Source organism: Lepisosteus oculatus, chromosome 1, assembly GCF_040954835.1.
Source record: "Lepisosteus oculatus isolate fLepOcu1 chromosome 1, fLepOcu1.hap2, whole genome shotgun sequence".
Lineage (NCBI taxonomy): Eukaryota > Metazoa > Chordata > Actinopteri > Semionotiformes > Lepisosteidae > Lepisosteus > Lepisosteus oculatus.
Window position 1 is genome coordinate 41,577,421 of NC_090696.1, and position 977,957 is coordinate 42,555,377.

The 977,957-nt window shown below is 37.1% G+C and overlaps 15 protein-coding genes across 33 annotated transcripts; 6 read left to right on the forward strand and 9 right to left on the reverse strand.

Annotated features, from left to right (window-relative positions):
* Positions 1-19,176: 19,176 nt before the first annotated feature.
* On the reverse strand, positions 19,177-41,741 carry trmt44 (tRNA methyltransferase 44 homolog). Its single transcript, XM_006629682.3, has 11 exons — positions 41,314-41,741; positions 39,846-39,963; positions 38,119-38,338; positions 36,822-36,890; positions 35,720-35,827; positions 34,118-34,189; positions 32,858-32,964; positions 32,239-32,422; positions 30,793-31,201; positions 21,707-21,823; positions 19,177-19,609 (listed from the first exon to the last, which is right to left on the reverse strand). Exons 1-11 carry the CDS (start codon positions 41,720-41,722, stop codon positions 19,371-19,373), a joined length of 2,052 nt encoding a protein of 683 aa, XP_006629745.2. The 5' UTR covers positions 41,723-41,741; the 3' UTR covers positions 19,177-19,370.
* A 15-nt stretch (positions 41,742-41,756) lies between these two features.
* Positions 41,757-84,824, forward strand: acox3 (acyl-CoA oxidase 3, pristanoyl). The gene is made up of 18 exons (XM_015344930.2): positions 41,757-42,048; positions 43,418-43,604; positions 44,021-44,254; positions 44,953-45,027; positions 45,838-45,927; positions 48,217-48,360; positions 51,211-51,299; positions 55,270-55,366; positions 56,129-56,311; positions 56,446-56,568; positions 58,136-58,262; positions 59,440-59,562; positions 61,430-61,543; positions 69,761-69,876; positions 75,323-75,497; positions 75,852-75,919; positions 76,429-76,515; positions 83,905-84,824. Exons 2-18 carry the CDS (start codon positions 43,440-43,442, stop codon positions 84,022-84,024), a joined length of 2,130 nt encoding a protein of 709 aa, XP_015200416.1. The 5' UTR covers positions 41,757-42,048; positions 43,418-43,439; the 3' UTR covers positions 84,025-84,824.
* Positions 84,825-97,588: 12,764 nt separating this feature from the next.
* On the reverse strand, positions 97,589-124,189 carry LOC102694995 (serine protease HTRA3). 4 transcript variants are annotated; one of them, XM_015345055.2, is made up of 11 exons: positions 124,100-124,189; positions 117,704-118,809; positions 107,959-108,058; positions 107,428-107,650; positions 104,982-105,176; positions 104,357-104,389; positions 103,045-103,159; positions 101,014-101,071; positions 99,790-99,885; positions 98,336-98,444; positions 97,589-97,684 (listed from the first exon to the last, which is right to left on the reverse strand). In XM_015345055.2, the coding sequence occupies exons 2-11, from the start codon at positions 118,110-118,112 to the stop codon at positions 97,670-97,672; spliced, it is 1,353 nt and encodes a 450-aa protein (XP_015200541.1). In that variant the 5' UTR covers positions 118,113-118,809; positions 124,100-124,189; the 3' UTR covers positions 97,589-97,669. The 4 variants fall into 4 exon arrangements, with proteins under 4 accessions (XP_015200541.1, XP_006629744.1, XP_015200539.1 ...); XM_006629681.3 differs by having other exon boundaries at positions 98,249-98,444; XM_015345053.2 differs by having other exon boundaries at positions 97,589-98,444; positions 117,704-118,746.
* A 3,792-nt stretch (positions 124,190-127,981) lies between these two features.
* LOC102694799 (von Willebrand factor A domain-containing protein 2-like) lies at positions 127,982-140,333 on the forward strand. Its single transcript, XM_069194528.1, has 12 exons — positions 127,982-128,054; positions 128,677-128,810; positions 129,710-129,819; positions 130,338-130,520; positions 131,642-131,775; positions 132,244-132,382; positions 133,230-133,285; positions 136,563-136,670; positions 136,910-136,927; positions 137,010-137,579; positions 138,162-138,713; positions 139,001-140,333. Exons 1-12 carry the CDS (start codon positions 128,009-128,011, stop codon positions 139,141-139,143), a joined length of 2,193 nt encoding a protein of 730 aa, XP_069050629.1. The 5' UTR covers positions 127,982-128,008; the 3' UTR covers positions 139,144-140,333.
* Positions 140,334-142,896: 2,563 nt separating this feature from the next.
* LOC102694600 (SH3 domain and tetratricopeptide repeat-containing protein 1) lies at positions 142,897-171,404 on the reverse strand. 2 transcript variants are annotated; one of them, XM_015344987.2, is made up of 17 exons: positions 171,287-171,404; positions 170,689-170,857; positions 163,333-163,460; positions 161,929-162,034; positions 161,436-161,579; positions 160,945-161,143; positions 159,257-159,333; positions 158,721-158,916; positions 156,728-156,858; positions 155,907-155,948; positions 153,788-155,491; positions 152,295-152,475; positions 150,037-150,187; positions 148,956-149,078; positions 146,086-146,236; positions 145,155-145,351; positions 142,897-144,546 (listed from the first exon to the last, which is right to left on the reverse strand). In XM_015344987.2, the coding sequence occupies exons 2-17, from the start codon at positions 170,822-170,824 to the stop codon at positions 144,295-144,297; spliced, it is 3,918 nt and encodes a 1,305-aa protein (XP_015200473.2). In that variant the 5' UTR covers positions 170,825-170,857; positions 171,287-171,404; the 3' UTR covers positions 142,897-144,294. The 2 variants fall into 2 exon arrangements, with proteins under 2 accessions (XP_015200473.2, XP_015200471.2); XM_015344985.2 differs by having other exon boundaries at positions 170,689-171,404.
* A 10,046-nt stretch (positions 171,405-181,450) lies between these two features.
* ablim2 (actin binding LIM protein family, member 2) lies at positions 181,451-286,685 on the forward strand. 6 transcript variants are annotated; one of them, XM_015344908.2, is made up of 23 exons: positions 203,496-203,740; positions 211,887-212,030; positions 230,419-230,602; positions 239,608-239,720; positions 241,537-241,663; positions 247,057-247,150; positions 251,514-251,601; positions 252,194-252,252; positions 252,644-252,682; positions 255,687-255,764; positions 256,150-256,293; positions 256,614-256,652; positions 258,385-258,502; positions 259,997-260,053; positions 262,436-262,531; positions 264,947-265,000; positions 266,407-266,453; positions 266,770-266,881; positions 267,754-267,812; positions 272,592-272,646; positions 273,056-273,063; positions 273,224-273,304; positions 282,864-286,685. In XM_015344908.2, the coding sequence occupies exons 1-23, from the start codon at positions 203,725-203,727 to the stop codon at positions 282,975-282,977; spliced, it is 1,926 nt and encodes a 641-aa protein (XP_015200394.1). In that variant the 5' UTR covers positions 203,496-203,724; the 3' UTR covers positions 282,978-286,685. The 6 variants fall into 6 exon arrangements, with proteins under 6 accessions (XP_015200395.2, XP_015200394.1, XP_069046257.1 ...); XM_015344909.2 differs by lacking the exons at positions 203,496-203,740; positions 273,224-273,304; positions 282,864-286,685 and adding an exon at positions 181,451-181,748 and having other exon boundaries at positions 273,056-273,180; XM_069190156.1 differs by lacking the exons at positions 264,947-265,000; positions 273,224-273,304; positions 282,864-286,685 and having other exon boundaries at positions 273,056-273,180.
* A 2,217-nt stretch (positions 286,686-288,902) lies between these two features.
* afap1 (actin filament associated protein 1) lies at positions 288,903-393,732 on the forward strand. Of its 3 annotated transcripts, none has more exons than XM_015344976.2 (18): positions 288,903-289,410; positions 350,001-350,129; positions 351,717-351,799; positions 368,841-368,949; positions 369,449-369,660; positions 371,039-371,218; positions 375,685-375,774; positions 376,601-376,676; positions 381,018-381,167; positions 382,363-382,574; positions 383,221-383,366; positions 386,473-386,590; positions 387,141-387,398; positions 388,583-388,694; positions 389,615-389,779; positions 390,105-390,295; positions 390,537-390,701; positions 391,418-393,732. In XM_015344976.2, the coding sequence occupies exons 2-18, from the start codon at positions 350,003-350,005 to the stop codon at positions 391,442-391,444; spliced, it is 2,421 nt and encodes an 806-aa protein (XP_015200462.1). In that variant the 5' UTR covers positions 288,903-289,410; positions 350,001-350,002; the 3' UTR covers positions 391,445-393,732. The 3 variants fall into 3 exon arrangements, with proteins under 3 accessions (XP_015200462.1, XP_015200461.1, XP_006629674.1); XM_015344975.2 differs by lacking the exon at positions 288,903-289,410 and adding an exon at positions 342,488-342,857; XM_006629611.3 differs by lacking the exons at positions 288,903-289,410; positions 387,141-387,398 and adding an exon at positions 342,491-342,857.
* Positions 393,733-395,471: 1,739 nt separating this feature from the next.
* On the reverse strand, positions 395,472-764,929 carry sorcs2 (sortilin-related VPS10 domain containing receptor 2). Of its 2 annotated transcripts, none has more exons than XM_006629678.3 (27): positions 764,481-764,929; positions 649,136-649,203; positions 568,978-569,077; positions 463,433-463,597; positions 460,447-460,520; positions 456,076-456,140; positions 452,149-452,267; positions 447,702-447,791; positions 436,758-436,937; positions 430,809-430,955; positions 425,556-425,658; positions 421,457-421,533; positions 416,478-416,569; positions 414,939-415,046; positions 413,242-413,362; positions 411,863-411,996; positions 410,940-411,068; positions 408,684-408,855; positions 408,113-408,299; positions 407,588-407,721; positions 406,399-406,522; positions 405,336-405,448; positions 401,699-401,821; positions 401,004-401,103; positions 399,958-400,060; positions 399,529-399,674; positions 395,472-398,949 (listed from the first exon to the last, which is right to left on the reverse strand). In XM_006629678.3, the coding sequence occupies exons 1-27, from the start codon at positions 764,820-764,822 to the stop codon at positions 398,885-398,887; spliced, it is 3,381 nt and encodes a 1,126-aa protein (XP_006629741.2). In that variant the 5' UTR covers positions 764,823-764,929; the 3' UTR covers positions 395,472-398,884. The 2 variants fall into 2 exon arrangements, with proteins under 2 accessions (XP_006629741.2, XP_015200474.2); XM_015344988.2 differs by having other exon boundaries at positions 399,517-399,674.
* A 29,382-nt stretch (positions 764,930-794,311) lies between these two features.
* Positions 794,312-800,414, forward strand: grpel1 (GrpE-like 1, mitochondrial). The gene is made up of 4 exons (XM_006629610.3): positions 794,312-794,427; positions 795,779-795,938; positions 796,553-796,634; positions 798,194-800,414. Exons 1-4 carry the CDS (start codon positions 794,360-794,362, stop codon positions 798,538-798,540), a joined length of 657 nt encoding a protein of 218 aa, XP_006629673.1. The 5' UTR covers positions 794,312-794,359; the 3' UTR covers positions 798,541-800,414.
* Positions 800,415-802,670: 2,256 nt separating this feature from the next.
* tada2b (transcriptional adaptor 2B) lies at positions 802,671-809,037 on the reverse strand. Its single transcript, XM_015345033.2, has 2 exons — positions 808,713-809,037; positions 802,671-807,745 (listed from the first exon to the last, which is right to left on the reverse strand). The coding sequence occupies exons 1-2, from the start codon at positions 808,980-808,982 to the stop codon at positions 806,606-806,608; spliced, it is 1,410 nt and encodes a 469-aa protein (XP_015200519.1). The 5' UTR covers positions 808,983-809,037; the 3' UTR covers positions 802,671-806,605.
* A 79-nt stretch (positions 809,038-809,116) lies between these two features.
* Positions 809,117-812,352, forward strand: cfap184 (cilia and flagella associated protein 184). Its single transcript, XM_015345032.2, has 2 exons — positions 809,117-809,176; positions 809,294-812,352. The coding sequence occupies exon 2, from the start codon at positions 809,345-809,347 to the stop codon at positions 810,905-810,907; it is 1,563 nt and encodes a 520-aa protein (XP_015200518.2). The 5' UTR covers positions 809,117-809,176; positions 809,294-809,344; the 3' UTR covers positions 810,908-812,352.
* Positions 812,353-828,854: 16,502 nt separating this feature from the next.
* On the reverse strand, positions 828,855-833,843 carry ccl36.1 (chemokine (C-C motif) ligand 36, duplicate 1). Its single transcript, XM_006629676.3, has 3 exons — positions 833,696-833,843; positions 831,704-831,815; positions 828,855-829,908 (listed from the first exon to the last, which is right to left on the reverse strand). The coding sequence occupies exons 1-3, from the start codon at positions 833,763-833,765 to the stop codon at positions 829,812-829,814; spliced, it is 279 nt and encodes a 92-aa protein (XP_006629739.1). The 5' UTR covers positions 833,766-833,843; the 3' UTR covers positions 828,855-829,811.
* Positions 833,844-837,456: 3,613 nt separating this feature from the next.
* Positions 837,457-904,046, reverse strand: tbc1d14 (TBC1 domain family, member 14). Of its 3 annotated transcripts, XM_015344933.2 has the most exons (15): positions 903,944-904,046; positions 903,425-903,586; positions 895,709-896,456; positions 882,849-882,972; positions 870,397-870,515; positions 863,879-863,961; positions 860,276-860,393; positions 859,189-859,295; positions 854,767-854,847; positions 854,293-854,387; positions 853,122-853,193; positions 848,507-848,635; positions 844,640-844,749; positions 842,034-842,292; positions 837,457-841,134 (listed from the first exon to the last, which is right to left on the reverse strand). In XM_015344933.2, the coding sequence occupies exons 2-15, from the start codon at positions 903,471-903,473 to the stop codon at positions 841,069-841,071; spliced, it is 2,160 nt and encodes a 719-aa protein (XP_015200419.1). In that variant the 5' UTR covers positions 903,474-903,586; positions 903,944-904,046; the 3' UTR covers positions 837,457-841,068. The 3 variants fall into 3 exon arrangements, with proteins under 3 accessions (XP_015200419.1, XP_015200418.2, XP_006629738.2); XM_015344932.2 differs by lacking the exon at positions 903,944-904,046 and having other exon boundaries at positions 882,858-882,972; positions 903,425-903,923; XM_006629675.3 differs by lacking the exon at positions 903,944-904,046 and having other exon boundaries at positions 903,425-903,923.
* A 3,783-nt stretch (positions 904,047-907,829) lies between these two features.
* kiaa0232 (KIAA0232 ortholog) lies at positions 907,830-940,288 on the reverse strand. 5 transcript variants are annotated; one of them, XM_015344902.2, is made up of 9 exons: positions 939,948-940,285; positions 928,037-928,540; positions 924,720-924,857; positions 921,362-921,431; positions 920,901-920,985; positions 917,105-920,396; positions 915,422-915,503; positions 912,146-912,243; positions 907,830-910,326 (listed from the first exon to the last, which is right to left on the reverse strand). In XM_015344902.2, exons 2-9 carry the CDS (start codon positions 928,262-928,264, stop codon positions 910,150-910,152), a joined length of 4,170 nt encoding a protein of 1,389 aa, XP_015200388.2. In that variant the 5' UTR covers positions 928,265-928,540; positions 939,948-940,285; the 3' UTR covers positions 907,830-910,149. The 5 variants fall into 5 exon arrangements, with proteins under 5 accessions (XP_015200388.2, XP_015200390.2, XP_015200391.2 ...); XM_015344904.2 differs by lacking the exon at positions 939,948-940,285 and adding an exon at positions 939,332-939,441; XM_015344905.2 differs by lacking the exon at positions 939,948-940,285 and adding an exon at positions 938,712-938,823.
* A 31,900-nt stretch (positions 940,289-972,188) lies between these two features.
* On the reverse strand, positions 972,189-973,429 carry LOC102696833 (protein S100-P). The gene is made up of 2 exons (XM_006629608.3): positions 973,251-973,429; positions 972,189-972,441 (listed from the first exon to the last, which is right to left on the reverse strand). Exons 1-2 carry the CDS (start codon positions 973,386-973,388, stop codon positions 972,313-972,315), a joined length of 267 nt encoding a protein of 88 aa, XP_006629671.2. The 5' UTR covers positions 973,389-973,429; the 3' UTR covers positions 972,189-972,312.
* Positions 973,430-977,957: the final 4,528 nt, after the last annotated feature.

The window sequence follows — 977,957 nt, forward strand, 5'->3', positions numbered from 1 at the left end:
AGTGTTAAATCACTTCAGACTTTAAATTAAAGGCAACTCATCCTAACAGCTTAAGTTACAGTCTTTGGATACGATTCAGATAAAACCAGACTCAACCGGTGGTATTTGTTTGTCCATAAGCAGTTATTTTCAGCATATTAATTACCAGTGCTGGTTGTTGTTGTACAGTATTTCTAAATTCTGTATTTACAGTAGGTGTGTTATGTAAACTCATTCCAATTAGTTACTGTATACACCTATAGCTATAATTAATAGTTTCCCCACAATATAAATTGCACAAATTATCTCTAACTGTTAGTTTCCGGCTATTTTCTTATACCCTGTAAATTAAAAAATAATTGGAATGAACAAGTAAAGGAATTCATATTACATAAAGATGTCATCAAGTTTTTTAAAAATGTTCTGACCCAAATGCAGAGTGAACTAAGTAAGATGTTTGGTCCAGTTAATACATTTAACCAAGATTTAGCCATCAAAAAATAACATAGGAGTGAATGTTGTGGAAATTGAGTGCTGAGTGTGTTGTACTGGTTTGGAGTTTTCTTTCAGACATACATTGCCATTAGATCTTTAAAAGCTAGCATAGCCCCACTCAAAAAAGCATTCAGGAGAGTGTTTCTTATGTATTATAGAATACTTACTGAATTCAGAATTACTACCCTCTTCTTAAAGGGCAGTTATAGAGTACCAATGTAGTTTCTTAAAATATTAAAATATGGAGTCGGGAGAACCAAAGTTGATCTATTTTATTTTATTCACTGAGCAAGATAAAAACAAAAATAATTTTGCGCTGAAAAGATTAACATGCTTTTTATGCTATATTTCTTTTATGCACCCATTTGTACATTAGAAAAAAAATCCTAGGAGTTTTTAACAAAGTTTCTGGACGGGTGACAGCAACCAAGGTCTCTCCCACTTTGCACTTTTGTTAATCTACTGTAACTCAGAATTCATTTCCTGAATCCTGGGTGGATACTATAGATATCATTGTAAGTCTCTCTCTTGCTTGCATTTGTCTGTCTGCATCTCTCCTCCCCTCTGAACCCAACTCCACCTTTGCAGTTCCCGGGCTTGGTTAACTCTATGTATTTAGGGACTCAACATCCTCATCCTAGAGGCCAGATGACACCCTTAAAAACCCTTAGCCAAAGGCTTTAAAACAAAGTTTCCTTAACAGATATTCTTAAATGCATTTTTCTTATAGGGTGATGTTATTCTTTGTGAAACATTTTTTTAAAATTTCCATCAGAAATTTAAAACCTTAAAATGAAAAAAAAACCTAATCAGCCAGCATGGTGACATTTTATGTCTGTAGCTGATTTCCTTTTTTAGAAAGAATGGTGCTCCTAGCATTTTGGAATATTTTGAGCTGTGATATTTCTCTGCTGTGTGGTATAATGACAACTAAAGATGTTTATTGAAAACAAAAAAAAAATACTTTTGTTTCTTTCCTTTGAAAAACACACTAGATTTGATAGCACAACATACTGTAGCTTCAGACATTCAGCAGCAGTTACATCATTTGTAGAGAAATTAAATTTAGTTAATGCCCTTAATCAAAGTAGCACTTTCTCTTTTCAGGGAGTGTTGAATTGATTCTGTATGATGTTTAGTTATATTCATATTATAAGGACAGTATTATAGCAACTACTTGTTATACAGTATGTGTACTGTCTGTACCCATGTGGTTATTTTTCTACACTATTTGGACAGTTTTGATCTTATATTGTGTGAAAATTATATTCTATGTAAGACTGAGGAAGGTGAATTGACGTTGTCTTTGTGAGATATGGATTTTAACGTTAATTGAATATATGGTTTGTGTTTTGAATAATATAAGGGAGAAGTGTTTTGTTTTAATTTGGGTGTGAGAGCTTTAATGTACTGTATATACAGTACTTAACAAAACATTTTCTTGTTCCTTTTACAATATTTGGTATAATGTACTGAAAAACTTACCAGCATTTTAATTATTGCACATTGTTTTGATTTTTTTTTGTTTAATAAATTACATTTTAAACCTATCATATTTGAAATGATTTGTTTCTGTTGTGTCTGGGATTTTTTTCTCAAACCATTTATACATTTCTTTGGAGTTGTCAAATACAATTCCCTAGTCTGTTTGACAGATGGTGTTCTTTCCTCATAGCATATTAACTTGAGCCACCTAGCATTGCAGTGTTTGAAACCCTTCTGATGGTAAAAGCAAGCAGAAATGGGGAGCATGCACAGAGGGCAGAAAGCACCTTAAATAATTTACAGCTAAACAAAGGTAGAATATAAAAATTAAATGCACAAAAAAGAGTCATGAAGTTCAAAGAAAAACCTGAAAGTCAATGGAAGGGGCTTTAATTACTACAGAAGAATGACTAGTGCAGAAAGTCATTCCAGTTTTCCCCTCCCTGGACTTGGCCATACAGTAGGTCTGAATGGCCTCTTGAGAGTCTGAGGAATTTTCCACAGTATGGCTAAGCATCCTTCTTTTATCTGGGTCATGGCTCTTTTTATTATTTATTATAAGAATTATATTCAGTGTCATCTGGATCTTTTTTTGTCTCTTTCTGTTTTTCTCATTCCCAATTTAGTTTGCTAGGTGACAGTTATACATTACCGTTCATGCTCTAAAAGCAAAAAAAAAGCAGCATTTTGTCTATTTATTTAAAAGAAAAATAGTCAGATAAAATTGATCATTTTTTGTGATTATTTTGTTCTGAGCCGTCAGTAAAACAATCAAGCATTTTTCAGAATGACTTTATTTCCCACCTCTTTTAAATAGAACTTAAAGACTACAGTAAAATGTAGAACAGCTGTATCCTCCGTGGGGGTCAGTTTATTCAGACACCTGCACTAGCTTCATGTTACTGAATTTAACACCTTGGGAGGTGAAAATGAAAGCTGCAAAATGTGCAATAGAAAGCACTTGACGTAGAAACAATTAACTGACAGCAACATGATTCACCACAAAGGTTTCATGCAAAAAGCATCACCAGGGAATTACAATGTGTTCAGGTTTTTTGTGTGGTTAAAACAGAGACTGACATTTCACATTGAAGTCATTAGCTGTTTCTGGCTGTTATCTTTCCACACCACACTAGTCTGTTCATGAAAGACATGGATGATTTTTGTGGATTGAGTATCCACAAACAAAATATTTCATTTGGTGAGATTTTCCTGTGCATCTGCAGTATTGAGCCCTTTGAAATTCAATTAGGTGATTGAGAGATTTTTAATTAGAGATACTTTTTTTTTTCAGATGGAGTTCACTCAAAGGATAAGTCAATAATGAAAAGAGAAATCGTAGTGCGGTGTTGCGTTAAGCTGTGTTTTTTTTTACAGTAACCTTGAACAAGTCTGGTTCTGAATAAAATATGAGATACATTTTAGCTGCTTTTAGAAGACTTTAATGTACACCATGAATAGATTACCAGATAACTATGCATTGGTGTATTCAGTGTTCCAAAGACAGAATCTGTCTTTATTTTAATAGAGAAGGCTCCACGGCTGAAACGTTGTGTTTTTTCTCTATTCTTTTTTTCAGCATGGAATAAACCTATTACTTGTTCCTTTATTTTAATAGGTTGAGCCATAAAGTAAATACAGTAGGTAAAGAACTGCTAGGATTGGTCTGGCAGGGCATCCTCATTTTATCACTGGACAGAGATAGCTGTGACCTACAACCTGTCTGAGACCTTGCAGTGTTGCCAGTGAGAGCTGTATTTCTCCTTCATCAGTTGTTGGTAACTCTCTTGTATGGTGGTATGGTGCTATAAAACTAACAGCGAGTAGAACAGCAAAAAATCCCTGACAAATACGTTTCAGAGGCAACCAAGCCTGTAAAATTCTTGTAGAGACAAATCCCTGAACAATAATTTGATTCTAAATCAGGAGTGATTAAACAGAAAACCAATGACAATTTTTAACATTAAGAAGTACTGATGAGCTAAACAAATTCTATTTTAATTAAGTATTTTCCTTTTTAGTTTTATGGTAAAGATGTCTGCACAATGACAAAGTGACAAGAGACTAATGACTTCACATTCTATTGATTAGGACTAGTCTTATTTTGTCATAACATTATACTGTATATTGACAATGACTCAGGTGACAATGAGTCAGGTTCAAATATATAATTAAGTTTCTGGGTGGTGCATTCAGGTTTTATTTTATCTATTTGATTTATATCGGCTTTGAATCTTCATATAAAGTACATGTTACTTATAGTATCATAATAGATTTTTAAAGAATCCGGGTTTTGTACTATGTAATACTCTGTGCCACAGACAAATTCTCCAAATTGCTGTGCAGCAGTCCCTTTTGAACTAAGATCCTGATGTCCCTTCTGGAGAGAAACAAGGAAAAATTTCACAATGGTTTCACAGAAAATGACAGGATGAACTTTGTCTGGGTTTCCTCCTGCTGCTCCAGTGTCCTCCTACAGTCTAAAGACATACTGGTACGTTAATTGGCTTCTGGAAAAACCGGTCCTTGTGTGAGTGTGTGTATCTGCGTTTGTAACTGTTTCTGCCCTGTGATGGGTTGATGTCTCATCCAAGGTGTATCCTGCCTTGCACCCATTGCTTGTAGCCTGCTTCCCCGCAACCCTGAATTGAAGGAAGTGGTTAGCAAACGGATGGGTGGACTCAACCATGAAGACTGAGGACCTTTCTAAGCACAGTCAATAAACTTTAAGTCTTCTCAATGTGCAATGTGCTGCTACTCAGTCAACAAATATGATAAGAGCACTTTATTATCCATAGACAATTTCTTGTATTAGGAATTTGTCTTTTCTCACATACCCCAACTTGCTCTCCATGAGACACAGACAGGGAGAGAAGTTTGGGGTCAGAGCACAGGGTCAGCACCCCTGGAGCAGTTGGGGTTAAAGGCGTTGCTCAGGGGTCAAATGGAGTAGGATTCCTCTGCCGGCCGCAGGATATGAACTGGCAACCTTCCAGCCACAGGCGCAGATCCTTACCGCATTGCCCCAAACACCCAAGACACTTTATAAAACTAGCTTGTGTAGCAGGATGACAAACCCATGTCTAATCCTATGAGTAGTTTGCAAAAAAGCATTTAAGTGATGCTGCAAAGATGTGGTCTGACAAGAAAATTGTTTTGGATATTTTGGTCTAAATGCAAAGCCTTTCAAACAAACTCAGCACAGAGCAGCACCCAGTCATCACTGCAACATTATGTTATGGAGTTCCTTTTCAAACTGCTAAAAACTAAAACTATGCTGAAAAATAACCTTCAAACAGGGCAATGATCTGAAGCACAAAATCAAGATACACCAGAGTGGCTTATATATAAGAAAGTAAACACCCTTGGGTGGTCCAGTCCAATTCCTAACTTGAATCCTGAATAAAATCCATGTAAATACTTAAACTATTGTCTTAACCAGTTCCCAAGCAACCCTAGAGAGCCTGAAAAAGTCTGCTATGGAAAACAGGCAAAACACTTACTGAAAAACAATTGTCGATCTAATTGCTGCCAAGGTGCTTCCACCAGGTATTGAGTTCACAGGTCTGAGTATAATCTTATGCAATCACCATATTTCAGTTTTTTTAGAAGTTTCCTTTTTTGCTGAGTAATCTTACTTCATTTAGAGCTTTCAGATTTTCAGTAATAGATTAAATTAAAATGTGTGAGCATTATTTTGTCATGCTGTAACACAAGGAGGGTTTGTATACTGTATGGACTCACATTTAATTTCCATACTGTATATCTGATTTTTTTTTCTTTTATTAGGGATTATTTGTCTTATGAAAATGCCATATTCATAAGGTCAAAAGTAATTTCCTGTTACTGTAGTACACAGCTTGACGGAATTCTTAAAGTGCTGCCATTCATCTGATTCAACCTGTACAGTTCAACCTAAACTTCTTTGAATACTGACCTCCCACCTTACCAGAATGAACAACCTATAGTTCCAGTCTGCTGCTGCCAACTGCCTCCTGCACAAGCTAGATGTCTTCAGGCAGTATATGGTAAAATAATCCTCACTTAGAAAAACTGGACTTTATTAGCTTAATTGTGGGGAACATTTTAGCATTAAGCAACATTGAGCATTAAGGAATTAAACTTATGCTTCTTTGTTACCTGTAACACTGTGTATTTTTCTATTTAACTTCATCATTAATTGAACTCATTCTCCTAATGTGCCTACCAGTACTTTATGTTAAACAACAGCCACATGTGATTTGCTGCAAATCCTGTGGGAACGCTAGTTTCCCTGGCAACCAGTGCACTTTCCATTTTGCAGAAAGAAGTAATTTGAAGCAATGCTGTATTTTAATATATTTATATCTAACGAATACTGGAGTATGAATAATATTTTTGAACTATATATTACACTAGAATTTAGTGTTAATAATTGTCCCTAATGAATTGTAAAGATACTGTATGTTATGTGCAATGATCAAATATTTGCATCATGTCGAATTAAGTTCCACTGTAAAGACAACTTTACACAATTAAGTCATATTTCTTTTTAGGGTTAACTTCACCTATATTCTAGAATCAGTGTAAAGCAAGCCTGGACCTAAATTCATTTTTGAAGGTGTTAGTGAAATACTTAAGCTGCCATGTTAACAATCACACAGAAATATGCTTTCCCACTAGTAAAGGGAGCTTTTGTGTGTTATGTCTTGGAACTAAAAATGCTGCTTTGGTTTAAAAAGTAAAATGTATTTGTTTTTCTTAAAGTTTCCCCACTCGATTTCTTTTACAATGACTTAACCCTCCTTGGAGATGTCTGAAGGTTTTATCTTGCGGTATGCGAAAACCATTTTCATGTTAACCATACAACACTGAACAACACAGGAATTCTGACAAAATTGGCCAACTTGTCATAGAGGCATTAAGCAACATGTGGTATGATACATGGTTTTCTAATGTTGCTGAAGGTAGAGCAGAAAAATAGCAGTTTTTTCTCTACAGCTTATTCTGGCTGATCCGAAATCCAGAAGTTCAGTATTAAGTATATTCAAACGGTTCATTCTTCTACATTGATTTCAGTAGGGATGAGGCTATACTCATTTGTGAAAACCACATCTGGAAAAGAAGCAGACATCTTAAAACTAGGAAATGCCACGGGAAGCCACAGCACCAAATAATCTTTTATTACATTACAAATACAGAAATGTAGTAGAGAGAGAAAAAAAAATAACATGCAAGATAAACAAGAAGAACATACCCTATCTACTATATTAGTTTCCTAAAGAGCATTTGAAAACAATCAAACAAAGATTCTGCTAGTAAACAAAATGACTGCAGTTAAATCCTTCCACCCACAAAAAGAATTTCAGGATATTTGAAGATATACGACTTTCTAATATGATGAAAAACAAGTTATATTTTGATTTAAATTGTGCAATAGTGAATTGCGCAATATATTATTGGCCATGTATTTTCTCCAGGACTGACTTTCAGTTTGCTTCAGGAATATTTCTAACTACACATTTTTTTAGATGCCAAGTCCATGGCATGTTCCAAATATTCCGGTTATGAGTTCATGGTAAACCTCCATCTGAGTCATTCTCTTATTATACCCTCTTGTTATTCTAGTTAGTACCTAGGAAAACATGCAGCAAGCTTCATGCTGTGAAATAGGTGGGCTTCCATCAGTTTTGGGGGGTATCAATCATAACAAACAGAACTTAAGATTTTTCTTATGGATAATGCTGCTATTTTCATTGTTACAGATGTCAATTTTGCCAAATTAAATACCTCCTCACCTTTAAAAACAGAATAAAATATTCTGCCAATGAATTGCTTGTATAGTTTAAAGGATGATATCATGCCAGCAAAGCTTTTCATTTTCAGTAATGAGAGGAACAACAACTGTTTAACATCTGACCAAATCATGTTATTTATGAGAAAGCCCCCCAAATTAAAAACCTTTGCCACTAATCAGTCACTGAGTGCAACAGCTTACTGGATGCACTGAACCTACATTTAAATATTACCTGGGGTAAACTGTTGATCTGTAAAAGCTCCTTTTTCATTTTCCAGTAATTGACTTTGCAGATTAGAGCCCTTTTATGCTCACTCACAGAGGTTACAGAGAGGAAAGATTGCAATAGAAAGATGCAAGCAGTTGTCTAGATTTTGCTTTCTTTTGTACATCCATTATTTTATATCCAGGAGCTCTTGCCTTTTAATGCTTATCAAAAAAAATTGCTGCTACTAATTTGTCTGACACATTTTCTAAAGCGACATTCCCATGCACCCATTTATACAGGAGGGGATTTAAATGGAGCAATTTGTGTGAAGTACCTTGCTCAAGCGTACTACAGCAATATCTTACCTGGAACTGGACCCACAGCCTTATAGTTACACATCAGAATTCTAACGGATGATGGCAACATTTTCATTCTCCTATTTTATCCATTGGAGCAAGATTATTTCCTTGGCACAGATTCTAAAGAAACAATTTTGACAGACCCCATCCTAACTATGATAAAGCCAGGGATCTAAACATATTAAAATCAACACTGGCAATACTGAACACAGCAAAAGGATTTATTTCAGCATTTTCAAATATTCCAAAATACCATCCTCTCTTCTCCATTTATGAGACCATTTATAACCAAAGACATATCATTAATTAGCCCCATGTGTGAATGCATAACTATCCACAACCAATATTCTAATTAACTAGCTAACTACTACCCCAGGTGTCTATTTACTTACAAACTATAGACAGTCTGTATTGGCAGGTACAGTCCATTCCAAGACCTGTCTGCGACAACAATGTTACAGTCCTACTTTCTTTTCCATTCACTAACTTAATTGATAAAACGGTGTCCCTTAAAATATACTATAACTCCTGTCATTATATTTGGAAGTTAGGTTTTATTTCCTTTATGTCTAGACATGGATTATTTTATATACAGTAGGCTGCAAATTTATTCCACTCCTGATGAATTGCTCCTGGAATTGTAAAAGCATTGCACAGAGCAAAGTCATATTTGTCATGCATAGTTATCTGAATTCCAGAAAACATGAAGATCACATTTATTCATACGTATTATGGAGAAACAGCCCAAACCCATTTTGGTGGAGAGGACGGTGACAGAGAACAGGCAAGAGACAGATTGGCAGAGGGGTTTATTACCATTTTAGTTACAGAGGAAGATGTTGTTCACCAGGGAGAGATAAGGGGAGAGACACCGGAGGTGGAGAGAAAGAGGGAGCATAGCTTCCCATATCTTGCCATGCAGTGCAAAGAGGGAAAGCACTAAGATGCTACCTTACATAGGGTAGAGTGGGGGAGTGGAAGCTGTGGTTCAAGGTCATAGGGCAATGGCGCAGTCCATAACTCCAGGGACGGGGGGGGGGTGGGTTGGATGCTACAGTGTCCATTTAAACAAAATCCCCAAAAAGCCAATTCAGCTGTGTAGAGGTCTCAGAAGGTTTTCTGCTCCTCTGGGGTATTAAAGGACGTAACTTACAGAACATATTGAGTAGTACTTGCATCATCATAGTCAAAGTCAGAGAACTCTGCCCTCTGCCACAAAAGTGTAGTCAAATGGTCATTAACCTCCACAGGCTAGGGGGTTGCTGTAAAAGAGTCCACATAAAGCTCCAGTGTATTCAGAAATTTAGAAATTTAGTGGAAGAGGGTGCAACTGTATCTTGCCGCTATGAGCTGTAAAACAAGTGATTTAAGAGGTAACTCAAAATCCAAAGGCAGCGGTTAGAGATCTGCAATACGAACTGGCAGTTTCCAGATACTAAGTATCAAAAACCACCATTCAGCATCTTCTGCATGAATGTGGTATTCATGACAGCGTTGTAAGGAAGAAACCTCTTCTAAAGGTGAACCGCTAAAAGAGGCAACTCAAATTTGGCATAATACATATGAATGTGAAATTAAGTCTTAATAGAATTAAGTCTTATGGTCAGATTAAAAGCAAATTCTGCTCATCATAGTTATATTTGGTGTAAAAAATAATTGAAAGCTCATGTTGAGAAAACATACTGTGAGATATGCTGGAGGGTATGTTACGTTAGGAAGAATCATGAACTCATTCAGGATGATTCACAACATTTGTCAGACACCTTGTCCCTTAGCCAAAAATGAACAATCCAGCATGACAAAAATCAAAGATCAAATCAACAACAAAAAAAGTTAAGTGCACACAAAACAAATGTTCTTGACTAACCATTTCAAACTCAAGAAGACACAAAAATGAAAACAATATGGTCTGAAGGACCTGGAGCAATTCTGCCTGGAGGAATGGTCACAATTCCCCCCTCTGAAGTCAGAACTTTGGCCTTGTTAGAGGTGGATTTACAAATAACACTTTGCTCTAAGCAATGCTATTATAATTCCAATGTAACATCTTTCAAAGTTTTAAGCAAGAATCGTGATCCAATCTGCAATCCTGATATTTGATGTTTCTTGTGCCTATTTCCTTGTGTGTATGAACACATCTGGAAGGCACTGTAATGGGGAGATAAGAAGTTACATAGCAAAAAATACTACATTATAGCACATTGAGATTTTCTAATTCATATTATGTGTTGTGATTTTGCATCTTCAAATTTTTACTGTTCTCTGGAAAAGGTTGTTAATTACTGTTACGACCCCAAGTGTCAAGGGGTAAAGGGGTGTAACATTTAGAATAATTTGTGGATGCAGGTGGGTTCTGGTGAGGGACTAGGAAGCGTGACAACAAGTGTTGGAGCTAAAGTGATTATTTTAAGGTGAATAAGTGACTGGTACTTACTGTAATAAGACACAATAACACAAAGTAAAAAGGAACTAGAGTGGTGCCAAAGAAAAGAAAATTAACAAAATGGAGCTGGCTAAGAAAGTAAGGGAAAGCTAACCTAACTACAAAAGAAAACCCGAAACACACGACCTTTGGTGTCTTCAAACGCCCTAGCTAACCTTCACTGACTACCCAAAACCATACAAGACAAAAGGCACTCACCCATACTAAACTAGTGTTACTAATACAAAAATCAACTACGTCTACAGAATGTAGAACCTAAACTAACCCTATACACAAAAGTTCACAGAAATACACAAGTGAACTAGGAATACAAATAAGGGAAAACGAGAGTAGACAACAGGAACAGGGTACAAAAGAACACAGAGGTTGATAACACACATGGCAACATAGGGCAAGGTAATGGTAAAATAAACAATAAACACAAACAAACAAATGAAAGCACATGGAAAACACAAACCGACATAGGCCGAAGCTATACGAAAACACACACGAACAAAGCCGAAGCAAAACCCAAAAGCGAAACAAAACCGAAGATGAGCCAAGAGGGACCAAAGTCAAACAAAAGGCCCTTTCATTCTGAAAACCTCCAACTTATATACTAAATAAGCTTCACTCTGATTGGCTGAGAAGCTGATTGATGATGATGTCACACAGAAACAATGATGTATTGATGGACCAATGGGGGAGGAAGAACAATCAAGGTCAGGAAGTGAGGAACAGCAACAAAACACACATGGACCACACACTGGGATGTAACAATTACACTGAAACTGCTTCCATGGGGTAAAATGCATTGGGTAGTGGGATCTATCAATTGAACATCTCATAACCTAGTATTTTTAACACTTCTTTTCAATTAATAAATCAAACATTGCTGTAAAGGTTGTTTTGACAAAGACCATTAAAATTTAAAAAAGTAATCATAATGGCTTTAAACTGTTTGCAACAGACATTTTATGTAATTCAACTTATTTCCTTCTGTTCATGTGTTTCATATTAATTTATGCTAACATTGACTGTTCCATAAGCTTTGCAATCTACTTTTTTACAAGTTATCATCAGAGCTATTGATGGATTGAGTCAATGGTTTTTATTTCATGTCAGCAGAAAGAAGGTCTGACCTGCACGGTCCATATGGTCATCAGAAATTAGTGTTGGTAATCACAGGATGTCAGAACACTACATATTTAATGTATGGCAGAATGTAATTAACTTTTGCTGTTTAATGATTTAAAACTTCATCTATGTATTATACAATATGTGTTTATATGACCTACCATATTCACTCCTGCTGTAATACTATCTTACCATTACTAACTCAATGTACTAAACTTATTCATATTCTTGTGCCACAGTGTTTCCAAATGTTAAGGCAATTCTTGATTAAAACAGTTAAGTCGTCATCAGGAATTGCTTACTACACTGCATCATGTGTTTCTGTATTCTGCATTCTGTTTTCTGTTTTCAAACATATGTATTCCAATTTGCAAGTGTTTCTTATTCCATCCTGGCATGAGCATAGTTTGTGAAAATGTCACATGTAGGACCTCATTACTTCTGCAAAATCTGTGATTATTTTCCAGAGGTCCTAAAAGACGCAAACTGAAGAGAGAGTAGGTTGCAGACATTCTAGAGTACATGCCGGCAGAAACTAGTTTTCAATCCATGTTTCCCTTTCGTACTCAAGGCATGTTGTAAGAGCATAAAGATGCAAGTAATCATGGGACTGGATATTCATTATCTCTGGCTACAATGTAATTCACAATTTGGAGAGGGCCAAAAAAATAAGAGACTTCTAATTCTATAAATTTCTATAAATACATACAGTAGATGTGCAAAGTGGGTAGAGATTCACAGCTGTAATAGCTGCCGAAGATGCTTCCACTATTACTAGTATTAACTCTGGGGTGAATACTTATGCAATCAACAGATTTAGTTTTGGAATTTTCTCCCACTTTTGCTGTCATTTAACTTCTGTCACCCATAAATATGTTCAGTTTGAATATTCAAGTTCTGATGAAAAATATTCACTTGTGTATAAAGTACATCACAAATACATTTCATGATTCTAGCATAGCTACTTCCACAGTATCCACAGTTTCACCTCATCTTTGCCTTTGCAGCTGCTGCTCTACTGCTTATTTCTCATAAGAACAAAGCTTAAACTCTGACAGCCTCATCCTCGTGTTGCTATTCTCTCAGCTAGGCAATTTAAGTCAATAACGCTAACTAATTTAATCACGCCTCTACTGTTTTATTTAAGATTTATTTGTGGTTTAATCAAACTACCGAAATTGAGTTTTAAACAAAAGTCCAAGAGTACTGTCCGTGAAACAGTAATCTCATCCACGTCTACTTACCTACATACTGCAAATATCACATTTCTAGCTCACCCACCTCCGCATCTCATTTAACACAACACCATTCAGCACTTGCTCTCACAAGAGACTGGCCTAATCTTGCGATTTTCCATGGCTCCCTTCTTTTTCCACCTGCTCAAAAAGAACAGAGATCAGAGCTCCTGTCATCACAGCAAGCCACAGAATTCTAACCGGATACAGAAGTTCAATTCCTTTTCTCCTGAAATTCAACCCCAGAACCCCAGTCTGCTATCACCCTTACCTACTGTAGCTTCATGTTCTTCTCCTTCGTTTCTCTGTTTAAAAAAACCTATACCTTTGTCTGTTCTCCATGGAGGGCGGACCTATATGGAGCCTACCGGCCTTCTTGCATGTCCACAAGTGGTTCACCTCATCGCCCTGACCTATTCTTCATTATGCCATGGAAAACAGCCCACCCACCAGAGTCGCCTTGCTGTCCTCCCTTCTCCCACTGCCTGTCCTGAAGACATCACCCCTCCACAGAGCTCCACTATTACCTCCATATTCAAAGATCATCATGTTTTTTTAAACTCTTTTGTCCATCCAATCCATGGCCGAAAAATATCTAATAACTGAAGAACAGTTTGTTAAAGTCTTCGTAAAAACGTTACTTACGCATCAACAGATTTTAGTTTTGGATTTACATGCCTTTCCCTCTTTTGCTGTCATTTAACTTCTTTTCCAATGGTGTTCAGGCGTTATTCAGTTTCTTCTAAGGAAGCTCAGCTATCAAAGAGGCATTACAAAAGCACAGGCTAGGTCTCCATATTATGGGTTTGAATCTGAAATGTGTCAGCTGTGTCAGTTATGGTCAGGATTCTCCAGCTACCTGGAGTGGGTTTGAGTGAGGTATCCATCCTGGGCTAGCTAAGCAGCAGTGAATCCTTTGATTGACTGTGCATGAGTGCATCACTCATCCAGTTGATGCGAGATCTTCTTTGAGATATGTTGACTTGAACTCTGAATAACAGGTGGGTGGCTCTGATTCTGCGTGTTATGCAGGAATACATGCCTCTCCTGTGTCTGTTTTTATTTGATTTTTAAATAAAACAGCATTAAGATAGCAGGAGTAAACTGAGTGCTATAATAACTGGGTGCTGGTAAAAGGATAGTAGTGCTGAGATGAACTGATTAATATTTATTGATTCAGAATAGCAGGGGTGGTGGAGGAAAAAAGATTACATGTATGTGCCACTGGGGTTAAAAAACACGTTTTATTTAATTTGTTTTTCATTGCTGCCAAATTCCTTGCAACAGTCCTTCTTTAAATTTAGAACTACAAAATGCTAAGTGGTGTTAAAATCCCATTCCTGTTTTTTTGGATGACCTGGTATGTATATACCAATACTAGAATAAGTTACTGGTTTCATGGGTTAGGCTGGGGATGCAAACTTCACTATTCTAGAATAATTCCAACAAGAATTTGGCAATGATGATAGTAATAACATTTTTAAATCAGGACATATAAGACCTTTATGTAGGTTTTTGTAGAACTATTCAATAATGAATTGAATGCCAGCAGCCATATCACCCTGCAACTCACAACTGGCAACCCACTGAAGCTAAGCAGGTGTGAGCCTGCTCAGTACCTGGATGGAGACCTCCTGAGAAAAACTAAGGTTGCTGCTGGAAGCGGTGTTAGTGGGGCCAGCAGGGGGCGCTCACCCTGCAGCTCATGTGGGTCCTAATGCCCCCAGTGTAGTGACGGGGACACTATACTGTAAACAGGCGCCGTCCTTCAGATGAGACGTAAAACCGAGGTCCTGACTCTCTGTGGTCATTAAAAATCCCAGGGCGTTTCTCAAAAAGAGTAGGGGTGTAACCCCGATGTCCTGGCCAAATTTCCCATTGGCCTTTATCAATCATGGCCTCCTAACAATCCTCCTCTATTGGGTTCATTACTCTGCTCTCCTCCCCACTGATAGCTGAGGTGTGGTGAGCGTTCTGGTGCACTATGGCTGCCGTAGTATCATCCAGGTGGATGCTACACATTGGTGGTGGTGAAGGGGAGTCCCCATTACCTGTAAAGCGTTTTGAGTGCAGTGTCCAGAAAAGCACTATATAAGTGTAAGCAATTATTATTATTATAAGGTTTAAGGTTTAACAATTAGGGATTGGTGCTTTATAAAGTCAGTCCTTGTGTGACGAAGGTGGTGCAATTAAATACTGTATGCTTGACACAGTTACGGTTATGTTTTCAGTAAAACTGTAGCAGTAATTATTTACAGTGGAATAAATTGGGATTGCCATAATTCAGGGATTTAGGTCAGTCTTATCTTTATTGCTGTTTTAGTGGTGGAATAGTATTATTATCGTCATAGAAGTGTAGTTCCCATAGGTGGCTTTGTCTTTATGCATACGCTGCAAAGGAACAAATAAAGGTTTATTCCATGCTGAAAAGAGAAGAAAAGAAAAGCAACATTTAGGCCGTGGAGCCTTCTTAGGAAGAAGAACTGAAGAAGGCTCCACATCCGAAACATTGTGTTTCTTTTCTTCTCTTTTCAGTATGGAATAATCCTTTATTTGTTCCATCATTGAACTGTGTATAGCAGAATAGGATTTTAACACTTCATATCTGAGATAAAGACAGCGACACTTAGGTTTAGGTTTTAATTAAGTTAATTAATATTTTTTGTTATAATAAAACAGCATTGAGAAAGCAGGAGCACACTGGTTGCTATAATACATAGAATGTTCTCATAAACAATGTCTACACAATTATTAATTGTAATATAAACACTCCCTCCCAAGAAAACCAACTTAAGTACCGAGTATTGCTTCATTAGTTGAATGTTTCATACTTGCACCACCTACTGGTTTATGATAAAAGATATATCTTACAGTTTAAACAGGCATACACATTTTGTTTTTGCATTTGTGTTATTCAAAAACAGTAATTGCAGTTTATTGGCTTCAACATGAATGTCAGTCAAATTGGGCTATTCTGCTATCATTGTGAAAATATTATTTGCTATAATTTTTTAACACAATTAAATGAAATACCTACACTATGTCATCAGGTTTGATTAATCTAATACTGTATGAACACAATACCATATTGTTTTGTAGAATCAATTCCATTGTAGTGTTGTTTATTTTTGGGCCTTTTAAGGCAACAACACAGCAGCTGCATGTTCTCTCTGAAGGAACAGCTGGGGTGTGACATTGCTGAAGTAATCTATCATTGATTGAGGTCAGGTGTCACATGCTTATACAGCAATCTGGCAACCAAAAGGCTTCTGCTGATCTTTTATTTAATGAAAGTAACAGTGTCATGAGGTCAGTTTGAATTACCGATTTTTTTTTACATGTTTATCGTCTGTCAGGAAGAAATCTATTGATTTATTATGTTGGTTTTCATAGCAGTGCAGGATCACAATGCATGGTTAATTAACAGTTTTAAAGAACCAATGTTGAATCATTGTGCACTACCTTTCATTTCCTTTGGTACACCTATGCCCTGAGCTGGACTTGTCTCCTGTCCAGGATGTATCCTGCCTGGAGCCCAGTGCATTCTGGGATAGGCTCCAGCTCCCCTGTAACTCTGAATGAATACACCTTTGCAGATGCTATTAAATAGACATCAGAAAAAGTGAAAAGAAAAAACTTATCTCTTTAAGAAGCAACTTGGATAAGACAATTTTAAACATATTGATGGTATTGAGATTGGGTCTGTTGCTCTGTTTAAGTTATTTTCTGACAATTACTGCTTACATTTTCCAGAATCAGCAGACTCTGGGGCTCTACTGCCAAAATGTTGTGTATTCACTTTTTTTTTCTACTAGCCTAACCTCGTTTGGTATTCAGTTTAGTAAAGTATCTTCCTTACTGATTTTACAGAAAAAGGAAATGAGAGCATTCCAACTTGTTAAAATTATTAGTGGATTGGGTAAAAAAAAACATGATTGGTATTATTTATTATAAGCCAAACTGCTAAAAAAAATAGTTTGTGAATGCAAGACATCCCGTTTTATTCAATTCATACACTCTAAAATATGTATTTTCAAAACTCTAAATAAAATAAAAAATCTTCCAATAAATTTTTGCTTGAGTAAGTACATCACAAACTCATTAACCTCAGTTATACCATTTTCATTTATTTAGACTTTGATGAAGCATTGATGACTCATTACAACATTTTGGTGACATTCCAAAGGTTATGTTACTGTGGAATGTTTAAAAAATGCACTTTAAACAAACAAACAAAATGCAGCCTTGAAATGTTAATGAAGTCAAAAGGCTGTCTTAGCAAAAGATCAGGCTGATTTTTGTTTACAGCTGTAGAGTTCCTAGTCTAAAGCATAATACAGAATGCTAGTGAGATTCTCGCTACAATTGGCAGGAATTCATACAATCTAATACTTATTTTGCACACTTCAATGTCAATTACCTGTGGTTTTCACGAACGTGAATCTGCTTGTTCACAGTTTGATTTACATTTGAATATATTAGAAATATTTAATTAGACTAGAAAATTAGTATTTATATTAGAAAATAATTACAGCCCCCCCCAAACAAATAAAACAGAGTCAGATTTCATGAGCCATAACTGATATTCCACACAACCTAATTTTTTTTTTTCCCTTTTCAACACAGGGTTTGGACTCCTTTCTCCAACGCAAGGCTATACTTTGACAGCCTGCTGTTTCTGGCTGACAGTTTGTGTGGGTGGTTCTTCTCTTCTCCACTCTGGTTTAAAGTGACATTTTCAGGTGGCGGACGGTGGGCGCAGTGACAGGAAAACAAAGTGGCCTTCACAGAGAACACCCTCAATGCTCCTTTCCGAATTATTTATGATGTTAACATTTTGATGAAAGAGAATGCGGCAGCTCTCATTCCCTCTTAACCCTTTTTATGTCAACAGGGGGATCTTCCTGTAATTGGAAAAAGCCTGCTGGGGGGGCTCGTTTCCCACAGCGCAAGGAGACAGGGGGTGTCCATCCAGGTCCAAGAGTTATAATCGTCTCAGAGAAGGGCCGAGAGGGAGCTCCATCAGAAAAATTTAGCCTAGCTGACGGATCGTGTGATACAGAAGGATATAGGGTACAAAGATCTTTCAAATTAACACTAATCCCTGTGAAGGGATTTTTTTTTCTCTGTATTTATACAGAAACTGAGTTAAATACATCAAAATTTATTAAACAAAAAAAATCACAGCCACAGAAACCGAGGGACCAAAAAATGATTTTTTGTGTAACAATCAGAGCTTCTTCTACTGTTCCCCATAGTAAAGCCAATCTAATTCAATTTATAAACATATACTCACTTAGGGCTGGGCATCATCTCCAATATAAATATATAAACTGACACACCCAATATGACAGACGATTAAGAAAAACACATTTATGATGGTGAATCCACATTGCTAAAATTGGTGAATCCAATATTGCTAAAATCCTGAAAAGTAGATGTAAATATCCACCAAAAAAAAGTTTGCCATTTTAAGGTCTACAGGTATACCAAAATGACTTGTATTTCAACTGGACATGAAAAAACTTGGTATTCAGATTGACAAGAGCATCAGTGGTTTTCATATTTTAAAATATTGCAATAATTGGACACAATCTATGCTGGACTGGGTAAGACAGCCCAGATTAAAAAAAAAAGTTTTACAATTTTCAATGAAAACATCGCAATTACCCTATTTTACCCTATTTTGCTGGCATTGCAATCCAAATAAAACAAGCAGTAAAACTAGTGTCAAGACTGAACTAATAAACTGTGGTATGTAGCTATCAGCAGATCTAAGACCCTCTTGGCTTGAGTCAAATATTTTAGAAGCAACTAAGCCTGCAGCTAGCTGCTGCTGCAATGCTACACTTTGGTATTTTATGGCAGGGTCTCATCAATTAGGAGTATATTTCACCTGACATTACAACTTAGAACAATGGAAGTACTGTATGTCAATAATCATGTATTTTGAACAGAAATCAAGTTACATTAGGTATTAAGTGAATATAATGAAAACAAATATTCCTAGCTTTTAACTTTTAGTATGTGTGCTTTTAAATCCATTTTTTGGCAACACATTGGAATAACAGGACAAAATAGAAAAAAAAATATTTCAAAACATGTTTTGTTCAATTTTAAAATCAGTGAGTCGTTAAATGGTTTTTGGCTTAATCACTGCCATAGACCACACACAACTGACTACCAAGGGAGAAGAATGTTCTCCGACCAAGGCAAGTAGAAAGTAACAATCAACTAAAATCGAACCATGTCCAGCAGGTAGTCAAGAGGACATTCACATTTGCTGTTGGTGCTGCTTGTTCTTTTGGCGCTTGCTCTGGAATGAGCAGCGCCGGAGGTCTTCCGGTCCGTGGGCAAACGCACAAGACTCGGGGGGCAAGGGGCAACCCTGTGGGTGGTTGACGTGGAACCAGCACAATCGTGTCTTGAGCAGCTCTGAGGACGTCTTCCGCTTGCTCGTCCTGCCTCCTGTCTCCATTCGCCAGTCACGGATCCCAACTCTTCCCCCTTCAACTGCACCATGGTGAAAAATACCATTAAAAATGCTGGCTCATATTAAATCATTGCAGCTTCATAATGTATATATACAGTATGAAAATTATATTATAGTCAAGAGAATATCAAAGAACTAAGCTTCTAGAATCTAATATAATGTGAAATGCATATTTTAACTGCTTTTGAGCAGACCTCGTTTTCATGGTAAATATACAATTTTTGCATTCAAAATGCAATATCTTTAGAAACTTCTCAATAATTATTTAAAATAATTTAAAATAAGACAGTCAAACGTCTTTAAAAACTTGGAATAATTAAAGGAGTTAAGTTTTTGACATTTAGTGAGCTGAAGATGTGCAAGCAGTGTAATTATAACAAAGCAAAGCATGCAGATCTGCAAATCTGTGTTAAAACGTAAAGCTAATTAAAATCAGGCATGTGCATCTCTGGAAGTGACAATGCACCTTATGTGAAATTATCTCAAATATTTTCTTAATCTTAAATAGTTGTTATAAAACATAACATTAATATAAATGTGCATAAACTCCTGAAAAATCTGTGTTAAAAATGATCCAACCACACTGAAACCTGTTGACACTGAATATACTTGTACAGTGATAATGGTGATTTTAAGATAAATAGAAAATTCATAGGTTTAGAGTCAAACTAAATATGATTAAGTGCTACGAGAACAATGAGCAGACATGATAATGTCCTTTACTGGCATGAAATGAAGGCAACATTTGTGCAAAAGCAGAGCAAATTAAAGCAAGCATTAATTTGATCTGCTTTCTCAAAGTGTTAGCGAAAAGCACTAACTTTTACTTCTATAGTTGCTCATCCAGGCCTTGCTCTGCCTAGGTGAAGCCATTTTCTGCTGAACTGCTCACGTGACCACATTTCTTTAATTTAACCATCTTTAAACCTTTTCTCTGTAAATGATATTCAAGTATAACCCATAAATAAAAAAAACCTTGTCATAATAAAGGAGTAACATTTATAAATTGGTTGATTTTGAGTTGGGCATGAAATGCACCCCCACCATTTACTTTACATTTCTGAATAACACAGTTTCACCTAACATGAAATACCTGTACACTGTATGAGCACTGCTTTGACTATGAATTAATGAAGGTTTTCTGTATAACTTTTAAAGGGCTCACTGTTTTACCCCCATCCCTATTAATGACTAACATTTATTCTCACGTTTTTCCTATACATCTGTACTTTGCAATTATTGGTCATAATGGTGCAGTTAGAGCTGCTGTCTCTCAGCTGCAGGGTTCTGGGTATGATTCTGGCCTCAGGCATCTGTGAACTGTTTTCCAGGAGCTCCAGCTTCCTTCCAAAGAGACATGATGGATAGGTTTGATTGACGGTTCTAAATTGTCAGTTTCCCAATGGCCCTGTGATGGACTGACAATCTCTCAGTCCTGCTTTGTGCCCATATGCTCCCAGATTAGAGTCCATTTTGCCATAATCATCCACACAGGTACTAAGAGGTAGTCTCCAGCTATCTTAGAACCCCAGACAATGACAAAGGGTTCATACAGCATTCCTCCTTGATGATTTCCAGATTATGAGAATAGGCGATGCTTCTTGCTGTTACTAATTACCATACCAAACAGCTGTTGAAAGCTTAGCACACAGAGCTCTGGCCATGCAAAGCATATCCAAAGCAACATACATTTGTACCTATTTAGACAGCTGGGCATTTTACTGGGGCACTCTGGTTAAAAGACCATGTTCAAGCATAAAAGAGCAGTGCCCCACCTAGGATCTGGTCTCACAGCTTGCCACTTCTGGCAAACGTAAAGAGGACAACCTACCATTCCTTCAGATTAACAGTGGGAAGAGTAGAAGGCTTCAAATTCTAACAACCATTCAATGTGGAGAGACTGGATAGACAAGATATAGACAGGAAGGCTGAGTTCAAAGCAACACAGCCTCAATCCTGTCTTCAAGGAGAAACATACTTTGGCGTCTGACAACACCCATAACTCCCCAATCTGCTCGACAGATGTTAATGCCAGCAGAAAAACAGCGTAAGAATGGGACCCACCACTCTCCAGCATGGACCATTATTGTTACTGTAGCAAAAAAAGAATTCCATACCTTTGAACACCTGATGATTGTTTTTTAGAAGGGTCTGTAGGCCTCCACATTCATTTTTCAGATTTTGGAGTGTTTCTTTGTCCAAAAGCTCTGCTGTTTCTCTTAGGGTCAGACTTCCTAGGAAAGTACAAAAGTAACTACCTTGAAGACACTTGTAGTTTCATTTCAGCACAAAACTCCAATAAAGTATATTTTCTCATCTTTAATCCCCACATAAGGTTTAATGATCATAAAGAGCAATTAACTCTTATGCTGTTGAATGTGTCATAAAGATTACACTTTCAGCTTGTTACAAATGAAAAGTAAACAAAGCAGCACTTACAAAAGAAAAATGTATTTCATAATCTAAGCTAATATTATTATTAATAATATTATTATACTATCTACATTCTACAATTGTGTCATTTTTTATAAAGTTTTTATAATTTAAATTGTTATCAGTCTAAATTCTAAACTATTGTGGGGCAAAGCATGGATAAAAATGGCAGCTTAAAACTTACATACAGGAATGTACAGGAGTTAAAACACTTTGTATTTCACAAAACAGTCAGTTGAAGAACTATGAAAGAACTATGGAAAAGTGATCGCACTCTTTTTTAGCAATTCTAGATTAATCATTTTCATTTTTATCACACTCTCATTTCTCATACACATACTGAAACTATCTGTTAAATTCTTAATGTAGAAAACTGTATTATTAATCATTCCTCATCATGTGAATCGTGTCCCTTAACAATGTAACCACCAGTTTTTGAAATGACTGTTTTTTCAGTATCTCCAGGAAACAATTCAATGTTTAACACAAGAAATCTTTGGAACAATACTGAATAAAAAAAAAACTTTCCATAACTTAAAGAATTTTGATAAATAGTTAAAGTGAAAATAACCTACAGAAAATCATGAAAATGCTCTTCAAGTGATTAAATCCCAAAAATATTTTTAGAGGGACAAAGTGCAAGGAAATGCTGGTTGGTGATAAGTAAAAGAGACTGAAGACAGAGTCATTAAAGTAGAATTAATTATTAAGCTTTTCATAAAACAGCTGGTGTTCATACCATTAATATATCAGTTAATATGATATGAAATCAATTATATCCTATCAACAAACAATGTAAAGGCTTGAGAATATGTGAGGGTACAGACTGAAATTGACATTTTGATATTTTGATATGCTAACCATACGCAACAGGATTTATACCTTACTTGTAACAAAATTTTAAAAATAAATAAACCATCCTCTAATCATGATTTATTTACAAAGTTCGTATTTAATGGCAAAAAACCCCAAAAGTACTCTTTGTAATTTGCGACTTGGCACGTAGGTAGAAAAAGTGATTTAATCAAAGACTAAATCAGGTTAAAGACAATTGAGGGACTTAATTTGTGGCCATTATACAAGGGTGGATTGGGATCCCAGTAAGAATGGTGAGAATGGCAATGTATTCATCATGTGACTTGGTTTATTTGTAAGAAGGTTAGTGTGTATTTGTGAATCACTTATATTTTGTTATTTTTCTCTCAGAGGAGTAGAAAAAATAAAATTGGGACTGCTTATTTCAAATCAAAAGATATACTACATTAAAATCATTGTTGCAAGGCTATAATTGGTAGAATTTGCCAGAAAATATTCACAAAATTATTGGAGCTTCACCAGAGAGTTTCTTAGTTTCTACCCTAAGAAAGTCTGATTATAATTGCCAGGTTTTGGTCATAGTACCATAGCAACGATGTAACCCTCAGGCAGTGGTTAAGAAAACTATTTTTTTTACCAACTCTAGTGCCACCAGTTAATGAGAATTTAAGAGTGACATATTAAAGTACAGTAGAAGACGTAGTCAAAAGAAAAGTCAATAGCAACAAAAGGTATTACATTTTATATTTTTAAAAGAAAGGTTTGGAAACAGTGAAAGAGAAGCTTGTTAGCCCTGCTGATAGCCTGGGGGTAAATCATACACTTAATGAACCCTAACAAAAATGTATGTTGCTTGGATGCAATATTTAAATATATATAGATTCAAGACAAAACAACACTAGCAACTCTTGTCTGAACTTAGTTAATTCAGCTGGTTGCATATGAATGAAGATAAGTTATAACACTGTACTTAGTTTATTTATTACAGCTTCCTTACTTAGGAAGTTGTAATGGGTAGATTCTAGTATTATGTCAGCCGAGTTATAATCCGTTTCAATTCTCGGAATGTACTGTGACCACAGCTCAGATCCGCCAGGGAAAACTTTGCTGTGTTATCAAAACCGTTGAGGCTGTCCACCCACAAACCATCAGGTTTAAGCAGCAGTGAAGCTTTATAATTGAAGGTGACAGAACAGGGAACAGCACATCCTCTGATAGTATCCACACAAATCCCTTTCCATCACAAACTCAGATGATCAGACCTTTTAAAAACATTCAATCTTGATGAACTAGTGATGAACCTGATGAACTAGTTTGTGTGTGCTTTGAATGGGTTTTTTACATCTTTACTATATGCTTGTTCCTATAGATTTTTAAAATATTAAATACATTGATATGAAGACCATAGTCTTAGCAGGAATTTCCTTTTTGGTATTAGATTTCCATAAAGAAAAACAGCTGCTATATTTAAATAAACCTACCAAGCGTCAGCTATGATTACAGCAATTTTTGTTTTATCTCTATGAAAACAGCATACCTACTATACAAACACAGAAACTGTTACATTTTAATAGTTAACATTAAATCACTATATATATATATGTGTAGCTTCCAATTACAAAATATCCTAAGTACTTTGCAAAGTCAGAATTCCTTAAAATAAACCTATACTGATGCATATTGAAAATATTATAGTTTTACTTCAACATTAAGTATCATATTTCAAATCACTCACGTCAAGAGATATTTGATTACTTTACTCTTAAATTAAATTAAATATAATTTTATATGTAACTTTTTTCCCTGAAGATATAAATCATGGAATTTATCAAAAAGAGTAAGAGGGTTTTCTGTTTTATTTATTTACAGTATATGCCGACACATACAGTATGTTTGTAAAGCTTTTTAGGACACTTTTTTTTCCATATTCTGCAGCATGGCTCCCAGCAACTGAATTATATTATATTGTTACAGCTTTATGACTTTCCCTAGGATTTTTTCAGTTGTAGCCTTTATTTACATAATCGTAAGAAAATCACAGCAAGTTGTAGAGAGTCCCAGCGCGCGCCCGTTACCATCAGTTGTGTAGTGTGACACCCCCAGCGACTCAGTCATAGCGCTCTTAACACCCCTTACGACTCTCTGCGACTGGCTACGACAAAATCAAACTGGTTTGACTTTCTCGTAGCGAGTGGCAAGTTGTAGGGGTGGGCTCTTGTATCTGCGACAGTCAACAGCCAATGAGCGCTCAACCAGACGTACAATGCATACAATGTGGCCATAAGGAAGGAAGGAAAGCGAGTATTTTGGACTATGCAACTGGTGGAGAGGCTCGTTGAACTTTGGAGCCAGCACAGATGTCTGTTCAATTTTTCATGTTTGTTGTTAGTTTACTTTAGTGCTCCTCCCCTTAATCCGGTGTCCTCCACGTTGATTGGTTGCCAAAATGAGTCGACCTTGGGGTACTTTCACGGCGCAATACGAGCTGATGAAAAGGTGTGAGGGAGTCATCTAGTCACCCCCTGCAATTCCTAGTCGTATAATTTGACACCCTCTAGGACAGAAAAGGGAGCGAGATTCAGCAACTGCAGTCGTTAAATTTGACATAAGTTGTGTGGAGTCATGGACACCAGCCTTTATGTGACTGAGAAGTGTCTCTTAGATTTTAGATAAAGTCTGTGACACTTGCAACAATAAACAGTTCTACTTCAAAGCAGAGAGGATGTTTGCTGAAGTCTGAGGGGCCCCTTGAGCAGAAACAATTGTAAAGTTTACCTTAGTATACCTAGGTGGATTAATGATTGTCAAGAAGTAGTACAGAAACACATAGTAGATCACATTAAGAGCACAGGAGAGGAAGAATAGGAAGAAACACCAAAAGGGGGTGGGGGTGGGGGGGTTGCAGAAGGAGAAGAGGGAGGAAGAAACAAGGGAAGCAAAGAGTCCCTTGTAAAGTCCGGAGGAGCTAGGACTTGAAGCTTGCGCCAGGCAAGAGCCCCTACTTCATGATTATCCAAACCAAACCTGAATGGAGCTAAGTATTTGAACCTAGTTAGAGAGAGCTTGCTATTCTGTGTTTTAAGGAACTTGGGTTTCCTGGGTAAACGATACCTCAGAAATGTCTTTCCTGCTTAGGGTGCATTTTTATGGATAGGAATATAGGCTCCCATTTATTTTCTGGCATCCGGGGTGCAGAGAGAGAGATTTAACTGCAGTTGCATTGTATTTAGTTAGAAGGCAGCTCATCTCTTGTGTGGCCTCTGTAGGCATATTAAGAGTTTAGTGCTTAGTAGCGATCCAGGGTTTTCTGGGTGACCAGGATCTTAGGCCTCTGAAACGGCCTTGTTTGTAAGTACTTGTGTGTTGTATGTTTAGTTGTGTGTAGAGTAGTTTGTGTCTTGTAATTATAATAAATATTTGTTCAACCAAGTGTGCCTGGTTTATTACACCTCTCAACAAAGCTGTGCCAGAGAACACAAAATTTACAAGCCTCTAATTATACCAGGCACTTGGGTATATTGGGAGAAATAATTTACAAGTTCGAGGTTATGAATAATTATTTTACTTATTGACTAAACTGCTTAGTCAAATCTTGATTTTCATATAGTTACGTAACCCCCCATTTGTAACAAATCAATTATATTAATTAATTAGATCAAAATTGTTATGTTATTATATAATATTAATTCAATCGAAAACCATTACCCTTGTAGGGGCAGAAGTAAAAGTATTAAAGGCATTTAATTATACAGTATATAAATCTCAAGGGTCTGACAGAATTTTACTTATGGTACCAATGGTACTCGATAAGATGTTATTCATCAACCATTAACAAAATACTTCAAATGGCTAACATCAATACCTCTAATGGCATACAAACACATTCTGTTATATGTAAGATTATGAAAGCAATAATTTCAACTAACTTAAGAATAAAACAGGGAGCTATTTCAGTGTACACTGGCAAGAACGGAACAAGTAAACTTTAATTTTATAATGAAAAATAGAAACAGTTGTGCAACATTTCAGCTGTATTTTTTTCGGGTGCAACTGTGAAATAGAGGAGTATACGATCAGTATGGCTTCAGGATTCTGAGCCATTTAGAAACAAAATTAAAAAGATCAATCTTTTTCTAACTAGAGAGTTCTTTGACCAAGAAAAAACTGTATGTCAAACAGAGCCTATGACATGGTATATCATGAATTGGAAACAGAACAGATAGAAGCAGGGTATTCAAATTGTGATGATAGAAATAGTTGAGTACCCCATGAATCTGAAATAGTACCACTACTCCTCCTAATTTACATCAATTATTTGGATTCTAGTACACTCTTTAAACTAGTTAAGCATATGAAGGACTGGCAAGTACTACAGAAATTGCAAATTGCAAAGAAAATTCCTGAAGACTAAGACAAAATTCAAGACCAGGCAAAAACGTGGCAGATTACATCTACTGTATACACCTTGAAGAAGTGATATAAAAAAGTTGTATGTCTTGACATCATTATGGCAATTATGTCACAAAAACAAATTAAAATATTGTAAATCCTCAAACACACCGACATAGTCAACCCATTGACTATGACTATTTGTACTTCTCTAGAATCTAGAATTCGACATGAAATGGAAGACCAATACAGAAACTATGGAATAGTTTATTTAAACGGAGAGCAGGAGACCCTTTTTTTTCCACGATTGTGGGCGGTTAGAACAAGCTACCCAGTTATGTTGACCAAAGTGTAATCCTGACATCTTTTAAAAAACCCACTGGATGAGAGTCTTGGATTTATTAGATACTAGCAACCAAAAGGGCTAGATGGGTCAAATGGATTTCTCACGTTTGTACACTTACTGTACTTTTCTTAAGCTTGGTGCTGCCTAGCTAAAGATTGTCCACTGAACAACGAAGAAGCCAGTAAACAATTCTATAGTTTGCGCTTCATGGTGTGGGTATGTACAGTACAGTATATCATACGCTGGTCTGGGTAGCTGCTGTGCTCTATGAAGTGACCCCAAACGTAGCCTAGCACACAAACATTTCTGAAGAAGAATGTAGCCTTTCTATGCCAATAGCAATCAGTATTTGATTTTCTTCAAATTAGGATTAAAAGTCTAGAAGAGATCCTAAAATCATATACAGTATCTACTAGCAAGCAAACTAGCTAGAATGGCCAAATGATGACCTCTCATTTGTAACCTTTCTTATGTTTTAAACCTTCCATATTTAAATGGAAATCATTATTAGGACTTCTCATATCCATCTTGTGTAATATAGTCCAAAATAAAATATGATTCTATATTTTATAGAAGCTATATGTAAAATGTAGTAATGAAAGTAAATTTTTTATCTAACATTAAAGAGTACCAATGCATTGTTCATTATTAACAACACTGGAAGTATAATAATAATAATAATAATAATAATAATAATAATAATAATAATTCATGTATATTTATGTGTATTTCACAAAAGGAAATAAGTGATTTAATAGGATTCATCAATTAAGTCCCTGTTGACAGGTTCATAATAATTACCCAAACAATAGGATTAAGCAGTGCATATGTTTTATAGAATTCATTGCAGAGAAGGGAATTTTTACCGGAGTGTTAGTAGTACTATATGTAGATAGTCCTAACAAAGACATCCTTATTAGTTTTGAAATGCCGATTTTCCTATTTTTGCCATGTATTAATGAACAACATTCTAGAAAGCACTATGAAACTAGTAGGAACAAGACCTAAATCAGACATTACAGTGCATTGCACTGGATTCATTAAAATATTTAGAAAATATTGAGAGATTATTTAAACACCAATTAAAGAAAAATAATTAGATTTCAATATTGTCTTCTCTGGAGTACAGGACGAGTTTGTAGCCTACTGGTGTTATGCGAACTTGGTTAAGGACTTATAAACTACCATTACAACATCACGTCATGGTCTTTTTTCCCATTACAGTATCACAAGTCAGGTATTTCTGGCGATATTCTTTAATTTTGACCAGTATTTTCTGAGTTGTGGTGAAGATTTTGATAGCCAAAGTAGAAACTAAAACAGGTATAAGCTTGCCCCGATGATATAGCCATAATTACAACTCAATGTATCTGAAATAAGACTAAGCTCACAAGGTTCATAAATTTAAGATCCACAACAGCAATCTAGGTGTGTTGAGACCTATCATCTCTTTATATTCTCAAATTAGGCTTAAAAGGTGCACACAGTCACTATATATTGTGGGATTCTATTGTGGGCAATAGCACAGCAAGAGCCATATTGCAGATCTGTGAAACTGAATATCGCTGTTATCTCAAACACTGCACTACCTCTTAGCTGTAAAGATTATAACCCTTATTTTGCACTCAGCTTTTTCCATCTTTGAAACAACCAAGTATATCTCTCTATGTACATGAAAGTGAATAAAAGAAATTACAATAAGAGGCATAAAACGTTTTGTCACTATAGTACAGTCTATGAGATAAGAACATTTACTTCTACAGGTCCATACCTCATACTAGAAGACATCTCTTACTGGAAGACTCCTGTAACCTCAAAAATGTACTCTTATTTTTTTTTAAGTAAGATTAATGAAGTACGGTCTCTTCTTACCAGACAGGAGTATTTATCTTTCCTACTTGGGTGTAGGACACAAAGGTCCATACACCAAAAAGCTCTTAAAGGAAGTGCCTCCAAAATGAATAGCTCCAGATGTGCATGCGGTAGCCGTACAACCATGCAGACTCATCAAAACTGATTATTTCTCTCTCCCACATGATTTCTTCTCCCTCTGCATGCATGCATAAATGCCTTCATTTTATTTAAATAGACATACTGCACCCAGGGATCATAAACATCATTGTCTGTAGAATTTATAACATTGGTGTCCATGTTTCCACCATTTCATCATATTATTTATTCACTCAAAACTCTCTTTCGGTATGAATTATAATTGTGCATTTTATATTTCAAAGGAACTTTAATCCAACTATAACTTTATAACAAGTATGATATAAATACTGGCAGGTGAGACAAATTAGTGCGGCATCCATACTGAGCAAGGGTCGCGGTGAGAATGGATGCAAGGCAGGATATACCCTGAATGGGATGACAGGGCACACACACAATCACACAATGACAAGCTTGTACAGGGGACACCTTAAAAAACACTAATCCGATTAACCAAGATGGTGTGTTTTTGATCTGTAGGAGGAAACTGAAGAAGCCAGTGAAAAAGCATGCAAACCTGAGGAGCATGCAAACTCCACACATAACCTAACCTAGCATGAACTGAGACAGAGACCACGTGACAAAGCCATGTCTCATACACTAATTGTTACATGTACACAAATAACCACCCAAAAAGGACTTATGAAATAGTGCAAGTAATGTCCCTATTTGAGCAGAAATGTTTTCAATTTTCTGAGTATATTGAATTTAAAATTCAATTTTGAATTTGCTTTTTACATGCGCAATTACTAATACATTATTACTCATAACAAAAAATATATATTTCCAGCACCAGCAACTACTTGCATTATACCACTGTTACATTTAAAACAGCATACTGTATATAATACACCACTGCAACTAAAAAACACAATGTCAGAAATCAGAAATGAGAATTCCTCATTTTTTTCACTGGAGGTACATCTGAAATTAAATCAGTGAAATTGCCCTTCACATTCCTTTGAGAACAGAGCCTTGAAGGACTCTTTTCAATAAAAGTTCAGGTGCTCAACATGACAGGACTACGTTTAAAAATCTTTTGGAATTACACTCTGAAAATGAAAAAACAATGGAAGGTTGAATTGTTCTGGTGAAATTATAGTTCTTTTCAAAGAAAAACATAATACAAATATTTTGATGTCATTTTTGCCCAACTAAGAGGCCTAAAGCACAGAAGGAATTTTTAACACTCACATTCGGTTTGCTTTGCTTGCAAGAACAAGAACTTACCTCCACTGTTCCATGTATTATTATTACATCTTTGCCCATCTTCTGTTTTCAAACCTAGCAATGCGTTTGCCACTTGAAGCACAACTTTGTCAATTAATTCACGAGGAAGATGAGCACAGTTTCTAACACATTCAATCTTCTCTCTAGGCTGGAATCCAGCTGCCCAGTTCCCAGTGGCACAAACTTGCTTGTCAGTGTCATGGTTAATTTCTTTTGCAACATCATCCATATGGGTAGTGACATTAAGGCAATCAACAGTGGCCTGTAGGTGAGTAGTTTCTCCAGCACTTTTTCCATGGTTAGCCATTGCTTGGCAGGCCAGTCTTTTCTTAATATACTGGGTTCTTTGATCATCCACCAGGGCTTCTTGTGAACAGTCATAGTTTCTAGTCTTTCCGATAAGACACACCTAATGAAAAATTAAGGGACAGAAAAACTTTTAATTCAATGTGTGCTTAAAACAGTTAGTGTTAACAGGAATCTTAATAGGAACAAGTAAAGGATTATTCCATGCTGAAAAGAGAAGAAAAGAAACACAACGTTTCGACTGTGGAGCCTTCTTTCGGTGTCAAACCCAAAGAAGGCTCCACAGTTGCAACGTTGTGTTTCTCTTCTTCTCTTTTCAGCATGGAATAATCCTTTACTTGTTCCTTTGCAGCCTACGCATGCTGACGCAGCTACCTACTTGAAACACTTATCTTAACGCCTGGGATGTTTTGCAGGCATTTGAAACTTAATATAGCACAGAGTCTCTTTTAAAGTTAAGTGAATGACGCAAAGACCTAAGAGGGTGAAGTTAAACTTACTCATATTACCCCGCTGTGAAAGTATTAACTATAAGGTCTACTTTTGTGACACATTTTGCAGCTGTAACAAGTACTAAAATGAACACTCATGACCAACTCTTTGCAAAGGAGTACTATACAGGTCTGTGAGAATGCTACATTCTTAAGTTAAACATTTATATACATTGCAATATATTTTTATGCAGATATGTTTATTAAATATTTTCTAGGTCATACGTTTTCCCTCTCTGTGATAAATTCTGAGTGGGGCCTCTCTGTCGTGAATTCTAGATATCTAATAAACTCATGAAGATTTTTTAAATGAGGAGGACATAATAAGCACATTTCACAATGGCAGGTGCTTAGCAATTACAGTCTCATTACACTTTCCATCATCTACAATAAATCGATTAATAAATCATCCACTTCTTGCCTAAACCAGCCGTACATCTTGTTCTTCAAACAGTGACTGATAATCATCGAATTCATTTTAACAAATGAGCAACATATGATTATCAAGAGAATGCATCATCAGGGCTAAGGTGAAATAAAGAGACACACAGGCTATTATGTCACAAAGCAATAGACATCAAAGACAAGTAGCTTTTTTTACACTCCTCGTGAAACTCGATCTATATACCACATCAACGTTCTTATTCACCCGCTTTGTTGAAGGGATTCTGAGACAGTCTTCTTCCACTGTAAATCCACACACACGGCTCACTTCAGCTATAAAATCAATATATTCTTTGTACTGGGACTTTTCACTATGCTGCCGGCTGTACTTCCCGTAGAAATCAAAGAAGCAGCAGGGTAGAACAAAGTACCGACAGAAATAGGAGGACCTAAAGTTGAAGACATTTAAATGAAGGATTAAGAAATACACTTGTTTTACTTTGCACTGCATCTAAGCAAGGCTAACATTTTTTGTAAATAATGATCTTTGTCTCATTGAAAAAGTCAAAAGCACCATATGTTAATAAATATCCATGAATGAGTCATTCAAAATACACTTCTTCAACATTCATGGTGAACAGAAATAATAAACAAAAAACATATACAAAACAGAACCAGTAAATAACAGAAAAAAGGGAAATGCAGACTGATTTTACAGTATATTGTATATCCTTGGGTTGCCACGTTTTGTCATTAAAGCCTTAAGAATAAAACTCTATAGCACCACCTGGTGCCGGAAAGATGTTTAATAAATAGAACAAGTAAAAAAAGTCAATCAAATGCTCAGCTGGCTCTATAAAACTACTCATCATCTGATTACATGCCTGGCAGCCATTACAGGTATCCATGGTGTTAGCTCATCAGAGTGGTTTCCGATCAACCAGTCCGCTTCTTGGAATAAGAAGCTATCACTTGGGGTGATTGCACATTCCTTTAAAAGAGAGAACATGAAAACATGATGTACAGTATTAGAGTATGAGCACAAACAGCACTATTGTCGTTGTACCACACCTGTTACATGGGTGAACTGGCAAGCATTATTCACCACTTAATTCTTTTTTCACTTTTCAGATCTTATTGGAAGAAAACAGGCCTTTGAAAATTGAAAAGCATTAGGTATTGCTGAAAATCTATGAATTTCAAAACTACATTCTCACAGATTAATATGCAGATGTTTTGTAATTATGGAACTTTTTTTTTTTACAAAACACCAAAGCACCGTAAAAACAAAATCATCAATCTATCTGGTCCATTGAACAACACTGCAAACACGAACTGTGTATTGTACTATTACTATTACGTAAAGAAGTGAAAACATTTTTTAGTTAGCATCCTTTTACTAATAATATTTTTCATTAACATAATGGCTTGTAATATAAATGTAAACCAACAACCACTTTAAAACAATTTGATAAGAATTGACAAACTATACTTCAGTGCTGGTATAGAAGGCAGGTTTAAAAAAATCCACCCCCCTTCATACATACAGTACACGCACTCCCTTGTGAGGATGGGGCATACACATAAAAGGCTTTTCTTCAACTTTTCTAATAGTGAATAAAGAAATTGCAACTGTGCAAATGAAATAATATGCTCTCAGGAATCTGCATATATTTTATTGTAACATGCAGACCATCAGACAGGGTTCCCAGAACGAGCAGTTACTACTTTTCCAAGCAGTCTGGATTTCTAGCAATGTGCTAATGAGCACGTCTGGAGTGCTAGTGATCTGGGTCAGCTCCCGAGCCCCAGACCTACCCACATCCTGTCATGCATCCACCCTGTGACAAAGATACATGAGGCCAATGTTTCTTTGGAGATCACAAAGGCTCAAGTCTCCACACATTGCAGACCACTGCGGGATTCATTAAATAATGCATGTCCATGAATGTTCTACAACCCATTTACAATCCTGCTGATAAGCCAGAGAGAAATATGCATAATGACCTTTTTTCCCATCTAAGTGTACAGATCTGTAAATGGATACACAGTACACTAGAACTATAAGTCTTTCAGACATTAGGATTAAGACCTAAATTAAAAAAAATAAACTCTAATATCTACTTAGATTCCACTTCCTTTACCTCAAGATGGGTTTGGGGGCCATACATGTCCCAGATCTTTCTTTTCCTCACATCAATACCCCTTCCAGGATGCTGTGAAATACATCAAATTTAAGTTTGGCTAGAATGTAAGTGCAATATTAGCATGTTCTGTGTTAAGTAAACCAGAGATCTATGCCCTTTGAACTTCTTTCCTCAATATTTGTCACAACTGAATGTAAAGTAATACAATGTTACGGTACGATGTTTAAGTCATCTGGGCTCAGGTCAAATAAAGATCGTATCTAATAAATTTCAGTCAAACTAGTTGACACATATACAGTCATCTCCAGAATTATTCAATCCCAGATGAAATGGGAACAAAATACCTCACAGAAATGTGTACAGATTGGATAATATACCGTTTTGTTTTGTTTGTTTGTTTGTTTGTTTTTTTTTGGGGGGGGAGTCATACTGTTATTTTAATAGAATCACAGATAAAAAAAGTTATTTTTGTCATACTTAAGTTCAGAAAACATGAGGGTCATATTTATTCACATCCCTGTAGCTACTACTTTTAGTGTGCCATTAGGTTCTGGTGCTTCCGAGAGGGTGTGTTGACTGCTACTCCCTTAGGGTCCCATGTGTGCTCTAGGTTAGGAACCACCTCTATTCAATTGGACTGTGGACTGGACATTGACATGGCATATTTTGTGTGTTGTTCTTTGCCAATTTAGATGTTTGCTGTGAATCGCTGTCATGGAATATCCAATTGTGGCCAAGCCTGAGCTTCTCAACATGAGCTTCATGTTTAAAAATTCATTAAACTCATGAGTATGTGAAGAAAAGCTCAATTTTGCATTTCATCTGACCATAAGACCGTAGATCCAATTGTCATTCAGATGTTATTTGGGAAATCTGAGTTACTCCTTTTTATGGTTTTCTCTTAGAAGATGTGTCTTCCATACAAACTGTCCCATGAATGTTATTTTCATGCAGGCAATATGGAATGACACCTTCTATACTTTGCATCCTCCAAAAAGTTATTTTGTATGGTAAAATCTCCAACTGCTCCTTTTGGATTTACAGTTACTTACCAAACCAAGTGTCCCCCAGCCCAAGGCCACACACCTGGTCCCTCATCCAGACAGGATTGCCTATATAACAGCAGCCTCAAATGATTTAACACTAGACACTACAGTACTTGCACCCTTATATAGACAGGACTGCCATTATAGCATTATAGCAAAGTGTTTTAGTAATGGACTACATTACATTTTGTTTTTTTTAGTTTATTATTTTATACCCACCTCCCAGCTTGTGAATGGAATTCAATTACGGCAATTGTATAGCATGAATTTGGACTATACAATGCCGTTATGATCATGGTAAGATTTTTTAAATTGATTTAAGCAAGTCACATTATCCAACCCATTACACAGTCTGTAAGGTGTTTTTTATCTATTGTATGTTGTGTACAAATAAATAAGGAGGGAACTGTAGTTATGTTATGCACAGTATTTGATGAAAAAGTGTTTATGAACATGGAACAGTTTTAGGATTTCTGAAATGCAATGAGTTACTAGTAGTATTATAAAATATAAATTCTGCTATTAGCTCTCGAGCTAGACATGTGTTACATACTCCTTCATTGCTTAATATGTGAACTAAAAGTCCATTTCCACAACCCAGGTCTACAAAGGACTGTTTTTCCATTATGCCCTTTTCTGTACGTTCCTCTTCCCACAACACCTAAACAACATAAGAGAAAAGACAATAATATAAGATCATCAGTTGGACACGGCAGTATATTTTGCACTTAAGACCTTTGTATTTAAAACAGATACAAGTAGCAAGGGATGCCTTATTTAAGAAAACAACGTGCATTGAAAACATCTGCTCATGCCGAGATATTTAAATTTCACTGGAGAGATACATTCAATTTATCAACAGTTATGGAAACTCTTTTCACTTTACTTGACAGGACATATCTCCAAGTTGGTTCTATTCCCAACGCATCCATCCATTTTGTAACCACTATATAATCCAGGGTCACAAGATTGCCAAAGCCTGTCCCAGAAAGCAACAGGCAGTAGGTGGCATTCACCCTGGACAGGACGCCAGTCCATCACAGGACACACACAGACACAGAAGTGCACAGACTCACACCTGGGCCAGTTTTTCCAGAAGCAAATTAACCTACCAGTATGTTTCTGGACTTTTGGAAAGAAACCAGAGGACTCAGAGAGAGATAAACTCTACACAGATAGCAGCCCAGTAACTGAACCCAGGGCCCCAGTGCTGCAAGGAAGCAATCCTAACCACTGTACCAACATGCTGCCCTTCCAATACATTATTAATATAACTAAATTTAAAACAAAGCAATTAAAAGGAAACCTTCTCTTAGACACTTTCCTCCCCTGTTTACTGCAGGGCCACTTTCAGGTTTGTAATCTGTCGTGGGCAGAGGGTGTTGAGGCTCTGTACATATGTGTGTCTGTATTTAGAATTATTCACACACTTGGATAAAATAATCTACTTTGATTTAAATTAAAACTATCACAACGGCACAATCCTATCTTGCATACAGTATAAAGCTGCTTTTTAAAGTATAAAGATATGAGATCGCTGATGTCACCCTCATTTCCACTACGCCTTAAAATCAGAAGCATTTTCTAAGTTAAAATCCCCCCCATAATGGCTTCGATCACATGAAACTAAAAAATACAGAAAAACTAACACATACCAATAAATATGTCGCAATGGCAACATCCTCGTAAACAAATTTTTCTGGATCTGTGACTTCAGGCCAAACCTAATACAGAGCATTAAAAAAATAGATAATAAATTAAAATGTATGTTAGTGAATCAGGTATTTTACCATACCACAATACAGCATTTGAAGGGTTATATTAAATGAATACAGTGTCCTGGTAAAGTGCCGTTAACTACTTATAGAAGAACTTGATGACTAACATTTAACTGTTTCATTAATCGCAGTAGTTTAAGTTTAAAATCCAACCATCCGTTTTCTAACACAGGGGCTTGGGGGAGCCAGCGCATGTCCCAGAAAACAACAAGTGCAAGGCCAAATACAGCCAAGCAGAACATCAGTCCATCGCAGGGCATGAAGTTAATAATATCCTATGTTTTATTAACTATTGTTTAACAGAGAAGAAATTTCTTTGTATAGATGTAAACTGAAAAGTACACTTGATTGGTTCTTATATGCCGTGCAAGGACACAGTTTACACTAAAAAAAAACATTATAGTTACTGGAAAGGACTACAAAGGTGTCTGGGGCAACAGTTAAACATTAGGCTAGTGTCAACACTCTAGTTGTGGGGAATCATCTGATTAATCTTGGTTAATTATGTTCTTTGTAAATGATTAAGAGTCCTCAACAGTTGAGGAACGGAGGATAAAAACAGGCAGTTAGGGAGACAGAGAGAAGGACACGAGAAGGAAGCACAGCAAGACAAAGGGAAAAGGAGAAGAGAAAGTGCCAAGTGGAAGGTCGTTGTTCTGATCAGTCATTAAGACCAGATTCGAGTGGAGAATATAAACTTTGCTAAAAGAGCTTTCCAGTTTTCCATTGTGTTGTTTTTCAGGAAACTTGGATTTCCTGTATAGAGAATACCTAGGATAAAAATGGCCTCATCTGGTTATTGGATGCATTTTTTGAAAAGGGAGATAGGTTTCCCATTGACTTTTTAGTTTCTGGATTTACATAGATTTGCTTATTTATAGTGTAACCTGTATTTGTATGTTTACGTTGTGTCATTATTAATACAGATTTGCTTAACACAGTGTTTCCAATTTATTACTGTTTTCACCAAAGCTGCACCAAAGAACAAAGAACACAAGCAACTTTAATACCAACTGAACAGACTTTGTAACCCCCTATTGGTAACAAAAATAATAATAGTTGTTAAATAATATAGTACAGCACTGCTAAGTATTCACTAGAGTGTCTTTATCCCTGGTGAGGAATATGAACAAAAAAATGTAAAAAGTTAACAATCCATTTAGTATGCACTTACTTTGACCATTGCCTTGTACTTTTCCTTTAGCTGCTGATATAAGATACTGTACTTTTCCACGGGAATAAGAGAAAGGGTGCTTTTAAATTCACTCTTGCTCTTCTCAGTGCACCACTTCACTAATTTTGGTAGCAGCTCACTGCTGAGCCATGAAAGTTTGGGGTATACCACCCCGTCAGAGTCCCAGTTCTCTGAGCTGAAGGTGGAGATGGAAATGGACCTACAAAATAAGACCAGAGGCATGGATGACAACATCATGCAAATGATATTATGTAAGAAATCATACTGAGGACATATGGAGAAAGATGTGTTGTACATGTATCCTCTGGCGGACCACACCATTGAACGAGGCGTTACAGTACTTCAATTCCTCCACTTAGGCAGCAGTTCTACCATCACCTGAAGAGAGCAATCTTACCTGCAGGTGAACCATGGCATCAAAATTGGAGGTGCTGTTTCCCATCTTCATGCTAAGTAGCTAAATGAATGAGTGCAGATTAAAGATCACATTCGGAAACCTCACAGAAGGTTTCTGAATGCTGTTTTTTTGTTTGTTTAAAAAATAATAAAGTAAAATATGTGCGTTTTTTTTTCACAAGAAATTTGATTTCATTAGTTAGGATTTGGTGAGGACTAGGTGAAAGTCAAATACGTGTTAATATGTAAAACTACAGAATCATAAGAGGGTGTACTTTCTTTTAAGTGTATAGTCATGTCACACTACAAGCCTGGAAAATCCCAAACTGGATATGCTCCATTTCTTCAGGGTGAATCATTAACCTGCATCTACTTAGGAACTTTTACTCTGCCAGGTTAGTCTGCAGGTTCAAAAATGCAATTAAATGAGGTTCCAGTAAATTTTAAGGTGTCATTACAAGATCACAACCTCGCGGTGGCACCACTGAAAGCATGCTCTTTGACTTGTTATTCCAGACCTTACCCTACACAGTGTAAATCTAGAGATAAAGTAATCAAACAGAATGCTTCTTTTCTGCTTGGGTTTGCATAAAATAACCTAAAATGAATAGTAAAAGCAAAAGAAGTTAAATAGATGGAACTGGATCACCTGAAAATGTTGTTGTGTTACATATCCAATTGTATGACGGTGGAAGACCTAATTATCATTTTATTCAAATTCACTCACACCAAATGACAGAAAGGTCGTCTGTGACACCTGAAGGCACATGTTCTGTAATTACCTGTCTGCAGTGGCAAAGCTTATTAGTTCAGTTGCACCAAATTACTTTGACACACCACACAATGAGTTGAATTGCCTTCTTTTATCAATTAAATGAAGGGAGAAATCAAGGAGAAGAGATTGTACAAATACAGAGTAGAACATAATCAGGACACCAGAATTAACACCTTTACTCTTTCAAAATGTGCTTTGGGATCCTTGCAGACCAAAAAGTTAAGACCTTGTTTAAATGTCTTATCTGAAAGACAGCACCTCCTACAGCACAATGTCCCCTGTCACCGGAATGGGGCAATGATTTTAAAATTCTGGTCCAGGGGAAACCTAGTGATCTATCAATACCTCTTACAGCTGTAAACTGGTTTTCATTGGATGTCTCCCATTCTAGTACCAATCAGCCCAACCTTGCTTTGCTTCTGAGTTGAGTATTTCAGCACTAAAGCTACTTTACAAGAGTGTGTATCAATAAAAATGTTTATCTAGCACACAAAAAAATGAGTACAGTATAAGTACCTGAATTCAAACTACTCACCATTCTTCATCATTATCTGGTCGGAGCTGTATCTGATAAATATTGCCCTTTTTAAGAACCATGAATCCTTGAACGCTTTCAGCTACTGGCAGAAATGTCACCCGCATGCTAAAGAGATCTGTAAAGATTCAGTATTATGATCAAGATGACAACAGAAAAATGTATATAAACCATAGCATATTTGTGGAAAAATTATTACCAGACTTCATGTAGTACTTTTATCATCTAATGAGCTCCTTGAACCATTTCATAAAGGGCTTAGACAAAGATACAGCACTGAAACAGCTCCTCTTATTGTAATGTGATAATGGCTTCAGACTCTGGGTCTGCTATATCCTATAACCCCAGTATGCATTTGATACTGTTAATCCCAGCATCCCACTGGATTACAAGGAAAAGATTTGGCAGCCAGAAGCCAATGATGAAAACTCTTTCGAATCCGATGTAGTTCCACTTCCCCAGGGGTTTTCCCAGGGTTCTAGGCTGGGACCTTTACTTTTTATTATTTCCATATGGTTTCTTGATCGGATTATTTGCCATCAAGGACTTGAGTACCACAACTACGCTGCTGATACACAAATTTAAAACAAATACTGGTATAATTTCTGGAAATTACAGGTGTATACTTGAGATTGACATATAGACGTAATAGAACATTTGTAAACTAAACTCATAAACTCCCATTGCAAAGTTCCAGATTTCAATGTAGTTTTTGACCTTGCTGAAATCAAACCTTTGTTTATTAGAGATTTAGTTGCTCCTTTTGGAAGACGTGTTCTTCAAAAAGGTATCTTTCTTCCAGCATAAACCCCACTCTGCCTATCTGAAACTGAAATGGTGACAGATGCCTCTATTATATCAAGATTAGACTACTCTCACACCTTACTATTGTATCTTGTAAAATACAAAATAGGCTAGTTTGGCCCTGAATTCAGTAGCCTTAAATAAAAGACCTCACGTCAGGACATGAATGTCATCCCATGTAAATTGTACTCACTCCCTGTGAAAATTAAGAGTGGATTTTAAAGTTTTCCTGTTTGCCTATAGAGGCACGGAATGTTCTATCTCAAATTATTGTAAGGATTTACGTTGTTTTGATTGTGACGGATTTATTCAGCTAAGAACTTGGTTTCTCATACGGGACGATAGCGCTAGAGCCAAATGTATAGATTCATTGCACAGTCCATTACATGTACTTTCTATGTATGGTGTACTTTGTCCTTTGATTAAATTTTAGCTTCTCCTGCCCTACTGTGCATTTAGTTTCTTTAATTTGTTTGTATTATTATTTATGTATTGGTACGGACCCCTACTAACTGAAACTGAAACTCTGTTTAAATGGCAAAGACAGTGAGTGGGCGCAGTATTTGAACTTTTGAGTATTGAGTATTTGAGTTAAAGATGCTAAACGCCTTTCTCTTTCTTTCAAATATACAGTGAAAAAAAAAGATTTCATGGCTGGTCTTACCTTTCACTACAAATTCTTTATGATAGCGAGTCCCATCAATACTGACTTTAGGAATTACCGATCTTGTTGTAAAACTCCACTGTTCTCTTTTTCCAGTACGGTATTGGGAGATCCCTTCAACACCGTTCCTTAGATAGCAGAATACATCGTTTAGTTCTTTAATGTCAGTATTCCAAAATCCTGATAAAGTATCTTCTATCTCTGCATCTTCGCAATCCTTACTCTCTTCTTCTTTGGCTCCACTCAGTCTTTTATTTACTACATGAGGTTTCTTTATCCAAACATCCACAGCCGACCAAAAACCACCGGGCAGAGACCCACATGAGTCTTTAAATTTTAATTCTGAAAGTTTGGACATTTTAATTTGCGTCCATCCATTCACATTGTTGATGCGAGAAACCAAGCGCATAGTGATGACGACATGCACAAACACCGGTTCGTCCTTAACTTAAGTCGTCACTCGTCGATTATATTAATTTTATTTTACCAGTAATGTTTTTGTTACACAGCTATATATTTCAAGATTCCTCTTGAATCACGCTCGAAACATTAAATTAACAGCTTTCATTATGTGTTGTCATTATCACTCTTATAACACTGTATGAAGAAGCTGTGTGTGACAAAGGGTAAAAAGTTAGGGCAGCAAGCTCTGGGGTAAAAGGACTATCGCACCGAGAAAGCGACAAACAGGACGATTCTTTGACGAGCAACTGTGTCGTTGTTTGTAACAGAAAGGTAAGACAAACAGAGGCGGTGTTTTGATGTTAAAAACGTTTTACTGAGACATACAGTATAATGAATTGATACACATGTTGTCTTTATTTTTAAATGCCGTGAATCGATATAAGATAAGATCACTTTCTTGCATTAGCAATTCGTCTTTTTGCATACCTCAGCTTGATCTCCATGAGACACGCAGGCAGAGAGAAGCTTGGGGTGAGAGCGAAAGGTCAGCTATTGTACAGCGCCCCTGGAGCAGTTGGGGTGAAGGGCCTTGCTCAGGGGCTCAACGGAGTAGGATTCCTATGCCAGCCGCGGGATTTGAACCGGCAACCTTCCAGGCAGAGGCGCAGATCCACATATATATATATTGTATATACAGTATACGACTCTTTTCAAGAACAGAAAACTTTAAAACTGCCAAATACATATTGTGCAAATATCTCTCCATTTCATGTAGCTGTTGATAAGAGCTGTTAGCGGGGTTATTGGGAGTTGAGTCGGGCAGTTTTTCTTCGCGTCAGGTGGTTTTACTTAAGACATTTACTGTATATTTAAGCTATTCTCTTGAATTTCAGTGCAGCTAAAACACTGAAAGTTTTTTCTCCACTGATGTGTGTTACACACACTGCAACTCTACAGGTCCCGAAAACAATGTCAGTCGAGCTACTAAGAAGTTGGAAAAGACAATATGTTGATTCTGCTTATTTTTGAAGTTCTGCTGCAGATCTGGGAAACGTGTCTGTTCCACAACGTGTATTATTATGTAGTGCTATAGTTCACTATTATTACTTTCAGTTTTCAAATGTTTTTAACTGATTTATGAACGTTTTCAGAATTCTAGATTTAGGTCAGTAGGTCAGTAGGTCCCGACCTGTTCCTGGAGGGAAACAATCTGCTGATCAATTGTTCTGATTAAGTGCCTTAATTGATCTATTAGTTTGTTTGGACGATGTCACTATAATACCTCTAACTAGTTGATAAACTGATGATGAACCGTCAAAGTATGATTTGAGTAAGACTGTATCATAGATCCACAAAGATAGTTCTCCCCTCTGTTTTGGTCCAACTCGTTATACAGTACTTCATGCAATGCAACAGAACAACGGGCAGTTCGGACACTCAGCTTTTGATAGCAGTAACAAACCTGTTTGACCTTGTAGGAACTATGAGCAAATTCACACCAGATAGAAAAGTGAAATCAATTAGACTGTGGTTAAGTACAGTACTCAGCAGTATCAAAAACTAGAAAATGCAGCTTTTCTCCTGGACCAGGATTAGGAACTGCTGGTTCCTGATATAATTGTCAACAATGTGATTTAATTATGTCATATAATTACGTTGTGTAAGAAATTAATTTGTGATAAAAATTTCTCCTTTTCAGGAATTGAAGTATCATTAGAAACATGAGTGTACAAAATAACACAGGGATCGGGATTACCCAGCATGGTGCAGGGTACGATCTATCTGATCTTCCCAGTGGGCCATTGGATACTTATCGAAAAAAGGCCTCTTTTGATTGGAAAGAAATGGTTGTGTATCTTGACGGTGAAGAAATATTAGCTTTCAAGGTATGGATTTGTTTGACGTTCAAAATTCATTGACATTCATTGCTAAATGATTGCTATTATTTTTGATGTTTTAAGTAAATGGGCAGGTTGAATACCACATACATAATCCAATTTAAGATTCAGTCTTTGAATTTGTCCTTGTTAAGAGACGTACATCATAGAATCAATTTTACAAATTAATATTGTTTTTGGTCTTCCATACTCTTCTGCATGTAGCATGTCCACTTTTTCTTTGACTGCTTTAAAGTCATGCTGTTTGAGGCATTGAATTTCAGCCATCAGGACAGTTCATGAAGGCTCCTTATTATAGGACTTCTTTTCACCTTAGTTCTGTTTTAACAAAAACTTTATGTATTGATCATCAATGAATATAATCCATTTACAGTAGTATATGGTATTTTTAATTCTTTTCACAGCAAAAGGTTTTCAGGGCTCTGGAAAATGACCCTTTGTTTGCCCGTCAGCCTGGTGAAGATCTGTCTTTGGAGAGGCAGCGTGAAATGACTTTCTTCCGCTGTAAACAGCTTTTTAAATATGACTTTCTCACAGCCCAGGAAGTCATGGAGAACCCACTGAAGACAATTGCTCTCAATGACTGTTTAGGCATGTATGACTGGTCTCTGTCCTCCAAATATTTTCTCAATAAAGGGGTGAGTCTCAGCTTACATTGATAATGAGCAAAGTTAGAACAATGGGAAGTTTTGCATTTCTATAAAAGTGCACCCCAAATCATCATAGACCCTCACAGCATTAATGTCGGCATATGTACTCTAATATGGGTAGAACACAGCCTATAAACTTTACGCTTATCCGTACTAAGAAACTTGAACCGCATTTGAAAGATATGTATTCTTTAACAATCTGTGGTGTGTTCTTTCATATGGGAATGCTTTTTGCTTCTACAAAGGTCACATGTATGTTATGCTCATGTGCCTGTGACCCTTGAAACATTGTATCTAGATAAGCTGATACAATATTTCTATCAGCCAGGTTTTTCACTGGTTTCTAGAATTTCCTTACTAAACAAATATCTTTTTTTCTATAGCATTTTCTCCACTATCCTCTACCTTGCCCTATACATTAGTCAAGTTAAAGCTATTTACTGTTTTTGAACTCTATTCAGCTTCACACAATAATTTGTAACAATTTTACAATTCTCGCTATAGTGACATATTAAAGACAGTAATATAGGAATGGAACTAATAATGAACGTTTTCATCAGATTTTCAGTTCACGCCATTTTAATTTCATATGCACAAAAAGTGATTATTATAGAAGCATTACAACATTCATAAAATTGCGCATTAGGACAGCTAAGTGCGGAATACAAAACATGTTTATGTTTCAGATGTTCGGTGCAACAGTAGCCAATTCTGGATCAAAGAGACATGAGCCGTTTGTGAAAGATATAGAGGATATGACGGTAAGATAACTAGATTTGCATTTTACTCCGTTTAATACGATCATTATTGCGTTCATGAACTGTGATTTTTAAAGGCATGAGCTCCCATCATAGTGAAAATGTGAACCTTTTATTTGTGTCTTTTTATTCATTATTGTAATGCCACGCATATCAAAGGTCATTGCTTATTTGCTTTCTGCTGTGCACATATTGCCCCTTGATCTAGGTGCAGTTCTTATCAGTTCATCCCCAAACAACTAATTTTAATGAAATAACAGTTAAATTTCACGAAGTTAAAATATTCTTTATTACCTTGTTTTCCATACTTGTTACGTGTACTGTCTTACGTGTCACTTGCATACTAGAATTTATTTTTTCCAGTTGGGTGATGTCATGCTTTCACATATAAATTCCTCATATAAAGATATGCAGAATAAGGGATAACATGAGTTTATTTTCTTCTTTTATAGATTTCAGATCCCTTTTTGTTATAATAGTAGCAAATCACTCTTAAGAAGAAATAAGGAGAAACATCAGGAGAGTTGTGCAGGACATATGCAATAGCAGAGCAATATACCCGATTTTTGTGGTAATATTCTAGGCCTCTGGAGAGGTTTGTGCTGCTGGAAATCTGACACCAAATCAAAGCACTCACCTCAGAATGACGCCCACTTTTATGTAATTGAGAACAGTCTCATAAAGCCTTGCCAATCCATAAACAATCCATTTTTCTCTGTTCTGCCTCAGATTGTACTTGTTTGAAGTACGTTGACATTTAATTTTAATAAGTCTGTGCATTCTAAACTGTGCCTTTTGTAATCATCTCTCTAGACATTTGGATGCTTTGCTCTGACAGAGCTGAGTCATGGTAGCAATACGAGAGCTATGAGGACAACAGCAAAATACGACCCTGCCACTCAGGTTTGTAAGTGGTATCAATCATTGAGTATCTTACAGCTTTTAATTTATTTAGTTTATTACCTTACTTTTGCATCTTATATTAGGATTGTTACAGCAAGCTTCTCACCAAGAGCAAGGTGGTTGTAAGGCCAGCAGGGGGCGCTCACCCTTCAGTCCATGTGGGTCCTAATGTCCCAGTATAGGGAAGGGGACACTATACTGTAAACAGGCTCCGTCCTTCGGATGAGACGTAAAACCGAGGTCCTGACTCTCTGCGGTCATTAAAAATCCCAGGGCGTTTCTCGAAAAGAGTAGGGGTGTAACCCCGGCGTCCTGGCCAAAGTTCCCATTGGCCCTTACCAATCATGGCCTCCTAATAATCCTCCTATATGAGGATTGGGTTCATTGGCTACATTACTCTGCTCTCCTCCCCACTGATAGCTGATGTGTGGTGAGCGTTCTGGCGCACTATGGCTGCCGTCGCATCATCCAGGTGGATGCTGCACATTGGTGGTGGTGGAGGGGAGTCCCCATTACCTGTAAAGTGCTTTGAGTGGAGTGTCCAGAAAAGCACTATATAAGTGTAAGCAATTATTGTTAATAATAATAATAATAATAATATTATTATTATTATTATTATTATTATTATTAAGAGTATGTGGGGGAGCAAGGCAGTGTGGTGGTTCCAAGAACCAGGGCATCATAGTCCAGGGCTAGTGGGCAGCGCCCTGCAAAATGGACTCAGCTTCTTAGGGGAGGAAACAGGATGGAGAAGTATCGGTTTGCACCTGGAGCTGGGGAGCTCCACTGTGGAGCTCAGTCTCGGGGGGGTCTCTTCCAGAAACCTGGCCAAGCTTACACTGTCAGGGTGGACAGGACAGGCGCTCCAGGGAACAGACCGAGCAGTGCACGCTGTCCAGGTCTGGTTCAGAGTCCCAGTGACAGGTCAGGACAAGGGAGAGGCAGGCTAAAGCAGAGATCAGTCATTGGGCAGGAGTGCAGGCGGGGATGGAGAGTCTGCACCCAGAGCTGGGATGGACAGGGCACCGGTCGTTGGAGTGATCAGTTGCAGGCTCAGCAGGAACAGGGCTGAGAAGGGCACGGGCTGTCAGGGTGATCTTCTCTTGAAGATCTCCTGAAGGGTTTGCCTGGAACTACCCTGCCCCCTGAGGATCAAGTGTAGGACTTGGGCCACACAGCCTCACCTGGCAGACCGGACCAGTTCTGGAAGGTACAGCGACAGACGAGGCTCAAGGGACTCAGGAAGCAGGAAATCAGGAGCAGAGAAGTCTCCGCTGGGAGCCGCCATGTTTGTGGATTGGGAATGAAGTAATACCATATTGCTGAGGAGAAGCTGAGCGGGGTTTAAGTAATCTGGTGCACCTGGTGCTGTGTGTTTTCTCACAACAGCCAGGTGCTCCGAATATCCTGTCTCCTCAGCAATCAGGGCAAGACAGGCAGGAGGGTAGAAGTATGGTCTACAGCCACAACAGCTGCAGCACGCCCCACCACTTCAGAGTGGGGCTGACGAGACGAGAATGTTACGAATCACCAATTCTAGTACAACACTGAGATAAAAGGAAATAGAATATAATCTGCATGAAATAACTCTGGAAATTATTTGTATACAGCCTGTATATTCACAAGAAAGTGAAAACCAGTACCACATTAAATCAATATGGAGAAAAAATGGTAGTTGTGAGTGATATGTACTGAGATTCTGTTGTGTTATTGTGTTTTGCCTTTTTACATGTTTTCATATGTAGACTTGTATATCTTGCTTCTCTAAAATTTGTATATTTCTTTACACCTGTATTCAGCCGAAATAGGGTTTCAAAAGTATTCATTCACAAAGAATCAAGGTTATAAAATTATACAGAGTGAATCAGTTAAAAATAGCCACATAAGAAGGGGACAGGAAATCATGAATACAGTGTACTGTTAATTGAAGTTGTTGTATAAATAGCAGCTTAGAGCAGAATTTCCGTAGCCTTAAATCTGTTGCTGTTATTGCTATCTCAGGATAGCTTTTATTAAATATGTTTTGTCATTTTCAAAGAAGTGGGCTGCTTTTAGCAGACTTGATGAACATTGCAGTGTTAATTATGTAAAAAACAAGACTGTTTTTGCAACATACTGTCCTAACAGTGAAGTAATTAACACAAATGAGAAACACATTTTTAAATGATTAAAAGCTGATACACCGTATTTCTAACCTTGTTTATTGTTATTAGAGTCGTCTTTGATTGTATATTCTTCAAACTAAAATCCCTTTCAGCAAAAATGATTTTTGTCTTCCAATTCTTCTAGGAGTTCATTATAAATTCACCAGACTTTGAGGCAGCTAAGTTTTGGGTTGGAAACCTTGGGAAGACAGCAACACATGCTGTGGTATTTGCTCAGCTCTTTACACCTGATGGACTTTGTCATGGGCTGCATTCCTTTGTTGTGCAGGTATAAATTATTTGTGCACACTCTTTCTAACACCATTATTTAATTATTTGGTAAGAAAATGGCACTTTTGTTTTACTTGGAAGGATAATTTCAGATTGCCGAATGTTTTAGCATGTTAGTCATTCATCTTCTTTATTGATGAAATGAAGAGACCCGAATCATATAAGGGCAAGGGCAGAGCACTGCTTGCATTAGCACAACAGAAGTATTCTACACTTACTCATCAAAATAAAAGACCTCCCAGCAAATAACCATAACAAGTAAGGGTATTCCTGCTCTGGAATAATATGTCACTCTGCAACTTACAATTGGCAACCCACTGAAGCTAAGCAGGTGTGGGTCAGTACCTGGATGGGAGACCTCCTGGGAAAAACTAAGGTTGCTGCTGGAAGAGGTGTTAGTGAAGCCAGCAGGGGGTGCTCACCCTGCAGTCCATGTGGGTCCTAATGCCCCAGTATAGTGACAGGGACACTATACTGTAAACAAGCGTCTTTCGGATAAGACGTAAAACCGAGGTCCTGATTCTCTGTGGTCATTAAAAATCCCAGGGTGTTTCTCAAAAAGAGTAGGGGTGTAACCCCGGCGTCCTGGCCAAATTTCCCATGCCTCCTAACTCCTAATGCCTCCTAATAATCCTCCTCTATAAATTGGCTACATTACTTTGTTCTCCTCCCCCCCCCCCCCCCCCCACTCCGACAGCAGGTGGAGCAACGTGCCGGTTGGAGTATTCTCGGTTGCATTTAATGACAGCGTCAGCTCAAAGATTTGGTTCAAACCACCAAATGGAGATGAGCGTTCCTACAAGCAGACCCTGCTGATGTGGGATTAACGCTAGGATGAGAGAAGGCGTTAAACCTTTTTCAGGTTGTGGTATAGAGGGAAATTCTGACATCTGTCAACTTATTACAAAGATATTTCTGGCAGTTGTTGGCAGTTAGATACTTTATTAATCCCATAAGGGAAATTGCAGTGCAACAGCAGCCTGGCACAGTCAACACAGCACAGTGTAACGAAATGATACAATAATACACAATACAATACAGTAAGTAGACAGTGAGAAGTGCAGTAAAAAGTAAAAAAAAAGGAGTATACAGAATTGTTCACAGTACAGAAGATACAAAACAAACCAGAATGTACAGTACAAACAAAAAAGGTTTAATTGCACATTATAAATATATTGCACAAAAATCAGTTGTAAACAGGAAAACCAGCTGTAAACAGAGAATTCATGTTTAGTCCAAAAACAGGTCAATGTTCCCCCTTCCCACACACAGTGGATAAGTTATATAGTCTTATGGCAGAAGGCAAAATTACTTTCTGTAGCGCTCCCTGTCGCACCATGATTGGATCAGCCTATTGCTGAATGTGCTCTTCATTCTCACAAGCATGCCATAGAGGGGATGAGAGACGTTGTCCATGATGGCCATTAATTTGCTCACCATTCTCCTCTCAGCCACTACCTCCAGGGGGTCCAGATCAGACCCAATGACGGAACTTGCTTTTTTGATTAAATGGCACTCGCTACAACAGACTGATAGAATATATGAAGCATCTTACTATACACATTGAAGGATCTGAGCCTCCTCAAGAAGTAAAGTCGGCTCTGGCCCTTTGTGTAGATGGCCTCCATGTTCTTAGTCCATTCCAGTCTATCATCGATGTGCACTCCCAGGTACTTGTATGAGTCTACTATCTCCACGCCACTCCCATGGATGCAGACAGGAGTAGGTTGAACCCTCTTCCTCCTGAAGTCTATCACCAACTCCTTCGTCTTTGCCACGTTCAATTGCAGGTAGTTCTCCCCACACCACTCCAAAAAGCTGTTGACCACTCCTCTGTACTCTTCCTCCTTCCCACCCTCAATACATCCCACAATTGCAGTCCTCTCAGAACATCTGCAGGAGGCACAACTTCAAGTTGTACTTAAAGTCCAAAGTATAGAGGGTGAAGAGGAACAGAGAACGAACTGTCCCTTGAGGAGCCCCTGTGTTACTCACTACTGTCTCACAAACTGTGGTCTGCCCATCAGATAGTCAGTGATCCATGAGATCATGGAGGCACCCACTTGCATCTCCTCCAGGTTCCTTCCTAGGCTTCTTAGCCTAGTAGCTGTGCAATCCAAGGATCTCATCTAGCCATTATTTGAAAGAAGTCAGGGTATCAGCTTGTTCAGTATTACCACAAGTCTTTGTGTAAAGTTGTTACTCCTTTTCTCGGTTTTAAATGCACTTTCACATAGTTTCCACATGTGTCCACTAGTTAATGTTTGATTTGTGATTCTGAAGAAGTCCAGTGAGTTGACTTTGTCAGTGCATTTAAGCATTTTTGATACTTGTAGTCCCCTTGTTTAAGTCTTCTGTTTAAGACAGAAGACAAAAATGTTGATTTTCTCCGGTCTGTAAGTGCAAGACATTTCCTTTAGTCCATAGGTGTATCAAGTTGTGGGTTCTCGGGTATATTCTAAACCAACAACATGTAAAGTGGTAACCAAAATTGTAGACAGTATTCTTAATGAGGTCTTGCTAGTGCTTTTCAAATTTTAACACAATAATTATACGCTTTAATCTATATAGTTATATTTCATAAGTAGACTCTTGAACCTCAGTGTTTCCCATTATACAGTATATCTACAATGTGCTTTTGCTGCAGAATCTACATGTGGTACTCTGCACTTGTCTACATTAAATGTACTCTGTCAGGTGTTTTCCCACTCTTGAAACTTTTCTGTCCCTGTAGTATTTCCTGTTTTGGTATCATCTGCAATCTAGACTAGTAACTTACTATACCAGAATCTCAGTCATGCTGGAATTTATGATAACTGAATCTGTTCTCTAATTCCAAATACTGTAGGTTAGAGACCCAAAGACCCTTCTTCCCATGCCAGGTGTGATGGTTGGAGATATGGGAAAAAAGCTTGGACAGAATGGCCTGGACAATGGGTGAGTTTGTAGGTTTTTGAAGGTGGAATAACACTTTTCGGGTTTTGCTTTAATGTGTATAGTAACATAAAATTTGTTTTTCACATTTTTTTGAGGGACCTCCTTTATGGATTTGTGTTTAGGATATCTACTGTAATAAATAGGGGCTGTTAATGAGTTAAAGATTTTTGGCATTTATAGTAAAGAATAGATAACAACAGATTACAAGATAATAGATACAGGCAATACGCTGAATATCTGAAGAAACTATATCACTCTGTGCATGCTTTTAATAAGAAATGTTAGATGTTGTTTCAATTATTGGCATCGTTTTGATTAATTGATGGATCATGACTGACCAAGACACACTAATAAGACTTGAACTTGGATGAGTTTCTTCTGATGCTCTATTAATTTAAGTCAAAATACTGTGATAATCCTGATACCAACTGAAGTACAAGCAATTTATAGAAGTTAAATAATAATACTTCCATACAGGTATCAAGTGAGATTATGTGGCTCCTTTAATTTTCTGGAAGCAATTAAATAAACAGGCGATAGCATAAGAGACAGGTGTTACACAAATTACAAACAAGCCGCAAAACTAATTTGCAGTTGGATTGAGTTCTAGAGCTCGGCCAATTAAATACAGCCTTCCAGGCTACAACTCTAACCTTGACCACCTTATTTCATAGAGAAAGTGAACATAAATCGTCATAGTAATACATAAGACTATGTAAATGTTTATCTTAAAAAGGAGGTATTGTTCTGTGACTAACATAAAGTGCTTCACAAAGAAGATGAAGGTGAAGAATTGCCTGGTGGTGTTTAAAAAGGAAAGGGATTGAAGGATATGAAAATACAGCACCTTGCCCCAGATTTAGTCCCTTCAATTTTATAGGTTTTTGTTCATAAATGTGGTTTCCAGTGGTGAAGATTGGTTATAAGTCACTCTGTCCAATTCAGTACCTAATGTATGCTGTCTGTCTTTTTAAAGGCTGCGTTGGTGATATGGGCTTGCTGGTTTATTTCTGGGGAAATTCCATAAACTTGGATTTTGCTCAGTTGGGTCTGTAATCTAGTTAAATATCCCTGAGTTTATGGGTGGCTTATCTAATCAAAAGCTTTAACTGGCCGTATGCTCTTTAACAGATACACTTCCTTTGGCTGCCAGAGTGACTTTCCAAGATGAGAGATAGTAAAAATAGCCATAGAGCTAGAAAAATGTGTGATAAGGACAGTTATTTGCAACTAGGATTGTGTTTATAATTGTATTTTGACAGCTGGCAAAGTGGTTGGTTATTTGTTAAATTGGTCTTTCAAATTAGGTACAGACTTACACAGTATACAGTTTTTTCCATGACTACAACAAATGTTGTATTATTTATGTCTAGTGTGACTAGCATAACAGACTAAGCTTAACACGTAGGTTTGTTGCCAGTGCCTTATTTTTTTCACCTACAATTTTGTGAAATATTTTTCTTTAACCTTTTGAACATAATTGTTGTGTGTTTGTGTATAGTCCACAAACATCTTAATGTGATGTTTGTGGACTATAAAAAAGTTAGTTCTGTGATCATGCTTAGTAGTTCCTTAGTAGTAGTTAGTAGTTCCTTTTATACAAAATGAATGTAAACATTTTTCAGCAGTACCCGTGAAAGAGTTCCACAATCATTCTTAAATATACTCCCAGTAGGTTTAGTCTGTGAAGCACTCCATTCTTCCACTAGGTGGCACTTAGCTCTTGCTCTGTGTGTTCACAGGGACAGTGTGGGCAGATAAGAAAATGGTTATTAAAACAGGGCACCAAACATCTACCAAGACCAATTACATAAAATACAGAATTCTACAGAATAAATAAATAAAAAACATGTTTAAAAAATATAATAGTGGTATGTAGATCTATAACACTAAATGAAAAAAACCTTTCTATGTCCTTCACTGGCTATATTTCTTTCTGCAAACCTTAAAACAGCAGAAAATGCTGTGTGTAAATGGACAAATAAATTCAGTATTCCCAGAATTTACAATTTGACAATGAAAGGGATAATGGGACTTCACAAGTATTTACAATTTGACAATGAAAGGGATAATGGGACTTCACAAGTATGCACATTCATCACACTTCACCTTAGAAATCATATTGTCAGAATTTGTCAGATCAATGGTATATCGTTTAACTAAGTTAAATCAATTAAAAAAACATGAATTCCATTCAAGACATTTATTCTACTTTGTAATAAATGTTCTTTACTACCTGTATTGACTTACACCAACCACTTAGGCACTAAAATCCCCACAGGAAGCAAAGAGGATGTAGACATATATATTTTAAATAAATTTCATATACTGTAATGTTTAGTCACTGGTGTCAAGAATTAGCTGTATGCTGGTGAAGAATAATGAGGTGGTGTTTTCATATTAATCTGTACTTGTCCTTTATGCAAGCGAGAATAATTGATTGAGTGAAATCTTTGACAATTTTTAAGGTTGTAATGAAAGATTTCTTCACCTGCTGTATGTATGCACTGTATCCGTGTGTATGATCACATAGCTTTGAGAGGAAATGAAGGGTTTTAACTACTCTTTAAAAGAACACATTAATCAAAACTGGGGTAGCAACGTGGCATGGTGGGTAAGGTGTTTGTTCAAATCCCAGAAGGGACAAAGTGGCTGCAGCAAAGCATCTCAAATTAGATGGTGTGGTCAGTGGGTCCATCTCATGTTTCATGTTTCATTCTGGTACTGAAAACTTGAAAGGGGTATGCAGCCAAATATTGAGTTTTACAAGTTTACTTAAAGTGGATGTGTTCCAGTACTAATGGTCACTTATCACTTACAACATCAGTTGGTTGAACATAAAATATGTATTTGTTCTAATGTGATCATATGTGTACCTGTATATGAAAATAGGCAAAATAAAAGTTATATTGTACGTATCATTTATATTAATCTCATAAATACACGAACAAATTGCTTGACTGTAAAGCAAAGATAAGCTTGGACTTTGCTGTCCCATTACATTTGGAGGGCTGCATGTGTCCTAAAATATTTTGTGTGAACAGCAGGGGTTTGGAATTTTATAAGTAAGTGGTGATTTTAAACCTGTCAATTCCCATTGCAAACACATACTTATATGCAATTCATGTTCCCTTAATTTAACAACTTTAACTTTCAACAACTGCAATTTATGCCCTACTTTTATATACTGTTTATATATGTACTTTTAATGATCTGGTGATTTTATGATTTTTCATTAAAAATTGTTGTTTTCATATGGAATTTTAATTTGTGATAATGACTTGAACTTATTTTTTTTAGCTTATGTGTACAAATTTAGCTTCATTAAGCCTTTTAACATTTTGGAGAACATGCACACTTTTTATGTTCTGTTACCTAAGGCTATTGTGCTCAGCTGTGTGCCAATTTGGAAGAGCTGTGATGGTGAAATTTTCCATGTCAGTTGTGCTGACAGATGACGTGACTCCTGCCTTCTTCCAGATTGCAGCAGACTGTTGTCTGGCCCTTGTTTGCTCACTGTCTTTCCTCAGCGTGGTTCTGTCTCGCAAAGTCCTCTGCACAATGTATTTCCAACAGATTTGCCTCTGTTGCTCATAAACTGCTCAACCTTTAGAAGTCCCATTTTAAGCTTCTGAATTGTCCTGTGTTGAACCTTTTGTTTAATACATTTAGTTTCAAGTATTCCACTTCTTTGATTTAAAAGGGCCTTTCTAGTGGATTATGTCCCAGTGATTCCAGTTTTTTAAATTAGCAAGCGGTTTAATTGAGATACATCACAACATAACCAATATAGCCATTTGGTTTGGCTTGATCATTTTACATACAGTAGTTGGGATTTCTTATTTGTTTTGGTACTCCATGATCTGAGCTTAATAAAAAGTGATATTTTTTCATAAAAAGTCAGGTGTGTACAGTAGGTGAGTTCAGAAAAGAGGCTTGGACTTTGACTTTTCTTGTTGTTATTTTACAGGTTTGCAGTGTTTCACAATGTCAGAATTCCCCGGGAAAACCTACTAAACAAAACAGGAGACGTCACACCTGAAGGTTATTATGTCACTCCATTCAAGGTGAAAACAAATGCTCTATTTTGATGTCTTAGGCAGAAAGGGGTCAAGAGTGGGCGAGGGGTGTTTTTTAAAGAATTTTAATGGAAGTGGAAAGCAAACAAATTCAGTAACTACTTATTGTATCGATTCTGAAAACAAGTACTTATCCACACTGAAATGGAAAAGAAAATAGTTGAAATCCAATACAACATATACAGTATACAGCACATTTTGAGTCGTTAAAAAATTTAATATAAAATGCTGGAAAAATGAGAGAGGGCAAAGAGGTTGTGGAACAGTATGGCAGCACTCTTTTCTTCTTTCCAAAATAAAAAATATCCCCACTTTACAAAACAAGCCACTGTCAGTATTTTGGGCTGCTTCAGTAGTGGGGTCTTTGTGGCTCTTTCTCTGGTCTTCCACTGCTTTGCTTTTTATCTCTCAAATTTGGGCTCTCTTGCACAACCCTTGTATGTAGTGTCTCTCACCCTGCCACTGGCTACAGTGCACCTGCTAAGTGGGAGTACATATTAAAATAGAGAGGAGCACAGCTGTCAGGTTTCAGGATCAGGAGGATCAACAGCTTCTCCTCTCAGACGGTGTTTCGGTTGTCTGCCTGCCACAAACCCTATATTTGCATATTATAATATGTTCTCTTTGCTTTAAATAGATCATAACACATCGAGATGTAAATGCGGGAAATTTTCAGCTACCATTTCAATAATGAATGTTTTTTTCACCATTTTTGGCACATTTTTTAACAATTCTGTGTTTGCCTTGAAGGACCCAAATAAGCGATTTGGTGCGTCGCTTGGTGCATTATCAGGGGGCAGAGTATCCATTGCTAGAATGGGGGTTATTAATTTGAAGCTTGCTATGTCGATAGCAATTCGCTTCTCTGCAACCAGGCGGCAGTTTGGGCCCAAGGATGATGAGGAGATACCAGTATTGGAATATCAACTACAGGTACATGTGTAAACGTACAGTATGTTTTTTAGCAAATACACAACACATGTGTCTGATGCAGAAAGGAAAAAATAGCGCTTTCTACCTAATTTTCTAATTTTATCCATTTCTAATGATGGTGATTTTTTTTTCAGCAATGGCGCCTCATTCCCTATTTGGCTGCAGTGTTTGCCTTGGATTATTTTTCCAAATCTTTGTTTGAAAACTTTGTTGAGTTTCAGATTGGCCTCATGATGAACGATAAAAGTAACAGACAGGTAAGTTCTAGAATGCTTAAGATAAAGGGTTTTGCACTTTTAAATTCTTAAGAACATTTAAAAAGTTCCAATTGAGAGGAAGTTTATTTGGTAAGTAGTTGAATCTTCTGAATTCCATCTTAAACAACACTTTGGAAAAAAATGTTTCATAATGGAAGTTATGAGTAGAAAATACTCCCCTGTGTTGAGGTCATCTTTACCCATTAGGATTTTATATAATCCTATATAATTACAAAAAATCTCCTCTCAGTCCCCTCTGTTCTAGACTGAAAAAAATATTTCATTATGACTGTATATATCAATTCATAAAGACCAGGAATCATAACTATTGCTCATATTTGAACTTTTCTGTTCTGTTCTGAAGTTTTGTTTCTCTATTTTGGGAGGTCAGCACTAGGCAATGGAAGATTTCTTCCATGTTTTAATAGATCAATTTGAATAGAGTTGCAAATAAAATTACTGGAGTCATGCACATGTAGTTCCTGATTTATGTGGCAGATGTGTTCATGAAGGTGCCATATAAATTAACAATTTCCCCATAGGAATGTATATAAGCAGGATAATTGTGTTCCAGATCAACTCCCAACCAGAGTGGACTCCCAAATTTGTACTCATAAATAGAAAAATGAATTTTAAGCATGATGATTTTGTTTTCCGTTGTTTAGAACTAATGATGTTTTTTTCATAAATATCTTATTTTTTAGTGATTTTAATGATTGTATTTTTCAGTTAAAAGGTACTTAGGCTAGAGATTAAGACAAAAAGTCATATAATCAATTTATTTTGTAAATGAGATGATAGGAGTTGAACGGCAATTGGAATAACTCTGAGACAAAGATTGCCCATCTGCCTGAATGTTACCGAAGTAATGCTATTTCTCCCAGCTTGAAGCTGGGTACACATAAAGTATATTGTCTTGAACATTGTCAAGTTGCCTTATGCTTGCCATGTCCAAAATTTCCTACATTATGACGCAGTATAGAAATATTTTAACTGCTACTCAATATGGTGGACGTATTCCATATGCTTAGGTGAGTTGTTGTTAATGAATAAGAAGATAAAACCAAAAAACATAATCACATTTAAAACGTTATTGAATAACTCTTTCAGATACAAAGTTTCAAAACTAATGGGCAACTGAGCATGTTGCTGTACGGTATGTTGCCACTCACTGGAAAAATTTACATAGGTGCAGAATTTTCTACATCTCTGCTCATCAAAGCACAAAATTAAATATGTACATGTACTATATATTATTACGTAGTATTACCACTGTTTGGCTGTTTTGGATTTGAAATAAGTTTCAGTAACTGATTCCGTGGAATTGGAGAGATTCTGCTGAAAATTCCGTGCCCCCCCACCCCCCCAACCCATACTACTCTATTACTCTCTTGACATTTTATTTTTTTTGCTATTTTCTAAAATGTACAGTAATGATCTGACGCAAAGCCAACAGACAAAAAAATCAAGTGGTGGCTGGTCTGCAAACTGTATTACATTGTGTTTCAGATGTATTTGTACAGAGCACAGTGCTTTTCTTAATCTCTTACCTCTTTTAACATAACAGTTGCTGGCAGAATTGGGTAGAGAGATCCATGCCTTATCTTGTGCCAGCAAGCCTGTGGGATCCTGGACTGCTCAGTGCGGTATCCAGGAATGCAGAGAAGCCTGTGGAGGGCACGGCTACTTGGCCAGTAAGTGAAATAAGGGGCTGACCATTCACCGGGTCATGAACTCTCTTTTCTTGCCTTTGTGATGGATGTTTTAAATAGTCTGAGTTACAAAACATAAGAACATATCAGCCATGACAGTAAGTCAGCAGCTACAGTGAATTGTAAACTTTCTCCTCCTATGCACTTCACAGGTGAGAAAAACTCACATATAATGCTAATTGTGCAAGGAAATGGGTGCTCACATAATGAAATACGTTAGTTTGGGCGGTGAGAGCTTCCTATCCCACCACTACTGGGACTTTGTTCAAATCTAGTAGCTTTACAAAAAATCCAACAGACTTTGTTGCAGAATATCAAGTGCATTGCATGGTAGACTTCAGTTTTGCTGGGTTCATGTCATGTTGCAGAATGTAACAGCTGATGAGTGCCTGAGGTTCTTTGTGTGCATTTCTGTACTCAGTGTCATAGAGTGTTTTGCACTTGTTACTGTGTCATAGTCTGCTTTGAAGTGGATGGCAAAAATACTAAGTTTATACTGGTCTTATTGTGCACGTGGCAGTAGAACAAGTTGCTGCCCACACAGTTGTTCATGTACTTGATCATAATTTTTTAAACCATGCACACCATAGGTGAACATTATTCTGTAACATCTGTAACCTGTTGTGCAATGACTCTTCTATAAATGTCACTTGGTTCAGTACTTTCGCCAATCAAAAACCTCCATTTCCACTAATGGTGCAACCATCTTACAGAAGTGGAATATCATCTAAGTGGTCAACAAATCACACTTTCTGCATATAATATTATATTAATATAATTCTATCGCATACGTATATGCATTATTATTAACAGAAAAAAATACTTTATTCCTTGACTTATCCTACGTGTGTTATGCTATGAGGTGTTTAATATATAAGAACATAAATGTGTGTGCTCTCATGATCATTTATTGCCAGACCTTTGGAAGTTTATTTACTGTTTTACTTAATTACAACAATAAACTTCCCGTAGTCTTCCCTTGTGGATGTCTAATTCCCTGTAATTAAGTAATGCTGAACACATTCCGAGTCTTTGCTAGAAGTCTGAGGCAAAATGTTAGGCACAAAAAGCAAATGTAAGCATGATTTGAAGAGAAACATTTTGACAATGTTATATGTTGTTTCCAAACTGCTCAATGTTTTGATTTATTTCTTTTTAGTGAATCGGCTTGGTGATATCAGGAATGACAATGACCCGAACTGTACATATGAAGGAGACAACAACGTACTGCTGCAACAAACCAGCAATTACCTACTCAGCTGGGTGAATATGAAACATCAGGGTCAGTTAAATATGAGACATTTCGTGGAAATGTATAACATACTCTAAATACAGTGCAGTCTGTAAGTATTTGGACAGTGACAACATTTTTTGTTGTTTTGGCTCTGTACTACAGCACATTTTATTTGAAATTAAGCAATGACTATGAGGTTAAGGTGTCACGATTGTAGTCCCTCCTCCTTAAGGGCGCTCCGGCTCTTTCACTTTGGACCTAATTTTGTGCACTTGCCCCTTGTTCCAGCCTCCTTCCCGTCCCCCTTAAATGCCAGACACTCAGTCAGTTCGGGGCTCTGCATCTGATTCCCATATCGTGTGAGCCCGGGACCTGTATTCGTCAGGCTCCGTCATGTTTTTAAGTTTCCATTCCTCCCGGCGGTTCCGACTCGGTTCCTGTTTTAAACCCGTCTGTCTCGTATGGATCACCTGGCTTTTGGACTTTTGCCCTGTCTTTTGGATTTTCCGTCCATCTCATCCTTGGATTGTTTGCCCCGGACTCAACCCCCTGGACACCTGTGCACTTTGGACACGCCCCCCCCGTATTCATTCCCGAATCCTGCATGACTTTTTCCTAGTGTTTCCTCACTCCCCCCGGATCGTCCGCATAGGGTCTGGAAAGAACCATTCTGTTACAAAGGTGCAGAATATCAGCTTTAATTCGAGGGTATTTACGTCTAAATTGGCTAAACCATATTGGAATCACAGCCCTTTTTATATATCGCCCCCCCATTTAAGGGGACCAAAAGTATTTGGACACATTAACATAATCTTAAATAAAATTGTCATGTTTAGTACTTGGTTGCATTTACTTTGCAATCGATGACTGACTGAAGCCTACGACCCATAGACATCACTAGACACTGGGTATCTTCCCTGTGATTCTCTGCCAGGCCCGTAATGCAGCCATTTTCAGTTCCTGCTTGTTTTTGGGGCTTTTTGCCTTTAGTCTTGTCTTCAGTAAGTGAAATGCATGCTCAATGGGATTCAGGTCAGCTGATTGACTTGGTCAGTCAAGAACATTCCACTTTTTGGCCCTGAAAAACTCATATTTTCTTTAGCAGTATGTTTGGGGTCATTGTTCTACTGCAAGGTGAAGCTCCGTCCAATGAGTTTTGGTTGGATCAGAGCAGATAAAATGCTTCTTGTACACTTCAGAATTCATCCTGCTGCTGCTGTCAGCAGTGACCTCATCAATAAAGACAAGTGAGCTGTTTCCACTGGCAGCCGTACATGCCCAAGCCATGACACTACCTCACCATGTTTCACAGATGAGTGGTATGCTTGGGATCATGAGCAGTTCTGTTTTTTCAACACACTTTCCTCTTTCCATCACTCTGGTACAGGTTAATCTTCATCTCATCTGTCCATAGGACTTTGTCCCAGAACTCTACAGGCTTTTTAATGTACTTTTTAGCAAACTGTAACCTGGCCTTTCTGTGCTGGAGTACAGAGCTAAAACAAGAAAGATTGTGTCACTGTCCAAATACTTTCGAACTGCACTGTATCATTGCAAACTGAACCACATTTATGCAAAATCCCATTTTGATACAATACAATGTACCATAAATTAGGACTACAGTGAGCTGGGTAGATGTACAAGCCAATTGCATTAACTTTTAAGACAATACTATTATTTATACTCTGAAGTGTACAGAGTCCCCAGGCTGCCATGGGCACATTTTTCATATGGTCTGGAGCTACATAGATGTTTTAGTGTTTTGGTTAAAGGGAAAAAATGCTGTCCATTCTGTTGACATGGAATATTCCTTGCTTCCCTTTGGTATAACTGCTAAACGACGACTCCTCTATTGGCTTAACAGCACCACAGTAAAGTTTTAGAAAAAGTTTAGAAAGTTTTGCTTTGATTGCAGGTAAATCAACTGTTGAGTCTCCTCTGGGGTCTGTTAACTTTTTGGAGGACTTCAACACCATCCTGGGTAACAGATTCTCTGCATCTACTGAAGAGGAGTGTATGAACTCAGCAGGTATTGTACATACTGTATGCATGAGCGTGGCTATACTGTAGGTTGACCTAGACATGATTCCAAATTGGGATAGTTAAAATACACAGATTGTGAGTAATTTATGTATTTAGAACAAGACCTATCCACAGGTATGTTGACCTTAATGTTTAAGATTGTTACAGAGAAGGAAGAATGTATCATTTTTATTTGTAAATAAGAATGATTGTTGTGGGCTTCGTGATGAATAGGTCAAGTGATGGAGATTTTCTTTTTCACGGCGACCTAAAGCCTTTTATTCTATAAACAACCAAACACAGATGTTTTGTTTTGTTTGATTTGTTTACACAAAAGAAAAGTTTTACAGTGAGTTTCTAAGTGATTAAAGAACTTTTATTTAGCAGCCTTTTTGTCTTGTTGTCCAATTACCCATACAGTTGGTCCTTCGCAGTCAGCCTTGTGGCTCTCTTATTCAGCAGCTTAACTTTTGGATGCTTATGGAGCTCTTTTCTCTGGAGCTCTCCCTCAGAGCTCCCAGGTATGCTGTACTGGCCCTCTCATCAGCTAGCTCACACACATGCTGGAAAGGCTCTTAAGAGCGCTACTAACTAAGCAGGTATCAGAGCAACTGATAACTGGTTCCTCTTAGGCAGTAACTCACATTGACTGTCATAGTTATATAAATATTATTTGTATATTTGTTAGTATGAAGACCATAACTTACAAACAAATGCCACTCTTATGAAATATGAGCAATGTGAAAGGAATTGTTATTATTTGTAAAAAAGCAATGTATGCAATTTTTATATATATAGTAGTATAATAACTGACATCTGATCTTATGTACTTACAGTATAAAGAAATTGTGTTAAACCTCTGAATTTAAATGCATTGGAATATTTTTAGTGAAACACATTAATCTGCTTATACCCACTGACACAGTCTATAAACTGCAGTATTATATTTGGAATTTCTATCTAGACTATTTAGAATAAAATGATAGTCAAGCAGCCATCATTGCTTATAAAGGATGAATTTTAAAATATTTTAATTGTATTTACTCCAAAGATAAACACCAAGATTCTTTTTAACTGGGCAAAGTGTTATTTTAACAGAAGTAGTAAATGTTATTTGGACATGTTCCAGTACCTTAAGTAGTTTTAAAGGGTGCAGTACTTTACGATACTTTAGTGATTGTGGCAAAATTTATGTTTTCGAATGTAAACAAAACATGAAGTACTAAAAATACACTATTGAAATACTGTCGTACTGCAATTACTATTTTTTTTAAAATAAATCCTAACAATCACCAGTAATTTCCGCTCTTGAAAGTCTAATAAAAATAAATATTTTTGGGTGATTTTGGAACTCCCTAGTGCATGTTCTTCATGTCTTGGCTCCAACAACCAACACAGCAGAAAATGAGCATACAGTATATTCATAAGTGGATAGATTCCTCCGACCTGTCATTTAAGATCTTTGACCTTAAAACAAGCCTAAAAAGCTTTTGTAATTTATCAAAAGGTTTTCTATTCAGAAAATATAATTTTTATGAATATATTGTAGAATAAGGTTATTTTTAGAACTTGAACACACCAATATGCAGAGAACCAACATCAGTGCCTTTAACGATTTTCATGGTGGACTAAGCCCAAACAAACTGTAAAGCACGAGGGCTTGTTTTGAAACTAGAGAGATTGTTGCACCAATGCTTCTGTTCTCCTTCTTAAGAGCTCCCCTAGTAGACAGGATGTACTCTGAGGTTACTGGATAAACGAGCAGCTCCGCTCCAGGTCACCCTTTTCTCTCCTGTGGACCTGACAGTGGTTTCTGCTGGGGTCAGCTGCTCTTGCCCCAGGGTCTGGTGTCTGAGGGGAATCAGTGACCACCACAATAAGTAATTATTGTTAAAACATATTGCCGTAAGCAGTTACTTTGTTGAATGTTGGTGATTTTACTTTTGTTTTATAAAAATGTTTCATAAAAAATACTAAAAATACATACATATGAAGCACTCTTACTAGTAACATACTTTAGGTATAAGGTGTCATAAAATCATACAGTCACTTAGAATTATAGAAATGTATTGATGCACTCTTGCCATTTTAAAATACAGAGGTGGACAGAACCATTTAAACTGACTTTAATTCTGCTTTTTGCTGTACTGTAAAATCAAAGTTAACTGTCATGGACAGCTGCCTTGCAAAGTACTTTGCAACGTCTTGTTCCAGCATAATTAGGAATGACTAATTTCACTCTGTGGTTTGGCTGCATCCTGTTTATAGTATTTACTGACCTATTTACAGGAAAACAGTGTGGATTCGCTTTCAGTGTCCATAGCTTTCTAGCCACAAACATATCCAGTAAATACAGTTCAGAAACTGCTCAGTATTTTTTCTGTTTTGTGGTATTTTTTCTTTTTTGTGTTCTTTTTTATGCTTTTTGAAGGAGTTTGTGATAAGGTATTGTTAAGTAAATGTTATCTTGTTTGATGACCAATTATTGTATAGTTTGTAGTTGGCCAGAAAATGATATTGTGTTTATGTTTCAAGAGAGAGCCATAATCAACCCCGTTTCTAATATCCCTGCTCTTTAAATTAAAGACATTTACCAAATGAATAAAGAGAATTTCCAATTTCTTCCTCAAGGTTTGGCTCAAAGCTGGGGCAGTTGTTTTGTTTATTGGTAATGAGTGGACACTGTTTGTAATTGTCTTTATTGTGAGGATGCCAGTTTGCACCTAGTTGCTGCCTGTCACACCTACACATCTGCCTTTCCTTTTCTTGGCGAAGAGTGAATGTAAATAGATGCCAAAGAATTTTCAGATGCCCATGGTGGCATTTTTATGGGGCAGATGTGTTTATGCCACACATTTAGTAAAAGGCCACTTAACCCTGTGCTTAGTATTATATTGGTGGTAGCTGAAATAATGAGACGTTTTTTGTCTGTTAGTGAAAAAGACGATTGTGTTAAGAAGAATGACTTGTAAACTTTGTTCATAATATTGTTAATTTTAACATAATAAAGTACCTATGCTACTTTGTGGATAAGTCTCAACCCTTATCCAATACATTTGTGGGTTTCTGAGCTAAATTTGTGGGGAGGCTAGATGATTGGATTTCCTATGCAAACTTTATCTTGCTGATTCTTAAAATATTCTACTAGTTATTCTAGCATTTTCTTCATTCATACATTTTTATTTCTGAGAAAATTCGTCTTTAAAGCAGATGCCACCCACACTCACTTCTGAGATTATCATAAAAGCTAGGAGTGCTCCGGTTTGCAGTTGAGAATGCAGAACCATAAAATCTTTCCTGTCTGGTAGTGTTTTGCTTGTGTTTTTTCAGATGATGAAGATGGGAATAGACCCTCTGGCAATGCAGGTCATTTAGGTGAACCTCAGTAAAGCCTTGAAGCGAAGGCACTACACTATTAAATAATGTATTTAATATACATTGTGCACGTGACTGTTTATATTTATTGCCAATGTATGATCATTAATAATTTGAGAAGCAACACCACTGCAATGACTTCTCTCAATAGATGCACAATCACAACATTCAGGCATGTGGTTAATGCCAATACTCTGGTTTCTTCCAGGAAATGGATGGAGTAGATTGTCAGATATACTGTTAAATTGTTAAATACCAATTGCATTGGATGGGCAAAATGGCCTGCTCTTGTTAGTAACATTTTTACTGTACATTCTAAGTAGCACTTAAATATCTGTAACATCTTAGAGGATTGAAGCAGCCCTTTCAGATAAACCTGATTGGGAACAAAAGAATATTCAACCATTTTGTATATATTGCAGAACCATCAGCACTTTTCTCTAATCAGTTCCAGAATTTACATAATGTTGTGCTCAATGGACTAGAAATAATGTCTATCGTCAATGTATCAATGTTAGTTCAATGAGAATGGTGGTGTTTGAGAACAAATAAGATGTGTTTTGGTCACAGAGGTCCTAATATTGATCATGTCAGAGCTGCCCAAAAGAGATACATTATCTACTTTGGTATGTTTAAATATGATATCAATCCTTATAAATAGGAATAGAAGAGGTTTTTATTGCTTCCTAAAACTGTTTTTTTTTTGTCAGAACAAACTATGGCAAGAAGTTATGTTAATTAATACATCCAACATGTAGCAAGGTGGGGTTTGTGATAAACTCACCTCGTTGTCTTTGGGGAAAAAAATAACAAACCAAAACAGCTTTTCCCGTAAGAAGAGACAAGAGAAATGTATTTTGTGTAAAGACAGGCACTTCCAAGGTAATGACAGGGTTGTACGAAGAAATATAAACCTTGGATAGAGCTCTTCCACAGATGTGAAACATCTGTTGTACTTATTAACATCATACCACAGATGGTGAGTCACTGCTATTGCTTAGCGAAGGGTATTGTGCTGATCTGAGGAGTGTTTGATATTTGTAAGTTAATGTGTTGATCTCCTCAAGTATAATAGTTCATTCTTTGTAGTAATAATAATAATAATTCATTGTATTTGTATGGTTCCTTTCATCCCCGTTGATCCCAAAGCACTTCACGATAAGTAGGAGATCAGTACTGCTCTGTGCAGTACTGATCTTGGACCACAGATGATAAATTCAGGCATTCTTTGAAAGAGAGATCAATTTACAATAGTAAGTCTTAACTGAAAAAAAAAACAAGGTATAATGAAGCAATGGATGAGCCAGCACAGTGGTGTGGCCATTAGCACTGCTGCTCCACAGGTTTTTGGTCCTATATTTAATTCTAGGCTAGGGAGGCTTCTGTAAGGAGTTTGCATGCTCTCTCTGTGTTCACCTAGTTTACGTCCAATTGCTCCAGTTTCCTCCCATCTTCCAAAGACATGCCGGCCAGTTTGACTGGCATGTTTACAGTAAATCATCATTGTGCGTTGTGCAATGGGCTTGCGACCCCTCAAAGATGCAGCTTGTGTTTACCAGCTTAGGCTTTGGACAAAGAGTCTTTGGGCCATGGAAGACTGTAATGTGATGTTTAATGTAGCTGTTCAGGAAGGTGTCATTTCTTTGTTGTTATTTTCTAGTATTAGTTAAGAGAGACACTGTTTTGGAGAACATACACTAGCTTATTTTTGTCAAGTTTGCTTTATTGAAGTGTTTTTTTCTGTTTCCCTGTTGTTTCCTACTGTATGTACTCGTATAGCCGTTCACTGCACTGCAGCTGTGGTTGATCTCTCCACACATGCTAATGTAAATCAGCACATGGGATGGGGCAGGGGCTGATTTTTGGGATGTTTGTGTTGTTTGTACTTTGCCCTTTCGGCCTTCAGCTCCTTCAAATACACAGCGGTAGAATGCAGTTTGTAGTGGAGTGACCTTTGCAGTGAGCGTTTATCTTCTCCCACATCTGTAATTTAAACTGAACATAAAAAGTGATACAGTATTTTGCATTCAGTTCAGTCCAAAACATCCACTCAGATATGCATATTTATTTAAATATTTTCATGGCACTAAAAGTCAATATGAGATTAGCACAATGTCAAAAAGTGAATACAATCAAGAGGCACCTTTGAGCAGTTTTGCTCTGAAGGTTAACATGTCTCTGTTGCACCAAGGGCTAACCACCTTAACTGCAATAGTTCTGAGCGGGCTTCCGCTTTATTCGTAACAGCTGTGTTATTGGTTGGAAGTCAGTGATGAAAATATAAACAGTAGGCAATGAGACAAAACTATTCTCGTAATGTTACAAAAATATGCTTCCAGTACTGCAAAAAGAGTGTAATTCCATCACGTCAGCCTCATCATTCACTTTGTTCAATTGACCACATGTTTATTGTTTAAAGAAGTGAAGAATGAAAGGACGTAATTTCCTTATTGATCATTTGAGAATCATCTTTGCCAGAATACCATGTAAACTCTTCAATTTGCAGTAGATGTGTTCTTGACCAAAGCAGTCTGCAAAATAAATTACTTAAATATTATCAAATTACTCCATTCGCCCAATAAATAAAAGCTTGAGTCAATGTAGACTGAGTTTAGATGTGTTCAGTATTTTTAGCATGTTTTAACATAGTCGACAGGAGAAAGCCAGGCTTTGTAATTTTTCCTCTTTCTTATCTCATTATAAACTGAAGTATAAACTGTAATTAAACAGAATGAACACTAACGATAGAATAATTTCTCTCCCATAAAGCACAAAACATACAAAATAGGCACTCAACCATCCACATTTCCATGCTATAATATCTTTGCTGACTGCCCTATCTTTCTTACACCCAAAGAAGGCTCCATAGCTGAAATGTTGTGTTTTCTCTCTTTTCTTTTCAGCGTGGAATAAACCTATTACTTGTTCCTTTGCATCCTGTGCATGCTGATGCAGCTACCCCACAATAAATAATGAATACAGTGCAGTCTGTAAGTATTTGGACAGTGACACAGTTTTTGTTGTTTTGGCTCTGTACTCCAGCACATTGGATTTGAAATGAAACAGTAACTACAAGTATAGGGTTAAAGTGCAGAATGTCAGCTTTAATGCAAGGGTATTTACGTCTATATTGGCTGAACCATATAGGAATCACAGCCCTTTTTATACATAGTCCTCCCATTTTAGGGGACCAAAAGTAATTGGACAATTGGCTGCCCAGTGACAACAATGATGTTGTTGCATCATTAGTACATGCACAAGAGAGCTAACAAAAAGTCTAGAGTTGATTCTAGATGTGACATTTGCATGTTGCTGTTGTCTTTCAACATGAGGACCAAAGAAGTGTTAATGCCATTAAGGCGGGCCGTCATGAGGCTGAAAAATCAGAATAAACCAATTAGAGATGTAGCCAAAACATTAGGTGTGTCAAAATCAACTGTTTAGTAGATTGTTCAGAAGGAAGAATGTACTGGTGAGCTGACCAATAGCAAATGACCTGGCAGACCACAGTAGTGGATGACCAAAGAATACTTTCAATCGTGAAGAAAAACCCCTTTTCGACTGCTGAACAGATCAAGAACACTCTCCAGGATGTAGGCATAGATGTGTCAAAGACCACCATAGAGAGAAGAATACACCAGCATAACCTCAGAGGGTTCACCATCATATGCAAACCACTGGTAAGCCTCAAGAACAGAAAGGCCAGGTTACAGTTTGCTAAAAAGAATGTAAAAAAGCCTGTAAAGTTCTGTGACCAAGTCTTATGAACAGATGAGACAAAGATTAACCTGTACTAGAGTGATGTAAAGAGGAAAGTGTGGAGAAAAAAGGAACTGCTCATGATCCAAAGCATACCACCTCATCTGTGAAACATGGTGAGGTGGTGTCATGGCTTGGGCATGTATAGCTGCCAGTGGAATCGACTCACTTGTCTTTATTGATGATGTGACTGCAGATGGCAGCAGCAGGATGAATTCTGAAGTGTACAAGAAGCCTCTTATCTGCTCTGATCCAACCAAATGCTTTCAAACTCATTGGACGGCGCTTCATCTTGCAGCAGGACAATGACCCCAAACATACTGCTAACGCAACTATGGAGTTTTTCAGGGCCAAAAACTGGAATGTTTTTGACTGACCAAGTCAGTCACCCGACCTGAATCCCATTGAGCATGCATTTCACTTACTGAAGACAAGACTGAAAGCAAAAAGCTGCCGAAACAAGCAGGAACTAACAATGGTTGAATTACAGGCCTGGCAGAGCATCACCCGGGAAGATACCCAACGTTTGGTGATGTCTATGGGTCGCAAACTTCAGGCAGTCATCGATTTGCAAAGGATTTGCAAACTGCCAAATTTTATTTAAGGTTATGTTAATGTGTCCAATTACTTTTGGTCCCATGAAATGGGGGGACTATGTATAAAAAGGGCTGTGATTCCTATATGGTTCACTCAATATAGACATAAATACCCTGGAGTTAAAGCTGACATTCTGCATTTTAACCTCATATGCATTGTTTTATTTCAAATCCAATGTGCTGGAGTACAGAGCCAAAACAGCAAAAATTGTGTCTGTCCAGATACTTATGAACTGCACTGTATTTTCAATAATGTGTGTACACGAGACTCCCAGTTGGGCCATCTGTGTCAGTAGATTTTGAGGTCCACCAACAGGCCTTTCTGAAGGTTACAACAATTCTGCTTATTTGGCACATTTGCAGCATGTCTGTTATAGCTAAACATAATTTCAGAAGTTTCATATTAGTTTTGTGTGAGGTTGTCCTTGTATTTTAAGTAAAATATGCACACTATTTACACAGCTTATTCTCACTGTTTGCCATTTCTTCCCCAGTTCCACTGGCAGCTTACAAGTGGTTGGTTTGCTTTCTTCTACGAGAAAGTTACCACAAACTCAAAGAAGAGAAGGCATCTGGGAAAACAGATTTTGAGGCAAGAAACAATAGCCAGGTAAATTATCCCCTATCCTCATCTCCGTTATTGAGATGATACTGTAAGTTATGCTTGGGGCACCGACATTATGTGAGGCCTTTTGTTTTATGAGCTTGCTTACAGATTTGTATGTCTTATGGGTGCAATTAAGAACCTAGTAGAATCCTGAACAAATGTGTAAATGCTTTAGGCATTCATCCTCCCTCTACAGCTCCAGTTTTTCTATTTCTTTTTTTTAAATTAGTGATCTGCTCCCTGAAGGTAAGGCTGCAAGAAGAGCAGATGTTTGTAATGGATTGTGTGCTTGTTCTCTTTAAATCATTCTTGAAAACCTAATCCTTTCCTTTCAATGAACAGTTCCCCAATTGTCATTTTTAATGTATCAGTAGAAATAATCTTTCCTTTTTTTCTCCTGTTATAACTTAACACAATTGTTTATAGTTAGATTAAAACATGTTCCACTGAAGAATATGGAATGTAACATACATGTTATTAAAGAATAGTTATCTTAATTCTGTCTATCACTATGTCTGGCTATGCATCGGTTTGTTGTTCAAATTAAACACTTTCAGTTTAGGAAGTATTCTTACCACAGTTTATTTTAAATATATTTTTTGAAATACAAGTTCATAATTTCTCCTTACTGGTGACAAAAGTGCAAAATATTTTCATTGTCTAATAAGAGCATTGTCTGGAGGTTTCTGGAACAATTTAAAGGAAAAGGGATGTTCATTTTTTTCTGTGTTTTGTGAGTGTTTAACAGCTGTTGTTTCCTGAAAGGATATTTCTCCCAGGCCTAATCAAAATACAGAAAACTTACCCATTACCTCGTTTTTGAAAAATAATATTTTCAAGGAGGTTATAAGCTCTTTCAGAAAATAAGCACCCTTTGTTTTTGTGCTCTTCTGTGAAGGTCTTTTTTGACACATGGGTTTCCATGGCTCCCAGCTCGAATAAGAGGTTTCGTATAACATAATTTCTAATGGACAGATGTACCATAAGTCAGTTGTGTAGATGAACACCAGGTAGACTAAGTGCAATTTCATGTTGTCTGTTAAAGAACATGTTGGTAACTGCAACTAAACTATAGTTTGTTTTAAAAAAATGTGAGAATATACTGTAGGGCGGCACAGTGGTTAGCATTGTTCTCTCGCATCACTGGTACCTTGGGTTCAGTTCTGGGTCTGAGATAGTATCTGTGCCAAGTTTGTATGGTTTTCCCCCTGTTGCCTTGTGTTTCCCCACAGTCCAAAGCCGTTCTGGTAAGTTCATTTGCTTCTATGAAAATTGGTCCTGGTGTAAATGTGTGTATCTCTGTGTATTTTTCTGTCCTGCGATAGACTGGTGTGCCATCTGGGGTGTACCCTGCCTTGTGCCCTTTGCCTGTCAGGATAGACTCTGGCTCCCGTGCAATCCTGAAATGGATGAAGTGGTTACAAAATGGATAGATGTTTGAAAAATTTCAGCCATTAATGTGATATTTTTTGTTGTACCGTACAAATATAATGGACATTCACAAAATGACATTAGCTAGTCAGTGCTATTCAAATGACAAGAAAGACTGATTAGTCATTTCAGTTTCAGATTTATGGTAATGTTCAATATGTTCATGTATCCTTAACAAAACAGCTGTCCTCTTCCAAAAATAATTAAACTAATGATTTTAAATACGACAGCTTGTGGAACAGTTCTCGGTATGCAAATTGATATTATATATTAAAAGTAACCAGGAATGTCTAAATTATGTTTTAATTGGAATTGAGAATGATACTTAAAAGGAACATTTCAACGGAAAAAAATTATTGATCTGTATTATTAATTAATATGTGACACTATTAAAAGCTAAAGTCTATTTTGGTTGCATTCCAGGGATGGTTAGCAGAAAAATATAGGAAGTACTGCAGTGCAGCTGCAGGAACACTCTGTGATGTTTCTCACATTTGTTACTGATAAGTTTTCATTGTATTGCATACAGAACAAAAATCCATCTGATGTGTGAAGAGAAACATGTGGTTTAAAAGATAGATAATCTTTTAATGAGGTTGGAATTGATCCCAGTTGATGACAGCCGTATGGTTGATGTCAACTTTAAGAGTAAAAAAAGTATTACGGGAAATCAAAGATAAAGCAATTATTCATTTCCCTTATTGAGATGTTTGTAAAGGAAAGACACCATTTTAGTTTTCCAAAATGCATTAAATAAAATACAGTATAATACAATAAAAAGGTTTGTTAAAAGTCTGCCATTTAAATCTTTATATTTTAAGGTATGAACTAACAATTTAAAAGGAAGGACCCTATTTCCACACAGGACTAAATCCAAATGCTATATACACAGATTGAGATTAGTTTCTCCCAAAGGCAGAAATCACAATTAATCACAATCACAGTTGATCATATCTTGATCAACAACAAATGGAGATGATTCATGACAAATGTCCATATCGGAAAAGGTACCAATGTCATGTGACAATAATTTTGTAAAAAGTACTGTATAGTAACAAAATACTGCAGATACAGATCGATTAATGTAATACACGGTATAATATCCAAATACTTAAAAATTCAATGGCACAATTATGCCTTGAGGGAAAAATGTATTGTTGAAATGTTGAAATTCCAGAAAATAAGGAATTTCTTTTAAAATATGTCTTAAATTGCCCCCCTGGCAGTGAATAAAGTATTTTGAATTGAATGTTGCATATAAACCATGGAGACAATCCTTAACTTCAAAAGGCAAACACCCAAAAGAATGGCTTAGTCAGATAATATGAGAATCTCTCCAGAAAAGAAAAGGCTTAAAAGATCAAATAAATTCTACAAAGTTTCAAACACTAAAACTAACAATATGGTGAAGTAAATACATTTTCCCAAAGTCGGTCAGAGAAACAGAAGGAATACATGGGTGGTCATGAAACTGTAACAACAGCAGCAAAACACAAGATTGGTAAATCATGGGATGATTACTGTGTGTGTGTGAATTTACAAAGAACGTCAGAGGATTAAGATGTAGAAATAAACCACCTGTTAGAGTCAAGGGTAATAGGCTTCTAACCACATTCTGGGGATAGATGAGGAGGAATACAGAACTCTTTAAAGAAACACTGAATAGATGTGACCTGCCACCCAACATATTGCATCCAGAAACTGGAGGAGAAATATCGATGTTAATGCCCTCTTCTAACAAAGCAAGAGCTATTACAGCCTCAGTAACAGCAAGCTTCCAAGGACAAACTCCCTGACAGAAAAAAAATGTGTATGTATGCCCCAAAAGTACATTTTATTTGTCTTTGTAAAGATATAGAAACACCTCCCAGCAATGTAATTTTAAGAGATTACCTTGCTGCCCATTTCTAGCATAATGTTCTCGAAATTGGTACAAGCCATAATATTACCTCTAACATTACTGGAATAACAAAATCAAAACTGTTAATCAAGTCCACCAAACTCTTTTTACAATCATTTGCAATGCTTTGCTGCAGTAGCTTTAAGGTCTTACTGATCATTGGGGTGTTCAGGCTCCAGTGTTTTCTTCAGAATGCAAAATGCATGCTGAATTGTATTTAAATGCAGGGATTGACTTGGCCTGTCTTAAGAATTTCCACTTTATTCTCCTGATGAAATCCATAGTTGCATCCTGTTACCAGGACAAATACTGGTTGATTCAGCTGCTCCTACTTCTGTGCAATTGTGCTTTCATTTGCAAGATCCAATCTGTTACCAACTGGTGCCCCTGCTCCAGGGGACGTCACATCTATAATTTTAAAAGTACAGTCCTGACGCTACTTCCCTATATACAGTAACTCATGTGTTAGCATTCTTTATTGTTCCCCTGTACTATGAGTTAAGTTATGAGTCAGCCTAAATGTCTACATTTTTCTACTTCAGTACCATCCTTTAATACTTAAAACATATTACATTGCATTCGTCAATGTTAAACTCTTTAGGTGTCAGCCTAAGCCTGCGTTTTGACTTTTATCTTTTGTGTTGTGGAAGATATATTATATTTCTTACTTACATTTAAGGGAACTCCTCTTAGCAGTACCTCTGACCTCTAAACAATTGACCAGATATTAATTTATGTGGATGTTCATTATTTGATTTCCTGTTGTTTTCAGTGAGAATTTGTTTTGTAAAGTGTCACTTTGTTATTGGAGTGTTTGGTGACTGTTTTACCTTCTCAATGAAAATGAGGATGAGAAGGAGTGAATTATGGAGGACAAGGCATGAGTGAACAGAAGGAATCAGATGATGAAGTAAAGGAAGAAAAGTGGAAACAGCAGGGCTTACGTAAACATTAAATAAACTGAAAAATGGAAAGAAGAATGTATTGAGTAGAGAAGGAAAGAAACAGAGATGAAAGAATAGTCAGAGCACATAAGAGTGGTGACAAAGGGAGAAGAAAGAGTCATTCTGGAAAAGATTATGTCTAATGTGCAATATATACTAATGCATAACTAAATACAGAACAAAAATAACACACATACCTGAAGGATTTTTTTATTTATTTTTATTTGTAGTATTAAACTTTGCTTGCTCCTTCACAGTTCAAAAACAGTATTGTTGTACTCCCTACTCTAACCCACATTACCAGTAAGGTCCAAAAGCAATTATGGAGATGGTTGAGGTGGTTATAACAGACCTTGAAGGATATGATGACCCTCTGTCCTCCTGGTCATGCCAGTAGCAACCAGGTGATATGCCAATAGCAACTCTTGCCGATAACAATAATTTATTTTTTTATTGTTATTTAACCAGATTTCTTACTTATTTTGATAATCTCAAAACAGAAACAGAACATGCGGTGCTTTTATTAAATCACTTAATTTGAGCTCAATATTTTTTACACCAAGGAATAATGCTGCAAGAGAAATCAACAAACCAATCTGCTTACATACTGTAAGCTGTAACTGTTTGTTCATTGTCTTCAGGTACAGTATATGCCCAATAAGACATTAATGTAAGACTGTTGTGTTTTCATTGTGTTTCATCAAATATATTTATAAAACTATGAAGGACATTTTATTTTACCCATTAGACAATTATTTTACTGTTTTCATATACTTATCAAGAATTCACTAAAAATAATTTGAGGAAAAATCGAAAATTGAGGAGGCACAGTTTCATCGACAAAGTGATCGGTTTCCGGAAAACCCAGTTGGTGGAAAAGGTGTTGCGTATAGGAATTAAATTTAGCATGAATAACCAAAAAGATGGTGGTCGTTGTGTTGTATAAAAACAAAGATTGTTTTCCATTCGAGAAGTAAAACAAAGTTGTTTGTTTGCATTTATAATGATAGCATTGGAAGGAGGTAATAAATAGTAGCTTGGTAGAGATTTAGAGCAGACCACAAAATAATTTAATGAAGCCTAAAGACAAGGATATTAATACAATTACAATGTTTAAAAACTAAGTGCAAACAATTGTTTCTGAAATCTAGTTATTTTCTTTCTTTTACCCTAGGTCTATTACTGTCGCTCTCTGGCGATTGTCTATATAGAGCACACTGTGCTACAGAGATTCCATGATTTCACACATGATCCTGCTACTCCAGCCAGCCTGCAACCTGTGTTGAAGAACCTCAGTGGATTGTATGGCCTGTGGACACTCAGCAATCATATGGCAATCTTATATCAAGGTGCTGGTCATGCTTTCTTTTTACAAACGCCAAACTGAATTTTAGGCAGTTTGACAAGTGGGGCAACTTGGTATAATAGATGGGTTACAATGTTACAAATATTGATTGCTTGTTTTAAAACGTTTTACGATTGTGTCAAAATGAACAAGCTCGCTCTAGTCTGCAAATGTTATAATTCAGAAGCAGCACATCATGTTTTTTATAATCATTATCTACAGAACAGAGAAATACGCTATTAAGATGGAGCTCCATTATTCAGGACAGAAAACATTTGGATTTCTGAAGGACTTTGTCTTCATTCAATTATTCTGCCATTTTTACTTCTTTTGAATTTGTTTTTGGTTCTTTAATTAGGTGGATACTTATCCAGAAAGCAGCATGCTGACATGATTCAAAATGCTATTCTTAGGCTCTGCTCACAGGTAATTGCCTGACTATTTATTGTTTGTTGTCTTGTTTATTGGGATTTATGGAGGGCCTGAAAAGTTGAACTTGTCAGTTTGATTTTAATCCACCCCATTGTAAATATTTAAATATTTTGTATTTGCTTAAATTCACTGCATGTGCAAGCATTTTTATGTGTTCATGAAGTTTTTTTAACACAGTAGAAATCAGGTTTAGATTGAGCGTGATGATTCAGTAGAATTTAATATGTAATTGTGCTTTGTGGGTAGCACTTACTGTAGGTTTTCTATAGCTGTGGGATTAGCAGTTGTTCCGCACCCCACAGCACAGTTTACTTGTCTCATTTCTTCGTTGTAATAATAATTGTATTAGTAGTAAATTGGAATAGAGGCACCTTTCATATTAAAGACACCCCAAAGCTAGGTACATAAGGGCAACAGTATTCACTCACTGCTAATGTAATTTTAGAATTCTTGTGTGCTTTTGTGGTGCAGTAGCTCTGACTTCATATTTGTCTCTGTAATAGCTGAAGGATGAGGCTGTGGCTCTGGTCGATGTCTTTGCTCCCCCTGACTTCATCCTGAACTCACCCATTGGCAAAGCAGATGGTGAGGTAAGGGACAAACCATGAAGCAAATTATTGCTTAATGTTCTCATAAACCTTTTGCAGTAAAGAAAATATATATTTTAAAGACATTTCAATAATAAAACGTTTACTCTGATGACTAAGGTGCCATTTACAGTATTTGAGAATTATTGCTGCTTTAATTTGCCTGACACCTTAAATATTTAGGTATTTAATATTAATATTTAAATTTAGGATTATAACTAAATTGAATAACTTGATATTAAATATTAAGAGAAGCTGAAGGGATTAAGAAAATTCATTTGGACATCTCATATGAAGAAGAGACCAATGTTTCTCAGTCTTTTCCTATGTGTTATGGCTAGCAATAATGCATATTTTATTTAAAACATTTGTAAAAGAGAACATTTGCTTCTTAAAATTTAGAAATTGTTCGCAAGGGCAGAGGTGTAGTTTATACTTGAAAAGTGATCAGGCTTAACAAGTGACACATTTCTTGGCTGCAACCCAGTAAAGTCTGGCAGCCTCTTCTTGTCACGAACACGGACTAAGATCCGTGTCAGGTCTTGTAGTAGACCCTATGCGATGCGGTAAGAGCTGGAGAAAACAGGAGGTGTGGTAAAAGGAAACACACAGGGGTTTAATAGTGCACAAAATAATAGTGACAGCCCGTTAGACAGTGAGCAGGGGAGACAATGAACGGCATCCAAATCCAAACGGGTCCAAAGACAGGTCAGGCCACAGTCCGGGAGACCATCAGCGAATAATCTATCCTGGGACGCTGTAAGGTTAAAATCCCAGGGAGGGGGGAACACACGGACAGACAAAACATGTAGGTCCAAGGGTGACGGGGTGAGATCCTCCAGACCCCGGGCTCAGGAAGTGGGAGGTGTCAGGGATGAGGCCTATGCCTTCAGGAGACGGACGTAGGGTTTCCTGGTGCCAGGTGGGTCTTGTGACATCCTTACCCTAATGATGAGCCCCGAGGACTGGAGGAGCTAGTCTTTAAATAATACACATAACAAGGTACACCTGGGGAGCTTAATCACAAGAACAATAACAGGAGTAGTGGAGCGCCCTCTAGGGAGGGATGTCAGGCGTGACACTTCTAGTGACCAATATCACGTTTAATAGCATATCATATCAAATATCTCATATTTAATATCTAATCTTTAACTTTTTAGTAAGAATTATCATGTTCATCAACCCATCATTGCAGTAAGTCTTATAAGCACATGATTTGTTGGTAAATATTAAAAATCATTTTTCATTGAATGTTTGCTAGATACCTAATAGTTGATTATATTGACAATTACTTATCATTCAATTTTTACAAAGGTTGTTAGGACATTTTTTAAGATTATTTGATGTATTTTTTGTGTGAATCTACCATGGTTTTGTTTTTACTTGTAATTGTTTTCATTTGATATCAGAAGAAATTTTGGCATCTCCTGATGTCCCTTAAATGTTTCAAGAAATCAAAAACCACTATAAAACATGTGGCAAACATTTTTCTCCTTAATTGGAATTCATGCTAATTACTGATTCTGCCTTTACTTATTGCTAGTCAATATTTTTTACAAATACAATTTCAAGAAGATTTCAGGCAGAATGATTAAGAAGGGCTTTCATAAGTATAAAAAACAGAAGAATGTTTAAAAAAGACAGACACATACCACTATTTCCTCATATCCTCTAGAGGACTGACACACAATGGATTGTTTGCTGAAATTACTCTGACACACAACTTTTGTACATATTTTCACAATTTAGTCTCTTGAACTTATTTGTGACTTCTCATCGTACACAACCTCAAAAAACACATCTAATTTTCATAGTTTAGTTAAATTGTTCAGATAAACCATTTGTTCTAAAGCTTATTATAGCTTCTGTACTTACACTACCTTCAAAACGTTTGGTGTACCATGACTGTTAAATAATTCTGCTATTTTGTGGTTCCACCAGTAGTCAGTCAAAAGGCTAAGGACTAATTATGTAGATCAGCACCGCTTGGATTTTCAGAAAGAAAATTCAGCAGATATCCATCTGTCCATCTAATAACAGCTTTATACAATACAGAGTTGCAGGAGATCCAATCCCGGCAAGAGAGGGCGGATGAGATGCAAACACAGATATGCACACACTCACAACAGGGCGAGTTATCACAGAAGCCAATTAACCTACCAGTATATTTTGGAATGTGGGAGCAAACTGGAGCACCCAGAGGAGACCCATTCAAACACAGAGAGAACAGATGCTGTAGCACCACAGGTTCAGAACCAATCCCAGGGCTCCATGGATTTGGAAAATCATGCTTTATTAACATTACGTACTGTATGACACACTTTTACAAGTGTTATATGTTTCTTAAGAATAATGATAAGCTGAGTATGGATGTCATGCACATATTGTAGAATCTGTTTGGTTAAAAGATATTTCATTAAAAAACATAAATTCATGCTATTTAAATCTATATGTACTCATTAGTACATCGTGAAAGAATTTAAAAAGAGCAGTTTTATGATCACTGAGGGACATGTTTCAGATTAATTACTGAAACCACAGATGGGTCGTATTGTTTTATGTACAGCTGTGATAGATTCCATAGGAATTTCAAATGAGGTATGGAGATCTGTTTTGTAATAATTTGTGCCCTGGTGTTAAATGAAACAGGTTTATGGCCAATACAACATAAACATATGTTGACAATTAAAAATTTTAAAGTGAAATATTTTAATGCTTAGAATAAATTCTGAGAAATGTTTATAGAACAGACGTATGTATTTCTTCTTTGTCTAAAATATTGCTAAATTGGTCAATTGTTTTGCATCCTTATTTTCCATTACTATTTCAAAAGTCTAGTTTGAATCATGAGAAGTGTTACTCATTGTTTCGGTATTTATTTTTTGGCATGTGACTTCGCTTTAAACTTGTCTATGACCAATGCTCATTTTCAGTTAAAAACTAACATGTGCTAATCACAAAATAAGACCAGCTGCTCTCCATTTCACATCTCAGGCACCTATCCCTCAGTCGAAGTTTATAGGTGACACTTATCATTAATCCAAGACCCAATTAACTTGCTTTTCAGTCCTGCATGTTACCAACTCATACTGCATGTGTATTTGCTCATTTATGTTCACCAAAAAATGAGACTTCCGGACAATATTATCTTGAACGGGTTGAAAATGTAGGAAATGTACTGTAAACACAACTGCAATATTTTAATACGTTGTGATTAATAATGATAAAAAAACATCTATACCCCAGAAGGGTCTAGTAAAGATGTAGTGATTTCTAATATCCTTTAAAAAGAAGGTATGTTGTTGTAAAATAAACAGGGAAAACACAAACACTAATTCATCCAAAACCATTTGTCCGAACCATGGTGTATCACAGGTGCTCTCCACACCAACCTGACAAGGCTGAGGATGATAGGTGGTACTGTATACAGTGTGTATATTGAGTGCCATTTCAGTTTTTTGCAGATGAGGATTATAGAACCAATATGAAGAAATCTGTTGTGCAGCTCTATACCATTATACTCTCTTCCTTGCAGTACTGCTGTCAGTCTCTTCCACTCAATAATTTTATTACAGAGATTTATAAGTGAGCTCCTAATAGAACTCCCAAAAGTGCGAATCCTGCCATAGGGGAAGTAAAGAAAGACAGTTTTACCGGTCAGTAGATCACCAGACCAATAATCTCCAGGATACTTGTAGAGTGTAAGGGAATTTAAAGATGCCCTTAAATAGAAACCATAATTGAGGTTTTTACTAGTGTTAAATGCTATTTTTAAAGCCACTATGTATAATATTTTTAATATAATTAAACGCTGGAAGGACTTGATTCTTGAATCTTGAATCGTGATTAATTCACATCGGATAGAAGATACTAAAAAAATATTAGAATCCTCTGACAGCAGGGAATATTTCTAAAGACTGTTGCCTTGTCGGCCTGCCGGTAAGGTTATAATAATAATAATAATAATAATAATAATAATTATAATAATTATAATAAAAATAAATTTTGTTTTATATAGCCCCTTTAAAGGTGGCTTCTCAAAGCGCTTTACAGGATGACAACAACAATAAATAAGAACAATACACAAGATAAAACACAATTACAATATACAGAGGAGACCGTGGATGGTGGTACTTAGAAAAGCAGAAGGGTGAAGAATGGAATCAGTTAAGTAAAGGCTTTTCTGAAGAAGAGGGTTTTTAGTCTGGATTTGAAGGAGTTTAGAGAAGGTGACTCTCTGATATCCTTGGGGAGAGAGTTCCAGAGCTTGGGGGCATAACAGGAGAAGGCCCTGTCACCTATACAGTACAATGTAGACGGGCTTGGGGGACAGTAAGGAGCGTAGAATAAGAAGAGCAAAGGTTGCGAGGTTGGGAGTAGGGCAATAATGGTTCAGACAGGTACTGAGATGCCAAGCCATGTAGAACCTTATAGGTGAGCATGAGGAATTTAAAGTCTACACGGAATTTGACCGGAAGCCAGTGCAAGCCAGTGAACACTTGCACTAGAACTGGTCAGGATTCTGGTTGCTGAATTTTGGACATACTGCAGTTTGCTCAGAGAAGATTTAGATACCCCAGCAAGTAGAGCATTACAGTAGTCAATTCGAGAGAACACAAATGTGTTAATCAGCTTTTCAGCCACAGTTAGTGATAGCATAGGGCATAGTCTAGCGTTATTTCTGAGGTGAAAAAAAAGATGTTTTGACAGTATGCTGCACATGTGGGTTGAATGTTAAGCCAGAATCAAATATAACCCCAAGGTTTTTCAATTTTGATTGAAGCTCAAGTACAGAAACATCTACAGATAGGGTTACAGGACTGGCTTTACGAAATTGATGGGGGGTGCCAATAAGCATGACTTCAGTATTGTCACAGTTAAGATAAAGGAAGTTTTGAGTCATCCAAATTTTTATGTCAGAAATGCAATTAGATAGAATTGAGACAGCCACATCAGTGTCAGGTAAGGGCAGGCCAGCCCAGTGGCATCAACTGAGTTGAGGGGCTACGACTGCTACTCCCCCAAAGTGACTAGCTAGGGAGCCAGAGGTGTGGTTTGGTGCGTCTGGGTAACCGTGAGTGAGGGGCTCATCGAAGGAAGGAAACCTCAGGATGATCATATGTGTACCTCGTGTCCTGGTTGCCCCAATGTACATGGAAAAAAGAGAAAATGAGCAAAACGTTCCCCAGCAGTCTTTGAGAGGCATGTCTGGAGAAATGGATAGCCTGTTTCATGGCCATAATGGTAGCTACAACCCCCTAGAGTCACAATACATATTTACGTACGTACAGTTGCATGTATTTTATGCAGAATTATATTTATGATTTATATCACTGAACATATGCATACCTTTAGTCATGGCATGTCAGGGTTTAACTCTTATTCTCCTAGAACAGTATGTTATGCCTCATTTTTGTATATTATTTGTGCTTTTGTACAGAGTTTTGGGTTTCTTTAATGTCACTCATGAACAGAATTGTAGTAGTGGCAAAAGAAGAAGCTTGTAATTCCAAATTATAGCCCTCATGAGGCTGTTTGGTTCAGTGTGACCTTGTACTTACTCTGTCTAAAAACTGCTGATTCTGATTGCTGATCCTGTGATTTTGCAGGTAGTAATCATGGGGAGAGTGTTTAGGATGTAATTCCAGAACTACTCAGTTATTGGACAGTTCCATTTCATTCTTAAACAGTATATAATTATCAATGGTATTGCCAGAACAGTTTTTAATAATTCTGAGATAGAGTATGCCTAGCTCCATACGACAAAAGCCTTTTATTAGGGCAGTCTGTGGAGTTTTATTTTTACATTTTTGGAAAATGACAAGGCATTTCCCCATATATTTAGCCAATATGTGGTACACCAAAATATCTCACCCATGTATTAAATAGCGTTGTGATGTCTTTCTCAACTGATGACATAACTTTAGATATTTTAGATACAGCTCTGCGTAGACCTTCAAAACTATCTGAGATCAGGGGTGAATTAGATGTGCATAATCCCCAAGCTGGTAGCTAGTGATGGGTCCTTTTAAATGGGAGGTCAGTTTTAAGATAGACAATATCGTTCTTCCAAATTCTTAAAGGAGGAAAGGTCTCTAAACCCAAAAATATTGTTCAGATGAGAAATGTTCTTCCTGTTCGCAGAAGCAAATTTAAAATATTTCCCTGCAAAGGCAAAGTCTGCCATATGCCAAACAGGAAAATACTTTGATGAAGAAAGATTGCTAAAAAAAATAGAATCACTAATTCATTTTTTTTTCCCCACCCAGTTTTCATATTATCAGCTGTGTGTTTTTCTCTGCTGAGTTCACAGCCACAATCCCCCTGACCTCACACAGGCTGGAATGAGGTAGTAGACAGAGATTCTCACAACCCACGCACCTTCAAATGTCATGTCTTTTAACATATTGTAGGCCACACGGTTCTGCACTTGAGTTTCAGCACTGTTTGGAAGAGGTGGAACTCAATAACACTGCAAACCTGCAAGTTCACAATAAGCCTACAGTATTACAGTATGTTACTGAGCTTCCCTTCCTCTGAACTGAACACTTTTACCAGTTGAGTCACTCACAATTCCCCAGTATTACTTTTTAGGATATTAAGAACTACTCATAATATTAAACATGGGTGCTTTTGCATAATTTCCATTGTACCCTTTTATTTATACCAACTCATAGACTTGTGAGATGCATTGCATGTCTTGCCACTGTGGCATAAAATGCCAATTCTGCCGTGACCCAAGTTTTTGGTTTTCAGTGTTGTCCCTGTACATGTAAAGTATATAGTGCATATACGTATGAAGTTGCAGACCAAATAATGTGACCATAAAAAAACTGAAAGATGAAATAGAAACTCAGCTGCATGATAATTTCCAACATTGCATATCATGCAGAAAAAAAGATCAATTCATATTTTGGTCCAACATATAAAATCGATGTGTATATTTGTTATTTTATCCGAGAGTGACAATTAATAATTTCATTTTAATGAGACTGCTTTAAATATCATGGCTCCTTATAATTAATTTCCAATTCATTGTCCTGGGCAGCATAGTGGTGCCTTTCAGCACTGGGGCCTTGGGTTCAGTTCCTGGGGCATTATCTTTGTGGAGTTTTGATGTTCTCCCAGTGTGCACTTGGACATGCAGGTAGGTTAATTGTGCCATGCAGTGAACTGACATCCTGTCCAGGGTGTATCCCACCTTGTGCCAAGGGCTTTCCAGGACAGGTTCCGGGCCACTGTGACTCTGAACTGGATAATTATTGAAAGTGAAGTGATACGATAGGTAGTGTGCAGATTCTTCCCCAGACTCAACAACCCAAGAATCTCCATTTATCATTAACCATTCCTTAGTCTTTCAATCTAACCCTGTGGTGTGTTTTTGTTTTTCAGATTTATAAAAACCTGTGGGTTACAGTTCTTCAAGGCAGTAAGGTGCTTGAGAGACCATCATGGTGGTCAGAGTTCTGCTCCAGTAAACCTGCTGTGGGTAGCCTCAGGGCAAAGCTGTAATGCTTAGGTGACAGGCACATTTTAAAGAACCCAAAGATGATCAAAATCTACAACCTGTGACTAGACCTTGAGACACTCTGAAAAACAGGCATAGTCTTGAATCCATAGACTTTGAATTACAGAGAATTGTGAATGAGTGGGATAGCATGGTCTAGACATATTCATTAATCATGAAATGATATAACTTGGTCTATAAAGGGTTTCTGGTTTTAATTATAAAAAAGAATCTTCCCCTCAATAATATATCATGCGCCTCCTTTGCTTTCTCATGACAAATGCACAACATGTAAGCATAATATCCAAACCAACCAAGGTGTAACATTTATGTGTCTTGTATTATTTGCTGCTTGTTTAATTTTGTTTCTTTTCATCAGGCTGAATTAATTGTCTCAAAGTAATTTTATTCCACATATAATTTACCTAATGGTGCACAAGACGTTTTGCCTTTAAATGGAGCATAGTGCAAGAATGATTTTTTTTTACATTTTTACAATAAAGTTTTACCTTTTATTGTTATTGCTGACATGTAATTTCAAACATGGAAATTTCATACAATAGCTGTTGATTATTGTAGTATTTTTGCTCATTTGTCTGTAACTGTATTATCAGGATTTCTTTTAATTTCATTTGTGGGTGTATTTTTTTAATAATACAAAAATAATATTGTTTATGTAATTGCCAAAATATATTTCTGCTTTTAAAATAGTGATAATAGTTCATCCACACTAATAGAAAATCAAAAAATAATAATAGCAAATGCTAAATTGTTTAGATATATATGTTTGTAAAGTAATTTAAATATTATAATACAAATAAATATAATACAACAAAATGTGCTGTATTCATCATTATTAAAAAATAAGTTCTCAAAGCTGGTTTTCCTACTGTAACTCCTACATCAGAAAGACTACAGAAACTAAAATTATCCTGCAGCTAGGATCACACCTTTCCCCTTCTCTCAGTGACAGACTAATTTTCTTCTAAATTCTCTCAATTCATTGTAGGTTTCATTTCACACCTCTCTTCACCTATCCTGACTTCACACTACCTGATTGACCACTCTGTGTGTCCCCTGCTCCCACCCCTCACTCCTCTCTCCCAGCTTGTGTTCTCCTTCTCCATTACCTTTGCTTACTGCCCTGTCTTTCTCACACCCAAAGAAGGCTCCATGGCTGAAACGTTGAGTTTTCTTTCTTTTCTTCTCAGCATAGGATAAACCTATTAGTTGTTCCTTTGCAGCCTACGCATGCTGACGCAGCTACCCATCTGAACTATTATTAAAAATGTGTGAAATGCTTTTTTAAAGAAAATCTATTATGTGTGGTTTATTAAGATTTATATCACAAAGTAACAGTTTAGTATACTGAAGCTTTAAACATATATTTTATATTGCAATATATAGTATACAGGGAACATACTAGTAACATTGAAAATTAATAATCAAAAACATTTAATATAATCTCCCAGTCAAACAGTCTGAAATAATAATGCTGTAAATAAGATGTAGTGGGGAGCTGCATGAACACGTGTAGGCTGCAAAGGAACATGCTACAGTAGGTAAGAAAAGGAAAAGAAACACTACATTTCGCCTGTGGAGTCTTGTTCAGGTAAGTCACACACCTGAAGAAGCTCCACTGATGAAACAAAGTGTTTCTTTTCCTTAGCTTTCAGCATAGAATGAACCTTTGCCTATTCCTTATTATGGACATGGCTGAAGCAAAGACACTCTTATCCCTTGCAACCTCTGTAAAAGGGAGAGAATATCACCTGCCTGTAGGCTATAACACCTCTGTCTCTACCAGTTCTGCCAGATTTTGACCAGGGGTTGTGGGTGTTTGAAGAGGAATTCTTTGTGTTAGAGATGAGACGTTGCTTCCATAAAGGCTCCTAGTACTGTATTCCACATGCCATCTTGAGTTTTAATATGCTCAGGCCTAATGAGCCACCTTATTTAGGCTGAAGCCTGTTGCACATTGTTAGACATTTTTTGGTAAATTGAGCCAAATAATGTTTTGACTAGACAGGGATATCTCACTTTGTGATTGAAGTGTGTCCCAGATAAATGAATGCTGTGGGAATAGAGGAAATTATAACCCATTATAACCAGGGCCAAATGGGGATGGGTTTCTTGGAGAACAATTTCTTACAAGATTCACTGGGTTATTGTAATAGTGTTACTTATAGTTTTACTGTAAAATTCATTTTATTCAGAAAGGAGTTTTATTTTGTAAATGACTGTATAATGACAGAAGAAAAAACTGTACATCCATATATTCAGTGAGAGCTGTCATACTGTAGATCAAGTATTGTCAGCCTTCACTCCTCCAGCTTGGCAGCAGTAGAATTTACTGTACATCTGCCGAGATGGGCCAGACTGTGGTTCATGGCAATATTAATAAGCAAAATTGGCACAAGAAATGGGAGATCTATTACAAATGACATGGGGCATTGTCATGTGCAGTCAAAATAAGCATTTTTCAACACTTGTTGGCTAAGAGATTGAGCACTATTTTTCTTTGCTTTTTGCCTTTAGTCTGTGTACAGACAAGCAAGCATTCTGCTTTTAAACAGGATTATTTAAAGTAATTAAAACAAAGACAGAGTGCTGTGGTGAATTGGTGCTAATAAAATGTGTTATGCAAGGTATTTCTATAATACCTAAAAAGTACTATTATTAATATGAGAATAACATTCCAGTTTTCTTGCTAATACACAGAGAAATACACATATTTGCAATATGCTCTTATGTAAAGCACAGTAGTTCCACCACTAGAATTAATGCATTTTTGCAACAAATTTAAATCTAATGTGAAAATTTAGTGGTTTATAATAAGATGTTTCTTTTGGCTCTATATACTGTTCAGGTGCCAGGAAAAGAACCCTACAATCTTGGGAGACAGCAGCCAACAACATGGTTCACTATGAAACATGTCATCATCATTCTGCTACTGATTCAGTGGTTTCTGGCTTCCATTGTGGGATGGGTTAGGGAGGGTTGCCACTGGTGAAAGAGGGGAGATGGATTTTTTATTTATAAACTGAGAATATACTTTTTGTATTTTATTTGTATTGTTCGTTTTTGTTCCCATAAAACGTAAAAAATCCCTACTACCTTATATCCTTTGTCACTGACAATAACTTCTTCAAGAAATGTCTTTTGCTACTTATCTGTATGAGAAACAGAAGAGTAATTATATATTTTTTTGTCACTAAGTTCAGTATCTCCTCATGTATTGTATAACCAAAGTGTTTGGACTTGGAAAAAAACATGTTCTCTTCTTAACAGCTGACCTGGAAAAGTTTTGATTCAGGTTTTAAGACATCCCGGAATTTATTAAACAATACTGGGATATTTTATTATTTTCAGCCTCATACTGTACCTCTTGATATTCTTAGTTAAAAAGGTTATTCTTTCCCTACTTTAGACTGTAGTGTATATACTGTGGTATATTCCATATACTGTATACATTTAAAATAAAGTAATAAATGAATTATTGAATGACAGAAATAAATATATGAACAAATAAAATTAAATATTTAATTACTGTACCTATCTGCATACAACCAATTCAACATTGAGCCCTGAGCAGATACCTCTTGCCACATCCAAAACATTAAAGTGACACTGCTGTCCCCCCCACACACAGTCTCCTCAGAAAACAGGTCCTGAACCCTGGTTACGAGAGGTTCATAAAATTTAATAATAGTTCCTCATACTTATATTGCGCTTTTCTGGACACTCCACTCAATGCTCTATTCAGGTAATGGGGGCTCCCCTCAGTGGGGAGGAGAACAGAGTGATGAAGCCAATTCATAGATGGGGATTAATTAGGAGGCCGTGATTGGTAATGGCCAATGGGATAATGACCAAGGGTAACACCACTAGTCATTTTTAATGACCACAGAGAGTCAAGGATGCCGCCTTTTACAGTATAGTGTCCCCGTCACTATACTGGGGAATTAGGACCCACACCGACCAGAGGGTGAGCGCCCCCTACTGAACTCTCTATAATGTCAGCAGAAAGCTTAGTTTTTCTCTGGAGCTCTCTCATCCAGGTACTGACCAGGCTCACAGCTGCTGAGCTTCAGTAGTTTGTGAGTTGTGAGTTACAGGGTGATATGGCTGCTGGCAATTAGACATGCGTGGGCATCATAAGCCCCAGTCAAGAGAACTCAAAAGAGCATTTGAGAGGGGAAAACTGAAGGGAACACAACTTCCAGTGTTAGAACCAGGAGAGGACTCAGACTCCTGGTACTCTACACAGAGCAGTGTAGTGGAGAGAGGCCCCAGCATCATCTTCCTCACCCCCTACTCAAAACTGGATCACATTGTTCAAGAGGCCTATGACCGTCAAAGGACTGCATAGAGTTTAGCGGAAGACAAAAGATACTGTAGCAATCCGAGGTCACCGACTGGAACGGTTTTGGAGAACAGAGATTTGGAACAGGCCCTTGGGACAATGGGTTTTGGGTAACTGGTCATATAGGCTGTGAGTGTGATTCCCATGTGGAATTTAATATAATTCTAACATAATTTGAGTCATGGATTGTGCATGATGGATATTTACAGACTGTAATCAAAATTGAAATTGTCCGGCCGGTGGTTGCTCTGGTGGTTCTAAAAGATAAAAAAACATTTGGATGGCATAACCAGCTACAAAATCAAAAGTTTACTGCTTATAAGGGGCACTTTACAGTCTACACAAGACAGTTACATTATTACAGTGCCAAGACCAGAGCCACCCCCCCACCCCCCAGGAAATGGGGCATAGCTGTAGGCGTTATAGACCCAAGAGCTTGGTGCAACAGACCAGGGTGAATGGCCAGCTGCCTGCACCTCAGGTACAGTAGAGGGGCTGGCACAATGCTCTGCCAGCCTTAGGATGAATTGACCATTAAAGTCTGCCAACCAGGAACTGGGAGCAGGGGCCACCAGGATGTCACTCTCTTCTGCCTAGGAGGGGATTCCTACTGGAGAAAGGAGAAGGCGGACAGCAAGCTGGTGTCGCCCAGGGTGCAGGCAGGTGGACTGTATTGCAGGAAGGGATGAACCACCAAAGTACAGAGCTGTACGTCCAGAGCTCAGACCTCAGAGCTACGTCCAGAGGGTTTTACCAAAAAGAGGGGTCTGACCTTCCATGCTGCGCAGGAAACTCCAAACCTGGGGTGGTCTGGCCAGAGGGCAACAGGAGATGGAACAGTGCATGCCCTTAAGGCTGGGGGTCTCCTCCAAAGACCAGGCCAGGCGTGTTCTGTTGGCGATGCCTCCTGCCATAAAGTCCTCTGGGGAAGCGCCTGGATTGTACCAATTTCCCAGGAACCATCTGAACCAGGCTGGCAAAGACATCTGCTAAGGTCAGGTCCCCAGTTCAGACTCGATCTCTGGTCCCCTCTCAGCCACTGGAATTCTCTGGACTGCACAGCCATGGGTAAAAACTCCCAGACAGAGACCAAGGAAACTGGAAACCAGGAACAGGAAGGGCTCTGTTGGGAAGGTGGAGTAGTGGCTCAGGACTGAGATGTACAGTGTAAATGTCAATACTAGATCACCGAGGAGAGGCTAAGTAAGGTTTAAATACCCTCAGAGGACCTGCTGCAGTGAAAGCTCTCACTAAAGCCAAGTGTTCTGCATCAAGTGTTTCCACAGTGATCAAGGCAGAGAGAAGGCTGCCACTGCAGACCAGCGAGGGTAAGCATAGTTGTGTCCCTATGAAATATGCATCCTTGCCCAAGAGTATAACTACAGTGCCCCACCTGAGATTTAAATACACAACCTTCAAATTAGTCTGAGCCCCTAAACAATACTCTTTCAAAAGCACCACCCTCAGTTTAACTTCTCATCTACATATTTATTAATTTGGCTGATGCTTGGATCCAAAGAGTATTATCTTAGATTACAATTGTCTATATTTAAATTTATTAATTTGTCATATTTATGTGGTATGCATTTTTAATTGTGCTCTTCTGTGATCTGTCCCAAAATCCCCCCTTCAGTTTATTTTGAAAGCTTATAAAAGCTCCTGTCAACCTGATCCATGTTTTCCTGCTATAACAATCCCTGGCTTAATTATAGGGTGACCAAGAATCACAGGAATCCTGCTGATACCACATTCCAGACATTTCTCATGGCTTCTGGGGGCAACAATGAGGAGAGCTCTATGGAGACCATTGAACTGTTTTTGTTTTAGGTGGAGTCGACTATAAGGAAATATCAGCCCTGTAGAAAAATACATATTGGGGATATATTTACAGTATATTACTAAAGTATTAAAGTATCAGTATTATACTGATTTGATGACAAAGTAATGAACAATTAATACACAGAACCATGGAAAGAAATGGAAATCAAAAATATTTGAAGCATTTTGAAATTTTAACATTATGTTCCTCTTCGACCGTAATTGTAATGTCTTAGATTTATTATGTGTTCTGTTTCTGTTATTTTATACTTTATTTGTATATAATTTGTCTGTGCTAGTTAGATGTGGGTTTTTTTTACATTCATTTAGAAGTGTGAGACTTGAGAACAGCTATAGAGAAACTAGATATCACAAATAGATATACTGTATTACTATATATACTGCTATAGATAAGTTCAATATTTAAATACATTGGGATGACTGAGCTATTAGAACACTATCTGAGAATTGGTTAATGGTGTTATTTATCAGAAGTTCAGATGGAGGACAAATTATTAACATTTTATAATATATAAAAATATAATAAAACCTCACTAGCTGAACATGGTGCTGCACACATCTTTCTACCACACTCCATTTCATTTGATTGCAGAAGGATGTGTCTCATATCCGGCGTTACTGGACATGATAGGATATTATATGATATGTTACGGCATTACTTCACCGCATTCATCCAGGACTGGAGTTACCTTTGCCTTGAAGACTTAATACTTCACCAAAAACAAGCGGCTCTGCACTCAACATACATGTGCAGTTTATCTTTCAGGCCTTCTGATGTCAGTTACTGTAGCTTCTAGATACCCCATGTAGCTATCCCTATGGCTGTCCTCATTTATCTTCTCTCTCTCCCTAATCCTTCCCTCCGCCCTTCTCTCTCTGTTTCAGGTCGTACATCCCACCACACCACACCTACGGACGCGGCCTATATGTGCTGTTCTCTTCGTTTTTCTCTCTCACCAGTTCTTCTTTTTGTTGTCCACTGAAGGAACTCCCAGTCCTCCATGTGTCATGACCATCCGCAATCAGAACCTAACCCTACGCAACTTCCGCAAACGACCCCGCATTGTTGCCAATCAGACTCCAGTCTTCTCCAATTCCAACAAATGCCATCTCGTTAACTAATCAACCAATCAGACCTTTCTTTCGTCACCACACCCAGTACATCCTGGAATACATAAGCCCTCACCACCGTCACCTCAACTCTCAGTATTGATTTTCACCAAGTGGAGCTCCAAATCTCTGTCTTGAGATTTGTCTGCAAACTTCCTGGCTTCTGAACCTTTGGCTTCCTGACCAACAAACCTGTCTTTGACTCTGGCTTTTGAACTGCGATTTGGATAAGTACACTCAAATTTTCCAGCAAATTCTCCTAGCTCTCTCAAGATCCTTTAGTTACCACATAGGGTTCTACAATTCATCTGGCCAGTGCCGTAACATCAAGTTTGTCAGTATGTCACTGGATCAGACTTCTTTGTTCACCTCTATGCTCCCACTCTGTCCCTAGCACTGAGAGCTAGGCAGCTGCTCCTCCCCAATTTGTTCTCCTTTTTTAGTTGGTGTCCAACTTGTCAGTGTCTGCCTTCAATTCTTCCCTCCTCCTAAGGCTTCCAGCTTCTGTTGGCACTGGTGTGATTGTCTCTATTTGTCTCTGTTTGTGTGTGTCCTGTGATGGACTGGCATCCCCTCCAGTATTTCGCCTTGCGCCCCATTACTTTCTAGGATAGGTCCCCAACAACTCTGTACTTGATAAAACTCAACAATGTGGTTAGGAAATTGATAGATGCATCTCTGGTTTATTGTAATGCTGAATTTTTACTTTTATTGGCAGTTCATATAAATGTTGTGTTGAACATATTTTAGTTTCATATTTAATGGGTATTTCGAGAGGGGAAAGGTTGAAATTTAAAGATGGAAAATCGCTCCTTCCCAGAGACTTTTATATGGGTATCCACATATAAAATTATTATGTGTCATTTCTTTCCTGTAACAGTTTCTTCTTTTATACAGTACATAGTGATTTTCATTTATTTTCCACATTGATTTTTATCATATTTCTAGAAGGTCAGAACAAAAACAAAAGCACAAATTCACACAGTTTAAAATTATGCTAAATGTGCAATCAATTACAGAACTACACCCAGACATACAGTAACTGATGAGAAAGCTCTCTTCTAGGGAACATGGTTACTATTGGTAACCCCCAGTGAGACATAAATAAATTATTTAACAAATATACAACTTTAACAATATTACAAGTATGATGATTAACTGCAAGAAACTTGGCAGTCAAGTCTCATTTTGTAGTCAGAATGTCTCTAATTTGTTTTTATCCTTTATCCAGAAAACTGATATCCTATGCTGTATTTTACTCACTAAGCCTAGGAGCTGAAAGCCAGGTTTTCTTCATTAAATTGCCACAGAATTTTGCTTTTCATCATACAGTACATAATGCTTCACTTAGATCTATAATTCCTCATAACAAAGCTTTGCCAAAGGAAATACTGCTTGGGGTTGTCAGAGTTAATATTTTCGTATTCCCTAAAATCCTTGTAGCACCTCTGAAAATTGTTGCCTTATCCAGGCATTTGTTTTTCTTCTTCCTCTGAGTTCTTTAAATAACATAAGATGAACATTGAAAAATCCATTGATATGAAAGGCTTTTTCGGGAACATCAATTCCCCAGTATGGGAGATATATCGTTGTTCAACTACTCAAATATAAAATTTGAAACCTTTTATAAATTTTACAAAATATAGTTGCCATTAACAGTAGGGTTGGGGACCATACATTAGTGTGTGTTTTGCTTGTAGCTAACCAAGTACAGTACAGGGGGTCCTGTTATAAATCCAGGTAATGTTCCTAAATAGTAAAATGACTTAAGGGAAATAAAGGGAAATTAATATATATATAAGGAATAATGAAAATAGCTTGAAATAAATGTCTAATGCACTGTTTAGGCATTTACAGTATATACAGTATGCATTTATTGTACCTAAAACCTAACCAAAAAAGTAATTCAACACTTCAGGGTAGATGTTTTCTGCATTTACTGTTTATGCATTTTATAGGTAGAGATCACAGTTTTATCAGCAACATAGTGTATGGTGGTAAGAACTCAACTTGTTGGGGTACACTGATTCCTAATCTTAGTCATTACAACATGACAACAGAATTGTCTACAAGAACATGGTCAATTTTGGTTTTTACTGTGTTTTTTTTTTTTCATTCTGAACAACTAACTTTGCTGGATTTTTGTGCCTTGGAAAACACAAGTGGGGGGATTTTTATGTTGAGTTCCTTAATTCTTCAATGATGTAAATGTGAAACAATACAACAAAAAGTATTTTTGGATAAATCTCTATCAATTTTACAATTTTTGGTTGCTTATGGATAATTTATGGGCAGCATTTTTTCCACAGTCTTTCCACAGATTAACAGTAGGATTCAAAATCAAAACTGGGCCAATCCCGTGTTGCTTTGGCCTTTAGCTTTTGATCATTGTTCTGCTGAAGGGTGAAGTTTTGGCTACTTTTTAAGTATGAAATGGGTTTTCCTCTGTGATTTGGCAGTTCTTTGCTCCATTTATATTTCAGTCAGTCTTGACAAGCTTCCCTGCTGACAAGGAGCAGGATAGCAAAATATTGCTGTCACAATCATGTTTGACAAAATGAAATAGGGTTTTTAAATTACTGTAACAACCAGAAACTGAAATGGTAAATTACAAAATAATTTTAAGGAATCTATCAAACAATAATTTACATTCTCACACATGGATTTTAAATTTACAATATTACGATTTATTGATATTAGACTGAAAACAGCATAACAAATGTAACAGAATATATCTATGAAACCATCTGCTGTTATACAAATGGATGATTCTTCACTCAGGGATTACAAGGAGAAGAGTTAATAACTTTGAAGTTAAATACATACAGTAGCTCTTTTTTATCAGTCTCATATAATTACCTTATTCATATTTTAAGATACAATAAATATGTATTTACTATTGTGAAGTAAATGTCAGACGTGTTTGAAATAATAGCTCAACTCTCAAGAATTAAAATGTGAATAAATAGTTTTATACTCAAAGATAAGTGGACAAACCCCCTTGATGAATTTAATGTTTCAATAAGAAGATGGAGCTGGGCTGGATCAGTCAATGGTCTAATTTAGCAGCTGTCTGCTCTTTCTTGGGAGTGTCCTGGTGCAGAGAGAAGAGAGAGAGAGCTTTGCCTTGTACTGTGACTCAGTAGCTAGTGTTGACCCTCAGGCAGCTCTATTGGGTCTGGCCACAAGAATGACAGGTGGGAGAACTTAGTTGAATATATCAACAAAAACATCCAACTGCCTTATTATGTTGATCAGGAGAAAATAACAGTGGGTTCACAAAATAATATCATGGACAGAATTCTGTACTTTACTGACTACTGACTGACTCAGCCTGGCATCTTGGAGAAGTTTAAGTCTTGACTCAGACTGCTTGCAGTCACATGTTTGGAAAAGTCTGATTGCCTGTTCAGTTGAAGAGAGGTGAGGAGCCAGTGAGTAAACCCCTGAAAATGAGTTTGGATCTCGCTTTTAAGGTCCAAAATCAGAAGATGCTATTAGGTTTGGTTCTGGTACCCACCCTGCAGATCTTCTATTAATGGGTGATGGGCATGGGTTGTGAAGAAAAAGCCTACAGACTTGCTGGAGTCCATCTGCACTATACTGTATATAATTAAGTGGTTCAACACTGGATACAGCTGATGTCTCTTATCAGTGGGGCATCTTACCACTTAAAGAGAGACACCAAGCTGTTTAGTCAAGACAACACAAAGATTAGTAGAAATCTTTAACAACGTTTAATTCTTAAGTGAAATAATAAGGCTTATGACTACAAAGGTAAGCATAGTCAACATAATATGTGTTTTTAAAAGTTTCACTGCTGTGAAAACAAATTTAATAGAGGACTTAGACTTAAGGAGATCACTTGCAATGTGAAATACAGTACTTTGTGAAGTGATTAAAAACTATGTTCGTTATCACAATGCAAGTTTAACTTTAGGTTGTTGTAACCACAGTGAAGCCCCTAACAGACCCAGTCGTCTGGAACTTTTGTAAAGATGTTAAAGACAGAAAAGTATTTTTTTATACATAGACTGTTCAACCTTAGTTCCCATTTTATAGTTATAGATTAAGTTCTACTACTCTGCACTTGTTTACTTTAAAAGTTATTTGCCAGGTGTGTTCCCAGTCTTCAGTTACATCTATTTTTAATTTCCTTTATTGCTTCTTCCTTGGTGTTTGCTAATCTCCCTATTTTGTTATCATCTTTAAAATCATTCAAACTAGTTTACTAAATATACGAGAATCAAGATCACTGGTATAAATTGCAGTGTTTCAAAGTGTGAAGTCAAAACCTGCAAATGAATAAAGAGGATTAGAAGGAAATGAGTCTGTCGTTGAGAGAAGGGGGAAGGTGTGAACCTAGTTTCAGGATAATTTTGGTTTCGGATGTCTTTCTGCAATAGGAGTTAAGACACCCTTCTTTGAGACCACAGACAGGGAGATCAGTGTGATCATGGCTGTTAAGAGGTGAAATGAGAAACTATGGGCTTGGAAAAATCTTTTATCCTCACAGCCCAAACATGTTCTCTGAAGCGGTCTCCGAGTCTCCTTCCTGTTTCCCCAATGTAGATATCTGGGCATTTACTGCAAGAGATACAGTAAATAAGGTTGCTGGAGGTGATGTCATCTGAGTGATCCAGAATTGTCCTAAGGGGCCTTGAATGAGTGTGGTGTTAAATACTGTATGTACTTGTAGGTGATGTAGCGAGCTCTGTTGCAAGGGAGAGAGCCTGGTGTGGATGATTGCTGAGGGCGGTCAAGGGAGCTGTGAACAAGAAGGTTACGCAGATTAGGTGGTCGGAGATATGAGATGATGGGGCATTCAAAAAATACTTTTCTCTTGCCTCGTCTACACTCCTGGCTTTTGTTATCCTATGCTACTGTATACTGTATACAATAATCTCTGGTAACTCCCCTGTCTGTCTCACACCCAAAGAAAGGCTCCACAGCCGAAATTTTGTGTTTCCTTTCTTCTCTTCTCTTTTCAGCATGGAAAAAACCTTTACTTGTTTAATTGTAATTGTAACATATACACCTGACCTGCATAGGTGCAAGATGTTTTATGTGACTGTGATGGCGGGTGACTGGGAAGCTGAGTATTGCTGTGCGATCACCGCCTGCTTAAAGTCTGTGGGCACTGATAGGAAGTGCTGATAGGAAAAAGTGTTTCCCTATTACCAGACAGCCCAAGCTTTTTGGCAGTGAGCAAATGCATTTGCCTTTGAAAACAATGAATGGGGTTCAGTTCCCCAGCACAGACTGTCTTGCCTGTGGCAACAGACTGAAAACACATGGCGCTGTTGTTGTAATGCAGACTTCCCCAGCCCCTCCTGAGAGTTGAGAAAAAGATTTTATCTGTGTTGTGTGGTTCCTTTACTACAGAATGATTGGGCTTAAGAGCCTGGAGAATATTTGGGAGCATAATAACATAACATAGTCAGAAACTTTGGCAACTGTTCTTATGAAGCAGCATGAGAGATTTGTAGTCCACTGAAAATCTGTATTTGAAAAGTATACAAAGTTTAGATATACAATATTTAAAAGTTTATTGTAAAAATTACTTTGCAGGATTTGGGGTGTCCTGCAATATGTTACATGTTAAGTGCATTAATTATTAATCTTTATACATTTGTTTAAATTACCTTTGAAAGGCTACACCTGCTGTAGATTTGCATCAAATATGTCTCTATAATCTATATTTGCAAAGCCAATCCAAAGGGTCAGTAAACTTTATTTCCCCAGTGTGCCATGCTCAGGTAGATGGTACAAGAGGACAAGTGCAACATATTATTCTCAAGAGGGCATATTTTTAAAAATACAATGATATTTTGTAAAGTTTCCCAAATAAAAACCACCCATTATCAGAAAGCCAACACTGGTTAGTGTTGCAGCAAAATGGAGCTGATTCCAGAGGCACAAGGGACAACATGGGAACACACCCAGGATGAGATGTCCGTCCAATGCATTATATTTCACTTATAATTTTAAATGTAGTTACAGTAAATAACTGAAATTTGATCCAATTTAAAAAACCTACAGAAAAAGGTTTGCTTAAAAAGCAACAGCTGACATTTATAACACTGCCTCTTCTGATTTAAAAAAAAATTGTGGCTTGTAATTGGTATATTTTTTGGATAGAAACCACCATTTACTTCTTTTCCTTTTTCATAAATATATCCATTATATACTGTATGCTTGAGAATTACTTATTAGCTGAAATGTTTAGATTAAAAAACAACAGATAACAATAGTTTTAGGAATTGTTAACTTTTATTCAACACTGGATGTAAGCAGTAAACATACAAACTGGTGGTATGATGGCTCTATAGTCTTCAGCACAAGCTTGCCTTAATGAAAACAGAAAAAATGAATTACTAGGTGTAAATCACCAACTGATATTTTATGAACTCACTGTATGCTGCTGCATCAGTTCTATAAGAATGATTCAGTGACATACTGCCTTTACAAAAGATAAAAAAGAGTCCATCTGACCGGCAGCTTTTGTTTAGCTCATAATGACCATTAAACATTTTAGGTTTCCAGAACCAGCGTCATTTTTGTTTTGTATATATTCAAAAGGTATGAATGAGGTTTCATTGATACACAATGTACTGTATTATCCTAATAAAGGGATATCAACCTACTACAGTACATTTTTTAACTACATCAACATGCTACTTCTGTCATGTTATTGCTAATAGTGTGGTATTTTTTATCGCATCGTGTGTAAAGTCTTTTGAATTAATTGGTGACATTGAAGAAACAGGGGTTAGAATGTAAAACTGGATTAATTGTAAAACATGTAATCATTGATGTCCAGATATACTGTCCCTAAGTCTATGAAACTGCTAGATGGACACATCCAGCTTAGTCTCTACAGCTCACTGTAGAAGGCTCAACAAATGGTCTACCCAGTTCCATATGGCTGTGGTCCACTTTCATTGCATTATGATATCAGGCTCAATGTTGAAAAGCAGGTCATCATTTCCTCTGCGTACTTCGAGAAGCAGTGGTGATTCGTTCATTAGGGCTTCTTGCAAATCACCAGTTGACAACAATGGGCGTCCATTCAGTTTAACAATGATGTCGCCGTCTTTGATCCCACCTCTGTCACAAACAAAGAAAACAGTTTAAGGAAGGTATAATCAACAGTAACATTTACCTTTAAAAGCATTAAAGGTAATCTATAATAAGATACTTATTCCTTCATTTCTGTGGAAGACTCCCTTTACATCCCTTTACATCAATTTCCCTACGGGATTAATAAAGTATTATCTATCTATCTTTCAATTATGAATTTTGTTGGAAGTTTGCACTTGAACTTATTTACTGTATATTTTCACTATTAAAGGGTCTGAATACTTATGCAATCAATGTATGTCAATTTCTGATCTTTATCTGCATTTCTCTGCTGACATTTAATTTATTTCACTCATAAATTTGTTTACTTTGCATATGCAAGTTTTGATTGAAAATATTAAATGACAAATGTGTATACAAAATTTGTAATTCAACAAAATGGTGTCAATATTAATTTGCTGTTTCATTAGATTATAAAGCTTCAAACATTTGTTTGTCCATACTTTAAAGTAATTCCATATAAAGCAATACATCATTCCCAATAATGATATGAAGTACATTTTAATTCCCTCTTTTAATTCTTAACTCTCTTTTAAGTCTTAGACTACATTTATACTACATCCCCTATTACCCATAAATTATACCTGAACAACTGCATAAAGGGCACAAAGTGCTATTGAAATAGAAAACATTTTACCACATTTTTAGATCTGAAATCTGAAACTTTGAAACTTTTTTCAAATTTTGTCCACACTGAAAACATATTTTATGTTGGTGTTAATGGACATACTGTACTTGCGTTTATTTTGCAAAAATGAAAACAAATTCAAATGTTGGTAAGCATGAATTAGTGTTATTAGCATGAATATTACAAATTAACAACATTGTTGATTTACACATCAACAAAATGTAGTGTCTTGCTACGATTAATTGGAAAATTACTGGATTTTTTTCACACATGTTTTTCTTGGTGCACTTAGTTAAATTTGTAGCACCTATCTGTTCAGCGAATCAAGACTCCCCAGCAAATGTGTCTTAAGAATGACACATTAAAAGCATTTACTTTATCAATCCACAAACATGTTCAGCTATTTTACACATTAGAGAGGAGCATTTTGATTTAAAGAGGTTTCAGTAGGGAAATTATACAAGTTAATAACATCTATTTAATTGCATAGCTACTGAAATTCAAGTTTGATAAACTACAGTATGTACTGTAGTACACAGTAGTAAAAAAACACCCCAAAACACACAAAACACTTAATATACTGCCTTGAAACACACTTTTCCTTAGGTAAAACACAAAAACTAAAATAAAATATGTATATAAATATTTATTAACTCGTAGATAAGCATCTTTAGGTGCACTTACTTCTGAGCTGGGGAATTTGGCACAACTTCATGCACATAGATGCCACTACTCACATCCGGGAAATCAGAGTCCTGTTGCTTCAGTTCCTCAACCAAGCTATAAAAAACAGACAATCAATTATTCAGAAGGAATCCACCTGGTAACATCCTGTTTAAAAAACAAATAATTCTAAGTCTTTGGATATTGAAACTTAGAAAGCAGTCAAAATTAAGATGCAAATATCTACAATGTTTGGCAAGAATAGTATATACTGTACTGTTCTTCATGATGTGTGTAAAAGTATTGTTAAGAGTTTGTTAGAATGAATATCGGTAATCCCCTGAGACCTACAGTATGTTTACAACATGATTAAATCTTTAGAAACTAAAATCCTTCAATACAACACAATAAACACTGAATTTGTCAGTACAGCTTATAAGAAATTTTCCTTTTACAAGCACTCTGATATCTTTCACTGCTTTCTGTGCCACACACTTCATTCTTGAAGAAAGCAATTGGTATCTTTGGATGCAAAACATCTGCATTTCATTCTTTGAACAGAAACAACATAATATAAGTATGCTTTCAGTGGTGCAGTGCTGACTCACTTGTGAGGGACTGAAGGAAGACTATAAAAAAGAGCAAACACAGCTGTTTAAACAGCCCTCACTTCTCTTGTCAGTATGAGAAAATAAAATACATGGCCTAATTGAAAACCCAAATAAAATCCAGATTATAACATAGAGTGTACTGTGATGTTAACACTTTATCTTTCTCTGACAAGTTGTTGAGACATAATAACTACAATGTTACGATCTGAAATGGGGGAATATGAATTCTTTATTTTATATCATTTTATTTTTTTAATTCAATAACTGACAAAGATTAAAAAAAATGTTTGTCAATGTTTTTTGAGAATTGAGACACTTGAACTGTCCAATACAAGAACTGGACAGTGCAAATGTTTTAAGCTGGTGAAAGGTTTGGAAGTTACATCCTGTACTTCAAACATCAAAGAAAGAACAACACTCACAGTGAATAATTTTAGTTCATCCATGGTGAATTTAGCTAAATGATTGGATTTATTTGTAAAACAAATTCCACGACATGTATAGATACATCCTTTATAAAAAACAAAATTAGTGGTCTGTCACAGCAGAATTCAAAACTGACTTTATGGCTTTGTACTGTTGCATTATTACAGACTGTTCAAATGAACATAATTTAATAGAAATTACTACTCACCCTGGAGTAATAGTAAGCATTCGTATGCCAATAAAACGCTTCTTTACTGCCTTAAGCTCTGAAAATAAACAATTTGCACACCACATTGAGTACACATATAATGTTATTTAACAATTTTTCTTTTAAACATGCATTTCAGTAAAATCACTAAATGATAACAATTTACGAAATTCATAAAATGAAGACTGTGGCCCTTACTTGCTGGGATAGGCTCTGGCTCCACTCAACCCTGAATTGATAAAGTGGTTAGATAATGGATGGATAAAATGAAGACAATCTGCCTAGATTTCAACCAAAAATAGAAAAGGAATTATCATTTTTATTTGTTTTTAAATAAAGGATGCAGAATCTCTGATACTTGCAGAAATACTTAGGCTATGGGTTGAGAGGATGCACATGGAGCAGAAAAAATAGGAACGTGTTGATTCTCTCTACAGTACTTAAATCCTGTTTTAGGACCTTAGAGTACAGTTTGAGCCTTTGGGAATAAGCATTGCTCTCTTACACCATGCAAACAATTTATTCCTTGCGTGAATGTTTAGGAATTCAACAGAAGTCATCTTCTGGGTTACTTTTCTTTCCTTTCTAAATTTTCTACTGCACTTCCACGGGTTATTTGAATAGAGGCCTCATCTGAAATGTAAAAATAATTTTTCGACCCCCAAAATGAGTATCACTCAAATGCATAATGCATATCATATCAAAAGGTAAATCATCCTTTATATTTAAGATCCCTCAAGCCCCCTTTTTTGTGGTGTTCAAGGCACATTTAAAATATTTATCTAGCACAAATGTCATTGTTTGCACTAATAAACTACTTGCTTCATGCCTGCAGTCAAAAAACATAAAATAGCAAGCCAACAATGTTAAGTTGGATGGATGTTCACTGCCCGTACATTCAGCTACTTTCTTTTGACCACACTTCAAGAATATATTCAGAGTTGTGTCAATTAAAAGGTGCAAATGTAGAAAAGGAGAGACTCATTTATTTATTTTTCTTTTCACATACTGTATATTACCTATCATATTACCTATTTTTAGAAACATATGACGCTTAAGCTGTCCAAGTCAATATTCAGTGTGTGTAAACAATCTTTTTTTTATTTTACATTTTATTTAGCAGAAAACAAGCAGAAACCTAGATGTGTCAACAACAGAGGTCTTTGTAGTAATGTGGGAGGGGTAGTATAAACAATTTCTCCTTCTCTGTCTCACCTGTATCAGATCACAATGTCTGAGACTGTGGAAAATAATAAAATCTCCACAAAATATTTTGTTGTACTACAATCAAGATAAAACACAAAGCATGGATTTTGGAAACAAAAAGCATGAAAAATATGCCAAAAGAGTTTTGTTCATCAGTGCCACCACACAAAAAAACTCATTTGAAACAACTAATGACAACTTAGAAAAATAATCTTTAATTATGAGACAGAAAAGTCATGTACTGTAAGTATTTCTCTATGAGACCACTGCAACAGAAGAAACAAAACGTCTTTGTTATAAATATACCATCAGACACCAGGGTTGAACAATATATATACTATATTTTACATATTATACTGCACATTTTAAGACTAGGATAACCACTAGTTCACTGTACATTTGCAATGATTTGTGCCTAGAAAAAACTATGTACTGTATCTCAAAGCTGTGATGGAAACATATTGTACTTTATGCAAGATTGTCTGCTATGTGTTGATTTTGAAAGATATTAAATAATTGTTACAATTATGTACAAGCAGTAAATCATGTACTCAGTCAGGGAAAGTAGCCCTTCTGTTATACAGTATGTTCCTGTTTCATCACTGGTATCAATAGATATGGAGGATAGTGTTTTGTTTAAAACTTATAGGAGCCTTTGTAAAAACAAGCTGTTTTATATTGTATGTCCATAATCTATCAATCACTTGAAGATGTTGAGGAAAAAGAAGGGATGTAGACTACCTCACAAAATGTAACTAAAGATGTTACTTAGCTATTTAAACTGATAGCCTTTTTCATCACTGTATTAGAAGCAGACAGTATTACCTTTGCTGTGTTTGTCATGGGATTCATTGAGGAAGCGAGTAATCCGATCAGAAGGGATTGCAAAGGAGATTCCAGCTGTGACTTTTAAGGTATTGATTCCAATTACCTCTCCGTCCTGGAGCAAAGAGAAAATGTATTATTCAATATACAGTAGCATCTTCTAATAATAAGCGCTATACTAAAGATTAAGGCTATAGCAGAAACTTAAATTTCTGCTCTATCTGATATTCCTTTTATATTTGTGTCAGTCAATTCTTAGCTACAAGTAGATCCAGGTTGAAGAAATATTTGTAGTTTAATGGGGAACTGCAGTCCCAGTTTCTCAGACCAGTTATTAAATATTGGTAACAAAAAGAATGAAGGTATCACAAAATTTTACAAGTTCCGAATAAAGCACAAAATCATGAACTTTGTGAAAGTACTGTATAGTCGCCATGTTGTTGAAAACCTCTGTTCTTGCCAGAGGCGAGAGAGTTTGCACGAATTGAAACGCGAAGTGGCCCTTCCTGCTCACTAGTCACTGTAATGACTAAGGTAGTAAGATGTACGAACAAATAATCAGACTGTGCAGCAGAAATTTTAACACGACAGAAATGTTCCAATGGGATCTGCATGCAGTGACAGCAATTTGTATTTGTTGGAAAAGCTGTCTCAAAGTCTAGAGTCATATTTCTATTGGATTAGAAAAACTATAGTAACAAACTTCCCTTTTTTGCAATGTAATAAGGCCACGTCATGTCACCGGATGTTTTGTTGCCGGATGTTTTGTTCTAAATTACAGAATACGGAGCTGGGCATACCTGCAAATTGTGCCTATTTTGTGATGCAAATTGGAGGTTTAACACATTACTGTGTACATTTCACTTTTGTTGTGGTTTGAAATGCTCTCATCAATACAGATTCTTTCTAGCCCAAAAATATAAAAATAGTGTTGCAGGTCCCCTTTAAGTCTTTATTAGATACTTCTTATTTACAAAGGACGAACAGAGTATAAAATATATTAAAGTACCTTATTCCTAACTAAAACAAGACTTAGAGAGAATGACAGTGTGAGCAGCCCATTTAATCCTGAATAGCAGGGAGCAAGATTGTTAGTACATCACTGAAATGTCAGAGATGGGAAGCACTTCCTTCTGGCATCTATTGAAGTGCATTTCATGATGCACACATTACAACTTTGGTTTAAACCATGTTGGGAACTAATGCAATTCTAATGTTAAAAATAAGGTTTTCTGTCATGTTGCAAAATTCAGTTACATTTCATACAAATATAATTGACTCAAAATCAAAGCAGTTAATCGTTTTTACTTACTAGGTTTACAAGAGGTCCACCTGAATTTCCATACTATTTATGAAAAAAGGAAAAAAAAAGGTAAAATAAATGGAGAAAAGGGCTGAATTGATTTGACAAATGTATAATGAAGGATATTACAAAATTCATACGTAAGCAAATTTTCATTACATTAAACCAATGACAAAACTTTTAAATCATGTTTGAATTTTAGTGGAAGCTTAAAAAGTGCTTATTTTTTTATCTATTTTGTTCTACTTAAAATCCTCATGAACAACTGCATTATGAAGAAGCAGCCAGGCTTGCGAAGTCACAACCTTCAACACAAAAAAGGCATTTCAACAGTGAAGTCTAGTGTATGAATTAGTCCTTATACGTCAGACTCAGCACTTCAGTCACTCTAAATAAGAATGGAAAAAGATCTGTTATAATATATATCTATATAATATAAATAATATAAACAGCAGCAGTAGTCTAAGATGAAAGACAAAATTTACTATAATACAGTACATTCAGTCATTCAGGCCAAAAGAGATGGTACACAGTTGCAAATGATCTGTTTCTCATGTGCAATTCTCAAAAAACACAGAAAGTATGAACATCAAATTTCTAGACATGACTCGGGTTGTGTAACTGTTGCCCGTACATTGATGATTGCATCTGTCTGAATGTAGTCCATGTCAGAGTCCCTCAGGCCCAGCTCCTTTCCATCTCTCTGAGCCGTGCTCACGATCCCTGTAGTCACAGTGTTTTGCAAAGCGAAGGGACTTCCTATGGCAACAACAAATTCCCCAGGTCTGAGGTCAGCTGACTGGCCCAGTAACAACACTGGCAGCTTTTTCTGTCAAACAAAGGAGTATTTGGTTAAGCGAAATCAAAACAGAATGCCGGAAAGACATGTACTGTAAAGAGTAGTAAATGGCAAAAAATATATCTCCTTAGCAGAGCAACTAAACCTAATTTCACTCTTGAAATTTGACACAGCTAATTGTTTTTACTTAATTACTATTTCTCTACTTCCCATACCCTTTTGGATCTATTTACCTTATTTCTGAAAGAGATCAAGGAAAGTGATGCAGAGCCCTTGTGTACTGTACCTATGACATGAAATTCAAAACACTCAAACACACTCCTGGCTAAGAACACAAGCCTTAGACAGTGCGCACATTGCCTTTCTGCCCTGGGAGTACCACTGGTAAGGCAAGACTAACACTGCATTTCATAATGACAAGGGTAATTGAGAAGGCATGCCCAAAGGCCAATGCATCAGTGCCCAAAGGCCAAATGTCATACCAAAATAATATAATGTCTAACAATCATCTATTTCCAGGACTTTGCTTCACGGTGAAGGCCGTGGAATACTCAGTTACTCTTGCATTTCACCTCTCAAAACGGACTCACTGGCATCCTTGTGCCAATCCTTTAAAAGATCTCATGAGATGTATTGCACTGTACCTTATTACAGTACCTGTAATGTGTATACTAAAATAAAGCTGTAACTACATATTATGTAAGAAACCGGGTAAAGAGACTATTGGTCATGAATAAATTTTGAAATTGAATGTTTGACAGGATTTTTATGTTCAAGCTGGATCATGTTAAGCCTTCTAAAAGATTTTGATCCAACTTATTGGAAATACTCCTTGACTGTCTAGCCTCAATATAAACCAAATGGCCTCTTTGTTAGCTCTCATTTGGAAATGATACTAAACACCAATACAAGCAAAAGCCAAGTGAACTCCCTATGTAGTTCAGCCAAGCCACAGAAGTGCTCCTAGCAGCCAATGCTTGAGGAAAGTACAAATGAAACACTTAGCATTTTGCCTAATACACCAAAAACATGAATGTAACAACAGGACTTCTGGTATACTTAGTTGACATGTTTGACATGTCATGTATGCAGAATCTGCTCATTTAATTTTGTCACATTTAGAGAAAAAAGAGAGACTGTAAAAAAATATCTTTTTTACAAGCGAACTGCAACTACTGTCATGGATGTTGGATGAAAAAGACCCACGTGTGTAGTGGCAGAACAGGGGATTAGCCCGGGCTCAGCAGTTCAGGAGACATATAGAAACCTATGCCCTCAGGCAGCAGACGTGGGGCGACCTGGTGCTAGTGTAGCGGAGCTAGTTTGGATACGGTGATGTCAGCGCCCTCACTGCACATAGCAGGGACCTCAGGTGCCTGGGCAGGCGGAGGTCTCCTTTAGCTCATGCGGCTGGTTCCCTATTGTGTTACGACGGAGACCCGGGTTTGCGCACCAGGTGTGCGGGACAGAACAGGTGGCGGAGGGCACGAGCCCGCGCGGAACCGTGACGATCACACTAGGTGGGCAATGCTGAGCGAAGGTGAATGAGTGACCCCGAAATATATAGCCCCAGAGAGATGGAGACACCGGAAGGACAGCGAAGCACAGGAAACTACGGACAGGACAGAGTAGGAACGTCCTCTGGCTGCAGCGGGCGTGACAACTACTCCAAAACTAATCTGCTCATCTAGTTTTGTCATATTTAGAAAAAATGTCTTTTTACAAGCAAACTACTTTTTTCAATTAAAAATTATAATATTTCACCAGAGCAGTCTTTCATTTGCATTTATACTGTATATAGAGTTAAGACTAGAACACTGATTTCAGTAATTTGGGACAAATCCTATTAAATATGACAAAACATGACAAATAGCACTGACCAGAGGCTATTCCTTTTGCATAGAAGTGAAGTGGGCTGCTTTACTGTTTTGAATGGTAGGTCATTAAAATATGACATGCCAGGATTTCTCCTGCCAAACTATTGCTTCTCTTGTTTTCTAGCAATTAAAGAAAAGCTTTCCTTATTTTTCTTTTGATCCTTGAACTAAAAATTCTCATTTACACTGGTAACCTGCATTGAATCAATCTAAACAGCAAAACATTTGCTAGAGCAATCTGAGTGTAGTACCCTACTCATAGTTAAGAAAGCAGCGCACAGCACTGAGCCCAGAGTCTTAATCATTAATCCATGCTTGCCAAAAGAATACGTATTGTACAGTATATATGGAGAAGATTAATCACTGTTTTCCTATTTTAAATTTTTGTGAAAAAATCTGCGTACCTGTGGATTAACCTTAATAGTCGCTATATCTGATTTCTTGTCTATATCTTTAATAGTGGCCTCATAAGTATCCCCATTGTGCATTTGAACTTTCAACTGCTGCCGACCAGATACAGCAGTTGTGCTTGTGACAACGTGGGCATTTGTCACAATGAGTCCCGTCTCAGTCATGATAAATCCTGATCCACTGGACAATGGCACATTACGACCAAACAAAGGATGTCTGAAAGAAAAACAAAGAGGCAAGATATTAACATTAAATGGGCAGTTTTGTTTTGTCTGTGCATATCACAAAATGGTATAAAATCTATACTGTTAAAATATCACTGATCTAACAGATTAATTTAATTTGTGCATTTCAATGTATTGCTCCATTGTCCATACTTTCCCATCTCTTAATCTAACAAAATATTTTGAAAACAATAACACAAGGAGTTTGAGTTTGCTATCAGCAAGAAACAACAATGTCATGTGAAACGTCATTTTAAATACTTTTCATCCAAATTAATGTTTCACCTTTAGAATACATACCTTATGAAGAGCTCGATATGCACAACTGCAGGTGCAATCTTCTCTACAACGTCTGCGATGAAATTAAACTTGTACCTTGGGCTGTTGGGGTGTTGAGGACCTATACTAGCAGAAAGAATTGTTCATGTTAATAAACAGTATCTCAGCATATCTTTGATGACTAAAAATGGAACACAAGACACGTCACAACAGGTTGTACAAACCAAAAACAAAAACAGACACTTAGCTCTGAAACATCTGAGTAGGTCCCCTTTTACACCAGAATAAGCATAACTGTATGTTCACCCTCAAGCTATTTGTTGTGTTTTAACTATGTCATTGTAGAATATAATATAGGGGGCCATACTGTACATCCTTTCATTTTTAAGGGTATACCTGTTATATACAGTACCCAGAAGCAAATGTAAATCACTCTCTTCAAACTTGCATCTTCATAGAAAAATGAAGTACAGATTTTGGATATCGACTTAATGTTTTGGCATACTTTCACTCACTGTCTGGGGTGTTCAGAGCCAGCACTTTCAGCTAAATATGATCCAGCAATTTTAGGCAACAAAGGCCCTAGTGTGATGTTCTTTGCAGGAGTACTTAGTCATTACTGAACTCCATGTGTAGTAATTGATGGAAATTGATTAAGTGAAACTCCTGAAAGCTCATCTTGATATAACACCATTTCAGCAAGACAATGTCCATGCTGGTTGTGTGATGGCTGCTTCCTTACAAGATGAGAATGTAAGTTACACCTTGGACACCCTCCTCACCAGATTTGAGATTCATGAGCATTTGTGGGATGATATGAGATGACATGTGAAATCTAGAGTTCAGAAACCAACATACAGGCACATGCTTGTCCAGGCTGTATGAGAGGAATGGGATAGAATTTCACAAGACAACACCTTCTATCTGGTGCAAAGCATATGCTGCAGTTGTTTAACATGTGGTGTTTCAACAGTGGCCACACATACTACCAACCACAGATTTTCAAAACCGAACCCCTGCTGATCAGCCCCCTGATGGCAAGTGTTAATTACAGTAGCAAGAAAAATTTACCTCAGTCATATTTGTTCAATAAAATGACAATGCACTTGTTCTAAAAAATATAAAATATTTTCCTGATGTGAATTTTCTGGAGTTGCACATATATATTGTTTTAGATGCTAAGCATAGAAACTGACAAACTCTTTTTATTTTGTTAAAAAACAGCCAATGCAATATTTTCGGTAAAATAAGTACACTGAATAATATTTTTTCTTTTTCATAAAGAAATATATTGTAAAACAAATATATAATTTAAACACATTATGCTATTTATTGCCCCTATTTTAAACATATTCTACAATATCATGTACTACAGTATTTATTTATAGTACATGATATTGTACTGTATCTATGTTTTTTTATTCACTCATTATTTCCCATAGTATAGAAAGTTATTGATTACTTTGATATGGGTTTTTTGTTATCATATCATTGCTTATTGTCTAATACCTTTGGTTCCAGAGACATGCCTAAGTAGGTGTTGTTAAGAACGTTTTCCTGTTCTGTTCACTTGCTTGCTCAGGGACAGTATACTCTGTTTTTGACAGTGGAAAAGATCACAAACTATCAGGAGTGGCATTGCCTTAATGTCTCCCTTCCAAATTCTGTTAATAAAAAGAATACAGTTTTGTATTTTTAGGATGCATTCCTGCAGGAGGCAACATGAGGCAAAAAGAGAGCTCTCAGCATTTTTTAAAGTACACATACCTGTTATTAAACCTTTTTAACAGTTGAAAAGCACACTTCAAATATTTTTAATGTAATAGTATAGCATCTCTGCGAGGAATGAGAGAACAATGATTGAGATTGAGATCTCACTAGAATTTACTACTGCTACAGTACTATAAAATGTATTTATAACAAAGTAAAACATACAGTACAGTACACCTTAGGTACAATAGTAACTTTTGTTTATATAAATACCAGTATTACTGTGACCTCAGTTTTAAATGTTACTCTGTGTGCATCGTTAAAATATGCTATCTGTTCCCCTTTTACAAAGGATGTGCAATCTGAAAAGAACGTTTTTTTTTTCTGTTTTGTTGGGCACACACAAAACAGTTAAGTCTCCCTGCAGGACCCAATACCAATGAATGTACATGTACCTAAAAATAACCAACGGAATAAAAATGTCTTTCTATGTAGACTCACAGATCTTGAAATATTTTGGGTTGTTTTCTGAAAAGGCAATTACACCTACTGTAGTTATTTCCAGCACATAGCATCATGGAACACAGGTTTTATAACAGACTCTTAACTGAATCCTTCTTCAAACCACCATTTCCTGTACATTTTTTGGCTATGGTTAAGTCATACTCATTCTCTATAATTTTGTGCCTTCATGGTATTTAAGGGTGGTTCCAACACTCTATACTCTCAGTTGGTAGCCAATAGTTAAACTTGCAATTTTTCACTTTGCAGAAAGGCGTCTGCCACTTTGTCATTTCAAAATTCTATTTAGTATATTCACAGCAAAAAATAAAAAGCTTATTGGTGATGAATTTAATCTAAATATCCATCCTTTGTATCATAAGTCCCACTGCAGATTTAATTATACACGAGACACTAAAACGTTTGTGAATGTTTGAGAGTAACGTCTTTGTACAAATGCAACATTTTTACTTCTTTAACAACATTTGTTGCACAGTATTAACACTGACATGATGCTTTAGTGAGTTAACATCTAACACTTCAATGAGGAATTCTGTTCTTTGGTGGACCTCTAGTCATAAGTGTGATAGACCACATGTTGAACAGCAAAGGTCTTGTTAGTTTAAAGGTGATGAAATTCACTGAATATATATATTAAACAATGTTTTCCATGTCTTAATGTTTTAATTGTTTTGTTGTGAAACTGTAGTTAAAACATACACCCCATGGTTATTTATATTTTAGAGACTATTTTTTCTTCGATTGCTTTGCTTTTTTAACCTCTAAGAAATCATAAGTTAAAGTGTGTAACTTAAATGTCAATGTTTACATTTTTCCACAGCTTGGCTTTGCTTGATGTTCTGCAACAGAAGTATTCAATGTGACTGCAGCTGTGGAAAACTGGCAGAGAAATAAATAGCTGACACTGAATTCTTGGCAGGAATGTACAGTAGTAAAAGGTAAATGTTTTGGTTAGTGCTGGGATAGCAAATGTATTTTCAAACTTCCAGCAATTGTATGTATTTTTACTCATGTTTTAAAAGTCAATAACAAAAAGTTACAAGTAAGAAAAACCTACATTTTATATAGCCCCTTTCACGTTCCATCACCTCAATAAAACACAAGTGACAGAGACAGTTCTACACAAATTAAAACAGTAAATTGGAAGTGAGGATTTGAACATGTTTACAGATCTTCAAAATCTCATATGATCTGCAAGGTCATTCCACAGTACTGTAGCAACAAATCCAAACCAGAAAGCAGCTTCCCAGTGGTCTGAGCATTATGTTGGGAATTGAGAGAAAGCAAAAATCATGTATGTAATAGTGAGTTAATACTTGAACTTAAAAGTCTTTAAAGGATTGAAGCAGTATATTTAATTTTATTCTGAAATCCACAGGGAGATAAAGTAGGTGATACAGTAAATTATCATGCATTTTTATTTCTGAGCTCTGAACATGATGCAATTTGCCCAAAGTTTTAATCTACCTGTAAACACTGCATTAGTCATTCTGCATCAGACTGGGAAAGATCTGTATGGATACACACAGTATTATAAAGATGAAATAAAAACACCTTTACAACACTGTAAAAATGAGATTCAAATGCAAGGCACAGATCAAAAGTGTCCCCAAGATTCCTCATTTCAGTACTTACACTGATTTCAAGAACATAATTGGTTAAACTGAGGCTGAAACATTTGCAGTGTTGCTAAAGAGATCCAAGCAACATAACTTTCATCTTGTCAGTTTGTATGTTCTTCCATCCAAGTTTTAACATTATGTGTTACAACTGCATGACTAATGGGCAGAGTGGTGGCTCTGTGGCTAAGGAACTGTGCCTCTGGCTGGAAGGTTGCCAGTTCAAATCCTACTCTGTTGGGCTCCTGAGCAAGGCCCTTAATCCCAACTGCTCCAGGGATGCTGTACAATGGCTGACCCTGCACTCTGACCCAAGCTTCTCCCCCTGTCTGTGTGTCTCATGGAGAACAAGCTGAGGTATGTGAAAAGACAAATTCCTAATACAAGAAATTGTATATGGCTAATAAAGTGATCTTATCTAATTACAAACAAATACAAAATTGAACATTGAAATGAAGGCTGATGCCATACTGTACTTATGAAAATTTGAACCAAACATTTATAAAAACCATTAAGTGATGAAAAGAAATGGAGAAAGCAGTTGTGTGGTGTGAGATGTGACATAGTTTGTTGAGAAGGAGGAACAGCCAATTTAAGCACACTATTTTCTATCAGGAATATTTAACCCACAACAAAGCACTTTCAGTACTACCAATTACCTTTTCTAAACCATTTAACTAGAGGGTATGATCAAATGTTAAAGGTAGCACTACAGTGCAGCTGGACAAGAATGGATCATTAGTAACACTATCAAGAGCTGTTTCTATACTATGCATTGCTCTTAGGCCAAGGACTCACAGCATGTTTGTATATACAGTAAGTGAGCTTGTAAAAGAACAGTATATGCCAAATGTTGAACCTTTGCTAAATCACAAGTTAGATATTCACCAATAGTTACTGAACAGGTAAGAGTCTGCTTTCTTAACAGAGGGGTAACATTTGCAAAGGAACAATTTCAGACCTTAAAAATGAATTGATAATAAGCATGATAATGGGAATTTCATGAAAATTTTAAATTAGCAGGGAATCCAATTGATTAGTTAGTTCTCTGCTACCATTTGCAAGACTTCTGTCCTGTGGCATCCCTGGCAGAGGTGAAAACCTCTGGAAACTGGAAACACTCCCTTGGTGTTTTCTAATTTTTTTAAATTAAAGCTCTAATTAAGGGATGCCATCTGAGTTCATCCTCAGTGCACAACTGTCACCCGTGAAGCCACCAGCACTGGGTGGGACCTGTCACCACGGCCTGCCAGCTTAGAGACTTGTGATGTAAATACACTACAAGTAGTCCTGCAGGTTCATTGGAGGTTAGTTCCTATACCTAAGGCATCATAGCCAGTTTCTATACCTGTGTACTCATTGATTCATGTTAACCCGTGGAACTGTTTTACCTGCTATTAGGAAGAATTAACATACTGTAGGGTTTCAAATACATTAGACCCGAGGCTCTTCTAAAGCAGTATTCAGATCTGATTTCAAGAGGCAATGAATAGTGAAAAACAGGGTTCTAATATTACTTTACCCTTCATCAACTGGCTTGCCAAAAGCAGGCCTCCTGTAGTATTACTATTGGACTACTAGTGTTTCTTGAAGACTTGTAAATGAACGGCCAGGCCTGTGTTTCTCCATCTATTTTCATATATTCTTGAGATTTCACAAAGAGAATGTGGTTGTTATACTGATAGAATTAAAATATAATAAAAAATATATTTTCACAACTATCTAAAATGCCATCAATGCTGTAACTGTAAAGCATTACTGACTTCAGAAATCTATAGACAGAAGTTCAGTGACATGGGTATTTTGAATTTATAGACCAGCTGTAGCAAAACCTAATAGCACACCTAGTTTTGTGTTAGTTAATAAAACTAACCACAAGTCTAAAATAAAAGGTTTTACTGTTGAAGAGTGGTGTTTTAATTAAATCGATACGTAATGCTGACAAATCAAATTCGAAAAACATTTATACTCTTCTTACTATTGCAGTGTTACAGTATGCTTTTACTACTGAATGTTTGATTGTCACACATTGGAATCGAATCTTCCTCAGTGACAATAGCTCGAAGTGAACTTACTATGAATAATAAATCCAGCTGATTTATGCCAACAAACCTGGTTGGCATAATGAAAAGTAAGTTAATTTATGAAAAATCTGAACTGATAATGATGCCTTTGCTTGGATCCTGTGTAACCACAGTACTGTACAGAAAATTAAAGGCAAACGTTTACCAAGTTTATTTTGTTGCATGGGACTGTGAATAAAACACTCCGATTGTAGCTAGTTTCCGTGTCAAAAAACACTCAGGGCTTTCTCACAGACTTCATGGACGACTGGGAATCAGACTGGGCTGAGCTTGTAATTTTACCAGTCACCCGTGTCAAGGAATAAGCAAGTCTGACAGCTCATGACTACCATGTCTCAAGGGAAGATCACAGGCATTTAATTCAGAATCAAAGTCAAACTCAACCACAAAAACATATACACATCTATTTAACCAGTTTCTAGAGTTTACTGTTGCCTTTCATTATTGGGAGTCAGTGAATGTTTATAGCTTTGTATTGATCAATCAAACGGTCAACAGTCAAGTTTATGTTCTCAAGTAATTATGTTTAGATCTGAAAATTGGTGGTACATTAGTATTTTCCTAAGGCCTCTGTTGTCAAGATCTGTATTAAGGTTGATGGAGCTTAAACACATATGGTATTATCTTTACTAAATACTGTAGGTTAGGGTAATCAAATAATGAAACTAAAACATTACACCTTTTAATGTCAGAACTCTTGAACATACATTGTGACCCCAAATGTCAGTCAGAATGTTTTTTTTCCAAATTATGTCCTATCAAAACCTTATACAATCAACCTACATTATCCTGTGCAATAATCTAGGAAGCAAGGTAACAGAAGTATATTATGAAATGGAAAGGTTTATACCTCTTACAACCTTGCCTTGATAGTATTTGTAGTTACTGACTAAAGCCTGCAAGTCAGAACTACAAAAACCAGGATGCTGTGAGACAATCATTGGTTTCAACAGGCTGATTGTTCAAAGTTATTTTCAGGTATTTTTTGAAGACCAGTACCATGTTGTTGGATATAAGCTCAAAGAAACTGAACGGTTAACTTAAAGGTTGCTATAGGTGAAGTTTTGTCATTTAAATCAATGTTTCTATTGTAGAAATAGGTATTAGGTTATTAGATTAGGGAACTGCCCTTTCCCAATCATATGAGACCATGGAATACAACAGGAAGTTACTCCGTTTCCATGTTAGAGGACAGAGGACTCACGCGTAGTGTTTGGTCATAGCAAATTTGCGTCAAACCTGCATGGCTGACTGACCTCCTGACCATAGGACTCATACAGTAAGAAATGAACTTAAGAAGTAGCTGAAAAGGTGGAGGAGAGGTCCAAAGATGAGTATGAAGAAGAAAAGGCATACAGTATGTATAGTATTTACAAGTTTTTAACATAGTAAATGAATGATAACAATTTGAGAATCAGGAATTGATTACAGTTCAGAATAGCTGGGAAGAACTGAACCTGGCTTATGTCGTCTCTCCCAAACTTGATTGTAAAATCAATGATGAAATCTTACACTTTGAAGACACTACGGAATTCCATTAACTTCCTAATTAAATGCTTTTTTCTATACTATTAGAAAATGCAATGTAATTGCTGTATCAGTCTGACACCAAATAATCTACCCAATTTCTCCCAGAAGTGCACAGTTGGGTTAAAATAGTTGAAATGATTACAGGGTTACAATTCCCATTGTAGAGGGTAGAGAGACTCAAAATGTAGTCAACAAAGTCTGCCATCATCATCAAAACGTTGACTCCAAAAGTTCGCAATTACCGTGCTGTTCAAAAACAATGTTTTGCCAGCACCAACAAAAATGAGAAAATCGGACCTTCCATTATATTCAGCAGGTTGTTGCCCAAGTTGGTTATATAATCATGTAAAGGAACAAGAAAAGGTTTATTCCATGCTGAAAAGAAAAGAAACACAACATTTCAGCTGTAGAGCCTTCTTCATAATCATGTACTGTAGCCTGGTCACATTGAAAAATGGTTATAAGAATCATAGATTACTTTATTGTTGGTTATGGGTCTTTCATTACATCTAGATTCATTAGCACAAGCAATTAGAGTCCTAATTATAACTAACTGGCACAGGCATACCTCTGATTGCCTAATCTGCCTTAATAAATTGTCTTGAGAGACCTGAGCATAAAACAACACCAAAAAGTTTGCTCTTACTTCATTAGATTTGTCATACTGTCAATCATAGTTGCTGTAGTCTCTTTGAATCTGATGATCCTGCCATTGGATCATTACACACAGTTCACCAGATATGCATCAATCACAGATACTTTCTGACAGGAGAATGTGTTCCTCCTCTGGGTCACTGAGATTTGGCCTCAATGCAGTGTGATTGAAACTGGTAAAACCATGGGGGTCTTATGCATGCAATTATCATCTATTTATGACTTCACCGTATGACTTACCCTCTAAATTATACCACCAATAGTCCTGCTTACTAGTGAGTTTACTAGATGATGAATCTTTTATACATTCACAGATAAAAAAAAATAAAGGTAACATTTCCCAGGAAACAAACACAAATTGCTAGTTACCACCAAAGGGCATGGTGTTCAGTTTTTCAAATGAAACGTTTACCGATTGTGCTGTTCTTTGCTGGACTCTGAAAACAGTAAAGCTGTCTGGGACTGAAAAAAAAACATTCCTGTCAACTGCAGGAAATGACAGAGGCATTTTAGCTACCACACTCAGGGTGCAGCAGTAATAGAAGAGACATTGTAGCCTTCTTGGCGTATGGTAATGAATAACTGTAACTGTTCAGTGGCACAGGACAGAGTTCAAGCCATGCTTGCTGGATAGTTGTCACCCACTGGGCAGAATGACAATCTAGAAACTTTGAGGGGTTCGTGCCACACGTCTAACAGCTGTTTTTATAGGATGTTGAAAGTGTGAGCTGAGAGCATGAATTGGTGCATTATGTCACCCTTTGACAGAGTATCAAAGGAGAGCATCTGTGCAAAAACTCTACTGGGTAGCAACGAAGCACAAAGTTACATCCAGTGCAAATCTGTTTTTTGCACAGCAGAAACATTGCCTTACTTTCAGTATTCAATGCATTTGAATTTTACACAAATAGTCAACAACGCATTATTCTTAGTCTTATTTTATGCCAATCTAAAAACAAAATCTTTATGTAAACAGAATTTATGTCCGCAAAACAACCAGTAGGAACACTTATAGTTAATAAAGCAAGAGGTTGCCCTGGTCCAAATTTTAAACAACCTGCCAATTCTCCTCTGAAATATTAATAAGGAATGATGAAGTGAGATAATTTTCAAAGGTTAAATGGAACTTATTAAATATCTTGTAAATCTGTGAATTGGCAGACCTCTCATATTTTCCTCCAACTGCCAGTAAACTGCGAGTTTATCCAGAAAACACTTACGCTATATACAGTAAGTGTAAGCAATTATTATTTTTAAGCGCTTTGAGTGGAGTATAAAGAAAAGCGCTATATACTGTAAGTGTAAGTAATTATTATTATTATCACCATGTATTTCAGATACTTATATGAAAGACATTTTAAGTATATAGATCCATTATTATTGTTATTGCATTAATCTTCATCAGAGATAAACTCAGATGTGAATGCAATTCTTATTCTTTTCAGTGCTGACTTACTGTACTTCCGAGAAAACCAAAAGATTTTTGTCATTTTTAAATGGGATTTTTAGTAACAGAGCCTTCCAGTCAACTTATTTAGTAAACCATTATTTTTGAAAAAATAGTATTGAGTCAATCACCAATGAAATTAAAACTAAGAAATCACAAAGTCTTGTAGCCTGTCAGCATTTGAAACAAAAAAGACTTACCTGATTCACAGGGTCCTTTCTGAACCTGGATAATCGCTGGCAGTCCTTGCTGCAGAGCTTTCCTGCTCATCGCCTTCAGTTGGCAAACATTGCCGTAGGTTTTCCCGTCGTTGCCACAAACCTTATAGGCCAGTTTGCATTGACAGACCCCCTTTGCAAGGCGCTTTCCTGCCGGGTGCTTGCACTCAAGACCGTCTCCGCAAGGCAAGTCATCCTTGCGCCCGCAAGGGTCTCCTTCGCCGTGGGCGCACACCAGGCAGCAGTTACATCGGTCTGGAACATAGCCGCTGGGGCAGCTGGGGCTCGGGCACCTACTCACATCGCAGCGCGACGGACACTTGGGTCTAGGCTCGGCATCGATAAATTCTTGGATGACGAGTAAAACTCCTCCAAATAAAAAAAGCTTCATTCTTAGTTTCACAATGGATTTGCAAACTAAGAGAATAACCTACAGTACTGTATGTGTCACTTGAAACGTACTGTATGTACGAGACCAGGGAAAGGGCAGTATATTTTAAAAAATCTCAAATAAAAAAGTTTTAACAGTTAAACAGTTTTAAGAGCATAATCTTATCCTTTGAGGTTTGTGCATTTAAAGTATATCAACAAAAGAAATGGCTTAAAATAACAATATCCAATGCTAATGGAAAAGTGCGTTCCAACACTTGAAATAATAAATCATTGGAAGCTAAAACGCTTCTCCAGAAAGGCACGATCGTATTGTTTCAGCGACTGAAAAGTCATAAAGAAAAACACCTGACTCGAGAAAAACGATCAATTCAAACGCTTGCTTGGTTTAAAAATGACACAAAAAGAAGCACAGCTATGTACACCGTTTTACACGAATAGGCTTATGTAAAACGATTCGAGAAAAAGAAACTCTGCTGCGTGTCAGGAAGTTTTATTTGTCCTCGAAGCTGGAGTTGTCTCAGCAGTTAAAGCAAACAAAGGCGGACAGCGGTTTTATTTGTATCCTGCCATGAGAACTTTTCTCGGCTAGCGGAGTCTGGAGCTGCCTCTCTGGACCCCTGCGGTCATCATGACTGTAGAAACACAGGAGGAGGAGGAGGTAACACACCGCCCGCAAGATTCTGTTTAAAATTCGCCTGCAGAAAAAAATAATGGAAAGATGACTGTAGGTCTTTACTTTTTGTGCTGAGGAGTTGCCAACTTTATGCGTTGAACTGCTGAAATGGCATAAACCCACAATTTTAAGAGCCAAGTAGCTTTCTTATTTTTTAATGCAATCATTACTGTATGCACTAAGTACTATTACTAGTAAAATCATGGTATTAGTAACTATACGAATAGTGAAATGGGTGGGAACAGTAATAGCTGTTAATTTGATCATATTTATACTGCAAGTCTATTTTAATTAATGTCCAATATATAGGATAGATGTAATGTAGGGAACTGGATCAGTAATGAATATTACAAAAACATGATTGTTAAGTCTAGGAAAAGTACCTACCTTCCAACTGCTTCAGTTGGAAAACAGAAGCACTAATAAGACATGCTACACAAGTTTAAAAAAATATTTATGAGCATACTGGAAATTGTAATAGATGAGTTGTTAACACTCAATGAATCCATCCATTTTCTAACTACTTCCTCCAATTCAGGGTCTCGGGGGAGCCAGAGCCTATCCCAACAAGCAATGGGCACAATGGGTACAGAGTACACCCCGTACAGGAGGCCAGTCCATCAAGGGCAGACAGACACGCTGACTAACCTAGTGTACTGTATGTAACGTACGGTATGTCTATAAACCTACAGTATGTCTTTGGTCTGTGGGAGAGCACCCAAAGGAAACCCATGCAAAATAGGGAGAACATCCAAACACCACATAGCACCCCAGATTCAGAATTGAATCCAGGGATCCAGCACTGCAAGGCAGCCATGCTAACCACTGCACCACCATAGCACTTCATTTTGGCTGCAACCATACAGTATGTAGTTTGTCTTCAATGAGCATTAACAAGTTTTTTGAAGATTCAGGTCTATGTGAATTAAAGATGCCTAAATTATAAGCTTTGCTCCCTACAATACTCATAATAGGTAACTAGAATATTAAAAAAATATTCATTCCATCAAACTTTTCAGCCTTTGCAGTCTACTTGAGCCGTTTCCTCCTTATAGCCAGAGCTCTGTATGTTTCTTTACATTCATATCTCACAGTGCTTATGTGTTACAGTAGATATTACTGAATGTATTGTAAAATATTTTAATTCCCAATATACACTTAAACTACTGGCAAGAATACTATGAAATGTATGCATGTAAAAAATACTCTGTATGTCAATGTAATTGGGTTAAATTGGTGTGCAGGAGTGAATTTATAAATGTCCTTTAAAATAGTGGACGTTTAATATATAAAATGTCATTAAAGTTCTGCTAAAGATCTGTGTCTATAAAAGCAAGTATTTCAAAGGCATCCTCAAGCTTTCCGTTTCTTTTATTGTGTGTTAAGCTTGATATGACCTCTTGGTAACATCCTGTAGTGCCTTTAGCAAAATTAAATCTGTCAATCTGAAACCACGAGTTGAAATTCCTGCTGGTACCAGGAAAAAGCTTGGATTTCATTACTGATGTGTGGCTTTAAAGAAAAAAAAAACAAATGTTTATGTACCATTTTTAATTTTGTAAAACTGTATTTCTGACACATGATAGTGTCTGTAATGCTTTTTAAAGTTCTGAAAAACTGATGGTTGGAAGTACTTATGTGAAGATTACTTTTAGGGTACATTTAAATTCAGAGTGAATATTTGCAGCAAATATAAACTTCTTCTTGTTCTTGTACTAACTCCATATGCAGCACATACATCACTCTCAATGCTTACAAAATGGCAAAATGATGACTTGTATAAATTGAGTTTTCAACTGAAGATCATCTGCCTATTGGTGAGAAAATGCCATATCAAGGTTTGCATATTTTACATTCATACAGGTTCCTGTTACCCTTCTTATAAGCTAAGGATCATTTCACCCTAGGTATTAGCCCTTAATAAAACCAGTTTTGTTGGATGAAACAAAACACATGACTCCATAGTTGAATTATTTCCTTGGAAAGACATTCCTTTGCATAAAGCCTGCACCAAAAGATCCCAAACAGCTTGCCCCAAAATTAGATTAATTTTATTTTACAAATAAGGCTAAAAATATATTTTGTTCTAATAAAACAAAAGAAGGCTGCAAATGTTATTTTCCTAATATGTTAAAATATTAATCTACAATGTATCTTTAAAAAGAAATGTATATAATACACACCACTGTTCTATTGTTGTAGTTAATCATATTTTTTCAAAAAAAGTTCAAAACATACTGAAAAAAGAAATACAATGCCTTACAAAAGTATTCAGACCTTTCCTGTGGTATCCAATTTTGTGAAATTACAAAATTATGCATACATCTTTTTTAAATCTAATATTTTATTCAAAACCTGAGTGCACAGATTGAAGACTTCTAAGGGCAAGAGGTTTTAGTTAGTGCCAGCGAAAACTAAAAGAGAAGAAATTGAAATATGCGGATTGTAAAAGTATTCAAACCAATATACTCAGTATTTGCTGGATGCACCTTTGGAAGCAATGATTTCTTCTAGCCTGCATGGATAAGATTTTTTCTAAATTCTCCTTGCTAGATTTTGCTCAATCTCTGTTTTCTTGGGTATCACTAATGGACAGCCGTTTTCAAGTCTTTTGGTAAATTCACATTAGGATTCAAGTCAAGACTTTGACTGGGCCACTCAAGGACATCGGATATTCTCAAGCAACTCCAGGGTAGAGTTTTCCTTGTGTTATGAATAATTGTCCTGATGAAAACTGATTTTTGTCCCAGTTTCAGGTATTGTATGAAGCAGGTTTTACTCAAAGATTTGCCAGTTCTTTGCTCCATCTCTGTTTCCATCCTTTAAAAGCCTTCCAGTCCCTTCTGATGAGAAGCAGAACTACAACAATGCTGACAGCAACATGTTTCACAGTAGGGATGGAGTTCACTGGTGTTTAAACCAAACCTTCACAATTATGTCTTATCTGACCACTAAACCTTTAGTTACATGCAGTATTTGCAGTGGGATGTTTTTTTTTTTGCAAAATTCTTGCAGGATTTGAGAATTTGTTCAGTTCGAGACAAAGCCATTAGTGGAGTGTCTGGCATATTATTGACTCATTTTCTCCTGTCTAAACCACTGAAATATGTATTGTAACTCTCTCAAAGTCACCAGTGGCCTCACAGCTGCTTCCCCAACCACTATCTCCTTGCCATGCTGCTCAGTATGGAGGCACAGCCTGAACTAGGCATCTGGGAGTCTTCCACTTCTTAATATTCAAATTTACTGTGATCAAATAGATATTAAGTGTATCTGAAATGTATTTACGCCCTTTTCCTGATCTGTGCTCTTATACAACTTTATCCCCAAGTTGTTCTGAAAGCTCCTTGGCCTCCCTGGTTGTGTCTTTGCTTGATATTCAGTACCTGTCTGAGGGTAATTTATAAAAATATTTGAGATAAAAGAAAAAAAAGTTTAAATTCCCTGTAACACCCATCTCAAAGCCCACAGAGTAAATGTTGCCCAGAAATGTGCAAACTTCCGTCTAGGAGATAGAAGGGAAACTGATGCAGCTGTGAAAACAACTTCCAAATACCGAAAGCTGTGTGCTGACATATTTTATCAGCTCGAAGAATAGAGGAGGATAGCAACACCTATCCATTTCACAGTGTTTCCTATGGTAATACAGACCACAATGTAGAGTTAATGGTGAGAGGATTAAATTGTGTTGAAGAGAAAATAGTAACTGATAATGAATGAATATCTTATTTAATATTTCGGTTCTCTCATCTCTCATTAAGTATCCCTTAATAAACAATTTAAAGTAATAATATTGCAGTGCTCCACTCTCACCAGTGAGTACTTCCTCGTGACTATGGAATGGTTCCTGCCTATGACCACATGTTCCCTTTCTCTTTTGCCACGTCTTGCTCTCTAATCTATAGTACTTTCTGTTTCTCCCTAGTGACTAGCACACCACTGTAAACTAAAGGGTAATTAACCCCCTGTCATTGAAGCAAAGTCTCCAGCCTGCACTGTGCTGCCGTCCAGCTGATGACCCTGAGTTGCAGGGCCCGCAACAATCATTTAGCAGCTTACTCACAACATCATACCGATGTTACGGGATGTCTGTCTCAAAACCGGATGCTAAAGATTTTCTCGCTCATGAGAAACTTATACTTTCTATACCATTTTATTAAATCTTAAGAATTATAATCGTAGTTTGAATCCCATCCATCCATTTCCTAAACCGCTTTATAAAACTGCTTTCTAAACAGGGTTGCCAGGCAGCCAGAGCCTAACTCAGCCAGCAAAGGGTACATGCCAGAAAATTTGAATTATGTTGAAATATATTTTCTATGAAAACAATATATAGATTCAGGTATGAGTGAGAGAATGTTTGTAGTATTAGGTCTTCTTAATGAACTATGAAGTACAAATGTAGAGTAGGTTGTCAACCAAAACAAATTATTTTAAAATTATTTCATTGCATAGCATGAATTCAAAATTGCAAAAAGATCATTTTTCTTTTACATTTTGTCGCAGACCTCAATTAGCAGACATTCAGTAATATGAATGTGTTTATCTAAAACATTTTTTATAGCCGGTACCTTAAAGAACTTGCTCTCATTGATGTTTTGCATTATTGCTTAAGAGTCGTACTATCAAGACAAGAACAGAAGCAGGTCTCTTCTGCTAGCTTTCTATTCACTTTAATGTCCAGTGAGAAACAATTGCAGTAGTCCTTCATCCATTTTAATGAACTGATAGAAGGATTAATTTCCTTTCTGCGCATTTTGTGGTATGATCTGTTCTATTCATATCACACCATCTAGTGGTTCACAGTTACATAGCATAAAACCTTAACAATCTACTTTTATTCTTTCTTTTGATGGAGCAGGAGTGGACTTCCTATTGTATAAAATGAATAGTAACAAACACATGCCATATGATCAGGTCAACACCAAGTTAATCGTGTAGTTAGAGAATTATACAGTTGCCAGAAGAAAAGGAACTAAAGAGCAGAGGCTTTCAATGCATTTCAACCACAGGGTTTAACTCCAATTTAAAGATCTATTGTTAGTATAAGAATTCTTCTATTAAATATAAAATATTAAAGATGAACCAACAGGTCAAGGGATCTATCCTAAGCAATATGTGAACAGATTAATTGTATCCAACATTTTCTTTGATACACAGACTTGGAAAAAATATATCTGTTTCTCTCTGAGGAGCCACTTGAAAGTCTCTGAGGTTCCCTGACATACTTTATCCTTTTTTTAACTTATTGCTGTCATACACAATGTAAGCTAAGATTATTGTATTTGTGTGTTTGTTTGTATTAGCATTACCTGTTGTGTATCCATTGTGCTGCCCTTATCTCCTGTTTGTCCCACCATTTTGTGTGCAGTTCCAGACCCTGACTCACCACAGGTTTAAATGGAGGCCTCTTGTCCATCAAAAGGAGGCAGGGGTGGAGCTTAAGGCATTTCACCTGCCACTCATAGCATAACAGTTAGACTTGTCTTCCTGTTTGGTTTCCCACCTGATCTCTGTGCTATTTCAAACCCGGACTTAAAGCAGCTCAGAATCTTGAAAGTTGTTAACGTGGAATTCCGTCATGAAACTGTAGTTTATTATTTTTGTTAAACATTTTTCCATTTCTCTTTTCCATGCACAAGAATACTTCAAACATTAAAGTTTACATACTGTATTTTGAACTATTTATCTGAATTTCCAATTGCCTATATTTTTCATTACTTCTGTGACCACCCTGAACTAACTGCCTTACCTACAGATGTTAGAGCTGTGAAGAAACAACTAACTGCAGCAAAAAGAATGCTTACATTTTACAATTTGTCTTGTTACAGATGTACTTAACACAAATGTTTCCTTCATTTATTAAATGGTAAGTTTCTCAAGTGACATCATCCTTTCCAACAAGTATTGACTTGGAATCGGAAATTTTAAAGATTAGCTGTGGGCAAGTCTTTCTGAGGAATGTCACTCTCACAGGTGCCGCTGTCAGACTTTGAATTATCAATTGTCTGATGAACCGTCGTTTCCCCATACCCTGGGGCTAAAAATTCTTTAGGAAAAATTTAAAAAAATTACAGTTAAAAAATTTTAACTTCTTGAATGATTTTGATCCAATATTTTCAATCCCACACATACTCTGCACTTTCAAGAGGTTATTGTAAAAAAGTAACCTCTGTGCCAAAGACCTCTTCAAGTTAAGCTGTAACCAAATTATCAGGATAAAACTCCATAGCAAAACAATCTTATGTTTTATACAATGTGAATTGTATTAAACAAGCACGGCACATAGCACATACTCGTGTGTATGTTTTTTCTCATAGTGTGTGAAGATGTATGGAAAGGAATATTAAATTTGCACTATTTTATGTAGCTCAAAATTTGTAAACTCCCAGTGGTCTTTTCATATACATATTAAATTCTGCCTTGGTTATTATCTTAAGGAAATGTCATGTAAGCTGTTCCCTAATATTTCAGTCTCTTCCCTGTATTTTCACATGAAGTCACAAATACAGTACAACTTTTATTAACATTCCAGTTCTGTCTTGGCAATGTGGAATGATATACTTTAATAATAAGTATTTCTCCCATTCTTTATCTTTTGGTTGATGTTTGTGTTTTCTGTTTTTGATTTCTGATGCAAGAAAGATCACTGGAGCTTCTTGCCACTATTTGGTGACCGTGTTGACCATCTTAACAGCTTTTGGCGGTAAGTGTAGTTAGAGAATTGCTTGGCCTCAAGCAGTGCTGAACTAGAGATGAGAAGTGAAGTACAAGACAGTACATGTCACCAAAACGCACAAGACAAGCCGAAAAATAATATTTATTACAGGAAGTTATGCTGAGCTAAAGAAAAACACGGTCATCATGTTAATGAAGGTAAATCTGATTAATGGTAGTTACAAATCAATTTTTATAAACTTTAGCATTATGAATAAGAAAATACTTTAATAATAGCTCACCATTTCTCTACTGTAGTCTATTGTAGAGTCTATTGTAGGAACAGCATGAAGTATATCAAGTAAGTTGTGTTTTGCTTTTGTTCTTCACTTAACTGGCATGACTTGTGACCTAATTATATCATGAGCTTGAGCTTTATTAAATTACTTTTAAATGAGGAAATTATCATTCGGTGTGGTACAGGCCCTGCATGTGGTATGTGGATAATTCAGAAGCTTGTGTGGTCAGATATCTTACGTCACACATTCACTGGAGAGGTAGTCAGGCTCACTCACATTGTGGTCTGGTCTTAGAAAACGCATTATTTATATTTTTTCAGTGATGGTTTATTTCTGCATGTAAAGGTTTTTTTTAGATTCACACAACAAAAAAAGTATTTTATACCCTATTATTTCTATTAAGGATCAGATTCCTTGTTGCCCCTTTTTTAGTGTTTTTTAGTTTACTTGTCACTTTTTACAGTAGTTAAATGTATACTGTTAACTGTACTTATTAGACATGGCCTTCTATTCCATTGCTTAATGATTAGGATATACATATCTAAATGATTACTTTTCTTAATTAGTATAATTCAATTATACATTTCTTAATTCTAAATTTTAATGTTTAGATATTTAAAACAAGACAAACTGTAAAGAATACAGTTCTTCAAGTCAAAGCATGCTTCCACACATTTAAAATTCCTTAAATTTCCTAAAGGGAAGAGACAATTTCATTGCCAAGTGTTTTGTTTTCATTTGGGAACTAGGTGGAGCTTCACCTTTAGAACCAAGCAGGTAGGCATTCGGTCATTATACTGATTTATAGAACTTGAAAGCTGCAAACAGCATGGTTCCCCTTTCATTGCAGGTTAAGATGGAATAACCAGAATACTAAGGTATATATATGATAGGAATCTGAATTGGAATACTAAAGTAAACAGAACAAATATTTACAAAAGGTTCTATTAATGACAATTTACATGAAGAGGTAGGTTCATTTTCAATTACTGTAGAACTCTCTGTTTTCTGCATTGATCATGTGGTGGAAGACGAATTCAAAGATTAAAACAGTAAATTGAATGGAATGAAAATTGTTTTCAAATGTATTTAATCTAAGGTGGCTGTTTCTTCTCTTTTGAAAGTTTGTTACAGCTAAACTTTTAGTACAGCTATTTTATTTTGTAACTTAATATTAAAATACCTGATCTTGTTTTATGTGATGTACTGTATATTTTATATCTTTAATCCTGAAAATGCAGTTCATGTGTTTATGTATTTCTAGTTATGGATGTTGTGTGTGTTACAACATGCACTTTTTCAAAGGTTCTTTGAAAAGGAATAGAAGAAAAGTGTTAAGATACTACATTATCCTTTTGTCTAAACAGAAATAGAATATGCTTCCATTTGGAAAACTGTGTATAGATCATTCTGATCATTTTAGTGTGCTAGTGTGTTTCCCATTATTAATGTAATGTGATAATGTTGCTTTATTAGCCCTATACAATTTCTTGCATTAGGGATTTGTCTTTTCACATACTGTACCCCAGCTTGCTCTCCATGAGACACAGACAGGGAGAAAAGCTTGTGGTCAGAGCAAAGGGTCAGCCATTGTACAGCGCCCCTGGAGCAGTTGGGGTTTAGGGCCTTGCTCAGGGGCCCAACAGAGTAGGATTCCTCTGCCGGTTTTGGGATTTGAACTAGCAACTTTGTAGTCACAGGCACAGTTTCTTAGCCACAGAGCATGTTACTTTCAATTATTTTTTATATATGAAGACGAATATGATTATGGAATTCATTGTGTTCTATCTTTCTGTGTTTGGTAATGTATTCATACATTTGATGGTTTATAGTAGTATTTGGTGGCTTTTGTATTATAATTTCTAAGGTAGCCCATACCCATACCTTACCACTGTGATACAATAATTCCCTTTCCTTTCAAATCCTATTGTAAAAGCCATAGAACAATGTAAAATAAAATTAAAGATACTTACTCATACAGTATACAGAAGTACTGTTATAAATCCACAAGCCTGGATTGTCTAATTACAGCACATTAACCTAACCATTTTAATTGGAGGACATTTAATATTTTAATTGCAGTTTTGATGACAAATTTAGAATCTGCAATGGATATCGTGTAAAAACAGAGAAAAAAAAACGATATTTGCAGAAACGTGTGTGCATGTATTGGGGTGCATATCCATTGTTGTGAATAATTAAAAAAAAACTTTAAACTTTTCATCTGCATTTTTAGTAATCTGTGGAGAAAGTCTGCAGCAGCTTATGGCTGAGAAAGACACAGTAGTGAAAATATCAGCTGCAGGGAATTGTGAGTATTTGAAAAACTAAAAAATATATATTTGTTAACTATATACAGTACTTGTATATAAGTCCAAGTGAGTAGCCGCATCAGCCTGCGTAGGCTGCAAACGAACAAGTACAGGTTTATTCCATGCTAAAAAAAGAGAAAAGAAACACAATGTTTTGGCTGTGGAGCCTTCTTCAACACACTGCACCTTGTGGGTTGATGAAGGCTTTGACACCTGAAGAAGACTCCACAGCCAAAACTTTGTGTCTCTTTGCTTTTCAGCCTGGAATAGACTTTTACTTGTTCCTTTACAAAGTACGCATTCTCTGAAGAGTTTTAGAAAATTCAGCTGCTTTCAATAAATAAGCGTTGACAACTGACATCATCAAATATTCCGAAAATATGGTGGGATATGATCCATTCAAATAAAGGGTGGATCATATCTTCAACAAAAAATGAAGGTTTAGTATGTGCGACTAATTCAAAGTAATTAAAAGTTTTGTTGCTGGTATAGATTATTCCACTGAGAGACAGTTTAGTTTAATTTTGTTTCATTTAAAGTACATGGAAACTTTGGCTAGGTGAAACAGATTTCCTAATTTTTTAACATCTTTGATATTTTGGAGGATTTTCTCTCTTTCAGTGATTCAGTGTTCAGCGGCCATTGATGTTGTTTTCCTTCTGGATGGCTCCTATAGTATCGGAAAAGGAAGCTTTGAAAGATCAAAACATTTTTCCATGAAAATGGTTGATGCATTGGACATCAATCCAGACCGGGTGAGAAGTGTAGTATGCATTTATAAATTGAATAAACAGAATGATTAAATAACCAGATTTTACTATTAAGAAACCTGACAACACTGCTGCAATTGCCAATTGTTTCAGGTCCTATTTAAATCCAAACAGTTGATGAATTACAATATAATGTTTCTGTCAATCAGTCTCAGGATCTCTGTCTTACTGTATACTGTAATTATATTAGTTTTTATGTGAACTACTCCATCCCCAATCAAAACAAAAAAAAGAATAAAATATGAAAAATGGAAGCATTCCCTCCTACAGTATATGTTTCTAATCTTGATCATCCCCAGTTGTTACAGTCAAGAATGTACCAAATTAAATCAGACAATTACAACAGAAACACCTTGCAACAAGTCCTTAACTGCAACATCAGAAGCACCTCCACTGCCACACCAGGACAAGCAGTCTGGTTCAAAGAGAGCTCCATATAAATAATATCAAGATTGGCCAGGATCCAATGATATCAGGGGAGGGCGTGTTGGAGACTCCCAGTGCAGCATCAGAATCTTTATGCTGTAGCTGCAATCAGACCAGACAGTCTCTGTATTCCATGAACTGGTCTTTAACAGTTTCAGCCACGTCTCTACTGGGTGTAAATTGTAGCGTGATCTGAGGAAAGGCCAATACGCCATTTAGGAGATTACTTGCTTCACACCACAATATCCAGATAAAAGCTGTTGGGTGCCTTTAGGAGCATGATAAGGTAGGATGAGAAATTATCCCATTCCTCTTTTCACTTGCTCGTTATTTCAATCCTTGAGCCCACTCATGGTGAAATTCAATAGTATCAATAGTGCTGAATTGTCAAATATTATTTAAAATTTATAAAATAACAATGGTGTCTATGTGTGTTGATGTCTGCTGTTGTTCTTTAGGTACGAATTGGAGTGATACAGTATAGTTCCAAAGCAATATTAGAATTTGCTCTTAATATTTACCCTACAAGAGAAGAAATGAAGGAAGCGATCAAAAATATTTACTTCAGGTAAGAGTAAGTCTGATTTCTAGCCTCCTGTATTGGAGCATACTGTCATCTCTAAACAGATACAGTTGGTCTGTGTTCCTTGACAATACTTTTTATTTTGGGACTAATTTGATTGGTACGATAGGGCTAAAGTCCTCTTTCTTATTAGTGATAGCAAATTTTGAGTTTGACTTTACTTTGATAAAAACAAAAGTAACTAATAGTTACACTGTAGTCTGAAAATCAAAGTCTGATCTTGTTTTATACCTTAAACAGCTTAAAAACATTTAATTTAATATTTACAGTTTTCCCAACTGTATTCTGTTTTTTCAAGTTATGCAATACTGCACTTGCTAATTTTAAACCTTGTCTTTCCTAGAACCAATGATGGATTATGAATAAAAACATAGGTAAAAAGTGATTACTAACAAAAATAAACACAAAAACACTCATACCAGACTTCACTATTATATCTAAACATATCAGTCCTTAGGGATTTGCAACTGAATTACTGAATTAATTGTATCCTACATTTCAAGAGGTGGGAGCACTGACACTGGTCGAGCCGTAAAGTATGTTCTAAGGAAAGGCTACAGAGGAGGAAGAAAAGAAATCCTAATCCTGCTGACGGATGGAAAATCACAGGACAATATCATGGCTTCTGCTGCTTTTGCCAAGAAAAGTGGAATAAAACTATTTGCAGTGGGAATCAAACATCCAAAGTAAGCAAACATGAGATATTTCTGTAGGCCATAAATGATACAGATTATCAGTCCACAATGTTAAATATCCCAAATCTCAGCTGATGTGTTAGAGGAAAAATGTTGTCTTACACATTAGCAGAATTGCTGCTTTTCTTAAAAGAAGATTATTGTGGTTGTTCCCCCACTCTAAATCAAACAGTTGAAGTCAGAATGTTCACCACAATATCACCCATGATTAATTAAACCTTAGTGTGAGTGTGTGTATCTGTGTCTTCTTTGAGATGGACAGGTGTCCTGTCCAGTGTGTATCTTATCTAGTGCCTGTTGCTTGCTGGGATAGGCTCCTCTCCCCCATGACTGTGTAATGAATAAAGCAGTTAGCAAATGGATGAATGGATGAAATAAATATGCTTTTTGTTTAATTAATACATTTTGATTTTTCTATATATCTACATTTTTGCAGCCTTAGGAATTTCTCTCTTGAGAATTTCAATGGCTTTGGAACATTCCCTTTGGGTTTGTGGCCAGACTCGGTACTTATAAAAGCAACCTATTGGACTCATAAATCATTTTACATGACAGTCAGTTATAATGTTTTTTTTTTTATTTAAACTGTTTAAGTGTGTACATACTGTATGTAAACCAAATTATTTACAGTACAAGGTGGGCTTGTATAGTATAGACAATAAATAATCTCCTAGTAGCAGAGAATGCAAGCTGCATATAACATAAAATAAATAGGAAAACATTTGTTTGGATTTCTTTTTTAGAATGGAATTGCTATGACATCTAATCTGTCGTATCCTTGATCAAATGAAGATTTATTACACTTTTTTAATAATCAAAAATGAGTTGTAAAATTTGTATCTGTAGCTGGAGTAAGAGGGGAAACAGGCAATAAATAACAAATTAAATGTATCTCGTCATAACTGATTCCCGGATTGGTTCCCTTTGAAATGTTTAATAAAGGTGTAATTCCCAAAAGCTTTATAGTGATATAGGTTTATCATTTTAGAATGTAGAAACCATAAAATGCTTTGAGTCATTGAATTCAGTTATTTTGGACTGTGATAAATTGAAGACGTTGATTAAAAGTTTTCATCTGTCTAATAACCTGTGACTGTTCACATCCTCTTCAGATGGGAAGTTCTTCACAGAGTGGCCAGCAATCCCAGTGAGCTGTATGTCTTTTTTGCTGAACAATATGATGATGCAGTCAATGGACTTGTCACAACATTAACACAGACATCTGTTTGCAATGATATTCATCCTAGTAGGTGATTTCCCCACTAATTAGTAATCAAGCAAAATAAAAGTGTCTCATTTCAAATCTTAACTACCCACTTGTCCTTTTTATAAATCAATACTGTATTTATTATGCAATTAGTTAGATGTTCCCAATTCTGAAATTATATTAAAAGTAGTCAGTGTTGGGACCTGTTTTCCATACCATTACAAGTCTTTGTTTCAGCTGTTCCTTAATTTGTCAACATAGGTTAATTAAGCATTGAAGGCACAATTCCGTACTTAATTTACTGGAAGGCAGCATAAAATTGAAGCATTAAGGATGACTACCACTGATTTAGATCTAACGTCTCTTGGATGACAAATTGTGAATTAATTTAAGAATTTACAAGGTTTTGCCAACCAATGCCAGTCATTTCTGTAAAGGTCTGATAATAACGAATATAAATGTATCCTAGGAAGAGTTTTGAGAACTGCAGGCTTTTTATAATTTCAGCATGTAAAGTGGTGTCACACTACTGCCTTAGAACCACTATAGAAGCTCACAGAGAGTACCAGGGAAATCATGTGTGCTGGAAAAGTAAAGTCAAAGGATTACATGGAGGTCCTATGGCCAGTATGTGTCCTTACTATGGGTGAGTTTATTTATTTTTTCAAATTATCTGATGCCCTTATCAAGAGTGATTTCCAATATATACAGTATATATGAAATTTACAGTTAGTATGTACTGTACCAATAATGGTAATAAGACAAGTTAATAAAACAAAGAAAAACGCAAGGACAAGCTGGAAGAACAGCACAAGCTGTGCTGTGCCAGGTAAATGAATAGCAAGAATTAAAACAGTATGCAGATCGTGTAGATACAAAGCATTAATGAAGGCAGAACAATTGCATACTGTACATTCTATGTTTATTGTGAATAACAGCAATTAACAAATCACATTGCAGTTTGAGAGTTAAAAGCATGCAAAAAAAATGTAACTGAGCTCTGGGAGGTCACAGGCGCTGACTAAACAGATAAGTCTTGAGCAAGGATGCCAAGAGGTGGTCAGGGAATAACTGACGCTGGAATTGTCAGGACAGAGGGGAAACAGAAAGCCTTGTAAAATATGAGAAGAGAGAGTGGGGAAGAGTGCAATTGGAAAAGATAAGAGATTTAAAAAGTCAACAGTGAACAGTGGAGTTCTAAATAAGCTGAAGTTGTTCCTCCTGTTTATTACTTTGTTACTAGGCTGTATCAGAGAAAAAAAATAAAACGCATGCTACTGTATTTGAAGATAGGAAGTGTATAATTGTTAACCCTTATTAATTTTTTTGCATAGTAAGCTGGTGTCAGGACATTACTGGTATTGTTTTATTACTCCTTTGTTTTAAAATTATCACCACTTGTTGTATCCTCACCCTCTGTTTCAACACAGTATACCGTATATACTGATTTTGAATGACAATTCATTTTGATTTTATATTGCTCTGAATTGCAGATGGAAACGTATAAACAGAACATTACAAAGTCGATGTCACCGTACACTGTGTCCAGGTACTTAATTTTTGACACAATCATTTCATTAAAAATATTTTTTTCATGGGAAAGCATCTGATTTAAAGTAATGATTTCAGATTTTTCCGTGTAACGATTATTAAACATTCTATGCAAAACAACATACTGCTGAAGGACCTTTGAAAATGAACTAAAGACTCTTCAACAGCTGCTGCCTGTTTTGTGCTGCCAAATGTGTTAATTTAATGAATTCAGCCTGTAATTATAAATACGTAGATAGACATTCATAATATTTATTTTTTCAGGCTAATGTGATATGTTTTTTGTATTGTTCATTTGTAAGCTGGTAAGAAAGTCCTGATCTTCAGTTATTACTTCAGTGAGAAAAGTTATTACTTTTCTGGAGCATCATTTACATGGACATTTGTTCCTTATATCACAGATTTCTATACTCAACAAAATGTTTAGTTTGTATGGAGAGTGGGAATTTTTAATCAGCTTGTTCTGTGGAATGAAATCCTTACTTGTTTTAGTGTAACATGTAAAGTACTTTGCAGTACCTATTACTAGTTAGTGTGACAAAAAAAAGTTTGACAGTAAGATTAGGGTGTTCCTTGGAATTGTTTGAGGTTGTTAGATTATTGTACACAATAGTTCCTGTACTGACCATAAAAAACCTTCTTACTCCATTACCTCTACATACATGTTGCTTTCAAGCTGACCAGCTGTCTTTCTCCAATTGATCAGGTGATGAAGGACAGCAGGTCATTCCCCACAATTTTCTGGAGAATGTGCTTCAGAAAAAAACTGCCATCTTGTTTCTGCATTTCACCTTCTTACAGTATGTATCAAGCCCTCCATGATGGAGGACATCAGCCAGTAGAAGATTAGTCTTCTCTTTTTCTTATTCCCATTTGATATGAACTTTTGGGCCTCAGGCATCAACATCATCAGTTTCCATATTCATATGCTGCAGATCTTCCGTTCCCATCTGCAAGTTCTTTTTCCAGTCCTCATTCTCAGGCTTTCTATCTCCTAGCATTTTTTATGTCTCTTCAACCAAGGCATTGCTTTGATGCTATTACTCTATTGAAGAGTCTGTTTAATGGAGTTTAAAACGAAAGTTCAAGAGGGATGACAACAGCCAAGATCAATCAGACTCAGCTGTCAGTATCTGTAATGAAATCTGATGTCATTTCCTCATCTAAAACATTATAAATACTAGTTCAGGTAGCTGCATCAGCATGAGTAGGCTGCAAAGGAACAAGTAAAGGTTTATTCCATGCTGAAAAGAGAAGAAAGGAAACACAACGTTTCGGCTGTGGAGCCACAAGAAGTGTGAAGAAGGCTCCATGGCCGAAATGTTGTGTTTTCTTTCTTCTCTTTTCAGCATGGAATAAACCTTTACTTGTTCCATTATTAATACTATACGACATCCATTTCTCTCCCTCCAGTACATCTCCAATCCACTTGTACACCATCTCCACTTTGTCACATTCGTCATCCCTCCTCTAGAGAGCACTCTGACCTTTTATTATTAGTTACATTATTACGGACACCTGTATCCTGTTTTATCCTTCACTATTGAGTTATGTGCCTCCTAAGCTCTTGGCTAAGTATTAGAAGACGGACGTCTGAAAGCCCTCCTATCCACCGGGCTCAGGAGAAGCCAGAGAGCAAGGCCTTTTCCCCAGACATCCTGACCATCTGAGTCCAGGGCTTGGAGCTCCTTGATCCGTTATGGTTTAATTTTCCAAGTTCCTGGATCCCTTTTCCCTGTCTTTGTCTTGGACTGATCTCCTGGCTACCTGGACTTTGGATTGCACCCCGTTTTCTCCTTTCAGACTCCCACTGGACTTGTTTGCCTGCGCTCCCCCTCGCACCTGGATCACTGTCGGCACCGCCCCCTGTCAGTCCTCCCATCCATTCCTCTCTGTGTTTTCCCCGTAGCCCTTTTCCAGTCTCTTCCGGATTATACCGTCTGCACAAGGTTCTAAATACGCACTACATGGGAGTCAGGACCAGCTCCCGTGACACACCTTTGCAGATGCCCCTTGGTCACTCCTTGCTCTACATGGATGTCCCAGTCTCCTTGTCCTATGGCCAGGCCCTCAGCCAAGAGGGTCAATCCATATTTTGTTGCCTAAAAGACTCCATTACGCTAAACCTTTTGTTATGTTTTATTCTTGGGTGTTGTTATGCCAAGTGAACTGTCTATTGAGTCAGGATGAACTTAATCAGTTGTTTAATCACTTCCACCATTATATATATTTTTGTCCCAACACAATACTCTGTCGCTCTATTATCAAAAAGTCACTAGAGGGTGCTGTTCCCAAGACCAAAACCAATACTGTACATATACCTTCTACTATATCTGGTACATTTCATGTCTCCACTTACTGCCCTCTGACACACTACAGTACAATATATTAGGTCACTTACTGTATGACACATTCTGACTGAAACATGGGCACATGTAATTACAGTAGGTGGTTAGTAATTAGGTTTTGAATGTTGAAAATCATGATAGAAAAACACAGAAAGTTACCAATATTTCGTACTTATCACAACAGTGCCATCGTTGTGTTAGAAGAACACCTCATCTTGACTTGTCAGAAATGAGGCCTATTTTTCAAGTGAGTAATCAAGGTTTTTTGACCAGCACGATAGACATTAGAGAATGTATTGCAGACATGCCGAAAAATATTCTAAGCACTTGGGAGGTCAAAATGGGTTTTTTGGGCAGGGGTGTCTGGTTGCTTTAGAACTCCTTACGTAGAGATTGAAGGAAAACTAATTGTATGCACTACATTGATCAAGTTAATATGACTGAAGTGACAACAATCTAGTAAGACAACACAAGTCCTCATGATGCTCATGTAACAATGGCTTTCTTTTGAGATGAGAATGTGATGGTTATGCCATACTGTATATGTTCTACTTGATAGACCTGAGCCCTTTGAAATGGGGAAAAGTAATGAGAATGTGGCACCTGGAGCTCAGAGATCAGTGCCCAAACACATGCTTATCTAGGCTCTAGAAGAGGAATGGAACACAGTCCACAACAAAGCATCAGCAAACCTTTGCAAAGCATCTTTCACTAATGTACAGCTTAAGTCTTTATTGCTTCCATTGGCGGCCACGCATTCTAAACAACATGAATTTACCTACAATGCTAGAGCACCTGCTACAAAGTGGTTTTTAATATTACTGAAAATAACCTTGGAAATGTATTGCGGTTATATATTTATTTTGATGCTTGTTATATTTGTTCTGGTCATTAGATCTAGTAACTCATTCATACTGTATGGTCTAGATCCCTGTGAATCCAGCCCTTGTTTAAATGGAGGCACCTGCATTACAGAAAGCGTGGAGGATTTCAGTTGTCTCTGCCCACTAGGATATGGAGGTGACCAGCATTGTGGTAAATCAAGACTGATTTTTTTAATTGAATGCACTTCCTCACTCTTTTCTACAGGAGAGACATCAGACTATCAAAAAAACTCTCATATTGTAATATCAGAAACAAATAATTGTGTTATCTTTTCTTAGAATCTCAAACTAATATTTAATCATTATCTTCAGCACCACACTATATTGATGAATGATTTTGATCGACATGAAATAAATTCCATCTAATTTTGCAAATTTGTTTTCTTACAGCTGGAAACAGATACCTTAGTAAGTATGTGATAACATACAACAAATTGTAAGTTGTCCATAACATCCTTCATACAATTACAAAAGAGCTTGCACTCTTTAGTACCTGCAGGTCTAGTGGATTGTGCAGTGGACCTGTTCTTCCTGATAGATGGATCATGGAATATGGGCCTTGAAGAGTTTCTTACAGCTAAAGATTTCATCAAGAGACTTATCCAGTTTGTCGCTTCAACTTCTGTCAAAGTTCTGGTTGGGATCGCTCAGTATGGGGACATCCCAGTTATGGAAATCCCTATTGGTCATTACAGCAGTGTGTCAGACTTGACGAAGGCCATCGATGTCATCCACTTCATGGGAGGAAAAACATTCACTGGGAAAGCCCTGACGTACACCGCTGAAAACGCATTCAGAGCTGACCGAGGTTCTAGAATGGAGGTTCCTCATGTCCTGGTCCTGCTGTCTAATTCTAAATCACACGATTCAGTGATAGCTGCAGCAGAGAGCACCAGAAAAATGGAAATATTCACTCTGACAGTGAGCAGGAAAAAATTGTTCAATGAAATGAGCCACATCACTGGGGATCCCCGTCTGGTCTTTACGTATGCTCAACCACAAGAGTTGTACAGCAAAGTGCAAGAAATCAGAACAACAATTTGTGGGCTAAATGCCCCAGGTGAGCAGTTGTCTTCTCTATCTGTTTATGACATTGAATACAAAATATACTGTAAATATGGTGTTTTTCCACTTGAGTTGGAAGCACCACAAGTAGCATTTCACTCAATAAATTAGAAGTCCGTACAAATAGCAGGATACATTTTATTTTATGCATTCAAAATAGATATTTGTAATGTATAAACTATACATATTTTACTGCACAAGAACATAACAGTTATAAACGAGAGCAGGCCATTCACCCTGTAAGGCTGAATAGTATATCATTCATCCAATGATCCCATCTAGCTGTTTCTTGAAGGAAGCCATGGTATCAGCTTCAACAACATACAATTTATTCCATCATCTCAAACCCTGTGTGTAAAGAACAGCTTATTGTTCTCAGTTTTAAATACAGTTTAATTTAATATATACACATGTACAGTATGTTAAAAAAACATTTACATTGTTCATGAGAATACATATCTGTATGTTTTGCCAATTAAATTATTTTTCCACATTTGAATTTTACAACAAGTAGATAAAAGTAGCATTTCAATAAAATAAATATTTCAGCTTAACATTGTACTCTCTGTTGCCACAGGTTGTTATTCAAAGCCCCTGGACCTGGTATTTGCTTTGGATTCATCAAATAATGTCGGTCGGCATGGCTTTCGGCAAATTAAAAGTTTTGTCAAGAGTGTAATTTCCCAGTTTGACATTGATGCTGAGCTCACACAAATTGGAATGGTTCTATACAGTGACAAACCTCGAACAGCATTCGGCTTAGATAGCTTTGACAGTGAAGGGAAAATGAAGAAAAGTGTGAGCTTTGCTCCTTATTTGGGTGGAGCTGCTCAGACAGGTAAAGCTTTGCTTTACATCTCAGAAGACACCTTAAGTATCCAGAAAGGTGCTAGGCCAGGAGTCCAAAAGGTGGTTGTTGTAGTAACTGATGGACAAAGTTCAGATGATGCCATTCTCTTTGCGGATCAACTGAGACGACGTGGAATAACAGTGCTTTCAGTTGGGCCTGGAGCTGTGCAATCCCAGACTCTTTTGAGATTAGCTGACAGCTCCAGCTTTATGATTCCTGTTCCTTCCTATGAACATCTAAAGCATTATGTGACAAATTTAGTACGCAAGATATGTGAAGGTAAGTTATGAACCCTAATTACACAGTTTATTAAGATGGATATTTTTGCAATTGTAAAATTGTTACATTTCTTCTTTTGAATAAAGATTTTTAGTTTTCTTTATGAAGTTTTTATTTAATATTACTATTGAAATGAATTATATACTACTGTATATAAAAGAATTGGAACTTCCTGCAGTATTCCAAATTAAAACATTTTTTTTGGTATTTTTATCAACCAAATAAACTTGCTGCAATATAAACACCTTGGATAAATAAGGCTGTTCACATTTTATTTCTGTTTATAGCTGGAATGCCTTCTGTCAGTTTGTGTCTACCCAATCCCTGTCTGAATGGGGGAATCTGTCTGCAGAGAAATAGAAGCTATAGCTGCCAATGCTATGGTTGGAGAGGAGCACACTGTGAGGGACGTATGTCAACTCGTTTCTAACTTCAGCAGAATTTGCCAATTTTCATTGCAAAAAATAAGTACCTTCTAAATAGTAACTCTTATGCTGTGGTAAACTAAGATTGTTCTAGACCTAATATAAAGGAGCATCATTATCCACAAATGTATAAGCAAACCCACAGAGATACTGTAGACAGTGTGAAATATGTCTTAAGTTTTATAATATTTCTAAAGATGTGCACCATTACATTTGTTTACAAGGCAGAAATAGCTATATTAAACCTATTAATATGAGTGGTTTGGGAGATTACAAATGCATTAGTTCCACTAATCAGTGAATTTGCTTGGAGCACAGATGAAGTCATATATTGTAGATCCGAAATGACTGCTTTTCTAAGTCTTTTTAAAGAATAAGCACATGATGAAAAAGAAAAAAACTTGGTAATTTGGCTCAATAAAGACAATAATGAGCAGATTTACATTATCCAGAGCAGAGCTGGAATGAAAACCTGAAAACTGGCCCCACAGGACCAGCTGAATGACCCTGGTCTACATGTACAGCATGTCATCAGCCAACTGTGACCAAAATTCCCCATGTGGAAGTGCACTATTGACCAAGTACCGCTGAAATGATCTGCAAATTGCCTGATGACTCTAGTGTTTCCAGTGTTGGGAGTGAGTCTAGTCAATCTTAAATCTCCTACAGGCTCTGTGCACCATGCAATGCGTGTATGCATGCATAACTTTTGTAGGAAAGCATTCATTGTACTCACCCCAACAGATGCTAGAAAGTAATAATTGTGTCAATGATGGTTAATAACAGGTAAATCTAAATTGGAAGGAATTTAAAAGCCTGTAAGAGATCTCTCTGGTGGTTTAATCCCTTAACTGACACTCGAGATTCAGTTGCCCTCTTACAAAGATGTAAAATAGCAACATTTAAAATACTGTTGGTGATTTATACACATTCTGTAGTTACAGGGCTTAGTTTTATTGGGGGGTATAAATTTACAGGGTTCTGGTGTAGTTCTGTGGATACCAGTAGGAACAGTGGGAAATAAATATTTCTGGTTTTATGTCTGTTACAGTATATAATATTATTTTTATTTGTAATTACTTTTTGCTCTTTTTTTGTACTGTTTGCATATTGTGAAATGTTCTGTGTGTAAAATAGCTGCTTTGATGCATGACAAATTTCTGAGAAATCACAATACAAGTATAAGTGTATTGTATTTAAGCCATAAATACCGTAGTTTAAGAAACCATGTGGAACAATGCAAAGCCAAGATCTTTTTTTTTTTACAGTAGTCTTTCATGTTGTTTATACAGACTTAATAGTGTAACATTCAGGGTTTAAAAACCTAAACAACAGGTATGTGCCAAAACCAAAGATGTTTTGTGATAGATGAAGGTTTACTGAATTATAAAATAATTAATGAGGCTGTCATGGTAGCATGAAGCTTAATGATGCTGCCCATCAGTGCTGGGTTTTGGGTTCAATTCTGGATTTGAATATCTGTGAGGAGCAGGCATGATTTTTCCTCCAGTTTCCTTTCATCTTAGGAGATTCCTTCCACATCTCAAATCAAATTTAAAATGATCCCTTTATCTTCAGCTCCGCAATGGACTGGTGTCCTGTCTATGGGGAGAACAGTTATGTGCCTCAATCGCTCCTCCTGCCCTATGGGTGGACTGTGACTCTTGCCAGAATAGGTGGATTACTGATAACAGATAATTGGAAAGAATCTTTGAATCCTAAAATTATTTTTTTTCTATCTAAAGAAATCTTAAATGACAAACGGTTTTTGGGTAGTATCTCATTACTGCAACATGTACAGTATACCATACCACCTTCCATACTACTCTCAACCCACTAGAAAGAAGTCTTCTTTGAAGGAACCAGTTTTTTCTTCACTTGTATTAATGCTGGAAAGTAAACAATAATGAAACAGTATATTAGACTAGTTGTCTAATGTGAAAATTTGCAGTTTGAGAATTCTGATTTATCATATTGTTTACTTCCTGTACTTGTCAATACAGAATGCAAGTGTTACGTCCTTAAATAATCACCTTTATGTGATGACGTATTCAGGCAGATATTGCTAAACATGTTAACTTCTATTAACCACCTTTCCGTGCTATAAATCATCTACTGTATTAATCTTACCATGTTCAATCAGTGCCAGTTAGCCACTGACTTTAAAGATCACATTGATATGAAGACCGCAAAGATGCTTTAAGCTGAGGTAGTACAGTACCTTGCACCCCAGATCCAGAACAGTTGAACTCTAGTGCCAATGTGTGGACAGAAACAGCTTCCACCTAGTTTGGGCTAACCTAATTTCCACTAGTTGCAAAGTTAACAGCAGTCACTGTTGCAAAAGCATAGGATGACTGCGGCCAAGCCAGTCAGTGATGACACATTGAAGTGAGGAAGAATTTTAGCATTTACCTTTTATTAAGTACTGTATATAATATAGTGACTATTTGGCTTTGCCTTTGCCTTTTTGCTTAGCAGCAGTATAAAAGGATAATTCAAGCATATTATTTGACATTTTGATATTAATGCTACAACCATAGAGAGTCTAGCTCATTTCACACCTTTTGTTTACTTACTTCCTTTTGTCTATATACAAGGTAAAATTGCTTAAGAAGAACGTGGTCAATTACAAAGAAATGTTATGTAGAGAGAAAAGAACAACTCCTAATATGGAAATTTAGAATGAGCTTTCCTGTGTGAATTTTCCGTATAAAACTCATTGCATTTACCATCTCGTTGGGGAGGTTACTCACAGATCTGTATGGGAGACTACTCTCAGATCTGCATGATTGTATCCTCCCCATGCGCATGAATAAAGGACTCTGCTTGACCACACCTAACTGGAGTGAAGAGTTTTCTTCGAAAGAAGTTTGGCTCAATCTCCAGCAACTCCCAGGCACAATCATTCTTGAACTGTGCAGCCTGGACTTCACTCAGCAGGGTACTAGGACTCATTTTCACAATCTGCACAGAGGCTGCATGAACTATGAAGTATGAAAGAACATTAAAAAGACTTGTACTAAGAGAGGAGATAAGTAATTGTTTTGTTTCTCTTAGTTTTTACAAAACTTTATAGGTATTTGGAAGTCAACAGATTTTCATGATAGTCACTGAAATTAAATTTAAAATCAATACAGTATGTAATTACAATCTACTAGCAACGATAGATTGTATCAGTTACTTAGAGGGGGTGAGCATTTGGTCTATGATTGACTACAATATTTGATTCTTTTTAAAAAGGGGGGACTTAGAAAAAAGTATGATGTAAAGACCAACAATAGCTTGAACACACCATCTACAGGAAAATGTATTGTAGAACTACATTAAAGCTGGTATGTAAGACCAGCTGACATTTTATTATACTGAGGTGAATGCAAATGTGGAACCTCTTAAGTAACAGGTATTATAGCCTACTAGTATTTATGTAGTACTGCATGTAGGCCATACTGTATAAGGCGAAACTGACACATAATTTACTTATTAACTAATTAAAATATACACTCTTAGAAAATGAAAAAAAAAACATAATACAGTTTTAACCAGTGTCTTTAGTAGTTTAAATCTATACAATCAATCCTTTAAGAAGGATTTGCAGTCCCAAGTCAAAGTAATTTAGAGATACTGATTCTGACAGTACCCCCCACCCCACTTTCACCTTCAGCAGGACAGATTAAATTTTAAATTAAAGGACGAAACTGTAAAATACAGAATCCAATATACAGAATCCCATTTAAATTTAAAAGAAGCAAGAAACCTTTGTAGGAGTTACAAAAGATTTGGATTTTTATTAAAAGAGAGGTCAGATTGTAATATCTGGCTCCTCTCATGCAAACACTGTTAAACAAATGAAAAAAGATCATTACCTTAATAATACCCAAGCAGTAAAAGAAAATCTCTATAAAGCCTGTCCTACATATTTTTCAAAGCAAACATTTTTAAGATCTCTTTAATAATGAAAAATATAGTTAATACATTTGTTTGGCAGTTTCTACAATGGTGTTCAAGTAAATGTACTGTACCTACAAAGTAGTTCTATTAAGTTGTTGATTTACACATTTTAACAATGAAATTATTACTCTTTATCCAGATCTGACATATGTTAATCCATTTGATAGGTAAAATAGAGACTACTAACTTTGCATCAGGAGCACGATTTGCTGTTTTGATATTCAGTTTCAGACAAAGTTTACATGCCTACTACAAATATAATGTAAATATGAAAGATAAGACACACTTCATAAAACCATACTGACAGTCTTCCTTCAGTCTTCAGTTTTTGTTATTAATTATTCAAATGTCTCATAATATCTGGCATAACCTACAATCTGATTAAAACTGAAGAATTAAACACTTTGCAAAGTATGTAGTTGCATGTGACGGTGTAGTGTCATGAAAGCTGTTTGATGTACCTTATAAGCACAGATATTCTGAATATAATAATCACATTTTTGATATGATAAGTGACAGAGACATTGCCCTTCACTTTTGTTTACTCTTCAATAAAAAGCAGTACAATTATTTCTGAAAATACTGCAAATATTTTACTCTGATTTCATTATATTTTGCTCCAAAAACAGAAAAATAATGTTCACGATATGTATGTCCTATAGAAACCTTTCAATTCTGCATTCCATTTAGGCGTGTGAACTGATGGGGTGCTTAAAAATTCTTGCTGATCTAAGGGTGTGGAAGCCTGTGAATTAGGAAAGCTATCTTAAGAGAAATATTTTTTCAACTGAACTAGGATGTTTCTGCCAACCGGTTTCATGTTTGACCCTACAATTTGGTTAATCAATACCTGTCAACATATAGGAGTTTAAAAACATCCAGATCCAAGTAAAAACAACCTTCACTTTTGGCCTATTTAAGCATCTTGTGAGCACATCATTGGAAACCTGGGTTGTCCTTTAAAAAATATTCACAAAGCATAAGACAACACACCCAGAAAACCATAATATCAAACACATTCTTGTCGTTGTACTTTGTTGTTTTAAGAGCACACCCAAGTCACTTAGCTCTATAAAGTCAATGTACAGTATTCAAGTGTAATGCCTATCGTGTTCCATTACTTCATCCTTTCCTTCATCAGAGCCCAGCTGCCTTCCTTCACACTGCCTTCCTTCACACTGCCTCTTGCTGAGAAGTTCCAGATGTTAGACAAATGTTTTATACTGAGATACGCTTTGGTAATACTGGTCTGGTGACAGGTTGATCCTCCTCACATTCAGGTCTGCAGCAAAGACCCTGGCCTTCTGATAGAAGAAAAGAGAGAGCTCTCTGTTGATGAGGAAGTTGTGATAGATGGTGGCGAGCCGTGTGCAGAGCTTCAGCTGGGACTTCTTATTGCCCAGGTCCATGGCAGCTGCCAGAGCCAGGTGGTAATATCCGGCAGCATCATAGGGATCCTGCATCACACGTGAAGGAGAGAGTTCATTTTAAGGAGCGAGTATCTCCTGGCAGACTCCAGCCCACGTTTGATCCATTCTATTAAATGTGTGAATACACCTAGTCGTTGTGCAAGACTCACAGCATATTTCTGTAATAAAGATGTCAAACTCAACACATAGTTTACTTACTCTATAATCTATAATCTCTGTTCACCTAAACATGCCACCAGTTTAATTAACATGTAAGTATTAAACTAGTTATGGGCTTTCTAGGTCTCTGTCTTTGTGAAGCAGTAAGGGGTTAAGTGGGGCTCTATTTCACTACTATAAATAAGAGGTGGTTTTGGGAAGAACAATATTCTTCCACATCCTCCATCACAATTCTAACTTGTTCTTCATTTTGTAATTTCTTACCAAATTCGTTATCACTGCACCAAAATTAAATTCCAACTAAAATTTAATATAAAACAAGACAAAATGTAAGTTATGCAATACATAGCCCGAACAAAAATGAAATTAGAAGCTTGCTGTGGACACATGTTTTGACATTTATACTACCAAGTCAATGGAACATTGAAGGCTGATGGCGCAGTTGTGATATCGCTGACTGAAAAGACTGTCTTTACCTTTAGGTCATAGAAAATCATGTCCCCAAGGAGCTGGTAAACTTTCACGTAGTACATAGTCTCCTCGTCAAATTCCAGGGGTGAGGGACAGAGGGAGAGAGCCTTAAGGTAGTAGTGCTCAGCCATCTCATACTGACCCAGGCAGTGGAATAAAGTGGCCAGTCTGTGAAAAGCTACTCGCTCATTCAGCCTCTCACCTGCAAATTACATAACATTTGAAATAAAAACACTTTAGTCATTATCAATACTGACTAGCAGTTTCAACACTGAAAGTCGTTTCTATTTGATTCTGAATATAAACAAGCTACATTATAACGTCATTACAATACTGTGAGATCCAAAATAGTAGCCAAGTCAAAGTTAATATAAATAAAAATGATACGTACTTTCACCAAAATGGGATAAAATGCGGCATAAGTACATAATACTAAATAACCAAAATAGTTTCTCATAATATGGTAGGAGAAAATATGTGATAATGTACAAATGCCATCATTGATATTTTGCCGTGGCCTTCCAGTTATCCCTTATTCACAATATCGGGCCCATTTTAGTTCAGCAAAAAAAATAACTTCTGCATGGAAGCACTGCCATCTGGGGGCAATAGCAAGAATAGTTTTTATTTGTTTTCTAAACTGTGCCTCACTGATAGAACAGGGTCAAATCAAATCATAAAAGGAAATACTGCAATAATGATCTGTGGGTGGGTGTGAGTTTTCATTATGAGAGGCCCATACAGCAAACCCCTCAGGGCAGCTCAAAGCTGTTACGTACTTTAGCAACTGGACATAAATTAGATTTTTTTTTTTAAAGAATATAAGTTTGTAAGAAGAATTAAACAGACGAGACCACGACAGATTGTTTCAGGACAACTGCAGTTTCAAGGCCCGAGTGTTTTGGAGGCTACAAGCTCATCCCCCCTGTACTTTACCAAGGCTGATGCTGATGGCTAATGCTGCCTGGGCGTGGTCCACGGCCTCTCCGTAGAGCTTCAGCTGCAACAGGAGCTCCGCCAGCTTGTTGGACAGCCTCAGCTGTGTCTTCACATTCCCTGTCTTCAAGGCAATCGGAAGGGCTTTGTCCTGAAACAACACAGCACTCCGTCCTATTCCACCTTGGGGCCTGGAATTGAGTTTACCACTCTAAAACATTTGGGTAAAATTTCACTGCAGTGAGTTGATGTGGTTCAAAACATGGTACGTTTCCAGACCAACAGAAAATGGAAAACAGATTCCATGTACTGTATGTGGAATCTTACCATTTATTTATTGGGCTGATGCTTTCATTCTCAGGGACTTACATTTGCACATGTTCTTGGTATTTTTCTGAAGCAATCCTGAGTGAAGCACTTTTTCTCAGGGATAGGACAGCAGTGCCCTGCCTTGGATCTGAACTTAAAACCTTCTAACTACACATCCAGAGTCCTAAACATTATGCCACAGATTGCGAGCTCTGTATTTAAACTAGTTACTAAAACATTCTACTGGTGTTGTGCTGAAGCACACTGAGAAAATACTTCTACAGAGAGTATAGAAGTATATAATTAAAAATAGTTCCACAGAGAGAAAATTGTATTTGTATCATATTGTATTTTTGTGTATGAGCTTTAAAAGGTATTATTTTCAATGTACTGAAACATATTTTTGATTCCATCATTTTGCATCAAGCTAAAATCCATAAAATGTCCTCTCATCTTCAAAACAGTTAAAAAAATAAGGCTAGTAACTGTAGGTTACATAACATTTCTAACTATATACAGTAGTTGCATGACAACCCTTCTAGATTTAGCTTTAAGCTGGAAGTAAACACAGTCTTCCCACAAGGCACATGTAAACTGGAAAGTACTCAGAGCCTGTTGACATCAGAACACTGGCTCTTTAAACAATTGTTGCAAAATATCAGTGAGAGACACCTATACAGTACATTACAACATCCTTTGACCATTCAATTAGTTTTTCAACAAAGCCATCCTATACCATAAAACTCACTGCAGTCGACCCAAATGATAACCAGACTGGCCATAGTCACTAGTGTTGGATTTGTACGATGCCTTTGATGTCAAATTGATAAAACTGTATATGCTAAAACACCTTTTTCCAAACATCATTTACTCATATTCCAGAAAAACTGACATACAGTACATGCTGATCTTCACAAGCCGTAGTTCAAGCGTACACATTTTAATTGATTTTACTGTATTTTATCTGGACAATGCAATTCCAAAAAATGGAATCCAAACCTCATATTTCCCTTGTATAAAGTGAGTTTCTGGTGGTCAGATTCCTTTACACATGCACAGCCAGTACTGCAGTTGTAGGTGCAAAGAGAGGGTTAAAATCACTCATATAAAAAGTACACTGAAAATTTCCATCTGCTTTCATGTCCCCTAACCGAGTAAGTGAAACACCTGGTTTAATTTAAACCCTGAGAAAAAAACAATGGAGGTTTTCCATGCTAACACTACTAGTGATTGAAAGCAGAAATACTCTTGCATACAAATCTTGCTAAGGTGCATCAGCTTACAAGCTCAAAAACTGGATTTCCTGAATCTCAATACAGTATGGACACATGAAATATGAAACAGATTCTGAAAGTTCCAAATACCAAATGATTTTGGCTTACAATACATAAATTAGTATAATTTGTTTAACTGACTTTTTTTTTTACAGAAAAAAAAGATTGGATTAAAATAGCATCGTATGATTAACAACTAATGTACTTGATATGATTCTGTGAGTTGTTTCCACAGGCTAGTATGATAAAATATTACAGAATTATTTTAATGTGATAATAAAGAACAAAATGTGGCAAACTTGGCATGAAAGAATGTCAATAAATCTAAAATATTACACAATAAGCAACAATTTAAGCACATTTAGCAACAACAGCATAGTAAGTCCAAATAAATTAAGGTTGATTTGTCTTAAATAGCAGTTATACAACAAGACAACAAAGTTCTGTCAATGTCTTGAGGTGAAGACACATTAAATAGGGAATTACATTTAATTCTGAGGGAAAATGATCAGCATGTTTTAGCCATGTTTAATACCTCGTGTCAAAACTGACTTACAGTTGAAACAGAAATATAGCCATGGATCACTCAACTGTCATCTCACAATTATTTAAATAAATTAAGATCTAAATGTGCTTGAAAAATGACACAAGGCTGTTCTGAAGTTATATGCAAATACTGAAAATGTATTTTAAGATCACAGAATTGGTGGAAAAGGACTAGACAAAAACATGTTATTATGTCAGCAATATTCCATATATTATGACATTATGGGGGTATGAATAGGATGGAGCTCTTCACAGTAGGATGAGTCATAAAGATAGATTTATAAAGGGATATTATTGGAACAGTGTTATCCATGTGAAAACATGCCAAATGGCCAAAGGCAGGAATTAAAATTTAAAAAACTGGACAAAGGAAATTCTGAAAAGAATCATAACACAAAGAAAAATGATAGGGAGTCCTCATAGAAAATTGTAACATAAAATCATGAAGTTGGAAAAGGATTTAAAGAGTAAGAGAATGAAATCTGGCCTGCTGTTGATGTTAATATACTGTAATAACTACTCTTACACTATCCCAATTATTTTTGAAATAATCTTAAACAGGTTCCGTGATTATTCTGTGCATTAAGAATGAAGATTCCTGTTATAATCAGACAAACATCTAAAGTATAGAATTCATACATTACTATAACATTCAATAACACCTACATAATGTAGTATTTGCAGCCTCCGCCACTTACTCATGTTGATTTCAGTGAAATTCAATGTTTTATTTCCACCTACCCTGTAGAAGGTCAGAGCTTTTTCCCTGTCCTGGGAACTATTGAAGAACACATCCCCTGCAGCTTCTAACAGCTCCAAAACGAAATGCATGTCTGCAGTGCTTAGACAACAATCTTGTGCAACCTGCAGAAAATGAGGAGACAGTAAAGTGAGTCACATTCACTTTACTTTTTGCTGAAACATATGCCGCCTGCCATTTTGCTAAAGTGGACAGAAATGAGTTTCCTTTGGTGAGGAATTAGACTGGATGTTCCAGAAACTTGAAGATGTAACACTATGCTTTATTAATGGACTGTGACGTGTACTTTTAACTTCATTGAACAAATAACCAGAACAAATCCTGTTTTCACACTTTGTAAATCTTTCAAAAATGCTTTTGTACCAACAATTTTTCCATCAAACTCAACTTGAAAGGGAGGATTTACTGTGAATTACTCACCGTAAAAAATGATATGTCTTTCTCACTGTGAAAGACTTATCAATTTTGAAAGACTTTCCTTATTTTTAATAGTTTTTTACATTGGTACATGTAGTTGCTTTCTGCAGCATTTAAAATTCACGAGGAAGAATTATTTTTAGATTGTATTGACATTTTAACCAACTTGATTCAAATGAATTAGCATATACATTCCAGGACTGAAGGGAAGGTCCTACAGGCTAAAGAAACATAACCTTTTTAGCCCAAGACAGAGAAGACTACAAGGGACCTGATTCAAGTATTCAAAATCCTCAGAGTCACTGACATAAGTCACCCCAATGGAATTCTTCAGGTTAAGTGGTGAAACACAAACTAGAGGACATATGGGCATGCATTTAAAATTGTTTTCAGAATGCACATTTTACACAAAACGTTACAGGTTACAAGCTGCCCAGTCATGTTATTAAAGTCAATAAAAAAATCGCTGGATGAAATAGCTTAGCTGCCGGCAACCTAATGTGCTAAATGGGTTGAGTGGCCTCCTCTCACTCGTCACCTTATGCTTTTATGCTTGTTAAGGTTTTATGGTTTGTCAAAGAAACATCTGTATAATTAAATTTACAAATAATTAACTCCTCAAAGAGCTACAAGGTAGCACAGAACCTGAATGTAAAGATCCACCAGCTCATTTTGTCTGAGGATGTGGTAGATCTTCCCAGCCTGCAACCAGGCATAAGCCTCTTTTTCCTTTTTTCTTAGGTCAATGAAGATACCGAGGCTCCTCTTTGTGTAATCTAGAGCAGACTTGTAGGCTCTGAAATAGAGGAAAAAAATGCAAATACAGTATGTAAAAAAAAACAATAAGCTACTTAGGGTAAACCTCACATTCTTTTTATGAAGCTCTGTGAAAATAGCGCTAAAATAGCACAAATAATGAAACCCACCAAATTTGTGTGTGCTACAGTACGTTTATACTGGTTTGTTCTTTTGAAAGAGGCATTGGTGCTGCTTTTGTTTCCAAAACACAGAATAGCATATTCTTTTTTTGGGGTGTGATGTACAGTAGCTCAGCCACCCCTACACAAACGAATGAGACCAGTTCCGTTCTCCTGTGCCATAGCCATTGTAGGGGGGCCAAGTGACTTAACTCTTCCAAAAGAAGAAGGCTATATCCTGGGAATGAAAGCGGCACAAATGCTACTTTCAATGGCATGAATAAGCAAAGATGTATGTTTGCTTCATAAGATTTTTATGAAGCACATCCATAATCACTCTCAGCCTAATACCACCAACTTTATCAAGATATCACAGTTTCATGATTTTAAGATTTTACCATAACAGTCCTCTGTTTATAACTGGTATCCCAACCCATGTAATGCAATCCCATGTAACTATATAATAATAGTAACTGAAACTTTTCAGCAGATAAATGGTAATTTTAGATTTAGTAGCTACTGTACTGTTCATCAACATTCAGAAACTAAGGAAGATGTATTAAAACATCCCATATTATTAATTTAATTTTTATATCAAAGGTGTTTGCTGCTGAAAGCAATAAGCATTTTGCCTGTAACTATTTGCAATTCTGTCTTTTCATTATAGAAGGAACTTTGTTTAATATGCTTAAAATCTTAAGATTGCACATTATTATAGTACTGTATGTTCCCTACTAATCTTATTTGCTTATTGGCTTAGAAAACGTTGTCTAATGTTTTGTGAACCTTATTTGAAGTATTATATTACAGGTAGTAGACAGAAAATTGAAACACCAATTTAAATTAATTTAATAAGGCAATGGGTCACACACTACCAGCCAGTACGACCTGTATGTTCTGTGGCGTAAAGTCTAACAGCATCTGGAATTCTGTAGGAGGGAAGCAGCACCATTCTTCTGTAAGAATGTCAATGAACTCATGCCTGGCTGATAGTAGAAAATGCTGTCTCAGACATCTATCCAGAATGTCAAATAAATACCCAATTATGTTCAGATGTGGTGACTAAGACTTAAACTTCAGTGTTATGTTCATCAAACCACTGGGCAACCACATAAGTTACAGTATGTGGATGTGTTACACGGGATGATTGATCACTCAGTATGATTAAGTAATGATTAGTATTGACCGTGCCTTCTATGTGAATGAATTCACTCAAAAAATGACAGGAAAAAAAGGGCTCTCAGGGCTGTAGAGTTCTTGAGGTTGGTGGCACATGCTCGGTTTGTCGAGAACATGGTGAAGGATGATTCATCTAACTAGATTGCACTCAGTAGTCCATTGCCTGTTTTCTTTGCACCACTGGACTTACGGATTGCAGTGCACGCTGACTGTGGTCTCCCAGTCTGTGGAACTCTCAGTGTGCTGTTTTTGAAGAAGCTATCTGCTTGCATCCCACATTGAAATTTACAGTCAATTTGTAGTCAATAACACTTTGTATTAATGCATGCATATCACTCTCCAGGAGTAGGTATTTCTGTCCACTTTTACCCTTTGCTGATGATGTATCTCCCTCTTCTCTGGTGATATCAACTGCTTAGACATACTTGTAGTTGATCATTAAACATCAGCAAGTCCACCTGTCTTTGTCACTGAAGCTCCTGCCCCCAACAATCAGCATCCTCTTCAGCCATGCTAGCCAGAATTATAGGCAACCAGGCCTGAACAGCATTTTTATACAGTACATGATCCTGTGCCTGTGCACACAGTAGTCATACCTGTGTGGGAGCCCTTGCTTTCAATACATTTCCAAGATATTTGATGTCCCTCCTCCTAGCCCAGTGTTCACATTTTTTGTCCACTACCTGAATCTACTAAACAAACTAAACACAGGAAATGCATGAACATTTCATTTAAATTTCAATTGACAGTAATCACACAAGTACATTTGTTCTTTTCTGACTTCTACCCTCAATAAAATCAGTGCACCTTTCAGTTCCTAAGCTGAAATACAGTTGACTAATGGTCTCCAGGATTTGTCCTTCCCATTCCTTGTTGCCTGCTTTTCGGACCAAAGTCAGCATATACTCATTGTAGATTATGCACTGGGCTTCATTGGGACAAATCATGTGGTAGAAGTGACACAGCTGCTTAGTGGCTTGGAGTTGGCCTGAACAACAAGAGTAGAAAATACAGCACTGCTTTACAATAATAAATGATATGAAACGCCTGAGCCATGTTAGAGAAGAGCACATAAGACATTCATTAGTGCAACAGATGATGAAATCCCTTTTATAAAATGTGACAAGAATTTGCAGAACATATAAGATTCCAGTACTAACATCCTTCAGGTTATTAAAACCCATTCTCACTGGGGCTCAGAGATTTATATAAAATATTTCCTTACAAACCTTTCTAAGAAATTAATATTTCACCAATATATAATGTTTCATTGAAAGTAAGTTTTCCCCTTATTAGAGTATTAAGATTCCTGAAGAAAATCCAAGATATTCTTTCATTATTTGCAGATAAACACAACAGAATGAAGCAAACAGTCATGAGTGCTTCCAAAATAAGCTAATCACAAATATGTAATCACTGCTTTACAGGCTAGAATTATTTCTTGTAGGAAATTGAGCTGCAGCTCTTCTAATATATAATAATATTGTTTCAGCTGTTACGATAATATCTGTCAATTAAAGACAGATGGGGCTCAAATCACAGCAACCCAGTGTAGCCAAATGTGTTCAACGCTGTGTATTTATACAGTATATACTGTACATGTCCGCCAGCAAAATACTATAAAGGGGCTTTTATGTGCTGATGTGGTAATAAGATGGTTCACTGGATTTTAAAAGGCTCTTCCAAGCAGATGGCAGTGAGATTACAGGTTTTGCTTTTTCTTAATGCATGCAACAAATTTATCTTTCAGCTTTGAAAACCCTATAATTTTTGCTAGCAATGAAAGGATTGGAGAATTAAAAGTATTACGTATTTCAGTGAGTCTTGACAACTGCAAATAAAGTCAATACAGTTCCAATAAAGAACCCTTCAAAGACCAATAAAGGTAACTGCATTACAGAGGATTGTTGTGTAGAATGCAATAAAGTACTGCAGTGAGTTATATTTAAACAAGCAGAATAGACCCTCAACATACCAAAAAAAACAACAAAACCATACAACAAAACTAACAAATGGAAAGAATAGAAGTTTAGCATTCAGAATATCTAAACACATTTTCTCCCTCAAATATAATAAAAAAACCTTAAATAACATTACATATTTTAGAAAATCCAACAGCTAACCAAATCATATTAATATTGTATTTTATTAACTTAGTTATACACCATGCCTAATGTTTTTAATGCTTAAGGTAATTAATAATTTTATAAACAGATATAGTTCACTTTTTGTTCTGGATACATTTGTTTTACTACTGCCATTTTACTGGTGATCCAGTGTTAATAAAAAGAAACACTTACACTCAACGTGGTTTGCCTTGATTGCCATGAGGAAAGCCCATTCGTAACAAATCATCCCCTTTTCCAGTTGCGTTTGACTGACATAATACTGGCCCAGCTCAAGCAAAACAGTTATAAAGTTCTCCTCATGAGCTACATCTTCCAGCTGTGAGAAAAGCTCCACAGCCCTCACAAGGCTCAGCTCAGCTAGGCCTTTAGCTTTGGCATGCAAGCACAGGAAGCCAAAGTTGGCTTGCGCAATGGCCCGGTTGTACTTAAAGTCAGACTCCTCACAAATCTGTATTGCTTTACCATAACTCTCAGCTGCCTGTTTTATGTCTTCAGTGTATCTCAGAGCGACAGCACGCATGTTATAAACCAGGCCTTTCTGTAGTTTTGTGCAGTGTTCAGACAAAGAACCCAGCCCAGAGGTCAAAATATCCAAAGCCATGTGATGCTGGCGATTTAAAATGTGAAGCCATGCGAGATAAATTAAGATGTTGGCTGCATGTGTTGCACTTGGCCAAACATTTTTGGAAATGACAGTATCAATATACCAGATTGCTTTGTTGAGCATGCCATGATATTGATGCAGATGAGACAAACACAAGGAGATGGTCTGACAAAGCACTTGGTCTTTCTTATCGGCTGCAAAATAAAGTGCTTTATTAAGGTAAGGTGCAACTTGTGTTGGGACTAATACACCACACTTCCCTAAACTATACAACCGGGAGGCATTGTCCATGACAAATTCTGTCCCTATTAAACAGTCTGTAAGTGTGGCACCAGTGTGGAATACGGCTTGTTTTACTGAGCTCACTGCTAAGTGTGGGAGATATTTCGCACCATAAAGTTTACCCAAGGTCAAATAATAGTCACTTGGCATCACTTTGCTGGTAAGAGACAACTCCTTAGCAAGAATTTGTAGTCTCTCTGTGAACAGCAAAGCACTCTGAGGCTGGTTGAGTTTTGTGTAAAGTTTAGCTAACAGGAAGCAGGTCCTTACTTCAGCAACTTTGTTTTGAGCCAGCACTGCTTTCTTCAAGACATATTTTAAGATCTCAGATTCTTGCTCTGTGCTGCAGATGTAGTTAGGAATTCCCATCAGAAAGGCAGCAATCCGCTCAAAAATGGCCACATATTTCTCCTTGTTCTTCTGCTTTAGATATATGGCTGCAAGGTTTGTGTAAATAGAAATTAACAGGAATATATCTTTAAACTGTTCTCTGGCAACGCTCAGCGCCTCTTCAAAGTAGACTCTAGCTTGGGAAAACTTAAGTCTCCTGGCACACAGTTTCCCCAAGAGAAAACAGATTCTCGTCTGAGCCCAGAGGAATTTCTTCTTTCTTGCATTCTCCCTTGCCATTCCCAGGTAGAACACCAACTCTTCATCATCTGTGTAGCCTTGAAACATGGACTGAAGAAATCTGAAGGAAAAGTCGTAGATGTTTCGGAACTCTTCTTTGTACTCACTGCAGTTGAGGAAAGCAAGCAATGTCTGAAAGTCATCTGCACTGTGATTGTCACCTTCACTATTAATAATGAAGCAAGGCTCACTGTGCTCCTTGGATGACAGAGAGTGGTTATGGTGGTGCTCTGACTGCCTGTCTTCATGCTGAGTTTCTTTCAGGGGAACATGTGGCTCCTTCAGTCGGCTCAGACACACAGCTATTTTGTTTTGTAGTTCCTGTCTTTGTGGATCGCTCTCATTGTTGAAGGTGGAAGCTATAATCAAAAGAAAGTATCAGACCATGGATCTTTGACAATCAATAAAAGAATTCAGGCCAGCTGTCAAAAGAAGAAGAATATAATACACAGCCATGGCGAAATAATGGAAGAAACCATACTAGCATTGTTTAGCATTACATTATAGCAATCAGCATTGACCTATATTCTTTGTTTTCTATGATTTTTTTAGGTCTTAATTTTACCAACAAAAAATAAAAACCATATAGAAAAATACATCTTCTGGAGAGCGAAAGACTTGGTAACTGAAACAGCAGCAAAACAACCATGAATAATGTCTTGAGAATAATGCATTTATATTTTGGAAATGTTTAATTACTGCAGTAAGTTCTTGAGGTACTACAAATCAATGAGATGACTGTAAAGTACAGGATGAATGAGATGGGATTCTTACTTTGCCTTGGTATTCCTGGAGGATCCTGTGTATCTAGTTTATCTATATAAAATAAAAACATAATATGACACAAAATAGATTCCAGTCTGTAAATCACAATACTGAGGAGTAACCAGTTTCTTTACAATAGTTTTTGGATTTTATTTATCAGCCTATTATTGTATTATAAATACAATAAATTATTGTATTTATCTTCAAGACAGTAAATATAGTAGTATTAGAAAAACAATAATTTAGTAAAAATATTATTACAACAGTTCTCTGCTTTTATACTTCTCAAAACAATTTACACACAGAATGTGACCTAATTCACCAACTCCTTAGTGCAGCACTCACCTGCATGACATGAGACGGCCATTAAACATAGGCAATGCCACTACACAGCAGTTCAGGGAGAGAACTGAGAAACTGCTTCAACAACTGAACTGATGAAACTTTAGGATCAGCTGATTGTACAAACCCAGATTAAGCGATTAAGCGAGCACACCATGGTAAACACTCCTAACTCTTCTGTACTTCAGTTTCATGCATTATCTGAAGGATGACACCTGGTACAGTGCGGAGTCTATGGCCACCACATTGGTGCATTGGTTTAGAAACAAATCTAGCAGTAAGAACACCACCAACACAGCTGCAGCAACCTGGTTTTCCTTAGAGGTCTCCCATGCAAGTGCTAACCAGGTCCAGTTTCAGTTTCTGATCTGGCCGTATATATTCAGTATTAAGAGACGCCTTTTAAGTACTATTATCAAAATTTAAATTGGACAATTTGACATGAAGATCGAACATTTGGATGGACAGCAATGACTGATTAACCTTACCAAGCTTGTAAACAGCATCCACGTCTGTTTGACACATTTTCTTCAGAACATCAATAGATTTTTCCTCAAAGAATTCCTCTTTCCATTTGAACAAGGATTCCTCCTCTTCACTTAGAAACACCTCTGCTGATCTAGAAAAAAGCACCCGTGTATTGTAATGGGTATGGCAATTTCTACTATTTAAAGCAATAAAAAAAGGTTAAAATAACAATAAACATACTGTAGCTATTGATATACGATAGTCTTTATGTCCGAAATTTTCATAAGTACAGTACATAACGCTAATAAAATGAATTGCAGACAAATTATGAACAGCTGGTGATATTAATTATGAACATATGAGGAGTTTATAGAAACCTACTGTAGCAATTTTTACATTGACACTAGTCTAGGTTGTAAACAAAACCGGAGATCAAATGATTTTACCTACAGTAAGCCCGAAAGACTAAACCCAAACTTTGACCTACACACCAGTCACAAATTGCACACCTCATACCTTGTTTCAATTAGCAGTAAGCTGCTAGGAAATAGAAAGTAATCATTCAGACAAGGTGTGAAACATATGATTGGTGAGCGGGTTTACATTTCTTTGTAATCTGGATTTAATTATGGCATTGGAATGGAGCTGAAACCAACCAAAGAGTGAAAAGTATAGATTTAGAACAGGTGGGCCATTTTAACACACTTGTTAAGAGTTCTTTCAATCACGTGATCAAGTAATGGATACAAAAGGAGCATATGATATGGCATATTTAAATTTTAAAAGACTGTCTTTGATTAAGGCCTGGATAACAGAAAGCAGGTACAGATAAGGTTGAATGGGTGAATGCTCATACTGGGGTGATGTAAGATATCACATGAATTGCTTATTACACACAGCAAAGCAAACTTGCAAGTCCAGTGGTATAAAGAGCACAGGAAGTGAGACTATCAAGCATTGGAGATATTTGATATTATCAGGGGATTCATCCATTACCATGTTCTTGACACATGCTTGAGGAAAGGTGTGGCGTTTTCACACGTAAGTGCTTTGTTCCAACAGTGAAGGGTTCAGTGCTTCCGTAATGTTGTTGTGCACATTTCCCTGGCATAGTCTGAGTGCACTCATTTACTTGAAAGCAAAATCAGTGCTAATAATTTATTTTACAAAGGGTTGTGAGAATCTCAAGCAAACTACCTATCCATATTATTAAAACCGATATTACTTCTTGATTGCTGGATGAGATTTTCAGATCAGTTTTCCACTAAAAGAAAACAAGGAAGCTTTTAATAATAAATTACGTCCAAAGAAGAATCCTTCTTGGAATTACACACAGTATCCTGGTCCCGACAACTGGACTTCAGATAAAAGCCAGAAGCAAGGTAAGTTCATTTCATACTCTGTGTCCATTCGTCACTCTGGAAAACAATGTATTTAAAGACACTGAGGGAGACCTGTGCACAGTTGTGCCCTTAGTGTACTGACATCTTTAATGAAAACACAGCAGACCCACAGGGCCCAGCTTGTGTGTGACTTGTTTCAGAAGCATGACAGAAACTCTTGACATTTTCCACAGCCTGCACAGCTCCCACATGAAGCTGACCAATCAGCTGTCTTAGTGTTTAAAATGGAATACATAGAAAATTCCCTCCTGAGGTGATTAAAAGTGTTTAAAATTATATACACTTACTAGTGGCTGCAGTGTACACATCATAATCTTTGGGTGTCAAAGCAAATATCAAATCACATCAGCACTGATGATCTATATAAAGGTCTCAGGCACTCAATATAAGTATTTTACAGAACTCAATTGTAAAAATCTGGACTAAATAAAATAAATTACAATAAAGGGTTTTAAGGATAATTCAAATTAGAGTGATTAAAAGGTAAAAACCTCATTACCAGCATATTCATTTAAACTATTTTCAATAAAATATTGATACTGTATAATATTTCGGTGTACGTAATCACATTTTGTTAACAGAAAAAAGAAAAACCCAAAATGTTACTTACTCACAAATAGAATTAGTTGGCTTTACAAGGCTTGTCTTCACTAACCCAGTCCTTCCAGTTTCAGAATGCTTCCCCACAAACCACTCAAAGCACGAGACGAGGAAACCCACAATTTCAACACAATCTCCACTTTTAAAGCTGAGTTCATCTGGCCCAGAACCTTCATATCCCACAGTGGCTATGCAGGAGCCCACAGCTGATGTGACAAAGAAAAAAAACAGACTCACTCAATTCACATCTGTCACGACACTCAAATATTTTGCTGTCACTCTCACAATGCTTTTTAAAAAAATGTTACTGCACTTTTAATACTGGCCTAGGACATCCTATTGAAGATCAAAAGAAGAATCTCAGGCATTTTACCATCTATACGGTGATATGTGAGCTCAACTCAGTACTAGTAATTTTTAATGTTTTCTGCTTCTATACGTATATGAAATGTCTTTATGGTGATCAGGGCAGCCAGTTAAAATACCATAGTCTGAAAATATGCTGCCTCAACATTTCTTTGATTGAACATAATGACCTATCCTTACCAAACTGGTAGGGGAATTCACACAGCAGTTTTGCATTGCCCATCAGTATATTTTCGGGACACGCTTTAAGGAACCATCTAAAAATAAAACAATAGTACATAGGTTTTTAATTTAGATTCCCAGCATCATTGAATAACCACAGAAAAAAAGAAACTGCAATCATTATCATAATGTACAATTAACTGAATGTCGCTGCTTTGCTTTTAACATCGCTTAATTATTAGTTTGGAAAAGAGCAGCTACCATCAGATGCATTAATGCTTTTGTTATTTAAAAACTGACCAGGTTGCAGAATTGCAGTTGCATACTTTAGCCACCAGATAGCGGTAAATGCATTGCTGAGACTACAACCGCTGATGTTCAGCTTGTTTTCTTGCTTCTTAAACTAGTACTTTGTGTTATTTGTGTTCTTTTTATAGCTGATATTTTGTCTGCTTTGAATCATCTTTTCTAGGCTTACTACAATGAAAATACATTGTTAAATTTAAAGTTTTAGATTTATCATGTTACAAAATATTGCTGTTCTGGAACCATCCTAGAGAAAAGCGATCAGATATACTGATATACTGAGCTCAAGGTTCAGCTCTGTCAAGCTAAAAGAACACTACAAGGAGTCACAAACAACAGGAGCCAAATGGAGAGTAAAGAGAAATTTAAAAACTGAGACCAGGAGGAACAAATACAGTACAAAGGGTGGTGGAAATCTGAAATAAACTAGCCAACCAAGTTGTTGAAGCTGACACCCTGGCTTCTTTCAAGAAATGCCTTAATGAGAGCCTCGCATCAATTAAATTCAAGCAATCAAACAATTAGGTGGGCTGAAAGGTAACAAATGAGAGGAAGCCGTAAATCCTGTAATTCCTCAAGAGCACAATGTAAAGCATAATGCTCTTTTATGGAACAGGGTTTCCTTGCTCATTTTATCTGTCTAAGGATAACCCCCTAATGGCCTCGTACTTATATTGCTCAGTCAAGTGTGCAAAAGCAGAGGCAGCAAGCAGACTCTTCACCAGCAGGGATAAAAGACTACAGTCGTTTACCCCATGTCTACTGAGCAAATGACTTCTGTGAAATAGGTTAATGTACAAGAGGATATATGAAAACAAGAACTGAAATTATTTCTCTAGTTCAATTACAGTGCTGGGGGCCTGCCTTCAATTCCAGAGCAGGGATGCTATCTGTGTGGAACTTGTATGTTCTCCCTATGTTTGTGTGGGTTTCATCTGGGTGCTCTGGTTTCCTCCCACAGTCTAAAGACCTATTGCTACAGTAGATTAACTGCATATCTCTGTCTGTGTGTGCTCTACAATGGACTGGAGCCCCGTCCAAGGTGTTTCCTGTCTTGCACACAATGTTTGCCAGGACAGCCTCCAGCAACCCTGTATTTGATAAAGTGGTTAGAAAATGTATGGATGATTAATATTTAAATATCACTTCCTAGGTAACCAAAGGATAAAAAAACCTGTTTATGACTAGAGCGCTACATATCACATGAAATGATCACAAGAGTAATGTAAAATGAAAAACTACAGAGAAGTGTTTTCAATTGCAAGAGTATGGTGCACTCTTTGGGTGTTATATTACAACTTTCATCAACTAAGCAACATTTAATTTTTCGTACAAGAGGTGCTGCAAGGAAACCTAAACGTATGGAAAAGAAACAACAGGCATGGTTAAAATCTACTTACTGATGAAATGGACTGACTGGCTCTAGTGCCGGTTTAGCAATGGACCCTCTTGAACCATCTACCAACAACTGCACTGTCCATTCTGATCCATCCGAGGGTGGCTCAAAGATAGCTACGTTACCCTCCTGCAGGCGCAGCTCACTGCCTGTGGAAGCGCTCTCACAGTTCTGTTCAGCAGTGCATACAGCAAAGAAGGATTCTGGGAAACAGAGAGAGATGTATTTTGACACACCAAATACCAAAGGACTCAGCTTGAAAACAAAGTGTTCTAAGGCAATGAATAATAGTTTTGTCTTATTGGCTCTTCTACCTTAAAGACAGCCTAAACTGCAAAAAAAAATAACAGAGATTACTCAGCAAGCCACCGTGTCAGAAATGCAGCATAAAACCAAACCATCTAAGAGTATTTCTAGACAAATACTTAAAAACATCACAGGGCAGGCTCCAAAGAGCGTGAAACAGAAAACCTAAAAAAAAAGCAGGAATCCTACCTTCCTGCATCAGGATCCCTTTGTACATTAAATGTAATGTTTCTTCATGGATTAAGACCTCAATTCCTAAATCCTCTTCATCTAAATGGTGTAACCAGAAGACCTGATCAAGGAGGAGATTCTCCATGCAATGACCAAGAAGCCCTAAAAACAATAAGCTAATCAGCAAAACTCAATAAGCTGCAACTCCATCTACACACTATAATACCACAAACCCTGATAAATACATTCTAATGAAAAATATTGTTAAAGAAGTTTTCCAATTAACATTTCATCGAGATGCACAATTTGGAAGGTGTTTTTATAAATATGAAATCCAATCATTTTTACATGCTGAAACGAAATAGAAATTTAAAATATGTATTAAAATATTACATATTCCTTATTATAAAAATATTAACATATTACATACTATAATAATTATTCCTGTTTCAGAAATCATCAATGGATACTATTCACTTCAGTGGAGCATGCAATAACCAAGCAAACATACCCAGTGAGTAGTAAGTGTTAAATTTCCATATTTCTTCAAATGTTTTAAACGTAACAACAATTATATCCTCTTCACTGTGGATGGAAAGCAGCCTGGCTGAAAGCTCCTAAAAAGACAACATTTCAAAGCTTGGACTAACAGTTTTCAGTTTGAGTCATTGCACGAAGACAGCCAAAATATTGAACTTTCATCTGCTGAGCATGTTCAACAGCAACATTTTCAACGAAAGCTCAATTTGCACAAAAACATGACATTAATGATTTTTTATATGCAGTTTGACAAAGACAGTTTGGAACAGAAGGAGCTGAACAGACAAGCTATAGAGAAATCTATTTTTTTAATTGCATTATATGCATATACTGTATTTGTACAGAATTAATCTTAATCTTGAAAAGACCCAACTCATGGTCAAATATTTAATGAATATATTGCCATACAGTCACTCAAGACTCAAGTTGCTAAAAAAAAAAACATCCGTTAGCATTATGAATCAGTAAGATTGATTAAGATTATGATTTATGAAGGTATTGAGCCTAGTAGAACACTGAAAGAATAATCTTTACATTAATGACATTATATCTACTAGTATTTTCTTCCAAAGAGTGAAAATATCGTATTGGGAGAAATAATCTTTTAGTGCCTGCAGAAACATAGCCAGTACAATAGTCATTTTCTTTATAGAAAATAAACAGTGCTTTGAAACATTTATGAGAAAGGTTTGAGCCAAAACTCATTTTTGTGTTCCCATTTGAGTTGTATCATTATTCTTATTACCACTATTAGTATTATAAATGTACCTGAATATCCCATAAATAACACTGAATGATTATTCTGTGGAATTTCCCTGTGAGGTTTCTAAATGACCCTTCAACAGTTCAGCCAATTCCTAATAAATTGTAGAGGTGTGATTTGAATTTACTCAGCCTGGCTGAGGCAACAGCAACCTGATCACAAAGATAAGCTTTAGGAACCCTCTACGTTTCTTGTTGGATGAGCCAGGGACCTGCAGGAAGACTGATGCTGAGGTGGAGACAGTGATGGAAATGGTGATGCAAAATTGGATGCACTAGTCACGATACAGATACTGTATGTAAGAAAGCAAGAGTGTATGAGAATAGGATCTGCCCTCCTCCCGAATGTATAAGCTCACATGCCAAATGTGTAGAGGAACCCTCCTACGAAGACAACACACTTTGAATTTGAGAATTCTGTCGCCCGATTCACGGTATTTCTCGAGGCTTAAATACATTTTTGTGAGCTACACTTTGTTCTTGCTCAAATCTGTTTTAACACACTCTGTCCTCATCCATGCTCACTTCCGAGTTCTCTCGAGCACATGAAGGGTCCGAACTTCAAAACATCACTGACAACAATGGAGCAAAATACCGCAACTCCAGATCTTACACTGAAAAGTGCCATGACCTCCCCGCTGTCATTCTCCAGGATACGCAGTTTTCCTCTGAGCATTTCCTGTAGTTCCTCATCAGGAAGTCCTGTCTTTCGCCGCACCATCACCAGCTTCATGAAGATTGCTGAAGAGGAAAGAATATGAAACAGAGTGTAATGCTGACTTTAAACAGTAAAGGTAACCTATTAGATGTTTACACTGGAAAAAAGAAAATTAGTCACTTAATGCTGGTTGATGTTAACTGAAGCAACACAGACCGTCTCTCCCTTACTTTCTAGTTATTTTTTCTATTATTTTCTTACTTGCACATACTGTAACATATCCGGACTTTAATTTGAAATTTTAATTTGAAATATATGACATTAGGGAAGGATAAAAGGAACTCTTTAACTACCATTAGAAAAAATCAGACTATTCAGAAAAAAATGTTTAAAATAAAAACCTGTATAAAATGGAAAAAATGTATATTCTAATATTGATCTGTAAATGATATTCAAGTATTTGCACCAAGATGACATAGTTGGAAGTAAGGAGCTCATTTTGGAAAGAATCATAATGTACTGTATACATAAAGTTGCAAGAAAAAAGTTTGTGAACCTTTTGGAATTACCTGGATTAATTACTCATAAAAATGGGGTCTGATCTTCAACTATGTCACAATAATAGACAAACATAATCTGCTTAAACTAATAACACAAAAATAATTGTACTTCTTCTTGTCAGTACTGAACACTTCTGTTATGTTGTACATTGGGTACATGTAGTTGGTCTTTGTATTAGAAACACTAGTTTAGGATGGGTGAGTGCCTTTTGTCTTGTATGGTTAGGGTAGTCAGTGAAGGTTAGCTAGAGTGCTAGAAGACGCCGAAGACTGAGTGTTTCGGTTTTGGTATTGTAGTTAGGTCAGCTTTCCAGCTTCATTTTGTTTGTTATTTTATTTTCTCTGGCCCACTCTAGTACCCTTTCCGTGTGTGTTGTTGTGTCCTGATACACACCAGTCACTTATTCACTTTTTTAAAATAAATCACTTTTGCACCAAACTTGTTATCACGCTTCCTAAGTCCTTCACCAGAAACCCACCTGCATCCAAATCCATGCTAAATGCTACACCCCTTTACCCCTAGACACCTGGGGTTGTAACAGCATCGTTTAAACATTCACAGCCTAGGTTGGAAAAAGTATGTGAACCTCTAGGCTAATGACTTCTCCAAAAGCTAATTGGAGTCAGGTGTTCCAATCAATGAGATGAGATTGGAGGTGTGGGCTGGAGGTGCCCTCCCCTATAAAGAAAGACGCACAAAGGTTGGTTACTGACAGAGTCTGCTCTTCTCAAGAAAGAGCTGCTCATGTGGACTGTGCCCTGATCAAAAGAAATATCAGAGGACCTTAGAAGAATTGTAGAGATGCATAAAGTTAGAAAAGGCTACAAAAGCATTTCTAAAGGCCTGGGTGTTGATCAATCCACAGTAAGACAAATTGTCTACAAATGGACGAAATTCAGTACTGTTGCTACTCTCACTAGGAGTGAGCTTCCTGCAAAAATCATGACAGGAGTACAGCGTGCAGTGCTGAAGGAGGTGAAAAAGAACCCTAGGGTAACGGCAAAGGACCTGCAGGAATCTCCTGAACTTGCCAAAACACTGAACAAGAATGGTGTTAAAGGAAGGACCCCATGGAGGAAACCACTGCTTTCCAAAAACAACATTGCTGCACCTCTCAAGTTTGCAAAAGACTACCTGGATGTTCCACAACACATCTTGGACAGTGTTCTGTGGATGGATGAGACAAAACTTGAACTCTTTGGCAGGAACGTGCAATGCTATGTTTGGAGCAAAAAAAGCACTGCACACCAACACCAAAACCTCATCCCAACTGTGAAGCATGGTGGAGGGAGCAGCAAGGTTTGGGGCGGCTTTGCTGCCTCGGGGCCTGGACAGCTTGCCATCATAGAGAGAACAATGAATTCAAAACTGTATCAAGAAACTTTACAGAAGAATGTCAGGATAGCGGTCTGTCATCTGAAGATTAATAGAAGTTGGGTGATGCAACAAGACAATGACCAGAAACACAGGAGTAAATCAACAGAATTTGTGTTCTGGAATGGCCAAGTCAAAGTCCAGACCTCAACTCAATTGAGATGCTGTGGCATGACCTGAAGAGAGCTGTTCAAGCAAGGAATCCCAGAAACATCAATGAACTGGAACAGTTTTGTAAGGAGGAATGGCTTAAAATTCCTCCTAACTATTGTGCAAATCTCATCAGCAGGTACAGGAAATATTTGGTGGAGGTTATTGCTGCTAAAGGAGGCTCTATCAGTTACTAAATAAAAGGGTTCACATACTTTTTCCAGCCTGGCCTGTGAATGTTTAAATGATGTGTTCAGTACTGACAAGAAGTACAATTGTTTGTGTGTCAATAGTTTTAAGTAGATTCTGTTTGTCTATTATTGTGACTTAGTTGAAAACCAAATTTGTATGAGTAATTAATGCAGAAATCCAAGTAATTCCAAAGGATTCACAAACCTTATACCAACTGTACAGTAGATACAGTATGGTACACAATCACAAGTACATCCCAGATGTGCAGTACTGCTTAGTAAATCACTGCCTTTTATAAGTAATGGGTTGTCGACAAGAACTACTACAATTTATAATGTGAAAGAAAAGATGCAGCAAATTGAACTTGAATTTCACAGGGATGAAGGCTTTAAAAGCGGCTCAACCATTCAAGACAGTGTCAGAGAGATACTGTAAGTGAGGCCTATAGTCTCGTGTCACTGTTTCAGGTCTCAGAAATGATTTTTATCTTAATGTGCCTGGAAGTTACCAAGTAAAGACACACAGCTAGTCAAGTACCACTTCAGTCAGGAGGATCTGAAGGGACCAGGGTATTCTTGCTCTGCAGCTCAACAGTAGCCCCTGCATCTTGCTACTGTATATACACACCGAGCTTGGAGATACTGTCAGTGAGTACTGTGTCACAGCTCCAGTCCACACAAACTCTCCTTTACAGTCACTGGGGGCCTTGGCACATTATTCATGCTTATTACTAGTAACTGGTCCTAGTTATAAAAGAATACAAAAACTGACAGTATGCTACATACAGTACAGGTACTGCATGGTCTTCTCAACCCTTAATTAATATTTTAACTCTTCATTCATTAACCAAATGCTATGAATGCTACAGTAGGTTTCTCCATAAATCTAGCCTTCTCATCAAATTTATTAATAAATAACCTAGTAGGTAAAGTTAAAAATCAAAAGGACAGGAAAGTTAAAAGGTGATAGCTTTCCCCAGCCTGGATTTGCAGTCACAATATGGTGCAGACTTATTCAATTGACTAATGACATTTTACATTTATACCCAAATACCTGAACTGCATCAGTCAATTAACTAAGCATGAATAAACACCAGACATTAGAAACCCATCTATACTCACAAACTGCATGTGGAATTTGCATCTCAGAAAAAAAAATGTTATTCTTGGGGAGCAGTTTTGATTAATTTTAAATTAATAGCCCAGCCCAGTTCTGACTGAAGCATTTAACTGTAGCATAAGCCTTTGGGTGCATGGGCAGCACCACTCCATGCTTAGACCTCCTGTTACTCACTGGGTCCATGAACTGGAGCAGGAGAGTAATAATGTCTTGGTAGGGCAGGATCCAGCAGTGTAAGGAAAGAAAATGCAGGAGCCCTCAACACAGTGCCAACATCTTATTAACCATAGAGAGACCCGACAACGAGATTCATTTCTGCAGCTTCCAGAGGCAAAGATTGGATTTATCATTTAGCAAGAGCAGAAGGTGAGAGCAAGGAATCACTTGGTCCAGAATGGTGGGCAAAGGAGAGGAATTCTGCTTATAAAACAACATCCCCTTCCAACAGCAGCCTTCGGAAAGGGTGTACAACAGGACCCAGTTTTTTCTTTTCAGTATTGAGTGCAAGCCATTGAATTGTTTCCTCCCCAAGTAAATCAAAACACATAAATGCACAACTAATAACGTCAGACCTACAAGCAGATACTGTATATTTGAAAGAATACTCATGGAAAACAGTGTGGCAATTTTTAAATAGGTAATTTTTTAGGTTTTGTTTATTTATTTTATACATACTTTATAATACACATTCTTAAAATATAATTCGTCCTTTCTCCATTTACTCATTTTAAGCTGTTTTGATCCAGTACAAGCCACTGAAAATGAAATGAATTTGAAAATACATGGTGCAAATCGCCAAAACAACCCTAAAAAATGCAAATGCACAGTCGTCTTCTTTACATGCACTGTAAGCAAAAATTATACTTACTATGGAAGAAATAAAGGCTGTATGTTTATTTTTCAGAATGATATACAGTACCATTACAAAATAATGCAATACAACAAAATAGAGTAATTTGATAAGACATCTGAAGCAAAGCAACCTGGTTGTTTATAAACAGGAGGGTCTTAGATAAGACAACACTTGATGATATTCCAGTCCTTTAGCCAAATAAACATGTTAGATAACTGAATAAAAGCTCAAATGGAGCTCTTTCTTGTTCTGTATAATGTGTAAATGAAAAGTAATATTTGCTTCCTTGAAGTGTTGCTTTGCAAACAAAATCCACATTGTTCAAAAAAGCAAAGATTGTGGTGTTATCCTGTTAAATTGTACCTGGTTAACAATTCTTAGAACATCTTACTGTACAAACACCGGACGTTAGGGTTAACAAAATTAAGAACGATAACAAAATATGGATTACCTACGGCTGTTTGAGCTCATGATGTTTAATTAAAATAAATGTCAAGCTACTCATTATTAAATGAAGAGTGTAGAAAGCACACTGATCTTTAAAGATTAACTGGCATGTCTTCTGTATGGCTTTAGGCATTCAGTTAAATTAATAATATTAGCAGAGCTCTCATTATGCTACTTGACTCTCACAGTGGTGTAAAGAGAGCCTGAGCCAGACCTCTGTCTCCTAAACTGTACATCAGTGAGTCGGTTTTGCTGTCCAAGTCTCAGTTGTTTCCACGTAAATACAGCCTGCTGTATAGCTTCAGAAACGCAATAAAAATGTTGGCTTGTGTATTTTAGAGGAAGTCTTGACATTGTAGTTTACTTGTTGGAAATGCGTGTTCTGACGGAGCAGTTTTCAAAGTGTTTACTTCCCAGGAGTTGTTCGATTCTGAAAATACCTTACATGCAGTAAGTAAGATTACGATCACAATGTTTTTATCTGCTACAGTACATTATTCTGATATTTTTATTTGGAAAAAAATAGATATTATTGTTTCCAACAATGAGTGCATCTTTTGTACAAAATCGTGTGAGTAGACAGATATACTCAGCATCAAAAGCAACTTATAGCAAAAAATTGGCAAGGCTGCCATCAAGAAAATTACAAGGTTTTTGGCAGAAGCAGCAGTGATATTTTAGTGAACAGACATGACAAAGAACATGCTCATTTATTATGCTGCAGGGTTGTGCTGTGAAAGCAACAGGCTAGCAGGGTGTGTGTTCACTATTTCTTATCTAAGATGCAGAAGCATCACAAGCTGCACATCTGTGACACACTGTAAGCTTTGCACCAGGTTACAGATGGTGTCTTGTTGGATTCTGCCCCTTTCCTCTCATAGACAGTGGTCACTCTGTGTGAAATCAATCTGATTTGGCATCCACTAGCTCCTAATGTCCTGAAACTCAGTGCATACTGTACATTTGTCCCATAGAGCAAAGGGCATTTAAACATACAGTATGTTGGTTTTCTTAAAACCATCATAACTTCTGTTCTACTCATGCTAGACACATGTTCAAGTTAAAATAGCCTGCAATCTACAGTAACTCTGGCCTTTTGCAATGAGGTACAAGAATGGCCTGGTTTTAAAGATATCAGAAGCTTTGACATTTGATGAATTTGATGGGAAACTACTGTATATATATATCATAATATTTTTATGATGTCTTCACTTTTACTACTGTACTGTACATAAACTTAATAAAATGTACCTTAATTTCCATCACGTGAAAACAACCATTCTGCTTTTTAACTAGCAATGTATGACAACTGATGATATAATTAAATGTCCATATTTTTAAGTACAGTGTATTTAAAATAGTATTTTAATAGTAAAATAGAAAACTGCCTTACGGTCCACTTCCTATCATCTCATGTACTTAACAAATCATGCCTATTTATTTTAAATGGCTCACACTTTAATTCAAAACTACTCACATTTCTGCCCATACTGTACAGTATGTACTGTACTGTATGTCTTTGCATTTTACCAAAGCAAATTTAGCAAATGCCCTTCTAAATGATACCGCTGCAAAATGCCACCCGGAAAAGTAGAAAAAGTAGTACTTTTTTTAACCTCTATTGAGTTGCAAATCCCCAACTCATACCACTAAAGCACTAAATAAGAATGTATTGCTACAAATGAGCCTGAAAGAAATGTAATAACTGAGTCAGTAAAGACATCAATAAGACATATCAATAACCTATGGATCACTGTATATAAGAAACCAGTTAGACCTGACAGGATCAAAATCATTCTGTAAGGGATGTAGTAACATCTCTTTCCTGCTGTAAGGGGTGATCAGGTTCATGTGAAAACCTGTGTATGGCTGACAACACAGATATCTTAAAGCATATTTATGATATACAGTACAGCCCATTCTGCAGAGACTACTTTCATAGTGCAAAAGTAATTGACTTAAGCTAATACGAACCTGTCCGGTAATTCTGTAACTAAGCAATTTAGTCATAAGCAGCTCACACCGTTTTCTGCTTTACTTTACTGTATGTCTCAGGCTGCAACAATCGAGTTCATATCACTAGCTGTTCCTTGGCAGTCTCTCCTGCTCCCTGTATCAGGGGTTCTGTTCCTGAGAACCACAAACCTGTTCTTTGTTCCACACGAGTACTTAAATAACTATTGAAACTATTAACACATAATAATTGGTAAATCTGAACTCTGAAATTATTTTCTGTTTCTGAACATTTAGGAAGTTGCCTTTTAACCACAGTGGTTCTTAAGCAACTAATAAATCTCTTTAAAAAAAAACTTTCAAAAGCTCCAAATAAGTAACTTGTTGGTTCAATTAAGGATTAATTTAAGTGAACAACTCATCTAAAGAAATTAGTCCCTAGGACAAGACTGGGAATTGGGAATCCTGTAATAAATCATTAGCCCAATCACTCCTAAAGTATTGTTACAGCCTTATGGTCTACTTATTATGTGACTTCTCTGCAAACTAAAAAATTGTATTTCACGAGGTGACAGCTATACTAGACTACGTCAGTGAGATGTTCAGACTTAAAATGTATGTATCGGGAGTTAACAAAACCATTTACCAGAAGGTTAACTTACCAGCATCTTTCGATTTATTGCCGAAACCACTCTCCATTGCGTCCAGCTCTTGTATCCAAGGAGGATCTCGAAAATTCACTTCACCTCCATTTCTCACCTGTTTGGCCTCTGGAAGCTCTCCGAGTGCGCTGGACATTGCAACCGACTTTGGCTGTCGCACTCCTGAAGGCTGAGAAGTAAAACTTTTATTTTTTCAACAGCCCATTCTGTTGGGCTTCTTCCATCTCCATATATGACACAGTAATGGCATACCCCATCCAGAGCGAAAAATAGTGTTTCCACGTTAAATGTTCTGGAAAATGTAATGGCCTTTTCAGGACGTATTGCTAAGTGTCAGACTGGACACTCATTCTATAACACGTTTATGTGCAGTAGCCTTTTGCTTTCAGACAAACAAAACGTATGTACTGCACAAGAGTGTAAAAATAACCCGAACCAATATTTTTAGGTAAAAGACACGAAGTCGTACTTCAGTTAAATACTGTTTAGTAAGAGCATAATTAACTGCAGATCGTCTCAGTGTCCGCAGAATACATTTTTGCAATATTCGAGGATTTGTGCGTGTGCACAGCTCGTAATTTGAGTGCCGGTTTCTTACGTCCTTTAAATCCCGCAGTCTTCTTCAGAGGTTTTACCAAACTAGTTAATAATCTACAAGTGTATAATTTACACCCCCTGAATGTCGCTCACACTACCTACTGTTTTTTCCCGTTTTAGGGAGTGTGTGCATTTTCCGTCTACTTAATGTGTTAGAGCACCGCAAACAGCAGAACGTTTAATTTAAAAAGCGACATATTCAAAGTTATAAAATGTGGAAATTTCGACGAATGTTTTGTATTATACTATTTCTCAGTGCGTATGGCCATACTGTACTGTACTTTTAAAATATTTTAAAGACTTAATCACGCCCCATACAAACGCAATTATCCCTTGGTGAGAATGGGCAGTCTAGATTTCCACTAGTTACATTAAATAGGAAAGTACATTTAGTACTTTTAAATGTAATGGGAAAAAATATATATTAACACCCGCGTGCAACTCATTCAGAGAGGATTATTTACTTCTGTCAGAACAAACATATGTTTTTAAAAGGGGGGATACAAATACATGGCACAGCTGAAATTGATGCTTAAATAAAAGTAAATGAACAAAATTCTAAAATGTAATTAGTTAATCTTGAGAATACTGTTGTACACTGGATACCATAAAACTCACCAACCTGCATGTATTGTGGAAATATATACAGTACAGTAAAATAAATGTGTTATGTATCAATGTACATTTTGTCAATACATCTGAATGTTTTTGCAGGCTTTTACTAAGATGCAGAGGTCTGAAACAAATCCACAAGAACAAGAACAATGCCCTTAACGTTAGTGATGAATTAGAAGAAGCATTGTATATGGAAGATTTAGAATTTAGTACTGACTTTTCCTAAACCATCTAAAAAATGTGGGAAGCAATAAAAAGAACCTATACTGTAGTTAAAGGCGTAGGATTTACATTACTAGGAAAGTAATGTAAATTCAATACTGAGGTCAAATTAATTCATTACTTTGACCTCACTTGGAATATTGTTTTCAGTTTAGGTGATTACATTACAAGAAAGATACTGCTTTTCTAAAAACAATACAAAGGAGAACCAGACTAATTCTTTATCTGAAGGGAATTTGATACTCAAATTAAGGGAACTGAACCTTATCATGATACAGAGTACATTATGTAAAGAGTAATTCTACAGAATTAGAAATATGTTACTACAGATGTCTTTAAGATAAACAACCATACAAGGAAGCTCTAACACCAGTAGAATTTATATTTAGGAGTATTCACGACAGACAGATGAGTCCTCTCCACAGTACACCGAGGGTTGTGAAAGCATGGGACCAATGATGAAGCTGAGACTGAGGGATACTTTAGGAAAAGGCTTAACAGACCTCTGCTATCATGAAGCTACCAATAAAAATAAGAATTATGGGTCGAGTGGCTTTTTCCACTTTGCAGTCTTTTTGGTGTTTGTTAATTCTTAAAAAACACCTTTCAGGCAAGCATCCAAAGACAACCACAAGGGGAAAAACGGAAAACTAAGTTATCTCTGCATACGGACAATTCAAGCCCAAGACGTTTGTCCATGAAAAAAATGTTAAGATTTAGCAATGTTAGACATGTTAGCGACAACATTTTTCATTTAAAAGATTGAGAAATGGGGTGTGGCTCTGAAAGAATTCCGGTTTCAAGCAGTTTGAAAGTAGTATTTGGACAAGCTTTTTAATCTCTTGGAAATCTTTGGTTTGTTGACTGGAAGTGTCTTGTTACAGAGTGCTGTACAGTATGTCCTGCAGTAGCCTGTACCAAAAAAGGGGTGTGAGTGTGAAATAGATTAGTGGAAAATGATGTATGTATTTGATTGACATTAAGGACAAATCCTCACCAAATTAAAACTTTCTCTGGTATCAAACCTGTTTTCCAGAAACTACAAAATTGAGTTTGAATCTTACTATATCTTTCTTACAGAACATGCCCTCTTTTATTTTCAATTTCATTTGTTTTAAATTACCAATACTGGAACCGGTGCCCTTTCATAATTATCAAAAAATGGAAGATCAAGATTATTTTATATATATAGTCAATTTTGCAGGTGATATGAAAATAAGAGAATTAGAAAACAATGCTTTCATAGGATATGAAATTTAAAAAAATATTTACTGTAGCTACAGGGACATCACAGTGGCACAGTAGTTAGCATGACTGCTTTGCAGCTCTGTGGCCTGGGTTCAATACTGGACCTAGAGTGCTCTCTGTGTGGAGTTTGAATGTTCTCTCCATGTTCTCGTGGGTTTCCACTAAGTGCTCTGATTTCTTCCCAGTCAAAAGATGTACTGGTAGGTTAAAGTCTTCTAGAACATTTGGCACTAGTCTGAGTGTGTGCATGTCTGTGTGTCTATGCTGTGATGGACTGGTGCAAACTAAATGTTAGGCTATAAAGTTGAAAGTATAGAATTTAATTAAGGAATGATTTCCTAAAATTGTATTACTGAAGTAGGAAAGCTGCTTTAAAATCAATCTAGAGAAGACGAACCATAAACATTGTGGAAGACTTATTAAACATTGTGGAAGACAAGTATTCAAAATAGCCAAAGGCAAAAAAAAATGCCAAAGACAACTCATCAGATTTCTTCGTAATGAACCTGCCATACTGTATGTACTGTATATTAATAAAACAGTTCAAGCTTTGAGTGCCGGTAATACAGGTCAAGTACTTATTTAATCCACACCTAATGTGCCAACTCCATAAAAGTGTTAAAGAGTTAAACTCCATTTTATATAGAAAGTATGTCCGCACAGACAGATGATTACAAAAGTGATATTATCTCATCAGTATTAATTGCCCCAAAAAAACATTAAAGAAATGTTCCAATACACATTTTGGTTTAAAAGGCAAAACTCAGTGTCTTTAGCTTTGCTATATTGCTTCTTTGTTTACCTATGGCCTTACAACTTAACAATTGTCATAAAAATTGAGATACATAAAATCAAATTCTGTATGGTACAATTATCATGAAGTTTTTAAAAATGTTTGAATATTTTCTTTTATGATTCTCAATTGTATTTGTTGATTTTTACTAGTTTTTTTGTAAGCAACAGCTCCTAGGTCAACTTTTTCTACACTTATATTATTTTTTCTTATCTCATCCATATCCTAGGAAAAGTGTCAGCATTTCCTTTTCCCTGCCAAAACAGCTCTTGACCTTTAATCCAACAGGAAAACCCTTACGTTTCCCCTGCTCTGTGATCAACTGTTAAGGAAAACCAAATGCCCATCAGTCTATGTGAAATGCTGACTTCAAGATTTTTTTTTAAAATTAGAAATTTGTAAATTATAAACAAATGTAGAAGCTAAATGCTCCTTTAGAGTGTACTTAAAGTTTCATTTGATGAGGTAATTCTAGCACACAGTTATCACAGAAAAGAAAACCTAATACATTAAGGAATGCACGAACAATAATAAAATAAGTCCTATTAAATTAATATTTCAGAGCTGTGTGATTTCATAATTGAGGAACTGCATTAATGTTGTGTTTCTTGTTGTGAGATACAGGTGTATGATTGTAAAGACTAGGGCAAACAGAAGAAAAGAAATAAGGAATTTAGAGCTTTTGCTACGCACAAATACAATCAAGATACATCTGTGTATCAAGATGAAATATTCATACAGTACTGTATACCTCTATGTACTGTACTATACTGTAAGGATGGAGGGCACAAGGATCATGGAGTTTTGTAGGATGAAGAAGGACATCCTAATAAGGGTGCTATAATACTCTCTTTTCTGTATTTTTAAGATTCAGGAATCAATATTTCAATATTTAGTTTTCTAGCACATGGTTGTCCATCTAAAGAGTTTCACAATTAAATCGTTTTTATGATATAAGTTTTTAGGATAGAAGTACAGCCACTGAGGATGGGAGTTGTACCCACAGAATGTGTAACACCTTTACTAAAATTAATAAACTGTAGTTGAACCAGAAAAGTGTAGACCAACCAGTCATATTGTTGTTACTAGTAACATTATGGAAATGAGAGTGAGAACAAAATTAGAAACATGTTTACAAAGACAATGGTTTTAATGGTATAAAGTTAAAAAATGCATCAAATCTAAGTCCATTATGCAATGCATGTTTAAAATATTGTGTTCAATAGGTTTTGTTACCATATTACTACCCTGGAATCAGAGCAATGAAGAGCCTGTTTGGGGGCTCAAAGGAATGTCTAAAACTGACTAGAGGCTAAAATAAATTAATCTTTTGAAATCTGAGAGAACATTATGGGAGGACCAGATATTCAAATATTTGAGATCCTCCACCCTCAACCCAACTGTCTTCTTTAGAATAAAAAATGAAACACAAAAGAGAGCACACAAGTAGAAACTACTGGAAAGTGAATTGAAAACTTTTTCACACAAACGTTTGTGAGAGTCAGGAACAAGCAACCCCCTCATGCTGTTGAAGCTGATACCTGACTACATTCAAGAAGTGGTTGGATAAGAACCTTGGATCAATTAGTTTTTAAAATCCAAACACACTAGAAGGGATGAATGGCTTTGTAAATGTTCATATTTATAAGGCATATGGCTTAATATAGTATAGTATATTTAGATACAAAGGTAAGTTTTTGATAACATCTCTCACAAAAGGTTAATACTGAAATTCAAATCAACAAGCAAGCACTCTTTCTTTCTTACCAAAGACCCAAACACACATTGAAAATCTACCTCTACCTTACATGTCAAAAAGCTCACTCCCCATAATTTCTATCCCTTTATTTCATTCTGTTGATGCATGTTTTTGCACATCACCTGTTACCTTTTTTCTGTTTTGCACATTGACTGTTGTTGTTTTTTTGCACATCGCCTGTTGTTTTTTGCACACTGCCTGCTGTCTCTGTCTTTCTTTTGTTATACAATTGTATTGTTGTTGTTGTTTTTCTTTCTTTGTACTACTTATGTCAGAGAGCTAACTAAATAGCATTTCGTCATACCATGTACCTGTATATGAGTATAATGACAATAAACTTGAACTTGAACTTGAGCTAACGTCATTTTAATTGGGTGAATGTAAGTAGTGTACCAAATATGTTTAAGGCCAATTCCTCTTCCCTATCTATATCAATTTAAATTCTGCTGTAGTAAAACTACATTTATAGGTGATACACAAATAGTGGGGATTTGGAAAATAGGAGGAGTAGTCTTGTCAGAAAGTCAAAATTTGGACTAAATCAGTTTCTCAATCTGCTTTATGAGTCCGCCACCAGAGGCCGCTAATTGAGAAGAAATAAATATCTTTTAAAAAATCTACAGTACAAGGGATTTAGGTGATTGCTTCTGGATTTGCATTACAGTACGCTATTATTTATTCCAAGAGAAAATCATTATGACTCTGAAATTGTAGTTAGATATATTTGAAAATAGTTGACACAATTTAAGTAATCAGAAAAAGAAAAAAAGACAGGTTTGTAGATTGTAATCAATAGGTTGCCAGGTCCCTCCATTAACAGTAAGTTAAGTTTAAGTCCTTGGACACAGACAATGTGACTGGTGTGTTGGCTTATGCACATCTGAATATTGCCACTGGTGGTGGTGGTTGTCACGCCCTCTGCAGCCAGAGGGCGCTCCTTCACTGTCCTTTCCCTAGTTTCCGGTCTGCTGTCCTTCCGGTCCCTCTCTTTCCCTTGGGCTATATATTTCCGGGTCTTGTACTCTGTCCTGGCTCAGCATTGACGTTCGGATGTCCTGAGACCCGCCTAGCACCAGGGCGCCCCACGTCTGCTCCCTGAGGGCATAGGTTTCTATACGGCATTCCTGAACTCTTTGCACTAATGAGCCCGGGCCTTTTTCCTGTCTCGCCGCTACGCATATGGGTCTTTTTCCGCTTTTTTTTCCGCCTACTACCCACGGTTAGTCCCTTTGGACGTCCGTGACAGTGGTGGGGAGGTGACTGATTTGGCACAACTCTAACATGAGTCACACAAACCACAATAAAGCCAGGGACCATCCAGGGTTAGGAGTAAAACTGGATAATGCAGCTCACAACTGGACATTCCACAGGATAAGGACTGCGGGAAGCTTTTAGGGCCAATTTTAGGCTGGCTGCAAAGTAGGAGGAGAAGACCACACTGCTCAGGATGAGTTGAAGGGGAAGCTCACCCTACACACTGCCTGGCTCTTAGAAAGAATGTCCTTTCTAGCATCGCTGTTCCACAGGCCCAGAACAACCCTGGCTCTTCTAAATCTATGCCTTTGTCATTGATTTTGACATCCTCTCCCTTCAACACATGAAAGTGCTGCTGACACCCATGCCGAACCAGAATGCATCCAAGTGACTGATGAAGAAGTTCCCCGCTGACTTATCATTTATTCATTACCTTAGCATCAGTTACTTTGAGAACTTGATGGTCCATGGTTGCTCCTTGACAATACATCCCAAGCTCTCCACCTGGTCCTGGAGAGAACAACAGCAGCAGGCCTGGTCAAGTTTCATCTGCTGTGCTGAGAGGTTTTCTTCCTTGGTCTTCAGGTAAGTGAAGTCAGTTTCAATTTTGAGAGGGATAAAGTCATCACTGTGTGAGACTGGTCTATGCCAACCAGTTTATGACAGCTCCAAGCTTTTTCTAAGATCAGCTTTCTAATATTGCCGATTCTTGGCTGGTTTTGCCACCATTTCCACTTCCCTCCATAAGCTCACCTGTAAAGGCACTGCATTCTGATGGACTGAGGAGAGGTAGCAAACCTTTGACTCCCTCAAGTTAGAACAGTGTGGCACCCCTGTCCATCGATGAAGTTCCGGGCATTGTCCTATCCCAGAACTCTAATGATGGAGATAATGTGATCATCTATTATAGCTAGACCTTCACACTATAGTACCAGGCCAGAACTGCTGACAGTTGAAGATAATGCCTTAAAACCCTTCAAACACCACCTGTGTGGCCTTCTGTTTGTATTTCACATTAATCACACTGCCCTGCGTTGTCTGATGTCATTCAAGGACCCAAAGGGCCAGCTGACCTGGTGGATTGAATAATATTGAAAAAAATCCAGGCCTACACACTGAGTAACACTGTGCAGTAGAGAATCACCCAAATACACACATGTTCAGAGGATAGCTTTGCTCTCTGCCATCACTAGAAGGAGCAGGAGCTAGGGTGCTCTTCTCCCCGACCTGTGACTTGCTGGAACATCTTACCTCAAGGATGGAAAGGCAGGAGGCAGACAAAGAACTCCAGGTGGCGTGTTGGCAAATGTTTACTGGGAAGCGCACACATTGGGTGAGATGGCTGATAAGCGTCCTTCTATGAAATCATTCTGGGCCCAGTGGCCAGGTCTGCAACTCATCCAAAAGAAAGTGTGTTAAAGAGACGCTGAGGAGATATTGTATGAGGTAATAGTTCCTTCTGCCAGGGCTTCTACTGGGGGTGCATCACACAGGAATAATGGGATGCCTGTCCTGCCCGCAGAGGTCCTCAGGAGCAGTACTGAGAAGCCTTTCAGTCCTTCCTAGCAGGTACCCTATGGAATCAGTGGCCATCAACATCTTGGGCCTCCTTCCAGAACCTCCAGATTTGTGTCATGGCCATGGATCATTTCACGGGCTAGCAGGAGGTAAATGGGCTACTAGATTAGCAGGCTGAGACTGTATGTGATGTGTTCATTAGATTTCTTCAGCTGACTCAGAGTTCTGCAGGAGATCCATTTTTTAACAAGGACCGATTATTGTGTTTTCCAGGCCATGTGCAGCTGCTCTTTGGCTCAGAACTCAGTACACTACTTGAAATAGCCTTGAGGGTGATCAGCAAGAGCCTATGCACACCCTCTCATTCTTCAGCACCAGAGGAGGTTGCCAGTCCACATTGGGTGTGGGTAGGGGGGCAGTATAGTGTTTTGCTCCTCAGAGATGGACTGCCAGGACTGTTCTTTGACCTTTGCCCTTCTAGCACATGCTGTGCTCTTTCTTCCACTCTCTCTCTATCTCTGGCAGTGACAAGCACACACCTGACTAAGGTAATAAACCCTCTTGTATGCTTTTATTTTATTTACGATGGAAACACACATTTCTACTACTGAGGTTTCTGCACGTACTCTCTCTTAACACCAGGGGTCTCCATATTCATACAGCATTCCAAGACCTTTAAGCTAAGTCTGATTTGATCTCACCAGGTTTAATTTTTTCAAGTGTTTGTTTTGTTTCTCAGATCCCGATGAAGTAATATTGGAAATACAATACATGGTCTGTGAAAAGGCTTCTCTAGTGTCCAATCTGGGTATTCAAGTTCAACAGTCTCCTGCTGACAAACGTTGATTTGGGTGTATGCACTTCAGTAAGCATTTGGCTGACCTTTTGAGACTCTCTAAAGATCTTGATGTACTGGAAGGCCTCTGTTATTTATCTGATGAAAACAGTTCCTTAGCAACAGTCTAGAGGCATGTCTGACATGTGCTGTATGGTAACAAATACAGTACAATATGTGAAGTATCTATGCCAAATTGTGAAAAATAAATATTAAGTAAAGGTGATTTTCTCCCAATTCTGATTCCATGGTTGCAATTAGTTTACTCCAAGCACTGTATTACTTCATGCATACTAGGGACTCATCTCAAAAATGAATATGTTATTTTGTTTATCCCCAAAAATTTTTGTATTACTCTCTTTGTTTGAAAACTCACACCAAGTTTAACATGTCAAAATCAGAAATGAATTTCTCTTTTTACTGCTCTCCTTTTACAGATCTAGAAAACGCGTTACTGATATGATTTAATATATTTGATATATTTCTGACACAATCAGGTTTGGACAGTCTCAGCTTTATGACTGTATGGTCAATCTCACGATCAGAAGTGGATTTTCAAACAAACCCAATAATAAAAGATGAATATTGAGACATTGACTAGAGGAAACAAAGGAAAATTTAAGATGAAACTATAGGGGAGTGCATTTCAAAGTGACTACAAAAAATGTCTTTACACAACAATTGTGGGAGTATGAAACAAACTGACTAAGCATGTGAACATTGACACCCTGGCTTCTTTCAAGAAATGGCTTAGGTTCTTGGATCAATGGGATCAAACCAAATGAAATAGAACCTTTAGTTTGTAACTGTTCTTATGCTCTTACCTGCATACACCCATTTGATTTGACAGAATGTTGTCATTAGGATTTGAAACTTGTGTTTAACTTCATTATGTACTGTACTATAATCCAATTTAGAACATTTTTTGACTGCTACATCACTGTATAAAAATTGTATAGGTGAGTTATTGATTAAAAAGGATGGCACGGTGGTACAGTAGTTAGCATTGCTGCCTCACTGCACTGGAGCCCTGGGTTCAGTTCTGGACATGGGGTGCTATCTGCATGGAGTTTGTATTGTCTCCCCGAGTTCATGTGGGTTTCCTCTGATTGCTGTGGTTTCCTCCCACATTCCAAAGACATACTGGTAGTTTAGTTGGCTTCTGGGAAAAATGGCTCATGTGTGAGTGTGTACAATATTGGATAAAGCAGTTAGAAAATGGATAGGTGTATGTACAATAAACCAATGTAAAAATATTTTTGTTGACTGGCAAAGTTAATGAAGCACAGGATAATAACTAAAGACTAATATATACAGTAGGTGAATGGTTTTAAGCACATTTCATTGTGGGAAAATGAAGGTTACTGTACCTGTGCTATATGAATAACCAACGGACACTGTGAGATATTACAATTTTTATACAATTAAAATGCTGATACATTTTTAAATTTACATTACATAAGTTTTTTTTAAATTTACAGCATAAGAGAAAATCTAAACCACGGTACATTTTAGTAGATATATTGGCATTTCTCAAACAGGCGTGCAGATGATGCCCAAGTGCAGCTCGTTTCACACTTGACATTTTCGCAACCCCATGTCTCCGCCCAAATGCAGTTCCTACCGCATTCGTTTTATGCTCGGATTTTGAAAAAGACAAAAACAAAACTAAGACGTTTCACATTTCAGCGTACAATAAGTCTGGGCAATATTTTTTTTACGTCAAGAATTCGGCGTCTAGTGGCATGTTTGCTTGGTTACATCTCTACCCCTTTTTGTTTACTAATTTATATCACCCATGGTTGTTGTAGTCTAGGTCTCAAGTTCTCCGGAGCAGTTCAGAAGCCAGATCCGTCACGAATACTACATTTCCCAGACGTCTTTTCCGTCATATTGTACGCAATGAGGCTGTCAGATGCACTATTTATCACCTGGCTCCAGAAAGATGCTGAGGCAGAAAGGCGCAGCTAGAGCGCTCGCCTGTATCATCGTTTTGTATCTGCGTTTGCTTTAAGGGCTGTTATAAAAAAAAATAGACAGCATTCGTGAAGCCGAGATGAGAATAGCATAGAAGTACTGTTTATGTCTGCGTATCAACCGATTTTTGATTTATTACTTCTTCTGCGGAATTACCATCACTGTGACACTCGTTTGGCGTAAAAGGGATACAGCGCAAGTGGTTTGAGATTAGTACTATTCGAAAATCATCATGAGTACCGGTGAGTAGCATTTTCCTTTCCTCTCCCGGTGTGGTTCTCAATTGCAATTGAGATAGCCTTCTAAAATTATCCTTAATAACAGTAATAATGATGGTAATACGCACTCACTACGTCATAAGATATAATAGTAAAAATAGCTATTGAACAGATTTCAAAACTTAAACAGTCTGTCATTCATTTATTTAGGATTTTGCATGAACTTTCCAGATTGCACTAACTAGCTTCAATAACCTGTTCGTGCGTATTGTTACATGTGATATTTTGTTACGTAATGCGTTTTATGACTGAGCAAAATGAAAAGGGAGCGAGCCAGCATATTAACGTTTGTTTGTCATCACATGTTGCAGTGCAGGCTCAGTTTCTTTTCAGGAGGGACGTGGTCAGTGGTTTTCCTAAAAAGAAAACTACAGCCATCTCGGGTAAAATATAGCTAAATAATATTTATAAAATAATTTCATTACTTCGGCTAACATATAAGTAGTTCCTGGCCGCATACAACCCGTAAATGAATAAAGAGAAAGCTTTAATTTTGCATGGGTTTGGTGTTTTCATGAATTTTAGCGAGGATTATCCGACTTTGTAAAATATTGCTAAAGCTTTCGGACCTAGACATACTTATTACCTGATTACTTATTGAAAAGGTGGCAGAAATTAATAAATTGCATAGAATTTATTCGATCCGCGTTAATCACATACAGCAGTAGTGGAAACATTTGATGTGCGCTTTGAAATAGTCCTGTTATTGACGGTGACAGGAAATGGAAAATCATCTTGAGAGGAATATGACAATGCAACACATTCTGTATTTGGTTAAATGTTGTGTATATACTGTATCTTCGAAAACACGGAAAACAAAGTTTTATAAAAGCATGACAGTAGCCGTACAGTGTGTATGGTAGGTACTGACAAAGACACCCCTAAGGTATGTTCAAATTGTGTCAAATTCATCAGCTAAACGCTGATATGACTCAGCCTATTATAGCCTGTTTGCAAGATGCGCAGAGCAACCTCAGCAGTAATTTATGGAACCACAGTGTAGAATTTGCACCAGACTGTAACCTGTTGCATCTGGATTCCATATGCTGAGGTCATTTTGATGAGTTATTAGCTAAAAGGGTTTTTACTATGTGTTGTATTTGTCCTGTAGCCCACAAACACTCAAGTATCCTTTAGACCAAAAACTGTATTAAATGAAATAATTAAAATAGGTCGCAAAACTGGACAAATAAACTAGGCAATATAAAGATATTTGAATGGGAACCTACTACAACGAAGAAACAACCAAAAAACAAAAATGGAAAAACGTTTTTTTATGTTTTATTTTTCCCAGCCTAACAATCATTCTGTAAGAATTTTTAAAATAGTCATCTTTATAAGGCAGTCTGTCACTTAGTTAAAACCAGTTATTGTGTTTGATGAGTCACTGTACTTCATTTGAAACTTTGGATCATGGCATTGAGTGTCATTGTCATTACATTGTAGTGAGGTTTTGAGGGCACAGAAATTATGGATTTTTGTTTACTGTCTAAAAATATAGTTGTAATCCATGAGATCTTTTTCTCCTTCAAAATAGACTCAAGTAAACTTGCCTGCTCTTTTAGAAACTCTAAAATCCTGGCTATACAATTGGATACTGTAGATTGAGGGAGTATCATAGCATATTGTGTTAGTTTATCTGATTGGCTGGACGGTCATCTTTTTTAACTTGGTTATGTACTGTATGTTTACTGCAAGTGAGATGCTGTTTTGGGGATCATTATTTTTGGGAGATACTACTGTGTAGCAAGCCTATGGGAAATTTGTTACTGTGCTTACATACAGTATTAGGTCATTTTAAATTGTAAAAACAAATCTTAATCTCTGATTTTACAGTATATTTGTGAAGATTAAGGCTATTTTGTAACAGCCATATCCCTGGTATGAGGATTATCCAGACTGCTGGATTACGTCTTTTCATTGCTTGATTTGAATATTACCTGTGAGAGAGTTAATACAACATACTGTAAACACACTACTGTTACAGAAGTAATAAGGATGTAAACTTGTATCAAGCTGTATTTACTGTATTTACAGGGTTTATTCATTTAAAGACTGTACTATAAATGTTCAAGAACAAGAATCTGTCTTTAAGGAAAGAAGAAGTAATCTCTACAGCACTCAAAATGAAGTCTCCCTAGTGACTAGTCATATTTGTGGTAGTAGGCATAGCAGTTAAACAGTGCTGTGTGTGTTCACAATAAAAATGGCAGCCATACTTTTTTTTGTAAATGTGTATTTAGTTTCTCTAACAGTTAAAATAGAATAGAGATAATTACATTTTTTTTAGATTCTAAGGCCTCTTCAGAATTCGAAGGTTCCTGTGGGTATAACAATGTTTTTATGAATGTTTTATACTCAATGCAAAACTTGCAGTTCCATAATACTGCATAATACAGAATATTAGCCAATAATCTTTGGTGTTGCTGCTGCTTGATTTGGACTGATCTTCTTGTTGGATCCTTGTTTTATGTTCCAGTTCATCTGCTGTGTAAGGGCTTTCAAGTAATCTCTTGTTACATCTGTCCCACCCATTTTGCTAAGGGTAAACACAATGCAGTGTGTCTCAGTTGAAAGTTTCACACGTTTTCTCAAGTCTCACCCAGTTGTGTCTTGGGGTTTATTAGTTCATCTAAATACATTGAAAACATGACAGCTTGTGTGGAAATCTGGCAGGATTGTGCACACCAGGCCTTAAGGACTCGATCCAAAGAATGTTTTCCTTTTCGAGTGTTTATATTTCATTCTTTTGAATTTATGTGTCAAATGAGTGAGATTTATTCTAATTCAGATGGAGGAACGTGTCATTGTCAGGTTTGCACTTACGTATCTGTTAATACATATTATTAACTTCAAATGCTTACTTTTTATTCTTTTCTTGGAGCTTTTTGAGATTTATTATCCAGTTGGTTCTTTAGATTGAGAGACAAGGGTGTCTGCTTTATTGAAAAAAAGGCATCAAGAGCTTACAAACCACCTGACATTTAAATACATATTCCTGACTACATTTTTAAATCGTTTGACTTAAAATAATGACTAGATCTACTTATTCTGCCATTTATTCTGCTGGATATGGTATTGTGACATTGTGAATGAAATGTATATCTGATTTTGTTGGTTATAACAATATTTAAGTTGAATAAAATGTCAAAAGGAAGCTTACATAATGATTAAAACACTTTTGATGCTGCAGTATCTACAGTATTTTGTTTTAAAACATTATTAAGAGGATACAAGCATCATGTTTTTGCATTTGCAAGTAAGCAATGAACTACAGACTGGTGCTGTAGGCTTTTATTTTATTTATTTCTTGCTACTTTCTACATTTTGATGGTGACTTAACTAAATACCAAATGTAACAATTCAATTACACTGGTCAGAAATTAAGGTTAACATTAATCTATTTGTATGTTCTTGTATAGTAGTTTATGAAATGAAGGATGTGTTAGATACACAGACAAGCATACAGTATCTTATCAGGAGATTCTACAGCTGTCAGAGTCATCACTGATAAATAACATCACTGATCTCACACTTGCAAATTAACAGCACCGTGTATATATACAGTACAATGTTAATTACCTCTGAGAAGTTTGGTTTACTTGTGACATTTGTGACTTCAATGTTTGTGTGTCTCTTTGACCAGAAGCAGCAGTCAGATGAAATGTAATGCCTATTAGTCTCACTAATAGGATATGAATAGCCTGATATCTTTTTTTTCTTTGTTCGATATGCTGAATAGTAAAAATCTGTTTTAATTACATCTTATCTCATCAACCATTTATGTTTTTACCAATTGATGAATCATGAATACAGAGTTTATTAATTTCCCTGAGAAATTAAAGGGCCTAATTTGTAAAAGAAAAATTTCAGAAGGTTTTGTGCTGTTACCTACTGTATCAGTACCTTTAAGGACATTATTGTGAGCTGAGTAGGCAGTTACCTCCTACACCAATGCAGTGTTGTGTTCCATGCTTTTACTCTGTTTTATTCAGTACAATACTGTAGATCTTCATCTTTGTGAGATGTTTTATAGTCATTTTCATTGCATGTTGGTGTGGGTTCCTAGCACTGTTGCTTGGGCCAGGACAATCCATTCTAATCTAGAACTGAGCAACAGAGCTTTACTGCAGTGCGAGGATACTGTCAAGAGACATATTAAATACTGTGATGGTCCCTGCAGAAGCAGAGAAGTGCATTAGTAAATTGAAATATTGCTAGAGTAGTATTTTTAAGTTAATGATGCTCATAGACATGCAAAGCAATTCATCTAAACCCTAGGAATGAATACATTACATATGCAGACAGAAACAGTATTAGATTTGCTTAATAAAGCAAAATCTTCATATATAATTGATTTTATTATTAAAAATGCAAGGGAAGTACTGCAAAATAAAATGATTGCAGCACAAGGATATTTTTGAGTCAATATTAATTTGAAAACTGTTTCAGCATAATCCCCTTATACAGTACACTTTACACTTTAAAAGCTGTTGTAATAAAATTACAGTAAGTCAGTGTTACACCACCACTTAAACCTTGCTTTTATTCAAATTTAATTTTTGTGAAGGTTCAAATGTATTTTTTTTTTAATTATTGGACTAAACATGAAAATCGGTCAGTCCAAGAACTGTACTGTAAGGTGGAGTAACAGTTCAAAACCAAGCTTTACAATGCACTCAGTCACTCCGGGTTTATGTTGTTATATTGCAGAATAAAGGGGGTAGGTGACCAATTGTCAGGAGAGTAGAAGTGGCAGTATTCTGGGGCCAGAATAATATTTCTCGTCCACTTCAGTGGAAAACACAGCTTTGCGAGCTGTCTTGTAGCCTACTGGTCTAGGTGCGTGACTACCAACTGGCAGGTTGTGTGTTCAAATCCAGCTGGTGCTGGTAAAAATAATGTTAGAGGCACATACAAAACATTGTAGGGCACTTAGCCCTAGTGCCACATTGTGGTATGTGGTCACTTACTGAATAACATGATTTTGAACTTATTTAATTATTATTAATATTAAACATTATAAACATAATGAATAATTCCTTACATTTATATAGCACTTTTCCGACACTCCATTCAAAGCACTTTACAGGTAATGGGGACTCCCCTCCACCATCATCCAATATGATCCAATATGCTTGCAATAGCAGCCAAAGAGCGCCTGTATGCTCAACACAAATTAGTTATCAGTGGGGAGGGGAACAGAGTGATGAAGACAATTTTTTAAAGGGGATTATTAGGAGGCCATGATTGGTAAAGGCCGGGTGAAATTTGGCTAGGACACCGGGCTCAACACCCCTGCTCTTTTCAAGAAACACCCTTTGATTTTTAATGACCATGGAGAGTCAGAACCTCGGTTTTATGTCTCATCTGATGGCACCTTTTTACAGTATAGTGTCCCATCACTATACTGGGGCATTAGGACCTAGACAGACCACAGAGTGAGCTCTCCCGCTAACACTTCTTCCAGCAGCAACCTTAGCTTTCCCAGGAGGTCTCCAGATACTGTCCAGGCTCACACCTACCGTATATTTGAAAATTGCCTAGCTTGAGTCACAAAATCATTTCAATTATTGGACTTGTACTTTGGTCTTTAACATAGCTAGTACAGAGTTATCACTCGCAGTCAGATGTTTGACCTCCAGTAGTTGGTGAGTGATGTTCTTTAATATGCTGTAGCAAAGCTCCAGCATGTGAAATGTTTAAATGTGCAAATCGCTGCTCGGGAATACACAACTTGGGACAAACCCTGGTGCTCTCTAAAGTGCCCTCCACTACCTTGAAATTTTAAAAATGTTAAGCTTTTCTTCCCCCAGGTTGGAACAGAATACTCTTAAGTATTCATACCGACATTCGCTTGCTGCAAAACTGGTGTTGCCTTAAAACTAACTCCATATACAGTACCTTTAAAACAGGACCTAGTACAGATTAAAGAATCATCCTGATGTTTATGGATATTTGTGTTTTTACTAATTCTTACAACAGGCACAATGTTGATTAAATACTTGGGACAGATTATCACTAAATGGTTGAAGATCATTATACTCTTGGAAAGGCTTGCCTTGTAAATTCATATACAGAAAATGTGCAGTTTTCAATGGGAAAAGTGAATTATCAGTTTTGTAAACCACGTTTATTGGCAGGCTTGATAGATTTCTGACCATAGCTTAATGTTAAACCAATCTGTTTTAGTATGGATAATAGAAGACTTTCTTTCTGGTACTTAAAAAGCCTTAGAATTATATTAACATGACAGGTATCCAAATGTTGACATGTACAGTACTGTCAGTTTCTGGTACTGTATAATTATCTGGGGGTAGAAATCCTATTCCTTGTTGGATTTAAGATGGATTTACTGGCTTTATCTGCAGAGGGAGTGCAGGATTCTTGCAAATCTTTTGACTCAAATAAAGTAGGTCAACATGGAGGCAGAGAAAAAATTCCCTTAATTACTGGCATCATGGTCATTTTCTGTTACTCTAGCTCACCTACAGCAATGGTGGAAACTAGTACTGTATGTACTGTACATTAAATAAGTGACCACTTTCTCAAAGGAATCCAACCTGTCTCTGCTCGGAAGGGTTTTCCTTTCCTTTGTTTTAATTCTTTTTGCCGTACTGGAAATAACATTACTACTGTAGGATTTGTAGTTTGTTTCATTATTACTGAGCATGTTATGAAATTAGTTTTCCATGGAACAAGTTACAGTAGTTTAAGCTTCTGATTTAAATTGTCTTCTCACACAATATTATTATGAGTCAGAATACCTCAAATGTTTTGGAACAGAGGCTAAGAGAAGTGGTGACAGCACAAAGAAAAAGTTCCTTATAAAAAGGCTCATGTCTCATTTATTGTGTGATCCACAGAAAACTGTAAAACTGAAGCCATTTTGCAAAATCTTTGTATATTTTTATATATGTTATTTTACATTTGGAGATAAGGGAGTTCCTTTAGCACATTCAACCAATTCCTAACACAACCTAACTTTTTTAAAGGAAGGCTTTCTTCTTTTAACATTTTTAAATTTTTAAATCTTTTATTATGCTATAGAAAAAGGCCTACAGCAGTGTTCAATTAGAAATAATAGATACAGTGCCTTGCGAAAGTATTCGGCCCCCTTGAACTTTTCAACCTTTTGCCACATTTCAGGCTTCAAACATAAAGATATAAATTTTTTATTTTATGTGAAGAATCACCAACAAGTGGGACACAATTGTGAAGTGGAACGAAATCTATTGGATTTTTGAAACTTTTTTAACTAATAAAAAAATGAAAAGTGGGGCGTGCAAAATTATTCGGCCCCTTTACTTTCAGTGCAGCAAACTCACTCCAGAAGTTCAGCGAGGATCTCTGAATGATCCAATGTTGTCCTAAATGACTGATGGTGATAAATAGAATCCACCTGTGTGTAATCAAGTCTCTGTATAAATGCACCTGCTCTGTGATAGTCTCAAGGTTCTGTTGAAAGCGCAGAGAGCATCATGAAGACCAAGGAACACACCAGGCAGGTCCGTAATACTGTTGTGGAGAAGTTTAAAGCCGGATTTGGATACAAAAAGATTTCCCAAGCTTCAAACATCCCAAGGAGCACTGTGCAAGCGATCATCTTGAAATGGAAGGAGTATCAGACCACTGCAAATCTACCAAGACCTGGCCGTCCCTCTAAACTTTCAGCTCAGACAAGGAGAAGACTGATCAGAGATGCAGCCAAGAGGCCCATGATCACTCTGGATGAACTGCAGAGAACTACAGCTGAGGTGGGAGAGTCTGTCCATAGGACAACAATCAGTCTTACACTGCACAAATCTGGCCTTTATGGAAGAGTGGCAAGAAGAAAGCCATTTCTCAAAGATATCCATAAAAAGTCTCGTCTAAAGTTTGCCACAAGCCACCTGGGAGACACCCCAAACATGTGGAAGAAGGTGCTCTGGTCAGATGAAACCAAAATCGAACTTTTTGGCCACAATGCAAAACGATATGTTTGGCGTAAAAGCAACACAGCTCATCACCCTCAACACACCATCCCCACTGTCAAACATGGTGGTGGCAGCATCATGGTTTGGGCCTGCTTTTCTTCAGCAGGGACAGGGAAGATGGTTAAAATTGAGGGGAAGATGGATGCAGCCAAATACAGGACCATTCTGGATGAAAACCTGTTGGAGTCTGCAAAAGACCTGAAACTGGGACGGAGATTTATCTTCCAACAAGACAATGATCCCAAACATACAGCAAAATCTACAAAGGAATGGTTCACAAATAAACGTATCCAGGTGTTTGAATGGCCAAGTCAAAGTCCAGACCTGAATCCAATCGAGAATCTGTGGAAAGAGCTGAAAACTGCTGTTCACAAACACTCTCCATCCAACCTCACTGAGCTCGAGCTGTTTTGCAAGGAAGAATGGGCAAGAATTTCAGTCTCTCGATGTGCAAAACTGATAGAGACATACCCCAAGCGACTTGCAGCTGTAATCGCAGCAAAAGGTGGCTCTACAAAGTATTAACGCAAGGGGGCCGAATAATTTTGCACGCCCCACTTTTCATTTTTTTATTAGTTAAAAAAGTTTCAAAAATCCAATAGATTTCGTTCCACTTCACAATTGTGTCCCACTTGTTGGTGATTCTTCACATAAAATAAAAAAATTATATCTTTATGTTTGAAGCCTGAAATGTGGCAAAAGGTTGAAAAGTTCAAGGGGGCCGAATACTTTCGCAAGGCACTGTACACATGTAGAAAACAGAGAATTTAGAATACAATATAATATTGTTAGTACTGGTTTTATAAATAACTTACAATTTACTTGTGTTTTCAAAAATGTAAAATATTAATTTGTGAAATCTTTGTGCACTTGACTATGTTTACATTATTATTTCACTTTCTTTAGCTCATTGTGCCTAATGCATCAAGACCCAAAACATAGTGTGAGAAATCCAGGAGGTGAAACAGGTAAAACAGAGCAAGAGCATAGGGAAATTTAAAAAGAGTGGAGACAATTCAGTTCATGTGCAGTAGCTGATTTAGCTGCTTTTAGTTTATTGATGCATGAATCTCATTAAATCAAACCAAAAAGAGTAATGATATCTGCTTTGATACTATGGCTGTGTAAAGTGTTCCAGTCACCCACAACTCTTTGTGTTAAGGAGTGCCTCCTGCTCCCAAATACACATTCCATTAGTTTCTTTCTCTTGTACATACTGTATACAAATAAAACTCTCTTTCTTTACACCAGAGACTTAAGTGTAATATTGTCTGGGAAAAAATGTTTAAAAATCAAATAGAGGCTTCACAACCTCTATTTACTGTTGTTATATCCTGGCAATGAAGTTGGTAGATAACAGCATTAATGACCTTTTTAGATAACTCAGAAGATACAATTATAGGATTTGGTACAGCAACAAAATGTGTTCCATTATTTTGCATCAGTGAAACTAGCTTCCTGGAAAGCTTTCTCTTAAATGTTTCCATCGGTTTATGTGAATTTCTCACAAGCCGAACATTACAGATGAACACATGGTGTTCGTTTCGCTTTGACTGCCAGATTATCTGGGTTAGTCTGCATAGACACATTGCCAGGACATGTTTCCACCTCACGTTTATAGAAATTTTAGAAAAGCAAAGCATTATGTGTCATTTGTTTCATCATGGCAGGTTCTTAAAATTAAATTACAGGTGATACTGATTAGACAATACACCCATACAAGTAAAAAATAAAAAAATATTCTTGTCTAAAAAAACATCAATACTGTAGCAATCCTTGATGAACTGGCAACTAAGTACTGTACTCTCATTAATATAATTAAACAAAAATATTTGTGCTTGTGAAGTCAAAAATGAAGTAAGTGCTCAACTAAGTAACTCACCATTCAAGCCATTTGTACAGCATCTTAGTTACAGTAAATAGACAAAAAATGTAATCTTTCCCTCATGAGCACTAAACGAACTTCACAGGAGATTGGCCAATTGAAGGGTATTTATTTAATAAATAGGTAATGTCAAAAACAGTCAGAAATCCCTGACAGACGTACAATGTGTAATATTTCAGAACCATGTTTTTTAAACCAAAAAGTTTGAAAATGAGTGGATACCATTTGACCCTCGTAGCTTGCTGGGCTTTAGTAGCTGTTTAATCTCAGGATCATATCCACCCATTTCTTGATAAAAACAAGGGTATGAGCTTTAACAACATACCTGGGTAACTTGTGTCAGACTCCCCACATCCTTTATGTAAAGTAGTACTTCCTCCTCTACATTTTTATACTAACTTTCCTTTTTTAAATGCACTTTTTCATCGTTTCTATTGGGGTTCTCTGGGTTGCACCGCTGAGTTTGAAGAATTCCATACAGCGGTCAATGTCTTTGAGACTTTTGAATGCTTCAATCTGGTCACCTCATGGTCTTCTCTGTTTGAAGCAAGAAGATTTATTTCTTTTAGAATTGCGAATTTAGATAGATTCCGTAATATATCTTTTTTCTCATGTTGACAAAACAATTTTCAAAATGATGCTGTTCTAGAACGTTGTACAATTTGGACATAAAAACTAAAAATTTGTCTGTATTTTTTAATTCCATACCAAGTACTGGCTATACTAGGAATAACACCCATGGTGGCCCTTACATTTTGGACTATATTTACTGTATTCCCTCTAGGAAATGAAAATTATGTCAGTATTTACTCAAGACCCTTGAAGCTCCTCGTTTCCAATGTTATATGTTGTTTATAGGCTGTTTATACGTATAACACCCTGCAGGCTGAGTGAAGAGTGAAGAGACTTGACATTTCTACATTAAATGTAATTTGCCAGTTGTTCGCTAGTCTTGAACTTAGTCTATGTCTTTTTGAATTCTTCTCTGTGATCTTCTGATTTGATTGTATTCTTGTCTGTAAAATTTTGGGGGGAATTATGAAATAAAAAAAGTGGGGTGAGTGGTATGAATATGTCAATTTTTTCAGTCTAGCTTCTCCTGCAATGAGACATTTGCATGTGCGTAAATTTGGACAATTATAACTGTGGATTTGTCCCACTGCCTTTCAAGTTCTGAAAAGGTCATTGTCTTACTTGCTTTTCAAAGTATACCATCACAGCTGTTGTGGCTGGCACTATTTAACTTTTAATGATGTGATGATGAAATGGAAACAAGTAGTTACAATTTAAACAGAAATCAAATCTCGCACGCACTGTATTCGAATAAGAATGAGTTAATTGGTCTGCAGATGCTTACAGTATGTACAGACCCAGTGAGTGTATATTCTTTAATTATTCAAAAAGGCCATGCAGCTTTCTCTTCAATCAATAACCTCTCCTGTCAGAATATGCTGTTGTAGAAAATGAACTAGCCTAGAGTGAGGCTCCAATACACAAAATGTGGTACTATGGAATCACAAGGTCTTTTTACTTCTTATAAGTCCATTGCAAGTTAAATCTGTTATTGGGCTTAATTGGCAAAAACTAAAAATATTTCCTAGGTGTTTAGGTTAGGACAGAGACACTCTAGGAACAGGGCTGGTCAACTGTGCAATATACTCTCCCGACTAATGAGAACTGACTTATGCTATTGTAGCCTGGAGGCATTTTCTAGGAAACTGAAATAGTCATTGTCCTTTTCTTTTTTATTCAGAGAATAGGCGTTTTAATAGATACAGCCCGATACCTTTCAAATATCATAGTTAATTAATGAGAGGCTTGTTCAGTTTTAATACTGTTTTTAGTTATAAAAAATGTGAAACAAAGTATCATGAGAGATAAGTGGGACAAAAGTCATTTTTTCATTTAAGATGAAAGAAACAGTCATATTTATGTTATGGGGGGCCTGAGATATAGATGAATGTGGTTCTAGACCAAAAAAGGTCATAATGCATTCTGGGAATAACAAGGCATTCTGGAAAATGACAGGGAAAGCATTTCCTTTATGTCCTAAAACAAACCAGGCTGGACATTTTAAAAAATCTGGAGGTAATAAACACAGTCTTCACAAGCACCGTCTTGATCCCAGACTTGCTTTCTTTGACTCTGAGGCCTCATTAAATGAGTTTAAAGTTATCTGTGTGATAGTATTGCATGCATCCACAAAACACACCCTCTGGGGGCTCACAGCGCACGAGTCCTGGGTTCAGTTTGGCCAGTGAAAATGTTTGTGTGGAATGTGCATGTTCTTCTGGTGTCCATGTGGGTTTTGTTCATACATATGCTTAGCTTTTCTTCCATCACCTAAAGGAATGCTGGCTAGATGTATTAATGAACAAGTAATAAGTTTATTCCATGCTAAAAAAAGAGAAGAAAGAAAAAAACTTTTCAGCCGTGGAGCTGAAACTGCCCTGTCTTTCTCACACCTGAAGAAGGCTTTACAGCCGAAACGTTGTGTTTTCTTTCTTCTCTTTTCAGCATGGAATAAACCTATTACTTGTTCCTTTGCAGCCTATGCATGCTGATGCAGCTACCCACCTGAACTAGATGTATTTGTCTCTTAATGGTCCATATACTGTATGTGCATCCCTTATGTTGGACTGACACCCCAACGCGGGTTAGGCTCTGCTTTGCTGCAAACAAATAGCAGAAATAAGTGTTTTGCTGATAATGGATGGATGCACTGATGTTCGGCCACATGACCTCTTTTTGTTACTGTTCTTTTTTATGTACTGTCATTTTGCTTTGAGACAGTACTGTATATACATTTATTTTGGATTACTATGGTTCTGTTTCTTTGCGAACATTTAACTTTTAAAACATAATAACATTTAATTCAATAAATAATTATGTTACTCTGAATTTGTTTTTTCTGTTTGGTTACTTGGATGTTTTAATGGATTAGAATAATATGGAAATATGTAATGGATCTATCAGAATGTGCTTTGATTCTTTGTCAGCCTTGGCCATTTCCTTAGGTTTGTGTTACTCAGTAAGCTCTGACATAATTTCCTTATTATTGCATGATAATTAACTGTCAGTTTTCCTAACGACGCTGTTGTGATTGAATGAAGACTTATGTTGGCTTGCAGCTAGATCCACTGATTATGTCTCATCTGTGTGAATAAATAAGTGTCACATAGGGAGTTTCTAGCTAAGTGTATGCTGACATTGAGATGCATTCAGTCATTTCTTCACATCTTTGGAATATGTGATAAACAATGAAATGTGTGAAAATCTAAGTTAATGATGTTGATGACTGAATGGATGTGTCATGTCTTTTCCCTTAGGAGACTTTGATTAAATGGATTAATTTAAATAATACTCAGTTGTCTATTCAAATATGTTTATACATTTTAAGTGACTATTGAAATTGATTAGCTGTAATCTATAGTATATTTTATAGTATGTAGAGTATATATTGGAGGTATCTTACTGTATACCTCCAGTTCTGAGAGGTTTTTTCATGCCAAATTTTACTACACTGCAGCTTGTCTATTTAGTTGTAATAAGGACTGAAAATTCATCCATTCATTGGCAGAAAGCAGCTTATTTATGGCCACCCTTATGGATAACCCAGAAGCACGGAGACACAAGGCAAGACCAAAACCTGGACAGGATAGCTGTCCAATGCAGACACGCACACAGAGGGACAGTTTAGAGACACCAGTTAACCTAGCTGGGACGCATCCAGAGAAGAGCCTCACAGATATGGGAATGACATGGAAACTCCTTACAAAAGGCCACCATAGTCTAGAATTTAACCCAGGCATTTAAAGCTGTGAGATGGAAGCACTAAGCACTTTGCCACCATGCTGCTCCATTTATTTTCAAATTATTTAATCGTCAGCACAGTGTAATACATGCCTACTGTGAATTTTATGGTTTTCTATATACAGTAAATACTGTAAGTGGTCTAGATGATCTGAATTTTCATCAGCAGTTCCTTTCATCCCTGTCCACCCTGTTTCCAAATAGTTCTTTCATCTATTTATTGGACTTAACAAACAGTGAACCCAATTCTGTTCACAGAATACACCTGTTTTCACAACCTCTTCTCAGTGTATGGAAAATTGTGAGATCCAACAACTTATAATGACCCAATAAAATAGAAAAGGGAGAGCTAAAGAATAGTGCTGTATGTAGGAATGCATTCTTTTAAAAAATATTTTGATACTAAAACTGAAGAGACTCTTTTCTGTGATGGATTGGCATTGGCATTGGATTGCCAGCATAGGCTCCGACTTCCCATGACCCCGTATTAGAATGAGTATTTAGAAATAGATGGATGGATAGAAGTAATTCTTGCATTTTCTTTACAGTAAATAAGTCTTTAATGCAGTATTTGTGAAATGACCTGGCAGGTTGTGAATTTATGAAAAACCAGGTAACGTTATTGGGCGGTTTCAGTTGTAAAATAGGACGTAAATACACTTGATCACATGAGGTCACAAAATGAGTCGTACACAAATAATCTTGCCTTACTGCAGGGCTTCGGCATGCTACAGCAAAACTGATTAATGAAAACTGGTCAATATCGACACACGAGTATCTAGATTTTTAGTCATGTCTGTGACTCTTGTGCCTGAGAATTCCCTTTCTGTGCTGGTCTCAGGTAATTGTTACAACAAATCATTTGCCTTGGCCATTTCATTACATAGTAGTAGTACCATTTTGTTCGACCTTTACTCCAGCCACAAGACCACAACAAAGAAAGTAAACTGTGTCAACCTGCAAATCATTCAAAGACAGGGTGTATCAATTCTGAGGTACAAGAGCTCTCTTTAATAGCATGTACACTGTCTATAACATTTATTCAGGAAGTGCAGTGTTTATTGTGATTATACAGTATATTGAAGGTGAGTAGTGCAGTGAAACAGGTAATTATTTCTGTTGGTGTATTTTGTATTTTTTTAGCACACCTGGCATATAGGGTCTCTTTTATCACTGAACACAACCTAATTTTTCAGTATATTTTCTTTAAAAAGTTTGCTACTTCTTATTTCTATGAACATTTTTAAAACGGGCTGTTTTTCGTGTTACTTTCAGTATAAAACTAAATGGAACAAGAATAGGAATCTGTCTAGTTGGTTTCAGTATCGACATTATTTTCTAATGCATTTCATTGGTTTGTTAGGAAAGGTACATGTATAACAGCAATGTAGTTTCACTAAAGCTGTATTTATTTTTTATTTAGTTTGCTGATGCCTTTTTTCTGAGGTTTCTTCAATATCTTCAACTGAAGATAACTGGAAAAGTTGTACAGTATAAATTGACACATCATAATGCAAAAGAGTAAGTCATGCATGCCTTCAGGTTTCAGCAACTATATTAAGACCTAAGCTTTAGGTTATGAGTCTCCAATGTTTTCTTTCAGCAGTCTGTTTTATATCTTGAAACTAAAACTTGATTTCTTACAAACATTATTTAAATGTTAGTGTACAATTGGATTTTTAATAAACAATGACACATAAATATTGACACATGAGCATGACCAATATTTTGCAAAAATACGTCACATGGATTTTAATTTCTGATTGTCTCTAAATACAGTACAGTATACAGTAAAATGAAGTCAATTTTTATAATAAGCCACTGATCATGTACAGTAGCTAAAGCGACAAAGATTAGTAGGTTATAATTTTAATTCAATGTAATATCCGAGCAAGATATCAAATTGTTGTGTTTAAGCTTTCACCCAGCTATTCATATAATGTCACTGTCCACGTGATCCTGTGAAATTAAAACTGTACCTTGTTCTGAAGGATCATAATAACCATGCAAATCACACATACAGTACAGAAGGCTACTCATTGATACCTTCATGGAGGATGAATTGGGAATTGCTGGATGGTATATCCATCCAAAGTGATGGGAATAGCAACTGCCTGGGTCACAAAAAATGATGGGCAGGAAAGTGACCATTGTTTTGAAGAACAATCCAGTGAGGTGATGGGAAGCCAACATTAACAATGACGCAAGTCAGGAATTTGTGGGCTTTTCAGCCACCTGTGGCACTGAGTGTAGATTTTGAAAACCGAGAATACCAAGGAACCCCTTGGCTTTTGGCCATTTAAGTTGGTAGAGTGTGAATGAGAAAAACGCCATGTGTTGTTTTTTTTCAATTCCCTTTAGACTGCAGGTGACTCTTTAAGAAAAGGAAGTATCATTAAATTTATGTTGGCCCTCTAGAGAGGAAATAATCTGTGGCTGTTAATGGAACACTGAGAGCAGACAAATAAAGATGATCTGTATTTGCACATTCTGCATATAGCTTAGGCGATTTTAGTGAAGCTGCAGTTGTTCCAAAGTATCCAGTCTGGATGTTACCATCCAGTCTTTTCACATTTTGTGCAGAATAATATTTGACAAAGTGCAGTGAGACTTAAATTCTTATCCAGCACAATACTTTAGGTTTTTATATACTGTATAGGATCTACTGTCATGATTACTTGTGCTTCCTGGACAGGTAAAAGTTTCTTTCAGTGTTCCTTTCATGTATGGAAAGGACTATTATACCCTCAATATTTTCTCTACCACTACAGCCCACAAAATGAAGCAGGCTGAAATGTGCTTTGTTTGTTCCATCACATAAAATCCCCTTATACAAGTTCTATACAAATGGATAGAACTGTAGTTATTCTACTTTAATTTCACGAGTGGCCTCCTCATTTAGATCTCCTGTGACACTACTATATTAGGCAAATTAAGACAAGCGGATTCTCCTTACTTCAAGGGAATGCTTTGCAAATACGGAACCAGCTGTAGGTAGTCTGCCAATATCGGAAAGAAAGGGATCTCTGCTCATGAGGTTGCAGAGTCCTGGCATAACTTTCATATAGCATAATGTCTTAGTGAAGGGATATTTGATACTGGATACCAAATATCAAATGAATGGATAATGATAAGCGGTTCCAGTAGCACTGAAAATCATTCTCTTACAAAAAGTACTTTGGCTAATCCCTAGCTAGGCTTCTTTATAAACTGATTATTGAAGCCAGTGTCATGGTTTATGATTAAGTAAATAGGATGAGGCTTATCGTAAGTGAAACCTGTTTCCTCACATTTTTTTTGATTAGCCTGTGAACAGCAACTCTTGAGCACAGCATGTGCTCTGTAGTATTCCCTGAGCACTGGCTCAGCACTGCTTTCTTTTCTGGAAAGAAAAATAGTTCACATTTCTGCACACTTGTCAGTTTCATGTTGACTGAGCTGCCTCCTGAGTTAGTGGCATGACTATTGATATTGACAGTGCTTTAGTACGAAAATATTGTGTCAACAATCACAGAGGCGCCTCCAACTGACAGCAATTAATAACTGTGACATTTAGGTCTCAGTGGTTCACTGAAAAATGTATAGAATTTCTCCTTCCTATTCACTTCCATCTGTGGGATATGGTGCATTGATGTGGTCCACCACCATGTTTTGGCTTAACACCAACTATTCACCTTGTGACTCAGTAGAATGTAGTGGAGTATATGTACTTCCTGTAAAGAACTGTGCAATCATTTTCTTAGTGAAGTTAAACGTACTTTGAGCACGAGAAATAAGCGTGTTGTGTTAAATTAAAAAAAACGTGTATAAAATTAAGAATTAAGTATAAACTACATTTTCTGTGCTCTAAAGACAAATGTTTTTATGCCATACCTCATAAAATGCGGTATACTTAAATTTGATTAATGTTTTTGTGGAACTAATGAAGCCCAAAGTTTAAATACTGTATTTCCAGGAAAGGTACAGTATGTAATGAGAACTAATGGAACATGTGGAGGTGCCGGTACATCTGGTCACACTAAGCTATAAGCTGCTCATTTAAATTTAGCTACAGTGTATTGGCTTTCCAGGTATCCAAGCTGCTTTTGGACTCCAAGTATAAAATACTAATAAATAAACAAACAAACATGTGAGAAAGAAATTGAGTTATTATTGTTAGTGTAGTGTAATACATTTTAATGTGAACCATTTGGTACAACATTCAATACAGAGTTCTTTTTTTTACTTCTGCTGCCAAATTATATGCCAAGGGTCGATTTTGTTATGGTATAAGCCCATCTTCAATGACGGAACACTTTGAAATTCCAGCCTCCCTAAAGCGGTTCCCTGATATAGAACTTTTCTGTCCAAAATATATTTATTATAATGAACATATTCGAGAATGGATGTGTTTGTCCAAACATTTTTAGTAATGTTAGAAGACCGTGGTTCAGAAAAAGTTAGTGTGTTTATCCCTCTGCTACCCAAAACGTACTTTAGTAATTAGCCACAGTATAGATGCAGGCACGTAATGCTGCTATTCTGGTTGACAATTTCAAGGTGAAAATCTCTGTAGCATGTTCAAGCCATGTGCTGTTATCCAACAAATGCTGCTGCTTCACATGCATACTGATAATCCTCTCCTTGTTGGGAGTGCTGTTTTCAGTGTGCCCTCGATGAGAAATTAAAGGAAATCAAAGCTATATAAACACTGGTACTTAACCTTGTCCCCCAAAATGTTTTGATTAATAACCACACAGTATTTTAAATGCCTCTTTTACCCTTTGTTATGTCCTTTTTGTACATGCTATATTGTATGTGTGTTGTGTATGGAATTCTGCTTCACACTTGTTGAATATAATGAAACAGGCCTAATTTGTCATGTTGTGCCAAGGTGATATCCAGTATGTGGCACAATATGCTTTATTTTCTTCAGATTCAGTGTTGGGAGGCATGGTCGTCCCTGTGTTTACATGTTTCCTTGCCCCGGTCTGATGACATGCTGGTAGGTTAACTGGCTTCTGGGAAAATTGGCCCTGGTGTGAGTGTCTCTGTATCTCTGTCTCTGTCTGCCCTGCAATGGACTGGCATCCTGTTCAGAATGTGTCCTGCATTTTGCCAGTTGTTTGCTGGGATAGGCTCCAGCTTTCCCATAACCCTATCCTGGATAAAGTGGTAAGAAAATGAATAGATGGATTCACTTTCTTCACTCCGTCAATGATGAACTGACTATCATTACTCAATTTAATGTACCAGAGGAATAAGGACAGCCAGCTCCTTCCTCCTAAATGCCTTTTTTGCAAGCCCTACAGCACAGATGAAGGATTGATGCAGCTGTCATTCTTTTTCACAAGAAGTAGTGTATTTTGAGTTCACATACAGTATACAACCTCATAAAATAGAAGAAAATGTTTCTGTATGTGATTGTTCTGTTACCTACCTTGATACATATGAAATGCGATGACATCAGCTACAGTACATACAGTAACCCAAACAGGACAATAATGTTAATGTGCAAAAAAAGAGATAAGAATACAGACAAACATTTTTGAGGTGCTGTCCTGAAGGAATCATTCATAGCAATGAGATGAGCGGGACGTACACTTTCTACTCCAATATAATTTATTGGAAACTGTTAATATTTTAGCACACTAGCTAATGTAGGCCTTTCTGTGCCAAAACGTTGACTGTGTCCAGTAAATTTCTCTGGAGTGAAGTGTGCTCACGTCATTGCTAGGAATAATAATCCAACATTCACATCTCACAAATCTAAGCCTTTATCTAAGGTGACTAGTCTAAGGTGTTAGTTTTCCCTCTAATTCAGTTAAAATGGGGAATTGCTTTCTTTTGAAACAAATGGTACAGAGAGTCCTGCCTTTTTCCACAATGAAGAAAGGGAAAATAGCCACCTCAAAAGACAACAAGTGACAGTAATAAGGAAATCCACCTGTCTTGCAGATGTTTTTCCAGATCACAGCAACAAAGCCAGCAACAAGCCAGGTTGCCACGTGCTGTTTTGAACTATGAATTAGTGCAGCCCTGTTCTGTTCTGAACTGTTCTGTCCCCTTGAGAGTTGATTCATTTTGCCGTCTTTGCTAAAATAATTTATGTTCTGCACCTCCCTGATTGCCCATTCAGTCTTCAGTCTCCTCCACCATTTCTTTGAGTGTGTCCCAAATCAGGATGGTTGCATTTGTGACTCTGACAGCTTTTACCTTGGCTTTTTCCATTCCGTACTCCAGAAAGGGCAGCTTGATACTGTCAAGTGCTGCTCTGGTGCTGATTTTCAGGGCTTTGATACCAACGATCAAAGTTCACACGGAGGAACTGCCGCTTCAGCACAGGATAAAAGTGTTTTTTGTCTGCATGAGAGAATTGATTACTCACACAATCAGATGCAAGTAATTCAACAAGTACTCCAGTTTAGTTGATGCTTGACACAGTCAGCTAATGTCATGCTCCAAACAAGAACTATTGATAACAGACTGCAAGGTTCAGCCTGTTATCCAAATAAGTGCTTTTAGTAGTTGATTTCGTGGTAACCTCATAACACCATATTTGAGGTATATCTGACCTTCAGATAAGCTGGGGGTCTCAAATGACTTGAAACTTCATAACACTGAGCTATTCATCACTTCATGTGTAGTTGTATGCATGGTTTAAATGTTCACTGTACTTAGTTACACTACTAAAAAAGTATAAATTCATCTACACAGACAGTAAGTATGTATTTGTTTTTGTAATGTGTTGTTTCAGTGTTCAAAGGGCAGCAGATAAGTTTTTATAGGTTGTTGTAGGATTACTGATCTGGACGAGATCAGTAAGGCATTCTCCAATTGTCTCAATTACATCGAATACTGTAGGCGTCATTCAAACATCATATGGTGTGTTCAACCAGCAGAGCACCACTGAGTGCAGAACACTTTCATTTGAATTTTAGTATTTTTTAGTATTTAGTATGTGATTGTTCAGTTGCAGACAGGACGAAGGGGTTAGTGGACGTGTCCATGAGAATCTGTTGAATTAGCTTATGTGTTTCCAAAATATACAGTAAACAGTATGACTTGTAAAGTACATCTAAATTGACCTAGAACAGTACTAGACCTAGTACTTTATAACAGTGAAAATCATGCACTGAGGTTAAGGCAGTCAGATCAACACATTCATTTTTGCACAGTTCTTAATGATCTGCTTGTGCTTTTTTTCTCCATTGCTTGAAAAAGGGTTCGCTCCTGAATCCTCTGTCCCTTTAATAACATTCTTTTATGTTTCCATTAATACAGTATACACTAAATATTATGTGGCTGATGCCATGCTAAGTAATACAGCAGAATGACGTCTGAAATGACTGCTGAAATCTAGTTCTGAAGATAAATGGTTAGAAAGCAGAGTACCTATAACCAATTTACTGAAACATGTAGATGAAGTGTTAAAATACCTAATTAAATGCGCCACTCTGATGGTATTTTCCGGGCATTGGGACTTTTTTCTAAGGTGGCACAGAGTTTTACAATGGCATGATCAGTGTACAGTATAATGTCATGTATTGTAATTGAGAAAACTAAGACCAAAAGAGAATATCGGTGTCTCCCTGTCTTGCATTGAATTTGGTTCATTTACTGTAAGCCTCTGTGCAGGAGTCTCCAGACTTTAATCCGTTATCCAAGGCTGTTCCATCCTATAGTGGAGGATGTAGACCATCTGAACTGTACTACTCAGATAACAAATAAGATGGAAAAAATTATTTTTTTTTCTGGAATGTTTTTTGAGAAATGTTTAAGTACTTAAAGGTGGATCAAGGCAAGATATTAATTTAAGTGAGGGCTTCCGCGCTGAAAAAGATTATTGCTTCACAAAAGCACAACCCTTGTTTAGGAAAACATTTCAGTACAATCAGAGGGAAGGCCCTTCTGCTAATGAACTGATTTGTAAGCAAGCCCTCTCGCAGTGTTGCTGTAGTAAACGCCCCAAGAGATTTAATTTTTTTTTAGGACTAGAAGGTTCTATTTATAATAGATAGCAGCGATAGCTGAGCTATAACTCAGGCTGTTTGTGCCTAAGAGCCCGAGGAGTCATATGACCCAGTGCTCATTCCTGAATCATTAGGAGGTATCTCCAGTGACAGACTGCTGCTTGCTGTTTAGCTCATCCTGCTGGGGCACTTTCAGAGACTCTGCATCGGCCACTGCTCTGGAGGATGTACAAAAAAATTTAAGGGCAAGCCTTACCCTGGATAAGCTATTTTGTTTTGACACCTGATGTGAAAAAGACTAAGGAAGAGCGGGGATGCCTGAGGAAAAAGGTAATATGTAATACATAATTTGCAAATACTGTATGAGTGAGTGAAAATGGGGGTATTTAAGGAATTTGTATTAGGATTTATTTTGGTTTAGACATAAAACATGGCTTATTAGGAGCTGTCTTAGGTAAGAGCTATTAGAAATACAGGCTATATTTAGAATGTCTTAATACGTAAAAAGTATTTAAAAAGCAGGTTATCTTTTTAGAATGGAATCTTTTTAAGAGGTCACAGAGGTGTTAAACAGCAGAAGACTCTCAGGGATTGGTATATTTAAACTGTAGCAGAATTAAATTTGTTGCATGCTTAGAGTTATTAGCAAAAGGAAAAAAGAGTGCTTGATAACTCATGTAAAATTCTTTTTAATTGTCCTTTATCAAGAGCAGCTACTATAATACATTTTAATATCAGAAATGATACAGATTTTTACATACAATAAGAAAAGCTATTAATGGTTTAAAAAACTCTTATAAACAAGGTTCTGTTAATTCCATTAACTTCAAAGGTAAATGTCTCTGTGGAGACAGTGTTTTTCTTTTTTTTCTGTTGTTACATTCCGGTGCCTAATAATAGTAGAGTTAATAAAAGAAGACTTGTCTGCTATGATAAAAGTGGAATACATTTAAAATATTTCCTCCATCCAGGAATGACTTACTCAAATTTCATGCTAACTTTAGAATATACATATGCATCGGAAAAAGTACAATTAATGCTATGTTAATAGTGTTTTTGTGTCATACTTTATTTGAGGAATGCTGTATTTGTTTTATATAATTATAGGATATTATTTAAAGTTTCCACAAGGCCTTAGTATTTATGATTTATGGATAGATCTGCATTATATACACCAGTATTTAAGTTCACAAAAATGACCGAAGATTTCCAAAAAACCCCTGTATTTACTGTATAATATGAAGGTAAAAATAAGATTAGGCTTTTGTCGTGGAAGTGAAGTTAGATTGATATTTTGAATATAATAATATATTATTGCTGTCTAGCAATGATAGCATTGCTGTCTTGCAGTGCTGGGGCCCTGGGTCCCATTCCTGAGGTGTTATACACTGTAAGTGGAGTGTCAGTGTTCTCCCTGTTTTCTCCTGGGTTTGCTCTGGGTGCCCTAGTTTCCTTCCATAGTCCAAAGACATACTTTGTCCCTTGTTAATTGGCTTCTGGAAAAAGTTGCCTTTGTGTGAGTGTGTATCCTTAGTGTTCCATCTTAGTGTATCCTACCTTGCTTCCCAGGCTGGCTGCCCACAACCCTGTTTTGGATGAAGAGATTAAAAAATAGATCATTGGAAGTTTTATTTCCCATGGAGCTGCAGTGTAGTGTACAGTTCAAGGGCTGTGCTGTAACATCCTTGCTTTATGATAACCTTAAAAAACTGTTTGGATCTTACGTTACATGATGGTGAGAAATTCACTGCAGCCTAATAAAAAAATAGTAGCTTTTAGATCAAGTAGATAAAAGACCATACAGTACTTGATTAGGGCATGTCCAGTATTTACGAGCCAAAATAATAATTCCTTGCATTAATGTACAATCTGTCTGTGACATTCCTCCCTGTTGCTTTTGGGATGTTATGAATTGCATTTTCTAGTGGCCATTTTCAGCTGCGATACAGTATATTTGTGTGATCAGTAGAGTTGATCTTGTGACTAACCACAGTTCCATGCTTTTATGTTCCAATATTCCTATTTCCAACATTATTCATAACTAGACATTATATTACATGACAGCTACTGAGTCACTGTGTCTAATACACCTTAAGAATGGGACATATATAAAAAAGAAGCACCACCGGATTAAACAGTGAGTTTAAGGTTCATATTTTCACTTCAAATAGACAATCATAAAGTTAATGTCTGGTAGAAGCAACTGAAATGACCCATGTTGTCCAGTTCATTCTGATATTTGGAGGGGACAACCAGATAAATAAACAACATATCAGAAAATAAAATGAAATATAGGATTTAGTTAAACTTTGATGTTTTGGGAAGAAAACATTTTGTTGCACTTGAACTCACTACTGGAGAGAGCTTCTCGAATAGTCATGGCTCTTTGTCTTGTGATATCTGTTATGTAATTCACAATGCTAGAAGAGAATGCAAGCTTTCTTTGGAAAGATACAGAACATTTTTACATGGCAAAGAAAGTGTTGCTTCGTTGTCCACTTTTGGTTGTTTAAAAACCTAAAGCGTAGAAAATTCATTTAAAAGCTAAGTTTTTTAAATAAATAATTTTGTACAAACAAAATATGGTGGGTGATATTTGTTGAACATATTGATCGCTTGTTAATGTCTTGGATTTTGCAACAGTTAACAAGTTTCCATATGTTCTATGTATTTTAAATATCTATATTGTGAAGCTTTTATATATTTAGGTAAAAATAATAATGCTCTCTGCTTTGTGCTAGCATAACCTGGAAGAGAATGATGTAAAAAATTAAGCTGACATTTTACTTGTGGTTCAAAGTATTTACTTAAAAATTAAATACTTAATGTCATCTTAATGTAAAAATTAATGTCATCTTCTGTAAGAGATTGCCCATTCCAATTGCCCCATTGGTTGTATAGTGATAGGATGACTTTCAAAGTGGCACTGAATTTAGCTCCAAGAAAAAAATACATTATCCTGATTTTGCCTATGTAATTTTAAAGTCTAAAGGCACAAATAATTTGAATATAATTGCAATGACTAATGTTTTTTAAAATATTGAAATATATAACATATGTTCTAACATATAGAAAGAATATAAGAACAAGTCTATATATATCTGTATAGAAAATTAATTGTAATATTCAAATTCATAGAATCTAAGTTGCACTGTTTTCTACAACAACCTACTCCAGAGATTTTTTTACTAAGCACCTTATAAGATAATAACAAAAAAATGAACTGTTTTGAGCAAGACTAAGAAGAAAATAAACTGAGTAATCAAACTTGAAGCGCTGTTAGGATCCACAGAATAAATGTCTCTTTTTCTCACAATTTCAACAGGCAACACAATTATTGACTCAACAAACAAAATCACTGGTAAGAATCTCTCACAAGTGCTTAAGCCTGTAAAAGACTAATAAGTAATGCTTTATCATGGTATAAAGCAAGTTCACCATAACTCTAGAAGTAATGTTATTAATCTCAGTCTGGCTCTGTATTATTTTTTTTTGCTTTGAAATGTGATAAGTCCTTCATTGTGTGAGAGATTTTGAGTTGATACATGGCTTTGTCTTCAACATTGATTATATTGTTAGTTGCTTAAGATGCACTGAAAGAGGATGCCTTTCAAAGTAAAAGCAGTCCTCTGATTGTCCTAGATAGGGTTTTCTTATTAGTTCGGCTGGAACAGAAACATTTAGAAAATGTGGTTTAGATGTACTCAGAATATCATCTGAGAATTCTTGCCAGAAATTTCATGGTGGTTAGATGGTATCCTATGTAATTGAAACTTTAAAGCACACCAGGCAAAATTTAATTAGGTAAAAATACAATGGTAGTAGTTTGAAAAGTAAGGATAGTCCTAAATAGCTGTAACAATTTCAGACTACAGCACTGAAGTCTTGAGTTCAATGAACAATTAGTTTAATACAGTCCGATATTTCCACATGTGTGTGTAGCATGACGTGCATAATTTAACAGGCATGCATACATGAAAACAATAATGACCTAAATATTTTCCATGGCAGACAGCATAAGTACAAACATTACAGATCACTGCAGCCTATATACTGGTGAAGGCATCGCGTTTTAGATATTTGTACCACCCCTACACCCATATGAGGAATTTGTTGTCTTTAATGAAATATGGATTTCCAAGCGAAAACATGTATTTTAGGAGAAAATCAGCATTATCCAAATCCTCAATTGCTCAAAGCTCTTAGCATGCAAGACCCGATTTAACCTGAATCCAATGCAAATTTATGACAGGGCTTGACAATTGCAGTTAACCAACTATCCCTTAATGAACTAGTCAGAATGAAAGTATTTTTTACACTTATACCATCCAACTGTGCAAAACTGATGGAGTACTAAGTACTATTGGCAGCAGTTATTGCTCTTGAAATATGCTACTACCAATTATTGACTTAGGGGAATGAATACTTACGGAATCAAAATACATTATTTATTATTGTATACTGTATATTATGGTGACATTCACCCTCCTTTGGATATAATGAAGTTCATTTTGATAATTAATTTTTTAAATAAAAACGTATTTTTAAAATGTACATATTACATTTAAATCATTAAAATGTGATATCATTGGTAGGGCATGAATACGTTTGCAGGCCACTGTATGCACATATAATCACCTGTGGAAACTATGCCAGTTTAACATAAAGCGTTACTATACCTAAATTAAGAAAATTATATTCTTCCTATTACCTTATGAGTTTAACATATTTGAATTAACAGATACTTTTCTTGATAGACCCATTGCAAGTTAGATTTGATAGTCTTTAAACGGGAGAAAGAGGGATGATGGCAACATGCATACAGTAGTTTCCTCCAAAACATTGTCAAATTGCCTTCCTGTTTTGTACCATAAGCCCCACAAGGCCTGTGGATATAGAGGTCTGATGGCCTTATGACTGATAACATACCAGTCTTACAGGTGAACCGCCAGCAGCTGATACCCTTGTCCACCATCTGGTGCTTTTTATTTTATGTACAACCACCGGGAAACCATGGTCATAGTTAGCTAATGACATAAGCCAGACTAAAATCAGCATGATCTGGTACAGTTTACTCTATGCACCTTTCAACGTTAAGACTTGTAATCATGAAAACATAAAAATTTTGAGGAAGGAATGCAGAACGACTGCTACAATTAACAAACGTTATTACTTAATATTTCCCTAATATTTCGTAGATACTTAGATATTTCCATTTGTCTTTTATAAGTCAGGCATCCAGCATATCAGTGATCTCTGAGAATTTGAATATAAGTTTCCCTATAACTCTGTCATGGAATAGTGAGACCGAACCAGTAAAACCAGACTGGTGTCTTTCATTGGGTTAGTTGATGTCATTGTTACATTTCATGGTGCTCATACAGTATATGATGTTATTATGAGGATAATCACAGTGTTCAAGTCCATCTTACACTGTTACACAACATACAGTATGATAATAAACTTTATATAGCGCCTTTAAAGGTGGCTTCTCAAAGCGCTTTACAGAATGACAACAACAATCAATAAAAAGAATACACAAGATAAAACACAATTACAATATACAAAGGAGACTGTGGATGGTGGTACTAAGAAAAGCAGAGGGGTGAAGAATGGAACCAGTTAAGTAAAGGCTTTTCTAAAGAAGAGGGTTTTGAGTCTGGATTTGAAGGAGTTTAGAGAAGGTGACTCTCTGATATCCTTGGGGAGAGAGTTCCAGAGCTTGGGGGCATAACAGGAGAAGGCCCTGTCACCCATACAGTGTAGACAGGCTTGGGGGACAGTAAGGAGGGCAGAATTACTGTAGAAGAGTGAAGGTTGCGAAGTGGGGTATTATTGAGTCCACCATAGGAACGTAGGCAAAAATATGTGATGCGTATTGGCTATAGGAAGAGTAAAATAATTTAAAAGAGTGAAAGAATCCATGTGGGTTTTTTTCAGTCAGCTGTTAGAAAGCCTGTCTGAGAATGGTGAAATGACAGCTTCTTAGTATGATACCATTAGAATCTTGTTGTCCTGCAGAGTACCGAGTGTTAATCTCACTGAGACTTAGAGTGGCCTCGGGTACATTCAATTGTTGCTTAGAAATGTCTTTTACAGGATAACTTTGGTCCTTTTTGACAGCTGGAACTATATTAGACTTCAGAATGATGTCAGTGCTTAGCATTCTTCCTTTGTTTCATTTTCCCCAAATATTCCTGGATACACACTTAGAGTGTGTTTGTTCAGTGTCAGCATCATGCAAATGGATGGCATCTACTAAACTAAAGCAAAAATGCACTTTGTCAAACCAATTCCAATGCAGTACGCGCTGATTCCTGGAAGCACCGCAAATGTTGCAGAAAGGCACAATTCTGATCCTGATGGTGGTATTGTGTTGATAGATGGTAGCTATTCTAGTGACTGTATGTAATACTTTTCTTCACCCAGGGGCCCTGGGTTCAATTCCAGGTATACTGTAAGATGTAAAGGTCTGCTACCCGAGCCTGACAGTGCCTGACAAAGTATCTGGTTTTCGGGCCGGGTTCGGGTTGGTTTTTGCACAGACAGCTATGGGCTCGGGCCAGGTTCCGGTTTGTTTTCTAATAAGTGAAACTGAATTATTATTATTTTGTGTTTAAAATGTATTTTTATTAGAAGAAATTCATAACTCTTTTTGCGCGCGCACTCACATGGTAAAACCACGTCTGCAAGAATCCGTCTCCGTGTGTGCACCTGTGTCTACTCGCTCTGAGAGGAAAAGAGAGTGACATTTTTCGGGTTTGGGTTTCAAATTTGGCAGTACCATTCAGGTTGGGTTAGGTCTTAAGGTCTCCAGTACGGGCCAGGTTTGGGCTTCAATTTCATGCCCGTGCAGACCTCTGATAAGATGCTGTCTTCACGGAGTTTCCCTCCAGGTTTGCATGTATTTCAGCTGGGTGCTCCTTTTACTTTCCGACAGTCCAAAGATATACTGGCAGGTTAATTGACATCTGGGGAGTTGGTGTGATTGAGTGTACAGTATGTTGGATTTGCCAAGTAAAAGTCTTGACTTGAATCCTATTGAGCATCTGTGGAAGGACTTGATAACTTTTGTCTATAAATAAACCACAAGCAATTTAAGAGAGCTTGAACAAATCTGCCAAGAAGAATGGGCAAAAGATGCACCAAGCTGGTGTGCAAAGGTGGTAAAGACAGAAGCCAATAAAACTACCAGTATGTCTTTGGACTGTGAGAGGAAACCAGGGATCCTTGTTAAAACCCACACAAACATGGGGAGAAATAGCCCCCCCCCAATACAGAATTGAATGTGCTGCCCCAGCACTGCAAGAAAGCAATGCTAACCACTGTGAAAACACCCATGCCATCCAGTGTGGAATACAATGTGCATCATTTTCTATTTTCACAAAAATGGGACAACATAATAAATCGTCTGAATATTTCTTCAAGACACTACAAATGTTTTTCATACTAAAATCTAGATTATTGTTCTTAAAATATTTGATTTGTGGTATTCCTGGGAATAAAACCTGCCTTGGTTTAACCCCAGACCAGCAATTACTGATTTTAAAACTTGTTTATAGCTATATATATAAAGTGTCTCAACCAGAACAAATTAGGCAGGAAATGCAATATTTCACAGTGGAAAACCATTTCAGTGATAGTATACTGCTCAAAATCCCTTTAAAGCAAGTAATCTGAAGATTAAAAAAGAAGACAAACAGAAGACAGCTTTATTTTGATTTTAAATTCCAGATGACAGGAACTAAGTGACTGAATATCATTGCTGAGGTTTTTAAAGTGATAATAAATGAATACAGAAATGGCAGTTTTCTCCTTTACATTAGCTGAGAGAAAAAAAATATTTTTGAATGTATAGGATGAATGGAAGTGAGTGTATTGCTGTGTAGTTCATTTGATCCACTTTATCAAAACTGAGGACACTTAGAGCTTGATAATTATACCAATAATGAGGGTAATGAGATTAATAACATTTGCAAAAACAAAATGTTTTCTGTTTTCTTTAAGATCCAAGGCACCTGGGCTAGTCAGACTACTGTTCCAAAGATTTCATTTTCTTGACTAGGAAAAAGCTTATCTTTCAATGGAATTTCATGGAATCTGTGAAAAGCCATGGGTGTTATTCAGATCAAATAAACTTGAATTGTTTTTTTTTTCAAATCAAATTTAACATAAAAATAAAAGAATATAAAAAAGTTCCAAATGAGAGGAGGCTCTTAAGTTTATATGGGATATTTGGTTGTTAGTAGGTAATTAATCAGATGATTCCATCCATTCATTTTTTGAAGGAAGCCAGGGTTTCAGCTTTCACAACATCGCTGGGAAGCTTGGTCATAAGAGTATTGGGACAGGGCTTGTGCTGTTAATGCACAATCTGATTAGTGTTTTCCTTAAACTGTCCATATTGCACATCCCTACATCAGCTCAACAGCACTGACATTTAAAGAGGGTGGTGTTCTTTTTTCTGTCATTGCAGTACTTCAACAACAGGCTGTCCATAGCCCACTAGAGAAGCAGCAGGGCACCTCAATTTTGTGCCACAACTGTGGGAAAGCTTGCAAAGGAGAGGTCCTGCGTGTTCAGAACAAACATTTCCACCTTAAATGCTTTGTCTGCAAAGGTGAGTAACTTTTTAGCTAATGCTGCTTAATTTCAGGGGGAAAAAATAGTGATGGCACTTTGTTTTGGGGGCACTGTGCATTCCACACTTGATTCTATGTTTCAGAGGTTGGCATACATTTGTTTCACTGATAATCCCTATTCCAATACCTTTGCCCTTTTAATTAGGTGTTTATGGCACCAGCTGAAAAAGCTGTTAATACAGCTTTCAGTTGATGATACATTAGGGGGGCTGGTATGATATAATGCTGGCAGCCTAGTTCCCTTCAAACCCAGGTGGACCAAAGTTTAGTCAAACTTCGTTATAATATATAGTAAAACTAAATACTATAAACATTCTAGGAATTGCTTGTGGTCTCTGAAAAATAACCTTATATTTGTTCAAATTATAACTAGGCAAAACAGACATAAATTAGTTTACTAATCATTTACAGCAAGATTTGCTTCAATTTCTTTGATTCCAAACGAGTTTTTGCCACATATTTCATAAACAGTCCTGCAGGTGAAAAGAAATCACACCTGCATTTTCCGGGGATTTGCAACTTTCTTCCCATGCAGTTAGATTCAGAAAAGAGGGAGCTGATTTCACTCTGGAATAGAAGGTTTTGAAAATCATCCTTACAGTGTAGAAGACGCTGCCGTGAAGAAAACTAAACAGAGTGTTGATTGGGACTGGAATGAACTATGAGAGAAAATTGCTGTGCTATTTCTTCATCACGTTACTTAGCACTTACAGTATGTCCTCTATCTGTATGCTACCTTCAAAGACCTCACTGGATACACAATTAACTCTTGTCTATTCATAAATGAAAAGCTTGTAGTAATAAGGGAGTAAATACAGAGAAATAAACCTAAGCAGACAAATAATACTGTAATGTAGGTGAGCATGTTGTTTTTCACAAATTGACATTAAATTAATATCACAGAGTACCTGCATAATTTAAAAAGGAAGAGCTTTGAGCTCAGCCTTCCTCCTTTTGTCTGTGTATAACATTGTGATTTTGCTGTGGGATTGTGTATTTCTTTATTGTTTTGTACACTAATGAAGTTGCTAAGAGACCTCAGTTTGAACACAATTGTTGTTTCCTTTAAGCCATTTAAGCCAAGGGTTTTATTTCAGAGAACAAGAGAAAATAATGTGTATAGATTCTACATGTCTGTTAATAGATTATAAATGTCAACACCTAAAATAGTAGGTAAGAGAGTAAAAAACAGTTTAAAGACTAAGAAATTGAGTCTGTTTTACGTATTGTTTGCATCTGATTACTTTATATCCTTTCAGAATATATTGTAAGGCAACAGAGGTGTAAACCTGTAAATAAATAATTTATATTGCAGTTTATAAATACCCTTGGCATGTTGTCAGGATGTTGTGGTTTGTTGGTCTTCTCCTCTTAAAAGGCCTTCCAGAAGCTACTCTTGGGCATTAGAGCCATGAAATATCATAAATACCGGCTTTAATGATTTGTATGGCTGTCCAGTGTGTTCAATTTTCATTTATTATTATCCAATTTGAAAACATATTATAAATAGAATATATTTTCTAGCTTTTAATCCTCTTAATCAAACATAAGCTTGACATGTTTTTCAAACATAAGTGTTACAAATCCATCACTTAGCATACAACATCTAACCAGTCCAGTTGTTTTTACATGTTTACCACGTATTACAAATATTTTAAAGTGTATCAAGGCTCATATTATATTATTAGTGATGCTCAAATGGAGTGTCTTAGCCATAATCATGAAATCTGTAATGGAAACATGCAAAGTTAAAATTAAAATTCACTAAAAATTAGCTGCGATTGACTGTCATTATCACTCTTTGTCTCTGGAATAGGCTACAGGTTTAAGTGACACTAACAAATAAAAACCAAGAAATGCAGAGCTTTTGACAAAAATAAGTGGCTTTCTGATAATGGATTAACTTAAAATTATAAATTCACAGACCAATGAATGTGTTCATGGTGATTCCCAGAAATGGAACTCAGAAGGGGATATTGATTTACTTATGCATTTTGTGCAAATCAGTGTCCCAATGCATAAAACAGACTGTGTAATGTGTAGCTGTGTTTCCTTTCTATTTTAGTCTTTGCAGGACATACAAGCTTCATTTCCCTTTCTAAAAAAAGTATTAACAGATTGGAAGAGAATCTAAATGACATCTGTCCTAGAAATGGCAAAGTAAATTGAGACTTAAAATTCATTTTAAAACACAGTAGACAATTCTTTTTGCAAATTCCATATTTCAGATTTTCACATTATTGACACTTGTAGACAATTATTGAGTATGATTAAAATTTGGTTTTGGCAAAAACAAATGCAACATATGGTGTTAAACAGACGTTAAGGAGGAGATCATATTGTAATCTTGCACTTACACTCTCTTATATATAAATACTCACCTGCTGTCCACAACTCTGTGCACATCTTTTCTAATACTTGTAGAGCCCCCCCTCAGTCATTGATGTCTACTCTGCCCTGATGGTGCAAGTACACAACATCAGTAAGCACTTGGTAAGGGCTCCTCATTCACAGCCCCTGCTGTCATTGGTGCTCGCGCCTTGCTCGTGGCCTACTGTGCCATGGCGATAGGTTTCCTACTCCATAACCCCCCGCTGTGCTGGCGTCCAACTGGTGCTGAGTTGGTCCTCTGCTCTGAACTCAGCTAGGGCTGTGATTAATGCCAAGCAAATTAATGCAGAACACTAAAGTTTTAAGTATATTATATTTGCTGACTCATTGTGTCGTAATTAACATTTTACTGAACTACTGAAATGGTGTTGTTAAACAAAAGTTCAGGAGGTGGACTAATTGTTATTTTGTACTTTCCCTCTCTTATGTATAAATACTTACCTGCTGTCCACAACTGTGCATGCATCTTTTCTAGCACCCCTCTGTCCACACCAAATGCACCTTTGCAGCAGCCTCGCTGGTTCATTCCTCATTTCATTCCTCATAAGTGAGTAGGGTTGTGACTGCTTTGACCTTTAGCCATGGCTGTCTTTTCCTTAGCCAAGCAAGCTACAACCAAAACCTAACACATTAAGTACACCTAAAGTATTAAGAATATCATCATCTGGTCCACCAATGAAACTAATAGAAGTATACCATTTTGTAATCTTGTGAAGTTTTTTACAACCTTCAAAGAATATTGATGTTGATAAACTTTTAGAAATGTGGAACTTTGGACAATACACTTTCTCCATAACTGCATTGTACTGAACGTTTTGTTTCAGTGTGTAACCTCTTTTATTATGCAGGGGCAAGCAAGGTGACCTCTAGAATGTTCAATAAACATTCTAATGCTTTGTGAAACTAACAAATGACTTTAAAGCATTAAGATGATTAAAATTCACACAATTTATTTTCAACTTACACAGTATACATAGTATGTATTTCAACATTGTGCATTGAGAAATATGTTAAATTGATTTTTTATGGTTATACTACTCCTTTTCATTCATCCATTATTTGAAAGCTGCTTATACCTGCCAAGGGTCACAACAACATGGAGCTTAGCTCTGAAGCACAAATTGTAAGGTAAGGCAACACCCTGGATGGGATGTCAATCCATCACAGGGCATCCACAAGTATAATTTAGAGACAAAAGTTGGTTAGCTAATGCCGAGGTGCGAAGAAACTGGAGCAGCCGGAGAAAACATGCAGCTCTCCCGCTTACTTACTTTATTGCCCCACATGGGGAGTTCAGTTTGCAGGCAGGTAAAACTTGTAATACAATACATAATACATTAAACACAACATGACAAATCATTTAACAAATAAGAAACATGCATTTGGTGAGACAAACAAGTTAGCATCTTACGAAATCTTCACAATTTAGAAAAAAAACATTTAGCATAATGAAACAATAAATTGAATAAAATATGCAATGTTCTACAAATTATACAGGTCTGTACAAGGGTTAGGGATGGCAGTCAGTGATTCTTCCGCACTGTTTTGTATAGATTGTGGAGTTGTGAGGCAGCAGTGCTAGCTTCTTCACCATAGAGCTGCCTACATTTTTGTACTTTCCTATCTCATTTAAATTCATACCTACTGAAAAATCTCTTGATGTGTACCAGGATTTTACCGTATAAATCAAGGTTTAGTTATAGTTTTTCAATTGTGGTAATAAATTAGGAGATGATCATATACAGTCTACACTGTTGTAATATTCCCTGTAAAGTGATATTTTCCATTGAATTACCTTCCTTGACTATTGTTTGTCAATGACTGATTTTTTTTCTTGAAAGGAGAATCGCTTCAGCACAGACTTCCCAAATAACCCCTTTCACAAATGGTTTGTCCACCATGTTTTGAAATTGACCTCTAGAATCCTCTAGACAGTAGCTATTAGCACCAGCTACCATTAGTTTTTTAGCTCTAAGTAAATGCTTCAGACATCCATCCTGGCTCAGTTCACACACTGGTCTATTGCTGTCACTATGTCTTCTGACAAGATCCACTTAGCAGATGGTTCTGTGCTTGTTGCCACTCAGTAACAAAAGTATTTTTGCAAACCGAGTAGCTGTATACTACTGCTGTCTTTTTATATGCCATAGTTCACCGCAGATTCATTACGTTGTCAAGGGACAGTAAAATATGTATCATTATTCTATCAATTAGCTACATGCTATGCCCATGAATTCTATTGCAGTGAAATTGAATGACAGATGTGACTTTATTAAGCAACAGTTGAATGGCTTGTTTATTTACAGTATATTGAATTGATTGCATTCTAGGTTAATTAGAAAAACATGTTTATGAACAGATTGCAACCAGCAGGCCGGTGGATTCAAGTTGTGTGCAGACCCATGAAAACCAAGACTAACTGATATCTCTAACACTCAAGACTTTGTGCTAAACATTTTAAGAGGTCACATTATACTAATTTACTGTTTTTGATAAATAATTTTTATTAAAATCTTCAGACACAATTTAGAATATACTGTACAGTGATGGTGTTTTGATTTATTTTCATTTACTGATATTAAAATATCTTCATGAAAATCAAGTACATAAATAGTTGACTCAAATTTTATGTCATTGCCATGTCATTACTTGGTAACACAGGAAGGAATATTTATTTCTCTTGTATTGGATATTTAATTAGTTTGTTAATTATTTATTATTAACAAAAATAACCATTCTAGAGAGAAGCTACTTTATAAGACCTGCTGTTTAGACTTCAGAAAATTGTTCAGGAAATCTGATACAACAACTTTGAGAAAACCTTTAGAAAAAGATATAAGCTTTTCAATAACCTTTGTATTGGATATAATAACCTTGTAACGTTGCCATAGCCAAAATGTAAATGTAGTGGCTCTCTGAAGGCACCAGTTCTGTAGGGTTTGGGCATTTACTGAGACAATTATTAATTGTAGCAGTAAATCACAAAGTTGATTCTTTTGATGGCTTTAGAATCCAACCATGCGACATAACTCAAACAACGCACACACACAGGTACTAATACACGAGGATACATTTATTGATACATAGAATATGCATGTAAACCTAACAGATCTTATCGAGAGGGTTATCAGAATACAAAAGATATATATTCAGTCAGTTACAAAGTGTTACACATCAAGAGGACATACGTTCAGTATATCATTCATTAAGACCGTTTCGTAAAGTGAACTTGGTTACAACTTCTACATTAGATACTCAAAACAAGTACATAACTCTTAGGAATTAAATTGATATCAACTGGTTGGGATAACAATTGAATTCTCGAGCTGTAATGCATTGAAGTTGAATACTCATCCAATCTTTGGGGATTCAGATCTCCTGCGGGCACAAAGAAGCAGTTGCAGGCTTGTTGCTGTCCAATCCGCGCTCTCTGGCTCGGTGCCAGGCTGTGCTGTGCGGCTTGCGACGGTGCGCTGCTGTTGCTCACTGACCGGCTAGTTAGTGTTGGCTTTAACTAGCAAAGTTTGTGCACAGGAGAAAAGATGACTGTGGGTCCCAGCAAGTCAGGAAGAGGACCGGTTCGTTCCTGATGAAGAGCTAGCTCTGAATAGTGATTCAGCTGTCCACAGTTCTGACCTGTTGACGAGGCCTGCTGCTGGTGCTAACCTCGGGTGGATCCTCTGGCTACTCTCTGGCAACCTCCGCTCTAGACTCTTAGAACAAAGGAAAGTTCTGGCACTCGGACACACTGGCTGTTCCGTGGTTGTCCGGGCTGAGTCTCAGGATGGTCAGGAGGCGCTCTGTGAGAATGTCCTGCCCTTGGGAGCCTTCTGCTCCTGGGCCGTCCTGCCCTGGAATTCTCCTTTGAATTCCCTTTAGAAAAGTCCACAGAATTCTCCACAGAATCCCTTCTGAATCTTACTGAATCTCCCAGGCTCTCTGTGTTGCCTGTTTTTACCTGGAGGAACTTCAGCTCATTGATTGGCTGAAAGTTCCATGGGCATCAGAGTCCCACTTGGGTTACTGGGCCCTACCAGTCCCTGATTGGTTGATCAAGGTGAGATATGAGTCACTTACTCCTGACACTTAAGAATGCAGTCCAGATGTCCATCTGGCACTCCCTAGACAAATAGGCACCAATGGATGACCATTGATCATGATAGCCAGGCTTAGCTAAGTGCATCCCCCTTTGGGAGCTGTCCTTATCAAAGGAACCTTAAATCAGCCTGCATGAATAGTTTCTCTGTGGCTGCACCACAGAGATGAACAGAGAAATGGGGCCTAATTTGGGAAAGCTCCGAAACATTTAATTCTTTCTTATTAATAAGCCTCTCCGCTACAACCTCATGTCCAGAATATTTTAAAACCATCCATCTCAGAAATATAACCAGACTACACCAGACCAGCAGAAACCACATTTTTTGTTTTAGAATGGATTCATTCTATGAATGTTTTGTAACTCTCCCATGAAGCCCAGATTTGTTAAGCACCTGGGCAACTGTTGTCATACAGTAAGTACACATTCTCCCGTTTCAGCTGTGGACTTCTTATAATTACTTTAGAGTTGTCTTAGACCTTTTCGTGTTGTCCCTGATTAGTACCCTTCTAGCCCAGATACTATGTTTTTGAGGATGCCCTGTTCTACATAGATTCACAGTTGTGCCTTATTTTCTTGATTTCTTTATAATGGGCTTTACTGTGCTTTAGGAGATATCCAGTGTCTTGTAAATTTTCTTAAACCCTTCTGCTGATTGGTGTTTTTAAATAACCCGATCCCAGATTTACTTTGAAAGTTCCATCATGTTCTCATGATGTACTGTAGTTTTTGTTGGGAGATGTACTAATCAACTGTGGGACCTCCCAGAAAGAGGTGTATTTAACCTGAACTCATGTGAAACACCTTAACTGCACACAGGTGGACTCCATTCATCTTCTAATTATGTGACTTCTAAGACAATTAGTTGCACCATATGTACAGTAGGTGTGTCATAGCAAAGGGCGTGAATACTTACTGTACAGTATGCAATCAGTTATTTGGTGCAGTGCAGTGGCTCTGTGACTAAGGATCTGAGCCTGTGGCTTGAAGGTTGCCAGTTCATATCCTGCGGCCGGCAGAGGAATCCTACTCCATTGGACCCCTGAGCAACGCCTTTAACCCCAACTGCTCCAGGGGTGCTGACCCTGTGCTCTGACCCCAAACTTCTCTCCCTGTCTGTGTGTCTCATGGAGAGCAAGTTGGGGTATGCGAAAAGACAAATTCCTAATACAAGAAATTGTATATGGCCAATAAAGTGATCTGATCTTATTTTCTGTTTTGCATTTATTGTTAATTTAGGGTAATCTGTAACCTTTTTTTTCCACTTTGGCATTACTTTGATTGCTTATTATTACATTGATTGCTTTGTGTCAGTCGATGGCAATAATACTAATTAAATATATTATGATATTGTAATAAACATACTTGAATAGGATAAAATGTGAAAACATCCAAGGGGGTGAATACTTATGGTAGCCACTGTACACAATATGGAAAAGCAATTAAAAAGGCAAACAAAATGTTAGACTATACAGTATAGTTAAAAGCATAGATTTTAAATCAAAACATGTTGAGTTAAAATTGTATAATGCACTTGTAAGACCTCATTTAGAGTATTGTGTTTAGGTTTTGTCACCATCTTACTGTATATCATACTGAATGTACTGCTCTAGAATCAATCTAGAGAAGACCAGCAAGATCTATAATGGGGCTTAAAGGAATGTCCTAGCTTGAGAGGCTGAATTAACTGAATCTTTTTAATCTTTTTAACAGATAAGACTAAAAGAAGACCTGATTCAAATATATACAGTACTTGAGTAATTTAAGTAATATTCAATGCATTGCAAATGTATTCAGGCTTTTCCAACGATGCCCCTTTTTGTTTAATTACAAATTATATACTGTATGCATGAAAATGTTTATGGATGAAAAAAGTTAGAAAGTCACATAAAGCTGCAAAGGAAAATAAAAATATATAATATGTTGATCACAAAAGTATTTACTCTTTTGCTATGGCAAGATTAAATCAATTTGATAGGTCATACAGTTAGTTGATTGACCTCTTTCTGTCAGGAACAGTTCTTTCCGGGCCCTATGTGGGCGACACGATCCAAAAGGTGAAGAAACAAAAGGGAAAAATATCATGCAGGAGTCGGTCAGGAGACAGGGGGGCGTGTCCATGCAGTGCAAGTGTCCACGGGGAGTGAATCCAGGGCGAACAATCCAAGGGTAAATCCAGAGGGGGAATCCAAGACGGGAGGTTAGTCCAAGACCAAGGGATCCATCCGTAGTTAAAACCAGAACCGGGTCGGGACCGGCGGGGCAAGGAAACAGGAACAGGAAACTAAAACCATAACGGAGCCAGACGCGGCAAGACCTCGGGCTCTCACGACACGGAAATCAATGAGAAGCCCCGAGCAATCGCCTGCGTCTGGCTTTAAAGGTGGAACTAAAGAGGGGCTGGAATAAGGAACAGGTGTGGGGAATGGGACAGAACGAGGAAGGGCTGGAGCGCCCTTAAGAGGAGGAGTAACGATCGTGACACTTTCTGTGTAAAATAATAGTGGTTCAGAATAAATATACTTGTTTCAGTGACATTTTTCAGACAGGTAGTGCATTTAAAGTAGCGATTCAACCATGAAGACAAAAGAGCTTTCAAAACCACTATATATAATGTACTGTAAATGTTATTGTACCTTTTCATTGTTTATTATACTCCTTAATTGTTTAATTCTATCTTGAGAAAACAAAAAGATAATACTTCTTTGGAAAAAAAAAGCTTTAAAAATAAAATTTTATATTTTTATCAGCCATGTTTTTACCTACTTAATAAGCTTGAGGAGACCAGAGCACTTATAATACTGTAATGAAATGCATTCTATTATTATGTTTTACAGATAAAAAATGTATGACTGTTGTCTCATACTAAAGCTTTGAAAATTCAAAATGACAGCTTTACAAGGCCAGACTGTCTTGATAATATTCCAGAAGTAACTCTTTAAATATTAAAACATTTCCTGAATGCACTTTGGGTTTATTTGGTGCTTGCTGCCCAGGAGGATTAATTCTTCCTTTTTAAAAAATAAAATTGAGTTTCTCTAAATAAATATTGACTCATGATGACTGTCCCATTGATCCATTGCTGAATGTAGATGACTGTGTTTAAAATTAAAAATAGAATCCATGTTCAATATAGTGCATGTATTAATGCCTTTACATTAATAGCAGTGTTTTTTCTGAGCTCTAAGTGTTCCGATATTGCAAAGTTTTCTAGAATAGTCTGTTGCTAGGGTAAGTGTCATGACATAGTAGACAGGAGCTACTGTATTAAGATTTTGTTTGGTCAGGCTAGGTGTGAATTTTTGTTGGCCTCTTTTTGAACACCACAGTATCCCTTCTCCATCATTATTTTACCAAATTACAAAAAATGAGCATTGAGAAGCATGAACTTCTGAAAGATGGGATGTGGAGTGTAAGAAAACCTATTCATCTTGTGATGATTTAATCAGTCACTTATAACAGTGAAGACAAATGTTCAGCAATCTGCTCAGTTTGTCAGTGTTAGATGTATCAAATGCTCTTGTATCAGTTTTACATATCTTGGCTTTAGCACAAGCTCACCATTTACAGTTGTCTTTTTGACCTGAGAGTGGATGGATGTTTGCCTATTATGCCTTCCAGCATTTAGGGGCAGCAACATCCTTCCACTATTTTCCGGGACAGGGTTGTTAGCCTTGTGCCCAACCTCCAATATGGAGGACCTGGCGCTCGATGTAGCAGACAAACTCACTACCCTGAGATTATGAGTTTCATGCTCTACCAACAGAGCTAGTCGAGGCCACTTGACAGAGAGTAACCATATTTAAAAAAGAGAATTAGGATATTCTGAAAGCAATTGTGGGAAATTGAACTAGAAAACAAAAGAGGATTTACGAAATCTCTTATTATAGATTGTTGTCTGGTAAAGACTTCCCCTGGCTCCTTTCTTGTAAAACAAGCTGCGACTCATTTATATTAAAGATGTTCACAATGCTGTTGCCAATAATCCATGAGATGTCTTTCTGGGTTTATGTTGGGCTGTGTGTTGATCACTCTGCCATGCATGTCAAACAGTACAGTATTCCTGCAGATAATTAAAAAATACATTGAAACATTTTAAATAAATCATTAAAAACAAAAATAATAAGACTTACCTGCAGCACTCTTAGTTTATAGCTTACTTCTTCTGAACATTCTTTTTTTAATCCATTCATCAGGTAGATGGAACTTTTAAGAATGAGTTTAAAGTCCCTTCAGCACTATTGAAGAGTTTTAAAAAGTAGGTTTGGATGCAAATCAAGAGCAGTAACTAACTAGTTCATCCTCATGTAGAAAATTGTGTTGCCTTGCAACATATTGTTGCCTAGCAACAAAGAAGATATTGTTGCTCTAGACAGAATCCACAGGGGAAGAAAGTATCATCTTCTAATTGAGAGGTTTATTTGTGGTTACATTTAAAAAAAATGATATTACCGGTAGTAGTTGAGGAGTATTGACGATTTTCTGAAATACTTGAACGAATGACTCAATAAAATTCTTGGATGAGTATGATGCTACTCTCCAGAATAGCATGGTGAACTAAATATATTGTTCTTGCTTGCTAACCCTCTAAAGTTGTTAATGCGGGTAAAGAATTTACTTGGTTTGCATTCTCAAACTTTGTTCTATATATATAAAAAAAGAAATGTGTACTTTGAGTTGCGTTTAATTTATTACATTTTCTGTTATGTAAATTGTTATTTCAAATTGTAATTGTATTCCACAGGAAGTGAGCTTATCAACTGGTATTTTTCTATTAACTTGCTTCTGTTCCAGGAAATTTTGTTTAATATAACTGAAGAATTGCTAAAGAATTTCAGGATGTGGAAGTATTTTTTAGACAACTGTTCAAGTACATAACTTCAATGAGTTCTTTACAATATTCTCATTAGGAAATATTTTCATCTGAAACTAAAAACAACTGTGATACTCAAAAATGGTACAAAAACCTCATTTTGGAGGGCAGATAATAATTTGATGATCTCATGTCATGAAGTTACAGATAACAGACAATATTCTGAGTGGAAAACTTGAGTTGAAACTGCTATAAGACAGGAAAGTGCAATAGAATTTTGAAGAGAGATATTGGAAATAACAGAGTGCAGGTATTTTATTCATAAAAGCTTAAACATGCAAAGTCAAATGTCTGCCAGAACCTGATTATTTTTTGTAACAGTTGTTATATGAATGTGTATAAGCATTGTTTATACACAAAATATGATTACAGGACCTTTTCGATGTCGGTGTTACTATTTAATAAAACCAGTTTCACTGTACAGTCATACTGTAGTCATCTACTAACTGAAATGTTATGGGTAATAAAACTGATCTGACAGGCTGATTTATGACCCCAGGAAGTGCTAAAGCTTCCAATCTTCAGATGGTAGCAGATCACAAATCCCAAGAACACAGGGCAAAGCTGATCTGATCTTCACCTGGCCTAAACTGGCTTTCCCCATCTTTCTGATACTGCTGAGACAAGGAAAAGAAGAGTCTCAGTCGCTATAAAGTATTGTATTGCAGCCAAACCAAGCTTGTAGGTTTGTGCCATGTCCCTCTTGTTCAGTTGATTCACCATTTGTGTTAGAATTCCATTATTGTGCATTTGTGGTGGGAATAGTGTATAATGAGTTTATTACTCTTGGGCAATGTTCTTGAAACATTCTTAGGAAAAAACTTTCAATTTTGTTCTGACTTGTGGTGTTGCTATTTACAATACTTTTCTGTATTGAATTGTTTAGTCCCCTTTTATGAACAATGCACAGTAAGCATCATATTTTTATTTCTGTTATTTTTTTGCATTTTGTGTATTCATTATTAATGAAACATATTTGTGTGCTTATCATCCTTTGTTTTTTTTTGTACATTAAAATATGTTTTCATATATACGTACAGTATATACGATGGGACAGTAGCACAGTGCTAGCATTGCCAACTCACAACACTGGAGCCCAGGGTTCAGTTCTGGACCTGGGGTGCTATCTGGGTGGAATCTGTATGTTCTCCCTGTGTTTGTACCTGAGTCTGTGTGTCTGTCCTGGATGGATTGGAGTCCCATCCACGGTGTATCCTGCCTTGTGCTTGTTGCTTGCTTGAATAGGCTCCAGCTCCCCTGGGACCCTGTATTAAGTACAGTGATTTGGAAAATTGATGGATGGATATACACATATTTGTGTATAGTTATATTATTTACTGTACATAGGTGTTCTTATTTAGCTTGGAAAGCAGATCTAGCTCATTTAAAAAAAATGCATCAGACTTTTACACCTGAATCTTAGTTAAAAGAAGAATTAACAGAACTGAACTTTTTTAGTTATGATGGAATTAAATTCAAGTATTCAAAATCTTCAAAGGCATTGAAAAAGGCAGCCCAATAAGGTAATGTGACTGTGTGGGACTGTCTCAACAGTGAAACCAGAGGATACAAGTGGAAATTGTAGGTGTATGGAGCATACTTGTTGGAGATGTTATCCTGACTTTTTTCAATAAAGGTCTGTGTGAGAGCCTGGCATTAATTAACAACTACCTACCAAACAGGGTAGATGAGCTGAATGGTCTCCACTCTTCCGTTCTTGTGGTTATTCTCAAACACATACTGTACTGTTACTATCTGTAACACATATACTCTATCAAAAAAATCTTGTTGTCAAAAAGCAATCTGTCAGCCTGCAGCAAGATTTTATTTTTAGTTTACTGAAAATGTCAAGAACACTCTGTTTAACCTTAACAGGTTCAAAAAGATCAATCTATCATAAATTAATACTGTACTTGGGCACACAGAGCCTACACTTTAGACTGAGAAGCTCATTCACCTTTCCTGGTGTTAGGTTTAGTTCTGGTTGTACTGTTTTTTAGTTTTCCAAAATTGAATATTTGGTAATTTAATATTAAGTACTTCAACATTTTTTATGTAACCTGAAGAAGGCTCCACGGCCGAAACGTTGTGTTCTCTTTCTTCTTTTTTTCAGCATGGAATAAACCTATTACCTGTTCCTATTTTTTATGTAATACTCATACATGGATTATTTATTATTTATAACTATTTATTGTTATACGATTCTTTGCTGATCAAGTATTTTTTCACTCAACAGGAAAAGCCAAGATGGATCAAGTTATGCACTTATAACAGAAAGATTTTACATCATTCGTTTGCTGTTTTATTTCAGTGTGTTAGTCTATAGTGTTAGATCAACTAACTAGTAATAATGAAAACAATCCTGTCAAACTGTAAAATGTGTAGAGGTGTCATACAGGTAAAAAAATGATTTTGCTTTTATTTATAAATAGGCAACCATTGATAAATGTACTATTTCTATGCATGGATAAAGCTCATAGAATTCATATGAGCTTTGTGATGCACAAGAAAATGATAAAGTTACAGAGCGGGGTTATTACTGTAGGCTTCTTGTGGAATATCTTTATCTGTTGCATCACTATTAATTGCTAAACCTTTCTTAATGTTTATATAAAAGTGATGAGTCCAATTTTCATTGGCATAAACAGCAAAGTTGTGTAAATGAATAGGAAGGAACACATTTAATTCACCATATATTCTGCACTTACTGTATTTGTTCGTGGTTCTTTTAAATTAAACAAGTGCAGACTGTAGTGTTTTAAAGAACCCCCTAAGAGCTGCTGGTGATACTAGTACTTATAAAGAGTAAGCTGCTACAAACACAAGCACTGAGGGCCAAGTCGTGTACAATTGCTCGCGAGCTGCAACATTCCAAACTGGGGTTTGGCTTGGCAGCAATCCTCGGTTGAGACTAGCAGGTCCAAAGATGGAGATAAGGAGGAGATATGAACTCCGAAGAATGAATAAAGTGAAACTGATACAGTGAAATTCTGTTACCAAAGCGTGTGAAGTGCAGTCTGTTGCATTGCCTAATGGGAAATGCCTGATAGTAAAACACCATGGTGCCTTGTGTAGTAGTTCGATAGCTCTATGAGTTGTATTGTAGAAAAAAATTGCTCAAATGGCAACTTTTGTGTGCTGCCCTGGGAGAATTGAATCAGAGCTTTCTTTAATGCCGACGTGAATAGCAGAACTGCAGTGAGGCAGGGGCAGGTGTGTGAAAAGACAGGGCTTGTGTCTGTGGTTATTTTAACTGTGTCCATGGATGAGGCAAGGTTGCCTGGAAAGGAAAAAGGGGTGTATCAGTAACTCAGTAACAAGGAGTGTTTTTTTGTTTATCAGACCTAAACCATCTGCCAGGCTATAAATAGCCTAGGTTGAAAGGCAATCTTTGTAACTTGATAAAGCAACCTGAGTTTATATATACAGTGTAATCACTACATCTCATGTTACCTGACTGTGAGCATATTGACTGACAGAGACACTAGTGCTGAGATTTTTAAATTCTGGGAATTATAAAAGAAACAAACTTAACATTATTTTAAGCATTAATGCTGCAGAGACTGCAGGGATAACTCAAATGTCTTTTGACTATTGTAGATGTTAGCATTTATTAATAATAATTGTATGGAAATATACGTTTGACTACCGTGGGGCCATTATAACATGTTTTCCATGTTAGCTATTCCTATACCTGCCTGCTTTTCCTTATAAGCAATATCAAAACAGTATTTACTATATAGATGTGTGGTTTAAAACAAATATAGTTAACTACAGTATATGTTTTTTTCACTGAATGTTTAATTCCTTGAGTAGACACAGAAAAAATATTTTGTTACCTTGTTAAACATTTTTGTTTTGTTTTTCTTGCGCTTGGAAAATACATTCTACAATATGGAAGAATCTATGTTCTGAGCTATAGAGAGATGGCAATGTGGTTGATAAGGCTCTGGACTCCTAACTCAGTTGTAGAAATTCATATAACAGATTCTATTCATATAATTGTGTATAACAAAATCAGTAATTGTTACTTCTGCAGGGTGCTTTGTATTAATGTGTCAGCCACATAAATGAATAAGAAGACACCCACAACAAAATGAATGTTTCTAGAAGAGGTCCAGTTTAAATGTACTGTACAATGTGAAATGGATAGATCAAAGATAATTCCATTACACTAATATTTGTTTGTAACATTTTGCCACAAAACCTCTGATAAGCTCCTATTGTTTATGTTTTTTCATTGTTTAAGGAAGTTATATCAGGAGGTTCTGGATGCAATCCAATCACTTGTGAAATGTTCTGGCAACAGGAGCTGTGGTTCTGTGTTACATTGTGTACCAACGCCAGTTATAGGAAAGCAACATTGGAAAATATTTCTAATGTTTCCTGAGAATTATTCCTGCATTATTCTGTGAATTTATTGAAACGGTCACTTTTGACAGTTTTTCCAGGACCAAGTGTGAATAACAACTTCACCAGAGGCTACCAGTAGAGTGGATGTTTCAGATGACACTCTGGCTCTGAAATTTCCTTCACAATATTATTATTACAGGAGTTCATTAAGACTGAGTAAAGAATACATTCTTTAAAAGTCTGAATGTATATTAAAATATAAACAACAAATGTTCATCTGCAGTATTTTGTGATTTTTGCATACATGAGATTTGTAAAAAATGTTTGTAAATTTGGAATGCTTTACTGTGCTGGGCAGCAGTTTAATTTATTACGTTAACCTAGAAATATACCCCTCAAAACCCCGGGAAACATCAAGAGGAGTGATGTGAAGTGGTATGCTTGAAATCCTTCCCTCAAGTAAAACGGAAGAACAGATCATACACAATGTTTTGATTCCTCTCCGCATCTGGCACGGTTATTCAATTCTTGTGTTTACAGCAATATGATGTAAGATGTAATGGTTTGAATAAAAGGTCAAAAACATGACTTCATGTACCTTGGCCTCACCCTGTGTTTCACATGAAGGCCTGCATATTACTGACAGTGATCAAGTTCAATAAAAGCACAAAGACATTTAGGAGCACCCTGCATCTGGTTTTCAGCTGTTGTTTCCTTCCTCCCACACCTCCCCAAAGAGCTGAAGTTATGTAATGTTTTTGTGTAACAGATTGTTCCACATAATATACTGTAGCTTGTCACCCCATGAGCATAATGGAGAAAGAAATGTCTAATGTCTTCCACATAAACTGGATATCAGTGTTACTTCTCATTTCTTGATTCCTCATTTTACTAGTGCTGGAGCTTTTTTGAAGTGTATGCATGAGCTGCTGAAGGAGAACCACTGGTATCACACTTTTATTTATATATTATTATAATGGCATCATCCATGACAGCCATCAATAATGTTCCTTAATAATTACATTAAACCTAAGTAAATGATGTAACATCATTTTAAATCCATCACTCAATCATAAGATGTGTTATATAAGTTAATCTTTCATCAGTAATTTAAAAATATAAATTTAAATTCAATCTGCTGTTAATTTATTGCTTTTGTTTTTGTGTCAGATAAAGTTCGATTCTGTGGAAAACTGATCTGTGAAATAAAATCAGACAATGAAGAGTATCTGTACTAATTTACAGGGCCTTGCAAAAGTATTCTGACCTTTGAACAGTTTTCAAATTTTTCATGATACTTTGAAGTGGTAACTAATATTTGTTATATACACAACCTACAATACTCCATGTATGTAAAGCAAAAAACAAAATGAAATAATTAAATTGATCATCTGGAAAGAAAAATCCAAAAGTATTCAAACATATGGCTAAACATCTACTGTACATTTGTACCTCAGTCAGGTATTGAACTTCAAGCAAAAATTCAAGAATGAAGACCAAGGATCTTTCAAAACAACTCAAACCCAACATAGTACAGTACCTGTACATCACTCAGTTAACACCATCCCTACTGTCTACAATGGAAGTTGCAGCATTATGTTTCAGTTCTGCTTCTTATTAGTGGGTACTGGGAAGCAGGTTAAGACTAGTGGGAATACAAATGGAGCAAAGTACTGGAAAATCTTATTGGAAACCTGCTTTTAAGCTAACCTTTCAGAAGCCGTCATTTTATTCACGTTTGAATAAAGTAAAATGTGTATGACTCTTTTTGTAATTTCATAAAATGGAACTTCATAGGAACAGCACAGTGATGCAGTGGTCAGTACTGCTGCCTTGCAGCTCTGGGGCCCTGCATGCAGTTCTTGGAATGCTGTGTGCATGGAGTTTGGGATGTTTTCACTATGTTCATTTGGGTTTCCTCTGTGTGCTCCATTTTCTTCCCACAGTCCAAAGATATACCTGTAGGTTAATTGATTTCTGGAAAAATGGGCCCTGGGTTGAGTGTGTGTGTATGTTTGTGTCCATGAGTGGTCTCTGATGGACTGGTGTCCTATCCATGGTGTACTCTGTTTTGTGTCTTTTGCTTGCCAGGATAGGGTCCAGCTCCCCCATGACTCAGTATTCAGTAAAGTGGTTAGAAAATGCATGCATGGATAAAAACACCATTGGAATTGTCTTCGTGTTTTGCAAGGCACTGGTAATAAGGAGCATGCTGAAAAAAAGGAATAATTTAGCTTAAGTGGTAAATCTTTCTGGTAGAAACCTGGAAAATAAATATGCATAGGCTGAAAAAATCAAATGAAGTCCTGTTTCTGCAAGAAATTCTTCTTGGGGAAAAAAAAATCTAACAATTTAAATATTATATTTCGTAATTAAGTGTAATAATGGTTGGATTTTGTAGTGACTGCTTAAGACAGTAGACTCATAAACTTTATTCCATATGTATTTGACAAATTATTTTAGAATTTGTTTCATTACTTCATTCAAAATTTGCTTTTTTTGTTTTGTAAACCATGCCCTTTGACTCTACATGTGTATTAAAATATTAATCAAAAAAGCTAAGCTGGGCTCACTTTTTGATACTGCTGTCATACTGCTGACCAAGTTGTGTTATTGCTCACTGATTCATGGTAAACATGTTTTCTCTTTTCAGTGTGTGGCTGTGATTTGGCCCAGGGTGGTTTTTTCGTACGCCAAGGAGAGTACATTTGTACCTTGGATTACCAGAGGCTGTATGGAACACGCTGCTTTAGCTGTGATGAGTTTATAGAAGGGGAGGTGGTTTCTGCTCTGGGGAAAACCTATCACCCAAAGTGCTTCGTCTGTGCTGTTTGCAGGTGAGGACATTTTTGTTTCTTTTTCTACAATTCAAGGAACATTTCCAAATAGTTTTTGATGACTTCTTAGTAAGGTGTATACTGCATAGGTGCTGTTTGGGATCAGTATAGTACAGTATATCTGTTGACTGAGATGGGTATAGGTTGTTTTGCCTTTATGCAAAATACCTTTTATTCTACATTGTTCACCATAAACCTTAAGATATGTTTCACTTCAAATTTAACTACTAAGTGTAAGTTATTTTTAGAAGATAGAGTATACCATTTGCTCTATTATTATATATACATTTTGTTTTTGAACACTATGGCTAGATTTCAGCAGCTCTCTTTGCTGTATGGAATTAAAGATCCCATTTGTGTAAGATAAATTATCTTAGTGCTTCTGTATTTGTGAAGTAATCTCTTAATTGGAAATGTGAATGTTCACTTGACTAATTTGCTGTATTTGGACGGTGTCTAATGTAAGGCAGAGCCATTACCCAAGAGTTTGAAAGTCATGAACAGAGAAGCATGGCAGAATATTTTTTTTGCGTTAAGTACAGTATATTGAAATTCATGTAAAGCCTGAAAACACTTAGGAAACAAAATATCAAAATTTTCAAGTGAAAAACATGTAGAATTCAAAAAATGCTGTTTTCCTAGAATTTGTTAATTTAGTGCATCATGAGCAAGCATTTTTTCGGAAGATAGAAAAGACGTTATTAACAGCAAAGATAGCAAAACTAGCAAAGAACGTTATTAACAGCAATGAAACATGGCATACCAAGAAAAGGTGTCGCATTCCACTTTTTTATGATTTTTTGAGGGAGGGTGATAGAAACATTCTGAAACAGCATGATCCAGAACAACAGTCCCATTTCCTTTCATATGCTCCCCTCCCCCCACCTGAAACCCTCCCCAGGTGGTAATGCATACATACTGTACTACTCATAACCAATAATCCCTGCCCATGTGGGAGCCTCATCTCTCCTTATATTCAGAGGTGGGCTCAATATTGCTTTGAGAGTATTTAATGCTGGTCTAGACACTTGACAGAAGAGGAGTCCTTTCCCCTCTCCGTGAGCCAATGCAATGGAGAGCTCCATGTGTACAACATCAAGGAAAGGTCCCACTGATTCTGGGGAAGGGAATATGGAGGCAGCTTGTACCGATTAACCATCTGTCAGCAGTAGATGGCTACTATCAGCAGTCGTAATGCTACTCACCTCAATCTGCCTCTAAGGCACAGACAAATATAGCTGTCACGCCCTGTTCTCCTAGAGGGAGCTCTACTTCTGTCCTGTTCCTAGTTCCCTTTGATTATTCATGTCTTTCTGGTGTGTCTTGTTGTGTAGCCTATTTACTTCCTGAGGCTGCTCTGCTCCTCGCTCAGCATTGAGGGTACGGATGCTGTGAGACCCGGCCAGTACCAGGTCAGCCCACATCTGTTGCTGAGGGCGTAGGTTTCTATACTGACATCGTCCAACCCCCTGAGCCTGGGCTAACCTCCGTGTTGCCCCCTTTACCGCTACGCATAGGGTCTCCTTGTCATTCCACGACATGCCCTATCCGACATCCGTGATAATAGCAATAACTTGTCATTTAACAAAAGACACACCACAGAACAAGGAATGTCTTCCAAGAAAATAGTAGAAATTGAGGATACGACAAGACAGTTGCATTTTAACATGAACAGAGAAGATTGTGTGGGAACCTAATATAAGTGTTAAGAAATCCTCAAAGACACCAACAAAGTCAATCCAGTAGCTTTCCTCACTGAACAATGTGAACAGGGTAACTTGAACCGGAGGGCACAAGTGGAAAGCTTTTAAACTGGCATTACTTTGGTATTTAGTAATTAATTGATTTAAGATAATTGATCTCATCCAGCTGTTTTTATTTGTAAGAAATCAGGGTATTAACTTCACTAGCTTGACTGGGCTTGTTCCAAACGTCCAGAGCTAAATGGGTAAGGAAGTGCTCCTGTTCTTAGTTTTAAAGGCACTCTTTCACATAGTATCCACTATTGTTGTCTGGTTTATGTTTTACTGTTTATTGTGAGTCCTCTGGGGAGTATTGCATTATGACTTTACAGTATATGCTAAATGAGTGCATTTAGCACTTAGGTTACCAATAACCTCAGAAAATAATACTGTATGATATCAACAATATAAAGTGAGATGCAATGCTGTGTATTTTTAATGTTGGTAGGGAAGAAAGTGTCAGCATTTGCAAAGGATTTTAATAAAATGGCAGTGTCAGGAATTTAGACGTGTGGAGGACACTTGGTGGCTGGATAAGAGTAATGCTCTTCAATGGATAAGAGTAATGCAGGATTCATTTACTGCATTGACTTCGTATCTGCTGGCTCTGGAATGCCTGTTAGCAAGGATGTAGAGTGTATCTTTGCTGAGTTCGTTTCCAATGAAGCGGCACAAAATATCAAAAATTGGGAATGTACAGTAGTTAAGTGCAGATTTAAATGCTCGAGTGTTCCGTGATATTCAGGAGTGTCAACAAAAGTCCAACTATTACAATTGGGGAGCCCTTTCTAGACTCCTCTTATTGCATAAATGGTCTTGGGCAGATTTCTGGCTTATATAGGTCTATCAGATCAGCACTTGCTTGTAGTTTGAACAGCAGTAGTTGCTGCCACTTTACAAGGTAGCAGGAAAGTTGCCTGAGTCTCAGAGAGCAAAAGCAAATGGATGTGTAGTAAGTGTTAAGTCAAATTGTGTACAGGAAGTGATTGGTTGCGATGTCACCAGGTATAGTGTTCTCCCCCATCCAGCAGGTTCTGATTGATAGATTATCTTGGCCCTGTGAGTGGATTATTGACTGATGACCTCCAGCTGGGGTTCTGAGTCCAGATGCCTGTCTCATGAAACTGTAGAAAGTGTTCATCACTGAGGGTGTCAAAATTTAACTGATTTATGATGTCTTTCTTTGAGTCAAAATCCCAGTGTACGTATTTGGAGCCCATTTTACCTACATTAGTAAAAAAATGACTCACTGGAACTTAGCTGTACCAGGTCATTTTCCATTCAAAGAAATAGAACGAATATTCTACTTTTTCCAAATACTTTAATTATCATAATAATAGTATTAGATGCTCAAAATAATAGAATTATAAGAATTTTTAAGGTACAAGCATTTCTGTCCTAGGTATATAACTACTATACATCATTAGATTAGTGGATAATTGTGTGGAGGATGTTATCAACACAGCTCTTGAAATTTGGCCATTAGTAAGTTTAGGGTTAGAAATTATAAAAAAGAGCACCCAGCTGCAAAATCACCAAAGATGGGCACTGTCTTAAAAGGAAGCCAAATACATTTTTGGGACATGAATATCATAGATTTATTACTTTTTTTCATCAACTGCCACAACCTATAGGCACAATAAGTGCAATTAACAGTACTCTGAGGTCAGTTATTCCAGTATTGGAATAACTGACTAAGTAATAACCCATTGAGTGCTAAGAGGTATGCACATCTATCACATACTGTATAATCCGTCCTAATGGACCCAGATAATGTCACAAAATTATTGTGAGCCTGCAACCCCCATGTGGTACCAATGAATAGTTGTTAGGGTCCTGTTTCAAAGCACTTTTGTCCTTTCACCACCATATCATTATTGTTCACCTACACAGAATAGTGAGGTTTCAGTGTAATTGAACTCCCAACGGGGAAGAAATAAGCTTTTGGGTTCTAAAATTTCTTGAGGTCAAACCACTTTTTCAAACTGCTGTTACAAATGCAGGATGAATTATGACAAATGGTCTTTAGACCTTTTGTCTGTCAGGCAAATGTGCTAGCAATGCTGAGAAGTAAAGAGCTGGGTCCATTCATTCATCAGTCCAAATCAATAATACTGCATCAGTCTAATGGGACTGTGCCACTGCGTTCTTGTTTGACAGAATATAGAACAAGGTTCTTCAGTGGCATTTGAAGGAAATTGTACACCTTTTAAGACCACATTATTCACTGGTTTCCTTTAAAAGATAATGCCTTTTGAATTTATGGCCAGTGAAGGGCCGGCCATTTCATTATAGAAAAATATATTTTACTATAATATATCTTATAGTATATATATAGTACTGTATATGTATAGTATATATACTATAGTATATTTTAGTAAAATATCTTTTACTATAATATACTGCAGTTACAGCACAAATGTTACATACTGTATATGTTGGGGAATAAATGATTTATTTTGGAAATGTATGATGATATTTAACTGGTTTTGAGAAGTTACCAACCCTTTCTCATGTAAAGGAAGCAATAGTTCCGTTACGTTTACAAAGCGTCTGTTTAGAACCTGCTCAGACTCTCCCACAACAAGCATGTGTATCATTCTGGCTGTAAGAATTCCGCGGTCCCCTTCTCCCAGACTCAGTTTACCTGTGGAGGTTTTAAGTGCGCAATACGATATCCAGATTTGTACAAAGGTTCCCTTGTAGTGGGCCATGTAACCTTTCGCATGTCAAGTTCTCGTGCTTTCTCTGTTCCCAGGTTCTTTTTATGTTGCTTTAGATGCATTGGCAAGGAATGCCTGACATTATGTCACAATTTATTTTCATGCAGTTCACTTTGTTTTATGTTCTTAAGTATCATGCAACAATTACTTTCATATTATTTTGCAAAATATTTTTGATGGGCATCACTATACTTGCAACACAATTTGTTGATGGCCGCTGCAGGACTGAGACAAAATGCAAAAAGGAAACTCCTGTGTGGTCGCTTCCCATGTTCAGTCCTGAAGCATTTCAGTAGTTTGAAAGCACAATAAGTGCAAATGTTTCAGGTAAGAGTCTGATATTTCCTGTGTTTTTCTTTAAAAATACAATGATGTTGAAATGTAGTATGTTGGTATACAAGAGTAAATAACAAATGACAATTAAAAAAAATCAACTTTAATCACTGCCGGAAGAAATTCATTGAATGCTTTGATTGCTGTCCTGTCCTCTCTTTTGAGTCTGCAATTCAAAAGTTTGAGTCACTTGGATGGTTAATGTCATTTTCACCGAGGGTAGTGGTCTTCTTTTCAGTTTTCCTCTATTGCAACTAAGCGGAGACTGTCAGTGCTCGTTAATCAGTGACAGCAGCTTGTGCCTATTTCATTAGGGAACTCTTCTTCACACAACCGCAAATTAAATAGCGTTTTAATGATCAAATTAATCTGGAGCTTTTTGAAGAGGCCCAATTCATTTAATATAAATTCAGTAGGATTATAAGTATGGTACCATAAAAAATCTAAATATAAAGCGTATGTTCTTCAGATTTTTTAGGTGTGTATATTTTTTTTTAAACGGACTTGGAGACAACTTTAAAATCAAACTTTTCTCATAACCTTGCAAAGCAGAATGATATGGGTCTTTTTCCAGTTTTTCCAACTGCATATTTTGTGTTGCTCTACATTTTTCTAATTTGTAAACAAAATATGAATTGGCATTTACTGTACAGTATGTTCTCAAAAGCCTGGTCACTACTACTGTACTTCCAAATTAAAAAATAATTTGTTAATCTGGGGGAGGGGGGGGGGGTTGTGCAACCGATATAAAGAGAAATATTAAATGCGGAAATGTGTGTGTATGTTTTTCACTAATATTTCAAAGCATATAAGAGTCTGAACGGCCTCTATAAGAGTGAAATAGGTTATTATTGTAGGTAGTATAGACCATTCCCACTTTGTGACATGACATTGTTCTGAATGGCTTGACTTTAATCATGGTGTGCTACATGTGACTCATACATTATGCATTAGAATTCATGAGATACTGTAGCCACTACCTGTGATTTGAAGAAAGACCAGGCTGAGAATAAAGAAATGTAAGTCTGTTTTTACAGTTGGTACAGTATATGTGGAGGTAAAACACAGTTTGTCTGCGTACTAGTGAACATTAAATCTCCTGACCATAAAATGTGGCTATTTTGATGCAACTTCTCTAAAATAACTGAGCAAAACCCACCTTTTTGAATTATGATAATTTACTGGGCGAAATCAAAGTGGACATCTGTCATTTCAATAAATCAGTTTAAGTGATCTTTTGTTCTGGGTTTTGTCAGAAAAAGCCTCTTCTGAACTAGTCACCTGGAGTTGCTGTTTGAAAAGAATTCATAGCTGGACTACAGCTCACCTCTGTTTTTTTAAGTTATTTTACTTCTTAACCAGTAGCTCTTGTCTCATGAACGCAGATTATGATATGAATCAGCAGTCCTCTGATCTAAAATCTGAAAATGCAGTAGCTAGGAGATAAATCATGTTTCCTGATTTCAATATGATGTGACAGCAGGGTGATGCCACTAAGTTTATGCTGTTTGCTCTCTGAAAATAATGGAGATAAAGAACCAGCAGGGATTCTGACTTGATAAATCAACCACATTTCTAACTCCTCATACACACTGGTTGCTGGTTGCTATGAGAGAGTAATTGCACCACTCTCAGGTGTGAGATTTCCACTATATAGCCAATGTATGGTTTTCAGTTGAAGCTAACTGGATGGCATCTGGAGCACTTTAGGAAAAAAAACGGCCTAGTGGTTCACACTCAGGCATACAATGAACACCTGTAAGTCTGTAGACTTGCTCTGGGTTCTGAGTGATCCTCCTATATCTTGGATGCAAACAGCTTTGGATTAGAAAATCTTCTTTTCTGTTATTAACAAGCTCATTAAATCCACTGATGACTGCTCTTTCTTCCACCATGACCTCTGTTTTAAGTTTTTAAACCATTTTTTCAAACCAGGTTTGATGCTAGATTGATAAATCTTCAATTATCTGAATCAAACCTTAGCACTGTACCTGATTTCAACAGCTATTAGAGTCCTCATTTTTACATTGGCATTCCCTGAGTACCATTTTTTCTGAATTTAGCTTAGTTGGTTCAGAACAACTTTTATTAACAGCCGTAAAACAGCTTATTGTTGCCTAGATCCCATACCTACCTCTCTATAATAAGTTTGCCTGTCAAACATCTTCTCTTTAATTGTCAATATTGTCAAGTTCTAGTTTCCATGTGTGTGGTCCACAATGCTTTAAAGACTCCATCAATCACTCCAATACTAAAGAAACCTGGCTTGGATTCTGATATAATGATGAGCTACACACCAATTTCTAAATTCACGTTTCTATCTTAGGTTTTTAGAGCATTAATCACAGGCTTACATGATAGCTAATGACTTGTTTTAACCATTTCAGTCCAGTTTTCATTGTAATCATAGCACTGAGACTGCTTTTATCAGGGTTGTACAGTATATGATTGACCTATTGTGACTGACTTTGGGGGCTGTAAGTATTCTTATGCTCCTTGATGTTGGTGAGGTTTTGATACAGTAAATCCTTCAGAGTTGCTCAAACGCTTGCAAGCATTATTGTCTATCAATGGTACTGTGCTTAAATGGTTTCACTCATACCTGACCATCTGGCAGCATCTTGTTTCCCTTGGTCCTTATAAATCCCCCATGGCCACAGTCAGTCATGGTGTGCCACAGGATTTGAGTTTGGGCCACTTGGTTTTTGTTATTTACATGTACAGTATATGCTTCCTCTTGGTTAGATAATATGCAAATATGTTTTCAGTTTAGTTTAGTTTGCTAAGCAAATGTCCAAAACTCTGGCTGACTTCTAACTCACACCAGACCCTGGCAATATATCACACCTATGCTTAAATCTTGAGTTGTAATGGTTTGATCATTACAAACAGCTGGTATTTGCATGAACATCTGACCACAAATAATTGAAAGAAATATTTAAAGCAGTGAAGTTACAAAAAACTGTCAACCTGGTGACATTGTATTCTTTACATATACAATGTCAAGAATTCCATACTTTTAATACCGTGTTTTAGCCATAGATTGGTTGCCTATAAAGTCACACATTCTGTGTAAGATCTTGTTACTGACTTTAAATAATCTGGGCTGGAATCTCTGAACACCTCCATGTTTACATTCCTTCCTGTAGGCTCCATTTAATTGTGGTAAGTCCTTTGCTCACTGTACTTAGGACTAAATCTTGGACTTTTGCTGTCATTGTTATGGAACGGTCTTCATCTGACTTTGTGACAGACAAATTCTTTGATTCTCTTGAAATCTAAAGTTAAAACTCACCTGTATACTAGTGCCTACAGTATTTCTGATTGTCCTACATTTTTGTCTATTACTTTCTTTAATCACCGTGTACAGCTTCGTTGGCTTTGGAAAGGTGCTTTATAACTAAAAGTTCTTCTTCTTCTCCGTATTTGTATTATTATAATTTTGGATAAGGAAAACACATATTTATACTGGTGATAATTCAAGTTGTTGCACCAATGTGCCAGCTATCGAAAATGCCACATGAGCTGGATTCTCCAATGAGGGATGCATCTGTTACTGCATCTACTTTAATTTTTTAAGTTCAAATGCATTGCAGCCTTTCAGCTTTATGCAACAAAATCTAATAAGATATTCATATACAGTATTACTCATGAGGCTGAGGCCTAGTTTCTAACCTCTAATATGATGCTGCTGCAGTGTGTACCAAAATGTAAAGTGTCTGTTGCTCCTATTTTCTTGCACACCTTCTGTATTCTCCTGAAAACCTAAAAGACTGAGTCTAAGTGTGTCATGGATGTTGGATGGGCATTCCATGGAATGACAAGGAGAGCAGGAGAGACCCTATGCGTAGTGGAAAAAGGGGCAACACGGAGGTAAGCCCAGGCTCAGGGGGTCGGACGATGTCGGGATAGAAACCTATGCCCTCAGGCCACAGACGTGGGGCGACCTGGTAACAGGCGGGTCTCACGACATCCGTACCCTCACTGCAGAGCCAGGAGCAGAGCAGCCACAGGAAGTAAATAGGCTACACAACAAGACACACCGGAAAGACATGAATAATCACAGGGAATTAGGAACAGGACAGAAGTAGAGCGCTCTCTGGGTGTTCAGGGTGTGACAGAGTGATGGAGTCTTCATCCAGCAGGCTTAAATGTGTAAAAGTTATGTCAAGTGAGTAACAGTGTTTTTTTTTCTTTTGACTTGCAGACAGCCTTTTCCTCCAGGCGACCGGGTGACTTTCAATGGGAAAGAATGCATTTGCCAAAAGTGTTCACAGCCCTTGCCTGCCAACAGCCCTGCACCAGTCCAAGTTGTCCGAAGTAAGCACTTCTCCTCCAATTCTCCTTTAGTCATTTAATTTATCATAAAGGATCGGCATGGATGTACTCCAGCAGATTTGCACAGCTGTGTCCACCATTTCTTCATCTGACATTGTTGATAAAGATTCTTTCATACCGACCTTCACAAACAAAGGCCAAATCTCAGAAAGCAATGTCTTGTTAATTATTAATATCACATATCATAAGACCAGTTCTATGTTTGTTATTTTAAGTGTGCTCCTGAAAGAAAGACATTCGCACATCCTGTCTCCATTCTCCAGCGTCTGGCGCCCATGTTTCTTGACTCTTTTTCTTTCTTTTTCTTGCCATATTGAAAATGATCAACTTGTACAAACCTGCAAGGCAGCTAATTTTTAAAAAGCTTGCAGATAAGGAATAATCCAGTAGGACTTAAAAGAATCTTTAAGCCAGATGTGCTGGAGGCAAATGGAGGGAAGTTAATGTCATGAACGTTAATCTAAAAAGGAAAATTTAGGAAAAAAGGAGCAAAACCCTTTGCCTTTGTACCTTTGTCTGGTTACTCTTAACATTGTCACAATCGCCTTTACAGAAAATCATTTGAAAGCCTACAGTTTAATCTCTAGTAAAGGGTTTTGTTTATTTTTTCCATATGATTGCATTGTGGTTTCATCATTACGAATAGCTAGTATTTGCATAAGTGTCTTGCAAAAATAATTGAAAGAAATATTTCTAGCAGTGAAGTTACAAAAACATGTAAGGTTTGACATTTAAATTAATTCTTTGCATATACAATATAAAGAATTGTCATACATTCTTATAATACAATTCTCATAAGCCATAGATTGCTTACACCCATTAATTAATTTTAAAATATTAATTTAATAGTTTGTAACATGTTTAAGTGCATAGATCCCTTTATCCATTATTATATTGGACATTGTGTGTCCGTAGACTTTCATCTGGGAATGTAAACTCATTAAAAGTTTATCACAAAATATGTATATCTCTCTTTAGACCCCCTACAAAGGTATAATTGTATGAATTTTTAATGTACGGTATTGTGGTTTCATTGAGAGGACAAAAAGGCATCAAGGACATCAGAATCGAATGTAAACTGAAACAAACTAACCTTGACCAATTCCCTTTAAAACTTGTGCAGGTTTTCCCACCTGACCTGACATGAGCAGCTGCTTTAGGGTTTCCTTTTTGACAGTTTTATTCTGTGCTTTGAGAACATACAACCATGAATCATTCATGGGATCCTTTGACATGTACAGTGATAAAAACACATTTGAATTGATCTAAGGGGCTAATTATTGATCGTACTTCTCATATTCCGCCAACAAAGCATGTGGGAAATAAGTATCAAAACAAACAAAAACATAGTTCATCTTATGATGAATTATGAGGGTTATTTCAGAAGCATAGTTTATAGTCTCTCACAAGGAACAGAAAAAATAAATAATCTGATGTGTATTCTTATTTATAAGACAGGACATTTATGATTCAATCAGGTTTTTGAAGGTAGTATGTAACCAAACATTTTATTGTTGCTGATGCAGTTACCCATAGAACATGACTTAGAGAATATATAGGATTAGTACAGTATATCCTCAAACCACACCTCTGTCTTTGCAGCACTCAATGATCATGGTATTAAATCATACCATGCGTTAGCTTTGCTGGCTTAAGTAGCTTAAAGTATATGTCTTTTTAGTGTATTTATGTGTGAAAGATTCATAATTATGTTTCTGTACTTCACAGTTAAAACATTTTTCTAGAGGCTTCGCAGTGGGATTAGAATTGACTTTACCATAAAAATATTGTTTTTCAGACTGCTGTGGCTGTGGAAAAGATTTTAAAAATGAACAGTCTCTGGTGGCTTTGGACAAACACTGGCACCTTGGGTGCTTTAAATGCAAAATTTGTAATAAAGTGCTGAACGCAGAATACATCAGCAAGTAAGTATTATTTTTGTTTAAATTATGGCTAAATGGTTTTGCTTTTATTGTCATTCTAAACTGTTCTGTTGAGGTCTCCTGAACTACCAATTAACATAATGGGAAGGAAAATGTGTGCCTAGCTGACATGTTCCATAAATAAATTAAGTGTAGAATCATTCCTTATATTATATATAAAACATACATATTGTTTTCAAAATGTTTTTGAGCCCAGTAACAGTGGTCATTTTGAGCAAATGTGTTCATTTGTTTTCTGAAAGAGTTTAAAATTGTGTAGCAAGTACTTAAGTCCGGAGAACACCTGTAGAGTATGTAGAAGATTTTGGCAGCTGACCTACACAGCTGTGCTCTGAAAAGCAGTCTTGATATTGAACTCATGGATGAGAGCCTCTGGAGTGTGTGACGAGGCTGGTGCACATTGTATTTCAAAGCTCAGTGTTAAAGTATGCAGTTTTGCTCCTGCAGTGTCACTGTGGGAGCAGATGACCTTGATTTCTTTGGAACTTCACAACAAAACAGAGGGGTTATGTTTCAGTCATGGGAGGAATGCCCAGGATAATCTAAGGCCTCCCTACTAGACACATTCAATCTCAGAGCACCGCATGATGAAAAAGATGAATATCCACTGCATGAAACAATATTTTGAAAGGTTTCTCACTCAGTAACAGCTCTCCATCTGTTGCTACGAAAACAAGATTAGTCTTGTTCTGACTGGAGTACTCTCTGAGCATGAACAAGATGATGAACTGTATATTAGTCTGTGATGCTAATTCTTCAGAATTTGTTCTAATACAGAAACCTCTGAATATTTAACCCATCAGATCTTTACTGTTTCAGTCTTTTTTGCTACATCAGGGAACCTACATTGAATATATTGTTCTTATCTGTTTTTCAGTTTTGCAGAGGAAAAGTAGATTATATTCATTTCACACAGGTGCATAACTGTATGGTGATTGCTCAAAGTCTGAAAAAAAACATATCTTTTTAAATAAAACAAATATAAAATTGATAACCAAGGAAGTTAGTACTAATAGAAAACTATATTTTTTTCAAATTAGAATTTTGTGATCTCTTATTGAAATTTCATCATTCAATATTAGTGAGAAGTATCAGTGTCAAATTTGACACCGGCAATAAACGTTGTTCACCTGTGTCAAACTCACAGCTATCTTAAGGGTGCCGTTATGGATGTTTTTATAAATTATACAATTTTCTTCCTCAGTTCAGCAATTCCCCATTCCAAATCAGGCACTTTAGGGGTCTTTATTTACTTGTATTGCACATTCACAAAGTGCCTTTCCAAACCCAAGGATGCTGTACATCATGAATAAAGAAAAGCACAAGAAAGATACAACAAGAGTAAATGGAGAAAAAAAAACATACAGGTTTTTACAAATTGACTGTAGGCAGTCAGACATAGGCAGAAGTTGTCTCTTGTAAAGTCTGAGGAAGGACATTTGGCAACATTGGAGTTGGAGGAATTAAGTCTTGATGTTATAAATGCATGGATCAGGCACTCAGCATCAGACATTGATAAAAATTGCCAACTTGAGGTAACATTTCTAAGGTGAAAGAATCAATTAATCAATTTTTTCACATGTGGCTCAAAAGACAGAATATGATCAAGTGTGACTCCCAGTGTCCTGACTATAGCTGACACATGAGTGCATGAATATAAACTGTCACGTTAACCTAGCTGAGATTTTCTGCCCACCAGTAAAATTTCTGTTTTGTCACTATTTCACTTCAGGGAATTTAATGTCAACCACAGTATGCTGTCATGCAAACAAGAGATAACTGACGGAGGGGAGAGAATAGAGGGGAAAGAGGTTTTAACATAAATATAAGTATAGTCTGCATAACAGTGAAAATGAAGACCATGTTTGCATATAATTTGGCTGAGAGATAGCATATAAATAATAAAATGTAAAAAGCACAAGACTGAACCCTGAGGTACACCATAATTGACTAAGGCTATGGGGAATTTATGGAGACAAAATGCCACCAGTTACAGAACCAGTTAAAGAATGTCTGCAAGTGACCAAGCAATATTGATTTACTGTATCAAAGACGGCACTAAGATTGAGGGCAAAATGATACTTATAGCCCCCACATCAGAGGCAATAAGTAAATCATTCACAACCTTAACATGGCTCAAACAAGTCATTAACTTTGATACGTGCCTGTAGTTGATCCATAGCCACACGTTCTAAAACATCTGATAGAAATTGTAAATTAGAGATTGGTCTGTAGTTCGTCGTTAGAGTCCAAGCCAGGTTTCTTCAGGATAGGAGTGATAGATGCAGTCTTTAAGGCGTTAGGGACCACACCAAGGGAAAGGGAAATGTTGCTGATGTTTTGATTTAACGGGCAGGTGTCTGGGAGGCAAGCTGAGTGATTTGTTTTTTGGCAAAGCCTGAAAGTGTGAAAAGTATATGCGTTGATCAGGAATTTTGAATATTTTCCCCTTGAACTTGCAGGGTGAAATGTTATGATGCTCTAATATTGAGTATTTTACCTAAAGTTTTGAATCTTAACTGGGGTAATTAGTGATGTTCAAAACCTGTCAGTATATATTAAATTAGAAGGGCATATTAAATGGGAATATGTAAATCTAAACCCTGTTTTTAGGATACCAGTTTCCTGTGGAGATTTCATGGTAGACATATTTTGAATATAAGGCTGTTCTATTGCACATCACTATTGCATCACTGTATAAACAGACACCATAGAGACGTGTTTCTTTAGCGCTATTAGGAAACTCAAAAGCAGAGGCCAGCATAACTGGAGCACATTTTATGATAAAGCAAGATTCATGTTTGGCATCCCTCACTGAGAAATAGATTACCTAACAAAATAAATGAGCAGGTCAGTGTAGAATAGGCTCTTTCAGATAGCCTTTAGGGTTGTAATACCATTTTCTTGGATTACTTCAAAATAATAAATTGCTCAATACGCAGTTAAACAAAAAAGATTTTAAAATACATTTAGTCACAATTATTGTGATTTTGCAATGTACTGTATTGGTCTGTACAAATCCTGGATTTCCATTGTAGGAAGTAAGACAATATTGTTAGTTTAGACTTTTAAAATGTTTTTTTATTTCTTCATGTTTTCTTAAAAACAAAAAGGGAAATCTATACAAAACTATACACATTCAAAAGAAGGAAGATGTACACATTTATGAATATGAAAAGGGAGTAGACTATATACATGTATCTTATTAAATTTCAGTTATTCTGTATCTCAACAAAATCTGACCTTAAAGGTTTAATGTACTGAACCCATCTAAACCAATATTTGACAATTTTTTTCATTTGTAATTTTAGTGAAAATGTTATTTTTTCCATTAGATATATTTCTTTTATTAAATCAATCCAATCATTTATTGTTGGTACTGTAGATCTGTGAGAAGCCACTTGTTATAGCTTTCTTCCCTGCTGATATAAGGACTCCAAACAAATATTCATCCGTTCCCCTCCAATCAAAATCCAGTTTACCAAAATATAAAGCCTCAAATGTAAAGGGTACATTCTTTTCAAATATAGTTTCCAGGGCCTCATGTAATTCCTTCCAGAAAAGCCTTATTTTAGGGCAGTTCCAGAATATACGCCAATGATTACCTTGGTTTCCGCACTGTCTCCAACACAGTATTCCTCAGTATGGAGTGCCTTCTGACCCGGAGTAATGAAAAATCGAACAATGTTTTTCCAGCAAAACTCTCTCCATAAATGCGAGTTAGTTCATCTCCATTGAAATTCACAAATTTTAAGCCACTCTTCATTCGAAATTCTAACTTCACTTTCCTTCACCCATTTATCTTTTATATACTCTGTAGAATATGATTTCTTTTCCATAAAACTTTTATATAATCTAGATATAATACCTTTTCTTTCTTTTTTAATTGAATCAGTTTTTTTGCAAACTCGGAAATGGTAATCTATATTCAAACTTTGCACCTAGGCTTTTTCTTAATTGTAATCACGTTGATTTCCTGGAGTTGTTTGTCAATACCATTAACTTTTAGTCACAATTAAAAAAAATCATATTCTTAAATCACATACTGTATGTGCTTCATTTGTGAGGTTATTTAATATTTATTAAATCTCCCGATCTCCAAGGCTAAGTAAGCCTGGGTCTGGTCAGTACTGAGATTACAGACCTCTAAGGAAATCCATGTTGCTACTTTATGTGGTGTTGGAGGACCATCCCTGCAGACCAGAATCTCCATTTGAATGCCCCAGTATGTCCAGTTTCCCTACATATTAGTGCTGTTAGAGGTACTATACTTCAGATGAAAAGATAAACCAAGGTCCTGACAACATGTGGTCATTAAGGATCCCATATTACTATATGGAAGAGTACTGTAGGTGTCCACTTCAAGCTTACTCAGTCTGGCCTACATAATGTCTCCTCTTAATGCAAAAGGTGTAGGCGAATCTGCTGGAACATCATGGCTGCTATGAGTCACCCAGTTGTGTGCTGTACCTCAGTGCTGGATGACGTGGGTCCTTTGCTACAGTATGAAGGGCTTTAGGATGAAAAGTGATGTGGAAAATGCATGAAATTATTATAATTGTTACTCATTTCATTTTTTAATATTTTCTTTGTAGATTCTTCTAGGGAATACATTATTAGGTAACGTTTTAGAAAGGTTTTGTCTTCATTGGTGTTTAGCATTCAGTTCATGGATCAAGCTGTAGTTTTGATTAACCCGTTTTGTTTGATGGTTGCGAGTGATTTAGCCTCGGGTTTGTATTGTAAATTCAGTATCGTGGATACCTGTCCTGTACGTACAGATTATATTACATGTCTCTTTTAGTTTATTGTTATGAACAACAGTTAGTGGTTAGCATTGTTGCTTTGCAGTGCTGCAGCCCTGGGTTCAGTTCTGCTCCTGGGGTGCTGTCTCCTCTGGGTGCTCTGGTTTCCTGCCACAGTCCCAAAGATATACCAGTAGGTTAATTGGCTTTTGGGAAAATTGGCCCTGGTGTGAGTGTGTGTGTCTCTGTGTGTGCTCTGAGATGGACTGGCTTCCCATCCAGGGAATATTTCACCTTGCACCCTAAAATGTATGCAGAGGTTAGTAAATGGGTAGATTGATTAAGTGTTATTTATTTTTTGTCTGATCAAATGAGACGTGCCCTTGGCAACAAGGCTTTCGGCTAACGGACTCCTGTGCTAAACTTGGTGTCACACCAGGTTAATGTCTGTGTTATTAATAGTGATTAAGTGAAATGAGCTACCCTCCCAATTTGCCATGTTATATACTGAACTGACAAGTTTAGACATTAAATTAAAAACAAATTAAAACCACCGTGTATGGCAGTTTTGTTTTTTCTATATTTTTAACATTTTCGATCAATTGTTTGTTTTTTGTTTTTTTGTTCAAGGGATGGGGTTCCTTACTGTGAGGTCGACTACCACGCAATGTACGGCATTCAGTGTGAACAGTGTAAGAAGTACATCACAGGCAAGGTGTTAGAGGTAAGACTAAAAATGTGTTGTTGTCTGCATAAGCTAAGTTTTAGCTTATGCCTCCATGACAGCTGGAAAATAATATTTTTGTGTAGGAGCATTAAACACACAGATTGGGAAAGTATTATATTTCTGACCTTTCAATATGGGGTATATTTCAAATAAACAGATTCAACACATAACATCTTACATCTAACAAAATTGACCCCAGAGCCGACAATCTTTACACTTGCAAGATTCTACTGGAAAGCCAAAAGCAAAGCAAAATCAGTCATGAATATACTTGGCTGACTTCTGTCCACATTCTTCCCCAAATGATATCAGCTTCCATTATCAGAATAGTTATCATAATATTATCAGAAAAGTTCTGTGTGTGAGTGGTTAACTGAGCCAGAACTCTGAGCAGTTGAAGTGTTGGCATAATATTTAATAGATAAAAACACAAGACTTGTCACTTCCTTGGAATAACAAAAAACTAATTTAACAAATTTCAAAAAAGCTCAGAAATGTATTTTTCCACTTAGTATTCAAATGATTTCCTTAACAGTATGAACTGTGATGCAATGCTATCAGAATGCACATGTAGTTCAAATCTCAATTAGCCAACGTAAAAAACCCTTTGGAATGATTAGCATGCAGGGGTCTCCCATTGAAATGCCATGACATTTGATTCAAGGATACCAGTGGCTCAATGACCCTTTGGAGTTAATTTAGAAAAGGAGTGGAGAAAAAGGTAATAAGGTTGTGTTGGCTGACAGAAGTTTCCTGAATGTGTATTTTTTATGGTGATTGATGAAAGTAAGGCTTCCTGTAGGGAAAAAAAGCTTTGTGTTTGTAATTGTACTAACTTTATAAAAGGAATGAAAAAATCCCAAAGAAAAATAGAATAGGTTTTGAAGAAAATGTGTGGAAAGTTATTAGGTACGTTTATCTGTTGTGTTGGGACTTGACTTATATTATTGATTGTTGCATCCGTTTAGTACAGCATATCTCCTAAAATATTTAACAACGTCTTCAAATGGCATTCTGAATAGATTTTATATATAGTTATATATTTATATGATTTTTCTTAGGTTACGGATTTTTCTTGGGTGAAGCTGTTGTTTATGTTGTATTTTATTATTAATTATTATTATTATTATTATTATTATTATTATTAAAAATTGTTTAGACGTAATCTGCTATTACCAATGCCAGTGCTAACCCCATAATTATTTATAATGCCTAAATGATGGAAAACATGGGACCTAAGGTGTAAGCTGATTTGCTATGGCTATTTTCCCACTAATGCCCACTTCTGAAATTATGCAGCAAAGTGAAATGGTTGTTATGCTGCTATTAGGAAAGTCAAGAGTACCATAAATAAACATGAGTACCATAAATGTCTGCAAATTAAAGGGGGATACCTCTGATAACGAAGAAAATGCCACTTTATGGCTTACTGTATATCACTAACTATACTGTAGCTAGCTGTGGATTAAGTTCACGGACATGATTTCCAAAATGAGGAAGTCCATCCTTTCATTCTTAATGGGTCCATTTTCATTCTTAAAAAAACTTTTTTAATCGTCAGTCCATCTGTCCATGACTTCCCTGCTCATACATGAGACCCCTTATGGCCCAAGTCCTCTGGTTCATGTCTATTAGACACTGGACACCAACTCATATACTGTATGCTGTATCCATTTTACCACTCCTTGAACCCGAATGATAAATATTTCACTTTTGTGTGAAATATGAGTGGAATAATTAGCTGTTCCGGTCAGCATCCAAACAATTTTTTTTGCCTTTTTCTATCAAAATACTCAGAAGTAAAGAACAAACACATCTTGAATAGTATAGTTTATATGCAAAATCATATATTTATTGTTACATGGAAATAAGAATGTATTTTTTTAGAATAAAATTGTTATTTGGTTTTTAAAAATAATCTAATCTGAGAAATGTTTCTACCTACAAAATAATCTTCTTCATCAAGAATCGCCTTTAAAGAGAAAATTCACGACATAGTTTCAAAATAACATCAGTTGAAAACAAAATACCTGATAGGCAGACTGGATCTTATGATTTGTTTGTTCTCTACGGACAAAATTAAACGTTTTGCTGAGGACACTTTTTCAAGAAAGAAATGTTGATAAAAAATGACTTGAAGCATATACAGTAAGCAATAAATGTCTGAATGAATCTTCAGTAGCCAGATATTAAAGAAGCAAGCTCATTAGAGTATATGGCTGAAAAACGTTGTTGGGTGAAGGGTGATCTATATTTATCTCTTCCAGGAAGGAATAAAAAAGGAGTGTGCTCAAGACAGGAAAATTGATTGTTGCTAACATTCAATCTTTTTCTTTCATTTTCTTTGTCTATGTCTATTTGGTGACTATCAGTGACCAAAACAATCATGAACACGTACAGAGTATGCATTCACAAATGGGTGTTGCTATTGCTTTTGTCTCGTTAATTCTTTTTACAGGCCACAGGAAAATTGAGTGTTTTCGTTTGTCATTTTGTGAAATATGTTCAATAATAATAATAGCCATTGTGACAGGTATTTCTAAGTAATTCTATGACGTTACACAACAATGTTAGTTTAAAAATGGTCTGTTTGGTGAAGATGGTAAAACCTGAATAAAGTAATTAAAATTGAGTATTTTTATTGCTTGAGCTCTTAAGAGCATTCAGTGGTCTAATCTCAGAAGTGAGTAAAAGCTAGTAAAACAGATTGACATCCGGAATTTGCTTTAGGGTGAAATTCAGTACAAGCTGTAACATCAGTCAGTACCACTGCTGTTCTTTTATAGTGTGAGTTGTAGTTTAGAGAGAAGGGTTGGCAGAAACACCCTTGCCACGCAGCAAGAGAAGATCACAGCAACAGAATGGCTGTGGGGATAATCTGACTTCAGGCTAGTGATTTTGGAAGTGCATTTGAGCATTTTAAGTACCATCCTTGGGTGAAAGACTGTAGTGAACCAAAAAATAAATCTGCTCTCTGGTTTCAGATTTTAACTTGAAAGAGTGAGCTGCGGTTTTGGTTACCCTTTAGGATGACTACATGCGCATAGTGTGTCATCAGTGCATGATAGTCCCATTTGCTATGGTTTTATATAAGCAGCTCAATTGCCCGGGCTCTGAATTGAGGTGTATTGTTCAGAGAATGAAAGACAACAGCTGTTATGAATGACACAGTGTTTCCTTATGATTTTAGTGTACATTTTTGCTATCTGCATGCATACTCTGCCGTAGACTGCATGATGTCATTTGCCAGGTGTTCTAATGAGTCCCCTAAAATGCTAGTATTTTCACCCACATTTTCAAGTTCTCAATCTACCACAATCTTTACCTTGAAAACAAACTTAAGAATGTTTCTTTCACAAGGGATATCATCAAAAAGCTTTTAAAAATCTAAATATTAGTGCACAATTTATATCCACTTTTACTGTTGCTTGTTCTAAGAAGTCTGTGTCAGAATTGCTCTTCATTTCTAAATCTTTGTTGAACAATTTTATCCAGTCATATTTGGTCTTCATGTGTATATGTAAAACAATAAAATTCAACATGTCTTTGTAAACAACTAAAAGACTTTTATTTTTAAAATATATATATATAATGTATGAAGTCCTTATTTGAGGCAAGTAATATAGTCACTACCGGAAAGAGATTAGGGTATTATATGTATATATATATGATATAAATGGATTCTTTTAATATTACTTAAAATATTCATCTGTCACAGAATAGGATTCCTTTCAACCCTCCTTTTAAGTCCCTGTGCTAAATGGCCGTCAGTACAGATTGAAAAGGGACATTTTTTTTCTAGGGCTGTGTCATAGCTCCCCCTTTTGGTCAATTTACAGCATAACATTTACAAGATTACACATGTAATTACATTTACAATAATACTTCCTTACACTTATATAGTGCATTTCTGGACACTCCACTCAAAGCGCTTTACAGGTAATGGGGACTCTCCTCCACCATCACCAATGTGCAGTCCCACCTGGATGATGCAACAGCAGCCGTAGTGCGCCAGAACGCTCACCACACCCCAGCTATCAGTGGGGAGGAGAGCAGAGTAATGAAACCAATTCATAGATGGGGATTATTAGGAGGCCACAATTGGTAAGCGCCAATGGGTAACACCCCTACAAAATGAAAAACTTATCAAAGAGAGCACACTGTAGCCACCTGTTGTTAGTCATAGTGACCCACAAGAAAAAAAAATATATTCACAACAAGGATGTTATTGATTACCAGGAATGAGATGGAGAAAACCAGTAGTATCTACAGTAACTTACAGGACAAAGAAGGAGGAATAGTCTTTTGAGAGACATTTTGCATAAAAAGTCTTTCAGCTTCATTATTTTATTATTTGTAGGCAGGTGATAAACATTACCACCCGTCTTGTGCAAGATGTGTCAGGTGTAACCAGATGTTTGGAGAGGGAGAAGAGATGTATCTTCAAGGTAAGCAATCAGCCTTTTAAATTTTTTCTTTTGTATTTGAACAGTATTGAACAAACAAAACATGATACAACACATACAGTGCATTTCTTAAAGGACACTCTGGGAAATAAAGTTTGATTGATTAGTGCATTTTAAGCACAATAATCAAAAACAACAACTTTCTGGTTGTTATACCAAAATACCAAAAACTGAAGGAACATTCCGCAGCACTTTAACACAGCTGCCTGCTTTAAACCTGTCATGTTTGCTCTTATTTCTATCTTCAAACTACTTCAGATTTCATGCTGTATGCCAGTATGCAACTCTTAATGACTTTAGCTACGTGTAAAAATGGTAGTTTTAAATTACTTAAACTACCAGTATAGAGTGATCACGTCTTTGCGTAAATGTCTCAAAACAAACTTTCAGTAGTTCAAACAAGTTGCTGTGAACATTTTGCATCATTTGGTTTAATTGACTTCTGAAAAATTAGGCTTTTGACCTAAATATTTTAAAATAGTGGTACAGTATGTGAAATCGTTTTGAGAGTTTGTTTAGTTTTAAATTCCACCAGAAACATTCGAGCTCATGAACACTATTGGTTTTATTTTAGGTTCTTCCATTTGGCATCCACCCTGCAGACAGGCTGCCAGAGTAGAAGAGAAACATAAGGTGAGAAATACTGAAGGTAAAAAAAAAACAACCTTGTTGTGTGAAGAGGACACACTTTGAAACTTACAGCAACTTATTGAGTTATTCTGCATATATTTAGTTCTTCTTGATGGATCTATTACAGAATTTAATATTTTGTTTCAAAAGTATTAGTTACAGTTTACTTAAAAGTTTACCTGCTAACAGTAACTGTATCTTCTGTACTGTTATATTGAGAAAATGCTCTAAACTTGAAGAATAGAAGCTGTATTCTCAGTGTACAGTGGAATTTACACCATCCATTGCAGAGTTTTCAAGTAGGTACCTTAACAGAAGGTATCTGTTGTTTTGCATCAATCTCTGGAACTCAGGCTCAGGAGAATATAATCCCTTTTTACACGGCTCCTTCTAGAAGCAGGTCCGGATTCTCCTCAGTGACGGTTCTTCCCAGGTTTGTAGTGTGCAGCTGCCTGCATGCATTAACTGGAGTCTGCTTAGTGCTCTGCAGAAACTCAAAAGCTTATACAAAATATTTGAAAACTTAAGAACCATGCAGTAAATAATGCTGATATCTCCATATCATTACAGCCCTGCAAAGTTTACTAATGAATTACAATTACCATGTCAACCTGCTTTTTTACAGCAAACCGTACATCATACCATCCCAGGAAAAAGTTCAAATAGATCATTTAGGTCATCAATATACTGTATATTGTAACTACTGGCTTATTAACAAATATCCATTTTACAATACATGCATTGAAGCATAAAAAGTTACTACAAAACACTGAATCTCGTACAAATAAACAGCAATTCGATTATTACATTTTAATTTCAATAAAGGTCAATGATTTAATTTTGATTTGAAGGAACTACTACTGTATGTTCATCATGATAGAGATAATTACCTAATTTTAGTCCTTCACTACAAACACATGTTTTTAAATGTGTGCTCAATTCCAGTAACTCACCTGTCATAAAGCACTGTTTAAATGTACTGCAGCTGCTGTCCAACTCAGTGTGAACCAGTGTCTGTGGCTCGGCACTCTGCGTAGTCAAAGTACTTTACCAATACAGTATTGCCGTAGACTAAACCTTGTGGGCACTAATACTAAATATTACATTTGCACAGTCCCATGTTAAGATGTTGTCAATTTGATGCTTTTTTTAGTGAAAATTGTGAATAAGAATACCTTTGTTTTCATTTTTATAGAAAAGAGAGGTTACCAACTATAGGCAATCAAAGTGTACTGTACAGTATATGTACTTTACCTCCAGCTGCCTTGTGCAATATTTACATGGCTAGCTGGTTTGCTTCACAGGCGGCTTCTCAAAGTTTCTTTCGAAGCATAGATAATATAAACTAAATAATATTATAAATGGCATTATAAATAATTTTTAAATAATGTACTGTAGGATAAATACTGCAAAAATGTTCCAAAGCCATCCTGTGAACCTTTATGCAATAATAAACTGTATTTCAGAGATAATAAGTGGCACTGAAATAGATTTCAACCATGGAATTTTGATGAATAATAATGAATGAAGTATATTAATGATATTTTGTTCAATTTAAAATATCGTATGGTTCTAAAGATCATGGTTACCATTTAGACTTCATAAAAAAGCAGCTACTGTATGTTTCTAAACTGAGCATCACAAGAAGCTTGCCACTTATAACTGCAACTAATGTACAGTTATCAGGAAAATGACAAAATATTTGTGTAGCAGGGGCAGTGAACAGACACAACATTGGACAATTTATTTTGCTTATTAACATTTGTCAACAACACAGTTGATAAACAAGAGGTCTACTTTGAAAGTCAGGCAAGTAGCACTTGTGAACAGCATTGGAAGCAATACAAGATGTACATTTGTGACACAGGCTTTGCTCCAGATTTGCAGATGCTGTCTTGCAGGATTCTATCTCTTTTTCCTTTCGTGGTCCCAGAACAAGCATGTGTCCATTCACTGGCCTCTTGAGTTCTAGATGCCAAGAGACGCCAGCTAATCCCACAGATGTTCAGAAGTGCTCCAGTGTAGCGAACATGGCATCCATGGCCTATTTGTCACATTGTGGTCTTATAAGAAACAAGTAAAGGTGTCACGAACATGAACTGAGATCCGTGTCAGGTCTTGTAGTAGACCCTATGCAATGCGGTAAGAGTTGGAGAAAACAGGAGGCGTGGTAAAAGGGAACACAGGGGTTTAATAGTGCACAAAATAATAGTGACAATCCGTGAGACAGTGAACGGGGGAGACAAAGAATGGCATCCAAATCCAAACAGGTCCAAAGGCAGGTCAGGGAACAGTCCAAGAGTCTTATCAGCGAGTAATCCATCCTGGGACGCGACAAGGTTAAAATCCCAGGGAGGGGGGAACACATGCACATGGACAGACAAAACATGGAGGTCCAACAGTGACGGGGCGAGATCCTCCAGACCCCGGGCTCGGGAAGGGGGAGGTGTCAGGGATGAGGCCTATGCCCACAGGAGACGGACGTAGGGTTTCCTTGTGCCAGGCGGGTCTCGCGACATCCTTACCCTAATGACGAGCCCCGAGGACTGGAGGAGCCAGTCTTTAAAAAATACACATAAGAAGGTACACCTGGGGAGCTTAATCACAAGTACAATAACGGGAGTAGTGGAGCGCCCTCTAAGGAGGGATGTCGGGAGTGACAAAAGGTTTATTCCATGCTGAAAAGAGAAGAAAAGAAACACATTGTTTCAGCTGTGGAGCCTTCTTTGGGTGTCTTATAAGAAAGCCATTGTTACATGAATAGTATGAAGATGTACATTGATGTGCTGGAATGTTATCTTGTCAGAATGACCCCGCAGAAAGTGTAGTAGATGAGATCCTGGGACTTGATCAAATGAGCACCTTGTCGCGTTGCCATCAATCACTACAAGGAGTGTTCTGTAGAGACTCCTGATCAGACCATCACACTATGACCTCTGCATTGATCTTGGTGAGGTGTCACATTGTGCTTGCAAGGGTTGTAATGGCTTGCCATGTTAGAATTTGTTGGCTGTGAATACCCCAGAGAGTAACAATACACTGACACTGTCAAGACCCAAGGGCAAAAGGGTCTCTTTCTGTGTTTTTTATTTTATTTTGATGATCTCAAAATAATGATCTCATAAATAATCTCATCGCCTGTGCCCAATCAGATGTCTATCTCTAATGAAGTATTATAGTATTATTCAGTATATCATAGTCAGTCATTAATGATTTATTAATCCAAATCATGCCAAAAATATTTAAACAGTAGCTGATTGTTTTTATACAGTACTTTATATTTTTCTTAAGAAAACCATAAATAAGGTGGAACGTTTCTTTTGATGTTTTTCTATTACAGCATCTACTGTATCTTATGAATAACACTGTTCTTTGTCTGATCTAATTAATTATTCTGCAAAACTTCATTCTGTGCCTTAGAGTCTTTCATCTTACAGGTAACAAGAACTTCTTCAGAAAGCATCACATCTGTGCCTGCATCGAGCACATCTGGGTCACCCAGCCGTGTCATCTATGTGAGTAAAACTACTACAATTTTTGAATGTTCAATTGGAACAGACCTTTTAATGGTTAAGCATGAGGTGATGGCATGGTACTGTATAAATCCCTTATATCAATTAAACGTTTCTGATATTAATCTGAATACCTATGAAAACTAATCATTTTAAATGTAATAATTAAAAGTAAACATTGATCTGTGCAGGGCCACTACTCTGTTTTGTTTAATCTCAGATAAAGTTTTTAGAAGAAAAACAAGCTTACTGTGTATCTTAAAAAGGATAACAAACTCAAGAACAATGTCAAGACTATACAAAAAACATAACGAATAGGAACAGCTTTTCCCCATATGTTTATGCAAGAAATCCTTGTCTGTTTTCATGTTTTTTTGGTCTTTCTTAGGCTAAGCTTGGAGATGAGCTTCTTGACTACAAGGATCTGGCTGCGCTCCCTAAAGTTAAAGCCATCTACAACATTGACCGGCCTGACATGCTGACCTACTCCCCATATATCAGCTATATATCAGAAGACAGACATTACGGAGAGGTAACAAGCCAAAACTAACTCAAACACTTCTGCTGAATGATCATAAAACACAACTCTGGGGTATTTCAGACGTTTCCTTTATTATTTTTCTGAAAATTATTTTAAATTTTAATTAAAACAGCTTTAGATAAGCCTTTACCTGTTTGTGATCAACTTATAAAAATGTGTCTTTTGATTTGCCATTTACTGATCGGATATGCCAATTTGTGAATATGTTCAAGACGATATGTCTCCAGCATCTTAGCTTTTAGGACGTTTTCAAGCCGAATTTTAGTTTCATTTTTATTTTTTGCTTTTTTAATTTTTATTTTGCTTTTCAGTTACAGTCACCCCAGCTGCTTTCTCCAACACCCACTGAGGTAAAACAAAATGTCTTATATACGTGGGTTTTGTACATTTCTTAATCATCAGCATTACACATAGTTAAACCAAAGGTCAAGAACATTCATCTTTTAAAACAATCGTGATTCTATAATCACGATTGTTTTTAATTTTAAAACAATCGTGATTATAGAATGAGATGTATAACATGTACAGTATCTCTGGAGTTAGATATTTTGTAGAAAAATTTTACATAAATCCCATACACTGTATACAGTATATACTGTATATACACTGTATATCTACAGTACTGTTGCGATTCCATGTGAAAGGAAGGTGATTGGAAGAGCAATTAAATTCACTAAATAAACACTATGATTTTTTTCTTTCTTAATCAATTCTTATTTAAAACAAATGTTTAAAATCTAATACTCTGTTCAGTCCATTAGGTATTGATGTCATTAAAAAATCTTTAGGCAAGAATATCAGTATCACCACTTCTCCTGAGATGTGTCATTTTTTTAAAAGAGGAGATAATATATATAATTATATATAATTTCCTTCAATAAAGAGAGACATGATTTTTGGATTTTGCAAGAAACAGGACAATTAAAAAAGTAACACCATGCAGTACTATTGCATTTTGCACTGATACAGGTTTAAACAATGTCTATTTAGGGAAAGGCAAACATAAAACAAATGACATGATTTATTAACACAAGAAAAATAATTAAAAGAGGAAACTCCAGTTGCCTATCTACATTTGCAAAAAAACATCTGTGTCATTTTGTTAATTAAGCGCTGCTTGAAGAGGATGTTTTACCACATAAAAATTTAAAATACATCCTTGTTTCAGTGTTTAATAATGACATAGTTAATGCCAACTGTCCTTCTCTTGGAATTAGATTTAATATGACATGTACCAGGCTCTGTATATGCATTGTGGTAAACTTGTGATTCAGGTTCGATTTCATGACAATCAGTAGACAAGCTCAAAAAGATTTTTTTTATTTATTTGTCACAGACAGACTGGAATAAACTGAAATACAGTACAGTATGTGGAGTATGAGAATAACAAATGTTTCATGTTTTTGACCTTCCTGAGTATTACCAAATGAATACCTCAGAGTTTATTTAACCCTGCTCAGGGCTTGAAATAAACTGAATTATTATTTACCTAACCTGCAAATAATCTAGACATTATTAAAACTTTAGTGACAAAAATAATCCATTATTAACTACTGGCTTCAAAGAAAGTTCCAGAGTAAAATCAAGTTATGTATAATCATTATAACAGAATAAACAGTATGTTATGTGTATTTGTTGTTCAATAATACAATTAAATACAAATAAATTGAAATATCTTAATTAATAGTATTCTATCAGAGATAGACTGCATATGTTGTTAGTATGCAAGAAGGATACAAAGAGGATATTCATGATCATCATTAAAACCTAGAGGTTCCATAGTTTGAAGTTTGAGAACAATTCCTTCCTTAAGTTTTTGCCATACCTTTATATTATGCCCAAAATGTTCAGAATTTCATTGGAACAGTTTAAAAAAAGAACAAATAATCAATTACAAAATACAATAGCAGTTGAAAGGGGCAAGCAAATGTCTGTTTAACATCTAATTCCAATAAAGCTTGTTTGTATTGCATTAAACTGAATGTCAAAGCTTGTCCTTGCCAGTGACTGCAGTCTGGTGCTGACAGTCCTTCTGATGGATCTGATAGGTTTGTTTTGTTCTGCATGGCTCTTTGTTGCCAGGGTGACCACAATGACAAATCCCCTGGCCAGAGGAGGGCCTCCAGTCCCGGCTCCCACAGCTCCCTGGGATACGGACGCTACACTCCATCGCGCTCTCCTCAGCACTACAGCAGGCCAGGTAACTCTCAGCTCTGCACACATGGTTCACTACAGCTTCCCCCAGTGGTCACACATATTTCCAATAAGCAGCTTCTCAGGCCTGTTGTACACTGAAAGCATTTGTTACCAAAAAATAATGCACTTTTGATAAATGCAGATGAGGATGGAATGAACCACCGCCATTGTGTAAAGCTCTATTTTACACTTTCTTTTTTTTTAAATAGAATTTATTATTTTTTCTTTCTTCATCAATATTTTATGGTCTAAGCTGTAATTTGTTTTTCTAAGACTTGTAAATTAAAATAAAAGATGATACAAGCTAACAATCACAGTTAGAGTACATATAGTATAAAGTTTGAACTAAAAACCTGTTATTTTCAGTTTGTATTTAGTATTATGTTAAAATTACTGGGACGTAACATCCATTTTTTTTCAGATCTCTGTGGTAATATTTAATAGGAATATTCCACAGATTGAAAATCCCACATCTAAGTGTTTTCCCTTTTAATGATCGATTTCAATTACTCAGTTTTGTTTTCTGATGGTAGAAACACTATACTGTATGTGCAGGGAATCACAGCTCCCTTCCTCTAGACCCCTCTACTGTAGCTCTGGTCCACTAAGATCCAGCCTTTGAAGGGTGTGAAAGAGTGATAGGTTTGCTGGGTGGCCTGGGTCTTAGCTGAGTAGATGGTTTCAAGCTCTGTGCAAGTTGCAACTCATTTAAGCCTAATAACATAAACCCTTAGAAACCTAGACAGAGGAAGATGCGGGCTTTTGGGGGTAAAAGACACTAGGCAGTGGGGCTGTGTAAGCTCTGATCGGGCAATGACATTGCAGCAGGAGCAGAGCTGCAGCCATTATCCAAGATCTTGTCTTCTTTCTGACAAACACTAATCAAATGGGCTTAGGAGCATTCGTACCACATTCTTCACAGTATATTCCATTTCATTCAATAAAGAGCTCAGATTGTGTTTGAGTGCTTTTTTGCAGTACTTATTTCCCAATCAGGTGGGCAATTTATTCCCACTGCTGTGAGGCAAAGTACTGTACTACACAGTACCATACAGTATGTAGATACACTAGAGATAAACATTCCTGTTTCTTTTCTTTTTAATTTAATATTTTGTCTTCCTTTAAAAATAATTCTTTGTTCTAGAAACTTCCTCTAGAAACTATTCTTTTAATAGCAAAATTTAACATTTTGATACAGCATACTGTATTGAAACATTAATATACTGTATGACAATGACTGATCTGAAGGGCAAATCAATACCTGAGTGAAGCAAACCAATAATATGCCTGCATTCACAGAAACAATATTTGAAATGTATTAAATTTAATGAAAAATATTATTTTAATAAGAGTCTATCACACAGAAATGGGAGTACTTACTGTAGATTATAGTACAAGATAGTAGAGGAGCACACTTCCTGAGACAGATTTGACGTTTGAGGTCCCACAGCTTCTTTTAGGCCAGATCCAATGATCTCCCTGTGCTTCATTCCTCCAGGCTACAAGCAAGATCTTCTTGAAAATAAGATGTGGCATCTCAGTTTGCCAGCTCACGGTAAAGCATTTCCAAGTGAAAACTGTATAAACCCAGCTGTGTTGGCTGAAAACCACAGGGCAGACTAGGAACTGGGCAGTTTGCCTCTTGTCCTTCATCAGTTTGTGCAGAGTTGCTGTTGTGCTTCTAGTGTTTTTTTTAATGTGTTGTGCATGAGAATGTGTAACTACATTATAATACCCATGAAGGATCTCTGTAATGGGCAGCAGGGAGAGTGCTCGTTTCTTTATATTATTTCCAGCTGTGTTGTGTGTTGGCTGCTACGTTCGAACTTGAGTGCTTGGATTTGGTCATTTTTTGTGAATTTGTCACATCAGTTTCATTCTGAGGTAATCTTAACAACTGAATGCAGTTAATTACAGTACTACTCAGCACCTATGTACAGAGTTATTTGTGTGCCCATTGGGTTCTAAAAGAAAAAAGTCAAGAAAGAATTGCATAACAAAAGCATGAGGGTGTTGTTTTTTGTCTACAATTGTAGAGAGAAACATGTCTTATTCAAAAGGGCTAAGATGAGCTGAATATGCTAAACCAGTTACTTAAGCTTCAGTGAAAATCTGAATTGTGGTGACTTACATGGGTATAATTTGTTTATTTCAAGTTTTTTAAAATGTCAAAAAACACACATTGGGTGGTTAATTTATTCAATTTACTATGTATATTGTATGTATGCATAATCACTTCATATTCCAAAGATATTTGATTTCTTACTGTGTTATTATTGTCATATCTATTATTTATTTTTTAATGATACAGGCTGTACAGACTGTGTGTACAGGGATTTTAAGTTGTAGTGGGTAAAATGATAAATGGTTTTATAAAACATGAAAGCTTTGAAAGCCCTCCAGACAAAAAAAGCACACTCACCAAGATCAATTCAGTACTTTTTAGGAAGACAGGCTTTGAAAATTATGAAAGAAAAACAGATGCAAAGTACATTGCCTCAAAGGAGGTTATTTAGCCATTTCTGTAGAAATTCCAGTTTTCAAAGCTAATTAAGAGTGAATCTTTTTACACCCGGTGAGGTCTATTCTGTTAGGGTAAGGGAAGTTAAACTTTCATCAAGTGTGGGCTTCCTTCAGCGGGGAGATGCAGATGTCAGATGTCTTGTGCAATCATAGCTTGCCTGTGCCTGCTGCTCCAGATCAGCACTTCTGCTCACAGCTGGCGCCATGGAGGGCTTTGGGTTTCTTTTTCTCCGATTTCCGCCCCAATAGGGCCACCGCTTATTTGAGCTCATCACCAATGTTCCTGATTGCAGTCTGGAAGTTTGCCACAAGTGTGCTTGCTCATCTGCATTTGATTGTCCAAACTGGCCTGTTTGTTATCTCTCTATATACAGACATACTGTATTCATACAGCTTTAAGCAAGAACAGTATACTTTCAGTGTTTAAAATAAGGCATTTTTTGTACAGGAAGCTGTAATGATGGAGAGATAATTCAGCAATTCCTTAAACGTTTGAAAAGGTGAAGGAATACTGAAGACATTTAACAGCAGCGATGAAGTAACTAACTGATGCAGCCCATTCCCATTGTGGCAAGACAAAACCACGATCCATCTGGGGCTAGGAGACTATTTATTTTTATTTTGTTTCGACTAGCTTAGTATGGCATTTGCTGACGTCACATAGATCCAGATGGATATTAGAGGCACCCACTTAACTTGAAAAGCTTTACTAACCAAGAGGCACTCTATGACTTCATTTGCCTTCATTTTACTGCGGTGCTAAAACATCACGGTCCTGTGCAGGGAGCAGAGAGGGTGTGCTTGTTGGATAATTATTTATTTTCTTCCCTTTTTTTTCTAAAACATTGATGCATAAGCTAGGGCATGAAAGGTGGCAATGACTTCATAATCCAGCCTAAGTGAATTAATTCTTAATGTTGGAACCTGAATGTTCTAAATGTTACTGATAAAAAAAGAGCTCTGCAGTCCGTGGCTCATTATAAAAATGCAACTCAGCAGGATTGTCAAAGCAAAGAATCCAAACTGTTTTGTTAGGGAAGTTGACATTTTTGTACTGCTATCAGTAGGCATTTTTTAAATCAAATGTTTACTGTGCTTCCCTAGCACATTCATGTAAATTTAACTGCATGTTAAATGTAATGCAGTCAAAGCCAAACAAGCAAAGAAGCCCAAACTAGACACTATGGATGCCATGCAAATGGATCTCATATTCTGAAGCTTATGCCATTTGCAAGAGAAAATGTTTTTTTTGAGTTTTTTTTCCTATGCTAAAATTTGTCAGATTTGATGAGTATTTTTCAAGGCTGGAGGCTGGATTAGCAAGTTGGCTCATATATCAGCTTGAAACGCTTGTAACTCTTCTACTTTGCCTTCCATTTTCTTTTATCTACTTTCTTTGCTCTTCCCCCTGGAGGTAGTGAAAGTGGTCGGAGTACCCCCAGCTTATCTGCATATTCAGACAGCAAATCTCCTTCCTATGTGCAAGCGCCCAGGCATTTCCATATACCAGGTAGGATTTCATGGCTTTGCTGTAACCCTACACTTTGCTCTGTGCTTTCTCTTTCCCTTCATGTAATACATCCTCCTGCCACAGCGCCAAAGGTATAAAAGTGTCCACAAAAAACTTTTGTTTTTCTCTGTAAAAGCACTTTTGTCATAAATTCTTCTCACTATTGTGAATGTGAAAAAAAAAAATGTTTTATTCTTTTGGAAGTTATTTTGGATTCCACAGAAGTGCAATGAAATTGTTAGCTATTCTCATGATTACTCAGGCTTTCATTTCTGTAAATGATATTGTTCTTGTGCTTTTTATGAACAGAAGTACGCTCTTATCTTTTCTTTGCTGATATTATTGCCACTCATTCAGGGATACATATCTGTGATTTCTGAAATTGTATTTTCACCACCTGTACATTTATTCAGAACGGTTGTGCACCACCTGAAATTGTTACTAGGCACAAACTAAGAACAATACCTTGTAAAAAATCGTTATATCTTTCTTTAACTTTCTTTAAACTTAAAAATAAAATGGCGAAAGTCTAACATGCGGTAATGGAAAGCAGTTCCTTTTGTGATTCTTAGTGTAAATGACATCTGGGAGTGTTTCTCATATAGTCCATGCAGTTCATGTTCAGTGGCGATAAGAAATACTGTAGCACAAACAAAAATGTGCTGAAGACAAGGCAGGGTAAGCAAATGTTTACCTTCAGCTGTGACTATTCTAATTCAAAAAGAACACAATTTGTAAATTATAAGCATCGGCAGCACTACTATTGTCTTGAAAACTATTTTTTCAGTATAAATTTTTAATGTTGTGTGTGACTCCTGCTAATACATGTTGTATTGTGTGAAGTTCCAGAAACTACAGAAAGGACCTTGCTATGAAAAGCAAAGTCCTTTCTGTATTGTTATAAGCAACTGGAATTTTTGTAAAAGCCACTCTTGTACCCTTTACAGGATATCTTGTGTTCAGTAAAATATGCACTTTCAGGTGGAAGGCTAATTAGAAATAATACTTAAGATTAAAAAAATGAAATGTTAATGTTTAAAGAGGTATGAATATTTTGTTTTAGATAACCTGCTATTTAATTTTTTTTTAAAATAGAAACTTTATTTAAATTCCAAATCTCATAACTATCATTGGTGAACTCAGGTTGTGTATTCCTTAATCTGAGTTAATTTTACTGAATAAAGTGAACCAGTTTTTAAATAATATTGAAAATGTTTTTTTTTTAGAAAATAGGATGTTTTGAAAACAGCATTAAGTTTCTCTCTAAGGTGTTTTGTGTACAAACTCTAGCAAACTATAACAAATTCTGGAAAATCAATGTTAAATACAGTACTTCCATAAGAGGCCTATATTATTTAACATCCTTCTCTGTGGATTTACAGTATATCCTCTTTCATTTTGCCTTTTGATCCTTTATTAATTTGAAATGTGAAAAGTATATATCTGAATGAACATACTGTACAGTATGAGAGGAGTTTAACAAGCATTTAGATGGAGATACCAGTTAGCACTGGTGTTGTGGCTATTTGTCTATTGGGACCTCAGTATTTCAAAATTCCAGGTGACAATAACTGCATTGGTGCCACAGTGTTTAACATTGCTGCTTGGTTGCTCTTGGTCCTGGGTTCAGTTCCAGACCTGGGAGCTATCTAAAGCAAGATTGTATGTTCTCCCAGTGTTCACGTGGGTTTCTTCTGGGTGCTCTTCCTTTTGCAGTCCTAAGACATACTGTACTGGTAGTTTAATTGACATCTGAGAAAACTGGGCCTGGTGTGAGTGTGTGGTGTCTGTCTGTCCTGTGATGGACTGGCGTCCCCTCCAGGGTGTATCTCATCTGGCACCCATTGCTTGCTGGGATAGGCTCTGGTTTCCCTGTGACCCTGAATTGGAAGAAGTCATTAGGAAATGGATAGATGAATTTTGCATAATAGAAAAATAAACTCTTAGTATGCCTTCCAATAAGTGATCTTTGTTTTGAAAATGTGATAATACTTATGTAGGGGATTTATAAATGTTCAGGATCACGAACTGCCTGTAGGAAAAGAAAAGCATAAATGAGTAACAAAAGCAATTTGAATAATGAACTTTTTTGTCTTTCTATATTAACAGTACTTGTGTGCTCAGTGTAAAATGAGTGATTTTGGTTGTTTACTTATGCATTAGAATAATTTTTAAAATAAGGAGGTTGTTTCCTATTTTAAAGAACTGTTGATTTCAAAGTGAATGATGAAAGAATCAATATCCCACAGATTCATCCTTTTTCATGCATTGTGTAGGGCAGTACTAGACTGCAAAATGTGAATAAAGGGCTGATATTCACTGCCTATAAGGATATGCTTTGTGCCTTTGGAAGATCGTAGCCTTTACTTATGTCTGTTTCTGTTTTTATCCTCTTTTCTTTCTTTCCGTCTTCAGACACTAGGACAAAAGATAATATCTATAGAAAACCCCCTATCTACAAACAGCATGGTACAGTCCACTCTCCTTTTAACAATTTTCTGCATGATCTGCATGCTTAGCCAGTTACTGCTTAGGTCCAATGAATGTTATTTTTAAATTATTTTTATGGCGGCTGAATCATTATTTTTATTTGCCTTTGCCTATTTGCCTGCTGTCTCCTTCATTTGGTGATATATGATAGTTATATATTGCAGTCGGTTACTTAAGGTTTTTCTTAAGGCAGTGAGACACAGTGTTATCTTCATTTTGTAAGTTCTTGTTATACCATCAAGTTGTATTTCAGTAGATATACTAGACATTTAAAATGTGGAAAACTATCCCCATATGCTGTAACAGACAAATTAGGAAAGCTATTTAATGGATTATTTTTTAAAGTAATATGAAAATAATATTTTTTGTAATATGTTGTGTTAGATGTTTGCTTTTTGTCAAAAGTGAGTGCTTTATGTCTTGGTCATTATGAATTTCAACAATAAAGCTACTACAAATTATTTAGATTTACTTCTTTGTATTCAGCACTTCACAAATGTTATCTCTGTGGCCCAAAAATAAGCAGCTTGAAAGATGGCAGATTATGTGGTTTCTATCGTGGATCATGTGAATTAACATCAAAACCTGCTTGAAACCTTATTACGTGACACAAGCATGACTTCTGTTTGCCATTTTGCAGTGCTGCTTCTCTTCATGTCATATTCAGCATACGTCTGGGTAATTTAAACACATTTTTTTCATATCTGTCTCTTTTTTCTGTGTCTCTTTACTGTTTGCAGACATGCAAAAAAATATAACTTCTTTTACAAACTGCCCTTTAAAGCTGGATTGTGACCCAACCCAAGTTTGTTTAATGTTGAAGTCTTTTTAGTTTTTTTTTATTTTTACATTTCCTTTTAGATCAGAACGAAAAGGATACCCCCTTGTATAACAACAGAATGTCCCCTTTCAGTATCAGGGAAGATAGGGGTATTAATTATTGTTGCATATGTACCAGTAGAAGTGAGGTCATGCGCCTGATTGATATACTGTACAGTACCCACAGTACCTCCACTAGTGTTACTGTAAATCAATAAAAATGTGCTCAACGGTTCCACATGGAACAGAACAAGAGAATAAACCAGTAAACCAACATGTTTCATGGTGAAGTAGGACTGAGTATCTAACATTTTTAAAGTAATCACTGAACAATATGTTAACCGCAGATCTTTAAGATAGCAGTTCAACTCTGGGAACATGTAGGCTAAACCTGTCTGTCTGTTAGAAATTGCACGAGGCACTGCTTTTTTATTTTTCACATCTGAGGCTGTTTTTGCTCTCTTATGTCACAGATCCAAAAAGGATTGAGAGGTTCAGAAGCTCGAAATGAGTGTTTTATTAACCAGCATACATTTGAAAAAATGTTTATTGATACTGTTTTACAGTATTAAGGACATCTTGGCAGGATGGAGACGATGCAGACAGCAGAAAGGTAAGTTTATTTGGGGAAAAATAATACTATGAATACTTCTGAAAAGAAAAATAATTTAAAATAAGATTTAAATGTTTTCATGGTGTATATAAATGCTTATTTTCATTTATGGGCTTTATCTTCCTGTGTCATTTTAATCAAGGAAGAAAAATATGTTGAATTCTATTAACTCTCTTAGAAGAACACTTTTAGTGATGCAAAAAACAGTTCATGCTGTATTGTGAACAGGAAGAAGATCAAAAACAGGTCCTGGATATGTTTTTCAAAAGCTTTATTTGATTATTTGATTTATTTGTTGTTTGTCATGTGTACGTAGATGAAGACAAGCTGGTTGATTTTAAAGAGTGAGATGGACGCTAGATCTGGTTCAGATGATATCGACCCAAGAACGTCCACTTGCAGTCTTCCCATTGATTCCTCCCAGCCCAGTAAGTAGAGGTCATCATCTCACAAAAAGATAAAAATAAGATTTTTAATTGTGAAGTACTGAAGAATCTTGATCCTTTGCTATTTAATTCGTCAATATTTGTAGATATCTTTCCCAATGAGCTGAATAATAGTAAAGATATAATTGCATTAATCCTGATCTTTGCAACAATAATATTAAATTGTAGTTATAAAGCGCCTTTCCAAACCCAAGGACTCTGTACGTCATGAATAATTAGATGTAATATCACTAGCCTCTCATCCAATGGAAGAACAGTGTCCTTAGTCACCATACTGGGGCGCTGGAGTGGAATTCTGGGCCAGAACAAAAGTGCCACCTACTGGTCCATTAACACCACATACAGTAATGACAACAAACTCACTTTCTTGAAGATCTCCCATCCAAGTTCTGACAATCCAGCCTACATTGCAAGTTGGTAACATTGCTGTCATTAATGGTTGATGTTTCTTTTAAAAACATATATTGATCTTTTTTCAAAGGAAAAGTCTAATTTTGGCTAAAAAGGCAAAGGGTTTGATCTTCAGAATATGCAGGAGGTGAAGAGGGAAAGATGCGCTGTCAAACACCACAGTTAGCAAACTACAGCAGAATAGGAGAAAAACAGAGGTGCCAGCTACTGTATGTCTAACAAGACAGTTCATAGGAAAGGATAAACAGGAGTATTTAACCTTATATTCATGAAATCAATGATAGGAGATATTTCAAATAATGCATAAATATAATTGGTATTGCAACTGCCAGGCTGGTAAATTGGAGGAGTGGAACCATGAGGTTTGAAGTAAATGTCTATCTTTGAGAAAATATGTTGAAATCTCCCATGTAAAGATGTCTTGTTTTTTATCTACAATTCAGGTTTCCCTTATTCTAAATCAGCCTCCCTACCTGGGTATGGTAGAAATGGAATCCACAAGGTAAATAAATTACCTTTAACCTTTTAACCTTTATATAATAACACCCAATTTATTTTTAGTGTTCATATAGGAAAATTGCTTGGGACTACTTTTTAATATCCAATAAATATAGTTAGATACAAACTTATTGGTACCATTCTTTTTAAAAAGGCTATCCACTAATTTATGTACAGGAACACTATTACACATTGTTTTTGTGTTGTTCATTTCGCATTGAGTGCATTAGCTTTCAAAAGATTAGTTCAAGGTTCTTTCAGTATTGGACAAATAGAGACAGATGTTACCGATATGAAAGCTTTAATAATGCTAAGCCATGATTAATGTTTTGTGCTGCAATTGGGCACACCTTGAGCAGTAATGAGATCCAACAAGTCATTCATTTCCCATCATATAGAACTCGAATACAGATGTAGCCTGTGGTGTAACACATGTATTGAAAGCAAACACAGCTGCATGTGGATTCCACACTGACTTATTACTTTGAAGTGATATCTGTGGGAATGCTGCATTAAACTTCATTCAGAGTCACCCTCATTCACTTCATCTGGCAAGAGCGAAACCTCTTCAGAACCAGGTACCCACATTTTTCTGTAGCAGACAGCCAACCTATAAAACAAGTATCATTTGCAAATTCTGTCTCAAAAATGTTGTGTTATAGACACACTATATTTTCTTACAGTTCTCAGGGTTCGCTCTTTTTCATTTGTAGGCTGTCACACATACATAAACTGCCCAAGATGATACTGTACACAATAGTGTCTGCTGTTCCCATTATTAAGAAGACAAAATAGAATTGTGTAATTAGAATTTTTTTAGTACTTATAATATAGAAATATACTCTTTTAACTGTTTCATACTGGCTTGACCTTATTTCATTTTCTTTGGAGCCATCTGCTCCAAAGAGGCGGAGAGGTGGCTCTGTGGCTAAGGATCTGCGCCTGTGACTGGAAGGTTGCTGGTTCAAATCCCGCGGCCGGCAGAGGAATCCTACTCTGTTGGGCCCCTGAGCAAGGCCCTTAACCCTAACTGCTCCAGGGGTGCCGTACAATGGCAGACCCTGCGCTCTGACCCCAAGCTTCTCCCTGTCTGTGTGTCTGTGTCTCCATGGAGAAAAGCTGGGGTATGCGAAAACACGAATTCCTAATGCAAGAAATTGTATAGGGCTAATAAAGGAAAAAAAAAAACAATAGATAAATACAATCAAAGAAATCAAAGGTTAATATATACTTATAGTTCAGGAAAATCATCTGGCTAATGTGACATAGTGTGCATAAATCATGGACATTACATAACCCACAGGAAAAGGGATAACCGAAATGGTGTTTAAAATGTTAAGCTACAGCTCTGTCTCCTAAATGGCACTTAACAAACTAAAAATGATCATGGTGACAACAGAAGCATCCACACCATATAGGATTATGACACATACAGTAAGGACTACAGATGTGGTTCATCCTAGAAGTAAGGTTCATACCAGGTACCATGCTTATCTCTTACTTTAAGCATGACGTTTAACGTTTCGGCTCCACGGCCGAAACGTTGTGTTTTCTTTCTTCTCTTTTCAGCATGGAATAAACCTATTACTTTTTCCTATATTATATTATTTTGAGAATCTCCCCTTGCTAACCAGAATATGAACAGAAGCGATTTCACCATCAAATTATTGTTTGTACTTTTGTATAGGAAAGTGCCAGGACACATGTAGTTAGTGATATGCAGCTTACTTAGGAATCTTGAACCCATTCCTGGCTGTACTAGATTAAAAAAGTACCAAAACACTCTTCCACACTTGTTCAGGTGTATAGTGTGTCTCACTGCAATGTACGATACGAGCAATGCTGTCTTCCTCTCCCTGCATTCATGTTTCTCTCTGTTGGCTGGATTACGTACAGTAAAATGACTTTATATGGATAACAAGATGGTTGATTGGTATTGCTCATTTTAAACATGTTTTTCAACCTACTACCCAATCATATTTTAATTGAAACATGTTCTGTATTGAAGTATATATTAACTAATGTCCCTATTTAAACTGTAATAATATTACATTAATCAGTCTGGTTACCTTACAGACGTGGTATCAGAGACTCCCTTTTATAGTTTGGTTCTGTTAGCACTGTTGTTCACTCCTGCTCACCTGTAGCAGAATTGTCATGTACAGTAAATGCTGTTTCTGAACATATCATGAGTAGTTTGACCAGTGTTTGTGCAAGATCAGCACATCTTATTTATAAAGCAATTTGCATTTTGCAGTAATTTGCATAACTCTCTCTGTGAAAACCCTGAATCCTGACAGATGTTGCAACTGGAAAAACTAAGTGCAGTTTTGATGTTTTATTTTAACATAACCATTGCCTTATAATGTCACACAATGTAGAAAAACTGAGTTAATAAGAGACTGGATTGAATCAAACGTCCAATGATGTAGATGAAACATGCCTTTGGCAAAGAAAAAGCCATCATCAAGTATGGAGTTTGTAATTTGCGTTTAATTAAGTGGTTTGAAGTTTTAATTCACTCTGGCCTAGGAATGAAATGGGAAACATCATCTGTTTTGTTATTTATTGGTAAAACCTACATTTTAACTAAATAAATAGGTCTGTGTGGATCACATATTTGTGATCTCAATTAATATATATAATAAAGATCACATCTTCATTAAATGCTCATTTCTGAGTATATCTGTCTGTGATTTCTGAGAATGTTCTGTCTTATTTGTTCAAATGCAGAACAAACTCATTTGATTTTGATATCCAGAGCTAGGATATATAAGATATCTTCTCTCTAGGATATCTAGTTAAACACATGTCACCACAATCCTAACACTACCAGTGTGTCACCTTAGGTTTACATGTTTGAAGTGGCCTGTTCAGGTCTATAGGACCTCCTCTGGGATCCTAACTCTTCCATGGTATTTCCCACCTGGGAAAGCTTGCACGTTCCTCTTCCTTTTAGACTTTGCTACACCTGGCTCTACTCATACAAGTCACTGGATCTTCTCTCTAACCCTTCAGCCTCTGTCTTTATTAATCACCAGCCACTGGAGTATTTAGTTTGATTGTCTCAGTGTCACTCAATCACAATTTTAACTTCAGTAATCATTTCAGCTCAACTCTTCACTCTGCAGCTGGTCTTATAGGACTCTAAATTAGTCATAAGGACTTGCCAGTTTCCATGCAAAAGCCTATCCCAGCAGCTTCTTTCCCTCATGTGGAATCTCACTCCCCCTGAGAGCTATAGTAATTACTCATTCAGACCAGCTGTGCCTCATTCTGCAGGTTCTAGATGGATCAGGTGGCCATCTTGGCTCATGGCCACACTGCTGGGCCTGGGTTTGAGTCAAGATGGTGGCCTTTTCACAAAGCCACCTCTCAGCGCCTCATATAGAACAAAGTAAAAACATGATGGATTAAAGCCTGTTGCTTAAACTGTTACCAAATATAGCCTAATATGTACTTATGTGTAATTTAAAAATATTAAAGAGCTTGAATGCTGGTCAGAGATTCAGGAATATTCCAGAGTCATATTAGAAAACACAATACCACATAAAATAAGGCTTAAAGTGTGAGGGGGATAACTTTTTTAAACAACTGTATCTTTTACTGCTATTGGTTCTTGTGCTTATATGGTGCTTTTCAATAAATGTCAGTGAATTTTCAGTACATAGGAACAAGATAAAAGCTCAGAGACTTGAGCAGAATTTTAATACAGTAGGTGACAGTTCTGCAGATTTTTACTTCTTCAGTATTTCCATAATATCTTTTAAAGAGTTAAAATTTGTAATTTACTACTGTGATGTCAGCTTTCTTTAGGACTATGTAAATACCATAATTGTTTTAAATGCTGCGTTTAAAGACCCCATAGAGGCCTGCTTTTAAAAATAACATTTTGTATTGTTGTAGAATGCTGTCATTTCAAGGTAACATCTGGTTTCTGTCTGTATTTTGGTTTAAATATATGTCATTTTTAAGAGGTCAATCATGAAATTATGCCTCTGGTGTTCTTATTTCTGCTTATCAGTGTTGAGAGATGTTTGAAATGTAAAAATGCATCTCTCCACTAGATGGCAATGTTTCTTGTTTGCAACAGAGGGATTGGTTTTCAAATGAAAATACGTGTTCCTTGTCATAATGTTCTTCTTAACATTGTAACAAAAAGCATTTTCTTGAGGTTAAAATACACATTAGAGCACAGTAGAAAAAAGCCACTTTTAAAAATACAGGAGGTTCTGAAATGTATTTTTGCAAGGCTTACAAAGTCTTATTTATTCAAACTATTATAACAAATTGTCATTACCTAAATAAGGTATAGATTTTGATACAAGTCGACTTTTGTTTCTCCATATCAGTTGCTGTATCAAATGCTTTCAAAGTCAGCAGATTCTGAGAGAGCAAAGTCTGTCGCCTGATTTGTATCAAATGACTGTTGTCTTAAAAGCTTGTTGCTTCAAAGTGTCTGTTCTTCATCCTAAAGGCCCACCATATCACATAGCGAAGCATGACCAGAGCTTTTTAGTGGAAACTAAATATTTGTCTCAAAAATGCACGAAAATGAAGCCTTTCATTTGACATATATACATATGTTAGAACTGTAACTCTATACAATGAAACCATAGATTTTTTTAATGTCTAATTTTAGTAAAATATTCCAAAAACAACCACTCACAAAATTTCCAGTCACTCTATTTCCATATGGTACAGGATGTAGCCTTTTATCCTTCTGATGTACTGTACTGTGTATATCTGATTTAAGCAAAACTTGTATTATATCTTTGCCCAGGCCTCAGACCTCACTTCATATGAAGCAGAGCAGTACTCCAGCTGGGGAATGAGAGGTAAGACTCTTGTAATTTCTATGGAAATTCTGAGCTGTTCCACAGTCGTCAATTACACAGGGAAAATGAATGATCATGGATAATGAAGCATGGTCATTTTTAGTATTTTCATACTCCATCTTACAGATACCTTTATACTTCACATTGCTCTGTGTCTGATTAAGGCAATTTGTAAAAGGGTTTTCAAAAGTCGCAGGTTTTAATACCAGACAGACATTTAGTTTTCTGTGCTAATGCATATTTAGAGTAGGTACAGTAATCGTAAATAATAATGTATTTCCAGCAGACATTAATACATTAATACAGACTCTTATACATTAATCTAAAGTTTATTTTCAGGTTTAAATGAGCAACTAAGGACATTTAATTAACTCATGAAATTGACTTTTGTTTTTCATTTCTGTTTCAGAGTACAAGGTGAGACAAACTGGCTACATTCCCTGAAAGAGAATGCTCAAGGCCTCCTTGTACAGTCTGAAAATGTTGGACCATTTATCTTTTTTTTAACTTAAAGCTTAGCACTAGTGTATCTCTTTCAATTTATTTAAGATTGAAGAGTCTGTTTTTGCAATTCCAGGTTTACCCCTATGAAGTTCTCGCAGTGACAAACAGAGCTCGAGTGAAACTGCCAAGGGATGTGGACAGAACCAGGCTGGAGGTAAGGGCTCTAGATCAGATATGATTTGATTTTAGCATATTCGGCACGATGGAATGGTAGTTAGAACTCCAGATTCCAGACTGGAAGGTTGTTGGGTTAGATTTAGTTTGGACTGCCGTTGTATCCCCACTGCAAAGTCATTCACTCAAGGTTTTTATTGTGAAAGCTCTGCTGTATAAATGAGTCTACATATCACCATTGAAAATGAAAATGTGTACTAAAATGTTTTACTTGCTAAACTAAATCCTTCCTTGTGGCTCTTGCCTTGTATTATTTTGCAATGGATTTTAGTTAATTATTTTTTATGAATTAATTGTAGCATAATCTTTTAATAATGAGGAAGAATAGCTGCACAATGTAAGCAAGCGCATCAGAAAAGACTTGATGAATAATGTTTACCATACACTGTAAAAACATAACATTGTTGTGGCTGCATATTATTACCGTACTGTGTGTAATGTCACATTCTGGAGTCATATGATATTATTGGAATTTGCAATTACTTTTGCTTTGTTGTTTGAAGTGCCACAGCCTTTTGGAAAAACAACAAGTGGATATGATAGTGTCAAAGAAAAAGTAATAAAATACAAGTGTACTTCAACAGATTCGAATGAGCAGTACCTCTATGGGTCAAATAGTCATATTCTAAGGGCAGTGTGTACAGTAAGTGCACATTATTTTAAATTGGTCAAGAGAGAAATAAGGTAAGATAAGAGATAAGAAATGGTGTTTTATACAAAGGAGCTACACAATATAAAGAAGAGTTTTGTGCATTTTTTAATTAAATTAGGCTTTGTTTTGGTGTCATCAAGACAACATTCAATTCAAAGGAAGTATCCTTCTGTAATACTGTAATATTCTGGTCTTTCCTCCTCAGCCTCAGCTCTTTAAACCATCAGTTTACTAGCTGAACTTCTCCCAGCTCTTCGGGTGCTACTGCTTCAAAGACACCTTTGAGAATCTGCAGACACATTAAGACAGCCAGCACTTGGACTGCGTTTCAGTTTTGCTGTATATTGGGTTCAGTTATTGAAAACAAATTTTAACCTGTATTCTTTATTCAAGTGCCAAGGGTACACAGGCGTGCTTTGTTTCCTGTGAAGTTGTTTTTTCCCCCCATCAACTTTGTGTAAAGCAGTTGTGAAGATGTGCAAGCAGGGATCTTAAGATTTGCTCTGTTAGTGCAGCTTTCCATTTCTGCTTAGAAGGAACTCTCAAGCCTCATACTGTAATTTACTTTCATGCAAAGTTCGACAAGCCTGGTTGGAGCTGTGGTCCTGCAAAGTGTATAACTGGTCAGCATGGAAGTTTCATAGTTGGATTGGTCTAACCTCTGGTTAAAGTGTTTATTGGAATTAGATATGGTATACTAAAAGGAGTTAGCACAGGGTTGTCTTAACCTCTGCTGAATCCCACTGGTGCTGACCTGAACTCTCCCTCTCATTCCCTTGGGCTCCCTCTTGCAAGTTTACCAATTGTGTTGACTGTTGTGGGAAGGTTGTGGTATGGAGCAAAGCCATTCTGTAGGCTGTTTAGCTCTCCAAGTCGCTCTGTCCTCAGGCCTGACCCCAAGCTGAACTTAGGGAGTGTGCTGATTTCTTTTCAAAACAATCACAAAGAGTAAGTTAGGATTTTGAATTTGTGGAAGTCATCTTAGCATGTATTATTTTGCTGTTTATGTTTTGAAACGTTCAGTGTTTTGACCTTGCTTTTTGAAGCTAGAGAATAGAATCATGGAGTTCATTAAACAAACACAAGCATTTCCGAGGCCATTTAAAAACGTTTTATTAACCGTTTGGTCATTTAGAAATAGGCTTGTTGTTCGTTTTGTCACTTTGTTTTTTCTTGAGTCTTTCACTTTTATGATTTAATGGGGAGCATTAATAGTCAGTCATAGAATTAATTAAGAACGAGCTGAAGAATTTCAAATACTAAGGAGAGACTGCTTAAAATTTCATAAAGGATTTGCAAAACCATAGCATATTGCTATTACACAAACTAAATGGATTTAGAATGAAGACAGCATTTGCTGTAGTGTTATTTTGCTAGGGTTTCTCAAACCACAAGAGCAGGGCAAGAAAGTAATATTTGTTCATCTCAAGTTTGCAGTAACGATTTACAGTTGTGTGCTTCGGCAGTCAGCACTGTGCCTTGTAATTGCTATAAACTGTGAATGATATTTTCCATATTAATTTACAAACTGAGTTGCCAACTAGGGAAATTCAGACCAATTTGACATCATGCAGCTGTATCACATTACCTGATACATTAAGGACAAGGTTATGCTTCCAGTGTTCTGGATCAATTTTAAAAATGCATTTGGTAATTAAATGTAGATTTATGTTTCATCTGTCCGGCTTCTAGGAATACCAGTTCTTATCAAAGATCCATGCTAACACATAGTTATACTGTAGATTACTGATGCTCAAGGAGTAATATTTATAATAAGTAAATATGAAGTCATTTTGTAGAAGAAGGGGCACAGAATAATAAGAAAATAAAACATAAAATATTAATTGAAGTTATTTTTCTGATTTATGTAGCCTTTAGCCATCTGCAACTATTATTATTTCCTTATAGCAGTTTAGTCCAGATAATTCCCCCAAAATAAGTGTTTTGGAATGCAGTGAATATAAGTATGCAGATCCTTTATGGTGCAACTAAAAGTTTCTCTCAGTCCTGCTTTAAGAAACTAGTGATATGAATATGGTTCTGAATTGTAACACCTTCTATCTGGAAATTACATGGTTTCCCTTTGTCCATGTGGGGTTTCTCCAGGTGCTCTTGGTTCCTCTTACCTTCCAGAGACATGACAGCTAGGTGAATTGGCATCGGTCTTTGCCACACTGTGGACAGGCATCCCATTCAGAGTGTAGTCCTGCCTTGAACCCAGTGCTTCCTGTTTGAAACATTGCTTAATAATGTTTAACGATGCCTTGTCTTCAAAACATTGATTTATGTGTCATTTTTGAACTCTTGAATCCATTTCAATGCTGTCAGGTATTATGTATTTGGAAAATGATTTATGATAATGACAGAATATTTTCGATGGGCATAAACCATAAACACATTGCATTTAAGGAATATGAATATTTGTTGTTTGCTTTTTGACAGTGCCATGGAGTAGAACAATGCTAAAGGGATTCTCTTTCTGCTTCTTGTGTATGAATTCAAAATTAGAAGCCAGGGACAGTTGTTATTCCATTGTTAGGGTACATCATAATCCTGAAAATTATGTTCCCAGCAAGAAACGTAAGATTTATTTTACAGTAATTTCCATACTTTCTTAGTAAAGATCTTAGGGTTGTGTGGGAATTTAAAAACCAAAAGGATAAGCTGGTTTCCGACAACTTCACAGCACAGAAACTGTCCGGGTCAAAGTCCCTAATGATTTTCTAATAGTTTCTGATTCCGGTTCTCTTTCTATTCTCATTCTTGAGCTCAGTGCTACTTTCGACACTGTTAACCATGATATCTTACTTTCTCGTCTTGAGACTGTGTTTGGAGTTTATGATACTGCTCTTAAATGGTTCAAGTCTTACCTTACTGATCGCTGTCACTTAATGGGTATAGATCTGAAATTGGACTAGCGTTTCTCGGGGTTTGATACTGGGGCCCCTAACTTTTCAGCATTTACGTGTCTCCACTTGGTCAGCTTTTAAGATCGCACGACCTCAAATATAATTTCTGTGCTGCCAGTACTCAAATCTACATCCATACCAAATCTGACACTAAACACTGTCAAGAGTGAAGGCATGCTTATTGGCACCCCTATCAACTTTGTAAAGCCAATGCTGTAACCCTATCTGTGGATGGTTCTGTACTTGAGCTTCACTCAAAATTGAAAAACCTGGAGATGATATTTGATTGTGCCACATATTGTCAAAACATCATTCTTTCACCTCAGAAATATCAACAGACTATGTCCTATGTTATCGCTGTTGCTGAAAAATTAATCAATTCGTTTGTCTTCTCCCGAATTGACAGCTGTAACACTCTACTCACTGGGGTTTTCTAAATCCACATTGAACAAACTCCAGCATGTTCAAAATTTGGCAGCCAGAATCCTGACCAGATCTAGTGCAAGTGACTGCATTACTCCTATCCTGGAGTCCTTGCACTGGCTTCCTGTCAGGTTTTGTCGACTTCAAAAGCACCATGCTCACCTATAAGGCTCTGCATGGCTTGGCACCTCAGTAGCTGTTTGAGCTACTATTGACCTACTCCCCACCTTGTAACCTTCGCTCTTCTAACCCTGGTCTCCTGTCTCTCCCCCAAGCCTGTCTACACTCTACGGGTGACAGGACCTTCTCCTGTTATCCTCCAAAGCTCCTGAACTCTATCCCTAAGGATATCAGAGAGCCACCTTCCCTCAACTCTTTCAAATCTAAACACAAAACTTTCTTCTTTAGAAAGGCCTTTACTTAACTATTTCTGTTATTTACCCCTACCATATTCAATACCCCCATCAACTGTCTCCTCTCATTGTGTATTTTCCTTGCAGATATCTTGAGTATTTTTAATGGAACAAGCCAGGTCCATGAAATGTCAGTGCAGTGGAAAACATTAGTGCATAAAACTGAATAGCATGCCCTCTACATTTCCTTTCAACTCAACCTGAAGATGCCAGTGGCTGTTTGCCTCTTGAGGTGTATTTGTTGCATCAGAACAGTTAAACAAGTGGAACTAGTGCATAATACATTTATCCTTTATGCCTTTTTGTGTTTTTAAATAACTTTCACACTGTAGTTGCTTTTTTCTGTCTGTGTTCACAGTCCACCAAGGAACATGTATGCAATTCAGATCTGGTTTTTAAACATTGTCAATTTAATCACAAACACAATCATCCATAGATGGTTTGCCAAAGTGCTACAGTTGTATGTAAATGAGGATACTCTCCTGAAGGTCATTTAAATAATTGATTTTCCATTGATTCCAAAGATTGGTTGAATTGTGTTACTTTAGATCTGTATGTGGAAATACATTTAAAACTCAGAAGAGGAGGCACTTCTTTACCCAAAGAGTTGTGAGAGAATGACTATCCAGCCAAGCGGCCCTGTTGATGCCCTTTGTTTTTCAAGACACGACTGGATGAGATCTTATATTCGTTAACTACTAGCAACCAAATGTGTTAGATGGCCTACTCTTGTTTGTAAATGTTCTAATGTTTTTATGTCTATCTAGCCAGTTTGGTCATACATTTTGGATTTGGGAACTAAAAAGTTCTAAGGTTGTGTTAGGGTCTTGCAAATGTTGGTTTTTCAGAATCCAAATCTTGCCTGAGTTAACATCATTGTATAGGAACAATTTTGATATAGACCAGTTCAATCAGGTTCTGTATTTTTGTAACATTTTATTTTGTATGTTATGATGTTTTAAGTTAATTATCTTTATTGATAAAGATAAAATATTGTCTTTGTTACACTGTGCTAGAGCATACTGGTTATGTTGTATCTGGCCCTAGGTTTAATCTTTAATTTCAATTACTTTAATTGTGAATCGTTCTAGGTCCTGGTCAGATCAATTAACACATCTGCTCAATAGTTGTTTTCTTTATCTCTTCCAGCACTGACTTTATTAGACAAATACCAGAATAAGATTGATAATTCATTGTAAACCTAAATTGTATTCCATTCCAAAATAAACTGGAAATGCTTTAATGCACTTTTATTTTTGATGTAGTTCTGTTTTTTCATTCATATTTGTATCAAGTTCATTCTGGATACATTTTTAAAAAATAATAAGTAAACCACACAGATGTTGTGATAAACCCAAATACTAATAGCATTACATAAATCTACTTGTATTTTTTTTATGGACCCTGAGTGAAATCTCGTGTCCGTCTTCAGTCTTAGAGGAGTGCATTTCTGGTTTCTTTTCATTTATATTTTCCATACAACTGGAGGGGTTCATTGTGTTATTGGGTATCAATTATCTAGGCACAAATCATTCATGCACCATTTTCAGCATCTGAAGCAGATCCATCATGCCAGACTTTGTACCAGGTGCAGGTCTGGCCAGGAAATACCCAGTAGACCACTTACCAGGAAAGGAGGCAGGGAAAATAAAAGGTCTGTGCCTCAATACAATACATCCTAAAACAACCATGGTGACATATTGAATCCCTTCTGGGCTTTTCAGAGGCTATATTTGAATAAATCATTGATATTCCATTGAGTACAAAGACTGGGTGATTTGTTTTATTTTAGATCTATATGTCTAATCAGACAGATGAGTAGCAACGTATTGCATAACCTACCATACAGCAATGAATAGTTATTGGTCATTAGGTACTTGTATATCCTAACCAACAATTAAGTTAATATTGGATAGCCATTCAAATAGACTACATTTCACATACACTAAAGATCTATAGAAGCCTCATCTGATGTCTGATTGGTTAGTTTGTTTCAAAGGTGACACAATGGTAGCATATATTAGTGTACGTTTCAGTTTAACTTATGACTTAAACAAAATTTCTGGCACTTTTGAGATAAAAATGAAAAATTACCCTCTGAAAAACATGTACTGTCAAACCGTCTACTTGTCACACTGCAAGGCAGCAGCACAAATAACAGGACATCAGAAGGAGAACCAATAAATGCCATGTAATGTCCATTTATTCTTCTCATGTGGTGTATATACAGCGCCTTGGAAAGGTTTCCAGAATCTTGCAGTTTTTACATTTGTTTTTTCAAAGCTTGCGGCCATGACAGTTTGAAGTAGCAATTAATATTTTTTATATTCACAACTTAGTCCACACATTCAAAGTAAAAACAACAAAAAGAAATATGTAAATGCATAATATGGAAGAAAATGGGGAAAACTCATGATTAAATATTCATACCCTTTGCTGTGGCAAACTTAATTTGGCTGCACAAAATTGCCTTAAGGAGCCACACAGTCAGTTGAGTGGCCTCTGTAATCATGGTGGTTTTCGTCTCTCACTGTAAGGTCCCTCAGTCAGGCAGTGAATTTCAAACAATGATGCGATCATAACCACCAAGAAACTTTCAAAACAAACGGCAGGATAAAGCACAGAACATGAATCAAATTAATTAGGATATCCATCCAATTCGAGCATCAGGGCAGAGAGAAAACTGATTAGGGATGCTACAGTGAGAACATTGGTGACTTTGAAAAAGTTGAGTGGCTGAGATGGAGATACAGTAGGTCAACAATATCCCAGTCACTCAACAAAGGGGGCTTGTATGGAATTGAAAAAGTATCTTCAATCTCACCTGGAGGTTGCAAAATACTGTATGTGACACTACAAACATGTGACAAATGATGGCAAAAGATTTTGTAGTCAGACAAGACGAAATTGGAAGTTTTTGGTTTAAAAGCAAAGTATTAAGTCTGATGCCAAACCAACAGAGTATATAGCTCAAGTAACACCATCCATACCACAGCTGAAGTGTAGTGAGCATACTGGCACACTATGGTTGCCATTGCATCATCCAGGTGGATGCTGCACATTGGTGGTGGTGGAGGGGAGTTCCCCATTACCTGTAAAGAGCTTTGAGTGGAGTGTCCAGAAAAGCGCTATATAAGTGTAAGAATTAAGAAGAATAACAATCTTATTTTTCTTTTTCTTCTTATTATTATTATGGGAACATAGATCAAGGAAAGTACTGGCAACCTTAGAAAAAAACCTGCTTCAGACACAAACCCATCTTTCAGCAGAACAGAGGCCCAAAGCAAAAAGTCAAAGATTAATGTCCTAAAGTGGGCCTGTAAAAATGCCATACCCGAAAAAGGCTCCACAGCCAAAACGTGTTTTCTTTCTTCTCTTTTCAGCATGGAATAAACCTATTACTTGTTACTGTAAAAGTGCTGACTTCAAATTCTTTTGAGAATCTGTGAAAAGCAAGGGCTGATGTCCAAAAGTGATCCCCAGTCAACTTCAGAGCTTAAGCAAATCTTCCAAGAACAATGGGCAAAAATTGCACCAAGCTGGTGTGAAAAAGTGGTGGCTGAGACTACCCCAAAATGACTTGAGCCTGTAACGGCTGCCGAAGGTGCTTCCACCAAATATTGACTTTATGGATTTGAATACAACATATTCCATTATTTCTGTTATATTTTCTCGACATTTACAGTAAGTTATCCTGCTTATAATAGTCTTCAGTTTGAGCATTCAGGTTTTTAATCAAATATTAAGTTTTAAAAACGTTTGTAGGCATCATTTTGTAATCTCACAAAAAGGGACATCATTGAAAAGGGTCTGAATACTTTGCTAGACATTGGATATAGAATTAGATATCTTAAAACGTTGTTTCATTTGAAAATCTTTCTTGCTGCTTTGTGAAGCCTGCCAAATCTGTAAGTGCATGTATGATATCACAGTCAAAGCAATGTGTTTGAAATTAAGCAAAAAAAAAAAAGAATCCAGTGCTATAACATGCAAGTGCTTTCCTCTTTAAAACTTCAGTCTACGAGACCGCAGTAAAGAACGTTTTATGAGACTTCATAGTAGACTATTTTTCAAACTGCAATATCTGTAGGTTCTTCTTTTCTGAGTAAAGGCTCTTGCCCAAAAGCAAGCTGAGCTCTGAGATCAAACCTGGGTCATGCCTCTAGCTGACTGTAACTAGGATTACTTAAACAGCACCAGCACACAATTGGCTAAATGCCCTTGAGGGTAGGGTGGGATTAGTTGGCCAGCACTCAACTGTAATCAGTGCTGTTGATATGGAATTTGCCTCTCCTCAAGTCAGCACTGAAACTCCAACATTGGACATGTTAAAAAGATGAGGTGAAGGTAGGCGGGTTGGAGGAGTCTGCTTCAACTCCTGCATTCTCCCCCATCTGTGGTCACAAGGCGTGTAGCAGTGAACCAAGAAAAAACACAGTTGGCTATTCTACATCTGGTGGACATAACAAAAATCACTACAGTATGTGTTGATTCTGTTTAACTAAACTGAAGTGTCTAGTAACATTGTTCTTGTTCTCACATATAATTGAAGTGTTTAAAAACAGACTACATTTCAATTTTTGTAAATATTTGCACTTGATGAATTTACCTTAACACTTTTTGTCATTTTTGTTGTTGTTTTTTTGTGATTTAATACCCTTTTTAAAAATGTTTCAAATTCTCAGAGGAAACTGTTTTACCAGTTCAAAGAAAATGCACTGGATTGGATTGTGAGGAATTGCATTACATGCTTCTGTTCTCAAGTCAGATGAGAGAAAACAATCACATGTCTGTTTATAAATGCTGAATGATTTCCAGCCAGAAAGATTGTCGGTGCATAATGAGAAGTGAAGCATAAATACTGTGCTGACTGATGGCTGATGTCACAGTTTATGCATTTCAGTGTTTGTATGTTCCTTCCACATTTCAATCACATTTGTGGGAGTATGGGAGAAGGTACAGTACATAGCTATGTCGTTGAATATGATACCCTGGCTTCTTTCAAGAAATGTCTGGAAGAGATCATCAAATCGGTTAGCTGCTCACTATTTCACTGCATTTGAAGAAAAAATGTTGCATGTCTGCTCCATTGTATAGTGTGCGAAGTTCTGTTTAAATCTGCTTTTCTGTTTTGTTTTTCAGAGGCATTTGTCCCCAGAGGAGTTCCATAATGTCTTTGAAATGACGATTGAAGAATTTGATCGCTTAGCCTTGTGGAAAAGAAATGACCTTAAGAAGAAAGCACGTCTTTTCTAAAAATTAAAAAAAGAAAGAAAATGGTATCAAAATTGTTGCTTAGCTTCCGTCCTGCCTGACAAAAGTATATATTTACTTTCTTGCAGAATCGTCACTGTTAGAATAAAAACTAATTGGAAGCCAGCAGGGATACAGAGTAGCTAAAGTTGCATGGCCAGCTTTGTGTTTTACCCAAGTGTGACACTGGTCTTAGCCATAACCCTTTCTTTGCTGGACAAATATTCTTTCTAATCCGCACACAGGTCTTTGTTGCAGTTGGTACTATGAAGTAACTCACCTGTACACAGCTCATTCTATTAGATACATTGTCTAATTTTGCTGCAGTAAAGACTAATTAAAAGTAATTCAGCATCCTAAGGCCAAAGCATGGATGAGGAAAGATTACCTTTTTATTTTGTACCACAGAACAAAGACTAAGCACCTTACTATATTTTTCGATAAACCTTTTTGTGCAAAGATTGAAGTGTATGTTTCAAATTGACGAAGGCTATATTTTTAGTTGATGTATTACTATTTATTGGAGTGCTGAAATTCTCTGAAATGGTTAGTTGTATTGAATACATGATTTATTAGTGAGACTGAAAACAAAACGAGGGAAACTGCCCAAGAAATTCCTGTTTATCACAGAAATGCCTTACTAGTGGCACTACCAAAACCTACATATGCATTTGCAAATGGGAAAGACTGATTGAGGTCAGTTGTGGTTGCTACTGTATGTCACCATGAAACAGCAATAACAGAAATGCAGATGTACCTCTAATTTAATTTTTTATTTACAATCTTCCAATAAGAGTTACCTACTTCCCAAAACCAACCAAGGGGTCATTATTGTTGAGAAAAGGTTTTCAGTAAAAAAGCCTTTTCAGAACCCTGAACACTAACTTTGAGCTTAGACAAAACTTGATGCCTAAGTACAGCATGTTTTACATGTCAATAGGTAGAGCTCAGCAGGGCTAGGGTTTCCTACAATACACAGTGATAGTGGTTGTCTGGAAGAGAAGGGCTCTAAACAGGAATTAGTATGCAGTGGAATGGGGTGAATCAGTAAACCTATTGATATGTTTTTGTGTTTCTGCCAGGTTATGTCAGCATGATAGCAAGCATGATTTTAATTGGGAACATTCCCATGATTTTCAGCTGCTGTGTTTTATGGCACACATACTGGACAGAATAAAATATTGAAATGGCACTACAGCTGGCATGATAGCATTAAAATATTGCGTAAAAGTGCACAGCCGGTGTTCTGATACCAAAACAGAAATCCAGTGCTAGTGCAGCAGTAGTCTAAAAGTAACAGCACATATTTACAGTAGGTTCCACAACACTTGTTTCTGTAACTACTCACAACACTTTGAGCTATGTTCACTTATTGGAAATCTTAAAATCTTTGCTTTGCTTGCTGCATAGACACTGCGTTTTGTAAAGCTACCAGATAGATCAGGTTAACAGCAGAGGCCTGAAATATTTTCTACTCTGTATTTTTACTCCCCCAGATATTTTCTTAATAGAATTCCACAATGATAAATTGTCCTCTGCATTCATTTCTTGCAGTTATTTTAAAAGACTGTCTTCAGACACACTTCAGATCTTATGTTCCCCTTCCATTCCCTCAGACATTGGTTTATCAGATCTACTGTATACAGACCATTTGCATCCTGACAGGCAGACGTGTTATCTAGTTGTTGAGGTCTGGACTCAGGAGAGCAAATCATGAGTTCAGGTCCTGGGTAGGACACTGATTTTGTACTGTTGATTAAAATATTTCACTCCATTAAATGCCCTGCTGTGTAATGGGTCTTCAAATAAGCACAGACATTTATTCACATTTTGTCATTGTGAATAAACGTCTGTGCTTACTTGTTCACAGAATTGACTTATCTGGCTAAATGAAGGGTTGCAAATTGTCTCTATTATCCCTAGGCATATGCCAAAGTACACTTACAATTCATACGATTCTCTGGAAATTGCAGTGTACAGGATAGTGTCCAGTGTATGTTTTTATAAAAGGCTGGTATGTAATTTCAATCAAGAACCTGAGTTTGTGGGTTTACTCCAGACAGTCTAATGTGTAATCTTTCTTGAAATCCGTTCATTGCATTTCTTTAAGATTATAAAAAATATTTAGGACAATCTTAGTGTCGTGTGATCACTACATTACTGTACATAATTCTGTATGTAACTTAGAATTCACTTAAATCAGGGGCCTGATCCTTTTTTTCCCCTAAGATATAATACTCACAAATGCTTGTTTGCTGTTATTGTAAACCTGTATAAAGCAAGCAAGAAATAAGTACAGAATGCGGTCTACATCTGTGCTTGTTAAATCTGAATATACTGTATTTGAGCATTTTCTTTAGGATGACAAGGGCAGACAGTTTTCAGTTTCAGTCTAAACCAGCTAGTTCATCATATGAGGCAAATTTAATAAATGAAGACAAATGCTGTGTACTTCAAAAAGGATGTGGGATTTACATATCTATTTTTATAAACATCTTTAAGTGTCTATGTAAACTCCAAACAGTTCTAAAAGTAAAGAACATACTTGAAGCACTAATTTTAAAAAATGTCATTTTCATGTACAATTCAATACAGTTCTCTTTTTCTGCATATTTGATAAAATACAAAAAGGCAAAAAGGCTAATAAATGCCATGTGATGCAGAAGTATGGCAAATGTTTAGCCAAGCTTTATTTCTTTGTCTTAACATGCAGATTTAAGTATTTAAGTCATGTTTATTTAGCCATTACAATGCCTGAATTATTAGGGTGGTTTTATTTTGCCTTTATGCCTTTATTTCAAGTGGATTTGTGTTGCAGCTCATTTTTTACAGTTCAGAACTGTGTTGCATATCAGATACGCCTGGCTGATTTTTAAACCGTGCTCTAACAGAAAGCTGCCTATTGAAATCAGTTGATAGCATATTTGTATTGTATAGAAACAATATTAAAAGTGAACAGTGGGGGCTAATATCTTGAGCCTAGACAAGTCAACATTCTTGCTCACTCAGGCTCTTAAGTCTTTAAATTTGAAGCTATAAACAGTAAATGCTAATGCCTTGGATTAGACAAAAGTCAAAATTTTGCTCAATCTGGTCATTGAATCCTTATAATCCTTTAAAATTGTTAAAACCATAGTTCTTTCACATTCTAATTATTATGTTTGCGTCTTCTTATCCAAATTAACATTGTTTCAAAGAAAAATTATATGATTCATCATGTAGTATGCAAAATCCAAAATTCTGGTAGTATGCTTTTTAAAGGAAGGATAAATTGCTTCTTATATTGTACACGATGTTGTAAAAACTTTCTTCAGCTAAATGTTCACCACAAATAAATCTCAAACTAAGTGAAATCTATTGTGTCCGAAGTGCTATTGCATTTTACATCTGCATTTGTACTTTTTAGCACCTGCGTCTATAGTCTTTAATGTACATGTAAGGGTGTCTATCAGTAGGAGCAAATATCAGTGAAATGTTGCTCTTTTCCCATTCTGTTGCAAACATTGGGTCAGCTTGTTGATTACATGATATTTTCTTATATACAGTACTGTATGTGTAAAGAAAGAACAACCAAATGTAACATGTTGTCATTACTATTAATGTTTGTATTTGTGGCACAGCAATTTGAAGGTAAAAGGTCAATATGGCTTTAAGCCTTTTTCTTTTCGTTTGCTGATTTGCAATAAATGCTTATGCTCATCTTATGTTTCATTCGTTTGAGTATTAGTCATTCTGTCAAAGTATTTTATAAATCACATAATGGAAAATGGAGATTTTTTTTTCCTGTCAAAAACAAACTGTATTCCAAAGAAAAACATCTCACAAAAGTAAACACTTTCACAGTCTATACACTTTCTAGCAATATACTTTATCACACTACCATGAAGTAAAAGCTCTCCAAAAAAGGTGCTTGTCCTTCGTCAATCATAGTAAGTGGATGATGGGGCCAGATTTGCTCAATGAGAGAGACCCTCTGAGCCCTACTCTTGCTTTTGTCCATTAGTCCCTGTACAGGGCCCAAAGTCCTTTCCAGTGCTCCCTCGCCGTGGGGAAACCCCATTTGGCGACATCGTGCTTCATCCTCCTTCTGAGGTCCGCCAGGATCCTCTCCTCCAGCTCCCTTGCTCCCAACTCTGTGTTGTGCCGGGTGAGAGTGTTCCTCGCGTTCCACAGTCCATGTTTCATGAGGGACACCAACAGTCAAAGCAGGTACCGGTTGGTTCCAGCCCCAGCAGTTTGCACTGGTAACTGAGCATTGTTCTCACTCCCAGGAGTCTCAAGGTGTTGTCCATCCTGCCCCATACCGCCTTGGCAAATGGGCAGCTCCAGAACATAATGGAAAGTGGAGATACCAGGTCCATGTAGACATTATTATTTACTGTAAAAAGACATTTTATGAATCCACAACATTGGACTTTATACACATTGTGCTTGTTAAGTTTATGGTGTTATTTTTTTCACTTTGGGGAATCAATGATGAATTTTGAGGAAGACTCCGGATTGATCCTTTTCTAGGAAGAATGAGTAATTCAGTAAGCTTAGAAGAGATCTGACAATCAGAACAGTGCTTAGTCATGGTAAAAGTCATGATAGCAAGAAGCCTTTACCTGAAACATGGGGAGCAAGGTCTGAAAGCCACTCCTTTGCAGGAAACACACTAACAAGGACAAATGACCAATTTAGGGTTGCCAATAAACCAAACTACCATGTTTCTTGGAGGTTCTTGGAACGAAAGTCTAATTACAGCTATATTTAGTCATTCAGTAAATTCAGATTCCATGTATTAACTCTGTCTTCCATCCATCCATTTTCTAACTGCTTTTTCCAATTCAGGGTCACAAGGAGGCAAGAGCCTATCCTGGCCAGCAACAGGTGCAGGGTACAACCTGGACAGGACGCCAGTCCATCGCTGGGCACACACACAGATATGCTCTCACTCACACCAGGGCCAGTTTTCCCAGAAGCAAATCAACCTATTAATACATTCTGGACTTTGAGAGGAAACCCACACAGACACAGACAGTTCTTTGAAAGAACATACATACTCCACGCAGATAGCACCCCAGGTTCTGAATTGAACCCAGGACCCCAGTGCTGCAAGGCAGTAATGCTAATTGCTGTGGCACTGAGCCGCATGAACTCGATCTTGATGACTGAAAATCAGGAAAGATTATTTTGGTTGAAGACCCAGTTATTCAAGCCAAAGATAAAAAAAAAAACAACAGTTCCTGTACCAAGGACAATGTGATTTACCATTCCCAGAAATTACTAAATGTGCTGTACAGAGACTTGCAAAATTATTTACTCCTCTGCAAAATTTCCACATTTTGTTATCATTTGAACTTGTAACCATGGCACTTTCAAATATTACTTTATATTTATAAACTTCAGTCTGCTTGATACTGATGAAGCTGAAAGTATGTAAATTCTGTTTTTCAAGAACATTTAACGATTCTAAAATACATGAGAATTGCTACAGCAGCAAAGATAGTTTTAAAGATCACACAATTAGCATGGTGATCTATGTGTATAAGGAACAAAAATGTTAACAAACTGTATTTGATCTCAATTACAGTGTCCAATTTGATCGTTGCAGTCAGGATAAAGACAGTTCTTTGAAAGAAAACACCAATGCTTGTTATTCATCAAAACTTTGATATTACTGGTGTGGGAGGACTTTTACAAAGCACTGTAGCACTCATGCTGTAATATACTTCAGCTGCAAATAACATGCGCTAAAAAACATGAATCACTGAACATCCCACATGATTCACCGTGGGAAAGATATGAGTCTAGAGCTTCTAGTCTGCTGTCTGCACAGTGTCCTTGCAACAGCTTGACAAATTTAAGATAAATCAGAATCCGCTGGAAGCGTGAGCGGCGTATCCTCATGCCTCCCACAACATCCCATTGAAAACACCAGACGGATTCAGTTAAAAAGGCTACAATTGCGGCAGGTTGAAACTACAGATTTATGAAACGAAAGAATCACACTGCATAGAGGATTCACATATTTTAATAAAAATTGCTGAACACGAACTGATGCCGCTATGCTCGCCAAACATTTAAAATAATTGTTTGGATTTGCGAAAACATAACCTGGATGCTGATTGGCTTGAGTTCGCGCGAGCGTGTTTTTAGTGGTCCTTCCTCACGTCACACAAACCCTTCGGCGACTTCTGTCTTAACTCACTGCCCTCCTCCCCATAGCTTTGCCTTTTGAAATTAATGCGGTGCGCTTAGGCTTTACGTTCCTATTCAGGCTAAACACGGGGAATTTTGACAGTTTGCGTTACAGCCTGATCCCAGAAGTTAAGTACACGAGTTGGAGAGCCACAACGTGCCAAAGGGTCCATCCAGTTTGTCGGAGAGAATAAGGAAATACACGGCAATACCTGGGAATAGAGCACATTCAGCGTGGGATAGTACACTCAAGGTAAAGCTCTTCATGGTTTGTGTTTCTTTGTTTTCTTCTGTCTTCTACTGAAACAATTTGATGACTTAAAAAAAACTGTATTCATGGAGGGTTAAACCGGCATTCGGTTGCTTTACCAATCAAAGTTAGAGTTAGACTACCACAGAATTGGCTTTTTTGCTGTGGTTGAGGTTTAGCAATTTCCCATTGTTCAGACTTTTGTATTACTAGTAAATATAAAGCACCGTATCTTCCTATCGGAAAGCATAATTGCGTTTCCATTAATTTCATGCGTTCCAGATATGATTCTTTGGGATTACGAAATGAGGATGTGAATCAACCAGTATCATTTTTTTTTTTGCATTTTCATGATGCACGATTCGTTATTTCGTAAACCAACTGTAAATATTAATCTTTTATGATTTTGTCTGAAAATCCCAATGCAGTCTGGCTTCATTCGACTCGTGAAATCGATACATTTGATAAAATAATTCCAATGAAATATTGGTAGACCCATGTAACGGTGTACACCGCTGTTAAAGAACGCCACAAAGAGCTGTGATGACAAGGACCGGACAGCGTGATGTATTGTCAGCACGGCATCTTCACGCCAGTGACAGGAGGGTGATGATTGTGTATGCTTAGCACGCCGCAGGCGTCTTGATTTGTAACAGGATAACATCACCTGCCCCTAGTGAGTATGTGTGTGAGAGCCTATGGAGCCTAGACGAGAGTATGGAAATATAGAAAACATGCAATTAATCAAATGCAGTACAGCTGGTCAAGGGTTCTTATAGAAAAACAAATCACGTTATTTGTGTTCTGAGGATAAAAGCCAAGAAAATGGATTTGCTCTCAACTACCGTGATTTTGCTGCTAAATGATATATAGGTATGAACGGAAAACACAATGTTGAAAACAGGACTGCCACTGAATTAAAAATACTGAAAACAGGATTTTATGCATCAAGCAAGGTGGGGGGGAAAAAGCCACAAGCAGACCATGCATACATTATCCTTAGTCATAGAGGGTGCATTAGAGAAGTGCTGTCGTGGTAACTGATATGACACATTATGAGCTTGCTTTGTTATGACGTAATTCTTTTGGAAGAATTGATCAACTCTATATTTTTCCATTTGTTCCCTTATTTACACCTTCCTTTTTAAAGCTTTTACACCAACGGTTATCTTAAATCGCCCATCATGTTGTTTTCAGTTATTAAATTTAACGATCCACCTCCCTGCTTCACTGACAAAGGATTGTCTACGGTGTAGACATTCACGTGAGTGCAAGCTGTTCCATGAGCAAGCTGTGCTGTTGGCTGGTTAGATTGTTCTTTATACTGTAAGATGGAATGAATTCGCACACAGTGCCTGATCATTCAAATCAAGTGGAGCTGTTAAAGTGCCAATAATGGTGGTTGGTCCTACAGTATATAGATTACAAGTAGCCTTCCTGCTTGGGGTTCCTGGCAATGGTTAGGAAACACAGCTAAAATATAGCCTTGATATAATCATGTGATCTCCAGGCTGTGACTCCTATACTATGGGTGCACTCATTTATCAAGAACTACTCCACTGCCATCACAAAGCTTTATGTGAAATACAGTAACTCCAGACAACTCATTTTAGAGATTTATAGTTGTTTGTACTGTACACAAAACTACTGGACCAATATTTCTAATGCTAGGTCCCTCATCCTTTTGTGCCTTTTCTCAAAATATAACCACAGCACCTTGTACCAGAGCTGAAACTCAACAACTATTGATTTCCTGTAGATGACAATGCTGTGTTGCGAAAGTTAACAATAGGTAAATGTAAGTGCAGAACTATTTGACATCAGCTGTGGGGAAAAATCATCATCAAATGATACAGGTTGTTTAACTTTGAAATTCTTTCCATCTGACATCTTCCCCACAAGCTTTGAAACGTAAAGCGTTACAGATGATCTACATTCAAAGTGTGCAATAGCATTCGGTGCCGTGCCTTATTTCTTTCACAGATAAGAGACTGTTACTGTAGCTTTTACACATTTCCCACCACATCTCCTCAAAACCACAGATTTCTTTCCTAATGATATAATCTCTTACCAATCAATAATATTAAAATGAGCTCAAGCTGAATCCTGACTAAATATAAAGAGTGGGATACCGTAGATTCTTTAAAATGTTTTTCGGCATGTAAGTATATAACCTTCCTTGAAACTGACAGGTTTTTTCTTGACAGACTGGTATATAACACATGGCTGGGCTGACATTTAATCCTAATGACTGCAAAATGGAGACCGCAGCTGCTATTATCCTAAAAGTATCAATGATGTATTTCAGATTGACATATCTTTTGGACATCTGTTTCATCTGGAGACTAATGTGTAATCCTTTTGACAAACTGTAGTACAAGCTACACTGGAGGTGGTACAGTATACGGTATGTACTGTACTGACTTGTAATGCTGTACTTTGCATTTGTCTTTTAGATTTTAGGCTTTTTTAAAGTTATTCACTTCTCCATTGCTTCTATTCATTTGTATTGCAATGATAGACTTGAAATCAAAGGCTACAAGGTATTAAGGTAATAGGATGGCAATTTTTATCTAATCTCCTTATGACAGATGTATTTGCAATATAATCCATGTTTCCTGTTGGTATAAATCAGCATGATACCTAGACTTACAAAGCATTAGGAAATCTGACAAATTGTATGCTTTAGCTCAGACGTTATTTGCAAGAATCCAGTTGAATGTACATCTCTGTTAAATTTTCACATCCTTATAGCAATAGGCTTCTTTGGGATGTGCTTAAATAGAAATGCTGAAGAGTCTCATGCAGAACTTCTGTACAGAATTCCTAAAATTACTTTTAAATGTACAAAGTGTATACATTTAGTGCATTTTCCAAGTATGTCTTTAGTTTTAAACCTTAACCACTCATTTTTGGATCCAGTTTGTTCTATTTTGTGATACGTTTTTTTCTGGATATTGCCCTTTGAATTCGATTTGGTTGACTTTTTTTTCCTGAAACATATAGGCCTGTATTACCCATATAAGTGTAATAAGACACAAGTAAGTAGGTATTCCATCCACCCATGTTTTGCACATTAGATTGTTTATGAATTGTGTAATAGATACAGGACATGCCTGGTCTCATTTAATTGTTCTCTTTCGTAAAAAAATAAAATCTAAATCCACATGTACAGTTCCTGAATAGTAATCACAGATGAGTTTACAACACGTACAGGAATTGAGTGTTTGGTTTCCGATTGGATTTTTTGAATTGAGCCAATTTGAAAATGGATCACTAATGAACAGAGCACTGGAAACTGTTTACCAAAGCAATTAGCCATGTAAACACAGATTCAAAGAATAGGAGATAGTTTTATTCATAGTTTTGACATAGGGGTGCAGTGTGGTATCTGGTCTCTTTTGATACAAGGGTATTAGGAAAAAAATATATACACTGTACATTACACACAGCTGTAAGGCTAAAAACAGTACTTTTTATTCACAGTGAGGGAAAACTGAAATACACACAGAACCTTAACTCCTCTATAGTATGTAGGTGTAGACAAACCCTGTCTGCGATTCTCATGGAGGGCGTTCATGAGGGAGGAAAGAAGATTGTTGTTGTATTGTTTCCCTCTGAAAACCCTTATCCAGCTCCTGAAAGTCCAAGATTATTTTTGCATTAACCTGAGGGTACGTTTTTCTTGCTCTCCATCTCCATCTCTAGGATCACTCTGCTTTCATGCACTCCAAAGGTACCACTTATTTGTAGTTTCTATAAGCTTTAACTACCTGTACATGCCTCAGTAATAACCTCTCTGCTAAAGGCCAGACATCTCAGCTGTTTGCCGGCATCAAAATCCAAAGCCAACTCAAAATCTCAAAACAATTAAATCCTCTCCATGCGTCCCTAGAGAGGACATCAGATCCTTTGCTATGCTGTGCTTCAGTTGTGGCGTTTGTCATCATATGGAGTACCAGACCCACAATGCATGTTCCTTATTGGTACAGTAGGTTACCCTGGCCCCTGTGAGTGGATTATGACAGGTGATGTCCTGTCAGGATGAGAGTCCAGGTGCGCTTTTGGTTTTGAGCATTATACAGTATCACTCATGTGATATCAGGGTGGACCCATTTTGGCATAGTCTGGGTTTTGGAATGTCAGAGCTGTTAATACTACAGTATGTCCAACCTTAGAAACATCTCTAATGAGCTTGACTCAGAGGAGCTGACCAGTTTCTAAGTTTATTTCCAATACAAGAGAAAGATTATTTCAAAAATCTTTCTTGACTAATTATTTTTCTCCTGGCCATAGTTGTATACATTTCTCTTTGTTATTTACTTACATTTGTGTAATCTACTTACTTGTTCTTCTGTGTGGGTTTGTAACTATGGAACATTACTGCTCTACAGGTATGTCAGTCCACTTAAATAACTTGCCAACAGAAATTTGCTCTTTTCCCTTTTTTCTCCAATCGTTATTTTTGTGTCATTTAGAGAGGCCGAAAACGTTTGTGCTCAGAACCCCCAGAAGGCAGCAGTGGGAGGTGAACTGTGTTTATAGTGCTGGAGTATGCAGAATGTCTCAGCTGTTACTCTTCAGAGGAATAAGTAGTAAAATTGAAACAAGAAATGCATGTGGAGCTTTCTTCTGGTGTTAGGCTGAAATATAAAATTTCTCTCTTGCCCCCTCCTTTAGCAACTTGTTAAAAGCAATTTAGGTCTTTCAGCAAAAAAAAATATATATCAGGAGCCCCTATTAATTACAAGTTAAAGGAGTTGCTATGTATTATATTATGATAGTGTGAGCCCAGGGTAATTCTTCTGATTAATACAACGGAGAGCTCAAAAATGCTCAGCTAGATTTTTCTGGCAGATCATCATGAGGGTGTAGTGGGGAAGAATGGCTCTAACAGTGTCACAGTGGTTTCAGGCTGCAGAGTGGCTACTTTTCTGTTATTATAATATTGCCCCTGTGAGTCCACACATTGTCTGCCTTCCATAAGTCAATTCTGGCTGAAGTACATTCTTGAATGTTATTGCTACTTCTGTAACATTTCTAATGCAGGGCCATGAGAGAATAATAATAATAATAATAATAATAATAATAATAATAATAATTGCTTACACTTATATAGCGGTTTTCTGGACACTCCACTCAAAGCGCTTTACAGGTAATGGGGACTCCCCTCCACCACCACCAATGTGCAGCATCCACCTGGATGATGCAACAGCAGCCATAGTGCGCCAGAACGCTCACCACACATCAGCTTTCAGTGGGGAGGAGAGCATAGTAATGTAGCCAATTCATAGAGGGGGACTATTAGGAGGCCGAAGGATGGTGCCTGTTTACAGTATAGTGTCCCTGTCACTATACTGGGGCATTAGGACCCACATGGACCGCAGGGTGAGCGCCCCCAGCTGGCCCCACTAACACCTCTTCTAGCAGCAACCTTAGTTTTTCCCAGGAGGTCTCCTATCCAGGTACTGACCAAGCTCACACCTGCTTAGCTTCAGTGGGTTGCCGGTTGTGAGTTGCAGGGTGATATGGCTGCTAGGATCAATACAGACACCCGAGATGAGGAACAAATGGTCTTCACATTTAAAATGTAACTTAACCGTTTCCATCCATTTTGGATACAAGTGTAGCAGTGAATTATAGTTTACGTTATCATAAACAACTTTTTAAAAACATTTCACAATGTTTTGCACATACAAATGATCTAATGTAAATTCAACCATTCAGTTTTTCACAGCAGTCAAACCATTTTTTTTAAATGAACAAACGAATGACCCATATCATAAATATGGTAATAATGCATATAACCCTTCCAGTCACTTTCATCAACTTTTATTAGGAAAATAAAAACACAGAACCACAAAGTCTTTTTTATAAGAAACAAGACAGTCTCTTCTTTGAAATGTATTTGAAATCCCAATCTAGCAATACAATCATTTTTTTATAAGGAAAATTGTCTGATAACAGTAAAAAAAGGTGTGCTATATTAAAAAAGCACTAACTGCTAATTTGCCATTTTTACAGCAATATGGAAGTATAATATCACAAGTCTTTGCTTTTGCTAAAAATCACAAAATATCAAAAACTGAATGTCCTTACTGTGAGGCTGCAAAAAAATCTGAACATTCTTGAAGGTGAATCCAAGTAATAAACACAGAAAAGGAGGACGGGTGAATGGTTCTGATGCAGAAGTTGAAAGAAGCACTTCTCTCGTGTGAATTGGAGGAATGATCACACAGTGAAATCTGACCATTTAGAGATGTATTGGAGTTTTATAGGTGTCCAAAGCAAATGACAAGTCTTATTTCTCTGTATCATTGTTTGTAGCTCAATAATAATTGAACTTGTATTTTTTTAATACACGTTTTCCTAATTTTCTGTTTTAGTTTGGAAGGCTAAGGAAAAATCTTACTTTAGAAAACCTCAGATTTTTTTTTAATCCAAAGTATTGGACATGCCTCTGGAGGGCTGGGTTAGGAAAGGGTTAAACATGTATGTATGGGAGAGATCAAAGCTCTCTCCAAGCCAAGAGGGATTCAAAGACTCCTGCACTAGTGAGACATTAGAAGCCAAAATTGTTCTCAAACTGAATTCACACAATCCACTAACAGTTGCTGATAATTTATTTGTAAATGGAGAAAATTGCGGATTTCCCTAGAATTTATGATTATTATGTTTCTTTACTCTCTTTTGCCTTACTCTGCCTGTTCTTATATTTCCTTTCTTTTGTTCTTCTTATCCCCAGTATTCCCTCTCTTGTACCATAACAAAAAAAAAAAACATAATAATAAAGCTTTTCTTACCATTAAGGAGGCTTCATATTGTTAAGGAGAACATGTTCCTTGCCATTGTGCAAATGATGATATTAATGGAAGTCTTCAATGTTTAGTGAAACGTAAACTCTGAATGTGGAGCACAGCAGTGCTGTTCAATCAAGCTTGAATCATTGATCGCCAAGGAATATTATATTGCTGTGTAATTGTGATGGAGTAAGCTGAGGCTTTAATCCTCCACCTGTTGGATCTAAATTGGATATACCTGCCTTAATTGGTTGGTTTGCCTCTTGTGGAATGAAATTCCACAGGCAGAAAAAGGGTTCGCATCAGCATGCATAGTCTGCAAAGAAACAAGTGATAGGTTTATTCCATGCTGATAAGAGAAGAGAGAAAACACTACGTTTCGGCTGTGAAGCCTTCTTCAGGTGTGAGCAGAAGAAGGCTTCACAGCCAAAACGTAGTGTTTTCTCTCTTCTCTTTTCAGCATGGAGTAAACCTATTCCTTGTTCCTTTGCATCATATCATGTTGTTAAGTTAAAAAAGCCCTGTCTATGTTGCTTATGTAGAATTTAAATGGGGAAGCATCGTGAGTAATTTTCAAAATAAATGGAAGTTTTTTTGTCAAAATCTCACATGCAGGGGCAAACAATTCATTGACAAAAATATACCGATACCTATAAAAACAATGTCTTGTAGAATGCAAGGAACTCTATGTGAATGTCCAAACTGTCACTGACCCGATGAATCCAAATGGAAACTTGATCATGGGCACATATGCCAGTGGTTTTATCAGTCATAAAAGTCACCGCTCTGAATATTTTTAAGCACTTCACTTTTGTTAGAAGCTTTATGGTAACATAAGGATTGTCCATGCTTTTGAATCCTTTCTATCACATATTACTATCCGTCCAGTCCATTCAGATTAAATGCAGATTTCACCTTTTGCCTTTTGCAATTTTTTGCAAATATCTCCTTTCCCTTCGTATCCTTAAATGTGAACTGCCTGAATGTTGATGTTTACTTTTGCAGAAATGTTTGGTTGTTCTATGATGTTGCTCTGCTGCTGCTGTTGGCTTCCTCATTATCTTCAACCACATTGGCAGATTACTTTCCTTTGCAGTAAGAAGAGAATTTAAGTGGGGATTTCTGGAGTTTGTGGATTTTTGTAGGATTTCTAGTTTTCTGAATTACAAATGTATTCCATTCTTAAATGTACTGGTGTGTTCACTCATTGACGGGGGTGGATATTTGACATTAAATGGCAGTAACAGTACATATGGCTTACTGGTGGGTCATTAAACAACCAATCAACTGAACCCTCACATAAGTGGACAAGTCCAGGACAAGATGTAATAGTTCGTTAGCATTGATTACCATTTTTTCAGCGGTCTCCAGATTGCACACAGTGTAAAAATCCATTCATCCCTGCTTTAAGAAGAACATGATCAGAACACAAGTGTGAGCACCCAAGGAGCCCACAGAGCTAGTACCTGTGGCCCCACCCTTTTTACTCTTCTTTCCTTTATTCCCCAGTGGACTGGAAGAAGGCAGTGCTGAAACATTTTATTTTTTCCTTTACTTTTCAGAGTGGACTTCATGTTAACTTCTTTCTTTGCAGCTTCCACTCTAACCTCTATATTATAGAATTGTGTGGTCATTCTGTAGACAAAAGTTCCTCCAGTCGGGACATTCCTCTTATTGGGGAGCAGACAGTCAGTCATATACAGTATACTGTATATGTGCTTCGATGAGTATTGTGTTGTATCCTCCATAATATCCTCCACATTTGGATGTCAATAGGAAATGTGTACTTATTGCATGGTTGTGGTCTACTTCGTACTAATGAGTTGTTAGTTTCCTAGATCTAAAGTGTAATTCAGGTAAGAGTTTGTGAACACTTAGATGCTCCTGGAGAATTATTTTTTTTGCTTCAAAATAGAAACAAGCTGTTTTTATTTAGAGACTTAAAATCCTTTCTTTGATGATTCATGCTTTCTCTTTTTGTGTTAAAGAATTGGGATCAGATACTATAGCATCTTTTTTGCTTTTTAATTATTTCCCCACATTTCTTACAAATATATTGTATGAAATCCCCTAATTGTAAATGACCGTGTATAAATGCACTTGGTCGTGGCACATTTATATCTAGTTTTGGTAGGAAATGCATTACATCTGGTCATATGTATTTGCATATTTACAATTTCGGCAACACTGAGTAATTTGCATTTGTAATTAAATGCTTCTAAACCCATGTTGAATGAGAACATTTGGAAAGTCAACTGTTTCAGCTCTAGAATGTCTGTGGAAACAACTTGCATAGGAAACATTTTGAATAACTTTTCACCAACTTTGTCAATGACTGAACTCTCTCTTAGCCAGAAAAAATGACCTAATTCTTTGCTAGTTTTCCACAGTTTCATGTACGACTTGGTGACACCAGTTAATATAACTTGACAGACCTCCAATAAAAGCCTTACTTTCTTCTATGTTAAATAGCTCTGTGATTTGCAATGCTGTATACACAAAGGTAACACATGGTGTTAATTAAGGCACAAATTAAACTGCAGATCAAAGTGTAAGCCACTTTGTTAACACTGTGCCTCAGGAATAAGACTTGCTAGAAACCCACTTTAGAAGGAATGATTAGGAGGTATAAACCTTTTAAACAGCAGTGACCCATGAATGAGAGGTACATAAAACGAACAGAAAAGCCTTGCTTGACATTTTCTAAAATATATTTAGGAGTCAATGCTCATAGTAAACATTTAAATATTAAGGAAACAGTGTATCATTGTATATAATACAATATTATTAACTAATATTCAACAATATTGTAAATGCTAGAGTATCTGAGTGCACCAAATAATCTCTGTTTTATCAAATTACAAAAATAGCCCCAGTACACCCTATATCCTTACTACAGAGTCTGATCATCATACAGACAACTACAGCCTTCCAATCAAGGAGCTGATAGGTTTGTGTTGGATTTACCACCCCTATTCTACCAAAGCAGAAAATACAATATATTTCCCTTGTGCAACCTATATGTGTTCATTGGGATTACAATAAGGTGACACTACGGAACAGCCCATGTTGCAAATCATTGCAGATTACACCATGATTTATGAATGATGAACACTGCTTTACCAAAGTGCATGAACAGACAATCTCTCATCCAGTACACAGGTTATAAGGGAAAAGCAACAGCTGGTCATCAGGCATAGCATCTGTCAGTATTATTTCTGATTCCTGTAATCTTTAAATACTGTATAAGAGGGGACCCACTTCATGTACTACTGATGTACAGTGCCCACCTAAATGACATATGGCAGCCATTATACACCAGTAGCCAAACTACACAGAGGTTTTAGTTGAGAACTGATAAATTATGTTGCAAATTGAATTACAGGGAGGTGGACAATTAAATTATACAAGCAAAGGAGGAGGTTATTGACAACAAGAAGAGCAAAACCTGTACTCTTTCTTTATAGTGTTCCATGTAGGCTACATTGTAATAAAATAAGATAAAAATTGAATATGTTCAATCTAAAAAAGAAAAAAACAACTATATAAGCTGCCTATAGGGGTAAGGCATCAGTCACATACAGTACACACAACATCAATCAAATATGTGTCTACTGATTTTATATTGATCTTTTTAAGAGCTATCTCAGTTCATCTTGATTCATCCTTCTTGATCACTCGTTAATCTGTACACTGGTGTTTACTCCCTTGTAAACATGTCCCCAAGATATTTTTTTAACTTGATCCATAGTATGAGTTATTTTACTGCTGCCAAACAATTTCACCCACACTCTGTGGAACCATCAAAGTTCCGTTGAAGAATCCTCATGGGTATTGAAAGAAAGTTATAGTAAATAAGAATCGTGTATTTGGCAGATGTGCTGTGACCAAATAAGTTACAGACAATCTGTTAATTTGAAAAGAGTTAACTGCGGGGCATTTTAATAAGACATTCCTTACCCCCAGTCGTTTCACCCCCTGCAATTTTAGCTTTTCTATAACAACAACAATAATAAAAAATAGTTCTAATGAAATAGAAGTTAGATCCCCAGGGAGCAAGCAACATCCTCTAAAAGGAAATTGCATCATATTGAGGGAAAAGCTAAACCTACTGCTCATATTGAAGCTGTAAGAACTCTCGGAGGGTTCAAATATCTGTGTATCATCTGCGTGATAATATAAATAATGGAATTGTGATCCCATATTATTATCTCTGTGGGAGAATGTCTTTAAAATCGGGAATTGCTATTGGGAATTGCTAATATGGGTTACATATTGACAAACAAAACACAAAATTGTGGTCAAGTGGATACCCAGGTTTATACGGGAAAGCTATTTCATCCTATTGCAATTGTATTATCACTGAAATGATGTTTACAGTATGAAGCTTAGTGTTAAATGGCCAAAGCTTTTGAAGAATAGCAGATAAGATTATACTGTAGATTCTGTTTTGCCAAGCAGTCGGTGGTCTATAAGGTCGTAAAAACCATTGTTATAAACGGTGAGATGCACATTGTGTCAAAGACCTGGATTTTACTAACAAAATGGCAGCTGCACAGCAAGAACTCCATTTCACCTTTTTTATTCCTGTATTCTCACTAAAATAATGCTTTAAAAGTTTGGATTTATTTGCTACCAGTCTTTTGAGCTGGATCAGTTTGCATTACAGACTGCCAAGCAGCTGACTCAATGTGGTAAGTTAACATGGCAGCAACTTGTGAGGCATAAATCAGAAGCACCTCTGGTTGTTCATGTAATCTGGCAATTTCAGTGCAGCGGCTTCTAAGACTTAGGTAAACTGAGCTGTGATAAAAAAAAATGGCAGTTGAGGGCTGGTGACCATCTTGATTCACACAGGAATGCCATTACACATAGTCTTCCTTGTTCTCTTTTCTGTACTTCAGATAATGAAAAACAAGAATTCTAGGGAAAAAAGCTCTTCTATACCATAAACAGTACTGTACATCCCATGGTCATAATGTAACAAATGAATATGCAAATCAACAGGCATATGCAAAATAACAGAAGAGCATGATGGGAAATAAATACAGTACAGTAGTTTACAGATTATTATAAAAATTAACATAAAACATATCTTTATAGTTCTTCAATGCAGTAATCATGAGGAAAATGTAATTAAGTTGGAGAGATACGATGGGTAATGTGGAGGAAAATGTACACACAAACCTTGAATTAAGCCTCTGATACACTCAGAGAAGCTCCAGCCACTAAGAATGTTCTTGATACTTTATACGTCCTGACACCATATGTACATGACTGCTGATGAGGAGGAACGGGTGTACATCATATTTTAATTGGAAGGTAACTATGAAGGTACGTAAGTAGTTTGGAGGTAATTCGCCAAACAGGTTTTGAACAGGATGAATGAGAATTATGGGCTGCATATCTATAATGGAAAAATAATTGTACCAATAAAGTCTGGAGTTAACTGAACAGTTTTTGAGCAGGAGCAGTGTGTTTAACCAAAATTGGGAAGCATATCTGGAAATTAACTTTTTGTGAACTCAGAGTAAGTGGTCGGTGAATTATGTAGCTTCACTGCAGCTGCCAAGCCACATTTGGATGTTTACTAACTGGAATCCTTCAGGAAACCAATGGAGGAGAGCTTGACCCAATTGACCTTTCTGAATGAATAAGCAGGGGCATCTTGACTCTTCCCCCTTTTTCCCGGTATTCTTTTGCAAGATAACTAATAAAGTGGGATGTGATACAGTCTATGATAGTCATGGAAAAAAAAAATCCTCAAAATTACAATTTTAATTAATTACAAGTTAAATAAATGGTGCAGGTTTTAAGATGCCCTTTACTCCAGTATCATTAGAATGCACAAAGTCATTGAGCATTTATTATGAAAGTCATATTAAAGTTCTGGTTAGTTAAGAAATGGATAAGAGTAGCTACAGAGATTCTGTATAAAGTGGTAGGTAAAATCTCACTTCAGAATGCTCCGTCTACTTTAAGGTAGTAAGAATGTGTTGTTTTTAATTACTTTATATTTTCTTTAAACCACATTTTTTGACAAAAAACGGTATAATGAGATTTTCCTGAGGATTATAATATTACATTAAGTCTGGTAACACACTGGAAGTGACTAGTCAGTACAGAAGCCAAGAGTCATAACCACATTTTTGTTTGGCTAATTTAGAGCTGTAAGATGAAAACCATAATGAACATTAGGAATGGAAAAGGTCGCTCATCCAGTTGAGGGTTGCTCTTTTTTTACTTGTCTTTCAAGTTAAAGCTATAGCTGAGGAACTGTGTGAGTTGTGCTCATCTCTGTTGGAAAAACACTGAAGGTACAGTAAGACAACTTATTAGCTCCATTTTTCAGTGCTCTCCAAAATACCTTCACAGCCACAAATAAATCCCTCTAATGACTTCCATCATCATTTTTTGTCTGAGTAAAAAAAAAAACTAATTGCTCGTGTGGGCTTCCTCTGGGTGTTCCAGTTTTCTCTCACAGTCCAAAACATATTGGAAGGTTGGCTTCTGGGAAAACTGGCCCTGGTGTGAGTGTGTCTGTGTGCCCCGTAATGAGTTGTACCCCTTTTTGTGCTCCTTGCTTGCTGAGATGGGCTCTGGCTCCCCCTCGACCTTGATTTGGAAAAGAGGTTTGAAAATGGATGGTTTTGTGTGTGTTTTTAGGTATAGTGACTTAACTTGTTGCAAAACCTACCAGAGTTAAAACAGGTTGATTGGAAAGCTTATAATATTTTGGGAAAATATTGGCCTGGGATCTACACAAAAGTGTGTATTGTGGATCTTCAGCTAAAAGTGAGAAATCCTTGTAATTAAATCAGGATTTTTTAATACAGCAGTAAAGAAGGGCTTTTTAAGTTAGCAGGTACAGGTATTTCCATGATATAAAGCAAGGGTCGGCAAACTACGGCCTGGGGGCCAAATCCAGCCCGCTAAACTTTTCGGAGTGGCCCGCAGCTCATTACTATTTGAATCTCGGGGGTTACTTTTTGCATCAGATATTGGCACTCTTCCGCCATAGGCCTCTACTTATTAGTTCTGCTGCTCTCTTGGCACTAACGGTCAATTGCAGGACAGCACCTATTGCACGATGCATTTTAGTTTCAGACGTCGGCTTTAGCCTAGGTTACAAACGCCTGTGCCTACAACTGACTCTTACCGTGAATTCATTTGGATTTGTGTTACCTACTGTGATGGGTTCAATCACGCAAATGGCGTCTAGTGAATGCTATCGTGTTTGAAAACAGGCAATGATTTCAAACGGTTCTAAAAGTTATAACTGACAAGAGGCTAACTGTAAGTTATTCCTGCCATGTTGAAAAAGAGAAAGATCGATGCAAACGGTAGAAAATTCAGCGATAAATGGTCAGAAGAGTACTTTTGTGTCCCTTAGAAATAAAAGGTAATGTGTCTTATCTGTCAGGAAACAATTGCCATGATTTAAGAATACAACATAAAAAGGCATTATGAGACAAAACATCAGGCTAAGTTTTCGGAATACACAGGAGATGGGCCGAGGCAAAAAAAATAAGACCGGGTGAAAAAGTTGCTTCAGGGGCAGCATTAATTGTTCAAGAGAAAATTTGAAGAAAATGTTGCAGAACCCAAGCTAGTTATCGAGTAACGCAGCTTCTAGCAGCAGCTGCCAAACCCTTCATGGACGGTGAGTTTATTAAGCAGTGTATGCAAGAGGTTACGGAGGGGATGTGCCCGGAGAAACATTCCAGTCGGTGAGTTTATCGGCTAGATAGAGGATTTCACTCAGATGGCCCAGCAAGGGTAGTCAAATGTATTAGTGGCCCTTGCTCTGCAAAGTTTGCATACCCCTGATATAAGGGAACAAATAATAGGTTTATTTCATGCTGAAAAGAAAAGAAAGGAAACGCAACAGTTTGGCTGTGGAGCCTTCTTCGGGTGTCACAGCCGAAACGTGTTTCCTTTCTTCTCTTTTCAGCATGTAATAAACCTATTTCTTATTCCTTTGCAGCCTATGAGTCACTGAAAGAACCTGGTCAGGCGAAGTGGCACTTAAAAGGCTCAGCCACTAAAGGGGTTTATTTGGAGCACAGGCTGGGCTCTGTAGTCAACACATTACTTGTATAAACACTGTGCTCAAAAATATAGACTAATTCATTCTTTAGAATTCTGCGGTTTCATATCTAGTGTGAAAAAATAAGAAAAAGAATACTAATTAGGGTAAAAAATGCTTTGGATCTCGTAACGTAATACACGTTATTTATTATGAATAATTCCAATTTTTGTTTTGAAACTTTTAATTTATGTTAGTACAATATTTACCATAAGACGGGTATGACAGGTTTCAGCAATATTCAGGTAGAAATCCTGTTTCAAATCCTTGTATCTGCATCCAATTTCTAACAGCTTCTCCTAATTCAGGGTCGTAGGAAAGCTGAAGCCTATCTTGGCAAGCAGCGGGCACAAGGCAGGATACACCCTGAATAGCGTTCCTTAGCAGGGCGCACACAAACACAAACACACACCAACTCACTCTAGGACCGTCTTTCCAAGAAGTCAATTAACCTAACATTAAGTCTTTGGACTGTGGTGGGGAAACCAGAGCACTTGGAGGAAACCCATGCAGACACTGGAAGAACATACAAACTCCATGCTGATATCACCCCAGGTGCTGAACCGTTAACCATGTTAACCACTGTGGCACTGTTCTGCCCCTCCTTGTATTTACAATGCAGAATTTTTATCCCAAAGGATCCTTAAATGCTTAACAGATAGAACGCGACAAACAGCAGTCAATACCATGTGGCGGTCGCCTTTCAGTGTCACTACACAGCAGATAAGGTAGAGAAGTGAGAAATTTCTTTGCCAGTTGAATTAATTGGGGGACTTGAATTAAGAGGACTTGTGCTAGAACACTGCAGTTACTATCCTTAATCTTTCAAAGGGTACCATGGCATCTTTAATGCCTAAGTAGTAAGGTCATTAGATTAACATCACTTCTGAAGGATGGCATCTTTTATGTCACAGGGTCCCTAGTCATACATTGCTGTGTTTTATTTGCCATTCTAGTCCAGAGGGAAGTTTTCTACCTATTGGTTTACCACTTGGACACCACATTAGTTCACACGAGTCATTTATATAATGCATGAGGTCAACTTAATGGTATGACTTTTTTCACTTAATGAATCTCATTTTGACTGTGAGATATTTTCAATATAATGTTTCTTTTAAGTAACAAGTATCAGAGTGTAAAGTGAGGCATGAAAGGTGATGAGCACTCTCTCAGGCCTCTCAAACCTCTGCACCAAAGGACTGGTGGTTTGGCATGTTTGGGTTTTCTGCCCATTTGAGCTGTGCAGAACAGGCAGTGTGACGTGGAGATGTGCTAGTGGCTATAACTTGAATCTTGAATCACACACACACACAGCTTTCTTTTGTGAAGAAAAAATTGACCAAATCACAAAAAGAAAAATACATTTTGTGAATAGCATATACTGTAACATGTAGAGAAAGAGGGTCCAGGCTACTGTAGTAGCAATAAACCACTCTTGACCATATGAGTCAAGGGCAATCTTCCAAGTTATATTCTTCATTGCGATTATATTATGGGATATCGGGATATGGATATGGAGTAGCATTCGAACTTTACAGGATTTTCACACTCCAAGCATTCCAAACCAATTTATGCTGGAGCATAACTGTTTTAAAATGTCTCTTGTGAATTTTGTGACCCCAGTGTAATTTAGCAGTGCTTTTTGGCTGTCTATAGTCGATTTCATCTCATGAGTTTATTATCCAATTTTCCAGGTGTTTTTTTTTTCTTTTTTTATGACAAAATACACAGAAATGATCCAAAAAGAGCACAGTTCCTCTAGCTAGGGGTCAGGTACTATATATTCTGTGATAATGTCCAAGGGCTATAAAAAGGGCGGGTACAGAGAATGGAATTTGGGAAGGCCTGATTCCACTGTGCTTAACCTTTGTCCAACCAGAGATTCGAATATTTGGATTGCTTTAGGTTGCAGCTGGTATATGGAGATGGAAGCAGGTTAAAGAAAGAAAGGCATGTCTGTTTTTTTTTAAAAATGAGAGGGAGTGCCAAGAAGTTAACATCTGTGCTGAATTTATTGAATAGTCAGAAATACAGGTGTTTACGGTACAGTAGGTATTTTTGCCGTGGGCTTATTGAACCTCTTTCTTCTAAGGTTGATGCTGGGTTTTGGCAGCCACTTATGTATGTGGGCATATTCTTCATTTACACAGCTTGACTTAATATAGAACAGCTTGAGAAAATAGATTAGTCCTTCACTGAAATCTTAGATTTTTATCTTGCCTTTACCTATTCAACTTGGAAGGATTTAACATGCATTAACTTTCTATGAGGATAGACATGTAGGGAGTCTAGTGTTTTTATTGCTTGTAAGGGACAGACCTTTATAAGGCTGTGTTAAATGTTTGGCTTAATTTAGTCCCTGAGTAAAAAAAAAAAGTCTGATATTTTTCTTTCTGCATTTTATTCTTTTGCAGGGAAAAAGTTAGGAATTTCACATATTTGAAATGCTATCTTAATCTAAGTCCTAATAGTAGGTAAAGTTAACCTGTTGAAGAAATGGTTCAAAATATGATTCAATCCAAATGGCACAAAACATGGTCGTAACATTTACTTATCCTCGGATAATGCAATAATTAATCTCCGTGTGTGACAATGTGAGCATTTGAAATCTGTACCTGGGGGCACCCCCATTAGCAGGCACTGAAACTAAACAATGATCATATTGGTTTTAAGTTTTGGCCCATTCCGCCTTACAGAGTTTCTTCTAATCTGTGACATTTGCATGGGCAGCTCACTTCAGGTCCCACCACTCCACAAACATTTTGATGGGATTTAGGTCCAGACTTCAACCAGACCATTGTAAAATGCAGGATTGCTTCTTATGCAGCCAATAATTTAAATAATAGTTTCTTTGTTTATGATCATTGTCGTGCTGGGAGACCCATTTCGTCTGAGCTTCAGGTCAAGGACAGATGGCCTCACATTCTCTACAATCTTCCGACCTCTAGATTCAAAGAGAGCTTCTAACCCAAAGCCACAAAACTCCTAAACTCCACCTCTTAAATCCTCCTACCCCCCACTTACACCCCTTGGTCTTGCACTGAACTCAAAATATTGACACTTATTTTATTTTGCACTGAACTGAAAATACTATGACTTCTGAATTTTGCATACAGCTGCTATCTAAATGCTGGTTAAACGATTGAGGCTGCCCTGTCCCTGTCTCGGAGAATTGTGTGTCATTTTCTATATTTCGGTCATCTTTGATGCCATCTGTAATGTCATACGTCATGTGAGGAAAACGCAGAAGTAAGCAGAGTTCATGGTTGCATCAATGACAGCAAACAGTCGAGATTCTGAGGCAGCAAATCAGCCCCAAACTATCTCACTTCCACTGCCATGCTTGATGGTTAAGAAAAGGTTCCTCTTTTCAAAAGCAGCATTTGGTTTTTGCCAAACTATTTCTCCTGGAGAACAAAGTGTTCTACATATGACTCTTCTATCCTGAGGACATTGTTCTAGAAGCCTTGTGGATCATGTATACGCTCTTTGGTCAGGTGTCATTTTTCTTTTTGGAGAGCAGTCATTTTTTCCTTGCTATCCTTCCACGACCACCTATCTTGGTAGTCAGTTTCTGAAAGTGCACATTAGCCAAGGTAAGAGAGACCTGCAGTTCCTCGGATGGTACTTTGGGGTTCTTAGTAATGTCCTGCTTGGTCTTGGGGAGATTGTGGTAGGACAACTGCTACTGGGTAGAGTGACTGTTGCCTTGAACTTTCTATGTAGAATATCTGTCTGACAGAGGACTAGTGGAGACCTCAATCCTTAGAATGGTTTTGTAACCCTTTCCAAATTGATGAGTATTAGTCTTTTTCTGAGGTTCTCAGAAATGTCCTAAGATTGTGGCTTGACTTGTTTCCACACACCTGTATGGTGAAGATAAAACTCACAACATTGGTGATCTCTGTATAGGATGTGGCCTTCCGAACCCAGCACCCAGATCTATGTAAATATTTAAACATCTGATTCTAATTATTTCTCTAATTGAGCAAATGAAACTAGGGGTTGAATTATTTTTTCCCTTCTCCTGTAACCGTAATTACTTATTGTTTGTTTAATTCATACATTTTTTTTCAAGAAACATGATATTAGAAACTATAAACCCTATTGGATACATAAAGATGGGTTTTGATTCAAAATAGCTGCCATGGTAAAACTCTGAAATATCTGTATTTATTTTTGGGGTTCACAAACATTTCCTCAGCACTGTACATCTACATCTGGGGTTATTGTGGAGTGTCCACCTGGTCAAAATTAATATCCCGAGCAGAGTTCAGACAGAATTAAAATAATTTTCTGAAATAAATGTATTAATGTAAATAACCGTTTTGTATAAGACGTAGAACAGCTAGCATTGCAATGGAAGAAAGTGGAGTACAGTAATGTAAAATACTTGCCAGATCTTCATTAAAATTAATGTGGTGGGAGAGCTTAATAAATGATAATTAACTTTTATCTGTTCAATGTAACAATGTTTTGCTTGTCTATCCATCCATTTTCTAAGCACTTCATCCAATTCACAAACAATGGGTACAAGGTGGGATACACCATGGATGGGATGCTAGTTCATTGCAGGGCACATACAGATCCCAACGCACACACTCGCATAATGGCCAGTTTTCCAGAAGGCATTTAACCTGCCGTTTGTCTTTGGACTGTGGGAGAAAACTGGAGCACCAAGAGGAATGCCATGTGAGAACAAGGAGAACATACAAACTTGAACCCAGGGCCCCAGCCTTGCGAGGCAGAAATACGAGCCATTTATGATACTTATAAGTACAGTATGTAAGCGTCATCCTTGAAACTGTGTTTCTACAAATTGTTCATGTAAGCAGTTCTCAAGCTAGTGTCAAGTTCCTTTATTTTAAATTTGTACTTAAATTACTTTAATTTCCTTTTGGTGAACTCAAGCACACCACTGTGCTGACATTACTACATATTTTTATGATTAAATACTCCGTTGATATTAATACCATATTTACCCAAATAGAAGCCACAGTTTTTCTAAATTTCAGGGTGGTATAGTCTACCTGGCAGCTTATATTTGCATAAAAGTAAAAAAAACGAATGGAAATTAATTTGGTTGTTGACATATTTACCAACCGCCAGACCAACCAGTCAGTGTTGAAATGTTTGCACATACTGTAATGGACCACCATTTGGGTTGTGAAAGTAAAAGTATTGTGTTTATCTGGACATTATTTGCATTTTGTCTTTTAATCTGTCCTCCATTTTCCTTTATTTACAGTATGTAAGAACAATTGAATTTATTTTTATTTTATCAGTTTCTATTTACAAAGGTAATTTGTGCTTTATAAAGTTCTTTTTTTCAATATTCAGTCCAAATTAGTTGGTTCATCTTATATTTGTGTAAATATAGTATTAAAAATAAATTAATTACTGAATTTCATAGTATAAAAATAACTACACCAGAATGGTCTGTTTTGGGACAAAAAAAAAAACTCCAGGCTTTTGTCACTCAGGTTGGGGACAATATGTCTCCAGGCAGTTTCCGGTACTGTGGTTTAGTGTTTTGGAGGTCGTCTTAATATTCATCTCTGTCACTCTATCTCTCTCTCTTCCTTTTTCTTCATATCTCTAATGCTGCCAGGGTGCTGTTTGTCAGGTCACTTTTGCTCCTTTATGGGCGCCTGCCCTTTTTCCTGGGGCTGGCAGATGGTTTAGTGCCTTACTTGACCGCAGCTGATCTCCTAACTGTGTAGCTGGTTATGCCTCTTGGTCTTTCACTAATGGCCTTTGTCGAATCCCAGACCACTCATTGTGCCCCCAGGGAGTCTATCTGAGCATCCCATCATATCTGTCTTAATCTCCCTCTGTCAACCCGAATGGTAACCTTTGCTCCACTTTTACTTTCAGCTTTTGGTTGTAATATTCATGGCATATGATGGCTATTCCATCTGTGGGACCGATCTGGATGTGTATTCAGTGACATGGTGATCTTCCTTTACTTCACTGTACACTTGAGCCAGCTCCAGCACTATTCATCTGAGCTGCTTGACAGCCTCATTCTTTTTTTGAAGCAGCTTTCTTTGAGTTCAGTGGCCTGAAATAGAAACCGTATCATCTGGACTCTTTAGGAATATTGATTACGCTTTGATACAGGTCTGTGACGCTTGTCTGTTTGCTGTCAATTTCAGAGTGGGTTTCCATCTGCTCACTTTTTAGCTTCAGCCTGTCCCTGGCATTTAGTCTGAAGTGACTGTCTTTGGTAAAGCATAAGTGATCAGTGCCACACCAGGTCCCTGATTCTCTCATTGATGTATAGTTCTGTATTTTGGCATGTTGACCACGCCAATCTGACACTGTATCCTGATCTCTCTGGATTTTCACTTGGGGGAAGTATTCAATTTTTCTAGGCAGGTGTGGTTCTTCCAGCCTTAGTAACATAGTCTGCCTGAACAGCATATACCTCAAGGCTTTTACCACTTTCTCAGTCACTTTTCCGAGCTCCTCTAAGCACTACTGCACTGATAGTGTTACATGTTCAAAAGCTCTGGTTAGTTTGTTTGGGGTCTGCAAACCTGCTTGCTTTACTTTCAGCTGTGAAAGGTATAACTCGTTTCCTTTTTGCCATTTTTAAAGTTTCAACTCATTTGGCTTTTTTCTGAAATATTTCAGGTATTTTCAGACTTCGGTTAGCATGGACGCAACATCTTGTCCATCTGCTGTCAGAGCTTTTGGGTCATTTCAAGAAGCAGGGCCGATTCGGGTCTGTTTCCTTGATGAAGCTCCCCATGGCTTGCTGTGGGATTTCAATAACAGTCTGAGTCTGCTTCCAGACACAAGTAAGTTAACAATGTAATAGTTATGCAGTTGAGATCTAATTCTTATATATAATGATTCATAACTCATTGACATTCAACATAGCCTTTCCCTTGTACAGTATTGCAAGGGCCAGAAAACAGACAGAAATTGACAAGTATCACCCAGAGTAAGCCCACACAAGAGAACATACAAACTCCAAGCAGATAGGTATCCCATCTTCAGAATGGAGCCAAGAGCCTCATTGCTGTGAGAAGGCAATGCTAACTACTGATCCACCATGCTGCCCTAGAAATTTGTTATACATAATATTTTAAAGTAGATATGAATACAGTATGCATACTGTATGTAGTCTAAAGGGAGGTAGCTCTGCTATAGAGCGATTTCGAAAGATGGGCTAATTTCACACTTCATGGTCAATGACAATGCGTAATAAGCCTTAACCTTTAAGATGGGCCTTTGATCTGGCTCACTGTACAGCACCCCTGGAGATCATGTGATTTATTCAGATTTATTTATGTGGTGGATTGAGAAGCTCCATACGGTTAATTGCATTTTTCATTTGTTTCTTTAACTATTAATTTGTAAAAAACAGTTGTGTACAATCTACAGGGAACTCAGTACTATGTATCTTAACATGAAATGCATAGGATTACTCATAAAGAGTGTATTGTTACAGTATGTACAAAGTAGTATTTATTTGCTCCACTGCTGCCATCCATTTGATCGTGCTGTAGAACCTGCACAATAAGTATTGTAGTTTCAGCATCAACAGGGTGAAGTATAGAAGGACTTTTTTTAGTCCCGGAGCTGCTTCAGTAACCCTAAAGGTCTGTTAGATCTCCTGCAAACTCTGTGAGACGCTGGCTACCACATCCTCAATGGAGGAGCTGGCTAGAATATCTCAACCGTTGCTCTGCCTGTTGAAGGCTGCAGTAGAATTCAAATTTCCATGATTTCAGTCTCGTTGCCATTGGATCAAGATCGCGTTCTGTTTAAGATACTGAATGTGTGGAAGTTGGTGTGCTTCTTCCTAACGCAAGGTTTCATTCCCTGGCCTTTTTTATATCATGTGGCAACACATGTGGCAAAAGGAAATGTAAAGAAATGCAACTTTGTTATTAACTTTTGGGGGATGATGCTTCTTGACCTCTTGAACTAGACGGAAAAAAATATATATGTTAAGAAGGCAAGTCCTTCGAGGCCCAAAAGCATCAGAACAAGGAATCAAAATAAGAATAGTGAGAATATCAAAGAGAACTCACCGTCACCAGATTGCACAGTACACAGTATAACCAAATATTTCTCAAGACTACACTTGCTCAACCTTTCAGAGAGTGTGCAGATTCCCTTTAAGTTATTAGTCACCAACAGGGCTTAGAAAATTGGCTCTGTTTGTATTTTCCTAAATTTAGAATCTACATTATTTTAGAATATATATAATAGCATATACCAATCCAATTTGGAATTCCCTATTGTATAAATAACACATATGTATGAATAACGCAGCATTTCTGATTTCTTTTAATCTACACACATATACACACTCCTTGATTTGGAAAACAAGTGTCTTTCATGAATCAGAATGGCAGGGAGTCTCTCAAAATGTGGTTTCGTTCATTTCAGGTGAAAGGGCATTTCCTTCACTCCGTAGAGTTTGATCCGTAAAAATCTTTAAACAACCTGAAGTTTTTGTGGCAAAATCACACACTAGTATGCATTTTATATTTTCAGAATTTCACTTTTAAACAAGTGGCCTTGCCTTTTATTTATGTATTATGATGCTAGAGATTACAATATGATTGAACTTTAAATTTTCTTTTTTATTTTGTTTTCATTCTCAGTGGGTGGCAATAACCTCTCCATAGCCTGTTGCTTTTTCCAAATCAATAGATCATCTGCTGTAGAAAAGAACATCCTGTGTTTTGTTTTTCTATTTGGCAATATTCTTCATATTAAAACACTTTCCTTCCTATTCTGTTTAAAATTTGGAACCCATTAAAGATGTTAACTCCTACATTTATTTCACAGAAAGTCTGGTGTATATGTAAAATATAGTTAAATTTTGCCTATAGACAATTGTTTTATAAAGAGTGTATCTAGCATTTTTAACAGTGCTGGGGTTATAATTGAAGGCCAGTTATGTAAATAATTATTTAAATAACCTCTTCCCATCCATCCAGTTGTCTCTGCACAGAGATTGAAGAGTGAGTGAAGTTTCTTGTTTCATTTTTGATGCTATATATTATGCAAATGAAAGAAAGTTGTCATCTTTACTTTTTGAAAGGCTAATTAATATCGTCTTCCTTGTCAGGGTCTTGCTTTTACTTCAGTGTCAAACCAGTGCCACTTTCTACTGGGTTCAGAAGAGAAAGCTCACATTCCTTTCTCTTTGCCCTAACAGTACTTTCATCGTGTTTTAATAATAATAATTCCTTACATTTTTACAGTATAGGACACTCCACTCAAAGTGCTTTACAGGTAATGGGGACTCCCCTCCACCACCACCAATGTGCAGCCTCACCTGGATGATGTGACGGCAGCCATAGTGCGCCAGTATGCTCACCACACCCCAGCTATCAGTGGGCAGGAGAGCCAGAGTATTGAAGCCAATTCATAGAGGGGGATTATTAGGAGGCCATGATTTGTAAAGGCAATGGAACATTTGGCCAGGACACGTGGGTTACACCCCTACACCCCTACACCCCTACACCTTGGGGCGAAGGATCTGCATCTGTGGCTGGAAGGTTGCCGGTTCAAATCCCGCAGCCGGCAGAGGAATCCTACTTCGTTGGGCTCCTGAGCAAGGCCCTTAACCCCAACTGCTCCAAGGATGCCGTACAATGGCAGACCCTGCGCTCTGACCCCAGGCTCTCTCCCTATCTGTGTGTCTTTGTGTCTCATGGAGAGCAAGCTGGGGTATGCGAAAAGATAATTCCTAATGCAAGAAATTGTAAAGGGTTAATAAAGTGATGTTACTCTTTTCAAGAAACTCCCTGGGATTTTTAATGATCACAGAAAGTAAGGACCTCGGTTTTACATCTGATCTGAAACACAGCACCTTTTTACAGTATGATGTCCATGTATACTGGGGCATTAGGACCCACACAGACCACAGGGTGAGCACCCCCTACTAGCCCCTCTAATACCTTTTCCAGCAGCAACCTTAGTTTTTCCAGGTACTGACCAGGCTCACACCTGCTGAGCTTCAGTGGGTGGTAAGTTGTGATTTAAAGGGTGATATGGCTGCTGGCCATATTAAGAAAGATTTTAAAAGATTTTAATCCTATCTTTTCGACTCAAACATCATTAAACCTCTGGTCCTTTGGAAGGGTGGACCTTAAGAGTCACAGTAGAGGAAAGAATTTAACTACAAGAGAAATAAACAGATATATATATATAGTCTAGATATAGATTTCTTTTGGTTTATTTTTTGTAAGATATGCTCAGATTGACCACGTTTAAAACTGTTAGTTTGGGTTTGGAAATTCTAAAGAGAAGCAAAAAATAATTTTGCTGCAGAAAAAAAAGACATGGATCCATCCATTTTAAAATAGTTCAAAAGTATACAGCTAAACATACCACCAAAGGATAAAGTGCCATTATATATACACAGAACATCTTAATTTAAAAAAATGCTTGAGGCAAAAAAAAAGGTAGCTTTGGTGAAACAAGTATGGCACTAGAGGAAAAAGCTTTGAATGATGCCCTTCTGAACTTTGAACAATTTTCTGTTAAGAAAATCTATGGAAACTGATGCCATTGGGATCCACAGCTATTTAGTCAGACAATTCTGGTTTGTGAGTTTTTTTTATTGATTATGAAACAAAACATCAAAAGTTCAGGAAAACCACTAATAATGATTGGGATGGTGGAGTGCTGAGTAAGCACCCCAAGCTCCTTAGGACTTTTGGTTTTTGGATCATTCGAGGCTTTAGGTTCATGGTCGTATTCATATATTTTACCGCTGAGGTTTGCTAAGGACAGGAAAATCAGCCCTTTTGAGAAGAAAGTAATGAAGAGCAAAGAGAGCAAAAAAAGTTCTAGTCATCAAAGAGGTCTCTAAAAGTCTCTTATTTGACGTCTAGAGGAGATGCTTCAGTAGCCTTTGCTTGAAAGCAAGAGGGATTGCTTCTGTAATAGGTTTTCATAGGCACGTGCACCGAACATGAGTAAAATTAGTTATATTATGCAAGGGATGTGTTGGAATTTAATGTCTGGATGAACTGAAGAAAGCGTTTCAATCGTTAATAGTCTGGAGGATTTGAAAGTCTGGTTATTGTTTGTATTATATAGTACGTGCCTTAAAATGATTGCTGAATTTAGTGAAAAAGCAGTGTGTAGAAGAAGCTCAGTGCTTTCCAAAAATCCCTAACCCTTAAAATGCAGTGACGGTAAATACAGATGCATTAGAAAAGTGAAAGAGAAACACTTACCTGCGTGACATTTAGCTCTCACTCTTTGTTTGGGTTTTTGAAGTGACTGTTCTCACTTCTGTTGATTTGTAAGGAGCTGCATTTTCAGCAGCGGGTGATCAGTTACATGCATATAACTCCAAACCTGTAAAGCAGGAGGAAAGTGAACAGCAGCCAATAGAGGGGGATTTTTCTCCATTGAGTATGTGGTTGGCTCCAGCCATCTTTGGCTCTTCCACTGCAAGTCTTTGTCCAAACCAATCTTTAATTATTAAGTGATATTCAGGTCCTGTGTCTATTGCATAAGGTTTATTTCAGCAATATATCCATAGAAAGAATCTGTAGTACCATGGACTAGAATAGCCTACTGCCCCTGTACTAGCCTTTATCATTTCCTAAAGATAAACTTATAATAATTATTGTGTATATATTATAATAATCAATGGCTTATCTTATTTTATGCAAATTGTATATGTGGTCCTGAGATAAAGCTCCTGCTTCAGTCCTTTCCCATTTTATCTGCTTCTTCTTGCTATCTCACAGGCAAAGAGTGGCTTTGAATCTCTAGTGCCTTTGTGGTCAAGTGTTTGCTGTGGCTTCATCAAATCACAAACACAGTCACAAGCGACTATAAGATCAAAGTGCTAATAAAAAAGTCTGGATCTTCAAAGTAGCATTTCTTACAATTTCATGGACTGTAAAAGTATTGTATTTACATATCAAGAATGAGAAACCTATGGTTGTTCTTGGAATTGGGAATATACAGTATGGTTTGGAATAAAATAAAAAAAAGATGGCTACTTTTGTGTGGTGTCCCCTGAGTGTTACTGCCACAAAACAAAGCCTTTATCAGGTAATGCTCAATACATTGTCTTCTGTGCTAGAAATTTAATCCCAGACTGTAGAATTGTCTGAAGTTAAGCAAAAGTACTACCACTGTAATCCTTAGTTGGACAAATATGAAGAAAATGGTGTGCTGACTGACACAAATCCAGCCTAAAGTTCAAAGAACCCAAAGTCAAGAGCATATTTTTTTCATTGCTTATTTAAAACAGATGTGTTGTTCTTCAGGAAAAAGATTTTTAGACGGCAAACGGATGCGTTCTTCTGGGTCGGCGTCCTCAGCATGAAGCAACTCCAGCAAGCATGGAGAATCGCGAAGAGTACTTTTTAGTGCTTTTCTTCCAAAGATAAACTTTAGGAAAATGTACAATAATCTATTTGGCATTCTTTAATGTTTTCACTTCACATATGAAGTTCCTTTGTTATGATACTCTGCCTTTAGCACATGAATGATGACAGTGTTTGTAGATCTGCTTAGCAGAGCAGAGTTAAGGCATGTACAAAGAAGTTTCTGTTGCCAAAAATCCCTTCGTCTTTTTACGGAGTCCATGGTCTGACTTTTATTGCACTTTGGGGGGGTTTGACCTTTAATTTCTTAAAATCCTAATCTAAATGTCAAGAATAGCCTTTTTTTTAACTTGCCTTGAAAACTTGTGTTGTTACTAAACAGAGTAGTCTAAGGCCTTTTAACTGTTGGTCATGTTTTGGTTAAAAAAAAACTGATAAAAATTAGAATATTGTTTTTGATTTACTTAGAGGCATGAAAAACACACTAGAATCAAAATGACTAAACAAGATACTGTAATGATGCAGACTGACCTGGAGAGGGCAGTGATTGCAGAGCTGAAGGTGCACCCACTTGCAAGGCTCTCAGTAGGCAGCAAGCAGACGGGCTACAGTAAAACTGTAAGCACGGCACTGAGAGAGGTGACACTGGGATGCTCAATCTGTAGCTGTTGCGTCCCCATGTGTGTCTGTATGTTTGGTTTTGTTTTTCCACTTCCTGTATTAATCTACCCCCCCCCCCCCCCCCTTGGTCCATCACTACACCATCTTTGCCGTTGTGACGTCATCATCAATCAGCTTCTCGGCCAATCAGAACTCATCTTATTCAGTATATAACTTGAAGGTTATCAGAATGAAAGGGCCTTTTGCTTGACTTTGGTTCTGCTCGGCTCAGCTTCGTTTCGCTTTTGTTTTTCTACGGCTTCGTTTCAAGTGTGTTTTCTGTACAGCTTCGGCTATATTGTTTGTGTTCGTCTCCTTGCACTTTTGTTTGTTTGTGTTTATCCCGTATTTCGCCATTACCTTGCCCTAACGTGTAATATCAACCTTTTGTACCATGTTCTTTGTGTCTCCTCTCGTTTTCCCTTATTTGTATTCGTAGTTCACTTGTGTATTTGTGTGAACTTTTGTGTAAAGGGTTAGTTTAGGTTGTCGGGTACATTCTGCACATGTAGTTGATCTTTGTATTAGTAACACTAGTTTAGGACGGGTGAGTGCCTTTTGTCTTGTATGGTTTTTGGGTAGTTAATTAAGGTAAGCTAGGGTGTTAGACGCCGAAGACCGAGTGTTTTGAGTTTTGTTTTGGTAGTTAGGTTAGCTTTCGCTCACTTTATTAGCCAGCTCCATTTTGTTTGTTATTTTATTTTCTTTGGCTCTAGTACCCTTTCCCTGTGTGTTATTGTGTCCTGATACATACCAGTCACTTATTCACTTTAAAATCACTTTTGCACCAAAACTTGTCACGGTTCCCAAGTCCCTCACCAGAAATCCACCTGCATCCAAAACCATCCTTAATGTTACACCCCTTTACCCCTAGACACTTGGGATCATAACAGTAGTGAAGGGCAAATCCAGGAGTTGACGTCAAGTTTCAATTTAAGTTTAAAACCGGGTGGACACAGGGAGGTAAAAAGCCTTGGGGAATCTGGGAGAGAAGTCGAGGACGCAAGCAAGGGTCAGCGCACAATGAAGCAGACAGGGAATACAGCTGAGACAACACAATCAGTGCAACACGTGAAGGCGTGTGGCTTCATGAAACAAACCCAATGACTGAGCATCCATGTAGAGAACTGACAGAACGTAAATACCCAGAGATATTGTTTAGTTCACTCTGAGAAATATTTTACTCAGAGGAAGGCTTCATACAGTTCAGAAAGTGTACAAGGTTGTGACTCTGAATGATACAAACTCTAATCCAGCACATCTCAGGGCTTCTCCGTTGGGTTCAGGTGAGCTAAACAGGTTGGCATACAACATGTACAGTGTCAGGAATGTTTGTCAAATGTCAGCATGCATACATGTCACATACTGTAAATCAACGACAAAATGTGGTGCAATGTGTGAACGTATGCGAGACGAACACACCATGATGTTTATTGATACAGTATTACAAGCCATACCATCACACGTTCACTGGTGTACTTATTCAACACAAGTATGGTTGCATCTCTCTATGTCTGCCTGTGCATTCTCTTCACCATCTTGTTGCAACAAAGTGAACCATGACATATTGCCAGTTTGCATTTGGCCAGTATCTGTTGGAATATCTTCATGCCTATGCAAGATGTGATACCCGGTGCTGGATATTTGGTATCAAGCAAATAAGTTCAGTAGACTTCATCTTGGAGGCACAGTTTTACTGTACAGGAACTGATCGATCCATTTCAATATATAGTATGTACAGTTTGGGATGAAGGACAATGTTGATCTCAAAGATGCCTCAGTGAGATAAAAGAGCATAACAATGATTCCAAATGACAGTGTCATTAAGGCTATATAGCCCGTTTGCTAATGATGTATACTTTTGTGCAGAGTTGGTGAGGCAAGGCCTGTTGGTGTTCTTGGCTGGATATTGAGCAGTGCTAACTACAGATTGTTGTCATGCAGCAAGGCTCTGCAGACAGCGGAGGGGGAGTACAGACCGAATCCATAGACTTAGGGCTGTAGCACGGCTGTATTCTGCAGGGGGCTTTGGAGGATTAACGGCTGGAACCCAAGCACGTGACTTTGTGGGTCGTTGGGTTTTTTGCTTTTGTTTTAAAGGGGAGGCTCAGTCAGAGGTCACCAAGGGAAATCAAAGACGCAGCAAGGGGAGTCCACTTGGAGTGTGTGGGACCGCTCGGAGGTATGGGAAGTGAAGACCTCGACAAGACCTGAAAAAGCAGGCGCTCATAGGCGGAGCCCTTCCAGAATTGAGTCTAGGGAATAAATACTAACTTGTTCTATTTCTTCTTATGAATTCACAAAAGTAATTCCTAACACAAATAGGAAATAATAGTAGTAGATTACTTTTTAAAAATTACTTCCCCAACATTGTTTGTTATTTTATATTTCTGGGGAAACAATAAATCATTTTTCATGTTTTTAATACCTTTCGGTGTACATCCATTCATTTTCTAGCCACGTTATCTGATTCAGTGTCGAAGGGGAGCTGAAGCCTATCCCAGCAACCAATGGGTGAAAGAAGGGGTCCCTGGATGGGACGCCAGTCAGTTGCAGGACACACATACATGTTAACACAGACACACTCACACCAGGGCCAATTTTTCCAGAAGCCAATTATCCTACCAGTAGGTCTTTGAACTGTGGGAGGACACCAGAGATCAAGAAGAAAGCCCATGCAAACATTGGGAGAAAAATACAAACTCCACACGGTTAGCACCTCAGGCCCAGAGTTGAACCCAGGGCCCCAACACTATGAGGCAGCAATGCTAACCACTTTACCATCATGCCACCCTTCTCTCAGTATACACACATACGCCATGTATATGATGGAATATTTGTTTTTTCATAATTCTTTTGTACTCAAATATTTAAACAAAAATATGAATAAAAATAATCTATAACTTACTTTAGACAGTGTCTCATTTTACTCTGCAGTTTCATGCATGAATTTAGGCATTTTCTCTTAAATATTTTGAGTATTATATGTCCCAAAAATTGTTACTGCATTGTCTTTTTTTTAAATTCTTTTGTTAAAAATGTGTTATTGGGATATAGCACAGAAGAAAATAACCTCCCAGAAGGTGTGATCCCAGTTTATTTTTAACTTCAATTGCCCTTGATACTGTATTTTTCCTCCATGAGGGAGTGGTTGTAATTTTAGAGTGAAATGGAACCATTTTATTACTATTTGCCAGGGCTTGGTATCCTTAAATAAATAACGATTCCATATGTATCTGTCTTAAAAATGGAGGATGGAAACCAGAGTTTCCACAATCGTTTGCAGAAACAAGGCTTCCTGATGACGCAGAGGGCTCATCCATTAAAATTGTTTTGCTCAGTTCCATAAAACAGCCCTCTCTCTTCCTACACAGCTCCGTGATGTCCTCTCCTGAACTCTTGTACAGTATGTTGTGTTGTATTATGGGAACACCTCCACAAATAAATTGTTAACCACATTTATGTCATTTTGAGTAAAACTGTGAAAGTGGCAGTGATTTTACAACTCTTAATTGTGAGAAATATTAAAGATGCCAAATCTTTAGTGTTTATTATTATGCTTGACGACAAAATAGTGTCTGAATATGATCTGGAAATAATGTTTTGGCAATGCAATCTAGACGGTTAGCTAGTGGCTACACTTATTTTATTTATTTTAAGGACAAGTTTACAGTATATCAAAATGATTCTGTACTTGGTGTCAGAAGCATCAGAAACTTCTTTGCTGATAAAGAAGTATATTCCTTTTTTAGAAAAGCATCATACATTCAGTTAACCCATTTGATTTTTGTTTTGCAGATGCCAGTGAGCCAAGCACAGTAGAATTCCTCAGAGGCTCCTGATATTGTGATGTGCATATAGCAGTACAGAATAGCAAGATTGCTGTTGCTTTATAATAAAGACTATTAGTGCTGCATCCCCTGGTTTCACTCCTCCAAGTTGAAACAAAAACATAATAAAAAGAGGTGCTCTGGGTTTGTTAGTCTCCGTTTTTTTTCTATTCATGGCATTTGTTCCCCACATTACTCTAGCTATGCTGGAAAATATAACAGAATCCCATGCCTGAATGTAAGCATTTACATACAAGGATTGGATCCCTCCAGAATGTTCTATTTTCTAAAAAGAAATTATTGCTTTTTTGTGGAAAAAATACATTTGAATTTCTTTTCTACTGCAGCTAAAATAGCATTACAGCCCTCTGATTATTGTTTCTTTCAGACTTAGGTTACAGTTTCTAAAACATTAAATTATTATTTTTTTAAATTAAAAAGTAATATAACAAATCTTTCATTTTTGCCACATAACAATAGCTGGCAGAATTTGCTTTCGGTACAGCAAGAGAACACTGAGGAAGCAGACAGAGCCCATAGAATATTAAGAAAACGAAATACATATTGAAATGAAAAGTAGAGCAGAACACAGTCACAATCACATGCATACAGTATGTAAACATTAACCTTACATGTAGCGAACAGAACTCACTGGAGTCTAAATATCTGAATGGTGAGAATTCGAAGTTTGTATGGCAGTGGGGAAAGAAGCTAAGGTTGAAAGGATCATTTTAAAGCATTTTCCTGAAGGGGGGAGCTGAAAAAGATTAAGCTGGATGGGAGGGATCTGGAATAATCTAGGCACGATTGGAGGTACAGTACAGTACATGTATGGCTTTAAATTGATAAATTGAAAGGGAGTTCACAGCCGATTATTTCTGAGGCTCTGGACACAATCCGTTCCAGTTTTTGTTTTGTATACAGTAGCTCTCCAAATTCCCATACCAAACTGTGATGGAACGGACTGTCCAATTCCTTTGAATTATGGCTGCGTAAAATTGACAACCAAGTTGCTCATTGATTCTGTACTTCTTTTGTTCTCGGCAAGTACATCCTCTGCTGCCCTCTCTTAATTATGTGATCTGCGTTTGTTCTACTGTACGTTTAAGATTGTATCTTGTGTATGTTCCCCAAAATATTACGGAACATCAGGATGTAGCCCAGTCATTGTTATTACTCTCATTATGGAACCTCATCATTATCAGAGATAGGGCCAACAATTGTAGAATCATCTGCATTTTTAAAAATCTTAACTGAGTCAACTTGAGATGTGAAGCTGTTTGTACAAAGAGAAGAAAAACCCAACGAGATAGGACACAAGCTTGGGGAGCACCTTAACTTAAAGTCAGAGGGCAAGATGTCTTGTTGTCACATTGATATTTTGTTTGCGACATGTCAGAATCCAGAATCCAATGATGCATAGCAGAGTTAATGTATAAATCCAACAATCTATCATATAATATATCATACTATCATATCATATAATAACAAGCTTCTGTACCTGTTGGCGTGTCTCATGGAGAGCAAGCTGGGGTATGTGAAAAGCCAAACTCCTAATACAAGAAATTGTATATGGCCAGTAAAGTGATCTAAAATCTTAGAATATGGGTTAATAGTGTTAAAGGCCAAACTAAAATCCATAAAGACGACACAAGCATAAGAATGTGGCTTCTCCAAATGCTGGAGTGTACCGTACTGAACCAGATTAACAACGTTATCAACAGACCTGTTGGCCTGGACTGATGAGGATCCACCAGTGGAGATGTGCTCAGCTTAAGGTGCCTAAGCACTAGACACTCAAAGGCTTTCATAGCCACCAGAGTTCGAGAAATTGGTCTGTAGTGATTAAGGCAGGATATGGTTGAAGATTTAGGAATAGGAATGATACTGGATCCTTTGAAACTGTGAGGGGACTTTCTGCAAAAAAAAAGCGAAGTATTCTAAATAACACAGGAGCCAGTGGGTCAACACGGTGACTGATGGCCGCAGCTGACAGATTGTCTAGACCTCTGGCCTTTGTTTTATTTTATTTATTTGTTTAATTTGCTCTCACTTCTTCATTGTTGATGGAAAATGGAAAAGGCAGAGGAGTAGACGGAAGTGAGGGTAAAGAAGGATCCCACAAATCAAAACAAGCATAAAACTGATAAGGTTTATCTGGTAGGCTATTTATATCAGACTGTATATACAACATTATATACAGACTGATATAATGTAATTCTTGTGCATTGTATGCTATGTCTTTGGTGTACATACTGCGCAAGTTTTACATAATTTAGATATGTTGTATGGGTAGTTTTGGACTAAAAATGGGCATAGTTATTCCGAAAGACATAAGCACTCAAGAATCTAGTCAGTATTTTCATCTTTGCTTGTGATTCTGGCAACATTTTTCTTTGTTATTTTTGGCCTCTTTTGAAAATGCAACTTCATCTGAACTTCATAATTTCCCAGAACTGGCAGCTGATCTTACCCCTTTATTCAGAAACCATTTCCTAGAATGGTAAAAGTCACATCTTTGAATAACTTTAAGTAGTCAGCAGGATGGCACAGCACTTGTGGTTGATCACTACTTTTGCAAATATTGTGACAGAAAAACGTTACATCTATCCTACATACAGTTTCTGTACTGGCAAACCTTCTGATAAATTTGCTTTGCCTGTTTTTTTTTGTTGTTGAATTACATTGAAACACTTAACTGCTATTAAGTGCAGGACCATTGACTGTTTTAATGATTCAATTTTTTTTTTTTCCCAAGAAGACTTTTTTATTCAAATTTGAGATTCCCTGTACTGTTGAAATCTTCAGTTGTTTACAACTTGACTTTATGGTTATGTATGACTTCAAAATAAAATGGTGAGAAGTACAGATCTTTCATTCAGACTTGTCCACCCGTCTTGGCAATTCAACTTTTCACATACTGAGAGACTGCGAATCTTTAATTCTTACCTTCTTACCTTAGTCAGAAATAAATGGTAGGATAGGTACAGTAGGTGGGGCAGAATGTGTATATATTTTCTTCTGGCTTACTAATCTTTGAAAGCTTATGATGATGGCTTTTAACATTCATAATATGAGTTAATGTAATTTGTTTCTAAATAGTATTTTTACTTTCTTTGACTGTAGCCTGGTACCCTAAATTGATGGATTACACAACATACTACTGCAGTACCTGTAAGATTTGAAATAATTAGCACTTCTTTTATCTGACAATAGAAGAAAGGACTTTCTTTAACATATAATTTGTCTCGCTTTTGCTTTTTATCCCTCTTTTCTCACACCCAGGCTAAGGGTGGCTTGCAGCCCAAGGTTGGCCCTTGGAAACCATAACATTCCCACGAAAGATTTAATCCAAACGGTCTCCGGCCATTTGTCAGGTCGCCCATCACTGTATCAATGAATTAATCTGTCTTCTAATCAGTCTTCCAATGTGTAGTGTAGTGGGTTATAACCATTGCAATTTTCATATATTATCCCCGAAACACTACTTAGAATGTCGCTCTGACATTTGGGCTTTTTCTAGAAGTGCATTCAGCTCTCTATTGTCCCATTCAATAGTGAAATTGTTAAAGTAGGTAAAGGCTTATTCCATGCTGAAAGGAAAAGAAAGGAGAAACGACGTTTCGGCCATGGAGCCTCCTTCAGGTGAGAGTGAGAGAGGGGAACCAGCAGCTCATAAAACAGAACTAAAGACAGGATAGTTAAGAGGAGGCGAGGAGCCACAGAGAAGGAGTATTGACACTCGGGGTGAACTGGAGGGGAGGTGTGAAGAAGATTAGAAGGAGATGATTGTCATTGAGAGAAAGGGGAAGGTGTTTCAGGATCAAGGCCTCTTCATCCTTGATTCTATTGCTTTCATTTAAAAAAACCTCCTGGCTGCCATTATACTCGTGCAGCTTCCTTACTTTTGCCTGTAGCATCTTGTTTTTATTAATGACTTGACTGTTCTTGAGGATGCCAAAATATCAGTTAGGGATCTTTGGTGAAGATTTCCTTGACCTTATTCCCTAGTCTACTAGAAGCACTACAGTACATCTTTTGTAGCACTTAAATGTTTGACCTCAGATTTCAGGGGCAAGAGATAGCACTAACAGTGGGGCAAATGCTACTTCTATCAGATCAAGATTGAATTGATTTCTATTGCAGTTTGAACTTGGAACCATGCTTTGGGCACTAACACAGCACTAACACTTGCAGTGGTAGTCTGCAGAGCTTTTGAAGTGTGGTGGACGCATTATTGTTTCCTTGTGAAGTGAATTGGAGTTTGTGTCTTGCATTTGCATTTTAAAAGAGACATCTTAGGGCATTTTTTTTTTCAAATGCATTCCTTAGGGAAAATAATTATGTAAATGTGTTATTAATGTAAATTGAGATTGTTGGAGGAACTAATATTTTCAAAGTAAGATACCAATGACAGAACATACAAGTATACTGACATATCACCCTGCAACTCACAACTGGCAACCCACTGAAGCTAAGCAGGTGTGAGCCTGGTCAGTACCTGGATGGTAGACCTCCTGGGAAAAACTAAGGTTGCTGCTGAAAGAGGTGTTAGTGGGGCCAGCAGGGGGCGCTCACCCTGCGGCTCATGTGGGTCCTAATGCCCCAGTATAGTGACGGGGACACTATACTGTAAACGGGTGCCGTCCTTCGGATGAGACGTAAAACCGAGGTCCTGACTCTCTGTGGTCGTTAAAAATCCCAGGGCGCTTCTCGTAAAGAGTAGGGGTGTAACCCCGGTGTCCTGGCCAAATTTCCAATTGGCCCTTACCAATCATGGCCTCCTAATAATCCCCCTCTATGAATTGGCTACATTACTCTGATCTCCTCCCCACTGATAGCCTTATGAGTGGTGAGCGTTCTGGCGCCCTATGGCTGCCGTCGCATCATCCAGGTGGGGCTGCACATTGGTGGTGGTGGAGGGGAGTCCCCATTACCTGTAAAGCGCTTTGAGTGGAGTGTCCAGAAAAGCGCTATATAAGTGTAAGCAATTATTATTACACTTGTTGCAGGTGGGTTATGTGCATGTGTATATATTTATATACAGTATAGGTATGCTATTATTTACCAGACTTATCCTCAGAGACTTAGGAAAAAAAATTAAATATGGTAAAAACAGTGAGACAGGCACAGAAAAAATACATGTGCACTACAGAGTATAGTGTAAACAATGTTTATTGAGAGGTAAACAATGTAAAGGTAGAGTAATCGTTGATTACAGTGAAGAGTGCACCATTTATTGCTTGTAAGTGTTCACAGCACTGAGAGAGCGGTGCAGTCACAACACATGAGCCTTGAGGAGTCTCTGAAAGGTGGTAAGGGTGCGCAGTCTCAGTTCCAATGGGTAGGTCGGCTACTGCATGACCAGGGACAAGAAAGAGCAGGAGCTGGAGAGGAATGGAAAGAAGGATCTGAGAAGCAGACACTCTGATGGCAGGTCTCCTGGCAAGTGGGATCAGTAAGGTAGAGGAGGACCACGTGTAAGAGGTGCCAGAGATTCCCAGGTCAGCAAGTGTAAACGGAAAGGTAATGTGACACACAATGTAAAAGGCAGCAGAGAATTCAAGGCGGGCTAAGACTGGTGAGAGGTAACGAGCGTGAGCTTATTGAAGGGCAGTCTCCTCTGTCATTTTTGGAGACAGTGAAATGATTTCGGTGCAAGTCACTGCCCTAAGTGCAAGGTCAGTGACTTTGCATGTTGCCCCACCTCATGTACCCAGGTGATCAACACTGGGCCTATACAGTAGTAGTCTGTGTTTAGGAAATAAAAAGCAGTTTGGATGGCAACCAAAATCCGGTTTTTGTTTTAGAACGGAAAGCATTAGAATTGAGATAAAGAACAGGGCAGTTCTCATGCTAAAGCAACTGAAATAACACAGATAACAACAGGAAATTACACTGTTCCCAATGAGTTGCTCTGTATCAAACTAGAATTTTGTAGAATCAGTGATGCTGAATTTTTGATGATGATGTCCTATTTATAAACTCAAATTTATTTTTTCTTGCAAATACGTGTCCACTCTGCATAATGCATATATCTTTCTGCTTAATGCCTTTCCAGTTGCATTAGACAAGCCGCCTCTTGTTGACTGGTTATAATATGTCTGCATATTTGCTAGATAAAAGGGAGATCAAACATTAGACACCACGCTGTGGGTACTCTGTGTGCTTTTTGATCACATTATTGATAAAGTAGGAGTAAATTTGTCTTTGTTCATGTTTGGGAGATTACCACATTATTATACATAAAACTACATATATATTATCTGGAGTCTACAGTCATCTTACAGTATATACCTGTTAATTATGAGTCAAGTGTTTTTTTATGACCATTATGAGTAACTGAAGATTGAGCTGGGAAAGTGAAAAAAGATTACCAGCTCCAGGCAAAGAACAAACTTAACAGGATTCAGTATATTAACTATATATTTGAGAAAAGGATAAATTTGTCTTTCAGAAAAACAGCCCTACAAAAATTCTCTAAAATAAAGTGTCTGCATTTAATTTGACTTCTGGTATCAAATGCATGAACAATCTGTCACTGCGAAATGTCTAGCAAATAATGAACACGCAATATATAGTATGTGTAGTAACATGCTCTAAAAAGAAAGAAAAGAACTAAATGCATTAATTTCTGTTTCATTGGATGTTGCAGATGCCATAAATTACTACATTAGCAGAAGCACATCTCAAAAATATGTCTTCCTTAACAACAGTATGAAGTCTTATTAAGGGTAGAAAATGCTTTATCATTTCTTACCGTACTGTAAATTAAGGTAACAGGGAGAAGGGGGACAGAAAAATGCTTTGTTAATGTGAAAAGATTGTTAGATGTGCACCCCCAATAGGTTGGATATGGCTTTACTAATATTTCAAAATAATTCTAGGAGAAATCAATTTATTTCTCATAGTTATAAAACTCAACTTTTTTAACATGTAATTGATTATGTAAAGTTTGTATTGAGGAGGCTGCGCGTTGGCGCAGTGGTTAGCATTACTGTCTTACAGTGCTGGGGCCCTGGGTTCAATTCTTGGCCTGTGTAGAGTTTGTATGTTTCCATGTCACCCTGCGACTCACAACTGGCAACCCACTGAAGCAAAGGAGGTGTGAGCCTGGTCAGTACCTGGAGGGGAAGTGGTGTTAGTGGGCCAGTAGGGGGCGCTCACCCTGCGGTCTGTGTGGGTCCTACTGCCCATGTATCGTGACAGGGACATTATGCTATAAAAAGGCACCGGAATTTCGAATGAGACATAAAACCAAGGTCCTGACTCCCTGTGTTCATTCAAAATCCTAGAGCATTTTTTACCAGTGTCCTGGCCAAATTTCTCATAGGCCTTTTCCATCATGGCCTCCTTATAATCCCTAATAATCCCCAACTATGAATTGGCTTCATAAATCACTCCTCCCCACTGAAAGCTGATGTGTGGTGAGTGTACTGGCACACTATGGCTGCCGTCACATTATCCAGGTGGGGCTGCACATTTGTGGTGGTGGAGGGGATCCCCATTACCTGTAGCTTAACTAGCTAGTAAGCTAGCATTACTAGCTAGCATCACTATCTTTGAGTGGAGTGTCCAGAAAAGTGCTATATAAATGCAAGAAATTATTATTATGTTTCTCCCCATGTTCGAATTAGTTTCCTTAGCCCAAAGACATACAGTATTAGTAGGTTAATTGACATCTGTTCCAACTGGCTCTTGGTGTGAGTGTGTGTGTGTTTATGTCTGTATGTGCCCTGTGATGGACTGGTGTCCTGTCTAGGGTGTTTCCTATCTTGTGCTCATTACTTGCCGGAATAGGCTTTGTGACCTTGCCCTCATGATCCTGTATTGGATAAAGTGATTACAAAGTAAATGGATGTAAGTAAAAGTAGCCTGATGAAATCACTGTACTAATGTCTAGTGAAGCTACTGCAACAGCCTCGTACTCCTGTAAAGAGTGATAGTACCTCAACTGCCAGGAAAAACAAAGTCACACTTTGCTTAATTTTACCTTGGGGAAAGATTCTCAGTTCACTGCTGAGTAGTTATATGACAGCTCCCATGGTTTGTCAAGATGTAAAACCTCCATGAAAACCTGAAATCATTAATATAAGGCAACCCAAAACGTGGACACACACAGCAGAACTTGTCTCGTCATTTTCATTGTTTTGGCTGCTGCGTGGCTTTGATCAGGTCACTCCACTTGCAGAGAGGCGAGGCTCTAGAATGGAATCATCAGTCTTATTAAACACAGCTTGAGCTCACCCAGAAAAGCTTTACTGGTGCCAGAATCTGTAAAAATAAGCTCCAACATGGTTTTCATGTAATGGAAAGTATAGATTAGGTCATAAGTGGTCTTCTTTCTTTTTAAAACATACAATATTGCTCTCCCATTTTTCCTTTCAGTGGAAAACCTTTTGAACTTCGAAAGGATCACCCACATTATTATTTGAATTTTGTTCTCTGAAATGAAGGAATTCCTTTTCTTAAGAACTACTTAAACTCTTAATATCTTAAAAATCTGAATTAAAATCTGAGAAGTACCAGGGATCATAGCGCCTGTCAATTTGCAATTTTATACGTTCAGAAGTAGCAAATTAGTTTCCCCTCTAGTGACAGGCACATTTGTTATTTATGGTTTAAAATTATCCTCAAATGTGAAAGTTTGGAAAACAGTCAAATCACTTGGGGATCCTAACAAATAAGTCCAAGTAATTTATATTTGTGTCAACACTAGAAGAGTTGATAAGCAAGAAGATGCCGTTTAGTCTGTATTTCTCAATAAGTTGCTCCATAATAAACAAGCAATCTTACCAGATTATCACCTTGTCGATCTTCAGCACAGTGTTTAGAACAAAGTAGAATATTATTTTTAAAACTATCACTGGAGAATAGGGGGCAGTGTAGATAAGATAAGATCACTTTATTGGCCATACAGTATTATACTGTATTGGGAATTTGTCTTTTCACATACCCCAACTTGCTCTCCATGAGACACACAGACACAGACTGGGAGAGAAGCTTAGGGTCAGAGCGCAGGGTCAGCGATTTATCTGGTGCCCCTCGAGCAGTTGGGGTTAAGGGCCTTGGTCAGGGGCCCAACGGAGTAGGATTCCAGTTGTATAAGTGGGAGCCAGCACTGCTTGGTGTAATCCTTGAGATGGACTAGCGTACTGTCTAGTGTGTTTAACACCTCAGAAACCAGGATTTCTGGCCTGGTGAACCACTGTGACACTGTTGTTACCTTTACCTTTTACTGAAGAATAAAGTTTCACAAAGTATGAGTTGGTAAGCATCATATTAGTGAGTTTGAGAAGAAAAAATCTTAAATAGGCATTATTTTTTGCAGTGTTTTTTTTACAGTCCAATATTAGCTGTAGTGCCAGACTTATTTACTTGAAATAACATAAGATAGTCCAAGTAAGTGTTAATTGGGGTCTTGAAAACCACTGGATAGAGTCTGGTTCATTTCACTTAGTAAACCAATATACACTGCAGATTACACTGTTGTCATAACAAATTCAGTAATTGGAGAATTAAAGAAACCAGAAGCAGAACAAACCTTTTTGCTTTCACCTCAATTGCAATTCCCAATGAGCTTTGCCTACTTTATTTCCCAAATTGTAATTGTGGCTATCTGAACCCTTGGCTGGGAAGTTGAATTTATTTTTTGTTTGCTAACAATGAAACGTTTGATGACATTTTCTCCTTGTGGTATGGTACATTATGTAGTTAGGTAGTGGAATTGAAAGGGTTAACAACAAGACTAACAGGATCTTTAGCATGAACACTTTAAGAACATTTAAACTAATTATAAGGTGCAAATGATGCACACCAGAATCTGTATCTGTTATATGCTGTGGTAGCCACACCATATGTTGTGAAGATTGACAAGTTACAGTATTACAGAAGGCCAACTTTGTTCCTTGTTTGTTTAAAAACAAACAAAATCAGTAATATTATTTCACATGTTCTCCTTTCAGCATGGAATAAACCTATTACTTGTTCCTTTGCAGCCTAGGAACAAGGCTTTGCAGTTCCCGACGCAGCTACCCACCTGAACTACTTCATATTTTTTCACTGTGTGCAATTTGTTGTTTTTTCTTGTTGATGTTTCATTGGCCTCTTATTGCGGTCTGTAGCCTATTCTGACTGATAAGTTTAATCTAGTGACTATTCTTTAACGAGTCTAGTGAATATTTAAGATTCTCATGAAGTTGAATAGGACTCCCAAAAGCAACCTACAGCCTCACCTTTTGTTATGTTTCTCTGAGGATTAATCTAAAACATTTTCTTTTCATAAGGTTTGTTTTTTTAGTCTTTTAAAGTTCATTCTAATAAATTCATATGGTTGCCACTTTTATCCAAAGCAACTGCTCTCTGTACCGTGCTTATACAGCTGGGCATTTTGTTGAAACAACCTGAGGGTAAGTACCTTTCTCAAGGGTGCAATTACAGTGCCCTAACTTTGACTTAACATCACAACTCTCCAGCTACAAGCCCAGAACCTTGGACACTTCCCCACACTGTTGCCTTGTTTTATACATTGACACTAAACATTTTTCCATCTCCATAAAATGATTAAGACACAATTGCAGCACATACACTTTGAATAAGATTTAATACAAGAGTCTTAAATGGAGAGGCTTATGTTATCAACCCAGATGGATTTTATCTTTCCCTTAACTATAATGGAATTTATCCAGAAAGATGGGCTCACTTTTGTGTTTTTGTTATGAATGTAAGGAAACATAAACCACAAAATGTAGGAGTTGATCTTACAAAAATGCAACTTTAAGTACTCTGCAGTGTTTGAGAATTATCTTATCAACAAAACCTCAATGAAATGAATTACTCAAGTTCTTTGTTTGACTTTGCCAGGAGCCTAACAACTACAGTATATCTCCAATGAATATTGTATTCATCATATCACTCATACATTTTTTTTTTAAAAATGTCAGTTCTTTTCAACATTTTTTTCCTTAAGCATGTTCTTCATTGTGTGTGTCTTAGAGTTAGATTATTCTAGCGAATTTGATAGAAACGCATTGAGGAAAAGGCACAGTTTATAAATATTAATAACTAAATGATTTTAATAAACATTTAAAAAGCGTAAAAGTTGGGTATCATTTTGAGGTTTTGACCTGTCTGGAGGTGGGCTAAGGGGGTTAAGATCATTGGGGGTTTCTAATGATTTAATCTGGTTTATTAACTCAAATGTAAATCATTATAACCAATAATAAATTATAAAACATCCAGCAGCCATTGAACACAGCATAAATAGACAAGGGAGTAAACATCTCCATCACCTCCTCTTCTTCAAAACTCGCGCCATGGGAGAGGAGCTTGTTCTGATTAGTCTTGGAGACCACATTTTGTATAAATTATCTTAACTTTATTACAAAAAGCTTGCTGTCCTATTTATTTTTTGTCATTGTGTTTTCCTGTAGTGTGGAATCCTCAGACTAAAAACATTCTCTCGTACTTTGGTTATGCACTCTTGAATACGGTGATGCATTCTTGAATTATTTCCAATTAACTTTTGGCCACCCATGTTGTAGGAAGGGAGATTTAGTTCTGTTTATGATCCATTTATTAGGACAAAGGTTTATTTATAGCATTTTAAGTTATTGCATAGTGTTTTGGGGCTACAGGGTTACATAATGGATAATCTGGGTCTGCAGTGAAGGCCTTTTGAATGCAATCTGTTGTCTTAATTATTGTTTAGAAATATTTTTCATGTCCAAGTCTGATTTATTACTCTATCACCAGAGCTGTGCCTGAGAATAAAGGAATCCATGAGCCTTAAATTTGACTAACGCTTGGGTTATTTCCTGACCATGCTATTATGTAACAATATTTTCTGTTAAACTTAATTTTGAATTTGCTATATGGCATTCAATGTAATTTGCCTGAGTAAATGCGTCCATACGGACTACAAAACAAAATTAAAGTCTCAGGCAAACGTATGACTGTTTTTTCAGTGTCAGTTCAAAGGGAAGTTTAGATGCCAGTTGAAGCATTGGCACTTATATACACTTATACGAAATTTAATAATTTTACAGATTATTAGAAGCACTATAATGTTCCTAATGGATATGGTATTAGTTTTTCCAACATGAAAAGACAAACAAATTACTTCCCTAAACAGAATGACTGAACTGATAAAGAAAATAAGTGAGTACCATGGGAGACTTATTGGTGCAAATTTACAGCAAGCTCAGATAATGGGTGGCTAACCTCTCTCTGTCTCCACTCATGGGAGCAGTGTTGTGGTAATTATATCTGGAATGACAGACTGTTGAATTAACTTGTTTTAAAAGAGTGACTTGTTTATTTGTACTCAATTCCTAATCTTATGTGTCGAGAGACATTTGAATGAGAAAGAACTTGCATGTTCCTTAGTGTTTAACTAAAGGTTTATATCAATAAATGGATTGATTTTTATTCATCATAGAAAATGCTCCTTTGAAAGTGGCAATGGATGGAAATATAGTAGTTTGTCATTTCTTCAGTACAAAGGTGTTTGATATGGAACACACAACAGGTAACAGGAAAACAGGTAGCACAGCCCCATACATACAGTATAAAGTCTTAGAAGAGAAATCCACATCAGACTTTCTTTGGACAGTTAAAACGGCTACAGTATGATGTTCTTGTCAAGGGGAGGGAGTAAATTTCCTATGTGTGTGACTAGAAGATGGATCGTTCTGCCTGATCATTCGCTTTGCATTCATGGCAGTGATTGAAAATATCTACTGCATTACCGATGTCTGGTCTAGCGCAGGTGATCTTAGTCAAGTGGATTGTCATGGAAAAGATATGAACAATTCCCTTCTTCATTCTTGGAATTCCTTTGTAACGTACTGTGCTATGCTATAGCAATATAGCATGAGTAAATAAAAAGGCAGAATCCCAAAGTAAAAGTAATCCAAGCTTTTTGTATTGGTGACATATTCTTAAAAACATTTTCTGTAAAATTCTACTGCAACAGTAGTAATCTCACAGAAACGCACAGCATGTGGTTTGATGCCTAGGTCTTCTTTTGGGTTGACCTTTTATAAGATAATATTTGCATTGAAAGTGTACAGCCAGACAATCCAACACAAAGGGACAGATACTAAGTCAAAGGTACATTAATACATATGCAGTTATAAACATGGCCCGATGTAGAATGGTATTGCATGACCAATATGCTGTGAAGGTCATTTCATTCTTGAAGAGGAACATGAAGAATTCTTTCAGCTCCCCCAGATTGCTTTACAGTACAGAGTGTTACAGTGATCCAGCTGTCTCTGCTGTGGGGAAGATAACTGCATGGTACAGTAGGTCAGAAGAAAATCATGTCTCTTATCGGGCTTTTCTTACTTTCATTGTCAACAAATAAACGCACTTGTACAGAAAATAGTTGGGTTCTTTTTTTTTACTAAACTCAAGCTAGAAATATGCAACCCCACTGAAAACCTGTTTTCAATAGGTTCTTGTGATGAATCCTCAAAAATATTTATTTACTGATTCGATTATCTTACGACCCACCATTTCCGTGAAGCATCTACTGGTCCGTATTGAGTATTGTTCTGATGTTGCATAATCTGTGTCTCTAATTCTCTCTTCTGTTGGATATTAAAAAAAGCAGCTTCCCTGTCTTCTTTTTAAATGCAAGTTTTTCATTGCATGTTCATTTTATAATTTGCACATTAGACAGGTTCCAAATGAAAGGTCTTGTCTGGTATTGTGATGTAAACATGATAAAAAATAATTAATAAAACGTATGATAAAGGGATGTACTCTGACATAAGCAATAGTACCGTGTTGCATAGAAGTACAATATTTTTTTATCACAGCACTGCCATAATTGATTGACCCTCCTTGACTCCCCCAACTACACCAGATGCACTATTAAGATCCAGGAAAATCCAATAACTACCTCCTTAATATTCCTGTACGTAGTGTCCACAGCAGTGCTGGAAGCAGATGGTAAGATGAAGGGGCTGGTTTTACTACTGGACCAGTTGGAGCACTACATGCGTTCTAATTGGTTGCGACTGCGAGGGTCTGATTATTAGTTGTGGCACCACCAGCTGAGACCCAGAGCCTGTTCCTGGTCACAGTGCTTTCACATGTTGTCTGCAGGAAGGGGAGACTGATTTGCTTCAGGATATGTGTAAAACAGCACTGAGGAAGCAATTTACCTCGGTAATTTAAATTTCCACAGAGATCCTTCCATGTCTGTTGCTTGCTGACTCCCGATGTGCAATTAAGGGTTCGCTGGTCATTTTTGAATACACATATAATTTTTTTACCAGATCTGACTCCAATTTAACATAAAAAAGGAATTCTATCAAATCTATCAACCTTTAAGACAATCACCCATTAAAAATGTAACTGATGTTTTATAGGATTCACATGTAAGGTTAATTTCAAAGAGTTCTATTATGGATCTAACTTAATTGCCTTTTCTAACATTCTCTGACATGAAGTGGTACAGGATTAGTACTTATCAGGTTTTGTCAGAGATAAAATAGAATGTTATCACCCACAGTGAAGGTTGCTATACTTTTGTTCTGTCACAGCACTGTATTTTCCATTTGTGATTAAATTTACACCTAAATTGGTCAAGGACATATGGCTTAAGATAAAATTTCAAATGGTTGAAGGATTTGTAAAAGATTTTAAGTGCCATCTCAAATTTTGAATCTTGATTACATGGCCTTCTGTACCTTTTCAGGTCGGTTATCCATTATAAGATATGATTTTATCTGTTAGCCCTGGTAGAAGAGCAATGATTTTCTGGCAGCTTTCTGGTCATTACACCAGTGTTTTAGGATGGAAACTCTTTTACTTTACTATCTGTAAATACCATTCCAACACTCTAACATAAGGTGTAAAAAGAAACACCACAGATGTATCTGGCTTGAAAAAAGGATGAGCATTAGTACCACATTTTGCTATTGAAAACCCGCCAGACTATTTCTTGATAATAATTTTGGCTGAACAGCACAATTCCCTGCACAGTTGCCTAAGCTCCTTGTACTTCAAGGTTGACTTTAATTAAATATCTGTAGAATGGCACGCAGTGCTACAGTACATATGCTGATTTAATCTTTTTTTTAGGTTGAAAGAAAAATGTAACTTACATTATATTAAATAATAAAAATATTTATCTGGAACGGAACTTTACCTTGAGTTCATAGTGGATTAAATGAGCCTTTAAGGACTTGCTGATGATGATATGTCTTCCAGATCTGTGGGTGTAACTGGCAGCCCTGCAGCCAATATATGACGTTACTTTATTAGACATCATCTGACAAGTAACATGACCCCAGTCAGGGCCTGAGATGGATAAGCTTACTCATTTCAGTGTTTTGTATTAATGAGTTCAGCTAGGATTTAGAAACCAGATTCTGTCATTTTTAAGCAAAGAATGAATCTTATTAGTAGGAATGCTTTATAAAACTTTTTATTTCAAACATTGCTACAGTATGTTCAACATGTATGCTGCACAAACAAAATATATTTAATTGAAGTTCTGCAATTTGTACTGTATAAGTATACAGTAATTGCAAACATCCTGTGTAAGATATTGTTAATGAATCCTTAATGGTTTGCATTAATACAGATTTGACAACAATATCAACAGTGTTTATTGTAAAGAGTAGAAAACTACTGGTAATCCTTTGTTTTTCAGTCTTGCGCCTTCCATTATTTTGTTTGTAACCATCAGAGCATTATTGATGTTAATATACTAATGCCAAACTTTAAGTGACTGCATGGACAAAGATTATCAACCACAAATCACCGGCAGATCACAAGGTTGTCTACTGATATACAGTTATTGGTGTCTGTGGACCCAAACAACCGTCTATCCTTTCCTATTTTTCTCAGAGGGAAAATGGGGAATAAAAAGTGGGAATAGCCTTCGCTCCTGAAATCAAAACAAAATTTGGCAAGACTTCAACACCTGTGCTTTGTAAAAGACGAAACCCCTGCAGAACTCCCAAATGACTGCACCAATACTAATCATGTTGGTGTCCGTGGTAATATCCAGTAGGCTTCCACCTCCATTCATCGAGAGCAGAACAACCGGATACAGTACACTCCTGGGCGTACAGGAATGTGCAGCACTGACAAGCTAAAAGAAATGAACGGTTTTATTCTTGAACAGAGAGTATATGGCGACCTGAATCAAGTATTTACCCTATGTTTTATAGCTAAAAACAAGTGGCACTTTGTACTTTATGGCTTGCTGTAGTCTGAAATAACCCAGCTCAGATCAGTTAGCTACTAACTTCCAAACAAGCTAAATGGAGCTAATGGCCAACTTATGTTTGGAAAACCTTTTTTATGTTCTTACAGTATGTTCTGCTTGGTAGAAGAATGTGTGCATCTAATACAGTAGAGAACGAGGGAGTGCTTTTTTTTCATAAAGACAGATATTATCTCTAGATTCTAATGGTAGTGCCTAAAATCTGTGAAAGGAGCTATAGTTTAAATTTGTTAAAAGTATTCTGCTTTTAGTATATGATGGTTTGTTAAACAGATTATATCCAACTTAATTCTGATCCTGTCTGCATTTACAGTCTTAACCATATGGAGTCTGAGACTGTTTCTAATTAAGCCTCCAAATCTGATAATAGACTATGTTCTAGTACGGGTGGTATATTGTCTTTATGCTGGTGTCTAAACTTCCTGGTTCCATATGCAAATTGTTGTGCTGGATATTTTGACACTCAAGTATTATTATTTTTTGCTCACACCTAAAGATAGAACAGCAGTTGAAATGCTGTTTTTTTCTACCTCTTCCAATACATCTCGCAAGATGCAGTTCATTGGCTAAATTTATATGTATGAATATGCTCATCCCTCATTAAACAAACACTTTGCTTACAAGTACTCATTAAAACGAGCAATTGACATCCATCTATTTTCTAACCTCAGCAATGGGCACAAGGCAAGGTAGACCCTGGACGGGACGCCAGTCCATTGCAGGACAAACATAGATATGCACTAGGGCCTTATCTAACATCCTCTGACAATAAGGTGGTTCAAGGTTAATTCCATATCCAGTTTTGTCAGGAATAGGGCTGAATATTATCAGCCATAGTGAAGTTTGCTGTACTTTTGTCCTGTCATGGCGCTGTCTCTACCAATGAAGCATTGTTTTGGAAATAACCATACCAGTCAAGGAATTAAGGCTAAGCTATAGAAGTTTCTAAAAAAAATATTTGTAATAACCTAATTTTTTTAATGGTACTGTCTGATTATATGATAATGAATAACAATCTTCTTTAAAATTTCTATAAATGGTGAAGCTGGATTTGTAAAGTTGATATGTACGCAACCATAGTGGTATTCATGTTGTACTGTTAAACACTAAACATTTTTTTCCACTAGAATCAAAAGAGATTTTTTTTAAAGACCAGCACACGGCATGAGGATTGCCTGGACAATTTTCAAACCATAAATACTTAATTTCAAATATTTGTCAAGTAAGGACTTGTCAGTGCTGTAACCTTTCCATTGGAGAGAAAGTGCTGAAAAATGAACATGGTGTTTGGAGGTTGTATGTTTTTAAGGCTGTTTATTTAAAGAATCCCTCACCATTAGGCACAAAATCTCCCACCAACCCAACCCCAATTGCGTAGTGCAGCTGGGAGGTCTGTAGTTGCCAATATCCTGTTTTGTTTTGAAAGTGCTTTCTTGAACACCACAGGAGCAGCCACATTGCCCTTGCTGAAGCAAGCATCTATAAGCAAGAATGTTGTTTCTTTTTGTTTTAATGCTTACTATTTCGTTTTGTTTTGATTTGTTTGACACTAGCATTGTACTTAAAGCCTTATTAGGAACAAGTAAAGGTTTAATTCATGCTAAAAAGATAAGAAAAGAAACACAACTTTGTGTTTTTCCTCTATTTTTGGCATGAAATAATCCTTTACTTGTTCCTTTCAGCCTAGGCATGCTGGCACAGCTACTACGTACAGCCTTATTGCCTGTCTTAGTGTGATTTTATTGATTTATGTTATTATAGTTGCATGTTAACATGCCTTTTGTTTTCTTTGTATTGCTTCCTCAAAAACATACTAAATCTATAGATTTGTGTGCATTATAAGTCGCACTGGATATAGGCATCAACTAAGCAAGCTCATATTAATATATATACAGGTACAGTATTTATAAATACGTCTTAAGAAGTGACAAAATATATACAATATTCTAGAATACTCTTCCAACAACAGCATTCAATTAAAAATGTGAAACTCTTCCCCATTAGAAATCATGCCTACTTCATTCCATAATTTAAGTAGGTTAATACTTTTTTGTGTATTTGTCCTGTAATTTCAGCTAATGAATTGCAATCCACAGTCCTCTGATCAATTGGAAGAAGACAAGGATTGAATTACTGCACTTCTTTATTTACTTGGGTATCTTTAAGGCTTTTTGTGATGTTAACATGTGAATGGCTTCACGAGTTAAAGAATTATCTCATTGTTGTTACAGAAGGTGTAAAGAAACTATACGTGGTTTCAAATTGGGTGTAAATACAAATACAAATAGGAAAAATGCAAAAAATATTAAGCATAAGTCCTGTTTTCCTGCTAGAGGTTTTTACATCTTTGTCTTCAACAGCAGAGGACTTACAAGGCCACCAATGGTGCTAGCTTAGCAACAGCAATGTAGGGTCAAAGTGCAGATGAAGAACCTCTCTGGGGAAGTTACTAGGATACCTCTTGTAGCTCACACAGGCTTAGACATGTTCTTGGCGAATCCTTTATATTATGCACATGACCTTCTAACATCAGTATTTCCCTGATGGACAAATATCCAGTGGTAGAAAATGGGTTTGAGGGCAAATTAACAGCAATATAGACATGTTTTGAATGATGAGTTGATGAAGGTTTGTTTTTGAGGCTGATTTGATTTGCCGCTAATGGCTGCTGTGTTCCAGCATAACCTTTTTTTCCTGCCTTTAAAAGTGCCTGTTGGCAGGGTGTGGTAGCACTAACAGGAGAGTGCAAATGGATTTAATTATTGTAAATGATCTCAGATATTTTACGAAGAATTTGAGGGTGGGTTTCTTTTACTAAACCATTTTTTTCAATATAGGGTTGGAGGAAGAAGACTTTGATATTTTTTCCTTTCCCAGTTTTTAGTCTTGTCTTAAATGTGGGAGCAGTTAACACACCCTTGGTTACCACTCCAACAGTCTGCCAGCAATTAAATGGTGATCTTGTGGGGAAATAAGTGTTTACCACTGTCTTGTAGTATTTAATATGTTCTTAAAAGCATATATTTTTCTGCTTCCATATAATGACTTGGGAAACTAGCAAAGTGCACCTAATCCATTTGTTTCTAAGGGTTACTTTGTCATCCTTCAGGAGCTGTTTTCAGATGAAGATTATGGAAAACAATGTGTGATATTCAGTTAGAAGAGAGGATATAATTATTGCTGATGTTTTCTTTTTTCTGGGTAGATTTTTTCCCTTCCAATATGAGTAGTCGCATTAAAAGGAAACAAACTTACAGTACATGACGTAGTTAATAAGAAGCAGCAGCAGGATTGTTTAGTCCTGTAAAATTGATTTCTTTAATATTATCCATCCCCCAAGATATTGAAGTTCAATTGTATTTGCAATATTTTGAGAAACGATTCACAAAAATGTTGTTTTTGGTAATGAAGTCTAGAGTTGAAAATAACTACACAGGCTTAGGCATATACCTAGCTGGAGGCGGATAATATTAAATAATAGACAGTAGCAGACAATCTAGACAGAAGGTTTTAGGGCTCTATCAGGATGATATTGCGCTGAGGTTTGGTATTTACAAACCTTAATTGAGATTTTTCTCTGCTGAGCCTGAGATCAAAGAATTTGTAAGACAATACAAGCTTGAACTTGCTTTAGACATGGACAAAAATGCACTTATAATTTTAGTCTTATGGGATGTTGTGAAATTTAATTAAGCAACCGTGGAAGACAGATGAGCTGTTTTAGTTATTTATATTGTTTCTGTCATAATTTATGTATGCATCTTCAGACAAAATTACAAATGTCTGTGGGGAGAAACAACAAGAGATACACATGTTCTGGAAAATAACAATTTTGAAAAGCATGAAGCTACATGCTTAATAATTAATAAACCGCTAATGAATATTTGTACAAAAAAACGCCACGCCAATTTTTTTAATATATCTTTTGATCTTCTGTAGGTTTTCCAGGGTTGTTTCTCAGAGCAGGGCTATAGTTTGGGCACAGACATAGATATGTCTTACAAAAGTCAGAAAAACGCCACGTTTAGGAAACTGCATGTCCTACTGCCAAAAAAGCGGGCAGCAGGCTGAAATCTTGCCAATCAAATAGAATTTGAAATCAAAATGAATAAATGCAGTAATGAAAGAGAAGTAAAAAAATATATTGCTTTATGCCTGAAGCCCATTTAATGTTTGTCATAATTTCAATTAGAAGCATACACTTGAAATGGACACATCTTTTTGTTCTTATTTTCAACTAAATTTTGTGACAGTTATAACACAATCCATAACTAATGACTTTTATGGATAATTCAGGAAAAAATGATTTTTCTCTGTTGGACCAAGATTTTGTATTACATTTGCAGAATAACACAATCATTTTTCATCATAAACATCACATAGGCCTGCTCTTACATGTAGTAGTTGGTACAGTAAGATTACTTAATTCCCTGCATTGCACAGGTTCTCAAACTGTAGGCCTTGTAATATTTGATAAGAATTTGTGTGTTAACTGGAATATGTTTGAGTGAGGAACTGCAAGTGTCCACAAAATGTATGTTTTAATTGCCTAGAATTATAGGAATACGAGACTTTTATGTTGATACTGTATGCGTTTGTTAAGAGTGCGTACTGCAGTATCTGCTCTGTACTTTTTTAATGATAATAACACATCATTTAATTGAGAGCCAATAATAGTTTTATTTTTATTTGCATATCGGTGTTCACTCGGTGTATGTCATACCAGAAATAAAAAGGAAGAGTAAAGTTCAAGACTTTGCTATTAGGATCTGCCCCCTTTTCTTATCAACTCTGAAACAAAGACTGAGAAAAGAAGATGGTAGAGATCCCTCTCGACTCCTGCCCCCCCAGAGTCCGCATATCTGCCCCGACTTGCTTTGTTCTTCGTCTGCCGACAGCCACATGCGAATCTGGCCCTTCAATGGGAGGGGGAAAGTCTTTTGCAAATTTCAAGCTGTGCCTTAATTGCCTTTCATTACCATAAGTTGCTGATTCCCTTCTCCCCGGGGGTGGCTGACTGTAGCTGGGCCCCATCTGCCACTGGGAACTGGAGAATTGGGCAGCCTATGCGGTTTCACCTCACAGCAGATTTCCACTCTGGAATCTGAGAACACAGGAGCCCTGTCTCACTCCAGCCAAACAGACTTGAGCTCTGTCAGTTTCTGCAAGGCAGGACAAGCCCACTGGCTCTCTGTCATAGCTCTGAATGAATGTAGCGGCACTTAACAAGACTCGCCCTGTTCAGAAGGGATCATGCAGGCTGCCAGTGAGAGCTTGTGAGCAGCTGAGAGAGCACCAGTAGGCTGTAAGACTGTAATATAGTGTGGAGCCGGATCTGCTGATAGAAACAGTGAGGGTTCTGTTGTCGGCACTGGAGTAGCCCAGGAGTTAATGAAATTCAGCAACTGAGCACAGGCTTGCTTCACTGAGCTGAGGGATTAGATGCATTTGCCTGCAAAATGCGGAGTGATCCTATTCTGTTTGCTTCCAGAGGTGAGATGCAGTCCTTTTTGTTGTAGGTTTTATGGGACCACTGTTTAGGTGGATTGTATGCGACTGGACACGAAAGAAAATGCACGCTACAGCATTATGAATTGTGCAGCTTTCTTTTTTTTTCTTTTTGTTCAAGTCAACGTAAATGCATGTAATAAAAATAAATGAAGCTAATGCATTTCTTCTAAAACAATATTTGTATAATACACAGTCTTCCAAGCTTCCTTTTAAAGGTGTTTAGAAGCCAACACAAGGCAAACACTGAAGTAGGATAAATCATGGAAGTACAATATACCTGTAATTGCAACAGCAGAAAAACAGATAATAGAAATGAATCGTAAAGTACACTATGATGTATAATTATCATGATTGCTGTATAGTAACTGATACTGTTCTAAGTGATATTATATGAGGTTAACATTTTATAGAAGTATTTTGCTGCCAGTTAAAAGTACTAGATTTTCTTGTACTGTACTTTCTGCTGCGGTCTAATTCAGTGTAGAGTGAGTGAAGCTTTTTGTTGTTTTTATGTCATGTCATAATCTCTTTCTACGAAACAAACCTCAGAAAATCTTAGTCTTCGATAAGAATCCTGACTGTATAACTGTTACATAAGTAAAAACAGTATTTTGTGCTGAACTGATCAAACAGTACCAAGACCGATACAATATTGTAGTCTAAATGGGTTTTTTGAGAAAATTTTTAAGAACCTTTTTCACTCACTTGCTTTTCTACAATGTTTTTTTTTTTTCAGAAGCCAGTAACAGGCAGTTGAAGTTGAATAAAACAAAACAATGTTGAATGAGTTGCTTTTCTTTAGTGAAACACAAACACCGACCGGCATTTGTCATTTTTGGATGGGGCTGTCCCACATTCCTAGTATAAGTAGCATAACTGGAACAGTATTGAAAGTGCTCAGTGGGGATTAGGGAGGGCAGAGGTTTTGGATGGAAAGAGAGCTTTTACTGTAGCACTGTAATACCACTGGTCTTCTGTGGTATCATTAGGGCCGTGGTTACTTGTCTGTGGAAATTGTATCTTGGGTGTAGCTAGTGCAACCTGAGACCCCTGGCCTCTACAGCTGATGAATAGTAGTCTTTTTTTTGCTGAATATCATAATCACTGGATTGTCTTTGGTACAGACAGTAGGGCTCATTTGACAGCTGCCTGTGTGTTCCCTTGAAGTTTAATCCACGTGTTTGCGGACTGCTCGACCTACTATATATTTTTAACATTTAGAAGTTTACCATTACAAATTGTATCCCACTCTTATTATTAAATAAGAGTGCTCTTATTTACATGTGTGCAATCTTGAATAGTCTGTGTGCCCTATAATGGACTGGCATCCTATCCTGGGTGTAGCCTGCATTGCACCCAGTGCTTGCTGGGAGGCTCCGGCTCCCCCTCAACCCTGAATTGGATGAAACAGTTAAAACGACTTGGGTTAACATTTTAGATTTACAGTAAGCCGTCTTGCTGTAAGACTGTTTCCTTGAAAAACTGCAGCATTTTTTCTTTTTTGTATGAAAACTGGTAGATCCAGGTACCCTGCATTTTATTACTTCTGTTTGGCTTTTGACAGATCAATTTACACACAGGGTAGTTTAGCCTTTTCTTTCCTGCAGGAGAGAAGAAAGCTTTCCTTTGAAAAAAACAGCTGTATATAGTCTGTGGGCTTTTCAGTGGGTGAAGATTTCACTTTCAGCAACATTTCTATATGTTACATTTAAACAAAATGCAACAGTGAATGCTGTTGATAGCCTTGCATGCATACAGTATTTCACTTTATTTATTTGTTGGTCACTCTACCTCCTAAACACCCTTTAGTGCCATTTTGCAAATATGGGTTAAAACGTTTGCTGATACTTTTCGTTTGCCATGTCAAAACCCAGAGTGGGTGGTATACTTTCTGATTTAACATTAACAAAGATTGATTGCTTAGAACTCAACCAGGCAGACTATGCTCTCTGGATATAAGGTCCCATTAGCCAGTATTTACTGTCTCTTAAGCCAGCTGTAGATGTACAATTCCGTTTAAATTGCTCAGCAGACTTTTTAAAACCATTAAGAAGATCTGTCACTTAAACCCCATCAGGGCTGTCTGAAGAAGGGTTTAGGGTAGCTCATTCCTTGCCATTGTCTACTTCCAAATAGTAATACCCAACACATGGATTTTCTAATAATCTTAGAAAATGTTGTCGTTGACAGGAACAACAATGATCAAATAGTATATTGCAGATGTACACATTTTTGACCAGTAAACAAAAGGTAAATTGTTTACAAACCATTGGTAACCAACAATTTCATCCAAGTGTGTCATAATGATTCATGTGTTCATAGTGTTATACAAAGGTGATTTTATGCAATCCCTTTTTGAGGCTTATCAGAAGGACCACTTTTAATTTAGGCAGTTAGTATAATTTTATGTTTTACTTCAGGATATCCTCCAGTCATCAAATGATTCCACCAAATCAAGACCAAATCTTTCTTTATAAACTGTGCTATGTTACTTGGAATTTCCCTTACATCTTTGTACAAGTTCATGGAAATATTTTTTCTTGTCTGATTTATAATTAGTATGGCCCTATTACTGAAGTCAAGTTATCGAGTAAGACTTTAAAATAAGCTGTATGAACAGATTTGTATTAATAGCCTACATATTTAATCTGAAGTAACCCTGTAGAACAAAGTGTCTTGCAGTCCATGGAAACACTGAATTCAGAGAAACAGTTTAAATATTTCCTTAATGCTGTTCAGAAAGTCTGCTTAACTTTATTTACAACAGTAAGTCAGATTTGACTTCCAGTAAGAAACAATGCAGTATTGCAAAAGGTCTTAGAAATATATCATTCCCTGCACGGATTTTTTAAGGTCAGATATCTTGTTTTTTGCCTAGTGTTTTATTGTGGTTTTTGAAAACTAGTTCTTGCTTCAACAAAAAGAACCATCTTTGGTTACCAGGGCCCGTAGATGAGGAAAATGTTTCTCCGTTGATGTAAGAACTGAAGATTTTCACAAGGCCATGGGGGCTGCTTTGCAAAGGGGAACTCTGCAATCTGTAAGTCTGGAAGTGAGGCAAAGAGCGTACTGAGACAATTACTTCAGAGAGAGGGACACAGTGCCAACTCAAACAACTTTAGTGGCAGAAAGGCGAGCAGTCGGTAGGGTCGTTACGGAAACACCAGAGCACATGCACCAGCCTGCTGTTCTTCGTGAAATCTGAGGCCAGGATTTTAGGTTGCTGTTGAAAGCATAAGTAGTTGTTTTTTTATCTCCCTATTAGGACTGCTTTTGGGCATTGCTGTTGAGCCCAATTATATATCTGCAATGGAGCTCATTTCAGTGTTAGAACCAGTTTTGCAGTTTGCCTTTTATGAGAATGGAGCTGAGATAATTTACGCAGAAGGCACTGGCAACCAGAGAATTTGAATCACACTTCTTTACCAATAGTTTATTGGCCAGAGAATAATCATTGAGAATTATTTAAAGAGGTAGTGGCCAATTTAGGTTTTAATTTAGCTTATTCATTTTCTAGAAAGCTAGTTCTAATAGCAGGAAGTAGGTTTTGCAAATAAACAAAGCCACTGTAAAAGCACAAAAGGATAAAAAGCTTGTTTTAAAGTCGACCATTGTTTTGTTGGAGTGTTGCTTTATGAGATAAGTGCCTAAACAGAGGAAGCCAGTTTAATTTTTTTTATCTCTGTACACTGATGTATCTCTGTTTATTTTTGTTTAGTATTAAGTGATTTAACAATATATGGCTCTGAAAAGGAGAGTTTAAGTGCCCCACAAGCCCAGACCTCAAAATGCAAAGTCTCCAAAGCAAAAACATTTTTTCATGCTATTTATTAATAAGATACCTATTACATTGTAGAGAATAATTTAACAGTATATCAAGATTTTTTATCCACAAATGATCTATTGTTACTGTGTGTATGGTACTATCCTAAGGTGTGAGGATGGAATGTAAGTATACAGAAATAATTCGCACATCTTTATCTGGAGGACGTGCAAAGAAGAAAAATGTGAGGAACTGTTAGTGAATGGATTTAACAGACTTGCAGCTTTTGTCTTTTTGAAGTCATTTGAACAAGCGTGCATAGAACATTGTAATAAAATAGGATTGTAATAAAATCCTCCAATAGGATTGGAGGGTCATAAGGCAGCACGGTGGTGCACTGGGTAGGATTGCTGCCTCACAGCACTGGGGCCTTGGGTTCTGAACTTGGGGTGCTGTCTGCATCGAGTTTGAATGTTCTCCTTGTGTGGGTTTTTCCTCAGTTTCCACTTACAGTCCAAACACATACTGGTGGGTTAAATGGCTTTTGGGAAAATTGTCCCTGTTGTGAGTGTGTGTCCTGCGATGGGTTGGCGTCTCATCCAGGGTGTACCTTGCCTTACGCCCATTTGTTTGCTGGGATAGGCTCTGGTCTCTGACCATGAATTGGAAAACGTGGTTCGAAAATAGAGGGATGGAGGGACTTAAAAATCACATTGTTCAACACGAGGACTTTTTCATACGGTAAAGACATAGAGAAAACAAGAGTCTTTTGGGGGGTTAGGACAGGACTCAAAGATACTTTGTTTTCCTGCACTCCACTTAAAGACATTGCTTTTTGTTGGTTGCTTTAGAATTCTCTTTTATTTGGTTCTCCTCAAAGCATATAACATATTACAGAATGGACTGAAATAAGAAGCTAGTAGCATATTTTAAGAGCAGTTTTTTTATTAAAAGCATGAAATATGTTACGTCTTAAGCCCACAGATCTTTATACAGTACCTTTATACAGAAAGTGCATAAAATTAATGTATAGAATCTTTAGGTATAGTATTGGATCTTCATTTAAAACAAAGGAATATATCAGACATCAAAGCACCAACAACACAATGAATAATTCGTTTTTATTGGAACTTTGAGTATTTTAACAATGGATGTGGTTCTAGAGTAAAGTGTGCTACTACTACCCTTATCTTCAAACCATTTTTAAGTTCTCCTGCGGCTTGTAGAGTTAAAAGCAGAAAGGTTTGTTTTTGTAAAGATGACCACTTTAGTTTGCAAGTGTTTAGTTTAAAAAGTTCAATTTTCTGTAAGTTGTGATGTGGTGCCTTTGACAAAGCTCAGATTCTGGGATCCATCGCAGTGCTTGTCAGTCTCAGTTGCTTTAGTGTGTGTTTTTCTCTGTTTTCCTATCTAAAAGAACAACACTGGAGTTTGTATGAGGGTGGTCTGTTCCATCACATCATGGCACTAAATGCCAAGTTTACTCTTGCAGTAGGATCCCTGCTGTAATTTACTTTCTTTTCCATTTGTTGTGAAACCATTGGATGGAGTACGGTCATGGGTATCATCCACAGTAAGGACTAGAATGCCATAGATTAAACAGGAGGTCTTCAAAAATGTCTTTCTTGTATGTAGGCAAGGCCTTCGTAAATAAACATTAATAGAGTTCTTTTACAAGTTTCACTATAATAGCTTTAAGAAGGACCTTGGCACGTCTGGAATTGCTTAGCTGAATCTCCACATGTTTGAATAGAGTGTAAAACAATAAAACCAAGCTAAAAAACAGTTGGAAACATCTATTTTTAATCCCTTGCACCTTAAAATTATGAAGACATTCTGTATGAAAGCAACATGTTCATGGCCTGCAGTGCACAGTTTGAGAGACACATTCTGCTATTTTCCACATCAGTTGAAATTTTCATGTTCAAGTCTTGAGCTGTGCTGTGTCCACAGGATGTTGTTGTGTTAGCCTTGTTTTTGTCTCAGGTTATTTTAGTAAATCATATTACTTTTGAGCTTTGAGCATGCTTCTATTTTCTTATGGTTTCCATCCCTTTGATGTTTTCTATATGCCAATGCTGAAGTTACAGATTTAGCTTTCCTGGTGTGAACCTGTCATCAGTAGAAAAACTTTGGCAATGCCTGACAATTTATTTTTTTTACAGAATTATGCAGTTTTGACATTTGGTAGTATTTTAGCTTGCTTTTCAGAGAGTTTCAAGTAACTGTTCTGTCTCATCATCTTACATATTACATTTGGCAGCTACTGTATATCAAAGAGTCAATGGAATGCGTGGATGTAGTTGTTTTATCTTGTCTTGTTTTATGACAGGCATTCAGATAAAAATAGTTTAAATGCTGCTATACGTCTTTACCTAAGATTTTCTGAGTTACACGCAGGAAGATGATTATAGATTTATTATACAAGAATGTACCTTCCAAGATGAGTTCATTCCAGCAAGTGAGTTTGTGCACAAGTCTATGCACTACCAGTCTTATTTTGTTTTAAAACTACTATACTAAAGGTTTTTTTAACAACCAGATGCAAATTACTCCCTTCTATGTTTGATTCCATTATCTCTTGTAATGGGGGAAAGAAGCTGAGCTATGTTAAGCATGGAGCTGATAATACTAAAATAAATTGCCTGACCCTCCAATTGCTACCATGACAGTAAGTCTTTTTAAACAGTGGTTCTCAACTCTGGTCCTGAGGGACTGCTGTGTCTGCTGGTTTTCCTTCCAGCTGTGCTTTTAATCATTGGTGCTAGATGATGTATATAATTGATCGCCTTGCTTGTTTTGATGATAAAGAATTTGCTTCCACATTTCTCACGAAAAAGCTCTTAATGAGCGATCAATTGATGATGAACAGACACAGGTCAGGATTACAGTGTCAGATATCTCCCACTGTTGGTGTTTTTCTTTCTCCTGTAGTACAATTGGCTTTATTTCAGCTTCTGCACCTGAAATAAAACACATTAAAAGCACACCTATAATAGAAAATTCAAATCTTTTAGCTTATGGTTAAGAAGTTTGCTAGAGCAAAAAGCAAAAGACAGCTGTCTCTCAGGACTAAGTTTGAACACTACTGATCTATAGCACAGCTGTACTGTGTGTTCAACTGTGCCTCACAGTGTTAGTAGATCTAATCTGCCTACTAAAGTAGAGCATTCAAAATCTGCAGATCGGTGACCTAAGAATGGTGTATCCTTTTCATTATCTACAAAAGAAGACAAATGACAAACTAATGAACTGAACAAATGCCTTTGGTCTTAGAAAGTTGCTGTAACAAAAAAAAATGTTTTCTTTCACCATTTGTTTTTTCAAAACACGTTTTTGTTTTTGTTTTCTGTCTGTTTTAGCAATGGAGGAGTTGGTGTCAGAGCTGCGGATATTCTTGGAGCTCTTGGACCGCGAATATCTCACCGCCTCTGTACGTGAAAAGAAGGCTCTGATCTCCAACATTCTCAACAGGGTACTAGCAGAAAAAGGTTAGTCCAAAACTGAACTATGCACTGCAACATGTGACGTACTATATTCGGGGCAAAAACACTATTGTCTTGAATTCTCTTGAAATTTCGCATCTCAAAAACATGTCTCCTGTAACACAGGAAGATATTTAATTTCTCTATTCATATTTTATTTAGAAGTTAAAAATAGTAGAATAAAAAACATAGCAACTGAGCTGTGAGTTCCGACTCTTTCATTATATCTTGCAACCCCTTGACTTAAGGTTTTGTCATCAGAATTTACTAAAGAGTAGTTTACATAACCCAAATGTTCCTATTGCATTTCTTATGAAAGGGTGAACCACACATTTTGTGTTCAAGTCCAAACCACATCAGGCCCCTAGCTTATATATAGTTGTTTATTTTTATACTCTTATAAAAACAGAACAGACCTGAAATAGCAGAAATTCTAGGTATAGGTACATGGTAAATTTAAGAAGAAGTTAAGAAAACATCTGCAGTACATTTAAACTGGGTTAATGCCCCATTTCCTGATATTTGGACTGGAACATTTATGCTTATAATATAATACTAAATATTTAATACATTTATAAATACATAAATACTTATATAAATAATGATTTGAATATGAATGTGCAGATTAACTATATGACCTTGATATCCTTTGTAAGAAGAAGGCAGAGCACATTGCAAGAGACTGCATTTTATAATGGCGGCAATTTCTGTGAATTGTAGTATGGATTTCATATGTTTAATATGTAAAATGTTGTATGGAAAAGTATCTAAGGACATTATTGTTGTCCAAATTCTGCCTGCACTAAATAGAGTTGACAGCGGCACAAACACTGAAGACCTATAGGTAAGGTATGTTTTGGATGCAGAAAATAGATTGATAAAAGACAGGATAGATAAAATGGCTGTTGAATTAATGAGAACTGTTAAAATAAAGCAGTTTTCATTATTTTCATTGAAAATTTCTCAATTTAAAATGGTCTGTTGATAAATCATTTTTCCAGCTAATGTGCATTTTTAGATATTTGTACACTCCTGTCTCTATTATACAGTGTATATTTAGCAGTAATTATGGTAAATTGCTGGCTTTTGTGCTTCCTGTGCAGCAGGTGTTATGATCCCATTTGTCTTTGTGATATCATACCAGTAAATGTGATTAAGACAGGAAACCTACAAGTTAAAACCTGCAGCTAAAGATGGAACACACATGAAACACATCTTCTTTGCTGGTTTTATAATAAGCATATTGTGTGTCAGAGTGGAAATACTACTTAGTGGCTAGAAATTTAAAGAAATATTTTAAGGTATCTGCGTTGAGCTCATTAAGGCAACATTCAAACTCCATTTAATTAAAGATAAGCCAACCATCCCTCCTTGGAACCACAGTGGAGTCTTTTAGACAACTGATAGCCTGTTCCTAAGGAGAACGTCTTCTGCTCTGTCCACTGGGAGAGCTGTTGGAATGCTTTTGGTCTGCAGCAGTAGTTTGTAATCTCCCGACTCTAATATGGACACTGATTTGTTGGTTTTATTCATTTTTACCTACACAGTTCAACATAATATCTAACACTTCATTTCCTCTCTTTCACACCACAGAGCCCTCGTACAAGTCAGAGATTCACAGCAGTCTTCCAGCCCCTCCACAGATGCCTCTTCCAGAAATCCCTCATCCTTGGCTGGTAAGATCTCTGTGCATATAAGGTCGACTTCTCCAAAGGGATCCGGATGGGATAGGAAATATACCAGCCAAAAATCTAAGCTACTTTGTAAATGTGATGCACAAAATTCCATCACTTTAGAAAGTGCACTTTTAATCGTAGAATAAAATATTATTGTGAGGGTAAAATAAGATTTGAAGGAATGTTATTTTCTCAAAACAGTTCAGGAAGACAGCAGAGGTCAGTGACTTTTAGAGAGGCAGCGTAACAAGATCCGAGAGCAGATTATCCAACAGGGGCAGAACAGAAGGCTTCATCCAATATCCAAAGCTGAGGTCGAGAAGCCAGAAAAATCCAAAGGAGTGAAGAGTGCGAAATGAGTAGACTGAGCTGGCAGCAAGCTGACAAGTCAGGGACTCTAATACTGAGCGTGGAAAAGCGAGACAAGAGGGTTTAAATAGCGGAGAGCTTCAGCATGATTAGAAAATGAGGTAATTAGTGAGGGCGCGTGCGGAATGTGGTTGTCACATGACTGATTGCTCTTACAATTTAAATTTATTACAAATAATCAAATCAGATTTGATTATTTCTTCCTTTTCCCATCATTTTATGGTTATACTGCTGTATACATGCAAAACCGTATTTCCCTATCTGTTGTTGTTAGCACAGCTCTAATCATATGCCACGAGTTATATTCTATGAAGCTCATTCAATAGCATTTCATTGGGGCTGAGCTCTGAGGATGAATGAAATCTTTCCAATTCAAATAATTTAGATTTAGTTTTAGGGTGTTTCATGTTGTTACATCAGTAAAAGCAGACCGTTTATTAACAGTTTGCCTTCATGACGTTAAAGAAGTAAATAGTATCGGGCCTTTATAAATGCACTTTATTCTTTTACTCTGCTTTATCTATTTTTTTGTAATTTTGGAACTTTGTTACTACATCCCTGTTGTAATACAGAACATACACAGGAGTGTAAGTGAGATACCATTGCTCTCAGGAAAAAGACAAAGTTACTTTTCACAAGAGATAACTATTCTCTCTAGGACATCATGATATAGAAGAAGACACTGAGACAAAATGGCAGGTTGGATTTACAAATGGCAAATTAAATTTGGCATTGATAAATTCAAAGTGATCCACACAGGTTTTTTTTAAAATCTGAGCTGCAGGAAGCTACACAATAAAGGGATCTGGATTTTTATGTAGGCTCCATGTTCTCCAGTGTCTCTAGACATTATACCAAACAAGGTAAACAGAATGACTTGGTTTTAGCAAAACGTGTGAAATATAAATCCAGGGAAATTATGCTTAAGATTTATAATGCACCAGCAAGACCTCACTTTAGATGTGGTTACCCTACAACACAAAATATATTATGGCTTTAAAAAGAGTTCAAAGAAGAGCAACACAAATTATTTCTGGTCTTAGGGGGTTGATATATGGACAGGATATGGGAGCTAGGCCTAGAACAAAGGAGATTAAGAAGGGGTTGGAGATCAAGTATATAATATCTTAAGGAATATAGAAAGAGTTAGTCAAGGGGACTTTTTCATTCCCAGTAGTGAAAGAAGAACAAAAGGTTTCAATTGGAAACTAAGAGGGAATTTCATTTAGGAAAGAGAACAGGAAACACTTCTGTACAAAAAATATTTTGGGTATCTGGAAGAGGCTTTCCAGCCAGGTGGTTGAGGCCCAACCTGTAGGCACCTTAAAGAAACAGCTGGACACAATTTTAGTTTCATATGACTGCCAAAGTACCAATTGAGCAAGATTGGCCTTTTATCCTTTTTTTAGGTTATTATAGAAGAAGACAGTGTTTTTCTTAATGGCATGAAGACCACAATCAAATGTGCCCAAGGCTGGAAGACAAAACACTAAAAGTGTGGTGATTGAAGGGTCCAGACTCGCATCTTGCTACTGTGTTAGAAATGTCAAAGAGAGCAATCAAGTCCCATCTTTGAAGAGCTAATATAATGCAGAGCCTTGCAGCTCTAAAACCTGGGATGAGATGTGGAAAATGTCCGTATATCTAGAATGTGCAATGAACCATAAAGAATGGCCAAAGGGCATTAGTGTTGTTGACACCTTAAAGAATATTTAGTTATTTCAGAAAATCAGCTTGTGAGGAGAAAAAAACTAAATGTCGTGTATTTTCTGCAGTAGAACATAAATGGCCTCATTCATAAAGATTTTGTAAGAGTCCAGAAAGGACATGATCTGGAAAACATACACTATGTAAAATCCAAATGTTTTCACAAAGATGAGTGTCCCTTATGTAGTTGTGTGCAATGGAAATCGGCAAAGGACTAAAACAGCTACATGTATCTAAGTAACGTGCACTTAGCTCATATAAGGAGATGTTCCTAATCGGAAAGTACACTTGAAGATAATGGATGTCTGTGCAATGGTGCTGTACGCTGACTATAAAGGATGGGGTGGAGAAGGAGAACATGTGTGGAAGGGTAGGAGGAGCAGTGCGTAGAAACAGTTGTATTTTAGAGAATGGAAAAATCAGCTTCTTTTCACAGTACCATTATGTAAGAAGGATACTTCTGCTTTCCATCCATCATCAGAGAATTTCCAGGGATATAATTTACATATTGTTACACCTACTCCCTGCTTCACCTCATTTACAAAGAAGCTGGGGTACATGGCATACATTAGCACGTATTAAGTATAATCAGCGTTCTACTCATCTTAAGTTTTTACATGTGTAGGCATGTGCTGTGAAGCTTTCAAATTCAACATTTCAGGATTTTTGACATTTACTTCCATTCCATCTTGCATTAGATCCCTTTATCCCTTAGCCCTAGAGCCATTCCATTCTCCAGCACCATTAAACAATTTGCTGATATTATAGGGCCAGAGATCAAGCATATTTAGCATTAACTGTTATTACATTGCTTAAGACTAATTTATGCACAAAATCAGAATTGCTGCAGATTGATTCCAGGTTACTTTATTGCCGTTTCCCTTTAGATATACCCCACATTTTATAGAAGATACCTCCTTACATAGCCTTACATCTATTCCTCATATTTCAACTATTCTAGTATCTAATTAGAAACACTCTTTTGTGGGCTCAAAAGAGCTCCTTTGTATTTTCAAGAATGCTGGTCATAGAATTCCGTAACTGCAATTACAATTGATTATAGAGCCAGATTGACCTCTGGCATGTTTTTAGATCTGGTCTACCAGACCACATTGCTTTGGCTCGGAAGTGGACAACTGTCCAGGGTTTTACTGAACCCAAAGAAGGAAGAGTAGATATTGAAGGAGGCGCATGAACCAGGTCAATGACAGGGCAGGAAATGCTTGATAAATCTTAGACACATAATCCACAGGAGCTATTGTGTGTACTGCAGACCTTTGTCATGCTGTCTCATGTTTCATACAATATGGGTTAGGGCAGCTAGTCTAAATCTGGAATTCCGGTGTGCATGCAGTTCAATATAGAAATAATATTTAGTTTGGGTTTGCAAGCAGCTCCACGATTGATCAGATTGGTTGTATAGCATTTCACCTTGGAATCCTCAATAGTTCATTCTGATAAAAACAATATTGGCTTACATTTAACATCCTGTTGGTACTGGGCTTGGAAAGATTACAGCTTGCGTCTTTTTAGCAACATCGCTTTAGAACTGTCCATACCTATCTATCTGTCTGTATATACTTATATATTTTCTAATAATTTGGTATAATTCTTAGGCTACCTATATACTTTAACTATAACTGCACTGTATATTGAGTGGAAACCACTAAAATGTATGACAAGTATTAGCTTCTTTAATATTACGTTGTCTATTATCAAAATCAGAATCACCATTAAAGACTAGGCACGCTGTGGTTTCTATGCTATACTGGTGTATTAAACACTACTATAGATTCGTCCTGTGCTGACTAGTTTAGTCATCAATAGAATTTAAAAATGGGATGGGCTGGGATTGAAATGTGCTTAAAACAGTTAGATTTGATGTAATTTCTTGACAGTACAGTAGGTGCCGTTTTTAGCAAGTAAAAATTACCTGACTGAGTCTCTCTTGAACGGCTGCTCGTTGTTATAGGATATGATCAAATCACCTTAATGTTAGGCTTTCAGTTTTAGCTTAGCCTCACCACCTGTTTTAACCCCTTAAGAGTATACCTGATGTGTTTAAAAAAACTAAAGCGGGCCCTAAAATATCTTTAAAACCCCCGATCAAAGATATCGCCTTTATATCTAAAGATGTAATGATTGTGAGAGGTCAGTAAAGTGTATTGTCATTAGGTAAAAAAAATAACAGCAATTGTTACAGCATGCCACATGTATCTCTCAATCTCTTGCAAAACAGGTCTCAAAGCTGCACGAGTCCTGTATGAGTGTTTAGAATAGCTGGGCCCTGCAGAGATTCAAATGGATTCCATCTGTGTTGATATTGGCTGAATATACCCCCCCACCCAGCTGTGCTGACTAACCAGCTCACTAAAGGGGTCTGACTCAGACAAGCACCATTTGTGTTTCATTTCCTCTTTCTTTGCGTTCTGGCGAACCTTTAGACAAATAAATGAGCTTTATCCTGGGTTTTGTTGGAATGTTTGCATTTTAAGTGGCGGACACTCATTTTTTGAAGGTCCGTTTTTGTTTTTGTTTTTTTTCATACATGAATTGACAGCTTTATTTTACTTTGAAACAAGAATACAATATATTATATCTGTCTACATGATACATAGATTTTTTTTTGCTGTCAATAAATATACAATGCTGTTAGTTTTGTTATTTTCTTGTACTGTACAGTACATGCTAAGGGCAAAACTTGGTGGTCTCAAAAATCTAGTTTCGACCTGGGTGAATCCCAAAGTTATTGCTTTTTTCAGCATTCATCTGCCTCCAGTGAAGTGACTGGACAAGTAACACTCACCCTAACCCTTAAAAGAAATGGTAACTTCAGGATTCGCGTAGAACTCTTGGACAAAACTAGATTCACCAAACCACTGCCTTCTACCCTTAACCTACAGAGTGAGTATATATTTCATCATGACAGAAGAGGTTTTAGAACCTTTTTTACCATTACCTATTCAAGAAAATGACACCAGAATTTCTAGACAACTTTATGAGATCATCCTATTTATGTACCCGTTGCCCAAACAGAAAGATTCCCGATAGGCATGAATTAGCTGTGTAGAATCTTAGCTTATTCTCTCAAACGTAATCAATAATTAAAATCTTCATAATAATTAAGAATGAATTGCTTTTACTGTATACAGTGCTTTTCATCCCAAAATATTTTTTTAACATATAGTTCATACTGTTTTTGGAACTTCTAATCCAGAGGAAATAGCACCTACTGTACTACAGCTTCACTGACACCATTTAAAGCAGTAGCCAGATTTTTATGTTTCCCATCTGAGGGACTGATCAGGGCCAGCTTTTGGTACTCGGATGGGAAACTGATAAGAAATGTTTAGCTTTTGAGATTTGGAAAAATTAGGCTAGCTGGTGGTAAAAGTAAAGTGTTGTGAAAAGGTAAATAATGCCCCCAGTGGTATAAAAATGTACTCCCGAACCCCAGTTCACTTTCTCACATTTTCCAGTCAGTCACACACTGTCGTCTTATAGAAGTAGAGTACAAAACAATGGAATTACAACGGGACATTGGATTTAGACTTGATGCGTTATGACAGAGTCTACCAGCATCTGGAATTCTGCCAGCTGATTGTGGCACCATCAAAAGACGTTGATAAAAAAGAAAGTCTATCAACTCATGGCTGGTTGATGAGAAGTGGAAAACATCGCCTCAGACATTGTTCCAGAATATCCCATTACATTCTTGATTGGTTTTGGATCTGGTGACTGAGAAGGCCATGATGTACAGATAACAGCTGTGTCACCATTTGGCAGCCACGGGTGCTCTGTGGATGAGGGTTTTGTCATCCTGTAAGACATCCTGCCAGCAAGAAATAAATGCAACAACATGAGTTGTAGATGATCACTCAGTACTCTTAAGTTTATCATTGCCCTTGCCTTCTTAGGGTATGAGCGCACCAAAGCATGCCAAAAAATGTGCTCCTCAAGAACCTTACGCTGATGGAACCAAGCACTCAGGGCTATAAAGATCTTTGGTGTGGCAAATTTTAATAAACATCCTGTGCCAGTGCAGTAAATTAAGTTATAAAGACATGCGGTCACCATGCATTCTATCTGTCTAAATTCTAAATTCAAGAATGGTTGATGGTGTATGGTTAGGGTCTGCCCAGATTTTCTGCCCCTATACAGACTTCTCACAAATTGTCTGGGTGCATTCTGGAACGCAGTCATTCTTCTGTCACGTTTACTTGACATGATTAATGTGCAGACTGCATCAGACTTGCAGCAGTTGTACACCATTGTCTGTATTATACATATAGGTGTCTGTGTGTGTTTCAAATTCTCATTTTATTCTTTTGCTTGGGGCACAATATCCCTGAGATATGATACTGTGTGAAACTGTTTTACTGTGATTTCTTCCTTGCTTTGAATTTCCTTGAATTTTTTTAGGTCAGATACATTTATTTACTTTGCTGTAGCAGTGATTTTACATACAGTAGCACATGCTATGACTGCAATGAACAGCCTGTTTATTTCTAGCGGTTCATCTTCAAGTAGTCAATGTTAATCATGGTACAGTAACAAAAAAATCCAAATTAATATCCAAGGATCTGAAAATCATTTTGAGTGAACTGTGTCTGCTGATTCCAACCTAACTTAAAAACAATCTAACTTTTTTTTTGAAAGGGCTTGGATTTCCATTTCATATTTTGCATGAATACAAGAACTGAATTCGTACACAGTGCAGTCAAGTATTTAAACTGCTCAGCTATTGAAAACATATTTAGAGAAAAGTGAAATTGGATGGAAAAAAAGGATATATATATATAGAATTTAAACTGTTCTACTAATGCTTAGTTTTGCTTTCATCTCTTGCAGAATGAGGCAGTGGAACAAAGACTACCAAACCACTATAAGACAATGATAGAGTAAAATAAATATATTTAGCACAGAGATGTATTACCAGATAAATGAAAACAAAACATTATAATTTCAACCCCTCGTTATGGACTATATTACAAAAAGTACTAAACAGAAGTAGAGTCATATAAATAATTCTTCATCCTGACAAAGAGTGTTCAAGCCCAAAGTGAAGTTTGTCTAGTTAACACTCCTGCTGTTGACATGTATACTCAATGAGTATACTGTATACTGTATATGATACATCTTCATACAAAAATATATTCTGTCCAATAATCTGTTCAAGACATTAAAGTAGTTATGAAATTCTATGTGATCAGGTAATGTTAATTATGTCCTTGGTTTATACTGTATCTTTAACTTATTCTAGCAAGCTTTTATTGAAGTCATATTTAATTATTGTTACAAATCATAATCATAATGAGGTGGCATGGGGAAGCAATAGTTACTTTACTGTAACTGAGTTTAAAGACAGATTGCATTTATAATGCATACAAGTTGTGTGACCTCTACTGTTTGGTAGAATCATATATGTAAAAGTGGATATTGCAGTATAGCAATAAAGATATCCAGTGAAACATAAAATTCAGTTACAGTATTCTGAGAAACTGTTAGTTAAGTATATCAGAGTTTTTAGCTTTGTGTTGGAGTTGTTATACTGTAATAGTCCTTGTTTCTGACCCAGCCCTTTAGTTTTTTTTTTTTCTAAGTCACTTTATCAGCTCAAATAGTAATTCACAGTTAGATTGCATATCTAGTTTAGACTGCACAATTTATCTCAATTTGAACTCAAAAATATTTATTCTGTATCAAAATTTAAGTTCCAAGACACTAAAGAAACATTTGCCCGGTCCTGTGAAATAAGAGTTGCCCTTCTAGAACAAGGGGTGCACCAAATTTAAAACTGTTATTTTAAATTTCGACTGAGACAAGAAACAGCGCTGTTATTCTAGAAAAATTGCTTTTTCTTTAGAAAAATAAAATAGCTGAGGTGTTCTGAGCTGAGGTGAGATTTACCACAGGAGTTCCCCTAAAACACACATGGTAGGGTAGCCCCTGAGCCAATTTATCCAAGGAATATACAAGATCTAATAATGTGCTGTGGTGATCTGGTTCCATTTAATAATTTTCTTGTGTTCCTAATCACAGTTGCAGAAATTTTTAACATTTCAGACGTATGTTATTTACATGGAACTTAATTATACTTTTATATTCAAGGAAAAAATAAGTTAGGAGAGTTATACAGATACTTCTCCCTTTCTCTTTCAGGCTATTATTTTTTAAGTAAAGAATAACCTAATGAAAATCAACCACCTTCATGAAATTCCGTGTGGCCTGAAATGTATTTAGTACCTTTCCAGCTCTCCACCCTGCGGCACCAAAGGTACTGAAGCACTAGAGCAGTGGAAAAAGGAAAGACCCTATCTGTCAAGCACGCTACCTGTCAGGACCTGCTGAGGGAGGCTGAGGAAGAGCTTGAGAGAGATTGTTTCAGTATGGTGTTTTTTTATAAAAGAATGAGGATAGAATAAAATGTTTTTTGCTCCTTTTAAACGTGTATCCATTAAAATGTATGTTGTGGATACCTATTCTGAAACGAGAGGTACTGTATCTGTACGCAATCTTTTCTTTTGTTTTTCACAAAAGCCCTTTTGGTATGTACCATAGGGCAGTGTTGTTTTTGCAGTGGGTCCTGGTATGAAAATATTTTCTAATCTGATGAAGTTAGATTTAGGTTTCTTAAAAGTACAAAGGCCTATTCATGCAGTGCCTACAGTGGAGCCTGCTGGAGAGTATTGGACTATTGCCAGGAAGAGTTATACCAACAAGCCATTTCAAATATCTCTATTACTATTTTTTTTCTAGCTGATCGCTCTCTTACATGGACAATAAGCGTTTAGCCTGTGTTTTTAAACAAATGTCAAATGTGGGAGGATTGAATAATCATTTCAAAAGAGACCAAATATTTCTTTCTAAGGCTTTTATGGTTATTGTTGTTTTAAATTTCGACTGAGACAAGAAACAGCACTGTTATTCTAGAAAAATGGCTTTTTCTTTTGAAAAATAAAATATTTACTTTCTTGTTTGCTTTTGGGCTTTCCAAATTATACATTTATGGTATAGATATAAGAAATAATTAACACCTTGGACTCTAAATAGTAAGATAAGGTGAAGTTTATCTTTTCATGTACAGTAGCTCTCAAAGAGAAAAATGCTTTGGTTGTGTCTGGTGAAGATAAAGGTATTTCTAGTATTGGCCTCTGGAACTACAGTATGGTGAAAGAATACCACAAAGATTTTAAGGTTTAAAAAAGTAAAACATATTTGACCTTCACCTAGTCCTAAAAGTAGAAAAAAATAACTTCATTTCGTAAGTAATACACCAAAGTTCTATTTTGCCATTATTATTTTTTTTTAATCAACGAACGTTCAATACAGTAGTTTTGGATGAAAAAGTAAGTTCATCCTTAGTTCTACGATCTCCATTAAGGGTGTATGTAGAATCAGGTGCACCACAACATGTGTAAATGATTAGTTGATCATCAGGAAGTGATTCCCACTTGTTTATAATATCAGAAACCTTCGTCTTAAGCAGACAGGTTTGTGGTAACACATCATGCCCAGATCAAAAGAAATCTGTGATAGGCTTTGAGAAAGCATTGTTGCTTGTTGTTGTTGGGAAGGATTACAGAGGGTTACAGAGCTATTTGCAAACACTATGTGCTGAAAGTGGATAATGCAACAGGATGGTGACACAAAAACACAAAGGCGAACCTACTGTATGAAGAAAGGTGGGATGGCCGAGCCAAAGTCCAGACCTAAACCCCATGGAGATGCTATAGCAGGACCTAAAGAGAGCTGTGCGTACTGTACAGAAAAACCCTCAAACATCACAGGGCTGGAGCAGTTCTATAAAGAAGAGTCATCCAGAATTCATTTCAGGTGATCTAAGAGTCTGATCAACTCTTACAGGAGAACTTAAATCAAGTTATCGCTGCTAAAGAGGTTACCACAAGCTACTGAATCAATACTGTGCACTTACTTTTTCACACACAGATATTGAATGCTGTATGATTCTGTTAAATAAATGATGACAAAGCAGAAATGGTGTGTTTTATTTGTCAAATGAGGTTAGTTTTATCTACTATTAGGATTAGGTACAGTAAAGGCTAGGTCAAATATGTCTAAATACAGAATGTTACAGCATAAACTCTTAGTGGGGTGTACTTGCTTTTTCAACACACTGTAGAGTGGATCTTTTTTTATTTACTGAATTACAGAAAGAATATACAGTAAATTGACTGTCTGATTTGTCATACAGTAGCAAGAATCAAGACAAACCTATTCGCCTGGTTATCTACAGTGTGTAGACAAAACTCTTTCCTTGTGGATTTCTCAACTTTTCTTTTATATTGTGCACCATCCTTTTATTTAAAAGGGATCTACTCAAATGGCCTATTTATTTTTCTCTATTTGTCTAGTTGTTATAACTTGCTCCCCGTTCCTTCTCATGTCAGGATCTTGACGTTGAGCAGTTGTTGTGCTTATTCACACGACACAGATCAGTGAAAATGAAGCATTTTGCTTGGATAAATCAAGTCCCGTCTTGGTTTTGTATTCTGCAATTTATAATTTAAAACAGCAGCTAGCTGTGCCACAGGAACATTGCTGATAAATGAGCAATTGTGAAATACTGTAAATGTCCTCAGACTGACCTTGCATGTTCTTTTGAGGATTGTTCTTAAAGCTAATGTTAAGCGAACACTGTAGGTCTTAGAAGTAGACTTTCAGCAAGTTAAGTTTACTGTAGCTTGTAGCTTAGTGTAAACTTTAGCCTTTGTTGCGCAAAAGTTGCACCCAGTTGCAAAAAAGAATGTTTGCTGTTAAACAGAGGCAGGCAAGCTGTTCATTTAAAAGCACCTTTTTTTAGGCTCTCTCTCCCTTTTAAGATGCTTTCTGTTCCAAAAAGAGAGATATTCCAGCAGTTTGATAACAAAATTTTTGTTGTGGTCCAAAAACAACAAGTCAAGATTCAAGAATATAAATATTAATTTAGTCTGTGAGCCTTTCAAGAACCCCCAGAAGCTGTCTGAAACAGAGGAATCTTACAAAGAACACCTTTCAGGGTTATGGAGTTTTCTGCATTTAGAAAATGACCTACATGTTAATCTTTGTAAGAGTAAAAAGGCCTAATTTAATAAATTTTAAAAAAACTGACCTGTAAACCAATGCCAAAAAACTTTCTCTTATCAAAAAGGCGTCCCAGTAAATAGAGTGAAAAAAATGGCCTGTTAATTTGAAAATGAAACAAACCTAGTTTCATAAATAAGAAAATATGTGTCTGTTATGTTTATATAATCTTAATTCCCTTTAGCACTCAATACTTGATTTAGTTAATCAAGCAAGAGTCTTCAGGTGAAAGTCCTATCTTGTCCCTTCAACTATATAGTTATTTCTTTACAGTATGTTCTGTTTCATTTTAAGTGTACCACATGGTTACATGAGCTGCTGGTTATTTTGGGGAAATTTCCAAATAAGTGGTTCTCCATCTGTTGCCACATAAATTGAGTAATTTATATAGCCACTGTAGATATACATTCACAGATGTGAACACAGCAGTTGTGAACTCACAACTGGCAACCCACTGAAGCTAAGCAGGTGTGAGCCTGGTCGGTACCTGGATGGGAGACTTCCTGGGAAAACTAAGGTTGCTGCAGGAAGAGTGTTCGTGGAGCTAGTAGGGGGTGCTCACCCTGCAGTCTGTGTGGGTCCTAATGCCCCAGTATAGTGACAGGGACACTATACTGTAAAAAGACGTCGTCCTTTGGATGAGACGTAAAAGCGAGGTCCTGATTCTCTGTGGTCATTAAAAATCCTAGGGCATTTCTCAAAAAGAGTAGGGGTGTTACCCTGGCATCCTAGCCAAATGTCCCATTGGCCTTTACCAATCATGGCCTCCAGCACGTTGGTGGTGGTGAAGAGTCCCCATTACCTGTAAAGCGCTTTGAGTGGAGTGTCCAGAAAAGCACTATATAAGTGTGATAAACATTTTATTATTATAATCTCAATGTGCCCTTTATCTAGTAATTTCCAACATAATGGGGCCTAGGATGGGGTAAGTTCCCTTCTAAGATGAAGGACACTAATTCATATAGACGTTTTAAGATCAGTACTGTAGATCACTGTAATGTCTGTCTCTTTCACCAGACTGCCTTGTATATTAAACCAAGTGTAACAGATAGCTGTCTGAGACTACTGACTTTCATTTTATATACGTAAAAAGCAGAAATAGATAATATGTATCTAAACAGACTTCTAACTACACTTTACGTATCTAAAGTCAATGTTGGCAGCCATGGACAGCTAAATGAATGTGAATTAATATTCACATTCCCATAATTCCTGGTGATAATTTACTCTTCGAAAGCACCATAATCATTGAAAGGTGGTCTTGGTAAGATGTCTCTCATGATAACATTAATATTTGCTCTGGCTGTTTGTGTATAAATATATATTTAGTTTATAAGAACAGTAAGGCAGAATGAGATGTCATAAGACAGTTCTGTTATGTTGTGATTAGACAAAAGAAGATATTAACTGTATTAACATTTTCAAGTTCAGATTACTTATAACTAAGCGACTAAAGATTTATTCATTGAGTATGTCCCAGGAATAAACCATATTTATATTTCCAATATTTTCTAATTTGCATGAAAGTCATGACTGAAGAGAATCATGACAGTAAGTATAGGAATATAAAGGTCAATAAATATTATATGTTATTTATATTAAAGTGAATCCTTTTGGTTTAGTGCTTTCTTGATTAAATATTGCTTCTGTGGCACAAGATACTGTACATAAGATATTTTTTCGTTGTATTAATAAGTAAGTATTAATAATACTGGTACTTTTCCAATTAATTTCTGCAATTCAGAGAGTTTACAAGTTTGTTTTGCTCTGTATTTAAGTTTCTTTTGTGCGATTATTGTTTATATTGTGGATCTTGCTGCCTTCTGTAAACAGAACAGGACGGATATCGACAGTCACTCAATCAGCAGAAGAATGAGCTTCTCTGTTTAAAACAACTGAATTCATTTTTCCTTCCTTTTCTTCCGTTTGCTGCACCTTAAATGACCGGTTAAAAATATTACAGTAGTGCCTTTACTCTAGCCCACTGACTCTGCATCCACATCGCAACGTTTGCTTCACGTTTTGGTTAATATTTTCTACATAACATTGAAAGATCTGAATTAAACATAGTATGAGAATTTGGAACACTTTGTTTTCTTTTAGCTCTTGTGCTTTTTCTGCTTTTTAAAATATCTTGCTCTCTGGCAATTTATATCCAGTGATACACATTGAGTTTCACATACTGTAGCTGCTTAAGAGTTTCTTATCATAGTTACCAAAACCTGACATTTCCCAGGGTATATTATTTTAATTTTCTTTGGAAATGGGAAATGTTCTGTAGACAAAACAAAACACCAGAGTGATTTGTTATTCATTACTAAATTATTCAGAGTAGCATTCAATGCTTCACAGGATACTAATACTATAGTTAAACTAGTCATCTACAACTACATATTTGCACCACAGTAGACACCTGACAGATAAAACCTTTGAATGAGAAAATGTTTCCACTTAATCTAGATCCCCCCATCACATGCCACCGTGTAAGTGTTTTTCTGAATATTTTTTTATCAATCTTAATAAAATTAAAAAAGAAGATGTATATATGCTTTCAAGTTTTAAAATTTTACAATATAATGATATTGTTAGGTTAACCGTAAAATATAGACAATTACGTAAATTCTGTAGCAGTAGATCACAAAGAGATGGGGTGTTCTCATAGTCTGCAGTAAACAGTTAACATTTACATTCTCCAGGGTAGATGATTAACTTCTTTTAGTCTTCTTCAGTATCAGTTAAGTCTATAACTGTAGTGGAATGTTTATTTTACCATTATTAACTTAAACAACTGTATATTTGAACTTTTACGTGGATATTTCCTATTATGTTGAATAATGTAAGGTATTTTAAATAAAAAATGCGCCAGGGACAGAATGGCTCCCTCTTAGGAGACTGTATGAGAATTACTGTACCAGATGTACTAGAGCACATTGACCATACACTATTGTCTGTGGTATGTGGTGTAGATTTTCCACCCTGTACTGTTCAAAATTAAAGTCCTGAGCTGGAATCATGTCAGATATCCTATTGCTATTAAATATGTATTTCTCATCTTTTTGCAGTTTCTATTTGGTCATTAAATATATATTTCTAATCCTTTTGGAGTTTCTATTTTCAGTGGAATAATTGAAATTCTTTAATTCTTTCACTGCACTTATTTAATTGATTTAGTTCTTAATGTTTTATGGAACCACAGTCCTGTGAAGCTGAGAAGGAACTGTTTCTATTCTTCTGCTGTCAGTGTAACTACTGTAGCACTCCTTCTGTCATCCCATCTTCCCATTTCTTTCCTGCTCCTTTTCCCTGACGAAATGGTGTAGATTTGACAAGCCTTGCCAGAAAATAGTTCACAAAAGCAGTTCCCCTAGAGGAAATAAGATAAGATTCTGGGGTTCAGCCATGTCTTACATTATATGTGGGGAGGACTGACTAGGCTACTTTTAATGATATTGTTGGTGGAACCTTTGGCAGAATCCAGTGCAAAAACATGTCGTAATTGTGATTAGTTTGCCAAAACCAAAGTCTTTTTTTCAGCTACCATTAATAAGAAGGTTTCCTTTTTGGCTTGTCTGGGTCAAGCAGCTTAATCTGTGTCTGCTGAACATTGGTAGAGGCCTGTTGTTCAGTCTGTAAATCTCTGTGGTGCTGAAGAAAAGAAGTTAACTTTTAAAGGGCTTACAGTAAATCTCCACAAAATATGTAAAAAGAGATATTATAAAAGCAAACAAATTCTATAGGTTCTAGTACCCTTTTTTTCATTCTTTTCATAACTACATGCACTTACACCAAAGCTCAGATTGTTGTCATGCTGATTTTGTTAGTCTTAAGAGTCCCATGATGACATGGATGATTTAAACAAAGACAAGTGTCTCTCCAGACCATAGGCTAACCAGAGAAAGCTGGGTGTTGGGGAGCATTTAATGATATAAAATTGAAAATCCTTGAAGCAGTATTTTTTATTAGAAGCCTTGTACAGTACATTCATGTTTGGTTCTGTACTCATGTACTCACAATTTCACAGTTAAAAAAATAAACAAACCATAAACACTATGTAAGGTAAGAGGTCTTGTAAAGCTTTCAGCTAAACATATTGCACTCTGAAGTTTTGACAATAAAAAATAGCTGAAAGACTACAATTTAGTTTCTAAATGTCCTCTGTTATAAGCTATGGAATCCAGTAGGGTAGTTTTAGAGGACCAAACAGAAGACCGTGGTTTAGCTGGCAGTGTTTCTTTAAAAATAAGATCTAAATTTTGCACAAAATAAAGTGTAACCCTCACTGTTGTAGTAACAGTGGAGTTGTACAGCTAGCTTCCTGCACCCTGGCTGTAGGTCTTTCCAATTATGCAGTTCTTAGGAGCAGTAACATGCAAATGTATAGTAGATAAATATTGCTTGCTTGATAGACATTCTCAAAAATGTGTCAGTAATTGAGGAAGAAAGAAGAATATGATGGTGATAGGAAAAAAATGAAAAAAAGTTCCTAGAAAACTGGATTTGATTTGAGTGTTTGTCACTACTTCAGTTGGCAGTAGCTTTTCTCTCTGGCTGTTGCTGGCAACAGCTCTTGTACATATGTAGGTTTGGATCAGATCTGTTTTTACAGTAATTTCTCTAGTAGGCCTCAGACAAAAGAAACAGCTAACAAGTAACAGGTGAAGTTTTGGTAAGTTGCAAGCAGCTTTTAAATTTGTAAAAAGGTAAAAGAATCCTATTGTATCTTAATTGAATGTTATGATCTTTTGAATTGGTTAGAAATCTGAGATACTATTATCGAGTAGTGTTACTGATTAATCTTAAATATAAATGAATATTGCAAAATGAGTTGCAGATTGAAATTGTATGTAAAAGCTACATAATTCTCAAAATGTTACTAAATATATGTAAATGAAATCGTAATAACACTGTACAGATCACAGCTTTGTCATAAATAATTACTTTTAGAGAGCATGAGGGTTATATTTATTCACATCTCAATATTCATACAATATTCCTTTGTCTCAAATTCACCAAATACACCAAAAACATTCTGCTGTTTGGAAGTATAGATGTACTGTAAGCCTCAGAACTGTATAGAGGCCCCTGAAAGTCTACTGTTTCCCTAAGGAATAAAAGACACAAAACACAAGGAAGATATTAAGTAGTGGCAGTATCATCATGGGTAAAGTCAGAGAGCTCCTCGGAGACTGCAAGCAAATGGAGATTTACCTTTGCAAGTTGGAGGATAGTTATAAAAGAGTCCACAAAAAAGTTGAATCTGCTACATTACACTGTAACTGTTTGACAACTGGCTTTGAAACAATTGGTTCAGGACGTAACCATACGTCACCATATAGGACACCATATATCCAAAGGCAACAAAGTAGCATATTCAAGATACAAAGTGTCAAAAAAACATCATATGATGTTGCCTGCATGAATGTGGTTTTTATGGCTGGAGAAAGAAACCCATCTGAGGGAAAACCACAAAATCAGTTGGCTATATTATCAGAACCATATCTTATGGTCAGATAATACAAAAATTGCATTTTTGATATGTTCATCAAGTCATCAAATTAAAAAAAAAGATTCAAAAATAAGCCATTCAGTTTTGATCTTTTTTCCCTAATCTTCAGTTATCGATGAGTTCGGAGGTGATTGAAATCATATAAACAAAAATTAACAACGCAAATGTATACTGTAGATGGGAAAGCAGCTAAAACGTTCTTAGTTTTGAAAGTGCTTTTGTTGCATTGAGTATTTTCAGAACTGCTTTACTGCAGAGATAATTTATATACCTTATTTTTATGCAAACATTCCTTACATTTTCTTTATTATTTCCAATGCCTTTGCAGTAGTGCCACACAGATTGTCATGGCTTCATATTGCTTCTGTCTTTCAGCCCCCAGACAATGGGCCGCCACCATTACCCAGCTCCTCCCTCCCGGAGGGTTATTATGAAGAAGCTGTTCCTCTAAGCCCTGGGAAAGCCCCTGAATACATCACCTCTCGTGAGTGCCAGCTGCACTGAAACACATGATATGCTAACCATGTTTATTCAGTGGGCTGCACATTGCTAGAGAATATGCTATTTTAAACCACCTTTTTGTTTTTATGTAATATTATCGCTCTGATTGCATTTTCTGTGGAATATGGAAGCAGAAAAGCAGTTTTTGGTCTGACAAAATATAGATATTTTTTACTAGTACTTAGGAAGTAAAAAGGGCTTAATATTTTAGTATACTATACATTCCGTGAAGTGGGTAAAAAATAATATAGATTGCATAAAATGGAAAATTAAGGACTAATGTAATTGTATTGTTTATTATGAGCAGAACATACATACTTTAAGACAATAATGAAAGTGCAGTCTTTAAATAATGAAACTGAGCTTTCTTTCAAAACTAATTTACCATCCTTGGCTGTGTGAAAATACAAACAATATTTTATATAGGCAAACTGTTGTTCGTTTGTTAATAATAGTCGTTGTGTTCTTCTTCCCTTTTCAAGATTATGACTCGGACGCTATGAGTAGCTCATACGAGTCGTATGATGAGGAAGAGGAGGATGGGAAGGGGCAGAAGATGAGGCACCAGTGGCCATCAGAGGAGGCCTCCATGGACCTGGTCAAAGATGCTCGCATCTGTGCCTTCCTGTTGCGCAAGAAGCGCTTTGGACAGTGGACCAAGCTGCTCTGTCTCATCAAAGACAACAAGCTACTGGTATGACGTTCTAACTGGCATAAAATGTAGGCTGCTGTGGGCTCACAGGCCTCCATGCGTTATATAGCATAACGTTACACCACTCAAATGCTCATGTATCTGCCAGGGGAACCTGTCTCTGCTCCTTCCTGTCTACCCAATACTGCAGGGACTTTAAAATGAAGATGGAATGTCTGCTCCAGAGAGTTATTGTACATACAGTATATAAAAATTCATTTAAGTGAACTAGACTCGTAAGCTAGGTAGTAAGCTGGCTGCGTTTCAGATGATACCCAAACAATCACAATAGAAGCAGGAAATGACGTTCAGAAAGATTTGGATTAATTCAATTGTCTACATTACATGTCATCTGCTAGGTGTTTGCCCAGGCTTGAATTTATCTAAATCTTTCTGAATGTCATTTCCTGCTTCTATTTTGATTGCTTGGGTATCATCTGAAACTCACCTACTGTAGCTTACTACCTGAGCTAGAGATTAGTTCACTTAAATCACCACTAAATTATATATACAGTACAAGAAACTTTGTTTATTATTCCACCCTTTTCTGAGTGTAATTATTGTCATATTTCCCGAGTGCAACCTGTAATATTACTATGGACATATAACCATGTTTTGTTCTTGAACGCACAGCGTGAATCAATTTCCACTCACAGTGAGAAAACGACAGATGTGCCTGCTGTAGAAATTATTAGATATGGTCTTCAGGGACTCTTGCTTCTGCTTTTTCCAAGAACAAATGAGAGCAGGCTGTTCAAACTCCTCTTTATCTAAATCCCATCCCTTGATTTCTACACTTATAACTGGATTCCCTAATATTTTGTTTGCCATATTTATTGCTCCCCTACCTTGTCTGGAAGACATGACTCCTATCTAATAGGTAGCTGGTTCGGGTGGCGCAGCGGTTACATTGCTGCCTCGGAGTACTGGGGAACCGGGTTCAATTCTTTATCTGGGGTGCGTAGACTTTGTTTGGTCTCTCGTGTTCATATGGGTTTGCTCCAGTTTACTCCTACAGTCCAAAGACATAGTATGGCTTCTGGGAAAATTGGCCCTGGTGTAAGTGTTTGCCCTACGATTGACTGTTATGCCATCCGGGTTGCATTTTGCCGTATGCTTGTTGCTTACTGGGATAGGCTTCGGCTCCCCCAAAGTGGTTAGAAAATTGATGCATTGCTGTAAGCTGCTGATAAGTACTCAATTTAAGCTCACTTTTCCCCCATTTGAAATCTACACTTAAGTTTTTGCTACCTGCATATAATACTCTGAACTACATGTCATCTGCTAGTTGTTTGCCCAGGCTTGAATTTATCTAAATCTGTCTGAACGTCATTTGCTAGTTCACTTAATTGAATTTATTTTTTATTATTATTGTTAACAGTGCTATAAATCTTCGAAAGACCAAACTCCACAAATGGAGCTCGTTCTCACAGGGTGCAGCATCACTCACATCCCCAAAGATGGCAAGAAGAAGAAGCACGAGCTGAAAATCACCCACCAAGGAGCAGACGCACTGGTTCTGGCAGTACAGAGCAAGGAGCAGGCAGAGGAGTGGCTGAAGGTACAGTACAATGACTTGACCTCATCGTTTTCAAGGTTTCGCCATGGAAACGGAAGGGCTACACTCAGTGTGACAGTTATTAACCTGCCCTCTAACACTTAATTGAAAGACAGATTTAAACTAATATACAATCTTAAACTATTTCTTTAGGGTCATGGCTGTGTCAATACATAGAAGACATGTTACAAGTTTAGAATTTATTTCCATTTATACACTGGGTGGAATTCTGTGCAGCATATTACCTGCTGGTCCCTTTGTCCTTTTGCAAAGAAAACTGTAAAGTGTGCTCTTTATATTTTAAATCATGGTATATCACTTATATACAGTAGGTTACCAATGTCACAGAATTATTCTGAAAAAGTGTACTCTGGCGCACACTTGTCATGTGTTGTATCTAGAATTTACCTTAAGATTGATGTTGTCTTGCAACTTTGGCACCATTTTGTTTTCCTTTTTTTCCCTTTCATGATAATGGACTTCAGGTTATTTAAATATATATATATTAGCCTTCAAAGGAGAACAGTACCACTTTTGCATAATGTTTTGAACAGCGTTTATGTATCACACAAATTTTATGTGATATTGTCAGATTTGTTCCTAGTTCATCATTGAATGTGAATCCTTGGAATCCAGTTTATAATGACCATAATACTTCAAATCTGGTAAATCAAAAGCCTTATTGTTAAATTTGTAAATAGTGCTAAGACCATGGTTCCATAAAGAATTGATTGTGAAAGAAAATGTTGGTGTAGACTTAGCTGACAATATGTTTCCTTAGTTTTTTTTCCATATAGTAACTAGATGTACTGTATGTTTAGTTAATTGATTTTTGCTTGGAAATGTGTGCAACTGTGCAGCAAGTACTCAAAGGGATACAGATTTAATTAATATATTACTCTACCAATGTCAAAACTAAACCAATGTCAATGTCAGTGTCAGAGTTTTTAAAAAGCACTGATTAAATAGCAGTGAAGACCAAGTAAGTGCTTTTTCTCTGTTTTTCATAATCAGCATCACAATCAACCCCACCAGTTATCGGCAGATTTATTACATTCGGAATGAATTTGGATGTGCTTCACATTTGTTTTCTACATCTTAAACATACTGTAAAAATATATTTTTAATGTGATCCAAATCCAATTAATCCTGAGGGTGTTTGAAATCATCATTAAGCCAAAAGATTAGATGTGTTTGGTTGTGTTGCTATAGTATGTCTTGGAAAAAGTGTGTTCTTTCCATCTTAGGCTAAAAGCATATGAGTTTAATCATGACCTTCATTATGTGTTATGCTTCTTGTTATTGAAAAAAGTAAGAAATTGTACATTTGGTGTGTGCAGAAAATGCTGTGAAATTAGAATATTTAGGTTGAAATAATTATATTTTAAAATACCTAAAACACTTATTCAACAAAGATGGGCGAGGGGTTCATTATACATTCTTCCAGTGTTTAATAAGCACCAGGTTTCCAAAAACAGATGTATAGTATAACCTTCAATGTAGCAAACCCAGACCTAAACCATCTACATTTACTGTACTTAACTGTATCTTTAAATTTCTTTCTTTGATATGTATTGCTAAATAAAAACATTAACTAAATAAAGCTTTTCCTATTTCAGGCTACCTGGGTATCTTCAAAATCAGACAACAGTTCTGATTTTTTTTTATAAAAGAAAACAGAACCTGCAGTCAAATAGCCTAAAATGAATAGTTTCCCTTTCTTTTTAAATTTAACAACTTAATTTTATACTAGTTAGTCCAAATGGGTTTAATGTGTCTTCAAGCATATATAATATGGATTAGGCCGTGACTTGGCAGTATTTTTTAATTTCTCTGTTAAATGTTGTTTTAAAATATTTTTGCAGTGTGGCTCAACTAGCAGAGGTTCTCACCTAGATCATAGACTGATCTTTGCAGTTCAGGTACAACTAGCCTGGGCTTTGTCAACAGATTGCTGTGATTGAGATTCTCTGCTAAGAGTAGTATGTGCTCCCAGTGTTGTCAATAATGGAATCACTCCTCGTGTTGAAGCTTTTTCTGTAGTAAAGGAGTATGGAAAACACTTGCTATGTTTGAAATGGCAAACTGCTTGATGGTGCATATGCAGAATTTGAAGGAAGCTTGTGATGCACTCATTCAAGGTATTGTAGCGAGGTGACATGATTAACAAATGGATTTTCCTGATTATAAGGAAATTTGTGATTCCACATTAGTGGAAGAATAGTGCAAAATTGGCATAAATCATTGTTACTTTCTGGGCAGTTAAAGCCTAAAGGGTTCATCCAAACCTACAAAGTCATGCAGACCAACCGGAATAGATTTGGCTCAACCATTCATCTTTTGCTAGCTCATCCAAAAACAGATGCCAGTGAAGTCGGGCAACTTTTTGAACTGAACAACCTCAGTGAGCTGTTGTTGTTTTTTTATGGTTTGTGATTTAACTGACTCTTCTACCTCTTTCCTAGCTCTCCCTTTCATATCGCTCTTGTGGAGCAAAGCATGCTGCCCTTTCTTTGTTCCTCTTCTTTTATGAGCCTCGCTCAGAGTCTGGGGACCTGCCCTGAACTCAGCAGGCCTGGTGAGATACAGGCATTGTGATGGGACCTGTTTGCTGTTGCTGTTTTCTGTGCGGTGGCTGTGCTATACAGATTGTGAGACTGTGACTGGTTTGATGTCACTCTTTGTTGCATGTTCACACTGTGTGTGACGACTGTAAATTGACAGTATCATTAGGATCTTTGTCAGAGTTTGCTGTTCGGTACAACGGGGAAAAAAACAACCATTGTGCTGATGGTATAAGTTTGTCTTACAACCTTCTTTCACGTAACCATAGGCAGCTACATGCAATGATATGTTGCTACATGATGTATATATACTCAAGGTCTTGGGCAAAGTGTCACATAGTCCCCATGTGGAAGGTCTGGTAGAAAGAAATGCTTGTAGGTGGCTAATAGAAGAAAGAGAGGGTAGGAAAGTCCTTTTTCAGGCCATAGAAGAAAGAGAAGGCCAAAAGGTAAGTGAGGCTGCTGAGAGGTGCTTGAAACCCAGAGAGAATTTAGAGTCCAGTTTTTACACAAGGTGCAGGGTCCAGTGAATGAAATCCAAAATGTAATCGAAAACAGAATCTGAATAAAAGGACCAAGTCATCCAAATTCAAACACTAGAGCACACACAGAGGTTCAGCTGAACATGAGGTAAATTAAACCTAGGTGTTGCATTAGGCCTAAGTGTTTGCCTGTTTGTTTCTCTTTGTAAAGAAGGTGTTGTATAGGTGTTGTAAAGAAGGTGTTGTATAAACCTAATTTCATGTAATTACATGAAACATGCTAGAGCAAAACAAACAATAATTGTTTTCAGCTCTGAAAATGCAGAAATGTTTTTTAAGCCTTTAAAACAGACATGAAACTTAAGAATTGTAATTTTTCTAACTAAAACCATGAAAGGGTGCTGTTGGGAAATAGAATCATCTGAAAACTGTTGAAAGGAAAGCTGAGCTGTATGCGTATGCATGACCCCAGAAGGTCATACTGCTCATGGTTTGGCATATGGTTTGTTTTTGCTGTTTCATAAAATGTCATATTAGTCTATGTTTCTAATAATTCTACATTCAGCCCTGGCATTTATTTATGTAAAGTACCGAAGCTTACTTTCTCACAGAAATATACTCCAAATTTTATCAGTATTTTCTTTGCTGTTAATTGCATTGTTATGGCACAAAGTAAAGGCTGTGATAAATAGCTTACGTGAGAACTGTTTAAAGGAGGAAGGTTGAAATGAGAGGAAATTGCTTTGAGAAAATAAATTGCATCTTAATTACACCAAGGAAAACCTAATCACAAAAAGCCTGTGCAATCTGCATTGCTATTTGTATTCAGGATCCCTTTCTCTTAAATTTGTTATGGTTTTCCGGAAAAGGGAAACATTTTTTTGCGAGGTTTTATAATTTTTCCTAAAACACATGACAGTGCCAACCATGCCAAGGAGCTTTAGCCTCTAATCTATCTGCAAGTTCCATTAAAGAAAGTCATTGGTAAAGCCAACTGAGTGTGGTGAGAGCAAATGCTGAAAACTTGACAGCCATTGTCTGTGGCTTGAGAAGACTGATGTGACACAGGGCAAAACTCTAGGAATGCGTGGAAGTCCCCAAATGACTTTAAATGTTATATGACTATGAGTTGTTGCATGTCTGAATCCTGGCCTCACTCCGTGTGGCTATGAAATTTTAGAATAATTTACAATTATCTCAGCATGCAACAACTTTGCACCTACTTTCGCTTCTTTTGTTGAGTTTTTCTCTCTTTCTGTACAGCATGCATTGTACATGTCATTGCATGTCTCTTGCTAAAACCTAATACGCATTAATCAAATTGAGCCCAGGGTAGGTCTAAAATCTACATTGCAGTATATGATTTCCCATGCTTTTGTTTTCTGAGCTTGAAGTCTTTGTTTTCATGTTTGTTCTTTTTAAGGTCATTAAGGATGTTTGTTACAACAGCAATGGAGTGATCGACTCAGATGGAGCCTCCAGTTCTCCAGTGCACAAAGCTGAACTGGAAAAGGTGAAAGCCGGGAAGGGCTGATGTTCCATAAAACGCTTTAGAGTAGAGGAGTTTATTGGAATGTACATTGAAAATTGGAATTTTTATTCATACCGATCTCTCAGAATGTACAGGGTACAGCAGACGATACAGTAAGACAGACAACGCCACACAATGTAGACAGTATATTATAAACATAATAAGTAATAATCAGAACAATAAATATGGTAGTGGTAGTTAAAAAAAACATGGTAGTCCATGCAAAAAGTGCAAAGTGCAGATGTGAATTTGAGTCTGAGAATTGCATTTAGCTGTTAAGGATGTGTATTGCAGTAGGGTAGAAGCTTTTCTTAAGCCTAGTGGTCCGAGCTTTAATAGTGCGATACTGCTTGCCACAGCATAGGGGGGGGGAGCTCTTGATTAATTAAGGTTCTTTAAAAGGACCTTTTTGTACATCTTAGTATGAGTACAGAAGCTTGATGATGAAACTGGAATAAAAAAGTTATGTGGGAAATGCTTGTGATATGATTAAATGTCTGCAAAATGCATCCTCAGAAATGGGAAAGAGGAAAAACTTAAATACGTAGCCTCAAAATGGAGATATCCTGAGCATACTCCCACCATTATTAAGTTAAAAATGGATTTTACGTGAAAAACGTATGACTAAGGTTCACAAATAACACCCTGCATGTAACATTTGAAATTTTCATCTTTTACTATTTTGAAGCTGGCAAAGAAAACAGCCTAATTATATGTATACTATGTTTTTGACAGATGGTATGGATTCTTTTCAGGGTGATGTTTAAGCACTTTCTCATCTGCCCATAAACATTCTTTACCATTGCAGAAATCATCTTGTGACAGGCCAAGTTCTGATGGGGAGTGGAACGTTGAAAATGGCGTTGCTGATGGTAAAGAGCAAGGTAACCTGTGTAACAGATTCAATTCTTTAGCTAAGTGTCTATGCCTGAGAACCATAATAATCATTGCACTAACCGTAAGAACAGCTGACTCTTCATTATACATCTTAAATGAAACATTAAATCGTTTGGCACTCAAGGATCAATGTTCTGTTAAGCAGCATTTGTGGCTGAATGTGCCACAGATATACAAAACAAAGAATATCTGTAAGTTAAAGAAACGATGCCTCTCAAAAACCATATAAACCAACCAATACCAAACTTTCCATGAGAGAATTCAGAGCTATGTGTAAGCACTGGTAAGACATTTGAAAAAAACAAACCATTGTTTTGCTCTTCTTCTAGTAACCAATGTCACAGATGACTTCATTACAATTTCAGAATAAGTGTAATTAGTCCGTGCTCTGTGTAGAAGGATAAAAAACACTGTAAATGTTCTTAGTGTAATCTATAAATGTATCCATACTGCCACAACCCTTTGCTTAAAGAACTGATTGAAATGCACTTCCATTTAGCTTTCACTTGGCTGATGTAAAGACAAAAGGTTTAAAAGTTCTATTAATCACTAATTAACAATTATTTGAAGTATAATGAATCATCCATGGATATTCAGTGAGGTTTATGTAGTACCGTATCTGTAGATGCTTCATTCATTTTGATAGAAACCCAGTTGATAGTTAATTCATTTATTAATTGAATATGTAAGGTAAAACCATATGTATTCAATTTAATCCAAGACATTACAGAGAATATGCTGAACATAACTACTAAATAATGTACAATATATGTACGCTCTTGTAATAATTTGGCTGTTCACGTAAATGGACATATTTTATGACAGTAAACACATTTCAGCTGTGATCGTCTTAGATCACATCTGTCTTGAATGAGCAGACAGCAAATGTGCAGAAATATCCTGCAAGAGTTCACTACGTATTTGAGTTCATGCCATATGCCCATGACTGACAGACTGACAGAGATCCTGGCTCTTGTGCAACAGTGGCCATTAATTATTGCAAGGTTCACTCAGGGACGTATTAACCTGTGGGAGGATGAAATTCAACAGTGACACCACAAGAACATACCTTTGCTCACTGCATCTGTTCTTGCAATAGAGCTCTGGCTAACATAATGGATGTGGAACACAGTATGAGATACTGTAGTCTAATCAGGGGACATGTCTGATTAAACCCTCTAATGGTGGCCTGTATCATAGGCTATATTCTTTTCTGGTGACTTGTTTTTGTAGTTTATGTCCAGAAGTAATTCAGGTGTAGAAGTAACACGTACTGTAACTGTTGTGATCTAACTGCAGAGCTTTGAGACGACAACTAAATGAAGAAGCAGGAGTATTGTGGTACAACATGCTTTTTAATGAAAAAAAGCTTATGTTTATGCCTAAGGTTTTCTGCAGAGAACATTGACAGTTTAAGTCATGCATGTCCTAATCAGTCAACTTTCTTTAGTCATCCTGTGATCTGGTTCTATTTAACAACCATGTCTGGATTAATTTTATGGAATCAGAAGTATCATTTAAAATATAACATATCCTTGAGTGCTGTGCTCAGAGGTCAGCCAGTTTGTATTGTAAACTAATAGAACATACTCTGACTACAAATTATCTGCATTACACAAAGCACCATTCTCAATAGGGCATTTCAAGTTTGGTGTGAGAGACATCTATTTTACCATGATTGTAGGATTTGAACTAAATCATGCCTGGTTATTTGACAATGAAGCTTCACCAATGGAAAAGAGCAGAAAATAAACAGTGAAACTGTGTTTGGTTTTAATCTAAACTTCATGATTACATTATGAGCTTTGAATGTTCTTTAACCACCCAAAACTGCAGTCTTCAAAAGAGAGTAGGAGTTTGTGGCTGTTGTGTTCCCCCTTAGAATCAAAGTGTTTTGGATTGACTATTATTAAAATTTACTTTTAAGAAATCTACATCAAAATTAACTATTTATGAAAATAAATATGAAAGTTCCTTTGATTACATTTTCAGGGTGATAATACAATGTGCATTGCACTTATCCTATGGTAGTATTACAGAAGAACAAATCATTTCTTGTAATATCCCTCCTGTTTTTGTTCCTGTCCGAGTAAAACTCTTCTGTAATTTATATATTGTTTATAGAGACCCAGACCTTTTATTTTGAATACATTTTATTAGAATAATAATATTAGTATCAAAATTAAAACATCTGGATAAGTGAACACTTGTGTTTGTATTCATAAGGTGCATTGTTACACTTAGTAAAAAGACAAGGGTTTTGAATGAATCAAATTATAGTTAAGGTTGCATTTGAATTACTGCTGTTTTCTGGTTATTGACTGTCACTTGTGTTTAGGGTGATCTACTAAACATTTTGTGCTGTTGCCCCCTAGAGGGGATCTTTGGAATGACTCTTTAGTGGTGGCCACTGGTAAAACTTTGAACAGGAGACTCTCAGACAAGCCACAATATGAATGGCATCAGTCACTACTTCTCTCTCTTTGGCAGTGAACAGTAAAAATGACAATTACCTACGGTATGCTTTCCTAATAACAGTAAAAATTATAAGTACTGTTTTTTGGTGTAGCACACAATATGTTTGTACAGGAATATTTCTAAAGTAAAAAAAAATGTTTTTATATTTATTATAGTATCTTGGAATTCTACAGATTTTAAGTAATCAAATTAGTTTAACCATTTTTATCTCTCCTCCACTGGCAGTTCTGCGGGACTCAAAACTGAAGTTTCTGTTTTTGATTTTTTTTTCTCTGTACCAGTGAAAAGTTCTAATAATAAAACCTTGGAAAATGCTGTGATATTATGGTAGAGTCTTTAGTAACCAGGGGAATCTCTAAAGGTGTGGGATCATTATGTAAAACAAAATGATATTCTTCTTAAATCTATGAATTAGTCATCCTTCATTATTTCGGATAACTGAAGCCAACTTAAGTAATACTTTAATGCCACGTTTGTTGTTTCAAAAGTTTAAATGCGTACAATTTAATGTCAGGTATTTCATGAAACTAGGTAGAAATGTATTATCAGTCACACTAGTCTGAGTACTTTATCTGGCCTGTAACTCAACATATCAGCTCTGTGTAATTAAAATTAATTTAGTATTCAAGATGTCTCACTTAGCAACCAAACCACAGTTAAAGGCGAACTGCCAAGAATGGTTTCCACATACTTATGTACAGTACTTCTGTTTTTCTTCTGACCTGTTGTACTTAATCTGGAATGAATGTATTCAATCTTCATTAAAATATATACTCATGTATGTAATTTATTTATTTGATTAAATGTATTTTACTGTAAATACATAGTTTTGAACACTTTTATAGTTTTGAATTACTGGAAATAATATGATAAAGGTAAATTGAGAAAAAATAATATTTTAAAATTTAAAATGTGAAATTAGTTTGTGAAACGACATAATTTCAGAACAAAGGAAGGGAATTACATTAAAATTAAAAATTGGTATAGGCCAAGAGTTGGAAAAACTGTTAAAAGATGTTAACAGTCTATCTTGTCTTTCTCCTGATTTGTTCCAAATTTTCCCAACGAGAGTATTATTGTGAAACACTTTTTGATTTTCTTGGGTTCTGTAATGATCTAGTCCAAAGACAGAACAAGGTCATCCAGTTCCTCACTCTTGCCTTTACTGGTTAGAGCTCATCTTCTGCGTTAAACAACTCCCACTGCAGACCATTAAATAAAAATGATAAAAAGATGAATTTACGTTTTGTCATTTGAATACAGCAAAACTTATCTCTGGAAAAATGTAACCATTATTCCTTACTTGTCTCTCTAGACAATACTGCATATTGTAAGCAGCTCCTTTCAAATTATTTTGAGTTTCATTTTTAAAAGAGGAAAGTTATAGCTTCCTGTTCAACAGTAATGTTTTTATAAGGCCTCTGATGGTTATGTATTGTATTTTAAAGTAAAAGTGGAGCAAAAGGGAGTCTCTCTTAGTTGCAGAAATGAATTAAAAGGGAAAATAAAAAACCATAACAGATTCATACTATGCTGCAGTTGCCTGAGGTGAAGTCAAAATACTTAAGCCTCTTTTGTTCCTAGACCTCTTTTGTTTTTTTATATTTTTGTCATATATACTTTATAAATTATATTTAAGGATGATTACTCTGATGGTTTCAAGGCCTTTTTTATTGTGTAAAAATATTTAAGTTTCAGATAAACCACAACTAATCTCCCAATTCCTTCTTTGCATGGAAAAAAAACCTCAACCAAGGTTTTGTTCCCCCCCCCCCCATTAGATTCTTTTCAAAGTGAATATTTACTCTGGATTTATGTGTCAGTTGTTCTGTTGTTGCTGTTTGTCCCAGGTAAAGGGAAGAAGAACTCCAAGGCAGATCAAAAGGGTCCAGTGAGTAAAGTCACTGGCAAGAAGATCACCAAAATAATGGGCCTTGGGAAGAAGAAGCCATCTACGGATGAGCAGACCTCTTCCGCAGAGGAGGACGTACCCACCTGTGGTATGTAGGCAAATAGCAGTTGCTGTCTGTAGCAAAGAAACATGACAATACACTGGCCTGACAAGGGTGGATATACAAGTCTAGTCTATTGAATATAAGGAAAGTCATTGAAACAGTAAACTGAGTATACTGTATATAGATTGGTTTTATTATTTTACTTGTGTGAGTCAAAGGGGGTCTAAAAGAATTTAATACCCAAAAGCTCATGAAGGATGCCACAATATTCATAAGTGTAAAATAGCGATTTACAAGTATGATGGTTCATATTCATTCTATTAAATGTGCCAGTGGCGGCTCATAGCCTGCGGTTAGAGACCAGGAGCATTCAAATGAGAAATATCAGTTGTCCTGTGGCTCAAGGATGCAGTCGGGTTGCCTTTTGATCTGTCCCACTTCGCCACTAATCAGGTGCACAGTTATTCCTTTAAACTCACCTCTTAATTATTACCGAAAGGGTGCTCTGTCATTGATCTCTTACTGCGAATACTCAGACCGCACTCCCCTCTGGACATGCTAACGCATCCTTTTTGGATAGCGGATCCAGTGTCATCTAACCCAGCTGCCAGCTTAACCCTGAAGTGTTCCCTGGGCACTGGGTCTCCACTGCAGCTTCTCCAGCTTTTCTGATGTATTAGAAACCGGCAGCCAACTACCTCCCCAGCCCACTGCAACAACGGCAGCCTCTTTCGTGGGCTACAGCCAGTCTCCAGACCAGCCTGCTGCAGTTTCTTCAGCTTCACCAGCAATTTCTATAGCCTCGCCAGTCTACTGTTAGTTGGCAGCCTGTCTCTGCTATGACTTCTATAGCAAATATAGTTTGCTACAAGTTGGCAACCATTCACCGCCCCAGCCCACTGCGACAACGACAGCCTCTCTGGTCGGCTACATATCTGCAGCCAGCCTGCTGCAGTCTCTTCATTTTCACCAGCAACTTCTACAGCCTTGCCAGTCTGCTACAAGTTGGCAACCATTCACCGGCCCAGCCCACTGTCAGGACCACAGCCATTTCTCTCTGCTCCGCTGCAATCCCTACAACTTCACCAGCCTGCTGTAAGCTTCAGGACTCTCCAATCCCTAGCACTTGGGTTCCAATCTGATCACCCCCCGCAGCTATGTCTTGAGCTATAATGATAAAGTCAGCAAATTTGTGTCATGTCATGTAAAGAATTTAAGAAATGTTTGAATGTTATGACAGGTTACCTGAACGTGCTGTCCAATAACCGCTGGAGGGAGCGCTGGTGCCGGCTCAGAGACAACCAGTTGATTCTCCACAAGGACCGGAGTGACCTGAAGACGCACATGGCCTCCATCCCACTCAGAGGTTGTGAGGTCATCCCTGGCCTGGATTCCAAACACCCGCTGGCTTTCCGGCTGCTGCGTAATGGACAAGAAGTGGCAGTGCTGGAGGTAAAAGAGCTGTTTGTTTGGAATTGCTAACCATTGTTGCAAGAAAGTCTTAGTGAATCATCTCCTGCCATAACTGCCAGTTCCTCAGGAGATTGTACTGCTGCCTGGATTTTCATACATTCCAATTTCTGTAAGACTGTACAAGCTATTTTGCTGAGTGGCCTCGTTTTTCTCCCTAGGGTTAGTCAAGAGCAGTTTTCCAATCTTAGAAAGTGAGTGTTAAAATAATTACCAGTGATAATTATGATGAATAGCATGGTGTAGTAGGGATCATTGGGTAAAGCCATTTTTGTAACTCAAGTCTGGCTGAACAGCAAATTGTAATCTTTGTGCAGTACTCATGCAGAAAACAGTATTATGACAGAATATGCATTTCACGCACTACGTTATTTTCCATTCATGTTTTCTGAAGTACGCTGCAATGAAGAAGATTCCCCCAAGCATGCTTGATAATGATATAGTCTTTTGGGGAATGAAATGCACTTCCACGCTCTGAAAACCAAAGTCTGTGCTGTTTTCATTTTAGGAAAGTGCACATGTGCTTTGAGGTTTTCATTGTAATTAAAATTAATTGGGGCTCTGTACAGTATGAGCATCACGCCCAGTCAGGAAAGGGCTTTGAGTGTCTCTCTGTCTCTTCCCACAGGCTTTGTCTTCAGAAGGAATGGGCAGGTGGCTTGGAGTTCTGTTGGCAGAAACAGGCTCAACAACAGACCCTGCTGCACTGCACTATGATTACATTGATGTGGAAACCACTGCAAATGTCATACAGCTGGCAAAGCAATCATTCTGGTAAGGTATTTTGGAAGAACTGTCTTGGAAAATGCTGAGATGATACGTCTGTTTTCTGTGGCTGGAAAGGATGACACCTTCCAGTCAACTGGAAAAGGGAGCTTTAATCTTGCTTCTTTGCTGCAATAAAAAAATCAGATTAATTTACCAGTTAGCTGAAATGTCTGAATAGATGCAAAATCCCATTATTTTCACCCTGGAGCACATCTTGTTTTTTTATTATTATTATTTTTAGTATTGGAGATTGTCCACACCAGTTGAGAAGAACACATTTTTGTCCCACTTTTTAGTACCTAACACTGATATGCTGTAGTTTTAAGTAAAAAAAAAAACAGCACAGTTGTTCCAGTTCCCTTTCTGCCAACAGAAGCTTTAGTGCTGTTTGAAAGGAGGCACTAGAAAATCAGCAGAGAAAACTGATTTAGAAATACTTTTGTGCAAATCCCATGATAAGTTAAAAAGAGCACTGTTGAAAATCTTTTTGTTCTGCTTCCCTTTGCAAACTGAACATTGTAGTGTGTTAACACTTTCTGTGCTAATAATCCTACAGTATGAACCACATTAAAAACTAAAATATTAATAGTTAAGTTTTTCCTGGAAAACTATGTGTGGGCCCAGCGAACAAATGGGAAGATAACAAGAAACAAATGCCTTACTGTAAGCCAGAAGACCACATTGAACAGGAATGTAGTCTTGTGAAGCAAAGAATCAATCAAAAAAGAGCCCATATTTCATATTGTAGAGACCACTTGAAAGGCTGTGTAATGCCTTGTAATAGAACTATATCTGTGCTGGTTTGTTAATTCATGACAGATGACTAACGTATTGGGTTCCATCATGTTCTTAAATTAATGTGTATCTGAAATCCATCATTGGACAGTGAAATTAGGAAGCTGGGACTGCTGTAATAACTGTTCAGGCAAATGATTCTTTGCTTTTATCTATATATATTTGGTACTACTTGTCCACATTATTGCAGAGCAGTTTAATGAAATGTAAGACGTGAAAGTTATCAAATTATTTATTACTGATAACCTCTGTGTACTGTCTAGCTGTACTGGCAATCCAAACATGGAATATATCACAACAACTGATCATAACATCCAAACATTTGTTAATATTCATTAATGTTAGTTTATAACAATATTGTTTTAAAGTTTTAGACCCTTTTGACCTTTTGTTTTAATAAAAATTAAAAGTAAGTTGAAAGTACTAAAGCAACAGCAAGATGCAGAACCAGCAGATTAATATGTTACAGTGTATTCTATTTAGGGTATGACTGCCTTCTAAGTGTGGTTTATTATGGCATTATAGGAAAAAGTCTTCTAAGATCATTTTTAAGATTTGTAGAAGCTGACATCTGGTGTGGTTTACTTATGCCCTTGAAAAGTTCTTTGGACGTGTTCTTTTTTTCTAAAATGGATGTGAAAAAGACTTTTCTCACAGAACATTTTTTTAAATGGACACATTTATGTTAAAATCAGTTTCAGTGCATCTTAAGTTGAATTTGATATTATAATTTGAAGTTCAAAGTAGAACTGATCTGTTTCCATGCATTAAATGATCAAACGTCTTTTAAAAAAAGCAATTTGTATCAAATGTTATCAAATGAATTAAAATGCTCAATGATCTGTCTTATTCTCTTCATCATCAGTTCAGACACTGTGCTTACTTTTGTGAGAGAGTTTAACCTATTATTAGCAGTAGAAACATATGAATGATCACAAACAAAAGGAGACGGTTTGGATAATGTTCGGACATAACAGTTCAGTGTTTCATCAATTTTTCAAAGAATCACACTGAATAAACTTAATTATTTCAGATCGCCACCACTCTCTGGTAAAAAAAAATATATTTTGTTTTCCGTTGTTACTATTCCTAAACTTAATTTCCATTTGTGTCTCTGTGTCCTTATGAATTTTGTGATCCAGAATCTGTATTCTGTTTTACGTTGTATAACTAGTATTTTAGAGAAAGACACACTTTAAACAAAGAACCCTGTTCTGCACCCATGAAAGTCAAGAGTTAACATTTAATTTGGAAAGAGTAAATTAAGTTCCTGATGTTGCTTTAATTAACTAGGTCAGAGTTAGTGTTAAGGTTAGCTTTTATTGGTTTCTTTCTGATTCAGGAAATGTGTTGTGAAATACATCAGTATTTCAAAAAATAATTCTGTTACATATTACAGAAGACATTTTTGTGTTTAATTACGATAACAAGATCTTAAAATTAAGAATCCTCTAATTTTCTTTAAAAATCAATTTTCTTTATATACTCTGCATTTTTTTGCTTTATCACTTTGGCGTAGGTTGGACAGATTCTACTTATAATGTCTTTAAATGTTTGCAAGCTGAAATAGCAAAATGAGAACTTTGTTGGGGGGGGTTATTTTACAAAGGACTGAGGAGCTTTCTACTGCGTAGTCCCATGATGTGAGCCAGTAGAAGCTCGGAGCAGACAATTACAAATCCTTATTGCAGAGTGCCTGTAGCAGAGCTGTCACCCCTACAGTGCATGTTATGTTCTTCTCTTTTTGAGAAATATAAAGCTAATGCAAAAACATTCTATAATTTTTTTCGTCAGCATAATCTACCTAATTTCAATTTTGTACTTAATCTTCCACTGAATATGTAACTGCTTTAACAAACAAGTAAAAAAAAAAACTTTAAAATACCCCCAATTAAAATCTAAATGTTCCCATCCATGCAGACTAGTTACTGTGGTAATGGAAGGGATTTGTGATGTCTTACTGAAGTTCTGATGATGTGCCAAATTGTTTTCACATGTCTTAGTTTATTTTAACACCTATTCCCATGGAGGGATATTGAATGAAACTCAATAACAGCAAGAGTGGTGGTCCTGAAAACTGAATTACATAGTTGTCCTTTGAACTTCAAATTCCTGCTGCTAGGAATGCGTATGCCTGTGCAAATATTTTAGTTACATTTGTAGTATCTACATGGATTTTGTGAGCTTTTGATGTGTGTCTGACTGTGCCCGATATTGAAAGATGTCCTTTGACCCCATTCCGCACGTCATGCTGATCATGAACCATGATTCAAGCCTTTAATTTCTCCTGTCCTCCTGTGTCTCTTTCCAATTTCAGCTTTACCAACAGACGTGCCACTTCTCCTAACCCTTATCTGGATAACCCTGTAAATGGCTATGCCTGCCCCTCAGGAGTGGCCCTCCATTACGACGATGTCCCCTGTGGAAATGGATTGGTAGGGTTCTCTTATTATAGTTTCTCTGAAAAGCTTCTGCCTATCTGGGCTTTCCCCGTGCACGCCCACAGGGCTTATGGTATTCCACCTGCTTTTCTTTAAAGAGTTTGCTGATCTTATACTTGTTAGCAATCTTAACATTATGGGACCTTTAGAATAAGAACTTCTCATACTTCTTATTTCCCTACACCTACCACAGACCACCTTTCAAAAAGTAACAACGGACACTTGTGCCAGCTTCGGACTTGAACTTTCATGAGATGGTTTTTTAAATAAGAACTTTCTATACATTTTCGCTGGAAGCTGGCAGACTGCAGGTGTGTCTGAAATGCTCTTGTTTCCAGTTTCCTGTTTCAACTGCCAGATAGCATGTTTACCATGAATGGTTGCTTTAGCTTTTTAATCCCGCTACTTATCTAAAGTTTCTTTTGAACTGTCACACTGAAATAAAGTTGTAATTGGTAATTCTTTTAACACTTTCTACACTAATCCATTTGTTATTTCCACCTGTCTGCTTCGTGTCTGTCTGCATGCGTGGCTGCCTTCAAAGGATCCTGAGGACACACACAGGACTCCTGCTAGCAGGTGCTGGAGGGAGGAGGGGTTGTATGAGAACGCTGACCTGTATGAAAACATGCCCTCGCCAAAGCTTGCAGCTCGATACACCCCCAAGTCTAGCAAGCTTTCTTCTGCTGAGAAACAGGAAGCTAGTCATTACAAAACTCCTGTTTCCTCCAAAGTGTCCTCTTCACGCCCTGTCACTAACACTGCTTCTGCTGGGAGGGCTTCCACTGGTACAAGCTCTCAGGTGAACTGCCACCCTTAACACAATCTCTGCCATGCACTGTAATCTCCTGCTGTCCACAGTTTCTGCTGCTTATCTGTGTGTGTCTGTGTGTCTGTGTGTCTGTGTGTCTGTGTGTCTGTGTGTCTGTGTGTGTGTCACACTTTTACTTTAGGTGGGTAGCTGCGTCAGCATGCATAGGCTGCAAAGGAACAAGTAACAGGTTTATACCATGCTGAAAAGAGAAGAAAGAAAACAACGTTTACATAAATTTATACAATTTTACTGAATTAAGAGAAATCAGCATGTTCAATATGCAAGTACCCTATATTGGTTTATTAGGGGCCTGCACCCCTGACCCAGATTTACAGTTTTTATAGTAGAAGGCAGATATCACTCGTTTGTTTCTTCCTCATCAACGTTTGTAGTATATTATAAAAGACAACACATTTATCTGCTCAAGGATGCCACTAAATTAATAGGCATCATAGCAAATAAAGAAGAACAATTTTTGTTCACTACCCAAACCTGTCTTTTATGTGTTATTTCCTAGCTTTAGAACTGCGTTGTATGTTACTTATGTATAGAGTGCCCTCTAGATTTATTCATGCTCCTAATGAAATAACATTATCAAAGAAATTGATGGTCTTAATCTGTAAATCTTAATATGTAATCATAATAGCTGTAATCATAGTAGCATTGAACAGAGCAAAGTCCAAATACCAGGAAACATGACTTTAAATTAAATCCAACCAAAACCCATATTCAATATGTTTTTTTTTTCTCTTTGGAAGTGAAATGGAAGACATTCAGAAGTGGTTATATACCACTGTGGTTAAGGTCAGAGAGCTCTCTGTGGCAAATGTGATCCAAATGTCCAATATGACATTTTCAGAATTCTTCTTCAGCCGGGACCTATTAGTTCTTCATTTGTTTTTGTTTCTACTTCATTAACGTATGAACAAATAAATGGTATTTCATTAATAAAGTAGACATCCATCCCAAAATAATTGTGATTTTACAGTGTTCTATTATATAATTACTTGATTAAGCATTTTAAAATAAAAACAGTGGATGTCAGGAAGTAGAATTTGGCGTTTAAACGTACCTCTATTTGTTCATAAATACATTGCACTTGTTTTGGTTTGCGATTAATTTTAAATGAAAAAGGTTAAAATCTAACCAACATCTTTCAAAAACTTGAACAGTTCAAAGGAAAGAAAATTCCTGTGACCAATGGAGTGGGAGGAAAACAGAAAATGGAAAAAACGCAGCAGAAAAAGCAAAATGGAAGCCTGCCAATTAAGCGCACAAACTCAAGTAAGCAATCATGATTTTTTTTTCATTTTAACTAATTGAAATAGCGATTCTATTTTCACAGATTACAAAGACATTTATAAAGGCAGTGTAATGCTAAGAGATAAGCTATAATAAATCAATTCATTTTGTTTCTGATTAAGATCCAGTTAAGAGACTGGTAGCTTAGTGTTATAGTAACTGAGTGCTCAAAAGATGCTTTATGAAAGTAATTTTATTAAAGAAATGTGTACAATTCTGTGCTGGGATGTTATAATCAAGGTGTTTAAAATGTAAAAATATTTTACATTGAAGTGACTGAAAATTGCAAATGTCATTTGATTTATTAAAAATCATTATTTGATTATGTGGTGTTATTTGGTGTTATGGTGCACTAAATGGTGTATTTAGTAGTTTTGATTCTAGTCTCAAAGCTGATTGAGCATCCAGAAATGTCTTTAGACCTCTGTAAGAAACTTTAAGAAAATGCCAATTACAGAATTCTAGAGAAAGAAATATATTTTGAACTGCCCAAATAAAATGGAGCACACTATGATGGAACAGCTCAGGGACAAAATCTTTTTGTCGTGTCATGCATAATCCACATTTTTGTCGTAAGATCCCATGCCTCCAGTTTATCTGGTATATTTTAGCTTTGTTTTGCACAACAAGCTGAATTAAAGTTCTTATTATAAAAGATGTTACTGGGGGAAAATAATTTATTTTTTAATTATGATGGTCACGATAGAAAATGGCGCGAGACAAGTGTTCAAAATATCCATTTCCAATGTTTTCCAGTATTTGTGTTCTTGCTATTGTTGGTAGTTGATATATAGTGGGATGCAACTAAAATTGTTCCCACTATCTCTTCCTCAGAGGTTCGTTGTCATCAAAGGAAGGGGTTTCATTGTTATTTTTTTACTTCCATTTGAATCTCTTTGTAGACACAGATCAGTATAAATATGGTAAGAACAGGGTTGAGGCTGATGCAAAGAAACTACAGGCAAAAGAAGAGGATATGTTAAAGAAGAAGCAGGAAATTCGCAACCGCCTTACACAACTGAAGAAGGAGCGGCGAGACCTCAGAGCTGCCCTTGAAACCTGTACAGGTGTGTCTTTTCAATTCTGACAAACACAGGAGGAGGGGTAGGGGAGGTTCACGAGCAGTGGTAATTCAGTTGGCAAATAGCAGGCTTTTTCATTGGATAAAACTCTGGCAGTTTAGAAAGCTTTACTGCCTCCATGTCCTAACTGACTCCCTTATTTGGGCTTACTTCTGGCTTTTGAGGAAGGATGAATTGGTAAAGTCATGACTGTACGAGACAGTCCTCTGTCTGTCAGCATATTTCTATGGAGCTTATTAAACGGGCAGCAGAATTCAAGTGCCCATCAGGTTTGTCATGTGTTTTCGTTTTGATCTTTTGCAAACCAAAGGCAAGAAATCGCAAGCTGTTCTCGAGGACAAGCTGAAGAGGGTGGATGAGGAGTGTAAGAAGAAGGAGGAGGAGCGTGTCAATCTGGAGCTGGAGCTGACGGAGGTCAAGGAGAGCTTGAAGAAAGCCATGAATGGCGGCATCACGTTGGGGCTGACAATTGAGCCAAAGTCAGGGACCTCCAACCCTCAGGTGAGCCAGTGCCGCTGCAAGAGAACAGTTGACACTTACAGCAGAATGTCAGTAATAATAAGTAACAGGGGCTGTGAGGCTGTTTCCTTGAAACGTTGCATCTGAATTACACATTGAAACCTCTAAGGCAATCCTCTTGTCAGAGATGCTGGTAGACTTTAGCCGTTTTGTACTGTTATGTTTTTTTTAACATGGCCACAATGAGGAGCTCACAGGACTGATGTGTTTTGCTCTTTCACAGTCACCTGTGTTCATGCGGCGGACCCTAGATAATTCCCCGGCCTCCAGCTGTGACACCAGCGACACTGAGACCTCCTCCCTGCCAGTGAACAGCGCCTCCTTGCTGAGGCGGCAGTCGTCTCAGACCACCTCCCCAGTCCGCGGCCACGTTCTCCGAAAAGCGAAGGTCCGCCTGGTTTCCTCTTCAGTCAAGACTGTTTTTAAGATTTTCGTATTCATTTTTTTCCCGACTTCCTTTCTCGTTCAGGAAAACATTTATCTTTGTTTTTGCACTAACTGTGTATTCTAAGAGGCATTAAAAATGCAACGAAAGGCTAGAATTAAAACAGGATAGCTGCTCCCTGCTTTAAAGAGTATGTAGAAAAATGCTTGCTAAACACAGAATCAAGGGCTGTTTAGGGATGCAATCTTACTTCAGATCTAGTAAAATTGGCTTCACGAATTTTAAAAAAGAAAATATAAACTACATTAGTATTCAACTTAAGTCACTGTAATGCTTTTTAGTAACTACGTGACTACTAGATTTAAAAGTCAGACTAGGAAATCTCCAGATAATGAAACAGAAGGTGTTCACAATAGTGTTTAAAATACACTTCTATGTAAACACTTCTGTGTAAACCAAAGGGTTTTGGGAGTACAGAAGAGCTATGTTGCCGTGTTGTTGATACCAGTACCCTGACATCTTACAAGAAATGACTAGATCAGTCAACTGCTAACTAGCAAACAGGCTAAATAGGCAGAATGACCACATCTTGTTTGTAACCTTTCTTACTGCATGTTCCTATTATTCTATAAATAATTTCCAACATGATATTTCTGAAGCATTTAATACACATGTCTTCTTTAATGCATCCTCAGGCATGCCTTTTTTTCTCTTTTCAGGAGTGGGAGAAGAAAACCGGGACATAATCAAGATTTTCAATACCTCCGTGATTGATCCTTTTATTTATTTTCAGCAACAGTCAAACAGTAAGAAGGATTTCTGAAAAAACAATATGGATACCAAATGGACCGTAAAGGACAATGGTGATATATACAACATTATAAATCTAAGAAGGAAAAACGTCCTTATCGTATTTGTTTTTTAATACCGGTTATTACTACCAGCATGCTTGTGTCCTTCTTTCCCATTATAAAAGTCTGTGGCCATTGTGTTATTGACCTGAAAAAAGTCAGTGACTATCCATTCTTTTTTGGAATTTAAACATGCCAAATGAAAAGACATTATTCTTCACTTTTTAAGCTTGTCAACTGTAGCTCGTCAAAATTGGTCAAAATTCCTTAAAATATTTATTTGTAAATGTTTAACTAAATATCAAGTTCCCTTTCTTATTTATATTATTATTTAAAGCTTTTGGTGCAGATCAGGCCTCCCTGAGATTATTTCACTATGGGTGGAAGTGTGTTAAAATACTGAAGCCAAAATTTTGAGAGCATATAATGGGCATGCTGTAATGCTGAACCATTGGAACTGGAATTAAACATTTTTTCCCTGTTAGTCTGGGTTCTTACTTCATCCAGCATATGCTGGAAATTAGATACTTTCTAATTTGATAAAAACCTTTTTGATAAAAACTAAGTAGATTTGTCTTGGGAGAAATACACCTTGTGTTTTACACTTTGGGTTTTAAAAGGCTGGATTTCCTGTTAAGAATTTATGCAGATTGTTTCCAATGTATTTTGCCATTGTCAGGCATTGCTTTATTCATCACACTGGTTTAGCCTACATTCTAGGCTTATGGTGCATATGTTAATTTTTGGCACATTCCAATACTGCTCTTATCACTGTAATCTGTGTAAGAATAAGTAGTACCTTTTTTACACTGTTAAAATGTCAATGCATAAAAGTAGAAACTGATGAAAAAGAGTCAGCTTTGTATATTAGAAAAACTGTAATGCATAATCCAATTAAAACAGATGTAAAACAGAAATAGCAACAAAGTATTTCACTTCACTCACTGCAGTTACGCAAAATGGTTTTCAACTTTCAGGCACTTAGAACATTAGAGTCTAGACAACTCTTTATAAACATCTGAGGAAGTTATTTCTTTCTCCTGTTTTACTTTACATACATTTGTCAACTAGATACAGTTCAGGATATTATAGTACAGCTGCAGAATGTGGTTCTGCTGTCATATTTGCCTACTAGTGTTGCCTAAATTACAGTGCCTACGATAAATTTACTGTAGTTATTGGTCTTTTTGGTGGATTTTCTTGATACATAAGAGCCTTTTAGTCCTTTAAATTACAGACTACTACAGTATTATAGAGCCCCATTTATCAGCTCTTTCAAGACAAAAAAGCATTTTGTGTTATTCAGGAGTGAAGCTTACTCTTTCTGTGTGAAACATAGTAGCACTTCAAATGGAAAAGTTGTACTGTACTTGTACTGTATAATGTGTTCAGTTTATAAAGTATCTTTAGATGATTTGTCTAGATATCTGCATCTAGAATGGTATTACTGCAAACAGAATTTTGTAATGTACATTTTTCTTTCTCACTGACCTTTTAAAAAGAAATCACCAAAACATGAAACAATTATTTTTAAGTTATTTAATTTGTTTAAGTATTATTTAAGTGTATACATAAAGTAATTGCCACAGACTTCAATTCTTCAGAATGTCAAGTGTTAACATTCATGTTTGTAAATATTTTTCTTTCTTCTCTGCTATCCAACTATTTTTTGGGGGTCCCATGTCTCTGCAAACAAGTATTATTCAAATCTGTTCTGTGCAGTATCTGAGATTTGAGGGTTGAAAAGTGCATTGCCTTGGCAAGTGTTCAGTCATACCCAACATTGTACCACAAGAAGCAATCCTGACATTCCTGTCTGGTTGTATTGTTTTGGAGACATTTGGATAATCCTAAAACAAACTGAGGGTACTTTTGTTGGGCAATCTGAAATTGGCTTCAGGGATTGTAACCTTAGCAGTTATTTTCCTTGCCTTCTTGAAATCATGTTTTAAGAAGGCAGAGTGAATAAGGAAAGCAGTACAAGGCATGGTACCAGAATCTCAGTCAAAAGCAGAAGAGATGGATGTGATAAATGTGAAAACTATGTAAATAGTTGGAGAAAAGACACTTTTTTTTGTTTGTTTTGCACCTTAATGACTTATTCCATGTATTACCCTCAATGACAGACACCGACTTGGTGGAAAACATCTGTATAGAAATAATAAAGATAAACTGTTTCAAAATCGTTTATTTCTTTCAGCCCCAAAATAACATTTGAGCAAACTGCTGGATTATCCTATAATTGTCACAGAACAAATTATAATTTTGCTCCTTGAAGAAATGATTTTTTTAAAGGAGATTATGATATTTCCTACTGAAAAAAACCCCAAGATGGTGCATCTCCACCGAAGCAGAACATATTGTACAGAGGATTTCAGATTACAGGACTGTATAATTAAAATTCATATTCAGTGTTTACTTATGACAAGTAAGACAAAGCCAAAGAAATTTTGTTAGAGATATCGGGCTGTGTCATACCTACTACTTAATGTTATCTACTGGTAATGGTTGGATGTTTGCCCATTATGCCTTCCGACATTTAGGTGCAGCAACATCCTGTTGCTGTTTCTGTAACATTAGTTTTTTTACAGGACAGGGTTGTTAGCCTTGTACCCAACCTCCAACATGGATGACATGGTGCCCGCTGTGGGAGATGATCCCACTGCCCTGAGATCGAGTCTTGTGCTCTACCAACAGAGATAGCCAGGGCGCTATCTACTGGAAGGCCAGCTGATTAATACGAAAGAAAGGTAACTTGATTTGTTAGAGATTAAGTAGTCCTACACCTCTGTTTAACCTTATAGAAATCAAACAGATTCATTTGCTTGTGATGTTTGAGAGAGAGTTAAACCAATTGTTCAGTTACTGTTTCCTCACTTTAAAAATGCAATTGGTAAGAAATCTCAACAGACAGGTTTGTCACACAGATTACAAATATGTTGTACAGTGATAAGGAATTAGAAAAGAAGACCTCAGTAAGCAAAAAAAAGTTCTACTTGAAGCTAACCAGCTTGTATTTACAGTGTTTTAAAAAAAAAGAGAAATATCACTCTTAACAGTGACCTTTTTTCTCCTTCTAAGGACAGTGATGTGGAATTTGTGGGTTATGTATTCCATACCAATGAAAAATTAGCATTTTATTAATCTAATTCTGGATCATTCAAGGACTAACGATGATCTTGAGCAAGAACAATCCCTGACCTTTTACTTTTTTAAGTTAGCATTTTCTTCATTTTCATCTCAAAGTAAATTTCACTAAATATCTTTAAAATTAATTCCTTACACTTACACAGCACTTTTCTGGACACTCCTCTCAAAGTGCTTTACAGGTACTAGGGATCCCCTCCACCCCCACCAATGTGCAGCATCCACCTGGATTATGTGACAGCAGCCCAAGTGCACCAGTACATTCCCCACACATCAGCTATTAGTGTGGAAGAGAACAGACTAATGAAGCCTATTCATAGATGGGGATTATTAAGAAGCCATGATTGGTAAGGGCCAATGGGAAATTTGGCCAGGACACAGGACAGGGTTAAAAAACTCCCTGGGATTTCTAATGACCACAGAGAGTCAGGACCTTGTTTTTCGTCTCATCCGAAGGACAGGATCTTTTTTTTATGGTATTGTGTCCCTGTCACTATACTGGGGCATTAGGACCCACGTAGACCACAGGATGAGCACCCCCTGCTGGCCCAACTTCTTCCTGCAGCAACCTTAGTTTTCCAAGGAAGTCTCACATGCAGGTGCTGACCAGGCTCAAGCCTGCTTAGCTTCAGTGGGTTGCCACTTGTAAGTTCCAGGGTGATAGGGTTGCTGGCAAATCTTGGCATCTTGTTGAAAAATAATCCTGTTTGTGGTTTTTATAACTTTCAGCAGTTTGTAAATCCTCAGAATCTTATTTTTCTTCAAATTATAAAAAATAGTTGAGAAGAATTTCTAAAAAGTTTGAATCCAGTTTTATTTAATACAGTTTGAAGTGAAAGTTGGAAAATCAAAGAACACCTTTAGATGCAACACAGAGCACAGGTATGTCCTGTATACAGTAGAGTAAGCACCACATTTGCAAGTTTTTGATTTCTGAGGAATGTTTAGTCTTTATTGAGCAGATCAAATTAGAACAAATCTATACAGTGAGGAAGTAATGTGTCTATGCTGGACACTTGGTTATATGCACTGTTTTGTTGAGTATCCAAACATTTACTGAAAACATTAAGAATAAACTGTGCAGTCAAATTCACATACTCTGTGTCAACAAATATATCTTTTTTGACCACCCAAAAAAATTTACAAACATTACATCACTAAAAAACTAATAACAAGCCAACATGTGCATATGTACAAAAGATGTACAAGTAAGGACTTACCACAAAGTACAGTACAACGTACTGCAGACTTATTCAAGACACTACTAGAAGTGGCCAATTAAATATTTGTTCTTTGTTTTAAGGCCAGCATGAAGGAAATGAGACTTTAAAGAAAACACCTCAGCATAGCCTGAATTGGACATGGAAGCCTGTTAATTACACATCCTTCAATTTTTAGAATGAAGCTAATAGTGCAATTTGACCACTTTAAGTTTTACTCTAAGAACTGAGTGGTGAAACTGATTCTACTTATGTTAATGATAAGACATCATGGCAACTGCAGTCTTTGGTACACATAAGTGGACCAGGGTTCGTGGTACACAACACTGAGAGATTGATGTGATTTATTAAGCTTGTGGCCTGAAGCAGCGCAAAATCTCTGAGATAGAAGCTAGTGTTTTTAATCAATAAAATTTTGGTCAGAATTAGTAGGATATTTCTAAAATACGTTCAGTACAACTTTGAAGAATATATTTATTGTGATGTATACTCTTCTTGTGTTGTCTGTACAGTTTAAATTACAATTGTACTGTATATTAATTTAATTTCTACAATTGATGTTTACAGTTGTGAGCTTTCCCTTTCTGTTTAGCTTCAAGCTAAATGAATAATACATTTACAGTACTACCAACAGGAGTACCACTTTGATTACTGTTAATAGAAATATTTAAAAAAACATGAAAAATGAGTGGAAGCCTTCTACAGTTTTTATGTTTGTTCCATTTTTCAGTCCTTCTAATATGTGACCAACTGTTGAGTATTTTCAAGTGAAGCCTAACCTCCAATGTCTCAATGACAATTCCACAAATAAATATGAGCTGTTGTTCTATTGTGAAAGTGGAAAAAGTTATTTAAAAACATTGTGAAAAGCATCTGTGGGACTGTTCTGGTGTTGATGTGTACATTTAGAATAATATGGATATATAAATGTGTACTATTTAAATATACAAAAACAATTAAAGGGAACATCTCAGCATTTGACTGCCTAATATAGGCTCTATTGAAACCACAACTTCTGTGAAATAAAATGTAATTCTTTTGCTGATTATCATACCTCACACAAAATGTTAACATTTGAAACCCATAATGGGAATAACCATATTTATCATGGTGTTCTGTCAGTTCACATCCTCCCAGAAAATCAGAAATTCATAATCAGTGTTTGAAACTTTCATTCAGAGTTATTGAGACCCATTTATTTAACAATTTCATTCATCTTACCCAATCGACTAAAATGAGCACACTTAAAGTATTTTTTTTTGGCATTATAACTATGATGCTACTTACCATATCTTTACAGATTGGGTAAGTACTGTCAAAGTTCAAGGAAATAATATATTTTGTGTTGTTTGTGACATAAACACATTTCAATGTTATTATGTTTCCAAAATAAAATATTTAAAATGCATTATCATTGAAACACTGTACATTAAATACAAATAAGCTAACTTTTTTGGAGGAATTAATGTTACTTGAGATACAGTATTATAGAGTGTGAGTTATGATGTGCCAGTGTTTACATACAGTAAATGCAAACTATTGAAGAAATTGTATTTTTCCTCACCTCTTATAACAAAAGCTTCCATGTTAGTATTATGGGTACTTAATAGGAAGACCAGATGCATTTGAAGAAGGTATTGTGGCCTCAATACACTTTTTCAATTCATTGCAGTATTTCTACAAAAATAAAGTCATAAAAGATTCTTAGAATGCACCAGCACAGTGAGAATACTGTATAAAGCTAACTAATGTATGCGGATTCAGGAAAATACACTCAAGCAAATTCAATATAGTGTTTTGCACTCTACTGAAGAATAAAACATTTGTAGTTTAGGGTGTACTATATGTTGCAACAAAATGTGAAAATTAATTAAAAACCAAATGCATTTCTTTGAAATACTATTTTAGGGCTGACATTTTTGGTTGAAAAACATACAGTACATGTTTGTAAATAGTAAACTTAAACTAATGTTTTAAAACTTAAAAAAGTGTTTTTAGTTCTGGAACATTTTAAGGTGTTGGTTTTGGCAAATATGTGAAATGCAAACTAGAAACTGGATTAGATTCCACTGCATAATCAGCAATGTAAAATGGAGATAGATTTGACAAATCAAATACTATTATGTATACACACAGTGAAACCCATTAAAAAAGAACTAGGAATAACACTACTTGTTATTTTATAGACACAACAAGCAGTAGAGTTTAAAGTTTACATATTTGTGTTGCTTATGTCTACGCCATGAATTTGTCTTGTAAGATATTTATCAAGTAGGATAGTATATTAATAAATGGAGCACAACATAGGCAAGACAAGGTTCTTTATATTTAATCTTGCTTAAGACTTGAATGTCTTATTAAATTTACAGGATGTACAGCACAATGCAGCATCTCATTGTGCATTTGTCTTATTATTCTTGGTGCCCTGTTTGGTTATCTCGAAACGTAGAAATGATCTAATCTTGAGAATACGTCAGTTGGTCAGAAATGATTTTATACATGTAAACCACTGGAATTTAGTGCATAGAGCCAAAGAACATCTTTTGAGAATTTACGGAGTTCCTTCTTTTTAAGTATTGGCCTCTTCTCCCTGTGACTAAACAAGGACAAATAATAAAAATAATGTGCTGTCAACAGTCAACTTAGTAACAAACAAAGGAAAGCAAACTGGATATGAAAGTTGACAGGATGTTAGATTAAAAGATTAAAGCAAGGTGTGCCTTGAGTTGTTGCTACAAAGGGCAATTACAGGTTAAGTCACTGAGACCCTTTACGTTAAGTGCTGTTTGGAGTCCACTCTTTTCATTTCCTCAGAAGGTGTAAAATACACAGTCCTTTAACTTGGAAAAGATGACTTGCTGCTGTGGTATAAACTGAGATTCAGCTGCTTTCTTCCTTCTGCTTAAGATCTGAGGCTGTGTAATAAAATATAGAGAGGAGTCTGTGCAGTTTGCTTGGTCTTTGACCATCAGCTTGTTAGGTAGCTGTGCAGCTCTCTGGAGTTTATACTCAGGACCACACCAGAGTGATTACCTGCAATGACAACAGAAACAACTGGCATTTCTTTATGTCACTAAATCTGGATCAATTACTATTGAACTACAATATTTTAAATTCAAACAATGCATCATAATGTTATTACTTTTGTTAGAGAAATGGGTAGAAAAAACTGACCTTGAAAGTACTGCAACTTATTTTTATCTGTAGGAGTTCCTGGCTTATTCACAAGACTGTATACGATATCTAGCAATATTTACTTAATTCAAATAGAACAGTTAAACTTTCCAATCCCAAAACCATACTGAATACTTTCTAATTGTTTTATAATTGGATTTCTAGTTCCATTTCCATGTGAGTGTTGCATTGAACATTCCACAATTATCTATCAATACTTAATACTGTAAGTATGTAAAAAAAGCGGTTTTAAACACAAAGGCAAAAAGCTGGATGAATGCACAGAGTAATATTAACTAAGGTTAACTGGTAAAATTAGAACTAAGTATAAATTCTGAAAAACGAATGCCATACTTTTCAATTCGTTGTATAATATGAAAAGACTCAGAGGATAAGTATTGAGAAAGATACTAAAAGTTGGACTACCTCCTGCGTTACCTAGGGTTTGTGAGTCAAGGTCGTCATCAATAAATTCCTCCCCCTGGATGATATTCTGGGTGTCTTCACTGTGATTTACAGGACTGGTCATTTCCTGTTCCTTCTCATTGTGCATCTGGGCATATACATTTCTGCCAGGAAGTTTTCTAAAACAAAGAGTGTGAGACACATATAATGAAGAAAACTCAAAGAATGAAATCCATGGTATCCTGTTAAAAGATCAATCAACCGTGACTCTGTCAACTGCATAATCATCCATCCATTTTCTAGTTGCTTTATCCAATTCAGGGTCACGGGGGAGCCAGATCCTGTCCTGGCAAGCAACTGGGGCAAGGAAGGAAAGCATGGGATGATATGTAGGAAATTCAGTTCTCAGAAATGTTTGTCCGGAAAAGGAGCACATGTCAAAACTGATAGTCTCATAAACACCTTTTGAATTTGTACAAAATGAAAGCACCAACGGCCACAAGGCTGATCACAAATATCACTGCCAGAGCCCAGACCCCTGGTCCTGCTGTGCCCCTCCCAGAGCCTGGAAAACAAAAAAACAGAATTTATATTCATTAGTCTTCCAGAAAGAGAAACATTGGATATTCTGCAAATTACCGACTATGAAATTGCACCAACTTTGTTGCTTGTTAATATGTTTCTTATATACTTGGTCAATTTCACTTTGAAAAAACAAATACACTGAGGCCTTAGGTTATTTTATTTAACGTATCTTGTATATATCTTGTAACGTATTTTTTTTTAATTTAAGTAGTTTAATAAACTTTATGAACCTAATATTTTTTGATGAAAGCCAGACCACAAGGGTTTGAAACATAGTATTATGTAAAGGGTGATTTTATGTGATGCAATATGTGAGATTAGATCAGAAACTAATAGTTAATCAATAAGAATACTGCAACATTATATAACATTATATAACATGCACATATGCAAGCAAATAACTGTTTAGTTTTGGTATCCCAGAAGTAATGTCATAATGACTTCTTACTCAAACTGACAACAACAAAAAAATGTTTTTTAACCTCTAAAGCGTTCTTTTTAATCACTGAAAAAAAATATTTTGAAAAAGTAGTTGATTGGGTGCTACCGCATGAATTATAGCAATTTTATCTGTGAGTTGTTCTGTAAATTTTGGTTGAAGAACAAATAGGTCTTATAAATATGAAGGGGTCGGCATAAACTGTTCTTCTATTGTAAATCATGTACAGTAGATGGAGAGGTTTTGCAAATACTTCATGTGTTTTTCATGCCAGGCATTTACAGTAGTTCAGTTAAGGGAAGATCATTAATGTTTATATGAGGCAGTTCTAAAACATTTTATTCAGAACAAATTAACTCTTAGAAGTGCCATACGAACAGTGTGTTCTTCCAATATTCACATACAATTAATACATCTATAAAACACTTCATTATCAGGTTCATTCCCACTACTACCCAACATACAGCACACATTTACTTATTACCTGGATCAGGGTCTGCCAGATTTACCAGCACTATCAAGCCTCCTCTCACAATAAAGCTAACGTTGTTCTCATTGAAGGTTTGCTTTATTGTCGCGATTCTCTGAAAAAGAACACGAACGAACACGCAGCTCTAGATTATACGAGAATCCAAATCTGTATTCCCACACCCGCATATGTCTTGACTCACTAATAGTCTTTCTGCTCTGCAAGGCTGATCTCACAGATTTCAGCAATCACCTCAAGTTCTAAGAAACTAAGTATAGTTTATTATAATAAAGTATATTGTCTGCCAACAGTGTTTTCTTCTAGATGGAAAGGTTAACACATAGTAGTACTGTACACACAAGGCAAGATCATACTGGTTTAGGAAGGACATTTTTAAAATACAAGAATTCAACAGGTCAAATTGCAAGTATTTTAGCACTTTAAGATCAGCTTCCATAAATATATACCGTGGTAAGCACAGTTTAAAAATGTAAAAAATTTAAACCGTGGGTACCACTTTACTTATACAATAATGCTATGAATGAGGAAAAATGTCCCCAGTGGCTTCTTGTCTTGAAACTCTTTAATTAATTTAAGGAATTAAAGAAATGTAGCTTTTGGCTGCAGCAATCTGAGGTGAATTGTGTTCAATGAACTACAGCTGTTTCTTTCTGTCTTGCCATGGAAGTGGGATCAGTGCAAAACACTACCTTATCAACAGGTGCATTTCTCTTGTCGGATTTATTCTCAGGTGGAAGCACATACAGATCAGCTGCTGTTGGGAGGCCAGGCTTCACCATGGTAACCAAGGACTCCTGCGGAATATCTGTGACCTGAAATAAAACAGTATTAACATTTTGTGCAGGGGCTGTGCTTATATTCCAGCACTACTAACCTCTATTATGTACACACTGAATGTAAGAGACCTCAAGGCCATTTCCTAACAGAAAAGCTAATCAGCCATTTCTCTGACTGCCTATACCTACTAGAAATGCATGTCTGATAGAATTGTAACAAATTTCAATTGGCAACAATACAAGCTAAAATTTGTATTGCACCTTTCAAGATTGAAGATTCAAGCTGCTTCAAATGAGTTGAAGAAGAAAATACAAAAATAAAAAAGAATGACAGAAATCAGCAAAGCAATATGTAGGTTAAGAGCACAGTACTGTATGTTTCCTACAACAATACTGCCTGGACTTTAATTTGATCATTTTAATGTGATTATTAACAGAATAAAAAATATTACATAGGATATTACAATGGTATTTCTGGTTCTGAAAGGCATTGATCTAGTCAACACAAGGCACCTTTTCAAAATCAGCAGAAAAATATAGCCTTGGAGGCACTAGTGGAAATGAAATTTTATGCCTATTTAAGGCCAAAACTGAAAACAAACAGACAATTGAAGGACTCTGTAGTACAAACTTCCATGAAATGTGGTTGAACCTGACTCTGTAACCTGACTCTCCTTTAACAAGAAATGCACTGAAATTCTTAAAAACCTTTTCAAATCATTTATTTAATCAGATTTAAATTCTTATATCCAATTACTGACCTGCACCCTGGAATGTGCTGAGGCAATATGAGTGAAATACTGTATTATGTTCAAGCAGCAACATCTCACTTGGGATTTGAACATGACTTTTCACACAATAAAACAAGCAGGATGAGCTCACTCATTTGTAACCTCTCGTATGTTTGTGTAGATTCATGACTCAAGCAGGCTTAGTGTTACAATGTTACATAGGAATACATATTTAGAATAAGGAAGAAATCCCAGACTAAAAAAATATATTAAACACTTAACAAAATGATTTTAAGATACAGTAGGCCTATTAAGTTCTTTACAAATGGAGTTCTACTCCTCCTACTATGATGCAAGCCATCTTTCTGAGTCTCCCCAGAAGATAATCCTAGTTGTCAATAAATCCAATGTGTTGATTTAGTTATTTGTAGAAATCATTATACTGACAGATCCTACTTCCAACTGAAGACAGAAATAGAGCTTGAAATGATAGCACTTAATCTTTTGAATGAGTGCTTTAAAAGCTGTCTTGAGATTTTCACATCCTTTTAGTTTACATCATTGAATCTGACATGTAAAAATTACTGCAGAGACTTGAGCATTTTGTTGTATTAAATTGTCAATTTAAAATGAATGTCTTTGGGCCCTGGGAAATGTGTAACACTCATTTACTTAACTTTAGTGAATGCTCTGGAAACATGCTTAACAATGGAGTCAACCGTTCATAATGTAACATTTGGGGACTGATGTAACAGTTTTCATTAAATTGAGAGTCACTCAGTTATCCACTCTCATAAAGGAGAGGGAGAACATGATAATGGAGGTAAAAAATATATTATTGACATAACAGACTTTATGTAATTATATCATGCTGAAGTTGCAAAATGTTCATAAACTTGATTTGAAATATTTCAAATGCTTTATTTTCTCAATCATAATAGTTTGCCTCCTGAAGTTCTATTCCAACAAGGTAATGTCATGTACATCCTTTTCTTTTGGCAGAAAATAGAGTTTCCTCCTCTATCTAATCAGTTAAATCGGTAAAGGTAACTTGATTTCAAAGTTTTGTTGTAAAAGATAACTATACAATTAATTGTGGGAAAAATGAACAACATAGAAATTGTAAAATTTATGAAATCTACAGTAGGTATTACACCCTGAAGATTTTAATAGCAATTCAAAGAAGAGCAGCTGTATTGCAAAAATAATTGACCCTTGTGATTACTTTCAGTAAAAGCTTTCCTTAAACAACAATTTAACAATGATTTTTTTTCAGAATAATACCCAGCACTGAGAGCCAATGAAATAATATTAAATATATTTACACATGTATTATTTCCAATTCTAGTTTTCTTCTCACTGAAATATATAATGATGATGGTAAAGGATGGTACTTCTTTCGTGTACCAAGGTCTACATGCAGAACAAATTGATGACAAATGTAGTACATTTAGTGTATCAGTATACTTCAAATGGACAGCTGCTATTAAGTACAGTACATACAATGCCAAGGAAACGTTTTTGAACTCCCCATTAAATTGATTACAATTTCTAAAGATGATCTCTTCATCAAACCAACCAATCAATCAAATTGATCAAACAAATCAAATCAATCAAACCAATCTTAATCGTCTTAACCAAATAATAACCAAACGTGGTTTTTGAGACACAATGGTGCATGAAGCAGAAACAAATGAAAAATTAAGGATTAGTGTATGTGAAATAATAACTGAACCCCTAGTTTGACTAAATTAAGGGGATAATTAGAATCAGATGGTTAAATTATTGAGTTACAGTACAGCATTTAGAAGGAGTTTGAGTAGCCCTGTCCTATATAATGGTCAGAAATTGAGAGTGTGGTCTTCTCCAATCTGAATACTGGAAATATGCACTCAATCATAAGAGTAGATGATGATCATCAGTATGGAGAGGGTTACAAAACTAATATGAATAATATGTCCCTTCATCCACCCACTTTCATCCAGATGGTAAACAAATGGAAATTATTCAAGCCCACGGTAACTGTACCCAGAATAAGTCATCCTGCCAAGATCTTCCCAAGAGCAACCTGGAAAAACATCCAGGAAATCACAAACATTACCAGAGTACCATCTAAAGATCTGCAGGCCTTGTTGTCCTTTTTGTGTGATCATGCCTCAGACATTAGCAAAAGCCTGAACTAGAATGGCTTTCATAGGGGGACAGACAGGAAGAAACCATTGCTTTCTGAAAAGAACATTGCCCCCATCTCAAGTCCAGCAAAAAGGTCCCGTACAATCCCAAAGACAACCGAAACAATGTTCTTTGGAAAGATATGTTGAAAGTTGGCTGTTTTGTCCACAAAGAGAAATATTTTGTATAATAAAAACGAAGGAGCCAGACAGAATCCCATCACTGACAAAACCATGAATTCAGTGTTGTATTACCAGTTCTGGAGAGGAATGTCATGCCATTCCATTCATCAGATGAAGCTGAGCTAAACGTGGGGCAGGCAACAACACAATGACCTTAACTCACAAGCGCTTCTATAACTGGATGGCTGAAAAGGAATACATTTTGCATTTCAATATGCCCTGTGCTGTAAGTAAGAATGGGTCAAACATCCTCAAAGTGCAAATTTGTAAACAGTTACAAGAATATTACTGAATCTATTGATTTACTTACTTATTTGCATGAGGATATTCAATGTTGGATCATTTTGTTAAGTTTGTGGTTCACAAACCTTTTCTTGGCACTGTAGCATTCTGATATACTGTATACAGTAGCTAGTAAACAGCCACAATTAGGCAAAACATCATTGGTAAGAAAGAAAAATGTACCGTTGCTAGGATTTTTGTAACCACCTGCCCAATATCATCTCTCCATTCTGGAATATTTGGGTTGATAGTGTCCAGAGTTTTGCTGAATTTGAGTGGAATAACCTCAAATTGATCTGAAACAGAGCAAAGACTAGAGTGTGAGGATTAAAGTACATTATGTGAAATTTCAGCAAAGGGTTTTATTTTCAGTTGGATCAATACACAGTTAATATAAAAACCACAATAATGCATACAGTATTCACCTCCTTGGACTTTTTCACATTTTATTGTGTTACAGTATGGAATCAAAATGTATTTAATTGGGATTTTTCACCATTGATTGACACAAAACATTCTATGATGTCAAATTGAAAACAGAGTTCTATAGATCTTCCTGTTAAAAAGTCCAAGTGGGAAAACAGCCCTAGTGCACAGCTATTCATCAGTCTATCTCTTCGTCCCTTCTGGCAGGCAATATATTTTGTCCATGTTTCATTTTGAAATTAATAGAACTGTCATCCTCAAATACAAACATAAACAACAGGACACATTAATGAAATTACCAACATCAGACCTACAAGGGTCTTAAAGCAGCAATACAAGCAGCTTTCTTCTTCACAGAAATCCTTAGATTGTGTGGCAGCAATCAGAAAAAATATAGGAGTAAAAGAAATAAAAGTGCTTTTTTCTATTTTCTGTTTTTAAACCCTCGTCCTCAGGTATTCAGCTGGACAAATCTTTACTCCTTAGAGAGTCCATTAGCAGGTGGAAAATTGAGGAGAAAGGCAATGCAGGATGATTGGCCTTTTGTCAGAAATATGACAAGCACATTTCCTATTGCGTCAGTTGCACAGAAATTCAATAGCATGTGGTAAAGCTTCTTCCTGGATATGAAAAGCAGGCCTATGCGTACTCGTCCAAATAGGAGACATCTAATTTGGGAAACTTTATTAATTGGCTTTATAAAGGACTTCTGCATGCATTACATAGAGTTCAACAAAGTACAGTGCATAAGATTTACAACCAGAGGCACTCCTGGGGTCTGCATGTTACAAGACTGACAGGTTGTTTAGATATGCCTTACCGAATACACAAACTGTTTTGGTGTCCTGAACCATTGAACGTCCATTTGAAGCCTGCACAGTGACTGACACATTCCCAGTTTCAGAGAACATGGTTATCAGACTGTTCTCTAAAGTAAGAATAGGCTACAAGAAACACACAGCATAATCAGACGTAGAAGACAACATAAACAATGGTTATAAATTCACAGCTGTTTAATGTTTGACCACTTTCAGTCTATATTTATATTGGTAAAACATTTAAATAATACTTTATTTGAAGCAGTAAAAATGTGAATAATACAGCAGCAATTTGATTTAAAGCAGATTTTACACCAGACTGATTCACTTTGATAATGAATAAAGTTCTAACTTGTCAATTGAGAAAAGGTTTAATCATTGAAAAAGGGTAGAAATTGTTACAGAATTTTCTGGTCCTTGAACCGTAACTAAGTCTTTTATGAATTTGCAATTCTCAGATTAACTAATGGAAGTTGTTAGTGAAAGAAAGTTATCTTACGTTATGACAAATCATGTTTCACATCTGTGAACCACATTGCAAATGAACATCAATGGAACAGGTCCTACAGAGCATTTCTTATGAATATACAATCTGGAAGTAGATGCTTACTTTAGGTTATGTATTCATGCATCTTTTGTCTTGTTCTGGGTCTAATAACTGTTAAAAACTTGAATTAAAATATAAATCAATTAAATAAAAAATAAACAAATAATCCCTTACATTTTAAAAATGTTATGTATCTCACCATTAAATCTGATGATGATGTTTTTTATTAGCATAGAAATTAACAAGACAAATTGTTCACCAGCACATACTGTAAATAATTGAAAGAGTGTTGGGTTCGTTATTAGATGTTGCAATCCACCAGTACTACTCCTTCTACAGTTAATTTTGTGCCTTCCATACAGTATATTGCAATTCTACAATTACGATTGACTTAACCCTGGGTAGGCTGCTGTGCAATAGCTCAAACACAACACAACCCCTACCCTTCTTAAAATGTAAACTTCTTTGTCTGCAACTACTTTTTATGGAGTATATCAGGATTTATAGATTCAATATTTGCATTTAATTTTATGTAATACTTTTGCATGGGTGTTTATTTGGTTAATTATATATGGTTAATATAAAAAAAAATCATACAGGTTTTAACTGCCTAGCTGGTGTTTATGAAGTGTTGCAAATTGTACCTGCAGGTTATCCCCGATCCACCAATAGAAGACTGTTAAATTTGCAGTTGCAGGAAGGACTGATGCTGTCAGGTTCACCTCCTTGTTCCTTCCGGCAATAGGAACAACTTCTAAATGGACTTCTTGTAGGGGGGCTTCATCCACAGGAAAATTAATAGAAAAAAAGATACATAAATGTCTTTCTCACAAAGTTCCTCAAAATACTGCTGACAAATAATCATTCATAACAGGGTCGTATTGTGAAAAGAGGGTGAGGTCTTTGGGCTCCAGAGTGCCAAAAGGTAAGACAAATTTTAATACAAAAACTGAAATATATACTACAAAACAATTTACAACAGATTTTTGTAGCCAACAAATAGTAGGAAACTGCTCCACCTCAAGGAGTCTGGGAGTGTTTTATTTTCGTTTAAATTTTTAAAAAAATGTTATTAACACTTGGTATAGGCTTGGTGTGACAATTTGGATTATCTAACGGATCAGACAAGGGGAATAGTGAAAAGTTCAGCTGGAATTTTTATCACTTACAGTTGACTTGAATATAGACCACAGCCTCATCATGCCCTGCTGGATTCTCTGCCTTCACTGTGACCCGGTAGATGCCTGGTTTCTCATAGCGGTGCTGAATCGGCTCGTCTGTCACAGTCAGGTTTCTGTAGATAGCTCTCACTCCATCACCAAGGTCCACCTGGTACTTCGTATTTGTAGTATCTCCCTATAAGAAAGTAGATCTGTAGTGAGTAACTTCCTTAAATCCATAGAGTTCAAACTTTCTGAACTAGACTGACACCACTTTCAGTACAGCAGTGTTGATTGCCGTTACTTGGTGGTTTCATTCCTTTTACAAAAATATGTTCAAGGAGCAACACTTTCACACTTTATTTTTTAAATACCTTTAAAGGAAACAAAATGACTTTTGATCAGTGTCAGTTTTTGAATCAGTGTGAAATTATTTTTTATTACTTTATGAAATTTCTCACTCAATACTGCCTCTGAAACGTCTGATTTCCTGTTCTTATTTCTCTCTCCGAATGTGCTTAACCACATTGTCCATGCCGGTTCACCTCCCCACTTCAGTTCCATGTTTTTCTTACTATACCTGCTCCTGCCTGACAACGAAGGTGATGTCATCACCAGGACCCACAGCCAGAGACTCGCCCTTGATTCCAAGCTGTAAACCTCTAGGGGGCAGCAAAGGGCAGGTGTGCTGCTTGGAACTCTGCTGTTTGTTGACTCCACCTTCACAGACATTAGACACCACCTTTCTGTAGCTGTAAAGATGAATCAGGCAAGAGCTTACTTCGAGTAAATGACATTTTAATATTTTGTTCACAATTCCTGTAAATGGCTGGTCATTTCCAAATTGATTTAGCATTTGCAGATGTTTTACCGGTAATTAACAATATGAAATGAAGGCATTTTTTAGAGAGGAAACTTTTTTTTTCAGATCCATCCATAAAATACATCCAGATCCATCCATAAAGTACCAGTCTTGGTGTACTGGCATAATTTTATTAAATAAGATTTCAGAAAGGAAGAAAAAACTGTGATTCCCCTCCAAGGAAAAAAAGCATTAAACAACACAACATACTTAACATTTTCATAATCATGAAATTGCAATTTCCAGCTGTTTCTCTCTTCTCTGAATTATAATGAAAAACAAATGTATGTGGTACATCTGTATTGTCTGCAACCCTTGTAAATAGTTCATTATTGCTGAAGTGCAGAACAAACTGTATAGTTACAGTACAACACAGGCATGTTAAGGGCATGTTTCCTTTCCAACTCTTCCCACTCCTGGACCTCGCGTGGGAGTGAGTATTGCTCGGATGCAATTGGAGTGAGCATAATTAATTTTGCATGCATGCTGGTGGTTGGGCATCAACGTATTTAAAAATGCTGCTTTGTGCTTCACTCTGCTTCATTTCTAACAGACTGTGTTTGGAAATTCAGATGTAGCCAAAGTGAGAGAATCCTGTAGATGTGCTGGCCATCATGCTGTTATTTTTCCTTTTGAAAATGTTTTTTCTTCAATTTTTTTTGTTGCATCCTGTCTCCTTGGTGTGATACACAACAATATCCAATTACTTCATCATACAGTATGCTGTTGATATATGAACTGTGGCTGAAAGCTGTTGAAACATGCTTTATTGTTCATACATGTACTGTAAATACTTAGTGGATCCCATTCAAATCAATACTTCATTCCCATGTCAACAAAGTTGATTGGAACTTGTAGCCCTAATAAAAAGAAAAACAACAAAACATACAGTATTACACTTACACAAAAATATATACAGTATTACACATAGACAATACTGTATATATTGTCTACTGTAGACATAATGCCTGGTTGATTTAGGATCATCTACTTTTGAGGCTGTGAGCTCAGGCCAGGACTTGTAGGATACTGAGACATTGTGGCTTATCATGCTGTACAGTATGGGTTGATATCTGTACTAGATAGGTAACACACACTTCTTTAGAGAAATAAAGGCACTTTGTTGTGGAAATTATAATCTCCAATTGCTTAGAGAGGACCCTCCACATCAACTTTAATTTCTCCTATTCTTTTATATCTCTGTAGTTGGATTGTAGTCTTGAAAAGTGATATTCATTACTATGCTGCCTTTGTGACCAGAGTTGTTTTATTTTCTCTTAAATTCACACTATCTCTGAAGCCAGGGAGCCACTGCTATACTTGACAGCCTGAAATATTCTGAGAACAGACACTTCCAGTATCACCACAATCAGGCTGTTGTGTCGGAGTCCTTGGTGTTGGTATTTAGTGGGCAAACCCTACTTTTCTAGGCTTCATGTCTACAGTTTGATGAGGTGAAAAGGACAGATATTGAAGAATGTGCCATGTCACTTCTCTCCTATCTTGGCTCATAAAGGCTGCCATGTTTAAGGTCAAAGAACAAAATGATTGTACTGTATGTGATCTTCATGCACCAAGAAGATGCATCTGTCATATAACACTTAAATCTGCAATTCTCCTCTATTTATACCAGTGGAGTTGGAAACCTAGAGAACAGAAAAATGTGGATAAATCTTTTAGTACTCAAGGCACTTCACAGCATTTCTTTCAGTTTTCAAATGTTTATCCAAATTACAATGTTGGTGTAATGCCAAACTCATTATGAATTACTGTTATTAAGGCGAGTTCTTTTTTTCACTTTCTTGTCAAATGATTAAACAGCTAATTGCAATCCATTTTTTTCATTCTAAGATATAAAAAGCAGTGTGCAATGAATTCAAGCACCACTAGAGACGTGCCATGAAGTGATTCATAAATGGAGAAACTGTCATCTTTTCCTGAGCCAACTCATTGAAGATTCTTTCAAGAACTCACCCAGTGCTGGAGAAAAAGCTCTGCCCTAAAACACAGTCGTAAGGTGGAGAGCTGGGGTCATGCCAGAAATCAGCAAAGCACCTGTCCCCTTCAGACTTCAGGCTAGCGGCCCTTTCAAAGCCATAGTCACTACAAGGACAGAAGGACAACAGCAAATTGACACTGGTCATGGGTGGTCATGGGGCTTAAAAGTTTACATTTAAATATACCTACACTTGAGCAGAACTAGACTCATTGTGGTTTTTTTTTACTGTTTTTTTCTTTCAAAATAATAATGTCAATCTTTTCTATTTATCTTTTCTAACATTACTGCATTAATTAGAAATGAACATTACAATTATTCCCGTGCCACCGTATGGTATAAAGCGGTTCTGCAAATGACATTACAATTATTAATATTCAGAAATAGATCCAAAAGTTTTTTGTACAGAAAAAGAATGGGTGTTTTCTGTGATGATAAAACAGTAGACAGAGCATCCAGAGAGTGTTGTTATTCCAGACGAATGCAGATCTTGCGTTCTCTTTGTACTTCACTGGCTGTTTTCATGAAGAAGAACAACACACTCTCTGTAGTGTCCAGATATTTTAGTACCTCCTAATCACTCAGCTTTGTACTAAAGAATGTGAAAAAACAAGCACAGAATATCAATACTAATTTAACATTAGTACAGAATGTTTTATGACACAGTGGTCAGTAATTCTTCAATATAAGGTGTAAGACATATGAATATTCTCCTCCAAAGAACTATACAATACTGTATATTTAAATTACCGGAGGACTGATCTTCTTTTCTATTATATAATTTTTTGGCACAAATAGTACTCATAGTACTATTATTTCAGTACTATTATGCAGTTATTTCAGGAAAAAAACACTTTGCTTTTACAAGACATGTTTTCAAAAGCAGGGGGATTAGTTTTACCAATTAAAATCCTTTTCCGTGCATTGGCAGGGTTTGGATGTTAGAACAGACGTGAAGCTCTTTCCCTTGATACAATATGATGAGTCTTTTCTCTTTCGATAACTTCTCTCTTGCCCCATGATACACAGCTCTCCCTGAAAAGATAAAAAAAAAAAACTTTTATTTTTAAAAGTTTTACTTCTTTGGAACATTGTGTTAATTGATCACTGTTTTGCTTTGGTCAGCTTCTGTGAATCTCAATATTTTATCTGTTTCTGCTTGAAATTTGTGATCACACTGATTATTCAGATAAAAACAGAACTATTATTCCATTATTATGACAAAATTATGAATGTCTGTATTATTTATGTCTTTGATGCAAACTGGATGGACAAATTAAACATAAATCAGCACTAACTCATTTGCCTTCGTTTAATAGCCTGTTATTTGCAGTACCTCACACACGCACATACTGTATTCACACCAGGGTCAATTCTCTCAGACGCCAATTAACCTACCAGAATGTCGTTAGGCTCGATCATTGTAATTACATTTAAAACAACACTGAAAATAAATATAAGAAGAAAAATCCTGTAAAGTCATCCATAAGGTCAAAGTTAGCTAAACAGGCACAGGCCTTGTGAGAAAAGCTTTAATATGATATGAAAAAAAAAACAAGAAATAAAAAAAGTTACAGTGTAAATGAGAGGAAGCCATTCGGCCCATATAGACAGTTGGTACTGTAGTTAGAAATTAGTTGATCTAAGAATCTCATCCAGCTGTGAAGGAAACCAGTGTATTGGCTTCAACAACATGGCTGGATAGCTTATTTCCCAACTCCCACAACCCTTTGTCTATAGAATTCCCTCCGGCTCTCAGTTATTAAATGCTTTTTGACAGTTTCTACTCCTGTCAGTGCAGGTCACTCCATTAAGCTCTGGAATGTATCTGTGTGCTCTTATCTGGATTAATTCCAGAGCAGCAATATCTTTTCTATAACATGGTGACCAAAATATTCTTGAATACAATTTTAACATCACATAACGTGATTTAAATTCTACAGTGTGTATGTTTAACTATATATCGTAGTGTTTTGCTTGTCTTTGTATCGCTTCCCCATAATATCTAGAAGATAATGGATAGAATCACTTTTGCTAGCACTAGGTGTTCTATTACAACAACAGTTAATCCAGATTTGTGAAACTACTTTGCTCTTACCATTGGAGATTTCTGAATTTTACCATATAAAGTACACACATTAGTATTAAGATTAATTTGCTGGGGGTATATTAAGGTTAATATTAATATTATGGTACAGAAAAACACAAATATGACTTTACTTGACATGAAACTCTGGACTACAGACACAACCCTTAATTAGGAAGATGCACAGTGTTTACCTGCAAATTTGTTAGCTTCCAAGGATCATAGTCTGCCTCAGTACACTGCCTGGGAAAAGACTGGCGGAAATCCACCTTCACCAGCTCCCAGTCTGACCGATAACTCATATGGCCAAAGACCCTGTAATAAGAAGACAAAAAAAAATAGCATAGCAGGAAATGCAGGTTATATTTTTCTCAGAAAAGCAGTGGAAGATACTTGTTTCTTGGACCCTACATTCGACACAATTTGTTTTACTGGAATTCTACAGAATTTCCTTTCTAGAAGAGAATATTAAGGCTGTCTTCAGGAGGAGTCAACATGCAGTGATTTACGGTGCGTGCCTTGTTGTAATTCTGTCACTAGGTGGAGACATTTACTTGACTAAAAATCTTGCAAGACTGCCATAAATCCGGCATTGAACAAAGTAAGATTTCTTATATTAAAAAGCTTTACATCTGACGTCCAGTCCATTTTATGTCTAACATTTTAATGTTTGTAAAAGTGTTCTCCGGACATCGTAGGTGCAGACCTTTGTTTCTGCCCGCTTTCATTTTATACGAACCATTACCCAGTCAAGGTAAAAGGTATACTATTAAATTTCAGACTTCACGAACGTTTATCTGTCAAACTGTACAGACGCGCTGGCAAAAACTTCAAAGGGAAATACTGATAGAAAATGTTAGAATTGAAACAATAATAATAAAAAAAACAATTGTCGTCCTGTTTTGACGTAGCTGGCATTTTCTATCTTCGAAATCATTAGTTCCTGCTCTCAAAAAGCTTCTATGTGGATTCTTCCTTATGCTCAGAATACAAAACTTTCCTAGTTATTGTTTATGTTTCAGTATTGTACAACGTAATACAATTAGTGTGCACAGTAGGTGCGCATGCTGCACACTTACATTTAACATTAATATCACACAATGCATTAAATACAAAATCTTATGATCTGTTTATGCAGTCATCTGAATTATCTGAATGCAATATTCTTTTTTTTGCTGCTGCTGCTAAAAGAATAATAAATAATTTTGCTGTGTTTACAGGAAACCAAACTACTTGCTGATAATTTTCTGATAGAGTACTAAAATCTAACAAATTGTCACCTGATGTAAGGATCCACATGCTGTTCTACTGTGGAAGCACATTCAAATGCAACAAATTCTGTTGGTTCCAATAGCCATATTTTTAATAGCTCTGCGAAAATTAGGATATGCAAGAACACATCCTTCAATCTGTGTGATATGGCCTTTAGAATCTCCTTGAAAACCTAACTCTCTAGAGAGACTGAGGGAACCTAATTCTATGTCTTCAAATTACTTTGCTTTTGTTCACATTCAAAATTATGTCATCAGGTCTCCATCAGTCATTTTCTTTTTCTCTTACGGTACAGACAGTGAGAGTGCCACAATTTCTGACCCCAATTAGATCCCTCAGACTTTATTAAAAAGAACAGAAAATTGCTTTACTGTTACAGCCAACCCTCTGTGCATATCTCAGCTCTTTTGGAAATAATAAAAAAAAAAGATTCTACAAGCTCATTTAGAATGCAAAGTTTATGGGAAGATGTAATGTGACCTTCTTTTCTGGCTTGTTTCTTAAAAATAGTGGAAGACAGCAAGGCAGGCTGTTACACACAGTAATATCCCGTTTCAAAGGAGCTCAAATGCATATACTGTAGTAAATAATGCAGTGTAGACAGGTGTAATAAACTCACGTCATGACAAGGGTTTCATCTCCAGGTTCACTAAGAAGACCATCCACAAATACTGAAGTGCTGGTGAAGTTGTGGGTAGTCCATGTACGCCCTTCATCTATGCTGAACCTTTAAGGATTCAAACATTAATAAGTCACTTGTAAAACATAAAATACACGAAAACAGATTTCAACAAGTATCCTACTTGTACAAGTCTATGTATGTGGTCTTAAAAAAATCAAACAGGACTTCATCAGATTTGTGTAATAAAATGTACAACATAAATTTAGTTCCAATCTAACAAGCAGTTAAAGGCTACAAGTTAAGTTATTACCAACAGTAGAGTAAGTGTAGGGGCAATTGTTCTTTGTAAAATTAATTGGTATTATGGATAATGCTTGCTTCAATATTTTAGAAAATAACATACAGTAAGAGCAAGCATGACAAGGACTCTGCTGGTAATTTCAAGATTCAATGCTGATTCTCCAGCCAATAGTGAGTGGGTAGGAGGTAAATTTAGCGGCATTAAAAGCTCAGTGTGTTTTCAGTAGACATATTATATAATATTATAGCACACTGGGGGAAATGTCAGAACCATATGACTTTGCTAGAAAGAGTTCTCAATTAGAAGCTGTTTTAAATTAATAAGAAAATGAAAGGTCCTTTTAAAATTTTGCATCATAAATATAGGATGACCAACCTCATATTTAATGTACAACTTTAATATCTAAGAGACTCTGCCAGTAACATGGGGAGGAGAATAATTCACAAACACTGCTTCAACTAATAAGCCTTAGGTCAATGTGTTAACATGATGCCTAGCCTACAATAATATTTTCACCAATTACTGGTTTGTAAGAAATATTAAGAACAGTGAGAATATGTGAGCATCGCAGAAGTGCACACACACCAGGGAGATCTGCTAATAAACCTCCCTGGAATATCTAACATCTTATGATGATGGTTTTATGAAATGTTAGAGATTAGAGGTCTGTCCCTAAGCTCAGATGCTGAAAAGCCAAGTACTTAAAATAGAATCACTGATGCCCTGTAGTCACTGAAAGTTTGGTTTTAGACTGGAAGTCCAGGAGTTCAGTAACACAAAGCTGCCAAACTTACCCTGTGTTTCAGAACTGAGTTGCAAATACCAGAGGCTCATCTTAGTAGAAAAAATATTTGAAAGGAATGCTGTTTTCTAAAGGCATTCACGTTCCTCATAAAATGCTTATACAGGTACTATTGACAATATTCTGAAAAATTGTGAGTACGAATGATGGCTGTAACAATCATTGCAATGCTTCCAAAGCGATTTTTATATTTGATAACCCTCCTCAGACAAAGGAAGCATAAAGGTGAACTTGTGGCTTTATAACGCTTGACTGTTGACCATTTTAATTGTTTGCTGAGAATTTTGTAAAATAATTGAACTGATGTTCTGGACTTAATATCGCTTCCTGACAAATAAAGCACATTGCTTCGTGTGACTATTTCCTACAAACTTGTAAGGGTGTCAATTTCCTGAAGAGCACAGAATGACCGTAAACATAATGAAACCATTACCTGAGTATTTTGAGTGGGATGGAGCTGTCCCTAATGGCTATTATGACTCCTCCATGATCAAGATACAGAATATGGTGTTCCTCCTCAAAAACCTGCAATAATAGTAATGAAAACCTGGAAAAAGCAGTTTTAAAGGCTTCCAAGCACGTCCCCACTCATATGCACAGTGTGCGCAAACTACAGATGAGGGGAAACTACGATGATACTAACCAAGTTTGGAGGTCATCCAACAAAACATTCATAAAGTAGAGTTGTTGACAGGGTCTCCATTTCTCGCAACAAAAAGATGATGAGAAATAATAGGTGTAAAACATGTTGCTTCGACATTCTGAAGCCAGGGTTTAGTGTGATAAAACCTTGGAACTAACTGACCAGACCATCTGGGAAGAAGAACAGCTAGCATTCCGGGATGTGTTTGCCAAGTAGGAAATAACTCAGTATGGGTGTATAAAGTATCACTTCATCCTGTGAGGTACAGGGAATGATGAAACCTGAGAAGTTTCCTGGCAATTAGTGCAGTGGTTTCAAGGCCATAGTTTGAAGCTGCATTTTGGCAAGCAGTTGGTGTCCCATTGTGGGCAAGAAAATTATCATAGCAATTTGTTAAGTGCAAATTGGAAGCAGTACTGGATGAATCACAAAGTTTGAATCACAAAGTTTTAATTTAATCTGTGCTGCAGTTCTCAAGACAGTGGCTATTTGATCACAGTGTCTGTTGTGAGGCCATCTTGGGATATGCATGAATTACTTTGTCAGATGTTAATACCATGCAATGTAGAATAATGTCACAAAGTGAAAGAAATGATGAACAGGCAGACATTGTGGTGTATGCAGGGTCCTCATTTTCACATACATTCATACTGCTGTTACTACAACCTTACTTGCAAGGCTTCTCACAGTTATATACAGGTCAGGCAGGTCTACTGGGCGAAACTCGGCACTACCTGGCCAAACAAATGTGTTAACGCTGACAAAAGGTGCCCAAGGATTTGTAATAAAATATAGTTGTGTAGTAACACAGCGCATGATCATTTGGCTTTTCAAGGAGAAAAAAGACTTACTCCCTCAATGAGCGCAAAAATAATAAACAATGCCTCAACGGAAAAAAAGAACATAATGATGGATTAATGCACAAAGAAATACCAAGTAGAAATACGTTTCAAGCATAAAACTCTTCCTCAGGCAGCGTCTACATGGGTAGCCTTCCACAGGTAGCCTACTTCTTCGATGAACCATATAAAATCAAACCAGCTGTTGTGGTCATAACATTTTATTCAGGATAATATTGTTTAGTTACAATAATAAAGTAGTACATAGTACAGTAATCTAGTGTTGGATAACTACTGTAGGTGTTGGGGATGCTAATGTTAATGTGCCCCTTTGTCAACTGCAGGACATTACCACCAAGCTTTTTCTTGTGAGAAACCCTACCTTGTAAAGTTTGAAGGTACTTGGCCTTGCAGGTTTTGAACAGAAATACTATAGTTTGTGTGATGGGTCCTAATTCTAAGAATGGATTGAGACCTGGTTTGGGCATACAAATCATCAAACAGCTTTTCAGCAACTCAAAAGCTCTAGCTGATAATGAAATCTGCCATGTTTCTATTAGTGCTTTCAAATATGTACTGTAGGTCAGGCTATTACTTCAGTTGATGTAGGACCTCCACTTGTGTAAAAAATGTAGTGGTTCATCTGTTCCAATATAGCTGCCTAGTTTGAAGTTTTTGTCTGGTCTGTGAACACAAGCAGTTTCAAAAATGATTAAATTAAAAAAGAAAACCTTACAATCACCATAGGCTTATACTACTTGAAAGCCTAATTAAACATATTGGAAGCAAGTTCAGCAGAAAAATCTGTAAGAAAAACCCATCAGTTATGTAAAGTAAACACATAAAACTATCGATTCAACAGTAAATATAGATTTTTTTCTCTGAAAGTTTAAAATAAAGCAAAGAGAATGCAGAATTTATTAAAGTCTCTAGTGTTAAAAATGCAATGAATAAAGTGTTGACTTTCCACATCTTGGTTCTTAAAGTTGGCTAGCACTACCTCTTCCCAATCTACTTTATTATAAATCCAATTTACACATTTGAGGAACCGTGTATTAAGAGGAGCTGACCTGACGTGAGCCTGCCTTGTACTGCAAACATAAAAGCAGTGACTCAAAGAAGCATTAAGTGTAACAGATATTATACATATTTGGTTTGGACAGCTCTCCAATTTTTAAAAATATATTCTACTAATTTAAAAGTATCGGTCATTAAAATATTCAAATGTCTATGATAAAACATCTTTAAAAAAATGGAAGCTGTTGTCAAACATGCTGTATTTCACTTCTGTAGCCCAGTCATCCATTGGCCATATATAGTTAAAGCTCCTCCAAGGATGGTTTTCAGTACAGCAGCTACACACTGTAGCTACACCTCCTATGATCCTGGCGCTTAGTGGGCAAGACATATTTCAAAACACAGGTACAGCAGATGCAGACATGGGGCCAGATTGTTTGGGTGCTCTTTTTTAAAATAAAATTGTAACTGACAACTTTCATAACCTCTCAGTTTGGAATTGCCAGTGGTTTATTGCTCAGCTGTGGGGCTCTACAACTACTGTACAACCTCTGTATCACACATGGAGAATGTATGCCTATGTCCAAAGCATTTATCATTTGAGACAGCTTCTTTCAGGAGGGCTAGAGCCTGTCCTCCTTGATCTGGAACTAATGTCTCCAAAAGTGGCATCACGGGTCTAAGCAGTACCTTTTGTGTTGAAAACCAAAAGCCCTCTGGCCAACATAAGTCCTTCCAGTCCTAGTAGCACTTAAACATTTCGTCACTGCCAAACTGCTCAGATTTTCTAACTAGGCTGCTATTTTCTTGCTTGTGTATTCATCACTGTTTTATACATAATTACATGTGCAGGGCTTATTGCAGCACAACACATTTGTCATAATTTCAGCAGTTCTGCTCTAAAAAACATGTTGAAAAGAGTAACTAGATTTATTAAAATTAAAGAAAATAAAGGCTGTATATAACCCAAAGCTTTCTCTTGAGAGAAGTGACATATAAATGTTTGAAGTGTCACTGTAGACTGCAGAATTAATTATGTTAAACATCTAGATTTTGTTATATTCTGCACTTGAGCCTTACAATTATTCCTGCTTTTCAGTGAACTACTGTATATTTGATTTAAACACAATCCATGCTAAACAAATGTCCACAGATGATTGGACTGACTTGGTTCTCTTTTGTTCTGAAGAGCAGCCACAGACCTGTGGGATATTTTCAAACACAAGGCAGGGAGGACTGAATCTTTATACTGGCACTGTCAATAGGTCACCAAGAAGTGTGATGCAGCAGGGATGTACAGTAGGGCAAACACAGCTCCTTCTACTCCTCTTTCATTTTCTCACATAATGTATTGTAGGTATGTGAGTGAGCTACTGTCTCTGTAATATTGTGCTTGGATGTGTGTGCATCCACGTTAAAACTGACCCCTGTCCCCTTCTCAGATTTATCCACACTTCACCCTCTCTCTGTTTGAGTAGGTGATAAAAAACAGCTTTCTGCATTTTGCTGAGAGTTTGGTCTCTAACACTCCACTCCTTTGTGTAGAAGCAGTCTGTTTGCTATTCAGGAAAGCAAAAGATTCTTCTTTCTTCTTGTTAGCTTTGAAATAAAAAAAAACTACGAAAGCTTTCAGTTAGCACCTCTGTTAATATTGTTAATTTCCCTGCCTTACATTTTCCTGCTTCTTCTTGCTTATAGATTGAGTTCCATTGCTTTGGCTCTATCCCCTCTGCTAATTTAGTCTGTTCTTAGTTATTTTTTACTTTCTTCATTATTAATTTATTTGGCTGACACTTTGATTAGAAAGTTCACATTACATGTGTACCATCTCATGCGGCAGCTGACTGCAGCAATCTGAATGAAGATTACCTTGGTAAATAACCATTCTATAATACAGCACCTGGAATTTGAATCTAAAACCTAAAAAGTCCAGAGGTTTAAACACATTTTCACGTTTCTCAAAGACATCAACTCTCTTTTCCCCAGATGTATGTCTCTACCTTTTCTCCTTTTTTGTGTTGTCTGTCTTATTCTCTGGCTACTCTTGCCACCATTCTGTCTTTCATTTCTTAACTTTTCTTTACCTTTGACAGCCCTGAGAACACGGAGGACTATCCGTGATAGAAAAAAAGACACCAATACTTTGCATATTAGCCTTGCCTTTCTGCGACTTCTATCTTTATTTGGCCTTGCAGCACATACTGTTGGTGCCCCTGAACACACCTATGCCTCTCTGCCTCTGTGTACTCCCCATGCACATACACCTATGAACCTATATATCTTACAGATCTTTTTTCTCCATGGTCATGTCCATGTTACCTACAGGTACAGTATGTGTTGCAGGACAAGACTAGTATTTTTTACACCTTACATACAGTATTGCTACATTAGCTGTTACTTATCTGCTTTGGGCACTCTAAGGTCTCTCTGTTACTGCTTTGCACCTGAGTACACCAGACCTACCCCCCCATTGGAAGTGGACTTGATTTCACAGACATTCTCGCTCTGTAGAGGCCACTGACACTGGACTAGAACCTGGAACAGTTGATTACTTTTCATCTAATAAATAACTTGAATAAGAGCTTCCCAATGCCAGACCAATGGACTATGCTCTCTGGTCTAGATGCTCACTCAATAAAGGCCTCTACCACTACAACCACTACTAAATGACTACCACTACAGGTATAGCCATCTCGTATCCCAGAGGCCACTAATGATAGCTGTCTTCATAGCCCTATCCCCAGACACTTGGCTTCAGTACTCTAGAATGGTGATCCATCCTCCTTCATTGGCCTCAGATGACGACTAGCATCTACAGTAAGCACATTGTGTGGTTTTGTGGATTAATAATTTTCTTGTAAAGCATAGTACCGGTATCCAGACAGTCATTGGAGGACAAAAAAAATAATATACCTGTCTCCAAGATTTCCCACAGTCTGAAGTAATATACATTTCTTCCTTATACCCCACCAACTGGGAGCCTAAGTTGCCTGCAAAAAATGTAAGGACAAATGCAATGAACATACATGGACAGATAAACTACAGACAGCTTGGAAAAACAGAAGCAATGCACAGTCAAATATATTACATTACAGATAATGTTGCTGTTGAATTTCTAAAAGGAAGCGCCGCATTCACTGTACATTTGAAAAGTGATGTTGACAGCTGCAAGCCTTTGATACAGTACCTATGGTGCTGTTATTAATAGCACAGTCTGTGAATCTCGTTCCACTCAGCAAATGTACAGCTTTAGAGTTGTAAAGTAAGGGATGCAGAAAAGTTGAGGTTTTACAAAAGAAAAAGAATACCCAAATGTATTTTCCCTGAGGTGGTCAGTTGAAGTGCAGTGTTGCACTGACATTATACAAGTCAGAGTTTAGCTGCTCAAATGGAACCCGCTGGCAGTAGCTTGTGTTTATCATGCGTGATGTATACTTCATCAGATCTTCTTTTTTATCAGTTGAATTAAATAAGCTACAATGCTAGGTCATGACAATACTACAAGTACTGTATACAGCATGATAAAATATCCATTTTATAACAAATATTGTTTTCTTAACTGTTTAATCTAATACAAGGTCACAAGGGCACAAGTCAGGATACACCCAAAACAGGATAATTCCTTACACTTATATAGCGCTTTTCTGGACACTTGCGATTTACAGGTAATGGGGACTCCTCCACCACCACCAATGTGCAGCCCCACCTGGATGATGCAACGGCAGCCATAGTGCGCCAGAATGCTCCCCACACATCAGCTATCAATGTGGGGGAGAACAGAGTGATGAAGCCAATTCATAGATGGGGTTTATTAGGAGGCGAGAATTGGTAACATTTCTAATGGACAATTTGGCCTGGACGAGAGGGTAACACCCCTACTCTTTTTGTGAAACACCCTGGGATTTTTAATGACCACAGAGTGTCAGGACCTCGGTTTTACATCTCATCCAAAGGATGGTGCCTTTTTACAGTATAGTGTCCCATTCACTATACTGGGGCATTAGGACCCACATAGACTGCAGGATGAATGCCCTCTACTGGTCCTTATAACACCTCTTTCAGCAGCAGGAGTCTCCCATCCAGGTACTGACCAGGCTCATACCTACTTTGCTTCAGTGGGTTGCTAGTGGTGAGCTACAGGGTGATATATCTGCTGGCCTAAGCCCATGCAAGTCCATCACAACAATACCAGGCCTTGCTTAGCTTTGTGATCTGATCAGATCATGTTACAAGATAATGCTGCTTTAAATTTTGCTTGGAGCATGCTGTCCTACTGGGAATGGTGTTACATTGCTCTTCACTAAAGTAAAGTAAAGCTTTAGGAAGCTTTACTTCACTAGCTTCCTAAAACATATTTGTAAACTTGTAACTTACGTGTGTTAAACAGGAAAAAAATCACTTCCAAATGATTAGTGATTTCTGCTTGAACATGACCATGTCCAGATGGCACTGAGTGGCGTTTTAGTAAATGATTTTTTCTTTTTTATGGCCTTTATCAATGCATTTACATTTTAATATACTGTAATATCTGCTATAATATTGTCAAAAGTCTTAGACATCTTAGATCAAGAATTACAACATAGGTACAGTATGTAAATGGCATTAACAGTTTACTCAAAATCTATTAGTATTTTCTACTATTATAATTAGTTTGTTGTTAATACACCTCAATCTGTATAAGAAGAAACCAAGCTTGTTATTGAGCAGTTTTAAATTCACATACAGTACATAATAATTTTTGAAAACATGATCAGTAAGTACAATATAAAGGAAGTTACACATGAGCATTCAATATGATATATATGAAATTTACTGGTCAAATCGGACAGAATGGCAGGTGTTCTGTGTTATCAACGCTATTTCTTCTTTGTACATGTCCTAGAAGCTAAACTACTACATTCTAAAGACCAATGTAAACAATTTATGTGCTGTTTGTGAATTTCTATGATAAATAAATACAATAAATTATCATCAATTCTTCATCACTGAGGTCTGATATCCTTAATAAATCCAATACACTTAATAACACACATCTGTAAGCAAGATAAGTGGGACACTGGCATTTATCTGAGTAATTTATGCTGTTCAATCATACAAGTCATCCAAGAAAAAAGAAAGCTGATTTTGACTTTCTCAGTATAAAAATGTGCTATGAGCTTAAAATAATGTTGTCACTGATGCTTTCTGAGAGAGATGAAGACAGCAGAAAAAAACAAAATGCAGAACTCAAAAAACAAGAGCCATTATCAGTGCAACAATGAAAGGGGATTCATCCTTCTTATTGTTTATTCTTGCTCAGCTCTGCATTATGCCAAGCTGCCTAGAAAGCTTGTGTCTTATTATGCATGCTATGCTGTCCTTTTAATACTATCAAAACAAAGGATAATGGAAGAATGAAAATGTCATGTGTTTAATCCTCTTCACTGAGGTCACTAAGCTCATTTAAACCAAAAGTCTAATAGATTGAGGGTATTCCCTGCTGGGTATGTATGCTATTGTGTTTACAGGCTCTTGGACATATTTTGGATGTAAGGGGTCTCATTAGGGCTAGCTCCATTAAACTGCTATTTCTACATAAAGACAAAATGCGCTCCTTTACAAAAAAGAAAGACATTAAAGCAGCTCAGAACTGACTACACAACGTAATATTCACCATTGTCTGTAGTTTTGCATAAATCAATATTCATAAATATTGTTATAAATACAATTATTCTCTGGAAATATACAAAAGTTTAGAAAGGGCTTTCAGTTTAATATGATTATTATATACTCTGCCACAGAGAAAGCATGGATTTGATGTTAGCTTCAGGTGTGCTTTACTATAAGTATATTTTACGTTTTAGTCCACAGAATGAGCAGTGTTCTTGGTAGTAATTTCTATATCATTACATTATTTTAATGACTTATTAATTTGACATTTCTCAAATAATGACGATGAACATGATCGCCATATTCATTGGCATCACCTTATGCTACACAAAAAAATGTTCTCTTTAAAAAATGTTCTTGTTTAAGTGTCTAGGCTCACATTAAATTTGCAGAACATGCCATGTACTATACTGTATGTACTTCAAATCATCAATCACTCACTCACTGATGCAAATCAGAGAAGAGAGGAGAGCACTTTACAGTTTGTAAGCATCTTGCAATATTTAAAATCCATAAATCCACTCATCCATTATAAGAGATCCTCTTATTCCTGGTAAGGGCCATGCCAACTCTGGGAGGGACAGCCTTGCAGGGCACACATGTAAACACCCTAGAGATAGCAATCAGCAACCTAGTCAGAGAAGTCTTGAAAGGTTGTAGGAAACCTAGCAAAACCCCATGTAACTAGAGGAGTCCTCTACAGGGAAGGTACCCTGATCCAGAGCTGAACCCAGGACCTAAGAACTGTAACGTAACAGTTCTAATTATGACATCATTTGATTAATGCCATGAATGTTTAAGAAATTAAAGCTTATTATTAGCTTGAGTGTTTTTAGCACTACGGTTTAACTTACAATGTAACTGAATGTTTTCTATTTATTCTTTCTACTTTGAAGCATTTCCAGGGAGTCATCATTTCATTTGCCAAACCGTTTTTTACCATAAGGTGTTGTGGGAAGCCTGAGCCTACCCGGTAAGCAACAAGCACAAGGCAGAGTTCACCCTGGATGGGGCGCCAGTCCATTGCAGGGCAAGTGCAAGCCAATCATACATGGGCACAATCTGGAGGCCACGGTAAAGGAGAGTGATGAAGCCAATTTCTAGAGAGGAATTATTAGGAGGCCATGACTGGTAAAGACCGATGGGAAATTTGGTCCGGACACCGGGATACTCTCCCTACTATTGAGAAATGCCCGGGGATCTTTAGTGACCACTGAGAGTCAGGAAGTTGGTTTAACATCTCCTCCGAAATACAGCACCCACTACAGTATAGTGTCCCTGCCACTATAATGGGGCAGTAGGACCCTCACAGACTGCAGGGTGGGAGTTGTAATGGACCACATCAAATAGATCAAACACTTACCAGCTCCCATGATTAGTCCAGGTGCAGAGTCCTTGGTGTGCACTGTTCCAGACACATAAGGGTTGTCTGCCCAGCGCAGGTGAAGGTGGAGGTGACAGTCTGGCTTTAATGTACAAGAACACCAAAAAAAAACAGCGTCAATCACTGAAGGTGCCCTTATGAGCTGATAACACAATATTGTATTAACTTCAGCCAATTCTGAAGCCAATTGGGTGGTGTGGTGGCTCTGTGGCTAAGGATCTGTGCATGTGGCTGGAAGGTTGCAGGTTCATATCCTGTGGCTGTCAGAGAAATCCTTCCGTGTTGGGCCCCTGAACAAGGCCCTTAACCCCAATTGCTCCAGAGGCGCTGTACAATGGCTGACCCTGCGCTCTGATCCCAGGCTTCTCTCCCTGTCTGTGTGTCTCACAGAGAATAAGTCTGGGGTATGTGAAAAGACAAATTCCTAATACAATAAATTATATATGGCCAATAAAGTGATGTTATCTAATCTTCTCCACAAAGCATGAGTTCAAGATCAGGCAAGTTTTCTAAGGAATTTCCTTCTAATATGTCTTCTAATCATGTCTAATAAGCACAGTTTTTGGAAAAGGCATTTGCGTGAATGGAAACCAATTAACTTCCTTTCCACTGGTTTGAGATCCTTCCAGTCTTTATCTTTTGTTTTGCTGTGTTGTGTAGCGTTTAATGTAAATGAGCTTGTTGGACCCTTGCACTCAATTGATTCAAGAAGCTCTTCAGTTTGTCACCTGCAATTAGCTCAACCAGCTAGACTGGTACCTGTAAGTAACACTAAGTAATAAATCTACAAGAAAAGCAATTTAAACCTATTTTGCTGCACAATTAAGTAGTTTATATTGCAGTGAAAAATATAATTAAAACCATTAATCTTCATTCCCTGCGGACTTACATTTTGCAGTGTTTTGGTAACTTTTAACTCTTGCTTTAGTTCCACTATGTTACAGGAAACCTATGCAGGTACTTCAATAAGTACGGCAATTACAATGATACCAAAAAACATACAAACAAATTTGGAACAAAAGATCCTGTCAAGTCATTGCTCATTTAACGTCAATCTTTCCATCTCAACTTTGAGATATTTTTTCCTGTAACATGAAGAAAACAGTGCCAAAGAAAATATATTGAGCCTGTGTTTTCTGTCTCACCATGTTTTCTTACTATGAAAGATGGAAAATAAGTCCATTCAGTAATATACTAATGTACTGTGCTTTCATATGCTACCAAAGGGCTGTTTCCCAATTGAATGTTATTATTATTCTTGCTGTGCAAATTTGAATATATTATCATTTGACATCTTTAAGATTTGACACTGAAGTTTGTTTGTGAACAATATTACAGTACATATACAGTAATAATAATTCCTAACACTTATAAAGAGCTTTACAGGTACTGGGGACTCCCACCACCACCCATGTGCAGCCCCACCTGGATGATGTGACAGCAGCCATAGTGCTCCAGTACGCTCACCACACACTAGTTTGAATGGGTAGTCACAGGCGCAGATCCTTAGCCACAGAGCCAGTCTTAATAAAAAATTGTCTCAGCATGACTAATACTCTATTCTAGCTAGTAGAATTAAGGCAGCACTTAGTAATCCCTGACTTTAGGAGTTGCAATTATTATCTTTTTGTAATTTGCTTGCATGTCAAGGTGGTGTCAGGACCTATTATTTGATGTGATAGAATACGTTTTTACACTTTTACCATCCCCAGGTTTGTTACCATAATATCTAAAACTTTAATTACAAGAGATAAATAGCCTGTGAAACCCTTATAAAAATACATAGGGGCTATGAGTAGCTTGGGAGGTTTTGCATTGTTTAGAAGTAGCTCTCAATAATGAAAAGATGAAGTCTGTTTCTAGATGTTTCCCATAATTGTGATGGGTATACAGTATTTTAGTTCACGATTAATGGTTCTTTTAGCCCAGTTTGGTCAGAATTAGTTACATTCAGGTGGAGAGGGTACGTGGCAGAAGCCAGGTAGGGGAGCTGTGGTGGCAGAGCATTGGCCACTACATCCTTGTCAGAGTAACCAGGAGACAGCATTGGATGGTATGAAACAGTCTTATATCTGTGTATTTTTCCATTCTGGCATGCACTAAGGCATGTGAACATGAGTTTGCCCCAATGTGGGTGTTTTGTGAGTGTAATATTTTGAATATTTATTTTAGTTTGTTATTTTTACTCAGGGGTTGTGAGGGTCACAGGCAAATGATTTTATTTCACTTTATACATACATTTGTGCATGTATAAAGCTGCTCTCTCTCATGTTTCAAATGAACTGTGGGCAGGCACTTACTTACTTCTTATGTGAAGTGTCCACCGTTTGCTTCTGAACACCAGAGTTCCACAACCATTTTCTCAACGTCTGGCAGTAACACTGCCTTAGCTTGCCCAAGGCAGAAGTTTATTGTTTTGAGAGTGATTGATGTGTCTGTCTGACATGATAATTTTATCAATGCTAGTTAGGCTTCCAGGCAGTGACTGGAAGTGACTCCTCCCACAAAGGAGCAGTGACAAGTCTGAAGCAAATTTGAGAATACGGAAGAGATTGCTCCATTGGAGAAATTATATTAATTATATTAATAATAATACGTTTATAGAGCACATTTCTGGACACTCCACTCAAAGAGCTTTACAGGTAATGAGGACTCCCCCCCACACCTCACTAATGTGCAGCACCTCAGTGGGGAGGGGAACAGAGTGATGAAGTCAATATATAGAGGGGAATTATTAGGAGGCCATGATTGGTAAAGACCAATGGGAAATTTGGCCAAGACACCAGGGTTAACACCCCTACTCTTTTCAAGAAACCCCCTGGGATTTTTAATCACAACAGAAAGTCAGGACCTTGGTTTTACTTCTAATGCGAAGGACAACACCTTTTTTTACAGTATAGTGTCCCACTCACTATACTGAGACATTAGGACCCACACAGACTGCAGAGTGAGCGCCCCCTAACACCTCTTCCAGCAGCAACTTAGTTTTTCCCAGGAGGTCTCTCATCCAGGTATTGACCAGGCTCACACCTGCTTAGTTTCAATGGGCTGCCAGAGATATGGCTGCAGGGTGATATACTTGACCTTTGTCCTTTACTTCCTTTTTCTCTGTTACTCTCATTGTCCAGCCAACCCGTACTCCAACCCAATCAATCACTGTGCAATTCAAGTTATTGGATATGATCTAAGAAAATGAGGAGTCCAAAATACATAAATATATGATTGTTTCCTCATTATAAATATAATACAATATAATCCTTGTACTAAGGAAGAAATCATCAATCCAAAAGAGAAACAATGTGAATTTGGCATGATTGCATAAAAAGATCAAGAGAGAGCTGCAAGCATTACTTCTTATTAAAAACAGCACATGGAAGAAATCCATCTGATTTTAAGCTAAAAGCTGGGTTGGGAAATGTAAATGGCATACAAATACTTGACAGAATCCAGTTATTCTTCACTCATGGTAAAGCAGGAATATACAGACTATGTAAATGAAAGTTTAAAATGGTAGGTGACCACCGATTTCTGGATTTAATCAGATTCATACTGTTCAAGTTTTAAACAGTGCAAGATGCCGACAACAGCTAAACCATAATTCCCATGAATTATTCCTATGGTGCCTTGAAAAAGATTTAACCAATACCAATAATGTCACATTTTTTATGTACTGTGGCATGTATATACATTTTGTTTACAAATGAAGGTTGTTGTTTTTTTTTTACTTGTTCTGACAAGTATGATAATCGATGGACTGGAATCCTCAAGTCTTGCCATAAATTTTCCTTCTGGATTCGAGTCAGGACTTTGATTGGGCTGTGAGGAAATTCGCTCTTCTTGTCAAACCACTTCAGCGTGGCTTGGCTTCATTGGGCTTTGGGTCATTGTCCTGATATGAACCTCCAATCCAGTTTTAGATTCTTGGCGGACTCAGGCCGATTTTGTCTAGCATTCCATTCGTACAGAGCACTCGCTCTTTTTCTCTCAGTACTGGCAAGCTATCAGTCCTTGCTGATAACATGATGTTAACATCACCTTGAGTGTTCTTTAGGATGGAGCTTTCTAGGTTGTGTGCTGTGTTGGACTTCTGCCAGTCTTCAATTTAGACTACAGTTGTTGGTTTTAGACCATTTTTGTCTCACATGGCCAAACAACCTTTCAGCACACGTTTCAGTATGATTTACATGCTTTGTAAAAAAATGTTTTGTTTTCAGTTAATGCCCTCTTTTTTTACTTCTTGCTCATGCATGCCAGCTTAGTATAGGAACTCGGATGTTGCTGATATATGAACACTGACTCTAATCTCAGATACAGAAAATCTTGCAAAGTCACTCTTGGGTTCACACTGGCATCCCTAATCAATTTCCTGCTTGTTCAGCTGTACATTTTGGAAGGATGATCTGCTCTTCAGGTTAGTGCCATACAAATTCTCTTCTCAATGATGAGCACTGACTTTTGATCACAGACAAATCGCCTGAGCTGTGCTTCTTTATCACATCTCTGACTTTAAAAAGCTTTATAGTTGGTGTGTTGTATCACTGTGTTATTGGTGGCATAATAATAATAATAATAATAATAATATTACTTTATTAACCCTATACAATTTCTTGCATTTGGAATTTGTCTTTTCACATACCCCAGCTTGCTCTCCATGAGATACACATATAGGGAGAGAGCCTGGGGTCAGAGCACAGGGTCAGCCATTGTACAGTACCCCTGGAGCAGCTGGGGTTAAGAGCCTTGCTCAGGGGCCCAGTGGAGTCAGATTCCTCTGACAGCTGCAGGATTTGAACCAGCAATCTTCCAGCCACAGGCACAGATCATTAGCCACAGAGCCACCCCTGCACCCCGCATGAAATTCTGAAGTCATTGACCACTTTCATTACAAATAGCGACATAACATTAATTTTATAAATAATAATTACAATTGCTTACACTTATAAAGTGCTTTTCTGGACACTCCACTCAAAGTGCTTTACATGTAATGGGGACTCCCCTCCACCACCAAATGACTTGGCAAAACTATTCTTATGCATCTCAATTGATTTGAGATCACCATTGTAAAGGGGTTGAAGACTAATGCAACCAAGATTTTTTTCCAATTTCTTATGAAGATCTAACTTTACATACTATCTCTGTTTTTTAGATTTATCAGTGTGGAGTTGATTGTGAAGGCTATATAATGTATATAATCCTATCTGAAAGTGCCATGATTGCAAATTCATACCATACCGGTTTGCAGTTGACAGGCTTGCTGTTCATGTCTACTGCAGGGGGAATGAGGTAGTCCCAGTCTCGACCTTTGTTGTAAGTGATGACAGTTGTTACCTTCCCATCCACTTTCCGATTAGCCAGGAACACCCCTTTAATTCCACGAACCTTAAAATCAGATCAATGAATTCAGTAAAGAATTTGCAAAAACTAGGGATGACATAAGAAATATTTATAATAATCAGATATACTGTACAGTCTTACACCTTGTTACTGCATACTGTATACATAATACATCAGTTGTACATTATATCAGAACACAAATGGAAAACAGAACATATACCCAAACATATTTACCTCAGTGGCAATTACTATAAGAGTTTGTCACTCTTTTTTTCCTGGCTATATGTATTTTACTGAGATTAAATTTAAATCCAACACATGCTTGTGTGTGCAACCAGAAAAAAAAATCAAACTGATTTACCCATTTAATAATGAGTGCATTGAGTTCTTAGCATTAGGTATTTTAGAGTGGTAACCCAACTCAGTCGCTGTACAGCTTTTCTAACATAAACGTCTAACATGACACCAGTAGAAGCATACTAGTTTCGATTAACTCCTATTACCCTGAGTCCTGACTCTAAAGAAGTCCTTTGTGACTAATAACAGACAGTCCTGTTTCAGATGTCTCTGGTTTCTTCCAGTGCTTTCTCTGGTTTCTCACTGCTGTCTGACCCTGAACAAGATAGCTTTCTTGCACAGACATCACAGGAATGTGACTGAAGGGGTGCAGACATACCCATTGTCAGCCAGATACTTGCATGTTGAAGAACACATGCTTCACTGTATGTTTGTTATGAAAATAGTCATTACCTGTACTTGGCACCAATGAAAAAACAGTATAAACGCCTACCACATACACCAACTTGATGCAATATAATAAATGACTCATAAATGCTGTAAGATTCAGGCAGGCATACTTAGATTAAATGCAAAAGTGTAAAGCAACATTAGCTAGTTTAACAATTTAATATCATAGTATTAAATCAATTTTAAAACTCCCTTGATAAAAACTGGCAAAGAAGGAAAGAGAAAACCATTCAGACAGAAGCATTCTCTTTGTCATCTCTTCAGTCATTTTCATACCTCCAGCGGAGGATTGTGCTTCTGACAATACTTAACCAACCTGCACATTAGTAGAAGTAGTCACATATTTCACAAAAATGCAAATGCAGTGTGTAACGTGGAAAGACAGATATAAATTAGACTTAAAAACTACATGGAAATGCTTTAATCAGTCAACAGCATTACAAGCAAAACAATGTGCTTAATCACTAGGCAGTTACATTTATCAAATCCAAAAGTGGGGAAATGCTTACTTTATATGCTTACTTAATAATAGAAATGTCAATGTTCTTTTGTTTTGCTGTTGAGGCAAAGAATGTGAAGAACGTAAATAATTAGTGTTTGAAACAGTCTTTATCAAATAAATGTAGAAAGTTCAGGAGATCAGCAAATATATAAAGCCTATCAATAAAATATCGGATCACACTTATTTGTGATTTAATTCAATACAAGCCAGGAAGTTCTGCATCAGAAATTCACTGTTGATGCACATTGCAGCAAAACTGTTTTTATTTTGCCATATCTTAAATCTGTATATATCTTGTTCAGTATCATCACATCATTAGCATTACCTGATCTAATATGTCTAGTAAGGCTTTAATGTGGTATTCCAAAATTCATCACACACACTATACTAACAATAAAGCTATCATTTTAATGACTTCATTAATTTAATTTGACTATATTTGATAAAAAAAAGCTACTTGATGAAGAAACAAAATTACTTCCACTTTAAAAAAAAACGTTTTTATTATGCATATTATGCAAAACATTAGATTCGGAGACTGCACATTGCTTTCACATTAACTTAAATAACGTTGTTTTATTTGCTTCTTCAGTGGAATGTGGTCACTGTTCAAAAATAAAGCTAAAGAAAAAAAATATTTTTCCTTGCTGCACACCCCCATGTAATTTCCGACTAAAACTAGAGATTCCAGTGGGAAACTAATAATGTCTAATACTAGGTTTTCATGTTTAACTAATACTTATACAAATGTAGTTTTTCCTGAAAATAAAATTCTCCACATACCATTGTGAGTGAATTAAAACTCTGCTTTGGTGATGGTCATTCAAACACTGTATTTAAGATATTGAATTCCTTACAAAAATGTAGTCCTTGTGTTAACCCTTTTGAAAGACACAGTTGTAGCTGTGCTTTGCTGTGAGTTATCTGTCCTTTACTGCAGTTGAATCTGCTATTATCACCTCATACAGTACAACCATGAGCTTTCATAAGAGTAGACTCGATGAGTGCACTCATTAATCATAATTGTAACATTTTCTTTAATAGCTGGCTCACTAGCATTATGCATCTTTCAGCAATTCATCTGTTCGTTTAAAACCAAGCATATATGCCATTTGCACATTAGTTGAATCTCCTCTCTACATGCATTGTTATCTTATTATATTCACTTTACAGGTTCCACAGAAATACAATGGTACTGACACTTAATCCAAAATATATTCTTGCCATACTTCTCAGTTACAAAGTAATTAGCAAATCTAGACACAGAAGAAGAGAAAGAGCATGAAAGATCTGCAAACTACTAAGGAGTGGTTCTGAATAACCAACCTTTGTAAAGAAATTACATTTAAAGCACTTTCATAATAAGGCTAAAGAAGAAAAAACTTTGCTAATAATAGCTCAACATGACACTGTGCTCTGGTCTCTTGTACAATGAGTATAATGTTCTGCTGTATAAATGGGTGCACATTTATGCTGCTTTGAATAAAAGAATCAGTCACATAATTATTATTAATAATATAATTATCATAGAACTAATTCTTGTTGGATAGGACAAAAATGTCAAAGTTGAATGATTTTGTACTAATTATTTAATTTGTTCTAGTTTAGTTGGAAACTGGATAAATTATGCCTTACATCCAATAGTTTAATCAGAACTTCCCCCCATGCTGTGACGTTGCTGTGATGGGGAGGTTTGTGAGCCTCTAAGACCCGATAGCTATGCCAGTGACCTCTGACTTGGTTTCAGGTGCGTTGCCAGACAAAATGCCAGCAATCTGGTCATTCAGTTTGGGGATAGGCATAGCCCTAACAATGCTATCCCATACAACATTGACTGCTAGTGAAACTACATTGAGTAATATTAACATGTGGCTCTTAATAGACTTCACCCATCTCAGTCATTCAGGTGGCAGTATGACCAACCCTGATGAAAGCCAGTCGGAATTCAGGGGTCCGATGGCGTGTCTATTGGAGCCTATAAACAAGATTTTATGGAGCATAAATGGAGCTTGGAGCATGGAATGTCTGAACCATGTATGAGACTTCCAAGACAACACAGGTCCTTAGTGAGATGAAGACATACCAAAAGACACTTATCCCTAGAGATAATGGGGATAACTGAATAGCCCTGGACTGGCTCTGGACATGTTGTGAAGAATTATTGGACCCTTATCTTCTACTAAGGCCACCTGAACACACACGGCACAGCCGCCAATCTTTCCAAAGGAAAAGCCAAATCCTTCATGGAATAGGAATAGTGAGTGGTAGGATGATAAGGTTGTTCGTCAGTTCAAACTTCTGCAAACTCACTATCCTGCAAGGCAATGGACCAACTAAGGAGGCTGATGAAGGAGACACAGATACTTTGCATGCCCAACTCCAAATGGCTGTTTCCAAGTTACCAAAGCAAGACATGCTCCTGATAATTAGAGATTATCAAAGCAGGACCTGACAACACAAACTGATGTGACTAATGGATGTGGTGAAAGAATGATAGAGACTGTCTTATTGACTTTTGTATGAACAACAACGTTGTTATGGGTGGCACTATTTTCCCTCATAAGAACATTCATAAACTCATGTGGAAGTCACCTGATGGTAAAACCACCAACCAAACAGAACACATCAACATTAATGGACAGTGGCACGGGTCACTACATGAAGTTAGAGCATACCATGTTGCAGATCCTTGTAGCAAATACCATCTAATTGCTGCCACCAGCAAGCTCAGTCCAAAGATGATAATAACACAAGGCCAGCATCAAAAACAACTGGACATCTCAAAACTCAAATGCCCAAAGAAGAAAAGGGAAATTGTGTTGGTGCTTAGAACCAATATGAATGTATTGTATGCTGTCACCGAAAGAGAGGAAGAGTCTAACATGAACACACAATGGGAAGCCATAAAGACCACATACAGTATGTAGAACAAGTACAGAAGATACTAGGTTTTAACTTGAGAGGTCCTAAAGAATGGATAATACCTGACACATGACAGAAAATTGAGGAGAGAAAAAGAATTAACACTACTTAACACCATGTTCCCAAGACTTCAAGAGCACAGATAGTCTATAAAAGCAAGGATAGTGAACTAAAGAGAAGCTCCAGGAGAGACAAGAGCACCAGAACTGAAAATCTGATAACCAAAGATGAGAAGGCTGCAACTCTGGAAGAACTTGGCGCAGTATATAAGATCACCAAGCATCTCTGCGGCAAAAATACAAACATAGCATCCCCCATAAGAAGCAAGATTTTTTTTTAATTCTTAAAACTCCTGTGTAGCTAAAGTAGTAAAAGTAAAACTAATTTAGCATCCTGTTGTTTGGTCCCTGCACTTCAGACATTGCTCATTTGTGACGGGGCTACTGCATATCACTGCCTGAAAACTACACCCATCCTTGCGTTGTCATACAAGTGTGACCACTTTAGGTATCTAGAAGCCTCTGAACTTGCAGTGCTGTGAATAACAAACATATCACTCTTCCACTCAATGTTGGTTCTCCTGTTGATGCTGTAGGGCTCACAGGTCACAAGACTGGTTACAAGAAAAAAAACATTCCTTCTGACACACGTGGCAGTCAATAGCTAATTCCTTTGAGGATTTCATCCAGCTGATAAAATTCTGGTTTCTATTACTCCACAGGTGCAAGGCATGATATTCCCTGGACACAGAGCAAACACAAGACACATACTATACACACTCACTCCTAGGGCCAGTTTCCCCATAGTTCTATTAACCTACCAGTATGTGTTTGGACTGTCAGAGTAAACCAACGCACCTGGAGGGAACCCATATGAACATAGGGAGAACTTACAAACTCCTCGGCTCCAGAACTGAGCCCTGGGCTCCAGTGCTCCAGTGCTGTAAGACAGCAATTTAAATCACTGTGGCACACTGGCCTGAATGGAAAATATTTGGCCTCAATGGTACAACAGCAGTGCCTCCTGCTGGGATCTGAACTTGCAAACTTTCAGTTCTGAGACCACAGGCCTAAGCATATCTTCATATTTCTCAGAGACTTCTCAGGAAAAAGAGTAGACGACTCTAGCAGAAGTATAATTTGGAGGAAACTACACATTATCCTCAAATGCCCCATGCTGGCATGAGAATTGATGTTAAAATGCCAATTTGATTAACAGTTGGCAGCATATCAGTGAGGCACAGGAAGTAAATTTGTAATGTCATTGTCTTAATAAAATGACGTTTTGACAAACTACAGACAAGCTCCTTTGGGGTATGACTTTAGTGGTGCATAATTAGAACAAACTATTAGAAAATATAAACACAAGAAGAAGTCATCCAGCTTCTTTGGTTGCTAAGAACTTATTGGTCTTATACAGATATTTCTCTAATGATTATACAGAGAAACAGCCAGGGATTTCAAAACCCCAAGACTCTCTGCAGAAAGAACTCTTTCCTGTATTCTGTCCTGGTTGATAGTAAACCTATTTTTTGTAAACCTGGGTCTTTATACAAATTGTCATTTGAGAAAGAGTGTGGATTGCATATCAAAGTGTCATTCAACCTTAGTCATCTAAGCTATCAATGAAAGGAATTACATAAAACACAGCTAGGTGAATGGCAGCAAACACTGTACCTCTAAAATATCAATTAGAACATTTTCTTCCGGCTGCTTGGTGCTCCTGACGTTCTCAAGCACAATGGAGTAATAGACACCTTGTGGGTCTGATTGGTAGAGGTTGTAAGTGTCGGTCTGGTACCACTCCTGAAGAGCAAGAAACACCTGGTTCTCGTCTGTACTGATGATCTGCACATCCTGACAAAAGGGAAAAGACGGCAAAAGTTAGTAGGCAATGATGATCAAAAGCGAAAGAAGATTTTGAATGTACTTTGATGCATTTTTTTATTATAATCTTGTACAAATTAGGGTATCTTATTTGCATATATGAATCTATATTGCACTGATCTGTATTGTATTTCTGATTAATATAAATTTTACTGGCATATCATTGTGCTCCTCTGTATTGTATTTTTTAACCTCTGTGAGTCAGCATGGATAAGGACTTCGACTACACATACTGCAGAAATAGCAATAGCAATAAATAATGTTAATAACTTGCAGACTTGATGGATTAGCATCCTTACAATCCAATAGCCCTTGTGGTAGGCTAGCAGTCTAAAAGTACTATTTTTTAGATTAATTTTGTACTCCAAGCCTACAATTTTGTTCTCATTTGTTGCATTCCTTTCAAACCAGAAAATGTTGAGGTTTAGAGCAGTGTTTAAAAAAATTCAGTAAAAAGGCGTGCCCCAAACTTTTTTAGTTCAGTAAATTTCTAGCATTTTTACCAATGACACAATGCTTTTTCACACAACAGGCCTGGAAACAAATAAGGAATACTGGTAGTCTGAACAATGTAACAATATAAATGAATTAATTAATTAAAAAATCATCCAAAAGTAAACATATACTGTACAGTATAGTATTATGGATCTCATTTGGAATTGCAGCACCTTGCAAAATTATTATATTGACCCTTATACTGTATGCTTTTCATATTCTGTTGCTCTTAAGCTTGCAGTCATGACACTTTGAAGCAGCAATTAATATTTGTAATTTACAGAAACTACTTCACATTTCCATACCAAACACAAAAAGAAAGAAGCAAACAGATAATTCATATGAAAGAAAAATGGGAAAGACATGATAGTGTAAGTATTTGAAGCCTTAACTGTGGCAAACCTTAATCATTTGAGATACACAAAATTACCTTAATGAGCCACACAATTAATTGAATCTCATTTGTCTGTGTACAATAACAGTGGCTGACATGATATCAGAACAAATACAGTACACCCGTCTCTGTACGGTCCCTCAGATGAGTAGTACATTTGAGCAAGGATTAAAAACATAAAAAACATGGGATAAAAGTTATGTAAATGCACAAATAGAAGAAGGGTAAGTTGGGTTGAAAGACAACCTAGACACTGCCCAGATCAGGCACTTGCTCCAAACTGAACGTCAGAGCAAGGAACAAACTGGTTAGAGATGTTACTGTGAGGTCAATGGCTACTTTAGAAGAGTTACAGAGTTGAATAGTTCAGATGGTAGAAAATGTCCATGAGCAATGAGACAATATCCCAGTCACTCCACAAAGTGGGGCTGTATGGAACTGAAAAAAATTCAAATCTAGGATCACAAAGTGATACTGCAAACATGTGGTAAAAGTTTTTGTGGGATGACCAAATTGGATCTTTTTGATCTTAATGCAGAGTTAAGTCTGACGCAAACCCCACATCAGTCAACTCAATCCCTACTATCAAGCATGGTGCTGCTGCCAACATTTTTTTATATTTCTGCTTCTTATCAGCAGGTGCTGGGAAGGTTGCCATAACTGATAGGAACAAATATGGAGCAAAGTACTGGCTAATCTCAGAACAAAACCTGCTTCAGACCAAAGTCAAGAGGAAATGGGCAACCACTGCGCCAAGCCAGTGTATAGAGCTGGAAAGACATGTACCAGCTCACACAGATGTTGAGTTGTAATTGCTGGCAAAGGTGTTTCCACCAAATATCACATTCACAGGTCTGAATACTGCTACAATGAACATATTTCAGTTGTTTCCTAATATTTACTGTAACATTTCATACCCTTAGAAATCTTTGGTTTTGAACATTCTTGTTCATTATTCATATTTTCAGATTTTGTCCATGAATAAAATATTAGTGTTAAAAATGGGTATCCAATGGGTAGACCACAGGAACAGTCTAACAACTTTTTCAAGTCATTGTATCTAATCAATAACTAAAACACAATTTTAATGTTTTATACTATATATTCATACATCTTTGTTTTAAACATCTGTTGCTTGGGTATTGGTTCCCCAAAAAGACATATTTTATATTCCATTTTGCTACTATACCTCCAGATCTAACAAAATAAGGGCATGGAGGTTATTAAAATATAATTGTCTGAGAACATCACACCTGAAATACTGTAATACACATTTCAGTAAGTATTTTCCATTAGAATTCAAATAGAGACATCAGAACTGGAAAGCATAAGCAATTACTCTGCATGAGTGAGCATTGCTTGTGTCAGCTAAATTTTAAGCAGATAGATTTAATTACATTTACATTTAATAAAGCCCGTTGTTCAAGAAAGAACACCACACAATGGGGGCTAATTCAAAGGCCTTCCATTTGTGTAATTTGATTTCTTTCAACTACTAGACATTTTTGGTGCAGAAAGGCACAGTCTGAATTTCTTTTCCAAAAAACAATTGATTTGATTGCAAACTACCAATATAATTACATTACCTGGTACTTTACATTTTCAGCTTTAAAATTTAATTAAAGAAAATCAATATACTCATTGTATGTTGGCACTTGCAAATTCGTATTAACTTACCTTTTATAAAAATGTAATTTTGTCTGGTTTACTAATACTGCCCTACAGCCTTTAACTCCAGAGATCTGCATGGGTACGCAGGTCCTACTAATCTAAACATAATCATCTAATTTGTGCATTTAACTGTCTCATTAGAAAATTCCCCTCTATTTCCATGAACATGGAAATTGTATGTATTGCACTGATAGTTGTAACCTACTACTGTACACTGTATGTGTGTATCTTTTTCCTTGCTACTTTGAAATCAAGTGCTACATAAGGTTTTATCAGAACACGATTTTTAGCCTTGAACAATCTAGAAAATTAAATTTAATTAAGCAGTCTTTTTTCTATGTTGTTACTAGGTTTGAAGCTGAATGCAATTTGAAATGAGAGTATGTAAAATGATAAAGTTGCAGTCAATCAATTTAAATAGCAAAGCATTTATTATTGCGATATTAGCTAAATACCTTGCTCAAGGGAGCTGTAGCAGTATCAGTTACTGTCAAAAATGGCACATCCATTAATAATGTTAAAAAGCTGATGATAGTTGAAACATTTTGACAGAAATTTAGCTAAAGGAGATTTTTTTTTTAGAAATAGCCTGAACAGGAAATGCTTAATAAATGTAAGACTTTAAATTATTTAAAGAAACACACATACACCCACAAAGTGCTTACAATCCAAATACAGTATAATAACATGCACAGAAAAGCAAAGGCTAATTGCTCCCTAAATGAAATTATCAAAGTTGTACAACAGACTAATTTCTTAAAGATTAGTCATTAGTTTGATGCTGAGGTTATGTGAAGGGCTTTAGGCTGGAGCACTGAATTATAAGGCTGTGAAAGATGCACAACCCTAGTTATGACAAACTTCTTCCTTGATCAAAAACCTATCCAATGGCAATTAAAATTTGTTCTTCAAGCATGAATAAGATAGCAATAGTACAACAAGTTCCATTTTATACAAGAAAAGGGTGGATATTTGAGTAGTATACAGTATTGCTCAAATATACAGTACATATATTGTAGTGTATGCCCCTATTGTATATCCAGGATAGGCAATATAATTTTAAATATATTATGATGGTATCTTATACCATGCAATTACACATGACTTCTCCAACCTTGGTCCGTTTAGGCTTATCAACCACCTGTTTCTAAAGTTCAAGAACACAAATCAATTAAGTAAATCATCTGTTTGATTAAGAGAACTGATCCATGAGGAATGAAAGCTCTTTAGATCTCGAAATTATAAATAACTAGTTCCAAGCATTTAAATATAGTGGTTACTACAGAATTAGAGATCTTCAGGATATGCAATAGAGACTCTTGCATTACATTTACTTAAATCCACTTCAGCCTTTTAATATGTCTAATGATATATATAAGTTGATATATAAGTTTTGGTTATTTCATGGTTTGACTTTACATTTAGAACAAAAATGATGAAGAGAGTTGGGGGCTTATATGTTTTTACAGTTCAGTTTGATACACATTTTATTGTTTCATAGCATGACAAAGTTGTTAGCTATAGGTTAGCTATACACTTTTTTAACTAATCATTCTTTAAGTACAATGATGTAAAACAAGATGATAATAATAATAAAATAAAAACGTTGTTTTACATAGCACCTTCAAAGAGCTTTACAGAATGACAACAACAACAGCAACAAAAATAAGATGCACACAATGAAAATGCACAATGAGAGGAGACAGGAGATGGAGATACTTAATATGGTAGGAGAAAAGGGTATTATAACAAAACCAGTTAAGCAAAAGTCCTTCTAAAGAAGGTTGTGAGTCTAGATTTTAAAGCCTTTAGGGAAGGTGACACTCTTATATCTATCCTTAGGGACAGAGTTCCTGAGCTTTGGGGCATAACAGAAGAAGGCCCAGTCACCCATAGAGTGTAGACGGGCTTAGTGAACAGACAGGAGATCAGAATTCAAAGAGCAAAGGTTGCGAGGTGGGGAGTAGGATGATAGTAGTTCAGAGAGGTACTGAGGTGCCAAGCCATGCAGAGCCTTTTAGCTGAGCAAGAGGATTTTGAAGTCGACACGAAACCTGACAAGAAGCCAGTGCTCCAGTATAGGAGTAAGGTGATCACTTGCACTAGACCTGATCAGGATTCTGGCTGCCAAATGTTGGACATGCTGGAGTTTGTTCAATGTGGATTTAGAAACCTCAGAGAGTAGAGCGTTACAGTAGTCAATTTGGGAGAGGACAAATGTGTTGACCAGCTTTTCAGCCAAAGTTAGCTGTAACATAGGACAAAGTCTGGCAATATTTCTGAGGTGAAAGAATGATGTTTTGACAACATGTTGCACATGTGGGTCGAATGTCAAGCCTGAAGCAAATATGACCCCCACGTTTTTCAATTTTGACTAAAGCTCAATTACAGTACATTTTAGATTAAGAAAATTTTTAGCCATCCATGTTTTTATGTAAGAGATTAAATTAGATAGAATAGAGATAGCCACGTCGGTGTCAGAGTTGGTATGGATGTAGATTTGAGTATCGTCAGCATAGAAGTGATAGCTGAAGCCATGTGATATTAAAAGCTGACCAAGTGGAAACATGTAAATGCTGAGAAGCAGGGGGCCCAGTATCGAGCCCTTAGGAACACCAGACTTAACAAATCCAATTTCAGACCTAAATCCGCCAAGAGAGACAAAGTGACAGCGATCAGTGAGGTAAGACTTGAACCATTTAAGAGCAGTGTCAGAAACTCCATAGTCTCAAGATGAGAAAGTAAGATACCATGATTAATGGTGTTGAAAGTAGCATTGAGATCAAGAATAACAAGAATAATAGAAAGGGAACCAGAATAGGAAGCTATTAGAAGATTGTTAGTCACTTTGACCAGGGCAGGTTCTGTGCTGTGAAGTTGTCGGAAACCAGAGTGGAGGGATTCAAAAAGGCTATTTGCAATGAAGTGGTTATTAAATGGTAAGTTGGAAATGGGGCAAAAACTGTCCAGAGACATGTTTGGCTTTTTTGGCACGGGAGAAATGGCAGCAGTTTTGAGGAACGTTGGTGCAACACCAGTGTTCAAGAATTCATTTATTATATTGAGGACAATGGGGCAGAAAGTAATGAAACAGGACTGAATGAAGTGGAAGGAATGGGATCTAATAGGCAGGTGATAGATTTCATATGTGAAACCAGTTTACAGAGGGATGGAGAGTCAAGAAGAGAGAAGGGAACCAGTAAATTTAGGCAAGCAGGGAGGAGGTGTGGAAGTGACATGCGGAAAGAATGTGATGCTGGATGTTGTTGATCATGGAGGTAAAGAAATCTAAAAATGTGTTACAAAGTTGGGATGAGTCAATGTGGTGGGGCAGTTTGGCTTTAGCACTCTGTTGAAGGTGTAGGAAAGGTATCCAGGGTTGTCATAGTTATTTTCAATGATGTGAGAGAAGTAGCTGAATCTAGCAGACTCTATTGTATTCTTATAAGATAACATGCATGTGGCAAAATGAGGACAACTTACAAAGTTACTTTAGTTAACACACCAAGTGACCCATCCAGCATCAGAAATCCACTTGTCCTGGTGAAAGCTGCAGCAACTGGAGCTTATCCTGAAAGCATAGGGGGTAAGGCAGTGCTAAAAGTATGTCTACTATTATCCTGGAAAGGATGCCAGTCCATCAAAGAGTCATGGAGAAAAGGACAATTTAGCATAGCTAATCAAACTAGTTCTGCATGCCTTTGGAGGACTAAGACATAAAATATACGAACACAGGGAGAAAATTCAAAATCAACAAAAACTAGGGACAGCGTGGGAATGAATGAGGACAAGCAGATCCAATGCAGACTGATGGGTGTGTTCGCACTTGTGGAGAAGAGTGGGAGTCAGTGACTTGGGGCTCTTGCAGGTACAGAGCAAAGAAGTACTGGAGATGGGAGAGACAAAATGAAAAATATGGGCTGAGGTGCTCAACCTGATATGTAGAGGTAAAAGAAGGGGGACAAAATTGCCATAGTTGTTCAATTTCTGGAAGGCTTGACAACATCGGGAGAAGTTAAAGAAAAGCGCATATGGCATGGGAGTAAAAAAAGATGCTGGTTTTTGGTGGAGAGTTGAGTTTGAAAAGACTGAAGAGCCGAGAAAGTGCCTCTGGTCATCCCTTGTAGGAGATGAATGTGATGAAGATAAGGTCCCGGCAATGACTAATGTGAAACACATCCAGCTGTGACAAAGCAAAATGCCAAGAGCTAGAAGAGATGCACACAGCGCCATCTGCAGCCGAAGGGCTTTTGTATGTTTCAAAGCTGAAGCATGATAAGCTTCTGTTTATAACACTTAAAACTAGAATTATTAACTTTAAGTGAAAAGAGACTTGAAATCCAGCATCTGGCACAAATTTCAAGAAAACATCTAACCTTGTTCTATTATTTAAGAACTGAAATGGTTTTAAACTACAGGGACACAGTTCCTTTTAAATGTTTGACAAGCTAAGCCAACAAAGTTCAGCTGCAATTTTAATCAAGAGATACAGGACTAGGATTGGGAACCATAGGTCTACTGTTTAAACTGATACTCTATTGCTCACCATTACAAATGAGAATATGTTCTCACTTCACTTGTCTTGTTAAATTAGTTCTTTTTATAAGGGGGCTCCCTCTTTTGATGTTTTTGAAGCAAGAAAAAAATTACTGTACATTTTCACTTACAAAGAGTTTTTATTCATATATTTGTCTTTCAGCATTTGTTTTTACTTTTGTATTTTTTATTTTTCTTATTATTTTTCATTTTTGTTCAGCACTGGTTATTATTCTTGTGAAAAGCCCTATGGAAGATTGAGTGATTTTTTTGTCTTTGGAATTTCTTTTCCATGTCCTTAATATATGTAAACAGCCCCAGTGTAAAAATGATGATGCATACAGAAGAACTGAGGTTATGTTGAGGCTGCATTTTCAGTTCTTTTAAGGTTTCCTGACAAAAGCTGACCAGTAGTCCCTCTACAGGTTAAATGCAACAGTTCCTATGAATATCTTTTTTCAAAGCTGATTTCATTTGCAGATTTATAACAGTGTCAATACTAAGCAGACAGTATGATTCTCATCTCTTATTGTACTCATTATGAATCCCATTACATTTTTTAGAGCAAGATGAAGAATTCTTGGTTTGTCAGCAAGCCTGAAATTATTACTGCCATACACACAAACATTATATAGATCAGTTTGATTTCTGAAGAACTTTGTGGACTGAAATAGCATCACATAACTATAATATATTGTATATATTCTGTTTTATATTAAATGACTAGTGAGTAAGTTATGTACTTCCTGATAATTGACTGAGAGCAGTTTTTACTATTACTGTCATTTTGTTAACTAAGCAAAGGCAAAATGAATGAGGCTATTGTTGAAACACATAGGAAAAATGATTTAAGGAGCTATTAGTTTAAATTACCAGATTTCATTTCCCATTAGAGGTTTAAATCCCTGCTCAGTTTGCTTCTCTTGATCTACTAAGTCTAAGGAAACACTATAGGTAATTCAGTTAAATATCAGGTATCAAACTTCAGGAGCCTCAATATGTTATAACCATAATGGAACATTAGTGTCCGTCAGTGTATCACACAAACTGCAAATGAAGATAAAAAGCTGCACTTAAGATTACACAAATGAATTAGAAATTAACATGAAATCTCTACCCTCAGTACATATTGTGATGCCACTGGGGGTATAGTCATCATATGGGACTTTTAATAGGTCTTGAGAAAAACCTTCCAAAAGCAGTGATATAATTAACAGCACTTCTATTTAAGTACAAATTAGATAACAAAAGAGCAACAAAAGTATATTGGCAAATAAAAGGCTAGCTTTAGGATGGAGCTTCTACCTCCCTTATTCTTCTAACTAAATACTATTCTGCCCCTGATATGTAACAAAAATCTTGCTGTATTGCACTGAAAACAAAAAAAAATCAAATAAATCTTCATCATAATATGTCTCGTTTTGAATCTGGCTTTCCTTTTATTTTCTTAATTGCATGTCTTCCTTCTGTTAGTTTTCTTTAACTTTCATTTTTCTCTGTGTTCTATTTCATCTCTTAGTTTTGCTTTTCTCAGTCTTCTTTTTCTTCCCGCTCTCCAAGATATCCTTTAAGTGTAATATTCAGTTATGTCTTGTTTAAGTGTAATGTTCAGTTTTTCTTTTTCCCAGTTTACATCTCCCTTTAGCAGGACTCTCTAAAAAAAACAGATAAGCAATTGGCATAATGCAGGTAATTCTCTCAGTACCACTTTTCAGTTCACAAACTTCCAGAGGTAATCATTCCTTCATCAGCAGTAACAAAAAGAAGGCGTTTTTATTTACAAACTATCATTGTTTTGTCCCATGCTTTAATTTTGGGATATAGTGTATTCTTTCACATTTGATCTTGCTGTTGATTTACACTGGCTGAATCAAGACACACACCTTTGCCTAGTTCTAGACTTGATGTCATGCTGCCATCTGTCATCATGGTTAAGTGTCTGCGGACATTTTCCCTGTCTGGGAAAGTAATGTGCTTCTACTATCACACACCAAGAGGCATCACAATATACATCAAGCCAAGAGCCAAGAGACACACAAGAGCATTTAATTTGCCATTTCCAGTAGTTGAAAGCTTTTTTGTTTTATTGACTTTATTGAAGTATTTTCATTGCTTTATGGATCATCTATATAATATTAATACACACATGTATATCTATGCACTATACAGATCAGTGCTGTATTAGAATATACTCTACACCTCAGAACACAGCAGACTTTCTGAAGTAAATATTGTTTCTCTGCATATGAGTCCTGCATCTGACACTACTGATATCAAACAGGAGGCTGGAAGATAGCCTTGTGTTCATGTCTGATTTTGAGGGCTGAAAATATACTGTTGCATGTTAAACTACTCATTGGTACATGGGTGTGCATTTAAACACAATTTAAATTTAGACACTGAAATATGTAAAAGTGTTAAAACAATGGCTGTGAGGGTGATGAGTGAAAAATAAACTCAGTTAATCATTCAATTAAATCAAAATGTTGCCTGGAGCTTGGTTGTTTTCCTCAGTGGGTCAACACGCTTGGTTTAAATGATGTTATCCATAATGTGACTTAATTCAACAGACCATGATAACTCCTTCAGGATATTTGTAAAGGTGGCCCATTGAGCAATTTGTTGTTTGAAGGCAATTGCACACATTTTATATAAACAACACTGAATAACAATTGCAGTATATTATTTGTACATACACTATAAAGTACAAGGAAAAGTTGTAGTAAATAGTATAATCCTTCCTTTCACACATTCAGTATTTTATAAGATCCGTATTTAAATGCAGTTCTCTGTGTACCTGTAGGTAATCCTGTTATGCTATGTGTTATCTTTTTCTTCTGTGTTACCCTTACATTTACTGGGCTTACTGTCACATTAAAAAAAACTTTAGAAGTACTGGGTACTTTTAGTGTGGAAAACTAGGAGTTATATTTAAGTTTTTTTCCCAGCAGCAACACTTTAGAATGCACTTACTGAAACTGCCACTATCAGCACAAACCAAAATATGAAAAAACAGAAACAAACCAAAATTTATGTAAAACTAACAGGAAATCTAACAAATAGCAAGTGGTCTACTTGGCTGAGAACTGTGTATTTTTTTTAGAATAGCAAACCAACAACTTTTAGTTTACAATTCTGGGACATTAAATTGCACACCAGTAATTGGCTGCAATATGAAAAAAAAAACAGTTATTAACAGATGAAAACTGGCTTTAACAGCTTTGTCCCATTTTTTATTTTTAATCATAAATGATATGCATTTGAAAGTGCCGCCTATATACTTCACAGAAGTGTAAGTCCTGGGAAAAAATACCAATTAATGCCTGCAAAGGGAGAACATATACTGTATGTTAAAAGTATCACTATGATGCTTTTAATGATTTCTTAGATACCTATATGTTTTTACATAGACCTACTTATTACTATGCACAGAGGTTTCAGTATCAATTGATAGAACAGCTCTTGGGCTTAAAAGTACCATATTAAATGTATAATTCAGACAAAATAAGTACAACATGGTACACTGTATGTATTAAAGTAAAAGCATACAAACACAATTTATTGCCCTCAATACTAAGTTTATAAATGATGGAATTTGGATTTTATTATGAACATTTATTATGAACAAAAAGAGGTACCTTTGGTAAAGCATATTTTGGGAATCTCATCTGTACAAATTCATTTCGTCGGTAAGAGACGTAGTGCTTGGTTCGATTTCCAGTGGTTACCTTTAGGAGAAAGTAACAAAACAATCATTAATCTCTAAGTTAATAGGAACATTGGTAAATAGTCCCATAATATATACTACCCACATTTTATTACTATGTACTGTATATGTACAACTATAAATAGCTACATCTGCTCTGTATATGACATTTCTAGTCTTTTTGGTGTTGGTTAGACATTGTAAGGCTCATTACTCTGTACATTTGCCATTTTCTACTTGACTTGATGACTGATGTGTACCATCTATGATGGCACCTGAACAAAAGGTGCTATCATACACCTTGGCAAAAGCAGTATTAAGCTTTGCCCTTCCCTATTTGTGTTGAAATGCATACAAAGAATGATGGCACACAATGCATTATGTCAAAACAAATCACAGTAATTCTCATTTGCTGTTTAGAACAACAACCAATCATAACGGCTATTCAGGTTTGCTGCCTACAAAGCTTCTCAAAAATAGCAAAAAGTACAACTTTCCATGCATTTTGTTAAAGTCTTTTCGCAGCATTTCAAGGAGAAATTGTCAGCATTTCTTAACCTCAAACTCTGAAATTTATGCAAGTCTAAAATAAAACAAACAAGAGGAGAACTTGATGTAAAAATATGAAAATGTGACACTGATTTGTGAATCAAGAGAGATTATCCAGGAATTAAAATTTATCCTCTGCCACAACCACCCTGGAAGACAGAATATAGTATTTTGAAATTTGGCAGGATTCTTACTATTTTGTCATGTTAAAGAAATACCAAGCATGATCAGCGAAATCCAGAATGTACAGTATATTATACCCAGAACAATGGATATTCACTTGCTTATTTTTTTAATGTTGGTTGATAAAATCTCAAGTGATTAAAAGCCTCACAGAAAATAACCAGAGAACAAATATTAGCTACAGTGATCAATAACAAGACATACTTTACTTTTAAAGTTTAATTGAAAAACTGCGACTGAACGTTATAACTGTATAACACAGAAATGAGTGCAGAAGTGCCTACAAGTTCCCCAGCATACACTTAAGTAAACACAGAAGTCCACAATTACATCACTAGTTCGCAGTTACAAAAATACATTACCTTTAATGCCTACTGTCTTCAATTTAATTCCAACCTTTTTGAGGAATTTTATAATGTTTTCTGAAATCCTAAATATATTATAATATTGTAACGCTTACGGCCGACAAGCACTGTGTGTAAGAGCCGGCGTACCAGAGCGGGTGACGTCACCGCCCTTCCCTGTGATAGCAGGACCACAGCTACTGGGCTGTGAAGAGATCTCTCTTTAGCTCACGGGGCTAGGTCGCTGCAGAGAGACGCGGAAGTCCCGGGTTCGAGCCTCCAGTCGGGATGGGGCCGACCAGATGCGGCAAGGGCGCCCGCCTGAGCCCCCGTTGCGTTACATTGGTGTCAGAAGCGGGGCAGGATAGCCCTTCGCCGGGGACGGAGATTTAAGCGGGGGAGAGTGTAACGCTTACGGCCGACAGGCACTGTGTAAGAGCCGGCGTACCAGAGCGGGTGACGTCACCGCCCTTCCCTGTGATAGCAGGACCACAGCTACTGGGCTGTGAAGAGATCTCTCTTTAGCTCACGGGGCTAGGTCGCTGCAGAGAGACGCGGAAGTCCCGGGTTCGAGCCTCCAGTCGGGATGGGGCCGACCAGATGCGGCAAGGGCGCCCGCCTGAGCCCCCGTTGCGTTACAATATGCTCTATTTGTATCCATTACTGCTAATGATATTGGAAAAAACTCAAATACGTTTTAAACAAGACTTGCTTCCTCTAAATCCATACTGAATATCACCTAGAATCCTGTAGTCTTCTTTCAGGTTGTAACACTAGAAAAAAACATTTTTTTAATTAATTACTTGATAATTTCTTTCACAATGGAGCTTTGACTTATGTTCTTACTTATCAGTGGAGGTGATGATGTTCTTAGATCAAACTGTCTCCTACTGGCCTCTTTTCAAAGAAAAGGATGACAAAGGGATGTATACCTATCCCGTTTAGTCCACAAATGGGATAACCTCGTGTGGACGAAACAGCTTAAAGCATAAAGCAGACAGTTCTCCCAACAGGTCCTTTTATAAGGAATCATGATGCTAAGTAAATAAAATAGAAGCAGAAGAAAGGAATATAAACACCACATAAAACTAATGGTTCACTAATTGCAACAATGTTAATGATTAAATATACAGTACGTGTTCAAAATATGCCTGTGCTGAACACTTGTATTGTTTTATTCTTTTTCCAATCTGACTTTATTTTCAGATCAATGCTTGTTAACATTGTATCTCATTAAAATTGTATAACGTTGATGCATAGTATGAATGTTCAGGCCTTGTCAGTATAACCACCTCACTCTGGTGGCAGTTCTATCTCATGCTGACATAAACTGACAAAAACTGCCTGGCTAGCCTCCATTAGCACCCTAATTGTTCAGGAATGGCACTTCCTTGCAAATAGAGTTGACTTTCATTTTGTTGGCTGTAACCTCTAGATTGGAAAGACTAACAAGATATTAATTTAAAAATGTAACTCGGGTACAACCAGTAGGGACTAAGATCCAACTGTATGGCAGAGAAGACCTTTAGCATTACCAGTAGTGAAAGACCAAGTCAGCCAGGTGACTAGGCTGGAGGTGTGTGTTTATTCTTCAATCTCTTGACCTCCAACAGGTCAAGAGACTTTAGTTTCTCTCTGGCTTATTTTTGGAAACTTAATAAAATGTAATGAGTACGCTCCATTATACAGCACAGATATCCACTCATTATAATGAAAAGCAATTTTATATAACATGTATAGAGAGCATTATGTAAATTGTGTTGTTTTTTCCCAATAAGTGATTGCATAATATTCTTTGTGTGTTATACTGTATATGAAACTTTTGGATACATCTAACATAATTCTAATTTGTCATATGGTTTGCATTTGGTCTTGTCATCACCTGTCAAATGCTGTATTAACTCATGGCAGCCAGCATTACTGGCCTTAGTTGTAATTTCCAAAAGAAGAATCCCGGATGAAGAGGCCATAGGAATGTCATGTTCACAAACTTGGGAAAACTGAGTTATGGAATTCTAATGCAGCTTTAACTTAAACGTACACCTAAAGTTTCAAATGTATTCCATTCTGTGGCCAGTTTACACACTTAAGGATTCTAAAGACAAAGAAGCAAGATCTACAGTTTTCAAAATAATGCTGTAACAGCAAGGCTGCAAATATGTTTAGAATTAAGTGTGCAGGAAGATTATAAGGGTAATCATTCTCAGTTGCCTTGAGTTGAAAACTCTGGAAGCGCTTAACTCCTTAAAGTCAGGTTCTTATGAATCTTGCTGAGATAGGACTCAGAAAAGCAGGATGTGGTCTCTCTTAACCCCAATTTAGACTACCAATAATTGCGTCCATCTTGACATCTCCAGTGAATATGAATATGTGCCTAAAATGCCTCATGGTCTACAGTGGCAAGAGTGACACCCATCATAAATCCACTGACAGGACATGATCCACCAATGAGAATCTTGACATATGGGGATACCACTATGCCTAAGGGCATCTTGACCAGTTGCCATCTGTGATAATGTGACTTACTGTAAATGTTTCTGATTCCAAGCAGGCAAAAGATACTCCCTGAATTTATTGTCCAAATTTTTAATCGGTTAGGTAATTTCCAACCATCAAACAACCGCAATGTGTAAGTAGTACTGTTTTTCCATCTTGGAGGAAACCAGTTATTCAATGGATAACAGCACAATTCTGTTTCTACTTTTTATTAAAACTAGAGGTTTTGTTTTCTCAATTTTCCCCACTCTATGCATTTTAATACTGTAGATGGGAATCTCAGTCCTTTTGTGTGTATTCTCTGGGCATATCTGTAATGGCACTTGTCATGACTTCATTACTTATTTAAAAATCCCGTATTTAAAGAAATGTTGGAAAACACAAGTTAGTGTAGCCTAGCAACAATGCGGGTGCTTAAAAGTTGAATTTAGGGTCCAAACAGATGCAAGATGCCAAAAAGGAACAATAAAACCATTTTAAATAGAAAAAAAGTAGGCACTTAAATATTGTTTCCTCTGGTATTATCAATTCACTTGAGAATAGAACAAAAAAAATTACTTACAGTAACATTTACCCAAAATAACATGCAGATGTGAGGTTTTTGAAGAATTTTCAGTATCTAAATTGAATCTTTGTTATTGTACATCATATTATCTTTGCCACTATACATCATATAGTACCATGCTACAGTATACCATACTTACAGTAATATAGCCCAGATATAATGAACAATAATTACAATGCTTATTATTTACTAATCTAATCACTCACAAAAGGGAAAAAGCTAAATAGAAATAAATTCAATACCTTCACAAATATATAATCATCCTGCACAGTCAGTGAGTTTTCATCAATCTTGCCAAGGAATTGGGCTGTTACCATTTTGTCAGAGCAGTTCTGAATCAAACAGGTCACATACAGGAAACCTACACAGAAACAAAAGGTCAGGAATTGCAGTACTTCACTATAAAGGACAAGACATAAAAGTAATAACAACAGCCTTCAATGTTGTGCCAACGTGAGAAAAAAATGTTATTAACAGTTAGAAAGCTGAAATTAATATTGTTCCTTCTAAAATAAAAATAAAATAAAAAAAGATTTAACAATACCTGGGCTGTTAAATGCATTATGTTAAATGTTTAGGTATTTGTCTGTGAAAACATTGTTGACTAATGTTTTCACATTTGTATTTATAATAATTCATATCATATTCATATCTAACAATTCAGACCTGAAAGGCATATTTTGTCTCTGCAAAAGTATCCATGCTTTCAGTTCACAGTTTCAAAGACATGCTTGAAGGCTAATGCATAATTGGAAAGAAAGCAAAAATATACTAAGTAGACACCTACTAAGCAGGTCTGAGCCTGGTCAGTACCTGGATGGGAGACCTCCAGGGAAAAACTAAGGTTGCTGCTGGAAGAGGTGTTAGTGGGGCCAGCAGGGGGCGCTCACCCTGCGGTCCATGTGGGTCCTAATGCCCCAGTATAGTGACGGGGACACTGTACTGTAAACAGGCTCCGCCATTTGGATGAGATGTAAAACTGAGGTCCTGACTCTCTGTGGTCATCCCAGGGCATTTCTCGAAAAGAGTAGGGGTGTAACCCCGGCGTCCTGGCCAAATTGCCCATTGGCCCTTTCCAATCATGGCCTCCTAATAATCCCCATCTATGAATTGGCTTCATTACTCTGCTCTCCTCCCCACTGATAGCTGATGTGTGGTGAGCGTTCTGGCGCACTATGGCTGCTGTCGCATCATCCAGGTGGGGCTGCACATTGGTGGTGTACTTATTAGAAGCAAATGTGTTTCAGCAGAGTTCCTTTTCTCAGTACTTACTCTACTTAAACATCTTACTAAGTAGCTGAAGCCTTGAGGGACAAGATACTCAACACGCTATCCCACAGTGTGAAACTAGAGGTCTATTTAAACTCTCATAGATTTGGTGATGTTTTTTATTCAGTCTTAATCACTGGTTTCCATCTTCTTACATAAATGCAAACCCCCTGACAATGAGGAATCAAACAGCCTATTCCCAAATGTGTTTGTGCTTTTGTTTTCTTTCCAATTATACATTAACCTTCAAGCAACTAACCGTCATCCAGCTGGGCCACACACATTTTGATTCACCCTCTTGTTTGTTTTCAGACCTTTGTCTCATTATCGGCACAACTGATATTCATTTCATTGCTTTCGGGTCTCATCTCTTGCTATATATAATTTTGAGCAGCTCTTTTTAAACAACATCTAGTTAGAACACATTTAATTTAATTGTCGTTATTTTGTTCATTGCATTCAGAAAATTTTAACAGGACAGACGGTTAAACATCTCTTATCAGCATGCTTAAAGACTTAGTAATAAAGAATCTTTAATTTGGGTGAGCCGGATAGAATGCATTTTAAATAAAATAAATTAGCAGCCTTTCCCCATTTTTTAATGTAGGACAATATTTTATATTTACGGCCACTTTATATAAGACTGATTTTTTTTCCTATTCATATTGAAATATTAATCTGTTATATGAGATCGAAGTAACAAGATTACCCTTGACATTTTTAGCAGGTACGTAACACCAGATGCATCCCCATGATCAGGGAGCTCATTATTTTTCTGATCTCAAATGACAAGTCAAATAACATGTTACAGGATAAGGTTGAAAGAAGAGTAAGAAAGAAGATAACAGCCACCTTAACTACGCTCTGGGGATTATTAGGATGGAGCAGATGAAAGCCAATTCAACAGACAACTAAACTACATGTACGTGTAACTGCTATTGATCACAGGGGTGATTACTTTGATGGGAACAGCAGGTAGGAAAAAAATCTTTGTTGCACTTTCTTTTGAGATTCATAATAGATTTTCATGTATTCAATAGTTTATGTTATATCTTCCTTTCTTAGCTGTATTTCAGTAGCACATGCAGATGTATATGGTGGCATGGTGGTTAGTGCTGCTGCCACACAGCTCTTGGGTCCTGGGTTCGATTTCTGACCAGGGTGTCAACTGTAAGGGATTTGTATATTCTGCCAAGGCTACGTGGGTTTCCTGCAGGTGCAGCACATTTCAGACATTGCAGATAAGGTTACTTGGTGTCTCTCGAAAGCTTGCGTACAGTATGTGCCTTGCACCCTATGCTTCTGGGGCTCAGGTTTATCCTTAGAATAACCAGGAAGAAGAGGCTCTCTGATGAATCAGAGTTCATAACTGTTATCTATAAGGAAAATGTAGGTTTATCTTATGGGTGTGGTGATGTTGTAAGTAGACTGATGAAGCCGTGTCTTGCCGATAGGAGGAAGAATCTAAAAGTTCGATCAATATTAAAGGCTAGGAGAGTGTCGAGAGCTGATGGAGACAGCTGAAGCAGGTGGTGAGTGTAACGATCAAGGTTGATCAGGGCAGGGTGGCTGTGTCGTCTTGCAGGGATGAAAGACGGGAGGTTTGGTTCTGTGCCACTGATCTGGAGCTTGGCCAGACAGACAGGGGGCTGACAAGCAGAGTGGGTTCGAGACTAATGGGGAAATATTCGGGCTGAATTCAGACAAAGTCACCCTTCTGGGAAGTGGGCTTGTTGTGGAGGGATATCCTGGAACTATGGTATCTCAACGACAGAGCACCAAACCAGTGGAAGATCTGAGTTTAAATATCCTGGACTGATGGAATAAGCTCCCATTAATTGGAGGTACAGTTTGTGGTTGGGACAGTTTACACAGATCCAGGAGATGTTCCACTCACTGTGCGAATGTGCACAGTTTTGGTGGAAACTGAGCACTGCGAGTTCTGTCTCTCCTGGGCGTAACAATGGATACTTGGTGAGCATAGCTACCTGCCAGCAGTTGACCTGGGTTTGATTCCCGGCCAACGCATCTTTTACCCTTTGGGGCGATGTGGTGGCTCTGTGGCTGATCTGTGCCTGTGGCTAGAAGGTGACCCGTTCATATCCTGCAGCCTGGAGAGGAATCCTACTCCACTGGGCCCCTGAGCAAGGGCCTTAACCCCATCTGCTCCAGGGGCGCCATATAAATGGCTGACCCTGAGCTCTGACCCCAAGCTTCTCTCCCTGTCTATTTTCTCTTTGTGTCTCATGGAGAGCAAGTTAGTGTATGCAAAAAAACAAATTCCTAATACAAGAAATTGTATATGGCCAATAAAGTGATCTTACCTTGTCTTATCTTAAAGGTAAAGGGACAGAGCATACAGTAGCTTCTAACTTAGGCTGCTATGTGAATACCTTCTATAAATCCTGCTTTAATGTGAGGCTGCAGGAGTGGTGAAGATTCAGTATGAAGTGCATGTGTAATGAAATGACATCTATAGACCGAGGTAGGGAAAGTGTTAATAACATAGAGTAGTTTAGATTTCATGCTTGAAAAGTTTGAAAGGATAAAATACCATTTGAGTGAGTGATTGCTGAGGAAAACTCTTTGGATACATGCATTACATGTAGTGTAGTTTTTTACTATAGGGATATTTAAAAATAAATCTGGCATTTTCCTTAATAATTCATGATGAACCCAATACTTGTTACTTGGGCACATCTGTGTTCTTTTTGTGTTTATTCACTTTTGTTTGGGGGAAAAATATCATGCATATTGCCCAAAGACAAAAAAGTAGATTACAAACACATTAGAATCACATTGTTTTTTAAAAACTTTTTTGTTTTAGAAATATATGATACAGAGAACAGTCCTGTAAGTTTTCATCTTTTGCTGTACCAGTTTTGTTTAAGTGCCTTTACCTCCACTGGTGTCCTGCATTTCCATATGGACCAGGTCAGGATCAGTATCAACTCCTGCCACAGACCTAAAACACACACAATTCAAAATACATTTTATATGAGCCAGTTATTGCATTTCACACATATTAATGCTATACTACAAACTTGCAGCCAATAAATAAGCTGAACGTTCAGCTTAATAGTGGTTGACAGCATAACCACCTGTATGCGTTTTTTTTCCTTGATTAAATCAAATATAAAAAGTGTTTTCAGAGTGTATTACAATGCCCACCAGGAATGAAAACCATAAGATGTTTATTATCACACGGTTCATTATCACATCAAACAAAATCACAGTATGAGAATTTTAATGAAAACATATGGTAGATTTCAACATCGCCTTCTAAGAAAATAATTAAAATATGGCAAGGAACACTAGGCTTACTAGCAGAGCACAACAATGCACAAAACGGTGTTGAAAAGTGCCAGAAACAAGAAATACATAAAAAGATAGTTTTAAAGAATCAGAAATAGCAGAACCACACTCTGTTTGACTGCCCTCTTCAATGTACTCTCAGCTTTATACAGTATCTATACACCCTGCAACTGATAAAACAGTGCTGAAAATACTCTCTTACTCACTTGTAGGGGTATTCAGGTTCTCCCTTACATTTGAATAAAATGAAAGCTGACATTATACAGTAGGTCCATCCATCCTTTTTCTAATTTACTTATGGCAGTACAGGGTTAAAGGAGGAGCTGGACCCTAACCTGGTAAGTAATGGGCACTAGGCAGAATATACCTTGGACAGGAGGCCAGGCACACACAGACACACACTCACACCAGGGCATTTTTGTAGCTAATTAACCTACCAGCATCTTTGGACTGTGGGAGGAAACTGAAACACCCACAGAAAACCCAAGAGAACAAGGGAAAAACATACAAACACCCGACGGATAAATTCCCAGGCATTGAACCCAGGATCCCTGTCCAGCGAGGTAACAATGTTAACTATTGCATCGCCATTCCATCTTACAATGTAGGTGTTCTATGTGGACATTACCGAAACAATATATATACACAACAAAGGGATACTGACAAACTGCAGGCAATGCATTCAATGGTTGTAGAAATAAATGTTTTAAACACTGTAGTGCAAAATTAGAAAAAAGAGCATCTGAAGGGAGACCATTACTGTTTATATCAGAGAAATCCTACAGTATGTTCCCTTCTGTCTAAAGCAGTCCCTGTGAGTGTGCCAAGTGAAAGAATTTCTATATACTTATCTCAGAGGTAAATACTAACATCACAGAGCAGAGAAGTTATTAATTAAGTTATAGTTAATTCTTCACAGGACTGTAGCAACAAAATTAATTCTTCTTGATGAAAAGAAAACAGACCCGAGTTCTAAATGTTGTACTTCAGTGCAGTTCCTAATGTGTAGGCAATAGACAGAATTTTAAGGAGCACTGCAGGTATTTGGTACGTTTAAGCAACAACAAGGACATTTACCTATTTGATTTATGATTTTATGAACTGTTGATTGCGGGGTTCTGAAAACCCTACAGTAATGCAGTTAAGTAAGATACCTGCATTGTTTCTTTGCATATTCACATATTGACTGCTTTCCAGTGCTGAACTGTTATGTATTTAATGTGTCACATACTGTATGCATTTCTGTTTCCTATAACATCAGAAATTCCTACTATTTAGTAAGTTACAGAAGAAGGAAAACCTTAATCAAAGAAGGTACTTGTATTATTTATCAAGTAATTTAAACGGTGCACCAGAGAAGCACACAAGAAATAATGTGCAAGACACAAAGAAACTGTAGATGTCAGCTTTGGACTGTACAAATATCTTAGCCTAAAATATGTAAAAGAAAAATCACAGGGATGTGTAAACTCCTGTGAAACTGACTACTTCGCATTTAAACTGGATTAGAACTTACACTCTGATCATTTAAAGCAATAACGTTCCAAATCATTTGCTGTTTTTCAACAAGCAGTTTTTCACTAACATAATTAAACCCAAAAATATCTTTTGATTAAAAACTCTTCTACGTGTTGGCCCGAAAGCAAAAAAGACTGCGATTAAATGAAAGCCTTTTGTACTTCCCAATGCTCTGTATTACATGATTTATTTACTTGGACAAATGCTTATGTTTTAAAATTCCTATTCAGCTAAGCTTTAGAAAACATTAATTTAACAGCAACCCATTTAAAAACAAGAACAGAAAAGGCAATGCCTACTGCGAATGTATCCATATGTATTTCGGCAAGCAGAGTCTTTGAATTCAGCTCACCTCAATCTACAAAACACACCATATCAAGACAAAAAAAGTTTCCATGCTTTCTGCTCCTGAAAGAAAAATCCATCAAGGCTGCAGACGCATTCCAAAAGCAATATTAAACTCTTTCTGTTTTTTCGTGAAGCTTTAAGTTACAGAGAACTTTAAAGAGCTTTCCAGATGGTGCAAATCGAAGAGTAAAGACCTACTGCTGTTAGGCCTGCTTACATAAAACAATAGCAGAAGAAAACACAGGATGTTTAGATCTGATTTTGTTTCTTTTTTCATTTTATTATTGATTTCTCCTAAAGCATATTTCTGGACATTTCTAATTTAAACTGTTGTATGTGCCTGGCACATACTGTATACATCAAAAATAAAACTGTTTAGTTCTTTGCAAAAGGTATGGTATTTTTTATTTTGGTGGTCAGTGTAATGAGTGACAAAATAGCAAAACTGCAGAAATTACCAACTTTGTTCTACCAATGAATTAAATTGTTTTAATGAATTAACTAGTTTACCTAATTAAGCCTATAAAAGTTATGTGCCATGCCAAAAAGACTACACCACATTATGAGTCTCTAAACACCTGTTCTGAAATATACTGTTCCGAAACCCACAGTTATGTTCTGCTTCAGTTATGTTCTAGATTCCTCTTTTAAAGTCTGGAAGAATTTCAAATAACAGCTGCATTACAGTTGAAAGCAATACAGTTGAAAGCAAGTTGCTTTATGCATTTTAAAGCATATGAAGCTCTGAAGACTGAAAAGAGTGGCCATAACAAATGGTTATACTGCAAGCTGTAGTCTAGCTTGGCTCTATAATACAGTATGACAAACATTTAAAAGAAAAAAAGGCCTGTGTGTTTCTCTCTAATGTATATCAACAAATTCAAATTAAGACACTACAATACCCATTTAATGATACAGTACTGTATATCAATTGTAAACTGTTACAAAATATGCCTATATTAATATACAGTATGCAGTTTTATTATTAACCATCATCTTCAGTAGGATCCAAGGGTTAACTTGAAGAGCAGAATTATTGCCATGTTTATTAAGGACAGATGTGCTTTAGCTACTTTCGCATGGATTATAGTTATACAGTGTGTAATACAGATACAGTAACTACGCATGTCCAAAGCATGACATTTCGTCCTGAGATGAGGTAGTGTTCTTTGGAACATAAGAAGCCCCTTTTTGTCTTCACACTTTAATCTTCCCCTCGCTTTGAAAAAGGTTTATCTTAATCTCATCTTTCCAACGATCTTTGTTGTATAATGCTTCAATCTCACCTTCTGTCTTCTGAGCAAATTCCTTACCATAGTGGAGGTAAATTTATGGCCTGGACATGCATGGCTACCCTTTCTTGACTGTAAAGCAAAAACACATTTTGGTTTTGCTCTCCCAAAACTTTTGGAGGGCACTGGAAAGTGATGCACATAGAGCTATATAAACCTAATGATTTTTTTGAAAATGTCATCATGTACTGTATCTCATTTTCCCTTTATCTCTTGTACAATTGCCTTCAGTATGCACCTCTGCAGCAAAAGTACCTGGTAACTTAGAGTTTAGAGAATTATGGGATAATTGCAGTATTAAAGAAGTGATGCTTATTCAGTGAAAATGAAATTAGAAAATTAAGAAAAGATGATTTTTAAAATAATTTAAGTCAATGTGGGCTTCAGATAGATACTAGAATGGTCAGAGAATAAAATATGTCATATCCACACCAACCTAACTTTGAAAAACTTTAATTCATTTTTAAAACGGAAAGATCGCACACCTTTTAACCTAAAGTTTCCTCCGACAGCCAAGCATCTCCTGAAGGTATTTCTCTTTTAGATATCATGCTATCAGGCTTCTATTACATTAGTATATTATTATACTGTACATTACTTATAAGTACATTAATGCTTTTTTTTCAAAACAAAGGGTTTTTAATTCAAAACCCTTGAACTTTCAGATGTAAATCTGCTTTTCATAAGAACACACAATACTGATCCACTCAGTTTATCATGTAGAATAACTGTAATTCCATGAACAACTACTCTAAAAGGACTCTACTGTATACTGTATCACACAAACAGCAAACTCACCAGAAAAAACGATCCTTTGTTACTCTTTCTTGCAGCAAAGTCCATTTCCTTCCCAGGTCCGTAGAAACATAGAGCTGGAGTAGGAAATAAAATAGCAGCTATTAAAACTAAAAATGTAGCTACAGTATATTTAATGTATGATGAGGTTTTGAAGTCCTTGCGATTTTAGTATGAAAAGCAAACAGCTGTATAAAAGAGAAATCAGCCAGCAAACACGACAAGGCAACAGGGAACATGGGAAACAAAGCAATTGCCAATCCTCTTGTAACCAATTCAAGGAAACTAAGGGGTTTTATACTGGACATTCATCCACTATTCTTAGCCACTTCATCCCCAAGAAGGTCACACAGAGTCAGAAACTAACCCAGGAGACACAGGGAGTAACCACAACCTTAATGGGACACCAGTCTGTTACAGGGCACACAAAATCATAAAAAAATTAGAGACTGCACTTAGCCTATCCGGCAGTCTTAATAGGAGGGAAGAAAGCAGAGCATCCAGAAAAAAACCCCACACAAACAAGGTGAAAATCTAAACTCCTCAAAGAAGGCACTCCAGCTGGGAATCGAATGAAGGACCCAAGAGCTGTGAGTCAGCAGTGCACATTGCAAAGCCACCGTGCTCCTCTAAGAGCTTTCAAAGGATTGTGGATTTAATCAATGAAAGCAGACATTGTTAATATATTTCCTTAGATCCATCATTTCTGTCTTAAATTTGGACAATTGAACCTTCAATAATAGAAAAAACTGATTATTCCCAGTAAGGGTTCCGGCAAACTAGAACCTGTGGTTTGGTAGCACGGAAGCCCAAACATACAGTACTGTCAAAAGCTGAAGAAAGGCTGCAAATGAGAGGAAGTCATATGGTCCATCTCAGCTGTTCAGTTAGTAGTAGTTAACTGACCCAAGGAACTCATCAAGTTGTTTCATGAAAGAAACCTTGTTTCATTCTCCCATAACCCTTTGGGAAAAGAAGTGCCTCCTTTTCTCACTTTTAAATGCACTTGCAAGTAGTTTCCAGTTGTGCCCTCAGAATGGAAAAGAGTGCAGGCTGGGACCAAACTCTCAATGAGACTACATGACAGGGCACTTATGCATATATGGGGGAAAACCAGAGAAAGCAATTGTCTTAGAAAGCATAAATAGCTTTGGGAGAAGAGAGGAAACCAAAAGTCCTGAAGCAAATGCCACAAAGAAGGTGCCCTGTCCAAATGGGAACTCCGGAGTCAAACACTGTGGGACAGCAGCACTGCTATGACACCGTATAGTCTCCTTTCCTCAGGCAAAGTTCTTTAAAATAACACAGGAATTTATAAAAAAAATGGGAAAGATTTTGTTTAAAAAATATTAGCCACACTTATTAGATTTCCAAAGCAAAGAGACTGCTTACAATTTTCACCACACATGAAAATACAAGACATTGTTTTTTTGTGCATCTAACAGACAAAATCAGACATTATGGGATTTTCTGGTTCAACATGTTTGGCCATTTTCAATTATCCCTTTTTGTCTTACGCATTTTTCATTTATGCAATATTGATTTTTCAGTAATGAAAAGCTATTGATTTTTTAGGAATATTCTCGTCATTTGGAACAAGCTTTAGAGGGGAAAATTATTTTACATCTGACTCCAAAATTCACCTTTCCAGGTCAGTGGATTATAGCACTGCCCCTCCTTTATTACCGTCTTTCCTAATCCTTGATTTAATTAATTACTTGTGCACCTATATCTTCAACCTGCTTCATGAATCATTAAGCAGATAGTGTACCACACACTGTACTAAAAATTGCATCTGGTGCATGAACAAGACCGCTAACCAACAATAATAGAGTAGAAGGTAGATTTACTGACCACAATTTGATTGAGCTAAGAGATGAATTAGTTGTCCATTTGTTAAACATTAACTTCACTAGCTTGTATAATAGACATCTTTTCAAATAATAGCTACAAAATATTTACTACCAGCTAAGACTGGAGTTTATTTGTACCAGAACAGTTCAAAGAAAAAAACACTAATAGGCAGTTATTGATATATAACTATGGTGTGATTACTCATTCTGACAATGGGCACATAATCTGTATAAAGTAATTACTAAACACATAACATCTAGCTAATAAACCAGCTGTTAGATTTTAGGCTTGGTTATGTGCCATTGATTCAAAACAGTTTTATAGCTCTGTAATTCAAATTCCTCTCCCTAATAAATCACTACTGTATTATTAATGCGTGCTTAACAAAGTATTTTCACAAAGTAGTTTTTAGCTGCTTATTTCATAATCAACTAATTATCAACTCATACTTCATACATTAATAGCATTACTTTGTGTGTTATTTACAGTGGCTCCTAAAAATAATTTCCACTTTTTTTTAAATGACTGGGATGATTTCAAGGAACCTCTCTTTCTTTTTTCTTGAGGTAAATCTGTCCAATCTTAAGGTAGGGCTATTCAACATCCAAGAAGATACATAGCTCCTCTTATGAAGAACTAAAATGTAGCAGGTTGAATAGGCAACTGGCCCATACAGTATATCCAACCGTTTTCTGACCTCTTCCTCCAACTGAGGGTCACAGGGGAGCCGGAGCCTATCCCAGCAAACAATGGGCGCAAAGCAGGATATACCCTGGATAAGATGCCAGTCCATCACAGGGCACACACAGACACATTCACAGGGCCCAATTTTTCCAGTAGCCAAGTAATCTACCAGTATGTTTTTGGATTGTGGGAGCAAACCAGGGCACACAAAGGGAACCCAGGTGAACACAGGGGGAATAAACATGCTCTATGCAGATAGCACCCCAATCTGGAATCGAACCCAGGGACCCAGCATTGGGAGGCAGCTGCACCACTTGTCTCCCACAACTAGTCCCGGAAGCATCAAATTAGTCACGACCTGGAAACAATAACCTGTGAAAGTCACACACAGCCCTGCGGTAAATCACAGGGAGTGATGTTTCGTGAACTGTTCAGCTGGATGAGAGATTACCTTTTTCTCTTTGCTGTAGGCAAGCACTTTGTCCTCTTCTTTCGGATGGAAAAGGAGAGTCTCGACGGTGAAGGAGAGAGGCTGTCGCTGAAAGCTGGCTCCCTCATCTGTGCTTATGAACAGCATCTGATCCCGCTCATTGATAGAAGAGCTGACCAGGATGATCTGCAAAAGGATGACAAAAGATCCCGGGTCAGAGATGCTTATGACACACAGCACAACTATGGGGAGTTATTTGGCGAGCCGCTCTTATTTGGGTAATTAGCTGCAGTTCTGTCTCCTTAGAGCTATCTGATTGACTGATTGATTGGCATTACAATGCAACCAAATGCCTAATTCTCATTGTATAGGTTATCAGTGAACCATGACTCAGATGCCTCAGGCTCCATATAGATGAGCACAGTCTTGTTAACAGCTGAGCCTATTTGAGGAAGATCAATTCTTGAGTCCAGGTCTTTTCCTCCTTCCTTTTTTCTGAGTTACAGTCTAGATTTACAGTATATACAGTATCTGATATACAGTATCAATATGTCTGAAACATTATCACAGAGCTCTTGTTTTGTTCTTTAATTTGATTCTTTTGTATTTCTTTAAACAAAATTGTTTTTCTTCTACAGCACAAAAGCCTTCAGTGTCACACTGCATCACACAAAATCAATCTTTTTGTACAGTCTTCCAGTACATATAACTTTAAAATAAAAGGGCTTCCACACATTCATGTCATTATATACAGGTACGTCTCATTTTTTCCATTCTATGGAGTGTTACTTCAACTTTACACATTCTGAAATGTACTTTTCCATTATTTGTAAAATGCAAATGTTTCAATCTGAAGTATTGTATCCATGCGGGCTTCTATTGTCTGCAGCGAATGCTAGAGATGATGAAAAGAGGCAAAACAGTCCTGAAGGCTCTTGGAATTGTACTGCTTATCATGCATGTCATCATACTATGTGTATGTCATTCAAAACTGTGATGCCGAGAGTGTAACTTTGCAAATCAAACAGAGAAAATGTCAGCAAGTGAGAAAGACACTCCTATAACATTGTTTTCAAAGACAAAATGTACATAAAGGCTCACCCTTAATGTATTCTGTAGTTTTACAGTTCTTTTATATTCAGTAACATTGCATTTCTTGTTGGCAATGACAAACAAGACTGTTGATACGGATATTTAACTGAACAAATCAATTATTTTAAAAAGAAATGAACTTGATGTGTCTAAAATTTGAGATACTGTATGTTTCCAGCTGTGAAGGCACCAGTTCTATGAGATCAGCATTTACAAAACAAAAGGTGTGCTCTAGTCACTTATACAACAGCAATTTCCAATGTAAAAAGTACTGCAATGTAAAAACAGCATCCTCTAAACATCTTAATGAGCTTCAAAGTTAATTAAAAACTCAACAATCTTTTTACTTCTTCATGAAATTGTCACTTTGTATTGAAGATAATTCTTCTTCCCTTTTTCCCCAAATTTATCAGGACAAAATTCATATAATTAAAAGCCCTTGATGCAACCCACACACTAAACACTCCCTTTGTTATTTATTCTATTAAATTTCCTGACAGAGCTGTTCATGTGAGACTGCTTCCTTTCTAGAGAAGTAAATAGAAATCGCACTGTAATCTCAAACGTATCTGTGTGGAATACTAATTCCCCAACACTACTTCCCCTAGTTTATGGACAGTTAAGCAGGGCATTGTCAGAAAAAAAGGTGATTTATTTTCTGCCTCTGGCGAATTCATTCCTCAATTTAAAGCCAGCATTAATTCATCAGCAGGCTTACAGTGTTTCCTTTCACAAACACCTAAAGAGGTGAATGTGCAAACTAAGCCAAGGGACAGCTATGCAAAACATAATTATTCCAAATAGGATAGCCACTCTGTCTCACATTCTCCAACTGCTGTCCCATGGAAGTTACTAATGTGTCCCTGGCTGTGAACTTCCCCTCAATGTATCCTGATTGAAAATGCGACAGCTGTAGGATAAAAGCACAAGAAACTGTACTGAAACAAAATACCATGCTACAACTTGAAGCACTGTAGAAGAACCCGGAAAAAAATGTTTAAGAATTGCAAAGAGGAATTTAAAGCATTGACGCGATACAGTATGCTCATACTGTACAATGTTAACAATTTCTGGATTCATTTTTTAATTTTCAAATCTTACCAAATATTTAAAAAGATTAGAGCATTTTTCTTTCACATTTATAAATAATTATTACTAAGATAACCACTGCTTACGCTTGGAAATGTTGTCAAAATTGTCCTTGTGAAGCATTATTATGACAGGTGTCTCAAAAATGAATATTGTATATATTCCTTAAAGGGCGTTTGTTAAGTGGCACCTAAAGGGTAAAGATTTTAGGTAAAAAAAAATATTTTAAAGGAAATTAAATAATACCAAATATGGTTATTTACTGTTATATATTATATTTAGAATACAATTCCTGAAAATAATCAATCACATAACCAAATTAAAAAATACCAAAATATTTTAGATAGAATGTTAACACAACTTTTTGGTGAGTTTTATGTATGATTTCAATAATTAAATGAAAGGCACACAACCCAGAACTTAAATTTAAAGAATTGGAGCTAATGGGGAAATACCCCCACAAAATGTAACATTTAAACATGTTAAAAATAAGCACATCAAGATATTCCACTTTTTCCAGGTAGAGAGAGCACTATATTTTTTAAACTAGCAATCTTTGCTGTGTTAAGTATTACCCAGAAGAAAGTTAGATTATTTGAGCCAGGTGTGGCATGACAATTAAAACTCTTTCCTTGTTTCAGAATAATACTGTATACTGTATAAAATTATAATCCAGATTAATAGCCAATAATGCCCGGCATTGAAAAATTCATTTTAACCACAACATTTTATGTGAATCTTCAACAATCTTTACAAGAAAAGATACAAATAAAGTCTTCATTATTTAACCATGTCATTAATGTGCTAAAAATAAATATTCAAAAGGACTTACTCCTCTAAACTAACAGCAACAATGTTTCATGAACCATGAACGAACAAGTGTGCATGACAGAGGATTTATTATGATCATCACAGTTACTGCACATTGCAGTTCCATTTCCCAGTAAGCAATTGTGATTTAAATCAAGAATGATTTCTTATATTTAAATGGCCTACTGTGGTCTTGAATTGTTGTGAATTAAAAAGGCAAGGAAGGGGCACATTGACATTTTGCAAAGAGTAACTGACTAGATCATGTGACTGTCCAAACATAACCTGAACGTAGCCAGTGGAAATCAGCAGTTTAATAAGACTACCGTGGTTCTAGATGAAACAAACATGGAGCGTCACACAGAAATCAAAGTTAAACTGAGTGATGTCAAGGTTGATCATTGTAGGGGAATATAAAAAGCCTTGTGAATGTGTTTAAATGCATGGATAATCACATAGTAGGTTTGGGGAATCAGCAAACCAAGGAACAGTGGAAATATTGTAAAGCACTGAAAGAAAGGGAGTGATGCATAAAATGTTAATCAAGGACAAAGACATGATTGTAAAGTAGATTAACTGTAGAGCTGTGCTTTGTCTCAACACGTACTCTTAGGTGTATGGATAACCAACTTCACAAGACTATCAAAAATAAAACCTGTAGGATAAATAACCTTGACCTATTGACTCTATAGAATATTAGAAATGGGTTCGACCAAGCCAGTGTAATTGGATTAAGGAGGTCAGCAAGGTTGAATGCTCTTACTTGGCAATGAGAACTAAGCACTTGGCTAGACTACAGCAAGACTATTATATTCCCCAAACCAGACCGGTTTCCCCAAAATCTCCTCTAGGTGGTGCTATTTATCAATCAGTGTGAAGAAAGCCTCTAATTTCCCTTTAGAGTGAAACGTACAGGAGCTGTGGATCACCTAGAAAGAACTGGCAAAAGCACCCAACAATATAAAGTCAAGCAAGAAACGTTTGTTTTTTGACTGTCACTCCAAAATACTATACTTCCATTACATATTAATATTAATATCGTAATATGGACATAAATTCACATAATGTTTTGTGAAAGTTGCTTTTGGAGTTCAAAAGTTTTAATTCTGGGTAAAAGGATCACATTGTTATTTGACTTGATAAAGTTATAGCTAAATAAACTGCACCATAAGAGAGAAACTCAGAGAAAATAATCTTCTAATTAAGAAAGCAGAATTCCATTTTCTATAAAATTTTAAAACTTTTCTGAAAATTTTAAAACCTCTGAATTCAGCACTAGATAATTACAATTGTTTTGGTCTTTTCAAATCATATGCTGTATGAAACATATGTTTCGGCTGTTTAAATAAAAAGTGGTACGAATGGAGTATCGGACATTCATATTTTCAGAAGAAAGAAAGTAAATAATAGGAAATATGAATAAAAATCTAAAACATACAGTGGTGTGAAAAAGTGTTTGCCCCCATCCTGATTTCTTATTTTTTTGTATGTTTGTCACACTGAAATGTTTCAGATCATCAAACAAATTGAAATATTAGACAAAGATAACACAAGTAAACACAAAATGCAGTTTTTAAATGAATGTTTTTATTATTAAGGGGAAAAAAAATCCAAACCTACATGGCCCTTTGTGAAAAAGTGATTGCCCCCCCTGTTAAAACATAAATCAACTGTGGTTTATCACATCTTTGGAAAGCTGAGTTCAATTTCTTTAGCCACACCCAGGCCTGATTACTGCCACACCTGTTCTCAATCAAGAAATCACTTAAATAGGACCTGCCTGACAAAGTGAAGTAGACCAAAAGATCCTCAAAAGCTAGACATCATGCTGCGATCCAAAGAAATCCAGGAACAAATGAGAAACAGAGTAATTGAGATTTATCAGTCTGGAAAAGGTTATATAGCCATTTCTAAAGCTTTGGGACTCCAGCGAACCACAGTGAGAGCCATTATCCACAAATGGCGATAACATGGAACAGTGGTGAACCATCCCAATAGTGGCCGGCTGACCAAAATTACCCCAAGAGCGCAGTGACGACTCATCCAAGAGGTCACAAAAAACCCCACAACAACATCCAAAGAACTGCAGGCTTCACTTGCCTCAGTTAAGGTCAGTGTTCATGACTCCACCATAAGAAAGAGACTGGGCAAAAATGGCCTGCATGGCAGAGTTCCAAGACGAAAACCACTGCTGAGCAAAAAGAACATAAAGGCTCGTCTCAGTTTTGCCAGAAAACATCTTGATGATCCCCAAGACTTTTGGGAAAATACTCTGTGGACTGACGAGACAAAAGTTGAACTTTTTGGAAGGTGTGTGTCCCATTACATCTGGTGTAAAAGTAACACAGCGTTTCAGAAAAGGAACATCATACTAAACAGTAAAATATGGTGGTGGTAGTGTGATGGTCTGGGGCTGTTTTGCTGCTTCAGAACCTGGAAGACTTGCTGTGGTAAATGGAACCATGAATTCTGCTGCCTACCAAGAAATCCTGAAGGAGAATGTCCGGCCATCTGTTCGTGACCTCAAGCTGAAGCGCACTTGGGTTCTGCAGCAGGACAATGATCCAAAACACACCAGCAAGTCCACCTCTGAATGGCTTAAGAAAAACAAAATGAAGACTTTGGAGTGGCCTAGTCAAAGTCCTGACCTGAATGTGATTGAGATGTTGTGGCATGACCTTAAAAAAGAGGTAAAGGCTCGAAAACCCTCCAATGTGGCTGAATTACAACAATTCTCCAAAAATGAGTGGGCCAAAATTCCTCCACAGCGCTGTAAAAGACTCATTGCCAGTTATCGCAAATGCTTGATTGCAGTTGTTGCTGCTAAGGGTGGCCCAACCAGTTATTAGGTTTAGGGGGCAATCACTTTTTCACACAGGGCCATGTAGGTTTGGATTTTTTTCCCCTTAATAATAAAAACCTTCATTTAAAAACTACATTTTGTGTTATCTTTGTCTAATATTTCAATTTGTTTGATGATCTGAAACATTTCAGTGTGCCAAACATGCAAAAAAATAAGAAATCAGGAAGGGGGCAAACACTTTTTCACACCACTGTATATACTATTTTAAGAAGAATAAGAAAGATGACTATGATTAAATTGGCTTAAATCCTTACAAATACTATAGTCTGCTCCTTTTTTCATTCAAATAGCCAAATTGGCCTCAATCACCATCTGGCAGATTTGAAATAGAAAAGAATCAAATACTCACAGCTTGCCCAAAAACACACAACATAGTTTTGGCAAATCTGGTATGCTGATCTGTCATAGAAAATAAAAAGACTGGGCCTTTTCAGAAATATTGTTGAGAAATTTGAATGAAATTGTGAGCGTAACACATTTTAGTGTTTTAAAATGTCTCACAATGTACAGAAAAAAGGAAGAGTATTCTGATCAATTATATTTTTTGGATTTATGTGTAAAAGCTGGGGAGCTTTCTGAGCTGTACCTCAGTGACCAGATATGACAAAATTTGTGCATAAAAAGTGCATTTGGTGCTGAACAATCTTAGTCTAAAAAGAACATACTGCAAATGTCACAGAAGAGGTTCAAAACAGGGAAACTACACTTAATTTTACATGTGGGGATACCATAAGTACAAATTATAATGAATGATTGCAAGAAGTACTGTACTCTCTGTGGTCATTTAAAATCCCGGGGCGTTTCTCTAAAAGAGTAGGGGTGTAACCCCAGCATCCTGGCCACATTTCCCATTGGTCCTTACCAATTATGGCCTCCTAATAATCCCCATCTATGAATTGGCTTCATCACTCTGCTCTCCTCCCCACTGATAGCTGATGTGTGGTGAGCATTCTGGCACACTATGGCTGCCGTTGCATCATCCAGGTGGGGCTGCACATTGGTAGTGGAGGGGAGTCCCCCATTAGCTGTAAAGAGCTTTGAGTGGAGTGTCCAGAAAAGCTATATATAAGTGTAAGTAATTATTATTATAATTATTATTATTATTACATATTATTATCCTTTAAAAGGCAACAGTTTAAGGGTGACTTGATTGAGATTTTTAAACCTTTAAACCTTGGTGACAAAAGAATCAAAACTGTCACTATTTTTCCACACAGCTCCATTAATTATAATGAAAAGGTTCAATTTGCTTAATTGAGTCAGAGGCACTGTAACCCTTTAAGAATTATTTTGATGCATGCGTTTTTTACTTCTTAATGTCTTAACAAACAACTTAACTTTCTGCCAATAATTCAAGTTATTCAAGGAGAATCACTTTGATCGTAGGGCTCAAGTGATAAGTGGAGGACCTTGTCCATGTCTTTAGACACCTTATGTTCCTAGATTTACGTGAATCAAGTGAATTAAGTCCAAAAACTGAGTGTCCTTGTAAAATGTATACTGTATGTTGATTGTAATTCTCATTTTAATATGCAAAATCTCATTGAATATTTTAACATGTATAATATAATATAATATAATATAATATAATATAATATAATAATATGCAAAATCCATTATTTAAATAAAATGGTAAGGGTATATTCATTTCATCCATTAAAACAATGAACAAATTCATGCTCCCTTTCCCAAAATACATAGAATACACACAGTAAAAGTCGACATGCTGAAACCTTAACCTTTGTGGAAAGATCCAGATGAACAAACTATTCTCTTCTAATGTGCAGGACTTTTAAAACAGTGGCACCTACATCACCTCCCTCTGTCCTGATTTCGGCAAAACTCAGAAGATACAAAAAACGTGACCTGGTCAGCATTGGAATAAGGGACATCAAAGAGAGATGTTAACGGACTCTTTCCTCTCCATCAAAACTTCTAAACCAATTATACAGTACCATTGTGCTGTAGGAGGTGTGGTCCTTTGGAAGAAACCATAAATTGAAGTCATTTAAGATCATTTTCAGAAGAGTAGGGGATTTATCCTTGGTGTCCTGGCTGAATTCTTCTCTGGGATTGTACAGAATCTAAAATGAATTCAATTTATTGAGTCACTTTTAACTTCTCTGCTTGATCTGCTGTGGAGAGGGGTTGCTGATGCAGAATGGCTGCTGTGCATCAACCAGGTGGGTGCTGCACTTCAGCGTTGGACGAAATCCCCTTCTGTACTGTATGTAAGGAACTCTGGGAGTCTTTGAAATGAGAATCGCTATAAAGTGCTTAAAATGCAAGAAATGTCAGTCAGAAAATACTGTTTCCAATAGCAAGTTTGTAATCTGGGTATTGATGCAATAAAAGGAGTGACTTTATTTCATTCAGTTGAACAACTACTGTATGTTCTTAGTTAGAGTAGAAAATAATACAGCAGCAAGATGGTCTAGTACACAGCAAAAACTAGCTAAAGCTGAGGATGTAAGATGACCTCCTTGTAAGGGCTTAATTTTTGAAGGGAAAAATATGTTTTCAAGACAGTCATTCCCTACAAAAGATTCATTATACATTCTACTGAAAATTGTTACATGATGTATTATGATACATTCATGAGCTAAAGCTTTGCTGGATACAGCATCCAAAAATTACAGTGTGTCTGTGGCTTACAAATTGAATCTGGATGATCAGGCCACACTGTTACAGTACATCTTCCCCTTTTGACCACAGGAGCTTTAACACTAGAAACCCATCTAATTTTGACCTCTTATGGAGTAAATATTCTGACAGAGCTACTGTCATTCATGCATCAATACAGTATTTAAACAGTAATACATCTGTAAAAAAATATTCCAATATGCAAAAAGAAACATTTTAAAATAGGGTGTATTAATAACCTAATATTCACAAACAAGAATCAATTATTTTTATATGGGACATCTGGGAAAAAACACATTAAAATTCATCAACTCATCACAGACAAAAGTCAAAATGAACTCAAATAGGACACCACTGAGATTAATGTAGCCTGGTTAAATTGTAACTAAATGTTTTTTCAATCAAAAATTAGAACATGCCTCTTGTAAGATAAACAACGTATCAGTTTGGCAATTTGAAGCAAAGTTTTCCATATCACTGCTAGCTGCAATGACCTAGATTCTGAACATCTCAGAAACTTGTGCCAAGTCGAGCCTCTTATCATGTTCAATCACAGAAGTGCTTTTCAATAAATTAATTACAAAGTCAATGTGACATCCACTCCTCATACAGTAAGATGATCGCTCCCATTGAGTCGATATAACAGAGAGAGAGAGAATAACAAAAACATTGAATTCCATTCATTTTTTTCTCGATATTTTCTTTAATTCAAGTACACAACATATACAAATTTCCCTCAGTCTGACCTAACAGCCCTCTAAAATGCAGCTACAAATCAATTTAATATTCATCATTATAAGACAACTTCATAAATATTAATTATTTTTAGGTTTTGCCTTAAAATGAATGACAAGAATGAGCTATGGAACATTACTGAAACACATTCAAGGGATGAAGTGACCTGCTAAAGCATACAGTACACCTATTTTTGGTATAATAATAGCCCAGGGGTTTCTTACTCATACTCTTTAATAATTTCATTATTGTCAGAACTCTTTATCTAGAAAACATCTACACGCAGTTTCGATGTTAAAATGAGACACAATTTTACAGCACATTATATGCCAGGTAAACCTATACAGGCCTGCAGAGCTATTTGGACTGTTTGAATCAGTTGGATCTCCACACCAACTAAACTACTCATTCTAACAAAATGTATCATATACGAAGAGGCATTTAAAATACAACAATTGCTATATGTTCTAATACTGAAACTCATTTGTTGAATTTTTAATCTTTATTCCTCATTATAAACAGTACTACTGGGATGTAGCAAGGTAAGGAAGGCTCTGGGAAGAAGCCACTATCTTGGCTCAAAACCCAGTCTTGGTTCCTCCTTCTCCTTAAGTCCTCCAAAGTGCCTTCAGTTGAAAAAGAAGGCTTCTGCACTGCTTATACTCTGTCTATAAACTGATCTGAGACTATTCTATTCTACCTCCTCAAACAGAATCAGTTAGTTCAGTGTTCTTCTGGTGGACTGAATGAGAGAATTCCGTGCTTTCGTCTTGAATTACAGAATTATTCCTGAATGATTCTGCTCTGTATCAAAGGGGATTTTGAAAACCTTCTGAAGAGCCTTACTCATCCTCCTCTGCCACTGCATCAGTTGCTGTTCTACAATACACTTTGCAGTCTGAGAGGACCTGTGGCACTCTTTCTTCGTTTGGCACTTTCTTTCAGCAGGTATCGGTGCCTCAACGACCTCCCATAGTTTCAACAAAACACCATGGTTCTGTATGTTTCGTTGCAGAATTCCTTCTTGTACTTGGAGATCTTTTCCACTGTTTTCCCTTTCCCTCCCTCTGTCTTTTCTCCGCAAGTACCTGGGAATGCAGAGTCTTTCTCTAGACTCCCTCATCCTTCATTTCCATCTCTTCGCTGAACATGCAGAGGATAACCGTAACCTATAGTACATGGCCTATTTGAAGACTGTTGTCACTGCCCTGAGACTTTTACAATTCACTCTTTTTTCCCCAATCATTTGAAGTAAGTTTTTGCTTTCAGGCTGAGTTGGACTGCTGCCAGTTGATCTGTGTTTCTCAGATGGCCACCTTGGACTCCAGGTCCTTCCTTTGAGAGTCAATTTGGTGCAATCTTGACACAGTTTTCTCAGCGTTTGCACCTTGCTGGGTCTCTGATTAGTATTCCAGGGAAAGGAGTCTCAAAGAGGTGCATTTTCTGACAGCAGAAAGCACCATGCTCATGTTCCAGCTGCCCCTGCAAGTGCCATACACTGAAATTCAGTGGTTGGACCTGGGTTGTTTGGTCACTGAAGGTACATGTGGGGCTGTGGAACTGTGACTTCCTCATTATGTAAGCACGGCTGTGCATCTGGAACTGGCTTTATCTCTGGTACTCTCCCATTTGGTTCTCTTCCCCTCTAGGCTCTACCCCATCTCACATGAACACAAGAAATTTACTCATTGCACATTTCCTTGGTGTCAGCGAGCAACTGTTCCCTCATGCAAGGCTTCCGAGCCTGGGTTGGAGACTTCTGGCACCAGCTCAACCACTCCAGGAAAGGTTGTTTGGTACTTCAGCCCTGCCACAAGTACTTCCCAGAACAAGCCAGGGTCCAAAGGGTTGGAATAGTATTGCCAGTCACGACCAAACTCATCATAGCTGCCACAACAATTCAAATGCCCCTTAAAATGCACTCCACAGAGTGGTGAATGGATTTCTTGCACTTGTCACATCATATCCAGGAAACGGGGGTTGAAGTGTAATCAATAACAGGGCAACCTGTTTCATAGCTTGTATCATTCTCCCAACTCCAAGCGTTCCCTCTTCTCAAATCAACTATTCACAACTCACAACTATTCAGTACTTCACTTGGACTTTTTCCCTCTTGCTTTTACTATTGCTGAACCTCTTCCACATTCTGTCTTAACTTCTACTCTTCAGGCTTGTCTTGTTGTGGAAGGTTCTTTATAACAAACACTTGTTTCCCTGACACAGCAGCAGTGTGTTTGCTATTTTATTGCTTACTCACTCTTGTAGGCTACCTACAGTATTCCTGTTTTAAATGGAAAAATATCCATAGAAATGTATGCAGATTGTGACTACACCCCACATATCTTCACATCCAGTTTAATAATGTGCAGTTTTAACTACATCTCCCCTTCATACTGTATGTTCTTTTTGAAGAACGCATACTTTAAAAGATGTACAATTATGAACACATTCTAGAGATTTGTTAAAGAATCATATAGACATGAGTAAGATTGTATTTTTTATTACAATGTCAAAGCACGCTTAAGTTAAACTGTATACGCTTTGGTTCAAAATCCATAAGTAAACTCGACACTGAATTATGAGAGCTACATGACCAATTTGCTTAAGTAACATTTAAAAAACAAATGATACACTATGTAACTTGTACCTGTCAAAATGTATTTATTTTATATTCAGCCACAGAGTAGTACAGAGTAAAGGACTGAGCTCCAAGTGTTTTGTCAATTCATACAAGGCAGAGTAAAACATGCTTAATTTGAGATGTATAAATATACAGAGTTACACATTGCATATGACCTTACAATGGCCTACATAAGGCTCTAGCCCAGTACTGCCACATGGAATTAAGAATGAGACTTTGATAAGGCCAACTTGTGCAACATTCAGTTCTGCCTGCACAATTCAATTATCACTTATCGTTATTGAAAGTAACTGATACACATTCATTTAATGGTGACTGCTTCTTAAGAGAGTAAACCTTGATATGCTAAGGTCTGAATGACAGATTATTTTTAAGCACTTGTGTCATATACTTTTCTAATAAGTTTAGTTCAATTATGTCAAACATTACCCTACTACACATTGCAGAATATAACATCGAAACCATCTGGGGGCACAATTTTCCTTGCATAGTACAAAAAATATCATAACTATTTACCAAGCTGAAACAATATGCCAACAGAGCTTATGTATGGCAAAGCTAAAACAATATAATTTCAGTGCTATGAAACAAACAGGCTGTTTGAGTTCCCAGTAAAAAATTGGAAGCTTGTGTAAAGAATTAAATTATTTTGCAATGCACAGCTTTGTCAATATAATTACTCCCAATAAATCATATATGATTTTATGTGCACAAATTGTGGTATCATATGGGGAAAGCAAAGCAAACAGAAGGTGTTGTGCTGGAATGAATAAACCATTCATCTGTGCAGATCTTCTCTTGACACAAAAAGGTGAGGTTGCATCTCAAAAATCTGATTCCCTAATCCAAATTAAGCACGATTATCTGTAATTGCACTGCTAATGCAAAACTGCCAAATACGATATAGCTACCTTAATACATTAAATGGTGTTGTGTTAAAATATACAATCCAGCTTTAATTAAACCCCACATTAAGATGTAATTTCTTGCAGTATAACAGTGTTCCTAGTGCTTGAATGGTAGAATGAGTTGAGGACTCATTTTTCTTAGGGTCGTCTTAGACTGGAATAAAGCTTCTCTGCCTGCATTCTAAGAACAAATTAGATAAGCATGAAGAAACAGGTGGGGCAGAACCTCCTGACATACCTCACTGATTATTTGATTAGCATTGTGGATGCATTTGCTTATACCATCTATTGTAAATCTGTGAATGTGCCCACATTAACAATGGCATAATTGATATTATACAGTACGTAGTATGTTTGCATTCAGTAATTTTAGCATACAGTACAACAATTACAGTATTTCTCCTGGCCAGCACTGGCAGTGACTGAGATCCTTGTCATCCAGTGCTACATAATTTTTGGTTTTGCTGAGGAGAGGAATAACATACAGTATGTCAGGCAACCTTTTACATGCTTGTTCAGTCAATAGGGCCATACTGTTTTGCAGGTAAGGTTATGAAGAGGTGTCACATACTATACAGCAAGATTTTTAATGGGCCCTAGACCTATACTATAGCTATAAGCAGGAAAGGATAGATACTGCACATATCAGATCTCCATTTGGAGTGTTATTTTTCCACTTAGTTTATGTTTAATTAGTACAGCTTCACTACACTGTACTGTATGTGGTTTATTACTAAAACTAGATTTTTTTAGTCTGCTACTTGCACCACAGATGGCTCTTCAGTTATTTCATACTTGCTCAAATACTGCTTTGGATTAAAAGCCTAATGAGTAGTATTTTATAAAAGAATGTTGTCCTTCCCCTCTGAACTGTGGTCTTTTCCTATATGGAAATAAGAGTACAATCTCTCTTCAGTGACCTTCAGTTCTTTGGAAGTCAGTAAAAGAAGTATTACAGAAATGGCAAGGCCTATAATACCTATTTATCACCTGGACAGTCACTTACAGTCACTTTTATGTGAAACATGCTTTTTCATCTTATTTTTGAGCAGTGCTCAAAATCAGTTTGCATGCAACCATTTGCCATACCAACAGTTTTCAGAGCACTGAACATTCACTGGCATATTTTAAGAATGTTTGATCTAAAGCAGTGGTCTTGGTGATCCACACACCTTTTGGTTTTCATTCCAATTAGATAATTGAAGCCCCACTTGATCTAAGAAGTCGCTTCATGGAGTATTTGAATTTTGTTTCTAGTCACAAGTTTGGGATTCTATTTCATACCAAATTCATATTTCCATATCAGATTTCCGTTATAAAACAGTTGAATGAGATCTTCTGATCAATTGAGCTGGATGGGCTCAATTCCCTCCTCTCATTGATAACTGTTAAGGCTTAAGGCTTAACTTTGTCATAACACTTTAATGTAACATGTTGGGTTGTAGTCAGTCAGAAATATAGTGTGGTGAAACAGTAAGATTTTTTGGGTTTAAGATATTTTAACATAATTGACCATTACACACTCGCAGATCTGGTGCAGGGAGCTGGTGTTTCAATTTTTGTCCTGGCTCTGAGATTTTGTTTGTGGATTACCATAAAAAGAAGAGCAAACTGTTGCAAGAAGCAAGGAAAATATGACAAGAGCACAGAGGGAAAAGCATATCAAGGATCAAAACAAACAAAAATAAAATATTTAAACAGTAAAATGAAAACCTATTACCTGTCTGACTGTCTGACTAGTAAACTAAAACCAGTGTTTATTTACACTGTTTTGCCTTTTCTGATATTTTAATTATTGTTTTTCTTACTTGCCATTCCCTCTGTCAATGTTGAATATCTACAAACGAGGTAGAGATGATTTTGTATGCCTTTGGATTATGTGATTTTGTTTCATACCTTCAGTAAACAGGCATCACAGTGTGATTCATGACGATACAGTACATGTGACAAGAATCTGAGGCCAGATAACATTCCTGTGTAGGAACATTTCATTAACAAAAGGAAACATAAAATTATATCATAACTTAATAAAATTAATTCAGTGAAAAAAACAAATGGATAGTTTATTAATAAAACTATATATTAATAAATCTTACAATACACAGGGGTAGACGATGGACTTGCTTATTAGAAGTGGTAAAACAGTTTTCACTCTTTTAAACAGTAATAGGTGGCACAAACAGTTTGAACACAATATTGATACTGGGCTCCTGTTCTGGCCAAAACATCCAGTCGTATTACTTTATGAAGACAATGGCTTCTTATTCCTCTCTCCTTTAAGGTCTGCACTGGTTATGGGACTGCACGCAAATACATTCTTTTAATTTGTTGTCAATTCATGTAACCAAGGTTTCCCATGCAGCAATGAGTTCAACAGAATGCTTTCTTTTAAAACCTAACAAGCCAGTGAATTAATTAAATGTCTCCAGTGACTCCAAGTGCCGTGATTACAGGATCCTTACTTGTTCTGCAGTAATCTGAGGAACATTTAGGTTACTAATTACAACGGGGGGGGGGGGGGGGGGGGGAGTTAACAATAAATAGTTTGAAGTCATGGTGATTGCAACATTTAAAAAAACAGTAATTTAAAATTCAGCACTGATATTTTACAGTATGTTAAAAAACTTTAAAGAGCTTGAAATCTGGCAAAACCAGATTCTGAATGTACAGTATAGAGCAATGGTCTTACAAAAATGAGTCTGAATAAATGTGAAATATATTTTACAGTTGTATTATATTAGAAAGTACTGCCAAAATGAAACACAAATAAGACAGGATTCACAAGGGTAACACAATTACTGCTGTAATCAGTACAATAATCAACTAACTTTTCCATATAAATATCTTACATAATTATCTTACTGTAGTTACTTGGAGCTACATTACTGTAATTTCTTTTGAAGAGCTTCTGAAACCCCGATTTAGTTCAAGAATTGTCTAGATGAAATCCTTGGATCATTTAACTACTAATAATGAAATGTTCAAGGTGGGCTGAATGATGTGCTCTTGTTTGTAACCATTCATAAGTTCCTGTGCTCAATTAACTGATGAGCCTTTCAAATGGTCTCATCAATAAAGATGATCATCTGGAGCACAGATTCAAAACTAAAGCCTTGATATCACTAATTTGAGCCTAGACTATGCCATTAGCCAACTACTGTATGATACACTTCTTGTTGAATGCTTCTGGATGTGAGTGAGCTTCACTTAGTTTGTCACACAAAATTGCCCTGGGATTTGCAAGGTGATCACACCTCCACTTGGTACCATCTCATGTGAGAAATACGGCAGACAACTGAATGTTTCTGAAGATTGTGTTTATGGTCCACAGCCTCAGGTCTGGAGGAGCAGTGTGACCAAGATGATTAACAACCACAGACTAGGGGAGAGGATGTTGAATCAAATGAAAAATAGCCGGTCGTTAGAAGAATAAATTGAAGACTTCTTATTGTGAACAGTTTATAAATGTGATTATTTTGAAGAAGTTATCATTTATATTCAGTATAGAACAACACTGAATTTACATCACATTGAAACCAATTATGACTGATGAGCAGAAAAATAAATTGCTCACTGCCATTACTCACTATTTTAAAATGCTCTTAAATACTGTGGATTTCTCTTTTTCACAATTCTTCCTTAAACATGGTAAAAATTAGATTTTTCTAGGCCCTGTATACAGACTATACAGTATAATGTAATGTACAGTATATAATATTTCTACATCAAGGTTACTTAGTTTTGACACATATAAATATCAAATTTTTTTAAAGTAGACTAACATTCCATCTATGCTGGGTGCTGGAAAAGATACAGTAGTTAAAAACACCAAAGCAATTATTTTTCCAGTTACTGTACATAGTGTGCAGACTTATTTCTATGCCCACATATAGATGCAATCTACAGACAGATGTTCAAATATAAAAAGTATATTCACTTGTTTTAGACGCACGGTATTTTATCAAGTGGGAACACCAAACCAAAATCAGAAACGTCTGGTAAGATTAAGGGCAGATCAAAGACATGACCTCAAGTCCTGTGAGTGTCCCCATGGACCATCAGCTGCCCAGAAATTTTTAATGCGCCAAACAAGCCTTGTGATTTCAGCTCATGCATTCTCACAGGCCAATCATCAGAGACAGACAGAAATAGCCTGAAGACAAACAATGAAAACGCATTTGGATCGACTATGTCACTTTGTATCAGATAAATTCTCTGAACATCTATAGAAAACAATTGGGGACTTTTTTAATTGACCTTGATTTCAAATGTGGGATACAGTCAAAAGCAGAAGGAAGAATTATATTCTATTGGGCTTTTAGGTTTATAATGATTCCATGTTTTGTGGTGGAAAATTGCAGATATAAACAGAAAATGGCTCATCCTGCTCTTAAAAGGAATGATCTAACAATGAAAAGGCTGCTTCTAGCTGTTTGAAACAGAAACCTTGCTGCTGGCCTCTCACTGCAGGGGCAATCTGATGGTATTCATTGACTGAAACAGTGCCCAGAAACAACAGCTCTCTGTAGCTCTCAAACTATCAAACCAAAGGCACTGCGTTGTTGTGTTTTTAAAATCTACATTAATATTTGCTCATTTTAAGTAATGTTGGATTGAAAGATATGAAGCACGTGGAGGTCTTGTATGATTTCAGTAGTAAGTCTAAGAACAGATTTTTCTTTATTCACAAAATTTATTTTTGGTTAATTTCTGATCTTTCTATAAAAAATGACATTATACGGTATATCATGCCGGTCAATTCTGTAACAAGCTAGATCCAACATCTCTGGTAAACTTTTCATTTCATCCCTTGGCCGCCCCGAACACTGCAGCGAAATCGGAGGTCATCTTCTGCTGCAGTGAAGTGACACTGACCCGTATCGCTTGTTTAAAGGGATAGCCAAGCAAACGCCATTCTGCCTTTCTCAGATTCATGTAGCAGCTGTGGAAATGAAAGGCTGAAGATCTGCTTTCAAAGGAAAGTCTTAACCTTCCATGGTAACCAGGTTACAGAATCCTACAGAGCTATGTACAGCAGGCATCTTAGCACTTTTATTAACAAGAACTGTCTCCTATGAGCTCCTCTGTAGTCCCCCTTTGCAGTTTATTTATTCCTGATTTTCTCTCTTTCTGCCAAAATCGTTTTATCTGAAATTTCTCTGGTAATGTGTACTACTTTAATTTTAACGGCTGTTCCAGCACCTTCTGAAAAGTAAGTGGATGAAATACTCTTTAGGAATATTTTAAAACATGTTATGAAGTGTTAATTGCAATCAATGGAGCAGCATTTCTTCCCATCCTCAACAAATTACTGTTTTGAACTTTTTAGATGATGCTGGCCCTAAGTGCGAATTCACATTTATTGCATTTGACTAATTAAACTTTCTTTTGACACAATGATTGATTAAATAATGCAGAAGGTAAGGTCATTATTCTAGGTAAGTGAATAACAGCACTGAACAGTATACTCTCAGTATACTCAGTATACTACAGTATACTCTCAAGAGAGAAAACATAAATCCCATTAAACAATACAAGTAAACTGTTGATCTTCACAGATATATGATGGTGACTTTGTTTCAAAGTGACTTCAAACTAAAGGAAAAACTAAAGGAAAAATACCACTGAGGACAGGAGATTTTATATGCAATTGGAATTAATCCAGACATGGGTCATTTCAAACAGGACTTTAAATGAGTGTATTGAAGAATGATGGTACTTAATCACTGGAAACACAGGAATCTTGAAACTATACAGTGAAAGATATAAGTCTGCACACCCTTCAGAGAACAGTGTTATTAAAAAACAAAAACTACATCCTTCCATCTATCCATTTTCCAACCACTTTGTTGCAGGGGAGCCAGTGACAGCCCAAGACAGGGCACACAAAGACACAACCATACACACACTCAAACCAGGGCCAATTAACCTACCAGTAGATCTTTGGACTGTGTAAGGAAACCAGAACACCCAGAAGGAACCCATGTGAACACAGGGAGAACATACAAACTCCATGCAGATAAGCACGGCAGGTCCAGAATTGAACCCAGGGCCCCAGCAATGTGAGGCAGCAATGGAAATCACTGCTCCACCATGCCACCCTTCAACAACGACAGCAAATTGTGATAATATGGTTATAATCTAGTATTCCAAAATGCAGTTCTTCAGAATTGTAATTACATTAAATTCCAGCAATTAGCACATGGTGTCAGTCAGGAAAGCTTGACAGAATCTTTAAACATTATTTTTCAAAGGTTCTGAAATCATTTGTCCATTATTGCACCCATTATTACCTGTATTTTTTGCAGATCGATTCCTGTGATTACTACCAGCTTTGACAGGTTCAGAATGATAAGAATATTTGCCACCCATGTTATTTTTACATTCTTCTCATACAAACTGCAGGAAACCACTGCAACAGCTATAGTTTATTATTACTGTGCACAGCATAAGACATAGTCATTATGATTTTATGATTTATTTTCAAAATTGAAGGATTTGCTGACAAAAAATGAATTATATTGATTTAAAGCCTTACCTGTGGTTTTAAAATTTCACAGCACTTCATAAAAAAAGACTCCTGAACTAAAAGTTATTATTTTTTCAGGACAAAAATATTGCTTATCCACAGTTGCAGTATCTACTGCCACATAACTTTTTTTGGCACTCTGAATTAAATGCAAATGCATTTTGTGCATCATATGATTCTTCTTAAATAATTGCTGCTTAATTTATTTTCACCTTTTAAAAAAAAGACAATTATTCAAAATTAGTGATATTTATCATAAACTGTTATGCAGAAAATGCAATTTTCTTGGCTGTTACTATGCCAATTTCGTAACTTTGTAGAACACTTAACCATACCTACTGTACATGCTGATTATGCAACTATAAAGATTGCCAAACAGCATTACTCATATTTAATAAGAATGTTTTATTGATTTGGAATGCGATTCCAGGAAGCCAAGGCTGAAGGCTGATCCAAAAGCAGTTAGAAAACACAAATTAGGAAATGTTGTGTGCTGACTGTTATCTACCACAATAACATTTCCATCATCAAGAAGCTCTTTAAATGAAGAACTTATTACTTTTGGTAGGTCGTATTGACATAAGCAGTACTGTTCTAGGAAAACTACAGTACCTACTATGCTTTTGAAGCAAACCCTAGCAGAAAAATGAGCCATTCCCGATTAACATTTGGTATGTTAAACATTCTCAAAATAGAGCAGACCTGAACAAAAAAATAACATCTTCCTAAAAATCCAGTCAGTATCCTGTAATTCTAATGATTGGGCCCTCTGACAGAAGTAAAATAAATATTAATCTACTGTACTTCCAGTTATATTCTTTAAATTTCAGTTCTTTGCACCCAAAATTACCTGTACGACTTTGTTTAATTCTGTAACAAGCTGTGTCCAGCACCTCAGGAAAACTTTTAGAATTCTTCCCTTGGCTACCCTAAGCACTGACCCTTATCGCTTGTTTAAAGGGACAGCAAAGCAAACCTCATTCTGCCTTTCTCAGATTCATGTAACAGCTGTGGAAATTAAAGGCTGAAGATCTGCTTTGAAAAGAAAGTCTTAACCTCCTGTGGTAACTAGGTTACAGAATCCTTATAGAGCGATGTACAGCAGGCATTGTAGCCCGATTTCTTGTTATTTGACAAGAAACGTCTCCTAGTATCCCTTCTGTGCATTATTTAATGTTGTGATTGTGCTTTTTAAAAAACAAAATTGTTTTTTTTGTTATACCCACCCAATATTGAATTGACATCATCTCATGGCTATGTGTCTTCTTTTATCTATTACTTTATTTTTCAATATTAATATATTTTTCAATATATTTCATTAGACATTTTCTCAAGTAATCTTCGTACTTTCAAGTATTTTTCAAGGAGAGTTCATACAGTATGTGTACAGTAAATGCATTTCCTTTCCAGTGAATGGTCAGGACCTGGAAGAGCTGCAATGGACTGGCTTCCTACAAGACTGGAAAGTTGGTGTCTGCTCATGAACTATAACTACAATGTACAGTATGTCTAGATTTCTAGGAAAGCACTCCACTAACAGTGAATGATTAGCCTTTTCCAAAGGGCAGATAGTCCTGACTAACACCTACTATGCTGGGCAGGTATAAAATTATGTGCCGCAACCAGGAAGCACTTCAATTGAAACTCATTTGTAACAAGCCCGTATACAGCATTTTGTCGAAAATACTGATGAAATGGCTTACATTTTCACCCATTTTTTATATAAATATTGACAATTTTCCACAAAGACAAACCACCATAAAGAGTTATAAAACATGCAACTATTTATCTTCTGATAGAGCCTTTTGTAGCACTCTATGAATTGATTGACTTTTTAAACCCATTTGACACTTGATTGATGAAAAAGAGGACCAAAGAAACCATCATTAATATATGAAAGTACAGTTGTTAAAAGGTAATTCAACATCCCTTGGTTCCCAGTACTTCTCAGAGGAGTGTCATTTCCACAGAAAACCAGTTTTGAGGTTCTAGTTACAATTTCTGCTGTGAAAACAAAAGCTTGATGTAGGGACTCACACAACTTCTGACAGACACAAAAGAGTTCCTTCTATGCCTGCACTTCACTAAAAGTTTATCCTGACATTTTATGTTTGTGTTACACAATATTGATCAGTAATTATTTATTACTATACTGGCTATGTCCCTGACCTCTACAAGTGAAACATTGATGACTGCGTCGGTGCCGCCACATGCTCTAACAACCAGCTTGAGCACTTTCTGCATCATTTCACCAACTTCCACCCATCCCTCAAATATACAGTTAACATATCTTCCACTACTCTTCCGTTTCTAGACATCAACTTCGTCATTAACTACCCCTGACTCTCTACTTCGGTCTATTACAAACCCACGGATTCACATAGCTATCTCCTGTATAGCTCATTTCACCCCAAACACACTAAAATCTCTCTCCCTTTTCACAGTTCCTTTGGGTACAACAATTAAGGAGTGACGACACCAATTTCCAGAACCAAGCCCTCAAAATGTAGTCCTTTTTCATCAACAGAGGATACCCCAGCAGTGTTATTGACAGAGACTTGCCCTGAGCCAAAAACACCCCTTGGACCATCAACTCAATCAGGAACTCCTGCCGTAACAACTGCATTCCTTTGGTGCTTCCCTACCACCTCAACACACTTCCTATCCCCAGGACTATTAACGACAACTTTTCCATCCTACAGGATGATTCCTCCATTGGGGCCCTCTTTTCTGACTGCCCCATCATCTCATATCGCTGACCACCTAATCTGCGTGACCTTCTTGTTCACAGCTCCCTTGACTGCCCTCAGCAACCATCCACACCAGGCACTTTCCCTTGCAACAGAGCTTGCTCTATCACCTGCAAGTACACATCAACTCCACACTCATTCAAGGCCCCTCAGGACAATCACAGATCACCCAGATGGCATCTTGTACCCCCAGCAACCTTATTTAATGTACAGTATCTCTTGCAGTAAATGCCCAGCCATCTACATTGGAGAAACAGGAAGGAGACTCGGAGACCGCTTCAGAGAACATGTTAGGGCTGTGGAGATTAAAGATCTCTCCAAGCCCATTGTTTCTCATTTCACCTCTGACGGCCATGACCACTCTAATCTATCCGTCTGTGTTCTCAAAGACGGTTTTCCGAACTCATACATCAGAAAGACTACAGAAACCAAAATTATCCTGTCCCCTGCTCCTGCCCCTCGCTCCTCCTCTCTCCCAGCCTTTGTTCTCCCGCTACATAACATTTGCTTACTGCCTTGTCCTTCTAACACATGAAGAAGACTCCGCGGCCGAAACGTTGTGTTTTCTTCCTTCTCTTTTCAGCATGGAATAAACCTATTACCTTTGCAGTAATTATTTATGATTGATTATGTTTGGGATATTTTTTTTTCCTGGTAGGATTTCCACTAGCAATAGAATTAAAAATGGTACTGTATTAGTTTCAATATTCATTAAGCAGATACAGTGATACAGTAAGTGCTGCAACCCTGTGTTGTTAAAATAATTTTTTTTTTCCATAGTAATTTAACTGGATTCTCCTAGGCAAACATTTTACCTCTCTACATACCCCAATACCTCTCTTAAAACATATATTAAGGACCTTCTAGATGTCATAAAGCTAAGGCTTCATTTTCATGGAACTTCATTTACGTCAATATAGTTCATTCAACAATGATATCGTAGATTAAAAATTGTTCATAGATATGTTTTAGACTTTCATGTTCATGTGTGTAGACTAAATATTTTGAGGTAAATATACATTTATAGATTTATTTATTAAATTTATATTTATTTATAAATATACATTTTTATTTTAAAAGGTGATCTATACCAGGGTTTTGCAAAAACCTCTTTTTAAGGGAAAAAAACGTCTAATGTCCTATCTCGAGATGTTAAATGATGCACTTAATGTAGTGTATCATTTACAGTAATTCACCCTTTCTCTTTACTGTCGCATTTCTCAGCACTTCAAAAGTCAATATTATACCGAGAGACTAAAACTGCAATAAAAGTTTTTTGTTCCAATACTCATTTCAGTAGTCTAGTCAAATTCTATTGACTATTTGATGACTCACAATGACAAATATAAAGGTGTGGTGTACCTAATATTCTGCTTGGTGTTAACCAAGGTCAAAATTGTCAAGAAAACTCACTTGCAAGGAATTCACTAGGGAGGCAGCTGCAAGGATAAAGATGGGGTGAAGGGAGGAGTGTGAAAACAGCACATGCAAAGGGATACACAGGTGAGGTAAGAATGGTAGTGCGAGAGTAGACATTGTCCTCCTCCTGAAATTCTGTTTAACAGCTCTTTTTCAGTAGTTTGGTTTAATTCTTATTATGATGAAACAAGACAAATGTAGAGGGATTGTGGACCTAATATTTTATTGTTTGGTGTTTACTAGCATGTTTGAGGAAATGACAGCCTTAGTAATAAGGTCAGGACTTGCAATGCAAAAAAAAGGACTAAAGGAATTCCCAAACTGATGCAAAATTGTATTTTTCAATGACAGAACTACTAGAGATAGATAAGAGTTTATTGATTCCAAATGAAATTGACATGTGACATGCATTTGGACATACATGCATGCATTTTGGATACAAAAAAAATCACATAATCTGTGCTGTGGTTTTGCGGGAACAGCATATGATGCAGGTGATGGAACACAAGTCAGCAGACCTGTACAGGAGAGCCAACAATCCCTCGAATGGGACAGATGGTAATTCTGTGATGGGCAGAAGAGTAGCCTGGGGTGAATTGCACTGATGCACAAACAGAATACCAACTGCTAGTGAGTTACCACTTGCTGAAGTTTGCTTAACTAAAGTGCAGACTCATGCTGTGGACCCACACTCTTGGGGTGGGTGGATTGGGCAACAGGGCTCTGGGAGTCTCCTGTGGGGGCAGTAAAAAGGAGGACAGGGGAAGGGGTAGATATGAAACAAAAAAAAAATAGCCTGGCCAAATGTGGAGTGTGTTGGATGCTGGACCAGAAATGGAGAGAAAGGAGGGAGAAGAGAGGGAAAGAGCGGAGTCAGCAGGGTTTGTGGACAAGACGGAGGGTAGAGAAAGTGGCTACGGTTATTCCAGAACGCTGATGCCAACAGAACTGGGAGTAAAGTACAGACAGCATGGCAGCTGCAGGGAGCCGGGTGTTTTTGAAGTGAAGAGGTTGAGGTTGAAGAGTTGCTGGCTTGGAGGAGAACGGTGGTCTGATCGTCAAGCTAGAAGGGCCAACAAGTGTGAGGAGACGATGAAACGTGGAAGTGAAAAATGGGAGTTTGTAGCAATGTTGAGTGTGAGAGATGTCTGCTTCTGATGGAACTGAAATGGTGAGTGATAGAAAAGATGCTTGCAATGTTGTAACAAAGCAGGCAAGTAATTAATATGAATAAAATTAATAATAATTGCTTATACTTATATACTGTAGCACTTTTCTTGACACTCCACTCAAAGCGCTTTACAGGTACTGGGAACTCCCCTCCATCACCCCCAATGTGAAGCCCCACCTGGATGATGTGACAACAGCCATAGTCCACCAGAATGCTCACTACACATCAGCTATCAGTGGGGAGAACAATGGAGTGCTGAAGCCAATTCATAGAGGGGAATTATTAGGAGGTCATGATTGATAAAGGCCAATGGAAAATTTGGCAAGGACCCCTGGGTTACACCCCTACTCATTTTGAGAAATACCCTGGGATTTTTAATGACCACAGAGTGTCAGGACCTCGGTTTTACGTTTCATCCTAAGGACTAAACCTTTTTAGTGTCCCCATCACTATACTGGGCCATTAGGACCCACATAGATCACAGGGTGAGTGCCCCCTGTTGGCCCCACTAACACCTCTTCCAGCAGCAACCTTAGTTTTTCCCAGGAGGTCTCCCCTTCAGGTACTGACCAGGCTCACACCTGCTTAGCTTCAGTGCGTTGCCAGATGTGAATTGCAGGGTGACATGGGAGCAAAATTACAAGAGTAGAATTTTACCTCCTTCCAGACCTGTGTTTAACAAGTTCATTTCTGGAGTTTGTAATCCCTCTCAGTATATGTTAAAGGAAGTAAAAAGCTCTCCACGATATATCTCTGGAGAACCTGACTATAGGTACTTATAATCTGTACTGCTATATTTATTTTCCTATTTTATTTTCTTTAACTGCAATACAAATCATAACCATTACCCATCTGATCTATAAAGGCTGATTCTGCTGTCTTTTTGATAGATAAGTGTATATAGGCTTGTAAGAGTATTCACCCTCTTTCAAGAATGTCCCATTCTGATGATTTACAAAGGCTGTTTATTTTTTAAACTGAATACTTTTCATATAAACTTTAATTCTCAAAGAGGGTGAAAGGCATTCACTGTACTGTATATCAGAAAAAGGTTATCAGACCTTGCATGACACTAATATTCTTCTCACCAATGTTTAGATAATATTGTAAAGAAATCAATGAAGGTATCTCACACTTTAATCATTATAAGTTTGGAAAATGTCCAAATAGTAGTTTTATGAATTACCTGTTCAATTTCCCCAATGTTTTTTTAACAGTTGGATATTACCACCGTGTGTTATGAATATAACTTATTATTAAGAACCAAATTAAGATTTTTTTTGCATCTTAAAAACAGAAATGGATATTTATAACTGTGTGGACAGAGATTGTGAATCTAAACTTTGGAATAAAAACAGTTACATTAGCATGATGCAGAAGCTAAAATTTAGATTCCTTTGCTGAACCACACATCATGAGAGAGGAACACCTTAAGTGTCAATTTCCTCTAATTACTGATATTTCTGATAAGGAGCTGTTGTTCTGTTTGACAGATCCAGGTCAGTGAGAGAGCCAAGAACTAAAACAGTTTTGTTTACCTAACAAGCAAGTCATAAATGGGAATGATTAAGTGAAGACATGTAACAGTTAGATAATGATTTTGTTTAATTTGCCTAATTACTGTCTTCACTGTTTACACTTCCTGCAGCTCACAGCTCTAACACAGGAATTCCCTTTTTACCACTGTGTCTATAAAAGGGATTTTAATGTGCTATCTGAGCTTTACAACGACTGTTGTAATATTTCACAAAATACTATTAGGAAATCACCCAGGCAGTTTTTAAAGCTACTGTATTTATTAATTAGAAAGCAGTCCACTGTGACTTAGAAGGACCATTTAAGAAATGTTTGAAATGTTTGTTTTAAATGTTTTAAATGCTCAAACTTAAAACCTACTGTAACACATAGAAATATTTAGTCCCCTTAATAACAGATAACACATGCTTACACACCTCAATAGACAACTTTACCATTAAAGTTTAAGATTGCTGTACTTTAAGAGAACTGAGTGATAAAAAAAAAAACTTACAAACCCTACTGTATTCTATTATTCCAATAAAATACACATGGAAAAGGCCTTTTATCAGTAGCCATCAAACATTACAATGGTGTAAAGAAATTGTAAACTTGTCTCATTTCCAAAAACCAAGCTGTTCCTTTGTGATTCATATAATGAAACGACTCCATTAATATCTTCACCTGCCCTTGCATGACCTGCTGTCAGAAGGTCTTAATATACAGGGGGTTGTATGCGTTAGGATATGATTAATACATACAGTATGTCTTAATAAATATACAGTGGACTTGTTTCCTCCAAGCTGACCCTCATTATTCAAGCCTGCTGCTGCTGCCAGCATTTTTTTGATTTTATGAGATTGCTTCCATTGCCACAGTAGTAGGAAGCAGATTTAATTATCTTTCTAACTGGCATTGCATAAATGACTAGATCTCATTAACAAACATAGATCTTACCTAGTAATATGGTGTATTTGTGCAATGCAAAACAGAGACCAAGACTCAGTCCATAAAGCAAAGAGTGTCAATTTTATCAGGGTAATACACTTAATGTCCTATGATATACTAAATTTAGAGAATGCTTGTATGGTCACAGGGCCAGCCCTAGCTTTTTAGGCACCCTAAGCAAGATTTTGGAAAGGGGCCCCTCCAGATCACGAATTACACATGCACTGCTATTATCAGCTCCCAACACAACCTTATTTTATGATTTCTAATAGTTAAATAGCTTAATTATATATATATATTATAATTATATGATTTTTTATATATGATTGAAGAACACAAAATAAAAAACATACAGACAAGAACAAGAAGTACACAATTTACAAATACAGCATAAATGTATTTTAACATTGAAAGTAACATTGAAATGTGAATCTGTTTGTTTCTAGTGAAACACCAAGTAGTTTCGGTTTCTAGCTACAAAATGTCTACTGTCTGCTATTTACATGGATCTAATAGACTCAAAACCAAATGAAATACTGTCAACTGTCAATGAGTCATATATAGTGTAGCATGTGAACTGTTTCAATGCCTGATCTGATGGTCACAGGGATTAGAAAAGACTTTGGGGAAACAAGGTAGTGTTGTGGTGGTGACAAGCAATGCTATCTAGATGAAATGAGAGCAATATGCTCAATATGCTGGGTTACAATTACATTATTACAATGACTTGTTCAGATCACTTATCCTACTCTTCATTTCTAAGTTTCCTTTTTTCAGTGCCTGATAGGTTAATTCTGATGTACGATGAAAATGCAATAGCTGATAATTCAGTAATTCACTGGACACACATGATGTTATTTATATACATTTTGTTCTGGGCAGATACAGTAGGTTTGTTAATTGGGTGAATACATTGTTTCTAGAGCTAACAAAACACTAAACAAAATCATGTGGCTTCGTAAGAGATAAGAGAGCGATCACTTTATTAGCCATATACAATTTCTTGCATTAGGAATTTTTCTTTTCGCATACCCCAGCTTGCTCTCCATGAGACACACAGGCACACAAAAAAAGCCCAAGGTGCACAGTGTTTGGTATTTTAACTAAGATAAAGCTGCCAAAATTAGTTGATGAAAATGTCTGTAGACATCTATTCCAAAGACATGATTTTAGTTATTTCAATCGAACAGAGAAAGTGTCGTCACGCTGTCATGTGGGTTTAATTCTAGACCTGGGGTGCTACCTGCATGGACATAAGCAAACAAAGTTAAACAAGTTAGTATCTTTTCTCTCTGTGTTCACATGGGTTTTGTCTAAGTGCTCTGGTTTCTTCCCACGGTCCAAAAACATATTGAAAGGCTAACTGGCTCCTAGGAAAATTGGCCCTGGTGTGAGTTTGTGCATATGTTTGTGTCTGTGTGTGCCTTGTGATGGACAAGTGTCCTATCCAGGTTTTATTCTGCCTTGTACCTGCTGCTTGTTTGGATAGTTTCTGTCTTCCCCAAGGCCCTGAATTGGAAGAGGTGGTTAAAAAAAAGGATGGATAGATGGATCTAACAGCAAAAGACACAACCCACTTCAGTAAAGTAAAAAAATCCTGGTTGCTATTGACATCCCATGCCTGTAAGAGAAGCTGCGTGTTCTTTTTCAACAATCAGTAGATGAGTCCAGACAAATATAGAAAAAATAGTCCAAGCACAAGCAAAATAACTGCAGCTTACCATCTGTATGAATATGATTTAATGATTGGAGGGTGTTCAGGAGTAATATGTTGACAGCTGGGAGAAGAATTCACTGTTTTCTTTTGGCTAGAAAATATCAGAGGTTGTGTAAGAGACAGTTGTGGAGTGTTTTATTCACTGGTGAATATAATTTTGCCCTTGACAAGTCACGTGTAGCACAACATGTGTGGAGACATCATGGTAAAAATTCTGCTGACGGTGTACTGTTTAAGCCAACTGATCAGGCAACGGAAGTGTGATGACATAGGAAAGAATCTCCTTTAACACAAAAATGCCTTTGGTACAGAGTAAGGCAAGATGAATTGACAGATAATTTAAGTCTCTCAGCCAAGAGCTTTTAATTTCCTGAATTTCCTGAATTTCCAGGAAAGTCTGTCCTGAAGTGTCACTTTTTCAAAAAGCTAATGCAGGACCACACAGTGCTGAGAATACCACACAGCTTCAAGAAATCAATGCTGAGGCCTTGCCAGTTTTTTCTCCTCACTTGCGTCTCATAGGACATCTGTGGATCAACTGTAGACGCAATTGTAACAAACCATCTTTCACTATTTCCCCATAGGTGCACAGGAAGAGTAGCCACAGCAGTCTGGTCTAGACCAGAGATCAGGTCTATGTTTATGATAATAGTACCAAGGTTGTTCTAAGTAAACAGTATCTTTTATCTTGATTTTTGTTAAAATCTACTGTGATTTTGTTAGATATTTATGCTTGAAATATTTTAATAAATCCAACAGAAACAATGCCAGCAGCATACCAGATATTTTGGTTTTCAGAATAGATCTACAGTACTGCATTAGAATATTTGGGTGCTTATGGAGACTCCTCGTCTGCTAGTTTGCAGTTTCCAGAACATATACTGTACTGTATATGCATCTACTGTAGTTGAAAGTTTCAGCATTAAATGTGGGGACTCTCAATACTGTACATTGTTGCAGTTACAAATGAGACTAGCTTCTTTGTATAATTTGGTAAAAGTGCCTGATTAAATTTTATTCACCTGTGACATTAACGGGGTAGGTAAGCATGAGGAATGCATTTTATTAGTTCAGGAAGTTCTGGTGAGCACAGGTGTGTGTCTAAAAGGTTCTCTGCATTAAAGTAAGACCGTTTCCTGGTTTACCTGCAGTCAGGCATCCCAAGTGAGAGCATTGCTGTTAAAGCAAACAGAATTCTTTGTTACACATCATGGAGATTTTGGATGTACTGATAGAATGCAATAAGAGATGCCATTGTGTGATAACACACCCGTTTTTCAGAAATGACACAGACACCCCTTAAGCCTATGTGAAAACGTAAAAGCACAATAGGACTTTCTAGCCTAGGGGGCTATTAGCAACAAGAATATGTGAAGTAAAATGTGTGAATTTCATCAGATGATGCCACTGATACCTTAGTATAGAGATATACTCTTCTTAACATGCCATTACAGAAAGCAAGTTGTAAAACATTTGTAAGCAGATAGAAACTGAACAGAATTCCTAATTTTCTTCAAGCTGATACCACCATAATAATAATAAATGTTTTTTCTTGTCTAAATTTTGTTTAGTTCTGTGATTTCTCTTTTCCTCCCTTCAGGGTACTGGGATAGTTAGCATACTATAAGTTCTAAATTCACTGACATTTCAATAACAACTGTCATCTCCATTCTGCAATGGTTTCTATTGTGTCCCCTGGTAAATGAGGTTGTCTATACATGCAATACAGAATTTCAGGGATAAATAAAGGGACTAGTTTCTACTTTTGTTGTTTTTCTGTTCAATGCCCCGCTATACAAACTTCATATACAGTAAATAGCACCCCAGAAATTCAACTCTGGGCTCCAGTGTTATGAGGCAGCAATGTTGTCTCCCCATGACATTCTCTTCCAAAAATATAGTTATCAAATTATTCAATTAAATTTTCTTTTTGTCAAGTATACGTTCTTTTTGTGAGAACGTATACAGTACTTGACCCCTCTTAGATGCTGTCATACAGCATGAAACATGTCCTTAGCTCCTTGTGCATGGTTTGTCCAAGGTGCTGTGGGGAACATTTTAAACATGCTTTGAAAGAGTCGGGAGTGTTTAATTTTTGGAAACATTATTTCCCTTCTCCATTAAAAAAACTCAATTTCTTGCTACCAACATAGTATTCTGCAAAATTATAATTGCATTCTTGACCTCTTAAAAGAAAAAGAAACAGATCTGCTTGACTAGTCTCAACACAGCTTAAACAAGGTTAGTTCTAGTTTGGGACCCTCTGTATTCACTCCCCTGGATTACTGGATCTTGATATTATTTATATAGAGTTCTCTAGTGCTTAGATCCATGGTGGCATTGGGAAGTGATAGATAATCAAATCTTTATTGTACTGTACTTCTGTCATAACAGTCTGACTATTTTAGAGGCCCTTTTGGCAGAAACTCAAAGAAGGTACAATTGGTGACAGAGATAAGGAGTGGATGGGAGCAAAAGTATTGTTTCCATTATTCCATCCATCTTCTAACCACTTTATCCAATATACTGTAGGGCCACAGGAACGCTGAAGCCTAACCCCGTAAGCAACAAGTGCAAGGCAAGATACACCCAGGAATGGAACACAGGGCTCACACAGACACACACACTCACACCAGGGCCAATTTTCCCAGAAGCCGATTGACCTCCCAAATTTGTCTTTGGACTGTGGGAGCAAACCTGAGCACCCGAAAGAAACCTACACAAACATGGGAAGAACATACGAACTCCATGCACATACTGTGGAACCCCAGGTCCAGAATTCAATGCAGGTCTCTAGCACTGTGAGGCTGAAATGTCGCTATTTAGTTTCTTTTTTAAAATCAGATCAATGAAAAGACCAGATTTTGAAGTGCCATCTGTACAACTCAATCTAGCCTTATTCAACACATCGGAACAAGAAAATCGCATTGTAGAACCAGTTTGGCCACCAAATGACTAGCCTTAATTTTGTTTGAAGCAACATTCCCATTAAATCAGATTTCCACAATAAAAAAAACTGCTTCTCAGGCATGATGATAGTGTGAAAGTTGTTTCATAATTATGATTAATTTTTTTCCCTGTTTCTATCTGTTAGAAATTGATTTTTTAGCCTTTAAAGTCAGTGTTAATCCAACAAACTAAATAATTTTCTTCCTTTTGTATTTGCTGATCCATAATCTGTACCTTGTCTATTTCTACAGGATTGTAATTACCTGTATGGGAAACTCTTCCCAACTCTTCCCAAACTAATTGCCAACTCTTTTTCTTGGTGTCTCAATTCCTGGCATGTTTTATTTGTTCTGGCTTGTATGAGTATCACTTTCAATAAAGCCGATATTCTAGATTTAATTATAAGTAGAGCCTAGATTCATTACCTACTTGTGTCCTTGACCAGATGGCCATTCGATTTGACCTAGAATTCTATATCCATCCCAAAATGATAATGATTATCAAAATGATAAGGATAATTTGTCATGCTACTGTAGGTTCATCGTGGTGACTCCGAAGTTCTGGGATGATATTGTGTAACTTTATAACAACACAAAATACTTGGCTTCTTGAGTTGATTTGCCTCTCGGTATACTGTATATATCAGCTACACTATACAGTATGTAGACAGATAATCATATGCTTGCCTGTACATGGAGGGATCCCAGGCTAATTGAACACCTGCAGGCTTGAAAACAAGAGCTGCCTGAGCATAGGATTTCTGTTGCCCCTGCCAGATCCATGTACTGTACAGTATGTCTCTATTACACTATTACATATTGAAAATAGTTAGTAGTTAGAGTACATCAACACAAGGTGTTTTTGCTGCACTATTAGTGGATTGTTACAGTCACTGAGTTGCCTGCTCCTCAAAGTTTATGTAATGATTTTTAGTGTTCTTCACCACCACGACTGATAAGATTGTTTCATATATGCTGAGACACTAGACCTCAGGCTACTGTGTAAAGTTTTCTTACTTCCAGTCATTAATGCATACAGTACCTCAGTAAATTACAGAGGCAACTGCAGGTCATGGAATTGATGGGATAGAAAAAATCAAACAAACAAACAAACAAACAAACAAATTAAATGTATCAGCTACTTGGGTGAATACCAAATTTCAACACATAGGTTTTAAAAGTGGGGAGGTTACATACCAGTGAAATAAATCTTTTAAAGTGGTCCCATTACACAAATGAGATGCTGTTCTTTGTTTAGATCTCATTATTAATATCAGTCCTTCAAGCTCATTTGCTTAACATTATTTCGTCCATGAGCAGCAGCAAACTAAGGAATTGTTGTGTTACACTACACCATGAGGTGGTGAATTATGGGAAGCAAACAAACCACATACAGTACAGTACTTTTAGCCAACCATTGGCCACCTATCAGCAGGACATGGAACTGTACTGTAGCCTGGGTTTCTGTCCACTGAATTACTGTGGGCATTTAACAAGCTGTACAAAGTACCTCTTCTAATCATTTCCCATTCGTGTTTTCTTGCTGTTCCTACTGTTATTTTTTGTTAGAAATGTGGATCATGCTTTAGATTAAGATGTATAAATGAAGTACAAATATTTACATTAATTATACATTTAGAAACAATTAAGGTTCTACAGAACAATAATGAGATTCATTAAGGTAAGGTAAGTACACTACGAACACTACAGTGCAGCTAAAAATGCTGTATTAACATTGATAGTAAATCGATTGCACAATTAAACAATATCATTTAAAGGGTTATTAATAGAACTTATTTAAAAGTATTATGGAAATGTTTATTACATGATATTCTGTGTGTTAAGTATTGATTTAGGAGTGGTTAACCTGAAACTGTTTGCAGGAGGGACTACAGAGTGGGAAGGAACTATTTATACAACATATACATCTAAATTATGCAAAATCTATTAAATTTGGGGGGGTTGCCACTGTGTATGTTTGTGTGGACACTTACAGTAGGAATCATTTATATTATGTTGGGCTACTTTCTTGGCTCCTTATAAGTTACTTCTTTATTGGGCATTTATCAGGAGTAAAGCCCAATATATTTGCAGGCAGAAGTATCCATTACTTTTGAAGAAGCTCAATAATCATGTCTAATCTCTTTATTTTTTTATCTTCCTTTTCAAGGCAGAATGACATCTTCATGCTTCCTTAATTGATACTTATGATACATGTCTACTGTAGGTGCAATAGGACGAAAGAACCTTTTTGCTTTGTAATATTAGTTTTATTCACATTGGATCCTGCACAGAAAAAGTGATTTGACAGCACTTCTGACTTCATGCATGGACAGTTGTTGACCTTTATGGGCCATACATTTCCCCGAAAAAACTGCTAGCAGAGCAGCTACGTTCCGTAGTATCTGATCGCATTAAAATAATCTTTCTTCTCCAGTTTCACTAAAAATTAGTTACAGCAATTCTCACTGTATGATCTTACAATATCCTTGTCACTTTAAACCACTTTAAATTCAAATGTAACTTACTTCATATCTCAATTCAATCAAGAAATTGCACTAGTCATTAAAACATCCTTCATCAAACGTTTTAACATGACATTTGCATCTGAGGTCTAAAGTACGTATACAGTATATACTAACTTTAAAGCTGTGTATAGGATGTGTTCTGAAAATTAAAGGAGTATGAAGAAACTTGTAAGTTCTTTGAGAAACCTAAAAGGATGTGGGTGTTTAGAGAAAAGTGAGTGCTCTTGTTAATCTATTATAGAGGTTCATATTTTATTGATTTCTCTCGTAATTTTATAAAACTGTAGTTTTATAATTATATTGCAGCTTTATAATAATTTTATAAAATCACAGTACAGAAACAATGTGAATAATAAAAATAATATTCCATTAATTTAATCCTTATCCAACAGACGGAGAACCAGAACAATTATTTCATACTGGCATTGTGGATGTCACGATCGCTACTCCTCCTCTTAAGGGCGCTCCAGCCCTTCCTTGTTCTACCTCATTCCCCACACCTGTTACTTATCCCAGCCCCTCTTTAGTTCCACCTTAAAAACCAGACGAAGTCGTTACTCGAGGTTCCTCATTGAATCCCGTTTCGTGAGAGCCCGGGTCCTGCAGCGTCTGGCTCCCTTATGATTTTAACTTTCTGTTCCTGATTCCCCCCGCCGGTTCCGACCCGGTTCCTGTTCCTTATTCCCCCTGGATGGATCGCCTGGCCATGGACTTTTGCCTCTGTTTTTGATTACCCATTTGGATTTGCTATATGGATTGTTCGCCCCGGATTCATATCCCCTGGACACCTGCACTCAGTGGACACGCCCCCGTCTCCATACCCTCTCCTGCATGACTTTTTTTCCCCAGTGTTTCCTCACAAATCCGTATCGTGTTGCCTGCATAGGGCTCGGAAAGAACTGTTCATGACAGTGGAGATATTCTAGAACCGGAAAACAGGATAAACACAAATGGCAACAACTTCCTCTAACCTTTCATATAGAGAAGACTACAAAGCAAAGAGTGAGAGTATTTACAGTATGGGATGTACAGTATGTGCAATATACACAAAGTTTGCTCCATTTTATTTTGTTTCAAATCTAGAAATGCAATTAATGTATTAACACTTTGTTTTGAATGTCCCAGGATAAGCACAGAGAAAACAAATTCCATGATTAGTGCTTACAGTAGATATACAAGCACTGAGTATGTCCGTTTCCTTCTTTGTATGCTAGTCAGAAGCTACACTGATTTTCATTAAAAGATGAGCATAGTATTTCATTAGTTATGGTCGATAGATAAAGGCCTCTCTCCAAATCAACATACCAAGATCTGTAGAGCCACTGACACAAAACCACTTTGCAAAATGAAAAATTGACACATTCTTTCTAAAGATCTTTCCTACAATCCATTAATACGACACTGTTGTATGTCATGATATATTATTAATAGGTTTGATACAATCTCTTTCTCATTTTGCTTTGAAAATGAACATCTTGTTAAAATTACAAGAATATATCATGTGCTACAACAATAATGTCTTCCATGGCAGTTTTTTTCTAAATGATAAGATAATAGTTTCACTGTTAAATTTTGTAGTTCCTGGACTGTTTTGAAAGTACATCACCTCAGTTGAAGACTTCTAATAATAATAATAATAATTTGGTTGTCCAATTTGTTTTTTATGACTAAATGTCCATAATTTATTCTTACAATCTTGTTCGGTATACAATAATTGATGACTCATCTTTTATATCTGAGTTAATTATGGACTTCATCACATCACATTTCCTAGTGGTCTTTCCAACAACTTAAGTGTAGAAATGAATGCACAAAGAATGTTTTAAATTTAGTTTTGTAAAAGAGAACGCTTTAATTTTAGAAGGCAAAAATAAGGATGTCTCCGTATTGAGCCAAGTTGAAGAAGCAAAGGACAAACAAGACAGCATCCAGTATAACAGATTTCAGATCCTGGGTCACCAGTAGTGGTACTGGAATTTAAAAAGTCAGAAACCCAATTCAAACTTTGGACATTAAAGGAATGCCCCTCAAGCTGTTACAGTGTTTTAAATGAAAACCTAAGACTGCTGGAAGAGCTGTGTCAATGGGTTATACTGTATACAGTATATACAGTATACAGTAACAGCTCTTGTTTCCTTCTGTAAAATACCTTAATGTTGTGGAGATTATTTAATCTTGAGTGCTTTAAACTCTTAAATTGTATTAGCAGAAGGAGCAGAAGTACTTTAATATTGAACTATGTCCTTCTTTTGTGTACTGTATGTTGTTGAATTTTTAATATTTATTTTAGCCTACAGTACATTGCAATATCACATTCCATCTACAGTATCTCTTGGCTTTTCTAATATCCTTTTTTACCTGTGCTTGCAATTCATTGCACTCCTTTTGTTGAACTGGATTCTGTTCCTTTTATAATATTTTTTAAAAGGCATCTTTTCCCCCTTTTATTTTTCCTAATTGATTTGTTAAACCTTTTGGGACAACTGCCTTATAGCTTTTAATTTGCCCCCTCTTGGGATCAATCTGTTCTGCGCTTCCAGCAGGAACTGTCACCCATTCTCCATTGATTGCACATCTATTACAATATAATGCTCTTCACCCCTAGTTAATTCCTTCAAAACTTGCTTTCCTGAAAACATCTTAATTAGACTCAACCAGCACAGCTTCAAAGTGTACTTCAAAGCACACCATATTACGATCAAGGTTCCCTAGTGGTTCTCTCACCTCTGTTTACCTCATAATAAATAGGAAAATATATTTCCAAAATTATGAGACAACAAGTCCTAAAATACGCTACAGATGGTCTTTTTAGTGCTCATAGTACAGTACCTGGGCATATTCTATGCTTTGCTCTGCCAGGGTGCCATTTTATCTGCTGTCTTCCTCTCTCTTCTTCCAAATTTGATTTCTGTGTTGATTATTATACTGCCTTCCCTATTGATCAATATGAGTCCAAAACACAAGAATATTATTTTCCAAAAAGGAAAACTCTTCAAGGATACAATTTTGTTAGAATAAAAAATAAATTAAAAACTACAGACATCTTAGAGGTTTTCAGTAACGTAAAACATGAGATCATAGTACTTTGAGAACTTTTTTTAATTACTTTAAATAATTAACATTAACTTATTTTCAGAAAATAAGATCTGAGATGTGCTGCAACCAGTTTTGTAGAATTCAAGATATAAATTATATCTTGAGATCTTATTTTGATTAAAAAAACACAAGCTGCAGGAACATTTTATGGATCACATGTTTCTTCTTAACAACAATTGAAATCTCCTGACACATCTCCCAAAAAGAAAAATCAGGACATAAAAAATCACTTATTGTTTAAAAATGGCAAAAGTCATACCATCTTGTTAGACACAACACAATATCACAGCATACAGTATATGATGCTTTACATTCATTCATGCAAAAACTACAGCATATTATTATTAATGAGACAATTTCAGTCAAAAGCTAAGACCAGAACTCTAGGTAGAGGGAAAGTGAAAATTATGGAAAACACCATTAAGGATTTGAAAGCTGAACGTCTTTATGCAGCTCAGCGGTGCCGGTAAGTTTCTTTATGGAAGATTATATTTTGTTGTATGGTTTCTATGTATGTTGTTTTACCATGTTACAGTATGTAGTGTTTATGAAAAGGTTATGACAGTATGCTAGCCTTATTCAAGTTTTACCTTTCTAATTACATCTATTTTTAAAATGGGCCTTAATAGGACAATATGTGGAAGTGTGTGGATCTTTAAGCATCACAATATATAGATACAGTATATGATAAAGACAGCATACAGTACATGTGTGGTCACATTACTGTACTGTACATTACCACTGTACATTAGGGAACTATTTACGACATTCTCTTCTGTTTCTGTTTAACCACACAGGCAGAGCTGGATTCCATTTTGTACTGTAGCTATGAATCTGGATTTCTAAAAACAATTTTATTTTGCTTTACAGATGGGTGAAAATAGTGTTAATGACCTCTGGATTGTAGTATTCAGGTATTGTATTAGGATGAAAACAACTACGCTGTAGACTTCCTGAAACTGTGCAAAAATGTATAAAGAATTGATCAAGTCTATTCCTGTGCATTTCAAATCCATTTGATATTTGAAATACATTCGTGCTTTACCTGATGAAATTCTGCATGCAGTTTTCATTCCAGCTCCAGAACAGAGTTGGGTTTTGAAGCCAGTCCTAAATAAGGACTTGATAATAACAGGCTTTAGCAAACACCTTCGTTCCTTATACGAGAACAATTTCCAACTAATTAAAGACAAATATAAAGACTGTGTTTTGCTGAAAACATGTACTTTCTGTATTTATAAGAGAGATATACCCATTACTGATTATACCAATCAACTTGCACAGAGATTAAACAACTGACAGACCTAACTGTATGCCCGCATTCAAGCGATTAAAAGAGAGACTAAACGAACCAGTGAGAAAAATTAACTGGTCACAGGTGTTCAATAAGTGGAGACACATAGGCTAATAAGGCTTTTTGGAACAGCAGTAGTTAGGCAGTAATCTTTGGTAATTAAAGAAAGACATTGACCTTGTTTGTTTGCTACTCATTACTATCCATTTCTTATTGATTGATTGAAGCAAGCTTCGAACAAAAGGTCAATTTCTTTCTGGAGGTGGGTTGAAAAGCATCAGGCAGTATTCCAGCAGGAATGATACGTGATTAAAACCTTAATTAGAGTTTTGCTAAGGACCAACCAGGAAACTTATTTTAGAAACCTGGAAAGACTGTACAAGGTCTGACTTAAACAGGTTGTCAACTTCCATCCATCCATTATAAGAAAGCTCATTATTCCTGGTCAGGGGCCTGAGAAACCAGAGGTCGCAAGGCTAGTCTAAACCTTGGACAGGATGTCAGTCCATCGCAGGACACATATGTAGTACACACACAATCACAAAGGGGCAACTTAGAGACACAAATTAATCTAGCAATCAGATTTCTATAAAGAATGAATAGCAAGTCAGGCAGCATTGTGGCACAGTGGTTAGCATTACTGCCATTATTACAGCTCTAGGGTCCCGGGTTCAATACCAGACCCAGGGTATTATAGTATCTCTGAGGAATTTGTTTTTTTTTTTGTATGTGGGTTTCCTCTAGCTTCTCCAGTTTCCTCCCACAAAGACATACTGGCTTCTGGGAAAATTGACCCTTTCGTGAGTGTGTGTGTTTGTGTCTGTGTGTGCCCTGTAATGGACTGGCATCTGTCCAGGCTGTACCCTGCTTTGTGCCCATTCCTTGCCAGGATAGGATCTGGCTCCCCCATGACTGTGATATGGATGAAGCAGTTGAAAGGAATGGTATATATTTAAAAAGACTGAATATTAGATACTGAGATAATTGCTGTATGTTGTTTTTAACCTCTTTTGAATGTTTTAGTAGTATTGTTCCAGTTATGCATAAGTTTGTTGGGGTACTGCTACTGTATTTTCTTTTTCCTCTTAGGATCAATTAGAGTATGTTACATTTCAGGATTAAGCAATTATTTATCAGTAGACAGCTATTGAGAAATAAATTACTAGTTGTGAATTCCCTTATCCCAGGCCATTAATATGTAAAATAAATAAATATAAGATATATATGTACTGTATAAATATATAAAGTACAGGTATACCTGAGTGATAGTTATAGAGGCAAATGAATTATTTGTTCTCTGGCACAGCTTTGGTGAGAAGAGTAATAATTCAGACACAGTTGGTTACATAAATGTTTTTAACAGTGACAAAACACACACTTTGCTACACATAAACATACAACATACACGTTTCCCTATGTATAGTACAGGTTTACAGGTGAGGCATTCCAGAGGCCTGAAGTCCTAACCACCCAAGGAAATTCCAAGATCATACAAGTGAAGAATCTAGAAATAAAGCTGCATATTCTTTGCCTGTCAGCAGGAAAAACATACAGTAGCAAGTGTTGTCCGTTCATGATTTCACATAACATCTATACGGAACTTGTAACACCCTGTTTTGTGAATGCTAAGTTCTGGCAATGTGCCATATAAGGAGGTCTTTTCTGTTAGACCAGCATAAAAATGGAAAGGACTGAGTTGACAGTTAGCAAATCATATGATGTACAGTATGTGCTAATACTTTGTTTGTTACACTGTATAAAAAGACTAACTTTATATCCTTTCGGAGAGACTGGCTTTGGTAAGCTACTCTCCCGCTTGCAAGGGTAATAAACAGCTCTTCTTTCACCAACATCCGAATTCTGTTATTTTAATGTTTCTACACCATGTACTCAACTCTTAATGTCTACAAAGGTCACATGAAGAGATAAACTGCCTTCTAAACTAAATAGAATATAACCTGCTGTTAAATCTCTCTGCAAACCTGGCTGCCACAAAATAAATGGGAGCCTATCTCCCTATTCTAAAATGTACCCACACATTTAGAGAGGCCATTTAAAGGGATTCATCACTCAGGAAAATCAAGTTCCATAAAACTACAGAATACAACACTCTCTTAGAAAGGTTCAAATACTAAGCTCCAATCGGTCTTTCTGGATGATCTTGAACAAGAACCTCTCGCCTGCCACACACTTTATGTTCTGTCTCCTCCTTCATCCCCTCTCTCTGCATGTTCTGTTCTCATCTGATCTTACAGTATATGATGTCTTTCTAGATTGCTGAGTGAAAATCAATTAACCAGAACAGATCTGTAGACAAGGTAAGACTGTTAGAATTTACATTGAACAAATAGTCGAAGAATAAATATTTGTTCCTGGGATACAGTACCGATAAAGACAAACAGTGCAAAACTGGACATTTTGAGAATAGGAGTTTTCATCAGCAAAATGCAAACTTTATGGAGCTACAGGAATTAAATTGCATTGCTTGCATTGAAAGAAATCACACCTTTTGTTAAAAAAAACACTTGGCTACAAAAGCTTACTTTGCAGCACAATGAAACAGACACCTTAAATCACTAGGGACAGAACTGCCTAAACAACATGTTTTCCATTTCAGCTGGCTGGTGTATTTGTTTTCTTTGTCAGCAAAACTGCAGCTGAAAACAAAGACATTTGTATCTTCAAAACTCAGAACAAACTAACAACTGATACTGTAGATTGCACATTGCAGGTTAAACTGCAGTGTAAATTACTATCAAATAAAAAAAGAGTTTTCATATTCTATGCAGGGTTTAACTGATTATAAAATCATTTTTTCACAATGTTTTGGACACAGACTTTTGAACTGTTTACAAAGAAAAGTAACAGTTCAGTAAAGTGTTTTTTTTCTTCAACATGTCTGTTTATGACCATATTTATGTTAATATATTTTCTTTTTAAATATCTGAAGAAGGCCTTTTGTGTAAAATGTTCTGAAAAAAATATATTTGTAATCATTTAATCTTTGTGTACCATTAAAACTTCCTTTTTCTAGATGGATGAGCCACTGAATGTTTCAAATGAATTAAATAAAACTTTCTTTTGGCTACAAGGGACAAAAGTCAATTCTGTTACATACGGCCACATCTTTTCCTTCATCCTTTACTACATGGCCACCCCAATTAGCAATCGACCACCCAAACTGCACATTGTCTTCCAGTTTCCTGTAGTTTTTTATACTCTCACTAAATACACAGTAAGGGGTCGATTTGCTTTAGCAGATCAAGTAATGGGAGCCATTTACCTGGGACACTAAATGATTGAAACGCTTGAATTGGTTATTTTCAGACGTTAACTGTCATTCTCTGGCTTTAGCCAAAGTTCTTTTCTTTTTGCATGTCATTTTATGCCTTAATGGATTGCAGACAGATTTTGTGAGTCCGGATAATAGTAATAATAGTGATAATAATTACTTTTCCAGACTCTTTCCCACAGGAATCTATATTTAATAAAAGTTTCAAATGTTGTGTATTTCCCACATGTGCTATCCAAAACTTAATTTCAGAAAAATATTTTAGGCTGATGTGCAGTGAATACAGAATGTAAAACATCCTCAAAGGCTATTCATTGAATATTATCCTTTGATTAATTTAATATTCCATGGATATTATGTTGTGTTTTCTCTGTTTCAATGATATTTCCATTTCAATGTTATCCTTATATTCACAGAATGTCAAGCATATAAAATAAATCAGGAAAGTGAAACATCTTCAGATGAATTCAAAATGTGTTGGTAAGTACTTTTCATCTGCTCATTCAAGATTTTTATACTGTGGCCAAAGTTTAAAAAAGACAGCTTCCAATTTTGAGACAAATTCTGTCTCAGTCTGAGCACTGTGTGTATGTGTGCCCTGCAAGACAACGTCCCTTTACAATAATGGCAGAATAAAAATGTACAGTATATCTTTTTAAGAAGACTATCACATTATCATCCTTTATTCACCTTGGTGGAATTCTGAGGAGTTTACATACTGTATATAGTCAAGTGACGACTTTCTTAAACTGCATTATAAAGAAGTTTTTCCTTCAGGTGTGTTGCTAGGCATTTTACCATATTCTTACATGAGACTTCTTATCTTCTAATCCAGCACAGTCCAAGAACTAATTATAGCAGGAGCCAAAGAAATCAGCACGAATCAGCATAGCTTCTGCACCACTTGGCACCTGTGTTTGATAGCTTAATAATATTGTATAAAACTGTCAGACTGTAACAAATATTTGTGGAATTATTTTCTAAATCTGAGATGTCTCAGATGTTTTATTGTTTCACAGCATCCTCTTAGTTTCCAAATGTCAGGAACAACTCAATTACAGCACAGTTTCTCATTACTCAACACACACTGACGTTTATTTCTGTTTATCCCTACACATATAGCATGCACTATATTACAATGTATTTTATTGTCAATGACAGATATTTAATGAGGTGTTATCCTAGTGTTATTTTTAGACATTGAGCACTGGTGAATCTTCTGTCAGTTGTTGGTATGCCTTTAGGAGGAATGACCTAAAACTATCATTCAGATTCTAAAAATACATAGCTGGGATTTTAATTAAACATCAAAAGGAATATTCAAATGTGAGGATTAATAGTTCTGTTATACCTGCTGTTCCAGTAATTGCTGGGTTTTCTGCACGTATTACAGCGTACATTCCCAAAGAACTACTCCTCTAATAACATTTTCCATTAAACAGCATTTTCACCCTGGATGGCTCATCAGCCTCAGAAACTGCTTAAAATTCAAACACATCAGTAGTTTTGAGAGGAAGCTAGTCTTAACGTCAAGTTACAAAAAGGTGAAGGAACTGCAGTCATTCATTATACTGTACAAGGCAGATAGTTCCTGGCTTTTCACTGTATTGCTAGAGCTGAAGTAAATCATCCAAAAGTACCATTTATGTATAGAATTTCAAACATTGTTAGTTCAAATCATGAAAAAATAATTCCAATGCCTAATATAAAGTAAGAGCATTAAGTCACCCAAGAATGGTAATTTGCTACTTTTCTTCTCCTGTCACACTTTGTATTAAAGACCTATTATTAATTGTTCAAGAATAATTGCAATAATAATCTGTCAGTTGCCTTGGAAATACAGGAATGGGTCAACTCCTTTGATAAACACAATGTCCTGGAATTCCAATACCCAAACTGGGTCACCATAAATTGCGTCCATCCTTATACTGCCAGTGATTCGATTTGACTGATTTGATAGATGTTTTCATCCAACCTGGCGAAGATGCAAAGGGAGCAATAAACAGTAGAATAAAACAAAAAAGAGAAAATAATAAGGAGAACATTAAGTGCTAGGATACTGGAACATCCTAAGGAGTTCCAGTGCTGTTTGGCAAACAAGAAGCAGTCACATAAGAGCATAGACAGTCAATGTGGGTTAGTCACAGACTTCAGGGGTTGGTACATGTTGAATAGATGGATCTTCAGTTTTTTGTGGAAGATGGCAAGTGAGTGGGCAATTCTGATTGTGCCCTTATAATGCCTAATCTCTGTGGAGATTAGGAATCAGCTCCTAGAGGAATGCACATCTGGATATCATGATGACCCAGTGTCACGTCATAAACGCACTGGTTTATATAATGACTCATCAAAGAGGAATGTGCCACAAGGGTTTTGCCACTAGACCTGCTGATGTCCTGACCAATCACAATCTGTAATGATGTATCTTAAGATCTGCTGCACTGCCTTCTGCGCTTGCTCTCTGAAGTCCTGGCAAAGTGGCAACAAACTAATGACTGTGGTCATGATGCCCATGACTCTTATGTTGTGAGATTTTATGATGTTGACTAACAATGACTATTTGCTGCAACTGATTCCTAGCAACCATAAACGTAATCTTTGCATTTTCTGATTCAATTTTGTCTAAGTAAATTCAATCCATCAATCCACTGACCCATCAATTGGGATGTGATTTTTGAAAAAGCCATGTCTATTTAACAGAAGACAGAAGAGACAGTTGGGGCATTCTTGACTTGCTTTGCTTTAAAAATTGCATTTATTTCCTTCTTATCCATGTTCATCAGATCTTGTTCTTGTAACTTGGCATCCATGTCAGACTTCTTTACTTTTAACGTCCGAGTTATTTTAGTAATTTTGTCTTTTTATCGCAATATTTTTGCTGTTCTGACCTTACTGAATTAAGACTGTTAATTTACTGACTGCTTACTGCTAATTTTGCTCTGCCATGTCATAATATTATGAATATTCTTCTTGAAATGTCTAGTTTATTGCATTAAACTGCTGGTGTTCAAGACTTCTGCATTTGTCATTTACATAAATATAGAATCTCCACTTACTTCTGCTATACATACCCATTTTTAATTTTAATTAATTTGAATGAGGATCTGCAACATACAGTGCTTCTGTGTTCATTGTGACTGGATACTGCACTTCTCAGATCTTCTCTGTGTTTATAGAGACCATCCATGACTAAAGCATCCCATTCAGCAATTTGAAATCTCAATCCCCGAAACTCACAACAGACAGTTGCATTGGCTAGAGTGAACTTGCTGTTATTTTAACAACCCAAAACTTGTCAAAACAGCTTTGTTAATATGAATTAATGAAACAATCTGTGCTTTTGTGGACTTAATGTCCAAAATAATCACTTATTTACTTGTTTTATTTAATGATTTAATGATATGAGTATTAAAATACACACTGCCGCATAATTCTAGAATGATACAACTGGAAATACATAAATGTGCCCTTATATCAAAAAGTAAGATATATAAATACAAAATCCTACACATATTGTATGGTTGCATTTAATGATCAATTTCAAAGTGTTTAAGAATAGGAATATGAGATATTTATTTATTTTAGATTTGTCAATTATGAAGAGACAGCTAAACTAAGGTAAAAGATGTTTCTCTTTTTCTTGCAAATTTTAATTTTTCAATAGGTGCATTTACAGTATACATTAAGCATTATACCAAAAATAATTATTCCTATTGTAAATTCTTTCAAAATATTGTATGGAAATTCTACTTGGACAAATTCATCATTCATCATTTGCTAGGATTCAGGTCATAAGTAAGAATTCAATCTTCACCTTTCAGTTTTAATATCACTACACACATTTTTCTGCAGAAAAAAACAGTATCATACAATACTTGATATCTTTTTTCCCTGTTTGAAGCCTCATCAGAGTCACAAAATGTATTGACTTTTGGCAAGTTATGCACATTCATGTTATTTAGTTGGATATTTTGATATTCATGAACCTTGGGTTTGTTTGTACATTAATTCATTTAAATGTACTTTAATCATTTTAACCTGCATAGACCAGAACATTCTTAACAACAAGTGGGCTCTATAATGGATAATAAAACCCAGTGAATGGGAATCGCGGGGGCATGTATTAATTTGTACTCAACACACCTTTGATTTTTTCATATTCTATAACCAATGGAGTTTCAAATTGCATCCCTCCATCTTCAACAAAGCCTTAGACTATATAACTGACAGCAGATGACTAAGCAGAAACCTAGAGACTGCCAGTGTTCCAAAGATGATGTATTGCATCAATGAACATTCTTCTTGAGACAACAGAAACAACACCAGGAGGTACTGTGAAGTATTGGCTATTTATGAAGGCATTAAAGTACAGCCTGTATGAACAATTGAGGAACTGAAAGTAAATATAGAAGGATGAATATAGACCAAAAAAAAATATGTGCAATTTTTAAAAAATATCCCTGCCCCTTCATTATGAAGTGATATTGGAACAGCTTTTTCATAAATAATGATGTACAACTGGTCTCAGGGCAAGTGAATGAAAACATCTTATGTAGAGCCATGAGCAGTTTAGATGTGACAGAACTGCTGTTGTATCATGCACTATGGTAAACCACTAATTAAAAGCTTGTTTGTGCATCAAGATGTGACGATACATGATAATCCCCAAGGAATTTAATTCATTCCTTTCTACAGCTAGCTGAACAAACCATCTTAATTATGGACTCAAGGCTGTCAATATCTCAAATTACTAGCTGGGAGAAATAAATACTGTATATGTCTGGCCATGAAGTAAACTGTTGAATATTAAAAGAAACTACACAACGTAACAAACGTTGGTCTGTTTTAGTCTTAATGACGATTATAGGTTAAAAGAAAGCATAGCCATGGATTTGCAAGTGGTAGGATACCACTGAAGCCAGTAACTTGCTAATATGGGATAATTGCATGCAAGTCAAAAGGATTTTACAATAATAAAACACACAACTTCATGTCAATGGAACATAAGAAAGTGGGTGTGACAAACTGTTAGCCAGTGATAGCCTGGTGTTGGAGCAGCAGCATAGAATTGGGTGGAATTAGCTCCTTCTCTATTTAAATGACTTGCTATTCTTTGTTGATGTAATATTAGTTGTTAGACGGTGTATAACAGGATGGATAGGGATGGCTAGGGATGGATAACCCTCTCTCGAAGGAGAAGGGTCCGTAAAAGAAAAGCTCCTCTGATCCCACTAACAGCAGCCAGAGTTGTGTGTTTGGATGAGTGTTTGTGTTTTACACAGGCTGGCCAGGGGTGTGGAAGTTGCATGCAGCTGTGTGTATAAATTAATGTTTGTGTTTGTCATGGATGCGACGAGAAATGAGCAGTGGCAAGAGAGTTTAACACGGGCTGGCCAAGTGCCACAGATGCCCATTACAGTTGGAAATTCATTTGTCTAAACAGACAACATACTTTACCATTTTGTAAACAAGGGGGAAATCATGAACTGTCTGATTGCCCTCTGATTCACAAAGTGCTGTGCTGTCTGCTAATATTGTGCATCACACTTTCTTCTTTGACATACAGATCCTCACAAATAACAATGACTTCACCATCCTGTTTCCTCAGAACACCTGATTTCTCAACCTCTTAAAAACTGGTTTCTTTGAAGAGATAAAAGTATGGGTAAAACGTTAAGAATCTTCTAAAATATCTGATTTCTAAAAATAATTATATCTTGTCTGCATTGCAATGAAGAATGTTAGTGGTGGTCTTCATCTATTTTCAGATATGAAATTGGCTATATTTGTATGTTTATTAAAATATTAATTCATTCAAAATTTAATTTATATATCCCATCAAACAATTTTATATACAGTACAACACAATTATCACAGGTATTTTCTCTCTCTTTAGTACCATTTTCTTTTAATACCTTAACTAAAATTTCCTGTTTTGCTCTGGGACCCCTGTGATTTAACATCCATATTCTTCCTGTATGCCAGATTATACAGCAGCATGGCATAAAATTTCATTTATATACTAAGAACACTCAAAGCTGTATTTGTACCGAATTTGCGGTTTTTGCTCTGTCATGTTGCAAACAAGATTTCAAATTTCAGGTGCAACAGGAATATTATTTTATTTTTAGATCTGAAGTGATGAGGAGGATCAATTTAGAATGCTTAATTTGTGGTCCATAGTTTTTAGTTGGTACAATATTTAATCTCTAAAATTAAGATTCATAAAAAGTCATTATGAATCCCTCTTTTACTTTGGAGGCTTACATACTGTTACAAAGCACCATTGTTCCATCTTCACAACATCGCTTTTTTGTTCATTCACTGTTCATTCACTGAAATTCATGTTTTCACCACTTCTAGATCAGACAAGTGTCAAACGTTTTTGTCACAAACAAAAACACAACACAATAAGATTTAACCCATCTCCACTGGTTTAGGTTGACATTTGGAATTAATGTTTAAAATCATATTGATTACATTTAAAGACCTACTGTAAGTGAAGGGAATCTAATACTAAAGCACAACTTGTTCATTTTGATCCATGAATTCAGTTTAAACATAATAGCAAGAGAAATATGTTATTTTAAATTGTTCTGTGATTGATGGCCAGCTTCTAAGGAGGAGTGAAATTTACTGCTGTCTGAGGAGGCACAATATAGCTTGGGGCTGGAAGCATGCCTTAAAAATGGGAGTAGGTTCCCAGCAAGAAAGATCTCTACAGACTTCCATCATGGTTAGAATTATTAAATCGTATTTAAATGCATATTATTAACTTTTAGCTTTTTCAAATAAAGAAATTTCCCGTTTAAGTTTAGATAAATACATTTCCTGTTTTAAGTCCTTGCGTTTCAAACTAAAGTAAAGCTTTATGAGAAACAGTGTAGTAGATAAAGGTTTTATATAAACTAAAGATCACATTTGTATGGAAACAGTGAAGATGTCTTAGTGACATAAATTTAAGAAATGTCATATGACTTTTGTGCAACTTCATGTCATTGACGCAATAGTTTTCAGCTTCATCTTTATTAACTAGTAGTTGTTGAAATGAGTGTCAATTATTTTTTCTATAATAACAAATTCAAAAAACTATTGAGTTTCCCAGTGCTAAATTTTGAATCTCCATAACTCAAAATGTTTAAATATACAGCATCAGGTTTAATTCCATGAATTTAGTTTAAACATTTGGCAAATATTTACTTATCTAAAGTATTAATCTACTGTACATATAAAGAACAATGCCTTTTATACTAGGAGTTCCAGACAGACAGAAACTAACCTGTAACTTTTTTTACCAGGGGAAAGTGAAGATATACAGGTTTAAAACTTCAAAGCTATGAAAACAAAAGATCAAAACGAAAAACGAACAACAAAAAATTCCCTGTTCCTATCGTAAGAATGTCCCTATAAGTTTCAGTGGATATTTGTGTCATTTATTTCTTTTTTATTTTCTGAGATTCTACAAATGCAACAGTGAGCATTTACAAATAAGACAATGACAAGAGGCTGACAGGTCAGTTCAGCTCAAAGTTGAAAGCCAGACAATGCAAACAATAGACTAGTCACGGGCCTGAGTCACAGACTGATCTAGACAATGATAGAACAGAGCTTTGTACAATTTTAAAGTCAAGCTAAATAATATTGGGTAGATCTTAAATATTTCATAAAAAGACTAAGGATGTTTTATTAACTTTTTTTACAAGATACACATGTTGTAAATACAACAATTCCAAGAAGTTCCTGGTGTTCAAAAATGTAATAAAATGCAACCTGATACTGCTGCAGGGCGATTAACCAAACCCACAAAAACATGCACTTATATTGAATAAGAAAATATGGCAAACTTGTACACTTAGGAATCTGGGGACAAAGCATATGTCCTAAAAATGGAAGACAATCTGTCTCAAGGAAATTATAACTTTCTTGGAAAGAGGAAGTAATGAATTGGCAGAGCAAGAGAGGTCTTGTAAATTACATTGAAGCTTCTTCACACTGCATCTTGTGTTTCAGTGACAGTACATTGCCCTGTGTAGTATGCACAGTATATAGGCATGTATGCAGAAGTACATATTTAAATAAAATTGCCCATGTTCAGGTACTCGCAGTATAAAAAAAGTGTTCAGACAGAGAAACCTAAGTTGTAGTTTTCACTGTGAACACAGATTATTTTTCATGAAAAAGAATCTGATAAGTACAATACAACACCTATAGTAAGTATTTTATATTTAATCAAATCAATTCATTACTACTTTCTTGAGTTTATAGTTGAAATTAAAAAACGAACAGATCTGACCTAAAAAAAGCAATTTAGAAGCTAAAAGAACAGAAAAATACACTACAGTAAATTGAAGATGCTCAGAAGCACACCACCTCGTCTGTAAAGCATGATGGAGGAGAAGACATGGCTTTCATTAATGCTGTACCTAATAATAATGCTGTACCAGCAGCAGAATACATTCTGCAGTTTACAGGAACATTCTGTCTGCTTATGTAAAAGAAAACGCTTCTTTCTTTTTCAAATGGTGCTTTGGCATAAAAACGATACAAAACATGCAGACCAGCCAAATCAATCTCCATATTTAAGTTCATCTGATGACACATTTTTCATGCTAAAGAAAAAAAAACAATTCAGTCACATCTGAAAAACAGGCAAGAATTCAAAGTGGCTGTAGCAAAGGCTTGGCAAAACATTTCAAATGATTACAGAGCTGGCTGAGCATGATTGGTCACAGTATTCATGAAGATATAGAGTTAAATGGATATGTAACCTAATATTGACTTTTAAACATGAACAGGAGACAAGTACTGTTGAAGGTGCTAAATCTGTTACTTTTGAAACCACTTGGTTGAACACAAAAAGGTTTTTGTTCTAATATCTTTAAATGTATGCATGGAATTACCCAAAAATAAAACATACCGTGTATTACACATTTTCAAATGAATAACAAATCCAAATTCTTTATTGCAATAACTGTAAAGCAAAAATAACAGATATGTGTCAATACTGGACGTTTGGAGAACACTGTATATTCAGAATACCTGAGACCACTTTGGTAGAAGAATCAGCTGTCTTTTCAGTTTTGCCACTGCACAAAATTACTGATGTACAGCATTAGATCTGATGCATAAATTAATATAAAATTACTACTGTATTAGGCAGTGAAAATACCAGGACTGTAACAACTGACAAAGGGTTTCTTTGTATTAACATATTACCACACAAATATTTACCATAAAAAAATAGTGTAATACTAGCAAAACAGCAGGATTTTGTTTTAAAGAGTGATTAGTATTTTTGTTTACAGAACCCAGCAACAAAAAAAGGCAAGTTATTGCACCACTCTTAAATCTTGTTAAAAGTACCACTCTACTATGGAAAATATAATCAATGTGCTGAGATATGGAGATCTAAAATTGATGACATCAAAATCTGATTTACAGTATCTTGTAAATCCACTTCTGAGAAAATTGAAGCTACTTTTAATTTTAGCGTCCCTCACTTTAAAATCGTTTCTTGTATTTCTCTGCTCAGAAGCTATCTGAAATTATCACTAAAATGAAAATCCACCAGATGTTCTTTGGATCTCATTCCCACTGCCCTGCTGTGTTTAAACCTTGCAATTCTGTGTCCCATTGTCATGCATATAATCAATGAATCACTGAGATCTGGAATTTTTCCCTTGGCTCTTAAATGTGGTTATTATCCTTAAAAAAGCAGAACTTAGATTCCAGTCTGCTTAGTAATTGTCGGCAAATATCTAACTTACAATTTTTGGCAAAGGTTCTAGAACAGACTTCTGCTGTCCAGTTACTAGCTTGTCTTACTGAATAGATTAGAAGGAGCTGTTGGTATTAATAAAACTGCTTTGTTGATGTTTAAATATTAACCGATAGAAAATAATTTGTTCAGATTGTGTATTATTCCTCCTCATCAAATTGGTCACATCTGCATTCCTGCAGAGTACTGTCACTGGCCCAATTTTTTAGTATCTATATGTTTCCTTTAGGTCAGATCAACATGTACTGTTTAATACAGACTAATTTACAGTATATCCCAACAAACCTGATGTTACTCAAGCCCTCTCTGCCATTTCACACTGCTTGGATGAGGATAAAAAATGAATGTAACAAATCCACATCTGAACTCTGAAAAGAAAGAGTGTAGCTACTGTATCTGATTCACAGTCCTAATCAACACCACAACTATGTCAATTTTAGTTTAGCTATTGATGATGCTAGAGTCTGGTGGTGGACTCAGGTCAGGAACCTTGGTGTTAATTTCATACCAGGCTTTGCATTTATAGGTCATGGCAGCAATGCTCTAAAGGTGTCTTTTCTTCTTGTATCTGTTCATGTTTCTCTTCAGTGATGCTGAAAAGCTGCGGCAGGATCATGTTTTTCCAGTCTTGATAATTGTAATGCAGTGCTTGTGCTGTACGCAGACATGTTCTTAAGTTGCAGCAGGCTCAGAACTCAACTGCTCAGATCTTAACTAAAACTAAAATGCATGAACATGTATCTCTTCTTTTAGCTTCCATGCTCTGGGTCCCTGAGGATTCCATGGATATAAATTTCAAAATATTGCCACTCACAAAGCTTAAATGGTTTGACTGCTGTCTACATCAGTGAACAGTAATCTCCCTATACACCTATAGTAAATGGCATTTGTGTTGCACTGGATTCTGACTTCTAGGAAATTCTACTCTTTCTGTTCCATGGCTATGGAAGAATGTCCCAGCCAATTTTAAATCTTGGACATCAGAACTTTCACATCTTGTCAATTTTTTTTTGACATTCTAGCCTTTAATTCTATGTAATATATTTATTTCTGCTTATGTGTTCCTTTTATTAATAATAATAAATATGTTAACCTGAGTCCATTGTTATATTTCTACAGTACATTATGAAAATAATACAACCCACAGATCAGCTTTTATAATACCTTGAAACTTAAGGCACTGAACTGAAATAAGGTAATAAGAGTAAAAGTTCTGGACTGATAAACAGATGAAGCTGGAGCTAAGAGTCCATTTGAAGCTTACAATTAGTAAGTGATAATTGTATCCTGTGTCATCTCATTGAGCTTTCCAAGTTCACTAACAAAATAAATTTATACTGTAAAAATGACAGAAAAGAAAAAAAATACCAACTTGATTAAGCTGTTCCAAGTATTACAGAGTGCTGAGTTTGTGAACCCCGAATATATTTATGGGAATTTCAATGTCATAATGTGATAAATTTGTTTAATTTACATCCGTCTTTTCTTAAATAACCAAAATGATTTATATTTAGGAAACCATTGTTTTTGAATCAACTGCATTATGAAGTAGAAAATTATATATTTTATTGATAGAGGTTATTGTGAAATAAGTGATCCTTAAACACGTATTAGTTTATGTAGCACAGTTAAAGGGGGTAATTAGAATCAAGTGGTTAAATAATTGAGTAGCTAGTAAAACAAGGACTGAGATTGGGCATCCCTGTCTTATGTTATGGTCATAAACTGTATGATCTTGGTCTTCACTATACAAGTTAGAGAAAACAGGTGATGTCACAATCAAAGATCTCTCTCAAGAGAGCAACCTGGTAAATCATTCAGGAAGTCACAAAGAACACCAGAGTAACATCTAATGACCCGCAGGCCTGTCTTGTTCTGGCTAATTCCAGTATTCATGCTGCAACTATCAGAAAAAGACTGAGAAAGAATGGTTTTAGTGGAAGGATATCCAGAAAAACAAACAATTCTTCCTAAAACAAGCACTGCTGCCCATCACAAGCTTTCAAAGCTTTTCAACACCAATCGAGATGACTACTGGAGGAATGTTCGCTTGACAGATGAGTCAAAAATTAAATATTTTGGCCTAAATTAGAAACATTTTATCTGGTGAAAATCAAATGCCAAATTTCCAAAGAACCTCACTTAACCTTCAAGCGTGGATGTGGAGATATAATTATTTTGGGCAGCTCAGATACAGTACAGTGACACTGTACATCAACAAATAAAAAAAAATCTGGAAGATAATATCAGGTCATCCATTCATCAGCTGAAGCAGGACTAAATTTGAAATTTGGAGCTACAAGTTATTCAATCTAAGTGTTCACATACTGTATAGAAGGATATTTACAGTTGGATCATTCTTAATTCTTAATTGATTCTTAATAAATACATCAATTAATAAATTAAACAATCCAGCATCCAGTATTAAACAAAACATATCTTCTGTCTTTGTGTTCAATTTGTATTCAAGATATCTTAATCGTCCATTGAACACTTTAATGAAGAACTCATTCTGTTTTACAGGAGATCTTAAATGTTGCAGACCAACCTAAGGGGTTCACAAATTGTTATTGGCTCTGTAAACAAAATTCACAGATCTATTTTAACATGGATGTTACAGTTATCTTGCATCAGAAGAATTAGGCTGTCAACAGGAGTCAGTCTAAAATGTTACAGCAACTGTATGTCACTTATCAAAAAGGAAGAGTCAATGTCTTATGACTTTCACTAGTATTGTTACTTTGTACAATAATCTAAAATGTGAAGGATATTGAGGCAGGATGGGGTCAGCAGTGGAGACAAAGTAGTTGTCTAACAGGAACAATACACGGAAAACATCGCAGCACAGAGAGCAGAGAGGTGGTACTGGAAAATCTGTGACCAGGGTTTGAGACCCGTCAGTGCACACCGTATTTTCATCCAGTGTTTCTTTGATGTGTTGTTGCTTTATTTATCATCTCGATCTAGAGAAATAAGAAATTTCAGTGTCATGGAGTGGTAGAGTATATCATTATATCACTGATGGGTTGGCTTACAGCAGTCCTCCGCTAACATAGTTCTGACCATGTCCTATAATTATTTTCCCCATGTACGAATCCTAACCAGCTTTAAGAAAATTCCTCAGAAGATATGTTTGTTGGAACTCTTCTTCTGATTGACAAGTAACACAAATATTTATATACAGTATATATACTGTACAGCATTGTAAGATTTCCTTATTGGTTATTCATTTTTAAGATCTTCTTTCTGTAATCTAATATGTCTCTTCATTTTCCTCAATTTTCTTCATCCTTACTCGACTCAACACCCTGGCTAAACATTACCTCTAGCCATTAACCCACTCAACCAGCTCTGACGTTCCTCAACCGAAGCCAAGTCCACAAACCTACTGTAGTTTAGAGGTTTTTTCAAAGCACTGTTTATTATAGTTATTTATAACATAAATCTTATATTTCAGACTAAAAGAATATAGATTTTTCTAGAAAGTGAACAATATTTTGTGTTGAGCATGGTGAGACTAAATAGGGTTACATTATGAAGAATTTAGTTACTTAAAGGAAAAAATAATGAAAATAGTGAAAAGATAGTGAAATCCTACAGTATACACAGGTACCACAGTGAATTGTGAAGAGCGAACGGTCTGAAGTCAGACATAAAACCTGTTGTACCTTTCTGTTTCTGATCCAGACTCCCTGCTGTCAAAACAGATTGCCTCTGCCACATGGATTTGACAGACACTTGTGCTCCCATGTGTCAATGGGCGGAAGAAAGCTCTGGAAATTTGTTTCACTTGGGCTATGGGCTGTCGGGAAAATGTGCCAGTAACAGCCCCTCCCCACAGTCCTCCTGCCTTCTCATGTAGTTGTATCTTATGACTGTTTCCTTCCTCTTCCCAAACATAGTCCCAATCATTTTATGGAATATTTTGGAGAACTTATTTCAAATGAGAAAGAAATATAAATGTCTAAGGCAAAGTCAAAATGCAGACTCTGTAAGTGTTACAGAACAGAAGGGATATATTTGTATTGCAGATACACTGCAAGTAATAGATAAATAGGAAAACATGGACAAAGACTGTTACATAATTCTGGTGCCTGTCTGTGGTTCTCTGGGCACTGGAACTAATTTGTGAAGCAATTCATGGGCTCTTGTGGGCTGTTAACTGCACATAAATGTCATGAAATGGGTAGAATTGAAAAATTTAGTCTGAAGGATTCTCTTTGCTTTGTTTACACCTAATTAAAATTGTGTCAAAATGTAGCCTCAAGTGAATATGTTTGTGAACCCTTAGGATCAGTTACTGATGACAGTTAATGGTTAATTAATGATGATTTAAGTCTTTATTGGTCTCTCATAATGGATTTTATTAATTTTGGTACATTCTTCCTCACAGAACATCTTCTGGTAAGCGACATTTGTTTCTCTTGGCATTAACAGATTGGTTCAAGATTCGTTATAATATACAAATGGGGTTGTGGTTACACCAAATCAAAAGGCAAAATGTCTTCTTTATCTTATTACAGATCTGCTTGAATTTTTAGGGTCATTGTTTTGCTGGAATAACCACTTTAAGCTCACCTGACCTGACATTCTCCTCCAGAATGTGGTGATTTGCTGGTACAACTGAATTCATGGTTCCATCAATAATTGCAAACCTTGTCCTGAATAATTCCCAAACTGTGATACTTCCATCATCACACATGACCTTTGTGGTTGGAAGGCAGTGTTTGCTTTTCACCACACAGGTTATTTTATGTTTTTACATAAAATTATTAAATTGGATTTGCCAGTCTACCCATTTTTGAAATACAGTAAATCTAACCTAAATCATTTTTAGTTTTATTTGCTGCATCTTCAGTGTTAGCCAGTTCTCCTGATTTGGTGTAATTTTGACTATGTTACTAACTTCAGCAAAATCTACTGGAAATCTTTTACTATAAGAAAGAGCACAGGGATCTTTAGGACAATCCTGGTTGGATGACTGCTCCTGGGTCTCTCACATTGATGATGAAGAATACTACTGCTGAGTGCTATCCTTGTATTAGCTTTTTCACCACAGGGAAACAAGAAACCTTCAGGGGGCTCTATGTAGTTCCAGAGGCTTCCATTATACAGTACTTCCAAAGAGCAACATTTTACAGTAGATTTGTTTTGTCGAATCTCGTTTAAAGGCATACTTAGAGGTATGAATAAATGTGACTTTCATGTTTTCTGGAATTCAATTGGTGTCAGACACGACTTTGCTCTGTGCAGTATTTTTATTATTACAATATTTCATTATTATTATTTTTTAAGTGACACAGTTTATCCAGTCTGCAAATCATTGTGTTATATTATGTTTGTTTTTTTCTATTTTATAAGGGTGTGACTAAATCTGGAGGGCACAGTATGCAAATTACATTGAAATGTGAGTTATACAGGATCTGGGATTAGCTATCAGCACCCTGTGTAAACTGTGCTTGAGAGTCTGATAAGAATAAAAGCAATCCATTCAGTTCTACAAGTACTGCTGCTTGACAAAAGGTACCTTTTGTACAAATCAGACATATTGTCTTCCCATTTATTTGTATGAATAACTTTCTCCACTTCTCTTGAACCAGAAAACATTATTTATTTTTTGTTACTTTGACCACTTTAGTGGTCCATTGGCGATGAGAGGGTGATGGGCCATGTATTTGGCCCATGTGAACATTTCAGTCAGAGCCACCTGTGTACAATCCACAAATTCCTCCTCAGGTAAAAACAAAGACTATCTTGCATAAAGCTCAGTCATGAGACATACAGTAATTGTAGACCTTGGAGGAGGGCTACATTTTTCCGAAGTTACTCAAATATCCATAAGGCCAGATGTGATGATGTGGTTCCCAGAGGCGAGAAAGATCATCCTTATTGAGCTGATGGTGCCATGGGAGGAAGTGTACAAGGAGGCCTTTGAAGGGAAAAGTGCCAAATATAAGGATCAGGTAGAAGACTGTGGAGGGAAAGGGTGGAAGACGTGGTTATCCCTGCTGGAGGTTAGTTGCAAGGAATGCCCTGCACAGCCAGTGTGGGGAATGCAGGCAGCTGTTGGGCTGATTGGGAGGAATAAAAAGACAGTCCGAAGGCTAGGAGAGGCAGCTGAAAGAGCCTCAAGCTGGCTCTGGATCAGGAGAGAGGAGTATAGCTGGAGGCCACAAGGAAATGGCTATTACTGTTGACCCGCCAGCAGGAGTGCATTATGGATAAGGGTAAAAAATCCTGATGAAAGCTGGGTTCCATCTGATGACATCAATTCCTGGCTGACAGTAATAGTCAGTGTAAATATTGACAAAGGTGAGCATAAACAGATGTATATAATAGGATTCAGCCCTCTGGTCTATACTTTCGTAGTTCAGTTTTGTCTAACTTTTAAGAATTTATATGGCAATTCTCTAGCCTGCTGCTGTAGTTCCCATCCTTAGTGAGAGTTGAATTATTGTAGTTGGAGAATTTTAATAACATTTTTATATTGATCAATACTAACAAATTCAGCCCCTGTAGAATATCAGGGTCAGTCAGCTAAAATGATGTAACACTGATACACTACATTCTATAACAAGTGCATATCATTGACATCTTGAAGTGTAAAAACGTGCATGAAATATTCAGCAATATGAATTATATTAAGTTGATTTTTTATTTTCTATCATTATCTTTTTGTTATGCTATTTTTCTATCCTTAAAAATTGGACCTTCCTACACAAAAGACTGTTCTTGTCCTTCGGATTACCATGAAGCCACACTGGTGACATTTTCCAAGACGTGGACTTGTTTGCTTTAGAGATGAAATTATTAGATGAACAGTCTGCTTTGCTAAAATTATAAACTCTAATTTCAGACTCTGCTTTTTCAAGTTTCTGAGTTTTGAAGTGTGTGTCAAAGGGTCCCAAAGGAGGGTCACAGTTCCCCAGTTGTTTTATTTTTTCCCCTGAATTATATATTGGTTGTTCTGTTAATTTTATCGTTTAACTTTAGTGCTGTTGATGGTGTTTGTTGATGTGACTGAGCCACTAGCTAAAATGAAGCCCACAGGGAAGAAGTGAGTCCTTGACTCTATACTGTCACCCAGGAATCTCTCAAAATGTAATCTGAAGCCTACAGGCCTGCTCATGGCATACACACAATCTCCCTAAAGGACAATCTAACAAGTTCCTCAATACCTGCTAAATTTGTGTTGTGGAAGTCTGCAAACTAGGTTTCAATCCACAGATCTTTAACTCAGGCACTCAACCAGCCAAAAGCATTAACAACTGCAAGTCTTCTCAGATGTCTCCAAAAGAAAGCCAAATACAGTATTGCCTAAAAACACTCTTCAATGGCCTCAGACTGCTATTTCCTTCTTTCTATTTACTAAGACTCTACTTTTAGCCCAGTCCTGGGTTCAGTCATTGAATTTTAAAGTGCTCAATGTTTGATTGATTCCTAGTAGCCATAAAGTACTCACCAAGTTTATTTCCTCAATTTTTCATTGAATCAGTAAATTCAACACACTACTCTAGGATAGTATGTATGTAATATAAAAAAATGCGCTGTTTTATCTTGCTTAGTTTCTCAGAATTGCAACTTAGTAACTCAGAATTCCGAGATATAAAGTCGTAATTGTGAGATACAAAGTCGCAATTCTGAGATACAAAGTCAAAATTGCGAGATGCTATAGCTCGTTTCTTTTACTCCCTGGTGGAAATGGGCTTCTATAAGTATGCATATATTTTACACATACTTTATGCTTTAAATGTGAGGAGTTACATTTGGGGCTGCGGAAAGTATACAGTATATGTGATATGGATCAGTTAAAACAAATGAGAATTTACATTTCCAAATCAAAACCTTAAGTTTAACATATCTGCTGTTATACTTTATTGAACAATATGACAACTTCAGACTGCCTACTTGAATGAAAGTGTTGTTTACTTGGGATTGCTCATCTCGAAACAAACACAATAAGGTGAAAAAAGGAAACATGGACAAATTTCGATGTAATCAAAAATGTTTCCTTATTATTATGTACCAGATTCAGCTGAATGCCTTAAAGGTATTTTAACAGTTATTTATTTTTAAAGCAAAATTAAACAGTTCATATCAAACAATTATTTTAATAGTCATGCGATATTGCCACACATGCTAACGTTGAGTGATATTTAGTTTGTTTGCAATATGCTTCACAACTGGACAATGCAGTAACTGAATATAAAAATGCCTAAACATTCCACATTATTTGCTTTGTGAAATAGATGGATTTCAATAAATTGTAAATTACAGTACATTTGTAATAGCTTAGTCTATATCTTAAAAAGTCAGTTGTTTTGAACCAGAATTAGAAAGCACACAGCTTGGGTATTGACATTTCAGTAAAAGCAGCATATTGCTTTGTCAATAAAATGCCAACAGAAATAAGACTGTCATGGCAACCAATGATGCATAACAGTGTTGTCAAACCGAAAGCAATACAATACCACTCAATTCTGTAATTTTCTGTAAAAGAAAAGCCACAACAATCACAAAATATGAAGGGTCAAAATATGTTTGATTACCTGTCCAGAGAGATGCACAAAATAATCAAAAACTTGATTAAAAAGTGAACATTCAGACATACCTGAACAGGTTTGGACTTTAATCTGTTTTAGATTTTAGTTGCTGGCTCCAAAACTAAATTGTTCTATAGATTGCTCAAGGACCGATATGATTTCCGCATCAGCACAAGGCATGTGCTTGTTTTAATTTAAAGATACGGCAGGGCAAAATCTCAACACATCATTTCATTGACCTGTGGTTTGCTCCTGGGCTGAAAGCAAAGGAATAACACAAGCCCTCCTTCCCATATTGGATTGATGTGTTTTTCTTATCAGGCTGCCACTGCAGCTTTGCTTGGTGCACATACTCTAGTCAAATATAGAGTCAGTTCATCCTCCAAAAGGCATGACTAATTTTCAACTCTGAACAGCATTCCCACCTTATTCACTTACCACTGAACAAGTACTTTGTACATACTGGAATATAAACACGAAGGAGCATAAGATCACAAGAAAGGTCACAACCAAGGAGGCCATTAGTCCCATTAAGAATTTCCTCCAGATGTTCCAGGTTTAAATACGCTTCCCCTGGCTTCTGGCCTCTGGTTCATGTTTCACTTTTGATTCTGAAGAAGTCCGTTGGGTTTACTTTTTCAATACCTTTGAGAATATTGAATACTTCAATAGACTGTTCAGGACTAAAAACATTTAGGACTTTTAACCTGTCAGTGTAGGGTCCTTCTTTGAACTCAGGCATGTATCTAGACACTCTTCTTCTCATTGATTCCAGAGTATCAGTAGCTTTTGGTGACCAAAACTGTACACAGAGACCTAAATGATGTCTTACTATTGATTGCAAAATAGCATGGCTTGGTTTAAAGTTTCTATTTTTAACTACATATCTCAACACTGTTTCTCTTTTTTATTGAAACAATCAAAATGTTCAATTAAACTGTAAATTAAATGGATAAATTACAACACATAATTTGAACTAATACACAATTATTTTGAATAGATTGGGTCAACAATTATCTTGGTGCTGATATTTCCTTGTCAAACAATAAAAGGGGATCTTGAATGCACATTCACAGTAGTTGAAAAAATCTGTTACATCATAAATATTTGATATCTGATCTTTTCATTTTGCAAGTACTGAATGAGTGTCTAACAAGAGCAACTTTCAGCAATTTGACCAAACCTGACCGCATTCACATTAATATTTCTAAGTAAAGTGGTTATTCAGAATAACTGCATAATTATGCAGTTGATAAATGCATTAGATAGCATTAATAAATTTGCAACTAATTCACAGTAGCATTCCAATCTATAATCATGTTCATTAGTTTATTTGAAAAAAAGAAACACTAATTACTGTAGATGTAAATCCCTGGACAGTTGTGAAATATCTACTGTACATACAGATTTTTAGCCATCCATGTTCAGTACAGTATGTCTATGTTCTGCAGTACATGCATTGAAGACTGATTCTCTCAAGTTCATAGACAGCTAACCACAGGGTAAAGGAGTCAAAGACAAAGAGATTTGCCTCAGGGTCAAGGAGTCAGCCAGCATTTGGGCTATGATGTCTTTAACACAGTAGTTTAATCTCCTTCAGTTCTATGCTTATATCCCAAAGGAAAAGAGAAAATGACAGTAACAGCTGCAGGCAGTGTTCCTTGCAACTCTGTTGAATACACAACTAATACAGTGCATCTCCATATGTAGTAGTTTGCTAATCAGCTCCTTTCTTATTGCTAAGGCTATTTTAGTGAACTGCAAATACTAAACTGCACATTACCTGTGATGGACAAAGCTAGTTATGAAACTTAATTAATAATTTGCACTACACAGGAGAGAGAATTGCTTCGGTACACTTCTAAAAATTATAAATACATATTCATGGACTACAAAATTTAATTTAATTTTTTATTAACTTGTTTGAACATACAGGGGAAAAGCTTGTGCTGGCTGGATCCACACAACCAAGCACAGACACAGTAGGTTAGGGTTTGCAGTCCCAAATTTGTTCAAGAGTTCATTTCCTATCAGATCAATTTCTCCCTCTACACAATAATAGAGGGATCAATTATCAATCAGAGCAACAGAAATCAGAAAGAAGCAAAACCAGCTTTGTCCTTCAGGTGCATTTCAATAGACTACTAATGGTTCAAATGAAGATTCCCTAAAGTATGTCACAATCCTCTCTGAAAGGCAACCTCTTTTTCTAGGCTAGTTATTAGTGATTCATACTCCAACTCAAGTTTTCTTCAGAAGATTTTCCACTTCAGGAAATTGATGTCCCCTTTGTGATGGCTTCCCTTTTATTTACTGTCCAGAAGGGTCACATGACTGCTGACTGCTGGAGAAGGAAATCTTGAGATGTGTAGTTTCCAACAGGGCAGCCATATTCTTCCGAAACTATGGACGTTTTATATTTCTTTCTCATCATATCTTACAATGCACATACAGTACTATTGAATGCAATGTGTGGATTTTGTGTCATGTTAGAGCTCTAGGAATAGAGAACTTAGAGCTACCTTTTATACTGCACATCTGTGAATACTGGTAAGACATGCACTTTTCCAACTAAAATACATGAAACATAAAGAGCAGAACCATATACATTTTCCTTCATGATACAAATCCCAATTAGCTGCACCACAACAAAAGTGGAAGCAATTCAAACTAAATATTATATAATATTTTTCAGACTTATTTACAGCTTCAAGTACAAGTTTCAGGTGCTCACAGGGGAGATGGGCTTTATTAAATAAAGGTACAGCACATATATTAAGTAAAAAAAATTAACAGTCCTTCAGAATAACACAATGCCCTCCAGAAAAAATTCAAATCACAATGTGTTTATTTTATGAATAGCTGATTAAGATACTTTACTTCTTATCGCTTTATTTGATTTATAATTCAAGATGTCATCAAAACTAATTATTTATGACAATATTCCATAAAACTAGCATAAGAGACTCACATCAAGTTATGTAAACCAGTTTCTTCTAAGTGTTGCCTTATGGAATCACAGCCTGGAGATGCTACTTTTTAAATACCACAGAGACAACATACCATGCAAAGTTGTAAGCAGTTTAACTTTGTAAAGCAAGTTTTCCCTAAAGCTGAATTGTTACACCCAAGAAATTGGAATAGAAGAATTTGAATAGCTTTGCTTTAATCAGTTTAAACTGTTTAAACAATTTCGGTCACAAATGAAATATTTGTCTTGTAAATATAATCTAATATTTCCTTGTTTACCAATCCACTTTCAGTACCTTGTGTGGGAAATAAACTTCCTCATTAAGCGTGTACATACAGTACCAGTGACACTTCCAAGACTGATGTATTGCAGGAACTTTTGTTACATTGCTAATCACATCATACAGTATGCCTTTTGATTCTGAAATGGTTTTTACAGGAATGTCAAATATCTCTTACCATTATGTACATATTTGCCATTGAGGATACACTGTATATAAGAAGGAGGAGGTATACTGTAAGAAAAGAGTAACTAGCAGATCATCATATTATTCTTGTTAATGATGTTGGGCTATTATTAAATTTGTACATTTGAAACAATAGTATAGCATATGCTGTTATATTTAATAATTATATATTAATGTCTGTATAGTTTGTGTATTTTGAAGTTATTAACTCTGACCTTTGTAATCCCAGAGTGTACAATCAGTATTCAGTTCATGGCAGATCATTTGACAGATATATTCTAGTACTTTTGTTTGTTTTTCATGTTTTGGTTATATCAATAAATTGTATATTGTATATTTAGAATCTTTGTGTGAGACTATAAAATATTATTTTGTATTTGGTTCCTGAGAGTTGTCAGATACTCCTACAATTAACTGTTTCTGACTGTGACAGCAAATTCAATTAAAACTTTCAACCTCCTACACAGTTATATTTTTCCTGTTTGATTTCTTGGGCCATTTGGGTTGGTGTTTATAGCTCTTAATTTGCTAACTCTAAATAAAGGATAAAAGTGTTCTTTGTTTCAAGCAGAATCTTTTGAAACTATGCCATAAATGTTCCTAAGTTCCTAGCCCAATGTACTCTTAAACTGTGACTCATTCTTCTGATTTCTTGAAGCTGAAGACTTTAAAGTCTGCACGATTTCAAACTAAACTTCAAATCGCACTGCATTGTGATCACAGTTCGCTAATGGTTATTTCTTCTTGGTTTGCCTCACTCTGCTTTGATTGTCTGAAAAGATGAGAACAATGCAAACATTTCCTCTTGTAAGCGCTCTGACAAAACTGGATAAGGAACCTGACATTAATCGGGTTTACAGCTTCTGCTGTTGACATTCCTATTTGTTTTTTCAGTCTATGTTGGGAAACTTGAAGTCTCCCATAAAAAAGACTTTACTACATTAGAGAGTATTGAATTAAATTCTGCATTTGGTGGCTTATAGTATACCCCTAACAATATACAGTACCTTTGGGATTTTGTTTGGAGCAGACTGATCCATAAACAGTAGATTCAGAGTCTTGATTCCTTTAGCTTTAATTCCTGAAGATTAATACCCTTCTTGATATATAGTGCTATACTTACTCCTATTCTATCCTTCCTGTCTCTCTGGAAAGTATGCATTTGTTAAAGATAAGTTAATCTTGTACATGTTAAACTCATATAACCTTTCCAGCCTCAGCTTCTCTGTGTTGCATGCATCCTGATGTAGTTGTTCAGCTGTTACAAGATAACTAACTGAAGGTTCAAACATAAAAAAATAAAGCTATAATTCATGCTTACAGCACTTATGAATCCCAAGACTCTGAAGACTTTTTAGGAGCAGCTGAATTTTCAGAATTATGACACAATCTGTTTATGTAGACATCCTCAGTTTTAAATACTGTGAATGTTCCTGCCTCCTAATTTAATCAATCCCAGTTGTAAACCTGCAGAGCTGTGCATTTTCAAATCTGCTAAAATAAATAAAATGCATTCCTTTGAGAAGCCTGTCAATGGCTGGATAAAACCAGTGCCCACTCAAGCAATAACAGGCTATATGGCGTCAGCACACAACATCTGCTATTTTTTCCTAGGAGGCATATGCTTAATATTTCCACACAAATAACTTTTGCAACATTCCCATGTTCTCAGTGTTAGCTGACAACTGACAGAGAAACACCCAGACAAACATTTTCCATGCTGAGCTTTGACGGCATTATACTGTACTAATTCTGATGTGACAGTATTTTCGCTTTCTTTATTAGGCTTTTTAAAACTTTCCATATACCCACAAAGCTCAATACTATTCTTATCTGCACCTAAAAAGGCTTGATGTTTTAAAATGCTGATTTTAGATGGGTTGTTTTTAAGAGTTTTTCCCCATCTCTCACCACGATTAAGTTCCATTATTCAATTTAAAACTGATTTTTTTACAGTTTCTGCTGTTTCCGTCCATTTTATTTCCCCTCTTTATTTTGAACATTTGGTTCAAAAGTGTTTTCAAACCCTTGTGTATATTCAAAATGTCTCAGATACAACATTTATTTTTTATTTAATTTCTTTTTACAGTTCTAAACACCTCCTGAGAGTCAATCTGTAGAGGATTATTTCAGATTGTTAAACAAATTAGAGGCGTCAACACATGTTCCCATACGCAAGTTTACTAATACCATGTGAGTCATTATAGTGCCAAGAAGAATCATAATGATCTATAGATATGCAGGTTGATGGATTTTAAATCACTTCAAGGTATTTTCTACTCAACAGACCATTCTTTTCTCCATGATCCAAAGCCATATCGGATGTCAATTATAATAATTTAATTACAAAGCCAAAATGTTATTATTTTAAAATTCACTCCAATAACATAAGTTCAACAGAGACTGAAATCCTGTTATCAGACAATGTGCCTCAATTGGTGCCTGTGAAGCCAGCTTTCACCTTTAACCAGCAAACAAAGTGGTTCCAGAAGAACAATAACTTTATCACCTTGACATCTGTATGAAAGTAAGACACAGACAACGTTTATAAATTAAGACAAGAAACTGAACAGCTCTGATTTCTGTTGTCTGTCACGAATCCTTGGAATAACATGGAAGAAAAAGCACTCCCATATCGAGATCTCTCACAGGTGAACATAACATATTCTGACGCAAATGTGCCTCATTGGCTTGGCCAGGCATATGATGAAGGATGGCTGCATCACCCAAAAGACACCCTGTATGGTGAAATAGCTCATGTTCCCCTATAGAGACAACCACCAGCCTACAGCTTGAAAGCAGTGTATAAATATGAATGCCATGATATCGGATGAGGTGCCTTCATGAATGGTCCACTATGTGTTTGACACACACATGATACAGTCATGTATCAAGTCATTTTAATGTGTCAGGACTCTGATAGACACATTCCTTTTTCTATTGTCTCTAAGTATAAAGCAGAAGACAAAGACCTTTCTCAGACCATCAGCCATCTATGAATATCCGGTACTTCAGAGAAAACTTCACACTGCACAAGCAGGCACCTTTGAGCTGTTCTTACAAAAGCATTCAAGGAAATCGCTTCCTCACATTGATTCTTTAGCAGGGCAGGGCTGTAATTCTGCAAACTTTGTATTTTTACATACTTTGTGCAAGTGCAGTATCCTAAATGAACAGCCCTGCTCATATTGTGTTAGATTTATTTATGGTCCTGGAACAAATGTGGTCTTTCAGGCAACATTTCTTACTCTGATATGTGCCATTGCAAATTGATCTCAGGATATACTTTTGACATACAGTACTGTGCCACAGCAGATTTCTTACTTTCACGCTGAGCAAAATATGATTTCCAAAGCAATATTACGGCATGAGAAATGTGTTATAAATTGAACCCTGCTTTCCCTACAGTATGTAAGTACCCATTATTTTAGTGCCATTGCTCTGCTGCTGTGTGAACAGATGATTTCTAGTAAATGACAAAAGCTCTTGACACATATCACTGATGATACGAATTCAGATGGATACAATAAAATATCAATCCACAGAGTGGATTTAATATGCTTGAAAACGTGCATTTCATCATGGAAAGGTGCAACTACAGTACTGTATATGCCATAAAATGTTATGCATTGTAAACTAAAGGAGCACAGCTAGTCTCATTTACAGAAGGCTTGAAGATTTGAAGGAGAATTTGTAATGTTTATAGAAATAATGTTGGTCTCAATTCAGCTGGCAGTAGAACAGAAAACTAACAGACCAGTGGTGATGGATTTCACAACATGATAAGCACAGCATTTTGCTGTTGCTGGGATGCCAATTATTTAGGGCAAAAAAACTGAGGGATTTCAGCTCTGGCTGGTTCTCAGAGTTCATTCTTCTGTAGTGTTTACTGTTCTGCATTAAAATCCAGAAAAATCAGCATTACACCAGATACACCAAATCTTTTCATAAGACTGAAAAGAAGACGTCCATGAGGTAGGTATAATAATAATAACCTGCAAGAGAATCTCCTAACTGGAACTTGTGATATGGTTTACGCTTTTACCATTCATACTGAGCAACACTTAGTTTTGAACACCTACAAGGTCGTATCTTACATGAAATGCTTTGAAAAGTATATGCTGCCTCCTTAAAATCAGGGTCAATTTCATAGGCAGGAAGAATTATGACCGGTTAAAATGTTGTTACTGTAGCCCTGCAGTACTTGTTAAATTATACATGTATTTGAGGAAATTCTAACATTTTGTTACCATGTACTGTAAGTATTATATTAAACTCACAGCTAAGGAAGAATAAAATGATTCTTACCCTTTTCCACAAAGTTGTATGTACTATACCATGGAATTTCAATAAAGTCAATTTAACATAATTGGCTCTGCTGTTCTTAGTCCATAATACAAAGCTTATTTCACTATTTTTACAGGAAGTGTGACAAATATTCACAGATGTTAAAATGAATTTAAAACACTTAATTAATCATCTCAAACACTGAATTAGTTTGCTTTATTGGCTTATCTCCCTTTGTGAGGAAGGAGTTGGGGAGCTGTTGCAAGATCAAAGATGGGGAGAGGAATCAAGTTTCTTGCTAAGAAGAAAATTCTTAGGTTACAGACTGAAACAAAATATGAACAAGGATATGGCCGGCAGTTTGAATGAATAAAGGGGACATTGGAAGCTTAGTAATACAACCAAGAAACCAATGAGAGTGGGGAATTCATGATTTGGAGGACTGTGTCTCCTGTAGGATAGTGAGGAGATTTGAATTGGGAATGGGAAGGAGATACGTAAGAGAATGTTGCTCTGGACAAACTGTAGGAAGGTAGTCCAGATGCCTGACAATGAAACAAGCTGGGAACAAAATGAAGATTGGGGAAGGGAAAGAACGTGCCAGGTAAGGAAGAGTATGGAGGATGGAGCAGAAGCCTGAGGGACACAGTAGTGCTTAAACTGTGTGGAGGGGTGATGTTATCAGGATGTGCCAAGAGAAAAGGAGGAACAATTCTGGAGCAATTCTGGCAAAAAGATTGTCTCCAACAAATGTAGTGTTGGGCTGCTGTGGGTGGTTTGGAAAAAAGATACTTCTGGAGAACAGATTCCTAACCGCAGGCGGATTTGGCTGCTGGAAAAATTGCAGGCAGAGTGGTGCAATTGTTGGTGTTACAGTATAATGCCATAAAAGCTCAGCATGCAAAATGTTTGTCTGGGTGTTTCTCTGTTAGTTGTCAGCTAACACTGAGAACATTGTTGGTGGCACCAACCACAGGTAGAATTTAGTAATGGCAGACTGAATCAGACTGGATCAGAATGGAATACTAAAGTCATTCTCTGGTAAAACACAAATGCCCAATGGCACCACGAAAAATGCAGAAATGAATTAGACAGAAATGTGGAATTTACAGTATACTGTACATGAAGAGGATAAATTTGGCAATATTAGGATGTGATCTCCTTCCAGAATTTCATTTAAAACTTAATTGAGGGGAAATTTATTTGGAGCAAATTGTGCAAGTAGTGAAATTTAGCCCCAGGATTTTGGGGTCAACACCCCTGCCCTTTTGAACAGAATCAAAGGATTACTGAAGACCACATTTTCAGGACCTTGATTTAATGTCTTTGAAGGATTGCACCTCTCATAGTGTCCCTGATCATTGAAGTGCTTAGTTTTTCAGATAGGTTAAAGGGTGTTCATGCTCCTGTCACTTGACCAGTATATTTAAGACATTCATTACATTAATAATTAATGCAAAAATGTACACAACGCACTGCACAAAAAACACATACTCTAAGTGTACAGTGTATCAATGGAAGATCATGTTTAAGCTGCAAGTTTCTGCTGAAATTAAATCCACACTAAATTCCATAGGACTTTTGTCATAGTTTATGAAGTGTTTGTTAATTTGTAATGAATTAGTGTAGCTACGATTTCTGGGAACATGATTAATGCGATTAATGTAGATGGGTTTGCTTTGGATTTCTGTAACAGATTTGCATTCTGTACCAGTTTTAGCCCAACACATTTGCCATTTTGTCAGACTTGAAAAAGAAACCTGTAACAGTATGTTTAACCTGGAACTCGGTAATTAAGATATTGTAGGAATTACTTTAATATTTCGCTTTGGCAAACCGGTCTCTAATATTAATACTAGGAAATATTTCCTATAAAATGTTTCATATTAATTGTATCTTTTTTCAAAGAGGACTCGAATAATAGTTTAGACTTTTGAACTGAAATTAAATCCCTCCATGCAGAAACATACAAACACATTATGTCATGTTTTTTGTTGAGTAACTGGTTCAATAAAAAAAACTATTTGTTTAAACTTGTTCACACCAACATGCAGCCACGTTCTTTCAGTCACCTTTGCACGGAAGGGAGTGTCTATCAATTACAACACAGGCCTATGAACGTTGAAAGGCACATCCATTACTACTAATTCAATTTAATATAATTATACCTTCCTTTAAAAATAATTTACTCTTAAATAGACTATATCAAAAAGTATTTATTAGAACCCATTAATTCACTAGACATCCATAAGCAATAAATTATTGACTTTTAAACCTATGAATATAACCATTTATTAGTTTGCTAAGACATTTTTATTCAGTTGTTGGACATCCGTCCTGATCCATTGGTGTGTTTGCAATTTGAGGAAATTTGTAGTCTTCATCAGACCTTTTCAACTCATCCTTAAATTTCAACCTATTCCTTAAAACAATGAGCAGATCTGTGCCATCCTTTAACTGCTACAACAAATCAAATGGTACTTTTTACATTCTAATGCTCAGAAACCCATTTTCAGCATACATCAATCAGTGGAAGTGGAAGTCAGGGTGGACAGATTCTGTGCTTTTTGTGTGCTACAGTACATTCAAATTCATCAGTTGATATTTACAACACGATTATGCAATCTAAGCTCTGGATCTTCAATAATATTGTATCAAATTCATACATATTCGTGGTTCCAAGTTCAATCAGTGTTGTTTTCTGTTAGTTGTCCCAGAAAGTCAGGTATTTGTTTCTCATAAATGTCTGTCATGTTTATATTGATTTCCTTTACTACCGATTGTGTTGAATTATTGCCAGTTCTGTGATTTATATTGAGGACTTTCTTCCACCTAGAATCATACTACTCTTTAGATGATCTTTTCCTAATTAGCTTTTCACTGATACTCATTTAATAATCAAATATGATTGTTGGAGCAATTCCATTGGTAGCTACAGTATATGAATATATCTTCCTTCCAAAATTTGATCAGGTGTCGTCAAATCTCAGCTGCCAAAAAGCATTAACAACCATCTAGTGTGCTATAGTATTTAGCAACAGCAAACTGCACTATCATTTTCTGTGGTTCTGATTATTTAAAATGCTTGTACTCTCAGTGTTTCCCGTCTTCTTGTTTTTAAATAAAAGAAGAAATACAATTTAATTACTGCTGTAATTCACGCTCTCAGCTGACTCACCTTTCTCTTGACACCATTTGTGCTTTCCAGACAGGCCCTGATTTGAGCTTTTCCTGAGGTGCAAATGGAACCTTTCTGCATGGATGAATTGCTGTAGACACTTGAATGACTACCTGTGTTCTCCAAATACATTAGCACTTCATTTCTCACAAAGAGTTGAGCCATGGGAATGATCCTGAATATTTTTATATGGTTCCTCTAATTACATGCACACAAATCACATATTGGCTATTTACAGCAACCCGTACCCTGTGCTGTGTCTCTCTTATTTTTACATAGTGTCAGTGTGAGCTGTTATACTGTATTTCACAGAAAAAGATACTCATAATCCAGCAGCTTAAATTTGTAACAGAAGCCCCTTTTCTCCCATTTTCTTTATACTTAATTGATACACCTACATGGGATTCTTCACTTGACATTTGATCAAACCCATACATAATGTCTGATTTTTCTCTGCTTGTGATTCACAGCACCATGGAAAATGGATATTGCATTTTTTGCATGTAAATTATCAGGAATCGGAAATTCTGTTGCCCAGCTGGTGTTTTGTAAAATTACTGCTAGAAAAAAGTGAGAAACCCAGACATATGCTTACTGCAATTGTAAGCAATTTATTGGGCCTGCTGTGGTCTTCATTGTGCAGATATTTTCTTTTTCAAGTTTCCCAGCACTGATTTGTTTTTAACTGAGTCTGTTTCTGTTTTCAGGCTGGATATCTTCTTTGTTTCTATTCCCTTCACTGTGTGAATGGTGCTATTTTCCTCAAAGCATCGTTTTTTTATCTCTGCTGCAAACTTCTGCTACCCTGCATATCTTTACTGTCTTTCCAATTCAAGGTCTTGCCCCCAAGAGTATCCTATCTCTCAAAGCATTGTACAGAATTCCACTTATTATTCTGATCTTAATTAGTCATGGTGTCTGATATCCAAATTCATATGTTTTACTGTGCATTCTTAATAATGCTGTACTGCATACTGTAACTATCTGTGATTTTTCTTTTCTCAAGATAAATGCTTTCTATCAAGATGTGTTACATTTGTAATGTCTTAAAGCATAATCTTTTATTATGTCCCTTCTAATCTTAAAATATGGAAAAAACACTTCTTCCCCAAATACAGACAGACTGAAGTCTGAAGATATAAATTGTTTATTTTCCCCCAGTGTCAAAGCACTGCTTCAATCTTTTGCATGTTTTTCTGTAAAAATTGTAGGTCACCCACTTTGTTTTTCAGTATCTTTCTGAATGGGTGTTCGGACATGTACAGTATATTTAATGAGAATGATTCAACAAAGAATGATAAATGAAAGGAACCAATCCTTTAAAAAAAAACCCAACTCTAGTAGAGAATGCTTCACTGCAGCAGATAGGAATATCATTGGTGTCTCTCAGTAAAAACTCCTTGCTTGAGAAAGATGCATTTGCATAACAATAAATCAGCCAAACATTGCCCCAAGTACAAAACAGCTTCAACACATAGGGCATAAAATAAATTGGGAAACTGTGACATAAATCTTGACTGATTTTTCATAGAATCCTTCAGGAAATCTCCATTTGGTATAGATGAATAGTTTATGTTATTTATTTTATTATTTATTTGATTTTGACACAAAGTAAGAATTCATTTCCAAATTGGAAACACTTTACCACACGTTTAATAACAACAACAACAACACGCATATTCTTCTGGAAAATACCCATAAAAATAAAATTTAATGGTATAAGAAGACACTAATAGCATCATCCAAGACATTCTTCATTTTATCAGGAAATACTGTTTCTAAATCTTTCACTGTGTGTATACTGTTTAAAAAAGAACTAGGTCCTGGGACAGCCCAAATGTTACACCATTGTATTGAAGCTAAAATTAGCACATAATATGGATTTTCTAATAGGCCTTGCATTATAATTTGTTTTTAATCCTTTTGTGTTTTTGTTCAAGTCAATTCAATTAAATGAAAAGAAGTATGGACTAGTAAGGTTGCATTGTGGAACAATCAGGTAGCAGTGTGGAATAGTCAGGAAGCAGTGTTGAATATAAGGAAGCAGTGTGGAATAGTAAGGAAGCTGTGTGGAATAATAATAATAATAATAATAATAATAATAATAATAATAATAATAATAATAATAATAGTAATAGTAATAATAATAATAATAATAATAATAATAATTAATAACACTCCACTCAAAGCACTTTACAGGTAATGGGGACTCCCCTCCACCACCACCAATGTGCAGCCCCACCTGGATGATGCGACAGCAGCCATAGTGCACCAAAACGCTCACCACACATCAGCTATCAGTGGGAAGGAGAGCAGAGTAATGAAGCCAATTCATAGATGGGGATTATTAGCAGGCCATGATTGGTAAGGGCCAATGGCCAATAGTAAAGCAGTAGTATGGAATAGTCAGGTAGAAGTATGGCAGAATGGCAGTGAGACAGACAACAAGTGTATGATTACATATGATTATATTTAAATCAAAGGCAATTTACTGTATATATCTATTTTACAAAGATTACATGTAAGCAGTTTAGAAACTCACCATTACCAGTTTATTTTTTAACCAAATATAGTGTGGTAAATATGGGAAATGGTGTTTGTTTGCATCTTTTTGTAAAAGATTAGGATTTGTGCATACAGTAGTTCTAGCATTTTTCACTAGAACATAGTATTCTCATAACTTAATTGAATGACCATTATTTTTTTCAATACTGGGCCTTTTTGGCTGCCAATTACTATTCATGGTATAAGTTTCATGGATTTAAATAGGGCAAGATCTGGACATGAACATGTGCCCAAACTGAAGGGAATGGTTTCCTCCACAGATTTCTGAAAAACTGCTTAAGCTCATAAATAAGCAGAGAAGCTATATACAGTACATATACAGTAATAAGGGTATTTGCAATCATTGAAACTCTCGCATTATTACCAATGCACGCTTAGAAGAAGCCAAAACTTGACTTTTCCTGATGGTAAAGAGTATTGGACAGAAATTAGATCCTACCCAGACTATTAGGAATGTTTATTTTGTTCATTATTTCAGGCTACAAATCAAATTCTTTTATAATGAATTTTGAGTTTTTTGTATTTATTTCATATGGTCCTTCATCTAATCTAAGTATTCCTCATTCCAGTCCTGATCAACGCTGTATGGCATCACTGTTAGTCAACATGTGAAACTTGTTTTTGGAATTTTCACAATTGCCTCCTATTACTAGCAGACCATCTGTCTTGGAAAGTGTTTTCTTAGAGGCTTTTGTAAGAATCATTTAAGGAATTGCTTGTCCATGTCCATATGTGCTCATTGTAGTTAATGTCTGGTGATTATTCAGGCTATGGTGGAGATCTACTGTATTATGTATTGAACTTTGGAAAATGTAATGGTCATTGATGGTCTATGAAGGATATTTAGCTACTGAAATATCACAGATTTCAGTGCATGAAACAACTTTTGATCATTGCTTTAATAAGTACTGTATGTCCTTCACTGTTGCATGATGTTTACTTCTTTGTTAAACGTCACTAAATTCATTTTATAAAATACCTTTAGATATAATGAATATTATGCCTTGTCTTTAAGAACTGTATTTTTAGAAGTTCTCTTTTTAAGTGTAATAACATGTTGACTTTATAATTTGGACTCCAATGTTTAATATTGTAACGCTTCGGGGTTCACGTGGGCACCCTTGCCGCTGCCGCATCAGGTCGGCCCCCCACCATCAGGGACTCAAACCCGGGCCTCCGACATCGCTCAACAGGGACCCAGCCACTTGAGCTAAAGGGAAATCTCCCATTAGCCTGGCGGCTGCGGTCCCTGCTATTCACAGGGAAGGGCGGTGACATCACTGCGCTGGTAAGCCGGCTCTCACAACCAATGTTGTATGGTTACAGGCCATATGCATTACAATATTATGGCTGAAATATTAAGTGAGCTCAAATTGTGGTACAACATGCAATAGATGCTTTAAAATATTTTTAAAGGCTTGTTTTAGCTGAGCCATCAGAAAGATTTTAGCAATAAAGAAATGTCAGGAATATATTCATGTGAAAAACTAAAGACATTTTTGTTTACAAACTTTAGTAGGATTACTGCACGTCTTGACCCCAGACTTCAGTAGAGCTGTTGCACACTATAGTACATTACTTATTTAAATGTTAAACATATATATATGTATATCGTATTGTACTGCCCAAATGTGACTTGCTTGTGTCAAGAACAGATGGAATGGAGTCCCTCAGAGAAAATAACCATCGATAAGGCTGTAAACCTATCCAAAGTTTACCCAGAGGGTTACATTTTTTAACTTGACTAATTACATGTACTGTAGATGTACGAAGATTTAACCTGTGTTTAAAAAACCTGTGACTAAAATGTCTGACTCTGTTTTTCAGTGTCGGCATACTGCCCTTTTGCAGCAAGTTGCTTCTGGCAGGACCTTGCTGGCACTGAGTTTGAGATGTATGTATTCCTGCAGGGTGGGACCCATACTGTAACTTCGGTATACCTGAAGCACTGTTATCTCCACTTGCAGTGTGACCAGATATACAGTAGCATATTCAGGCGCTACTGATGTGAGTGAAAACACAGATTATGAATTGACTACTCAGATTGAGTAAAATGCAATGTGTTCATCTGTACTTTCAGGAAAACCAAAACAAATGAATTGATTCATCCAAGAGTAACAATTACAACATGCCCTATCGTTTCTGCAATTTGTAAATTTGTAATGTACTGTAAGGTTATCTGGCAGACACAGTTTAATTTTTTTAATTGAGACCTTATCATGTACAGCCATTGAAAAATGTATTTCATAGGCCTTCTAAGTCCCAGAGTTCATGTAAGCAAATGTTTTTTTTAAAAGTCACACAATGTCAGAACTTGCAATAGCAAAGGATAATGTTATTAATGCGATTATGAAGCTCTTCATTCAGTCTAGACCTTACTGTCTCGAAAACTGACAGCTTTTAAAAATCATTACAATGACTAATACACAGTACTTCAGAGGAGGACTTCCCATCTAAACTATTAGCCGTTTTCCACCACAAATCATTTGTCTTGGTCGTTATGTTTTTAGACATTCATTTAGAATTCAAGCTGAATTTATTTCTACTGTATACAAAAGTTAGTTATTATTTTCTCCTGGTTTCTCAATCTTCTTTGATTTTTTTTTCTTACAAATTACTTAAAATGTGGTGCCAGGGTATTACTTTCTTTCAACTAATATCCAAGAATATTTTAGATTTTAATGAGCACCTACAAGAAATAGGAACTGCGATATTTTACAAATCGTTAAGTTGAAAATGTACTTTGCCTACCATCTCTAATTGCTATCCAACGTTTTGTGCAATTTATTCTGCTGCTTTCACAGCTACACAAGGATAAAAAACGAGCTAAAACAGTCTTTCAAGATTACAGTACAATGACATGGAAAAATGGGATTACTCTGATGAATAACATACAACAAATACCTGATGATTTTAAAATAAGTAAAAGATTACATATTTATTTAATTTAACCTGTGGGTATGAACAGCTCCCAGCAACTCTTACAATACTGTGGCTCAGCATATTAAATGGCGAGTAAGTTACACAACCTCTGCTTTCTTTTCAAGAAGATCATTTGTTTTCAGTTTTGTGGGCTCTTGTAACCCAACAGCCATCACTTCCACTGTTGCAAGCCTGACCTCACAATAAACCTTTGGGTGGAAGTGTTACACTCCAAGTGTTCTTTTTATGCATGTTAAATTTTTCAGCATGCAAGTGTTGTATGTGTGAAAAGCAGCTCATCAATTTTTCACGCCCTATTAATTATGAAAGCCCCTTCCATTTCTGCAGCCCAAATTTAGCTTTAGTCTTCGAACTTGGTGGTGGTAAGTACGATATAATCATCAAGGTGTCCCAACAACCTGCCTGCTAGTACTATAGGGATTAGATACTAGATGAAACACTGAATTTTTAATAGGGTGGCTTCTGTTCCTGGCCTCTACACATTTGGCTTTCTGAACTAGACCTTAAATCATAGGGCACTGGTTGGCCACAAAGTACGTCTGCCCTGCACTATGTCTGCTAATTTCAGTTGGATTCTACACTGTTCTCTGGAAAAATAAGAGGGCTGGGTGAATTTTCCAAATATTTTGGGATTCTAAAAAAGTGATAATCCTCTCTTAAAGAAGCATTTACTTTTGTTTCAAGTCTCTGTGCCATCCACTTGCTGAACTGGTGAGGTTGAATAATGGTAAAAAGTGAGTAAGCCATTTATGCAGAATCACTTCTCTCAGACATACATTTGTAAGGAATACAATACCTTACTGCTGCCTACAGTATATGTCTGTCCCTATTTTTGAAATATAGAATATTCTGTATATGGACCAAACTGAAAGCTTCCCAAAATATTAGAATCAAAATAAAATAAAAATTACAGTCAATCTCATTTATATTTCAATGTAAAGATTATTACTAATGCCCGTCTCCTTTTTCATTTTAAACTGACTATAAAGACCATGTCTTAAACTGGGAAACAAATTATTTATATTACTATAATATTTATAGTGGAACTAATACAAAATATTTAAAAGATAGCTCAAAAATCGGTGTGATAGTAAATCCATTTTTTTTTCATTCTCCATATCTGTGACTCAAAGTTCTTTTGAGTTTTGATTTAATGAACAAGGACAGGCCGTGACGTAAGCTTTGAAAAATTAACATTTCCCTGTTTAAGAAAAACTACTGTAAGCCAGTGGTTATTCTGGTATTCACACCATGTCTGTGACCCTGACATCTCAAACAATTATAAATCAATTCTAACATCAGGTTCTTAAAAGAATGTATTTAACCCTTATTCCTGCTTGATTATGATTGTATTGCAGAATGCAGACAAACATTTTAGAAGAAAATTCTACAAACAGCACTGTACATCTCCTCTTTACTGCAGACTTGATGCAATGTTTGATCAGCTTGTCTGCATTTAAATAATGAAGGTAGTACATGTTGTGGGGACCTGTCTAAAAAGGTGTAAAAGATGTGTGAATATTTTAGTCACAGTACTATTATTATTGCTGCACAATAAATTTAAAATACATATTAATTTATTTTATACTAAACAATTTTCTCACATGTATGCATTTATGTTACGCATATATCTATTTCATATAACTAAATTTAAGTCCACGATGAAGAAACCATTTTCTGACAGTCTCTTTGACAAATGTTCTATTTACTTTCCTGCATTGAATAAAATGAGGTCCTATGCAATCTAAAATCAATTTTAATGCTGTAAATCCAAAAGAAACAGCTCACAGTAAGATACTGCTCTGTTGGAAATGTTTTTTTTTTTCAGATATAGCCCCTCTTGTGAGCAGCAGAAACAACATGCTATCTGTCTAGGCAGATATCTGTCAGGGTTTTTTTCCCAAATAGCAAATTTTAGGATACCTTTTTCAGAAAACAAAACCAAAAAAGTATTTCAAAACATTAATATATATTTCTAAGGAAGTGTAATAGTTCTGAATAACATGTAGAATTATATGTTTTGTATTGGAGTAAAATAAGCTACACCAGGAAAAGGAAACATGAAATGATTTGGGATTCCAAGCTGGAACACACTGCTTTCAGATCTGAGTGAATGCATAAATGCAAAAGTTCAGAAGTGCACAGTTTGACAGCTATCGTTTTAACTACTTCCTAGCCAAGTAAAAGAAATGCTAGTGTTCATGAATAGAAACTTAATTTTTTATCTCATGTCTCATATACTGTCTAATGAAAGAATTGTTTACTTGTGATGCAGATGTTTCTGAAGTTGCTGATGCAGCAGTACCATATCTGTTTATGGTTTATACCAGCCCAGTAGAAAATCAGAACTTGTTAGTACATAAGATTATCAGCTTGTTTTCTACATATCTGATGTGATTATGCTAGTTATGCTGGAAAATGCTGTCTCCGGTGCTGCTCCAGAATCCCCTGTATGTTTCAACTGGATTCAGCTCTTATGACTGGCAGGCCATGGAATGTGCTTTACATTGTTTTCATGTTCATCAAATGCTTCTATGACCGCTCGTACCCTGTAAATGGGGCACTGTCTTCCTGAAATATTTCACTCCCATTAGGATTAAACTGCTTCCCTATAGGATGAATGTGATCACACAGAATGGCTTTGTATTCTGTGTGAATTTACCTTGCCCTCTGAGGGGTTGAATGGATCAAAGTCATGCAGGAAAATGTACCCCACACCATAACCCTTCACTGTGTAAACCATCACCATGGGAAACAAGCACTCAAGCCTGTAGGCTTCTTTTGACATCCACCACACATGTACTCATCCATCAGTACTCATCAGCTGATCAACATATTTGTATTCTCTCGAATTGACTATTGCAATGCTCTACTCGCTGGGGTATCTAAATCTACTCTGAACAAACTGCAGTTTGTCCAAAAATCAGCAGCCAGAATCCTGACCAGGTCTAGTGCAAGTGTTCACATTACTCCTATCCTGGAGTCCTTGCACTGGCTTCCGGTCAAATTCCGCGTAGACTTTAAAATCCTCATGCTCACCTATAAGGCTCTACATGGCTTGGCACCTCAATACCTGTCTGAACTATTATCGCCCTACTCCCCACCTCGCAACCTCCGGTCTTCAAATTCTGCCCTCCTTACTGTTCCCCAAGCCCGTCTACATTGCATGGGCGACAGGGGCTTCTCCTGTTATGCCCCCAAGCTCTGGAACTCTTTGCCCAAGGATATCAGAGTCACCTTCTCTAAACTCCTTCAAATCCAGACTCAAAACCTTCTTCTTCAGAAAAGCCTTTACTTAACTGGTTCCATTCTTCACCCCTCTGCTCTTCTTAGTACCATCTTCCACAGTCTCCTCTATTATTATTATTATTATTATTATTATTATTATTATTATTATTATTATTATTATTTTCATCTAATTGTTGAGAACAGGGTGAAGAATGGCACATCTGACCATATGACTTTTTTTCCACTGCTCAATATTTGTTTTTGTACAATGTTACTCTCAAAAGTGCATTTTTAGGTGTAATAAGGAGCTTATGTACTACATCAAGAATGCACTTGAAACCCCCTGCTCATGCCTTAGATGGTGCAGTCAATAGATGCAGAGGTGCTAGTCTGCTTTGCCTTGCACCTGGAACCAATATACGAACATCAAGGTCAAGAAGTATATGCTTTTCTCCACAGTTGCCCCTATTTCATAATGACTTTCCCTCAGACCTTCCCTCAGAAAATCACCTTAGCCATAATTCCTTATGAAATGGAGTTAATATGTTGCCCCTGGTACAAATCCACAGGAAATATTGTTGTAAGATTTCAAGGTGGCATTTCTGTTTTGGATCTAATAATAATCATTCTCCATCTGAAGATCAGTTTTGCGATGTGAACTATGTGAACTTTGAGCAAATGCTGCAGCCTTCATATTAAGAAAAACCTACCAGAAAGTGCTGGTAACTCCAGCATGCAGTTAACAAAACAGAAATACTGTAAGGCTACAATTACAATTCTTCAACCTACACTGATCTAGCAATTAAGAGCAATCATTACATTATTGTACAATGAGAAAAACAAGTTCCACTGATTGATATTCCTCTGTTGTTTATGTAAACACCATGACCAAAAGGAAATTTAGTTCGGTCAATTTACATAATAGGTTTATTGATAAAATGAAATAAAAATTCGTCAATGGGCTTTTTTTCAGTTCAGCATGTTGATTAGAGATCTGAACAAATGGTGTTGTTTTTCTCATTTGAACTGCAAATCTTAACAGCTTGGGCTTTATTTATCTGATCTATTTTTATGGCCCACATGTGGCAAGTCCAAATGATGAAATTTAATAGTGAATGAAAATCTTACAGACAGAGTCATTCCAATTGGATTTGAAGAAAAAAAAAGATTATATTAAACTAAAAAAAAACTGCAGGCTGTATTTGATGTTTGAACTAATAAAAGAGTGACTCAACATCTAAAATAACTTTGAGAAAAAAATAACTATGTGGCAATAAACCAAGGTCCACTTTTATCCAAGAATTTAAAAAGACACCTTAATTAATTGTACAGAAGTACAGTACTAAAATTATGCCACTGTCTACAGAACTGTTAAGGCTTTTTTCTCTTAACATTTTTACTCAGAAATCTGTTGTTTTAATACACACAACTAAAACTGATTCTTTGTCAAAAAGCATCCTGGACATGCATCCAGAACGTTCCAAACACAGTATTTTGTTTAATGTCTAATTAATAATGAAGTAATGCTGCTACATCAAATGAAAAAAAGCTCAAATGTCTCTTAATTAGCCCAGATCTGGAAAATACTGTGAAGTGTCACAGAACTCACAGCCCCAAGTCAGCAAGATAACTGGCTACTTTTGCAAGTAGACTAAAACACTCCCAGCACCGTGAGAACATGATCAGGTATTGGTGTCTGTGCCACCTGCCCTCATTTAAAAGGTAATTACCTCATCAGCAACAGATACTCGAGCCCTGTCTTGTCCTCTGTCTGGTGCTCTGCCATAGGGTTATTGCCCCAAGAGTCTCAGAGTGCTTCTTACGTGATCCTACCTGTCAAAGCTGATATGTACTGTATCATTCCACCTGAAACTGCCCGACCCTTCGGATCCAATTCTGTGCCTGGATCTGACCGCAAGCCTGAATCTGCTCCTGTATTCAGCATGCTGCTCAGCCACTGACAAAGTGTACAGAATGCCATCTGCTCTGCCTGTCAGTGCAGAACATCCCCTGCTCTGCCTGTCCTCTTGCTTTCACAGAGACCTAGCAATTGGGTTCCTTAGCCTGTCTCACAAATACATGCTTTGCCCGGGTCAGCGCCGTGCAAAAACAAAATCTGTGGATTATATAAATACAGATGAGAGGAGATGGTAAAAAAACATTGCAGAACAAATTTTTGTTTTATTATTATTTTATCTTAAGAATGTAATATGAAACAGCAGAATTCCTAAGATAAATGAACCTCCCAGGTGAAACTGAAAGGTTTGAAGCACTAGAGTTTGTATTAGTGCTGCCCATATACTTTTTTTATTAATTAAGTACTGCATATAACAAGAGAACTATGGGAACACTATAACATGTTGAAAACTCCAAATAAAACTGAATCTGAAACTACAGTGGACAGGTGGACAGTCCCTGAAACCAAATGTTTGATGAATAAACCACAGGCCAGCTGTGATTCTGAACATAAAGATTGTCATGTGTCTCAGAGTAATTCTTCCCTGCCGAAATCCAGGAACGGTGGTTGGAACACACTGGTAGGACTAGAGGAATTTCTGTTGTGGCTCTCCCAGCCAACACAATCCATACAGTGGAAAGTATTTTGGACACAATGAAGAAAAGACTTTCAAAGGGGAGGAAATGTTTTAACAGCTACCAAGAGGGGCCCTGCAATCCACTTTTCCAGGCCAGCACCCTGTCTGAATATAAACTCGATGTTATTGTAACACTCATGAATTAATCCTCCTCACCAAAAGTTAAAGCTCATGCCTGGTTTGTCTAAATGAAAGTTAATAAGCTGTAATATGAAGGGTTTAAATCCTAATGCTATAGCAGGCCATAATAAGCTGCTTCCCTGCTGCTGTTACAGCAATTTAGATGAGTAAAGCTTTAAAAATACAAACATAACATCCACCCATTTTCTAACCACTTCATCCAATGCAGGGTTTCGGGGGAGCCAGAGCCTATCTCAGCAAGCAACAGGCACAAGACAGGATACACCTTAGTTGGAAGTCCAACTTGTCTCAGGGCACACAGTCCCAAAAATGTTATATCCATTTTAACTTTCCAAATTCACTTGGAAAAATGGAAAAATAATAAAAAAATTCTACTTAAATCTAAATAGAGATATATCATTATAGAATTTAAGTAGCATTGCTTGATTTAGATTACAGTACACATTTTATACTATACATTCTGTTAGCCTGTTTGATGACAATATTTCCTACAAGATCAAAAATATGTAAACATGTACTATAAGCCCTTTTCATATGTAGCCTCTTCTAGATCAGGTAGCATTTTATTTTGCAAAACCCTGTTACGAGTTCGGTAATAGGGACCGAACTAGTGAGTGAACCCACTTGCAGGAGCGAACAAAGCCAAGTCGTAAACCGAAAGTAAACCGTAATCGTAGGAACGAGCCGAGAGTCCAGGGGGAGCAAGATATCCGAAAGGGAACGTGTACCGAAGCCGAAGTGTGATCCGAAGTCGTAGTCCGTAGAGCAATCCGAGAATCCAGAGGTAGCCAGTTATCCAAGACAGAGCGAAAGTACCAATCCAAGCCGAGATCCGAAAAGCCGAAGTCCAAAGGGAAAAACCGTAAGCCGAAATCCAAGACAAACACAGAGTAGAAGAAGCGCAACCAGGAAGCTCGATAGAGAAAACCAATACTGAGCAACGAGGTAGGGAAGGACAGGTGTTTAAGTAGGATGAGACGGGGGTGTGGTGGTGAATGGGAAAACTGATAGGTGAACTGATGGATAGGGGCTACACCTACTTCTGCCTCTTCCGTTGCCGAGAGGCATGGATCGTAACATTACCCCCCCCCTCTACGGGCGGCTCCTGACGCCCTAACGGGACGATCCGGGAAGTTAAGGTGGAAGTCTTTGATGAGACTGGGGTCCAGAATATCCTTCTCCGAAACCCAAGAGCGCTCCTCCGGACCATAGCCTTCCCAATCGACGAGATATTGTAGGGCTCCACGAGACCATCGGGAATCCAGGATTTTATTGACCGTGTAAGCAGGGAGTCCATCAATCACTCGAGGCGGTGGAGGTTTTTGTTGTGGTTTAGACAGGGTGGATCTGTGAAAGGGTTTAAGAAGGGAAACATGGAAGGTAGGATGGATCCGAAGGGTAGGAGGCAAGGCCAGTCTGTAAGTTACAGGGGTAATCTGGGCGAGGACACGAAAAGGACCAATGTACCTGGGAGCAAGCTTGCCAGAAGGTTGCTTAAGAGGAAGGTTACGAGTGGATAACCAAACAAACTGACCGCGTCGAAGTCTGGGTGGGATCCGGCGGCGCCGATCAGTTACCTTTTTCTGCTGATCTGAGCTGCGAAGAAGGGTGGCTTTGGCCTTCCTCCAGAAGGTCTTCAGGTTAGAGATATAGTCCTGAACCGAAGGGACCTCTGTGTTGGGGTGGGAGTCAGGGATCAGAGGAGGCTGATAACCTAAGGCACACTTAAATGGAGACATGCCAGTAGAAGTAGTATACAATGAGTTGTGTGCATACTCAGCCCATGGGAGCAAGGACACCCAATTATCATGGGTAGAGGAGATATAAGTCCATAAATAGGTCAGCAGTTCCTGATTTATGCGTTCTGTCTGACCGTTGGCCTGAGGGTGGTAAGCTGAGGTAAGTGAGACTGAGGCGCCCAGTGACTTACAGAAGGCCCTCCAAAACCGGGAGACAAACTGAGGGCCCCTATCTGAAACAATATCCTTAGGGATGCCATGCAATCGGAAGATATGTTGTACAAACAATTCTGCTAGTTCTCGAGCTGTAGGTAAAGATGGTAGGGGAATAAAATGAGCAGATTTAGAGAAACGGTCTACCACTACCATAATAGTTGTGTGTCCATGGCTGGGTGGAAGGTCAGTAACAAAATCTACTGAGAGGTGGGTCCAAGGACGATCCGGGATGGGTAAGGGTTGAAGTAGGCCCGCTGCCTTCATTCGGGAAGACTTCATTTGGGAACAGATAGCGCAGGCCTGGACATACTCCTTGGTATCCTTAGCCATAGTTGGCCACCAGAAGTCTCTGGAGATGAAATCCAAGGTACGGTGGACTCCAGGGTGTCCAGCGAAGCGGGAGTCATGACCCCATTGTAAAACTGCCGATCGGACGGGATGAGAGACAAATAACTTGTCCTGAGGACACTGAGGAGGTACCTTCTGCCCAACCAAGGCTCGTCGGACAATCACCTCAATGTCCCATCTTACCGCAGCCAGGAACTTACCAGATGGAATGATGGGTTCTGGGGTCAATTCGGCCTCAGGGGGGTCATGGAGCCGCGAGAGGGCGTCTGCTTTGACGTTCTTAGAACCTGTAGTATAGGTGATCAAAAAATTAAACCTGGAAAAAAAAAGAGACCACCTAGCCTGGCGAGGACAAAGACGTTTGGCCGACTGCAGGTACTCCAGGTTTTTGTGATCTGTGTAAATCAAAAAAGGGTGATGAGCACCCTCTAACCAGTGCCTCCATTCCTCCAATGCCAGCTTAATGGCCAAGAGCTCACGGTTACCCACGTCATAGTTCATTTGGGCAGGGGATAACTTCTTGGAGAAGAAGGTGCAGGGGTGAAGAATCTGTTTTTCTCCATGACGCTGAGAGAGAACAGCCCCCACACCATGGCCAGAGGCGTCCACTTCGACTACAAAAGGCAAAGTTGGATCAGGGTGTTTTAGGATGGGGGCTGTTGTGAACAGGTGTTTCAGACGCTGAAATGCTTCTTCGGCTTGAGGGGTCCATTTGCCTTGTCTTGGTCCTTTACGGGTCAAGGAGGTTATGGGAGTGACCACCGAGCTGAAGTTTCGAATAAACTTCCTGTAAAAATTAGCAAAGCCGAGAAATCGTTGAATGTGTTTGAGGTTCTTGGGTGTGGGCCAATCAGTAATCGCCGAGACTTTACTGGAATCCATTTCCACACCCTCTGGAGAGATGACATAACCTAAAAAATGAATCCTTGAAGCATGGAAGGTACACTTCTCCAGTTTGACATACAGTTTATTCTTGATGAGCCGGGAGAGTACTTCTCTGACGTGGAGAACATGATCCTGGAAGGAATCAGAAAAAATTAGAATGTCATCTAGATAGACCAAGACAAATCTTTGTAGTAGATCACGAAAGATGTCATTAATAAAAGACTGAAACACCGTTGGGGCATTAACCAAACCAAAGGGCATGACCAAATATTCGTAATGTCCATGGGTAGTCATAAAGGCCGTCTTCCACTCGTCCCCTTCCCGAATGCGGATTAGATTATAGGCCCCTCTTAAATCCAGTTTGGTGAAGACTTTGGCTCCATGCACCGACTCAAGTGCTGCTGGAATTAGAGGCAAAGGGTACCGATTCTTGATTGTGATCTCATTGAGACCACGATAGTCGATGCAGGGACGAAGCCCACCATCCTTCTTTTCCACGAAAAAAAAACTGGCACATGCTGGTGAAGTGGATGGACGTATAAGTCCAGCTTTCAGAGAATCCTGTATGTAGACTTTCAGGGCCTCAGACTCAGAACTGGAGAGAGGAAAAATACGACCTTTAGGAGGGATAGTACCTGGCAGAAGGTCAATGGCACAATCATAAGGTCGATGAGGTGGGAGGGTCAAGGCCTCCTGCTCATCAAAGGCTTCCTGTAGATCGGAATATTGAGGGGGTATGGTAGGAACCCCTGAAGGGGATGTCGCCGTGAGTGCAATTCGTACTGGTAGACGACAGCAGTCTTTAATACATCTGGGTCCCCAAGCTAAAATTTCTTTTCGGGACCAAGAAATGTTAGGGTCATGCTGTTGTAGCCAAGGAAAGCCCAACACCAGAGGATGTGTTGGGGTCTCAAGGAGATAAAACCAGATGTCTTCCACATGGGTGGCGCCAATCTGCAAACTTATAATTTCAGTTTGCCATCTAATGAGTCCTGGAGATACGGGGGAGCAGTCGATCGATTGAACACGAAGTGGTGTAGTCACCGGGGTCAAAGGTAATTTCCAAGTTTGAGCGATGGAGGCATCAATAAAGTTTCCTGCCGCCCCTGAGTCTATAAAAGCTAGAAGAGGTCTCCTTTCAGTACCCCAGAATAGTGTAGAACGAATAAAAAATCCAGAGGAAAACTGAGGGGATTGAGAAATCTCACTCACCTTAGGAACTTGAGAAGGGCGGCTGCGCCTCAAGGACGAGTATGAGGCAGGGCAGGCCGCTTTAAAGTGTCCTAATTTCCCACAGTACATGCAGCGACCCTCTCGTTGGCGCCTCTCTCGTTCTTCCGGGGTTAACTGGGTTCGGGCTACTTCCCTAGGTTGATCTGAGTCGAAAGATCTGATAGGAGAAAGCCGAGGAGCCTTTAATATTGAGGTCCGAGATCTTTCAGCACTCCTTTGACTAATTCTTATATCCAATTCCACTACTCGTGAAATTACTTCTTCCAAGGTACTGCCCAATTGCGGCATATTTACCAGACGATCCTTTATTTCTTCACTGAGTCCTTGACGGAAAAAAAAAATTAGGACCTCGTTGTTCCAGTGAGTCTCCGCTGCTGCTACTTGAAAATCTATAGCATAGTCTTGTACAGACCGGCAGCCCTGGCGGATGGAGGAGAGGCGGAAGGCAGTGTCTTGACCAACTACAGGATCACAAAAAACCCCCTTAAATTTTCCTAAAAAGAGATCATAATCCTGAATTTCAGGAGCCTCGTGATCAAGCAGAGCAGTAGCCCATTCCAAAGCGCGGCCGGTTAGCGGTGAAACTATGAAGGCGATCTTGTCCTGAGGAGAAAAAAAGGTTTCTGGATGGAGCCTGAAAACCAGCGCACACTGTGCTAAGAAGCCTCGACATTTCGTAGGGTTGCCGTCAAACCTGTCAGGTGGAGTTAGTGGAAGAGGCCGAGGGGCAGGTGTAGCAGCTGGCGGGGGTGGAGCCGAAGCGGCAACTCCAGCGTTGCTTCCTAGATTGCCGATGGGCGGCATTGCAGACAGGTGCGCAGAGATCTGTTGGACAGAAGCCTGGAGCTGGAGTAAGGCTTGTCCGTGCTGATCCAAAGCCGTGCGAATCTCCTGTTGCTCCGCTGGGTCCATGTTAAAGGGCTCAGTATTCTGTTACGAGTTCGGTAATAGGGACCGAACTAGTGAGTGAACCCACTTGCAGGAGCGAACAAAGCCAAGTCGTAAACCGAAAGTAAACCGTAATCGTAGGAACGAGCCGAGAGTCCAGGGGGAGCAAGATATCCGAAAGGGAACGTGTACCGAAGCCGAAGTGGGATCCGAAGTCGTAGTCCGTAGAGCAATCCGAGAATCCAGAGGTAGCCAGTTATCCAAGACAGAGCGAAAGTACCAATCCAAGCCGAGATCCGAAAAGCCGAAGTCCAAAGGGAAAAACCGTAAGCCGAAATCCAAGACAAACACAGAGTAGAAGAAGCGCAACCAGGAAGCTCGATAGAGAAAACCAATACTGAGCAACGAGGTAGGGAAGGACAGGTGTTTAAGTAGGATGAGACGGGGGTGTAGTGGTGAATGGGAAAACTGATAGGTGAACTGATGGATAGGGGCTACACCTACTTCTGCCTCTTCCGTTGCCGAGAGGCACGGATCGTAACAACCCTCACTTCACTAAACATCACCAGCCTGGTGTTTGTCCAGTTTTAATCTTAATCTATTTGAAATTTAATTACTGTTTTTACAGTGTTTGCCAATCCTTGTTTTTGGTACAATGTGCTAACTGGAATAAATTACTAACAATTCCAGAATCTACAGTAGATCATTATATAAATAAGGAAGAGCAGTGGCTTCAGTCCAGATGTCTATGGGTCCCCACTAATGACATCAACCCAGTTTAAACCTTCATACCTTATCTTTAATCAGCATTTTCTACTAACCTATGCTCAATCCAAACACACACATTTCCCTGTATGCACACTACCTGCAATGTGAAAATTATTTTTATAAGGATCATTGTAAGAGGCCTATTGAAAACCAAAGTACACTAGATTGTAAACTCTATGTGTATCCATTGCAGTTGTTTCCTTAAATACAAAAGGTAAGATACCATCAGGCCCTGGGGATTTATTAATCTTGAGTGCATCTATTATCTGAAATACTTCTCTCCCTCTGGATAGGATAACACTATCTAATAAAGACTTCTGTCCTTCCACAGCCTGAGGCATGTTGTTGACTTGTTCCTTATTGAACACCTGAGTGAATTGATTACATCAGCCATTTTCTTTACACTATCTAAAAGTTTCTCATTATTGTTCAAATACATTTTACTTCATCCTTAAAGGTACTTTTGCTGTTGTTCAGACAAAGGAACTTTCGCCTTAATGATCCCCTCCGACTCTAATGGCCTTTAAATATTTTATTTAACATGTGCTTGTTATTATTTGTATTCCTTTTCTGTTACTGGATCCTCAGGGCTCAGACATTGAGTCACTAACTCTGCATTGAGTTTGTCTCAGTTTCAGGTTTTCAGAAGTATTTCTCAGTGTTTCTTAATCCTCAGTTTCCAGTTCCTCAGTCATCATTGCCACTAATCATATCTTCATCACCTCAGACCTCAGCCTCTAATTTGACTCTAATTTTTGTCGAGCCAGTCTCACCTTGTTGGGCCTGGCGTAACACTCCCAGATTGGACTCCAGTCCTTCTCAGAGCCTAGTCCCAGGAAATACCGTACCGGTCCCCAATTAGATATCTGGGAAGACCTTAGCAACTGGGGTGAAGCACCTTGATCAAGATACGACAGCAGTGAAATGGAAACTTGATTTGTATCCTCTATGTTACATTGCACCTGCACTGCAAAAATGCTTCAATGTATTAATTAAATAAATATACATTGACCTTGCTTTGAATCTTGTATTCAAGGAAGCTAATTTTTAGATGATTGAACCTTAAAGGAAAGCAGTAATTACTTATACAAGACTTTTTAAAACATTTCTCTCATAGAGGGCTCTGTTGTATCATGTAACAATCTTTTCTCTATTTTCCATTTGATTCGATTTTTGGACTGGCACTGCTCTAATATCTCTGTGCTGGTTGTTTAAAATGACAGAAACCGATGTGCAGACCGCATAGCATCAAACTGGGGAGTAGGAACCTTTTCTTTGTCAGGGAACTGCATAAAGACAAAAGATTAATATTAATATAATATCTGAAGTTGGTTTTCATGGGTACTACTGTACATTTACTAACACATACAGTACAGATTTCAATAGTCTTTACCCAGAAATAATATTATAAAAAGGTATGTGACAGAGTGAATGTTCTGTATTATCTCGACCTAAAGGTTTCGGCAGACCCCAATATAGGCTTCCCTCACCATGTCAGACCAGCCATCGTTATTAAGGACATAACCCCAATTAACCCTTTGGTAAAATGTTTCTAAAAAAGTAAAATTCTCTTCTGTAAGTAATTTCACTGCAAGTCCAGATATTGCAGTCCATATCCTCTGTTTTAACTATTTAGGTGAATAATTATAATTCATATATACTGTAGTTTAGTCATTATACAGTAGATTAGAATTGTGACTGAATTGACTTACTTGCTTGTTTTTGTGTAGGTCTTATTTTTTAAAAGCAAATGAGCATTATTTATTGACTTAGTTGTGGTTGGTGTTCCCCACAAATCCAGGACTCTTTCCATGGGTTGTCACTTTTGCCTCTACAGTACTGTATGTCTCCCCATTAGGTGTTAGACTCTCTGGTGACTGACCTTTCATACACTCCATAAAGCCAATCTGAGTTACTCCTCTCATCTTCCCGGCACAGAAAATTTTAGAAAAAGCAGATAATTCTCTCACCAATGTAGTTAGACACCAATCTGTTTTAACACCATGATGTTAACATAAGGCTGAAGGGCTCCCATATGATACCAAGGAAACATCATCTGGCTGAATGGCAAGGCACTGATATCAGCCTGGGATTGAAATCGCAGAGGAAGAGGGGGGAAATCTGGGGGTCTGTGATTAGTATGCAATGACACTTCTCACGTCTCAGGCAGCCCTGCTTAGTTTTGCAAATAAATCCAAAAACAACTTTTTCGTGCCCCTCCTTCCACCCCCACCTCATAAAACGCATGTCTTGATAAACCACAAGGGAGTTACAAATTAAAATGCACAAACCATTCACCGCACCGAGAATCAAACCTAATGCACTGAACAAGATGAAAATCACTTGCTGACCTCAGTGCATAAAAAACCATCTGGGAAATTTCTTGGCAGCCCATGTCTTTACACTTTGCTGTGGCTGAATAAAAATTCAAAGAAAGATTAACAAAGACGTGGCCTCACCTTTAAATATTGTTCTCCAGAAATAAAAACTTTTTTTACATTCTTAACCTGCCATTAAGAGTATATAAATACCAGCCGAGATCTCAGAAAGGTTATGGCACTTGTTTTCCTGGTGTATTCATCCTCAAACTTATATTTGCTTCTTTTACAAGCAATGCTTCTTTCATGCAGCTGTCTCTGCAGATATATGTTAAGATTCATACAATAGAAAATATATTGTAGAAACACTGCATAAGAGCCAGTGAGATGTTTACCTCAACACAAGACAGTGGGAATGGATTGGGTAGATCACACAGCTTCTTTGCCTTTCCCATCTGGAGACTTTTTTTTAATTTCACATTATAAGATGCTGTCATATGCCATGTGGCATCTGTCCAGGTGACATCCAGGTTCAACAGCATAACAAACAAATAAAACCGTAAATGGTTGTACTGAAAAAGTTGTCAACATGGTTTAGTTGATTTGGTCTCTGAAGGTCAACCTCCATTATGACAAGGATGGAAAAAACATGCTGTATTCCTCCAGGCATAAACCTTATATGGCTAATGTTTATATCTTTTAAGCACCAAAGTAGTAATAAATGTAACTCAGTAAAAATTAACATGGATTTGTTATTAACCTCCCCAATCCTTCATGACAGTTCCTGAAAGAAAAGTTATATAAGACAGGTCATAAAAAGAGACTAAACAACCACCTGTCTCATGAAATGTAAAACGTTAAGGCACTGTCTTAACATATTGTACACAAAAAATCTCTACATTCTGGAAATAGCTCTTTTCTTCTCCTAATGATCACAGAAAGACACCTGCCAATCAGCTTTAAGAACATACTTTATTTTGCACCCTGACAAGCATGTATTAACCTATATGACAGCTGTTTTTAAAGTCAGTCATAGTCAGCTAAGATTTATTTGATGTAGCTCAGGACATTCTACTGTATGCAAGTACTTCTCTGTATTTCCTGTTCATATATGGGTTTCAGCTTTAGTACTCCCCTAGGGGTAAATTGTCTAGATTTTTCACACAGCAAATTCCCCAAAACACAATTCATCATGTTGACAAAACTTTTAATAGCTCATGGCAATTTCTATTAAAACAAATTGTGAGGTTAGCATACCAGTACTGTGAATGACTAAACCAGCACCTCTATTGTAAATACTGTACAAACATGTTGAATTTCTACAATTCCTCAAACACCCACACAGCAGTGTCTTGAAGGAACTTGGCAGGAATTAAGGTATTTAGTGAGTGAATAAAATAAAGAATATCCAGATTTTGATTTTTGAATTCAATTAACTCCAGCTATTATATTAATTTTGAAAACTGACATTTATCTCTTAAGGTTATCAAGTTCCCAAAAGAATGAAGATAAATCAGAAACAAATAAAAAATCACTACAATTAATGAGAGAAACCCCTTGCATTTAACCTTACGTTTTTAGAACTTTAAGGCTTTCTTTAAAAAACATTTCTTGACATGCCGGTACTGTAGAAGAAACTGGTTTCTATGCTGTGCTTTTCTGTGTAGGAACACATCTTAATAACCTAAAGACATCAATTTCCTTCACAGGACACCTATAAAATCCTGCAGAGATGCTAGAATTAGACATCAGCAGAGGTAACATAACAACAGGAGAGCTCTATGTATTATTTGACTGGAAAATAAATAGTCCAATGCAATAGAACAACAACAGGGGTTCATTCTCAAACACTGCTGCTTAAACAAACCAATTAGATATCAGAGGTACTAAATCAAAAGAAAATAATTACTATATTCAAGGAACATAGTAATGAAATACTCAATATAGTATATACTTTGAGGACAAAAAAGACCACTGTCAGGTTTTGCTCAAATTGACTACTTTTTTTAATCTAAGAAAAACATACCACATGTGGAAAAGGTCTAGCCTTGAAGTCAATGCCTGCTGTTGCAACGTCTCTACTAAGAGAGATGCACATGAGCATCCAGTCACAAAACAATGTTTGAGAGCATCATACATCTTGATTGGGGTTTTACTTTTGGGTTCTATGAAAATGCATTTCAGTAAGCTAAAGCTCCATTTCTTACCCAAAATGATGATAGGGCCCCTCTGGTATTGTGATCTCTGCTTTGCTGAAGCAGTGATAGTAATGTGCTTTGTGACAATGCATTGAGTGTTTGATCATGTCTGCCTATTACTGTACTGTCATCTACTCATTCCCAAAAGCTGTCAAATTGTAACACTAACATGAAAACCATCTTCTTCTCAGTGCATACATCATAAACATTACCACCATCAGAAGACTTGGATTGGCAGCACTTTTCTGTTGAAAGTGAACTGGTCTTGTTAATAAGTTATATTATGTTAATAAGTCCTCTAATCCTGCTGTGAGGAATACTGTAATTGTATCTAGAAAAGTATCTAGTATCTTGTACCTTATTAATACATCTGCAATTTCTTAAGTATACTGAAATAATTTAAAATAAAAATATGATTCACAAATTTAATTGTCTATGTGTATTTGAAGAGAAAAGAATACAGTATGTAACATTCTATTCAAAGCAACTGCATCAGAAATCCAATTTCCCTTTCTTCTCTAAGTAGCATTTAGATTATTGTATTGAAAAACAACACGTGGAGCGTATTTCATATTTATATAAATTTGTTTGTTACATTCTACACTCTTTGAATTTATAGGTGAGAAAAGCATTGATGGACCGTAACTTTTTTTTCACAGAACGAAAAGATAAATCTAAAGACGACAAACAAAAAACATACAGTACCTCTAGTGGCACTGGGCAGAGCGGTGGCTCTGTGGCTGAAAGGTTGTCAGTTAGAATCCTGCAACCGGCAGAGGAATCCTACTCTGTTGGGCTCCTGAGCAAGGCCCTTAACCCCAACTGCTCCAGGGGCGCAGTACAATGGCAGACCCTGCGCTCTGACCCCAGGCTCTCTCCCTGTCTGTGTGTCTCATGGAGAGCAAGCTGGGGTATGCGAAAAGATAATTCCTAATGCAAGAAATTGTAAATGGTTAATAAAGTGATGTTATTATTAGTGGAAACCCTCGAGGCCAGAAGGCAATGTCTGCTGTTGTAATGTCTCTTGTTACGAGTGATGGACATGAGCATACAGTCACAAAGCAATGTTTGCAAGCACAATACAACAGCGAATTGCAGTTACAGTATATGCTCTATGAAAATGCACTGAATGTTTGATCATGCCTGCCAAATTCGATTCCTTGTTAGCCTCATGGCACCTAATTAAAATTTCATAACTATTTAACACTTCAAAGGAATGTCCTCTTACTGATGGGTTTTTCGGCCGTTTAATCTTCTATGATCTGTTGGAAACTCCTGTATACTGATGTGGCTTCCATTGTAACTGGAATGAGTGTGCCACTGATCCCTCAAACACTCATGTCTGACAATTCCAAGGCCATTATAAACATTCAGACACATTGTTTTTTGTTTGCAGGGTCTAAAAAAGAAAATATTTTGCAAGGACACAGGTTCTCTTAATTTGACATTCGGTAGCATTCATTTTCAGCAATCGTTTCTGGAAAGACAAAGGTTTTATCACATGTTTTATTAAAACATCTATAACAACGTGGTCAAATGTGTTTTTCATCTTCAGGCCTTGTTTAACTAGTCCTCCCTTTACTTCTTTTTTTTCCTTATGAACTCCTGTTCTTTGTGCTGTTCTAATATTTCCGATGTGTGCTTTCTTGAAGTGTTTCTAAAAAAGTACCGAAAATTGTAAAACAATGCAGCGACTGTAGGATCAGACTCTACACAGTATTATTGACACAGGAAATTTGGTACACGTGCATTCATCTCTGATTTGGCTGTCATTGAGCTGACAGCCATGGCTCTTTCTATCCAGCCCATATCATTCTTGTCTGACAGCAACCTCTCCAGAGAGAAAAATGTACAAGCTGCCAGATCTTTGTCAACGCAGCTTCACACAACTTATGTACACAGGGGACCTATATACACTCTAAACAGACAGTTTAAATATGAGAATTGTTTTTACCTTTGACAGTCACTGGGATTTATGAGTGTCAACATATTTTATTTGGAAACCATCATGTGGGAACAGCATGGGAACAATTAAGTATAGGAAGACATTTAAAGGAAACTGCAGTTCATACCAGGTGTCACGGGTTCTTGTGCTGTATGTTAAAATAATAAAGCTTGGTAAGACCACTAGCACTAACTACCCAGCCATGCACTTTCAAAACCGGACAAACTAGTAAATTCCTTTGAGGCCAAACACTTTCTCCAAAGAGTAAGCAACAGACTCAGAGAAACACTCCTAATGTTTAAACCTCAATAACCTGGTATGTTTCCATTTCTATATAACCGACGTGCATAATGCTTAAATTCTTGTCTTTAAATATAATCTACAATCAGCACATACAGTATGAATTTATATTCAGTTAGTATCAGTAGCACACCAAGAAAAAAGAAGATCGATTTCCTTCAGCCCAGGATTTCATTTCTTTCTCTTTTTTTCTGTCACACACCAATTGAAAGATATAACCTAAACAAGAGAGAGACAAAGCTCCAGAGACTTTATAGATCAGACAATTATCATCAGACTGCCTGCTCCGAGAGAAGTAAATGATGCAGTCACTGAATCTGGCAGAGCTGTATTGATCTGGATGCCATTGTTGTCTGCCTGCAAACCTAATGGGTAGGAAAACAGCCTCACCCTTCATTTGCAGCTGCAGTTTTGTTCATGGTTTTATAGATGCTCACATTAACATCAAGCTAATGAAGAATCTGAAATTCCATTCATACAATAATGCCAGTCACACATTTCAGAGTTATGTTTGCACATCCACTATATCTACCGCTTGCATACATGTACTGTAATTGCTATGGTGTGGCCAACACATTTCAATATTACTGTGAGATAATTGTGTTATCAACTGTCCAAAAGTGGTGACATCCCAATACCAAGTAACCCAAGAGACAATAATAACTAAAAATAATACCAGCCCATAAACCTCACACTCTCACTGTCCCAAATGCAGTGTGAGCAATGTAAAAACACAAAGCTAGCATTTATTCTGGCTTTGGCAGAAGTGTTTCTCCTCTTGTTTTTCTGATTGAGAATATTTGCTTCCTCTATTTAAAAGAGTGCTGTTTCAGCTCCATTCTGTGTTGCTCTGATAAGATGGATCAGATATGGGGAGTTAGGTCAGCAGCAGGCTACTCCAGCTGAACCTTTTGTCAGGATCAATTAATTTCACTCAGCATAGCTGCTTATCGTCATGGTAAACACAGACTACAGTGTGGCAAGCAAAAGCAAAGAGGAATGTATTACGTCCATCTTGTTTTAATATCATGATTTCCAGATCACAGTATTTTCGTTGAACATTCGCAATGCAGTCCTTGAAGTGATAATGTTAAAGGATTTAATGAAAAGAGCTAGCTATTTTTCATTGTTTTACTTTTTATGTAAAAATAAGTCACATCTGAATGCTGCATTAGAGGTAGAAGAAAGGATAATAGCACATAAAAAGTCTGGAAAACAAAAGGAGATTATTTAACCTACTTATCTAATTTGGATATTAGCAGCTAAATGAACCCAAGATCAACTTGGATAGATAACACTTTTTATAAAGTGTTCTCAACAAGAATTTAAGAAAAAAGCATAATCTGTGAAGGCTAAAACTCACCGCATGAAAACATAATGCAGAAAAAAGTGTTGAGCTTATCTTTACTTTTATAATATATTTAAAGTTGATTTACTTTCTCAAATAAATGAATAACTCAATAAGATTGTTTTCAAAACTACTGAAAATAGAAACACAGCTACTGTATTTAGGTATTTGTTTTTAAAGTCCTGAGTTTAATAGATAAAGTACTGAAATCCACAAAATCTAATTTCTACTTGGATATTTCTGTGAAGAGCTATTGAGTCTGAAATAAAAGTAACACCCACTTCTTTTTCCTGTGTAAGAATTTAGTTAGAGGCCCTTACAACGATGAAAACTAAACTCCTACATCTTGACAAAGAATGTTATTTCTCAGGATTCTTTGACAATAAAGAATTATGTTCCTTATAAATATTGTCTTGATTATTTTATATAATGACATGTAAAATGAGTGCACTCTTATGAGTAGTACCCTTAGCTAAATTAAAATGTGGGGTTTGCTAAGTTTTGAAAGCCCTGAAGATTACATATCAAAGAAGCTATGATATCAAAATTGCCAGCATTATTCTGTAAAAGAATAAAAGAGGGATATCCTTCAGCTGCAGCATGTTATTAAATGTCAATGTGTATTTACAACTCCACTTGAAGAGTGTCCTTGGTTTAACAAGCCATTGGGCTTATTAACAGCCTAGCACTCATCTAAAGAAGCTGTAAGTCTCTTAAATGTTTTTAAGGAGTATACTACAGTAGTGGATTTCATCTGCCTTCAGCTCGTGTAGTTGCTAGTTACCATTTGAGCTCAAAACAAAATGGTAGAGGAAGGGGCATAATTCCTGGAAAGAAACATCAAAACTAGGTCAGCATGTAAAATGCTTCTTGGCTTTGGAACAGGGGCTTAATTTGTGATGCTACATACCCACAAGAAGCAAACATCAACACACCTCTGCAAAGTATGCAGCCATTTTAGGAGCTTGTTGTCTTTGCAACAGCACAGTGATTCATCTACAGTTCTGAACAAGACTGAAAGCTCTTTGCTCTAAGAACACGCTTATTCTTGTCAGGCAAAATGTCCTTCATTGCAATGGTAGTGAATGGTAAAATGGAGACAGAGGGGTAAAGTGTACAGTATGTGTGTGTTTTTGTTTTCCTATTTTGAGGACAGAAATTTCCATACTTTTCTCTAAAAAGAAACCAATTGTGAAGACTGCCAAGGAGAGGAAAGGATTTTGACAAAAAGATAATGGGGCAGAGGTTTTGTGATGAAATCAATTTCCTTTTAAAGTAACCAGTTGAACAAGGAATAAATGTACAGGAGCTATCTGTGTCCTTGAATATTACAAGTCACATTTATTATTAGTCAGAATATATAAAGACAAAGCATGGTTCCTTGATTCTTAATAAACACAATGATTTCCAAGGGAACAAACATTCAGTGAGGTAGATTATTGTGATAATAATTTAAACATAAATTCTGATAGAAAACGATTTAAAAATGTTTGATTTAATATCCAAACACCCACAGTAGAATACTGAAAAGTTAGTGGACATATTTTAATTTAATAAGTGACTAATATTAATATAATTTCAAGTTAATGAAGTACTATAGTACACAATTAAACCCATAATGTAGAACGCCAGTGGCCTGGTCGGGCCTAAATTTAGAGCTTAATATAAAAGCAACATTTTGCCTCAGTGAAAGGAGTCACTTCTAACCTGGACCAATTTTCTTCCAGCACAAGAAGGTACCTTTGCACAAACATTTTGGAATGGGATCATTAGAACTAGAGTTCTAGTACTACAAAAGGTGTCGTGCAAAGTTAATGCTGTCATTATTAAAGAGTGAGTAGGGATTTATTTGATGACAAAGCTGATAAAGGCATTAAAAAGAAATACCAAAGGAGTTACTTGCTCTGTTCTGTCCAATTAATTATCAACAGTCTGGAGTTGTCCATCACGAGTTGGAAACAATTTCTTTTTGTTCAAGGATCATTATAATTTTGTTAGACTGATTCTAAACAAGAAGAGAAGCACTGCATGGCAGAAATCAACCACCCGTATGTAAAGCAGGAGGGATTACTCCTGGAGCTATTCATTCTCCGTCTCAATTTTTCAGTATGCAAGTATACCAAAACCCATTAGCTTCTAGGTAATATGTCGTCTTATTTGCTGCATAGAACAAGAAATAATCAATGTGAGAAAAACATTTGAGTTCAGAATGTGAAAGCCAAAAATGGAAAAGACTGCTTCCAACCCAAATCAGTTTTACAAAAAGGAAACACAGGAGACAAAAATGCTGCACCTGTTATGGCACTGTCTCTCTCAAGAGAACTTCTTCTGGAGTGCTTAAAAGAAAAAATAAACTAGTTTTTAGCAGCTTTGCAGTGGTAATAAGGCAAGAACAATTTAAGTAAAAAGGCACTTCATATTTAATACGTAATACATATGCATACTCTGTATGTACAATATGTAGTATATGTTTTAGTCACAGGTTTGAGTAGGGGGCTACTGTACTGTATGTCAATCTGCCTTGGCTGCAAGAAAGAAGAAACGCAATGTATCAGCTGTTGAGCCTTCAACATCTGAAGGCTAAACAGGCTAAATATTGGTTCTTCTTTCTACTTTTCAGCATGGAATTACTTGCTCCTTAAATGTTTCTGTTAGTCTGAGATAAAAGTACACCATAGTTATAAGGGTTATGAGTAGGTTACAGACAACTATGACCCCGCTTTTTTAAGTTACAAATCTTAAACGTACTGGAAAATAATAATGAAGCTGTTATTACCACATCATGTTCAATACCTTTTTCTTACACTCAATAAGGTGTACAATATTTTGAATGGAAAACGTTTCAGATGAAATACTAATGAAACAAAGACCAGAAATAAAGATATAAACAGAGTCAAGGACAACAATTTCTTTAGTGACCTAACTACATTCTACAGAACAGTCATCATTGGGAAATGACAAACATCTGAAATTCAATTCAATTTCTCCTAGTCGAAACATGGCTTTCCCCTTTTTAAACTAAGACTAAAGACTAAACATTTCATTATTTATTTGAATGTGTTTGTTTCATTGGATACTAGTGAAGGTTTCATGTTCAGTTTAAAATGGGATTATTTGCCTTTAAAATCCCCAATTCCAGACATACTGTACATTCTCAATTGTGTGTTTAGCACCACGTGTGTTGTAACACTGCTATATAAAGAGTAGCTGAAACATCCTGCAAAGAAAAAGTCTGATCTTAAACTATAGTTTAACTTTGCAGCTCCACGATATACAGGTGTTTTAAACTCTTGGTTTAAATAAGAGTTATTTTATATAAAATGTGCCTCATTTCACATGCAGAATCATTATTGTCATGAGTTAAAAAGTTACTTATAGAGCCTGTGTCCAATAAATAGCCTTCAAAGACTTTACAAAACATCACAAAATAAATGGATAAAAGGCAGGTAAACCAATAAATGTTGCAAAAATTTGAATTGAATGATCAATTATTGTACGATGACTAAACATCTATTGTGTTGAGGATAACAGCATAGAAAGCAGAAATGCACCACAACTGCACCACAGTACAATTAACAATTGTGTTTTAGTGACCTATGATCAACAAAACATTTTCTAAAGCTGAATAGAATCATATTTTACAACATTTTGAAATGATAGTATGCAAAATGATAGTCTGCAAATAACATACACATATTTTACTGATTTCATTCTTGTGGACCTCCTGAAAAGATTTTAACTACTGATCTGTATCTACTTTGAAAAACTTAAGAAAATAATAAGTGCAAAGTAGAAGTTTATAATGTTTTCTTTTCTTGAGTAAAGGATTAAATAATTTAATGATTAAAAAAAAAATCAGTTGCTTTTCAGGTCACCATGCCTAACAGTTAACCTTCACAGTTAGGGGTAATCTGATAAACAGCTGAGTAGACACCAGCTGCTTGACAATTTAAGAGGATGGAATTTCCAATCTCTGACCAGTCAAGCTCATGTAACCAACATTGCACTTGACTAGAAAAGACAGCATAATAGCAGAGAGAAAGAGAGAAGCAAATAAGACAGCAGGGATCAAATTCTGGCACAGTAAATCTGCACCGTTTTGATTCATTGCTGAAATAAATCTTATCAGGAATTTTGAAGGGATTCATTTTAAATTTATAGAACTGTATTTTTTATCATTGAGGAAATAAAGGATTTCTCTTTTTATGTTTGCCAGACAGTTTGTTACTTGTGCATGTATTTAGATGTAGTTGTTGATATCACCCTGCACTGTGATCTTGTTGGTTTAAGAAACTAATGTAAGTAAGACTGGACCTAGTTTTCAAACAAAAAACAGCTGCTGTAAGTGATGTTGGAGACGTAGGTGACACACTTCTGTCCGGGCCAGAATTTCTAAATCAACGCCTCGATATAGTGACCAGAAACACTGTACTGTAGGAGGTGCTATCCTTTAGATGAGACATAAAACCAAGGTTCTGACCTTTTTAAAGATTTCACGGTCTTTTTCATAAAGATTGGGCATGTTAACCCCACTGTCCTGGGTATATTTTAATGTTTGTGTATGATATACCCTTAGCTAACTGTACAAGCACACAGCTATGGAGAAATGTTTTACTGCTCTACATGATCCACTGAGTAGTGGGTCTGTTGGCACATAATGGTTGCCTTACTAAACCCAGATACAACACCATTCTCGGTGGAGTACTTTAATGCTGAATAACAGTAATTGGGTCCCATCCTACAGTACACGGTAAAGTGCTTTCAGAACCTTAGAGATAAAAATCATTCTTTAATGGAAGAATTACCAGCGAAAAATGTAGGTGTTAGGTCAAATGTGGGGACAGTGGGACTTCTCTCAGATGATAAGAGTAAAGGCACTATTACTGTAGACTTCAAATTTAACATGCTAGAGAGAGAAATCCATTATTGTTCTCTTCCATTACTCAATAAGTCACTTTCGACACTCAGGTTTTCATTAAAGGTCTCTTTTTCTCAATTTCTAAATTACAGTAGTTTATAATACTCTTGTAGTGCATGCAAAGAGCACCTGACATAACAATAATCCTTCAGAAGACACCTTTAAAGCCTATAAATACTTCAATAGATGTCAAAATATTACTTACCACAACAAGTTAATCCCAAATTGTGAAATTCTGTGCAAAATATCTTACACAAATATATGACTTTAGTCTTTTATAAAAAAGGATTGTGTGTTTAATTAAATTCATGCATGCATAAAGGCAAGTTTAACAGTAGGCATTTGTTTAACATCAAAATACAGTGCAATATGCGTTCTTAACTTCCAAAGCCCCACTTCACTCTACCATGAAAATGTGGAAGTATAGTAACTGGAAAGGATGTTTAGATTTCTAGACCAGATCATTCATGTTCTGCTTGTTTAAGGGTCAATTATCTGAACTTGCCTATGGTAGTAAAGCCTCATAAATACAGATGCCCCCCTTATTGTGCTTAGAGTGAGAAACCAATGCAATATGGTATGAAAGTCATCTACACAGGGCTGATGTATTTTCCTTCAGTTATTATTTTATCAGTAAAATGAAGAGAGAAATATAACCTGCTATGGGCATACTGAGGGACAATCACTCAAAGTTGGGTGCCGATTCAGCACAGTTTGTTAAGTAGAACAAAAATCCCTCTAAACAAATTGAGTTCACAGCTGTCTCACAAAGCACAAAAACATTTGTGCACAAAACTTTCTCCATAAATGTAAACCCTGGCAATAGCACTTTTGCTATTCTCTCCACAATTCAATGTCAAGATACAGTACACATCTGAAGTACAGAGTGTGACTATAAAATTCCTCCTTGGAATTCGTCACAGTGGGGCACCACTCACACTTTGCGACATCACTGCTGTCAGACATGTCGATTATACATGCATACAGCATTGACTTTTTTCCAAGTTCACATACAGTAGCACCTGAAAAAGGTGAATGTGTCAGTGAATGTACTGAAGTCACAGTGGCAAAATCTGGGAAATTCATTTGCCACAACTCCATGTTAATATTCACTTAATTTCCCTGTTGTGCTGCAGGTTGAGAGTTACAACCAAAGGCATTTGCAGGTTTACAGTTACCAGGAAACGTGATCAATTAATGCAGAAAAAAGATTGTCTGTTAATCCTATCACGTGTTTGTCATAAATTCACAAAAGAAAACTTGAATATAAGATAAGATCTTGGCATTAATTTTGTCTCCATGTTTTATTAAATAACTTTGAAATTAAAAATACTCCTTGACCTTATTGAAATAAGAATTAGACCTGTCCGATTAGCTGTAGCATTCACCTAGTACCACATAGAAATTAAAAAGTCACTGAGGTTGTTTAAAAAACAGAAAAAGAGCATATATAGCTTGTATATTTGACAAAATCATACATTTTTGTCAAAGGGAAAGATACAATGTGATATTTGTTTCTAGTGTATCTTACCTTTCACTTTTTAATGTAATATTATAATTGTTAATATATAATTCCTTACAAATGAGACAACTCAAAATGGCATGTATGCAGAAGGCCATTCAAACAACTGATGAATCATTTTTAACACTATGTTACTTTAAACCTTTATTCACATAATTCCAAGAAAGAGCAAGTATGCTATTTTGAAAATCACAATTATATTATATAAAGATATTCTTCTGGAGAGCAAAGTTTATTAATACATTTTCATATTTGAGCTTTTTTTCATTTGGTTTTATTACTGACTCATCATTAGCATCATAACTGCTTTCATTTTGGTCTGAAATCAATGACCTTTGATTCAAACCATAGTGCACATCTTCATTACAGCTCAGGAAAAGCCATGAACTATTTCTCCAGATTGAATGGACAATAAAACAATACTGGCAAACTGCGTTAGAAAAAGAAGGATGAAGTGAATTAGAGTTCGATTCGAAAAATGGTTTGAGGGCTGTCTTAACATAAAAAAGGTTAAAAATGAGATTATATGATGAGTTTCACAAATGTAGCTGACTTTCTTTTAACTGAACATCATGGTATTCTATATACTATAGGAAAGAACCATCATTCCCAACATGCCCCTGTAATCTGTTGCAAATGTGTTAAGTCATTTATTCTGCTTCACGGTTTTGTGGCATACTGTAAATGTCTCTTTCATTGATAGATACTTTATTTTTTATAACCACGCTCAGATTATGTACTTTGTAAAGGTAAGCCAAAGACACTTGCTTGAAAGAGGCTAAAAAACCAACAAATAACCCCTTCGCAAAAACTACACAAGCTTATATAACATCAGAATTCTTTACTACTATTTGTGCAGAAGACATAAGAGGCACTCAATTATTCTTAACGGTTCATAACATAGACGTAGTTTCAACAGAAAAGCTACAGGAAGAACTCCAGATAGAGGGAGGTGAGGTGAAAATGGAAGACAACTTTAAGGAGTGCCGACGTCATGCAGATGCAGTCAAGGAAGAAGAATATCAGAATGTTTAATGACAGGAAGCCATTCAAACCATCTGGATTAATTAAAGAGAATATAGAACACTCCATGAATTTGCACGCCATCCTTATTAAATAGCACATTAATCTGAAACTTAATTTTGCTATAGGGTTTTTATACCTGTTTTATCATGTTGTATAGCGCTTATGAAGTGGTTATAACAGTGTTGCTTAGCTTGATTCAAGTAAAGTGCTACTGAGCTGCTCTACAGTGGGTTCCAAACGACTTCACTTGAGAACAATTTATTGTGCCCTTACATTCTATGTCAATTGAGTATGCCTATTTTTGTACATCTTTTTTAATTTTAATTTGTTGTGTTTTAAAAAAGTGAATTTATTTTGATGCTGAATCTGTAGAGTTTAACTCTAGCTACTATCATAGTTTAAAACTGGAAGAAGCAGAGAAAAGCAGGCTTATGCTGCAGCTCTTTCATCTCACTCTAATAGTCCCCACAGGGAAATTAACCACTGATTCCCAGACAATTAGCGACTGTCAATCCTATATCCTGATTATTTTATAGATTGGAACAGAAGCAAAATCCCTGCGGATTATTGTTTTGTTTATAACAATCCTGACTGACCTTTGGCTGAAGCTCTTAAGTCCATAAGAGACGTCTAGGACTAAAATTACAGTCAGAGTACTATCCTGTGACTAAGCTTCACTTTTTGTTTTTTCATGTTATTGTTGTCAGTATTGTTTATGGCCTGCAGAACATATTTTATTTTACACACAAGACCGGTCTCCATTATTTGAATGCAACATTAAACTGGGGTCCTGACTACTGGTTCATTAAAGATCCCACAACCCCATTTGAATGATTAGGGGTTTAGACCCTGGTGTCCTGGCTAAATTCAACTCTGTGCCTGAACAATCTGGGCTACCTAAAGTTTCAATTAATCTAGCTGGTGATTTTTCAGTTCTCCGCAAATTTACTAGTGCATGAGTAAAGCATCCTTTCATGAATGTAAAGCATTTTGGGATCCTTTAGAATATACTGTAAAGTGCTATGGAAATACAATTGTTCATGTTCTTAATAACTACTGTAGAGTATCTGCAGTTAGTTTAGGGCATTTACCATTTTGATTAATTCTAATCAATTGTAACCTTAAAGGGTGGTATGTGAGACAAGAACCTTAGAAAATATGTATGATTTCGGAGCTGAAAACATGCACCATGAGAGGAATAGTAAATGTCAAATGTCTTTTGACAGGCTTACCTTTTTCTTGTTGGTGGGGCAGATGTAAAAGTTGGTGACAACAATTGTGGTACCAGGCATCAGGTTCAACTTGGTATAAGTTGTTCCATAATCACTAGACCTACAAAGACACAGGGAAGCATGACGAGTTTTATCACAGTTCAACAAGAGTTCAATATCCATTTTAGAGAAGACTAAAACAAATGTCTGAACAAGTAATAGGCTTATTTCATGCTGAAAAGAGAAGAAAGAAAACAATGTTTCGGCTGTGGAGCCATCTTCGGGTGTAAGGGGCTATTTTTGGCTCGAGTGAGGGCCCTATCAATAACATGGGGGTGGTGTGGGGGTTATCCTCTGTTGATGAAAAAAGAGTGCATTTTGAGTGCTATGTTCTGGAAATCAATGTCATCACTGCAGAATCGTCGCAGCCGAAGGAACTGTGAAAAAGGGAGAGTTTTTTCGTGTTTGGGGTGAAATGAGCTGTACAGAAGATAGCTGTGTGAATCTGTGGTTCTGTCTGAATCTTTCTTACACCTAAAGAAGGCTCCACCTTTATTTCTTCTCTTTTCAGCATGGAATTAACGTATTACTTGTCCCTTTGCAGCCTACGCATGCTGATGTAGCTACTGAACCTGATACACATATACATACATGTACAGTACACATAAAAGCCCCCAAAACACGTGGAATTATCTTACCAATTTAATAAAAGTCATCAGTCTATGCAGCATGTTCATATGGGTCATAAAGATATTAAGTATCTGAAACATAAATGACCACTTTGTCCCAATAGACATCAGTTGTCAAAGCCATGCACTTCCTTGTGCAGTGACAAGTACAGTATATTGAGTGGATCATTTGACTCAAATCATTTGTCTGAACTAGAGAAGGCCTACAGCAGTGTGACAAGGCAGAGACAAACATTCACAGATGAGGGACAGCACTCCTTGAACCCTAGCACCTAGCTGGCACAAATCCTGTGTTTTGATATTTATGGATAGAAATCTGTTTAGTATTCAGCATTCCAATTCACTGAGCGTTACAAACCAACAGCAGGGCAAGACTTCTGATGCAGGTTTTAAAAATGATTATTTTTGGGACAGTCAGCTATACCCACTTACAGTAATCTTCCACCTATTACAATAACAAGAACATTAGCACTGTTTGGCTGCCACCGTGATTAAGTGGATCAGCTACATTTTCTCATTTGGCAAACTAATCGCAGAAGCCGGATCCTATGAAAGGGCTATTAGCAAGAGCAGTGCCCAAGAACATTCAAAAGATCAACAGAGTCTATTATTTTTGTTCTTGTGATTCTTAGATGCTTACAAATAAACAACTTTAAAAAATATTTTGTAAATGGATGTTTAAGCGTTTTATTTAAGATTGTAGTGATATTTTTACTTTATTATGGTGCTTAATTCTCCTTTGAGTATATCAAGAGAGAGAAACACTGTTCAGATAAAAAAAAGTTTTCCTAAACTATTCTCTATATAGTTAAAATTAGTTTTCAAACTACATATTGCATTCTAGACAGTTCTATGCATAAAAGGCTACTTCACAGTGTAGTTTTGCAGAACATGGCTTATAAATCATTCAAATGAAGGCTGTGAAAGTGTGGATGCATTATTTGCTATCCAAAAATATCAAATGTATTTTTAGTTATTTCAAAGTATATGGATGCTACAGTATATGCTTAGAAGACAGTATATGCTAATTAAACAGTTCACTAACTGAACTGTACAAACTATATTTTGCAGTAGAAATGACTACATGGTGCCAATAAAAACAGCAGCCTCAAAGCTCAATAATATTAAACAACTCTTAGTGTGGTGAAGCTGCAAGGAGGTTTTTCTGATGATGGATGGGTGTTAAGAACAGAAATGATTGAATACTGGTTGCAAAACCAGCAAAACTGTGATATGCTGCTCTATTCATCTGCAAGACAACCATATTTATCTTAAAGAGAACTACAGCATTAGTCATGAGAATGAGAAACAAGAAGATTAGTATAAAAATTGTTAAACGTGAGATTCAGACAAAATGCCAAGACGGATTTGCATTTTAAAATTCAGCCCCCCCACCTCTTCCCCAAGGTTGCACATATACTGTATTTCATTCGTTTTATGAGCTTGGCTGCTGAGTCAATATCTTGCAACTGTTTCTAGTCATTTCACCACAGGTAAAAACACAATACTGTTTCTTCAGTGCCAGAAATAATTTAAAACCCAAATAAGATAGACAGTGAAATAAACCCTTTCCAAAATCAATTTTTGGAGGACTCTCAAGATAAGCTTGAGATGGAAAAGAATTCAGCTATAGAGAGTCTGTTGAAACACAGTCCATCAATGAGAATTCAAATATAAGTCAGTACGTGGATCTTCATGCTGCTTGTTTGTACATTATGACCCACAAGGCACATTGGGACTCTCTGGGAGTCCTCATGGGCTGTGTGGATCACTAGGTATTAAGTGTACTACAGACATGGAGAATTAATGCATTTTCATAAAATTTCTTATAAACAATATTTAGCTTTTTTGGTGAAGTAATCGTATGATGCTCAACGTCATTTTTAAATGCAGTTTACTTCATTTTTAAACTTTTTTTTTGCATATTTATTGGAATGTGTTACTCATCGAAGGAAATGCCACTTAATATAGAATTTACTTTTAATATGTCCTCTTTAACGGTTGGATACTTGAAATTGTACTGTTTAGTTCTTTTAAGCATTTCACAACCACAAAATTAATATTAATGTAAGGAGACGCAAGCATCATATTACTGTGAGTCTCATGACACACTTGTAGCACTTATTATAATGAATTAGAAAGGTCTATTTGTGTGTGGTCGAGACCCTGGAGGATGGATTGAATATCTACTGTAACTGAAGGAAATTTAAACGTGTTTCTAGTGTGAAAATGACAGGACATAAAAGTATGTGCAGTCATGGAGCACAAGGGAAAGTAAATGAGCATATACTGTACAGAGATGCAATAATCGATTGGGAAGGTTACAAATGTGCAAATCAATACCTGTGTGTACCAACCATGATATTATTTTTATCATGAAGATGAGCTAACAGTGTGTACAGTATATACTCTTACTCCTTTTGTGCAGGAAAGAGGAAAAACACATCCTTGTTTGAGTAAGTCATCACTGTTTTGAGCTTGGTGGATGCAGAGGTGATCCTAAAATTCAGCTATGATATAACGATGTCGATAACCATGGCCCCCACTGTAAAGCATTTCCAAATGCATAGGTCCGTTTTACATCACATCGTCTGTCGACATTTTTATATGCACCCATGTCTTGACTTCGAGAGTACTCGATCTACAATCTAAATGTAGATTGTATGCAATGGTAGTTCCCCACTGTGAAGGGACTTTGTTTTCCTCAGTTCGACTTGATTCATTTTAGCTTGAAATATAAGAAAGCTTAATAATGGAAGACCAGTTGAAGAAGTGTGCTTTTTCAAAAAAATAGAGGTTCACTTTGCATACAGTAATGGCATGATTGCTTATCATTTGCTCATCAGTAACATGATAACCTATTAGTTAGAAGATCACAGATACAGTGCAACGAATCTAAACTACTGCCCATAGTCACGGGATTGGATTCGGGCTACTGTATATTGCAGAAAAAGATTTACTGCAATTAATACGAGAAGAATTTCATTTAAGATTTTCCCTCAAACAATATTCAAGAACCAGAAAAGAAACTTGAGAGAAATCAACTGGATAAAAACAATCACATAAAACAAACAAAAGCTCTAAGTATCCCTTCAAGTATGTCTCTTCAGTTCTTGATCACCTTGACCTTACTCGGTCTTACTGTCAACTTGGGTATGGCGTTACAGTTCTGTGATAAATAATGCAGTCCTCAATGCTGGCTCTTTTCAGATGGAGTTATTTATTAATCCCTGAGCTACGGATGCTTTGAGCTCTGAACATCCTGGGAGTTGCAACTTCAGCCTTACAATTTCTTAAGTCATCCAAGTAAAAAAAAAAACACCTATAAACATACTGTATACAGTAGAACCTGCTTTATATAGTATATACAGTATATACCCACAGAGTATACACACAGTATTTTGTTTTATAAAGCACATTAGATATTAAGAGTAAAGCATGTGCAAAGCTTATGATTCTTCTCCCATTATGCTTTTTTTTTAATATAAGTGTCAGCTGTTCCTTAAACAAAAACCTATCTGCTTAACTTTTTTTCATTTTCACAAATGCTCTTACCGAGAAAAACTTGCTTTTACATTATAAGCATACCCCCAATTCAAAATGCATTGATTTTCAAAACCATATCTAACAGTTAATGTAGAAACAGCCAGCAATAGAGCTACTCAAACAAATGATTATCAATTTTGTTATGCAGTATATATATACTGTATTTGGGATTTAGTTGCTCTAAAAGTGCACTTTTGACAGCACTGGATACCTCGTTGGTGTTTGGACCCCAGTGCTGACCACACTGGACACATCAGTGAAGAACTGTTTGAGTTTTACATGTGTATAACTGCATGGGTGAACAATATGTTCAGTGACCTAATGAAGAGCATTAATTTATTGCAAAGAAACCTTTACCTGCCTGATCTGAAGGTAAATAAGATACGTGATTAAAAAAAGTAGGACGCATTCAGTTGAATATGCAGTTTTTTAGCGCAGTCCTTCACGTTAAAATTTGTATTTTTCTAATTACAAAAAATGTCTTTCACTTAATGATGCTTTTCAAGTGACAAGTGACTGAATGGAGATGTCAAGCAGTCTCAGTACTTTTTGTATATAAACTATAATACTGGGCAAAGCTATGGTCCAGTGCTCTTACCTTCTGCTACACCTTTCCTGATATTTGTTATAGAAAGGCCAAGAACTTTGTCCAAAACACAGAGCTCTGCTTTGGAGTACAAAGAGAAGCTACAAATCTTGTGAGTGGAGAAGCAAGAACACTGCAAATAGTTCATTCATCTACACATTGATCTAAATTTTTTTATCCTTTTAGGAAACTTGGAGGATCATGACTTAACTTGCTATACAGTACGTCCACATTCATTGCTCAGGTTTGTTCAGTACAAAGTAGCATACTGTATATCAATCGTTTTTTACATCAGATCTCATCCCAAGTCTTCTATCGTCCAGGCTTTACAGATTCAATCATTTTAATGTGTATTTATAAATTCCTTTTAATCCTAACATAGTTCAATTACAGGTTAATACAGCAGTTACTACACTTTTCAAAATTCTCATACTTTCAAAGGCTCCTAAAGAAAGCACAATTAAAACTAAACCACCAGGGTAAACCATGGACAATTAGTGGCTGGAAGCATTAAATACTGTACAGTTTAAGTGAGACATCTAAGTCTTTATCACCAAATGTCTATATAGCTTTTAATGTGAGCCCTTTTGAGAAAACAGAGAAAGAATCCATAATAACAGATTTGAAAGGAATATTTGTTTTAGTACGTGTGGATGAGCTCTTCAGAAGCTGTTGTTTCATGTGAAAAGATGGTCTGTGCATCAGTACAAACAGATGATGTACCAGGAGGCGCTACTCAGTGATAGAAGGGATGCTTGAAGCCATCCTCAATAGATTTTTTGTACATCTTTGGTTGTTATTTTCTTCCTTAAATAAAAATGTTGGTGCTGCCAAGACTCTAGAACTGAAATACTAAAATTGTCCCACAGATGTCATGTGCCATGTAACTATGTCTGCACAATGAAAGAGTGTTATTTAGTGAAGTAAGAAACAATTTATCAGATGCATACAACCTACTTGAAAAAGGGTTGACAGGGATTGTGGGAGCAATATCCTGGCTTCCCTCAAGAAACAGCTGGATGTGAGTCTTGGGTCAATAAACTACCACTAAATACTATATGGCCTAGATGTGATGTACAGTATAAGCCAAAATGTGGTTTCTTATGTTCTTACACTGTTATTTCACCCCCTTTGTGAGGAAGATCTGTTGTGCTTTGGGTATGTTTTATAGCCTCGAACTTTATTGACCTTCCAAAAAATCACATTTTTCTTCCACTTTACTAACGCAAAACAAGATGGGCCAAATGGCATCCTTTTATTTTTATCCCGACTCCTAAAACCACCCTGCAAGTCCAACATTTATGCACATAGCCAGTCTGTCACACATCTTCAGCAGTAGTGTTGTTGTTACTGGAGGTTGCAGTCTTCTTTTTCACTGTTCTATGACAGCAAGTCTGTGGTTTTAAGGAGACCAGCAGAAGGGTTTTCCAACATTAAGCTTTTCCTCCTTATTGAATAAGCTTATTTTTGAGATTCATCTAGAATCATTTCAAAGTTAATAAACATAACCTCTCCAATATGTCACGAGCCAGAAGCTATTGCATATCCTACTATAGACTTTGTTGATGAAACAGTGAAAAAGAAAATGCAGAGATACAATAATACTTGCCCATCTTATCACATGGTCTACAGCAAAACTATTTCTCATTTGGAGAAATCTGAATAGCTCTATATGCATTTTTTCAGGGTTTAATAAAAAAATCACAATTCAGCATCAGGCAGAGTGCCTGGTAGGATGGCTAAGGAGAAGGAATCTTTACTGGTACACAAAGATCTCAAAAGGGGAATTAACAGAAGGGTTTAGCTTTAACATGAAATGAAAACAACAAGCAAAGCTCAATCACACACATAAGAAAACATTAACCTTACATGTAGTAAACAGAATTATAAATGCCATGCTAATGGGTACCTAAATAGCTGAAGGGCCAAAGTTCAAAGAGCTCAATAAACTTCAATTCAGTTTATTCTCCTTGCTAAATAAAAAATCAAGTATATGTAAAACATTTAAACTAATTTATACCCCTGATGGGTATAATTAAGCTAATGTTTTGTGTGATTAATAGTTTTATAGGTATTTTTCTTTCTTCATTTGACCTCTTATCCTAGCTTTTAAAAGATAATATTGCTTTTACACATTGTTCATGTCCATTTTAAAACAAAATTACCTGATACTTGTAAAATTCATTCAATAATAGACATGCTCTCAGAAGATAAGCTAAAAAAATATGTCAAAGGATGTTTGAAAATATAATGTTGCAAGCAATTGAGCTCATTTAGATGATTATGTCACCTTTACATAATAGCACATAATACTTGAGGTAATGATGTCAATTCAACAATCATTCAGGCAAGAAAAATGCCTGATAAATGTGCAGGTTTACTCAGTGAATATGTTGCTTTATGTGAAATAGTTTTGGCAACAGCTGAAAATGTAAAGATTCTTTTCTTCTTTTATACAGTGACCTTCTTGTAACTTAATTAACAAGAAATATAATTATGTATACTTTTAACATGCAAGCTTTATATCTACAGTCGGCTATAGATTTCTGTGATGATCATGGATCATATTCTTGAAGAAAAGCCATAAAAACACTGCTGTTACTGTAGGAGGCGTTGTGTAGATCATACATATTCCCCACATCCCACACAATTATTAAGACAAAAATTCTGTGAAGGAATTGGAATCACGCTGAAATCACTTCAGCTTTGAAAGGAAATGTGACCTCAGAACACCCTACTGGTCTCTCATTAGAATGTGCAACCTTCATTTTCACAAGCACCTGGCTTACCAGATGAATGGCTCAGACCCAAGTGCTCAGTGCTGTTCATATCTGACAAGGTTACTTGGTTCCAACCAGAGGGCTACTATCTTTATCTACAAGTGAACAGCTGGTCAGTTTTTTTTATTCTGGCTCATTACCATAGCACAACTCTTTGCATGTCTTTTCTGAACACAAGGACAGGCATAAGAGACAATATTCATAAGAAAGTGTGAAATGTTTATTGCTCTTTATAGCTTTGATGAATTCCTTCTCATCTTCATTTGGAATCGACCTTTTAGTAATTACTTCTGGAAAGCAATTATAGTACTTATGGAAAGCTAAAAGGCTGCAATATTAGCAACCCAGGTTAAAAAGGGAAAAGCTATTTGGTCAAAGTATGGTCTCTAGAAAGATGTTGTACTGCAGTTCGTTCTGATGTATACATTAGATGACATACAGTACAGTATGTACTGTACTCTTTCCTGTCACCGGGGAGAGTCCTTCGCTGACAAGAACAGCCGTTGAAAGGATGGTCACCAGATCTTCTTTTGTTGGAAACAGCAAGGATGCCCCAGGCAACTGTTACGCTGGAGACAAGCTAGTTAGAAAGTGATGGACCCTACGTGGGTGATGAGGTCACGAGGAAGACGTTAATAAGATGATCAGTGAAATCTGAATACAAGGTCTAAACACTTGCAAGAAGAGAGACAAAATCATACGATACCTAAGACAAGGTCCAGAAAGACAAGGTCCAGAAACCGGGGTCAAAAGACAATCCAAAAATCCACAAACCAAGAAGCAGTCAAGGGAAAATCACAAGGAAACTCAGCAGCAATAAAACCCAATACTGAACAACATTGGAACAGAGCGCAGGTTTTAAGTAGGCTGGAGAGGGGAGGTGTGGTGATGAAGGAGTACTGGGATTGGCTAATGAAGTCTGGTACTGTAGATCTACAGGTACACCTCCCCTGAGTAGATGAGGTAAGCAGTAGCGGTATAGGTGCGCTCTGGTGGCTGGATGCTGGTACTGTAACAGGCAACAGTTTTACAGACCGGAGTTTGCAGAAATACTGTAGAAGGGTTAAAGGTCATGTCAGTAACTATAAGCTGGAGTCCACATTTTTAGACATTTGGGTTTTTATTTACAGTATGCGAGCTAGGTTTTCATTACAGTATGTGAATTTACGATATAAAGATAATGTAGATAACTAAATTTGATATAGCTGAGGATTGAAAAGGGAGTCAATCAGTATAGCTTTGATCTTCAGGAAGTCCAGATGTAAAAAATGTTTGTTCCACTGATTTATTTATATCATCGTGACAGTGACAAGGCAGACAGTGTGAGACCAATGTCAAGTTTCCTATGAATATACTCATCTCTGCAGCAGCACAGCTGATAATCTGTAATTTGCATTTTCTTGATAAAGTCAGGGAATATATTTAAATGGGCACCCATATATTAAAAGGAATATTGAACACTTTATCAATACTTATTTTGAAATATCTTATCAAAAAAGTTCTAAATAACTTCCCCTTATTATACTATAAACTTAATTATTTATAGCAATTAAAATATCATTCTCCTCAATGTCACTGATTATCAAGCTCTGCAATGTTTCTTTTTGTATTGTATTATTTTGAAAATAAATAAAAAAATACCCATATCTTAGCAGATAAAAAAACAGAGATCCAAATACTGCAATTTGTCAGTTTTTGCACTAGTTAAAAGTAACGTCGGCATACTTCTTCCCATAGGAAATAAAATGATAAAATGATATTATTTAGCCAGTCCTAAAAAAATAGCCAGGCCATTGGCTATTAAACTAATATAGTGGGGTGACTTTTTTATACACTCCAACAACTCTTTGCATAAAAAGGGTCTCCTGTTATCTTCTCTTGTTCTTCATATTGAAATTTCTTTGGCTCCTTCCCCTTTCCATTTTAATTTAATTTTCACCACTTTACAAATGAGGAGCTTAGGATAGATTCGAAACAGCTAGCAACCATATCACCCTGCAACTCACAACTGGTAACCCATTGAAGCTCAGCAGGTGTGAGCCTGGTCAGTATCTGGATGGGAGATCTCCTGGGGAAAAACTAAGGTTGCTGCTGGAAGAGGTGTTAGTGGGGACAGCAGGGGGCGCTCACCCTGTGGTCTCTTTGGGCCCAATGCCCCAGTATTGTGACAGGGACACTATACCGTATAAAAGTTGCCGTCCTTTGCATGAGAAGTAAAACCATGGTCCTGACTTTCTGTGGTCATTAAAAAACCCAGGGCATTTCCTGAAAAGAATAGGGGTGTTACCCTGGTGTCCTGGCCAAATTTCCCATTGGTCTTTACCAATCATGGCCTCCTAATAATTTCCCTCTATAAATTGGCTTCATCACTCTGTTCCCCTCCCCACTGATGTGTGGTGAGATTATGTCACATCATCCAGGTGGGGCTGCACATTGGTGGTGGTGGTGGAGGGGCGTCCCCTTTACCTGTAAAAGCACTTTGAGTGGAGTGTAGGCAATTATTATTACAATAAACATAGATTCTCAGAAGCAGTAACACAAACAAATAATGATTGTCAGATCTTGTTAGGTGACAAAATTGTTAAAGACTTGGTAATTGTAATTGAGAAGGCAAAGTCACTCCAGTCACAACTGAAAGCATGTTAGTCCCATACATCCAAAAAACTCTATCACAAAGCAATCACAAAACACATGCATGTACAGTAGCATGTGCCCCTGTGACAGAGAAGATCAGAAGTAACCTAAATCTTAAACCACTGGCATGGTGCTGTGTACATTATGTGTGCAAAACTGAGCTGGTGTTTTCAAAGAAAGACATAATTGTATAAAAGAGTCTGCATACCTGTCAAGATTATAATCCATCTTGTTTTAAATGTATACCTTATAGAAATTCATGTGAGGGGACTGATTTTAGATGAGAGAACAAAGCCGCATAGAAGAGACTAAACCCCTTTGTAATAACTCCTGCAACAATTATATCCACCATCAGATGAGAATAAAGCAGTATCCCATAGAAACCTGGATAAAAAGACTCTGGGTACATAAAATGAAAACACATGGAGCAAGTAAAATCTCCTTTAGATCCTAAAATGTGCTTCATTAAAGATGTCACAAAAAGTATGAACATTTCTTGTAGGCCAGGGTGGGTAGATAAAGGACTTAGAAACCCATCAATTAGAAGAAAAGATTCCACATCACTAAAAGTGTATGACAGTATTTTGAGGAAAGTCAACCATTCTCTTGGCAGCTCTAAAACTAAGCAACTTTATAATGATTGGACCCATTTGAAGGACGACAGATAAGCACTTGGGAACAGAAATGAAAAAGTATTTCTCATTTAGGCCCCATGAGGTTGATTCCTTGGAATCCAACCATGTCCTCAACAGGCTCAACTGAAAACTATCTTAATAGGAATGTCTAAAAGTAGGTCCAAAAGCTTTGGGAGTTGTAATGTCATCCGCTGGACATGTGGCTAACTATCCCCTCCAAATTAAACTAGTAACACTTTAGTTTATATAGTGCTTTTTATCTCAAAGGTTTCAAAAGCACTTCACATCTTTATTCACCACTGAAGAGCAGCATCCACCTGCTGTGATGTGTGCCAGCCATTATTCACCAACAGCCCCCCAACACAACAGATAACATGGAGAAGTGAGAAATTCACCTTCATCCGAATGAAGTAAGTAGGAACCTTAGATAGGCCACACAATCCTAGCCTAGTGTACAGTATATTTTATCTAGGACATTAGGATTACCATCCCTACTCTTTCAAAAAGTGTCATATGATTACTAATAACCAATTAGTCATTGGATAGACATCTATAAAAAATGACTGAGGGCAGTAATTGCTGCCAAAGGTACTGTAATTCCATCACGTACTGGCTCAATATTCATGAAATCAATAAATTTACCTTTTTTGTCTCCTTTGCAGTTTTACTGTTATTTAACCTTCTTCACATATCACAGTGTTCAATTTGACTGGTACAATGCTGAATGAAACCAGTTTATTAGAAAATAAATTGTATCAATTCAAATATTGTACAGTATATAGGAAGTAAATACTTTTGCAAAGTACTGTACTTGTGGCCTGGCTAAAATGGGACTAAGATGTGCCTTCCTGTCATTAACTTCCACCTAGGCACTGGACATCGTGGACAGCAGCTCGGTAAGGGATGACATCTATTGCCTGTCCTTTTCCAGCTGTCCTTGCTACTCTGGGCCTTCCTCAGCTCTTCTGTCACTTCAGTCAGATGCTTCTGCTATGCACAATAGCACTCAGCCTGTCTGGATTACAGTTGGCTGATCTGTCTTTCAAAGTCACACACTTTGCTCTCCAGTCACTTCCTCCGTTGCTCCTCAGCCTGCAGGGCCTTGTTTTCCCATTCAAAAACTTCAGACCATTTGGTGTACTCATGACGCCATGTATAATTCAGCATTTTGAGTGCTCTCCATCACATAAGTAGCCCAATCGAGGGCCTGAGGAACTCTCTAACCTACCCTCTTTAGCAGTATGAGTGGACAGCAGTTTTAGCAGTACAGTTTTAGTGGAACAGCTATGCTCTTCCCACTGTTCCACAAAACACTTCCTCATTTTCTCCTCCCCCTCTTGTCTAAACTGCAGGGTAAATGATTTTACTCAGTCGAGTTACCTGGGTTTATCTTTTCTTCTTTTTACTCTTCCCTTTTGTAGGGGATGCAAGTCATAGCCATCAGCCATTACAATAAGGCCCATGTTAGTGTGTTGTGGTGTGCCGCTCTTTGGATGCACCTTTTTCTCTTTTTCCTGAGGATAGACTTGTGTATTATGGCCATATTCCACAGGGCAGGAACAAGAACAAGGTAGTGTATTATATCAGGGAAGGAGGGGGCCTGCATTTACACAGTAATATACTGTATATAAAATCAAGCGTCCATGATCAATGGTCATGGTCAAACATCGTCTCTGGCTAAAAGACATGGATGCACTACTCATGCACACAGTTCAGAATTTGTGTTAAAGTTAATCCTTATTGGAAGCATTCATACAACTGCTTAGTTTGATTAACCTGATTGCCAGGTTACATTGCTTACAATTAACAAAAGCATCATACTATTATTAAAGAAACTGTGCCTCTTTATGTTATACCCCTGCTAATCAAGTTATTCTGGGCATCTTCAAAGTCCAGAGAAACAGAACCTCCATATACTGTATACGCAGCACCAAAATGCATTTTCCTTGGCAAACGTCTACATGTTTACACCATCTTTATTTTGCTAGAAGCTTCACAGTGATTGGCAGATTGTTCAAGCTGTAGAAATTGGAGTATTTTTTATTGTACGGCTGGTTTTCCAATTATAAACTGATTCACTTCTGAAATGTTTTCCTATTAGATTCACTGATTGGCAGCAGCCTTCCTATGCAGACATTGTTTTTATATTAAATGTCGGTTACTTTCAATTATGTATTGATTATGATACATTTTTAAAGCATAAATCAACTGGATCATACTTAACAGTCTGATAAGTTGACTACAGAGTCTGGAACAACATATAGTAGTTATTTAGCACTGTGTATAGGCAATATCTTGGTAATCTCCCAATCATAAACAAAGTAAAAATGTGATAAAAAATATTGAGTGTGCTTGAGCTCACAAAGCACTGTTGGAGTTAACGTCTAATGGATTGTGTTGGGGAAGGTGTTATCCTGACCTAGCCCTTACCTGTCTTCTTTAAACCACAATCTGGGATTGCTAATTAACAACAAAATAGCCCAGAGCTTTCTCCTCTGGTCCTGCAAACTGATACACTTGAATCACATTAGTAATGTGTCTTGTTTATCAGCCACGTCAAGATTGCTGAATATTAAGTTTGATTTGATACAATCTGATACTGCAACATTTCAGCACTTATTTTCAAGGAGGCTTTGTCTGTAATTTACAATGACTTGAAGCCAAAAACTGGAGTTGTCATCACTTCTGTTACACTTTGTGTTGTCACTTGTGCGGTCATGAACCTTTCCATATAAGCTGAGCAAAGCTTACAGCACAATAAGAGACGTGATGGAAATGCCAATCAAGTGGGAATCCTGTCCTTCCACTGCCCTTTCACAACTACTCTTGTTCTTTTCTCCCTCAAGTCATAAACATGCAAGGCAGCTAATGTAACGGAAAATTCAAGCATAATTAAAATTGAATTGTCATTTGCCATCATTCTATGAGAAGATGACAATTTACAGTATGGCGTTACATGCCTTTGTTACCTTTTCATTGAATGACAATATGTTATAACAAAAATAGCATATGATTTTGTTAACTTGATTTAAGCTTTGTAATCACTGAACTCATGAAATCTTATAACCGGAAGTTTCTTCCCAAACAATAATAATCGATTCTGGACCCACACCTCTAATATCTAATGCTAAATTAAAAACCTTAGATAAAAAGCATTCTCGTCTGGCAGAAAAGAAAACGTATGTCCTCTGCCCACATTATACGGGTTAAAGAGAGAGTACTGTATAAGCTTATGCTGTATTATAGGACCACTGATGACTGCATCCTGAATTTTGGTTTAAAACCAAGGTATTATTAACTGTTTTTGTTAAGAAGAACATTTTTAAACCAATATATTTGGACTGACTGTAAATCTGCATTAATAGAAAAACTACAACAGTGGCCTATGGTCCTTTAAATAACAGTATGTGACTATTTAATAGACCGCAGCTCTCCCTTCATTTTGCTGAAATAAAATTATTAATGTCTAAGACACTGAACCCTTAAACAACGTTTATGTATTCTTCAAATAAAACTATTGGATCACATATTCCATTATGTTGTCTTTTCCAAAAGAGTATGTTTCTTCACTGTAAAGTTCAATCTTTTGCAAATAAATTAAAACTATAGGTTCGTGTTGAGTTTTCCTATATTTAGCTTTGCTATATAAAATAAATATGATTCTACTGTTGCATGTTGGGGATAGCTGCATATTTTAATTTCCCATTAAAAGTGCCCTATTTTTTTAATGTTTGTTCGGTTGTCTTTTATCTGATAAGATGTCCAAACTGATCCTTAACTAAATCAGTTCTTGGTTAAATCATTTAGTCAGCTTCCTTTAGATCATCCATTTTTAACAGTAACTGGATCATTCTTAGACAGGACAGCCTTCATGGGTGTTATATTGCAGAAGGGCAGGATGTAGAGGACACATTTGACACAAGTCTGCCCCTTTATTATACAGTACACATCACAGAATTGAGACAAAACGGTTGTGAGCTGACAATATGCACTAGTGCCGTAACGTGGTAACCAAAACATTAGAACAATGTTGTTACAACAGACTACCACTGTGTGCTGACATAACAATAGAGAGGTGACACAGGCCTCAAGGCAGGATAAATAGAACAATACAGGAAACGGGGAGCAATCTCAGAAGATAAAATTCAGGAGAAGTATCTTGGGAGAAAATCCTTTTTCAACATACCAAAAGAATCTGTTTTGTGAGAGACTATGAGTTCTTCAATCCCCACTTAACTCCCCCTTCCTCCACAGACTGTCCCTTCCCTCAATTTCTTACAACTCTGCATACCCTTTTTACACCAAACATAACACTACATTAATGTTTAGTTTATTTACAGCTGTTTATTTTGGTGCCAGGACCTGATTTTGATATTCTTTTTGATGTAATTTTAACACTCCCAGCTGTGACAATTTAAGAGGCTCTGCATCTCCTTTCACCGTATGTACTGTAGTGTCAATTCCGTTTTAATTCTGGAACTGGAAGCACAGAATTTGGGGATTGGAGTTGATATCCTGAATCCAGTGGAATCAATCAGTTTCATTTCAATTCTTTTCGATTCTGCTCATTGTTGTACAAATGAATGAAATGCTTCAATGAAATGGAAGAAAAAATTTAGAAATTAAGAAGGGTAGTCACGAAGAAGCTTGACTTAATGGCAAATGTCTATACTAATAAACAGATTTAAGTTTGTGCTGTCCCTGGAAAGAGTCACCTAATTAATAGGCCCCTTAACAAATGAGGAAATTGGCATGACACTATATAATAAAAGTAAAAAAATAATAAGAATATAATGACTTTGATTTTTTTTATAGAACCTACAGTAGGTACTTTTTCTCATTGCATTTAGGCTCACATCTTAATTAAGTGCAAAGGTGACAACTGTTTGCTAGTACTCCTCAGTTGGTATTCTAAACAGGAAGTGTAGCAATGCCTAGGAAGTCTTCGGTCTTTGATCACTTTGATACACAATGTGCAAGTGATACAGTGGGGAACCATCGTGCTGCATGTAAACATATCAGTACTTCTGTCTCTAGGTCAGTTTCTAACTTCAGAAGGCACTTTCAAGTAAGTATACTGTGTCACAATTTGCATTATTCATGTTCTGAGACAGATTAATGAAGAATATACTCTATGTTGGGTGTAGTTATAACATTATACTTAAATCACATCAAAATGCAAGTAGTAAATATTTTGTGAAATGGTTGAAAATGATTAGTTTAACTGGGTATCAATAGAAGCTATAGTAAATTTGATCACAAAAATAAATGGAATTATGCAGAGCCAGATTTCATGTAGGTTGGTTTCCAATTAAGATGCATGGCCTGTATCTTTGGTACATGATACAGGACATGCATTCTTATTAAGGAAAATTTTGCTCAGTATTTCTGTTGATTCCTGCTATACAATGTTAGCATACATTACAAGTGGCCAACATCCAAAGGTGTCTTTTAACTGAACATTCCTCCTTGAGATAACAAGTGCTATAACTGTAAGCTGACCCTATTTCGCCAGCTCACTGATTAACTGATTATCTTTAACATTAGAAGACACAATGAGAGATATAGATATCCCATACTGAATCAAATGTATTCTATTAGTGTGATATGGAACAAATAATATTTTTCTTGTTAATGGTGTAGTGCTGATGCTTCAATTCACTGAAACAATTAGAAATTTGCATAGTAAATTCTGAAAGCACTTTATGCTTTCTAGGAATCAATAATAAGTAATAAGAAATGGCTCATGCTCATGAATTCAAAGGAATACAATATCCAGTTTGTATTAATACAATAATAGCATGCAAAACAAACACACTAGTAGAAATACTGTATATGTGAATCTGTCTGCTTTGATACAGAAGGTTAATCACTCAAGGATGACAAAAATACTAATAGTAGGATTCAAATACATTGACTGTAATACTTGTTATTGTAACTTCATAATTTAAATCAGTCTCATTTAGTGTCAGCATTGTTGCAATTGAAAGATATGTAAACACGGTTGTAAATCTTTCTCAAACAAGCGTCAAGAAAAAAAAGCTTGACAGGTCTCGACAGGTATAATCTAAACAAAGTGCTGCTGTATAAGTACACTCATGCAAAGCAGAGAAGTTGACCAGATTGTTCTGCAGAGAGTTTAAAAATCCCACAGGGAAAGGAATGCTGGATCAGGTAATGTCACCAAATCTGTTCCGCCATCTAGAGTATAAAGTATGTAATGTTGGGGCATGTCTCAGGAAAACCTACAATATCACGCTAGATCTAACCCTGAAGACTTCATAGGAGAAATATCTTGCCAACTTAGAGGACATGGAATGCTTCCAAATGTTTTTGGGGATGCCAATCATCTAATAAATGAAAGAAAAGTTTTCTTTCTTAGCCCAACTTGTCAGCAACTACAGTATCGCAACCTCACCTGCCACATCAGTACTCACAGAGATTGTTGTGCTATTTATTAGGAATCCAAGTAGGGACACTGCTGAGGTATACCTCTGAGCACGTACCCATGATACTCCAGCACAACTCGCCTGTATAAATGGGTACCAATGTCAATCTTTTTTTTTTAAATCCCCTTTTAAAAAAAACCTACACATTTACATACAGTACACATTTACAATAGATATGGTCTTAATTGCTATGGCTGGACTGGTCAGAACAGTTGCATTTAAAGAGAAAGGAAGTACAAATTAAATGAATGCAAGTTATTATACTATTTATCTCAGCAATTTCTATCATTTAATTGACTGGGATTGAGGACAGAAGACAAACAGTCACATATTGGACATACAGTATGTAAAGAACTTTCTACAGTATGTAGCAGCATAATTATGCAATGGAGTTCAACAGAGTTCGTATGGCAGTGGAAAAGAAGCTGAGGTTGAAGCGGGCAGTCCTTGAGAGGAAGGATTTGAAACGTTTTCCGGAAGAGAGAAACTGACTGAGATTATGAGCCGGATGAGAGGGGTCTGAAATGATTTTCTTGGCACAATTGGCGGCATGGCGAATGAGATGAAATGGAAGGGATTTCACAGCCAACAATTTTTGCAGCTTTGGACACAATCCTTTCCAGTTTGCCTTTTGAGTAGTTATCCAAGCTCCCATACCAGACTGTAATGGGGTTTGTCAGAACACTTTTGGATTATGGCTGTGTAAAATTGAAGGAGGAGTTGCTGGTTCACTCTGTGTTTTTTGAGTTCCCTAAGAAAAAAAACATCTTAGGGAACTCTGCTGTGCTTTCTTAACTATGTGGGCAGTGTTGGTGCTCCATTTAAGATCACTATTGATGTATGCACCCAGAAATTTAAAGGAGTTTTTGGTCTCTACATGAAGATTGGAAGTTTTGTGTTCTGGATGCGTCGGAAGTCAATGATGATTTCCCTGGCTTTAGATGCATTGAGTAGGAGGTCGTTGTCCAAACACCAGGCTATTCCCAAGTCAATCTGCTTTCGATAAGTCTCATCATTACTCGAGATGAGGCTGACAATGGTAGTTTCATCTGCATATTTGAAAATCTTGACAGAGCCATCCCGAGATGTGAGGTTATTTGTGAAAAGGGCAATGGAGATAGGACACAGTCTTGGGGAGAACCTGTGCTGAGAGTCAGAGGGCAAGATGTCCTATTATTCACCCTGATGTTCTGTTGGCGAGGTGTTAAACAATTAAGAATCCAATGACACATACAGTAGAAGGGTTTTTTGGCTGATATCCAAAAAAGGATGACGGGCATAGGAATTTGGCTTCTCCAAATGCTGGAGTATACAATGGAGAGCCAAGTTAATGGTGTCTTCAACAGACCTGTTGGCCCTGTAGGCAAACTGGTGAGGATCCAGCAGGGAAGATGTACTGTACAGTGCTTGAGGTGTTTAAGCACTAGACACTTAAAGGTTTTCATAGCCACCGAAGTCAGAGTAACTGGTCTGTAGTCGTTGAGGCAAGATATTTTTGGAGATTTAGGAACATGTATTATAGCAAATATTTTAAAACTGTGAGGGACTTTCTGCTGAAGAAGTGAAGTCTTATAAATGCTGGCAAACACAAGAGCCAGTTGATCAGTACAATAGCTGAAAGCTGCAGCTGACAAATTGTCTGGGCCTGTGGCTTTTCTTAAATTTTGGTTTTTGAAGATTGCTCATACATCGACGGTATGGATGGAGAATGGAGGAGGCAGAAGGTAATGAGGAGGCGTTCACATTGGGTGAATATTGTACCCAAATATAAGTCAGAAAAAGCCTTTGGTAGGCTAACTCTCTTGCAAGGTCAACAATTAGGAATCCTTAGAAAACTGTGGTACAGTATCATCAGAATACAATCTTTCCAAAACTAAGTTTAACCTCATGAATCTGGTGTGTGCAGCAGAAACAAATGGAAACATAAAAAGAAAATATTTTAATTTGCTAAATAACACATCACTCCTAACTCAAATGGGTGCACATGATGTACTGTAAATGGATAGAACACATTATTTTTATGTACAGTCTTACGAGAGGTATGATAAGCACTAAAAGATAAATCTCAAGAGTATTATCCCTTCGGTGAAGAGGGAAAAATAATCTGTTCTGTTAAATAATTTTTTTGCATCTTTTGGTCTTGGTGCCTTAGCTTCAAATATATTGATTCCAAAGTATACCAGGATATTTTAGCCATAAAACAGGTGCTTCTTGTAAATAAAAATCATACTAGACTGCAAATAAAATTTAAAGGATTGCAATACAAAGCCTGCATGAATATCAAAGACAAAATGGTTACAAGAGAATCAAAATCATTATTCATGACCGGTCATCACAGTCTTCAGTAGGACATCTATGGTATGAGCTGAAGCTGGCAGATCACAAGCGGTGACTGTACAACCTAGAGGGACTAAAGAGATTCTTCATTGATAACTGGTTGGATATCCCACATGAGGATTCTCAAGAGCCTTTAACAAAGCTAATCTCACATGCTTTAGGTTATCAAAGCCAGAAGAGGGCTAAAAAACTATCGATCGCCAGATTATGAATAATGTATTCCAAATTAAATATTTATATCACATATTCTATTTATACACACACCATGCTAAACAAAAACTGAAATATAACTAAAAGATCAACCTTGCAGCCTACCTTAAGCTTTTTAGGGTGATATCCACTTTGGAGTAGTGTTTTATAATTGTGCTAAAACAACAACTCATACAAACATAGGTGATCCTCTGTAAGCTTTACAGCAAGTGGTAGATGGTTTTGTGCAGCTCTGCTCTGTCCTGACAGAATTCCATCACAGTCACTTTTAGTCTCAGAGCATAAACAGGTCCACTGCTTAAACAGGGGTGATGTTACTTCTCTAAATAATAATTCTGCTTGGATTAGTCTTGGCTAAGCATCCATGCAAAGTTTCTGCACAGTTCTACTCTCGTGATTCAATATTAAATTCACAGGTCACTGAAAAAATACTCATGGGTTTTCATGCATATTTCTTTATACACATGTATCTCTTAATACCAGAGAGATTAACAAATGTAATCTCCCTCATAAAATTAATCTAAATTTATAAGGATATTCATGTATCAATCCATTTTCTATAACTAGTCTTAAACAGGATCACAGGTTGGCCAGAGCCTAACCTGACAGGCAATGGGCACAAGGTATAATACACCCCAGACAGGAATTAGTCCATCACAGGGCGCACACACCTACAGTACAGTACATACACACCTACAGTATACACACATATGCATTGGGCTATGGGTGGAAACCTAGTGGAAACCCATGCAACCAGGTAAAGTTATAAGGCTATGCTTTTTTCAAATAGTTCTTTCAAATATTTCCTAGCTACCAACAGCTTAATCTGAAAGACACAACCAGTTCTACCAGAATCAACTTGATGCCGCAAAAGCTTGACATTTGCAGTCTATAATATGGTTAATGGCAGTTCTTCAGACAATTCTTTATAGCAAGTCTCAATCACAGCCCTCCAGACTGGAATTGCTACAGCTAAGCACACATTAGTGCTTTGACTGTCAAAGCTGATAACACAGTTTCATTGACATGTGGCACAAGTACACAACCCCTGCTGTGAAAGTCCGCTTTCAAACTTAGATTCTGGGGACAGACGATTCTTGTCTTCAAAGCAGCTCTTCTTCATCTGCTTCACTTTGCTTACCTTATAATATTTTGAGATGTAAAAAAGTATTTCTTTCTCCATGAACTCAAAGCAGATGTGCAGAAGCTTTATCTCTATCACTTATAACAACTAATTATCCACCCATTAAAGCATGTCAAGTACAGCCCCATTTACATTACAGTACATCCCCAATTCCCCATTGTTTTTTTTTACTGAGAGTTAATGGATGCCTTTATCACTGTATTTCTGCTGGAAAGTAAGGACATCATAATTAAGAACGATTCTGAACTAATTAGATTCATTTTAAAATTATAATGATATCCAATTTTCAAAGAAAAAGAAGGTACAAAAAACAATATTCATGCAATGCAGACACTAAGAAAGGAATTTAATAATTATAGAAAGCCAGTAATGATGATGTTATTGATATTATTACAAATTTAAAACTGTTGAATTTGTTAAGCTACACTCATTTTAGAAATATAAGAACACTTTACTGAATTAAATGCCAGCTGCCTGAATACACTAAAATACTTTATAAAGACAACACCACTTAATATAAACACTAGACTGGGTGTTCATTGTACACTGTAGTCACTGACAATTTCATTATTTGTAAACATATTTATAACTATTTTTTTTTAAATAGTTTGAGAGTTCCATGACATTTATGGTATGTGAGGCATTTCTCCATAAAGGCATCAACATTTCACGTGTCCACTGTTACCTCAAATCTTCAATTACACATGAGGAAATGGCATGGCACAAAAATCTCATTAACACCACAGGGAACTTTGAAGAAATTGTCAAAGAAATGTGAGAAATGAGAAATGTTATCTGGTTGCTGTTGATATACACACCTATCCAATTCAACCCACTTCGTTTGATAAAGATACAGTGGTCCAGATCAATGCTGCAAATGTTAAGTAACTCTTGCTGTGTGAAAACAAGGATTATCATGATAGATAGTGTATCATGCCACCACCGTAAGGTGGAGAACAGGCTTCAAACACAGCACACCCAAAACTATGGTGTCCTACAGCTGCAGTTGTAATAGTAGTCACAGCTGCTGCTGTGTGGAAGTGATCCCTCATCTGATGATTTTGATGTCAGACCATTGCCTGCATGTTTGATTAAGGGTGCTTCTTGTTTGTAACCCTGCTGAAGTGATGGTAGATAGTGTGGGCCTTGAATGGCTTTGTGACATCAACTCTGCAATTAATATTTTCAGTGGTGCACCTCTTCTGCAAACAAGCAAACTCACATTGTTTCCCAAGCATGTGTTACAACACAATGTCTTTTCATACTGATACACATTCAAACTTATTGATAAAGATCTTACAGGCATGTCGAAACATTCATACAGTAATATTTGTTTTGTATGATTAAGAATTTATGTCAAATACTGTATGTAATATGTTTCTAAAGTATTTTAGTATTGTCATGTCATGCTTCTGAGGTGGGACTAGTAGCACGATCCAGGATCTTGAGTGCATCCATCTGAGAGGCAGCCCAGTTAAGCAGCATCTGTAAGCAGCATGCCAGGAATAACCTGGAACTGCTCGTTTCTCCAACCAGGAGCATACAATGTGCATTCTGGAAACAAACAGCTGGGTGCTTGCTAGACGAGCTCGGTAGCCATGCACGTACTGTAGACACACATGGTGCTGTGGATAGCTAGGGAACCAAGGGAACTCAGTCTGCAAAGAAAGGTGACTCCAAGAGTCATGATGAATTTTCAGTCCATGTTCAAAGCCAGGAAGACTCTGGGAGGTAACAGCTGAGGGGTGATCCAAGAGGCAAGGTCATCAGCTAGCAAGCAAGAGGTCAGTGTCCCAATGAAGTGTGACATGGGGACAAGCAAGGGAAACACAGCAACAAACAGCAGCATGAGAGGCTCAATCTCAAATCTCAATGACAGAGCCCTGAGCTCTGACAGGTCTGAGTATTTATTCAAAAGAACATCTTGAACGGGCATACTTGTAAACCACCTACTGTATGGGTGTTACTAGCCTCCAGGTGATTTTTTGGTGTAGGTAGACAGGATGATGATGACGTAACCAGCCACCACAACACTACAAGGATGAGCGTGACACGTATAGTATAATATGGTTAAACACCCCACAGCATTTGCCCCAGTTCTCAAATGTGTCCACCTTTGGAAAATTTAACTTAAATAATCACACTATCGAAGGCTACAGTACGGTATGTGCAAGTAATAATAATAATAATAATAATAATAATAATAATAATAATAATAATAATAATTGCTTACACTTATATAGCGCTTTTCTGGGCACTCCACTCAAAGTGCTTTACAGGTAATGGGGACTCCCCTCCACCACCACCAATGTGCAGCATCCACCTGGATGATGCGACAGCAGCCATAGTGCGCCAGAACGCTAACCACACATCAGCTATCAGCTGGGAGGAGAGTAGAGTAATGAAGCCAATTCATAGTTGAGGATTATTAGGAGGCCATGATTGTTAAGGGCCAATGGAAAATTTGGCCAGGATGCCCGGGTTACACCCCTACTCTTTTCGAGAAACGCCCTGGGATGGTTACATGGCTACAGTCATGAGAAGCCTTAATGATCGTGGTGACCTCTCTATGGTATTGACAATGATAGTCTCGGCAACAGGCATGCCCTGCTGTGTAATGATCCCATTGATAAACATATCCATCATGATAGTTTTCAGGTACACCTGGAATGCTGACAGAGGTCATGACTGGTCTGGACTGCAAATGTGTACTTCCATTGTGACAGGCAACAGATGGGCACCAAATCACTGAAAGCCAATACCATAGCAAGAAATGGAGAGTCTTTATTGTTGCTGAGGGGCAACTGTTTTTACAGCAGCAGGCAATATAAACAAGAATCTACAAACAAACACTGTACAAGTACAAAAGAATCATTTGTTAAGCAAGGTTATAACCTCAGGTGTACATGAAACTTAAACCTACCTGTATTTGTTTTTAAATGTTCTAAGGGGAATAATCAGAATTCATCAAACTAAGGGTGTGAAGGGTCCTGTAGATTGGAATATTGGAGATCAGCACCAATGCCTTTCTGACATACTATTGTTTGACAATCCACAGTTCATTCTTACTCCTGAGATTTACATTCCCAAACCAGCACATCAGGGGAAAAGTTCAATCAGATTCAATAAAAAACAATATGATAAGACAAAATAAAACATAGCCAATGATAAACTATCAGTCTTAAAATGTTTCAATTCAAATAAGAAAACAGACATGTTGTCCTTGTTTGAAAATAGAATTAATGTTTGCCTCAAAATTTAACTTGCTGTCCAGAGCAGTCCCGGAATACTTATATTTATGCAATACTAGGTACTAAAGGCCTAAAGAAAGTTTTAAATACTCAAGCAAACTAAAAGTTCAGCATGCCAACAATGTAATATAAATCAGTATGTAAAATAAAACGTCTGTCTTAAAATTAACAGAAACATTTTTTGTGTTACATACTGCTGTAGTGTGGGATCACACACTAACTTAAAGTTGGGCAATTAATTTTCTATAACATGAAGTGCTGAGGCAACGTAATTCTCACAGACAAGGTCTTCCTATAAAATATGCCCGAATAGTCAATTAATGGTCATAATTAATTCTGAGTTAAGTTGACATTAATTCATTACATTAATAATAACGAAATAGAAGTATTTTTACTTGAAAAAGAAAGGCCTTGCTGACACACAATCTTAGTGCTGAGTCACCCAATATTCAGCATCCATCAAAACAGGACTCACTGATTCAAATTTAAAGAAAAGCTCCTGTACAGAATTATAGTATATTAAATGCTATAACTTCTATTATGCTTTACTTTAACATATTGAATTTGCCCGAAATTCCATATCCTTTGGAAGGTCTGAGCTTAACCTATAAAATGTGAGTCATTAAGTGGAAAGGGGAAATTCTGAAAACGTGCATACTGCTGAAAAGTAGTTCATGGGGATTTTTAAACAAAGGAAATACTGTCTGTCTCAGCATGTGACTGCCCAGAAACAGCTCTCGGGGTTAACAGGTTACAGCCTAGGGAATCTCCTCTCAACAACTGGTTTACTAATTTGAGGCAAAGGAAAAAAAAATAACTAGAAAAATATAAATAATAAAAGGTCCTTATTATTCTAGGCTCTAGATAGCATATATTGCCGACAGTGAGTTTTTCGTTCAGATTGTTTTTCAGTATCAAACCAGCAGAGATGTTGGTATGACTCATTACTGAATATCAGCATGGATTAATAAATATCTTTCTGCAGCTGTCTGACAGGGTTTATCATTGTGTTTTGGAATTTGAAGTAAATTAAGACAGACATCACTTTTTACATTGTTTTCCCATTATTTCATGTTCAAGAGGTAAGATCAAATCTATAACATCTATACAAAGGATAAGAAGGGTGAACTGCTTTTACTACCCAACAGCAGATTCCAAATACAATTTTCTTCCACTGGAAGAAATACAAGAATCTCAGTGCTCGTAATTTGGTTTTAAAAAACAACAGTAGAATGATGGAATTTTGCTTTTAATATTAGCCTTTTGGTAATCATAAATTAAACTTGACAAATTCATGTTAAAAAGCCCACAAGAAGCACATTTATGTTTGCAATAAATTCAGAGGGACATTTGAATAATCTCTCCTACTGACTACCAAAATCATTTTTTTTCCATTCAGAATTTATTTTACACACAGATGTGTTATTCATAATTAATAATTACCTTTAACATTCACTGGCTGTAGTAGCATGTCTATGATTTTTGCACTTGTCTAATAACATGGTTATCCTCACAATCAGATAATAGTGTACATAATATATTTCATTGTTAGTGTCAAAAAACATGTCAGAAATCTAATGGAAATTTCATGACTGAAGATGACATATTGAGTTAGTGAAACCTAAGTTGCATAGCTAGGAGCCATATTGACAAGTACCTTATGACATATACGAAATGGGATAATGGCAGTAGATATGATGTGATAATTAGATTGTGAAAATGTATGACACATATAAAGTTTGTGTGTTTTATCCAGACAGCTATTTTTTATTGCTGAAGATAAGATGAGATATAGGTTTTGATTTACAAATGTGCTGTATTTTCAATTAAATATGCATTGCGATATGACAAAAGTGAAAGAACCAAATGTAAAATTTAACTAAAAAATTTAAAAGTACCGAATGATATTTTTAGCTGACGCTGTACCACCAGAAGCAGCTGCAGCATTATTTATGTAAGAAACATTGAGTTATAAATTGTGGTGCCTTGTGTGTCCTCCGTTTTTTCTAGATTAATCTTATTAACATCAGTTCAGCCTCAACTGCCAGTTTAGACTACTGTAGCATAGTAACCCACATCCATCGTAATCTCCTCCATTAATAAAGGATGTCAAAACCTTAATTGGGAGCATTTATCTAAATGAAATCCACATAGAAGTACTCTATAAGAAATTAACTGAGTTCTGTTCTTCATACATTTGTTTTTCTCTTGGCTCTCTTTCAGAAATATTGTTTGCACTATATTTTCATCTTGAAAGGATATCTTTGCATTTTGAATTATTTTCTCCCACACACCTAAGACACATCAGCAAAATCACTTCTTTGAAAAAAATGACAATATTTTAACAGAATAGGGAAAAAATGCAATTTCAAGATGTGGTAACAAGCAACAACAAGAATACTGTATGGTAGATTATAATTACCAGTAAATTATATTTTCTAATTAATGCATTTATCTTTGCATGTCAATTAAACATTATTTTCCACTTTTATTTTTACTTTTGTGGGGTGAAACAAAGATATTCAGGCATCTTAAGATCACCCTGCCCTGGCAGTACTTCATTTTACAGTATCACTTGACGAATCTTACTTACTGTTAGTTTACGACATACAGCTGCTCGCAATTACACTGGAAATGTTGAGACTAAAGGGTTCAATCTGCAGTCCAGATTATCTCTTTTTCTAGAATCAGTAATCTAAATTGCCTTGATTGTAAATATTCAATAACTAGTAAAACATATTTTTTATTCTTCTCTATAATCAGTGGTTGTCAAGATGTACATGTACAGTAGTACATAAATATAAAGTATTAATGTTGCGTAGCAAAACGTCCACTGGTACATCCATCCTATTCACTCATTCACCCCGGTTTCCATATGCATACTCCCCTCCTACTGTGAGTTGTATTTAATAATGATATATTTGCTTATTATAGTACATTTTAAAAGAATTAAAAAGCTGAATTGATGGATGGCATCATTGAAAGGGGAAATACCACATTGCCATCTAACTCCCTCAAAAGACTGAAATTCTTCAAGGGGGATTTATGAATTCTGGCAAATGGATTCCCTCTTCATATCACTGTTATGCTTGATAAGTTCTGCTCTAAGAAAGTGGATATACCTCATACAGCTGCCACAGATTGAGACCACTTTCTTTTTTTTCTCAAGAATGTTTGTTTAAATAAACAAGGCAGCCAGGGACATTGCCTTACTAATCTGGTGCCCTTGTAAGACAAAGAGGGCATAGTTATTGACACATGTTCTGTCATGCTAGGTGTATGGGCTGTGAATATTGAAAGTGTTACTGAGCCGTTATTGCCTTGAGCTGTCCTCTTTGAATGGAAGGAAATTCAATATTCTTCTTTACAGGAAAACCAGCCAGTTTGCTGTTGCTTTTATTTCACCAGAGCACAATATGAAACACTGGGGCCACTCTCCAAACATAACTCCCCCCATGACACGGGCAGAAATTAACAAAAGCTTCCCTATACATAAAATGAAAGCACATATTTATTTATTTTTTTAATTCAGACCTCTGTATACATTGAGTCATCATATTCAATGTTTCTGATCCACTTTTAGTTCTTGACCAGTTTATTTCTCGTTCCCTTACTGGCCAGTTTATTCTGGAACCATAAGATACAATGGGATACAGCAGCCTGAGGTGCCTATTACACAGCACTCCATGGATAGTGCTGTCCTAAGCCCACTTACTTCCACTTCAGCTTTTACAGTTACCTGGGTTGTTTCCTGTACGAATTTAAAATTCCTAAGGGTTTTCAATAATGTCTGTATTATGCAAAAGAAGAACATTCCTGCACTTCTGACCTATTTAATACATGCAAAGGAACAGGTAATATTCCATGCTGAAAAGAAAAGAAACACAACAACCCGAAGAAGGCTCCACTTCTTTCATTAAGCAAGTTTTTATTGTTTTGCCAGAATGATGGCTAATGTGTTGCTGTATGGATATACTGTATGGAAAACTAAAAACATATTTGTTCTTTTTCATGGGTGGCTTAAATTCTATATCAGCTAATCCATAACAGTCAAGAGGATTAGCACAGATGCCAATATTATTGAAACATCTTGAAGCATGATTACAGAAGTCTCGACAAATAAGTTGGTGTCTTGCTAACAATATCCCCTACACAGCTGCAGTAATTTGAACACAGTTCTAAAACTAATACTCATATTTACTTGGTACACTATAACGTCATGTTCTTTTTCTGAATCAGAAGCACAATCGCTTAACTCAGAAAAAGGCTGTATAAACATCCTGGTACATACACTACATCCACATTTTTTAGGCCCTTTTCTTTTAAATATAATATAGTTCAAAATGAAAGACAGAGGGGAATGTACAGTACAAGCTACTGTTTTTGTGGTTCTTGTGTTATACCACCATGGTAGTTAAAGTATACTGTATCGCATTTACATTGTTTTATCATTGAACTTACTTCGCAAATGTGGTCTCTTGTGTCAAAGCATAGTGAATGTGTTGATTCAGTAGAATGTTCTTTTTTTGGCCAGTATTGCTGTGTTGCATTGCTATATATTATAAAAGGAAAAATAATAGAAAACCACACTTCTCAGTGATGCTCAGGGAGCAAATATACTGCTGTTTTCATTTTTTTTCTAGAGAGTAGTATAATTATGGAAGGTAAGTACCTGGTCCTTTTAATTTATTTTTCATTTGTGTCATTTTTGTCACACTTCTTTTCCCAAATACCAGCAGAAGTTGGAAAATGGCTGTGACTGTATGCTACACAATGGGTGCCATGAAACAGGTGTGCAGTTCAGAACCATGCAACTGTGAAATCACTTTCAGCAAATTAATATTCAAGACGTAATGCTGCTGTTACACCTTAAGTGAGAAAATCATTGACCTTCACATAAGCAAGCTATCCATCAAATTGCGTTTTAATGTTTTCTAGCACCATATATTACATCAGGAGCACAGATGAATGCAATTCAAAGTGCTTTCTCCAATGATCAAAGCAGTGCTTACTTATCTCCCATTAAAATTTAAACTTGAATTCCTAAGATTCTTGGCTTGAAAATCTGAGATGTCAGTTTTTGAAGCTGACATTAGCACATTTGTAGTCTTATACATAGATGATTCTTATAAATTATATAAACCATTATAAAATTCAGCCTTAAATGCTCCTAGGGTAGACAATATACCAATAAAAGAAAAAAGTAAACCAGATACCTTACTAGTAATTTCAGATGGGAAGACTAAATTATGTTATTGTAATAAAAGAAGTAAGTCATATGTTTTTTATCATACAATGTGTATTTGTAATTCACACTCTGACATCATTTGAAAACACTACAAGTAAACATCTGCAACATGGAATCATCTGTATAAAAGTAGATTCTAGATGATAGCATGGTTTTAAATAGTCTGTAAGTGCTCTGAAAGTTTTAAGGTGTGTGTTCCTTTAACTTTTCCTGAGCTCTTTTGAATTTAAAAAAATCACAACAGTAAGCACATGATATGGTACAGTTAGATGTTCAGATGATTTTTGATAAAGTTCCTCATAAAAGATGAATTCTTAAACTTCGTGAAGTTGGCATTCAATGTACAGTATTCAGCCTACAGAGCACAGATAAGGTGTAAATGCTCAGATTATAGGGATGTAATTATTAGATAATGACCTGGACCCCTGTTCTTCTTAATTTCTATCTATAATATAGATTCTAGTTTAATTATTAAACTTATTAAGTTTACATATGAAAAAGATTATCAACTGCTGTAGATAAACACTGAGCTTGAAGAAGGTACCTGTGAAAAGTCATTGGTGTTTCTTCTAGACAAAGGGGGGAAAAAATAATTAAATAACAGAATTTACAGAAATATTTAAAATCATACAATTTAAATCAACAAATGCTATGTCAAAATAGGGCAATACAAAATTAAGGCATGATTTAGATTGTGGGCAATTTTGATCACCAAGACAATTTACACAAAATATATTGCTTCTCTTGAACTGGTCCTTCCTAGAATCAAAGCAAAAAAGATTAAATAAACTTAATCTTTTTAGTCTTAAATAGGACACTATGAGGGGACCTGATTCAAAATTATCAAAGACATTGACAAAGGTAACCCTATATCAACAGGTAAATACAAATCAGTCTAAGACATCAGACTAAATTGAAGTACATGCTGAATATAATTAAGAACAAGAGAAACTTCTTTACACAAAGAGCTAGTCAGTAACAAGCCACAATGCTACATTGTTGAATCCAAACCATCACTTCTTTCAAAAATTGGCTAGATGAGATTTTTGGATTGTGAGCTACAAAAAAAAACAAAAAGACTCAAAATTTGCAAACGATCATTTGCAAATTTTCTTATGTTCCCATAACCTCACCATTTGAAATGGCTGGTTTGAAAACCAGCAATTTTCACTAAAATCTGGATAAATCACCATCAGCAAAACAAACAAATTTACTTCAAAATAAAAAGAAACAGCCTGTCTATTTATGAACTTTACTGTGAGACTTCAAGCACCTGGCTGGTTTTCTGTTCCACCCACAGAAGTTCAGAGATCAGGATCACAAAAAAATAGGCATGTTCCTGTCAGTTCTGCAATGACTTTGTTTGTTTTTTTGTTTTACTGTTGTGGCACTATGTAAACCATCATGTACATTGAATCTTACTGTATAAAAGTGTGTCCCATCCACAGGGCTCAAAAATAATATATTGGCATATATTCATGAACTTCAATAGCAGTTACGTAATTAAGCATGAAAACAAACAAAAGACATATATCCTTAGACCTACAGTATCAACATGCATAAGTGATAACTTTGGATGCTTTTTCCTTCTCATAAATTCAAGGTTGCATTGTATGACCATATTTGCATATATGCTCACACTTCTGCTAACACTAGGGGGGCCCTAAGCATCCTTTAAATTATGGAAGAAATATTTTCCACTCAATATTACTAAATACAAATAAACTAAAACATTCCACAGAATATGACCACATTTTGTGTTGATTAATCCTATGTGTAACACACACACTCACACCAAGGTAAGCCTGATTCAAAAAAGAACTTTAATGTCTGTGTCCAACTGCAGAAACATCCTGCTTGGTCACCTGATGGTGGAAAATAAAGCCTTGTTGACACCACGGTTAATCTGTGCTTATAAGGGCTTATCTGTGCCTGACTGTTGTCATTAGAGCACAATATTATCTTGATAGAAAAAGCAGACATCTGCATCACTTTAGCTACTGGTAATCTCAAAACACATCCGCGCTGAATTTATTCCTTAGTACTGGGTCTCACTATTGAGTGGAGTGGCTAATTGCTACTTGCTGAAAATCATGTGACCCTTTCTCTTTCTCTCTCTACAAAAAAAGCCTTGGGGATACTATTTTGTAATGATGTTAGACAAACTGCCCTAATGTAGTTGAAAGATAAGGCTTGAAATACAATAACTGCACATAACCCTGTAACCCCTGCAGTGCAGTTCATCATCACTCCCATTTTTCACCTTGTAAGCAAACTATGAGAGTGATAAGTCTACACAGTCACCGGGCCAATTCACTGGTTTGCCAGAGTCTTAATTCATCAAACGACATTATGCAATTCTCAACATACAGTACTTATATTTGTATATGAGGCAGCAGCACTAACAGCTATGTCACCTTGCATTGATATACTGTATACTGTATATGACTTTCTTTCTACTCTTAACATTAAATGCCAATGTACTGTACTTTATAAAAATAAGTAAAAACTGGCTCAAATCATGTCATATCTTGGTTTGGTTGAGGGCTGTGAAATCATACTGTCTGTTAGAAGGACAGAGATGGCCTTTAATCATCTTAATTTAATGCTAAAGTTCTAAATATGCTCCCAGATTGTCAAGTACAACCAATTCCAGCTCTATGTGCACATGAACAAACGTGTACACAGGAGCTCAGTCCCAGCATGCCTATACTCATTCATCAGTGAGCTGTTTTTCAGCTTTTTCCATTTCAAACCTCGGTGAAGATGACAAAAGTAATCAGGCATATCTCTGTGCTGATCTGCTCAACTGCTCAGCCCACAGTCTTACTTGAGAGTCAGAAAATGGGACTACAGTACGTCTTTACAGCTTTCACTCCTTTGATGGGTTTCCAAAGCACCTTTCAGCTCTCCCTGCAGTGCAAGCCTCAAATCTGCATTACCATTGCACTTCAGTTTTATGCTGTACGTGTAGTTATTGTTGGATTATGTGTGTCACAAAACAAGGGTGATAGTGAGACTCTGAAGAAACAGAAGGTGGAAACATCTGAAGATACACAGAAATCCAATTTTAAAAGTCTTTCTAGCCAGACCCAAAAATAGTTAAAAGATTCATAAATCAGTGGTGCTCAGAACATGTTCCTTTTTTCCAGTACTCCAGGGTCTACTCTGACCCACTGTCAGGCTTGGATGGCACTGAATTGACCACTCAGTAAGGGTTTTCATCCATAAGCAGCCAGGCAACTGCTCTGCTCACCAGACCATGGAACGGCTCCTCTTGTTTTGAGAACAAAAGTTTTCCTGTTAAAGCCGTCAGCAACGTACATTTTGACATTTCAGACTAACACTCTGCACTCGTTTTAAAGTGGTGGTTAAGGCTAGGGGATGTCTGTGTTATGTACTGTTTCAGGGTATTTCTGAACTATTTTTTTTAAAGAAAATGTTAAGAAAGTAAATAAAAATACAAAGATGTCCCATTGTGTTGTACTTCACTCTGAAGTCATTTTCAACTTTAGCTGTGATAAACTGTCTTTTTATGAATTTCTTAAAGAATGACTGATTTTCAAGTCCCATTAGTCTTTAATTATTTTAATTTGCACTGGTTTAAAAGTTAATTTTGCTTATTGGGACATTTGCCATTTGCTAAACAGTAGCATTATTTTGAAACTGAACCCTTTGCACTTGTTCAAGCCATTGCTGAAAGCAAGCACAGCCCATTCAAATGAATAACAATTCTCCTCGAGAGATTAAGGATTTAAAAGTAGTTCAACACATAGCTGTGCATAAAAAAGGAGAAAGGCAAAAACATTTGATACCAGAATGGCTTTGTTAAAGAAAGTTTGACTGGACAATACTTGATTATAAGACCCACCATTTAAGTTTTTTCTAAACTAATTTAAATTTTACGTAGTGGTACACATTACATAAATATCCACTGCATACTTATTGCATGGCTATATTTTCAGCAATACAAAAGGTAAAATTTGAGCCAGAGTCACTTTCAGTCACTTTATTGTACATTCTGTAGTCTGAAGAGGTGTGTTGCAATAATCCACATTACATACAGTAAATGACAGTCATCCCAAAACACACACACCACCTGAAAGCTCAGTGCACTCACAAATGTTTCTCTTTATTTTAGCTCTCCTCAGACAGCTACGCCTCCTGCTGAAGTAATTGTACCTCTGTCCTTTGTCACAAACAGTCTTTTCTTATGAGTGTGACAACACTATATTTAAGGCATGGTAATCCAACCGTACAGGAACTGCCCATTAAAATCTTTTTTTTTTCAGTGCAAATTGAAAGGCCAGATTTAATATGACAAGTTTAATATGGTTCACTTGAAAATTATTGGCAGTGACAGGTGGTTTATTGTGCAATTAATATTCTGAAAATCATTTTTAACTTGGGAAAGCTACTTAGCATCTCAAATTTGGGGGAAAATGCTTGGGTATATTCCGAAATGAAGTGCCACTAAAATGAACCTACAGTGAAGAATACGACAAGGACTCTAATTAGTTACTATTTGTTAATACTGTGTCATGACAAGAACTCTATGAGACCAATCACTGTCAACTCAAAGCATGTAATCAGATCAGCTTAGGTGCTGTAGATGTTACAATTAGCATTCAGGCAGTCAGTGAATATCACAACTGAGAAAGTTTACTGCAACATATGAAAGGGGTTGAGAAGTTGCATTATTAAATGCCTAGCTTACTCTGGGACAACTGGGATCTTTTGACAGAAAACATGTTATCCAAAAAGAATCTGTGCAACTGTGAATGAGAGAGTGGTGTGCTGTTCGCATAACATAACTAAAATTATGAAGGATGAGGCATCTCTTAAGAAATGAACACATATCAGTCATCCAAGTCTTCATGTTCTTAGGGCTTGGTCCTCATAACATCACAAGGGGAATGTACCGTAAATGCATGTAAAAAATCAATTAGGCATGCCCTGCCATGTTCCTGTAGCCTGTTGACTGGCTGATTCTGATTGATTCTTTTGCTTCTCAGCAGTGTTCTGGATTATGCAGCTGTCATCCTAAACATGCCCTGTCGTTGACATTGTGATTAGGGACATCTCAGAGAACTGCTAATGGTTTTTCTGTGACATCTGAAGTGGTTTTCAACAGCTCATTGGGACATTCCAGCTTATTATATGTGCAAGTCATCACTGGATAATTGTAGTGCCACTGATTCAGACTGAGACTTTGTTATGAATTTATGACTTCGTGATATCTCCACTTCAGTAGTGTGCAAGTACCCACTCATGTTCCAATGAATAAACTAAGTCTACAAATTGCAAGGGTCTCTTCTCCTCAGTTTCAAAACTGCTTTTACTTTGTTTCCTCTTGTATGCTCTGGTTTATGTTTTACTGTCAATTCTGAATATGTCCATTGGGTTAACTTTGTCAGTCATTGAGGATTTTGAATATTTAAAACAAGTCCTTGTAATTCTCCTCTGTTCAAGTCCAAAAGGATTTAAACCACTTAGTGTATGAGATGATGACTTTCATATAAGTCAAGGACTGTACTGTACTACACAGTATATGGTCACTCCTCTCTGGACTGGTCCCAGTACAACATTATTTTTTTTGGAATACCATATTTGTTTTATAAGACCACCATTATACACAATATTGTAAATGAGGTCTTACAAGTGCATTGTACGTGTTATAACATTACAGTATATTCCTTGATTTAGATTCCGTGCTTCTTAATATACCTGTATGTAGTAACATTGTTTTAGCTTTTGTCCCCACATTGTCTAGAAGATATAAATGATGTCATTGATATTTATTGGATTTAAATGCCATCAACTTTGTTTTTTGTTGTTCATAAAAATATAAAATTGAATTCAATGCAAAGAATTTGTAAATTAAAAATCAATTTAGTTTTTATTTCCACTCAGTGTTTAGGTTTTAATAGATTTAAATTTGATTTTTGTTCAATATCAACATAAGGTACAGGGAAAGGCCATTTTATGCACAAGTTGATAGGAAATGAATGGCAGCTGGAAGGACACTGAGACAAAGATTGCCCAGCTGTCAGTGTATTCTAAAAAGTGATGCTATTCATCCCATCATACAACTGGGCATGTGCAATGTGCATCGTCTCAAATGTGCGATCATGTGGCCTGTTACTGACCACACCCAGACCTATTAAAGTGAATGCCAATAGTATTAATTTTAATTTTAATATAACAATAATAATTCCTTACACTTATATGGCACTTTTCTGGACACTCAAAAGGGCTTTACAGGTAATGGGGACTCCGCTCCATCACCACTAATGTGCAGCATCCACCTGGATGATGTGACGGCAGCCATAGTGCTCCAGAATGCTTAGCACACACCAGCTATCAGTGGTGAGGAGAACAGAGTGATGAAGCCAATTCTTAGATGGGGTTTATTAAGAGGCTATGCTGGTAAAGGCCAATGGGAATTTTGGCCAGAGTGCCAGGGTAACACCCCTACTGTTTTCAAGAAACACCCTGGGATTTTTAAAGACCACAGAGAGTCTGGACCTCAGTTTTACGTCTCGTCCAAAGGATGGCGCCTTTTTACAGTATAGGGTTCCCATCACTATAATGGGGCATTAGGACCCACTCAGACCACAGGGTGAGCGCTCCCTACTGGCCCCACTAACACCTCTTCCAGCAGCAACCGTAGTTTATGCCCTTTTATTTTTTGTCTCATCCAGATAAACTTTGAAACCCTTCAGTCCTCTAGGCGATGTTTCTATTCTCAAATGCTGTTTTTATATATAGTGCTACACATTCCATGTTTTCAGTTATTCCTGTCCCTTTGGAATGCTGTGTATCTGAAGGGAAGAGGAGTAACTTGGGTGTACCACTAGGTGGCGATGTATTTCGGGAACCAATCGCAAATAATCACAGTTGGGTGTTCTGCCTCGTGGTGTCCACAGCTCCCTGTGCTTTCTTGAAGAGCCCCCTGTGCATATCCAGTAATATTGTATTTGCCACTATCACTCTTTGTTTCCCTTGGTTTAGTGATTCTAATCACATCATAATTGCCTTCTAGCGCAGTATCCTCTATGTCTTGTACTTTTGTTTGTATGAGCAGAGCAGTCAATAAAGTGTTTCAGATGACCCACTGAATTAGCTTAACCCACTGCACTTTAGTCATGTCTAAGTCTTTTCTTTTTAATTGCCTGTTATTACATTAGTGTTTTTACTTTTGATGAAAGCACCAAGATCGCATAAGGATTAGAATGTCTTAGTAAGAAAACTGTGCTCAGGTCTATTAGAGTAATTATATTGGGTTATTTGTAATCTATTTTGCTAAATTATTTATTGCTATCAATTAACTTGACTGACAGTTTTATCCAGATACAAATAATATTTTGTATATTGGTACTGCATGTGTACGAGGGGTATCTCAATGTTTAAATATTACATAAAAGTGACCCATTCTTTAAAGGTAAATCAATATGCAAAGCTGTCTTTATTTGATCATGTTAATAAACATGGCTAGGTTATAGCACTATTTTTAGCAGAGATTAAATCAATTGTACTTAAATTATTCAGTTTGCTTTGTTAAAGGATCAATAGTGAAGACAGGACACACTGAAATAGAAATGTTTATAGAGAAGAGAAAGGAAAAGAAGTCTCCTTGACTATCTTTAAAGACAGAACTGCAGAATGTCCAGGTTATTTTAGCATTTAATTAAGTAAGGGAGTCCTGTCCTTTAATTTTGGAAATATCCATATCCTGTTGGTGGTATCCATCAGGCTAAAATAATTTTCTCATTTTAATTTTATGCATTGTTTGGAATAGAAAAAAAGGTGCCATTTGTTTAGCATTCAACAGTTGTGCCTCAGTTGCTGGGTAGATATCTTTGCGCCCAAGTCTGTAATGCTAGGAACACAATACGTAGGGTTAGCATTATAAATATCTGTACAAGTCAGTAGTTAATGCTGTGTGTGTTTGGAATTTGTCTTTTTTAGGTTTTTCACTTGGTTACTTTGTTACCTGTGTTGTAGAATAAAGAAAGTGCTGTGTTACGGTTAGGTATTCCTTTTACGATAGGCGATGTCGAATCTTTATACTGTAATTTGGAAGCTTACAGTATGTCAGGGTTTATGTGATATTTAATTTTTATTTTAAAAAGTATACACCCTTGTTTTTAATAATATATTAATGCTATTAACTATAACACACAGTGTAAAAAGAAATATATTTGGAATTTCCATTTATTCACGTTTATTACAATCGGTACACTGTATAGCGTTCCTTTTTTAAAATGTAAGGAAGTCCAGATTCTTAGTAATAACTTTCTTGATTTTACTGTGTACATTCTTCTGGTATAAGAGTGTTGTTTCATTAAATTTAATGGAATTGCACATATGAATCATTTTTCAGAAAGACTGTAGAGCCTCCTCACCATGTTTTAAATTCTCTATATCCACATAAATGACAAAAGATGCAGACAAACTGAAATTCTTTATCATCATACTCTTTAACGTCCTTTATTTTATTTCAATATGTAAAAGCACAACACTTATTTATCCATGTGAGGCAATTGAAAACAAATTCACAATAATGACCTGGAAAATACTCATTTAGCAGGCATGCTTAATCATTTGGACCCATTTATACAGCTGGGCATTTTGCTGAACCACTCAAAAGTACAATAACAGTGCCTTATCCAGGGTATGGTCCCCAAACCCGTGTTGGGATCCTAGAGCCCTCTGTGCTTCATACTTGCTTTCTTGTTCAAGGCAGGTTCATTTGTTTCCTTCTACTTATTTACAGGAAATACATACTTGTATGCTTTTTGAGGCTTCAGTTTTTTTAAACTCAAAATGTGAATTACAATTCTTTTCCCGGAAGCTCTGGCACAATTTCTGTCCATAATACTTTGCTTTTTTATACTGACTATACTTTTTTTTTATTTGAAAACTGCTGCTTAAGTTTTCCAATCTAGCCAAAGTCAAATAGTACTTATAATAAACATCAGAACGTCTATGGCTTCATTTGAGTGAAGATAAAAGAAAGCAATTAATATTTTCTTTCTAAAAAAATGCTGCTTATAATCACAATCGCATAGAAGGAGTTAATGGTGGGAGTGAAAAATAAAATACATACAGTGGTTGAAAATATTGTAAATATTTTTTTGTAAAAATTGTAAAAGAGTGTTGGCATGATATTCTTGCAAATGTTCCTTTATGAATCTTGTGGCGCAAATCTCACTTCCAAATTATCAGATGTCTTTCCTCAGAGTCATCTTTGCTGAGAATGAGTCAGATATCCTACCTATATGTGAAATGGTATTAAAGTTATTTATTCATTTTATCTAGACATACAGTACTGTAGAATTTCACAATGTGTGTTGTTACAATCTATACATCTTCTGAACATTGTTGGGAGGAATTTTCTTCTCTGCAATTTATGCAGAATATTACAGTATGTGTAAGCAGGAAAGATTTCATGACTGAATCATGACACTCTTTTTAAAGAGTTCATTATGCTTACTTCTTTTACTGTTGAAGTTTCGGAAATGACAGAGATAGGACTTAGAAAACAATGTCAGGCAATAGAAAGGAAATTTCTAGTTTAAATTGCTAGAATTCTCTGCAAAAGGAATGCAAACAAGGATTGTTATTGTTTGTTTAAAACACAGTAGATTAATCAAGTTATATAAAATTGCATATTTAGAATTCCAGAAAAATATGATAAGGCCCATCATTAAAAGGTTAATTCTTGAATGAAGAGTCAATTTCTAACTTGATTTGTGCCAATCTTCTCCAGGAAGCTCTAGAATAAATAAGATATTTTAAGTGCACTATACTATGGTACCATATGCACGTTTTTTAATATAAATTATTCTTGGTATCTTCTGTTCATCCGATGTAATAAAATGTTTTATGTTTTGGAAAACAAATTGGATTTATCATAAAGCGAATATACAACTGCATATACAGTGTCCAAATTAGCTACATTCAAAATTAATTTGGAAAACTTGAGCATGGGTGAGCATGAAATTATTTTTTTAACTTGAACACTTATTAATCTTTTTAAAGATGCAGAAGGATAAAGTTACCATTTTAATATTTTTACTGAATCCATTTACCTGATTTGCAAAAAAAGTTATTTTATTTTATATAATTATTTTAAAACATTTGTAATCACATGTTTTGAAGACAAAAGCTGTCCTGTGGTTTTTCCTCACACATGGCAATACAGTTAGTCTATAGACAGTGTTGTAGGATAGATCTTTGAAGTACAGTAACCTTATGAAATGAACATTAATGCACCCTCTGAACCCACCGTTTACAAACTCATTTCACCACAAAACATTGCAGCTAAAAAACATGACAAGAGGACAATATTTCTGAACTGAATTTTCAGCATAATCACTCTGAGATTCAAAATATATTCTGTTAATAGTAAATATGCCTCTTTATGTTGAGGCCCAACAATCCTCATACATTATCATTGAAACCATTGTAACCAATTGCAATCTTAGAGAATCTTTGACTCCCAACCTTAAAACCATCAGTGCTTAGAAATAGTTAAACATTATTTTTGACCAAAAAATTCATTTATTCTGGTAATTACTGGAAAGTTCAGATGGAATAATAACCTGAAGCTCTTGTAGTCCTCATGGAATCCCAACTAATTTCAACTAAAAAGAATCGTGCCCAAAGAAAGGCACTTTAACAAAGATAAGAAATCACTTTAACAAAACATGTTTGTTTTTGCTTTTCTTATGTACAGTAGCTGAAGACTGAATGTACAGTAGCCCTTGAAATCTACTGGATTCCGGTTTCCTTTCCTTACCAAAAGAAAAGCTGAGAAATCAAGAGAAAATCCTCATGTTGGAAACAGTAAATATTGCAAAAACAAATGGTGAAAGACTTCAAAAAAGCAGCACAAAAGAAAGAAAAACAAGGTGGAGAACTGCTGAAGGAAGGTCCTTAAAGATGCTGTCATGTTTCATTTTTCATGCATTGGATCATACAGTTAATCTTGGGTAATTTTTTTATATTGGAAAAATCTGTTAGTTTTGTGAAAAGTATGAGATTGTAGAAGCCATTTGTATTTACAGAAGAGAATCAGGCTTCCTGCCAACTAAACTGCAAACAGCCCAAGGCAGTGGACTATGTAGATTAGAGTAGGGGATGTAACTGGGCAGCACTCCACAGTGAGAAATCTCTGAGGCTGGCAACTGAATGCAAAGAGGCTGAAAATAGAGTCAGACTGAAACTATTCATATTGGAGCAATGAATTGTCTTCTATGTGATAGGCTTTAGTTGTCATGTGCATTCATGGATTTTATACAAAAAAGGTGTATATCAGAAGGCATTCATGTAGTTGAAATGTCTTCTTGTTACATTTTTTATTATTTTAAGGGGGTACTGTAGGTGCCAAGAAATATCAAGAGTTGTTCTGTGGGGGGAATGTGAATAGAAATCCCTTTGGTACTTGCGACGTCTCACTCTTCTTGGTTCGTTGTCAGCAGAGTTGTGGATGCAGCTTGCTGGTGTGTGACCTGCCTTTAAGTCCACAGGCAAGGATGTTTGTTCTGCGGCTGAGTAATTAAGATCTTTCCAGCTCATGTCCTTTTCCTCCCAACTTTCTTATTAAGACTTCAGGTAGAGCTGGTTTGTTCTTAGGCTTAGCAAGACTGCAGTGACCTCTAACTACATATTTCTGGATAGAAGCAAGCTCTTGTACTTTGGATTTACTGTATATGTCAAATATGAGTATACAAAAAATAACAAACAAAATTGTTAATAACTTCCTATACATTTAATCTGTGTTTCCAGATATATTCAGGGTTGTTTGAAAATATTTTAGCAATGTTTTTAGAATTGTGCACATTCCCCATTGTAATATGTTTCTCTATTGTTTTTTCATGATTGGCAATTTTATTAAATCAGCTTTAAATGTAACAGAATGTATACATGATATGAATTATATCCATTACATATTCTTGCATCTACATGGTGGTTACCAATTGCTGGATTAAAATTAAATTATTTTTGTATGCCAATTCAATAGCTTGTGCCTCATGTACAGTGAAAGGCTTAAGTACAGGGAATTTTGCACACAAAGAAATTTGTCACTTTTGCTATGTAAAAATTAAATCTCTACAGTATTTCATTTAATGTGGAAGGCAAAAGCATTTTCATTTTTTTTGTTGCTCGGTATTATTTTGCATGCATGTTTAGCCATGTTAGAACATTGTCATTTGTTTTGTTCAATCCCTTCCCATTTCAGGTGAGAATAAGTACCAGGACAAATGGCTGACAGGCATTTCAAATTGATCAGGGGATCCATGTTGCATTGTGCAAACATTAATGAGCTGTGAATGCATAGCTTTGACTGCAGCCCTTATCATTTACTTTTTGGATCTGGCTCTTGAGTTAAAATGCATAAGCTAAGATGAACACTAGAGAGTTGTCTATAATGGGAAAACAAGCAATTGTGAAGATGAGAACAAAGACACTTGCAGTTAGAACCATTGCAGAGAGATTGGGAATCACAACATCAATGATATGTAATGTTGTTAAGTACGATCTTAAAAAAGACAGCTACTGTAGGAGGAAGCAAGCGAAAAAGAGCAGGTTACCAAGGAAAACAGCAGCTGATGTAAAAAAATCCTAAAATAACAGCTTAAGGAGATTGCAGACAATCTCCAGAGTACAGGAGTGAAAGAATCTCAATTCACTGTATGCAGAAGAATTCAACAAGAGAATTACAAAGGGCCCTTGCAGATGCAAACTTCTTATCACTAAAAGCTGAAAGGCCAGATTTTGCAAAGAAGTACAAAGATGTGCCACAACAGTTCAAGAACAATGTTTGATGAACAGAAAAGACAAAGATCCATCTTCATCAAAGTGACAGAAAGGCAAAAACATGGAGAAAAAGATGATTGCAAATTCATCATCATCTGTGAAGCGTAGTGAAGGCAGTGTCATGGCTTGATCATGCAAGGTTGCCTTTAAAACATTGCTTATTGGCCTTTATTGATGTCGTAACTGATGATGCCAGCAGCAGAATTAATTCTGAAGTGTATAGACACATCTTCTCTGCCGAGGTCTGAAAGAATGCCTCCAAACTTATCGGGTGGGAATTCACTCTGAAGAAAGACAATGACCTAAAACATACTGCATGCTTAATCAAGTATTTGTACAGGAAGAAGCAGTAGAAACATTTGAACTGACCAAGTCAAAGCCCTGATTTTAATGCTATTGAGCAAGCTCTTTCACATTCTATAGAAAGAGTTTCTTTCTGGGACTTTTTGGGATCTTTTCTGTGGGATAATTCTTCATCCATCCATTTTCTAACAGCTTTTCCAATACAGGGTCATAGGAGAGCCATATCCCATCCCAACAAAAGGCAGGATACACCCAGGATGGGACACCAGTCCATCGCAGGGCACACACAGACACAAACATTCTCACCAGGGCTAATTTTGTCTGAAGCCAATTATCTATCAGTATGTTTTTGGAGTGTGGTAGGAAACTAGAGCATCCGTGCTTCCTGATGCGGTTTCAAATGCATATACAGTGATTTTAAAGTCTGTGATTCCCATATGCATTTCTACATGTGAGAATACATAATATTTATATCTTTAATAACGTAGAAAAATAGTTCATAGTAAGCTAGAAAGCAACCTTTTACTCCTAAACCTAGCATTTAGTCTCAATGTTTTGAAATAGTCACCATGTTCTGATTCTGTCACGTCCGCAAATCATATTGATGTAAATCAAATAAGTTTTCAGCTGACTACATTACAAACAAAAGGTATATAAAGGACGACAAATTATGGGGAATGGTTATATAAACATGTCAATAAGTGTACTGTAATTTACATTCAGTGGAATTGTAGCAACACTCAATGTAATTCAGAAATGTGTCTCGTTCACATAGGCAAGAACATTCCTTCAACACTCTGGAGAGTATGATAGGCAAATAATTAATATAAAGGACCAAATGAGAAGCTTTGCTTAAAAGGATACCATCAATAAAAGATGCATAATATAAAAACAAATAATATTTTGCAAGCACTGCTCAAAACATTAGCAACCCTGTGACAAGACATCATGCTTTTAAAAATGCTGAATGAGAGTCTTATTCCGAAAGATTATGAATGTGTATGGAAATGAATTATAGTAAAATATGGTTCTACCATTTATATCGCTTTGATTCTCAACACTAGTGGGATATAACGAGCACAAGGCTCTGACATTTGAAAAACCAGGCTAGGAAAGTAATAACAATGATCCCATAACCATCAGGATAAAGTTAATTAAATAAAGGTAAATAACACTGCAGCATTAATTAGCCCTGCATTTAAAAAGTCATGAAAAAGGAGTGCCAAGTCTCTAGGGACAGTGCAATTTAATTAACTACCCAATTCAAAGCATGGTAGTACTGTATATGCAAAACAGGATAGTTTTTACTGTGATACAAGAACATGTGTTAACTCCTTCATTTGAAAAAGTGAGGAAAGAAGCAGTGGTATCACTACAGAGGTCACCAAATATGACATGGTTTGCTGTAAAAGAAACCTACAGTATAAACCTAGTGAATTTCATTCCACTTCCAATATTTACAGTATGTAGTATGTAAATAGTATTAATGTTATAGAAATCTTTTGCAATTCAACAAAATGGGATTTCACTGGAATAGGGTGAATAATTTTGCAAAGTACTGTATATACACAGTCATCAAAAAGCTTAACAGAAAACAGTTGCTGTGATCTACTGTATGTGACCAATTCTTCCTCGATAACTCTGCTGACTTTGTCTCCTTAACTTGCTAAAAAGCAAGCCTGCAACTTGTCTGAATCTTCACGAAGGGTCTGCAGAGGCTGGTAAATTGATTTTTCCCATTGGGGGCAGTTTTGTAACACTGAGGTATTAAGAAAAGAAGTTTCTGAAGTTATGGACACCCTCAGATGCTCATGAATAACATTTGAAATGCAACCAAAAGCAGCCACTTACTTATTTCAATTGTGGTTCCTTGTTATCAACTCACCTGTAATGGCAGCAGCAGGTTAATTTGATTTTGGGAGCATTCATCCATGACTAAACTATTTTGCTAAAAAAACAGCTATCATTCGTTGATAGTTTAAGGGTGATTTTCCATTTTTTCCTGACCAGGAATTTGATGGCATATCCTCCTCTTCTCCTTCTCGCAACTTATCCTAAACATTCTAAATTAGTATCTGAATTATGCATGTTCTTATTTTAAACGCAACCTTTTGGAAGAATGTGTATCAATTTAAAGAATTTCATGATAAAATAACATCAAAGACATTGCTAATGTAAATACAAAGTCCTTGAAAATCTTTGCACTGACACACCCTCCTGAATTTTCAAATTAAATTCAACAATATCAGTCCAAGCAGTTTCTGAAAATTAAATGTGTTTCATTGGTAACTGGGGGTGCACACAGTGATTCTCATTACATTATTTTTTCTTTGTGATACACTAAGCAAAATGCCAAGATATCCTCCTTCCCCATACACACACCTACACTAAAATACCCTTTGTCACGAATTACCTGAGGCATCAGAGTTTTTCCACTGTTTTTTTTTTTTAAACGCAGCCTACAGGGCATTCCACATTGATTTTAATAATGGTTTAAGAAAATAAATTAGACCCAAAAGAGCTTGTCAAAATGTTTGAAATTCCTTCCAACAATATTTTAGTAACTTGTTTATGGATATAAAATATAATGTTTAACTGGTAACTGGAGGTGCTCACGATCATTCTAATGACATCACAAAATTATTTGCACTGCTTTATCTGTGTGATACACTAAATAAAATTGCATGCCCCCCACCCCAAAACACACTTCCACAAAATTATAAAGTCCCCAAGAAATAAATGAGAGAAGACATTCTTTTCTTGGTGGGTTTGGCACATGCTTCAAATGATGAGTCTTTCTTCTGTTAAGGCACTCAAGAAAACAAAAATGCACCATTTGTTTTTGTAAAACTTAAGAGTTGCTGTGAAAATAAGGATGTCATTGTTTTGGGTGGTGTGGTCTAGAGAAATTGCTCCGCAGGGCAAAAGATTTCTGCTTTTCATTGGGGGTGGGTTGCCTTCACAGTATTTCTCTTTATGTTGCAGATTTTATTTGTTTTGTGCCTTTCTCACCTTCCAGGGACTACACAATCTGTGCAAAGATTGTTTCTTAAAGTGCATTTTGTTTAAATGGGGGGAGAGGAGTCTCATTTTAGAACCACCGCTGTTCATAAACCAGGTCGTCAATCATTGTGGGAACGGATTTAGAAAATTCAGGAGGATAGATCAATGCAAGGATTTCCAAGGATGCTTTTATTTGCAACTGCAGTGACTTCTATATTTTGTGAAATTACAATTTAAATCAAAGAGCAATGATCCATGAGGTTGCACTAAAAAAAAAACATTGTTCAAAACATTTTCCAAATGCTTTAGCTAATGTGCGAGGAAAAGTGCTTTGAGAGATATTTTTAAAACCACAGCATAATTCATGGTTAAGTAATGTACCATCCGGTATCTACATTTTTAGTCCTCAGAATTTCTGTTTCTATGATGAAAGGGGTGGGCATTATGGAATAAACAAAATTGTATTTTAAATTCAATTTCAGGAATGTGGTTTTATCTGGATTAGTGACAACTAAACCATCATTTTCAAAATCACAATATAACTCAATAAACAACACTTAAGGGTCCATTGCAAAAAAACAATACTTAGAATGTAAATTTCATTCATTTCAGGTGGATTATTTGGAAGAAGAGGGATGTTTAAATATTTTGAATATTTGGACATAACAATATCCAAATAGAAATAAAACTAATAAACTAAAATAAGATTTGTCAGAGATTTCAAATAGCCATAATCTTGCATTCCTCCAATGCCATGGCTGTAGTGTTAGTGATAGAGTGCATAGACTTCTGGGATAAAAAGGGCAAGAAATTGAGTGCATAGAATTAAGGGACAAATGTAAGAAAATATAATTTGAGTAATGTTTCAGGACCAATGATAAGACATGCTGTAAGACTAAGTTGTTCAGCCCTTAATAACCCGTTATCATTGCATATTAAGGGTTTTGAAGATTTTAAGCCTGAGCAACTGCAGTTACATATTAGTTGAAAGATTAAATCTAAAACACTATAGACGGTGAAGTGTTTCACAGCTAAAACTTCATCAGCAAAGCTAGAAAAGCATTTTCATTCAACGTGGCAAAGCTGTTTTTAATCCACTGTTATGCCAGCCACTCACACACCTCAGGGTCCTTCCTAGCTTATATAATTTCTGCACAGGAGATAAGAAATAAATAAAAAAAGACTGAGCCCTCAAGCATTAATTCTCTTCTCATAACAATTTCTTTGGTAGCCTGTACCAGAGGTAGTGTAGTGTGTTAAATTAAATTAGTGCAATGTCTGCCTTTTACAATGGCCAACCTGAAGCAACGCCAGTTGAAGAACACAGAACAGGTTCAACCAAAGGTCAAGTCCTCCAAATATATTACGTTTTAGTTTTTGTTATGAAAAGAAAATACCTCAGGCACTCTAAAGTATGACAGTCGCTATGCAGACATACCGCACTGTAGACACTGCGGAAAGTATCATCGTGAAAGAATCTCTGCCGTTGCATACCTATCAAATCCCAAACACACAAAAGCCAAAACAGCCAGTAAGGCGTAAGTAAGCACGTATCTCCCTTCCTGAGCCCCAGTTCTCCAGCTCTCAAAGCACCGACAGAGATTTGACCAATAAGTAATATTAACATGTCAAAGACAAAAAGGTGCCACAAAAATAGCAGGAGCTGGTAATGACTACTCTTTATTACGCCACTTAACGCAATAAACAGATATTGCATGTTGGTAAAAGGTGTAATTATTTTAAAAATCTAATTTGAACAGCTGCACTGATTTTCAATATCTTCATTAAAAACAAATTCATAGCATTTTTCTAGAAATATTCATTACATTAAGTGAGTTGTGGGACTATATTTTTATTTTCACATAAAAAACATAAGAACGTGTTTACCAATTATATGAAGCCATTTCGTCCATATAGCCCATTTTTGGAAGCTAATCTATCTGAGCTTCTGATGCAACCACTTCTTGAAAGAATCCAATGCCTTAGTTTCACCCTTTATGGCTGGGTTTTTAATGCACTTTGTTTCCTTATTTATTTGTGTCCTTTGGTTTGTACAGTTTTTTACTGTTGATTCTAAAGAAGCTCACTGCATTGACTGTCAGTGACTGTAAGAATCTTTTGAAGATGCTTTCAGATGATGGGAGTAAAATGGATGAAATTGAAAACACACGTTAAGCTGAGGAAAGAGGAAAAAAAATCTATATTTAATGTTTTTGTATAAAAGAGGCAAATTTGTTACAAGTAGTAAAAGCACTAAAGATAAATCTCCAGGGCTCAGTGGTATTCCACCAATTGCACTTAAGAAAACAGATTTTTTTTTCATTAGCTGTTAACAAAAGTCTTCTTGCAATCTCTCAAGAAAGAAATAATACCCACTGACAGGAACATTTGTCAAGTAGCACTCATCCGTAAAAAAGGTGTCAGAGCAAAACTAAGTAACTACAGTATATAGCAACATGGGTCCCAATACATGTGCGATTAAGGAAATGTGAATTACTAGAGGATCATCAAGATGGCAACAGGATTCCAGGCGATAGCTAACGTGAGTTTAGAAACGTTTTAACTAACTTCTTAGAGTTCTTCTAAGAGTAGTAATGGGTACAAACAACATATGATATGGTATATCTAGATTTTCAGTAGGCTTTTAATAAACTTTTTTACTAAAGATTCATTCTAAAATTGCAAATGGAAGACATGCAGGTTGCTGCGTTTTGATTTTGAACTGGTACCGTACAGTATGGACAGAAAATGGTGATGCAAATTACTGGAGCTTTCCAATGATCTGTATTAGGATCTTTCCGATTCATATTACTAATCTAGATTCTGGAACGGTCAGAAAAATTAGTCAAGTTTACAGCTCATGCTGTACCAAAATGGAGGATTAGCAAACATTATAGAAGCTGCAAAAGAAATTCAAAAAGGTTTGGGGAAATCCGGGACTAGGCAAAAATATGGCAGATGACATTTAATGAGGACAAGAGCAAGGCGTTGCGTGCCGATAACAAAAACAAATTGAAACCTTAAAATACAAATATAAATGGGAAAAATGAGAACCAGATGGAATAAAGGTCTGGCAAACTAAATTTCTATGATCCCATTAGTCTAGGCAAGCTTTGTAGTTAATGTTGCTGAGAAGCAGAAATATAATATAATTCTCCAACCACCATGCTGGTCAACATAGAAGGTGTCTGTGAAAGATGTACTGTGAAGGGTTTGTGTCAGATGTCATGCTTTGCATTTAGATCAGAAAATTCAATTCTGTCTTGTCTTTTGCCACATGTTTGCAGTGTGAATTGCTCTGTTGCAAGCCCCATGAGGGATTTGAGTTGGGGGGGTTTCATTCCAAGCCCCCTTTGTGGAGTGACCATGATATTGTTGACCCATGGAAATGTTCTCCTGTTTTAGTCACTGAACTCGGGACCTCTTTCAAAGTCACCTTTGGCCTCACAGTGGCATTGCTAATCAGTATTTCCTTTCCTGCCTTCTCAGTTTGGAGGAGCTGTTTGATCTACTGTAGACAGCATCAGGGTGCCTTCCACTTATTAATGATCAATTTAAGCATGCACAAGGAGATATTAAGGGTTACTGAAAAATCTTTATACAACTATGCCCGAGTTGTTTTGAAAGCTCCTCGGTCTTCATGATTCAACCTTTGCTTGAAATTCACCACCTGATTTAGGGACCTCACAGAGACAGGTGTATATATTCTAAAATCATGTGAACCACTACTATTGCACACAAACAGAGGCAACTAATTGTGGGGCTTGTTAAAGGTAATTTCTTGCACTTAAAATATTTTTGGTTTGCCACAGACGACGTTTTGACTACCTATACAGTAAAATCATGACTTTTGTACTGTATACTTTTTTAAGGTATTTTATTTTTCTTTCATATAATTTACTTTTTTTTGCTTTGAATGCGTGGATCAGGATGTGTACAGTATATAACAAATATTTTTACTTAAAAGTATCATGACTGATGTTTTAAAGCAACAAAATGTGAAAACAGTCTAAGAAACTTAATACTTCTGCAAGGCATTCCCATTTAGAATATTTTTACATAAAATTCAAATCATACAATGAAGCATTTTCTCACATCTGAATCACAATTTGTGTTCCTTAATCTCAAGACAGCTTTGCCAAGCACAGTCCAAAGTACCTAAAAAAAGCCATCTCTCATCTTTTGTATCCTGAGTGACTGCTCATCCTTCATTGACAAATTCAGACTGGAATCCAACTTGTGAAACCAGTAAACGTAGCTTAGTGGCTTCTGTCTGCACTCTAAAATTCACTCCACTGACTTTGCAAGACCAGCAAAGGCTGGAGTTAAACATCAATTACAGAACACAAACAAAGCTTTGACTTTTCAACCCAAGACAAAGGCTTTTCTTTTTTTTTCTTCTACCACAGTGTGGCCCTGAATTCTTATTTTGTTTGCTGAACAATTACAGATTATGCAGATGCCAGAGGGTGTGTTTGTTGAGCTTTACACTAATTTGATCATAAATTATTCAACTTTATTCTTGCATGCAAAAAAGACTAGGAAGGCTATTGCCTGTCTTACATTAGAACATTATAAACAAAAGTTAAGTCAGTGAAGGTGTGAAACATTTAAAAAAAATACATTTATTTAATTTTTCTACCACAAGTTTTAATCTTCTAGTCTAGAAGGACTGATTATGGTTGGATGAAGAGATCTGATTATGGTTGGTCTCTTTTTCTCACTATTTATCCCTTTCTATGTACATAAATGAATCACAATTATGTAACACATTTTTTCAAATAATTTACATATGAAAAAGGACCCACTTCATCCACCATTGAAGTGCTGCACTCACCTGGCTGATGCATGGCAGCCATTATATACTGTACCAGCAGCCCCTCTTTCACAACAGATCAGAACAGGAGCTGCTTTACCAATAGAATTGAAGAGGGAACTTAATGTTGGTCATATTTGGCAAGCTCGAAGTGGAATTTACCAAGGACACCGAGATTAACACGCATATTTTACAAACAGTAGGAGACATAACCTTGATTTACCATCAGATCTCAAGCACCCCAACATCACAGTGATCCTGATCGACATATTTGGACATTTATGTGCAGAGAAAATATTGTCCCGGTTTTTATTCTGGTACTGACCAGCCTTGCTAAATTTCTCAGATCTGACAAGTTCAGGCTGAAATGCAGTAGCACAATAAAAAGTTTATGTAAACGTTTATGACATATACATCTTATTTTTGGAAAGATAATTAAGAGATTTCTGGCATTTCTATAACACATTGTAGTCCTATAACATATTGGTAAATTACTATATAACATAAAATAAAAAAACAATGATTTCATACTTTGAAAAACAGATTTGGGGACCATTGCTTTAGAATGATATGCTGAATGTAATTTATACCTTCCAACAACTATTTCTCAAATAGCTTTCTTAGTGGCTCTTCTTTTCGTTGCCCAGATGCTACTGTCTCTGAATGTGAGTATGCATTGTTGTATTCTGGAGGGTTCTAAGACAGAGAAAATTACAGGGAGCCTGATTCAAATATTCAAAAGCATTGACAAAGTCTACCCAATGTACTACTACAGTGAAACCCAAACCAGAGAACATAAGTGGAAAGTCTATATAAGTGCTTTTAAAATTGAAAACAGGAGGCACTTCTTTACGAAAAGGGTTGTGGGATAATGGAAGAAGCTACCCAGTCATATTGAAGCCAACACCCTGATTTCTTTCAAGAAACTGCTGAATAAGATCAAAGGATCAACTATCTACTAACTACCAAACTGGCTGTAGGGGAGCAAAGTACTCCTCTCTTTTGTAACTGCTCTTAAAAATGCTCCTATTGATTAATGATTAGACATGAAATCACTAGATAAACAGTAGAGGTTGCTGGTGTGTTTTTCACAGCAGAAGGCTGTTCTAATTAGTTAAGCACACACCATGCCTGAGTGGAGACCAGATAGATGCCTTGGAGAACATACTGTACAGTATAAGGCTGAAACGTCCCAATTTTGTGGCTGAGGGCCTTCCAAAAGATGAGACCAATTAGTAGACTTGAGAAAGGGAGATTCAAGGAAAGGGACAGAGAAGCATTTAGTGGGAAAGACAAAGAGAGAGATTAGAGAGAGTGAGGTACAGCTTTAAGAACCCATCTTCATCACTTGATTTGATTAACTGAAACCTGTGAGGTATGAACACTAAAAAAGGCTAAATATACATACATTTTTGTTTGCTACTAAAACTGTCTCCTTTGTAGCATCACTTTAGTGAGCAGGCTTACCTGTGGGTGATAGATATGTGAGGAAAACAGTCATACATTTCCACTCTTTAAAAATTCATGTCCACTTCTGAGTGCACTAGGGTGGTTAATGATAGGGATCTGCTCCAGAAGATTGTAATGAGTTGGGCTCCATCACCTCACTCCAAATGTAAATATTATGTGTTTAATAAATAATTTCCTTTTAAGCTACTGTTATTTTTCCACCACAAAACTGTTCATATGCAGTGATTTCCATGAATTATATAATGGCTGCACAGTGGCACAATGGTTAGCTTTGATGCCAGAGCTGGAGCCTGGGGTTGGAGCCTGGGGTTCAATTCCTGGGGGCAATCTGTGTGGAGTTTGTATTTTCTGTCCATGTTCACTTGGGTTTCTACCTGGTGCTCCCACAGTCCAAAGACACCCTGGTAGATTAAGTGGCTTCTGGAAAATTGGCTCTGGTGTGAATGTGTGTTTGTACGTTCTGATCAAACGCAGGTCAACGCAGAGAGCACCCCAGAGAGCACCCTTTGGACTGTGAACAAGCAATGCTTGTTCAAAACCACACCACCACCATGCCTCCCATTTAGAAATTTCACAAAAATCAGCAGCTTAAAAAAAAAAGAATATTTGACAGATCCTGGTGGCACAGCTATAAGCAATGCTGCTTCACAGTGCTGGGACCTGGGGTTCAAATCCGGACCTGCGTGGAGTTTGCACTTGTTTCCTCGGGGTTCTCTGGTTTCCTTCCACAGTCCGAAAGACATACTGGTAGGTCAATTGGCTTTTAGGGAAAATTGACTCCAGTGTGACTGTGGGTATGTCTGTGTTTTTGTCTGTCTGCCCTGCAATAGACAGACATTCTATCTTGGGTGTACCCTGCCTTGTGCCTGTTGCTTCTGGCTGCCTCGCAACTCTGAATTGGCTGAAGTGGTTAGAAAAGAGATGGATTTGACAGATCCCAAGGCTATTTTGATACTGTATGAACAGTAAAGATCTCAAGGTTTCAATTACAAGTGTTTATGCAAACTGCATATCTCTGGTCCAGTCTCGGTCTTGACATCCATTCATTAACCCAGTAAGGCCTAATGTCTTGTTGCAGTAAGTGCTTTGGTGGTAAGGATGATGACAATCCTTACCACATGGCACAAGGCTGGACTGCACCCTGAGCAAATCACCAGTCCTGCAGGGCAGAGTGCATACACCCAAGTAGTTGTAATAGCCTTCTGGATAAAAGATTTCCCGTATAACAGAGAATGCTACTTTCCTCTCAGACAGCCTGCTTTCAATCCTTGTCTACAACAGAGATGAGCTTCTCTCACACTACAAGCCTTTCATCAATAAATTTTGAGAACAGTTTTAATTTTGCCCATGGCCAATGTATAAATGTATATGTATATGACTGTCATCATATACAGTATTTTATCCTTCCATTGATTCCAATGCATAAATAAGGACATTGCCTTAGGATTTCAGTACTTTGTAACTGCATGTTTAGACAATAAGAAATTATTCAATAGGGGAAATATTTTGTTCCAAGGGCATTGACATTGTCTCATTGTGACAAAGTCAACAAAATTATACAGGTCACTTAAAGGTCACATGAGTTACCTCTCGGTTTAAGTATGTTTCAAGTTTTTAGGATTCTCTAAAGAGAGTTGAAGGTCTGAGCCAACAATGGCTCTATGGATGTCAGTTCAAATATTTTATAAAACAAGACATTTTCAAAGAAAAAAGTGAAATGATGATAGAGAAAGCAATGATTTTTTTTTTACACTGCAGTTTCAGATTACAAGAAATCTTGCATTTTCAGTTTGCTTTCATTTTTCTCCAGTAAGCAAAATTGTGCAATTTGATTTGCAAAATTATTTCAAGGCTACAAGCTCCAGCTCCCCCACAACCTTGTATTGAATAAAGCGCTTAGAAAATGGATTAGAAAATTAGAAAATTCAAGGCAATTAGTGAATGAATACTGTCAATAACACATATATTCATGTTGTCTTTGTTTTAACAAAGATTTATAATGATCTGAAGCAGTGTAAACTTTTTTTTTCTTAGCTGCGGTGTTCACAATAGCCCAGATATTTTCTGCAGATGTATTGTCAACTACTCATCTTAGGATGCAAACGCTTGTTTTGCGCAGAACAGACCTTTCATTTTCTTGGCATTTCATTACCATAAAACTTTTAAAATACAGTAGAACTATTTGATGTTAACAATATGTATACTGTGGATACTCAATGTGCACTGTCAGTATAAATACACCTTTCCCTTCAATTTAAGATAATGCTCATCTGCAGTATGGAAAATGTAAAATTAGTGTGATGTACAGGTTTAAATGGTAACAAGCTTTAAATTATTACAAAAATACAATATTTAAAACAAAAATCATCCTTCTCTTTATATACTGAGTGGCATTAAAATGCAACAATTGGTGCCTGTACTTATTGGTTGCAATTATAATGCCTTTTGTTATATAGAAGTCTTCCGTTATTTATAATTAATTTATTCTTTTTCATAATTATAATATACAGACACAAAGAAACTGTGCTTGACAAATGTCATGTGGTTTTATTTCTGTGATTCACATATTGCACTGTATTGCCACCAAAAATATAATTCACATGAGGGATGGGGACAAAGGAAAGCATTCAAGCATGACATGTAATGAATGCTCCAAATTGTAAGTGTAAATAAAAAGTACTCAGTTTAGTCAGTGAGACACACTACTAGATCATTATTGAAGAAGAAATGTCAAATAATCATTCGCTTATAACAAAAAGGTCTCTGCTCATTCACAATAATGCTATATTTATCCACTGATGATATTAACTGGGTATGCTACCTGGAAAGTCTCAATAAAGTGTAGCAAACTACTTCAAACATTTCTGAGATGCTGCAATGTAATTCATAATGCCACAGATAGAGTATGCACAGAATGTTCTCGTGTAACAACTCGTATTAACATACAGTACATGGATCGGGGTCGGGCGCCTCTGTAATCATCTTTATAGAACCGAGCAAACCAAGAATCCATCCACAGAGGCATTAATATGTTACATGATCATGACATGGAGTGCCTGTCAGACTTTGTGACTTGATTACCCCATATGTTATGAAAACCCAGACATAAAAATTGAAGCCAAGGAAGACATTTAGCAATACTTTACTCATAGCTCATACCTCAGCACATGCATCACCCTGTCACTTGGATACAGTAAATTTGCATCCAGCTCATAAAAATATAAATTCCGATTCTGTGTGAGTGGGTTTTTACAGCTGCCAGGAGATGAAGGGGTGCCTTGACATTGTTTTCAGTCTAAGGATAAACAAATGGCAAAGCAGTGAACAAGGCAAGCAAGAGCAAGCCCTTGAATAAGAATCCTTAATAAGCCAAATCCATCATGATTAAGCCCGATAACGACATATGCACTACAATAAAGACTTTTTTATTGATTTCCTTTTTTTTCCAAAGGGAGTGTTTAAGGAACAATTGCAAATTCGTAACCGGAGCTGGATCAATAGCAGCATTTTTAAAGTAACCCAGCATCTCCTCTGTCTAACGAGCTGCTACAGGCAAACCAGGGGGCCTTTACTAGTCCTCATACTGATCCTGCTTGAAGAGGATGCTCTGTACTTCAATGGTTAACAGCTCCTCTGTGGAACATTATTAGACACATAACATAATAGCTCCCACTTGTCTTCTGCATTAGAAGGGACTGAGGTCCAGGTGTAAAAATACCCAAGAGCAAAGAAGGCTAAATATAATGACAGATATGTACAAAAATATGCACACTGCTTAGAGTACCACGCTGCTTCTGTACTACTGACACATTAAATTAAACTACAGTAACTGCAAACCCTGGAAAATTCATCAAGCATAAAAAATTGCCCTTTAATTTTACTTTTTACTATTTTGTATGACCTTTACACACTACACTTTTATTTAAAGTTATTAAAGAAAAAGAACACCACCAAATGCTGTTGGTGAAGGTTATCTTCACAAACTATGGAGCCTTAAGTCAGTATTTTAGCCTGACACCGTTCTGTTAGAGCAGAAGATAAAAATAAAAACCTAAATAGAAGATAACTTTGTAAAATTAAGTAACCATCTTCTGTAAAGAATATTAAGCATATCAATACATAAATAGAGGAGAAATATATGACCTCTTCACACTACTGCACATCACTGTTCTTGTCATTTGGCAAACAAGGAATGTGATCTTGCATGATTATGACAGCTTGACAGTAGAGAGACAAACAGAATTTTAATAGTAGTATTAACCAATTATTTTTTTAAAAAAAATCTTACTCCATGAAATACAACTATGTCACACTTTTGTGAATAATTATAAACATAATCATAAACATTATTCACAAGTGAACCTTTAAGAAAAAACAAGTTGTAAACTTTTTATACATCAGAGAACAAAACATTTTGCTGAAATAACCATGTTCTATACAGTCCTCTCTCTGTAGGACTACAGATAAAATCAGAAAATAGATAACACAAACTTGTTTCCATGTAATTAATAAATCACCTCAAAACATTCAAATCATCAATACAACTTATATGTTTTTGGATAGCAGAAATAGTTGCGAGAAGACACCTAATTTTATTTACTATTGAAACACGCAGTTTAAAAATATTTCAACAATTTAATGATTTTGTAGCAATATCATAATGATGAGTGTCTATTTCTGATTTAAGATTTCAATGTTTCTGCCTTTTCTTGTTATTTGTGTTTTTTAACACATTTGTGTCAATGTTAAAGGTTAACTACTTTTAACTGCTCCAAAATTTGTGGAAACTAAGTGAGATGATCTTTAAAGCAGGAGTAGTGTTTGTTTTTTAGATAGGTTGTATAAACATTTTTTTAGATAATGTATAAACGAATCTTTCAGCACTCAGAATTGAATTTGGGATCACGTTTCAGCAATCTCTACAGCGTATGTACTATTAGGACATAGCCATTCTGTGGTGCAGATAACTCCTTGAGACTTAAAGGTTAAGGGGTTTATTCACGCGAGCATGGCTTCATCTCAAGCAGTTGATGGAAGACTAGAAGATTTATAAAGAACTAAAATGGGAACAAGCAATGTCTGCTGTTACTCTTTACCTTTCTTGATTCCCTATTGCTTTAGTAGTAAGAACAGCAGGATCTCAAAATCTACACTGGCAGCTGACTTCAAAAAGTGAAAAGGTGCTTGGACAAAAAATACCAATTTCTATTCTGTATATTAGACGTTATTAAAATTATCATTTACAGGGCTTTTTTTTTTTACTTTAAGCCATTTTTTATTATTTGATAATAAATATTGTTTTCATTTATAGTGTGGAATATATAATTTTTTTCCCCCTCAGTACCCCCAGCAAAATATTCTTTGATTTGTGCTGGGAATCACCATGCCACTAGCTAGTCCTTTACTTTTTAATCCCTAGGTCTTGAGAGGAGGCTGTTGAGAATGAAATAGTTTTAATAATACAGTACATCTGTCACTGTTTGCTGAAAAGTTATATAATATGCTATTAAAAGTCATTGAAATAGCGTAACACACTATTCATAATATTCATAATTTATAGGATACATTTCTGGGTAATATATTAAAATAATTTATGTAAGTTTCAGTATCACAGTTAATATGCCATAGACCAAAATAACATTAGCTAAATGAAATCAACCTAACACAGTTATAATCTGTTTTGTGCATTGATCTGGTACCAAAGTACATGAGGTATTTTACTTACAACAATAATGGTGATGGAAAAGACCCTAAGCTAACATGAAAGATAGCTGTGATAAGACCAGAGTCATGTTCAGGGTCACTTAAAGTGTTTGAAAGCTATTATTTTTCCCCTCTCACGCTGATAAACCAGTCAATGTGACACTTGTATCCCAGAGGACAGAAATCTGAACAAGGTCCAGTCTAACAGTAAATTTCAATGCACACTTCTTCACACCTAAGACAATGTCACATACATTATTAGAATAAACCATGACTGGGGCATCTCAGTGGCAGTTTCTTTTTTTTTAATCCATGTCCATTACAAAGCACAATATTAAGGCATTTGAGATGGCTCTTCAAGTAGCCTGGTGCAATCTTATCTTTTTACTTTAAAATCACATGACAGTTGCTATAGTTGAAAAAACATTCACCCAATTGGAGAAACAAAATCACTGCTGTTATCTGTGGTCTCTTGTTTAGATATTTTAAAGAGCTGAATTTTCTCCTCAATCAGAATTTCATTGAAAATAAAGGAGTAGCAGCTCGGCTGAACATCAGTAATTTATGCAAATCAAAACCTTGGACGTTAGGTACCTCCTCTCTTGTCTATCTCGCGTAGGCTGCAAACAAACAAGTAAAGGTTTATTCCGGCAACCCAAAACTGAATTAAGCCATGAGAAACTGTATAGATGGATGGTCTTGATAAATTATTTCAAATAAAAGTGATTTTTTAAAATATTCCCACAATCATGGACAATAAATTACCTCACAAAGTAACAGTCATCATCCTACCTGTATAACATACATTATGGATAGACGGATACTTTGATAATAGTTCAGCCAGCATCAAATACTCATCACAAAAATAAAATAATGGATGCGACACTACAGTATATCATGTGATCATTTGGTAAGGAATAATGAAATGCACAGAAAACACCAGCTACTCATTAGAGCATTTAAGTACGTACATTAATGTTTCCCAATTCAGTGAACAAGCACGGAACACTCTAAAGATTAAACATTGCATCTTGAGTAAAAACAAGATTGTTCTAATCATTGTTGGTGTGTGGAAACCTTTAATTACACCTTCTGCCAGATGGTAAAATGGTATTTTGTGTTTTCTCTAAAGAATTTACAGGATTATAGGATGATCCCCTATTGACCCAGGCAGAAGGTAAAACATAAATAGCAAAATACAGGTGCTCTCTTTTCCAACAAATACTGTGGTGAGCAGTTTAAACAGGTGTATGCAAAGAGGTAGAGCCCAGCCAAGATGTCACAGGCAATTTTTCTGGTGCCTTCCATCCTCCCCAGAGGGCACAAGGCTGCAGACTGACAAATTCCAGTTTAAATGTACACTGACTGAAATGCACATTTAAAGAAATAAACAGATTTCACCAGCACAAAGTATCAAGGCCTCACTCAATCAATTCAAGGTCCTCAGGCAATATCTGTCTAGCAATCAGATGACAGTGGTCCATTGTATATCCTACCCCAGTGGTAGTAGCGTGTGGGAGGATGTGTGAAGAAATGTCATGGGAAGTTATAACCCTTTAAAATATGAACACAGACAGGGTTCACATTTTTAAGAAATGCTTCTAAGAAAACTGGCTATAAAACACCTCTCTAAAACTTATAAATACAGTCTACCACCATTAGAAGTTAAAGTGCATGGGTTTTTTTTAATCTGTTCTTTGCATTGCATTATTAGTACAAAACAATTGGGGTTTGTTCAACAAGTACAGATTGTGTTGTGATCTGAGGTTTAAATTGATTCCCGTTAAAAGGCAATGATGGTTCCAGGTTTTTAGCAAACAGAAAACTGTCAAATTTAAATTCAGAGAGTTTTACTGTCATAACCAATAGATTGCAGTGTTGCCAAATTGATAACAATTAGAAAACTTTTATAACTAAGAAACAAGAAACATTATTAACACTAATATCTGAGAGGCTCGTTCTCTGGTCCTCTGGCTGGGACAGGAGATTGCATGGTGGGCTGCCAGCTCTTTTGAGTCTCCTCCCCATCCCCCTGTTGGAGTGGAAGAGGTTATGCTTCTGGTAGATGTGGCTATTATGGGATTAGATTGGTTATTTTATGAAAGAATCTTTCTTTAATCCCTGAAGTATTTCTTTGTATTTCCCTGCTTCTCCCAGCTGACAGTGGGAGCACAGCCTGTCCTCTCTGGGGAGCTGGATTTGCTTGTGCTGCCCAGTTTCTATGGTCAAGCTGTGGTCACAGAGCCTGTACTTCAGTAAACTCTGTGTCATCATGTTGTTTTGCACTCTGGTCAGATACTTAGCCAGTGTGTATTGTCTTTTAAGGGCATGGGAGCATTTCAGTTTCTGTTTGTGTGTGTGCCCCAGTGGGTGGGGAAGTGTTATTTAGCTAGTTTTGGTTGACCTTGATCTGTGGTGTTTTAGCAGGGCTATCCTGAGGCTGGTTAGTGTCAGTGTGGTTCATAGTAGTGAGCTTTAGGACAGGGTAGGGTGAGAGGGCTACTCCCTAGGATCAGGGTCTTGTGGTAGTTCTAGGCACTGCTCTGCAGGTTTAGCTAATAATAAGTCTGAATCCTTTGTACATTGATTAACAGTAAGAACTGACCTAATTCAGCCCTGCACGCATTGTTTGGTGTTGTTTTTTTATCTGCACTAGAATAATTTTTTTCCAGATCTCTGTATGCAGAGCTTCTGGTGTGTTTGCTCCATTCTGCATAATCCTGGCCTGCAGCTGGACTCCATACTTCACTTTCATATAGTGCAATGGGTTGGTTATAGTTTCAAATATAAAGAGACACTTTTTGTCCATGGGTTGAAATTATAGTGCCTCCATCTTTTAAAGTAGAAATAACTGTGTGCCTTCTCTTTCGGTGCCCTTATTGCCTAATACATTTGTTCTCAGACCAAGGTATTTGTATTTAATTATGTTTCCCAACATGTTGCTATTCAATGTGAACAGGTACCTCTTTCTCCTGGTCTTGTCTAGATTGACTGTCAGTGCCCATATCACAGTACTGCTTCAGCAGTGCGGGGTTCCTCTGTGATGCCCGTCCAGCTAGTGATAGCAAGATTATTGGCTTTGAGCAGGAACTTGATATGTTTTGATATGTCACTCATATCCAAATATTTAATGTTATCCGTGTTCAGCCACTTCAGGGTCATAATAATAATTCCTTACCCTTGTATACCACTTTTCTGGACACTCCACTCCCCTCCACCACCACCAATGTGCAGCATCCACCTGGATGATGTGACAGTAGCCAAAGTGCACCAGAATGCTCACCACACATCACCTATTAGTGGGAAGGAGAACAGAGTGATGAAGTCAATCCACAGATGGGGATTGTTAGGAGGCCATGATTTGGGGGAGCTGGAGTTTATTCCAGTAAGCAACAAGCACAAGGTAGACTGCACCCTGGATGGGGCACCACTCCATTACAAGGCATATACTGACACAATCATGCACACTCACACCCACCAGGACCAGTTTTTTAATAAACCACTTAATCTGCTAGTTCAGGATGTCTTTGAACTGTGGGAGGAAACCAGAGGACCCAGAGGAAAACCACACAAACTTCATGCAGACAGCTAGTTAGTTAGTAGCTAACTGATCCTAGAATCTGAATCAGACATTTCTTGAAAGAAGCAAGGGTACTGGCTTCAACAGCATGGCTAGGTAGCTTGTTTCATATTCCCATAACCTCACACAGCTGGACATATTTACAAAAGCAAGCCCATCAATTTTTCTGGTAACTCAAAAGTTCATTTTTTAGTGTAATTACTGTATTTATTATTTAACATATTTGAAATTGTATTTTTATATGGGTAGGCCAAAGAGTTGGTTTAAACAGCATTATTCATTATGAAGAAAACAGAGCGTGAATGGTCTTATTCAGTAAGAGTTTGTCACATATTAAATCAGAATTTTTACTGCACAGCCAGTTGTAAATTCCTGACCTAGTACATGACGTTGCCTTTCCACTGAGTAGGTACAAGGGGCTCCTGGCAAACTAAACCTGCTTGTCAACTGACACGTATGGCTCAGTGAATTGGCGTTTCAGTTTAATCCTGGCCCTTATATCAGAAAGAAACAAGGAGTGCTGTGTGACTGCTTGATTGACATGATTAACAGCAAGTTAAGTGCTGGTAAATCTGTCTTTTGTGTTTCACTATTGTTTCTAGTCCTTTTCAATATCAGAACAAAAGCCCAGTCTTGTAGAATAAGAGACCTGCTTAGTTGTATTTTTTATTAATTTGCAATAAAGTTCTGTAATGATGAATGCACAAAATAGTATTTTTTAAAGTAAATTAAAATAAACCATGTTTTCATGTTTTTATATTAAGTTTTTTTTTCTTCATATTGCAGTAATATAACCCTATATTGTACTTCCGACTTCTGAATTTGCTTTGTCCTGTGGCTCTGCATTTAATGTACACTATCTGTGACTTCAGGAGCTATTGCAGCAGGCCTTAATGTGCAGGATGGCAGTCTCCTGAATGGCTGTCTGTAGTATTGGCACTCCACCCCTCCAAGCACAGCTGACTGGGTTGAAGGGCAGTTTTGTGCAGCTCCCTGGGCAGCAGGTGGCTCTTCCAGACACAGAAACTCGACAACGGAGCAGCAGGGGAACCAGGGGCACAGGCAGGAGAGTGGCATCTAAAGACTGGAGAGTTGGCAGGGCCTGCTGTAATGTTGTTTGCTTCTCATTTATTAAAGCCCTTCAACAAAAACACTTCACACTCTCTGTATGCCACCTTACACGCTGACAAAGTGCAACATATCTGGCAGTCTACTTACAAAAAAGGTCTGATGGAGCTCTGAGAACCATCTATTAAGGAAAAATGTGGAAACAGTCCAATTACATCCATACTTTAGAAAGTTAAATTGATTCTATGCTATCATTTATACAGTATGTAAAATAATACACACAATTAAAGACTGTTAAATGATATTCTTTGAACACAGCCAAGAGGCAACATTCTTGGGAAGTTTCTAATGTTTAATTGTCATAATGTTTTACAGTCTAGCATCCTCATTTTCTGCATATTTCCTGGGGGGCAGGTGGGTGGCAAATTGCCTATCACTAATAATCTAATTAGATGGGCTATTTGCCTGGATGATTTACAATTTGAAAACAGAAATTCCTCCGTTTTTGCTTTTAAGAAAACCCCCTCCAGCTTGAATCCACACAAAAAAAGGAGGTCAAAGACGGATCTTACCACCTAGTCATATCCACTTTTATCTGCCAGATCTACTCAGTGGAACCTGGCAAGCTGCTGAGTCCTGGAAGGCTGAGCTCAATTAATTGTGGTTTATAGTTCTTCGCAATACAATGCTTATTAGTGTCAGAATAGCAGGATGTGGCCCATAAATCCTTGCCAATTCCCCTTTCCTGTTGGGAGACTTCATTCTGGTCTACCCGAAGGTCACGAACCAAGGGGCTGAAAGCCAGACCTGGTATCTTCTTCTTGAAAATACAGAACACAAGGTGCTTTTAATTTATGACTGTAACCTTTAAACTCTTTCCCACTTTGGTTTTATAAAGAAGTGACTACCAAAATTATAACAGTTATTACAAAAATAGACATAAAATTGCAAGTGCTGCTATATTCATTCAAAATCCCTTTGAAAGGCTGAAGACATGGGCCTCTTCTTGGCCTTATTTCTGTGGCAGTGAGGATTTTACAAGGGCCTAGCAAAAATGGCTACTGGACCATTCATTTTTGTGAGAGGAAGCAGCATAATCATATTGCTCATTAAAAAACCCATAGAGTTGTCCTTCCCTGTACTGACTGCTCAGTTTCAGGTGTTCAAGTCATCCCCTTCACAGAAGATCAAAGGGAAATGGCATCTTGTAACAAAATCATAGGCAGGGAAAGAAAGGGGTAAAAAAAAAGTGTGATTCATCTGTGATGCTAAAGCCCACAATGGCAAAACTACAGTCAAATTTGCCTCAGAAAAATATCAACTGTATTAGAAGCATGACTGTTTTACTTGGCTATTTTTCATTCTGAACAGCCTTGATGCACACAACCATCACATCAACTTTCCAAATATTAAATATGCACAATTCCCAAAAAATATGCTGGGTGATGAGACGATTAATGTCAGATGTTTGTTTTTTACCATTGTTATTTCTAGCTACCAAGGCACTGAATAAATGTTATTCTCTATAAAACACTTGGAGTGCTATGTTTGTTGTTACACTATGTATGATTTAGAATCCAGGCCTAAATTAAACAATATAATTACATATTATACAATATCATCAATAAAAATTATATTATATTATATAGTAAATACCTACTTATCCTAAGTTTACAAAGGCAGGTGGAATACCCTGTTCTACCTGCATGATTAACTCCTCACACTGTACTGTTGTAGTCTGCTTACCTATATACAGCTTTATCTTGTGCAGGACAGGAAATCTGTAGCCCCCGATAAAGGCAGATCAATAGTTGTGGATGTTAGACGACAGTGACTTATTTTGATTGACTGCATAAAAGAGTCCCACAGCAAAGGAACTCTTACACAGAAACATCAATTCATCCAAGTAATTTGATGAGAAAGTGAAACTTATTAGGATTATAAGAGTTGGCGTGCCTGTATCCATACAGAGCACAAGCTTTAGAAATTGGGATAGATGACATCTCCAGAGTTTGACCTTCCTATATTAATGCCTGTTAGAGTGACAGCACAAAGGCAATCAATAGCTCATTTTGTCCCCCCACAAACAGAATAAAATGTCTCCTGGAGGACCTTGAAGTGTCTGAATGAAGCTACAATTTCCTGAAGAGCCTAATACCCCAGTTTTGCAATGGATATGCTATGAAATAATAAGTTCTTATTAAGGTTAAAAAACAGCAACATAACAAAACTACAAAGATCAATGATACACATTCTTTAAATGGAAATGTTTATACACTAGATGTTTAGACTTTTGTCTCTCATGATAGAGATGTTAATAACAATAACTGGATGTACAGTATGAAACTAGTATATCCACAACAACACAAATATATTTAACAACCACACACAATTTAAACTCTGAGCACAAACTCGTGCTGAATCCCAAATTAAAACACCAGTTTAACAGTGAAAATTGCTAAGGCTCCTCAACATTTTTGAAGTTCCATCTTCAGATTTCACTTCAGAGAGTTTAGCCACAAAGCCCATCTGGTCTTTGAATTCTGAATGAGGTTCCTAAGAATCTTTCCCACAAGAGTACAGTTTGATTTTCTTTTTGAAAAAATCATTTTACTTTGTCAGATATGCAGAATTGCTTTGAGGACACTTCTAGCATGCTCTTGTTTAAGTGTAAGCCTGAGGCTAAAAAAACATCCACAATCTTTGCCTTTCCTGTCAGCTCAAGGCTTGTTCTGTATCCTAATTTAAGGCTATTCTTAGGACCTTTGTGAATATTTACAGTTTTAGTACAGCATTTGTAGAGCCTCTCAACAAAACAAGTTTGAAAATGCAGCACTAGTATAGTCCTAGTCTTCAGATACTGTATTCTCTGCTTAATCTTCTGTTTTCATGGTTTAAATTATTATTCTGTTGATGCAAATGAATAATGTTGTCTATTCACTCTAAGGAAATAGCTCAAATACTGTTGCCCGGCATTTGATGCAACTTTTGATGAAACGGTCCAGCCATTTCAGATTAGAATACAGAAAACAATACAAGACAAATCTCTTGTAGCCACATAATAATAGTCTCTGGTATTTATTTCTAAGATGCTTTAAACTTTTAAGGGAAATTTCTTCCACTGGTGCTGTTGGAAAAAAAATGTATTTATTAAGAGCAACATAATACAGAAACACTGCAAATAAAAGTGTTCTTTTAATTTCAGACTGGGAAACTGCTTCTAAATATTTCCAGTTGAGTGAGATGAACAAGGTCAGGCTGCATTCGTACAACATCAGAATGCAGCATCACAACATATGTTCTTTCTGGCTTCTCCTGATAAATGACTTCAACGCAAAGACTCTTTGTTCTTTTCAAAGATTCTTTGGTCCCACAGTCACCTGAGAACGGAATTCATTTTTGTTTTCTATTAAACATGATTTAGAAGCTACAAATCCTTTCCAAAATGGAATGTCTATGACACCCTGACCAGCATTTAAATTTGTCTATTTAAATTATTTTCCTTCATGAAGTTAGAGAATTTGGAGCAAAAAATTTACAAATTGCCATAAAAAGACTAATACATTAAAAAGGAAAGACATCTTGAACACAAAATAATAGAATGGAAAATTCTTATATACTGTATACACACATTACAACAAAAATACAGAAAGGTAAGAGGCATAAATAGAAAAAGGGTATAATATGGAAACTATTTTGACAACTATGAATCACAGTAAAATTAAATAATGACACTTTTTTATTTATTTAGTAATCAGTTTAGGTAACCCCAGTTAGATTTTCATACCTACCTGAATGTTTGAAGACTCAGCAGAAAATACAAAACAACTGTTATGTAAAGAGCTTTGTATAAATACATTGCTATAATACTATATAAATACTATATATTTAAAGGGTATAAATGCCCTTGCAAAACTGCTGTGACGTTTTCTATAGCAAATGAAAACTAAAAAAATAGACTAAATACAGTATGTTATAACTAGAACAACACAACAATAATAATGATGATGCATGCAAGGTTATAGAGGTCCATAACATTGATTACATTTTAATATGTCAGTTACAGTACGACTGTTACAAATCGAAATATATTTTACCAAGATTTATACCGGGGCTGAATAAGGAAGGAAAATAGTACTACACCAGTCCAAGATGGAACACTGCCATGTTACAATACTATATGAGTGTTACAAGCAGCAATGTTGCCGTCTATTGATTTAACCAACACGGAGTGAGATTATTCAAAACATGGCCCTCCATTTTAACACAACGTGCACCTCAGATGTTATATTGATCCAACTTATCAAACCATTAAGGAACTGTCAGAAGTGGAGCAATACAATGGAGATTATTGGGAAAGATGTGGGTTGTGTAACATGGTCTCTATCCTATTCTGGGCTGCTATTTGCAATAAGCCCCATTCTGTATGCTTCTCCTTGAAAGAAGAACTCCTGCAATTTGTTGAAGTATAAATTAACAGATGTATGTTACCGACGTTTTGACAGCCATTGTGGAGACACTTTCCATCACGTTCAGCCATATATCTTCCTCAAACAAAAGCATGTGACCTGACATAGCAACAAATGAATCCCTTTTGAGATGAAGCTGTATGTCAGTTTTAATTCCGTCACCATAGGGTATTTGTCAAAATGCTTTCTTATTCAAGGAGCTAACATGAGCCCCCCAAAACATTTATTCCAGGCACTTGTTCCATAAATGAGGCATTGTTGTATAGGCTGTACTCCAATTCAAGGACATTTCCCAGAGTACTACTATCAGCCTGCAGGCCTGTCAATGGGTTGGGTAGTCTAGGAAGGGGAGAGAAAGGTGGCAGAGGTGATAAAGAAGCAGGTAACAAATAAATTAAAGGAGTCATTTTATGGTTTGGATACTCAGAAGTAAAAAGGAAAAGAAGAAAGACTGACAATGACTCAGACACTTAGGCTGGTCATTAATGCTAACTGGGTAAAATCCAAGAATGGAGAGATTCTAAAACACTCTTTGTTGTCTAGGTATGGTGTCTGCGCTACTGTAGATGGTAAGCACTAAATGACCTAATGCACAGCCAACAGCCAGTGAGATCATCGTTTTTAGCCAGTTTGTTGTGCAGGTCACTCAGTCAATTAGGAACACCTGACAGGGACCCCTTTATTATTAGGCCATTCCAGATCAATAATAACTACCCAGTTTAATGTCCTCAAAGTAACAAAGGCAAATTAAAGTGACAGCAAAGATAGTCATGAAAAGTGATCCAAAAATACAGTAAATTTCAAATCTTCCACATAGATGTGGAAATATTCATTAAATATTCATCGCTTTAAAGAATCTAGATGCTTTAGGTTTTACAGTCACCTTTGAGCAATGGCTAAAGGTTACAATGATGTTTAATCAGGCCCAGAACTGGTTTAGTGAAATAAATGAAAGTTTGGTTTACATGAAAACCAGAAGATTCTGAACTATTCCTGGAACATGGATGAAAATACAGTATTTAATTACTCTTGAAACACGAATCAGGGCACACCAGAGGACACCACATGGATATGCATTTAAAACAGAGTACAGAAGAAACCTCTATATATTTCAGTTTATAGGCAACCAAGGGTCAAGACCAGCTGGATAAGATCCTCGGGTCAATTTGCTACTAGCAACCAAATAGGTGAGATGGGCCCAATAGTCTCCTCTCGTTTATTATCTTTCTTATGTTCCTAATGAAATCACTGAGCACAAATCCAAAAACCCTGAGCACAGAGGTGGTTGAGTACATATAATTGAAGCTGAAAAGCCCATGTGCTTATGTTAATATCCTTACACAGTATAACGTAAAACAACACAGAAAAAAAAATCATGATTTTTTCCCCTCTTACTGTGCTGACATCTCCACATGCAGGAGACACATGCAGGAGAAAGAAATTTCTCACTTTACACTATATAAACTGTCTTCCAATATCAGACATAAGCATTACAAAATACTTGAGCTGAGATACATCCAGGCCTTTTCATAAGAAAGTTTCTTGAGTATTTTTCAGTAGCAGCTACAGCAGCTGTGTAGAGCAGTGTTTAAGGCTGGGAAGTTGTAAGCTCAAGGTTTTGTGCCATATCACAGATTGCCATTGTATCCATAAGTGAGCATGTCTTTAAAGGAGTACAAGCTACCTTGGATAAAAGTGTCATCTTCACAAATTCCATTCTTCATGAATAATGCTTGAAAAGTTATAACATCATACCTGCTACATGACAGATCTGAAAAAAGTGTAAACGGTTCCAGCTGAAAATCCAAAGTTCCGAGTATATAGACTTCTGTAGAGTACAGATATGATTTCTGCTGCTATGAAAAGCTGGCTTTTTCGCAGCTAAAGAGATCAAAATCAGTCATACATGCTGATGTGTGATTTATATCATGTTTCATTTGTGGCACGTCAGTACCCAAGCAATAAAAGGTTTCAGTGTACAGTATTTTAATTGACTTTGATGTGACTTATAGCATAGATAACATGGATCAATAAAAAATATTCCTCTCATTCCAGCTTAATGCCAAGCAATTAAATCCAAGTGAAGGATAATCCATTCATTTTCTAAACACTTTATCCTATAGAGTCATGGGGGAGCCAGAGCCTATCCCAGCAAGCAACGGGCACAAGTTAAGGTACATCCCGGACAGAACTCCAGTCCATCACAGGGCACCCACAGACACACACACACTGACACCGGGGCCACTTTTCCCAGAAGCTCACCTACCAGTATTTGGGAGGAAACCAGAGCATCCAGAAAAAACCCATGCAAACACAGAGTGAACATACAAACTCCACACAGATAGCACCCCAGGTCCACAATTGAACTCAGGGCATCAGTGCTGCAAGGCAGCAATGCTGACAACTGCACGACTAAGCCGCCCATAAAAGAAAACATGGTTATTAAACATAGAAATAACTGCATAGACAAAAATACTGTACTACTGCTAGAAAAGATTGAAATCCCTTTACCGAGGGTCTCTGTGCAGTATGCAATATGGGCACATTAGACCAATTAGTACTAGATTCAGAGCCTGATATACTGGGAGAGCAAGTTCAAAATATACTCGGCTTCTGTACACTCTATTTGCAAATCTCAGATTTTTTCCCTCTTGTAGTATAAACTTTTGTTTTTTAGAAGAAGTGCACATGTACAGTAGCATACATGTGTCAAGAAATTGTATATTGTAACAAGCACTAAAACCATTAACCTAATTTTAAACCCGTCAAATGTCAGTAAGCCAGTAAGAACGTTAAAATAATAGTAAGTGGAAAAAAGCATAAGGCATCCTGACAGCTGGATTTCAAATCCCAGTGACATCTGTAGAGAGCCAGGATTCTGACAGGGGTAGCTAACAATAGACCTCAAGTTATCGCTGTGTATGTGCGTGTGGCTGTGGGGTGGAGGAGTCAACCTGCCCCTTTTAGAAATATTTTTAAAATGTCAAATGGGGGGAGAGGCATGTTTGACATGCAAAGCCTCAAGAAAATATAGTACTGTATTTTTGTCAAAGATTAATTTACTCTGGTATTAAATCAGAATTGTAGGCTGTTTCCATTGGTTTTAACCATGTCATGGGAAACTAATGGTTTAGACAGACAGCATTCAGCTTGTGAACTTCTTGCATACATTTGCACAGCATAACCTTGCAGCATATTTTGCTACAATTGTCATAAAACTTCTGAGAAATAACTCTATAAAACCTGAGGGGGTGGACAAAATAACGGACCCTTTAATCCATTTACCTATGTGTATGGGGTATTATCATCTTGTAATATGGGGACATCTTTAGGAAACTGTTACACTAAAATTGTTTTATATTCCTTGGCTGTGAATCTGCCATGCAGAGTAATAATCAGACACAATCAGACAAGATGACTGCCCATGCCATAACAGACACACCACCATGTTTAACAGTTGAGAACACGCAGGGTGGGTTGAAGGCTTCCTTTGGCTTTCTCCAAACATAAACCCAACCAGGTGTAGGAAAAAGAGTACTCATCAGATTGTACTTTCTTCCACTGCTCAGAAGTCAAGGTTTTGTGCTCATTATGCTATGTCGCGTGTTGTTTTGTGCATTTCCAAATGGAAGCCATACCATAAAAAAGAGCTTTGTGTAGCACATGTGCAGGTTTTGTTTACACTGCGTCACGAAGGTGTAGATTCAGTTCTGCGGCAATTTTTTTTGTGATTTTTAGCAAGTATCCTGTTATGTATCCATCTATCTCTCTCAGTGAGCTTTGACTTGCGACCACTGCTCTTCTTTCCTGATCCTATTTTCCCTTGTTTGACATATGCCGTCACGATGTTCAACACTGTTCCCCTTGACACATAAAATAATTTTGCATTTTCTTTGACACAGTTTTTGCAATTTGAGCACCAGCTATTTAACCTTTCAAAAGCTCTTAGATCTCTCATTTTGCTTTGGAGACTTTACATATTAAAGTTTTTATTTTAAGATGTCTTTTAAAGAGGAAATATATTGGTAATTGGTATTGACTTTAATTTGAAACGTGTGGAATACTTCTTTTGTTAAGTGTTTCCATTATTTTGTCCAACTCTGTACAATGCTGTTCTAGTGTTTTGATTTACTGTTACATACAATATACTGTAAATAATCATCCATCCATCTGACCCCCTCTGTGATTGGAAAACTATGTATCCTGGTCTTCAGCAAGCAGGCCAACCTGGGTGACATGGGGTGAAAGGCAGCTCCCCCCCAGACAGGATGCCAGTTCATCGCAGGGCCACAGGAAAGGGAGCATTTAGGAACTTCAGTTAAACACTGACAATAACAGGCTGAAAAACTTTTTAGTTTTGAACTGAGAAGACTACAAGGGGATCTGAAACAAATATTCACTATCCTCAAAGACGTTGACACAGTCTTCAGAATGTTCAGAATGAATGAATGTTCAGAAATATGCACAATTTGTGCAAATATGCACAAATATGGAAGGTGAGAAGAAATCGGAGCACCTGGAGCTGCAAGGCAGCTGTGCTCATTCCCTTCCAGCTGTGCTGCCCACATCATACTAATATGATGTATTTGACTGCTTAACACACCTGTGGGGGCAGCAGTCCGTGATGGAGAAAGGATCCGTGTGCAGGAGAAGGATGGTGCTGATCTCAGGTAATGAGATTTGAGACAGCGAGACTACAGGTGCAAGCAGGTGAGAATCTCAGAGCTTCAGGCACACAGCCGGAATGAAAACAGACAAAGGTACCAAGAAGGAAATCCAGACAGGATGTTTAACAGGCTAGAAGTCTTGAGAGACAAAACACAGTCTGGCAGTCCAGGTCGAGTGCGAGAGACAAAACAAAGCTGAAGGGGAATCCAGGAATCAAAGGTCGGGAGACAAAGCAGGGAAACAAGCCAGGAAAGGAACACTAAGCTCTGAGGAAAAACCGAGAAAGCACAGGAGAGACAAAACGCCAGGTCACATAGCCAACAGCTTAGGCCAAGCATTGTGTCTGTGTGTCCAGGTCACCAGGTGATGCACTCAGGTGATGAATTATGGGACAGCAGCATTGACACCCAGCCCAAAAGTGTTGTCACGGAAACCGGCAAACAAAACCAATTGATTTGCAGTTTGCCCACTAGCCGCAGTGTTACGAGAGCTGGCAACGACACGATCATTACATATGAAATTTATAAACCAAGCAACTGGCTTTGTACCTTGCAGGAAAAATTACAATATTTTAATTCCAATGTGTAATGAATACTTTTAGAATGGTAGCAGAGTAGAAACTGGATTAGACAGTGTACTGTAAATGTCTAAAGTCACAATGGACTACATTCGTTTTTTCTATGTTCAACAGCCTATTTGGGAAAACGAGAAATCCACAACAAAAAAACTCTTTCCTTGCTTCATTTTATTTTCCACACAGTACGATGCCCTCCTTAGTTGTGCTGCGTCACTAGCACATCTGATATGCACTGACTCCACCCTTTCGACAACTGCTGTGTGTGAAAAATACATTCATCCACCCTGATAAAGATAGCTTTGAAACAGACAGTCCTGAAGGAACAAGCAATAAATCATCTGTATTTATGTTGGATGAGGACAGAATGGACTGTCATGTTCTGAAAGGTGAGGTCATTCTTCTGTAGGAAGTAATTAAGATTACAAGCTTGCACTGTCTGCCTCTGGTGTTACAGAAAACATTTTGATAATCTGCAATGAAGGTTAAAATCTCAATTAATATGAATTAATGAAAACTCATTACTCACTGAGCCTGAGCATATTAGAAGGCCCTGTGGGAAGGAACTCTTGTGTTCTTTGGCAGCCTATTCTTTAGCACAAGACCAGCTATTTATTTTCAGCAAACAGAATGGAAGAGTGTGCAGTGTGGCTCAAAGATTAAAAGTAGTGGTAGAGAGAGCTATGAACTTTTAGTTCCCAAAGTCCTGATTCAGCTGTCTTTTAAAAGCTAAGTTTCTAGCCAAACCCAGCCATTAAATAACACAAGCTGACTGAATTTCTGAGTTTGCTTTGATTATGAATGGCTGTGTTGGCTCTCACATGCAGTTTTGCTACACCACAATCAATCATGGAAGAGTTTTTGTTTTTATTTATTGCAATCAGTATTTGTGTATTCATGTACGAAGCTCTATGTTAAATGCTACAGAAACAAGGTTTAAAACTTCATTAGGAGGAAAGTTGCAAACTTCTAAAAAAGCATTCCTTCCACTTCAATCTGCAAAAACTAAGCTTCTCTCAGGTGATGTATTTTTAATGTAAGAAATGACTTCAGGACTGCTGAATCTCCATAACTCAAAATGTACTCACTAGATGGGACAGAGATGGCTCAAGTGTTATTACAGTCTATACATACATGTCAGCAAGTTTTAAAGCATCTTCAAACCATTCCTATCCCAGATCTCTGCTCTAGGATTTATAATTTGCTCTTGGGAAAAAAAATAGTCAAGCATCCTCTCTTTAAAGACTTAAAACATCCTATCTGTAAAATCTTAAAAACACTGCAATAAGTCATTTTGGAAACAGTGGAAATAAGAGATGCAAACTGTGCATGATTTACCAATGAGAAATCAACAAGTTTAAAGTTAAACTATATGATGATAATCCAGCATGTGAAATCAAAGAACCTTCTCAAGAACTCAAATAGTTCACTGTTAAAAAGGATATAGTCAGTTTTCTTCTTTCCAAAATAACACGAACTAAAAAATTAATAACTGAACATAACATTTTAGGCATAGAATAGAGAATTTCTTTGAAAAAACTCATACCATGCAGTGCAGATTAGCTTTTGTCAAAAGCAATGATGCATTTACATGTTATTTCTGAATCAAGCCTTAATCACACTATTGGACAAAGCACTTTACATTACAATTAAATTACAAACCATTTTTAATTTTCACTTATAGCTACTTATAGTAAAAAATTACAAAAAAAAACTAGAGATTGTTAACATCTCGGATTTCTCAAAGGTCTCTTATGATTTTTTTTCCGCAATACCTATTTAATCTTTCTTGTTTCTTGAGAGGTATTCATTAATACTGTAAATTACTCTTAAAAAGCACAGGGCCTTCTGGTTTTCATTTCATAGGAATTTACAGGTACATCGTTGAACTGATTAATAAGGTGCTATTTTCTAAATGTTTTGACATTATTTTAAATAAATCAATAAGTTAGGGCCCGGAGAGTCTCAACCAGTTAAAGGGCTCATTCAGAATGCACACAGAACACTGGGGTGGAGCGGTGGCTCTGTGGCTGAGGATCTGCACCTGTGGCTGGAAGATTGCTGGTTCAAATCCCAAGCCGGCAGAGGAATCCTACTCTGTTGGGCTCCTGAGCAGTGCCCTTAACCCCAACTGCTCCAGGGGTGCTGTACAATGGCTGACCCTGTGCTCTGACCCCAGGCTCTCTCCCTCTCTGTGTCTCATGGAGAGCAAGCTGGGGTATGTGAAAAGGCAAATTCCTAATGCAAGAAATTGTATAGGGCTAATAAAGTGATGTTATGTTATGTTAATCACTGCATGTGAAATATTGCAAATTTAGTCTAGTTAGAGCTGTATCATTTATTATTAATACAGCACTTTATAATAAATAGAAATCATCTGTACACCAAACAATTTAATTGATTCCATTATGTTAAAATGGTATAAAGGATTAGGGATCAAGAAAGCCAAATGCAATAGATTGGTTTCAAGATGTTCATGACTGCCATTACTCTCATTTTAAAAATACATCCAAGAAAGCTATTTGATTTTCTTGAAATTGAAATATAGATTAAACTAATTGGAAATAAAGAGTTATGAGAGGGTATTTGAAGATGGAAGCAGTCTTGTTGCATATAGCCAAGCAATACTTTTCCTTGAATACTTTCACAGTTTTCTCAAAGGCAGAAATTATAAATCCTAGGGGATCAATTTTTTTGTTAGCCCCAGCTGTCTGTAGTTTCAGCAGTACTGTTACTGATTCCAGAAAGAATGTAGAAGGAAATGTGAAACTTGTTCCAGATGGAGGCCTGGTTCATTTTGCAAGTAGTTAAATGATTATGAGAGCTAAACATTACATTAGTCCTATTGTATACACACAGAAAAACAGTACAACAGAAAGATAGATAATTTTACCACCTAATTTTCTTAAATGCTAAATGGCAATTCAAAGCGTGATATATCCGAATTGGGTCACATTATTTTTCAAACTGCTGAATGATCCAAGTCTCAAATAATATACACATCTTTATACACAGTAATATACATAATTAAACACACAATAAGGAATTAGTGCTCTGTTGGACTGTATTTTAGAAAAAGTAGATACTACGTCAATATCCTAACAGCCATCAAACATACATATAAGTAAATCTCAAAGGTATTATTGTAGTATGAACAGACTGCTATAGAGAGACATTTTGTTTTAATTGACAGTGATAACCCATTTAGATTCAGTAACGGCTAAATTCAAACTATACTCACAAAATAGCATTGAGTGAAAATCATGTGGTCTTTTCATTTCCAAAAGTTGTCTAGAACATGATTGTGGGTTAATATCCCTCTGTCAATTGCCATTGACAGTTTTTCCATAAGTCTGATCATGACAATGTGTAGAAACCTTTTTCTCTTAAGAGAGTCTTTTGATAACCGAAAGGTGATATATTTCTAGCCATTTACCAGTTCCTCAATATTATAAGTGTCCTATTCATATATTTATTTAAATGCATTTTTCAGATACAGGATTTGCTACAGTCCTCAGAAGAACATTAAATATGTATGGTGGTCTGGATGGAAATTGGAGAAGGATGTGGTTTGCTATTAACTATTTACAATGCAGCACCATCTGGTGGGGTGCCTGCTTCCTTATCTCTAAAAAGGAAAGATGGAATATTTAGGAAAATAAGACAGCAGCCTCTAACATAATTGGGTTCAGTAGACATTGACAAAATCTGTATATTTATAACAGCTTTAAAATGCAAGGGCAACTCGGTCTAATTGTCAACAGCTTTTAACTTCAGGCCAAAACAAATGGAAAAAAATACAAATGTAGAAAAGAGGGCTTGTATCTGCCTCAGACTTTCAAGCCTTGGATCAAACAGAAGTGAAATCAGTGGTTTTGTACAGTTTCACGCTGGTATTGATTTAGTAAGTGTCATATGTTAATCTCTATAATGCAGTGTAATACATTATCCACACTCTCCTCCAAATCCCTGAGATCCCAGTAAAGGACACTCAAAGCTAACTCTGAAGTCTACCCCCTGTGGAGATACTACAGTGGGCTATGGCAGCCTTTCTCAAAGAAATGTATTATGCACCAGTGGTCTAAAAGTCATCATTCTATCTTTTAAACAGCCTGAAGACCCTTTGAATTTCTTAAAGTATCAAAGCTCAAGGGACAAGAAAACCCTGTCTCTGGGTTTGACGATTTCACAATTTTTAAATGAATCTGTTCCTGTTTTATTCAAAAAGCCCCAGCCTGATGCATTTATGAATTTCCAGACGTGTGTAAATGTGACCCCAAACCACTTCTTTTACACTCCAAAACCTGTTGTAAGCAACAAGGAGCCATGTAGACATTTTATCAGTTCACATTGAATGTTACCAAAAGCAGAATTCCTTAGAAACAAATTGCAGTTGGAAACCTTTAGAAATTTACAAATTACATTGGAAAACATAGCCTTTTAAGAATGGTACATTTAAAGGGGGTTCTGATTTTGAAATTTTCAATCATAATCCCACAGATGGTAACTTCACACCATTGGCTCCTCAGCCAACATACACCAAACACGGACACCAAATGTCTGAAAATGTGTTTCCTCTCATAGTGAGCAAGATTACTAGTACAGCAACACTTACCCTGCTACTAATAACTAAACAGTCAAATCCCAGTTTACTTCCTTTGTTAGTGAGTGAACTGATGCTTGGTGAATATTTCTTTATAGTTATAGGAATGAGATACTATAGGACATACATTTGAAATGGTGAAAGGTACTTTCCTTCTGGCCACTAGCACTTCAGCTAGGGTTACTGTAACAACTTCAGTGCCATTCACTCTGCTGATGTCCCAGAGATCCCCTCCTGACAATAATTAAGTACTTCAGTAAGGAGCAGCTCCACCGTGAGCACATAAACAAAGTGCCCATCCCACCATGCTGTGAGTCCCTTCTGCCCTTTCTTGTGGAAGAGATACAGTGATGTAAAACAAGAAGGATATGCTTTTCCTGCAACACAACCTCTTGACAGTAGAATACTCCCCTGTATGGGAAGGCTACCATAGAAGAGCTGATTTGACTGCAAAGCAAAAACTGAAGTAAAACCTATTTTCAAAATCAGACAAAAAAAATTCACTGTTTTTTTATCAGACGTAACATATTACAACAATTATAAACAGACACTAAAGCCGAGCCCAAGACTTCTGGAGCCACACAAACTGTACAAAACTGTCTCGTGCCCTGGAATTAAAGAAAACAATCACTAACAAGACATTAAAATGTCCAATATGGTCAAAAAAGTGTCTCCTATTTCAAGGCTAGTACTATCATGGGTATTTCATACATACTGTACCTGTAGGTAGAGTAATTTCACTTGGACCCATATACAGGCATGATCTGTGTAAATGTTGGGCAATGAGTTTTATTCCAATTCTCAAAAAGTGAAAGAACCCAGGAAAGCTGTACTAAGTCCTATCATACTGCTTTCCCACCACAAATATAAGGGAGATATGGACCTTTTTTTATTCTTCTGTGCCTTTTTAAAAATTAAACGGAAAAAAAACACCCAGAAAAGTTCAGGTAAGCCATGTTAATATCTGTCAATCTTCATACAACTCAGTTCTCTTGAACCTGTCAGAAGTCACTGACTCAGTTATGTTTCAGAGTAGAAAATGTTTTAAATTCTCTTTTCAATAAAGGTCTTATACTGTGCATATTTTGTCCACTTTTTGCTAACACTGCTTTGAAAAACATCACAAAATAGTACAAAAATCCGACATCTCAAAACTCCCTCACACTCCACCATCTGCAGTTTTCTTACATTTAAAATATAATAGACTGTTACCACGAAACTACTACAGTAGTTATTTTTTTACTGACCAAAGACATTTTCCTTATAAAGTGTTGGATCCCAACACAAAACTAATTCTGCCTGGTACTGTAACAAGCTTGCAGAATGCCTCAGAGTTTTCACAGAGGCTACAAGTTATCCGACCATATTGTAACAATAAAGTGAATTACACGGAAATACAATCCGAGATGTTTCCTGAATTGCTATTAGGTTCTTCAAGGAAATGTTCAACTTGTTCTTATAATTGCTGAGGGCAGGCAGCTCATAATGTGTATATGAGCATAGGAGGATATTCCTTACACAAAAAATAATCCCAACAGTAAAAAAAATCCCAAAAACCACAATAACACAACCCTGTTTAAGAACCTTTTATTTCCTTTTTGTTTGATTATGAATCTTTATGCAGAAGCACTCCCTATTGATTCGAGAATAATCAGCATACTTCTTAATGTCTAACATGGGATCAACAACATCTCCATCATAATGTACCTCAACAACTGTACTCTTTAAAAGTAAAGGTGCCCTATCACCTGTGTTGCTGTATATAGCCTATATTTTATTAAATGAAACCTGAAAAAATTAAATAAGGGAAGAACAATTTTTTCCTTCTGTTCTCCTGTTTGATCTAGGACTAAAATGCATCTAAGGGGGAGTGAAATTAAACTACAGTATAGTACACCTACTGTACAGTACAGGATTATTTACAATGTGCTCGATATAAAGGAGGAGAGATTTCTTTATCTATGTTTAAATGTGTGCTGCACAAAAAGTACCAGCAAGATTTACGAGGTAAGGAATGTCTACTTTGTCATGGTGTATACTAAAATTCTTTAAACTGATGATTTTGAAAGATTTAATTCTTTTGAAGTTAGATAATGAATGTGTGCTATATTTAGCTAATAACTAATGTTTTCTTGTTTTTATAGATATTTCACTACTTTTGTGACCATTTTAATTGAATTTCACTTGTTTGTGTGAAAAAATATTTAAAGTTTTTGTTTAATTACAAGTTTTTTTAAATATATATATATATCTTTAAATCTGATATGCATCTTAATATAAGGACATGTTGATCACTCACATCCCATGAGGAGTTTAAGATGACCGTGGTGCACCATATGTTGATTAAAAATACTACAAATGGGTAATGGGTAATTATCATTTATCACAATGTAAATTAATGTGTTTATTGATGTTGATGACATCAGTGTTGATGACGGTCTATTAAATATTTAAATAATTTACCAATGCTAAAAGGTTAAGATCGCTTGGATTTTGCATGTGTGCCATTTGTTGTTTTCCTTGAAACTTTACAAGCACCCATTGTAAGAAAAAACAGCACTTTCAGACAACAATGTAATGAAAATAAAATCTTACATAACCTTTTCTTGTTGTAAAATGAGTTGCACACCACAAGCCTAATGTAGACATTAATCTGGGCAACTGAGAACCCACACTAGAACTGTAAATAATGCAATTGAACCAAAATGCTGGAGCCACTGCTTTATACAAATGCTGCCAAAAGCTTGTTTTTCAGTGCCATTACATAACTGGTAGCTTGGCATTTACAAGACTTTAGGGATACTTCAAGCTGCCTCTCCCAGGAATACCTCAGATGGATCACTATATCCTTGACTGCTCTGGACATTGAGGGTAAAAGATTGAATTGTTTTAATGTAGGACATTAGTAAGGTAACTTTGGAAACACATGCATCATATTTCTTTTTCTGGAACCTTAAACAAAAACTGATTTATTGTTGAAGTGTAGAATACAGTATTTATTGTTTCAGCACTCGCAGTTCCGCCCTTTCATTGTTACCATTTCATTCCTTTGGACTCCCGCTGGGAAAAACAGCAATTTCTAGATATGAAATAGATTACGGTGGGGATTCTGATACTAAAGCAAGGACAAAAAGGAAAAACAATTCCAATATTAATAACAAAGCTATAACACAAGAGAAGGAGATAACTTTTTTTTAAAGCCCCGCAAGGTGTCCAAGTACACGCAGGAAGATCTATGTAGAGGGCTCAGAGTATTATCTTTCACAGATCTAATTAACAACAATTCAAATTTCACTGACAGCTGGATTTAACTGGTCACCATAATAAAACTAACAAACACTGTATATTTGGAAACCTTTTGTCATCATTCTTTATACAAAGATCAGACTACAGTACATGTTATTTGCCTGGGACACTAGTTTTCTGTTTATTATTTACCCACCTCCTTTCTGCTGCCCTTTAGAAAGAAGACTAGGATGTTCAATGTATGTGGCTGAAGTAAATGCCTGTAATTGCTCTCCCAGGAGAACCATAGCCCTCTTAAAAACCTCTACTGCAATTGATAGTGCATGAAGCAAGGCCTACCTCCACAGGGAACTCTCCAGAACCTTGGTTGAGTCTGCATGGTAATATTTGGTCAGGATAAGAATAACCTACAAAAGAAAAAACAAATAATTGTAATACAGTATCAATACAGGACTAAAACCAAATAGCTATTGAATTATGTATAAAAAGTGCAGCAAAGAAATCCTTCATATGAAAATAAAGAGGACCCATATACATAAAAAATCTTTCCTCATATTTTTATTAGTTCCAGAACTTCACATTAATTAACTTGAAGCACCATCAGTCAGCACTTTAATAAACTATGTTAAGCAAAGCTGTAAAATTTTGAGTATTTTAGCTGATCATTTAGCTAAGTCACTGAGGATTGTCAGCAGCTCAAGGCCATTTTAGGGTATCTCCTGAGGAATCTGGCTTCTCGTCTAGTCTGAAACGCACTTGCTGAAAAATAAATGGAGAATACAGTAGGTGCCAGATTATACAGACTCTGACAGAGTCAACATTAATCATATAAATTCATTTTTCACTTGGTTTTGAGTAAAGAAGCAATGTTATTGCATGACTAAATTCTATTTTGTCTTTCTGTCAATATTTAACGAAGTAACAGACCTCCAGCATGAAGGACTTCAATTAATTGAAATGCTATAAAAGAAATGAAAAGCATATTCTTAGTGACTTCTTTATTATCAATTTTGTGGCACCCTGAAACATTTGCATGTTACATGCAGCGCCAGAAAAAAAGAGGGTATTATTTTACAAACTGAAATTCCAGTGGAAATTATGCTTGGCCACAGATTGTAATTCACTTGTTATGGGGATTTCAAAACATGAAAAAGGTAAAGGTATTAAGGTTGCTAATTTGAGGCTCTCCCACAATTATTAATGTTCAAACTTGTACTACAATTTACCAGGCCATATAGGAAAGCTACAGACAACATGCTGTGAACATAGAACATGGTACAATAAGGACCATAATGTTAATTTTCTAGGCCCCTTGTAAGGGGCAGTAGTGCAGACAGGCTGGTGGAGATTTACACAATGAAAATAAACACTTAACTGTGACCTTGTTTAAAATATATACAATATTATGTTTAGGCATTTCAAAAGTTTGTCTTTCAAAAGGCATTACAGAACCAGAATATTATGTACCATGTACATACAGTATACCAAAACAGAAAATATTTTACCCTGAAAGATTGAAATAATTGAATTTAATAATTGATTTTATAACCATGACCTTCATAAACTATGTATGGAAATGGAAAAATGTTACCTTACTACAGTATATAGATTAACTGCTTAGTAAGGGACTGTGAGACCAAATTTATTAGACCCTAAACAATGTGTTAGCTTGCACTTGTTGCAAGGAAGAACAAATTTGATCTTTAGCAGAAAAAGACACAAACTAGACATGTTGCAAACTGAGTATATGAAACTGCAAAGATTTTAACCAGGACAACATTCTATTTTGTTGAGTCATTAGGCCTGTATTAATGCACGCCTTAAAACTATACTGTAGGTTTCCTTTCATTTCACATAATGCTTTAAATATGGTAGCATACATGCATAAACCTTTTATAATTTACCTTTAAGACTGTCTTTTACACTAGATTTATATTACCACAGGCAGGGTGTATTTATTGCTGCAGTGTAGACAATATCTGACAACTGCTGATTAGTTTTCTAAACTGGAATTTATAGAAGCGTCTGTCTGATAGCAAAACCCCATAAGCACAGGTCCTCGTGTGCCACTTGGTGTGAATCCCAGTTATTAAGCCTTAGATAGGAAGGGATAAAGGTCAATTCTTTTCCTCCCATGTGACACACAATTTATTTTTAATAACCACATATATAAATATAGGACAGCCCTCCCTTGGTGACTCAAAACAGATGGACAGTCATCAAAAAAGTAAAACCAAAAATACCAGGAAAAGTAGTGTTTATCTGGACTGGCAACGTTAACAGATAATTACAGACGACAGAGTAGGAAGGATGTAACTACAGGAATCTTTTAATACTAGCATTTTCACAGGGATAGAAGGTGATCATTATGCATTTGTTCAAGACACAAACCTATTAAGTTATTCAAATGGCTGTCTTGTTTTCTATTTTAATTTCTAGGGAAATGTTTATCCCAAGTTCACATTAGCAAGATTATACAGTTTTACTAAACATGGCAAAGGTTTTTAAAAGACATATTCCCTTTGCTGTCATTTCAGAGATTCGATTGAGTGGATTCTATTCCTCTATTCTATTCCTAGTATGATACTAGACATCTTAAAATTGCTGGACCAAAGAATACATTTGTTTTTCTAATGGCATCATCTTTTTTTTTCTCCCATTATTACTGCAGCTTTAAGGCCAGTGTGAAGGCTCTGCCAAAACCTGTCAAAGCTCTGACACCAGTCTTGAAATTAAGATTCCCAAAACAAGATATCAAAGCAGAACTACTGGGCTGAAAAAGCCATACAATATTAGTCTGAAGGTGGGGCTGCAGTGATATAGCATGTATCCAGAAACCACAACACAAAATGATTGAAAATGCTACAGTATGGATCCATTAATGAACTTATGAATACTGTATTTTTATGCACCCCACCTTGCTCCTGTTGCTTGCCAAGATAGACTCTGGCTCCCCACGCAATAATGAATTGGAGAAAATGGTCATATAATGGATGAATGAATATTTTTAAGGCACATGAGCAATTGCTGTAATAAAACAATGCAGTTTAGATTTTGCCTCTTATCACGAGTCCTAGGTAAAATTGTTTTAACGAAAACTCAGAATAGGTGTTTTGGACAAGTAACAATAGTGATACACAATATTCTTGATACGTATCATTATATCCGTAGAAAAATGTTTCAAACCTCAGTGGTCAAGGAGTATAATTCAGGGTAGAAAGGAAAATTATACTGGTTAAAAAAACATTATTTTAGTATATTCAAGAGATGTTATGGATGTCCTTATATTGTCTAAGAGATCTTTTATAAAAGGTCATTTTGGTCAACTTATTATTTTCACAGGTAATTTCCACACTACAGTATTATCACAGTGGTTTTACACTGCTCAGATCATACACTTGCATTTCTGTAGTTTCTTGTGATGGGATGCTCTAGCATAGCTCTCTATCTTGTGAAAATATGCCAGAAGGTCGTTGGTGCTGATCTTCCAGCCTACTCCACCATCTATCATTCATGTGTTTTGCGTAAAGCAAAATACATCTCTGATGATTCTTCACACTCTTGTTGAATGAATTCCAGTTACTCCCATCAGAGTACAAATACAAACTCCCCCACTCCAAAACCAATGGATTCAAGTTCTCATTCATACCTGTAGCCATATCCTTACTTAACACTTGATTTTCTATGCAAACGTGTATGCATATTGTTGTGTTTTTTTTTTTCTGTCATGAGTACGCCAACGCTGCCAATGTAAAACAAATTACTCCCTCAGGGATAATAAAGACTCTCTCTCTCTCTCTTCTACCATGATTTCACTATCTTTTTCTACAGTTTCTCCTGCTTTTGCAATGGTGTACAAGAGCAATCTTTTCTAAGGGCATTCATTTCATACAGTTTTTAAAGAAACATTTCTCAACAGGGTTATAATTTAGATCATTTGAAATAATCAGCTACAAGCATACTTCTAATTATTACTGATTGAAATTACCCACATTACATACACAGTGTGTGATGATTGAAGAACAGTCAGTCACAATGACTCAGATTTTCAAGATGCATCCCACACCGAATGTGTAAATGCTATGTGTTCAGATTATTTAATCAGCTAACTTGTGCGGTAAAGAAACTAGTGTGTTTCTTGAGCAAGTAAACCTCGGTGTGTAATGGCTTATGCTTTCCTTGTATATGTTTAACTTATAGAACCGGATTTTGTTGTCACTTCTACGATTAAAAAAATTACTCATAAAAAATAAAAAACAAGATAAAGTAAACCATTTGTAACAGAACACATTTAAAATGCACTGAAGCAAAAGGGATTTGAAGGACATAGGCACATTGGCACATTACACATTACAGTACATAACTGTAAAACTGACAGTTAGCTGTAGACAAATGACTACATTTTACATTGGCTGCCAAGAACACAAAAATCAACATTTATAGAATTCTATTTGTATTATCCTTCAGGAAATTATTTTTGGTGGAGTTTAACACCAAGTCAGAGTATTTTGTTTTTGTTTGAACTATTAATAAAAAACATTCTACTCCAAGCAAAGCAACAACACTACATAGCAACATTTTGCTCTCTAATCGATAATGTTACACTTGAAAGTGGTCTCCGTGTCGGCTGTCACTTCTGTCTGATCTGTTTACTGGGCTCCTGCTCCCTCAACACTGGACACAGTCCTGTGGGAGCCTCAGATGCCATTGATGGACAGCACAGCCCCTGGCTTTTTGGCTGCGAAACAAGAAACTCCTTTCACACAGCCTCCATGTGAGTAAGCCTTTGTGAGCTCTTGGTTTGCATCTGGTAACCTGATCAAGAAGCTTCAGAGCTCTAAACGGCCCTGCGTCATTCCAAACAATGAGAGAGGTTTGTGGTCCCAGGAGGCAAAGAAATGTTTCTATTAGGGTTTGACCAAAACAGGAACATCTTTACCACCCAGATGTCCACTTTTACAACATTTAAAAACTTGTTCCAAACAAGATTTGATGGAGTTGCTGCAATTCATCTAACGTGATGAAATAAAACCGGAATATCATGCACATGGTTCTATTTTAAATGTTTTCAACTGTAAATTTACTGTCAGTTTAATAAACACGAACACAAGGAATCGACTGTCAGGAAAATCTAGACAATGTTTAAAACTCTAAGTTGGATGAGTTTTTTTATCATTACTAAGGTTATTTAAAGGTTGAAATGCACCAGTGTTCAGAGAACAGAACATTAATACCCTTAACTATATACAGGAAGGACTTGGCCCTAATGGATTAGAGAACTCAATAACAGAATAACAGACCTGCAATATTACGTAACCCCCCTGCGTTTCCTGAGAGAACTCTCTTCTGCTTCTAAATTAAAGTCCTTAAAGGGGTGGGAGGCATGATCCATCACTTGTTGACCTCATCTCCCCACTGCAACAGACAGCACCTTCCACTACTGGAGTCAGTCACCCTAGCCCAAGGGAAACAGTGACTCCTACAATCCCAAAGTCAGGATAAATTCTCATTAATGAGGTTAGGGATAGCTTTCTCATTTAAATTCTAGTGTGTGGACTGGATGTGATGGGGCAATGAATAGGTATGATATTATGAGGAATTGAGCACAGTTATTTATTCATGACAGAAGAAGGTACAGATAACTTGACACCGATTTTATTTGTAGCAGAAAAAGTCAGGAGCATGAACTGTGCTTGAAAACAAAATTACTGAAATTGTACCTCAGGGTGGCCTTGTGGGGTCACTCTGAAAAGTCATTTCAGAAGCGGCTGAGAGAAGGACAGTCTATAAAGAAAAGCAGGACTGTATTCTCTGCCATTGTCGGTCCTTCCATTGAAGGAATGGTCAATTCATCACTTTAACATTAAGAGAAATTTGAAGGAGAAATTATTTACAAAGCACATGGCCTGGACAGGTATTTGAAACCTAGTTGTAGGTGGATGTCTCATCGGTATCATTCAAAGATCTATATTCAAAACCTATAATGTTTCATGTGGATTTCAAATTATACTTTATTACAGTATAGTCTCCATACATGAACATATTTTCACAAAGCCACTGCAGGCCCCACTGTTTGATACGTCCTGAATCCCTAGGAATTTTGAAAAAAAGCAGATGAATTATGTCTAAGGCTGTATCCAAGTTTACAAAAGCAGCCTAATATGCATGCTTTTCTGCATGTTGATCTGATGATGTGGATTGTGTAAAATATCCCAATCAAACATGCTCGTCTGAACGGATTAAAATACTACCAGTCAAATGTGGAAAAGACATTAATACAGTACATCACTTATTTACCCAAGATAATTATATAAAATGTGTTTTTATGAATTTAACTGTGACAGAATGCTTTCTCACGCACAACTATAGGCACTTCACTACTTCCCCTTTATTTAAAAACACACTCATTTAGTTTATCTAACTTTTAGTGCTTTGTATTTAGCCATTTGTTTCACTGGTGCACACATTAATTATATCCAATGTCAGAAACAATGCCGTTGTTTGATGGTTGTGCTTATTTGCTAAAATGTTGAGGTGGTGGAAAATCTCCCCAGTCACCTCATACATGGGATGGGATTGACTTACGTTACTTGATTTATGATGCTGTGTAAAACAAACTGAAGTAGTTTGTAAATCGCAGCAATCAGATCCATTACTAAAAACTATTTCAAAAAGCAAGAGGAGATATTACCAACACTGCCTTCATAGCAGCCAGCAGCTATAACACCCCGCAGCTCTCAACTGGCTACCCACAGAAGCTCAGCAGGGTTGAGCCTGGTCAGTACCTGGATGGGAGACCTCCTGAGAAGCTATGGTTGCTGCTGGAATTAGTGTTAGTAGGATCAGCAGGGGGCACCCACCCTGCAGTCTGTGTGAATCCCAATGCCCCAGTATAGTGGTGGGGATGCTATACTGTAGTGGGTGCTGTCTTTCGGATGAGACGTTAAACCGAGGTCCTGAGTCTCGGTGGTCATTAAAGATCTCCGGGCATTTCTCGATAAGAGTAGGGAGTTATCCCAATGTCTGGACCAAATTTCCCCCCTCGGCCTTTACTGTGGCCTCGAAATTGTCCCCATGTATTGGTTTGCACTTGCTCTCCAATGGACTGGCACCCCGTCCATGGTGTACCCTGCCTTGCACCCGTTGCTTGCCGGATGGGCTCCTGGAAATTACATGACATGACTTCATAGGAAAGGAACAATACATTAGCAAAAAGGGTATTTTGTATTGCACCAGTTAGAAAGGGAAGGCTTCTTCCAGTTAAAAGGGAGGACTGGCCATGGGGGGGAGAGCCCAGCAGGGTGTGCCGGGGGTTCCAGGGAAGAGAAATAGGGTTCAACAAGAATTCGTCTGTTCTAGCTCTTCCAGTGGAATAAAAGACTGCAGAGTTGTTCCAGTCGAGAAGAGGAACTGAAGATCTGTTGACTAACACTGCTGTGATGAGTTGCTTTTTGGGACTGAGCAGGCTTCTTCAAAAGGGACCACCAGTGCATCGTAAGAGCCCAGAGGAGTTCTAGAAAGCCAACAGTGATAGACCACCCAAATGTGTACATATTTTGGTGACAGGCTGTCTCTGGACTACAGGCTCTGGGGTTGGCATTCCCACATTTCAGTGGCAGTGCTGGGATCTGTGTGCACCCTGGTGGCCTGCCAAACCTTCATGTCGAATTTACACTGCCGTATCCACTTTAATATCGTGCTTGAGTTAACTACGAAAGGCGAAAGGGGTTAAAAGGCAAATCAGTCAATCAAGGCTGGTGTATCCAATTTACTCTCTAGAAGGAGGAGGCTACAACCATGCCTCCTACAACTACAACCAGCTTGCTTCATCAAATTTATCTGTGCATAAAAAAATGAAACCAGACTGTTACTCTTCTTCACTATATTTTAAGACATACTTCAACTGAAATGTACTTTCAAGTGCATTTCAAGAAGCAAAGGATCTTCCAACTTGTACAATAGTCCTATTTTGTGACCTATGATTCAAGCATCTGCTAAAGTCCTCACTAAGAATAAGCCACATTCTGAAGAAGTAGTATAGGATGCTAAATATTAGCATAACTACATACATCCTATAAGTTTGGGTAGGTGAGTTCATACTTTCAACCTAATTTTGAAGAACTGCCTTCTGTTATTGGAAGATCCCACTTACTGAAGCATCTTACCGCTAGATATTTTAAACTTTGTGATATGAGAACCAGGACATTGAAATATTACCAACATAACTGCCAAAATTCAGGAACCAGCCTTGCAGTCTGTGTCCAGACACATGCTTTGCCATGCATTGTTCTGTATCAAACATCCTAGGGATCATAAAGCAATGAGCCTGTGATTCCATACTTTTACAATACCTCACGTACTGCTCAAATGCATTTCTCCAAGGGTAACTGGTAAAATGAACGCACTCAGTATCAGTTATCAGATGCATCATCGTGTTCTGATGTTTTCTTAGAGAGCAGGCAAGTAATCAAAATGTGGTCTCTGAGCTCTAATTAGATTCTGTTTATGGTGTCAATAGAGTCAAATGCAGCACATGTTATAAGATCCGGCCTACCTACAATACCAGTCTCTTCAGCGTCCAATGACATCAACCCTACCTGCCCCAAATAGCTCAATTTTTATAGTCTAGCTTTGTAGTGTACTCATTGGACAGATAAGGCACTGCTGGGATTCAATCACTGCCACTTGCAGGTACTCCAGCCACACCGTAAAGCTCCCCAGACAGCGAAGAATTCCACTGTGCCAAAAGACCGGCTTCCCTTGTGAAAGAATTCAGCACTATCCGGTTCCTAGGAGATTACGTCATTCGAACAACCTCAGATGAGCACTGTCACACACACAAAATGGCATGAGCATACCATCCCAGAGGTGGCTTTCACTCCCATGCTGGTTAAGGCAGAGCTTGAAGGGAAGTACATTGTAGTCCTTGGGTACAAACACAGATACCATTAAGATTCTGTTTTGGTGGGATGTGTTATAAACACAAGTTAGATTGTTCACTGCAAATGTGGAATTCCTGTTTTATTTATTTTCTCAAATGATGGCTGGCAGATATTTTTCCCTATGCAAAGATGGCAAAATCATTCATTTGAAATGCCAGCACTCCAAAATGTCATGTGTTGGTGCATGTCAAATCCAAGTTGTGTGGGTTTTTTAACACTCTTCTTGTCATTTTGCATTGCAGTTGTGCTGAATTTTAGGGATATACTGTGTTTTTCAATGTTTTGGTAAACAGAAAAAAGTAAAATGGGTCAACATTAATGCCTTCCTAATAAGTATACCAAGAAATTATAGACCTATTTGGCTTGGTCGGTCATGTTCTGTCTCTTATAAAATGCTGAATAGTAAAACAGCAACCCCACAACTACCACAAATGTCATTTCTCTTTGCTTATTTCATATCTGTCCTTGGCACACTGTCTTTTTAATTATGGGTTCCTTGGACAAGTAAATGAAATGGTATTTTCCAAATACTGTATCAGGAAGCTCAGCAATATCCCTTCTGCTTCAACCAATTGTCTACTTTCTTATTATATGTCATGATTTAGGAAGCTTCCTTTTATCAATTCTGTCATAATTGTGTGGAAATGTACAGGAAAAGGGCACCTTTTGTGGTCAGTCATTTTTTAACCAACCAACAAAAAATTCTGTTCTAATTCACAATCCTTTTAAAGTCACAGAAAAAGGCCATGACCACCAATGGAATGGTCAAATCTGATATGTTTCAGTATCTTTGTACATTATGCTGTTGGTGCATAATTTCTGATGTGTTCAGAAAACAAATTTTAAAATGACTAATCTTTTCCAGGCATCACACACAGCATGATAAATCTATTTAAATCCCTTCATCAAAACAAAAGGTCCATGTTTCCTAGGAAGGAATGATACATATTGCCTCAAGTGTTCACTGAATCCTTTTTCACCTTTAAAAAAAAAAAAGACCTGAGACAGCAACCAGGTTCTGGCAGTCTGTGCTCATTCTATTTGGCTCGTAAGATTTAGAACACATTGTTAATAATTGGTTTTCATAACATAGATAGCAATAAGAAAAATGTCACACAAACAGTGAATAAAAAGTATGAAAACTGGCTTTCATCGCAAATTCCAAAACTCCTGTATTTACTGTAGCAGTTAACTGCTGTCATACAACCACCACCATCCATTATTAAAGATAAAAGTACTTTAAAAACTGCCTATTTATATACTGGTCAATGTCTGTTATAACAATTCTATAAACTGAAATGTTATTTCCAATATTAAAGTGAAAATCAAACATTTGGACACAGCTTCAAATAGTACAATTTAAAATGTATGTCCTCACCTGGATATTAGCACTGTCAATGATAATGATGTTCCTGGTACTGTACATTTTCAGATGTTTACTTGTGATATTCACTGCATTTTTATTCAAATTCCTGCCATGTAGCTAAATACAAATTTGCAAGTTTTACAAATAGTCCCCACTAATGACATACTGTGAAACACATACCATTTAACAGTCAGTTAAGAACAGAACCCTTCATTAGACTCTCCTGGCTCAGACCAAGAACAATTACATGCTTCTGTGCTTTTCCGTGGTCCTCTTCCTTCCAACAAAACTGTTTTATTTAGATACAGTCCTACAAGTTACTGCCATAATCCAAGCACCGTCCAGAGCACAGAGCCTTTCCAGTTCTCAGAATGGGATGATATGGCACATTGATACTGTACCTTCAATTGTAAACTCATGGCTGTTTGGGTGGCATAACTGCTTTGTTGGACAGGCAGAAAAACAGCCTGAAATTGGGTTTCTGAACGGACAAGGAAAGTGTAAAAGGGAAGAAATATCTGCAGCCTGACTCAACACATCTTCCTGGAAGATTGGAAGCACCCAATTAACTGCAGGGAAAAGGCCGTCACATTGCCTTATCAACTTGCCACTGGCCTTTCAATGTAAAGAAGGGTATCTTTTTGATTGATTTAGAGATATGACCTAAGGAACAGCTAATAAGTCCTGCCATAGGAGTTTTTACTTCAAGAGTTATTTAAAAGGGAGGACAGAGCTAGAATAAGATCAACACTCCCGTCCAATTATTATTTTCCCTTTAGCATTTAAATTCCCAACCAATTTAAAGATAAACTTATAGTTTGAAACACATCAGAGCTGCAGGGCTTCCTACTTTTCTCATGACAATCACATTTCTTCAAATGATTATTATATGTGTCTGTGGCATCCAAGCTTCTCTTTCATGGAAAACCCCCTGGCATAATTGATGGGTGTCTAATTGATTGATTCAGCAGACCAAGAAATGGGAGAATTGAGCTCTTGAATGACCAATCAGTTCATTAGCAGTTTGGGATACCAATCACGGAGAAAAGGGTACACTTCAGTTAGTTATAACAAATCTTCTTGGAATTCAAAGAAATTCCGTCAGGGACTCTGCAAAGAATAACATCCAGACAGAGCAACAGGGGTTGTCCAATTGATTTGTGTCTAATTCAATTCTATACGTTATCTTGAAGGGTGATCACGAAGGGAGACATTTTAAAGTTCTATTAACTACAATGTTTTTTCTACTGTGTATGTGATCCACCAAACCCTGCCGGATCCTCTGCATTACATTCACCATTTCCAGGCTTGCTATCATTTTTGCTAGGGCTCCGTTACCTGTAGAATTAATGCACAACATCCAAATATTCAATGGCTTCCTGTTTCATCAACAAAATCTAATTACTCCAGAACTTGTTCCAAAGGGCTGTTACAACATGCTTTCCTTCTTTTCCCAGTCAGTTGCCTTTTTATAGGACAACAGGTTTTTTTTTTTTTACACAAGCAGAAATGCCAGATATCCTTAACAAAACCTCAAAGCACAAAAGCCATCAGGAAAACACAGCGCAGGTATGAAACGCTGTAACAAAAAGAAGGCTTAAAAACAAAACCAAGTTGTTAATGAATGGCACTGGCCTTGAAATGGAGAAAGAAAGTAATCCATTTTCTGAAAAAGAGTGCCAATGACACTATTAAGGACATGTCTCCTGTTCAGAGTAATCCACTAAATAGCTTTCTTAAACAGTTTCCCAAAGAAGAACTCCTTCTGCCTTTATTGGTGCAATTATAGTGAAATGGAATCCTAGCTGGGAAAGACTGGCTTCTTTTTAGTACATACAGCTGTTTGCAAGAAGAGCAGCTGTTGGTTAACATTAAAGTAATCTTGGTTCTCATCTTCCCATTCATGTCTGGAAAATACTTGACTCAATATCTAAGACCTGCTGCCTTGTAGCCTATCAGGGATACTGTTTCGTTCCCATCACTGTTTATATAATCATTCCTACCATGGTAATGAATACGGTAGTATACAAACAAATAACTCAGTTCTACAGACAGTGTATTTTATATGGTACAAGATTTCCCACTACGAGGTTATTTTGAAACTATCACATACAGTAACAGGACTACTAGCAATAAAGCAATTGACCTGCAAAGATACATGAGCAGAAATCAGAAAAAATATTATTGACAACTTTCATTATGGTATCAATACAAAACAACAAAAGAGGAGAACTTATGTGTGAATTAGAAGAGCCTGTTTCTATTGAAATAGGAAGATGATTTGTGTTCAAGTGTACCAAGGAGAAACTTCTGGATTGAATTGGGTGCCACAGGTCGATTTACAATGAATTATAGGCTTATAATAGGAGCTAAAACAATCGTCAAAGTTAAAATCCATTTTAGGTAAAAATGAAGAGTGTGACTTTAAGCACAGCATTTTCCAGTATAATTCTGCCTTCATGGTAAAGCCTGCTTTTGGAAGGTCAAGGTAAAATTGTGATAGTGGAATTTTAAGAAGAAGCTTTAATGATGAAATAACAAGACCGATTTTCATTAGTCAGCTACATTATCTTTTTTTAATTGGTCACAGAGCTCACAACAGATACTGTACCTAGAACTTTGACCACAAAATATTTAAAAAAAAACATTGGAAACTTGTTCTGAAAAATTGTTGGTGGAATTTTTGCCTTCACAAGGAGAAAACATGCCAGTACTTAAATAAGCTGCAAGTTACACAGTACGACAACAACACTAAAACATAACCAATTTTGATTTTGGTTACCACTTTGAAGGAAGCCAATTTAGATATCTATTTAAAAATCCAATTTACTTACAGTACATCAGTGATATTCCTATTTGAGGACTTTAATTAAACCCATGATAATTACATAATTGTTTTTCTTTTTTGTTAGTTAGAAATGTTCTTTGTAAAAGTTATTTTCCAAAACACAAGCATATGCCATATTTTACAACATTTTTTGTATGTGTTTAAATGTTCATAGCTATAAATATTTTAATTTACCAATGTGGAAACAACACAAGCAGTGTGGCAGCCAATTTGACCAAACCAAACATAATTAATATCATAAATCTAATAATAATATAATAAAGACAGAAAATGTGACAAGATATTTAAATTAGTGTCTTCTAAAATAGAATTTTAAGCATTTAGGTTTAGGCACAAATAACTACATCTCCGCCAAGACTCTGTTTAGTCTATGAATAGGCTGGCTGGATGCATTTGCCAGAATGTATAAATCACGGGTAACTTTCATCTGTGTGCTGTTATCAGGACTACTTCACTGTCAAACTCGTCATAGTGGATTAAAGGGAATTTAATGGAATTTAAATCAAGAAAGAAGTCATGAAACGAGACTTTAAGGTGTGGTAACTCACAACAGTTAGATCAATGTACTTCACGGCAGAACAAAAGTTTTTTTATGTATCTCATGCATACTGTAAGTGATCCATACCATTATTGTTAATTTAAAAGTTACAGTATACGAATTAATATGAATGGGGTTTTGTTATGTACGACGTAGCTGAAAATAAATTTAAAGCATAGAGCACTGTGCGTTTTATTCGTATTGATACCCGTGTCATAAGAGACCTTGAAGACTGTTCTGTTAATGGGTGTTTGCCTGAACTTTCACACTGGTTTAGAAAGTTCTGTACTAATTTTTCAGCAGACAGCATGTGGTTTGTAACTTTTCTTTTAACAATCGAGTCACAGACAAATTAAATCTAGGAAAGGGTATTGCAAGAATTTTAAAGTTTTTAGCTTTCATATCTTCTTGTGCTGGAACATTAAGCTCATATTTCCGTCTGACCTGCCTGCTTGTTTCTCTGGAGACTGTCTGCTTCTTTCTTCGGAGACTGCCTGCTATCTCTCCAGCTGTCTGCCTGCCTGGGCTCAAAGTGTGTTTGGAGTGTTTGGACTGGAAGCTGAGCGCAAGCTTTGAACACGTTTGCTGTGTCCAAATCAGATGGATCAATTTACTAAGATATCTTCATTAACTGATTTCCTGTATTAATGCATGGAGGTAGCCCAAAAATACAGTTAGCAAAACACAAATAAATCCACTCCAGTAACATACAGTATGGTGCATATTTAGAGAACACCTGAAATATTACACTGCAATTAGGCTTAATTATTGTATGTCATATCTAATTTAATATTTTCAATTTAAAAAGTTAACACTTTAGAATAGGTTCTACTTGTAGGTACTGTACATATTACTACTTTATGGTTCAACAGATTGTTGTGTGCTAGTTACTGTCTAACGAAAGCCTTATTAATGTTACATGAAGTTCATATGCAGTATACTGTAAGTTCACATATATATGGATATATCTTTGTACTGTAAAAGCTTTACTCTCTGGCATATTTGGGAAATAAGAGGTGACAGATATTCAATATTGAAGTAGGTTATCACATCAATACACCTACCGTATATACAGTAGTATGTCAGTAAAAATATATGTAACTTAGTTGGAATACATTGTTATTCAGTATGTTTGCATTTACAACTGTAAGCACTATTACAGTGCTGCATGAAATACACTATAAAATTTTAATATTACAGTTAACTATACAGTACTTTAATAATAAAACTGTAATTGAAGCAAAGCACTGAACAAAATTACATAAGATGAAACCTCACATAGCTTAATTCCTAGTGTTGTCGTTTCACATCACTAGAACGCTTTCAGCCATGAATAAAAGGGTAATACTGTAAACACACAGCAGAAACGATTCCAGACAAAGCACGTTTAGGAGAAGATTCACAAACAAGGCAAAGTGGAACATGATTAAGGTTGCATACAGAATGACGGATTTTGCTAATACTTGGAGATAATTCTAGGTGAAGCTGATACAATGTATGCACTATGGCAAATGTTTAATGTAACTGAAAGCACCAATTGATAGATAGGAATGGCAGACAATGTAAGATGGATTGAACCACAAATTTCTCAAGATATCAAAGGATCATTTGGTACTGGAGTATTTAGAAAATCCCAGTTAATAGAGCATTCCGGTTCATAAAAGTCCAGATAGCAACATTTTAACTATACAGTGTATCTTACTGACAGATGATAATACTTTAAGTATCTAACCAGCTTTTATACACAGGTTATCCATGATTTGTTATGTGTGAATATAGTGGTCATACAGTATGTGACCAACACTTACAGGTGTTGCTTAATGAAAACTTTTACTGCTGAAAGGTTTCAGAAACGAAAGTTACAGGCTACATATTCTCTTTGCATACAGATTAAATATAAAGGATCTTTTTTTTTACAATCTGAGGAGACACCACCTAATAAGGCTCAACCTGCCCAAGAGCCAGACACTGTCATGCATAAAAGAATAGGTTAGAGACTTTGTCAGGATTGAAACACATGGGTCCTACAGAGTGCACTATAAATACTTCATTCGATTCCCCACTTGCTTGAGTCACTGAAGATCGCAAAGAACTGTAAAACAGAAATACTGAACTCAACATGTAGAAACAGTAATTGTTTTTTTTTTAAAAAGAACAATTGTGATACTATTCTCTACCCCGATAGTAGCTGCAGTTCCCTAGGGCAAGTTGAAAACAAAAACTGAGAAATCACCAAAAAGAGCAAGGTAACAACTTTCCATAATTTGAATTCAACACTCTAAGGCACGCAAACATGATAAAGTAAAAACAACAGATGTACTCAACTCCTGTGATTTCTTGAAATTTCAACCCAGCGAGTACTAGAAATGTCAAAGCAGATGGTGGGATTTTTGGGTCCAGCACCAATCCCAGGGGTAACCTCATAAATAAACATGGCTGCCATGTGGAATTTAAAGCTTCTGTTCAATTTTGTCAGGGATTTTCAATTTCTTCTTATAGAATACACTACAGGCAGCTCAAACAGCATAACATTTACCTTGGTGGTGTTTTACCCATTTTACTTTCAGAGCAAATCAATCCACATAAAATATATTTTTCTTTATTACATCCTAATATTGCCATATTTTTTATCCTTTATATTAATGGCTTTTAAATAAGGCTTTAAAGACTTTTAAAGGCTAAGCATTTGAATACACCATTTTACTTCATGTAAAAAATGTAATTTATTTCTCAGTAATTCAATTCAGAAAAGCATGGTGTTACATACTGTACTGTAGCTGCCCATAGAAATATTTCATACTTTTCTTTCCAATGTTACTCCTATGAACAAGGTGTCATAATGACACATTCCTTAATTATCTGTATTTTCATTTACTGTGCCCTCCAAAAGTGTTGGGATCTAAACTAGGATTTTCGCAATGAGTGGAAATAATTAAAATAGCAATTTTCATGAAAACATGGCTGAAAAGTACAACTACTAAGCAGCTTATGTTAAATAAAACCAATTCCTGTCCACCATCTTGATCAATAAAACAAACCACTACTGTTGGACCTACTTATACAAGGACAAAGGTATTAGGCCAACTGGCAGACAGGTGTTGCTTGTTGGTCAGGTGTTTGCAGTTGGGAAATTAGGTATTAAAGAGCTGTGAACATCCTATTAACCTGTTTTACTCTGATATTGGTGCTTGGAGCCCATACTGTAGGTGAAAGTCAAAATAGAAACCAAAGACAATCAAGCTCAAGAAAAGAAAAGGTTTATTACAACAGAAATTAGGCATGTAAAAAAACATTTTGCAATATAATGAAAGGGAAAAAGACCTCAGTTATAATTACCAATTGGCTAAAACCAGATTAGCCAAATAATCATCTGCAGATGGTGAAGGAAAAATGATCAGTCCTGACAAATACAAATACCAAAACAACTTTCAGTGATATCACCAAGGACCTTCAAAGTGCAGTGGTGAAAGTATTAGAATCAACAATTCACAGGAGAGACAGTAGAATTACAAAGACTGCACTGCAAGATGTAAATTTCTCATCATCACCAAGAACAGAAAAGCTTAATTAGTATCTGACCTCCTAAACGTCTGTTAAATATCTCCAGAACGCAAAAAATTGAAGACAGGTCATAAAATTGAAAGTGGGAACGTTGATTTTGCCATTGTAAAATGCATAACCAAAATTTACCATTTCAGACCAAGATGAACATTACACACAATGAAGAGGTCAAGGATTTCCTTAATGAGGCCTAAGAACAACAAAAGTCATTTAACTCCAAAGAAGCAGCATTGTTTCAAAGCACTGTAAAACTTCAATTGTTTTTCACATAATGCAATCATTGAAAAACACGTCATTCCAGACAAAATAAAAATATGAGACTTTACAAACAACAACTTCTATTCCTGCTGAAAGATGCAGGTACAGTAGACAATTATTGAGCTGCATTGCTGAAGTCATCACTCTACGACTTTTATATGTAAATACATTTTACACAGTCTGAAAATTGCAGGAAGCTCAGTTACAAAAGGCAAAAAAAAATGTACAGAGTAGCGTTTCTTTGTTGTCTAATCAGAGTAAACAAAATTGTTTTGAGTGCCTGATTCCTCTAAACAGGTTCTATTGTTCAACAGTCAAATATTTCTGATTGTTATGTACAGTACAGTATATATTTTACCTAATGAGTTATACTATTTCTAGTAATAATGTTTCTAGCATTGTCCCAGAAAGCACAATTTAGGTGCTAAAAAGTATTTTAAACAATTTAAAGGAAATTTACAAAAAATCATGTTACTTCAGGGTTTTTCAGTCTTTGTAACACCTGATGAAAGTAAAAAATAAAGGCTTAGAAAGCACTCCCTCCATCTCGCAAGCTGTGCTGTGTCCAACACTGGAATATCCTGCATTAAGAAAAATTAAGGAACTGAACCTTTTTAGTCTTGAAAGCAAAGGTTAAGAGGAGACCTGATACAAGTATTTGAAATCCTCAAAGGCCCAGAAAAAGTCAACCCAATGAATATCTTCAGAATCTGAAAAGAAACATCAACTAAGGGACACAAGTGGAGACTACACAAAATTAAATGAGCTGAATTAAATGGGCTGATTGGCTTCTTCTCCTTTGTAATTAATTGCAATTACAATGTATATGTCAATGTACACCCTTAAGATTAATTTTACATACCTACTATATGTTTCAATTGTGAAGTACAGTGAAAGCACAACCTGACATAAGTAAGTTAGTATGCTGCACTTATGGTCTTTGATGGATAATGGCCAAAATGTCATGCCTGTAGCCAAAGCATAGAACACCTCAGGCGAGTTCACTAATTTGGTTACTGCAAAAGGTCAATGGAATGCAAATGAAAACAAGACTACATTTCTTTTCAGCAATGACTGTAATCTCCAAATAAGGATTTCTTTTTTATCCACAGTGCAAACCCTGTTTCCTCATACTTTAACTCTACTCACAAACATGTTGTGAACATTTTATATTTCAAAGTAGGAGTTCTGGAAACACAGAAATCATTTTGTAAAATGAAATCTGAAAAACAATTAAGAGTTCAAAAGTATCTGGATTCCTTCTCATATTTCTGTTGCTGAGGACAATTCTTTTTAAAGTACATACTGTATCCAGAGACTTACAGTATTAGGTAACTTGAAGCAGAGAACTGTATTGTTCCACTCCACACTTTTGGAAGGCCCAAAAATACTGTTTTTGTGAGCACATTTATATTCTAAAAGTATACACTACATGTACATTATAATATCTAATATGCACTTGCATTTATCAATACATTTTAAGAAAAAATCTTTGGAAAAAATGAGTTTTCATTGTGCAAATATTTTCAACAATTCATTAATGCCATTAGTAGAACTGTTGAAGCAGCAACCCAAAGCGAAAGTAAAATTTTCAACCTGAGCTAACACACTAATAGAGACCTACCATCCCATCGCAGCCTTGCGGTGGGCTGACAAAGCTTTTCAAAATGACAAAATAACACCTGACACATTGCCAAAAGAACACAAGGGTGACAAGACTTAAGACATCCCCTATATGCAGACCCTTGAAAGTCCTAATGGGCTATTACTCAGCTATGGTTAAAATTCTCCCTTCACAGTGGAAATCTCTCACACCATTAGGGTGGTTATAGTTATTGTCAGGAGATCATCGGGAGGTTACCAGTAAAAACTCATCTTATATGCCCCCTGAGAATAATAACACTCTTGTTTCATTAACATCTAGATCAGGAGTAGGCCACTCAGTACTGCCAGGATACCCTGCTTGTGTGCTTTCATGGAGAATACATACATGTATCAAATTATTGACAGTGGAGCAGAATAAAGCCTTTGTGAAGTCTAAGCGCACGTTGGGAATGAGATCCGTAATACAGACAGAAACAAACCTTTCTCTCCTACTTGGGATACATAATAACTTTAAAACCTGCATTTCATCTGCTCAGTGTGAAGTAAAGATCACAGCATTTTTAGAAGAAGGAGCGCTGTACAGCTGAACATGGAGAGGGACAAAACAGCATGAAAGTATCTTGAAAGAGATGCTAAAATACATACCGTGAAATCTACCGTGCATACACTTCCCTGATTAATTACAAATTCCAACATTTTTCCATAGCTACAGTAAGTCCCACTTCATGCAACGCAGAATTAGATTAGATTTAAACTTACTGTAGTGAGACCAACACAATGCTTTTAATATGGTCCTAATTCTTGCAATTACAATAAATCTATAATCTATAATTGCAAGCTTGGAACGCTGGGCTTTGTATACTTTTGTCATTCTTATTAATCTATTAATCTTCATAGTTTCTGTAACTGCCTTCGTTTTGTACTGTGTGTTCAATTTTATTTTGCCATCAAGACTTGATTACAATTGTTGTTTATTTATTCCTTACTTTCTTGTATTAGAAACCTCTCTCTCCTGCAAAGACAGTGTCCCCAAATCTGATTAGCTTCCTTTTAACTATTCCATTTAATGTTTCCAGCATTAAGCTGGCTGCTGTAGCTACTGTCTCCCACACAGCGTTTTTGTGACTTGTGAACATTTTATTCCTGATTCTGCCTATTAAGACTGTCTCCTTGCCTATGGATGTGTATTTGACTAGGTTCAGGATCAGCTGGTTCATTGCTTGTTGTGGTACAACTTCATCAATGGCAGGGGAGCTATTATCCTGCAAATTATGGTTTATTGCATGTCACTGGATTTCACTCCATGGATATGATACATTGCACAAAAAGTACTGATTAATGTGAGGACAGTGTCTCTCCACACTCAAATATCTTTCTCTTCTGATGCATCTTGAAACCCTTAACTGCCTTCACCTTGAAACAGCTGATGAACCTGTCTTTTGCAAAACACTTTCCAGTCCCATGTCCTCTTCTGCCCCTGCTCCAAAATACATTGTGATCTGATGCTAACTACAAAAATAATATTACATGTATTTACACATTTAAATACAACTTTTTTTAGGACTTTTGGTGACCGTGCCTTCTCTGTCGCTGTTCCAGTGTTGTGGAATGACATTCCAGACTTTACAAGAGACAACGTCTGTAACTCTCTTCAAATCTAAACTTAAAACTTACCTTTTTACTAATGTATACATTTGCTTGCCTATAGTCAATTTGTAAAAACCTGTATACTTTTCTTTCTTTTTCATTTTCTCTTATTGTACTTTTCTTGTCTTTTTCTTTATTCAAGATGTACAGCGTCCTTGGGTTTGGAAAGACACTTTATAAATAAAAGTTGTTATTATTTATTTTGTAAAAAATTACACGAGTGCCTCAACGTCTTTCTTTGCTGTCTACTCTGTTGTCTATTCTGCTGATAGAGATGAAACTGATTTGTCAAACAACATATTCAGTAACCATACAACATATTATACTGTATCATTAAGGGAATTAGATTTTAATTCCATTACATTGCTGTCACACAGTTTATTAAATACAATACTCATATTGTCCTGTGGGAGATGATCTGCCATTGCAGGCCATAGCTTTTTATGCTGGCCTTGTATGAAGAACTGCTGAGGTCAGAGAGCGCTTTGTATTTTTGCCCCTTAACAATATATTTTATGCAATTTATCTTCTGAAATATTTCTTGAAATAAAATTTTCACTGAAAACAGGATCTCATCATTTATTTGGCCCGTGGCCTTGTCTACTGTTCATCCAGTACAACCACAGGGTTTTGAATGGCGGCTCAAGAAAACATTAACAAAAGGAAACAAAAGCAAGCAGGCCATTGGAACATGATAAAAAATAAAATATTTACAGTACACTGCACTCTATTGCATATTTACATTTCTAGACATTTTTCACTTAACACGCCTAAATGCATAACAATAGACTTAAAATAGAGTAAAACCAGATCAGGTGTAACAGGAAGTTCAACACATATCACACTATTTGGCCGCTAACTGCTCTCTTCCAAAACCATCTGATCAATGAACTCCAAACTGGGTAGATACTGTATCATGCTAGTTTCCAGTTATTTTCACAGACACATAACACATACCGGGGACAATAAGCCCAGAAGTCATTAACCTACTGTACCAGTATGCCTTTGGATTGTGGAAAGAAATGTGAACATCCAGCAAAACCCCACACAAATATAGAGAGAAGATAGCACTCCAAGAACTGAACCCAGGGCCCCAGAGCTATAAGGTAGCACTGTTAACTACTGTGCCACCAGTTGTTGTCAGTTGTTGAATCTCTTAGTAGCTTCCATTAAGGATTTTGATACCCTCGTAACTCCTGCTCATTCAATCCTACGTGTCTGAGAAGAGGAGTCAGTCTCATGGATTCAACTGTGCTACAAAGTCTCAAAATCACTCCTCTACTTTAAATGCTGGAACTGTCCAGACCTGCGGTTTGGCGTCTGCCAATAAGCTGCTACATCAGAGCACCTGCCTTTTCACATGCTTCTTTCACAACATCCTCCCATGACATTTGTAACTCTACCAGGAGTACAAAGTATGCTGAGTTTGATCACAAGAAAACATCAGGTAGCAGAGTAGCTACAGCAGTCTTGGATGGGAGTATAGAATTCTGTCTGCATATTCCAATCTCTAGCTACAGTAGTAGCAGTAGTCCCAGGCAAAAAAAAAAATCTACCTGACTGATTTGTTGTTTGCTCTCCTGGACAGAGGACTGTTGGGTTTTTTTGTCTCCGAGGTTTGTCTTCCAGTGTTTTGGTCATATTTTACATAACCTGATCATGAATGTACTGTATTGTCCCTGGTTCAGTTCTACCTTGAATCCTGTAAGAATATGTCTCAGGGTAGCACGAGATTAATTTAGTAGACATCCAAGAGTCCTGTCCTACCGCATGTGCTGATTCTGCAGTGAAAAGGAGAGGCCTCTTAAGGAGGGATTTGAAACAATGTGTTCTCTGTGTCCATATAAAAAAAAACACTGGTAATGACATGATGGCTGAGATAGATGCATAACAAATCTCCTCTATCTGCACTTTAATGCGGATGTTTCTGTGAACCAAATCTTCTTTGAGGGAACTATAACAAGCATTCTAACTTAATTTGGCTTTCACTGAAAAGTATGTTAATGTAACTATGACTCCCTTACATTTCAAGCAAATAGCGATGATTCAGTAATTTGGCTGGATCCCATTAATGTTAGAGAGACGACACACGCAGAGTAGATTTAATGTAGCTTGCCTGGCGTAGGGAATTGGCAGCCTAATATTAAGGATGAGACTTTCCAGACTCCCCTTCTGTATTGCAAGGATTGAGGCAGGGAGTTGCTGCAGGGGTGTAGATGAGGTGGTGGGAGGAGTACGACAGAGAGGAAATCACGGGTAAGAGATTTACTGTATATGGAGTGCGTGAGATTAGGATTCAATCTTCCTCCAGTATTTCCATTAAAACTTTGCTATAATTCCATTAAGTTGTCAAGATCCCATTCAAACATGCAGTGTAGATTCATTTTCTTTATTGTCTGACTCGTTTTTCTAGATTTTGAAGTGGGCTTGTTGTCGCACAAGAGCTTTTAAACTGCATTTTGGCTGTAATTCCCATTTTAACATCTTAGAATCTTTATCTAAAACCTATCAGCTCCAAAATTTTAATTTTTATCATCTTAACCACTTACATTAATCAAAAATGTTAGTTACTCATCTAGCTTTTAATTGTCTTTTTTATGTCAGAGCATTTACATTAAAGAAGCCAAACAAAACATTGGTATGCAAAGGGCTGTGCTATCTATTGCATTGTTTGCAGTGGCATACTAACTGCCTTCGTTCTGTATGGAATCGAAGGACAAGCACTCAGGGTTCTCTCAACTAAAAACGTTATTACAATTATCTCATCTCCTCAGAAGGCAGCCCTATCATTCACATGCTTTTATAAAAAAAAAAAGACTCCAGGATTTCTTCCATCCCAGAACTTTGTTGTGCTTAGGTGTCCGAATTATGCATGAATCAACAAACATGTATACTGTAGGTTTATTCCTAAGACGGCAAATTCAGTCAGGGCAATTGCATAGGGCCAATTGCTGATGAACGCTATACAGCTCTGCTGCTTCTGTGAATCGTGTTCAGCCTTGCACCAACCAAATGCCATCATAAAGCAAATGACTTACTCTAAGATATAATAAGGGCTTCTCCTGCCAAAAGGGTGCTGCAGCTGCAGTTCATAAGCCTTGTATTCACAGTTGTAGCACACAGATTCTTTTATTACCAGGGATGCAATCAGAGGGCATTGCTGAGAGTCTGCTAAGCATCACAGGGCTGCTGTCCATATGAAAAACAACTGCAGCAAAACTTTTTTTTTTCATTTTGGAGAAGTATCTGGCAAGGGTGGTCACATACTATAGCTGAATGGCACTGGGGCTGTAACCAATATATCAGATTGAAACTAAGATGCATCTTCCATTTAGATAACTAAGCACATTAATACATCCTTCTTTTTAATGAACCTCTGGGAATACTGTACCTAATTTTAAACACCTTTAAGCTCCTTGGATGTTGCCCTTTCTGGCAAGCAGGTCATATTTATTTGGTTCGATCAGAGAAATCCAAAGTAATGGGGAAAATTGAAATTTCCATAAGATCTTTATTAGAAAGCTCAGGCTGCCCATCCAGGTGTCTTTAGCAGAAAGAACTGGGTGAATATACAGGTGGGATTGACCTATATTTTATGGATTTTAAAAAGTCTTTCTTTTCTTTTGAACACATATGCAGCTGTTTTCATAGAAATATTTTTGAGGATACAATTCAAATTTGTCTGCTTTTGAGTTTTTTAAATTATATTTCTAAGGATAATGTTTTGCAATCAATGTTTTACAATGTCTGTCAGGCTTCGCTTTATTAAACAAACTGTATAATCAAAAGTTAAAAGGATCTATTTTTTACATTGCAGGAGGCCATTAAAATGTGACACTACTGCTGCAAATTGTTTTTAAAATGCCCTTATACTTTTATGTACATAGTATTACCACAGTTTAGAGTTTACCATAGGTTCCTAAGCTACCATTCATTCTAAAATACTGCCAGAGTAGAAGATTTTCTGAGCTCACATACTGTATGCACAGTACTGTACCTGATTTCTCTTATCTGGGCTGATTGAAAACCCAACATTCTCTTTTGCAACAAGGTGACAAAATTGTACACAATATAAATAACATGGTGCCACAATTAAATGTCTTTTTACTGCTTCCTCACAGAGTGCAGAAAATTATGTACCCACATGAACACATAAATTGTTTTCTTTGGTAGTGTCTTCATTATTTAATAGCTTAGTGTATATTTATAGTTTTTGTTTTAACCTTAAAACCTTACTGCCTGCAATGTTAGAATGAATCTTTTATGTTGAACATTATCAAAAGCTTTCTGCTGAAAATCTAAATATATCATATGCTGTCTGTCTTTGACTGCTAGTTCAAAGACATCTAAATAAATCTATGCTGTTATCCTCTTGAATCCAATGTCCATACAGTTAATTCTCTAATCTAATTCTAAATATCATTTCCATAAACTTACACATAATAAAATTAGCAAATTATTATTATTTGGCTCAGTTTCCTCACCCTTTTTGTGAATCAATGCTATATTAGAAATTTAATGTCAATGGGTATCTTTTTCTTGAGATACTGATAGAAAATGAATACCATTTGTTTCTGTAGGAACAATTGCTAGACTACCATCAGGATCTGGTGATTTATTTATCTTGAATGCTCCTTGTAGTATTCTTCTGCCTCTTCCAGGACACTTTTATTTAGTATATATTTTACTTGAACCTTTACTGATCATTTGTTGTGGCAATCCTGAAAAAAACCAGCGTCAATCAGATTATTCCCTCAATACCATATTCTATCTCTATTTTGGCATTTCTATTATATGTTTTATTGGTGGTTATAATTCAGTATACTCAGATTCTTTATTTGGATCCTGTTCTTTTTCAATAATTTTACTAAGTGCTTCATTTCTCCTTGTATGCTTCCTAATTGATTTTTTGAGCCATTTGGGTCACTGCTTCTTATCCTTTGACTTTCTTGATCATGGGATGAATGTTTTCTCTCCTTTAACCAGATTATCTGTTGCCACCCGCTGTCTTCTGATTCCATATCCTTCCTGCCCATTCTACTTCTTTTAATTTTTTGTCTCTATCTTGTCTGCTTTCCATAAATTGACATCCTTTGTTTTGAACTCTGCCTCTCCATTTTCAAAGAACACTTGAAAGCATACCATCTTATGATCAGCATTCCCTGATGGTTCTCACACCTGTTTTCCTTTCCCGGTCAAAAGAGCTAGACTGCAAGCATTCCCTCTGGTAGGTGTTTTCATAATTATAAGTAATAACGTTATCCTTGGTCTGTTTAGCATTCAGTTTCTGATGCTGGCATTCCTATTGGTGTTCCCTGTTTATTTAAGGAATATTAAAATCATTTCTTCCATTACACATGTTCCTAATTTCATGATACACATCTGATCATTATCATGATACACATTTGAATTTGGTCTGTTATATATTACTAACACTATGCTTTTTGCATGAGTTTTTAAAAGTCTGATCCATATAGTTTCTGAGACCTTTGATACATCTAGATTAAATTCCTGCACTTGAGTGCTCGTGTTGGAGACTCTTTAGACACCCTATCCATTTTTCCTGTCTCTCCAGAACACTGTGTGTCCATTAATATTGAATTCTTCACATTGCTCTCTGCTCACCATATCTATATTTCTGTGATTCTAATTACCTTAATAATTGCCTGAATATGTGGTAGCTTCTATATCTTGCATTTTGTCCCTAATATTCCTAGCATTTATGTATAAGCACTTAATTATCTGGTCCTCTGATGTTTTGTTTTTCCCTTGGGTTCTCTTTTTGACTCCACAATTTCAATGTTCTTTATTACGCTTCACTAAGCTTTTATTATAGTACACCTAATTAAACTTTTATAAGGACACCCATGGACCTCTAGGTCACAGCAGAGATCCTCTTCTGCATATGTAGTGTCAGATTCAATCTTCTGCAATTGATTTATGAGCTGAAATTGCTTATTCAGTGTCTACAACCATTATTCAGGCAGTCCTACAGTTCTCATTTCCTTGTAATCATTTATAGTGAATGTGAATTCCAGTCCTGACACAAACTTACTCACATTTACATTCCTTGTTCACTGCTTCTGTTTTTACTACGTATTTCTTCATTCATGTTCCATCTATTTGTACAATTTCTGCAGCTCTCATACTCATATCCTTAAACTTTCAAGTGACTGTGCACCATAAGTGCTATTTGAATTTTGCTAACTTATGCTAGGGAGTCTTAACCTTCAAAAAATGGAATTTGTTAAGAAAGCAACAGTTTATCCATATAACCCCTAAACAGCTGACAAATGACATAACACCACAAGTGGACGTTATGTTTTATGGGAAGCGTGATTCAAGTGTTAAACTCTAGCCCATAGCAATTAAGTCAGAGTGCAGAAACCATAGTTAGAAAACCATTCTAGGACTTACAGTATGACAATGGGATTTGTATATTTGACAATGAGAAATTTGCAGGACTTGAAAAGAATGTTTAAATCATTGCCCTGTCTATGCAGGTAGCACTGTAGGAGGGAAAGCATGAAATGTAGCTTTAAAAATGTGAAGAAATGCAAGAAAAAAATGGTGTTGTTTGCCGACAATTTGTAAAGTATTTTAAACAATGGAAAAGCAATGGCTCTAAGCAAAGAGAACATGAATAAAGGTATTCCTACCAAATTAAGTAAATACACTGGTATTTTGTGATCTAGTCATTTCTATAATATAGTAATATAGTTATATTGAGGAGTTGCATAGAGGAACAATCAGAGGTTAATTCCATTACTAGTTCTCACTTTGACGGCTTAATATTGTTACAAATGGGAGGTTACGAAAATGGTGAAAATCAGGATTTGACTGAGCGGTTTAGTCATTAAGTGAAATAATTATTCATAACCCCCAACTTTTAAGTGGTTTTTCTAATATACCCGAGAGGCTGGTAAAATAAGACACGTGAGTTCTTTGTCCTCTGGCACAGCTTTAGTGAGAGGAGTAATAAGAGATAAGATCACTTTATTAGCCATATACAATTTCTTGCATTAGGAATTCCTCTTTTTCGCATACCCCAGCTTGCCACAGACACACAGACAGGGAGAGAAGCTTGGGGTCAGAGCACAGGGTCAGCCATTGTACAGCATCGTGGAGCAGTTGGGGTTAAGGCCCTTGCTCAGGGGCCCAACAGAGTAGGATTCCTCTGGCGGCCATGGGATTTGAAAAGGCAACCTTCTAGCCACAGGCACAGATCCTTAGCCACAGAGCCACCTCTCTTCCCCTTTTGTTTTTTTTATAAGATGTTTTTTTTTTAAGATAATCCAGGAAAACTTGGTTCATCAAATATTTATTACAATGACAAGACACAAACTACACTACACACAACAAAACATACAACACACAAGCTACTCTATGCACAGTACTTACAAACAAGGCGTTTCAGAGGTCTAAGATTCTGGTCATCCAGAAAACCCCACTCTGCTACTAAGAGTAGTAGTGTTGCACTTGAAGAAGGCTCCACGGCCGAAACGTTGTGTTCTCTTTCTTCTTTTTTTCAGCATGGAATAAACCTATTAACTGTATACTAAGGTCAACTTTACAATTGATTGCTCTTTGCTGAAGGGACCCCCCAGACCTCAGCAAACATACTCTGCTTTGAAGCTAGAAGTGTTTACTCTTGCAAGTGTCACAAACTGTATCTAAAATTTAAGAGACACTTTTCAGTCACCTAAAGCAATGGTTTATATAAAAATATAGGCAATTGCAGCAACTCAAATACAATAACACTTTCACAGAAAAAAAATTCTAATGACATGTTTCCCATCCTTAAATGTTTTTCTTAGGTTTCATAGAAACCTGAGGACTGTTGTTTCCAATATTTTCATGGAACTAATTCAGTCAGTAATGATAATTGGTACACTCCCAAACTAATGCATTTTTAATGTTTAAAAGGACTGTGTAAATTAGTGAAAGAGTGGAACATCCAATCACTCTACTTATATGTTTTAGCAAAACACACAGTTCGACTTAAAACCTAAAGCTGGAAAAAAATATATATGTTCTGCTATATATGCTACCCATTAATATCATCATATTTATTATGCAATTTTTCCAAATGCTGTTGGCTACGTTCCTTACTAAAGCCTCAAAACACCCTCAATGACAAAGTATAAGATAGTAATTTGCAGACACTTAACTAATTAGAAGTTATGGGTTGGCACTTTGAACAAATAGTTTTAAGCTTTAGGGCCTATTTTCTTCATTTAAAGATTCAGTTTCAAGCCTTAAAGGCCTTAAAATAGTTAAACAAGCATTGTGAAAAAGACTGAACACTGAAAGAAAAGTGTGCAAGTTAGCATCCACTGAACATATGGAGCACTGAAAAAACACTGTGAAGCTCTCTGCATCCATGCATCTCTAAAAAGGTCAAACTAAAGAGATAAGACTTACAGATGACAGGGGTCCAGGAGATTTAAAACATATAAATATACAATTAACCCCCCCTCCCCCTCAAAAAATCCCAATGCTTATTTTCTTAGTTCTTTCACTTGATGTATTCAACCTCTAGTTTACCACAATGTATTTCCCATTTCATCAGTGATCCTGACCTTTTTTAATTGTTTTGCCAATACTGTCAGTAGAATCAATAGACGCATAAAGCATAATTATGCCACCAAATATGCCTAAAGCAGTAACTCAAAAACATATTTGTGACAGACAGTCAGCTAATTACCACCTGACAGGATGCAGCTGTTGGTGGTTGCTACCATCACATCTGACAGCTGTGATCTTTATGAAAATGTACTCTGTCTTCAAGCAGGGGTGTCAGGTAAATGGTAAAGGCCAGAGACACTACGCACCAGGGCTCTGCAGGGGAGCTCCCAGACCATGAGAGAGAGAGGGGGAGACAGAGACACCGACTGAACTCTGAGACAAATGAGCCCCTAGACATAACACCTTTGTGGAGCAGTCTGAGGGGACTGACAGCTATAAGAGAGAGACTGAGGGAGAGTGAAAAACGAAAACCTCTGAGGTGACTGAGCCTGAAGTAAGAGCAGTTCCTCTGAAAGCAGCCCAAATAACTGAAGTCTTTTCAGGAAAGTTTCTGTTGGAAAAAAAACTTTTTTTAATGTGTTTTTCCCTGATTTATAAAAACAAAGAATGTAGCAACCAATGTACGCCACCTGAATTTCAATCTGTAACAATAGCTTCATGTAAAGTCTGTTTGTAATTTATTTATTCCTGAATATCCATAGCTGTTTTTCAATAGATGAGATAAGATAAGATCACTTTATTAGCCATATACAATTTCTCACATTAGGAATTTGTCTTTTTTACATACCCCAGCTTGCTCTCCATGAGACACACAGATAGAGAGAGAAGCCAGGGGTCAGAGTGCAGAGTAAGCCATTTATACAGCACCCCTGGTGCAGTTGGAGTTAAGGGCCTTGCTCAGAGACCCAGCAGAGGAGGATTCTTCTGCTGGCTGCCGGATTTGAACCAGCAACCTTCCAGCCAGAGGCACAGATCCTTAGCCACAGTGCCAGCTCTGCCCAATAGAGCTGTTACTATGAACCAACACAATAATTAGTAGTAGTAGTCATGATAGTGGCCAAAAAAAAAAACTTTCAAACTTTACATTTTGCATTAACAATTCAAAACTGTAAGATTGAGTAATGAGATTAATTATTTATTATACTCTTTAAAAAAAAAAAATGCTGTCTTGCAACAGTCAGCACATTGTGAATGTTATGCTTAGCTACTGACCAGGTCAAGCTAATGTATCATATGAGCTGGACTTATTGATTGCTGTAGATCACAAGTTGACTTTTTATGATGATTTCACGATTCAATCACAGGAAAAATAAAAGTTCTGTTTCCAAGAGGATGAGAGTAATGAGCTATACACATACAAGCCATCTGCCTTTGGCGATGAGGTCACCAATTCAATTATAAATCTAGTTGTTTCAAACAAAGCTGCCCCACTATTGCTATTTTCACAGCAGATAATACCTCTCCTTAAGAGGTGAAAAAATAAACCAGGTTCAAATCCCACAGCTGGCAGAGGAATCCTACTCTGTTGGGCCCCTGAACAAGGCCCTTAACCCCAACTGCTCCAGGGGCACTGTACAATAGCTGACCCTGTGCTCTGACCCCAAGCTTCTCTCCCTGTCTGTGTGTCTGTGTCTCATGGAGAGCAAGCTGGGGTATGCTAAAAGATGAATTCCTAATGCAAGAAATTGTATAGGGCTAATAAAGCGATTTTATGTTATGTTATAAAAAATTCTAGTCCTTTTAATTGCTTCTCCTTTTTCCATTTCTGTCACAAAAATCTGTGCATGGTTAACTAAAGAGATGCATACAAAATGAAAGCTGAACTTTGTGATTCTTAAATTGTCTTTCTGCTACAGTATGTGTTAAAAATCTCCCCCAAAATTTTTTTATGGAAACAATTTTAACTATGTTGTGCAAAAAACATCTCAGGTGGACCAGGTATGTAATGACAAAATGTCTACTATCTTTTTAGCGTCAAATACAGAGCAACAGATATTCAGAAACCAACTGATCACTGAACATCAGCCTAGCAGAAAGGACAGGGTGATTATTAAATGCGGCAATCAATTTTCAGAAGAATACTTCACTAACTGTTCATTGAGATGTGAAATTCACAGGTTACACAGGTGGGATCATTAGCAGTGAAAGGTACAGTACCAGCGAACAAATCATCTCTAGCAGAGATACAGTACAAAGAATGGCTACAGAAATATTCTTTCCTTTCTTTAGAGGCTTACCCACCTCCTTATAACTGTACTAAAAAATAAGAGATGCTAGAGATTCACTGTCTTTTAACAGAAGAGGATTATGTGCAGTACAAATACTAATTTGACATCTGTACAAATCGTTTTTTTAATGAACAAGAATTTAGGCAATTATTAGCGTGTCAGAGACAGGGTTTTCTCTTAAACCAGTCTTAAACACATGCACACACCATAATTCTACTGGAAAAGCAATAGTCGCTTATGTATCATTAAATCATCAAAAAAATAACACAACCTTTTAATAATCAAAAGTAGAAATGGTATTGTAGCTTTATATCTGTCATCTCCATAACTCTAGTTAATCATAACCCCATAAATCACTAATGGACATACGGTAGGATACTACAAACTATTTTCACAATTGAAGCAAAAGCAACTTTTTATCACTTTATGAAACAGAATTTAGTTGGAGTTAAATATATAAATATATACTCCAATATATAAGTGCTCTGAGAAGAAAGATTTCCTATTGACTAATCAAATTAAATGGCACTTTAAAGATATACTGTATGTTTCTAGAGACGATTACTCTTGTTTACCAATTAAATAAACACAGTGAAGAATATAGTCTTCAAATGGCATAGCATTTGAACACCTAGGAACACTCATTAAGCTTTTCATTTGTGAAATAACAATGTCATTTTGGGTTCCATGTTGTGAAACATGAGCTGTGTATTAAAATAGGATCATGTGTGTTAAAAAAACGTGTCCTATAAATATGGTTTATGCAATCAGTATGAAATAATTTAATATACAACAGTATATTACTTTTTTGCATATCTTTTGAAGCAAGCTTTTAAAATAGCGGTATGGAAAATAATTTGCTGTTTTATCACAGGCATTTCTTCACAGTTTTGTTTCCACATTATTTGACTTATAATACAGTATGTATTGTTCTGGGAAAGAGTCCAATACCTGGAATTGCTCTCCCTTTAGCACAAAATGGACTTATTCTGAGGACAAAAATCCATTATATGTGGTCAATAAATGCATTACTTTAGAAAGGGCTTTAGAGAGTTTTTGTATATACAGAAATTGCATTGATTTTTTTTTTCATGCAAAGTGTTAGAGGCATTGTTGAGCTTTTGTGAACATTCTGCAATGTGCTGCAAAGGGCACAGCCACTGTTCTCCTTTTTCATGTCAACAAGAAGGTTTTCTCTGCAGGAAATGTACCATGTTGGTATTTAGCAAAGGCCCCTAACTGTGGACTGCTAATAACAGGGTGCAAATGATACACTGCTATTATTTCAAAGAAGTTCAGACTCCTACATTTTCCTGTCAGGAAATGAACTATATTAAGAAACATTTTTTTTTCCTAAAGCTACTGGATAGATTATTTCCCCCTTTCTGTTTTATTTTTAAAACCCTGCTTACTGAAAACCTAAACATACAAAATGGAGCTGGTTTCTCTGATGCTCCACAAAATTAACCATCTCGAAATTACCTAGACACGTACTGTACACCACAGCCATCTTGACTTTCAGACCCAAGAGAAAGTATAGGTGGGAGAACAGACAGAAAAATCGAAGGGATTTGTAAGGCTCGGCATTTGCAAAAGCTGCGATTTCAGGCTATTACTATGTGATACAGTACATTCAGCTTTCAACAAAAATAGCAAGGATCAGCTACAGTCTGGTAGAGGCGTTTTGTAAGACAAGAGAGTAGAGTAGAACAAAATCATCCACCTATTTGGATTTAGAAAGCTTCAAATTCCTGGTAAGAGTTCTGGAAAAGGGGTTATGGAAAAAAACTACACAGGAAGTATAGGCAGCAAGGCAGGATTTTGTCCTGGACCAGACATCACAGGGCACCCCTGGTACTCAGAAATGCACATAACCTGGACACCAATTAACCTGATGAGCACGTCTTTGGAAGGTGGAAGGAAACCAGAACCAATAGGGTCTATATGTGATGGTTTTCAGGAGTCAGGAATAGCCAAAGGTGAGCTTAATGGCAACTCATCTCAAATCCCCCAAAATAAGAACAAAATAAAATAGAACACATTATTTAACTTGCATTCTAGGTTATCAAACTTTTAATACGGCCATCTATTTTCCATTAAATAAAACATATTGTTATAAATAAGAAGTCTCACAGTGGAGTGCTGAAGCCCTGGGTTCTATTCTTAACCTGGGGTGCTATCTGTATGAAGTTTACATAATCTTCAGTTTCCTCCCACAGTCCAAAGACATACTGGTTAATAGTCTTCTGGGAAAATTGGCCCTGGTATGACTGTGCAGAAAAAAAATGGATGTATGAATTAATTTAAATATAAGCGACCAAGCAATGTCGGCCAGCCACATCACCCTACAACTCACAACTAGCAACTTACTGAAGTTAAGCAGGTGGGAGCCTGGCCAGTATGTGGCTGGGAGACCTACTGAGAAAAACTAAAGTTGCTGCTGGAAGAGGCATTAGAGGGGCCAGTAAGGGCTGCTCATCCTGTGGTCTGTGTGGGTCATAATATCCCAGTGTATTGATGAGGAATCTATACTGTAAAACTGACAGATGTAAAATTGAGGTCCTGGGCTTTGAATGGAGTGTCCAGAAAAGTGCTATATGATTGTAAAGAATTATTATTACATTAATTGAAAACACATAAATGAGTTTAATTTAAATCAATGTAAAAACATAAGAATGTACATCTACCTGCAGAACCACAGAGATGTTAACACATCATAGTGGTTTATGAGGAGCTTGTTGGTGGAGACAGAAAATGGAAAAAGACCTCCTTTCCATAGTCACCTAAACATTTTCTGGAAGACGATTGGGCGGATGACATTTAAAAACAGGAAGCTAGCAGAACATAAAGAAAGAGCAGAAGGAAGTGATTGATTGATCAACCCAGGGACATGAAGGATGGGGTTTTGGAAGATGGATAACCTTTTGGGAATAGTTTATTTTAAAGAAGAGTTTTAAAGAAAAACTTAAGTCTCAGAGAGACTTGTGTTTTGAATCTGGGAAGCAGCTTAGGCACCCACCTGCGTTTAATAACTTGAGAAGCACAAATTTAAGTTAAAAAATATATTTTTCTCTCATTTTGTTTTGTTTTTCTTACATGAAGTAAATAAATATTTTTTTTTTAAGTAGAGTGTACATATGGTTGTGCATGTGTGTCTGTTTTGCATGGATGCATATAAAAATTCCCCATTACATATCACATCTTCCCCTGAGTATACCACAGCAAATATTGTATTTTTTAAAATATGTCATTCTTACTGTTCTAATATCCTATGTTTTTGGCTTTAGTAACACTGTGTACTGCATGCAGCTTCTGAATCAGTTGCACATTTTAATAGCTGAACAGAATTTGAAATGTAACTGATAATTACATATTTTAAAAGTTGTTCCACAAAGGCCTGAGACTTGCATTTCCTCAGAAAATTACAGTCAAGTTTACTATAGTTTCTCAAACCCAATACAGTTTAACAAGATAATCTCCTACACAAAGCTCCCCCCATCATACAAGATTAAGCAGACCACTGTCAGAGAAGACCCATCATGATGCATTAATCAGGTAAATTGTCTTTCCACAGTTTGAGGCACATTGTTGATTTTTTCCTTAGTAAACACTTGCAAAAAATCTTAATTTAATACAGTACGTCAGACATCTACTATGTTTACCAATATTATGTCTGAGATACTTTATCTGTTATTGTTGTTGTTTTGCTGTTTTTCATATTGAAAAGAAATCCATTATGTATTTTAACTTCCAGCTTCAACAGCATTGCTCAGTTGCTTGTTTTGGACCCTCACAATGCTTTTGCAGTCTACAAAAAAGTGCCTCCTGTTCCGTCAAGAAATGCACTTTAACCTCAGTGTAGAACAGAACACTAAAGCTCATACATGCCACCTCACTTTCCCTAAATACGCAATTAATCACACTACTGGAAGTAATGTGTACTCATATCCACAGCAAAAGCCTGTACCACATATACAGTATGCAGCAGTGGTGCCTCTACCGGTGGCCACAGACAGCAAAACATTTAATGATCAGTCCTGTTATGACAAATATTAATTAGAACAATGAATTTACCTGTATAATGCAGGTTCAATACAATATGAGTGCATCTATTACAAAATGCGTTTGTGAATCAGTTGCAGATATAAGAAATATGTCTCTTTTCATACTCAGCATACACAGTATTACATGTACAGTGTAAACTATTGTCAACCATCTACTGTACTTTGCCAGGTATGCTTTTTTAGGAGTAAAAGAAATACCCTTCTGTTAGGTAGGCACAGGTCTGTTACAGAAAACAAAAAACTTGCACTGGCTTTAACTCTGATTTATAGCTAAATCAAATGAGCAATCCTCTTCCTCTTCTCAGGCGGAAAAATAAGCATAGGAATCCGTCAGGGGTGGTTTCCATATACTGAAACAAGAAGAGTCCATTCTGCATATCTAGCTCATTTTGTTGCTAGTGTCTAATTCGTGGATCTCATTCAGTTAATTTTTTTCAAAAGATGCCATGATATTACGCTTCAGCAACATGACTGGGCAATTTGCTCCAAACTCCACAGACCCGAAGAGGAGGCATCTTCATTTTTACAGTCTTGTGCTCATTTGCCTTGATTCAAGTGAGTTGGGTCATATTGATATGTGTCAGGGGTATCCTCTACAATGGTATTGATTTTTGTATTGTCCTTTACTTCGAAAGCAACTCTGGCTGCAGTATACCCAGAACTGTTTGTCAGAGGAAGAGAATAAAGGTTGGGGTGTTTGGAAAGCTGAGGCATCAGATTAGATAAGCAGCCCATAAATAAGGGGATATCTGATTAGACAACAGCGCCAAATGAGTGAAGACAAGAAAGCTGACAGCCTAAGTAATTATAATTTTGTATCCATCTCATGTGACCTAAAGAGAGTCAGTATTACAGCCTATTTCTAATTGATTTGATCCAATTTTTTTGATTGGATCCTTTACTGAAGAGCATAAATCTATCGGGTACTGGGCATTTAAAGGAGTTTGACTTTACCATCGGTTTATTATGGACATACAGTATCAGTGGAGATTTGTTAAATTATACAGTATATTTGAAACTTAGCATTAAAGTTTGGATGTAATGGGTTGGGATCTAGAAATCACACCAGTTGTAAATATTAGTTTATGTGTTTTCTGATTTTTCTGAATTTTACATAATAAATATTTGTATTTTGAGCTATCATTGATGCATTCCTCCATCATAGAATAGTTCACAGAAAATTAAATATATGAATCTGCATTAAACTACATGTCAATCTAAAGATATGAGTGAAAGTGTGAAAAGGCTACACAACCTTGATTGGTATTCCCTGTCCACTGAAGGTGTTAATATAAATAAAATTGCTTGTACTCATGTACAATTGCTTCTACTCTTGCTCATGTCAAGACTGACTTATACTAATTACTAATTATTGATCTACTAATCCTCTTTTAACACATAGCTTAAATGTAGCAATTAGTGTTAGATAGGGATATTCAGTGGCAAAAATTTGGTGGTAAAGGTAGATTCGCAGATTTTGTTCACATAAGTATAATAAGGCTTTTAAGAGTTCAGAAGAAGTGAGACATCTATTTGAAATATTACCTCAAAATTGTTAAATGTAGTCATTTTTAAATTGTTTTTGTAAGTGTCACAGGTGGATATTATTATAGTTACTTATTATGCACAAGTGCAATGACATTTTTATTTTCATGTATGCTCCAATGCAAACACATTAAGGAAACACCTACCTAAACACAGAACAACAACAGCATCAACAACAACAAAAAACCAACACACAACTTAAATAAAAGTCAGCACAAGTAGTGTTAAAAAAACATCAGTGTGAATCAGTGGTAGAGGTAGAATTCAATAATCTGACAGTTTATGGGAAGAAGCTGTCTCTGAATCTGAAGGTGTGTGCCTTTATACCCCTATAAAGCTTACTAGAGGGCAGGGGAGAGAAAACTGAGAAACCAGGATGATTGCAATATTCCCAGCCTACCTGAGACAGCTGGTTGTAAAAATGTCCTCAAGAGAAGGGAGCTATACTTTAATAATGGAGTGGGCTGACCTGATCACCCCCTGCAATGCCTTTCAGTCAGACAACAAATGTTGCCAAACCACACTGTAATACCACATGTGAGTACAGTTTCAATAGTGCACCTATAGTATGTAGTAAGAATATTTGAAAATACTGTAGACCACATTTTTTCAAGTGTCTGAGGAAGTAAAGGCGCTGTTGTGTCTTTTTTTGTAGCTCCAGTTACATGCTGGAACCATGTTAAATCATTAGTAATGAAGGTGCCCAGGAAGCCTCTAACCGTCACTCCAGCCCTCCCATTTATGTGAATAGGGGTGTGGTCCCCTCCCTGCTTTCTGAGTTCGACAATTCGACAACCAGTTCTTTGGTTTGATGATGGTAGTATCATCAGCATACTTGTAGATGGAGTTGGAGCTGTGTTTGACCACACAATCATGGGTAAACAAGGGAAATGGCAGAGGGCTAAGCACACAGCCCTGAGGAACACCTACTGTATATTGATGGTCTGTGTGGAAGATAGTTTTCCATCAACCTTTAATCTGTGGTCCATCAACCAGGAAATCCAGAATCCAGTAGGAGAGAGGTGCTATAATACACAGATCATTAAGCTTGCTGACTAGTCTGGGTGAAAGTAGAGTGTTAAAAGTGGAGCTGTATTCAATGAATAGCATTCTAACATACAGTATGTCTCTTTAACATTCAGGCAAGGCAGTGTGAAAGTGTTGAGGAAGTAGTGTCATCAGTGGACCTGTTACACCTGTATGCAAACTGCGGGGGGTCTAAACACTCAGGTAACATAGTATTCATATGGGTAAGTGCGTAAGCATGCGTAGGCTGCATACTGTAGTAACAAGTAATAGGTTTATTCCATGCTGAAAAAAAGAAGAAAGAGAACACGTTTCGGCCTGGCGAAAGAAAGAGAATACAACGTTTCGGCCGTGGAACCTCAGGTGTGAGCTCACACCTGAAGAAGGTTCCACGCCCGAAACATTGTGTTCTCTTTCTTCTTTTTTTCAGCATGGAATAAACGTATTACTTGTTCCTTTGCATAGTATTCATATGCCTCATGCCTCAGGACGTAAGGACCCATCCAGGAACACCATCCAGGCCAGTCGCCTTCTGTATGTTCACCCATGTAAAAGTTGCCCTGACTTCAGCCTCGGTGACAGACATAGCCATATCATCAGCAGCTGCGAGCCCTCGCAACGGCGGTTCTGTGATTCCCTTCTCAAACGGCTCCCTTCAACTGCCTGCCTTTTTATAGATTTTATAGTATAATCTCCGTTTAATAGAATGTACCTGACGAACATGTAGCATCTTTGTTTCCCTGGGCAAATCACATAATACCACATCTACTATATGACGAAGGCTAGCAGGAGAGATGACAGCTGAGAACTGTCCATTCCGCTGTGCCTCCATTCATCCAAAATTATCCCCGCATTGCAGAACTGCAGGGGTATCAGGACTCGGTGAGCCTCGGCCCAGTTCTGGAAACAGCTTTCCTGGCATCAATTGTAACACCAGTGTTTCTGTGCCACCAGCCTGGACCAGCAACCTACAGTACAGCAGATCTGAAGGGGGACAGCGGGCACTACCTCATCAAAGACCATTGTTGCTCCCTGTCGGAGCCAGGTGAAACTGGTTCACTGCAGGTCTTTGGGAAAGTCAGCCAGCAGCTCCAATGTCTGGACTCCAGGCCCAAGATGGGAAAGTAACAGCAGGGTTATGTACCCACTGTGCAGTGCGGGACCTGTGTTAGCCTACTCTAACCTTTCTGCCCTACTTCTTCCTCTGTTACCTGCTGTGCCTCAGTACCATTTCCATGCCCAGATATCTTTCACTCACAGCTGTGATGTGGACAGTAGAGAAAGTAGGTCAGCCTTCACTGACATCCATTGGCATTCGACATGTCCATCCGACTATCACCAAACTTTCGATCTCCCGCAGGAACACATTACCGATAGAAATAACCACTCGCCTTTGGACATTTTCACTTCCACCTCAGACCTCAGCCAGCAGCAACGGCTCATCTGGGGATACAACTAGGCCTGTGAGCCCAATTAGTGGAGTCGAGAGAAGGATATGCAATGGTACCTCAGCATTCCTCACTGCTTTTCTACATAGTGACCTAGTGCTCCTCTGGAGAGCTGACACAAAGTAGCAGGCTGTCCTTGTACAGAAGCCATGAAACAAACCCATGAAGAAGAGCTGCCAGTAGTGTGCTATTTGTGGTACCGGGCTAGCTAAAAAAACAGGAACTGTGCATAGAAAATTATTATGGATACATAAAGAGCTGAATACACTTGGTAAGCTCAAAAAGTTCTATAAAATAGTTTGCTTCAATTTAAATGCTTTTAACCTCTTTCTTTTATTTACTGTATATTGTTAAATAACAGCTTTGTAACTACTGTATATACCTGTAGCTTAATGAATATCTATTAGTCAAGAGTAAAGTCTGTGACTTAAAAAAGGAACAGTAACTTTTTGTATACGACGGATTCACACGAAGCTATAAAAAATTTAAAGCAATACTAGCAAGCGGTTATGCTCCCTTTCAGACCTGAAGGGAATTCAGTTGGCAAGAGCAGAAACTAAAGCCTCACTGCTGAGAAGACCTTGTGTTACTTTTACATCTCACTTGGGCAATCACAGTACAAGTGTGTGTTTTTTTTGATGGAACATGTTCTCTTCTGGTATGTGGATCAACTGTTCTGATGACTTCTTGTGCCTGATGTTCTTGTATGCTCAAGTGTATCACAGCAGCGATGCTCAAATTGAAAGCAAAGTTCTTCATTAGAAGGCATGTAGCCACTACTGATTACACAAAGACTACTGGGCATCTCAGCTGTTAAGAAAATATTTACACACTTACACAATTGAAAACAAAAATCACTTTGCTGCTCCACATACTACTTGAAACAAAACATTACAATTCTCCATCTAATTATGGTCTTTTCAAAGCACTGACAAAAATCAAAATAATAGTGACTTTTAAGGCAATATTCCAGCTTTTCGTGGTTGATACTTTCCTGCTCAGGCCACTGATGTTATTTGAACGATGGTATTGTTATTCACTTTGGACCCCTACATTTTCAGTGCATACTTTAGGCCTATATACAATAACTGAATATATTTAGATCCTTAGTTGGACAGCATACTGTACATCATTTAATGGAGTTTAGTATAAGATTATCTAGCTTGTTTTTTATTAGCAAAACTATCAAATGACCCATAAACCTGGCTGAATTTTAGACCATTTAGAATTACCCTCCTAAAATAAACTATGTGATTTGAGCATTATACCTTTCATAATTGCTAGATTTGCTTAATTACCTCTAGATAGCATGAAAATACAGTAGTCTTCAATTAAACTAATTATACCCTGCAAGCTTTATTTTCTTAACATTTTTTACTGTTTTGTAAATACCTCTATATTAAATTTGCTACATTTACTGTTACTTTATCAGATCCTATTTTGCCCTTACTAATTTGTACAAATAATTCCAATAAGTTGTTTAACTGACTTGGTTAGCATGAACTGTAAAGAGCTGGTGACATTTAACAAGAGCACAAACCAAAGTGAATATGATAAAAGGTAGCGTTTGCATTGCTTCTTTCGCTATTTCCATTATTTTCATTCACAAACTTGCAAATCTGTCAATATTATGTTTGTCAGTTGTGAAACTTTTTGTTTCAAGACAATACTCTCCAGTGTTTTAGTTTTCTTGTTAACAATGGATAGATTCAAGTCATTACACTTTGAAATATCACGTTTCATCTTTACACTTCTCTTCATCATTTCTTTTACAGATTCTAAAACAGGAGACAGTCATCTGTTAACAGGTGCAAACGCATCAGAGAATCCATGTCTTACAATGAAGATGAATTAATATATGGTTCATTTCTCTAGACTCTCTGTACGTGATATCTTAGAAGACTTCACTGAAGAAATTAAATACAAAGCCTACCACAAGGACCACAAGGACATGTTGTTGGGTTTTTCCTGCTCTGCAAAACAACTGTTCACAGTGTAGTGGCGAGGCTTAATAATAAGGCAGAATTAAGTGTTTCTGAGCTTTCCCAAATTAGGCCTCATTTCTCTGTTCATCTCTGTGGTGCAGCCACAGAGAAACCATTCATGCAAGGTGATTTAAGGTCCAAGGACAGCTCCCAAAGGGGGATGCATTTAGCTAAGCCTGGCTATCATGATCAATGGTCATCCATTGGTGCCTATCTGTCTAGGGAGTGCGAGTTGGACATCTGGACTGCATTACTAAGTGTCAGGACTAAGTGACTCATATCTCACCTTGATCAACCAATCAGGGACTGGTAGGGCCGAGTAACCCACGTGGGACTCTGATGCCCATGGAACTTTCAGCCAATCAATGAGCTGAAGTTCCTCCAGGTAAAAACAGGCAACACAGAGAGCCTGAGAGATTCGACAAGATTGAGATTCAGATTCAACAAGATTCAAAGGAGAATTCCAGGGCAGGACGGCCCAGGAGCAGAAGGCTCCCAAGGGCAGGACATTCTCGCAGCGCGCCTCCTGACCATCCTGAGACTCAGCCCGGACAACCACGGAACGGCCAGTGTGTCCGAGTGCCAGAACTTTCCTTTGTTCTAAGAGTCTAGAGTGGAGGTTGCCAGAGAGTAACCAGCAGCAGGCCTCGTGAACAGGTCGGAACTGTGGACAGCTGAATTACTATTCAGAACTAGCTCTTCATCATAAACGAACTGGTCCTCTTCCTGACTTGCTGGGACCCACAGTCATCTTTTCTCCTGTGCACAAACTTTGCTAGTTAAAGCCAACAGTGAGCATCAGCAGCGCACCGTCGCAAGCCGCACAGCACAGCCTGGCACGGAGCCAGAGAGCGCGGATTGGACAGCAACAGCCTGCAACTGTTTCTTTGTGCCCGCAGGAGATCTGAATCCCCAGAGATTGGATGAGTATTCAACTTCAATGCATTACAACTCAAGAATTCAATTGTTATCCCAACCAGTTGATATCAATTTAATTCCTAAGAGTTATGTACTTGTTTGAGTATCTAATGTAGAAGTTGTAACCAAGTTCACTTTACGAAACGGTCTTAATGAATGATATACTGAACGTATTTCCTCTTGATGTGTAACTCTTTGTAACTGATTGAATATATAACGTTTGTATTCTGATAACCCCCTCGCTAAGATCTGTTAGGTTTATATGCATATTCTATGTATTAATAAATGTATCCTCGTGTATTAGTACCTGTGTGTGCGCGTTGTTTGAGTTATGTCGCATGGTTGGATTCTAAAGCCACCAAAAGAATCAACTTTGTGATTTACTGCTACAATTAATAATTGTCTCAGTAAATGCCCAAACCCTACAGAACTGGTGCCTTCAGAGAGCCACTATGATTACATATTTGGCGTCCCTGAACCGGTTTTCTCTACAACAGGAACCTTGATTTATGTTTTTAAACATTCAAAGCAAATAAATGAAGTAAGTAGCTGTCACTCCAAAGTACATTAAGCAGCAGAACACAATCACAAGAAAGATACTTGTTTAAAGCAGATTTAGAATAGAGACTAGGAAACACTTTTATACACAGTAAATTATTAATGAATGCAATGAATTGCTGAGCTACACTGTCCAGAATTAGCAGAATCGTGTGGAACGGAATCGCTGTGCTTTGAAAAATGTCTGAAGATGGGCTGAATGGTCTGTTCTCAACAGAAAATTGTCTTCAGCTTTTATGTTCACAAATCGAGGCTGATATGTACGATTCTGCTGCTGTGGCAGGTTACCCCATTCACAAAAGCTGAAAAAGATTAATTGGATGATGTCAAGGAAATAGATATACTTCAATTTGCGCTCAAATCAACGCGACTTCAAATTCAATTAAACTGAAAACTTTAAAAAAGCAATTTCAAGGAACGAAAATCATTTTTACATTTAACAGTGAGCAGCCATCTTTGCCTTGCCTTAATTGCTTGCATTTCAGGCAAGTGCACATAACTGCTTGTTGTGCCCTGAAGATCCCAATTGCTTTTGAGTCAGTGCTGGCCACAGGTACACGAGAAGCGATTTTCATTACATTTGCTGTATACAAGCTGTCACTGTTTTGACTTTTATGCAATCTGAACAGATTTTTCTGTGAACAGAATGAGCAAGAACAGGTGGGAACAATCCAAAGAAATCAGTTATTGAATCTGTGTTTAGTTCAATAACTGTGGTTTATTCAAACCTGAAATTAATTAATGCAAAGGGAAAGTACATTTATTATATTGCAATCCACAGGAAATACACCTTTAGCTTAGGATGGTCACCAAAAAAACAAAGAAAAGCTGCTTATCCATTACCTATGGCAGTGACAGGCATCAAAATAATACGCTGATGTGGTCCTTGAATTGTGCTTTCCAATACCAGACTCATGGTGTTTAATAACTAACTGATCAACAGGTGTTAGAATACTTGCCATTCACTTCATTAAAGTTCCCATTTCATGATTTTGTACAATTTAAGCAGTGTGACTAGGGTATAGAGATGTTTAATGATGTTGATTGGGAAGAATTTAAGCCTTCAAATGAACAGCTGCTCAGACTTGAACTGATTATCCCTTGCACCGTATGAGCTTTCACTAGGCGAAATCAATGCAAATGAAACGAGCACTACAGCAAAGGGTATGTAAATTATTTTCTCATTTAAAAACCTGAAGTATTTTTAATCAGAAAAACATTTTGGTATTTGATTAAGACTGGCAATCAAACTCTTTACACATTTGCTTATGTGCAGACAGTCCCAGAGCTGGCTGACATTTTGTTATTCTCACTTTGCAAAGATTAATCAGAACAATCCAGAAAAAAACAATCAGTGGTAATTAATCTTTGATCCATCTTCAATTAAACCTCATGGACACCGTTACCCAAACATTCCTTTCTTTATTTCGAGCATCATATCATATATTTCTAGGTCACTTTGCTTATTGCTGAACTCTTATTGTCAGGCAGGTTGGATGAGATACAGTAATTGTTCTTATTCACGTAATAACACCATATACTTATTTATATATGCTGACACCATGAAAATCTATAGTCTTAATTAGGTGAAATAAACATAACTGTACTGTAGAAAGCAAACTAAGGATATATTTACTATATTTGAAAATTTGATTGAATCTCCATAAACAATGTTACATCACTGCAGTAATCTCAGTGTCTGAAAGACCAAGGATTTAAGTAATCTTAAATCAGTCATCTCCTGGACATTCTTACTGTTCCTCACCAAAATGCCGGCATTCTACCCCCACAAGACCTAGGGATCAGTAGTGGGTCCTAAGGTGAGACACTGGATAATAATAATAATTGCTTACACTTATATAGCGCTTTTCTGGACACTCCACTCAAAATGCTTTACAGGTAATGGGGACTCCCCTCCAACACCACCAATGTGCAACATCCACCTGGATGATGCAACGGCAGCCATAGTGCGCCAGAATGCTCACCACACACCAGCTATCAGTGGGGAGGAGAGCAGAGTAATGAAGCCAAATAATTGATGGGGATTATTAGGAGGCCATGATTGGTAAGGGCCAATGGGAAATTTGGCCAGGACACTGGGGTTACACCCCTACTCTTTTCGAAAAGAACCCTGGGATTTTTAATGACCACAGAGAGTCAGGACCTTGGTTTTACATCTCATCCAAAAGATGGCACCTGTTTACAGAATAGTGTCACCGTCACTATGCTGGGGCATTAGGACCCAGCAGCAACCTTAGTTTTTCCCAGGCAGTCTCTCATCCAGGTACTAACCAGGCTTACACCTGCTTAGCTTTAGTGGGTTGCCAGTTGTGAGTTGCAGAGTGATATGGCTGCTGGCATCTGGGTACTTTAAAGGGAATTTTCACTATTCTCCCCTTTAAACAAAATTGACCTGTATGATATCAAATAAACTCGACAACAACTGTGAAAGAATTTTTTACAGATTTCATTATTGGATAATATTTTTAAAAATACAATAGTGTTTCATTGTAAACATAATAGCATTGATAGAGCAAAGTCATATCTGTGCCAAATAAGTAAATTAATTCTACAAAACGAGACGGTAACATTTATTCAAACCTCTAAGCATTCTTTCCATATTGCAATTATATTTAATATTTCCTTTTCAATTAAACAAAAAACAAACTTAAAATAGCATTCTTCTCTTTGGAGACCTACTGTATAGAGAGGCCTCTAAAGATCTCCAATTTAACACAATCAATAGTATCAGCAACACCATGAAAAAGGTTAGGAAAATGTCCATTGACCTCTACAAGTTGAGGGATGGAAATAAAAGAATCCACAAAAAGCATAACCTAACATTTTCTAATACAGTGCCCATTTTAAGGACACTGGAATAGTGGCAACTCTGCCAGAAATAGGAAGCATCACAACAAGCTGTTTCATTGGCAACCATAAATCCAATGGTGACAATAGATCTTCAATACACTGTGTTATCTTTAGGATACAAAAGTGTTGAAAACTGCCATTTGAAGTTGCCTGCATTTGGCATTAATGGCTGGATAACAAGGAAGAAGCTTCTTCTGATGGTGAACCACAATAATATCCAACTCAGACTTGCCAACCATTATTTGATTGCCAACTGAAAACTTGTCTAACAGTCAGATGAAATGAACATTGATCTGAACTGATGCTCATCAGCATTATGTTTGGCATAAAAAAAGATGAAACTCATGTTGAGAAAACACTCACACCAACTGTGAAATAGTGTGGGGAGTCTATTATATTGTAACGCAACGGGGGCTCAGGCGGGCGCCCTTGCCGCATTAGGTCGGCCCCTGCACCGTCCGGGGCTCGAACCCGGGACTTCCGCGTCTCTCTGCAGCGACCTAGCCCCGTGAGCTAAAGAGAGATCTCTCTTTGGCTCACGGGGCTAGGTCGCTGCAGAGAGACGCGGAAGTCCCGGGTTCGAGCCCCGGACGGTGCAGGGGCCGACCTGATGCGGCAAGGGCGCCCGCCGGAGCCCCCGTTGCGTTACAATATATTGAGGTTGTTTTGCATCTTTGGGTTTTAGAGCCTTTGTCAGGATATAGGAAGTCATGAACTCCCAACACTTTTTGGCATTTTGGCCAGACAACAAAATATTTTTGCCAAGATGCTCAAGTTTAGCCAAAACTGGACATTTCATGAACATGATCTCAAGCACAAAAGGAATGGTTAGTTGCACATCAAAGAAATGTTTTTGACTGGCTGTCTCAATCTTTAGATCTAATTCAAATTGAACATTCTAAATTAAAAAATCAGAGGGTTGGAAGAACTAAGAGCATTTCTGGATAGAGAAATGTTTATACATTTCCACTCTGAAGTGCCAGAACTTCCTAGCACACTTTAGAAGTAATGTAGTCAGTGTAACATGTAATAGCCACAGAGCCACTGTTCCCATGTTAAGGCTCTGCGCCTGTGGCTGGCAGAGGAATCCTACTCCGTTGGGCCCCTGAGCAAGGCCCTTAACCCCAATTGGTCCAGGGGTGCTGTATAAATGGCTGACCCTGCACTCTGACCCCAAGCTTCTCTTCCTGCCTGTGTGTCTCATGGAGAGCAAGCTGAGGTATGCAAAAAGATAAATTCTTAATGCAAGAAACTGTATATGGCCAATAAAGTGATCTTATCTTATCAAACATGGTATTGCTCTGTACAATGCTGTTAAGATTACTGTTTAACATGTTTAGAATGTTCTTTGAAGTTACTTTTTCCTGTTTCTTCAGCAATATGAATAACGTTGGAAAGCACTGTACTATTGACATATTTTAACAGTTTTTGTGTTGTGTAAATCATAATCTGTCATGTTTAAATATGGTTAAAAATAGTAAACTAATCAGAATTCCCATTAAACTCGCATTCTAGTTAACATGACTAGATACCCCCATAGGAGAGGGGGTTGTGTTCTAAATCTGAAATAAATGAAGTTGTAAATTGAGTTATAAACCTTTACTGGGACATAATTAACAAACCAGCCAATTGTGTAGGCAATTTATCCAAATTAATTGATGCTCTTCTATGATACCACACTTTGCTGTTTTTGTCATAGGCTACTCCTGATCAGATGAGCAACTACTTTAGTCTGTGGGTAACTGTACATAAAAAATGAAATGAAAGCCTGTTCACAATATTTTTGTTTTCAGTTCCATAAAAGTGTGTTGAATTGCCAAACACACTAGTGCCAAATTTAAAAAGGTTAGAATTTGATTTATGTCAGTATGTCTTTGTTTCTGATGATATTATGATAACGATGATATTACATGATCACCTTACTATGAAACAGTGTCTGCATATAAATAACGAATTGGGAAACATGAAAACTTTGGGGGAAAATCATGAGATCAGCACACGAACACAAAGAAATTGAAACATATATTGTTAATGTATTTGGCTGGGGCTTTTATCCAAAGTATCTAACATTTGTACCCATTGATACAGCAGGGTGCTTAACTGGATCAATTTAAGTCAAGAACAATGATCAATGATAAAGAATACAACAGCAGTTAAAACTCTGTTTTAGAACTGTTGTTCTAAACTTTACTCCATACATATCCTGTAATGTTTAAAAACATTGAAAATTATATAGACTATGCATACAGTATATTAAACGATATAATGAAATTAAATGCATTTTAATACATGAATACTGCCAATTCCACTGTATTAAAAAGAGAGCTATGCTTTCACAATGTTTTTATTTACATTTGTTTTCTGAATATTCTGATAATGTCAATGGTCTTGAGGCAAACTCAAAACCTGTACAGTATTTCATTTCCTATCTATTTGGAAAAAAATGAAAATATAAATTGATTGCATTTCAAAAGAATATTTTCAATATTCTTTTTCAATTGGTGTCTGTAGATGAAAATGACAACCTATAAAAAACATATGCTCAGGTAAACATACTGTATTTGTTACTTTACCATGCTGTTGTGTCCTAATGATGACACTATACAATACCTTTTCACTATCATACTATGTTACTCTAAAGCACTAAATGATATTGCTATGATACTGGTCATTGAATATTGGTATATTAGCACACAGAGGATACAATCCTGAAGAAATTGCTCTTACTCCTAACATTGAAATGTCCTCCACCATTCAGTTTATTATAGATTTACAAGTGATTATACTGACTATCTTTGAGCAGATACTTGGAAAAGACAGCTAAAAACATACAAATAACATAATATGGGTGGTGCGGTGGCTCTGTGACTAAGGATCTGAGCAAGTTGATGTACAGTATGTGAAAAGACAAATTGCAAGAAACTGTACATGGCCAATGCAGTGATTAAATGCAAATTAAATATAGACTCTGAATTTTATAGATTTACAAACAATTCCAACAAATATAGAAGTGAGCAGGACATGTAATAGCACAGATTTTAGTAAAAATGTTTATTAAGCATAATAACTAAAAACATGGAGTATGTTCACATAAGCCTCAAATCATGGAAATGTTCTAAATCTAAACATTGAAGTCTGACTTTTTGACACATTTTGTGATTTAATGTAGCTTTGAACCTATTTGACAAACTTTGCAGTCTATTTAAGATGATCATAGAGGAATTGCAATTGTAGAGCGCGAATCCATTAAACTATTTTAAAAATATGTTGTGTCTTTTTGACTGAAAAAGAGGTGTGAACTGCAACTGCATTATTTCCATTGGAAAGTAGGAAGCCTGCAAAAACCGTTCAGAAATCCAGTGTTTTATTAATCATTTCAGGGCAAACAAGAGGAGGAACTGTAGATTTTCCATGTTTTTCTTTACAGATGAAGAGGAGTACTTATTTTCAACAGTGAGCTTGTGCTATTAACCTTTTATTGCAAACGTGGCCGCGTGTGGCTACTGTCTAAGAAACATGACTTAAAAGGAGCATCTTACTTCATTGTTTTTCATCACTAAAACCACAAAACCTTTTCAGAAAACCTTTTACTAATCAAAAAAGGTTCAACTAGAGCTTCACTGAACCGAAAAAAATGTTAATTTTAAACTACAGTACAATGGCTCTTCCAAAATAACATGGCTATTCCAGCACATCTTGTGACCCTAAAGACTTGGAAAAGCCCTGTGTTCTACAAGTAAGACAGTAGAATTGAAGAAAATTTCATATATTATTGTTTTGAATCATTTTAGATGCTTTCTGTATCATATATCCCTTTTTAATTAATTTACATATAGATATATAATTACTTTTAACAGGATTTTCAGTATTTTGTGGGCACTTCAGGCTGATATTCCCACATTTCACCACAGAAAAGATCACTTTCGCTTCAACATTTTTATCTGGAATGTGGAATTTCCTCAATTTCTTTATCACAGTGTACACCAGAGGCAGGATTTAATGGAAGTCTCTTAAAAGGTAAATGTGTAAATGTATGATTTTTCTCCATTTTGTAGAGTTCAAATAGTTTCCTTTCAGAAGAGTATATAGCAGTCACAGCTTCAGGATCATGTGCTTTCAGCAAATGTCACTGTCTCCCAAAAGCGATTTTTTTTTTTACACTGAGTTAAGCAAGAACACTCTTGAGCACACTATCTTGAAAAGCTCAAATTTAGTGAAAGGTCTGGACCAGTCACTCAACATAATCACATTTCAGGAGGTCAGGACAGTCCCATAAAGAGATAATGGATCTGATGTGTGAGCTGCAATTGTCAACATATTATATATTTATGGCTTCTTTGCCCATATCATGATGATTCAATTTTGCTTTAAAGAGATTTTCAGAAACTGAAAGCGTAGTACAATTTATTAATTTATTAATTAATTTCCCTACGGGATTAATAAAGTATTATCTATCTAAAAGTACACACATAAAACAAAAAGATGTAAATAATCACACAGTATTTTGCTCAGAAAAGGCCAAAAGCATATTAAAATTACATTAAAAGCAGAAATAAATAAAGTTTTAAAGTGAGCTTTAAAAAGTCTGTAATGAATTTGGGCAATGACTTTCACATTCATGCTGTTGCTAAGAGAAAACTATTGCCTATTGTGTGGAGTCTGGTCCAAAGTAATAAGACCTCACATTGCATTACAGACTGTGACTCACACAGTAAGTGCAGGTAAACTGGGACTAGACCATTCAGTGCCTTATCCATAAGAAGGATCTTAAAATCCATTTTGTTATTCACAGGAAGCCAATGCAAAGGACATATTCTTAAGGCTAAGCAGTTTTTGTTAGAACTTTTTTGTTTGTTAAAACTCAAGATAAGTTTTCACAGCGTATGATTTTAAAACAATGTTATATTCTTAGATCTATATTTTTAAATACTATTTTTTTTTCTTTTTAAATGTTTATTGTGAGCTTGAAGACTGCGTGGTGTTTTAAATCACATGCAAAGGGATCTGTACAATAATGACTGACCTGTAGAGTCACAGGTCACCAATTCACTGAACTTACAATGTACACAATACTGATAACTGTCTGGTGGTGTGAGTAATGGGGAGAGATTACTGGAAGATTCTAGAGTGTGTGGCAACGTTGAAACTACTTTTGAAAGTGCCTGTTCTGTTCCCATTGATGTTTTAGTGTATACTCATATCTGTTGGACAAGCCAGGGGATTACTGCATTTACAGTACAGTATATGTTGTATAGTCTCTCCTAATAGAATTTGTGTTGATTTGGATTTGTAATATAAATCTCTAATTTATGGATACATATTAAAATTAAATTAATATTTATATAATGTTCCATAATGCTGCCAAGAAATTGAATTATAATGTTAATAAAAATATTAAAATTAAATTAAAAATTCTCCTTCCACCAAACTGGCTGAATTCACTTGATCTGTCATGATCAGTTTACTGTTAGTAGGATGTGTGTGGACTGCTATGTTTAGTAGGACACTGCTATGATCAGAAATTACCAGTTCAAATGCTTTTACATTGAAAATGCACACACCACAAAGACTAAGTAAGGAAAATTAAAACATCACCCCAAATTTGCTGATCGGTTTTTCAACATAGCCTTATCCAGTAGAAATCACCTCAAATGGCAGCAAATTGTCATTAAGCAGGTGCAATGTTTCAGTTTGTCTAGGCTAATCAATAATACATTCATTGAAAAATGGTGCCTTGTTATTTAACACTTGAGCATTAAATGGCACAAATATAAAAAGAGACCTTGGATTTAGAGACGGCACATTTTGCAATTTTGATAAGATAGCACAGTCATGATCAATACCACAGCCTTCAGGTGAATACTGATGTTGATGAGACCAGACAGCACTAACATTATAGTCAGAGGAATTATTATAGACCAAAAAGTGCTCAGTATTCTTGTTTGTGTAGAGTTCCCGAACTACTGTAGTGATCATTATAAATACTACATAATCGGTATAACAAATTCTTAAAATAGAGAGAGCCATGGTAGTGAAAAACACATGGTGCTCTAGTACAAGAAAATGAAATGTACTTTAAAAAATACATTGTGATTTTATGCTTTATTCTTGTTATTATTCATTGAAAAAAATAATAAGTAATAAAAAAAGGTCACAACAGAGGATTTAATATTTGTAACAGAACAGAGCAAAATGCGCTGAGTGAGATACAGAGGTACTGTTACACCTTCTGAAATCACACGAAATGGTCTTTAGGTGTGGCGAAGTTGTCCACTGCCTAAAGAATGACGCTGTGTGTGCTTGGAGCCCGAGAACAACGGAAATTGAATCCTGGCAGGAGCAGGGAAAGCTGCATCTTGTAGCAGAGTCAAGTAAAGACAGAAAGACAAAGAAATTGTTGTGCTCTCTCAGGCAGAATAATGTAGAAATAATACCTAAACCGACATTAATGAGAAATTCCTTGAATCTTTCTCGGTAATCACCAGAATGCTCAGTGTCCTGACGTTAAAACAAAAATGTCATCCTCATTATCTATGTTCCTCCTTTTAAAACTGGAGGATAAAGCAGGGCCTTGCACTTGTGATAATTATTTTCTTCATTTATTCCGGTACACTCAAGAGTTCAGGAAAGTGTTCATTTCGACGCATTGTGAAAGGATGAGTTAACACAAACTCCCAGGCTAGAACCGTCAACAGGATTCCCATCTCTTATACGCTAATTAAAAAAAATGTGTAGCTTATAATTAATTGCTATGCAGATAACATGCTGTCATGAAAGCCTTCGCTCATCTGAGACTCATTAATTATCAAGTAATTATCATTCCTACTGAGCGTGGACTGCAGGTGTGATAAAACACTACAAATACTCACAGTAATTACAGCAAAGAACGGGAAAGTTAACTAGCACTAAGACACTCATTGTGTATCACCCCCCACCTGCTGAGCTGTCTCTTCTTCCCCACCAAAGCTCTTAGAATCACCTCTCAGGCTGTTTAACAGCCTGGACGAGAACTATATTTATTAACCATCCCAAGGCAAAACACAAAAGAGCCTCTTGCTTAATCTTTTGTTGCAGTTTTGGATTTTAACAACATGGCACAACAGAAGCCAAAATGAATGTAATAGGGCAAAATGATTCCGAATAAGCAATTAAGCGTTGCAATGTTTTTGTTCAGTCAAGATACAAGGCTCAGGGATTTGTTGAGAAGAATATTCTTTTTTTCCCTTAGAGAGCCCATCTGGAAAGAGTACATATATTTGTAGAGTGAAGCAAAACAGAAAAAAAATGCTGATTTTCTATTGTTTCTTTTTGTTTTTTCAGAACATTTGTATCTAAAGAGGGTTTGAGTAGTACTGTAGAAAAACAACCTCATTTAAAAAATAATATGTGAGATGATATGTGCAGGATGCTTGTATTCTACATATCTTCACTGTGATATAGTTTCTTGACATGATTCTAAGTCAGGATGTATGTTTCTAAGTCACTTAGACTATGGGTCACATGGAGCGCTGAACCAGGTTGCCCTATGTACAATAAGTGATCAATAAGCAGTATGTTCACCACTGTCTCAAACAGAAGTAGTTGTGTTAACAGAATGACTCAGACTGACAGAGGCTTTGCATGTGCACCTAGGGGGATGTTTCTAGATTCAACTTATAAAGCAAGTAGCTGTGGCTGCTGCGGATCGATCCCTAATGCCATAACAACTTCACACTGTAATGGTTCTGCCAGCATCATTCCCAGAGCATCTTCTATCCCTCTTGTGCCAAGCTATGGCATCATTACAAAGAAATTTAACCTGGAAAACATGTGAAAATCTGCAGAAAAACCTCCACATTTGTACGTTCAGCTTCACAGGGACAAATTTCTAACCACCCGTGTGCTATATTTTTTAGGGTTTCACACATAATGCATCCACAGATTATTTAACACTCAAATATTACTCAGCCAGCTATGCTTAATTAATAATTATGTGATGAAATAACATTGCGTTTGTGAAGGAGATCAGTACGTATCAATTTTTATAGCACTTTTCTTTTTTCCCCCTTCTTGACCAGCCCTTCTAGGATAAGGCATACAGGGATTCATTCTGTGTATAACGTTATACATTTGATCATTTCTAAATGAGCTTTAGAGGTAAGTGGGAATAGGAAAAGTCACAGGGAATTTGCAGAGGGGAAGCTAGGAAAAAATGTTTTGCTCTGGACAGCCTTACAGTTACTCTACACCAGTGAATAGCTTAAAAGTAGATCTTACTACTGCTGGATCCAGATCCTTTTGGATGGAGTTAATAACAAAAGTTTGGGAGGAATAACAACAAGCTACCTCAATCAGACTCAGTTGTCAGTAATTAACAATCGCTCCTGACTCTCCATTCCTTTCCCAAATGCTATAAAGACCTACGAGATGCCTATCTCTCTCTCTTGCACGTCTCTTGCATCTCACCTCCACCCCATCACCTCTGCAGCTACCCCTTGGTCACTCTGCAGGGGGGTCCTGGTGTCCTGGAGGCCAGCCCTCAGCCAAGCAGGTTAAGCCACAATTTCGCTTCTTGGGTGTTTGTCATTCCTCATGAAATGTTATTGGCAGTGTGGCTTACTATGCTTCAGCCATTTATTCCGAGGTTTGTACATTCATGTGTCAAAGCCTGATTTGTAAGGTGCTAAATAATTGCAGCGAGGTGGTTTCAAATTGTATAGTATTTTTATGAGCTCTGGATGTGCAATCTGGTTAAATGCTCTAGCACCAGTATAATTGGAATCACTACACAGAGGGGGGTAAGAAGTTGAAGTTTTTCCCACAATTTAATATCATCCAATCAGATGAGCAGCCACCAACTGAGTGAAGACACCAGATGCTCGACAGTTTTTCGAACTGGAACATTCCGGATCACACCAGCCAAGCTCATATCTACTAAAATGGCAAAGGAAAGAAGGTACAAGAGTGGAAAGATATTGGTGTCAGAGGGATCTAGCCCTTCACTACTTGGTTTCCTCATTGGTGAAACTATTTTGTAGATTGTAAATATAGGTTCCCAGTTCTCAGTGGTTTTGTATGTCACCTATTTGTACTTTAATAATTCCTTACCTATTAGAGTATTGGACATTTATGTTTTTAATTAACCACCAAATGTGTTAAGAGAAAACTAAACAGGCCATGTGAACTGATTCCATATTCCCTAAAACTGGTGGGACCTTTTTATTATTCAGATCCCATTACTACTTAACTTCTTAGCCTTTTCATTCTTAACATCCTAAATTGCATTAATGGTACTGCTGTTCAAAGCATCTATTTTGATTTCTCCCACTTAATTTTCTAAAACATCTGCAGGACATTTAAAATGAATTTAAATTTGTAACATTTCAAACAATGTTTTTCTTTAATCCCAGGAAAACAAGCAACTTTAGTATTCTGCTTTTTTGTGGGGGTTTGATTAAAAACTACTTCAGAGGAAAGGATACATTTACTGCAGCATTTTGTTCCAGTGCTCTAGGATAAATGACTATAGGGCTAAGGGCACATTTTATTCGACAGCAAGAAATAAAAAAGAGTAAAAAAAAAAAAACTATCTTGGCGCATGCAGAAAAAAGCAAATGTGAGTGCAAATTTTCCAAAGCAGGTGCACATATTCAGCAGTAATTCTCATGGAATGAATAATATGGAATATGGTTTGATTTAGAATTCAGGCATGCCACTAATCATGCACTCAGTTTGCATCCAAGTACTCAAATTTATGGATAACAGTCATCTTTAAAATGTTATGAGCTACTGTATAACTAAATTGCCGGTTTACCATTTACTAATCTAGCACTGAAACATATACAATAAACTCTGCATATACAAAAGAAAATACTACAAAACAATACACGAAATGGTCTTTGTAGCTCTCCCCACCACCATTGCCTATTGTCTGGAACATCTGCTTCAAAACCTATGAGTCCTGGTACTTTAAGTTGACGTACCCAGAGAGAGAGATGTGACAGTCATTTCTGAGAGTGACTGGCTGTTGTGCTTTTGGTTGCACAAATCATGTCAAAGTATATTATCGTACATGTCTATGTCTACAGGAATTGCAAATCTGTAAGGAAAACTATCTACAGAGTTAACAAAGGTGGCGAATTAGGAAGAGGGAGTGTGGCTAAATGTGCAGTTGTGATAATGCTCAAGTGAAATGTCATGTCCTGTGGTCCCAGTAGTGAAGAGAATCTTATAAAAAGTGGCATCAATATGGGGACCTTCACTCCAGGGCCTTCAATACCAAACACGACCTTCTCCCCCAATTCAATTTACCCAACCTCAAACACACCTTGAAAGGAATAATTTGACAATTATTTAAAGCTTCTAACTAATGGATTCAGGTGGTTTTAAATATATTGTGTGTGGCATTACCGCGTTTATCTTTCTGCAAAGTAAATTTCCAATCTGGGACAATAAAGGAAGTAAGTAATATTAACAAAATTACTGTAATTGAAAGTCATTGCTTCAAATGCATTTTCCAAAATCTGTGTATTTGTGCTGTCTGTAAATTGTAACCAGAAACAAAGAAATCTTTGTATATTTGCTGCTCTCTCTTGGGGTGCTCAATGCATAAAGCAATTTACATTGCTATTTGCAGATGTAATTGTGACTGTAATTTGCATTATGTGGTATCATATTGCTTACATCATAAAGGTTAGTAGGATATTTAATTTACTGCTGTGTAGGATATTTAAACAATGTTATTCTGTATAGTTACAGTATATATTATTCTGTATAGTTTCCAGTATGATTAATCCATCCAACCATTTTCTAACCACTTTAACCAATGCATGGCTGTGGGGGAGCCGGAGCCTATCCCAGCAAGCAACAGGTGCAAAGGAGGATACATCCTGGATGGGACACCAGTCCATCACAGGGCAGACACAGACACAAACACGCACACACTCACACCAGGACCAATGTTCCCCTTAGCTACCAGTACTTCTTTGAACTGTGGGAGAAAATCGAAGCACCAGGTGGAAGTCCACATGAACATACAAACTCCACACAGACAGCACCCCAGGTTCTAAATTGAATCCAGAGCCCCAGTGCTGCAACGCAGCAATAATAATCACCGCACCACCATGCTGGCCGCAATATTATTAATTACATGTTTAGTTTATACAACATCTTATATATCATAGTGCCCTATCAAATTCCCATATTTTTATGAAATGTCATGATCATAACATTTCAGAAAGTTTAAATTTCGTGGCTTACGATGCTTAAATTCTAATGTTATGGTGACGTTATAAAAAAACATTTAATTTCCACGAAATTAACAAAGCAATGCACCTATAAGTTCTTGTTTCAATTGTTATTAATAATGTGGCACCTAGTGGCCTTGGGGTGCTACTGCAGGCAGAGTTACAACATTAATTATGCAGCCATTGCCTGTTTTATGTCCCCGTCCCCCCAGTCAGTGTTTGCAACCCTGAATGGAGCCGCCAGCCCCTTAGTGGCCGCTGTTGAAATGGTCTGGTTATGGTCCATGATCACATGTTCCTTCATCGGACTCCATTGGAGTGATGGTGGAGTACTGTTGGTAGTCATGTTCACATCCTCATCTGCCCCAGAGATGTGCTTCGTCCTCCGCCTAGTGGGTCCCCACTGAGTAGTTGCCTGTTAGCTGTGCTTGTGCACTTCAAACAGTCTCCAAAATCGTGTTTGGGTCTTCGCTCATCACCTCACAAGCCTCTCTCTCACTTGGCAAGGTCTGCTCCTAGTTGATCCTACACTGTAGACGTAATTGAGCAAGGCTAATGTAACAATGGACTTCTTCAGCAAATTTAGGTGGTAATTCTTTGTGCTGCAGAAATTCATATTGTTGGGACTCAAAAGCGGTAGGAAAGCTGCACAACTAAAGTCACTGCTACGTTTCTTCTAACATGTGCGTTCTGCATAGTGCATAGTGGTTTTTTTACACAACTGGGGATCTACACTGGTTGCATCTATGGGCTTTTTCTTTCTATTGTATTGATACCAATGAACCTATAAACCACACAACATACTGTGGTGAGCTCTGGTGTGGAAAAACAAACTGGACCAAGTGAATCAGGCAAGTATATTGCCCTGTCAGTTACACAGGGGCATGCCAGTCACTAGAGAGAGAAAGAGCTGGAAGACCTGAGAGAGACAGATGTAGAGCATCCACTGGACAGACACCAGGAAGAAGAGGGAGAACAGAGACTATTCCTCCATTTTATAGGAGAGATGGAGAAAAAAGAAAGGGCAAAGGAGAAAGGGGAGAGATCATGGCACAGTCCATGGCTGTGGAACTCAATTTTATTGTAGTAATGTAATTTATTAAATCACTGTGCGCCAATGGTGGACATTCCAGACAATGTTGAGTGCTTTGTATTATTGTAGTCCGGGCCACTGCTATTACGATCATATACTGAATAAAATAATTATCTACATGCCATTATATAGCTAAGTAGTTCAGGTGGGTAGCTGCATGAGCATGCGTAGGCTGCAAAGGAACAAGTAATAGGTTTATTCCATGCCAAAAGTAGAAGAAAGAAGACACAACGTGTCTTCAGCATGGAATAAACCTATTACTTGTTCCATTATATAGCTAATATATACACTTGGCTTAATCTACATAAATGCAATAAAAATAGACCTGAAGTTTTAAATAAGGCACAGGGGCTCTGCTGCACTGCTGATGTGTATAACTCAGCATTGAGTACAATGGGCACATAACAGGAGCGGCAGACAAATGTCAGATGTGTGTGAAAAAAACATCACATCAAAAATGCAGCTAGTGTAGATTAGCCTGAAGCGAGTGTAGTCATCTTAAGTGAATGAGCTTCTGCAGTAGTGGAGATGGGAAGGAGGGAGGGGTGTGAGAAATGAGGCACAAAGTAGGGTACTCAGCAGGCCAGACACACATAAGACAGTGAATGCGGTTAAGATTAGAGTTAGGCCTCTTCCTCAACGTTTGTTTAAGAACTCTTGAACTACGTTTCTATAGTTCAGGCAAACCCTGATGAGTGGGACTTGGCAACACAGTTTATTGGGATAACATATTGAAAGTTTATGCGGTGTTACTAGCTTGGATGAGAAATGTCAGCCTGACTGTAAGGATGAGGTTCACAGAAGCTCAGAAGAGATCTAAGGAACCCCATAACATGAAGTTTAGTTCTTCAATGACCAAGCTTACGGCGTGCAAACTTGTGGTCATTTCAGGAACTGGTCAGGTACTCTTATGAGATTAGTACAGTAGAGATGGGAATCTCTGCTAACCCAAACCCACTCTGGGCTGCAGAAGATAAGCACGCCCAACGTGCGGCTCGAACACACGACCCTGAGGATAAGAGTCATATGCTCTACCGACTGAGCTATCCAGGTGCCTTCTGCATGAGAAGTCTCCTTCGGATCTATGGACTGACACAGCTGACCTAGATGCCAGCAAGGGGACAGAACGAGTTCCAGCAAAGTCCGACACTGTGCAATCACACCTACAAATTGGATTAAACACCAGGAGGGCTCCCACAGGGACAGGAGGAAATGAGAACTGGGGAACGGAAGGGGACAAAGACACCAGATATGTGACTGGGGAGGAAGGTGCAGTTGGTTGGATGCATGACAGTGAAAAAGGTCAGCAAGGTGAGAGGGAAGGAAAGGGAGATTGGACAAAAGTACAGAAAAGGAGAAGAGAGGAGGGGGGAGAAGCAGCCCCAGCGGAACAGTTGAGTCAGAACACCAGGTGAGGACAGAAGTGGCAGACATCATGGAGACTTGGGGGAGCTTGTTGTTTTCCATGAAGCAAAGTGGGTAGAGGGCTCAGAGCATCAGAGGGAATGGCAGGCCCTCCTGGAGAGACGGGAGAGAGGGTCAGACTGGTTTACAACTGGCTCGGTCAGGTCAGCTGGCCCAGCTCTTCTAGAAATCCAGTGAGCATGAGGGGGACAGGATGAAGGTCAGAGATGAACAAATGCAGAGGGAGGATAAATTTTGCGCAGTAACTCATCACTTGAGTCTGGACAAAGATCCATGCCACCAAACAGAGTAGCCAAGTTCAACACTGAATGAAGAAAATACAGTATGGCGAGTTTAATTTAGAGAAAACTATGCAAAGGATGCACAGAACATGAGATATTTACATGTTGGTGAGTAGAAACAGGGAAAAGTTTTGTTTAAAAATACAGGACTTTTTAAGTCCTGTAAACATTTATCCAGGCTTGTTCATTTTCATCTTCTACAGCCTACTGTTCTAATTTAACAAGGTGGGAAAGCTGAAATTTAAATTTACTCACTATCATGTAAAATGATAACTATTGATGAACGTTTTTATTTGTATGTGCAGTAATCATACATTTAAACCTGCCTCAAATCTACTTGGCCCAAGAGATAAAAATACCAAGCTCTATCGTTTGCAAGTATTAATGGCTCAATGTGTTTTACATCATAATTAACTTAAAATAAGAACTAAAGGGATTTCTAAGGCCGGTGTTTTGATAGCTGAAACTATTCAAATCTTGAAAGAAGAAAGTATAGTGTATAGTAGTGTACAGTAAAGTATATTAGCAAAAAGCTTGAAGTTAAGCTATGGATAAGTTGGCAGCACAGAAAAATATTCATTTGGCAGACCACAACAATGCTAATTTGCTTAAACTACATGAAAATGGTTGCAGTCTGTTGAAAATGTAAACCCACTGAGGCACTTTTTCCAAACCAATAATGACAAGATTTCTTTTATATAATTCTGTTTTACCAGCATTCTAAAGTATCATTACATTCTGGCAGTCTGCACCTCAAGAGGTACACATGACAGAAGAATCGGAAGAATCATTTTTTATTATTATTTCACTGTACGGTTGGTTGCAAAAATACAAAACATTTTTAGGGAAAGCATGATAGTAATATTACATTAATTGCTAAAAAAACCACATATCCAGTAAATGCCAATTTAAACAACAGAATAATAAAAAAACAGTTATTATGATATTATTATATCCTGAAGAGCACCTTCACTTCTTATCAACTCTTTCAGTGAATCACTGGTCACCGAGATTTGTCTGAACATGCTTATTTAATATTTTCAGGAAAAGTCGTAAAAGGAACATAATTTAAAACTTATGAACAATACGCAGTTTATGATACATGTAATTCGTATCTCCTGGCGGTTTGTTTCTTATTTTTTTTAAATGAGAGCTATTTTTCTTTTATGTTGGAGATATTGCTCATGGCATTGCAGCACAGTGGTTAGCATTGCTGTCTTACTGTGGTGGGACCATGGGTTCACTTCTGGATCTGCAGTGCTCACTGTGTGGAATTTGTATGTTCTCCTCGTGTTCATGTGGGTTTCCTCCCAGGCAGGTGCTCCAGTTTACTCTCCAAAGGCATACAGATAGGAAAATTGGCTGTGCTGTGAGTTTGCATGTGTTTGTGTCTGTATGCCCTGTGATGGACTGGCGTCCTGTCCAGGGTGTGTGCTACCTTGTGCTCTTTGTTTGCCAGGATGGGCTCCAGCCCTCCTGTGATCCTGCATTGGATGAAGCAGTTGGAAAATGGATGGATGGATGGATGGATATTGTTAAATAGCTTGCTGATGATATCTACAACACTTACATTACACATAGAAAATGAAAATAGAAAATGAAAATTTGTATGCATATAGTTTAACTGAGTTAGGTCTTTCATCAATACAAACCTTAAGAGAGATTGTTTTGGGCATTTGGGGAATCATACATTCAAAACCACCAGTAGTGCCCTTATTATGGTAAATATTAAGAGGACAAAAAGAAAATAGTTGGGGACCAAATATTGAATCATAATATCTCATTAGCCAACTGCCTACGTTTTAGACTATAGTAAACGTATACGTTTATGAACACACAAGCACTACCTAGCCATAGTTTTTCTGATAGCTACAATCCTGCAAAGCAACCTTGTTTTAAAATAGTTTAAATTTGAACCATAATTTATCAAATAATTAACGATTAAAAAAAACTCAACGAAATGGCAAGAACACAATTCCAAACAAATACAATCAGAAGAACAAAGAACCTTTTACAAAAAGCTCCGTAATTGAATTACTACCTTCACATGTGTGTGGCTCTCGGACGGTTGATCAATGCATTTCTAAAAGCACTTCAGCACTCTTAAATCTCTGGCAGGTGCAGATTAAAATAAAACCTTGACGAATTGCCAACAAATTCTAACACCTGATGGTGGCTTTCCCTGCACTGCAGACTACTTGTGTTTACCAAATGGGAATGTGCTACACAGCAATGGTTTTGGTATTAGCAGTTGGTAGGGGTGTAGAACTAAAATAGGTCTTAATATTCTATGTAATACAAACAAGATGTATACCAACAAATATCAAAAAGCAGAATATGTATGCAGATCATTCTACTGTACCATTTTACCTATAGGAGGAATGAGAGGTACCATACTATAATGTATAAAGCTTAATAGTAGAAAGCATGAGAGGCTGAAATTAAATTTTTTTCAACATTCTGACACCCGTTTTTAGCCTTAGGAGGACAACTCCTTCATGATTGAACATACTGGAGGCCAAATGACTCAATTTGCGCTCTTCATTCTGTGAGTGATAACATTAACAAGCAGAAAGAAAGCAAAATAACTTGATTGCCTGATGTCGTCTATAGAGTGTCAAGCCTTTTAAAATTTCAATTACTTGGGCACAGTTAAAATGGTTAATATAAACTTTCATTATTAGAAACATGATAGCACAGAAATAAGGCTTCTATTTTTAGAGGAGAAAATAGATAATTTAATAAGAAGGCAAATATGTTTAGACAGTGGAAGAGTTAATTTTTATTGAGTTGGTGATGTGCTTTGAACAGTGTCTATAGGAATGTCTGCCTCCTTAACACTTGCTTGCAATAAACTGGTGTTTATCAGTATCTATCTGTACAGAGCCTGTCAACACAATAACAGTAGTACCAATAAGATTCTGACTTTAGGTAAAACAAAAACTGCACATGTGCCTTTTTACAAGCACTGCATCATTAAACCCCACATTTCACAAGTTTTGGTGTGAATACAGTGCAAGGTGTTGTACTCAAAACAAAGCACAGAACATGTAATTATTAAGGATGTGTATAAGATCTGGTTATAAAAAATCAGCCATCAAAAGTTTCACCAAATACTTGTGTTCTGAAACCTCCCCTTTAATTGCTGACATGGTGACAGGTTTTGGTGTCAGGGTTTCATTTTTACACTTGTACAACACTTAGTTTATTTTGTGTATGTTTGCTTTGTATACTGAATTTGCAAAAACAGCCTTGGATCTCCAGGTCATGTCTGTGAAACACAGTTTGTGTGAAGACAACACTACTGCAGCTGAGAAGATAATGATAATTCACTCTCAGCTGAATTCTCATAACACCAGTTAAAAGTGAGATTCAGAATTTACCCCAAAACAAAACCTTAAAGCAGTTTGCATTCCAACTCACTTCTCTGTTTTTTTACTGAAGCAGGTGTTGGTTTGATTAGGCAAGACCTATGTGAGTTTTAGCTACAGACAGAAGACTCCTTAGAACATCAGTAGGTTTAAGGATCTCCAGAATCAGGGCTAAGGATCACGGTTTTAAAATGTCCTGGATTTTGGAAATTCAATCTTCTATACATTCTTTTTCCTACCTATTTAGACCTGGAAATAACCATAAGTGCAGCTCTAACAGCCTTTTAATACTGCTGTATGAGCCAAAAATACACCCACATCTCAACTGACTGATATAAAAGGAGTTACTTCATTGCTTTATTGCTTTCCTTCCTGAAAAGAAATCTGAATAAGATTCATTGACAGTATCTTCGTCCCAGTGCATTTCAGAAATCCATGAAAATAAGGCTTGAGAAGCAGCTCTACTTACAGTCAATTCAAAAACAATGGAAGACATGTGTCTGTTTTGATACATGTGAGTTGCAAATGGTGAAGTGACATTCCAATTTAGCACTGCACAATGATAACATAGACAAAGAAAATAGAAACTGAACATTTATCTTGAAAAAGAACACTATCACAAAGCATTTGACATGCCCACACACGAAAGCATGCTTGTACTGTTTTTGTGTTTATTTTTCTGCATTTCCCATTTAATAAATTATAAATATGTAGTCAAATTATTTACTAATGAAAAACCCTTCAATGACATTTGAATGAACATCTACAGTATATTCTTCTTCAACTTGAACAGAGATTTCAAAAACCACTGAAGTATCAAAACCTAGATCAGTTATTTAAGAAAAAGCCTTTCTTTGTTTTAAAAATGTATTTATTTTATATGGAGTGGAGCTCAATAAGCTTGGACTGTGGAGACAAATGGTCTCTCTGATATAAAAGCAAATAACCATAATACGCAACTGTTTGACTCCTGGTGGTTTAATGAGGAGTTAAGCAGTGTTGCCACGTACTCTTGAGGACCATTAGCAACGAATCAGTGTCACTGGGGAAAGTAAGACCTTTAACTCTGGGATGCAGAGGTCAGAAGGTGATATGGCCTGCTACCCATGTAATTTGCTTTTATCTGCGATTTAACCACTACATCATGATACTGTAGTTCACCCTTAATAAGGTATCATAAAAATTAGGACAGTTAAGCCAAAGATCAAGGGAGTCAGACAAACAAGTCTGTCAACAACAGTACTTTGCAAAGGAGGTGTTCCAAGCTGGTCAACTGCCAATCTCCACAAAACTGTCAGTCACCTCTGCCAGTGTACAGGCACACCTCTGCCAGCAGCATGAAACCAAAACAAATACTTTTCATGTGTCTTTCTAAGATGCTGTATACAGTAATCTGAACACAGCTCAAGCCAGACAGCTCTTACATAGCAAGACTGGGAATCTTTCCCATGGCAGGGTGTAGATAGCGTAGATTTAGTTCTCAGGATTTTCAACCTTCATCTAGAAACCAATCTAATTGGATAGAAAATGCTGTCATGGGGTCTTTGATTTGTCAATTTCCTCAATGCTGCCTAGACAGCGTAATACTGTAAGTTAAGTAGTATTGACCTGATACAGTACATTAAAATTAAAATATGTACCCATAAGAAGGTAAATCAGGATTAAAAAATGTACTGCATATATTGTTCTCATTTTTGCTCTTTTGTTTCATACATAATTTTAATAGTGTAAGTAAATTACGCACTGAAATACTTTCATACACAATTTAGTAGCACTCATGTAACATTTATAACCTTTGTTATAACCTAGCTTGAAAAAACTGCTTGCTTTTTAAATCTCTCAAAGTGTGTTTTAAGACACATCTGCCTTTGGCTATAATTAAGAACCATTATTTTTTAAAGGAACTATTAGCATTTCCAAGGAAGACGTGAAAAATGTGAGGATAAACAGATATTTCTTTCTGAGAAAAGGCCAGCTTCTTTTCAAGTTACGAAACTAGAAGTGAGCAATTTTATTTTTAATGCTGTTATGTATATTGCTTTTTATTATTCTGGGTTTTTATAAAATACATATATCTATGAGGGAAACAAAGGCGAAATACAAAAGCCTGCCTCCCACTCATGCTTAGTTATTTAAATCTTAAGGTTTCTTCTGTCCTTCCCACCCCTGGACACCAAACAGCAGCCTGAAAGGGTGCCAACATGAACAAATATTAGATAAATGTGCTTGGAAGAAGAAGGTGATCCATCAGTAAGGCTGAAGTATGTTATTATAGTTTCCAAAAAGATAGACATTTAAAATAATTATTATACAGAGCACTGCCTGTGGCTGAAGGATGGGTGTTCTACCTTTGAATTTCAGCTGAAACATAAAAATGTAAATGTCCAGTGACAGAAAAGTATAAACTCTGAGATGGGAATCTTTAATGCTGCCACAGAAAAACTGTGGCACAACAAGAATAACAATAGCAACAATGACCAAGGTATGTTATACTTTAAGTGCACATAAAAAACTAATGTTGCAATTTTAACATCTCAGGAGTCTCACTTACAAGTAAACCTACAGTAGCTTTGGGCCCTTTATCTTGCTTTTGTATGGCAGCTGACCTCACTCTGGTGTGGCAGGTACAAGGAGAGAGCACTCCAGCCGGAAAAGCACTGCAGTCGTAGGAGTTCCGTGAGCTCAGAGGAAGGAAAAAATGGAGGAATTTTCACCTGTGTGTGGAGTTTGCATGCTCCCCCCACGCGCGTGTGAGTTTTCCGCCAGGGTGCTCTGGTTCCTTCTGTTTGAAATTCTGCCTAACGACACACTGGTTGTGTTGTAACTTGTAGCCTCGCTTCTGTCCCATACCTCTAATAAGTTCATGGATCGTGTAAATGTGTGGCACGACTTTTGATCATTGGGGACATCTTTTCTTATTTTAAAAGAAACCGTTACTATCAGTGCTTGTAAAATGACACATCTGGAATTCTTTTCCTTCTGTCAGCTCATAGTTAGAACAAGATTTACATACTGTATTTAGTTAAATCTGTTATTCTCCTTTCTAATAAACTGAGGTCTGGTACAATACATTTCCATTACATAATAAATCCTTATTTCAATTTTATTTAGAGAGAAAGTTGTTAGCCATCCCTTAAAGAACATTTAACTCTGCAAAGGTATGTTTTTTAAAAATATATGAAGTATGAAACCTGCAGGCTAATGGTGAAAGGATTATTTATAGTCCAATGTTGCTGTCTTATAAATGTTTTCAGATGCAGGTTTTCTAGCAAAACCTGCTTACAGGTTAGCAGAGGTTTAGTGTTGAAATCAATCCAGGAAACTGAATCAATACTGGGGATACGATTGCCCTGATGTACAGCCGATTGCCTCCAAACCCTCTACTGTATAGTAATGAAGGTCCTTCTGACATAAAACAACTGCGACTGATTCAGAAGCATGTTAGCACTAAGGTATTCTGAAACCCTTTAATAGCCAGAAAGGCTTCAGCCTAAACTCCACATTTTTTATTATATGCACTCCTTTAAAATTGTTAGAAGTAAGATCAAGCAAATATTAATGTTTCTTTTTATTTTATTAGATGCACAATATATATAAACCCACTTAATTTCACATGGTTTTACAGAATACTTTTAGAAACCATTATCTAATTTTATCATTCATTTAAAGCCAAAATAGTTCTATAGGTATTTTTATTAATTTATGATTCACTTAAACAAGCATCCTGGTTTGTATGCTATTTTGTGTTTAATTTTCATATATTTTTTGTATGGTTATTGGAACACCCTTTTTTGTCTGTGAAGCAGATTTTCTAATGAAAAACAATATTTAAATAATGATAGCAACAATTTATCAATAACGTTGCTAAATAACTAATACAATCAACAAGAAACTTGTCATGATGCACAGAATATATTGTAGATCGACAGAGGTTTAATTTACTTTTAAATCCCAAGCATCAAGAAAAATGACCTGGCTCTAATTATGCATTTCAACAGTTTGGTCTAATCCTAATTAATGCCATATAAAAGAGAGAAGCGGGTTGGCTCTGAGGACGAGGCTGACAGAAGCCTTTGTGAGGAAGAAGCCAGGATGTTGCCGCAGGGGTGAAGCTGTCAGAAAGGGGGTACTCAGGAGGTAAGATATGGGCAAGATTAGAACTTGACTTCCTATTTCACTTTTGTTTGAAAAAAATCCATTTATGTTTTTAGGCAAATAAAGAATGCACATTTTGGACATTAATTCATTTTGATTAACTGATCATTAACGGCTATCCATTATACATTCAAATAATTCTGGCAGTGTCCTAAACACTAGATCATTGGGCACAGGTGATAAGGTGATTTAACCTGTTGAATGTCACGCCTTGTAGGAATCACACAGAAAATACAATAAGCTCATCTTACCCAAGAGAATGATGCCTCGGTGTGATCCGTGTGTTAGAGCAACAATTCAAGTAGATTCACCAGCACTATGTCCTCTTTAGCAATGAATCAAGGTTTTGCATTTAACAATCTGAAGAACGTCAGTGTGGCACACAGATGATACATTAATTATTGTCTACAAGAGATCAACAGATAAGAGGGTCAAAGTGTGACATCCTGGCAAGAAGTGTCTATTGACTAAAGAATTCCACCTGTAGTATGATGGCAACCAACATTGGGTATGGAACCTCATTTAAACAACATTGGGTCTGGAACCTGGAACCGTGCTACACTACCTGTTAGCTCATCCTGACACCAGTATCCTGACGTTATTCCAGCAGGATAATGCTTAACGCTTCCCTGACGCTAACGCTTGGTGCTGACAAGCTGATCAAATTATGTCAAGCCTGGGCAACGGCACAATCAAATGGGGAATCTGTGTCTTCATGTCATGACTCCCATCTTCCATCACTCAACCACTGGACAGCTTGGCCACAGTAGTAGATAGGTCTTTCTTTAATTTGAGACCAGAGTTCTGCTGTTTTTGTTACTGATGTACAGTAGCTTGAAAACGACTCAGTCGTTAGTGCGTCTTTTACTTTACCTACGTCAGTGCAGGAGAGAAGGTAAGTGACAAATTTGGTGTAAGTTACAAATCTATTAAAAATATATTGAACCTGAGAAAAAAAACATGAGAGAGAAGACTGGATTTTATCAAACCTTGGGGAAAAAAAGTCATAGAACCGAAGGCACTTTAAAGTCGTTAGATCTCACTGCAAAAAAAGCAAGGCAGCAATTTGCCGATTTCTATATGAATCACAGTGTTGTTACACTGTCAAAAGTTTGTTTATAATGGGACTGTAAATGACTCAGTCATTCTTTACTGAATATGAAACATTTGACTGACTGGTTTAATAACTCCTAGTAAGATCATGTCTGAGTTTCTTTTTTGAATACTGTCAGTTTTTACAATGCAGTCCATTTTCATGGCTACCATTGAAAGCCCAGTCTGTGATGATGTAATGAAATATGTTATGCTACAAAATAATAATAATAATAATAATAATAATAATAATAATAAACTTTATTTTATATAGCGCCTTTAAAGGTGGCTTCTCAAAGCGCTTTACAGGATGACAATAACAATAAATAAGAAGACTACAACAATAAATAAGAAAATTTCACAAGACAGGACACAATTATAATTACAACAATACAACAATAACAATAGAGGAGACCGTGGAAGATGGTATTAAGAAGAGCAGAGGGGTGAAGAATGGAACCAGTTAAGTAAAGGCTTTACTGAAGAAGAAAGTTTTGAGTCTGGATTTGAAGGAGTTTAGAGAAGGTGACTCTCTAATATCCTTGGGTAAAGAGTTCCAGAGCTTGGGGGCATAGCAGGAGAAGGCCCTGTCGCCCATACAATGTAGACGGGCTTGGGGGACAGTAAGGAGGGCAGAATTTGAAGAGCGGAGGTTGCGAGGAGGGGAGTAGGGCGATAAAAGTTCAGACAGGTATTGAGGTGCCAAGCCATGTAAAGCCTTGTAGGTGAGCATGAGGATTTTAAAGTCTACGCGGAATTTGACCGGAAGCCAGTGCAAGGACTCCAGGATAGGAGTAATGTGAACACTTGTACTAGACCTGGTCAGGATTCTGGCTGCTGAATTTTGGACATACTGCAGCTTGTTCAGAGTAGATTTAGATACACCAGGGAGCAGAGCATTGCAGTAGTCAATTCGAGAGAATACAAATATGTTGATCAGCTTTTCAGCCACAGTTAATGATAGCATAGGGCGTAGTCTTGCGATATTTCTAAGGTGAAAAAAAGATGTTTTGACAGTATGCTGTACATGTGGGTCGAATGTTAAGCCAGAATCGAATATAACCCCAAGGTTTTTCAATTTTGATTGAAGCTCAAGTACAGAGCCATCTACAGACAGGGTTACAGGACTGGCTTTACGAAGTTGATGGGGGGTACCAATAAGCATGACTTCAGTCTTGTCACAGTTAAGATGAAGGAAGTTTTGAGTCATCCAAATTTTTATGTCAGAGATGCAATTAGATAGGATAGAGACAGCCACGTCAGTGTCGGGTTTGGTATGGATGTATATTTGAGTATCGTCAGCGTAAAAATGAAAGCTGAGGCCATGTGATCTTAAAAGCTGACCAAGTGGGAACATGTAAATGCTGAAGAGCAAGGGGCCCAGTATTGAGCCCTGGGGGACACCAGACTTGACAAGACCGATTTCAGACCTGTACCCATTGAGAGAGACAAAGTGACAGCGATCAGTGAGGTAAGACTTAAACCATTTGAGGGCAGTGTCAGAGACTCCAAACACAGTCTCGAGACGAGAAAGCAAGATGTTATGGTCAACAGTGTCAAAGGCAGCACTGAGATCAAGAAGGATGATTATGGAAAGAGAACCAGAATCAGAAGCTATTAGGAGATCGTTGGTGACTTTGACTAGGGCGGTTTCTGTGCTGTGAAGTTGACGGAAGCCAGATTGGAGGGGTTCGAAAAGGTTGTTTGTCATGAGGTGGTTATGTAACTGAAGTGTGACAGCACGTTCTAGAATTTTAGAGAGAAAGGGTAAGTTGGAGATGGGGCGAAAGTTGTTAAGATTGTCGAGAGCCATGTTAGGCTTCTTTGGCACTGGGGTAATAGCAGCAGTTTTGAGGACCGTTGGTACAATGCCATTAAATGTTTTTAATGTTGCATCAACTAATGGCCTGTAATAGCAATGCAAAATTAATTATAAGCAATAATAATTTTGAGCTTGATTGTATCTTTTAGAATTATTTTTTCCTTTTGATTGTCACATAGATGTATTTTCCTTTCAAATCAATGCCTCTGACTCCCTCTTCATACTTTTCAGCAGTGACAACGGACTAAACGTGTATGTGAGCTAAGGAAAACTTTTATTTTCCTTTTAGTAACTCTAGAAACCAAAAGGCAACAGAAAATATCACTGCTGAGATATTGGTAATGGTTTTTAAAATGTGTTGTGTTTTGTTGAATTACAGTGTGATTTTACAAGCTGATTGTGAAGCATTGTGAACTTGTTAACTGGACTTGTAAGCATAAGCATCTGTTAGTCCCAGTAAGCAAAACAATAGAAATACAATAATACAAATAAAATAAAAACTGAAAAAAGAGAGTGTGATGTATGTATATACAGTATATATAAGGAAAATATAATACTGGTTTTCAATAGGAGAGGTTTTGTCATTCTTGAGTCTTCTCCTGAGAAAAGAAAGCTTTAGCACTTAAAAGAACCTAAACACCACAATAAAAAAAAACATCTGACCTTTAAAAGCCATGTGTGAGAGACTATAGTGTATTAAATGTCCCAATAAGACACATTCTTCAATCACATTGTCAATAGGCCTTGACTATTGTATTGTCTATGCTGCATCATATATGGGATAGAATTCAAGTGGATAATCAAAGCAAGCCTTATCTGTCTGGACCAGACACCATATTGGATATGAGTGTGTGTGTGTGCATACAGTCTATGGGATCATAAGAAGAAATGCGAGAAGCCAATATCCCACAGAGACATGCGTAAGAATACACATTTGCCATTATAATAAGAAAGTGATATTTCATAGAAGAGGACAATAAGAACATAAGCTCACTGAGTTTTTCCACTTCTTTTATTCCCTTCCCCACATGAATTATTCATCACCCAAAGCCCAGAGCATGTTCACAATAAATTTGCCACCTCACTAGTGCACTCTTGAACCCAAGAGTCGTTACAGATATTTTTCTTCAAAAAACACCAAGGAGGTGATTATTTTTTCAGAGAGCTGATGTTTTTATTTATTTCGGTAAGTGATTTTATTTTGGTAAGATACTTTCGTTTACAAGTGTTGTGTCAACTGCTCTGCAGCCCTTCACAATGACCATCCAAGGTAAAAACAAATATTTTCCAGATAAGTCAGAAAGACCAAAAAGAATGTTTTGCACTATTTCTTTCTCTCAACAATATTTTATTTAAAACAATGGTTATAAAGACACCACCCCTAGTCTACAGCTCGGTACACATTTTACAAGATAGGATCTGTACAATGTGTTGTCATTGGAACCAAAACAAAATGCTTCAGGCTCTAGATAGCCTTGAGCACTTAAGCACACACTAGAAATTTTAACTGCAACATGCAAAACCGGTAAAGTAATAACACCCTCATCACTGATAATTAATACAATTTAATTTAAAATAGACATCTTCTATTATGAGAACTCTGTATCAAAAGAAAAAAATTGCATGGTTCAGACAAGCCCACAAGTCAAACATGACTCATTATGATTTCTTGTGGAAAAAAAAAACAGGACATTTGCTAACCACAAGGGAATGCAGAGAGAATGCTGTGGATGTGGACTTTACACCACTTCATTGCAAAGAACATCAGTCAGTAAATATATTTCCTTACTTGATCCTTCCATTTCTTGGTGAAGACAGAAACCACAAAAATGATATCCAAAAACAAGTGCAAATCAATATTTAGTTTGGAGCCTACAAGTCAATATCTAGAAGTTGTAATTGTTAGAAAACTGAACATTCCCTGTCTCCAGAAAAAAAAAAAAACTTTATGAGAGAACCCCAGTAAATCCTAGGAAGGCTTCTCTAGATAAATAGTATAAGTTCTGGAATGTTCACAGTAATGTGTCTGGGTCTATTTAAAGCTTAATCATACTCATGTAAACAATTCAGAAGCCGACAAAAAGACCTGGAGAGGAAATATCACCAATACCTGAATTAACACATGGGAAAAATGGTTGCTGGAGAGCAAGGGCAACTATTTACTTTTAAAAACAGATTTAATAACTTAGCATTCTAAAATACTAAAAAGGCATAAAACATTTAATTTGCATAACATGAAGCGCAATAACTGTGTTTAAGCACTGAATATGATGCTACTCTAATGTATCACCTTCTCAGGGAATGTACATATTGGAGGAAAAAGGGGTTGATTTCAGTAGGAAAGAGTTTCATTCTGGCTGTTACTGTATGTTAGCTCTGTGTATTTACAAATCACCACTAAAGTCACAGAAGAAAATTCTGAAAAGCGCTTTTGTAACCGGTGCAAAAGGTAGGAAACAGAAAGCTTAATTTCCCTGATGTCACACCACCTGGCCTTCAGATAGAAGAAACCCCTTTGAGATATCCTATTACCACTTGGTTTTCAAGCCCAGCCGCAATCTTTCATAGTCGTCTGAGCTGTATTCCCCAATTACACAGCAGGAAGCAAAAGGCAAAGAACAATCTTTTAGTACATGCCCTAAACAAGCATCTTCACAGAACAAAGCATTTAGAATAAAAAAAAATACAAAATAACACTTTAAGAGGGAAAGAAGAAACAAGTCTGAATTTCTAAATGACAAAGATACCTTGATATGTGGAAAGTCTCACACTTTAATAAAAAGAAGTATTTTATTTAACGTAAAGCCACAAATATTGATGTCAACTGAAGTTCTAATTTTTCTTTTCATGCTCTAAACAGAGAACATAAGGGAAATTCCCACATCTCTTTACTATACAGTATTATTTTTGGCACTTTTCTTCCTAAACGGGCTACAAACACCCACTGATGGTTATAGATTTGGAAAGAGACCCTAGATAATTTCACTATCAGTAAAGATGTATTTTGATCTGGCCAGCTGTCAAAAAATGTAATTAAAGTCAGTTGACATTAAAGACCACAGACCCAAATCAAAGCTTTCAATCATCCGAAACTACACAAAGCTTTTTTTTAAAAAAAGGACTGACAGCTGGATCACCAAATTAAGAAAAGGATAATGCAATAGGAATGTGTGTGCTGAAATGCAAATAGCTCTTGTTTTTGAATGTCCAGATTCTTGTTCTTCTCACATTTATTTTAATTTCTACATTGACCTTTGATAATGTTCAGTATTTATTTCAATTACTGACCAATTCAAAAGTTCAGTCAAATTCTAATAATGAAATGGGCCAACAAATATAAAGGGATAATACTTTGGTGTATGGCACTGATGTTGGCTGAGGAAATGACAGTGCTGGCTGAAGATCAGTTTTGTCACAACATTTACAAGGAATGAGCCAGGGAGTAGCTGAAATGGCGAAATTGGTTTGGAGGGAGGGATGCCTGAAAAGGTACACACAGAGCTGTGGGAAGCCAGGGATTCTCTATATGTAGGTGACCAACATTAGAATGGTCGAACATAGATTATCTACTGTATATGTATGACATTAGAACCTGATCTCCCAAACATGTTAAATAACACCATATGTAACACAAATAGAGATAATAAAACTTATAGCACTTAAAGCTCAAGTACAACATATTTTCCATTCTAAACTGTTCTATATTATATTTTTTTTGTCAAAAACAAAAAAAATACAAAGCAGAAGAAAAGTCAATAACTAAGAAGCATATTCAAAGGTAAATCCCATATAAGAGAGGGTCCAACAAGCTGCTTCTTTGCATTCCAAATTAATGAAGTGGAACTTAACTGGTTACAATATACCTAAGCAAATGTTTATCAGGTGTGCGTTAAATCAAGTATCACTAAAGGTATGGCAAAATATGAAATGTGTGTGATATTAGACATGAGTTATATTATATACAGTAGATTTTAATGGCTGTCTCACTTTTTCAAAGGGAAGACTGTAAGACAGGCCACAATACACTGCAATGCATTTCCTATCACCCATTCAAAAGCAAATTCTTGCTTTGATTCACAGATATTTGCATAATACTGCTTTCATAGACAGAAAATAAAAAAAAGCACAGCTACTCCGACAACAGAAAATCAAACATGGTGCTGTCAGTGCTCGGAAAACACTTTCTACAGTACATGTTTGGTTTTTATTTTATTAGTGTTTTTTCAGTTAAAAAATAAAATACACTAGCAACTAGTTTTACAGTTTCAGCATCCAATATTATCTACCAACAATCTAGTACACTGCTCTTGGCTACTGGAAAAAATGAACATTATACAGTATATCCATTTAAAATGAATAAAAATGTTTTTAGAAGCAAGTTCAAATGATTTCTCTTATAATACACATTTTACAGTTAGGAAACTTATCCACACAATAACAAGTATTTCTGCAGATGAGTGCAAATATACCAAAAGTGTATATATTTGCATGAAATTACCATAATGGACTACAGAAATGTTATGCAAAAAGGAAAATTGTAGAGATTTTTTTCCAATGGCAAATTAATAGGAATTTTGAATATTGGTTGGCATTTTGACCATTTTTTTCTGACCTCAGCATTCCCTTTCATTTGTATCATTGTGGGGGTGTCTGGTCAGGTTTCTATGGTAATTAGAATGTAATTAAGGTAATGTGAAACAAAAAGTCAGTCTTTTCAAAGGGTATTTTTAGCCTACTGAATAGAATTACTGTAGCTCATGCATTTAAATTCACACTTCAGCAAAATACTGTAGCAGGGGACAATTTCACACACAGTATCTGCTTTGCTAAAGTAAAAAGCATTCATTAAAAATTATCTTACAATACACAAGGGTTTATTCCAGTCAAATAAAGATTAGGATTACACTGCTGGAAAAGTAAATGCTCTAATATTAAATTCATTAATTTTTTAAAAAAAATTTCATTTCTTTGACATTACAGTGGTGGCTAAGGATCTGGGCCTGTGGCTGGAAAGTTGCCGGTTCATATCCTGCGGCCGGCAGAGGAATCCTATTCCATTGGGCCCCTGAGCAAGGCCCTTAACCCCAGCTGCTCCAGGGGTGCCGTATAAACGGCTGACTCTGCGCTCTGACCCCAAGTTTCTCTCCCTGTCTGTGTGTCTCATGGAGAGCAAGTTGGGGTATGCAAAGAGACAAATTCCTAATACCAGAAATTGCATGTGGCCAATAAAGTGATTTTATCTTATAAATATAAATCCACTTTCTTACTTAATGGAAATGTCGAAAGCATTTGAACATTGTACTGAAATGTATTTATTGACTCGTGTATTAAGTAATTATTTTTCAATACTGTAGGCTACTGGGAAATTACATTCAAAATGCAATGCTTAGCAATTCACCACTAGACATAGTCCTGAACATAAAAGAGTTCAACTGTTTTATCTCTAGTGTTCTCATTAAGGATTTGAGAGCTGCCTAAAAAAATGTATAAGTAATGACATAGTATGAGTATTTTAAAAATCTTGCCTAAAGGTACTGTACGTCGTGACAAAAAAAGCCCTGCCAGAGCTCATATCTTAGGATATCATTAGTTTTTCAGGTAACAGGTGTAGTAACTCCATTTCATAGCAATGAGACCCCCACTATGATCCTTTGCATGACCTTCTGAACAAAGTACAGAAGAGAGAGTTGAGGCATATTTAGTTTATTAAATTCTTGTGCCTTCAAGTAAGAGTATCAGAGTATTTCATACAAGACAAAAAATTGTATAGTTTACAAGAGGCATCTGGTTTCTAGTAATTTTTCAATTTTTTGGAATCTTTCAGATTCTTTTGATCTAAGACTAGTTTGTCAGCAGTATATGGAAAGTGGAACGTACTGTAAGCATCCAGCAAATCCACAAATGAAACACTACCCACGTGGCTACCAGTTCATCCACACTTTTCTGCAAAATCTTCATCAACACCATGCAGGAACAATCTCTTCTGAATCAGAACAAAAGCAGAGATACGGAACCTCTCTACTGTATATCTGAAATGTTAGTAACGTCGGAAATGTTAGCAATCTGTACATGATATGAATCTGCGCATAATAACAGTCTGTACATATGAATCCATACATGATTGCCTGCATATAATCTTTACATGATATCTGTCTGCACATTAAATGACTCTGAATGACTTTCATTTTTGAGGGCATTACAGCTAAATTAAATCATCAATAACAGGGTTCTGATTTATACAATACATGCAGTTCTAAATAATCTTAAATTAAGTGTGAAAGAAAACATCCAGTACCTGTTATACAGTCAGAGAAATATGTTACCAAAGTAAGGCAACTTTGTAATTGTCAGTCTTGCTCTTTGTCTCACCACACCCTTTACAGGATATTGAACTTTCAAGCTATATCATGTATTGATCAAATATAGTGGTATAAAGATGTATGTTGACTTTAAGAGTGTGTACATTCAAGTTACACTTTAAAAAAGCAACTTGCATTTGTGTTTTAAAAACACTACGTAACAAAAAAAATGCATTATTACATGTTCCCGTCATCACATACTCAAATGCAATACAGAATTATTTCAAGTTTATTTACCTGACCAAGACACAGAAATAAAAACAAAAACTCAAAAGCTAATTTACACGTCTACTGTAAAGCCTTGAGTCTTCATTGTTTTTGGACTAGTCTGCACTAACCTGCAGCTAGAGAACTGCACAACGCTCAGGCTTTTATTACAGTGGAAATCTCATGGTCGTCTTAATGATGATGGTGAAATGCTGCTAAAGCTTTCAGCTGGGAGAAAAATTATCTCTGCACTGCATTCAGTCAGGTCTAAGGTCTTTTTCTTCAGCTTGTTTTTTCTTCTAACACTCTCCGTGGATAATCAGGAAAGGGCAATGCAGCACCAGATTTCATGGGTCCCCAGCAGCTGGTTCCTATTCACACAAGTGCATGTGGAGGCTGACAATGACTACAAGCTGAATTCAACACACAGATTTATAAAATCGTGCCTAGGGTTGCTACACAAAAGCTGGGTTCTGGCCAATGCTAATTTACTTTCCCCTTCACATACAGTAAAATAGTTTGTCTGCATATACAGAAAACCATCTCTCCTTTAAAATACCTGAGAAACTCACTCCGTATACCCCCCACATGGCAACAGACTAAATCTAAGATATGGCAACGGATATCAAGCTTTCTCATGTTACTATACGCCAGGCTTCAGGTAAAACATAGCTAACTAAACCAAGCAAATTCCGTGTTAATACATTTTCAGTAAGGGTAACTGTAGCACTGAATGAAACACTTTCTTTTCTACTGATTGGAACATGTGTGTCCAAATAGTGAAATTGTCTAGCTTATGAAACAGTATTTTAGTGTGCTAACCGAACACTTTCAGAACAGTCTCCAGCAGGACTTCCCAGCAGGTTTCCTGGAATTGTTCAAATAATTTAGTCACAGATACAGTATTGGTGCAGTGTCTCTAACTACAGTAGAAGAAACCTTCAGGATATCATTGCTGTGAAATCATTCCAGACAACAGTAACCATTTAATGTTTGGCTGTAATGTCTTGCAGGTTAGAAATTGATGTCTCAACTCCTTTAACAGCAAGCAACAGTACACTTACTTAGTCTAGCCTCTATTATACCAAAGGCATTCTTCCATTCATTAGTGGAGCATATTGGTTCCTTTCTGTGTCGTTCTTCATTTTAATCAGCTTGTCACATTTTCTCAATTGTCTGTCTTTTAGGCATTTTAGTATTTAGGACTGTATCTGTGCAACACTCAAAATCGCATGAGTGAACCATGGTGAGTCATGAATAATCAATTAACTGAAATGACAATAATAACATTAAAGATTCAAAATACGTACTAAAAACAAACAAGCATATAGTGATACATTTCTTTTGATGCTCAGTGTATATTAACTATATTGTGAACTGATAATGTGACCTTGTAGCTTTAGTTACAATTTGGCAACATTTCATCATCATCCCGTCTTTGGCAGGGGGAAAGATTTAGTTATGTACTGCAGTTGTAGGATATACTCAAATTTCTCGATAATTAATTTAATCTTCAGTCAAATGTCCTCAGTAAACAACTGGCTCTAGATTTTGATAATGATACAGCATACAGTAGATAGCTTACTTTAGATTTCTACTTCAAGTCCAAATAATGGCTATTTCCAAATTTAAATCAATATAACTTAAATTTGTTTGAAAACCAAAATCTAAAAGGACTGTGTTTTTCTCTCGCTTCTACATATTAGCTTTTAAAGTAACATGTGGAAAAGAAAATGCTCACTTCCTTCAAGACTTCAAATTAACACAGCCATGTGTTTCTTTTACCTTTCAATGTATTGTAATGAAATAAAGAGGGCATTTGGCTCTAGACACTGAATTAGAAGATAAGGAAAAGCACATTTGTATGGAGGTGAGCAGTGCTGAAGGTCAGCCTAACATGACTCCTATTGCTGCAAGAAGCCCATTCAGAAGCAACACATTTTTTAGACCATTGCATTGTAGTGAAAGAGGACACGAAGGGTGCCTTGTAGTGGGAACCAAATATCAAAGCTTACCACCTTTATTTCCACAAGAGAAGCTCCCCCTGTGCTGTCTTGTACGTTAGTACCCATATAACTTCCTTAGCTGTACAGTCCCTGTATCTCTCACAGACTGGGCTGAGAACAAGAACATTACACCGTTTACAGTTCCACAATAACATCACGAAAGGCAACAACTCATTAGATGAGAGAACACAGGGTAGAGACCTGCCCTCATCTGAAACTTCATTCTGTCTGGTAGCATAAATGTTTCTTCACCGTTAAGAGCATTCAATGTCACCTAACCAACATACCGTAGTGTTAACTCATGTAAAGCTGAAGAATGTAAACACAGGTCACATCTACAGTATGCAAATTGTAATCTCCAGGCATTTTTCATAACTTGGTATCGATATATTAATAACAACCAACGTATTTCAAGAAAATCTCCACTTGAGGAAATGCATTCCATTTTGAGAAATCTTTATTTTACAGTAATTTTTAATTAGCCTCAACTCACCAAGCTAAATAAACCGTTCTACTGACTTGGCTTCACCATTGTAATTCCTTCTTGGAAGCACACAAGACACAGCTGTGAGCACATTCATATAGTATTTGCCCTGGTATCCTGGGAAATTAGAGATGGTGAGAAAGAGAACTGCTTGAGAATAAAGTTTGTTTGGGTCTTTTTTTTTGGCATAACCATTTGGCAGAAACTGATCCATAATCTTCCTTCATGGAAGACACTTTGCTGGCAGGTGTTCCATTGTTTTTCATCCCATTTCTGAAAACAAATGTCAAATAGATGTGATATGGGGTGTTGCAGTGTGGGAACATATAATTTTGTGCATGTTAAAAAAGCCTTAATCCATCCTGAAACAGGGGATAGCCCTGTGTTAAAGATGACATGCTGATCCCATTGCGATGCCTTTAATGCAGCTAGCCCACACAGAATAAAACAGCTCTCAGAACGCATACTGTAGCTGAGCACTGAAATTATGGGAATACCCATGTTTAAACAAGTTCAATGCTTAAGCGTTCTAAGGAAGCTAAAGATATTTAAGATTCTAGGAGTTTTTTTTTATTGTGGTTCACTTAAAGATGAGGAGGCAGACCAGTGGGTAAGGTACAGGGGCTGTTAAAGGTTCCTAGCTCATTCCTTGGTATCGCTACTGACCTGCTGTGCAGTATATTACCCTGACTAAGTTACCTAACCTTGTTCAGGCCTATCGTTTATTGTAGATATAGAAACAGGGACTTTTTTAAATTACTCAGGATCGATTGTTAACGTGCAATTCACCCCCTGTATCTCTAGAAGTCTATTTGGGGGAAAAAAAAAACATTTGCTTTGTAAGAAATGAGAAACATAAAAAAAGATGGGTTGCCCCAGATACACTTAAGGTATTGCTTTTCTATCAGAATGACTCAAACACTGAGTGAGTCTGAGCTGAAGCTAAAACACCTGCTTATCATGATAAAGTGCTGTTTTTCAGAAACTAAACCACATCTGTCTTGGTTCATGGGAAAGAATTTATTCAGACTCGCAGAAATCCTGTTTCTTTTTCTCTCTCTCATTCCAGAGAAGTTGGTTTCTATGCTTCTTCTCTGATATTTCTATAATTGGTATTAGAAAAAAATATTCAACAAAACAAATACAGAGAAATCTTCTTTATCAGACAGAACAGGGGACTATTAAAATGATCAAAACAATAGCCAGAAAGATCTTTGGTTGTCTCTGCTTGCTCAACATCCAACTGAGTGGAAATCTTGTCCTCCAGCCAAATTTCCATACACAACAACATAGTTGTATTGTTGAAGAAAGGAATCATATAATGAACAAGAAAAAAATGACAGGATTGGCATAGAAACAACCACTAAAAGTAACACAGTCACTCAAAGTCATTGAGCTTAACATATTACAAGACACCAAATTATATACTAATGCAATATACTGCTGCCTCTTAGCTCCTAACACCCCACATTTCATACAACTAAAACATCTTTGGATCACACATTTTCAAGGAAAGAAAGATGCTCTGAACTTTTGTGCAAAGCAAAAACATGATGGTAAAAGCCTTCTTTTCACACTTGGGGCTGTAAGAACCTCTTAACGCAGATGCCACAAAAATTAGATTGCGCAATAAATGGAAGGAAGGAAGTAGTCCTTCAGCACGTAGCCCAGCAGTTTTACAGAATTATGTTTCTACTTGTCTAGCCCTTTACAAACCAGAGAGAAATGCTGCTGTTGCAATCAAGGGAGAAGGAGCAGCTGCCAATCCATATTCCTCCAAATAATGTTTTGTTGAAAACAAAATTTTACAAGTACTGAAATAACTCCCTGGTGACAGGAAGCTATCTTCTGTAAGAGCCTTCAACTCTAAATACCTACTTCATATTGTCAAACTCCTTGAAATATTTCTTTGGTCTACTGCTTCATAGTTTCCCCATTCTACTTCAACAGTAGTTCATTATATAATTATCATCCGCTATTGCTGATGTGCCCAAAATTAAAGACATTTCTCTGAATATTTTACTTTGGTTATGAAGAATGGGCCATACTGAATAGCAGCAAAAACTACCATCATTGCTTCTCTTAAAAGAAGAGATATGGCCAGCAGCCATATCACCCTGCAACTCACAACTGGCAACCCACTGAAGCTAAGCAGGTGTGAGCCTGGTCAGTACCTGGATGGGAGACCTCCTGGGAAAAACTAAAGTTGCATCTGGAAGAGGTGTTTGTGGTCCTAATGCCCCAGTATAGTGATGGGGACACTATACTGTAAACAGGTGCCATCCTTTGGCTGAGACGTAAAACCAAGGGCCTGACTCTCTGTAGTCATTAAAAATCCCAGGGCGTTTCTCAAAAAGAGTAGGGGTGTAATGCCGGCGTCCTGGCCAAATTTCCCATTGGCCTTTACCAATCATGGCTTCCTAATAATCCCCCCTCTATGAATTGGCTTCATTACTCTGCTTTCCTCCCCACTGATAGTTGATGTGTGGTGAGCGTTCTGGTGCACTATGGCTGCCGTTGCATCATCCAGGTGGGGCTGCACATTGGTGGTGGTGGACGGGAACCCCCATTACCTGTAAAAGCGCTTTGAGTGGAGTGTCCAGAAAAGCGCTATATAAGTGCAAGAACTAATAATTATTATTAAAAAAATCTAAAGCTTCTATCACTCCTGGACAGTAATGTTAAACTATATTACAGTTTATATCATACAACGCACTAGGGATAACTCATTCATAATATTGTGCAGAATTTTGATAATCAAATTACATGAAAGACAGTGCCTCTGCGCCATCATCACACATCAGACATCAGACCAACGGTATATAATCTGGGGATAAAAGGATAAAACGTTTTGGTCTTGAACAGGGAAGACTACAAGAGAAATTAATCCAAGTATTCAAAAATCCACAAAGGCAATGACAAAGACACCGACTTCTTCAGAATTACCACAAAGTAAAGGACACCAACATGGAACTATAATTAAAACCATGAACAAGGCTCTCTCCTTTATATGAAGAGCTGTGGGAGTACAGAACAAACTAATTATTCAAGTGGATGTAGCTGATATCCAGGCTTCTTTAAACAGCTAGGACACAGCTAGATGAGATCCTTCGATCAATTAGCTAGGAAGCACCAAACAGGCTAGATGCGTTCTTATTCGGAACTTCTTTCATTCTTCAGGAAAATATGAAGTGTTGAAATGGGTAGTCTATGTACAGTATGGCATACAATCCTATTCGAAATAGGTTAAAGAATGGTATAACAGCGAAGATCACTATATGCTAGATTCTCCCTTCACACAAAATGAAAACATCTGTAGAGCAGAATTGTCTCTCCATATTGTAAGCAGACTGAGCCCTCAAAACTATTAAGTAGGTTTTTCTAATCAAATTCAGAATGGGATATATGTCAGTAAACTAAGAACAGCAAGATCATTCCTGTTCCATTAAATGTAAGCAAAGAAGTGGGAGAAATTAAAACCTAATCACAAACTAGAATAATTGTCTATGGAATGAATAGTTGTTTTTTTTTTTTTTTTTTTTACAAAAACTGCTGTTCATACCACTCTGTAAAGGTAAAAGATACTTTACAAATATATTTTTTGTATCCTACAGTCTTAACTTTTCTTAAAATGTATATATACATTTCCCACAATTACCAGTTCTGGCTATTGTATATTAACTAAAAGTGTTCTTATTCTACGAAAGAGGAATTTCTCCAGAACGAGCACACACACAGCTTTTTATGCATGCATGTTTTCAGAAAAATAAAAGTACATTGGTAAATATTGATTAAATGTTTTTGGCAGCAGTTGAATAAATCATTCATGACCAATCATTACGTATATACTCTAGCGTATGAGTGTTGCATTAGCACTAAGTCATTTCATTTGTTACATCTGAAGGGGCATAGGTAACAATGTGATTTTACCTGAATCTGAAAAACACAGGAATTAGCCAAAATGCTCCGATTTATCAAGAGAAAGACATGTTTGTGACATCGCTGTGGAGGAGGCTATGGTGAAGCCAAGTCTTCTATAGTAATGAAAAAGGGTTCATGATTAATATAAGCAAGGGTGGCATGGACTTGAAGGATGATATACGAATTTTAGTGAACAATAAACCAATCAATCAGGAGGCCCCAGTGTTATAGTCTGGGTAGGAGTGTCTAGTTGCTAAAGAACTCCACCTGTACAGGAGGTGTCAATAGGAACCTCACTTTATAGCACTACACCGAGCAAGAGCTGGGACCTCAGTTGGTGGCCCTCCTCTGGACTTATCCTGACGACGTGACAACATTCCTGCAGGAAAAAAAAAGCCATGGCTTCGTGCTGCTCATTTAACAATGGATTCCTTGTGAGTTGGGAATGTGAGCTATGCTGTAGATGCCCTGCTTGCTTGAGTCCCAGTGAACATTTGTGGGATGAGCTGAGGTAGCATGATGAATTTAAGTCTGAGAGATCCAATAAAAAATTAAAATGCTTGTGTAGAAGAGGAACAGGACAGCTTCCCACAACACAGCATCAGCAACCTGGTGCAGAGCAAGTTTCTCATATGTTCAGCTTGTGGTCCTTCCAACAGTAGGCACACCTACTATCACCATTTCACCCTGTTGATCAGCAGAATGAATTCATATACATCATGTCTGGTCAATAAAGTGCACTTGTTAAAAAATTGGTTTTCATAATAACTCTGTAAATGTGTTGCGGTTGAAAGTGAAAAGTTTCTTTTGAGGCTTAGGGCATTTTCAACAATTAAGGATTAACGGGACCTCTTTACCCTCTTTCACAGTGTTAAGATATTGACAATTTAAAGAGACCCTTCAAACCTGCCTGCTTCGCCATTCCTATTGATTTCAGATTAGAAAACTAATGGTGAATTGTGAACAAAAAAACATTATTGCAGGACAATTTTTCAACATATAATTAATTTTGTGACTGAAAGGACCAAATAATACACAGTTACATGTACTGTATATGAATGGTATTATTGGCTTGATTTAATGTTAAAGTGCACATAGATCTTTGCAAATGTGCACTGAGATTAAAAAACAAACTGTCAAAATGAATGCTCATATCATTCACTTATACTTAAGACATTTTACAGAATCTGTTTAATCCACTAAGAAAACATTTTTTAAAAGCAATTCCACTCTGACAACTGTTTACAAAGTACACTTGGCTTCAGTATAACATTACAACATCAAACTGAACAATACATTTCATATAGATTATTTTAAAATACTGCAAATTAAATAAAAACGTTTTGTGTATTGCTTTCATTGATTTACATTTCAGGGATCTAATGACTAATTGTTCTTTGAAAGTGTGCAAAAATATATGTTATATCCAGAGAACAAAAAGCTGTAGTAATCTCAGAATCACATTTCATATACGTTTGATAGCAATTATTCTATCAGACACTTAAATAACTTAACCTTTCACATATTAATACAATCACCATCTTTTTTCTGACACTGATAACACTTTTACAGCTTTTAATTTTTTCTAAGAAGACTTTATGAGGAAACTGAAGATTTCCACCAACCCCTCCGGATCTATACATGAATTATGGGGTACGGATACAGTAGGATCCCTTCAGTACAGCCATGAAGCTAACGGTGATGTCATCAGATGAAACTCTATTTTCACTAAATCTATGTAACAGCCCTTACTTAGCTGCACAGTGTGGTACCTGAATAGAAGCTGTTGTAACTTAGCAACAGTATCAAACCTTTACATAAAAAAGCCCTACTTGCTGACACAATTGACCAAGACAAATGGACATTTTAGCTGCCACAGTGCAAGCAGAGCAAAAATGGGGAGAAAAATTATTGAAATGGAAAGGACATCATGTCAATGTTAAATTAACACTACGTTATATGCATTTGCTTCCCAGCATTTAGCTAGCCAGTACAAAATACTGCCTGAACATTATGTACAAAATCAAATTTTGACAGGAATCTGATTTAACATGGGGAGAATATATTAAATGTAATCCAAGGAAATAATGACAAATATAATAAGACCCAGTACTTGCCTCACAATTTTTACCATTCATTTTCTTAGTGGTGGCTGAAGTTGAATGGACCTGTACAATTACTTCTTTTTTTTGCCGTTTGTAATCTTAGAAAAATATAAAAACCTGCAGTGTCAGGTTTCTACTGTGGAATATAATTGTGCATTTTTAATTCGTAGCATGCAAATTTCTCTGAAGAATGGACTGCATGACTGAAAACCAGAACATTAAACAGAGAAGGGAAATTCTCACTTGTATTGCTTTTAAAATACTCTGATTCAACTTTTGGGATCTTTTTTTCATATTTACACCCAAATAGTGGTGGTTCTAACAGACAAGTCAGAAACTACCAGCTTGAGAAAATATAAAAATTGCCAACAATAATTGTAAAACTTCCTTTTTGAGGGCCTAGTGGTTTGGTTGTGAATACATTCCTTCCACACAACTGTTGTGGTGAATGTTCAAATGTGTGATGGGTAAAACACTTCTGTCAATGAGCAAGTAAACAGACATGAATATTGTGCATAACCAGAAGGCATCTTAGCACCATACTCCATATATACAAGGAGGCTAAGGTGAGGAAAACAAATTGGAGGTTAAAAATAAAATAAACATAACATAGTGCATAAAAAATAACATTCTGGAGACATGCAAATTGTGTTTAATCCAACAGGCCATGAAACTCCATTGTCTCCACTATTCCATTGCACTACTACTGTAAGGTTTAAGTTGCTACTTTTTTCAAAAGTACAATGTGGAATCAGGCCAGTCAAATGTGCAATTGGTTGCTTAGGTCAAGTGGTTCATCTGTACATATGGGTCCTCCTCACAACATTGCCAAGTGTTGTAGTTCAGCCTAAATCTAATTAAGAAGTAGAGACCTGACTTGAATTAGTTGCTTTATTGGCTTAATTTACCTGACTCAGAAAAACACAGCCTGACCATAAGGACAATGATATCAGAATTCCATTACCCCATCATTTTTACAAGGAACAAGCCAGGGGACTGAAGCAAGCGTGATGATTGGAAGAAGAGACGAGTAATAAGTAATGAGCGAAAGGGTTCTTTGGAATTCATCTTCTAGAATCTAGAACTTATATAATGTATAAGTTACACAAGATAAACCCAGGTGGGCTAGTCTGGGGTTTGACTTCTGCCTTCACTTTTCATTGAGACAGTAAACTTGGTTTAACAGACTGTAGGGGAATGTTGGCTGTAAAATCAGAAATACCAGCCTTTCACCACAGTAACAGAAGGTCAAATGCAAAAATTAAACGAAATCGTTTGTACAACTTATCAGTAAGTAGGTCTAAAAGGCATGGAAATCAATGGTTTTCTATAGGGAATCAATGGTTTTCTATTGGGATAGATAGAACTTTATTGATCCCGAAGGGAAATTGCATAGGATGTAGCAATATAGGCAGAACCTACTGTATATTGAGGATTTGTTTCCTTACAGGACACATTATCAAGGAAAAAGAATAACATTGTATGACTATTAGTTGTGCCACAGCAGGTACAAGTAAAAGTTAACTTTAAAAAGTAAAGTGGTTATTCTTGCAGAAGAAACACTGTTTAAAACAAAAGGGTAGACACTGCTTACAATGGGGGTTTGTGTTTCATACGCCTTAACACTTTTTAAAAAATACAATAAAATAAAGTAAAAAATACTACCAAGGTTTAACATTCTGGAATATCAGTTGTGCCCTATAGTGATAGGTCAAATGCTTACAATGGGAGTTTTCTATCCTTTGGCCAGTTTTATATGGTATATTTACAATACATGGTTAAAAAAAAGCAAAGGCACAATTGTCATTGACTGTTGATTGCAAATGTTCAAGATCCAGAATGCATATATTCCTCTTGTTTTGGGACTGAAAAAACATGTAAATTTAACAGGCATTCGGCAAACGAAAGGCACCTCTTCCTCCCCTTAGTCCATTAAACCAAGAATGTACTGCAAGTGTAGACATATATTAATACACAAAGCAGATATATATACTCAGTTGACACATTTTGAAACTCCTAATGCCATAATGAGAGACATAAGAACAGACACAAAGTGTGACAGGCCTACCTCTCCCCAGGCAGCTCATGAAGCCTGAACACATGGACAGATCACAACAAAAAGAAAATGCTGTGCAAAAGTTTATTTTAATAATGTTCCTTAAGAAAGCAACAAAAATAACATTTACTACAACCATCTAACATCACCAATCCCCAAGTCCTTTTCTATACTCACTGAGGCTAAAGCGAACTCATGTGTGAATGTGACTCTTACCCTTCACCAATTATCTAATTACCTAATTCACCACATGTGAATCTATAAACAATTGATTAGGACCCAAATAACCTCTAGTGGTAGGTCAGCTGGAAATAATATATTACTGCTGCTGGCCTCCCACAGTAGGGTACTACATTACCTGTCAGTTCCTAGTGTACACTACACTCTTACCTAGTATTTAAAGCACAGTGTAAAATGTTGAGCTTATGTTGTGCACAACAGGTATGTGGTCATATAACCAAATGCATTGTTACATAAAGAACAAAAAATATTTTTCAATCTCTGTGACTTTGTCCTTTTTTGTGCATTTTAGTGTTTTTCGCCACGATTCCTAACTGAAGTTTTGAACACCTGCACTGATAACATCATAAATATGCAACTCATAATTCTTTACAGTTATTCATGAACTTGAATGTGCGTAAACTGTTGCACTTGAAGTGAAGAATAACAGATCCTTTTTTAAAACAAATTATTGTGGCTGGTTTACCCTCAGTGGTGGCAAATGACTAGTTTTGTGCAAAGACACATTTCCCAAAGCACCAAACTAGATTTTTCATAAACATTATCTGGCTGGCACAGTTCTACAGTGGTTAGCACTGCTGCCTGCAGGACTGGGGCCCTGGGTTCAGTAGACTTGGGATGCTATCTGCATGGAGTTGGTACTCTATGTTCTCCCTGTGTTCATGTAAGTTGCCTTCCAAAGCCCTGGTAGGTTTATTTTATTTTGGGAAAATCAGCCCTAGTATGAGTGTGTACGTGTTTGTCATAACATAACATCACTTCATTAGCCCTATACAATTTTCACATACCCCAGCTGAGCATGAGGCACACATGGAGAGAGAAGCTTGGGGTCAGCCATTGTACATTGTATAGGGTCAACCTGGAGCAGTTGGGGTTAAGGGCTTTGCTCAGGAGCCCAATAGAGTACAATTCTTCTACCAGCTGCGGGATTTGAACCGGCAACGTTCCAGCCCCAGGCGCGGATCCTTAGCCACAGAGCCACCGCTCTGCCCCATACGTCACCTGTGGGCGCTAAAGAATTGATTTCCCAGGCAGCGGGTCCAAGCAACTTAGAGTGTTTAACTTTTTTCACGCACACACACACACGTCGGCAGGATGTGCCCTGTGTTTGTATGTCTGTGTGTGGCCTGTGATAAACTGTTGTCCCGTCTTGCGCCCGTTGCATGCCGGGATAGACTCCAGCTCCCCCATGATCTTGTATTGGATAAAGCAGTTAGAAAGTGAATACATAAACGTCATCTTGTATGAAGGTTCAGGTGAAATAGGTGGTATAATTCCCATAGTCTTATATACAGTATGCATATATATATATGCATATGCAGTTCAAGCTCACAGGTGCTCAATATGCTATTCCCAGCTGAGACCACTCTAAAATTAAATCTAAAAATAGCTGCTTCAGCTCACAGTGTATAATCCTACTAGTCTTTCTCAGTACATACTTGTATGTGTTTGGAAAATTCACACAGGCATTTAGAGAATAGGTAAAATTGAAATCAAGGTCTTTCAGCTACTTCAGCAGCAATGCAGGAATAGTATAAATTGTGTTTCAGTCACTGAAGAAAGGGATTCCCATTTTATTTCAAGCTGAGAGATCTCTTGTCAACACATAGCTTTCAGTAGGGAACAATAATTCAAACACACATCAAAAGAAATCACAATATAATAATACGAAATGTTCCAAGCAAAATGGAATGGCAAGAAATAAGCTTCAATAATAATTCTGTATAAGTTCTATATAAATATCTTGTATTGGCAATATTGATATAGTTTAGTTTGAGTGATGAAGCTGAAGTGTGTCTTTATAAGAGCCAAATATTTACTATATCTCATTTAAAACCCTTTCCGGTCCTTCATTCTTTCCACACTGCACACTTCAGTCACTGGCTCAAGACAGATCATAACCAGTACCAGGTAGCCATAGCCACTCTAGGAGTAAGATGGGGAAAAATATAAAGAAGAGTATTCTTTATATTAATATAGTATCATATAAATCAAGTATTAGTGCCAAGTTGGTTCAGCATCAATATTTGGAGAATCTAAAAAGAATGCATCTGCTTTCTTTGTGGCAAGAAAGAAATCTGAGCACTCATTTGTTATTTAATTTAATTATTTACATGTGAATCTCAGCATGACCATTCACATTAGTTTTGAGGGGGTGTAAAATGAGATAAAAGGCAGATGCTGTGAAAGAGAAGAAATGCTTTACTCAGAGCTTGTACCTGGATATGTTGGCTGTTGATATTGTAACAGAATGAGAATTCTAAGCACAGTCCTTTGGCAGCTGAACGCTATTCACCCCTCTGAGGTGAACCAAGGCCTCATTGGTATGCTGTTTACATAACCCACTCACACCCCTACTTCAGCCACACCTGATCTTAACAGAGCTCACAGCAAACCAGGACAGGCTAAAAGACACAAATAACACCCTGGATTTCTTCATTTTATCAAGTCTAACACATTTAAAACTACAATTAAATAATTTCTCCAGAAACGGTGTTCTGTCATAACGCATCCCCTACCACAGATGACTGTTACGTAAAAGCAATAAAAGATACAGTAGGTTTGAAATATTGTCAAAAGAACAACATTTTATGCTGCCTGCCTGAGCACACAAGTTAACATAAATTGAGAATCAGGTCCAGAAAACAAGGTCTAAAAGAGGTCAAGGTGGCTCATATTGTACAACCTCTGCAAACTACACCTCCCATAAACCCACTGCGGTTCTACAATATATTTGGAACTCCAGAAAGGTTGCTTTGAAACTGAAATAAAACACAGAAAAATACTTCAAAGAGGACTCTGTAGCAAAACATCAATGGTCACATTATTTAGTATGTGGTCCTGCTGCCTTTGCTTTAATGAAATTAATGTACTTCAGTAGTTTGGTTAAACTGTTATTAAAATGACTAGGCAACAATTTATAGTGAGAGTGTATTCAAAGTTTGCGAATTTGTAGGGAGCAGAAGTGGACAAGATTAAAGTTGAATCACCTCTCAAACGTCTTTATAAAAACTTATTTTATGGTAAATGAAATATATTCTTACTTTATAAAGTAGTTTAAAGATTGTGGTTAATGTACAACAGTAATCTTTAAAGAACCAAGTACCAAAAAATTATTAAATACTATATGGCACTTTAAAAGGGAAAATGTTGCTTTTTTATTAAAGAACAAAAATTACCCAATATTGTCTTTGACTTTAACTTGTTGCTTTTCTTATAAACTTGACTATTATCAGAAGGTTTTGCTTACTAGACGTTATTTTATCAGAATCAATTTTGACTTGATAATGATGAAAGGAAACCAATGACACAAAAATAAATCTTCTAATTTATTTTCTGAAGAATGTCCCATTTACAAGTACAAATACTTTACACCCAGAAGTTCCACGTCTGTCTGGAACAGGTGCTCCACCTAGTCCCAGCATTATTTATACAGATCTGTGAAACAGATGTTCATACACCATACAGATCAACAGGTGTGAGAATTTAAATGGAATCTTGTAAGAAGGAAAGATGGAAAGAAGGAAAGGCGAAACCTGAAAGTACTGCCCCTACATTTTCAGCTGTCATGTCTTTAGTCACTCTTGTACTCCAACATGGTTTGAACATTAGAAGTAATCTAGAGTTATAGTGACATATTACTGGAGGTCAGCATTATTTTATCAAGAATTCTCTAGCAGTACTATTTCTGGGTTTAATTAATGTACAAACATTAATTTGCTATACAAACAATAATGTATTTTAGGAAAGAGTATGGAGACAACCAAATACAGTCTCAGATTTTAATCCTAAAATAATTCTTTTATTAATCTTATTTAATCCAAAGAAGGATTAAAGCACAAACCGTGCTGTTTAGTTTGTGTTCCTTCACTGAATGCTAATTGTCTGTTCAATTTTACTACTATAAAGACAAACTGTCAATGTGTCAAATAAACATCATCATTTTAGCCTCCTCAACCTTTAAACATTCTTTCTGGCATTCCTCAAATTGTACAGTACTGACACAGACTTACTCTTGTCCACTTGGACACCCAGCATATATGGTATGTTTACTTCTGAGACAACATGGTCTGCTATAGGCTGTGTTTGTGGCACTCAGAGGAGAAAAAGCAAACCAGTGCAACTGAATTAATTTCCAAAAATGTTCCAAATGTTCCGATAGTAAAGGTCTGTGACAGTTTAAAATCAATTTTTGTATAAGAGCAAATTCAGAGATATGCAGTGATCACTTTGAAAGTGAAGAAAGCTGTGGAAGGTTTCCCTTTGTATTAAAGTCAATGTGTGAAATGTACGGTTAAATATTTAGAGATTTCAAATCCCTAGTTTCACTTTCTTATTATTATAAGGACATACATAGAATGTGTTCATACTGTAATTATTTATTTTTAAAATTAATCTTTTACTCATTGATCTAACAGCAGGTGTCTGCATGCCCCAGTAAAAATAGAAAATTGGAATCTAACCAGGACAAAAGCTGGTCTTTAGAACTTTAATAGCATACATACAGTACAACACAGAATTCCCTGCTAGAGTTTATTAATTCAAAATGTTATTAATTTTGTAGCCCAAGCAACAGCAAGCTCTCATAATATAAATCAGTAGGTTGAATGCGACTAACTGCCCAGCAGTCAGCGAAGTCCAAAAAAAAAACATGTACTGTATCAGAAGAGGAACTAAAAAATTGCAAGTTTATTAAGGGAAACCAAAAAGTGCAAACTGAAAACCAGCAGGAAAGTACAAAACTCAACCAACAACTACTATACCTTCTAGTCCAGGTTCTATACTATCAGCCCCACCCCTGGTACAGGACAGGTGAACCTCCATTTAAAGAGGTGGATTAGCAGGCTCTGTAACCTGTCACAAGATGGTGGAACAGACAGGCACAAGACAACCTTGTGGATTCACAACAGGTAATATGCAACAAAATACAACAACTTTTACAATATACTGTAAAACAACACTGATATTTGAACTGATACTTAAAAAAGAACTATATACAAATGTCCTATGACAAATGCCATGCAACAAGACCTACCACAGCACTTTGTCACATTGAGTATTAACGCATTGTCTTCCTAATATTGATATAACGTTTATTTTGAATTAATCGCATGGTTTCTATAACTAACAATCTATAGAATTTAGTAGCTTACCTTTCTTGTGACAATGGGATATTGTCTGTCTCTGGCCCTGTGGGACCACAGTCCTTTACTCCAATTACAAACCACGCCTTAATTTAAACTGAGCATCTTGGCATGATAATAGCAATGACTTAGTGATACATGGTATTGATGGGTATCTCTAAATTGTGGGAACAGTTGACCACTTAAATAATATCAACCAAAGAGGAATTTAGTGTAGTATAAGTGAAACTAGCTTTGGTTTCCTCCCACAGTCCAAAGGCATACTGATAAGTTAACTGGCACTTGTGTGAGTCTGTCTCTGTTTGTGCCTGTATCTGTATTGGCCCTGTAATGGACCTATTGCATGCTGGGATAGGCTCTGGCCCTCATGCAACCATATATTAGATGAAGAGGTTCGAAAATGTATGGATGGATAAGTGGAACTAGAATTTCTTTCATTGGAGGACAACTAGCAATTCAGTCTTTAAGACTAACATCCTGTGATTGTTCCAAATCTGTCCAAAAAATGTGCACTCCCATTTGGATTAAAATAGCAGTAGCGCCTTGTCTTTGACTTTCAGTCTGGGTGACCATACATAATCAATGAATAAGAAACGATTGGATTTGCACTTTTAAAAGAGAAAGGCAACAATTTGGTTTCACAATCACATTTTCAAGCAGCACTGAAGTGTTTTTATAATGCCTAGCATCAGATGAATAAATAAAAAGTGGAAATGCTATATCTCACAAAAAGCATATAAATAAACATATCCTACAGACACTCTGGAGACGCTACATTACTCTCTTTTGCCTTTAAAGTATGCATTCTTCAGTTATAACACAGTTATTTTGTGGAAAGAGGCATCTGATAAAACATTATAACAACAATTTACTGAGCTGGCTTAAATCCAGGATCTAAAATTTGTTGATTTGTCCAAATTACATTTTGTGAAAATAGCTTATAAATGTATATGTATATACCGTATGTTCTAATAAGATCGCACACTAAAACTAACTTATAAGAATAACAACCAAAATAAGAGCAAAATTTATTTGGTAAGACTACGTACATGTACAATCCAATGTAATTGATCTTTATTTCATGTATTAGTCATTATTTATTTTGTATTTATTAGTAAAAATAACTGAATACTAAGAGCTCAGCTTCTCTAATCATGCTGTCTTATGATTGCACTCCTGGAACTGTATAACACTTATACAATCTCCATTACAGCGTACTCCAGTTACTGCAGCAGAGCAAAACCTTTTGGTGGTCACTTGACTCCTTTAAGCTCTTCAACAGTAAAACTGGAATGCACCAGGATATCATGAATCTCAATTGTTGAATAAATTAAATAGTTTGTTGTATAGTAGTAAGGTATTGCACAACTTAAACATAGTAAAGTGAATGGAATTATGCATTTTCTACAAATGAGACCTAAGGCTGTAAAATACTTTAGTTTTCATTTTTCATTTAATACCATCAATACCATCTTTTAAACTGCTGGTTTGCCAAGAATTTAATAAGAGAATATATTCAAAATGTAAATCTCTGGCAGGCAAATCATATAACTCTTCAAACCCGATCTCATTTAAATCCCAAAGCTTAGATTTCACGTGCTTACGAGACATAGATGTAATTATTTAAAAAAGAGTAACTTATTATAGAAAATGTAGGAACAAACTAGGAGTATAATTTGGTTGTTATAGAAATCCGTCCTAACACTGGCATTAAAACCCACACTTGGTGTAATACAGATATGGAAAGTATTCACCAGTATATATAAAAAGTACAAAAAATATAATATTAATATTTTATGGCCTCTTTAATGTCTAAGAAATAGTTATCAGCAATGCAAACACATTTACATCAGTGCACTCTCAATTCTAGAAATTATTTTTTGAATTATTAATTTGAATAATTTGTGATTTGTTACTCCTCCCTTCCATTTGTTTCCATAAAATATGCAAACTAGTAACTAACTCTATGTAAATTAATAAATTAGAAATAGCAGAGAAAATGTAGTATATCAACACACGCTTCAGTCCAGGAAGGGGATTGTTCAATTTCATCCCAAAAGTGTCAGACAAATCTTGCAGTAACTAAAAAAACTCAGATGACCTGTGATGAAGAGTGTACCAAAATGACTGTTTACTACTGTACTGCCTACTGATACAATACTACTGTCGATGCCCTTAACAATATACAGTATGTCAGTCTATAGTATCTGCGACTGCAACTTTCCTCACTAACTCAGAAACTGCATCAGATAACCAGTCTCCACACTTGACTGGGACTGATCCTAGACTGTTAATGAAACTCTCTCTTTGTTATTGATTGGATTTACACTCAGATTAAATTAAAACTTCAATCCACCAGCCAGTCACATTTGCCAGAAGTCTCACTTAATGGTAGGTTTGTTAACCAGAGGCTTCCAATGTCTGCTTATAGTTTTGATTTATCCTGGCCTTAATGTATTTTGTCATTGCAAAGGTGCACTGCAATTTGTTGTTCTAGCTGCTGCATGTGTTTACAGAAATGTAACAAAATGAGTGCCTGATAATCAATAAATAAATCTGAGTGGACTGCAAGTCTCTGTTTGAGTCCTTTGAGGGTTTGAGGGAATTATTTTAGAGGAGCAGGAAGAAAAAGGCACTTGCTCTTGGCCAGTGTGACCTATTCTTTAAAATAAAATTTACATGAATCACTTACAGTACTAGTTAGAAAATGAGATTGATAGGAAGAACTGCCCCCTTTTGATTGTAGAACTGCTTATGTTCTTAATTTTGCTTTTACTTTAGACTTTTATCACTTTCTTTTAACTGCTACTCTTGGAGCTTGAAGGCTTACAAGACCATATGAATTTACAAAAGACAATATGCATTTTTACTCATCATTTGCCATTTTAATTCATAAACCTGTAACTAAATCAAGTCCTCAGACCAATCAGCACTTTTCCACATGCAGTTAATTCTCCACTGTGAAAGCAAAAATTCCAATCTAAGAATCTGCTGTATTTTCAGGAGTGTACTGTCAATCCAAGAAGGGGCTGTAGGATCTGAAGCTTTTACTTACCTTGCCAAGAACAGATCTCACATTAAGACAACAGGTCTTACAGTCTTTAACAATGTATAACAATGTTTTTATTATTCATCGCATAATGCTTTGTATTCACAATCTGTTTACTTACTGTACTGCTATTTAAATGATTGAAGAAAATTGTAGGAAAATTGTCTTTCTTACTTTTTAATGAATACCATCTTTAAATGAAGATGTATATGTTTTTTATGTAAAATATTAAGCATTAAATATAGGGATAAATCAAGATTTCAGTTTGTGCAGTTGCACATGACAGCATTTGATAGTGGGCTTTCCTTCCAATAGAAGAAGGAAGTCTAGCAGACAAAAAGTACTGAATTTGTAATTTGCCATTGGATGATGGATCAAAGCTTAATTAAATCTAGTCTAAACCTGACATGTCTAGTCTCTAAGCACCTGCATAAGCAAACTGTGTTTGCTTGGCCAATAAATCATTAAATATCAATAAAGTTAAAAGCAAGCCAAATAAAGTTATCGATAGCTGTGACACCTTGCTTGGTTTGTTTCACATTTTTGTTTGCACAAATACTGTGTTCAAATTCCATACCTACAATCCAGTGAAGAAAATGTGTTTCTTAAGTATGAAAATACAGAGTAAATATCACATTTATAACTTTAGAACTCTATGTTTGGTTTTTAAGTTTTAATTAAGTTAAAATTGACAAATTGCATTGATTAAGACATACCCACTCAAAAAAATGTGATTTACCAAGAATGAAAGGTATGTCTATGCCTGATTAGCGAAGATCTCCTGGCTACTATAAGCATGATTGAAGGTGCCCTGTCTATGAGAGGAACTGCTCGGAGAACCAGATTGTCTGCTTTAACAATCAGTAGAGTACTCCAGAGAAATAGGAAACTGATTTTGTGTAGGACCGACAATGTCTCCACAACAGCACAGGGCCCTCACCGCTCTCTGATTTATCTGCATAATCACTTCCGCAGTGGCCAGAAATTTGAGAAATAAATAACCCCTGAACCGTCAAAATAACTGTGGCTCACCAACTGCATAGAAGTGACCAGCGTGCGCTATTTCATGCCAAGAAGCCTTTCAGAGGTAACATGCTGACAGCAGACAGGTGAAATCGTCATATTCTAAGGACGAGAGAAAACCTGTTACAGCAGAGTGAATGGAGGAGCATTTTATATGCCGTTTGTGCAAGTCATCCAGTAGGGCAGGTGAAGTGAGATAAGATAAGGAGGATTCCCTGATATTCAAGAACACCTTGGGTGCAGATTAAGGACAACCTGACTGCTCGGCGACAGATGTTCTTCTTAGACTGCTTCAGCCAACAGTTTTTCCATTCTTGGAAGTCAATTCAGAGGATTCAGTTGTCCAGCAGGTCAATGCAAGACCCCACACTGCTGTGATGGTATGATTGCAAGAAAAAAGAGAAACCAAGAGACAACAGCAACAAAGCCAGAAAGGAAACATGGCAGAACTATCCAGAAGCTCTGGATTAACTACAAAGACTGTGAATTTTAAGGTAGGTCATACACAATACTAACTTTATAACTTTTATTTTGACAGCAAACCATGTTTCATGCTGAAAACCTAAGATTCTTGGATCCATTTTGTTGTTGGCATTTTCTGTGATTTTGCTTTACAGAGCAAGTTTTAAATATTTGATGATACCCACCAGACCTACATGTTGCATTTGTTGTGTAATACCGAAGAAACTGTTTTATAAAGCATCTGCAATCTTGTTAGAAATTGTTCTCTGAATATTTAATGCAGTTATTATTTTATATAACTCAATACAACATTTGGTGTGTACTCCTGGCAGAACTGGAATGTAATTGTGTGAACAATCAATCACACTGGCACATTGTTTCTTTCAGGTTCTAAGTAGTGACTTGTCATTCTGTCTCAGAAAAGTGCCTTTATCAGTTCTTTGTGGATGACACTACTCAAGCAACTGAACTCATAAAATCTTTACAATAGCTTAGCAAAATGACAAGTATTTGGATTATATGGTGCCTTCTGAACGTATTCACATCAACCCCCGAACGATTATTATTTCAACAAATATAACAATTTAAAAAGGGAAAAAAGTTTTTTATGGGACATGAAAAACATGAAATCGTGTTTCAGTGTTCACATCTTGAGTCAATACTTTGTGAATTATGTATAAAGGTGAATGTTTTCAATCAAAGTTTATTTATCAAATGCACAACAATACAGCTTGCAGCAGTAATTGCTGGGAATGAAATGTCTTTTCTGCGAGCTCACCAGGGGGAAATAAAAATAAAAATCACAAAATTAAAAGTTAAAGAATAAAGTTACATAATAACAGTGCCATAAAAATTGAATTAAAAAAATTCAATATAAATAGAACTGCTACATATCCAGGGTGTATGCAATACATTATGTCCAAATAGTGCAATATCCAGTGTGCAAATACAATGGAAAACTCTATGTCCATGTAACCTGACCATATAACAAAGACCATTAGGGTGGTTGCTGAAGGTGACTGCAGCTTGGCTGTTTAGCAGTCTTATTGCCTGGAGGTAAAAGCTTTTCGGTAATCTGTTGGTCCATTGGTTTTCCACCAAATAGCTTTGAGTCTTTTCGGATATGTCTGGGCCATCTTTGCATACCTGGATTAAGAGATTTTTATCCATTCTTTCCTGCAGATTTGCTCAGGCTCTGTCAAGTTGCATGGGAAGTGTCAGTAAATTGCAATTTTCAAGTACTTCCATGGATTTGTTACACAGGACTCAAGTCTGGGCTTTTGTTGAGCTACTCAAGGACATTCACCTTCTTGTTCTGTGATTTTGGCTATATGCTTGGGATCATAATCCTGTTGGAATGTGAATCTTTGCTCTAGTCAAAGGTCTTTTGCCCACTGAAGCAAATCTTTCTGAAGGATTTGCCCTAATTTGAGTCCATTCACTGTTCCCTCTTGCCACAGTGTCTGCCAGCAAAAAGCATCCTAATAAGATGTAATTGTTATGAAGCATTTTTCAGGACCCTCTGCAGACGGGAGAATCCGGAAGGGAGACGGAAATCCAGACAAGACAAAACGAGACAAAGTTAAAAGCCGGAATGGGATCCAGTGCAGGGAGAGGGAATAAAAATGGGGATAATGGGACCAGGCACTCTGAGTCCTGGACTCAGCTGGGTTGGGACGCCAACAGGAGGCCTATGCCATTAAGCCATGGGCGTAGGGCGACTTGGTGGTAGGCGGGCCTCCGGGCGTCCGTCTTCCAGTACAGAGCCCGGAATATAGTGAGCGTCTGGCTTATGAGGAGCAGCTGGATTGGAGGCAGGTGCATATTATCAACTAAAATGCAAAAGAGGAGGGATTACAATCGTGACAGTAATAGGTGAAGAAAGATATGAGATGTGATAAGAGGTTCACCTAACTTCTTTCTGCACAAAGACTTCTTTTGGTACAAAATATTCCATGCTTCAGCGCTTTTGAGTTACAGCAAGGACGGGAGTTAACTGATAAGAGATTCCAAGTGTGATTCCATTCAAAGTGTTCAAGGCCTTGAGAACGTCCGAACACAGATGGTCTTCTCCCCATTACCATGGTAACAGTTTGCGTCAGAAATGGCTGAAGTTGGTTATATAAACTGAACTTCTCTGCACCTATAATCTTTGAACAATTGCAATTGTATTGTTCCTTGCATGTATGCAATAAAGCTCACCTGTTCAGCTTCATCTCAAGGTCCAGAACTTATTTGTTTGTTACAACATACAGTAGGTTTATTCCATGCTGAAAAGACAAGAAAGAAAACTCAATGTTTCAGCTGTGGAGCCTTCTTCGGATGTAAGAAAGATAGAGCAGTCAGCAAAGATAATATAGCATGGGAAAACAAAAGCCAGGAGAGAGGAGGGGGCAGGAGCAGGGGAGAGGCAGAGAGCAGTGGTGCAAGGTCAAGAGAGGCGAGGAGAGGTATGAAATGAAACCTACAAATGAATAGAGAGAATTAGAAGAAAACAAGTCTGTTGTTGAGAGAAGGAAGGAGGTGTGAACTAAGTTTCAGGATAATTTTAGTTTCTGATGTCTTTCTGTTATAGGTGTCTACTATCTTTAATCTTCACAGCCCTAACAAGTGAAGGAGACTCGGAAACCGCTTCAGAGAACATATTAGGGCTGTGAAGATTAAAGATTTCTGCAAGCCCATAGTTTCTCATTTCACCTCTGATGGCCATGATCACACTGATCTCAAAGTAGGGTTTCTTAACTCCTATAGCAGAAAGACATTAGAAACTAAAATTATCCAGAAATGTGGTTTATAGCTTCCCCTTTCTCTCAATGACAGACTTGTTTTCTTCTAACTCTCTCTATTCATTTGTACAGTTGGTTTCGTTTCACACCTCTCCTCACCTCTCTCAACCTCGCACCACTGCTCTCTGCCTCTCCCCTGCTCCTGCCTCCTCCTCTCTCCTTGCTTCTGTTTTCCCATGCTATATTATCTTTGCTGACTGCTCTATCTTTCTTACACCCGAAGAAGGCACCACAGCCGCAACGTTGGGTTTTTTCTTCTCTTTTTGCATGGAATAAACCTATTACTTGTTCCTTTGCAGCCTACACATGCTGATGCAGCTTCCCACCTGAACTACTTCATCCTGATAACATGCTGCCTTCATCACCATGCTTCATGGTAGGGATGGTGATACATGGGTGATGAGCTGTGTTCGGTTTGCACCAGCCAAACAGTTCAATTTTTGTTTCCCTTCCATAGAGGCTGCAGTAAATCAGTGTAGTACGGCAGAGATTGTTATTCTCCAGACAGGTTCTCCCATCTCAGGCATGGAACTTTGTTGTACTGTAAAGAGGATCGTTGGGTTCTTGATCATCAAAGTCCTTCTTGCCTGGTTGCTCAGTCTGGGAAGACAGCCTGTTGCCCGGAGAGTCTGGATGGTTCCATATTCTTTTCATTTCCTACTGATGGACTTGACTGTGCTTCTGGGAACTTGCTACATCCCAGATATGATGGTTTTATACTATATCTATGCCTCCTCAAAATTCTATCAGGAAGGTGTACAGGTGTACAGATACAGTAAATCCTTGGTTTTCATGTTAATAGGTGTATATTAACATGTATATCTAATAAATAGAGGTGTATTTCTTCTGAAATCAGGTCAATCAATTGAACTGAATTCAGGTGAATTGAGGACCTTGTAGGTATAAGGCTGCAGCCCTAACCACCCTGCCACCCTGTCATTTCTAAATGATTCATGTATGCCCCCTCTCTGTAAGCTAACAGAGATAAGCAAAGAGCAAATTTCTGTAGTTAAAAAGAGCAAATTTACCTGGAGTTTAAAAAGAGAAGTGACATTTGCAAAGCACTAAAATGCTTTGGGAGTCACAGCACAGTTTGTCTTAACTGAAGCCCATTACCATTTTTCCATACTGGCTTCGAGAAACTGTTCACACCATGAACATCCTCTGAAATGTTTGGCCAAGCCATTTGTTTAGGGCTGCAGTTCCACAACAGAAGCTAGTGGGCAAACAGTCCAACAAACATCCAAACAATAGGTGCTATTGAGTGGCATGTACTGTATATGAAGACACTTTTCTCTTCTGCTGTGGACTCCATATCTGTAATAACAAAAACCTGTCTTTAGCCTTGCAATATCAAAGAAAAAGTAGATACCCTGAACTCCTGAAAGTGATTTTTACTACAGGAACCACTATGAAGCCTTATATTTTCATAATATTTTCAAGTAATTCTCACAGAATACTGGTTTAAGTGCACCTGCATGACCACACTTCCTACTGCAGGTGTTGTATTTATTTTTTACTAAATTAAAAAAGTGCACTAATATTTCAGACTTCCATAGCAGACAGAACTGTTTTTTTTTTTTTTGCTTTGCTGCGATGCAAAGGACATAAAGCTTGCATATTGTATGGGAGATACACATACAGGACGAATATGATAACAGAAAAACAGGTTTCACCAGTCTGAGATGAAAAGAATAAAAGAAAACCCGGTGCAGAACTTCACAGACTTTTATCTTGTTTTAACTCATCCACAGTGACATCCAGTTCATCCAGGACTGGACAATGTATTTGTATATCAAGAGTTAATCTAAAGCTGACAAAATGTTGTTTTTGAGATTTCCTTGACAATGGTGGTGTTGATCTCTTTCAGGAAAATGTTATGCAACCAATGTGGTTTTTTTTTTTTTTTTTTTACTGAATACATGGCATCTATCTTCTTTTTGATTAATCTTTTGTCATTCAAGTCTATATACCATATATTTAAACAGGACAATGAACACTGCAATGTCAAGCAATTCTGTTTATAACAAGTGTTTAATTAAATGTTGCAGTTGTTAAAAGGTTTAAATAGTGGTGTAAAATAATCATATAAATAAATATCTTACATAATTGTCAAATAAAATGTTACAGGTTACAAACATTTCCAGTATCATTAGAAATTAAAAGTCTTCTGCATTTCCTGAAGGTAAAATATAATGTATAATGCATTAATTAATTTAATGGAATTAACTCTTACTTTTTCCTTATTAGAGTCTATCATATGTAGACCCATTAGGAGGTAAGCCAACATCTGATTCTTCTTGCTCATCAACTAGTCTGTACATTCCCCTTCAAAATTCATGATTCCTACACATGAAATAATGCTTATTTCATTGCTGAGGCCAGGATCAGTGTCTGTACAGCTTAAAAGGCTGATAAAATGTATTGTTGTTGCATTAGAATGTTTAACAATTTATTAGATTAACAATTTATTTTCATAGTAGGCACTAATGACTAGAAATAATCCTTATTTTTTCATGATCAATTTTATAAAAGTACCTTACAAGTCCAATTCTCTGAAATTTGAAAATCCAGGGGTACTGACTGGTATTCTCTCTTTTCAGCATACTCTAAGTATATCTTGTAGTCACACCTGGTAACATAAGAGTAAGCAAATGGTGGATTCATGTTTTGAAGATGAAAGAAAATATAATAACCCTGAAAGAAGAAAGATTTATGCATTGCTGAGGTGTACACTATCAAAAACACGACAGATGTTTCTTTGAACGACCAGACAGAAATGTCTAATGATGATGATTCACTTCCACCTTAAAGCACAGTTCTGCAAGTTGAAAGAGTATGGAAATGTATTGTAATGGTCACCTGTCAGACTAACAGCTAGCTACAAAAGAACTGAAGCTAAATATATTTACGGGTCTTCAGCATCTTACTGTTTTCTGTAGTCTTTAGCAAATGTCTAGTAAATTTCACACCTATTTGTATAAAGCACTGCAGCCTTTAAATACAGGTATTAGTCAACATTGTTAGAAATCAATGTAAGGTCACAAAGTGCCCAGGGGTTAGCCTAAATGTTGTGCATTACCTAAGATGGCTAAATCTAATATACCAGTTTTGACTTAACAAAAACAGTCAAAATCATTGGAATCCAAGCTTCAAATTTCATCCCCTTTATTAACTGTTGACATACTTTGTTTCAGCCACAGGAGAAAGGCCTGTATAGACACTCTTGGCTTACTAAGATCTTTGTTTTTCCCTCTTCTGATTCTTCTTTAGTTAAGTAAAAGCCAAAATGAATTGATATAGAAAATAGACTAAATGTGGGCATGAATGTCAAGGTTTGTCTTTGTTAGTGTGAGCACAGAACAAGTGATTTTTAAGATTTAAAGACAAAACAGCTCTGCGTTAAAACAGACAGAACTGATTTTGCCTTCTTGGGGAGAATTCACTGCTGGGCATGTTTGAAGCAATGCAAGGACTTTTCTGCTGAAACCACCTACAGTACTTGTGTGAGGATTTAGTGTACTTCGTTCTGCTTTATTCCACACCTTTTCCCAAGAACTCCAACACAGATAAACAATAGGGCCTCACACTCATAAAAGTATTCTAGTTACAGTAAACAATCATTTGAGGAATTTCATTTACTTGGCTGACCACACATTCCTTTATTAAATACACAGGCCCTACACAGGAAGCATGAATTTTATTTATTTTTTTGTGAAATGAAATTACAGTCAGCATTAGTTATGTGGATGAAATTCCAGTTTCACCTGCATCCCCCCAGAAAAGTGAATGGATTGAAAATGATGAACATTTAATGGAACATTCGCATTTGTACAGCACCACGAACTTTCCCCAGCCCACTTTACTGCAAGCAAATACTTTTGAAGGCACGTATAAGGCAAACTTTAGTGCCAACAAAGGAAACAAGACGCCAGTATTAAAAACAAGGGCAAAAGCAAAGGAACTGTAATACATGTTTATAGACAACTAAATATTTCTTGTTTGAGCAGTTTAAAGTTTTGTTTTGACTGTTACTAGGTTTCACCTCAACAACCAAACACTACTTCCTTTTTGCACTTTTTATGAGGCGCATCCACAGTACAAAATCAGGAGGATGTTTCTCTTTCATGTCTCTGCAGCAGTTTGCATTTAAAAAATGCCTCAAAAGCACATTTGTTCTGATGGCTGCAAATATGCCTAAGATGCAAGGTACTATCTACTTTATAATAATTTATCACATCCATCTGACTTCTACTTGTGTTGCACCTTTGTTGCTTTCCAGTTTCACCACATCTTTTTTCTTAACCCAGAATTTACTCTATCCACCATCTTCAACTCCCCTCACCAGACAATTTAACACAAAACCCAAGCAGGACAGCTTCAGGTTCTGTGTGTCACCACTCCCTTCATGCTCCTCACATCGGTGTAATACATGCTAGGTTTTAACCTCTTTTCAGTCCTATAAAATAGATTATATATTACAGGCTTGCCAGAGTGCATTAGGCTAAACACGTTATGCTTTAATCATACAATAACCTGTAGTTCTGACTCATTTTCTCCTTGAACACAAGGTCCTATACAGTATATACTGTATGCTCACATGCAAAAAGACACTTACAGAAAAAGACAAAGGTGGAAACAATTAGGTATGCTTTGATTAAAACAAAAAAAAGGGTTTCATTACCAAATTAATGAACAGCAATTGAGCCTAATTTACATTGGATGACAAAAAAAAATGTTGTTTAAATTGTGAAAAACACAGAAATAAATTGCATATCTTTCCCTATTCAGAATTAAGATCACTTGCATAATTATTATGGTGAATATTGTGAACACTAAAGATGGCCAAGGAATTTCTTCTAGCAATAAATACAAATGAACACTGATCTCCTGAAAATGTTGGTAGATTAGTACTGATGAGGACTGAGGATGGAGTGCATCAGGATTAAAATACAATCTGACTGTGAATCCAGTAAAATAATCTAGATTATGCCATTAGCAAATGGGTCTTAAAGCCCCCTGATTTCAGTCCTCAGTTTTGGGACTAGAGAGAAGCCTATTCTCCATGATTAAATAGACAAAAGCAGAAGTATGGACAGTATATGTATGATTATTTCTATGTGGGAGGCAAAGGGTCTGGTCAAGTTTGTAAGGGTCTCAAGACCCTAAGTAACCACTGACAAAAAAAGAAGCACTCCTTAAAATTAAAAATTGCAGTCTTTTAATTTTGTTGAACTTGTATACTTGCCAGCCCTGTCAACCCAACTGGCTAATCATTGTCTGGCTCAAAGACTTAGTTCTTCAGGGTGCCATTTCACAATTCACTACCTAAATAATTAATTACAGATGCACAACTGATTTCTTATCCTGTAGTGTTTTTATATAATCAGCTTCCCTTGGCACTGTGTGTTCTCTTTACCCTTGGCATTGTCTGCTGTTCTCCTTATCGAAGGTATTATTTGGTCTTATCCTTACATTTAAATTTGTGTTGTACTCTGTTTTACCCCTTGTATTGTTTGTTTTCCTCCTTGCCCTTGCCCTCTTCTACAACTTTGCTTCTAAATATGGTATTATATTTGAGTGTAATGTTTGATCAGTCCATTGTCATTTTCACACCTGAAGAAGTCTCCACAGCTGAAATATTGTGATTTTCTTTTCTCTTTTTTACTTCTCAGCATGGAATCATCCTCTACTTTGCTCCTTTTCAGCTCGTAACCCGACGAAACTCCCCCCTCTTCATGCTGTAATTTCCTTCCTTTTTGTCAGCAGATCAAGAATCTGGACACTAAAGTATTACTGTCCAAGTACAAATCCCAAACGAGTGTCTTCCACAATGTTGCCATTGGATTTACTGGAATAATCTCAAAATCCTGTTTTTATCTTGTCTTTACTCATGCAGCTGGCTGTGTGGTGTCTGGTAAAGTACTGTATTACCATGACTTCACTTGACACACTACATGCAGACACTACATTCCACACCAACAGATGACTACCTAATTTTAGCACCATTATAACCATAATTTGGAAAGCCACCAATTCTGTACTTTTATTCCAGGTTATCTAGCATTGAAATAAAGATTCAACATGCTTGTAATCAGTAAAGTCTCAGACCTGCACAGATACAAGCATGTAACTGTTTTAAATGTGAAGAATTCAGTTACTTCTGAAATTTTCATCTATGTAATATTACAGTGTGTTCCATTGCCAGCACTAAAATGTAGTTGATCTGGGGGCTTCATTTGTTTTTATTCCGAGATAAATGGCTGTTAACTAATGGACTGAGAAACAAAACCTGCAAAACAAAACATCCAGAAATAATCGTTAACAATTACCAGTTAGAGTATTACTCCTGTGATTTAATTTCCTGATTATAGATTTATTACACACTATCAGATTCTCAAATTCTCAATTTAGATTCTAATGATATCTAATGATGCAGGAATAATCCTGAATTTGATTAGCTACTATGATCAAAGCCATACTCCAAAGATGGCTTTTAGAAGATTCGGGGGGTAAACAAAATGCTCTTTACAGGAAATATCAGATACAGTTTCAAATGTAGGGATAAATCAGATAAAATAAAGATTCTGAATTCTCTTTGACACACCAACTCCTGGTCCTCCTTTAACCTTTGTTTTTTTATTTCATTTTGTCTTGTCAGGTTTCGGGGAAAAAACAACCACTTGAGTAATGCTCTTGTCTACAAGCTAATTCTTTTCAGGGTACAAGTAAATGAAGACAACTGAACTCGAACACTGCAAGTTTCAGTCTTGCCTTTATGTCAAAGGAGCTGATGACATTATGAGAATGTTTTTTCTAGCTCTTTAAGTGGCTGGCGTTTATTTCCTCTTAATACTACACCATTGAAAAGATCTAAAGTTTATTTTCACTCACCTGGGAAACATCAGTGAGTGTACATAAAGAATCTCTTCATCTCTGTAATTTTACTTTGCAAAAGGGTCTTCAGTAAGTTCTGCAAGTTCTTCTCTGAGTCTCACTTACAAATTGACAAACCATCTTTTTATGAAATGTGAGTTACAGTACATCTTCCTCCAGTATGTAAGGAAGCATTCTCTTGCATGGTGTGGTTCTGCAACTGTTGTATTATCTTTCACTATTCCAAAAAATTATTATATGTATTGTATAAAATATAGCCATCCTCTGCAGTCTAAACACTGTGTCACGATCACAAACCCCTCCTCTTAAGGGCTTGTTCCAGCCCCTTTTCAGTTCCTCCTTAAAACCCAGACGCTGATGCTACTCAGGGCTCTGCATTGGTTTCCGCATCATGCAAGCCTGGGACCTGGATGCGTCTGGCTCCGTTATGTTTTTAACTTTCTGTTCCTGTTCCCGTTCCCGTTCCCCCTGCCAGTCCCAACCTGGTTCACATTTTTAATCTCCTGTCTTGGATGGATCACCTGGCCATGGACTTATGCTTGTTTTTGGATATCTCTTTGGACTCGTCCCTGGATTTGTTTGCCTCGCTACATCTTCCCCGACCACCAGCACTCCTGGACACGCCCCCCTGTTTTTATTCCTGTATCCTGCGTGACTTTTTCCTAGTGTTTCCTCACTTTTCCCTGGATCGTGTCATCTGCATAGGGTCCGGAAAGAACTGTTCGTGACACTGAATCTGTACATTAATTTTCGTGACACTGAATCTTTATTAATTTTCTCAAATAAAAAAAATATATTTGCATTGGAATTTCTAAAACAAAATTTAACTTTTCCCGTGAAATCACACATTTTTTTGACCAGCCTACACTATGCCTCAGGTCAGCAGTAAATGTGTGAAGCCCGGAACACAGATCAGCCAGATAAAATGTCTTGTGAAGATAAAGAGATCAAGAGTCTAATCCGGTGATTTGGTCCAGTTCTACCACAGAGGTCTTAAAGTAAAGCTGAGTGACAGGCTGCCACATACAGAAACAGGAGACAAAAAGCTACTTCCTTAAGGGTTGTTGGGAAGTTAAAGGCCTTGTGGTGGTTAATATACAAGACCTGGAAATAACTAGGGTGAGAGGGGGTTGAAGATGCCGTGATGTTGGTCTCATGACAATATGGACTTCAGTCAGCTGGTAGCTGTAGCTGGAGGAACCAGCCCAGTATAGCTTCAGTACAGCAAGCATGGGATAGAAACCGCCATTACATTCACATTGGCTTTAGGTGTGTCTTGCAAAGAAGCATTTTCCAGTATCTTTTTAGTCTAGCACCAATAGAGAAGCCTAGGATAAGCCCAGGGCTGGTACAGTGGAGAGCCTAGAGGCTGGAGCCCTAATCACGCAGGTTTTGTCCCATTTTCATCACATCCCTCCGATAATTAATATAATATAGCTTTAAAAAGATTATCTATTAGAAGACCATTAAGACCATCTTCAAAACAAGAAATGTGTCTAGACTTTAGGTTTCACTGAAGACCTTAATGAATTCCAAAAGCATTTGACAAGCCAACTAGGTAATGTATTATTTATATAGTTAATGCCACTTACGTGAAATGAGTGTATGCTGAGTGAACACTAATTAGAGAAGGCTGAAAGTATAATACATGTTCCTGCTGTGGGGATTGTAGATGTGCATAGTATAGTATCTCCATCTATTTCTGGCATTTCAGAAACAGGACTCTCATAATGGACCAGAATGGTTCCATCTCTAACACTCTACTGTGGCAAAGAAGGTTTTTAAGAGGCTGAGCCCCAACGGAATGGATTTAGTTCCAAATTCTGAAGAGTATCTAAACTTGGCACCATTACATTTAAGCCCTCCTGTTTCTGGAGGCAAAGGGGGACATTCAGTTTAAACCAGCCAAAGAAGGGTGATTTTTTCTTTCTTCTGTTGCAAAACGTGTGCACACCTTTTGCAAATAAATAAAGAATTACAATTGTGGCAAAGATACTGCATTTCACTATTGACATTATTTTCAAAATGGTAATGTTTACAGTGTCTAAGTTCAAATAACAATTCACATGGAATACATAGCCTAAAAAAGGAATGACAATACTGTTCCACACTATCTGTGTAATTTTTTAGTCTTTTACTGTTGCACTGTGTTTGCATCTTTACTCACCCAGCTTGTGCTAACCTCATTCATATTCATGACTTTAAAGTACTAGCACATAAGAGCATAAGAAAGGATACAAACAAAAGTAGGCCTTTCTAGCTTGTTTGGTAATTTGTATCTAATTGATCCAAGGATCACCTCTAGCCATGTCTTGAAGAAACCCCAGGGTGTCAGCTTCAATGACATGGCTGGGTATCATGTTACACACTCCCACAACTCTTTGAGTAAAGAAGTGCCTCCTGCTCTCGGTTTTAAAAGCACTTCCATATAGGAACAAACAACATATTTACTTTATTATTTTTTTAATTTTGTCCTCTGCACATACACATTACATACCCATACTCCATTTATAGTATATAGTACCCTAGATAATGGCTCCTACTAAGCAAATAAAGAATCCTATGTAAATGATTCACACTACATGTCCGTACATAAGTACATAATACCGTGTTCTTTAAAAGCTGCATAACCTTTTTACCACAAAACATCAAAATATAAAAATGCAGAAGTCATATACATTTTATTTGTTCTTATCTGTCCTAGTATTGTTGCTGTTCCTACTGTGCTGTTTGTAGGATATCAAAATGATCAGATATACAGTACTGTATTAACAGCCTTAAAGTAGTTTTTCAAGGTCCTGTTACAGCTAAAATTATTTTCATTGGATCTCTGCTGTTTTTTTACAGTATTGTGTCATATATGTAACTGTCCATATTATACACTTCATCATGATTGGATTTTTAATTGCCTGTGAATCTAATAATAACAACTCTTCTATTTACAAGACTTCATGCAGGCACTTGATCTTATTAGTCCTGCACTTTTCATGCTTATGTAACTATAGTAACAGACATGTTTGTGGTCACACATAATACAAGTTGTATAGGCTTGAGATAAATAATGTATGAATCTTTTGAAAATAGATATAAACCATATTGTGTAAAATAGGGATTATTACATAAATTAAAGATGTTTAGCCGCAAAGCTGAAGAGGTTTACAGCGAAGTAAAACTGGCATGTGAAACAAACAAGTGTCCTACAGTGTGTGTGGCTTATGATGTGGAGCTCAAGAGGCTTGTCCTAACTATCTTCACTTAGTATAATTTTAAATTACTATACTTTTCCCTCAAAATGGCCCCTATAATCATATCATTTGAGGTTTATATAGGTCAAGAACAGCAATGGTTGGGAATTGTATGAACCCATATACTGAAAGCTATCTAGGTCAAGACTGGAACAAGTCTTTTTCTAAAAACGTACTGCACTCTAAACACTTGTAAAGGTATGGAAAATAAGGATATTAAGCAAAATATATTATGTGTGGCCATCCCTGGGAAGTTCTGGTTATAAGTTCAAGCACAACATTTTGTTTTGTTTCAAACAAATTGATCATTTTCCGCTTCACATTCTACTAGAGAAGAATGCAATCCCCAGCTACAGCAATAATGAAGCAAGCTTTTCTGGATTTGAAGATGAGCAAAACTTTTATTTTCCATTATTTTCTTTGGTGGTATGAGAAAACACCATATACTCACAAATATAGTTTCATTTCTAATATATTATTCTAATATAATATTTAAGACAGGTTGCTGTTTATATTGGTTTAGAATGGAATTCCCATAGACAAAATGAAAAGGATATTGTTAAAGTACATTACTACCCCAGGTGGATGCTGCACATTGGTGGTGGTGGAGGGGAGTCCTCATTACCTGTAAAGCGTTTTGAGTGGAGTGTCCAGAAAGGCGCTATAAACGTGTAAGCAATTATTATTATTATTATTATTATTATTATTATTGTTGTTGTTGTTATTATTATTATTATTATTATTATTATTATTATTATTATTACCCCAAACCATGATTATAACTCAAAATTAACCACCAGAGGGATGTCTTGTTCACTTTATTGTACATTTTGTATACTAATGAGTGTAAGAGCAATTATAAAGGCATCTTATTAACATTGCTGGTGACGTAGGCCTTGTCAGCTTGTTAAGAAACTCAGAATATCACCTGTGACCTCATAAATGATCAAGATGATGATATCATACATGATTTTAGTGAATGGTGATTCTCCTTGGACTTAAATGTTTCTAAAACAAAAAGAACACACCATTGAGCTTAGGAAAAAATGCAGTCCCATTCCAACCTACTGCAATAAAGGCTCACATTGGATGAGTTTTTGATGATTACAAGTATTTGTGAAGGGTCATAAAAAATTAAGAAGGGGCAAATTTTACAAGAGACCATTTATACAAAAATGACAATAGCAAGTTTTTTAAGGAAGCTCAGCTTCTTTAAGGTGAATAGACCTATTTACCACTTCTCTACAAATCTTTTTTCCAAGTGTTTTAACAATCTTTTATCCATTGTTTTGGGAACATCAGTATTACTAATTTTAATAGGTTGCAGAAAACAGTGAGCACAAGTAGCAGACTCAATGAGGTAAATCAGATCAACCTGCAATTTCTGCAATCATTTCTGCAATTTCCCTCACGGGATCAATAAAGTATCTATCTATCTAAATGCCCTCTAGAAACAGAGGGCTGTAAAGAAGGTTAAGACTATTGTGGAGTGTGTGTCTCACCCTCTCCAATGTGAAGACACTACTCCCATCTGGGAGATGCCTCTGTGCCCCAAGATAAATAAAAATAGAGTTAGGAAACCATTTCTCCCACCTACTGTTTAACTAAAAATAATTCAGATCATTATCTGGAATATTGCTTGTCCTGACCTCTTTGTTTTTGATGGTTGATATCGTACTATTGCATTGGACTCTGCAGAAAAACAATTTTCCCCTCAAAGGGGTTAAAGTTTGAATTTGAAAATTACTGCATTTGTTAAGTGTTTTTAAATATTAAAATGTCTGGAGAAAAGCTTTGTGTTACAGTACATCAGTCAGGGATCATTCCAGAACCTAATCTTAACCATGTCTAAACTTGGGGTGAGCCCGTAACCCTGACAGCTTTTACAGCTAACACTTCAGTAAGTCTTGTTTCTCTTTTCTCTGGCTAATGTTTGGGGCAATATGTGCTTCTAATTTTGCTTCCTTTTGTTCTTTCTGATAACACTTTGAGAGAAGTGTAAAGAGAAGCGTTATTTACCATGCTGACAGAAATCTACATTAACTATGGTATATCTCTAAAACAAGACAATACCATTTAGGATAATACTAACTTGACTGTATTGTGCAGCATTCATAGTTCTAAACTGATAATATACCATGGCATTGGTTACTGTACCTTGAATAACCTTAAGATTCAATATTAAAGTGCAGTAAGGTGAGAGACAATGTATTGCTCATGTTAAGAGATCATCTGGAAGCTCAAAAATTCACATACCTTTGAAAAAAAATATTAATGAGATTGACTACATAAAAAAAACAACAATGTTAACAATCCAATTTAACAAGGAATTAGGTGTGGACTCACAAAGTAATCTCAACAATATTGCATCAACCTGCAGCACCATGTCTGTGTCAGGAAAAAATACTTTCTCTTTACTAATTTTACCACTTAAAGGGAAAAAAAAGATTTGAGAATTCCTTTCTAGTGCCAACCATGAGGGCAGGCAGGAACAGTAAGTCCAGTGATCTTACACAGTTCCTACTACTAGGATACAAACATGACAAAATCCAGTTTCCTCCACAGAGAGTGTTTTCCCAGAATGCAGGAGCTGCTCAAACAAATGGCTGGAAGCTTTTTTTTAATGGGTCTATGCCCAGGACAATGAGTCTCTCTAACATCTTATAATGTTAATTATTATTCACAACTCAGCACTTACCTCTCAGTTTCACAGAAGCATAACGTTATTTTTGCAGTTCTTCCACAAAGTCAACAAAGATTTCAAAGATGTACAATCAATGCTACTCATGCTCATTGAACTATCATTGCTTGCACACTCTTTGCTCAAACACAAAAAGATTTTATTATACTTTGAGGTTCATGACAAAGAGCTAATGCATTCTGCAACTTCAGAATATGAAAAGCCTTAAGGAAAAGACACAGCATTGCTTTTAACATAGCTAAAAAATGACAACATAATACCCACTGTACCTGACACAATTCCTTTTCTTGTAGTCAAAGGAACTTTTCTACTTTTGTTTTTCACAATTAGAAATTGTATTTATCATGAGGTATAAATTCAACTTTAATTATGTGCAATGAAATCTTCCTCACTCTGAGTAAGAATATACACAAACACCTGGAACATAAATTCTGAAACACCAGTACCAAAAAGTGCCAGAGAGCATGCACAGACAAAAACGAGTGTGCACAGCTTTCTGATGTCGGCCAGCATGTTACCTGCACTAAAACACATGGTTAAACATAATCAACCTTACATGTGCATGCACCAAGCCATCTTCAGTTGACATTATCCAATAAATTCAAAATCTGAAAAGTTCAACTGGAAAAGTCTGTTTAGTATTTAAACAAATCCGTATTCATTTTCCTGAGAAATTCTCCTGAACATTATTACAGTGTTGCAATGGTTTAATTGTTGTGAGTTGCCGTGTAGAGTTGTCAATAGCTCATTTGTTCGTTTTCAGAGTAGCTTCACTGTAAAATTTGAGTTAAGCTTTTCCACAAGACAACGTACTGTACAGTACGTTCCAGGTTTTCTTGATCCAGAGTTTTCTGTTAGTGTCTCTTTGTCTTTCAATTACTCGGTAGAGAAAAGGCTGCTGCAGTGATCTGTTAATTGTCCTGTTATATTCAATGTAGCACTTCTACTTACAGTAAAACAGTACTTAATTAAATTGAAATGTCTTAACACCACTCTATTTTTTAAAATGTCTGTACCGTCATAATTATCAATGTGTCACAAAAACTGCCAACAAAAAACTTCATCGGTATTGGTAGCGTTTCGATTAGCAAAGAGATAATAAATATTTCACTAATTAAGTTTACGGCCATATTCATATTTTCTAACAGTATTCCGCAAAGTAGAGCAGCCCCTCAATTCATACTGCGGTATCTGGTATTCCAGTTAAACTGCCAGACAAAAGGACGGTTGCAGACTCCGTTAGTATCTAAATCGTGATACAGAAATAAAACGTTTACATTTCAAGTACGTCTTCAGCATGCATTTATTGTGTTTACTTCATAAGAATGGGTGCGGTCTTTAACAACAGTAAGCCGAAAAATTAATAAATGGTGAGGTAATTGTCTTATTAACAACTGTATGACAAGAAAATACGGCTATTATACGGCTGAAAACTAAGATCTATTTTTCAACACGTTACAGGTTAAGGATGTGTTATGACAGCGAAATAGCGTGGTATAGAGCGAATAATCGCCTGGAAAATGTGATAGTGCTAAAACACTTAGCCCGACAGTGAAGATTTAAATGACAGAAAGGCTAAATCACTTCCAAGTCAACGATAAATGTTCGCGTTTTAGCTTTCCGCGGCTGAAATAGATGCAATTCCCTTAAGTGTGGACCTCCTGGATGTCCCTCCGAGACACCATGATGAGATAAGACCGTGACTTGCCGATACTTTCGACAGAGAAGTTCTTATAGAGCGTCGGGGGAACCCGTGTGAATTAATGAATACACTACGAAGTTTTTCACTTCGGTTATTCTTCGCTTTACAAGACAGGAGAACCGGGAGATATTTCTCATGCGCGCTATGATAACCGACAGTGTGTCGGTCTGCACTAGGATGTTCCCGAAACTCACGAAGACCAGACCAGTGCAAGAAATAATTAGACATCGTCTTTTCATCGTTTAATTCACATATCTTAAGAAAACGATTTTGTGGTCAAAAAGTTAGAGGAAGCCACAGGTGCTTTATTTGCTCTTAATCTGTTGATCATCTCGTTTGTTAAGTCAAAGCTTTTAATAAATTAATAACTTCATTTGTATCGACACGTTAGAAATAAACTCCACTGTATCGGTTTACTGTCACTAACCCACAGCACCGGAGATTTACTGTAGTGTAATTTAGTACTATACCTGTACTACAGAGAAACTAGTTAACAAGAACAGTATTCTTTAAAATAATGTGTGTCGTGGGTGGTTCAGCGTGCTAAGACAGGTAAGCTGTTTGCATCTAATTCCGCATACTTTTCTTGCAGGGAAACCTTGGTCACAGACAAAATGTCATTACTTGAACTGAAATAAAGAATTCAGTAGCAGTAAAAGTAATGGGAAGGAAATGTAGCACGGGGAAGTCCAGAGTGCTGAAAGCGCAGAGTAGTTGTGGCAAACGTCTATGAAGTTGGCGTTTTTCTCTAACGGGGAATAAACTATTGGAAGAGTGTTGGCAGCGATGGATCATATTTGCATGAGCTGTCATGGTGACCAGAAGAGTGTGTTGAGCGAGGAGACGCGATGCACCTATGACACGCATGGAAAGACAAGGTTCAGATAGGTACTCACACTGCTGTTCTCTCCTGTCCAGTGCACCATTGCTTGGTTATGGGTTGCATCTCCTTTGAGCACGAACGAACTGCTGAGCAGAGCGACTTTATCTTGGGACAGGGCTCTCCTGAAGCGCGAGGCTCCCATACCAGCAGCATCTCCATCATTGTTAGCAAAGCTTCTCCTCAACACACCGCCGCTACTATCAGGAATCCCTGCCCCGCTTGTGCGTTTCAAAACACCGCTCTCACCCTGCACGGGATCCAGCAAAGACATCCACGCCGAAGCCCACACCACACAGAAGTAGAGGTGCGCGGACAGGCGCCTCTTAGGAGAAAGAGATGCCCCAGTTTGCGCCATGATAGCGCTTTATCTGATACTGACAGAGACTGTGATGTGAATGGAAGATAGATAGATCCACTGTAAGAAGAGAAGGAGGTAGGAGGGATTGTAACCAGAGCGAGGGTATATATTAGAAACAACGTGGTCATTTTTCATGTGCAGGATAATGAACTGTAATGGGAAAAGTACTGCTGCCACCTGGCGCTAAATCGTTGCAACGTGACTTCTGTTGCAAGTGCATTGCAGATCGCGGAGAATTAATTTTCTGTAATATTTTTGCACTACAATACTGTACTCGCGTCTCTACCAATTCAGTCTGGTAACTAAGGGTGTAGTTGCTACACGTCTTTTATAATTTTAAGACTGACCACTGGGTCATGTACATTCGGGTATTTATTTGATGCTTAATACGTTTAAAAATAATAATGCAAATTAATTCTAAATTCCTTAGTATCTGTGACTTCTTCGGTTCGACTAAGCCTTTTAGTTGTTAATTTAATGTATTATAAAGTAAATGTTAAGGCATAAATGTCAAGTTTAAATCGAATTCCAACTCAGCCCACGGTTTTATTTTAGAAAAGAAAATGGGATAGAAATGTTTGAGCAGTATAAAATAGGATCGTGTGCTTGAAACAGAACTGATTGCTAGTTTTATTTTTGCAGTCCAATTAAAACTTTTGACCTAAAATTCTTGACTTTACGGCTTTCAGGTCTAAACAGCATGTCTGCACCTTTGTTTTCTAAACTATTAATTGGAAATTAACAGGTTTTAATTGGAAATTGTCGAGTTTGTAGAGGTTATATGTTAGGCTGACCTTTAATGTATTTTTTTCAATTAAATAATTCCGAAATATATTTTCGCCCTGAACCTGAATCTGTGTTCTGCTCGTTTCTCTGATAACTTTCCGTGAAGCAGGTTTAAGGGGAAGTGGATTTCTGATTTCTATTCTTTTTGATGACGGGCCATGCTTTTACCTCTTCTGTATCTACGAATTATAAACCACAACACGGTTTCCTGATTTTATGCTGTCCTTTCATATTTGGCACTTCATTTATGCAGATTGCAGGAAATCCTCCTTATTTTGCATTTAATTTTCCTTTTCGACTCGTCTCGACGTATTCCTAAATGATTGTTTATGGCGCTTTGTAATGTGGCTGGTGGAGCTGCTGAATTGTCTTCCTGCCTCACAGGCAACCGCTGTCTGTCAACAAGCAGGCCCCGATCAGGAAGTCAAGTCTGGCCAGGACTGTCTAGTCGCTGGAGAACTCCACTTGGCAGTGATTAATGGCAACCTGACCGCAGGGCGATACTTTGATCAAGCGTAGGGACCTCACTTGCTGTCCTTCCTTCAGGCTCCTGAAATGACAACAATCCGGCTGGCCGAGACACTTCCTTATGCTCGTAACAGTTTTCTGAGTTGAGAATGTACAGCACAAGTTATTCCTTGGATGACTTACTCCACAGGTTTCATTCCCATTGAAGATTGAACTGGGATGGTGTGCAGCAGACGCAGTAACCATGCTTGTCCAGGCTCTCTCAGAAATGGGACAAAATCTCACAAAACAGGGTCTGCTCACTGGTGCAAAGCATGTACTATAGGTGTACTGTACAATTTGCTCTGCTTCCACTAGTGGCCAGATCATGTACTAGCTCCTGTTTTTCACAGTAGTCCCTCCTGTTGAAAAACCTAATTGATGACAAATGTTATAGTGTAACGACTATGCCCCTGTGCATGACAGGGATCATGGCCAGACAGACTGAGGAAGGTCTTCTTCAGCTCAGCCGGCAAGACCCCTGTTGTGGGACGCTGGAAACACAGGTTCGCACCCCTGCGGTGGAGGGACGGACTGGGGTGGGAGCAGCGAGGGCACAAGCCCTAGAACCCGAATCCGTTACAATATTAAAATGCATAATGAGTTTTCTTATGTCGTGCCTATTCAATAAAATGGCAGTTCACCTACTGCAAAAAAGATTTTGTCGTTTCCTGGATAAAGACTATTCCTGGATAAAGACAGTGTGTTGTACTTTAGTTCTATATTTCTTTTGGTGCACATTAGCTCAAAGTAAAACACTTACTGTGAACTACACATGTGTTTCAAACATGAACAGACTGTCTCGTTTCTGAAATTCTTATTCTTACTCATCATTGTAATGTGGCCTCCTGTGCATTATATTACAAGTTTTCTACACCCACATCTACACTGAGGTCTGTCAATGTTTACTCCACTCAGGCAATTCTGCCACTGCAGCTACCTGCTGAACCAAACAAATCACCTGCGAATATATCCTCATTTAGAATGACGAATGTTTAGGAGCCTAGCCTTCTTTCTTTGGGACAGCAATCTTTCATTTCACCACAAAAATCAAGGTTTCTAGAAGTGCACAAACGTAATATGGTTTGATTATAAACTAGGACAGCAGCCCCTTCCTTCCTCCTGTCATTCGAGATTAAAACTGCTTGCAATAACTCATAGCATCCATGAAATAATTTGGTCCGTAGTTCTACCAGGCTACAGTTTGAAGCTTCTTAATTTATTCTCTATTATTAAATGTAGAACATGTCAGTGAGTGTTTAACCTTGAACATGCAGCGCAGGGAATAGGAATTATAGTGTGAGGTTGAGTAAGAATGGCTCGTGAAACCTTGGCAGTGCAGCATTGTTCTGAATGTTATTAGCAGCTGCATAGCACAAAGAACAGTCATGCGGTTAGTTGCCTTTGAGGGAATGACTGGAGCTACAAAGCATCAATCTGTTCTCCTGTCTGTTCTTCAACAGCCTTGGGGTATGCCCACTGGCTTAATCAACAGAAAATCGCCGAATAATTAAACTTAATCTTCGATTCAGTATTCCTGTTACTGTGGATTTTGCTTGAAAAGATCTAATGGCCTCCGAAAAATGACTCACCCCCATGCAAAGTTTCTACATTTCATTGCTGACTTGCAGTCGCGTCACTGTCAAATAGCATTTTATATTTTGAATATTCTCAATCTACTAAAAACTGAAACTAAATTTTTAAAAAATAAATGTTGACAATTTGTAAATAAATAAGATTATTAAAAGTAGAAGATTCTGATTTGCAGGAGCATTTAATCCCTTTGCTACAGCATCCCCAAATCAGTTCAGTTGCAAACAAAAATAGTATGAAAGGTCACAAAATGAGTGAGATCAAACCGATTTAGCTTGACAACGTGGTAGATGTAAGATTTGTTTTGATGGTTTTTTTTCAATAATAGTTGATTTGAAAAAAAAATACTTGTCATTTATCAAAATGAAATATTTTTGGTAAGGAGAGAATCATTTTGCAAAGCACTGTATATAACCATTTAACATGATATTGGAGTACAGTAATGAATAAGAAAGTTATTTAAAAGATTACAGAGGTCAATTTAGAAAGCTTGTTATAGTAGGTTTCATTTGACTTCAAGCAACTTTTCCTTCATTTTGGATCACAGTGAAAGAAGGAAGCATGATAGTTTTGAAAGAGTCAGAAGAGTTCAAGCTATTCAATCAAGTAGTTTTAAGTTTTTCCATGCAATGAACTTGCATCATATTTATTTATTTTCTCTCAAACACATGCATATAATTGTATTAAACTACACATTGATTTTGTACAGTAATTTAATGTTAAGCTAATGGCTAAGCTATGGTTTAATTTATTAACCCCCAATCACAAAACAGGCACGCGTTAGACTTCTCGACAGTGACCTAGCAAAGTCATTCAAAGGTTGTGCGTTAAAATCCCACCAGAGTTGTTGCCTGCAGCCATATCACTCTGCAACTCAAAACTGGCAACCCACTGAAGCTAAGAAGGTGTGAGGCTGGATGGAAGACCTCCTGGAAAAAACTAAGGTTGCTGCTGTAAGAGGTGACAGGAACACCATACTGTAAAAAGGTGCCGTCCTTCAGATGAAATGTAAAACTGAGGTCCTGACTGTCTGTGGTCATTAAAAATCCAAGGGTGTTTCTCGAAAAGAGTACGGGTGTCACCTTGGCAACTTGGCTACAATTTCCATTGGCCTTTACTAATCATGACCTCCTAATAATATGTCACGCTCATAAAAAGGATGCTCCAGCCATTCCTAGTTTAGTGTTTATCTCCTGCACCTGCCTCCAGTTCTTGCCCCCCGTCCTATAAAAGCCAAGCATTCCTGCCAATCTGGGCTCAGCTTTGGAAGATGGACGCCCAGAAGCCCGCCTATCCATGAGTCAAGGAGTGACTCGGCAGTACCGGCTTCAATGGCGTCCTGACCCTCTGAGTCCGGGACTGAGAGCGTCTAGTCTCGTGACCCCCCTTTTACTGGTAAGCATTGCATGGTAAGTTCGATTTTGCCGTCAGAGAGGTCACTACGAGGAAGTAGCTCTTCTTGACCCAAGGTTCTCCAATATGATTATCTCCACATCTAACAATCATATCCCAAGAGGTTTCCGAAAGACCTACATTCCCGGCTGGGACGAAGTATGTACAAACTTAGCCTCTGAACTTGAGTCATCAACCACAACAGAAAGAGCGCAATCCATCGGCTCGGCTCTAATAGAATACCTGGACAACAAAAGGAAACGAGTGGAACAACACAGTCTCTGAAATCGACATGAAGCACTCTAGTAGAAGAGCCTGGCAAACCATCAACCGACTGACCGGCCAAAGCCATAAACCACAAACCCAAAACCAGGTTAAAGCCAAAGACGTCGCAAAGGTGCTTGTTGACAGTGGCAAACCAACCCACATAGAAATGCAGTTTGCCAGGAAACTTAAACAAGAGATTCATGACATCTGGTGAGCCAGCTCAGCAGATGATAACAGTCACAGAAGCTTCACCTATTCTGAACTGATTGCAGCGATTTCCACCCTCAAGGCAGGGAAAGCTCCAGGACCTGACCACCTGCGTCCTGAACAGCTTACCCACCTCTCTGCACCTGCCTTAGAATGGCTACTAGCATTTTTCAACAATTGCCTATTACTAAACAAAATGCCTAAGATCTGGAGAACAGCAAAAGTCATCGCTATTCTTAAACCAAACAAACCACCCGAGGACCCAAAAAGCTACCGGACAATTAGCCTCCTCTGCATCACCTTCAAGCTTATGGAAAGGCTAATATACAACAGAATAAGCTCTATCGTAGACTCACAGCTCCCAAATGAACAAGCAGGTTTCAGGACAAATAGATCAGGTCGAGGTCTGCTGTATGGTTGATGATATCGAACAATGCTTCCAAGAAAAAAGGAAACCGGGTGCTGTTCTTGTGGACTTAACAGCAGCTTATGACACAGTCTGGCATAAAGGACTCATACTTAAACTGCTTCATACCATCCCAAACAAGAAAATGGTCCTCATTATCCAAGAACTAATCTCTAACAGATCATTTACCTTAACACTGGGCAACGACACCTCCAGGAAATTTTACCTTAAGAATGGCGTCCCGCAAGGCTCAGTGCTGGCGCCAATGCTGTTTAACATCTACACAGCTGACCTGCCATGTACAACTGCCAAAAAGTACATATACGCAGACGACATTGCTATTATACATTGCTCCACAGACATCAAAGCAATAAAAACTATACTATCGAATGACCTGAACAAGCTGAACTGCTACTTAAAAAACTGGAGGTTAAAACTTAGCATCACCAAGACAGTGAGCAGCATTTTCCACCTCGCCAATCGCCTTGCTAACATAACAATCAACATCAAGTGCGAAGACAAAACTATTCCATTTGAGAAAAGCCGAAATATCTAGGAGTTGTCCTTGACCGCTTACTGACCTTCAAACAACATCTCGAACAAACAGCATCAAAAATCCAAGCAAGGAACAACCTCTTGCGAAGACTAGCTGGCACTAGCTGGGGTGCAAATTTCACCGTCTTACGCACCTCTGTGCTTTCTCTGGCCTTCTCGGTAGCTGAGTACTGCTCACCTGCCTGGCACAACAGCAGCCACATGAAGAAGGTAGACACAGCCCTGAACAACAGCATGCGCATTAAACCGGATGCATTAGATCTAAGCCCACTGAATTGCTACCGATTCTCAGCGGCATCTCTCCACCTAACCTTCGCAGAGAAGCAAGTTGCATCAACCTTGCACTGAAAGCCTCGGATGACTCCAACCACCTGCTGCACGATGCCATCTGCAACTAGAACACCACAATCCTCCGATTAGAAAAGCGGCACTCACCTTCTAACACAATGAGGCGCCTTATGAAAGAAGCAAACAACGACAATGGCACTAATTGGGCTAACAAAAAGTGGCAAGACGCGTGGAATAATAACAACCACAGACTGAAACAATTTATTGACAAAGTATCCAACAAACCCGCTGGAAATGACCTACCCAGACAAGCCTGGGTCAAGCTGAACCGACTATGAACCGGACATGGCCGTTTCCGGGCCACCCTACACAAGTGTGGTCTCACTGATGACCCAATCTGCAAATGTGGAGACGCCAAGGAGCAGATGGCCGACCACATCCTATACTCCTGCCCTCGCTTCAGATGTCCCGGCAACTTTATCGATTTGGATGATGCCAGCCGCGACTGGCTGAGGCACCTAACTGTGACAATATAACTATTTAACTTCTGCATGTTAAGCTCATACGAATATATATACCCCCCTTTTTTTCCCCCAACCCTCTGCCGGATCCCACTCCGGACTTTTATCTCTGTTTGTCTGTCAGGATGGATCTCCTGGTTTTGGACATTGGATCAATCTCAGATTTGCCCCGGACTCCTTCGGACTGTTTGCCTTGGACACACCCTCCTGAACACCAGCGCACCTAGAACATGCCCCCTGTTTTCCTTCCAGCCTCTTTGCATGCTTTTTTCCTCATGTTTTCCTCACTCCTCCCCAGATTGTGCTGTCTGCATAGGGTCCTGAAAGAACACTTCGTGACATAATCCCCGTCTATGAATTGGTTCAACACTCTGCTCTCCTCCCCACTGATAGCTGATGTGTGGTGAGCTTTCTGGTGCACTATGGCTGCCATTGCATCATCCAGGTGGATCCTGCACATTGGTGGAGGAGTAGGGGAGTCATTATTACCTGTAAAACAATTTCAGTGGAGCATCCAGAAAAACACTACATAAGAATTATTATTATTAAAACAGAGTTTAAGTGGTTTTACTGTAGGTCAGAAAACAGTACACGTTTGAGATCTGTGGTTACCATTGAGAACAAACTTCCTAATGAGACAGCAGAAGCTGACTTTGGGGAATCCTTCAAAAAACATAATCTTGAATTCTTTGGTTCAACAATCAACATGCTGTCACGGTTATAGTCCCCCCTCCTTAAGGGTGCTCCAGCCCTTTCACGTGAGACTTGATTCTGTGCACCTGTTTCCTATTCCCAGCCCACCTTAAAAGCCAGGCGCTGACGTTCATCCGGGCTCTGCATCTGATTTCCGTATCGTGCGAGTCCGGGACCTGGAAGCGCCTGGTCCCGTTAATGTTTTAAGGTTCCCGTTCCTGTTCCCTGTCTGCCGGTTCCGACCCGGCCTTCGTGTTTTAATTCCGCGTTCTGATGGATCTCCTGGTTTTGGACTTACCCTTGTGTTTTGGATATTCTCTGTAAGGACTACTCTTTTGGATTGTTCGCCTCGGCCACACCTCCCCCGTGCACCAGCGCACCTTGGACACGCCCCCCTGTCTTCAGCCCCGTATTCCTGCGTGACGTTTCCCCAGTGTTTCCCCACTTCTTCGGATTGTGTCGTCCGCATAGGGTCCGGAAAGAACTGTTCGTTACACATGCATCCACATAAGCAAGATGGGTAGGATGGCAGCTCTTTCATTCTTATTTCCCTTTCAACCCAAGTCTGATATTTAAGTAGGTCGACGATGAATAAAGGTTTCCCTTGCTTCAGCTATACCAACTGTATAATTTTATTTGCTCTTCATCAGTTAAACAGTGCAACATTACGATAACAGTATGAAAATATTAATTCTATTGTCTTGTGACACACTCCAAGCATTACAACATTTACCATGGTGAAATAGAACCCACATACCTGAACCTACTGTATTTATCCAACTTTTAATTATATAAACTCAGTTCATCACTGGCACTGAAACATCCAGGCACATGGAATTACATATCTTTCCTGAAGAGCTTTGCAATGTTAGAGATCAAGGTCCCGGAAAATATTTTTCTATCCATGAAAGAAAACAGAGATTCTAGTGCAAAAAATGCTGCATTGGCAGGAGTAAAAGAACTCTGCCTCCAAAGTTTTACTCCTTAATTTGATCTCTGTAGCCTCTCCACAAGACTTATTTACAATGAGGTTGTCAGTTATTCAAACATCACAATACCAACGCACAGTATATGAAATATTAAAGTGAAAGGTGTATCCACCCATTACTTTATATGGAAAAAGTTTTTCCACATGCAAGTTTCCTGTTGGCCAACCCTTCAGTGACTTTCTGGACCATATTGCTTCGGGCGAATAGAGGTTTATGCCTTTGTTGAAGAACCCCCTCCACCCCCCCAAAAAAAAAAACAGAGTGAGGAACAACAGGAAGAAATGTTCATTCAGTTTTAAGCAAGATGTTTGTGTCTAGTGCTGTGCTTTGACAGATTAATGTTACCTCTGTTCTCTACGTGCTATCACATCTCTGTAATACAGCAGGTGTCCCTGGAGGTTCCGCTGCCTTGTGTAGCCGAGCTATCAGACGAGATGGGTGGAATTATACGAAGGTTGTCGCAAAAGATTTTGTCACATAAGGCTTCAATACACCAAATTCATTCTAATGAATGCTCCCACTTGTCTGCTATTTTTCTAAGCTGCAGGGAGATGTGGTAATGCTCAGAGCAGTTCTTTGTAGTGTCGTGTGTGTCTGTGTGCGCATTACTCTTGTTGGAATGTTTTTATGGTTTTCAATCTGACTTTATCTGACCTTCTGGAGCAGCAAAGAGTAGTGGTTAAGGCTCTGCAACTTGCAATCAATTCCCTATCATAGGCACTGCTGTTGTTTTCTTGAGAAAAGTAGCTAACCCTGATTGTAGTGACATTTACCACTCAGATGAATAACTAAAAACGCAAAGCCCTGTGACACCGGCTGTACTTGCCAAATAATGCTCCACAGTACATAAAACATTTCAATAGGCAATTCAATTGTTGCTTTTTTTATTTATTTGAGGCTGCACCAAAGAAGCAATTTTAAAAAACAAGACTGTAATGTACAGGCACAATGTCAACTTAAGTATGCATGTATATCTATAAAGTAACACATTCCAGTGTCAATAAAACATATATAGTAGTATAAATGCCAAAATATTCCACAGACTATATCCAAGAAGTGTATGCACAAGAAATATCAATACATAGAATGTATATGAAATAATTAACCTCTAAAGCAACTTTTATACATGTAACAAAGCAATATAATAAACATTTATGGAGTAAAATCTGCTTAGAAGGTCCTCAAAATGGCCTGTGAGACACAGGATAAGTTTGTGTCATTTAAAACACATTATGTAGAGCAAATAATGTTTTCTTCACAATATAGTTGTAGCGGTGAGGCTTATTAATAAGGCAGAATTAAGTGTTTCTGAGCTTTCCCAAATTAGGCCTCATTTCTCTGTTCATCTCTGTGGTGCAGCCACAGAGAAACCATTCATGCAAGATGTTTTCTTTTGATAAGGACAGCTCCCAAAGGGGGATGCACTTAGCTAAGCCTGGCTATCATGATCAATGGTCATCCATTGGCGCCTATCTGTCTAGGGAGTGCCAGTTGGACATCTGGACTGCATTACTAAGTGTCAGGAGTAAGTGACTCATATCTCACCTTGATCAACCAGTCCGAGTGGGCCGAGTAACCCACGTGGGACTCTGATGCCCATGGAACTTCCAGCCAATCAATGAGCTGAAGTTCCTCCAGGTAAAAACAGGCAACGCAGAGAGCCTGGGAGATTCAGATTCAGATTCAGATTCAACAATTCTAAATGGGATTCAAAGGAGAATCCCAAGGGCAGGACATTCTCGCAGCGCGCCTCCTAACCATCCTGAGACTCAGCCCGGACAACCACGGAACGGCCAGTGTGTCCGAGTGCCAGAACTTTCCTTTGTTCTAAGAGTCTAGAGTGGAGGTTGCCAGAGAGTAACCAGAGGATCCACCCGAGGTTAGCACCAGCAGCAGGCCTCGTGAACAGGTCGGAACTGTGGAAAGCTGAATCACTATTCAGAACTAGCTCTTCATCAGGAACGAACCGGTCCTCTTCCTGACTTGCTGGGACCCACAGTCATCTTTTCTCCTGTGCACAAACTTTGCTAGTTAATGCCAACAATGAGCATCAGCAGCGCACCGTCGCAAGCCGCACAGCACAGCCTGGCACGGAGCCAGAGAGCGCAGATTGGACAGCAACAGCCTGCAACTGTTTCTTTGTGCCCGCAGGAGATCTGAATCCCCAAAGATTGGATGAGTATTCAACTTCAATGCATTACAGCTTGAGAATTCAATTGTTATCCAAACCAGTTGATATCAATTTAATTCCTAAGAGTTATGTACTTGTTTTGAGTATCTAATGTAGAAGTTGTAACCAAGTTCACTTTACGAAACGGTCTTAATGAATGATATACTGAACGTATGTCCTCTTGATATGTGTAACTCTTTGTAACTGACTGAATATATATCTTTTGTATTCTGATAACCCTCTCGATAAGATCTGTTAGGTTTATATGCATATTCTATGTATTAATAAATGTATCCTCGTGTATTAGTACCTGTGTGTGCGCGTTGTTTGAGTTATGTCGCATGGTTGGATTCTAAAGCCATCAAAAGAATCAACTTTGTGATTTACTGCTACAATTAATAATTGTCTCAGTAAATGCCCAAACCCTACAGAACTGGTGCCTTCAGAGAGCCACTATGATTACATATTTGGCGTCCCTGAACCGGTTTTCCCTACATAGTCATCCTCCTATTCATAATCACACCCTGAAATACAGAATTGATTCCTGCTTTATGGGTCTATATACAGTATCGTATTACCAGGGATCAATCACCAATATATACATTTGTACTTCATGTTAACAGTTGAATTGCTGCTCAAATAGGCTGAAGTTCAGCTTCTAATTAAAAACTATTTGGGATTTTGTTTCTTTGAAAAAGCAGAGGGTTTTCAGCTATGTTTAAATAATCAGTGTAACCCTTATTCCTCATTCTGCATAATTAGCTTGGTTTTGAAATTCTTCTTTTCAGCTGTGATATGAGTCCTTTATTAGAGCAGATGTGCCTGTTCTAGAGAAAATCTGTATGGATGAGAGCAGCACACAAGCAGTAGTTTTCTGAACATGAATACACTATGGGATGTGAGAGATGAGGATTAACATTTAATATGAGTAGTTTTGGGAATCCAAAACAAAGATTACATAATCCCAAAGGGAAAAAAGCACGTTTCTCATGAAAATACAGCTCTGGACAATGCAATCTCTGAATGCTGATGTATTCTCAATACAGACATGATGATAGCATCTTAGTTCAAAGGGAATAAGATCCTCTTTCAGATCAAAAGTAGATCAAGGTACTTTCAGTATATAAAGACATACAAAAAATATTGCATTTTTAAATAATTAGAGAGGTTACAGATGCAAATATAACATAAAAAATGAGAACTACGTGACATTTGTATTTATATATATTTTAATATATATTTATTCAAGCATAAAACATTTTTTTCTTGATATAAACATTATGAACATACTGTTAAAATTGTCTTACACTGGAGTTCTTACATTGGAGTAAATTATCCCCATCTCTAAGTATCGAAGTCACATCAGCATTTGTTATTCTAGGATTGTCAATGCTGAATTTGCCTAGAATTCCCTACCCTTTCACAACCATCCAGGGAGTTAAGACCAGCTTCTCAGTGCAAGAAAGATTTGGCCAAATTGGTTGAACTGCTCATACGAAGCTACAGTAAATGGCTAATCAACCCACATCCGTATATTTTGTTGTGTAAGGCAAATTTTTCAACCTCCCAAACAAGTTTTTGTTTGCGCTGTCTGTAGGTTTTGTTATTCTCCATCTCAGTCATTTCATCAAGATAGTACTTTTGTTTAATAAATTCCAGGAAATTTAAGGTTGTATTATTCTTACAATTTGTTAAATGCCTGCTTCACACCAGCCAAACATCCTGAGGGGATGACATCCACTCCCCTTCCAGTCAAAGTGTAAGAAGGCAGGGGTGGAAGACATGAACTCAAGGGGTAATTCCTGAGGAGGGAGCAAGCTGGTTATCTGTGGTTAATTTCCGCACCTGACTACCTTAAGAGCCCTCTTGACTAACTGGTGTAACCTGTACAGAGGAAATGAAGAGATGGGTTAATAAATATGGGTTTATCACTGTGTTTCCTGTCGAGAGAGAGAGAGAGAGAGAGAGAGAGAGAGAGAGAGAGAGAGAGAGAGAGAGAGAGAGAGAGAGAGAGAGAGAGAGAGAGAGAGAGAGAGAGTTCCATGTTAATTTTATTATTTTTTATTTGCTTTGGCAACACTGATTGTACCCATCGGTCATGCTAATAAAGCACCTTGAATTGAATTGAATTGAGAGAGAGAGAGTAAATATATAAATTAATGGCCACAGGTATAACCATAAACCTGTTTGGTTTTAAATTGGGGAATCTGTATCTGCATTCTGAGGGGAGATATAACACATTTCATAATTATTGCCCTCACCTGCAAACAAAGCGAAACTAAAATCAATGTCACTGTGATGATTCTGAGGAAAAACTGCTGATATGTTCCCTTTTTGAACATGACCTCATTGCGCATACAAAGCAAGGAAGATATTGTTTCTGAAATAATGAACAACTGTTTTTTTACTTGAAAAACTGTAGTCTGTTGCAATAAATTTATTTTTGAATCACCCTCAGCTAAATGCAAAAAATAAATGCACACATTCCCCATTGTCTGCATTGTCATAAGTACAAATAGATGTGCAGCAAAGCCAGGCTGACTGGAAAAGTACAGCACATTGCTCTCTGCATGTGCGGGGAGTTAGATATTTTAAAAAAGACATAATTTACATCATCAAAGGGATAGCATGGTCCCTTACGCAATCAGTGCTAAAAAGAGCTATAGCTTATCTATTAAATATTCCAGACACAGTGCCTTTTTGTTGGTAAAACCCAAACCTTTTGTTAAAGAAAGAATGGCATTTGAAAGCATGTGAAAAGATGAAAGATTCTAAAATCTTTATCAGCATATCAACACACCTCGCAGCACATACTGTAGATGTATGAAGCCTTCAGTAATCAACAATGACTCTTCAATGCATTTTTGCCTTTGATTTTGAATATGCTATCTATGGGCTGCAACAAAGAAAAACAAATTATCCCCATCTCTGACACTAAAATTATAATCTACCTTATGCTAAACACAAAAGACCAGATACGTATTGTAGATAAGAACACACTCTTTTATCTTTTTTTTTCTTTTATGGGTCGAACACTTTCATCAGTCCACATTTTCCTGGATTCATCAAAGGATGAACTCACACAGCCACCGGAAAAAGAGAAGTCTTGCAGAATTATATGTGCTACACAACAAGCACAAAACAATCCCAAATCCATACTGTAAACGTCTTTTAAATTCAGTCTGTACTTTCCTTTTTATTAACCATTTTATTTAGTTAATTGAGAACAAATTCTTTACGTCTTTAAAAAAGGACCCAAAAAGTGCCCGTAAAAACTTTCTTACAAATAATATATAGAACTCCCAATGTGGCCACCTGTTTCTTCAAGGAAGCCAAAGTGTTGGCTTCAACCACTTGACTGGGTAGATTCTTCGCTAATCCCACAATCCTTTGAGTAAAGAAGTGCTTAGTTTTAAATGCATTTCCATGTAGTTTCCATGAATGTCCTCCGGTTTGTGTTGCACTGTTTATTCGAAAGACGTCTGCTGCTTTTTAAAAAATATATATATTCCTTTAAATCCTGGAATGCATTTGGCTGCTCTTCTCCGGTTTGATTCCAGAGAAAGTAGTATATTTTCTGATGACAAAATTTGAGCACAATATTCTAAATGATGCCTAACTTGTGTGTTGTACAGTTTTAACATAACAATGCCTTGGTCTGAATACTACACTTAGTCCATTTGTAGAGTAGGACATTTTGCTGGAACTCACTAAGTCATGGACCTTGGATGAAGATACAATAGCACTGTACCATCAGGGGTCTGAGCCCATATAGATTTCACAGGCCAGAACCCTGACTTTGACTGCATACTGCTTCCCAGACCATCCTGCCCTTTTGAATCACGGCAAAGCAGAGATTCAAAACAACAGACTCTTCTACCATCAGTCTTTTGTCATTACTTTTCTGTCTCCTCATATGTTCTCCATCTTCTTTATATTCTTTAAACTCTATGCGCTCTTTGCAGTTATTGGTGTTACATTTCATGTGCCTGATATCTGGTTAATCCCGAATAGTGTAAAAGTGTCACTAGATGACAAATTGACTTTATGCGCACCACATGAAATTGTCTTCGGGCTGATTAATATGATTATTTAAAAGGCATGTTGAAATGTCACGAAGCAGCCTACCTGGATAAGTCAGACTGAAGGAATGACAGAGATAGGGGAAGCACAGTCAGATGGTTTGCTTCATCCATCCAAAAATACACCAAAATGCAGGAGAGAAGCTATAGTCATGCTGATAATGAAAGAGTTTTAATCAACTGCATTGCTCAAGTATATAGAGCTTAGTATATAGAGCTTTTCTGTAGAGCAGGGGCAACCAACCACAATGGCTGCACTCATCAGGCTGGTTTTATGTATCAACCTTAAATCCTGACTCTTTAAAAACTTTGTTTCAACCATTTAAGCAATTGAATCATTCATTTAAGATGTTTAGTTCCGTATGCCCATGGATCCAAAGCACCAACAATTCAGTCTTTTCTGTCAGGAGTGAAACATAACAGGCATTTCTGAGCATAGTAGATACTACTCAGGGGCAAAGGACTGTTTTTGTATGTAAGAGGAAAGATTATTTTAGTACTCCTTTTTATTACCACCTGGTGGGGGGCTTATATCTCTGGGATGCTCTATCATGTTTATGTCACGAAAGCGTTCTTTCTGGACCCTATGCAGACGACACAATCTAGGGATGAGTGAGGAAAACACGGCAAAAAAGGCATGCGGGAGTCGGGAATGAAAACGGGGCGTGTCCATGGTGCGCTGGTGTTCGGGGGAGGTATGGCCGAGGCTAACAGTCCAGAAGTGAGTCCAAGGGGGAATCTGAGACGAGGCAAAAGTAAAAAGCCGGGCGGTCCATCCAAGACAAACGGGGTTAAAAACAGGAACCGGGTCGGGACCGGCACAGGAACAGGAACTAAAAACTTGACGGGACCAGGCGCTTCCAGGTCCCGGACTAACCTGGTATGGAAACCAATGCAGAGCCCAGAACAAAATGAGTATCTGGCTTTTAAGGTGAACTGAAAAGGGGACTGGAACAGGGAGCAGGTTCAGGAGATGAGTAAAAAACAAGGAAGGGCTGGAGCATCTATAAGAGGAGGGGTTTACGAACGTGACAGTTTAGAGAAAGGCATCTCACTATTTTGCATTGATTTTGGAAAGCAGACAGGCCTGTGAGGGGACTGTATTGAAACTATAACTAGCACTCTAAACCACTGTATCTTTGTCACTTTTCAGCAGGGTTAGCTCATATTTAAATGGACAAGTGAGCATAGCCTTCTACAGTAGAAAGCCTGGACTCAAGCCTTCTCAGTCACTTTATAAATTTAAAATATCTGTTTTAGGATCTATGCGGGTTACACTGAAAAAAAACTATCTAAGGACTTAACATGCATAATACTGGAGACAAATGTACTGTACGTTTAGTAGAAAAAATGGCATTACTGGAAGATTTCAAATGAAGAATTGGACTTTCCAATGCACTAGGGCTTATGATAACCTGTAGCTAGACTATTTAGTGCCTTATACCTTAGCAAGGGAATCTTTGTTTCATTGTAAACTTCACTGGAAGCCAGTGCAAATTACAGAGGATGGAAGTTATGTGTTAATACAGAGTGTTTCTGGTTAGCACACAAGCCACAGATTTCTAGATTTACTTTGGAATATATAGTGCCTTAGAACTTACCACATTAATTAAGACATTACAGTAATGTGATCTAGAGATGTGTATCAGTATGGAGCCCTGGGTTCAGTTCCTGGTGTGTTATCTGTTTGCATGCTCTCCCTATTTTCATGTGGGTTTCCTCCCACAGTCAAGACATACAGTACCAGGACATTAATTGGCTTTTGTGATAATTGGCCCTGGAGTGAGTATGTGCATTTGTGTCTGTGTGTGCCCTGCGATGAACTGGCGTCCTGTCCAGGGTGTATACTGTCTTGCGCCTGTTGCATGCCGGGTACATGCCGGGGCAACCTCTCCATCGATTACCCTTTTTATTTTGTTTAAAGAGCTTTAACTTTCTAAAAATAACAGCCCTCCTTTCTTTCTGTACAACTGGAAAAAATACTACAAGGCGTAAATAACAAAAAAGGCTTTTTAAAAAAGTATGAGTGGTTATGACTGGCAATCAGCTAAAATCACTGCCAAAGAGGAGCCAGCTGTCAGGCCTTACAATCATGATACCCAACAGCTGAGCTCCTCCCTATTTTCTGTGAAGTACAGTTGTGAGAAAAAGTTTGAGAACCCTTTGGAATTATCTGGATTTCTGCATGAATGGCTCCTCAAATGTGATCTCATCTTCATCTAAGTCATAATTATAAATAAAGACTTATTTAACAAAAAACACACACAGCATTTTACTTTGCCATATTTTTATTGAACAAATGGTTTAGACAATCAAGGTCACTGGTGGAAAAAGTATGTGAACCCTTAAATTTAGCAACTAGTGGAACCTTCTTTATTGGCAATAACCTCAACCAAATGCTTTCTGTAACTGCTGATCAGACCTGTGCAGCAGTTAGGAGGCATTTTGGCTCATTTCTCTATAACAAAAACTGTTTCAGTTCATGTATATTTTTGGGATGACTTGCTTAAACAGCCTACTTCAGATCACGCCACAGCATGTCAGTGGGATTCAGATCAGGCTCTGACTTGGAATTTATTCCTTTTTTAAACTACCTGCCTGACCGTGGACTGATGGAGGCCCAAGTCTTTAGAAATCCTTTGGTAACACTTTCCAGTCTCATGAGCTTCAATAACTCTTCTTCTGAGGTCCTCTGAATTCTCTTTTGATCATGCTGAATTGCACTTGAACAGAATTCTGTTGTGAACAGCAGGTAACCAAACTTGTGGGATTTTGTTATATGGCAGGGCAGGTCAAACCCAGACCTGACTCATTGATTGGAATACCTGGCTCCAATTATCTTCTTTTCAAGATGTCATTATCCTAGAGGTTCACATACTTCTTCCATCAATGACCTTGATTGTTTAAACCATTTTTTCAATAAAGATATGACAGTGTAAAATGTTGTGTGTGTTGTTTGTTAAATTGTTTGTCTTTATTTTTATGGCTTAGATGAAGATCAGATCACATTTTAGGAGTCATTCAAGCAGAAATCCAGATAATTCCAAAGGGTTCACAACCTTTTTCTCACAACTGTATGTTTCCTTGTCACAGATGTACAGTATGCAAGGCAGCCAGGAACAGGGTGAGAGCCCAGATCCCAGAACCCAGAGCCCAAGACTGGACAATCAGCCTCTGAATCTCTGCAGCCCAGGGAGATGACACTGGCTCAGAAACAAGAGTCTGTTTTTTATATTTTGACTGTGAGGAAAAATAAAGAAACCAAACATGCTACATTTCTTTTGAACTGGCACTGTGCTACTTTTTAAATTTCTTTTGTCATTTTTTTACCAGCCTGTTATAGTGGTAAAATGTTAGAATATACAGTAGCTTTAGGCTGAAGTGCGATTCTGTAGGTGAGATTGACAGGCACAAAACATTGTATTAATAAAATAATAATAATAATAATAATAATAATAATAATAATAATAATAATAATAAATAATTGCTTACACTTATATAGTGCTTTTCTGGACACTCCACTCAAAGTGCTTTACAGGTAATGGGGACTCCCCTCCACCACCACCAATGTGCAGCCCCACCTGGATGATGCTCCAGAACGCTCACCACACACCAGCTATCAGTGGGGAGGAGAGCAGAGTAATGAAGCCAATTCATAGGTGAGGATTATTAGGAAGCCATGATTGGTAAGGGCCAATGGGAAATTTGGCCAGGACGCCGGGGTTACACCCCTACTCTTTTCTAGAAATGCCCTGGGATTTTTAATGACCACAGAGAGTCAGGACCTCGGTTTTACATCTCATCCGAAGGACGGTGCCTGTTTACAGTATAGTGTCCCCGTCACTATACTGGGGCATTAGGACCCACATGGACCACAGGGTGAGCACGGCACTGTGGGGTCAAAGCAAAATGCACAGCACTGTGGGGTCATTCTTGCAATGTTCAGCCTAGAATTGCTGTTTGCAGACAGATGAAACAGTGGAGTGTGACGGCATGGTGATTACATTGACAAATTGGGGTTAATTAAATAGCCTTGGCATGTTTTATTTTTTTTAATTTGACTTTGTGGGAGTGACAAGAGTGGAGATCAGAGAGAAAACAATGTATATGCTGAGAATTACCACAGATCTGTGACCCAAAATGTCCAGCTTTGCTCCTCAACTGACACCTGAGGAAGAGTCAGAATTTATTCTGAGGAAGTATCAGAATTTATTAGTACAAGGGGAAGATTCAATTTGTCCGGCTAATCATGAACTCTATCAGGTACTGTAAGTAAGCTGGGAGGCCAGGAGCTGTACCCCCCTGGAGTAGATAGTCCAGAAGTCATGATAGTGACTGTGAAGCACACTTTAATCTTAAGTCATATAAATGGTGAAAATGGGTGTAAGTATGGTTGACTTTTTATAACATCTGCAAATGGAAAACATAGCAACCGAATCTGAACTGCTGGTAGCAGAGAAGAGAAATCTGAGTGAGTAAAGTTGGAATGGACAAAGATACAGATCATGGAAGTATAGGGTTGTTATATGACTCCAAGATGTCTTGAGACATGACAGGTTTCTGAAGCTGCTCCCAGCCTAAAAGAAATAATTTGTGAACTGAGCATTAATGGTTTAAATTACACCATTGCCTTAATTACGCCAAGGCACCAGTGCCATAGTCTTTTATAAAAATCCAAAAATAAAATCTCTGTTAAATGAATTTTATCTCAAGATGCCCACGTTTTTAGATTTGCTGTTCTTCAGTTAATTACATATCAATTTAATTTGAGCAGACACCAATCAAGTCCAGTAACTATCAGTCCTGCCTACCAGCCACCCAAATGAAGTACTGCTTAACAGCCTGAATGGCAAATTTAAAAACAGAAACAGAAAAAGGTAATGAAAAAATTCTAAATATTAAAAACATACCACCTCTTTAAATGTATTGCTTTAACTGCTGGCAATATAAAATTAGTCGGTTTTCCAAAAATGTTATACTCAGTTTGTACTTAAATTTCTTGCACTTTATTGCTGTATTAGGACCTTGTCAAAAGGAAATTTATTTCCCCTGTCATTTTAAATGCTTTTTAAATAAAGAAATAAGATTACCAGCTTCAACAGCATGGCTGGACAACTTGTTCCATACTCCCACAACCCTTTGTGTAAAACATTAGCCCTGTTCTCAGTCTTTCATGCACTTCCACATAGTTTTCAATTTGTTTTCTATAAGTTTGAATACTCAGATTAAGTATACCCCGTCCTAGTTCTAGTATATCCCCTCATATTTCTTGTTCGCAAACAGATTCAGTCCCAGCATCATGTCAGTGTAGGACTTTCATTCAAGCTCTCAAATGCATTTGGTTTCTCTTCTCTGGACTGATTGCAGAACAGCAATATCTTCCTGTATCTCAGGGACCAGAATGCAAATGGAATTCTAAATAAAGTCTTAATAGTGCATTGATCAATTCCGTCATAACATCCCTTACTTTGAATCCCATACTTGTAACTGAAAGACCTTATATTTTGTTTGACTTTTAATTGCTTCCCCACAGTTTCTAGAAGATAAAAAATATTATTATCTACATAAACACCTAAGTGTTTCTCATTAGCAGCTTTTCAAGGTCTGTTTTCCATTTTATATAATTTATGTTTGCGACCTGCATACAACGCCCTGTGCTTGTCTCTTCATGCTATGATGACAGCATGTCCATTTTTTATTTCTCTATAGTGTACAGTGGCTTACAAAATCTGTGAAACTCTTCTCACGGAAGCTGCAAACCCAATGACGGCACTGAAATGGCACCATTCCTGAAAACCGCCTACTTTACTTAGGGGACAGTCCCCAGAAAATCACATCTTATTAAAACCCTGCTGTTGGACCTGTGATACTACTTTTCTAAGCAGAGGTGTGAATGTTTATATTCCATGTAAACAGTGTCTTTTATTCGAAATCATGTGGTGTCTTGTTGGGGCCTGTGAGTTTAAAAAGGTTGTATATTGCTGTAAAAACCTGAAAAGCCTGTGTGCCATCCCTACTGCTGTAGAGGCTGACGAATGGTGACAGTGACCCCTGTAGGGGAAAAAACAAAACATGAACCTTCAGTGAGGTTCTAACTGGTAAGAATTTCACAAATGGGATGACACATTTTCCAAGAAAAGAACGAAAGTCACTCTCTCTCCCATTGCAATTGTGCTTATTACTAATGAATGAGCTCTGCATAAAGGGAATGATGCATGCATGATTGCAGCCTCGGTCACAGAAATCCCTGGTTGAAATATTTAGGCACCATTTTGGGTTTACAGGGTATTGTGATGTTCAGATGAATGGCCTCAACATAAATCCTGTACATGACAGTGTCCTGTTATTTTACTTTGTCCATCAGTCATGGTATTTTCACAATAAAATAAATTGAACACATTTACTTTGTTGCAGTGAAACTTTACATGTGTGGTCATCCTGCTTTGCTCTTATCAATCCCCACCAGCTATGATTATTCCAGTCCAGGCAAAGAAAGCTCTCAATTACTTCTGGCTGTCTTTGCTGTGCCCCTTTGAACTGCTTGGAACAGTATCAGATTCCGATCTTCTTAATCCACTGCTGATTTATCTGAAGACCTATCCACCTTTTTTGAAATTCAACTGCATAATTCTCCCACATGTTGCCAGGCTTACAAACAAAAGCTCAAAGTTATAACTATATTCCCTGTTCTTCCTCTTCTTCTTGATAAGGTTTGATAACCTACAAGTACAATAAAATAAGCTACCTACAATTACAATAAACCTGACATTTAAAGAATTTTCTGATTTTACAACCCTGTAATGACAGACAAAATCAATTAAATCAGCATTTCAAAATGTACCAAATCTTTAAAAAATATGGAACAGTTTAAAAACTGTTTTCTTTATCTCAAATATTGCATATGCTCTAGTTATGATGGTTTATAACGAACTATAGTTATCACAATTGTGATAACCATATTCAGACAACCTGAATCCTGTAGATTACTACAGGATTAGCAGTTAAATGAGGATGAGAGAATCCTAAAAGTGAGAGAGGAATTTGAATTAGTACTGAGAAGAGGAAGCACTTCTTCCCACAATAGCTTTGGGTGTCTGGGATAAAGCCATGTTGTTGAACTTGATTTTCTGGAATCTGTATTTAAACTGCTGGGTGAAAACCTCACAGTATGAGATTTGCCACCAAAGGAGCAAGATGAACAATGTTTTCCCCTTAAAAGTATATTCTTTTTAAACTGCCCAAACATATATATTAAGGTATTGTCCGGAGGTTAGGATTTTAAATTTTCTGTTTTTTGGGATGTGTACAGTATACAGTATGTGTTTTAAGACAAAGATATATAAGACAATTTTCTGTTGGGAATTCAAAGTTTCATAAATCTAAACAAATCAAATGCAAACAAATTAAATTATAACTACAGTAAGTACAATAAGCAGAATTCTAAAATAAACAGTATTTAGAAATACTTTTTTAAATCCTTCTAGCTGAAACTATCCAGGAGGTTATACTGGGATCAGAAAGGAACTTGAAGAAATACTCATGTGCCTAACTTAATTAATCATATATTTTTTTCTTATGCGCAATTAAAAAAAATCTGTATCAGTGGTATGATAAGAAACAAGAGAGGGCTAAATCAATTTAATCTCTTCCACCAAACTTAATGGTGTGCAAAGAAATTGCAATGAGGAATGAAACAGAACTTGTACAGGCTCTATAAATACATTAAGAAACACACCAAATATAACATCCCTATAATTAGCTGATGAATTGGATAGTTGATTAAAAGCTTGGCAACGGTAATGTGATTATGGTAGGTTATTTAAAGGCCTGTAACAACGGATGCCAGATGTGATAGAAATAGCTACAAACACAATAGCTTTGTATTTGTATATACTCAGTATCAAACCCTGCATTTTCTAATGACTTTATAAGGTCAGTTGACATTACAATTTATACAGGAACAAGTAATAGGTTTATTCCATGCTGAAAAAAAGAAGAAAGAGAACACAACGTTTCGGCCGTGGAGCCACACCTGAAGAAGGCTCCACGGCCGAAACGTTGTGTTCTCTTTCTTCTTTTTTTCAGCATGGAATAAACCTATTACTTGTTCCTTTGCAGCCTACGCATGCTGACGCAGCTACCCACCTGAATTACAATTTATACTGTACTTTGCAATGACTTTTGCTTTTCAATGTCCACAACCACAACCCCAGTTTATTTCTAAATCACTGAATTCAGTAATACATTAAGGAGATTGCTCACCTTTTCCATGTGATTCCTTAAAGTATAGACATAATCCATTTAAATCAGTGTAAATTGTGAATTTCAGGACAGAAAATGCACTTTGTAGAGTTATATTGAAAAAACTAAAGCATCCAGCCATAAAACATTGCCTCTAAATTGTATTATTTATTTAAATTTTATTATTTAAATTGGCCCCTCAAGAAGTAATTAAAGGCTTATTTTGCAAAGAAGATGCATTTTGAAAATGTAAAAAGTGACAATTTTATTTCAAAAATATATTTATCATATTTGTTAGATCATGTTAGAACATTTCTTAATGCATAATATTCTTATTCATTCATATCCCAACCATACATAAAGTACTTTGGCATTGTTGAAGAAATTATCTGTAGCCTTGTACTGTAGGTTTGGGTCTTCTATTTTTTACTTATCACCACTCTTAAATGCAGAATCTCTCCATATTATGCTCGTGCTTAGCTTAATTGCTTTGTTCACCTTATTTTACAAATGTTCAACTGGAAAATCAAGAAAACAGTTTTATGTTGTCGTAATTATTGGGTTGCAGACAGTTTGTGCTTCGTTTGTAATCATGTTTAAAAAAGACCAAGTTTGACAATCTAGACAGAATACAGCATCTTTTTTGGTTAATATACCATGATAAATTTGGCAAACTCCACACATTCTTCAGTTCTAAAAATGACAGCAGGACCAGAAGATGTAACATAATCTTATACTACAACAAACAAATCAGTTTTCAAGATTCACAGAGGGGATTCTCAGCTATCAGTCCTAAATATTCCACTGTTGACAGTGTTCAAAAAAACTCATCTTATTTTTCATTTGGCTACATCATATGGTCCCTCTCAGTAAATTTCTAATTTTGAACCTGCCACAGAACTCTACAACACCAGATTCATAAATCCAGCACTGAATGTTATTCATGGAGATATACTGATCATGCCATTAATGCGATCTGGAGATTCGGGTTCTGGTCCAGTCATGTTATGCAAATCAAGACCCTTCCTTCCATCAAGAGATAGGTGAATGAGATCTTCAGATCAATTAGCTGTTGCCACCAAATACGAAAGCTAGGTGTGCTCTTGTGTATCATACTATTTACTACTAACATATAATAGTATGTACATATAATAGTGACAAACCTGAAGAAGGCTCCACAGCCAAAACGTTGTGTTTATTTTCTTCTTTTTTCAGCATGGAATAAACCTTTACTTGTTCCTTTGCATATAATAGTATATTTGACTACATGTATGTGTTTAATCATTGCTCCTTGGTCTCAGTTAGCATACCAAAACACTTTTCTAACAATACCTATGTGTAAAACATTCTCTGTCCTTTCCTTTTCCATCCTAAAAATTCCCATAATAAATTATGATGTAGTACAACTGAGGTTATTTTAAATTTCCATGTCAGTAAATGCATAAGACTAAGATTAGGTAAAGTGCAGGGCAAGTTTTCATAGCAGATACAAAGCATCATATTGTAAAAACAGTATTTTTAAGACACAACATTCTAATTTCTTACTACAGTAGATATCTATGGGACATTAAATGCTTTCTAATGACCCATGTGAAAACCTGTGCAATACCATCAGTCATGAAGTACTATTCATTTCCGTTCACATCCTATCTGTTCACTCTCAAAGTCAATGACATGAATCATATGGGTATCCTTGAAGCCTCAGGCAACACACTACTACCAAGTTATTTTCTTAACACACTACATTCCATCACAGCATGCTTGAAACATGACAGCAGCATTCCACCTGGTCAGCATTCGGACAGGAGACCTCTAAGCAAATCTTGGTACTTGCTGTAAGTGGTGCTGGTGGATCAGTAGGTGAAATTTCCCCCTGTGGACCACATATCCCAAACCAGTGCCCCAATTTGATAAGCTTAGGAGGTGTCATCCATCAGATGACTAATAAAACAAACGTCCTGGCTATGTGGTCATTAAAAATCCATTGTCTCTGAGCTTTCATTGTTTGTAAGACTTCAAAGCTTGGGCTTTCACAGTTCGGCCTTCCCTTTAATTAACTGGTGAAGTATTTTTTTCATTACTCTGCCTCATTTTGCTGCAGAGAGGGGATACTGGCACATAATGGCTGCTGTGAGTCATCCAGGTGGGTGCTGCACTTCAGCAGTGGATGGAGAGGGTCCTCTCCTATCTGTGAAGTGCTCTGGGATCCTATGGGATAAAAAGAACTATTCAAATGCACAAATTTAAATACTCAGGTCAAGACAAGTGGTCTCTCGTCCACTAAAATACTGTAATGAAATACAACGGCACAGCATACGATAATTATGCAACCCAGATCCCCTTCCATGTGAAATTTCAAACACATTCTTATTATAAACCTTCAATTAGTGTAGGTATTGTTGAATGGTTCATTTCTTCTAGATACACTCAATCATTGAATATTGCTGATATTCACTGATATTGCATATTCAATATTCACTGATAGGAAAATCTCCATCCATAATGCAAAAGTAGCTAAGAGAATAATTACTTTCCATTATTATTGATAAGTCAAATGTGTGTCCCGGTGTAAAAACAACCACACAATCATGTACTTTTGAATACAATTTTATTTATACATTAGAGCAAAAGCACATATTTTATCATGAAAACATATGCAAATAAATTATTTAAATTTGCAATTGAATATTGCTATTCTTACATCATACTGCACAGGATATTGATGGACATGAAAATTAAAATCTGTTACATTAAAGTCTGTCCATTACAATTTTTAAACAGATTTTGATGGATGATTATATTATCATTTAAAATAATGCTACAATGCTTCACTATATTGCTAGTGAAGACAGTGAGGTCAAGCACACTTAATATTATGTTTTCAAGGTGATTAAAGGATTATTTAATCCTGTAAGCTTGGGTTTCTTATATAACAAAGAGTTTTTGTTTTTTTCCTCTATAATTGCATAACGTGTTAATAAATTAACACTGGAGACTGGAGGAAAGACTGTTGTTCAGCTTCACAAACAAGGCAGATCTTATACACGAAAGTGCAAGCCTTGCACTGCAATGAACCCCTGAAGATAATAAGATAAGATCACTTTATTAGCCCTATACAATTTCATGCATTAGGGATTCTTCTTTTCACATTACCCCAGCCTGCTCTCCATGAGACACAGACAGGGAGAGAAGTTTGGGGTCAGAGCACAGGGTCAGCCATTTATACAGCACCCCTGGAACAGTTGGGGTTAAGGGCCTTGCTCAGGGGCCCAACAGAGTAGGATTCCTCTGCCGGTCACAGGATTTGAAACAGCAACCTTCCAGCTATAGGCACAGATCCTTAGCCACAGTGCCACCTCTCAAACTCAGGCCTAACTACACTCACTGTTAAGTGCTATTTCAAACCACACCAGTCCTCGGTGCATGTAATTCTCCACTATTAGTTGACTAACAGAATAACTAAAAATATATTTGCACTAAGCCACTGAAATGAAGATTGCCAAAAGTTTAAAACTTCTGTAAAGAAAACATAATTCTGAGCTTTCATTATTTGTTAACTTTTAATAAGGAAGAGTGCTCTCATTCAAATTGCAATAGTTAAGCATGAGATCTAGTAATCATTAGTGGAGTCTTTTAAATCCAGATTCACAAAGAACAATGGGAATTTGCATAAATAGGAGATGGAATCTAAAGTTCTCAAGGAAAGTCAAATAGGGATTTTTTTATGTGTTCCAGGACATGATCAAGCGAGTTCACCTCAATGGACAAAGTATTTGAACATAACCACCTTAAGTAGTTCAGGTGGGTAGCTGCGTCAGCATGCGTAGGCTGCAAAGGAACAAGTAATACACACAGTTTTTTCTTTCTTCTTTTTTTCAGCATGGAATAAACCTATTACTTGTTCCTTAACCACCTTAAGTAGCATTTACAGTGCCTTGCAAAAGTGTGAAAGAAAAATAGAAAAGTCATGATTGCATACATATTTATACCCTTGATTTTAAGCAAACTCTAAACCATCGAGACTAAGGACCTTCAAATCAGAAATAATCCTCAGATCAGGATAAGGACACAAAAATATTTAAGTCTCTGAATATCCCTATGAGCTCAGTTTACTCAATTATCAAGAAATTAAAAGTTCATTGTATTACCTGGACCTATGTAGATCAGGCCATTCCTCCAATCTGAGCAGCCAGACAAGGAAGAAACTGGTGAGCAATGCTTTTGTGAAGCTGGTGACAATTTCACAAAAGTAGGCGGTGCGATGGCTCTGTGACTAAGGATCTGTGGCTGGAAGACTGCTGGTTCGTATCCCGCAGTCGCCAGAGGAATCCTACTCCATTGGGCCCCTGAGCAAGGCCCTTAACCCCAACTGCTCCAGGAGTGCCATATAAATGGTTGACCCTGTGCTCTGACCCCAAGCTTCTTTCCTATCTGCGTGTCTCATGGAGAACAAGTTGGGGTATGTGAAAAGATAAATTCCTAATACAAGATATTGTGTATGGCCAATAAAGTGATCTTATCTTATAATAATTTTGAAAGAGCTACAGAGTTCAAGGGCTGAGATTGGAGAAGACTTCCGTTAGTTAACAGTATCCCAGTCACTCCACACGGCTGGCCTGCATAACAGATCACATCCAGCATGGAGTTTGCAACAAAAGGAGCACACAACCAGCACACAACTGATTAAAATTAACAGTGTATTAAAATGTTCTTTTGCAAAATGTTTTAGCACCATTAATATTCATCATTTCAGTCTTCAATTCAAATTTTAAATTCTATACATATATGAAATCACATGGAGAATGTAATGGTATAATTTCTATTAACTTTGGAATGTGCTTTTTATCATGATATAATGGAGAAATAAGTGCAAATATGAAGAAGGATAAGTGTTCAATATCAATGATAACAGCATACCATATTTTGAAATTGGGTATATTCTTCTAACAACACTTTCTGTCTACAGAGAAAATGTATTGAATACGAAAAAAACTTTAATGCGTTGGCGAAGTACTTTTAAAGACACAGATACTTGTCAAAGTCAATGTGATGTTTTAATAATGGATTCACAGTTTGAACAGCAAAACAGAACTTTAATGAAATGACTGTACTTAAAACTGCCCTTTACTCTCTTCGTGTTGAGCAATCAAAATTTGTTCTACAGGGAATATAAAGGAGGTGATTATTGTCGTTCTGTGCAATTGAAGTCATTCAATAGTGTGAGCAATCTAAAATTATGTTTGAGAAGGATCCATCTAGCAAAATGAACTCTCATATCACCTCAAGGACAGGAGGCTCTGCTTTCAGCACATGAAACAGAGGCAATGGTGAAATGTAGACCTAACCAGCAGGGATGACAGCCCACCTATCTATCCATCCATTTTCTAACCACTTGATCCATTTCAGGGTCACAGCAGAGTCTGAGCTTGGGTTTTCCACATTCTGAAATACTGAAATATAAAAATAGAAAATAACTTTTAAGGTTGGGTCTGATGGCTGGGTTTCCCAGTCAATTTCAACCTTCTAACCACTTTGTCCAATTCAGGGTCACGGAGGAGCTGTGGGCACAAGGCAGGGTGCACTCTGGACAGGGCACCAGTCCATTGCAGGGCACTCTCAGACACTCACACCAGGGCAAGTTTTCCCAGAAGCCTATTAATCTCCCATTATGTCTTTGGACTGTTTGAAGAAACAGGAGGACCTGGGGGAACCCCATGCAAACACACGGAGAATATACAGACTCCACGCAGAGAGCACCCCAGGTCTGGAACTGAACCCTGGGCCTCAGCACTGCTCACCACTGCTTCGCCATGTCACCCTTTCAGTGAGGTCTACTAAACATATCCTCATGATGTTCATGACAACGAACATCACAGCAACACATACAGTATACATGCTCAGCACATAAGATGAATACAGAGGACAATTATGGTGCAGTTATTCCAGTTTTGTAAAATAATCCCACAATCCATGGTTCCATAGCATTTTGAAACCAGAGGTTGATTAAATCCACAATATTCTGGGACACCTCAGACTGCACTCCTTCACTGTTGGCTGGGATTACAAACTACTGTGACTGACTGACAAAGTTTAATTTTGCAGACAAGGCCAAATACATTTTCTTTGTGACTACACATGCAATCCTAAATAATAGACTATTATCTTATTTTCTTTTAGTATAATGGAATCCTGCTATTAATGACTTATAAAGTTTTAGATATTACAACGAAAAACAACTATTCATATGAAACATGTGTGATGAATTACCCTGCACTTTCTGTTCCTTGAGTACAAAAAGAAATAATAATGTAATGCTGGTTACAGACACTACCCAATCATTTAGTACAAAAAAAATTCTATTTTTAGCAAGGAATTAACCTTGTAGACAGCGCACGCTGGCGCAATTTCCCCAATCTCGAACCTTTTGCAGAAGAAATGAGCCACCTGCTTTGGTTTTATAGCGCAACATCATAACTCTGGAATCAACTGGATTTTTGCACGTCTAAATATACGAAACGCATAAATTATAACTCTGTAAGCAGAATTTTAAAAAATAATATACAACGAAAACAGGCATATTTTTATTTTATTTTATTTAAACACCGTAGTCCTTGAAACGTCAAACCGTCATACGTCACGTGAATTGCTTTTGACCTCTTCAGTCAATTACAACCAAACTCCTTTTTCCAGATCCTGCTTTACTCTTTCTCCACCGTCCTGTTATTGGTCGCTTTAGTGAGTAACTTTTGTTTCTTCCTTCTGATTGGTTAAAATTCCTGACGTACTCTGCAGCAGGTTACTGTGTCCCCCCGGCGTGTGCGCTGTAGATAAGTGACAATGGCGAGCTGGTGTGCAAGAGCAGCAAGACAGTGCTATTCTGTGATAGCATCGCCTGGCCTCATAAGGTAAGAGGAAAGTAAAGTGATCAACGATCGTCTGTAGTTATTTCACATTCCCTAACTTGCTCGAGGTGTCCTTAGCGCTGTTGAATTTGCGCCATGTAACGTGGAGGTTAACAGTTACATCACTGGGGATGCCAGAGGTAAGTCTCGTTATTTAAAGCAGTCCGGTCAAGGTTAAAAGGGTTTAAGGTTGTTTATGCCATTGGGTAGAACTCGCTCTTCTGAATACCGTAGGAATCTGAAAAGCGTAGCCTTCGTGCATTGCTACAACATGTGGTGTGTTCTTACTTTTTACGCAAGAGAAAAATGTATGAGTCTTCCATTAAATTGCTTCATAAGGAAGAGCAACCGATTTCATAATCTTGTTTGGCTCTGGGAGATTCAAATTGCGCTTTATACGAAGTTACACAATGCATTTCAGTACGTTTTTGCACGATAATGGTGTATTAATTAACCCTGACCAGTTTGCCTTTGATTACAATGTAGTAACTTGTTTTCCTATTTTTCGCATGATCCCAAATGAAGTATCGCAAAAGAATACAGGAGAGGTTTTCAAAGGAGACTCGTTACTTAAAGTGTGATGTAACAGCATGACACTAGTGCTGAACTGGGGATATTGTCCGTAGTGAACAGAACAAACTCCTGCAACTGCGTCAACAGCAGATGTCACTAGAGATCAGGACATCTCGGAATATTAAGAGGACGTTTTTGTGTGACTTGTTAATTCAGATCAGATCACTTTATTGGCCATCTACAATTGCTTGTATTAGGAATTTGTCTTTTTGCATACCCCAACCTTTGCTCCATGAGATACACAGGTAGAGAAGTTTGGGGTCAGAGCGCAGGGTCAGCCATTTATACGGCACAGTTGGATAATTGCTCCATTTATACCTGGAGCAGTTGGGGTTAAGGGCCTTGCTCAGGGGCCCAACGGAGTAGGATTTCTCTGCTGGCTACGGGATATGAACAGGCAACCTTCCAGCCACAGATCCTTAGCCACAGAGCCACCATGTTCTTTGCTTTGTATTACTTACATGTTAGTCTTATGTGTTGGGATTCTTGTTTTATAGTAATGCAGTCCGTTTTGTTATACAGTTCTCTAAATTGTAAGGAGCCAGCACTATCCCAGCTACTTTGTCATAGTAGAGAAGCTCAGACCTCAGGTGGTATTCTTCTGTGTTCAGGCTACAGATCTACAATGCGCTGAGCAGGCTGAGCACAGGCGTAGCAGTACTTATTACGTTTAACAAGTTTCCATCACTTTAGGAAACGTTAATGCACTGCAAACGCCCATAACGGTACAAATAAGTGTCAGTTTCACGTTTCAGGCCTTGAGATGTGCTTTCCTCCACAGGGCTTCCCCAAGACTGCTTTGCACTGCTGCCCAGCAGAAGAGCAATGGGCAGAGCACAGAGGAGGAGCAGGGCGGGGGGCAGCACGCTCAGCAGACCCCAGCCGAGAAGGCGCTGGCAGAGGAGAAGAGTCAGCTTGAAGAGCAGCTGAAAGAGATCACCGTAAGCGTTCTTCTGAGCTGACACCTGAACCACGTAGAACTCGCTTCATTTCGCTGCTATGAGTTCATGTTCTGTCACTCTCGCCTCAGTTGTATTCTTAAAAGATGTTCAGCCAAAGTACTTTTTTTTTCTAGATATAGGCAAGTGTGGTATTTGTCTGAGAAGATGTTATAACACTCGAGTAGTCAAATTATATTTTTTTTGGGTGGGGGGGTTTCAGTATCTTAATGGAAATTAAACACTTCGAAGATTTTTCTAAATCACATTCTGTTCTTTAGGAGCAAACACATGCTGCATTTTTGTTGAATGATGTGTGTGCACTCAGGCACTCAGTTCTAAGGCCTGTGGGTGGTTATATCACTTAGGGATGGGGATTTTCATATTCAGAGCAAACAGCTGAAAATGACGGAGGTTTCACATATTAGAAAATTATTCATCTATTGCTCAGTCCTCATAGATTTCCTCATTTAATTCCTTTAACAGTTGTTAAAGGATATAGTTGTGATACGCTGGTTTCTTTCAAGCAACAGCCGGATGAAATATTTAACTACTAAACAGGCTTGATGGGCCGAATGCCCTCCTCTTATTTGTAACCTCTCTTATGGTTTTAACAGGACAAGTACAAGAGGGCCCTTGCAGACACTGAAAACCTAAGGCAGAGGAGCCAGAAAATGGTGGAAGAAGCTAAATTATATGGTAAGCTTGTAGGAAATTGTCTATGCCCATCATGACTTTATGCCTTCCACTGAAATACGGGCTAGTGTGGTAGTGTCTTAGTTGCCCTTTGTGCCCTGGAAGGACTGCCATCTCTTCCTGGGTATGTTTTCCCTCCTTGCGCCCTCCAGCTTCGAGACTTGAATCCTAAAGAAATTTTTCTTCTTTACTTTTAAAAATGAGCCGCTCAGATTTTTATTTGGGCGGCCCAGTGGTTAGCCTTTGCTGCCTCACAGTGCTAGAGCCCTGGGTTCCATTCCAGACCTGGGATGCTCTGTGTAGAGCTTGTAAATTCTCTCCAGGTCTTCAATGGGTGTGCCACTTTCCCCCCACAGTCCAAAGACGTACTGGTGAAGTAAATTGGCTTCTGGGGAAAACTGGCCATGGTTTAAGTGGGTGCACGTCTGTGTGTGCTCTGTGATGGACGGGCATCCCATCCAGGGTGTACCCTGCCTTGCATCCATTGCTTGCTGGGATAGGCTCCGGCTTCACCATGACCCTGAATTGGATGAAGCGTTTAGAAGATGGATGAATTTTAACGAACTGGACGACAGTACCCAATCAAGAAGTATTCATTCCGCAACAGACAAGCAGTTTGCCTCTGTGATCGTGAGGCTATGATGATTTAGGAGTATATTCCATGTAATTCTATGTATGCATTTGAATTGATTATATTAGGAAAAAAAAGTTCAGTCTAGTGATTTCTATGGAGACACATTTATTTTAAGTACATTTTAGAGTCAATAAGCACATAACCTAATCCGTGACCCATTGTGCTACCAAACACTTTAAATTGTTGCAGCCACTTCACATTTTTACACAGTCTTATCAGTGTTCAAATGATTTTTTCAGGTGGTAAAATGCATATTCACTTGGAATTATGTCTAGAGACTGACTTGGTTATAATAAGATTTTTTTTCTTCTGGTGAAATCCTTGGTTGCATTGATTGTACATTGTAGTGCTGCTCAATACATATGGAAGCGTTTCCTAAATATGCAGGCAGAAGGTTTCTGTAGCCTTCAGAATGCAATCTGCACCCATCATCACAAATTACAGCATCAGTAAAGATTGAGATGATGTGGTGTTCTTCAGAGCATCTCTAGTTCCTTCCTTTCTCTGCTCTTTAACCTCTCCTTCACTTTGGTAAAGGTGTTCATGGTCCCATCTGTCTATAAACCTTTGATCAAAAACTCTTTGAGCTCATCTTGGTATTTATCATCTGTCAAAATATGAAGGACAATGTATATTTTGGTCTAATATGATTAAATACATGGAAATACCTGAAAATAAATGTGTATAAATATGAATTACAAGTACAGTATAAATCTTAATTACACACACAAATTGCTTCACAAAAACACATTTTGTCTATATTGTTCAAATACTTTTAAAGAGCACTGTATTGTGTGTATATATATATAAGGTGTATGTTATATACATTTCCTGTTGAAAGGAATTATTTCCCTAAATGTTGAACAATAGGTTTGGGATATATCACATTTTAATTGTTTTGTTTGCCATTATTAATATGAATCACTAGGTATTCAAGGATTCTGCAAAGACCTACTAGAAGTTGCTGACATTCTGGAAAAGGCGACAGTGAGTGTCCCCAAAGAGGAGGTGACTCCAGAGAATCCTCACCTGAAGAGTCTGTATGAAGGGCTGGTCATGACAGAGGTCCAGATTCAGAAAGTGTTTGCCAAGCATGGTTTGGTCAAGCTTAACCCTGCGGGGCAGAAGTTTGACCCCTATGAACATGAAGCTCTCTTCCATGCATTTGTGGAGGGGAAGGAACCGGGCACAGTAACCATGGTTACGAAAGTGGGATACAAGCTGCATGGGCGCACTCTGAGGCCTGCGTTAGTGGGTGTTGCAAAAGCACCATAACAGAATTTGTAAAAAGAATGTATTTGGTGGGTAACGGATTGGGGTTTTTGTTCAAATTCAAAGTATCTTTGGACTTGATTTTTGAACAGCATGTAATTGAAAAAACTTGTAACCTAAAATGAAACTCTTAATCTGTTTGATTCCCCCCACTGTGTTACAAGTTATGCATTTCTGCTCGACAATATATTTTTCTAAATGCAGATGAACCTTGTTTTCATATTTTGAATAGCCTATCATAATTGTCTCCTCGTGTTTTAGCAGCTCAAAGGAAGCTAAACCCGTTAACCACAAAAAAAACTACAAGAAATCAGGTTTATGTCTCATAGTTTGAATTTCTTTTGTAAACATGTACAATGTATGTAAGCGCTCTTTGCAGCATTTTCAGGTTTATTCCACGTTATAACACTTTCTTAATAAAAAAAAATAGCTTACAGAACCTTGGCTTTGAGAAGAAACTGAGGGAGTTAAAGTTTGAAGTGTTTTCATTTTTTTTAAACAAAGGAGTTTTTGTTAGGAAGAAGAGAAAGTTAAGCAGAAAAGTGAGGATAGAGGGTAAACAAAATCAGAGGTGGGGAGGGAGGGAAACATTAGGAATGGCAACCTTAAGGGTTGTAGGTGTCTGCGGTAAAATGTCCATTGAACTTCATCAGACAGTGTTATGAAGAGAGATGCAAAAATTGCATTAGCATTTGTAAAGGCCACAGCTGCAGATGTGTGCCTTTGAACCAACATTCGGGGGGAACTAAAGGTGTCACAGAAGGCCAAGGAATTGCAAGGTTTCTGAAATGATGTCCCAGCCTGCTAGATGCAAAAAAAAATAGCATGGCGATGAAGAAAACTGCCTCAGTATGAATTAAAAAACACTTAGTTCAGGCACAGAGATATGTATTTCAGGAGCTATTACCTTTGGAAGGGTGTTTCCATTCCTTTTCCTCAGGTTGTTGAAGCCTTTTTGATCTGTGCTAACTCTTATCTATTGTTTTCACCTGTTAATGTGTTTGAAGTTAATTGTAACACCGCAGGGTATGGCAACTATACTTAGGTGCATATAATATTGCTAAGTTAACTCTTTTATCACCTCCTTTGTCTTTTGGGCCTCATTACTGAAAAAAACTAGGTAATCAGAACTTCATATGAGAAAACATGTTGACAGTACACACCATGTACTTACCTAATAATGTTCTCTCTAGTGAGATTATATGATGATAATACATACAATGCCATTTTCAAATCTAAATATTTTAATATTCATATTTTTATTTTCTACAACACTGCCCACTGGCACTTCACATATTTCATGAAACCTTGAATTTCCGTCCACCAATTAGGATTTCGCTGGACAGGAACCTTAGTGATTGGAAGATAAATTACATCTTATTAAAAGCAAACACTAGTCTTGTTGCAAACATTCCAATGTATTATTTCATTCCATATCTTGGTAGGGTTCTGCACCTGAATGGTTCCAATAGGATCTTTGAAATTTTGAAATTATTCTTGCACTCATTCCTGTGACAAGTGCAGCTGGATGCCATCGTACATGTCTGTGAATCTTTTCACTATACAGTATTAGTAAATTCTTGAACCATACTAATAATATTACAGAATAATCTAGGGAAAAGAGCTGCTGTGTTTTTGTTTCCTGTCAATGTTTTATGTTTTTTATTCAGTTATACATTCATGGTAATTTGAGTTTTATGCTACTGGAACATAAATGTTTAGTTCTATAAATATTTGTACAATATTTAGTTTTACTCTTATCATGCATTTGAAGGTAATCTGTGTACAATGTTCCCATTCAAATTCTGTTCTGTCTTTACTGTATAGTCTAATTTTCGGCAACAATTCCCAACATAAATTAAAAACCCACTAAAATATTTCTTATTGTTTGCTTTGTTTGCAAATAATTAATTTTCAGGAAATACACAGTTGACACTACACTGAAACCCTTAATTCAATCCTTAATCAAATAACCATTAAATCTGAACTTTTTCTCAATTTTAAAAACTTTTTTTAAAATATAAGAGGCATAGAGATATTACAGGCATGGATTTAGTGAAGGCAGGTCCTAACTAGTTTAGAGTTAATAGTAATTTGTTCAATGGACAAGTTATAAAAGATGGACAAAGGATCATAAAAGATTGATTCTCAAACTACAGGTAAGGAAATGTTTGTTTGAATTGAGATTGGTGAATAAATATGAAACAAAGTACAGATAATAGATTAGTGTAATGAGTGGAGAACTACAAAAATCCGTGCAAGGACAAATGCTCTCGCAAATTTATATCAATTATGTAGATTGTGGTATAGTTAGATTTGCAAGTGAAGCAAATATGTAAGATTAATGAACCCTGTAGAAGCAACAAATGAAATTCAAAAAGATCTACATAAAATTCAAGACTGGTAAAACCATGGAAGAAGTGAGCTTCAAGATGTTATTTGTGAAAAAGAGTACTTGAGTATATCGTCTCGTAATTTCAACAATCTGGGGAAGAAAAACAAATGTGTTGAATGTATAGAATTTAAATCAAGGGATGTTATGTACCATTACTTTGAATATTGTGTTTAATTTTGGACACCATGTGTTGCTTTGGATTCATTCCAGAGAGGAGTAACCAGACATATTTTAATGCTTAAAGGAATGTTCATCTACACTGATAAAAGAACTGAGAACTGAATGATTTTGGTTTTAAGCACAGACTTCAATGGGCCTGATTCAAGTATTCAAACAATGTTCAAAGGTGTTGATTGAGTCATCCCAGTGGACAACTTCAGTATGAACAATGAAACAATCCAGAGGACACGGGTGGAACTACATGGATGGGCACTTAAAAACCAAAAACCTGCAGCATGTCTTTAGAGGATTTACTTATCCCAGAGTTATATAGAGGATTGTAAGAGTATAGAACAAGATACCAAGTCATATCTACAGTTTGAACAAGTAGGTGTTTGGTACAAATCCCAGCTGACACACAGTTGTACTCTTAGCCAAAGGATTTAAGCACAAAAAATGTTCCAACAAAAGATCCGGCTGCTGAAAACGTATGTTGCTTTGAATAAAAGTGGCAGCTGAAAGAATTAGTAATGTTGATTAACCTGACTTATTTCAAGAAATATCTGGATGTCTGTAAACTTCTTCATTATATTATTAATATTTTCAATAAAAGCAGGCATTTTGGGAAGAGAGTCATAATCTGTTTCTTGATACATAAATTGCACCGATATGTTAAGTTTAAATTAACAAATGCAAAGTATAAACCAGGACTAAGGGATGCAATTTGAAAATTAAGGTCTTTATAAGACCTTAAGATACATGTAAACCAAATTAGATGGTATCCCAAATGTTTACCTTTAACCATGTCACTATTGTATAGAACTGTAGCATGTTACTTCTCTAGAATAATATTTTGGGAAACTACTTTCTGAAGTCAGTGAAGAAGGCAGCAATATCCTTCAAACAAGCAGCAATATTTAGTTATTGAATAATGTTCACTTGACCATTTTAAATTTATACTTAAGATTATTTCCATACAATGTGTGAAGCTGCATCCCTAAACTGCAAACAATTTGCCAGCTCAATTCCCACCAGCATGAAAGTTTCGAAACAATATACACCTTAGAGAGGAACAAGGATCCTAATCAGACCTCTGTAAATACAAAGTCTCTCGAGGAAAAGATTGATTAAAAGCCTTCACCTTTCATCTACGTTTAAAAATCTATATTAAGAATCTAAGTGGGTTTTCCACAATCAGAAATAATGAAAAAAACAGAAAGTCTCTCTTAAGACTTCACTGTGTCTGATCGTGGAGTTTTCCAGGCAGAATATTGTTAAAACATCTACTGATCCACTTTCTTACCGCTCCTTCCAATTCGGGGTCGTGGGGGAGCCAGAGTCTATCCCACCAAGCAACAGGTACATCACAGGGCAGCCACATACAATTTTCCCAGAAGCCAATTAACCAACCACTGTGGGAAGAAATCCATGTGAACCTGTGGAGAACATACAAACTCCACAAAGACAGCAAGCAAAACCAGAACTGAGCCCAGGACCCCAGCACTGTGAGGCAGCAAAGTTAACTCCATAGTGCTACTGTTGGTAAAAATGTATTTTAAATAAAGAATGAAGCAGGAAACAAAGTATGTGCACTTTAATACAAAACATGTAATGACACACAATTTGATGTGCAATCACAAAGAGTAGAACAGAATAAAGCCCCCCTCAAATTTAACAAGTATTATCCTAACATCAAAATGCCTACTCTACCTAAACACAAGTTTCACAGCATGCTCAGACAGTATGAGGAAGGCTTTGACATGTTTGTTGTTTTTTTTGTACAAAAGTTATAAAATATTCCTGAAATAAAATACTTTACATTTCACAGGTCAATCTTTATATTTTTTTTTCTTATTTTACAAAAAATATTTACAATTGCTAAAATATTTAACAAACTCCCATGAAATACAAAAGACAAAACGTTAACATTTAACTGAAACTTTGAATGGGTTTAATAACTTGAATGATCATTTCGTATCTCAGATTACCAAAACAGATATTAAATGGCTCCTCTACTGACATGAAATTACTTTTGAATGAAATATTTTTATATCAACTGCAACACTTAGCTTAATATTTTTACATGTCGGAGAAAACTAGTCGGATGTTAGAAAGTTTAACATGCTGAGTCAACAAAGCAACACGCCATTTGTTAAGAAAGTAATATGAGCATCCTTCTGGGGCAAATTTAATTTCCCCTCCTTGTTTACTTGGCATTTCCAAACAGTAAATCAAGCTTAGGAACACAAACCTCCACATGTGTGTCCACCTTAATAAAGGTAGAGCACAAAAGTAGACAAAAAGAGAATAATGAAAATCTAACACAGGATTTAGTCACTGGCTGACAACGGCATTGATCAAAACAAATGAAAAACATGCAAGTTGTGATTCTTCTGGTTTGCAAGCATGCTCTTCACAAATATAGCTAAAACACAGGCCAGGGGGCTGCAAAATACAAGACTACTGTATGTTTCACCAAGTGGACAGAGCCGGCTCACTTACATTGAGATAAGACAAAAACACAACCCCAATGTGATTGCTTAAGCTACACTCAAACAGTAAGTAATGACATTTAACACTTCTATCACATTACCACCCACTGTAGTAACTCACAAAAAAAAGGCTAACGGTTAAAAAGAGAAAACAAAATCTGTCCTAAAATGTAAGAGTAATTTGCTCATCTTAAACAGTATAGCCTGAATCACAGGTTTCAGTGCCATACCTCAGTGTTCAAATGTTTAGAGTTTTCACTCGCATCTTCTCAAGACAAATCCAGGTTCTTTCCCCACCCAGTAAACACTAAAAGTTCAACAAAATGATGCACTCACAGACACCCCCTTCCAGTTTGTTTCACTAACCCAATTCCAAAATCGGGAAACAGTAAAAAAGAAAAACAGCACTTAAAACTGCTTTTTTTAATGATGTTTCATGCAATGAGATGTTTAAGTACTCAATTTCCATGGAATCCACTTACAGTTGTGCATGTTTTACAGCTTTCACCCTTATTTGCTAATTTGTCCAACATTCCCACTGTTTGTTTCTAGGCATAAATTCAGAATTTTCACAGAAAGCTGGCTCACACCAGAATACCACAAATTCCAGGCGAATGTCTGAATTTACACAGAACAGACTGAAGTGACATTTTTCACATAACATTCCAACCTTTGATAAAACCTGCGTCAGCATTTTCTTACTAAATTTCTGAATGGGTAAAAACCCACGATACAACAGACGAAATGGAAAGGCTGATTCAACACTTAGAACCTATTGAGGGAGTCTACACATTTTATGAAGGCTGTGGCAGGAGTTAAATACTTCAGTGTATGAGCTGGAAACTTTGTTTCCATATTTTTCTCACTATCAGCATTTTAACAGTGAAACCATCTCACTCGATGCAAAATGCTGAAGCATTCCCTATTACTAGTCACAACTGTAAGGGTTTATCATGGTATTTACAGAGTAAGGAGGGCTGTCTTTGTACAAGCTGCAAAGAAACACGTAGAAAGTGAATTCCTTTTCCGCTACTGATAGTTTTCTTTCCTTTTTCCTTTTCAGCAAGAAACTGACCTCTGCTTTATGTTTATTCACAGAGCAAAACCCATTTCTTTGTTATCGGCAAATTCAATCTTACTTTGTACTGGTTTAATGTCAGCAACATGCGACAGTTTTAAGCTCTGTACAGATATTGACAAAATGGTTTTTCAATCGTCAAACGGAGGCGTAACATATGTTATAACTTGCCAAGTTATCTCGATGCCAAGATAGTTGTTACTCTCTGCGAAAGCAAAATGTAACTGCCAATGTCTCTCAGTTGTGGTTGCTGCAGTCTTTTGAGGTTTTACAAACAACATGCTAAGGTAATATAAATATACTAAACCTTTGGATTTTATTTTGTGAAAAGATCTATACGGGATTTTCATTTAATAACGGTAATCGATACTGCGATATGAGACTCATAAAGGTTTAGAAATAAAACTAAATTTAAGTTATTGCACAAAATAAAAACCCAAACTTCTCCTTCACAACTACACTATATATCTAAAAACTGCATTTTAGTTCTTACTGTATATCAGCTGCTCCTACAGTACAAGAACAAAGAACTGTAGACACTGTTCTTGTAGCAGTATCTTTTGACTTAATGCTTTAAAGATACTTGCAACATGCTTCAGACCCTACATGGCTTGATGCTGCACACAATTTAAACAATGCATTATCTGCCAGTTAATTAAATCTTGCATGTCCTGTATTTGAAAGAAAAACAACATTCTTGGCAAGAATTAGAGTGAACCAATAAATTATAACACAATGTCCAGAGTATCACATGCAAACCACCAGTCAAATACATGAACCTGCTACAGTACAAGAGATTGAAATGATTCACATGTATAACCACATTTATGTCCTCCGTTTTCCCTCCACAGTAGGCCTATACAAACCACCAGCTCCCAAGAAAAAATAAGTTTCACATAAGCATACTATAAATATATTCACAAAGGAAAAAAATACCATAATTCTGAAATATCTCAGATCAGATAGGGTTGACTTTTTGAGAGAATTGGGCACCCGGCTTCAAATAAAATGGCAGAATCCAAATGTCTGTGCTTGTTTGACAAGCAGAGAGTATTTGTTGTGCTTTTAAAATCTTTAGTAATTTCTAAATTAAAAAACATATATACGAGTGCCCTTTGGAGCATTTTCTGTCCTTTTTCTAAAAGACCTTCTTGTACCAGACCCTAACAACGATACACTTGGCTCTTTCTTCCTTGACAAAGCCCGCTCGGACAGCTTCACTCTTACAAACATTTTGGCAACTAAAACAAAAACGAACAAACTCAGAGAACGAGAATAGAAAAGGGAGATGCATATACAGTATTACAAAATAACTCCCCCCCCCCCCCCCCCAAAGGACTCAACAGGCCAAATGAATATCCCAGCTGCCTGAAACTGTACAAAGCAGTTTCTTTCCTAAAACAGAAATGACACTTTTTCTCTCCGTGCATTTATCTCTCAAGACAAAGCCAAATGAATCCAGCATGACTTTTGGATTGTAGGAGATAAATGTTAACAATAGCATGGGTCTCCCTCCCTTACACAAAAGGCGGTGCCTCGTTGTGACTTCAAAGTTATTACGGAGATCTTTTCCATACACGAGTGACGAAGAGCTGCAGTAAAACAGCACCCACATTGGTAAGTTCAGGGATTGTAGTTGAGCCCTGGGGCAAAGATCACAGGAGAGAAGCAAACGTTGTTCTTCAGTTACTCTGTTATTGCCATTTTGTTTTCTCGCATGCTCAGCTTTAAAAAGGCTTAAATAAACCGCAAACAGCTTTTGACTTCTTTCTTTCGCCAGTCCCAGCATTATCACGCTCCCGTAGAAAGAAACAAAAAATAACGTCCAGTAGTTTGGCCCATTCGGAACTTACAGAGGTCAGACACAGCACACAGAACACCTTGTGAAAAGTAAACCACACACAAATTGGCAATGAAGTGAAACGGGCAACGAAGTAAGACAGACTAAGAGGCGTCCCGCGATATCCATCCACTCTCGGTGAGGAAGTTCAGAATCCTCTTTTTGAGGACTTTGTCCAGGTAGCTAGGGAGACGGCTCTTGGAGGGGATCCCCTGGCGCTTCTGTAGGTGGTCCTTGATTATGATGGTCTTGGCCGTCAGGTAGCGTGTGGGGCTGAGGTTCAGAGAGTTGCAGAGGACCTTCTCCCGGTCGGAGAGCAGCTCGAAGCCGGACAAGTTCTCGATTGCGGCGAACTCGCTGTCCTTGCCCTCCTCTTTGCCCCCGCCACCACCACCGCCGCCGCCGCCCCCGCTCCCACCTCCTCCGCCCCCTCCCCGTTTGGACTGGGCCACGCTCTTGTTCTCCTTGCGCTTCTCCCGCTTGTGCCGCGCCGCCTCGTACTCCACCGACTCGTCCAGCCTGGTGATGCCGTTGCGCCGGTAGCGCTGCAGCTCCCGCACCTTGGCCCTCAGGACCCGCTCCTTGTGCATATTCTCAAAGAACTCCTCGAACTCCCGGCAGGCCATGAACTGGCAGAGGGGCCTCAGCTTGAGCCGCTGCTCCTTCTCCTCCTTGGTGATCTTGCGCTTGGGGGCTGGCGTCGCGGCCGAGGAGCCGGCCGCTGCTGGCGGAGCCGCCGCTGCCACCACCGCCGCCGCTGTCGCCGCCCCCCCGGCAGCCGGCTTCTCCTTGTCCTTCTCCTTCTTGTCCTTGCCCAGGAAGGCCGGCACCAGGTTGTAGTCGCGGGCGATGGTCTTGCGCCGCTGCCGCTCCCTCAGCTTGCGCACGTACATGTCCACGTGGGCCCGCTTCATCTCGATCTCCACGTCATCGTCATCATAGTTGACCGACAGCCCGCTGATCAGCGTCTCGGCGTCCTGGTCGTACTCGATCTCGTAGTCGTCGCGCAGGGGCATGTAGCCCAGCTGCTGCTGCTCGGCGACGGTGATGTCAAGGGGCGGCAGTGGGGTGGTGAGGCTGGGAGACAGCGGCCCCCCACTTGGACATGTGTGGTCCGTCACTCGGTTTGGGATGCTGTCCGGGATACAGGCCTTGCCAAGGTTACCGTGGATGTACATGGTCACGTAGTGCTCCATGACTTCCTGTGGCGTCCTTGAAGCTCCAACATGGGCTGCCATGTCCTCCTGGAACAATACAATTGCGTTAGTGGGGCAATGATACAAATCTTTACACAGGCAGCCATTGTTACAGAGAAACTACACACGTCTTAGTATTTGCTTAGCCAATGGCCTTATCTGGCATAACTCAAAACATACAAAAACTTTCCCTCAGTAAGTAACAATCATGCAGATAAATTACAGAACTAAAAATTAAGCTTAGCACAAACAGAACATGCTGTTTTATGCAAAATAGAACAGTAAGGTTTAAAATGATATACAGACATTGTGGATACCAACAGCACTGAAAACTCACTCTCTATCACCAGTGAACAATGTTCACTGGACTAGGGCAATGTTCACAACAAAGTCCTAGACATCCATGGAGAAAATCTATTCACAAGCTTTCTGTAGGCAAAAATACGTCGTTCCTGTAAACTGGAATAATTGCCTGTGGTTATATCTAATTGCATATATATGGCAGCAAACAAATTGCTAAATCGCACAAGCACGCAGGTGTCTGTTTATGGATATTCTAAGAAAAACTCTTAATAATGTATAGTGTAGTACGGGAAGAATTTATGTTTTTTTTACTTTCTTGATGGTGCAAAACACACATTCTTTACACAGTCATTTTTACTATAGCATTTAAAATCTCACGTATTTGCGATGCGATAGTTTTTTCCACTCGAAGCGTTCAAAATCCTAAAATGTTTAAACGCTCTTAATAATCACAGGTTTTTATTTTATATAAATCTTTAATTTGACGCGTTTTCTACATTCTCAGAAAACCGACAAAGTAATTTTTGATCTTACCTATAGTTTGGCCAGTCCTCCTGATTGAAACCGATTTCAAATTAACTTTTCACTCACTCACAAACGTGACATTTGCTGAAACAGAACAATACTGGAGTACTGCAATTTCAACTGTCACCATCAAAACGTAATCCTCTCTCTTCTTCTCCATCCCGTGGGAAAATAAAAGAAAACTTACCCAGTTTCCAAAGCCATATTGCTCGATCGCATCCAGTAGCGACTGCTCTTCCCTGCTGGTCCAGCCTCCTTCTGCTTCGGGACCCCAAAGAGTAAAGCGTCCCCCGTCTACTTGCTGATACCCATGCCATCGCCGATGATTGCCTATTTCGGCGCCTGCAGAGAAGCATTCTGGACAGAGTTCGATGTCTTGGCACTCGGTGCAACGAAGCCGCAGGTTCGTTACATCTGCTAGACAATTAACGCAGTACTTCTTGCCCAGGTCGGCCATGTTGCAGGCTGCTGCTGCTTGTTGTTGAAGCTGCACAGCCTCCAAGGCAGGCGCATGCGCACTGAGCAGCTACCGCTCTGCTCCCTGCGTCTCATTAATATAAATATCACGCGCATGCTGGTTGGGTCACGCCCCCGTTTCTGGGGCAACCGAAAGACACCGCATTAGGTTTATAAAATAGTTGGACAGGAAAGGTACAGTAGGTGTAATTTCTAGGTGATTCAGTTTTGGGTTCTTTTTTTTCTTTTTGGACCCAGTGTTTAGTTTGAGCTAACTTTACAGCTAACAATAGATTTACATTTATTTTACAGCGGGATAGGAACAAATAGTGACTTATTATTCTTATATTATTTCGTACTGCGATGGAGGCGTCACAGCCCCCCAAACTCGAAACTGTTGAGGAAACGACAGAGTACCTTCCTGAAGCGGAGAACACTAACGGTTTGTCCCAAACCGAAAAGCAAGAAGAGACATTCGAGGGAGAATCTAATGAAGCTGGAAATAACAATGACTGCACTGCTGAACTGCTAGCTGAAAAGGATGGTACCGAGGCTGGGACGGAACAAAAGGAAGAGTTGCCTGAAGTTAACAGTGACCTTCCCGGCACCAGACAGGGGCCAGCAGATGAGGTTTCAGGTGAGTCTCTAGGAGGACCTGCCGAAGCTGAAGCTGAAACCTTAGAAGAGTTAAAAGGAGATAGTGCTGCTGAAGATGCATCAACACCTGTAAAAGAGGAGGAGAAGCAAGTTGTGCCTTCTAGTGAAGTTTTAGCAGAGCAAGAGGAGGAAGAAGGGCAGCAGATCATAGGAGAGCTGCTGTCTCGAGAGGGCAGCCCAGTGGCCCAGCAGGAAAATGCTCCCCTAGAGCTGGAGCTGGAGGCGCCAGAAAGAGAGACAAGCCCAACAGAAGAAGAGGAGGAGGAGGAAGAGGAGGAAGAAGCCCTAAGCATAAACTATGAAGAATACATGGAAAGGTACAAAGAACTTAAGAAGGAAAAGGCGAATATTATCCAGCAGAGCGGTCAGCTACAGAACAAGTTAGTGGAGTACTTCCGCAGGAAGACAGGGGAGGAAATCCGTCATGAGAAAGAGAAGCCAGTCTCAGATCAGGAGCAGCGCTACCTCAAGTACATGTCTACAATGGAGGACCTGAAATGGCAGCACAGGCGGGACTCAGAGAGCTACCAGCAGCAGATCAAGGAGCTGAGAGCCCAGTCCCAGGAAAAAGTGAGCCAGGTGGACAGTGAGTGGAAGGTCTTCATGGGCTTCAAGAAGGAGGTGGCAGTGTCAGCCATGAGCCGGCGCCTAGGAAAGCAAGCCGCTGTCGCACAAGTGGAGCAGATCCAGGCCAATGAGCAGCGGAAAGAGAACGAGCTGGTCCAGGTGAGGCTAGAGAACATCAAGCTGAAGAATAAGGTCAGGAAATTTGAGGCTATGCTGAAGGCTAAGGAGGAGCTGGCTGAAGGGCTGCACCTCATCGACTTTGAGCAGTTGAAGATTGAGAACCAGACGTACAACGAGAAGATTGAGGAGCGCAACGAGGAGCTCCTGAAACTCCGGAAGAAGATTACCAGCACAGTCCAGGTCCTCACCCACGTCAAGGAGAAACTGCAGTTTGTCCAGGTGGAGAACCAGGCAAAGAAGGCTCAACTTACAGAGGTGGAAGCCCTGGTAGCTCGGAAGAGGGACATCCTCACCAAGACCAAACAGGCCCGTGATGCTCTCCGCACGGACAACCTGAAGCTCCGGCAGAAGTGTGGCCTTCTGGGAAATGAGACCTTGCTCCGGGACTTTGAAGAAAAGGTAGATGCCTCCGAAGCTCTGAGTCAGAGGCTTGAGATGCTGAGGCGCCGGCATGCTGAGCTGACACTGAGATGTGTAGGACTCAAGAGAAAACTAGAGCAAGCTAAGCTTTCACGCCAATGAAAAGCAGCAGATGCCAAAAATAACAAGACTCTGGACCCATTTCCTTTCATGGTCAATAACATAAAATAAATCAACCCAAAAAATAACTAAAATAAATGGTGTCAGCTGGTATTTTCAGATATTTCTTATATAGTTGGCTATTTATGTATGAAAGGGAGATATGATTTCTCTAAGATAAGTCAAATCTACAGTTTAGTAGTTGTGTACCTGACATTCACATTAGTCTCCTCATCATGAAAAAATTAAATTGATGATTTATATCAATTACTATCATACAAAATGTGAACAGATTGCCTTCCAGTTGAGATAAACACAGTTGAGATAAAGCAGAACTCTTTTTAAATTAAATTATTTCAGGGTGAACCTCAAATATTTTTAAATAAATTTTACTCATATTCATTTTATATTTATTGTTGTCCGGGTCACTTGTGTGTAGATTCATATTGTGTATAATCAGTTGTCAACCTATTGCTTAAATGGCAATCATCTAAAAGTCTTATTGACTAAATATTTTATCCAGCTCTCTTCCACTGTATTATCTCATGCTTTGGGTTGAGTGGAATTTTAAAAATCATTGGCCTGGGGTATCCAGCTCCTGTCCTCCACTTCCAAAGTGCAATTGTTTGTTGTATCACATTAAATCATTTCTTAGATGTGGGGACACAGTTCAATTGGCCAAATAATGCAATAGCTCTCTTAATCTAATTTGAGCAAAGATACAGTTGTTTTTAATTGAAAATAACTTTATGGGTGACATATTATTATTCAGCATACAGGAGCATGACGTCTCCTTGTCCATTGGGGTGGACACCGAAAAAATAATGTCATTCTCAGGATGTGCATATTTCAGTATAGAGTATTTTGACCTTACTGCAACTTTTGCTTTCCTGTATTTAATCTCATTCCATTGGAAGCACTATTTGATTTATGTTAACTTGAATCTTTTTGCTGACCTTAAGTGTCCTGTGTGTGTTTCTTCATTCAAATCCTCCTACTGTTCTATTGCTTTTTAGGATCTAGGAAACTATTCTTATAACCAAACTGTCTGCCATTTCTATACATTATTTTTTAATGGAATCTTGTTCAGCTTTTTCTAACAGAATAAGTGTTGATTCTGACTTGTTAGTGGTAAAATGCTTTATTTTTTTAACAAGCATTAAAGAGAAATTATTAATAAAGGGTAACAGAGCACTTACATTATAATTTTCTTTCAAATTTACCTATCAAGGCAAAGAAAGACAATAACATAAAACAGAATGTAAAAGGAGTAGTTTCTACCATTTATCTAACTCTATTGTTTCAGCTTTTTGTATTGCATTCCCTTTTGTAAGTTTTGTGTGATTTTGTTTAATACTTCATCCTCATGTTATTTGCAATTATATCTAACTATTGTAAATATGATTGAAAAACAATAAGAACCTGACAGACCTGAAATAAAAAGTACAATTGGGAATATGCAGTTTTTGCTCATGGGATTTTCATAATTACCCCCCTTTTCACTCTTTTCTTTACACTTTCTGGCAACTAGTTTTCAGAAGTCTTTTCAGAGAATTCTCGTATGTAAAAGTTTTCTTTTTAGATCAGTAAATAAATCAAATTCTAAACTGAAATTATACCAATGAATTCTACAAACCACATAGCAGGAAAGTCAAATCAAATGAAACAGAAAATCAAGGTGATAAAGACTAGTCCTTTAAATACACTACATTATGTGGATAAGTTCTGGCACAGGGCTTGGTTGCTAGACTCATCTGTAGTTGACTGCAGCAACACACTCACTGCTGGTCCTAGTTTGATTTAATCATCTCACTAAGTCACAGGGGATTTTACCTTTAGTGCTAAGCAAGCCAAAGGAGAAAAGGCTGTGCCTTTCCCCAGGGGATCGAGGCCAACACCAGTGATATGGGCTACAAAGGAGAAACATTATAGAGGAGCTGGAAGAAAAAAGTCAAACTTCTCAGTCAGCAGTTTATTTTCAAATAGGCTACCCTGGTGAGCAAACAGCTGTATTACGTGTTCTTTCTGCACTCTGCAAAGATAGTATTTTTGGTATAGCATGAGAAACAAAAGTAGACTTACATTCAAAATATAAGGTTGTCATAACAATGCTGTAAACGTGTTTAAACATTTTTCAACTAATCTCATTAACATTTATGCATGTACAAAATAATGTGATTATTATCTTTAAAGGTAATATCAAAGCCATTTACTTTATGTCAAAATTTTAAAGCAGCAGTAACACTCAAAAATGAGACTTAATTGTTTCCCTATTGCCTGGCAAAATAGGCAACCACGGAACAACGGTAAACACAAAGCATTGCATTTTTCTCACAATAGATACCATCCAGCTTGATCAACACAGAATGAAGATTCATCCATCCATTGTTTATAACCACTTCATCCTTAGGAAGGTCCACAGTGAACTAGAGCCTAGCCCAGCAGACACAAGACACAAGGTGGGGCTGTAGTGAATGTGATGCCAGTGCGTTGTAGAGCACACAGAATAAAACAAAATCCTTCAGCTATGTTCGGGGATTGTGAGTCAAAGGGATCTTGCAGGTGCCGAAGGAAAATGCAACTGTCTAAAGGATTAATGTTTTGTTATTTTAAAATTCTCATTTGTCGCAGATCTTTTTCCCCCACTTAACAAAGCAGAGACAAAAGCATTAGAGGCACAAAATCTTTTGAAGCCCCACCCAAATCATTGATGGGTCTTTTTTTACTTTGTTTATAGTAAATGCACAATAATTGCAGACGAACATCTGCATCATTTATTATTAAAACATATCCATCCATTTCCGAACTGTTAATCCAATACAGGGTTGCAGGGGAGATGGAGGCTAACTTGGCAAGCAGCAGGCGAAAGATAGGATAAGCCCTGAATGGGACTCCAGTCTATCGCAAGTCACAGAAATACAGACACACTAACGGCTGGGCCAGTTTTCCAAGCAATCAGTTAACCTACCATTAAGTGGACTGTGGGAGTAAACCGGAAGACCTGGAGAGAACACATGTTAACACAGGGAGAACATACAATATATTTGTATATTGTACAATTGTATATTGTATTGTAAATGGATATTTTTATTGTAAGTTTATGTAAGACTAGCCGTCGGTAAACAACAATTCCATGTTCCCCAAGAAAGAGATGCATTTGTCTGTGTTCTCTTTCAAATAGTGCAAAATTCTGTTCTCAAAGCTACACATGAAAACTGTAAGTACTTATGTTGACATTATGAAATATATTACATTATTTGACCATTTTCCCTTTAGGCAGTATAGGAAAGCAAGAAAAGAAGTCAATCAGAAAGTTAGAATGTAAAGTGTAGGACAAGTCAAAGGATGTTATTTTGAAATTTACAAGCCCTAGCAAGACTAGATTTAGAATATTGTGTCCAATTTTAGGCACCATGTGACAAAAAAGGTATCACTGCTCTATTCAGAAAAGTATGATCAGCTGACAGTCAAAAAGAACTAAACAATAAAACACAAACCAGAGGGTACAAGTGGAAACTACTAGGCAATGTATTTAAAAACAGAAGAGGGGGCAATCTTGTACATAGTGGATTGTGGGAGTTTGGAATAAACTCCCCAGCCAAGTAGTCAAAGATGAAGTATTCACATCTTTCATGTTTCTCTCATTCAAACAATCGGTTATAGGCTTATATAGTGACTTTCAGAGCATTTCTGAGGCACTTTACATCAATTATTTATAAACAATTACGCTCAGAATATACCATGTAATTAAAAGGGGATATGAATTAAAGGGCATTAAAAACAAAAAAAAGGCAGAAGGGTATCTCAAAGACAAGGGGCTACCCCTCATTGGCATTCCTCAGTATGAGGCATCCCCGCAAGTTTTTTGCCATTTATTATTTTTCTAATTATTCAATATAATTATCTGCTACGACACAATTATCCATCTAAATTCCTGTTAATTATATTTATTGGTAAAGATTGGTAACCTTTCGGTAAAAAGTTCATATTCCTGGTAAAGATTATGGTACCCTAAGGCAATACTGAATCTGAGATGGTATGCCAGTCCATCATAAGGCATATACACACATTTGCACACACTCACACACAATCACACACTCAATATAGACAATACAGAGACACCAATTAACATGGCCAGCAAAGGTGCACGCAGTTACAGGGAATACAGACAAAGTTCTCCCAGAAGCCTCTGCAATTTAGGACCTAAGAGCTCTGAGGCTACAGTGCCAGCACCCACTCAGTGCAAAATTACACTGTAGTTTAATATTGATTAACCCAACACAGCTGAAAAGAATCCTTAAGTCTATATAGAAATTAAGTTCGATAGATTTTCACACTCAAAGATTTGCTGTTCCTGATGCAGTGTCATATGTACATGGAATGTTATTTGAATGTTAAAGACTTAAAAACCCTAAAGGCTCGAAAATATGGTAAAAAGTAAGACTGAGCAACTGGATAAGTTAAAAAAAGCCAAAACAACTTTTCTTATGTGTCTGGGTTTGGAATTTCCACACTGCATTTGTGCACAAATCTTCTTCTTTGGTCAGAAAAAGGATGCTTAGCATTTTAGAGGTACAGGACAAATTTTCAGAAGCGATATCCCTTGAGCACTGATTTAAATTACAGCACTGCATACAGTTAGAAACAAGAAGGAAATAGTGCTGTCTAACAATCAGGGCATGTTTATTTTCAGATGGTATATTGTCACAATTCCTTTTCACATATCTGATAATTACAAAGCAGAGACAATAGCATTAACAATATTACATTTTATATGAAAGCTTTCCACAGCAATAATAGACTGACACCTGAGTCATTTAATACTACAAAGACTACCTTTCTGTCTTTCAAGTTTATTACAAAAGAGTTCCATGCATCAGCAACTCGCTGCCCACCAAGGCCAAAAAGCACTTCACTTCATGTACTCGCATTTCAAGAGGGTCAAGAGTTAATAAAAAAAACTAAAGGGAAAATAAGAAAATTGTTTTCCGTGAGGGAAAATTTATTTGAACTGAATTATTTGATAAGAGTAAAAGACAGAATGCACTTACCTCACCTGAATACAAATTAATCCTGAAGCAATCTTTTCATAGCTACAGTAGGTGAGAGGAATTGAATCAATAGTTTTGGATAATAAGAAAAGCAGCATTTGATCAAACTAACCTCATTTGGAAATACTGCACAAAAAATGTACTTGAGTAAGTGGAACCCTTGATACAGTAACAGGTGGCACACACTTTAGAAGAAATTAACTTGAATTAAACATTTCCTCTATGAGGTGATGAGTCTCTCACATCTCCTGGGAAGAATTGTGGCCCACTCTTCCTTACAAAACTGCTTCAGCTCGGTGATGTTTGAGGGCTTTCTTGGGTGCAGAACATTCTTTAGCTCTCGCCACATGATATTAAAATTTAAAACTAACTTAGACATGTGAAATAATTTAGGTTTGTATTAGTAAAAGTTGTGAATCAACTGTTTTAGGTTTGGAGTCTGAACCTCTGCTTCTTTCTCCCATAAAAGTGTTCTGTTTGAACCCTTGTACTTTGGTAAAAGTATGTACACATTATTTGTAGTGAAATGGGACATCATTGTTAACATGTATGTTGTGTGTGTGTATTAAAATGGACAAGTTTAAATTTATTAACAGTCATGTCAAACTACAAGGGCTACTGTACATGAGTCAATATGAGTCCTGACCCTTTGAAACACCTTCATCTTTTGCCTTTAGATAAGGAAGTAAATGAACCACTAGGTGTCAGTAAACACCAACAATGTCGCTTTTTTACATTAAATTCCATTACGATTGATTCAATGACAACGGCAATGATCATTTGATGATGATTTATTTCAGCAAGGAAAACAGTTGAAGATTGAAGAAAGTATCTCAGAGGCAAAAACAACGGCAAAAAATGTTTAGACAATGAAGGTAAGTATCTGTTGTATCAGATGTTTCTTTTTTCAATAAAAGAATACACAAAATCTCAGACTAAATAATGCTATCACTAAATGAAATTATTACTTTTATTGATATAGAAGAAGAAGTATTAGTGGTACTCAAACCAGTCAAGATACTGTAAATCTCCAGGTCCTGATTACATTCTACTGTGTCTGAAAAAAACACTTCAAAGGCAAATGATCTGTAGGAATTCTTTGGAAAATATACACCAGTAATGAATCCCAGCATAGTATATTTTATGTAGTATACTCAGACTTTCATAAAGCTTTGATTAAACCCTCATAATAGATTAATTTTGAAATTGCAAAGTATCAAGCATTCAAGGGTATCAATGTGTTTGGACAGAAACCTGGAACCACAATAACATGTATTATAAAAATAATAATAATTGCTTACACTGATATAGCGCTTTTCTGGACACTCCACTCAAAGTGCTTTACAGGTAATGGGGACTCCCCTCCACCACCACCAGTGTGCAGCATCCACCTGGATGATGCGACGACAGCCATAGTGCGCCAGAACACTCACCACACATCAGCTATCAGTGGGGAGGAGACCAGAGTAATGAAGCCACTTCATAGATGGGGATTATTAGAAGGCTATTATTGGTAAAGTCAAATGGGAAATTTGCCCAGGATGCTGGGGTTACACCCCTACTCTTTTCGAGAAACGTCCTGGGATTTTTAATGACCACAGAGAGTCAGGACCTCGGTTTTACATCTCATCCGAAGGACGGTGTCTGTTTACATTATGGTGTCCCCAGCACTATACTGGGGCATTAGGACCCACATGGACCGCAGGGTGAGCGCCCCCTGCTGGCCCCACTAACACCTCTTCCAGCAGCAACCTTAGTTTTTCCCAGGAGGTCTCCCATCCAGGTACTGACCAGGCTCACACCCACTGAGCTTCAGTGGGTTGCCAGTTGTGTGTTGCAGAGTGATACAGCTGCTGGCTTATCAAAATAACCGGTTTTCCTAATTTATATCACTGCTTGAAATAAATTAGTCAAGTTCACATATGATAGGAGACTGACAGGCATCCAGCTGGCCGACAGGTTCTGTCTTGAGATTGAGGAGTCTGGTGAAGAACTGAGAGTTGTACTGTCAAGCTGGTCAGAGCAAGAAGCATTTCCATTCACAAGTAGGAAACTCAATGACAACCCTGGAACTGATGAAGCAATTACCCACTATGTGGGTACATGTAGCATAGACAGCCGACCTGATCGAGTTCTCACGGCTCCACGTACGATGATTGCCATGGAAACTGGAAGTTGTGAGCTCTGGTTCACCTGAGCATAACACAAACAGCTGCAAAGCAAACTATAAATGGATTAACATTTCAAGAAGGAGGAAACTCTCGGAAGACGTACAAGTACAGTGTGTTCCAAGTAGAAAAAAACTAAAGCTAAAAATATAAAACGGGCAACTGAGCTTGAGGAAGCTATTTATAAAAAAAGATTTGTTTGTGTTGACATCATTTTCTACTTCTTGGCAATGTGGTTATTGTTAGTGGTCTTCAAGACATTTCTTGGCCTTGCTTATAGGTAAGTTAGACCACTTGCACAAAAAGCATACATACAGTGCCTTGCGAAAGTATTCTGCCCCCTTGAACTTTTCAACCTTTTGCCACATTTCAGGCTTCAAACAAAGATATAAATTTTTTATTTTATGTGAAGAATCACCAACAAGTGGGACACAATTGTGAAGTGGAACGAAATCTATTGGATTTTTTAAACTTTTTTAACTAATAAAAAAATGAAAAGTGGGGCGTGCAAAATTATTCGGCCCCCTTGCGTTAATACTTTGTAGAGCCACCTTTTGCTGCGATTACAGCTGCAAGTCGCTTGGGGTATGTCTCTATCAGTTTTGCACATCGAGAGACTGAAATTCTTGCCCATTCTTCCTTGCAAAACAGCTCGAGCTCAGTGAGGTTGGATGGAGAGCGTTTGTGAACAGCAGTTTTCAGCTCTTTCCACAGATTCGATTGGATTCAGGTCTGGACTTTGACTTGGCCATTCAAACACCTGGATACGTTTATTTGTGAACCATTCCTTTGTAGATTTTGCTGTATGTTTGGGATCATTGTCTTGTTGGAAGATAAATCTCCGTCCCAGTTTCAGGTCTTTTGCAGACTCCAACAGGTTTTCATCCAGAATGGTCCTGTATTTGGCTGCATTCATCTTCCCCTTGATCCAGGGACCCAGTGATCATGGGCCTCTTGGCTGCATCTCTGATCAGTCTTCTCCTTGTCTGAGCTGAAAGTTTAGAGGGACGGCCAGGTCTTGGTAGATTTGCAGTGGTCTGATACTCCTTCCATTTCAAGATGATCGCTTGCACAGTGCTCCTTGGGATGTTTGAAGCTTGGGAAATCTTTTTGTATCCAAATCCGGCTTTAAACTTCTCCACAACAGTATTACGGACCTGCCTGGTGTGTTCCTTGGTCTTCATGATGCTCTCTGCGCTTTCAACAGAACCTTGAGACTATCACAGAGCAGGTGCATTTATACAGAGACTTGATTACACACAGGTGGATTCTATTTATCACCATCAGTCATTTAGAACAACATTGGATCATTCAGAGATCCTCGCTGAACTTCTGGAGTGAGTTTGCTGCACTGAAAGTAAAGGGGCCGAATAATTTTGCACGCCCCACTTTTCATTTTTTTATTAGTTAAAAAAGTTTCAAAAATCCAATAGATTTCGTTCCACTTCACAATTGTGTCCCACTTGTTGGTGATTCTTCACATAAAATAAAAAAATTATATCTTTATGTTTGAAGCCTGAAATGTGGCAAGAGGTTGAAAAGTTCAAGGGGGCCGAATACTTTCGCAAGGCACTGTAAATATATACATATTTTATTAGGAACAAATAAAAGTTTATTCAATGCTGAAAAGAGAAGAAAAGAAACAATGTTTCGGCTGTGGGCTAAAGAGGACTTGGCTGCCTTGTTGGCAATTACATCTGAGCAGACTTGGCATATCATTGGTGGGCTTTCTTTGGATGTAACATTAGAAGCTGCTGGTTGTGAACACCCCAGATGGCTAGCGACAGAGCATTTGTCGAGACTCTAGCACGCCGATGACAAAAAGACGTTGTTCTTTTGATACATGAGGCATATTTTTTAAAACTCTTTCAGGTCCAGCTCATCACATGAGTCCAATCAACTGACTCATCAACATTTGTGCCTGTACAAATAAATATATTTTATTTGTAAAATAATGCAATTGAGGTGATCTATCGTTTATACAACAGCTACAGTCACTGAAATGTAACACGGTCAGGCATGAATGATAAATTTAGCAACATGATGCCAAATATGTTTAATTAATGTCCTTACTCTGTAAATTTAAGTTTTCTTAAAAGATACATGTATACATAGAACTATGCAGACAGTAATTTCCCTGCAAATTCAAAGATATGAATATTTGTACCAATATAAAGCTCCAATAAAAAGTCTAAACAAAAAAAAAACTGTATTGAGAAAATTCAAGTGCTCTTTCACAAAAAAGTAATGAAAGGTTAATCTTGACAAACCAGAGGAATATATACTTAGTCTTCACATGTCTGATACATCATAGATAACTGAACATAGATAACATAGATTCACTTTTTTTATTATGCCAAACAAAGTGGTTTCATGCTATAAATATAAAATGTGTTAATATTAAAAACTCTCGAGTAATAATACTTTTATCACACCTCTCTTTTAAATGCTCTTCCATGTAGCTTTCTCTCTGTCCACTGTGTCCTCTGATTTCTTTCGCTGTTGTAGTTTCCACTTGCAGGCTTTGATTAGTGTTTCACTGTTCATTGGTACCTTGAGGGCTGAGAATAAGTGAATCAGGTCCCCTCACAGTCTTCAAAACTAAAAAAGTAAGACACTCCTTTACACCTGGGAATTATCTGGCTGTTCAATCTGTAACATTCTTTATCTGTCCTTTACACTATACTTTAAATAGTTTAGCATTCTGTTTTCCCTCATTAGTGCTAGACACAGATGTCTAGCAGATGTAAATATATATCCAAAAACACCTACAGTAGGTTTTTGATCATAAACAGCTTCTTCAAGCTCATTATTTGCTATCATATATTTTTGGTAAATGTTTTCACTACGTGCATGGAGTGTTCTGCACCTGTCTACATTAACTGTCATCTACCAAGTGCTTTCTCTCCCAGTACTATCCTTGAATGATTGCTGAAAGAGTTCTGTTGATGGCCAATGAATAACACTTCATGTTTTCATAAGAACAACTGGTAAAATAACATCAGGCCCTGGAGCTTTTTTTTAACTTAAGTGCTTCTAGTAACTGGCACACTTCTGCCTCTTATATGCTAATAATACTTAATATGAAACTCTTTTTCACTTCAGACTCAGGAATTGTGTTGTCTTCGTCCTCAATGAACACTTTAAATATCATTCTCATATATTAGCTATTTCATTGTCTAGACATTTCTAAATTCTCATATCTCAAAAACGTTTTAATATAATTAGCACAAACTAATATTATACTTCATCCTTTACCGTTCTATTTCTGTCTTAATTCTGAAACCATTTATGATTTATTTTATTCCTGGGTGGCACAGTGGTGTAGTGTTTGTTTTAGTGTTTAAATAGGGGCCCTGGATTTAATTCCTGGGGTGCTATCTATGTGGAGTTTGTATGTTCTCCCCATGTTTGTGTAGGTTTTTGACAGGTGCACTGGTTTCCTCCCACAGTCCAAAGACATGCTGGTAGGCTAATTGTCTTCTGGGAAAACTGGCACTGGTGTGAATGTGTGCGTGTTTGTATCCTGCGATGGACCTGACCATAGTGTACCCTGTTGCTTGCTGGGTTAGACTCTGGTCCCCCACAGCCCTGTATGAGATAAAGTAGTTAGCCCCTTGATTTACTCATACTCAGGATAAATATGTTAATCCCAAAAGTTTAGTGCTTTAGGAGCATCTCTTTAAGATGTTAACATCCATTCTCTAGTATACCCATCTAGTCCCATTCTGCTTCTCTTTAGCTCATTTTCTTTCCTCCATAGTCTGATTTAGGTTAGTGAAAAACTATTGATTTCGGCTCTACCCATACAGTGGAAGTTTACAACACTTCAAAGCACATTATTTTATGATCACAGTTTTGTTTTTCTACCAAAATAAACTTTATTTCACAAAATAACATCTCACAATAAATACACACTCTAATAAATTAACCTACATCAACTAAAAACTTTCTTTATCAGGTGATTGTCCATTATCAATCAATGCAAGTGGATGTTGGGGCTGGATTTGTACAATGAGAGAGTCCCTCCAAGCCCTACCACTTGCTTTTGTCCTTGCCTTTTCCCTGTCCCTGGCCCTGAAACTGTGGTTGTCCAGTTCCCGCAGGAGCTCAGGAAACAGGGTCCTCTTGATTATTTGAAGTATTTATATAAAGGCCCAAGGTGCAGACAGGTGTAAGTTGCTCCAAGAGGAAGTGTGGGCAGAAGGAGAGGAGGTGAGGACCTCCAGATGGGAGTACGTGATGGACTGCGAAATTTTGTGGTCCAGGCTCTGGAAGGTGAAGCTCCATTGCATTATAACTTCATGATCCAGGCAGTCTACAACGTCTTACCTTTCCCCTTTCTGTTGGGGCACAAGCGGCTCACGAGCATGCCTGTTGTGTCCAGGGACGAGGGACGCTGGAGCACACCCTCTACTGTTATCCAAAAAGCCTTGCAAAAGGTTGCTATGGAAGGCGCCACGACCAGGTGCTGAAGGCCTTCGCGGACACTTTTTGTAGAGCCATCAACAATAGTAAATACCAGCACCCAGCAAGCTTGACCATTCAACAGAGCCAAGTAGCAGCCATGGTTGTGGCCCAAAGTGTCAGCTGGTTGCCTGGTAATGGCGAAAGACTGGCAGCTGAAGTCTCCTGACACCGTTGCAGTGACCCGCACTGCTGTCCAAAACATCTAAGCAGGTGGTTATGCTAGAACTAACGGATCCATGGGAAGACAGCCAGCAGCCGTATCACTCTGCAACTCACAACTGGCAACCCACTGAAGCTCAGCAGGTGTGAGCCTGGTCAGTACCTGGATGGGAGACCTCCTGGGAAAAGCTAAGGTTGCTGCTAGAAGAGGTGTCAGTGGGGCCAGCAGGGGGCACTCACTCTGCAGTCCATGTGGATCCTAATACCCCAGTATAGTGCTGGGGACACTATACTGTAAACAGGCATAAAACCGAGGTCCTGACTCTCTGTGGCCATTAAAAATCTCAAGGCATTTCGGGAAAAGAGTAGTGGTGTAACCCTGGTGTCCTGGCCAAATTTCCCATTGGCCCTTACAATCATGGCCTCCTAATAATCCCCATCTATGAATTGGCTTCATTACTCTGCTCTCCTCCTCACTGATAGCTGATGTGTGGTGAGTGTTCTGGCCTTGCATCATCCAGGTGGTGGAGGGGGGTCCCTATTACTTGTAAAGCGCTTTGAGTGGAGTGTACAGAAAAGCCCTATATAAGTGTAAGCAATTTTTAGACAGGATGGAGGAGGCAAGACAGTCAAGTATAAAGGTTAACAGTGCCGTGGGATGGGAGGAAGACCACTATGTGAGCCTGTCAAGGGGTAAGCAAGAGCAAGGCTCACAGATCCACTTTAGAGGCTGCAAAAAGAGTCTTGAGATGGCTAGGGATCAGGAAGACTGGCCAACCTGGCCACAGGCTGGGACTTCATCGACCTTGGCTGGGTGTTGTGGGCAAGAGTGTCTGATGTTGAAAGACCCGAAAACACCAAGCGACCCCAGGTAACATCACGGATGATATGTCCAGGGGCTTCAGAGCATGGATTTTTAAACAAACAGACTAGATCAAGACAAGCTTTGCCTCTTGTATGGAAACATTTCAATTTCACTTCACTTCACTTCAGCATCTTTTCTTCTGCTCAAGGGCCTGTCTGTCAGGAGTAAGGAAGACAGACAAAAAAAAAAGTAAGACAGAAATCCTCAACAGTCACTTGCTTTAAGGCTGCCAACAGAATAGCAGTGATGACCAGCTGTGGTGGTTTCATGTTGACTGCAGCAGGACTGTTTTTGAGTGTCCGCAGGCTCTTCAGAGCAGAGAGTGATCCTGTCATCCTCCAGTAAGGGAGTTCTTATGTATGATAGTTTCTCTGTAAAACCGTTATCTTTTACCCATTTATGCTTCATCACTTTGAGCAGGCAAAATCGTGGTTAGATTAAATATCCAAATTTGTCAAAACAATGATTCTCAGCAGAAGGCAAAACATTCATCTGTGAATTCTTCTCTGAACCTTCTTTCCTCTCTAATCTGTTCTGATGATGCTGTTGTGTTATTTCTTACAAGAAATGTAGAACATTGCCCCTTTGGTGATAATATTGTAGGGGAAAAAGATCAAGAGAGAACGCTATCTCTCCTTGGGGATAAATGCCAACAAAAGAGTGTTAAGAAAGAAAAGATACACAGAGGTGAATTGTGAAAAATCAGAGTTACCGGCTGCTAAACTGGAAGAGGTAAACATGGTTGATGTGTGCTCTATCAAGATTAGAGCTATTCTGCTTGAAGCACAGAATACATTATTTCCAGGTGTAAGTAAATCATAGGGTGTAGAGCAGAGGGCAAATGGTTTAGTTGATCTATTAGACAAAAAATAAGGAGAAAGAGAGCACTTTATAAAATTATATTTCAATGAGCAGGATCCAATTAACAAAATGGAATACATTGAATTGCAAGCATAGGGAAAATGGAAAATGGATACTGGAAAGGCTCTGAGAGAGGTAGCACACATTATTGCAATGGACGCTACAATAGTGTGGCAGACTATAATGATTATGACCATTATGATCTGAAAAAGAACCAAAAGACGCATTGTCATTCGGGAAATGTATAAGTGCTCAGAGAAGGAAGAGGAGAATCTGTCTGTCCCAAGCCTCAGCACAGGAAGGGACAAAAATATTAAGATGTGCTTATGACAGAGGGAGGCCTCTACTGGACAAGAAGAAGGGCCCAGGATAAATTAATAACTAATGGAGCGAGGCACTGTCTAGGAAGAATGAGCAGTCATGCATTGGACTAAGTGAGTTAAAGGCTCTATCACTTGGAAAGGAGTGACCTAGCCCTGAACAAGCACTGATGGGGAGGGGGGGGTGAAACATCAGTGTCTTCAAAGGAATACAGGTTTTGTGAAAAGACGAAAAGTGTCCAAGAAGGTGACAGACTGTTTACAACACTGGAAAACACAGATGGCCTAAACAGTGAAGGGGGAATGGCTAGTATATTAAATAAAGTGTTTATACTAAATCATGAGGGTACCGCAGGTACTACCAAAACTCAAGATAAATGAGAGTATTCCACAAACTAGTAGTATTCAAGTAAAGAGATGATATTAATAGGCTGTTAAACTTTTCCAATAGTCACTCAAGAGTGGGGTTATACCCATTGACTGAAAAATTATGAAACCATGAAAAAGGTGATAACCAGTCCAAGTAATGACACACTGTAGAAACCAAGAGATTCGAGCCTGAGGTGTTAATTTGTCAAGCCAAGCTTTATTGTATGTATACTGTACAAGGAACAACACAATGAGGATTATTGTTGTTGTTGTTCAAAGGGGATATGGCTCCCCACAGTTTATATACACTTTTCTCTACACCCCCCTTCGCCTGTCTTTAAGGTACTTTCTCAAGAAACTCAAGGTCTCAGAAAGCAATTAAAATATTACTTCCTTATCAGGGAGTTTAGTACAGAGAGGGAGAAGCATCTGTGTTACAGCAAGCGTGAAGGTTAGAGTTTAGCATGTGAATCCAGCAGGAGTTCACAGCTCCTACCCCTACATGGGTACAGAGTAACATACAGCTTCTGCTAGCAGACTCCATCACACATCAATAAGTCTTGCATCACACATAAGGTTAGAGAAATAGTAATTAGAACTAAACGGTTGGATCACCTGTTTGGCAATAAGATTCTCAGATAGTCAACACAAGAGTTATAAAAGGTAGTTTTTGTTTAACTATTAAAGTTCTTTAAACAAAGACAGTAATGGATATATACAGACAATATGAAATAGCATATTTAGATTTTCAGACTTTGCTGAAGGTCCTCAAGATTTAAGACCTCTTAAATAGAAAGTAGTTGGCATCGAAGGTAATGCATGTATTTGAATCAAGAAACTGGTAAATGAACAGAAAACTGTTAAGGGATAAATTTTCAGTTTGGGTTGATGTCGTTACTAGAGTACTACAGGGGTCTGCATCATGACCACAGCTCTTCCTGTTTCATATCAAAGATTTAAGACTTTTTACTCTTTATTTTATATGTACAAGTCACAATATCCATCAAGCAGCACAGTGCTTAACAGTGGTGCCTTGCAACGCTGGCATCTGGAGTTCAATTCCAGACCTGGGGTGCTAACTGTGTGGAGTTTGCATGTTCTCCCTGTCTTTGCACAGGTTTTTTTCTGGCTGCTCTGGTTTCCTCTCATAGTTCAAAGACATGCTGGTGGGTTCATTGGCTTTTGGGAAATTTGTCCCTGTCCAGAGTGCACCCTGCTTTGTGCCCGATGCTTGCTGGGACAGGTTCCAGGTCCTCTGTGATCCTGAACTGGAAGAAGTGGTTACAAAATGGGTGGATGGATAATAAATTATACACAAGCATTTTGAAACTGAAACATTTCTGGGGAAGCTTAAATATAATAGACCTACACTTACAATGTAATCTATTATAAAGAAACATCAATCTATAATTGGAGAATTAAATCCACAACACAGTAATTTTCATTATGGCAGGTAGTCTGTACCAACCTGCCTGTGAAATACAAGAAAGGCAATTCATAGCTGCATATGTGTCTCAGAGAATGTGAAACAGCCGAGTAAGATCAGTAAATTATACAACAAGCTTTAGAGAAGGTCTAAAGTGCTGAAAAGGCAAAAATCAATAATGGCATGAGGTTCAAGTCTTGGAGTATTTACGTATCAGGAAAAGACATCACAGATGTATCAGTTAAGATGTTTATCCTGAATATAACATTAATTTTACCGGTCATCATAAGTGTCAAGATGTTTGAGTGGGGAGCTGTATCAGCATATGATTTTCAATCTATCTGGGCTCTGAACAGCCTCAATCAGTTCATTATTGGCTTGATTGGAATAATTTAATACCTTCACTTGGCTTTTCTGGTACAGCTGCTTTAAAGAAATCTGGGAGACATGCAGATGTGTCGATTATTAAATATGCCTCTGATCTCTTTCATCACCCTAAAGCGCTGGACTGAGAACTTGATTAATTCATTGTAAAACAAGTCCATTACTCTCACACTTTCGTTTGTTTAAAGGAAAGTAGTTGTAAAAAAAAACTTTTACAATTTGAAAAGCAAACGCTGTCATGCCCCACCCAGCAAGCGCCGGTGATCGGTCCTGCATACACACGCGAAACGGCACACCTGCCGACAGACTTTCACAGCGGGCGGCTAATTCATCCATTACTTAACTATTCGTTCCCTCGCCCTTCACTCAGAGGTCTGTCATAAGCTGAGCTTTTGTACGTTTGCAACTTCGTAGTTTCCTTACGCTGGTTTTGTTTTTCCTCTACGTTTTTTGTGCTTAATTATTTTCAGCGCTTTTTGTTCTTTGCTACTACAGGGCTACAGCTCTGCAGCCTCGAGTGCTGGATTTGTTCTTGCGTCTTTTCTTTTTGGCTTCCCTTTTTTACTTTTGTTGCGGTGTTCCGCACCTCGCTGTTGCCCAAGACCTGCCTAAGAGCTGTGAGCTCTCGGACGCGGCTATTTTTCTCATCTCGCTGCGTCATCACAAATACTACTGAAACTATTAAACTGCATTGATGTAACTTTTGATGTGTTAAAAATAAAAAACAATTTGTAAAATAAAATATAATTAAGAGTGTACAAGTCATGAAAATATATTAATAGACCCATGTTATGAACAGTTCGGTAGTTTAACATTGCAGCCTCTCAACGCTGGGGCCCTGGGTTCAGTTCAAGACTTTGGGAATCCCAACCACCCAGAGGAAAACTACGCGCAGATAGCATCCAGAGTCCTAGAACAAAGTGGTAGATTAATTAGCTTCTGGGAAATCTGGCCCCATGTGTGTCGGAGTTTGTTTGTGTGTCCTGTAATGGACTGGCTGGCTTCCTATCCAGAGCGTATCCTGCCTTGTTCCCATTGCTGGCTGGAATAGGCTCTGGCTCCACTGCCACTCTGAATTGGAAGAAGAGATTAGAAAATGGATGGATATATAGTTATTCGGTCATGTTATTTTCATTTATTCCTTATTTGCAAGTAATTGAAATAGAAATAGATACTTGGCAACAAGTATTGTTTGAGGCTTGTTCAACATCTAATCTACCAATGCTCCAATCATTTCTAAAAACTTATTTTAATATCCTGGAAATGTAGGCATTAATATCAATGCTGAACGCTACTTAACCCCTTGTGTGTCTGTTCAAACGGGTGGGCGAAACATAATAAACACAGGTACAGTATCATCATTTTGTCTAGGGAAATATAAATTTCTGATTTTCTAAATGTTTGCTCAGTGCGGTGTCAGTGTAGGAGGTCCACAAAATTTCACCTCGCTGCTTAAGTACTACCTAGTATTTAAGAAGTGCATGGTAGTATTTTAAAGAGCTCCAGAAAGGTCAGAACAATTCAGACTGCTGTCTGTTGCAAGTATTGATTTTCCCAAATAATCAAGCATAAGTTAACTGTTTTAAAACTTAAGCAGCTGAACTACCTTAGAAAGATTCAGCAGAGCAGCAATTTGGTTATACATCATTCTCAACAGTGACTTTGGCCACAGAGCTGCCAACAGAAAAGCAGCGATGACTAGCTGAGATGGTTTCATGTTTTCCAGCAGAGATAGTCATTGTTTTTTTTTAAAAAAACTGTCACCACAAGCATATCCAGTCATTTTAGAGGTAAAAGAAAAATTGCTAATGAGGAAAGCAATAAGCATTGACAATTTAAATTATAAGTCAGGCTCCATTCAGAAACAGTAAAAAGTGTGCTCTGGACAATTTTCTTTAATTTTTAAAATTATACATTGTCACAGTTCCTTTTTTCATATTGATTATGACACAACAGAGACAAATGCATTGACATACAGTATTATCAAAACATTTTAAGAGGTTATTGGTATATTTTCCATACAAGCTTGCTACAGCAAGTGCCAAGTGCCATCTGAGTCAGACAGATTAAAAGGATAAAATAAAGTGCTTTCTTAAAAGCTTGAATTTTTATAGCAATGTTCAAATGATTACACAAATTAAAAATAAAACCTGACCATGTTATTTGAGTAGCATATAAGAGAACATGCTACAGACTAATAGTGACACACTGCATCACTTACACCACTGTGTGCTTCACATAATGTACATATCGAGAGGGTCAAGAGTTAACCAGGGGGACAACTAGAAAAGATGTATTTGCTAAGAGTAGAAGACAACTACTCTTACAGTACATATGAATAGGAAACATAAAGGAGTATATTAGTTTTAACAACAAAATCAGTAGGTTTCAAGCACAGAAAGTATAGTATTTGTATGTTACATGTATTGTTTGAACAAAGCATTCTTTCTTTGCCAACATTTTGTTTCATGAACCAATGTTCTCCTCACAGAAGTGTGAATTTATCATTTCCACCTAACTAGAAATGCTTCAGTCCCTGAGCTAAGTATACTGCGTAAATATATACATATAAATGTTTAATGCTAATGAAATGCCATTATATTTTTCAGAGAAATAAGGCTAAAAGGCCTGGCTTCTAAATATGTGCAGTATAAAAAAGGATAGAGAAAATACTTTTTAAAATTATGCTAAATCTAAATTTCTAGCAGGAATAGATGCATGATGCATGAGGAACATGATGAAATATGTAACACCGTGTCAGCATTTCCAACAAAAGGAAGAAACACAGGATGACAATGAAGAGATCTTACATCTCCCAACACTTTCATCAAACATTACTTAAGAAGTTTTTCATCCAAATAACTGATAACTTGTTTAACCCAGTCAATTCTGGGATCGGCACAGATCCGAAATCCTTTCATCGAGGTAAAGCTGAAAAATAAAAGAATTCAAAGAAATTTGACAGAATTCAGAAACCTGAAGAATTGTACAGGTTTTCCACATCTTTTCTATTTCACAATTAGAGAAAGATAGGGGCTGCCATTGTATTATATTGCCATAAAGTTAAAAAGCAACTCCATATAAACTCAAAATCTAATTCATTTTGGGATGAACACTTCTATTCATGAAGCAAGGGAATTGTGAAGAACAAATTGTGTAAAACCTATCCTTATATATTTATATACAGAGCCTTGCAAAAGTATTCACAATTATCATATTTTGTCGCTTTAAAGCTTTCCGATAAAGCTTTTCAGTCAAAAACAAAAAATATGAAAGACAAAATGACTTGTTTTCATTTCAAGCTGTGGAATCCTAACTTAATTTAAATGCAAATTATTTTAATGAGCCACGCAATCAATTGAGTGGTGAGGGGTGCCACCATGTAGTCAGTGACAACATTGAAAAATGGCTGAGATGGGAGAAAATATGCACCAGTCAACAACATCCACAAAGCTGGACTGTATAACAGTGTGGAAATCCCATCTCACCTCCCTCACAGAATTTATAATAAAGCACCTGAATGATCCTGCAAAAATATGGCAAAATGTGTCGTGATAACGACGCCAAATTGGACATTTTTGTTCTAGATGCTAACTGTGATGTTTGGCACAGACCCAAGACAGCACATATCCCAGTCAACACCATCCCTATGGTCAAGTTTGGTGGTAGAACCATCAGGCTATAAATATGCTTGTCCTCAGCAGAGATTGGAAAGCTTGTTGAGATTGAAAAAATAATCAGTTTGCGAAAAATATCAAATGGGGACAAAAATTCAGGACAATGATCCAAAGGTTTAGTCCAGAGCTACACTGGAGTGGTTTAGGAATAAGGAAGTGTTCTTGAATGGCCCAGTCAAAGTCCTGACATGAATTATATTGAGAATCTGTGTGAAGACCTGAAACCTTCGGTTTGTAAAAGTGGTCCATAAAGATTTGCAGCTGTAATTGCTGTTAAATGTGCCACCCAATATTCAACAGTTCTGTTTTTCTCTGTAGTTTTTGTTGACATTTTCTATATCACAAAAAGCATCCCATTTTTAATAAAATCTTAAGTTTAAAAAAGTATTCCGATTTTGAAAGGGTCTAAATACTTATGAAAGGCTCAGATATATATGATGAAAATATGGGAATTAAAGCCTTTCCACCTTCCTTTTTAGACTAGAAACTAGGCGGTTTAAAGACTCAGACTCATTGCTAATAACTTTTGGTTCTAATACTCATTGGCTGCAATTTTAGTGCCTCTCAGTATATAATTAATCTTCAAACCTGATCAAGTAAGAATGCAAAAATTCTGTCTGCTAGGACACTATATATTTCCATTGCTCTTCATGATAACCCAATCAGGTTTCATAAGATGGTATCTGCATGCCAAAACAAACAAAATATCATATTTGAGGTCATTGTTTGAAAATTAGAATTACACTTAATACATCACATTTTCTTATATATATGGATGTAGGTGATCAAAATAACTGCGAAAAATAACACACATGAAAATCTTTCCAACATGTTTATGTTGCATGGATAACTTACCTAGAAGTTTTAGATTGTGTCAACAAACCTGCTTTTATGCTGTATACTGAGAAGCACAGAAAACAACTGCATCCAATAGAATTTGCTGCGTTTTTAATTTATAAAATGCTTTTCAATTTATAAAGTTACCCCACTTTGTTTCAGCATTAATTTAATTAAATGATTAATTAAATGAAATCTTAATCAATACTTACATCACACCCTTTTTGGAGCAATCTTTTCGAGTGAGCTCATATTTCACTACGAGGCGTTTAAAAATCCGTTTTGGATAGTAATTGAAACAACACTCCGATGGCAAATTGGAATCTAAAGAAAGGACAAATATGCCTGTTTAAAAGTGTGAATTGTATGCTGATGTTCATAATTCAATCTCCATTTAAAAAAAATCACCAGTGAATTCAAATACCATAATGGTTTTCTATCCAAACTGCCAAGACTTCAATCAGCTCCATTAACTATAGTGTGATTTACGCCTTAATCTAATATAAGATATACAAGACAAATATATAAGACAAGTAATTAATGTGAAAGCATTTTTCACAAAGAAACATAACTGCTGACCAGAAAAGTTGCACAACACCATAATCTTTATCATGACTCTGGAGTAACTTCCCTGGGACAAACAAAAAGGGCAAATCGGGGCTGCATGGGTTCCTCAGAGAATTTATTAAATAGGGGAGTAAGTTGAGAAAAGGGTGACAGTGGTACAATGTTGCACTGGAGCCCTGGGTACAATTACTGCTATCTGCATGTTCTTCCAGTGATCACGTGTGTTTTTCCTATGGGTGCCCCAGTATCCTCCTACAGTTCAAAGACATACTGGTACAGTAGGTAAACTGGCTTCTGGAGAAACTGGGCCTGCTAAGAGTGTGTGCATGTTTGCGTCTGTGTGTGCCCTGCGATGGACTGGCATCCTGCCCAGGGTGTGCACTGCCTTGTGCCAGTTGCTTTGTTGCTTGCTGGGATAGGCACCAGCTCATCGGCCACCCTGTATTGGATAAAGCTGTAAGAAAATGAATGGATAGGATGAACAAATTACACGACAAGAGCTTTGTAAAAGAAGTATATGTTTCAGTGCTGAAAAGGTACATTTCAATAATGTTGGTAGGTTAATGTCTGGGAATATTTATGCATGTGAAGAAATGTTGCGATTTAAATTAGAGGCTCTTTACAGTATTGGCACTTTCATAAACAGGTCTGAAAGTACTTCATAATTATATTGTTTTACTGCATCTGTTTCACTTTGAATGCCTAGAAATAGTGAAATGAAAATTATTTTAAGCTACTTTTTAAACTCAGCAGTGGAGATTCCAGAGTTCTTCATTAAATTTGTTTTGAAAAGTAATAATTCTCATAATAAACTGGGCTCATGTTGTTCTTACCTATTCTTAGTTTAAAAATCACAATACAAAATATTACCATGGAAAAGAAAACTGGGGGTTTATTTATTTTCCCCCATCAAATACTTTTGGGGTTCTAGGAACAATTTGAAGGCAACGGGGAACAGAATTTATGTCTTTACTCAAGACATAATTCTCTTTCATAAATCTCAGAGTCTTCAAGACTCAAGTTCCTCCCAGCCCCATTATTTATGCTGTTTTTACAAGAGCAAGAATGTATATCTACAGTAATCCGATTTTTAGTAATTTGTTGATACTACACTGAATAAAATGAATGTCTGATATTAAAAGCATTCATGCATCAAAACACTTTCATGACAACATGAGCTCCTACCTGCCTGATATGAGCCTGACACCAAATGTGTCCTGAATGTATTTGACGATGCCCCACAGGCTGCCAAGTTAATTTAGAACCTGGTTAGGCATCCTGTATATGGTGACAATGAAGTGTATGACAATTGGCAATCACAATAATGCGGCTTGGCAATCGAGGGCTTAACCTTGTTGATTTTCAGCAGAGGAAAACCTAAATCTAGCAAAAAAGCCAACTGGAATATTGTGCACGGGTTTACAAATGGTTTGTGACAAGCCAATATGTTGCCGATCTCTCATTGAAAACATCAAGGCGTAAAACATCCCTTCACATCACGATGTCTAACCTACCCTGCTTTACCAATGGTGACAGCCAACATCTTGCCTATCTCCTGTGCAGGGACCGGTTCTACCTTTCCTCAGAATTAAAGAAGAAGGGCAATAACAGACACAAAAGCAAAGACAGTCACTTACTTTGGCTCAGAGCAGGGGCACAAAGGGCTGCCAACAGGAGAGCAGCGAGGACCAGTTGGGACGGCTTCATGGTTTTCACAGCAGGGCTGGAGGTGAATCCAGGGGTGTCTCCAGAAGAGTGTCTGTGGGGACTTCTGAGCAGAGACCAGTCCTTTCCTCTTATAAGGGAGCTGGTGGGTGGGGTGGGGGCTGGAGGTGAAGGCGGTGTATGTTGGGGAGTGGGAGTGTTTCCATTTCATTTGGGTTACAGAAGGGCTGTCACTGTTTGGTGAAAGATGCAGAGAGCTACTCGTTTGGTTAATAACGCAGGCTGTAGGTCTTCAGCAGGAAGCAAGAAGTGAAACTGCTGCAAACGTACTCTTTACTGGACCTTAAAATATACTTGGTGACTGAACACGAAGGCCCAGGCACATTTAACACAAACTGTGGTTAACACCCCATCCTCTATGGTGGTGTAGCAGTATTTCTTAGAACTAAAGCAGAACATTGCCCAGTTGGTGCTAATACTCCCAGAGAGGGCTAGTGTGTTAAGAGGAAGGTATTTCTTTTTGAGGTCAAAGTTAACTGGACACAACAACTTACATAGTGATAGATTTCTTTAAAAATGCTTTGGCAAAGAATCCTCTAATTCTTGTGAAGTTCTAAAGGCCCATTTGAGTGTGAGAGCACTGTCCAGTCAGGATTATACTTCAATTAACCTATGTGCAGCAAAGCTAAAGACTTCAACTCATACCACAAGCAGTTAGTAAACACAACACCCGTTTTCATACTTGTGGTTTAAGTGATGGAACAAACCCACACAAACACGGGGAGAACATACAAACTTCACACAGCTGGCGCCAGGGCCCCAAGGCCTAACCACTGTGCCTCCGTGACCTACAATTTAAACAATTAATTCTAATTTAAGGCTCTAAACAAGAGCTCCTTCCCATCCACTGCAAAATAATTTGATCTGCTTTTGACAGGTTACTGCTGCTAACATGGAGTGAACATAATTAGAAACCATGGTATAATTCAATGCCTTAGTAGAAACACAACTTTTGACCAATGGAATCCAAGATATGCTAATTTACTGCAGATGACTGAAGTACAGTAAAATGTATTATTCAAAGCAGAGCACACAATCATCTCCACTATAAACAATGCTGAATGCATTTAATCAAACTAGTGCTTAAGCCACACTGGAAAAGTGTATGCAAAAATGTTGGAGCAGAGCACCTCTGCTTTGCACTGTGTACATGGACCAAATTTCCACAGAAGCAAACCCAGAACCAGAAGCCTTGAATGAGATGCTGTTTGCTGATGACCAAAGCCTTGTAAATGAAGACGAGGAGAAGGCTGATAATGACCAGCCCAAATACAATTTGTGAAGAGTACGATATGAAAATCAGTGGAAGCCAGAGTGAATCAAAGATAAGCAGAATACCCACTGGCCTCAACATCAATGGCACACGTTTAACAAGTATCCAAATTCAAATGTAAACGAGAATGTAAACTCGCCACCTGTCAAATGAGATGTGTGAGACGAGCTGCCAACAAGGCCAGATGAAACAAGAAATGAAAGAATTAAGAGAAATGGTGGGAGCTACACAAGTCCACCACTACATGCAACAGCAGACTAGATGGTATAGTCCTCTTGCTTGCATGGCCACTAACCAACTGGCATACAGAGCATATAACAGTTGGACATCAGGGTACAAGGCAAGAGGTCGACAAAGAAAAGGCTGGATTATGTGAGGAAGAAGAATCTATCCACCTGAAGAAGGCTCTACAGCCGAAATGTTGTATTTCTTTTCTTCTCTTTTCAGCGTGGAATAAACCTTTACTTGTTCCTAAATTAATTTAGCTGCATACAATTGCCTTAACAAGTCACTAGTTGACAGTGTGCAATGATAGTGGTTCACAGGATTACATAATACACCTGGTTTTTGTAATGTCACTCAGTCAGGTAGACAGGTATTTCAAGCAAAGATTCAACCATTAAGACCAAGCAATTTCCAAACAACTTTGGTAAAGAGCTTCTTAAAGGCACAGGCCGGCACACGGAAATTTTAAAGACACTCGTCATCTCTTTGAGCACGGTGACGTCGATCATTTTTCCCCAATACTTACGTCAAATGGGGGAACTGAACAAAATAAATGACATGGTTTTAACACATGCATGCAAAATAATAGCCAGAAACAAAAGCCACAACTCTATACTTTTGCCTAATGTTAATCCTTGATCTAAAATACAAGTTTTATCAATACACAAAAAATGAAAATTTCACTACACTCCCAATTCTTACACTTTTCACTGTATGTGTCTTATTAGTAAGAAAGTATATAACCTTTGAGTGGCCCCAATTTGAACCCTTCTAAGAACTGGTAGAAGGCTAGAAATCTGTTCAAATTTGATTCCCAAACTGGAGAGACCTGGAGCAAATATGCTAATAAAAATGGACAAAAGTTCACGGGTATGAATTCTTACAGAATTGACAGAATTCAATATTTTCTTTAGTTCTTGTTGACATTTACTGTAATTCATCTTGCCCTTAGAAGTATTTAGTCCCAGTATCCAAGTTTTGAATAAAATATTTTAGAAAAGGAGTATGCATCTTTTTTTTTTAAATGCCACAAAATAGAACACTAGGGTCTGAATACTTTTGCAAGGCTCTGTATATGAAAGGTCAAGGGAGGTTAGTAGTTCTGGTTTCATTTACGTTTTCCTACCTTTGCACTAGGAACCAACACAAATTATTAATCCGTAGTGCTTGGAATACAAATGCAAAAAAGCCTAACACTGCTGTTACAGTGAGATTAGGATGAGGATGATGATGTGAAGAGTAAGAAAGGATACTAACAACAAGCACTCACTCACAGGTGGCTTCAAATGACCAGCAAGTGTTAATTTAATAAAAATCAATCTCACAGATACAATAATGATCAAATGGAAGGTTGAGCAACTAATTTACTTCAGTGGAATATCTGAGACAAGCATGCAAATAGGGTGTCGGGTTATGTTGTGGTTTTTCTTCTAGTTATTAAAAATAGGCTGGTAAAATTTCCCTGTTATTTCACTTATTTACCATGATACCATTATATCATCACAATCTTAATAATTTAGTGACATTTTAAACCCACATTAACAGTTCAACGAAGGATAAATAGTATTAGAAAACTAAGTACTTTATATTTTGTATTACCACTTCTGCCTTTTAACATGATACCTGTGTATGACTTCGTCCGGAATTAGAAAACTAAGCCCTGGCACCAACATCCACCTTGGATTCAAATGAGCTTTTAACCATATTTAGATGAATAAAAACAGAATTCAAATTTTTCACAAACTGTGCAATCAAATATTGCCCAGGGTCAACAACCCTCTTTCTTTTAAAGCACAAAATGGATTTATGAATTTTAATGTTTTAATATATGAATATCCAAGGCATGAAATATCCCTAATAAACCCCATAAAGCTGTTTTTTAACTTCAGTTGTGTGAATTAATATGTAGCTTCATGCTTAAACACCTAAAAAAGATGTAAACAGGTAGCTCTAATCCTAAAATAGCATATCCCTTTTGTAACATTCACATAACATAGCCTTAAAAAGGATATTACTCATGTGTTACGGGTATAACAACTCATCTGTAAAGTTACCACACAGTTACAAAAATTGCCATGTTTTTTAGTTCATGTTCATGCTCTTACAATGGTCCATCGCCTCCTTCTGAAAATCTAAGAAGACACAAAAACTCAAAAAGCAGAAACTACAGTCATATACAGTAAATGAACCCAATGGTTTATTTACAGGGCTTTATTTAATAAAACAATATATACACTTCAAGTGAAAGACAGTTCCAGTTTCTTTTCCAGTTCTCCAAAATGAACTAAATGTAGGTCCCTTGGATATTTGGTATATTTATACATTAAAATGAAGGAAAGAACATTTAAAATGTTTTTAAAACATGGTTCCTCAGATGGAATTGCATTATCCAGCACAGCCATACAGACCATCTTTTAGAATTTGTATATTAAAACACAGAAAAGAAAGAATATAAAATTAACATTTTCCATCACTCATGATTTAAGTGGGAAAAAAAACTTAACTTGTTGCAGTCTTCTAAAAAAAAAGACAAAAAATTTCAATGTGCACACAAAGGAATGTTTTATCTTGGTTGGAAACAAACTACAGTATATCCTGAACATTATCAGTGAAGACAGAAGGAGTAACAGGCTGTTGGTTTTCTATATTAGTGTAGAATAATAATTATGAGCATGGACATTTTAACTGAATAAAACATTCACACATATCCAACTGACGTGACATTATAAATACCAGAAGTCTTGAGACTGCAAATTCTATGAAAAAGGTTGAAATGCTTACACTTCAAGGCAACTTACAGAATTCTGCACTGTTCAACCTGGAATGTAGGTGCACACATTCAATTCTCAATTAACTCTTAGCTGTGTACAGGGCATTACATTTACATATTTGTAACTGAAATAACAGCACTCAAACTTAGGGCCCTTAATTTCGTAATGAAATGACAAAGATTTCAAGGATTGGCGCTTTCATGATGTCCACACAGGCAGAGAAAGCTCACTCAAGCCTGCATGAGAAATCTGTGTTCATCACAAATTTCCCAGACTTGTGGATTACTTAAAGTAACCAACCAACACCTGTGAGAGATGAAGAAGACATAAAACACTGTAAAAACCTACGCAAAGCTCATTATTGCAATATATTTTTCTGAATCACAGAAGTACTAAGGAGTGTATATTACACACACTGAGTATCCAGTGTAAGGAAAAACCACACGTGTGGGGAAAAGAATGGGAACTACACCACAGTGTGCAGGACAGCACGCCTCTGTGAATAGACCGAGTCAGTTTCCAGAATTTAAAAAACAGAAGTACGCCATGGAAACCAAAAGGTAGTTTTTTCATTCTGAATCCTACATGGAATAAACATGTTTGGACAGCTGTTAAAAGGGACCTTCTCTTTAACACAACGCAACAGGAAAGTGTTATCTTTTTTCTTCCGCAAAAAGAAGCATGATATTAAGTTCGAAAAGCTTCCGAAAATGTCTGCACAGAGGTTACTTCCTCCTCGCACTTGAAGATGATGGCTGTGTGGCACACCAGTACGCACAGCTCTTCCATTTGCAAGTGTTGTTTGTAAAGTGCACAATAAACGGACGATGGAAATTCATCCAACTGAGGGACGGCACACAAATAAGTCACTTTAAAAACTACATTTGGGAATGCCAGACCATTCGCAAACAAGACGAGAATCGCACTTGATGATAACCAACATGGATCAAAAGCTTTTGAAGTAAAATGCAGGGCAACACACTGAAAAATACAGACAGGAAGAGGAAAAATTAAGTCTGTTCACCAAAAAGCCACCACGATATTTCATATAGGAAAGGCACCTTCACCACAGAAATACAAGTCTGTGGGCCTAGTGTTAAATGCCAGTACATTACTGAATCTAAATACACCTACCTCTCCTGTACCGATATATTTATAGGTTACATCTCAAATGATTCGTTGATTAAATTGTGTTCTTCTGCTGAGCATACCATCTAAAGTTCTACCAAATTCAGGATGTAATTATTATATTAACCAGACTACCATGTATGGCTTAAAAACTTTAAGAAAAACATTATGACAGTGTGATGTAGTTGAAATATTTCCATTTGGCTCAGGCAACCTGCACATACAGTGTTCCCTGCAACCAATCCTCTATCAATGGGGTTAAATCAGAATTCTGTTGTACTGATATATATAGTTCAGTATAAGGATGCAAATGTTCCAATTTTTTGGAATGAAATTTAAATATTCATATATGGAAAGCACAGCCTTTAGTAGAAGGAACAATTCTAAATCGTATGTCTCAGAGCCATAGTCTTATAGCTCAAAATCTTAAAGAAAGGTGTCAGGTTTTGTTTATACCTGATCAGACATTAAGAAGTTGGGTTTGAAATAAAACAATTCCTGTAAACAGCAACTAAGCATTCATATGTGGTCTATCGAGTCCTAAGAAACACACTAATTGAAGGTTCACTTCTGAAAATTTGCAACAGAGGAAAAACGCTGCTTGTTCTTGTTTACTTAGGATTCTGACTTGATTAGTCCATAACGAAACAGAAAACATTGTGTACACTGAATAGATAAGAATAACACTGAGCGGAAAAGCCACAAATATGTGCCCCAAGATTCAAAACACGAATGAAAGATGAGTTATAATAAGGCATTAATCACAATTCTCATAAAACAACTGCACCTCACCTCTTTTCTATTGCACATCAAAATCAGATCAGTAGCAAAAAAAGACATTTGGTGAAGCAGACTCAGTCAACGGGTTTCAACGTTTCTGACTGCACCCTTATGTACAAAAAGAACGTCAGTAAATTTAAAGCAATATTCAACATTAACACAGATCATACTATACATAGAAAATTGTACATTTTTTCAGAAGCTAATAACTGCCACACTGAAAAGTACCTCAGCACATAAATAATGAGTTAATCAAACACATTCAGACGTATAAAAGCAACAATGAATTACAGCATGTAAAGTTGAAAAGAAATATAGAAATAACATTTAGAATGAAAAACGTCACATGAAAAGTTAACCGTGCAAAAAAGAGGCAGCACACATGCTTTACAGAAGCACTTACTCTAAATTAGTTTTTGCATTGCTTATTCTCTACGTACCACTTTGGGTTTAAAACTTCATCCGCAATTTCAAGCACTTCAAGCTCTGAGTCTGAAAAGGAACTTGAATCACACGGCACAAAAACTTGATTTTCTTTTTCCTCAGTGTTTCTTACAACACCCAGACAAAAACTGAATTGTCACCACTTATTCCAGTAATTGGACTGCCAACTACAGTACCTTGAGCAACGTGAACAAATGTACAAACGCCTAAATGCCTTGCAAATTTAAACTCTTACCTCTCACCTGTTTGTACCCATTCCCTTGGCCCTTCAATGAATAATGTATGCCGACAAAATCAAATGTAACAAACATTTCAAACCACAGTCAACAGACAACAAAAAAGGAAAAATGCCCAAAGGAAAGGAAGTTCATTTTGGAATTCGCATCATTTTCAGTATAAAACTTGATTAAAAGATGGAAGGTTTACATTCTGACATTTCTTAAACACCTGTACTCCAGATGTTGTAACTGGACAAGGTAAAGAAGGTTTAAGGCTTAAGTTCTTGGTAAAATATACACAGGTTAAGGCCAAGTCCAGTGTGAAGACTACATAATAAGTTCTCCAGATGAGATTCTTTAAGCTTTACAATACATTAGGATCCAGTGTCAGAGCCTGCTCTACGTTTCAACAAGTTGTTCCTCATTTTAATGTCTTTTTTTGAACCTCAGCGCTTTAATACAGGACTTCCTCGCTCCTGCTCACGGTAGTCCTTCTGCAACGCCTGAAGTACCTGAAACAAAATAATGAAGATGAATGAAGTCTGACACATACTGTGGATATGCAGTGCTAAGCCATTAATCTTTCTGAATGATGTCCTTACAGTGGCGTACTCCTTTTCACAACAGGACTAAAATCCCAGAATGGGTGTGAGGCGAAAACAAAAACAGCCAATCTATGGTTTACAATAACAGATGTCCTGTTCAATTCTGGACTGTAATAAACCGTGAGATTAAAGGGCCTCGTCAATATACAAGCATGCAACTGCAAATCGGCCAATAATAATGAAATACAAAATGACAGAGTGAGAGGTTTTCGAAAGAATACTGAGAGGTATTTGAGGCAAAGGCAAATAGCGAAACCAAATTAATATTTTAACAGGCCACTAAACGCTGCAGGAAAAAAATATCATTTTCAGCCTTAACAGATCCTTGTACACAGAAAGTAAGAGTAAGAATTTAACAATTGCAATAATCTGTAACCTGTTTTACAATGGTTAATACATATTTAATGTTTATTTCTATATTTACTATTTTTATTCAACATAAAGTATAACAAAATTCTGAGATACAATGACATTTTTAGACGGCATTACTTTAGGTGTTCAAAAGGCAAGTTTGTTTTTGAAAGTGTGAAACTGCATTTTTGTTCTAGCACCTAGAGCCAAAGAAGAACCCTGAATTAATCCCTTTCTCTATCCAATGTCTTTGGAAGACCAAAACTTGATTAATCTCAGGGATGTGAAATAAAAACTAATTGCAGTTTCAATATCATAAAAACATATAAGCACTCATTTTCCAAAGCAAGAAATTATCTGACAAAGGTTAGCAATGGAATGGAATACTGTATTGCTCATTTTAAATCATGTAGGACAGCATGTTCTAACTTTCAAACTCCTTGGTCTATACCTACCTGAGTCCACTTCTTATTCCTGCTTTGCATCTGAATGGAAGCGATGGCTATAAACAGTTCATCTGGTGAGATGTCCTCTGGCAGCTTGGTAAGGAACTGGGCATTGTGGATAAAGTCCATTTTGGTAAGAATGTCCTCGTAAAGCTTCAAGATGCCCAAGGCCGTGCGAAAGAGAAACTCGTCCCCATCACGGCAGAAAACGTCCCAGACACGGCAAGCCAGGTCCAGAGGCAAGGACTTGCTGTACAACGTGAAAATCCTGCATGGACACAAGAGCAGGACCCTTGCCTCAGTATCCCAGTAATGCTTACAAAGACATGATCAAAAGGCACCGCAGTGTTTAACAGACTTCGTTCAGACCATTTTCTTAACACCTCAGATAAACGTTTGCATTTGTAAAAGCTAATTGATGGGCTCAACAGAAAGCTCTGAAAAACATCTTTAGCAGAGATATTACTGCATTTTGTCACACTCTACTCTTAATAGAATATATTGTGATATTATAGCAGATAAAAAAAGAAATTAAACCAATGACAAAATGTTGATAAGATTTTATATTATTAAACTAATTAACAGACGAAGTGTTATTTATCACATTTAATGAGGCCAAGGGCGATCCTTCACTGTTATAGCAACAGTTGAACTAAAACACTTTCCACTACATTTATTTGACTGAACACTGTGCCATACCTACTCAACCACTGATACAAATGCAAGAAGATGATCCCTGCAGCCTCCTCACAAATATCCATTTTATCTCACAGGTATTTTGCAATCAGGACTCCAAGCCTGCCCTGAAAAGGTTTCACTATATCCCCAGCTTTCAGACAGGGTGCATTATACCGATACTGAGATACCGAGCACTTAACATCAAGTTATGTCCACAATGTCAAAACACAGACTTCAGAAAAACTAACGGTCCTAACCCAAAAAGTGTGGATCAGATCCAAATGGAACTACCATAACCATCTTTATACAACATTTGTCTTAAAAATAAGATCACTATATAGCACACTGCTATTCTGCCTGAAAAGCAACAGACATCAGGCCAGACATCTGGTTTCATCATGTTTCACTTCGCCACTCTCAGTCTGTCCTCACTTTTGCCCTTCCTGATCTAGTTCAATCCTCCATGTGCAGTATTCCCTAAAGAGGTCATCCTGACGTAGTTATACAATCAGCTGAGAAGTAAGACAGCTGACTACTCATATCGACTGTAGAGCTTTCTTCAGGTATAAACCCCTAACACTGGTGTGAAATGCTGCCAAAGAGCTGCTTTTGTAACTTTTCAACTTTTTTAGAGTGGATTTAATCTCTGCTTGTTCCTTTACACCTCCTACCTGTTGCAGTTTCCCCTCTCGTACCTCTATCTACTACTATTACACAGCACACAACAAATATGTCAAGGAAAGTCCTGTATTAATTTTTAAAAATAAAATATGGTCAACATTCTAAACTACTTGCCAGTAAACAAAATACTTTTTCAAAAACAAATTCGTAAAGGACTCAAATGAAATCGCACTTTTTTTCTGTGTAAATGAGACCTTAACCATTGGCAAGACTTATCAGAACTTCTAAGTCAATTAAACCTTGAATATGGACTACACCCAGCAGTTGCTGTGAAGAGAGGATGCTGGTTTTGCTCTGAAGATAAAAAAAACATGAACCATACCAGCAGGAAGAGGGTGCAGGTTGCTTTTATAAACCTTTTGACCACCACTAAAACCTCAAACATAGCACAAGACCTCTGGTGCACGTCAATACCATCAGTTCCATTTCTTGGCAATGTTAAGTATTTAAAACAAGCTGCTTTTTTATGCTACTGTTCTCTTTTACACTCCAAAGTATTAAGCACAAACTAAAAAACAGATTTGGTAAAGTCCGCACCAATGAGTACTATGGCCTTAAAAAACAATCTTGAGTACTTGGCAATATCGTGATTATAATAATACAGTATATTTTGCTGGAGGCTTTTTTTTTCTATTTGGCCTCTTATCTGGTGTGGTATCTAAAAGGTATTCTGCAAATTAGCTTCTTCAAAGGCTGTGCAGAGGAAACAATTCAGTACAGCCTTAGTCCACGGTGTGAATCACAGATGCAGTATTAATACACTTTGTGCTATCACTTCCTGTTACTTGGCATTTCAGAAGAAAAAAACAAAATGAAAATTGGAAATGACTATTTGAAAGGAATTTTCACATGATTAGTCAAAACAAGCTGAAGTGATGATCAAAGCAATACGTCTCCGGAGCTTCAAAGTAATTTTCTAGACGATTTAAACAATTCAGTTATATCTCCCATTTTGCTGTCTGTATGTCAGTACAACCAGAACTCCCATCCTCCGTAAACTGAACTAGGTTTCTCTTTAAATCTCAAGTGAACGACAGTTCTTCTGTTCACATACAGTACACGTCACTAATCTAGCTACAGGTCATTAGAAGGGCTAACTGCAACAAGCAAAAAATCTTCAATCTTGTAAATGAAGGGGTCAGTTTCCTTTTTAATACACAAGATATTTCTTGTGAATTCTGGAAATTCAACATACTTTCAGAAGCAAAATACTTCCAGAAAAACCTCAGGAATTTGGTGGCACGTGTGATACTTACCAGTCAATTAAATATATATCTGGGGTTAAGTTATTCTGCTTAAAGTGTGCAAACAGCTTTGGTAGATTTTCTTCAAAGAACACTTCAAATGCTGCAAAATAGGTCAACATCTATAAAAGAAAGGAAACGCAATCATTAGAAAACTCAGACAACTTCAGTATGAGTATCTCATGTGGTCCTTTAAAAGAAATGTCGTGAACCAACAGATGTCTGTGGGATATACAAAGTCAATATAAATTGGAGGGAATAAACCACAGCAGCCAATTTCTATATTCAAGTGTTTCTATAAGGTAATGTGTCACAGACTTTTTCAGGGGGGCAAAGCTCACACACACATAAGTTAGCTTCCTGAATTGCTATTCAAGACTGATTCAGCTAATGTCATTTAATATATCTTACAAAGATACAGATTTTAAACACATTTTCTGTTTCTATAACTACAATTTAAACGAAGAGATAAAAATCAAATAATAAATGTTCAGAGACTGTCCAGTTGTTAAATACATCACTAGAGTGATAAAAAAAAACTGATAAAGCTTGTTGCTGGTTAAAGTCCTTTGTTAAAGATCTAACAAGAGTCAATGATTTGCAGTATTTTTACATTTTTATCAGTAACCGTGGTCAAGAAAGGATTGTTGTTCCCAAAAAGGATGGAAAAGGATGTGTAGAAGTTGCTTGAGAAAACAAAAAAACAGCCAGGCCACTCAAAGCTTCAAGGCAGACATGTCTGGGAATTTAGCTTGAGAAAATAGGTTCATCTTAAGATGAAGAAATCTTACATTTCAGAGGAATCCATGCTTGTTGCGAATTAATTTTTTAGCAGCCATATCACCCTGCAACTCACAACTGGCAGCCCACTGAAGCTAAGCAGGTGTGAGCCTAGTCAGTACCTGGATGGGAGACCTCCTGGGTTGCTGGTGGAAGAGGTGTTAGTGGGGCCAGCAGGGGGCACTCACCCTGCGGTCCATGTGGGTCCTAATGCCCCAGTATAGCGACGGGGACACTATACTGTAAACGGGCGCCGTCCTTCGGATGAGACGTAAAATCGAGGTCCTGACTCTCTGTGGTCATTAAAAATCCCAGGGTGCTTCTCGAAAAGAGTAGGGGTGTAACCCTGGTGTCCTGGCCAAATTTCCATTTGGCCCTTACCAATCATGGCCTCCTAATAATCCCCCTCTATGAAGTGGCTTCATTACTCTGCTCTCCTCCCCACTGATAGCTGATGTGTGGTGAGTGTTCTGGCGCACTATGGCTGCCGTCGCATCATCCAGGTGGATGCTGCACATTGGTGGTGGTGGAGGGGAGTCCCCATTACCTGTAAAGCACTTTGAGTGGAGTGTCCAGAAAAGCGCTATATAAGTGTAAGCAATTATAATTATTATTATTAATTTTAATTTTATAGGTAGCTATAATATGTATTCGCACATTACCAGGTGCTATTTTGCATAAAATGGGTGCAGATCTTGGTAGAATATACAATTTATTCTATCGTAAAACACGGCAAGATTATAGTTGTATTGAAATACAATCAATTCAAACCCTGTAATAAGTATCTCTTGATTCAAACTTTTTTTTAACTGATAACAGTCTAGTGCAGTGGTTCTCAAACTGTGGTACACGTACCGGCAGTTGTACGTGGCGTGCCGCCAGGTGGTACGCCAAATGACCCTGGAACTGTGTCGTGTGCGCTGAAAAAACCGGGACAGGTTTTCATACTTTGTATTTTAATACGTGTCGAATACGCAGCCCACGTACTATGATACAGTGCACGCTAATACTTCAGTGGACACAAGAGATACTCTGTAATTCTAAACCACTCTACAGGAATGCGTTCTACGGATGCAAGTGGCCAATTGTATTTAAAAAAGCTACTGTATCTCCAGCAAACAGGGAGGAAGGAGAATGTGCGTGATTTTGGAACAATGCCAACGTTGTAAACACAGGAATGCATAGAAATACGTGCTACGAACGCTGGTAATCTTGTGAGCACAGGAAAGCGTGATAGGTAACAGAAAAATATTTAAGAACTGTTCTAAGTTAATTTGAGAAAAATACACAGAGCGTCTCTGTTTCGCTCCCATGCACATGAAATAAAAACCTTAAATAAATACAGAAATAAAAAAGGAAATGCGGAAAAATGCAAGCTTGCGGATTGCTAAAGCAGGTAAGCCACGCTATTTTTGAAGAACCTTATTTGCCGTTGGCAAAAGAGCTGACACATATTATATGGGGAGAAAAAGCTGCTAAATATATATATAGCTAGAAGCCATATCACCCTGCAACTCACAACTGGCAGCCCACTGAGGCTCAGCAGGTGTTAGCCTGGTCAGTACCTGGATGGGAGGCCTCCTGGGAAAAACTAAGGTTGCTGCTGGAAGAGGTGTTAATGGGGCCAGCAAGGGGCACTCACCCTGCGGTCCATGTGGGTCCTAATGCCCCAGTATAGTGACAGGGACACTATACTGTGAACAGGCACCATCCTTCGGATGAGATGTAAAACCGAGGTCCTGACTCTCTGTGGTCATTAAAAATCCCAGGGCGTTTCTCAAAAAGAGTAGGGGTGTAACCCCGGCGTCCTGGCCAAATTTCCCATTGGCCCTTTCCAATCATGGCCTCCTAATCATCCCCATCTATGAACTGGCTTCATTACTCTGCTCTCCTCCCCACTGATAGCTGATGTGAGGGTTCTGGCGCACTATGGCTGCCGTCGCATCATCCAGGTGGATGCTGCACATTGGTGGTGGTGGAGTGTGGAGTGGAGTGTCCAGAAAAGCGCTATATAAGTGTAAGCAATTATTATTATTATTATTATTATTATTATTATTATTAAACAGCTTGACCTACTATCCCACCCTGAAAGACACAGTCATTCATAGAATTATTGAAATGAAGGATGATATAAAAAGTACGCTGATAGAGTGCGTTAAGATGAGCAGATGTTTTTCACTGCAATTAGATGAGTCTGTAGTTGATTTGGCCAATTTGCTCGTTTACGTTAGATACGAGTTTGAGGGCATGTCCCATGAGGACTTTCTGTTCTGTAAGCCGCTACCCACAGGAACTACAGGAGAGCACATATTTCAGCTTCTGAATTAATTTATTGAAGAGAATGGCCTCGACTGGATAAAATGCGTCTGAGTTTGTACAGATGGTGCTAGAGCGACGACAAGCCGACAAAACGATGTAGTTGCACGAATTAGAGAGGTTGCTCCAGAAATTAATGTACGCATTACAACATCCACCGCGAGACCTTTGCTGTCAAGAAAACGCCTGGCGATTTAATATCTGTTAGACTCTGTTGTGAATTGTATCAAGGCTCGAAAAATTAATTCACATCTCCTTTGCTCAACTAAACAGGCTCACCCCTCTCACTGAAATGGTGCTTTTTTATTAGTTGTTGTTACTGTTTGTTTTCTGTAAAACACTTTGAGAAGCCACCTTTAAAGGTGCTATATCAAATAAAGTTTATTATTATAATAATATTTATTATATGTATGTGTGAGTGTGTGCGCACACGCTCGCTCATGTTGGTCATTGAGAATTTCTGGGGTTCCTATGAGATGATGACTTGTATGTGGTACTTGGTCCAAAAAGTTTGAGAACCACTGGTCTAGTGAATCTTTGACAGGAGTCTTTAACTGAAAGTATGAAAGATTAAGATTAAATCTGAATGACTGCTTTAGGGAAAACTGAAGCCCACAGCAAATGAACATTTCCTAAGGTAGCTGATCTTCCAATCTACCTGTGTCACAGCACGTATGAGAAGACTATGTTGCAGATGTCCTTTAATGCTTTGTAGAGTATGAATTCATCACATTTAACTGTCATCTTAGAATCCAGCGTTTGCTGCTAAAATACATTACTCACAAGGCTGTGATCCACTCGAAAGAAGGCCATCTGGCACGGCTTATTCAGCAGGTTAGCAAAAGCGATGAAGGCATCAGCCGTGTCAAGGTTGAGAATCAACACTGCCGCAATGAAAGACATGCCCTGCACCTGCAAACAGAAAATAGGCACTTATTTAGGCAATTAATTAAAAAGTTGAAGAACTGACTTGTGAAAGTCAGTGCTTAACTTCTCAAACGTTGCCATTTAAAATTAAACACCTCACTTTGCTAGTTGTTGAAAGACAAAAGCTGATCTCCCATTTTGCTTTGCATGATTAGAGTATTAAAGTTTATACACAATGTCCATTCAGATTTGAACATCATCCGGCTCTAATCAAACCCTGATAAATTAATTATCTTGACTAGTTTTAAGTGCAATGTTTTCTTGATTCAAAGCAACCTATACATACCTATACACATGACTATAAACAGTTTATTGATTGATTAATACTTAACCTAACCTTGATTAATTTTTCATTAAGGGGTGCAGTGTAATTTCAACTTAGAAGATCTAATGTGCAAAACAAACTACGCAATAATACAACAATAATATAAGCTGTCAACAACCTAATGCTGTAGAATGAGAGGCATAGGAGAACAGCGCTGGGGAATGTGGTTTCTAGGCTGCAAAGTAGAAAGATCAGTATTGACTGATGCACTGTTTAATCAAGAGTTTAATTTTGGAGTCATCAATTAAAAATCCAATTTGCTTTTAAAGCAAAATTTAAGTTGCATTTTAACCACAAATCATGCTCAAAAATATACATAACATTTTTACAAAGAAAGAGTTAAGGGCTAATACAAAGAACTTCACAGAAGGGCAGGTTTGCTTCAAAAACAGTGTAAACCAGCGCGAGCACTGCTGTGGTTTGAAAACCTGCATCTTTTGTGCTAAGCCACCGACCACAGTCCCCTTCTGCTGAATTCATCTGCAGTCCGTTCTCAAAACACCTCGAGGTGAGGATGGGCAATCTATATATATATATGTTTACACAAAAGCTTTCTTTAGAGATCAATTTGCCTCTATCTAAAAGATGAAGTGATAAGCATGAATGTGGAAGGAGCAGGGAAGTCAGAAAATAAGATTGCTTGTTCACAACGTCTTTCACAATCAAAATAAGTTCTGACTTTGTCATTTAATAGAGGTTAAAAGATCTCACAGAAGCATTAGGACAACAGCCTTCTGAAAGCACACAGGCAGCCATTACATTATCATCCCATTTTTTTTAACACCCAAAATAAATGTTGAAAATAAACCATTAAACTATCAAAATATAACAAGTCATGAGACCAACTATCACAATCTTACAGAAGCCTGCTTGCTATCTAATACTCTGGGGCTGGGTACATCAATGTGCATTTAACAAACTCAGTTTACTGTCTAGGAAATGTTAAACACTGTTAAAATTGCATGACTTGTAAACTGTGGATAAAGGAACACTATATTTAATAATTTAATCTAATTGTTATTAACTTATATTATTAAGTGTTTTGCATCCTTTTTAAAGAATATACTCTAGGTGTAACTTTGCTGACCTCAATTAACAACAGAAGGGTAAATTTGTAATTACATCTGGGCAAAAGTACTTCTTTTCTATTTAGAAAGTATATTTAATCCTGTTTTATCATTGGACTGATTTTAATTCACACTGATGTAACCAGCCCTAAAAGATGTTGTTAAGCAGGCTTTTATAAGATTTTGCAATCTAAAATTTATTTGATTTTTATTAGAATAGCAACAATTGTACAAAAATTTAAGCAAAAACTACTATGTTAAGCATAAGGTTAATTAGAAATATGTATTTGGAACAATCACTGTTACAAGAAGGACATTAATATATAGGACTACACTACACAATAAAAATATAAAAAAATGACAATACCATTTTCTTCTTTATCCAAATCATTATTATTAACCTGCTCATGCTTGGGGTTTTCTTAAATCTCATGCACTGTGTTTAAACCAACTCCAGAGCAGGACTAAAGTAGAATCTGTATTATACGTTACTGTAGTGTGTGGTGAAACTATAACCTTGACTGAATCTAGTGTAATTATTAACCTTGTAAATACAACCTGTGATACAATCCAATCTTAATGGTTCTTTGTGTTGAACAAACCTCTTTAATTTCATTCATTAATCTGCTACTGTACCTTAGATATACGACTCTAAAAGGAACTAATTGCCACTCTGAAACCTGTAACACTTCATGTAATCAAACGTAGGATCCTTAGATGTAACAGATATGGCACTCAATTCACAGCAGAGTTATCTAATGAAGATTTGCAACAGATAACTCATACTGTCTGACAGAAAACAGGAATTATTTACTGTCTGCCCAACTGTTAAAGTATGAAGAAAATGCTCCTGTGTGAGTGAAATGATTAACAGTTGTATTTCAAATCAGGAGTCAAGCTAGGAGAAACGTTTTATTGGTTTGCTCTGCCTCTTATACATGACTATGACTGGGTTTATACAGAGCAGTCAAAAAATAAGTATTGCTGTACCAAGGTTTATTTGAGATTTTTTAAAATATGAAATAGTCAAATCTTAATTATTTATAGTTACTATTGTAGAAATTGCAAACTATCACAGCATAAGGCAAAGAGAGAACAGAACATGCCCTATTGGAGCCATCTTTACTATTCAGGACCGGGAAACCCCATGGTCCCTGCAGCTCAGTTTCTTCTGATAAGAAGAGTGATGCAGCTCTTAGCAACACACCTGCAGGGCTAAAAGGTGCCCAGCAGAGCATACCTTGGCTCACACGCACAAGCCTAACCGTTCCTGGTGGCTCTGTTCCACCTGCTTGAACTGCAGCTACAGTGGGCCAGTAACAACCCAGGCCTGGACTGGCGACATCTGGACTCCAAATGAGCCATAGTTTTCACATGGCTGTGAATCTATTCGCACGTACAGCACTGATCAACACTTTGAGGAGACTGGAGAACGATGTTTATCATTTTTCTTCGATCTCTAGATTCACCGATATCTTTGCACCCCTTATCAGAGCGGCCCTACAATTTGTGAAACCCAAGCTGTCACTGATGAGGAAGTTGTTGAATTGTGATTAGTGGCAACTTTCTTAGTAACAGGTAAAGGATTAATCCATGCTGAAAGGGAAAAAGAGAGTCTTCTTTCTTAGGAAACTAAGGTAGATAAAACTATTCTTATACTTTTCTACAAATCATTTATTGAAAGTGTCTTAACATACTGCTTCACTTGCTGGTTTGACAACATAAGTACCAGTAATTGTAATAGGCTGGGTAAATTAGTGAATATAAGTGGTAAAATAATTGGGAATAATCAAATCAACTTAATTATCCTATACAGAGGGTGACTAAGAAAGCCAAAAGCATCATGGAGTGTGTTTCTCACCCCCTCCACTGTGAATTCACACTTCTCCCAGCTGGGAGAAACCTCTGTGCCCCCAGGTGTAAAACCAACAGACTCAGGAAATCTTTCATTCCCACTGAAATTACACTCTTAAACAATGAAAAGTAACTACCTTGTTACTTATGTCCTGTAACACTACTGTATTCTCTTCCCTTTTGGTGATGTTTATTTGTCATTGTTTTGTTTGACTGTGCCGTAAAACAAATTTTCCCTAGGCGACAATAAAGCTTGAATTGCAATTGAATTTAAAAAAATGAAATGCAGCCTTCTTCAGGTGTGTGCTGAAATGTTGTGCCTTTTCTTTTCCTTTCAGCATGGAATAAATCTTTACCTGGTCCTTTGCAGCCTACACATTCTGATGCAGCTACCTACTTGAACGTTCTTAGTAAGTGTGATTAAATTCCACACTTAATAAGAAACCTGTACAATTAAAGGTTATGTTGCCGTGTATATTAACTTCCAGTAATTGCATGTTAAATGTTTATCTGAACAAAGTTCCTTCTTCTAATTATGAAAACAAAATGGACAGAAAGACTTGTACAGTGTGTTTCCCTGGATTACTAATATCTTTGTATCTCCAAGCAGCTGCTACTCTTCTTGAAAAAAGCATTACAGCCACTCCTGAACTTGGGGCTATGCACACTCCCAACAAGCATCTGTGGGACTTCAAGGCTAAAACTAGGGGACTAGATTGTTGTGTTTACATTTCTGTTAGAGCCTTAGTACAAACACTGAGAGCCTGTCACCATATGAAAAGGGAATGTGAATGCCACAGATGAAGCATGATGTCATATGAAGCTAGCGTCTACAGTAAGTTACAGTCTTTCCATCCGTCTCTTTTCTAAATATTTATCTAATACAGGGCCGTGGAGGAGCCTGAGACTATCACAGCCAGCAACCAGCACAAGGCAGGGACTTCAGTCCATCACAGGGAGGACACAGACCTGTGCACACTCACAACAGGGCCAGTTTTTCCAGAAGTCAATTCACCTACCAGCATATCTTTGGACTGTGGTAGGAAACCGGAGCACCCAGAAGAAACCAGGAAACCCATGCACACACGGGAAGAATACACAAACGCCACACAGATAGCGTCTCAGGTCCGGAATTGTTAACTGGTTAAATTGTTAACAATGCGAACCACTGTGCCACCCAATTACAGTATTTCTACAAAATAAATTATCGATGCAAAATGCTTACATATCCCACATCAGGCCGGTAGCAGGTGTATGCTCCCAGAATGCTGTGCAGCATGTCATGATAAGGACCTCCCTGCAAAACAGAAGTGATAAAAAAGGGAGCCAGCTTATATGCTTTTCAGAACGCTGGCTGCTAGATCAGCTCTCACTCACTACTTTTTATAAACCATTTTCACAGCAAAAAATCATTTTCATGTCAGGGGACAGATACAAAACATCGCCTTTATCAAAAAAATTAACAGACCCTTTCTACAAATTGTATGAATAGTGAGACGTGAGGTTCCTAAAGTGACTACTATTTAATGTAAAAAAATTAAATGTCATAGTCCAGTGAGAAATTTCACTGACCTAAAGGCAGTGTTTCTCATCTGGTGTGCCACAGCAGTGCTGTGTCTCCACAGCATGCAGTGTAATTTTGGTCTTTGGCAGGCAAGTTCCGTAAGAAAAATAAAAAAAAATACTTTTCATATACTTTTATATCTTTGAGGTGTAACCAGGGTTGGACATTCAATGTATACACAAGACAGAAGATTGGTCAGGGCATGAGACACAAATAACAGTGCAATCTGATGGTATCTAAGAAAGAGCTTATCAGTTCTTGCAGGATAATGTGACTGTCCATTTTGAGGCAAATTAAGATTAAACACTGAAATGGGTTTTGTTTATATCATTAATATTAGCTCGGGGCCATGATGTGTGTGGGGGTGGAGGGGGCGAAGTGTCAAAATGTATATTTATGTACTGTAAGTGTGTCGTGGGATGGAAAAGGCTGAGAAATGCCACTCTAATGCATCTAATAAACAGTCTTCTTCAAAGCTAATTTTATCTCCTCCTTCACAAAAACATAGTTCTACTGGAAAATACCCCGGGCCAAAAAAGCTATGGTGCAGCTGTAGCAGTAGTTACAGAATAGCTGATAATAGTGATGATTAATTGGGTTTGTAATGTGCCTTTGTAAGAAAAGACTCAGACCAGAGTTAAAATAAGAATAATCACTGATTAAGTAATGTATACAGTACAATTCAAAACTGAGAAAAAAGCATTATATTCTAAAAAACAATTTGAAAAGACCATCATCTAAAATTAAAACTCCTGGAAGTTAACCTTCAATAATAATATAAAAACATCGATAAAACAGCTTTGTATGAATTTAAGAAAAGTCAGTCTCTTACCTGTTGAAAAATACAGAGATTAGGAAATGTTCTGGATATGTCCAATTTTATAAGTTCCAGACTTGCCTCTCTGTCTGCTAAGGATGATGCAGTATCTAAAACACAAAACACATTTAAGATTTAGTCTGAAACCAAGCAAGAGGTTACATTCCATCATCCAGTCAAATATATAAAAAATATATTCATAGCTTGTTTACTGAGCCTATAAACACATGGCTGATGTTACAATTTCTGACTATCATTAGAATTATCATAAAAATAGTACAAGCCACTACTGAAATATTCTTGAATTGAAAATTGATACAATCCCTTTACCACTGCACTGTATCAAATAAAGCATATTTACTTCTGCAAGATTTTTTTACTGATTGTCTTGACAAAACTAAAAGCCAATGCCACAAAGATATTTCTGACAGACTGTAGGTTAATATTTGAGATAAATGTTTCAGACCCTGATTAATATCAGTACAGTACCTCCATTTTCGGATTCTGGGACAGATGCTGGCAGGGATTTCCATTTTTCTTTGGCTCGTGCCAGACAAATATTGTAGAGTTCTGTAAAAACACCAAACAGTTACCGGAGACAAAGGTTAACAGAATAAAGAAGACTGTAATCCAATTCTGGCTCCCAGGGCACAACAGTGAAACTTTTTTTCCTGATCTGGAAACTACCTTCAAAACACCAAGTTAAAAAACATCAGAGTTTTAGGAATCCAATAAATATTAAAAGTTTCCAATGTATATATAAAATAAAATTCAAATCATAACCAAGAATAACAATATGAAAATGACCAAATTAAAAGTTACTGCAAAGAACTGGACAGTTACAGTATATATAGAACTCGAGGGGCTTAAATTGAAAAAGTTAACAGTTGTTAAATTTTATTAATTGCTTCCAGTTAAGAAATACATTCAAACTTCCAAAACATTCCAAAAAATCCAACAATAGACAGCAGCCATATCACCCTGCAACTCACAACTGGCAACCCACTGAAGCTAAACAGGTGTGAGCCTGGTCAGTACATGGATGGGAGACCTCCTGGGAAAAACTAAGGTTGCTGGTGGAAGAGGTGTTAGTGGGGCCAGCAGGGGGCACTCACCCTGCGGTCTGTGTGAGTCCTAATGCCCCCATAAAGTGAGGGAGACACTATACTGTAAAATCCCACCGTCCTTCAGAAGAGACATAAAACCGAAGCCCTGACTTCATTTGGTCATTAAAAATCCCGTTGTGTTTCCTGAAAAGAGCAGGAGTGTTACCCAGGCATTCTGGCCAAGTTTCCAGTTGACCTTTACCAATCATGGTCCATTAATAATCCCTCTCTCTGAATTGGCTTCATCCCTCTGTTCTCCTCCCTACTAATAGCTGGTGTGTGGTGAGTGTTCTGGCATTGCATCATCCAGGTGGGGGCTGCACATTGGTGATGGTGGAGGGGAGTCCCCATTACCCATAAAGCACTTTGAGTGGAGTGTCCAGAAATGTAATTGTAAGTGTAAGGAATTATTATTTTTTAAATGCTTTAATAACTTAATAACTTACTTTGAAAGTGCAAAGGTCTTACAAACCCCTTTACACTAAAGGTTGTGGGAGTCTGAAACAAGCTGCCCAGTCATGTCGTTGAAGCTGACAGCCTGGGCTCTTTCAAGAAAGGACTGGATGAGACCCATGGACCAATTAGCTAGAATAGTCTCCTCTCATTTGCAGTGTTCAAACCCCTGTGTTTAAATTGTTCTGCTGCCATCTTGTGGTCAGTACTACATTAAACAACACTTTGCAAATTGACAAAACTTTGCAAATGAACTTTGAAATGCACAAAAAGTCAATTTCCATATACCGTCTGGGACACAATTTCATAAACTGTGATCATTATTTTTCCATCACATTTTAAAAGGAAGGTTTTGCAAAATGCCCTCAATTACAGACACTGGTTACATTACACTGGATGCATAATTTAAACCACAGGAAATAAAAAAATCAGTTGAAATTGAATTAGTTTTTATGGATATTTATTCCCAATTAAGAACTACTTCCAGCTGCATAGCACTTCCTTATATATATATATCCTGCTGTTCCACAGAGTCTGTTTAATTCCTGATTTTTTTTCATTTTATTGCAGGATAGAGTTTTTTTATTATATTGCAAAACATGTTCAAGTGTGCTACGCTGTATATAGAAGAGGACAGAAACTCACTACCATCAAAGTATGAAAAGCAAATGTGCTTAAGGTTTAAAAGTGAAACCTGAGTTTTGGAAACTGTGATTCACAGAATGATTTCTGGAACCAAACTCAAAATTGTTTAACTATTTTTGGTCTGTTACACTACATCACAAACAAAACTTGTGATTGTAGGTATGCAGACAATTCAAACTTCTGCTTAATACCAACATTTAAAAATAAATATTTAACCTATAAGTTAAAAGGACAGGATTCACAGATATATAATACTAAGTATAAAACATATGGGAAAATGGGATCGTGTGATTAATTAAGATATTGTTCAAATGCACTTTTCAATTAAAATTAAATTTCTAAAATCCAAATCCTAAAAGGTCCTCAGTCAACAAGGTGTCCAAAACAACATGAATGCAAACTGGCTAGTAACTGTATGTTGCCAATATTACGTTTAGGATTTGTTCTATGTACGTTATATATATTTTTGATTTCAGATTTACAGCCCCTGCCTCCGTATAACTATTCAAAAAAGGGCAATATACTATTCGTAACTAATTCTTTTCAGAAACCATTGTTTCATTTAAAGGATATCTGAGCTCTCACTGGGAGACTAGGGATTTAAAGGGGAACTGCACCCGGTAACAAAATACATTAATTAATGGTATCACAAAAGTTTACATATTACGAATTAAGGGCAAAATCTTGAACTCAGTGCAAGCAGTTGCCAAGCCATTACAAACCACTGGTTTCTCCACAGGCAAGAGCCAAAGTTAGAACTGTGGTGCGAGGAGGCCACTCCTGCTCACTAGACTAATGTAATGTGATTTATGAGCGGCACACACTGTCCCACAGGTGGTGCAGCAGGTGTTTCACTGCAGAAATATTCCAACGTGATCTGCACGCTGAGTTAACAAGCTATATTTGTCAGCAAAACCATCGCGAAGTTGAGAACAATATTATATAGTGGATTTAAAGAGATGTATTCACAAGCCTGCCTGTTTACAATATAATAGGGTCGCTTCACATCAACGGAAGACTGGTTGCCTTGTTCTGAATCACAGAATATGGTGCTGCACATACCTGGAACTTTTCTGAGGTAAATTGGATGATTTACACATTCCTGTGTACATTTTACTCATTGTGATTTGAAATGCACTCAATGCCAATTCTTTCTAACCCCGAATTAATAAAAATAGCGTTGCAGTTCTCCTTTAATGCTGCTTCAGGTTTACATAACTAAGAACTCTTTGTTCGCCTTGAGTAAAAGGTGGAACACACTCTTACTCCATTTACAATAGAGGTCGCTCACAAAAGAAATGCTCTATAAATTATTTACTGAAATGCTACATCTGTCAAACTGAGTCCTGTCTTGACAAAAATATCCTGATCTGCAGAACTACATGTAGAAAATGCTGTCCAAGAATTAAAGGGGTGTAGTAAGATAAGAGACAAAACTTGAAAACTGATACATGACTCCTCTTAGAGTATTTTAATAAGGATACTTTGCCACTTGATAGGAAACACTGCATAATTTAGATCCTAATGGTGGATTCGATTTTACAAGAACAATGAGAAAAGGGAATTAAAATGTTTTAACAAAGCATCTCAAAATGCACACACTTCGAAGAAGTTTTTTTAGATAATATTACCAAGAATCAGTAGTTTTTGTTTCATGTTTAGATTCCTTTTGAACGTCTACCCACAGTTGTTTTTTTTTGTTACACCCACCTGATTCTGGAATGACTAATTCAGTGTTTTTCACATCTTGGCTCACAGGTACAAACCACTCACCCTCACACACAAAAGACTGAGGTAATGTAGGAACCCTCCTCTGATCTGCCTTCTTTTGAGCCCCTCAGATCTTAATGTCAGGGGCGCCATAGCCCTGGACTGGAGGTTGCCTAATGACAAGGCGAGGAGCGAACTGACGAGGCCTGGATCGCATAATTCAACCCGCACTCGGCCATGCGCCTTCACCAATTCTGCCACATGGGCCACACATCTGTTTTGAGTCAGTGCTTTAAAACATTTAAACAATATAACTGTTGTAAAATGGACAGATGACGCATTACTTCCTTATTACTTTATTTTCCCCTCAGGAAAAAAAGCTCATTTTCAGTGATGAACTGGAAACCCTTCATACAGAAGAGCATCTAGTGAGGCAATCTGAGTAAAGCTGTCCTGTATGGGATTTGAACCTAGGAACCCAAATCATTACTCACACACTGCTGCCTGTTCAATACACCACACTGTTATACTGCGTTAATATACGTTTATACTGTGGTACGTTCAATCTGTATATACCTATGCGCATTTTGCACATATTTTGCTGTTTTACAGTGACTATGAGCATATTTGGCGCACACCTAACTCTATATTTTATTTTGTACTGCTGTACTTATTTAAATTTTTAGTCTATACCAATGCCTGTTTTTGCTGGTCTTGGGCTGGGCTGCTGTAACACCTCAATTTCCCTTTCGGGATCAATACAGTCCTATCCATCTATCAAAGCGTGGGCTCAGCTCACGCAGTTTACTTCTCAAGATTGTCGCCAGTTAAAACACAGAGTAACTTTTCCTACAGAGTGTTAAGTTTGAGAGGCCAACGAGGGAGATCTAGAAATACTTCTGATCCTTCTAAAAAGGTTAATATTTTAACAGATGACACTTCTGTAAAGATGGGAGGCGACTTCTTTATAAAGTTTGAGGAAATCAAAATCGGGTACCGTGAGTGATGTTCAGCTCGTTGCCCACGGCCAAGCTCCACACCTTGCCACGCACACTTGGGGGCACCCCCTGCCACCACATCTCCCGCACCTTCCTGGCACCGCACCTGTAAGAGACAGCGACATGGGTACACTGTCCCGCTCTCCACGGACAGCCCGGTATCTCTACCTCACATCATTTTATTGACGTTTTACAAGGGGAATGATGCGTCAAGAAAAACAACTGAACAAAGTTTCCAAGTGATAAATCCTCTAATTTACCAACCCATCTTCCATCCCCACACCCTAAACCACACAGCCAAAGAAATATGGCATAATACAGTACAAGGATGCGTAATCTTATAATAATCATAAAATTATTATTTATAATAAAAATAATGATGAAGCTGTAACAATACCTTTTCTTTTATCTAGAATCGCCAATTATTTTTGATACACAAACTCCAATTGCAATGACAAACTGTTTTTAATGTTTTTGGGTTGCTGCTACGAACCCTACACACATGGCAAAATGAAGTATTATTCAAATATAATACTTGTTCCTGAATACTTATATTATTCAAATATAATAAAAGACAAATGACTCGAAGATGGGCAAGTTGGAGGAGTGGCATGGGAGGTATTATAACACCTCACAGGCAACAGCGCCCCACAGTGGAGGGGAGGTGCATCCTGCACTGATGGCACCACATCTGCAAGTGCTCAGGTGGATGCAGGAGTTGTTGCATCACTGAGAACTGAGAGCTTGGAGAATCCCGGCCACCGTCAGCTCGTGACATGGCCTGGGCTTGAACCTGTGATCAGAGCTAAACTCGGCGCAGTGAGTTTTCAATAAACCCCTTTAGACCTCCCATGTAGACACTATTTTGCCAGATCACTTTCAAATATATATTCTTATAACTTTCGACCATCCAGCATGAGATCTATGACTAGACTATAAACAGGAATCTGTTTTTTATCTTGAAAATGAATGTCTTACGAAAGAAAAAAACTCCACAAAACCTACAATCCACCAGCAGATTTAGTGACAAGACAAGTGCTGTATTACAGTAGAACACATGAACATCTGTACAGCAGCTGGACTCACATGGTTTCCCAGTTGGGCAGAATTTCCTGATTCCAGGTGAGAGCAGCGTTGGTGATGCTCTCTTCCAGTTTGCACCTCTCTTCCAGCTGCTTCTTTCTCTTCTGAGCCTCCTTCATTTCTGAAATGGAAAGAAAAACAGAAGTATCTTTAACACCAGAGGTTAACAAAACTAAAAGTGCTTCACGCTTTTAGTTTTGTTAACCTCTGCAGTGCCTTGATATCCTACAATAAAAGGAATAGTGATTACCATGTCTTTGTAGGCTACACAAACACGCAGTCATTTGAAGAATGATGAATTAGTGCTGCAGACAGACCTCTAGGTAATCTGAAAAATGCTAAGTAAATTAACTCATACTATTTATATTCTTTAAGTAATGAAAACTGATTATTTTTTCATTTAATACAGAAAAAAGGAAGCCTTACAATAAATAGTTATATATGCTGTTACTAACTTTCCAGGATTAGTCTGTGGTTGGGTTGATGGTCTGAGTGATTAGCAAGTTGTTGCATACAGTTAATAACAGAGATACCTTGCGATCTATTTAAAGAACACTTCTGAGACATGAGAGAATGTTAAAATAACTGTGATACCTTCAGTTAACCCAATTATCTCATGTCTATTATTCACAAAAGTTTCATAATATATATCATGAGCACAAGGGATCTTAGGCGGAGCGGTGGCTCTGTGGCTAAGGATCTGCGCCTGTGACTGGAAGGTTGCCGGTTCAAATCCCGCAGCTGACAGAGGAATCCTACTCCGTTGGGCCCCTGAGCAAGGCCCTTAACCCTAACTGCTCCAGGGGCGCCGTACAATGGCAGACCCTGCGCTCTGACCCCAAGCTTCTCTCCCTGTCTCTGTGTCTGTGTCTCCATGGAGAAAAGCTGGGGTATGCGAAAAGATGCATTCCTAATGCAAGAAATTGAATAGGGCTAATAAAGAAACATTACATTACATTACAGTAGAGCAGAAAGTAAAGTGTACGTATGTGTACACAAACACAGAAATTGCTGCCCTACGTAAAGATGTATGAGAAATCCAATCCAGAACAGCAGCGCACTGAACTCTGAAGCTGTCAAAGAAAGTCTGATGAAAGAATCAGCAAGAGATTCTGTGGATAACAGCTGACTGACCCTTTCAGGCAGGTATTTTAAGAATGTTGAGTGAGTCGAGAATAAATTCCAGCACTCAAAGTTTAAGCCAGGTCTATACATTTAGACAGTTACGTTATTATAACATGCCTAAACAGGTGATGCTGAGTCTCACCTAACCTGAGCACATGGAAACCAAGATGGACAGTAAAGATATTTGTGGTAGGAGAATTCCCAGCCATCTGTCTTCTAAACTGCTTCATCAAGTATAGGGTTGCAGAGTTGCTGGTGCCTATCACAACTGACGCAAGCAGGCCAGTCCAGCACAGGGCAGACACACAGGTACAAACTCACACACTCACACCAGGGACAATTTTTCCAGAAGCCAATTAAGCCAATTAACAGGGGAAACCCACACAAAAAACAGGGATAACATACAAACTCCACACAGACAACATCCTGGGAATTGAGCCCAGCACTGCACTGCAAAGCAGTAAAACTAACCACTGCAACACCATGATGCACCCTAGGAGAATTTACTCAGCAAATATTTTCTATATTCAACAAAGTCTTGCGTTAAACTAAAATACCAACTACTACCTTGAGTCTCTTGATATAGCAAACACTTCTAAATTAGCCCCATGTGAAAATGTGTGTCTCAGCCCTTCACTAATTATCTCATTAATCAAACTGCACCAAACAAGAAAATACAGTACATACAGTACAGATAATAAAGGCCTTAGTAACCTCTTGTGGCAAGTCAGCTGAAACTACTATCCTTACTACTGCTGGGCTGCCACAGTAATGTTTTATTAAAAATGTTTTTTAGGTAACAATTTCCCTGTAACACATCAGTTTTGTACTGTATTCACAGTATTGCAACTCAAGGTTTATGTAGTATGACTTATTATCTTCCGGAAACTTGATTTTAAAAAGCAAGGTATGACTTCTGAAAAGTCAAACTTAATAGTGCACATACTTTATGAACCCTATTTTAAATTAAAGGTTGGCTCAAGCAATACTACAAATCTACTACAGCCACGACATGCACATACAGGGGGCTCCACTTGACATCAACTTGTCGTGACCATTGACACAAACTTCACCCAAAAACTGGAGTCCAGAAAAATGGCAAGTTTCTAGCAAAATAATAAATTTGTATTATGTAAAAATCATTACAGAATATGACTGTAGGGGATGTATTTTTCACATCTTTTTTAGGCCCTTAAGATTGTTTAGAGGACATAAACCATCCAACAAAGACGTTCAGAGAAACATTGACAACAGCAGAAAAAAAGATTTTTTTAACTTATCTAGAAGAAGAAATTTCATTCTATACTGTATTAGATGTCCTTATTCATCATTTACTGTATTTGATGTCACTATTATACTAGTATTATACTGTATATAAGTTGAATTAACAGTAATTTGTTGTGCTGCTATAATCTTTGTGTACTTTAGACATGTGATACACTGAAATTAAAAGTTTAAATGAATGCATTGCTGAAATATGTTCAGCACTCACTCACACAACCTTGCTAGCTCTCTCACACGAGCTCATTCATTCTTAATTTACAAATTCTTAAGAGTTTCTAAAATGTTTTAACCAAGGTTAAATTACATATAAATTCTCACCTTAATGGGTCATCATAATAATCATTCAATTCATACACAACAAAAATTTATGTACACTACTGTACATTTAACAATCATGTCCTGATCACTATACTGTTGAAGTACATTGATTCATATAGAGAAATACGTCTCATACAACATCCTCTGAGAATATTTATATCCTCATGGTCTGCATTAACTCCTATTTCCATTATTTCTTATAGAAAATAATTCCTCACTCAACCTCATAAACCCATTAATGTCCCCATTAAGGATATACAGGGACCCCATCTCTTACAAATGAATGTATCTCTGAAATTGCAGTTACCACTCAAGTACACTGGTGACTAGTTAGATGTGAGAATTGTATTAGGAACTGAAAAGTGCATATCAGTAGATGCAGTTGGTACCCTTCCACCTGTGAAGCACTTTCAGAACCTATGGGATGAAAAGCACTATTCATTCCAAATGCAAATGCAAGAAACTAGTTTACCGTTTTAACAGCAAATATTAGCAAGTTAGATTAGAACAGATGCTAAGTAAAGTACATAAAAGACCTTTTGTATAAATATAAAGGAAATTAAAATCATTTGCTGTTAAGCATTAACCAGTATTCTGCACCACTTTTAGAACATATTCCATTAATATGATCAATGATTAATAATTAAATTAATGAACATTCAATTAAGAACGTTTTAAGGAGAAAATGATCAAGCAGAGGTTAACTCGGTTAACACAAATGCGAGAAAATTTTTTTTTAAACATTTAGGAAATCTCTCATTTAACATGAGCTTGCGCAACAGAAAAGGCTACACGGCCAAAACAGTTTCTTCTTTTTTAAGTGGGGAAATAACGTCTGAAAAAGTGAAATCAGCAGAACCACACAAAGGAAAACACTACCTCGTTTCTTTGCCTGGGCAACCATCTCTTCATATTGCTGTCTGTGTTTCTGAGCTTCTTCTGCAGGCTTTGCAGGCAGGTTCCTACAACACATAAGCACAAGTCAGTACAAACATTTTACAACTCTTATTCCAAGGGTAATAATTTTATGATAGGTTTAATGAAGTCTTAACTGAGACCGCACAAGCCTCTTCCGAGCAGTAATACTGTTCACAACTTAATGTTTGGAATACAAACGCCCAAGTAACAGTAACAAACGTTTGAGCAAATTCCCACTGACAACACATACTGAACAAAACCATGTCATCGTTAAACTCTGTCACCCGCAGAGAATTAATGCAAAATGTAGAGCTGTGGGCCTTCAATCCCTTTCCTGCAGAGCTGATATCCAGAAGCTTATATCGGGATTTATTAAATGGATTTCTGAAACATTGCATCTTTGATCACTTAAACTTGAATTTGTTAAATTAAGCAATTTGGACATCACTTCAAACAAAAACCTAAAAAGTTGATCTCTAAAAGAAAAACAGGTGATTTAGCGTGATCTATAAGACTGACTGGATTGAGGCTCTCAAAGACTAGGGCTGGAGACTACTGTCGTAGAGGATCTGGATGTGATTAAATCTTTAAAGTATCTTTTTTTTTCTCTTTACTTGATGAAATTGTCCATTCAATTAGTCATCAGTCCTCAGTTGCTGTATAGCACAGGGCATTCCAATTGAAATGCAAATTCAATCAGAAAGGTTTTGCATGGAATAGTTTGAAAACACAATCTGTCAGCTTGTCACAAGTTAATATACTAGACAGTAAATTGCCAGTATATTTCGTAAGCGAAAGTTAAATGATTAATTATAATCTAAAAAGTGGAGGAAAAAAACAAATAAACACCTAAATTCATATATACTGAATGTATATTCTATGCATAACTCTTATTCAAGATGTTTCACCTAAAAAAAACACTGTGTATACCTATTACACTGTGTAATAACAGTGTCATTCATTGAAAATTTCACCCATAATAAACTCAAATGAAAATAGCAAACAAGTGGAAAATGAAAATTTTCATTACCATACATCCTTCCCCCATACGGCAATACATTAACACTCTATTACTTGAACCTTTCCTTTAGTTTGGAACGTGCACATTAATCAATATAATGTAACTTCCTTCCTGATACTTACAGTGCTAGAAATTGTAAAGCCCCCTGTGTAGGTTCATATTCTTGTATAGTTTAAACCTAAAATGTAATTAGATCTTCATGAAAGTCCTAATAAAAGATTAACATAACCAGACATGTATCTTATGTCTTCTGTGTTACACAAGATACATGGGGTAATTTATCAAAACAATCCAACAGTAAAAACCGTCACGTAAATAAGTATGTGAACCTTTAGATTCAGCAACACTTTGTTGCCCTCTTGAGCAGAAATGACTTCAAATTGGCTGTAAAGACTATAAGAAGCAGTGTATTAAACAATGAAACTAACAGTTTATCAGTTTCTCAATTCAGGTTTTAGGAATTTTGATATTCTTCCTTACAGAACTGCCTTAAGTCAGTGACATTCAAGGGGATTCTTCCAGGCATAGCTCAGGTTGTGCCATAACATTTTAATGGGATCTGCAGTAAGCTCAGACTTTGACTTGGCCATTCCAAAACACAAAATGTTTTCTTCCTCGCCCATTCAGTTGTACATCTGTGTGTGTTTAGGATCACTGTCTTGCTGCTCATCTTTGGCTTATCTTCAGCCAGTGAATGGATCCCCTGACATTCTCCTCCATTTTTTGCTCATACAACACAGAATTCATGGTTCCTGAATGATGGCAGGCTGTGCGGGTCATGACGCCAGAAAGCTGCCCCTAATCATGGTACTCCCACCACCATGTCTGGCAGAGTTAATGAAGTTCTTCTGCTGGAAGGCAGTATTTTGGTGACAGAAAACATTTCTCAATACGGCAGAAAAAACATCTGACTCCCCTGTCCAGAGAAGGTTCTTACACAGGTTTTATGGGCCATAAAGGAGAGGAGCTCTTTTTAGATATTTTTTTCAGTTTTATTTCGTAAACAAACACAAATCAGCACAAAACAACCACTCCCACTCCACCCACAATAGCACCCCACACCTAAAGAGAACAAAAAGCAAAAAACAAAAACAAAAAGCCTATGGCTACAACAATGGTAGGGATAAAAAATAATGATTTAGCTAAGAATTTCAGACTTCCAATGGTCTGTATAATCACACCTTGGATACGGGGTGTGAAGTCCCAGAAACTTCCAAAATCAAGGTGGCCTACTAAAGCCAAGGGACAGCACCAGAGGTCAGAAATACAGTGCTACTATCATTTTTTGGCAGCCATAGTTATCTGTGAACATCCAGGTACATCTTTGTCTTGAGACTGGCAGCGATTTTATTTTTCTCTAGTTTAGGGAACAATAGTTTCTCCCAGCTATTTCCACATGAACACTATTCCCGTTCAGTTGTTTTCTGATGGGTGAAGCATAAACACTGACATTTGCAGTAAGAGAAACCTGCAGATCCTTAGATCTTACTCTGGTATTCTTTCTGACTTCCTGAATGATTTTCTAGGCTGCTCTTGGGGAGATCTACCTAGCTGGTCTTGGGTAGAGTCATCGGAAAGATTTTCCATCTGTAGTACCTGGATGACAGTGAATGGATGGAGCCTCAAATGCTTAGAAATAGTTTTTTTACTCTGGAACTCCAAAGTTCTGGAACTCTATCCCTAAGTATATCAGCGAGTCACCTTCCCTCAACTCAAAACCTTTTTTAGAAGGGCCTTTACTTAATTGATTGCGTTATAAACCCCTTTACTCCAACTGTATTTAATACCTGATCTACCGTCTCCTCTCATTGTATATATCTTGTGTATTTTATCGTTGTTATCGTTATGTAAAGGTACTTTGAGAAGCCACCTTTAAAGGCACTCAAATAAGGATCAACTACTTTTTCAGAGGTCTTCCGGTATTTCTTTTAATTCTAGCATGACGCATTTCAGACATTATTTTCTTGTTACCCAACCATATGACTGTATCTGTAATTACCTTATTTCATTGATTTTGCTAATATTATGGGTTCATATTTCACTTACCTCTGATTCTTGTTTTTATTTCTACTTCATATACCATTTTGTATCCAAAATCACTGAATTAGAAAAATCCTTTATTTAAAAAGGACGACTTTTGCATTCAATGAGGGTATTATGGTAAGAAGTTATAATTCACAATCATCTTGGGGGTTCACAAACATTTTTCGGTGCGGTACATTTAATCTGTACCTGAACTAATCTTACAATTAAGAATAAAATTTCTCCTCTTTCATTGTAATGTCTGGTGCATTACATTTAACACAACTGGGAGTTCTTTGACACCTGATCTTCTCACACAGCCTTGCTTTGAAGAGGTGATATCAGGAAGCAAAACAACAAAGTATGTCAAGGCAGAAAGCTTTCCAATGCTGAGTTACCTGCTGGGTATGTACCTTATTGTTTAAAGGTTTGGAAACACCCAGTTATGGCAAAGAGAATAATACAGTACATTCTTCTACACTAATCTCTGCATCCCTGAATAGATTTAACCATCTCCTTCATAATATGCTGTTGTAAAGGCACTGATGAATACTGTGAAAGCATAATGGCAGCCAGCCCAATATTTCTTGCACAAAGAAGTTAGATAAATTCAAGATAACCACATACCATTGAGAATTAAGATGATATTCATTGAATGAGACAGGGAAAAAAAGAATCAGTCTGAATTAAAAAAGCAGACTTGGTCAAGGAAATGGTTCTTAATTCTCCCAGTGTGAACATTGCAACAATATTTTATCCCTATGTCTTAAGAGTTGCTTCCTGTACCCCCACCTCACCATTACATTTCACAGTATCCTAAACAGCAGAAAGTATAACAGATTTTTAAAAAACTACAGAAAGCCATTATACCACTTATAATCCAGCTGCAACTGAAACTAATATTAGTTTCTTTTGCCACTAAGGTTAGCTTAAATTTAAAAATAATGTTTTAAACTGTGCTAACAGTTGATCAGAATGACTCAGTAACCTTTGAGATAATTTCAATAGGAGCTGTGTGTGTCATACTCTACATATTCCTTCATACGTGATAGTGGTTAGGGTGAGATAGTGGATATATAAATTATGTACTTTAAGAAGTATATAGTTACTTCTTAAAATCACATGAAGATCAAGGATTCAAGTAAACTCGCATAGCTCACTTTCTAGGTTTCAGAAGGAAAATTAAAACACTTTGTGCTTAACATTCTGTAGGGGCTATTTTGCATCAGTAAAGACACCTTGAATTTCAATTACAGCAAACATGTAAAATACTATGTGTTCCAAAGAAATGTTATATCATCAAACTGCTACAAACTGAAAACATCTGCTTCTGTAGTAACCTGTGAGAATGCATTTAGTTTTAGAAAAGGTTAGGTTGTTAAAAAATAAGCCATTCGGCTCAAATATAAATCTGAGCTCAGGCACTGAAGTATATTATCAATGGTACAGCTGGTTTTCTAATTAACCACCAAATAAAATCTTAACAGAAAAAAAGAAAATAGAGGATATGCGAGGGAAAAGTCAATCTTTATTCATTAGAGGAAAATGCATAACCAAATGTACAACAATAATTGTGGATAAACAAAGTAGGGAACATTTTCACCCCTGCTTTACATTTAAAGACAAAGATCCCTAAAGGGATCATTAGTTTAACAGAAGCGCTGGTTTTTATTACTGAATTTAAGATCACCCAAGGTCAGAAGCAGTATTATTTTAAAAACAAAATGTCTGAAGGAGTATATTAGTGTTAAAACACTTAAGAAGCTTGTTCCCAGACAGCTACACTAAGGAAATACTTCCAGTAGCTCCTTACACTCTATTATTTATGGTGATCTGACATCTACCGTGTGAATAGGACATGGTGACCTTGGTTTCTGCACCAAGCTCTGCTGCTGGGACTACACTGAGCATGGTACACTGCTAAAAACGCTACAATATTCTCAGGGAGGATTTAATTATAGCTCAGTTTTATTTCAAGACTTGATCGGATTCTATTTGTACCCACAAAATCTTTTCTCCTTCGGGTCTTAAGCAGGAATCTTAAATATATCTTGAACACCATGTCATCAGGATTAATACAATCAACTAAACAAAAGGCTTGGCAGGGGCAAAGAGACTGGTATGGAACAGAGTTTGCAAACCAAAAGATGCCACACTTAAATAGCATTACTTTGGCTTTTCATGTAAGTACAGCTAAGACAAGACTGTTTAGCAAGAAGAGGCATTTAAAAAAAATAAGATATGGTCTGGATCTAAGTGGCACTTGCACATGCCACACTGAAATGGGATTGAAGGGCTATTCAGCACCATGTCACTGAAGGTTGAATCTTGTGAGCTCAATTCCTAATAAGCAATATAAAAATGTCCGCAGCCTAGAGACTGCATTTGGATCACCAATACCAAGGTCTGAGAACGTCATAACATGCTGCACGCAGCATTTTAGCCCAGCCCCCCCACAGCTCCAGCAAAGAAAACTCATTTGTGAATTAAAGGAGACAGGGCTGGCTCTGTGGGGTGGAAATGAGGGTGAAAGTGTTCTTACATAAAATTGCTGGGCCATGCAACACCCTGATATGGGCAACCTGAATGTGCCATTTCTAAGCTTTGGATATTTCTGTATCCTTTTATCATTAAAAAGTGATCTCCAAAACAAACTAATCAAAACAGGTTATACTTTTAACATCTGGAAGCTTATGATACTGACCTCAGCAGCCCATTATAAAATGTTTACCCTGCAAAGTTACAGCTACTGCTTAAACCAAGTAGAAAAGTAATACATCAGAATTCATTAATGATTAATATGTTTTAATCAGTTGTGGATGCTAAAAGACAAATGTGTAATTTTTCTCAGAAAATATATTTTTCCAATGATGACACTGTGAAGTTTATTTTTATGAATTAGTCTTTCAGAATATGCAGGGCCCAATTTTTTAACTTCATAACAGGAAAAACAGTTGTAGTGAACAATCCGTTTACTACAATTCAGACAGTAGCATCACTTCACTGTATATTTTTTGAAAATAAAATAAAGAGGCCTTCCATATTTTTCACTGTCAACAGGCGTAACAGGATTGTGAAATAAGCTACTCTCCACACCCAGGACACACAATTGAGTGAGAAATTACGTGGTACACCCACAAATTATTCAGTGAAACATTCCAGTCATTCAATCGGTTAAGATTACAACACCTAATCATTACTAAAACTTTATGTGTTCAGCTGGAAGAACAGCTACTCACATAAAACATCTCAGTCATCAGCTGGGAATACTGTATCTCTGGAGTGCAAAATCCTGCCTTAAAAATGCCCAGAGGAACAAACGAAAAAGAGGATCTCACAGGGTTAAGTCACCTGCTCTAACGCACTGATGTCACTAAGAATTACCAGCAGATGAAAGTGTGAAAAGGCTCATTGGAAATGAACCCAGTGGACTCACGCTGGCCTGTCCTCCAGGATAAGTGCTGTGGTTGACAGAGGCTCAAAGTCCAGGTTCTTCCTCACACTCTGTTTAGGAGAAGGGGGATTGTGAGGTCGTCCACTTCTTGCTTCATATTCCTGAAAATGCACACATTGGGTTAAGATTCCTGAAACCAAACATAAAACCAAAAGGTGAACTGCCTTCACTTTTGCTGGCTGTGCTCTCTTCACCACTCTCTAGTCAATATACTCCATCCATCCATTTCCTAACCACTTCATTCATTTCAGGGTCATGGGGGAACCAGAGCACATCCCAGCAAGGAACAGGTGAAAGACAGGAGACGTCAGGGCAAACAGACACACACTCACCCCAGAGCCAGTTTTCCCCAAAAGTCGGGAGGAAACTGAAGCACCTGGAGGAAACCCATGTGAACATGGGGGAAAACATAGAACTCCATACAAATAGCACCCCAGATCCAGAACTAAACTCAAGGCCTCAAAGGTATGAGGCTACAATGCTAGCAATATTCAATATATTCCTTTCATTTTATTTGTTTCAAGGAGAGGAGGGATCATGCTTCAAATGGAAAGAAAAGTCTGGAAACGTCAAAGATCCCATTGAAATTTACAGTACCATCAGAATTCAGTTTTGCTGGCAATTTTGGAACATGGCTTCAAAATTAATGTCTACGATAGTCTGCTTGGATGGACTCAGGACTCATTCCACAGTGAAAGACAGCAGGAGGACTTTTTAAAATATTCCATATGCTACCAAACACTAGTTTGTAAAGGGCTACTGCGACTATTTTTATATTTCGGGTTTAAAGAAAAATCAGTTTTGAAAAACCACAATGGAAAAAAAATGTACACGGCAAGTTGTAACATCACAAAATAGATCATTTCCAGGTATGCGTAGTACGATATTGTGCAATTTAGAATGAGGCAACAAAGTTTTTGGCGACTTGAAGCAGGCTATTATTGTATATTATAAACAAGCAGGCTTGCGAATATATTTATTTTAATCCAACAGAAATATTTCTCTCGTCTACAAGATGGTTTTGCCAATAAACAGAACATACTTACTAACTCTGCTTGCAGATCACATTGGAAACTTTCTGCATATGAAATCTGCTGCATAACTGGTAGTTAATTCGCTTGGACATTACACTACATTCATTATTACTGTGACTAGTGAGCAGAAAGGGCCGCATCACATCACAATTCATAGGAACTCACGCTCTCGCCCCTAGTGAGACCACCGGTTTGTGGCAACTATGGTGGCATTGCTACAGAACTAATGAAATGAATGAATGTTTGCACCAAATATTTACAGTGCCCTCCAAAATTACTGCCTGGGACAATTCAAATTAGCCCATTATAACTGTATGCAATAAGATGAATATGAGACAAAAGCGGAAAATCTCCTTTTACCTACTGTATAGGTATTTTTATGCATAAATGCTTTGCCGTTATACAATATCACTTTTTTGCTCAACCCCCCACATTTAAGATGAGCATATGTATTGGGACAAACGGGAACATGTTGCAAACATTTCACACACGAAAAAGCTGTGAAGGTCTTGGCATGGTTGAGGTGTTTTGAAACTGTATCTGAAGTCTTTCACTTGAAGTAGGCAGCAAAAACCAACAGAGAGAGAACTCACTATGACAGGAAAGGTGGCCATTTTGAAATTGAGAGGAAAGAAAATGACCTTCAGAGAAATTGTCAAATCTCTTGGAATTGCAAAATCAACAATCTGGAATGCTGAAGAGTCAGGAATAGGCCATCCAAAAAAGACACATGCAGTGGATGACAAGTGGAAAGAAAACCTCAAAATTACTGTTAGTGAAATCAAAAACAATCTGGAACAAGGCTTTATGTATAGGTGAAACAAAACTTAACATCTATTAAAGTGACAGAAAGGCTAACGTGGAGAAAAACAGGAACATCCAATGACCATGAGCATACCACTTCAGTAAAGCATAGTGGAGGGTGTATCATGGCTCTGGCATGTATGGCTGCTTCCGGAACAGGCTCAATGGTCTTTATTGATGAGTTAACTGAAAATGGCAGAAGTAGGATGAATTCAGAGATGTACACCTTGTAAGAAAAAATGCCACCTTACATTTCGGGCGGCAGTTTGTTATGCAGCAGGACATAGCCGAAACCTGCTGCAAACTTAACGCAGGAGTTCAGCAGACAAATTAACTTGTTAAACTGGCCAAGTCAATCTCCAGATCTGAATGCAACTGAGCATGCATTTCATTTGTTCAAAAGGAGGTGGAACGCAGAAAGCCCGACCAACAATCAACAACTGAAAGGCTGCAGTAAAAGCCTGACATAGCATCTCAAGTGAAGAAACAGTCTGGTGATATCAATATGACAGAGGCTTGATGCGTTTATTGCAAGCAAGGGATTTGCAACTTTCACCTCTTTCGTTTTCTTTAAGTTTTAAACTAGAAAAGGGTCCCAATACATACAGGATGGTCACCTAAATTTGGGGGTACTGAACACAACATACTGTATGCTTTGGTTGGAAAATGATTGTTTGCAAAATATATCCTAAAAATAAAAGGGGACCTTCTGAACTCCGATTCAGAATAATTTGTTTTATATTAATTTCAATTTCTTGTGTATTTAACAGGGAGATGCCTTTTTGTCTCATTACTTTCAGAGGGCACTGTATATTAAGAGAGATTAAAAACTTGTTACTTTTTAAACAAAAATACTAAGGGAGATTACAAAAAAGAAAAGGAGGCTAATTATCTGCTTATTTTCTATAGTATATTTAAAAAGGTTATGATTGCCTTCACAGTTTGTTCAGCTAGCATTGAAAGAAGTAAGCACTTCACTTTAAACTGCATTTTAACTTGCATTCAAAAACAAAACACTACATTAACAAAATAAAATTCCTGTTGGAAATGCTATCCGTTATGTAATGAACCCTGTTTGAAAAAGCATGCAGTGTCTGAAAAACATACTGCTTGTGAGAGATTGGTTTATTCATTAACCATGTTTCCACCTAACTGATCAGCTGCACCCACTCCCGTGTGCTGCATGCTCAGTTTTTCCCCCCAATGTCATCGCTACTTGAACTTGATAAGATAGCAACACACAACTTCGTATCTGAAGCTGCATGTAAAGTAAAAGGACAATCATTTCAAAGCACACGTACAACTTCAGAAACAATATAACAAACCAGCTGAGATTTCTGAAGGTCTGGTCATGAATGTCAGAAATCTTAAAACTCTAAAAGCACCGAATTCTCCCCCCCCCCCATAGTAAAAAAAAATTAAAACAAAAAAGACAACTTAAGCTGCAGAAATCTAACAATGTTCTTTTTTAATCAAAGGAAGATCATTAAACATAAATGTGGCATTTAAGAATTAAACAAGTGAAGTTAAAAGGTCAAATACTTGGGTACCTCTTTTCATTACATATAGATGGATGTGTGACTGCTCCCCTTTGTCAGAGTGCTCCGTTAGGTCTCTAATTGGATTATATATTTGAAAAGGGTAGAAACCAATTCTCTAGATTGTCAATTGATACGCAGTTTCTTGACATTGTAACTAAGCAAAAAAGTGTGATTTTTTATATTTGATAGTTCACAGCATCTTCACTTTTCTTTGGCTAAAAAAAAATCCACATTACAATATGTGGAGTAATTCTGTGAGATGTTCACACTGATTAAATCAGGACCTCTTCTTGAAACACAATTTCATTGACTGGCCTCAGCTTGGGTTAGTGGACCAAGCTGGGAAACAAGGGAAAAACCATCAGCTAGTGTCATTAATCAAAGTATCTTTGGAAGACCGAAAATGGGCAGCTGGCATACAATTGTTAGAAAAGCAAGATCAAATCGGAAGCCTCTTGAAGAAAAACCCAGACTTACATGTGTTTTTGATCTGGAAGGCAGATTTTAATTAATAATAATGCTGCTTAGGCACCAGCTCCTGTTTTAGAATAGGATTTTATTTTCTAACATTTTTAACCCCCCCCCAATGTGCCACATACTGTACCTGTATGCAGACACTAAGAGCAGAGTGGCAATGTGAGAGATAAACACTCTCCAGAACCACACAGAACCAGTGTTCCAATGTACAGTTTCCCATAAAACAATTTGATCTCTGATCTTCTGAAGTGAACATTGCAACAATAAATAGAATGTTGGCAAAAATGATTAATCTGATTAATAATAAAACCCATTTATCACTTCAAAGAGATTTATGATTATACTAATAATCTTTCCACGCCTCCAAATAATTTCGATTAGTATCTAGTAACCTTAACTATCAGGAATTCACCTGCATTCTGACAGGAACAATACCCATTATGCAGCTACATTACATAAGAAATACAGTGGATATAAAAAGTCTACACACCCTAATTGAAATTGCAGGTTTTTGTGATCTAAAGCCAGAAATAAAGATAAATCATTTCAGACATTTTTCCATCTTTAATGTGACCTTGCAACCAATAAAAGTCAAGAGAAAAACAAATAAGAATTATTTGGAAAAAGTATTGAAATTAAGAAACCTACAACACCCTTGCACACATACTCAACTAATAATTTGTGGAAGCACTTTTTACATTTATTACAGCGGTAAGTGTTTGTGAATAAGTCTCTATCAACTTCGCACACCTGGACTTTTATCCCACTCTTCCTTACAAAAAAGCTCAAGCTCATTCAAATTGCCAGGGGATCGCCTATGCACAGCCCTCTTTAGGTCATTCCACAGGTTTTCTATGGGATAGAGGTCTGGGCTCTGACTGGGCCATTCCAAGACGTTGATCTTCCTTTTCTGAAGCCATTCCTTGGTTGACCTGGATGTGTGCTTTGGGTCGTTATCATGTTGGAAGGTGAAATTCCTCTTTCTGACAGAGACCAGCAGGTTTTGTGCCAAAATATCTTGATATTTGGAGCTAGTCATTATCCCATCTATCTTGACTAGAGCCCCTGTCCCAGCTGAAGAGAAGCAGCCCCAAAGCATGATGCTGCCACCTCACAGTAGGGTATGGTGTTCTTTGGATGATGAGCAGCGTTGTATTTGCACCAAACATATCTTTTAGAATTAAGGCCAAAAAAGTTCACCCTTTGTCTCATCAGACAATAAGACATTTTCATACATGGTTTGGGGTGACTTAATGCATTTTTTTTTGCAAAATTTGGACAGGCTTGGATGTTCTTTTTTCTGAGAAATGGCTTCTGTCTTGCCACCCTAACCCATAGCCCAGACTAGTTGCTGTAGGCCTCTTGGTAGCCTCCCTGATAAGTATTCTTATTCTCATTTTCTCCACTTACTGATGATAGTCTTCACAGTGCTCCATGGTACATCCAATGCCTTTCATATTTTTTTATACCCCTCTCCTGATCGGTACCTTTCAACAATAAGATCCCGTAGATGTTTTGCCAGCTCCTTGCGGACCATGGCTATGCCAGTAGGATGCAACCACAAAAGTTTCAAGGAAATCCTACAGCAACAGCTGATTTTTATTTGGGGTTAATCAGAATCGCTTTAATTGATGGCAGGTGTATGCTGCTTACCTTTGGACATGATTTTGAATGCGATTGGTTAACTCTGAACACAGCTACAGCCACCATTGTAAAAGGGTATGCACACTTATACAACCAGGGTGTTGTAGGTTTTTTCATTTCAATTATTCTTCCCAATAATTATCTATTTGTTTTTCTCTTGAATGTTGTTGGTTGCAGGGTCACATTAAGATGGAAAAATGTCTGATGTGATTCATTTTGATTTCTGGCTTTACATCATAAACACCTGCAATTTCAAAGGGTGTGTAGACTTCATATCCACTGTAGCTCTGCCGTTAGACAGCAATAGAGGAAGCTGTTAAATAAAACCCTTATTTTGAACCTAAAATGCACTTAATGCCATACTTTCTTGGCATTTATAATTTCATAAATCACTGTAAATTATAATATACAAATAAGCTGGAAAACACTAGAAGTTAGAAACCTAAGACTACATATGCATTTGAAATCACAAGTAGCCTAAAATTCTGAATAAAAAAAAGAATTAAAATAAAAGCTGGCGACTGATCATCTTCAGTATTTGAAGGTCACACAGAGGTAAATCAGACCAATGTCAGCAGAAAAGCCCTTCTGTACATACTAAGTAGACAATATAATTAGCCTAGACTCAAGTCGGCAACATTCTGCACCGCTTAGAATTCTGAGTAAACAACTACTACATTATTAAAGTACACTGAATGAATCTCTTGTGTGAAACTGGAAAAAAACAGAAGTTACTGAATGGATAAAGAGAAACGAAACTTCTTATTCTCCTAAATTTCAGTCAGAGATCTGACTTACCAAAAACTCCTGAAAACAGCTGCTGTCTTTCAAAAGGCACATTAGTAAAACATGTCAGAAAAAAAACCTGACAAAGCACAGCAATGTACCTTAATAATTAAGGTTATTAAGACTAGTGACTGGCTTAAAATTACCACGTAACCACCTTGTGTTATACAACTGTGCGAGTGAAGTTATTTGAAGAACCAAGAGCTAAATTTCATTTTTATGCATTTAAATTTTACATTTGGCAGTAGAAATGATAGAATGGTAATGAAAATGTCGGAGAGAACTGAAACCCAAAATCCACAACAGCTAGTTAAGTGTTACAACTGAAATAAGCAATACCACAAATGTTAATGTGAGAAGAAAACAGTATGGCTGGGTGACAGTACACTAAGATAAGTGATAATCCACATTCTTAGTCATCACACATTTCTGGCATCACATCAAATGAAAGCTAATACCAAATCATGAGTCAAAATGTGTCACAGGCTTCAAATTTAGATTTTAATGATTGTAAAGGGGACTGGAGCACTGCTCTTCCAGTAAGCCTCAAAGAAAAGCCTAGACTGTAGTCAAATTGATATTATAGTCTGAGTTGTGAAAACCGGCTGTTAGATCAGCAGGCAGCTTCCAGGTTCTGCACTATGTCCTGCACTATGACAAAAGCTAAATGCTGTGAGCATTATTTGCCATTTTTTCTGACGGCAGGGAGGGACACTATGTAGTTCTACAAATGTGACAAGGAAAGTCACTTGAAAGGGCTGGGAAAATTGCGGCAATTGAAAACCTGCAAAACAATGCTTGTCAGCAGCAATGCAAATACGCCCTCTGAAAACTCAGCAACAAGGTGCAGCCATTGTGCACAAAATTGCAGGTATTTTAACTGCTTAGTCTGACAAAGGTTAAAGGGGAAATAGATTCCAAGAGGTACAACCTTCTGAGTGTGGCAATGTACCTTCAATCAAATAAAATCAAGCATGAATTCCCTAGATATATTCCGAATTCCCAGACGACAAAAAAATCTGAATCAAAAGCTATTCTTCCTATCTTCATACATTGGTGAGATTCACTGTCGCAAAAATCCTTTTTTTCCCCAATTCTGTTAATTAAATATCACAGCAGAGATATCAATATTTAAACTTTTACATTTTGTTAATAGAATAACAATGAATGTAAGAAAAAGAAATGAAGAATGGAGTTAAGGAAAAAAATAAGAGTGAAAGAGGAAAGAAAAAAGAGAAAAAACAAAAACAGGTACAGTCACAGCTATATCAGAGTTTACCATTTAAAGGCATAAAGTTTATAGCATAGTTATATATAAAGGCTTAGGAATATATACCAAGCTCCTCTTTTAAACCTAATGCTCTCAAAGGCTTATCCCACACATCTTTAAAACGGTCCAGCTCACCTAAAAATCTCCTTTTTTGCGAAAAACATGCATTCACTGCAAATGTAAACATGCTGTTCAAAAATACTGGTCAAGAGGAAATTGGTAAAAAACATGTATTCCCAGAAACACTTTTAAAAGTGCTCCCAAGGGGTTAAAGAGTGATTAGTGCACTCAAAATGCTCTTTGAAGTAACAATTCCCATTTCTCAGTTCCCTGCCTGCAGGGATTTCAAATCTCTTAAATTCACTCTAAAATTGATACTTCTCAATTTCTTAACTTGTATTATTTTAAACACAAAATTGCTTTTCACAAGCAAAGTCTGAAACAATTACAATCCAACCCCTCAAAGACAAACCAGACATCACATACCGTTTTAAAAGTGGTTTATATGACCAAGTTAAAAATGACTAAACAAAAGAGAATCGATGTACAAATAATAATTTTATAAGATTTTGTGCACATTTACTGTCAAATAAGACACTATTCACTTTGATTTTGGAATTAAATTAAAAAAATGCAGAAAGACTACACTTCCTTTAATTGAATATGTAGGACAGCAGTTGCCAATCTCTAGATTTCCTGTTTTTCCTGTATTTCAGCTGAAAACTCCAACACTGTATTGATAACAGGTTTCAGGTGATTTCCAATTTATCCAAAAATACACCGATGGCCAGCTCACTGAAAGCCACTGTTTATCAGAAGAAAGATTTAATTGTAATAACGCCCATCTGGGATGCTGCCCATTTTGATTGAAGAACAATCCCTTAGGGCAAATTGTGTCCTTCAAATCAAATTTACCTGCAAGAGACCAATCTTTGGAAATGCCAACATAAAACGAGCACAACACAAAATTCAATCATTTGGGGGCTGATCGCCGTGCAGAAAAAAAGAATGAAATTTGATTTCAATCAATACTGATGAAGAAAATGCGAATGCCAATTATACTTTGCCTTACTGGAGCGACAAAACCCAAACAGCTCTGAAGTAACAATGAAAAGCGGATACAGTGAAAACTTTCACACTGCAAAAAAAAATCATTGACTTCTACCGTGGCCGTCAAAGAAAAGTCAAAAGAAAAAACCATCCTCCCTTCCCCTTTCAATATAGAATATGGCAAAAAAACGAGTAAAATAACATTTGTTTTTAACTTAAAGCGCAAAAAGTGTGTGAGAGAAAATCCAATAAAGCTTATGCAAAGGGTGTCGGTAGTCTCCCTGCATTATAATCACCTCACAGAACTACAGAGACTGGAGTCAAATCTGTCTGAATAGATCTGTCAAGTGATGATCTGCCTTTTAGACAATACCTCCCTTGTTCTGCAAAAAGTGATTAATGGAGATCTCATTCAGTCTCTCCCTTCCACTGGATATAGGCAAAGGCTGTGCACTCACCATGAAAGCTGCTGTTCCTTAAATGCAACTAGATACAAACTCCATTCCGCCCGGTATCATTGTCTCAGGCCTTGCGACACATCAGCAGAGGGCAGAGACGGATGGCCCATGCTGCCTTCTGGAACACACCATGAACAGCAGACGCAGCCTCCCCGAGCAACAACTATAGCGAATCCAGCATCAGTCCTGTGGCTTGCTGGTGGTATTGCCTTCTTTTTGCTGGTCTTTCCCTCTCCCTGCAAATCTCTGCTGTCTTCTGGTATTAGTCACTGCCGCACGGAGGAGCCAGGATTCAGCAGTCATAATAATCATTGCCAGATGACAGGTATCCAATCAGTTCTTTCGGATCTCTTTGGTAATGCCTTGTGGCTTTAGAAAATGAAGAGCTCAACTCTGTGAATTAGCCTGCCTGCCTCTCGGGTGTCATCTAGCTAGTGACGTAACACTGCAACACAAAGAGGGATTAAAGCATTGCTCCCTTTTGTGTGTGGTTTGAATGCTCACCACAGAGGATGAGGTATCAGTCTGAAACTCACCAGTTTTATAGCATAGTAAATGGGAAATAAACTTCTTTTGGCTGACCAAAGGAAGTAAGAAGTAAATAATTCCAAACATAGTTGTAAAATGCAAACAACCCTTTGAAAACGAACTTTAGGAATTCCACATAGGTGATTTGGGATTCTATTTGCAGAAACAGAAAAATATTGTGAAGTAGCCAGTGACTTTTGGTACTTTCACATCACAAATGATGTAACCTACCTGTTAGCAATGTCGGGGAGACTACAGAGTGCGACAGTGATCAAAGGACCCAGGAGAGAAAATTCATATTAAATATAATTTAATACTAATTTCTCATCCTTCCCCTTGTAAAAGCACAGCTATGTACTATAAGAAAAAAAAACAGTAAAGTCCCATAACAGACAACAGTCATAAAATTCCAAAGATACATTATCTTAAATGAAAAGTGCTTTTTTAGAATACCAGTATTGAGTAAAATGAGCTGTCTGCTAAGCCAAAAGTTTACAAATTTCCTATGACCGGTATCAAATTAAAGCACCGCCATATTTAACAAATACAATAGGTAAATTTGAAGCAATAATTAAGAAATAACTAAACGAATCTCAACTACTCCTATGTATGCCTAAATATATTTTGCAATAATTTTAATATCCTCACATATAAAAATAACAGTTGGCTAGAGGAAACACAGAAAACCACTAAAAATACTGCCCAAATCTTATATTTGTGAAATATGGATTTATTAATACTAAATAGAAATGCAAAACGTAGAACTTCAGAACTGCCATAATATAAAAAAACATTCATCAACTGAACAGATTGACCCATTAAACCTGATACAAGATTTTTTTTCCCCACCAAAAGAGTTTCACTTGAAAAAAGAAGTTCATTATGAAATTCATGGCAGTTTTATTTTATTCTGCCACTAATTCTACAGTTTCAAATGCCCTGTGCTGCAAGAATTGTAACACGCCTTCTTGGTTGTGTTGCTAGGGAATGATAACAGGTCAGAACCAGGCTCTGCCAGCACTTGTAAATCAAGCTGTCTCTTTCAGACTCTGAGGCTGGTTAGACATGGATTCAGTTACGAACGCTGATGGCGACAACAGAAAAGAGAGCGTTCTTCGTTACAGCAGCAGGCGCACATAAGTGCATACACACACCCGGAAACAAAGGTTCAGATTACTTCATAAAGGCAGGGGCACCAGAAGGGATCTAGCTCATTAATTAGAAGGAATAATTCATTGTTAATTTAAGAATGTATCAATGGATTGAGGTAAGCATTGCAGTTTAACCTTGGAAACAGTACGTAGTTTGATCATGGTTTAACTAGATGTAACAACATATGAGTCCGATCCTATAAGCAGGGCCTGTATAACCTTTGCAAGGCTATTTCCTTTCATTAAAAGGGTCAGGGGATTTTACCAAACAAATTAATCAGCACTTCCAGTAGTTTGAAAAAGTACCTACAGTAAATGGCTGATAATTCTTTCAAGGTTAAACACTGGACAGCAAAATGGAATAACATCTTGTGAGTGTTCTTAGATTTTTTTGATATATTGAATAGATCCTTTCTATTCAATATAGCATGTGTACTTTAGTTATACATATCTAGAAAGTCTATAAGAATGTTCAAGCTCCTTCATCCTTACTTCTAATTTCTACGAAAGGTAAACTCCTCTAAACATGCATAATAAGTTGTTTTACAGGGATCTTACAGTAAACTTTGCTCATCAAAACACTCCCCCCTTATCACAGGACAGTATACTCGGGACAGTCTGTGATAATTTCAATGATGGATCACCATCAGTATTTGCTTATTCAGGGCATATTTATACAAACTGTGACCTTATCTTAAAAATCCCCTGTTAAGAGCATCTTGCAGGATTCCAATAGAATTAAGAGACAAACATGTAGCTTTAACAAACTTAGTTACTATACAGCAAAAGACATCGTACCTCAACATACATGTAGAAAAATGAGGTCTTCACCCATAATAAAGAATGGAATGATGCTTCTTTAGAAATCTCTATTACTTTTACTGCATTACTGCTCAGTGAGAGACCACTCATTCTGTGAGATTCGGTATCCTCCTGTTGAACCATAATGCATGTTTTCTATCAGTTCTGTGTTTATTACTTTGTCACATCATCATTTATGTTGCTAGGATGCACCACACACTGAATTTGCTGCACAGGACCCGTCTATAAATACATGTGAACATTTTGCCGATTATAATAATCTTCAGGGAATCTGGGCGCAAGCATTTATCTCTAACCTCCTCCAACACGTTACCTTTTTATTTAAAATTAAAGCCGTAAAGTTGTGTTCTAGCAAAGGAAGTAATGATGAAGTGAAGCTGTGCATCAGAGAATGGCAATTAAGGACTCAGAGGAAATTTACATATCCAACAACATTGTAAATAAAGAAATGTCTAACACTCTCAGATAAGATGTTTAGCCATTCCAAATCCAATTCCTTGTGCCTCAGAGAAAACGTCAACCCAGAAGACTTGCAAACAAAACGGAAATAAAGTATGATGCCTAACTTCTGGCTTCATTCGGGAATTTAACAGGCAGGAAGGCAGACCGATACCCAGAGAGCAATCTGTGGTGCCTTCCTCCTGGTCAGTGCCACATTAATAACAGTTCTCACTATTTTTTATCTGCTTTTTTTTTTTAAGAATGCTTTGGCTTCGTTTTTGGAGTTACTTCTCAAACATCTGTGAAGTTTATCAAATAGCACGAAAAGTAACGTTTTTACCGTTTTTAAATGGTGTGCGTTTTTAGTTTCTCTCCTTGACATTATGTACACAAGTCTGTCTGGTCACCCTGAAAAACAAAAGACTGACCTTCTGTACCTTCTTTGGGTCCTTGACCGATCCTTCACGCAGGGGCACTTTTCCAAACAGTTTCCACCCAGGCTCGCTCTGCTCCAAGGGCCTGGTCTCCTTTAATTTCTTAGCAAACAAACTCCTGCAGAGCCAAGAGGGAGAGACAGTCAGAACATAACAGCAGAAAATCTGAGCTCTACGGGCCATTCCCAAGGTCAAATAAAGCAAAACAGAAGGAACATTTCTTCTACAGTTCACGTCTAACCACTAGATATAACTGGGACATCTGATGTGGCAAAAATACTGCTTAAAAATCTTAAAGAATGTCTAGACAGCAATGTAAAGCCCTCATCCTTTTCCGTAAAAAAAAAAAAGTGACAAACATTAGGAACATTTTTTGCCTTCCTAAATGTCCATTCACTTTGTTAAAAATGTCCTCTCAGACAATCTCCTAGTTAGGCTACACTCCAAGAAAACAGATCCTTAAAAGGACCTTTATAACAGGAATTACTTTTTTTATGCCCTCACTGGTCTCTCAGCCTCAGAGTGAATCCCAACAATAAATACTATGAACCCTCATTAATAAAATAGGAATGAAAAAACTATTGATTTAACTCCGTAAAGACAATGCACAGCTACAATGATTTTTGCTACTGTAATATCAAGTTGAATTCATTTCTTAGAACCTACAAAAGATAATTAAGACAGAATAACAAGGATGAGCTGTTTTGTCTCTAAGGAAATGAATCCTTAATTGTTCCTTTCAATGTTATATATATATAGTGCCCTGAAAGAGTATTGAACTATCTTCAAATGTCCCATTTTGTAGAGTTACAAGCAATATACACACACATTACATAAAGAGGATATTTTCCAATCAAACCATAAATGGTTACACTAAATACTTAAAGGTAAAAAATGAAAAGCACCAAAAACAGCAAACCCCAAAATAAAATGTTTATAGTTTAGATCAGGCATTGGCAACCTACGACATTGTGTCATTATTAGTCTGCAGAGGGATTTATAAAGGCACATGCAATAAAAGTCTAATAAGCCATGAAGAAATGACAATAAAACATGTTAAAAACTACAGTTGACTGTTCTGCAATTCTCTACAACATGCCATCCAATGAAAGCTCCTTGGTTTAGAAAAAAATGATTCACTTGGTTTTTTGGTGCAATTTTTAGAGGGTTTCCCCCTCCCACAGGAGAGCTCACAATCCATGCCTCTGATAACATTTTCACACTTAAGTGTAAAGACAAACACTATAAAACCAAAGAAAGTTTTGGTATGCTTTGAGAACTATCTTGAGGCAATCAAGATCTGTCTGAAAAACGTAAAAACTACCCTGAACAGCACGATGAAAACAGGGTTGCATTTTGTCAGATTTCAGGATTTCCAATGTTTTGGGACGATGATTTCTTTTCTGGTTAAACCACACAACTTTGATATCAGCAACATGGATTTTACAGTGTTTCAGTGGATAGATGTTGAGGATTTTGAAAAGTTTCACAATTTGCAAAGTTAGCTTGCAGTTTGAAAATCAAGCAAATAGGATTTTTTGGAGCTACAATAGAATCTTATCAAATCCAACTAGAGATGGCAGGCTTCTTGCATTTTGTTGGGGCTGATTTGTGATTTTTTCCACAACTTTTACTTTATTTAAACGCCTACTCATTTTTTAACACAATATTTCAGATATCAATATTGCATTGAAAAAAAATAAACTTCTTTTGGCTGACCAAAGGAAGTAAGAAGTAAATAATTCCAAACATAGTTGTAAAATGCAAACAACCCTTTGAAAACGAACTTTAGGAATTCCACATAGGTGATTTGGGATTCTATTTGCAGAAACAGAAAAATATTGTTAAGTAGCCAGTGACTGATTGGCCCATCCAGCTCATTTAGTTCAGTATAGCAAACGAAGCATCCAGCTGCCTTGAAAAACATCTGATGTCAGCTTTGACATTGTAGCTGGCTAGCTTGTTCCAGACCCCTACAATCCTCTGTGGAAAAACAGTGCCTCCTGATCTCAATAATATTTAGCTTTTGTGTACTGTGACCCCGTACAATGTGGGGTAATGTTTGTGGAAAATGTTAAAAATATGAATGGAATCCCCTCAGTCTGCCCGTTCAAGACTGAAAATAATGTAATTTAGCAGATAAGTGTAGGACATTTCTTTGATCCTCCTTCTTGTGATATTCCTTTGAGGAGTCATGTGGCTCTTGCCCACCACACAGTGCGCTCACAGCTACCCGTCTAGCCACCAGGGCTATTTTTACACAAATCTGGAGGAGCAGACTCAACACACATGGGGTTGACACATGGCTAGTCTGCTTGATACCACAATCCTTTAATTCTGTACTTTATTTAATAATGAAGAATGCAAAAATGGACAAAAGTGTAATTCTTATTGCCATCAATATTGGAATTAATAAGGTATGTAATCAATACATGTTTACCTTTTAAATTAACTTCTGCAATAAAAATGCAAAGAGCAGAAATCTTTCTCCCTCTCCAGTCATGCCATGTCTTGGATCTCTGTAATTGGTCCTTTAGACATGCAGGTCATCCAAAAGGTGCACTTAAATCTGTGATTTCTAAAAAACAAAACAACTCCCTACTCCTACGGCTGAAGATACCAAATGAAGAGGGTTAGCAAACAGAACTCAAAAAGGTTTAGATAAAATTCATGACTGGGCAAGGTATATATTAAAAACAAATTGTAAATTAAAAATGGAAAAACTAGGCTAGAAATAGATAATTTTGAAAGATATTTAAATGCTCTTTAAATCAACCCTTTCAGTCTTGAACAGAGAAGACTTAAAAGAGGCCTGATACAAGTTTTCAAAATCTTATTTCACACTATGAAAATATACTGGTGTTCCAAATCAATTGTAGCATCTAAATTCTGCAGGTATATTAAAAGTAATGTAAAATCCATTTATAAGGTTCTATTTATACAATTTATAAGGTTCTCTGTCTGACATTTCACTCCTTACATGTATAAGAAAAATATCATTACAGCATATCTGTACTATTTTTCACTTATACAGCAGTTCCACAAACTGCGGTTTACCTCCTGTAGATTGAAATGGAGGCCTGGACAGTTTTAATACGAGAAAGACCATGAAACAAACTGCTGCCCCTACCCTCTATACAGAGCACGCACTAATTTGCAATTAATTTGTGATATGGATTAATGATGGCACAGCCCCCGTGGGAAGTGCTGTCCTTTTAAGACCTCCGGCATTCATTTCTATTGCTGGATATACCAGCTCAGAAAAACGAATACACTATCAATCACAATACACAGTACAGTACACTCTGAACTGCTGCCATTTCGAATAGTTACAAATGCTTCCTGTGGCGGAATCAATGGAGGCATTATTGTGTTTGGATTATCAAAGCACTTTTCTTTCTTGAGCTGTTTCTTTCAGGAACTGCTGCTGGAGTTGTTTATATTTCAAGTACAATAATAATAATTTTCACATTCAGAAGAACCTGCGGGACAGGAAGCTTTTAAACTGCTGCCAATTTAAGTTTAGTCTAGTAAATGTCAAACAACAAAAAACTTCAAGGACAGAAAATTGTCCATGCTAAAATCACAATTTCACCACGTAACACAAAGCAATAGAGAAGTACGGCCTAAGTGTTCTAAAAATCCGTTTATTCTACTCAACTACAACTAGCCTGAAACTAACAAACTCCAACTCTTAAACATAAGAACGTCCTCAAGTTCCATCTGTCCACCCATTTTCTAACCGAGTCATACAATAGTGTCTCAGCATACAATAGGTACACGCTGGACAAGATGCCCCGTGATTGACTGGAGGACACAGACATGCGCACATGCACATCAGAGCAAGTTTTTCCAAAAGCCAGTTAATTTACCATTATGTCCTGGGCTGTAGGTGGAAAACGGTGAACCGGGAGGAAACCCATGTGAACACTGGGAGAACATACAAACTCCACACAGACAGCACATTGAACCCCGGGCCCCAGTGCCGCAAGGAAGTGATGCTAACCACTGCTCCACCCTGCAAGCCACGTTCCTTCTGGTCCCTTCAAATAAAAGGCTCTCCCTCCCTTACCAAAGCGCTTTTCCAGTAGCACACTACTAACGATAATAAGGGGCTTCAAACTCAAAGAGAAAACGGAACTTGTGTTTTAGTGAAGACAAAACAGGAAGACAGTCTCAGTACTTTTAAAATCAATGGCTCAGACGTCATTAACCAAACAGGAATATGGATTAATAGACTTTTTTTTTCATCTAAATCACAGCAGTAGATATCTGCAAGGTTTTGTTTGCCATCTGCAATAACAGATAAATATCAGCAAATAACACTTAAATCAGGAAAAAGCAGATAAAACATACACTCAGATGTTTTTTATATGTATTAAAACTAATGGAAGAAAAAGTTAAATCAGTTTATAATATCCATTTAAGCCCCAGTTCTATACGGATTTCTACCTAGTCCTGGGGCAGTACAAAGACTGATGGACCTCCAATTCAGAGGACAAGTACTTCTCTTAGGATCTAAGCCAGAGCCTTGCATCCTAGCAGGCTAAACTGCATTTTAACACAACCTTTTTAATCAATCTGATACTTCACTGGAAATGTAAAGAAGCTACAACTAATGCTTGTGAGAGCTAGACCTTGATGATATACAAGACATAAGGATCTTAGCCTAAGTACCAGCAATAAGAGCATGTTACAGCAACCCATTCTTGATTAAATAAACAACAGAACAAGGTTTTTAGCACTGGTTACAGAGCAAAGAGTATATCTAGAGTACGCATATTACACAGCTGGAAAATCAACATCGGTAAGACTTGGAGGTTCAAAAGTCTGGTTCGAAGAATAACAAGATTACCTGACACTAAAGAACTCATTTCTAATCCATTGATGACCTGACCAAAGTTGCCCAATTTACTTAACTGATGGGAACAAGTGGGAAACCAATTAGCACAGTTGTATTACAGTCGAGTTGTACGCTCTGTTATATGGTTTACAATTTCACTACCTTGATTACTTTCTATTGTCCAAAGACAATTTCCACAAATGCCTCCCTGGAATCACATACTCCCCTTGCTACTACATAACTATGCTATGTTACATAACTAATTTGCGTTTAAAAGACAGTCATGTTGAGAGAAAAGTATCACAAAAAAAAACTTAAAGAGAGCAGAAAACCCCCGGGAGACGCTTAGTGAGCTTTAATTGGCTCGTAATATTTTGTTACTAACTTTAATTTCAAGCTCTAGAGAAACTGGTAACCAGAAAGAGAGTCTCTTAGAGTCATCCTGGATTCAGTGTGATGAGGTGAATGTGTCATTACATGATTTTGAGTATTAATTTCTAAAACACAGTTTCTTCCACACAAAGACCAGGTGTTTTTAAAAAAAAAATTCCCAGAAGCCAAGTAATCTAGCAGCATATCTTTGGACTGTGGGAGAAAACCTAAGCATCCAGAGGAAACCCAGGGAGTACATACAAACTCCACACAGACTGCACCCCAGCAATTGAACCCAGGGCCCCAGCACTGCGAGGCAGCAATGCTGACCCCTGTGCTACCATGTCACCTGCCTTGAGACATGTGCAGTGTAATGTCAGAATCATGGGAAAATTCTGGCAGTCATATCACATCAAATTAGCATCACTAATTGCAGAGCAAGTTAGGACAACACTTTTAAGAGCTGTCGGTTTTTCCTGGAGCGATCCATAAACAGGTTTTCGGCTGTGCTTCATAAAGCAAACATTCATGGGGAAAAAAAAAATCAATGCTGTACAAACAGTGCATGGCACAAAAAAATAAAACATGGATGTAATGACGTGCCCAATACTAAATACAGCAGCAATGGTTATGCCCTGTCATGCTAAAGTTAAAGGCAGTCGGTATTCTCCCAGCAAGAAATGGAAAGTCAATGATTTAGCTGAAACTAGATAAACCCTTCAAGCTGAACATGAAAGTACATTAAGTCCTGAACTGCAGTAACCTCATACTTGAGGAACAACAGTAAAATGAATACAATTACATAAAAAATGAACACTTGTATGTAAAGATTAAAACCTATTAAATGTGCAATTGCTCATAAATAGTTCAGTGTACAAGGCAGTCTTTTTTTTTTTTTTTACTTTTAGTAAGCTGAAAGAAAACTCCAGAAATCTCAAACTGTCTGTCTGATCAAACATTACATGTGGCATTTATTCACATCCTTTTAATTAATACAAAGAGCTAAAGAGCTTTACCGGAATATTATACAAGATCCATCATCTCAACTTTTTGAAAAACAGCCAGAGCAAAAACCCAAAGAAAAAGCAATACACAGCGCAGTTTTGTACAGACCTGTCAATGAGCAGGAGAAGGGACGGTGCAGCCATTGTTTCAGGTGTTAGTAAAAAACAAATCCTTTCCCTCCGAAAGCAGAAGTCATTGCTGTAACTTCACACAGTCTGTGGAGAACATCTTGATACTTAAGATACACAGCGCAGACCTCTCCTCTTCACTTCCCTCATGAAACGAAGTACTACAGCTGCAGAAGTTCAGTCCCAAGGTGATGTAGTGTTAAAGCTCAAAGGTGACTAGTGGAGCACAGTCAGAGACAGTGGACTGTGCCACCAGCTGAATAGAAATTAAAAGGGAGAAGGAGAAGAAGGAGGGAAATGTAGAAGAGAAGGGAGTGCCTAGGAACAACAAACACTTCTGCAAAACCTTCAACAACCCTCGGCTTCCCACACAGAACTACATGTTGGTTTCACGTTACATAAACAATGATTTCGAAGACATCCAATAGAACTGCCCTTTAAAGACTTCCACTTCTGAACATAGCTCCTCCCTCTCACAGCACTCCTGAAGCAACAATTGTGAACTTTTACTTGTTCCAAGTCACAGGCCCACATATAGGTTGCCTTAACTGCCGAGTGAGGAATTTAAAGACGCTTAAAATAAAAATAACATTTTTTTTTGTTCTGGGGACGATGTCATGCTGTCCTGCTGGAGTGACTCCCCGTTGAGCTTTAAATACAGAGTCAGAGGAACAGCGATGAACTCATTCCAATTATGTACTGTGAAATAGCTTTCCAGCATTTTTACTACATAAAAAATCTCAGAAAAAGTGATGCTTACATAAAGAAGCATTGCATTTTTTTTTCTCCAGCAAGCAAACACTTCAGAGTACAAAAACATTTTGACAAACAGGCTACTTCATTTCTTACAATACAGGGCTGTTCACCAATCAGTTAACCCACAGTTACCACAAAACCAGATATAAACAAACTTCCTCCCTGTAACACTTAAGGGTATAAAAAACTGCTGTGAACTCCCAGCTTAATCATGTGGTTAGAAAGTCGAATTGCTAAAAGCAAAGCAGCTCCTGTCGGGTTTTTATATTATTATATTTATTATATTAAATTTTTATCAGGGTCACATATACACCACTAAAACATAAATGAAAGTAATTGGCATTTGACAAATGTACATGTTTAAAAAGTGATGATTCAGGACATTTGGCTCCCTATAATTTGTGAATCCTAATGTGCAATGGACAACAGCGTCAAAGACCAACTAAAATGTTTCCCACCTGAGCAAGTGGCCTGTCACTCCAACAGTTTCACAAATCGTCTGCTCAGGGAATAAAGTCACAGCACCACATTAGCACAAGAAAAATCAGATGTTTTGTGACTGACAACATTTCTTTAGGGATTCAAATAGATACAACAAAGTTCCAGAAAAACACCGTCATCCCAAAATATACAGTTACTATTGGAAAAATAATGATTGTTGAGCTTTTAAACTGAATCGGAATGGACCCGATACAAACATTTTCCTTTTTATGAAGAGTTGAGACCTGAAGAGAGGCCTGAGTAAACCTACTGAACAAAAACCCATTTTGCATTTAAACCCTCAACCTACTAAGATCTTATCTTGATTAGTTTGTATTATAGGGAAAAGACCAGCATAGCTGCCAGTTAATACAAACTAGGATGGCACGAAAATATAATTTAATGATGCAGATGGTATTTTCTGGAAGAGGGATAAAAGACACTTTAATTATTTAAACACAAATTTATAACAACTAGTTAAAGAGCACTGAAAAAAATGATTCTTTAGATAACCGTGTTAAGATTTTATTTGGTGATTCTTATGATATGCTATCCTGTTCATTTAAAACTGAGCTCCACTACAACATGAAAAGCAGTACCCAACAGAAAATCACAATGAAGTCCCCTGTAATCACTTTGATATCTGCCAATTTAAACACAATCCAAGTCATTTCATGCAGCCCTGCACTACTCTTGAAAGAACAAAGAAAAACATTTCACTCACAACGTAGAGGCAAAAACCCTAGTGAGGTGCAAGATGATTTCCAGGAGGTGCTCAGTCCATTACTGTTTAACTGTAACATGTCTGTGTCCAGTGTTAAAACATCTGGCACAACACCAATGAGAGAACATGCATCTACGAATCTGCCTCTCTGAATGTTAAAATCTTGTAGCATGATCTCCTCTAATCTCAGAAATTTAACAGACGTAGGCCTGGTTATTACTGGGAAGGAACACCTCCACAGAAATCCAATTTACTGCCCTAAGTGGTGTTGGTTTCTCACCACAGAGCACAATTTTCAATCCAAATCTCAGTATGTCAGACAAGAGACTATGCTATAATGCTGTCCTTTGGATGAGACATTATACCACAGCGCTGACTACGTTGTCATTAAAAATCCCACGACACTGTTGTTAAATGCAGGGGTGTTACTACTTTGTCCTACTTAAATTTCACTTTGAAATTGCATGATCCAGACTTCCCCCTTAATTCGACTGGTGTGGTAACTGGCTTCTCCACCTGCTCTGATGTGTAGTGGGGCTGCGAGTGCATCACAGCTCCTATAGGTGGGTTCCCTGATTTGTGTAAAAGAGTACTAAGAACTGTCATGAAAGACACTGAACAAATGCAATGAATTTCCATTATAAAATGGCTGCAAGAACAGCATTACAAAATGAACATGTTCCCCCTTTACAGTATATTTAGGCTTTTACTACAGAAAACAGACTTCAGCAGGCACTTTTAAAGCCATTAAGAAAATTTTAAAGCTGAAGTAACTTACGTATAACGTGATTGCTTAAATATCTGTAGAATTGCATAATAGCAACCTTTGCTAAAAAAATAGTACACAGATACAGTATGTAATTTTATAAGATGGAAAAATTATGCACTATAAATTGTCTATTTTTACATCAGGAAGGAGATTCATGACTAATATATTTACCTAAATATCACAGTAGTTCAACATCTTAAACCTAAGACGACATTTTTAAATTCAAGGCACATCTTAAATTGTATTAAGTTAAGTAGCACAGAAGAGACAAGTTAGCTGCAAAATACTGCACATATCATCTAAGTTTAAAAATAAACTGCTTGGCTGGTTATAGGTGCTACAAGAATTAGCATGCTTTCTGTAAATTAAGCAAGTGCAAACTACTTAATAAAATAAGCCTTTGTCACCACTGAGAATGAGTAACACTAGAGAAAGGACAAGTACAGACACATGGAAATGTTTAGTGTGATTGTCACACTATTTCAACTATGATTTCCGATAGTGAAATAGGCAGATTATGACTGACTGTTCAAATCTCACAGGAGTGACATACAGCCGGTGTAAATCATACTGAAAGAAACATTAAAGTGCCAATGTGTCACCACTGTGCCTGTCGAAAAATGCCTTAAGGCTAATTATTAGAATGGGGTAGACAAAATACAATGTTCAGGGAAAAGCTTATACTAAAAACCCTAAAATATAAATACTAGAGTATTTAGTAAAAATTCTAAACAGTTTATACTAAAAAAGGCAATATCCAAACATGCCTGGGATTTCACTTAGGCAGCCTGTTAGCACCTTATATACTTGGAACCCTAGTAAGCCCGAGTTGCACACTGAAGTGCCAAGAGCACACTGAAGTAAAATGTGTAGTGTGAAATAATCCAGGACCCTGGATCATTTCCAATGTGACAATTTATTTTCATATATATGTGCAATGTAACAATCATCCGAGATGATTTGCTTAATTTATTTAAATAGCCAGATTCCCACAATCAGTCAGCAATGATTTTTCAGGATGGGTTAGCTCACTTACAGAAAACTAACCACGCTTTGCCAAAGACCCTACCCAGCAGTTAGATAAAACTGTCAATATACAGCTTTCTTCTGGGAAGGAAAAGAGGCAACTGTACTAAGTTTAAGTCTATGAAAATCATCTGTATTATTCAGCCTTATTTTTTAATGGTTGCAATGAAAAGTATTAGATCCTTAAATGAGTTGCAAAAACCTGTCAGCTTCTGGCTCTACTGCTTAACAGATCTTTCAGCCAAAACATAGGTTCAGAAAAGTAATTGTAAACCACGCTAAACTGAAACATTTGCTTATTCCAAGAGGGTATATACCAGCACAGCATGAGTGAGCCCTGTGGTTTTGAGGTGTATTTTCACAGGTAAATACATCTGATGTTGCAGTTCAGGTGTGCTTTTTTAATCTAGATGCTGCACTATTCTAATCAGATCAATATATTAACATTTATATTGTTGGTACTAAAGCTTATTTTAGAGCTCAGATTATAATGTTGGATCAAAAGATTGTTAAAACTCTGCAGATAATTTTACTGCAGTAACCGACATATTTCTGCTTGTTTTCCTTTCCACGGAAGTATTTGCCTGTTTCTAAAACCTACTTTGAGTGAATGTGGGCCATTCAGAAACTGTGATAAACTTTTAGAATACCATTTATCCTCTTTACTTGTAGGTTAATTTTAAGACTTTCAATATTGCTTATGGATTCTGTGATCCAATTTCCCAGAAAAACAGGCAGCCAGTCCTTTTAAGTTTTTGAAAAAGAAAGTTCAGGCACAGGAGGAGTTTGCACAGAATCCAAAGATTTGAGCAGATTTGAGGCCCCCTGTCTCATGAGCTCAGATGGATTAGGCTGTTTTATTACTGGAGTGAAAATGTAAAAAATTCCACCGGAAGAGCAGTAGTTCATCCTTTTCATATACATGTACTGATCCAATTACTTGTTCCCCCCCCACAACTAATAAGGATGGAGTCTTCATGGATTAACCCCACTGTCCTCTTACACATGGGCAGAAACAGTGCACAAGAGCTCCCTCACTTTGATTTAGAGTTTATCCCTCAGCTGAGTAGCAAAAAGCGTATCTGACGGGTAAAATCCAAGGTGACTTCAGCTGTCTCCCTATCAAAGTCCATTCTTCCACTCAGATTGTGAACATTCCCTGGGGCTCTGGAGTGCTTACCACCTCTTGTGTTTGATCAGTGCTCATAGCCGCAGCCAGTCTCTGCCCACTCGACTCAGAAACAGTCCCGGAAAGCAGGGCTCAGATTAGAGTAGGAAACCACATAGGCTGGGACTTGACTCGGTAACGCAACTAAGGCAGACCCTGAAGAAACATTGAAAATGTATTCGAAAATGTCAAAGGCTCGATTCCGAGAAGCAAAAGCATCCAGGTCTCTTTCCTGAAATATTAACTTTGCATGCCTAGTCTGGAAATCGTGGTGCTTAACTGAAATTCTTTTGAGTTGTGTGAGTTACAAAACAATATTTTTAAAGCAAAAATAACCCCACTATTAGGTACACAAGCCTAAAGAGCCTCTCTATACGCCTGGCTCAGAAGCTCTCATTGGCCGTCACACCTTGAACATTATTCAAATTACTGTAATTCAAGTTAACTTAAATTACACTATCTGCAGCTGAAATGAAAAGTGCCAGTAACCACATTTATATCTGGAATGGAAATACTGTAACAAACAGCACAAATTGTTTTACTACAAGTAGGACATTACAGGAAAATATGCTGCAGTTCTGCAGTTCAGCAACTGCCTAAGAATGTCTGAAAATATACTTTAGGATTTAAATAGGGCATTTTAAGATGGTGTCTGCAACAATTAAAGCTTCGCAGGGACGCCTGAAGGACAGTGAAGTGTTTTTTCACAGTCACTTCTTCATGACTCAGACACATTCCACAGACTGCAGCTAATTACCAAGAGGGCACACACAATACTCAAACACAGCAACCTCTGGCTCAGGACATAAAAAATGTCACAAACGAGAGGAGGCTCTTCAGCCCCTCGACCCCAATGGGTAGTTAGTAGTTTAAACAGTTCTGGAACTTTCAGATGTTTTCTAGAATTTTCTTCATTGGTTTTCCCCCACTTTTGAACCCAAGAGCGATGCAAGATGTACCTATTCCAAACAGCTGTCTCTCTCTTCCCAGGAGTGTGTCAACACCAAGATAAGAGACGCACAGAAATTAGTATTAAAATGGCAGTGCATGCAATGCCAAATGCAACAGTTTGAAAAGCTTAACCCCTGTCTTTCAATCTTTTGCTTTTAGGGCAATTTAGACAACATTCCCATATAAGGCCCATGCAGTGTATAAAGCCATATATGAAAGAAAAAAAATGTGAAGATAACTTTGAAATACTTTCCCTAAATTTCATTTTTGTCTAAAAACACAACCATGCCATCAAACATCCTCTACGCTTTCTAAGAATCCTAACCCTAGCTAAGGGTTTGGGTATGTTAGGGTTAGGGTTCAGATTTTCTTCAAATAATTAATACAACCTTCCACTCATTTGAGAGGAAAATATAACTCAGGGCATCAAAACATGAGTTTGAAAACACTAAGCAACCTTGCCAAACCAAAGAAAATGTATCAACTACGGAACAATTTTATTTTTGGACGAGTATTCTATAATTGAAAACTGATAATTTCGTTCTCATGAGCATGGTTTCAGGGTTAAGCAACGAATCATCTGAAACGCCTGGGCTTGACAGTGAAGAGGGGAGGCAGAGGACATACGTCACCTGGTGAAGAAGCTGGCCAGGGGCCCCAGTTTCCTTTGCCGGGGCTCCTCCTGGGGAGGAAATCCCTGCTGGCAATGAGGGCTGCCGCTGCCGAGGTCCTGCGGAGAGGAGAGGGTGACGTCGGTGAAGTTGGCCTCGTCCGTCTCCAGGTTCACGATGGCGCTCGAGTCGCTGGTGACCATGAAGTCCAGGATGTCCTCGTTGCTGACAGACAGCGTGGTGGACATCTCCGTGCTGAGGCTGGAGACGCTGCACACGGAGATGTCGTCGCTCCTGTTGAGGGCCCGGGAAGACGGGCTGAAGAGCTTCACCGTGTCGTAGCCGCTGCGCGGGAACGTGGAGGACTTCTTCATGCTGCTCTCCGATTCCAGGTTCAGTGTAGCTGGGCCCTGGGATTCCACCGGCATTATGCCGGAACCTAGCAACACTGGATCGTACACGAACCCGCCATTGCTGTGGTTTGGTTTAGCGTTCACTCCGCTGCAGTGTATGGGCTCTGGGTTACTGATTTCCAGCGTGGGAATACCTGAATCCTGGGAAGCAAGGCTCTGCCTATCTTCCTCCCTGTGTCCAGTAAAGTGCAAATTGGGTTTGTAACTCGGAAGGGAGTGAGAACACGGCATCCTTGCTTTGCAGTTTTCATGGTCCTGAATATCAGAACCAGCTGGGACTATAGCCTGTACACCCATTTCAGTGGGACAGTTGTTTGTGCCATTGCTGCCGTCCATTACAGCTGTGCCAGAGAGACCTGGAATACACAAAAAAAATCACAAGTTACACAACCTTAGAAAAAACACAAAGATTCCCTCGTGATTAGAAAGAGCTAAAGTCGGTGCAAGACTGAAATCTTGCTGGGAAGCAAGAAGAAAAAAAAACACTGAATGAAACACGTTTTCAAACCGTGCTGGAATTGCACGGCGCCAATTAAATTGAACTGGGCTAATAATATTGAAATAATGTTATCCGGCCAATTAATAGCACAGATCACATTAACTGAACCTTTACAAATGAACGGTCATGAGTTGTCAGAAGTCAACCCCATTACAAGTGTCGGGTAGGGCTGCAATGAGTCAGCTTGGACTTCAGGACTTCTTTTTCCAGACATCGGCGGGCTTTCACTAACACCGTTACTCTCCTCTCCTGCAACTGGCACTGACTCTCCCGTCACTGAAAAGCTCCTGGCACTTCTACAGACGAATGACCGGCAGAAAGCAGGACGGAGCAGCCAGTCCGCGCTTCCTCATTTTGCCCTTGATCACAGCTCAGGTTTTAACTGAAAGCCTGCAGTAATAACTCACAAATTACTCTGGTAACAAAGCTCCTTTATAACCAAGGGCGTCCTGGAGGCCTTAGTTGTAAAAACAAAAAATCCTAATGACTGAACAATGCTATGTTTTGTGAATCACTCTGGACTTTTAAATGTAAAAGCAGTCAGATGAGTGAAAGTGAGTTTCGTTTATATTCTCAGTTGTCAAACAGCACAGGACTTTGGCATCTCCTTCCACCTGCTCCTGTTTGACTGGCTCGTGCTGGCGACTTGCATTCAGTGAATGAAAGCCCCCCCCTTCGGCCCAGCAAAAGGGCCTTCAAATGGAAGAGATCATAACGTGGAGTAGGGATCATAAACGAAGTCTGTATCTTCAGATGTGATAAAGGAAATCAGGCGTGTTGAGGCAGGCAAGACGAAACTCTGTGAAAGAGTCAGTCATTAGCGCTTGCGCAGTTGGCCTTCCACACCACTTTAAATCAAGCCAAGAAAGTGACAGGATCGGTTCCATCTACAACCGTGTAGACCGCTTTTAAGTGAACATGTAAAAGGAATCTGAAAAGCAGCTGCGTATGCAACACTGCAGATCACACAATTGAAAACATGCACTGCATTCCCTAGGGATAGCTCTGCTCACTAAGGGCTATAAAAAGAAAAAGAACATGCTAAATTTTGTTTTAGAGAAACACAATAGCTACATTGAGCTTCTAATCTAATATGAAGCCACATATACCTCTCATTATGGCAAGTACTGGAGCCCATCCCCATTCACCCTGGTAAAGTCCCCTTTTGGCAACAGCTGTCCTGACAAAATGTTTTGCTAGAACCCAGCTACTTTAAAGTGATATCACTGTAAACCTTTATTTGGTGCGATTCAAAAACTCTTGATTTTCTTTCCCATTCTGCCAGCCACACAATTGGCAATGAACTTTCTGAAGCTGCCGAAGGAAACAGTCATTAACCAGAGAGGCGATGCTGCCAAGAAAACATCAGATAAAAGAATCACTGATTTATTTCAGGTGAAAGCTCAGGGACAGAACCCTGCAGCTTATTCCCAGCACATTTTCCAGAAAGCTAAAGCTGACTCACAACTTAAGTGACAGACCACTGTTTCCTGTATTCATGCCAATTAATTTTGTCAAGATTGGATTATTTTTCCCCAAATCTAGCATTTGAAACTTCACCTTACAAAATCAAAAAGTGCTGCAGTACAACACACACTTACAGCACGGATCCCAAATATGCACATATACCTTTTATGTACTATGCATATCATTTCAGGTTAAGATTGTGTATGGAACAGATATTCCTAGGTCTGCAAAACTAACTGTTGACAGGAATAAAGTTGATGTCTTGTAGTTGCAGGGCCAGGTACTGGATAGTTAAAAGAATAGACTTTTCTTGCATGTAGCCTAAATAACATTAGCTCTAACTCAAAACATAAATGGATGTAAAATTCTTCCTTGCGAGTTGTGACTATTACACTGTTCTTCTATTAAGGGATTCTTAAAGAAAGCTCTTGAAATAACCTCCTGAGGAACCTCAGTATGCCCTAAGTGAAATGTGCTTGCATCCTGCAGTTTTTATTTCCTATTTCATCATTCGGAAAAACAGAAGGAGTTCTGTTCCGGACATGTTAAGAAAGCCCAGGATAATTCAGAGAAAATGATTCAAAGGCCATTTGATGACGTTATAGAACAGTAAACTATTTCATTTATATTTTTATTTTGAAAAATGATAATTGGGGTACTCTCCACATCTGAATGCCTCCTTCCTTGAGGTTTCCATTTTCCGAGTTAAATTTTTCTTGTTGTAAGCCTATAATTCAAGTGAAACTATCACAAATAAACTTAAGACCTTACTGTATGAAGCAAAATGGGAACATGAATTATTTGCTTTTGTAAACCTGATCACACGGCCTTTAAGATCCAGCATTTGCATGTTGCTTTTACTTTGTTCTGTTATTAATGATGCAGTAACATGCAAATGAATCTGTCTCCAGCAGCTATCATGTGTATCCTAACTGTGCCAATCATAACACCAGTTTTGCTGAAAAACTCTTTTCATGCTTAAGAGGAGATGACACTTGAAAGTAATTTAACCATGTTCAATACCCAAGTAGCATTTTCACGTTCAACAGTTGAACAATTTGCCTTCATGATAAAAAAAGTGCCTGAAATTCTAATAAAAAATATCCTACAAGGCCTAGATAAAATTCAACAATACACTCTGACAGACTTAACTTTTAGTGACAGAAATACTGGTGATAACTCATCAAAAAACAAAGCAGCTGTGATGTTTGTTTTGCTGCAGGAGCTGAGATTCCAACATTCACTAACAGAAGCCATTCTGTTTAAATGAAGAATGTAGTTTGTGGAACACGTGGAGAGATCTGGCATGAGGTAGTTCTGGAAGACATTTGGGGAACTGGGTCTTGAGGAACTGTATTGGAAAAAGGTCCCACAAAAATGCCATCTGTTAAGTTCATTTACTATGACAATCTGGAGACCACAGAATCCGGCAAACACAGAAGGGAATTTGCTCAAGTGAAAAGCAGCAGCTCCTCTAGGGATCTGAAGCCAGACCCCACAGGCATGGCGCAGAGCCCTAACTGCTGCTCCCTTAATGACCCCAAGATTGACAGGCTGATGACCGTTTTGCAATATTCAATAGACTAACGGCTCCTCACCTACACATACAGGAAATGGGCACAGCAGAAAAAAAAAAAGTAGAAAGTAAGAGTGTTAATTAAAAATAGAACTGGAAACTTACATAGATCAACTGACCATAAAATAAAAACAGGTGTTAAACATCAGAAGGTCTTTTAAGTTTTGGGTTTTCCAACAAATTACACATTTTGTGTTCAGAGCAATGAAGTATGGACACTGAAGGACTCCAAAAAGTAATTATCTGATCCATCAGTATCAATAACTCCTCGAGGTGCACGAGCCCAACTGTATGCCTAAGAACATGTGGAGGTTCTCTCCCTAATTACGCACAAGAAAATAAAGAACAAAGAGCACCAGGGGAAGTGAAACCCTTAAGCAATAGATTCATGCAACTGTTAGCCTCTGGCTGAAGGCCCCGTTTAAACAAGAAGGGTGGGTGAAGCTCATGTGATTTCAGGCTTCGCACTGAGGAAGGAAATGACAGCTGGTCCCAAACAGCAGGCTGTCATTACGATATCAACAAAGGGGTGGCACTTAAAATAGGATCTATGGTCGTGACAAAACAGCAGTTTTGTGCAGGGACTAATCTTTGCAACACACAGGATACAGATAAGACTGTATTACATGGAGCAGCCCTGAAGTGAAGATAACGTGACAACACCAAGTACGAAACGTGGAAGACACGGCATCATCTGCTAGCTAGCACAGATGCTCATTCAGAAAGCTGATATCTATATCCGAGGCATAGATGCGTGAACAAAAAAAAAAAACAATTTCATTACGCAAACTCTTTTTATTAAGGCAGAGCTCAGCACCAAGCGCCCGAGACAAATATCACACTTCAAACTATTAATTTCCTTAAGCCCCGCAGCTCACACAGTTTCATAACATGCCATCGATCGCTTCTTCTAAGAGCTGTGCCAAACTACTCCTGTAGGCTGTCGCCTTGGGAACCCAATATCAAAATTACAGGCTGCCAACACTTATACTTAATAAAAAGAATTGCAACAATGTTAATGGTACAACCAGGAACATGAAATGTGAAAGCGTGATCATTCTCCAACTAGAAAAAAAAACATTAGGCCCAAGTTTTCATATAAACAAGTTGGAAGCATGAAAAAATATATATATACCAAGAATGCAGTGGTGCTTTCTCCGTAATGAAACATTAAACAATCGCACCCCAGGGTGTGCACCACTGCGTTGTGCCTCTTTTTGTGGATTAGACAGTACACTGCAAAAACACACTGAAGCTTAAGCATTGACACAAGCCACAATAGGAGCAGATGAGGAAAGAAACTGAATACCACATGAAGAACAATCTAATATAATCTTGCCCAGAAGGGTTACCTTGCTCATCAAATCATCCATCAGTGGAACAATGTTACCAATGTTGTGAGGGAATGCAATACTGAGGATAATTTGGCAAGCATAATTTCCTGTAGCTCAAAACTACACTGTCTAGGGGTTTAACCCCTTTTCCTGTAAGGATACAATGTTGAAAACCCATTCTGGCAGGCTTTCAATAATTTAGAACACAGTCATGAAGATAGAATGCAATGACCCCTGTAAACGCAGAAGAACCCAGTTCTTAAGTTGTAATCCTTACTCTCTGTATGACAGGGACTCTAAAAGTTAACACTATACAGTAAACTGACAAATTGATTTATGACACTGATTTGGTGTTCGTTTAAAAAAAATAGAAAATAAACTTCAAATCAAATGAACTTTTATGCTAAATAGTCAATCCCCCAGCTCTGGTACATTACTAGATATAACCCTTTCTGACATAACATTAAATTCTGCATGTCCTGTAAAACAATGCCATCGATAAAAGATAGTCTCGTGATCTCTGTTCAAATACTTAGCACACAAGTTAAAACTTGACACCAGAAAACAGGCATAATGATGTCTAGTTATTCAGGTACATACCAGTGAAGTGAGAGAGATCCATGCTAAGAGAGATACTGCACCTGATGGAAGTAGCAAGCCATTTGCTTTAGCACTCTTGTTCTCCAGCCTCTCAGTAGGATGCATGCCCAAGCACGTTTTGCACATATATTCTGAGACTTCCACATGAGCCTCTGTACTTAAAATCCCCCAAGTCTCTCCCAGAGCTAACAATCCTCATGAGGCATGTTTAAAGCAGGAATCCCTATAGCTGGGCTTCATATATACACCTACACAAAAAATTACTTCCATGGAGAAGGAACTATGACCGAGATCTCCCAAAAGGAGGAGGAGATAGTATTATACAGAAACATGGACTTTCTAGAGCCGGCACAGTGGCGCTGTGTTTCGCTTTGCTTCCTTGCAGAGCTGGGGAACGGGTTCAGTTCCAGACCTGGTGCGCTACCTGTGTGGAGTTTGTATGGTCCGACCGTGTTTATGTGCGTTTCCTCTGAGCGCTTCCGTTTTCCTCCCACAGACAAAAGATATAATTGCATACATTTATATAGCACTTTTCTGGACACAAGAAAAGTCAAGTACTGTAGTAGCTTCGTGCAGTGGAAGAGCAAAGATTTTGTGGGGAGTCGAGACAAAAACGTTCTTTTACAGTAATGAAAAAAAAGGTTAGGGCATTAAAAATAATAATCAGGCCCTATGCTCATGTTCAAAGGTCTTTTAAAAATATTAAAATTATGAACCGTTCTTTAAATGGTCAAACTATGGACACTACTCATGCAGACCTGAAAGTTAGCCTATATCCAAAAACTATGGAGATGCCATTTATGTAATCAAAGACAACCATAAAATGCCCAGCCTTCATTCAAAGAGACATAAGGTGGCTGTGACACCTAAGAAAAACTGCACAGTCTAATTACTCCTTTAAGATTAGATGTGGTTGTGGAGGTTCTTTTCATATGCAGCTAAACAAAATAAACCAGGACTGTTTCACCGGTGGTATATATAAAATTATTGTAACCATGAAAATAAACAGTCTACCCGGAAATCAAATCAAACCTCAAATTAAGTCATTCGGTTAAGAAAAAAATGCAATATTTAGGCTAACACTGATGAAGGTATACATATAGCCTACACTAGACAGAACAACAATTAGCACATAAAAAATGTACCAATACCAAAACAACTTCTATTCAATGGAGTCTTCACAAGGGGGTGTGAACAAGAAAATCCTGTTTTGTAGCTCAGGGACAGTGAAGGCATAAGATGTAAGTGGGTTTTTTAAAAAGTTTACTTTTTAAAGAGTGACCTTTTAAAGATGCTGATTTGGGCTCTGCACCCCCCCCCCCCCAGAATACGCACAAACCTTCAAGCACATTTGTCCAAAAATAATTTCTACAACCATTGTCAACCTTGATGTCGTTCAAGCATTTTCCACCCTTTCCAAAATTGCCGGACTGTCTGACAGCCCTTCCTTGGGGTTAATGGAGTCTTTCGTTTGGCTTCATCCACTTCGCCAGTCCAGTATTTTACGCGTAACACGAGAAGCAAAGGCGCACCAAACAGCATTTCACCTGCGGCTCTTTTTGGTGCGTTTTTACCGCTCTCCCCCAGTGAGATCACCCATCCCCGCACAACTTCAGAAAACAGGAGCTCACGGCTCTATCGAGCGCGAATATTGTTAGGGATTAAGGTTGGTCTAGCCAGACATTTTCAAACCGTAGAGGAAAAAAACGCAACGGGGGATAAACAATCGAGGTGGCTAACTTTCATTTCGCCGCCAACACTAGTTTAACAACCTCACTAAATGAAGCGTTGCGACATTTTGTTGGTGGTGGTGTTTTTTTTTTTCTGTAACGACCTGCGTTGCCTTACCTCGGTTAACGACGCGCTCCCCATCTTTGGTCCTACCGGCGTGTGCCATAGTGGGGTGGAGGCTACAGCCCGGCAGCCCGAGCAGCAGGTTGCAGGTGTCGGTCTCTTGCTCGGTCCATGGTCGTCTGCCTAGCGGATCGGGCGCTTCCGATTTCAAGGCAGCTTCGCCACAGAAGAGAAAATCCCCATTTAACACGCTTTTGGAAGACCGATCAACGGCACACAGACAACTCATATACCCATCCCCTGCCACGACAAGTTCGGAAAACGTTGGAGATTTTAAATCCATTCACAACCAGTCCAAACTAAACAAAAAAGTGCCACTTCTTATCGCAACTTCTCAGTGAAGCTACCTCTGACGGCTAGGCTTTTTAAAAACTTAAAACGAAGTCGAGCCCACGCCAAAGAGTGCGTTCTTAAAAACAGCTAACCAGGACTTAAAAGGCTCTCTCTTAATCTTTGTAATCTACAAAGGGAAATTCGGGGCAGACAAAGTTTATAGTCTGGATAATTAAGTACCTGTGCAGCTGCTTCTGTCGCCATCTTGAAAATAGGCTTACCGACCAGGAGTATCAGCAATCGAGCCAAGAAAGATTCGACATCGATGGCTTCACCTGTGTCGGACGTAAAGGCATTAATAATCGCCTCAGGCTTTGAGCTCTTTATCGTTTATCGATTTCGAAAGACGTCGAAAGACGTCGACGTTCTTATTCTAGACGAGCAGTAGAACAAGGTGACGATAACACCAATACGATTCTAAATATTTAATATTTTAAAGAGGATTTTCTAACTAGGAAGTTTAAGAAATAAAGCTAAATCAAGTTTTATCTAATATTGATTGTCGTCATAAAACTTACCAGGGTAATAATGACTGCAAAGTATAGATAAGTATAAGTTTCGGAAGTGGAGTAGAGCACAGGATGCAACTCATCTTTATATATTGATGCTTTAAATTGCAATCATAAAGTTTATCCATGTCATAATAACAGGTGTGGGAGATTAAATGTATACCTTGGTATCTATAAATTGGTTCAAAATATATTTTGGTGTAATTGGGTGTAAAGGTTATTCTGTTTTATCTTCACATATGTAGTGCAAGTGCAAAACTAGGTGTTTTCTACACTGCTTTTAAAGCAATCAGTTGGGTATGTAAATATCACATTTGGCTATTTTTGGCAGTTGTAAGAACATAAATTATGTAAACATAAATCCGTATTTGATTATGGAGAGAGAACGAACAATCAAAGTAGAGACATGAACCTTAAGAGTTGTTTCTTGGATTGAGTATTTGTTATTGAAAATTGGTTGTAAAGTTAAAATGTGGTCAAAAACTGTACAACATGAAATGGCGTACATCTATTGTTGGAAAGCTGTTTTTTTTTTCCTGTTAGGTGTCATGTCAACCTGGAGCCTATATCAGACAAATAGGACCCAAGGCAGAACACCCAAGAGTGGGATACCAGTCAAATTACAGCACACATACAGGGACAAGGAGGCATGGTGGTGCAGCGGCCAGCATTGCTACCTTGCAGTACTGGAGCCCTGGGTTCGATTCCAGACTGGGGCTCTATCTGTGTGGAGTTCGCATGTTCTTCCCAGGTTACCAAGGGTTTTCTCCAGGTGCCCCAGTTTCCTCCCACAGTCTAAAGACATACTGATGGGTTACTTGGCTTTTGTGTAAAATTGGCCCTGGTGTGAGTGTGTGTGTTTGCATCTGTGTGTGCCCTGTGATGGGACAGGCATCCCATCCAGGGTATTTCCTGCCTTAAGTCCACTGCTTGCCAGGCTCTCCTGCAACCCTAAGCAGCTAGAAAAATACAGCATCTCTTTGAGAGATGGGATGAAGCCAGATAAAACCATTGTGAACACAGGAATACCATGCAAGCTCCACACAGAAGGCACCCTGGGCCGGAATTAAGCCCAGAATGCAACAGAACTGAGCAAGCAGAGCAAACTGCCATCCTTTAAAATGTGATAATAGTGTAGAAAAGAAAGGATGCTGTAATTTTCCTTCACAAACAATAGCAGCTCAAAGTTTCACTAACCGATACTTAAACAATTGTCTAATTTTACTCAATAATTATACACACAACAAACTCCACAGTAACTGGAAACTTGCATCCCCATTCCTGAAGTTTTAAGCTCAGTATAGCTTTTGTAATGCAGAAACCTGCTGGGACTCTCATGAGATGTTTAAACTATTTTTCAAAGCAAGAACATAAAACTTGTAGATGCTAGCAGAGCTTTTAAGCGTAAAAATCTGTGCAGAACCTAACATGTCCTGTTAACATTTTTAAACAGTTAAAATAACGATGGATAGTCCATCCTTTATGGATCTTTAAAAGGTTAATCTTTTTCTCCTTTTCATGTCTTGGACATTTTAACTTGGCAAAAGAAACCCCGAAAAGCATACATAAAATGCATAGCTGGAATAGTAAAGAAAGTAACACGTTTATTCCATGCTGAAAAAAGAAGAAAATAATGTTTCGGCTGTGGAGCCTTCTTCGGGCATGATGTGTGGAGAAGGCTCCACAGCCGAAACATTGTTTTCTTTCTTCTCTTTTCAGCATAGAATAAACCTATTACTTGTTCCTTTGCATGCTGATGCAGCTACCCACCTGAACTACACAGTAAGAAATGTGACGGGTTAAAACTCTGGCTTCCCTGAACTGCATTTTTTTACAGAAGCCAATTAGGAACAAGGAAAATGCATTGTGTTATAACATCTGAGTTGATTCATAACTGTGTTATGAGATATCATTGCGCATAACTTAAAAAACGTACAGCATTCTGAAACGCACCATGAAAATAAGCCACATCTCAAACAAAACATTAAAAAAATGTTTATGATGTGGCTGGACACGCCCGCACTTGTGGTGACTTGTCAGGACCCAAGAGCAAGGGACCGGAGTGGTGGAACAAACGAAAAGATACGATTGGGGCGCAAGCACTCGGTGATGGAGGGGAAGTGAAGGTGAAAGTGAAGGGAGACAAAGGGAGTGAAAATAGAATAATTGGTTACTGGCCAGCGGGGCTTAATTACTCCAGGCCAGTCAGTAATCGGGGAAAAAAAAGGGAAAAATGAATTCATAAAGACCTGGCCAACAGATAAGGATTGCCCTAGCCAGTCGGCAAAGGAAAATTAACCAGCAAGGGGTGTCGGTCCTAGGAGAACCTGCTTCACTGCACCCCCGCTGAAAAGAGCAGAAGGATGGGCTGGCCCAGCCGCAACCCTGTACGAACTGCTCAACGCAGTCTGTTGGTCGGGCATCAAAACTGAACCAACTGGCAGCATCCAGGCACCCATTGGATCAACCTTTTCCTTTTGTAAGGACTGGGTGACAAAGAAACCCCTCCTTAATCCCCCCCTCTACTCCAGGAGTCCCAGGTCAGCACAGCTGCAGGGAATGGTCCCAATCAAAAGCCTGGGAACAAAAGAATCCTCAGGGAACTAACCGAGTGATTCTCAACAGGTACCGGAATAGGAACAGGATAACTGGCTCCCAGGGGAGAGAAAGGGGGTGGCTCTGCAGGGACACTGGAAGGTTGCAAGAAACTGAAGAAAACAGAAAAAGGATTAACTGACCCAGACAGCCCAAGAAACAGGAGAGAGAAAAGAAAGAGCCCTAGAGGACTGGAGAGAAACGGGCTGCCTCAGAGAGAAGCCAGGACGGAAGCAGGAATGAGGGCGGTCCGAGACGATACAAAGTACAAGGCCAGGACTCCCACAAAACAGGAACAGGGTTGTGGGAACGATAACTGCACGGAGAAAATTCTGGGGTCCTGGATGAGGAAAGCTGCCTCCTGCAGTAGGACGGAACTGCAGGAGAAAAAGAGGCCCAGGTTCCAGGGCGAGGACCAGGAGCTGCCATGGAGACTGGAACTGGTGGGCCAGTGCAAAATGCAAATTAGAACTGGAACCGGAGCTGCAGCATAGGGGAAGTGCAGACTGGAGCAGAAGCTGCTGCAATAATGAGTCCTATTAAGTTCATTCCATCCATTGGGAATCCAATTATAATTTCTACATTTTAATCTTTCATTTAAAATATAACGCTATACAAAAACGGATGTAAAACGGGTATCTTACAGTTGCTGAATTTCAAAACCGGTTACAACTTTCTGCAACAAATCAAACAAGATATTTTTCACCCCCTTATTTGGAAAGAATAGATAATTGTTTCACAGATTATTGCAAGTTTCCCATTATACTTTAAGAGATTGAATAATGCATAGGAAAGTCAAATTTGTGGAACATCAGTGGTTCTTTAGATACACTGCATTTTATGTTTCTCCAAACATAATTTTTATAAAGGTATGGAAGGAAATACAAATACACAATCCTAATTTTCACAACAAAACTTCTAATTGTACTTTCATGATACAAACCAGGCAAAAAAAAGAAAGGTTAATGGATTTATTTTTATTAGATGTTAAGAAACTCCACAATGAAACAAAAAATAATTTACTCAGATGTACATGAAACAATAACAATCTGAAACAGGGAGAGTGGGAAAACTGGGCTGAGGGATGGAAAGGGAGATCTGCAGAAAAGGAATGGAGAACCAAGGTTTCAGTGCTATGGATATGCTATGTTCACCATACCACAGTGCAATCAATGTATTTCTTAAACTTTGAATCTGACTTCTAATGCATACCTTGTTAGAAAGACTTCTCCACTTCAATTATTAACATGAAACCCTAACCATATAAAATAAATGCACATTCCTCCAACTACCCAATAAAAAGTGTTCTGACTTGGTCTCACACACACCCACACACACCAGAAAAAAAAAAACAACAGTCCTATCACTGCTCTATCCTCTTCAGTTTAATTTTCTCAAACGGTGCCGGAGTGTTAGATCAGCATGCAGCTTCAATTTGAAAAAAAGCACCCCATAACTGTTTAGCCTTTTGTCACTCAAAATATAAGCTACATGCAAAATAAACTGAGTGGAACACTATTTTTAATACATCCTTTTAATGTTTTGTGCACTGGTAAATTGCATACGGCTTCAAGCCTTTATCTACGCAATCATGTTTCTATTGTTTTAAAGTAAAGGCTCTACCTATTCCAAAACAAAAATTAAAGTGCAGGTACATAAACTTTTCAGGAAGCTCAGAGGTAAAGCAAAAAACCCCCCAAAAATAGTGTGTTTTTTTGGAAATCAGTCAATAAATAAAAATGACGTTCTCTTTAAAAATATTGTGCAAGAATGAATATATAGCATATATATACATGCATTATGAATGTATACATATGTATAAAATAACTTAACATTTTTAAACAAAAGTTCACACCACTATACCGTCCAAGAAATAAATGTTAAGGTCAAACCCAAAAGACGGTGCATATTCTTTACTTCGGCTAGATCACCGATATGTAAGGTTCAGCTACGTGTAATTTTACAAACAAGAACATATTTCAAAGTTAGTTCCTCTCAGTTTGGTCTTACCTGTATTACACTTCTAGAATGGTTATTGCCTTTGTATCGTAGACCTACTGTGGACTTTCAGTTTGCTGCATACACATTTTTAGTGGTAAAATGGTTTTTGACAATGTGAAATGTACTCTGAGGGACTTAATTTGCATTTTAAAAGACAAACCCTCTTGATTTTATGGTTTAAATCTATCGAAAGTCACAATGGAAAAAAAAAGACAATGGCCTTGAACATTTCAAGGCTTGTCAACTTACTACTAAAAAATATAAAGAAAAGCAAGCCACATAAAGCGACAACCACTACAGCAATCACACTTTTTTTCTTTTTTTAAATTTCAGAGACAACTGATCCTTACACTCGGTCATAACAAGAAACAAAACTACAGGACCTACAAATTCACAGCCACAATATCTAACTGCAATTGCCACAGAAGTCTTTTAAATATTGATAGCACCAACATTTTCTCTAGTAACAATGTTTTAAAGAACCAATTTTATAAGGATCACTACATTTTAGATTCATGGTTAAAGGGACTTTATTCGCCGTGTAAATTTGCCAAAACCAGATACCGTCTTAAGACTTAAAATCTGTTTTTAGATTTTTTCCCCCAAAGATCCAAAAAAATTCTGGGCTTTCACAGTTAGAATTTTTTCTTTCTTTTTTAGTTTATGCTTTATGTCACAAACCATACTACATCTACTTAAAATCTTACGAAAAAGGAATCTATCATCAGTCAAAACTGTATTTTAGACTAAGCACAACCCTTACATTCCTATGTAAAGTTTCATGACAGAGTCGCCTTTTTTCCCAAAATAAAGATTTGCATCCGTGCTTTTCTCCTGTATTCAGAAAGGCACTGTTCTAATTAAATTACTCCAGGTTCTTACACAAAAAACTAAGACCGTGCCATTCCTAAGATTTTCTGAAAAGCAGATGTTAACGGTACTGCAGTGCTTTTAAGATGGTGTTTATAACAGTACTATCACAGTTAGGTTATGAAAGTTGTCGCAGTTATGCTGTAAAAGAAGCAGTGATACTAGTAAGACAGGCACATGCACAACCATTCAGACAACAACTATTCTAGTTAAAAAGCAAAAACTGGGAAAACTGAGGAGGAAAAACAGACTGTCCCTAACTCCTAACTGTGAATTTTTACGGATGAAGATAAAATTTTTAAACGGTTTGAAGAAATTAAAATTAAATTAAAACCGATGCCTTCAAAAGCAAAAATTCTGAAGACATTTTTGAGTACACTAGTTTCAAGTTAGTATCTCCGATCAGCAGGATTACAGATGTGTTCGAGAGAAAAGGTCTGCACAAGGATCCGCCCAATCACTTCCGTTCTCCGAAGCAGTGTCACTAGAACTGGAGCTGTCACTGGAGAAGAGCTGTCTTCGGAAGCCTGTTGCTCGTGCACCAGAGTTTTTCTCTCCCGAACAGTTGGCGTCACAAGTTGCTGCTGCCTGAAAAACACAAAAGATTATTATAAACACCTAAACAAATAGTTTCAAAAACTAGGAGGCCATCTGGCCCTTCTATCTCTTTTGGTAGTTCATCGTTTCAGGGATCTCATCCATTGGTTTCTTGGAAGAAAACGGCTTAAAGGCTCCAACAATATTTTGATAGGGAGAACCTGGATTAGAAGTTCTTAAATCTTTATGAGGAACCTTGCACTGAGATACATATTTTTGGATTTTTACCCATTTAAACCAACCTCTGATGCTAAAACATTATACAGTTTTGAAGGGAATTAAGCTTGCAATATCTTGAGAATGTTTTCAGTCTACCAATTAGCATTTGGATGAATTATAAATGTTTTCCCCAAATAGTCAACAGCCATCTTGAAACCAAATGCTCACAATGGGAAGGAAGTTGAATATTATCTGCAAAAAAAAAAAACAAATTGAAATTTACTGCCTACACAAGTGTTGAGTCCCCTAGCCACTTGGTAAAGGCACCTTTGGCAACAGTGACTACTGCAAGTCTTGTACTGGGAAAATACTGTTTGTATTTTCAGAACTGCAGACGGACCCAAAAGGCCACAAATGTGGAAAATTCACAAGGAGTGAATACATTTGCAAGGCAGTGAACAAAGGATAGAAACCTTAAGAACAGATTTGGAATTGGTCTCAATAATACAAGTAGAATATACCAAAATTTGAAAAAAATAAAGACTACAGCTACTGTAAAACTAAAAAAAGCACTCTACACTGTTCCTTTGCAACAAAGAATTAACTTCTCTACAACTTAATTTTTTCCAATTACTTACATCATTCTAACTGAAGTGCACAGTATAGCACAATATCTTATACTAAAGATAAGAAAGTACAAGTTACTGAAAAACAATCCTGGGAAAATATTAAAATGTTTTCTCCTTAAAATTACATTTTTTGTAGTTGCAATCAGGCCAACGACTGATTGACTGAATAAACAGTATTTGTGCTGCCAAAAGCAGATAGGTGTGTTTCTCTAAAAAACTACAAATGTAAAAAGCAGAAAAAAACATGACTTCTAAAAGAATCACCCAATAAAACATCGTGATTTGCACTCTGGACACTAGTCCATCATCACCCAATAAAACATCGCGATTTGCACTCTGGACACTAGTCCATCACGCACACAGAAAAAGGGGTCTATTAAATTGGACATCAGCAATCAAATATGTCTGCTTAGTCCTTAACATTAACCATGTAAGTGGGGTAATGGGAAAGTGCTCAAAAACAAGACTGCTGATCTGTGATGCATCAGTGGACCATTAGGTGGCATTCTTGCCTGTAGATAAAAATTGCAAAGGAAATGCTCCTGTGTGAAACCTGGGCACACCATAATGTAGAAGGAGCCATCCTTCAAAATAAATGTTAAACAAAGGTTCTGATGACTTAAAAGATCATGTGGCACTTTTTGAAAGTCTATTGATGCATTTTACTATATGTAAATCGTTTGGAATCAATAATAGAAAAATGGTAAATAAATTTAATGAACTATTAAATTATATCTTCATCAGAAAAATCCAGTTAAGTTGGGCAGAAAAAGAATACAATTCACTAAGTGGCACTACTTGATGTAAAAGTCTGCTACCAGTTTTCATATTTTTTCTTTCATTTTGGTATGGTTTCTAGATATGCCTATCATACACTGCAATAGAAAATGTATACAGCAGTTTAAAATCTGTGCCCTAGTCCTAGCAATAATCCTGCTTAAATCTTTTTAAAATTCTTATTTTAAAAGATCCAGTTACAATTTTTTTCTGTTATTAACCATTCGCTTAAAACACTGACTTACTTTATTCGGTTGTAAAAGAGGGTCTCCATTATGAGAATTTTCTTTGAAATCAACGTAACTCTTCATACCAACTATTTCCTTGAATTTAGTGCAGCAATCTAAAAAAATAAATAATTGTAATTAATCCTCTTAGTCATTTAAACAATGTGGTTATTTTTACACAAATAATAGGATAGGGGTCTCAAGGCTTAGCAGTTGAAAGTTTGGGACTGGACTTTTTATCCACTCCCTTACCCTTAGCAGTAGTAAGCCAATTACACTCACCCCTATTCATTAACTTAAATCTCTTATAACGTAACAACTCTTATATCAAAAAGATGTCTTACCAACCACATCTTTCCATCTCACTTTCCTGCATTTAGACTATATTAGAAACTCAATCAAGTTCCTTTATGTTTGTGAATGAACTCTTCTGTGGGTGTCTCACCATCCAAACTTACTAGAAAGTTATGTGATCCAAGAAAAAAAGACATGACAACTTAACTTGATATTGCTTAAGCTATAACTTGTTCTCATTTGTCAGTAATTGATCAAGTAGGTCTGGTTTAGTTGTAAAGGAGCACAAGACAACCTATAAACGTATAAAAAAAATTTTTTTGTCTGAAATAATGATGCTATGTACATTTTAATAACATGTTTTTGCAATGAAAAACTAAAAAAAGTCACTCACATTACACATCCCCATTATTTAACTTGACAGGAAATAGAACGTTTTTAAAAAAGAAAACTGGAATTAGCAGCAACAAATTACATGCGATTGGACTGGTCTAACCTTTTCGAAAATCTTCTTTTAACTGACATGAGCACACGTCATGCACACTTCAGATTCCAACCTGAACAGAGACCTACTGTACATACTTTTACTGCAGAACACCAACTAGATCATTCCTGTATTTAATACAACTCACTGAAATTGTTCTTTCTAGAGTGGTTCAACGCCTGCTGTAATTAAAATACACTTTAAGTAAGTTTTGTAGATTTTAAAATACTTGTAAAAACTTCTTAATACTAAAATATTTGTAATACTTGCATAATGCAAGGGACATTTTCTCGCTCAGATGAACGAGCACTGGAAACAATTAATTCTTGTCTAACTCTCAGCAGAGCCCTGCCCGTTGTTCAGTGACCAGTCTCAAGTTCAAAATCACAACATTTTTCATATAGAGTGCACTATTTGGACCACTCATAACCTTTTGAAAACCTAAAACTGCCTTTATATGATAAGCCCAACTTTAAATAAGACAAGTTAAGATGCACTGTTACACCACCATATGAAGATGACAGAATGGAAAGGATAGAATAAATGCATGCAAAATCAGCTATCGGCATGCACTGTAGAGCAGAAACTTATTTCAAATGAAAAGCAACAAAATATTCCAGGAAAAGGTAAGCAATTCAATTTCTATAACTTTAAACTAATACTATTCTTCTTCCATATTGTATACATCTGCACTAAAACAGTGCATTCATCGTGAAGAAGTTTGGACATAAGCAACAGAAATGCATTACTGCCGATTGTGATCCAACACATCCAAATTTGATCTTGATCAAAACTGAAAGTGGGAATCTACCTAATGACAGAAAGAAAGCATCTTTAAATTATGAATGGTCACAGCATATTATGTGCACAGTATAAACCAATATTAGTATAAATGGAACAAATATTTTTAAAATGCCAAATATCTATATTTGGGATTATGTGGTTAGGTTTTCCATTTCGGACCCCTAGGACCCTGGGGGTGCTATCTGGGAGGTGTTGGTATTTCCACTTCTATTAACTTTGCACCAATCGTAACAGTTGAGGTTTCTCAAGAATCGAGGGACAATGGTCCACACTTAGCTAGTATTAACATTTACAGTTCCTGAGAGGTCCAAAGCAAGAAAGGAATCTGTCTACCGCCTTGTCTCACACCCAATACACATTTAACACTGATTAAAGGAATCCTCTGGATAACCTTGGTTAAGTAAATTCTGGGTAAATGTCTGGGTAAAAGTCACCAGCAGTCAAGGAAGAGGGGATAAAACAAGCAGGTAGGGAGGGACAGACAGAGGAATAAGGAAAAAGGCAGAAAAGACAACAAAACACAAAGGATAAGTAGAAAAGACAGTGCCGAGTGGGAGGTCCTTGTTCCAATCTGCCATTTAGGTGAGAATCGCGTTGAGTATTCGAACCTTGTTACCCAACTTTGATCCAGAACAGAGAATCCCTCGATTAAAGAAAGGTCGCTCCTGGATTGTAGATGCATTTTTAGAATAGCGAGTTAGGTTCCATTTATTTTGTAGCATTATATAGAGATTTTACTCTAGATTTTACTCTTTTTAAGAGCAGGGGGCAGGTTTATTTCTCTTTTTGAGCTTGTCAGACATTGAAAAGGATTCAGATACTTGGTAACAGTCAGGCTTTTCTGGTTGGTCAGGACAGAGTCCTCAGATATGTCTCGTTTGTAAATAACAATTTGCATGTTGTCTGTTGTGCTGTATGTTTAACCTTGTGTAATGTCAAAATACTGACCCAGTGTGCCCAATTTACTACTCCTGTCATCAAAGCTGTGCCAGAGAACAAAGAACTCAGGTGCCTTCAAGTACACCAACAGCTCAGGTATACTCTTGGCATAATCAATAATAAGAATAATCAGAATTAGAATCAACAGAATTGTAAAGATTATCCCGCTATGTCGATTTACCATGATTCTCTACTTTCATAATCCTCAATTTGTAAAAGTATGTTCCCCCCTAGTTCACTTAGGTTTCCTCCAGGTGCTCCAGTTCCATCCCACAGTCCCAAAATATGTTGGTAGATTTTGGCTTCTGGGAAAATTGGTGCTGGTGTAAGTGTGTGTTTGTTTGTGCCTGCGTGACCTGTGATGGACTACTATCCTGACAAGGGAAAGACACCGTCTCCCCCACAACCCTGAATTGGCTTAAGAAGTTAGGAAATGGATAGATGGATTATGTCGACAATGTGATTTATTGTTCCAAATGCATTAACTTAATGTCGTACTATGCTAAGTAAATGAATTAGCAAAGAAAAAAATCTCAACCAGTACTGGAACAGCCTACATAAAAAAAAATCAGTTTGAATAAAATGACGAGCATTGATTAGTGCCAAAATTAGGCATTAATAAATTCAGGTTCTTTTCAATTTTACGTCAGTTTCAGAAGAAAATATTGCAGTATTGAAAGAAGCATTTAATGGTAACTAAATCTAATGGCAATTGTGCTGCAAAAGCACAACTACAGAACTACAGAAACACAATAATTTAAGAATTTGCTCACCTGCACACTGAGATCCAGAAACAAGAGGTGGGCAGAGAGATTTTTGCCACCAACACTCCTCCTGCTGACTGCTAGTACTTCCCTGCACATTTAGCAAAGGAAAATGAAAAACGAAAATGAATGTAAGTTTTTCATTCAATTATGCTTAAATGACAATACAAGTGGGAATTAGCTCATTAACGAAAGCTTATGAAAAAACACACAATGTTTTAACTTGCCAAAGCTTTGTAAACTTTTCCCAACTCTGTTTCATAAAACCAAGATACAGACCTAGATAACTGTGACCTACATCAGGAAATGGGGTGTAAAGTGAGCAAGAGCAACCTCTGATGGTCTATAAAGTCCTTTAATTCATAAATGACATACAGTGAGCTTTCCCAGACTGAACTCGGCGAATTAATCACATTTGATGGAAAAGATCACAAAAACTCCACTTAGTGTAGCTCAGTCCATTTCACTTTGGGATTCTGTTGCTCTTTACAAAGACACTCTAACAAAAGTTACTGATAATCTAGCTTCTAGATTACCCTCTCGCTCTTCCCTGGCACACAAAGAAGCAGCACTCTATTAATGTAGCACACTAACATCATAAGCAGGTGTGGAGGTAGACTGAGCTGACTGTTCAGTTACAGGCATCTGCACAACATCAGCAGGTCTACAGAAATGCCCCGAAGGTGGTCAGATCCCCCTTCTACTCCCATCTTTTTGAGACAGGAAAGAGAAAATGCTTTTCACATGTTTATGGAACTTGTCCAAAATATGACTCAAAAAGTGCTTAAAGATTCATGCTTTTAAACTAAAATGATAAACTTTAGTGACCATTGGTTTTGCATATACCACATTGTGTGCCTTTTTGCATCTATTGTGTATAACAGTGGTTCTTATTTCTGGACGTAGGGGTTCAGAATCTGCTAGTCTTTATTTCAAATGAACCCTTTCAACTGAAATGGGTCACTGACTTGTTTGTTTAAACTTTTGTATTTCTTGGTTCCAACATCTACATATTTCAATCAACATCAGCACACTCATCTTAAGACGTTCTTCCTTATATCTGACTAAAATGCCCAAGTTACATTTCAGCTACATTTCACAGGTGAAAAGGGAGAGATCTTAAACTGGAAATCGGCTCCTGGTTCATACAATTTACACAGAAATATAATCTGAAAAAAAATTCAAATAAACCCATAACTAAGAACTGTATCTGGATAAGAAAACATGAGACAAAGTGGGCCTAATAGCCTAAGTTTATGAAGTGAACACTTAAAATCTGACAAAGCTAGCAGAATATTAGCTATTTAAATTTCACACGATATATAAAATTCAAAACTTTAATTAGGAACATTTAATTCAAATTGGTTTTGGCATACAAGAAACATTAATGGATACAAGAAAAGGCTACACATGAGAACTCCATGAAACTTTATTCAAAAAAGGTGGAATGTTCTACTGTTCTTTTCTAATGTATATGAAATCTGTAATCTGTAATCTGAAATTTCTCATGTAAATTAGGATGTGGATTAGGATACGTGAAGAATGCATTTTGTCCTTTTTGAACATGTACCATTTGAAATTAGGACTAGCGTTAATTTTTACATAGGTCATCTGAAATGAACCACACAAAATTTAACTTACGATAAATATGAAAAACATTTAAAAACCATAACTGTTCAGACAAATTCCTACCTCTTGCAAATCTTTGCCAAATTCGTAGGCTTTCCCATAAGTGGAACACTGACCGGCCTCTGAACATTTGCATGCCTCGCTATCCTCTTTAGAGATTTCGTCTGTTTCAAGTTCTTCGACAGACGCTTCAGTTTTTATACTCCCAGCTGATGCCTCCATTTCACAGTCTAAACATACTTCTTGCTCAGCTATCGGCAGAAGGGAAATGGGACCTTCTTGTGAATCTAATGAAGTCTGGGCACTCTTTTCCATGCCTGACTTCTTTAACCTTGGTAAAAATTTTCCAGACTCAAGTTCTAGCTTTCCATAATACGGACCCTCACATTCAGCATCTTCCTCTAATGGTTTGAGATCTGCCTGTGGATCATCAAACACATCTGTCTGAGAGAGGATAGGAAGACTCAATTCGTCTTTTTCAGATTCCAAATCTGACTCGCTTCCTCCTCCAGGAGAGAGTTCAGAGGCAGAAATTGGTCGAAAATGAGTTCTTGGGGAAATACGGATAGCCCTGTACTGGGTTCTGTTGATGCCATACATGCGAGGGTGGAAAGTTTCATTTTCTGAATCTGAGCACAGTATTGATTTGGGCTTGAAACCTGGGCTGAATGAGGCTATGTCTTCAGGCTCAAAGGAGCACTCCACATGAAGAACTTGAGAGAATGGATTCTTCAAGTCAAAGGAGGAGAATGAATAATCCAGTCCTGGTTCATCACTACGAAAGCTGCTGCAAGTTCCTAGTAAATCTTCATGGAAGATGAAGGAAAATCCCTTATTCAATCCATCTCCTCCTTTCACAGCCTGATCACACTGCCCAAACGAAACCAAAGGCCTCCACAAAGGCTTGTGACCAGGAGCAAAGCAATTTCCGGTATTCATAAAAACATCCGTGCCAGCTATTGTTACAACATCCGTAGCTGCACACTGTAGCAGGTTACCACGAGTGTGTCTAGGTGGCACCACGGCCCAGTCGCCATCACTATTAAAGGTTTTAAGCTCTCCATACACTCCTCCAAGAATGAATGTGTTGTCCTTATCAGGATTCACATCCCAAGGTTTGGATGGTGTGGTATAATCTCCACCATCTACCTTGGAAAGCTCATTTTTTATAAGTGTCTGTTCTTCCAAGCACTCCTTTTGCCCCTCCCATAAGTGATACTCAGATCGCTGAACTGCCTTTTTCTGAGACACCTGGAGGGACCCTGCTTTCCCATCCATGTCCAAACAACAGCAGTGGTAGTTTGTGTCTTCTGAGAACAATCCCTCATCTACCTTTTCTCCTTCTAGGGTTACTGCTGAATCTCCGTCTCCAATAGATGTCCATATATCCTTTATTATCCCTGAGCTGTAGTTGTCACTTTGTTGGGGTATATCATTAGTGAAAATGCCAGCACTTCCATAAGGTTTGCTTTCATCTTTTTCTAGCGGTATTCCACAAACGGACTCCAACTTAGACTTTTTTTTTAAAGTTTGACTGGAAATTGAACATACCTTTCCATCACCACAATGACAGTTGTCTTCTTGTAAAAAGTCCAAAAGTTCATCTTCTAGATATCTAGAGGAGATTGATGGCATTATACAATTAATCTCTTCCGTGACGAATTGTGCTGACTCTTCTGACTGAATATTCATTTGCTCGTTATCAGAACGAGTTTCTTCCGAATGTGACCAAGGACTACAGGTTCGTGTTGAAAGATTTGAACAGTGTTCAGTTTCGTCAAAGGCACTATTTTTGGTCCATATTAGCAAGCGAGACTGTTTATTTCCTAAGGGCTCTATACAGCTACTAGAATCTGTGGTGTCATGACCAAGGGTGAGTGAGTCACAAGGAAAAGGTAGAGTGGGGCTATCGTATTGCACTTCAAAAAGAGAAAAACAAGAAGAGTTTAAACCAGGTGCTTCGTTGGCCTCTGAGAAATACTCTTCCTGGTTTCCAGGAAACCTGCTTGGGTTGAATACTGTATTGTCCAATGTGGGGGAGAGCCGAATGGGAGAATCCCCTGCAAAACTTTCTCCATCAATATCTTCAGAGCTAGAAGATGAATAACATTCCCAAACTTGAGCAATGTTTTCCAAATCTTGCAAGAAAAATCCATCAGCCCCAAAAGATCCATGCGAATCCGCCCTTATTGCACTTTCCCCTTGCAGCTCAAGGCCATCTAACACTACACAACAATCTGCCTCAAAGTCTCTTTGTTCTTTGCTTTTTTGCCGAATCATGCTTAGGATTCGACTTTCTTGTACAGAGTCTGAGGCACTAGGATCCAATATGGATTGATAAATATCTACTTCGTAGAAGTGAGTGAATTCAGACAGATGCTCATCATCTAAATCTCTACTATCCCCCGGTTGAGGGCAGCTTGAGGTCCCATTGAGGTCAGCAGCCTCAATTTCTGCAGGCATTTCCACAAAATGACCATCGACAAAAGTACCTGCGGCGAGGTATGCGCGCTGAAAATTTGTGTTGGCGATACAAATTCCTTGCATCCTCTCCGACAACTTTTCAACATCTGTCGATGCAGAAAAGACATCGTGTGAATCCAGCCTGTTACGGTACTTAGTTTCTAGTTTGCTCTTTCTGCTTAAGGGGACAAAATATTCAGTTATGGGTTCCGTATACCATAAGGGCTCTTCCTTATATTCTTTATTTCTTGCCTCAAAGGCTAGTTCTTTAATTTCACCACAGACGGATTCTTTTCGGATTTCTTTTAACGGCCGCTTCCCCTTTTTGTTTAGCTGCTGTTTAGTGGGGCCACTGCTGCTGCTGCTTCTACCGGTGTTTCTTCTCTCTTCTTTGTCAAAAGCCTTTAATGCCAACTTTACCTGCCCATTTCTCCCCCTTTTATTTCTGCTGGTTTCCCTTGACTTATGCCTGATTTTGACCGATTTTATGGGTGTTCTCATCTCGCGGTGGTTCCCACTGGAGCTAGAGCCTGCTTCGCTGGACCCAGATGACCAAGAACGAGGGCGTAGCTTTCCTTCAGACCTGTGCCTTATCTGTTTCTTACTCTGAACAGCTCTTTCTTCCACCACACTGTTATAGTATCGGTTCTCCTTCTCCCTTTTACTCCGTCTCTGCTGGGGTCGTTCACTTGGTGCACAACAAGCATCATTTTTTTCTTTTCCAGCTTCACCCTCACTGTTACAATCCTTTGGGGAGGAGGTGTCGGTGCTTGTTTGAGGAGCAGTAGAAGATGAACTTGAATATGCACAAGCTTTTGCCTTATTCCACACTGTCATTATTTCTTGAAGACATACAGGTTTTTCTGACAGAGGTGGAAAGGCTTCATAGTACCTGCAACCAAGCAATGTAGAAGGTTAATGAGCAGTTTTTATGATGAAATGTGCAAAACAGTGCAACAATCACAATGAGCTTAAAAACTAATATTTTAATTTAAAAAATGGATTTTAAGTTTAAGAAAATCTCAGACTTTTCTTTATATGATCTAGTTATTACTATGAGGCTAAGTTTTGTTTTTGTGAAAAGGTATTCATGTTTATTGGAACTGTTCTATTTGTGTTAGTGTTTGCTCCTGGCACAAGATTTTTGTGAACAATAATTTCATGAATAATAGTTGCTGACAAAGTTACATTTATCATATGACCACGCTCAACATGCCACAATAGGGGAGTTTTATCTGACTTTCAGAAATTTGCTAATTAGACAAGCAGTTCTCACATTATTATCCTGGATGAGCTATAATTACCAAATTATAATTACAGCTATAAACGCATGTGAGCATACACATGCAATGTAAACAACTAAAATAAGCCATCTTAAAAAAAGACATCTACTTACATTTCAACTTGATCTTTAGATGAAGGAGATTCATCGGGTTCAGGAGATTGGGATCCTTCAGATTTCTTGTTGGTCTGTTTTTCTTCTACAAAGAAAAAGGGTAAATTACTTTTAACAATTATGAACTTTTAACAACCTATTTGATTAGTATGCACAAACTCATGAAATAAGTATAGTGTGTAAACTAAACTCCATTATTAAAGGTCTAAAAATTGAGTCACTATAAAGGATTATTTATATAAGAATATATAAATAATTTGATCACAAGGATACAAAGTTACAATTGGGAGAACAGGTGGAACTTTTGTCATAATCAGTATTTGTTTTAATTAATTTCTTCCCACTTTGGAATGTTGGAATGCAAGGAAGTCCTATCGTTCTCATCATAGAATTCTTACGTGAATGTTTTTCTCATCTTATTTAACACATGTACTTAGGAAAGGGCGAGTGAAAATACAGACCTTTCTGTTTATTCTGAAGATCCTTTAGCTTGGAGCAAAGCTCCTCAACTAAGCTTTCAATGCCAGAGCTCTGCCACAAACAAAAAAAACAAACAATTACTAACAATCATACGTAGTACAAAACCTTCATGAATTAAGAGATCAAATGTTGATATGACCTTTACTAAAAAGTCTGCATTACTGAATTTATATATTACTGAATAATATGCATTATTGCATTCTTACATTATAACTGCATTATGATTGAACATTCCAAAATAAGATTTCTTAAAGCTGCCTGAAGAATGTTACCAACATTACAATCAAACATCTAAAATCAAGATAAGCTTTTCAAAAAAACATTTCATTGCCTCTTCTCTTATTTATAAATGTTTCATTGAAAAAAATCACAGAATTACAAATGCTATTGAAGTCTCCAAGAGATAACTTAACCATGAGAATTTGTACAAAGCGCTCTAATATAAGCCTTTAAAAATAACAAAAAGTGCTTTCATTTTTGTGATCTGATAAGTTCAGATAATCAAACAATTTCAGACACTTAGTTCTCTTACATACAACGTAAGTTCTCAAAAGAAAGCATGTATGATAACTGACAAAAGCCGGATACCGACATTCAAATTCAGATACAAATATCAAAAGACTACACTTTGAAGGTTTCATTTCTGAAGACAGCTGAAACTCTGGATCAAGTAAGCGGTCTACTGAAGCAATGAGCACTGTCCTAGCTGTTAATTTTAGATCCATGAAAGAAACAGTACAGGAAAATGACTAAGCATAAACTTCTGGCCTCCTCACTTATTTTCTAATAACATTAAAACAAGAGTAAGAGGCATTAACTTAATCAACAACTTCTGAAAACTATAATGAGATTTAAATACAGATTTTTTAAAGACCTTTCAAACATTAAACGTTTGTATCATTATCCAGTCATTTAAAAAACAACTACAAAAGCTTCTGCTTGGGTGAAGCTCTACACCAGATAAACACTGCAGTTTGTAAAACCAATTAAAAAAATATTTGAAAATGAAAAATCTCTAAAGCTATCATTTCAATAGAAGATATCATTTCTTACCATGCCAGTCAAAGAAAGGTAAAGTTTTATTACAGCCATGTATTTCCCCCTGCATTATTGTACCTAACACTCAAGTCAGCTGACATGCTGCACACTGCGCAGAGAAGGATTCTGTGCAGCCTGTACTGGCAAAAAATAGACCACAGAGCAGAATGCCAGACCTCCAGAGACTGCTTATTCCAATACTAGTAGTGAAATAATCTTGAAGTTCCCCAAGATTTAATTTTATTCTCTTTTTCTAAGAGCCATCTCATGTATAAAAACATTACATGCATTCCCTTCAACTGAAAGGTGTTCATTTTACCCAATCTCTTCAAACTCACACTGAATGTATGAGAAGTCCACACTGAATACATACTAACAGCAATGCATGCATTACGGGATACACATACTGCACAAACTTCTACACAGAGTTTACATCAGCAATCAGCATAAAGAGACCCCTTAGGGTAATCTTAGCAGGTAATCTTCATGTGGATTTCAGATTCAGATCAATTTAAACCAGGTTTAAAATCACTAGAAAGAAAGCATATTCTCCTGGTGCCCATGACGAATAACTTTAAATATGTTCTTGATTACAAACTGTAAATACAAAGCAGTTCACAACTGCATGACCTCCAACATAGAAAGCTAAACATGACAAAACTGAAACGTAAAACCAGATCTTCGGGGGGTTCATTTTGTGACGCAACATAAGGCACAAATTAAGCAGTAGAATGTAGGTAAATAGGTCAGGGGCTGGGAAGCATGGAGTGCATGTACATGTAAAACAAACAAGACCGGGTCAATACATAGTAACATTAAAATATTCTGTGTTAATTCTTTGATGAAGAGGGCTGTATTTATGTTTAGAATATTTTTCCATACTAATCAGGATTCATCGTGCTTATGATTAAGGTTTTGTATCTACTTAGAGCAATTATGCAATCACAGTCTTCCTTGAAAATTGCTTTAAGTTTTTATCATATAAAAGCCATAATACTTCATTTATACCAGTTACACAAAAAATGTAAATTAAGCACAATGACCAAATTAACGCTATAAAAAAAATGCATTTTCAGGACACTAAATGTGAATCATATGCAACAACCTGCATTTCGATTATATCTTTTGTTTTTGAATCATTTAAAAATTGTTTAGAAACATTTAGCTGGAATTTAACTGCGGTCCTCTGTCTCATTTGGCTTAGGCAGCGGCTGAGACTGACAATATCAGATAAGCTATAAAACACTAAGACAATAAGGCCAATTGCTGTCAAATGGATTTATTGTTACTAAGCAGTAAGTGTATATTTAGGAATCTTCCAATGAAGATCAGCCTGTGGTCTAATACTACCCCAATTTGAGTACTACAGAAACCACTACATTAGGATGCAAAATGCAGAAAAACCTCTGTAATTGAGAATGTGTGAAAAAACAATACACTTGTTTCCAGAGCAAAAATCTATCTAAAATGGTAGCTCATAGCGATACTGAAAGACTTAGAAACATAAGCGCTGTCATATCTCAACACCAAATCATTTATACCAGGTCTTAGTTAATTTACCAGGTCTTAGTTAATTTCTAACCACTGAAACCATGATCATAACACAATATGGAAATGCATACTGTACAAACACTGTGAGAAACCCAAGTGAAGAATGTATATTGTTTAAACATCTTCTGAAGAAGCACAATGATCTTAAAAGTGCACAAGGTTCGTCAACAATGCTGCAATTTCATTCAGATTTTAAACTCTTATCACATCAAGGTTTCATTATGAAAAAGCTGGATTCTTTTGACTATCTAACAAAGCATTGCAGTAAGTCATGCTTTTGGACAAGACTAAGAGCACACTTACTCTACATATTCATTATTTATATAAAATGCTAAAATTATAAGCACTTCTGCTTAATGTATGTGTTGTAATTATATTTTATGAAGAATGTTCAGGTATAAGATGCTTGTACAAGTACTCAGAACTGAAATCAATCACAATTACAAATGAAACACAAGCAAGAGTCTCATTTCACTGTTCAACTTGATAATATTGTGAACATACACAGAAATTCAAAAGGTGTACAGAATTATTTTATTGTACAGAACACCACTGGGACCCCCGAAGTACAAATGATTCAGAAAATAAAAATTTTAGGCTGGGGGTCCGAATTATTGTTTTCTTTTATTGTTAAAAGAAAGTAGCCCACGACAAGTAGTCAAGCATTGCAATGAGAAATGTAACAAGTGTAAAACGAGATGCAAACATATTGTTGACTGAGATTGTGTATTCAGCCTGGCAGATACTTACTTCATCAGATGCAGAACGCAGACATCGCACAGCGGCCTGTTTCTTCATTTCCTCAAGACTAAGGTCCGCCCCCTTCTTCTTGCTCTTCCCCCATTTCTTACTGGTTCCCTTCTCCCAACCCAAGAAGATGTCATTTTCCTGAAGAAAGACATTCCACTGTTTACTGCATTCTTTACTTCAGATGTCACAGGAGAGGTTAAGAGTTACTTATCTATGTCATCCCATTCCATCAACAAGTGGTTCTCAAATCAGTGGTGGCGCCCCCTAGGGGGAAGTGTAACATCAAAGGGCTTGCAAGGAGCTAAAGGGAAAAATACTTTTTTCTGACAGTAACCAATAAAAGATCTTAAAACTGCTGGATTCAACCAATATCGTGGTAACCTAGATGGTGCTATAGATAAAAAAAAACAATTTTAAGGTTTGGTATTTAGGTCTGTGGTGTCCCGGGTTTAGCAGATTGCATGGTGGGTTTTGAGACACCTGAAGATGTTTACTGAAAACTGGGACAGAAAGAGCCTGACAATTACGCACGATGAGCCTCAAGACAGTAGCAGTTTGATCAGAACTATAGAATGTTCAAGGAAGAAAAGGACTTCTGCCATGACTCCAGTATTTATGAAAAATTACAAATGATAAAAGCTAGTACCTATGTGAGACACCTATCCCACCTGTGTTTTGACCACCTTAGTTGCAACTGCTATCATCCACATTTTAAACTATTCAACTCATAGCTACAATGAATTTCACTAATGGAAGTACTAAACTCAAATATCACACCCGTAAGCATCAATCTGAAAAAAATAAAATCCCTTATTAAACTCTAATGGGACGAAATAACTTTCGTTAAGGAAAACAAGACTGCTGCTTTAAATTGTTTGTAAACCAGCAGGTGGCACTCTCCCTCCGGATCACAACCGTAGCCCACTTTTTATTCCAAAGATTGAACCTCTTGTTCCAAAACATAATGGCAGAGGTGACCAGAGATTTGTTGAAAAGGCTCATCTTAATTGTGATACTGACATTAAAAAAACTGCAACACTGCATGATGTTCAGGTGGCATTTTGGAAATGCACAAGAGTCTAAGTATACTACATGCAGCATATACAAACCTTTACTTAAATATAAAACCAGGATGGATGAATGTCCATAACAGACATAAAACCTATAAACCTGCAGGCCGCAAAACACAAAATCAGATCACATTTCCTCAAAAAAAAAAACAGTGTGTCTTAGCCAACTCTTCTAAGACTGTCCTGTGATATGTACCAAGTTTCCTCTATTGTAAAAAAGCCTCTTTGCATTCAGAATTCCAAAAGGTAATTTCATTTTTTCCCCAACTTGGCATAAATGTACTGTTGTGGGTTAGAGTTATAACTGTGAACTTGTTATCCAATCAATATCCAAAGTTCTTTGCACCAGCTGGCTACATAACCAAATATAAATGACAATTTCATCAATTACACAAGACAGGTGCTCTTTATTCTACAGAACAACTTGTTTATGGAGCAGTCACCAGGGAAAACTTAAGACAAATATTACTTTAACACACAGAGAACATATTTCACTAATTCTCATTTCATTCTGTAAATTTCAGAGCCCTGTTTGCTACAAAAAACATAACACTTCCCCTATAATCTAAACATCTTAACAGGCCGAAAAGGAACGTGCACCCTATTAAAAGGATACTACAGGTCTCCTTTACTAAACATGCCCACTACAGAACAGGAGTCATTTTCCATGTTTAAAACAATTCATCACAAACCTGGAGAGTAAGACAACACAGAAAATCATAATTCCTCAAGTAAGACAGGCAACCCCTTTTAAAAGTATTCAGAATACCTGGTGTGGTTTCAAATCAGATGAAAGACAAAAACATACAGTCCAGTCTTCCTTGTTGGATATGTATAGTTCTTCTGTTAGTGTTTACTGTATTTATACTGCCTTGAGGCCACCTCTATCTCATGATCCACCTCCAGAGAGGCTGGCCATGACCTCACTAAAAAGGGTCCATTTACTGTTAACTATCCCTGTTCTGCAATGGCTGACTTAATAATTTAACAGTGAATTTGTTTAAAGTACCACACCTTTGATCACCTGTATCTTGCTCATGTTTATCTGTCCAACTGACACCTGTATAAACACTGAGACACTATTCATTGTTCTGTAAATCTGCTGGGAAGTACAAATCTTACAGCCACAACATTACAGCTATAACATCAAAAATACAAAGTTTGAATTGAAATATGTTAAGTGTGCAGCTAATGTCAACAAAGAGCTAATTCTGCAGGTGAATTTAGTTTTAAATTTAGTTTTAGTAGTGCACTGCATTACGTAGAATATTTTATAAGCCTATACAATACGCAAGAAGCTGTGGAGCAAGAAATTGTCTTACCATATTAACCTAACATCTACATTCACTCAATTTAACTGCATTAAGTAGTAGACTCTGCTGAACATGAAGGAAACACATAGTGAAATACATTTTGAGAAAATAGTTTCACAACTTTGGAGCACATCAGAAAAATTAAGATTTTTATTCATTTTCTTTATATAAGAGATGTGATCATCATTCTTAAGTGATCTCATTTAAAACCTGAGGAGTGGTTCATTACAGTAATGAGACGTTCAAGTGAAGTAAGTTACACAAGTTGGATAACAATGAGCTGAGGTTTGTGGGTGAACTGTTTAAAGATGAATTTGTGGAGGAACATTAGTGAATGTTTTTTTTACACAGGGTACTTACACAAGCCACAGACCTACGTTTTCTACATGAAGCTAACAGTGCCTCCAAATACACGTTCTCCATATATCACAGGACGGGATTTAATTCAAGAACATTGCAGTGCTTTGGATAATATGAGAGTACAGGATGGGAGAGGACTGAATCTTTAGTCCCTTCTCACACACTAACCCAGGACACTGCTGCAGTGCTTTGGATAAGATGTTAAGGAGAGTGCTTTGGTCATTACACATCTCAAGGCATTGGGCTGGGTTAACACTTTTTAATAATCTGACCCCCTAAAGTTCCCGTTAACTCAAATGACAGGGTCATTTCTCACTTTATCCCATATACTGTGTAGTGTTGCTGCTGGTACATAAAGAGGACCCCTCAAGACCAGCACCCACCAGAGCAACACACAGAAAGCCATGTTATGCAGCAGCAAGATGGAACTGTACAAAAGTGAGGAACTAAATTTTCAGCAACTAAATCATATTTACAAGTGTAAATTGCAAGTAGCCCAAACACCCCTTTCAACAGAGACAAATCTTCCCCAACTCAATACTTAAAGTCAGGTATACATGGAAAAATAACCTACCTGATCTTGCAAGTCGTAGTCATAACTATCATGCAGAAGAAGACTAAGAACATAACGAGTGTAGATCATGGCATCAATCCCACACTTCTCCAGCTCCTGTCCTAGCCAGGTTTGCACCGGGCCCAATGCATGAAGGAGAGACATTTCTGAAGCAGGAAAAGGGCCTGAAAAGGGGCTTGAGTAGCTTTCAGGAGCAGGACCGTCCAAATCGGTACTGACTGGATGCATCGAACTAGGTGTTAGACATCGTGAAGTACCGGGGCATTTTCTGGTGGATGACTGAAGGGGAGCCTCTCTGGATGCAGTTTCAGTCCAGCAGGACACAAAAGGGGGGAGCTACATGAACAATCATGTAGGTTTCTTATTGCTGTTTGCAGGGACGAACTTCACTCTTCAATCATGGCTCACTGATGGAGAAAATCAGCTATGGCAAAACACCAATTGTGTTTGCTTCACAATCAGAAGAGGTTCATGTTGAGTTCAAAATCCCTCCTCCGGCAAAATCTGTAAGAAAAAAGGATTTTTGTTATAGTTGCTTCATGAGTGTGTTTTTGTTTGGTACTTTCACATAAGAGTGTGTTGCAATAAGGTAAAATTTTAATGTTAATGCATTTATTTGTTCAATTACCAAAATAACTCATGATTAAGATCTTGAAGAATATATGTCAAGCATAAATAGTATTAAAGCAAAACACAGAACAAGTTTATTCTTAAAAAACTTGGAATAAGAACTTGCAATGTGGTTTGGTTCACCAAGTCAGCACAGTTTGTAGTATTTTCCTGGATATTAAGTGTTACTGACAAAAGAAAAAAGCATTACCAATTGTCTGCATGGGTGTTCATTTTTTTACAAAACCAAAAACAAACTGACAGTAAACAAAACATTAGGCTTATTTAGGCATTATTTAGGATTAACAGAACTTTAAAGACCACATTCTTTCAATTACCCCCCCTCTTCCTGCTCAGAACCCTTGTTAAACCAGTCTGTGAATAACAGCACAAGCACTTTTATTACTTTTATGAGCTAAACAGCATGGTGAATAAGCACAGGATGGACCGTGGATTTGCTCGAGCCTTTTAAGCAAAGGCAGTTAAAGCAGTCTCCAGTCTGGGCCCAAGCACATTAAACCCAAGGGGCTATTCTTTTGCTCTTGGAAATGAGTTTTGTCACAGTTGTTCGGTCTCACTCCTTCTCTTCCATGTTCCTGGCAAAACAACATGCTCTGGAAACTCCACTGAAGCCGTGCAGTCAATTGATGCAGATACCCCATTCACTTTTACATTGTGTTTTTAAAATGCTTTTAAAAATTGCTGACCCCAAAATCTCCTATCCCCTTAAAACCTACTGTAAAATTCTACTGTACTTTAAATGAGTGAAATGGAGTTTGATTGCATTTGTAACAAAAATTAGGTCACTTACTTGATCTAGTTTAAAAGGGAATTCAATTTCTGAAAAACTTTGCATTAATGATTCAGAAACAGCTTAGACCTTAATCTTTTAAAATTCTCACAGCAAAACAACTATACACTTCAACATTAACCCTATAACTATGCAACTACGCAACTTTGTGAAAAACAGCCTGTTAAATTTGCCACAAACTGGGTAACAAGCAAAAATATCTGTAGACATTACTCTGTAGCAGAATGATAACCCCTAAGAATAAATAAAACCATAGTACTTCTTCCCCTCAGGCTTCAAAACAGTTTGGCATGCTACCAAATATTAAATCAATGTAGCACGTACAATAACAGGAGGGGATGGCGTATAATGTATAACAACATTTGCAGTTCACATCTTGATTGCACTTATCAAGGCCTCCTTCAGAAAGCATCAACAATGCATATCATACAAGCTGTTTGCTTAGCTGCAGGTGGGTTTAAAAGTTTCGCAAACAGATGAGCAAAGGGGACTTACTCTGCTTAATTAACTTCATGGTAAATCATTAGAACCACAATCAAGGATAAACCTTCAACAGCCACAAAGCACATTGTAAATACAGAGGAACAACAAGAAAAGGAAAAAGAGGGGACCACAGAGAGGAATGAACACCACTGTCCTCCGTCTCAAATCTTGTGCCATGTGAGAGGACCTTGTTCTTGTCAGTCTTGGAGAACCAATTCTGGTTAAGGGATCTGGATATTTTAGAGCTTGCAGTCATTTAAAAAAAATCCGATTTCTTACATTGTGGAACCCTCACACTAAAAATGTTCAGTGATGCATTTCTGAATAGGAAGACCCATATCAATTGACTAAATGCATCTGTGTTCTAGGAAAGGAAATTTAGTTGCATTTGGGATCCAGTCATGAGATTTTTTAGTCTTTTCGGAAAAAGCACAGAATTGCTTGTGTTATTGGTGTAATGCTGTACTTATTTTTTTATTGTTACTCATAAATTAAAATTGTAATTCTCTCCAGAGAATCAAAGGAACTTGTGTCATTTTTAGATGCCTCACAGTTTCCTAAGGCTCGGGTTATTTCCTGGCTATTGTGCAACAATGTACAGGTCATGCCTGCTTTAACTACAAGCCACGTGCTGGACACATGCTACTTTAAGGGACCAAAGAAAAAAATCCCTGGGTGCCAGGTCAGAGTTATGAAGTATGAGGTGCTGGACCTTGAATAATAAAAACAAGAAACCATGCAGCTGGATATCACTGTCAGGTCACTGTCAATGAAAGGTCTCCTACCATAGTCTGACGTGTGACAGAAGTGCTTAGTGTTTGCCCACATTTACACAAGGCCAGCCAAATTCATAATAATGCTTTGCATAAACTCCGACAAGTTCCTGCTGGTTCATAAAGCAGCCTGCGCTGCACCACAGCTCAATCCTGCTTTGCATGGAACATGTGAATTTGCAGGTAAGATGCTAATTCAGTTCTTATTTCCAACACTTTGGAAGAGATGAGGACAAGCTCTAAATTGTGTTAGTCTTTCCACCAGCACCAGAAAGTTACTCTTTGATCTTAAACAAAGGGGATTTGATTTTATGCATTTTCACAGAATCTGAAAACTTAATTTTCCATATAAGACACAGTACATGCCAAAAGTATTACTTTTTTAAATCATCACCATTCCTCTTCCTGATATTTGACAGTCAAATATCAGTGGTGTTTACAAGGAAAAGAAAATTCCTTGGAAACGCAAGACATTTAAAGGAGAGCCATGACAAAAAAAAGCCAAAACCTAGCAAAAATAACACTATTAAAAGATCATTGCTAGAGACAGTCACATCGCCTGATGCAGCGTTTACACTAAAAAGGTTTCACTAAAAAAACACATCTCAGTGAATTCAAGTCTATTCATCCTTCAAAGGTGATAAAGGGCTGGTAAAATATAGAATCTGTGACTAACTTGACCAATTCTGCCATTTCTCAAGTAAAATCACTTTTACAGCCCTAACATGCATTTGTCAGTGAAAAGTCTTGCAACAATAAAATCATCCATCTTTCATGACTTACACTACAGTCTAGCTCACAGTAAATACCCTTAAAACAATTAAACCCGTTGAACTGTACTTAACTGTACATGCTTGCCTCTCACTGTTTAGCAGCATAAAGCATGAAAAGTACAACAGTCAAAACACCTTCTTTGCTTAAATTATTAAAATAGTACACGGGAAGACCCAAATGAGCACTAACGTTAAAGGCGTAACTATTGTTTTTTTTAATGATAGTATACTGATAGTAATTGTTCAAAGAATTTGATTTATTCTTTTTTGCATCTTTTCCAGAGACTTAAGGCATGACTGGTATAACAGTTTGAGGCCGTACGGTGTTAAATAGCCAATCCGTAGAATTCAGTCCATGAACTGTAACAGTATGAAAGTGAACCATGCAATCTTCCTAGAACTGGATTTTTTTTATAGCATTATACGCGTTCCTGTCAGGAGTAATCCCTTCATTACTCGCCCACCATGCAGCTTCTTGTGCTCTTATAGTTGAGCTCCACGATGTGTTCGAGCAGGAGGCGAGAGGACATCTTTACTGTTGCGCCTCACACATCAAAGTCAATCCTTTGTGCCAGCTCTCTTGTTTTAGCATATGAGCACAATGCTCATCATTACAATTAGCCATTCTTATCTTTGTTATTATTTTGGCTTAATAGCAAAACAGTTCGAACTTGTCAAACATCAGCCTAAATTCATCTCATTAGCTTCTGGATTGAATATCTTAATACCATCCATCTATTTTCTATAAGATTTATCCAACACTGGGAGCCAGAGCCTATCCTGGCAAACAACAGGTGCCAAGCAGGATACACCATGGACGGGATACCACTCCAGGCCAACTATAAAATGACTTAACTCAATTACTTACAGGGTGCTAACATGCTTCCCAGATTCCTAATCACCGACGGTTTAAGTTTGTGAGCAAAACCTGCAGGACGTTTGCTCACAACAACCAGTGTTGCAGACTCAAGTTAATTTCAGCTCTTTTATCAGTGGAAAGATCATGGGATGGCTTGAAATTAAGCTAAACTGAATTAGAACTGCCTCAGATGCAGGAGTTTTCTTTTCAAGTTTATGCATAAACAGAAAATGAAATGGTGCTGGAATGCTATTTTTCAAACCATTCAAACTTTCCACATCTTTTTACAATACCAATGTATTAAAAATATCAACCCATATAACCCATATCCAGACATCATAGTACTTCTCATATGATCCTTCCAAATTTCAAAATTCCCGTTCTCCTAGAAGAGGCTAACACTTGTAACCTAACTCTATTAAAATCATAAACAATAATTAGAAACATTAAAACGCCCATCTTTATGATGTTTCTGGAAATATGGCGAAATTTCAGTCCACACATTGCAACCTGTTACCCAATCTGTAGCAACCTTCTAATGCGAGCTTCCAAAGAAAGGCGAAACATCTTCCCAACCGACTACAAAGTGCACCTGCAAATATTTAAAACTTCTTTTCAGTAGAGAAAACGAGTCAATACGTTCTATGTGAAATCAATCCAATTCCGACAAAACATTTGAGCTTTTCATGAAATTCAATACGCAGCTATCAAATGGAGGAAAGATTTGAGAATTGTACATCAACATCTCAAATTGTTTTGGAGATATGGTCATTTAAAGAGGGCATTTACATGCAGACTTTCTTGAAGACAATGCAACGGTTTATCTAGACATGCTATACACAGCCTTGATGCCATTTTAAAGCTTGTGGATGTGATTGAAAAAATTCTGGCATATTGTTCTACTGACCCTAATATATGAAAACAGAAAACTAAAGAATATGATTTCTATATGATTGGAGGTGGGGGGATTAAGAGTCATCATTCTTCACATACAGGAAATACATATCACCTCAGTTCTCCAATCCTGGCCATCATAATTCTATGCCAATAACCCAATTACCAATGATTAACAAAGAGGAAAAGAAGCACATTGCCAGTACATTCAGAAGACGGAGATGAAACTAGTTCTTGAGTATTAAACTCTCAATTATGAAAAAATCTCTTAAGCAGAAATACTTTCATCGTGACCTCTTTAAAACACACAAAGAAAGCTACTAGATATTTTGATAGCCATCTCAGCAATTTTGGTTCTAAATTTGTCATCAGCTCCTCTAGGAGCTAGACAGAGTATTTGTGAAACTTCAAGCATGCTTACTGCTAAACTGAGTGATGATGAAGACGCATTTAAGCCTTTCAAGTGACCCAGGGAAAGCAAGGACCATGACTATTTAGCTGATCAAGAAATTCAATAAATGCTGGTCTCTCATTTAGGAAACTCCAGCACAGTAGAGACATTTAGAAAGATCAGTAATATACAGCAAAATAAAAATGAAAGAGTAATGGCTGAGATCTGGACACAGATACAGTGGGTTAAAAGAGAAAATCCAAATTCTTACAACAAAAGGCAGGACTGGACAGGTAACAAAGGAAAATTCGGTGGACCTTATTTCATTGCTAGAACTAACTGCCAGTTCATTACAAAACCAAACTCTGGATGGACTATATGTCCAGATCTGACTTATAATAATAATAATAATTGCTTACACTTATATAGCGCTTTTCTGGACACTCCACTCAAAGCGCTTTACAGGTAATGGGGACTCCCCTCCACCACCACCAATGTGCAGCATCCACCTGGATGATGCGACGGCAGCCATAGTGCGCCAGAACGCTCACCACACATCAACTATCAGTGGGGAGGAGAGCAGAGTAATGAAGCCAATTCATAGAGGGGGATTATTAGGAGGCCATGATTAGTAAGGGCCAATTGGAAATTTGGCCAGGACACCGGGGTACACCCCTACTCTTTTCGAGAAGAGCCCTGGGATTTTTAATGACCACAGAGAGTCAGGACCTCGGTTTTACGTCTCATCCGAAGGACGGCGCCTGTTTACAGTATAGTGTCCCCATCACTATACTGGGGCATTAGGACCCACATGGACCACAGGGTGAGCGCCCCCTGCTGGCCCCACTAACACCCCTTCCAGCAGCAACCTTAGTTTTTCCCAGGAGGTCTCCCATCCAGGTACTGACCAGGCTCACACCTGCTTAGCTTCAGTGGGTTGCCAGTTGTGAGTTGCAGGGTGATATGGCTGCTTATACCTGTGTTCATGCGTTTAAAAACAAATTTAAAGACTGAGGGTTTTCACAAGTTTACGTCAGTCAAGACCAAGAGAATACATCCAACAGGATCTGCTCATTCATTCTTATATCGTAGATCTAAGATCTCAGAGACCAGGTTTTAACATAACTTGAATATGATACAAGTAAAGCCTTACAAATATTAGACGTATACATTGCTGGTACATGTATTTGAGTTGAGGCTGAAAATAAAAATTTCAGTGAACTACTTAAAGCATATTCAAACAAACTGAGACAACAAATCCCTACCAATATGCCAATTTCCCTTTATTCCACTGTTCTATGCTTGTCTTGAACATTTAATTGTCTTCCAAACCAGATGTAATCTTTTAAAAATTAAAAACAAGAATTTAAAATCATATTAATTTTACACACATTTTGTTGTTTCCAGTTTGATAAAGTTTTTCAGCCATTGCAATTACAGTGCCAGAAAGCCTGTCTGAAATAGCCAGAGAGCAAACTTGCAAATCAGATTTTCAAATGACATTTAGCCAAGAATAAACCCAATATGACAAGTCATGTATATTGCAGTAAATTAGGGAAGTTAACAAAATCACCAGCCAGTATCTTTCTGTTCATAGTTTTGCTACCTAGACTAGCTATTCTGAATTCTTATTCTGATAGTACACAGCACACACTTGAACCTTCACTACTGCACCCCATTCTAAGATGGTATACATGTGGTCAAATGGATGCCTTTGCATTTTGCACTTAATTCACAAAAAGCAGAGGGCACCACTAAGCCTCATGGCTTACACTACAACCATTTTGGGGATTTTATTTGCTTTTGTTTGTAGTAAACAGCATCCACTGAGGATTACAGTAAAGATTCTCTTCAAAATGCTGCCTCCACTGAAGTCCGGGGACTCAACAGCGAAAATTTAAGAAGTCCAAAAATCTTCTAAACAATATTACAAAGGCTTAAATCAATAAATCATATGTAATATTGTATTGGAAACTTGTCTAGATTTAGTCATCTACCAGGCACCTGCTTAATCATTAACTCTAGATCACTTTTTAATACCTTTCCAGCTTCTATGATGTTGAAAAATAAAACCTAGGTAATTGGTATGAATTAGAAAAGGCAGTGGTCCCAACACAGGTCTCTGTGGTACTCCGCTGAAGTACACATCCACAAACAACTGATCTGTACAAGTTAATGGCTATAAAACAGTTCCAATTCAAATGCACACATTACTTTAAATGCCTTTAATTTCTTAATTAATCTTTTGTAAGAAACATTCAGAAGAGTACTGAAAAACCAAATACACCTAATTGTTTGCTCTGCCTATATCCATTGCTGATACTGCTTGTTCAAAGAATGCTTAGAGTAAATTAACCTTCTCTAAATTATTTTGAATAGTCCCAAGGGAACTATTTCTATATTGATGATATTATACCCCTAATTATCACTCTCATAACCCTACGTGCAAGAGAACACAAATTGGTCTATTGCTACTTTGTTAGAAGACTTTCTTAATGGACTGAAAATGGTATTTCTTGCTTCCTGATGTATGAATGAAGGGAAAAACTTTTTTCTCATTCAATTTACAGTGACTGAAAAAAAACTGAGAAAATTCATTAACCACATATACTATTTGAATCTCTGACAAAATGCCACATCTTCCTTTACACAAGACTTTGAATTCCTTATAAAATGCTGATCTATAATTTATTAAATTTATTATTTGTGATCCGTAGCATAATGCTTTTTATTGTTTTCATAAATCTGACTCATACAGATTTGATTCATCTAGGTTAAGTTGCTGTGCGTGAATATCTGTTGGTGAACAGAGCTAGACCTCCCCCTCGTCACTCCAGAACACAGAGCATCCGAAAGTGGTTTTCATCACCAGCTAAATTAACCATGTTTCTGTGATTCCGAATACATCATAATTATTTTATTTTGGGATTCTATCTGAACCCTTACGTCCTCTTTCTCTTTGTTCTCCTCACTTACATTCCAATTTAAAGGTGCCTGATTTTTTTTGTATCTTCCTGCCAAGAGTTTTCATCTTCTCTTCTCTGTAGCAGTTTCCAGTCACTGAACTCTTCAGCAAACTACACCCTCAGCCAAGTGTTGGTTTTCCAAGTTAACACTTATGATTCCAGAGAAGACCACGTATTCGATCCTTTTCTTCAGTTTGGTTTGCTAGTGAACAGAAGTGTGCTGTATATACCAATGTCATCTGTTCAAACCTAGACAAGGACAGGGTAGTCATCTGCTTTTGCTAGGAGGCTGTTACCTGTATGGACAATGCCAGCCACCCAGCCAGCTCCAGGGAGCAAGCACTCTGTGTTCTCAACACATTAGTGCAGATGATCTCTTATTGAGTGTTGTTAAGTCTAGTTTCCAGCCACCACCTCTACTGTTTTTACATATTTTGTCCATGTCCATGCTTGGGAGCAGTAAAACAGCAGGAGGTATGTTATGTGATGGCTTGCATCATCTCAAACAATAAAAGGAATAGGTGTCCACGAACAGTATATTACTGTTGCCCCACCATTTGCATTTCAATACTCTCACTTAGGGATGCTAACGCCTCTAACTGTAATGTGCATTAACAAACCCTTCACTTTGTTGTTAGTGTGCCTTCCCTATAACACATCCAATAGAACCTCCAGCTGGAGTATTGTACCCTGCCTGCTGGGTAAGTCACCAACATACTTCCTACCTTCAACTTCTAGCCTTCAACTTGAAATGAAAGAAAAGAGTGATTACAAAGTCGAGGGTTATGACAAAGTAAGAGACCATGACTGGAACCAAAAACTGTCAATGAATATTTTCAAGGGATATTCTAAAATCCTCATTTATGTTTTATGAACATTTGTCACATAATTGAAGGAAAACTTTTCAGAGCATCTCTTGGAATCAACCAGTCTTTTTGTTTAATTTCAAATTCATCTGAACCTTCGCTAGCAAAAGAGCATTTTTTTTACTTAAAGGATCACAGTGGAATCAAAGTATCATTAGACTTGTGCCTGTATTTTTTTCCAGTTTCTTATAAAACATTAACTTCTGTTGATGTGCACAAAATCATTTAAAATAAAGATGTTATCTAAATGCAAGTCTTGAAAAATAAAGGTGACAATACGAAGAGCATGAGGTTAGGTAAAAAATTAAAAGAAGTTAAATTAAAAAAAAATATTAAAAGCATTAAAAGCAAAAGGAAACATGCTACTTATAGACATGTGCAGAAACTTTTGCAACTGAACACTACCCCATTACAATATTGCTTCCTTGTATGAACATTTTAAAAATACTGCATTTAAAATTAAAACTGAATGCACTTTGCCTGGGATCGTTCTTCCCAAAAGAAACTATAGCAGACTACAGCTGGAAGAAATAAGTGATGTGACTGTATATGGAAAACATATAGCTTAGAGAAAACAAGGGAACGAAGGTTTGGTTGCATTGATAAGGCAGCAGGGCAGAGTTGGACTAAGATTTAGAGCTGACCTTGTCCTTTCATTCTGTGTTCAAGGATGGAAATGGGACACAGTATAATTTGAGATATCCCAGGCAATTTGAGAAATTTAGTATTTTTCTACTAGTCTGGCTCAAAGAGTTTATATTAACTTGAATATTAGTTGAGTTATAACTTCAGTAATAATACGTATGACTCAACAAACTTATATTAAAGTCTATACTCGCAACAGTACCAGCACTAACAGGAATAGTACTTTTCTTACTGGCTGGACAACTGTAATCTACCAAATATAATGAGTTTCTCACATTGCAAAAATGAAACTAGCACAATAAAGAAAATTCAGGCACCTCGACATAAAATATCATTTGATCAAATAAACACAAAACAACAAAACAATCTAGAATGTGCAAGATGCTCTTCTCTCATTAGTAGCTTTATATTCTTATGTAATATTTGATCTTAACTTCTAAAGTGGAAAAACAATCGCCTGCAGTTTTATTTCGTTGGTAATTTCAGGTGTAACTCTACTTCCTCAAATCAATACTAGTGGCCAAGTTATGTGGTACTGAACTATCACAGTTCATTCCTATACAAAGATTATCTAAAGACATCAACCACGAAAGTCACAAACTCACCATAACACGCGAATGCACCAGCCATTGCACGCTTAAATCGGTGGTTGGTTACACGTAAAAACCTGCGTTTGTCTAACTAGTTGCATTAACGCTCCCGTCGGCGCAGCCCCTGTCAAAACCATCTGACTGTGCAGCAAGAGCGAGCAGCGCTAGGAAAACAATAAGCCCCGCCCACCTGCCCTGTCCTCAACCCAGATTGGAGGAACAGCTCTCCAGCGGCCCCGCGGTTGGACGCCCCGCCTGTCCGTCACCGCATACGACGAACCAGACTCCCCTCAGAAGGCCCCCGAAGGGCAAAATAAGGAGCTTCTCGGCAACAGTGCCAAAACACCGAAGCACCGCAAACGCCACCACTTTACTAGGATTTCTGTATGTCCACTGCACGCTTTTCAATTTCCACAACAAAAACACACAAAACACCGCACCGATCTATGACGCCCTCCGTCGGCTGGAAGGCCCGGGCAATGGCCACGGACGTATCCGTTACTTGAACTCAACACAACACAACTGACAGCCCCGCTCAGCCTTCCATTTGTTTTCACCGCGGCCGCCGGCACGTTATCGGCACAGTGGTCCGGACAAAGTGGTCTGTATTAACCGGCAAGACGACTGTCTCCCACCTCGGAAAGCCGAAAGCATGTCATAAAACACCGACGCTCACTTCCTCAGTCCAGCAGGGCAAGCCGGAGCCTCTACGAGCCGCGATCACGGGCTTGAAACGCCCCCCAACAAAGCGGGGAGAGTTGGCGACACTGTAGCTGAAAAACTCGGGGGGGGGCGGGGGGGAGGGAGTGGGTCCTACAAGCCGCCGGTGGCTCCACCTCTCCGCAGCCCGGGTCAGCCGGACGGGCAGCCGGAGTCTCGGCTGAACCGAGTCGCGCCCCCGTCCTACCGGCCCGACGCGAGTGACCCTTGTGCCGTCAAAAACAAAACGGCATTCCCGCTTGCGCCATTGCTGACACATCTCCCTCCCCTCTAAATAAACGTACACCTCTCGGCGCCGGGGCAAGAACGGACACTGCCCGGCGTCTACGGGGGACACTTCTCCCCCAAACTGTGAGTGGTGGTGAGGAGGAGGAGCGGCCGGGCTGACCCGAGACGTCTTTAAAAAAAAAACATGCGTCACGAATTCCCGCTTTTCCAATCTTCAACGGGCGCTGCGTGAAGACAATACGAACTGCGGAGGAGAGCCGGGATGCCCGCCGGTCAGCGGGCAGCGGTGTCGGCGTCTCTTACCTGCCGTTGCCCAGCGCAGAGGAAGAGGAGAAAGAGGAGGAGAGGAGCGGCTGGTCTCCCGCTGCCGTTCCGAGCGCGAGCTCAGGAATCCGCCGCAGCAGCGTCACGTACTACAGACGCGCGAGACCGCTGCCAAGTCCTGTCCCGGGTTTCGGTCAGGCACCCGCGGCTCACGAGTCTGCCGCCATTCCGGCTCTGCCAAGCGGCAGCTGTTCTATTCTGCGCCGTACTTCCCCTCGATCCAAAATGGTCAACACAGTAGCGCAGTTTCACGCCCAGACCTGTTTTTCACCACCTCCCCACTCCCCGTCACCAGGCAACAAGGCGAACCGCGACCGCCCTCTCCTGTGAGGTTGTATTCATCCGCCTACGATTGCATCAGAACGCTAAGTAGTTCTTACGAAAGATTTTCTGGGTCGTAGTTGTGGAGCGAAGTCTGGGCGTGCTCTACCTGCGTGATGCATATTGTAGGCTAATTTTAGTAAGATAGCAGTCACGACATGAGACTGAACTAAGGAAACCGGAGCAGCCAGTTCTTTACGTAGAAACTGGCACGACATTAAAATATGTTTATAGTAGGAATGCATCCGTATCCTCCGGTTGTTTATTTATATCTCACACACTTAGCCGTGGAATAGGACTTGAGTGACGTGAATAGGTTGGGCATTTCCGGTAAACAATCAATAACCGAAAGAAAGTCGTAAAATAGTATTGCCCGTCACTGCAGTATATGATAGAACACACAATGTAACCCACACTGTTGTACGTGTATTGTAATGACTGCAGTGATACAATCACGGCTCCTGTGTTTAGGTATGTCTTGTCCGTTTGAACAGAAAACAGACTGCTTTCTAACCCTCCGATTCCCTACAGACACAAATATGTAACCGATATTATACATTGAAATACATCGCATTTTAAAAATTAAATCTGAATGAGGGTATCACAAATGTTTCCTAAGGTCCGAGTGTTCACATGTATCCACTGGGTCCCTTTCAATATCGACCTCTCTCAAAGATGTGATCAGGATTTTAATCAATTTATCAATTTATGTTTCCACCAGGTGTTTTTTCTTCGTTAGTCTTATGTGATATCACTAGATTTAGTATACGAATGATAAATATATACCAATATGTAATATACAAATAGTTATATGACCAGATTCGAAAAAAAACGAGAATGCCAACTGAAAGCTAGCAAAGAAACAAGTAAAGGTTTATTCCATGTTGAAAAGAGAAGAAAAGAAACAACGATTCGGGCTGTGGAGTTTTCTCTGAAAGGTAGCTAAGGACATGAATATGAGCGTTCAACTGTTGTGCGACCATTTTCATGCAAATACTTTGCTGAAACCCATTCTGTTAACACAGCGTCCTCTGTGTACTCGCACGCACCTACAGCAGAGTAATAGATATGTAGTTCTGCCCGATCAGTGCTCAAAATGTCAGTATGTTAAAACCAGTGACACCGTTTTTCATGCTTACTTTCCCCCCAATATTTCATTGCGTTGCGGGGCTGGTGAAACCTGCATGTCGATTTCAAAACTCGATTGTCTGATCGTTAAAAGCAATTTAGGTTCAACCCGTTTGCGCGCTTAAGGTCATTGTCATGTTAAGTTAAAACAAGCAAGTGCTGTACCAGCTGTTTGATTTATCTCCTGAATGATTTTGAATTTAAAAGCACGCTACACTGTCAGTCTTTACATTTGTAAAATCCTTTGTTGAGATTTTTAAAGTGGGATGGGCTGTTTAGGATCTAAACATTACATGACTACCAGGTAACAAGGTCGGCTACGCAAAGAGATTTGAACGTGTCATGGAAAGGCAGGCATAAAGGAATTGTTAGAAAGATATTTTGATTTAGTTGTGATAATGAGGGGAAATGTACATAAAAACATAAGATGTAAGACACGAAGAAGGAAGCCCGTTTGGCGGTTTGTAGCTAAGTCTCCCAGGGATGACCCAAGGATAAATATTCCTGCCGTGTCTTGAAAGAAACCAGGGTATTGCCTGCAACAACATGACTGGGTAATTTGTTCCATGCTCCCACAACCCTCTGGGTAAAGAAGACTTTTCCTGTTCTCAGTTCTAAATGCATTTCCATAGTTTCAACCTGTGTGCCCTGGTTCCGGTTTCACTTTTGGAGTCCAGTGTGATGACATTTTCAATGCCTTTAAGGATTTTAAATATTTGGGTCAGGTCCCCATTTTGCTAATCGTTCTACTTCGGCGTTATCTGCCATCATCACTAATTTACAGATTATAGCAGAATCTACATTACTGTCTTTGAACAGCAGTGTTCACAATGCAGGTCCGTACGGGTATAGTGTTGTCTCGCCGCACACACGACACTTCTGTGTTGATGTCCCATGTTCAGAGCTGCCTTTGATGTGCTGTCTCGGAAATGTACAATTTCGTACGATTGAATACTCTGTTGTTGGTTAAATGTTAATGTTTCAAATTTATGAAATATATAATTAAACTAAATTGATCACTTTTAAATTGCCCCTTTTAGCGGCGAAAAAAAAACACCTGAATTATTACACATTTGATAAGACGAATATTGATGGCAAATTACAACACGCAACAAAAACAAATGAGTTAGCTTACGTGACAGCGATCTGCTTTTCGGTTTGTCTGCTGTAATCGGAAGATAAATTGCAAAGAAGCAAGTTAACTCTCAGAAGATAATGGCAACTTTGGCGCGTTTGCGACTAAAAATGATAAAACAATCGAAATTTAATAACTTGTTGCATTCACATATATTTTAGATTGAAGTCAATGTTTGATCAATGAAATTAAAAAATGCTATATGATAAATATCATTAAACTGTTCATTCAGTCTAAATGCCTACTTTATCATGCACTGCAGTTAGAGAACAATATTAATCTATGCAAATCCTGTAACGCCTAATGTTAGATTTATAGCATTTTGTTATACCTAAATACAGTGAAAATAAGACATTTAACAAAGGTTTTTTTGTGTGTTTTGGACTATGAGGTCTGTAATAGTTCAATAGGAAAACAATTTATAACATTTTCCTTGCCTATTAATTGATTCTTTTGTTACATCAAAGATGCAAATAACGTGTCATCATGAACACACATTTCTTTCATGAGTAGCCTCTTCATACTAGGTAGTTTCTATATTGTATTTATAGTTTTTGAGAATCTGTACTTATTCACATTACATCACATCTGCCAGGTGTCTGTCCAGACTGGAACTCTGTTTTTTTAAATATTTGCCATTTGCACATTCTTTCCTAATCCTCCTATTTAAGTATTGCTTATAAACCTGACTTGTTTAGCAGCTACACCAGAATCTAGATACAAATTAGGAAAAGTAAAAGTCCTAACTAATTTCATGACCCCAGTATGAACATTAATCCCTTAACTCAGTCAATGTGTAATTTAATTTACATAATGTGTCATGGAAACATTATGAGTTATGGAGTCTGTTGGATGAATGGTTAAGCACTGATAGCATTAAATGACAGTCATTAAATAAAATACCTTTGTTCCAGATTTTGTATAGATTGATATGTATTCAGAAATACCCGCACTAAGTTTACCGTTGCTTTTAACTTTTCTATTTGAAGTGAACACAAATCGGCAAGCTATTCTCATTGTAATAGCACTCAATTCACAATAACAAATATTGTGCTACAACATGCAATGCCAGTATAGTTCTTTTTCAGAACTGTGCACATTGTGCAGTGGTTGTGTTTGCACGCCAGCACGTGAGCGGAGGCTGGCAAGTTACACCGGTAGTAGTGACATGTACAAGATGGAGTGGGTGGGAGTGCTTCTCTGTGGAAATAAGGGCTTTGGCTTGCAGTGTCTGACAGAAGGCATCCCCGATGCGATTCCCTCCTCGCAGGGAGATTCCTGTAGGAGTAGGAGTCTAAGGGTGACTGTTGCAAATGGTGCACCAAGGTTCAAGCATTCATTCATGCTCTTAGGTTCACGATTTTCTCTCTCATTCACTTTGTCTGTAGCACAGCTTGCCTTGGATGCCGAAAACACCATGCAAATCCATAGAAACAACCACTTTCAATACTATTACTCCAACAATATTATTATGTGTGGTTGCCTGATTAGATGTTTTTTTGTTCAAATGTTTGCATTACATGTTTTAAACTTTACCTTTTTGATGGCATAACAAAACCTATTAGGGAAATTGCCACATAAATCACAATATTATGTGTTTATCACATAAGTGGCTACATACAGTTGTTTAACATGAGTGAGAGAATATTATCGTGCTTCGGCTGTACTGTTGCACGCTTTGAGAGTCGAGGATCACAAAATACAAATAAGATTGACCCACCCTCTTTATGCAGATTTTATGAAGGTTCTAAGACAAGAGTCTCTTCTCTCTGAGTTTTTTAGAACTTGGCTGCCTAATGTCAACTCATGGAAATCTTTGTGTTTATTTCCCTGTGAGAATGCAAGTACACCAGGGAAACCACACTCTCTTTAGGATGCAAAAGCAAAAACGTACTAAATAAGTTTAAAGACAAGCTCATTTGATTTTCTGTAGATGATATTCCGGACATTCATTGAATATAGAAGGTAACCTTTGGAAATGGCAAATTAACCGTAAATGTTTAAGTATAGTTGACATACAAACTAGATTTGTTGGGCCAGAATTACTCAAATGAAAAATATTTCAATACTCATATGATCAGATCCTGAGGAAAAATGAATGCATGGGGGTGACAGCTGTAAGACATCTGTCAGGGAAGAAAACCACAGCTTAACAGGCAGACATGTGACACCCTGCTATGTGAATGTTAGATCATCTATTGGTTGTTTATGTGCTTCCAGTTATATTCACTTTGGACCTTACACCACGTGTCCCCTCCAGAATCATGCAGTGTGCCAGCATATGCCATCATTCAGTAACTACTGCCGAAGAATGTTTAAGGTCAATAATCCAGGATCACAAAACAACTAAATAAAGGTCTTTCTCCTATCATAGCTGACAATGCTTTAACACTGAAAAGTGAAGAATTTACTGCAATTCAAAGCTCCCCTGAACAAGAGTAGCAAGCACCAATTATTAAGGATTATTTGTGTTGGCTATATTTGCTCAGGGATTCCAATTTCCATGACAAAGAATTAATGCTTCTTTGTCATTTATGTTTTGGGGTGGGCAGCTGGAGTACTAATTCTGTTGATGAGACAACAGTTCTTTGATTATAGGAAAGTAAGGGGTACAAAACAGCATGCTTTCATGCCTTAGAAAGGTTTCACACTAAGATTTCCATTGTCTTGGAAATGTAGATTTTCATCGACACTTATACTTGGGCACTTCCTCCTTCAAAAACACTATCCCAGATATCTCATTTCACTAATGTAAAAGCGTCTTTTCAGTTTCTTGTTTGTTTTTGTATGGCTAAGGCCTATTTAAAGGGGGAATTGCAATGCTATATTTTTTATATTTTGGGCTTAGAAAGAATCAGCATTGATGAGTGCATTTCAAACCACAATAAAAGTCAAATGGACACAGTGACTTATAAAACCTCCAATTTCCATCACAAAATAAACTACATTTCCAGTATTTGCAGAGCTATATTCTGTGATTCAGAATAAAGCAACAAAACGTCAGTGACGTGATGTGGCCTTATTACATTGTTAAGAAGTAGGCTTGTGAATTGTCTCTTTTAATCCACTAGAAATATTGCTCTCAACTTCAAGATGGCCGATGATTGGAACTTACTTGTTAACTCTGCATGCAGATCATGTTGGAAACTTTCTGCGGTGAAATATCTGCTGCCCAACCTGTAATTTGCTAGTATGTCGCATTCATCATTGCAGTGACTAGCGAGCAGGAAGAGTTGCTTCACGTCGCAATTCATGGTAACTCTCTCTCTCTCCCTCAACCGTGACGAGACCAGGGGTTTGCAACAACATGGCGACTGACAGTACTTCCACAAAGTTCCCGTTTTTGTGCTTAAATTGAAAATTGTAAACTTTTTCTATACTGTAATGAATTTATTTTGTGACCAAGGTTTAATAACCGGTCTGAGAAATTGGGATTGCAGTTCCCCTTTAATAAAAGGTAATTGGAACACACAACATGACATTATGTTGTGGAAATGTAGTTTACATCAATTTCCCTACGGGATTAATAAAGTATTATCTATCTATCTATTACAATCACTGAATTACAGCTAACACGGAAAAGACAAGTTCAAAGGTGAATAGTTATGGCATTTTAACTAAATATATTTTACCCAAAACCTGTTCAGAAGCACTAAACTCCTTATTTTAAGTAGGTTTCAGAATCACATATCAGCTTGCACACTGAGTGTATTATCCATACTAGTCAGTTCATTGAGAGTCAGTCTGCGAAGCTGTTGACAGGGACAGAGGAGCTCCTGTGATCCATATCTACACTTCAGCCACTTCTTGCTAGCATGCCACACATGTTTGACATTTGACATATACCGAAACACAGGTAGCTCCAAGCAAAACCCCCCTTAAGGCATATTTATAAATCTGAAAAGTCAATTCTGAAACAATCTAGCAGCCCACAACAAAAGGCCAAAAATATAATCCATCACTTTGGGTTTATATGTAATTTGCCTGCAAGTCACTTTCTCACACCACTCTTAGCAATGATGCTATGAAGTCATCAGAAATGACCTGGAATCTGGAAATTTCAAATGAAAAAAGGAGGAGGAAAGTGCTGCACTCTAGTCTCACTGCCAATGACTGTTGACTGACATCCCACCATCCCCAAATGTAAAACACCTTTTACACATGGCAAGAAGTTAATTTTGCACTCGGGTGCTGAAACATGCAGCAAGGGTTTGGTATGTTTTGTTTTGATATATTTCCATTATTTTCTCTACCTGCTGACAAGGATGGCTTGGATTTGACTCTCATGGGCAAAATCATGAGACTGTGTCTGAAACAAGCCTTGCTTTAACTTTGCGGAATATTTTCCATTATAATCTGCTCCTCGCCGGGTAAAGATCCATGTCCCTTTCAGTTCTACCGAAACTGGCAGCCCCTGCCAAATATTACTGGGAACCAACTACTGGAATTGTCATATGATGAAGGCTGGTGCTTTTAATTTAATGTATTTTCATGCTGAAGAGTATCCTCAGTTTTGTGAAAATCACAATGACGGCATTACTCCCCTTCTCTGTCTGCTCATCCGTGTGGAACCAGGTTATCATCGCTCAATAAAAACAAATTAACACAATTAAATGGCTGCTGAGAATACACTGCACGTCCTGTTTCCTTCCTTCGACCCCAGCTTGATCATCTGTTATCTACAGAGAAGGCACAAATATAGGTGAACAACGCTTTTGTTGTGACAAAAACATCTAGAACAAAGATGTACATGCAGTATAGAGTGATTTGATTTGTTGTTTTGGAACAGCCAATTCTACTGGCATTTATCTTTTCATTCTGACAGAAAAGGCGGATTTTTATAGAATGCTAAAATGATTAGATGGTAACATTTTTACATTTGTAGCACACATTCACTGACATATTTCAGGGACACACAGAGCTGGCACAAGGAGACAGAGAGACACAAAGGAGGGCTGTTAAATGAGAACATATCAGGAATACAGCACAGGGTGACACAGGCAGAAAGATAGAGCCAGTTATAATTTATAAATTCAATTTATTTTCCTGTTTTTTTGTCTTTGGCCTGAACAGTCCTCAGAGGGGAGCTGGTCTTTAGTACAAAACTGTTTGGGTTTCAGTGCTCAACACCAAATCAGATTCATTGAAACTGAAATTTTAGATTTTGAAGAGTATTTTAAAAATCCTTAAATTGAGACTGTGATTACCTAGGAGACCTGTGGATGGACCTACTCTAACAAGGTAGAAACAATTCTGATGGATAATTCCAAGGCTTCTGTGTGCTTTGGGTGTGGAATTTTAGAGACAAAGTTAAGGTTCGCTGTGCTTCAGGTGTGTTTCTTCTTTCTACTTTTCAGCGTGGAACTAACCTTCACTTGTTCCATTGTAGTCGGCGCATGCTGGTGCAGCTTCCCCACAATATTTAAAAAAGTATTGTTTTTTAAGTCATAATAAAAAAATAAATACATTGAATTCCAATGAATCTGGAATCTCTGTTTGTTTTAAGACCCAGCTCTCCGAAAGCACTTCCTACAGCCAATCGGGAGAGATGCTCTTCCATCTTGCCCACCCACAGAGCCTTTCAGCATCTGATACTCCGCAAGCTCCCCAGGAGGGTCCGCGTTGATTAAAGAAGCAGCCCTTCTCTGACTGAGACTCTCCACTACAAGCCTATATTTCCCCAGCAGGTAGCAGGAGTCATTGCAGGCATTGTGCAAATTGCACATCACCGCCCGGGCAATCCTGGTTACAAGCAGCAAGTGATTTGATAGAGGTTCAAACTGGCGACATCTGAAAAGCAGTTTTTTTTCATCACTCTCCACAATCGTCCCACCCAACAGCTGCCTGTGCGCTGAGCATTCTGTCACAGAAAACTATTAGCCTCTTGTCATCTGTTGCTCTGATCATCTCCAAGGTTATTTGTGAAGGCTGCACTCCCCTTTTACGCTTATCCTTAATGGGCTTGCAGACAGGCTACTAGTGCTACCATTTATCCATAATAGGAGCTTCTCAAAGCTGCCTTCAGCACTTCAGTTCACAGGGTGATATTATGCCAAATTAAACTCAGACACAAGCTGTGCGTGGTAGTTATAAAATGCTTGGTCTTGCCTTGCACTTGTAGATAATTAGTTTGTCTCTTCTTTAAATTGTTTTTCTAAACTACCTATTATTCTGTACCTCTTGGTGGTGGCCTTTAGCCCATTATGTAAATTTTCAATGGTCGTTAACGATGCTTGAATGACACAAAGTTTCAGCTGTGGAGCCTTCTTCAGTTGACATTTTTTTAATTCTTAAAGTAATAGTAACACTGGTGAATTGTACACTCCAATTTACATTCCATCATAGTGCCTATAGTAAAACATGGACACACTGTTTATGTATCTAAATATTGGACATATTACAATTTACTGGTCAGAATTCCCTTATTTCTAAAGGACACCTCATCCATTCATCCATCCTTTTTCTGACCACTTCATCCAATTTAGATCACAGTGGAACCAACATTTATCCTGACAAGCATGACTCAAAGCAGGATACACCCTAGATGGGATGCCAGTCTGTTGTAGGGCACACACTGATACAAACATGCACACAATCACACCAGGGCCAATTTAGCTAACTAACCTACCACCTTCACAGTAAATGGACTGAAAAAGGAGAATCACCTTTTTAAGAACTTTTTATAACCTAGTAAAGATTTTCTCTTATGTTAGAGTGTTTTCTCACTGTGAGATTGATGTATATTGTGGGATAAAGTTTCTTTTGTAAAAATAACAAACAGAATGTCTTTGGACAGTGGGAGGAATCCAGAGCCTTTGGTGAAAGCCTGTGCAATCACAGGGAAAACATACAAACTCCATACAGATAGAACCCCAGGTACTGACCCCAGGGGCCCAGGCTTTGCATAGCAGTAATGAAAACCACTGCACAACAGTGCTGCCTATCTTGATCCTCAATCTTTAATATACAATACTTTCTAAAAGTATTCAACTGCTTCCAATGATGTCCCGTTTTGTTCAATTGCCAATGATGTATAAATATTTGAAGTGAGTATTTGTAATCAAAGCTTGAATGCTCAAACCGAATGCCTGAAAGAAATGTCAGCACAGCCTGTATAGGACAATAATATATCAAAATATTTTCATTGCATAAGTATGCACTCCCTTTGCTATGGTAAGCCAAAATGAGTTAAAGTGCAAACAATTATTTTGACAATACAATTAGTTTAGTCGCTTCTGTCTCTGTGCAGTAACAGTGCTTCACAAGCTTTCAGATTAAATTGGAAGGTCAGCAAATTTTATCATGACAATCAAAGATGGTTAAAACCAGTTCAAGTATGTGAACCTCTTCAGGTTTCTGTCTGAATTCCTCTAACCAGTTATTCCCCATTATAGTTCTAGGATCAGTCTTTACTGAAAGGACCAGTTCTTGTTGATTAACAAAGCAGACAAACCTGAGGTGATTAACTCACAACAATACGACTCACCCCACATGCTGTGCAACTATCATGATTGAATACTGTTAAAAATACAAACTTGTCCCCAGACCATAACTGGGGGAAAGTATGAATACCTCCCAAAAAAGGTGACAGACTTTCTGTTATCAAGCTTACAAAGATACAAAAAAGATTGACTTACCAGCACACCCTGGTTAAGTGGTTTCAATTGTCTTTGTCAAATACACAACAACAAATGGTCAATGTATGAAACAAGACAGCAGGACAGTTAGACTTAGAGTTGTGCTGAGCAGGAACTATGCCCCCTAGCAAAATTGTAGAGGCTTTAGGATCATTCTCTCTGTCCCTTTTAAACAATACCAGTACTCTCACAGTCCAACACAAAACATGTAGATACAATAATTACAGATTTATTCTAACAAACCATAGTCTACTTCAAACATAAAAAAGAAAAATAAATATATCCCACACACAAAACAATAAATAAATTAATAAATTAATTCTATATTCTCCAGTAACCAGAAGAGAAAAAATAGGGAGCACTCTTTGTAGGCTATACAGGAAATGGTCTAATCTGCCCACTACTGATGCTTGGCCATAGCCTGATATGCGACGTTTTTAGAAATAAATTCTGCTTATTTAATTTCCTAATGAAGCCATTAATTTCCTAATGAAGCCATTTTTTATCCCAGTCTTGCAAGCAAGAGAAGGTTTCGTGTGTTTGTGACTAGTCCAGTAGTTTCCTTCTGAAATATATATGGTATATGATACCGTTTTCTTTGCTTCCAAGATGTTGCACGGCTGCTGCAGGAGTCACTGGTTCATGACACAGCCCAGTACAAGATAAAATACAGGACAGCAGAGTCTCTCTCTCGTCCTTTTATGTTGCTCCTGTTCTCCCCCATCCACACTCACGGCATCTTCCCACCCATCCATCGTTTACCGCAAGAAAAGACATAGCAGATGCAGAGTGTCTCAACTTGAGGAGCCTCTAACAGAAATTATTTTTGAGGTGAGTTGGTTTTGAGGCCTCGTCAACACGCAGACCTGTCACAGAGATATTTTGCCGGCTGCTTTAAGAGTTGCTTATGCTAGTTTTAAAAAGTCGGGCGTCTCATTAAAAGTGGCATTGATGTGCTTTCTCTAACTGCAGAGTCCGTAACTCACAGGCAGCGCGCTCTGAGACGTGTCGCTTGGAAGGGATTTTAATGAAACGACCTTCAGGAATTAAAACGTAACTTTGGGGAATGAAAACATATATTTCAGGGATTAAAAACATCAACACAATAAAACCAACATCTCTGGCTGGAGTGCGGTGGTTCTCACCCAGGAGTTCCCTAAAAACCCATTCTCAGTTCTTGCTGCAGCTGAGATTGTAAAATCAACACTGTTGTCTGACAGTACTTACAGTAACTATACTTTTTCCATAGATAATCTTGTAATGTGGTTTCCATGACTATTCCTGTGCTAAAAGGGTCTTTTTGCCCAGGAATGAAACAGGATCACTCAAGCAACCCCTCTTTGATAGCATAGAAGTGTATTTTCCCTGACACTGACCGCAGACTGACTCCCTGAGATACCATAGACTCTTACCTGGTGGACCTGAAATTATAATGAATCAGTTATAATCTATACATTTGTAGTCCAACACTTCTGCTTGGATACGGCTTTAGAAATTTTAAACTGGGCAGTCAATCACTTAATAAAAACTCATAAGCTACATTATTGTAGACACCTGTTTTTTAGGATTGTATTAATAATTTTTATTTTTTTGTAACAATTCTGTCTTCTATGACAAATGTTACTTCTAATAAAACACCAGAGTGAAGCTTCCTACCTTTATTCACCCTGTTTGTGGAAAATAATGAAATATCGTCTGGATATCTCATTGAAACCCAGTTCATTCAAAAGGAGCTTTTCTGTTTTTAAACATTAGGGGCTCTGTTTCCAGGATGGCAAGGTTTTTTTTTCTTCCCTATCTCATTAAAAAAAACATCCTCTTTTGAATGAGTCAGGGTTAGAGCTGAAGTATTTTTTAAGGCAATCTCTTACATTCTCTGACATTTTTTAATAAAAGCTGATGTTTGACATCAGTCATCGTAATATCTACTGGTTAGGACAGAATCTGTAATTTATATGTTGTATTCCAACTATGAATCATTTTTAAGGACTCTTAATAGTGATGTTATGATCAAGTTGCCCCTTCCCAAAACTTTTAAATTGGTAAAAAGAGTTCCCTATTTATGAGGAGAATGAAAATATGGGAGCTGAAACAAATTAGAGATTCTGGAAAGACTGAAAAGACTGGGGTAGTTTACTTCACCGCTGTCACACCACCACAAACTTTAAACTCCACCGTGGGCAGATAAGAGATTCAAGAAGTTGAGTAGCCAGGTCGAAAACTTTAAAGTGTTCCTCCGTTCTGCCACACCCATTCCCCTTGCTCCAGATTTCCACTTTAGCCATGAGCAGCATGTTCTTGTTAAGTGCAGTAAGTTTAGTATCACACAGAAACTTTAGGCTCTGCTTGCTCATTATTTCCTTCAACTCACAAAGCACTAGTTCCCACTTTCAGAAAACACATACACGGATGTGTTCATCTCCTCCATTCTGATTCATCCTGTTATATAACCTTCCACAAATGAAATGTTAAAAATATGCACTGGGTTCAAGAAGGCCTGAGGAAGGATTTCCCCAATTCAGTCAGGGAAACATTAAAAGCTTTGCTTCTGTTCCCACAGTGTCTCATATTAAATCCTGGAGAACGGAAGTTTGTATTCATGTTACTTTGCTCTACTGCAAAAAAAAAATACTACTGGAAGTAGATGTATATGGAAGGACTAGGTTGTCAGTACAGGTTTAATCAAAGAACATATTAAATATCACTGAATGTTCTTTACTTTACGTTGATTTTGTGAGGTTGCACTAAAAACTGCACTAAAAGGGTCACTACTGCCACACGCGTGCCACTTTGGCAGATTAACCACCAATATATCAGTGTCTTTAGCTTTAATTAGCATGTGGACAGAGAACCACATTGTGGTATAAGTGGTTTGGCCCGAAGAGGTAGCCGTGTGTAGTAAAAACATCCTGCTCCTGTACACCCAGAGTTGTAAAACATAGCTGTAACTGATCAGCCTGTTAGTTTCACTGCCTTGATGATGATGATGATGATGATAATAATAATAATAATAATAATAATAATAATAATAATAATAATTGCTTACACTAATATAGCACTTTTCTGGACACTCCACTCAAAGCGCTTTACCGGTAATGGGGACTCCCCTCCACCACCACCAATGTGCAGCATCTACCTGGATGATTCGACAGCAGCCATAGTGTGCCAGAACGCTCACCACACATCAGTTTTCAGTGGGGAGGAGAGCAGAGTAATGAAGCCAATTCATAGATGGTGATTATTAGGAGGCCACGATTGAAAAAGGCCAATGGGAAATTTGGCCAGGACGCCGGGGTTACACCCCTACTCTTTTCGAGGGACACCTTGGGATTTTTAATGACCACAGAGAGTCAGGACCTCGGTTTTACGTCTCATCCAAAGGACGGCGCCTGTTTACAGTATAGTGTCCCCATCACTATACTGGGACATTAGGACCCACATGGACCGCAGGGCGAGTGCCCCCTGCTGGCCCCACTAACACACTAACACTTGATGATAGTCAGGAGTAAAAAGCAAGAAAACATAAAGAAAGACAATTAATTTTGAACATCGGTCCCGTAACTGCTGGATATCTATCTTGGATTCAGGATTAGTCAATCTGTGATGTAATCTTTTTCAATATAGTTCATGGTGACACAATATCATGCTTTGGTGTTCTGATGGTAGACACTCCCGATATTCCGGAAAAAGCACACTCCACAGAATCCCGAGGTTTATTCAATGTACAGGTTTGAGTTTGGTCTCCTTTGTAGAATACACTTTCCCTTATATACAACGCTGTGCCCTGTCTTTAATATCTCCTTAAGTGAAGCCTTCTGTGTTACCACACCACACACTGTGAACAGGCAGTTCAGTTCTGTTCATCTGTGTGCTAATTTGTTGTTAATTTGTTTTATGAATGTAAACAAAAAACATTCTAAACTTGGAGATCTTTCCTGCATGTATTAATTGTCCAAATCATTGCAATGTATTAATTAGTTGCAGTGCATTTACTGCCTAATGTATCAGTTGCCCTAGAAAGCACTGCCTCTTGAGTGGTGATGACTGTGCCATGGCTATAAATGAGGTTCAAAATCCCTGCTTTTAAAAATGCTCCTGATTTGATAGGACTTGTATTTCACGAGGAATGAGAACGCCCCAAAATCAAAGCGTGGCGAACTATTGTGGAGTGAATATTTGGCTTAACCCACTTGGATGAGGGCCGACCTCCTGGCCATAGGACGAGGAGGCCGAGACCCCCCCGCGAGGTAACCAAGGGGCAGCAATATCGTATTTGGTATTTATAGCATTCGGTGGAGGAAGGACGAAGGGAGTAATTGCTAATCGCTGACGGCTGGGGATGATTGAGTGTGGCTGTTGTCATCCCTCCCGAACTTTAGTTAAATAAACTCCATTTCTGAAGGAAATGACCAGAGAGGCAGTGAAGAGAGACATGAAAATGAAAACTCATGAAGGTTTATTTTACACAAGAAGCAGAAGTTAAATTAATGAAGTGACCATGATTTATATTTGTAGCACCGTCATCAGGTAAAATGTTGTCAGCGAGGTACTTATACAATATAGCACAGAATGACATTGATTTTAATGATTTTAATAAATCATTTAAGACCTTTTTAGTGGTATAGTTTTTTTTCACCAAAGGCTCAGTAAACCACTCTAAAATAGTAGCAAAAGCAAAATAGAACTTTCTCAGTTTGTAAAAACTGATTTATAAGCTTCTCAAGAGAAGCCAAAGAACATCATGGTTAAAGCATATGACCACACTGCATGTGAATAATAATAATAATAATAATAATAATAATAATAATAATAATAATAATAATAATAATAATAATAATAATAACTTTCTCCAAGACCTTCACATATATCATTTGAAAATGCTCATTGATGCCTTTAATTGTGCCAGCAGTTGAAAACAAACCAGGATTAGAGGTTATTTCAGTTATATGACTGTTAAAATATGTTGGATTATTCTTCCCTCAGGTCTCTTCAAGTTGCTCCGTCTAAAGAAGAATAACCAAAAATGTTTTGCACTAACAAGCTAAAATAAAATCAATATTTTCATGTCTGGAACAGAAAAAGGGGTCTACGAGGGGTCTGATTCAAGTATTCACAATCATCAAAAGCACTGACACTGACAAAGTTAAACTAACACACTCCTTCAGAATCAACAGTGAAAATCCCTAATTGAAACTATAGAGAAATGCATTTTAAACTGAGAACAGGGGCCACTTAATGTAAAGTCTTTTAGTTAAAAATGATACCTTGGCATCTTTTAAGGAATGGCTGAATGAGATCCTCAGGTCAATTAGCTACCAAATTAAAGACCAAATGTGATTTGATAGCTAACTGACCTACTATTGTATGGAAACATTCTTGTATGGTGACCTGTTTCTGGACTGAACAGTAAACTGATACATCTGTTCTTTTTCTTTTTCCCGTTTACAACCGTTTTTGTGCAATATATGCCAGGGACCTGTGCAATACATGTATATTTATATTTATATTGTGCAATATGACTTTTTTGTGTACTGTTCTGTTCTGGTTTGTTCTTTATGTGTCCTCTACTGTGAGTAACTCTTCTTAGTGCACTTCTCACTGTACTGATTGTATTGTATGTATTGTATTATTATTATATCATTCATTACACTGTTGCTGTGTCGTCTGTGTTAAGCTGCTGTTGCACTGCAATTTCTCTCATGGGATCAATTATCTATCTATCTATTTATCTATCTAAACCATGTGGGTATTCTTTTTACATGACATAACACAAGCAGAGACGCAGTCATGCGCTTCAGAGTGATTTTCATCACAATACCCAGAATCTCAAAGCACTTGACAGAGAAGCTCCCTTCAGAAGGAAGGCAGGAGCAGAGAGGTGACAAGAGGCAGGAAGAGATGCTAATCTGAATTGAACTCAACAAAGCTCTCCGAGGGCTTCAAATAAACTGAGACATGAGAGGTAGAACATCACGGAGCCCTGTCTCACATAAACATTAGCAGTAGTTAGTGTTGTAAATGTCATGCTTAAAAATCCAGTAGATCAGAATTGAAAGCAGAAGTGCAGTGGAAAATGGATTTGGGTTCAGAGGGTTGCCACACTCCAAGTAATGCAGATAAGCAAAGGATACAGGAGGTTATAATAAAAAAGATATAAGACTTCCATGGTCAGGGCACCATCAGACAGGATGTAAATGCCTTTGTAGAAGGTACAGACAAGACTCATATTTGGTTTGCTGGGTTAGTGGGCAAACCCAATTTCTTATTTGTAAGCAGTACAGGTGCTCTAAATAAAAAAACAAAGGCGTGAATGAAAGCTCATAAAAAGTTGAGTTGGGTGGAATATAACACTTTTTAACTGCAAAGGAATAAATTATGACTTTAAATATTTTTTATCTCCTTTTTAGGAAATTTTTAGAAGGTTAACATTTGAAATTATTTAACCAACAATATGTAAGTGGCTAATTGAGTCAATGCCATTATGAAGAGACTGGACATGATTCTTCGGCCAGCTGGATGAATTGATTTCCCTGAAGTTTCCACTTGCCTGAATTTCCTGGATGGGAGACCTCCTGGGAAAAACTAAGGTTGCTGCTGGAAGAGGTGTTAGTGGGGCCAGCAGGGGGTGCTAACCCTGCAGTCCATGTGGGTCCTAATGCCCCAGTATAGTGACGGGGACACTATCCTATAAACAGGCGCCATCCTTCGGATGAGACGTAAAACCGAGGTCCTGACTCTCTGTGGTCATTAAAAATCCCAGGGTGTTTCTCGAAAAGAGTAATGGTGTAACCCCGGCGTCCTGGCCAAATTTCCCATTGGCCCTTACCAATCATGGCCTCCTAATAATCCCCATCTACGAATTGGCTTCATTACTCTGTTCTCCTCCCCACTGATAGCTGATGTGTGGTGAGATTTCCGGCTCACTATGGTTGCCGTCGCATCATCCAGGTGGGGCTGCACAATGGTGGTGGTGGAGGGGAGTCCCCATTACTTGTAAAGCACTTTGAGTGGAGTGTCCAGAAAAGCACTATATAAGTGTAAGCAATTATTAGAATTATTATTTTTCTAGAGCTTTAACATGTTTACCAGTGCAACACAACACCAGCAAACACCCTAACTTTCCCTAGTTAAGGGAAATGAATCCACATTTAACGCTTTAGTTATGAGAGACCATTTCTCACAGAAACCAAACTCTGAAATCTCCTCTCTAAATAGGATCAACATTCAGCCTTGATATTAAAATCTAATTAGAGGAGATTTTAAAGGGGGATATCACAGCTGTCAACCATGAAGTTATTAAATTTAAATTATTCCAAAACAACTTACAGTATTTGGAGGATAGAAGAAACAGGCTCCAGACAATAATGTTATAAGTCATGCTACAAAGAGGCAATATTTTCTTGTGAGGAATTTGGTGGTGATATGTGAAAACAATGTTAATTGTCAGAGTAATAACGGGACAGACCTCCTCTCTCCAGTTGATGTGCAATAGCTAGTTTGCCCTTGTGAAAGTAATTTACATGTCACTCATCATTTTATGAATAAGTAACAGAAGAGGGCTTCTCACCATCTTTCTACATTACAGATTTAAAAATAGACTATTTAGGAGATGTGTCTGAGTGCCACTAGACTGAGACATTATTTTGCCTAATGATTCAGCCTTATACTCTACAGTTTATTTTCTTGGCTAAGTCTCATGGAGAAACTGGTTGATATAAAAACTTTTCACACTAAGGTTTTTTTTATTCAAATTGAAAACTTGCACTTTTCTTCAACACTCAATATCCAGAACAGAAGTAATACATTTCCACACAGCTGCATATAGTCAGAGAGACTTTTAGCATGCATTGTGTCTACTGTTAGGAAACATGTAGCTCATTATAAAACCAAACCTGTACCGTTATAGCTTTTCCTTTTGTTTTACGCAGAAAATTTGCTAACGGGGGGTAAATAAATTTAACAAAAAAGGAAAATTCTATTAAAACAGACACAAAACACAAATGGAGTTTCACTTATATCAAGACAATAATCTATAAACTTCTGAGGGCTATTTTCACAACATTTTATCACAGCAAACATTAACCAAAGAAACACTGCAATGTAAACACATAAGGCCTAACAAATCATGCAATGTATTGTAATGTAATGCTTGGAAAATAGGTCCTTTAGTTGCCAGAAAACAGAGGTCAAAGATCAAAGAGTTTCTTAATGAGATCACATGTCTTGATAAGGTTATCAACGACCTGCTCAGAGGGCAGTTCCGATTGGTTATTAAATCCGCTGGGGAAGCAAGCTTCTTTTGAATTCAGATTTGTAGTAAGAGACTGAAATTGATTGTTTTGTTTTCAGATTTCTATTCCTAAAAAATAGATACTTACCTGGAACCAGGTGATGTTTTATTAGGGGGGAATATCTTAAACTTCGTTAATAAGTACCCAAACTGATATATTTTAGTTTTGTTTGTCTTTTGCTAAAGCACTTACACAAAATAAAAGTATTTTTCCCATTTAAATAATGCTGTATATTATCTATATATAAAATATATAAGCATTATGTCCAATAATAAGTTTTGTACTTGTAGTCTTCATTTTTCTAGCTTATCAGTTTATAACTATCATAACCACAGTTTGTGAAAAAGGAATAGCCCTTTGAAGAAGTGCTAAGGTAAGGTGTTGTTTATACAAAACAGATTTTTAAAAAATATTGTTCTGTATTCTTCATGGCAAGTTACCTGTTCCAGAATGATCAGAAAGCATTATTTACATACATCTCTTGATAAAACCTGCAGATATATTATGTTCCAAGGTTATTTTCATTGGACTGGGATGGGGAGGGCGTCCTGTTTTAAGCTGAAGTATGATTCCTTTTTTACACAAATCCAACTTGAGGAAACAACCTATTAAGAAACATCATAATCAATTAATCCATGCATTTTCTCACTGCTTAATCCAATTCAAGATTGCAAGGGAAATGGAGCCCATCCTGGCAAGCAAAGGGTGCAAGGCAGGCTACACCCTGGACAGGACACCAGTCCATCACAGGGCACACACAGGCACAAACACTCCAATTTCCTAGAAGCCAATTAACCTGCGCTTATGTCTTTGGACTGTGGGAGGAAACAGTCCCTTTCTAGAGGAAACCTACGTGAAGAAGGGGAGAATGTACAAACTCCACACAGATAGCACCCCAGGTCTGGAATTCAGCTCAGGGCCAGCCGACTGCACTGCCTGAAACAGCATAATAAATGTTACTAAACATTTAACATCTTATAAGACATTAACAATGTCATTTTATTATACAATTCAGACACCAAAATCAGTATTGCAGCACAAGATGTATGGCATGTTTAGTTAGATTAATACAGATGTTTAGCAGTACAAAGGAGGTTTTCTGATATTTTCTTCTTCCGGTTAGTTATCTAGGTGCTTCCCTTCCTTTTGTGTTCAAAGTCTGCAATTTAGAACCTTGTTGACTGGGAGCTTTAGATTAACAACTGTATTCTGTTTCGGGGAGTAAAGGTTGGGACAATAACATATTGTTCCCCTGTTACAATGCGGAATTCCCTGGCAGAATGCAGTGATCACAGATGGTAATAGAAATACAGGACAAGAAAGGGAATCAGGTCATTGAAGGGTCCAATACGAATTATGACGCAAATCTAAAAACATGGCTCCTACAGAAGGCCTTGACATGTCCATCGTATTGGCATGGTAAAACCTTGTGAATGTCCTTGGTGGATGGTGGTGTGTGTATTCCGTTATTTTTCATGACTTTGGATTCAGGAAAGCAGCCATCAGGTATGAGAGGAGAGCAGCATTAGAAATTAAGAAATAAGGAAAGATACATGAAAGGCCATTTGGGCTTTCTATCCTATTTGGTTGGCTGGATGAGAACCTGCTGGATCCAGTTCTTGAATAAAGCCAGGGTATTCAAGGGTGTTGCCTCCAACAACATGCCTGGGTTCCATACTCCTGCTACCTTTTTGCGTAAAGAAGTGCCTCCTGTTCTCAATTTTAAATGCGTGCCCTTATATTTTTCAGTGGTGTCCCCTGGTTTGTTTCTCTCTGTTGATGATAAAGTCTGCAGGGTAGACTTTATCAATACCTTTGAGGATTTGGAACATTAGATCAGTTCCCATTGTCGTCTTCTGTGTTCGTGACCACAGAGCTCCGGTTCTTTCCAGAGCAGCGATGTATTTTTTTGTGGCACAATATCCAAGTGAATTCTGAATGGGGGCCTACCGTTGTGTTATACAGTTTTATCATAACACCTGATTTAAATTCTATGCCTTTAAAAACAAATCCTAATATTCCGTGTGCCTTTCTTAGTTTCCCCACAGATTATGTACACTAAAAATGTGATTAATGTGTCAATGTAAAGACCTAACTCCAACCATACTCTAATCACTTTATCCAGTCTAGGAAGCATATCTCAGCAAGCAACAGGCACAAAACAAGGCATGGCCCACATCACAGCTAAGCTTTCCCAGAAGCCAAGTATGTCTTTGGGCTGTTGGAGGAAACCAGAGCAGAGACAATCCACATGAACACAGGGAGAACATGTAAACTCCACACAGACAGAGATCCAGGTCTTGATTTGAACCCAGGACCCCAGCACTACAAGGCAGCAATTCAAACCAATGCATCATCATGCCTCTTGCTGTAAACACCTGCTCATTTTTCATATATATCTTCTTCAAGATCAATGATTCGAAATGTTAATCTATGGCTTTATTTCTTGCACTTAATTTGTTCTGCCACATAACCAGGTGGAGAGCGTTTCTTGTTTTTTCTTTGTCTTTTATCAGTCTTCACTTCTCCACTCTCTTTTGGAATTTTCCTCTGTTTTATTTGCTTTCATTGATGGGAAGGCTGAAATTAAAATTTGATAGGGAAAAGACTTCAGACCACAAAATCTTGTAGCCTCTTCCATTACACTGTGCAATGCCTCTTTACTTTGGTATCCTAACCCTTTGAGTACTACGGGGCCATCGGTGCATGTTTTGTGTGCTGAGAAACTTTAAAATTCAAATTTAATCTCACAACGAGTCATTCCATTTTGTGTTCTATCAAATTCCAACAACTATTGTAATTTTAAACCCGTTTTAGTGCCACCTACAGGATAAATGTGCTATTTTGCTAAAGTAACTCATTAACATGTAATTAACATTATGTATTATAGAGGAACAAGTAAAGGTTTATTCCATGCTGAAAAGAGAAGAAAGGAAACACAATGTTTCGGCTGTGGAGCCTTCTTCATGTGCGAACTATGAATATATAATATTGTTACCGACATTAATGACTGGTACAATACTTTATCAAGTATTGTTTTAAATACTGTGATAAAGAATTCCAGATGCAGTAGTAGTACCAAAAACACTATTTCCTACCACTGTGACAGCACGTAAGGCTTGTAGATATCATCAAGGCTGGGTTGGACCTCTCAAAAAGAGGAACATTAGTCGGTATCACAGGGCTGGTGACGTGGAGGTGGTTTGGTATGAGAGATTAATGGTCAAATGAGGAAATACAGTGTAAGGGGAAGGATGCACTGTGCTTTGACTTTCCTGTGCTGTGACCTTGAAATCCATGTTCCAACAATATCCTTCTTGTTAAATCCCTGCTCCTTGTAGTCAATAACTTAGGCATAATGCACTTCGTAGGAATTTCAAAGTCATGCTCAATAAATACAAGAAAAAAAAAGGATAGTTTCCAGAAAAAAAAAATATTCTTTGAATAAGGAAATGTATTTGGTTTTCAAAGACGCAATGCGCTGCATATCCTGTTAGACTGGTTAGCAGAATGTACTCACACAGGACGGCATGCTTTTGCTTAATTTATTGAATGGGTGTTATATGAGATTATGACTTCAAGCAAGCCATGATTTCTAAGAATAATGACCGACTTTCAAGATAACATATTCTGAATGGAAATGTAGTAAATCTGTTAAGGGAGCCGGGTCAGACTCCTGTGAAATGCGTTGTTCAAGACCCTATGCATGATGGTATAATCTGGAGGAGTCTGGAGAAAGACATCAGGGGAAGACACAGCAGGGTTAGAATGGGTTGACAGACAGGGGGCGGTGACTGTAGCGATCTGCTGCTCGGGGGAAAAGCACAGGCAAGAAAGTCCAGGGAAGTCCAAAAGGGTTGTCAGGGCACAGTCCACATTCCATAAACTGGGAGACGAAGACAGAATAAAATCCTCTGGAAGGGGAACCAAGACCACGAACACAGAAAACTAAAACCTTAACAGGACCAGGCGCTCCGAGCCCCAGACTCAGTAGGTCAGGATGCTGGGTTGAAGGTCTATGCCCTCAGGCAGCTCCAGGCCTGGTGATAAGCGGGCCTTCAGACGTCCATCTTCCAATGCTGAGCCAGGAACTGTGGAGACACTAGGCTTTTAAACCGAAATAGAAACGAGACACGCCAGGAAATAATAGAACCTAATCGATAACAGAAAAGGGTAGGGCCGCCCTCTAGAGGAGGGATGTGGAACGTGACAAAATCATGAATGCAATTAAAAGTAAAATGCAATGGCAATAATTCAAAACTTCTAATATATATTTTAGAATTATTTAGAATACAATTAACAAATTATGGAAATTCAAGCAGGTAGCTGCTCCAAGAAGGAGTCTCAACTCTCAACTACCCTGTCTTTTCTTCTCCCATGCTTCATTAACTGCCAATTTCCCTCTCTCCCTCACACCTGAGGAAGGCTCCACCACCGAAACGTTGTGTCTCTTTTCATTTCCTTTCAGCATGGACTAAACCTTTACCTGTTCATTAATAAATGATAAGAAGTGTGTTTCTAGATGGAACTGGCACCATGGTTAGCACTGCTGACATGCAGTGTTAAGGGCCCTCGCTTCAGTTGTGGATCTGCGATGATATTTGTATGGAGTTTGCAAGTTCTCCCCTTGCTCATTGAGGTCTCATCTGGGTGCCCCGGTTTCTCCCATTCTTCAGTGACATGCTGGGAGGTTAATTGGCTTCTGAGAAAACTGGTCTTGGTGTGAATGTGGGCGTGTCTGTGTCTGTGTGTGCCCTGTGATAGACTGGCTTCATGTTCAGGCTGTACCTTGCTTCGTGCCCCATTGCCTGCTCGGATAGTCTCTGGCTCCCTTGGGAATCTGAAGGGGAGGGATGAAGTTTTTTAGATAAAACAAAACCGACTAGTCTTTTCAACAGCAAATGGTAAATCCATAATAAAAACTTTCTTGATATTGCATGGCGCTTTTCTTCCTAAAGAGTCTCAAAAGCACTTTATATACAAGAAGGGGATCCACTTTATCTATCACTACAGTGCAGCAGCCAACTGAGTGACTTTGAAGCCATTACACACATGACACAGGGGATCAGGGAAAGGAGGGAGAATTAGTTAGGAATTTTATGTTGGGCAGTATGTAGAAACCCACAGGGTGATTTCATCTGGGCACAGGACTTACATCCCTAATTGTACAAAAAGTGCCCGTGGATATACAGTATATTAGTCAGGACTTCATTTAATGTCTTACAAAAACATGGAACCTAATACAATACAGCATCCCCTGTCATTGGCTTGGAAACTCTGGGCCACAAGGGAAACTGCTGCCTGCTCTTCCACCAACCATAATTACAGCAGCACCTAGATTTCACCCCTCTTAACACTGACCAGAAACAGTCTTGCTTAACATGAGAACTGTCGAGATTAGGCTACAACACAGCCGTCATATTTCCAATGCTTAGCATATTTAGATTTACTTTGCTGTCAGAATCCAACATTTCAAAGGACAGATTTGGAATTAAATAATATTGAAAGAATTTCTAAAAGGAAAACGCAGTGGTCACTCACCGAATTTGGAACAACATACAATACATTTGTCAATAAAAACGATGATGTGTTATTGCTCATAATAATTGCTAGTATTTTATTGCATTGCTTAAATGGAGCATTCCACTTGAACTAGCAGGCAATATCAGCATGTTCTCTGCAAGGGTGTGCTCTTTGACAAGGTGTACTAAAAAAGCGGATAACTCCTGCAGGCATTTTCAAATAATATAGTGCTTCCTAAGCCGAGCATTCAGGTGATAGGAGTGGTTCAAATGATGGGTGAGGGTGTGGAAGGACTTTTATTAATGTTTATTCCTATTCTGCTGTTTAGAATGATTGATATAAAATCAGTTCTTTTTTCTACCTGTGCTTCAAGGATTGTTAAAAAAAAGAGAAGAACCACTTATTACAATCACCCCTGACTAGAATTCTGGTTCAAATAAGTTTACTTCAAGCACAGAAACAAGTTGGAAATCCATTGAAAGCAAACTTAGAAGATGATAAAGAACTAAATATCACAAGTAAAGATCAACATTTTTTTTTACAAACCTCGCTACCTTCCGTACTTCAAAAATGATCTAATGATGTAGAGAAACTAAGTGTGCATCTTTTCAATTGGGGTGTTTCTTAGAAAGGAAACGATGGAGTTTTCGACTGTTTGGGCTTTATTAAAAATGTTATGGGGTTTGAGTTATTAAAAAAAGGGAACAGCCAGCATTTGATATGTGTGCTTTTCTAAATCAACACTTCAATGAAATTAAAGGAGCTGGCAATGGACTAAAACTGCCACATTTTGAAAGAATAATCAATAACGGTATTCTTAAAACTTGTTTGTAGTGTAAAAGTAAGCTGCATTTTTTATATTACCTGCCACAGTTAATACATACAGTAGGTTCTTTCTAAACTATTTTATTCTGTCTTTCAGTCCTTTTCTTTCTGAAATGAATAAAACGAAAACAAAACTTTGATAATGTCTGCGATGTGACAACCATAATTATAGGATATATGTGATCGTGTTTTGAACACAGTGATTTCTCAATGTTTTGTTTTGTTACTTTGATATTTTTTCAGAAAAGTCCTTTAGGCTCTCTAATTTGTTTACATTTACTTGAGTATTTTACTACATTTACACTATGAAAATATCTGCTACGTACAATTAGGCAAAAGGTCAGAATGGCTACGTGGAACTAAATGAAGCTGGAGTCACAGTTCTGAAATAGTTGGCAATACAGTTATTAATTCAAGCCTCTGTTTGTGTAACATTTCTTGATTCTCATATTGCTTCACTGGGTTTCTGCTCTTAAGCTTAAGGATAAACCAAGTAATACCTCAGGCATGTGCTTAACTGCCACATAATCTGATTACAACAAATATCTGAAACAATCTTTCTTGACCTCATATTTAATTTATCACGTCTTTTTTATCTGATCAAAGAAATTCCCTTCTCTTCTCATCATTTTTGACAACAAGCTCTAAATTGACTTCAGTTATTTTGTGTTCTGTAGGACACAGGCTGCCCTCTGTTGGACAGAAGTAGGTAATTCAATGTATACAATAAATCGGAAAAAACAACACTAAATGAAAAACATGAGATTATGCAGTAACCAGTTTGACCCTTAATTGCTAATGTAATTAATTACTAATGCAGAAGTGTGTATCCGGTGGAAATCCCCATGAAGTAATTTAAAAAGTGTTTTTGGCACGTGCTCAGTGGGCTTGTGATCCCTAATCCGAACATGTGCTCCTGATTTTCGTTCTTCTGAAATGTGCTCTTAATATCACAAGGCACATCAGGAATTTTGAAACGATTCCAGAGGAATTTTAATAGTATGGAAGTCCCGTTACATGGCCCCTCTGTGGATTTCAAGATCACCCAGAGGGCATCATGTTTTCCCAGCAGTGGCTTCATTTCCAGAAAACGCCCGTTTATATCGGCGAAAGAGGAAGAAAACTCGCTGAGTGTTTCAGGGAGCATGTCAGAGCAGTAAGGATCTGATAGCCCTTTTACCTCTTCTACCTGTGATTACACCTTTCTGTCTGCATGTTTTCACAGAGACGCAAAGACTCCTACAGCACAAAAGACGTCAGACACGCAAACTGTCCGGGAACTGTAGATTCACACCTTCTCAAGCACTCTATCCTAAACTCTATTTTTTCTAAGTCTCTCCTTTCATATACAGATATTTACCGCCCCCTGGAACTTTCCATCTCTATAGCCTCCCTGTCGCCCTCCCTGCTCATTCTCATGTTCTTTTGTGTTTTGTCCTCTGTTCCACACTTTGGCTCGTATTCCTGCTCCCCCCCCCTTCATCCCCTCACACTCCTCCACAGCCAAAACATTGTGTGCCTTTCTTTCTCTTTAACTTCTCCATACGAGAAAGGGCTGTGAATGTTGGCTGATTGTTTCCATTGTTAAGTCATGACATCGTAAAATGTGTGTGTTATTTGTCACAAGTTGTTAGATTTATCTATTGTTAGGACATGGTGAGGATTAGGTGAAGGTCAGATGTCTTAATATGTAAAACCAATAAATCCTAAGAGGGTGTACTATCTTTTTCATGTCACCATAAGTTACAAAGTAACAGAAGTTTGAATGGGGCCGTGGCTCAGGGGCTGCGTATATGTATTTGTGGTGCTTTTGCTAGGTTTGCTGTCTGGATTTGTTGTGTAGTCTTCTCTCTCTTTTAAAGGTCTCCTTGCTTCCCTAACATAACCAATGAAGCAGACTTAAGGACTGAGTGACCAATTACCTCACAGTCAGAGGTGACTCAAAGGTGTGTGGAAGTGCTGAGAAGGGGAGGCGCGGAGCACAGAGACACAGGAATCAAAAGAGAGAGCAAGGAAAGACAGTTCACCGCATTACTTTGCCATTTCCATGCAGATTTGGTCTGCAAGCAGGCTACCTTCCTTGTTGGCCTCCACCTTTCTCCCATGACCACCTGGACTTTCCTGTCCCTCAGTTGAGTTCTAGACTCAACTAGCTCATGTGTTGACCTCCCAGAGAGTGAAATTGGCTGGCCAAAAAACAGCCTTACAGATGTTACTAATACTAATTACACTTATATAGCGCTTTTCTGGGCACTCCACTCAAAGCCCTTTACAGGTAATGAGGACTCCCCTACACCACCACCAATGTGCAGCCCCACCTGGATGATGCAATGGCAGCCATAGTGGGCCAGAACGCTCACCACACCCCAGCTATCAGTGGGGAGGAGAGCAGAGTAATGAAACCAGTTCAGAGATGGGGATTATTAGAGGCCATAATTGGTAAAGGCCAATAAGAAATCTAGCCAGTATGCCAAGGTAACTCCCCTACATTTTTCAAGAAGCACCCTAGGATTTTTAAAGACCACAGGACCAGTTTAACATATCCAAAGGACAATGCCTTTTTATAGCATAGTGTCCCCATTACTATAATGGGGCCTTAGGACCCACACAGACCATAGGGTGGCACCCTCTACTGGTGCACACTTACACCTCTTCCAGCAGCAACCTTAGTTTTTCCCAGGAGGTCTCCCATCCAGGTACTGACCTGGCTCACACCTGCTTAACTTCAAGGGTTTGCTAGTTGTGAATTGCTGGGAGATATGGCTCCTGGCAAATATATGTGCATATACCTACACTTCTAAATGTACATTAAGAAAATCTGCCTTCCTTCTTGACCTGTTTCTTGTTGCAGTTGCCTGGGGCAACATTGTGGTTCAGGATTTTAAGGACAACGGAATATTCTATTGAGACAACCTTCGTTTTGTAGGCTTTTTTCTAATTAATTTGAAGAATTTATGTTAACTTATGAAAAGCCCCAAACTCTAGTGGCGCATTGGCTGCGATGCTCTGTTCAAGCAGGAGTCTTTTTCAGTTTACCATGTGGCAATCCAGCTAACCGGGAGATACAGTAATGGGAATAACATTTCAAGTCTTATACTAAGATCTCTGCATCCTTGCAATTTTCAAACCTTTTGAAATTTGAACTCTGTGTTTTTCTGATGACAGAAGTCTATTGTAATTTAAGAACTAAGACTCAACTAAAAAGAAACCATTGTTTTGAACGTAACTTAATAATATATGTGAATATGATCAAATGAAAGATTTAGCATTTACTGTTTAACAAACTTTACATTGCACATTAAATGCTCAAAGACAGTCTTTTGATCTTCCTGAAGAAGGAGTTCTCTATCCTTTGGAACGGAGTCCTTACACACAAGCAATCTTACTATTGCTTCTCTGGACAGAAGGGGGCTCTGTTTCATTACACAAGGTGCTTTTTAACCATTTAACCATTTAACCACTACACAGGCTGAGAAACAAAAAGAGGTGAACTTAACACATCAAATACAATGTACTTGAACCATAAGGAGAATATGATATTTTGCATTAGACTATGAAAAGGAAATTTATTTCCTTTCTTTATTATAGATGCATTAGATTCAAAAGTGTATAAGTTCATGAAGATTTGGAGTCTTTAATTACAATTTTCTTTTTCATGGTTTCACAGACTGTACAAAGCTACATTAAACACCATTAGTCAGGTGTTTGCGCAGGTTTGAATTTTACTTAAATCTGTTTTTTCTTCTATATCTATTGGGATTTAATTTTATCTTTATTTTCTTCCTGACATAAAGTCTTAGAATCTTCAACAATGGAGTGTAATTACCATGCTTAGAATCAATCAGGTATACTTGCTTGCATACACTGTCACTGGATTATGACTAAAATGAATGATTTGAGTGCTGATCGCTTGTAACAAAACATAATAAAACATTATATTACATGACATATAACAATTAAGTACTTGAAATATATACACTGTAATATTCCACTTAACAACAGAAACATAACCCCTAACATATACTTCAGCCATCCTACATATATGTATATATTTGTTTCTGAGCTTTTAATCTCTTGCTCTGTCTCAAGTGATGTCTGATTATTAGATGCTTCACTACCTTTATTTCTAAAGAGAATTAAACAAATGCTCAGTGTCGCAGCCTGAGAATTTTACTCTGAAGCCTGCATTACCCACAGTGCTCTAGTCTCAGATTGGCCAATAAGAACATGACTCTAATGACAACATTAGTGCTTATGTGGTCACATTATCTTTACTTTAAGCTGTGACATTGATTATGGTCCTCAAAACTGCTGCCATTACCCCTGTGCCAAAAAGGCCTAACATGGCTATTGACAATCTTAACAGTTTTCACCCCATCTCCAACTTACCCGTTCTTGCAAGAATTCTAGAACGTACTGTCACATTTCAGTTACATAACCACCTCATGACAAATAACCTTTTCGAACCCCTCCAATCTGGCTTCCGTCAACTTCTCAGCACAGAAACTGGTCAAAGTCACTAACGATCTACTAATAGCTTCTGATTCTGGTTCTCTTTCTATACTCATCCTTCTTGATCTCAGTGTGGCTTTTGACACTGTTGACCATGACATCTTACTATCTTGTCTTGAGACTGTGTTTGGAGTTTCTGACACTGCTCTCAAATGGTTCAAGTCTTACCTCACTGATCGCTGTCACTTTGTCTCTCTTAATGGGTTTAGGTCTGAAATTGGTCTTGTTAAGTCTGGTGTACCTTAGGGCTCAATATTCAGAATTTACATGTTTCCACATGGTCAACTTTTAAGATCACATGGCCTCAGCTATCATTTCTATGCTGATGATACTCAAATATACATCCATACCAAACCTGACACTGATGTGGCTGTCTATATTCTATCTAATTGCATCTCTGACATAAAAACTTGGATGACTCAAAATTTCCTTCATCTTAACTATGACAAGACTGAAGTCATGCCTTTTGGCACCCCCCATTCAACCTAGATGTGCGGCATATTGTCAAAACATATTTTTTTCACCTCAGAAATATCGCTAGACTATGCCCTATGGGATCACTAACTGTGTTGCTTAAAAGCTGATCAACACATTACTATTGTAATGCTCTACTCACTGGGGTATCTAAAACTGCAGTATGTCCAAAATTCAGCAGCCAGAATCCTGACCAGGTCTAGTGCAAGTGATCACATTACTTCTATCCTGGAGTCCTTGCACTGGCTTCCTGTCAAATTCAGTGTAGACTTTAAAATCCTCATGCTCACCTAAAAGGCTCTGTATGGCTTAGCACCTCAGTACCTGTCTGAACTATTATCACCCTAATCCCCACCTCACAACCTTCGATCTTCTAATCCTAATTCTTCTAATTCTGGTCTAACTGTCCCCCAAGACTGGTTCCATTCTTCACCACTCTGCATTTCTAAGTATCACGGTCTCCTCTGTATATTGTAATTGTAATTGTGTTTTATCTTGTGTATTCTTTTTATTTATTGTTGTTGTCATTCTGTAAAGCGCTTTGAGAAGCCACCTTTAAAGGCGCTATATAAAATAAAGTTTATTATTATTATTATTATTATTATTATTATTATTATTATTATTATGGCCATAGTTCAAGAACTTCGACATCAGCTGTATTTGGTAATTAACTCTACAAGCGTTGCCTTCTTTAATTAGTGATTATTAAATAACAAGGTTCTAATTCTCAATGAACCATTATTGATCAGAGCTGTGTTTTTGTATATTCACATCACATATAATCTGGGCACATTTCTCTAGTCAAACACATGGCATACAAGACAACGACAGTAACTGAGTACTGACTTGAAGTTCTTTTGATTTGGATTGCAATGATTTGATGATGGAAACAAGGCTGAAAGGCACACGTTTCACCTAGGGCAGAGGAAGAAAATATTGTGTAACACCTTTGTTTACATCCTTTAGTTGCCCAGAAGAGTTTCACCTGTGACAGAGGCATTTCACCACAGAGCACTTCTGTCGCACATGAACTCAGACCTCAGCTGAGAATTAGATGTGAATGAAATCTGAAAGATGGCACCTCCAGCTGCCCAGTGTCTTTCCTACCCCTTCTGGTGTATTGGTTTGGAAATTGTGGTCTAGAGAGAACAGCACTTCCTACTGGTCCACTAACACCTCTTATAGCAGCAGCATGTTTTTTAGAAGTCTGACATTGCAGCGCTGACCAGGCCCAGCCTTGCTTGCCATCTGGGATCTCATAAAGTCAGGCCAAAAGAGCAGCTGCACTTGTTTCTCTGCACTCCTTGTAAAACACTCTCGCCTCCTCCACTCTCCCAGCTTTTGTTCTCCTATGCTATTTAATCTTTGCTGTCTGCCCTGTCTTTCTCACACACTGAAGAAGGCTTCACAGCCGAAACGTTATGTTTTCTTTCTTCTCTTTTCAGTGTGGAATACACCAATTACTTGCTCTTTTGCAGCCTACGCATGCTGATGCATCTACCTACTCAAACTACCAAATGAGCAAGATGGGTTGATTGGATTCCTCCCTCAACTCTTCTTGTTGTTTTTCACCCAAATAGTGCAATACAATTGAAATTTTTGTTCGGCTTAAGAAAATAAAGTGTAAAATAGAATAAATCCACACTTATGGTAGGATAATCAAAATAATTAGGTGTGGTAAGTGTGCTAACATAATTTCAGAAAATTGAATTATAGCCAAGTTAGAATAGAAATTCAAGCTAAAATACTAATCTCCCATTTCTTCACGTCTGTGTGTGACTGAGGATTCCCGTAGCACAATTTTTTTTATAACCCCCACAACCTATCCCATCTACACCCCTGCAGCAACAATTCCTTGGCTCAATCCTCACAATACCGAGGGAGGTGGTCTGGGCAGCCACATTCTTTGGTAAGGAAGAAATTTTTCTTCCACCAGTCGAGCTACGCCAAATACACTCTGAGAATCTAGTCTCTCTCGTCTTTATTAGGATCTAGCCGAATAACTGAAATGGCATTGTTTCAGTTCAAATACGCCTATATAAACAGCATTTCAAATGTGTGCGTGTGTGCAGGACCAGCTTTGCCCATTTGAAACTTCGATTCAGCTTTTACCATGACTCGGAATCCCTTAAAATCATGGGAGTCTTCCATCGGCTAAAAGAAAGAAAGCTCTATCATGCAAAATCTCATCTTTCAGAACTACAGTAGGCTCGAAGTTTGTGCTCGGTGAGCGGGTTGTCACTTCATGAATGTTCAACCGAGCTCAAGTCATGAAGTGCAAATGATTTAGCCAAAGCATAAACTATCTACTGCATCAGTGTAGGATTTCATACTTCAAAAGGGAAAAGAAAGATTTATCAGTTCTCACATTTTTTTTACTTTTATTAAACATTCTCATTACATTTTATGTAAACAATTGACTTTTTTAAGAGCACTGTTACAAATGTGTAAAAAAACTGCCAATCAGGTTGCAGTCGATGTTTTGCGAGGAGTCTAGGTCAGCGGTTGTGACAGGCGCAGGTCAGAGCTGCCACGAGGATGACAAACTCGTTGAAGTCCACCTCTGAGTCTCCGTTGTGATCCAGGGCCTTCATCAGCTTGTCAGCCTCATCCTGGTTCTTGGCAGCCTGCAATCAGATAGGAGATCAATGTTTTTGTGTAATCATTTATTCACATTTTTTGTGTCTAAATTCTAAATTCAGATTGCATTTCCATTCCATCATGTAAATCATGTTGTTTATAATTCTCATCTGCTTAAGTACTGGAAAAGGAAATTATACAGTGTTGTCAGTTGGAAGACTCTTTTACTGATACTGATTAAGAACTGTAGTTTAAGGACGAATCTGTCAGGACTTCAGAAACACAATGGAACTGGAAAATATGTGACAAATTTTTACTAATACTAGGCCCTTTGTATTAAATTCTCAATATATTTTCTAGTCACCTGACAAAATCTAAAACAGAATGTATCCAGCTCTTGTATCAAATAATTTTGCTGATAGGCTCTTAAAAGGGGTATTTGCAATATAAAAATCCAGGATTAAGAACTATTATATTGAATAATAAAAAAACCCAAAGGAAAGTTTAAATGTCTGGTCTCTGAGTGAAGAGATCTCATGTATTTGAAAAAAAAAGCGTATTTAGAGATATTTAGAAGTTGTCTGTAAGATAAAACAGTTCATTGAAAATGTGCTGTATGTAACATCACCTTACAAAATTGATATCAACATAAACTGATTGATGACCCAACATAAACATTTATATTATTGTTGGAAGAATCAAAGAAAAGAGTGTCACAGGAAGCACTTGACTTACAAAATTAACCCTTTGCTCAGGGATTTCCAAGGAATACAAAAATAATACTAAGTGATCGAAGCTGTGGAGGCAACACTGTTCACCATGAAGACCAGGAGAAATTAACTCATCACTCACACACCTTCAGAAATGCTGGAAGCTCCTTCTCCATCATTGTCTTCAGCTCAGCCTTGGTCAGAGTCTGCTTCTTGCCATCAGTACTGGCATACTTGTCAAACACTTGCATTATCATCGCCATGGCATTCTCCAGCTGAGACATGGTGACTAGCTTCTTCTGCTACAAACTGTGGGACTCCTGCACCTCAGAAGTATGACTTAGTAGTGAACGTACAGAATGAAGCAAAGAGGACTTATATACACGCAGTATATGGGTTTCTACAGCCAATTGCTATTTGTTGTATCAGTCACTTTTTATCTGGGAGCAAATAGTATGTATTAGCCACCAGAGGGCTGTGGCCTGATAATATTAGAAGTGAAAATAATAGGAATAATAGGAAAATAATAACTGTGTCAACAGCTGTTTATCTCTCTCCTTTCAGAATTTTATTTCCTCCCACGTAAGATAAATATGTAACTAGGCAACCAAAGCTATAGTATAGCAATAGTATTTACAGTTTTTTTATACTTCTATTTGTACTTTTTAGGTGACCGCTTATTGGCAGGCCTACTTGACAATGGAGACACATATCGTATAAATCCATGTGCTTTTTCTTTTCTCAAGCTTGCAATGTGCAAAGAAAGGTCTAATGGTCACATGTGATTAGGTATATGGTACATTCAAGTCAAGCACACCTATGTGATCAATACCTGGTGTGTCCACCATAAGCTGGCAAGATATTTTAGCAAAATAGGCAAAATCATTTTGTAAAGAGTATAGGTATATTCACCATCCATTCTCAGGTCAAGGGATTATTTATCTTTGGCTTTCATTGCTCAAAGATACACTGAGACAACAGCCATATCACCCTGCAGCTCTCAACTGGCTATTCACTGAAGATAAGCGGGATTGAGCCTGGTCAGCACCTGGATAGGAGACCTCCTGGTAAGCTATGGTTGCTGCTGGATGTGGTATCAGTGGGACCAGTGGGGGGTGCCTGTCCCGTGGTCTGTGTGGGTCCTAATGCCCTGGTATAGTGCTGGGGACACTATACTGTAGTGGACGCTGTCTTTCAAATGAGACGTTAGACCGAGGTTCTGACCCTCAGTGGTCATTAAAGATCCCCGGGTTTTTTTTATAAGAGTAGGGAGTTATCCCATTGTCCGGGCCAAATTTCCCCCCTCTGCCTTTACTGTGGCATCCAAATTGTCCCCATTGATTGGCTTTGATTGTCCCCATTGATAGGTATGATTGGCTTGCACTTTTCCTGCGATGGACTGGCACCCCGTCCAGGGTGTACCCTGCCTTGTGCTCATTGCTTGCTGTGTAGGCACGACACCATATGTTATAAAGCAGTTTGGCAAATGACATGACATATGCACTGCTAACTGTATCAGAGCAGTGGAATACAGGTTTAAAATCAATGTGAGTGGTTGTCTATCAACAACACAAAATCACAGAATGACACTGAAAGTTAAGAAAAATTACACTGTATTGACAGGAAAGAATGGTCAAAAGTGGCTCCTCATGTCTTTGTACTACTAAACCCATGGTTTCCTAATTTGGGCCAGATGAGACACAAAAACATTGGGCTTTACTAATATCTAACGAACTGGAATGCATTGCAGACAAAGGATATTACCATTGCAAGAGTTCCTGTACTGTAGATACCAACAGCTCTTAGTTGTCTGAAGATCTGGGTTTGTAGTTTTACTGACTAGGTTGATTTTGCATACTTTTTTCAGCTGGAAATACCTCCAGAATCTGTTGATACAGTAGTAGATGGACAATGACAGTAATGTGCCATCATAATGCAGTTCCTATTTTTTTGTACTGAAACATCAAATCTGTCACTAACTGACCATGACCAAGAATTGTCAAGTAGTAGTTCTCAGTTTGCTTAGTAACTTAAGGAGCAGGACTATGATGGTTGGGAAAAGCTCTTTTAAGAACATAAAAAATATTACAGGAGGAGGCTATATGGAGTGGAGGCTACATGGCCCACCAAACTCTGTGGTAGTTAATTGATCCAAGTATCTCATCCGGCTGTTTCTTGGATATTGGCTTCAAAAACATAGCTGGGTAGCTTGTTCCATACTGTCACAATCCTCTATGTAAATAAATGTCTCCTGTTCTGTTTTAAATGCACTTCCACGTAGTTTTATTGCATTTGGACTATATAAAATACACTTGAACTACACTAAGAGGTCAAATCAAGTTATTGTTTCGGTTAGGGCTTCAGCCAGTTAAATCATGTTCTTGGTTAACATAAAAATAAACTCCTAGGAGTTCTTGCACAACTTCTGTGCATACCATTGTATGCATAAACACATGGTGGAGCGGTGGCGCTGTGGCTTAGGATCTGTACCTGTGGGTGAAAGGTTGCTGGTTCAAATCCTGTGGTTGGCAGAGGAATCCTCCTCTACTGGGCCCCTCAGCAAGGCCCTTAATCCCAACTGCTCCAAGGGTGCTGTGTAAATGGCTGACCCTGTGCTCTGACCCCAACCTTCTCTCTCCCTGTTTGTGTGTCTCATGGAGGGCAAGCTGGGATATGCAATAAGACAAATTCCTAAAGCAAGAAATTGTATATGGCAAATAAATATAGATCTTATTTAATAAATGTAGTGCTTCTGTGGTTTCTGAGGTGTCAGAATAGGTCACTCTTACACGTCCCTATATTTGTAAATTTGTGTGAAACAGACATCAGAAGCACTGTCTAGCAAATGGCACTAATACAGTTTTTGAGCTTTATATGGCCACAGGCCTCTCCATCAGATGGATGGAGAAGGACTAATCTCTTCATTAGTCTATCAGGCTGATATGATACCTTATCTGATATTTCAGATTGTTTTTCTGTGAATGGTAACTGAAATCTCTCGTAGTCCTTTCAAAAAGTAACTGAGAACGTTTGTTATTTTCAATGACTCAGCAACTCAATCTAAGGATTCACCTACTTATTCACATGAGGATATTCACTATTGGATCATTTTATTAATAGTCCAGATATAATTTTTTTTGGTGTGTTTTATGTTTAATCAAGTTATCTTAATATTTTCTTAAGGCTTTGACTAAAATCTAGTTATGTTTTCAACCTAAAAAGTCGAAGAATATGGGTCCCGCCTAGAGAGTTAACAGACTTTTTCTTTGTACTGTAGCTTGTCTCATACTCTTACAATGTTTTGTGTAAACTAGGGCTCCCATTTTTTTCACAGTCCGAAAACATACTGATAGGTTGATTGGCTTCTGGAAAAAATGGCTCTGGTATGAGTGTGTCTGTGTTTGTGTCAGTGTGTACCCTGCAGGGTGGATCTCTATTTCAATTTAGAAAATTGATGACGTTTTTCACCCTAAAACTTTTTAAACTCTAAAACCCACTCTTCATCTCCATTGCTTTCACAGTGGTGGAATTCACGATAGTGGTTTCTCAAAAACTTCCCTCTTTAACCCTTTAGTTCCCATTGAGTCAATGGCTACTATAATGTGAGTTTTCCATAACTGGATTCTTCGGGAATGCAGAACTGATAACAATATATAAGGCACTAACCTGTTTTATTTTTATGTTGCGTTGCCTCTAAATGCAGGATAAGAATGATTATTTATGTTTGTGTTTAGATAGTTTAATGGTTGGTTGCATCATTTTGTCTATGACTGTACAGTAAGTATATATAAAATATGTTAAAAAATAGTATTTCAAAGATATGATGTCATATCTGGATTTTAATTTGAACAGATTTCTTTACATAAAAGACAAAACAATAAGAACTGAAAGAAAGTCAAGAGAATTATCTTTTTTAAAGACAAAGATAAATTTCCTGTCTTGATGACACTTTCTTGCTATCAAACTTTTCACCTATTTCCTGTTGTTTCTCATAAACTTCAGTTTGTTCAACAGTTTCATAATCACATTTAAGTTAAGAATAACTGTAAACCAAAACTGTTAACAATATTTTATTTCAGAAAATAAGTGGGTTTTGACCAATAAAACAAACCTAATTCTCCAGGAGTTTTCTGTGTAACATTTTATTTTTAAAAGCAAAATATTGTTACCGTATGAGAAAAGTTTGAAAGTCACAATGCTCGCTGTTAAAAAAATGAATATGGTTGTTTGATCAAATTAGTTCATATACAATACTTTGTAGAACTTTAAAAAGTATATTAACACTCAAAATAAAATAATTATATAAATTTGTATATAAATACAAAATTACAGTTTCTCCAAATTCTGGCAGATGTTTAGACTAAAAGAGACTAAAAGAGCCTGAAGTTGTCTGAGAGTCACACCTTGTGATTCATTGTTTCATTGAACTATGAACTAAGTGCAAAGTAGAGGCATTTGCTATTATGCTCTTGTTTGATTAAACATTAATGTGCATTTGTACTGATATCTTGAGCTCTGCCAGCCCTAAGTACACTGCGTAAGAGTCCATGTGGGATCATTAGCTGTAGGTGTGTTCAGTTAGTTCATGGTATACTTTCGACCTTTGCCCACATTTGAGTGATTCATCCAGCATCACATCCACATAAAGAGACTCAGAAGGGTGTTTTTGTGGGCTCAAACCTCGGTTGGGACTCTGCTGTTGTATTCCGAAGCAATCTCCTTCACTCAGATTGTCTATTTTTTTCTTAAGACTACCGCTCACTCCAAAAGAGCATAGAAGAAGATGAATGTTTGAAATTACAAAGCACACAATTAATGTGACTGACACTTTACCCAAGGAAAGCAGAATATTA

Coding starts and splice junctions, on each gene's coding strand:
- trmt44 (XM_006629682.3), bottom strand. CDS start 41,722: ATGCGCTTGGTTTCTCGCATCAACAATGTGAATGGATGGACGCAAATT. Junction 36,891..38,118: donor AGTACAAGGCAATGGTCAAA/GTAAGTGCATAC, acceptor GCTCTGTATTAG/GTTTGGCCTGAAGTCACAGA. Junction 34,190..35,719: donor ACATATTAAGCAATGAAGGA/GTATGTAACACA, acceptor TGTATTTCACAG/CATCCTGGAAGGGGTATTGA.
- acox3 (XM_015344930.2), top strand. CDS start 43,440: ATGAGTGTACAAAATAACACAGGGATCGGGATTACCCAGCATGGTGCA. Junction 45,928..48,216: donor AATACGACCCTGCCACTCAG/GTTTGTAAGTGG, acceptor CAATTCTTCTAG/GAGTTCATTATAAATTCACC. Junction 56,569..58,135: donor ACGATAAAAGTAACAGACAG/GTAAGTTCTAGA, acceptor TTAACATAACAG/TTGCTGGCAGAATTGGGTAG.
- LOC102694995 (XM_015345053.2), bottom strand. CDS start 118,112: ATGAAGCTTTTTTTATTTGGAGGAGTTTTACTCGTCATCCAAGAATTT. Junction 103,160..104,356: donor GTGGACCTCTTGTAAACCTA/GTAAGTAAAAAC, acceptor TCTTTGCTCCAG/GACGGAGAGGTAATTGGAAT. Junction 98,445..99,789: donor CCAAATTCCCCAGCTCAGAA/GTAAGTGCACCT, acceptor TGTTTGTGACAG/AGGTGGGATCAAAGACGGCG.
- LOC102694799 (XM_069194528.1), top strand. CDS start 128,009: ATGGCTGAGAAAGACACAGTAGTGAAAATATCAGCTGCAGGGAATT. Junction 129,820..130,337: donor ATCAAAAATATTTACTTCAG/GTAAGAGTAAGT, acceptor CTACATTTCAAG/AGGTGGGAGCACTGACACTG. Junction 133,286..136,562: donor TCACCGTACACTGTGTCCAG/GTACTTAATTTT, acceptor TGTATGGTCTAG/ATCCCTGTGAATCCAGCCCT.
- LOC102694600 (XM_015344987.2), bottom strand. CDS start 170,824: ATGTCCAGCGCACTCGGAGAGCTTCCAGAGGCCAAACAGGTGAGAAAT. Junction 162,035..163,332: donor AGGTCATGGCACTTTTCAGT/GTAAGATCTGGA, acceptor TTGTCTTTTTAG/GAGCTTTCAGCCAGGCTGCT. Junction 155,492..155,906: donor TCCAGGAATACCAAGGCAAA/GTAAGAATCCCA, acceptor TTTTGATTATAG/CTTCCACCTTCAACAATGAG.
- ablim2 (XM_015344908.2), top strand. Junction 241,664..247,056: donor AACGCAGAATACATCAGCAA/GTAAGTATTATT, acceptor TTTTTGTTCAAG/GGATGGGGTTCCTTACTGTG. Junction 267,813..272,591: donor GTAGAAATGGAATCCACAAG/GTAAATAAATTA, acceptor ATCTTTGCCCAG/GCCTCAGACCTCACTTCATA.
- afap1 (XM_015344975.2), top strand. CDS start 342,824: ATGCGGAGTGATCCTATTCTGTTTGCTTCCAGAG. Junction 383,367..386,472: donor CTGGCAAAGCAATCATTCTG/GTAAGGTATTTT, acceptor TTCCAATTTCAG/CTTTACCAACAGACGTGCCA. Junction 390,702..391,417: donor ACGTTCTCCGAAAAGCGAAG/GTCCGCCTGGTT, acceptor TTCTCTTTTCAG/GAGTGGGAGAAGAAAACCGG.
- sorcs2 (XM_015344988.2), bottom strand. CDS start 764,822: ATGGCGCAAACTGGGGCATCTCTTTCTCCTAAGAGGCGCCTGTCCGCG. Junction 407,722..408,112: donor GGTCTATATTCAAGTCAACT/GTAAGTGATAAA, acceptor CTGTGGATGAAG/CCCCCCTACAAGAAGTCCAT. Junction 399,675..399,957: donor ATTTTGTACAAATTCAAAAG/GTGTTTATGAGA, acceptor TCTTTGTTTTAG/AAAACTTCCTGGCAGAAATG.
- grpel1 (XM_006629610.3), top strand. CDS start 794,360: ATGGCGAGCTGGTGTGCAAGAGCAGCAAGACAGTGCTATTCTGTGATA. Junction 794,428..795,778: donor GCATCGCCTGGCCTCATAAG/GTAAGAGGAAAG, acceptor TTTCCTCCACAG/GGCTTCCCCAAGACTGCTTT. Junction 795,939..796,552: donor AGCAGCTGAAAGAGATCACC/GTAAGCGTTCTT, acceptor TGGTTTTAACAG/GACAAGTACAAGAGGGCCCT.
- tada2b (XM_015345033.2), bottom strand. CDS start 808,982: ATGGCCGACCTGGGCAAGAAGTACTGCGTTAATTGTCTAGCAGATGTA. Junction 807,746..808,712: donor AATATGGCTTTGGAAACTGG/GTAAGTTTTCTT, acceptor GTATTGTTCCAG/GAGGACATGGCAGCCCATGT.
- cfap184 (XM_015345032.2), top strand. CDS start 809,345: ATGGAGGCGTCACAGCCCCCCAAACTCGAAACTGTTGAGGAAACGACA.
- ccl36.1 (XM_006629676.3), bottom strand. CDS start 833,765: ATGAAGCCGTCCCAACTGGTCCTCGCTGCTCTCCTGTTGGCAGCCCTT. Junction 831,816..833,695: donor TGCCCCTGCTCTGAGCCAAA/GTAAGTGACTGT, acceptor TCCTTTCTTTAG/ATTCCAATTTGCCATCGGAG. Junction 829,909..831,703: donor TGCTCCAAAAAGGGTGTGAT/GTAAGTATTGAT, acceptor TTTATTTTTCAG/CTTTACCTCGATGAAAGGAT.
- tbc1d14 (XM_006629675.3), bottom strand. CDS start 903,713: ATGGATTTAAAATCTCCAACGTTTTCCGAACTTGTCGTGGCAGGGGAT. Junction 882,973..895,708: donor CTGGCCAGCTTCTTCACCAG/GTGACGTATGTC, acceptor TTGGCTCTGCAG/GAGTTTGTTTGCTAAGAAAT. Junction 848,636..853,121: donor ACCGGCCTGATGTGGGATAT/GTAAGCATTTTG, acceptor TTCTGTTTGCAG/GTGCAGGGCATGTCTTTCAT.
- kiaa0232 (XM_015344902.2), bottom strand. CDS start 928,264: ATGCATCCAGTCAGTACCGATTTGGACGGTCCTGCTCCTGAAAGCTAC. Junction 921,432..924,719: donor TGCGTTCTGCATCTGATGAA/GTAAGTATCTGC, acceptor TGTTTGTGGCAG/AGCTCTGGCATTGAAAGCTT. Junction 915,504..917,104: donor TTGGCAAAGATTTGCAAGAG/GTAGGAATTTGT, acceptor CTAAATGTGCAG/GGAAGTACTAGCAGTCAGCA.
- LOC102696833 (XM_006629608.3), bottom strand. CDS start 973,388: ATGTCTCAGCTGGAGAATGCCATGGCGATGATAATGCAAGTGTTTGAC. Junction 972,442..973,250: donor AGCTTCCAGCATTTCTGAAG/GTGTGTGAGTGA, acceptor ATCTGATTGCAG/GCTGCCAAGAACCAGGATGA.